Source organism: Cyanistes caeruleus, chromosome 3 (genome assembly GCF_971803275.1).
Source record: "Cyanistes caeruleus chromosome 3, bCyaCae1.hap1.1, whole genome shotgun sequence".
In the NCBI taxonomy this organism is placed as follows: Eukaryota; Metazoa; Chordata; class Aves; order Passeriformes; family Paridae; genus Cyanistes; species Cyanistes caeruleus.
Genome location: NC_141703.1, coordinates 14,912,770 through 16,066,202, shown reverse-complemented (window position 1 = coordinate 16,066,202; position 1,153,433 = coordinate 14,912,770). Strand labels below are relative to the sequence as shown.

The 1,153,433-nt window shown below is 38.7% G+C and overlaps 13 protein-coding genes, 10 long non-coding RNA genes and 1 other non-coding gene across 94 annotated transcripts in view; 8 read left to right on the top strand and 16 right to left on the bottom strand.

Moving 5' to 3' along the window:
• Window positions 1–67,156, bottom strand: part of SCML2 (Scm polycomb group protein like 2) — a 71,321-nt gene extending 4,165 nt beyond the window's left edge. Inside the window, exons 1-14 of one of the 4 annotated variants that reach the window (XM_023918439.2) lie at window positions 60,397–60,453; window positions 58,803–58,851; window positions 54,305–54,412; window positions 48,289–48,357; window positions 41,645–41,715; window positions 37,326–37,560; window positions 33,245–33,333; window positions 31,565–31,808; window positions 19,621–19,871; window positions 14,448–14,580; window positions 12,378–12,581; window positions 7,743–7,925; window positions 6,597–6,710; window positions 548–829 (exon numbers count right to left, since the gene is read on the bottom strand). In XM_023918439.2, the coding sequence (XP_023774207.1) occupies window positions 548–829; window positions 6,597–6,710; window positions 7,743–7,925; window positions 12,378–12,581; window positions 14,448–14,580; window positions 19,621–19,871; window positions 31,565–31,808; window positions 33,245–33,333; window positions 37,326–37,560; window positions 41,645–41,715; window positions 48,289–48,357; window positions 54,305–54,326 (1,897 nt within the window). In that variant the 5' untranslated portion in view covers window positions 54,327–54,412; window positions 58,803–58,851; window positions 60,397–60,453. Of the gene's footprint in view, window positions 1–547; window positions 830–6,596; window positions 6,711–7,742; window positions 7,926–12,377; window positions 12,582–14,447; window positions 14,581–19,620; window positions 19,872–31,564; window positions 31,809–33,244; window positions 33,334–37,325; window positions 37,561–41,644; window positions 41,716–48,288; window positions 48,358–54,304; window positions 54,413–58,802; window positions 58,852–60,396; window positions 60,454–66,995 lie in introns of those variants that run through there. The other 3 variants (XM_023918440.2, XM_086879983.1, XM_023918441.2) reach the window with 3 other exon arrangements.
• A 65-nt stretch (window positions 67,157–67,221) lies between these two features.
• Window positions 67,222–225,035, top strand: CDKL5 (cyclin dependent kinase like 5). Of its 5 annotated transcripts, XM_086879979.1 has the most exons (21): window positions 67,222–68,391; window positions 73,859–74,028; window positions 75,149–75,220; window positions 108,462–108,551; window positions 143,297–143,512; window positions 144,037–144,071; window positions 170,013–170,058; window positions 173,250–173,386; window positions 176,375–176,495; window positions 177,667–177,726; window positions 183,032–183,122; window positions 187,378–187,567; window positions 190,634–190,714; window positions 195,003–195,163; window positions 197,410–198,436; window positions 201,836–201,941; window positions 203,952–204,075; window positions 211,499–211,601; window positions 215,153–215,275; window positions 216,344–216,463; window positions 217,712–225,035. In XM_086879979.1, exons 5-21 carry the CDS (start codon window positions 143,449–143,451, stop codon window positions 218,093–218,095), a joined length of 2,973 nt encoding a protein of 990 aa, XP_086736105.1. In that variant the 5' UTR covers window positions 67,222–68,391; window positions 73,859–74,028; window positions 75,149–75,220; window positions 108,462–108,551; window positions 143,297–143,448; the 3' UTR covers window positions 218,096–225,035. The 5 variants fall into 5 exon arrangements, with proteins under 5 accessions (XP_086736105.1, XP_086736104.1, XP_086736108.1 ...); XM_086879978.1 differs by lacking the exons at window positions 67,222–68,391; window positions 73,859–74,028; window positions 75,149–75,220; window positions 108,462–108,551 and adding an exon at window positions 94,861–94,948; XM_086879981.1 differs by lacking the exons at window positions 67,222–68,391; window positions 73,859–74,028; window positions 75,149–75,220; window positions 108,462–108,551 and adding an exon at window positions 94,889–95,200.
• Window positions 225,036–225,583: 548 nt separating this feature from the next.
• On the bottom strand, window positions 225,584–246,964 carry RS1 (retinoschisin 1). The gene is made up of 6 exons (XM_023918445.2): window positions 242,124–246,964; window positions 234,314–234,339; window positions 233,898–234,003; window positions 231,069–231,210; window positions 230,729–230,924; window positions 225,584–229,608 (listed from the first exon to the last, which is right to left on the bottom strand). Exons 1-6 carry the CDS (start codon window positions 242,173–242,175, stop codon window positions 229,456–229,458), a joined length of 675 nt encoding a protein of 224 aa, XP_023774213.1. The 5' UTR covers window positions 242,176–246,964; the 3' UTR covers window positions 225,584–229,455.
• Window positions 246,857–246,929, bottom strand: TRNAV-UAC (transfer RNA valine (anticodon UAC)). Its single transcript has one exon. It is a non-coding gene; the product is annotated as a tRNA-Val (tRNA).
• Window positions 246,952–286,498, top strand: PPEF1 (protein phosphatase with EF-hand domain 1). Of its 5 annotated transcripts, none has more exons than XM_086879987.1 (19): window positions 246,952–247,013; window positions 251,257–251,424; window positions 251,511–252,030; window positions 257,411–257,600; window positions 260,657–260,784; window positions 261,561–261,612; window positions 267,291–267,463; window positions 269,152–269,266; window positions 271,129–271,175; window positions 275,017–275,183; window positions 276,740–276,776; window positions 277,232–277,381; window positions 279,556–279,756; window positions 281,064–281,249; window positions 281,862–282,004; window positions 282,645–282,751; window positions 283,701–283,864; window positions 284,703–284,787; window positions 285,233–286,498. In XM_086879987.1, the coding sequence occupies exons 4-19, from the start codon at window positions 257,537–257,539 to the stop codon at window positions 285,424–285,426; spliced, it is 2,013 nt and encodes a 670-aa protein (XP_086736113.1). In that variant the 5' UTR covers window positions 246,952–247,013; window positions 251,257–251,424; window positions 251,511–252,030; window positions 257,411–257,536; the 3' UTR covers window positions 285,427–286,498. The 5 variants fall into 5 exon arrangements, with proteins under 5 accessions (XP_086736113.1, XP_086736111.1, XP_086736114.1 ...); XM_086879985.1 differs by lacking the exon at window positions 246,952–247,013 and adding an exon at window positions 247,105–247,134; XM_086879988.1 differs by lacking the exons at window positions 246,952–247,013; window positions 251,257–251,424 and adding an exon at window positions 247,184–247,295.
• Window positions 260,715–267,195, bottom strand: LOC111922866 (uncharacterized). Its single transcript, XR_002860771.2, has 3 exons — window positions 267,053–267,195; window positions 262,759–262,807; window positions 260,715–260,805 (listed from the first exon to the last, which is right to left on the bottom strand). It is a non-coding gene; the product is annotated as an uncharacterized LOC111922866 (long non-coding RNA).
• Window positions 286,499–287,165: 667 nt separating the features above from the next.
• Window positions 287,166–331,832, bottom strand: PHKA2 (phosphorylase kinase regulatory subunit alpha 2). Of its 2 annotated transcripts, none has more exons than XM_086879977.1 (31): window positions 331,646–331,832; window positions 326,436–326,594; window positions 325,008–325,055; window positions 324,366–324,534; window positions 323,461–323,543; window positions 322,758–322,838; window positions 321,626–321,724; window positions 321,158–321,304; window positions 320,897–320,950; window positions 320,184–320,306; window positions 318,135–318,230; window positions 316,685–316,792; window positions 315,910–315,988; window positions 314,372–314,506; window positions 312,497–312,606; window positions 309,937–310,081; window positions 309,393–309,471; window positions 307,831–307,994; window positions 307,011–307,184; window positions 305,779–305,867; window positions 304,555–304,688; window positions 302,928–303,084; window positions 301,422–301,501; window positions 301,112–301,190; window positions 300,859–300,988; window positions 300,204–300,305; window positions 299,483–299,601; window positions 295,482–295,649; window positions 293,909–293,962; window positions 292,339–292,539; window positions 287,166–291,818 (listed from the first exon to the last, which is right to left on the bottom strand). In XM_086879977.1, the coding sequence occupies exons 1-31, from the start codon at window positions 331,721–331,723 to the stop codon at window positions 291,645–291,647; spliced, it is 3,618 nt and encodes a 1,205-aa protein (XP_086736103.1). In that variant the 5' UTR covers window positions 331,724–331,832; the 3' UTR covers window positions 287,166–291,644. The 2 variants fall into 2 exon arrangements, with proteins under 2 accessions (XP_086736103.1, XP_086736102.1); XM_086879976.1 differs by having other exon boundaries at window positions 324,366–324,530; window positions 331,646–331,827.
• Window positions 331,833–332,162: 330 nt separating this feature from the next.
• On the bottom strand, window positions 332,163–388,679 carry ADGRG2 (adhesion G protein-coupled receptor G2). Of its 11 annotated transcripts, none has more exons than XM_086879969.1 (28): window positions 388,393–388,679; window positions 377,197–377,315; window positions 369,969–370,586; window positions 361,149–361,187; window positions 359,763–359,795; window positions 358,168–358,200; window positions 357,196–357,237; window positions 355,214–355,261; window positions 354,581–354,648; window positions 352,904–352,977; window positions 352,020–352,059; window positions 351,868–351,902; window positions 350,453–350,535; window positions 349,742–349,802; window positions 348,507–349,189; window positions 347,223–347,421; window positions 346,740–346,896; window positions 344,543–344,692; window positions 344,198–344,320; window positions 343,060–343,105; window positions 342,851–342,954; window positions 342,163–342,287; window positions 341,146–341,414; window positions 340,384–340,483; window positions 339,765–340,039; window positions 338,103–338,204; window positions 337,214–337,366; window positions 332,163–334,203 (listed from the first exon to the last, which is right to left on the bottom strand). In XM_086879969.1, exons 2-28 carry the CDS (start codon window positions 377,312–377,314, stop codon window positions 334,019–334,021), a joined length of 3,963 nt encoding a protein of 1,320 aa, XP_086736095.1. In that variant the 5' UTR covers window position 377,315; window positions 388,393–388,679; the 3' UTR covers window positions 332,163–334,018. The 11 variants fall into 11 exon arrangements, with proteins under 11 accessions (XP_086736095.1, XP_086736094.1, XP_086736093.1 ...); XM_086879968.1 differs by having other exon boundaries at window positions 332,163–334,128; window positions 388,393–388,647; XM_086879967.1 differs by lacking the exon at window positions 388,393–388,679 and adding an exon at window positions 388,276–388,390.
• Window positions 388,680–419,784: 31,105 nt separating this feature from the next.
• Window positions 419,785–441,306, bottom strand: LOC111922868 (uncharacterized). Its single transcript, XR_002860772.2, has 7 exons — window positions 441,188–441,306; window positions 440,898–441,004; window positions 440,246–440,357; window positions 436,325–436,384; window positions 434,066–434,193; window positions 432,600–432,653; window positions 419,785–420,307 (listed from the first exon to the last, which is right to left on the bottom strand). It is a non-coding gene; the product is annotated as an uncharacterized LOC111922868 (long non-coding RNA).
• Window positions 441,307–445,014: 3,708 nt separating this feature from the next.
• Window positions 445,015–449,927, bottom strand: LOC111922869 (uncharacterized). Its single transcript, XR_015284172.1, has 3 exons — window positions 449,694–449,927; window positions 447,418–449,189; window positions 445,015–446,715 (listed from the first exon to the last, which is right to left on the bottom strand). It is a non-coding gene; the product is annotated as an uncharacterized LOC111922869 (long non-coding RNA).
• Window positions 449,589–462,087, top strand: PDHA1 (pyruvate dehydrogenase E1 subunit alpha 1). Of its 5 annotated transcripts, none has more exons than XM_086879965.1 (13): window positions 449,659–449,927; window positions 451,204–451,218; window positions 452,005–452,119; window positions 452,531–452,599; window positions 454,000–454,173; window positions 454,825–454,951; window positions 457,213–457,304; window positions 457,663–457,755; window positions 458,924–459,079; window positions 459,256–459,327; window positions 459,965–460,032; window positions 460,884–460,992; window positions 461,632–462,087. In XM_086879965.1, the coding sequence occupies exons 4-13, from the start codon at window positions 452,543–452,545 to the stop codon at window positions 461,794–461,796; spliced, it is 1,113 nt and encodes a 370-aa protein (XP_086736091.1). In that variant the 5' UTR covers window positions 449,659–449,927; window positions 451,204–451,218; window positions 452,005–452,119; window positions 452,531–452,542; the 3' UTR covers window positions 461,797–462,087. The 5 variants fall into 5 exon arrangements, with proteins under 5 accessions (XP_086736089.1, XP_086736091.1, XP_086736088.1 ...); XM_086879966.1 differs by lacking the exon at window positions 449,659–449,927 and adding an exon at window positions 449,992–450,126; XM_086879962.1 differs by lacking the exon at window positions 452,005–452,119 and having other exon boundaries at window positions 449,761–449,927.
• Window positions 462,088–462,198: 111 nt separating this feature from the next.
• MAP3K15 (mitogen-activated protein kinase kinase kinase 15) lies at window positions 462,199–544,488 on the bottom strand. Of its 5 annotated transcripts, none has more exons than XM_023918454.2 (30): window positions 544,066–544,488; window positions 518,008–518,147; window positions 514,674–514,697; window positions 509,678–509,749; window positions 505,235–505,428; window positions 502,876–503,044; window positions 501,500–501,606; window positions 493,339–493,509; window positions 492,381–492,493; window positions 491,190–491,349; window positions 490,426–490,576; window positions 489,912–490,019; window positions 488,526–488,575; window positions 485,936–486,031; window positions 484,428–484,515; window positions 480,671–480,804; window positions 479,919–480,046; window positions 478,076–478,206; window positions 477,637–477,742; window positions 475,071–475,228; window positions 471,760–471,943; window positions 469,218–469,395; window positions 468,365–468,539; window positions 466,475–466,660; window positions 465,943–466,048; window positions 464,542–464,752; window positions 463,598–463,710; window positions 463,332–463,429; window positions 463,165–463,241; window positions 462,199–462,694 (listed from the first exon to the last, which is right to left on the bottom strand). In XM_023918454.2, the coding sequence occupies exons 1-30, from the start codon at window positions 544,379–544,381 to the stop codon at window positions 462,583–462,585; spliced, it is 4,056 nt and encodes a 1,351-aa protein (XP_023774222.2). In that variant the 5' UTR covers window positions 544,382–544,488; the 3' UTR covers window positions 462,199–462,582. The 5 variants fall into 5 exon arrangements, with proteins under 5 accessions (XP_023774222.2, XP_086736085.1, XP_023774225.2 ...); XM_086879959.1 differs by lacking the exon at window positions 544,066–544,488 and adding an exon at window positions 534,618–534,686; XM_023918457.2 differs by lacking the exon at window positions 509,678–509,749.
• Window positions 544,489–557,821: 13,333 nt separating this feature from the next.
• On the bottom strand, window positions 557,822–771,477 carry SH3KBP1 (SH3 domain containing kinase binding protein 1). Of its 13 annotated transcripts, XM_086879945.1 has the most exons (20): window positions 771,276–771,325; window positions 770,877–771,010; window positions 746,903–747,060; window positions 693,001–693,124; window positions 662,885–662,991; window positions 654,913–655,036; window positions 649,632–649,706; window positions 639,487–639,683; window positions 618,219–618,294; window positions 608,699–608,793; window positions 592,410–592,511; window positions 588,494–588,545; window positions 584,661–584,741; window positions 582,088–582,250; window positions 577,210–577,295; window positions 566,988–567,097; window positions 565,575–565,700; window positions 562,356–562,627; window positions 560,896–560,959; window positions 557,822–558,853 (listed from the first exon to the last, which is right to left on the bottom strand). In XM_086879945.1, exons 2-20 carry the CDS (start codon window positions 770,878–770,880, stop codon window positions 558,812–558,814), a joined length of 2,058 nt encoding a protein of 685 aa, XP_086736071.1. In that variant the 5' UTR covers window positions 770,881–771,010; window positions 771,276–771,325; the 3' UTR covers window positions 557,822–558,811. The 13 variants fall into 13 exon arrangements, with proteins under 13 accessions (XP_086736071.1, XP_086736073.1, XP_086736075.1 ...); XM_086879947.1 differs by lacking the exon at window positions 649,632–649,706 and having other exon boundaries at window positions 771,276–771,358; XM_086879949.1 differs by lacking the exon at window positions 771,276–771,325 and having other exon boundaries at window positions 746,929–747,060; window positions 770,877–770,968.
• On the top strand, window positions 685,479–690,372 carry LOC111922875 (uncharacterized). The gene is made up of 3 exons (XR_002860776.2): window positions 685,479–685,629; window positions 686,964–687,104; window positions 687,809–690,372. It is a non-coding gene; the product is annotated as an uncharacterized LOC111922875 (long non-coding RNA).
• Window positions 754,689–756,444, bottom strand: LOC147653976 (uncharacterized). Its single transcript, XR_015284169.1, has 2 exons — window positions 755,867–756,444; window positions 754,689–755,812 (listed from the first exon to the last, which is right to left on the bottom strand). It is a non-coding gene; the product is annotated as an uncharacterized LOC147653976 (long non-coding RNA).
• Window positions 771,478–772,539: 1,062 nt separating the features above from the next.
• On the bottom strand, window positions 772,540–805,505 carry BCLAF3 (BCLAF1 and THRAP3 family member 3). Of its 8 annotated transcripts, XM_086879939.1 has the most exons (14): window positions 804,724–805,253; window positions 802,652–802,847; window positions 801,899–802,043; window positions 797,621–797,692; window positions 795,116–795,694; window positions 794,107–794,772; window positions 791,639–791,814; window positions 790,860–790,974; window positions 790,611–790,674; window positions 789,629–789,747; window positions 787,753–787,867; window positions 783,760–783,855; window positions 779,296–779,451; window positions 772,540–777,492 (listed from the first exon to the last, which is right to left on the bottom strand). In XM_086879939.1, the coding sequence occupies exons 4-14, from the start codon at window positions 797,659–797,661 to the stop codon at window positions 777,463–777,465; spliced, it is 2,157 nt and encodes a 718-aa protein (XP_086736065.1). In that variant the 5' UTR covers window positions 797,662–797,692; window positions 801,899–802,043; window positions 802,652–802,847; window positions 804,724–805,253; the 3' UTR covers window positions 772,540–777,462. The 8 variants fall into 8 exon arrangements, with proteins under 8 accessions (XP_086736065.1, XP_086736063.1, XP_086736067.1 ...); XM_086879937.1 differs by lacking the exon at window positions 801,899–802,043 and having other exon boundaries at window positions 804,724–805,195; XM_086879941.1 differs by lacking the exons at window positions 801,899–802,043; window positions 804,724–805,253 and adding an exon at window positions 801,180–801,492 and having other exon boundaries at window positions 802,652–802,775.
• Window positions 805,506–814,206: 8,701 nt separating this feature from the next.
• MAP7D2 (MAP7 domain containing 2) lies at window positions 814,207–898,349 on the bottom strand. Of its 10 annotated transcripts, none has more exons than XM_086879931.1 (18): window positions 898,290–898,349; window positions 894,069–894,247; window positions 850,715–850,792; window positions 847,299–847,462; window positions 840,271–840,385; window positions 837,236–837,346; window positions 835,831–835,953; window positions 832,848–832,996; window positions 831,652–831,779; window positions 823,755–823,987; window positions 823,266–823,392; window positions 821,831–822,035; window positions 821,610–821,714; window positions 820,393–820,446; window positions 819,743–819,821; window positions 818,871–819,057; window positions 816,288–816,567; window positions 814,207–815,817 (listed from the first exon to the last, which is right to left on the bottom strand). In XM_086879931.1, exons 5-17 carry the CDS (start codon window positions 840,368–840,370, stop codon window positions 816,318–816,320), a joined length of 1,851 nt encoding a protein of 616 aa, XP_086736057.1. In that variant the 5' UTR covers window positions 840,371–840,385; window positions 847,299–847,462; window positions 850,715–850,792; window positions 894,069–894,247; window positions 898,290–898,349; the 3' UTR covers window positions 814,207–815,817; window positions 816,288–816,317. The 10 variants fall into 10 exon arrangements, with proteins under 10 accessions (XP_086736057.1, XP_086736051.1, XP_086736056.1 ...); XM_086879925.1 differs by lacking the exons at window positions 894,069–894,247; window positions 898,290–898,349 and adding exons at window positions 839,255–839,353; window positions 897,686–897,796; XM_086879930.1 differs by lacking the exons at window positions 894,069–894,247; window positions 898,290–898,349 and adding exons at window positions 839,255–839,353; window positions 870,906–871,210.
• On the top strand, window positions 897,844–919,941 carry LOC147653975 (uncharacterized). 8 transcript variants are annotated; one of them, XR_015284164.1, is made up of 6 exons: window positions 897,844–898,060; window positions 898,357–898,482; window positions 899,046–899,287; window positions 901,038–901,096; window positions 904,288–904,345; window positions 916,519–919,941. It is a non-coding gene; the product is annotated as an uncharacterized LOC147653975 (long non-coding RNA). The 8 variants fall into 8 exon arrangements; XR_015284166.1 differs by lacking the exons at window positions 901,038–901,096; window positions 916,519–919,941 and adding an exon at window positions 904,462–904,972 and having other exon boundaries at window positions 897,867–898,060; XR_015284168.1 differs by lacking the exon at window positions 901,038–901,096 and having other exon boundaries at window positions 897,894–898,060; window positions 898,354–898,482; window positions 916,519–919,178.
• EIF1AX (eukaryotic translation initiation factor 1A X-linked) lies at window positions 918,755–927,656 on the bottom strand. The gene is made up of 7 exons (XM_086879935.1): window positions 927,465–927,656; window positions 926,499–926,582; window positions 924,809–924,912; window positions 923,420–923,470; window positions 921,942–922,023; window positions 921,743–921,834; window positions 918,755–920,104 (listed from the first exon to the last, which is right to left on the bottom strand). The coding sequence occupies exons 1-7, from the start codon at window positions 927,478–927,480 to the stop codon at window positions 920,099–920,101; spliced, it is 435 nt and encodes a 144-aa protein (XP_086736061.1). The 5' UTR covers window positions 927,481–927,656; the 3' UTR covers window positions 918,755–920,098.
• An 84-nt stretch (window positions 927,657–927,740) lies between these two features.
• LOC147653974 (uncharacterized) lies at window positions 927,741–930,067 on the top strand. Its single transcript, XR_015284160.1, has 2 exons — window positions 927,741–927,975; window positions 928,096–930,067. It is a non-coding gene; the product is annotated as an uncharacterized LOC147653974 (long non-coding RNA).
• Window positions 929,152–1,003,200, bottom strand: RPS6KA3 (ribosomal protein S6 kinase A3). Of its 4 annotated transcripts, none has more exons than XM_086879921.1 (22): window positions 1,002,947–1,003,200; window positions 990,036–990,092; window positions 968,317–968,433; window positions 966,143–966,224; window positions 962,335–962,415; window positions 961,279–961,358; window positions 958,748–958,854; window positions 957,114–957,151; window positions 956,572–956,714; window positions 953,398–953,468; window positions 949,044–949,132; window positions 948,714–948,778; window positions 948,514–948,616; window positions 948,220–948,344; window positions 946,346–946,471; window positions 944,806–944,895; window positions 940,300–940,458; window positions 936,711–936,872; window positions 936,435–936,511; window positions 935,264–935,381; window positions 934,379–934,519; window positions 929,152–933,242 (listed from the first exon to the last, which is right to left on the bottom strand). In XM_086879921.1, the coding sequence occupies exons 1-22, from the start codon at window positions 1,003,016–1,003,018 to the stop codon at window positions 933,120–933,122; spliced, it is 2,226 nt and encodes a 741-aa protein (XP_086736047.1). In that variant the 5' UTR covers window positions 1,003,019–1,003,200; the 3' UTR covers window positions 929,152–933,119. The 4 variants fall into 4 exon arrangements, with proteins under 4 accessions (XP_086736047.1, XP_086736048.1, XP_086736050.1 ...); XM_086879922.1 differs by having other exon boundaries at window positions 946,346–946,468; XM_086879924.1 differs by lacking the exons at window positions 990,036–990,092; window positions 1,002,947–1,003,200 and adding an exon at window positions 971,368–971,510 and having other exon boundaries at window positions 946,346–946,468.
• Window positions 1,003,201–1,003,235: 35 nt separating this feature from the next.
• On the top strand, window positions 1,003,236–1,088,303 carry LOC111922882 (uncharacterized). Of its 3 annotated transcripts, XR_002860779.2 has the most exons (9): window positions 1,003,236–1,003,505; window positions 1,048,349–1,048,539; window positions 1,049,128–1,049,195; window positions 1,051,616–1,051,905; window positions 1,055,154–1,055,363; window positions 1,055,875–1,056,040; window positions 1,062,787–1,062,922; window positions 1,074,881–1,075,101; window positions 1,087,972–1,088,303. It is a non-coding gene; the product is annotated as an uncharacterized LOC111922882 (long non-coding RNA). The 3 variants fall into 3 exon arrangements; XR_015284155.1 differs by lacking the exons at window positions 1,074,881–1,075,101; window positions 1,087,972–1,088,303 and having other exon boundaries at window positions 1,062,787–1,067,291; XR_015284154.1 differs by lacking the exons at window positions 1,062,787–1,062,922; window positions 1,074,881–1,075,101; window positions 1,087,972–1,088,303 and having other exon boundaries at window positions 1,055,875–1,057,562.
• LOC111922883 (uncharacterized) lies at window positions 1,006,677–1,008,390 on the bottom strand. The gene is made up of 2 exons (XR_015284159.1): window positions 1,008,299–1,008,390; window positions 1,006,677–1,006,896 (listed from the first exon to the last, which is right to left on the bottom strand). It is a non-coding gene; the product is annotated as an uncharacterized LOC111922883 (long non-coding RNA).
• A 30,568-nt stretch (window positions 1,088,304–1,118,871) lies between the features above and the next one.
• Window positions 1,118,872–1,141,681, top strand: LOC147653973 (uncharacterized). The gene is made up of 2 exons (XR_015284158.1): window positions 1,118,872–1,118,937; window positions 1,138,529–1,141,681. It is a non-coding gene; the product is annotated as an uncharacterized LOC147653973 (long non-coding RNA).
• Window positions 1,141,682–1,153,433: the final 11,752 nt, after the last annotated feature.

The window sequence follows — 1,153,433 nt, the reverse complement described above, 5'->3', positions numbered from 1 at the left end:
CTTTTTTTTCTTCTAATAATACTGAACTGTTCATTTTGTCTTTAAATGACTTCTATAACTGCAAATATTCAGAGCAGCACAAACATTAGCACTGTGACATACCTAGAGGGATTAGTTTTACTTGTACTTGGCTCCTGGGTCCCAAGATTCTATTAACTGAGAATGAGACAAGTGAAGCTGTGCAGACAGAGGGAGAGACAGTAGGAAACCCTATCCCTGTATTTCAGAAACATGCCAATATTTGATAAGATGCTCAGGAAGTGAGCTGCATATAGCTATGCCTGTCTGCTCTGGCTTGCTGCTGTGTCCATCACAGCAGCAAAAAGAAGCTGCAGCAGGAAAGACCCTCCTTGGCTTGCACTACACTACTAGTACTAACAGGCTTAAGTTCTGTATTTGCAGTTACATTAGCAAGCCTGACACACTTGGCAACAGAACATTTCACTCCATATGCAAGCTTTCCAATGGCAAAGAACTTCTTTATTCATAACTCTCTGTGTTAATAGAAGCAGTTACATATTCTGGAAGATTTTGTATAACAGCATACCTTCAATCCTCCTCTGTATCCGATTCCTACTGACTTCATAGTAACCACTGCTCCCAGCAGAGCACAGGGGCAGCCTGCGCAGGACTGGGGCTGAATTTGAGGTAGCAGTTGCTGGCTGATGGGAATTTCTGTAATATGCAGCATTTCCTGAAGTGCGGTACTCTGTGGAATTTCGACAGGTTGGGTTTGACGGATTTACAGAATTAAGTGCAGAATCCATAGAATCCTCAGAAAATCGGTGTTCTTTGGAAGTGCTGTTTTCCTCTATAGGCAATGTTTCTGCTACACAAAAAGCAAGCATCAATATGTTCAAAGTGATGGACATTACACCTTTGTTACTTAAGGCCTTGCTACGTTCTCTTGGAGGCACTGACAGATTGTAATCCTGTTAACATGTCTCCCGTGAGACAATCACTGACACTAAATGTTTGTCCCTCTTCCTCAACCAATCATCAAGCTCTTATTCTATTTTAAAATGTTGTTTTTGTAGCAAAATATTTAATATGTCAAGTTGGAGACATTATTCCATTAAACCATTTCAGTTGTACTTACTGAATGCTATGAGCAGGGAAATGACAGAAATTTTTTTTATAACATTGTCTGCTGTTAATATTGATACTTCAAATAATTTTAGTCAAGAATTTTCATTGTTTTTTAAACATCATTAAAAAGTTAACCATTAATATTATGTGGCATCTATTTTGCAAGACATTTTTAATACAAACAAGAAAGTCATGTTAAGTAAAAATTGTTTAATAAGTTCTAAACAGCAGAGGGAGTTACTAACTTCATAAAGAAAAATATGTGGACTTTTTCTATTATCTATTATTCTATCTAATTATTATCTATGGACTCCAACAGGTTCAGACAGAGGTATGTACCATTATTAAAAGGGAAGAGGTCTCAGGCAAAGCCACACAAGGCTGTGAGTGCCTGGCACACTAACGTAACATGTTTTTGACCACCCTGCTTAATCTACACGCAGCTTTTTGCATAGGGCAGGGTTTCAGGGTCTCTAACTGAAGACTCTGGAAAGTTAAAGATAAAGGTAAATTACTGAACTCATGGAGCAAGTAAAAAAAAAGTCTCAGGTAGGGAGTATAACAATATTTTAATTCTCATGCCTTTTAAGCTAATTGATACCCTACAAAAGACAAACAACATCCACTCAGAAGACTTGTGAACTTTTAAAATCTGAGTGGAGTTCAGCACGTCCCTTCCCCTGGCCTGTGAGACAGAAGCCAGGTTTGCTCGATTACTGAAAATTCCACTCCCATTCAGCCCAATTCAGGTCTGTTTGAGAGAAGCATGCTACGTGAGGAAAAAAACCCAAAACAAATCAACAGGAACACCACTTCATTCTCTAGCAATCATAGATATTCCCCTCCGTTTGCATCAGGCCAATATCTAGCATGAGAAAGAAGTTGGAAGCATGATGTACAAATCTGTATGAAACAAATGCTGCTTTGGCAGGAGAGTTAAAAGCTGGAAAAATATAGTTAACAGGTTCACAGAAGTGTAAGCCCCACACTATCATCTTGAAAATAACTCTACTGAAGTTATAAAACATATGCTAGTGAGCCAGCATATTCTTTGGAATAAGAGCTGGTATGCTCTGCAAAACAAGTTCCTGAAATAAGCTTTTTACTACCCTTCTTATATGAAAACTTCCAGGAATTTCTTGGGCAAATGCCTAATTAAAACCAAAGGAAGTGTATTTTCCTAAAAAACCCAGTCAGCTTCTCAAGCACACTTTCAACTTGCTTCATGAGGTCTCAGGTTCTCAGTCTGGATCCTGTTTAAAGTGTAGTACAGTGAAGAGCCATTATGTGTATTTTGACCTTCAAAGAGCATAACCCTGAAAGGGAATTAAAGGCTCTCAGAGAGCCAGCTCCATACTTAGTGAATTCAGTAAGGCAAGACCATAGAATCACAGAATGGAACCACAGAATTGTTTCTGCTGGAAAAAGCCACGATGACCATTGTTAACTCAGTACCAGTGTGTTCACCACTGAGCCACATCTACATGTCTTTTAAATACCCCCAGGGATGGTGACTCAACCCTGGGCAGCCTGTTCCAATGCTTGACAAGCCTTTTGTGAAGAAGTTTTTCCTACCCAATTTGAACTTCTCCATGTGCAACTTGAGGCCATTTCCTCTTGTCCTGTCGCTTGGGAGAAGCGTTAGATGGGAGAAGATATGAATTCCCATGTCCCAATAACTTCCTTTCACATAACTGTAGAGCACAATAAGGTGAAAGAGGTGAGCACTCACACCAGCTCCCTCAGTACTCCTGGGTAGATTCTATACGGTCCCAGAGACTTGTGCATGTCTTTAGTGCTGACCATTTTCCCTTGGACTGGGGGGACTTCAGTCTGCTTCCCATCCCTATCTTCCAGTTCAGGATGTTGGGTACAGAGAACAACTGATCTTAGTACTAAAGACAGAGGAAAAGGAGGAATGAAGTACTTCAAACACCCTTCCTCAAACTTTGTCACTTTGTTCCCCTCCACATCCAACAAAGGCTTGAGATTCTCCTTAGCCCTCTCCCGACTGCTGAGAAAAATGAGACAAAAACTTTCTTGCCTTTTATGGCAGTAGACAGATTAAGTTCTATTTGGGCTTTAACCTTGCTAATTTTCACCCTAAATAACCTAATCCTTGTAGTCCTTCTGATTTTCCAGCCCCTTCTTCCAAAGGTCCTTTTTTTTCCTGAGTTCTAGCCAAACCTTTCTGTTCAACCAGGACAGTCTTCTGTGCAAGCTTGTCTTTCAGCATGTGAGGACAGCCTGCTCCTGGTATCTGTATGTCCTGCATTCCTGGACTTCTTTATCTGCAAGGTGATGTAACATCTTTTACAAAATTTGATAGTCATGGAATAAAGAAGCTTTTATGGATACAAGTCCTTCTCCTTCATATAAATAACTTTCAAAATAACCACTGCAAAACCTTCTAGTTTGTCAGACCTGAATCACAAAAGCCAAGAAGAAGCTACTGACGTTTTCAAAGAAAACAAACAAGAAAATAAAAGCCTTTATATTTCTCAGAAGTACTTACAGCAACTTACCAAGATTAAAAACAAAAGGTATCATTGCACAGAATCTCAGAGAGACTTTTAAGAGATTAAGTCAATAATGCACACTATAAAATTTAAAAGTAGCCAACCAAGGGAAAATTAGAGCTGCAGAGAATAAAACCACATCTCAGTCCAAGGCCAAAATGCAGAGGTGATACCTTAAACTGTTACAGCAAAGCTGAATATAGGAGCATAAGGTTTAATTGACTGAACCTGTAGATTCAGACTTCAGAAGTCTTGAAAGGTAGGATGAAACAATGGAGACAACACTCCCCAGCAGAGAGTTTCAGCTGGAGTATTCAAGCATGTATCAGCCAACACCATGTAAAATATTAAGAAAAAACATTTTTTAAGTTTTTATAGTACACTAGCATGAATCCAAATATAGGTTGTTTATTTGGGTTTTTTAAATAATTGGTTTACATTATCTTTGTCAAGGTATCAGTAGAAAAAAGATACTAAAAACTGCAAAAAGAACTTAATTGTATTCATTCCAATTATATCCCAGATTTCTCTCTGATGTTATATATGCTGAAGAAAATACTAGGTTTGGGAAAGATCAACTGCTTTTTTTCTCCAAGATATCAGTATTTGAATTTATCTTACTGTAAATTCTAAACTCATATGCACAAGGTAGAAAAGCTGGCATATTTCCCATCGTTTTTCAGGGACGGCTTTCTGTTCAGTAGCTATAGTATTCAATCCACTTTCTATCCATCCATCCATTTAGCTTCTCTACAAAAAAAAATGCAGCAAAATTGGCTTCTAGCAAATGGAGCATTGCAATCCATGGAGTGACAAAGTTCGCCTACCTCAGCATTTTGAGCAGCTGTGAATAACAGAGGTATGGAAAGAGATGGGAGGTTCCACTGCAGAATGCCTGACCTCTGGGTAGATTAATGAAAGGCCAGTAAGAGGCCTTAAGTTTCAAATGCAGGGATGACAGCAGACTGTTTAGGCACTGAAGCCTTAGCAGGAACTGGATGTTTTGTTTTCTTGAGGCTCTTCTGGGAATTAGAAGCCAGTTGTTCTGTCTCATACATAACAAAATGATGTAATTGGACAACAGAGTAGGAACACTCTGTTTTCAGGGAAAGGGAGTCTGAGTTACTCCTCCTCCTTTATCTTTCATAACTTTAAGAAGAAACTGTTAGTGAGCAAGAAAGGCAGCAAAATCTGCAAAGCATATCCCTGAGCAGATCAGAAGGAAAACGAGCTGTTTGAAAGACTGTTTCCCACAATTACTCCATTTTGCCTTCAAATGATATTTCAAAACAACTATTTTAAGACAACTGTGTCTCAATGGAACCAGAACTTTTTGGGGGCAGATCTTTCTTGTTAACCAACCCATGACTGACCGCTACAAAATTGCCTCCAGATTTTCAGCAGAGGACATTGCCCTAATGGGAAACACACAATGCTAGAGAACACTTTGCCTGTTAAAATGCACAGAGTACAAATTCAAACCTCTGAAACCATGGAAAAACACTTATTTTAATTATTTTTTATTCAAGTAACTGTGTTTTACAATGAACTACTGATCTTAAAATGTATTTTAAAGGGTACACTGACTCCATCTGTAAAAGATCTACTAGGAAACAAGGAATAAAAAACAGTATGTGCACTCATGTTTACTTCAGTAAGATTACTTACAAGATACTGCAGATTTACTTAAAAATTTGTTTTGCTCAAAATGAAACAACTTAATTTGAGTGTTATTAAGTGCTCCACACTTATTAAGTTAGTACCAGAAATATAACTTAGATGTACAGTATATCTCTGGAATTAAACCAGAGCTTCTTTTGTGAAGAAACAGAATTCAATAATCAATGCAGAACTGTGTATAATAACAGCTACAGGAAATATAAAGATGTGAATATGTTACATATACACAAAATAATAAGATGTATAATTTTAAATAAGCTACCATTTGGAACATATTAATTTTACATCCTTTTCTGCTTTAACTGTAGTCTTATGGCTTTTTAATATGCACAGAAGAGATATCCTGCCCCCACTCATGGTAATAGATACAAAATAATTTCAAGATCGCAAACAAAAAGAAAGAAAAAAGGAGGAAAAATAATGAATCCTCATTATACTTCAAAAAAGCCTTTGGAAATGATGCGCAAATGTCTCGCTGCAAGAGGAAGTATGTATCAGATGGGCTAAGTCAGTATCATCAACTTACAGGTCTTCACCAGTGAAGTAGCAAATACTGAACCATTCTGCTGTGTCTCTCTCAGTGACATTTAAATCTAGATGCTTTACTTCATGTCTGAGGCAGACTAAGACTAGACACAGTTACTGCAGCTGAGCTGCAGCACAGGAGAAACTGTTATTGTATCTGTGAACTACACCAACCTAAGAGCAAGCTGCCACAGGGAGGCCACAGCGCTCCCCTGGCCATGGCTGCCTTCCACTCAACCCTTCCTTGTGCTCTTCTAAGTCCACAGCGAGTCACTCCAGAGAAGTAAAATATGACTCTTCACCAGAATGTCTTCTGTGCTTTTGCTCACTGCTTCAACTCACTACGCAGCCAGGGAAAGGGAGCAGGGACAAGGAGGCAAGGAAGCAGCACAACTGCCACTGGCAACTAGCCATAAACTCAGGTGAATTGTATCATGAAGCTGCATACTACCTCACTTAATGAACTTAGCCTAGAGTTAAGAGTTGCTTCCAAGGCAATTGGTTTTCTGCTCAGTAGCCCCACATGAAGCAGGAGGCTTCATCTGTAACCTGTGTGTCTGAGCCACTTCACAGAAAAGGCTGCAGGTTTAGGAGAAGCACTGCTGGAATTTGCAGTTCTTAAGTGCAAAATCTGTGCCAATGATCAATAATTAACATGCTTCCACCCTGACCTGTCAAAGGTTAGAGTCAAACCAGACATATATGCTGCACTCAGTCCTTTTCAACTGGAAATACTGAAACCATAAATAATCCTCATATATAATTCTGACATAATGTAATTACCTTCAGATGGATGAGCATCGTTTCTGGGAAGCTTAGGGGAAAGAGGAGCAGTGTATGGTGGAGAGTCCTGAGGGTATCGTTTAGCACTCCTGTTTTCAGGTATTTCTTCTTTGGCTGTGAAGAGGAAAAGTCACTACCTATTATTCTAGCTCATGGGCTTATAAAGCTGCTCATGGGGCAAGTCCAGAGACAGAAGCAAAGACAGACATCAGCCATTCACCAGGCTAGAGTTCCACTTCCTGTTTCACACAGACTCAGTCACTTCAAAACAAAACTTCAAACTGAATTACCTTGACCCTGTCTACTTTCCTGAACAGTTAAAACTAAAAACTTTCATATGAAAGATAGAATTATAAACATAATTTCTCCACTGGAAGGAGGAAAAAGAATTTTCTACAGCAGCACCTGAAACACAGACTCAGCTATCAAACAGCTCGGAGGAAACTTCATTCCCAATACAAATCTTGTGAAATTGTCTTGACAACACGGCTATCCCAGCTGTGACTTTTGGCTTCAGCTGGGACTACACCAGGTCCTGCAAACAATCTGTTGGGACATCTTGGGCAAGTAATTTCATCTCCCCTTCACTCTATGTTCCTGGTCCAGCAAACGTATTAGACTATCACAGAATTTCACAAGCAGCCAATTTCACAAGTTTTTCTTCTAGATGACTGGACTGTACATAGTACAATGTAAAATTTTTCAAGCCACCCCTAAGTAAGGTGAAAAGAGAAAGAAAAGACTTTGTACTTGTGTTGGAAGGGTTAGACTGAATTCCCTTTCAGGGCAAGTGCCTTCTCACAGACAGAAAGCATCTTTTGGTAAGTTTATTTTATGAGCTGAACATAAATTTAACAAATGAAATGTGAAGTTTTGAGCTTGTCTTTTTAGCAGTATCAAGTGGTAAAGTACATATGTTTTCTGGCTTGCCTACAAGGAGAAGTTTGCTGAACAAAATTATTTCTGCACATGTGGTATGACCTATCCATTACTGTCAAAGCACTTTTACACTGGAACCAATTCACTAAGAACTGAAGTGTATTAATTTCAAGCAATTCATGTCACAAACTAAAAAGTCACATTTCATAAAGTCCCCACATTTCTCAAAAATATCACCACTTGAAAATAACAAATGATTAACAGTACCTGGCTTATTCCTATCGTACTCCATGGGACTATGTGCACATCCCATGTAAGGGCTGAAAGGCTGGCTACTGAAGAGATTATCGCACTGCAGACTGTGGCAGAGTTTCTCCAAGAAGCGTAGGACAAACGATGCACTGTTTACAGAAGGAAGATTGATGGCATGCTTTTCCCCATCAAAGGAAGCTGTGAATAAGCAGATTATGTCAAACACCCCCCAAGCATCATGAAGCATAGTAAAATACCATCGTTAACTTAAAGGAGAAGACATCCAGACTTGATTTAAACCATGCAAGACATGAGAGGTGTAAACAATCATTCTGATAGTTTAAAAAATTTATATCCAAAGGACCAATTTCATCATCCACTGGATCCATGTTAGTTTAAATTTGCTCTATGGGAACTTAGTTTAATAAAATAATTTTGGATTCACACCAGCATAACAAAACTTACAACTACTCCCTCACCACCAAAACTTTATGTGGAATTTCCATCACTTATAAAGCTCTTTACCAACTATTTGCAGGAGACAGCACAAGAAAGACCCTTTACAATACATGCTGAAAAAAATCCCCCAAAATCCTCAAAAAAAAAAATCAACAAAAAGGCCAAACACTTCTTAAAAAACAAAAACAAAACACCAAAAACAAAAACCCAAAACGAAACAAAAATAACCCCCAAAAAACAAAAGAAAAAACCAAGCATGAATAAATGAAACTAATAATTTTAGTATTTTTTTTTCTCAGTTTCTAGCTGAATGGAGAATACTTGTGGTAAGGTGCTGGCATCCACTACCACTGAAATTCTGACTCAGAAACTGTTTTGCCATTTGGTATTTTATCACTAGAGAAATCTGTCCTGCTGTCAACACTGCAGTGGTCAAGCTCTCATTTATTTCAACAGGAGTTAGGTGGCAGAGATACCACAGCAGCCACAAATGGATCTGTTGTCTTTTAAACTGAGTGATTACAAAGAGCCTGGACATGTGCTTATGTCTTTTCCTTGTTGACCTCTTTTCTTGCCTCAAACAGTGTGGCAGCTGAGGATATTTTACTTTTTTGTGAAAATTAGTAAGGTTTGGAAAAGACTCAGTACTACAGATACATGGATAAATAACCATTACATCAGCTGAAACTTTTAGTTACTTGTGATTAGGAATACTTCAGAACAAAGCAGGAACAAACTTGTAATTTAAGCTTAGGGCTGAAAAGAAGTGGCATAAACACCAGGTTTATGAATCAATTTGTCTTTTTGGTTTTCAGCCTGTCATGCAGCTTTCTGTTGTTAACATAAGTTTCGAAATGATAAGCAGAGCTTTAAAGGATCACATTTTGTTGGTAGCAGATGCTTTAAAAAAAAGAAAAAGAAAAAAGAAAAAGAAAAAAGCTAGAAATGACAAGAAAGCCTTTATTCACAGATCTGAATTAAGGAACATTTCCATATTGTGTTACAAAAGAGACAGATAATATACACAAAACCAAAGAAAATGCCTAAGTCTAGCATATTTTAGGCTTCCTTAGAAAATCTGAAGTGTCAATTACTTAAACTGTTGATGTAAAGAAGCTTCTGATTAGAGTTAATCTGAGTTAACCAGCCAGCATCAACAACTATGTGCTGCCTCTCCCATCTGCTTTCATGACAGACTGACCAGCACAAGTGCTTGAAGTTTAAGAGTCAGTACTACAGGACCGAAGTGTTTCCAAGGCCTATTAGGTTTTTTCCAGGCTCCAATGTCCAAATGAAATGCTAATGACTAACAGTCCCACATGTGGCTCAGACACAAAGCCCTCTACATCCTGTTTGGGGAAGAGGTCTCCAAAGGCAAATTTTTGTTTGGAACTCAACCAGTTCTGGAGAGCAAATGGGCTGTGAGAACATAGCTTGACCTTACGACAAATTTACTGCAAGGTAGTAGTCAGCTACAGCAGAAGTTTAAAATGCTCTAGAATAGCCTTATGGATCTTCCTATATGGCCTTTGGGGAAATGACATAGTCTATACCCCTTAACTTCCTGTTTTGAAAAAAACATTGAAAAGAGCAATGTTACTCAAGAGTTGTCAGGAGGATAAAACAAGAAACAGCTGAGGTGCTGTGACTGCCCCAGTGAAATATTCCATTATAAAAATCCACAAATAAAGATTCTGTGCAAATACAGCTCCCCTGGACTCTTAAGACCTGAGGGCAACCATACAAACTCCAACCAAGGGTGTCCAAACAGATCCACAGGCTCAACTGTCTATGCTGCTTGAGAAAAACATAAGCATCTTACTTCACTGATAAATGTCAGGGGTAAAAATAAAAAGGAGTACCTCTGAGGTGCAGTAACTTCAATTTTAATGACATATAAACAAGGAACTGGAGCTTGCATGTGCAACCCCAGCCCTCAGGATGAATACTCATTTCTTCACCTTCCATTCTTTAAGTATGTTTTAGATACTGGGTTCAAGCTGGGAGAAAGACTGAGAATGAAACAATCGGAGAAATGTGTTTTTCTGATAGTGACGGAACTCATCCAAGAGTCTGATTTTAATTCTCTGCTTGAAAAAATTTATCTAAGCCTCAATCTATTTCATCCCACCAAATACCAAAGTGTCTGTGCTACAAAGAGAAAAAAGGGGCTGACACCACCACCATTAGTGGGCTTGCTAATCAAGCCTTTAATTTCCTTTCTGTTTCACTGCCTGAGTTGAAAGCTTATGCATTAAGCAAAAATAAAATAGTTTGTGTCTTTGTTTGAGAAAGAAAAGATGGAAAAATCCTAAATTTAATTTTATTGAAAACAATTCTTTCCTTTGGCAGCTCAACCAAAAGAACCCACTAATTATTCCATGTATTCTAGCAAGATTATTTTATCCATGTCCTCATCAGCACACAGTTTCCGCCTACGGCAGGTATAATACTTTCTATAAAAGCATCAGTTCACAAAAGACTTAGATTTCTTTGCTTATTCTTTGCCACAACATTTTTTTTTTCTTGACAGTCTGAAAAAAAAACCCCAAACAAATCCTGAACAACAAGCCACCCTCCAAATCCACTTTAAAACAAAAAAGCTACAACAGTAGTTCCTTATTTTATTCTACTATTGCTTCCCTCTTCTTCCTTACTATTCATGTGCACAGCTACACGTAATGTGCTACATTCATCTAAGTCATATTTTATGCTTCACAAAATTTATCACACATAAATTTTTGATAAAATGAGAGGAGTGTTTGCTCAGCCACTTCTCAGCTACCTGTTTGACAAGCCAAGGAGAAGCAAGAGCTCAAGTACACTAGAAACCCACCGGGGCCTTGTGGCTCACTATCAGCCAGACCAGAACTCTGCTTCCGGAGCAGTCCACATCACCAGGTTACTCCAATCAAGAATACAGGCCTTGGGGTGAAGCCAGGTGCACAACAGTAAATCCTTTTTGTACAGAATTTTTGAATGCAAACAAGCCACAACTACATAAGGAATCTGAGATTCCTCTCTCCTGTCTGAAATTATTATTTTCAATTATTCAGTCACAGCCCAGAGATACCACTGACCTGTGATTTAGCCCCTCATGATAAACAATCACAAATAGCATACTGGCAATGAATATCTCAGAGCATTTTGCTCTAGAAAATTGACTTGTCTGAAATAGGTACAGCAAGGTATTAATAATATAACAGAAGTTCATATAAATTGAAAAAATAAAGCAGTACCAGTTTCAAAACCACATATATACAATACCATTAAACCTGTACTGCACAGAAGAGAAACAGCATCCATTTTGAGCACAAACTCAGGGAGATGCCTATGCAAGGCTCACTGTAGCTCTGCCATACACGGGTTGGGGTGCTGCTCTTTAAATACAGTTAGATAGCAGCATCTTTTTGAGTACTTAACTGAACCTCTATTCCACCAATCATCTTTCACATCTGGTGTTAATGTAAAGAGATTAAAGTAATTCCAAATCTTTTACTGCCACTGATGGAATTATTTATTGATGTGCTGTTATACATAGAAGATTTCCTAGCCCAGATGGAAAAATTGTCAAGCAGCAGCTATTCAGATAGAGACAGAGAGATAATTTTATCTTCAGGCCTGCCATCAATATGTAATAGAAATAAATCTATTCCATAATAGGTGACATAGGTGGATGAAGAATGACCTAAGATGCTGCTGCAGTTCTGGGGAATGGGGTAAGGGAAGCAGCAGCAATTTTAACATGTGGAATCACTTGCCTGGAAGCTAAACAGATTAGTTTGAGATTTGTCACCCACTTGGTTAATGCTTTAAGAACACAAACACCATGCATGGATAAGATTATATGAATGGCTTGAACTAATAAAGATGATTATTTCACTTGTAGTGAGTTTACTTGACAAATGTTTGGCTACAGATGCTAAATAAGCTACACAAGCTCTACTTAGAGTAAGAAACTATTATTCTGCATTTTTAATTTAAACACTGCTATTGCTATATTTTATTTAGATTTAAATAACTGTTCAAATCACTTTGAACTCAGAGTAAGATAAATCATACATCAATGTTCACACCTGTGTTTACACAGCTATAAAAGTTATATAAATTAATTGCAGCTACTTCAGTTCTTCTGCCCTATCTCTAGTTCAACAAGTAAAGAAACAAAAGAAACAGAGCATCTTCACATACCAGTTATCATTTCCCCTCCATGATGACCAGATTTCAGAAATCCAAAGACTGTTTTGGCTTGATAGGCACAATCCACACAAGCCTGTACAGCCTGCTGAAGTACCACATTGACAGGACCTGGTCCAAAATGGTCTGGAAGCTGCTGAACTTTCTTCTTATCCAGGTGAGGCCCAGAATTTCCATGTTTGTTCACATAAACACACACTGAAAAGGTATAAGCCATATTTACTGCCAAGGAACCAAGATATGTTTCCAAGTCAGAAGTGCAAATTGTCATTTTAGTTTTACTCTTGCAGAAAAGTTATACTAGTCAACTCAAGAAGCTGAGCATGCACACATACTTTCAGAGCATGCAGAAACTGCTCTTCTACCAAGGTCCTCCTGACTGAATCCTAAACTCACTTTTTTTTCTTGCTTTCTGAAGCCCCCTTCTACCTCACTAATGTAACAAAGCTGACATGATCTGTGCTTGTGTTCTGATTAATCTCTGCTTATACACTAACTCCAGTAAAGTACAAATTACTGGTAGGTACTCCAAACTACCAAGTCAAAATTCTACAAAGTAGGCCTTACCAAGCTACTGCCTAAATTTTTTCCTATTTGAGAAGCTGCAACAAAGAGAATTCTGTGTTATATACCTGCCACTGCTGCTCATTCTGAAGCAGCCGTATGGCACTAACATATACATCACACAGAGCGGCTACCAAAGGCCTGTAGCTTCAAAAGCCCTGAACCACTCACAGGATTTCCACACCACAATGTGGCCATGTCTGCTAAATAAACACTTTACAAACACTGTAAGGTGGTTTAAAGTGTAGCACAAAACAATCATACAGGATTTTTGTAACTACTTTTTAAAGAGACAATGTGAAACTGTCTTCCAAAACAACTGCCAAGGCAAAAGAATGTGGGAAACATGAAAATTATGATGATTTTTTTTTTTTTTTCCTTGTTAATCCTGGCTGCCACATGACCAAGAATGCACCCAAAGACATTATTACAGCTTAATGAAAAAATGTGCCTCTGTGGTGACTGAGAAATCTAAACATTCTATTACACAAAAGACTGACGTATTTTCTGAACTGTAGCTTAATTTCAGATAAAAACCCTGAGCTTTTAAAAATGAAGTATTTCTACAAGAGTTTTAATGCTGCTATAATGTCTTTGTACATATCTGTTTACTCTCTGATGTCTGAAAATTGAAGGAAATCTATTTGTACAAATAATCAAAGCTACAAATCAACAATAATAGTATGGCATTTTCTCTCTGGGCTCAACAACAACTTCCTTGCAAAAGGTTTATTTTCCTAGGAAAAAGTACGTGTTTTCCCCTCATCCATGACTGAAATCTGGTGTAAGAAGAGCCTGACAACTTCTATAAACAGATTTTAAATGTTAAGAAAGCGCCCCGAGCAAAATTATCATGATTTATGGAGATTTTAGAAAGTTCTGAGATTTCAGCTGACAATATATGAATTGCTTCACTATAGGGTTACCAGTTCATCAATGGGTGAGTTCATTTACTAGCTTATTTCTTTTCTGTCAATCCTTTTCAAAACACATTTCATTATATTTAGAGGCAAAAAAAAAAAATTAAAAAGCAACCATGAGGAAAGAGGAATGTATTCCTTCTGGTTGCCATTACTGTGTTTTAACAGAGTTGTTTCTTTTCATGTAAGGCTATATAGAGATAAAATCTCCATTTTGTTACATTACAGTACAGCTTGCATGGGATCAGAATATTTTATGTGCTTTTAGCTACATTTATTCCCATTTCATACACTAAGGAGTGGGACAGACATGAATGAACTGTACAGTTTCCTTCTTCACATGGGAACAAACTGCCAGGTCTAGCAGATCTATCAAAAGTCCCTGTGCCCAAGTACTTATTGCTATAATGTGGGCATCAAGATACTAGCTCTGAAAAGTAACACTGGCTCCTACAAATATCTTTAAAAAACAAGGCAGGTGGATAATGATTTACAGTAATAAGTTTGCAGCACACTCTTCATAAAATTAAACTGCGTGACTGGGAGCCATCTCATATATTTTTTTTCCTTTGTCTTTTACCTGTGGATATAACTGCTGCAGTTGCACCAGACAAACTGATTCCATCTTTAAGTATCTGGGTAGTGCCATTTTCCCCCTCAGGAGATGACTGAGAAGGAGATGTAGGAGTCACTTGTTCTGGCAAGATTTTTTTCTGTTAAGAGAAAAAAAAAAAACAGAGTCAAAATGTTTAATGTTTTTTAAGGAGTCTGCACAACCTTTCTGCTATCAGTTACCATCTTAATGAATGTGTGTGGTTCCTTACTAGAAAAGTACCACACACAGCAGAGAAGGGAAAGTTCAGGAAAGGAAGACCAGAAACTGTCAATTTGCAATTACAGCTACTTTAGTAATGCAGGAGACAACAAATGCCTTAGAAATGAACCCATCTTTACCTAAAAAGTGGGAAAATAAACAGCTTTATATACTAATTCATGACTCTTCTAAAAATCTTAGGAAGAGGTATTTTGGGGTTTTTTCCTGCCCATGCCCTTTCAGCTGGGTTTATCACAGCTCAAGTAAGTTAGTTGGGCTGTGTATGTATTGCCATAAAAAACCTAAGTCACATCTTGGTGTCAACATTACAGTGCACCTGTATCTTCCCTCAGCTTGTTTCAAAGGGGTTGAAATTCTCACTTCCAGGAGTTTTCAGGTGCTTCACGCAAGATACCAAGTAAGCCTGTAGTTACAATCCAGTCATGCTGGTTGCCAAAACCTTTTCCTTTCCCAAAGCAAACTTATTTGTAGCTTATCATACGACAGATAACCAGAGTTCAGAGCACAGTGGTTTAGAGATTGGTCCATGTGCATTACCTTCTCCACCTAAGGAAAAGAGAATTTTGTTGTAATTTGTTTGGGCTGCAATTTAGAAAAGAGATGTGCACTTGGAAAACATTTCACAGAATCATAGAATATGCTGAGCTGGAAGGGACCCAAAAGGATCATTGAGTCCAACTCCTGCCCCTGTACAGGACACCCCTAAGAGTCACACCAGGTTCCTGAGAGTGGGAAAACACTTCTCAAGTTCAGTCAGACTTAGTGCTGCAACCACTTCCCTGGGGAACCTGTTCCAGTGCCCAATCACCATCTGGGTGAAGAACCTTCTCCTGACATCCAACCTAAACCTTCTCTGGCAGAGCTGCCATTCCCTTGGGTTCTTTCACTGGTCTCCAGAGAAGAGATCAGTGACATGTTTTGACATACTATGAAAATACATTGAAATAAAAGAAATAATAAATCAGAGTTCAGCACTTCACCACTTATTCTTGCATGAGAACAGATTACATTTTGACTCTCTTACCTAGCAAAAATTAGGAATGTAAGAGATTACCCAAGGTCTTCACACTGCTGAATGCAGCAGAGACTTGTGGTCATGTGGTAAGGATTCACCATTAAAACAGAAATAAATAATAATAAATAATAATAAATAAATAATAGTGAAGTAAAAATTCTGTTGATTTTCCAAGAAAGGCTAAGCCCTCTTCCATTTAGTAGTATTTATCCTTTACACTTTTAGAATCAGCCTATTTTCTAAGTAATGTATTGAAAACCATGTAGAAAGCAATCAGAATATATACCTTCCTAAAAGAAGCAGTGCTTTACTTCTTCACACCTAGAAAGAATAAATTAACTTCCCTCTGAAATTCAGGGCACTTTAAAGAAAAATTCTGTGCCACTTGCAGTTTGGAGAAGATAAGCTAGAGAAAGTACTTGACAATACGGCACTGGGTGGGATCACCATGAACATAAGGAATAGACTGCCAAGACTTGGCACTGCATTGTGAATGAGATGAGGTGGCACAGGTGGCACAGAACCAAGGAGTGATGTATCACTTGTCAGGAACTGACCATTTATCTTAACACTGGATGATAGAAAGGTCTCCATTCTTAATACAGAGGAAAAGAATGTACTTGGGAAGATTGAGGTTTTGATCTGAAGTCCAGTGTTCCTGAAGGCCCCCTGTAGGAGGGATTTTTGCAGGGGAGACAGTTTTCTTTTACCACACTACCACTAAAAATGGGTGGTTGAATTGAGGGAAAAGATGAGAAAATGGGGAAAAATATAGCCATAAAAACAAAATACAAACACTAAACTAAGAGGAACCATCCACTCTCCACACCAATGCACACGTGTGGTGAGACTAGCTGGCTGTTTCCTACCTTCTCCCTCGGAAGGTAATATAGCACACGATGCTTCCTCAGCTGAGGCTCTCATTTTGCAACTCCCCAGTGACAGGTAGCCAGCTGCGAGCCCAGAGCCGTGTTGTTCCATGGGAAAGGCCACAGCCCCAGCAGGAGTGGGCACAGTGGCTTGGTCTGGCCTCTGCCAGCTGGGAGGGCACACCAGCTCTCTCTGCCTGCAGAGAGCAGGGCTCACAGCTTGTTCCATCAGGACAACTTCAGCAGCTCCACCATCATGCTTAAAAACTCTTTCTGTGGGGCTGAATTAACAGCTGGTACCCACACTCAGACCAAGGGGTTTCCTCAAGAAATTCTGAAAGGAATTCTTTGCACTGTTATGTAAAGTGAACTTTTAAAATTATAATGAAAGAGATATACACAGGTTTCATCTTTATTATAAGAGGGTAGAAACATATAGTGCGAGCTGTGAGAAACAAATGAAAAAAAAAATCCAACATGCATCTCATACTTACAATGCTTAGAAAAATTTTAAATAAAGGATGAAAATGATGCAACATCTCAACATTTCTAGCTGTATAATAATAGTTAATATCTGCAAAATGATAAAACTGCAGCATAACAAACCTAAAGGGGCAAAGAAATTCAAACAACTCTGCAGAGAGACAGGCCGATACCAATGTTCCTAAATACACTAAATAGCTAGTTCACACTTGAAACACAACCATTTAGTTCAGCATCTGGAGGTTTGTTTTTTTTTGCAGCAGTCTAGTGGGGTGCATGGAAGAATAAAGGCCCTTTCAAGCCTCTAGGCACATACCACTTGCATATTGCATACATACAGTGAGGTGTACAGGCTGTATGGCTGCACTTCATGTCAGACACACCCTGTCTGCACAACTCCCACAAAGCCCCACTTCCTCTCTTTACCCTTATGCTAACAGGTGTAATAGTCCAAAGAAAAGTTTGCACATATGTATAACATCCTGGCAATTTAACCACTTACCAAAGCAGTAACAGCCTTCTGTGAATTCTCAAAAGGAGCTAATTTTTCAAGTTTTTAATGCTAAAGTTAGCGAAGTAAAAAATCCCAAATTAGATATACCAAACCTAGATTTTGCAAAACCTAATTCTCCGTTGCTTGGTCCCACAGAGGAAATCAGGAGCACATAGAGGTACCTCAGATTTGCTGCCTCAGGAGAGGGAATGTCAGCACTAACACCCACTCCACAAAGAGTGCCCTGAAGCCCTCATGTGTCAAATGCTCCAAGCAGACACTTTCAGACACCCAGAGCCCAGAAGCCTCTTCTAACAGCAAGGTGCCTCCAACTGCTGTTTCAAAACATAAAGCCTCTCAATTTCTTTTTAATGAGAGCTAGAGGACAAAATTCTTACATGCAAGTAATTCTTACGTGCATGTGGCACAACCTGCCACACCTGAATGTTAAGATATGACAGTCCTGTATTCAATGCTGTCCTTTAAAGCCCTGTTCAGACTTATGAAGAGCACCCCACCCACCAGCTAAACCTCAATAGGAGCACCTTTCTCCTCTTTAATCTCTGTTGCTGTGCATTTTTACACACCAAGTAAGAGAGAAACAAAACTGGAGACCAATTCCTGTTTGTGGAATTTCCAATCAGTAGCCTAGCAGTTTGGATGTCTGACTGCAAGGGGTAGGCAGCAGGGAAGAGTACTCAGCTTTCAATTTGTGGTCCCCAAAATCATTTTGTATCTTGTGATCATATTTTCAACAAAGTGCTGCTTCCAGTTTCAAACTAGAGCTTTTGGCTATGTTCTAATAATAATATTGCTTCATTAGCATTTCACATTGATCAGCATGATCACTGGAAGGGAGAATCCCCACCTTGCCATCACTCCACCTCTTCCCACATATAATTAGGAATAGACCCCACAGCCCACACTGATACTGACTGCAGGAGAAAAGCCCCAAAACTTCTACTTTTTGATTCTTGTGAGGAGGAAAGAGGGATGGACATAAACCTCTGCGCCCAAAAAAAAACCACCAGGAAAAAGCACTGCCCCCCACCTTCTCACTAGTGCTAATGCAAAGCAGGAAGGAGTACAAGAACAGACTCAAAGTGCCTGAGGAAAGATATTGCAGGATTGCTACTCTTCTTGGACAGCCTGTTGTGCATGAGCAAGCCTCAGAAAATAGACTGTACTTCCATGGCAATCCAAATTGCCCAAAGTCTACCCTGCTGTGATCCTACTCTTCCTTGCAGCCGCTGTAGCATTTGTGCTTTTTTGGGGTGGAGCAGACAAAGAAGGAAGTAGGAGGGATGGATGCCATGCTAGCTGTCTACCAGTTGAGCTCCCTGAACTGGCTCACTTGGAGATTGCTCATCCACCAGCGCTGGTGTCAGGGACAGTGGGAAATGGGGTGAGGTGACAGCAGTTCCAATGTGTACCTGAAAAACAGCTCCACCAGAGTTGAAGCTGGAGGCAGCTGCCAACACTCCAGGTCTGACTCAGCTGGGCAGAGAGAAAGGCGTCATGCCTTTCAGACCAGGGCAGAATTAGGCCCACATCAAGAGAAAAAGAAGCTTCCTGCTTCATGCTAGTAGAAGCTCCAGGATTAGGGGGTATCCAAGAGATTCATCTGGCAAATCCCGCTGTATGCTTAAGAAACCTAAATTACGTAATAAAGCCCTCACTATTTTTAATTCTTTGTTTCTAAACCTGAAACAAAACCCAAAAAAACAAAAACCGCAAGCTATATATATGGTTCAGTAACAAACTAACCCAAACTGAAAAGCTTAAAGGCTTTCCTGTCTCTCTATTTCAGAACAGCATTTTTCAACACCAATTACTCACCCATAAATTAAACAGTAATCTTGTTTGGGAATAAAATAATCCACAGGAGTTTATACTAAAATATTCCAGAAGAGCTATTCTAAGTTTTTTCTTGTAATCAGTTGCTGAAAACAGTAAAGCCCTGAAGGCTGAAGAGAAGACAGAAAATTAAGTAATAATAATAAAAAAACTCACTACAAAATTTTGCAATATAAAGTAAAGTAGTAGATAAGGACTAACCTTTTTTCCAGGTTTTAAACTTTTTTTCCTTGTTTTAGGATTTTCAGTATGAGAGGTGCTTTTTGTCAGGGGAATATTTTTAGGAGACCTGCCCTTCTTGGGAACTGCAGACTGTCCAGGGGGTTTGCCCCGACCTGGTTTCCTGCCCCGCTGCGCTGGTACTGGAGCAGATTTCTGTGGAGACTGCATTGAACGCCGGGTCACTTTGGAAGGGGAAGATTGGATTTTTGCACTGCTCTTTGTAATGGAAACTGAGGAAAAACAAAAACAAAAGGGAAGGGGGGGAAAACCTCAAAATGAACAATGGAAAGCAACTTTTCTAACAAAGGCTTAAAAAAATAAAAGTGTACTGCACAATTTACATTGTAAAATGAATATACTTTTTACTTTGAACTTAAGTGGTTGGTATGAAACTATAGAACTTCATAAAAGTCAAAGAGAGAACTCTTTGTACCCATTTTTTAGAGGGACTTCCCTAAGAGAAAAACATTCAAATAAAAATTGTGAAAAAAACCCCAATAATTAATCCACTCACCTTATAAATGCTTCCCATAATTTAATTATAATATTTATAAAGTGCCATTCATCAAGAAGGCCTTCAAAAATACTTCACAAATTATACAGCCTATAGTACATCCCTTTTCTGCTAAGAGTAGTTTCCACAATTACAAGACATCCAAACTACTTCTAGGGAGCTACAAAACAACTTTGAGCAGCAAAGAAAATCATCCCAGTGACAAGGAGAAACTGTTGGAAGGCAAAATCTCTTTAATGACTATTTGTCTGAGATGCTGGTTTAGCAAGTTAAGCTCACATAACCATACCCAGATTTTTCTACCTGGTACCATTTCTAAGAAGGGATTCCAAAAATCAAACACAAAGTATCATTTTTCTTCATTCTTAACACTGATGTGATTTTCTCCCATTAGATGGGTTAATCTCCCATCCCAATCCAATATGGGCTCCCAACAGATATCCCCTTGGATATGTTCCAATATGCACATGATGTGACAGAACTATAATCTGGTGTAAGGCTCTAAGATGTAACCAGATTTCATTAAATTAAAACTTCCTAGTGAACAGGTCTTTTCCACCCAACTCACTCTCTTCTGAAATAATGATTTTTTTTTTTTAACAATTCCCCTCCCAATGGACAGATCAGAACACCAAAGGATGCTGAACAGAACATTTTTCATTTAGGATATATCCTCAATGAAAAGGTGCACTGCACCATGCTACAGCAGCACCTGTGGCCAACAAAAAGCAAATACTAAGTCCCTGTGGCCAACAAATGCTCCATTTTGTTGGCCCAACCGCTGGTAGGCAGACATAAGCTGCAGGACAGGGAAGTCAAAGATGAAATAGGAAATTTTTTTGACATCAAACCACGACTGTGTTGGTCACCAGTGCCTGATTCAATGCACTAATTCATACTGGAAACGAAGCATAGGAGCTGTTCATTCTGGATTTTTGTGAATTTGGAATCTTCCTTCCCTATAAATATTAGTATGTTGAAGCTTTCTGGTGAGCAAGTAAAATAAAAAACAAAACAAAACGACAACAAAACCCCCAAAAAGATACTTTTGAAGTGAGAGATTGAGAAAATAAAATATTCAAAGATTGAGAAACAGTTTTAATGTCTAGCTCCATGAATTATATTCAACTCAAAGAGTCCAGCACCCTGCTTTACAGCTGTTCCTTTAACTCTGTATCTTTATTCAGGAGTTAACTGTTATTAAGCATTTGCAATAGAAAATGCTACTGTAAGATGAAATACACACTGCATACAGACCTCTTATAAAATACAAGTACTACTGACACACATTTCTAAAGCAGTAGGAGCATTTACATACATTGCTATTTGCCTGATTCAGTTACTAATCTAATATTCCTAAATGGCAGTTCAGAAAAAATCTCTTTATTATGGCTGGTTGCAATCCTAATACATCAAATGTAGACCTGATATCCCTAGATATCTGAGAAGGACAACCTTCTGGATGTACAAAGTGATCACTTTCCTTTTATTTATGTGTGCCAAAACATATTTTCATATGCAATGACAACTTAAAATAAGATGAACAGAATTTTAACCAAATGCTGGCACAGCATTACTCTTATGTTCCTGAATTGCTGAACAACAACTCACATTAAGCTGTATATCTGGAAAGCAAAATGGTATCAATGGTATGCTGTACAATACAATACTACATATTGCATTATACTTACAGCAATATAAAATGCAGCTATTTTTACTTGTGCCACACAGCTATGCATAGAACAAAACAATCATGACCTTGTAAAGAAACGTTGTTTAACAAATTCTTTGTGCTTCTGCGTATACTGAAACCTACCAAATGCATCTCTATTCTCGCACAGTAAAGACACAGCTGTTGTTAAATACATGCTACTTTCAAGTCAACAGGTTCTAGGAGCACAGGTAAGAGATTTGGACACTGGGCAATCCCTAGTCCCTTCCAGAAGGACATTTACCAGACAAAGAGTAACAATGCAAACAGTTCCAGCCACTTCATGCTGCCCTCTTGAACCACACGCATCAAGCACTATCTTATCTCACCATCTTCCTACCTGTATATGCCAGAGGACCAAATATGAGCAGCATTAACCATTAAGGGGGCAGGGGGAATCAGGTCCCACTTGCTATTTTTCCTTCTGCCTAGGGCTGAAGCTGCTTTTTTTAATAGGCAGAACTGCAACAAAGCCCATGCTGCCTGGGCAGCCTCCCGGAGACAGCAGCAAATGAGGAAGCTGCTATTTGCATTTGTTGATTTAAGAGAGGATGGGGGGAGTACAAGGAGTGGGAGACTGCTAAAGTAATTCCCATATTGTCTGCAGGCTGTATTGACAGTGATCATCAGTCACCTGCTCATACTTCCCTCACCCCGGCCTTCAGAGGGAGACCAAAGGTTACACTGGGTCACAGGATCTGGGGGGAAATGAAAAGACATGCAAAATCAAGCTGCCAACCCACTGCATCTGTAGACAGAGTTATCCCCACTAGGCCACATGTTCCAAAAACTAAGACATTTTAATAGTCTCATGAGAACTTGTTAAAATATAACGATGAAGAGAATAGAAAGGAAAAATGCCAAGCTCTGCTTGCAATTACTGCAGTATTTAGCTGGGATATTTACAACCAAAAAAGCACATTTGCCTTTTGAGGATGCTGCTTTGCATCACAAAGGCCCTTTCATTTGCACAAACAAAATCAAGCATTTGTGTCATGTTGCTCATCTACACAAATATCCACCACTCCAGTTTCAGGAATGGGATGCATTGCATGACTTTCCTTCCCAAATATCTTGTTTTTAGACAAAACCTGTACAAGCACCCTCAATAACTGAAGATCAGTGGTCACACTACACAGACATACTTTACCGTAGAAATGTTAGCTATTAAGCGCTGCTTTCAAAGTTCATGGAGTTCTAGTTCTGCCATGTTTGTGAGGGCTATGGGTATATAGCCCTTCATGCAATTCACAGCTTTCATACTTCTCTTTCAAAACATTCTTGCTTTTTTCCCCCCAAACGGTTCCATAAGAATCCCAACACCTGCAAACTTTGCATTTAATGTAAGAGAAACTCCAAATCCTGTATCTTGGAATTCACAACCTGGAGACGCATGGCCACAACTCAGTCCCTAGCTGAAACAAGCAGATCCACTGCAATCAGCTGAGCTTATCTGCATGAAAAGGACCCAAAAGGTTACACCTTCCATGAGGGCAAAACTCTGCTTTGTAGAAGCAGAAAAACTGCCCAGACACAGGGAGAACTGAAGAATTTGACCCCAGAATATCATCACCAAGATCTCTTGCCAGAATAAGTAAGATATTTAAGACAACTGTGAAATCTGAAGCTACTGAAACCTCCACTACTTGGGAAGGGGATGGAACAGATGACAGCTGAAAAGCCTGAATTCTCATGCAATTCTAATTAGTAAAATTCCCTCAAATAATCAGCAGTGACAGTTTCACTCCGTGTTTTTATGGAAAGCAGGGGAAAAAAAGGTTCAGATTTGTAATATTTAAACATTATAAATCTCCCATTCAGTTAGTGTCACAGAATAGCAATTACACGACAAGACTTAAAACAGCTAGCTGATGGGAAATTACACAAAACAAGATACACAAAGCAGGGGCTCACTGCCATATATTCTGTGAACACAGAATTGCTACCTGAGGTGATGATGCCAATTAGGCCAGTAAAAAAAGCAGTTCACTTTTAAAACCAGACAGAAATTATCCTATTTGTACTATAGTACTGTTCCTATGCCCCCCAATATATAAACTCAATGTTCCTCTGAAAATACAAAAGCTTGGTCCTTCTGTCATGTACAGACAAGAAAAATGAGGCAAAGAGATTTAGCAACTTACCCTAAATCCATGTGAGCATTCCACAGGAGGCATAATGGAAACATATCTCCTGAATTCTAGCCTGGCGTTTTAACTATAACATTAACCTTCTTTAATACAGTCAGTTATTATCATGATAGTTTTGACAACTGGCAAAGGAAGTGGAAAAGATTAGCAATTTTTCAAAACAGCTTACTGCCAAGGATTATAAAAATGTATGTCCTTATGTCTCAATTGAACAACAGAGCCATACAAAAGCTTAACTATCTGTAATACATTCCACCTCTTCCTATATCTGTGTTTGGATTACTTCTGGTTATGAGGTAGCTTTGAGATAGTAATTGTTATGTTGCTATGATACAAAATCAGTTATACGTCATTATTTTGCTATCTAAAAAGCAACATCACACTTGGAAACTTCAATATCCACCTTGGCAAGACATGGGACACTACAGCTTGAAATTTTCTTCTTTCTAGATTTTAGTTTCTGTTACCAATATAATAAAAAAATAAAAAGTCTCTATCTCCTGCGAAAATTTTTAGCTGACCTTACACAGGACTGAAAGGCAAAATGGAGACTGCCAAGCAATGTAAGACAAAAATGGAAGAAAGAAAAAGCTTTCCTCTCCCAGTGACTTCCCCAGGGAGCGTTGTAGTACCTTCAGTCCCTGAGTCCTTCACCCCAACCCCATTCTGCCACGTTTTCAAGAGGCAGGCAAGAACCAACCACTGAAAAGACCATTTAAGATCCATCAAAACCCACTGCTAATCAAATTAACACACATCACTTCCAAAAAAAACAACCTTTACAAGCTAAGATGGAGCAGGGGATATGTGGGACTTGGGGGGCTTCAGGCAAAACAAAACAAAGACTCCTGTAGGATCTTTTCAGTTAGTCCCCAGAAACCAAGTATCGTGAAGCACCAGCTCCTAGTCTCACTCTTCAACAAGAGTTGCCGTTGCAACCACATTAGCAAAAAACCTGGACAAACCTCAACAAAAGAAAAACAACTCTATTTTGTATTTTGTCAATAATCTGGAAGGAAGGAAGGAAGACAAGGAAGAGAGCAAGCAAATAACTCAAACTATCAAAACAGCATCAACTTGAGTTACCTGAACTTAAACGTGCTGCTGCTGAATCTGTCAGTAAGCCTGGCAAAGTCCAGCTCTACACATTGAGTACAAATTTAACAACCTGACTTTTCACCCAATCATAACTGATTCTGCCATGGTTTTGACATTATTTTTCCCCAAACAGCATAAGCAGGATGAAAGGTGGGCCCAAAATGAGACAATAAAATGCAACAAGCTCCCAGGGAAGAAAAAAAGACCCAGAGAGCATGGATAGTACAATGCCAGAGTTTGTTTTGTCTCAGCAGCTGAGTGACAGCACTGATACTCTGGACAGAGCTTATGCCTATTAACACAGATTTGGAAAACATCCACTCAATTCTATCCACTAGTAGGGCACCACAACCATTTGCTGTGGCTTGGCACTAGGTTAGTAACTCTTACTGCTTAGTTCCCACAGGAGTAGGGTCTTTTATTACTCAAGCTGCAGGTGGGAGGTCTGTACAGTAGTACAACTTTCTGTTTATATACTGAAATACCTACAGTACCCATAAGACCTGAACAAGAGCAAATTAAAAAAAAAACAACTCCATGTAACAGTCAAAAAAATGTGTTGGAGTACTTCCAATTTACAAGAAAATTACAATTACCTAATAAATAAACATGGTAAGATGATGAGGAATCCAGACTTACAATAAGGTCACATCTTTGGGAAAGGTAAAACCTTTATTTTTTCTTAAGTGATTACTGCCCTGTAGCAGCACTATCCAAGCCTTGCTGCAAGATGTCAAGAAATATTAATACCAAATAAGAAAAGCTTAACATTTGAGAGAATGTGGCAAATCAAATTTTAGCCTGAAGCACTGAGGAATTTTTCATGTACAATTCTGAAGACAGCATAAATCTGCTTACTGTATGTGCCTGATTTGACTACTGTGTGATCTGCTCACGAAGAGAAGCTGGCTGCACTGACAGAAAAATAAAACCTCCAGCAGTATGAAATTGTACCACTTCACTTCTTTTTTTTTTCTTTAATGAAACTTAATTACCATGCTTATCTGATTTTTTTTTTGGCTACTCTAAACAACACAGAGTCTTCACAGATTTAACTGTAGCTCTGTCTAACGTATCAACACTTTTTTTGTTTCATCTGCAAACAGGGCAATACTTAGGTTTGTAGTGATGTTGCACATTGTGCACAAGTCAGCTGAAAACATAACAGAGCTATTTTCATGTAATTACATCAGCAACAGAGAAGACCATCTCTAGTATCTAGCTTGGTAAAGTCTGCACAAAGTAAACATTGAGAACATGACTGAAAATTAAATAAAACTAAGAAATCATAAAATAGACAAACAAGATACTTTTAAACCTCTGCTTGAGCCTATACTACTCTTATTGCTGCAGACAGTTTTAGAAGGAGACCTTTAACATCAACATGCTGATTAGTATAATGAAAGAAGATTGCTCTCACTGACAATAAATGCACTAAATTAGGAGAAAAGCAATGAGGGAACACAGGGTATGGAAGAGGGAGAGACAGAGGAGAGGGAAAGAAAGAATATGACTAAGGGTAAAAGCTACAGTGTATCAAGTTTTTTGTTTGGTTTTTTGAAAATTATTTTATCATCCTCCTTTGCCTTCCCAAATTTTTCGAGCACAGAGAGCAATTCCAACTTTTTGAGTTCTTTTCATCACCTTTATCCTTCCAAAATCCAGCTTCATAAGGCTGGAGGGATCATGGATATGTAGAAACTGATCCCTCTCTTTCCAGATGCTGTTCACATCTAAATGATAGATACTACTTAATACTGAAATCAATCTTTGCAGGTGAAACTACTTATTGTTTCCCACATGGCTTGTCCCCAATCATTCTTTTGTCTTCTCTGTTTTATGGAAAAGGTTTTACTTCTATTATAAATAAAAAGGTGGGTTGCCTAAGTAACTGCCATTTACATGTAATAGCTAAACAGTAAAATGAATTTATACAGAAACAGCAGATAGAAATTGTTCTGACAATCTCCAGTCACCTGCTGCCTGCTTCAATCATAAGCCTCAAATACAACAAGCTACAGAGCAATACAAAAATATCAAGAATATTCTTGCGTATAGTAACATTTCTATTATTCAACTGAGTAAAGTAAAAATCACAGTCTATTGCGGTTAAATACATTTGGCCTAGAAACAGAGTGAATAAAAAAAATGCAAAATACATAAAACTTTACAAGCTTTCTTAATAGTATATCTAAAGCAGAAGTTACATGGACCCAAGAGATAACCAGATTTCAGAATGAGCAAATGCAGGCGGTAACAGTAAAGCAACAAGACTGAATTTTTTTTTGCATTCATACTCATTCCAAGGAAGCATACAGTATCAGTAAAAAAGTCCAAAAATCCCAAATATCAGTTAATGAATAATCACAGAAGGAACAGAAAACGTAACAGAAGGCACCACTATGTCACTAAGTTTCCATATATTGTGCACTTCTGGATCCAGTGGCTCAAAAATGCTGTAAGTGAAAAGAAAACAGTACAGAAGAACAGGGGAGACCAGAGGAATAAAACTGATCCCTAAACAAAAAAACCAACATCTTCCTGAAAAGTATTGGAAGTACAAGAACCTGTTTCAGTACAAGAAACAATGACAACAAATGACACTATCAGCAAGGAAAAGGAATATCTCCTTTTCCACAAAAAATATACTCAAGTAGAGAAAGCCTTATGTTGTAGGAGCTAAAAGTTCAGATGGCTCTAGTATGTAACAGAACAGGTTAGATCAAAATCCTCCCCTTTTATGCTGAGTACCTGAGAAGGTAAACAGCATAAAAACATTACTCTGGGCTTGGAAGGTGCTGGGCTGTAGATGCACAGATACTAGGAACACTTGTGCAAACCTGTCTCCTATGTGCTTATGTGTTTCTTCAGACATCTGCTTTCAGCCAGTGCTGGAGAAAGCCTTCAAGAGCAGGTGGTCCTTCAGACTGCTCCAGCACAGATCATTACCATGTCAATCTCTTTCATTAGGTACTTTTCACAATACTGTTTATGTGTAACAAGTCATCTCTAAAAGCATTTAAATGATCAAGGTACACAGAGAAAACAATCTATTGCATCCTTAAAATACTAACCTCAAGGCAGTGGGCCAAGTCAACATCAAGCACTGAAGTCAAACCATACATAACCAATTACTACTACTGGAGTTTCTAATGACATGAACTACAATATTAGCTAAGCACAACTTCTGATAGTATAAATATTGAATGGTACATTTCATACCACTGTGCACATACCCTGACATCCAGCCAGGTCCACTGACGTTACATCTTCTGGTAAGGACCAAAGACAAAACAAACACAAATATTAAGGCCTTGAACAGTTGGTCCAAAACAACTTTTCACCTAACATCTCTGTGTTATCTTCTACCTTAGTTCATGAGCTGTCTAATACCAATGAGAGGTACAGAATATACAGTTTATAAAGAGTAAAAATAAGACATAATCAATCTGGTTTGAAAAAAATCCCCCACATCCTAGAAGCCTGTATTTAAACTGCTCTTAAACACCTCCCATGGCAGAGGTCCTACATTCTCTCTGGGAATCCTAAAAGGCTAAGACAGTAGACAGCTGAACTAAAATCTTCCCTAATTTTCATACTGTCTCCCTTACTGCATTTCATCTCTCTTTCAAAAGGTTAAATTAGACCCCAAAATACATCTCCTGGCAGGAAACTGTTGGTCTAGGTATGAATGAAATTTAAAGCATCCTTTATTGCTTTCACACATAGATTGAAGGATTCTGGTTTTGCATGTTCACTAAAATCTGAGGCTTTTTTTTTCAGCCCTCTAAGTAGTGATTTAACACATTTAAATGCTTTCAGCTTTACAAAAATCAAGAATACTTTTCATATTCACTCTGGAATTCAAGCCACTCTTAAATCAATTATTTTCACTTTCTGTTGCAGAAATTCAAGCCAGAAATACTGAGGTAACCAGCAGGAAAAAGGTCCAGACCAGAATAAAACTTCAATACTCCAAGCAAATCCCTGCAATGTAGTACCTGTCATATTTTCTTCTTAATAGGAGTAGTCAGTGTTATTGTGACGTAATGAAGAACCTTGACAACTTCATCACATTTCTGAATTGAAATTACTTCTTCTTGAAGCTATTATTTACATCTTAATAAAGGATTGTCATCGCAGTTCTTTAATGGCTCAACAGCAAACAAATAACAGTGAAAAACCTAACCTGAGTGCAAAACATATTTCATCCAGCTGCAAATTCAACAAGTCACCCACACAAATATAAAATATAAAATAAATAAAAATAACAACACAAAGCAAAATAGAAATAAAAAATTATTTATGCGCAGTTATTTATAATATTGTTACTTATAAAAATTTATATTGTTAAATTTAATTTTTATAAATTGTTACCGACTACAATTATTTAATTGTTGAATACACAATTTCAATAAAACTGCAGTTAACTTTGGGCTCACTTTTGGAATCAAAAATAAAACACACTCCAGCCTACACTCCTCTACATTCAGTTTCTGTTACATGTCAAAAATTTTCAGTTTTAACTACCAATCTGTAAGAACCTTGCTTCAGATTTTATTAATGCCTGGAGCATTTTTGTTTCTCATTACAAAGCAATAGTATCCTACCTGGATAGGTATTTCAAGTCTGAATTTTGTTTGGTTTATTACCCAAAGAACTGGATTACATAACCAGCTTTACTTATTGTCAAACAACTTTGAACTCTATCAAGCACTAATTAGGCAAGAAAAAATTCTGGATATCTTACCTCAAAATATCACTGGCCTTCCAGCAGTGAAATTAGAGTAGACTAAACAAGTTAATAATATTCTTTCCAGAAGATGAAATTGGACTCAGTAATCCAAACTGTCACAAAAATATGTTTTAAAAATTTTATGCCATTTATTTACACAGCTCCTCTTGTGTATCATACAATGGGTCAGGTTGGAAGGGACTGCAGCAAGGTCATCTGGTCCAACCTCCCTGCTCAAGCAAGGTCATACCAGAGCACATGGCACAGGATTGTGTCCAGACAGTTCTGGAATATCTCCAGTGAGGGAGACTCTTCAACTTCTCTGGGCAATCTGTTCCAGTGCAGAGTCACCCCCGCAGTAAAGAAATAATTAATTTAAGCATAGTAACACATCCTCATTCATGATCTCCCAAGACAAGGTCAACCTTCTGAAGCTGAGAGACACTTTAGAGATTGGGAGCACAGAAACATTAAGACTAAGGTCAGTGTGGTACCTATTAGATGACTTCTGATGAAATTTACAACATCCTCACCTGACTTTCCGCTTTCCTCTCACTGCAGGTTTGTACCAGCATATCATTTTGGACAGTACAGCTACACACATAATTTGTGTAAACTCCTTTGCTGAAATCTGCCAGAATGGACTAAACTTGATTCCAGGTACTATGACCCCTTGACAGCAACTTCAGATAGGCAGGTGAGAGCAAGGACGCAGAAGTACCCTTAACTAATTCCAATCAGATTTTCCATATAGCTCTTGATCTGCTAGCAAGACTGAGAAAAACCATGGGGATGGAAAGACCAGGAAACTTTACTGATTTCTTCCTTCTTGCTTCTTTCCGTGTTCCTTTCCTACTTCCAGTGAGAGTTCTGTGACACCAATCTACTTGTTCCTTACTCACCTAACACCAGCTGTGAAAATTCTCACTGAGAACAAATTATCCTGGTTGATAAAGAAATTAATTAAAATATGCTTCCTCTCCTTCAAAACCTCTCTTCCTGACAAATTTTTATGGGATGGGGATAGAAAAGCTCAAACGGTTTGATAGAAAAGCCTTACACTACAGAAACCTGACAAGCAGTCCCCAGGGTAGGAAAGGGATTACACTGAGGGACTATTCATGCTATTTCCCTTCTTTCTAAGGTAGAGAGCTGTTCCTTATAAAGTGGCCATTAGTTAAAGAGACACTATCACCTGAACAACAAACATCCCTAAAGGCAAGAGGATGACAAAGCATTCAGAATAGGCAGCTGCAAGACAGAATTTCATGAGAACGAAAGAAGAAACACTAAATATATAGTTCAGACCTGCAATCATCACAGAAGCAAAGACTACTTTACTTAGCAGTTAGCAAAACATAAAATGCTGCAGCAGCCAATACAGTAGTACACTAAACAGGAGCATGTATCTACCAATAATACAAACAGCAAATCTAGTTCAAGATTCTTTACAAGCACACAAAAATTAGAGCTCATCAGAAATCCTCCTAACAGTATTAAATAAAACATGTTGCCAGAGATACTATGAACAGGCAAAAATTGTTTCCCAGCAATTTCTATTAGCTTTAAACTACATAAAGAAAATTCAACATTTCATCCTTGTCTGCTACTCACAAATCAAATCTTCAGTCTTATCTGCATATAGCCAGCTGGTTTTTAAAATTCTGCTGTAATTGAGGAGAAAAACAATTAAGCAATATTATTAGTCATCTTACCATTGTTCCCTGGTGGTTGTAATGCATCTCCTGTCAAGCTACACCATCCGACTGGGAAAATATCTCGAGAATCACACCTGCACCAATAGTCAAATGCTCCCCTCCAACCATCAAATGTAACAAAAACTTCGTCTCCTTTAACATCTCCAATGGTTGCTGGGCAAATCAGGTATGGGTTCTTTCTATCTATAGCTTCAAGTTTCATTCCAACTTTAAAGCAGTTTGGCACAGGTTTTGGTGGTTCCTACAAAAATAAGCGTGGTAGAATATTTGTATTTCTATGACCTCTTGAAAAAGAAAAACAAAACTAAGTAACAGCCCCTTATTTTTCCTCAACATTATTACTACCTATAGTCCCTATGCTCAGGAAGTTATAGACAATATTCAAGGAAACTTACTCGTATTTCAAATTTGCCTTTGCTGTTCTGCACTACTAAAATCTTCATTCTATTCCCCCAAACACAGCTGGGATAATTAGCAATATCCTCCATGACAGAAAGACCCTGATAAAAGTATTTACATAAGCAATAGGTTGCAACCAATACATTATGTCTGGGCAGCAAGACAGCCAAGACACTAAAATGAAATTATTACATGCTAATAAAGAAGAGGTTTGCAGAGCATGGATATTTCTGGGGACTGATAACTGTCTGGTAAAAGCTTTACCTCTCAATTAATCCATGAAAAATTCATTAGTATTGGACATTATTTATAGGCCTCTGTTAACTCAGTTGGCCTTAGACCAATTCCAAATGGACAAAAGAAAAACAAAAATCAAGTGAATGTGACTGGCATAAGTGTACCTCCACAGCAGGAGTTGTGATCTGACAGAACACAAATTACCACCTCAGCCTCAAGAACCTTATTATCCAAGCCCATCTCAGATGTGCTGCAGGCTAGCACAGAGAAGCACAGCTCATCATGCCTCAGAAAATTTATCTTATCTAAAAGAAAATTATAATTATACGAAATTAACACCAAGTGATGTAATTGCAGGCCTGAACCCAACTGTTTGATTTGCTGACATACTTGTCAGTATCACTCTCAGTATCCAAAAAGAACACACAACAGGGCTTTATCACCTCAAAAAAAATTTGAACCAAGTCATTTTAATATTACTTATTTTTATTTAATTTTCCATATTTCACAGTAACTTACTCAAGAGTCATGTTTAAAAAACTGAATGGCTTTTTCTGCTATTTTCAACTACTTTCTCACTCACTACATCTTACATGATGAGTGTGTGCCCAATGAAACTTTATTAAACAAAGTTTAACAAAACACAGTGGGTATCATTCACCATTATTTTTTTTACTCCTGTGCACATTCACATGACTACAGCACTGTTAAAGAAATGTGATATGCATTTTATCTAAAATCCATGAGACAAAAAGTAAGCAAATATAATTTTTCTAAATAACCTGCCATACTTTGAAGTCTCAGCTCAGGAAACTAAATGGTCCTCTCCAAGGAGTAGAAGCAGATTCCTTTCTCTCTATAGCACATAGTTCTCTCTATAGTTCCACAGCATTTCAATTCAGTTCAAAGTTATTTTAAATAGGAGTCTTGCCTTCCCTGTCTTTGCTGCAGACAACAGGGTAATACCTTAGCATTCTCATTAAAAATGCAACCATGGAACAATTGATAGAGGTTGTTTACTAGAAATGCCTTTCTTCTTACCTTCTTAAAGAATGCTGCAGGTGCCATTTCAGCTCCATTGAGAGTTCTTAAGAGAAACATTGGCCAAGAGGATGCATTCATCTGGAACCCTGAGGACAAACAGAAAACCAAACAAACACCCCTACTTTCAGTTTGTAAAATACAAGAGGAGAAAAAGGTTATAAAGTCTGTTTTACCAGTGCCTCATGCCCTCGATTTCAGACTTGGCCAAAATAGAAATAGCAAAGAAGAAATTAACAAATTTAAGAAATTAAAATTCTGTAGCTGCAGAAAGCTATGTGATTAATTTCTTTTCTGAGGGACTTCCCATAAAATCCCTCATCATAACATCAGGTACTACAGATTAATTTCTAGGATTTAATGACATGCAAATCTTAGTACAGCAGACCATTAGGTTGTCTCCTACACTCTCTGGTCCAGTAGAACTTCTGTGGTACAAGCACCTAGCTTTCTCTTCAGGTTCTGGCTCATTTATTGAGAAGATACTTTTTTATTTTTGAGAATCTTGCTATTCTTTCACCAAACCACAGACAAAAAAACAGCGCAACTGGTTTTTCTACCTCTCTCACTAAAATAAATACATAAATAGCCATAAAAACAAATGATACCTAAGAGTGAACAAAAAAAAAGGCAGTTCTAATAAATCATGTATCATACTGAAAAACATAAACCAGACAGTCTATTTTATTATTCTTCATAATAATAAAATCAATAAAAATCATAAACAACAATCAAATTTGTTTAGATGAAATACCTTATTCAAACAGAACAAAGGTTTGGCTGAAAACCTTCTTATCCCAGGTAATCTTCCCTCACAATCAACCACTTTCCAGTTAAAAGATAAAACAAAACAAACAAAAAATCATTTTGCTTTCTTTGCTTTCCAAATGAATGTTTTAAAGTAATGAGTAAGATAACAGACACAGTGGACTTTTTTTTCTGCTTCTATAGCAGTTAGATTCTGGAACAGTTCTGCAGAGTAACAGACATAATACAGCAAATCGAAATTTTTTCCACAAAGCAAATAGTACCATAATCTGCCAAGAGCTCATGAATTCCTTCAAAACTGATCTCTAACAATTGTCTTAAAAACCTGTTACTGGAAAAGTGGAATATATCTGCAATTCCTGATCAGTTAAATAATTTAGTCATCTAAAATTTGATTATATGCTATAGTACTACATATATAGTGGTTCTTTAGCTCATAGCTTTAAGCCATCTTCAGTAAAATAAACAGTTTTCCAGCCAGAACTACCAATGCAACACTTAAATTAATCCACAGCTCCTGTATGATAAATGGTGTCATAATTCGGGGACTACTGAGCTGATTGTCAGGCCTGGTTTCATAACCAGAGTCTCTGTAAAACCTGAACATGTGTGGTTACTGAAACCCAATATTCCCAACTAGGTAGCTCAGAAAAAGATATACAAGCAAGACAGAGGACTAACAACTAAACAACAGTTTCAATTAACTTCATTTGGCCTTTAAGTTGTCCTGGTAAAACCAGAGCAAATGCTATCTGCAAAGTAATTTGCTCAGAACATTAAGCTCTCAACAACAAAAAGCTCATCTATGGAAAAGAGAGGCTGGAACAGGAACACTTTGGTGCAATAATCACTTTCTCAAAACCCTTATGCAACATGCATAATTAAAGCCATGTAAAAATCAGGTAGGAGGGACTATTTTAGTTGGTTATTATGATAGAAGTGGAACATTAGTATCCAGAAGGTTCCCTACTACTAAAGAAAAAAAAAAAAAATCCGTTGGTTAAATTTCTAACAGGAGGTAATTATACACTCAATTAGCTCCCAGCTTTACCCAGGAACAGGATGCTGCAAAACTGCCAAAAAGGCTTTTTCAAAAATTTATCTAGGTATGCCAGAATGTTTGATTGCTGGAATTCAGCCTATCTCTAGAAAAATCTAGGGCAGGAGGGCTAAAATAGTGGCACTCATGTTCTTTTCTGAATAACCAGCAACTCAGAGCACAGGTAAGCTTACATGCCTGGGTGCAGTGAAGCAGCTCCTTGTTAGGTGCTGCACTGCAGGCAGTCTGCCCATGTAAGAGAAAGAAACAGTATCTGAGGATCAGGCATTGACCTTTCTACTGATGGTCATGGAAAGTTTCTCTTCTTAATGAACCACCTGCCCCCATCACAAATAACCAGAGTTGTTTTATTCATCACTCTGACTTAGAAACACATTTTAAAAACTGCTGTGCTCCTGAAACCATATTTTTAACACTGTACAAGTATACAACTGAAGAAACCTGTAAACTGTTCCATTTTTCATACTGGTACCATTTCATTCTAGAAGGTTATATCAAGAACTTCAGAGAAGCTAAACTGAGCAATTTCTTGGAAAAAAAGAAGAAGAAAAAAAAATATACTTTCCCCCAGGAATTTCCAGTGTTTTCATTCAAAACTTCTATATATCCACTGGAAAGAAGGGGAAAACAGCCTTTCTGGGCTCAAGCTGTATCTACAAGAAGCAGTATTTTCCTACACTGACACCATGGTTGCTTCTCATGTTTCTGAAGAGCACAAAAGCACAAAAATCTAGCCTTATAGTCTATGTGAAGTGTCTTAATGGTTATGTCAACTGTTCCTCTCTCTCTCTCTACAAGCAAATCAAGATTCACACTGTAGTGAAATATTTTTCACTTCATCTTTCAAACAGAAAAACTGGAAGTTGCTTCTAAAGCAGGATAACAAGGTTTTTGAGAGGCTACTGAAAGAAAGCATACCTATCCTCACTAAACTGCCAATGAGAGCTCTCTAGCAATTACTGATGGCACAAAACCAGATCTAGGTCCATAACCGTAAGATGGAAAAGTGGCAGCAACCAATTCCTGTATACAGGCAATTTTTTTTATTTTAGTTTATTATTTTTATTATTTCTTGAATCTTCTAAAAATTACAGAAGATCATAAGATAAAGGGGAGAGAGTGTACAGGTAAATTTTGGTCATTAGTCTTCCTTATTCTTCCATCCACTATTCTTTGCTTTTTTAAAAGCAAGACTATTTGCAGATCATTGTGAAATCTTTAAGTATTTCCATATATAGAATTTTAAGGTATTGACAAATACAGTACAACAATGCAGATCTAAATATACAGGTTAATCACATCAAAGAAAGGCAATGTCACATTTTACTACCTCTAGCGGTTTAGTCCAAGTTATCTCTGACCATTAACCAGGTAACAAGGAATTGCTCTCTAGAATTCCCTATTTAATAGACTAAATCCAAGCACTGTTTCTCAATTTGGGGAGACACAATGTTGTCACTCATACTGCTCATGGAAGGCAAAAGAAGTTCAGCCTGGTATTTCTAAGCATAGGAAAGCTATGCCTTGCTCATAAGCATCCATTGTGCTCACAAACCAGCACAATGACAAACTGATCTGCCATTCCTGAACATATGTTTATTTGAGGCAATGAGAATATCACACAGTCTAAGCCTGCAGTTTTCTAGAGTTCTGTAGTGCTCCTTTTACTACCTCAGAATAAAAATTCAGAGCAGAATGCTGCAATTCTGCACTAGCCCACCTTATGCTGCCTGTCCTAGAACACAATCAATTTGCTTGGTGCCCAAGGAAACATCTTGACTGCCCTGCAGGGGCGTGCCCCCAACAGTCCTGCTGAGGCTTCCCAGTACCCTCTTGTGAGCTGCTCAGATGCACTGATGAAGAGTAAAGGAACAACTTGGCTTTCTCCAGCTCTTTCCGAGGGCTCCCAACAGGAGCATGCACAGCATCATGCAACAACACATGGAACACACACACACATAAGGCAGGCTGTGTGTGAGGGAACATTTATAGAATGGGCACATTTAACATTAAGGGCCTATTGAAAAAAAAAAAAAAACAACAAACAAAGCCGCTTATTCTTATGTCAGAAGAATGAAAAAATAAGAAAAAGCCACAATCCACTTAGCCAGAATTAGTTTACTTACCTCTTTTTCAATTAAATAATGGTTTGGTGAAATGTTCATACCATTGAATTTGCCAAGACAAAAAGATAAATTTGACTTCCTGAAAGCAATACTCCACACACATTTATTCAGCAGCTTTGTTACTTACCAAGTGGAGGCTGAAGCATGCCCCCTTTCTTTTCACAGGTCCCGATGGGCTGTATGTCCGAGGAATCCACAAGCCTCCAGAAATCATTTTTGTTGTCACTTCCATCCAGCCGCAACCTTAGCCTGGCACCAGTGATTCCAATTACTGTAGCTATACAAACTGAGGTAACATTGCGAGGATCGTGCGCTTCCAGTTTCATACCAACTTTGAAATCGTTCTTGGGCGGAATTCTAGACTACAATAAAGGGCAAAAGACTTTTTCTTATTATTGTAAATATTGCTGAATTTACCAGCCAGTAAATATACAGCTTTATTTCTTCCAAATTTATCATAAAAATGATAAATATTAAGCTTTTAAACTTTGAGTGTCTAGCAGCAAGTCAGAAAAGGCAACTGGGCAACCCACCAACTGCATAAGCGTGATTGCTTTCTAAAATTATAGATATATATCTATATATATCTATATAATATATCTATATATAATATATTTCTAAAATATAAGGATGCTAAGAAGGGTAACAAGGGAACTTTTATGAGGATAAGAATATGAAGTGAATGGCATACAAGGACATGAGGAAATATGACAATTCAACTTAAAAAAACCCAAAAAAACAAAACACAACCCAAGACACACACACAAAAAAAAAAATCCCAACCGCAGGGTTTATTAGCTTCCATTCAAAATAAATAATTATCCTCATTGTAGTAATATTTTGGAAATTCAAGCAAAATTTGGACCCTTCTTTATCAAAAAATGCTTACATTACAAAGAAAGGACACAGGAAAAGGAGTTTGTGTTAACATTTTAAAGAAAAAAAGCAGTCCTAAAGTTGTATAAAACTTCTGTGCTAAGACAGAAACTGTAGCTTGTGCTTATTTGTAGAGAACTGAATATAATCACAAGCATTCAATGCAATGCCAATTTAATTAGCACAGGGAAAAGAAATGTGACAAATGCAATTTGGTCTTTAGGCAGAACTTTTTGCCACATGCTACAGATGAACAAAGAGGGTATTTTTTATTCATAGATCAACGCACTATGGGCAGAGATTGACTGGATTGCAGTCTGATTACTTGCCTTCTGTCATATTGCATTGTAAGGCAAGGACTTCACCTAATGATGTTCAAAGCCTTATATTAGCACCAACTGGGACGGGCTTCTCACTATCCTCTTTAATTGTCTCCTCATTTCCAGCCTAAATTTTAGTGATGGAATTTCTGGCCAACACTATCATTTAATTTATTTTTGCACCTTAGCAAATAGAACCAAAAGCTACAACTGACCCTTTCTCAGTACCATTCCAACAATCTAAATAAAAAATTTGTCTTAAGAGTTGATGACTATTCTCCTATCACCCTGGAAACTCTTTTCTGCAACTCCTCAATACAAAGTTGATTTTGAATGCAGACACCCAGAACTGTAAGCAGCCTCCCCCATGGCATTTAAACCCAGTAGTTACCCCATCCAAACTAACACAGTCTGACTTCTAATACAGGAAGCACGTTAAATACCCAAAACCATGGCCATTCACACTCACAGGACTCCTATGTCTCCTTGTGCTTGCCTGACCAAGGCGGGTGAGGATCCCACAGCAGGCAAAGTGCACTTACCTGTCTGCAGACACAGGAAAAGAAAGAGAAAACCTGCTCCTGCAACAAGTTTTAGCAGTATTTTTTTCCCCACCACATTTAAATGTCTAAAATACATCTTGTTCTACTTGGTGTAGTATGTAGGTGCACTATTTACAATACACCTAGATCAAGAGCAGAAGCCCTGGAGGAGTCTGAGCCCAAAAGCCAAAGAGGCGAGCAAAATTCAGTGAGCATCTGCCACTGCTACACTCAGACAGCAGGCTGGCTGAAAGGGGAGCCCAAGCATATTAAATTTAAAGGGCAATTCAATTTCAGGATATTGCTTGTCAAGCTGTTATTTTGTACAACCAGGAAAAGCAACAGAAATTCAGAAATTGGGGAGTTTGCTTCTTTGTTTGTGGAAAAGGTGAGCTTGTTTAAATACCAACAATTCAAGGCATTCTACAAAAGGTAAGTCCTCCATGCTAGTTTGGCTTTAATTAAAGTAACAAAACCTGTCTCAGTAACAGCTTTACTTTAAGTTCTGCTCAAACCACAAAGGACTGAGCTTTTACATTTAAAATTTTCAACTGCTTGGGAAAAAGTTTTAGGGCAAGAAAAAGGAATATGAAGTGCTTTGAAATTTCAAGTAGTTATTAAAAACAACTTAAAGCAACAGATAAAATACCTTCTAAATTAAGATAAATACTTTAATCAATTTCCATTAGCTGTATCTTAATTTATGGTAGAGACTTTAATTTATTGTTCCCCAGGTAATTTTTAATTACCACAAAATTTAAACTTTTAAAATTCCCACAGGTCACAAATTCTGAATGTAATTATCAAATTAAGTTTTTCTCTGCTCTTTATTTTCTGGCTGGCCACAGCAATGTATTTATTTGCGTTACACAGAGAAAGAATGACATGTACCATTCACATGTAACCCAATAAAAGTCAAATTAGTCCTACACAAAGCACAAGCACTTTAGGTTCTGAGATCTGCAAACATTATGTAGTGAGAGGATCTAGCTCTGCACTTATCACCATTGCATATCACTTTCTACTTAAAGGTTGACTCTTAGAACTGAAAATCTGCATATGCAAATGGTCTTGAAATTTGCTATGCACATAAATTAAAGCTCTTCTTTCCAACTCACACACTCCTTAAGCAATTCAGGTCGTTTGGATTTATCTCTTTTAATGCATGTCACCTAAGCACCTCTATTCAAGGCATTATTTGGTTGCTCAGTTCAAACTTCTTGAGCATTATCAGGGATGAGGAAAATGCAAGAAAGGTATGTGGAAAGGCTTTTGAGCAGCTTTCTGCAGTAATGTCCCTTGGAAGCACACAATCTGCTCATGGTTTTTGATCTGTGAGTATGGCATTAACCTCAGAAAGACCCAGGGACAATATACCACCCTCTGCCTTCACTCAGGAGGAGTTTGAGGTGTCTGCCTTGTGAAAAACACATACTGTGAAATTAATTTCTGGAGCTCCACCCAGAGCTATGGACATTAGCAGTTTTAGCCACCTCTCATTGAAGGCAGCATGCAAGGGGCTCTTTGGCCTTTATCTTCATATGCAAAGAGAAAGCTGAGATTCAAGATCTAGTATGAGGAAATGCTACCACCTGCATTTCTCTCTCCTTATTCTCCATTCCTGCAACTGCTTCAGATTCACCAATTGATGACTATTCAGTTCATGCTGTTTTTTGTTTGGGCCCACACTGGAGGCCAGTATCATTTACAGTACAATCAGACCACCAACAGACCCTAGAAAACAATTTCAGAACATGCCCAAGCCACTAAACTAGACATGCACTGCTTGTCACACCTATTACACATCTATGAACCTGAACAATCCAGTTCCTTAGCAACTATCTTCCTAACACAGTGAGGGCACACAGACCAAAATGAATCCTATTTAACTTTACACAGACAAGATACACCTCAGCTTAGGAAAACAGAGAAAAAGATGCCTAAAGAGATTGACTCAGTCTCCAGAGGGCTGAATAACTGAAGGTCATTAGCTTACACAAGATGGTAGATTTAAACTGCATCTGCAAATACACACCAAACCATCAGGTAGGGGGGATCAAACTTGTAGGGTATAGTGTAACACAAAATAGTACAATAAATACCCTTCATTATAAATCCAGTACTTCCTTTATATTCCCATATAGTCCACTTGATTTTTTTTTTTTCAATTTTAGTATCTGTTACCCCTAAGTAGAAAGCACTCTGCTCAGTAAGAGATAAAATGAAATATATTAGAGATCAAGAAAAAAAAGTGGTGACTAAACTCTACTACACATACTTTATAACTAAACAGAATTGAAAGAAATCTTTCAAAAATGGCAGAGGAAAGACTCCTCTGACAATCAGCCAAATTTTTAATTCTCACTAAAACCATGGTAGAGCTAAGAATATTGAAAAAGAAATAGAAAACATTTTTGAACACAGACAAGACTATCTGTTTTCATTAACTAGTATTTTTTTTTTTTTTAAAGGAAAACAAATTTCAAAGATACAATTTTAATGAAACCCTCAAAATTTGGCTTGAGGCAAAAACCAAGAATGAAAAAACTTCCGTAGCTAGTAACTGCCAAAACTGTAAGCTACTGATAACTACAGATCTAAAGAAGTCAAATAGGAAGTCTACAAGCAGTCTAAATGTGGAAGTTTTTCTAGGATCACCTGTAACAAGCATACATACACACACATTTGCAAAACATTATCTGGCATACCTGTCTGAAACAATGCAGGGGGGCAGCTACTGATTCAGTCTCTTTCAGATAATCATCCCAATTAAACTGTTCTGGAAGACACAAGATTAAAAAAAAGACCATATACAGAGTTTTTTAAAAGGCAACTTAAATTAAATGAGGATTTGAGGAAAGGGACAGAAAACCCATCTTGCAGAATACATTCTTTTCAAGAGCAGAATCATTCTCAAATGGAAACTCCACCTTTGGAAATACACACAGACCTTGAAGGAGCTTCAAGAGTAATATTAATTTACAGGGGTGAACACACAATAGGCAAAATCAATATAAACTTTCCTTCAATTTTTTTTTTTTTTTGGGCTCCACATGCAAAATGATCCAAGTCAGACTATCTAGATTCAATTCTCTGCATAAGGAACTCCCAAGCATCCTTATATAAATCACATTAGCCTTGCTATATCTTATTTCCCTTAACAGAAGAGTTGATATAACCTCATATGAGTACTGAGATGATATACATTGAAAAACACAGACACATGGATACTGTTGAAATATATGTTATGAATACTATCCACTAGAAAGCAAAGACGTTAGCACAGTCTTCCAGTTGCATCTTGTCTCTTTTTATCTGAAGTCACATAAAGGTTTCTTTTTGTAGAATATCATGTAATATGGTATATATAGGTAAATATTATGGCTATGTTAAGTAACAAAATCATGGTATTTTTTCCAGTGTTAATACCGTCATTGTTTATGTGCCTGGGCAAGTGGATTCTGCATTTGATTTGATGGAAAAATATGAAGTACCCACATGGAAGATATAAGTAAGCATATTAATTATTTTAATATAAAGTGTAAGAGAAAAGCTACAATGGCACAGCTAATATTTTTGTTACTAAATTATCTAAGGGAGCTCTTTTGCTTATTTTTCTTGTTTGGGCAGCTGGCATCTTTCCGATGTTCCAGAAGAATAAAGCACCAATAAACCCAAAACGATGCAGTGATGCCACCCAGTGGCTCACTAACAGCCACTCACACAGCCTAAAACAAAGTCCTTGGGGATGATGGAGAGCTTGCTCACGGTGTGACAGTAATTCTTCCAAAAATGCCACTTGCCACAGACACTTAAACACATCTCTGCAGTTTTCAGGTGAAAGGAGAAGCAAAGAAACGATCAGAAAATGGCAGCATTTTCCAGCACTCACACACAGCTTCTGTGAAGAATGTGTGGTGGCTCAAAGCCAGAGTCTACCTGCAGGAGCACAGCGTTCAGCTGACAATATCAAGTGCCTCAAACCAAAGGGAACCATCCCCTGGGCCTGCTGAAGTCCTGGATTTGGTGAAACAGATTCAAAAGGGTACGAGTCATCTGTCCTTGGCACTGCAGAAGCCATGTGCTTGTTAGCTATGTGAGAAGTCAGAGACAAGTCATTAAAATGTCAAAAGCTGTTAATTTGGTGGTCTGGAATATATGCAGGCTGGTAACAAAGACACTTCTACACAGTATCTTGGTATTCCACCTATTTTGGAATGAAAATTTTATTCACACATTTATGCAGTAACACTGGTTTTGTATTACTTACAAAACGCAGGATACAATAATTTAAGCATTTATTTGTATTTCAGGAAGGCAGAAATAGTTCTTCACAGCTTTACCCAGAAAGTAGCCTCCAGATTTGTTGCTCTTCTCATTAATAGGCCAAGGAGGATGCAAAAAATAAATACTATGAACTGATAACAAGGTTTTCTCTTACAAAAATTCATCCTGGACTCTAATAATAAAGCTGACACTTCAGTTGCCTAATGCTTTTATTTAAAAAAAACCGTTTTTCAATCAGTTTACCTTAGTAAACCTAATTTACATCATTAAATCTAGTCTAAAGAAAACATGAGTTGTGTCCCAGCTGTCTCAGATCTAACATGATGTAAAAGCTGTAGTCATGCATCATAGCTTCACTGTGTTAAGGACTGGACAAATACAGATTCTTGAGTGACATTGCATTTACCAGGAGAAACAGTTCACCTCCTCCAAAGAAATTATACAGTAACATTTCCAAAATTATCTCAATTTTAATAACAGGATGATAAAGTTTGTGGAATCACCAAAAATACAGAGGGAAAGAAACAGGTTTTTTTTTCAAGGGAACATTTACTAGAAAGACACAGAAGGTAAAACAAGCAGCCAGCTGCAGATAAAGCCAAGAGGAAAACAACATTGCCTAGCTCTTTGCTTTAAATCCTGGCTATCAAAAGCTCTGGCATCAAGCAGAAATGTCCTGGAGTTAAAATTAGAAGCTCTCCACCTGTGAAGATATACTGCATCAAATTAGAGCCAAGCTCTCAGAGATGGTGCTAATTATCATTTAATTAGCAGTTATAGAAATAGGAGACACACGTATGTTTGCAACATGTAAGATGCATCTCTAGAAAGATAAGCACATTGAAAACATACCTACACAAAAGCTTCTATGTATTCTGAGAGTGCACAGGTAAAGAAGCAATTGTATTATACATATTTCTAATTCTAAAGACACTGGAAATATGCAGTTTCTGACAACCAGAAATCCTTAAGGAATTAGCTTATACTAAATAATTTAATGTGCATTTCTCTTCACACTCAAATCTGCAGGCTGAATTAAACACCTTAAGAAAAGACTGTTATGCAACAACCACAACTTTATAACCCACAAGGATAGTGAAAACTAGAGAGAAAAAGAAAACTTTATGCTAAAAAACAAACCAGCACATAATGGAAATGGAACAAATCAAAACCCACACCAGAAGGTAACTAGAGCTTTTAGTAAATGAAAAAAATATTTGTTTATAACCAGCATAGGAGTAAGGCTCTTCTATAGTGATTCAAAACAAGCAGCAATGGCAAAAAGCCTGACTAATCTAAAAATGGAGGGACTGAGTTTATGCCACAGTTGCTTGCATTATTGGCACTGACACATGGGTCAATGACCCTTGATGCTCTCTGCCATGCTGTATCAATACCCTATCACTTCTTATCAAACCTGCCAATCCCAAAGTAACTCAAGCTAGAAGGGACCCCAGGAGGTCTCCAGTTCAGCCTCCTGCTCCTCCAGGGTTCCATCAGACTCAATGTGAAGATTTCCTCATCAAGGAGGAATTTCTTATGCTCCAGCCAGTATTTGTCACTTCTCCTTTCACGGTGGCTCTGAGAGGAGATTGGCTCCATCCCCTTTCCATCTGTCCAACAGGTGGTTGAAGATAACATGACCATTTCCCAAAAGCTTTCTTTTCTTTTAGCTGAAAAAGAAACATTTCTTCTGGTTTCAGTATCAGTTTTTTGCTTACATCTTGCATTCTGGCTCCTTCAATCTTTTGCAGGACTTCAATCCAGCCTACTTCAGCACAGCAGCGCCTTCCTTGTACCGTGCGGCTTGTACCTTGTACAGTTCTGCAGCCAGTCTCCCAGATTCCCCAAGGTGAACGCCTCCTCCCGGCCGGCTGCCCGCAGGATCCCCATGCAGATGACGCCTTTCGCCGCAAGAGCTCGCTGCTGGTCCACGCTCAGCTGCTGCCTGCCGGATTCCAGGGCCTTTCCTGCTAAATCCCTTTCCAGGCTCAATTTCCCCCTGGGCTGCTGCAGGGCTCCGCTCTTCATTCACCATTGTGTCTCACCGGGGTCCTGCCACTCCACTTCCCCAGCACTGGCAAGTCCATCTGAGGGGCAGTTCTGCCTTCCAGCCTACTGGCTACTCCTCCCCATTAGATGTTGCCCACAAACTGATCTGGCAGTGTGTTCTGTCCAATCGTTCCCATCTGATAGTAAGGCATAAAACAACATCAGCCCTACTGACCCCTAAGAAATGCTATCATCTGCCAAGGTGGACCTTCCACTGCCTGACAGACCAGTCAATTTTTTATCTACCTATCCAAACCACACCTCATCACTTTGGCTGAAAGGGCACTGCAGGAACTGTACAGAAAGCCTTGCTAAAGTATGATGGTTCATCCATTTGCTAAAGTGGATGAACAACATCCACTGCTCTCCCTTATAGTTATTCCCTCCCAGAATAACTATACCCAAAAGGGAATCAGTTATGCACAGTTCACACTTGGTAAATCTACCTCCACTGTCCCTAACCTCATTGTTGTCCTTTATTTGCTTGGAAATGGTTTCCAGAAGTATTTTCTTTATAGTTTTCCAGAAGGCTTTGATCAGGCAGGCCAGCCTGTTTCCCCAGGTGCTCCTGTCTTGTCCTTCTTGACAGCATATACTATTTGACCTTTTCCAGTCACGGTGGAACTTCCTCAGTCACTACAAGTTCTCCAAAAGGAGCAAGAATCAGTCCCCTACATCACTACACCTGGAGGTGTCACATCTGCTGCCATGAATAAGTGAATGCCCACTTTGTTGAAGTGCTCCCCATCTTTTTTCCCCAGATGAAGTTCTTCAGTTTAGTGTAAGTCAAAAGTTTTACAAAATTTTAACTGAAGATTTAAAGTATGAATTGTCACTTGCAGATTGGCAGAATTTAAGGTCCTGGTTTATTCAGGTTAATTTAACACAGCATCACCATAGCTTAAACACTGTTTGGGCAGATGGAACAAGTCATGTCTTCTCAGATCACCCTAGGTTCCCTTGGCACCCATCTGAGACTTTGGACATGGAGACGGATCTTTTCTAGTCTTCATCCCACAATCTCTGTTCTTCAAAGATGAGATTTATTTTTAATTTTGTTCACACACTCTTCCAAATACAGCAGTTTAAGTGTAAGGTATTTCATACTCCGCTTTATACCTTGTACCTCTTTCTGTATGTTGTAATCCTTAAATTAGAATTTTTCTCCTTCTCATGTTTTTCTCTACTCACTTCAGACAATTTTTTTAACCCATTCTTCTCACACCTCTGTATCTCCTCTATGACTCTTCCTATCACATTCCCCTGGAAACTCTGAAGACTTCCTAGCTGCTAGCCCAAAGCATTGTATGGCACCTTTCTTCATCCAGCATAAAGATGCTCTTTCTGCTCCTTTGCCACCAACAAGCAACAACACAGGACAAAAAATTATCTTATCTGTAGAAAACTAGAGATCTTGCAAGAAACTCCTCTCTGTCTGACAGAGCTGAGCCCAGGTTTCATGATGAAGTTCAGTTCCCAGACATTAGGTTGACAGCACAGACCAAGTCAAGAACATGGGACACAGAATAAGGCTTGCCTGCCTAGCACTGCTTCTCCACAAAGCTTTTTCAACACCTTGCTCTCAACTGCAGGAGGAGGCAGGGACATTTTCCAGTGACTCATTAAATATGGTTATCTTATCCACATATGAAAAGCACTTTGCTGGTGGGGGGTGTCTTACAGCACTCCGTCTGTCATGTCAAACAACAGTATTTAAAACACACACGCTGAGTCTAGTTTGACTGGAGCTCCTTTTACACTGTATTAGAAGGAAAAACAGACAAATACACTTCTTTTTCTGGCAAAAAGTAACAGGGACAAATAACAAAGATGACAGGTTGCCCACAGAGGTTGTGGATTCTCTTCCTCAAGTTTATAAGTTTTCTAGATGCAATCCTGAGTAATGTGCTCTAGGGGATCCTGCTTCAGCAGCAGATTGGACTAAAATGAGCTCCAGTGGCTGCTTCCAACCTTTGCTATTCTGTGATGGCCAGAATCCCAATAAATGAAAAAATTAGCTCTGGCAAATGTAATAGCTGAAGGCTGTACTATGATTGGTATTGTATCTTTTATGCAAAGTCATTACCTCAGTTATCCAGTGAATGTGTCAGTATCCTGGCATGTTTGATCAGTGACTATGCTATTTGTCTCCACTGGTACCCAAGAGGAACCAGATCATCCATCAGGAGTCAGAGGGCGCAGAAAAGTGAGCAGAGTGAGAGTTTAAACAGTTCAATGTCATTTTTTCAGGAACTCCTGAAGAGATTTTGTACTTTAGTTAATACTACTCATGACATTTCTTACTGGCTTAAATTCAAACAAACAACATGAATATGTGAAGGGTATCTTAGGATGTTGCTGTTGTCTCACTGCAGCCCACAGAAGCTACCCTGACAGCAATCTCATGTATACACTACCTTATGGCACCTGCTGAGGATAGTAGAGGCTAAGTTAGCTAAGAATCTGGATCATTTCTGGTAAGTGTGCACTTTTGCTCAGTTTACTAAAATTACCACAAATTCTGTTTTCAAATCAATTATTTAAAGCAAAATTAGAATCCCAGACAATTTAACACAGTTAGCATTCCTAAAAACTCAAAGCTATTAAACTGAAAAACCTTCTTTTGGCACGGGGAAACACATTAAGGAAATAGAAGGCAACAGCAGCAGAAAAGGCATGAAACTGAGAAATACATGATGAGAAGAACAGACAAATCAGTAACAGTTTAAAAATAATAATGTTTACATAGCATCTTTGATTATACATACAAAGAGTACTTATCTTGGCTAGTAAAACTAGCAGGTTCAACTCAAGCAGTTTCAACCATTAATTTCTATACCAAAACATACTTTCCCAACAGCTAGACAAAAATAAAGGTATGTTTTTAACTACCCACCAGTAATATCCCAAGAAATACCAACAAAAAAAGAAAGAAGTCAGAAAACAGTACAATCCAAACACACACTTTCTTTTAGAGTACCTTAACTAATAATCTGACAGCTGCAATACCTACCACTTTTTAAAGATGGGTTGTTTGCCTGCTGATTCTTTCCATCTTTGTCTTTTTTAATATTCTTTGAATCTAAAAGACAAGATTCCATTACATAATAAATATAATATTCACATCATAACAATGTCCAGCATAACACAGAATGCTTTCAAACAATACAGAGTATCTTCACTTCATTTTATTCATTTCAGTGCATCATCAAAAAGGTATCTATACTCTAGATTTAATCACCACACTATTTTTCTATCAAAATATATTGAAAAGTACAGCATGAAAAAGCAGAGCTTTTGACTACTTTATATCAATTACTAGAATAAATCTAGTTGCAGAATACAGACTATCAGCTGAACAGATAGCAATCCTGTCCTTTTTTTTTAAGTTTTACTTCAACCTACACACAATTTGAGATCCTAAAGATCACTGGATATTTTTATACCTCTGGTTATACACAGATCACTGTGAACTGAGAAACAAGGAAAAAACCAAACCCATCCTAAAACCATATTTCTGAGTTAAAAATTTCATTCTATATTGATTTTTAAACACTCAATATTCTCAATATAAAATTCTCAAGTACTCAAAGTAGCTATCTCAGTGCACACATCAGTTATTTAAAAGAATCATTCAAGAGAATCTACCTTCTCTACCATGCATTTTGGCCCACAGTCAGAAAAAGGTCTGCCATATTTCATTTTTGATGAATTTCAGCATGTATGAGAGATGCAGGAGAACTGGGCAGCTATAATGGAGAACCCTCAGAGACACAGTTCTACTCATTCCTTTTAAAATACATTGTTTAGAAACCTGCTTTTGACACTCATGGACTCGAGTGCAATTCAAATATGATATTGACCTGACAACAGAACTGCAAGTACATTTTCAGATTTAAAAAGCTTTTTTTTTTTTTTTACTAGGATCTGCATAGGAGAGTAATTCTCTTGGTCTGCAAATGCCTCAGGAATGGGACTGATCCTCTAGTTAGGCTTGTGCCTAGCTCACACCTTGGGTTACCCCACTTAGCCTGAACTGGTACAGGTGAAGGGAAGGCTCACTTTTATACTGCAAGACCACATTAGTAGCCAATTATTAGTAGCTGTATTCACTTGCTTTTAAGCCTACAGCTACTAACTGGCTTGCTCTTGAAATAAAAAACATTCCTGACCTAGAATGTGAAGCATTTGGTGACAGAAACACTTGAAATACAATGAGTTGCTCTGCAGCAAAGACTAAGCCCTAACAGTATTTCTTTTCTGTAAGTAAAGCATTTCTTGAAACATACTGACAAGCAATGTTTGGCATTCAGCACTTCCACCTCACATCTTCCATTATCAAGGAGTTGCCACATAATGCAAGAGCTGAGTCATGGCAATCTTCTGTCACCAGTCCCAAAATCCTCTCCTACCACTCACTGAGGAGAGGATAATCCATTCATGTGGCTCTGTGCTTGGTAGGATGTGATGTTCCTTTGCCCAGAGCACAGCAATGGCCAGGGCACCCTTGGGAGTGGCCAGGCAGGGCCTCACCATCTAGAGCTACCCCATCACTCTGTCCAGGAGCTACCAGGGGGGTGGCTCTGGGGGCAGCCCCAGCACTGGGTGCCATCCCAGGACACAGGCTGGGGCTGGGATGGGACATGGGGCCAGGGCTGTGGTGATCTGGAAATGGCTCTGCTGCAGCATCACTGGGGCAGGGGCTGGCATGGGGTCCTGAGCAGGGCAGGTAAAGGCCCCAGTTGAGTCAGGGTCATTAAAGCCTATTAGTGTACTCAGGACCACACTGCCTTCCAAGAAAACCCAGACCTCACAGTCCTACAAAATGCACAACTACATAACTGCTCAAAATACTGTAAAAATACCACCTTTTTCTCCTAAAGCAGACATGGGCAAATCTACAAGTCTTTTGAAAAGGAAACAAAATACTATGTTTACTCCTTGACTTAATCTTCTCTCTTGACGTACATGCTCTTTCTTTTGGAAGAAGTTTGCTTTTGAAAATTTTCTATTACATAGGTTCCTGAAAAAAACTGCTTATGAAGGTCAACTTCAGATGGAACTGCTGAAATTATTTGGGACAGTGCCCACAGAGCTCTAATCTCAGTACTTCCTCAGGAGTAGAGCTGAAGGATATTCACACAAGTGGACACCCTACAACTACCTGTGGCAATCTCACAAGGGATAATGCTAAAAATAGTTCAGTGACACTGAAAACATGAAAGGCTAACATTCACCTTCTCCATCCTACAGGTCAAAATATATTTCATCCAGCCTCTTTGGGATTGAGCTGAATCTAAGTAATTTTCTACTGGGATGTAGCAATCAACAACAGGACCTTTTGCCACGTTCTGTAACCTCAGTCAAGTTTTTCCACACACAGTCATGGCACTATCACGGACATCAGGCTGTCAGCTTTCAGAACTGTTAACTTCCTAATCTGACTATGTCAAAAAGGAAATCAAGAAGTCTCTTACGTGGAACTGCACTTAAAGAAGAGAACTAATAACTACTTCCTGCAAACACCCAAAGCTTGAAAAGGACAGAGTCATGAAAAGGAATCTATCCAACACTGCCAGATTAAAAACAAGATGACAGCCTTTCATGATGAGAGACATCAAGAACAGGTGAAAGAATGTGAGAAACTGTAGCCTGGACACCACATGTGCTCTTGCTGACAATCATGACACAAATTATTTATTCCCTGTACCAGCTAGCTTTAGTGCCTATTTCAAAAATATCACAGCAAATATGAAAGTTGAAACAAAACACTCTTGGCAACATATTTTTCTTACCAGCCACTAAAAAACTACAAGAAAAGAAGAGATGATTATATTAATGAGAAGTGAATTTCTCAATAGCTTTTTAAAAATCTATTTAATTTGAGGTGGAGGCATTTTCATTCACAGTAAACACAAAGAACTGTCACCATCACTTGTTTTTGATGGTTGGAAAACTCGTCTTTAAAATGCACAAATAAATCTCACCCAGCATATGCAGAAGCATCCAAGAATAAGTCTGAATAAAACCAAGACTGGTTTCAAAGGATCCCCTTGCTTTTATGAATTCCATCCTTCTTCAGTGGGAAGTTGGGAATACCATTACAAAGCCGGAGTATTTTGTCTAAGCAGATGCAAAGTTACTAGCAGGTAGAAACACCAACCTGTTTCTATATGAGACACCTTGTATCTACTGCCACCCCAGAAAATTTTCTCTCAGTCTGTATTTCAGTCTCTACTTCTCAGCTGTGTTCAGGTGTGCTTTTTCCAATGTTGGCAGTTAGGGTGGATAAAAAATTATGTTTTATTTAAAAAAAAAAAGTAAGATTTTATTAATAAAATTTTATAAGTATTAGTCTTTTATAAACACTTTGATTTTTTAATGCATGCCAATCTACATTTGAAATTTTGATATTCTGTATTTTAATAAATTTAGTTTCCAAAGAGCACAGAAGAAAATTTAGACAGAAGCTATTATTCAAATCACTGGGCTGAACAAGATGACTCTCTCTGCACATCATCCTCAGCTTGGTCAAGCTTTGAGGTCAAACCTCAAAAAATGAGGAAATGAAGGACATAATATGTACCTGTAAATAATTGTACAGGTACAAAGAGTATTTTCTTTTCAACCCCTTGCACATTCAGCTCCTAGCCACATTCAATGGCTAATTCCTTGAAACCTGAAAAATTGATTTGAAAATGGGAACACTATTTTTATAGTGGAGACATAAGAGACTTTATTAGTCCTAGAGTCTTGAAGCTCATGGTAACAAAAAAAATAGGTCATCTTAATTCATCATCTATCTTCCCTTATCCATTTTTAAAGGGAAAAGCGTTTTACATTCTCTCAATGTAAAACACAGTATGTGTTAGATCATTTGCCAAAACCAGACTCAGAATGAAATTCTGCCTAATCAGATGGACTTAATCAAACACTACCCGGCTCTCTAAAAAAAACAATGAAGAGCATTTTCAGAAAAAAAGTTTTGAAAATAAAGTAATACATTTAAGTACACAGCATTTATATATTTACTATGTATATATTTAGCCTATACCACATACAGGCTAAATACCCTATGAAAGATTTCTTTCTTCTAGGGCAGCAAGATTAGAGTATAGCATATACTGAAATTTTAAAAGCAACATATTCTATTGTTCACTAACTATTTCTTTTCTAGAGTGCACTTCATAAACTAAAGCTTTAGATATAAGCCAAGATTAGAGCAGGATTATTTAACATAGTGCTTTCTGCTTACTGATTCAATCATACTGATCTGTGTGTTTACATTACTCCCACCCTATCTTTAACCACAGAATCTTGCTGATAAGATTACTCAACAGAAGACAGGCAAGAGCAACCACATCTATCACTTAAGAAATTAGAGACAAAGGGAAAAAAAAAAAAAAAAAGACAAAGCTATCCTGACCGACCTGTGAATACCAAATAAAAAAAATAACCAGAGAAGGCAGTGGTAAAGCTCTGGACAAAGACAATCCTGGTGGATCAATGTGTAATTCCTCTTATAAGCTCCTGTACTGAACTCCAGTTTCTTGCCTGAGATACACTAAAACTCTGCAACCTCTTTCTAGAAGACTTAACTTTTCAGCAAGCTAGATGATTGTTTTGTCTAAGTGATGGCAAGCATCATGTCTTTTAACAGTAATAGTTTTCATCCCAGAATGGTGTGCTACATGGGAAGGCATCTATGTGCTGTCTTCTAAGACTTGTTATTTGCTTGTTGTCCAATGTGGGGAAAAGGAAGTTCACAGTCATGCTTTCCAGACTTCTGCAGCTATCACTTAGCCACCTTGAAGTCTTCAGCTCTTCTGGGTATTCAAAACATGACAGGATAATGCTCTTCTCAAACAAACCCCTTCTCTTTTCCTGATGTATGTGAAATACCTTTGGGTGACAAAAACTTTTGCTCTTCCCATGAGTAACCCAGCTACTCACCCTCAAATGAAGTTTACTAAAACAAGCCCAAGACTTACCACTGCTCAGGAAGGGGCTGCCTTCTCACTCCCTACTACAAAGGGTTGTGAACACCTTTTAGCTACCTTTCACCAAGCCTCAGTGCACACAGCTGAGGATATCCAGACAGAGTGACTATGAAATTTCTCTTTTCCTTTCTTCTTGTGCTTCCCTAGTGGGATTCTTATCTGCTTGGAACAGGGAGTCTCTTTGACTATACTTAGACAACAGCCACGCAGAAAACCTACAAGAGAAGGGAACAGACTTCCTCCATAAACTCTTGGTGCAACAATTAAAATGGATGACTCCTGCCAATAGAAAATCTATTCTAGCAAAAGACAATTATTTACCAAGGGAACACACAAGCCCATAAAGCAGCTTGGGTTGAAGGTGGAAAGCTCAAGGAAAGTACACAAGTGCTAGTAGCCTTTTCTGGGGGAGGACTACAATCTGCAGCAGCAACATGGTTTCAGACAGTGGATCTTTTGCTCTTCATATTTTTTTTGTTTCACCAGCCCAAACACTCTTGTTTCTTCTTAAGTCTCACTCTCTATTTTAGCTCACAATTAACATCTGCAGACATGACACAGCAGAAATCACACCTTTGCAGTATACCATGCTCTTGTGGATGAATTTCTTTTAAAATATTAATTTTATCTTCAAGAGACAGTTGCTAATGCCATTCATTGTGATAAAATCTGATTCTTTGTACTGCTTAGTTATTATCCTGCTAAATTATAGACAGCTCCAGAATAAAGCCATACATTTCAGCACATCTAGACACATTCCTCAATTTCAGAGTGCAGTAATGGTTTCTAGACTGTCACAAGACAGAATTCTTCTCATGAAATTTGTAGAATCCAAGACAGCCAAATTCAGCATATGTATTCTAAAACAATGTGAAGTTTGAACTTACCTGTATTCAGCAGATATCACAAACTGTCCTCCTTAATCTAACAGTATAGCAAATTGTCATGTTGTATCCCACCAGCTCCAAAAAGAGAATTTAGCAGGTTACCCACTTTCTTTCCTCTTGGATTAAAGCTACCAGGCCTTACCTTTCGCTGCTGTTCTCCTCATGGTAACACTTCTGTGATCTCCCCTCTCACAATAAAAAGGCTGAAGTTGAAAGACCAGTTAATTCTTCCTTTCAGCACAACAGTTTCCTGTGGAGCAGTAACACAACAAGTTAGGGGGGGGAAGCTGTTGTTGGCATTTGGGTTTGCTTTTTTTGAAAAGGATGATTTTTTTTGTATGGGTATATAATTATCTTGCTGGTTTTAAATTGCAAGTGTTTAACAAACTATCTGTAGGAGATTAGTGTAAAAGAAAAGTTAAATAAAAGTAGCAAAGGTACCAAATGCAAACTCTCATTTTCTTGTTTTAGACAGTTCATTGTCTAATGATTTGCATTTTCTGTGGATTTCTAAAACAAAGAAAGATATAAACTGTGCTTTATCCCTTTTTGCCCCCCCCAAGAAACATTACTGAAAAATGGAAGGCTCTTTACACATAACCTACTCACCCTTCCTCACTTGCACAGAGTTAAACAACCATCAACTTCAATACCTTTGGGTAAAACACATTATCTTGCACAACTACAGTTGAAGATGGAACAAAACACCAATGTAAAAAAATCTGTACAGGGCACAAGTGCTCACTGATACCCCTACCCTATGATTTGTTACAGACTTGTAACAGCACACAGAACTGTTAGGGAAATGCTAGCTGCAGATAAAAGCAATGAGCCACATTCATTTAGAGTTTAGAAACTGGAAGGGACAGATTGGTTAAACTAGTGTAAAACAGCAAAAACAAACTTTCTTTTTTGTGTGTGTTACTGTGATTTTCTTCTCCAGCATGTAATATTTTGAACTTTGACTGTGTTCAAGTCAAACTAATTTCAAATATTTAGCCCTGAAGCAACAAAGCCAGCAAGTTTATTATACTTCTCTATTAACTTTCCATGTAATAATGGGTAAATACATTCAAATTGTGTTCTTAGATAATTTCCTTTCAAGCAACTTCCATGAGGTTTAAAGCTGACATCACCAAAAATCTGAAGTTTTAAAAATTTAAATATGTGCATATTTTTTCCACAAATTATTTTGTCAAAGGTAACATTTTTAGAAGCTACATCTTTCCACTGTGACATAAAAGAAGTAACAGTTGAAAAGCAGGCTACTTGGAATTTCTTGACTCTTCTACTCACATGTGAAAAAAATAAATTAAAATACACATATGTATCACATATAAAAAGAGAAGTATCATACAGCTGAGTACTTTCCTGAAACTGCGATACTTTACTAAAACTTCAAGAAACTTGCACACTATGATGATGGACTGGATGAAGAAAACTTTATACAGTGCAAGACCACAGCTAAAGCTAATTAAAAGGGTTTTTTTAAAATGTCAGTGACTGATGAATTCATTTCATGTGAGTGTTGCCTGTGACCATGCTGGACAGTTACTACAAGGACTCAAGACTAAGACTTGAAAGGAGTTATAAATAAAACTGAATACTACCATAAAATAAGCAGGTTTTGCTACACAATAGCATTCATAGCATAAGTGATCATCAGTATTAAGAACAGAAATCCTTTTAAGCCATCAAATAAATTTTAAATACTTTATACTTTCACAGACTCCCCCAAAAATTCAAAGCTTTTCCACTGCAAGCAAATAAATCATGAAAGGTGATGCAGAGTCAAAGTAACTGTTTTTACAGATTACTTTAGAACAGCGAATGGTTTTTATCTTTTTGTTCCAAGTACCAGATTGCACTTGGTGCAGTAATAAAGATTCCAACCCTGCAGTGATAGTCATCAAGTTTAGCACAACTGAAGCGTCTGTGAGAACATAAAAAGGATTCCAGCTTTTCATTAGCTTGTGTTGTACCAGATAGGCTGTTTTACAGCATGCCCACCAGCCTGTTAAAAATATAAGACAACAGAAAGTTCTGAAAGAGCTATTTGAAATGAGGCAAACCCAACTGCAGGAACACAATATATTACTGTTTCCAAGAGGTGCTACTTAGAACTCAGTTACACCTAAGTATTCGATTTAAAGCTGCTATTAAATTAGCTCATAGATTGTACTGTTTTTCACAGACAACACTCAAGAACTGCATTTCTGAGCCTCTAACAACCACTACATGTTGCTGAACCTCAGCAAAATTAAAACCAGCTACCTCAAAAACAGGGCAGGGTCAACCTGAAACAAATTTTAACTTCTTCTGCAGGGGCAGATCTAGGAACTATTTTCCATCACCTCACGTACTTAAGTGGCAAACCCTAAGCAAGGCAGTTGTGTCCTTCGCTAATCAAGACAGAGTCCCTTATGTCGCACTCACCATCCCCAGCCTGGCTCAACCCACAGCACACCCGCCATAGAAAAGAAGAAAACCACCAGCAAACACAGGGGATACACCTCCAGGGCACATTCTGGCAAAATTACATAGCAAAGACAGATCTCAAGGCATTCTTGTATGTGTGTCTTGGCAAGCAAGCTGAATGAGAAAGACATGGTTAAGAAATTAATCAAGCAGCCTCTAGAAATAGGGAAAAATAAGCAAATAAAGAAATGCAATGACAAGGCTGAAATGCAGTGGTATTAGAGCGTACACATCAGCAGAGTGAAAACCAAAGTTATAAAGACTGAGATAAACACAGAGGTTGTCAGCTGCAGACAGAAAATGACCAAAGTATTTAAGAGACTGTCAGTACAGAATCCAGTGAGAAACCATTAGCTGCAAATTTAGGAAAAAGCAAGGGGGGAAAAAAAATCCACATACCTAGGATAATATTGGATTAATCATCAAAATGTCCTCAATCCAAAGAGCACTCAAAGGATATCCACACTGATGAAGTGTGTTATTTACATCACTTATGTCTCAATTCATTCTGTAAACTGAGTTTTAGTCTTTCTCTGATTAACATCCCTGACATGAATTACTTTTTTAAAAATCAGATCAAAAGCATTTATCTGCCTTTAATTCCCTACTGAAGTTTTTATTGTTAATCCCCAAATCACTTCTACTGGCCACCTCCCACTGTGCAAGTCCTTTGTCAGAAAGCATTATATTAGTAGACAAGCCTAAGTCTTCACTCTCTCTGCTTTGCTAGTACATAATACCAGGTGTCAGAAAACAAGATTGAAAACATTTTTCCTGCCTAACTTTGCTCTTTCTATTTTGAAAGAATTACTCAAAGGGCACATATTGCTGCATTTCAAAGAAGGTAGTATTCTACGGAAAATATCAAAATTGCTCCCCCTTTTGCCTGCCATGCATCTGCATTATCCTTCTCACTGTTAGTCAGGCACTCAAATAAGCCAAATGTCCTGAAGAAAAGAATAATTTATGCATATCTAGGGCTTCCCAGTACAAGTTTATCTAGACAGCATGCCTGCTCATAAAAACACACAACAGAACTATGGAGATAAATGTAACATTTTAAAGAAGGCTAAGCAAAAAGGATATTGAGGGTTCAGTCTGCACAAAAAGGATTAAAGTTTTTCTCTCAATGACTCTGCATCTAAGGCAGGACAACAGTCAGCAATTTTAAAGCCCATTAGCTTTTTTGACCCTACCAGTGGTACAAATGCAGTAACTCAGACTTCACCATTGGCATCTTCATGGGTGGGACAGTCATCAATGGGGAATCTCTGCTGGATAAGGACTGAGGCTATTTTACACAGACATACTGCACTGAGGAGGAATCTAACAAAACAGACACTTGGAAGCATCGATGAAGTTCTCAGTTTTAGTCTGAAATAAAGGCAGACATTTTTCAGGTATAATATGAACAAGGAGTTATATTTGCCCCTTTTTTTGCCTATAAATGCTTCAAGATTAAAACTCCATATGCAAGGGTGAAAAAGAATTATACATAGTTTGAACAGCAAAACCAGTTATAGACAGAAAATAGGTACGGTGCAAGCTAAGAAATACTTCCCTCTGCCAATTTTTTCGTTTGTACAAGTCTTACATTTGCTTTCACCACCAGCATTCATGTGCTATTATGTTTAGAAACACACGAGACATCAGCTACAACTTCTGGCCACGCTCCCATTGCTCCTCTCCCTGCTGTTTGTCACTGCCAGCGCTGCAGAGCCCTTCAAGGAAAGGGCCTGTGCAGCCTCCTCCATGGACACACAGTCCAGCAGCCATAGTTCCCACTCCAGACTCCACACATGGGGAACATGTACCTACAGGCACCAGTCGCTTCCCAAACAAATAAGACTTAACTGCATTACTTCAAAGCTATCCTTAATGAATCTGGAACACCTTTTCCTTAAACCTAATCATCTATTCATCTGTTGTTTCTTAAATAAAAACCCTACTTCATACCATTTTTAAAAGTCTTTAAGGGACTGAAAAGAGGCAAACGAGAGTAAAATTTAAAAAGAGTTTTTAAATAATATACTGTATTTTATTAAATAAAATTTGCAATACTTAAAAATAATTTCCAGCAAATTACCCAGCATATAGACTCATCTAGTATACTTGAAGACACAACAGCATACTTCCTTATTTTTGTAATAGAGATAGTGTACCTCTCAGCGCACACTGTGGCATCTTTATGGAAAAGTAAGATCTCAAAGGCTAAAGGAAGAAAAATTAAGCAAATGTATCAGAACTTCAGAAAATGTAACAAAAGCTTTGTATTTATAAACTCAGTATTATTTAGCATTACACATATATGACTTTAAACCAAAATATTAAAAATCAGTTTTTCATTTATGCACATAATCAGTCGGTGTTCTGAAAAGAAATTTGATCTGAGTTGGAATCCCTTTTAGTTCACATTTTTGTATTTAAATAAAAAAAAAAAAAAGTTCAATTCTTTCAAGGAAAGGAAATTAAACTTCCACATTTTCCTGGAGCTAAACTTTTAATAAACTGATATATTTGAACACCTCCTGTAGTCACTAAATGCAAAGCTAGGACAGACAGACTTTAATCAAATTTATAGGCTTTCGAACCATCGAAGCAAATATTAACTAGTCATATATATCATTAAAACAACTAAGCTTTAGTATTTCTTAAGTTGTTAAAGAAAGCAAGTGGGTACTTAGTGCTTTACAAATATATTTTTGTAATGTCATTCACTCTAACATCAAGCAGGAATTTTCTGCACTTGCAAAATGGCTCAGTAAGTCACCAGTGGTGTACTGCTCACTATTTATGAAGTGATTAGCATAAACAAACTTTTAAGCTGTCAGCAGTAAAATATTGCCTGAAAATGTTCTGCATTCTCTCCAGGTAAGTTTACGACCTGCTTTAGAATATGAGCAACTGTAATTACAGTAAGTCATACATTTCAGGAATGTAAAACTCTCTCTAAATTCTCAAAGCATATAAAGTGTGTTATTCAGTAGAGTAAGGCATTATATATTTTAAAAAGCAACAGTAACAAGTTTAGACCAAAGATTTGTCCCAAAAAATCCTGAAACAAGAAATAATACTTATAAATGAGAATATCAGAGAAGTAAGGTCTCCAAATTAAACAGCATAGTTTGTATTAATGCACAACAGAAGCAATTAATGTCATGCAGATTTAACATTTACTAAATTGACAGTAATTTTTAAAATTGCAGTTAGAGCTGCTCTATGGCTACCAACAAAAAATGAAAAAGCTTTTCTCCTCCTTCCCTCCCTCCCCATCCTGCTTTAAAAGTCAGAAGATATGGGGTTGTAAAAACCTGAAAAAGGAAATGGTATGTGTGAAGTCAGCAGTTCAGCGAAGAGGCTGGCTGGCCATTAACAGCTTTAAATATTCTTAAAATGCCAATCTTCCCACATGAAAGGGTATTTTAATGTTATATTAAAATAAATAAAAAAATATAACTTATATTTCTATCTTAAACAAAACTGCCAGTTTTAGTAGCTTGTTAGTACATATTTACAGTAGCACAAGATTTTGACAATTTGTTTAAATATTTTGGTGAATTCAGCACACTGAAACCTCTGTGCTGTTTTCCACTTCCCGCTTCAAGCCTTGAGTACTCTTCCTGAAAACATTAATCATCATTATTCAACCTGGCTTTGTCCAAATACCTAACTCAAGTTTTTTTTTTCATAAAGCAAACTAATTAAATTATGAAAAAAAATAAAAAATCTGTACAATTAGCACTAAGAGCTACATACCTGCATGAAATTGTCTCTACACTCAGCTACATCTTCTCTGTCTTCAGCTCAGCCTCCCTTGACACAGGAAGAAAGATCTCAAATTATTCATTCTGCAAAGCACTGAGCTTACTTTCAGCACAGTGTAAATACAGCAGGTGAGGGAGAAAAGAAATTGCTGTTGCAAATATAGCATGAGATGCCCAAACACTAAAGATACATACCTATACAGCTTTTCTGCACTTGTCTTTAGCAGACAAGAAGCAACAACACCAGCAGCAGTCACAGAGTGTAATACATAAAGAGAAAAAAGGGAAAAAGACAAACAGAGGCCCAATGGCAGAAAGGGGATTTTTCACCCTTTTAGGCAACTTTGGCTTCCTCCCTTCTATATTGCCTTCACACAGAAAAGGATTGTAAAAGCTTGGTTCAGTTATGAACCAACTGAGCTCTAGCCACACAGCGCACAGTCAGCAAATTCATCCCTGAGGTCCAGATTTTTTATTCACAACAGAGTATCCAGAGAAACACATACTTTTAGTCTGATGAAGAAATCTACAGAAGTCAAATAGCATGCACAATTTATTTTTTTTTTCACTGAAGGCATGGAGATCAGCCTTGGGACATTTCTGCACAGCATCCGACTGCTGTCAGCACCCCAGCTTCAGAACAACATATTTGTCTCCACTCATTTGTACTCAACGCAAACAACAACATATTTCTGCTACCATTCTCTTCCAGAGCATAGAATACCTGTTTCTTTCTCCCACCTGAGAATCCAAACAACATATTGTCCCTGACTGGGATTCCCTGCCAGGGTATATTAACAAAGACACAATTCTCCTCAACTCCTTCTTCTGCTGCTGTGACACTCCATGGCTTATATCATGGAATAACTACACTGATCCCACATACTGGCGTCCAGTCAGGGAGCAAAACCAAACCAACCAGAACTGAACCACCCTTAAGTAATTTCCTGATAGCTCCCCTGTTGAGACAATGTTTCTGCCGGAAAAAAACCCCAAAATATAGAGCTGCTTGCAGTTTCCAGGCACATGCACTGGACTCACCTGTTGCTGGTGCTGACAGCTGTGCTATTTCTCTAACTCAAAAAGTCCCCTTACGTAAGGGATCTTCATGCAAATGCCACTAAAAATATTTGTCCACCTATTTGGACAAACATTATTATTCAATCACAGAATGTTGTGAGTTGGAATGGACCCACAAGGATCATCAAGGTCCAACTCCTGTCCCTGGACAGGACAACCCCAAGAATCACACTAACTGCCATTCCAAAGGACCATTCAGTGCTGCTAGACATTTTTGCAGCTAACAAAGCACTAACAGGTCATAAAAGACATTACAACTCCTAAGTGCTCAAAGGACTAGACAGCTGCAAATACTCTGCTGTACTATTTGCTTCACTCTTCAAAAACAGAAGACTAAGGACTCAAAGCATCAGGAAAATGTGCAGCAAATCTGTATCTCTCTTCCCAGCTTCTATGACAACTTTCCAGTTATACTAAAAAGAAAACAACCCAGAGGTGAAGCAAGCCGCAACAGGGCAATCTCCTCCCTCTTCCTTGGCGTGACAGCATATCTGTCATGGGCTGTATGTAGCTCTGGCCCAGAGCAGAGGCAGAGTATCTCCCTTACTGCTGTTTCTGGAGATCCACTTCCTGAAGGCAATCCCCCCTCTTTCTTCCACCCAGTGCTTAAACCATTGAGAACTAGAGAATATTCAGTCTATATTTTCCTACAACAAGCTGAAAAATAATTACATACTATATTCAGAGTTTTCCATCTAATCATAACACTACTTATTTTGGGATCAAAACCAGTTAATATCATCTGACCTTCCCAAAAAACCACTGTCTGCTTCTTTACAGCCCTCCAGTGCAGGGTACACATACAAGAGATTTGGTAGGGGAACTGCCATCAAACATGCAGCAGCCCTTTTAATCTCTGAGCCCCTGAGAGACATTAGTGACAAAAAAGAGTTCCACCAAATTTAGCAGCTCTGATACCCTTTCACATTCCTCCATGAACAAGACTGTTTTACAAACTGCCCTTTTTAAGTGGGCTTTTAAAAGTGCCCCAAGAACTGCACTCCTTCCACTGAACCTGCCTGCATTAATCTCTGATAGATTCCACACAGTACATAAATAATGGTACATGCTTCATTTTAGATATGCACCTCATTAAAATGGTGCTACTCTCTTACAGGTTTTATAAACTTCAGCTGCTCCCTGAACTAATGTATGGTAGAGGATGAAAGGCTCAACCTCGTCTTTACCCTACACTAAAAGGAGTCTCGTATTACCTTAAGAAGACAAGTGACTTAGATTTCCATCAAAGTTCATCGCTTTTATGAAAATTGATGGAAATTAAAATGACGGAATTCCTTTGGCATCTTAACTAGAATTTGACCTGATTCATGAAGTTGAAGGCCTAGAATTAAATTATCTAAACAGCAAATCTACCTTTAATACAATGTTTTACTTGGGTTTAGATGACAATATATAAATAGGAAGAATATAAACCACTTATGGGTTTAAAAAAAAAAAAAATCAGTAATCAGTCATGCTCATGCACAAACTGGGTATAGCATTATTCTTACAGAGCCAATAAAGAAAATGTACTTTAGGATTAGTTTGGACAAAAGATATCTTGACAGTATCTTACCTGTGAAGCAGAAAGGCTGTCACTGCTAAAACACATGAAAGAGCACTAAAATTCTGCTAAAGGTGTAGTATTTCAGAAAGACTTTGATATTAGGTTCTGCAAGTAATTCAGAAAAACAGAAGAGAGAACACATAAGAACCACAATAAGCACACTATCAGTACACCAAGTGCCAGCTTGGATCCAAACTGATCAACCACTACCCATAAAGCAGGTGCCTTAGTTGAAGTTCAGAACTATGAATCAGTCTTGAAACAAGACTGCTGAGATAAAAGAGACACAGAGCTTAACATCACAAAGAATAAATCTATACTTCATTTAGAGAAGAAAATGGATACTTCCAAGAGAAGAAAATAATGACTTTTTGGTCCCATCTGGAAGACATAGAAACTAAAGCTGTTACTTTTCCTGAGAGGGATCTTGGGCACAGAGTTGCTAAGGGCACAGCTTATCCCTGCAGACACACAGTGCTAAGGGTGTAACACATTATATCCCCTCTACTACAAACAGTTTAGTTGTGTGCACTTACGCCAAATGTCCATTGTATATTAAAGAAACAAGAGCAAGACCAAATAAATAAAAGTCATAACTTGGCTAATAGAGACAGCTGCTGCTTTCTGAATGGTTATGAAGCAGCTCCTGACTTTCCTCCAGACCTACACCCTTGTTGACCAAGCAGAAAGACTAACAAGGATGAGACAAAAGTACCTCTGAATGTCATCAACACCATTTATGCACCAGTTACTCTTTGTGCATAGATTTGCCACATATAAAAGGGGAGCCTGCTCACTGTTGGCTCAGGTACCTGAAGCCACCGTTCCCATCCCAAAAGATGGTAAGCTACTTGAAGAGATCACAGATACCAAATACAAGTTTTAGGCAATGTGGTGTGTTTACAGAAACACACCTGGAGTGAGCAGGTGACTCACCAAATCATCTCCTGCTGCTCCCAGGAGCGAGGCAGGATTGCTGCTCTGTGGCCAGCAGTGCAGCAGGAGCTGGATACACACCCTCAGCCCTCTCTGCCCACACATATCAAGTCAGCCAGCAGGTGCACGAAGGTACAAAAATAGTATTTACAGAGAAACATACTCTTAAAAAACCCTACATTTCACTTAAGTAGTTAACTGCCTCACTTTTCAGTGACTGTACCTCAAACAAATTAATTGCCTCTCCACATAGACACCATAAGCTGCTCACACACACATTGTCAGTCATTGTTACAATGCGAAATAAACTTAAGTGCCTATAACTAATATTAAAGCTCCACAGCACTTAATTATAGAGCAACTGGACCTTACAAGAAATCTCCAAAGATGTACAGATTTTCTAGGAAAAGCACCCTTATATATCAGAAGCACAAATCACAGTAAAAAAACAATTTTTCATCAAATTGTATTACAATGTTAACAAATATTCTGGAACTTTAAATTTAACATTTCCATTGTTTCTTATTTACCCACTGCTCTACTGCACTTGACAATTTTATCTGGGCTTTTCTGGCTTTTCCCACATGCCAGAAAAATCTCATTCTGGGCAATTTATGTTGCATGTCTTACACTTTAAAGAATACAAACGGTATAGTCCTTTACATTTAAGATTTTAATCTCTGAAAGAAGCAATCAGCACTAAGGCTGGATGCTTAAGGCTATTTCTTTCAAATGGGAAGGAACAGAACTTTAAATGCCCTGCAGATGTGGAGCTCACAAAGTTGGTTAACAACCTCCCCTGTCTAGACTCCTTGAAGCAGCGTCCCGATCCCTACCTGTAATTTGTTCTATATTTACACTTTAAAAATACCATAATAGACTGTGAAATAATATCTCTAAGGATTTCTTTAAAACATGAAAAGAACAGCTATGTATTTCACTCACCCTGTTTGAGATAGATGTATCCAGACAAGTAAGAAAGCCAGCCGCAGTGTCCTGAACAGTTAATGACAAACGTCGTTTCCTGTTACTGACACTATTTAGTAGCAGTGGATAATTGCAGAGGACTTCATTTGTCCCCGTACATTCACTCAGTAAAGGGAGTAAACAGGACTTGCTCAAAGCTCAATTTTCCATTGGAATATCAATAAAACAAAAGTAGAAACCTATGTACAGCAGGCAGAAGCAGCTATATATGTCTGCTTCGAGTTTCTTCATATTCTCTAAAGTAAAGTTGCATTTTAGCACAAATTGTAGACAGGTACTGGAATCAATGCTTTCTCAGTATTACAAATTTCACACTAGCAAAATGCCTCTTTTAAACTTGAGCAGTTACTCCAGAAAACAATGCCTCTGCCTTAAGAGCACTATCTGGTCACAGCAACGGCAGTCACAGCAAAGGGGGAAAAAAAAGCATCAATGTAGGAACAAAGTCAAAAGAAAAATATTTTTAAGTACTGCCGTTGCTTGTTTCCTAAAATTCCTATATCAAGACTTATATGTATCTGAATGTTAAGAACAATCTAGTTATGTTCTCATATTTTCATGGCCCCTAATTGTTGTGAAAGTAGTTTATACTTTCACTATAGCACATCATAAAAAGCCAACACATGTTTTTGCTGAATCTGAACCTTACCACAAAAATATAAAATACCAAGCTACCTGAAAAATATCACACAAACATTGCTATTTCTATTACACCAAATAGAAAAAAGAGAGCATCAACTCCATCAAAAGAGTTTCAAATTAGTAAACTCTATTTTCATATTCAAGACCAAACCATTTTAAAGTTAAAAGACATATAAACACTTCCCGGTCTCAACCTCAGTTTCACCATACACTGTTTCCTGCAGCCTCCCACTTGCATTACTGTGCGACTTCCCATAAATAAAATACTAACAGACGTGTATCCAATGCACTTTTTCTTTACATCAGAAATATCATTCTTAAACAGTACTTACATTTTATGGTACCCTAAGGGAGAAAACCGGCTCCCCCTGCCCCACAACGCGCAGCCTGGCTGTACAAGGAATTTCTGTGGACACGCTCTAAGTGCAGCCACTCACATGGGCTGTGGGTTGCTGTGGCCTGAACAGCACTTGATGGTGGCCCCTGGAGAGCTGGTACAGCGCAATGCATTCACTCCCCTATTTACTCCGCAACGTTAACGTGACAGCCCAAAACCCAAGTGTAACGCAGCGAACGCCTTGCTGCAATACTGCTCCCATCTGCTCCAGAGCTGCAGTGACTGCCTCACCAACTGCTGTGCTCTGCCACTTCCAAAGAGTAAGGTGGGGTAGGAATGATTTTAAAATCCAAAGGTTTAAGACTGTTACTCTGCATTATAAAAAATTCATAACCAGTCAAACTTGAAGAGCTGTTTACAAGTTAGACACAGCATGCTCTGAAAAGCTACTGTCCCATCTGCAGAGTCTATGCTTTTTAAGTTTTAATCACCTTGTCCACATTAGTTTGGAGATGCATGAGTCACAAGCAAAGTTGACATTACCAGAACTCACTAATATATCAGCATTTCCCATTTTCATTAAACCTTTTAGGTCTTAGAATTATTTTTTGCTATCTCTCATAGTCTAAGACATCAGTGAGGAACAGCACATAACTGTAGGGAAAGACTTCAACTTTAAATCGTATTAACACTTAAAGCATGTCTTCACTCCTAAAGAATAACTGAACATAAAATTTAACTTGATACACGCCACAGCACTGCAGTGTGTTTTGCAGGTTAGCCTAGAAGCTAAAGATAACAATGACGCACAACACAGCAACAGAACTTTCCATACTTGAATTACTTTCTTTGGACCATTCAAAATTATGACTCTCCGTGAAAGATACCCCCTTTAAGTCGACAATCAATATATGCCACATACGCAGTTTAACTGTAAAGAAAACGGAGACAGTGCCGCAGTGCATCGCAACCCGACAAGTGCCCCACAGCAGGCCACGTCTGGCACCGCGTCGTCTTCAAGCGGCACCCGCAGCCCCCTTACCCAACACAAGCGAGCGCTCCGAATTAAACGACTTTTAACAAGCATCCGGCTTTTCTGGTCGACGCGCGCACCCCAGCACCTCGCCAGCCTCGGGGGTCGCCGGGCAGGGACGATCAGGAGCAGCCCCAGCCGAGAGGGCGGGGAGCCACCGCTACCGCCGCGGGGGAGGCAGCGGGGCCGCTCCGGCGAGGGGAGGCGTGTCCTGCCCGCGCTCCTGTCAAACGCCGCCGGCTCCGCCGCTCGTCCCGGAGACACCGGCGGCTCAGGGACCTCCCGCGCCACCCTGGTTCACCGGAGCTCCCGCTATCCAGGAGTCGCGGCCAGCCCCGGACAGAGAAAGGCACGCTGTTAGCGCCAGGAGGCAGAGCCGCCGCGCTCTTCTCACCCTCGCAGCTGCGCTCGTAGTCGGCCACCCGCGGGTCCCCGCGGGCGGGGTCGGCGGGACCCGCCGTGCTGGGAGTTCAGCCCGCAGAGGAGGGGAGCGGCCAGCGCCGAGAGACAGGGGCGCGGCGCTGGACCACGGGGCAGCCCCGGCCAGACCCGATGCCGCCCCCAGCTCAGTGGTGTTGCCGAGGAGGGGAACGCAGGACCGGGGCGCCCGGCGGCCACGGCGAGCGGAGGTTGCGGTGCAAGCTATAGGAGGGGACGCGACCTCCGCCTAGCCTCCCTTTCTCTCTCTGCTCCTCCCTCCCCCTGCCCGCCACCGCGGGGAGCGGGAAACGCCAATGCCGCCACTCACCGGGCGGGCGGGATACAAGACCGCAGCGTCCTGTCAAGCCGCTCCTGCCGCCGCCCGCCTCACGCCGCCGCCATGTTCCGGGGGCACCGCGCATGCCCGGCAGCAGCACCGGGGGCGCCGGGCCTCTCCCCCCGCCGTCCCCCTTCCGCCCGCCGCGGCGGGGGCGGCTCCGCTCGGCGGTGCGCGACCCGCGGGCATCTCGAGACACCGGCATCCCCTCACGGCCGCCATCCCCGCGCCCCGCCTGCATCCCCTCACGGCCGGCATCCCTGACCCCCACGCCATCTCCTCACGGCCGCCATCCCCCCAACCCCCACCATTCCCTCGCCCCGCCGGCATTCCCCGCACCGTCAGTGTCCCCGTGCTGTACCCGGACCTGCGGCGGGAGGTCAGGGTTGGCGAGGGCTGCTGCGCCCGGGGAGCGGGACCGCCTTGTGAGGGGGAAAAATGAACCCTTGGCAGGTGTTTGCGTAGGAGACTTCGGTGTGAGCAGTGAACGCCTGGAAAAGGCGTGAGGGATCGATGGCAGGGGATTCTGAGGGGATACCTGAGGCAGCCGGTGCCGTGCTCTGCAGCCGCCCCGATGCCGTGGTGCCGGCACTGCCAGGGTACACGTGGTGAATAGTGCCCTGCATTGTACGTGCTCGAGTGATCACGGTATGTGCGTATAATTATATATAACCACTTATAACGGGTAATAATGCACGTTATAATCGGTGCATAGCCACTTGGGAAATTTCACACAATTATTTTACAGACATCCGCGCTTGTAAGGACTGTATGATAGGAAAAGCTCTTCCATGGCTTTTTCGGAGGATGCATTCCTATTTTATAAGCTTTGGGTGTTTTAATTCCGACCCCAAGAGGCGTGTAGGCATAAACATAATTGGTAAAAAATCATACTTTAAATGCTACCAGCATTCAGAGGAGTTTGTGCTCAATTTTCATCTTCACTCTTTTAACATCACTTGGAAGTGAAATTTTAAATTTTAAATTATGGTAAGGTCATGAGAGTGAGATTCTGTGAGTTCTTTTAATGGAAAAAAAAAAACCACAAACAAAAAACAAACCCAAACCACAGAAAAGAAATCCCAAATATCTACCCAAATACCTACCCAACCCCCCTCACACTTCTCTGTATGACAGTGAAATTCATACAGCCCACTTTGGTATCCTGCATATATTGCAAGTTACTACTAGCTATTTATTTTAAGCACTGTCATAAGCAGTAAACGGCTCGTTAGAAACAAGGAAAATTAGTCTTTGACATTATTATAAATATTTCATATTTAGGCAACACAAAAGAAACAAGTAAAAATATGCTAATCCAAGTAATTAAAATTCACAAGAGGTAGAGAAAGAAATACTGAAACATGCTTACAGAAAACCTTTATAGTGAAGTGTGTTATGCTCATCACCAATGGAGATGAATGCTGCTTTTAATTTGAAATATTTTCCCCTTTCTGTAATATTGAACTTTTGCAGGAAAATGTTGATTGTAATAATGGATACAAAACCATGCCAAGTGTTACAGAATAAATCCCCGTGAGACAAAGAGGAAATGAAAACATATTTTAAAGCTATTCTTTAAACCCAAGCCAGTGCTAGATATAACTTCTGAGGAATCTGTTCCCTGGGAGCCAGTGGGACACCATATCTTGGTTTCTACAGCTGTTGTTGCAGAGCTGTCAAACATGAACTGGTGCGGTCCTATACCTGCTTGTAATTTTCCCTGAAGGCTGAAATCAGGAAGCCCAGCCAACAATAATCCTGCTTCTTAGACCCCTGATGCGATGAAGCAGAATAAACAATAGTCATAAGAATAAATGTCTACAAGATACATCAGCAGTTAAAAGAGCAGAATAGAAGAAACCTTTTAACATAATCTTCTAATCCAGGAGTTAAATGGATCTATAACGCTTTCACGTGAGTCCTTCGCCTACAAGCTATAGCTTGTAAAACAAGCTATAGCCGATGTAAAACAAAAAAAATTATTCTTTACTGGCTTATTAGAAAAGGAAGAAGAAATCCTGACTGCTTCTACTTTCCAGTAGAATGATAAGATTGTTTTCTGGTGACTCGCCCATCATCTTTCATTTTCTTTTGTAGTTATTGAACTGAAATATTTGGGTCAGAAAAACCAGGCATTTTTTTAAGTTCTCAGTGTTCTTCACAGAGAGAGACACATACTTCTGCATGAATGTAGAAGTACGTATGTGTACATATATTTCTATATGTATACATATATAAATGTATGGCTTCACAGTTTTTTTCCAGGGAGATTCTGTGATTTTAGAAAAAAGCAACAACATCAAAACACAACAAAAAATACATTTTATGGAAGTAGGTCCCCATGAACTCCTATAAGTAGCCAACATGATGTTCTGGGAGGTTGATGCAGACAAAAAAAATGTTTAAGAACTGTCACTTCCCCGAAGAAATAACACTAAGAGTATAAGTAAATGAACTATCCATGCAGAAAATGCAACAGGCAGACTAAAAGATCAGCCTGGCTGTCACAAGCTCCTCCTGAGCCTCAAATAGGAATGAAGCATCCAGAAGAGAGAAGTTGGGTCAGGTTACTTGGAGGAACTACAAAAGCTGAGCCTGATCATGCAGGGGTAAAGTAAGAAAAGGCAGCAGAAAATGAGACACAACTAGCAAGGGATATTTGGGGTAACATAAAATATTTAAGTACCTTACCAGACATGGAAAAGAATCAAGTAAATGATTATGCCTGTATCAAGCAGAGCTGGTAAGTTTTTAATAGACAACACAGAAATTCAAGTTTTTTAATATTTTTGTACCTAATTTTTACATATATATATATATATATATATATATATATATATCAGGCATTGTTGATAATTGGAAAAACAGACAGATTTCAGATTTGACAAAGGACCGAGTGAAAAAATATTCAAACACAATTTGCTGCTTTTCCATCACCTGAATTTAAAGGACTGGATGATGAAAACTAATGGTTATCATTGATAATTTACAGTGAAGGAATATTACAGGACAAAAGGGGAGAAGCTCTATTGTTGAAAAAGAAAGAAGGAAGGAGGATATTATATATCAATCTGTTTGACCTCAGTACACAGAAAAGATACTGGAGCAAGTAAACAAGCTATCTTTAAGCAGTTGTAACACAACAAGTAACAGCCAACACAGCTTTGTCAAGAACAAAAGATGTCAAATCTAATCTCTCCCGCAACAAAGTAAGAGGAATCATCAGCGAAGGAGAAACATTGAAGGTCATGTTGGATGTCACTTTAGTAAGATTTTTGACATGGTCTCATATGATATTCTTTCAGTAAACAAGGAAAACAATGTAGAAGAAGTTATTTAGGGAGCTCATACAAGCAGCTCATTGTCAGAAGGATGTTAATGAACTCAGCGATGGTTCAGAAAACATGTTTACATTACTGGAGATTATACCAAACTGAGAGTCTTTAGAATGCTGGAGGACAGATGTTGGGTTTAGAAGGATTTTCGCACACTAGTGGTTTGGTTTGGGAAAAGGAGGGTTCTATTCAATGGAGATAAGTGCCTGCTACTGGGCAGCAGCAGATGCGATCAGCTATACAAACAGGAAAGGGGAAACTACTGCGTCTTCTGCAGGGAAAAAAGCTGCAATTATGTGACCAAAAAAAAAAAAAAGGAAGTTCTGTTTTTATGTGAATCACAATATCTATAAAGAGGATGATATCACAGAGCTGCTGCAATGAGAAAGTTAAACCACATAAAACAATTGAGAAAAAGAAAGATGGACTTTTGTGAAAGAGCCTTATTTACATGGCCCTAGGAAAATTTAGTAGCCATGTTCTGTTTGGCTTCAGTAAATATATAGCCCATGGAAGGAGCAGAAAAGAACAATCTGAATGATTAGGTATCTATACATGACTTAAAACCAACCCACAACGTACAATTTACATTAAAGGGAGAAAACAGAAGAAGGAGAAAAATACATTATGTATGCAGTATTGATATGAATATATGCAAGTGCCATAAAGATAAAAGGATGAATTCATTCTCCAGTTCCATAGTGAATGGATCAAGATTTAAAACAAAGCAAGAGATTAGAAAACAAAAATTATAAGGATAGGAAGAAGCTGGCTAGGTGTTTGTGTAGCTGCCAACCTCAGACCCTACAAGAAGAGCTTGTACCACCTTTCAGAACTAGCACAGGTAGAGTGGCCCTTAGGCAGAGAGTGGACTCAGTCACTCTCCATGGTCCCTGCAAACAAGATGATTCAATGAATGTAAGCTTTGTTTAAGGACATTGGAAAATATCAGCTTCATCAGGGAAAGGATTTTATTGTTTCTGCAAAATGCATGCCACTGTCTTCCAAAAATAAATCGTTTCAATAAGAATTTTAAACTGCTTTTCTATTTTCTGAGCCCTCCTCCTTTCAAGCTGTCACAATATGATTATGTGACTAAGTATATCACAGATATCTGAGAGGATGTGCAGTTTCACTAGCTGAAGAAAGCTGCAATTTAGACCTAAAGAGGTCTGCCTTAGCATTCAGTTATGTGAATTCAACAGATACTGTAGATTTTTATCTGACAGCAAATTAACATTTTGTTCTTTCTCAAGAATGAAGTTTGCCTTTTCCAGAACAGCCTCAGAAGTCCTTCAGGGCCTGAAGTGTGACAATGACATATGCTTTTAATAACATCTTCTTTAATGTTTCTTTTCCTTTTCTGCTGGCTTGTAGAAAATGCCATCACCTCCTTCGAAATTTTTAAACTGTGTAGATTAAGAGCAGGAATAATTTCAGATGACAAGTGTAAAGAACACTCACTGTGACTAGAGTAAGTAAAAACATTCAGGCATTCTAAAGCAGTTTCATTTAATGCTATAATATTACAGTATATACATAAGGTGTTTAGACATGCATGTAGGAACTGGTAGCCCTGAAAGAAGTTATGTTAATTTCATTTGCATAGCTGCAAACTTGAAAATAACTTCTTTGAGGTACAGGAACCTCACAGAAATAAATGGGAACAGAATATTCACCACACAACCTGTTAAAATATTTGGCAGTATTAGTTAAAAGTTGATTTTTAAAGGAAAAGTAGTGAGAAACCAATTTCATGTAAGACAGACCTAAGCTATGGCTAATCTTTTACCACTGGATGAATAGTGATTAAAATTGCCCCAGCAAGGGAAAATAGAACTTTTTTTATTATTATTATTATTTTAAGTGAGTGCTTCCTGCACAACTACGAAGGAAAAAATGTTTACTCCCAAAATCTTGTGGACAAAAGCATGTAATAGATTTTTAATACCAAAAATAGGAGAAAACATTTTATGAAATTGATTTAAACATGGTATTTGAGATAAAGTAACAGCACCAGGAAACCAGACTATTACTTCTGGGTCATAATGATTCAGATCACTGATTTGTATTAGAGATCCAAATGCAAAAGCTCTAATAAACATCCTGCCACCAATCCTGATATGTCAGCAAATATTTTAGCAATTCATTTGACCCAAATTCCAATTCCTTTTGCAGTAGTAAAATTAATGATTAATTATTGTTTCCACAAAACAGGATAGAAGGTGGCATAACTTACCCATTTTCTCTTAATGCCATTAGGTTTTCTGCATGTCTAGGTAAGAATTAATTTCTCCAAGGTGTATTAAAAGTGTACTCTCCAACAGGAGAGTAATAAATGTTTGAGCTTTTATAATTGCCAGAGAGGAGCTATTCTGGCTCCGGGTTCATATTTTGGCAAACAAAAGAAAAGTCTCCTTTAATGTGCTGACATTTCTCCTTTGGATGCAATTTGAAAGTGGAAAGGAAATTCAATTAAAATAGAGCACCCTCATCACTAAGAGTGAGAGCAAACAAGATGAAGTGCTAATAATCCATACCCTTGAATTCAGCAGCTGTTGCAAAGCCTGCCATCTCCCTGCTGCTGGGGCTTATCCAGCTGTCTGGGGGCATCACTGCCCAACTCAGTCCCACATGAAAAAAAGCTCCAGCTCTTCTGGCTGTGGGAAAGCTTTGAGAAAATGAAAAATTTAAGCAAATGCACTGTTGTCTCCCAATATTTTTAGGCAATCTGGCAGAGTCATGCAGATACACTTAAGAGGTGATTTTTCTCTCAGATGCAGCCTTTGGACCCCACGGATGGGGTGGGGAAAAAATCCAGTCCATTTTCTCTGATGCTCCTGGACTGAGCACTTCTGCCATAGGATTTGCCAGTTATTGTTGACAGTTCCCTGCAAGCCTCCTGTGGCCCCTTGGCTCTGCGGATCGTGGGGCAGGCAGAATGAAGGTAGGAGCAAGCAAGGTAGCAAGGAGGAGCCCAGCTGGCAAGTGAAGGGAGGGAGAGGGCCATCAGGATTTAGCACAGGCTGGCCCCACTTGGGCTACCCTTGGAGCAGGGTGGCAGCTTCAACCTGCTGGAGCCATGGAAAGGAGCTACCCTGGTTGGCAACAGAATCTCAAATCCACAATCAAATGAATCATGTCTCTGAGTGATGGGTGTGTAAATCCTGCTTGGGCTACACCCTGTGCTGAGCATGCCCTTGGAGAAATGGGGGTGATAGGGATGCCTTGGGTGGGCAAAGGGCTAACTGCTAAATAAATGTGCTGCATAAGAGTAAAACCAAAAAGGTGCTTTCTTTGAAGCCAAGAGTATGCTCGCTAGGTTGTTATCTCTTTCAATTAGTACCCTAAAACCAAAAGAAGAATTAACTGATAATAACACCATTAAACACTCTTGAAAGTTTAGTTTCAAGTCATGCATTGTTTGGCTTGATGTGACCAACCATGTACACCCTGAGAGGCCACACAGGCATGAATAATATGACAAATGCCATTCTTTGTGTGAACAGCATTTGTTTTCATTTCAGTGCAATGAAACCTGAGATGCCAGAGTGGTTAATCCTGTTTAGTGCTAGTACCAAGTCAGAGATCTGTCAGCATTATGTTTTCAAATGATGACAGAGGCAGTTTGCTTGCAGCTCTCAGCTTGCAAGCTCACAAGTACCAGTGACTTCTGCTTTCCTTAAAGCACTATTCCTTGTGAAAAGAATACCTTGACTTAAATAGGGTGCTTAAATTGCTGTTTCATTTATTTAGCTTCTCAATAATTTATTTATTCATTTATTTATGTCTTAGTTTACTTAAGAATATTTATTTATTAAGAATAGGTGCTTCTGCCCCTCAATACCCACCTTCAGAGCATCATGGGCATTGGTAGCATGCAGGGGTCTCTTCCAAGCATGGCTTTTTTCAGCTTTCCACCAAGTGCAGAAGACCCCAGGGGGAGCCTTGCTGCTGGAGAGTGTGAAAGGAGGGAGAGAGGGCAGGTGGCCAGGGAAGGGAGGTCAGACAAGGGCCACAAGAACATGCAGCAGCCGCTAACACCTCTGTCTTTCCCTTTCTGCAAGGAAAGAGTGGTCATCTCCTGTCACCCATCCCTGTCCTAATAACAGATGTCCCCAAGTCAGCAGAAAACAGAGGTAATGGGATTTTATTTTCTCTGTGTGAAAACATTACTATTAAATACTCAGAACAAATACATAGTTTTTTAGTCTAAGAAATGATGTTATGGCAATTGAAGTATTTTTTTACAAAGATACAGAAATAATGTGCTTTTCCTTTCTCATAGAAATACCACCTTACCTTCAGCTTTCAGTCTTTGGGTGAAAAAAATGAAGCATTTCAATTATTTGTTAGATTTCAGTTTTAACAACATTTTTGCATTTATTACTTTTTAAAAAAAGTATATAAATGTATTTTGTTAAAAATATGAGGCTATGAGAAGAGGGTAGAAACAGTAAAGAAATGCCAGAAAGCCCTATACACCATTTCTGTTCTACCCCCAGATAGGAGATGGAAGGATCAGAGGGAGAGTTGTTGAAATAACAGGATGAGGTGAAGGACAAATCCTCAGGTTGAACAGTACATTCAGAGAGTTTTAAAATAAATTATGGAACTGCTAAAATAATACACACTCACTCCTAGGCAGACAAAGAGATACTTCTCAGGAACGTATTAGAAAGGAATACTTTCTCTGCCTCAACTGCAACAAAGGGTCAAAGATGCTCATGGTCCCTAAGGCAAATCCTGCTGCACTTAGAAAGCATCTGCATAAAAGGATCTTTATCAAGGAAGGTATCTATAAGCAGCACTGAAAATAACTCTGACAATATCCAAGCATTATTTAAATCAGAGTTGTATTTTCTGTTGTGTTTTGTTTTTTTCTCTCCATCTCAAAAAATGCAAACAAAATTATTTCAAAAACAGATGATGAAACAAATTTGAAAATCTCTTGAGTCTTTTATGCAAGGAAACATTATATGTGGGGCTGTTTAATGCAGAGATGAGTGAGGGCAATAAATAAATATTTTCAAAAAAATACAAATAATGTAAACTCACAGACAAACATAAGAATGTACACTGAACTTGAATATCAGAAAATGTGATGAGCTAAAATAGAAAAATCTGTGAAACTCCTTAACAAATATATCATTGCTGTTACCAACAGCTAACAGGACATCACAAAAGGATAGACCTGTAAAGGTTAAAGTAGTTCTGACTGTTTTATGTTGATAAAATATAGAGAATTTTAAATAGAGAGCATCCCTTCGGGTTTTTCTTTTGTAGCTGACAGATGCTGAGGAAAGAAAACTCTTTTTTTGCCTGTAACAATTGCTAGTACTTTTTATACAAGCATTTATGTTGTCATTTTCAGAGAAAAGTCATAGGACTTCAAAAATCTGACCATATAAAATACAAAATTCCTTTGTTCTTAAAGATGAAAAACTGTCATGACCAAAATACCAGCTGAGCAGAAGGCAGGGAAGGAGAATCATATTTCTAATGGAAACACCAGAGATGTAAAGAAAATGCATTGCATAAGAAATAGGGCATAAAATATGTGAATTATCAGAGCATAATGTTTTTTCTTTCTAGTAGTTCTTTCTTTTTTTTTGGGTTTTTTTTTTTTTTGGCAGGGATATAAGTTCTTACACACTTGGCATTAACAGCTTTTTCTTTATTCTTTCAATGTTTATATATTTATTTTTGTTCAGTTTCTTGTGAGGTTATTCCCAAAATAACTTCACAGAGTAAGCTCTAATGGAAAAAATTCTCATGCCTTCAAAGGAAAGAGGATATAAGCACAGAAAGAGTCAAAAACCCTTTCAAACTAAGCCCTCTATGCTTGTACCCAGTCGTTGGCACAGAGGTTGATGTTCCCATCACAAGTGCAGTGTTTCTACACGTGCAATAAGGATCCTTGAGTTGCTGACTTAAGTGCATTCTTCTCTCCTTGAAAGAAGACTTCTTTACAGCAGGATAATGCTGCTGCCTGGGACAGCAGTAGTACTGCATAGATATGTAGGTAACATATATATATACACAAAATATAACACATGTAGTATTTTATATATGTAAAGTACATATAAAATTGAAGGGAGCTGGGAGAGATTAAAATTAGGAATGGCTGGAAGGCACAATGGAAACTGTGGAGAAACGGAGAAAGTGTGGCATGAGTACATTGTGTAAACTGGTATGAAATAAGATACTAATTTTTGTAGTGCTAAATCTGTGCTCCACTGCTGATGATGTTACATGATGTGTGCAGCCCGTTGGAAGCTGCTGGCCACCATTGCCTGTTATGGCAAATCTGTATGAGCTGTACAAGTAGTCAAAGCACTCCTAAACTGTAATTACCTCCTGGTCAGCCTTCTCCTCTCCAGATGGAACTTCCAAGTACAATTTGGGCCCACTGATACTGCAATTCTTTGTGTATACAAGCGGAGTTTTGCCCATTACCTGTTTAAAGGACTCCAACCCCTTAGAAGGAATGTGAAGCATTAGCCCCTTGGCCACAAGCTGGCCAGAAATACATTGGCCTCATCAGTCTTGCCAGCAATCTGTGTGAAACAGTCTTAACAGGAGTCGAGCATGTCTGAACACAGTTTGGAGATTTTTGTGCTAGGAATTGTCTAATCCAGGGAAGAGGCAGGGTAATGGAGGGGTTCCTGCTAAGTGAAGTGGCAGGTGTGATCCTATACCTGTTATAGGTCTTTTCCTACCTCTGTGGAACACACAGAGTTAATTTTTCAACGTCTTCTTTCTCAGCTTAAGGATGTCAGTAGCTAAGGAAAGAAAAGTGATTTACCTTCAGATAGTTCAGCTGACCTTACACATTTATCACTTTACAGGATTTCATTTTTTCAATGGAGTCTATTGTTTCAACACCATTACCTCCACTTTTAGCAAAGACAATTACAGGGCATTTATTTATACATCAGAGACACATTGGTTAGATTTTTACATTCTTTTCCCCCAAAATAGGTCTGTCACGAAACAGTTGTTTGTCTTAAGCAAATATTTTTTCTCTCAAAGTTTTACTTAGAAATGCTCAAATGCCTTTTTATTTGCACAAGACAAAGACCTTTTTTACTACTTGTGACAAGTGAAGAACAGGTTGAGGTAATACACTGGCAGGACATGGATTACTTAGCTAATGTCATACCGTTGTATGGACAGACTTTATTTAAGGATTGTTTTTCAGAGGTTTTTGTATTCTCTTAGTTCAGCTAAAAGTTATCTTTTATCAGACTACTGTTGTAAACAAATAGCAAGTTACTAATGTCCTACTTACAAGTACTTAGCAGCAAGGAAAAAACTTAGTTATTTTGGATTTTTAGAAGATTATTATTTTAACATAATGATTACTTTTTATTATTTAAAAGACGTATGATTATTTTAAAATATTACTATTTTAAAAAACCTCTACTTCATCCTAATTCCTGCCACCAGCTATGTGATAATTAGTGAATGCATATGATCGCCTAAATAATTGGAAGATTAGAAAATCCCCACTTTATTATTTGTTATTAATTTAAAAAGTGGCCTGGTTCCATGTGCAGAATAGGGCCTTCTCTGCTCCTGACCTGTGTTCATCACTGCAGTTCATGGCAGCATTGCTATATTCATTCCATCTGCCTCTCTTGGCTATGGCCAGCTGGCTGTGGTGATGCTCTGCTCAGACACATCATGGCAGCAGAGAAGTTACAGGACTCTTACTCCATAACCTTTGGCTGAAAGCTGTTCCTTAAATACATTTGTAAAATCTGACACATGCTGGAAGTGTGCCAGGATATTAAGCCCTAGAAACTATGGGGACTATGAGCAGTCTTTCTTGTTGGCCTGAGCCATGAATACTTCGAGGTATTTTATGCTTCCAGCTCAAAAGTTCTCACCATGGAATTACAAATGGCTGTGATTTGTCTGGTTGACTTTTCTGATCCAATGTAGATACTTGAAGGAGGAATGTTGAAGGACAAGGTGAGAGGTCCAACAACCAAATAGTGCTTCTGAGATCATGGGATGAGAAAACAGAAATGCCATTGCACTGTCCCCATCCATTTATCATTACTCTATCCAGTCCTGGTCATAGGAAACTCCTTTCGAAAATAGGAGAAAATTTTTACTACTGAAGAGCCTGTAAATTCAGTTTATTTTAATAAACAAAGTTGGGAACCTTTATATTTTATGATTCTTGGTGCCAACTCACTAATAACACATCCTTTGCAAAATAGTGCCCTAGAATTCTTTTTTGAGTCAAGTTTAATAAACTGACATTCCAAGATGCCCAAGGAATTTGGAGAAATGCCTACTGCATAGAGATGACAAAAGAAGTGTCAATTTGTCTTATTTTAGTTACAATTAAACCCATGTACTGCCCTTTAATGAAATCTGTCCTTGTGGACATTTTCAGTGCTTCAGTAGCTTTAGGAAACAATGATCTAAAGAAAATACAGCAGTAGGATGTAAAACTGCCTTACTCCAAAAAGGCAAAGTAGTTACGCAGGAAACAGGAAGGTAAACACCAAATCCAAGGATTGGGCTACAAGCTCTTGTGAGATGGTAAATGCTCCAGCAGATGGGAAAAGCAACAGACTGAATAGAAACAAAAGGAACTGTTGGGTTTTTTTAAAAAAACTTTGGAAAGCCCCCAAGCTTTAGCTTAGCCCCTCCAAAGCCCTAGTTTTACTAAAAATATGAGGCAAACTAGGACTGCAAGTCGGTAAATCTGACTGTAAAATTAGCATCTGAAAATCAGATATGGAATTTGATCAAAAAATGTATTTCAACTAAGATATATTCTCAGGGAGAATAATGGGATCCAGACCAAATTAATTCTCTCTCTCTTGTGAGTTAGGACTGTGTTAACATTGCCTAAAACAACACTGAATCTGAATTACATTGCTCTGAACAACTTCCACATAATATTAGTTCTGGCACACATGATGTTACAGGTCCAGATGACACCATCGTTAGTCTACCTTCAGTCTAAGCCCATAAAGAAAAAGATACCTTTGTATGTGGTTTTCCTTTTTTTTTCCTTTATCTGTAGCTGCATTTGAAGTTTATGTGCCACAGTAGATTTCTGTACATATTGATACTTTTATCTATTTACCAAGATAGTTCATGTCTTTCTTGGAACTTTGTTGGCTATTTTCACTAGTAAGAAAGCTAATTATGTCAGTCATTGATTACAGGAGTATTTGTATTTTCTGACTAACAGAGGCTCTTTGCACATCCTTGTTACCCTGAACATATGATCATATGCAGCATAATCAAATAAATCTTCAAACCCCAGAAAAAGATATATCTGTTCAGAGCTGTTAATATCCTTTGCAATCCAGAATTCTTAACTATGCCTTTCAATCCAGTACTGTGCAGATTAAATGGGACATTTTTACTACAGGCTGGCTGACCCTTATGTATCCAGTGCCTCCTGAACACTTATGTGCTCAGCTCTTCTATCTCTTCACATAGTAATATATTACAGAATAAAAATGCTTATTATTTTAGTATATACTGGATTTGGCTACTTCAGTTCTCACAGGAGTCAGAAATTAGAAAATGCTTAAAAAATTAATTTAAAAATATTAATTTTGGACAAGCTTTCTTTAAAGACTTCTAGACTATTTTTTTACATCACTGCAAAATTCCTCCAGAGTACAAGAAGCTAATGTGAAATGAATGTTCCATTAAAGGCACGATCACAATTATTAAAAATAAGGCATGAAAGAGAGCATTAGAAACATCAATTGGTGTATAATTGAAGTAAAATAGAAAGATATCTTTCTGTTACAATGTGGGTAAAAATGTCAGATGGAAAATGAAAATTTCTCCATATTGGTTGTGCTAAACAGAAAAGAAAGCCCTAGAACTGTAGTAACACTCACATTGTTAAATAATACTAGGGACTTAAGGGCTTAGTAAACGTACATTGTTATCTAGAAACACTTCAACCTCATGAAAAATTAGCAGGAGCAAAGAATGTAATTAAAACAATCATGATATAGCTATGAAAGTAATTTTTAAAATTTTTTTAGGTAAAGAAAAATAGTTCAGTGAACTAAACAAACCATATTTCAGAGGCAAGATCTGTATGAATGAGCCACTATGGCAGAAATGTTGAAAGCCACTGCATTTAGGCACAGGTAAAAAAGTCCAAAATACAAGACAACATGTAGTGAAGAATCCTGTTAAACAAATTCTCAAGAAGGAGGTTTTAGATCTGACTTAAGTTAAGTCTTTCCCTGATATATATGCTGAGGGAGAGTGAAGTTGGACCTTCCATGAAATGAGCACACGATATAAGGAATTTGAATCAGGCTGATAGTGTTTCCAAGATTACTAAGAATTTTCAGTGTGCTATATGCAGTGAATCAGCAAAACAGTGCAAACCCAGAAAACCCAGGAAAATGCATATGTTACTGGTAGGAGGTAACAAAAAAAAAAATAATCTGTGGAAACTGTATAGCTAAAAGCCATATCTAACTTATGGTTTTCCATTAGAAGGGCATCATCAAATGAGTATGCGATTTTTTAGCTGGTATTTTACATGACTCTGTACAAAGAAAAGCAAAACAAAGAGAGGGTAACTTTATAAAAAATCCCAATCGAACATCTCTGTCTTCCTGCAGTCAAGGACATGATGGCTCAAAAGCATTCATCTACCAGCATCGCTTTGGCATTTCTCCCAGAACTTTCAGGGTCTACTTGGCAGAAAATATGTAGCTGAATAATTTTAGTGTAGTGAACATCTTTCATCCTATGCATCACAGTCATCTTCATGGAAGCTCTGCTTAAGTTGCAGGGGTGTAACCAGGAGCAACCTCTGTATTTCAGCTTCCTCAGTGATAGGAAGGAATCACTGACAGCCTCTGGGCTATTGTTTCATACAGCTGCCTAAGCTAAATGTTAGAGAGCCTCAATCATGCATGTGTGGGAGCAAAGTAGAAGGGATACACATATGTCGGACCAGAGGCGGCAATCCTCATCAACTGACATTGTTAATAAATTCTAGAAAGGGTTATGGTCAATACAAATATTACCAAGAATGTAGTGACCTCCTGCTCTTGAACTAACTGATACTACTATCAGTATCATATCAGTAATATCAGTATGGCAAAGCCCATCATACCCTAATGAATTTACTGACCTTAGAGCAGCCCACAACCAGTACTCAGGACCAGCATAATCTTGGTTCTGTAGCAAAGACAAAACTGAGCTTGAAACAGAACTCACCAGTAGCTCTTTTCTTTCCCTCACAGAGAATTTCTTCCTTTACTTCTCTTTGCCTAAAAGGATATCCCCACCTTGTTTGTGCTGAAGGGGAACCCTCACTGCAGCTCAGGTGATGTGCATTTTCCACCATGAGATCCTCATCAGGAACAAAACTGAGCATTGCATCAGACCTTCCTCCTGCACACCTCAGTCAAGATTTAGAAAATTATGTCTCAGCAGCTTCTACCTCTCTGAATGTTAATTTCCTCATCTTTTCATATAGCCTGCTTAGAGGATAAGTGATTTAATCTGTTCAATATAGAAAGTCTTCTTTTTCAAAATTAAACATAGCTGTGTTGCAGGAAGTCCCTGTGTGATTCCTGGGGCATGTGTCATACAATCATATTGTGGCCAGTACCTGCAGTATACCCAGACCCACTCCACAACAAGCCTACAAGAAAGTCAAGTGGCTGCTTTCTTAGAAGATGTCCATGTGATAACTGTTTTAAACTGAGCTTATTATCATTGTTCCCTCTCTCATGATTAAATACTACAATTTAAAACAATAAGGTAACGGTCACAAAAAGAAAATACCAAATTTTGGAAGAGAGAAAACACAAAAAAAAAGACTAAATGGGGCAAAAAAGGACCTAAAGGAAATGTTGTCAGAAAGTCAAAGGCTTCCATGCTTAAACAACTTCAAAGCTGAAAAAAAAATCCTTTGCAGACTTTATCAGTAGGTAAATGAAATATCAGTCCTCCTATTTTGCATAGATGTTTGAAAGGTCTAATCAACACAATTTTTTAATTATTTAATATACACAGATTATATAAAGGACTGATGGATCATTGCATGTATTGGTTGTAATCCACAAGCCACAGGGCAGTTATGGTTTACTGATTGACAAGATTTATTTCCACATTTCACTATTCAGACTGTTACAGAGGGTTTACATGTTTTTCTTGCTTTCCACACCTTTCCACCCCCTCACTGCTAATTTAGGAGCTGTTAGTCTCAGTTCATAGTAATTGTGAGAAAATAAAATTCCATCTGTTTCTGTCAGGAAAAGGAAAGATAGGGAAGGGAATGAGAGAATCAACAGAAAATTCCACTTGCTAGACATGCTTTGCTGCTAGCTATTACTTTTCTAAGGGATGCCTTACACAAAGTACCTAGAACTGAGCATATAAACTGTATTTTAATTTTATGTATGTCCTTAAGTTAAGCACTTCCAAGAATATTATGCAAAGCACTATTCTTTGACTGTTCAGCTAAATACATAAATATGATGCCCATCAGCAAATAGTCCCATACAGAATTATTTAACTAATAAGCAGCCTAGAGCTCATTTTTTCCCTCGCTGGGTTTTCTGTTCCAGAAATAATTCTGATAGGAATGTGTAGGAGCTCATGCCAGAGTTGTAGAGCATAATAGCAAAATCCAGGCTTCTGTCTTTGCAATCTGTCTTTCCAATAGCTTTGGAATGGTTTAAAGGTGAACAAATAATGAGGAAGAGAGAGAGAGATGAGGAGGGAGACACATATGCTCAGACAGAAGCAGAGATAGATTTAGGATGAAAAGCCATTAAGAGTTAAATGATCTGCAAAGAGTAAAGCCTTGAAATTAAATTTCACTCGATATCAAATAGGAGATTTAAGAGTGGTATGCTAGAAAAGGCTCCTTTCATGAAAATGCAAATAGCAGCAAGCTGTTTTAATTATAGGCTGTAAGTGTTGCATGATAGAAGACCAGAAAAAAAATGCAGAAGGGAGCAGAACCATAAACCCTTCCCACTGGTATTTCAAGATCTTTTTTAAACAACAGTAATCTCAATCAAACAGTATTTTGCAGCTACATTATGTTTTGGGTTTTTTTTTTCCCCTGGGTTATTGATAGTTTGGCACGTGCATACAGTGGTGGGATTTCTTCTGCTTGGCAGTATCCCTTCAAGGAGGATCTTGCAACTTAAAGGACAAGATGTTTGCTTCAGAGGGATGGAAGTGCAGGCATGAATCCCATTTTCCTCCTCATCCAGCGACCTACATACCCTGCTGCCAATGGCAATAAGATTAGATCCCATAATCCAGTTCCCTGGAAGAAAGAGATGGAAGTATCTGGATGAGGCAGCTACAGACCACAAAGCTTTGACAGCAAATGGGGCAGATCTTCCCTACAAGCAGCTGTACATAATGCAATCCATTAGTGTTCTGCAGTTCAGTAGTTCATTTCCAGTATAAAACAGTGCTTGCTGGCAAGAGGAGGGCATAAAGAAAGCACATATTCAAATGTGCTCTACCTAAAGGTAATGAAAATACAAGCAGTTCACCTTAGCAGCAGAAGCGACAATTCTCTTGTCCTTTCCACCCACTGTGGCACAGAGCACACAGCTCTGTCTGAACAATATTTATGCTTGCCAGCCCCTTAAATTTTAATCTCTCCCTTCCTTCAGTGAGAAAAAAAAAATCCCTTTACATCCATTCTCAAGTGGAGAATGAACTAAAACTAAACCGCAGTCTTTCAGGAATTACGTATTTGCATACGAAACAGGTCACAGAATACATTAGTTAAGTATGTGTTTAAAGTCTGGGAACATAGTGGCAATGGGTGCTTCATAAGAAACAGATAATAATAGTTCTGAATTTGACAAAGGGAAAAATATTAAACCTCTCAGTATTCAATAATATATTAAATCCCTGGTGTTTGTATTATGTTTTAGAGAGGCAAATACTGCTTTCCCAAGACTTTTTTTGCTTTTCTTCAGTAGATGTCACTGCAGTACAGGATAACTAGTTCCAACACAGTTTTGGAGAAAAGAATATTAGTTTCACCAGGGAGTGGTCCACAATGGAGAACTGCAGCCTTATGTTTTCAGATTTTCAACAGGGAGTATCAAGCTGCACATCCAGATTTTTTTCCTGGTTGGGGACCAAACACAAGAAACTATTCACTGTCGTGGTTGGATGCTGTTAAAATAATATCAGGGAAGCTAATCTGGGACAACTGTCATTCTCAACCAAAATCAGCTACTGTGTGATTCATTCATTTTGCCTCTGAGGATTCAAATAACCACCATTTTTTCTGATGTAGCTTCCAACCAAGTTGTTAATCCCACATATTCATTATTCTGATCAAGACTTGAACTTTTTTCTCTGCATTCTTTGCTATAACTTGAAAGCAAAATCTCCACCATACTAATTTATTTATTTATCTTGATTTTTTTTTTTTTAATTTAATGTATTTCACTTTAAAGATGCTTACATAGTAAAACAAAATGTTGGTTTTAACTAGGGTCAAGGGGTTTTACTCAAAACAAGAAATCTTCAGACATTAGCCAACAATGAAAATATATTAAAGTTTTACTTTACTAAAGGTTTACTAAGTTGAGAAAATCCATTTGAAAATATTCCTGGAAAATCCTGTATGCCAAACACAGAAGGATTGAAGTTAAAAATGGAAATTAATATTATGTATGTGACAAGTGACATCAGAAACTGAGGAGGGTTTTACAAGATTAAAAACATACTTTCAGCAAGCTCACGTACAGTTAAAGAAATGTGGTTGCTAACAGAGTCATCAGAATTTAGTCAGAGCGTACAAACCCCTCCTCTCTTAGTCATTCCTAGAAAACAAATCAGAATCACAGTCTGCTGCAGCTCCCCAGGCCTAACAAAAAAATCCCTTCTCAAAAACAGGAAGGAGAAAGCTTCTCATGGAAACGGGCTTTTTTGTGGACATTATGACTGAAATACTAATGCTGGTGAGGAGCACCATGGTCAGCACACAAGATAGGAGACCAGCAGACCTTTCCCCAGGACAGGCGAGAGCAGAACCCCCTCACCCGAAGAGCCCCAGCTGCTGAGCTATTACAAGGACTAAGCGGTGTATTCGAGCAAGATGGATCCCGTCCCAAAGCTTTGCATGTAAAAACACACACTTTGAATTTCACAGGAGCCAAAGCTGCCTGCCAGGAACACTAGGAGGAACACACTCAGCCAGTGGGTGCTCTGTGCTCACACAGGGAAGCTCCCTTTTGATCTCTGGGTTTAGTCTTATGGACTGTTCTCTGCAGAAACCCAAACTCCAGGTGACAGAAGCACAGTAAGGCCCACCTCCAGGGGAAAAAATAAAAGAACAAAAAGTATCCACTTCCAAACAAAGCGGAAGCAGCTGCAGAAACAGGAAAGTCCCTAAGACAGAAACCAACACTATTATCAAGCAGCAGAGCCCTCCAGTGCAGACTGCTGAAATAAACCTGATCTCAGCCATTTAGGTTGCATTCACACTGAAGTCTGTATTAGGCATTGTTACATGTATCATCCAAACACACCTGCCAAATGTGGTGGAACAGAAAGATCTAAACTTGTTTAGGAATGGCATTATTAACATCTCTTCCTTCTCTCAGCTAAATGAATCACCTGGTACTTTATTAAATAAAGTTTCTATCAGCCTTTCCACCACCACCTAATAAACACACTGAAGATGACAGAGTAGGAATCCATGGTTCATTTCCTGCTGCTCTCTCCAGAGAAAAGCCCACACATCTGAGTAACTATTTGCAGATGATGTCTGGAAAGAAAAAAGAAAAATATTTTGAGGGACTCTACTTTAAAGCCACTTTTACTAAGATTGCGAAAGAGAATTTAGGATCATTATTTTCACCGTCCAAGTTTGAAAATTTTCTCTTAATGCTAGAGCTTCCTTTCTTACTGCTTCTACCTGTCTTGTTTCACAGCTTCAAATTTCACACCTACACCCTTCTTTCCTCCCACTCTCTTTGTCTCTGTAAAAAACCCCTGTCATCCATGACTTTTTCATATGTCGTTCCTTTCACCCTCACCAAGTCCTGGGTCCTTTTTTTATCCTCCCTCTCTTTCAGAAGTTTCTCTTTTCCATTCATTTCTATCCTCCCTGACACATCTCATGGCAGTCACACTGGACTTTTGCTCTTTCCCTGTCCATACTCCTCCCAGGCTACACCTTTTTCTCGACTGTTAGCAACATTAAATATGACCCTTCTCACTTTCCCCTATCATTTTCTTTCTGTTTGCTCTCCATCTTCAGCCTTGTTCTTTTGATTTCAGCTCAAGGCATTATTTTATTTTCACTGTCTTTCATGTAAGTCTTTATCAATTCACATGAGCCCTTAGCTGAAGAGTCCCATTTCTCCCTTCTGTGTTCATTCCTCTTTCAGTTCAGCCTATACCAAGGCTTACAGCCTTGAACTAATTTTCATCAGCCATATTTTTGAATCTCTGACACCGTGTTCCTCTCTTTTAAACAATGATCATATACCTTGCACCCACATACTTGAGGTCATCTTCTCCCTCAAACCTTGTCAGTCAATCTTTTCACAATTTTCAGATGATCAACACTTCTTGTTATTTGTCTCCCTTCTCTTTTCCCCACATTTCTTGTCTCCTTTCTCTTTTATCCCAAGTATTTGTGTTAATTTTTTACCTCCTTCTCTTCACCCCTTTTCCCCACTGCAAGCTTTTTTTATCCTTCTGTATTTCTTCCTGTTTCCTAGTTAAGTAATTCTCTATTCTCCAGTTGGGGAACATCTGTCATCTTAAGTAGGATTTTTAGTTACCCTGAATCATCCTCCCTTTTACTCTTCTCCTGCATCTCCTTCACTCTCCACATTGGTATCTCACCAATGTCTTCTACATGAAGACATCTGCTTTCCATCATTTCCCTTTCTGTAACTCCTTTCCTTCTTCCATGTCTCATCTTAAGAATTTCTCTTTTCCAACTCCTCCGTTTGCCTCAGTTCTTCCATCCTGAGCAAACTGTTGTTCACTCCTCCTTCAGTTCTCACGCTCCCACCAAAAACATTCTTTTTCTGATCCCCTTTTCTCACCAGCTACAAACTGCTCTGCTTCTCATTCCCATCTCCAAGCTCATTAGATTTACCTCTTCTCCAGTTTCATTCCAGAACCTCTGCAAACTAGGTTTCTCCCCTTAGACAAAACATAATCTGCTTTTACCTTTGACTGTTACTGGTTTTGAACTGAAGTTGAAAAATAATAATCCATCACTGAAACCTTGTCCTTCTTCAGTTTGTAAGATTTTACTTTGTTGTTGTTTTTCTCTCTGTGCATCTATCCATTGCCACTTCATGTTATTTGGCATTTTTTTTAAGACCCACCTCCAGCATTTATGACAATATGACCCTATGATGATTTAGTTATTATTTTGAATATTCATCTCTTCACTCAGATCTGACTGTTTTTATTCAAAGGAAAGCGTCAGAAAATTTGGCTAAGATTTGTTCTCCAGGGACATGACCCCAAGAATGATATGTTTAAAACAGCACTTTTAGTTGCATCTCCTTTGCAGTCACCATGACAAATCATATCTAGCCTGCCATTTATCTGCACTTTCCACCTCCATCTTTTTTTTCATAGCCAAATTATGCTGAAATCCTAACAAGACTTTTTTTTCTAACATTTCTAGTAGAAGGCTTTTTGCATTTATATGCATACTTAAAACTCATCCAAATTTTCATTATACCACACATTTATTGCTGCAACATCTGTTTTCTTACCCTTGCCATGAACTACCTTAATAATTCATCATCACTATGGGAGATGGCAAGTTCTAAATCTTCTTGTCCTAAAACCCTCTCTTTGTTCCCTCCTCTTTACAGCACCAGGACACACTGTCTTCATTTTGAAGTCCATTTGCATTTTGTCCCCACTATATCATCTCTCAAACTCTCACATCCACCCTACCCAGGATGGTAGATATTATCTGCTTGTTAAAAATTCAGGAATGCACATCCATGTTATCTCCTGTGTGCTCTTATGTGTCCTTGCTGGGTTCCTCATAAACACCAGGAAAGCCAGTTCAGTATTTTCCTCAAAAACCTATGTTTGAGGTTCACCTCTGCCATGATGCTACAAATTTGGATACATCTAGCCAAATGTCTATCATATGTATGAAACAGAATGATCCTCTTATTTGGTGTTTGTATGAAAACCTGATCCATTTAAATAGGAATTCTCTCCAATAATAAGACTCTTTTTATGAAAAATTGTGATGATAATACATGTTACAATAAATAATAATTGTAACATTTCAACTGCCTTGATACTGTTGCCCAACCCCTCTTTCTCTGCTATATTTAAATTCAGATTTTAGAACATAAACTTTTGTATGTCAGGCTACAAAAACACACACATCTCTCCCCTTACTAAAAATACATTGAAAGAAAGTTATATTTTTGATGTAATTGGAGATTACATTTAGTGGTACATCAACCTAGGTGCAGTATTTCATATATTACATAAAGTTTTTGGATTGTGTATACAGACACTAAATGTAGAAGCAGAGATTCTCCATGAGGCTTGGTTTAATAAGACAATTAACAAATTTTATGTTTTATAGAATTTTATGTTTTCTTTTATATGGAAACATTGTCTCTTAAAAATTCAGTCAAAAGAGCCCCCAAATGTGGGAGACTGCTGGTATGGTTACATTGTTTAAATGCAACTAAGAGAGAAAGGAGCGAGCAGGAGAAATCAAACAGCGAAGGAAAGTATAGTATAGTTATTTAAATATAATAAAAGGGACATGCTTTGGGAAACTGTTTATGTAAAGCTACAAATGTTATCAAAATCAGACTGATTTTAAGAAAATAATCACTACAAAAATATGAGAGCTGTCCTACCTAATCTGTCATCATTGCTAGGGACACCATAGGGACACTCATTCTGACATCATTACTAGCGATACCAGAGTTCCATGGGGAAAAATAGGTGGAAAACGAAGCGATGTGTAAGTCTGTGATGATATATGTCAGTAGCATTGTTCTGTGATGAAGGTGAGAACTGTAGCATTGAAGGGTCTAAACAACCAGGAATTGCCCTCAAGAGCTTTACACACAGACTGCAGCAGAAAGCCACCCTGCAATCATGCAATCCCCGTCTTGTTCCAACCAAATGCTGACATAGAACTATGAATTATGCTCAAGGATGAAATATGTCACGGTCAAAGCTGCCTGTGTGCACACTGAATGTGCCTATTACACACAGTAAGAGATATTAGGATGAATGAAATCCATTAACCACAACTGGTCATTATTATTGAAATAAAGATGTACAGTTCTTGAGATGTCAGATTGCCTAAATTACTACAGTCTGGTAAAATATTTTTTAACTTTATTCTGTCTACTATTTTCTTGTCATAGAGAAATAATAAAAACACACTGATTTTAGATTTACAAAAGAACAGCCAGTGTTTTTAACTTTGCTAAAAATCAATTTACTTTGTTGGAAAATACAATGTAAATGATTGCTTGCATACATAGGTCATTTTATTCAGGTATTAGCACTGTCATAAGTACAATAAGTTACAGTAAAAAGTGGACTGAGTTCAGAATATCTGAAATTAAATGCCAACAACTCAGTTATTCATCTTCGCTTCTGCAAGTCAAAACAGTCACAATCTGATCTGAAGGTTATAATTAGGCTGAGTCCTGCCTCTGTAAAAGCAGAATGTGTATCTCGCGATCTACCCACGTATGTTTAGGAAGCCAGCAGAAAGGGCAGTTTTAATGCATAGGGGAGAATACATCAAGTGGGTAAGCAGCACAGAAAAACTATTTTTAAACTAAGAGGCAGAGAGAGTAGGTAAGCTCTAGATAACTGGTACTTTTCATAGCCTAAACAAGTATTGTTAAAGAAGACAGTAAGACTATTTCTTAAAGACCAAGTACTATTTCTTCTGTTACTTTCCTGCTTGGAAGGACTTCATCTGGCTTAGAAGTGCTGGGCAGAGCTGCTTCTATTTCTGTCACAGGGATGTGCAGAAAACCATCATCCCTTCTGGCACACACACCCCACCCATACCAGGAAAATCTTGTGGAGTGATCCACTTGCCATTTTGGTTGCATCACCCACCAAATAAAGAAAGAATTGGTTTGTAGTCCTTGCATAGAAATGATTGCGCAGGAAGGAATAAAGCCATGGATTTTTGATCGTGGGCCTAATCTTCAAAATGAAATGATCAGGAGCAATACTTGCAAATTACAAATTTTAAAATACACGTTTTAGGAAAAGTTTTGTAAAAGGATGTCAGTGCAGACTCTGCCACTTGAGAATTGTGACTATTGCATATATTAAAAGTGCAACACTGTATAGGAAATTCACCATAAAATTATTTTGAAGGTATTGATTGCTCAACTGAGAGCTTGGTTCCCAGGAAAGCAACAACCAGTTTGTAGAGAACAATAAAAAAACCAGCATCACTCCCTGTTGTTACACTGTTTTCTCTTAAGACTTTAGGAAAGAAACAATATCTACTGACTATTTAATGTTTTTTCTTCCTTCTGTATATAATAAAATGTCATTGCAAGAAAGAAAAATCCAATATTCTGCTACTATCCATGTGCCAATTTCTGCACTTTCCAGCTAAGAAAAACTCCCATTGATTTTTGCCCTTTTAAAGGCTCTTCTAATGCCATGATAATATCTTGGCCCATTTACATACATTCATACCTCACTAAACTAATGCTCATTACTCAATGTCCTCTTGTCTCTCACTTCCACTTATTCCTACATCAAACTTATTCCTACTTGGCTCTTAGTGTCGCTGAGCATACGGGATGCAGTGGGTAAGCAGGTCTCTCCTTCCAGGCTGTATGACATTGGCTGGCCACCAAACCAGGAGCTGCCTTTGCACCCGGCTGCTGTGGTGACTCACAGGTGCTCCAGAGAAGTAGAACACATGTAGGACTTGGCCCTTCTCGCCATTTCCAGCAGAACAGATCAGACTGCTCTGGTATGCACTGGAGGGCCAGCCTGACATTGAGCCAGCAAAGGGAAGTCAAGACAATCTGACTGCTGCCTTAAGGTGTTTGTCTCTGGCCTTGATCACTCCACAATCCCTTTAGGAGTTCTTGGAGAAAACACTTAGGTGTCTCTTGGCAAACTTGAGTGTTTCTCCTTTTTTTAACAGGAATGAAACCTGCTGCTTATTTATATTCAGTCATATATGCTCGCTTCACCTCGTAAAACATATTTTTTCCTGTATTTTGTTTTAGTGACTTTGTGGAATGTAGTCTAGCTTGCAAAAAAAAAATAAATAAAAATCTCTGTAATAGATGTGTCAGTAAAAAAGGGTTTGGCCTCCACATCACATTTGATTTGAAGGGTTCGCATTAGAAAATTCCATCTTTAAAACTGAGTTAATTAGCCTTAGACTTTTGGAGACAGTAAACAAAGATCTGTTGTATTCTAACATGTCTGTTATAACCACAAGATCAGGGCAAAAAATACAATGAAGAATATGGAAGTAACCTAGAAGACAAATGAGCTATGATGTTTGATTTCAGACATGTAAAATTATGGACTGCTGTCTGTAGTCAAGCTCCTCAAGATAAAAGTTTATAAGAAAGTATTTTATCTTATCTATCAAATAACATATTTCTCTCACACACACCTTCTCAAAGTAGACAGATCTCAGTAAAAGGAGTAACTACATCATGTTAGTGCATGAAACTGGTTGCCTTGTGAGAAGCACTGTAAGAAAAAGAAATTTCATGTATGTTGTAAGAAAAAATCTCAGATCTGATTTTGCTACCGCAGTGGTTCTCTATATGCCTTCTTACAAAAACTGTGTGCTACATTTCTTACAATCTGGCCTCATATTAAAATGACAAGATGCATTGATAGAAAAAAGATGTTTTCATTGTTAACATATGTTATTAGAAGTTAATTCAGTTATTTTTAATTATTAAACCACTACACAGTCATTTATCTTCATTTTAAACTTGCAGCACCACTGCCATCTATCCTGGAATCTGTTGCAGGGGTAGGGAGATTAATAAGGACCACAAAAGCCATAGACAATATCTGAAACAGCAGCAGTGATAGCACATTTTTTACTTCAGTTCAAGTTATCCTTATAGCTGTGGATGATGTGATGTACTCCTGACACAAGAATATGGGGTGATCCATACATGAACTGGGAGTTCTGGCAGACTTTGAACCATCAAAGTTTTTAAGTATCGGTTGACTGCCAGCTGTGAACCAAGAATCAGGTCTTTCAGATGTTACACTAGAAACCTCCTGGGACCTTCCTTCTGAACTACAAAGCTGCAAATCTTCAACTACACTAGCTAGCACCAAGGTCTGACAGACCTGTAGAGTGCAACCGTTGGTGCTGAGGGCCTGATCTTCAAGCTGTACTCACCTCAAGGATTCCTGGTGTTTGACTAGTTCAGTTTGAGTCCCACCCAGTGCTCATTTGTGGCTGGAATGCATTCGTTTAGCTTTATACAAAAGGGATCTATTTCGTGCACTCCAACAGCACTCCACACTCTGAATTACAGCACTGTTAACAGAGATGATGACAGCATTTACTTCAAAAGTGCATCCCTGATCCAAACTAAAACACTTCAGTGCCCCAAGGCTCATGAAGCAGTCTGTGTGGAACAACAAATGAAAATGAGATGCCTGATTTTTATGCGCTGCAATGCCTTAAATTCTGCTATCTGTCTGTGCAGATTTTTGTAGGGTACATATCCTTAAAGAAGAAATATACTTCTGGTAGCAATACTCAACCATTGCTGAATTCTGCAGCATGTTATGTCCATTTGGATTCATAACATTTGTCTAATTTAAATAGCCATTGAAGCATACCAAGAAAATGGGAGTCGAGTTTGAGCTCCCATAACTTGCAGAGCTACATTTTGCCGTGATGCATCTGATATTCGATGCCTGCTGGAAAGTGGATTCGGTTTAAAATTGTGATTTTGTGCGAGCAAAGCTAAAAGGTGAAAGCCTTATAGGCGCCAGCAACATATTCTGAAAGCCCAGATTAGACTTTTGTAAAAAAAGGATGGAGAAATGCTTAAGGGCTGGAGGCATTTTCACCGTGTCAAGAGCTAATGAAGAAAAAAAAAAAAAAAGAAAAAAAAAGATATACTGATTTTTAACATCCCCGCTCCCCTTCTCTCCACCCATCCAGCAAAAGCATCAGCAGCTCCTACGGCGCTTCTCCCGCCTCCCCGCCCCGCACTCGGGTGACAAACGGCTCTGCGTGCCGGAGGCGGGGACCAGTTTCCATGCCAAAAAAAGAAAAAAGAAATTTAAAAAAAATCAAAGGAGGAAGCTCATCCGTTCCGCGGAATCCCCCGCACGAAAAGCCCCCCGCCCCCTCCCTGTCAGGGAAGGACACATCCCTCACGGCCGTGCCTTGCTGCCGGGGGCTGGTCCCCCGCTCCTCCACCTGCGGAGGTATCCCACTGTCCCCCATGGCCGGACCTGCCCCCGGGACCGCCCGACGCGACCCGCGGGACCGGGACCGGGACCGGGGCCGCGCCGCCTCCCGCGCCCGCTGCGCGGCAGCTGCGCCTCAACCGAACCGGCCCCGACCGGGGCGGTGCCGCGGGGGGCGGTGCCAGGGGCGGGGAGATGTGCCCATGGCGAGCTGCTATTGGCCGAGATGGGCGAGGGCGCGGCCTGATGCCCGCTCGCTCCTCTGCTATTGGCGAGCGGGGACGTCAGTGCGGGTCGGGGGCGGGTCCCACGGCCAGCGGGGTCGGCTGATCGCGGCGGGCGGGGGAGCGCAGCGAGGGGGCGGCGGCAGCGGGCGGGGAAGCGGCAGCGGGCGCACCGAGAGCAGCGGCAGCGCCGGAGCGCAGGTAGGGGAGGCGCGCCGGGAGCTCGCCCCGTGCCCTCCGCCGCCCTCACCTGTCACCGCCCGGCTGCCGGGTTCTTGCCGCTGCTGCGGCGAGGCAACCCCGCGCCTCGCCCTCTTCCCTCGGCTCCCTGTCCGTCCCCTCTCCTTCCCGGCCAGCCGCGATTCCCCCGCCGCCGCTGGCGGCTGCTTGCCGCCCTCCTCCCGCCCCGCCGGGGCCGGTCGGTGTCTGCGCCCCGCTCCGCTCCCAGCCCAGGTGCGCCCGAGGGGCCGGGAAGGGCCCGGGGGTGAGGCTGCGGTGCCCGGCGGGGTCCGGCGGGGCGCGGGGTCCGCGGCCGCCCCTCTCGGGCCCGCCCTCGGTCCGGCCGGGAGTGCCCCGGGGCGGGGAGGTGGCCGTCCGTGGGATTCCGTCCGTGGGATTCCGTCCGTGGGATTCCGTCCGTGGGATTCCGCCCCTGAGCCTTGTCTTGGGCGAGCTCTCCCTGCTTCCTCCCTAATTCCGTCTTCCGTCGCACTGGGAGTGCTTAGGGCTTTTTCTTAAAAAGATGCTCCATAGATTATTATGATTTGGGGGAGGCAGTGTTGTCTTTTGGGTGGATTTGGGTTTTTTTGGGTTTTTTTGTGTGTGTGTGGTCTTGGGTTTGTTGTTTGTTGTTTTTTTTTAATCAGTCGCCCTGTTGCTGGGTTTGTGCATCGTCGGTGCCAGTTGTGAGCAAACGTACTAGTTGTTCCAAGGTAGGCAGGTGGTGATGGAGAGCATCGGAGGGGACAACACCCAGGAGAGAAGGCTGTTCCTCACCTCCAGCCGCTAGGAAGATGAGGGATGCCGGGATTCCCGTTGCTGGGCTATTCCTTGCATCTGCTTCAGCTTTCATCTTTTACATTGGTGGGTGAGCAGGGAAACCTCGGTTGCTGTCCTTGGAGCATACGGAAGGCAAAAGGATTTTTTCAAGCAGGGTTTTGTGTGTCTGCAGCAATGCCTCTTCTAGGGCTGCAGGAGCAAGAAGCGGAGCTCCTATTCCGCTCTCTTCATGAATGTGAGGGCTCTGCACGCTGTTGCTGAACTACTCCAGCCTCGCTGGGAGAGATCCTCCTCCTGTCTGCATCGTGCGGTGCCGACCATGGCTGCGGCAGGTAGAGCTGTCTGAGGCAGCAACAGCCTGCAACTGCCATAGTGAAATTAGTAATGATCGTGCATATTCCTGGCTGCTCCGCCTCGGGCGAGGGAAGCTATTACCCGACTTGTACTCGGTAGGCTTGTCAGGATGGTAATGCATTAGTCATGGTCACATCTGGAAGAATCATTTATTACAAATATATGTTTAACTAGTGAAGCTTTGTGAGGTCTCAAAATAGGCTGTAAGAGAATGTGTAACAGAGGAGGGCTGGGAAAATCCATTGGCACACTGATAAACGCAGATCACAAGTGGCTCTGCCGTATTGCAGGAGAGAAGTTTAAAATTGTCCTCTTAGTTTCTTTTGTTTCCCTCATGCCTCTCTGCTGTTTTTCAGAGAGTTGTTGAGCACCACCAGCTTCCACTGTAACGAGTGATCAAGTTGTATGTGGCCAGCTGATACTGGCTCCTTGGCTAGTACAATCTACAAGTCCCGCTTTATTTTGCTTTCTATGTGTACACTTAATTGTTTATTTCCCATATGTCATGTAAGTGTGTCAAAATTGTGCATTTCAGATAGACTTTTGGGTCTGCCTAAAACAGCACGATCATTAAGATGGTTCTTGTCTTAGTGTGTGTGCTTTTAAAAGCAAAAAGATCTGCAGCTGGGGAGAAAAAGTAAGCTTTTTATAAAATATATTTGTGTGTAGTAGAAGCACGAAGTGTCATTTTTAATAGGTGGATTGAATAAGAAAAATATTGGCCTTTTCTATTGTACAGACTTAAATACTACCTCTAGTTGTGTGGGTGTTCAGAATTTCTCTCATTTTGCTCATTTGACAATAGGAAGGAAAATCTCCCCCTTTGTACTTCTGGCAAGACGTTCTTCAAGGAGAGATCTCTTGCCTCAAGAAGCCTCTGCATTGAATAGCTCTTAGGGATATGGCCTTGTTTGTCAGTATTTACCTAAAACTGTAGTATTTAGGTAATTACATCAGAATTGTGTCAAAATCTTGGTTGCCTTGATTTAGCTCCTTAGATTTTTCTAGCATGCTGGAGAACTGGATGGCACATTACAACTGGTGAAAGACCATATTTTATAGGAGTGTGGAAAAATCTAAAGCTGTAGATATCGAGCATTGGAAGGAGCAAATGCTGTACCGTTTTTTAGATATTTTAGAATTAATTTCAGTTGGTGTTGGACCTGCCATTGAAAGCAGTTACCTTTAAAGATACACATGTAAAAAATACTTGCATTATGCTTGTTTTTTAACTTCAACTTAATGTGGACAGTCTTAGTTGAATATGATATATAATCCGTGATTGGTTTATATTAAAGTGGTTTTTTTTAAATTTTAGATTGGAATTTTATGGAAGCTGAAAGTAGATATTGTTTTGATTCCTTTAGTCTAAATTTAAAATGAGAGTTACAATAAACCTGTTAATGTTGTAGCTGATATGTGCTGGCTTGGTTTTCAAAACTTGCTGTTGAAACAAAGAAATTGCAGATCCTTTTTAATGTTCTCATAGATCCTATCAGTTTAGTTTAAAAATAATGGGGGAAAATATAGACTTGGAGATTTTAGTACTGAAATGCACACTCCATCTGTATGTTCCTAACAAAACCCTTGAGATTATACATTTCATAAGCCTTCTTTACCAGTGAAGCAGCTACAGGGAAATGTAAAAAACTGTATGATCAGTATAAAGACAGCCTCTTTATAAAATAGAAGTTTGGATTAGTTTGGTGGGAACTGTTATTGGACCACCAATCTAATTAACATCATGTTCTGGTATTTAAAGGGTGGCTACAAAGAACATGGAGACTCCCTTTTGCAAGGAGTCCCATGGAAGAGATGAGAGGTGATGAGTACCAGTTATTCCTGGGGATATTCCAGTGAGACACAAGAGGAAATTTTTTTACAATAGGAGCAATCAGTTGAAAGAATCATCAATCTTTCCAGGAAACCCAAACACTGGATACTTGTATGACGCAGCTGGAGAGGGTCCTGGGCCATCTTGTCTGGGTTGTGCCTTTTCCAGGAAAGGTTGGGCCGAGTGATCCTTGAGGTCCCTTCCAAGCTGGTGTTCTGTCAACTGTAGTCCCAGGGTGGCCTTACACTAGCAGTGGCTATTTCTGTTGTTGTGTGGAGCCATACAACAGACTGTGAGTGGGAGGAGAGCTAAGACTGGAAGTACAAGGTAGAATAACAGAATAATTTCAGTAAGCAGAAAACACCCTCTGTATATATATTGAAAAGTCAGTTCAGTGCTGCTATAAAAATAACTATTTATAATACTGACTATATATGGAAACTCTTGAATTTCAAAACTGTTCACATGTAAGCACTGGCTTTCACTCTCTCTCAAATGTATAACAGCAGTAGAAATCTGGACAGAAAAGACCTAACCAACAGTTTTTCCTAGGTACTATTTAAGTTCTGACTAGGATATGAGTCCTAATTTATGAAATCTTTTATTGGTTGTATGCTTATTGTGTGCAAAGTATGAACATAGGTCATGGAACAGTAATAAGAGAATGTTACCCTGGAAATGTGTTGATATGGAGGATAAATGAAGTCATTGTGAACTATGTGCTCATCATGTGAAAGGAACAAGAACGCCTTGCATTTGCCATAATTTCTATTTGAGAATTTTAAAGAATTTTAGTATTGTGCATGAGCTAAACCTATAAACTCTAGATTATTATCTTAATTTTTCCATCAGAACATCATCATTCTAATGTTATTTCTAACATGAGAATGATGAGTGTTTGTAATATAATGAATAATAGAATTAATTTCCTGGTTCCGAATTCTGTATTTTAACTCTGCTACTTTAGTATCTAGATTAAGATCTATTTATGAATGGTTATACCAGCTTTCTGTATCAGAAACAGTAAGCATTAATTTTATAATATAAATTAAAAAAAATATTAAAATGATACCTAAACGGAGGAAATCACTGTTGCAACATAAGCCCTCTTGCTAAGTCTGTGCAGTTTCATAATATTAAATGTGGCTGAAGGAAAGATGATGCAGTTCTGAATGTTCACAAGAGTAATGTATTCAGCTTTTAACAAAACTTTTTAAAATTTAGAATGTGATAATATATTTCTTTATCACTGTTAATGAAGATATCTTAGCATGGCAGAAATAGTTGTGTTAAAAATCTTGGCTAAGTCACAATGGAAGAACAAAATAAATGTAAAAGGTTCTGCATGTTTAAAACTGTGTTGCTATAGAAATATTGCATATATTTCTTTCCTCCCTTCTCTGAGAATTTCATTGGAAATAGGTTACCTTTCAGAGAACTTCCGTGCCTGTTTCCTTTAGGCAAAGTAACTTTCAGGAATGAATGTATGGGCTCTCAAGTTAGTTGTGTTCCTCTTCTCAATCATGTGATGTTTGAGACCTAAGTTGCATTTAGCTGATGTGGAGTAAAAATAATCTATTGCTGTGTTTTAAAATGAGGAAAAACAATGGATTAGTTATTATATGATGACTTTCTGTGATACTGAACTGTTAAATCCCCAGAAGCTTTTAATTCTAGCTTTAGTGTAATTAGATTTATTTTTCTAACATTACTTCAGCAGAGATGCTTGTGTGTTCCAGCTTGGCTTCAAATTTGAATTCCTAATACAGCCTTTTAGTGTTGGAATTGCCTACTATTGTCTTGAAATTTAATCTTTTAGTTATTTATTTATAATAATAGGGTAACTTAATTTAACACTGACACTTATTTGGAGAAAAGAATATAATCTTAACATGGTGATGTAGTTGGCATTTAGAAGAAATACTTTCATGGCAATATTATTATTAAAAAAAAAAAAAAAGGCAGGAGGAGAAAACCCCCAAAGTATGAATCAGTTTTTAACTGAATTTTCAATATATCAGCCACATAGAGCTCCATTATTTTGGTAAATTGTATCACTGTCTCTGTTAATGTGTTCTTACAGATGACTGTGGTAGTGCAGATGTTGATGGTAACGCACTGCTGTATTCAGCTGAAGGAAGGGGAGGATGTGGCTGCAAGGTTCAATAGAATAAAATATTTATTCAAGTATTAAGTATAAAAAAAATATTTCTTGAAGCTGAAATATGAAATCAAAAATTTTTTCACTCCTTTCTCCTCTTCATAATTAGGTGTCAGTGTTTAAAAGTCATGGTGTACTGTAGGTGTAATTAGTCAATTAAACAGTACACTTAATGTGATTTCTGTGTAGAAGTATGTTTTGGCTGACTTCATTACCAAATTCATAGAAGTTGGGATCCTAAAATGGATTTTTTTTAAGTACTAACTAAATTCATGTTTCTCTGGGATCACTATCTGGTGTAGAAACACCTGGAGTTTTCCTGTGTGTTTAGTTTACTTTGAGTTAATGCTTATGATGGGAGCAACTCCTCAGCTGTAAAGTCCCACTTTATATGCAAAGTAAGTGAATGTACATCATTGAGGGCTTTTCAGTCTCATCACTTCCTGACTTAGAGAGGATAGAGCCTTCTGTTTGGCCTGCATGTGATATTCTGGGTGATATTTTAACTTGTTAAACCAATCTGATTTCATGACTGCAAAATAACTGCCAGCTTTTTAAGCAAGTGGGACTTTGTACTTCTGTATATTTCTCTTTAAAGCACAGAATCTTTTGAATTAAACTTGATAGTAAATTTGGGCTTACAAGCTTTCTATTTGTTGCTATATTTTCTAATCTTAAGAAGGTCATATTTATTTTTTGTGTATTTTTGTAATTCATTTCTCAGAAGCACCCTGTGTTTGCCTCAGCATTATGTCAGTACTATGCTGGTCTTGGTAGAGCAGAAGGTCCAGTGTGCCCTGAGAGCTGGGGGCTCTTGAAGCTTGGGGGCATGTGCTGCTCTTCTTCTCTCCTCTCCCTTTTCATCTGGATGCATTTCTAGGTGATGGTGAAGACCATGGTGTTCTGGTGGGAGATCTGTAGTAGACAAACTTCAAAACTCTGCTGGAAGGCTTTGGGTATTACCCTCTGCTGGCTCTTACTCTTAGCAGGCACACTGAGATGTGCTGTGTCTTGCATGTTGCAGCATATCATGTTAATTGCAGGTTTGTCACAGGCATTTTCAATGAATAAGTGTAGTTTAGTTCCGTCATTCTGCTTCTTTCAAGATGGTGAGAGTGGTTTGTTTGTTTTGTTTCTGGCATTGGTTGGTTTTGTGTTTGTTTTGTTTGTTTGTTTTTGTAGGCTGTGTTTTTGGCTATTACCTGAAATATTAATAGCAAAACTGAGGTGCACGGAAAGTTGGGGGCATGTCGTAGTCAACTGTTCCTAAAGCTCTTCCTGTCAGACCTTTTACACTTGTTCTAAATTTCTGTTACCCTGCTGTGTTCAATAAAACTTTCCAGTAGCTAAAAACAAATTGCAAATTTTCCTTTTCTGTTTTTTATTTTGAACACTTGGCAGCATTTTGTTTATTCCCCAGAGCCACTTAAGCCCTCTCTACAAATATTTGTGCGCATGGTGAGTTCAGCATGTGCTTAACTTCAGTTGCATTGCGTATACAGGAGTGTATGCAGGATTAAGGCCCATCTGACTTTGTGACCCTCTTCAGAGGTGAAGAAATCTTAAAGTTGTCAAAACATACAGCAGCTTGTACAGTGTATGAAACTGTTTTTAACACACCTTAGTCGATATTCAAGTTGATATTGTTCAAAGTTGTTGGTAGGCCTACTGAAAGCTCTTCAGTGTTTTCTTTGTTGGGTAAATAAAAATGTAATGATGATGATGAACAGGAGATGGGCACAGGTTTATAATACATTACAGTACATTACATGCTTATGGGTTGGGTTATTTATATACTGGATTATTCATCCAAAAGTTAAAGCTGTTTGTTAGTCAAAATCTAGGCAATTGTCATAGCAATGACAGTAGCTGTTACTAATTTTCAGTTGTGAACCTCAGAACATACACTACTTTTAATTATAACCTTTTTTATTGCAAGATGGGTGTTTACTGAAATGAGGCTGAATCTATTAATAAATGTAGAATACTCCCTCTCCAACTTTCTACCGCTGTTTTTATTAGGACTGTGTAGGGTATTTTGAAGTGACAATTAACGTTGGTGGAGGAAAAGGGCCCTCAGGAGGTTTTCTAGGTAGACCTTCTGCTCAAAAGCAGTATTTTCTTAAAAGTATGTTTATTCCTAAAATGTCAGTAGGAAGAAGTTTTGTAAAATTAAATTATTCTTCTCATTTCAGGGAACACACATTTGCCTGCTCAGCTCATTTTAATGACACTGTTGCATTTTTTCCTTTGGAGCACTTAAAAAGAGAATTCTAAAGTGAAGCAAATGTCTTCGGTGCAAGCAGGCGGCTTTTTTTCCCTTTCCTCTTGGCTCTGATCTGACGCTATTTTTGATTCTACTCTTAATCTACCATGTCTACAATGTTGCCATCAGGTTGTTTGCTTAACCTCTGCAAAAATGCTTCCAGTCTTCCTTGCCTTGGATGTTGAACAAGGACGGAGTATTCCCAGATCCACCACTCCAGACATGTACACATAATGTGCTGTTATAAGCTATAACCTATAAGCTTTTTCAAAAATTCAGAGAAACCCCCAACTCCCCTCACCTTAACTAATCCTTTTATGAAAACACCTACAATGAATCTGTGCTGGCTTCAGAAGTTTCATGCTTTAAAAACTTAAGTCTACCTTATGGACCTCTTCACACTTTCCTGATCCATCTGTTCATCTAGCACAGCTTCTTCTCTATCCCTTCACACAATCTTAGGCTGTTGAGATGCAAGACGCCTTTGCAGATCCTTTAATTGGTAGTAGTCTTTATTTTTACTTCTCTACTTCTTTTCATATTTCTTGAAAAACAAAACAGACCCCCCCCCCACCAAAAAAAAACCCAACCTGACAGAAATAGAATAAATGGACAACTTGAAAATAAGCCCCACCCCAAAAGCTTGTGCTTTCTTTCTTCTTTCCTTCCTGGCATTATTATTTCAAAGGACGTTTCAAATTACATGCCATTATAATGTTTTTATGCAACCATTCTTTTTCTCCTTAACTGTGAAATCTTGTTTGGGTACAGCTTGTGTTTAAAGGCAGTTATTTATGGAGCACTGTGGCTGTACATCGTGATGTACAGTCAGTAATGTGCTGATCCGGTACGTCTACAGACTAAAGCTACTGCTTTATGCAGTATAGCCCATTATAAAACAGAAAACCTTGAAGTGGGGAGTGGCTAGTGCTGATGAAATGCTTTGTGGAACAGGTGGGACTTCAAAGTTATATTTTAGTTTGAGGGAAGGTTGCTTATGCAATTGTTCCATCTGTCCATCCATCTGTCCATTAGCCTGTCCTCCCACCCTGCCAGTAACTTCTGATCTGCTTGCCCAATTCCTCGTTGACTTTGGCAGAGGGGCCGTGTTCTCCAGCCCTGTTGCATGCATATACAGGTCTGACAGAAGCAGGCAGATGGTTAGAGAGGAGATTGGGCAAGAAATGGGGAGCCCCAGTCTGTGTGACTGTGGCTGGCCTGTAGTAATAACCACCATGGCATTTTCTGTCTTTTGCTAGGCCAGCGTGCGTGGGGAAGGTCAGATGGGAAGTGGGAGAGTCACGATGCTGCTGCAGTAGGTTATTGATGTGCATGAGGGAGAGAAGTCACAGGGGTGATAATTTGGGGATGTTATTCTAGGTGGGAAGCAAGGGTATTCTCATGGATGGTCATGGGACTCAGAGGTACTGTGGGAGACCTGTTTGATGGTCTAACTTAGGTTTTTAAAGAATTTCCTGTCGTTAAGGGACTTGGGGAAAGAGCTGCTCAGCTTAGACCTGTCATCAAGAGCAAGGAGGAATAGGCATAGAAAACATCATCTGATGTACGTGGGTAAGAGGTTGTGCATATCCTATAAAGTCAGTGACAGAAATATGAACTTGATGAAGGAAGAAGACTGTCAGCCAGCCAGGAGGAACTTCAAACACAGAACCTCATATATAGAAATGAGGGGGATTAGAGAAAAAAGAGGTGCTATAGCACAGCAAATCAAATTTAAATAATTGAAGTATTTCCTGAAAAAATTGGAGGGCTCAAATATTTTTTTCAGCTTAGGATTTAAAGAAATCTTTAGCTTCAGCACAACAAATGTGTTGCTTGACTCTCTTTAAAAACTTTACTACTGGTATAAATAAAAACAGATTTCAGTATGAAGGTGACAGTGTGGGATGCCCACAATAATAGTAACAAAACAGTATTTTCAGAAGGTGAACCATGACTCTGCTTTTCCCAAGTAAATAGCTATTCCTGTCATTTGGAGACCATTAAATCTGTTTCAGTAAATTCTATACACATTGACGTTTTAGTTGCCTGAAGCTCTGTGAATGAACAACATATCACAAAAAAAAAAAAAAAAAGGCATGGCCTTCCATCTATTAACCTAGTTGTTTTTCAGTTGCTGCTGCTGACTCAATAATATCTAATGTAACTCACACAAAAAAAAAATCCATGTATATTTGTAATTAATGTATTTGAAACTTAAGATTGCTTTAACTATAAGATTGGATGCTTGGAGATGTTTGTTTGTTTTCTTCTGAGATAAATCACATTTGTTTATATAAATCATTGTAAAATACAGTGACTAAAATTGTATTGCAAATAATATATATGGATGAGGGGAGATACTTGTATTAAGGTCAAAGTCTACTTGCCTTTGATCATACAAACTACTGAACAGCCCTGGAAGGCTTGGAGGCCTATCCTGTATTTTTCCATACCAGTAAAATGGGTGACCTTTTGTTTGACTGTTCCAGTTATAGTCACTTAAAATAACATTTGAGCTATTGTTGGCTATTTCACTGAGAATGGAAGGCAGATCAAGCTTGTTACCTTGCTGCTCTTCAAAGAAATTAACCGAGAGGAGGTATACTGTCCTTAAAGAATTAGTCTACATAAAGCTTCAATGCTAGTGAGAAGAGATTTTTCAGTCATTGAAAAAAAAATAAACAGTTTACACTAGCAAATTTACTTTTGCACTTTAAAATTAGTGGGCAATTAAAACAACACCTAGTTCTTACACTTTTTTAATAGCTCATTTTTAAAAGAATTTATTAATAGCAGTTGCAACTTTCACTTTGTGACTATCAGAGTATTTTGGAACTTTTCTTGCTCACTTTCTGATATTTTGATGATTTTTTTGTAATTTGTAAGGTGCAGAAATAGTTACAACATATAATTTCCCGCCAAATTGCCCAAGTTGCCAAGTCCCATGCACTTTTAGCAATCCAAAACCATTCAGATCCCCAAATTTAGGGAATTACTTTTAATATGCAAGGTTGATGGTGTAAGGCATGAAAGTTATGTAATGAATGCATGGATGTAGTGTATGAAAATAAGAATGTGCTTCTTACACTGTTGAATCTCAAAGGTAAGGGCTGTATGATGGGACCCCCAGCCTAATTTGTGCTTCTGGAAGTTGCTGTACAGATGAATGACCTGACCACTTCCACTTTCTACAACCTGTTGTGAATGTAACTAATACTTAGAAAGGAAAATGTGGTATATTTCCTAACCTTAAAGCTGGTTTTGCATACAATACTGAGGAAGACATAGTGGAAGCTGGGTTGCAGTAGAGAAATGGAAGCAGAGATGAAAGTGAGACTATTCTGTTGAGCATATTTACAGATTTTTCATCTGCTGTGGAGCCCTGACATTGAGAGAGCCATGTGCTGGGTAATCTGGAAGACTGTGTGCGCTATTCTGGCCCATGTGATCAAGAAGGGTCTGGGACAAGGCTATGGTGAGAAGCTGCCCCTGTGGATAAAGCTCCCAGTGGCCTGGAGTGTTCCTGCTCAAGATGAACAGTTGAACATTATACCCAAGTATGGCATTATGCTGTGGATTGCAGTCCTTGTGCTGTGTTGCTAATATTTGAGAGGATATGTTATGCTGAAGATTTAATTTGGGGAGCTGCAGATTCAGTTTGATATTTAAAGTGTGGGATTTGACAGCTCGGTATGTAACATATATATTTGTGCAATGTTAATTTACATTTTTAAAAATCATTTCATTCTTATCGCTTGGGATGAAAAGCCAGTCCACCTGTGAAGCTGAAATAATTGCATCTTATTCAATGGTTCAAGGTTCAATGAGAGATAGAGATGGACCTCTAGGATCAATTACATTTGTATGATGCATGCTAAATTTTTTTCCTAACTTCCTTTTCCTTCTCTAATAGACTTTGCCATTTTATTGAGGAACTGCAGGACAGATTAAATTACATATGGCTGACTGTGGTGGTGAAGTTCTCTGCGGTAAATCAGAAATAATTTTGAACGTGATGTGAATTCCTTAGTGTCTACAAATGCCTGGTAGTTACATAGAACAGATTTTTGGCATGGTACCACAGAAAGAGTGGCATCGTAATATGCTTTAACCTGAAATTTGAATCTGGAAGGAAAATAAGGAAAGCTGAGAGAGTTTTCAATACTTGATAACCTTGCTTTTGTCTAGTTACATGTTGCAAACGAAAGCACAAGGCTATTACTGCAGTGTAGTGTGTGCTCATCTTTAGGTTCTGTAGGGCCACTGGTAGAACAGTAAATGATGCTGAGCACCCAAGTATCTGTAAGCTAAATAATGTCCTGTGATGTATGCTTTAAGTTTGACCTTATGAGTACAAAAATGTACAAAATACATTGTTAATGCTCTACGGTTTTATTATTAATCAAGCTATTGTTTGTTACAAAAATCAGATTATTTTAAATTACAGAATGTCTTAATGGAATATTTAAGTAACAAATGTTAAGAGCTTATTTTCTCCTGATTGCTTTTTTTTGCTCAGCTTTTGTCGTTGTTTTTAAAATATGCTTCCAAAATACATGAGCTGAAGAGAAATTGTCCAAAAAGTATATGGATTACTGGAACATGAAGAAGTGTTTTTAAGCAGTGTTCAAGAAAGTCATCTAGAATATGTACATACTGAAATACTTCAATTTGATACACCTTTTTCCATTTTTTCTGATTAAATGAAGACAAGTAGACATTCTCTTTTAAATATTGTTCCTTAACAGTGCACAATAAAGTAATGGATGTTGTGTTTTTCACTTTTATTATAACTCGAGATGTTTTCTAATGATTGCCTCTGAAGAAAACAATGCTGCCATTTAATTAGAAGCAAAACCAAAACCAAAGGAAGAGAAGTAGCTCAAACTAATCTAAAAAAAAAAAAAGATGAAAGAAGGGATTGATTGCACTGCAGTACCTAGGAGAAATGTAATGCTTCTGAAGGAGAAACATATAAAATAAGTTTCCAAATTGATTTCAAGTTAAGATGTCAGTAGTGGGGGGGGGGGGCACGCAGAAAATTGTGCATGTGCCAGTGTTAGCTATTTATGGTACAGCTGTGACTGGAGTACTAAAAAAAGGTGGAATATAAGTCAAGGTAAAAACTGGACTAAATTCCAGGTGAGTAAATTCTGGGATGCAGACACTGAGTGAGGCTTACTTTGGTTCATTACTGTGCTCTGGAGGTACTGTGAACCCAACATACTTGAATTAAAGTCTAAACACTGTTAAACATACATCCTTATGATCCTTTCACAATAGGAGAATTAGATGAAAACAGGAATTTGTCCTTTGGTAGTGAGAAACAGATTTAGTTAAAGTTGAGTAATTAAGAGTTACTTCCCTGCATTTGTTCTGTGATGAAAGCTGTATATTTTCTATCAGTACATTTTAGAGTCTGTGTTTCCAAACTAGTAGTCTGAGCTTTTTGTTTAAAAGTCTGCTAGAATTCTGGGATAGAATACACTGCTTCTGTTCCTTCAAGGAGTTTAAGCAATAAAGCATTGTGTACTATGGTATAAATGACTGACTGATTGTACAAAGTTATTAAGTGGAGTAAATAAAATACTTTAAATTTGGAAAGAGTGGAAAAAAAATACAAATCTGTGCTGTATAAGGAGTTGTGCTGAGCATGACCTGAAAATATACTTTGGGTTCCATGAATGGGTTTATTTAATTGCTTTGTTTTGCATGTCTTCCTTCAAGAGATTTGTGAAACAAGGTAGAAAAACACAATCTGGAGCAAACCTTGAGAAAACAGAAATCTTTAGCATGCTTATGCTTCTTGGTATAAACTGTGAACATTCTGGGCTGTATCTATAGTTGCTATGTGGTTTTTACCTTTGTTGCTTGGCTCTGATCAGGGTGGCACCTTTATTCTTTTATTCCCCACTGCTCATATGCTGTTGCTTATACAATTTTAAGATAAAAAAGTGGTCAGGTTTTTTTCTCTGACTCTTATTTGTAATGATTCTTTTAGTTAAACAGTATAATAACCAAGTAGCTCTTTTGCAAAATAAACAACATAATTTTCCCAATTATCTGGTAATGCTATTAACTCTCCCTCTGTTGTAAGTATTTCTTGCAGCAGAGGCACAGTTTAATGGAATCAGAGCTGAAGGATGTGAACAGCAATAGTTTTCATCTATTCTGCTTGTACCAGAAGGTAGGGGTTAAGTGGAAATGCGTTTTGATGATTTTGCAGCTTTGTCAGTGACGTGAGATGGGATGTTCTGAGCACTCCTCAGTGTCCCTGCTCCTATCTCTGTACACAAGAAGTTGTTTGGAACTCCTTAATATTCTCCTTTTTGATAGTGGAGTTCTTGGTTAAGCATTTAAGAATATTGAATAGAAAGCAAACCTAAAAGGTCTCCCTAGGTTGTAAACTGTTTTTGAGATAGAATACTGAGATATGCTGAGCACTTTTATTCAGTGATAATTGTAATTTCTCCCTAAAGTTCCAGTAATGAACTGGAAAAAAAAAGTTCACAGTTTTATCCATTTGTGTTAAAGAAACTTAAACTATTCAACTGCATTTCTTCTAACTGGGACACAAAACTCCACTATGATTTCAATATTTTTTCTCTTGAAGACTAAAGGCCTGGTAGTAATTATGTCATAATTACATAAACTTTGCATTTCTAGTTTTGCAGTTCAGTTGTACTTATGTAAAAACAAAGAAAATGAAAAGCAAAGCAGTAATTGATGAATGAGGTGATAGGATGTGGAAGTACCAAGAGGGGAAGCATTGAAGCATTGCTTGTGAGACTGGAGGAGGAGGGGGAAGTATGTTGCTCTAGTACATCTATTAACACATTTTAAAATACTGTAATTCAGAAACAGCAGGCTAACTTGTGTTTTCAACAGAGGGAAATACACCTTTTATGAGATCTGCTCTTCTGCACTGTTTTACAGACAGCCTAACCTCTGTAGTTCTTGGGTTTTCCAGTGTGGGTTATTCTGTTCAATAGGCTTTTACAGTTCTGAAATTTTTGGGGGTCACTTCTGCAAATGTTGCAGGAGATTAGAGAGAAGATGGAAAAAAGAAATTGTGGTTGGGAAAAAATCCTGGTAAAATTTCAAGATCTACACTTCTGAGGTTTTTTTTACCATTTAAGAACTTTATGTTTAGATGCCTGTTGTGTGCTGTATTAAATGGAAATAGAAAGAAGTCTCAGTCTGCCCTTCATTTACGTTCATTTTCACTAGAGGAAAAAGAAGCGTAAACTCAATTCAGTCCATTTCTGTTTCTATGAAGTTTCAAGCCCTGTGGAGCCCTAAAGTCAAGCCTACCTCTTTTAAGTTTTTTTTCCTCAAACTACATAACATTCTTACGTTATTAACACTTATAAACAGTCCACTTGTATGATAGAGAAATACTAAAAAAACCCCATACATATGGCTTATAAATGTAAGATGATCTTAAGAGGAGTCTTCAGTTTATTACATGGGGTTTTAATCTTTCTGTTTTTTTCTTTCTCTGCCTACTTTTAGTCCTCAAATAGGGTTTTGAAGCTTCTTCAGTGGAAGTATTAAGAAAACATCTTTTGAAAATTATAGTGAACTGTGTCTTATCAATTGAACAAAAAAAAACAAACAAAGGATTGAAACTAACTGGCTAATTGTCTTTTATTTCAGCTAATGTTCTGACAGTTACCTTTAGACATTTGCAACACACAGTCACATTTTGAAGAATAAAAAACTCAAGCCTTGGTATTTTTGTTTAAAGATGTGTCTGTGATAGCTTATCCATAATGCTAACAGTAAGAAAATCAAATATTAAACTAGAACTATTCCCCAAAGTTTTATTTCCTGTCAAGTATCCCAGAAAACATATAATAATGCAAGATGTCTATTCCAAATTAACTGATTTGGAGCTGATGCTCAAATTCTTGTTTCAGATGAGACAATAATGCATTGATCAGGTATTCTGAAGGAAGGGAACATGCAAGAAATCATTCATCTCTAGCAGACTGATACCTATATGTAAAATTGACACTATTTGTTAGGCTCTGCTGGGTAGGAGGTGTAGGAATTTCTACTTTGTTAGTCATCTTCTACATATGGAAGCTCTACTGTTATTCTGCTGCACTTCCCGGTGGCTAACATCTTAATATATGGTGGAATTAATGAGATTAGCATCAGCAGGTTTTAAAGCTCATTGATTTTTGTAAAGGCGTACATCATAAGTGGAAATCGTGCACGTATGAACGCGTGCTTTCTATTACTTGAGTGAGAATGAAAATTCACTGTTACTGCCTATAGGGTTTATTTTACAGCAGAAGATCATGTGACAGTGTCTTCAATATTAGTCTTTTGTATTTTCTACAACTGAGTCTGTATAATACTTGTTAGTGCTGCATATTTATGGCAGATACAAGATGTAGTAAAGGGAATATATTATTTAGGATCAGATGTTTTTACAAGGCATTTTATTTGGTGGTGAGAATAGAATTCTGTTGTTAATCATGTTTGTGTGCTAATCAATGGAAATAAATTGAAGGAGATCAGAAAATACTGAGAGTGGTAGTTTCCATATTGTCCTATGCTTTTGTATCAGGTAAAGAAATGTTTTCAAACCAGAAATAAATGTCTTTTCCTTCTCAGGAAGACTTCCATATTAGAACAATTGAATTGTAACCTTTAATGAGTGTTGAGAGAATGAATCAAGTAATCTGCACTTCTTAAACTACTGAAAACACCCTATTCAATTTCCATTCTAGTTCAATGTAAATTGATAAAATTACACTTAATAACTATTAAATCAGTTTTACAGTTGTGTTTCAAAAGGCTAATGTCAAAAGGTAGTAGGTTTCTTTTTCGATGTTACAAATCTGAAAAAAAAAGAAAAGGGCAAATTAATTATTTGATGGCATAAGCAGATAGTGGATGTTCTGTTTCTGCTAGTAAACTTAAATGAGAATTTCACAGCATTAAAAGCTGCTAATTTTTAAAGCACTTGAAAGGAAGAAAGGGAATTATTAGAATCATAAAATGTCCTGAGTTGGAAGGGAGCCACAAGGATCATAGTGTCCAACTCCTGACCCTGCTCAGGAGACCTTGAGAATCCCACAGTATGACTGAGAGCAACCTGAGTCCAAACGCTTCCCCATCTCTGTCAGACTTGGTGCTTTGACCACTTCCCTGAGAGGAGCCTGTTTTAGTGCCAAGCCACCCTCTGGGTGAAGAACCTTTCCTAATATCTGATCTAGAAGTCCCCAGCAGAGGGTTGCCCCATCCCAGGTGCAGAACCTGGCACTTGCCCTTGTTAAAGGTCTTAGGGGTTGGTGTCCCTTGGTAATTTGTCTCTTGTTTGTGCAGATGTCTCTGCAGGGCCTCTCCCTTCAGACGCCAACAGCTCCTCCCAATCTTGTATGATGGGCAAACTCCCATTTTATACCTTGAATATAAGTGCACTAAGTGGGCTATTTTCCCTTCTCTCCCTGCCCTCTTCAGCTCCCACAGTTCAGATTTGTTATTATAGCTGGGTTGCTACACTTAAGCAGCACTCTGGTAAAATGAGAATAATCACTCCTGACTAGATGAAGTCATAAGAACACAGATAAGTTGTGACTACAGCTGTAACTTAATAATTTTTGAAATTTCTGGGTTCCTGTGTTCTCTCAGACAGGTACCACTTAGCAGCATTTTCAACATTCAGTGAAAGCGGTCTGAAGACATGGTAGAATGGAATGCTTTAATTGTTCTGCACTTCATGTGGGCTATTGTGGGTGAAAAATCCTTTAGCCCTGTATTAGTTTCTCTGGCATCCTAACCTTTTCTGTTGACAAGTACCCACTTTAGCTTCTTCAAATAAGGTACATGCTTTGTGGCCTTTCAGTAATGAATGTGACATTTTTAGGAAAAAAAAAAAATTTTAAACATATGGCTGATTTATTACTCAGTCATTTTCAATTAACTGTTGTGACTTCTGGTTAGCTAAGGCAGTTTGCTTGTTAGCTTGTTCTGTTCTGTAGAGTGATATTCTTTTTATTGCTAAGTAAGACTAATAGGTTTTAAGACCTTGTGTAACTACTGTAATGAACTGCCTTAGTCTGCCACAAATCAGTTTGTGATCCATCCAAAAATTTGAGTGTAAGGGTGATAACATTGAGTTTGAGCTAAACTAAGTTTTACTTTCAAGTCTGTATTTGGTAGAATATTCTTGTTATAACTGTCTTGTCAACATGGCATGATATTATGTACCTTTTAGTTTCTGGGGTATTTTGTTAAATACACATTGTTTTGTCAAAATGTACAAAACAGGGCTGTACTGAAATCTAGATCTGAGAAAGTGATTAAATCACTCAAGGACAATGAGAATAATACTATATTTGGGGGCTGTGTCTGTATAGGGAGAGTCTTTGGGAGAATATTAAGGGTTGTCCTTTCCTGCTTGTAGTGATCTTAGGCCATACTCGGTATTACCTCCTGGCTGTTGACAGAAACCACATGCTGGATTTGGTAGACTTGTGGTCAGTCAAGTGTAACTTTTTTTACTCTTCTTGAAAGATTGGATCTTAGTAAAGCTGCATTTTTTAGGCAGATGACAGTTCTTCATATAGACTGCTACTATGTCAGCAGAGGCAGAAATATTTGAAATACCTATGGTCTGCAGGTCTTAAAAGTGTTAATGATTTACTTTTGGTTTAAAGAAATAAGGAGTATCTAAAGGTATGTTGCCTCCGCCCCTTTTTTTAAAGAAACAGGTCCCAGGTAAACGAAAAATGCATAATACTTTTTTTGAAGACACTACCTGTATTCTTACTTAGCTGGGAGGGATTTTTAGAAGAAGGATTTATTTGGTAACCTAGATGTGTTGATACCTACTCTGACTCCAGATTTAGCAGGTACATTTTTTAGTGTCACAGATTAGGGTTTTTACTTTCTTCATTTAGAATCAGAATTGGTGTCTGTGAGGAAACTTTTTGCCTTGTATAAGGCACAAGGTAAATCTCAAGGGAAGAAGAACAAGTACAAAGAGCAAATAGAGGAGAGAATGATGGTATTTGATGAGATTTCCCTGCTCATTAATTGGAAAGTGGGCAATTAATAGCCATTTGGTGCTTTTTTTTTTTTTTAAAGGCTTTTGGAAGTACTAATGTTAGCCTTTGCTTAGGTTGTGAGTCTTACACCTGGCTGTTCACTGTGTGAATTGCTAGGTTTATGACTATTTTGTTCTAAATGGCAAGGTCTGGATGTTTGTTCTCATCTCTCCCAAATGTTTGAATGACTGAGTGTGATAACAAGTTACTTTCCATTTTCTAATGGTGCATAGTGTATTTGCCTTAAAATTGCCTCAAGGAATTCTAGATAAGGAATTCCCTAAATGAAGTTGTTTGACTCTTAAATGAGTTTTTTGCATACTGCATTTGTAACATGGACTAAAGCAATGTGTTTTGGACAGATTCATAAACTATGGGCAGATGATCATGTGAAGAGGTTTTTACTGTTGTCTTTACCTGCTCTTGCATAATTTTGTATTGGGACCACGGTGCACTAAAATAATTTTTTTGGATACCATCCCGTCTGTCAGCATCTAGCAGATGCCATAAATAGATCATATTTTTTGAACACTGAGGGGGAATTTGAGGCTCCTGAAAACCTCAGGAACTCTGAGAAACAGAACATTTTTGAAATTCATTATGATGAATTAAATCATCATGATGAAAGCACCGTAAGCAGGTCAAAGGCAATTGTTTCAATGCCTGTTACACTCAATTGTATACCTGGGGAAAAGACTGCAAATATTATCTCTCTCCCCTGATTTATATTGTTTTATTTGATGTAATATTAAATGTGATAATGGACACATGATGCCTACAAATTGACATGCTTGTACCAAGGGTTTTTTTCCTTAAGTGTCTGCGAGGAAAAGCTGTCGAGGAGTTCTTTGATATGTGGATGTAATTGGGTAGCCTTTGAATTGAACCTTGTCAGTCTAATTGTAAAAGGTAAGTAGTGCAGGCGTCAGTTTTGAAACAGAGTTAAAAAACTTAACATTAATTTTCTTAGGGCTGTGTTTTTCACTATGCCAGGGTTGGCTGTCCCTGTATGCTGAAATGGGAGAGGGATATTAGAAGTGACCTTGTAAGCAGAGTTTTCCCTGGGGTCTCATCTTACCCAGTGTGGTGAGTAGGAGAGAGAACAGAATCCAGTCTTTCTTCCTTGATTACAGGAGGCCATCCTTTCTAATTTAAACAACTATTGCTTAGTATACTTGTGTACTCCAGAGAAATCTTAAGTATGGTTAGAGTTAAGCAATCAATGAAAAGGGTAAAACTTGTTCCTGTGGGAATGGAAAATTCATAGTCTAGTCCTTTTCAGGACTTCTGACTGAGACCTTTTCTCTAAGTGGTAAACTTTTCCCCATCCGTTCTGTATCTCCACAGCAAATTAAAATGAAAATCCTATGGAGAACGTGAGTCAGTGATGCATTTTTATGTTCAGTTCTAAGTGTGATCATTTGCCTGCTTGTAGGTCTGAGATTTTGTTGCATTATATCACTGTATTGTCTTAGATAACAATCCACAGTGTTCTGTCTCAGCTTTTTAGGCTTGACAGGGCTTTTTTGTAATACAAAGCAGAGGACAAGCAGCTAATAAATAAATCATTTGCTATATGAATGGAACCACCAAATGAGGAGTAATCCACTGGTGAGGCAAACACAGGTACCCTAGAATATCTTGAAGAGTAATTTCAGGCTGTATGCAACTTCTTCAAGGGGAGTTAAAGTTCATCTTGTACCTCTGATTCGTTTCATTGTCCTGAAGGAAGACGGCACAGCTCATATTGCTTTTTCCAATAAAGAAAGCTAGCCTGGTAAAATAATTTCATTCCTGGGGCCTCTGATAGGGATTTTAAGTGAATAGTCTATTGCTTTAGTAGTATTAGCGTTTTGGTGATGGGTCATTGAAACTATTTCAAAATAAAAGTTACAATTGCTGGCCTATCCCTTAAATTCTCAGACATTTTTGTATTTCTGTTTTCTAAAGTAACTGCTACATGGCATAACAAATTGGTTAATTTAGTGCAGCAAGTGTGAGGCATAAAGAAGCGAAGTTATATTTTGTTTTTCTTAATTTTTTTTTATTAGGAAGCTATAAAGATGTCTGAAAATTCAGGAAACACTTCATGTTGCATTAAAAGAGGGAACACACAATTCACATTTTGTAAAATAGGCATCTGAGCCAAGATTAGCAATACAAAGTTTAAGAGCTTCCTTAATTTAGACACATCTGAAGGGACTATGTAGGGATAACATAATGTTCAGAGAACTGCTAGCTGCCTTGAAGTGTGGGCAGGAATGGAGAAATATCTCAGGGCTAAAGAGGACTGTGACAAATTAAAATCTAGGCATTAAGCATGGACACTATAGAACAAGCAAGGGATAATAAAATTCTGCACTCTTCTCTTGAATCTGGACAGTTAGTTCCTGTTGTACTTCCTCAGACACATCATGCACTACAGTTTGAGATAGCTCCAAGGGTGTCAAAGAATCACAGAGTAGCTGAGGCTGGAAAGCACCCGTGGAAAGCCAAACCCCCATCTCCACCAGGGCCACACTGAGCGGATTGCTCAGTGAACAAACACCACATTCTGATCATGTTTTGAGTATCTCTGACATGAGACTCTGCAGCCTCTGGGAGCAGCTTGCTCCACTTCAGAGCCCTCCTCACTGCCCGTCAGACAGAGCTTCCTCTGTGGCAGTTCATGCCCACTTCTGCTGGGCCTTTCAGGGACACCTCTCTAGTGCTTTAGGTAAGACCAGCACAACCTCCAAGAAGAATCTGGGTTTATCTTCTTCACACCCTTGTGTCAGACACTTAAACACTGAGAAGATCCCTGTCTGGTCACCTGTCTGAAGTCCTTGACACCCTAGTGTAGGCTATTGGAAAGTGGCAGTACCTGCTGACTCCTGAGTCCACCCTGAGCACTCAAGCATTCCTGGAGCTGCTGTTGCACATCTCAAGCTGAGGGCTTGTGCAGTCACAATTCATGTTGCCTCTCAAGTTTTTGATTCAAAAACTTTGACTATTTTGATTCTTAGAGCAATTAAAAAAATTAAATCTCATTATTATGTTTTGGATCTTTACTAAGTAAAGGTGTTTTCAAAAGTGAAAGTTCAAGATATTTCTGTATATGAATACTTCACAAAATCCCATAACTCTCTTTAAATAACACTGAAAAGTTATCTGCATCGCTGAACTGGTTGCTATGCTTCATTTGGTTTTCAGATTTGAAGGAAAAAAAAATTCTGTTCTACGACTTGAGATGAACCCTGCTAATTTTGCTTGGATTCTGGAAGTGCTTTGGATAACTGAGAAATTCGAGTTGTTTTTTTTTTCTCCCTCAGCCTTGAGTGAAGTTCAGATGTTGCTGGTGCAGTTACAAACAATGTTGCTCAGCAGTTCCTAATCTGATCAAACACAGTAACCTATCCTTTTCAGTCTCATTGTTCAGCCTGTAGTTGGTTAATTATCTCTTAAGCAATTCCTCACTAATTCATTGGTAATCTTCTGCTTCTTTTCCATTTCCGTGGATTAATCTTCTGAATTAACAAAATGAGAAGAGGAACATCAGAATCTTACTGATTTGATCATGATGATGAAAGTGAATGAGAGGCCATGACAGCAAACTCTTTGTGCTGGTTTTTCATCTCAGACATGTGAGTTGCTAAAGATTCTAGTCATGAACAAGCCATGTTATTTTTTGTGAGATTGCCATGGTGATCAGGTGGGTTGTGAAGCACACTGACGAAATAAATACCTTTTCCCAATTTCTGAGCTTATCAGAAAAGGGGAATTTGGGAACTCCCATTAATCGGAAGCTGTCAGGATTTTTTGAGTCTTGCCAGTACCATTCTGCTGTTGGTAAAACTGCGAGGGGAGGGAGCACAGTAGCCCCAGTGTCATTCTGACAGTGTAAAATTGGCTAACTCTTGGTTGCTCCTATTTGAGCTTACGGAGTGTCCGTAGTTTGCAGGTGCTGGTGGAGGGTGTTGAAGTAACTAGGAAACTTCTGTAGCCTTCTGCCAGCATCTTGATTTTTATCACAGGACGTTGTAGCCATTGCTGGAATTGTGGAATTTCTCAGTGACCATTTTTTTACCAGTTGACCTTCTTGGCCATTTTCTCCTGTACCTCCCAAGTGCACACAAACCAAGTAGCATGAAGGGAACATGTGAAAAATTCTTGACATTCAGTTGAACATTCTTTTTATGATCTCTTATTGCTGTAGAAATTGGTCCAAGAACTCTTGGATTATGCTTTTATTGAAATTTGCTTGTAATTACTGAGGCTGGCATGCAAGGCACGATGTCCATTTCTACAAACTACAGTGTATTTAAGGTGATCATTGTAAGTGTGGGGTAGTACAATGGTCTGTTCATCAGTTGTTACTGTTGGTACAGAAAGAAGTAATTAATATTATTCTGACTGCAGCATTGGTTTAATCTGCTTAGATGTCCATTTATTCATGCAATACTCTGCTGTTTAATCCCTGAAGTAGAGTTTAAAGATATATGGAACTGGATCATATGGAAGGGGATTCAATACAGTAAAAATACTTACTATATATAGAAACAGTGAATTAGACTTGAGAGGCTGTGCTAGAGTTGCTGCAGGGAATAATATTACATCTGTCATAAAGTTCATTGTTATTGCTCTGTATAGACAAGCTCAGCATGTGTGGTAGAAACATAAGCCTTTTAACTTTGGTTTGCTTTCTTAAAATGAATGCTATCCAATTTAACAAGACCTTAATGTCTTCCCTGTGAAGTTATGGTTTGACCTGTAGAATTAGTAATTACAGTACTGAAGTCATTGAGGTGATTGATTTTTTTTGTATATGCTGGGTTTTAAAGGTATACATCATGCCAGAAAAGGGCAATTTGTAATTATTTTGAGGAAGATAGGTCATTATTTGGATCCTTCAATTTTATATTTTTTTTTCAGGATGAAGCTGTGTAGAGAAAAATATGAATGCTGAAGAATCCCCTATAAAAACTAATACCTGGATGGAATGCAGCCTTAGTGCCAATTTCCTTGTGTGCTGTGATGCAAACTGATCTGCCTAGCAAGTTGTAGTGGCCCCAGGAGGCAGGAACTAAGAGAGATACCAGTGCAGTACAGATTGAGATACAAATATAACTCAGGATTTTGCTGAAATCTGTAATAATGAAAAACAGTATTGCCAGTATTTAACTGGTGTAGATGATCAAATATATTTTTCTTTCTTTTTCCAAGGCTTGCATTTCAAGTTTAAATTTAACTAAGCTGCTGAACAGGTTCCATGATCTATATTTAAGCAATATTTAACAGCTGAGGATGCCGGTCCCAAATACCATTCTTTAAATGGTTGTGTAGCATTTCCCTTTTCACAGGAACACAAAGGTAGTTCCAAAATTGAATCTGATAACTTTAAATTACATAATTGCGAGCAGAATTTCTAAATTTATTTTTGGAAAATGTACAGTCACAAGTAGTTCTTCGCTTTTTTCATTTGGTGTAGAGTTGCTCTTATGTGATCCCTACTTTTTATATATATATATGTATGTATGTATGTATATATATACTGATCAATGCAGAGAGTGATGCTAAACCTTAAGAGAAATAAGCATAGTGGATGAACACTTTATTTTTTTGTGACAGAAGAAAACCCTATTAATGTAAAACATTTTAGAGCGCCCAAGAATCTGTGATAAAAGTGGGTATAAGAGGCTAGGGTTTCTGGGGGCTTATCCCAATACCAATTTTACTAATGAAACTTCTGCTCCCTTCAGCTAATCCTGAAAATGTCCTACCAAGTAAGCAACTGGCAGTCTTCAAGTTAAATTACATTAACATCTGTTTTAAGTCTGTATCAGTTTGCTGATCTAAGTTTTGTGGTAAAGAAATTACATACATGCAGTGCCTAATGAATTGCAGTATTTCAGAAGGGAGTGGTTCCCACACTCCATATGTAGGATTTGAAACACTTTTCTTATTGACTTTCATTTCACAGGTCATTATCTTTCCCTCTTTTTTTCTGTTGTTGGGCTTTTGTTTGGTTACAGTTCTCCTTTATTTCAGTCTTTCCTGTTGCACTGGAAATAACCAATTAGTTCTTGATTGCAGATCTCCTTTATTAAAACTAGGAAAAGTCTAGTGTATCCATGATATTGCATGAGCTGATCTTTTGATTTAATCTGCTTTCTTTTATTTCACTAAGTGAAACTTCTGAAGAGGCGGTATTTTGCAGGAAAGGAAATGCTTGGGTAACTGAAATGGACTTCTTGATATGGCCTTAAACTTATGGGCAGACAACAATTTAAGGAATTTACACAAAAAAAACCAAAAACCAACAACCAAACCTGACAAACAAAAAGATCCAAACAAAAAGCCTAGATCCTCGTTCAGAGTTTGTGCAAGCTGTGGTGTTTTTAGTTTTTTGTTTTATCAAGACCACTGGCTACAGTCCTTAGGCTCGTTTTCAGTCTTCTTTAAAAATTAATTTCAAGATCAAGGTATATACATTTTTAAGCACTCTTTTGTTTATCTTGCAGTGTCAGTTTTATTTGTTACTGAAAGGAAGAGTGGTACTACTGATACCATACTGAATCCATCCTTTTCTGTCTCAGAACTCTGCTGTAAATGGAACGAAGCTTTCATGAATATCATGGTTGTCAGCTTGAAATTTGTAAATTTGAGAGCTGAATACTGTAACAGTACTCATATTCTGTGATATATACAGATCTGGAGATAAAAAAGTGAGATTCATTGGTTTAGAATAGATGTTGATATATATATATATATATATATGAGAGTTTCTAAGCTTATTTGAAAAACCCATTTATTTAACAAAGACACAAAAAGAATAAATTGAAACATCTGGTCTTGCTAGCTCTTTGGATGTTTTGTGTTGGGTTTTTTTTAGTACACAGGTCTGGAACTCTCTATAATTAAAGTTTCCAAAGCTTCCTCTTTGGATCCTACTTTTAAATTGCTTATAACTTTTGACAAATGCATCTGGGCTATTTTTCTTCACTTCCCCCCACCCTCCCTAAACTGGGTGGCTGCCTCAGCCTGATTATTTTATGGCTTTTCATGTGGTTTGATTCTGACTATTATTTGATTCAAGCCAAAATGGTTAATTGTTGAGAAAGAAGCTACTTCAGAAGTAAAAAAAAAAAATCAAAGTTTTCTTTTAAAGTGCTGTTAGAATATCTAATAAGGGATGAAAGAGTTACCTTCTCATGGTTACACTCAAGATTTCACAAATAATGATAAAAATTTGTCCAGGTTTCATGCATTAAAAAACCATAAAAAAAATCCTGTTTGAATGTGCTTATTGCTGTTTGGAATTTAGAAGTTACCGGGATGCAAAGATGAAAAGCCTGAGGACACTAGGAAGCTGATCTTACTTAGTAGAGTGACTGAGCTTAAGATACAGGATAATGGTGTGGGAAAGGGAAGAAGAGATGTTTTTTGAGAACAAGGTAAAGATCACTTATTGAGAAGGGATATAAGAGACCAAAGCTGAGCCAAAGGGAGTCTGTTCTAATGCCAGGTTTTTGAAAGGCAGTCCCTTTTTCTTCCTCTGCTGTGAGGGTTGGTAGCAAGCTATTATCTTATCCCCTTCTATGGATCTGATCAGAGAATCCTGTCTGGTTGAGGTTGGAAGGGGATTCTTCAGGTGATCCAGTCCAGCCCCATGCTCTGGCAGGGACACCTAGAGTCAGTTGCTCAGATCCATGTCCAGGTGACTTTTGGGTATCCTCAGGGTGGGCATTCTGCAATCCCTGTGGAGAAACCTGTGCTAGGGCTCAGTCACCCTTGCAGTGGTTTCCTGGTGTTCAGAAGGAACCTTGTGTTTTTCAGTTTGAGGCTCTGGTCCTGCTGCTGGGCAGGACTTAGGGAAGCTAGGATTTCAGTGGGAATAATGTTTGAATGACAGTGATAGGTCTGGGGCAGTCAGGGGTTCTGACTGGCTTCTGAACTGTCTACAGGCATTGTGCTCCTCCAGTCCATACCCACCACCTGGAGAACCTACACAGAGGTGTATGAATGTGTCTACATAGGCAAATGGTTAAAAATATTCCTATATTGAACTAGGATAAAATAGAAAAAAATTAGGGTGCCTGTGTATTTTTAATTTGTGGCCTGTATTTGCACATATGATTTCAAAAATCATATGATTGCGTAACCACGATAAACAAGAGTTAAAAAATTGAAATATGGAAAAACAGATTATTAAATGAGCATTATACATCTTTCAGAGTAAATAAAATCAAAAAGAAAACAGTATTTGCAGTGTTTGAGCACTGATAGGAAAGGGAAGTTATTTGCTTTCTTGTAGGCTCTGAGTGTCTTGATCCCTGTAGGGTACAAGTGCTTGGTACAGCTCTCTGACTTTGTCTTCTGCTTGGAAATGTGAGTGACTTGAGTGCATACAATGTTTAAAATGTATTTTAGTGTTTAGTATCTTATTTTAGGTGGTTTAGTTTTTGTCATTTCATTTTGTGCTTCAGCTTTTTACTCTTCCTGAAAGTGGTTGTGGCCATGAGTGTACATGTGTATGTGGCTGGAAAATCCTGCTTAAGCTATCAAGAACCCAGAGTAGAATGAAGAAGAATCTTTCCATTCTGTACAGGCTTTTTTGGTAGCATATGTTTTATGGGATTTCAGTAAATTTCCATTTGGAAACAATTAAATGTATTGACTTGTTTGCCATGTGCTAGAACTTCTTCAACTTAACTCCAGAAAATTCCTGGCCATGCAACTGGCTTATTTTTACTCTTCCTTTGTTTATTAGAGGGTATGGTTAATTAGTTGAAGAATAGAGATAATTTGATTTCTCTTAGATGATTTTCAGGAAATTTGGCTGTACCTTAGTATGGTTGGGGTTTTTTTGGTTTTTGTTTTTGGAGGGTTTTTTGGTGGCTTTTTTGTTGTTGTTGTTGGGTTTTTTAGTTTGTGGTTTTGTTTGTTTTTTTTTAGTCTGAATGAATGAGGGTCCCAGTACAGGTCTTTCATGTGGTTAAATGAAAAAAGGATAATTGTCTACTTTTTTGATTGCTATAAGGTTTTGAAGAAAACAAAATGTTATATTTATTTTCTCAAAATGATTAATAATGCTTCAGTGTATTTATGTCTCATACAAGTCTTAAATATTGAACTTAATATAGGAATATTGTACCTCAAGTATTAAAATGATGTTATCCTTCACAATAGGAAGGGAGGGATGGATAATGACATTGTAGACAGACATTCTTGTGTATTTTTGTGGGGATGCTTATCAATTGTTATGCTTTTCTTTTTGCTTGTTCCAGTTCCCTCATCACTGTAACTTGATGATCTATATTTAGTATCTCTAGGCATTGAATTAAACAGTACAGGGTAATGATATACCCAGATTTAAGTCTGTGACATGGCAAACACATTTGCAGCTGTTAAGAAAAACTAAGTGCATTTACTGATTTTAAAAGAGTTTCTGTCTTTCTCAGTCTTTGTTCATGCTAATCACTGTTGCATTGGAACACAAGCAGTGAATTTTCTTTACACAACAGATAAAACTTTTACCATTGTGATTGCTGTGCTGTGAAAAAACAAAATGTTATGTTGCTAATCTGTTAGTGATACAGGACAGGCTTAGTCACCTCTCTTAGATACAGAGTTGGAAGACAATCTTGTAGTGTGGAATCTTAAAATGCTAACCTAGCTAGGATAAGAGGAGGTATGTGAGAATCCATATATTCTAGGTAGCTTGATCTGTGAATTGTCTTGGCTGACATGAGGCTGTAATTGTCATCTAACAAGAGAAGAAAATGGCAGGATTCTGTAAAAGGTTTGTTGTCTTGGCTTGGAGTCACTGTTTGAAAGAGCATTAATAAATTTGGCAACCTGGAATCCAGATGGCAAAGCTACTCCAGAGTGTCCCCTTGAGTCTGCTGAGATGGTGGCCTAAAGGGAGAGCAGAGGGGTTTTTTTCCCAAAAAAACTTTCTCTATCCTCATTGTGTAACATCTTTTGGACTGAAAAAAGAATATAGTAGGTTTGTTGCAAAGGTTTTTGGAAGTAGTGTCTAATTTCAAAAAAGAAAACTAAATAACTGTGGGGATTTCTTCTTTAAAAATGTTGTATGTAAACAAATAAAATAGATTTGTGTAAAAACTTTTAAACTAGAACTGGTTTTTGACCATGGGCTAGTAGAGGTGGTAGACGTAGGGATTTGTGATTGGCTGTGGATACTCGGATTTGCAGACAACTTAATCTGGATCAGGAACAGCTAGAATTGAGCATCTGGTTGTATCCTGAAACATTTAAGCATTGTCTTGCAAATATTTGTGGACACTTATTTTTGTTAGTCTTGATTTTCAATTAAATGACGTTCTGTGAATGCAAAGCTTCACAGGCTTCTGTAATAGTAAGGACAACAACAAATCCATGCTCAAACACCATAAAATAATATTAGTGTGTTTTACTCTTTAAACACATTCTGGGCCTACCAGGATGGAGACATTTCTTAATGGCAAGGCCTCAGCCAAGTTCTGTTGTCTTCTCTCTGAGTGGGCTGACCCCTGCAAGAGCTACTTTCACAAACCAACAAGCTCTGTCTTCTGTGTCTGCAAGGTTCATAAATTTTAGTTAGATTTTCTGCCTTGATTCAGGATAAGGGCTTTTTAGGAGGGCATTTATTTTAATTTTTCCTTTAAGGAATAGATAGTCTTTTCCCATTGTTATTTTTTATGCTACGTGGAAGTTTTTATATAATAGAGCCCTGAAGAACTTTAACTGGAATATATGTTGGAGAAAGAGAAGAGAAAATAGCAAAGGTTAAGACATGAAAAAACTTACAGGAAATTTACATAGATAATACTGAAACACCCTTACCCAAAGAATCTGTTGAATTAACTTGAGAGTTAATATTCATTTTAGTAAATAAATAAATGGCTTTTAAATTACCTCAAGAATAATATGTAGATTTCAATCAAAACCTGCATAAATTGAGAAAAGGGATATGTTCTGTCACATTTTCTCATATTAAAAAATGAATTATTAAAAACTTTAGGGTCTTGAAACACTTTCTGCTTAGATGATGTCAACAAGTATAACAAGTATTCAGATGGAATCTTTTGCTGATCTTATTGGTGCCTTTTTGCCTATACTGTACTGACCTGACAGTTACTGCAGCAATCCAAAGCTAGTTATTCGTTGTTATTTCATGTATAATGAGATTTTTGGGAGATTTGATTGAAAAAGTAAAGATACTCAAAAATTGGCATATGTATGCATTTTAATTATTTTTTTCCTTCTGTGAATTCAGTAGTAGTTTTTATCAAGGCTTGTTCTTTTTTAAAAGGTATTCTACACATCTGTATGTATACTGAATACTCCTTTCCATGTACAGTATGTTCATTATTTAAGAATTTCAGTCAGTCATTTTGTAACTGCAAAAATAAATGGTAAACTGTACAAAATTAATATCAGCAATATACCTCAACATAAAATACTGTGCTATTTTAAAGAAAAATTAGGCTTGTAGTATTATTGTATGACTAAACTATAAAAATAAATACCATATGTCTTGCAAAATATCTGTTCTCTTGAAATGAAACTTTGCCTTTTGCTTAGTGTACCTATGAATTTAGTTGACTGTATTCCCTCAGTACAGTTGTTGTTCTGGCTGTTGATGAAATTATTTTACAGTGTAATCTTTTTTTTTTCTTCTTTTCAATAGAACAACATGAAAATAGTGAAGGCAGATTATTTTTCTTGAGCCTGTGGAAAACACAGGCTTTATAAAATCTGGCATGCAGAATTTCCACTCATCCATTTCTGTTGTGGGTTATTCAGATGGCTTGAGCTGCAAGTTCTTTGGAAGTCTTGCTAACAATGGGGAAACATCTGAGAAAGCATCTCACAAGCTCTATGAATCTTTTTCAATTATTCAGATCACCTGGACTCTAGCTTCTCCTTCTAGAACATGTTTTTTGTGTACTGATCTCATTTAAACAGGACAAACTAAGAAAGCACAGGGCTTTTAGGATGGTAATTTCTGTATTTCAATTTGCAGATTTCAGGAGGATCCCAGTTGACTACTGTGTTCTTACCTGAGTGCAAAAAAAGAAGCTAATCAGCCAGCATGACACTGAAGAAAATAGATGAGACTCCAGTTCACTGCAGAGAGAAAAAAACCTTGATTTTCCTTTAGAGATTTTTCAGAACTAATTGTGTGCCATTAGACAAGCAGTTAAGAGGATGAAATGGAATGAAGCTTAGAAGTACTTTTGTAGACTTCAGTTTTGTTAATATAGGCATATTATAATTGGTTGATTTGATATTGGAAGGTAGTGCCAGCAATTAAAAAAATCCAACCAGCAAAAAGTAGCAAACTTTGGGCAGTTGAATGTGCTTTGTGTTAAATGTGATTGAACAGTACAGAACAGTTCAGTACAGAAGCTCCCTTGAGATCATTGAATTTTTATCTGCTCATCCTTGCGCTCTTAAATTTGTTGATTTGGTTTGGGTTTTGTGTGAATTGTTTTCTTGTCATTGTTGATTTGTGCTGTGAATGTGATACGGGTTTTGTTGATGTTGTTGTTTGGTTATTTTTGTTTGGTTGTGTTTTTTTTCCTCTGGATACTGCAGTCAAAGCACGTCTGTTGTCATGTTGTTCTAGTTTGTCTTGTTCAAAATGCTCCACAAACATAATAAGGATTATAGCCTGAGTCCTGATTGAATGACTTTTGTCCCATTTTTAACTAGAGCAGAGCAGGCTCTGCTCTTCTACTTACTCCCTCCAGCCACATGTCTTCTGTAGTTCTAATCTAGTGCACCTCTTTCTTCACAGCTCCGCTGTTCACTTCTGGAAACCAGTTTTTTTTCAGTTTGGGTGTGGTAATATCTCTGCCATGGAGACATTCTCAAGGACAAATCCCCTTTACATTTTCTCTCATACTGTGTTTTCTTTCTACTGTGTATACTATATAGTATGTTTATATTTTTATAAATATATATATATATATGTGTGTGTAAAAATATACACTGTATATATACAAAATGGTGTGTTTCTGGCTGCTGGCTCTTGATGTATCTGGAGCTTCTTACATCTGCTTCTGCTGCCTGATAGGTGACATGGTGTCAAGAGTTTATTGTATAAAAGCTGATACTTGCAATTTCATATATGAGTCTTTAGAAGCTGGTAAATAAACTGGTTAGTGCTTTCCAGTGAATCAAATTATGTATTATAAAGGTGAGGATTTCTAATTAAGGTAGTATGTTTGGTTGTAACTGGTTTACGTGCTGATGCCAAATAACCCATGAGTGTTGAAAGGCGTGCTGATCTACGTTACTTGTTGAAAGAGCAGCACAGTGGAGGTGTAGCTTTGCTGGAAGCCGAGCCTTTAGTAAATGTTGATTCCTTTCTTCCTTTCAGCTGTTAAATCTCTTATCTGAGTTTTCTACTCTTTTCAGTTCAGGTGTGCTGTTGAATCTCAGTATTGTGGTTACAGGCATGAACGTAGGTACTTGTTTTACTTGCAGTGAAGTTGTCCTTGGCACTTTGACATTTCTCTGGTGTGGTCTCACTGCCAGAGCTAGGAAGAATTTCCTGGTTTGCTCTGGGAAAAATGTGCATTGCTATTTTACTCAAATGATGGATTTTTATCTGTTGTGTAGGGATGACATGAGATTAGACTGGACAGTATCTCTGAAGGTGCTGTAAGACTACCACTTTTCTATTCCCACTACCCAAAACTTGTGTTTATATTTCTCTTTTAAGGTAACTTTCTGGAGGAAATATTAAGATTTTATGGCTCCTCTGAGCCAGGTTTTGGAATCTGTTTTTCTTTACTGCAGGAAAAAAAAGTAATTATACACCTAATAGGACATGGGACTGTGACCCTAAGAAGGCAAGTGCAGAAGACTAGAGCCTTGTGTTCTTATTTCCTGTTGTCTTGAGTTGCTATGTGAAAGTTAATTGGTTGGTGTTAATTGAAGGCTTGTCAAGGTTTTGGCTTCATTTGTGTGTGGAATTTAATAAACATTAGAGCCTCTAGTGACACAGCAGTCCTTTGCTCCTCAGTGGTCTTTTGCTGGCAATCCTCAGTGGTGTCTTTCTGATTTATGTGCAGAGTATGTGACACTCATTGTGTGAAGATTTTTCTGAGGGTGAAAAATTTTTATCACCTCAAAAACTGATTTGGATTATATCCAGAAGAAAACCTGAAGTAGTCTTGGAGGGGTTTTTTTGTTTGTGTGGTTTTGTTGTTTTCTGTTGTTTGTTGTTGTGGGTTTTTTGGTTTTTTCTTTCTGTTGTGCAAGGTCTGTGAGTAAGGACAACATAGTAATGTACTTTGGTAGGGCATAAGTGCTGGGATCTTTACTGTACTGAGGATAGGGAATTCTGTAGTTGTATGCCTGTGAATTGAATGGAAAACACCACCAGTGGCTGATATTGTGGTTGCTTTGGTTTGTACACTTTTTCTAAGTAGTTTACATCATCTTACTGTAAAGCATAATATATGTACTATAATCATTTCAATACTAGTACAAGTTTCTGCTTGACTTCTCATGGCAGTAGACTTTAAAAAAATGTTCTTGGTTCCTTTAAATGTGGTATAAATGTTACTGGTGAAAGTCTTGATTTTTAGTTTAGTGTGAATCTCCCATCACAACACTTATTTTTAACTGCTTAGATAGAAATGAAAATAATTCAGGTTCTACATAGTAAAAACATGTTTTTCTTGCCAAATTCAAGCTGGCACATTTAGTGTCCAAACAGTTTATATAAACTAAGGAGGATAAATTTAAATTGAGCAAATAACTGCTAAAAGGACACTGACTAAATTCGCCCTGGGTTTTTGTATTAATTACTTTTGCTTAGTGGGCACTTGACAGTGCCTCTGTTACAAGTAAATGAAGGATTTAGTATGCTTAAACCTCTAGTCACCTATATTCTTGAACTCTGAAAGTTTTAATGTTTCCCACTTTAATTGGATACTTCAGATGGGGTTAAACAGTATTTCTTCTTTTTACTAAACATTCATTTCAGTATTTTCCTCAAGCAGATACAAGTTTTCAAACAGCTTTGAGGAGAGCTTGCTTGTGTACTGTCTTGGGAGGGAATTTCCCTTTTCTTATGTGAAAGGAGAGGATGCAAACTATTTTTGTTGGCATGCTGCATTTAAAAAACTGTGTGGAGATAAGAAAGCTTCTGCTTTTGGAATCAAGTGTTGCAAGATCTCATTTATTCAGGTATTTGGTGCAAATGTATTTGTCTTCCTATTAATGGCATTTGACATTACTGTTTTTAATCATTAATAAAACTATACACTGAACATGAATTAACATAATCTTAGAGAAAGTACATCAACATTTTCATCAGGCTTAAAAGAATTGCTTTTGTTTGCAGCGTGAATATCTGTGCATATTTCATTAACCTTTATCTCGCTTGATGTGTTAATGTGTGCTGAGGAGACTTTCAAAATGCCTGAAGTTAACTGCATTCCATGTTCTATTTCTGGTGTTACTTAGCTGCTACTGCTGCTTAGAGGCTGAACTAGAAGACCATTGCAGTTCACTGCCACTGGAGTTAAAGGTACAAAATCATTTAAGTTCTCAGTTGGCCAAGTCCTCAGTTTGCCAAGAAACAAGTTTCTAACTGTTGGAAAATGTGCTGATGGATTCCTCCCCCCTTCCCCCCAATTAATTGAACTTCAAGAGCTAGAATATATTTCTGAAATGAATTGAGAGCTTGTTATTGGAGCAGATTCAAGTACTATATGGAGAAGTTCTTCTAAGAGAAGGAAAAAAAAAAAAGGCTTGCTTTTACATAAGTAAAAGAAAAGGGCTGATACCTCCTCCTCACACCCCCAAACAAGATCAGAATGGTATTAGATTTTGCCTCTCTGGTTTTACTTGCAAATTAATAAAAATGGCAGTATAATTTGTGTTCACATCTCATGGCAATAATGACAGACCTTCTATTTTGAGAAATTGACTCTTTTAGTGCTGGAGACAGTTGACATTTTCCTTACAGTTGTTTCATAAAAGTGAATATTGTTCTCCAGTATGCTGGGCAAAGCGTGATCCACATATCTGTTTTACCCTCATGTGGGTGACAGTCCTTTGTTAATTCATGAGCTGCTGTCTCTACAGGTTTGTGAAGCGTATAATTTCTTCAGTCCAAAGAGTTGCTTTATATTACAAGTGTTTCCTATGTGGAGCTTTCAGAAAGCAGTGGTTTGTATCAGTCTTCCAGTCCACTGGTATATGAGAAATCAGGTTTTCTTGGTGCTTTTTCTGCACTGCAAAAATATAATTTATTACTGTACTAGCATAGCCTTTTCTGGAAGGTCTTCCAACCATGTAGGATGATGTCCATCACACCATTTCTTCATTTTTGTAGAGTTTACCTTCTGAAGACTAAAAGTAGGAAGTAAATTACCTTTTTATTGCTTGGGAATCTAGGACCTGTTTGAAGTGCTAAGAAGAGAGTTATGATTTCAGTGAAGCTTTTGGCTTATGTATGATTCATTTCTAGAAAGAGTAGAAGAGGTAGTCCATTTAATTCACAATTGCTTTCAATGAAGACAATAAAGGTGGTCATTTAGTTGAACTTCTAGGAAATGAAATTTTCTGGAAGAAGGACTTTGTCCCCTGTCATTAGAAGTACGTGCATGCATAAGAACATTTCCCTGTGTGTGTGTGCATATATAATCTGCAGAGATAAGAAAAAATATTTGACCTTGTATGCCTGTGTAGTGGGGGGGTATTTGTGAGGAATTTTGGGCATCAGTTTGCATGAGAACCAGTTAAAAATTTGCCAGTCTTATCTCTGGCAAAATTGGTCAAACCCTCATTTTGTTGAGGTGAGGAAGTGTAATCCTGTTTGGAGAACCAAAAAGAACAAAGAACTTCCCTGAAATACCCCAACGTAATGTGGTGGGGGGTGGTGATGAGGAGTTGGGGAATTTTAAAGTAGAGGACAAAGCACATGGAAGAAAAGCATAATAAAACTGGACCATTGTCTGGAATCAAAGACCCATGGTGGAAAGAGATGTGTTACAACTTTTTTCTTGCTGAATTTCTTGAAGAAGACGAAGGTATTGCACACCCCCACTCTACTGAAAGTAGTGAGTCTTTTTGCTCCCTCATTTTTTCCTCTGCCTTCAGTTAGCATTTTAGACTGTTTTATTCTCCTTCTTCAGAAGTTAAGTGTTAGTTTTTGTGCAGAAAAAGTAGTTTAAAGTTCTGAAATTTTACTATATTTACTAAATGTTACTCTTTTTTTCTGTATTCTGGCTCCGGAAAAAAACCCCAAACAGCAAGAACACCCCCCCTCCATAACTCCCCCCCATATTCATAGAGGGACAATAACAAATGTTATGTCCATTTTACATTACAGGCAGCTAACTAGATTTCTTCTTTTAAAACAATAAGAAAGCAGGCAGAGAATATAGCCTTTTATTTTACCTTTGTTCAGTATTAACAAAGGAGAAGAGAAGGTGGCTTCTAAAGTTGGGTACTTAATGCAAATTCATTCTCTTGCATAAGCTACAGAGCAATAGAACATAACACTGTCATTAAAACTGACTCATAGCATTCAACAGAAGGTGTGTTTCAAGCTTTAAAAGTGTTAAGAGAATTACTGCAGTCTAGTAAATACCTTGCAGTGGGAAAAAGTACTTGAGCTGCATTTTGTTGTAAAATGTTGCGCAAATTATTTTGGAAGTATTTTGGTTTTTAAAAATATCAGACCGTGCAAGCAGAGAAATAGAGTTATTCTAAACTATAAAGTATTTTAATCAGTTGAGAAATGGATTCAAATAGACTGTGAAATTAATTTAACATCCATATTTGAAATTTCAGCTCACAATGGACACTCTTTACATTATTTGTTTGTTTTTTAGCTCTCTTCATTGTGGCTATTTGAGGGATGACTCCTATATATTAGAAAAATCTCTCTCCAGCAGTAGGTGTTCAGCTCTGTAAATTGGTGTTCTGGTGGGTTATGTTTGGTTGGGCTTGTTGACATATTAGTGGAGGGGAACATAAAATGCGTATCTAGCACCACAAAAAGGCCTAAATGTTAAACTTGTGGCTTCAGAAATAAAGGAAGTGGTATAATCCAAAAGAGATTGCAAGAACTATTTCTGACTTTTTGTCTGAGCAAATAGCATATCAGCCATTCTATCTGTATTCCACAGGAAGGTGATGATCATTCTTTAATGTTACAAAGGCACATTAGTGCCTAGGTTACAAAGAGAGCACTAGTGGAAGGAAATCATATGCTGTGGTTTAAGCTGTAATCTTGCATGTTGTCTCCCTGCCTGCTGAGCACTGGCTGCTTTGGTTGGATGTGCTAGGTTAGGCCTGGGCTCAGTGTGCTGCTGCTCTGTGATTGCTGCCTCTGATGGGTGAGGAAACGTCTTCATATGCATCCATCTAGATCCTTGATGACCAATGTTTAAGCCTGTCCATATATGTATATGGTTTTGTCCAGCTTACTTGCAAGCAAAAGACAGCTGTTTCATCTTTGATTCAGTCTTTCACCTCAGCATCTCCCTAGCAGCCTTTGTCAGTAGTATAACTGAACTTTGGGAAGTTCTCTTTAACTCTCTGAGACATGCATGGTATGCCCTATGTTGTTGCCAACCCTCATTGTCTTAGTAGTTTGTACTTTTCTTTTGCAGGAAGTAAATGACAGTATTTTTCTGGGTGTAGACTTCTGCATTCATATCTCCCAAATTACTTTTATTTCCCTGAATATTAGAAGCCTGTTTGTACAAGAAATAACTAGATATATAAGAAACAAGAAAGTCAGTTATGCAAATATTGACTTTTAGATGCTGCATGTCTGTATTTTTTTATAAACTATGAAAAATCTCAAATATCATAATGAACTCGCTGCTCATGCCTGAAGCATCTTGTCTTTAGAATTTTGTTTTCTTCTTTCATTTCTGAACTTCTCCATATGCCAGCCTTTTACTGTCTTCTCCCATGACTCTGTGGAGTAGTTTACCTTCTCTTCCTCCCTCACCCACCCTTCTTGCCCTTTGCCAGGAGCATTGCCTTCCCTCTTTTTTCCCTTCTCTTTCTTCCACCCTCCACTCTCCATAACTAAACTTGTTAGACTCAAAGGATAGAAAAACACATGAAGGATGAAAATCAGGATTATGAGGGTTTTTTATTACCTTTCTTCTACTAGGTCTGCCAACATTATTTACTGTTTAGATGCATCTCCTTTTTCTCAGGACCTGTTTTTCAGGTCCTCTTTTGGGTCACTTACATATCCAGACATGCTTTTGCTGTCATGGGAATCTCTCATGCAAGAAGCATAGCAGGAGATGGCTCTGCTTGGCTTGCCGTTCTCTGTGGGACAAAGGCCATGTATCTGCCATTTCCTATTTTTGTTTAAATATTTTTGCATTGATACCTAAACTTCTAATCTGGATGATTCTTCTCTTTAGATTATAGTGACTAAATTATAAATAATATTCTTTTACCTTTTTCTTTTTTTCTTTTTTTGAGATAGTTCATGCATTCAGTAGTAAACGCCTATATTTACTTCAGAGACATTTTTTTCAGATTAATAGTGTGGACAAAAATACTAGTTAAGCAGAGTTCATTGGATATGAATGTTTTACCAATGTATTGATGGTGGTCAGTGAAGGTATTGAGCAAGTACAGACTACATTTGGATTAAGAAAGTTAGTCTAAATGTTTGTACTTTTGATTCTGAGGGTAGTTTCCGTGTTATAAGAGATTTAAAATATTTTCCTTTTTTTTTTCTTTTAACTACAAAATGGAAACCACTAGGCTGAAATTGGAACAGGAGCTATTACTTCATTAATTTTTTAGAAGTGATTATGGCAGCTGGTGTTGAAGTAACATTGTTTATTATTTAAAAAAAAAATATCACATCCTGTTTCCAGAGATGAATCAAGTTGCCTCCTAGTTTTTTTGAAGCTTTTTCCCGAGTTTTCTGGTAAGACTTTAATTTATCTTAAGACTCATATTTTTCCACAGCAATGCTGTTCATGCAAAGAGCCATAACCGTAGCATGGTTTCAAACATTAAATCTTCGTTATTTTATTGCACCACCAGAGGCCTTCAACATTGCAAAAAGTTTCCTCATCAAAGAACTTAACATCTAGTTAAAGACAAGACTTAAGAATGCAACTAACAGTTGAAAAAATCAGGAGAGGAAAAGACAACAACATCGTCATGATTGTGTCTTTACAATTAGGAATCTGTGAGGGGTTGACCTTGGCTGTCCACTGTCACCAAAGTCACTCTGTTTACTCACCTGCTCAGAGCATCACAAAGGGCTGGGGTTGGAAGGGACCTCAGTTATTGTCTTGTTCCCACCCTGTCTCCCCAGGGTCTCTTCAAAACTGAACACCCCCAGCTCTCAGCTTGTCTGTAGGAAACGTGCTCCAGCCCTCTGACCGTCTTCGTGTGTCGCCTCCTCCGTACCTGCTCTACTGTCTTCACGTTTCTCTTGTGCTGAGCACCCCAGACCTGCACAGCAGCACAGCTGGAGTCTCAGGAGGCAGACTAGAGTGGCAGAATCTCCTCTCTCCACCTGCAGGCTGGGCTGCTTTTGCTGCAGCCCAGTGTGCCTGGGTGCACACTGTTGGCTCATGTCTGGCTTTTCATCCACAGGAACCCCCAAGTCCTTCTCTACAGGGCTGCTCTCAGTGACTTCTTCTCACAGTCCTCTACTCATATCTGGGTTTGCCCTGACCCAGATGGAGCACTTGCACTGGGGCTCGTTGGACCTTTTGAGGTTCTCATGGCTGGCTCCTCAAGTTTTTCCCTCTGGGTCTGATCCCTCTGGGTGCCATCTTGTCCTTCCCTTGTGTCAGCTGTACCACTCAGCTTCATGTCATCTGTAAATATGCTGAGGTGCACTCAATCTCACTGTGTCACTGATAAAGGTATTATAGTGCACTGGACTCAGGTCAGAGCCCTTAGGAGCACCACTCATCACCAACTTCCAGCTGGAAGGTGGAGCCATTGACCACAACTCTCTGGCTGCATCCAGCCTTACCTTTGTCCTCAGTTGGACAGGAGAGAAATAGTATAATGAGTATTTATTTTTCTGATGCTTTTGGATGGGATCACCAAATTAAATTTGTGCTTTTCTTACTTTACTTTTTTTTTTTTTTTCCCTCTACTGGAAAATCGCTTGCACGTATTACAGATTGAGTTGGTCGCCTTAATAGATCTTGCAAAAATGTTTGCAGTAATTTAGCAAGCTGAAGTTCCCCTACCTGAAGGTGTTCTAGGTGGCTCAGCATGAGGACATCTGTCATGACAGCACAAGTCAACACTCTGCTGTACTTTCTCTGCAGTGGATTTGCACTGAAGACAAACTTTGAGTTTTTAGTTTAATGTTCAGATCCCTCCCTCAGACTTTCTTCAGTACATGATATGTTGCTTCCGCTGTTTCTGTGGTGAGGCATTCCAGAATGCTCTGAGCTTTTATCCTCTGCTTCAAGGAAGCTTATGTTAGCAAATTGTTACATTAATAACAGTTAACAATTAACAAATAATCTTAACTTAGGGGAATTGTTAGTTGCTTGGGGTTTTTTTCACTTAGTCATCTGGAATGTGGATCTTTTTTAATTGAACTTCATCTTATTGTGATGGTCATAACCTCTTAATGCAGTCTGAGCCACTTTGGAGATTAGTCTTCTTGACTTGGGTTTTACTTAATTGATTTATTCACTTCTGTAAGTTTAATGGGGATGTTTTTTTTCAACTAGAAAGCATAGCAAAACTCACCTTGAATTTAAACATGATTAGCATTCAGTTACTCTGATAATAGACATCTTAAAAAAGCCCCTGCTATGAAGTGTAAAATGAGCACATTGATACACTTTTAGTACTAATCATACTTGGTTAAATTCCTAGCTGGTAAAATTGGAGCAAGTGCCTTGTAATAGAGTTTCACACTTTGAAATTTTAGCAATATCTGCAAATTCAGGTGAAACTTCATATGGAGAGATGTTTCTATAGATTTTCATTTCTTCAAGTTTTTTTTTTTAACACTTTGAGATTGGTGGAATTAGAGAGTCTTTTTCTAATTAAAAAATAAATCAAACTTAAAATTATTACAAAGTCCTTCAGCACTTCCCCACAAAACCCCATTGTACACCATTTGTCCACCACGTGGTTTAATCACTTCTTATGACTTTTAGTGACAGAAGACCCTATGATAAATCTTTGAGTTGTTTCTTTAAATGTGCTCCTGCACATGTGCTTTTGCATACTAATATGAATTTATTCTTGAAATGACCTGTCTTTGGATATTAGGACCATTAGTTGTTGAGTGGCTCCTTTTTTAAACACTTTTGATGGCATTCTTTTCAGGGTTAATTTTGTATAAAGTAAATCATATTATTTAAATAAAATGTTTCTAATTATTTGCTTGGAAAATGCATGAAGAAGTAATGATAATATAATTTTATAGTGTAATTAGAATATAGTTCTATTCATTAGTATGTATGTTATTTTATTATTAATTTAGTTTACTAAATTTAAAACTTTAGTAACTAAGTTTTGAGGAGCTCTCCTCTCATACTTTTGTTTGTTCTATGTATTTGGTATGACCTTTTCAAGGAAAAAAGGGTTTCTTGTTTTTTTGTTTTTGTTTTTTTTTTCTATTCGGTTCAGATAGTGAACCACTCATCTGTGTTTAATTATATACTTGAAGATTACAAGAAGAGTAGTCATTGCAGTTGTTTTGATCTGCACTGGAATGCCCACAGAATTTAGTTTCAGCATTAGTTTGCTATTTATAAATACTTTTTATTCACCTTTAGTTTTCTGTGCTCTTATGAGAAAGATCCATCTCAGCCAAATACAGTGCATAGAGGAACATCTGACTTTTAGAATGTGAATGGGAGTTATTTTTAGAACAATGAAGACAAAACTGGGTTGGAAGGAGGGGGAAACTTTGTCAGATTAGAAGAATTTCAGTCTCACTCAATCACCAGCATGCTTTGTGTGTGCACGTATGAAAGATTCAGTGGCTGATCCAGTTAAGAATGCATCAGAGGACTTTTCCTGAGGTGGCCAGGTCTTCTGCATCTGTTGTTTTGTCTGCTGCCAGCATGGTAGTGCAGCTCTGCAGGGCTCTCGGGGGCTGCTGCCCTTGTGCAGAGGAACCTGGCGGTGCCAGAGGATGCCAGGGACCAGGGAGCGTGATGGACACACTCGGGAGACCCATTCTTCCCACAGCTACCCTGCTGAGCTCAGACTTCAGAGCAGACCTTCAGCTGACTGGCTGCTTCTAGCACATCCCCTTCAAGAGAATAAAGTGTACTTTTCATGGACAGGAATGCCCTCTGCCCTCGTGTCTTTTTTTTTTTTTTCCCCTTCCTTCTTATTCTTAAGTATGTTTATTTAAACATTGGAATTAAGCCATAAAGTGAGTCCTGATGTGTAGCTGAAAATAGCAGGTTTTTTTGAGTACTCCTAAAGATGAAAAAATGTCTGTAATATTATATTGATGATTCAAAGTCCATGGCAGATTGTCAAAAATAATATGGGACTAAATCATAGGCAACATGACAAATGAATATAGGATATTATTGGAGACTGGTATTCTGAAAAGAGAGAAGAAAAGATTAAAATCAAAAACCAACTTCCAAGGAGACCATTACAAATATTGTGTCAGAAAAATAAATTTTTCTTCTTTCACAGCAAGCTATTCTGTTACAAAATAAAACCTTCTATTATCTAAAAATAAAAAATTCCCCCTCTTTGCCTAAGAATATATCACTGAGCCAAAGTGTGCTTTAACTTCGACTACAAATGCTGGGCACTTGTATTGGATAGAAATGAAAGTGTAAACTGTCAGGTGCCTTGTGCCAGAAGAAACAGCAAAGGCTTTGGATTTCACAGGTTGCTGTTGAGTGTTACCCTGTGCACACTGATGATTTATCTTCAGAGCTGCCACAGGTACAGTGAAGCCCACCCAGCATGCACAAGGACCGGCACCAACTGCGTAAGAAGCTGTCACACCCACAATAGACTTACTTGTTAAGGTTCTTACTGGAGAGCAAGACTAAAATGGAAGCAAAATTGTCTTTCCTGTCCTCCTGTTATGACTCATGGGAGCTGCTTTTGTGCTCAGTGCTTTCATAATCAGTCTGCTTATTTGTCAGTATGGTCTTAGAAGCATCCTGCTAAGCACCCACTCTTTTTGAGTTGGCCACAGCTGTTAGGGAAGATCATGAATCCTGTGTTTTAACTCAGAGAAGTGAATTTAGTTCATATATCCAGGATGAGCTGAATTTAGTTTTGAGTCTGTACTTGGATGCAGAAGGAAGAGCACTCACAGTACAAGATAAAACAAACCAAATCATTATTTCTGCCCTGGCCTTCAAGCTCAGTTTTCCTTTAGGAATTTAACCAAACAGGTATCTTTTAATAGTTGGGAACTGATTCACCCTTTTTCTAGTCGTTTGCTTGCTGCGGGATGGGAACTTTGTTCTTCTCCCATGCACTCCTGGTCCTGTGGCCATGGAGATCTGCTGCCTTTAGTTCAGTTACGTGATGATGCCTTCCCTTGATGTGTAATCATTCAGGTGCACTTGCAGGTTTCAGTATATCAACAGCTATTAAAAAACCCAAAACCCAAAAATCCCAAGCAAATTCTCCAAAAACCAGTGACAGTGAAATCAGGGTCCAATGCTGTTATTAGCAGTGTCTAGAAAAGCTTTCTGGGGCTGAATTTTAAAATCTGTGAGCCTGTGCAAGGAACCTTGGTGTTTTGCTTTTACATAATTTGTTAAAGTTTGACAATTTTCTGAATTTTGTATTTATTTTCACCAGCTGCTCCTTTCATTCCTAATTTTTTCTTATGAGCAGAGGAGGATAGATTGAAGCTTAGAGTATGAAAAATGAGTTGCTAGAATTGTTAAGTTCTTGTTGCTTTTTATCTCTACAGCTTTTTTTTTCAACTTCCTCGTTGTGGATTTCTTCATATTGTGAAGTCTTGACAGCTCTTTCTCCAGAATCTTGTCTCATTTAGAAGGACTACTGTCCCTCTGTAAAATGGAAAAATAAAGTGGTAGCTTTTTTCCAAATTAAGGAGTGAGACTGGTACAATGTCACTTGCAGTATGATTGTATTATTTTTCTCTTCATTCCTTAAGTCAGAATGTTACTGCTAGCTTCCTCTTTACAGCTTCTCATGTACTGAATTTTTCATTCCTGGTCAGTAATTCTTCATAATAATCCTGACTTGTTCCTTTGGATCAATAAATCCAGAAAAAAATCCCAGCTGTTTTCTTTACCCTGTCAGTTGTTAATACTGCAATAACACTGAATTGTGTGCTTGTAACTCTAAATTTTTCCTGGAAAACCCCAATGAATAAGAGCTCCATGTATAAAGGTGCTGAATGATGCATCATTGCAAACAGAAGTGGTTAATGCTTCTTTCATCTGTGTGCCTTGTTTGACAGAAGACATGCCAGGGTGTGGATTAATGCATAACCATCAAAGACAGATGGTATGGTATAAGTCCTTTACATTTGTGTACAGACCCACTGGTTTGTTAGAGCACAGAGGAAAATGTAAACCAGCCTCTATAAATTCCTAGTTGTGTTCTCTTGGTGAGTAAACATAATAAATAAATAAACAGATTAAGTTTACTTCTTGTTTTAGAGGAGCAAGAGGGGTCTATTATCTGCTGGGAAGAAGTTTGTTTAAAAGCTCATGGATGACTTTGAAGTCAATTAGAAGTTTGAAACTAAGTTCAGCAGGATGCAGGTTGTGTCCTTTCTGTCAAGACAAATGAAATTTACTGAATACTTGATATGCAAGACACAGATTTACAAATTTAACTGTATTTCTAGAACAGTTTTATTTATCTACATTTTGTGAAGGCAAACATCTATACATGTGTTTCATAATTCTCACTGTCTCTGTTAAAATCTAACGATGTAAAAAGTGCTTCTCCTCTCCACACAGGTATTGATGATTATGAAATAAAGAATAGCATTTCTACTTATGATTTGAGGCTTTGCATAGAGTGTTTAAGTCTGATGCTTTTGGATGATGCACTAGAATTCTTAATGGTCTTGAAGGGAAAAGGAGTTGTGAAATAGCTAGGGTTTTTTCTCAGTGTTTTAATTTCAGTTCAAATTATCAGGTACCATAATGCTGTAGTATTCTGTATGCTCATTTAAAAAATGTTTGTCTGTTTTCTTGGTTTTACATATAAGCCTGATGTGCTATTGCAAAACAGTTACATTTGTGTTAAAGTCTCACACTGTTACACTTCTCGATTAAATAAAACTAATTTTTTTCTTGTTCATCTCATGACATTTCATTTTGCTGAGTTGGCTCTGTGTTTTGTAGAACATCATGGTAATGTTGAGAACATCTCAGAGATCTGCTGGCTTAATTCATAAATTGTTGAAGTGCTGTGAATCTGGCTGCCTTAGAAAGAGATATTAGGAGAATGCTATGTCCCTACTGTGAGAGCCTTTGAGAGGTAAACGATGGCCTTATTTCCACTTCTGCAAGGGTTATTCTAGCCAACTTAGGAAAGCAAACTAGTGTTGCACTCAGTGTAAAGAATGAAAGTGTGGCAGCTATTAGGTTTTCCTTGTTATTAGTTAAGGTCTTCCTTGCTTTCCAGTGTTCAGCTTGAAAGAATCCAGCCTGTCCTCACTAAGTCAGAGAATAAAGTAGTTCTTGCTATGGTTAACTTTGTTAAGATTACTTTTTTGTTTAAAACTTCTAGGTGTTTTTCCTTGTTGTTGTTATCACAGTTACTCACTCTGATATTTTTAAGACTGTCATTCATGGACTTTTGAGTTCATGTTACCAGATTCCCTGCAAGAATAAGTGATTTTCAAAACAATCTTAACAAGGGCAGTGCATTTTGAAAAGCAGAAGAACAAAAAAAAGTGGACATGCCACTGAAAAAATATTTTTAGCAGCTTGATTTTAATTTTCAGCAGGTTTTGAAGACAAAGATCTCAAACAAACATACAAATTTTGTGTAGAGATTAAATGGCTCTACCTAGTCTGACATCACTAATATTTAAATTATGGCCCAGTTCAAGGTAAAAGAGTTGTGACAAAAAGTGTTTGGGTATGAGTCCGTACTAATGCTGCATCCCACTAGTCATCTTTCATGAGGTTTCCTTTCCATTTCAAGATTAGGTTCTCATGAAGTTTCTGCCTCAGCAGAATGGGGCATAAAGCTGCCTGGAGCTAGTGCAAAAGGGGTGGGTCTCTGCAGTGCAGTTTTCTTTTGGGAGTCCCCCTGTATGCATCTGTGTTACTTGTGATGTCAGTCAGTCATGATGCACTTTGGGGAGAATTAGGGAAGCTGGTTTGTGTGTTTCTTTGGGCCAGTTGAAGTGTGTCACTAATGGTGAGTGAACATCAGTCAGTTGACAGGGTTTTTACCTTTAAGGAATTACATGCAAATGCTTCTCTAGGTGCCATGAATCCAGGGGTATCAGGGGATCAGCTTTCTGTGGATCTTCTAATTCAGTGAAAAGGGAAGCTGGTATGTGATTAGCGGGGAGAAGATGTATAGTAATGAATTTCATACAATGTTAGGAGTTAGAAGGGACCTTAAAGATCATCTTCTCCCAACCCCCCTGCCCTGGTCAGGGACACCTCCCACTGGACAGGATGCTCAAAGCCTTTTCTGACCTGGCCTTTCATACTGCTGGGGCTGGGGATCCACAACCTCCCTAGCTGGGGGATTTCAGAAAGGAAGATGAGCTACTTGCAAGTCTAACCTTTATTCCCAATAAAAAGCTAGAATTCATACTGAATAAACTTGGAGAACTGAAAATAAAAAATAAAAGCTGTGGATCACAAGCTGCAGGCCTATATAGCTTCAAGTAGTTTTTCAAGAGAAATTTAAAAATTATGAATGAGCAACAAAGGAAACTGCATCTAAACTTCTTGAGTTTTTGGTACATTATCTCATAAGTTTCTTCACTGTTTTACGATATATCTGGGAAGTATTATGTACGCTGTAAGGCAGAATGAGAGTGTATAATAAATGATAAAAGTGATAAAATTAGCAGATAAGTAATCCATTTGTCACAAACTAATTTCTGGAAGGACTTGTCAGTGAATAATGTTGGGGCCTGAAGTAACAGATTTGGTGATACTACTGAATAGTGCTAATAGAAAACAATATATGTTTTCTGACTTTTTCTTTCTGGCAGGTAATTCTGCTATTCTGAACTTGGCTGACCAGTTTTGTTGTGTCTTGCTTACGTTATGGTGGCATTAATGGTTGTTTCAGGGTCTGTGTAGCAGTATTTCTGTCACTCAGCTGCAGCATGGGGACAGTCAGCTGCGCCCTGTGCCTGGCACCAGCCTGTTTCAGTAGAAAGCTGAAGCAGCTCAGTGTTCTCTGTTCTTATGCTGATGGTGTGACTGAGCAGATGCTCCTGTTTTTCCAGGACCTCTTTTTTTTTAGTTCGTTACTGTAACCAGAAAGTCTGGACAAACAGCAAAAAGGCTTTTGTGAGAAGGAGATGCCAAATGAAATAGGAGGAGAACATATGGAAGGGAGAGGAAAGAGTATTTTGTACAATTCAGAAGTGAAGAAAAAAAGTGATTAATTAAAACAGTAAATTAAAACACTGAAATAATTAATAAAGGACTGGACAGCTTTTACTAAAAAACAAAAGCAAACCAGAAAACCCTAACTATCCCTTTGATTTGTAACTCTGCTTTATTTTCAAATTACTGTGGTTGGTTAACTCTGGAGTTGCTTCTAAAATAACAGCCCCTCCCCACATGATCTGCCTGTGTCTTGCTGAAGAAAATGTTGTTGTGATTCCCCTCTACCCCTGGGTTGTCCTTTTGTTGTGTGTGACCTGGCCAACGCTGGGCTTTTGGCCAGCAGCCCTGGTTTATAGTGAGACCCCTTTGTGTGAGCTGAACCCAGCATTATTGGGTCACACTCACCCATTACACATAATTAAATGTATTCACTTCCATCCTGCTATCTTGTACTTCATGAGCAGTTCTGTCCTTGAATCACTGAACTGTAAAGATGTTATATTTCCAATTTATGGTGAAACCATTTTAGGGTTTTTCTTTCCCCAGTACTGAATGTGGGATATATATGCCTTTAATATTATGGGAGCAAATGCAGTCTGAATTAGTAAAACCAAACTTTGATGGGTTTTGTTTATTGAACTTCTAATAGGATAACACTGAAGTGGTGAGCCTAAAACAGGCCAAAAACCTTGTTCTTTACCTAGTGTATAATTGCTTATTTTGAAAAATTACTTCAGTATTTAGCAAGCATGGAAAAAACCCTTTGAAAACATTTTATTTCTGTTTATCACATTTCTTAAATAAGCTGATAATGGAAGTAATTTTTAAATCTCATTTCTAGTCTAACAAATTAATTTCCTTTTTATTTTTTTTTAATAATTACAGAAAAGAGTAGTAGAAAGCTATTTTCTGATGTAGTGTTCTTTCTGCTATATCCTTTTTATCATTACAGTGGATAAATAAGAAATTAACTTAGCAAAATTTGTTTTTATACCTAGCTATCAGCATACACCAAGCATACCATAAATAATTATAAGCTTATTTTTTCTTATTGAGGTAGTTCCTCTCAACATTTTAGTTTGCTTCCATTCTGTAGAAAATTGTTTTATGCCAGTAAGTTATTATTGTAATAGACATCCTGTGTATGGGATTACAAGAGCAGCTGTTGTGTCAGATGTATGGTCTCAATAGGTTCCATCCATTACACTGGCTGCTAAGCTCTCCTGATCATAAAATGTGGAAGTAAATTAATTGTCTGTTAAAATTGTTAGACTATACTGGTGTGATACCTGTATACCATTGCTTTCTCTTACTGAAATAAATCAAAGTATTAATTATGTTATTTTCTATTCTTTCCCCAGGAAGCTATTGATTGCCTAGAAATTAAAACAAGGTGTGAGAAGTCTGATTGATCAAGGTGGAATTTTTTTTTCCAAGAGCCTTTTGCAAAACCTTCAGACAGTCCCATTCGTGCCATGTTTTGTGGCTCTCACCTTAAGAGGAATTTGTCTTGATGAAGATTCCTAACATTGGTAATGTGATGAATAAATTTGAGATCCTTGGGGTTGTAGGTGAAGGTAAGTAGTATCTTAATAAAAGAATAATTAGAATTTTATAAATATTTTACTTAGTCCTCTTGATGATAATAAGCTACCGAATGCAATATTTTTATTGTAGGTGTTTATTATCTATAGCTTCTGCTAATTTCCTTGTCAGCTGAAAGGAGGGGAAGAGAAATATAATAGTTATGTGGTAGCTTGGGGTTTTTTTTATGTTGTTTTTTTGTTTTTTGTTTTAAAAGTTTAATGTATTGATTTCTTATTAGTGGTACTAGGGGAGATGCAAGTTATCAAACTTACCTGCAAGTGTATTTTTTAAAAAATAATTTCAATGTTTTAAAATCCATTTACTTTTAAGCAATCTTTATGAAATTGTTTCAGTGTACAGCGATTTAGTACCTGTATATGCAAGTTCTGGATAATAATGCTGGGAACATTGTTACTTCTGTAGTTAGGAGGTTGCTGAACTCTGTTTAACCTTGCCACTTTTAAATTTTTTTTTTTGCTTTGAGATGGCTTATCTCTCATCTTCTTTGTTTCAGGAGCCTATGGCGTTGTACTTAAATGCAGACACAAGGTAAGTGAATTGCTTTAAAGTCAGAGGGAAATGTTGGTGTTTGAGTGAAGCAATGCCTTTGATGAGAACTAACATGTTAATATGTATGAGACATGGCATCTGGGGTGGACTTCTTCTTGCAGTCAGTTACTTAATAGCAGTCTTAATTTGCAAGTTTCAGGGGAAATGGCTATGTCTAGTATTAAATCTCAATTATTTGTGTTTAATATTTTCTGAAATATTACTAATGTTTTATTAATTTCAACTAAGAGAGTTTTTAAGAAAAGAGACCAAAAAATATTTTGGAACACAGTTTATGCTCAAGCAGTCTTAATTAGAATGCCAAATTATTTGCCAAATACTGCTGTATAAGCACTTAGCTGTCTTGGAAGGGGCAGGGGAGACAAAGGGGAGTCCATGAGGGATTTTGATATTTGTAGAATGATCAAATAGCACTTAGAAAGCAGCAACTTTTTTTTGGTTGTTGATTTTAATTTGGAAAAAGAAGAAGTTAAAAGGGAAATAAAGAACACTGTTAGATACAGAAATGAAGCCTGGCAACCTGTCTGCTCTATTTCAATTAGTGGCTAAGTTGGATGTACCTGAACTTGCTGCTCATCATCGCAGAACTGACACAAACTATTTCTCTGTCTTTGGAGCTGCAGTGTAGTCATTAAACAAAATAACTTCTCTGAAGCAAAACATTTCAGAATCACAGAACTAGTGATCCAAGAATATATAAAAGTCTTTTTATGTAGTTCATATCTTCTTTCTAGAGCAAGTTAGGACTATGCCGAGGGTTTATGTTCCTATGGTGGCTTTTAGTGTGTACACAGAAAGGTTTTGCACCCACCCTATGAGTCTGTCTGGAATATCTTACACTGTTGTACTGATTTAAAAAAAGGATAAAAAACCTGGAACTTAAGATCCTCTCTCAAGCTGAAGCCTTGTTGGGCTTGGGGATGTGTAACAGTCAATGGAGTAACTTAGGGAAATTGGGTCTTTTTAGATAGGTATGAAAATTCAGGCTGAGTAGTGTGAGAATACCTGGGTAGTGATGATACAGTTTGTACTAGGCAGCTCTATTCTTTGTGGAAATCAACCTCACCCAGACTCAAGAAGTTTCTAGGATTTCCTGCATTGCTGAGTGAAATTTAAGCTGTACATGTCTATTCATGCTCATGCAAAAGAGTTCAGTACTCTGAAAGTATGGTATATTGGCAGGGTAATCTGTTGTCCAGATTCCTATGAGAATACCTTGCAGCACACCAGATAACTAGAAAGGAAAGGCTTTTCTTTAGCAGAAGAGAGTGCTCCAACAGCCTGTGTAAGACTGCTTCCTTCCTGAGAATCTAAATTTTTTGGTAGTTGCACCAATTTTTTTCTACAGCTTCATCTTAATGGAAACAACTGTGCTAAAAGTTTAAAACCAAGTGGTATTTCTTTAAGCTTCTAGCAAGTGGATTTACTAAGACCTGGGGTTTCCAGTTTTTGGAGATCTAAAGAAGAGGTGATGTATATTGCTGTTTTCATCTGATTGATAATTCTCACTTCAAACAAACTGCACCTAGCCTCTGAGAGCAGATGAGTTTAGGAATTATCCAAACTATCTAACTGTCTGAAAGTTAAATGCTGGTCTTTCCTACTTGTATAGGAAAACAAAGATCAAATACATTTTAATACATCTGGAAATGCAAGGATGTATGGTTTGGGATTTTTTTGTTTGCCTTTTTGTTGGTGGTGGTGGTGTTTTGTTGTTTCCTTTTTACTGTTTCACTGCTGGTGGGCATACTTTTGAATGCAGAAGTGTTTATATTAATGTTTATAAATAGTGGTAATATACCAGGAACAAATTCCCAGCTATTTTAAATCAATATATCTCCACTGTATTGTTGAGAGGGTAAACTTAGTGTGAAATGAGGAGCCAGCCCCTAATTGCAACAATTTTCCAACATATAATCCACTAGTGCTTCAGTAAATATGTAGCTTTTTACCTCAGTACATTTCACTGGCATGTGTATATAGATTTAAGTAGGAGAGAATGGCATAAGGAACAAATACCTTGTCATTATTATTTGTGTTTTTTCTTTGCTAAGGGAACATTACCAGAAAAGCTAAAGTAGCTCCTCTGGAATGACTGTGTTTACGTTATTATACAGCCTGTTTTTATCCCAAATTCTTCATTGCTAATTGTGGTTTGTGCATAAAGATTACTTGTTTATCTGAGGGTTTCTTCTGATTCTAAGCTAATAGAAATAATGTTGAAAAAGAACAGGGATAATGTTCTGAAAAGCTTTTTCCTATTTTTTCATTTAGTCAGATGATGCTTCCTAAGGAAGTACACTGAAGTGCATCGTGTTTGAAAATACTGGCAATACATTTGATAGTTACAAATTATTAAAAAAGGCTGTCTTGGCTCATTTGGATTTTGGCTGTTTTCTGAAAAGAAAAGCCACTTCAACAGTTCAATAGTGTCAGAAATCATGGCTGAGGAAAAGAATCTTTTCCTAATGTTTAAGGTTTGTCAAATGTGTGCCCATTAAATAAAAGCAGTATCCCTTTTACTTTACAAAGGGGTCTTGCTGCTTCATGCAGAGTTTTTTTGGGCAATAATATGATAGGAAGATGCTGTGGTAAAGCTAGAGGTCTCCAAAGATGGGCACATGGAGAAAGAAGCCTAAAGAAAAAAAATAAGCCAAAAGCCAGTATGAAAAGGAAATATTAGACTGTGAGATAATAAACTGTGTTTATAGGAGGAGCACTGACAATTGCAGCTGCAAGTAGAGTTTGTAGAAATGAGGTGAATATATCCTTTGATGCCTGAGATAAGTGGAGACTCCGTCTAGGTGGAGATGATGATAAGAAACAGGGGCTGTTTCTTAGGATGAGACAGAGCTCTCCACACAGCCAGGCTGGAGAGGAAGATGGGTTCATAGGAATGAAACCATGAGAGAAGAATTTGGACAATGCTCTCAGGCAAATGCTCTGATTCTGGAGGTGTCATGTGCAGGGCCAGGAGTTGGACTTTGGTGATTCTTATGGGTCCCTTCCAACTCAGGACATTCTATGATTCTACGTCTATATGCATATATTTGTATGTTGATGGTGGTTGATGGTGGTTTTGTAGGCTAGGCAGGTATGCAGGAAGGTGTGTGGCGATGCAGTTTCTCTAAAAGCATGGTTGAAATGGATGAAATCTCCTTGACTTCTCCTCCTTTCTTTGTGTGTTACCAGAGGCCTTGAGCCTGAGGGGATAGAGTTTAATCATTTGGAAGTTTGGTGCCAGTTGTTCTTGTATGTTCAACATCTTCTGCCTAATGAGATGGTTTTTTTGTCTTTTTTATTAGATATATATTTTATATTAGATATATATTTTGTATATAGTGTCTGGTGTTGGTGGCTCTTAAAAGTATGAGGCATTTTTAGACCTTTTCCTTGGAGATAAACACCACTCAATTCCCATATTAAAAACAAACAAAAAGAAATGTTAGTTAAAATTATTTGACACTTCAGTGCATTGAAGAATAATGAAGAATAACCTCTGGAATAGGTTTAATACTTCCAGGCAATGTCATCTTAGCCTAATATTTAGTTTTGTCTTATTTGAGCCTTCTGTAATGATCTTGCATTGTGTTCTGATAAGTTGTTGGTCTGCCTCAGAATACATGAGAGAAATATTTGCTGACCCCTTAAAGAAAGGTACATTTTACTCATTAGAAAATATAGTGAATATGCATATGTAGCAGAATCGTTACATTTCTTTTGAGTATCTCAGCTTTTTTAATGCCTTTTATTGCTAGAACCCCTACGGATCAGCAGGGTCACGGTTTTCCCTTTGAAACCAATTTTTTGTTGTTGTTGTTTCTACAGCTAACCCACTTCTTCACACTTCACACTATTTGTTTGTGTTTGAGCAGAATCAGGAATTCCTCTTTTACCAATGCTGGCCAATTTGTGAAAACTTTTCCCTGGCCATCACTGTGCTCTGAGGAAGTAATTCTTGTAGAACAACCAGCCCTCATCAGCTCCTTTTCCCTTCAGGGCTGTCTTTAAGCAGATACTAGAACAAGGTGAAATCTGTTCTTTTGAAAGACTAGGGTTGTATTTCTATTGTCCCTCTCTCAAGTCTTTCAGAATCTTAAATTCCACTGTCATGGTGGAGATGCTGGTCTGTTGTAATGCCCATAAGAAAGGCACTCAGACTCTGTAAATTGTAATTTAAAGTCCTGCTTCTTTAGTGAGTATTAACTTCACTATAATAAAATAAAAATGGAACAGGTGATCTGGGATCCCTTTAGATGCTGGGAATCTTCAGTTGTGCAGCATCAAAATGGCCTCTGATCTGAGTGCAGCATACTGTGCAAACCAGTCTGTAAGAAGAGGTTTTTTTACTCTTTTCATTATTCAATCTATTACAGGATTCTTTTAAAAGAAATCTCCTAATCAATTCTGTTGTCAAACAGAAGGATGTTCTCAGGAGACCTTCTTGCTACATCCCTAGATAAAGGCAAGGCCACACAGGTTGTGTAGCTTCAGATGCTGAGTGGGAGCTGCTTGCAGGCTCCTCTGGTACAATGACCTGGCTGAGTTTGCCCTGCAGTCCATGCTCCTGAGCCTGGGCCACCTCAGGTGAATTCTGATGTGCATCACTAATTCCTCCATGTACAGTGGTCTTCTGTCAGGGTGCATACACATTGCCTGTGAGGTTATCATCAGCCTTCACATTCCTGTTGGGTGATTGATCAGTGTCAAGCAATTGCCTTCTCCATTTTCCAAAAATCTGATTGTCTCCATCATGCTGCATTACCCTTGCAGCAAATGCTGGAGTGCTCCAAGTCCTCTGTGAAAACTGGACTTCATTGTAAGACTTTCCTTAAAAAGGCTTTATCTGTTTTGCTCTCTTCATAAGGTGCTTTGAAGCTGGTATTCCCCTAATGTAACCTGACTTCTAACCCTCATAGCAAAACTTATGATTTTTGACTTTGGTCTTAGCTGTTTGAAAGCAAATGTACATGCATCAAGCACCCCTCTCCTCTGCAAGGATCTCCTCACCTTGTTAGGATATTTAACAGAAGAATAGCTGTTTCTGCTGTGGCAGAGCTCCAGTCATGCAAGCTATTCCACTACATTTTCTGTAGCCCTAAAGAGTTGGTTCATCCTCTAGGATGACAGATAGTTCAGATAAAATGCATATTTCTGGAGCTGTGCACTGATTCCTAGTTCCTCCTGGTCTTTTGTCAGAAGTTTTCTGTACAGGCACTGGGAGCCTGGTCATGCCGCTCTCATAGAGCAAATGAGAACTTCATACTCATAGAAAATTTGTCATAATATTGTCATAAAAACAGAGTTCTGAATTTCCCTGGTGGATGTTAGAATCCCTTTTCCAGCTCTTGTGTCTGCTGATGTTATTAACACCTTCACACTTTAAATCTGCAAACCATTTCTATGTTGTTGAGTTCTCCTTTAGTGTCAAAATTAAAAGGTAAGTGTACTTGTATGTAAAAGTTCCGGGTTTTTTTCAGTGTGTTGTATTTTTTCATGAACTTTCTTTAGATTTGGCTCTCAAGGTTCATTAACTCCCCTGTATGTGTTAAATCAAATACTTGGACTGAAGAATACAGTCATTACAGTTTAACTTTTATGGTATTATCTTTCATACTGAAATGGGTACAGCTCTTTTTTGTTTCACTTTGGATGTGATTGATTTGACAGTAGTTCCTCTTTGGTTGATTGAGAAATTAAATGATGAATAAATGAAAAATCTGAGTTCTCAAAATGAGACCAGATTGCTGCCTGTGTTTTTTCCCCTCATCCTATTTTTTTTTCTGATTTTTTTTTGTATGTAATTAAAAACAATATGCTAATTTTCTCATCTAATCAAATTTGGTTTGGCTTTGTGGCAAGATTTTTGCTTTTAATTGTTGCCAGGGTAAAATCTCTATGGAGCATACTGTTTTCTTTCAGTAATGGCAGTTTATCTATATAAGATTATTCCATTAATGCTGTGGTTCCTTGGGCTAAAGCATCTTACCACTGCTGGTTTTCTGTGCCAAAATTTGTATGAAACACATACAATAAATACGAGGCTTTTTGGACCTTATGGATAAATAGGGATTGCCAGTAGTAGTAAGTGTTTGCAGTAGTCAAAGTTGAGACATTTGAAAAAAAGTTTGAGATGCAAGTATTATGTGAGGAAGTTAGGCAAGTGGTAGTGCTGAAAGTCATGGTAACTCTTCAATAACCACTTGCTTAAAATTCACTATGAGACAGTGAATAACCTTTTGAATTCCTTACAGAATTGTATTTTGAAATGTTAGATGTATTTGTTTTGTGGACTTCCAAACTCTACTTCCATGGCATTCCCTCGAATGCAGCAGTGAGAGGCAAGCTTGTTTGTGCTGATTCACTTCAGATACTTTCTATATGTATAAGAGACAGACAATGAACATCTATAACTGCTTCCTATGCAGGGAAGACATGAATGTGGTATTGACAGTTCATAAAGCTTTCATTTTTCATTGATGCATTGTGACATTTGTCTTTACCTGAACCTGAACCTCTTCCCTGTGGCAGGGGGAAACAGACAATCAGATAGCATTATATTAATGTGTTTTAAATAAGATTGATGTCAGCAAAGTGCTGATTTACATCCAAGTAAGTGGAAGATTCATGTTGGTACTGTTAGTGCTCCAGAGATCAGATACTTGTGCAGAATGGAGCACAGAAACTGAACTTGCTGAGTTCCCACAGCTTGAGCAGGCCACTACTAATTCAGTCTCCCCTCTCACCCCCAAGGTGGGCTATAATATTCTCCTTATCACAGTAATGCTGCCTTTTATTTCTTTTCCTCAAATCTTATTCCCAAGTCTCTCTCGTTCTTCAGTTATTTTTAGAGGTTTTCATAATACATTCATTAATAAAAACCATTAAAACACTAATTTTCAGGAAACTATCAGATGCTGAAATGACTTGCCTACAATACTGGGGAAAAAATATAGATTTCTGTTTGGTGTTGTCCTAATTTCCTCAAAGTCTGGGTCCCGGTATTAACTAAAGTAAACATTTGGGTTCACGCTTGTAGGGCTATGTAGAATGTGGGGATGAAGTAAGGTAGTTTTTCATTGCTTTTATTGTTTTCTGTCTGTTACTTCTGCTGTATGTTGCTAAGATATGCTCTGTTTCAGGGTTTTATTTAATTTGATCTTATATAAAACCTTGCTATCTTTATCAGTCACATACAGTAATTTCTTTACGAGGGCCTGGCCAGGGTTCAACAAAGTGGGCATGAATGCATTTTAAAATGCATTAAATTACTGGAGGGAATGATAAGGGAGGTTTAGGTTGGGTGTCAGGAAAAGGTTCTTCACCCAGAGGCTGGCCAGGCACTGGAACAGGCTCCCATGGAAGTGGTCACAGCTCCAAGCCTGACAGAGTTCCAGAGGTATTTGACAATGCTGTCAGGCACATGGTGCGATTCCTGGGGTGTCCTGTGCATGGACAGGAGTTGGAATCAAGGATCTTTGTGGGTCCTTTTATTCTATGATATTCTATGATTTTATGAAAGTTAATGTTTTTTGGTAATAATAACATCAATCACTTTATAGCCATATCAGTGGAATGATGCTGCTTTGATGTCTGCAGTTGTGCTGTGTTGTTTCCTTTTGAGTCTTTTCTGACAATCCAGACTGGTGTTTGAAAGTTCCCTTGTTCCCTCCATTCCCTTACCTCCTCTTTTGTGCTTGTCATGTTATGGACCCTGCTCAGATATGGACGATATTCAGTACAAAAAATTTCATTTCCATCCCTCCTTTGCTCCTGATGGCTAATATTTAGAAATGTAAGGGCAAAGCTAAGAAACAGAGCTTTCAGGGTGGAGAAATTAACTTGCTGTGGAAGGGGATACTAAGAATTTTCTTTTTTTCAGATGTGTTCAGTTTAAATCAGTGCAGTGTGAGGGTGTTTGCTCTCATTTCCACAAATGAGGATGGCTTAAGTTGGCTTGTCCATTATAACATTTCATGCAGTACAGAGCTGGGGTGCAGAGACACCTAATGCTGCAGAAGAAAACAGGAAGGGTAGGGGAGACAAGCAGGGGAGCACCCTTGTACTTCAGGAATGCAGGTAGTTGAAAGAAGCATAGAAGCCTGAGTTAAAAATAACAAGAGTGATTCATCTTGCTTTGGAAGGATATGTAAAATGTATTACTGATGGTTTTCAATTTAAATTAAGTCAAAGATAAGCAATTTGTTGCAGTCACAGTATTTCAGATGTGTATTTCTTTTAGACAGTTTCTTCCACTTGGTCACACTAATGGCTCTGGATAAACCAGACATCTTTTGCCCTTTTTCTTTTGTTTTTTTAAGAAACTGTATGCATTTTTGATAGTATTTTACATAATCTTTTATATGAATTCTTACTGTGGGTACTGGTGTTCCTAAGTGAAAGGTTACTGCTTATGCCACAAATAAGAGCTTTGCTTGGAATATTGCCAGTAAATAAACAAGCCTCCTAGTAGTTGCTCCATCTGCAAAGGGATTATATATCATGACACTTGTAATAATACAGAAATCATATTCAGACCTGCAGCAGTGTGTTCTGTGGCTGCCCTTAATGGCTCTTAATTGCAAACAGCTTGTAGAGCTCTATCTCATTTTAAGGTCCTTGTAAGTGAAATCTTACTTTTAAGTGTGGATGTGATGAGCACCCAAAGCAAGATATCTGTAAAACTATTTTTTCTTACAAAAAGTTGGAAATGTTATGCTGAAAATTAAAGTTTAGGAACATGACTACAGTACTTCTTAGAAGCAGTAGCAGAAGAAATTAGAATAGATGAGATTTAGAGACCTTATGTAGGGTCTTGGATCGTTAGGAAAATAGAGGTGCAAGCAAGGGAATTCATAGTTACTGCAAATTAATATATGGGAGAGAGAGCAGCATATGGATAATGATAGGACTACATCCATAGTAGTATGAATTTGGCCGAATATTGGATTACAATCTGGTTGTGTCATCAAATTGCAAATTACTCTGTAGCATAATTGATGCTAACAAAATGGTATTTCTAAATTTTTGTCTGATTGTTTTCCCATGAGGGATTCTTGTGGAGTTTTTAAACTTTTCTAGGACACATGAGCAGCTCTAAGGTTAATCATTGATTTCTGAACACTCTTTGTATTTAAACAAAGGCCACTAAAAGCACAACTCAGTGTTTCAGAAGATCATACATGCAAATTATTAAATGTACCATGGTAAAAATGGGTCTGGATCAACTGTCGGCCTTTCAAAATTCTTTGTAGCAACTAAGTTAATCTAAAATTTAAATACACTAAAGTGTCTTGAATATGTCATTCACAATATAACAGAATACATACATCAGAATATGCCACTCTTTGTTTTTGGTTTTTTTTAACTGATGAATTTACAGTCTTTTTTTTTAAACTCAAGAGTCCTGGAAAATGAGCATTTGACAATATAGGTAAAACATTGACAATAACAGTGAAAAATTTCCTGTAATTTCATTTTTTTCTGAAAACTATAAGCTCTTCTTGGTACTATGTTTTTTAATCAGAAAAGATTACAGTATGTTTTTAAATAGTAAGTTGTCCCTCTGAATGTCCTGGTTAAAGCAATTTATATTGCTTTGATTACTTGCTTCTGTGTAATTCCTAACTCATGGAATAACCTCCTAAAATATAAAAAACTTTCTTTTTTTTTTTTTTTTGTATAAAAATTCTTGGAATACCTAACTTCTTTTGAAGTATAGTGGTATTTACTTTTCTTTCAAATCCTGGATAACAATAAGTGGGAAAAAAGAAAAGTAGTTTCCTTTTATATCATTATATCTTTTAAAATTTGTATAAATTTGTAAATTCTTGTGCTAACAACCTAAAAATTGCACTTAAAATGAGTGGTTTGATCACAGCTAAAGGCCTAAGTAAGGGACTAGACAAAACTAACATCAGAATATGGTGATCAAAAAATTTTGGATATAGTGGGAAGGCAGTCTGAGCTCTTGAATAGAGGCCACTTTTGCTAAGACTGCTTTGTGCTCTTTTTTTCAACCAGTAGCATTTGTTAAATGTTTTCACAGAACATGGATTCATTCTTTATGATATCTATGCCTTATACACGTGTTACAGTTCTGAAAATCTTCAAAACACATCTTTTTGCTGTGTGTAGCTGCAGCTCCACCTGGACAATAAAGCTTGATGAGTCTGCTGCTTGGCTTTTTTTCAAGAATAGTCCAATTGCATGCTAGTTTCTCCCTTCTAAAGTATATCTGTTTAAGCTGCTTCTGATTTAAGATAAAAACTAAAACATCTGGATTTATAAAGTATTTGCATTTTTACTATCTCTGATCCATTTTAGTTTAAATTGCTAAATTAGACCAATCTTTGTGCAAGTTACTTTTAAGCCATAACACCACAGAACATAAAGGCTTTACTTTGCACACTATGAAAAAATCACACTATGCAATTTTATTTTCACTTTTTCAGATGTATAGCAAAGTGAGGCCTTGTTTCTGAACAAGACAGATAACTCTTGTTTGGAAACAGGTAACAACTTTGCTCTCCAATTTTATAGTTACTTGCACCTTAAAAACTTTGATAAGCATCTTCTGTTTCTGCCTCCATGTGAGGACTGTGTGAGTAATTTCTGTGTAGTACTGGGTGTAGAAAGATTAGTATAACAGAGTTCAGTGTCAGTCTTGCATAAAGGGAGGATGAATATTTGCAGGTCTTGAAGTGAAATGATTGTACTCATGGATGCCCATTGCTTCCTGGTTTCATTCACTTGTACCCTCATACCCACACACTTAGAAGTATGAAGAGACATGTGTGTGCTCATGAGAGGTGTCTGATTTTGGCAGTATCTCCAGTGTGCAGGATGGAGGATGAGGGTAAGGAGCTTTCAAGTCCCCACTTCATCTCTGAAGTTCCTCTGGGTGGTGATGACAAACTAGAAACCTGCATCTTTTGTGTATATGTTATGTTTAGATGTTGTCTGTTGTTATGGAATGGTCCTTAGCTTCAATCTTGCTTTCTTCAACTTCCATCGGTCTGTTTTGTGCTTTTCCTTGTCTGGGGCTTGTGTCTGCAAAGGATGTTTATAATCTGTCTCTTTGATGGGCTAACAGAAGATAGGCTCACACATTATGAGCTGCAACCTTGTGACCATTTAAAAAAAAAAAAAAAAAAAAAGTGTTTTTGAGGTATGGCAGAAGTAGGTGATATTTGTAAGTGTAATAATACACTGAGATGTGAAAAGATGAAATTCTGTAGGACCTAAAAAAATTGACTGGTTACACCTACCTCCTCTTTTGACAGTATGCATCTTGACCAGGAGGCAAGCTATCTTCTTGAAATCAATTAACATTTCCAACAGAGATAGAGTAATGCCATGTTTATGCACAGAAATATGTTGCAGGCAATGCCATCTGCAGAGCAGAGCTGACTAGCTGCTGCTTCTACAGGATCAAGTTTTTCTGTGACTGTTTTTGTGAAAAACTCATCCAAGTGGTGCCTACCATTTCTTTCCCCTTCAAAGCATTAGCCAGTGAAGAAATGTGCTAAGAAACATACAAAAGATAGTATCTGATGGACTTGCACCCTGGGCTCTGAACTTGTTCTAATTTTGTAAGTCCTTCCTGCTCCCACTGCTATAAATGTTGTTGTAGTGCTAAGAAACTGTTTGGGGAGCAACAGAGTAGGAGCTTCCCCAGTGACTTTTAGAAAGGCTAAACATAAGCCAAACAACATCCATCCCTTGGACTCTAGTAGGTTTAAAAAAAAGAGAAAGTGAGGAAGAGGCATTTATCCTCAGAAATTCTGGGGTGTATTGCCCATCATCCATATTCCTCAGATAACATGAACGAGAATGCAGAGTAGATGTCTAGATGATGTCAGGATCAGAGAAGCAAATCAAGGGTGAACAGCCTGTCTATAAGCCTCTCTATAGTATTTCTTGTTTTCTGTTTCGTAGGGTTTTCAATGAAATGGATAGTGTTTAATTTATATTGCTAAAGAGGAGCTTCTGTTCCTTTACCAACATCCTTCTAATTAAACATGTGCACATGTACAGTGCACAAGTGTGTATACACACACACACACACACACATTTGTGTAATTAATGAGTTACAACATAGTGGTCTCTTCTGGACAGATTTTGAAAATGCTGCTAGCCCATTCCTTCTGTTGCTTGTACAAAGATTTTTGTATGCACTAGTTTAGCACACTGTTACACTTTTCATTTTTATGCATGTAAGGAGAACTGAACACTTATACTTGAACAGTATAAAATATGAATGGCAATAAATCTGTTGTTTTATCAAAGTATTTAGCAGGCATGTACAAGGCTTTAATGAAAATATGAAGAAAGACTTCACAGCTGAAGTCTTGTGATTATATTTTCTCAGCTTTCACTTGTCTCTGCATCTGAAGATCATGTTTCAGGAACTTTCTGAAAATTTATCCTTATTGCTAAAGTGTCTTGTTTTTATATGTTTGTGTGAAGGAAGACAATATTTTATCACTTCTGAGCTATTAAAAGAAAAATGAGAATGAAAGGTCTGTTTAGTTTTATAGTTCTGGATCTACAATAAACAATAAGACACAGAATTTTTCAATGGAAGAACATGCCCTTCCTGAACAGATCAGGCTAGGAATCAAATTTTGAGGGCATAGTTTATTCTTGCAAAGAACAAATATATGGAAAGACAAAAGTAAAGGAAAAATTATGTACAGGGATCTCTTATCTATGGATTTGTTTGAGGTTTTTCTCTTGATTTTTAGACTGGGATAGGTTAACAATTAACATTCTTCAAGGTCACCTTTTTATTTTTTGAAGAGGTGGTGATAATTTACTATTCAGACAGTACTACCTGAATGAAACCTGTGTGATGTGAATAATTTTTTTTTCTATGAAGATTTCAACTGCATTTAGAGTAACCGATTTATTAATTTGCTAACTTTTTTATGTATTATTACTTATCCAGAGCTATTGCTATAAAATTTTATACTGCAATGTCGTGGAGATTAAAAAAAAAAGAAATCACACCCAGAATCTTGTTATGATGAAACCAAGTCAGATTTGGCACATTCAAGCACAAATGCTAGTCAATAAACTGCTGTTAGAACTATTGTTTACTCTCTGTACCACCAGAAGGCTTGCTACTATATCAGTTTACAAAGGACAGAAGGCACCCTTCCTCTGGGAAAGCTTTGTTTTCCATATCATGCAGTTTAGACCAAGTGCTTCAATGAAGCTCCAAGCTTGCTTGTACAGGTTTAGCTTTTAGATTTTTGTAGTAATCTTAAATCAAATCTGAGGTAGGAATCTTGCTATTAAACATTAATGAGAAATTTCTCATTAATTTCTCATTAAGTTTCTAATTAACTTAAGTAAAAGGTTCAAAACCTTTACTCCACAAAGAGTCATAAAGCTTTTCCAATTGTTGCTTTTTCTTTCACCTCTCTTTAAATTAATCTTTATAGTGCCTTGGAACTGAGAGAGAAATATGGCTCTAGGAGGTTAATATATGACATACATTCTAAATCCATAGTTTTCTTACCAAAAACTTCTCATGTTAAATAATTGAGCTCTTGCTCAAGGATCTGATCTGAAGCATTCTTCTGGAAGCTTAATATAAGGAGAAAAGCCACTTCTAATGGGCCCTTATTTGCAAGTTATTTAAAGTTTTATTGATCTCAGGTAGTACCTTTAATTATACCAGAGAAAGGAAACGCAGAGCTCACAGCAGGGATATTTATAGCTTCATGAAGATCCTCACAAATGAACATATATTTTATTCTCTAATATGCAGGTGAAAGAACAGGGATGAGCTTCAGAAATTCTGGTCTTGCTGCTAGCTATGCCAGATTGCTTAGTGGGATGTGAGAATTGACGCTGCAGTTACGTTGGCAATGGAGATGTTCTTACTTCAGTAGCACACTTTGGAATAGTTTATTTGTGTTTCTAGCATGTTAATTACAAATACAATCCAATGGACTGTGATGATCTTAATATAGCAATGTAACTCAAAGAATAATGATCCAGAGAAGGTAATATCTCTGAGGTTACTAGTCTTGATAAGATTTGGAAATGTACCTTAAAAACATGTACATGCATATAAGTTTGTGCACGCAAAAATAAAACATACAGACAGAAGGGCTGCAAAGTTAAGTAACTTGGGTGGAATTAATCTCACCCACTGTTTCAGTGCTTAGGTCTTGCATAACCAATCTCCCTTGTTTATATAAGTAGAGAGAGTCCAAAATCCAAAAATCAACTCTTACCATCTGGAAATTATTAAAATCAGTAACCTTCTGGCCAGATCTTCTCTCCTTCCCCTGCTCTTACTAACTATGGGGAAAGCCTTGACAAATCACATTGAGTATCTAACTCTTAGGTGGCTAAAGCTAAGTGAGATTGACTCTACCTTAGGAAATATTTGGCATTTTATGTAGATGCATTGAGTTTTAAAACACAGAATATAATCATTCTCAGTTTAAATTTAGCCTTGGAGGTTGCTGTTTCTATTTTAGGCCTGGAGAAGGGCTTCAGTTTCTTTTGCATACTCCAGGATTTCTAATGAAAGAATGCTACCTTTTCCCCTCAAATACTGCCTTGCTTATGTACACTGTGATAAACTTACTTTTTTTTCCCCCCCCATAATTTTCTAGACTTCTCAAATACAAAATTCATCATGGAACACCATATGGATACCCACGCAGTTGTCACACAGCTGTCAGCTTCTAGTATTTGAGATGGCATAGCTAGTAACCTGTTGCCTTCATCCCCCATGCATACCAGAACACTGTGGAATGAGATTCATCTGTGGTTTTTGTGGGTTTGCAGCTATTTCTGAATTCTCACCATTCCTCTGCTTTCAGTTAAATTGGGTTCCACTAAAATTTTAATGTTCACAGATTCATTTATTTGTTATGCTGGTTTTAACACTAACTTCTGAGTTGAGGTGCCTTACCCCAGTTTTCTTTTCCAATCTGTTTTCAGGCTGCATTTGTTTGCCTTCTTTTCCCAGTTTCTTTAGCCTTCCCAGTTTTCTTAGCTCTTCACTCTGCACTTTTTTATCCTCTCTCCCCACATAGTGTTTCCAGTGTTTGAGATCATAAACTTAGTGAGATCATGACACTTTTCCTTTCCCTTTTTCCAAGAAGTATTTGTTTGTCATGCTTGGGCAAACTTTCACAGTGAACTTAAATTCTGTATGGTTATCCTTTTTTTTTTTCCTCCTGGCTCAAAAGTACATCTGTTGTGTGTGAGATCTAAATGTGCAATATGTTAGTCTTACTGGCAGGGGCAGTTTTTGCTAGAAGAGCTTTTTTTAGTCTTCCCAGAATTTCTGTGATGTTTAGACTTTTTTTCTCCTTATTGAAATATAAGGGAAAATATACTGATCTTACCACGACTTTTTGGATGCTGAGGAAACTGTCTGAAGTAAGTCCACAATCTCTGTTTCTCAGTTTAGCTCCAAAGTTGAAATTTCATCTGCAGAAAATGCTATTTTTATGAAAACTTAGATGCTACTTCTTCTTCATCTGTTAGTAGTAGCAGAAGTCTTCCTTGGATGCAGATTCCTTTATTTCCACATGAATGTTTGGCTTCTCAAGTTAGCTAAATTACCATGCAACCTGTGTAGAGGCAGCCTTCCTGTTCCTCCAACCTCTGCAGCAGTGATAAGGAAGGTGCTGAGGTATGAATTTTGCATTCTGTCTTTCTTTTAAGCAGTTTGGAATAAATTTTAATCTTAATGCTGTTCTGTGAAGAAGAGAAAATCTCTGAAAGGGACACACTTTGAAATGCTTCACGGAGAAAAATGGAAGTTTTCTTAGGAGGCAAGAATTTCTCTCTTACTATCCAGAGAGTGCACTGTTTGGATAATCCCAGACAAGAAAAGCCTTTTTTATCTCTCTGCAAACCTGAATGGAGAAACTTTGAGAAGAAATTAAGGTCCCCACTGAAATACTCATCAATATACAGATTAGAAAAAATCTTCTAAAATTTTATTTGCTTTGGCAAGAGCGTAATGTCAGCAAAACTGTTTCTTGATGAAAAAGACCCAGAGAGCAAAAAGATGTCTTGTAAATGCCACGAAATCATTAGGGGCAGAGGAGGGTATTGTTTTCTTTCTGTAATACTGTTGTCTAATGTGAACTGAGGCTTGAAAATTCAAGTGGCATTTTCCTGTTCAAATTTATCTTTCCCTGCAGATTCCTAGGGTTAATGCAGACATCTATGAAATGTTTCATAGCCAAACCTAACAATGAGCTGACACCAGAATTCCAAAGGTGATGGTTACATTAGGTAACACCTTTTAGGTACCAAATTGCATGAAGAAGAGAGTGTTACAGTATTACACTATTTTGTATGCTCAAAATGTGAGGAGGAAAAGTTTTCAGTTAAAAAAAAACTTTCTTCCTTTTTTTTTTGTTGTTGTTGTTGTTTGTTTTTTGGTTTTTGTTTTGTTTTTAATTTGAGGCACTAAACATAAAAGTTCTTATCTTTGGGATCTTAGACAGGAAGACCACTGTAGCTTAGGCTTTCCCCCAGATGTGGAGAGCTTACCATTACTAACTAATTAATGTATTAAAACCAAAAATGATCTCTACCTTGGCTCTTGCTTTTGCTCCAGAACAGATCTGGAATGGCTGCTTGGTATCCAAATAGGTAATTGCCGCCTCTGGTTGTTTGAGGCCCACTTCAGAATACAGAGGAGTTGTTGCTGCCATTTGCACATGAGAGGTGTTAAAATCAGGGCAAACCTTGTCTCTGCTTTTTCAGCATGGAAGTGACAGTAGCTGCTGCTATGTTTAGGTGTTTTTCCTTCAGCTCTGAGAGACATTTTTTTTTCTAAGATAGTGTTAAGCCAAGTAAACTAAGTTTGAGAAATCCTGTTGTAGCTTGTACACTGAAATAGAAATTTAGTTGGTATATAAAAATACATGAAATTAATAGTGGTGCTTTATGTTGGATGGTTGGATGGATGGATGGATACAGATATTCCAGAAAAGATGGGCTCAAAAGAAAGAGGAGTGAAGTTTCCCCTTTTGGGAAAGAGTGTCTCAGATATATGGTGGTATTTTCTGGGATGGTCTTATGGCCCACTCTTAAGGAAAAAGTGGGTCATAGCAGCTGGATAACAGTGTGTTTGAGACCCTGTGGTTCAGTTAGAGGTGGGAAAACTCAAAAACAGAAACTGTGGCATTATATTGAGTCTTGGTTGTAGACCACTTGATCACAGTGAAAGAATGGGCACAGTCTTCTTTACACAGCTGATGATGTTTCTGAAGCACTTGTTTTTTAAGGGAGGAATTCTGACCCTTGTTTTCAAGAGGGGACTGTAACTTCCGTGGAATTGCCTGGACAGGCAGTGTGGTGGGATGTAAGCAGTCCCAGAGATTTCTGAAGGATATCAGGGATAATTTCTTGATGCAGGTGATGGAAAGACCAGCCAGATTATTACAATAACTGGCTACAGTGTTTGCAAAACAGAGGAGTTCATGAGTATATCGAAAAGAAAATGTTAGAAAGTACAGGCCTTGAATAGAGAGTATTCAAAACCTAATAGGTGGAGATTGCAGGGGATGCAGCTTTAAAAGGCCTCTCTGACAATCCCATGTGAATGTTGTAGATACTTCAGCAATCTTAAGTGCTGCCAGACACCCATGTTTGGGCTACTGAATCATGGCTGGAGTGACTGATCAATGGAGAACTCTTACAAGTCTGAGTACACAACTCACATATGGGGTATGAATATAGATGTCTTAAACTGAATTCCATCTGAAGAGTTTCAGCCTCAGGAACCTGCTTTACAAGTTTGCCTTTGGTTCATGGTAGGTCTTGTTTTACAGTTTAAAGAAAATGCCTGTCACATGGTTGATGAGAAGAACGACAACCCCCAAAAATTTAAAATGTGAAAGTACCAGATAAAAAATAAATTGTATCCACTGCAGAAATAAAGATTTAAAAACTAAAGCTTGAGATGTGATAAACTTCAGAATTTCAGCTGATCATGCTGAAACTATTTTGACTCGGAGACTTAGGATAAGAAGGAGGACTGAGGATTTTGGCACCGATACGTTTTTTTAAAAAAACAACTAACCAACCAAAGTAACTTTTTCTAATAAGTTCTGCATGCTCTTGAGTTACAAGGTGCCCAGGAAGGGACCATTGCATTTTAATAACAAAAAAATTTAAGAGATACAGATAATTTAGAGATAAGAGATAATTATAAATGTCTTGTTGACCTCTGAATTTATGGAGACAGTGATATCTTAGTGGAAGCCATGAAGGTAGTACAGTTTGCCTTTCTACATTTTCTACACTTGTATTACAAGTGTCACGATTATGCTATAAAAAGTAATTAAACAATGGTGGTATCTGCCAGTGCAATATTATGCAATTTATAAATAGCTTTCATTTTCACAATTTCCAGTGTTAACAGACCAAAAAAAACCCCAGAAATAGAACTGGAAGAAGATGAGGTTTGAAACTGAATTTACTATTACTGACGTTCCAGCATCGGAAGAATTTTATAGATATTTACTGAATTTGGTTTGTTTTGCTTCCATGGTTTGGATTAAACAATACTGTCAAATTGTAAAATTATATGGATTAGTGCTACAACAGAATGAAATGAAACACAGATTGTTTTAAACATTGCTACAATAGTACCAGTTTATCATGAAAAGCTAGAATAGCTACATTTATAGTGTTTAAAGCTGTTTTTTTATTCCAGATCCTTTTCATTACATTATTGTACACATGCTTTGGAGATGCACATTTACGTTCTGGCTTGGAGATAATTGTGAATAAATATAAAAATTCTACTTGGAACAATGAAAGTTCTGATGCTAACCACTATCACCAGCCCAGTAGTTAGTAGAAAATACTGAGTGGGTTCACTTCCTTTCAAGTGTTTGTTTCAGGGTAGTATTTATACCCTAAATTAGAAGACTGCAAGTTCTTGAAGAATGTAAAGTGCATGCTTTGTAGTGCACTCTTTAGGATTCAGGTGTGCCTCTTTACAACTGCTCAAAGGAGAATCAGCTACAGCATGTTGCTGCAAATCTCATCCTGGTGCATTTTGAATGCCTTGAAGGCTATTCAGAATATCCTTAGAAATGGGGACATCCAAATTGCCAGAAGTGCCTTCAAGCCCCAACTGTGCTGTGCACCTGTGGAGTCCCTGCAGTCTGGAGAGCCCCTGGCATCAGCATCGTTGTCACTCGAGCCTGCAACTGGGGCTGGAGCCCCATCCTGGGAGCCCATGGACACAGATGGACCACTCATTTGGCTTATGCATTCATCTGATAATTGGATGAGAAATGCCTGCTGTTTATGACTCCCTTGACTTGATTTAAAACAAGATCAGTAATGCAAGCATTTGCTCCTGACATCTGAACAAACAGGAAAGTTGCTGCAAGTATTTCTGAAGGATGTAGATAAAGAAATCAGAGAAACTCTTTCAATCTGTATGCATTTTTTTTTTTAAAAAAAAAAAGTGTCTTTCCATCATTACCCCTACTTACTGGTAATTTCCTGTCAAAGATTTTGGCCAATTCTTGTGCTTCTTTCCCCAGAGGGAAGAGCTGAGTTTATATGGCTGTTCCCCTTGAAAATCTTTCAGAGTGCTTTAAGCTTTCCTTCATCCTCTTGTTCTTCCTCAGGAGACAGTGTGACCATCTTCCCTAAAATGGCAGGTATAGAACTCTTTGTTCCATTAGGAGTCTCCCCTGCACTTAGATGGCTAGTAAATAACATTCTGCTTTCAAGAGATAAAAAACTGATTTGTGGTGATTCACTGTAGGTGCTTCTTTTCAAGTAAACTCTAACATATATGTGTTGGAAAAATTCTAAGCAATTTTCCAGTAAATAAAGACATTGTGATAACTCAGACATACTGTTCTGTCATTATTTTCCAAAGACTCTGTCTCTTCCTAAAAATAAATAGGACTTTTAGATTAGGAAGAAATTTCCTGGAAGTTCTCCTATGCTAAGAGTTATATTGCTTAGATGAACCAAGTGTGGGGGTTTTAGCTGATAAACAGAAGAATTGCAGTTTTCTCAAGGGAGAAATACAAGGTTGAAACAGTGAAGCGTCTCTTGAAGGAAATTCTCCAAACTTTTTTAGGTGTAGAAGAAGACACAGTATGACTTGTACTTCATATTGTCAAATTGTTTGAAAAAAGAAATTGCATAATCTTGCACATCTCTCTCTCTCTCTCTCTCTCTCTCTCTCTCTCTCATATTTTAAGGTACTCCACTAGATTTTGAAAGTAATTGCCAGCAAAATTTCCAGCACATAATATCAGAAATGTTGAGACAATAGGAAGCTGTTTTCTAGTTGTAGTACTGTCTAAAAGCAGTAGTGGTAGAAGGCAGAGTGGAAATGGAGTCCAGACAGTGTCTGGGCAGTGACTTAAGGACCTGGCAAAATTACAAGTAAGTGATGTCTCAGAACGTGCATTGCTAGGCTTAGTTTAAAAACTTGCATAATTACAGATGTCACATTTATATTACATTGACCTGACTAAAATGCTAATATTTTATGTTCTTGTTTTGAGAGTAAATTTGAAAAATTTCTTGGTTGGGTTTTTTGGGGTTTTTTAAGCTTTGTTTTAAGCAACTCATGAAAAAAAATTTTTACCATCTTTGCCATCTTGTAATGGTTTTCTGGGCTTTTGTTGCCTTGTGGCCGACTGCTTAATGTTCTGTGATTTACTAAATTCAAGATTATTGAAAAATCTGTTCTAAGTACTTTAATGTTGTAGAACATATTAATGTTTGTGCAAGTCAAAGTAAGACTGTACTACTTGGTTCTGAAAAGACACGAGCCATTGGATATGTTTGGCTGAATTTTGTTGATTTTTTTAAATGTGTGTCTTTGTTGTGGCAAACTAAATTATATAAATGCAATAATGCATTGATGAGGATCAAACCAGGTTATTGCTCATGTCTAAGTAATTTTTGTGACACGTAATTGTTAACTGTGAGTAGAGAATGTGACTGATTTAACTTTTTCTAACAGAAATTGAATTTGGCCTTAAACTGCCTCACATTTGTACAGATGGAAATGATGAGCCCATCACAGGACAAGCCATATCATACTTTATTATTTCACTTAATATATCAGCATCAAACCCTGATGTGATGTACTCAGCCCTGCCTGAGTGCAATATGATGCTTGTGCATGGGATGTGCTCAGTGTTGACTGCTGCTATCTCTGCTCACATTTGCTGATATTTATAAACATTTGTTCTTTCAGTTGCTTAGAAATTCCATGCTTGAGGAATTCTTGTACTCATGCAGGGTGAGGCAATAAAATCATAGGTGACCGATGTAACTTTCAGAAGGTCAGAATCTTATCTATTTTTCAAGAATCTTGTTGTGTACCTGTGCTTTGTGTTATATTTTCCATGATATGCAAAAGATAAAGGAAGAAAAGTCCTAACAGAAATCTTTGCAATCAAACAGGGACAAACATTTAAAGAGATTTTTTTGGTAACATGACATTTTCAAGAATAGGATATGCTTTATCTTTCCATACAATAATGGTTGTAGTTCTAAGAAGCTGATTTATGCTGAACAGTAACTTTTTCCTTGAGTACTCCCATCACGGATCTTTCAAGAAAACAACAGAGATACATAACTGTGCTGTTCTGACATTTGTGTCTTGTGCCATATATAATTACATATAATAAAAGTGAGTTCTGTCATATAAATTTTGTAGAGACAGTGGAAAAATAGGGGACCTCTGTCCTTTAAATGAGATAAAATTAAGTGGTTTTGAATTAGGAACACTTCTAGTTTGATAGTGGTGACAGGAAACACCAGCTGTGGCAATCTTGTAAGGAAACCTCTGAGAGAAACTTGTGGGTGGCAAGGAGCACAGCAGTGAAAATGCTCAGCTCTCATAGCCATACTGTCATCTGTGGTTAAATGGGCAGACAGTAAAGCATGTGTTTTCTCCAGAGGCAATTCCCACACATATTTTGAATTTTAGGAGCCCTAATCTGAAGTGATCCGTCTCTCCAGGGCTGGAGGTACCCTTTTCCCATTAACATCTCCTTCCTCCTATCACTGTATTTATATGTGAAGGAAATAGAACAGAATTTTTTGTCTTAGCCTTATTAAAATATATTTTCAGATTTAAACATGAAGAGACATATTTTTCCACACATTAGACACATGTAATCATGTAGTCTGAATAACCAGTTTCTGTACATCCTTGACTTTTACACAGTCTTTTCAGTAATATTCCTCTGTTGTTGTATGTTTAATTGTAAAATGGCATTCTTCCTGTAGTTTTATAACATAGAATGTTTCTAATATACATGCTCAATAATCAGAGGTAATGCCAGCGTTGAGAGATTTGACTTCTGTGTTTGCAAATTTGCTATTTCTGTAAAGTCAAATATTGAGGCCATAATTTTTTATTAGAACATAGTAATGAGGTGCTTAGTAATAAATTCAGCTGAGTGAGGCAAAATTGTACCTAAGCAAACTCAAATTCTCCTACTTCACGATATAAGCTGGTAGTAGTAAGTAGTAGAGATCAGAAGGGATTATGTGAGTTTTTTCTTTCATTGACATTCACTGAAGTCGAACACTGAATCAACTAGTACCAGCTTATCTACCTAGGTGATACATTTAATTGTCAATGACAATTTTCATGCTAGGAGTTGGATACCGAGTTATTATGTAAGTAGCTTTCCACAATCAGGCTGAACACTGTTTTCAGTACTGTTCTGTTTCATAGTACAGTCTTGAAAAAACACCCCTTGAAATGCAAAAAAATACGTTTTAGTGGATGACAATTCTATTTTGGATAATTCCAATTTAGCTTGTTTTTGAAGAACAGAAAACCAGAACCACAAAGAGCTCAGGTCTCCAAAATGTCTTCTAAGTAAACATCTAAGTAACGAAGTCTAAATTCAATCTGTAAAGAACCTTTCAGATTTCCCAGGAGTCTGAATTATCACTTTTGAATTTCCTCATTCCTCAAAGCTCTGCTTTTCTTTGAATCCCCCATTCTGTCCATCTTCTCAGGGCTCAGCAATGTGGTGTCTGCTTTGCACCAAGTGCCTGTCAATGCTTGTTTGAAACTTCAGATTTAGCCTGCATCTGATCAGCATGTCTCTCCTGATCCAGGAACTGTATTTCTACCACCTCTATTATATGCCTGGTGCATTCACCCACATACAAAATGTACTTATTATTTGTGTTTTCAATTCTGTATTAGTTTATATTAATGAAAATGACGCACGATGGCTAATTGCATTGCACAGTCTACATGTGCTGCTGACCTGCAACATCATGCAGTCTACTGGAGATAGTTCTTTCTGCTTCCTTGCCCCGAGGAAGAATATTCTGTATACAGATGACAAATTTGAGATAATTTTTTTTAAATTTCCTCTTTTTAAAACTTGAATTTCTTCTTAAAATTTGGTGGAATCCGGACATCTAGTTCAAAATCAGTAGGAATAATGGAAATAGAGGTACAGGGCATTTCTTCTGGGTTCTTTCATTTGAAATTAGTTTTAAATTGTGAGGGGCTCCTATTTTTTATGTCACTTCATATAAACCATTCAGTTGCTTTAGAGCATGTGAGCAAGAACTGAGAAATGTGCACTTGGCTGCAGTTTTCTCTTCTGTCAGATGGAGCACCCCAGCTCTTTGGGAGGTGTTCTGTCTCATAGGGAAATTACAGTTTTTGTAAAGCAGGTGCAATGTATTTAAAAATCTATGGATAGTAATTTTAGTGTCCTTGTATCCTTGGCTTGACTGCTTCACCAGGAGCACATTCCTAGAGAATATCATTTACACAGGATGAGATTCTCCAAGAAACCTAGACAAGAGTGTTCCTTGCTAAGATGAAACATAATGCTACTAGGGCACCTCCTTAAAGCACCTATTGTCTAGGCTCATTCTGCTGTTGTTTCACTTCAGGTTATTTAAATATTGTTTGTTGGGGTTTTTCCAAAGATGGGGAAAGTGTAATTTCTTAATCACTTATGACACCATTAATGATAATTTCATTAGTTTAATGAAATAATACAAGTGACAAAGCTTTTTAAATAAAAAATTCTTAAATGTTATGTATTTTTGAACTGTTCAGGTAACTTCTTCATCCCTAAGTGGGTTCCTGAGGTCTTTCTGTTCCTGTTATTCCTAGAACCACTCATGCTTTAAGTACTGTAAATATTTAGAATCCTCCAGGGTGTTTGATAGCATATTTTACCCAAGACTTTGACCCAAGAGCTTTTAAAACTTAATTTCCAAAGTAATCATATTCACTGTAGACATCAGGATATGGCAGAGAAGCTATGTGGACTAGTTTTCTTGAATAAATCAGAATTTTTGTCTGTGTGGTGATACATGTTTCAACTCCTCTATTTCTTTCAGTGTACTTAGCTATTACTTTGAGAATAAAAATACAGCTTTTTTGTGGTAGCTGAAACATCTGGAATTTTTTATTTCGCTCATGTGAAATAGGCATGTAATAGTAATGGATAAATTTGGTTTATTTGCAAAGTGGTATATGCATGCTGTCTAAACATATGCATGTTACAGTCAGCAGAGGTTTTTGAAGACAATTAAAGTTGTTTTCTGAAAAATCTTTCTGTGGCTGAATTAGCCAGAGCACCTACCAGAAGTCAAATAAATTAAATTTACTCACCCTCTTAATGTTCCTTCATAGTCCTAGTAACTATTACCATTATTACTAGAATTGGAATTAATAAATATAACAATACTATAACTCAGTAATAGAAATATAATTAGTAAAATAGGTTGTTCAGTTTATTTCAGACTGTTCTTTCCAGGTGCTTTTATTTTAATTGGGATCAGGTATTTTACAGGTTCATGTGTTCATTTTCATTAATGAAAAATGGAGTAAATATTTGTGTTGCTCAGCAATTGGTTATGCACATGTCTTCAGGTATTCCAGAGTGGTTTCATTTTTATATCCAATCTGGCCTTTGTATGTTGTTAATAGTGGGATATTGCTATTTGTATTTTTTTTTGAACTGTGATGCTTGGTAGAGGTGTATGAGGTAGATCCAGCTGAAGTGCTGAGGTAGCCTGTCTGCTCACAAGCCTTTACCCCGTGACTTTAAGGCTCCCTCCACATCCTGTTGCTGAAGTGTAGTTGCTGCATCACTGTATGAGCAGACCTGAGCTAGGCTGTGTTTTGTCCATGTGCTAAATGCATTCCTGCTCACACAACAGGAGAGAAACTTAAGAGAAAAATGTGACCTCTGGTTTGGTGATTAGAGAATGCTGAAGGAATGCAAAGGCAGGTGGACATTAGGAAATTATCACTTACAACTGTACAGTAAGAATGGTTGAACACTGCCAAATACAATTACTGATTCCTCTTTTGAATAGGTTTCCCTTAAGTGGACATATTTTTAAAAAGAGGCACAGAGAACCTAGTTTCCTAATACTGTATTCTTTGTGGATGTTTGAAGCCCAAACACTTTTGGCAGCCAGAATCACAGGTCTAACTATAAGCCTTAGCCACATACTGGCCCGGTATTTTCTGTTCACCTCATTCAGCACCCGTATTCATACTGTGGTTACATAAAAGATTTATAGAGCTTCAGAATAACTAAGAAACAACAGTTACGGGAAAAACACTTCTGAAAATTTCACTGGTATATATTACAAGGTGTTTAAATATGAACTTTTATCATTTAACTCCACTGATTTTCTGCAGGGGGTCCTAATTGTGGCATATCTGCTGTGTGTGGGTTTGTATTGCACTTGGCCTGATTGCTGAGGTATTTGCCAGATTTTCAATTAATTTTTTGCATTGTGAAATTCCTTTTGTATGCTTCTTTCTTTCTTCCTCTCAAGGGGAAAAACAAAAATGCGAGAGAAAATGCACAACAAATCTCGAATCTTGCTCATTTCCATTTCTTTGCTTTTATTTTACAGGAAACCCATGAAATTGTGGCTATCAAGAAATTCAAAGACAGTGAAGGTAATCTTCTCTGCTGCATGATCTTTGATGTCAGTAACTACATTGTTAATATCTATCCAATTAAAATGAGAAGTCTCATACCGCAAGATACGATTTTTAAAATATAATGAATTATTAGCTCTGTAAATATTCAAGACACTTGGTCTTTCCTACCTTCCTTGAGACCACATTATTTTACACTCTAATTAGATAACACCTTTCTTTCTTGATGCATCTGTCTTAATATGGATGAGATTGTGGTGCTGTACATAGTAGTAAGATCTGCTATCTGGAGATGGGATGTGACCAGAAAATGTTAAAAAGTCCTCTTGTAATAGTGACTTGTAGAGTCCTTGGGCTTTATCAGCTTTCATCTGTGAGAGGGGATCTAAACGTCAGGGCAATTTGAAGTTGTAAATGGAGGAGACTGAAAGAAGTCATTGAGAAGTTCAGTCACAGGAAGATAAATCTGGGAGCTCTCAAGGATCCGTGAAGGGAGCTGGGTGGTGAGAGAGCAGCTCTGGCCTCACTTCAGTGGGCTTCAGTGTCCTCAGGAAACTTGCTTTTTTCCCCTTCACAGCAGACCCTGGGTACTCTGCAGCATTGCTGAGTTTGCTGAGAGGGAAGAAGAGCCAATTTCTGCAAGGATTAGCGTTGCTGCCAAAGAGGGTGGTGGAAGGCAGGACACAAAAATTATTCTGAGGGCTCCACACACACATTCCTCACCCAACAGCAATAAACCCAAAGAACTGGACAAGAAAGGCTGGCTCTCTGACCTGGGCTTGTGGGGGGGACCGGGAATCGCCCTATCCTGCCATAGGCAACACTGGCAACCAACCATGAGAGCAGCTGTGTCCCTTGTGTGCATCATGGATCAGCCCTGAGCCCCAAAGGTCTGCACAAACAGGAGGAGGAGGAGGAGGGTGAAGTGTGAGAGGAGTCACCCTGGTGTGATGTGATGCTGCTGTGGTTTGCCACACAGCGAGGCTTTAGCCAAAACTTAGCAATGTTGTTTAAAGAAGCAGCAGTCACTTTATTTTAGCAAATTTCATTTTTCTGCTATCATACAGGATTGCTGGTGGACATGAGGGTGGTGTTGGTTACAGGGGCTGTATTTTTCAGAGTCAGTCAGACACAGCAAAGTCTGATTTGCATCTTGTTTTGCACAGTGGCACAGTCATCTTCCCAGACACTTGAAGAGTGTATTTAATAATATATTTATATTTTTATATATCTTTATTACATGTATACATTATTTATATTTATATTTATATTTATATTTATATTTATATTTATATTTATATTTATATTTATATTTATATTTATATTTATATTTATATTTATATTTATGACATTTATTTATTTATTTATTTTTGATAAATGTTTGAGCTCTGCTGTTCAGAAATTCTGTTTTAAATCCCTGTAAAGGATGTAGAAGACAGTTTAATTGTGGTGACCATCTTGACCAGGTCAAGAGAGTATCTCAGAATTGCTTTTTGGAATTTACTGTGGCTATTCAGTACAGATCCTAGGAAGTAAATCTCAGTATTAAGCCCTAAACAGGATTATTGTATTAGCTTTACTACCAAAAAATGAAAACAAAAAATATGACATTGCCATTAGAGGTCTGGCTTTTCATGGGTATTACATAATATCAGTTTACATGACTGATGACTGCTTTTCAGATTTGTAGCTAGTTGTTTACGAGTTTCTGGAAATATGACAGAAGTTCTTTTGATGGATTTGATTCAGCCCATTTCACATCTGTCTTGTTAATATGGTAGTTCATTAGAAGTTTGAATATACTGTAATTGTTTCTATTGACATTTTTGTTTCACTGAATTTTTGCCGTTGTTTGACATATGAATACTAAATGTGCTGGAAAGTGACTGTCTTGTTATAGATGAGATTATGCAATCAGGCTGATGCAAGCCAACATCAAGCACTCAGTTTTAAAATGAAAAGATTTAGATTGCTCTAAATTATATATTTTTTTAATCAGAACATTTGTGATTATAGTATTTTGTTTTCTTTTTCCCTCCTGCTGCATTTCAATTTTTATTTTTCCCTTCTGTCTTCTGTTGATGATTAGTGTGTTTGCATGGCCAGTGTTATTTGCTCTCCCCTGCAAACATCTTTTTCCCTTGGAAAAACAATTTCTCTTCCTTGTTTCTTCTTCCTCTGTCTCTAACTGTGTTTGTGGTACATGACCTGCAACTTAACCTGACTTAGCTTTGAATTTATGCAAGCATTTCCCATTTAGTAACTCTGTTATGGATAACAGTTCTAAGAGATTAAGAACTGTTTCTATGTGTGCATGAGCAAATTTACTGAATTAATAGATTTAATTTTGCTTAATGAAAAGTAAAACCTAATATAGTCATGTTTACTTCACGTATCATTGCATCCTTTAGAACCTAGTCAGTTTGTAGCCCCTTAATGATAAGCAGTGTATGAAGTATTAGTGAAGCTTTCCTCCTTTCTTGAACACCTTTCAGACAATTAAATTGTCAAATGAGTTAAATTACAATTAAGTTTAATTGATGAAACAGTTAAATTTCTTGGCTGCTCTGAATTAGATTCACGACTTCGTGGCATCAATACTTACTCTGCTGCCTTCTGTGGCTGCTACACTGGTTTGACATTGCTCTATTTCCTTGAAAGCCATGTGGGGAACATACAGGACTTAAAAATGTGTGCTTCAGTCTTAAAATTTGTCATGGCTTTTGGAAAAAAAAATTATTTCAGAATCAAATACATTTGTTTGGTATTAAAAGATGAGCTTTACATTCCAGTGTTTCTGCTGAGGACAACCTTCTCAGTGGTTTATGTGCATGATGTGTATTTGTCGAGTAGAGGATGTACACACACATGAATGTTTTTTCAAAGCATATTAGTTCCCTTCATAAAAAAAAAGATAGAAATGCAAACTATTTGTTTCTTATGACTTTCTCTGCCACAGAAAACCTTTATGGTAGTGATGGGGAGATCTGTGAGGGTTGCATAATAAGCACGATCATCACTGACCTCTCTTCCAATGCAGAAGTATGCAGACAACAGATAGTCCACACTGAATAATAATTCTGTAATGTCTAAAACCAGACCATTTAATCAATTCAGGGGTTCAGAATAAATCTTTATAACACTTTTTACTTGGAGGGTTTGTTTTGTTTTTTAATCAGCTTACTCTGTCATTTTACTTCTCACTCTAGAAAATGAAGAAGTCAAAGAAACCACTTTACGAGAGCTTAAAATGCTTCGCACATTGAAACAGGAGAACATTGTGGAGCTGAAGGAAGCCTTCAGAAGAAGAGGAAAATTATACTTAGTTTTTGAATATGTGGAAAAAGTGAGTTAAGTTTGTAGTCTCCCTGCCATTGTTAAATCATCAGCTTACTGAAGATGTCTTTAAAATTGCTTTTTTTTTTTTTAAATTAAGCCATCCTAATCTCTAAAGAGAAGCAGCAGAAACTTTAACATGAGTTGTAATTAGACATCTGTTGTGAGACAGCAGCACTGATTACTGTTGTTTTTACATCATGTGTTGGTATTTTTTTTTAAAAAAATTCTTCCATTTGTGAACACCAACATGTTAAAAAGTATGCAGACTGGAATACATATGATTCGAAGAAAAATTTCCATCTGAACTCTTTAATCTTGTTTAATTTTAAAGCTGGATAACTGTCTTGTGTTATGTTGTGTAATGAGTCTTGACGTAGTCTTTCAAAACAAGATCATAGACTTTTGACCTTGGAATCTCTTTCAACTTTCTCCACCCTTCTCTGTTAAAAATAGGATTTGTTTGTGTATTTCTGTAACAAGGCCACTATCAATAGTTGCTTAGAGGGATTTGGCAAAGACTACTGTCATTAACTCCAATCCTGACCTCATTTTGAAACTATTCCAAAATTTCCTTAGATTGGCCTACTACTGCCAAGCATCCTGATCTGTTTCCAGGGAGAAACAACCTAGAACAGATTGGTCTTTTGTCATTTTTGCAACCTTCCTGATAAAAGTAGACCTTCCCTCTGAATTCTAACCATTCAGCATTTCTTCATGGAAACAGTTAGGTGCTATTCAGATACATAGAGTGAAATAAAATGCAGGTTTAAATATGTCTATAGCCTTCATGAGATATTGTTCTTTTGATTGAAATTTTCATTTCATTTCCTGCCAGTGTGATGTTTCAGTCCAGCTGAGTGCTAGTCCTCTGCAGTCAACTTTCATCTAAAAATTTCTCACCCTAAATGATGTCTCCTTTACGTCAATTTGCCGACTTACTTTGTCGTATAATTGACTACATAATGTGAAGTGACCTATATTTGCTCACAATTTGGCAGAAATCAGTTTTGGTTTTCACCAGCAGATCAGCAACTTTTAATGTGGTGGATCTTACTTGGATCTGACATTCAAAGCTTGACTTGTTTCACCCATGTTCCTTGTAATTGTTCCAGACACATGAAATGTCTTTGATCACACAGAAATTTAGAACATGCATTTAATTTTCTATTATAGTGGACTTGGCTAAGCTATCTGGAAAAGTGAGTTGAAATCAAAGCATAAGTAAAAGATATTTAATTGATCTGATAAGGGATATATATTTAAAATCTGGTTAATATCAGTAAAAACACCAAGCTACAATATCTAATGTTTTTTGCATCAGAATAAAAGAATTTTGTGATAAAGGTAGGCATCGTGAATAGTTTGTACGTATGTCATTTCTGTATTAATGTTCACCTTTCTTTTCAATTAAACTTTGAAGTAAATGACCATTCCTTATTTTCAAATATCTGAAGTAGTGTCACCCATAGTTTCTTTGAAGACCAGGATGTTTCTGTTTTCTTTGGATGAGGGGAGAGTAGAAAGAATTAAATAAAATGTGGTGGAATAGACTAATTTTTTGTTTAACTGGTAATGAGCACTGTGTCCTTTGGGGAATGTTAACTCTGCAATACTGAAATCCAGATTACTTAAATTCACATTTAGTCTAATCTCCTTTATTCATCATCCCCTTAGTTAATATCTTCATATAGGATTATGTCTTCCTGTGTTGATGCTATTATTTTGTTTTGTATTTGTAACACTAACTTCTTGACTTACTTATCCAGATCCACAGCCTTCTGTATGGACAAGAATCTGACTAAAATCAATATGGTTTCTTAACAGAAAATTCCTTTCCTCAGATCTGAAGTGTGTTTGCTAAAGCTCTTACACTCAAAGACAAAAGTTCCAGTATTTACTCACAAACTGCAAAATTTAGAAATGCTTTCAAATATCAGCAAAATCTCTACTGTCCATTAAAACATCTTTCAAGAGAAACCTCAAAAATTTTACTGTACAATAAAGAAAATGTTTGTCAAAGACAAGGAAGATTTAACAAAAAATCTACAAATGATCATAAATCCATAATTTAATGAGTTGTGTAAGGCAATATAGCCAAAATAGTCCTATTTCAGTGTTCAGTAAATAAGGCTTTTTTTCTCTCTTCAAATGGGCTGCTGCTGCTCATTATTATTTCTGAAATCAGCATACAAACTTCATTGTACTTCTAATTGTGCAAAATTAGAGATGTTTGCTAACATAATGGGAATCTAAATGTTCCTTTTCAAAGAGGAAATGTACTAGTATAAACAATAAGTTTATTTTCTTTCCTGTTTGTATCCATAAATTAGTTATGGCCAATAGATATGGCCATAGTTGCTGTAGTGTCAAGATGTCCCAGATCACTATAGCTGATCTGTAGCTATGAGATACTCCCTAGGTTACTATTTATGCTCCTGTGAGGCATTTTTGTATTTTTATATTTTTATATATATTTAAATGCTTTATATATTTTTATATTTTTATTGTTGCTTCATTTGCTCTAAGAGCAATTTATACCCATTCATATACATTCATATACAGATACAGTTGGTGATTTATCTTGGCCCTGCAGTGTCAAAGTGGCAGAACTAACTGAATGAAGAGAACAGTATGTTAAAGCATTGTTGAATATTTACAAAATGCTTTGATTTGCTAAACTTTTGTATGGCCACACACCTGACCTGGTGTTTCTGTTTAAGCAACATTTTGCAAATAAATGACTTTTTAGGTGTTTTATGGAAAGTGTTTTGATGACATTCTTTTAAGGACTTTTAGGATTATTGTCTTCACAAGTCTTTTCTCCAGAATGAAAACAGCCAGGAGAATGCTTATGATTAAAATTCACTCCCTGAATGTTAAACTACTGATTTTCCATAGCTGAGCTCAAATACGTTGCTTCAGAAGACTGAAAGCATGTTATCTTCCAGCAGCTAGAGTGTAGCTCTTTTAAATAATGTGTCTTTTAAACATTTAGAATATGCTTGAATTGCTAGAAGAAATGCCAAATGGAGTTCCACCAGAAAAAGTGAAAAGCTACATCTACCAGCTAATTAAAGCAATTCATTGGTGCCATAAGAATGATATTGTTCATAGAGGTAAGTGTGTACTTCTCCACATGGAATAAGCCCTTTTCTAAAGGGAAATATGTTACAGCTTGAAGTAATTTGCATTTAATATAAATATAAGCAATTGATTTATATTAACAGAAAAAATAAACTTCAAATTTGGCTGGGTCTTAAGTCTGCTGCATGGCTCCAGATCATTTTAAAACAAAATTCATCTACATAAAAAGTTTGCTTTTCATTGTCTTTGTGAAGTGACAGGCACAGCAAACTGTAATTGCAGGAGCAGACATTTTCTAAGAAAAAGGAATTTTTTTTAACATTTCATGGTGCTCAGTCATTTCACTTTTGAATCTGATAATTGAATATTAGAAGAAAAATTACCTAAAACTTAAAACTTGGTCCACCATGCTTTATTTCTTAGAGCAGTTGCTTCCAGCTCCCTTGAGTTTCAGCTCTGTGTATTTATTTTCTCCCTAAGCTTCCAGCACTTAGAGTACATATCTTGATGTATGACTTTATCTAGTTTTATGTATTTTATCCTGATTTAATACAATTGTATTTTGCTTTGTGACTTTGCGAGAATAACATTTTTAATTAATATTTCCAATAAGATAAAATTCTCACATGGTGTGTTTTTTATATATAAGACCAGCATAATTCTGAAATAATTAATAATTGAGCTCAGCATAATTCTGAAAATATTTTCAAAATGTAATTAGAAGAATATACAATGTCTATAATATAGGAATGAAAATAGGGCTTAAAACTGAGCAAGACATTTTTTCTGAACAAATTACAAGAGGTGATCAAATGGTCATTATAATTGAAAATGTTGAGCACAACATACTTAATATTTTATTGGTTAGCTGGGTAACTGAATATGAGTCCTTTCTTTTATTTTGCAATATTAAATATGGATATTGGTTTTCTGCCCAGGAATATCTGTAAGCACATTTTATCTTTCCATATTTTGTTGGGAAACACTTTAAAAGACTTCAAAAGGCAGAAAATTAATTCTGCCTGTTCCCAAACTGAATAGCTGGAAGCTGTTTCAGCAGTTGCTCTTGTAATGCTTCATTTATGATTGCATGAATATCTCTAAATAAGTTATAATGAAATAATATTTGTTGACAAAGTCCAAAATTAAGATAAGTTAACAACTTTTTTTTTTTTTTTTTTTTCACCCACTCTCATACTTTAGATATCAAGCCAGAGAATCTCTTAATAAGCCACAATGATGTTCTGAAGTTGTGTGACTTTGGTAAGTTTGGAAGATAGCTGCTGATTATATTTTTAAAGAAAAACACAGTGCAGTTTTGCTTAGTTTTGTAAGAGTTCTACAGTTTGTACTCTTTAAAAGTCTGCTACCAGTCAGAATTGATTACTGCTTCAGGTTTGGGGCCAGTATTTTAATTGGAAATATTTCTGTTCTTAATTTGCATACCCTGTGAAATACCTGTGTTAACATGTCTATAGAAACACTGCATTTCTCTCTTTCTGTATTAGACAAGGTTTCTGCTTTTAATGTTGCTGAGACTCAGCTGAGAAGAGCACAGATGATGAGCTTATTAGGAGGCTGGCAAAACTATAGGTTTATCTGACCTGTGTATTTAAACAAAAGATAATTACTGCTTGTTTGGTAAAGACACGGTAAACTTGTACTTTTTATGTATTTTTTTGAACCATTGGCTTTTGTGGAATGTTATATGTGTAGTTACAGGTCAACATTTTTTGTTACCTTAGTTAAGGAATCTCATGTCCACCTGTGTTTAATGACTGAATGACTGGAGATCAGAGTCAGAGCTGTACATGTTAGGCTAACTCTGACGTTTTCTGATCTACCAATGCCTGTTTAATGTCAGCTTTAAGGCTTCGAAGAATCATCACCCAGGTACAAGGTGAGCTTTGCCCATGTGAGTAATCCATGAAGGCAACAGGGCAGAATGTTCCAGCAATCTGTGTTTTTATTCTAAATGCTACATAAACACAGAATAAAATATTGTTCCCTCTGAAAAGCTTACAGTTTGGCTTGGTAAATAAAAGCCAATTCCACAGTGTAACCCCAAGGGCACTATTCAGTAAGAACAGTTTGAAAGCTGTCATTTCAAACCTCTGCAATTTTGAATGAAAAGAACTGCCAACAAAATAAACAAAAATAGTTTTTAAGGAAGACAAGAAAGGTGTTTGTCATTTGTAGTGCTGCTTATTTTTTTTATTCCTAAAGGCATTTTTGCTTAAGCATTCAGAAACAATAACCATTCTAGGAAAACCCTTAGAATGTTTGGTCCATATAAGTTCTTTGAATTCAATGCCATTTATTCTGCAGTGTAAGGTATTGTACAGCTCTGACAGAACATCAGGATACCCTTGTGTGTTCTCAGTGCCTTTGCCTTTTTGGCACCCACAGGCCTCCTGTCTGCACCACTTTACACTGATTATCAGGGTCTTGGCCCTGCCAAGCAAACCCTGCTGAGGGACCAACCCACTGCCCTGTGCAGAGCTGAGCAACCAGCACAGGCAGTGCCTGTCCCTGCACAGTGCACACCCCATCCAGGCTAACCTCAACCATGGGAGCTGTGCCCCCCACAGGTCCTTCCCTGGCCCTCCCTCCCTCCTTCCCTCCGTCCTTTTCTCTGGGTGAGGGATGTCCCTGCTCGAAAAAAATGTCATTGGAGTTGTCTCATGACATCAGGTGACAGATCTTTGCATGTGAACTTCTGTCAACATCCTCTGTGCAGCAGAACTGCAGAAAAATAAAGAGCCAGACAAAAGGCACGGTCATGTTTTGGACATCAGTTTTTGCACCAGATAGAGATGATGTGAATTCTGCCAGCAGTGGTGTTCTGTGTGGTCTGTTGGCTTGCTGTGTGCTCCAGCCATGTTCTCTTTCTACTGTTGGAAAAGATGTGCAGTCACAGTGCACTCAGAGTGATCAGCATAATATCAAGGAAGGGAAACTGTATTTCTGTAGTTCTTAATGTTCCTGTGGGTTAGATTTAATTTTAATTTGCGTTTCATTTTTAGTTGAATTTAAAATTCTGAGCAACCCTTGTAAGATGGAATCAGCTTTAATTTTTTGATGTTATTGCTAATTGACATAATTGCTAATAGCTTAAGCTGTTCTTGTAAAATACATGTCAGAATGGTGTTAACCACAAGTGTTCACTGGACATGCAGAGATTAGAATATAGAATTTGCCTTGTAGCATGACTTAACATATGCTGTCTGACGACTTTACTTAATTCATGTTTTGGAACACAGGTACTTGCCACATACAATGTCATGTGATTACAAATACAAATAAAATGCATCCATTTCCAATAGCCCAGTGGACAAAACCAGTTTGAACAGAATAGTTCATAAATTTTTAATGAGATAATTCTTCATAATCCTTGTGGCATGTGTTCTGTACATACCGTGCTAAATAGAATTGAGATTGGTTGTTGTGCATGCCTGGACACATGTTGTGTGGGTGTCATTTCTGCCAATAGAAGTGGAAAAAGAGAACAGTACAAAGTGCTGCTCACAGCAGATGCATCTGTTGGAAATAATTTGGTTTTCTGTCTAGTGTGTTTGCTGTTTCAACACCAGGCCTTCAAAATTGCTTGTTTTAGCAACCTCTTTATTTCTGTATCGTGTGTAAGCATAGAAATTGTGAAACATGGGACTGGAAAAGACCTCAAGAAATCCTCTAGTTTTTCCACCTACTCAAAGAAAGGATTAAGAATGTCTGTGTCATTCTTGACAGGTGTTTGCTTAGTATATTCTTAAAATTCTGAATAATAGAGGTTCCCTAGTGTTACATGACATTAAGATTAGAATGCTTTACCTTATGTCTAACTTAACTGTGCCCTGTTTCTCTGTAAGAAACTGACAACCTCCTCCTTTGTTATCTTAAATCTTTTTCCTTGACATCTCTCCTACCATGTTCTGAGTTGTTTAAAGTCCTTTCCTGAAATTTCTGATTTTGCTTGTTTCTTTCTGCAGCATGATGCCTTGCAAATTCTATTGTTTTCATAGTTGCTCTCACCTAAACCTCTTCCTGTTTCTAAACCTCCTCCTATTCTAATCTGTTCTTATTCACTGTTTAGAGTTTGTCTCATCTTCTCCCTAGTTTCCTTCTCTTGTTTCTATATTCCTGATACCTCAGCACAATTTGGAAGAAGGAACAATAAGCAAACTCCATCATAACCAAAAATAATTGCTCCCTTAGAAAGACATACCTTCCTGAGCTGTTAGTTCTGTCCACCATCCTTCTGTGTGGTGTCATAGTGTCAGAGCAATATTGGATCTATAAAATGCATCACCCAGCAGTGTAAAGGTGACACTGAAGCCCGTGGTGATAACTTTGCTTTCTGTCTTGCTACATCAAATCCATGCTGCACCTGGCCTGTAAAGTTAGGGATTGATTTTTCAGGCTACATTAGTTGGTTGTTTGTGACCAGGTTCTGATAGACTGGCCTGGAGGGAGGAGAATGAAACTTTGCCCTGTTGATTCTTCTGATGCACAGGAGCTCATGTGCTGCCAGGCTCATGTGTTACATCAGCACATGTTTACTTCTATTATGTGACTTCTTTCCTTTCTTCCCCTTCCCCTTTCAGTCTGGGGTTTCCCACATTTTCACTCTCCCATTTCTTTGGTGTAGCTCTTGATTATCTTCCCCCTGTTCTTCAAACACATGAATGAAAGATTTTCCACTGCCAAGATTAATCAGATAGCTCGCAATTTGAAACAGAAATGGGGCTGCCTAAGCAGTTCTAAATATAGTAATATTTCAAAATTCACTCAATCCCCATGTTAGAAGGAAAAAAAAATAAAAAATTCCAGCTTTTCTGCAGCAGCACCAGTAATGCTCATTAGACTTATGGGAACAGATATGAATTCTTATGTTCAGAAAGCTCTGAAATACCCATTCTTCATCATACTCATCCCAAATTTTAGTTTGCTAACACTTGAAGTTAGAGGTATCTTGCAAAAAGTAACAGCTGAAACCTATGTCATTAACAAATTTATAATTGTTTTCTATGATCACTAGTCTAATAATAATAATAATAATCACAATAGTAGTAATGATCTGCATCCAAATTTTTACTTCAGCTTGTAGTAAATTCGTATTCCACAAGTGTAAGTAGAACTGGGCTTTTTCACACTAAGCCTTATACTTTCAGAATAGTAAAATAAATTTTGAAGTTTTTTAAATTTACAACTTTACGAAACATAGTGTAATGGGAAAGACAATTTTGGCAGCTTCTGCAAAAGGAGCTCAGATGTAAAGAAAAATATCTGTTGCATTTAAGTAGCATTTATTGATTCAGGAAATAAAGTTATGACTCATTCTTCTGCAACACTTTGGAATTTTTACTATTTCTTCATTGTTCATGCAGTAATGGAAAGACTTATAGTGATTTCACTGAAGGGAATTTTGAACTATATTTTAATGCCACATCTCAATAAGAAAGCATTTTGGAAATGCTGCTTCTGCATTTCAGTCCCAAAAATTTGTCTGAGCTTTAGTGGAGTCTTGCTCCTGAGACATGTCTGTCCTGTCTCACTTCATTGTTAATTATTTATTTGAAAATAGTAAGACTTGATACTTTTTGAAAATAGTGCCAACATATGTCCTAGAGTACTGCTGCATGAAAAATCCAGTAACATTATTGTGGTGCTTGGCTGACTTTTAATGAATGGAGGAGAATGAAAATAAAAGTTCAAATTATTCCTACAAATGGATTTTCCAGTATATGCACTCATCTCTTATCCAGTGTTCATAATTGTTATGCCTTAGGACAGCACAGAAGTTTTGGTACAATTGCAAATCAGTAAACATTTTAAAATTTTTTGTTTTATTCTTAACAAAATGATGTGGATAAAAAAGTTAATTTGGACATGCTTTCTGGTCCTAATTCATGAAGAACCTTGTTGTGACTGTGGTGCTAAAGCAGCACAAACATGTGGAGTGAGCCAAGTGCAGATATAAACAGGTTTGCTGATTTTCCTAGACTTCTGCATTTTATAATTTTTAGGAGATGACCATTTTCCTTGCCAAGCCTGGGAGGGAGTGTCCTTGGATGAAAATAATACATAGCTTTTTGACCAGTCTAAAAAATTGAAGACTGTGGTCGTTAGGATCAATGACCAGAAGAGTCTAGTACACATGTGTGTGTAAAGTTTCTAGAATTTCTTTATGAATCTTCTTCTGCAAACAGCACTTCAGTGAAATTTAGTGTAGTGCTTCAATAGCTGACATGGCATACTGACAGTTAACTTTTATCAGTCTGTTTTGATTACATAATAACATAGAGAGTAATAGCAAACCCCCACTGACTTGTGAGGAGAGTACATGAGTAAGGGAGTCATTAAAGCAGACATGCTGAGTTTCACTGTTGCATCAATAAAAGCTTGGATTTCAGTAGACAAACAGTTGTTGGAGACATCATTCTGCAGCAGGGGCTGTAAACAGTTTGCTTCTATATAAATAAACATGACCTCTTACTGCCAAAATCAGTGGTGATACACATACTGTTTTTAAAATGGGATATAATCTTTCACACTGTTTCTCTGACAGGCTTTGCTCGTAATCTCTCTGAAGGAAGCAATGCTAACTATACAGAATACGTGGCTACCAGATGGTACCGCTCACCTGAACTCTTGCTTGGGTAAGTACAGTTTGAGAACTGCTGTAATAAAGCTTTACTGATTCCAGACAGTTTTTCAGCACCTTTTGTAAGTTTGTGGAGAGCTGTTTGATTTAAAAGCAAGATTTCAAAAGGCATCCAGATTTTCATTAATTTTTGTTCATTTCCAGTAAGTCAGTATGAATCATTTACATATTGACCTGTCTTGAGCTGAGCAGTGTTTAACTGATTAAAATATTAGGCTGGATTATAACAGATGTACTTCCAGCTCCTGCACCCCCATCCCCAGTTCTTTCAGAAAAGGTTTCCATGGTAGCCCGGAATGTTCCATCAGCCCTGTAGGGACATCACATAGTAATGGCAGGACAGCTTTCACAATGCAACATTCAAAGTTGACTTCATCTTTTGAGTCAGAAGTGTATTAGGAAGAAATTTTTTGCTTAGAGGTGGGGAAGCTATGGAACAGGTTGCCCAAAGAAGCTGTGTATGCCCCATCCCTGGCAGTGTCAAGACCAGGCTGGTTGGAGCCCTGAGCATTCTGATCTCGGGGAAGGTGTCCTTGCTCAGGTGAGGGGAATTGGAATGAGATGATCTTCAAAGGTCCCTTTCAACCCAAAACTTTCTATGATTCTGTGCTTTGATTTTCATTTGTAGTTACCATTTGCCAGCACTGCTGAAGTCATTCAAAAGGGATGGTGCTAGGTTTTTATTAGATAGGAATAATTTATTGAAGGAGGCTGTATAAATCATTTTAATAAAGCACTGAGAGGCTAGCATTGCACTGACTGCAAAAGTATTAGTAACATGAGTAGCCTCAGCCAGAAAGTTTAGTTTTACTCCTTTATTCATCTGTAAAATGAGCATTTTACTACCTCACAAGGTAAACCAGATTTTGAGATGCTAAATGAACACATTCATAGGACCCAAAAGGGCAAAGGAAGAGGAAAAGAAAAGTAGAGGTCTATGATATGTGATCTTCCCATTACAGTCAAGTTAAACAGAGCATTGATCTAAACTACATGAATGCTCTCATAGAATACAATTCCAATGTACAGTGCATGTGAATTTATATATACATATTCTTAAAATAAGGAACTATTAGCCATAGGATGGATCAAAATAATTCTGGTCACTCCTAAGAGTCTTTAAACACCATGTTAAGTGCTCCTGGGAAACAAGTTTTTGTTGGAACCTTTGATTAACACTGAACTAGATATTTTTTGAACAGGTAAATAATTGAGTAGTAATTATTCTGTCAATAAAGTCGTCCCAGTATTCCCAGAGCTGTGCTAACGTTAATTAAATTTGTTGGCTCTTGTTTTCTTATGTGCATAATTGTATCTTAAAGTTGACATTAAAAAACTCAAGGCTCAATTTTTCATGTTTTGGAGAAAACAATAAAGCTTCCTGTGAAGTGTGTGTGCATATATAAGTATAAAAAAAAAAGACTTGGAAAAATAGCATCAATTGTGACCTTTTGGAAACAAACAAATTTTTTTGGTCTCTAGTAGTAATGAGGATTTAGGAAGAAAGACATGAAAAGCTTGACAGACATAGTATTAGTCTGACCTGCAATTTTTGAGACTGTTTTGTTGGCAGAGGAAATTTAGCAGGAATTATATCTGTTTCTAGTTGTTTAAATCTGTTTGATTAACTTGTAGAGATAGGGAGGGGATTTTTGTATTTAATGTTTCAATTGTGCTGGTGTATGTTTTTAAAACCAAGTTTTTCTGGCAAAGTGATGCCTGTTTCTTGGCAATCCTGTTCTGTTTCCCAGGCATTCATCTTTCCCATTCCATTTTCCTTGCATTTACCAAATTTTTATAAGCATCTAATATTCAAAAGTCTTCACAGGCTTATTAAATACATTCAATTTAACAAATACAGTTTTACTTTTTCAATTTCTAAAATGTGTCCCGGAGAGGTTTTTGTTTAGTGATAACATTCAAGACTTAAATTTCAGGAAAGGAAGGAAATTGCTCCCTAATTATTCACAGAACATCTAAAATCTACTCACTTTGAAAGCCTCAGGTAACTGCTGTTAGTGGAGTACTCTGTACCCTTTGATGACAAAATATTGCTGAAAGCCAGTAGATTTTAAAGCATGCTAAATTACTAGATGGAAATATGTTTTGGAGAATCTAGTATGTGTAGGCATAGACTGTAGTGCTTCTGAGGTATGGTCTAAATGTCCTATAGGAGTTATTTCATCTGTCCAGCCATGTCACTTGCATTTTTTTGTCTGCTGTGATCTGGTGAGACTGATCCTGTCAATCAGCAGAAAAGAAGTCTGGAGTTTGCCTTTTCAAACAACAACGTTGCAGTTTGTGCTGCAACTTTTGGATTTGTTTCTGTTTGACTACAGAATAAATAATGAAAAAGTTCTTAGCTGTAGTTCAGCTTCCTTTATGCTTGAGAACAAGGAAATGGTCCATGCCTCAAAGGAGTTTTAGCCCATCCCTCAGTTGTAACCCTAGTTTATTCTACAGCACCCCAGTCTACAGCAGCCTTTTCCCCATTTCATATTTTAGTGGAGAAAACTGTGTATTAAAGGAGTTGCAAACAAAGATGTATTTGGATTTTTGTCATAATAAAAGGGTAGGATTTTTACCACCACTCTTACTGTTTTGCCTACAGACCCTCCGTTTCCCAGCAGAGGCACAGAATATTTTAAGAGAAAAACCTTGGCTTTGGAGTCCATTCTTGCCTGTGTTGTTATTTTTTTTGAGCACTGTGAAATGAACTAGGCCTTGTCCTTCTGACCTAATAGGTGGGTTGGACTAGCAGCATCCTAGGAAGGTCAAAAATCAGCATCCTAGAAAGGCTTTCAGCAAATCCACAGGGAGCCACTGTGCAGGATTAGTAAGCAAATTATGAACCCCACTGAGTAGTAATGGTACTTGAGGAATTGTGACATGGTCAACTTTGCTTCTGGTTCCTTGTCAGCAATCTCTTCCAGTGGGGCAAACTTTTGATTTTGTGATGGTTGTGAGAGGACTACAGTGTCTCATGGCACATTTTCTAAGGCAAGTGGTTCCTGAAGTTTTGGTGCCCTACTTCATCTTTCCCAGCTACCACAGAGTCCTGCAGCAGTTAGCTCAGTGAGCCTGTGGTTTCACTCGGGCTTTTGTCCAGCTAGAAATGCTTTCTCACCTTCACCTAGCCAAATCACCATAAGGGTTTACTTGTTCTTCTGGCCAAGTGGCCTCCCCACAAGTGAAGTAAATCATCATGAGTAACCAATAGGGAAGAGTCAAACATTTTATTTTCTTAGTTTGAGGATGTTCTTTCTCTAAACATCATTAACAGCAGCATAAGGAAGGAGTGAAGGAGACATTTAGGATAGGATTTGTCGCCTGTAACTCTTAATGCTGTCTTATTCCAGAAAAAGGCAAGCTAACTGTAACTTAAATCTCTTGAAACAGAGTTTGAGTTACTGGATTACAAGTTTCAATAAGAAGAGACTCAGTATAATATGTTTTCAGTTCAGTCTTTGTTACAGTCTTTATTATTTTTATATGCTGTTTTTTTGACATGAAAAGAATTCTCTGTTATTCTGTTCAAAACCTAAACATTGGAAAGATATTATTAGAATAATATGGGTGTTTATAAATTTTCTGTACTAATTCAACAAGCAAGAATTTGGATGTATAAAAAAGACTTCTCCCCAATCCCCAATCAGTGGTTTTGGTCCCAAAAAGGAATTACTTTATGATGCTTTCATTGCTTCCTCACTTGTTTTTTCTTAGGAATACTTTTCTTAGTAATTCCTTAGTAAAGGAATCCGTTTTCTTAGTAATTAAAATTTTTGTGTATAAATGCTGAAATAAAGATTTCTTGGAATTTCTGTTTTTCCAGTGGCCAGACCCAATATGCCCATCCACCTGTTAAGCACAATCAAACAAGAAATGCAATGCAGGAACAGAATGTAGGCATGAGCTCTAGAGAGAAGGGAAGTTCGTGGTAGTTTAACTGTGAGTGGAGAATGCTTTGCAGTCAAAAAGATTATTCTTGAATGTAAGATTTTTCAAAAAAAAACAAGGTCCCTGGGGGCATTTGAGAATTCCTGTCCTTCCTTTTCAAGCAGTGATAGGTCCATCAGGAAAATCTAGGGCAGAAACAGAGGGTTTGGTTTTTGAGGTAGTTTGCTTAATAACAAAGTTTATTTTTCTGTGTTATGAGGAAGTGTGCCATGGGAAATGTGGCCAGTAAATTGAAGCAGCTGAGTAAGAAGGCAGTGGCAGTGGGTGACAAACATTTTATTTTCACTTGACAGAGCCCCTTATGGGAAGGCTGTGGATATGTGGTCTGTAGGCTGTATCCTGGGGGAGCTGAGCGACGGGCAGCCCCTGTTCCCTGGCGAGAGTGAGATTGACCAGCTCTTCACCATTCAGAAGGTGCTAGGCCCACTGCCAGCCGAGCAGATGAAGCTCTTCTACAGCAACCCACGCTTCCATGGCTTGCGGGTAAGAGAAAGCTTTGTTCTTTTCTTCTTATTTTTCTTATTTATTTGCATGAAGTGCTGCAAAGGTTCTTTTCATTTACGTTGTGCATTATCCTCTGCCTACGTTTCTGACTAAGTATAGGATGTATAGAATGTAAGGCACTCATAAGTCAAAGTAAAATTCTGATTACACCAGAAGTATTATAAATACATTTGTTTTCTTGTTAAAAGTTGTTTAAAGATTTTCTTTCATTTCTTTGATATTTTTGGCATGCAATTTACCTCTTATACCCAATCTAACATTGCCCTGCCAGGTTTGCACTGTAAAGTTTAGTGGCAAATGTTTGTAAGGTCAGGTTGTGGACAATTCAGGACTGCTGTCTTCAAGTTAATTTGTTGGGAAAATCTGAGCTATAGATGCTACTATCACGGAAGAAGAGCTTTCTGCCTTTTGACTTCCTGGGGAGTTTATGTAAGTCTCCTAAGTAAAAAAGCTCTTCCTACTGACAGCATTGTTCTTTTCAAGGGTTTCTCAGTATGATACGATGACAGAGACTCATTAGTGAAGATCTACGCAGGCTGGCATATGCAATATGACAAAATACCAGAATTAACAAATAATAGTTCTGTTACTTTTAACAATACCTGGTCAGTGATTGTACTCATGTTTCCTTGTAATTCAGTTTTGGTTGTCCTTTCTTTATTGATGAATGTTGCTTAGAAAGGTGAGTTTATGATCTTGATAATATTCTGAAATCATTAGCGTAAATCATATAAGGTGACATCCGAAGGTTTTAGGAGACCTGAGCTGTGCTAAAGAATCAAGATCTGAGTTTTACTCTGAGAAAGAGAAAATGTGAGAATGTGAAAGGGAATTAGTGGGGATGCAGTTCTGTTAAAACATGTTCAGAGTTGCCATAAATTTGGTTTAGCTGACAATGATAAGAAAAAAGTTGGATTAAGGTTTTAAGGTAATTATTTTAGGTATAAGGATAACTAATTCTGAAGAGTTTTCGCTGAAGTTTGTAGACCCTTCAAAAGTGGAGGGTTTAAAGAAAACTATTAGACAAGCAAGGTCCTATTTGTATTTCACCCTGTTTCAAACAGCAGGCTGGATGAGGTTTTTGTATGAGAAACTAAAATTTGCTTTAAAAATAGTAAGCAACGTAAATTACTACCTCTTCAATGTTATTTTACAGCATTTCTGGTTGTGCAGTGTAATCTTCTTTGGATAAATGCTCTGTGATGTCTTAAGATGAGGATGAAGTATCTTTGTTTTGTAGCTTTGAAATACAGTAATTCAGGAAGACAGCACGGACCTAATGTGATTAGCACAAGGTTCAGAGTTATGAGTTCTCATCCCGGATCAGTGGTTTATTGCTTGGCCTCAGACGTGTTCCTGCCTTCTTAGTCCTGTCTGTAAAGTCAGGATGCTGTTGATGTGGACAGGGCCATATGGCTCCTCATAGAGAGTATTTTTTAGAACTGAAGTAAAGCCTGGACAATGGCTTAAACATAAAAAAATACTACAAAAAATATTTTTTTGAAATACGACATTCATTAGTTAATTCATGGGAAAAACTTACTCTGTGCTATCAGACAACCTTAAAAGTAGATTTTTTCTGAATGTGGCATAGTGCTTAATAGTGAAAGATTTTCTGTTGCAGAGCAGATAGTAGGTATGCTGTTATCAAGCCAATTATTACTTACAGGCTGAATTTGGTGCTGGATATTCTCAAGATAGGAACTAGCCCATGATTTGGAAATTTTTATCAATACGCTTAGACTTCATGAATTTCTACGTTACCCTAAGTGAATACTACCATATTGTAAAACAGGATTAAAAAAATTCTCTTCAAACACTCCAGTATGGATCCAAATGCACATTTACAAACTTTGTCTTTTCTTTCTACTCATATCCTCCATATATATGTATATAACACACTTCTCCTAGCACCTGAGGTTTAGGGAATATTTAGTGATCTCTCTTCAATTCTTTTGAGGAGTAAAACATCCAGGGTATGTTGAAGACATAAGGAAGTAAAATAAAATGGGATCAGAAATTCCCTATAGGCTCATGACTTTAAAGAAAAGTGTGACTGGCAATGTAGGGCTATAAATATTTTTTCTATCAATAAGTTACATGAAGAATCTGAACAATTACAGTAAAAAGTCCCTGGTGCTTTGCACAGCTTCAGCACATTTTCCTGTTTCCCTGATCATACTAGATATAAAAGCTTCTTTATGAATGTCACTCTACAGGAAGACACGGACATTTTACAATTTTGTTTATGTTCAAATTGGAGGAAGCATGGAAGCCTTGGTTTACTTAAGTTACTGTTTAAAATCAATATAGCAGACGTGGACTTTAAAAAATTCTCAGTTATTAGTAAACCACTTCAAAACAAAGCAAAGTCAAAAGAAAAATCAAGATACTATTTAAGAATAAAAACATTTAAACTAATGTTCTTCCATTTTTCTTCAAAGTTCACATGATGTAATTTATGAAAAGTAATATTAGTACAACTAATGGATGTCCCCAGCAGTGTGCACTGCTTCTTATGGTGCTGCCAGCAGCATAATCATGCTGCTGTTACCAGCAGTAACCCTGAAACTTCAACCTTTGAACTTTTGCCTTTTTTCACTAAAAACACTTAGGAATTATTTGTGGATGTTTAGTATTTAATTAGTACTGTATTTGTACTCTCAAATTCTCTCTGGCTATTTTTAACCTTTTTTGTTATAAATATGTTACTTATGTTAGTTCTGAATCTGTTCTAAACTTCCTGTCAATCATAATGCCATAAAAAAAAATTAAGTTGATTATTTCTCACTTGAGAGTGGTTTCTTGGCTGCCCTAATAATCAATAATATTTTGGTTGACTTGATTTGACTAGATGCTTACCACACATCAAGAGTTACTTGTTTCACTATAGTATTTTATGGTTTTCAAAAACCACTAACTTTTTCAGTGCTTATGATTCCCATTAATTACTTGCCTTGATTCACTAGTTTCTAATTTTGAAACATTGTATTCATGTATTGCCTTCTTTAAGTGATCAGTGTATTTACAGTGTATTTTTTACAGTTTCCAGCAGTCAATCATCCACAGTCTTTAGAGAGAAGATACTTGGGAATTTTAAGTGGTGTATTACTTGATCTTATGAAGGTAGGAAAATGTCTTTTATTTTCTGTCTGTAATAGGTAGGAAAATACAGAAGTGACTTTTTGCCTTTTTTGCTTAATATAATGCATCTTGGAAAGGTTTGGGCACTCCCTTTTGAGGTATTTTGATTCCACCATTGTTTGTAGTGAGGCTTGGTGTTTGCTAGGAAAATATCCCTTGCAAATTCCAGGAGAGTCTGTTCAATTTTAACTGATTTGATAAAGAATCTATGTAGCCCAGACAAAGCATCATCACCATCCTTTGCAGGGCTGTGCATTCACACTGACATCCATGCAGAGGCTCTGACTGCTGGAGTGTGAGCTCTCAACCCATCATATTTAGATACATCCACAGTATTGGTCTAACCTGGGTTGTTTGTTGGGTAAGTGTGAGGATGTGGACAGTTGTCAAAGACAGAGTTGACACAGGGGAGTTTTGTGTCTTTATCCAAACTCTTAATCTGCTTGCTCTCACCTCTGCCCAGTGTGTATGTTAGGTTACTCTTCAGTCCTGTTTTGGAACAAGTCAGCTAGTTACACATGACCAAGCTAAGTTATGGTCCTGTGAGTTCTTAGGGGGAATCAGGAGAATCATTCCTCACAAAAACACTGTGCTATGCATTTGTGCCATTTGTTCTGGGTAGGGAACACGTGTTGTTGTTCTTACTACTGTACTATAAAAACATTCCCATGGTAAGCTGCAGTACAACCCTCACATCATTTCATCCCCAGTAAACTGAAGGAAGAGGTTGCAGTTTCCAAAATTAGGTTTAGAATCACAGAACCACTTAAGAATTAAAGGCAATATGGGACACACATGAAGCGTGGATATGGCTAATCAACTCTGAATGAGTTGTATGATCCCAAACCCCTCTGCACCAGTTGTCTTGGAAAACAAAGATGCTTTGGGGTATACTTGGGTATTTATTTGCTTTTAGTAGTTGTAGCCAGCAGAAATCCATGTAATTTGTTCTACTCTTATTCAACACAGCCAGTTCAAATCCCTTTGATCTCCATGCCTTATGAAGAGAGTCAGCATGGCTTTTATCTTGGTTTCAGGGAGTCTGAAACATGATATACTCCGGTGCATATGATTACTTGTTTTGGTATTACACTTTATCCTCTATTTTCCAATTCACAGAAACTTTTTTTCATACTTAGTTGTAGCTCAAGATCTGATAGCATATATTGCAGAAAGGAAATTTCAAGATCAGTCTTAAGACCATCATTACATGTACTGGGGGAGGATTTATTTTCATTTTATCCTAGTTTTTTTTTTTAATATCTCAGTGTCTTTTAGGTTCTTTTGATATGATTTAAAAGTTGCTAAGTTGTGATATGAAGCACAGGAGTTTTAGGGGAACACAGGTTTCCAAATAATTTCATTCTTCTCATATTTTCTGTTCATGTTTCTGGCTACAAGGTGAGAAAGGTCAGGAATTCTGTAGAAGGGATATTTTGTGTTTGACCTGCATTTCTTAATTGGTGAATTGGAACCTTGTTAAGCAATGAGAAGAAGCCTACAAGGAGAGAACAGAAGGGAATTGAGGTTAAGTTGCATGTTGCAAATGCTGCACATACTTTGTTGTGTGCCTGTCTGTTGTGCAGACAATGGACAGTCTGACACATGTCCACACTTGCTGTGCTCCTCATTATCTGCATTCCCAGGGACCACAGGTCGGATTGCTAGATTACTGAATAACCCACGCTTCAGTTTGTGCCAACTGAAGTAGGGAGTTATTAATATATATCTATTTAGATCTATTTAGAGAGCATTTCTGGACTAGATTAATGAAGAGGCATCAATTTGAGCTTGTTGCTTTGTTGTTGCTCCAGTCCTCCGCTCTCCTTCACAAGTCATCTGGTATACAAGCATTAGGGAGTCAGGAACTGGTTTTGCATGTTATGACTTGGGGAAAAAAAAGACACTGAGACTCTCTTTTTTGTATCATCTGCCAATCAATTGTCTCTGCCATTCAGCATCAGACATGTATTATCTCTGATCTTCTGTTCACTAAAGAGAATACTTGTAGAACTCTTTCTTTCTACCCTTGCATTTCTTCACTTGCCTTAGCTGGACTTTGGCCTTCTGAAGTGGCTTAACCTTTGTGCTAATACACTGCTTTTAAAGTCCACCTTTGTATCCTGTCCTTCACTCTGGTTCTCACACACTGCTGTTTTGTGTTTTTGTTCATTGGGAAACTCCTTGTTTAGCCAACCTGAACCTATGAAAAAGATTTTGGTCTTCTATACCATAAGATGCTTTGTTCCTGAACTCTCAATAAATTTTCTGTAAAAATCAATGGCTGTCTTGGATACTTCTCCTCTTATGGTAGTTTTTTAGGAGATTCTGCCCAGTAATTCCTTATGAAAAATGGAATTTGCTTTCCCGAAGTCCTGGGTCTTATCTCTGATGTTTATCTTCCCACCTCTTCTTTCAGTCCTAACTGTAATCATCTCATGGTTGCTACAGCACAGAGTGTCTTCTCTTATCAGATTTCTCACCAGTGCTTTAGCAGCAGCTCAAGTAAATTGAAATCCTACCCTTGGCTAATTTGTCTCTCCAGCAGCTGCACTAGGAAATTTTCACCAACACAGTGTAAAAATCTCCTGGAACATGTACACAGGCTGGATGTCAGGATAGCTGAAGTCTGCTATGAGGATGAGGATCTGTGACCAAGAGACTTCCGTTGTTGTTGTAGAGAGTTTTTTCTCTTCATCACCTTCATGCTCTTCAATGCATTGTTGGTAACAAACCCCCACCATAACATAACAAATGTTGCTTTCCCTTCTAATCCTGATGTAGAGATTGTCAATGGATAAACCTGTTGTTCCATGCTGACACTGGATGTCAATTATATGGAGTGTTACTCCTCTCCCTCTCCATCCCTTCCTTCTGAGACCATTGTACCCATCAGTGACCATGCCTCAGCCATGAGCCCTGTCCCACTTGTCTGTGACTCCAGGCAGATCCCCAGCCTTGTGGTAACCTATGGACTTGCAGTTCTCCTTGCTTGTCGTCCAGCCTGTGTAAGGTTGTGTACAGGCACTTGTGAGAAGCCTCTAGACATCCTCTCTTCTGAGGGGGAGTGTAGGAATCACATGTGGCCTTCTCAGGTTTGGCCTTTTGAGCCACTGTAGTGACGAGCACCAGAAAAAAAAAGGGTGAAATAAGTTGTTAATTATTTAGTACAGTTTGTCACTTGAGAAAGAAAGATGCTGGATACTGTATGACCAAACTGCATAGGAGTTTGGTTTGCCACTTGTTTTGTTTCCTCTGAGTTTTTTCCATTTTGAAGTGCAGGGATCCTGTGCAGGGAAAACCAGTTTGTGGTCAAGTGGCTGAATGTGGTGTTGATGTAGTGTGTGTGTGTATGCATGTGCATAGACAGACATAGATTTCTTCTCCCTTAAACATATGCAACCCTTAAGAAATAGCTCTTGTTTTTACTTTATAGCCATTCAAACTTTTAACCTTGCTAACAGTCATGCATGTTGAAATATTACAGTGTAAGCTTTGTATTGCTCTTCTCCTGCAAGAAACCTTTCAAACTTCCCAAAATACCCAAGATCCTGTTTTCAGTTTCATGATTAAATATTTTCTACATGTCAGGAAGTGTCTTTCTTTACAGTCACAGCTGATCTAACAGAATTATAAGGCAAGTGTTAAATGCATTGTAAACAGCTTAGAGAATTTTTTGAAACTATGGGTGGACTTGAACCCTTTAAGCTGAAACCAGAACTCTTACATTTCTGTATTTTTAAAAATACTAACTTCAAAATAATGTTTGTTTTTGCATAAGAATGTTCTCATATGGTTGTTTTGTTTGTAAAGCCTGTTTCATTGTAGCAATTTAATAATTGGTAAATATAATATTTTTGATTCTAAACAGTGTTGTATATCCTGAAAAATATGTTTAAAATACATATACTTAAAACATATATAGATATATGTAAAACATATTTTAAAAGTTTTAGATATCTTTGTATTTTAAACATACTATAATATATGTGTACCTAACATTATATATGTATAACATGTTAACACATACATGTGTTTATTTTATATATGTAGTTTAATGCACCATGAAATTATTCTAGCAGTGACATCTAATTCCAGAAACTCTGGCTATTACAACATTCTCCCAATAATGTTATTTATTTTGTTGGGGATTTTTTGTTTGTTTGGTTTGGTTTGATTTTGGTTTTAGTTTTTGGGTTGTTGGTTTGGGGTTTTTTGCTAATATAAATATAGATACTAACATTTAAACTTTGGGATTTGTTTTTCAAAGAACTTGCTGAAGTTAGATCCAGCAGATAGATATTTGACAGAACAATGTTTGAACCACCCTTCGTTTCAAACCCAAAGACTGTTGGATCGCTGTGGAAGTTCCCCTTCACGGTCAGCTAAGAGGAAACCTTACCATGCAGACAGCAACACTTTGTCCAACAGGTAAATGCAGTCTTGTCACTGTTAGCACTGATGTTTGCTCTGCCACTGAGTGAGTTGTTTCTGTGCTCACATGCAGCATCACCTACAAGAAAAGTGTCTGTTTGGCAGCTTAGGCACACTGAGACATGTTGTGTGCTGTTCTGCGTTGCCTCACCGAATAAAGGAGGCAGACATAGTATTTACAGCTACAAAAGCTGAAATTTTTGCTAACTTTCTGCATCAGGCTGAATGCATCTTAAAAAAAAAGCTAACAAGATAATGTTGCATATGATGAGGAAAAATAATTGGCTGATCCACCTTAAAAAAATATTAGCCTTTTTATTGAACAATAGGAATTTTGTGGCTTGGAAGATGCCCAAGATTCCAAAGGAATGCTCTTTTCTTTGGAATGCTACCATTGCTGTATATGTACAAATCTGTCCAAGATTTTGATATTTAAAAGCTTAAAGTTCACACAGATTTTTAGCAGCTAAATGTTCTAAAAATTTTGCACGTTGATCACATTCCAAATTGGAGATGAGCAGAATTTTGTCTGCAGTTCCAATTGTCGATCAGGTCTAGTCTATTTGATCTCAGACTCAAAGCAGGATATGTTTGCTCAGTGACTCCTTTGCTGGACGCACATAGCTTGAGAGAAGTCACTTAATTTTAATACCTCAATGAACCAGGTTCACTGGTGGATAAAATACTTCAATACAAAAAGCTTCATGCTATTGCTCCAATAAATGTGTTCATACAGGTCTCCCTCTGAAGTATGCAGAATGTTTTAATATTCTGTATGCAGGCTTTTAATCCTGGCCGTGTTTTTCTTTAGCTTATCCTATGAGATTCAAAAAATTGCTCCTCTGTTTTAAGACTTGGGATGATGAGATTCCCAATCTATACTTTTTCAAAGATAGATACCAAAAAGTTTTAGCTGCCTTTACAGATGCTTAGAGTAGAAGTTTTACTATTAGACATGTGGCATCAGAAAGAAAAAACTACATCCACTGGAAACTTGTCCAAAAGGCTTTCCTAGTAAAAATACTAGGTTTTTAATATCTCTAAGTTTTTTAAAAATATACTTTCTGTTAACTGAAAGACATTTTAAATTGGCATTAAAATTGCTAAAGTTTTAGAAACTGTAGTGAAATAGATTATGAGATCACTGGGAGTGGTTAATACAAAAATCCTAGGTATAAAAACGGCTAGCATTATCCCATTACAATTAACAAAAAGATCAACCAAAGTTACAGTGAGCTCTCACTTCAACCCTCAGTAATATATCTGAGTTACATCATAGATTTATTACAAAAATAAGTTAATTGTTCAGAGCCTGGCTAGGTCCATCAAGAGAAACAAGCACAGCTCCAGCACTGCTCAGTCTTGGCTAGTTTGCAGTGCCAGCCTAAGTCCAGAAGCAGAACTGGTTTCATGCCAGAATGAGATAATAAATCCTGCTCAAAAAAATATCAGGATTTGCAGAACCAATTCACATCTCAGTCCTGTAATCCCAAAATCAGAAGAACTAGGACATGAAAGTCAAGGACACAGCCAAGTAGCTCTGCACTGAGTCAGTCTGGTTGCAGAGCCTTTCAGGTGCAGCTTTGGAATGAGCTAATATACCAAAAACTGGGATAGTGCCAAGTTCCAAAAAAGCTGTCTTCCTGTGGTAAACCTGGTTTTGGGTTTGGTGTTACAGGGCTTGCTCTGGCTCACTCCCTCTGAACAATAACCTTTTCCCCTCCCTTCCTCTCCCTTCCCCCTCCAAACCAGGAATACACTAGCTAGCCTGGAGCATTGATTGTATCAGGGTTTTTCAACAGTGCTGACATATTTGATTGCTCTACCTTCCTTTGATATGCCAGGTGTATTTAAGATTTTTTCAACTGATATACAGTTAATTTTCATAATGTAATGCTTCACTTAGTGTTATACTCACATAGTATAAGCTTGCATGCATAAATGTGCCAATATATGTTGGAATTTCTATGATTAGATTTGATACCTTCAGGGTTTTTGTCAGCAAAATCATTAACCAAAGCAGAGTTTGCCATCAGATTATAACCAGAAACAATGATGTACAAACACTTACAAATCTGTTATTTTAGTGGAGTTTCTGGTGCCTCAGTTGGCAATATTTGGTCTTACTGCAGTTAAATTTTGTGGTTTTAAATGGTAACTGAAATGGGTGTACTTTTTTGAAGTTATTAATACATGAATAGGTAATTTGGCATACTAATGCTTCTTTATGCATTTTAATATAGAAATCAAGCCAGCAAAAGTTCTGCTTTGCAGTCACACCACAGATCAAACAGCAAGGATATGCAGACACTAGGGGCTGGCGGGCCAAGAGAAGAGGGGCTTCCAGCAAATGAAAGCTTTTTAAATGGAAACCTTCCTGGACCTGCACCTAGTCCAATGCACGCAAAAAAAACGAGCAACACACCTGGATCTGGCAACAAGGATATAGCCAATAATAACATGCCACACCTTCTCAGCCCAAAGGAACCAAAGGGAAAAACAGAGTTTGATTTTAACGTGGACACCAAAAGTTCTGATGGTTCAGGCACAAAGTACCTGAAGTCTAACACCAGATCTCAGCAGAACCGGCACTCCTTTATGGAAACTTCTCAAAGCAAAACTGGGACACTGCAGCCCGGCGACAAGCACAGTCGCCACAGCTACATCGATACCATCCCGCAGTCCTCTAAGAGTCCCTCCTATCGGACAAAGTCCAAGAGCCATGGAGTTCTGACAGACTCAAAATCCGTGGGCAACCTTTCTGAGGCCAGGGCCCAAGCTGCAGAACCAAACACCAGTAGGTATTTTCCATCCAGCTGTATGGACTTGAACTCTCCTACCAGTCCAAGTGCTCCCCGGCACAGTGACAACAGAACTATGCTCAGTCCATCCGCGAGGAATAACCGCAGCGAGGGTACCCTGGACGCCCGAAGACCTCCAACAAGACACTCCAAAACAATGGAGGAGTTAAAACTGCCAGATCACATGGATGGAAGCCATTCCCACTCTCTATCTGCTCCACATGAATCTTTTTCCTATGGTCTAGGTTATACCAGTCCTTTTTCTTCACAGCAGCGCCCTCATAGACACTCTATGTATGTGAGCCGGGACAGAGTGAGGTCAAAGGGCTCAGAGGGTGGCTTAAGCGTAGGGCAAGGGATGGCAGCCAGAGCAAACAGCCTGCAACTGTTATCTCCACAGGTGCAGCATAAGTCACTCACAAGGTCTGTTGGCTCATCACGAGAAGACTGTACTGAAGATTCTAATAGGGTTAGTCCAAAATATTGCCTCTTATTTGAAGGTTTACCTTCCTCTTTTTAACTCGTGTGGAAAACTCAGTGGCCTGCTTTCTGTCTTCTGTTTGTTTCTTTGCAGTTACTCATTTATTTGTCTTGTAAGGCCTGGGGATATTGTTTGGGGGCTTTTTTTCTGAAGGGCTGAACATTTCAAAGTACTTTTAAAAAATGGACTGTGAATACCATTATCTGAAAGTAGTGAAATGTGAGAATGGAAAAATTGTCTCTGAAGTTAAAATTTCATTAGTTGTGTTTAGTCCTCGGTTACATGGTCTGATGTCCCTTTTACTGTATCGTTTTGCTTAATTATCTTTCCCATTTGTGTTTTTATTTAGCTTTTCCTATATGGATTTCTGTTATGAATGCTAATGTTAATTTTTGAAGCCAGTGTTTCATTCAGGTATAGCAGGACATTATTGCTGAAATCCCCTAATTTACTAAGGAAATATCAAAGCTTGCAGTATTTCTTTAGATTGGTATAAGTAACTGGGGTAATCTAGAGATTTCATGTTGTAATGGCCACTGGTAAATTGACTCCTGTCAGTGGATACCTGGTTGTTTTTCTGTGAGCATTAATTAAAGAGTAGAGGATGGGCTGGTTCTGGTGTTGATTTACATTTGTTACACAACACTTCTGAATTATCTCATGTTTTACACATCAGATATGTAAAGATGACTGTGTTTGTCCTCAGAGCTTTAAATTCCTATATTAACAAAATGGTGCAGAGACAAATACAAAAATGAGTGTTTGTTTCTCTGTGGCTGCACCTGTGATAGACTGAATTCTAAGGAGAGTACATCTAGTTCAGATTTGTTGACAAATTGAAGAAAGGCAAAACCCTGCAAGCTTTAAGGTCCAAAGATTATAGTCTATTCTGAGAAATTAAAATACTCTGCCTACTTAGTAGTTAATCTACGAAATACGTATAGCTGACCTAATAGGGGTCTTACAAGTACCATAAAAAGGAGAGTTTTAGGTAGTGGGTTGTCTCCTCAGACCAGTAGAGAAAAAAAAGACATAAAATGTTTTATCATTCATGGCACATCTTCTCCATTCAAGATTGTGTAGTCAAACCTGAGAAAATACTAAAATAGAAGTGCAATGGAATAGTAATTTTTAAAAAGCTACCTAGAAGGAATTGCCAGCAGCTCCATTTCAAAACCAGTTTTTTTCTGTGTACTTATTTTTCTATCTTTCTCATTTCAGTCGAATTAAATGTTACTTATTCTTCAGGATATTATTTGGAAGGGCAGTAATATCAGCATTTCAGTTTTTGATTACAGAAGGTCACACTGCCTTGTGTCCTTCAGTTCATTTTCTGCATTACGCAGCAGATAGTAATTTGAAGTAATTAAAATTTTATTTCCTACTATTTAGAGGCCATTTTTTTTTACTGGATCATTATTTGTCTTTGAATATTGGTTGACAGATTCTTATTTTAATTAGCAAAATCAATGTGTATTGTAATGCTTATGTTTTTGTTCATTTTCACCTGCTTTGGAAAGTCTGTTCATGCAAGATAAAGAACTTGCCTTTATCACTTATGGCCATTATTTTTAAAACTTCAGCCTTTACTTAGTGCATTTAAATCTGTATTTCAACCATTAGAAGTGTGAAAGGAAAATTACTTTTCTGAAATGGATGTTAAATCTGTGAATTCAAAAAGCTGTTTTTTATTTGTTTGTACTGTTTCCAGTAGCAAAATCAAATTGTCAATCTTCTTATGCCTCATAAAGGCATTTTCACTTAAGAAGTCACTTTGGCTCCTTTCCTTCCCCCCCAACTTTTTGCCATTATGCATTAGGAATCAGAAAATTCACTCTCCTCAGAATTAGTGAACTAAAAGACTCATTAATAATACGTGTTCTCATAGATTCTTTACTGTTTTCATACTTATTTTTTCTAATCAGTTCTCCTGGGTTTTTTTTTTCTCTGCTCATATTTTGTGAAGTTTCCTCACTTCCATGTTTCTAGTTTCTCACTGATTTTCATTTTAGCTCTACCAAGACTTTTCAAAGAAAAACAGTATTTGTCTGCAGAGCTTCAAATCTTATTTTAAAAAAAAAACCAAGAAAAAATTCTCATTCAGCCTTAGTTTTAGGACTTTTCAAGTCTCAAAACAACAGTTTTGTTTTAAGGGGCTTTTTTTACATTTAAATTAAATGTACACAGAAAAGGGTTAAGCGGAAGAAAATCAAATACAAGTTGCTATTACTGTCTTGTGTTTGAAATTTAACTGCTGATAAATAAGAGGTATCTAATGCAAGTAGTAATTCAATCAAATGCTTCAGCCTCTGGTAAATTTTAGAAGAATCCAACTGGGGTTTGAAGCATTACTTTAGCTGCAGTTCTGGTCTTGGTTTCAAGGTTTGTTTTCTCTGTGACAGCAAGACCAGATCCTCATCTGCAAAAATCAAAGTAGATTTTGCAAATCACTTGTGCAGTGAATTCAAATCCCAGTTGTTAATTTTGGTTGGGTTTTTTTGTGGCTTTGGTTTTTAACCTTTGTCCTGCTTAGACATTCTAGATTTCAGTTTATACAGGGGTTTCAGTAGTTTCCTGTGGGGTCTTGGAGAGAGCATTAAATTTCATGTGGTCAGTCCATACTGAGGGGGAAATTGTAGCTTCTGATTCATTTAAGAATGGGGTTAAGTCATATTTGTGCATGAGGATGTTTCTAAGGGCTCACCTAAACTTCTACTTGAAGTACTTCCAGGAAGTACTGTTTTCAGGAAAATTGAATAAATTAGAGGTAGTGATATGCTTTTTGCTATCCTGTCTGACTGAAGTACTTTGTCTATAGATTTCTTAGGTCAGTGGCATTCAGACACTTTCTTATTATTTCTGTATTATTTTGCATACAGTAGATTTTGTGACTGTTGGTAGCTCTAGGTAATGATGTTAAGAGATGAGAGATGATAAGAGATGATAGTGCTGTGGTGTTGCAATTATCACAAATTAGATGCATTCCTGTCTGCTTTTTAAAGTTTGCCAGTAGCAGCAGAGTGACCAGATTACATCAGAAATTAATTTAACAAGCCTCCAGTAAAAGATTCCTCCAGAGATTTTACAGTTGCATTTCATTCAGGTTGAAAATCTGAGGGCCTGAATTAGATTCATGTCTTGAAAGTTACAACCTAGAGGCAAAATTTTGTTAAAGCCATTTTTGTCATTTTAAAAAGAAGCAAGCAAGCAGCAAAACCAAGTAATTATTTATTACATAGTCTGTGGTTTTATATTTGCAGTTATTAATAATATGAAAGGAAAACTGTATGGTGAATTTTGGAGTTTTCTTGCTTATGTATGTTGGTTAAAAACTGCAAACCAGTTTATAATGTTTCATTTTAAGTAGTTTATTGTTCTCTTGCATAGGGTGGAGCATATCATGATCCACACACAGAAGATGGAGCATCTACTAAGGAGAATAGAATTCTGTATAATGACCCTGTTCCGAGAAGAGTTGGCAGCTTTTACAGAGGTAATTTCATGGTGGATCTTTCAAATTTAATCAAGAATTTTAGAATGGAATATAAATTAAGCAGTAGAAATTGATACAGAGAATTAGCATGATCAGCTATGAAAGTTTATTGGAAAAATAATTGTTTCTCAGCATTCACAGGGTGAGTTTACCTGCTAGGTTGTTTGCAGGAACTGCACTGGTTCCATATTGTTTATTTGTAAATGATAGCTGACATTAATTGGAAAGTATATCCACTGCAGTACCTTGTAAAGCAGTATATAATTTAACAGGGCAAAATAAAAAAATAAATGAATATAAACAAAATAAGCAGTTAATTAATATTTTTATTTTTTATTTTCAGTTCTTATAAAGACTCTATTTACATCTATGCATTTATAGCACACAGACATATTTACTGATGTGTTTCAGATACTGTGTTGCATGGAAGTGTAATGCTAACTTTGCATGGCTGGAAACCTGTGGAATTCCTTTTGTTAAGACTTACTAAAGATCAGGATTTCCTACAAACAAGAGCATGCTTACATAATTCCAGTTCAGAATAAATATTAAAACAGGTCTGTGTTTGGACACACACAAATATATACTGTTCTATTATGGCACACAAAAGAAGTTGATTTCTCAGCAGCTGCCTCATGGCTAAACCTTGGTAATTGCTTTGAAAAAGATGATAAGAGGCTAATTACTGTCCTGCAAGTGTTAGGAGGCTTGTGGGGCTCCTCTGAACCTTAAGAAGTCCCAATCAGCTAAAATTCGATTATGAGTCACCTAATAACCTTAAGTAGAGTCACAAATCTCCCTCTGATCCTCTTCAGGTTGATCGCTTGGCTGATGACCTGATTTAGACACGTTAAAATCTGACAATCCTTGCAAGTGTCCCACTGCAATATTAAAACCTGTGAGCAGAATTAAAGCTTGTACTGTTTTGAGCAATTCTTTTGAGTGTTTTCGTTGCAAATGCAACAGGGGATGCTTAAGAATTCTCAATCCTGAATTGCTTTCATTAATCCCTAAAAAGCTCCTAAAATTGGACATGGATTATCCATCTTTTTTATGCACAGTGAAACGAAAGTTCCAAAGAAGAATGACTTTCCATAAGTCATCTGCTAAAGAAACTGTAGGTCTGGGATTTATTCAACTCCTTATTATAAACATGAGGGTTTTTCCTTTTCAGCTTTATCAAATATATTTTAGATGGACTTTTTTGCTTTGAGAAGATGATGCTATATTTAAAATAATACATTGTTAGTAGTATATGCAAAATTGGCAATAATAGTATATGCAAATTACTGTGAACAAGGTAAATCCTTTTTTATATAATGTTAACCTTTGTATTAGCACAGTATTTATTAGCACATACTTTTGTACTACAACTTGAACAAAAACTTATAGATGCTGTTTTGATAGATTGTGTAATGTGATGCTGCATTAATGTTCCAGCTAGTGTCTGGTCAATTTTTTATCCAGTGCAGGTATTTCTAGTGATATTCATAATGCTAATAAATTCATAATTCTAGATTTGTAGATACTTGTGTATTTTCAAAACCACAATATGTCTGTTTGAAAAATACATATCTGATTTTGATGTTTTAATTTTTAGTGCGTTATCGCTTACTTACATTAAAATTCAAAATTATTTTTTTCCAAGATGGACAATACTTTTTTTAAGGTGTAAAGTGAAGATGAAGTGTAAACTATGGTATTTCATGTCTTTAGTAGCAGTATTCCAACCTCTTAATCTCTTTCCTGTTTTTAAATATCAATCACGCTTAGAGCTCCCTACAAATAGAAATGTTCTCAAATCTAATAACGATTTACCCAAGTTCTGATGATCATTTTACAACCAGTAATATCGTGCAAGGACCACAAAAGTCAGGGTTTTTTTCAATCACACACAGGATGAAAGCGTGTCCTTGCTCTCTTGTGTAAGAGGCAGATAGGAAGCAGAGAAGTGGGAGCTGGGATTTTTGGCAGAGCTCTGCGTACATTGTTTGCTGTTTCTCTGTTCAGTTCCATCTCCACGTCCAGAGAGTACCTACATAGAAAACAATGTGTCAAACAGAGCCTCCGTGTTACCAGCAGACAGCACCACGGTGACAAACCACCCCAAGAGACAAACCACCTTTGATACCTGGTGAGTCGTAATTTGCACACACCTGTAGAGAATGGCAGGAAAAAAACATGATTTTAACAGGAGGGGAAAAAAACTCACGATTTTCTCGAGATTTGCAATTGTCCATTGTGCTTAGTTGCTTCCTCCAGCTGTACTGGCATAGCATGGCATGTTTTCTGTCCCCTTTTGAGCAGCAAGAAATCCTTCATTGCACCCATAACATGAATGCATTAAAGTTTATATACTTTTTTCCAGTACTTCACAATTTTTTTCCTGCTATTAGTCTTTAACTAAAGATAGTACAAAGTGCTTGTGTGTGTAGAATGTATAGAAATTCGTGGATTCCAGAAGCATGAATTATTAGACAAGTGGAGAAAATATCAAAATGCATGTTTCCATATATAAAGTAATACTATATTAATGAAAAATATTTTCACCCTACAAAGGGGACCGCTGCTCTCTTTGTTTACACACAGAAGGAAACTAATACATTCTATGGGAAAATGGACTAAGCAACATCTTAATGGTGTATATTGATTTTAAAAGATTAAAAGCATCACATGGCTCCATTATATAACATAGAGCACCTTAATTATGCTACTAAAATGACAGCATATACATAGCTTTGCAGGACTTAGCTTAATTTTGTTTCTCTGAGAGCTGTTTGGCTCTAAAATACTCTTAATCTTATACTTTGTTAAATCACAATAAAGTGTATTGGATAAAAATAAGCAGATGGAGCTTCACAGGATTGGTGGGAGGAATGGACTGCATACATTTGCGTGGTTCAACTATGCTTTGTACCACTCTCTGAAACACTTCTTTCTGAAAGAGCCATAAAGTCATGCCATCTAAACTGTTTCAGTGGTTTGTTAATTTAATGTATTTTCACACAAATAACCAGTGAATTATGTGCTTGAAAGAGAAAGGGGGGGTGGTGGGTGGTGGACAGTTGATATTTCAGATACCTGTGTCAGTAATGGAAGATGTTTACTCCAGAACCCTTCTCACCTGCTCTGATTCACTAGTCTGCTTCCTGTCCTTCAGTAGCTCCACCTACGTCCATTTTCTGGAAGTTAGCTGAGGAAACCGGTCATTTATGTAAAAAGGTGGTACTTTTGTTGTGACTTATGTGGCTAAAGAAGGTATTTATTCCTACTGTTGAACCCTTTTACCATTTTACATTGTGCTTCATATCTGGATCTTTCTATCTTGCACAAAACATAAGACATCTGGAATCTTGTTTTGCTTTATATATCATTCAGCAATATATTGTCTTGACTGCAAAGAAACATGTAATGTTATTTTAACACTGAACTGAAAAAAATAGCGTATGTTATTAGAGCTGGTTGGGAATTTTTTTATGAAGTGGTTTTTTTTTATTTATAATGCCAAATTACTGAAATCAAAAGAACTGGCTGATACCCATTAACCTTTTATTGTGAAGATTCTTCAGCTCCAGGATGCAATTGCCAGTCAAAACCAGAGATACTCTCAAAATAATAAATATTTTGGAGGCAGCATTATTTTGTAGAATGCAAGGAACTTGAGTGCAGGGTCTTTGTTATTTAAACCAGAGGCTTGAACCAAGATCTTAGATCTAACAAGTGAATGCCCTAAACCAGAAGTTAGAGGTTATTCTGGAGGACATTGTCTGGTTCCCTCAATACATTCTCTTGAAGCTGTTTCATCTTGTTAAAACAGAGAAAGGACCACAGAGGTGCTGAATATGGCCTGGTGAAAAAGGCTCTTCATTAACTTTGAGACAGTCAGATTTAAGTCCTTGCTCCAAATTACTCCAATATTTTCACAAAGTGGAACAGCTCCTTTGAGAGAAGAACCCATAGAAGAATAAGCATTTCTTGTTATGAAATGGAAGAAATAGCAGTACCTGAAACACCCAAGTTACTGCTATTTTGGCATATGCTTATCTTTCTCTTTTCTTTTCCTATTCCCTATTTTCCCAAAATGTTTCCTGCCCAGCTCTACATGCTAACTCTGTTCAAGTTGTCCTGGCAATGGTCTAATGTTGTTGCGAAATTGTTCTGTGCCATAAATGCAGCTTAATCAGATTCCTGAGTGGTGAAGAGTCTGTGTTCCTCTACTTAATTTTCTGTATAGAAATTGTGTAAATGCTTATGAAAATGTTGAAAGCTCTAATGGAATATGATTCTGCTTACATCAATTTTATGATGAAGTAAATATTTGATGTTTGACTGACATACCTAACTGGTACATGACAATTCATCTTGAATTATGAGTGACATGTATTCCACCTGGACTTGCCACTACTGTAAAATATTGCTTCTCATACTATTGCTCTGTGTTGCCTTTCTTCTGTCAAAGATTCTGTGAATGTTTGCTAGACTGAATTGTCACAGGTGTTCCCTTGTCTTTGTGTGCATTTTTTCGCTCTGTCCCCCTGTCCTGCCTTTTAAAATAAAGATGTTATAAACTTGACTTTTGTCATCAGATTTTACTCTTAAATTACTAGATCATTTCTGAACTTCTAAACAACTTGATTTGAAAAAAGGCAATTTTTTTTATCCTTTTAGAAAAATCTTTTCTTTGCTAGAGTTTAATTTCTGTAAGTGACCTTGAACTTGCTCAATTTTTTTTCTCATTGATACAAGAACAGATGTTTTATTCTCTTTTGCTCATACAAGTTTTGTTCTGAGCTGGGCACAATCAGTAGGTATAGGCAAGATACTTAATTGTATTCTGCCAGTGTGCCAGAACATTGGCCTGAGTTATCTTTACCACTGTCATAGTTCTAAATACCTCTTTAGAATCAATTGCAACATGCAGTAGTGTATCTTACATCATACTGGAAGTGTCTGCATTGACTGCTTACAAGATATTTGGGGGCTTCTGCAAAGCATTTTTGTTTAGACCTTTTATGTCCATACAAACATAATCATACTATGACAAGCAGCTTGTGATATCTTCTCTAGCATATGTCATACATTTCTGCAAAAATAATAAAAAAGAGGAGCTATACATCTAATATTACTATTTTTATATGTATATAGTATATATAAACACACAAAAAATCTCTGTCATTCAAGGAAAAGGACAAAAATGAAATCTCACTCTTAAAAGAGTAAAAGGCTTAAAACTTTATCCACAATTAAGTTTCAAAGTTCCAGAACAATACAGTATTTTGTAAACAGGACATGACTGACTTCTCTATTGCTGTGTCAGTATCAGTGTAACATAATAGTCCCACTATTCCTGAAAGTAAAAGGCTGCTAGCATCTGAGCAAGTTAGTTTAGAGCATATTTGGCCGTGTGTGCAGCATGACTGTTGCAACATTATAAATACTTTCCAATTCTTTAATGGAATTTGTAAAAAAAAAATCAGGAAATTGCAAATTCTGATTGGTTTTCTGTACATGAGACAATAGATCTGGGGTTTATTCCAATTAATAAATCCTCCTTTTCCACATCAAAAGTAAAAAATTGCAGCTCCAAACAGAGTTCAGATTTGATCTTTTGATTTTTAAGCTTTCAATGCCAGACTTCTAGACCATGAAGTTTTACTGTGGGCTTCAGTTTATGGGATTGGGATTCTTATATTGAACTATCTATTTGAACTGTTTCATTGGTTTCTGACATTTTCTTGTTTTTGCTGAATGGTAACTGTGTAACTACCCCTTAAGGGTCTTGCTTTGAGTAAAACTAAAAGCTAAATTGGAGAATTAGTGTTTGACATTTATCTTCCAAAGAAAAGTTCAGCTATTTCAGTCACTCCTTCATTAGACAAAAACCTTACTAATGTAATTGTGATTGGATCAGTAAAGGGAATAGTACATGAGGGTTTCCAAGCCAGGCTGCCTGATGAGATTAGGATTGCTGAAAAATAACTAAAAAAAACAAGCATGAGGAATTGCCTCCCCAAAAAGAGCTGTCTACAATACGAATCTCTCTATGGCAGCATGAATGCAACACACTTCCTATTTTTTCTTTTTAGTTAATGTGAAAGCACATCAGCTTGCTTGCCACATGCATGTTTGCTGCTACACCTCATTGCACCTGCATGAAGCTGGATACCTTTCCTACTAGAGGCAATAAATAAGAGTGACAATCACAGAATTTCTGTTTGTACTTACGACTTTTCCAAGTGTTTCAGACCAGAATAACCAATGTGTTCTACATTACAACATCCTAAGCATGCAAAAGCTACACAAAGATAAAATAACAAAGCACAGCACATCTTGCTTTTGGTTTCTGCTTGAGAATGAGCTCTCTGAGTGGGGGCTCTTCTCTAGGGCTACTCTTACTTGCTACTAAAACAAACAGCACATAAAGATTCTGGTGGAACTGTTTGCTTTCATGAGCTGAAGCTTTATGCAAAATACCAAGATATTTGCAGTATGTTGTAAGAGTTTAGTGTTGTGTGACTCTACCATACAGATTTTTTTGATAATCCTAATTTTCTCCTGTACTGTCCATTATCTGAAAATCATCTTTTGGGATGCCTAAAATATCCCAATGTTTCATCATCGATCAAAATGTTCTGCTCTATTTTTACTCAGTACAAAATCCTGGTGTTGAAGCTTCCTGCTATAATGCTATATATGTTCACTCTCTTCACATAATGAGCATGTGTTTTGAAGCAGTTGCTTTTCAAGGTCAGTGCTTTTTCAGACAACTGTACTGCAATATGAGTCATAGGAGTTAATGACATGAACCATTCAGTATAAAACCACTGGCTTTTGGGTAAGCAGCAATTGAAAATGAGCAGTTCTCAGCCCCTTATTTTCCAATTCTCTCTGGTCACTGTAGCCATAAAGAGGAAATCATGGTGCAGAATTCCATTTCTCTCCTCTCTGCTCAACTGCTGTGGAGAGCAGTTTTCTCATCCAGGTTCACTGGGCCAAAGAAAAGAATCACGCTTGAGTGAATCTGTCTAAGAGTATTGCAAAAATTGTTCCAAGCTTCACTCTGAAGATTATCTTCACCATTTAGAATATAGCATCTCCATTTTGGAATAGACTTTGTAATAGAAAAACCACAGCAAAACATTGAAAAATTTTAAAAGATAGGGTAAAGTAGCCTCCTGGGGGTCTCGCTGATGATGTGACACTGGTTCCTCAGTGGACAACAATCATCGGGTTGCTAGTTTGCACTGGGGCTGTGGTTTGGGATATGCTTGCAGATGTGAATGCACAGGAGCTCCTTTGGGGAAATGCTCAGAAGATTCTTAGCCCCATTTAAATGACTTTCTGAGTACAATGAGGACACTTGGGGTGTATGCTTTCCTCCAACTTTTCTAACAAATCAATTAAAAATCATTTAGTGAATAATTCAGCAGGTGTTCTGTCTGTGTTAAGTCAGACTCCTGAGTTCACTAAATCTAAAGCTCTGAGCAGTCTTTACTCTTTGGCTTTCTCCTTGGTGCTTTAAGTGACTTGTATAAGAATGCCTTGTTACCTGTCACACTACTTACAGTAGTACCAAATACAGGGACATGACAGCAACAGGAATCTTTAGCAATCCAGTATATTTAAAATATGTGTTATAAATATAGTAATTACATTAGACTAGAGGTTTTTTCCCTGTAGTAGTGTTTTAATGTCCACATTAAATATGTATTGTCATGCACCTGCATGTATTTTCCGTGTCTAGATATAAGTTCCCAAAAATCTAAATTAGGAAAATTTATACCATACTTCCTGCCTATGAATCTTTTTGCTAAGACCATTCTCTTCATGAACAGTTGCTCTTTATTACAGGATTTAAACACTGCATGCATTTATACTTACAGCCTTATACTTAGGTAACATTTCAAGCTTGAGGTGGTTTTGTGTAGAAATTGAGGAACTAATACCACTTACCAGAGTGAAGATGGTTTTATTAATACAGAGGATGACTCCAGTGATTTCTACCCCAATTATGTTTTTCACATTTATTTGGGAAAAACAAGTCAGCCTGGCATGTAGTAGCAGCTGAATCACCAGCTGATAGCATAGCATTTAAAGCCAGAATTAGAAGCCAGTGACAACTATATTAGACAGTTAAATGTTGCTACATTGCAGTCGCTCCAAGAAAAGCTGCTCCTGTTTGTCATACAGAGCCCTTAAAACAGTGGCTTTGCTTTAGGTTTTCCACCAAGACAGAGGAATAATTTATTTTTTGTTTTCCTGCAATTCGAGCATGAAAAGGGACTATTAAATGACCCAGTCTGTCTATATGTTAGTTGCTATTAAATGTTGTCCATCCTCTGGAATCCAGGCCCGGAGGGAGGCCTGTTGGCTGTGTTTCTCCCAGATGAGTATTAGGTCCAGATTTGAAATGTCAAAGATGGGAAATCTACTTTGCTAAGGAGATTGTTCTGATAGTTAATGATGTTATTGTGAAAATCAGTGCCTCATTTCTAATACGACTTCTTAGGCTTCATCATCCACCTCCTTGTTTTTGTTACGTCTTTGCCTGTTAGTTTAAAGATTTTTCTAGTATTCTGTAACTTCTTTCTGGATAAGTAGTTGTGTATCATGATCAAGGAAATCAAATATTTGGGCTGGTTTGGCTGTGTTTTTAAACACACTAAGGAGGTTGAAATCTCTGAAACTATTTCTCTGAGGCTTTCCTGCACCATTTTCAATTTTCAAGCTATTTTAAAGGGCACTAGAACTGCATTTAATTATGTCTCACCGCTGTCCTTGTAAACCATCTTTTTATCCCATATAAGAACTTTACATACCTGGTTTACTGTGTATATTGAAAGTAACATGTTATTTATCAGCTGTAGTTGCTTCAGATGGAAAAGCTAAGAGTTAAAAGGCAGAAATTCAGTCTTCAGGCAAGTCACCTGTTCCACTTTTGAGTCACCTCCTTTTGCCAGCACTGTCTCACTCACACACAACAAACTAACTGAAGGTTTTAAGCTGAAATGGACAACAGTAGATTCCCAGCTTCCCCGATGATAAATTTGGAACCATGTCAGCAAGGGTCAGGAAGTGCAATTGAAAGTTGTTCTCTCTGGCCAACTTTGCAACTCCTGGTTCTCCGGCAAGCAGTGGACAAACTGGACCTGTGCTTTTATAGCTCATCACCATTTGTATGTTTTCTCAGATATGCTTTTCATTTCTCTTAAAGACCTTGTGTGTGATATTTTGGTTTGAGTATTAAATTCTGGCTTAAAAGAGCACATGCATGCTTTCCTTTTCCCTAAATAACAATTCATTGGTTTAAACTAATTCTACCCTTTAACTAATGTAAACTAAACATTTTACATTTTACTGTGTACCTCCTATCCCTTGTAATAAGTCTATCTGGTATTGGTGTAGTAACCCTGGAACCAATGAATGCTAAGACATTAAGTATCGTTTTACTTTAATCAATAACTTGCATTCTTTGGCATCAGATCTCAGTATTACACAGAATTTACAAAGTAATACCAAAATAAAATTTCTCTTACAATACCTTATTTCATATTTAGGAAGAGTCCTGAAAACCTTAACAGTCATTCAGAACAGCTCAAGGAGAAAGAAAAACAAGGTTTTTTCAGGGCAATAAAAAAGAAAAAGAAGAAATCTCAAAATGTAAGTATGCAGCATTTCTAATAGAAGAATTATTTTATTCATTTTGAATTATACCATTTTTATATGCTAGATTAGTACAGTACATTTGTATTATTTATGATTATGTGTATGTATACAATTGTCAAAGTCAAATTCTACTCCTGTTCAGGGTTGATTTTTTTACCTTTTCAAATATTTCTTCACTTACTAGCCCTGTGCACCATTGTTTGTATTCAGACCCTTTAAAAGCCAGTTTTGATGCAAGTATTAAGATGATGTTGCAACAGAGTCTTTTTCTGGATATGGTGATACCATTCCAAGAATAGTAAATTCATTGTTGTGTGTCCCCAGAGCTTGAATAGTTTCAGGCACTCATATAGAGAAAATGAGGTTGTTACAAATGAGAATTCTTCCCAGTCTTTCTCATGGAAGTGTCTTGGTAACAGCCTCTGTCTTGTTGCTGCATTCCATGACTGGAATAAGGATGCTGTGTCTCAACCATTTTTGTTTTATGTTTAGTTGAGGGAATGGATTGTGGCTTTTGTTATTCAGTATAAGTCTTTGGTGTCTCTCACGTTTTTACATTTTCATATAGCTTTTGGGAGGGAGAAAGGACTTTCTTTTATCAGAAAGTAGTGGTGTTCTAGCATTTCACAGAGTTTTATAATAAAGATATTCCCTAAGAACGGAAGCAACCTAAACATAATCTCATTCTTAAGTGACAGCTCTGGAAACAGTAAAACATTTAAAACTGTAATGTTCCTGTAAGTGTGAATGCAGTTATAGTTTTGAAGATTCTCAGAACTGAGTAAATCATGCTTACTCCTGGCAAAGGAGAGTGACTTAATGAAAATACTGTCAAGGAGTGAGGTGATACAACTCTGAGTGTTGGGCTTACCTGTTGAAAATTGGGAGAGAGGAATGATTTTTTTTTTTTTAATTTCTTTGCACTGTGTGGAACATGTGCATATGTATATTAACTAGAACTCAGAAATGTACCTCACCTTCCTGCTGGGTGAGATTTACAGCAATGGCATTTACCTCTCCTTTTGAACTTGTTCACCCTCATACCTCTGTGCAGCTCAAATATGATTATTTGTATTAAACAACTGAATTAAATGTTTAGAGTATAGCTCTGGGACTGTTTGATACCAAGATGTCCATGTAAGGATAACACACCTAAGGCTATTTGTTCCATTGATGCATTTTCAAGGGGATTAAAAAAAAAAAAATGCAAAAAGTATTGCTATGCTGTACTCTGGTTCCAGCCATTCAGACATGGTAGCAGACAACACTCCAAATATCTCAGCTGATAGATGGTGTATTGATTACCTCCACATTAAACTGTGTGAAGGAAATACATACTGGATTGTGTTGCCTCTCAAAATCTGGCCTTTTACAAAAACACCTGAATCCTTACTCCTGTTTCTTCTCAATCTTAAGGGAGGTAGAGAGGAACAAAGAGAGAGAAGGCAAAAAACTGTGTTTGGTACTTAGAGCTGGTATCTCACAGAAAGATGAATAAATTAGTGAAATAGTGTAATATAGTGATACAACTCTTTCATCCTCAGATGAAAACTTGCTGAGATCAACTTGAGTTTTGTATCAAACCAGAGCCAGAAAACCTCCATTCATTTCTATTTACAGCTTATTACCAGGACAGTATCTAAGCATAGACATAGCAACACTGGTGTGTGTACAAGTGTCTGGCTCAGACACTGCTTTGTTCTTCTTCATCTGTTAGTTGAAGACATCTACCTAACAAACATTGGGGGCAGCCTTTAGGATCTTCCAGCACAAAATAAAATTACTGCCTTCAATTCAGCACAAGATTTGGCATTAGTAGTAAAAGCTGTTCACATCACTGTAATATTAGCTCTTCAACTACACATATAATGTTTTCTATGAATTCCTATTAAAAGTATTAATAGAAAACTTGTGACTACCCAAGTTTTTTTTCTGAGACCTGCAATTCATGAAGAGTCCTAGAAGCATGAAATTCCAGTTATTTACTCATACACAGACTTTCAGCAAGAAATAACAACCTAGACCTGAGGACTGTCACAGAGCAAGAAAGCACATAATAGCTAGCTATGATTTCCTTCTGATATCCTTTGGCAAGTCTCATTCTGCTGGTGATCGTCATCACAGGAGTCGTAAAAGATACCTGAAATTGAATTGAAGACATCTTAGTAATGTCATTCTCAAAATATCTAATAGCCCAGAATTGATCCCAGTTCCTGACGCTTCTTCCTGCAGGTTGTTCCCATGAAGCATTCTCCCTGGAGTTCTCCAGGTGCAGTGCCTCGTGGGATAGCAACTGTTACTGCCTGTTACGGGAATTCTTTGAAATATTGTTTTTGCAGAGCTGTTCTTATCCATTCTCCTTTTCATTGTTTGAAGTGTTTTAGTAATTTAGCAAAAGGTGTTGAGGCTTGTTAGAATCACAGTTTTATGTCTTCTGCCACCAAAAATTTGGTAGCCATGAGGGGTGTGATGAGGGGTACTATCTTCAGAGGAGCCTGAGTTTTGCAGACTTTGGCACTTATTTCAAGCTATGAGTCTGAAGAAATTATCTGCTTTGGAAAAAACAGTTGCAGGTGAGCATTTCTCTTAGCAATGCTTTCATTTCTTTTTAATTTACTGAATTTGAAACAGGAAATTCTTCTGACCATAAAGTTCTTAAACATAATCTATGCTAATTATTGATTTTCATTAACTTGGATGGAATCTAGATGCTGAGAAAGTTGTTTGAAAGCTCTTGCTTTTGGTGGTACACTTGTCATTGTATTTAGTCCTATAATAATTCTATTGCATAATAAAGATTTCTTCTGATAGACAGGAAAATGCAAGGCACAGTGTATGTGTCCTATGGTTGTTTGCAGTAGACCCATTTATAATTTTAGTACTTTCTAGTTCTGTTTGTTCTTCATGAAGCCACTGGTAAGCTCTTTGGTTGTGTTCCAGAAATTAAAATAAAACAGCCAGTGTACTTGCATCTATACGTGAAGTTGCTAATGGTATATTTATGTTAGAACTGAAATAATTCATCTTGGAGCCTTTGCTCTTATTGCAAGTTAAAAATAGAATGCTCTTTTTTCCCCTGGAGTAACTATCAACTGCTCATTCTAAAACCAATTCCTAGTATTGTTAGTGTATCTTTATTTTCTTTATATAAAAATATGAAATATTATACTGCTTTATGTCATTATCAGAAATAAAAATGATTGCCAGGGTTACAGGATTTAATTCAAAGCTCAGTAAATTCAACAACAGCTACTAGTTATTTCCAAAAGCCTTTGAAGCAAACACATTCTGTATTCCTAATGAACATGCATTGAAGAATAGGTGTGCTGATATTTTTTTACATGCATTTCAATGCATTGAGTTCCTTGAATTTGTACCATAGGTTTTTTTCAATCATTATTGTATTTTCCAAAAGAAAATTATAGGCTTGATAACATGTATTGTCGAATCACAAAAAAAAAAAAAAAAGAATTAACATAGTAAGGGGCAGATAGATCTCTTGAATTGAAATACTGTGCATTTAGTTTTTGTGTCTTATATTGCAGACAGACTCAACCAACGGCGAGAATCCAAGCATCAAGAAATCCCTCTTTCCTCTTTTTAATTCAAAGAATAATTTAAAGCATAGTTCTTCTTTGAAAAAACTTCCTGTAGTCACTCTACCAATGGTATTAATTTTTAAGTACAGTAACACTGTAAAATGTTCCAGTAAATTTGTTTTACTGACTACAGCAGCATGTGGTTTATTTTCATGGTATCACTTCCTCTTCATGCCAGTTAAGTATCCTGGGCCAGTTCAATAAATTTAAGTAAAATTGGAAGTTTTGTTGAAACAGATTGTGCCAACTAAAATTTTTTTTACTATTTGATATAGTGAAAATGTAACATACACAGTTCCAGAGAGAATGAGCCTGGGAAGGAAGACTAGGGAAGGGAAATAGATGTGAAATTGTGTATGTTTAAAATTAAACCAAGTCAGTATGTTTCATTCAGGAAAAAAATTAACCTGGTTTGGTTTATAACTATATTGTAATTACATAATTTTATACCAACTACTCCTTTATATATAAGCTTAAATAAATCAAATGCTAACAATGGATTATGTGGAAAGAACTTTAGCTCATGTGTCTGTTGTAATTTTGTTTGTCCTGATTGTTCATGATAAAAGACAGCTTGCATTAAAAATAGATTATATTTTTACTGTCCTCTTTTTACTTAGAATTCTTGAAATGAGATAAAAAGCTACATGTAAGTTTTAAATTATCTTTCTGCCATAAAGTTTCAGCTGTTTCTTAATTTTTGCTTTAGTTTGAGATATTTGTGGAGGAGAAGAAATGTGGGAATAGAGAAAGTTTAGAGGGATTTTGGTCTGCTTCACTCCGGAGCAAATTTATAGAACTGATCCATGGTCTTAACTGCAGTATGGAATGCTTTTTAAATGAAGATGAGGCTCAACAATATTTTGTTTTTAATTTTATTTTTGAGGCCTTGTTTAACTGCTCTTTCTTACAGCAAATAACACTAACAGCATGTGAATGCTTTAAGGGCTAAGGGTAGAGCAAATCTGCATGATGTCCACAGCCACTTGCTCTTACTATGGGGAGAATTCTTGAGAGGTCACTGCAATTCTTCTGCAGTAATGGGCTTCACTTGTGTTCTGTAATTAACTGTGGGAAATTATTTACAGCTATTCTTAAGAAAATATTAGGAGACCAGTGTTTAATATTCTGTTGCAGATGCCTAACACTGAAGGTCAGGATCTCTTGGCATTACAGAAAGCCATTCATTCTTCCAATCACCAGAGCAGCAGGCAGAAGGATTGGCATCCTGAGAAGATGACAGAAATCCAGCCTCATGTAAGTGGCATTATCAGTTCCCTATATATTAATATTACTGATGTATCTTGACAGCTTTTTCTCTGGTGAATAGAAGAATTGCATTTGACATTGTTTCCCAGCTTCCTAATTCCTTGCTCACTAGATGTAAAAAATCATGTACCTGCAGTCCTGCATAATTTTTTTAAAATGTGGACATGAATGACAAGGAAAAGAGAGACTGAATATCCTTTTTCAGTCTTTGAGCCCTTCAAAGTATTGGTGGTGTTTTTGTATTATAGGCAAGGAGTGTTTCAGTGCACGTCTGTGGTAGCGATGCAGTTCTGTACAAAAGCCCTCAAGTCAGCTCTGTAAGGAGTGGTGAATCCTGAGAGTTGGCTGCTGCTCAGCAGTGTTTGATACTTGATGTGGACACCAAAGCATCAAGACCACGTTACAGTGTGGCTGGCACAGACTGCAGTTTCAGCAGGCTACATTTTCAAAGCATTGCACTGCACTAGTGCAGCTTCATTTTCTGCAGTGCTAAAACCAGCTCAGTGGGCAGTGTCTGGGAGGGAGTGTCAGTGCCATGCTCCACTGTTGTCACATTGGAAACTGGAAAAGAGGGTTTGTTGCAGCTGCAGTGTTTGAAGAAACAAGTTGCTCTGTGAGCTGTGGAATTTAATGAGACTGCTTTCTTACCACCCAGGCTCTTGATACCCATTTTCAGTAACCCTGAATCACCACTAACCTCCAACTTGCTCACCAGTGAAAGAAGCTGCAGGAGATCAGAGCTGCCTATCACCCAGCTGCCAGCACACAAAATATGTAACTTCTGAGTTCTGCCAGACCTTGTTTCAGTGCAGATGGTTACTAAAGACTCACTCTAACCCCTAATTTATGTTCACAACATTTTTAAGTAGTTGTATTTCTGAAATCTGTTCCTCATAAAATGTGGCTGAGGTTCGTAAGTTAATAGCAGAAGTGACAGATGGACAGCTAATGCAATTGTCTATGCCTGCATTTTCAAAGGAAACGAGGATAAAATAATTGATGGGACACATTCTTTTCTGAGGGAGAAAAGGTTCCATCTTTTCAGGTAGCTAATAGATCGGACTGTGATGAGAAGACACTTTCTCAGGTGTGTAGTCACATCTTGGGATGAAATATATCAAAACAATATGAACTAAAAGTGAAGAAGTCCTGTAAAGTTCAAGATGATCAGTTTAGGATAGGACAGCTTTTTTATGGGAGATCTGATATGATGGAGCTTTCCCGTGTGTCTTTCAGAGCCAGCCGTTAAAATCTCTTCGGAAGCTCTTACACCTCTCCTCAAACCATCCTGTCGCTGCTGAGCCCCGCTTCCAGCCCTTACCGAGCCAGCCAGCCAAAGCTTCTTTTCCTGAAGTGCGAATTCATCCCATGAGTCAAAGCTCCAGCAGCGGCAGCAGCAACGTGCGGCCGGAGCCCCAGCCCAAGAGCCGGCCAACGCTGCAGATCCCGAGCCAGCTGGAGCCCACCTGGCACGTGTCCCCGGTGAACAGGAGCGTGAGCGACGGGCCCCCCTACTCCGACCAGCTGCCTTCCAAGAGCGGACAGAACGGGCACACCTACAGCCGAACAAACCGGTCGCGAATGCCAAATCTGAACGATCTCAAAGAGACAGCCTTGTAATTGCACTGCAGCAAATAGACCAGTGTGGGTGGAGATCAGCATAGGGGAGCGGTGGTGGTTCTGGTGATGGTAAGACTGCATTTTCAGCTTTATAAAGGTGTGCAATATGTACATGTGGAGCTATGCTGTTCGGCACCACGAGAGAGTCAGGGATTATACAGGAGCAAAAGTGAAGCTATGAATTACCAGTCATCAGAAATGTCACTGGATGCCAGGCAGAGTGTGCCAGTCAGGGAGAAAAATGCATTGTCATTTTCTCTCATTTACATTCCAGCTTAGTGCACATCTCTGTCTGAAAGCTGGGAGACTTCTGGTATGTATTGGCACTTATAAGGGTGAAAACATTGTCTAGGCCTATGCCCTTACTACATTTTTTGCTGCCTAGTTAAAACAGTGGGGTTTATGTGATAAAAGTGTATCCCTGTTAAGGGTTTAAAGTTAAATTGTATGTCTTAAATTTGTTTTTTAAACTTCCATATTTGATAGGATTTGTAATATTTATTTATGATGACCTAATATCGTACTGTTATAATCATATCTTTTATGTTATAATGTAAAGTTATTTTGAGCTGTTTGAAACATTGTGAAGCAGTGCAACAGCTACAGTAGTTTCTATAAAAAACTAACAGTAACATTTATATATTGCATCAGGAGTATTTTATTCTATATATAAATATATATATAAATGGAAAATAACTGTCTGTTTTTTAAATATACTCATTTAAAAGAAAAGTATTGTTATGACACTATCTGCCATATTTTTTATACATTTGTGATATAAAGTGCAGTATTATACTTCTAATAAAAGGAAGTTGAATGTGGATATAAATGTGACTGTAACAGTATGAGTCTTGCTTGGCTACGAGAGCCCAGTATTACAGGCATTACTGGTAACGAACAAAAGACAGCATTTTATTCCAAGCTTTATTATGGGCTATTTTGTTGGAAGTATTGGCTAAATGTAAGAGACTGCAGAACTGTACAGTAATCTAAATGTGGTATGTTCTCCCCTGTGTCCATAGCTTTCCTAGTAATATTAATGGGATTTCTGCATCTGCATCAAGAGCACAGAGCCCCAATACCAAATTTTTGTTTCTTCTAAAGAGATGAAGTGCCCCATGACTACAAGCGAAAGCAGGTGCTCTTCCACTTAATAGCAGGGGTGAAAACCAAAGAAACACAGCATGAATTGCAAGTGAAATGCAAAGCTTCAACACTTAAGCATAGCATGGCACTGCAGATCATGATATAAGCTTTTATGCATATGTGTATTTTACATCTCTAGCAATCTATGAACTAATAAGATAAACACTGTATTAGAATTTAAACTACTCTTGCACTTTTTATTATATTTCAGGATGTATTTAAAGTTACAAATCTGATATTTGGATATTGAGGGAGAAGGTTGCCATGCAACTTGATTTCTCCTTAGGTCTTATTATCCAAATATTCCCATACCCAGTTCAGCTACCAGTCTCAGCAAAATACTAGATCTTGGGTTCCAGTCTCCTGTAGAACATAGTTAAAACTGCCTTTACCTTGGTGAATGTCAAGTGTAGAAAATACACACCCTGATTCCTCTGTTGCTACCAGTAAAGTAAATTAAAGGTGAGCCAGTAGGAGTCAAAATAGTTATGCCAGTCTAAACTTTGTGCAATAAGAGGAGAGCCAGGCCTGTAGTGTCAGAACAATACAATCTTTCCTTTTTAAACATTAGTTCTACTCCCTCATTACTCTGCAGCATAGTTTGTTTTCTAGATGCTGTCTTTGTAAGACACCTGTACTTGCAAATACACCGTTTTTTTCCAAAAAGAGATTAACCTGAATGTAAACTGGATGATTTAGCCATAGATGTAGTTAACAGAAGCAGCCAGGCAGTAGAAGCTGAACTTCCAACTTGGATAACAATGCAAACTGGACAGGCTGTTGAGTACCTCTTGAGTCATACCAAAGTTCTAACAAAAGCAAATTCGGCACCACTACTGTAAAAATTGTTGTCAGAAAGAACAATATGGAAGGATGCTATATCAGTTTTGTCCAGGACTAAAAATAAGTCTACTAAATTTGAAAAATTACAAAACAGGAATTTTTCCTTTTTCAATTGCCTGCAAGAAATGTGCATGTGATTTTTCTATAGATAGATATGATACATAATATTTCTCTATATATGATATATACTGTATTGATATATCATATATATAGCATATATAATAGAAATGAAAGGGTATTCAGTTTTTTTCTAAGTTCAGTGGGCATCCAGGAAAGATATTGTGATATTTACTTGTTGTCACTGTCAGAATTTAGCAGCTTATTTTAGAAGTCTGTTAGATTCATTGCTTGGTCACAGCTACATAAGCCCTGTTAGCCCTGCTTTGAAATCCCTCACAAAAGCACTGCCTGAGAGAGTGGGGCTCTACGCAGTGCAGTTTGAATGTATCTTTTAGGGCAACAGAGCTGACGAAGGGCCTGGGGCACAAGACTTTCAAGAGTGGCTGAGGGAGCTGGGGGTGTTTAGTCTGGAAAAAAGAATCTCAGGAGGGACCTCATTGCTCTCTACAGCCACCTGAAAAGAGGGTGTAGCCAGGTGGGGGTCAGCCTCTTCTCCCGTGTCTCAAGTGAAAGGATGAGAGGAAATGACCTTCTGTTGTGCCAGGAGAGGTTCAAATTAGATATTAGGGAACAAAAAAGATCACTGAAAGAGGGTCCAGGCATTGGAGTGAGTAGTCCAGGGATATGGTGCAGTCACCAGCTCTGGAAGTGTTTGAGAGGCATCTGGATGTGGCACTTGGGTATATGGTTTAGGGATGACTGGGGTGATTGATGGTTAGACTGGATGATCCTGAAGGTTTCTTCCAACCTTGATGATTCTGCATTCAGTCTCACAGGGAATGTTCAGTCTAGACTCTTCTGTGCTTCGTGGATATGTGTCCCTTTGCCTCTGCAAGGCTTTTAGCTTGCTGGTAAGATCTTTATGCTGGGGATAATGATACTGGGCTATATGTGGTTGTTATGATTTCTAGCAAGGAAAAATGTTTCTAAAGGATTTTTTTTCTCCGTACCCATTAAGTTAAATCAGGGTGATCCCTGACTGTACATATAGCTGTTTAAAGTAGTTAGCAAATCTTCAAAGGTGACCCAAGGAATGTTTGAGTATTTGGTGGCCCATATTTACAGAAACTTGTTTCTACTTCATACTGCATTTTCATCTTGAATTCAACAAACTGTGGTAGCTTTCAGTTGAATACTAAATTGTGTTGAATGTATGTAGTATTTTCTTTCTTCTGTTGGAAAGAAATTCCAGCAGCTTGGCCAGCTGGTGCTGGGATGAATTGTGTATTTTAACTTGGTCTAGCTTCCCAATATTTAGAATATGGCTAATGTAATTTTGTCGAGGTTTTCAAAAGAGTCTTAATATAGTGACTGAGATTTTCTGACTTTAAATAAAGAGGAAGAGAATTACAGAGCAAACTATTTTGTAAATGTGAGCTTTCCTTTTCACTGGTCTGTGAGTCCTGTACTACATGCTCTATAGATTTATTTAGTATAAAGGATCCTTGTTAAACTGCATTTTATTCTTTGGCAATCTTTTGCCTTTTGGCATCACTGATGATGTGAATAAAAAAGAAACTAAGTTTCAGAAATTAGTTGTAGTAATTTCGCAGAACTCAAACTGCCTAAACTTGTCTTTATGCTTTTGTTGTAGCTCTTGAGATCTTTTTAACTGAAGAAAAAAGCACCTTAAGTTCATCCTAACTGAAATTATATAAGTGTCTAAGCTGTCGTTTTAAACTGCCATGTAAATGTATTAATCTAGAACACCTATTTTCAACAGACCTGGCCACAGAGAGCAGTCCCTTTGACCCATTTAACACTTTTTGCTCCATTTATTGCAGTCCAAGCTTCGTTGCCTGTCTGAGAGGTTGCCAGGAGAGCACTGGGCAGAGTTCTTGGCAGGAAGTCAGTGATCCCAGATTTGTCTCTTAGAACATTTCCCAAGCACCACTTGTTCTTTTAGATCAATATTAAAGCAGGCTTCAAACTTCCAAGTGCATGAGGCATCCTCAGGTCGTCATTTGGTTTGTCGCCTTTCTCTCTGTCACACCTACTTGTTTCTGGGACCAAGACTGGAGTGACTCTTCAGGAAGCAGTGGCCTGTGGTAGGCTCTTTACCCTCCTTGTCATTGCGGCTAGATCTCTTCAGAGATGAATCTCACTTGTTTAAAAAGCTACATACCAACCTTTTCTTTTTTTCTTCAAAAGCTGATGAGGTCTTAGCTGAGTAGACTCCTGGGTTCACCAAGAAAAAGCTTTGCACTATCAGCAGTTCTGTAGACCTCCCTATAAGAACACAAGGAACCTATGGGATCACAGATTATACAGCTCTGAAAGCACTGTTGTAATCTAGGTAGCTAAGGAAAGACATAGCCACTTTAAAGAGGAGCTGTGCTCTAGAAGTATTGGGGGTTTTATTCATTTTCATTTCTCTTTTGTCTTGTAATGATTTGGTAGTGAGACATGCTTCAAAATACTTGCATGTAATTAATTCTATATGTGTTGATCACTGTCAGAGTAGAGCTGGGAGAATATCTGCATCCCAGTCATACAGAGTATGAAAAGGATAGCTATATATGATATACTGCAAATTGTGGGGTGGCAATGAATGTTTATTTTTTCCATTCCAGCTAGCATATATAGTACATCTATTAATGGGGTAATATCACAAACCATGCATCTAGGCTGTTGTTCATGTTAGTAGGCCCACCATTTGAAATAGGAGTGCCACAGAAGATGGTTGGAAAGGTGATGTGCCCTATGTAACTATTCTTGAATAACCTTCAAATCAAGACACTATTTAAGAACAGGTGCCTTTCCCTACACAGCTCTTTCTAATTGTATCATGATATTAACCATTCATTAACTGGGTTTGTAGTGATGAGGAAAAAAGCCATTTAACTTCTGGCCTTTTTTTTAAGGGGAGTGATTTGAGTAAACCCTTTAAATATAACAAAGCTTGGAAGTTCTAGATGTTGGCACCTTTTTCAAATGGTCAAGCAGCAGCAGTGCATCAGTGCTCAGGCTCATCAGGCGAGTGAAGGCTTGTGCTATACTGAATGTTGTACTGAAACAGAAGATTCCTCATTTTGCAATCACGAAGAAAATTTCATAAAAATTAGCAAAGCAGATTTTATAGGAGATCCTCTTTCAATTGTAAAAAAAAAGCTGTGTTAGATCATCTGTTCTCTCGGTGGAGTGTCTTAACAACTGCCACATGAGACAGCGTAGTTAAATCTGATGAATTAGGTCTGAATTTTACTTGTTCCGAGTTCTGCTTGGATACAGATTTGTGGCTTTGTGGACAGCCAATTGATGCAAAAGCTGAGGTTTAACCTACTCAGTGGGAGACGCATGTGAAGTGTGAGAGGACTGGCACCACTATGTTTGGATGTTTTATTCCACCAAATCAGATTGCTTCTCAGGCTCTTTTAGAGCATAACAAAATATGCAGCTGGACAAAAGTGACTCTTGAAACATGGCCCAAGAGCCTGAACATGGAATTTGTGTCCTAGCCTAAGAATGACTACACATCTCTTGTCTTCTCTGCAAGTCAATCTACCTCCTCTCTCTTGCAGAATGTGGCTTAGGTTGGGTTTGTTTATTCTGAGCTTATTAGTGACTCCAAATTTGAAGAGACATCTAAAAAATTCTTCCTCTACGTACTGTTAGCAACCATGTAATAAAATATTGTTGGGCCTTCATCTGAAATACTTTGAAACCTTGAAGCCATCTGAGCTCTCCTTCTAGAATCCCAGTGCCATCCTTTGCACTGCTTTGCAGTCTTCCCTTGGCCTTCCCCTTGTGGTTCTCTAATATTACAGTTGCCTTGTTATTTGTTGTTTCTCTAGTGCAGATTTTCAGGGAGTTAGAGGCCTTATCTACTACTCCACCCTATTTGCTGTTTTACTCAAACAGCTATCCTTAGACTTGCTCAGGATTTCCTTCATTTTAATTTTCCATTTCATCTGGGTGAGATACCGTACCTCATTGTGCCCCCATCAAAACATGCTGCCTACCAGGCTTTTCATTCCACCAGGTCTCTGTTTTCACAGGGCATTGTTTCTCTGGATCCGTTCTGAGAAATGCAAGGTGGCATCTTAATTGTACAGGTGTAGAAACGCATTGTGAAGTAGCTGCTGTCGTAGAGCTTTCCATTAGCATAAAAATAAAGCATGTTCACAGCACAAGGTGGAAGCTGCTGTTCAATTTTCCTATAGGATATGAACCTCTTGGTGCAAACTCCTGACATGTAAATCCAGTGGCAGAGCTTTTAATTTTTAGTTACAAGGCAAAACTTAAAGCATAGGGAACTGCCTTGACTTTGCTTTCTCTTTTTTTTTTTTTTTTTTGCTAGTGCACATCTTAGGCTTGTACTACTGAAGGATATGACTGATTTAAAGAAGTAACTTCATATTTGGGTTATATGGAACAATAAGCTAAAATCTTCCCAGAAACTATGATTTTGTTGGAAATTCTATGCAGGCATTTTAAAATCTGGTTAATCTGATCAGGAATTCCAGGACTGCTTAGGTCTCCACTGTGGAATGTTTAGTTTTAAATTCATGTCATATGGAAGAAAGAAGGAAAAATTGAGTTTAGGAATTTTTATTTTTTTTTTCACTATCTGCCAGTACAGATTAACAGGCTGGGGAGACAGCTTTCAAAACTTCTAAATTTATGGATAAGATTCCCTGATGTTTTTTAACAGCTACTACAAATCTAAAGCGCACAAACTTTAAATCTACCGTGCTTTCTGTTGTAGAAAGGATATGTTGTGGTGTTAGCCTTTTTAATCCTGGAATACAAATTGATTTTAAAATGTGTTGAATATTTAAGGATGACTTCATGCAAGTTAATAAACCATTTGTAAAGTGTTTGTATACAACCCTTTGTATCATGTTGTTGGTACACCTTACCAAATTTTTTTTGAGCATGTATTCCATTCTTTACTTCTGTACAATTTCTATTGTTGCTGTAAATATTCTAAAAGAGAGAAAAAAAAAAATCCTGTGGTAACCTTAATTATCAGCATGGAAATCGTTAATTTTTACTGAGCACAATGTATTTTTGAATGGGCCTTCCAAAATATGTCTTTAATAAAAATGCAGATTTTGCACTAGAACACCGGCATTGTTCAACAGCTGATCTTATTCCTGACACGTCTCTGTCTCTTCCAGAGCACCTCTCCCTACATGAGTGTGGCTCAGTTGAGTGGAGCAGACCAGAGCCAGGACTCCTGTGCCCAGTGGGTCACTGCCAGGTCCTGGCTGACTCCCCCATCTGAGAGGCCACTCAGTATCTGTCCACAAGCCTGATGTTTCCATGGGATGTCACCACAGGGCACCTTGAAGCACCTTGTTGCCCACCATTCCTCTAGTCTCATTGCAGGATGGATTCTGCTCTTTAGGGCAAGAATCTCTGCTGTTCTTTCTTTTGAACCAACCCGCCAAGGCCCTCAGCAGGCACTACCTGGCCTAAAAAAGCCTCGAAAGTTTCCAGCCCACCGTCTTCGCCACAGGAAAAGTGTCATCATGGCATTTCATCATTGTCATATGTAAACCGAGACACTTCTAGGCAAATGTTGAGGTGTCAGCAATAAGAGTTTTTTTATGGCTTCCTCTTTAATGTATCCTGGCTATGAGATTTTTTGTTACTGTGTGCAGCTTTAAATAACTTTAAATATTTCCCTGCTAGAATCTCTTTCTTTGGCGTAATTTGAAACAAACTGATGAGTAGTGACCAGTTTTCCTGGGCCTCTCTTCTTTCCCTCTGAGCTCCAGCAACACTTGTTGAAAGCCAGGACTTGAAGTCTTTTAGATCTCTCTACTGATGGGTTGTGCAGCAACCACAGCCTTGGTGAGACCAGGCTGCTGCCAGTGCCTGCACTGAGCTGTGCCCATCGCCTCCGTAAGAGGGAAACTTCCCGCCTGACCTAATGACTTCAACTGCCACCAGGACAGTTCAGCACTTCAACATTTCCATCCAGAAACAGGGTTGGAATGCATTTCCTTGAGGTGCCCAGTGCTCTGGGGGATTTGGCTTTACTCTTAAACCTTTACTTGGCTCTTCCAACGATCTCATTTAGTACCCCTTTTTCTGTACCCCCTGCAGAGCCTCAGAAACTGGAGTGGCCATCTCCATGGAGAGGTTGAGCACCTCAATGTGGTATCCGCAGTGTAGTCAGTCTTAGACCCCCATGGGATGGAGGGTCCGGGTCTGGGCCCCCCTGTGCAAGAAAGATGGGAACCTATTAGAGCTTGTCCAGAGCAGGGTCACTAATTTGTTCGCAGGGCTGGCACACCTCTCCCATGAAAACAGGCTCGGTGATTTGGGCCCAGAATAGAAGGCCCTGGTGAAACCTTGTAGCACCTGCCAGTAGCTAAAGGAGACTGCAAGAGAGCTGGAGAGAGACCTTCACAAGTACATGTAGTTACAGGACAAGGGAGATTGGCTCTAAACTGTAGGAGTTATTAAGGAGGGCAGGTTTAGATTAGATATTAGGAGGAAATTCTTTACTGTGAGGGTGGTGAGGCACTGGGACAGAGTGCCCAGAGAAGCTGTGGACTCCCCATTCCTGAAGGTGTTCAAGGCCAGGTTGGATGGGGCTCTGAGAAACCTGTTCTAGTGGAAGATGCCCTGCCCATGGCAGAGAGATAGGAGTTAAGTGATCCTTAGGGTTCCTTCCAACCCAAACCATTCTGTGATTCTATGATTGTGAGGAAAAGCTTTTGTATTTATGTAATTATACTTCAGCTAGTGCTGTCTCACTTTCATGATGGCCTCAGTCACACTGTTACTCCAACATACTGAATTTATGCAGAAGTGGAAGTCAAAAACATTTTAGGACCACTTAATTAATTGAGCCTCTCAGCACTCTTTATATAAGAGGCTGAGAGTTAAGTGAATTTCTAGAGGTCAATTAGCAAGTGAGCTGCATAGCAAGGATCAGAACAGAAACTCCTGCTCTAGCAGGAACCATTTAGTTGCAAGTCAGAAGTGGGTCCCTTCCCCATGCAAGCTAGAGAGGTGAACTGCAGACCAAGGGAATTTGCAAGAGGCAAATGAACTTTGAAATGCACTGTGATCCATCTTATGTATATACATTTCAATCTAGAAAAAGGTCTAATGATTTCTTTGAAGACGGGAGTCTGGAAGAGTGATAGCACAGGTCCTTTCTAACTAGAAAGTATTTTCTTCCTCCAAGGTTTATTATATCCTCTAAGTAGGATCACTCATGTGAAGATACGTAATTTAGTGTGGTGCCTTGGTGTGTTATGGTGTGGGGTCCATCTGTTCAGGCATGTGCATTTCACAAGAGTTTCTGTTCTTCGCCATTGGGTGCATTTCCAAAACCAGACAACTGAAAAACTCTAGCCTGTGCATAGGTGCTTGTCAGAGGCCAGTCACAGATGAGACTGTGACTAGCTACAGTCAAGCATAACTGCTTTGGAATGATACAAATATTCACCAGCTTGTGCCCAGTTCATCCTTCTGCCCCTTGCAGCCACCCCTCCACCCTTCAGTCATGCAGGAAAACATCAGCACCAAGGCTCCCTCCCCTATTACCATCCATCAGGACATGGAGCAGAAGTGCAGAGCTGCCTGTGCTGCATTTAGGGCAGGGAAAGCTGTGTGTTAACACGTTGGCAACTGCATCCAGGGCCTGGAAATGCTTCAGCTTTCAGTGTTGGTGTTGGTGTGATGGATGCTGGGGAGCCCTTGTCTCCCTGGTGCTGGATGTGCAGTGCCTCCAGGGAGCTGCTATACCATGCTGGTCCGACAGCTTGGCTGCTGAGGAAGTGCCTTGAGCTCAGTGGATCTTCTCAGTAGAGCTTGCCTTGACTGCTCAGCATTAAAAGAATCACAGTGATTTCTTACTAAGAAAATGTGTCCTAGACCAATTTGTGGATAGGCAAAAGTCCTATCCATGGATGAGGAGGTGGGAGGGAAGCAAGGGAGAGCTGGTGTATGGCAATCATCTCAGCAGATGGGAACTGGTCTTTTTTACATCTCTGTAGACCTCATACTGTTGGTTAGTGGAGCAGCTTTCAGACTTGCCAGAAGAGGTTATTTCCCTGACAGCTATTATTTGTCTCTACATACAGGAATAAAACAAGGCAGGAATAAAACATCTGCTCTCACAAATGAATGTGATGAATTGCACAGCCATCCAAAGGCTATTATCATGTTTTTGGTCACATCTCATCTGTTTTTAGTCATATCTGTACTCCTGCCGTGCTCACCGAGTATTCACTCTCTTCCCATAGGGATAAGGAGAGGACAGGAGAGGCAGATGTCTTCACGCCTCTCCTCTCTTCCCTGAGACAGTTCAGGTTCTGATGCTATTACTCTGGGATGGATGCACAGATTGTTAGAAAATAGGGAAAAGGCCTCTGGTGCCTGCCAGGTTTGTGCTGCAGGTGTGTGGGAAGGCAAACCGAAGCCATCACTCCAGAGCTCCCCACAAGCCTCCCTCATGGGAGCTGTGTGGGCTGCAGTTCCCACATGTACTCAGCATCGGCCCCTGGGCTGAGGAAGGGACATGAACCTTAGTGACTGGGGCCTCACCCCAGGAAGATGGGCCCGCCATCCACATGCCCCAAATTCCTTGGGTGCTAAATACCCACTGGAGATGGGGCCATGGAGATCAAACAGTTAAGAAGAGTGAGTCCCTGTATCTGTGCCTAAACATTGACAGGGAGCAAGCAAAGTGCTAGAGTCCCCAAGATGTGTCAGTGCAAAAACAGGATACAGAGAGGGCTTTCCAGCCAGTGCTCAAGGCACCGACGTCTGCCCCAAAGCCAGCCACAGCAGCTCAGGCCAGAGGGGTTGTGATACAAGCAAACATGAGGCGATTTGAGAGTGTGACATTCAGATGGGGGCCCTCGTACTGGGAACAGGCCAGATCTGGCCCCAACCCTGTCTCAGGGCACGAAGGTGAGATGTCTGTCCTGGCACACACCTGCCCTCCCAAAGAGAATCCAAGTCCTGCCTTTGGACCCCATCTGCATGTATTTCAATGTTCACAGCTCACTGTGATGATCATTTCCCCAACCTAACATCCAGGTCCAGAAGCACCGCATCTCACAGGATCCAAGCCATGGCCCTGAACCTTCGTCTTCCCCAGTGTGTCCCCCACAACCCCCCATCATCTGTATCACCAGGCATGGTGTGAAGTAACATTTTATTCAAGACAGCCCTTCCCGTGGCAGGCTGGGCGTTGACACTGCAGGAGTGGTGGGGCGAGGCGAGGCAGGGCGGCTGCACAGGCAACGGGCACCCACAGAGCCCTCCGGACCCCGCGCTCAGCCGCACTTGCGCAGGCACTCGAGGAGCTCCATGCGGATGGCGATGCGCACGTGCCAGCCCAGCGGGATCAGGCGGATGTAGCGGGCCACGATGGGCGGCCGCAGCAGGTTCTGCACCGAGGACGAGCGGTCGGAGTTGCCATAGAAAACCTGTGAAGGGAGGGCTGGATGGGTGGGGGGTTAGGGGGCTGGAAATCCCATCCCATGAGTTTGGGGTGTCTGTGCAGAGAGCAGAGGAGGAGGAAGCTCCTTCCCATCCACCTTCAAAACAAAAGACTTTAAAAATTGCCAGATGTAGACAATTTTTGTCACACTGATTCAGTTTTCTAAGCAGGCCATTTTCCCCCATCAGTCCTGTACTTTTTATAGTTAGGCCAGAAAATCTTACCCATTCTTATCCCATTCTTTCTCATTTACCTTCCTGTACCAAGGCACTGCTTGTTTGGAGCGAGCATGGTTGTCTTTGGCTATTTGAAGTTCATAAGCTATACAAGCCAATATAGACTAAAAAATACATTTGAGGCTCCTTTTCCCATTCCTTGGCCTGGATGTCACATCTGTTGACATGGCCTGTTTTTTGGGAAAGCTCAGCATCTCCCCAAGACTGCAGGAACTTCAGCAAAGCCAGCAGAGCTTCCTATGCTGGGGCAGGGCCATTCCCACAGATGGGCATTGAGGACACCTGAGGGGCAGCAGGTGTGGCATCCTCCAGCCCAGCTGGACTGCACAGGGATCAGAGGCAACTCTGTAATATTTCCCCAATGCAATTTTTTGTTTCAAGTCAACCAGTAACAAGTGCAGCATGAGAATGGTTTGGTGGGTTATGACTTAACCAGTTGCAGATTTTGTCTAAGAGGTTTTTCTGCACCAGGATAACGCTCTATCCCTGGACATGGCAATAAAATAAATACCCATGCAGTGCTGAAGCATGGCTGGGGCTGTGTGGCCACAGCTAAGAAAGAGGTTTTATCATGGAAGTGCTGCCTCCTCTGCAATGCCAGCTAATGCCTCTGAGCTTAATCTGGACTCCAGTATGATCATTAGAAAACACAAATAATGTATTCTGTCATTCTGCCCTGGTCAGCATGACACACTCTCACCTCAGGGGGAATGGTCTCTCTCTGTGGTGCTCCCTGATGCAGAGTGAGCACCGAGATCCATCGACACTGCTGCTCCCACAGGACCCCCTTTTGATGCACCTCCCTCTGAGACCTGTTGTCACCAAACATGCCACCCTTCCACCAGTGGCCAAAGAGCAAAGGTCACTGACCCGGTTGTTCCCGGTCTGGTCCTTGTAGTACACCCAGTTGAGGTTCTCGTCGGTGCGGTACTGTACGCTGTACTTGGTCATCCACTCGTCAGCGTCACAGCGCCCTTGTGTGAGGATCCCCGAAATCACCTTCACCTCCTTCAGGTCAATCTGCAGCCACTGTGCAGTGTCCTGGTACTTAGAGAGCCATGCACACCTGGGGGAACAGCACCAGCCCTGCTCTGTCCTCCACCATGCCCTCCCAGGCAGACCCTCCTTCCCCCACACAGCCAGGACTCCCCAGCCCCAACCCCACACCCACAGCCTCCAGGACCCCTGAGGGAGGAATTTGTGAACTCACCCGAAGCCTTGGCCATTGAGACGGGCCTTGTTGGCTGTCCAAGAGGAGTACCAGCCTGTGTACTGCTCAGGGTTGGAGCAGCTGATCTGCTCTGGTGCGACGGCACCAGACTCAAAGCCCAGGGGCTTGTGGTAGGGACACTCTGCAGAACAAGGCAAAAAAATACTTAAGGGACAGAAATGGCTCTGTTTTCTGTATGTGTTGGCACACATATTGTGAACACCTCCTGGGGTTTCATTGATCTCTCTTCTTGATTAGGATGCTGAGAATGCTCTTATTCCAGACCATAACCTGCCCTAGGACCATAGGTCATCATTTCTAACCTTCACTTGTGTTAATTTCTACTTCCTCTCTCAAACTTACTAGACTTGTTCTGACTGCAGCATTTTGGGGGAAAGGCTTTATTCAGATGTTGCAGTCTTAATCTGCCTTTTGTAAGCATGTGGAAGAAGAGCCTGACTGGATACATCAACCTCGATCCAGCCTTCAGGCTGTCAGTTTTTGCCTGGTCCTTAAGTAATGCTGGGCACTTCTTTTCTTGCTGGGCTTTACCTCCTTCTGCCCCTCTAATGACTATCTTCATTTACAGCTCTAGTTGCATGGCAAAACTGCTGAGCCAGCTCTGGTGGTGACCAGGGGTGCCTCCACAAGCACCCTCAGGTGCAAATCTGCTCTTTCTGCTATGGGGACCTTCTTTGTGTCCGGAGCTGGCCTTGCCTTGTGAAAACCTGCAGGTGCTCTGGTGCCAGTGAGGCATCATGCACAGCCCTGCTGAGGACTCAGGGATTTCCATCTCAGTTTTTGACTTCAGATCTTCAGGGTAACAATCCTGCCCCCACAGCTGTCTTCCACAATAGTGAGAAATTCAACATGACTACCACTGGCAGCAAAAATACCGGAGAAAGAAATACTCATTCACCATTAAAACTTTCTGTGGTGGGTCACCACCTCTGGAAGGCAAGACTTTACTGATGCTGAGCACCTGCATGATACCTGGACCTAGCATCAGGATTTTTTGTTATGATCTTTATTTTTATGTGATCAGGTTATCATTGTGCATCAAGATACAGAGAATGAAGGTACCCAAGTGTCACATAGGGATTGCCTAGGCAAACATCTATATCATGGTCTGCATTTTCTGATTTTGCAGCCTATGGACTCTCTGGAGTCCCCAGAGGTAATTCTGTCTTTCTCCAGTTTAGCATAGTCTGTTTCATGGATCTCAGAAATAAAGGAGCAATCAAAGCTCTGCACTGTTTCACTTGTGAGTAAGAGGTTTCCATGCCTTATCCATGCCTGAACAACCACCGTGGTGCTTTGTGTTAGAAACAATCAACATATGGGGAGCATCACTGGGTGCTCAGAGCCTGGCATGACTGTGGCCTCCCCAGTGCAACTCCCCCGCACTGCAGCCATGCAGTTGATGTCTCATTAGCAAGCTCTACTAGTCAATACTGCATGCATCAATATCTCATTAACATATCTTCCTCAGTTGGAACCTCATTAACGTGTTTTTCCCCATAAAAACATATAGCCACTGTCCCGCCTTCCTCCAGGCATGGAAACATGCTTTTCCACCACATTAAAAGCCTTGCTCCCCTTGTGCAAGAGGGTGGCCCTGTGTGTTTACTATTCATCAGGCTTATCTTGAACACCACCCAACTTTACTTTTAGCAACACTAATCCACAGACTACACAACTGTAATGCAATTAGCAGGTCACCTTCTGGTGAGTCCATTTGGGCCATGCACAGGGACCTGCCAAAACAGATGCCTGGTGCCTGCCCAGCCAAAGCAGCTGAACCATTGAACACCATTACTGCCAAGCCAGAGAAAAGTCATGCAGCATTTGTGAGGCTGGCTGCTCCTTTGGCCATGCCAGAGGCAGCTCTGCAAACTGTCCCCAGGCAGCAGGGAACACCAGGCCACACCACATCAGCTGGGCTGGGCTGGGCAAGGGGAGTCCAAAGCCCCTCTCTGGGGACAGCGACAGCTGGGAGTTACACTGGAAATGTTCCTCAATCAGGAGAACAAGGTAAATGCCTTCATTACTCAGCTACATAATGCTACTGTGAGAAATACCTCCTCACACCTGGCCTGGTCAGGAAACCCATTCCTGCTCCTTGCCCACATGTTCCTTGGCCATGGAGAGGATCAACCAAACCTCCCACCTTCCCTTCCCTTCCCTTCCCTTCCCTTCCCTTCCCTTCCCTTCCCTTCCCTTCCCTTCCCTTCCCTTCCCTTCCCTTCCCTTCCCTTCCCTTCCCTTCCCTTCCCTTCCCTTCCCTTCCCTTCCCTTCCCTTCCCTTCCCTTCCCTTCCCTTCCCTTCCCTTCCCTTCCCTTCCCTTCCCTTCCCTTCCCTTCCCTTCCCTTCCCTTCCCTTCCCTTCCCTTCCTTTAAAAATATGTTCAAAGAAGGAATAAGCTGTTTTTCTTGATCCCTGGAGAGTCTAGAAGATGTCACAGGCTAAATTGCAGCAAGAGAGAAAGAGCCCACGTGGTACAAAAGGTTTCCCACAGCAATTCCTACACGTGGCAGTAGCTGCCCCAGCCAGTTTCTGGAAGCACCAGCACCAAGGGCTCCAGGGGGAGAAAGACAAATGCCCACTGTCACTGGCCAGCATGGGCCACGCTAGGTGACTTTCCAAGGCCCAGGCATGAGGGCTGCCTCTGCCTGATGGTGCAGGGCCATGCCCTCACCTCACAGTGGTTCAGTTCCACCAGTGCCATCAGCAGCTGGATTTGGAACGTGCCAGCTCTGCAACGCCAGGTGCAAAGGGGAAGCTGCTGAAGGGCACCAGACAAACACAGCTAAAGGCATTTAGCTTACCTGGCATGCACTCCAAGCCATTCGCCTCACTGGACCACACTGAGTTAGGGCCTCCTTGGCAATCACATTTGCAAGCCTTGCTGTGCCACAGCTCCAGTCTCTCATCCTAAAAGGAAAGGTAAAAAATGAGTAATAAATCAACACAGTCATCAACAATAGTGTCACGAGGCCAAATCTGAATTCTGAACCTTAGACAAATGCTTGTGCCTGTCTGGACTGCTGCACCTTGTCTGAGACCCTTTCCTGTTGCCAGCTCAGCATGAAACAAAGAAGTGTATCATGGATTCAGAGGTCAGAGCATGTGCCTGAGCTTGAAGGCCCAGGTGCCCTCCCTCCTTCAGCCCTAAGGCACCAGGGCTGGGCAGTGTCAGACTCCCAGCATTTACCTGGCAGCAGAACTATCCAGAGAGACTTACCTCTCCTGGGGAGAGGGCCATCACAGCTGGGCAGTGGGCATGGAGGGAAGGAGAGAGAGAGAAGTCAGAAACAAAGATGCTGTAAGCAAACATTAGGAAATACAATCAACATTTACTCCTGAGACAGAGACAAACAGAGGAAGGACTGACAAATCTACCACATTTCCCCAAGATGATTGCCAGGAGAAGGCAAGAGAACACGGTCAGGAACACTGCATGTGCTCATGCCTGTGCTACAATTCCTCCATCAGGTTTTCTGCCAGCTGCCTTTGACATCTCACCTTTCTGATCAGATACACCTGAATCACCCTGAAGCAAAACACTAACTGTACCCCTCAGTCTGCTTTACAGATAATTCTGCCAATATCCATTTTTTCTGTCTCTCTGCTCCACACTTTCCCTGTCACATTTTCCCTTTAAATTGTTTAAGCTGATGAACTTCAAGGGTGAAATCCTAGCCTGGTGCCACTGCAGATCCCAAGCATCTTTGGAGGAGGTAGGGCACCTCATGAAGTGCTTGGCCTGAGATCACTCCCTCTGGATGTGACAGAGAAAAAAGAAATGTAAATAGGCCTTCCTAATCTGTTTTAAAGACAAGACTCCCTTTTTCCCTTTCTTAGAGAAAACCAGTAATTGTGGCTGTAGAGGAAAAGATGCTATTTCTGCAACATCTGACCTGTTATATCTCCTGCCTCTTACTCAGCAATGTCTTTTTTATGAGGCTTTTTCCTTACTGAAAAGGCTCATCTTGCTTCATAGTGAAGTCCAAAGCAGAGTATGTTAATAGCTTTTAGACTGGTAGAATATTTCCCAAACAGCTATGAAAATAAAATAATAAAAAATAATCCCATGACTGCTGATAACTCATCAACACAAGTCAAATGTCAAACATCAGGTTTTCAAAGATGTGGGGAATCTACAAGCTAGTAAGGAAAAAGTGATTGAGCAGGTAAAAGCTTGCATACAGGAACCATGAGAAAGCTGTCATCTCCAGAGGTTTTGTGAATATGAAAACATGATTTTTTTACCAAATGAATTAGACTCTGAATTATTCACTGAAATCTAGTTATCATTTATTCATTCATGCACTTCACTTTGCTGAGCCTAGGAAGCTCCAGCTAATGCTAGGAATTTACATCTTACATTACTATAGCAAGTTTCATCTAAAAAGACTCACAAACACAGAGCAATTACAATCAGCTGAAATATAAACTATATACAGAGCACTGTTTATTACTGAAATGCAACCGCTCCTTGGGTGTGAAAATGAGTCAAAATGTATCAAGAGTCTAAAAGAAAGACCACAAAAAGCAAAACAATAAAGAATTTTTTTGAAAATTCCTTTCTCTAACACAGGGATGGTCTCCTGTACTTCAGTGTCCCAGAGTAGCATTTCTGGCATCAGAAACTTACCACATTAACCAATGTCATTGGCCCTGACAGAAGAAGTAAACACCAGTCTACAATAAAAAATTGTGGCTTCTACTCAGGGCCAAGAGGGAGGCAGGGATCACCCAGAGCCCAGCATGCTCAGGAGGAAAACGTGCTTGTACATCTCCAGACATCTTGGACAGCGTACGCTGGGGGCCCCACACAGCACTGCACTACACCTTTCCCAGCACAAGTGATACCAAGCCGAGCCCTGGGAGTCCTTTGTGCAATCAGGAAACCAAGGCAGAGGGGAAAAACCCAAAGCTACCCCTGTGCTGTGCCACATGGGGCAAAGAGTTTGACTTAAACTTGTGTGAAGGTGATTTAAGTTAATGCTGTCAGTCAATACAAGAGAAACCGAGATTTTATCATTTACCAAAACTGGACCATCTTTGCCAATAAAAGTAATACAGTGCCTGCTTCTCCTGCCTGTCCTGTGCTGTTTGATGCCAGTTCTGGAGAGACACTGGTACCTGGGGCATGAGATGCAGACTGGCAGGTGTCTCTCCTGCCCCTCTGGCCGTAGAATGGTGCTCTTTCCCAGCAGGACAGGTGCACTAGCTGCAAGGGCTTCATTACCCCGACATTGGGGATGGCTCCCCAGCCATCAAACCTGCTGTGTGCTCCCACTGCCCAGCAATCCCTGGCCCACAGGGCTGCAGGCTCGGCTCCTTCCAGCTGCTTAACCACTTTATTTTCATCTTTAAAAGACTGCTTTTTTGTGGAGAAAACTTTTGTGGTTTTTTGGGGGTTTTTCTTATGGTGGTTTAACGTACTTTGACTGAAAAAGGGGTTGGAAAAGGCTTCTTTTGGATCATTGACTCCAGCCATTAACCTAAGGAAGTTATGTTCTATGACTGTAGTGTGGTGAGGCCTGCTCTTGAGCAGTGCATGCCTGGGGTGGGGCAAGGGGAAGCGAGTTACCAGGATGATGTAGGATATTGCTTTGTGACCATGCTGAGCCATTTAATAGGCCTCCTGAGTCCCTCCCTTTGAGAACTAAGACCAAAATTTAATATGCCATTGACACATGCAGCTGGAAACTCCACAGCTATGAGTGAAACAACAGGCAAAAAAGGAATAGATTTCAGGTGGGTGGGTGTATGGTAGCATCAATTCAACCACCAGGAATAAATCCTCCTCCCCAGGTGACCCAGTATTTTGTGGGTGGTGGCACTCAGCCAGTGGTGTCTGTTCCTGACCTACAAGAGTGGCTTTGAGGGCTTTTAGCCTCATCTGCCAGGGGACACCACTGAAAATCAAGAAAGAGGGTGAATTTTAAGCACAAAAGCCCTGTTTTCAATGCAGTGTTTTATTGGGTCAGTCTCACAACACAGAGTGGTACAAAGGCAGTGCCAGGGCACAGGTGCTGGAACGCCTCCCCTCTGTCCCAGCTGGGCTGGGCACCTCCACTCCTCACCACATAACTTGCTGACTTAAACACCTCAAATAGGAATTCGGCTTCCCCTTCTTCAGCTATGAAAGGTGAACTGCTAAGGGCTCACTCCCACAAAGGTCTCAGCCATCCAGACATGATACAGAGGAGCAGCAGGCTTGGTGTGGGGTAAGCATAGCTGTGGATGGCCAAATGCCCTGCCTGATAACCCCTGGCTTTGGGAAAGATGCCCTTGCCTGCAGTTGGCCACAAAACATAGTAATTGATATATTGGTGTGTTTACAGCTGTGACAGACCCTGTCCTAAAAAGGAAATGAAGAGGAAAGCTGGCTGCCAATAGTCTAAAAATGTGATGGGCAGCATGCTTTAAAAGCGAGCATATTTGCCTGCAAGGAAGGTTACAAAGATAATTGGTAATTGTAGGTCAGACAAAACCAATTGCTGCAATTCAAGGGAGAGTCATAAGGTCTGCACGGCTGCCAGGGGCTGTTGTTTTAAAAGCTCAGGACTGACAAGAACCCCAAAACATTAAAAAGGAAAAAGCTTTATTTACAGCCCACTAGGACCTTCAGCAAACCATTAGTTCAGTGAAATAAATTATTATCCATGTTTTTGGGAGGCAGAGTGATAAGGCATGTGCCTTTCCTGTCCCTTCATCCCACCCTGCAGTGCGGTGCATCCAGAGCACTGGCATGTACAAATGCTATCCCATAATACAAGATTTAGGGACCAGGGCTTGGGACAAGATCCAGGAGATAATTTTGTGCCAGGGAACCTGTGCTGGTGAGGCTGGGCTGGAGCCCAGTTCCTGAGATGTCTCCACTTGGCACCTGCTGCTGAGCAAGATGAAGGGGAATGATACTCCAGGAACTGATCCAGGTTTGGGGCAGAAAGAAAAGAGTTGGGGTGCCAGGATGGGGTTTTCTGAGTTGGAAGTTGGGTAAAGCAACAGCCACAGATTAGGGCTACTTGGGAAAAGGGGTAATCAATAGCAAGAAACTCAGCTGCTGGCATTTTAATGACAGGAATAGAAAAATTGTAACCATTAGGAATGTGGTTAAACAAGAGAAAGAAAGGAGGAAGACAAGTGTGGGCAGAAATAACACTGTCAAAGGCTATGTTCAGTACAGTAACTCTGAGGAATCATATTCACTATCCTGACCATGAAGTCACAGAAGCAAGTCATCTTTTAGTAGGAATTAGTGACAGAAATACAAGCATGAGAAAGCACATTTTAAATGTGAAATGTAAAAAAGAAAGAAATAAAATATAACACAGAATAAATGTCAGTGACTCAATTTACTGGCTTAAGTTCACATAAACTTGATCATTGCAGGAAAAGTATGTGAAAATGTTCATCTCGTTATTTATTCACTTTATAATATGGGTGTCCTAGAAGCTTCAGCTGGAAAATAGTTGATTTTTTTTGTCTCATCTCTGTAAGCAACATCTCAGTTTAATAGCACTCAGAGAGGTAAAATTATTCTCTCTCCTCCAAATGGAGAGCAATGCCTCCATGCTGCAGCAGTGCTTTCTGGGCACAATGGCTCCTTTTGCACCTGCTTCCCTTCTGCACCTGTGGGTTATGGGGTAGGGGAAAGGAAAACATCTTAAACCCCAGAAATATAAGACTGGGGCACCAGAAAAGCTCCAAAAAGTCCCAAAATGAAAGGCATGGCTGGAACGGGTGGCACTGGTTTTATCATGCTTTCTGAAAGGCCCTCTTTTCCCTGAGCACTGCATTAGAAAGCATCAGGAAGCAGAGTTAGGTAACAGCCTGTAGAGCAATACAGAGGGTCGAGGCACTGAAAAAAGCATTGCAGTGCCTCTGTGCCCATTGGGTGCTAGTTTGTATCTTGCTATATTATTAACTTCGGCTATTTTTACATCCCAGCCCTGAAAATCGTGCCAGGCGGCTGAGGTGACTCACATCAGGTTGCAGCAGCCTCTGTAAGAAGGTGCATTTCGGGAAGCTGCCACGTTCCTGGCACTCTCCCCACGTCTCCTTGCCCCTGTGCCGGAGGCAGTGGTCCCAGGGGCACCTGCAGCAGCCCCTGCCAGTCCCCGGACCCCCTGGCAAGCACAGCCCCCCTGCCACACGCTTCGTGATAGCTTTTGTCGATTTTCCCCTGGGGCTTTTTCCATGGCCACGCTAGGCAGGCTCCACGGGACCGTGTGTTGTGCGAATACCTTTATTTCTAAAAAGCTTAAATGGTCCGTGGGAGCCGTGGCGACAGGCAGAGGCCTCCAGGACACGGGCAGCTCTGCCAGGGTGCCCATCCAGGGGCTCCAGCAGCTAAAGCCCCGCTGGCCAAGCGCTCAGCCCGTTTCTCCCGTAGATGCCCTGGTGGCCCCAGCAGCAGCCAGCGGGACGCCAGCACCCCGGCACACATCAGCCTGCGAGCTCCGAGCTCTGCTGCTCACCGGCAGAGCCACTCAGGGCAACAGGACATCAGCCTGCCGAGGGCAGGTCTCATACTTTGTGTTAAACTTCTCTCTCAGGCTTTAAATCTGCTCCGTCATCCTTCATTTTGTAGGGATTCTTCACAGTTGTATTATTTTAATTTCCATTTGGTTTGCTTTATTTGAGTGATTTTCATTAGGTTTTCTGTTTCATTCATTTTTATTGTGGTCCATTTAATATTTACTGGTATTTAGTTGAAGGCAATAATAAACATATTTAACTAATCACAATTACACTTATTTAACTCGTATTAATTTATCTTTTTCCATAATGTTTCTACTATTTTTTTTTGTGTTGTGACAATATTTGAAAAAAGCTAAATTAATTTGAAAAAAAATAAATCTCCCCTTCCTCCCTTTTTTTCTTAAGAGATGTATAATTAATTATCTTGTTTCCCAAAGTGTTCCTTAGAAACGTTTGGCATTTTCTGACCTTATTGACATGTTTGTTCCTTCCTGCTTGGAACTACGCAGAACATTGCCTGCATAGTAATTTCATTAGATGCATTGATTGTGCCAAAGGGTAGCATTACTATAGATGTTATTTACTGTGATCCAAAGGCATGTTTGAACCTTGATTTTTTTAATTTTTTTTTGGGGGGGGGGGGGGGGTGGTTCTTGGTTTGGTTTGGTTTTTTTCAAAGCTACCAAAAACGGGTGAGAAAAAGAGAAATCCCCTCTCCTGACTCGCTGAGGTGTGCTTGTTCCTCCAGGTGCCGAGGGGCGCTCCAGCGCCTTCGTGCCGCTCGTGTCTCTGCGGGGCTCGGGGGCTGCGCTCGCCATACCGAGGGGCCCGGCAGCCCCGGCCGCAGGAGCCCTCCCGGGGCACCATCTGCTGCTGCTGCTGCTGCTGCTGCTGCTGCCGCCCTGCTCTGTCCCCAGCCAACACAAGCCCAGCCGAGGCGCGGGGCCCGCGGGTGCTCCTCTAAGCCACTTGCTCTGCCAGGGAAAATAAGCTAAGCAGCTTATGGAGGCATCAGTGCACGTAGCTCCGAGGGCTGACCTAGCGGCACCTTGGTGCTGGGAGAGGCGGGAGTGTGAGGGGGACCCGGGCTGCTCTCTGTCCGCAAGAGGACACTCCGACCGCGGAGCAGAGAAAAGCAGTAAATTAAGAAATTCAATAAATTAAGAAAATTAATTAAATACCAAAGGAGTGATGCCCGGAAAGTGATCTTGCAACTTATTTTTCACTGCAGGCTCTCCAAAAATATCCTGATGTGTGGGTGTCTATTAAAAGCAAGCTGTGTCTGGAATTCAGAGCAAGGTATATGAACTTATTCCAAGGACTAATTGCAGTTATGCCACCCATAGGGAAAAAAAAATGCTGGAGTCTGTATAAAAACACTCTTCCTAGAAGCTCAGGCACCAGTAACCTTCCCAAGTGAAACAAAGGAGAGTGAAGAGATAAGGTAAGAGGAGAACGTACAAATATTTGCTGGGAGATTAAAAGAAAGACATATTAATTAGGCAGAGCTGAGTACAGCCAAACATAACAAGAAATGAAAGCACGGCTAGCTGAGAAGTATTTATTTTCCTACCCATGAAATTTGGTAGAGCAAAATATTCAATGGAAACAGAGAAAGATAGAAAAAAAAAACCCAGACATAGGAAAACACCACGATTTCAACACCCACAGGAGAAAAGTTGGACTGTCTGTTTAATCTGTTCCTCACCCTGACAGATCATACTTGATTCATAGACTCATGTCGATAAATACTGCCCACCACTTGAGCAACTCTCAGCCTCATACAAGAAAAAAGTAGCTTTGCCATTGGCTTTGATGAAGCCAGAAATTTAAACATGAACCAGGAAATTATCTCCTTGTTCTCCACAGCTGGGTGAATAAAAATGGAAGAAGATTGTAACCCTAAATTTTCTGGCTCCTTCTAGTTCCTGCTTACTTACTTTTGTTACTACTTTTCTGAAAAATGAATATGAGAAAGCCTAAAAATTTATACATACCTTTCCCATTTTCTAGACTTATGAATTGCTTTTTGTTCTAAAAGTATCTTTACCAGGAAGTCTTTTCCAGGCCACAATACCTTGAAAGGCCTTAAAAAAAGTGGCAGCCTTCATCACCAATGCCTTGCTGTTAGAGAAAATTATCAGTTTTTGATTAATCAAGAGTTTTGATTAATGAAGGACCAGTCTTTTATGTATACTGTACCTCATTTTTCAAATCAGCATTATTATTTACACACTGGCTCAGCTGCACTACAATTTTCTTTGCAAAATCATATTTTGACAAATTATATGGCAATTTTTTTACACTGCAATTATTTTTTTGAAACAGAGTTTTACTACTGAATATTCATAGAGCTGTAAGAATGCTGCTCACTCATGTACATAAATTACACATCTCCTCCACATTTTGCCTTTCCCCAAATTATTATGTTTCCATGAGAATGTAGAGAAGAGCTTGCTCGGTATCCCACAGCCCCTGGCAGAAGAAAGCGTGCCTGAAACAGGAAACACAAAGAGGGATATCTGAAAGCGCCTCTCAGGAGGCAAAGTGCGTACCTTTGTACCAGAAAAGAAGAGACAGCAGGACGCTCCCCATCTTGAACTGCATCTTTTCCTTCCTCCGTTGTGAATAGCTCCTTAGTGTACTGCTTGGCTTGATGGGAAGGCATGAGATTAACTTAAGCGTTGCCTAAGCACCTTACTCTCCTCCATTCCCATGATTTTATCAAGCACCATCAAGCCAAGTACACAATTGTTCCTGTCAAACTCCATCCTAGAGACTGTGCCATGTGTAACAGCTTTTAAAAGGCAACAAGTACTGAGGTACTGACACTCTTGAGTGTGAATCTAATTGTACATGCAGACATATGTCCAAATAAACCAGAATATACCTACATATAAACCACATATACGTACCCTACAGAAATGCAGAAGCCTAATGCTTACAAAAGATGTATTGTATATATTGTCCATAGCATGCATTCATTATCTTCCACCCCAATTATTTACCTCTACACTAGCAATGTCTTTCTTAGCAACAGTTGTGTGTAGAAATCTGCCCTGGCCTTACTGCTCTTCCAGTCACCAAATTGCACAGGGCTGAAAACTGCAATTAGTAGATCAAACAAAAATAGCGTTTTTTCAGTTATTTACTTGCTAGGCTGCAAAAATATCTAACCAAAAATGTAATCCTCTATTTGCTAACAGTTTTACCTACAATATTCTCTCAACCGGCCTACATCAAAGATTTGATTTTAGAATGACTGACTCGAGATAAAAACAGACTGCTAGAGATTCCAGTGGATCTTGCACCTGTTCCTCAAATCTCTGTTGATTATGTGAAATTAGCAGTGAATTTTTAATGGAGGTTTTTGAAAGCAATTGCTTCAGAAGCAGCTTGCTTTGTTTCAAGAGATCTCAGATTGCATGCATTGGGAATAGATTAAGGAACTGCTTAGATCACATAGGCTGCTGCTGAGTTAAGCCAGACATGTCTCTAATCTTCTGGTTTATATTCATTCAAAAATGCTGTGCAAACAAGGATGCTGGCTTTTTGAAAACAGTCCCCTGGGCAGGATTCATCTTACTTGCCTTTGGATATCCACATATTTGGAATGCCCTGTAAATTTGTTGTCAGGTACAGCATCCCACTGCAGTCGCACCTCTAGCATCAACACATCCCAGACTCATCAGGGTATGTGCCATGGATGGGAGGAGTCTCCCGCCGAGGGGGCTCACTGCTGTGTTCAGCCTCAAGGAGTTTAACCTCCTCAGCCTAACACTTTCCCCACTTTACCCTGCCTACACGGAGAGGAGGGTTGTCACAGGCAGACCCCTCCACAGACATGGTCATTCCTCTTCATGGACCTGGGCCAGCTCACCTCAAACACTGGGGGTCAAATCAAAGCATGGAAGAGTGAGCAGGTGGGGTAGCTCATCCCAGGCACCAGGAAGGGGGTAATTTTTCTAAGGGCAGGGGCTGCTCCTGATTTTTTGCTAGAGGCCTCATGCTCACATGCTGTTCCCCTCTCAGGGCAGTGAGACCCACCGGAAGGTCCAGCCAGGAATTAAAGAAACATGAGACCCATTGAGGGTACCAGGGCAGGCTCCGGGCATCTGCTGCAGTGCAGCTTTTCACTTCAGGCTCTACACAGTATCCTCTTTATATTGTTCAGTCTAAAATGGGCTGCCAAGGAGACTGAGATTTCCAGAACTGCTGAAGACACTCAGATATCTATTCTCTCTCTGCATTGATGAGCAGTTGGTATCTAAATCTCATGGGTTTGAAAATCCCAGCTTAAAAATCCCTAAATACCTTCATCCACATATCCCATGGAAAACCAGTCCTGAGCTTCAGCCTCTCACCTTATGGTCTCATAAGGACAGGTCACAGGGAAGGAGAGATACTCACACAAAAAGAAATCAACTACCATGTTTTAAAGATAAGCAAAGCCAAATTATCTCCCATCACCACATGCAGCTTTAAATCAGCTTGGTTTATGGTCAACCCCACCCTTCAAATACATTTTGATTTGGTGTAAGAAATGCACAGTAGCTCAGGGAACATGTTCAGGAATAGCACTGCTCTTATCAAAGAACATTTAGTCCAAAGGGATACTCTTAAGACTGTTGGCTGCCCAGTTATAAAACTCCCTCCACAGAGAAAGAAAGGCAGCCTTTGTTTAAAAACTTGTGTATAGCATTCAAAAAACCAAACTGTTTCACATGAAGATTAGAAGAGCAATAAAATTAATGTCTCTGTATAAATAGTATGCAGTTCTGAGAGTTTGTATCTAATGGTGTTGATAGTCCATCATTTTATTAACTGTAAACAGCAAAACCATGCTGCCACTGCAGAGAGCATTGCTAAATGAATGAAGTAGTTAATTCCTAGCAAGCACAGAAATATTTTCAGGTACAGAAGGAAGAAAAAATTTAATGGCCAGTACATAATAGAGCACCAGAAATTTCTACATTTGCCCTGTATAAAAAAAGAAAAATACAGTTTCAGAAAGGATAAAGATTAGTCTGGCATTGAATACAGAACAAAACTGAGACTAGTACAAATGACCCAAATTAAGACAGTTTGGTAACATTCCCACTGCTATGGAAAACAGGAATTGCTTGGGCAGGTTTGCTCTTTCGTCCATACATCTCCAGCTCTAGCTCATGTCCCATTGGCCCTAAGACCTTTTGCTATGTTTTCATAGCCCTCAGAAGTCTTGTCGTGTTTCTTCTGCCAGACTGGGGGAAAAAACACAGAGATCACCCTGCACCATGAAGATGCTTTTAGTCTGACTGGCAGCACGTGTGTGTGGCCTCAGAGGGGAAGCAGGAGACAAAAGTACTTGTGTGTGAGAGAAAAGTGGAACTCCATGTAGTAGTGTCATGTTTCTCCCCAAGTAAGAGTGCCAGACGGCTCAATCGGAGCAGCACGCACAGATCCATGTGTCTGGAAGCTGAATGCACATGACAAGTGGTGTCTCAGCAGAAATGTGTGACTGGCACACTTTTGTTTTAGCACAGTAAGGGAACGTACAAAACACACATTTATACATGTACGTGTGAACCACTGACATCTCTCAGAAGCAGGATACTGATGTGTGGAGAGGGCAAAATTGTCGATGTTTTTGGAGCCTGAGTCAGGAGCAGGACGCCTTCAAATGGATGGAGCTGCAGTAGACTACATTTAAGATATGGCTCTCAGAATAAAACATTCTTTTCACAAGTCTGAAGCATGAGCTTCAGTCATCTTCTGAAAAGGAGATTTTTTTCCTAAATGTTAAGAAAACATGAGGCAGATAATTATGCAGTGCTGACCACTAGGCCCAGGCCTATTCCCTGTAACTCATGCACTTGGGGATGCTGTGGCTGTCGATGGCAGGATATGGACTCACCATCCCTATTAGATGGGATGAACCTACACCAGAGACTTGCATATCCTACTTTAGAAGTCTAGCTATGTCTGACTCAGCTTTGAGCCTATATCCAGGAAGTAGTCGGGCTGTGGAAGACAGTTTACCCCAGACGGGGAATCGCATTGCTTTGGCTTCACCTCCTGTGGGCTGCACACACACTGCTAAGCAAATAGGCAGAGGAAAACCAGACATGAGTACTTCTTCACTTTCAGGTTGCACTATGCACAGGCCCTTAGTATCAGTATGGTGTTAATGTTACAACTTTAGCCTGCCGGGTCTCACTATGGGATGTAGGGCTGCTTTCCACCCAAGAGAGCTTCTGCAACCTGGCCTAGGCCTAGGTACCCTTGGTCTGCAATCTTTATCTGCAATCACTGACTGCAGCTTGCCCATAACCCAGAGTGTTTGTTTAGTGAGAACAAGCACTGACAAAGGTTAATAGTTTTCTCAATATGATGATGATTAAGGAAAGTTTCTTAATAAGTCTCTGATTAATGTAAGTTAAGCCAATTTTTTCTCTTTAATCTTTAAGATAGGTAAATCACACCCTCCCACTCTGATCCTTCCAAGATAATCAAGAGCTGACTCCAGGTCAGTGGAGCTCAGGGACTGTTCTGCAGAGACATCTTAGCCCCAGCACTCGATAGGGCTCCCACGCACAGACAGATGCTGTGCCAGCACCCATGCCCAGAGGTTACCCTTTTCTAAAGCCTTGCCTGTGCAAAATGAGACAACATGTTATAATTTAAAAGTTAAACTGCTCTGAGGCAAGCTGAGATGGCTCTTTCTTTCCCAGTTAATAAAAACGATATGCACAGTACAGGGGAAATCAAGGATGGAGTTATCTGTGCTTGCTAGCTGTGTGCCGTGAAAACCGCTGGCCTTTCCCGCTCAAGGGACGCGCTCAAACACGTCTCCAAACACAGAGATGAGAGGACCCATGCTCCAGGCTGTCCCGGTGAGACTCCTTGGGGATGCATGGGGCTTGCAGACTTCACCACTGCCTTTGTCCCTCGCCCGCTTGGGAGGAGGCACGGGCTGCTGCTTCTCCCCACTGCCTCTGTTCTCTGTGCTCCCCTCGGTTACCCCTCCGAGGGACCACGGTAAGGTGGGGATTCCTCTCCCGCGCTGGCAGGGAAAGGCTCCTCTTGCAGGCGGGCATTCCCAGCCAAGGCTGCAGCCTGTGGAAGGGATCCCTTGTGACAGGGTTTCCCACTTGAGGCGCCTTTCTGCTCCCCTGGAAACAGTGCTCCGCCTCTGCCGCATGCAGGGCCCCCGCCTTCTTTAACCGCTTATGAAACTCATCGCGTTAAAAGAAATTATTGAAGAACTTAACGTGAACCAAAGAAATAAAAACTAGCGCCTTGGTGCTGGTTCCACTGGGGCTCGAACCCAGGACCTTCTGCGTGTAAAGCAGACGTGATAACCACTACACTATGGAACCGCCACGCACACCTCAGCGCGCTGCACTGCCCCTATAGACGAGACTCTGGCCACACCTCCCTGCCTGCCTGAGGAGGGAAGTCTGGTATTTTCTCTTTAATTGCTTGCTGATTAAAAACAAATGTAGTAATTCAGAATTACCCTAATGCGTTTTCTGCCCTTCTGATAGCTACAGAGGGGCAGTGGCAGGGGTAAGACAACTCCAGGTAAGGCTCCTGTGTCACTGCGTGTTGGGGCAGCGGCGGGCCCCGCTCTGCCCGGCCGCACACGGCGCACAGGAGCAGCTAGCGACCCTGGGAGCTGCGGGCCGCGCTACAGGGAGCGCTCCCTTCCCCTGCGTGTATTCGGCACACGCAAAGCGAATGTGGTCGGTAAATCTCTGCCTTCAGCCCCTGTGGTCCCAACGCCATTGCTACTAGCCCCGCCTCGGGGAGGGCTGGCAGCCTTCCTGCGCATCCCGCTCCTCCTGGGATAAGCTCGGCTCCTCTGTTCCCCCAGAGTTGGGCTGGAGTGTCACGCTAGGTTGGCCCAAGTGTGGGAAGGGCAGGCTGAGCTCCGTGAGAGCTGCAGAACGCCGCGCTGCACCGATTTCCTCTAAACCGGCCATGGGAAGCGCCTCGCTCCTTACTGCGGGGCGCTTCAGCTCCTTTCTCAGCGGGGGAGGACCGTGATTTCCTCGGTACAGGAGGCTGTTTAAAAAACATAAGGCAGCGAGCAGCAGGAGCGCCCGGCTCTTCCCTGGGAGAGGACGGAGAGTTTTCCTCCCGTGTGGGGAGGTTCCCGCCGCGGTCCGCGCCGCCGGCAGGGGGCGCCCTGCGCTCGCCCACCGCCCCAGGCCCCGCTCGGGCCCGGGGCCTGTGTGGGAAACAGCTCCGAGAGTGCATGTTTTGGGGGTCCATCCATCCCTCCATCCATCCATGGGTCTGCTTGTCACCCCTTACACCCCAGAATAATTGCCGTCTTCCCTCTGTTATGTTTTACCGCTGTTTTGCACTACTGGCGCTACTTCAGTCCTTGCCATACTGCACCTTGCCCTCACATCTCAAAGGGAGTGGCTTGGAGGAGCACAAATGAAGGCACTTGGACTATGTTTGCAGGTTAAAAGTTACAAGCAGAAGTTATTATTTGGAAAGTAAAATAAAAGTTTGGGAGTTTTCAGAAGTGTGGTGCTTGTAAGCAAAAGAGTGTTTGTGGCTAAATAGCATTGTTGACATGACTTTTGAAATTAATATTTTGATGAAGCAGCAGATTTATTTACTCTGTAAACAAAGTAGAAAATGATGTCCTTTTTTCATTAAAAGCAGTTTAATGAGCATTAGATGAAGATAGCTTTCTACAGACTTGATGACCCCTTACCATGTATGTGGTTGCACTTATTAGTTGGTAGATTCCATTATTTTTAAAAAATTAAAATATTTTTTAAATCCTTTTACATACTGATCATTAGTGTGTGAGTCACATCTGTGTGCTCTCCTGACCTGGAGAGCCTGATTTGACCTGGAGAGCCTGATTTTAAGGCATTACCCCTTTAGCAAAGAGACGGTCTGGGAGGCCTGAGGCATCAGGATGGAGGGTTTGCGCTGTGTGTAGAGTTTCTGGTTCACCAGACCAACAAAATGCACATCAAGCTTTTGTTAAGCAATTCTTATGCCCATTTCTTTTTTGTCATGCTGCTTTACTAAGATCTGTCAAACACTGAGTGCTGTAGATAGATAGCTATCATTTCTATAAGCTCTAATCGGAGATTGAAGCTAATGTCAAGAAGGTAGAGTTGTGCAAATTAGGTCATTAGTCACTGCTTCCCAGAATAATCTGCATTCATCCGATAATTTGGGAAACTTTCTTATTGAAAAAAAAAATTGTTCTCATTTTTTACAGAGGGTATCCTGATGGTTTCGTAGTGTTCTGGTCTAGTTTCTCGGTCTTCAGGAGCTTTGAGCACCTACCGCCGCCTTTCTTTCACATTTCTGATTTGGTATGCATTTTGCTACCAAAAGGATGCTTGTTTTGATGTCTTTTATTCACCTTCTCACCCAGAATTGTCAGTGAGGGTATGTTTCTTTTTGTGTTCACACAAATTAACCTACTTCTTCTAATGTGTGAGCAGACTTCTGTCATCTCACTGACTGAGTCTGACTCAGTTTAAATTTGTTCTGGACATTAATTTCTCTCTTAATTTTTTTTCTATTAGGTTTTTTTGTTTGCTTGTTTGTATTTTTCAGGTTTTTTTCTTTCTGTCTCTGATAGGCCATCCAAGTTTCTCAGTCAGGGGCCTTTCCCCTAGCTAGTACTTTAAAATACTTCGCTGAGTCATATAAAAATACTTCTTTAAGCTTGGTATGGCAAGAGGAGGGAAACCATGATCAGAGCTTAGGAGGAGCACATTCCCTTCAACTATGATTATCTTCATCCTTTCTGAAAAATATCGGTTACATCACTTTGTAGTGGGTGCTTCTGAGAAATAAGCCTGAAGCAGAATTTGAATTATGTATGTGGAATGCCTGCATGAGGACTTGCTCAGGAGGTTAATGTTTCCTAAGTATTTGGAAAACATAATATGTGCTATTACATCAAGTAGGGCTGCTCTTAGAGGGATGCCCTGATTTCTACACTAGCACCATTACTGGGTTTTTTCTTGTCATGCTAGACTGCTCAATCATATATTGTCAGAATTTTTGGCCTACTTTCTGTTGCAGCTGTTGATGCTAGAAGTCTATTCAGTATATTAAGTGTGTGTGAGATACATGACTGCTGAGCAAAAAAGCAGTGGTATGTGTGACCTTGTTGATGAAACTGGTATGTTCTCTTTGCCCTTTGTAGGAAGGAAAATGGTGTTGTCTCCTTGGACTTAAATGGGAAAGGTTAATTTGGAAAGGACATTTGTGTTTCCTCAAGTTGCATGTCATTGTGATCCCCACAAGTAACTGGAGAGGTGGCTCAGTCCAGCAACACTGACTCTTTATCAGGTTGCTTGGTCATGTCAGATCACTGAGACAGGACAAAGAAGAGAAACAAAAGAAAGCAGGTCCTAAAGAACCTAACTGCTGAGGGTAGGGATCTTCCACTGATCTTGGATGAAATGTTTCTGATGAATTTATTGGCAATTGGAGCAAACCTCTCATTGTGCAGAGATCTTGGTAAATGCCAATATAGATGAACTTATCAGGTACAGTAAATGTTTATAAATAATGTGTGTCCCAAGAGTGCAGTGGAAAGAGGTTGTGATGTATTTTTGCTTGCATGCATTTTGGCAGAGCAGTGTGATCATACATAAAAGATTAGCTGCTGTAATTCAGATCAGGGAAAGTGCATCCTGCCAGAAAAAACAAACATCAAAACTGTTCTGGGTCATGCAGAATTATTGCGCTTGGTATGCTTTCCATTTACTGTCTCGTCTCACAGGAGAGGAACAGCTTTGAAAGTGGAAGCTTGTGTCTGGGACTCCAGAACCTCAGAAGACTAGCTGAGTCAATCAAATGCCTTCTGCTTTGCTGGTTCGGCATTTTAAATAAATTTTTCACCTTAATCAAAGTCTTTTCCAAAAGGTGATTTGATCTCTCTGTCCTTCAGAGTGGTGGTTGATACCTTTAGAACTGTTACTACACTGATAGCAAAAAAAATCTGAAAATAGCATATTATGGTATTATTAGACCTTTGGGGAGGGGCAGGAGGATGAAGATATTACTTTGCCTCTATTCTCAGAAATTTTTTGTTTTTATCCAGTCCTGGTAGGGCTCCATCACCTGGAGAGCAAGGGCACAGTGATCTTCATCTTGTGCCCATGCACAGGGAGCTTTCTCCCTCCACAGCACACTTTATAACCTGTGGTTCTCTTCAGACACATAGACCTCACCCTGACCCCACAGAAATGGTTGCTGTGCTCTGTTCCATCACTGCACACCAGCAAGCAACCCCTCCCTGGCTTTTGGTGTAGAGCAAAGGTGGCCTGATGAGCATAAGTGCTGATGAGGACTGGGCCCAAGACTGTAGTGGTGATATTACACTATCATGCTTCTGCAGACACATCCTTGTTTTGAGTGATTTGGTGGGGTGTTTTTGGAATCGCAGTGTCCCTGTGCTATCTATACGCTGCCAGTGGAGCAGATTCCTCAGGGGCTGTTGTGTGAGCAGTGGGCAGGAACAAATCACCATCATGGCTCTGCCCTTCCCTAGGGATCCTGAAGTTACTGAGAGTCAGGGGTCAGTGTGGCCAGGAGCTGGGTCAGAGATGTGGGACATGCTTCTGGGGGTCAGGCTTTGATTTCAAATCGTGGCTTTCTGACCAGAGCAAGGCTGTGGAGTTCTCAGCTTCTCCTATCCCCTCCCAGCAGTCACACAAAAGGAGAAGACGAGCCAAAACATGAACTGAGTCCACAGAATTCCAGTCACACATTTATGGTGAAAACATGCCCATGCATGAAGAAATGAACTGAAGGCCTCAGCACAATGCTTCCCATCACAAGATCTGAGTGCTTCATACTTGTGCCATTATCTGGGTATGACTGAGTGATTTGGAGACTGCTTACATCACTTGCACACAGATGCAATGCCTTGTGATAAATTCAGTGTTTCTTTCCTTTAGGACTTTCATAACGATGCCAGTAACATCAGATAGCCAAATAACCAGGACAGCCTTATGTTTTTTTTCCGATGTGCTAGATCTGCTAAAATGCAAATCATTGCCTCAACACAGCAGAAAGGCCGAAAGAGATCATGTGACTTCAGATGCAAGGCAGATAACTTCAGCCCATCCCTTTCTCTCCCTGAGATTCAGGAGGCATGGTGACAAAACAGCTCTTCAACATGGAAACAGCACAGCTGGAGGGCTGCAGCCATGAGCTTTCACATCAGGTTGGGCGATGAAAACAGCATTTTCCCCTGACTGTTTCTGAAGAACAGCATTCAAGAAATTTCCTCTCGGGAAGCTGTATAAATAGGTGGAGAGCAAGTGCATTGCAGCTTCTGAGCTCCAGAGCCCCAGAGAGAATTGGAGCACCTGTTCTGCAGAGCTGCACCCCTCAGGGTTTGCTTGCTCTTAAAAAAAAAAAGAATCTTCTAAAGGTACTCTTGTACAAAGTATTGCTGAAGCAGAAAGAAGAAAGGTAATATCTTTGGGTGGGGTATGTATATATCTATCTATATATATGTATATATATTTAGCTCACTTTTAAAAAGTGAATTTACAAATTACAGATGTATGTGTCATTATTTATGATTTTACCATGAGAAGAATCACTGTGCTTCAAACTATAATGTTTGACCTGGACTAAATCAGTTATCCAAAACTTCTGAGTACAGATAAGATCAAATAGCTTTGAGACTAAGGTATTTAATGTATTTTTTGTTTTAGAAAAAATAATTTTTATTCTATTTTGAACATTGTTCTGATGCTTAACTAAAATTTTATGAAAACCACTCTGAAGCATGAATTTAATTTTTAAACTGGCTCATATTTCAACACATGTTTATTCTGAAGTTTGCTTTTTCAGATGTCATTAAGACCCTGCTCATTAACTGCAGGACAGTATGTGATACAGCTTTTTGCTTAAAGTTGGGTCCAGTTGGGTTCAGTTTACTAGAACCAAATTCGCTTCAAGAATTTCAGTTTTCCCCTTATTGCCTAAGGAAATCTCCCCCTAGAGGCATTTAACATTTCTGGAAAGTGACATGATGGGTTTGCTTATTCTTCAAGGTGAAGAAAAATGTGTACCCCATTTGTCCACTTGTATTTGCTACTCCTCGTCTTTGTAAAGTATCTGCTTAAAGCCTTGCTGCACAAAAAAAAATGAGGCTGCTTGCTTTGTTTGTTTATTTTCTGCACAAAAGAAAAAAGTCTAAATGTGAATGTACCCTTTATTGATTATAAATATCATGAACTGGTATTCTCCCACCATATTTTTCTACATATTCTCTTTGGATTTGCATGCAGCTCCTGAGCTCAGGGTTTGTTTGAATTATCTACATGTTCACACTTTTGCTACTCTTGCTTTTATTTCTTTTTGCAGTGCACTTTTTAGCTCAGGAATATGAAACCACCTCAAAACTTCATCCTATTCTTCATCCTATTCTCTTTCAGGCTTTACTGGATTTCTGGTATCTTACTAACATTTGGCCAGCGCTCAACCCACCACATGCATCCCATTCCCTATTGATTCCTGGCCCCAGCACTGAGGTCTATCAACACGGCCACTTACAGAAGTCATTCCATCAGCACAGTATTGAGCTTAGCCCTGCTTCCCTGAACAGGCTGAAGAAATTATCTATTAACATAAAATCCTTTCTCTTTTCTTTCTTTCACATATATATATAATCACTGAAAATCACTTAGTAGAAATGTTGAGTTGTTCCAGGATGTAAAATGATGGACACCTAATGACATATTGATTTGTTTATGTTTGATGTTCTCATATCAAACCCTTGGCAGATCAAATTCGGTGTTGGTGTCAAAATTACAGCTCCTGTGCCATAGCCAGGTTCCATTTCACTCTGCTAGTTGACTGTTGTCGCTGATGGACATGATGTATTGAGGCTTTTTAAGATAATTGGACACACACATACTAGCTGCTTCGTGAGGTTAAAGCCTTTAACTGGCGGTTCTTAACTCCTTTTTACAAGGTGTTTTGGTCCAGGTTACATGACTGGATAATAAACCAACACCCTCTTTGGTCCCATTGGTGGGACCAGAGAAAACACACTAAGAACATCTATTCAGTATTGTTTTGAGAAATATTATTTATTTACAATAACACAATTTTGGAGAGAAAACTGTTCCCAGGAACTTTTCCCCTGGGAACAGGTGAACCTCTGACAGGGTGAAACTCTTTCAGGCTCAGAAAATCATGTCCACAGACTGTGACTACTTCATACTATTTTCTGCAAGGTGGGTCTTTTAGGTAATGAGATCTTCAACTCATCTCCAGATTCCCATCCTTGATAATCCCAACAAGACAGTTTTGGAGACCTGTCCTTCTGCAGATCCTTTCCTGAGTGTTGGGATTTAATGTCTGGATTCTCTTCTCTAGGGTATTTTAGTCTTTCCAGCTTCATTCCCTCAGCAATGCACAAAGCAAATCCCTCACAAAACCATATTATTACATATAGCATATTACATTCTCTGCTGTCCTAGTTTCTAAAGGAAAACAATTCTAAAGGAAATCTGTGAGTCACAGTGAAATAAAAAAATTATAGCAAGATGGCACCAATGGAAAGCCTCTGTCTTTAGGTGCATCCATCCATCCATCTGATCTTTATGCAGAAAACTGTCTCTATCTCATCACCTCTCCATGTACACGTACCTCCTAAGATGTGTTATGGGAGGAGATCATAGCTACCTGTTCACAAATATGATTGAGAAAAGGAATGAGTAGCAAAAGGAGGCACATTGCTGGACAGAGCTGTTGAAACAACTTCTAGGGGAAGTAGCATAATTATGGAAACCCCATCCCAACAAAAGTAAAAGGAGGAGCCTTTCATTTTTGTTTATCAAAGGTAAGAAACAATTGAAAAGACAGAGGAGTAAGAACTTAAATTCCTGTGGCTCTTATTTGTATGGCTCCCATATCCTCAGGTTTAACCTAGTTTACACTTGTCTGCCAGTAGCACAGCTCAAATAATTTTAAAAGGCAAGGTGTGCTTTAAAGGATGGCTCTCTGCTCAAAGACCATGCTGCCTGATTTAGTTAGAAGTCAGCTATAAATCTTTACAGGATTTCCATTTACCTTGAGGCTGAGGCAGCCTGGTCTTTATGTGACTGACAAACTGGAGGCATGATTGATTTGGGGCAGCACCTATTACATCCGGACCAAATGATGCTGAGACATATTTTCTGTAAATCAGGCTCTCAACTGCTTGGGTTCTCAACCCCAAATTTTGAAGCACTTGCTGTCTGTAACGTTCAGTGACTCCTGTCACTGAGGAAAAAGCAGCATGTACCACTCTGGCTCAGCTTTGTGCATGTCCGTTGGCATAATTGCAAAGACATTTTATTTTGTTTCAGCGGATGGGCTGTGCTTCCAGTGCCTGTCTCTCACAAAAGTGGCTTTTTTGCTAAACTGAGAGAAATCTAGCAATTTTTTGAAGTTATGTCTTAAAGTGGGGCAGATCACAGACCTGTAGAAATTAAATGCCCGCTTTTTACTCAACATGACAGATTCTCTCTTAAAGGTAAATCAGTGGTATAATATCCAGCATATTAACACAGCATTATATTTCAAATTCTCATCTAGCTACCTTGTATCTCTTGCAATACCTTGGTAAAAGCCCAGCTTTCCATTTTATCAGCCAGCTTTTGGGGGAAATTTTGTAATGGCAAATGATTCCTCACTGCTACACTGTGTAGTAAGTAGCTCAGAGAAATTACTCTCCTGGCCTGGAGTCTGGGCAGGAAGGTTGGCAGCAAGGATGGCTCCATAGCCACTTGAGAAGTTGTTATGAAAAGGTAGTTGAATGTTCACTCTGTCCATTTTAGAATGCAGATATTTGGGGCTGAAGATTATGATTATTCCTCTGGACTAGCTCTTTGATTTGGCCCTTTTAGGAGATTCAATGATAGGTTATATCTTCACAAGTTTTTCTCCAAGCTCTGAGTGTATGTTTCTGTCTTCATTTACTGCTGTCACAATAAAATTTGTCCCTATTCCTCTACCTTTTAATTTCTTTGCTCAAGGAGGTTCAAGAAGTCCATGAGTTTAGAGGTATGTGGAGGAGAGTGGTGATGACTGGGAGGAAAGCTGAAGTCGTTGAAAGCAGGATATGAGCACAATTCAGCCCCCATTTCATGGGTCAGCCCATTGTTTGCTGTGGTTTGGAGGGGGCCCTGTTCTGTTTGGAGCTCCCATTGCCCACTTGCTGGGCACAGGCTGACCTGCACTTTAATCAAGAGTCTTGCTGTCATAGAACTTAGACTGTAAGATATATTTTGCCCTTAGTCTTTACATCACAATTCAAGTCATGGCTGGCTTGTTTGATACGGAGTAATGAAGGCTTGAGATTTTCTTGAGAGGGAAAGTGAGGAGATGGTAACCAGGAGAGCAAGAATTGTTTGGAGAGAAGACAGATTTGAGCTATTAGCAATATCAATGCTGTATTTGATGCTGCCAAAGACATTGATTGGCTCAAAATTAATGTAAGAACACTTTCTTTTGGATTACATGATAGCTCCTTCAGAGGGAAGTAAAGCAGTCCATTGTGGGTAAAAAATCTTAAAGTCCTTCTTTCCTGAAATGATTACTGACTCATAAGGAGTCAGACCAAGCACAAGTGTAGGATACCTTTGTTTTGTGGGACCCTGAAAAAAGCCCCAGAACTACAAAGAGTTGTGTTACATTAACATGACAGGACAGGATATCATATATAATAGTAATAAATGTCAAAATCTGCACATACAGACCCACAACTATAAGTATTTTCTAATTATTGAAATTTAAATTGACCTAGTTATGCATTTATGGTTTTTTTTTTTATGTATCCTTTTTTTTTTGTTTTGATTTCTGCTAGTAAAGCCAAAGGAAAATAGTAGCTAAGCATTCATTTTATGCTGATGAATTTCTTCTTTGTTTTAAAACTCAAGTTAAAAGAAAAGGAATATAAATGAAACAAAACAATAGAGAAAATAATTTAGATGTCAGATGTATCCCTGGAGACACAGAGAGAGGTGTCAGCATGATCATATAAGAAATCTTTAGCTAAAACAAAGTTCAGTACCTAAGAGCATCTTGTCACTTAGAAATTGATCCATTTTGTATCTCAGAGGAATTATATTCATTTGAATTTGTTGATTAGAGAGTGCATTGCATTAGCAAATGATACTATTTAGTGAAGAGCTGAGCAAGTACCAGGAGAAAAACCCAAGACTTCACTCCAAAATGCATTTTGTTCATCTATTTAATGAAACAAAATATTTTCCTTGGATTTTTTTTTTCAGTAGAAATGCAACAGAAAATTGGATATTTTATTTAAATGAAATCTGATAATGAAGTGATTTGCTATGGTGCTGTCTGTCCTGGTAAATTTGGTGGTAGTGACACTGAGCGATAAAGTGATAAATGGGGTGGTAAGGCAACTTTTCAAATCAATGGAGTGTTAGGAGGATTGAGGGTTGGGGTTTTTTTAGCAGTACTATCTCATGTAATTTAAAATCTTTTAAATTCTGCAGTTCCAATTTTCAAATTATCAGAGTGAAGAGTAATGTGTCTCCATAGTCCCTTGTCCCTGGTAGTAAGGCTTTAAATAGCTATTCTTCATATAAGAAATCACTGCTGCACATTAACATTAAGCTAACATGTAAGGAGTGAACTGTATTAATTAGTAAGTTAATTTCTCTTGACTGCAAGTTGATAGTAATCAGATGTGGGAAACAAAAACCTAGTGTGGTCCAGTTTAGGTAGGATGTGCTGTACAATAATTTGTTATGTGCTGAAGGTACTTCAGATTCTGTGATTGTTTTTTCTCCCTATCCCTCCCTCCCAATCTCATCCCTGTTAGGAATACTAGGAGGAGCCCAGGAGCCCAAAGGAGTGTACCCCTCATCACTGAAGGGACAACACAGGAAATATGTATGAGGCTAACAGCTGAGAGGAACATGCTTCGTATCAGCTGCAATTAAAACGGATGGGCAGCATCATTGGAACCATGGGGTGCAGCAGTTCTGTAGCTGACAGGAAGTCAGAGAATGGTGAGTGTTGCCTTTGTCTTCAGGGCAAGTGGTTGTTCTCTCTCTAACACCAGAAAAAGATTGCAAGGTAATATTCCCCCCCAGTCCTGTTGTCAAAATACTTGTTCAGGGAAATTATATTATAATTAATTTCTTTTTAAGACCGTGCATAGCTTTTAGATGCTGGCTGAGGTCAGGAAGCAGCTTTACATCTCCTCTAACATTGACAGATTGGGTTGTAAAAGATTCACAGCATCTGGGACAGAAGCTTAATTTCAGAGGTGTCTGTGCTCACTCTGTCACTGGCAAAGCTTAGGGGGTAAGGCATTGAGTGGGACCTTTTATGGCTTTTCACACCACAGGTTCCTGGGCAAACCGCCCCAATTTCCCTGCTGTTGTGTGACCCCAATTATGAAATGAGTGTAATAAAGCAGAGCTATTACAATGACTTCAAAATCAGTTTTCTGGCCTACCAAGTGCCTGGCCTGACATTCTCCCTGAAAAATACTGAGGCTGTCAGCTGAAAGTCTCCACGGGACTTAGATCATCACCCTCCTTTTAATCATGCCTTGATATGAACTCAGCAGGCTTTGCACTGGCAGGTGGATTCAGACCCTCTGTGTTCTCTTTCAAGATTTTTCATTAAAGCACAATTTATTGGTCAGCAGAGAGCCATGTTACATGGTACTGTGCATAGTGTTAGGACATTATTATGCTGAACAGCCATGGTTGAAAATGAAGGCTCTTTTTGGCTACCAAGTCAGGACAAGACACACAGGAAGATGGTGACTAAGAAGCAGGAACACTTAGTCATAGCTACAGGGATCCCAGCTGACTGGTTTGAGAGCAGCCCTCTGCTTTGTGTATGCTATTTCAAAGCAGCATCAGGGCTGTACCACAGCAGTGAAAGTAGAATGGAATCATCCAGAGTCCCAGACCTACCTGTAACAGGGAGGCAGCTCTTCCTCTTTGGGTTTGCATGCCATGCCTACATGCATCTCTGCCATGTGAGACCTTGGGGATGTGCTACTTGGGAATATTTCTGAATGTGTAAAAGCTTGGAGTGGGCATGAGGAGCTGTACTCTTTCTTGATCAACAACCATCAATGAACATTGACGTGGGGATTAGGATTTTGTGTGCTTGCTGGACTGTGTTTTGTCTTCTGGAGTTGCTGGATGGTTTCCTTTCTGCTCTTCAATGGTAGTCAAGTTGCTGATGCTGAATCATTCAATCTGCAGCCTAAGGCTGTACATTTCTCTAATGCATTAATAACCCAAATTTAACAGATACTTGTTGGTGTAGAGACCTTCTTCAACTGATAACAATTTATTTTAGAGATGCAGTTTAGCCTAGTATGAAAATCATGTTCTGATTCAGTCCTGAGAATAACAGTGCTGTAATAAGTACAATTAAAAAAAAAAGAAAGACAGGAAATGTTCTGTTAGATTTGCAACATTAACCAAAGTGATTGATATGTATCTGTCTTATGTGATAGCAATGGAACTGTGCCATGTTAAGTGCTCAGGACCATTAAGCAACCCAGGGGGCTTTAATGGGAAGTTTAATGGCTCTGATGCTGGAAATCCATTTCTGTGCTGGTGATTGTGCTTTGCCCCTTAGGTACTCTTCAAAAACAGAAATGTTGGTGACAGCCTTGCTGTTATGTCTCAGGCTTTCAGGTCTGTAGTGGTGGGGACTTCCAGAAAGGACAGAAAATAAGAAATCTCAGAGTTTATGCAGGGTCTGAAGGATGCTCTTAGTAATATAAAGATCACATTTCCTTCAGGCAGGAGGATATTTCTAGAATGGATGCCGTATCTATAGGATCAGAGACTTTCTGGATTTTGGTCTTGTCTAGACTAGAAAATTTTACCACTTTCACTATACTGTATACTAATAAATGGTAAAATAAGAAAACAACATGTTGTTATGGCATCTGTAAGCATTTTTATAAAAATGTTTTCTTAATGTTATACTCTATTAATAGAATCACTTTCCAATTAACATTTGTTCCTACCTGCATAACTATCAGTAAGAAATAAATCATTCTCACTTAGGTTCCACTCATCCTAGTGTAAAAATTCCTGGTATTTGTGATAAGTTACAATAATTGACTGTTATCCCTGTAGTACAGAGTTTTTCTTTACTGTTTTGCAATGCAGGACAGTGCCCATCCCAGGACCTCTTTCTGCCCCCAGATGTTTCTCTGCTTAATAAACTTTTATCTGAGCATTTAAAGGATATGTGATCTCTTTGTAGCATGAATGAGGCCTGAAGGCAGCAAGCTCTTTCCTCCAGGCTGTAGTCTTGATGATTGTCCTTCAGTGAAGTTTCCAGCAGTTTTCCAGACTAAGACCATTGTAGACACAACTTCTTGAAGTGCTGAGTGGAATGCATACTCAGCACATAGTCAAAAATGGTCTTCTGGCATGTTCCATTGACTTTTTGGGGTGAGTGTTCTTTTGTTAGACAATCTATCTAGAACTATACCTCACTGCCTTTTAGAATATGTTGCTTTCTCTGTAAGCAACATATTCTACCCTTCAATACCATTTGCTAACTTTTTATCCTAGGATTTGAATTTCACTGGTTTGCTGATGCAGCTCTGCAGGCAAAAACTTTCTGGTAGAAGAGGCTGTTGCAAATACTGTCATGAATGGTTGTTTGTGTCACAGCTTGAAAAATCAAAGCTTTTTACTGGAGATTGATAAAGAAATACACTGTTGATAGGCTAAACTGTTCTTCCTTTCTTCACCTTCCCAAAACCCATAGGGTGCCCATCAGCTGAACATGACTGACTTCTTACCTGGGTACTATCTTCAAGAGAATTAAATGGTGAAGGTTACTAACTACTTAGGCCTGAGCAAGTCAGCTAGCTTGGGATTTGTGTCAGAAGACAGAAACAGTAAAGGCATCATGTATTTTTTTCAGTCTCATATTTACTGGATTTCATCTTGTTGACTGTGCACAATGGACTGAATCATCATCTGATTGCAAAATTCTGTAAAGGCAGCATGCATATTTTCCTTGTAGATTATCCTGCATCCATGTGTACTCCACTGTTTTGTTTTGACAGTTATTAGAGCTGCAGTCCTCATCCAGAAGTGGTACCGCTTTACCATGGCCCGGCTGGAGATGAGGCGCCGCTATTCTCTCAGTATCTTTCAGTCAATTGAATATGCTGATGAACAGGATCAACTACAGGTTTGTAATCTTCCATTCTTCCTATAAAACAGTTATGTTATCCCCAGGACTGTGGTTGCACAAACAAAATGGGTGTGCGGTGATTTCTTCTACAAAGCTGGGTCTTGATTAATAAAACTGTTTCCCTGCCTGACACATGAACTAAGTTGTGTGTATTCATACACAGTCATACAGATGAATGTAACTACATAGGCTTCAGGACCATTCTGCCATACAGCATGTCTAGGGTATAGGTTCCTGTATAGCAGCTCTGTTAGCCAGGGATTGCAGGTCAGCTACAGATCACTAAGGGTAATCTAAACTGTCTGTGAGGCAATACATGTGCAACAGAGATATCAGTGTTTCAGCATGTCAGCCCAGGCTTCCCTTAGGGTCAGTATAGGAAATTTGGAACTTATAGGCCTTTGTGTTCATCTCAGCATCTGTGTCTAAAGTTGGCTCAGTGCATTGTAGCAGTTGTTTCTATTGACTATGAAGGAAGTCTAGGCAAATAGTCTGGGTGGTGGGAAACATCAGCAGCAGTGAAACAGCCCTGAAACATTTTATGTATTCATGAAGTGTCAGTTGTGAATTCATAGCAAAAAAAGGAAAACGAGCTATTTTTGTAGTAGGACACAAATTGTGTCATTACTGCAGGCTGATACTATGGAAATATACAGTAGTGACTTATATCCCCCTAAACGGGAAATTGCAAGTAACTGAGGAAGAAAGATGTTAATGCTTGTTGGATCACGTAAACTGATCAGTGTATTTGTTCTTTTCTTTTGCATACTCAGCTATCCAACTTTTTTACATTCATGCTGGATCATTGTACTCATCCTGATTCAGGTAACAATAAAAATAAAAGTAATGTGCAGATTGTACTTGAAAAACTTGATGTGAAGAAAGTTAATTTTAGATGTGGTATTTACAGCTTACAGCATGTGCTGGGGTTGAGGTTTGATGTCCCAAATACTGTAATATGAATTTGATCCTCTAAGTGTTACACTGACACTATTCACTATCTACTTAGTAAGTCAGAGCAGTACTTAGTACTTACTTAGTACTTACTCAGTAAGTCAGAACAGATGCCTGTTGTCCTTATGAGAATATTCAGAGATGCTCAGAGTGCTTCCTTATATGTTGCTGCCTTTCTTAGAGAATCCAATTTTCACAGTTTTCTATACATGTTTCCTTAAACTATGAGATTTTGATTATTCAGAAAGATTGTGTTCACTTGGTTTAAGGCAGGTATAATGAAAGAGGTTGCTCCTTTTCCCCCACCACCTCTGGCAGTTCTGGACCACGTTTTAATATAATTTGTTCTAGATTTCACTGCAACATGTATCAGTATGTGAATGATAAAAAAGGAAATAAATTTAAACTGCTGGAGATAAATCTTTAGAAACGATCTCAATTAAGCTTCAGTTATTCAAGGAATAACCTTTAATTTTTGAAGTATTTTGGGATCCTTGGACATAACTTGCTTTTGAGGTCAAGCTCAACAGAAGGACAGACTGAAAGTGATTCCTAAGTCCAGAAAACAAACATGACTTCCTTGAACAAATTCAGAATAGATCTAATCCCAGTGGAGTTAAAAATGAGGCTGTCCCCTTCTTATTGCATTACAAGAGAATGCCTTTTCTCTTTCATCTGGTCTAGCCACGGGTTATTTCAATTAAAATTTGCACAAGATACTTTGATAGCAGGATAAAACCACCATCAAAACCTTAAGTGGTTCAGTGTTCTAATGACAACCGGTAGAAATTGCAATTTTGCTCTCTTAAATACTTTAGAGTGCCTAATGCTCTCTGTGCTCTGCAGAAAAATAAATTACTTTTGAGCCTTGCTCCAAAGTCAAGGCAGATGATACAGTAATCCTCCCTTTGATTTTTTTTTTCCATTACTGCCATATTCTGTGAAAAAAATCTGCTTTAGTAATTTAACTTCCTGGGAAGGAATTGGCAAATTCAAAGAAAATCAGATACTGCTCACTTCATCTACTTCTTCATGCTCCTAGTGCACCTCTGTTCAGCTTTTCAACCTGAATAGGAAAGAAAAGAGTAGTTCTAGGTCTGAGATTTTGCAAAATATTGTTAATCTCTATTTTTATTATAATATTAAAATGTATTTTTACAACTGCTTGTTGTAGCTATGATTTTTCCACCTTTATTAACTGTGCCTACTGACAGAAGGAATGAAGGCAAGGTGTCTCAGGTGACTTGCTAGGGCTCAAGACATTGCAGAGCACACTGCTACATGCATAGGCTGTTCATGTGCAGGTGGAGATCTGAGCCTCACCTGTGCACAGTGAGGGATATGGAGGGTCCTGTGGACTGCTCCTCATCAGCACTGCACAGGTCACCTGATCTTGGTCTTGTAGGTATTGGGAATTGCAGATGTGGTTAAGACTGAAGCACATGATAAAGTGTATATGGTTTATGATAAAGTGTTCTTTGTCTTGCTAGCTTAAAACTTCCATCATTTAGGACTGCTGTTGTTAAGACTTGATAACTGCTCCAAAGGCTTCATTTTTGTCTTTTGTCTTTCTAACAGCATGTGTTACAGCTACCAGAACCCTAAACAAAACAGAAAAATTCCGCTGTATGTTTAATAGAGATGGCCAAGGCTGCCTATGCAAAGGAGCTGACTTAGATTTTTTTTGGAGGAATTGCACATCGAATGTGTATTGGTGTTGTGGTTATCTTGCCCAACTGCTGGCTGTGTGCATTCTTTGCTTTAAGCTCTTGATTGCTTGCCCCTGAAAGTGACCTTTGCAGCACTCATGCTAGCCCCACTAATGTAAGCAAAATCAAGTGGTGAGTAGAGGGATTCTTAAAAGAACTGCTTCCACTTTTGCTGAATCACCATCTTAAGATGTGAACCACAGTGAATGTAAACATAACAATCATAGAGGCTTCAAATTGACTTTGCTATTCTCAAGCATTTTCTAAAACCTTCAATTTTCTGGCTTTTTTTTCATCAGTGTGTGCTCACTTAAATTAGAGTGATAGCATATGGTTCAAAAGCTGTCTCCAAGAAGACAGTATATAATATTCTTACCAAAAAATATTACTGTTCTTCTCAGTATGTGATAAGAAAGTTAGCTGAAAAATTTGTGATCTGTGGTTTTCTTTACATTATAAACTACTCAGCCTCCACCATTAATCTTGTTACTTTCCTCTTTTTAATCTGTTTTTTCCAGATTATGTTTTGCAAAGAAAGAAAGCAGCTGCCATCTCATTAACACAGTCATGCTTTTGATGTGATTGTTTATCTCTTGTACCCTAAAGCTTTTTTCATCCTCTCATTCTCCTTAAGATGTCAGTGTAGTTTGTGATTGGGATATTATACAGATGAGTGTCTCATTCTGCTTCTTATTAAAGGCTATTTTGCAAGGGTTTGTGGAAAATAAGAATAAACCCCTTTTCTACCTTACACTTCTCTCCCTCATTTCCTAAAAAAACCTTCCTACCTTGTCAGCTTTCAATGGAAAGTTCTCTGGTCAGAGAAAGCTGGAAACTGCCTTTCCAGCAAAAGATGACCCATTTACTCACTCTTTTATGGGCACATCGAGGGTGAGAAGACTACAGACACATCCTGAGAAAAATGGTAGGACTGGGAATCTAAACCTGTTCATCTCAAGGTCACCAGGGCACCTCCTGGAGCCTTCCTTCAAAGGGCAACAAAAAAAAAAAAGTGTTGTTTTCTGCAGTTTCACTCCCCATGATGCCTCCCTTACAGCTTTAACACCCTTCCAAGATGTTTTGCACAGAGTGATTCTTACAGTGGGGAATGTTATAGCTGCTTGCTGTTTGTAGCACCAGGAATGGTGTGAAGGAAGAAATGTTTGAAGCATTTTAGAGACCTCCTTCCTCTTTGTAGGCTCGGTGTCCATTTGGCTTTGACCTGAGGGCTGTGGATAGGTATCTGGCTTATATAAGAGCACTTCTCAGGAGTCAGAGGTGCTCTCAGGTACCCCAGTGGTCAGGTTGAAGGTACACTGATGGTGGCAGAACAGAGAACTGATTTCAGAGCTGCAGAAGTAGCTGATTCCCAATTACCCCCATAGTGAGTACATTCTTAGCAGTGGCAGCTTTGACTTGCCTTGAAAAACTCCCATGGCAAGGTGATCTGGCCAGGAGAATCAGATCTTTGAGCTTTCTGTGGCCAAATTGACTCCACTTAGCTCTGGCTGTTTGTGCTGAACATGGAATATGGCTGCAGGGTAGTTTTTTGGGTTTTGTTAATAGTGAAGACTCCCTAAGCCTGGGCTAGACCTCAGGTGCCAGAGTACAAAGCAGGTCATTGCCTGTGCTTCCTCTAGTGAGTGGAGAGATGCAGATGCTGGCAGAAGATATTTCATTCTGTCTTGACACATGTGCCTGAACCAGGCATGCCAAGACTTTTCATCCCTGTCTTTCAGTATGAACTGAAAGAACCTTGACAGCTTTGACTAGCAAAATGTGAGGGGTGCTGAATCCTTTCAGAATTAATCCTGCATGGGACATGTGGTGAGCTGGAGTACTTGCTGGACAGCATAGTCATTCCCCAGGCTGCATTAGGTCATCCATTACTGACTGTTGAGAGATGGGACAGTCATGCTGTGCAGGAAGAAGCCATAAAATCCAGCTGAAATGCAGCCTGAGGAGCCGTAAGCACACTCTGAGGGTAATGACCATGACTGGCTTTTGACAACTCATCCAGAAAGTGGAAAATGGGGTGTACTTTGCAGAGATATGTCCTACAGGGAAGGATTGGTTTTCCCAGCCTGAGCATGTGCCAAAACAGAAGTGAGTCTGTGAGGAAGGCAAGTTCATATTCAGAGGTAAAGCGATGGATGGATGGCCTACTGTGTGCTGGAAGGGAAGACAGGAGTAGGAGCAGGCATGGGCCTGCTTGGCTTGAAACGCCGAGAGGATCACTGACTCTGAAGGAGTCAAGTCAGATGAGAACAGCTGGTTAGAGCAGGCAAGAAATGAGGCATTTGGGTGCTCTGAGGAGTTGGTTCTGCAGTCACCCACTTCTTGGGAAATAGGGTGCAAAGAGAGATACTGTCCAGAGGCCTGCTGCTAGAGCTGGAGCAAGAATTGCTGCAAATGCGCTTGGCTGATCACATGTGAGAATCAGCAATTTCAGTCCATAGTGACATGCTGGTGTCCAGCCAGACAAAGCTGTAATCGTGGTGGAAGACTGCAAATCAAACTGCACTTGGTGAAAATGCTGAACCCTGAGCACCTTGCTGTTACTTGATGCTTTAATCCATTTAATTGGCTGAGTATAACATTGCATTAACACTGAATGTGCTAATCAGCTCACAGCTGAAGTGCTGATAGTAAAAAGGGACTTTTAAAAATCCAGATTACATTTTTATCTACTTATTTCTTTAATATGGATTTTATCCAGCTGCAAGACAAGTTGGTCTTTATGAATGTCATAATTTATGAGGCCACATGCTGGTTTTGGCTACTGTGAATTTTGAGTCACAGCTACAGGTCAGCTGTAAATCAGCAATAAATAATACAGCTACACAGCTGTAAATAATACATTTTATTTTCAGTTGCAAGAAATCAGGGTTACAGAAAACCTAACTGCAGCCCAGTAAAAAGTGTTTACAACAATCATCTCTCAAGAGCAACTCTGAAACAGCATCTGCTAGAACACTTTTGTTTAGGGCCTGGCTCTCTATTTTAGAATAATATATGGCTGAGACAACCTGAAAGAAGAAAACACTGAAATCTGCTGATCAGTCAGTTATGTTCTAAGGTTATGTCAACAAAAATACTGGATTGAAGCAATTAGCAGTGTTCCTGCTTTCTCCATGTTCTGGGAAAATTAGAAGCTATGCTCTACTTTCACCACTCTGTTTTTGTTTACTTTATTTCAGACAGTAGTTTTATGGCAGCCAACCAAAAGCTGGCATTGTTTCCCAGCTGTATCAGAAAGACTTGATTTGCAATCTGCTGTGAACAAATAGAATTTTGTTGGTGACTTTTAAAATAATCACTGTGACCTGCTGGTATTTAGCCTAAGATTTTTGAGTAGAAAATAAAAGCAGTAGAAGTGAATCTTCAAAACCTGTACTAAAAGTGTAATATTGAACTTCAAACAGATTATGGTCATTAAATAATCAGCCAAGACTTTTGTGTCTCCTTGCCTCAGGGGAAAGGAGAAGGAAGTTTGTACCAGGTGGTGGTTCTTGTTACCTGTGAGCAGAATGCTCCACAACTTCAGTGCAAAATGTTTGCACCCTGATGACAGCTAACAGCAGCTGGAAAAGAGTTTTTACCTTTTTTAAACTTTGGTTTTGCCTTTTTTTCCTTGTTGTGGTTGATTGGTTGGTTGGTTTTAGTGCTGTGAAACAGTCTGGGGAGACCTGGAGCTTTTCCACTACAGGAGGCAGGAGTCAGCTGCTGTAATACTGCAGCAGTTAAAGCAGTTACATTCAGCCAGTTCTAGCCATGCTGTTACAGCTCTGTGGGGGACTGAAGTTTCTACATTTTTGTTTTTCTTCCATCTTGTTCCAGTTTCTCAAATTTTCACCAGCCCTAGTGCTCCTCAGGTGGTGGATGAAGACTTATGTTTAAAAGAATTTGAAAATAAGATTAATGTTCCAGATTCCTATTATGGACCACGACTCTCATTCCCCCTTACTGTTGAAGATGCCAATGCTCTCCTTCATGCTTTCAGGAATGAACAGGTAATTTGCAAGAAGTTTGTTTCCTATTCTTTTTAACTTATTTTATATCTGTCAAGCTGTAGTTCCACAGTCCAATGTAAGGCTAAACTGGTGCCCAAAGAGATATTTCACCCTTCTTTTACATCTCACTACTTTTTCCTGCTAGCTCAGTGTGATCATAAATGTGCACGGTAAGCTGCCTTGGGAAATTAATCTGGCTGTAAGCAAACAAAGTAATATCAAAAGCAGACAGTTCTCAGACAGACAAGTCCCCACTTTTGATTCACTGCTTTACTGCATGACCACCAGGCCCAGCTTCTGGGAGGAGGCAGGGACTAGTGAAATGAAATGGGAACCCTTAGCAGCTGCAAGGCAGGTGTTCTCAATGAGAGTGCAGGACTGGGGAAGGTGTCCTAAGCTAAATAGAAACTAATTATCATCTTTTTATGGGTTAAAAGTGTTCATTGTTTGGTTCTCTTTTTCCCAGCACCTCACTGTTTTAGAGGAATTGGCGTGTAAGGGTTAATCACGTATTGCAGGGTGCAAGAATCCACTGTAACAGTGGAGTGAGTATAAAGCATTGCTAATGTAGCAGACCAGAGTGCACAAATCTCTGGAGCTCAGGCTGCAGCTTCCAAGGCACTGAGGAGGCTGTTCCTCATTCTCTGTATTCCTGAGCAAGCCCTTTTGTTGCCCACAAGATGAGCATGGAGCAAGGAGGCATTAAATGGCACAGCTTCATTTGAACTTGTAATTATTTCTGCTTAAGAATATTCTATATAAAAGGGGCAAGGGTCTATCATGACTTTTAATTTACTAAATAAGAATATATTTCTCCAGAAATTTTCTGTGGAGGCTGGTGTAAATGTACAAAATATAAAGCACATAATAAATAAGCCAACCCAGACTTCACCTTACTGTCCACTCTCTCTTCTCTAACTACAGCTGGCATTTTATTAAGGGAATAGTCATATGTAATTAACCTTTCTGTTTGCTTAAAAACATGAATCTTGAAAACTCATTTTGTTGCTCATCTATCTCCTCTACCAAAATTCCTCAGATCTCTGGTGGAATTAAGAGTTTTAAAAATCACCAACTGACAAAATTTTCATAAAAAGCATTAGGAGAGAAGACCAGAAACTTCAATGTTCTGTTGTTAAAATTTATTCATTGTGAACAAGAAGATAACCCTTACCAAGGCAGCCCTTACTGGAATTTTCTTGTCATTGTTCCTGAAATTTGCTGAAATATAACTTATGGCCTTTGGGGGGTTTTTGTTGGCTTGTGTTTTAGAGGTTGTGTGGGTTTTTTGGGTTTTTTTGTTTGTTTGTTTTTTACTCACACCTAGAATTATATCCTTTTTATTTTTTCCCCAGTTACTTTAAACAGATGGCCTTATGCAATGATTCTGAGTGCTCTATCTTATCTCTTCTGAAAAACAGGAAGAGTAGAAACAGTACAGTATAAATAAGGTGGGAAAATCTGCAAAACAATAAGTTCAGTAAGGGGTCCATATCCATTCACTGGGAAGCAAATGCAAAGCTATGAACACTCCTAATTCCGAGCACTAGGCCGTACAGCCTGTACTCATGTCTGGAGGTCTGCATTATAAATAACCTTGGCAGGACATGTCTGATATTAATAAGGCACACAGACCTATTGCTAATTCAAAGAAGTCTTCCTTTTCTACCTGCTTTTTCTTCTCACAGCTGCTTCATGCCCGCTATGTACTGCAGCTGCTAAGTGAAACTAGGAGGGTTCTCAAGGAGATGCCAAATATCACCCATCTTTCAACTTCCTACTCCAAGGAGATAACTGTCTGTGGTAAGGTGCCAGAGAAGATAACTGCTTTGGGCTATGGGTTGATATTCTAAGTGGTTAGAGAATGATACTGCTATTTCCAAATTCTGTCATTAGAATAAAGTTCTCAATGCCCTTTTAAAAAATATTTATTTTTATTTATTTTCCCCCACAAATGCCTAAATTGGAGCAAACAACCAAAAAAAAAAAAAAAAATAATGTTCCTGAGTCATAGTAAGTATATTTTAAGAAATTCCCTCACCTCCACTTTCCTGTTCTTGTTTAACGTTTCTGAATGAGTCAGTATTAATTCAGCTAACACTGCAGTGCAGCTTAAATACTCCTGCACTTCCACCTCTAAAATGCCACCAAGTATTTTGATCACTGGCTGTAAGCCTCACCTCTTTCTCCTCTCACTGAGAAAAAGACTTTACTAGTAATGATTTTAATGATTTTAATCATAATTTACTCCATAATGATTTTAATGGGGGTTTAATATGGGTGGAAAAAAGACCTTTTGTTGACAGCATGACTGTCTAGAATAAACTGAAATGATAATAACCCTTCATTTCTAGGGAGACCCAAGAGGATGGGTAAGTATTTATACAACCAACAAATTAATCTCACAGAATAATGTGTCACACAGTAAAGAACTAAGAGCTCTTTGCCTATCTATTTTGTTATATTTTTGTAGATTATGGATAATGGGATGCAGTATCCTGGCTTGACACAGAATGCAGTAGCTGCAAAACAGAACAATGATGGTGACATAACTCTTGACATCTATCAGTGTGTGCTATGTGTAGTAGTAAAGTAGTATAAGGGAGGTACTTGCAAAACAAATGTTTTTTAAGATGTGGTTATGGACCTACTTTGATTGCCAGAAAAGGATTTTTTAAAATGACGTTTTGTATAAACAGTAATTCATTAACCAAGCCAACAAGACCCCTTTCCAAACCAAGGAAACACAGATTCATGCTTGTTCACAACACATGTTCTTGTTAAATAAACATTCCTCTTCATGTTTGTCTTGCATTTGCACTATGTAACCGACATCAAAAGGGATCCCTCTCCTGTACTGAAACGAAAAGTTTTTGTCACCAGAAAGACCCTCTGCAGAAGACTAATAACCCATTTTTAAGTATAATCAGTCCAAAATGTTGATCTCCTTAAGGTGTCACTCTCCATTTCTTTTAATTTCAAATTAATAATGCAGATTAAATATATGCCTGAAATGTTTGCATCCACATATTTGATAAATACCTATCATACCCTGGAAGATCCCTTAGAACAAATTCAGCAGGCTCATAATTAATCAAAAGTTGCACAGAAAACATATACACATAAAAATGTCACTTTTCCTAATCATTGGTGGTAAAAGCATATTATCATAAGGCATGTTTTGAAACTTCTGCAGCTTGGTGGTGGTGAGTCACTGACTCAGAGTCACAGAGGAGGTTGGCTCTGTGATCAAAAAATGCAGTCAGATGCACAGGGGATGTGTTGGGGTGAAATCCTCTTGCCTGTGCAAACAAACCTCTCAAAAACAGCCCAATCCACCATTCCTGTGTCCTTAGCATTGAGGCACACAGTCATGGACAGTTCTTGGCACTCTCCATCACTTCTTGCTAGTAGTAATCAAAACCTGTCCCTGAAACATGTTCAGTTGTGCAGTATAAAAAAGTAAATTTGGTAAATTTAAAGCCATTAGTATGCAGAAGTCTATTATATTTCAAAATGTCTTTTAGTGGCATTTTCTGGGTTTATATACAGAAGGGAAACATGGAGAAAAGCTTATTAGGTCCAACTAATTCCAGTTTTATAATTCCAGTTTCTTCCTCTTCTGTGAGAAAATTTTTAAAAAATAATATTTGTTTTTCCTGTAGGAGATTTGCATGGAAACCTGGATGATCTTTTGCTGATATTCTATAAGGTAAGTAGGTACCCTGAGATTTAGCATTTCCACTTTGATTTATTAATAAGAACAATTATTTATGTGTGAGAGATTTATCACCATTAGAACTGCTCATGTGGTGTGCATGTACCACACACACAGTTTGTGGAACAATTTGGTGTCTTTGTCAGAGCTTTTCCTTCTTCATATCCTCCTGCTCACTATGAAGGAGATAGAGGAGATGATTACTTTCCTGCATGCTGAACTGCAGGAGGACTCCTTGCAAGGTCTCCAAAGTTCTGCCACCGTTTTAAATTCCATATTGACTGAAGTCTGCTCAAATCAAGAGCTGAGTTCCTGATGTAACACTACACCATGGATAATTTTGATACTCAAGAAAAAAAGCAGAAGCTTTCATTTAGGCCTTCCACTGATACCTGCAGATTTTTTGGTTCGCTTTTGGGTTGTTTGGGGGGTTTTTGTTGTTTTGGTTTAATTGTTTGGGTTTGTTGGTGTTCTTGTTGTTTTTTCTTTGAGGGAGTTACTTTTGTTTCTAACAGGAAACAAGAGTGGTGTTTGAAAGCTTTTTAAGCCTTGGAAGCAATCACATGGTCTGCACAAAATACAAGTATTTTGGGCACCCTTTATACATCCTTTTTCATCATGCTAAAAAAGCATAGCTTGATTTTACTCATGTGTAAAACAAATTAAGCTCCAGGCTAGCTTTTCCACAATTGTAAGTTTAACTGAAGATGCAGGAAATGTTGGGTATTTAGTTTCATATTCATCTTCATGATGAATCACCACCTTTGACTGAGCAGGTATTCTCTTTGATTTGAGCTTTCCGGGGTGAAAGGGTTTGTGTCAGATCCTTACACATTCATCTGCGCTGAATGGAGACTGAAGTGAGCTAAACCAGGTGTTTAAATGATGCAATTCTGCCCCTGCTTCCACCTTTGTTACGCTTCGTCTGACACTTGTTGAATGAAAACGTGGTTGTTTTGTCCAAGTGCACACCAGAAGTCTGTTAAGTATAGTGAAAGTATAATCAAACCTTTTTTTTATAGAGTCCTGCTTTTCTTACTAATCAACCATCTTTAGCTGGTCCTGGGCTTGCAGTCTCTTAGTTGTTTAGATCTCTTTTAAAAACTGGAATAAGAGTATGATACATATTGGTTTCATACATAAAGCCTGGAATGGGAAATATAACTATTTTGGAGATAAATGCTCAGATATAATTATATTTACAACTGCAATCAGCCTGCATTTTGGTTTTTTTGGAGTAAACATATTCTTTCCCCCTCGTCTAATGGATGTTATAAAGAGAAAAAAAATGCAACTCTCATCCTGACTTCAGTAAATTCAGAGCCAAAACTCCCACTGACTTCAGACTAGAAATAACACCCAGTTGTCCTCTGTTAAACTTCTAGGGGAGTCCCTTCCATCAAACCAAATAAAATGGGCAAATGTTTCATCATTTCACAGTAGTGAATATAGAAAGCATATGATAGAGCTGATTAGTTACTGAGAAGCAAATTAAATGACACTATTTTCTGTTTACTCAGATGAGCAGCAAGCCCAGTTGTCTTCTGGGATCCACATTTATTCCTCCTTCCCAAACTCTGTTTCAGTTGGAAGGGATTTCATCCTCCGAGTTGGTACAAACTACCTTAAACAAGACGGTGCAATCCCTAACAATGCCATGGGAGTGATCTCTGTCTGCACAGGGCAGTGCAGAGCTGAAATGGATTCTGGAGGCCTGCATGCAGACCAGGCTTGTCACTTCCATAAACCACCCCCAGCAAACACACACAGCTGGCAGTCTACAGCATATTGATACAATGCTGCAGATGGTGTATAATCCTAACACCTGGTTTGGCTGAAGCTAAGACACTTTCTTTTTCCCTCTATAACCCGTTTGTAAGGTTCATTCAGGCACTGCATTAATCTTTATTATATTGCAGTGTTTCCTTATACTCCTTGAAACACCTGAATTTTAAATTATTTATTGCTAAATTAGATTGTTAAAGAGATGCTATAGATAGAAATAGCCTGAAGCAGTAGAAAATGCCAACAACAAGCGGAAGTTAATTAATCACTAACCCAGGAGATACAGTAATAATGCCCAGCAGCAAGTTGCTAATCATTAGAGGGCCTTGTTTGCCTCTATGACATATCAGTGGCTGCAACAGCCTTTAATTTAGTTTTGCTCTTGTTGGTTGAAACCACAGAAAAGGAAAGTGCATGGGTGTGGAACAAAACTAAAATGTCACATTGAAGTTAGGAGTCAAAACCAAACTTGTTTAAAACTGAAATTGTGTGCAACCTTTTCCAGAAGAAGGGTGATAGAATCTCAAGAGTGCTCCAGTAGATGTAACTTTGCATGAGGACTGCAGTTAGAATGGTTTATGTGTATATTCACAATCTGCTGGTGAATTCACATGCCTATTGGTTTTAAGGCGAAGATTGTATTTATTTATCTATCTTTCCAGAAACTGCAGAATTTCTTCTGTCTGTTGCACTCCTGAAATCCATCCTCTCCTTTTTTAAAATCGCTTCAACCCACTGCATTAGAAAAGTCTCATACATTGCCACCCCTGTGAGCACAAAGCAAGCACAGCCCCCTTCTAAGTTAACTTGGAAAGGGCTCAGGACAGGCTATAGCAAAATCCAAGGAAGCTGAATTTGCAGCAGCTGGGATGAAGAGACCTGGGTTCACTACTGCATCCTAACATGAAAGCACAGGACACTGACTGGGACAAAACCAGATATTCTCTTAAGGATTCAAATCACACATTTCATCAAGTCCCTGGCCACATCACACATCCTGCAATAAACCCACTAAGTCAGAATACCAGTAATGCCATAGCACCACGAGAAAGGCTTGACACTAACACCATAGATATATTCAAGTGGGATGTTTTGCAATGCTGCCAAACCTTTTAAGAGTGGCTTCCACAGTTATAATGTAATTTTATAGATATTCTACTGATATTCTTGTGCATATTGATTGAGAAAACAGAGGCTTCCCTTTTCTGGCAAGTGAAAGTTGAAATACTATTTCTGATTCTCATGACTGGAAATGATGAAGCTACATATAGGTGGTGCTATATTTTCTGTAAGCTGATGGCACCCATTGATGTGTTGCTAATTAATCTAATAAAACATACCATCAGTTCAAAATACTTGTTTTTACTAAGTCACTATTTATAACAAAGCATTTCTCTGTATCTTCAGAAAAATATAAGGGAAAAAATCCCTATATACAACCTCTCAGGTTTGTGAGATTTCAAGTGTGTCTTGGCTCTCAATAGTAAAATTCAAGTAGTGTTTTCAGGATTAAAGCAACTAAAATCAAAATCTTCAATGTTCTGTCTTAAGATTTTTTTATCCTCTGGACTATAGTCCTTCTCAGGAGTTTTGGAAGCATACACTGCAAACAATGTAAATATATTAAATCCATTCAAACTTACATCAGAAGATAATTTTTCATGTATTTCTTCCATTCAAACTGAATGATTTCCTTCTGTTTGCAAGTGTACTTTTTCCTGGTAACAGTTGCATTAACAAGAATGTATATTTTACTACAAGACTGATGTTCCTTTTGGTCCCTTTTGATTAAATTTAATAGGTAGAGGAAAGGATTAGAGTTGGCATTGTAAGAACAGCCAGAGAAGTCCTCTTTTCCCTAATGGCTTGGGTTGTCTGACATGAAGGTTTTTATTCTAAGCAGTGGAAATAAAAAAATGCTGCATTTTAGATCTCTGTATTATGCAGGATTTTTTTGAGAATTTCTAGTAATGGGATCTCATTTAAATGCTATTTCCTTTATTACAGTATCATAGCAGCCTCTCTAAATGCCCCTTTTTTATTTCTGCAGAACGGTCTGCCTTCAGAACAAAACCGCTATGTCTTTAATGGAGATTTTGTCGACAGAGGGAAAAATTCTATGGAAATACTTATAATCCTATTTGCATTTCTTCTTATCTACCCCAATGATTTACACTTGAATAGAGGAAACCATGAAGACTACATCATGAACCTGAGGTAGATTCTGGGAGTGGGGCAGGTAATACCTGGGCTATCACTGGAAATATTTGAGCTTTTGAGTGCTACTTAATCCACTGTGACACCCTAGAACAGAAATAATGTTCTATTAAGTAGTCGTGTACTTTTGCCTTTTCAGCGTATGTGTGGGGAAGGAACATCCTCGCTACACACAGACATTTGAACAGGAGTCATGTCTTGTCCTTCATCTAATCATAATCCATTGAAGTCAGAGGGCTTAGTGCAGCTTCCAGAGTATCAAAATTGGGGAAGGATTGATGGAAGGATGATATTTTAGTTAAAACACATATTTAGAAAAATCTGATATTTTAGTTAACTTTGAACTAAGGTTTCAGTTCTCTAACACAAGGGGCAGGTAAATATCCTACCTTCCACTCAGAGGAGCTTCATTAGTTGGAGCTGACATCCTGTTTTCTAACACAAATATTTGCACTCAGCTGTGCAGTGCAGCCAAGGGGGTGAGCACAGCCAGAGGCTGTGGCTGTAGACGAAGTGTGACTTGGAGACAAAAAGCATCTCAGAGATGTGAGAACTCCTCAGTCCTACTCCTTACAATTCTAAGCTGCCCCAGAAAGTCTTTGGCTGACTGACTGGGGGATAACCTGCCATTCCCCTTGGATCATTTGATGTGTGCACACAGGATGTATTGCTGTTTTAACACAGTCCTCAGTGTTAGCACCTGGGTCAGAGGCCCACAGGCAAGTCCTACTAATGATCCACAAAAGAGAATCAGTTCCACATGATAGTTACTTTTTCAGCACTTAATTGAAAACACCCTGAAACCAACAAACCTAAACCAAGATCAGTTACTTAATCTACAAGGTAGGAAAATTCCTCCCCAAAATAGCAGAAAATATTAACTAAGTCTGTGATGGTATGGAGTGCACAGATGTATTCCCGTCTATCACTCTTTGCTGTGCATTTTGATTAGCAGTGCTGCACTGCTAATTTACCAAATTTCAATTGGTAAATTTGAAAGCTGAGTGTTGTGCAAATGCCCTTGATGAAGCATATCTTGGTGTTAAAGGAATGAGGTATCAAAATCCTTGCCCCTTGTGGGGGAAAAGACATAACAGTTGGATGAAGCTCTGAGCAATCTTGTCTAGTGGAATGTGTTCCTGCCCATGGCAGGGAGTTGGAATGAGATGACCTCTAAGGCCCCTTCCAACCCAAACCATTCTATGATATGATTCTATGATGATATGATATTTAAGATAGAAACTCTCTGAAGGTTTTGTGGGAATCTTTGCCCATCATCAGGTTACTTTGGAATTTCTCTCTGGTATCTAAAAGAGCTGGCAAAAAGGCCTCTTAATAATTCTTGAGCTGGATTCTGTTCCCAACCTCTGTTATATACAAGAAACCAGTTTAACTCAATGCTCAAGACAGAGTGGAGGAAAATATATTTCAGCTGAGGTGAGATGGAATGGCAGGTGAAAAAAGGGGCTAGAAAACTCCAGGAAAACACCATAGCACAGGAAATCATGCAGAAGGGGCATACTGAAAACCAGTTCATGATGCTGTCCTGTTTTCAGATACGGTTTCACAAAAGAAGTTTCGAAGAAGTACAAGGTAAGATTCCTCCTCCTTCCCCTATATTTTTTTTCGTAGTCTTGCACATGTAAAATGAAACCTATATTTACAAGAAAACTTCAAACCAGTTTATTTAGGTGTAGCAGAGAATTACTTTAGTGATATAGGTGAAATTATTTTGGCCTACCAGTGAAATAACTGACAAAACAATTTTAAGTGCTAGTCTCTTATGCCCAGAGATCTATGGGATAAGTGACATCCATATCAAGAACACAAAAAGAGGTGTACATGAAAGAAAAAGTTTTTCTTTGCTGCAGAGACAATCAAATGGCCCTAAAGTAAATGTCAAAGCATGTTTGTTAGGGTTGCAGTTCAGGGTATCACCTGAACAAAACTGTTCATATAAACTGTACCAGACGCTTCAGCAAAACCTTGAGTTTAGAAGCAACAGATTCTACCAGAAACAGGATCTCATATAAGAGTGTATTTTACAGGACCATTGGAAACAGATTTTGTGTCTTCTACGAGATGTTTTTAGCTGGCTTCCCCTTGCAACTATAATTGATAGCAAAGTTCTTATCCTACATGGGGGGATTTCAGACACCACAGACTTGGATTTCTTGAATGCACTTGAGAGAAATAAGGTAAGAGATCATATTCATGTGAAGGTAATGTTTTATTTTTAAAATTTTGCAGTACAAATGCTAGGATCAGGTAATTTACATTAAGAAAGGACATGGCAGCAGTATAAGGCATGTAAGAAAAATAATAGTTCAATTTTTCTTCAAAATCTGGGGTTAGGAAGGAAGGTTGCAGTAGATGTTGAGAGCCAATTTTTGAGTCTTTTGAGCTTAAAATAGCTAAAGCCATTTAGATGCCTCCTCCTGCAGCAATGACACATTACCCAGAAATCGGGCTTGATTCTTGGGCATTTCCTTTAAACACTTTAGAAATCAATCTAGACACGTATTTCCAGCGCTGCCTTTTTTCCTGGGGCTGTGCTTCTGCCATCTGTTGTGTGGGGGAAGTTCTCCACCTGTGAGGCGCTCCCTTCACAGCAGCTGAGTGTTGTACATGTGGGAGAGCCTTTCCAGAAGGATCAGAATTCAAGAACTGGCCTTGATAAAACAGAATCTACGGCTTTTCAGGGATTTTTAAGACAGAAATGTTAATGTTTTTTTTTCCTGAAGTGATTAGCAAACACAGATCTTTCAAATCAGTGGAAAATGGTGTGGTATTTGGTCTTGATTTGGACACCTAAATCAAGATGTCTGCTTGTGATCAGGGTGCTGAGACTCCTTATAGTCAATGGAGATCTGGGAGACCTGGTGGAGACCATAACTTAGGTACAAGTCTCCAGTGCTGTTCAAGGAAGTGCCCCATTGTCTAGAGATGTCCCCTCTGGCCTTTTCCTGCCTCCAAAGAAAGTCTTCTCTGTAGGCCCCCTCCACCAGTCCCCTTTAGGCCAGATTTGTGTGCCCCCCTCACACTAATTCACAGACATAGTGGAGCATCACTGATGGCATAGGAGACTAGTGTTAGAGCAACTTAGTGTACTTGTCATCAATGTCTGTAGAATCTAGAGCTATTTATGTCATCCTTATATTTTCTAAAGCAGAAATAAATGCTTTGCAGGACAGTCAGTTGTGTGTCTCTTTTTAAAAGATATGAAAAAGGGCATGAGCACTTCTGATCACTGGAGTCTCAGCTCTGTTGGCTGCACCACTGTGCACTAAAACTGGGTGCCTAACTACAGATAGAGTTGTCCTAACTGAGAGCTGAGTTCTGCCCATGCTTTCACCAGGGCTCAGCTCTGCATGTTTCTGATGCAGTATCTGTGAAATACAGAATTAATAGGTCAAAGTTGCTGCCATAGGAGAGTGTTGCTAATGAGACATGTGTGGGCCACAACCCAGGGCAGTGTCACTCAAGGCCAAATGATGTATTTTAATTGGTACAGCTGGCAGCTGACAGGTTTGAAATACTGGTCAGTGCACTGGAGAATAACCCCATGTTGTGCATTTTGTTTAGAATTAGTCCTTTTCTTTGTTAAAACGTAAAATCTGGGGGTCAGCGGACTGTGTATGTTTTATTTATGGGTGTTTTTTTGATCTTGGGTTTTTTGTTTTGCTTTGGGTTTTTTGGGTCTTTTGGTTTGGTTTTGGGGTTTGTTTTGGCATTGTTCTGGAAATAAGCTATTGTGAAAGAATTTCAAATGAGAAGACATTCCCTGGAGAAGAATCCATGTTAATGGTGATTCATGGAACCATAGTGCACCTCTCTACAAAAGCAAATGCCCATGCATGTTGGAGGAGTTTGATTTAACAGTATAAGGCCTGATGTAATATTTCATCAGTTTCACTATTGACTTCCTGCTATTCCATTTAACTTAGCCAAATTAATCTAATGGTATGGTAAAAGTCAGAGCAGAAGTGAATGGAGTTTCTCCTTCAGTACAATATGAATGTATATTTTGTTTCTAGGCAAGCTGGGCACTGAAGTGTCTTCCTGAGCCCAGGCCCTACTTACTCTATAGTGAGATCTTAAGAATAGCCTGTGTTTGGAACGAGTGTGTGTGTCTGGATAAGAATATGAAAGCAGCTCTGAAGAGCCTGGTTACTGATAGGTAAAACAAAATTTCTGCACGTGCCAAATAGCTGCAGCTTCTCCCAAACATGTGAATTCAGAACATTATGAGAGTTAACATTAGTTGAACTCTCAAGCAGTTTTCCTGAGTACAGGAAACATGAGGTGATGTGCATTTCAACAGCTCTGTATCAACTTTTGTTGTTGTGAGAGTAACTTTTTTTTTTTAAAGTTGAAATCTTTGATGCGGCCACCAAAGTCAGTGAGAGACAGACAGGACCAAACAAAGAAGAAAATTTCCACAGCCAAACCCAGCAAACACCTTGTCAACCAGCATGTTGCAGGGAAGACGCAACACATCTCTTCATCAGGCTTCACTGAGCCTTCAGGCTCAAATTTGCCTCCAGACCCCACCCTGAAGGAATGGAAACAAGTAGGTGAAACCAAAGACACACTGATACCAAACCCCTGGCACACAAACTCAGCAGGTATTCTGTTCAGGCAGTGTGTTTATGAGTCTGAGGCAATGTCTCTTAATAGGAAAACAGTCATTCTAAGGAGTATATTAGATACCCATTAGTGTTTTTGGACACCTGGTAATAAAGGCTTGGGATTTAATACCTTGCAAGTAAAATTCACCCAGTATTTTCTTAGCCATTAGGAGGAGAAAACTGCTCAGTAGGAAATGGGTTTGCTTGCCCTCATGTGGTTGGATCTTTTGGTACATAAATGGTTGTCAGTTAAAACGGGTCAGACTGCAATTGTTGGTGAAATAAAACTTTTTTTTGGCTGTGCTTTTGGCAGCTGAATGCTTATATAGCCCAGAACAGCCACCCAGCTCCTGAGACCTACAGGCAGAAGTGGGAAGTTTTTGTCCTCTGGCTACTTATTTCAACCTGAATATCAGAGCCAATATAGAGTTTTTGTTATACTGTCATTTAATAAATCATGACAATTTGTAAAGCTTAATTTCTCTGAAAATCTGATTTCCCGTGATACCTCTCTGACCTACAAACTAATGTAATGGGCACAAGCAAGGCTCCTCTTTTCCCCCCAAATCTGACACTCCCCCAGCTAATCAAGCATCCACTAAACATGGAGCTGAATGTGTTAGTGCAAACATTGCCCAGAAAAGTTTAAACAAATACATTTTGAGTAATATTTGCTACTGACTAGAATTTAACCATGATAATTCATCTTCATATCTGAACTGTGCTAAAATGCTAATATGTAAAATGTTGGTTTAAAACATGAGCTAACTGAAGACAATAAAGCCAAAGGCAACTCTTGTCATGTGTAGAGCAGGTACTCCCAAACTTAGGTAAAACCACTGACCAATGTGGATATCCAGTTTGTGCTGGGAATTAGAAATTGCTTCTCCTACCTGCGTGTGAAGAAGGCAGCTTTTGTTCTTGAAATAGCCCAGGTACTGTTCCTGATGCACCTTCCCAAGTCTGAAAACCTCAGCTGTGAAAGGAGGTACATTGCTGAAATTATATTTCTTCTGAAACAAAAAAGTTCACCCAAAATCTAGATGTTTCTTAAAAAGTGGAACAAAAGTCTCAGCCCAAAAGAAAACGCTCCTGAAAGGAAGGAAAATCCCCAAGACCTACATGTTAGCTTGGATGTGTTTTCTCCCTGTACTCTGGTGCTTTTGCTGTGGCCAGGACTTTAGACAGACATAGCCTGTCAGTCTTCCACTACTATCAGTCCTCACTTGCTTTAGTTTGCTGTTTATAGATCCTTGACATTCTGTGGAGTGATCCAAGAAGCCAGAATGGCTGTACACCAAACAAGTGTCGAGGAGGAGGCTGTTACTTTGGTCCTGATGTCACTGCCAAGCTGTTTGAGAGGTATAATCTGAAGATGCTCATCAGGTCTCATGAATTTAAGCCAGAAGGTTATGAGATCAGTCATGATGGGAAGGTAAGATGCCTCCATGTAAAGCAGAATTCTCCTGTGAATTTCACAGGAATATCCACAGATTTGTGTGCAAAATTTATTTTAAAAAAAAGAGAGTCACTTTGTTAAACTAGGTTTGGGGGAACTTTGTCCTAGATAGATGTTAGAACAAATTAGAGAGTTCTGAGTAACAAAATCCTTTACAGCTTTAGTGAGTGGGGACCAGTTTATGACTTACATGGAAACAAATGGACATCAGCAAAATCCCAGACAAGAGTTGTATCTAAATACAGTTCAAGAGTTGCTCTAAGGCTCTAGAAACTTTTAACTTACTGATTTCTCTTCTGGCCCTGCTTTCTAACATGCTGTATTGGGAGCCAACAAGAATCCTGAAAACCAGGTCTCTCTTAGAAAGAGGTTCTGTGAAACAGCATGTTACATCTCACTGCTCTCTGAAGTCTGACAGGTCAAAAATAAAGGCCCAGAGCTCTGACTCAAAAGGCAAGAGCAATTTGGTGAATGACATAGTTTTATATGTAGACACATACTTTTGTAACCTGGAATTTTTTCTCAGAGCAGTTTCAGAAATAAGAAGAGCTGTTCCAGCCAATCCAGTTTCTTTGTTTCCTATGTCAGGTTATCACCATATTCTCTGCCTCTAACTATTATGAAGAGGGCAGTAACCGGGGCGCTTACATCAAGCTGAATCCCGAGCTGACCCCTCGGTTTGTGCAGTACCAGGTCAGCAAGTTCACACGCAGGCAGAATCTCCAGGAGAGGTAAAGCTGTGTGTTGCATGCAGTGAGTGTGGACTCAACTCAAATGTGAGTGTACCTGCCACAAATTCAGAGCTTGATTGAGTAACTGAATGGGCATCCATTTTCCTTGATTCTCACTGGTTTTCTATTTTACAATTTTAAAATTAATACAGTAGAGAAAACATGTTCAAAGTGCTTAACTTGGTTTCCTGAGAAACTCCCAAAGGTAATTAGCTGAGGTAAGCAGTTATAACAGACAATTGTCAGGGACTCATAAATGGCCTGCACCTGTCTGCTTTAAGGCTCCAGTATTAATCTGGACAAATCCTGTTATGAATTGAGTCACAAAAGTTTATCATGACAGCTTTGCCATGCCTAGTAGTGTGGTCAGATTAGTAAAGGAAAGCAGCTTAGAATTACCTGCATAAACTCAATTATCCCATAAACTCAGATCATTCTTATGGAGCATTGTTGGTTTTATTTGGTTTGAGGTTTTTTTCCCCCCGCTCAACCCTGAGTGTGTTTTGGGTCATCCTACTTAAACATACTAGACCCTAAACATACTACGTGTTAAAGGATATAAGAATTTTATAATAAATGTTGAAAATCATAAAATGCTAGAGGATTTTAATCCTTTAATTGCTGATTTTTTTCCTCCTAGGGTAGGTACAATTGAATCATCTGCCTTAAAGTGCTTACGAGAGAAGATTTATGCTCACAGGTCCGAACTCACCAGTGCTTTTGCACAATATGACGTCAATGGCACAGGTACTATTTCCTCTCCAGTCCAGTTGCCACCATGGGGAAAACAGCTTCCATGTGTGTGGGGGGCAGAGGGGACAGACCCCATGGAGAGGAGTCCTGCCTGCCTGCCAGTGTCAGGCTGAAGGCAGCAAGGCTGGTTGACCTTGTTTCTTCATGACCACAGAGGAGGATAGGCATTGGGAAGAGCTTAGCCCCAAATGACTTCAGGGGATGAAGCTTGAAGAGGGAAAAAGAAAACTGAAAGGCATGGGCTAATAATGAAATGCTGTTTGGTAGAGAGTTTGGGCAGGCAAATCCAGTTCCAGAAGCTCAAATGTAGCACCTTCATGTAGCAGTGTCTTCAGAATGTGTGAGACAGGGAACTGGGGTCTCAGGGAAGGAGGAGGGCAGGGGGGAATGGATCTTCTGAGTCTGGGTGGTATCTAAGGAAAGTTTCCTACCTATGCCTCCAGCAGACACACACTCACCCCTCAGATGAAGAAAAGTCAGTGTAAGTTAAAAGATTAACCTTTTATGTAGAAGCAAGAATCTGATTTCTGCCACAAACTTCTCCTTGTGATGGCTTCTCACTTGACTGTGTCCTTACAAGGACACTCAATAACATGATGCTGTTCCTTTGGCCACTGAACAGCTGTTTCACATATTTCTGTCTGGTTGAGTTTTCAGCCACATGTCCCTCTAATTGCAGTTCAGCTGAAACCTGAAGTATTCTTCATGGTATAATTTGGCTTTCTCAAAAAGTGTTAAAACATGCTGAGTATCATAACAGCATCACAACTTTGTGGCTGGAAGGGAGCTGTGGAAATGCCTAGTCCAACCCCACTACTCCTTTGTTATGAGGGCTTTTACCTCAGGGTTCAGAGAAAATCCTTGTGTTTTGTAACCCTTTGTGCTGGTGACTGATGTGTGCTGGGTCCTGTACTTTTAACCATGACCTGATCCCTTCTGGCAGGCAGGATTTCTGTCAATGACTGGGCTGCAGCGATGGAGTCTGTCCTACAGCTGGAACTGCCCTGGAGGATGCTGCGGTCTCAGTTAGCACAGATGAACCCAGATGGAAAAGTTGACTTCATGTCATGTTTTTATGATTTGAAAATGGGTCAATCTATAAAAGAGGTAAAGAGGAAAACACCTCCTTGCAATTCTTGGAGGAACAACTTTTAGTGCAAACTGAAGCACAAGACAGTGGTTTAGCCCATCAAGTAGACATCTACATCTGAGCTAGTTGCTGAGCTCCCTTTTATAGTCACTGAAGGAAAATGAGCACTGCTAGGGTACAAATCATCATTCCCTGCTAAGGTAGATGCTTAAAATAGGTTGGATGAATCACATGCTAGAACTGCTTCTTACTTTCTGTTGGCTCTTGAGGGCGTTTAGATAACGGAGCTGAGGAGATGTGACAAATCCTGCCCAGAGCAATCAACCCTTACTCTTTGAAATGAGCTTTTCAAAAAAGCTCCAGAGGCAGTTCAGGCCCCTGTGGGAGAAAGTCACATTTTTAGATGGACTTTTAGATGTTTATAATGGTATTTGAGGGCACTTCTACAGAGCCCAGTTGTTACCAAATGGCTGCACAGTGCTTCGGTATGGAGGTATCACTGTAATTTTCCTAAATAGCAGGCTCCATTCACATCTGAACAGTGAGTGCTTTGTATGAGCGCATGGTCTGCGCCATCTTCCCTAGATTATCCAAGATTATTTCCACAAATAATTACTGAAGGTAGGAGGTGTGAAGGGCTCCTTTCCCCCTTGCCCTGCACCTGAAAGTGATGGATTTATCTGATTATTCCTCAGGGCAAGACACAGAACTGTCATTCCAGAGAACTCGAGCATAAAGATTTTTTTTTAACATTTAACAAGTTAAACTGGAAAAATGGAAAATGGATAGTAGATATTCTGTTGGTTAAATTAAACCAAGCTCTGAATAGTTTCTTGTACGTGATTTCAAATCCAGGCTCAGCCAGCTTTGGCGGAAACACTGTGCAGATACAGAAAGGATCTGGAGATCATCTTTAACATCATTGACAAAGATCACTCAGGTAAGTCTAGGTAACTTCACTCTGTCAGCTCTAGGGAGTCTTTACCAGTTATCTTTTCCCCACTGTGTTTCCTCCTTAAGGCTTCTATATATAGAGGAACCAGAGGTGATGTCATTTCTCCAGTTTAGGGGAAACTATTTTAAGCAGTCAGGCTGCAACCATATAAGGGACAGTGCACAGAGCCTAACAAGATTCTTACATACCCCAGTTCCAGTATTGGCTTCACTCTTTTGGGGGCTTTTTCTCCCTTCCAGTCTTTCTCAATTCCACTGTCAAAAGCATTCAGTCATTACCTAAAGTAAAAATGTGCTTCAGTCATGAAAGCACTAACCCCACCATGGTAGGCAGGTAACTTTCTTGCAATGAAGGAGTGTGCACATGTGTGTGTTTATGCAGGAAGGGGAAACAACACTGCAAAAAGCAACCTATTGTCTGTCTCCTTTAGGTTTGATTTCTCTTGAGGAATTCAGCCAGACATGGAGACTCTTCACTTCTCACCTGGGCATTGACATACAGGATGACTCCATTGACAAGTTAGTCCTCAGCATAGACTACAACAAAGATGGCCACATTGACTTCAATGAATTTTTGGAGGCCTTTCACGTTGTTCACAGACTCGAGAAAAAGGCAACCTCATGAAAAGGCAGAAGTTCTTGTGGGTTGTCTTGGAAGCTCAGCTTGCTGTCATTAGTCATAAAAGGGCTGCTCAATAGGGTCACTGTGCAAGCCTTTATTTAGCCCTTCCTGGATGATCTGTACCTGCTAGTAATGGTGAAGAAGAGATGAAAACCTACACTTACAGTATTACTGTGTCACTGTCACACACTGCCAGGACCTTACAATTCATCCCCTCTTCTTGGTGGCATCTCCTCCACTAATCTAATCCCTGAACATTGCCAAGGTCATGCCTAGAGCTGTGTAGGAAGGGAGACTTTGGTATGTGTCTGTCAGCAGACCTTAGTGACAGCTGAGAGCATTGATAACCACAAGGAACATATCAGACCTACCCTGGTGATGGAACAGGCACAAGAGAGGCTGGCTGTGGGGTGTCCATTGCAGGAGAGAAAAACAGGAAAGAAGCATCTGGTTAAAATGGGTAGTTCTGAGTTTAATCTTGCTCTTTGCAAGATGCAGAGGAATTAAATCATTCCAGGTTAATCTCTTATCCTTCCAAAAGTTTACAGACATAACTTAGAGGATCATGGTTCAAAGGTATTTATACTTGTACTAGATTTCCTCTTGCCTCTGGTTACTTTTCCCCAGTTTTTTTGGGATTTGGAGCTATGAAACAGTAACTGTTTCTGAGATGGAGACAGGCTCTTCACCCTGGTGCTGAGCAATAGGACAAGAGGCAATGGGCAGAAAGTGATGCACAGGAACATGACTCGTTCTGAACATGAGGAAGAACTTCTTTACTGTGCAGTGACTGAGCACTGGAACAGAATGCCCAGAGAGGCTGTGGTGCCTCCCTACTGGAGATAGTCAAGAACCATCTGGATGTAGTCTTGTGCTGTGTGCTATGGGATGACCCTGTCTGAGTAAGGAGGTTGGACCAGATGATTCACGTGGTGGTCTCTTCCAACATGACCCATTCTGGGATTCGCTGATTCCGTGATAACTTGTCACCTTAATGAAGGCTAAATCCACAGCATGTTAATGTAACACATGAAAGATCACACAATAAAGCTTTAGCTTTCTGAGCAGTGCCTAAGTGGGGTGGTCTCTTCGCCTGTGTTTTGGTACCCTGCCCCCATCACCATAGAAAACTCTTCCTGAAGATGAACTGGGTTCCTTAAAAACAGAGATGAGTAAGAATACAAGAGTAAATGTATTTTGATACTACAAAATCTAAATATTCTGGAAGGCAGCAAGATGGAAGACTGTTGCACTCACATTCCTGTCTCCTTTCCCTGACTGCAAGTCAATATTCCCATTCCTGACAGTACCACCCTGTCAAAGCCCAAGGGGGAGAAGTCAGAAAATCTGGACCTAATTCTCTTGCATCTTACACGCTGAAAGCAACATCAGGTGAGGAGCTTTTTGGTAACTGTTACCTTATTCAGCCTCAGTAAATCCAATGCACATAAAGTGCTTTTTGGGTAGGAAAAAGTTCCAACCTAGTTTCTCTTTAAATTTTAATAGCCAAAGATGAGCTAAGTAAAGCAGCTCATTTCATTTAATAGAAGTGTTACAAAACAAATACAAAACAAGTACAAAAAAAGCATCATTCTTATCATCCCAGAATGTAACAGCAGCCCAAGCTTAAGGCATTGCTGTCTCTCTTGAATCTTAAATCTTATTTTCTACTATTAAATACAAAACACTTTTCCAGAAGTATTGTGTAACTTGACAGATGAACAGACACACACACACACTTATTTCTACTGCCTTGGGGGAGGGGAAAAAAAAGTCTTTAATAGTACAAACAAAATTTACAGTAAAACTTTAATGGCATTGGTAATACATAATGTATATTTTTAGCATGCAGTTATTCTGATCTATGCACTGTGATGATCAATCCCACCTTATTCCAGTGGAGTGACAAAAAGGCTCCACTTACAATGGCCAAACACCACTGAGTGTGGTGGGATCTTGCTTCCCACTGCTGGCTTCCATGCAGTGGGTGTGAAGTGACAAGGTGGAAATCGACACTGCAGCTCTGCAGTCCCCCTTTGCCACCTGCCCCAGTAAACAGGACAAAGCCAGGCTGTACAGCAAGACACAGGAGCTCTGAAGGATGGCTGGCAGCCTCCAGTGTGATGTCCCCCCCACATTCCTGATCCTGGCATGAAGGGGACTGGCCTCAAGGGATCAGTTCCTGAGAGGGGATGCCAAGGTACAGTCTCAGCACAGCTTCACTGGGCAGGCAGTGAGAGCCTTTTGGGGATGCAGAACTGCGGTATGAGAGGAGCTGAATCATTGAGCCAAAAAAAGAAAGCACTGTCCTGTCAGCTGCTGGCAGCCAAAAAGAGCCCCGTGACCCCTGACAGAAGGGGGGTGGCAGGGGGAGTAACTGTGAAACTTCTAATGTTGGGAATAAATGCCACTTGACTGAACCAGGGAGTGGGAAAAAGCGCTGCTGCTTGTACTTATATCCAAACTGAGCTGAAGCTCTTCTATAACCACCATCCTCAATCCCTTTTTTTCAGTCATGATTCTATGCAGCATCTACTTCATGTGCTGCTAAGTCACATCACCAGATGTGACTGGTCCTTTAAGCAGTGCCTGAATCAGCCTGCAGATGAGTGCCAAGCTCTCACCCTACAGCTGCAGATGCCACCACTGGTAGCATCTCTCTCCTGCTTTCTGAGCAACTCTGCTCCTACCTGCCGACCAGTCCAAGAAGTGCCCAAGATTGGACCTGTACTGCCTCGAGCTCCCGCTTCACTGAAGGCCCTGGCTACTGCCAGAGGGTGACACATGCCTGCAGTGTTCCACACCCACATGGGACAGGCCAGGTGTTTCACTACCCCACAGAAAGTGACTGCCCCTTTGCAGGGCAGCTAAGGACTGTGTGGCTCACCTGCACCTTGCAGGAACAAGGAAGACTCCCTGAGAAAGGAGACTACAATTAGCAGGAGAGAAGCCAGACAAACTTTGTACTCCACCCATTCAGTTTTCAGTTACCTGTGGGACCAGCAGCTGAGGGAGATCAATGGTGCTTTTGATCTGTCTATCGGCAGCAGGGAGAAGACAACAGCATGAGCAGGGGGATGATGGCCTGGGGGAGCAGGGTTGGGGCCAGCATGTGGTATGAGCTCTGAGCTGGACACAGATCCTTATTCTGCCACTTCCTCCCCACAGCCCCAGCCTGTCTCTGGGCACACCTGGCTGCCCCCAGCACTGCAGAGGTGCTCCTGACCCCACAGCTGCAAACTGCAAACATCAGGCTGGCATGAGCAGCTCTTGGGTCAATCTATTTTAATTCACTAATGCCCTTTCCTGTTTCTGTGGCACAGGACAGGTCTGTTCACCTTTGCCTTCTTTCCATAAATGAGTTTCCAGGGACTGGGATCTGGCAGTGTCATCCTTTGCTGGCTCCTCAGGGAGGCTGCACAGCCAAGGAGAGCCTTTGCCAATTAGCTCAGCCCTGCACAAACTGCAAAGTCGTCCTGTATTATATCTGGGAGTACACCCTGGCCACTGCCAGTGCCAGCTCTGCTTTGCAGCAGCCTCACACACACTGGGGAGCCTCAGCAAAGCAAGGGGTCTGTGTAAAACCTTATTTGCCATAATTGGTTTTGCACTCCAAGGCAACTCTCCAACTGCAATGGCTCTTTGCTCTGAGCTGTAACACAGCAGCAAGGTGCAGCTGTGCCTGACCCTGCAAGTAACGTGTTTGCCTTTCACTGGCCTTGTGTTTGAGTACCGTCCTTCACCACCAGATACCAAAACTCTTCAAATTACCACATAAATACTTTCCAACTGCCTCCATTCCATGGGGTAATTCATTCTGATCATCCTGAATATACCATAACCTAGATCATACGGTGAATTTGATATTAAAGACACCAATGACAGTCCCATTTAAAAACAAAGAAGTGTTAAGAGTTGTCCAGGTATGTTAGGACATACATTTCATTGCTTTAAACTTCAATGCAGCTGCATGGAAAACCAACATCAGTCTTCTTGTTTCTGAAAACAAATTCACACAGTAGGTAAAAAAAAAATAAATTAGAAGTCTAAGCAAAAAGTCATCTTGGCATCTCTCTCTCAATCTAGGATTCAAGAAGAAAAGCAAAAATAACTGCTACTGTTTTTTGTATGATAACGGGTAGAATAAAAAACCATTATCTTGCTCTTGTGCTTATGCTCTGCACTGTCACATCTGCTTAAACTAGACAAAGGATTTTACTTCCTTTTACTGGGAAACAAGCCAAGTGAGCTCTCACAATACATACAAAAAGTTAAAAAACCCAAACCAAACAATAACAAAGGCAAACCCTTACAAAACAGGCACCATGCCAATAAAATAACTTCCACACCCAAGTGCTAATTGTACCTGAACTGTCACTTTATACTGGCCCCTGCACAGGCCCACGGTTCCCATGGTGGTTAACACAGGGCTCCTGGTCCTCTGGACTACCAAACTCTGGTCTGTGAAAAAACGTTATATCACCTCATATTTAGGCCTCACACACCTACACTCATACTGAGTCAGTTCCCAGATACTGCTACAGCAGCAGTGACTGTAGAGGGACAGCAGGCAGGGTGTCATGCCTTTGGAGCTGAGACCTCCTGAGACCAAGAGGGCTGGCAAGTGAGATAGGACATTACTTCTACTGGAAACAAAAACCTCACTCTGAAAAGCACCACACACTATTGTTACACACACACACAAAAAAAAAAAATTCAAATCCTATACAAATGGCACAGTTTTGTTTTTAAAGAGTAGAGGAGAGGCTCACAGAAACAGCTTATCAGGCTTATATATCTCAGAAAGTAATTATTTTTACAGGCCTATCTGCTTTTTTCCCCTCTACCTGCCAAGACAGAATTGCTCTGATCCTTTCTGCTCACATGGCAGCTGTGCTACTGAGGGACCCTGACTGTGGTCATGGGATGCTGAAGCTACTGCCACTTTCCTAAGCTGTTAGCCAGATGCTGACACATGGCTGGTGGCAAAGCCAGCAGCACAGGCACAAGGAAAACCACAGACAGTGCCTGGGGTAAGGCAGAGTTTTCCTATCCAGAGCTGCCTACCTCTGTTTTTAGTTTAAATGGCCCTGGAGTCATTTCCATGCAGGATGCACCTACTCCCTGCAGCACCTCAAGAGCTTCCAATTGACAGCATTAACCTGGGAACTGTCTGCAGGAAGACTTCCAGTCAGCCCAACCCCTAATTACATGAGACCAGTGTTACTTCAAACTAAAAAGAAGAAAAAGAAAAAATGGTAAAGGGGAAAAAAAAGAAAAAATAAAAGAAAAGAAAGAAAACTCAAGAAATAAAAAAAAAAAGAAAAAAAGAAAAAAAAGAAAAAAAAGAGAAACATCAAAGCCTTCCATAAACTCACGCTACACTGGAAAAGCCACAATTATGCTATTCTTAACTCTGAGGCTGTTTGCGAGGGAAATGATCAGGAGACTTGGAAAGGGCGCTCAAGTGGAAGAGGTTTATCTTGCTCCATTCAGAGGAAAGGATTACAGGCATAAAACTGTCTGTCACACTGGAGAAGCTGGAGTCCTGAGATTTTGCCTCCAAAGTCTTGGGGATGCAGGGAAGGAAGCTATTCAGATTACAGACAGATGTGGCTTCCTGACAGAAGCTATCCTCCCAAATCAGTGGATATTGTAGGATGTTTGTCCCTACTGGCATTAGCCCTGCACTGACTAGGAATCAGGATAAAAGTGTATTAGAAATATCACCACATTATTTCAAGTTATTCTTAATCCTCTAATTTACATTTCCCTGGATGTTTCACACTGTGCATTAGTGATTCACAATGATGTACATTTACACACAGCAGGATAAAAATTAATGAATTCCATCACTTCCCTTATTTGTGAGACTCTATGCCCAAGATGCAGCTCCCTCGTTTTATTATGCCTTTTGATCTCCACAGAGTAATCTGTTTTCCCCTTGGCAGAGCTGTATAATTCTTGCTAATTTAATATGAATTACATATATGCACTTTGGGCAGAATATGCCTCATTATTTGTTATTTCTTGCACACTCTCCTAAAACCAGGCCAAATTCCAGCTCCCTGTCCCCAGTAGGTGTGCACAGAGCATCCCCAACAGTGGCAAATGCTGAGGGAGTGCATGGCACACACTCAGGCAGCAACCAGCCAAGGGGTTTGTGACAGGGAGCTAAGGGGGAAGAGCCTCTGAGCCTTCCCTCCTGTGTGAGGCGTCACTTACTGCATTGCACAGCCTGTGCTGGGCAGGAAATCATGTAAATAAATAATTATGGCTTTTGTTAGGTAAGTCATGGTGCCATAGGCTCCGCTGGGAGCACTGTCATAAAAAAAGTGGCAAATTCCTGTAGCTGGGTCTTTCTCCAAGATACTACCAGTAGCTCCAAATGATTTCTGTAAAAACACAAGCAAAGAAGTAGAGCAAGTTAGGCATGCATGCTTATTTATTGGAAAAAAACACCACATTACGATTTTTTATTTGTGCTGAATATTGAAAGCAATTCTCCTTCTCCCCATGAAAACCTTAATCAGGATTACTATAGTGCCCACATGACTTAGTTGGATCTGTGCAAGTAAATGAAGAACATATAACTTCATGGATTTTTCTCCTTTGGGGGAATGGGTGGGATTGCTCAAATACTGGTTATAGTAATGCCTTGATAAAGCAGAACTTCCCTTCAATCTACCCTTGTACTTCAGAGCTTGTTAGCCACTACAATTTTATTCCCTTTAAATCTCCCACGATTCTTACATTAGTTTTCCCAAATATATTTCCAGAAGATACGTAAGGGATTTGGTCTGTCTTGGTAGGAAAAAGAGCCAGGACAAAATCAATTTCGTCATACACATTAAAAAATCAGCAGGGGATAATTTTGAAAGTAGGAAGCTTCCCCCCACTGCCCTTTGAGCTCACCAGCTCCTGCAGAAACAGGTCATTGGCCATGTGCACGATTCTGTCCACGTGGATGATGCCCCCGATGCTGTTCACCTCGATGTCGGAGAGGAACGTCAGGACGAGAATAGCTTCCACCAGGAGCTGCCTGTACTCGGGCTGCGGGATGTGGTTCAGCACCGACTCCACGTGCACTGCAAACTTGATTTCGCACGGGGTCATCTGGCAAGTTTGAGTGGAAATGGAAAGACAAACTGACAAATCCAAAAGACTAGCTCCTCACATCCTGCAAGCACTGAAACATATGCTCCTCTCTGCACATGGGGGCAGACTGACTGAAGCGAACAAAATGTTTGTGCAGCTTTAGCACTTACAGAAAGTTTTCGTGTTGCTAGACCTGATTCTGCAAACAGTTACACAACGTCCAGAAGCCTGCTCCAGCCCTGCAACCCATCACACACACATCTCACTTACACACAGTGCTGCTGATGCTTAGCTGGCACATTAACTCTTTGCTCCTCAGGCTGTGATCTTGCACTCTGCGTTGTACGTTTCTTTCTGGCATTGCAGGTGAGTTGCAAAGCCAAACCTACTGCGGAGTTTTTGAAACAACCACCTGCTTAGAGGGGTGATTTTTAAATAACCCCTGAGCTTTGCCATGCAGGTATATCACTATTCTATTTGCAGAGCAACTTAATTTGCACTGGCATAGCTCTGTGGATGTTATCCTGCCTTAGGAAGCTTGTGCTTATTTAATTCAATTGCTTTAAACAGCAAAATTAGGTACTGTCCAGGTCTGCCAAGATAAAAATATAAGTCTCTTTATCTACACAATAGGGATAGATAAAGCTCTCCTTTCTGAAAAAAAAAAGCCACAAACCCCAACATTTAAATTTGGCAGAAAATTCCAGCTCCTCTCTTCAGCTGTTACCACAGTTCCTCAGAAAAGAAGGAAGCCAGAGACAAATCTGGGGGAAACAGTCAGGAAAACAGTCTTGGGCACACAAGCACCACTCTTGCATTGATGGATTACTGCTCACAAGAGTTTGTTTTATAGATGTGAATTCAAAATTTGCTGGAGCACCTAAAGACAGTATCCAGCTAAGAAAAAAATGCTGTAAAATATGGATTTAAAGACCCAAAGCTCTGGTTAGAAACAATCATCCTTAATTGGCATTTACTTTTGAGACTGTAAAGCCAAAATATACTACCTGCTCTTGCAGCATATTAAAAAAATTAAGTGGCAAGCAATGTGTTTGCTTTATTCCAACAAGTCTGTGCTGCCTCACCTTCCCCCCAAAGGGCTGCTGACATCCACCCTCTCTGGAGCCTCCCAGTGGGCACAGGGGGACAGTGAGAGTGCACAGAAGGCAGGCTCAGCAATGGGGAAACCTGTCACAAGCCTCCTCCCAGGCCTGCCTGGCAAGAATTCACCTGCACAGAGCCAGGGAAGCTGGCAGAGGTGCTGGGGGAAGGTCCAGATGTTCTAAAAGTAAAACCATGGCTCTGTAACAGAGGCTCTGCTGCACCTTACACTGTCAAACCAAATATTCTGACATGTGGCTAGAAAATCACAGGCATTTTACTGTACCTCTCTGGTGGTTGAAGAAGGAAGGACATACCCATCAATGGACAGACCATGGCACTGAAACATTTCAAGAGTGAACAGAAATTACAGTTCTTGCAAGTCAATCTGAGGGTTCTCTGTTCTAAGCCAGTATGTAACAACTTCCAGTTAGGAAAAAAAAAAAAACCAAAGCAAAAACCCCCAAATGACACAAAAAGAGCCCTGTTCAAAAATTATTTTATCCTTCCTGAAGAAGTTATTACGTAACTGGCAAAGATTAGAAATAGCCTGACATGACACACCAGAGCATGCTGTGCTCTAGCCCAGCTAACGAAGCAGATCACTTCAGGAGCCACTACAGCAAAGGCACAAAAAAGAGGGAAACAAATCGATGGGAGCATTCTGCTGGAAGGGATTTGGAAATAAAAGGTAACACAAAAGCAAGACAACAGACCACAAAAGCAAGAATCTTTTTCCATTGTCGCTAGAACAACATTTAGTTATGTGTTTCAGATCCAGGACACCACACCTCAGGACGTCAACCACTGGGGGAGAGAAATAACAAGTGGTATAAAGAAAACAGTAACAAAACCTAAGTGGTGAAAAGGCAGGTTAAGGAGTGACATATCTAGGTATGTGAGGTTCAGAATAGAAACACACCAAGAAGAGGAGACAGATTTTATGATTAGTCCAAAGAGATTTTAAGAATGAAATATTGAAGACAAGCACAATTCATTTTAACAGCCAGAAAAAACATACAATTACTCCCAGCCATTACATTAGGTCAGAGATATTGCTCACTCTGCTGGAAGATCCTATTAGTAAATAGCCAAGAGGTCATATATGATTTGTCTTGGCTGACATCAACAGTAACAGCTTCAGTGTAAGGGATTTTAGAAGGACAAACCAGCCTGAAGTGGTGATGCACTCTTTTCCCAACTAAGCAAGCATGAACAGCTCAGTGCTGCAAGGTGGCAAATGCTGGCCTGCATCCAGCAAAGCAGAAAAACAGGTGCATAATCACTTTGAAAAAATTAAAATTTGCAATTCCTCTCTCCTTCCTGGAGAGTTGCTATTTTTGGGGTTTTTTTTTTTTACATTTCTATACCCCTGATATCCAAAATGCTGGAAAAGACTTACTTTTCATTTAAAACCAAACTAACGAACAAAAAAGGTTAAGAATGCCATACAGCTTGGAAGAGCCAGCAAGAGGTCTCAATACATTCTGGAAGAGTTAGAGCAGTTTCCTACTTCATTTCTCATAGCCTTTCTGACCTGAAGCACAGAACTGCATTGCACTGCAGTGCCCTTTAGGTGCACTGCCAATGTGCATTAGGCCAGGGAACGCACAACAGGGAATGGTGGAAGAGAATCATTCAGCCAAAATTCAGCATTGGTGGCTTCAGAGAAAAACACATTTTCAAAGAAACACACGAACTTGTGTTAATGGAGCCCTTTTATGTTCAAGAGACACCCTTTTACCAGTGACACTGGTTTCCACCTGTTGATCAACTTCCACTCCTGGCAAGATGCCACTCCTGAACCACCACCTCCATGAGTTACAGCTTCCTTGCTTCCTCCACAGTAGTCAGCTTACCTTCTGAAGGATTTTCCACACTTTCTCATAAAAGCCAACAGGAACTCTGTTAATAGCACCATCAAGCCTCCTTCTGCGCAGCCACTGTCCTTTTCTGTCACCCCAGCTCATATCTCCACTGGAGCCAGTTGGAGAAGAACTGATGGGAGATGATGGAGTACTGCCCCTCTGTAAGGACATTAAAGCTTTGGTTAGTTGCTTTCTGCCACCCCAAGCGCCACTTCTGTCCAATACATCTCTGTTATATACCTCAGAACCAGGGAAAAAATACAGGTCTTGGTGTCAAACAGGATCATGAGGTGCGATTGATTCTTGATTCCCATCAAGAGAGGCAACAAGCTTCCTTTCTCAAGTACTTCCATCATTTCTCAACAAAACAGGCAAGCACTTCAACGTGGCATTACCCAGTGAACTTCACTGCTTGGTTTAATGCAACACCTGACTATTTTAACAAGCATGAGTTGCTTCCAGGGCAGTGTCACTGGTGTGCAGGGTGGGGGGACCTGCAGGTAGGTCCGATTCACTTGGACATGGGGCTCAGTGTTGTGAAAGTATCAAAGATTCATAAGTCCAGAAAGAGAGGCTCTCATTCCATTAAAGTAAGTAGATTAAAAATTGACCTAATGAAGCCATGAAATCATCATGCCTGCCTCTGTAAGTGTTAGTCTTGTTTCCTTTATTACCCTTGTTGCTCTATTATTTTACTCTACCAGGTCTGGACACTAAATTAGGCAGCAAATCATTTTCAAAGTTGGGGCAATACCACCAAATGCCTGTTGTGATTTACACACACACAGTTTGCCCATTCCTTGCACTCCCAGAGACTGTGTTCTCCTTCCTTTTTGATACCTGTTATTTTCACCCCAGAAAGGACATGGCTGAAAGTGCTATCTTAGATCCCCTTATCTCCAAGTAAGAAGCCACCTGAGCAATGTAATGGGAAGGAGGAAAATGACTGCAAACTGCATGTTTGGAAAGCGCAGGCTCATAGACTCTATGTAGCCAAAAAAAAACCCCAGCAAACAGTCTACTTCCACTGCTACTAGTGCCCATGAGACACACATGGTGTTCCTTTGATGTTCCAATGTTTGCTTTTCCTTTCCACTGCAAACTGACCATGACAGACAGAACTTCCTGCTCTGTAGCTGTGTTTTTAGGGCATTTGGGAGGTGTGCCATTGACAGTAATTCTGAAGACGTAGACAATGAGAGCTTAAGAAGTGCTAGAGTTCTCTGCCTTGAACTTCTTGAAGATTCCTACACAACCCCTATCTCAGCAACTTGAAACTATTCTGGATTCCTCACTGTCCAGAGGCTGTCAGCATTTATCCACACTACATTACTTTTACATGCTGAAGACACCTGTAACAATCCACTATCAAGTAGCTAAATCTGCTATAATACTTTATCTGCTACAAGTGCTTAAGCTTCAGAAGAACTAAGTGGATCCAAATGCAAGACTCAAGAGTCAATTAGACATTGGTAATGTTCAATTAGAACATTACTAATGAGAATTGGTTACCAATGGAGACAAGATAAAGAGGTGGGTTTTAGGCAGGAGAAGACAGAGGAAGTGTCTAGGGCCAAGACTCTTGCACACAAACACAGGCAGGGTGAAGAGCAGGTGCAGAGCTACAGATGGTGTTTTACTGTGGAAGCAAACATGCTGCTGGACATGGAGTGCCCCTCATGAAAGAGCTACGAAACAAGACCAGACACCAGCATCAGACAGTCAGGGGAACAGAACACAGACAAGGTTAGGTAACACTTAGGTGCAAAGACAAGAAATACAGAATAACCTTGGTACTCAGGGAAAAACTGCAGCAACGCCTGGCCTCTTGCAGAGCTGCACTTCAGCTGATACCAGGGCATCTGCTGCTGATTCCCAGGGTCGCCATGAGGCAGAGCCCGCCATGCCAGGACCCTGTTTGGCAGCCCATGCCATCCATAATGCTCCCAGCATGGCCAGCACAAACCACCAGTTTAAGATGCAAGCAAAAGCTTCCCTGTGACTCAGGGCTGAGATAAAAACCAAGCTCCCTACTTCCATTTCCCATTTGTTGTAATGCCACCAGCTTCTCTTTGCATGAGAAAATCATCTTGCTGGAGAGACAGCAGGCTGCCAACTGGATGGGGAGCACTAAACAAAAAGCTTAAAGGCAAATTTTTTGCTGAAATGTAGATGCAGAACCTCAGACTTTAAGCTCTTTTCTTTAACTGTCCACCCCAATCCATGCCATCACATTCAGTGTTAATGGTTCTGACTCAAGAATAGCCACAATAGACGGAGCTGCAGTTGCTGAACAAGTCCAGAGATGTTACTACAAGTACTTGAAATATTCCTTGTTACAACAAAGTGTATCCTGCACCACCCCACCCAACCCCTTGCCAAAATGTCATTATATTAGCTGCTAGTCAACACTAGCTGCTAGTCAATTATTCAGAGAATGCAGTGAGATGTGGCAGGAAGCAGCAGGAAAGGCAAAGTGGGGGGTGGTACAAAAATAAGCCCAGCCAACTCCTCCTCCATGCAAAATACCAAGTTTCTGTGGAATGTGAAAGCAACAAAGGAACTATGTTTCTAATGTCAATAGAGGTCCAAGTATTGAAGCTCAGGCCCACCTCTGTATTTCAAACAAAATAATGCTGCCATCTAGTGCCTTGTCCCTCCTCCTTCCTGGAAAGGCCCCGAACCCAGACACCTCCATTTGACTGGGAGCCCTGCTCAGACTGACCTCCAAGGCCACCTCAGGGCCAGTGCAGCACAGTTGGCAGCACCTTCACAGCCTCCCCCTCATCCACAATGATGCTCCAGCAGCAGCACTGCTCAAACACAGCAACCAGGTCTCACAGGAAACATCGTGTGTTCCTCACAGCTCTCTGCTTCCCTGCCTGACCATGTCCCATGAAAAATCATTAAGTGATCTTTACTGCCACGAGCAAATGCTTCATGATAAGACCATGTAAAAATGCCATTCCTTTTTGAAGACTTATTCAATCTGTTTCATCCATCAAAGGAAAACATCAAATATTTCACGGGGCTGTCTCAAAGCCCCATCCAATCTGACCATACACATTTGCAGGGACAGGGCATCCACAACTTCACTGGGAAACCTGTTCCACTGCCTCTCCCCCTTTACTGTGAAAAGGTGTCCTTGTATCTAAACCCACCCTCTCAGTTTAAAATTGTTGCCCCTTATCCTGTACTACAGGCCTTGGCAAAAAGCACCACTTCATCTTTCCTTTAAGCCTCCTTTATATATTGCAAGGCTGCAAAAAGGTCTCTTAGAGCTTTCTCTCTCCAGTTTGAATAATCCATGAGGAAAAACAGAACCATTCTGACAAATGTATTTTATTTGACCACTACCTTCCTATTTATTCAAAGCAAAAGAAAATTACTAATAGAGACACAAAACAGAAATCAAACCACTCATAACGAAACCATCAGTCACATTCATTCAGAGTATTTTGTTTGTGTTTTCTGTGATCTCTCCATATACTCAGTTGAAGTATAAAGTATTGAACTTGAATATATATATAAAAAAACTAGCAGCAATCATCCTCTATTCCTGAAGAAACAGAACCGGAAGAAAACAAAGAAGATTCCTTTTCTACATACATGTATCTTTTCCAAAAGGCATGGGGTCCTATTTTGCAACTTGGGCCAAGAACAAGAATGAACACTGCATAAAAGCTTCTCTAGCTTCTCTTTGTACATCTGACTTTTCTGTAGCTAAACATGATAGAAGAGCTGTTTTTACAGTGTGCGCCATGACTGCATTACAGTTTGTAGTCAAATTCTTCTACACTGAGCATGTAAAACAAGAACAAAAGAGGAAGAACATTTCTGGAAGAAACATCCCTTAAATGCCTTCTATTTAGTGATCATTTTTAAAATCAAAGCAACTTTGGAAATTTCTGTTATTTAGCAAGAATAGAACCTAACATAAAACAGTTCCAGAACAGCTGTACTTTCTGATGAGCATTGGCAGAAACCCTCACCTGCTTCATCTCACTCTTCAATTTAGTAATACCACTTCTTTCTGTTTTGGTTGCTCCAGAATGTCCCATCTCATGAATAGATATTGCAGGGCTGGATGATGAAGAATCTACAGGTCGCACTAAAGAAGCAAATAGACATTTTTAACATTCCAGGGGTAGAAAAATAGTTTAATTTGTATCTAAGAAGTTAAACACAAATCATTTTAGAAATGTGCAATGCTCTTGGTGACAGCATCCTTTTGCAGAATCGTATCAAGAGTTCAAACCTGATTGTATCAAGTAAGGGACATAAATCTGTCTTGGATATCAGAAACTGATTTTCCAAGACAGTGAGCAATTGTAAATTTAGTCAGAATTGCAACGAGTCTCTGAGGGTCTACAGAGGAACCCAGGAGACAGCTGATGTGAAGGTCAGAAATGTGTGGGCATCAAAGACATGCTTCTTGAAGGCAGGTTAGACATGACCTTTTAATGGCTTTTGTTCTGGTTCCATAAAATTTCCTCATTTTAAAAGTTTGCCTTCATATTACTGAAAACTTGATACAATTGTATTTCAGTGCAGGATAGCTTCCAGGATATGTGTTTCGTTTATTTCACACAGACATACACCTTACTGGTCACCCATGATTAATACATTACCTATACCTTTCTTCTACATGCAGAAAAAGAGATCGCCACTTATAAGACAACCTAACTTAATATATAAAAGTGATTAACTTACAGCTCCTTTCCACTCCAAACTCTTTCCCACTGAGGATATGATGTAAAAGACTTTTCATATCAAAGGGGCTTAGATTCATCAAGCTCTCTGAAGCTTCTTCACCTAGTTAAACAAAATAAAACAAAACAAAATGACAAATGCCACTGAGAATACAACAAGCTATAAAGCCAACTAACAAAATTGTGAATGAAGTCAAATCACATTTAACTCTTTGGCTAGCCCTTCCTTTAAAGAAATAATACATAGTCACATTTCAAAGAAAGTGTATTTCAGGACTAAAAAACAAACACTCCATCGAAATAACACTGTTTGCGTGAATCTTTATTATGTCATAGCTTGTGCAAAATTTCACTGAAGCTTATGATGAGAAAGCAGATGCTCCCTTATAGAACAAGACCACTTGGAAAGGTATTACAGTCATCTCCCTAGAACAGATGACATGTGGATCTAAATTATTCTTTGAGTAAGTGGGTGCTGGGGGAAGAGAAATTTTTGATTAAGTCAAGAAAAAGTGATTTTCAAGGTGTGCAGGTAACTGCACATATGAACTAAGAGTTTAATAGAAGGATTGAACATACATAAATGAGAAGATCAAACATGAAGGGTGAAGCAAAAAATGTACCATAAGTACTCTTACAGTACAACTGCTTCCTACCTGAGCATTTCAGACTTCGTGCCAGCTCAGTGGCCATCACCTGGATTATCAGACCAATGCGGAGCCTGAGCATCTCCACAAAAAGACTGGGCTGTGACCGGACGTACATTGCCAAGTACATAATTATCTCCTGTAAGGACAAATCCATAAAGGCACCCATCAGAGTGGGTCTTCATGGCTTCCCCAGTCTCAGAGCAAACACTGGCACACCACTGGGCACAGTCCAAGAAGTCTTTTTGTACAGACTGCATACCTGTGTCAGGACCGCAATACTGATGTCTTGGCCACTAGCTTCATAAATGAGATCTGTGAGCTCCTCAGGTGGCAGTGGGCTGCAAGAAGACAAACCACAGGTAGCAGTGACTCAGCACAATCAGCTATTAAAATTCTTCAACAAGCACTGGGATCAAATCACCCAGGACAAAGGTGCCTACAATTCTACCTGGGTGGCTGCAAATCCTTTTGAGGACAAGGAGTAAGGTTTAAAAGAATATAATAGCAGCAGAATGGTACCAGTAGGAAGGTGAAGGGCAGTCTGTGCCTGAGGCAGAGCTCCAACTTACGTGGTAATGATTTTTTCACGGGGTTCTGGTGGCAGGCCCACTGTAAGTTGCTTGTGGTGTGACAGAAGGTCTGTGCATGCCTATCATAAGTGCACAAAAAAGACTTTCTCTGAGTCATGCGGAAGTGATATGGCTTTTAATTCACCAAATTAAATTAATTCAATTTTTTTAGCAATTTTTAAATGCATTTCTATTTATTACCAGACATACAAATCCAGCAGAATGCTGTTAAATAGTTTCCAAAAATCTCCTGAGGTCAACAGGGCGATGAGTTTGCCCCTGATGAAAGTGGCCTGTTTCCCTGCTCAGTGAAATCAGCAGCATAATGATGAGATTAGAACTCTTTTGGGGTTGGCAGATCAATAAAGGCTTTCATCCTTTATCATATGATAAACTTTTGTTCTTTATTTAACACAGTATTTTTAATCAATGAGAAGTTTGGCAGCATTAGTTTAAAAAATCCTGTATACTAATATATCCCCTGAAACAAACACCTAGCATACTGCATCGCATTCCTGATACATTTTGAAATTATATTTTGATCTCCTTTAAAAGGGGGTGTTCTGTTTACCAGTTTACCTGTCCTGAATCAAAAAACATCACAGAGCAGTGTTCCTCTGATTTTGAAGAATCTATTTTCACTCCCTTAACATGGAAGAAAACAGATCCTCTCTATTCTTCTCCCCAATTCTTTGTCAATATCTTCTCAACATACATGGCTTTTTGTGAGCATGTCCATACTGCTCATCCATTGTGTCTTGAGAAGGGAGAAAATGCTGTGCTTAATGAAGTACCATGCACAGTGATTACCATGAACTGCTCCTCACAGACAGGACTGCCACTAAAATAAGGCATCCTAGATGTGACAAAGAGCCTTGAAAATGGCCAGGAATTACAGAAAGAGCTCTCAGAAATATGCTGGGAATTACTAGAAAATTAAACAACTACTTTTAGAATACTTGAGAGGAAACCTTTTCGTAATGATCAAAACCATATATGTACTCTTAGCAGTGGGTTTTTCTTGTTACCACTTAATAGTTATAGATATTTAATGGTTCCAAACATCCATTCACAAGGCAGACTGTCCAAGGGGATGGAAATGGGCAGGACATGTTTTTGTGTCATCACTAGCACCCTGACATAGCAGTGTTCCCAAAGTTTTCATACCATCACAACAGCAATACACAATTACCAGTGAGTGACAACTGCAGCTTTCAAAGCACACAATTAAGCTTCTCCAACTAATAGAGATGAAGCCTTCACAACTATTTAGTGTGACATTCTCAGTCCATGCCAACATTAGCACAGTTTGCAGTACAGACGAAAAACAAAGATGTAGTAAGACTCTAGATCAGAAAAACCACCAATACTTGATTAAAAATGCTGCATTATGTATGTTGTAAAGTAAAACTAGAAGAAGGACAAGCACAAACCCCAACAGCAAACTGATAATTTTATCTCTGTTCCCAGGCAGGAAGCTGAACCAGGATTATTTGTATTTCATACCTCAGCCAGGACTTCAACTCTCTTTTTGAGGATGCCAGAAATGTAACGGATTAAGCCCCATTCCTGATGAAGGCCTGCCTTTCTGTAGAGCTCATTGAGGAGGCAGTGAACAGTGACACCATACTGTCCATCCAGCTCTGTGTCCCAGTCAGCACCTCTGCCACGAAACGAACAGGAAGTAATTGTCATCAGGCAAGATCCTAAACTTTACCACAGAGGTAGATTTTGACAGCCTTGCTCACGTTGGTGACAGAATTAAATACCAAAATGGGATATCTGTGTCTTCACCACAGACTGATTATATGTGGACAAAATCCTCTTGATACCAGGAACCTTCACACTAATCTCAGCACTCACTCAGCTGTGAGTCAGCAACTTTAAAAGGAACCACCTGAAGGATTTCCCACTAGACTTTAAATTGAGCATTTACATGGACACTTTGTTAGAGGAACATTCCATGTGGTGATTTTTCAGAGCAGAATTCAACAGTATCTTCTGCCTGTTGAAGACTACACCCATTTTTCAGGGCAATTTTTTTGCCTTTCCTCTTTCTTAGCTATTAATTAAACTTCTGTGTTGCTTATGCCATTACTGAAAAAAAGCAAAGGAGATTTCTGTTCCTCTCCTGGTTTTGAAATTCACTGCATTATGGTTCTCTTTGGTAATGTTTTGAAGTGTCACAGAATGAGTTTTCAAATCCTGCTGACAGAGACCACCAGAGGTCCATCTGCCTGACCAACAAAGTCTCTCTTGGTAAAATTAATGGTGTTAGATGGAGTTAAACAACAAAACATATTTTTTATAGGATTTCCTTTACTCTTTAAAGAGGATGCTTAACATTTTGCTTGGGAAGTCAAGAAGATCAAAGAAGAGGTTCTCACAGGAGACAGACTAAAATAAACAAAAATGCAGTCTTTGTAGCAGTAGGGAAGACCATCTGTGATTAACACATACTTGTCTTTGCACCAAAAGCTAACTGCCTGACAGGTTCCAGCAGTATTGTCCTGCACAGGAATAAAAAAGAGCTCAATAAACACACTGCAGAAGATGATTCAGTTGTTTGTAATTGCATTTTGTTCCCATCAAACCAATTTAAATAGCAGGTGTTTACTAATCCCAGCAGATGGGTTCAGACTGCTTCCAAGAATGTTTTAAAAAGTACCAAATTTTAACCAGTTGTATACTTAAATATGCAAAGGGATTAGAGGAAAAATAGTGAACACTCATTAAAATTGCATTTCTCTTTTAGTTAGAAAATTACAAGATGAATTTTCCCTCCACTTTCATTCTTGATCACACCAAATCTTTGTGAACTTTAAATGGAGCGATACAAATACAGCAGGGTGTGTTCTCATTCATGGAAAGGATTTGTGCATATAATTTGTGAACCCTGGAGACTTTATGTACTTGCAGCTGTGTGCCAATCAACTGTAAAATTTGCACAAGTCTTCTTTTGTATACAAATAATTCCTGTTATCAAACTAACTGAAAATGTGTTTGTTAAAGCACAAAATATATCTACTGTCCCCTCAAAACACAACCTGAAAAGTGGAACCTTTTGCACAAGAATAATCAGATAGCTGTGACCAAACTTAAAGATGCTGAAGTTCATACTCAGACAACTTACTTGAGTATATGCAAGATATACAAGATATCTGCTTGATCATGGAGTGTTGGACATTCCTTCAGCTGATCAACAAGCTTCCTGCAATCCAAATCACCATGAGCATCTTTAGGTAAGCGCAAAACATTTTCACAGTCCTGGTAACAAAGATGGATGAAAAATCAAAAGACATGACTTCGTAAATAGTAGATCTGTAACTTTCTGTAACTTCAAATTTCCCATTAAAAAAATCTCAACAGACTTGCAACAAAGCTCTGCACTTGAAATACAGACACATCAGCTAGCTCTTGCCAGGGTATTGCAGGCTCAGAAAGGAGACTAATCCCAAGAAATACAACCTCCAGAATGGAACCCTGTATGTATTTATTTTTTGACAAAACAAAGAAATTGAATTATCTGCATGCTTTCCCTGTCATCTCATGTTACTTGTAAAGAGAAAAGCAGAGAGATATATCCTTCTTTTCACGTAAATAATTTAGAGCTTTTTGAGTTCCATCTCTAAACTGTATGTAAGTGGTGCTTTATGAATGCAAATATTGCCATTATAAATTTTCCAAGCTTTTGAAAGTAAAATGATAACTAATCAGATAATTTAATCCTATGATGAGTTCTTGGATGAAAAAAAATTTTGTTTAACAAGCTGTTCATCAATTTATATAATCCTAGAATACCATTTCCACAAACACAGCCTTGTGCAGAGCAAAATCCTTCAGGAGGCTGTATACAAACTCTTTTAGTTGTTCTCAGCAGCTGGTCACATATACCAAGACAAAACAAGTTCCCAGCACAACCCCATCTTCATGCCTTGAGGTGGGATTTGGCTGGTGCCTTAAGGACACTCACACATTTCCTTTTGCCCAGATGTTACTATAAGTAGCATTTATTGGAAAACATCTCTAAAGGCTGTGAACATCCTGTTCTTCCCCTCGTGTTCAGCTAAAACCAAAGACAATGACTTAACTTTTGGCTTTTAAAAATAAAGCAACTATAATGTTCTTTTCTGTTTTGCACATGCAATTAAACCTTTCCACTTTATAGTGTCTATTTGACTAAAAAATCTTCATCCAGTCAAAAAAATAATTTCCAAAATAAGGGAATGCCTTTGGACAGAATGGCATGTCTGTGAAGAAAAATGAGACCTGGCATAGGGTTTGGAAGGAAAACATGAGGAAAGGCTGCAGCATTGCTTCCTAAAACCACAACAACATAAAAATTCCCACACCTTACCTTTGTCTCAAAGAAATGAGGATTATCAACAAGATTCAGAGACTTTCGGTGTGTGTTCAGAACTTTAGTGGGAAGAGACATAGACATAGCTGGAAGGCAAAGTCACCAGAACAGAAAGAAAAAAAAAAAAGTCTGTTTCAGTAACATGAAAATCAGAAATACTACATGAAGTAGTTTGACTAGGTAAAAACAACAGAAATACCTCCAAGAGTCAAAATACAGAGGCAGTGCTTCTGAGATGCTGTGCATGGAACTCTGAGACAAGCTCATGTTCTAAACCTTATCTCCATGCAGAGCTGCTTGGAGAATTTCTGAGATCAGCATGTCAAAGGCTCAGGGGCTACATGCTCAACTGATACCTCTTATTTGGCCCATGAAATCCTGCAGCCCAATGACCTGACCCTGCCAGGTATTTTAAACGTTTCAACAGGAAATGAGTGGAGAAATTGGCCTAACTGGTAAGATTTCATAATTAAAATTATAATGCTAAATGCAGGTTAATGCTCTGTCAACTTCATATGCTAAATTCAATGGAGGATCAGATGATGTGGCACATGAAAAGACTAACAAAAAAGCTTGGAATTTATTAATTTACACTGAAGTTAAGGGAAGTCTTCCATTGACCAGGGCATTGAATACTACATATCTACATATAAAACACTGCATATGTTGGAATCCGTTTAGAAATCCAGCCAAAGTCTTATTTTGGTGTATATTTTCCAATCAGACTATCAGAAATGTAGCATAATTAGAAAGACTGTGTTCTCTCTATACTCCATTTGTTCTTACAAATTTAGAAAGTACATGTGAATATTTATGCTCTTCTTGTATTGAAACATTTAATTTCACAGCAACTTAATTAAAATAAAAAAGTACATTTTGTCAGCCTTCATACAAACAAAGTCAAAGCAATTAATTAACTGTTTTGGGTTCTAAAATTCTATCCAACTAAGAAGCTGTAGCAAGTTTCATAACACTAACTTTGATTAAATGTTACATTTCATTGCAGATTTTACATGCACGTATACACCATGATACAGGATACTGTGGGAACATGACAGCAGCAGCTTCAGTCATTCTTAAGGAAATTCTCATTTCTTCTCTATACAGAAAGAACCAGCAGCACAAGTATGTCAAAAAGGTATAACTTTGAAATACTTGAACTTACCCCTTGTAGCAGCAAAACTAGGTTTTTTAATTATTATCACTAAATAAACAATACAAAGAAATACCTGGAACTTCCAAGCCCTTTGTCTTGGCCATTATTGACAGTATCTCTTCTGTGGAATGGTTTGCACTGAACACAGGTGGCTGACTTGTTGTCTTTGAAGTTGGAGGCAGGTATGACTTCAGTGCTGTGCTCTGCAGGACATCATTTATATACTGATCCAGCTCATCCTGGCTATCTAGTGTAACATACATTAAAAAAAGAGAAATATTTCTTTAAGGTAAAAATCACTATTTTATCATCATCACTTTTTTATTCAAACACACCACTATATTCTTACTTATTTATAAGGGCAGTCAAATATGCAAGAATAGTATAGGGAAGAGATTTTTAAGCAAAAAAAAAAAATTAAAACAAAAAATCTGTTTTTGACACTGAAAACAGATTTAGAAGCTAGCTTTGCCTTTGAAAGGACTCAAAAGGGGTTTTATCTTGCTGGTAGATCATACAACACAGCTGGACTTGATGACTGTAAAAGTCTCTTCCAACTTGTATGATTCTAAGACTCTTCCACACAAGCTCTTGTCCATGACTCCTCACAGTCCTCTTCCCTCTAACTTCTTCCACAACTTCCCACCTGCTGACTCTCCAGACTCAGCTTTGCTGTAGCAGTTGTGAGTCAATGCCATACTACAAATGCAGGAGGAACACACATGAAATCATTCTCCAAACTGAGTCATGCAGGTCCTGTCCTCGGGTGGATGAATGAAAAACCAAATGACCATCAGCTGTGCACAGAACAGACTCTGTACTGCAGGCAAGCCCAGGCTCTGCTGATAGAACTTGACAGAGAAAAAAAATACCAAGTCAAAAAACATTACTACCTTTTTCACAGAAATCTGCTGGGTAGTCTCCATATTCACTGTCAGGACTATTACAGCTGTCATTACTGTCATCAAACAATTTTAGGTCACAGTCTGGATCCAGGAAGCTCAGATATGTATGAAAGGAGGTGGTAAGAAATTCTGATAGCTTGCCTATCTTCACTCTGCAAAAGGGGACATGTGCCAAGCAGCATTAACATCCACCATTCTGATACCGATTAATGTTCACTTAGCTTTCAACAACTCCTCCAAAATTTATGAAACCTACTGTTCAATCCACCTTTGGCAACTACAAAGTCACATAAACTGACACTGAAAAATAAAAAAGGAAAACAACAGTTGCAGATCCAGCTGGGGACTTACCGCTCCAGGTACTAATTGATTTTAACTGTATTATGGTAACAGGCCTAACTCAAAGCCTAATTATGCAGGGTGTTGTATGTTCATATAAAGAGAGACCCTGAACAAGGACTTGAGAAGGCCCCATGAACAGCAGTGTCTTTTCACAGAACTGGAAGTTGCTGAACCATCTGTGCTGGTTTTAGGGATAAGAGTTAATGATGGGGCTATGCTTTGGATTTGTGCTGGAAGCAGTGCTGATAACACAGGGATGTATTAGTTACTGCTAAGCAGGGCTTACACAGCATCCCAGCCTTTTCTGCTTCTCACCTCACTCCACCAGCACAGGCTGGGGGTGCACAAGGAGCTGGGAGGGGACACAGCCAGACAGCTGACACCTGCTGACCACAGGGGCATTCCACACCATAGGGTATCATGTTCAGTATATAAAGCCAGGGGAAGAAGAATGAAGGGGAGGATGTTCAGGGATACAGGGGTTTGTCTTCCAAAGCCACAGTTATATTTGATGGAGTCCAGCTTTCCTGAAGATGGTTGAAGAACCACCTGCCCATGGAAAGTGGTAAATGAATTTACCATTTTGCTCTGCCAGCATGTGTGGTTTTTTTTCTCTACTTACTAAACTCTCTTTATTGCAACCCACGAGTTTTCTCACTTGTGTTTTTCCAATTCTCTCCCTGATCCCACTAAGGGTAGTGAGTGGCCATGTGGGGCTGAGTTGTTGACTGGAGTTAAGTCACGACAATATTTGATTGTCGAAGATACTGGTTGAGAGGGCAAGTAGAAAAAGAATAGGGAGGTCCTGTGGCATTGTATTTTACACAGAGATGAATGGAACACACCAGCTTACAAGTACTACATGCAAGCAATGTTTAAAAATCATGTCCAGTAACTGTGAAAATAATTTACTTTTTAATAACAGAAGGCCATCCAGAGTCAAGATTTCACATTTCCAAAATTTGATGTTAGTTTTCTTTGTTCATTAATGGCAGTCAGAGATAGGACACTTTTTGGGAGATGTATCTTTTCCATTGCACCTGAGGTCCAGCTACCATTTGATTGCCACAAAATAAAAAAGCTGAAACTTCCTTCTCTGCAGAATTCTAGTAAAAAGTCTGTGCACTATCACAAATTCAAAACTGTGACTTTTACAGGATTTAATTTTAAAAATCATGGAGATAATAATTTGGTGATTCTGACATTACCTCGCACCTCCAAAATAACCATCTTCTAATTTTCTTATTGTGGCAAGAACTGCTGGATGAATGTCAGTACCATCATCAACTAAAAAAGAATAATGGAAGAATTGAAGCTCACCAACATTCTTAAATTATCACATCCAAATACAGTGAATTACTGGGTGTTGTCTACGACAATCAGGCAAATTTAAGGCAGAACCCCCATGTGCTATCAATATTAGCTTATTCAAAAATCCCAGACAAACAAGCAAACAAAACACAACCCCTAGACAAGTTCTAAAGACAAACACCAACCCTCTCAAGACAAGTTCCAAGGGGATTTCTATGAAATTTCTTTAGACAGAAATAGCATGCAGATGATGGGGTGATGGAAGAGGGCGTAAAACCAAAGTTATATATTACCATGTCATCCAAATTCAGCGTACACATGAGAAAATTAAATCGTACTTCTGATGTTAGAAGTCCTGCTACCTGTCTCCTCTCAAACCAATGTCCATCCTATTCTCCTGCAGTAATCTACTCTGCTTGAAACAGAGAAAATTAAGTTTACCAAGCATTGTGTGGGTGATGGGAAATGTCAAGGTTGGTCTCCCTGTCATCCTCCAGCATGAAGTGAGGTAAGCCAGCTCTGTCTTGAGCATCTCCACAATCATCTGATTGTCTAGAGCCAGATAGAAGTGATGCTGGTCAGTGAACTAGAGAAGAGAAAAACACAACATAGGGGTAGTTGTCAGTGCTGTCCTTATTTTTTTCTATTCCCTCCCTTAAATCATTCAAAAAAGCTCTGTGAGCTACTCCTGACCACAACAAAAATGACCTGAATTAACCTAACAAGGCCTCAGATTGTAAAAAAGAAATCCATGCTTGTGCAAGAGTCCATTTTCTTACACCTGTAGACTGAACATCAAAGTAAGCCATACAAACAAAACCTAAGTAATCACAGCCATGAAGCAGAATCTTCCCAATTACACTGACCTATGATCTGGAAGACGGCAGTACTCTAAATGTGGGAAAAAAGCAAACAATAGTAACAAAAACAATAAACAGGCTTAAGTGCACATTGGGCACTGGGAGCCAGTAACTGTATGTCTCCTGGGAACCATTTGAGAGTCAAGCAGAATACAGAAAAGCTGGCAGTTACTGAGGAAAAAAGGTACAGGAGATGTGCAATTGCAAAGTTCTACTCCCACTGCTTCAGGAAGCCAAGAAACACAGTAAGAGATTATTATGGCTACTTCAAGAGTTGGAACAAAAGAAGCTGGACAAATAATGGAAAGTATGTCAAAGCAGCCACAACAAAAGTTAAGAAAGCCCATAAGCCTTGGGGAGGACTAAGTGCATAAAAAACATGGAAGTTCAAGCTGATAAAGTCCAGAGAAATTTCTTCACAGGAGGAATCAGGAACTAGCCAAAAGAATCCTTGAGCCACTCACAATTAGCTTTGGTAATTCAAGAAGAAAAAGTCCCAGAAATCCAGAGACAAGGAAACACACTGCCTGTCTTTAAAAAGGAAGAGCCATTTAAAGCCCAATTCCAGTGCATGAAAACAAAGGAAAATAAAGGCAATTTGATACAGCCAAGATAATTACAAAATGAACAAGTAAGATGGTCAAAAACCAATATCAACAGATTAGTCCAATTTCCTTCTTTGGAGCAACCAGTTGGGAAGTAAAAGAAAATGGCTGACACCTGCCAGCTTCTTCAAATTTTCACACTAGTGAGCTATACAAAAACATCCTATGAAACAGAACTTTTAGAACTGTTCTCAAAATGTAGTTATTAACCATTTTTTTCAGAATTACTGTATCTGAATGAAGTCAGCCTTTGCCCCACACCTAATCAATGCTTTCACTAGAAAAGAATGAAATACAAATGACAAAATCACAAAATTTGTGGACACTAGTCAAGATCAACAAGATGATTTAACTGCTAACCTTAGGAAGGTGACATTAAACATTAACTTCATCCACCTCAAAAAAAAAAAGTCAGGGGAAGTGTCTGGCTTCAAAGTACAATGGAAAATGTTATGGAGTTTTAGTAAACCATGGCATAAGCAGGAACTGTCACTGTGTTGCTAAATATAAAGATAAATGCCATTTTGGAATATCCTAATATGTCCTTACTCGATACAAGACAAGATTTTAGAGGGAATGCTGGATCCTACTTACATAGTAGGATGTGTACCAAGAGATATTTTGGAAAAAATCACAGCTCTAAGGAATTTTTCCCTTATTTGCAAAAGTGAAAATTGGCACAGGGAGGAAGTAACACAACATTCTATAAAGGTGCTTGTGATCAACTGGCATGGGGAAGAATGAGAAAGGATCTACAATTTTTGCAGTATCTGATTTGTTTGGACATTATGAGGTAGTACAGAAGCCTTCTACAGAGTCCACTGAATGCCTTCAGCCAGAGTTTAAAGACTTCATTAGTCAAACATCTGTTTAGAAGGGTGGATGCATTCTTTATCCTGCATCAGTTGTACATGCTTGGAGCAGGTCACTCCCTCGCCATTTAGTACCAACTGCTGGAATATTTCTATTGAAATAAGTGTGGTGCATTTCATTAAATGTATAAACAGGAGGCCATTGATTCTGTGAGTATCCAAGCTTCCAGCAACACTGAAAAAACTAAAGAGAAAAAGACAGAACATCCATTTCTCAGCACTAGTGACCCTTTCAACAATATAATGAAAAGATCACAGCTTTACCTCCTAGGGGTTATGGTATTTGGCAGACTTACGTGGTACTAATTTTATCATCAAAGCAATCGGTAGAAAGATACAATAAGTGATCTATTTCTGCAGAAACTATTTCATTAATTAGAATGCTGGTGTGGGCAGAGATCAGTAACAACTTTGTCTATTGATTCATTGTGTTCTCCTAAACCAGAAGCCAAAGAAACCAGACTCTGTATATGGAAAAGAGATTTATCAGCACTTCTACCATGCTGATCACCCCACGCTCTTAAAAACCCTACAAAGTAAAGCACATCTGCTGTGTCAGCCCTGTTTTACCTAAGGTACAATGACAGCAGGGAAAAGCAAAGTGCTTCACTAATGATTCACCATTAAGAAAGGAGTGATTTTCCTGCCAATTTTACGTGCTTACCTGAGGGGTAAAAGCAAATATTTGATTTCTTATCACATAGAGCTTGGAGGTGCCCAACACTCCAATGTGTCGATGTGGTCGGCCACTTAATTTCATGTTCTTATTCCGGCCTGGAAAGGAAAGAGAAATAAAAAAAATCTCAGCTAACATTTTCTCTGTTGTTTTTCAAACTAACCAATTTAGACAGGAAAACTTACTCCACTAATACCAGCAAGGCACAAAACCAGTAACAGAGTGTGAGGCTACAAACTGGTTTTGTAGCAAACAGCCAGAGTCCTTCAAAGGCCTGATTAAAAATTAAAATTTTGGCTTCGCTCACCATGGATGTGGTCTTATAATTACCATAATTGCTCAGTACCCAAGGACAGGAGATCAGATACTACAAAAACAAGGCCATCAACATAACCCAGAAATCCTAGTGTTTTCAAATATAGGACCTTATAAACTGATGCCTGCAGGCTAAACCAACACACAGAGTACATCCAAATACAACGACAGATTTTCATCAGGCTTTAGTAAGCTTCAGTTTTCTCAGTAGAGCTTATTAGCAAATTATCCACACTACAACCTTTGCACTAGCAGCCAAGAGCTGACTTGAATCTTTCTGACAGGGAACAGGAACCAAACAATCACGTGCCTGAAAAAATACTATTGTGAACATTCCCAAAGAAGTCATTGTTTAAAACAAAGTATCAAATCATCCTACTCACACCCCCCCACTAGAGAAAGAAAGCCATTATGAATTATAATAAAATAAATGTAAACCTCAGGAAAGCCCACAAAAGTCTCAATTTTTTAAAGAACTCTAAGGTGAAGAGACAGATTATTTCACAGAAGCAACATATATAATTTCTCAGTGTAAAGGGCATTCTTTCTCAAATCTGAATGCCTCATTACTTTGAATGATTCCAAAAAAAACTCCCTGTTAAAACAAAAAAACAAACTTTACAAACAAAAACCACCACAACAAAAAAATGTTCAACCCATGAGCAGACAGCATTATCTGTAACCAAAGTGCCATGGGAACATGCTCCAGACTGACAGAGAAGCAGGATACAGCTCCCCTTGTCCACACAGCAAAGGAATCTACCAGTGCTGAGTCACCCCACTTCAATTTTACTTCATAGCAGTATCCACAATTCTGAGTCATGAGTTGCTGGCATGCCTGAAGAAGTAAAACTAAGTTAAATTAGGAATACATGTAACAAACTTTCCACCAAGTACCAAATCCAGCAAGGACTATTAAGAACCAGTTATGAAAAGACTTAACAACTAGAACCAGTCAGAGCTTTGGGGCACTTATTTAAGTCAATTCCAGCTCTGAGGAAAGCAGGACTTGAGAGCCACTGGTGAGGAACTGGAATGTATTTAAAGTTCTGTGTTTAGAAAAGCCCTGAAGGCTTCTGGGTTTCCAACAGAGACAGAGAGCTTCAGCAGCTTATCTCAGCTCCGGGCTGGGAGGAACCTGAGCAAGAACCTGACAGCCCAAAGATGCTCTGATAGCAGCACAGCTTGCCTGATTTGGAGCAGAAAACTTCCCAGACTGCTTGCTGGGAAGACAAAAATCATACTGCCCAGTTTCCAGACTCAAGTAAGTTCTCAAAGGAAAAAGATTTAATTTTTTTTCTTCTGTGTTTTTCCAGGTATTTTTTCAAAAGCCAGTTTCTTTGTGGAAGTAGTTTCTGGAGGACAAATGAAGAGTCCATTTTTGTCTAACTCTAAGGGCACAGGGAAACTTGTATTTTTGCCACCATTTCTAATGAAGTTATTTTTTTCCCCTGTTTGAGCCCTGTATTTAAGACAGAAATTCTAAGCTGGTTAAGCTTAAAAAGTACCTTGCCTGGCACTAAGAGGCTTCTGTGTTGTAATACTTACCCAGCATGGTGTAGAGGTTGCTGAGGATGCGAGCTGGCTGCACTCTGAGAGGATGGATATCAGCAATGCTCTGAACATCGATTCCACGGTCTTGCAAAAGAGTCTTAATTTGATTAGATTCTGCCAAAACAGTTACTGTGTACCAGAAAACAGAAACACAAGTAAATACCAATGTTCTGCTCTTTTTAACTGACTGTACCTCTCAACAAATGCATTTAGCTAACTAAAGAGGCACAAAGGCCTCACTTTTTTCTTAATTTATGGATTCATGAAATCAAAAGGGATTGCAATAGGGCTCCTGACTAATTTTAATCCTCTATTTCTCAGTATTTCTTGCCATTCCTGTCCACTTTGGACAGGCGGTCAGAAGGGTGAAAAGAGTACTCTAAAGTCTCTATTCAAACCTCCTGCTCAAAGCAGGGTCAGAGCTGCTGAGGTTAAAACAGGTTCTTGGAGACTTAAATCAGTTGCTTCTGATTTCTTTAAAGAAAGTACCACTAGTTTGGATCACACAGTCTCTTTTAGCAGACAGTCTCTTTTAGGGCTTTCCCCCTAGAAAGGGCAAAGGGACATGAAAAATCTTTGTTATTTTAACACAGAACACTATAACAATGCAGCCAAGTCACTGGGGAACCGGGGCTGTCGTTTGTATAGCAATAAATGTTTCAGAGGACACAAAATGGCAGCGGTAGGGAGAAAAGTAATCCCTAATGAGAGGAATTTACAATCCAGGCCCAGAACTCATCTCTTGTCCCACCTAAAGTTTCGCTCATGGTAAGGGGCTTACTGATTTGGACTAATGCAGTACTTTTCTTTGTATTGTGAATACTTGCCAAAGAATGCTAAAAATAAGCACTTCTATTTCTGTTGGAAATGAAGCATTTCAAAATAACGAAATGTTAGTCCCATGAGGCATCAACAGGGGGTAAACAAGCACCAGCCCAGGTCACAGTATCCTTGACAAAGGCTGCTCCTGATAAATGAGCTGGTTGCTCTTTCAGAGCGGTTCAGGCCATGGATCTTTAAGACCTGATCTGCTGTTTGCTCTCTACTTGATTTCTGGTTTTGGCTGTTCTTGCACAAACTAAAGAGGCCACTCCCTGCAGCAGCTGGTAACTCCTGCTGCCTCACCTCTGTGTAGAGGGCTCCTCCACACTCAGTGCTCTCTGGTCCTTCTGAAAAGGGGCTACATGGAACTGATTAACCTGATACACCTCCTGCCAGTCCTTCTTTTTTCTAGAAGCTGCCAAGATTTTCCTTTTCACTACAAGATTAAGTCTGCCACTCTCCAATGCCAGACACATCTTAAAACTCTAACGAATACTGTTTTTTAAAAAAGTGCCTTAAACCCGATCTTCCCTCCTGGAAAAAGGCAGCTAGGCAAACAAACTCCTTCTTCTCATAATGTCATCAAAACATCTATGCCCCATGCAAAAAAAAATCACATTATTTTTAAATACATCTTTAATCTCTCCTGTACACAGGGACCTTGCCATCACATGATTCAATTCACACAGATGTTCACAAAATTCCCTCACCTTGTACCACAACATCAGGTTTAAAACCAGTGGAAAATCTCCTGTTTAAAGGATCAATTTCACCTGCGGCAAGAAATCCCTAAAACAAATGCAAAAGAAAGAAAAAAAGTAACGGAAAAAACAGAATTCAAGTAAAAGGCTTCTGACATATAGAATAAATCCTAACCAATTTTCATATTTTTTCAAAATAAAAAACAGCAGGACTTAAAGCCTGGATTATCTACCCTGCCCATTAAGTAGTGCATTCAATAAAAACAATGGCTGCAATATTGTTTGAAACAACAAGAAAATGGTTATGACTGACACGATCTGCATTCATAATTCCTGTTTCAGAGTTACAGCACAAACATAATTTAACCAGGAAAGTGATTTTTTTTGGCAGCTCCATAGAGATATTTGTGCTTCTGTTAACTGGTCTGACTTTAATGTGTCTGACTAATAGATACATCATGCCATAGAGCAAGGAATAGCCTAGTAAAGCTGAAATGGCCCAAAATCCTGGCTCTGGAACAGCCAAGTCAGCCTGAGCATACTCTTCTATTCTAAACATATACCCAGACCATGTGACAACTTACTGAGCTTCATTAGAAACAGACAATTGCACAGCTATATTAGAAAAAAAAAAAAAAATAGGTCCTGAAAGCTCAGAGTCAGCCTTTCATATTCCTACTAGAAAACACACAGTCCTTTACCTGTCAACAAAACTGTACTTAAAGTCCAAGCCATCTCAAACAAAATGAAATACAAGTTTATCTACTATGCAAGAAATAATTACCTCTGCTAACAGGCAGCTCAGGACATACAATGATTGGCCCCAAAGATGTGGCAGCTTTCCCACTGGGACACGATCCACCGAGTGAGGATTTTCATACTCCTCATCCACCTGAAAACAAATACATAAGCAAAAAAAATTACCCTAAAGTTGTGAGGAGCAATCAATAACATGTAAGTATTTGCAGACATCAACCCTTTCAAGCCTGCCCTTACTACTGACACAGAGATGCCATGGTTTCACTTTCAAGGCTCTACATTTTCTGGGACAAGGGCTACACTTCCTTTTTGTACCTCTTCCCACCCTTCAAAGCTGGAGGATGAATGGGGACTCCACATGCAATTACAGCTTAGGTATTAGCTCTTCCACTTTCTTCTCACCATGCCTTTGCTGCCTTCCCTCTGGGCTGCTCATAGGTAATTGGGTATCTGCTTTCCAACCCCTTCCAAGATGACACTTTTAACTTGATGTCTACTCAGATTTCTGAAGCAAAGGTGCTTTCCAATATTAAGATTATTCCACCTTTCCTCTGTTAGCAAGGATGGTCAATTTCTAAATACTAATTTAGAAAAACTGCCTTAGTTTTACAGTGTACAGATCTACTGAGGGCAGGGCAAAAACCCTCCCAGATTACATCTTGAGGCAGCCATTTCATATTTCTTTTACAGACAGACAAAAATCTACCCTGTTTATGTGGCATGTTTTTCAGATCATTATCATAATATCATATCAAAATTCACAAGAAGGCTCTGGACTCTTACACGCTTGTTCCCACTAGGAAGGCAATTCAGTTTCCACCTCAGATCTGCGAGCAAGGCATCAGCTGTCGGCTGAGCAACTCAGACCAACCCAGGAGGCTCCACACCCTTAGTGAGTGAGGGCTGAGAAGTCTGGAGTGGGAGAAGAAGTTGGCAGGGAGGGATACAAAGGCAAATAGCATGGAAGAGCACATAAGCTCATCTGGATTTCTCTGTCACAATGGGAGAATGAGATAAACAGTAACAGCAAAGGTGGGGGAAAATACCCAAAAAAACCAAACAAAAATCCCAGCCCAAACCCTAACCATTTGAAACCTGTCTCCCCATACATGCTCTGGAAAAGGGCAGCACAGTCAATCAACGGATTAGACAGGCAGGACAGTCTATGCTTTATTTCTTCTTTGAGTTTCACTATCAACACTTCTTGAATACGTGTCTTGTTCTAAAGATGCAAAATTTTAGTCCCACTGTAGTATTTCCAGACACTCCAATTTACAAGTAAAAAATGTGATCATTTGGAAGCCTAAAGTTTACCATTTCTCAGCAGGAGCTGTGAGAGGATGCTTTAAGATAATGTGTAATAGTCTTTTTTATTGTTGATTTAGATTCAGCAGACACAGGAAAATCTTAAGACTGACATTCCTCTCGCTCTCTCTACTTTGCATATTGAAGTGGACGCTGCATTTTCACAATACCTTTTCTGGAGGGACTGCATACAGTTCAGGCATTAGTACTAATCCATTCTTCTCTCTAATAAGTATTCCTTCCAGAGCCTCTCTATACTCTTGTACCTGGAATTATTTTTAAAAGAGACTGAGAATTCACATTAAGTCAGCAAAACTGAAGCAAAGTACTCTTGAATGGTACTTTCTTAGTAAAAGTTCACATATATAAAAAATAAAAAAGGGATGAAGGAATCATGACTTGCTGATGGAAGAACAGGGTTCAAATTATCAGAGACTGTTCCAGCATCTCAGTGTTATCAGAAACATGAACACTTGTCCTCAATCTGTAACGCATTGCTGCAATACAAAACTTCCAATATACTCCTATTGAAAAGTCACTGGAACATGTCCTACATACAATTTTCAATGGATGACAGTGCAGTTACACAGACATTAGACTACCAGTATCTGTCAGAGTGTAAGGTATAAGTTATTAGCTATATGCCATGAACATTTGTCTGTGGCTTACAGAATTCTGCTTTGCAGGATTGGGAAATCAGAAAATTCTCGTAACTGATTTGACTAAAATTTTATCACAAGGAAAGGTTAAATAGATTTAAATGTTTAAAAGTATCTATGTTCACTGGACAGCAAATCCTCTTTTCTTGTGATACTGGACAACGTATTAGGAATAGGAATAGCAGACTGATTAGAAGATGTAATACATTTTCTTTTTATCAGATTCCTTAGTTTGTTACATTTATTAACTATCCACTCCAAGTTTTTACTCAGAGACTTTTCAAGCACTTCCAGCACCTGCCTCAGAAATCCTTTTTCTGCCGCTCCTGAGTACAGTGGATCACTCAAAGTAAGGTACTCACAGGTTCACAAATACACTGATATTTTCAGTATCCTGTCCACTCCACTTTTTTTGAGTCCTCAGGGCGCTTATTTTTCTAGCAAAACCATTTGTTTGCAGCAGTAATTGGGGACTAGACATTCACCTGAATGTCTCAGTGACTCATTCAGCTATGTTTAAACAGTGGAAACTGGGAGCAATTGCCCTGACCATGCCCTAGAACAGTCCATCTGCACACTAAAAATAACAACCAGGTACATACTGTCCCAGATAATCCAACTAAGGTCTAGAGACTGCTTCAGGAAGTGGTATTTTATTGCCAGGACTGAAGTTTCAGTAAATTTTTCCCCTCATCAAATAATGCCAATTGTCCCTTCACCAGACTACTTTTACTGTGTTCAGGAAAACAGTTTATGTGTCTAGTGTCAGGAGGAATTTCACTTGATTTGCAACATCTGACACAGGAAGAGGGCTCTTTGGTCTGAAATTCTCTGAATTGTTTGTGATGACATTTCAATTTTTTAAGGAGTTTAGCGATCTCCTATCCCCCTGCACACTAGGCAATTTTAAATCACATATATTTTTTATTTCTTTCAAGCTACCAATCTTCAGAAGTTCTGGTATGAATGCATTTACTCCTGGCTACTTGCTGCTCTTTAGGTCACCAACACTCCCCTGGTCCCACCATAACCTTTGGAGAGCTTCTATCAATTTAGGTCCCTGACAACTGGATGTCTCTGGCACAGTAATGGCATGAAGTGACTTAAGGAATTAGTGAAAATGAAATTGCCCCACATAAGCCAATCCCAAATCTCTCTGAATGTGCAAAAAGACTGAAAGTGCTACGAATCTTCTTCTCAGCAGCCAAGCCAGAAAGGTTGGGGAAAAAGAAACTTGTGTCATCCTGAAGTAATTGTGAAAGGGGCATCAAGGCTGGTGATAAGACAAAATCAGGCAAATAAAGCCTGTTCAGCCCAGTTTTACCACCCCAGCTAACAGATCCACTCAACCTGGTAGGGAGAGGGCAACCAGGCCCCAGTGTGCACAACCCTGCTGCCTCCATCGTGTCATGAACTCCCCAGGAAGGTGAAATTGGCTGAAGACTATTCCACTCTGTTAATGGGGTATCCAAATAATGCCCAAAACAAACACAGAACAAAGTTACAAAATACTGTGGGCAAATGGTTTTGCAATTTGAAAGCAATTTCTTCTTTCCTCACCTGGATTTTGTCCTCATTAAATATTCCATCAATTAGGAAGTATGTCCAGAATACTGGCCACTCACATTCAATATTCTCAAAGAGCTTGAGCTCAGCAGGATCATAGTGCAGCCTGCTTGGATCCTAAAAAATTCAACCACATTCATTTAGTCACAGTGCTAAATTAGCCACTTATATTCCAATCATAATGGTAGCCTATTTTATACAAATTAAAACGTAGAAATCAATAAACCCACCAGAAATAGTTTCCATGCAGTCTCTTGACTTCTTTGTCACATCCACTCTCAAACTCATTTAATGGTTCTCTAGACAAATCAATCCTTCTTAGTCTCGGGATCTAAGTGTCTCCCAAATTATTTTGGCTCTATTTCAGCACAAAGATATTTTGGGATGTTTCAGAGATACCACTTCATCTTAGACACCATAAGCATATCTAAGGGTTAATTCTTACAGAATTATTGTCCTGGGGTCTTTATGATGCTTTAATTAAATTCTGTCCTTAATAACTGGTTTTTAAACCTTTAGCCTCCCTCAAATATGTGTCCTTTCCAGGGTGGGTACCTGGATTACCCCCAAATCCTCAATGATGTTTTAGCAGTGATGGAGAACTTCCCCCCTTCATGTAAATAAAACAGATATGTCTACAAAGAAGAAATAAAATTTTTCCCATGTGCTTACAGAAAATATGCATCATAAATATATATCAGAAGTACCTCTCTGGGTGTCTTGTAGCCATCTCGGAGAAAGCGACAGCAGCCATAGCGGCCCTGTAAAGACAGACAACATTTCCCATACACTTCTTCCCCACAGACTAATATCAGCATAAAGATATGTGCTGAGTATTATGGGTCACTTAGGTATCTTCCTTTCTCTCTTCATGCAGAGATGAAGTCTGGCAACCCTCATTTAATCAGGATTTTTGGTTTAGAAAGAGGTTCTGCTTCTCTCTTTGGAAAACAAAAATAAATCCTTACCTGCAATTTGGATATGATCTCACTCTTGGTTACATTAACAAGGTTTACATCCTCCACTGCAAAAGCTGGGTAAGAAATAATAGACAGAAGGCCAGCATCTATCTCCTTTGATGTGGATGCCCTTGGCAACATGGAGTACAGAATAGACTGAGAAAAACGAGACAAGAACAGAAGAGAGGGATGTAAAACAATTTGCCTACTTCAAAAAACTATGTCAAGTGCAAATGAGACTACACTATTTGCAAACTGACAGAGAAGTCTGTGCAGCTATTTTTAACTGAGTTAGAATGAGAATGCTTCACACTATTCAGTTTCACCTATCTACTAGAAACAGGGTGAGCAGCATAGCCCGAAGCCATCCTTATTATGTTACATTCTTGGCTTAGTTAATCAACATTTCATTTATAAACAAAGGGGAAAGGGTGTTAGGTTTTCCCCTAGTAAAGCAAAAAGCAGGCTATGTTTTACCTGACAGTGTTCCACTTCATCAGGAAGAACATGAATCACTGATTTGTGTCCTCCATGAGCTCCAAAAAGATCTAGTTCATCAATTGCTTCCAAAGCAGCCTTTAAAGAAAACCAAAACACAACCCAAAACCAATAAATATTTTTTAAACCAAGCATACACCCCAGCACCTGTGCTTAACCTCTGAAAGAAATTACTTAAGACAGCAGTTTGCCTCACTGACATTTTTTTCATCTTTAAAGGGAAGCTTGGCAATATTTTAGAAAAAATAACTATTTCTGGTTTTCAACTAGTAGGATAGTGGATTGATGTACTGGTGATACTTTCTACAATTTAAAGCAAATTCTAAAAAATTTGGGACCTAGGTTTCCACTGAGACATCATCTAAATATTGATGTACTTAGTGAAAATGCTTGTCCTGTCCTATATTCCAAAACAGCCTCCTATATCAGTGTGGGGCTAAGACCAGCAGTCTCTCCCTCTTGCAGTGCACACAAAATCTAACAAATCCTGCTGGAAGGTAAATACACCTTTGACCTTAATGATATTTGTCTTCTGTCTATCCTTCAGACACCATGTAATGAGGTAGTCGTCAATTGCACATTTACATTTATGGCCTTCTGAACTTCATTTTGTATCTCTGTGATCTTGTGCTATGAGGGAACCAGAAACGTCTACTTTCTTTCAAGTATATCTTCATTTATTTTTCTCTCTAAACTACTTGCAGAAAATTTCTTAAACTGATATTCTGCTGTTTTTTAGAATTTACATGTGACTTAATCTTACCATAACAACATCACATATGACACTGAGGCTGAAGAATTAAGGAAGAGGGAAAGAAAATCAGAGGCCACTTTATAAGACTGCATCTCACTGAATCTGTCAGATTTGTGGTTCAATTAATCTAGTACCATTCTTGCAATCCCTGGAACAACTGTGCTGAGGTCCTTCAATGAGAGCTGTTATCTCAAGGATTCTACACTAAAAAATACTCACACCTAAACAAAAATTCTTATACAATCAGCTACCTATTGCAGTGGCCAAGAAGACCATGCAAAGGAAGCCATTAGGTTTGTCAGAGCCCTTGAGCATAACACTGCAGCTGTGAAGGAAGTGTCAGGAAGACATTCTCACTTTGGCCATCCCTACGGAGCTTGCATTCAGTTCAGGGATTCCTTGGTTTGTTTTATCACCACGCTCCCAAATTCCATAATCCTGCAACAACATCATCAAGAAAAAAATAGCATGATTATATACAAAAGCACTTTTCTGCCCTCTCTCCCACAACAGATCTCCACCCCTACATGAAATTAGTTTACTATTTGCCAAAAAAAAAAAAAAAAGAAGAAGGAAAGGTGCTAAGGTGCTCCAAGTCTCAAAAGAGACCCTTCTCAAGTTTGAAAAGTAGCACGTAAAAATATACCCCAGCAAGATCACATATTCAGTCATGAATCACTGCCTTCATAGAACACACAATGCCCTTTAACCCTCCTCCTGTGCATCTTCCTCCCCGTGTTCCTTCAATTTGGTTTGCTAACAACCAGCCCTTTCTAGAAAGGCCCACAAGACTTACAATTAGACATCAGGACACATCATTAATTATCAATAAAACCCCCCATTATTACAATAGACCAAGTATACTTCACCCACGCAAGCAGTAAATCCTCTACAGCTCTCCCAGCATCTCCAAAGATACTGCTCACAGTGTAAAGTACTGACAGGTTCTGATATCTTCCCATGTTAAAAACAAGTCCCTATTTTACTTCTCCAGCAATAAATAATTTTCCACCCACACTTGAGCAGTGTTCAGATGATTTACATATAAATAACTACTTACAGCAACTTTGTAGGCAGCTTCTATGTAAAAAACAAGGTTCTGGATAAAGGTAACTTCATCAAGGGTGAAGATAATACGTAGCCCTGATCAAAACAAGAGAATAATTATCTTGTATCAGAACTGTATCAGCTACTCTTCATGCTTTTGTTTATTTGCTACCAACCCCTGCCCCCTGAAATCAAAGGAAAAACTCATGGTTTCCAAAGATCAGGCAGCAGCCTCAACACTTGCTACTGACAAAATACTTCAAGCCCCACAAATACAGACTGCTTCAAAAGCCAACCAAAAACCACCTCTGTGAGAGTGACACTCAGACCATGGGTATAAAGCAGAGGCACCTGAGCCAGCTCTAGCTCTCCAGGACAGTGCATACCTATTCCTACAGCTCCCCAGCCCTCTGCCTGCTTAGTGCTCTTCCTAGGAATGTTCAAGATGATGAGGTGCCTGCTCTGCCAGAATCAACTGCAAGGAGCTTCAAGGACAGAAAAACATCTAAGGAAAAAAATCCTTATCCTCACAGGAGGAGTAGAATTAAGAAGAAGACAAGATGAAACAGCACCAGTAAGAGAAGAAACACTGATGGCAAAAGTGCACCTGACTTGATGTTGCCACTCTGTGAAGAAATGTGGCTGTCCCCTACGAAGTCTTTAAACATGAGACTTCTCTGACATGATTGCAAATATCTCATGTATTTGATGCCTTGACTAAGGGCATAGACACTGACAATTACTATAAACATGAAATTCCAAGTAAGGCATATCTCTTTTCCAGAGAAACATGACTTGCTTCTGAGTAATAATTATGTAAAGATCTTTGAAGCTGGTTACTACTTTTTTTTTTCCTTTTATAAATAAAAGCTGGAATAGAAAAGGCTGCAGCAAAAGGCAAAAATATCTTCTGCTTACCTGATGCAGTCATCTGTGCCAAGAAGAGCAAGTACAGGGAAGTTGCATCCACTTGTAGATGCCCCCACTGGTCATCCCCAACCACCGTGGCACAAGTCGCAGAGTTATACTTGGCATGGAGGCAGTCTTTGGTACTCTGAGTGCGTTTGAACTTCTCTACCTTATCTACCTAAAAACATCACAAATCTCAAATCTGAAACATTTCAGAAGAAATTCTCCAAATTATTTCAAAATTAACAACTTAGGTGAGGAGAATCTTGAGGTCTTAATCCTGTTACTCAGTTTTGATTGATCAGAGGGCTTAAACAAAACTCTGACTTTAGACTCCAGTTAAATCCACACCTCTACAGGAAAGAATACAATTAAATTACCTTGTTGAGTTCATATCTAAACTACAGGCATGCATCTTGGGGAAAATCAGTTTGCAAAGGCAAAAGTCTGATTTGCTACAAGCACAATCTCAAAACATTACTTGGACAGGAAGTGGAAGCAAGGTCCGTGTTTTGCTCAAGAGTCTTAAGACTCCCCACACCATCCTCTGCACACACACAAAGTAAGTCACTCCCCAGAAGACACAAGAACTTCAATGAAATGTTTTGTAAATACAATATCTACTAATTCAACTCAATTCTATGGCATTACCTGTCTCATCATGCACTGCAAGAGTCCCCGCATCAGCTTCACAACATTCTGCAGAAACAAAACAGACCAGAGACACTTTCAGCCTCATCAGCTCTTACAAAAAACATTCAAAAGTGTTCATTCACACCCTCTACTAATGTCCTGCCAAAGGTAAAAAAGAATGGGCATTTGCCCAAAATGTTTTGCATGCTTTTATTGTTTGGGTTTTTTTGTTTGTTTTTTGGGTTTTTTTTGGCTTTTGTTTGTTTGTTTGTTTTTAATACACTGATTAGATTTTACTCCTTCATCCCTATCTAGGAGAAGTCTTTTCCCAAAGGTCCTCCTCTCTGAACTGTGGAACAACTCTCCGTGGTCCTTCTATCCAGCTAAAGGAAGTAAGAAAAATGCCATGTCTTGTAAGAATATTAATACTAATAATAACTTTTTGAGTGACAGATGTAGGGAACATTGGTAGGTGACTTCAATACACTGACATGACTGCAAAACCTGTAGAGCTTCTTCCATTCTTTATACAGTATAACAAAATTCAAGTGACTAGTAGAGAACGGGCTGTAAATGTGAATGTAGAGAAGTGCAAGATTGTGCATTAAATAATCAACCCCACCTTTTCACCCCAAAAATACAGCCTCAAGATATTACCATGCAAACTGAGTCAAGGTTATTCTGTCACCATGGACCTCCCTGGTTCAAGCAGGACATACCAGCAAAAAATTAACCGTGACTCCAAATCAAAAGCAGTACACCAACAGTCCCTCACTTCCCATTTAACCCACCTCTGTCTATGCTCTCATTTCTGACACTCATATTCCCAGCTGCAGATTTTGGTATTTAACTGTGTGAGTTATGTCCCCTTCCAATTCTCCAGCACAGATATTCTCAGTCTGGAGATTGTTACCTCTCTGCTATGACCAAACATGCCTACACACCATGTACAACCTCCGTGCACATTCCAAAGAATTCTACTTTAAATGGCATGCTTCTCTTTATGGGGAAGAATTGTCTAGCAGATAAATTGCTGTAAGATCCAAGCAGCCTAGGCTTGATTTTCTGCTCCGTAACACACCTCATGAGGGACCTCAAGGTTTAATCAGAGAGAGGCTTGTAAATCACAGCACCAAATCTCTCAGAAGCCTAATTTTCAACATTCAGCCAAGTGATGGAAGTTTGACTTCTACATTTGTTTTGTTTGTAGTTAAATTCAGATGTTAGCCACTCTGCCATCCAGTTCTTCAAATCCTCCTTGCCAGAAGGTTGCCAGGGATGCTGCATGCAACACACTGCATGGATGTTGCTGTCTTTGGAACATACTCCAAGCTGGAAAAACCCTTCCAGATCCTAGACACAGCAGCAGTGTGAATGCACTGTCCAAAAACACTACAGTAAGAAAACCCAAACAGTGGAACTGGTTTATGCCAAGTTTTGACGCACCTGCTCGAGCTCGTAGGCTTTGGCTTTATCCTCATCCCGGTCTGCATTCTTCCGATACGCCATTCCCAGCCCCCACACTGCCAGGATGCTGTAGATGTTGTCCCGTACCCAGGCATCCTTATGGTCCGCCCCGGCTGAAAGCAGCCCCGTCACTGGGTTCTAACCGCGGCAGAAGGAATAAAGAACAAACATTACCACCTCAAGTCCCATCTGCTAAGAAGCATCACTTCTTTCTTTAGTTAAGGGTAACAAACTGAAGATGATTTCATGCTAAGTGCACGCTGCAGCTGCTCATGATTTCACAACAGAAGTGAGATCTCATCCTTCCTTCCCAAACTCACACAAGCAAAATGCAAAATTTATTTGAACACTTCTGGTTGTAAAGTTTACAGCATCCAGCTGGACATCTTCATCCACACAGGATCACTAGCTAAGTCACTGAGTGAAATTCAGAATACATCAAGGAAACAGAAATTTAAATTTTACATATTTTAAGGAAAAGAAAGTACTGAGTTAACGCTAGAAACTGAGTGTGGGATATACGCTCCTCTGTGTAACTGGTCTATGTAACTGGTCTATGCCATAATCTTGAGAAAGTAAAAAGCCACTAGTGATCTTCTAGGAGATTAAAAAAGTATTTTTATTATCTGCCCGCTGCCTTTATGACAGCTAAATGAATGTTTTATATCCTTCTTTGGAAAATGTACAGGAAGAAGATTCTGAAGGTGTTGAAAAGCAGCACTGTCTGAAAAGCAGAGCACTGAGTAGTCTCTTGCATCCCAAATACTCCATTAAATTTTTCACTGCATCATTAATTCCCATCACTTCACTATCCTTAATTATTCTTAGACTGTCTTTCTTGGCTGTACATTCTTGACTAACAAAAAAATGAGACAAAGAGGCAAAAGGTCAATAAAACTTTCAATCAAATCAAGCCTTTGCAGAAAATTTCAGTGAATGAAGACCAGTTGGTGATGCTGGTGAGACAAGGGGCAAAAAATTGCAAAAGTAAAGATTACTTTTACGAAAGTAAAATTTAGGAGCATACATCCACAGTTTTTTCATTTCTCCCATACACTGGTTCACTCAACTCATTATTTTTAAAAGTTGGTTTGAGGGGATGGGGCTTCAGTTACAATTTCCTGGTCTCTGCATGTGACCACTGAGCAGCACAGGGGTGACAGCCTGACAGGAAATGATCTGGCACAGTCAGCCCTACTGTTATGATTTAATACAGCAATGCTTAGTGGCTCACTCAGAGTAAAAATGAAGTTCTGCTGCAACAACCCCACCTCAGCAAGGTCTTCATAAACCAAGTGACAGCTGATGCACACCTGCTCACCTGTTTGATGGGGAAAGTAGCACATATGAATGCAAACAACTTAAAAAACTTTTGAAAAGCCAAACACGGAGTAACGTAAGTCCCAGTTCAGCACTGTGCCTGGACAAAACCAGGGCCTCAAAAGGCAGACCGCATACTCCCAGCATTTGTAGAGGACACTACTTTTTCCTCCCTCCAATGCAGGACAACAAACATCTACTCATCTGCAGCCCTGGCTTGATGGAGGTCACTCTGCTGTCTGAGAAATTACAGTTTTGGTATACTTTTCCCTACTCTCCATGCTGTGCTAGTTACCAGTTGAAAAATAAAACTGCCTCTGCATACCAAAATGGAAATCCCAGAGAAATGGCCCATCTAAGACTTTAAAAGCCTATTAAAAGCCTTTAAAAGCTCCCAGGGAGGGACTTGCCTACCTCAAGAGGTTGTATTAAACACACCCACAGGCAGCTATCATAATTTCACCGCCTTTGATTCCTCTACAAGTTGGTCCCAGCTTCTGGAACACACTGGGGCTGGCTCTCATGGACTGACAATACATTAATGTCTTTCCTCATGCACATTCAGAATGTTAGCAGAACAATGTAATATACTAAGTAATATTTTAAGTGGTTTTGTTTTGGCTTTTTTAGAAGTGTTTTCTCTTAAAAACTACAATTACTTCCTTTTGTTACCAACTGACACCATATGAAAACTACACCGCTTACAAGGTCCTAAAGAACCCACAGAAACACTGAGTCCCACTTAATCCCACTGATGTCAAAGGGATTTTAGCTTAGCTAGTACTTCAAGCATTCCATCTATGCAGTGATGCAGGTCTCAATCCTGCATATCACACTGCACGTAAGATCCACAGAGCAAAGAATTTTATCAGCACCATGGGCTGCCAGCTGAGAGCACTGCAACAGAAAGCTGATTGCTGGACTAAGACTTTAAACTGTTGTATCATGCCAAACCTATTTTTAAATCTATCCCTCAGTCTGGAGACAAAAAGGCCCCCCCAAGAACCCAAACCACAAAACACACCAGTCCCTACAGGGCAGCAGGTATCAATAAGAATTTCAGCAGGACAGACACAAAACCAGTGGGGTTCTAACAAGAGCAGCAAAGCAAGGAATTTAGCATCTTGCTGAAAGGTGCAAAATAAACAGATGTTCTCATTGATCTGTCAGGGGAAAACTGAGGTAAACTCTAGCAAGGCTTGTAGATTTGCTTGTGAAACCAGATGTAACATGATGTGAGTCTTGGGGACGGTCCTGTGCAGGGCTAGGAGTTGGACTTGACAACTCTTTTGAGTCCCTTCCAATGTGATTCTGTACCACAGTTTGGGTTACCAATAAAGGTATGAGCTTTCCTTATCAGGTCCATATGCTTTTCACTTACAGTACCACAGCAATACTTAAAATGTACGTAGCTGTTAAGTTTTACTATTTTCAAATCTGAAAATTCACATTTTTTTCTTATGTCATTCAATTCAACAGCTGTAATAAGCAGCTGAGAACATCCTTCTGGTGGTGCTTTTCAGTGTCTGCTCTGTTTCAGTACTAAAGCATTCCTCTGACCCCTCTGTCCCTGGGGGTATATGCAACAGATGGCAGGCCCCCCACAGGCAGGAGCCAGTATTCTGGTCTTATCCTCCTTTTACAACCTTTAACAGAATGGTAACTATCACAGTGCATGTTACAGGGACTGACAAGGACAATGCAACATCTGCAAAACAGGAAAAGGTTTGCTACAGACCTGATCCTGCAAAGTGCCACACAGAGAAAACTGTCAGCCCTGGTGCAGTTGAACCTGTCCTTTGAACACATCTCCCTGGTAGTACAGATATCCTGCATTAAAAATTGCCTCTAAAATCACATTGATTTAGAGTGATTGGAATGAGCACAAGATTGCTGCTAGCTCCTGGTGTATTAAACACCTGATCAAAGCCCAGTGTTCTGTGCACACTCCGTGCTGCCTTTGCTGTACCTCACAGAGGTGAGTGTGTCACTGCCCTCTGTCAGAGCACAGCAGCTGATGGGTCAAGGCTGTATTCCTGCAGCTGTGCATGGGAGGTGCAGGGTCACAGTCACACATCAACCCCACTGAGCAGCGACAACTCAGAAGCATTTTAAACACCTGGTTCTTCTGCCAGGCTGCTCCTGGGCAAACCCATGGCTAAAACTCACCTCCCTGGATCCTTCCTGAGAGGCACTAAGAAGGCACCAGCAGCAGTGAAGCAGCAGCATCCAAGCCCATCCAGCCACAGATTTTCTAATCCCAAGAAAGACAGAGTTGCACGTCGCCCAAAGACAACCTTCCTAACTTGCCCAAGTAACATGAACACAACATTTTCAATCTATTGCAGTGAAAAAACCAGAAACAATATAAATATATATTTTAAAAATCTAGAAATGTGCCTTGAGTATCTCTCTGGGTCCTCTTGAGATACCACTGATCCTCTGCCTTGCTGCTAGCCTTTCCACACAAAGAAGAAAACTTACTTACCTCCTTTCCCCACCTCTGAATTCTCCCAGATATTGACTCTTTAGTGGAAAAGGCAATACACAATCATGAATACTCATCCTATTGCTTTAAACAGCAATTACAAAATTCTGGGTCCCCAGTATGAACCCCTGTATTACCACTTACTTACCCTTTTTACTATTGTTAAATATTAATATCATCAAGGCCTTCATGGGGCATGTTTGAGTTCTGAATCTCAGAGGTTCAATGTCTCTCCTAATGGAAGCTGTTATCAGCATCCTCATCTTATAAATAAGGAAATTAAGGCAGGCACTGGAAGCCAAAGTGACTTGCCCAAGGTAATTTGCTGACAAAAGAGAGAGATGGGAACACAACTAAAAGCTTCTCCTGCACCCCAGCACAGCAAGAGCCATAAATTATCTTCTCACACCATATATACCATTTCTTGCATTTGTTTCTACTGAGTCTATAATTAGTATACACACATCAATTCTCAGGTATTTGGACCCTGTGGTCAAAATAACGGCCAGCAGCAAAAATCTTACTGACCAAAAGTCTGCATTTGGGTCCCAGCCTCCTCTTTCACTGCTTGCCAGTTTCTTACAACTCTCATCAACAAAGCATATTTGGTAACCGATCAGTGCAAAACCCCCTGCTGCTCAATAGTAGATTGTTTTAACCAAAGCATGACACTGCTGAACACCTTCTGAGTCCTCGGTGCCCACCTGGGTGAAGCAAGAGCACTGTGCTGACCAAAAAACACAGAGCGTGCAACAACCTCCCCCAACTATCCCTGCTATTTTCGTTCTTCCGCTGCTGTGCAGGCAGCCCCGCCTGACGCTCCAGAGCCTCAGCAGTGCGGACAGTGGGAGAATGGACTGGAAGCTGTGGGACGTGCCCCGCCGCACACACGGGCCGCGGGGAGCACAGGGATCCGCACCGCGCTGTGCTGACAGGCGCGGCACTAAGTCCAGCTCCGAGCTCTTATGTTACCGGGGCGCAATGCTGCTGTTACCGTGTGTGGGTGTGTATATATATAAACACACATACACATATACATATATATAGTGTGCACAACGGGTGGGTGTGTATCATATGGCCATATAGCCACTGTATACAAGATACTATTATTATTTACAAGCTCAGACTCGCTGTGTTTTCCACACGATTTCCAAGGTGCAAGCACCCCCAAGGATCCGCCCCGCCTCAGCATTCCCCGTGCTGCTCCGCAGGCGAGGGCGGAACATGTGAACAGGAGGCCGTGTGCCAGCCGGAGGAAGGATGTTCGTGTCCCTGCTGCAGCCCCCGGCCCCGGCAGCCGCCGCACGGCCCCGGCACGGCCCCACCACGCCCGGCGCCCCCAGTCCCGAGCAGGCGTCCCGGGGCGGCGGCTGCTCCTCACCTGGTGGCAGAGGATGGTCCGCTGGACCAGGCGGGCGTAGCCGTCCAGGCGCACCCCCGAGTTGCTGCGGCTCCTCATGGTCCCAGGGCCGGCCCGGCTGCCCGGCCCAGCCGCGCTCGGGGCGGCGGTACCCGGAGATGGCGGCGGGCTCTCCCCGCCCTCACGGCGGAGCGGGGCCGGGCGGGGCGGGGCGGGCAGCGGCCTCCGCCCTCAGGCTCCGCGGGACACGGGGACGCCGGGGCACAAGGACCGAGCGGAGGAGCGGCCGCCTGGTGTGACAAAAGCCCAGCTGCATTTGTAAAAAATCGATTTTATACAATCTCTTCGCATGTTCGTAAAATAAAGCTGAGAATGACAAATACTTGTTGGAAGCTTTTGTTTCCCCTACTCTTATAAATCCCCACCGTTTTGAGACCGGATCGAATAAAACCACGGAGCAGATGTCGCAGAGTAGCTGAAGGTGCGTAACTCAGCCCCATATTAATGACACATTTATCTAAAAGACAAAGTTTATATATTTTGTGTTGTACTTGCTGCAAATTTATTACTTTTTTACAGTTGAAAATATAAATATAAGAACATTAAATAAATTTACAAGAAACATGCAAAGGCAATTAGCCAAATAGTTAAAGCATTCACAGAAACGTATTCCAGCTCCTAGCATACCAGGATGGGCTTTTACCAACATGCAGATAAAGCCCTGTGGATAAACACAACAAATACTTTAAATTTTCACTTTCTAGCATAGTCAGAATAATCTTGGATGTAAGTGACTGAAAGAATCCATGTGTTGACCCCAGAACCACAATGGGGTTTGAGTACTGAGGAGGTTCAATTACTAATTCCAGCAGAGCCCCGGGTAAGAGGCATGCTTTTTGTTGAGGAGATTATTTCCAGAGCGCAGCACTGAGCCCTCCCCACTGGGAAAGCAAAGCCCTGGCTCCCCTTCAGCATGCACCTGCTTCATGCAGCCCTCTTTACAGGGCCTGGTACTCTGCCACCAGTTTGTCCTAGCTTGCTTTGGGAGCATCCAACTTTTGCCCAAGAATGAAAATTTAAAAAAAAAACCAGTGGTCCCAGCTGCACATATGTGTGAGGAAGAAGTAAAACCAGGACTTAGGCCAAATTCTGTTCAGGAGGAATCTTCATGATGTACAGATTTTCATCTGTTTTACATGAAGAGCCAAAATCCATTTTTTTCAGGTAAATATCACAAGAGGAATGAAATTTTGCTTCAGCAATTACTGAGGTAACACCTCAGTATGTGGTTTGCCAACCAAGAGCCAAAGCACAAGCAGAAATACTCATTAGAATAGCTCAAGAGCTGCCCCTCAAAAACAACCATACAATGAAACAAACACTTTCTCAGCTACTAAATATAGCAGCTGTCATTTATTATTTATATTTTTTCTTCAATTTGCCCTCCCCAAACTTCTCTCCTTTCATCATTGCAACTGAGAAATTGCAATGGCAGTGTCCCACCATTCAAGATAAATACTGACCCTGGTGAAATCAATGGCAAAAACTGATGAGTTCACTCAAGCCACTAACACAACTTAGTTCCACTTAATAACCTACTGACTACTTTATTTAATACTCCATTCATGGCACTCTACTTGAATTATACTCAATTTCTATCCCTCTGTGGTGTATGAAAAGGTAGCTAAAGGTTCTAGACTGATTGTGTTTGATATTTACAGTTCTGCATCTAGTGATTATACTCAAACCACTGTAAGTGATCCACTTACTGGACAAATTAACTTTTGTACCGTTCTATGTTAAAGTTAGCTAACTAAAGAAAAATGCAAACTTACAATAAAAGTTACAAACAAAATACCAATTGTTTTTCTATACATAGTTATATTTATATTACAAGAAATAAATATAAAAGTATAATTGAGATGCTTAAAGGTTGATATCTTCTGCTTATGTACATCACTGCAGAGTTTGCTACTAAAACATACAAAAAGTTGAAGACAGCGTAGCTAACATTTTTAAAGTTAACATCGTTTGTATGCACAAGTTGTAACTTTCTACATTTATACAATACTACTAAGCACTATATCCAGATAAACTTAATTGTAATGAAAAAAGTCTAAATAAAACTTTTGTTTAAATGTAAAAAACCCTTAAAAAACCCCATTCTGATGAAGAAACAAAAAGTGTGCCAGCTATAATATGACATCCCAGGATCTTGTCAAAATAGTAGGTTCCTTTTTTTTTAAAATAATTGTCCTTGTCAATCCATTTTATGGCTGCCTTGAAGTTCCAGTACCATATATTAAATAAAACCAGTTCTTGGTCTGCTCACATTATGTAAAACTATTAAAGTAAAACTCCACACTGTAAAACAATGTGCTGTATAAAAGGAAATCACATTTTCTCCATAGAACTTAGGCTTCCTCTCTTTGAAGTCCTTCTAAGTGAGATTTGGCTTTCTTGGCTGCCAGTATCATCCTTGTCTTGAAATACAAGTTGTTTGCCTGAAAAGTCATGGAGACACACATCACCATTCTGTACACTGAAACAAACACCATTCTTCTCACTGGGAAGATGGCCTGTTGAAATAAAAAAAGGGCATCCCCTATTAGAAAGTTTCAGAATCAAGCCTCCCATGTTTTTTAAGTCAATGTAGGGAGTTCATACACTGTCTTTTTATCCCTGCAACAATTTTAAAATGTGTGGTTTTGGTAAATATTTTGTATACATTTATTTTCCTGTGTGAAATCCTGATATTTAAGAGATGTTAATACATTTATGCATGAGGATTCCATATTTTAAGCAACGAAGTTCACAATTCCCAAAATGTAGACTTGACTTGGAATAAGTATCAGTGGATAATATGCAAAATACTCCTCATTTTAATGATATGCTTTATCGAATTAAGTTTTAAAGGTATCTCAGGTATGCCATGCATCTGAAAGAAGAAAGTGTTTGAGAATACAAGGAATTTTTTTTGCCTTTGAAAGGAATTCAACTTACAGCATTTACATCTGAAGGACAAACAGAATATGGCCTAGACCTGATCACGGGTCAAAACCATATTTAGACTGCAGAGAATTTAACACATTAAGGTGAATCCACAGTGAACACATCTAACACCACTGCTGACTGAAGCCTTTGAATGAAATGCTCCACAAATGTTTAGTTCACTGGATAAATCTCCTGCCTCTATGAATCACATTCTAAATATTTTTGATAAGAATTTGTGGTTTTTTATTCTAAGTATTTGTGCAGACATTTCAGTTTGGATTTTTATTAATTTAAACAGCCATCAAGCACTTAGGCACAAATAGTGACAGGGTAAGACAAGCAGAAGAGATTTGTTCATGAATTCAAATAAGAAAAACGTTGAAATAATAGAAAATAACCACATTTGCTAACACTCTGATTATTGGTTATTCCCCTGCCTAATGCTGTTTCATCTTAAGAGTGTTCAAAATAGCTGTGCCCTAATGTTAGGGCAAAAGCTGAGAAGAAAACAATAAATTTTTCTTTGAACAAATTCAGGAAGGTGGTTTGTATTTCGCAGTGAAGAAATCTGCATGTTCAGCCATGTGATACCCAATGGTAGTTTCTGAAACATGCAAATCTGCAAGAGAAAAACTGAACATAAGGAAATATTAGGATGCCATGAAAAAATGAAGTCCTATAGGAAAGCAAAGTCACAGCTATACAGACATCCCAAACTTACCACGTTAAGTCATTCAGTCGTGAATCTGGAATAGCATTTCAGTAAAAGCAGTGAGGTTAAAACCATGAAGTCTTTACAGCTCAGTATATTTACATCACAAATCTTAATTTCTAGAGTGCTTTTGGTTTTGGAGGTCACTTTTTAAAACAATGTGTTGCAATGTTATTTTCAAGTTCCATCTTTGAGAGGAGAGCAATCAGGTGCAGCAATTTGGAAAGTTCCATGTTCCAATCTAACAGCAGCCTAATACCTTTTGAAGTCATTAGCCTAGCTCTTCTGAGACAAAACTGCCCCATGTTTGGAAGATTAAGTGTAAGGAATTGCCTCCAAGAGCTTTGCCAGGAGCTATCCAAGCATAGTTTTAGCCTCTTCTTATGGAAGTTCTAAGGACCCAGAAGAATTCAGTCAAACTATTGAGGCAAGGTATCATACAACCCTCTTGATACGAATGGAGGATGTGGTACGAGGTTCACAGCATTCAAAACAGACAATAAAATAGGAAATGAGGTAGGTCACCCAAGATATCCATGTTTGTAAGTGCACAGAAACAAAGTTTTATAGAAGTTCTTTCAGCTGCTTTTGTCTAAAAACCTTTTGGCACAGGACACACAGGCACTCAGACTGGAAAGGTCTGATTATATGAATACAGTAAGACAGAATTAGAGCACATCCAGCAGAACTGGCATCACTCAATGGTTTGGATCATCAATTTAGCATCTCATTCTAAAATATCCAAAAGAAAAAACTTTTTCCACAAAGCTGCAACAGACTTATTCACTCAGTTGCTGCAACAAACAAGTTCAATAGAATATTTTAGCTATCTTTCTGTTGAGAAAAACTGTCAAAATGCTTTTTCAGCTATGTATAAGCATGTTAGATGTTGCAGGGAGAGATGGCTTTTTTCATGAGAGCAATTAACGTAGCAGGGAAAAAAGAACCCTACAAGACATGCAGGCTTTTACGCCTGAAAATTTCTCTCTTTGAGAGGAAATACTTCTACCTAAAAATATTGCCTTACTTTGTATTTAATGATAGTGAATGTTACTGGATTCTGGTTCTCAACTGATCTTTTAGATAAAAAGTATGTTAATTATTGCATTATGTGGTGCCCAAACAGGGAGATGTTACAAAGGAATGTAAAAAAAAAACAAACCTCAATTTGGAATGCTGGTCAGAGCATGTCCAAATGCCATCTCCCAAAGTGTGGTGATTTCTCTGCAATATGCACTTAGTACACTCAAAGGAACAGTAGCCTCTAACCCACATATGATTTCCATGGCTTTTACTCTGTATGTCTGAGAGGTTATCTGCTGATATAATCCTGCTGATTATGTGCTATTTTAGGACAGCAAAGGCCAAGAAATGAGGACAATATAGCCCCTCCAAGCATGTTCAATGACTTCATAATAAATATTCTAGTTGATGACATGGCTCCTTAGCCTAAACTCTTGATCAGTGGGAAAAATACCTCAGGCACACAGGAATAATGTCTTCTGAGTTTTGCTTGACTTAGGGTTTTAGACATTACAGATTTTTAAGTTATTTTTCTGTTTGAAAAATTGATTGTCTTTATTGAGAGCTGAAATCAGCAGCATGATGTGTGCCTTGCAAGAATGTGAAGAGCTAGCTTATATTCACGGAAAAATAGATCAGTTTTTAGGAAGTACATTCAGTGGTGATTCATATCTAGTTTTCTTAACAGACAAATAAGCCACAGAAAATTGCAGGTGAAATTGAGTGCAGTGCTACTTACACCTGCATTTCAACTTGTCAGGAACAGAGCAGAGGGCAGCAGCGCAGAGGACAGTACTGCATAGAACAGGAAGGATGAGGAATTTTACTTCTGAAGAAATACTACTTTGCATTATACTTACCATTTCCATTTGCATGGACTGAATAATCATTATTCATTAGCAGTGTTGTAGAGTTAGTGGAGTTACTGTTTGATTGTAAGGAATTGGAAGAACTAGATACTCCTTGATTTACAGTCTGCTTCTTTAAACCATTCGTAGCAGTTCTACTCCAGTCTAAAACAGAAAATCACACAACTCATACAAGCACTATATAAAAATATAGTTAATAATGCAACTGAATTGATATAAAAGGCTTGACATACTTCTTGCAGTATTCTAGACAGAATTATATTCTCCTAAGAATTTGACGACTCTTGATATTTAAAATTATTTAAATGTAGTTCCTCTTTTCTCTTGTCCCTTTTTAAAATACAGCCAGCCAACTGTCACAGTTTTACAACTGCAGATCAGAAAAATAACCGAAGTGCAGTTGACTCTCTAAGTGAAAGTTTATAAAAAGTAAAAGTCTTCACAAGAGGACAACTACATAGTAACAAAATAACAAAGTAATTAATTTCTTTTTTGGTTTAAACCCTGCTTCACTTTGTTTTTATGGAAGTCACTGGTAAAACTCCGGCAGACCCAGAGGCTGGAACAAATCTTACCGTTTCTAACTGACCAAAAGTCTTCTGCAAAGACATGCCTTTACCCTGCAGTGGAAGAGGTCATCTCTTAGCAGTCAACAGCTTAAGGCAACAGCATGTAAACATGCAAGATCTGCAACAGCTACCACCTTTAAAGAGTATAATTTTGGAAGTTTACTGTATCTTGGATAATAAATTAGAACTGCAACTGCAGCAATGTGATAAACTGCCCTTTTTTTTTCTTTTTTTTCTTGTAATTATTACAAAATACCAGGAACTTAACATTAAACATAAGTATTCAGAAGTTAAAAAAAAAAAGTATTTACCAGAGTTTTCAGCCAGCCTGAATTTCCCACAACAAAGATATCTTCTCCACTGTTTACGGACATTCTCCTTTGATACACAATAGAAGATGAAAATGAAGAACCCTGTAAAGCAGCAACATGAAAGACTGTTGCAAAATTCACTTTTACTACTTCCTAATGAACAATGTTTTTGTTTCCTGTCATTTCTTTTAAATTTCTAATAAAAATTTTCCTTTGCTGAAAAGGTTTACAACTCCTAACACTGCAGATTTTCCTTACATAGATTAGAGGAATCATACACACAAAAGAAAAAACAACAAATACAACCAAATGCACGAAGTGCATAAAATTTTCTTCCATCAAATAAAAGGGGAAAAATTCTGTTGATTTTGAGATTTACTTAATGCTTTTGGAAAAGAATTCAAAGCAATGTTAAAGACAGGGTGTGATACCACATTATCAGAGTGTGAAGCTTTTTTAGCACATGGTGTGACACACTGCTACATCTTCTATTAGCAGCTAACCTATTACCACCAATGTTACAAAATTTTGAGCACTCATACAAAGAAAATCACTCATGTCTAAAATAACAATAAATGGTACTCCCTTTACCACAATTTCAAATATTGTCTAGAAGGGATGGTGCTCATCCCATCTCCTACCACTACCACATTACAGTCTCTTTGTCTACTTTTCATTCACTACTGACACAGGGCAGCATCTAACTTTCCCTGCTTAAAAGATCATCACAATTTAAGGGAAAGCGACAACTCAATCTTTGCACAGTTTCCAATCTGCAGTGGGAAAAATTGTATTAGGTTTAGAATGAATATTAAATAATAGTAAACCAATACAGCAAATAGGGGAGCAGTGTATACAATTTTCAACTGTATAGAAGGCAATTTTCATTGCTTTTGTGTCTCTGGGAAATTGTCTGGCCAGTCATCTAAGTGTCATTTAAGCAGAACTTGGATCCAAACTTCAGAAGGGCAATTAGGTATATTTATCATATATATATATATATATATATACACACACACACATATATATATCAGGTATATTTAGGTATATTTAGGACACTATGGACAGCTACAATACATCCTGTTTTATATAAAAGTCTTTGCAGCAACTTGCTTTTGGATATATCCAGTAGCACCCTGGCCTTCACAAAACTTTGTTCTTGTATCTACTTCCCATATGTCCTTAATTACTATACAGGCCATGCTTAAGGGTTGGGTCACTAACTTTTAGATGTTGCAGCCTTGCCTGTCTCAATGACTCTTTGCTGAATATCAAACCCAGAAGCCTTAGAGGAACTGAAGAAATCATACCGATTTCACTACATTGACTGCATTATAACATGAACATTTAGAATATTTATTCAAAATTAATCTGTTTATTAGTGAAACACAATCACTTCCAGGGATATCTGGTTTGCATACACTTTTTAAATTACAATATTTGTAAATATACCTATATAAACAGTATCAACTTTTTCTGTACCTCATCATTACAAAACTGCAATTTAAGATTACTGTAAAGCAGTATCATCTCATCTCTAATATAATTAACATGTTACTGCACATATCGAAGTTAAATTGTTATTGCTGAATCAAGAAAATGATGTTTCAAAATGTTTGGTTTATTATACACAGGGAGCTGTTACACGGAGGACAAGCTTACCTTGCAAAGTGTTGAAAATGGTAAAGAGGTAAGTAAATACTTCATTTACTGTGAAGAAAGCAAACCCCCAAGTAATTCCCAACAAGAATGTGAGGCCAGCAATACTCCTAAGGTCTTGAATACTGGTTTTCCTTTGAGCACCGAGTTGTTTCTTCTTTTTGATACGACAGAGCTGGATCAGCACAACAATGAACATGCTGATATTGATCAGGAATATCAGGCAAAAGTATCCCACAGCAGTAATATAGAAGACAATTCTATTTTTGATCCAGCAGCTAGAACAAAAGAACAGTGTGTCAACCATTATCAGAAACAGAAATTAAGTGAAATAAACATGAGACAAACTTGTAGTTTGTTGCACATGCAAACCATTTTTGCCTTTTTACAAAAAAAGTATTTTTTTTGGCCAAAGGATATGAGCCTTCATATAGTCTATAACCCTAGAACACGAGATACTGTAGAGTTAATACTGTTTCAAAGCACTACTACTACTACTACTACTACTACTACTACTACTACTTCCTTGCCTTCCCCCTCTTCACTTTAAAGAAAAGTAATTTGTAGGACCTCCCTCCACTCCCTACCCTCACCTCCCCCAAAGAACCTCCCTTTAACTCACAATTCATCAGGTCCATTGATTGAAACCTTTCCAGTGGTTATAAGTCCATAATTATCTGGCGATACTGCCAACACAATGGACACAACTACTGCTGGCAACCCTAAAAGATGATGAGCAAACACATACATAAAAATCATAGCACAGACAGTATTATGAGGACTTGAAATTATTATTGAAATTATTGTATTTTTCTGAAATTTGGCTGCTGAATTCTGCTGACTACTAGCTGTCTGAAAATTGTAGCATTCAAACTGCTCAGGAGCACAACTTGCAAAGAAACAAGAGTCCTCCACAGCCAGCTCCAAGACTTTCTAAATAAACCAATAAATATCATCAGTTTTCAAACTGATTCAAAACATCTCTTACAGGATAACTGATTTTCTTTTTTATATAGGTTTTAAGAAACAAATAGGAGATAAAAATCAGGCCCAGAATCTCTTCATCCTCTATCCAGTTAGATCTGGTTTTGCTGCATCTTGTTAGAAACAGTGCTATTCCAGAAATGGAATATATATACTTATTGGCATTTATTCCTGAAATAATGGAAGCACGCGCATTCAAAAGTTCTATTGTACCAGCACAAGGAAAATTTATTATCACTTTGCATTGCAGAAAATTCAGTTCTGCAGCTGGGAGGACTCCATGCCTCAGAAAGGTGGAACATATACCTAATTTTCACTTCTGACCTGTGTCACGTTCACTGAAATACTTGATAAGAGGAATTATCTTTTTAGCATAAAAAAGGGGGAAAAAAATACATACCCCAACCAACAACACAAAATTTAAGAATGTATTTCCGTACATAGGTGTTAAAGACTTTCACAAGGGCCAGATACATGTGGAAAGCTTCCAGGCCCATCCAGGTGAAGGAAACCAAGAGGAAATAGTGAAGAAATACTGCAACTGCAATGCATAGGCCTCGTGTATCATACAGCGCAATCCATGAGTCAAGGAGAAAAACTAAGTTGAGTAGAAGTAATGCAGCACACAACTGAATTAGTATTTTGGAGGGGTAGTCTCTCCGGATTTTCCTAAAAAAGAAGAAAATTTGTGAGATGGCCTCAGCTGTCTGCGCATCCCTGGCTTATTTCCTCTCCTGCAGTCCTTGCAGGAGAAAAAAAAAATTCACATTTTCATTCATATACAATGCTTCATGTGTTGCATTTATACATGGAGAGAATAATTCAAAACATACTTCCAAATTAACTGTCTGTATATATAAAGTTCTCCAGAAAAGGTAACATAAATACAAACAATAACTTGAAGTGTTTTATACCACAGTTGAAATTTTTTTACATTGTATGCTGGACTTTTTGTTGTATTGCTACCCAAACCCAAAAAATGTGTCTGTTCTTTTTGCTTAACTAGATCAAGCTTTTGACTGGGCATCTGAGGCCTTGATAGAGACAAGTCCCAGTTTTAGAATAATGAGAGAATAAAGAAAGAATACAAATGCTTTTAAAAATACTAGAATACTGTACTGCTTTCTGTATGGTGCATCTTAAATCCATTCCTTCACACTACTATTATGATAATCCATTATAAAATATTTCAGAGTGTGACTTATTCACTTCTTAATGCCTAGAGCCTCATGATACTTCACTAGTTCGTAAGATTAACATTTCTGAAGACTGTAATCAACACCTTCCTGTTGGAACCGGCTAAATCTGTGCATTATTTGTGGAGACAGACTCCGTAACTGTTTAAAAGGATTTCTCAGTGAAGACTATTATCAATACAATTGAAGAATAATGGGAGTTCAGCTGAATGAGTACTTACTCAAAGGCTATGTAGGTCACAAGAGTAACAGAAAGAAAAATTGCAGAGAGGCCACAGCCTATATATGATATAAAAGTCAGTACCAATTCTTGTGTGGGATTCAAAGGGGTATTTCCATACAAGTCCTAAAACAGAAACAGAAGTTATTTTCAGAGAACAGATTTATTTAAAAGAAAAAGATACAAAACCCACCAAAATACATCAAAATGTACCTTTCCCTCTATACTTATAAGTAAGAAAAGACTCCATTCTTTTCATCATGGCTCTTACAAAAGGTTAGATGGAAAAAAAAGCCAATCTAGTCTTGTAAAGAGCAGGGAGCTGGGTCTCCGTGATCCTTGTAGGACCCTTCAAACTTGAGATTTTATTTTATGTATGACTCTAATTGTAAAAACCCATTTGATTAAAAGCCTGTTTAAATTTGATTTCCTAAACTTTATTTCCTAGAGTATAAACAGCTGCCTAAATGTAAAGGCTGCAGTACTTAAAGAATTTTTTTTCCATCGACTCCTATTCAACAAGGAGTTTAAGCATGTCACTAATTATATGGCTACCACTAAAGTGAACAGAACCTGAGTATTATTTATTAGGTTGTAGGAACTTATTGGGTCTTCACTTGTTTAAGACAACTCAAGGTTAAACATGTTCTTGAACAAGGGTAAGATTGCGTAGTTTTTAAAATAATTACCATCAAAACTGCAAAACTTGTGAGATGATTGCATGAACAGACTGTTTCATTTACTCTACTTTCTTTAACTGTGCAGCCTTCATATGACCAGCCTCCATGTCCACCTGTTAAAAAAAGCAGCTTTGTTATTCATAAAAGGCTTCATTTACATTAACATGAATTAATGTAGCTAAAACAGAATAGTATCTTAGGTGATCTCAAGTACTTACCATTTTTATTAAAGTCCCAAAAAACACATCTAACTGTGGAATTATCCTGTTTAGGAGTAAAGAGAAAAACAAAAACAACAACTTACTAAACTGTGAGTTTAGGATCAAATAATTTATGAATGATCTACAAAATTCAGCACTGTATACACTGTGTACAGCAAATACGCCTGTTTCACATGAACACAAAATTAATTCATATGCATAAAAGGATTAATATTGCAAACTGCATACAAAAATATGAACAAGTTTGAAGTCACCAGACAAGAGCTAGGTCTTGTGCTTATGCAAAGATTCTGTTCCTGGTAGAACCTTTTGAATGCTCTTTCATTGTCTTCCCACACCATACAAATTCTCGGGATTTCTCCTTCTTCCGGACTTTGTAACTTTTGAAGTCATGACCACACAGAAAATGAAAAACCTTTTCATTTGCAAATATTTGATCACTTCCTACTGTCACACTGTTACACATTTACACACAGATTTCCTCACACATGCAAATTCTATAAATATCAGCAGCAATGCACTATATTGCTATAAATACTAATACTTCCACAATTATATCTCAAGATTGATTATTATGTCAAAACAAGTAAAGACGCCACTAAGGCAGCTCCTGAAAAAAGCTCCAGGTGCATTAGTGAAATCTCTACATATTTAGTTTATAATAATTGAGTATTTTAAACTATCTTAAGATATGAGATAGAAGACTTTAATCCTTGATGCTTCTTTCAGAAAGAGACGGTGTGTAAGAATCCTAATACTTCCAGATGACACAACCCTGTGTTTCAGTTCCTCTAAGAAAAACTACTTATAATTTTTTAATTATTTTTATATTATTATTTTCTGGCCATGCAACACCAACAAAACCAGCTGCAAAGCCAGCACATTAAGTAAGAAAGATAAAAGCTAGATGAATTTGTGATAGAGAAAAATTACCTTACACTACTTGAGAACCAAAATTTATACCAGTGGTAAATATGCAAACAAGAGTGATTTTTAATGTCCAAGTGGAGATGAAATGTCCACACTAGTAAAGCAGAAAAAGATGACCTGTACTCTTAGTAAAATGTTTCCACTACAACAGCTTCAGAAGAGGCAACAAAACTGTACTTTAAGTCTGCCAAAATGCAAATTTTACCTGATTAGGTCTGATATTCTGCAAAATGACAGTAACATTTGCCATTAAGTTGCTAATTGTGAGGTTAGCAACACTTGATGATATAACACCACTGATTAAAGATGCATTCTTCAAGGACAGATCCTGAAATGACAAAAAAAGCACCAGATCTTAAAATCTTAAAGGAAACAATACAAGAGTACAACACCCACAAGCTCATTTACTATGTGGAGCAAGCACTGGACAAAAACAATTACCTTTTAAGTAAGAAGTTTTAAAATGTGTTTTGTGGGGAAAAAAATTCCATTCATATTTTGGTCTAAGCTTGAATTTAAAATCCTTATGAACAGTGGGGCAAAACAATACCTGGAACACAGTGGTCTTTTTGAAGAAGTTGAATATAATTCTAGAAGCCAAGTCCAACTCTGCAGTGGGTAAATTCTTCAGCAAAGATGAAGGAAGTGTAATTGATCCAAGATTATTTAAATTCTGAATTGCCTGAACTCCTAGAGATATCTGAAAAATAAACAACATAAATGATTATGCTTCATTTCAGTCTCCAAATAAATGAATTATGAATTATTTTCAGTTTAAAACTTTAAAATAAATATCTCTAATTACTGTCACAAACCTACTGCTACTCTCATTCCTCTCCTGCTCCACTGCATAAATAGCACTTACAGGACTGAAAAGGATGCATCCCATTTCAGGTCTGCCTACAACTGGAAATAGTCTGGGTTTAACCATTTCCTTACAGGGTCATAACACATCAATGTGTGTTTTGTATTCATTTGGGAAAGGTGAGGAGCAAAAACCCAGGTAGCTCTATGTAACTGTAAATGTGTAGGGAGATCAAAATTTCACAGCATGAAAGTCTGCAAAGGCAAAGAATTTTTTATACCCTGTAGGAAATAAGTCAAAATTCAGAAAAAGTGTAAATAGCCATTATTTGTCAGTACATTTTTAAGTTCAGAAGGTTAAGTTTATGGTCTTAGATAAGACCATAAACCCTTAACTTTTTGATCATCTGCTAAAAAGTAAACTGGAAAAGCTACAATTCAGGTACCTCAAGAGCTTAGTGATCTAATTCTGTACAAAAAAGGGATCTGAACTTTCACCCATTTTATGTGCTGTGCTTACAGGTCAGAGAACTTTGTTTAGTACAAAATCTCTCAACGTTCCTGTCATACATTAGTCCTTTACATAAAATATCATCACCTCAGAGTTCCTGGGAGATGTGAAACATTAGTAGCACTGCAGGAAGGAATTATCTGAGTATTGAAAGAATGACCGTAATAAGAGTAACAGTGTGAACTCCCCAAAGTGCCCTAACCATGTGGTTTAATTCATCTGTTTAGACTAGTGCACTCCAAATGTTTTTAATCATGCATACGCTAAAAGTTTTTGAGCATGAACCCCAGTATACACCTATCCATAAGTTACATGTATAAATTAGTGTACTAATATATTATGCAAGTTATAGAATGTTTAAAAAATTAAGGAGATTAAAAACTACTTTTTAAATGTATTTTTAATTTATTAATCATATAAATAACTTTTTCCTGCACTGCAATGGACTGTTGTGTGCAGACCCTGGGATACTCCAACCCCACTTTGGAAATCACTGGTATAGATAGCCATCAAAAAAATTCCTAAATCAATTCCACAAAAGTACTCCTGTTGCTCTAGTTTGAAGTAGATGATACTTATTGAAAATTTTCAGTGCTTCATTGCCAATGACATGAAATAAAAAGTCACTCCTTAGCAAATAAATGTGTATCAGCACTACCATCTCCTAGTCATCTCACATACATGCACTATATATTGCTGAGAAATAGAAAAGAACTCAAATGTTAAACATTTATATAATTTTCAGTAACACAGAAAAGTTCCAGTACTACTTATGGCTTACGATACATTAAGCTATTTTCTTCTCTGAGGTGTGTCAAAATTGGTCCAAAACTTTCCATCTCTCCTTGCTTAAGCCTCCAAGACTGGTATTGTCCATTATTTTCTGTCAGGAGGGAGGTTTTGAATGAGATAAAGGGGACCCAACCAAGCTTTCTAAGCACTTCTTTCTTGGTGAGATGCCACTAGTGACAAATGTCTGACCATGTTTATCCAAGCAAAATACATAAAAGCTCTTTCCTGGAACCCTCCACAGTTATTTCCTTCTAGCAAATAAAGTCATCTGGCAAAACTCCTTGAAAAATTTCAGCACTGTCATGGTGGTTGAATAAATGACTCATAATTCAGGAGGCTTGAGGCAAAGTTATTCTGCCAAGCACTTTGTCCATTCTGGTGTTCTAGCTGTACCCGCTCCAACAGCTTACTAGTTCTGCCAGTTTCTGCTAAGTCAGCTCTCTTTTACACCTATTTGCACAGTTGAAAATTAAAGGAAAAACTGTGAAGGGTTTAAAAAAACTTCTGAAACTAACATGAACTAAAGATCCTGAAACTGACGTAAACAAAGAACAAACTCATGTTCCTAATAAATATAAAACCATAAACACTTTAAAATAAATGTTTGACAATTTGTAGGTAATTTTAAGTATTTTGTAACCTGGAGATCAGCTGAGTCCTGGACAGCAAAAGACATCTGGCTGGAACGGATTCTGTTTGTATTGACAACTGCCAGAGCCAGGGAAGGGGAGACAAATTCAGCCGATGATGTTGATAAGTTTAGTTTTAAGCCAATATAATCCACCAGTTTTATAATTCTGTTAAGAAAAAGTACACTTATTATTACCAAGCACATACATCCAAAATTCTCAAGCAAGTTATGGTTATGGAGCAATAATCCAGGTGCAGTGCAAAATGCTCACTTATTATGGTGTCAACAAAAAAAACCTCAATGGTTTCCATGGCATTATAGTATGGTAGAGCTGGTAACATTATAATGATAGTCCTTCCATTTTGAATAATTATATTAAAGAACAAAAAATATTCTTTTGGATTATGATTATGAAAAAGTGAAACTTGCTGAAGCCAATTTATTAAGACAGTAAATACAACACTCCTGTATTCTATTGCCAAAATGACCTACCTGTTAGAAATTCGTGGTGGTAATGGCTGAGAAGCAGTGAGGATACTGCTCACCTCACCAACCATCCTTTCTACATCTTTTGGCTCTACTTTTCCAGCTGCTAAATCATTTTCTATTTTGGACACAATTTGTTCAGCTGTGGCGATACTAATGGTGGTGTGCACAGAAGTCACTTTTGTGGTAGCTGAAATGGTTTTTCCTGCGACAAATATAAAGTTCAACAAGTGTTCAACAAGTGATATAAGCTTGGAGAAGCAGAAAAATTAAACAGTTCTCTTGATTAAGAACTTGTATCACTACTCATAAAGCTTCACAACATATTAAGCAATTCTTCCCTATCAGATACTTTGCAGAGAGTGGTAATTTAAATCTCATGAAAACATAAAGGAAGGTTCCAAATTTCCAAAATTAACTTCATGTTTTATTGGTTTCAAAGTCCCTCACATCAGACCATTAATATATTAAATAATCTATTATTTTGAATTTTTAGCCACTTAATGCCTGAATGTGGAGTAAAATCAAGATACTGTCAGAAATTTCAAAAGACACTTGTAAAGATGTGTTTCATAACAAAATACATAGCCACTAAGAATATTCCCAGCCAATAACAGTATTTTAAGGATGATCCAACATTACTGTGCAGTATTTTAAATATTAGGTTAGTTAAAAAAAAAAATCTACAGAATCTACAGAGTGATAAGGTCACCTCTGAGACTCCTCCAGACTCTTCCCCAGCTCTGTTTCCCTTCTGGGGGCTTGCCCCAGCACCTCAATGTCTTTCTTCTAGTGAGGGGCCCAGAAATGGACACGAGGTGTGAGGTGTGGCCTCACCAGTGCTGAGTACAGGGGACAATCACTGCCCTGGCCCTGCTGGCCAAACTATTGCTGATACAGGCCAGGATGCCATTGACCTTGGCAAAATGGGCACACTCTGGCTCATGTTCAGCCACTGCCAGCCAGCACTACCGGGTCCTTTTCCTTCAGGCAGCTTTCAGACACTATTCCCCAAACCTGGACTATTCCCTAGGGCTGCTGTGACCCAAGTGCAGGACAAAGCACTTGGCCTTGCCAAGTGCTCTCATACAGTTGGCCTCAGCCCCACCAATCCAGCCTGTTGAGATCCCTCTGTATAGCCTTCTTACCCTCCAGCAGATCACCATTCCCATTCAAAGTAATTCACAATAACTGTAAGGGCACCTCTCATATTCACTGTTTAATGAAGTTTGAAAGAAAATCCAGTATATGACAATCAAACAAAAATAATTATTTACTTGTCATATTTACCTGGGATCCCATGGCCATCAGCAGTAGGATGAGAAGCTGAGACAGAATGGTTGCCAGGACTAGCAGTAGGGGTCAAAGATATTGTGAAAGGAGTAAGGGGAACAATAGGTACTGTACTAACATTTTTGGGACGGGATATAGGTTGGCTTGGAATAGGGGGAATTTGTGCAACTGATCTGGTGCTAGCCTCAAAGTGGTGACTTACAATTGGAAGTTTGTGAGGCTCAGAAGAAGAAAGTGAAGAATGTTTAGTGAAACCTCCAGAAGGAGGAAGTATTGTAGAAGTCTTGTTAAGGAGTGCAGCGTCAGATTTAATTGAGAAAGCAGCATTAGTAACAGATTTTGTAGCAGGTATGGGAACAGTGATGGATTTGTTGGAAGTTATGAAAGAAAAAGCTGGCATAGTAGGTTGAGCAAGAGACTCGGAAGAGGAATGTGTAGTGCTAACACTGGTGGAAGGCATAGAATTTTCAGAGAGAGGGTCTGTAAGGGGAGATGTGGAAAGAGTTCCAGAAAAATAAATTTCTGTGAATGGTGGGATCAGTGGTCTAACTGTGGGGCTTTGTTCAGTAGAAAGTATAGTGGGGGGGAAAAAAGAATTAGAATTGAGGAAAGTCTTTTTAGACAGAGAAGGAGAATGAGAGGAAGGAACCCATATAAGATGAGGTGGCACTTGTATAGTACTGTAAAAGAAAAAAAGATACAAAAATACATGTTAAGTTTAACATTTTTTCTGTTTTAAAGAAAACCAGTTATAATAGAGGAATATATATAAAAATTATATGGATATAATAATAATAATAATGTATATTTTAAAATAAATCAGATTGGATGTTTCATGCTCTAATATTTAGACGGTTCATACGTTCTATTTTGCTGTAGTTGTTAACTAGTCCATAAACAAATACTATTACTACTGTCATTGCTGCCTGTTCTGAAGGTGAGCTGTTGCTGAACACAAAAGCTACATGCATCATGGAAAAAATTTAAAAAAAGGGAGGAATATAAATAAAAAGGGGGAACAACCAAAAAAAAAATTAAAAATAAATTATAAAATAATTATAAGAAGGGAGGGAAGGGAAAGAGGAGTGAGCCACATTGGAAAATGCCTGTCAGCTTTTTCTTGTGGAGTCCTTTCTGGCTATTACATGGAAGCATATAGCATGGAAGTTGACTCTAGCCATGTATTAGGAAATCTAGGAAATAAGCAAGTCAAATTTTGTATTTATACTTACTACATTTGTAATTCTTCAGCAGTCAAGGAACAATACTTCAGTGATGAACAGCAGCACCGATCTGAGATGACAAAGAAGCATTATCCTTAAGCATACCAACTGCTAATACCATTAAGTAGAATATTTAACCATGTGTATTATGTCTTTAAACAACAGTAGATACTGCATAATTTATTTTGAAATTTGTTCTCAAATTAATTTTGCAAAACAAAAGAACTCTTGACCAGTCAGAATACTGCCATAGCCTCAGATTTTTGTTCAATGCCTGACAGTTCAGATTCCTCTTTTTTTTTTTTTTTTAATCTTAAACAAACCAAAATGCAACACTACAGCTTTTGAAACAGAGACAAATGGTATGATGCAGTACTTCATCCTGTCACAATATCACTACGAAAGCTTGGCTACTTAACAGCCCTTTCAAGTCAGATTGTCATTTCAGCAAGACATTTATGTTCTCAGCTTATTTTACACCTGATCCTTTCAAAGTGTGCTCTATTAAAGTAGCTGGCAATTTTATACTAAAATGTTTTAAAAAGTTATTTCTATCACACAGACCCCCAAAAATCAGAAGATTGCATTTTTATGTATTTATATTGCTCAAAACAAAAAATATTTTGATATAAAAGTAACTATCTTGCCTTTTTTAGCTACTTGAAGACCATGTGAAAAGACATAAAATTGTGATGAGACTGTGTTTAAAGCATAACTTACCAAGTTGACTTATTTTTACTTTTTCTGTTAAACTGCTTATATTCTCTCTCTCAGCCAGCTTCATTATGAAATTGCAGTGTGTACTATAATGAAAAGAAAAAAAGCTTAGGACTCATGAAAGAGAGCTGCCCCGTCTTTATAACACATGGAAATAATACCAAATGCTAAATGAAAGCACATTAGCACAAATGCTAAGTGTGAAAGCACATTTTTCCCAGGCTCTGTTCAGATTTGGGCACATTTTTAATGCATGTAAACCACTATGCCAGGCTGCTTAGAAACATAATAAATCAGTTTGTGGCACTTTTTGTCCCTTATCTCTACTATGCCAATTCTTAAATGGAGTCCTCCCTGATCAATGTTGGTCATTAAAGAGTTGATAACTTCGTAAGGATAATAATGCAATCTCCACTGTTACTGTAAATAAATCAGTGTTAATCTCCATCACCTGAGAAAGCCAGCATTCTCTCTTGATTTAGAGAACTTCAGTGACCCATTCTAGTATGGAACTCCATCTTTACAACTACAGTTCAAGGACTTGAAGCTCTGCCTCAACTAGGGAACCTCCAGTAAATTATTTTCAGATTCAGCAAATGCAAACATAGAGATGAATTAAAAGGTTTCCTTCCAGCTCATAACAATGAAAAGTTTACCATAGTGACTGCCAGTATATGAAAGTGTGATCTGACTACTTTGTCTTTTTTATTTGAGTGTTTTGGACTTTTCTTTCATCCTAATCCAGGAAGCTAAAGTTCAGATTCAAGAATTTTGGGAAATAAAGTTTCACATTTTGTTTTAGAATACAGTGTTTCCAAGTTGATCGTTTCAAAGGACAATTTAATAGTGATTAGCAATTAAATTGAGAGACATCATCTATGTTTCAGGGTTTCCAGCATCACCTCTCTGGAGCAGCTTTGTCATTCTGATAATGCATGGTTTCCAGACTCTGAGCTGCTTACTTCCACAGGTTCCCCATACCCCAAAGATGGTTGGTTTCCCAAGCTGAAGAACAGCAACTTGGGATGCCTCAAGCAAATCCCTCATAAAGATTGTATTGCAATTCACAAGTTCTGCAATTCTGGTGCTCCCACTTACATGACTAAGGTAATACCAAGATGCAGAAGAAATGTGGCAGGGAAGCCTGAGCTTCAGCAGAAGATTAATGAGAAGCAATACATTAGCGTTAAACAAAACCAACACACACCAAAAGGTTTTTTCAAAATCACCAGTGTCAGGACAATAATGAAACTGGATTTTTTTCTACCTACATATATTTCTCCAGCCTGTTTCTTAAACTTCTGAACTTTCTAGAGAGTTTGTCTTTTTCTTCTGTTACAGAGCCATGCGTACTTCACACATCACAAGACAATATACGAGCTTTTAAATATTTTGTCTTTAAAAATTTGAAAACAAACCTCTGGTTGTCTGCACTGCATTCCATAACAGAGGACTGTAATGACAAATAAAAACAGAAAAATAATGGTCTATAAGGAGAAATCATGGTGCTTTATCAGAAGTAAGTTGGAAAAAAAGTTTTCCAAACAGTAACAACAATCAGTAATCTTACCTCACTTACTGCTCGCAAGGTTTTGTTGAACTCTGAAATGCTTTAAAATAAAATATTACTGTTATGGAGGATTTTTGGTTATGTTTCTAAAAACAATTACAACAATTTAATAAAAAAACAATTACAGAGAAAAATATTTTTCCAGTTAATCAATGATTTTTTAGTCAGGCCAGTTCTAATACTATAAAACCACTTTTCAGAGCATTAAACATTCGAAGAGCTGACTTTTATTAGTCACTACACAAAATAAATTTAAACCTCTGTCATCACATTTGAACACTAACCAATTGTTATTGTAAATGTTATTTAATTAAATATTGTAAATGTTATTTAAAAGAGCAAAAGATAAATCTTAATGTTGCCTTTTGCCACACATTACTTGGAAGAGAATTCTAAATTTATACTCAAAGCCATAGAAATAGAATGAATAAGAAATATGGATTTCTTATATAAACAAGATTTGTTGGCCAACCACATCTTGTTGATTTTCAGGGCAAGTTTGGGAAATATTTACTCACTCAAACCTCTCCTTATAAAGACTGGGAAAGAAAAACCTACACCAAAATAAAATCATAGATATGACTTAAAGAGTATTTATTGAAGAACATGCAGCTAGGAAAGTTGTCTTCATAATTTCCTTCCAGATAGACTGAATACTTACGTTATAACAAAATTTGGTGTACCTTTTTTTAAAAGAAACTCCAGTGGTATATAAACTAAAAGTATTCTAACCAGTATGAACTTTTTGCTAAAGAGCAAGAACTTACAACTTCTAAAATTTTTAATGTGCAGGAATAACACAAAGATTGCTCAACACATGGAAGGTCTCACTTCATCTTTTTAAAATATAAAAAAGATTTCAATCCTTATTCGGAATTACTTACCTCAGTTCTTGTGGGGTATGTGCTGGAATTTCAATTACTTTTTTGACTTGATTGTGGGTGGTTATGTTATCAATCTGTTAGGAAAAAAGATTCCACCACTAAGTACAACCAATAGCTTTTAGTCTTAAACGAAAATCGTTCATTTCATGCATTTTAATAGGCTGAAATTGCAAAGAAGCATGTTTTCTCACTAATACACTGCAACAAGTATTTACCATGACTTTGTTGTCATGATTTGTGAAAGGAACTGTTGATCTAGTGTAGACCAAACCCCAAAACCTTTGTGAAAGAAAGGGGCAAAAGGACAGTGAACTCACCATGTCTTATGCTGTAAAAAGGAGGAATTTGGCTTAGTTTGCAACAAGGACAGCTTAGTCCAGACACTGAATGAATTTTTTTAACTCTAAGTGCAACAATAGTACAAACTCCATAAATGACATAAATAACAGATAACAGAACGCTGTTAGCAAGAAGTCAAGAACTAGAGTGAAAGACATGATAGAACCGAGCTAAATAAGTATGACGGGTCTGGGGATACCGTGAGGTTTATCTAAGAACCCTTTCTGTATATGCATTCTTATGCTCCTCTGGTTACCAGCATTACTGGTTATTTTTACATTTTGTGCAAGCAGCAATGGCCATGAGGAAAGGCATCATCTAATATATGTGGTATTGACTTCCCCTGAGAAATATTCTTCTGAAAAGCAAAAGAGTTTCAACAGATGGAAACCAGTTTTTCCAGAAGCCGTAGGTGCAATGTTATTTCGCTGGCGCAGTTTCAGTAGGCATTATCACCACTGAAACACAACAGAGTGTAGAGGTGGCTTTTGCCAGAGGCATATCCCTGCCCAAACTCAATGCTCTGTGCAGTAGCTCTTCTCTGTGGTGACATTGCTGACTACTCTCATGCTTTCAGGGACTGGCATGTCAAATCTCAGGCTGAGGGCTGACAGGGATGTGTAGGATAAAGATACAAGATCCTTCTTTTTTCCTCCCCTCAGTTTCCATCTGTAACAATTGAACATTCTCATCCTCATAGGGTTATCTTGATACTGGGTCATCTATACGGTCTAGCCATGCATGACACTGTCCCTTTAAACTTCTCTTGTTGTTTAATGGATACACTCATGTCACATAATCCTATTGCAAAATTAATAACTCAGTAACCACAAGCCAAAAAACATACAATGATCATGCAAAAGCATAACTGAAAAAATACACACAAAAAAAAAAAAATCATAGAACTATTTACGAGAATCTCAACATTAAGTATTCCAGGATATAATCCAATTTAAATTATGCCCAAATAGTTGCCTATTTGATGCTCATCATTTGATTTGAATGATGCTCATCTTCCAAAGACAAGTGCCTCAACTAATCTCTGAAGGAAGATCTGAAAGTGCCTAAATGTAAATTCTTGAGATTACCCAGGGCTTTCTTCTCCTTTCAGGGGCTATGTAGAGAATACAGGTCCTTACTGTAAGAAGTTTACTTTGCTGCAATTTTAAAATTTCGCTGAAAAGCAACTATTTAAAACAGAGCTGTTCCATCCACTACAAACAGTATCTTGCACTGCAAGACCAGAAACTTATTTTATACATTACTTATTTTAAGTGTAGACAAAGAAACTCACTCCAACCTTGCTTACATTAAAGTTTTAAAAGGAAGAATACTTACTATTTCTACATTTAGTGATGCGTTACTTTCCTCACTTGCCCGCAGTTTTACCTTGCCCACATAGAACACTAAAAACAAAAGTAAAAAAATTTAGGAAAATCAATGCTAAAACATAGAATGTAAATTTTTTTGAAAATGGAAAAATTTACTGTCATGTGTTTTGATACAAGGGAAATACTTGCACTAGCTTATCTATTTTTGCAATTGTTCTTCTTTTCACTTATTTCAATAAATGAACTAGTCCAAAAGCTTCATTACTTTCTATATACTTAATTTTGGTGGCCATCCCTAAATTCCTTCTAGTTCATCTTTTCCCAAAACAGCAAAGCTGCACTTCACATTACTATAAATAGAACTACATAGCTTACTTGTTTCTTGGGTTTTTTTTGCAATTCTCATCTGCAATTGTGTGGCTTTGATGAGAAACCAAAGATCAAAAGCACAAGAACCTAAACACTTCTTAACCTCCCCACCTTTAATGTTTTTTGAATTCATATAAAATCTATCTAAATTTACAAGGAAATTTATTACAGACCTACCTTTTACATGGCAATTAACACTGCTTCATTGCTCAGAGTATGAAAGAGTTGAACAAGATTTTTACTTTAAAAAAGGGAAAAGAAAACCACTAACCTGAATAATTACAGGCACGTGTTACGTTGCATACAATGGTTTCTCCTGCTATAGATTTTTTTGGGGAAAAAAAAACAACTACTTAGTAAAGAAGCTAAACTTAAATCAAATATTATCACATGTATTTACAATCATTCCAGTGTTTGTTATGTAAATGTCTTTATCTTCTGGAAGTATTTGATATACTGTCTAGGCTTCATCTCTCTACAGCACTTACCGTGACATTTTCCAAGACTTAGTATTCAGACATACACTGCCTTTGATTATTAATTCTGAATAAATTTCTGCAGCTGTTTTGACAGAATACTTACACACTACATCATCTCAATTTTTTCTTTTTTTTTTTTTACATTTTAAATAGAAACAGGAATCAGCATCTAATTGATAAGCTCTTTAATTATCACAGAATTCAATCACTAGGCAGCATAGTATCTACTTCTGAGTATCCTACTACGGCTCCATATGATAGCATGAAGCTAAAGCTGTTATACCTGATGGAATTTAAGCTATGATGACAGCAACAATGTGCACTCTTATCTAGTAGAACATGCCTTCATTTAGTTACAGCAAGCTTTTGGCTGCTCCATATTTTCCATATTTTAATACAACCTACACTGCTGAGAAATAACACTGATCCTAAATTAGGGTACTGTAAACAGATGGCTCTGTTATATAATTTCAAAATAAAGCACTGGGAAAATATTTGCATCTAAGACAAAACTCCTACACTTGTTCATTAAAACAACTTTCCTTACTTAAGCAGATGGAATGGTCTTCATTAGCAGAAAAAAAAAACAAATTCTAATTTTTCTGCTGTTAACATTAGTTAGTACCAAATGAGAAAGGATTTTTTTTCACTTTCTCTGCAGTGCAATCATTTGATTGTAAAAGTTTGCTGCTTTATTAATTTTATCACCATCAATAAACAAGCCACCAGAGGTTACAGATTGTAAGTTCATGGCAATAATAAAATTATCAGAAAATAAAAATTTCAGATAGCAGTTTAGAATCAAATAAACTTGATGGTTGGACTTGATTATCTTAGAAGTCTTTTCCAACCTTAACAATTCTGTGACCATAGATTTGCCTTCCCTTTTGTCGGCAATGAAATAGTCAAAAACCTCATATATACTGCTTTTTTTAAACAATCCTTAAAAAATAAAATGCTCATAAATAACTGATAAACAATAATCAAATGTCAATATAACAATAAATTGTCAAAATTATTTGCTGCATAGAGAACAACTTATAAAATCCAAGACAAAATCTGGAAGACCACAAAAGATTAACATCAGCTCCTTTTTCCTTACAGAGCACCCATTTGTGTGCCCCCTAGTCTTAAGATCTCTGCAGGCCACCAAAATACACAAAATAGATTAACAGTGTGGAGGATAAAAGACTGACCAAAAATCACTAGGGCTTCCAGTCTCTCAAGAGCATTAGATAACACAGCTGCAATGTTTCTGCAGGTCATGCAGTCAAATTCTCCTTGTCATTAAGGCTCCAAGGCATCTTCTTCCACTTGCACTAACTCAGGGCAAATCCACTGTAATGGGGCTACTGAGCTTCTACATGGATAATAAAAAAAAATAAATCTGTCTATTCCTGATCCTACAGGGCCTGCCCTGAGGTCAAATACAATGACTCTATTCAGTTTGCTTCAATCTACTAAAAGGCATAAAGATTTCTTTTCAAGCAAACATGGTCCTGGAGATTGTGTTTCTTACATTTTTGTGGTAACCTACTGCTCTGACTTACAAAATAACCAAGCTCTTCTATATGCAACCATCTAGAAAAGCAGTGCAGTATTAGTTCTTCTACCAGATTGGACATTAATGCGAGGTAAGACAGACTGTTAATATGACACACCACAATACCAAGTAAAAAGCATATTAAAAAACAGAAGTGAGCTGACTTCCTGAACTCACACACACTTAAAATTTGAGATGCACAAAAATGTATCAGTGATAGATGAATCCTACCTGGTGTTATGGTGGAGTAATAATCAGTTGTTGTAAGGGTTTCTGTTAGGAAAAGAAAGTTTTCACATTTTAACTTAAAATACCCATGAAATACATGTCACAAAAATAAACCCTTATTTCTATTTCAGAGTATATCTTTCCAGGAGAAGTGGAAACACCTGACAATTAATAAGAAAATGAAGTTACTTTCAGTGTAGGAAATGCAAAAGCAGCAAGTGGAGTAAGATCCTTCCAATTATATGATTATATCCCCATCTGAGCCAGTGACTCCAGGCTCCCCATTGTTCAGAGGAGAAACAGGTGCTTTTAAGGTGATTCCCGTTTATCGTATTCTACATGGCAACTTCAGCATAGGAGGAATCCTGTTGCAAAAATGTTTTTCAATTGACAATGAAGAACAGCAGGATGTCCAGCTCCTATACAGGCATGGAGGAATACATACTAATATGGAATGAACCTACTCCTTGTTTCAAATGAGAAAATCAGGAAAGGAAGGGATGAAACGTTCTTCTGATTGAGTCCTTTCTGACCCTATTTGACAAATCCTTGCAAGAACATACGTCTTCAAGGAATGGGGTGTACATTTTAGTTCTGTAAAAAACCTTAAATAGTGTCAGAAAGCATACTAAACATTCTATATACAAACTTCCCTATATATTTGCTAAAAAATATGTATCTGTGCTGTTTGGGTTTTGGTAAGCCATACAATATTTTGAATGAGAAAAAAAGGCTTACATCTCAGTTAAGTGCATCTCAGAGCCCTAATCATGCAGATAAAATTCTCTGTTAACTGCGATCTGTTAAAATACAGACTGCAGATAAATACAAATTTTAAAATCACCTAAGAAAATAATTTGGAATAAACAAATGCCAGTTGCTAAAAACTAAAAAAATAAAACAACAAAAAACCAACAAACATGAATGCAATGAACATCTCCCTTGAAACCATACTCTCTTCATGCAAATTCTCACCTGTACTTTGTGTAGTCTCCTCTGAAGACATATCTGAAATAGAAAAATCCATGACAGTTAAATCTATAAAAATAAAATGAAACAAAAAAAGCCCAAAAGTCTAAATCCAGCAAAATCTAAATAAGAGCAACATTAGCAACATCTTGCCTGTAGAATTAATAGGATAGGTGATAAATGTACCAATAGAGAATTACAGGGAAAAAAGATGAAAGAATTAAAAATTGTATTAATAAAGTATTTTACTTCTATGAATTTTTGAGAAAAAAACTCAAGCCTGCAAAATTTTGAATAGAAACTGAATATTATTTATCTAAATTTCATTTTAAGAACAACTGCAAAGCTTGTTAGGAGTGTTCACATTATTTCAATACTAATGATTGAAATAATGTTCATGTTATTTAAAAAAATCTGAGAATCTGAATACAAACAGCTGGGAATCAACTTTTCCTCAGATAAGTTCATTTTACTGGTTTCATTCTTCCAGGAGATGCAGATAAATTTTTGCATATCCAACTGCAGTAACTGCTTAACTTCAAGGACCTTTTCCCTGAATGAACTCACAACATTCATAAGCAGAGATGACAAACTGGGTTTGGCAAACTGTCTCTCCAAAAAAGGCATTTGTTTTTGTCAATAACCAGAGTAACGATGCAAATTTTTTTTCAGCTACACCAAAAGGAAAAAAAAAAAAATAAAAAAGACAATAGATGGAAATTTAAAGGGCTGTGCTTAGTTAGAATATTTTAGGTGTAAGCACAGGAAGACAAAGTGGTTAGAAGACCACTTTATATCACTTCAATATGACAACTTAGTGACTTTTCAAAAATGGATCAGAGCAGATTCACAACTGAAGGAGAAATTTTCTGAGGCAACTAACAAGTAGTCTAAATATGAGCAGTGGTATTATATAAATAATACCACTGGTTTCATTGGTATTATTTGGCCTAGTATATACTACACAAGTACTGAATGTGATGCCATTGTTAAAGATGATCCATTCCCAAAGAGAGACTGTATCTGTAAAATAACAAGAGCATGTGTGCTTGCATCTGTATTATTTCTTCTATCCAGAGCACTCACCCTATGTCAGTATACATTAAGCAAGAAAGCAACTGGCTTTCACACAAGTTATTTCTGCGTGTCTCATTCTTAATTTTTTTTAAATGCTTTCATAGATGATGCTTATCACCTCTGGTTCCAGAAGTTGTTAGAGTCTTATGTGTGTGTGTAGTGTAAAACACTGCATGAAATGCCATCTGCTAGGGTGGCAGGAGATACAAAGAAGGTCTCACTATAGTTTTCCTCCTCTGCCATCTCTGCAAACTTCACCATTCAGATGACTGAACAAAAGGCTGCTGATCAAGCAACTTGCACCTAACTTCACCACAAGCACCACTGCCACAAGCCATGACTGATCCTATAAGGTAAGCTATTGCATTACAATATACAATGAAACAAGTAATCTGAAATGAAAATATTTTAATTTTGGAGCTCTAATACATTACAACCTTTCTGCACTACCTCAGATAAAAGAAGGTTTACCTAAGAGGAAATAACAAAAATTGGAAAAATCAGTAAAGTTCTGATTTTCTTACCAAAAACTGTAGTTGCAGCTGATTCTTCTGAATCTGTGAGTTTTGTTTCCGATGAAAAAAAAAAAAAAATGCTATTAAGAAGTTTCAGACACATATATTATCATCCTCAGCAGGCTTTTCTTACATTATCAAAAGTTTACTGCATTCACCAGAAGAGGGCAACACCTGCTTTTTCAGAACAACACTTCCAGGTTGTCAGAAAAGGCAGATGTAATAATCTCTGGCTAAAAAAAAATCACAATATTTTGCACTCAAATGGAATTCTATGCAAGACAATTTTTTTTGAGAAATACTGGACAGTTTGAATTGTATAATGTTACAAAACCACATAACAGTAAAATGTTAAAGACCCAAGATATGTGCCATGCTAGCCTGAAAGCTACATGCTTATCCTGAGTGTCTTGCTAATTCTGGGAATGAGAATCAAGCACACACAGCAAGGTGGCACTAGCTGGCTATGAAGAACTCTTCTCAGACTTTTTAAACTAACAGTGAGACTTGCCACTTAAAATTTATCCCATACCCATGTATTCTCTTCACTATCCTGCAAAAAGCAGTGATAAAAAACCCAACCTAATTAATTTCAAGTTTGAACCTCTGATCTTAACAGGAACCAGACAACTACTTACATAAAAAACATTAGCTATTACTTTTTTATATTGTTACAGTCAGTATTTTGATCAAAAAGAAATTAGGAAATTTGATATCTTGTTCACATAGCAACTTTAAAGTTGGCCCTTTCAGTCACTGTGTGTTTTTTTTATACTGTCAGAGACAAGTCAAGTTACAGCTCAGTTATCACAGAAATATAATCTAAAGAACAGCTGGATTCAAACAAGAAGCACTATTTAAAAAATATACTTAAGGTATTTCAACACCTCTCAAAGGTCAAACGTCATCCTACAATGTTACTTACAATACAGTAATTTTACTGTAAAGCCTTTCCTACTGCTTCAGAAGACTTAAATCAGAGATAAAAGTCCCTGAAGAAAAACGGGGTTTTTTTATTAAAAACAGAAAACAAGAATTTTCTGAAATGCTCAACGCTCATTAATTCCTTACTCAGTAAGACTATTTTGCTTGCCTTACTGAAAACTAGCAAAAGCTTCTTTCCAAAAGATAAATGTGAATACAATTTCTGTAATGAAGGGAGAATCAGAATCATCTTAGTGACTTTATTTTCATTTTCTCTGAAAAATTACTGATGCTACTTGCACGACAAAATTGGCTAAAAAGCCACAAGGATGATATGGAAAATTAATTTGCAAATGTTTGCATATGCTTAACTATCTCCAAAAATTAAGAAGTAACAGCAGCAGCAATCTTACTACACACTTTCGAAAACAGAGGAACAATGGGGCAAAATCCCACAGAACCCAAACATACCTGTTATTTTTCTGCTAGGCAGCGTAGCAGTAGTTTCAACTGCAAAATAAGAAGATTTTTTAGGAGCAGAAGATTTTATATATATTTGTACACATGCATATACATTCACACACTTTTTTAAACACAACCATTTTAGATGTAGTATTCACCTCACTTGAAAATGGTTTGCAAAACTACTTTGAATCCATTGAGAAATATGTGTCAAGACTTTTTGAAAGCTCTTTTGAATTCATTTTTTTCCTCAGTTTATCTTTTTATATGTATGAAAGATACAGGTTAGGCCATGAGCTTTGCCAGTTCTCTTCCACTGCCAGTGTCTTCAGAAACCTATTCAGCACATTTGCTTTAGTGAAGGTGAAGAGGAGTAAAATAGTGGCAACTAAAAACGTAACATGTATATGAACATCATGATGCGCATGCACATCATACAAATACTCACGTGTCCAAGAGCTGCACCACCAGAGAACATCTAAACAGTGAAAGATCAGGCTGCCAGGAATGAAGCAGCTCAGGTGGATGTGTGCTGGGATGAAAAGGTGAGCTACTTCCACCTCAGTGGGCCTATGAAACATGTCCCCAGGGACACCCAGGGTGAGATGCAACACACAGATGGGCTCTTAATCAAGGGGTGGATCTAACAATTGAAGCCATCACACTCATGAATGTGAAATGTGATGTCATCAAGCGAGCCAAGTGACTAAAGCCTCCCCAGAATAAAGATGGTGCTTGGGCTATCAATGAGGAGGCCCAGCAGATCGATTAAATCACACCACTGCAGCAAACCTGCCACCAAGGCAAGCGCTATGTGTTTCCTGTGGTGGAGGGAAAGTAGCAGACAGCTCCAAATATTGCCTGCAGCCTGTCACCACTAAAAACACCATCTTGGGCCTTGAAAAACAAGCAACAATGCAACAATGCAACACAGCATCACCTATACTTAAAGCACTGTTACCTAATTCCATATCTTTAATAGATGAGACCCTGTCTGGGCAAGAAGGAAGAAGAGCTCTTCTCAAGTCACTGAACCTGGTGGGACACTAGGCATGGTCATGATTCAAGCCCAGGGGTAGCATAGGAAGAAAGAGATTCTCTCCAAAATGCTGGAATAGGTGGGACCGTTTCTCCACAACATCTTTCTTGATATCTGATCAGTCCATCACTACCATATCATGGTGGCAGGTACTAAACTGTGGCACACAGCCCATGTGCAGTGGACATCACCCAGATCGTTGGAGACCTCATTGTTGATGAGGTTGCTGTAGATCCAATATTTTCTTAGCACCTAGTGTAGGCTTGGGGAAGACCCTTAATACAATACCAGGACAATACCAAATGTAATATGCAGAATTGAAGCAGTAGTCAGATAAAACTATTCTGTATTGTTTAAACAGTATGTAATTTTTAAGGTAGAATGAGGTGAATAAAGATAATTGACTAAACTTCTGGATGGAGAAGGAAGCATCCTTCCATGGGTGAGCAATCTGACTTTCCTACCAGAGAAAGTGAATTCTGTCTCCAAAAGTTTATCTGTTACTAGTCCTGTCTTAATCAGAGCAAAAGCCCTTATCTCCAAAAAATTTAAGTTCTCAAAAAAATATCTCCAAAAAAATGCAGCATCTCAGAGCAAACACTGCTTCTTCTGCCCATTTAAAAAATAAAATCTGTACAGGGAATCAAACTTTAAGTTTTCTCACAAACTCATGGTTTCAGTGGAGACAGTCAAGCTGCCTTTTGCATCCTCCATATTCCTTCAACCACATTGTAAATTTTTGAGAACACAAGTAGTACCCTGAGGTAGGTACAAAAACTGTTCATCAACATATTTAGTTTTGTTGGATTAGTAAAAAGACAGTGAACTGTAAAGATGTCAAACGTTTTTAATAGCACATCTATCAGCACAGGGAGTAAAACAAGCTAAACACAAGCCATGAATATAGAGCTGGCAAATGCAGCAACTGATGATGGCATGCATAATCTGAGAGCCATTTTTTTTATGGACACCAGTCTAATTATGACTTCTCTTACAGCAAAATAGTCATATGCCTACAGTTGCTAGAAATTATCCATGTATATGAGACTGGTCATTTATCAAGGTCCAGCTATAAGTTCATTAACCAAGTCTTTAATCAGTCACCCCTGCATACAGAAAGGAGGAAGGAGGAGAGATTCATACATCATTTATTTGTTAATCCTCTTCCTTTGTTGTGTTTAAGAACAAGAAAATAAAGTTAATAGATTAATTTGGAGAAGGATTAGAGTTCAATCTAAAATATCCCTAAAGCTGGCTTGTAAAAAGGAAAGTAAAGTAACTCAAGATGTGTTAGTTACAAGCTAACAGAAAATGTATTGTCTTTAGGTTGTTTACTAACATAAGAGCATATAAAAGCCTTACATATATGAAACTACCATTTATTTGCTCTATAGATTTTCATTTGCAACACTGTTAGTTTAGGATCACCAAATCAATATACCTAACCTAACCTAATACATTATCCTAAGCCAAAACAAAGGTTTACACATTGTAATAATACTTTGCTACATTTTCTCTAATAGAAAACACTCTTGAAGATTCAAGGAGTAATTAAATACGCAGTATTATTTTTTCCTTTTGTTGCAAAGGAGATAGAATAGGCCCTCATAACAACTAACTGTCTGGCTTCTTTTCTGGGGGAAAAGGCATCTTGGTTAAACGAGATAAGAACCAGTTTCTGTTACTAACATGCATCATTAGAAACAAAAGCAGTAAGTCCCTTACTGCCTTCATATCACTTTGTACTGTTCCGACACAAATAACCAGCTAAGCCACAACTTGGGAATCTCATCTCTGTTTCACAGGCATAAAACCTGCTGAGCAGCTCTCACCACAGTTCCATACCACAGCTGCAAAAATTGTGACAACCTTCATTTCCCAATGACTTTGTTTGACAATGGGTACCAGTGTAACTGCAGCTCCAGACTAGCAGGAGACTAAACCTATTAAGAGTACTTAAGGTCAGGTACACAAGCTGATGTAGCTCTGAGAGAGACCAGTATCTGGCCCTGTTTAAAAAAATAGCCTTGTGCTTACATCATTCCTTAGCATGACAGCTTTTAATTCTCAAGCTACTGGATCTTTTAGGATGGGATGATCGCCACATGCCCTGCTGAGGCTGTTCCACCAAGCAAAGCAGAACTGAAAAATTAATTCAGTGAAAGGGAAAGAAAGGCAGAAGGACGCTTTGTAACACAGTGGCCAAGATGGGACAGATGGTTCTGAAGCAAAAGCACTGTCAGTCAAAGTATACCATTTCTTCAGTGGCACAGGGGAGAGAAAAAGCCCTTAAAGCATGAAAGGTATACCATGTTCTGTCTCCAAGCATGATAATGAAAAAAGATCCTTTTCTTCTCCCTACCTTCAATCTAACTTATGAGCAGTACACTTTCTTAATTTTTTTGGAAAGGCAACACCCTTTCTGATTCACCTGTCTTCAGGCAACCCAGTCTGTGAGAAGCAGTTCAGTTTTTCCAGGGTGGAGAAGTGAGAAGCAGCTGGAACCTGGCTGTCGATAACAATTTGGCACAAGAACAACATTACTGGCAGCAGTTTCTTGTCCCCCTGTTTCCAGGGAACAGTGCTGCTGCTGCCTAATGTTGTTTTACCTAACTTCATGATCTCTTTTAAACGTTTGCAGAAAGCATCCTGAACGGCATTGAACACTAAGGAGCAGCAACAGCCCTGCCAGTCTGTAGAAGCATGACAGCCTTCCTGGCAGAGAACCATACATTCATGGGCTTACATGTGTAGGGCCTAGAGAAGAGATTTATGGAATGAAATTACTAAAACTTTACTTATATTAATTGAAAAACATGCCAAAAATGAAAACACTTTGTATTAGCACCCAGGACTCTTCTTTCAAAGTACAGGTAGTCTTGACTATGTTCAGCTCTCACAAACAGATCAACAGATCAGCAAATGGAAGAATCCCAAGGAACGCCTTGGTGGCTATGAAATTTGGTCTCCAGAAGCAATAGTGACGTTCAATTATCCTAGTAAAATTATATCCATCTTTTCCATTATGAGATTAGGTCCCCTTAGCATTTGATAAACTTTTCAGCTGAATAAATGTTCTGCCAAAATGAACCAGTCTGTCACACAAGGCATTAATAACAATAACACATAAAAATCCTACACATGTTAACAGTTGTTACTTAGTTGCACACTGGAAACATTAGCCTATCTTGACTTTCTATGAACTGTAGATTTTGAGGCACATTGTATATAAGTTTACAGGATAAAACTTAAATGCCCTTTTAGTTTTATGTTTTGGTGTCCCTCATGACAGCTTGTATCTGCTCTGACTCCCTGTGGTGGCACCATAAAGAAAGGATGAATTGTCACTGGCCACTAGACAGAAACAAATGTCAGAACTTGTTTACATCAGGTTCAATCGCTTGGGCCAGTTCGTTTTTGTATCCTTAACAGAAAATTTAGGCTCAGTATTTTTTAACTCAGCTTTGATGTTTCACTGCTTCTAAGACATTAGGTTATAAATACAATTTTTATCTGTTTGTGGAAAGCTGTACATTATATACTGAGGTGAATCAAATTACCACTTACTTCTCTGGAGGGCTGATTTTCAAAAAGCCACTTTGTTTGGTATCACAGGAGAGGGAGGGAACAAGAGCAAAGAATGGGAAGGTCAAACATGTATTCTGTTAATAGGTACAAAGTGAAGTGGCACATGACTCATCAAAAAGGCACTCCAGAGTCAGGTATTTTTTCCCATCACATTTCCTTCAAGAGCTTCTAGAGGTTTCCTTAGTATTCTGTCCTTACAGTTTAAGAAAAAAGAAATGGCATTGGGGCGAATAATTTACTTCTTCATCTTCTGTTTTCATGATCCACTCAGTAAATGTACCCAATCAAGATCTGGTACCCAAGAGACTGGGATACAGACCAGATGAGTGGATGAATGACAGCTGCATTTCCACTTCCTCCCTGAGGATGTAAAGCCTTGAGACTACACCCTCCCTTCCAGCAAAGATGATCCTGTCATCAGAGGTGCACATATCTGGGAAATCTTTAATCAGGATTCTCATAGCCTCATAGCTACTTTCTACTGTCCACATCTGTGAACTAGAACAAAAGCCCAAACTGAAGCCTTCCTCTCGCTTGAGAACACAGAGGCAAAGTAGTCACACTGTGCAGGGCACTGGTCACTTCCCCTTTCTCTCATCAACATTAAGTTGCTCTGTGCCCAGAAGTGTGGAAACCCACTCCGGCAACACCAGTAGTAGGCTCAGCAATATTGAAAGCTAAAAGAGTTCGTGAAAATAGGAAGGTAACATCTTAATCTTGAAGGTTGGACAAGACCATTTAGAGAAATCAAAAATGCCACAATATACTTGGTGAATTTTAATTAGGATAAAAAGCAACAGGCTAAAAGTTACAGCACCAATATCACAAATGAGACAGCAGTGCTTTACTGTCAGTGATACTATTTACAGTTATGCCCCAAATCATCTATTTTATTTATTCATTGAAATCTGTTAAAGATATCAAGTCATATCTGTGCTCCTTGCATAAATGTACAGCGTAACAGTTTGGATATTTGTACTTGAATTAAGAAAGTGATTGTTTAATGCATAACTGAAACGATTAATGTTTAAACAGTGTATTTCACTGTGAAGTTATTATTAAAGGTAACTTAAAAATATCACATGTAAAAATGACAACTGAAGAGCTGGTACTTAACAGGTGAATAAAGTCTCTTTTCAAGGATTTAGCACTTTAAACTCATTTATTTTCTTGTGTGTTTGTTCTCTTAAATGACCCCAAACTTTAGATTACTTAGTAGACTCTTTCTTGGATTATACAGAGACAATAGTGCTATCACTGTATGTAGCTACAGAGGAATCATTCATCAAGGAATAAGATAAAGAAATTTTCCAAGGTTATAATATGGAATGTGAAGCACATCTTTCTTCACTTACGTATTTTTAGATACCAGGAGGTGATCTGTAAAGTGAGAGACATTCAACCTTCACTCTTCTCTCTATATCACAGTTCTTATGCTACTTCTCACTCGTAGCAAGAGGGGAATTATCAAAGGAACATGAAGAATGTACGTGAAGGCCAGTGATGCACCAAGGGCATGGCCTCCTGCCCTCTCTGGCCCTGCCTGCAGTATTTTACACCTGCTCAGCATGCAGCAGCCACACCAAGCAGGAGAACCAGAAGACTGTCACTGGAAGGAACAAGAGTTTCATCTTTAACTCAAGATCTAAAAATTCACTATTGAAAAACATTAGTCCAAGAAATGTGAGCCTCATCACAAAGTGGGAAGCGGTCAGGCATGTCCTTTCTTGAAAATCTTCAGATGCATAAAATATCTAGCTACTCTAAAGGTAATCCCAGACACTTCTGGGGAGTGAGCTATTTGGTTAAAGTTGAGCATACCTTTAAATGCTAAGGATGTGAATCTTATCACAATCAGGACTTTGATCTTTATTAGACCTCAAATGGTTAAGAAAAAAGGTAAGCTTTGGTAAATTGAAAAATTTTCACACAAATAAATTATAAAACCTAAAGTGAAAGAATCAGAAGAGTCAACAAAAAGAAAGGCAGGAAAAAAGATACCAAGTAAATCTAGACTTATTAGTGCAATGGATCACCGCTGATGAGACACCAATTAGACAACAGCTTACACCGCACAAAGACTTGGAGTGGTTAAGCAAAAAAGAAATCACAGAAATTATGGTAGCCTTTGATGGAACATTTTACAAATAATTGTTTTATGTAGGCACAAAATGCCTACCAGGTCACAAAAAAAAATTCTGAAATTTGTCCTCTGGCTCAATTGTGACTGTAATGAACCACCTCCTTTTCAACTTTTGTGGCTACAGAGAACTTCCCTAAACTTTAGCCCTTTGCCAGTTATATTCATTGCAGATGTGAAATTAGATCCTTCTGCAGACTTACTACTCAAAGTCCTTCTGTTTTAACAAAAAAAGAGAAGTTTCCCAAATCAGGTAATTTTTACACAGGTGATCAGAGGAACTTACTTAAAGAAATCAGATTGTAAGAGTAGTAGCAACATAAATTAAAATCACCACACACAGAATATTAGGTATTTCTACCGTAAAATCTTTATTATCTATTGGACTGGTATTTGCTAAATATATGCTTTCCACAGGATGACTTGGGGAATAATCAGCTAAAATGCATCTATTACTGAAGGGAGGCAAATAAACAGTAAAAAAATTCCAGCAAGCTTCCCTTTGAAAAGTTGTTAATGTTCCAAGTTATCTAGAGGAAATAACTTATATTTGGCAGTAGAGATGATCACTGCACTGAAACAAACCCCTGTCAGCATAATTATTCGGACTGGCTAAGCAGCAAAGCTTTAGAAACAATGCATCTTACACACTCACTAGAGAGCTCTTGCAGGTAAGACAAAGGATTCCATAAGCTGCTAAATCATGAATTCTAAAATTATTAATCACTTGAGGCTGGAAATGGGCATTGCCTGATCAAGCTGCCCTGTGATGCTCAAGGATGCTCAATATTCAGGGAAGAAATTGCTGGAACAGAAAACAAGAGGGTTGTCCTTTCTGTGCATCAGTAAAAGACCACAGTAAGATGCTCCACTCTGACCAAGATTTTACCCACTATTCACACCTCTCTCAGACTTCTTTTGTACCAAACATACATCTGGTAGCCAGAATGTTCCTCCTTTCAGCCTTAGGACTGTGTTCCTTCAAGCACAGCCAGACATGAGTAAAATAAAGACATCCTTTCTTCAGCTCCTTTCCCAACAAAGATGTGCTCCCAACTACAGCATGAAGGCCAGCAAAGGCATTTCAACCCGTGCTAGCAGCATTCTCCATGAGTCCTGGTGCGTTGGATAGATTTCTTTCTCTCACAAAAAAAGAAATCTGGTTACCTTATTTTACCACCCTTACCAAAACACTTTTTCAATCTAGTCCAGTCAGGCAGTGGTTATAATATTACACAGAAAAAAGATATTTTTGAATCTGCATGAAATAGATAGGTACATTTTTTAAGGATAAATGTGATGAAGATTAAGACTGTTTTGCAGTTAAACTGAATCACTGATGCTATATAAAAATTTTAGGAAACAATAATTGACCTAGTCACATTGAAATCTCTTAGGGGATAATATAATTTCCTATGATTGATAAATTGTATTCCATCAAAGCTTGATTCAAGCTTGTCTTTTTTGCCAACAGATATGATAGCAAAAGCTAAAAATAGGATTATTTTCTTTCTTGAACTCAGTTTCTCTGAAAATAAAATCTTGGTTTGGTTTGATTCAGAGGTTTTTATGGTCTTTTTCAGGGCAGAGAAGAATTTTGAGAAATGTGTGAGAAATAATCTGGTCATTTTAATCAAGGACACATTACTGATGCTCATAAAGAAGAAATTGGATCCTCCTATCATTTTTGCAGATGTAGACCCTACCAGCTGAATATGGCGTAGTGTGCCAGTAAAGCAGGGAAAAGTTGCACTCATTGAAATTTTGGCCTAGCAAATGTGTAGAATGAGAACCAGAAACGCTTTCCTCCGTATTTATTCTTTGAACAGGAGAGGTGTAAATAAATTATTTTAAGATGACATTGATAGATGGGACTGATGCTATACCTTTTTATTTGGATAAAAACTGGAAGAAGTTGCAGGTCCTCAAATGATCTCATCAAGAATTTAGCTAGAAATTATTAATAAACTACAGCTTTTAAAATCTGGAAGAGAAATGCTACACATGCTCAGATTAACTTTTGACTGAATTACTATTACAAAAGCAATGCACTGGTACTTACCACATTGTAAAGAGTCATCCTCTTCTACTGTTGTGTTATAGGTCCAATCCTCCTTTCTCCAGCGTATAACACCACTATCCTGGCAGTCCTTAGATTGTGTTATATTTGCCTTGTCCCACATTCTGAACAGGTACAGCTCCCCAGTCATACCCTGGCCAGGTGATGCAGCTGTACCTTGCAGCTTTGAACAGCCAAGTAAAAACTGGCCTTTTCCAGGCAAATTGACTTTCCCATTTAGTTTCTTGTGTAATTTTTCTGTTCCATTTATGAATACCTTCATCTCCTCATTGTCACTTTTCCACTGGATACATATTTGGTTCCAAGTGTTTTTACGAAGTCTTACTGCAGTATTTATTTGTTTTCCAAACAACCATATCTTCAATTTACCATGATCTCCTGTAAGTCCAAGATCATACTTATTTGCAGAGAGATTGGTGTGAAGAGTTTTTTCTGCATATACATATGCTGTCCATGGACTATTTGAGGAATACAGCTTGAGGTGCACACAGACAAGGAATTCTCGCAAGGGATGCAGAGAAATTCTTGAAGACATACTCCAAGGATCTTCACATGCAGTCTTAAAGACGGCTTTGTATCGCCCTAGGAAATCCTCCTGATCTAAATAAAGAAAAGGTGATTTGTAAAATGATTTAGTCTTAATAAAGAACTTTTATATGAAAGTTATTCTTCCATACAGTTCCGTTTCTAGGCATTTTCCTAGGAGATTTCAAAACAATACATTAACAAACAATCTTGCAACTTACTTCTTTGGCTTTATTTTTGTGGTGAGGAAGTGACAAATTTGGAGGCAGTCAATAAATCCTAGCTGCTCATTAAAACTTTGAAGTAAAACTTATGCACAAGACCAAGGATGACCATGTAGAATCACAGAATCATTCAGGCTGGAAAAGGCCTCCAAGATCATTGAGTCCAACTGTCAACCCAGCACTGCCAAGTCCACCACTAAACCTTGTCCCCAAGCACCACATCTACACAACTTTTAAGCACCTCCAGGGATGGACTCAACCACTTCCCTCCACAGCTTGGTTCAACGCTTCGCAACCCTTTCCACAAAGAAACATTTCCTAGTATCCAATATAAACCTCATCTGGTGCAACTTCAGGCCATTTACTCTTGTTCTGTTGCTGCTTATTTTGGAGAAGAGACTGAGCCCCGTTTCACTACAACCTCCCTTAAGGCAGAGAGCAATAGGGTCTCCCATGATTCTTTCTCCAGGCTAAACAATCCCAGGTCCCTCAGTTGCTTCTCAGAGGACTTGTACTCCAGACTCTTCACCAGCTCTGTTGCCATTCACTGGACTCGCTCCAGCACCAAAATGTCTTTCTTGAAATGAGGAGCTCAGAACTGAACACTGGATTTGAGATGTAGCCTCACCAGCACTGAATACAGGGGACAATCACTGCCCTGTCCTGCTGGCCACACTATTGCTGATCCAGGCCAGGATGCCACTGCCCTTCTTGGCCACCTGGGCACACACACTGGCTCATGCTCAGCAGCTGTCAATCAACACCTCCAGATTCTTTTCTTCCATGCAGCTTTCCAGCCACTCTTCCCCAAGCCTGTAGTGCTGCATGGGGTTGTTATGACCCAAGGGCAGGACCTGGCACTTGACCTTGTTGAACCTCACACAACTGAGGCTTCATTCTGCTCCTCATTCCTGTCTTCCAGCTTAGGGGGCTGGGTACTCTGAGACTAAGGCAAAAAAATCTTGAAGTACACCAGCCTTTTCCTCACCCTTTGTCACTACATTTCCCCCTTCATCCAATAAAGGCTGGAGAGTCTCAGCTGTTTTGTTGCTAATGTATTTATAGAAAATTTTTTGGTTTTTATGGCAGTAGCTAGACTGAATTTTAGTTGGGTTTTGGCCTTTCTGATTTTCTCCCTGCCTAACCTTAAGGCATCCTTGTAGTCCTCCTGAGTTTCCTGCCCCTTCTTCAAAAGGTCATAATCTCTTCTTTCCTGAGTTCCAGCCAAAGCTCACTGTTCAGCCAGGCTGGCCATCTTCCCCACTGGCTTGTCTTTCAGCAGAAGATGATCTGCTCCTGCCTCTTTATGAATTCCTTCTTGAAGAAGAATGTCCAGCCTTCCTGGACTCCTTTACCCTTCAGGGCTGCTTCCAAAGGGACCCCATCAACCAGTCCCCTAAACTTGCCAAAGTCTCCCTTCCAGAAGTCCAAGGTGGCAGCTCTTCGGACTCCCCTCCTTAAGCATTGAAAAATCAAAAACTAATTTTGTGATTGCTAAGGCCTCCAACCATCACATCATCCACCAACTCTCTCTGTTCATAAACATCAGGTCCAGCAGGCACCTTCCATATAAAACAAGTAGTTCCAAGACAATTCCCCAAACACTGAAACTTGATCATACTGTTTAGTTCTTGCAGGTGCATTTCCTCCATTGTCTCAGTACAGGAAACGACAGGCTTTTGTGGTTATAGATGTAAAGTCTTGGGAGCTGACTCTTATTTTGTGAAAATATGCACGCTTCAATTACATTATCATTATCATTGTTGCTTCCTTTATGGTGCTCATAGCAGCAACAAAATAAGAAAAAGTTCCTCTGGAACATGAAATGGAACAACAGAAAAATGAAATAGCCTGTCAGATGTTCAGCCAGTGCAAGAGAACACACTACTGACACCTTTAAGGAGGTAATTATTTATCAGTATATGCAGAGCTTTTATGTATGCTCCAGAGGACATAAGGGATTAATCACGATTGGTCAGGGTTGGAAAGCAGAAAAAGATCATCCAACATAGGAAAAAACCTTTTTCATTAGATCCTCTGTAAGAAGACAAACTTCCAGGCAACTTGGATCAGGGTTTTTTTCCAGGGTAGGTTATGTTCATAATCCTAGCTAGCTGTCAAGATCACAGCCAGTTCTTCTGTAATGTTCTCATGCAACCAGAGCACCAGCTTTCATCAGGCCAGTTCTGACAACTTTTCTATCTCTTGACCTCCAGGCTCTCAAATTTCTTTTTCAATAGCAACAAGGAAAAACAAGGAGAAAGTTCCTAACTTCCAAGTAAAGCTTGATAGGTACAAGCTACCAGAAATGTTTGGAACAGAAAAGTTATCAATCCAGTTTCATAAAAAGTCATTCATACTTTTGATTCTTGTTGCATCCTAGATTCAAGACTCTGTGATGCTAACTAGCAGAAGTCTGCAGGCATTTTTCACAACCTGGAATCATTACAGAAATTATGCGTGACAGAAGTGTCATACAAGGCCATAGACCAAACAAAAATTCTCTGGGTACAGGCTAAAATTAGGTGAAAATCCTAACAAGCAGACAGATGATTTTGAATGGTGAGTTAATACTTAGATTGGTTCTAAATGGCAAAGGAAAAGAAAGACATACTTGGCCCAACAGCAAGCCTCTCCTGCCTAACCCTGCAGCATGAATTCACTCATTCAGTTTGGCCACTTGTCAGAGTCTGAAAGCAAAATCTGGGATACTCAGCTAAGAACACTTCAGCATGGAAAACTAATCTTTAAAATTACTTAAAAGCTGGATGAGGAAGACTGGATGGGAGGGGAAAGTGTCACAGAATATGAGATTTTTCAAAATGGGGGCTCAAATATACCTACCTTTTAAAGTAATATTAACACACATCTCCACCTTACAGCATGGACAGATCATAAGGAAATCAATTATATAAAGGAAATGGCCAGCTAGTTACTTGCCAACACTGGTGACAGTCTTTCCAAATAAAAAAAAAAAATTGGTCTTTCATTATTAAGTAGAAATTTTGCTGAAAGTTTTGAAAGACTTGATGCAGCAGCTGTTCCTCAGACAGTATATGTCAGAAGTATACTTGCATGACTCATATAGCCTCCAAAATTCCTGTAACCAATGTTGAGCACGCAGAGATGGCCAAATTGACTGGTAAAGGAAGTTTCCTGACACAGCTTCAAAACTTGAAGTCACTGTTAACTATCCAAAACGCCACACTGGAATTCCATTCCTGAGCAAAAATACTAATCAAAACTTGAAGTATCGTCAGCAGACTTGGTTTTGGAAGTGAACAAATTCTGAGAGAGGCTTGATTTCATGTTAAGCATTAAATCAGTGTTGATATGCCAATAGTGGATTAAAGGGCTGGTAAATACTATTACATTCTTTAGTTCTTGGGGAAGCCAGAGTAGACACAAACTTGTAGATGAAAACAGTTGTTGGTAGCCAACAGAAATTATGCAAAATGAGATCAATCAGCTGATGATTCTCCTGATAATCCAGAAAGACTGCTATTGATATGCAAGGCCTGAAGAATTAATTTAAACTAAGAAAAGTGTTTACATAGAAAGGTCTACCCTTCTGGAAACTGTAAAGCTGGCCCACTTGCTCTGAACAGTCATTTAAAAAAGTGCCAAAAAGGGATGCCAAAATTAAGAGAATACATACCAATACTATCTGAATTGTTACAAGGCTGGAAGTTTTAATATGCTTTATCTACCCAAAGAATGCTGAAAAAGCAGAAAGGAAATCATAATCATAGTCACAAAAAGCACTTTGTTGTTCCAAGTGAGTGCAGTACAGCATTACATTAGGAATTAATTATCAGTATTATCTTGACTAAGTCTCCTTGACATGTGGGTGGATACATTGTAAGCAGGAGATGACATTACAGTAAAACCTTTGGAAGATCTGTTAATCATCACTTATTTTCTCAAGCAGCGGTGGTTGTGGGCTGTGACCCACCCTTGACCACGGAACCAAGGAGCTGGAACTGCCTGTGCTCTGACAGAGCCATTCCTGTAGTCTCCTTGCATGCAGACAATACAATACATTCAGAAAAGCAGCCATGAACACACCTTTATCACCACACCACAGAAAAAGGAGCATAGTGGAAAGAATGCTTCAAACAGCTCCAGAGTAAGAAAAATCAAGAAAAAATAAATAATGGCAATTAAAAAAAAAGAAATAAAAAAAAAATCCCACAATTTGGAGTGAAGGAAACTCCATTCAATAGTAATCATGGGATGACTTTCCAATGTCTTCTGCTGTATTTGGGCATATAAACCTTTTCAGAAATGCAAATTTTTTCTTCTTACTATACTTATCTCTTACTTCACTAAAACTAAAAGCAATGTACTTAATAAGCATGTTCTCTTAAGCCCTAAAAGAAATCCTGAAACATATGCATATACCTCCAAAAGTTTAAAATTAACTTTCTGAGAATGACAACACAAACCAAAAATTAATCTCTTTCTTTTTCCTCAACATTTTTAGATAGTGATAACTAGTATCTTTAGAAAAGATAGCCAACTGTAGGTATTAAGAATTAGACCTACAGGAGCAGATTCTCTCAGTACATAAGAACCAGTGTTATTTTCCTTATGTTACTAGTAACCACTGGATGAGAACAGCTGAGCATTAATACAGTCAGGTATTCTCTTGAATAAAAATAGTCACAAGCTTACGTGTCTGCACAGTCTGGCTTTTAACTAATAACAATAATTAATAACAATAATTAACTTTCTTGCAAGTGTTTGCCACCTGTGACACGTTTGGCTTGCTACAGACCATTAAAATGACGTCAAAAGACTCTTATATACTCACATATCCCATCTAGAGCTCATAACTTGTTTTCATTAAAGTCTAAAACTAAACTTTCTACATGTGACTCACTTGATTCTGTTGAACATTTTGAAATCTGAATCTAAGAAATGTTTCCCCAAAATCAATTTCATCCCTCCTTTTCATTCACAGCTCTATTTGTTTAGCTGGGGATAAACACCACATTATCCAACATCCAGAGCATCAAAATAAAACAAAACACAAGAAGTTTTTCTCTCTTCACATTTTTTGGAGAACACAAACATATTCTGGCACCTCAGATGAGGAGAGAACTGAGTAGAGATGCAGCTGACAGTACTAACTGCTGACAGCCTAAAACCAAAAAAACCCCAATAAAATAGGGGGGAAATGTAAACACACTCTTGTGTTAATTTAGCCTTCCTTGATGATTACTGACAGTTGTAAGTGATACAAGGGTGAAAAATGAAACCCCTCTTTGCTTGCTTCCTCAGAACTTCAGATACAGTTGAATTTTCCTTGGCAAAACTCTTCAATGACACATCTGTCCATCTGCTGAGCAGCTCTGTCCTTTTCACTATTTAAAGTACAAGAGGTTAACACCTCTCCATCTAAGCAGCAGGTTTATCACCTGAATCTCAGATTCTGCCTCAACAGAAACATTTTGTAAAAGTTACCGTAACTGCAGAATTAGAGTCAAAACTAATCTAGTCTGAACCTATGAAACCTCACTGGCTGTACTATGTTGTTAAGCAGGCAGACTTAAATGTAAAAAATCAGGCAGTAAATCTGAACTGCAAGAAGTTCTAACCTAGAGTAAAATAACATGCCATGACACAGAAAGCAGCTTCTGAAACTAGCTATTAAATACGCAGCAAAAAACACTCAGATTTTTAAATACACTAAGCACATTATTAACATGATAAATGCATTACACACTACTGACATAATGAAACTTCATGAATGACAAGTGCTGTTCTCTTTATCAGCTAAGGTCCAGAGCAGTAACAGACTAACTATCAGTTTACAGAACAGCCATGAAAAAACACAAATTATTTTACCTCACTTTATTCTACTTTACCTCACACAAAAGCCTCACCATGTCAATTATCCACAAGAACCTTATGCATTTATTTTTCATTTACTGTTACATAAAGAGCATAAACTTCCAAGTTCAAATATGTAATTTCTGTTACATGTTTTGGACTTTATTACCTTTTTCTTAGCCATATTCAGATCCTCAACCAAGATCAATGCAGAAGATGTTCTACACACACACACCCTAAACAGAGCAAAGCTCAAAGCATCTTGTGGTGTTTTTTTAAAAGCAGTATAAAAGATGTAACAACATGTTTTGAAAATAATAACACTTCCTGCTCAAAAAAACCCAGCAATAGAATAATTTGTCTTGTTATTACAAACTGTGCTTTGGTTCTCTCCTCATCAATAGTCTAGAAGAAATTACTACCAATGATTTTTATGAAAACATAAAAAGCATCCAAAATGCTAAGCACCAACTGTTTAATTTCTTGTTAGGGACAGTTTTTCTTCTTGATTTCAAGAGGCAAAATCTTGCCTGTATGAATATATTCAAAAGTCCTATTCATCAAGACTAATGTTATTTATTTGGAATACCAACACTAGACAAATCAGGAAAAAATTCTCTTACCTTTGCTTGCTGTAGCCAAGAACAACTGAAGTAAAAGCACTGCTTGAACAATTCTGAATCTCAAGAAAACATCCTGTATTCTGCCAACACAGCAGTGCTGTTTTCCCCAGGCAACCATTCTAGAAGAAATAGATAAATAAACCACAATGACTAGGAAACGTGTAGGTGTGTGAACATTATGACAAAATATGTTTCCAACATGAGCATAAATCTTCACAACCCTGTTATACTATTGGGTATATATTGCACAGAAATGTGTGGATACTCTGTATATTGCCAAGACACTAAGGGAGAAAGAGATGTTTGCTGAAAGAAAAAAAACAAAAAAACACCTCAGCCAAGCTCTAATTCTCCAAAGACTACAAATACATCAGAGCACGGCCATGACTCCTTGCACAAATAAGACTTTCAGCATTTGAAAAACAAATAAACCCCTCCAAAAGATTTGCACACAACAACAACAAAAAAAAAACCAACAAAAGCTGACAGAGCCAGCATGGAGAAGTTGTCTAAAAGCTTTAATAAGTATGTAGGAAACCATCTCTTCAGTCCACTACCCACATGTTCTCTCATGTGACACTAACATCAACACTATGAACTAAGAGGCAAGATTTTGATTCCCAATTCTCATCTCATTATCAAAGCAAGAAGCTACTGAAAAAAAACCCAATAAAAACAAACAAACAAAAAAACAACAAAACAAAAAAATACCAAAACAAAAAAAAAAAGAAAGAGAGAGAGACAAACACCATAAATCACTGAGCATCAAGTTCATGAACAATATCATGAAAACCTGGTTTGTCCACTTTTCTTCCTAGTGATTGTTGTTTAATGTGACCAACAAAACAAAAGAAAATGAGTAGGAAAAGGAATATGCCTCCAATTATAAGAGATACCATTCTATAAAATATTTTTTTTTAAATCTTTTCAAAAAAAGGTGCAACTGAATATTTTGCATGCTGAAAGAAACATTCAGGTGTTTTTTGCACACATTAATTCTTAAATAAAAAAGTTTAGATACATAGTGGAATGTTATTCCACTATTGGAACCATTATGTTCCAATGTTATGTAGCTGATTCTCAAAACATACAAAGCAGTAGATTTTACATATTGAGTATCTTCCATGTATCAGCTTTAGGGTAGATCAGAGCATTCTGCCTGACACCAGAAGTTTCACTTGGCCATCACAAGTTGGGCGCATGTGCAAGTGCATTGGTTAGCACTGACACTGCTCACAAACTGCACTGTACTTCTGCTCATGCTGTGTCAGGCAGAAGTACCTTCCCTTCTTTTCCCCTTTTTTCAAGCATTGTTAAATGGTGAACTCTTTCTGGAGTTTTAAATTTTTTTAAGATTAGGGCTAAAATGTAAATTTTTTGCAAGCATTCACACAAATGTAAATATTTATTAACAATGGTTACTATGGGCTGAATTCTGCAAAAGAAGTGCCACAGGAATAAACTAAGAAACAGTGAAGTTGATAAGCAATTGAAACTTTAGAAATTGATTAAACATACAAGCAAATAAATTATAACCATAAAACAACATAACATAGAAAGCATAAAGCAAAGGCTTTTTAAAAATTGAGAGCACTGCAACATCATTTGCAGTGTTTTCAAGAATTATACATTAAATACTTCTAACAAATAAAAAAGCTGACAAACCACATGCTAGAACAATGGCCATATCTAATATGCACAATCCTATGCAGGAACAGATCAAAACCAAACAAGTAAAAAAAGGCAAGAAATGTCAATGGTGGGCTAGCTTTTTAAAGATCCCCAGGAAACATGTTCAAACTTGTCCTCAGCTTGCTTCTCTGAATGCCTAAAAACTTTGTATTAAGTTGTTGATGGAAGTTGTTCCATCAGCAACCTAAGTAGCAGAATTAAATTAATTATCCAAAGAATATGATAATGAAAATTGTTGTGCCTAAATATATCTGACAACTTCAAGAACTGTGCATTTACAATATAATTTCCTAGGGTTAAATAGATGCTCATCCAAAAACTGTTTCCTTTCTTTGCTTACTTGCATTTCCCAATCTAGTCTCAAATTAGGTCACTTCCAAGCAAAACCAAGCTGCATATTATATCTGTATATATCTATAGTATCTATTCTTCCATTTTATAGGGAAATCTTGTGTACACTACACCATCCATCCATAGTGATGCATTCAGCCAACAAAACAAACACAACTTCCAGCATCCCTTTTCTCTACTACCTAGAAACCAAGAGTTGCAATGTGAATGAGATGGAGCCCAAAAATACTCAGTGGCATCCACAAGTGTAGCCATTGATGCTGGCAAGTAATGAGGTAAGCTGCTTGCTTTGTGTGACGTATGATAACTGATTCAAAACACTCCTAAATTCTCTGATTTTGGTTTTCTCCTTAAGCCTCAGTGCTGCAAACAGATAGACATGAACTAAGCTGACTAGGACAGATGTTTATTCCTGAACCACCAAGCATGCCTTCTGTTTTGTTTGGCAGAGCTCATTAGACAATGATGTTAGTGTCCCACCCCCAGAAATAAAAACTGCGTTACAAAAGTTTAAATATGAGTACAGGAGCCAAGAAATTTCTGGTACTGACTCCAGCCCCGTCTGAGCAGTCTAGCCCTGAGGAGTTTGAATGGACCTTCCTCTAACTCTGGCATTTCACAGTGAGCTTTACTAATATTTGTCCAGTGTTTAAGCAAAAGGCTGTAATAAATACTTTCTGTACGTTTAGGTTTTTATCTCAACTGGGGTTTTTTGACATCGTTCTCACTTAGAGATATGGGCCTGGCAAAGACAAGTAGGTACAGAATCAGAGCTTCTTATTGACTGAAAACAGTTGCATCAAGAGCTCCAAAACTATTCAAAGCTATGAATGAAAATTAATGATCCCAGGCAAAGCAATAAAATCCAGATAGCAGGAAACTGAATAAATGTATAAAGTTAAATACTGACATGGTCACAGCTCAACTGACTTTTGCAATACTTTGGATAGTTACACTAGTGCAAGATTTGTTCCAATGTCCAGATAAAATATACAATTAAAAGAGTTGGGAAAATAACATTTGTGTTCCTTTCTTTTTGCAGCAATATTGTTTAGACACTACTAAAGAAAAATATGCTGCTATATTTGGTATATTTTTTAAGGAAAAAAGCAAGATATGAAATAAAATTTCACCATATCTATTCAAATAATGGTCATATGATACATTCAAAAACATTTGGCCATTATGTTCTTAAACTTAATTAAGACCTTTTTTATTAGAATTCTAAATCTTTATTCTAAAGGACCCTGAACAGTAATGTAAGTGCAGATACATAGTTGTGGACATTACAGAATTAGGTATAAGGTTTTCTTCTCATTTGTTATTAATTTACTCATGTGTTCAAATTAACATTGGTATTGTTCTTCAAAATAGATGAATATGGTGTGACTCGAGGAGTCCAGCATAATTATGCATAGTTTTTGCAGCAGGATGAAGAAATTTCAGGTGTATATCAAGCATTTCTAATTAAGTACAACAGTTACTGAGCCAACCAAGTGTGGGAAAGAATTCTATGCACACACTACAGGTAAAGATATAACCAGCTGGCTTCACTTTCTCAGTAACAACTAAGTGGTTTTTATTTACAATGAGCTAAGTGTCTGAAATAAATGACAATATAAAACATTTCTTTAAGGTCAGCAGAAAAAATAAAAATTCAGAAAATAGAAATTAAAGGCTCAGGCACAAATCTGTCATGTCCTGTTTGCTCTCCATGAAGAGTGTCTTATTTTAATCAATGACAACCTTGTACCCAGGTCTCACAACATTTCACACCATCTTATTAATTTGAAAGTCAAAATATAATTGACAGTGCTTTTCTTAAAGCAAATGAACAAACATACTTGAAAAAATGGATTTTCTTTCTTTTTGTCTGCTGTGTTATACATGTCACAGTTCCGCATTAATATCACGCTCTTTGCAAATTAAAGAGGTTAGTGGAAACAGAGATAGGAAGTTGGTATAAAAAAGGAGTCTGTATTCCTATCAATAATAATTAGCTCTTGCCCTGGTATTTTTCTTTACTACTTTCCAAGTGTGTACCCATAGGTGCCATATAAAGACATTTAGCACTTATCTCCAGCAACTGCTTGCCTTGTAGTACAGCAGATATATTTTCATACGATTAAAGATGAAGAAAGTGCAAAACAGAAACACAGCAGTTGTGTTCTGTAATGTATTTTGTTAAATCACTTTTGGAAAAAATTCACATCCAGATTTCACAATTCTTGTTGAAAATACATATTTTCTGGCAGTCTTTAACATTTAATAACCTATTAGTTCTTTTATGCTACGTTAAGCCAGAGCAGGTTCTCACTGCCAATGCATGAACAGTTGGTTACAGTAACTTATGTTGGAAATTACGGCCCAAAGCAATCATTCAATTACTTCCAATCACGCTGTCTACTGTTACACCTCAAACTGCTTTGTTCAAGCCACACTTATCCATAGCCTTCAGGTCTCATTCTGTCTTCTGTATTTATCCCCTACTAAGATTTTGGATTTCAATAAAAAAAAAAATCCAAATTTATAGAAGCTACTGCTGATGAGGAGGGTAATAATGAATGGTAAGTTTCTGGCTGCTCTTCTGTGACATTCTGCCTTATTCAAGTCTATAGCAGGTAATAAAAGGCTAAAACAAGAGAAACACATTCTACCGCCCAGGTATGAAAACTTCTTGATGTCTTTCCTTTCAGAAATATCAGACTGTAGACTTCTTCCATCAACTCCTTATATTTTCCAGACTGGAACCAAAACACAGTAAAGTTTTTATGTTATTTTTAAATTTTGGCTGAAGCAACTTAGATGTAATAGGGAGGACGCTTATGTTGGAAACTCTTGTGTCACAGTAAATTTTGGCACATACTGAACTTACTGACTTAACAGCAAAAGTAGCACCATTGAGTTTAAAACGTTATTCCATGGGGGGTTTTTTATGTGCTTTTTCCAGAAAACAGTAATAGGATTATTACTGTCTGATAGTAATTTCATTTTCATTAATTTTCTCCAGTGTTAATCATGTCTGTGAAAACTGTATTCTGTATAGTCACAGTGTTCATATAGATACTTTATGTAAAATACCAGCTTTTTCTAAGACCATAATGGTAATGTGTTCAAGTTCAAGGACCTTCCTCCTGACATAAATCTTTACTGTTCAAAGATATTAAAACATTTTACTTGTTAATAAGTGGCTTACAAGAGCAACAAGCTGCTTTAAGCACAGACATCAGTCATCTGCAAAACTCATAGTTCGTTGATTGAGTTCTTCAGAGAACTGGAGGATTGAGTTCTTCAGAGAACTGGAGGATTAACTCTCTGAGAAATACATTCTTTTGTATAGCCTTTCAACTGTTGCAGGATACTGGAATTAGAATGACTTTTTAATATTTTTTTATTTTATAAATGCTCAGCTGTGCAAGTCTTCAGTTAAACTCACAGATTTTCCCTCAGATTCATGTAAAAGCGCAAATTTAATCACTTAGGCCTGTGTAAGTAGATTCAGGAGTGGAATGTGCTATTGGATGGTTCTCCATTATGGACCTTAGGGCCAAAAAACCTGCACTTTTGGGACTTAATTCTCTTGTACAGTAACTTGTGCTCTATACAGTGCAAAAATAGGACAGGGGACAATTACAACCAAGTTTTGTTCTCTCTTACCCAAACTGGAAATGTTTCCCCTCCTCATCCAATTGACACCTGGGAGATGAGCAAGTGGCCTCTCTGTAGCTCTTATAAAAGTTTTACATTAATCAGGAAATCCTTGTCTGCATGGTGTATTCCCTCAAGAGCACAGTTTTACCTACACCCTCTATTAATTCTACAGCAAACTAAAAAGCCCTTCAATGACAATGCCTGAGCAGGTTTCCTGTTAAAAGAATTTACAAAGTACTGATGAAGCACTTCAAGCAGACATGCAATAAAAGTAGTTACACTTGCCACAAGTCTGATTATTTCAATTTCAGACAGGTTGTTTACATTTCCCTTAATGGAGGGGGGAAACAACAAGATGTGTTCTGCAGAGTAGAAGACCACACAAACGCTGGCACATCAGAAAAGATTAAAGGAATACTGTGCATGTACCTTGAGGAATATAAAAGCATGAGAAAGGGTATACAGAGATATAAGCACAAAAAAGTACAAAAAAAGATTCCAAAAACCTTTGTATTCAGCCACAGGACTTGATGCAGAGAGAAAAAAGGAAGGACAATGACTTTTCTAAACCTCAAATATTCATAATCAGTAAATTATGTAAGCAGGCTGTGAGAAGTCAGGTGAGCACCAGGCATGCCAAAAAAGAAGCCTGTCCAGCTCATGCTTTCAATTTTCCTACTTAAAAAAAGAGAAGAGCAACTTCTGAAAGTTTAATCTTACTGTAAGTGGAGGAAAATAAAAAGTAGTTGTTTCTGCTCAGTTTACACTTTTCTTCCCCACTCTTCTTTCCAAGCTCTCTTGAATAGTAACACCCTAAAAAATAAATGTACTGTGATTTCATCCTAAACTTCACTTTATGGACTTAACAGGTCTCTTGGATCTTGCAGTTGGAGCCATTAAAATTTCTCTGGAAGCTAAGCACAATATTTGGTGGAGGTTTTTGGTTGAAAGAGGGGGGTGGAGGTGGTTTATAACAGTCTGTCAGACTCTTTCAGTCAACAGCCCAATGACCAAAACTAACAGTTTGTACCACAGAAATAGAACTCATCTGTTTGGAAAGATGGCTGCACTGAATCGAGCATCTTCCAAAGTCCCACTAAAATTCTGATACAGAACATGGCATCACTACCTCATACAGCCTAAGGAAATACAGTCGTGTTGGCACTTCAGTCTCCACACGGGGTAAATATTTAGGGAACCTCTATTAAGACATTCTAGGAAACAGAGTTATGCCCGAACAGCAATCTGGGCTTCCTTTAGTATTTCTCCTCCTCGTGGGTCAACGTGTCTGCAGTGGAACAGGAGATGGTACCATTGCCCATGTTAGGCAAGCTAGTCAATAGCAAACATTCATGAACACTTTAAAGTCATCACATAGGTGAGTAGATGGCTTGAAAGCAACTTCAGACAAGCTTATTTAAATCTGAACCATTCCTGTGTGCACACCCACAAATGTATCAGCTCAAAAAATTTATTTTGTACAACTACACATGGCTTTTTTCACCAACTCCACCTCTGTCAAAGAGTGATTAGCTTTCTCAAAAATAAAGCACAATCACCACATTTCTGACTTGCCAAAACATAGATGAGGATGAAAAAAGAAAAAGCATTTTTAATCCAACTTATATGGACACATGGACTATGCTATGAGTAAGTAATGGAGGAACAAAGTCACTTCAAAACATGAAGCCCATCAGAAACCCATTCAGTTAGCTTATGCCCATAATTAATTTGGTGCAAAAGAAACAAAGGTATTCAAAGTCTGGTTGGGAACTTAGAACTTAAACATGGAGTTTAGCAGCATTCACAATTAGGCATGCCCAAATGTCTAACAAATCCAGGCACAGAGGCACAGTCCTTTTTTCTCTAAAGAAAGTGATTTACAAAGACAATATTTTGACCACTAAAAGCATCAGTAAAAGAAGATAAGTTTTGTTATGTGTGCACAGCAATATTTCCACAATTATCATAATCACATTACTCCTTGTCATTCTAATTCTACCATTTTTAAAAGTCTCACATCTTGTCAAACATGACAACTTCAGGCAAACCTTCTGATGGAACTCTTAGACCTTAATGATTCCTTTATGATTCCTTTAAGGAACACCATACATAAGCAAATTGTGCTCAATTTTTGAGGGGTTGTTCTTTTTTGGTAGCTAAGGCATCACTTGAGGTACTCGTGCAAATTTCAGAAAACAGAAATACTGTGATAAATTCTAGTAATTTTCTATAAATTCTATAGATTGAAAAAGTATTTTAAGTAGATTGAAGAACTTTATAAAGTATTTATTTTCTATCTACTGTCTCATCTAGTATAAGCAACATTCATCAGTTTTCCTTTAAAATGAACAAAAATAAGCCAATCATGTTATCATCATAATTATATCATCATAACAACATATAACATCATCATAACTATACTTTTTCTATGAGCTGTTAAGAACACCGTATGTAAGCAGCCAGCAGAAGAGAACCTAGAACAACACAATTTTTAGAAGGCACTAGCTGAAAAGCAACTGTTGTGTCAAACAGTATTTGTATTTCTGTGATACAGAACTCATCAATAAAAGAAAGACAGAAAATACTGAGTCTAGGACTTGAACTGCCAGACACACTTCTGAAATCTTGTATCAGTTCCACTGCATAACACCTGCAATGAAACTGTCCTGAACCTGATGTAGGAAGCACTCACAGGTTGAATACCTGTGGCATACAAAATATTCAGCTCACAGCTGAAGACAAATCCATGTGACTCATGCAGGGAGGAGTTTGAGATGGATTTTTTTTGTCTTTGATTTTGTCTGCTACAAAAGACCCTTTGTCCATCCTGAACAACAATAAATTTCAAAGGTATTTTGTCACAAAAGGAATGCAAGACTTCCAAGCAACTGTCGTATTAATTACCACATAGTTATAGAAGCCTTTTTCATAGAGCAATTTCCAAATTGTAACTTCACTAGGAATTTATGACTAAAAAGAGTAAGACTCTCATAATAATGAGCACCTGTCTAACAAACGGAATGATCAACTCCATTCACATTCACAAGCTACCAACAAATGAATATTCTCTAAATCCTTGCATCTGTAAAAGAGCAAAGCTTTTAACTGAACCTAGACATACAAAACCACTAGTAGACTTACCATTTATCATAAAGCTAACATTTCAGGCCAAATAACATGACTTATTCATGCTAATTCTTACACTGAAGTCTATGAGATTATTTGCATGGGCTACCCTTACTTTGGCCTTCAAATAATCTAATCTAATATTCCACTGAAAACAAAAAACTCAAGTGTAGTGGTCAGTTTTAAAGCTAAACTGAATTTCCCAAGGCCAGTGATCATATTACATAATAAGAACTAAAAATGGTCCAAATTTAACAAGAGTTATTCTCTCATGAACTCCCAAACTTTCTCAATCTGCCAACACTCTACAGTTACTAGTGGAAGACCTGACTAAAAGCACTCACAGCACAAAAACTGTATAAACTGAGTAATTAACTTGAGAATGAGAATTTAGTCCTTCATCTCGCTCCAACTGGCCCTAATCTGAGCCAACTTCTGCTAATGTATTAGAAACAGAAGTTTAACATTAAATTTGGAAGGCACTGAAGAAAAAAAGAACATCCTGACAAACTCCATTTGATCTACAGAATTACCTCAGGATACTAAAATAATATTACTAAAGATACCAAAAACACTAGTCCACTTGGTACCATAGTAGAAATGACATAACGTTATCTTACAGTGTAAGTAGAAAATTTTGTGGCCCCAATTTGTATCTGAGCAAATTTTGTTTATGTGCAATTTCTTTCCTGCATCCTCTTTCACAGAATTCCACTTCAGTAGAGATTTGTCTTCATCATTAAATTACAAATGTGCTTCCTCAGTGAAGACAAGTACTTGGAGATCCTCCTAAGCAAAGACATGTTTTTTGTTCTTTAGTTTAATTCAACAAACACACTACTGGTCACCTAGCAGAGGAACAACTTTTGCTTGTTTTCCCCATGGAAACGGTTACAAAAGTCTGCTTTCCACTCGGGAACACCCTTAAGGTTGACAGCTTAAGAAGAGTAGTATCAGCTTGTGTATCTTCTAAGTGATGATGTATACTGTTAGCCTATGCAAGCAAAAGGGAGGAACACGTTCTGAGTAGACACATAAACACCAGATTTACTTTTTCAGTACAAGTGACAGAACTGAAGACACAACTAATTTGCTTTGGGATTGGCATCTCTTAGATCTGGAGGTTGTAAACTCTATTTTAGCTCATGTTGAGCTAAACACACCTTCATCATTACTCTGATTTGAGCAGGAAGGTTGGCCCAGATGATCCACTATGGTTCATCTCAGCTTTACCAATTCTGTGATTTCATCTAAGTTGAAACCAGCCTAGGCTTGCAAAATCACACATTTTATTTGCTGGATAAGCGCACCTTGAACTAGCTTACAAACATTTATCCCGTTTCCACAAAAATCAATGCAAGAAAATAACATAGTAAAAGCAAGAGTTCAGTACTGTTACAAATACTAACCATGAATGACAAAACCTATAAATTTCCAAAGCAAAAATAAATTCAGTCAAGAAAGGATGCTTCCAGTACACAGCAAACACGACAAAAACAACCCCAGACAAAACCCCCGACCGAAATAATTATTGTTGACAGAAGGTAACTCTGAAGACATCACTTTTAGCGACACGGGTTTCCTTGCAGGATGTATGCGAAAGAAGCAGGGGAAACTTTTAAGCTGATATTTTTTGCACCCGTTCCCACAGCAAACGGGTGCCAGAGCAAACCCCGAGCCGGTCTAGCAATACTGTCCCAACGGGACACTACCCTGTCTCTTCGTCTAAACCGCGTTTAAACCCCACCAACGACTCTACCAAAATCAGTCAATTTTTCGGCCAATTTAAACACGTTACTAAATGCTTTCTCGCCGTTGACAGATTAAGCGTTTCAGCTGGAAAGCTGACGGAGAGCTTTCCACCAGCAGCAGCGAGCTGTACCTGCTGAGCAGCGCGGCGCTGCTCAGGACGAATCCCGGCCGCGCTGCCCGCAGCCCCTCACGGCGGCCTCGGCCCACACCGGCCGGGCGCGAGTCCCAACGGGCCCGGCCCCGCCCTCGGGACCTCCCCCTCAGCCCCCCAGGCCGGGCGGGCCCCGCCGGGCCCCTCCAAGGGAGGACCCGTGACTAAGCGGGAGCCGCGGGACTTGCCCACGGAGGTCGGAGCTCCCTGACCCGCGCTCCTCCGCCCACCACCGCCGCCCCCGCGGGACCCCCCCACCCTACCCTCGCTAGTCCCTCCGGGAAGAGTCGGCGGGAAAGCCCATCCCAAGGGAGCCGCGCACCTCTGCCGCCCGGCCCCGCAGAGCCGCTCACCTCCACCCGGCTCAGGGTGACTCCCATCCCCGCAGCCGCCGCGCTGCCGGTCCCTCCCGCCCTCGGGAGCCCCCTGCCTCCGGCCGCCTCTGCTCCCGCGAGCCCGCAGCCACTCACCTGGCGCCGGGCGGCCGCCCGTCCCGTCCGTCCTGTCCCGTCCGTCCCGTCCCGTCCCGTCCCGTCCCGCCTGTCCCGTACCGGCCCCCCGCGCCGCGTCGCTCGCTCAGCACTGGACACAGCAGGCGCTCCGGCGGCCCCGGCAGCCGGGACAGCCGCTGGACGAGGGGCGGAGGCAGTCGAGGGAGGTGCTGCGAAAAGCCGAGGGAAGCCCGCTCCCGGCGGGCCCCTCCCGCCCGGCGGCCCCGCGGGTGCGGGCGCGGTCCCGGGCGCTGCGGCAGCGCAGGGGCGTGAGGCCGGCGCGGCGGGGGCAGCGAGCAGTGCCGGCTGCGCTCGAACAAGGTTTGGGGACACTCGGTGGCTGCATACAGCCAGCTCGGGGGAGGGAATTAGCACTGCGAATAAACGGCTTCACATTCCTTGGTGGGCAACGTGTTCAGGGTTAAGCCAGCCTTCTCTCTTGTAAAGTTTACTTCACCTTTAAAACAGACTTAACTACATTAATCCCCAGTGTTAACATAGAATTTGCACATTTAGCAGCCTTCATTGCATTTGAATGGGATTCATACCTACAGTCCCTTCAGATTAATGGTAGTGTAAATGATCACTATCACGACAGCAGAAAACTGAAGCTGTGGCTCTCCCACTTTTCAATTCGTTGGAATGAAGCAAATTTCCTTCTGAAAAGGCAGGATTTTCAATGATTCATTTTATACCAAATGTTTAGGAATTGCTCTTTGCATGTCGGCTGGAGGTTTGGTACCTAGGCACGGCTAAAAGGAGAAAGAAGCCTGGCTGCAGGGCATAGCTGAAGAAAGCACATCCGGGGGAAAGGCTGGAGCTTTAGGAGACAACTCTTGTCAGTGTTACTGAGAAGAAAAGACAGGGACAAATTCTAGTAACTCTAAAGACAGCAGGTCTTCCTAGGATACGAGGTGTGATGACGCCACACGATGAATATAGTTTTGTAGAGAAATACTTGCAGAGAAGGAATGGGGGTAAGATGAAGAGGCTTGTTTCATTTTGCTTAGATCAGTGGTGTCTTTGGGTACTTTGGAGCTGGCATCTAGAAGAACACAAGGCCGGTGCTTTTGCAATTCCTCACATAGGAAACAAAACCAGGAAGCATTTGTTTCTCTGCCTTGCTTAGTGGAATATCTTTCACTTCCTCAAAGGCTTAAGGACCATAAAATCTGTTCTCTTTCTAGTTTAAATCACCTGTGAGAATTATAACTATTTCTCTTCCGATATGGATTCATGAGATCAATGAGGAAGAAAAGAAAAATTGTCATAAAGTTAGTACTAAGGGTGTGATGCATAAGAATATAATTTGTCTATGAAAAGACTTGTCTAATGATTCTACATAAGTGCTCTTTTGACAAATCCACAGTGTGCTTTACCAATGTGGCTTAGTGATGTCTCCTCAGAAGGGCTATAAGGCTCAAGGAGGCTGGAAACTGAAGCCCAGCTTACACCTGGACACCTTACCTATCGGTAGTGCAGGATTGGGAAGCTTTCTGTGTTACTTGTTGTGTGAATAGTTACTGGTGTACAGATAAATGGAAGTCTGTCTATCCAACACCTCTGTCAAATGATACAATGCTGTGGGTAAAAATCAGCCAGTTGCTGAATTTTCAAGCACTGAAATGTAATTGCAGACAGTTTTTTTACTTCAAAATACTTATTCTTTTTCCACTCAGACCAAGGTACTTTACTAGGAGAAATTACTGTGCAATTTACAAAAGGAAAACTCTGAATTTATATTTCTGTTTATTTAAACTTTCTATTGCATACAGCTGGGTGGTGTCCAGTAACACACAGAGAAACTAAAGCAAATTGATTTGTTATGACCTAAAAACTAAGTAAAGAACTTAATTCCCAGTGGGTTTGTATTGCTCTGCTTGGCTGCCGTCTACGCCATCTATACAGCTCTAGGACTACACTGGATCTGGGCAGTGTTGCATGGAAGCCAAAGGCAAACTCCTATGCACTTACCAAGAAAACACAGACTTGAGGAACAAGCATGGATAATTGAGTAACAAAGAACTTTTCAATCCTACTAGTTTTGTCATGTTTCTGAGAAAACACAAAAAAAAAAAAAAAGTTACATTAATTCAGATTGCTCAATGCCTCCTTTATTGTGCTTGTGCAATACTGAACACTGGTTTAGTAGGAACAGCAGGTGATAAATGCAGGTTTAAGAAAATGATACTTCCTTGAAGAGAAGGAGTCTAATCTTCCCTCCACAAACAAAAGGATCATATGAAAACCTCTTAAATATTTTTTTTTTTTTTTTTTAATTGGGAAGACTCTCCAGAAAATGGGAGCACAGATACCATAAACTGCTATTGATATCCAGTCTTGCCATGCATTCTCCTGGTGGGACAATACTGGATTTCAAGGGTTTAACAACTGAAGCATTTTATTTTCACCTGTGTTCAACAAGATTGAATGTAGAAACCCCAACAATAATTCCAACAAAGTCAGTGACTAAATTCCCATTAACTTCATCTTAACCAGAATTTCACATTATTCTTTCTAAATGGCTTGGGATTTATTACTACTACTACTACTACTACTACTACTACTACTACTACTACTACTTCTACTACAAACTCTAGTCTTTCTCTATATTTGCGTATGTATACATCTTTCCTAGGGCAATAAGACATTACTGTGACATGTTGTATTAATTTCCTGTTTATAACTTACATATCCAAACAGAATTACTTCTAATTATATAATTCACGTCTTAGTAGGAAAAAAACATATGTAACTGACAAGAGAAAGAGGAGAGGGGAAGTAGTGGGAGAAGGTCTGTTTCCCCTTTCATTTATTCTGTGAAGGTTTGAAGCTGTTGTTTCACAAAGATGCTTGACAGGACCTCACTATTTCTTAGTGGGCAGGATTGGGAGGATTGGGATTTGCCATGTGATGTGTACATGGTCGACCCCAGAGAGCATAAATTTAGAAGACTGACTATTTCAATAAATCACATTAATATAATACCTTTTATGTCAAATCTAATTGCAAAAGAGAGAATTTCCATGGCTCTAGATTTTGTGGGATTCTATCTTCTTCTCTACCATGTGATACATTTCTGTGAACTCCAGAAATTGATAAGGTACAAAAAGCAGTTAAAATGGTTACACTTCTCTGTTTCATATATAAATATACTCCTTCCTGAAAATAACTCCTGTTCTATAATATCATGTACTAGTTGTCAGTCACATAAATTACAGATCTTGAGGTAAAAAATTTGTTAGGGGTTTTAACTGATGGTAGTACTGGAGATTAAATGAAGTTATCTATGAGTCCTTTGGTCTATTTTCTGCTTTCAGAGACATAAACAACAAGTGAGCAATTTCAGGATAAAGAAGTGATATGAACTTGCTGTGATGCTGAAAGGATTTAAATGTATCAAGGGAGGAGGATATAAAGCCTAATCTTAAAACTGCACATTAGGCACAAAGTTGAGAGTTTGATTTGTGCAAAACAGCGGCCTATCATAAAAATTTGTGCCTGAACAATAATCTGTATCTTACAAAAGAGCCCTTGGAGTAGATACACCTATCTAATATTCTAATAGAATAACTACTTATTAATATTCTTTTGTCAGAAAGTAGCATATAGGTGTGGGTACCATGAGCACAGTATTTGCTGAATGTTAGCTGAGCCAATATATAAAAGAAATCTCTTAGATATATAATCATTAAATAAGGAGGTTTAATCTATCCAGCTGTGATTTTACATATGTTGTCAAATACTAAGAACAAAACCCAGGGTAAGATTTCTTCTTGCCTGTAGTAGTTTCTTAATAAAAAAAGAAATATGTAGTATCTTCCTTACTGAAGCTCCAGGAAGGGTTTTAAAATAGTAATAATAAAAACAACTGTGTCTCTGTGATTAACTTCTAACTCACCAATGAAATATGCATTTCACTACTTGTATCATTAGTGATGAAAAGTGATAGTTATGTTCACCATGTTATTTGGCACTCCTGAAATCCATGTTGCAGGCTGTCCTGCTTGCAAACACGCAGCCATGTCCTGTCAGACTGTATTCCAGCTAAGTGTCCCCATTGCATTTACATTCCAAAACAGGATAAACAGCGAGGCAATTTGTTAGGTATTGAGGCCAAAGGAGAAATGTTTGATACTGTTTTCTTTAACAAAATTTCATATATGTTACATGACAAGTGAATGATTGTACACAGCACTAGGATGAGTATTCTGTTCTGTTGTGTGACCAGGCCTTCATTACTTCTCCCTCTGCAAATGTTCTCATGCAGCACTCCGTTCTGTGGAATTGAAAGCCTTCATTATTACCTGCTGGACTAAGAGATGAACAGAGCACAAACTAAAATGCAAGAAATGTCATTTAAACATAAAAAAAAAAAAATGTATTTTATGGTGAGAGTCATTGAACACTGAAGCAGGTTGCTCAGAGAGTTGTGGAGTCTCTACCCTTGGAGATGTTCAGAAGTCCAGATATGGTCCTGGGCAACTGCTGCAGAAGCCCTTGCTCTGAGCAAGAGTTTGGACTGGACTATCCCCAGAGGTCCCCTCCAGCCTCAGCTGGTCTGTCACACTGTGAGAAGAACTTCTGCTAACACTCTGCTTTCCCTTAGAATAAAATACACCCTTGGCCAAGCAAAGGGCAATGATCCTCAAATTGTAAAAAATTTGAGGGTGATGAAAGTCTCACATACCCAAAGGCCCAGACCAAGGTGCTAATCAACATTATGGGAAACTACAAGGAAGGGTTGCCAAGGAAAGCAATTCTGAGGAGAACACCTGGAAAGGACAATTAAACCTTTCAATTCTCTATTTATGGCACTCACTCTCTTTAAATTGTACTGACATTTATATTTCCATTAAATAAACATTTTAAAGGAGTTGTAACTTGTCCATAAAAAGTAAGTCTCTGTGGATCTTGGCAGGCAAATTCTCATTCTGGGAACATTTCACATTTTTGCTTTTCTTTTTTTAAAACTTATTTTGCAAAAAAAGCTCTGTTAACCTCTGAAAATTGACACTGATTCTAATGGTTCCACATGAAATGCTCTTGTGTAGTAAGACTTTTATCATAGCATGAACTGTTAAAATAAAGCCAAGGAAGTTACTATACCCCTGTTGATTCTTACATCTGTGTAACTGGTAAAGCAACAGAGAAGGGCCTTTTTTTTTATCACAGAACACTTTTCCATTGTATGGTCTGCAATGTGTATCTTTCACGTACTAGGGAAAGGATTTTAGCTTTCATGCCAAGTCCTTTCACCCCTGACAGCACTTTTTTTTTTCTTCTTTTCCTGAGAGGAAAATTTGTGTTCATAGTTGTCCTAACTCTGTTCTTGGCTTTGCTATATCTTTTAAACAAAGTATGTATATCTCAGCTGCAAAATAAGAGATGGATGATGTAAAGGCAGAGTAAAATGTAAGATGCCATCATGTTTTGAGAAAGGCAATCTGCTTTTGGTGTATCAAAGGAGAGATTTCCTTCTCCAGTTTAACTCTGTAATTTGCTCCCTTGCATTGCAGTGTTTTACTGCCCATTTTACTGTGAGCGGCTGAATCAGGGAGTTTGGGGAGACCTTTGGAAACTGTTCCAGTACTTCTCAAGGACCATTCTGCTGAAGTTTCAACTTCCTTTTCAACCTTGTCCGTTTTTCAATCTTTTGCTAGTTTTGCTTTCCTCTCTAGGAAGAGAGGAAAGTCATTCTTAAAAGGTCGGCTAATCCACTCTGCCTTAGGTTTTACACCAGCATAAATCTGTTTAACAAAGTTTGTTTTTAATCATACTAAAATGCTTGGGAGGAAAAACAGAGTTTGAAAAACTTTTTTCAGAAGAGACCTTCCTCCTTGCTCTGCCAGGGGTACAGGAGTATATACACATGGAGGTCACAAACCTGACTGGTGTTCTGCAGGTGATTAAGACAAAGGAAGCATCTAATCATCCAAACACTTCCGTGCCTGTAGACTGTGCAGTAAATGATTTCTGAGTTGAAGACTAGAATTTCAAATACTATTAAGTGACAGCTTCTGGGACTTGCTGCACAGGCAATATGCAGCTAGACAACCTACTAGAAGCTGACTGTTTCAACAAGCCTTGCATGTGGTAGGAGGCAGATACTCTGCAGGGTAGGAGCCATCACATAACATATGGCTTATCTTCACCTGGGATGTATTGAAAACACTAGTATGTCTGATGGAAAGGGACAGAAAAATGGTGGACAGCAATTAGATTGTTCATCTTCTTTGAGATAATATTCAACCTTTTTCTGTATATATCTGTTGTTTGATACTAAAACTATTTTTAGTTAGTCTTTTAAAATGTTAACAGTGATACTAACATGTGGTGGTGCCATAAATCTTTGTCTAAGTGTACCACAGAAGTTTTAATAAACCTCAGCACTGCCATTAGTAGTGATTTAATTGACATTCTGAATGTCTGTGCAGAAAATCCACTTCTAACTAGGTAATATAATTATCAATATTAAATATTAAACAAACTTTAATTGAGATTTAAAAGAAGAGCATGAAGCCTCAAGTGCCAAAAAATTAATGTTTCTTTTTGTCTCCTATGCCTGTCTCATCAAATAGTTTGGAATGTATTTTTATAAGTTATGAGTCTTTCATAAAACTTGTTTTTATTTTTTTAAAAACAGCTTTTCCTACTGGAGTTACTCAATTGAAAAAACATGTTTTTATAATAGAAGTATTACATTTTGTGTCATTGGGTAACCTTGTTTTGCCAGGGTTACCTTTCTGTAGTCCCTAAACTTATCTGGGAGGTTTATTTTGGGGAGGGGAGTTGTTTCCTTAGTGTTTTTGGGGGTTTTTTGTGAATTATCTTTTATCACTTCCAGATTTAGGATGACTCTGCCACAAATTTGGATGTTACATAATTTTCTAAGACATATTAACTCCAATATTAAATTAAAATTTATCAGGGTCCTGAATGTTTATTTTATTCAGTGTAAACAGATCCCAAGTAATAGCATCTGTACTTCAAGTATAGTTCATTCCTGTTCAAAAGGTCTGAAGAAAGTCTACACACTGTTTTGGGGACTTAGTTATTATTTGAGTGATTAATAGGTGCTGTGGAAATCTTCTGAACATAGATGAAATACAATCTTTGTCTTTTGGATGTCAGATTGGACTTAGTCCTGTCCTTTGGAAAGACCATAACTTTCTTTTTAGGATATTTTCTGTGTGATAAATTATTTTCTTTTAATTATCTCGTCCTTTGGTCACTGTACTGATTATATGTTAATTTTTGCAAAGACACAAATTGCCCATTACTAATGTTATCAGAAATTTGTCCTGCCTTTCAGTAAAGACCCTATAGTGGTCCTTTCTATCTCCAGCAAAGTATTGAGCAGGGACTTCTTAATTCCAATTTTTATTAATCTCTTTGCCAAAGAATCACTAAGGTCTTAAGAGGAGTTTTATTTAGTACTGTTTTTTTCAGAAAGGTATATTTAAATGGAAATGGGTTGGAGATGCAGCTGATTCTGCTGGACTTTTGGGTCAGAAAATGATCACGGCCATGGCCACAAAAGCAAATAAACAAATAAAAGGGACAAAAGACAACTATGTTACATGTCTGAAAATAATATTGCCAAACAAGTCAATGACCAGCTGAGATCATCACATCTGCTGACACCTAGAAGTTGCTTCAGTAAGATGCAATATTGCTGAGCTTGGCATAAGGAAAGCTGCTTGAAGCAGACCAGGATGGATCTAACAATGGCCCTCAGTTCTCCAAGAATACTGTGGAATAAAAGCATAGTATAATAAAAAATATGCAAGAATATGGATGTCTGAATTCATACAGTAGAATCTATTTTTTTTTTTTCTCAGTAGTTGTGTTAGGTCTTACATTTCCAATTATTTTTAAATTCATTGCACACTGATATTCATATATGGTCTTTGGGGACCACATATGACATTTCAAGAAGTCTGGTCGTGGCAGTTTTCAACAGGTAGTATAAGGACTAACCTTATACCTCCTGATGACTTCAGAAAAATTGTATTTGCAGTCTTTGGGCAATGCAGTTTTGGGTACTTTGCATCTCTTTTATCTTCTAAATTTTTACTTAGCCACCAGCTAAGAAACCAGCTGCAGTTTCTTTGTTTGATGGTATGTACATTTTTCATTTTATTCAATGATTTAGTACATTAAAATATTAACCCATAGAAATATTTTAATTACAAAATAGTCATATTAAGTTAATAGTTCATTCTTTAAAATATTGACTCAGCTTTATGATATCTTCAAAGACTTGTCTTCAAGGTTTGTCTTTCATGGTATTAAAATATTTTAAGCTGAAAAAATTGGTTGCAAATGTATGACATTTGTGAAGTAATTTCTGGAATTTCTTGGTTCCAGAGATTGTATCAGGCATAGGAAGTGTAAGAATGATTAAAGTCACTAAAGACAAGATAAACCAGAAGTTACAGAGAACATTTGGCATGTGTTTCTCTCTGTCCCATCTGCATAGTTCTCAAGTTCCATATTTTGCAGCACTGTGGAACAAGAACATTGTCTGAGCTGCGCTAAAAACGTTAAAGAAGTGGCAGTATATTGTAAAGGAAAGCAGTTATTGTTGCTTACAAAACGGAACAGAAACTATCCTAGAGCACGTGGTGGGTTGGCTTCCTCCAACTGCCAGGCATCCACCCAGCTGCTCTCTCATTCCCCCTCCACAGCAGGACAGGAGGAGAAAATACCATGGAAAAATCCATGGTCAAGATAAAGGCAAAGACATCAGTTACCAATTACTATCATAGGCAAAACAGACTCAACTTGAGCTGGGAAAATTCAGTTTATTGCCAAGTAACATTGAGTTGGATGGTGAGAAACAAAGGAAAAAATTGAAATATCTTCCGTCCACCCCCTGTTTTTCCCAGGCTCAAACTCGCTTCTTCATTCCTGACTCCTCTCCATTTTCCCCACAAGTACTGCTGGGAATGAGGCATGGGGCTCATGGGCAGTTCAGGACAGTTCAGGACGCTGCTGCATCCTCCTCACAATTTTCCTTGCTCCAGTGTGGGTCCTCTACTTGGGCTACAGTCCTTCAGGATAAACCTGCTCCAACATGGGTCCACCAAAGGAGGCAGTTCCCATCAGAACCCGCTCCAGTGTGGGCTTCCTACAGACTGCTGTGGATATTCCTGCCTGCAGAGGCGGCAGTGTGGGTATCTGCTGCACCGTGACATTCTCCATGGGCTACAGGGGCACGCTGCCTCACCATGATCTTCCAGGGGCTGCAGGGCAATCAGCAGCGCTTCAGCACCTGGAACACCTCCTCTCCTCCTTTTTTGCAGTCCTTTGCTGCCTGCAGAGCTGTTTGTCTCACTGGTTTTCCTCATTCCTCACACTTCTGTGTGGCCCTTTCTTACACACTTTTCCCCAGAAGTGCCACCACATTTCCTGTGGGGCTCAGCCTTGCCCTGTCTGGGTTGGTTGGAGCTGTCTGGAACTGTCAGGGTCTGGTATGGGGCAGTCTGCTCCTCACATGGGCCATCCACAGCCCCCTTTGCCACTAAAACCTCTCCACCAACACACAAGGCATTGCATTAAAGTTCAGTGTTGCTTTTCTGTGGTAAATCAGAGTCTTCTGAGCCCTGTGGAGTTAAGTTGTGTCAGTTTGAGAACAGCTTTGAATGAGCACAGACCCCCAGAAGTCCTCTAGTGAGAGACTGACACTTTGAAGTACAGACTGTCTCCCAGTGCCACAAGATGTTGCTGACACAACAGATTTATTTATGGCTCGTGCAGCAGTTGCGCACTGCACTGGTAATGAAATTCCACCATTGACTAATGAAGTATTTTCACAAATTACCTAAGTTAAAAAAGCATGATTTGCACATCATAACTTGATTATTTTGCCAAGAAAATATGTCAAATTCCTGAAGTTACACTTTGTATGAAGAAAATGGTCCTCTATTTTACACGGAGCCATAAAAAAAATGGACATTTTGCTTCAAAGCTGATAAAAATGTGTATCTCAATTTAGTCAGCTGTCTCTAATTCAATTTACTTTAAATATGCTCACACTTCAAATTTCTTTATGCATACTGATTCTCCAATGTTCTGTTAAATATATAATTGTGGCCTGAAAGACACAGCTATAGAAATATAAAGATGTTGTAAGAATAGAGGAAAAGTGGATTCTTTAGGGCCTGGTAAGTCATCCTGCTAATCCTGGTAGCAGATGTTTCAGTTCTGTCTTCATGTTATCGTGATGTTCCTCGTGGGACAAAAGGAGACTTCAAGGCTTCCTGTATGACTGGAATTTATTTTCACAGTTGATAGCTGGAAACCAAAAATCTTGAAAGTGCTTATGTGAAGATACAAATAACATAATAACATAAAACCAGGAAAGTAATTTGCTGGATTATTTTCCTGACTTGGTTTTCAATACCATAACTCTTGACTTGTAAATATCTCTCCACTTATAATGTATATTTATATATTATATAGTATATAATACATAATTAATATATGATAATGCGATAAAAAACTAAATGTCTCCAGCAGTCTAAAGAATATGCTTTTAATGTCTGTTTCTCCTCTCAGTTTGCTTTTTGTAAAAATGTAAATTTATCCTGAGTTGCAACCATGAAACATGTATCACTCCTCGTGTGAGCTATACACAGTATTTAATATCTATATGAATTTTTGCTTATCTTTCAACCATGTGTGTATGTGAATAATAAATTACAATCATTACAATGTGATTAAAAATCCATTTTGGCTTTAATTATTTAGCACCATAAAAGCAGAAATTCATCAACTTTTTCTGAAATGTAAAAATAAAGTTAGTTTGATTACATATGTAGCCAACACTGTATTCGCCAAACTTGAATTAAGAAGTACCCTTGAGTGATTGTTCTCAGCAAGTAATTTTTCTGAAAACATTTACTTTAGTATGCAAAGTACTTTTCAATTTACTTTTGAATTCTTTTCAGTTATTATATATGAAGTCACTATGATTCAAAAGAAGTAAAAGGGAGTGTCTGATTGTTGAGTAATGGTATTTAGTTTGTTTGGACAAATCCATTGTCCTTGCAGCAGTTTTAAGTATTGCTGGTGAAAGAAGGAAGTCAATTCATCTGCCTGTTATCACTGCATGGGCTAAACATCCAAGTCTTCACTAGCTGAGATCCACTGAATTCTCATATCCTCACTGACTTCATTGTCAGAGTAAAATGGATTACCATGCCAAATATTTACATGCACTGATACTTTCAGGTACACTATTAACAGAGAGCTTAAAGGCCAGTGCAGGAAAATGAAAATTAAAGCCTTATGGATCTCAGTAAAGTATTTAACTGTTCATGGTTCATTTTGCTTTCAGGTAAAACAGGTATGTGATGCTCAGCCCTTTGTTGAGCAAATCAGGGCATGATTCTTCTCAAATGCTGAAGCAAATCTGTCATGACACTTATGTGATGTTATGCTCATCCCTCTTCATCCTCTTCCACTGAAAAACAAGCTAAAGGTTTGGAATTTGCAACAGACATGAATGAGTGAAAGCTTTTTCATAGCTGCTGGTTTCTTGCAGGCTCTAGATATTTTCCAATATTTTCTTGTTCTCTTCAAGGAAGAGGCAATGGCTACTCTCTGCAGTCCATAACAGAGGTTATAGCATGGGTATAGTAAGTGATTTTATCAGCATTATTAGGAACTACTCTGATCAAACAATTTTAATTTGAAAGATGCTTACATTTCCTTATAATTTGCAACCCCAGTGTATTTTACTCTGTCCTGGAAACATGAAAAATATTCCCTTGTATTCTGTTTGTGTACACATTGATAACCAAACACCATCTGAGCTTCAACCGCTCTGTGCCTCAGTCAGGCCCCACAGTTTTTGGCTGACTGCAGTTTGGAGAAGAGGATGAAGCATTTCCTGGAGTAGCATAAATACCCTTTTGACGCACATAGTTTTCAGAAATTTTGTTGGAGATTGAATTACAACATTTTGAATTGCAAGCAAAATGGGTGGAGCTGGGATAGGAATAAAGATGACCTGATTTCTTTCTAGTGACTTGCAAACAGTAGATGAATGTATCTTGGCATTATTCAAAGTGTAGGAGAGAAAATCACTTTTTGACTCTGGCAGGTTCAGACATCTCATAACAGAGACACAGGAGAGCAAAAAGCTGAATGAGAAGCATCCCAAGTTACTTCCTGGACATAAAGAGATGTGGGCAATGTTGTACCTACAGGTCTTGTTGCTGTGAATTTATTTCAGTTTGGGAGGAGAAAAGTACAATGAAATATGTCCCAATGTCAAATCACCAGAGAAAACACTGAAAGGATGATTCTCACTCCTCAGACAATGAGCTACAGGGAAGCAGGATTTACAGAAAATTCACAAGGCTAACAGAGAAATCATTTGTCCTGTCTTCTAGCCCTGTATTTGGGTGCAAGAGAATTATTCTTCACTTATAAAGTGTATTTCTGAGTGAACAAACTCAGTTTTCCTACAAAAAAAAAAAAATGCTCTTTGTTCATTAAAAATCTGCTGCTATCTTATGCCAAAATTTGTCATAGATTGAGTCAGAAGTTTGGCAGCTCTCTCTGATCTGTCCCCCTGAATATTCTCTCCATTGTTAAATTATTTGAGCAATAATGAAACATAGAGCTGGGAGCTAATACTGCTGCTTTCAACAACACTTTGAGAATCGGAGATAATGGCATTTTTACAGATGACTGAATAAATGAGGATTAATAAAGACATAGCTGTGAGGATTAAATAATTGAAAATCTCAACTGAATGGAGAAACTGTCATAAAATGTGCTAGGAAAATGTAATAACGATTGTCAAAAATAAAGCATGTTTTTAACTACAAAGCCTGGAAATTCATCCAGGTTTATTAATATGAGTTATTCAATATACCCAGCCTAGGTACTGTGGTGTCTCATGTAAGTGCAAAGGATAAAGGTCTGCACAAAGTCTTTTACAGGGAAAAGTAAGCAATGAGAAATCATTACCATGAAGGACTGTATAGAAAGTCTCTGGGGGTAAATTCATTAAGAAGGGCAAGTGTAAATTCACCAGGCATAGCTGCTCCCTATTCATGGATATTTAGGCTCCTCATACTTGCTGTAGAGTCCTTTGTCAATGGATGCTAACCAAAAACTACAGGATTTTCAGATACAAAATTGAATTTTGAATGCCACTAATGTTATTGCTCCTTAACAAATAACTGTGAAAGTGACAAATATACCTGAGCTTCCTTAGCAATAAATAGAAATATCTGATTATAAAGAAGGCAATTATAAAGCAATTCAATCCCTTGATGTTTGAAGCAGAAGCCAGTGTTTGCTGCTGAAGTTTTCTGTTATGTCTTACACAGGCTAAAGCAAGTGTACCACATCCTCCACTTTTCTCAGTGGTTCCTCCTCCTCTTTTCAGATCATGTCCTGCTTTGTACCAGCACAGCTACTCGTGTGCCCACCCAGCCAGCTGGGGTTGTTTGCAAGGGTAGCTCTCACCCAGGTTTGTGCCTCAGGGACCACACAGGATACTCCTGCGTCAAGAGTGGAGAATGGCTCTGGGGCAGGAGCTGGGAGCAGCAGGGATGGGGGTGATGCAGGGTAACTCCTTTCAGTGACAGTCCCAGCCTGAACTGCTCATGGGAGTGCTGTGTCAGTTAATGCAATCATTTCCTGTTCTAAATTTAGTGAAAGGGGTGATGCCAGATATAGCTGTGTGGTAACTGCTAGCAAATAATTAACACTAAATGTCAGCCAGTCAGGTGTTCGTTGTTATATATTCAAATTTTGTTAAGGGCTCAGTCACAGAAGCAGACATTCTTAGCAAGCCAATGGCACTTTTTTCATTTTGGTTTTGGTGATAAAACTGCATTATGTCTTTCTCAGTGTTTATGTCCCAGTATTTAAAATATAGACTTTTTGTACGGAGATTCAGTTTAGAGAGCATAAGATATCCCATCACAAAAGGTGTACAAATAAAACCATTCAGTTATTGTATGAATGAGTGATTGAAAGGTGACAAAATTCCCATTCTCATCTGTATGCCCTGCATTTATATCCCCAAAAAAAGTGCCCAAGCTGCAAACCCTGTAAATCACTATTGGGTGCTGAGAAACTTTATCATCTACATGGAAAAAGTTGAGCTAGACCTGGTGCCTGAGTAGAACGAGTTTACTAATATCTGGACATCCAAAAAACAGTACAAAAATACATTTCGTACACAGTGGTCTAGATCATGGGTAGTTAAAAAGAAGATGCTTATCATATCATTGTTTTTACCATATCTCTTTCCACTTAATGTAATTTTTCTCTCTGGAAAGGTGGCATCTGAGAGGGTTTTCATTCAACTTCAGTAAAACAAAAGTGGAAGAAGAAAATACATGTTGTTCAGGATTCCTGTCTGAAAACATCTGGGTCCTTATATGATTGCTTAAGTCAGTGGTTCCCAAAGTTAGGTCACAAATCATTTACAACTTACCATGTCATAATCAGAAGCTGGAACTATATATTGTTAGATTAAGAGGTAGAATAGATAGAATTTTATATTATTTATGATAAAAGCATAGGCATAATCTGAGCCTATCACTTTGTGAACACAGACATAAGAAAAATGTTCATGAGAGACAACAGTTTCTTGGGGATCTATAGAAAATGTTTTAATTAATTCACAGTAAAATCACTTCAAATAACACACATTTGGACTGTACATCTTATGATCTTCTCTTCTTTAAGTATCACAATGCATTTCTTGTCCTTTATGAGAGAGAGACTGTTTCCAGGAGCTCACTGTTTAGTAGTAGTGATGACTTGAATCCTGATAATTCTGGTCTGTACCCATAGAACTCTTCCGGCTGTATTTGGGTAGATGGTAATTCTTGTGTTAGCAAGAAGATTCTGCTTCTTGCTAAAGCGAGACTTGACTTATTGGGAAACTTCCGTGAAGCCTATTTTTATAATATCTGAATCATCACATGTACCTGGGAAGGTAAAGAGCAATGTTAGTAATGTATTTTCTCATGCACAGCCCTGCCCATGCAGTATGTACACAAGAAATCAAAAGCAGAAAGGATTAAAGACAGGGAGCCACTGGGATAAGAAAAACAGGTTTGGGCAAAGCAGAGGCAAGGAGGCTACTGGAGATAAGGAGGCTCTGGAGGAAAGTTTCGCTTTACTCCCATGTTTGTAGTCCACAAAGTACTGAATGTTGTGAGAGAAGTTACTGCAACCTACTGGTTTTTTTCCAGAGGCATCTATTGTCTGTTTAGACAGAATCACAGCACTGGGAAGCCACTCAGTCCCATCTGAGAAGAGGGACAACCCAGATGAGGTTGTCAGCATGTGGACTGATGCCACTATCCAGAAGCAGCAAGATTTTACTTCCATGGTTTAGGACCATGGCCGAGGGTGGCAGGCCTGGACACAGTAGTCCAACAAGTGCCTAGTGAAGGAAGCTTTACCATGGGTCTGGAACTGTTACCAAAATTTCACAAAGCTCGTATCAAACTTCAGTATAAGGCCATGTAAATACCTAGAATTCTTACACAGAAGATCTACAGCCATTATAAGCTCAACTATTTTTTTCTTAAATAATGAGATCTTTATATTTTGATTATTTCCTTGCCTTCTAAATTAAAGTTTTTAAGACGTGCAATTTGCATGTTTTATTTTTGATAAAATAAAAAATGGTGACTATTCCAAAGGTATTGTGAAACTAACTGGGATCTGCACAAAATACCAGTTAGTTTATTTACAGTGTATTCCAATTATGACATCTTCTTGGCTTAGTGATATCTAATGGTGCCAAGATAACTGCTAACATTTTTCGAATAATTGGATGATTTCACAGTAGTATCTAAAGTCATCTGATTTTTCTTGGACAGCAGTCCAAGATTTTTCAAGTGACAGAATAATGACTTCACTGCAGATGTAATGTATATTGCCTGCTTAGAGATTATATTCAAAAACCTTATTAAACCCCACCATCCTGAATAACTTACAGAGTTTTTAGGAGACTGAGGAAGCTGTATTACACAGAGGATAAGTTCCACTCTGTCCCTCAGTAGAATTCATTTCTTAAACAGTAGGTCTGAGGTATTTCTGTGATCACTTGTACATATTTGTCAAGGAAAAAGGACTGTGAACCTCATCCACGGAGGAAGCAGAACTGGTTCTCAGTGTAAAAGATGTGAGAATGTTGAGTAAGTCAAGTTCTTTTGGCATTTTAACCTTGTAGGCCATACACTCTTCCAAAATAAAACAGGCAAGGTAAGCCCCATGGCATTTGGTGCAGAACCAAATGACATATTCTGCTGAATACTTATCTGAATTTTCAGCTCTGTGTGCCTGGCTTCAGGCATCTATACAAAGGTGGATCTTTGAAATGGCAAATGCTCACTCTTATCATTGCCCTTCTTCCACACACAAAAAACCAGGCTGTTTGACTTAGACACCTAAACCCAGATGTGAATGCCAAAGTCTATTCTATTGTCAGAATGTGACTTAGGAAATTCTGAAAATTGATCTTTTTTTTCTTACTTATAAGATTTTCAGAATTTTAGGACTGAGGGGAGTTAAATTATTCAGCCCATAGAAGGACATTTCAGTTCCATCAGCTCATCAAATACATATGAGAGGGAGATAACAAGTCATGCGAGCTACTGGGATGTTATTTAAAGTCAGCAATAAATAATGGTGAAACCATTAGATATTTCTAAAGGCCCCTATTTGATGTAGAATTGTAAGGAAAGCTTTAGGAAAAAAAATAAGCAACTTTTTTTTTACCTCTTCAACCAATAAAAAAGTAAAGTATGGTAAGGTTGGGCCTATGCTTCCTGTAAGATGTAGTGCTCCAAGATAATTGTTTCAGTCATCTAACTACATGTAGATATTGTTTAATAAATCAATCATCTTAAAATTAAAAAAAATATTTTTATAATCTTTTTATTTAGTTCACTGTTTTAAAGAAATCAGTCAATAATCATAGTATTTAAAATTCTTTTTAGACATGTTAATTTCATTTAATTTTTTTTTCTAAATGCATCTTGACATAATTCAACTTTAATGAAAATAGCAGAAGAAACGTCATAGAAGATTTGTGGTACTTTCTCTTCTGAGCACCACCAGCAGTTCCAGCTGCAGAGAGGGCTACTAAAGATGGGGTGGTTCAGGACAGTAGATTATTTTACAGAGTTTTGAACTGTATAATTTCTTTCTATAATTTAGGAATAATAGCCATAATTTTGCATACTTGACATTTTGGTAAAATAAAAAGGTCGTATAATTCCTTTTGGAAATATTACATGTAGTGCATCTTTCTTGATGTCTGCAAAAGTTCCCAAGAACATAAAGGCAAGAGAAGTGTTTCATGGCTTATTATGATTACATTGGTGAAGTACTAAGGAAAGTGGTTGTCTGATTTGGAAGTTCAAAAATATATATAATTTAACCTAGATCCTAGCATGCCAGAATATCTGAATTTTAAGGGCTGTAGCTTTCTACTAAATGAAATAGGAGTTGCTAAAATGCAGTTTATATTTCCTAATGAGTTACCAACAGCATCCCTTATGAACAGCAAAAAGTTTATAAAAAGATCTTTCCATTTCTGAAACTGAGGAAATTGGGTTTGCCATCTGATTAGATTAAAGCATCCCAAAATTATCAAAGGAAAATATTTTCAGAGACTTTGTAGTGTTTTCTGGTTGCATCAGAGTATGTAAATAAAAGCTGTGAGCCAACATAAAAATATTGATACAAAAATGTTGCAATACTAAGGAAAAACTATTACATGAGATCACAGACACTATAATTATCAAATCATATTTACAACTCAAATGTGTCAACTCCAGTTCTTGTTTCTCTAAAGCTATTAAAATTTCCACGTCACAGACACAGCTGCAAAACTCCAGCCCTTCAATGATTTTAGGAGAGTGAGACTTCAGCTGCTCTTTTAAATTGGATATTTTACCCCAGAACTTTGGAAATAAAATATATAGTCAATGTTCAACATCAATAATCTTGATGAGACCATTTAGTTTGGAAAGAAAAGTTGTATAAGAGCAGAGCCCCTGGAATTTTTTAGCATTGGTGTATCAGTCTTTCCATTACAAATCCTTACTTTGAAGTGTTTCTTTAGTATACTATAACATTTGGCAGAGAAACTTTTAGAGCTGGGGATATTTTTTTTTTAATAAAAAAATATAAAAATAATTTGACTGTTTTATTTTACAGGACCCAGTAAAAGAAGTTAAGTTTGTAGTTTCTGTACCCCCCAAGCTGACTGGCTTAAAAAGAGCCCTGTTTTCAATATTTTATAAATCTCTCACATGGGCTAAGATATTTAAGGTTCATAGACAATGAAAAAGGATAAATTACAAGACTAAAAGATAATTGCATTTGTAATAAGCAGCTATTTCCTGTATTTGTAATGAATAAATGAATTAATTTATTCAACATGTATCCGTGATTCGATGTGAATCAACATTTGATAAGGGCCCAGAGTCAGTGTATCACGTCTGAGCTAGGAACATGTTTTCCAAGGTCTGGGGAGCTGCAGCAGTCTCTGGGATGCATTAAGGAGTGGCAGAGCAGCGCTTGCCACTGGACGCAGCAGCTGCATCTTATTCCATTTTCCTTGGCGGGCGCAGCTGCTGCCTCGCAAAAGCAGCCTGAGGGTGTGGTGTCCCAGACCTTGGAAACTGGGCCAGCCCACATGCTCCCCCAAACAAATGAGGCCTTTTCAACACCTACTTAGCATCAGCCAGAGCCCTCCCTGGTGGCCTCGTGGCCAGAATCCCACACACTCATCGCTAGGTCTGGGCTTCACTTCTGCTCCGGGATGGGTCACAAAGATGCACCAGCCAGTGTCCAGCCACGGGGAGAGCTTGACCAGCTCATGAACAAAGCTGAAAACACTCATAAAACACTACACAGTTGTGGAGTGGCATTGAGGAGTGGATTGAAACCATGCTGCCAGCACCACCATGACGGTAGGACACCATAGCCAGGGCAACGGGGAAGGAAGGGCTGACCCCATCAGCCACAGCATGGCCACAAGTCAGCTGGATGAATGGGAAACAGCCTGGGGGGCTCCTCATCCCACCTTCCCTGACAGCCTCAGGAAAGAAACTCAGTGGACTTTTTTCTGCATTAACTGCCAAAAATGTCTGCAGAATTGAGAATGTAATAATCATCAACAGTAACTGTTTGGTTGAAGAAATCCAAAGACTAGATTATTTTGCTTTTAAACCTTTTAAATTGTTATGCTAAGTTGTTATGTGACATGGCCTTATTATCAGCTCGGCATAAACATATAAACAATAAGATATCCTGTGGCTAAGTAGTCAGCAACAATAGATTACTGCAATGAAAAATTACTTGTAATAAAAAAGTCAAAGCCCAAACTCACCTCTATCCAAGAAGTTTCAAATCCATAATGGATCAGAAACTGAGTGTTGAGAAAACTGTTCAAAAGTAAACAATTTGTGCCGAGATCTGAGGAATGGTCCTTTCTACAGATTTATTTTTTCTCTTTATCTGATTGGCCAAAAAGGGAAGAGCATGGCCCTCAAAAATGTTGTATAAGCAAATTCTTCCAGTGTTTCTTCAAGAACATACATAAATGTGACACTTCAGGAAGAAATATTGTAAGAAACCAAATACTTCAGCATAAAGTATCCCAAGTCTACAACACTTTTATTCCTTTAAGGCATATATTCAGCTAACAATTTGAAAGAAACTAATCACCTCTGGTTTTTAGGCCAACAAAAGGAAATGAAAAGCTAACACAGTGTAATGGAGTTGGGGATGTGGGAAATTAAATACCAGTCTGGTTCCAAGAAAACCCAAACATTATTCCAGCTTCTTACCAGCAGATTTATTTTAAAATTTTCTCTGGAAAAGTGGTGGGAAATCTTTTCACCTTGGGCTGGCCACCCAGTAACTGGCTTTGTGCTATCACTGGTCTTATCGTGCGACCTTGACCTATATCTTTCTGGTCTTTATTTGCCAGTTTTGCTTACCTTTCATGCTTTCTTATCTAAAGTTACAGCTCAAATGTTTCCTTGGCACTGTTCTCATTCACCAGGCATTATCTCTTGTTAAGCACTAGTTAAACTGAAGGTAGGTGGTCATCAGCTGGTGCTTGAACTTGTCTGTGATGTTTAGTCCAGCAGATTTTAGTCAGGTCAGTTGCACTCCTGGTCAGACCAGGATGCAGCTCTTTCCCCAGCTGGGATGGCTCCCACTCCCACTGAGCTAAGCCAAGTGGATTGAGATAATTGCTGAGCACACAGGATACTGCTCTTACTGTCAGGTCTGCCTGGGAGGCTCTTGCTCTTGTGAGACCTGTGAAGCCACATTTATGGCCAAAAAAATCTTCTTACCTGTGAATAATTCACACAGGAGGAAGGTACCTGTAAATAATTCACAGGTTCACCATGATCACTGTACAAATATTTTGCTATCCTTGATCTTGTGCCAAAGAGTTTAGGAAATGAATTTCAGGTTGGTGGGATTTTCTTGTTTTTGTTTTGTTTTGTTTTGTTTTGTTTCAAAGCATATCTCATTTGACTATTGGCTTTTCACTAGTAATAGTGATTAATGATTAGTCACGTATGTCTAATAACTTTTTCCAGTTGACTGCCCAGATGTCTGAGAGTTTTAAAGCAGGAGAAAAAAAGGAAGGATGATTATTAAATACTGATTAATCAAGAAAAGTGCATTCTTGAGTTTCTCATTGCTGTATGCTACTATATCAGAGGAGGTACTCTGTAAAACAGAACACTGTGAATCAGAATATATCTACAGTTACATTCTACTGTAAAAGAAGTTTAGGTAACAGTTGAAGTTCCTTAAAAGAGTATTTTCAGCGTTTTACTCAATGTAAAAATTGCATTGTGTGTGTTTTATAACATACCAATACCCGTGCTCTTTGTCTTTCCATCTGAGTGTGCACAGCTTCTTTGGGTGTTCCCAATTTTGACTAAATGGCTTGCTCATGTTGATTATATAATGACACATATTTCCAAGGCTGTGGTTGGGTGCAGGTGCTAAGGTCAACTTCTTGTGTTTTGATTCTCAGGAGGATCTTCAGAAAATGAAGCATCTGTGGTTAAATTTATAATTATAAATCATGCAATGAGATCATTGTAGACCTCTTTGTTTTCATAATAACAGCATGTAACATTTTAAAGCACACAGATTGTATACTGGAAACAACATTTAACAGGAAACATCCAAAGGTGAAGCACTTAGTACATTTCTCAGGCACTTATTTTTATGTACTTGGAGGTAGTTCTAAAGTCCTCACTTCTTTTTTAAGGCAAGTCCTTCACAGATTTTTTCCAACACTCTTCAAAAAAGTATACAAACTGTACTGCAAACAAAAGCAATGCCTAAACTATGGAGTAGTAGAAGAGTCCTTATATAGTAAGTGAAGCTAAAGCATGAAAAACATGCAACCTATTCAGTAATAAAAATCACCTTTTATTGGCATTACTAGCTTTTTTCCTTATTAAAGAAGTGGCAGTTGGTACACAGTCTGTTTGCTCTACATGATACCAATGGAAATAATAAGCTAGTGGCTAAATATTTACTTATTACATTCTTCTCCTATATGCTATTCACCAAGTCATGCGACTTGCAGTTTTGCATAGGAAGATGATCAATGATTAACCACAGGTTACAAAAAATTCCCTGGACAACCCCATAGAGGTTTCTGCAAAATGGCTACTGTTTATTAGGGTGGATACACACACAAAGATTATGTCCACTTTTTTTTTGGTGAATTCACTTGTGTCCAAATTAATGGGATATTTTTCCATATTTTTTTCCTGTTCTGCATTATTTGGTAGATATTGGGAGAGAAACTTGGTAGTCCGTGTGTCAGAACATCAAAAATATTCACAAAATCATTTAAAAAGTAGAAATATCTTTTCATTATCCCCAAAAAATTTCAGTCAAAACATGTAATTGTGTAGGTTTGCAGTATCCTGAAAAAATATCTGATTTTCTTGGGCAAATATTTCCCACAAAATACTTTGCTCATCCATACTATTTTGGTAAGGAAAACAAACAAAAACCCAACAGTTTTAACTCCTATTTCATGCCCTAGAGGGTGGAACTGCTGATAAAGGAAAAGGTGTGACCCAGCAGCGTGACTCACGTGTGCCTGTGTGCCAAGCAGTGATCACCTCAACTGAATTTCTGTATGCAAGGGCTGTCCTGCCACTAACTGCACCTCTGGGGGGCATGGCAGTGGTGAGAGCAAAGGGAGAGGACAGAAACATGTCTTAAGATAATTTGGAGAGGAATGGGAGTCCAGCACATGCAGGTGACTGTTACCCAGAACAGAGACAGCATTTTGTCCTCTGTGTACATTCTAGCTGGTTTTGCCGTGCCACTACAGCTGTGGGAAAAAGATGGATGTGCTCTGCATCATCAGGCAGGGAAAGGTCTCTGCTGAGCCAGAAAGGAATAGAATAGAATCATATAATCATAGAGTATCCTGAGCTGGAAGGGACACACAAGGTTCATCAAATCTGGCTCCTGACTCTGCACAGGACACCAACAGAAATGACACCTCCTGTCTGAATACACAAATTTAGTCTCATCAAAAAATGTCAGCTCTGCAGGGGTTGTTGAGAAGTTTGGCCACATCTTTTCCTGAGTTGATCCTATCTGGGACTACATTTGCTGTTGAGGATATGCAGGCCAAAAACTTATCACTATGAATATCTCAGCTACCTGAGCACAGAGTCATGGTCTGTGGACCACTTTCCCTTGGTGCATCTAAGAGTAAATAATCATCATCTTAATCCATAGGAAAGCTGAAACTTATTTGCTTCATGTCTTCATGCATACTTCACTCACTGATGCCCATGTAACCCTTTATATGTGACTGTACTGTACCATGAATATCACAGTACATTCCTTCTGAAACGCTACTAACCCCTTCATTTCTTAATTCTGCCTTTACTTAAAAGTCAAGGCAAAATGCAGGAACAGGTCTGTAGGCTTTTTCCATTTGAAAATGAAACACCTTTCATCTACTTCTGTACATGCACCCACATTTTAATATACCACACTAAAGAGCCTCTGATCTTATTCCTGAAGAGATTGTTGCACATCTACTCTAGTGACAGCAGTTCCTGTGCCACAACTGCAAATCAGCTAGTGATGGCAAAGGTGAATGTGAAAGGAATATTTTGCTTCCCCATTGATTTCTACATTATATACTTTTCATATCCCTCTTGGGAAAGAAAGGATGCTAAAAATACCTAGAGTTAAAAAAAAAAAAACTATTTTAGAGGCTACGGGAAAAAAGCAAGAAGTCACTGATCGTTACATAGAGTTCTAGATATTTATCTGATCACTGAGTCACAGAGTTAATGGACTTAAAAGATAGCTCATCAAGTCTGCATCACTGCTACTGTGAACCTATTTTTATACTGCTTTCTCCAGTGCTTAAATCCACTCCTATATTAGTATTTTCTATTGATACTTATTTTATTTAAGGACATTGATTTTTTTGCATTTCAGCACATCCCAAAGACCCCTATCATCATTATGGTACAGACTAAGCATGAAAAAAAATCCTCAGAGTCACAGGTTTAAGGGTTACAAAATAAAGCCTCAAAATGCCATGTAGAATTGTAGATAATTATCTGAGAGATTCACTGAGTCACAGGCTTATTAATGCATTACTGAGTCCCCCTCAGTTTAATGAGAATGCTCATCTTGGTTCTAGAAGGCGTTGGTGTTTAAAATACTGCTTTATTTTCTTTGATTCTGAAGTCACACAAAACATCCTCCCTCTGGCAATCAGTACCTACACTCCCCTGTGAAATTATCTGCATCTTCAGATGATGAAACTGCTGCCATGAATTTTCTAGTAAGCTCTAACAACTGAATTTCTGTTATCAGTAGTTTTCTTCCATGATGTTTCCAATTTAGTTACCAAGAATAATAAGGATATGCAGTCTGTATGTTTTTCTAATGTTTGCACTGGATGATGCCAAAAACAATTTACAAATTACTTGACACCAACTGAAATGTTAAGCCCTAAAGATGACTCAGCTTGCAATCACAACTCATTAGTAAGATTCCAGGGAGACAAACTATCATAGGAAAATATATGTGTGTCCATGTGAAGTTTTCCACCTGGAAAATATTGAATTCTAACAGTGTTTTGCAGAACATCTTCTAAAGGTTTCTGTTGCCAGCTCCAGCCCTCACCAAGGTGTGTTATGGACTCATTGTGCTATTCTAATTAGAAGTCATCACAGTTTGTAAAGAATAAATTTTTCATTTTAATTCACATTAAATCAGTATTTTTTTCTTTTATAATAAAAAAAAAAAAATAAGGTTCATAACCTCACAGTGACTGGCTAAACACAGGTTCATAACCTCACAGTGACTGAGCTGATTTTCTGCATCACTTAATATAATTACACAACTTATTTGAAGCTGATGTATGGTACACCAGATTTAGTCAGTGAAAAATAGGATTGGCTCTTGCTGGAGTGCAGTTTGTCAATAATTTCCACTGGTGTTTTCCTCAAGAACAAAATTAGATAGTCCTTAATTCTTCCATATTTTTGCAAAGAATTAAACCCCACAGAAGTCACTGAAGTAAATAATTCTGTCCTGTAATGGTCAAGAGGTTCTGTCTATCAGAAAGGTGACTTTCACTTCATCATCCGTTTTGTATCTACCTTTTGTAACAGAAGGGGCACGAGGCTGAAGGACAAACACACCGTGTGCTTATCTGGGAAATAACTGCACCCTTGAATGACCTCCTCTCCAGCTAAACCTTGTGCTTGGAAGCATTATTCCATCTTCTTAGGATGTGCAAGTGTCCCTGGCATGGGCATCTGTTGTACAAGCTGGCAGCGAAGTCCTGCAGGCGTGCATTTCTGCCGTGAACATCTAAGTCTGGAATGGAGCAGAGCAACACCAGAGAGGAGGTAAGCCCAGGGTCACTTCTCTTTACTTATTCCCCCTTCCTGCAGTCCAAGCCGTGTGAACAACCAGAGGGATAGCTCATCTTCCTGGAAGGACTTCCCATCTCCTGCTGCTTGTCTTGCTGGAGAAATCTCCAGTGTTTGGCAAAGGTAGGTATCCTCACAGCTCACAGATGCACAACCTTGCACTTAGGATATATTTACACACTGATGCCTTTCCTTGGGAACTGGAATATTAAAAAGGTGTCCCTGGAATAATGCATATTATTTTCTCCCTTTTCCCAGGAATATAAATTACTGTATAATGATTTGCAAACAGGTTAGTGTGGTCATTCTCATACTTTATTCTGTTCTTAAAACCCAGATTACAAAAAAAAAAAAAGAAAAAGGTAAATTAAAAAAAAAATCCAAAAAATAAAGAATAAGTAGGATTTACAAGACAACTGATAAATACTAAATCAGATAAATACTAATAGTTTGGTGGATACATTGTCAGAAACATACAGGCTACTATTTGGTCAATAGCTATTGCTACATAGTTTAAGCAATAGCATGCTTAAATCAATAGCTTCTTTTTAATATTTTATGTCCTCCTACAATTAGCCTGTTCTTGTGTTCCTTTTTCATTGCTAATCATAGCTATTGGCAATGACCTTGACATTTTTTCTAGGTTTTTAGTGGCTCAGGTTTCTCTTAAATTAGCAATCATGGAAACAGTTTTTTGTTGATTTACAACTCACCTACATTTTAAGAATTTTGATTGAATTTGTTATTCCACTTGTGAGCAATTCTATAATTGTTATTTGAGACACAAGGCTAAATTAAAATGCTTTTGACATTTCTGTTTTCATTTTATATAGTATCCAGGATGTATCAAACTGACTGCTTATACATACCAAATTACATTTTATGACTCCAAATTGCCAAAAAAGAATTCCAATCTTCCATTGAATCCAGAGAAGTCACTGTCACTTTGGGTGCCCAATTTGAGTTTGCAGTTTATTTTAAAGGATATTTAGAACATTTTTTTATTTCACAATTTTTCTGTAGCTGTGGTAGAAGGCATAGAAATTCAATGACTAGCTTTTCTGTATTTCATTAAAAATGGAAAGTACTTTTAGCTCAAAAATTCTAATTTTTAGGAGCAGAATTCCTACACAGTTAACTACATCTCAGGCACTTCCTTCTATATTGAAACCAGCACCTGGTAATATTCTCAGTGACACAGAAAAGCACACAGCATCCCATTATTTAAATGTAATGGCATGTAAGGTTAATAGACAAGGGTCCAGAACTGAAGTCACACAACAATTAAATATGCATCAATCCAACGCTGCTTTTTCACACAGACTACTTTCCTGTAAATGGTGTTTTAGCAATTATCTTATCAGTTGCTACTAGCTCAGTAGAGACTTACATAATTCTGCCTGTGTAATTGGGCTGGTGTTAGATTATATCCATTGAAATGAATGTAGCAGTTGCATTAAATAGCTAATTTACTTTTCAATGAGTCACAGGAAATACTTAAACCAGTTTACCTTGTACTAGCAAAAGCTTTGTACCCAAAGTTAAAAAGAGAGAGTATGATCTGATCCAAAGTTTCCTGAGGTCCTTTAAATCTTTCCACTAACTACAATCAGTCTCTTATGTACATGTATAATATATATGTAATATGTGCAAGCTCTCTCCTGTAATTTCTTCTGTATGCAATAACTCCTGCAGTTTTTAGTGTGTCTCTCTGACTGGAGTTGTCAGCCCCTACATGAGCTTAGCTGAGAGCTCAAGGTACACGTGCTGTTAATCCTCCTCTGTGCTCGGGGCTGCACCTGTGCAAACGAGGTCCAGAGGGGTCTTCCAAAGCAGGCTTGGCTGGAGGCAGGCTTGGCAATCTTCTGAATGTTGTGCAGTGCTTTAGCAAGACACTGAACAAAGCAGAGGGAAGTGTAGGTGCTGTTTGCATGAAATTTATGTAGATTCTGGAGGGACTGAACAATTAATTACCTGGACAGGAGATCCTGTGAGTTTCTAAATAAGCCACAAAGCAAACCACTTGATTCCAAGTGATTTCAAAGCTCGAGAAAGCAGTTGAGATGAAAATGATGGCTATGAGAGCATTGCTGCAGGAGAGAAAAGGGAGTTTGCTTTAACTCATTTTTCCAAGGGGTCTACTTCACTTTTGAGAGAGAGAGAGAAAACTGAGCCACATGGCCCACGGACCCTTGAATCAACATTTCTTCTCTTATGGAAGCTGCCATACAGCAATACATTACAGGTATTTTTCTCCTTAACTCCCTGCCTCAAAGCATTGTTTTCCTCATATCAGAGTTCACCTCTTTCACTTCTTTTGGGAAATGGGTGGGAGGCTCTGGGCAGTGCAGAGCAGCTATTGCAGCCCAAGAGATACAAAGGTTACAGAGCAAGAGAAGTGCCTGGACACTAAATAGAGAGACCCAGTTTTCTGCAATCTGCTATGTGCCAGACTGAGGAGATCCTGAAGAAAAAGTCAACACAGAAGCCTTCTGGATCTTTTGCAGATAGAATACAGAGGAGCAGTACCTGGTCTGTACCTTAGTAATGAGACTGGTGGCAATCCAGAAATGTTCCCACCAAGTGTGGTCACTCTGCCTACGCAATGCTCTCCCTCAGCTGTCCCAAACTTCAAACAGATCAAGTGCTCTCTTCCTCTCTTTTCTTCACCTCTGTCTTTTGTAAGGCTTTTAGGCTGCATGGTCTCCTTGGTTTCAGTGAATGAATGCTTTTATTTGCATCTTTGGTTAACCTGACATGCATTAAGAGTGATTTCAAGATGACTGAATAACAACAAAGCATTCTCCACCCAAATACTGAGTGAAAATATAAACCACAGCACCTTAACAGTGCTGTAATACGCACCTCCTGTGCATCAGAGAATAACAGCATGTTCTTCACAGGGGCCAGGGCATGAAGAAATGCCTGGTGATTATTGAGTAACAGGGAAGGCACTCTGCCAGCCCCAAAACACTGGGAGCCATGGATCATTCCAGAGAGCAATCAAGCCTCTTCCAGAGGCGCTTCTGAGACAGGATTCATAACAGCTTCTAATTAGCTGAAACCTGTGTTTGTCCTTGGCAATAGCAATACAAGTTTCAGCGTTATAAAGACACTTTGTTTCATGGAGGACAGGGGTGAGGAGTGTTTTTTATTTTGTTGGTTGTTTTTTATAATTTGAGTATTACAAATTGTAGAGTGAGGGACAGGACATTTCAAGCAAGAGTGTTTTTGGAGGCTGAACTGTAATTTAATACTGATTCAGAAGAAGATTGGAAACCAACTATTGTAGGGAAATAACAAAAAATAAAACCTTTCTGTGGTGAGGGGCTTTTTACCTGTTTGGGTTTTTTTTGGCATTTGAAGTTCAATGTATGCATGGGTGTTAAGATTTTCCAGGGAGAGACTCAAGTAATACAATACTATGTCCATTCATCCCCAGAAGATCAGCTCTGTTCTGGGAAAATCAGGGATACTCTTGAAGCATAAGTACAACTACTCTTTGCTGAGACAACTGGGAAAGATGCAGAAGAAGGGAGGTAGAAGAAAGGAAAAGGCAGACAGACGAGGGATTTGATGGCCATGATATCAGAATTTAGTGAACCAGGGACCCATGGGATCATTTGACTTTGGAAGATTCTGCTTTCCATAAGGGCTGTTTTTGTTAAGGAATATCTTGCAGTCTTTGACAGTTTATTGAAAAGCATAAAGTAGTAAAAGAACACCAGATGTCTGCTTCACTGTCAGACTGCTGGAGAATGAAGTTCTACTTTCAACACTCTTGTCAAGAATGAGATTCAGATTAGCCAGACTAAGGAAGATTTATTAAAAAAAAAAAAAAAGGACTTGCAAGGAAAGGAAAACTGATTTATTCATTTATTCATGGATGTGGTTGAACTTCTGGAAAAACCTGCATTAGATTAACCACAGATGTTAAGAAATTTACCCCAACGGGTTCACTTTTGTTAGCAAGTGTATGACTATAAATAAGTTTTGTAAAGCTGTCTCTGTAAGGATTGCAGAGTTCAGCTCTGCCTTTGGTACGGCTGGAGGTTTTACATCTCTTCTGGTTTACTCTGCAGCCACAGACCTGAACTAAGAGATTCCTCAGTGCTATATGCCACTGCAAAAAACCACAGAATAGCACTTAGTTCTTTAGTGTGAATGCTGAGATGGCTGGGTTGAGCAGTCTCAGACCCTTAAAAGAGCAAAGTCACCAAAGTTCTACTGCACTGGTAATATTTTTGTTGATGTTGAAAATTTGCTTGGATACTACAGCAGTGGGCTCTACAGAACATGCTCCAGAAAAAGAAAGAAACCAAATATTTGCACATGTTGGAAAGAGAGTGAGTCAGCAATTGAGTGGGAACATTAATCAAAACTCAACAATGAGCAACATTGTGATGAGTCTTGCTTCATGAGTGGCATTCACCAGAAATTTCTCCCAAAATTTAAGAAGTAAATTTATCTGAAAATTCTTTTGCTCAAAAGAAGTGCAAAAACAGGTAGTGTAAAATTGTTATTATTTTAAACTGCAGTTTTATTCAGAGAACTAGAAAGAAGACTCCTCATTCACTCCTGAGACCTCATTTGGCTACATGAATGCTATGGAGAGAGACAAATATGCTAAAAAGACTCTTGGGCCACGTTATAACTCCTGCCTGGAAAAGTGTTGCTGTCCATACAAAAAGAAAGAAGGCAGTGATTGGAATCAGGGAGAGACAAGCCAGAGAAATATTTTTTAAAGAATTACAAGAGTTTAGACTAATCAAACAACTCAGTTTTCATGGTTATCTGGGTAGTCATTTTGATACCCTTCCACATTGTACATGCAAACTAGTGAAATTAATATATCCTGTTGATAATATAAAGCCATCAGTCACGCAGTTGTGTGTCCAAAAAACAGAGAAACAGCATTGTTTAAAAATTAGTGTTGAAATTAAGCAGCCTTCTATATCAATAGCATTCTGGAAGAAGTCCAGACCTGTCAACACAGGAACATGGAATATGATTTAATGACTACAGCAAAAAAAGTTTGTGTCCAACCCATCTTTAATGAAGATGGAAAACTGTTAGTGTTCCCACACAGAATATAACATGTTTCATTTTCATGTGATTTTATCCTGGAAACACGTATTGTTATTGTGAAATCCATTAGCAAATCTTTGCTAAAGAGGGAGACCATTGTTAGTATTTATTCTGTTTATTCACTGAAAATTTCTTGACAATGGTCCTTCTTGACTGACCTGATCTTCTTCTCTGACAAGGTGAGCCACTTTGCAGAGAAGGGAGAGGCTGAGAAAGTTGTCTACCTGGACTTTAGTAAAGCCTTTGACACCATTTCCCACAGCATTCTCCAGAAGAAACTGCCTGCTCATGGCCTGGATGTGGTCTTGCCTGGCTGAAAAACTGGCTGGATGGTGGAGCCCAGATCGGTGATGAATGGAACAAAATCCAGTGGCCGGGCACTAGCAGAGTTCCCCAGGGCTCAGTACTGGGGCCAGTCCCATTTAATATCTTTGCTGCTGATCTGGATGACAGGATCAAGAGCACCCTCAGACGGTTTGTAGATGACACCAAGTTGGTCATGTGTGTTGATCTGCTGGAGGGTGGAAAGGCTCTGCAGAGGGATCTGGGCAGCCTGGATTGATGGGATGAGGCCAATTGTGTGAGGGGTAACAAGGCCAAGGGCTGAGTCCTGCACTTGGATCACAACAAGCCCAGCATCACTACAGGCAGATAGGAGTGCCTGGAAAGCTGCCCTGGGGAAAAGGGCCTGGGGGTGCTGAACATGAGCCAGCTGTGCCAGGTGGCCAGGAAGGCCAATGGCAATAGTGTGGCAGCAGGACCAGGGCAGGGATTTTCCCTCTGTACTTGGCACTGGTGAGGCCACACCTTGAAAGCTGTGTCCAGTTCTGGGCCCTTCACTTCAAGAAAGTGACCTAATTGGTTCTAGTTGGACCTAGAAGTATTAGTATATCTGGAACAGTCTCAGTCTTTCCTGTACTTAATTAATTGACTTAAACCCAAGTAAAATGTTTTATCTGAATTAGTATATTGTATCTGATCAAATGACACTACTGGTGTCTTCTAGTTAACAAGAAATAAATAGAATTACATTCCAAAATTAATTGTGATGAAATATTTCATATATAGGAAATAAAAAGTTGGGAAATAATTCCTATTTCCTATATTAATTTAGCATCTTTTGGAAGCTGCAGCTATGTGGTAACAATGTAAAGTGAATATTGATTCATCCTATATTCCTGGCAAGCTTGATCATTATATGACATTTGGAGAACTACTTCATTTTAATAAGGAGATTTTTGCCCTGGCACCTCTCTTTCCAAACACAAGATGGATTTTGTTGTTGTTTTGTTGTGTTGTGTTTTGTTTTGTTTTGTTTTGTTTTGTTTTGTTTTGTTTGGAAGCATAAACTGTTTTTTGTTGTTGTGTCATGGTTTGGTTTGGTTTGGTTTGAAGAGGCTATGTTTGGCCCTTCTTCATTTTCATCAATACCAGAGCAGCCAAAATGACTTGTTCAAACTTGTAAATTGAAAAAGTACAACACAGACCATTTTTGGTGTCCTGTTACTTTTGATCTAAAGGAGGACATTAGAGTCTTGTTACAGTGTAAATCTGATGTCACCAGCTTGTAACCAGCAGCTGAAACGCTGACCACTGAGTTACCTAAATCCCCATCTCCAGGAGAACCCTTCAGAGGCTGTGGGGTGTTTTCCTGGGGCTTCCAGCCATGCCCCCAGCACTCGCCACACTCACCCACGCTGGGTCACTGCCATTCCTGGGAGCCACAGGCAACTTCTGCTCCTGACTCATGGGCAAAGCCTCCTTTCCCCTCGAGTTTCTGTGGTACATGGAGTTCTTCTCACGGGAGGATTTCGGATGCACAGCTAAGAAGGGATAGATGCTTCTGATGAATTTCACCTCCTCCAGCAGCTACTCTCCTCTGAAACATCAGAGGAGGACCCTGATGATCTCTGAAAGACTTTGTACATTTTCAGAAATTTGATACAGTTTGTTTTCTTACAGGGAAGGGAAAGGAAGGGAAGGGAAGGGAAGGGAAGGGAAGGGAAGGGAAGGGAAGGGAAGGGAAGGGAAGGGAAGGGAAGGGAAGGGAAGGGAAGGGAAGGGAAGGGAAGGGAAGGGAAGGGAAGGGAAGGGAAGGGAAGGGAAGGGAAGGGAAGGGAAGGGAAGGGAAGGGAAGGGAAGGGAAGGGAAGACAGAAGAGTGGGTGTGAACATGTAACTTCAGAAAAACCCAGTTAAATTTGCTGCTATTAATGGGCTTTTAACCCTATAGGACTGGAACATCAACAGCAAAATCATTTTGTGAAGTGTATATTTAATGAGATGTTAGTATTGCAATGGCTTTAGTGGGTATAGGTGGAAAAATAAGTGATATGGAAAATAAGAGTGACACTTCCAAGTTGTTTGTCCCACCAACTGTTTTATTTCACCCAAGGAACTCTCCAAATATCTCAGCCTTGGCTAGTAAAAGTAGCTGTTGAAAAAATACTAGCAGAGCTCTGTGGAACAATGAACCAGAATTTTTTGGCACAGCAGAGAACAGATAGCATTCTGGGAGGTGTTTTCTGCTTCACTTTATGGAATTCATCACTATGGTAGTTATGCTTGTTGATATTGGTAAAGGGTGGCAGCTCTGATAAGGGAATAGTTTGTATTTGGTTATTTAGGCTGTGCCTTCCAGTTAGAGAACACAGTGAACTAAAAGGAGAATAATAAAGCAATGGAAGACATAAATCCCATATAAGGGAAAAAAAATCCACAAATATTTCAGTGTGTAAGGAAACTGCAAAAAATGCCCTTATTCTCACCAGAACAGATAGCTCTTTATGTTGAGTATTATTAAAATGGGTTATAAACTTTAAAAAGAAACTGCAAACAGCTTTTAGTAATGGCAAAATCAGATAAGTTATCTTTAGATATAGCTAGTATTTTACTACTCCATCATAGGTGCTACTACATTTTCATTTTGATCCTCTGAAAATATGCATAAATGAAATGGAGATACACAGCATCTCTGGTACTGATCATTTCCAGCCTTTTTCAGGCATCTGTAAATGTGAAACTCTGATAGCCTAAAGCTATATTGAAGGTTTATGGAGCAGAAACAACCAAGAAGCTGAGAGGACTTTTCTCCGTGGTAACCCAGATATTAAAATGGAATGATTTAGACTATTTGTATGTGGAATGTGCCCTCTGCCACAAGCCAATATGCATTAACATGGTGAAAAAGCACTAACAGAACTTTTGCTGGTGTTGCAAAGAAAAGAGTTCGAGAATTATTGGGACGGTATTTTCAATAGACACGGTACTGGCAAGGTAACATCACCCTTTCTTTGCTGGCATCTTCCTGCCTCTGATAAGCACAGCCCTGTCTGTAACCCCTTCATGGAAATCAAATTACACACTCCAGGAGCCTTTGGGTCCTCAAATAAGGATCACCACAGACTTCTCAATATCTCTGTAAATGCACCTTTCTGGCACTCATGTCTTGTCTGTGCTCTGGATTACAATTCCAAACATGACAACTGAAAAAATTCTGTAATGGTTCCAAAATGCCAATATTGATTTTCTTTTAGTAGCATGACAAATGTGAAAATTAGGCAATACTATAAATAATTGCATGGAAGGCTTTTCTACGCCAATCTCATAATCCCTGTTGTAAGTATCCTCCCAGGATTTTTCTTTCCACACTTGCCTTCCTCATTAATTCACAAATTCATAAGCAGCGGGAATGAAAGGACTATGAAGAAATCATCTGGCGTACTTTGGCCCAAATAATATCAAATACACCTAAATCATTCTAAATGGATGTTTGTCTGACATCTGTTGTAGATTTTTATACTATCCAAGCAAAATATTCCAGTTCTTGAGTGTTCTATTAGAAAGATTCTCAGTGTCTCAAACGTACGCTTCCCTCTCTGAAAATCCATTGCTCCTACATAGAAGAATGTGTAGAATATGCTATAGATGCTATAGAATTTTTATTTTTATATTTATATATTTTCATATTGTGTTTCTCATCTCCCTCTCTCTAAACTGAGTCTTTTTCTCTCCTGTAAGTCTCCTAGAGTTTATCTTGTCCAGCTGCCAAACCAAGGAAGGCTCTCCTATATTTGTCATTTGTGTTTATCTGATCAGTGTTTGTCTGTTTTCTTAATAGTACAGATTTCATGTCAAGTGAAGCAATAGTTGTATAGTTTTTGGTTTATGTCTGTTCTTTCCTTAGTAATGTACATTCTGACTTGCCCAATGTCCAACAAGCATTTCCTAAATCTGTAGTGAAATGTCTCTGCCCACATGTTTCTCAGTGTGTTTTGCACAAAGAGTTGTGAAGCTCCTTTATGGCCAAATAAAATAGAACAACAGGTGCCAGTCACTTTTAATGTCATTTACTCTCATCAAACACTTCCAAAGTGAATCTGGTATTTTATTTTGGGCCCACTTCAGAAGAAATTCAGACTGTGGATTTCCCTCTCTCACAGATCTCTACTACATTACACTGTGTTCATTAAAGAAAAGTGAGTTTTACCTTTATGGATACAAATCAAATTTCAGTGCTTTAGAAAATACTCCACAAAGAATTTTGCTGTAATTTGTGATGATGGAAAAAGCATGACAGTGGTATGTTATATATATGGTGCCTTTTGTAGGATGGAGCTGACAGATGGCTTTGCCATTCTTCTTACATATGCAGCCCTAAAACAGACGCTCACACAATATTCCTAAAAACTGCTTACCATCCAGTGCCTTTCTGGTAAGTAGGGATATTTAATAAAGAATAAGGTCATGAATATACACTAGCCTCTAGCTAGGTCCTCTAGCAAGCAGTTGTAAGAAAATAAGCATTGTTAACATTGAGTCATCTACAGTAACAAACCATAAAATAATACAGCCTAGAGAGGGAAAAGACCGATTAAGTCATCCACTCCATCTCCTGCCAAGGCAGGCTTCTTTTCTGCCATATATTATTAAGTGCTTTGTTCAGCCTAATTTTAAATTATTCAAGCAATTTGATATTCACTCTTCCCTTCGGGAGACTACTCTCCAATTCAATTCAGAGGTATGTTTATTTATTCCTTGCTCTATAAATAAAATGTTCTTTGCCTATCTGCACTACCTCCAAAATTTCTTTTCAAATTCCTTTTTTCTTTTAAATTTGTTTTATTACTATTGGAGCTGAGATGTAAAATGGGCTATGTAGTGGACTTTGGATGAAACAAAGACATGAAGTTCTCCTGGAAAAGTAAATAAAGGGAAGGTGTTTTCTTTGGGTTTATTTGTTTGTTTAATTTTGCACTGTATCTTTATACACCTCACAAACCAAAGCCAAATAAAATAGTAGCCTTTGCACACTGTTGAATAACTTCTCCAGCCTGCCTCCAACTATGGCTGTGGCAGTAAGCATCCCAAGCAGCAGTGGGGGAGATATTTTGGGAGCCATGCAAGAGACAAGGAGGCAGGAAGGCAGGGAGGGATGGCTGCCCAGCACCCTGACAAGTGAGCTCACTGCCCACGGACTGTCCTTGGCAGCAGCAGCTTCCTGCAGAGCTGTGCATGTGGTGGTGTGGTTCTGACTCGAGCATGCCAAGGGTTTCTAAACTTTTATGCTTCTCAGAAATGTAAGATCAGCTCAGGAAAGCCCTGCAGACCTTGTTGGGTCCTGTGGATTGCTGGGAGAGGTGTCACAAGGGGAACGACCAAGCACTAAATGTACAGGACAGCAGAAAACACAGGTAAATTATTACAAGGAAAGATTAAAGGCATGTGCAAGGCATAAAAAAATAACAAAGAAATACATTTTTAATCCCAGGTGTTCATCTGTGCCGTGTCAAGTGTTCCAGCAAGCTCGTCCCCAGCCTTATGCTCCGGTACACTTTACAAGAAGTTTTCAGGTAATGGGAGTTTAAAAATTAACTGGTGCACCCTGTGCTGCACACTCATGAGCCAGAGCCCTTTGAAGTGGGTAGAAAAATCCCCACAATGTCAAAGGGCTTTGAAGCTGGCTCTGGGCACAAAGAGACAGTGGTTAATTTTATACTGGGACACAGAGGAGCTCTGCCACCCCTGCCACCCCAGCAGGGAACAGCTGCTGGGGACACTGCAGGGCAGAGCCCAGGCATGGATGTTGGGCAGCCAGCCAGCACAGCATCCATCCTGCAGCCGTGCCTCTGGCTGGCACCTGCCTCCTGCTAGCCAGATTTAGGCAATGCAGAAGGACAAGGGAAAAGTAATCTGCCCTTCCTCTAAGCGGTACAAAGGTTGGGTCTTGGGATAAGCAGCAACTGCCAAGTACTCCCCTGGGAAGCCAGTTCAGTTGGCAGCGGGAATGAAGAGCAAGCTTAGCATGGACTAGCTGAAAGCACTGTGAATACTCAGAAACACATTAAAGGGTAAAACCAGAACTGGAGCAAAGAGGACACAATGTGGCATTGAACTGCTGCTCTCCCTGCAACTGCAACTGCTAAAGAAAATGCTCAAAATTTCCTTTGAGCAATCATACAGAAAATCCTGAGGTCTGGCAGCAGCCAAGAACAGCAGCTCCTTTATCCAGGTCTTCTTTTCCAATCTTCTGATGAAGGAAGAAGGGATTAACCCATGCCTGGTGGCACAAAAGTACAAAGTCTTGCTCCTGAGCACCCAGAGGGCACTACAGAGGGAGAAGGCAGTTTCCCAGCCAGCACTGAGGCACAGATCCACAAAGGCATCACCCAATGTGGCCATCAGCCTGACACATCCTCCTGCCACCAGGTCCTGCCTCGCTCAGCAGCTCCTGCTGGGGACAAGCCAGGGAGCCTACCAGCTGCTCTGACACCCCAGTCTCCCCCTGTGGCTCTTGGGGAGCCGGACAACAAGAGCTCCATTCACTCCCTTCCCATGCTGCTGTATCTCAGCCCCAGCCCTGCATCCCTGGGGTGGCCCCACTCCGACGTGATGGCACTGCTAAGATGCACAACACCAGCCTCAAAGCACTGCTGAGGGACTAACCAAGGCCAGGGAGTGGAACCTCAGCATCACCCTATGGATACTGTATTTGGACTCTATTATCAGAAAGGATTCCTTGCAGACTCCACCTGGGTCCCTTGCACAACAACAAGGCTGCTCCAGAGTCTGAGCACACCCATCTTGAGACTCAAGGCTTTTTGCAAGATGTTTTTCTTCATTTTGAATCACATACAGTGGTTATAACAAGGTCATTTGCATTGTGTTGTGCTGTTTCTAGTGTCTGATTGTACTCCTTAGTTCAATAGTTTGAGATGAAAAAACATGTAAGAAATAACATCATATTAAAAAAAATTAATTCATAGCATAAAATTCAGAGTATGAAGTATTATGCCATCTACCTTCAAAATATCCATATGTCTTACAAGTTTCCAGTTTTCAGTTGGTAAGAAACCACAGATATTTCTAAGGTACTTGATAATTTTTTCAATTTTGTGCCTGAGCACATTAATCACAATGGTGGATTTTACTCAAACAATATGTTCTTCTTCTAACCCTATGAGCTCTATTTACCATTATCCACCTGGATCTACACAATTTTGTGTGTGATTCTACAGGGACAGGCACACTGCACGAACAGCTGCATTTAAACAATTCTGTTTGGGATTCAGGAAAGTGAGATTCCCTGAACAAGGCATTTCCCATTCCAGCACCTGAGTTGAAGATTATTAAACACTTCAGGCTGTTTTAACTATAGTCACTTCTTGCTTCCTTGGCAACTTTTTTTAACTCCCTTCATGTGAAAAACACACAGCATAGTATAAAATGGTGGAAAAAATTATTTGGTAAACTGAGAATGAGACTTGAAATAAGAACTCCATAGAAAGCTCACAAATGACATGTAAAAATTTCCATTATTAAACAATATATTCAAAGTAGTCCCTAAGAAATAGTTTGAGAATAGTTCATCCCATTCTGGGAGAGGAGGATGGACAACAGTGGTGCCTTCTTGGCACCTTGGGCTCTCTGTGGGGCACACAGCCTCAGAGCAGAGCAGTGTTCAAGTGAGGGAGACTTCAGGGGTTGATGGGCTATAGGAAAAACAGTAGAATACTTTGCAAAAGATATTTATGTCTACTTGATCATTAAACTTCTCTACTCACATGTGTTTTGCTCAATTAAAATATGTTTAATCATTTCATCAAAAGAATGACATGAAATATGTTTCTGGATTGGTGAGTGATTTTATGTTACTGACAGGCTATCCATAACTTTGCATTTTAAATATGTAAAGAAAGCACCCCTTAGATGATATAAAAGCTATTTTCAGCTACCAGTTGAAAAAAAGGTCATATTTGCAGCACTGTGTTTCAAAAGAAAAAACAGTTAGCTTCAAAAAAGTCAAAATGTTTATTACTTTGTCTTTTATAGTTGGATAAATATTTAGAGTTGTTGTAATTAAAGATTTACTTCACAGTATCAATCTTGTAACTCTTTGAGGCACATTTATATCAGCTTCAATGATTTCCTGTGCTATAAAAATGTGGGAAGTAGTCATATTTTTTATGGTGTCTGTACTCAAATGAGGCTACCAGTTGAAGAAAAATATTTTAATTATTGTCGTTCATTACATGAATGTTAGGACTATGAAAACCTGAAAATACAATTTTTGAAGCCACTTGCACTTTCCTTGATATCTTTGATGGCAACAAAAAGAGAAGAAAACAGTGTTTTTCCCTTGACTGGAATCTGCCACAATGCTGAGTAACACCTTGCCTCTGGCACAGGAAGCGCTTTTATGTGGAGCAATATTTAATATAATCATTACAAAATCCAGCTCTGAGATTGAGGGAGGTGAAGGTGTACAAACGAATTGGCCATTTGAATACTTCAAGGTATCACTGCACATTCACTTTGGGCTGTGCTGTGCCATATGGCATGGAGAAAAAGCCTCTAAAGTAGCTCCCAGCATTTCTAACACAGGGGTGTGGCATCACAGGCTCCATAAAGCTCTGGAGCTTGTAACACTGCCCCTGAGCTAAATTAGTCCTACTTCTTAGCACACTAATTAACCTGAGCCCACACTGACACAATACTTTGGTGCCAAAGCCAGCTGGGCTGCTGCTGGGCTGAGGATGTCCAACAGCCATGCTCCATCTTAGAGTTTATATGGACCTGGATGTGGATGTTTTCAGTTGTGGATATTTAAATCCAGTTCCAGTGTGATTTAGCTGGTGGGCTGGGAGATGGAGCTGAGAGGCTCCCCTCAGGCCAGGGGCAGCTGTAGGCTGGGATTCCAGAGGAAGGCAAATATTTGCAATGCTATATCACGATATAAATCATTATGTTTTGTTGGGGTTTTTTTCCTCCTGAGTGGGGCAGCTGTCCTGAGTATCCAGAAGAAGGCAAATCCAGTCCAGGGACTTACTTGTGTACTGCAAGGCCAGCCTCATCTGCTAAGTTACATGGATGTAAGAATACAGTTAAAGGAAATATACATACTTTGCACCTGGAACAAAGATGCAAATAATTTTAAATGGAAAACATAAGCTGGTAGATTCTACTAAAGAAAGAGACTTTTCATTAACAGGGAAGTTTTCAGTTAAATCTAATTCCACCCTCTTTTGTTTATTAAACAGTCATTTTCAGTGATTTTGCAGGGATGATTTATTTTCTAAAGTATCCTGCTCTCCTTTAACCTCCATTGTAGTCAAATTCGAGACATCATATTTTGCTATAGCAACAGTTTGCTTTCAGAAAAACAAAATTTCTCAGGGATATTTCACTTCCCTACAGAATTAAGGATTTGGTAAAGACTGAAACAGGACATCTGAAATCACAGGTCAGGGAATACAGAAGCATGATGTACTGCAAACTCCAGAGTATTGCCAACTGTCACAATTATTTACTGTCTGAAATCCCCAACACTTGGCATCTTTCTAGTTGAACTTTCCTTATTATTAGTTTGAGAAGTAGAAAAATAGATGATCCTTTGTAATGGAATTTGCTATTTATAGGGAAATATTTGCCTTGTTAAACTACCTGAACAAGCATCTTTGAAGTACTAGTATGCAATGATGACTACCAAATATAGGATAAATATAATATGTGTTTTAAAAAAATGGAGGGCTTGACTGGGAAGTTGATCGATGATATGAGAAAAACTGTGTTATAATGAGTTCCAGTGGTTTATACAAAACCACACAACTGGAAACATGATTCATGCATACAAAATACTTGATGTATTACTTATGGGGAGTTAGTGGGTGTCACAATCACAAAATGCATGCCACAGAGTTGAATACCTCAACCTTATGCACCTTTCTCACCCCAAAAATAAACAATGTCTCTATATCACCTAGCGACAGATTTATTTTTTTTCAATTACAAATGTCCGTAAACCAAGCACAGTATTGGTGTTAAAAAGCTGGAGCGTATAGAGACATGTTTCAGGCACTGACACAGAGAACAAAGTATATTTTGACTATAATATGGTAATTATGGTGACCTGGTAATCAGTTCTGAAAAGCCAGCAGTGAAAAAAAACCTTGCCTGAGAAAACACAGACTGTGAGTGCCAGAGCCACTGTGGAGGATGAGACACAGTAGCAGGGGATGGAGCAAACACTGGCAGAACGAGGAGATCACACAGTGCCTTCACAGACCCCTGTCAGACAGAGCAGGAACAGTCAGTCCCAGCTGGAATCCCAGTTAAAAGCACCACACTGGTGATGACTCATATGAAAACACCCACAGCCATGTTTTAGGGAAAAAAAAAAGGCATAGCTAAGAATGGCCATGTGTACCTACATATACATTTATCCACGTGTATGCTAGGTTTCATATAAGCATTGTGAACAGCTTCTGTCATGATAAAAAGAGTAAGAGGAAGTAAAGGAACTCGGAGAATTCAGAGTCTCTGATAGCCTTTGGATGCATTTTACCCCAGTATGGATAGGCACTGTGAACAATCCTGTATTTAGTTGCATTTGCAAATTGGTTAGTAGCTTTGTTTTGGGTTACATGTGTTCTGTGGTTTGCTGACTGACAGTGTATTCTCTAACTTAACAAATCAAGTCCAAAAAAAATAGATCATTTTAAGCCCCATGCTCCAGGCTGTCAAACAGCCTCCAAACCACCATAGACTCTTCTTTCTAGTAAGGCCAAGGAAAAGCCTTTTCGTAATCTGGGTCATGATGAAGTTCAATGTTTTTGACAAAAGTATTCCTGGCTTCCAGAACAAAATGCATCTTTAAACTTTCTAACAATGCAGCATATGTAACTGAGAGATCTTTCTGCAAGCTCTCTTCCCTGTTTCATTCTTTCTTCTATGTTTCTTTTCATTAGTTATATATAATCACTTCAGTAATTTATGTTTTCTATATGAAAAAGATCTGGGCAATAAAACTTTGGTATTTAGTCTTCTAAATTCTTCCTCTTTCTGGTTTGGACTGCATTCTTTTCTCTGCTGGAAAAGATGGAGATAAGCAGATTTCCAAAGCAAAGCAACACTTATTTTTCCTTCATTGTCCTCACATTTTAAGATATGTAATCAGTCATGAAGGAAAGTGTAGCAGTTAGAGTAACAGGTGAGGCTCATCTGCCCATTAGGAGGTATGGATTGGAAACAGCAAAATGTTGCCAAAACCCCTGTCAAGTGTAGAGACAGAGACACAGCAGAGATTGGAGCTTCCCACCATGCAATGTGGGATCTTCTAAACTGGGATTGGCAGTGAAAGGAGAGAGATGAAGCAGGTATCTTCACTCCAGAAAAAAGGGATAGGATGGCAACAGCAGGAAACAGGTCTTTTTTGGAAATGTGTGAGGGTTTTCTTAGGTTTTCTCTTTAATTTTAATTAAGCTGTTCTACCAAAACACCTCCTTCACAGTCCTGGAGAGAACGGAATAGTTAGCATGAACCAACACTGAATGTCTTGACAAAGTTATTTGTTGGTCACTCAGATGAGTTTCAGTCAGCTCAATCTTCTTAAGTATAGAAACTTTTCAAAACCTCTTTATCTACTGATATATATCTATATGTATATAACTTTTCTACCTCACTCTTTTCTGGACTTCTTCACTAATATATCTTTTTTCTTCTCTTTGAACTGCCCTTTAATCTTCTATTCCCCTTTTCTTTTGACATTTTCTTATGAAAATCTTCTGACCTAACCAGACTTCCTCCACAAATCTCAGATCCTCTTCACAGAAGACACCTTGATGTAAATAACTTTAAAGATGTGAGAGAAGAAAAATCAAGACACAAATTTGAAAAGAGAGCTGTCAGCACTCCTCCTATTAATTCTCTTGTTGCAGTTGTTATGATGGGAGTGATGCAGCAGGATGTTTTGTCTGGTGGTTTGGTAGGAAGCCAGACAAGACTTTTATTATAATGGTTGTGTTCTCTGACCTAGAATTTATGCATCTGTGGATCTTCCCTGGATTATGTTGCCCATACAGAGATATTTTGCTTTGTTCTTTTTCTGCTGTTCAAAGAGTATGTTTACCTTCTCTTCATTTCAAAATAGTAGAGGATTTCCATAGTACCAGTCTAACTGATGGGATTTTTTTCACTTGCAGTGAAAATTCCTAGAGACTTAACACTCCTAGTTAAATTTAAAATCTACAATATTAAATTGCCTTTCATGTTAAGCAGGGAGAGTCTGCCCAGCCAACTGTAAATACATGTAAAATGCTTACACTTATTCCATTACAGCACACATTTGTTATTATATTAAATCATTAATAAAGTTACATTAAAAGGCTTCTACGAGTGAGACAGAAACTTCCTACAGAAGGAAAATATTGAGCAAGTATTTCTGCTGTCTTTAATTCCTTTTGTCTAGACATCACAAAGCCGTTAGGCTTATCCTGCCAATGTCAATCTAGTCCCTTGAGGATACAGGGCAAATTAACAAATTTAGCAATGAAAGTAATGGGCTGAGAATTACCTACCAAAAGCAATATCACAGCATCTATTAATGAAATACCAAAAGCAATAGTACAGCATCTATTAATGAAATACACAGACACACACATGCATACAAATATACATCCTTGCAGGCATATATATGCACATGCATCACTTCTGAGCCAAATTCCCTAACTCATACCATAGCAAGTCTGTTTTTTCCACACTGATTTTTACATGCACAGTTTTTCATGGCAGATGGATCAGTTAGGCCATTAAAATGGCAATGAATGAGAATAACTACATGGGTGTATAGTGCCAGATCTATACATAACCATAAAAGTGCCCACATGCTGCAACAGCCACTCTCCTCTGAGGTGAGTGAGCCCAGGCATACCCTAACTCTCAGTGAGTACCTCCATGAAGGTACTCCATATTCCTGTTTTTGTATTCTGTCACCTCTGTCTGAGCTCAGGTGGCCCACTAATCCCAGATGTCCTCCTTGCAGATGGAGCAGAGCAGCAGAGGAAGAGCCCTCTGCCCTCTCTGTGGGGCTGGCAGTGACATGGCAGGACATTCAGATGAGCCCCTGAGCATTTTGTGACCACACCTTGCGAGCTGCTCTGGTGGGGTTACCTAGAGCCCCCTCCACAGATGCTTCTGCAAGCAGGCAGGAACCAAAGAGATTCTGAATGCTTTGATACTGAGTTGATGAAACAAGGGAATTGCACTATTTTAGGCTGAACATTTTCCTGGTGGAAACAGGACAGTGGCTCTCACTTCACAAGGAGATATGTAAAAGATGGGGGTGGGGGGAATGGATGGGACACACAAGTTGTTCCAGCAGAAGTTCCATCTTCAGTTAGGAAAAAAACCAACTTTTTGTAGTGAGAACTATCAATCACTGGAACAGCCTTCCCAGGGACAGGATGAAGTACCCATAAATGGAGCGTTTTAACGTGCAGTTGGACAGGGTGCTAGATAATGTCATCTGGGCTCCCTCTCCCATGAAAGACTGGGCCAGATGGTCTTTCAAGATCCTTTTCAGCCTGGTCTGTGCTGTGGTTCTGTGTAGTTTGGCTGGAAATCTGCTTGAATTCTCCTGACACTTCCAGGAGATCTGGGAGTCCCACAGCCAGAAAGAGTTTTTCATTAACAGCTTTAACTACAACACTCTTCTAAACCAAAATGCATTAAGAGAAGAGAAACTCTGTTCTGTCACAGTGCAATGGACAAAACTGTATTCCCAGATTCTAGCAGTCACCCTGTAGCTGGTGAGTGGATTGAACAAAAAGGTCAAACTCACCTGTAGTGAGATCTTTTCCCTTGGTTCTTCATTCTTCAAATTGAGCAAAGTAATCTGAGGGAAGAGAACACAACAATCTCCTCCAGATACAAAATAATCACCTCCTTTTCTATAAGAGCCCTAAATAACCTTTTCCCCCAAGCTCCATCTCCTTTGACACAGAGCTTGTAATAACTCAGTGTCCTTATACCCATGTCATTGTCACTGGATGGTATCTGCAGATCTAAACATTACCATGGTCAAAACTGAATAATGGACTTGTAAAATATTTTTTCCTCTTTAAAACAAGGAATCTCCACTTTTCATAGACAGCATCCCACACTATGCCTTTCTTGAAATTGTTAATAAGATACGATATTAGAGCAACAATGAATATAGTTTATTTTTTTATTAATTTTTTATGGCTTTTGTTTTTTGTGAATTCTTGGTGAGTTTGTACCTCTCTGAAAATACTGCAATGCTATATTTATCCTATATTATTTTTCAAACACCCCCATTGAATGTTATAGTAAATTTCAGGTTATAAAAGTATTGTACAGATTTCAGCACTTGATTAATATTATCCACATCAGCAAGCTCAGATTCTTCCAAAGACAGTGGGATTTCACCAAGTTTAACTGTGGATCAGTTTGTTATTAGGGAGATAAACTTCAGATTTGCTTGGAAGAATGGCTATAGATTACAGTCTCTATAGCTTCAAAAATTTAATATCACAGGAGGAAACATAAAAGGCCTTAGGATGACATTACACCTTAAATCTCCTTTTAAATGAGAGCAAAACAAGAAATATTTACACTTTTAAGGATGGATGCTGTCATTAAGCTGCTCTGACCAGTCCTGAAAGAGTTCATGATTTTTTTCTGTTTGTTGGTTGCTGTCACCACAGCAACTAACTGGTTCTACATGAAGTTACAGTGCAAGCCAGCAAAGCTGTAATGGAATACATTCCTTAGCATGAGTCAATGCCTGCACTGGAGAGAAAGCACACTGCTTTGGAAATAGGCTCTAAAATGGTGTGTTGCGGTCAGACTGGAAATAAGACACTGTCCGAAATCAGATTTCCACCTCTCCCATGTATTATTTTAATTATAAGTACTTCAGTTATGCTTTGTGGTGGATTGGGAATCCTGGTCTTTCAGTGTGACTACAGCAATGGGGAGGAGGGAGCTGAAGCTGAGGCTGATCAGTGCCCTGCAGGACACACACACACAGATCCCTATCGCTCACAGTGGAGGCTGGCAAATATTTCCTTCGGTGCTGATTTCCACACTGTGTCCCACAGACCCCTGGGGATTTGGTGACTGCTTCTGAAAGGCCTTTCAAATGGGACTATAAAACACAAGACTACTGGCATTATAATTTAAATTCACTATCCCAGGATCTATCTGTCCCTTGGAAATTTATAGAAGGTCAACAACTCATAAAACATTGAAATTGACTGATATGTATCATAGAATAATACCTACCATGTGAAGTGAGTCTCCTTCAGCCAGTATAAAACCAGCATCAGAGAAATTCTGATTGCACTGAGAATTATACTGCTGCAGATGCAGAAGGCAAAAATTTTCCACTGGATAAGCTGCTTCTGCTCATGCTGTATGAAAAACAGTAGATATTGATGGATAAAGAAACAAATATATTTTGTCATGTGATTTTCAAGGGAGAGCTATGTATCAAAGAATTAATTATAAAGGCAAATTTGATGAAAAGTAAATTCAAATTATATTCCGAGCAGCAAATTACAGTAATGATTAAAATTAAGTAAATTATTAATCCAGAGCATTTAATAAGATGCATTTGAGGTTACCAGTCTGTGAAGGAAGTTGCATGAATTTTAGATTTTTGTTTTAAAGCAATAATGTATTGTCCAGCTTCATAAATCAGCAACCAGAGAAAACCTGAGTGGATTATTTTTTCACCAGTGTAATTCTCTGTGCAGTCAAAGCTGCTTTGGACTTTTTTTTTTTTTTTTTTCTCAGAACAGAATGAGAGCTCATTTTGCATCATAGCTATTATGTCATCTGCTTTAAAAAACATTTTTCTAGAACTCCATCCTCAGGCTGGTAACCCAAAATGTAACCTGTCACATTTGTTATAGTAAATACAACACATTCACTATCAGCAATTTAATAATTCTTTGTTCTTGGAATTCCTTTCTGTAATATGATTTAATGTTACTTTCTTTCCATATTTCCTTAGAAACATTTAATATAGATGTCTTAATTTTAAGCTGTAACTTCCTTATAATAAATCCAAATGAAAAAATACATTGGTTCCCTTAAGAGTGAAGCTTATTAAAGGTTTATGTGAGATATCAGAGTTAGAAATAAATTGGTCAGGACATATTTTTGTTCTCAGTTTAAAGCAACTGCTTGATCTCATTTTCTGATGCCCTCCTTTCTCCCCAGATATATTTTCACATAAAAGTATGAATCTTGACAGCTGTGAAGTTTATTTTTATCCTGCCACTAATGGGCAAATTGCAACCACAGAAATCTCATAAATATTTTCAAGCAGACTTACAGGGGCCACCCTAACAAACTATGATTCATCAGCACTCACAGGTACAACAGTTGCTCCGAACATGAAATGCAGTGATCACTTTGCCTTCTCTCTTATAACAGACAATACATAATGCTAAAGAGTAGAAAATAATTTGTAATTTATTCCTGTCACTTTGATAAATACCAATAATGGTATTGAGATCTGCATGGAGGTACACAGGAATAGCAGAGTTCAGGCAATAAAGTCTTTTAGAGTCACAGATTAGTAAGATTATTATTATACCATCAGCCTGATTTCCTGCATAATGTCACCTTGGGAATGGCATCCAGCAATTCAAATTTTGAGTAGAACAACATGTTCTCAGCTCTGGAATCTCTTCAATTTCAGCCTAAAGATGGAGAAGCGCCCCCCTTCTCTTGGTAATTTTGGGTATCATTATCACCACTATTAAACATATGTGCTATTTTTCCAGTAGCTCAAATTTTCTGGTCATAGTTCTCAATATGTTTTTCTCTAGTAGATTCCTGGGGTGAAAGTATCAAAGATGATATTTTATGTATGAAAAGCTTATTTTGTGTATAAAGGTTGTACTTTTTAAATTTATGACTTTATTATAACCATTTTGAGATACTTGTGTTTTCACTTTCTACAAAAGGGTTTCAGAACAGTACACAGAATTCCAGTATCTACACTATAAACAAAGATAAAATAACTTTCCTGATTCTTCACACTACTTCCCATTTTATACAAGCATAGATTATCATAGGTATTTCATAATACTTACGTGTTTTCCACTTTGATGAATAAAACCTCATTCAAGCCTTCAAGGTCACTGCCCCAAAGTACAAAATTTGCAAAGGTAACAATTTTCTAACACTACATTAATAGCAGTTCCAAGTCTTGACATTGGTTTTGCACATTTCTTTGCTTCTAGGAAGTGGTTTAAAAATTTGGACTCAAAGTTTTGACAAGCTAAAAAATATTAGATATTCCCACAGTTCTGCTCAGTCATCCATGATGTTGCTTGAGTCTGTTCTGTACCAATTTCTGAATTTCCTTCTACAAAAGGCAGGATGTTCCCTGTTCAAAAAGACAGCTGTCTCTTCTGTGTATCAGAAAGTGAACACTAAATCATAACTAGATGGGACCTCTCTAATTGTACACAACTTCTTTTTTTAGGTAAGAACACCAAATTCCAGGAGTTCCTTAGAGAATGTTACCTTTTGCCAATCCACAAATGTAGAACAAACGAGTTCTTGAAGGTGTTGCTGAAATTCACCCTGCAAATTAGACCAAAAGACACATGAAAACCTCCCTCCAACCTAATTTGTAAACTACACAGTGAAGGGGACTGAACCAATTTAGGATTTCCTTTCATCCTTCCTCTCTCCTTCCCTGTAACTGTGCACTCACCAGACATACACTTGTTTTTTTCTAAAATGACCAGGCCTGTAATGAGGTCTGATTTTCTGTATGTAAAGCTTAACTACTGCAAAAGTATATGCAGGATTGAGGCCAGTTTGACTGGCAAGTAGAAAACTTTGCTGTGATTTTCATTATACTTATCTACCAGAGGCTGGAAACGTAAAGATTTTTTTAAATGGTGTAATGATCAGTTAAAAAATGCTGGTAGAATAGCTTCATCAAATGGGAAAGCCATGAACCAGACATAGCCTGATCTCTTGCTTACTGGTCCTCTGTGACTGGAATGACTATTTCACAAAATACAAGCCAGGTCCAGATTCCAAACAGGATAGTTACCAGAATAACAGTGATCCAATGTATTTATATTTGAGAGGGAAAGCTACACATTGTAAAACATACATCAAGAATATCTCTACTGCAAAGTGCAAAATAAAAGCAACAAGTCAGAGATAAATGTAGACTCTTGCCCTGGGCAACATGGAAAAGAGACTGTTTCAAAAGCAGTGCACATAAATCCAGGGAACCAAGATTACCTTTGGCTAGTTTTCCATAGCTCTATTTTCCATTATGGGTCGGATATGAGCATAATTGCAGTAATATTTTAAATTATAATAAAGAATGAAAAATATGTCCATATGCCTAAAAACTAAACCAAACCCCCACGCAAATTTCAGTCTGTGTAGCATTTGGCAGGGTCAGAGCAGGAAGAGATGGCAAAATTCCCCTCTTTTTTAGTATGAGTTAAAAAATCCACTAGAGGTATCTGCATTATTTCAGCACTGGCCACACCAAAGAAAAATAATCTCTGAAGTACATTTGGAGTGCAGTGAAAAGTTATTGTGGGTTTTGCTTGTTTAATAGGAGCTATGGAAAAGGAAATGAAAATGAGTTTTCAGGAGCTATTAGAAGAGGTAAAAGATCAGTATCACTATATTTCTGGATTAGTTTTCTGCTTCTGTTTCTCCTTAAACAAAATTGACAGCAAAAAATGTGATATTCTCTGGTACTCTAATGGGTTCAAATGTACCAATAAACTGAGGGTGGGGAAGCACTGGAACAGGTTGCCCAAAGAAATTGTGAATGCCACATACTTGAAAGTGTTCAAGGCCAGGTTGGATGGACTTTGGGCAACCTGATCTACTGGAATGCTCCCTACCCATGGCAAGGGTTTGGAACTAGATGATCATTAAGGTCCCTTTAAACCCAAACCATTCCATAATTCTGTGATTCCCCCAACTAACCTTCCTTTACTCTGAGCTTGCATATAATCCTAGATGCAGAGTAGGCATGCATGACTGAAGATATTTGTTTTCATGGTTGAGAAGGTTCCTCTAATATTTGCTGGTTTACTCTACTTAGTTAAAACTAGAATTTAACACCTGCCTTTCTTGTCTGCCATGATCATTATTACATGTAATCCTTCTCACCTACATGTGGCTGTTTCAGAATAAGTACATATCCAAAGACAGTCTTTTCCATGGGTCCATTTATTTTACTGCTTATAATTCTGTAGGTTTACCTCTCTTCAGTGACCATGAAGTCTAAATAATGAGCTCAGACAGCATGACTCACTTCTATGTCTCTCCTCCTATAAATTAAACTGTGAAAGATGACCTCACCATTTTCAGGTAAACCTCTGAATCCTTTCATTTGACCTTACTATTCTGATTTCTCATTTCCATGCCTTTTGTTCCTATTCTTAAATTGCTGTCCATAAATAATTTTGAATTCATTTTGTATTTCACTCCTATTTAAATCTTAGTTCTAGGCAGAGCTTCTGCATGAAACCACGGGCTTTTACGGTCCACAGTGGATGGCTATGGTCACAGAATGATCCCCAAGAAAAGAACATACCATCACTGTTAACCTTTTGTCCTTGGAGGTGTTCTCTGATTTCATGCACTCTATACCCTGTACGCTGCTGTCTGGTAGTGCAGCATCTCATGTGCAAGTTTCTCTTGAGACATATTTTGTAGATGTTTCTAATACTGGAATATTCTGTTTTGCATGACTGACATGTAATAGGAACCTGCTCCCCCTGTGCCTTTGCTCTGACTTTATGCTCTGTCTGGATAGGACCCTATTCTTTCTTCCTTTTTCTATTATTGTCTGCATTGGATACTTCTTTGAGAACATTTGTTTACAAAAGTTGGAAAGTCATCTTTATTTAATTAATAACATAATGATACCTTCAAACTTAATTTGTTAGCAAGAAGTTTCTACTGTTTGTGAACCATTTTATTAACACACATTTTTACACTCAAATAAAGCAGAGCTGCTATGCAAAAATGCCCAGGCTAACCCAAACAGGCAAGACAAGAGAACCATTTTATCACATCTGAATTTCTTCTGGCATGCAGATGACGTGATATAACTCTAGCTCAATATCTCTACATGATGCTACTTTTCCATGACAAAAGATCCTTTTAAAAAATCTATTCAAAATATGGATTTTCTAAATTATTCTTAATGGATCTCCATTTGAAGGAACAATATAAATCAAGACATGCCAGCATTACCTGCATAAAATTTCATAACAGTAATTCCCACCAGCAAAAGTCCAAAAGCATTCCCCTGAATGAAATTTGACAGATGGGAAACCACTAAAAGAAAGAACATCTTAAAAATGGCAGCAATCTCAAAATCAATTTTCATTAAGATCTGAGTTTCTCCCCACGCTCTGAAAGATGTGGATTCAGGTATGCTGCTTTTACCTGCCCAGGTGCTCATTCCTCCTAGAGGTCCAATGAGCATCATTATGGCCTTAGTTGCAATGGGGCTGGTTGCACCAATATTATTACATTTTTATGGCTTTCCAAAACATGCACAGCCTCTTTTAAAATTGCTTTTAATTTTGTCAAATTTCAGTTTGACAACATTAAATGTTCAAATTCATTAAGAACTTATTCAGCTGGCTGCCTAGATGTTTTTCAAGAAGGCTTCAGGGCAGGCTGACAGATCCACAGCTTTTTTTGCATAAACATACCATTGATAACAATGCAGCTTTGTGCATGCAAAAAGAGGATGCAAGCTTTCATTTTCAGAATTAATGTCCCTGTAACAATGGCCTGCATGGGAGAGTCAGAAACTCTCATTTTGAGGTCCTTGAGATTCATTATATTCTAAGATTGGTGATCTGGTACTACAAAGGGTTACAATTAACTGCAACTTCCCTAATGCTGAATGATAGTCTGGTTAACAGGAATCTTTCCTCTTCCACTCAGTTACAACAATTTTCCAGCTATGGAAGGAATAACAGCCTTGCAGAAATGAGGTCTGGTAAGAAATGGTACCAGAGTAACACTCTAGATCAGAGAAAGCAGCTGGCAGCCTCTGGGATGCTTTTACTCAGCCTCTGATGGTTCAAACTTCTACTGTGGTTGCAAATGCTTGGGCCCTTTCTTTGATCACCAGTAATTCCATCCAAATGGAGAGAGCAGCACAAATGGACGCATGTGCCCAAAACTGGCATCTGTCCCACTATACTGTTAAGAAGCCCTGATCTAAGTATCAGTGAGCCTTAGAAGGTGACATTGTCTCATTCTGGCTTTCATGGGGCCAATATTTTATTTTTTTAAAAAAAAAAATCAGATCTTAAATATTAAATGCTACAATAGCTCAAGTGCTCAGTAAAAATAGCTCAAGTGTTTATTTCAGTGTCATTTTGGGACTTATATTAATTCTAATATATTAACAAGAAAATTAATTACACTTACAAGGTCAAGATGGTACCTTTAATATCAAACATTTCATTTTACCCAAGGCATATTGTTCCCTGCAAAATGTTTTGGTCTTCCTAGTGATACATCATGTGCTGGCATGGGCAACCTGCAACAGAGGCATGGCTGAGTCAAAACTACATGCACTGGGAGAAATGAAGAAGTTATTCCTATCTACTGTCCAGGAAAAGTCAATCCAGAAGCAATTTGCTAAGCATTTTATTCCATTTCTTTCCATTTATGCTCTTGAACATTCTTTAACATACAGCTAACAGAAAGCTTCAGACTACATAAGACTAAAAATATTTCAGCTACAGGTAGGCCAAGTGCATAATCTAATTACTAAAATCAGTACCATTTTGAGGCAAACCAGAAAGAAAATCAGTTGAATACAGCTGCCTGAAGCACCACCATTTTATATTTCAAACTCTGGCCTTTCCTCTGCTGGACAAGTGGAAAGAAGTATGCAGACAAATGAGAAGTTCTTTAGTTGACTGAATGTACGTGTTCAAAAAAGTTTGGAAAAATAACAGGAAAACTCACACTGGCTCAAGTTTCATTTGCTTCTATTTTCTGATCTGTTCCTTCAACTAAACTTCTCCTAGAAGAGCTATAAAAAACATACTCTGGAAATCTGCAACATTCATACCACTTTGGGTCAGCCAGCTGGGTCACTTGTCTCAAACACTTTTCCAGCCATTGAGAAATGTTCTCTCACAAATTCTGTTTGTCCATCTTTCCAGGTCTTGTCTTCTGCTGTCCAAGGGAAAAAAGGTAAAAATAACATTCTAATATTGTGCATCCTTTGGTTTCATGGCTGCCTACTCCTCACAAGTACCCACGACTACCACCACTGTGTTTTCCCTCTTAGAACCCTCTCTGGATAAATAGCAGTACTGGAAATTGATGGCAGCCATAATGGTTCTAAAATGGGCTTACCCAATTCTTTTTTCCAGCATAGATCCTCAGATTCTTTAAAGCATTGACCAAGCTGAATATCTAAGAAGCTCATTATATGTTGCAATTAGAATGCCTTAAAATCTTTTAGGAGTTAAATTCTGAAGAAGAAAGAAATGTATAAGGTGTATACAAAAACCAAGAAATATAAACATATAAATAATATAAATATAAACATCCAGCCATCCTGCAATCTTAAAAATGTCTATTCCAGCCTTTGTGGAAACCAGATACTCAGTCTGTGTGTCTACTGAAAAATTGAAAAATTAATGCAAAAAGAGAACCCATTTCACAGGAAATCAAAACAAATTGCTATAAATTCTGCTGAAAATTACTGTTGGACTGTGGCATAAAAATATAACACATAAATTTTCCTTATCTGTACCCATTCCATCCAGTTTACATCGTGCCCTTCCTCAGCAAAATGTACTTGCTTCAGGTAAATGGGCTAGCAGAATTTTACCAGTTTGCTTTAATTGCCTAATATATACATTGAAACAGTTGATTCACTTGATGTATCAGCTTTGTTTGAGGATAAAAAAAAAAATAGCCACCTGCAAAAGCAATAGGAAATATTCCAAGAGACATAATTTGAGTTTTGACTATTGAGGTTTCTAATGGAAAAAAAATAAATTGCTGTCAATTGCAATTTTTGTGTCAATTCAGCTAGAGAATACTGGGTTCTCGCTGGTGAAGGATCTGGGAGAACACTGCTTCCCATATGAAACAGGAAACACATGATTAAAAAACAGCAAAGGGAGGTGGTATCACACAGTAAAAAGATCCAAGACATAATTGTTGTATGAAGTTTATGGGACTCTAAAACAGTTGAAGTAAGTCAGACAAAAGTAAATAAATTCTTCCTTATTTGGCAAAGACTGTAAAATTAATGAACACTTAAAAATAGTTCCAGACATGAACTCTTCCTCATGTTTACTCATTGTTTAAGTGCAGCTGAAGTTAATCATTCTTCCACACTCTGAACATAGGATACACAATCTGCAAATATTTTAATTTTTCTTTTTTCTTTCAAAGTATTATAGGCTTTTATTTTTGACTGCAAATATGCACATACTGATATATTTGAAAGCTAATACACAGTGGGGTTGACTGTAAACATACAGAAACAATAGGAAGCTTCTCATTGATTTTGATTTAGTATGAAGAAGTCCAGTGATCTGAAAACCAGTATGATAAATCTTGTTCTCATCAAGATGGTAGATACACAGACAATCCTTCCTAGCCTCCACCAGCTGCTTCCTGGAGAGACATTCCCGTCTTCCACCCTCTCTTGTGACTTTACAGTGAATTACTCTTCTGCAAATATTTTTGCAAGTCTATGTTTGCAGCACACCTTGGCCCTCCAGGCAAAGACTCCTAGGTAAACACTTCAAGGAGATAGACAGCTGGAATAAAAGTCATCTCTGTGCAGGGTCAGCTAGAACCATGGGCAAAGCTGCAGTTTGCCTAGAACAGCTGACAGACAGGGGCAACAAAATTATGATGGCCCTAGTGCTTACTTTGCCTGGAAAGGTCTCTGGAAAGTCCTGCTGGTTGCTGCTGCTGCCAGGGAGGTCCTTGAGGCTGCAGCTCTGCTCAGGCAGTCATGGTGTCTGTGCTCCCCATCTCCACCAAGGCCTCAGGAGACGCAAACCCAGCTCCACACAGCTCTCCTTGCAGTTTTATAGCTGTCCCCATTCCTTCCTGGCCCAGGACACAGCTCCAAATTTTGTTTACCCAGATCAGCCTCCCCAAAACTACTAAGAAGTTTTGGACCTGTGCTACTACCTTTGGCCTCTTTTTCAGGACTTGCATGACTGACAGCAAAGCAAGAAAAATCTCATATCTGAATGTAAAGCAATAATGCAGTTAAGATATGATGAGTATTTAGGACAAACTTGTATGGAAGAGCTTGTTTATAACAAGAGCTAAACATTTAGAAAAAACTGTGTAGCCAGTAGCCTGTAGTGCTCAGGACCAGGTGACATTGAATTGGACTCTAACAAAGCTGTACTTAATTTTGAAACCTAGGAACAAAATAATAATACAGGGTTCATTCTACTCATGCAGATTACCAGAAGAGACTAGGCAGTCTGGTGAGAGTTTCCTCAAGAAATCTTTACATTTAAATGTTTTTCAACCTTCCTCAAGAAAAGGGGACTACTCTTCACCTCTCTGAAGTTTGTTTTTTTAAATTCTATTCCCCATTCTATTTGAATGAATTTGAATGAATTTGAATGCATTTAGAGCAGTCTTAGATGCATAATTAAAGACAATTTTGAATGCCCTTAATCACATGGAAGAAAAGAATTTCTGAAAGTATGAGATTAGAGAGATAAATCTTATTCCACAGTCCTCCACAAAGGGCTAAAAGGATATTTTAGTATCAAAGCTCAGGAAACCAAAATAAAGAATGTCCTCAATTCAGTAATTTGATTGATCTGCTTTCATAAGTGTTCTCTCCCATAATTATTTGCAGAGTTTCTGCCCTTGGATCCAGATGCACACATACTAAAGAAAGTGGCATATCATCCCAAATTAGAGGAAGGAAGGGATGAATCACAATCCACTAAAGGCTGTCAGGATCAATGTGGCTCAGTGCAAAATGGCTTTATATCATAAGAGTTTGGGATAGAATTGTCATGACACATGCCTCAGGGCTGGAGCTTTGTGGTACATGACCCTTTCTGTACACCATAGCACTGGCTTGGATTTTGCAGAGGTTAAAAAAACTTTGCAACCAGTTCTGCTGTGTTTCTCTGCTGCGGGGAGGAGGGCAGTATAGATTTGATTCCACTCAGATGTATGAGCTTCATTCAAACCAGAAAAAATCGAAATTACTAAAGGACAAATCTAAACTAGGCATCCCTTCCCCTGAGGGAGCAAGGGTACTGGGGGCAATAGCAACAAACCAGGTACTGAGACATCCCCTTCCTTGTGCTCAGGGAAAGGAAATAAACACCATGGACACAACTGGGGAAGCAATACCAAGTGGTCACACCCATTCTAGTGTAACCAGTTTATTTTCAGTTTGTTCCCTTAATGTAATCCTAACACGGCTTTCCCAAGTAACGAGGCAGCCTCCAGTGCCCCACTGCTGAAATGGTTCGCTACTGACCGCAGGGAAGGCGCAGAGGCGCTCCCACTCCAGGAGAACAGCTGCACTTCCATCCCTGGGCTGCACTGCCGCCGCACGGCAATTCTGCTGCACAGCTCTCCTTTCTAAAGCACCGAAAAGCCCACAATCAAAGAATTGTTAATCTGGGATTCTGCCGGTAACGCAATTCTGACAAATTGTGCCTGTTTATTCAATTGTATTATTAGGATATATAAGGAAGCACAGAATCTCCCATTTATTTCGGGGGAGACACAAACCTGAGAGGGGCAGAGGATCAGAACTCAGTTATTTGTAAAACTGGAAGAGCAGTCTGAAAGCCAGGATGTAAATCAGTGGTTCATAGCTGGTAGCAGAGAGCAGAACCCAGCACAGAAAAGGCAGGCAGTGAGCAATGGAGCTGGAAAAAAAACTGCAGGACAGAATTTTTTCTCACAGGCTCACAAGTGAGTGCTGTTCAAAAATATTCTGTCACTGTGAAAAAGAAAGGTGCTACGTAGAGTTTTATCAACAGAAATGTTATCTCTAAGGTGCTGGGAAATACAACACAGCAGAAGAAGGATTCCTGTGTAAAAAACATTAAGTAGAAACATTTGGTTTCTTTACAAAGCTTTCCATGAACTCGGGTTTCACAAATGTTTGTTTAAAGCATTTGCCTGTGCCTTCTAAACAAAAAAAAAGCCCAAGATCTCAATTTTGAATAAAACTATATATTTGTATATACTGAAAGACATACATGAAATGTCAAAATGCAGACAAGGACTGAACTGAGCCTTGAACACAACTTTCCAGTGAGATCGAGCAACAACAGAAAATATGTCTGGTTTCTTTTACTCACAGTTTTCAAGCCAATCAATGTTACATTCAAATAACTCTACAGTAGCTGGGCTTACACAGAAGAGTAAAGTAACATCTCTTTTCCCATAGAATTAAGTATATAAATGGGAAGAACCTTTTCTACAGCAGTGCTGCTCTGTACATTGTAATACTAATTGTTCCTGGGACTAAAAACCCAAGTTAACATAATGAGAAGCAAAGAGGCATAAAAGGATAAAAAATACAAGCATGAAAAATGACATTATAATTTCATTTTCACCTTTCTCCTTCAAGATGTTGGTTTCCCAAATAATAATGAAGAAAAGAAATCAGAATAAGGAACAGAAGTTATACTTTCTTAATCAAATTTTCTATCACTACTAGAAGCAAAACATCTGGAAGATCCTAGAAAACTGCCTCTCTTCCAAACTCTAGTGACTCCAAAGGAAACAAATCATCTGAAGGATTTTGACAGTACAATTAAGCATTATAATTCCCCAATCTGTGTTGCTGTCTAAAGCCAGAACTACTAGAACATGTAGACCTGAATGGGAATTAGTCAGAAGGGATGGGAGACATAGACCAAAATAGAGACATTTTCAGTGAGAAATGCAGAGAAGCAATGTGGACAAGAGAAAAGGAAGAGAGAAATTCTGATAAAAGAAATGTTTGGATAAAAAAAATTGAAGAGAGTGGGGAGGATAGGAAGAAAAATAGAAGAAGATAAACAAGTGGAAACATGAAACAAAGAATAATGACATACATGAGAGAAAAGACTGTTCCTGCTAAGCAGTTTAAAACAGAGTATAGCATATTTATTTACATTTAGAATGGGAGGATACATCTGGAGTGAAGCTGGTGATTTAGGTGTTAAATATGAAAACGGAGCTAAGACTACATCTGTTCTGTTTGATAACTTAATTCTTCAGCCCAGTCCCAGGATCTGGTCCCCTGTCATTCACATCTGAATATGTTCATCCAGTTTTGTGCTCTCACTCGGAGTTAATTGACTTCTTCCCACAAGGAAGAAGTCAGGGCAGGGACCTGGAGGCTGCTGTGTGACCAGCACAGATAAGACTGTGCCACTGTCCTCCCCAGCCTGTCCTCCAAAATGAATGGAGCCAGCTCACCATCCACCGCCGAGATTCTCACGCCGCTGAGCACGCAGCAGGGTCCCCCTGCACTGCCACTCAGAAGCCACTCAGAAGGGCTGGTACATGGCCTCAGTTTACTTCAAGCATTTTGAATTAAATGAACATGAAGAACAGAGATTACAATTTAAGGGGCCACCATATGGTGCCACCCAGGAGACCTGGGGAAGCGTGTCACGGCACAGATCCTCCCACGGAGGAAATGAGCCTGAAGCGATGTGGCCACAAGCTGTTCCTTGGCAGCCACCCTGGCTGCCTGCTGAGATAGAGCTATGGTGGCACAGGAGGAAGAAAAAAATCATGCAGCAAATTTCTGGCTCTTGGAATGAGGTGTGGATTGCCTTCATCTGGATGCAGACAGCGAGCTGAGGGGAGTCCTGGATGTTCCCCTCTGCTTTCAACCCAATGGCAGAGATTTGTAACAGCAGCTGCAACCCGAAAAATAACATTTTAGGATCACACCCAGAGCAATAGAACACAAAGAGTTTTGGCCAACTGTCATGCAACACACCCTTGACGTAATACTAAAGTCACACATGGCAAGGTACTCCATTATGAAATCTTACATAATCATCTTTCATTAAATTATTTTCTAGTGTTATTCTCTGCTTATGATTTGATTATGTTTTCCTCTTCGTTGTTTATCTCATTCATGAATTAGCTTTCGGCATTAGTTTTCTGTAGGACAATTTAATAATTCTAGGATGTTTTAAGAGCTTTTAATAAAGAAAATATATGAATATTAATGAAACACCATGAAAAGTAAAAAAATTGGCAGAGGTGATATAAATCAGTGTTTTACTGTATTTCCAGGGAGGACAAAAATGGATAGTTTCCTATCTAAATAACTATTTCCAATGACTATTAGAATTGTTGATAACATCCATTTATAATCCTGTAACTATAAAAATTGCTCTGCTTTTTATCTTTTCTTTCATTAGGAGAAGGAACAGGTAACAACACTGAATTTGAAATTATCTTGCATTTTTTGTAGTAATAATAATAATAATAATAATAATAATAATGATTTTCCTTTGATCAGGAGCAATTTTTCACTTAACAATTGTTCAGTGATCTCCTGAAACCTTTATTTCATAGTGTTGCTTGGTGAAGTTGGCATGTGAGCTTACCAGAAGCTTCCTGTCTTACATACAGATGCCAGTACCCTTCATTCTTTTGATGAACCTCGTTTAGGGAATGTGAGAAGTATTAAAAGAAGAAGGTGAATCCTTGTTTTGCCATGCACTGCAGGAAATTCTGAAAGCTTCAGCATCCTCCCATGAGCCAGTTATCCCAACCCAGGTGCCACTTGGCCTTGCTATAAACCTGAGTTGGGCAGGGGAACAGTCCTATGTGTGCTTCATGAGCCTCACAGATGTAACTAGTGTGTGCATGAACACCATCCATGTACATGAACCCATCAGTAATCTCTCCAAGGAATGAGCAGACTGATAAAAATGCAGGTTGCAAGCTTCCAGACAGATGGCTACACTATTCAGAAGTGTCCTGGGACCTCTGGGGGTGTTGCAGCACCTTGGAAGCCCTGGGGAAAATCACACACTGTCCTTCAGGATAACATTTTCTTTAGCTGCAGAGCCACTCCCAGCCTGCAGAACAACATCTCCATCAAGTCTGCTGCAGACTACCAGCAAGTACTTGCTTTCCAAGCAGTGAAGTGCTACAGACTAAAGACACTTTAGGAAAAATGCCTTTTGAGCCAACTGATCAATATTTGCACTTTGCCCTTTATTTTCCTGGAGGTCAGCTGCTGTTGCTGCTGTTGTTGCCTCATGAAGGAAGCCAGAATCTGCTTAGTAGTGTAGAACTGACTTGCAAAAGTCAAATTTCCAACAAGTTACATGCCAAGAAAGATTCCACAAGAGGCTCCTGTAGAGACTTGCCCTTGCATGACAGCAAGAACTGCTTTATCCCACGGGACACTGGAAACAGCGCTATCTGGCTACTCCTGGATGGGTTTCATGATTGCAAAAGTGATAATATTTTCAGACTTTTTTCTTAGATGTGAAGATCAGTAGCATTATTTTGCTTCTTTTATACATCCCAGCCTATCTAAAAGCAAAGCACGTATGCCAAGGAACCTGCAGGGCAGCAGCACAAAGGTAGGATGCTGAGCAATGCCAGTGCCCTGCACTGTCACCAGCACTTGAAGCTGAAGAAAGTTTGGTTAATTTCTAGTCCTCTAGCAAGCTGATATCAAGCTGATATCAAGTTTTTCTGAGTAAGAACTAACCAAATACATGAAAAGTTAGGCTTCTTCACAGCATCTTCATGAGATGAGAGATCACTACCTCTCTCCCTACTCTGTATTACAGACAAGGTGAGGAAGAAATCACATTAGCCTCGAATGTCCTTATTAATGGAACAGGGAGAAGCCAAGGAAGAAGCTGAACAGTACAGTGGGGATCCAGATGAAGCCGTATTTTGGAAACAAGTGGCACTTTCAGTCCTCTCTGATGAAGGTGAGGGTGTAGCTTGAGAGGCACATTTTCGCTGGAAATTTTACCTCAAACACTAATCATCAAATTGTGCTGCACTTGAGCTTTGTGCAACCCGCAGGACTCAGCAGACACAAGCACTTGTAATGCCAGCAGGTAAACAGGATTACTTTCCCGTTGTTTTTTTTTTTGGTGAGGAACAGGGGAGGAGCGCAGAGCCCATCGGCTGTATCTGTTCCGTGCCCACCCGCAGGGCCGTGCGGGTGTCAGCACAGCCCGGGGGAGCAGAGGGCAGCAGCGGTGGAGCCAGCACAGCGGCGCGGGTGCCTCACACGGGTGGGGCGCTCCACAGAACCGGCGCCCGTCCTCGGAACGGCCTGGAGCCGGCGGCAGGAGAACGGCAGGGTGGCTGGAGAGATCAGCAGGTGTGATACGATGGGAGGACTCTGCAACATTAAGTTAAATCTTAACTTTGCTGTGTATTTCCCAAGGGTTGGATGCCTGTGACGTTAAAAGGAAGCCGTTTCAACACTTATTTTATGCATTTAAAAAGCCGGGGACGCGCTCACACGGAGCAGATCTCACGTAGCAGCACATTAAACACTCAAACCCGAGTCACAGAATCAGTGAGGTTGGAAAAGAGCTCTGATATCATCGAGCCAACCCATGACCCGACACCACCACGTCAGCTGGACCACGGCACTGAGTGCCATGTCCAGTCTTTCCCCGAACACCCCCAGGGACGGTGACTCCAGCTGCCCCCTGGATGCCTTTAATGAGGCATTTCTGTGCCTAATCACGCTTTCAAAGAAGAAATTCCTCCGAATCGCCCCGAATCCTTCCTAATGTCTCGGCTGCACAAGGTGGCAGGACCCCGCGCTCGCTCGCTCGCCGCCCCCCGGTTTTGTGAGGAGACCCGCCCTTGCCCACATTTCGTGACCTTTACTGACATTACGGCCCTGGCGCCCGGCAGGGGGCGCTGCCCGGCGGCCGCCGCAGCGCAGGCCCGCGCATGCGCAGCCGCGGGGACGCAGGACGAACGGCGGTCGCGGCGGAGGCGGCTGAAGGAGAGCCGAGGACGGGGTTCCGCGCCTGGTGCTGCCGGCCCTTCCCGCCCCATGCGCAAGATGCTGCTGGCCGCGCTCTCCCGGGTGCTGCAGCGCCCGGCGGCCGCCGGGAGGACGGTGAGTGCGGCGGGGCCGGGCCGGCCGGGGCGCGGGGCCGGCCGGGGATGGTGCGCGCCCCGCCGTGCGCGGTGTGGGAGGGGCGCGCGGGGCACGGGCGGAGCTCCGGGAGCAGCGCGGGAGAGACCGCGGGAGCTGCTCGGGAACGGGGCTCCGGCGGCGGAAGAGAAGTGCTGAAGAAAAATCAAAGACGAAAAAGGCAATTTAGTTTTTATTTTCCCCCACTTTGCGTGACGATCCCGAGTAACAGTAAAATGGTCGCCGCGTACAGGAGCTCCCTTTTTAAACCCATGATGGCGCAGGGCTTTGATCCATGCTGTTTGTGGATGCTTTGACTGCACAGGTCGGGTCCCTCAGAGGGACCTGCTCAGCCCCATTGGAGTTTAGCATCTGACTGAACTGCTTGACCTCCCTTTTCTCAGTCAACAGCTCCTTTCAATCTCTGCATGAATTTTCTTCCACAGTTCGTTATTTTTTTGTTATTAATGTGAGTCATTTGTTGTATTTTATCTCTCGCGTAAAAAAATTGTACTTTTACTACATCATTCTGCTTATTCCACTGTAATGACTGTGGCTATGAGGAAGAATTAACCCTGCTGAAAAAAACTTGCTGGCATGACCAGGGTTGAAAGGTACTTTTTGGTAACTGGAAATGAGCTGCCTTTTTGCCCTGGAGAACAGCTGCATTGCTGTACCCCCGTTCTGAGGCAGCTCAATCACCCAGGTATTCACTGCTTGTGCATGACTGGATCCATCAGAATAGCACAGGGGAGAACATTTATTGGAAGCTCTTCCTATCTGTCTTGGGGCTGCATATCTAGGAATATTTCCTAATTCACAATTAAAATCTCTACATTAAATTTTGCAAGTACAGGTGCCTAAAATTAGTCCCTTACTACAAGTACTTGGCCTGCTCTGGGGATACTTTGTTTTCCTGGAATGCCAAAGTAGATCTGGTTCAGATATTTTAATAAAGATTTTTGGATCCTACTGCTTACCAAATATGTAAATATTTGTCTTTAATCTTATGCCTCTAGTGAAGGCATAAATTACCAAATAAATAGAGGTAGACTTAATCCATAAAGCAGTATCTTATATATGCTTTGAGCATTTTCCAGAGTGTACAGGTGGATTTCCTTGTATGGAAACTACCACTTGCAGTGTTCTGTTCTAGTTGGATAATAATTTGCTGGCTTCTCCTCACCTCATTATTTGGTACAGCTACTTACTCTTCTTCCTTTTTTTTTTTTTTTGCTTCCAAATGCTGCTAACCTAGGGAGCTGTTAGTGAGGTAAGGCCTCAATCAGTCTTGTCAAGGTTTGCTTTTGATAGGTGTACTGCTCACCATCAGGGCTTTTGTTCAGACTCCCCAGTGTGGTTTTTTTGTCCTGTTCAGGGCAGGGAGTTTAACCAGGTGGCCTAAAGAGATCTCTCCAAACCCCAGCCATTCTGTGATACTGCAAATCCAAACTGTAGATCTACTTCCAGATCGAGAAGTAAAAAATAGCTTTTCTTCACTAATAGGACTGATGCGTTGTAGTAAATAGTGTAGAAACTTGGTTTAAATTAAAACCTGTAAATATTTAATCTGATAACAGGGCAGAGTGAATGGGGGCAGTGTTACTGATAAATCCAATCAATATGGAACAGAGGACCTTACCAGGGTGGGTTGAGAATTTTCTCGCAAATTTCACTTGTGTGTGTCAGACCTTTTTTGGAGATGGTGACCTGAAAATAATCAAAATTTTGGTGGAATGTACCTTCAGCTAAATGTATATTCCTTGGCTGAAGGAGCTGCTGGAGTTTTTGTGTAACTTAATTAGTGGTACAGTCTTGCCACTAAATTTGTAGTGTGTTCTTTATGCTGTGGCCACAGTGCATGCATGGACATGGGCCCATCCTGGCCCAGTGCTGCAGTGAAACTTGTGCTGAAGTCATCTAAAATCACCATTCATTAGTAAATAGCCTGTGTTCATTCTTTAAGTGGGACCATTAAAAATGTTTCTTTTTAAACATCCTTCTTATCTCTCCCCTACCATGCCACCCTTTCTTTTGTTCTGTGTTTTTCTATGCTCAGGTACCTTCTGTGTTTCCACATCATTTATAAGTAGTGGCCATGCTGTTACTGAAATGATCTCTTCATTGTTATGGCTTTGAATCCCCCCAGTTTCTCTTCCTATTGAAAAGAAAGAGTAAGAGTAGTTCATATTTCAGATATCTAATGGATTCATTTTGTTTGGTTGGTTTTGGGCTTGTTTTGTTTTGTTTTATTGGTTCTATCAAGGCAAAATTCCAGTTAGCATAGAGGGTCAGCAATCAAAGTCTGCATTGGCTATCTCTCCTCATATTGTCAGCATGACATGTGAAGGGATGAACAATTATTTGTGTGGTTTTGATGCTCTTCAGTGTCAAAAGTTTCAATATTTGCTGGGTTTATACAAATGTAAATTCTGTTTTTCTAATTTTAATTTTAAAGACTAGGTTTTAAGGGGCTTTAACATTGTAACTATGTAACATTCTAGAAATTACTTGAAAAGTCACATACTTTTATTTAATAATTACATTTAAATATTGCTCATGTTTTGCTTTTGTCTTTTTTTAAGGCCTCTCGAGTGATGGTAGCATCACGTAACTATGGAGACTTTGCAAGTGAAGCTACATTTGAGATTAAGGTAAAGAAGAGCACTTCATACTGTCATTCTGTGTAAGCATTTGTTGCAGATCTTAGCCTGATGAACTGGTCCCCATATCTTTTCAGTTAGAAAATACACTTGAATTTCCAGAGCCAAGCCCCTTACTATCTGACCTGATTACTAAGTGCAGCTGGAAGTACTGTGTTGGCAGTGTGGTAATGTTACTTGTTTCTTAGGAATGTGAAGTTGTGCTTTTTTTTTGCAGCTGTGGTATTGCAATGCAGCTGTGAGACCAGAGTCAGAAAGGAGCTAAAGAACCTTTTCTGTTCTGTTCTATTGTTTCCTTAATGCTTTTCAAACAATTAGGTGTTTGCAGCCTATCCCAAACATGCAGGTGGTTGAGGTCTGTGTGGATTTTTGAGGAAAAAATATGGCATCCTTTCAATGCTTGACTTGATGCTGCTCAGAAAATATGTGTTATATTCTTTCAGCTTTCCACTGTGGCTGGGTCTCAGGAAAAAGTGATGTTTCTGTTGGCAGCAGCTTTTGTGCTGGTATTTCATTCAGGAACTGATGAAAGAAAATATGAAAGAAATAATTTGGGTTGTTTTCCACTCTCCTCCCTGTTTGGCTGTGCCTGTGAAGTATGAATTTTTTTTCCTGGAAGGGGAGGAATATATGTTTATATGAATCTGTATGTATCTACTGTATGAATCTTATATGTATCTACTTTTTTTGAGTAGATACAAGGTTTAATATTTGGTCCTGTGTTGATGACAGGAAACTCCAGAGTTTCTGTTGGTCTGTGAACTTTGAAGCAGAGTTGTCTTGAGTAGTGTGCCCAGGTGTTATATCCAGTTCATCTAGGTGTCAGTGGATTTGCTCTGGAGTGACTTTTGCTTTCATATAAACTGTCTTTAACCTGTATAGAAGTATTTTGGCCATTTAATCTGCACTGACATAGCAATTTGCTTAGTCTTTTCCACTGAGCTTACTGTTGATTTATAACAGAGGTAGCAGAGATGAGGGCCACTCCTAGGGCCAGATCTTGCAAACTGTTTAGCACAGAAAGCTCTTGATCTTTCTTATCTCTTCATTAAGCCTCTGTAGCTCTTACCAAGTATTCGGCTTGCAACAACCATGGAAGTGTGCTTTTTGCCTTATTTCCAAAGGACTTTAGTTCACCTTCTGCTTGTAGGAATAACGAGACTTCATTTTATGAGTCGAAATCTGTCTCTATTAAAAGTTAGGGTTTTATTTCCCTGCATTTTGAAACAGTGCACAGTTGTCCTGACCTATGAGTTTACGTTTTGCCAGCTTTCATTTTTAAAAGGAATTACACTCCAAATTTGAAAATGGCAGATCATAAAAAAAAATTAAGGAATACTTTTAAATAGGATGAATGATTTTCAGGAAATATAACTTGTTTAACCTTGCAGAAATGTGACCTCCATCGGCTGGAGGAGGGGCCAGGCACCACGGCAGTGATGACTCGAGAGGAGGGGCTCCAGTACTACAAGACCATGCAGACCATCCGGCGCATGGAGCTCAAGTCTGACCAACTCTACAAGCAGAAGATTATTCGTGGCTTCTGCCACTTATATGATGGTCAGGTAAGAATTTTTGGCCAGCAGGTTTTATATTGTCTTACCTTGTTTAATGCAGAGATTTTAATAGAGTGGAGAACGTAGAACTGAGTATCTGTACGTTGTGAGAGAAGGAGAGGGATAGGGAGGAGGAGAAGAGACACAGTGCAGAAGACACAGGAGAAGAGACAGGGAAGGGCACAGTGCAGCTGAAGACCAGCAGAAGAATGAGCACATCCTAAGGCCTGAATTTTCCCCCTTAAGTGTCATTGATGGCTTTTGCTTCTGCATGTCATAGATCGTGTGCCCACTAAAAAGCAACAGCCAGGAGAAGAAACTTCATGAACTTACTGAAACTTTCAGTCCATTATTCCCTGATGTTTTTGAATTGTGATTGTTGAGATACTTCATTGGTGGGGGGAATTCTTCATATTTTTGTGGATTCTGGTTCCCCTCCCATGTGCCTTTGCTAGTCAGTCAGGTTGGAATTTAGAGCCCAAGGCTGTTTGTCTACAGGTCTGTCACCAACCCTTGGGATTTCAGTCAGTCTCCTGTATCTGTGCTCTTCCTGTGACCTGCCAATATTTGATGTGTGTGGGATCAGCAGTGTGCCACAGTGCTGACTGTGGGAGCTGTGTGTTTTTCTTCATTGCCAAACCTCCTTGTCCTGTGTAACAGGAGGCTTGCTGTGTGGGGATTGAGGCTGCCATAAAGCCCACGGACCACGTGATAACAGCGTACAGAGCCCACGGCTTCACCTACACCCGAGGAGTGCCTGTCCGGGAGATTCTCGCGGAACTTACAGGTTTGTGCTCAGCAGAGTGAGGATCACTTGCTGCTGTGCTTGTGTCAGAATTTTTTGCTCAAATTCAAAGTGATGTTGATGCACAAAGTATACTGGGTCTCCAGAAGCAGTTTAGTGACATAGCAAAATGGATCAGTTGTTTCAATTTTATGAATCACTCATTTTTACTTTGAAGATTAACAAATAAGGAATATATAAGTGCTGGTACTTCTAAAGCACAAATTCATAAGATTTTTCTTGATACCGTATGCTGTATTCATTGTGTTGCAGCAGTTTTGAACTTGTTGATAGTAAGCATTTGCTTTCAGTGGGACAGGGCGTTATCCTTCCTAGGAGACAGACCTGGATTTTCAGAATTATGTTGATGAAGTCTTAGGAAGACTGGTAAATGTTGCCTGTAATGATAAACTGAATGTTTGGGAAGATTTGACTGTAACAAGAATATTAAATGATAATCGAGACAGAGATTTTGCAGGAAGGAGAGTTGGCTGTCCACAGTAGGGTAGAGGATGGAGCAGGGAAGAGAGAATCAGCCTGATAAGCTCTTATGAGATCTGTGAACAGATGCCAGAAGTGAAAAATGAGCAAGGAGCTTGAAGGCCTTTATGAATCACTGGTATAACTTGATCTGAGAATCTACATGCTTGGAATGTTAGTATAGGAAAGCCTGTTTGGGGGGTAGACAAGTGGTATGATTTTGTAAACTAAGAACTGTGTGTGCTAAGAATGCATATCTGTAATGTGCACAAAAGCCCAGAATCCAGTGGTGACTGATTTGCCAAGTATCACTGGATACTGGTAAGTTAGAAAGTAAATGGGAAGATTGTCATGACTGAAGCCATCTATGGGCCTCGAAACTACAAATGTAAGTGATAATGTGGTGGGATATTTTTTTTTGTTTCATGACACACATAATTTTCTGTAACATTATGCTTGACTTTATTTGGTCTCTTTTAATTGGGAAGGAGTGGCTGTGGTAAAGAGACTGTTGTTCCAGAAAATGACACTTGGGAAAAGTTCTTAGTGAGAACTGCTGCTAGAGCCCATTCTTGTGAAGAAAGATCTGAACTACAAATGCCAAACTGAAAGACAGCATGAGTTATAATGATCAGGAAATGACAGAATTAAAAAATCTTTGAAGGGGCAGGAAGCAAGTCACCCGAAATAAAACTAGTAGAAAAACCAGTTTCCTGTAGGAAACAAGCTATAGAAAAGGACTTTTCAGGAGAATTAACAATTACATGAGGAATCAGTTTGTGTTCTAGGAAAGGCAGAAAATGTAGCAAAAAGTAACATTGGTTAATCAAGAGCTCTCATACATGCTAAAATACAAGGAAGGACCGTACAAAAAACGGAGGGAGCTTACTAAAGGTAAATTGCACTTATTCATAAAACTATTTTTCTTAAAATTAGATTATTAAAATTCTTTTTCTTTGGTCCTTGCTGGCAGAACCTGTAACAACACCCACAAAACCAATTCATAAACATAGGAAAGGTATGAGAAATGTCAATAATAAAAGTAGTCCACTATAAAGCAAAAAAGAGAAGTACAAATTTCAGAAATTCTATATTCTTAGATGGACTCATTGAAATAGGGTTTGTTGTAATGCTTCATAGATCACTAGTTATCTTCAAACTACCTTCAAACCTTGAATAAAACTGGGCTGGGTGACTGATGTTTATATTGGGGTGGAATGGGGAGCTGGTAGTTGGTGGGGTTTTTTTAGTGTCCTGTTGGTAATTTTTACATGTGGTTATTGTCAAAGGGAAGACAAGTCGAAATTATTGCAATTAATTTGGAATATTATTCTTACTTTTCTTGCAGAATTCAAATGTAATAATGTACTACTTGCAGATTATGTATATGAGACCTTGTTGTCTACAAAAAAAAACACCCCATATTTATCTGAAAGTGTTTTTGTATAGGAGGACACTGAAACTTTTGGCTGGCTTTAAAATTTCTTTCAATTTAAAGTTTTAAAATCTCATCCATATTTCTGGAATTATGCTTTCATTATCGTTCTCACTTTTTCCCCCTTCTCTTATTTGTTTTCTGAGATATTTAACTGTAAACTTGAATGAATGAGCCCGTCATGTCCTAGCTCCACAGAGATCTAATTTTAAGAAACTTAAAAGCTCCACAGAGATCTAATGATGGAGACATGGTCTTAGAGTTACTACCTTTCAGAACTGAATTAGATGCTTCCATTAGTATAGTATTTTTCCTCCAAAATATAAATTGCTTGTTATTCATGTTTCAGGTCGAAAAGGAGGATGTGCAAAGGGAAAAGGAGGATCAATGCATATGTATACCAAAAACTTTTACGGTGGCAATGGTATTGTTGGTGCTCAGGTATATATATGACTTCTGTTTCAAAGCACTAGCTGAATTTAGCTCGTGTCCTGTTGCCTCTCAGTGTTTCCTCTCAGTTTCTGTGTGAGCTTGTATGCAGACACCATAGCTCTGTGGCTGGTATGTCTTATTCTGGTGATCTCACCATTTTGTAAACTGTAGCAAAAATGAATCAAATTGAGAATACCATTCATGTTTATATTTTGGCTGCAATAACATTTGTAACAAAGTGATGTGGATGGGTAATACCTTGTTTATTGAGTTGGTCTCTAACAACCTAAATGTCTCCTTGAAGTTCACTGCCCATCTTCAACTCCTTTAAATGTTCTAAAATGTTTTGTCCTGTACTCTGTGGCAGGTTCCTCTTGGAGCTGGGATTGCACTGGCCTGTAAATACTTCGGTAAAAACGAAATCGCCCTGGCCTTGTATGGGGATGGTGCAGCCAATCAGGTAAAGGAGTGTGCCTGGGAGGAGTCTATTTTCCTTCTGTGCTCTGTGAGCTCTGCCTGTACTCAAGGGGTGGAAGAGCACATTTTGCCCTCCCTGTGTACCTGCAACCCAGGCAGTGTTGATGAACTCCATGGAGGTGACCAGGCATGTTGCAGATTTTCGACACAGCCACCTCTTACTTGAGTTGTCTTAGGTGTTTGAGTAGGCATGTGTTCCAACAACTGTATAGTTCTCAGAGGGGTGATTCAGGTGAACTGTGCATGCATGTGCCTGCAGTTTTTTATCATATTTTGGACCTGTGTAAATATCTGTCCTTCCCCACCCTGTTTTGAGCTTGCCCTTGTCACTGTAGTGGAGGGAAAGCTTTTTGCCTCCTTCTGTTCTTGAACACTCTGGATACTCAGGGAGTGAGTGAAGCTAATGGTTAATTACGTGGATGGTATACAAATCGTGGGTGGAGGGGTTTCCAGTTACTCTTTACCCTCTTTCCAGTTGTGCACAGCTCACCTAAGTGTGATACCCTGAAGTGTCTGTGCTGTAAGGAGAGCTCTGAAGGATGGCAGTGAAGATGACAGTGCTGCTGGATGGGAGAGATGTGTAAATCAGGTTTCTGAAGACAGAGAAGAGGACAGAGCATTCTGGCAGAGCCAGTTGCTATTGACATTCCAGCCAGTCTCTTCATGTTATCAGCTGAGACAATAAGCCAGATAAGCAGTTGATGATTTAGAGTGTACCATTTATAGTTTCACACTTTCAAAGCACAGGTGGAGATCTCAGTTCACGGTTTTCTCTGAATGTGACTCAAAACAACAAGGCTGATGCAGTCACTGCAGTCAAACATAACTTTGCTGTAGCAGCATCCTGCCAGGTTAATCAATTAAGTTTTTTTATGACTGTTGTTGAAATACCTGAGTTAAAAGTTTTTTGTTACCCTAACACAGATATTGATTCAGGCTTAAAAATTACCTTCTATAAACTATTGGTTGAGATGAAAGTTACCTTATATAGTGTAGCTTCTCTTTTATTCCTTCTGAGCTGTAGCAAACAGCTGGTTTCAGATCACTTTTAGTATTAAAATTTCTAGACCTCTGTAAGTGAAGGATTTTCAGTAGAGCCTAATGCTTGAAGGCTGAGCTCCCTGATGAGATGTAGCTTAATTTTCTTTCAGGGTCAGATATTTGAAACATACAACATGGCTGCCTTATGGAAATTGCCTTGTATTTTTATCTGTGAGAACAATCGGTATGGAATGGGAACATCAGTTGAAAGAGCTGCAGCCAGCACTGACTACTACAAAAGAGGCTACTTCATTCCAGGGCTCAGGGTGAGTACAGTTTTTTTTTGAGGGGGAATGTGTGTGGACAATGCATACATAGGTATTTCATTTATTTCTATATATGTTTTCTTAAAGCTGAATTCTATCCCACTTGTGGAAATACTGGGATTGGTAGTTTGGAGGTTGGAATTTTTTGCCTTAACATGTCTTTTATCATCCACCAGGTGGATGGCATGGATGTTCTTTGTGTCAGAGAAGCAATGAAGTTTGCAGCTGAGTACTGTAGATCTGGAAAAGTAAGTCTGTAATTGGCATTCCTTCTCCATGGGTGGAATTCTTGCAAGCTATTGCTGCAGAAGTAGTTCCTCAATTTATATTAACCAGACACTTAATATATGATTTATACTGTAATTTTTTCTCATTTCTACAACAGTTAGGTTCTGTTGTGAAAAGTGTTATGACTGTCAGGCAGTTGTGATCTTTGTGTTTAGTTAGGGGAAGCATCAAGGAAGGTAATAATCATTCTATATTTTCAAGAAATTGAAAGTGAAATAAAGGTTTTGTGAGTCAGTGTTAGTGTCTGTCACCCAAATATGGTGACATTAGTTTTGAAGATTTTTAATACTTGAAGTAATGAAGGTTCTGTGAGAAACAACAGGTAATTTGAAATATTCTGAGTAATGGTGGAAGGAAATTGTAAAGCTGCTCAATCAGAACATGAAAATAAATGCTTACAATATCAGCCCATGCTTTCATTTGAAAAGATTCATTTTACTGTGTGAAACTGTGTGTGCTAATATTATGTAAATTAAACTGAGGAAAAACTATTGAGTAAAAGTAATTGATCACTGGTGCAATTCAGCTCTAGCAAATAGTTGCTGCTGTAACAAGTTGGTCACTCCTGGTGGCAACACTATTGCTTTTCATTTGAAGGGTCCTCTTGTGATGGAGTTACAGACATATCGTTACCATGGCCACAGTATGAGTGACCCTGGAATAAGGTACTGTAACATTCTTCCTTCTTTCTGTTCACTGAAAACAAGTATTGATGGCCAAATTCTAAGAGATTAAACTGTGAAATTCAGTGTTTAAATCAGATGACAGATGCATTTAAAGGTTATGATGAAATTGCTGTGAGCAGCCTGCTCATTCATCTCGTTGCTAGGCTGAGAATCTGTGGCCATGTAGCACACTTGTTTTAGGGCAGAATTAAAAGACGTGAATTTAGGACAAGCACAAAGTCAGTTAAACTTCTGTGTTCTATTACTGAATTCTGCTTTTAATGTGACCTTATGCTGTGTCCTAATGAAGATTTGGCTGAAAAGCATTATGCTTTCTGGGGTTTTAAGAGGATTAAAATCCTGTAAGGTAAAATTACAGGAACAGTTTGGACTGCCAAGACAAGTAGAACACATCCTAAAAACACAAACATCCAGGTGCTAGAGAGACTTGGGTATTGCTCCGACTGACAAAGCTGAAGGTGTCTGCATAAGGTAGAGGTGTATCCCAGCTCTTCATTGGAAGCTTGCAGTGACTTGGAAGCATGTGCAAGTCATGCAGCCCCTTCCCTGGTGGTGGGGAGGGTTAGGAGGAAGTATGGCCCCACAGGAAAACTTTCTCAGGCTGCGTTTGCTCCCCTTTCCTTTGAGTCTGGAACTACTTCTGCTCAGTTGGCATTTACAGATCTCTCTCCAGAGGCTTCTGGCTTTTGCTGTGCTGTCCTTTGGGTGATGAATGTTCTGTATTGTCACTGCATCCCTGACAACTCTTTGGACTCTCTTTCTGAAAGTGAGCTGTGTCCCAGAACGTCACTCTGCTCCACAGTTCATGTCTTCGCCTTTCTTGTTCCTAGCTATCGTACTAGAGAAGAAATTCAGGAAGTGAGAAGCAAAAGTGATCCCATTACTTTGCTGAAGGACAGAATGGTCAACAACAACCTTGCTAGCGTTGAGGAACTAAAGGTATGGTTTTAATTGCTGGGTAAGGAAGCTCTTGAGCAGTCACACACTGATGATCTCCAGAAAGCACATCATAGGGCAGCACACTGCTTTCTTTGAAGTTCTTCAAGTTTGCTTTAACATCACTTTTCTAGGTGAAGGTGAAATTTGTTGCAGACCAGCTACTGAAGTTGTGTTCTGCTGGAAATGCCTTTTGTTTTTGTGTGCTAAATAAGGCTGGGGAGTGTCATTTGCTAACAGAAGAGATAATCAAAATTACCTGGGCTGTCTTGACACCCTGGGAAGGGGGTGAGCCTTGGAAAGGGAAATTACCAATAGTGAAGAATCCTAGTGAACCCTCTAAGCAAATGTTGTAATGAGTCAACTGTTGAAAAATAAAAAATAATGGCACTGAAGCACTCAGTATTTCACATAATCAGAGTAGAAAATGTACAGGCTCAGAGAGATCATGTTCCTCTGTCAGTAAGGTACCAGTATTACCCAAAATAATGCAGTTTATTAGGGAAGAAGTTTTTAATTTTATATTTCTAATCATTGTCTAGTCATAACTAATTCTGACTGACACTTTATCATAGTGTTTAAATTCAAAATTATGATGCTTTTCCTGAGCTGTCTTCTAATAAGCATGCATTTCTGGTTTAGGAAATTGATGTGGCAGTCAGGAAGGAGATAGAGGAAGCTGCTCAGTTTGCTACCACTGACCCAGAGCCTCCTCTGGAAGAACTGGGCTATCACATCTACTTCAACGAGCCACCCTTTGAAGTGCGTGGCCCAAACCAGTGGATAAAATACAAGTCTGTCAGCTAAAGGCCTTTTTATTGGTGTAACTTATTCTTATGAATAAGTGAATGCATTTACAGGAACTATAATAAACAACTCTTAAGCTTATTTAAGAGCTCTTTCTAAAGAGGAAATGTGTAAAGAAATCCAGCTGAGTATGGAATTTCTTAAACATACTGAATGTTTCAGAAGTTAAATCAAAAGAGGGTGGTTTATTTAAAGTGCTATATATTTGCTTTACTGACTTTCCTTGGATCGCTGTATGTATTATGTACAGTGTAAAAAGAAAAATAAAAATTAAACTTTACCAACCTTTAATGATCTGTTTGCTTTGTTTCATGAACTCTTTCCCAGAAATCCCACCACAACTGTCATTACATGCTCTGGTTTTGCTGTAGAAAGTCACTAATTGAAAACATCATACCAGGCTTTTCTCAGTAGTTCAGTGAGAGTAGCTTTAATACAAAAAGCAGTATAAATCCATCTACAACAAGGTGACATGCTCTAGCATATCCCTGTCCTGCTCAAACCAGCAACCAGCAGAACTGTGACACAGTGTAAGTTCATAGTTTTCACAATGCTGAAGCCAATTCAGATGGGTTTTTCCCCAGATGATGGTTTGTATTACATTGACAGGCGTATGCATTAGTCTTGTCATAAATATATTAAATGCATTGACACCGACTTTAAAGCTGTTACTGTTCACTGTGTATTACACTGATGGTCAAACAAGCTACATAACTGTGCAAAACCTGCAAGGCCACTGTACATATAAATATATACACCTAATAATTTAAATGCTGGGAGTGTGTTTCATTTGCTTATTCCCATTTCATCTTCCAAAGCGTTGACCTGACCTGAGGTCCTGCCAGATGTTTGTCGGTGGTTTAGGATTGCATTCCAGATCCTGCAGCGAAGACCACCCCTGCATGAAGGGAAATTGAGAACAGTTAGGGAAAACTCCCTCATCTCCAGTGCCTTAAAGTGAGCAAGAAGTAAAACCTACAAAGCCCAAGGCTAGACCAGTTATGACAGTACATAGCAAACCACTATTTCATGGTTACAGCTAAAACTTCTTCCATGTCAGCCAGGGCTTAACAGAATGATAATAAAAGGACTCAAATCAATGGGTAGGAAAAATAAATTTTTCATGCCTGATTTTCATATGATTCCATCATCATGAAGAGTCCAGAAAACCTTGATAAATGCCAAAGCAGATGGCTTGAAGCATCCTTGGTGTAGTTGTGTCAGTTAAGATGTGAAAACTTTTATGAGAAAAATGTAAGATGAAACTGATGGCAGTTGCCCCTGAACTGTCACTGACCTATCTGAATAACCAAACTTTAAAAGGTTTTTAACAAAATATGTTAATTAAGCTCTTAAGTATTTTCTTACCGCAGCTGAAGATACCACAAGTCATCTTTGGTGATATCATTAAGGACAGCACTTAGTGTGTAATCTTCTTCAGCAAACTAAAAGGCAAATTTATGCATAAAAAAAAATTCCTTCTTTGAAACTGAACTGCTAATTAAGACGTTTTTAAAATGTGATTTTATTTTTACCCTCTTAATGGTATCCAAGTCTGCTCCTTGTTGCTTCAGCCAGTTCATGAGCTCAGGGTCTGCATTCTCTCTAAAAGTTGCTGCAGACCACTGGGAATCTTTAACAGAAAACAAAGGTTAATACACCTCAGAACTAGGGCAATGTGGTTCTTGTCAGGTAACTGAAGCTTAAGCCATATGATTGTGCATCCTTTCAACAAACACATGATCCCAGATTGGTTTTTGTGTAACTGCAGTATCTTAATTCTTGCAGTATCTCCTCATACCTTTGGGTTTAAGTTTTAATTGAAGCAAGTGTAATTCCTGAGTCTTCTGCTCCAAGGATTGTCGTAAGAGGGTCTGATACTCTTTCTCCTTCTGAACAAGGTTTTCCAAAAGCCTTGTAGCATGTAAGAGAGATCAAACACAACCACACTGAGAATAAATCTAAGTGAAAAAAATATAATTTTTAATGAGTACCACAGGACAGAGGAATATGTGAGGTACTGTCCTAAGTAACATCTCTAATGGCTAATAGAGATTTCATTTTGGTTCTCTGAGACTGACGGGTGTCACTTGAAGACTTTCACCTGCAGAATTTAGTAAATAGCTCATAAATTCTGTTCCTACTGTTTTGCAGCCTCCCTGGGCAGAGTTTCTGCCTTTATACTGTAATTTACTATTGAAAAATGTAACACTGATGTTATACCAGAGACTTTCTGATCAGGGATTTACATCACATCCACAAAGAAGAATGGGAACTTCAGCTGGCAGCAGCCTACACATGTAACCTATGAGAAACAGGGCAGGGCTCTGCTGAGCTCTGCTGGTGCTCAGTAGTGTCCTGTGAGCCAGGACAGAGCTTCTCTGGGCTTTCCTTGCAGGAACAGCTTTAAGGCACTGACACTGAGTCAGGGGGCATCCAGGGAGTAGGAAGGAAGCTGGCACAGATGCACAAACCTAATTACTTTACTGTAGAAATCCAGCATGACATTCTGCAACTAAGAGATTAATTACACAGAAGCAAAAAGCTGTACTGAAGGGTGTTCAGTTGCCATACTGTACTGCAAATGTATTCCAAATCCACTTGTGTTCCTGGAAGGTTTTATCACAATGCAACAAGGTGAGCAGTGCTATGGATAAATGTGCACCCGTCAGTATGGAAAGCACAGTCTGAGAGCTTTTCAAAGACTGCCTGAACATACATCGAGAGTCTCTACAGGGGGGTTACCTTACAGTGCTGTGTTTAAGTCTGCCCAGCTCCTGGCTGAGCTGCTGCTGAGCCTCGTGTGACACCACAGAACTGAGGGTGCTGACCCCTGATGTGATGGCAGCATCCTCAGCTCCGTTTTGTTCAGAGGGCTGGAAACTCTCCTCCACTTCATCAGCGTCCTTATCCCCACCTTCAGTTTCTGACGCTGGCTCAAAGTGAGTGTGAAGCTCTGATAAAAGGAAAGAGGGGAAGAACAAGAGTTTTTTTGGTAATTTTATCTTCAGAGGTAATGCAGTTTATTCTTCACTACTGTGGGTGTGGGAGACTGCTTGCATAATGTGCTTTAATGCAACACTGAGCAAGGGAGTAGTGAAGTCTTGTGTGAGCTGGAGCACAGGTTCTCTGGCACTGGTGAGCAATGCAGCAGCAGAGGTAGAGCTCTAGGTCATAGTGAGGACAAATGAGATCATTTGTCATGATCATGAGATCATGAGGACCATGAGATGAGTAATAAGACAGTCAATAAAATATATTAAGGAGAAGCCCCTGAAAGCTTGTATTTTTCCTATATAGTAAGGGAAAAAAAAGAAAAAAAATAAATAGGTGTTTTCCTCTAATGCCCTGGGCCAAAGAGTGTACAAAGCATTCCCCTTCAGCAAGACTTTCTAGCCCCAGTTCTCAGAACTTGCTGCAGGCCATCCTTGTTACCCAAGAACAGTTGCAATTTCTCTCGTACAAAGAAAGTCCTAAAAAATATGGCCAATTTAGCTTTAAAAGCCATGGCAACTTTGGACTAAAAGGGCTCACTGTCACTAAGTCTCTCAGAACATTCCTATACTGGAATGGGTGCTCAGCATTTTAAACAGTTAAAAAACTACTTGCATATTTCCAACTCAACTCATTCCTAGACAGTACTCAGACATTTATCTTCCTCTTCCTGGTGGTTTTCCTCATTGTCCATCTGTGGGCCAGAATCATCATCTTCCTCATATTAATGCACTCCCTTCTACACATCTGTTCCACAGCTCATTAGTAATTTTTCAGAACACATAACCAGACTGTGCAGTGTTACCCACTCTGGATGTCATTAATATGTACAGAATTTTCTTTCTAATTAGAAAATCAAAAGTTTGGACTGAATCGCCTTTTTTTTGTCATGGCTGGACCACACTGGGGGTGCAGAACCACTGGTTATCTCCTCATTATGTGCTTTATTACTGCAAGTACAGCATTAATCCTCCAGATCAACATTTCTTTCTCTGCAACACTCTGACCCCATGTCTTTTGATGAGTGGTACATGGGGTGCAGTTAATAGCATGCTGAAAGAGTAAACATCTGAACTGTTCCATTTGCTACAGCTCTTTGATATGTGGAAAACCCTTTTTTAAAAAAGATTATTTTCAGCTGCTTTGATTTACCTGGAATAAGAATAGTGACTGCTGCTTGGACTGCACGGCGGATGATGTTATCCATTGCAAACATCCAGTGGGGTCTTATTAAGTGATTTCTTAATACTTTGTTCACCTGTAAAAGTGGCAGCAAACACCATTTGCTCACACCTTACGAAAGAGACTCTTATTTTCCAATAGTCAAATACTATAACACAGCTTTATAAGGTAAAAACTGCATGCAGCACTAAAAGCTTCCCACCTTTCAAAATGCAAACAACAGATTTGACAGTTTTAGGCTACAGCTTTCAAACCATTTCAAAACAGATTGTAACATTCAAACTATTCTACAGCACAAGGAGGGAGAGACACATGAGGAAAAGGGGGGAAGCTGCAAACCCTTGGGATGAGCTTTGTCCAGGAGCAACCTGATGCAGTGGAAGGTGTCCCTGCCCATGGAAGGGGGGTCTGAAAGAGATGATCTTTAAGGTCTCTTCCAACTCAAACCATTCTGTGATGCTTCAAAGAATTCCTCTGCCCTTGTACCGGGAATGGAACTCACCGCATCCTGGAATCCAAACAGCACCAGATGAATCTGATTGATAGAAGTACTGTCAAAATCTAAATCCATTTTCAATTTCGATATTGTAGAAGCCATCACTCTCTGCTCAGGAGAGTGTATGAAGTCCCTTAAAATCCCAATAATCTGCTTGATATGGTCCACTGAAAGTTGCAGTTCTTCAGAGCTCTGGAGAAAAGATAATGAACATACATCAAATGAATCCCAGAGTCATTAAACATCTATTTAGTAGCATTAATACTCTTTGGGTGACATAGCTTTACTTGTGTATATTTCAAATTCATGAACAGAATCACACTTTTTCTTTCTGCAAAGTCTCTGGTTTTTTATATTTTCTTAAAAAAAAAAAAGAGTAATTTCTGTTTTCAAAAAAACCCTGTAGATCTACTGCTACTGTGGCTGTCACAAAGGGAAGAGGTTCCAAATTATATTGACACATTCCTGCAATGTACTGCAGAGGGCAGCTCTCCTCCATAAAAACAGCAAAATGAGTCGCTAAGACTCATTTTTTAGATGCTATCCTTTCATATCCTTTCAGTCTGAATCTGGACTTCTACCTAATCATGCTGTATGTATGTATTTGATTTCTTAAAAAAAAGAAGTATGTTTATATATGCCCTTATCCCAAGTCAGGAAAAAGTCTAAAATGACACAATGATTCACCGGTGTTTATTCTATGATTTTCAGTCCATAACTCCCAGTTAAAGCCATCCAAATGTCTGTAAGAACAACCCCTTTAATTAAAAGTTAAAGGGAGTATTACATAAATTATGGAAGAGAGATGATTACAGCAGTGCTACAAAACAGCTGGAGACTGAACCAGGACTTGCTGCTAAGAAATAATCCTTCATTGCGGAAAATACTTGGAGCCCTGATTACTTCTGACTCTGAATTTTAATTGCTTGTAAGGCTATAAGCTATTTTGCAGCTTAATCTCAGAGCAGAAATGTACCCCAGCTGCTTCCCCAGCCTGAGTTTGTGGTCTGTAGAGCCCTACAGGAGCCCCTGTGGTGCAGTTTGCTGGGGAAGGGAGCAGCAAACCCTGGGCTGTGCAGAGCTGACCATGCAGCAGCAGGGCTTGACAGCCGAGCCACAAATGTCAACAGCTGGCTGGGGACATCTCACCAAGAGCCAGCATGCTCCCCTTTAGGGGAGTGCAGTCCAGGTGACAAACCACAGCTTCAGTAAGAATAAATGATGGGAGAGTGTCACAAACAAGTGTGCTGGAGATTGCCCAAAATCACTGACAAGGGTATGAGCAAAAGTCAGGTTCATGACAGAGAGGCACATTAGAAGCAGACATGAAGAAGAAAAGGCTTTTACAGGTGTGTGGCAATGTTTGGCTGTGCATTAACCATTCTATGATTTTTTTCTTGCTCCTCTTCACAGTAACTAAACCTTGCCATCCAACCTTCCTGTCTTCAGAAAATCTACCTTAGCTTTTTTTAAGATTCATGTACTGCGATCTTGGCACCTAATAAAACAAAGGTTTTATTGAAAACTGTTAATCAGGTCTCTACCTTTAAAGCAGAATATATCTATTACTATGTTCTAGCTCCATGCCCCTAAAAGCCAAAAGAAAAGACATCAAAACAACCCAACCCAGCAACCTCAGCCCTCTGCAATCCCACATCAAATGCCCAAACCTCCCCTTCCTATAAAACCAAAAGCCTATTAGCAGTCGTAATGTGGTGTTTGTTACCCATTCACACAACAGCAAACAGCTCACACAGTTACAGGTCTCAGAGATTAAAGATACTCAGAAGGAACAATCCAAGCACTTTCATTTATTCATTTTCAGAAAAGGAATAATACAGCTTGGCTCATTATTTTCCCTTTGACAGGGGAAAAAGTGAGCTGAAGTGAAATTACCTGTGCAACACACTCCTGCAAATTTGAAGCAACTTTGTCTTGTTCTTCCTTAAGGATTTTATACAAGATTGCTCGGCGTTCACTGTCCTTGCGCAGCAAGAACAGTCCAGAATCCTTATCGTCCACGGACGGCGAGGTGCTCCTGTCCTCCAAGGCTGAGCCCTCATCAGGGACGCTGTGGCAGCCACCCAGCACAGGCACAAGAGAGACCTCAGCATTAGCAAGGCACCAGGACTGCCAGAAGGGAGCAAGGACACTTCTGGGGTTAAAAACTCAGTTCAAACTACAGGAGCAGATTGATCAGACTGGTAAATGCTAATTTTGAGGCAGAAGATGGCTCAGATCCTCTCCTGACTCAAAACTCACATGCCTAATTTGCCCCTGCTAATAAGCTGACATTAATGTCAGCTTTGGGGAGGAAATCTGAAACTACTCAATTTTTTTTTGGATCCATACTGTAACATACTAATTTGAAAGTATTGCTTTGTACTTTGGGAGAAGCAGAACTGTATTTCTGCTTCCCCTTTCCCCCCATTTTGTCATGAGCACATGGAAGGGTCAAATCCTCACTTAATTCCTAAATCCATATCCACTCAATCAATAAGACCACTGACATTTACTCATTGGAGGAAGAAAAGTACAAGTACATGGAAATCTTAAAGGAGAGGAATGATTTATTCATTATTAAATAATGACAATGTTTACATTAACTAGTAATCTGTCTATGCAACTTACTGATTAACACACTTGCTTACCCAACCATTATGTGAAAAAATTGCCATCAGATAAAATAAAATGTGAATTAAATCCACAGAATCCCTCAAGGGTGTCAAGTAAGAAGCAAATATTTTACCTTAGTAAATGAGAAATGGGATGTTTTGTCTGAATCTCTGAAATGGATCTCTTTGGCCTTTCGAAAAACACGTCATGCTGTACATCAGAGTCTGGTGAAACAGAGCCGTGCTCACTGCTGCTACTGCCAGCCTGTTCCCCGTGGATCGGCAGAGGGAGGGATGTGTTCCGATTATAATCTAGGAACAGACGCGATAAAATGTGTGACAGAACTAGGCCATAAAAGGCAACATGCTTTAAACAGCTGTGATCATCTTCACTGATATCAAGACCTCATTTTGCAAAATGGCTGAGGGACAAGTAACCTTGTTGATAAAAAGCAGTAACACAATTCAGAATCATCACGCGTCTAAGCAACAAGAGGTTTTAACCAGTTAACTGCTAAACCCAAAGACAGCACAGATAATCACAGGAAATTCTGTTACCCTCTCTCACACATACACAGAGTCCCCCTTGGTGCTGGTCCCACAAAGTGGCACAAATGGATATGAGCGGTTTAAAGAGCCTGAATTGAACCAAGAGGTTCATCTGCTGCTCCATCACAGCCGTCTCTCTAAGCAGAGGGTCCTCTACTGCCCTCCTCACCTTTGTTTTAATGGGCATCAATCAAATTGCCCACTCCACACCTGAGATATCTGCCTCAGTCACAGGTGCCCCTGCCCTTAGCAAAGACTGTCCCTCTCAGCACTGGCCTGAAGGAAATCTCTTGTCCCTTTCCAATTCATCTTGAACGTAAGAAAAAATAAAAAATAATAAAAAAAACCCAAACCAAAACAAAAAACCAAACCAACCAAGATGTTGAGAATTTGCTGTAATCCTGACTGCCAGTTTGCAGCTGTGTGGCAGGAAAGCTAAAGAAGTTCTCTCAACCCAAGGTGAACTTACCAACGGAAATAAAATACGACAAAAGTTTTTGATGCTTGTCACTACAAATTCTTGGGAGGTGAGGGAGGAAGAGAGCTAGAAGTTGAAAGCTGTTCAGAAAGCTCTGACATACTCCATACTCAGTAGGACAGAAAATTGAGTGCTGCTGTCCCAAGAGTAAGGGTTGAGATTTGTTCTGGGCTGCCTTTAATATTGGAAAGAAAAAAGAAATAGGGATGGGATGGAAAGATGGGGACAAAGCTGAATAAATTTGTGGTGAGAGAAACAATAGAGAAAGAAGATGGTGAACTGCTGCAGCTGGGACTGTGGTAACTGCTGGGTCAGGACCTGCTCTGGGCCATCAAACTCCCCCTGGGGATGGTGCAGCAGCCAGCAGAGCTCTCCCCAGCTCTGGCACAGAGAATCAGACACTCAGCTGCCGTCAGGTGCCTTTCCCTCTCCTCACCCAATGCAGAGTTCTCACATTTGCCCACACTGGTTGTGTCCATGGCCAGCACTGAGCTCACTCCCTGCAGCACCAGCTCCATAACCTCACCAGTAAGAGGGAGAAGAGAATAAAGGAGGGAGGGAGGGGTGCACCTCCCCTGATATTTGACAAAGAGCCTGTTGCTCCCAAGGCTGCTAACAAGGCAAGCTCCACAGTTTCTAACATCATGAAATTTTTCCAGAAGACATCCTCAAGAAAGCTGAAAGGCCACAAGAGAAGATGATTGTTGTGGAACAGAAAGCTACAGCATGCAAACAGATCCTGCATACCACTGCCCTGGCAAAGCAGTAGGAGCTCTCCTGTTATCCCAGTGTCTGGGACTGGAGTTCAGTTCTCAGTGGCCCTCAGGACAACAGGTGATGCCTATTTCCTTGGTGAAACCAACTCAGCTAGATGGTATAAACTCCTTGCTACTTGCTCCTTTCCGAATTCCATTCTTTCAAAAGTTGTTTGTTAACAGAGGAAAAGCTCAAATAGCAAAAACTTAAATTTGCATTGGGAGTGTGTGTATGCAGACAGGTGAAAGAAGCAGCAAGACCAATGGCTTTCCCTGTTTTGAAACAGACAGTTCCTTCATATGATTTATTTGGCAGGTCTGTATTAAGGTTCCTTATCACTGAGCAAGTGGTTGATATATTTCTGGGGGAGGCAAGAAGAAACATGCTATGCAGATAAAACAAAATAACCCACTAGACAGCTACTTCAGCACCTTTGTGCCAAATTTCAGTGTTACATATCAAGTTTGAAAATGCTGACCCAAACATCTAATAGACCAACATTTTCAGGTGTCAAACCTACTCTAGGAAACTCAGACCTCAGAAGTGTATATAACTGTGAATCTAAAATGTGGAACTGCTTTGGAAAGTCTTTGTCAAATGTCATTTTTCTAATTTTAATTTACTACAAATGAAGCATTTATTTCTGGGGAGAGGAAAAATGACCTTGGGAGGTTTCAGCAAGCAAAATACAAAATAAGCAAGGCACTTTATTTTCTGGGAATTATTAAATTTAAATACGTATAATCACAAATCACAGACATTTTCAACAGCTGAGCTCCTGCTGTTACCCTGGCACAAGAAATGCCCTTTGTAAAAAAAGTGCTTAATGATTCCAATCTTTTATATAACACTTAATGATGATGTTGACTTGGATTTGGCTGATAATTTCTTACCTGAAGGCTTGAATGCAATTTTGCTTTTCTTGCCCTTGTTCACTTGCTTCAGAAAAGAATCTCTGAGCAAATCAGATGCTGTAACACGTTTACTAGGATCGGGTTCAAAACAGAGCAAAATAAAAGCCTTTGTTTCAGTAGACACTGATTCTGGAATTTCAGGGTGAATCTTAAACATCCCAACCTGCAAGTAAAACATGAATACTAATTATTGTTATGAGAAAACTTCAAGGAGACCACAGGCCAAAGCTCTTGTAATACAGTCGCTCGCTCACACTTCTCCTGACTCTTGTAGAAAAGGAGCAATCCAGGTACCCACATAAAGCAGTGAAGTGACAACAAGGTTCTAATCCTGGTTTATTTCATGGCAAACATGGTGTAACTATCCATGTGATACTATATAAATGGCAAGGTATGGATGTATCTAATCATCTGCTTTCTGGCTATCTTGGGATCTGGGCATTATCGACACCAAGTGCTTCAAATGCTCCTTCTCTGACCAGCCACAAACCCCTCCAACTATTGCAGAGCTTTCCCATCAGCCCTGCTCAGAGCTGTGTCTCTCAGCTGCCAACTCCTCCAGCACACTCATGCCCAGGAACAGCAATAATTTCCTCCTCTAGCACCAACAGCCTGGTGCTGCACCTGTTCTGCTCCTGTCACTGCCAAATTTCCTTGCACAAATACGCACAGTGACCTTGCCAGACCTTGTCACCACCCCCGCTCTCCAGCCAGATGTCTTTCCTAGTCTTTCAGTGTTATTTAATTGAAAACCACATGATGTCCAAAGGTTTAACAAGATCCTTGTTAAACCATTCTTTAAGTAATGACTCTTATTTTAAGCCATTACTTAGAAGAGCCTCTTTTAAGACTCTGTCTTTAAGTAATGAAAAAATGTTCTTCTACAGGTTGCTCCCCAATGGTTTTTCCAGATTCTCACTGCCTTCTTATTCTCCAATGTCAATCTGGCAGAACTGTTTGGAAGCCAGATTACAACATGTGTATAACCTGTGTGCACATGTCTGGAGAGATTATGGTTTGTAGTCTCAGCATCTTTACACAAAACACATCCTGGAGAACAAGCACAAAGATAGTGTCCACAAGAGACACAGTAGCCCAGCAGTTAAACAAGTGCCATCTGCTTTCAAATAATCTCATTGCAGAGCTGCATTAACACACTGTGGCACCATTAGGCACTCACAATACTGGTTCAGTTTCAATACAAGCTGAAGCAAAAAATGCTGAGCACCTGCATCTGTTTGAATGACACTGCAGTAATAAAATGCTAATAGGGCTTTAAGGCCTTCCCAACCATAACCCTAAGCACATTCACAACTCGGTGTTACAAACTGGCAGCACTCTGTGCCAGGTTTCACTCATGCACTAAGCAAAAATCTAGGAAAATTCCAAACCAGGACCAGGAAGTTTGAAAGCTTGTCTGATCTTATCTTAATCTCTGCTGCTCAAGGGGAATAAGTTTTGTCACAAACACCTGCAAATTCTGTGGCAACACTAGTGTACTTTGTCTCCACTGAATGCCATTTATTTGTGCTTTTCACACAGACACAGATGCACACATTCTGTGCTCATAGAATAAATACCATGCAATGCACACCCAGTCAGGACCTATCCAGTTCTTAGCTTACTATACCCCCCTCTCTCTACTTTGTCAAACTCTTTGGTCATTTGCAATTTCTAAAGTGACTGCACAGGGAGACTTAGACCTTCCCTCTCCTCATCTGCCCTATGCACAGCAGAGCATTCATGTGTGGAGGTGAGGACCTCCAAAGTTTGATATTCCAAGTGTTCCAGACTTCTTTTTACCTGCTTTCCCAGCCAGCCTGCTTCAAATCCAGCTTACTTTCATCACACAGAAAAAGATAACACAGTTTTTAACCTATAGTGCCTAGCCAGACACAGTTCCAAACAGGTCCCAGCAGAGCCAAGAAACAGGAAACAAAACCAAATGCCTGCCTGTAGTAAGAATGCTAAAAACTTTCAATAAACTATGTTAAAGATGTGTAACTCACTGAGCAGTTCAACTCCTTGCCAGGTACATAAGATGAAAAGGCATCTGCCATCAGAATTTGACATTTACAGTGATGTGGAAAATAGTCTCTTTCCATGACTCCCTCAGGAAAGCTTTAGTGAGCCAAACCACATTTACCCAGGCAGCTTCTTTTGAGGTATGCCACAAGTTGACAGCACCAAGGTGACCTATTATAGCACTGAAATAACTGCATCAAAACCCATAATCATCTGGTTTTTTTCCTTTTAGCAGTGGTGCATGGGACAGCTCACAGGTCTAGTATGACGTGTGGCATTACATGTTATGCTGAACTGCAGTCCAGATTTCAATACCTATTGACAAAAATACTATTTTGCCACTGTGGTTGCATTAATGATGATACTAATGCTCTCATAGTGGCTTTCAACAAGATACATGAAAAAATTACAACATTTTGGTAATTTAAAGCAGTTAGCTGGGTTATGGATGGGATATTTTCCTCACTAGAAGAATGAGAATTCTCAAGTGTAACTGAAAATTGAAGTGTTTACTATAGGTCTACTGTAAACCAGTGGAAGAACCAAAAATTTTCAGTCTACTTATCTGACACATCACAGTTACACTCCTGTTAGTCACAGAGCTAGAACAAATATCTTTTAAAAAACTTCTATTATCAAAACTATCTGAAGAATTCTCAAGTGTTAGTTTTTGCATTTGAAAACATATACACTAAGAGAAAAAATGTAATAGAGACAACATCTTACTGAGGAAGTAGTTATGACCTGAAGGGCTTCTGGAATGAAAAACACAGTGTTTTACTCCTTTAATACCTTCTGGAAATCCTGGAAAGCTATTCCCCTGCCCTTTTCCACCACAGCTTCCCACATCCATGTTGCTTTAAATGGTTTTCCTTTGGGAAGGAAGCTTACAAAAATTACTTAAGGAGCAGAAATAACTTGTTCATCATTATTGGGGAGACTGGTTACAAGAAGGAAATGATAAACCAAGAGCAGGAGATGAAAAAAGTAACACAGAGGATATTAGCTTTCATCAGTCTTCACTCATTTTTCAGATTGCTGCTCTGAGTCATGACCTATTTCCCGCACAAAAATAACTGATCACTCCCTAGAGCAATCCAGCTTAGAGAGAAGGGAAGGATCTTTCAGTGAGAGTTAAAAACACAGGTCAGACAGTGTCTTTGTGCAAAACAACCCATGTAATGCAATGTTCTTACCAAATAATATTATGAAATTAAGCTATATTTGAAAATTCATCAACTCTAAAGCAAAAAAGCTGTATTTACTTTAAACATTGCAGCCTGAGGCTCCCCTAGTTCATGAAATGGAGGTTTGCCTGTTGCCATCTCAATAATGGTACAGCCCAGGGACCAGATGTCAGCTGGAGCACCATATCCTCTTGGTCCTTTATCAATGATTTCTGGAGCCATGTACTGCAAGGTTCCTGGTCAGGACAAAAAGAGCAGTCAAGTGTATATTCTTCATTCTTATTAAAGAGGATTAAGACAACACTCAGCAACCCAAAAATTGTCAATTGCAATATGTATAGCCAAATACCTTACCTCCCATATTGACACTGAAAACTAGACAAAATAACTAGATATTATAGCATATTTTTTATAAACTATCTTTTTGCCCCTTCTTTCCAATACAAGGTTTCAAACTGCTGAAAGTCTACTCACCATAGTTCCAATAGTTTCCCCAGAAAATAAAATTATATCAAATTTTTGCAGACACCAACTTTTAAAGATTATGCATGTAAGAGATGGAAAAATCTGAGAAGTGACAGATAGTCTTCATGAGAATAATTTTTCATATTTTACCCCAATAATGAGAAAAATAATGACAGGGAATTTCAGTTAGTTTGGAAAAAAAACCTGGTTTTGCAAATACAGGAGAATAAATAAGGCAAACCATCATAGTTTGTTTAGAATTCCAGGATGAATTGGATGTACCTGGGATTTCTGACATCCAAGGTTAGGAAAAAAACCCAACAAAAACCCAAACCAAAACCAAAACAAAAAAAATTTTAAAAAAAAAACCCTAACCCAACAAACCAAAGGGTTAGAATTTCTGAAGTTATACATATTGACAAAATAAGATCCTGCCTGTAGACAACCTGAGTGTAATGCTAGTAATAACACTGATAAAGAACAGTACAGTAAAAAATTAAATACAAAATGGTCAGTTTGGTATCAGTGTTATTGAACCATTCACTAGTGGGGCACACACAGATAATGAGGTCTTTACAGGAAGAGTCCACACCACCAGCAGCAGAAGTCTCTACATGTTTGAGTGTTTTGAACACTACAGTTCTTTCTCCACCTTAATTTCTATCAGCTCTGTTATGACATCTTTAAATTACATTATTTTTCTTCTTAGGAATGCAATAAAACTACACTGTGGTAGAGCTGTGAACTACCAAGCAATGGACATATGGTGAAGATAAAAGGGTATCATATGTTCATTGAATGTGACTGTTGCAGAATGAAAGGTCAAGCCACAGCTTTGCCTTCAGGCTGTGTGTCTTGAATGGAGGGATGTAATGTTTAAATACACAGAACTCTGATTCTTCAAACCATGTGATTTTATTACATAATGCCTAAAATCTGGAGTTTATGTACTGAGTTACATAACAAAACTGAATTGCTAGAGACTTCTTAACATTCTCTGGGGTATAGCTACCTGTTTACTGATTTAAATCCAAAATGATAACTTAAGTATTCATTCACGTGCCAAATTACATCTCAAAGGCACAAACAGGGCTAAAAATCTGCAAGAGAACAAAGAAGAAGGGCACAAGGAAAGAGCTACCTCCTGTTATTACAGAATGGTGACTTAAGATATCTTTTCTCCATATATCATCCCTACTGACAATCAGTTGCTAAAAAAGTCACTAAGGAGTATGTAAAATGCAGGCAAAGAGAATGATAATGAGTAATAATGAGATAATGAGTAAAAATAACTGAGAAAGGTAAATTACTTCAGAACGTTAATTTTATTTTTGTGGCTTCCTTTGTAAGAAAACTGCAGGAACTGCAGACACACCACCAGAGAGGTAAAGGGAAGTCTTGACTCTCACTTAAGTGAAGGTTGCTGTCTTTTATCATCCACTCTGAAGCCATCCATGACTAATGGCTTTGTCTGTGTGCCATTTACTTAAACTGCAGGCAAGTAAGAGGCTTGTGATATCAGCCTTTGCATAAAGCCATATTAACAAGCAAAATCACCACGTCACCCACATCCACTGTTCACAGAAACTATGTGACCACTCTCAATTTGGAGTTTCCCATTTTGCTCAGCAATTTTTATTTTCACTGAATATTACAAGTCTTTAAAACCTTGTTGTATTGAAAGCTGTTCTGTAACACATCAGACTAAAATTTTCATATAAACTGTTCTTTTTATTGTTGTTAGCCAGTTGGTTGGGTTTTATAATTAATACCTCAAAACTGAAAACACGTTCATTTGAGTTTGGTTTCCTGCACTTTTAAACATACACCTAGAAAGTGTGCATGTGTAAGTTACTTATATCAAGACTGTTAAATGAAAAAGTTGCTAAATTCAAGTGTTTCCAGATGTAATCATAACAATCAATTGCTACTTAATGAACACTTCAAAGAAAAGCTTTTACCTGTACAAGAATTAAAATGGAAGCGAGTTACATTTAAAAAAAAAAAAAATAAAGTCAAGAAAGCTATCAAGCCTATGTTTATGGTGATCACACTCCCATTTACTCTCCCCTGCAAGCAGAGACCCAACAGTGTTTTCATCACTAAGCCAAAGAGCCTCTTGGCTCAAATGCTAAACCTGTCATGAAAACCCTTATAAACTCTGCTCGATTCATCTTACCTGTAAATGTTTCAGTGCATGGATTGATTCCTGCCAGCCGTTTGGAAGTACCAAAATCTGATATCTTAACCACACCACTGTAGGTGTTCACCAGAACATTGTCCCCCTGTGGTTTGGATAGGAGAGGGAAGGAGGGGAGGGGGTGAGGGTGGGGGAGGACAGAGAGAAGGAGGGAGGGAGGCAGCAAACAGGGAGGGGAGACAGATAAATACAGATTCTCAATCTCAATACTCCTTCAAGTTTGCACTTATCTTTGTAATACACCTTTCTACAAAGCAAAATTCCAGGAGCACCAGGAGAAGGAGTTGGTTTATGCTCTCCTTTTGTTTTCAGCTTCCATGAAATCCTATTAAAAATTCTACTTCAGATTAGAGCACAACAAAGTGAAGTAAATAAAATTAAAAGCAAATCAAACAAGACATACAAGAGGAAAAGTTACCTTTATATCTCTGTGTACAATCTGATTCTCATGGAGATACTTGAGGCCTTCCAGAATCTGCTTGGTGTAAAATTTAATGGTAGGTTCTTTCATTGGGCCCCACTTAGATCTTAAGAGAGCTGAGAGGCTGCCTACAGGAGTTCAAGAAGAAAGGGTATTAAGATAGCAAAATCCCCAAATGGAAAACATGACATGAAACAGGTAAGCCTTTGCTCAACATCCTAACATAAAAGAAAAGTAGTACCTATGATTAAGCCAAATTCTTGCTAGATCACTCAAAGCAAATAATTTGCTACTTCTCTAGACTGGTTATTTCTTACTTGCCAAGTCAGGTTCTACTCCCACAAGAAGAATAAAGGTTCTGACAGAGCTGGACCCATCCCCCCCACTTGACTGTAACAACTGCTGAGACTACAACTAGCACCCATGTAGCCCTTAATGAAACAAGGACTAAATGTTATGTGTTGTACATTGTGTTTCATGAACCACGTGTATGGGCAAAGTCAAGCTGATTTTCTTGAGGCAGGAAGGGTAGAATCCAGAACAGAAAGAGCCTTCTCTTTACAAATATGGGACCAACTTCTGGCAATATTCAGAAACAGGAAAGAAACTCCTGAAAAAATCCCCTGAATGGATGTTCAGAGTAGGAGATAGGCCATCCACACATCCCCAGTTCTAATAAAACTAATCTTTAAATAAAACAAATATTTAAGTCATGAGGCAAAATAAAGAATAGTTTTGCTCATTCAGCACAAAATAAACTAAGTACAGTAGGTCTACTTAAGGCCAGAAAAAAATCAGCTAAAGTAACTTTCAGTCCACACCAACATCTTTCTAAAGTTTCCTCAAAGAATCTTGCATAATCTGAACAGCTGGTTCCTTTTTAAGACTGGTTACAGAGTTTAAAATATCTAAATTAGTTCAGTAATATCTTGCCATTAGCAGCTAATCACAGCATACTTTACTGTGCATATATGAACAGGAAACAAGAGCAGCTGACACTGTTAACAAGTGTGGGAAAACAAGTGGAAGTGTTGGTAGATTTTCATCACATCTGCAAGCACCATGCAGGTCAAAGTGTCTCAGCTGTCAGGTGAGAAGGTCACAAGAATTCAGAAATTAAACTCTACATCCCTGAATGTCCTGGGTGTATTTAATTACACTTTGAATGTTCGTCTGAACCTTTCTTAGAAAACCTGAACTTTTCCCCCTGTTTTTCTTATTTCTGTTTTTACTTTGCAAATTAAATTCATGCAAAATTTAACACTCATTCTGACACATCCTTGACACTGAAGAGTAAATAGCAAAATGGAGATAGAAACAATGTAGAGAGTTTACAGAGAGATTTCACACACTCTTCCTCCAGCAGAGAAGGCTGGAGTAGTGAAACTGGAAATTATGGGCAAGAAACATATCTCACTTTTATCTCTAATCTACCTAGGGAGTAGCAGTCCTTTGTACATAGCAGTTAAAAAACAGTACTTAATTGTTCTATCAGTGTTACTGCTCAAAGAAAAACTTATTCTGAAACTCAGTCATCATTCAGACACTTGAGCTCAATGGACTATACAGTTCTATCTCCATGTTTTTATAACACATGAGTATCTGAAAACAAATACTTTTATTTCTCTCTAGGTTTAGAATTATTATAGAAAGGGGAGAGAGTACTGGGACCTATACTCTTTAAATTTACACTTTCTATGAGCAAAAGGACTCGTACAGTTAATGTCCCAACAGAAAAGCCATGTGCAAAAACACATTAAGTGCTTATCTAGTGACTTTCATTCCGTTTGGAGTCCCAAATGCTTTTCCTTTGGCAGACCAAACTCAGCATGATACAAACCTCCTGGCACCTGCTCCATAAAAATCTTAATGTATCCATTTTCTGAAACAGATCCAAGATACTGGACAATGTTCCGATGTTTTAAATATTTGTGCAGTGCTATCTCTTCATGAAGAGGTTGAGAATACCTATTAAAACAAACAAACAAACAAACAAAAAACCAAAAACCAAGGACTATTTCACCATGCAGGAAAAGGTTCTAGGCTATGCTTCAATGCTAGTTTGACAACAGAATGGATTTTAGGGATACCACTCCAATTCTCAAACACCTCGTCCATGACCTTAAAATGCAGTGTGATTCACTGCCTGCTCTGAAAAAGTACAAAGACAGATCTCAGAGGAACCCTGGTGGAGAAACATGCCCTCCAAGAATTTATATGTGTGTCTTCTGTATCAATACATAGCACTGTCTTTGACTCCAGAGCTCCTCTCATGCTTTTCACCCTCCCCAAAAGGAATACAAATGCAATACAACTACAACCTAAAACCAGAGATTTCTCCTAGAATGTAAGATATACATATAGATTATTAAACATATATATTTACAATATATAACATATATTTTTCCCCAAAATACAAAGTCTTTATTCTCAAAACTGTACTTTTGGATAGTAGGAGGAAATAGTAATTGAATTTCAGTATGCTGGGATTTTATAAAGTAACCCCACAGAAACATGCTAAGAACGCCAAGTTTTCAAAAAACAGCTGCATTTTTGTTCACAGTGTGTATGTAACAATGAACTAGGTCTTACCTGCTGTCTCTCTCAGGTATTTCTTTGATGGCTATTCGGACCTGGTTGCTGAGGTCTCTTCCAGCATAAACTATTCCGTAAGTACCTTTCCCTAGAACTACCCTGTCACCATTCTCATCATAATCATATTCATACTGCAAGCAGAAAAGATAAACAAAGCAGCACAGAAATTGTTATCACTAACATTTGACATTACAGAGAGCCTTAACCCCAGTTTAGCACAGCACAGAGTGGTCACTGCAGTGCAGCTGCAGGACAGCAGGCTACTCACAAGCCTGGGGCTTTACACAAATTGTAAAATTTCCATCTTACTTGCTTTGTAATACAAACTTCCTTAACCAACCTTGAGAAAGATGCATTCATCCAAACAAAGAACATACCAATAAACCAAATTAAGTGAAACAGTGCTGTCAAAAGAACCCATTCATGTGTCATCTCTAAGAACTGCTGACAGAGCCTTCAGAACACATAAATACATGGAATATAATGTAAAATTTTGAAACCAGTAGTTTAATGAATAGATAAAATAACAAGACCATACAATCACTCCAGGACACCATGAGATTTTTCCAAAGGGCAGAAAGAAATGTTCATCTTGTCAATAAATTATTAAATATAATGGTGGTTTCCACTGCTGCTGAAACGTGCTGGCTCGTATTTCCAGCTGAATAACTCAATGCTGGTTCACTGATTTCAGTAAAGCTACACTAACTTACACCACCTCATATAGAGACCTTGTGACAGAACTCTCCTGCTCTAAAGGAGTGAATGTTGCTTAGTGAAGGTCTACCCCACACACTATATAAAACCAAATTTCTTATGGAAGTTGGGTCAAACATCACACCCATGATTCAAACCAGGGAACTTATAAAGGACGAAAGGAACTGGACAATTTTATAGTCTCAGATACTGTCAGGAGTACACAGATCTCTGCTAGTATCTTCCCACATCCAAGAGGATGTCCCATATAGGAAAACTGCAGGGTATTCTGTGTCCTCATGTGATTTCCCTATTAAAAAAAAAACAACAAAACTTTTCACAATGGCCATAGCTACTGACTTTTCTGTCACTGACCACTTTTTCTGCGTTGTCAAATGTGACACTGATGCAGGATGCAGCCTCGGAGAATTTCTTTGATGTGCCTTCCCAGCTCACATTGCAGCTCTGCTGCTGCAGTGCCCATGTGTCACTGACACTCCTCCTCCTCGCCTCGGCAAAGACGGCAAGTTTCATGCTGCTGTATGGAATGTGCTAAAGGAAACCCGTCTGTCGCTTATCCTAACAGCATATTCTGCTCAGTGGAACTAAACTGGAGCAAGCACAGCTTTAGCACAGCCTCATTTACCGCATTTCAGCACTTCATGGTTCACAACATAATCTCGTTACACGACAGGCGTAACTGACCCAAAACGCCATATGCAAAACTTGTGAGGTTCTCTGGTAGGAGCACATCCAGCTTTCACAGCTATCATATGACATAAAACTGTGCAGAAAAAAGACAGCAGTCACATTGCAGAATTTAGGATTGACAGCAACCCCATCTGCAACACACTGGTCCTAAGCCAACCCTTTAATTACCATGGATATGTTCTCCAATCTGGGTCCCATGATACATGAAAATCGTTGGGATTTAGAGTTCAGTGATAGTTAGTGGACAGTTTAATAGACTTGTATATACTTGATGTCACTTTTACATTTGCCTCTTCTGTCCCAACAGCTACAAATATTGAATAAACCACTGTTGGTTGCCAAAAATCTGCATAAGTGATCCACTGGCTGTGAAATCCAACAAGTAAACAAGTGTTCATATCTGATCTTCTGCAGGGCAGAGTGTTCTCTAGAATATCCTATTTGGGGTACAGCAGGTTATGCTTACAGTGATAGGAACTTCTTCCTATCAATATATAGAAGTGAATACCCCAGGGCCAAAGGAACTGCAACATTCACACTCCTTCAAAATATTTACTAATATATGTAAAATATATGTAAAATTAGACTGCAGTTTATACATAAAATATACAATCCCTTGTGACAGCATTCTCATAAGGATGTTGACTGAAATCAAATTTTCTTCCCCCAGACTTTGCAGGAGGTTATTTCTTCCTCTTCCCTCAATATAAACAGCTGTTTTATTAACAGCAGGATTTGTGAACTGTTTTCCCTGTACTAGTGGAGCCCATCGAGACCACACAAAGCTACATCTTCCTTATTGCCACTTCTTAAATGTAAGATCTCAAGCTGCAGGAAGGCATTATGTGTCTTTCTTCATTTGTACACTAAACTAATTATTTCTCTCTTTCAGAAATCCTGATTTCTGTTTTAGTGTCCTAACCTAAGTAAGTACAAGGTGATAACTGAAAACTTCAAGACAGGTAGAATGATATAACTCAATTAAAATTAATTTTTGTAGTCATATCTCCATGTGTCATTCATTCATGCAGGATTGCTTCCTGCTATGCACTGTCAAGTGATTTTTTTCAGTTTAGCTTTTATTAAAAGGCTCAAGCCGTGATGAGCTCACATCCTCTGAGAGACTGTTAAACAGCTGAACATTCTGTGTTGTGTGGAGATAGTCCTGCTATTAGCTGAGTACATCATTATGTAATATGAAGATCTGCAGCTATAGATAATACCCTGTCTGTACCAAGGCAAAGCCCTGAAGCTTGTCAAGACCACAGATGGATGTATTAAACTGGGCTTAACAGATGTGTGTATTTGTCCTTTTCGCCTGGGGGAAGAATTCTGTAGCCAAACAAACTCCAGTGCAAAAACTCATATTTCCCACTATATGCAACTAAATTTAACAGTACAGCAGAGACTTCTATATTTTCTTTTTCCTTTCCTGAAGCCTCAAGTCCTACAAAAGCTCACCACCATGAAGAGCTGCTCTGAATTGTCAGCCTAAGAGAATTGCAGGGATGAGACACAATCAGCAAGGTGCCCACCTCAAACAAGCCACAGGAGGGTTTTCATGCTCATTAATCAGATCAATTAAATTTGCTTGTACACAAATAAAACTTAGAACTGCTATAAAAATGACAACTACTATAAAACTTAAAAGCTACCTTCTATGGTGGCTTTTCAGATTTCAAGACAAACAAAAAGAAGAATAATAAGTACAGGGTATGTATTTAATGCTACAAATGTGGACATCTGCTCTGAATCACTTTCTCTTATAAAGACATGGATTCACCTATCCCAACCTGACGCCACATGAAATGTGAATAACCCTTTCCAAGCTGGTTAATTTTCCTTTTTTCCTCTCTATACTAACTATAAAGAAAGCCTACAGCTACTGGATTCCTAATGTGGATGTTACAGTGGTAAGAAAAAAAGCAGTGTATTCACCTGATCTGAAATAATACAATACTACAATACTTTCTGGGACAGAAGCCTGTCAAATGATATTACTTGGAGTAATAATAGTAACAGCTTCCAGGTAGAAAAAGGCTTTCTCTTAACATTGATTTAATAATTAATGTTCTTCATCCACTTGAGCCAACTGGTAACAGTTGAGTCTTATCTATACATTGTTTGCAAGACAATACAAACATTTCATTAAGGATTTATACAGTTTACGGTAGTAACAGGCCCACTTCATAAAAAAATGAATGCAAATCTCATATACAAATAATTTAAATTTCATATACAATTAAGGAGTTTAAATGCTATTTATCTTTCTACTATACTGATATGAAAGTGCAGGGAAGACTGAGAACAAGTTTCAGAGTTCTGATATCTTTTATCCTTGACATACCTCTAATGTGTCTCCATCTATTTCTCCTTCTAGTTCCAAAGTACTTCCAACTGCATCAGACAAAATTTCTTTCACCAAACCACAGAATCTAAAAAAGAAATACATAGCACAAGATCAAAGAAGAATACCCTTTTGGAAGCAGACTGAACAGATTCTTGCAAGCTGGACTTGCTTTCAAGCTAATAAACTGACTAGCATGTTCACAGCTTTCTTTCATTACTGACTTTCTCCATATTGATCCCATTTTAAATTATGAAGAACATCAAACGCATACTGAAAAGCCTCATGATTTAAAAAATTACTTTATTTGCTGAAGCAGAACCTAATAGTTACTTGTTACTGCAATTGCATGGTAAAATCTTGGTAGATTCAACTCAAATTCTTTTTCAGTACATGTTTTGCTGCAAGTGTGATTACTCAGCATTTCAGAAAATCAGATGTAGCTTTTTGTCAGGCTACATTCAGAAAGCCATGTGGCTAGAAGAACAAACTTCTAACTAATTTCTAGCTCTCTGGGGTGGACATACTTAAGTACAATAACATTATTTCCTGTAGTTCCCTGCCTAAGCCATTCTTTTTTTTTTTGTTTCAAAATCTGTAAGAAATGGTTAAAAATTATTTAAAAAACATGAAATATTCATAATTTCATTTCATACATCTCTTTCCTTAAATAACAGAGACACATCTCTTGAACTGACTCCTGCAGCACACTGAGTACAGTATGAAAAATGTGACCACGCATCATGACACACAAATTGCAGTGCCAAATTAAGGCTGAGGAGGTAACATTAATTTTAGTGTTTCATACCTTTTATGAAATGCACTCTGCAAGGCTAATAAGTTTCTTTAACCTGAGTTTATTCCATGTAATACATAAGTAATAATTATTGCAAGAAATAGTAAATACACCATTACACACCAAAATCTAAGTGTATTAACTACTCCCTCATATATCATTCAGAAGGTGTAGTTGCATTACCAGTCATAGGGCAGAATTTGGCCTGTAAAGATTTAGGCCTACAATTTAGGCCTAAAATTCAGTTAGCCTGCTTACTTTTTAGAGACAACTGATCATCCAAAAATATTCAACTACAGGTGCAGTCTGTAGCATGGATCTGTGACAAAAGTAAGTTAGAGTTTCTTGTTACACTTCCATACTCATACTTAAATCTAACTGAACAGACACATAAGGGAACCTGAAACAATGTAGCACCTTACATGACATGGCCAAGATAAAAATAAGATAACAGCTGTAATTTAGATTAAGCTGGTTAAGCCTTTTTCAGACATAATGATTTGTAGATTAACTAATCAGAATCACACAGGATGTGTAATGGGTGCTCTAATCACCTTAAGCATCACTGAGTTTACATTGCTTCTTCATCAAGAAAAAATAAGTGAAGAAAGAATCTGTTTCTCAAGCAGAAATATTAGTTTTCAATCTTTACAAAATCAACTTTATTTAGGATATAGATGAGGCATGCAACATCCACACAAACTGAACTCACCTACTACATTGGTTTTCTGTAGAAAAGTAGATTTGAAAGTCATCATAGTTATCATGGACATAAAGAAAACAACATCGTTCATCAAACTTGGAAATGCTGTAAAATTCACATTAGGAAAATATTATTTTGGATATAAATATTGTAAGAAACAGGGCAATGAGGAGGGTTTTTTTTAAAAATTATGAACACTTAAGAAACATCTTTTTCACAGTTAATTATTACCTCAGAGAAGCAATCTGTAATTGTATGTATTTTCTTTATAACTAGGCATTTTCAGCTTATTTATATATTCTATAATCCTATTTCCATTGTGATAAATAAGCTGCTGTTTATTTTGGTAAAATACTAGTATATCTGAGGTGTATTAAAATTGGTTTGTTGTTCACTTTCACTTCTACTTTTACGCAACTGCATCAGACTTCTTGGTACTTGATCACAACTCAATGGAAAGTGAATTACTCTGACACTACTTTACCTATCCAGAAAACTTTTCCTTAAAGACTGAAAAGCACCTCAGGTCTTTAGAATTCCATTGCTCTTACAATAAAACTGAACTGGGGAATACCAACAGTGTAACAGATCCTTCTCGGTCTGTATTTTTATGGCCTCAAAACTGATAAACATGTTTTGAGATGCCAAATATTTACTTCAAATTGCAGCAATAATTCTGAAAAAGGGATTATTTATTGTGTATCATGTCTTGCCAGTGTCATATATATCCCTTTAAACTCACTGAAGCAAGAAAGTATGAAAATAAATCTAAGAATTAACCTCTTACCCTAACCATGTGCACGTCAGTATTTTGCTATATAATCCCAAGTGTTTAGGCTTTTTAAAGTGTTTTTGTGCCTTAAATAATAAAATGTCTTAGATTCTTGCCTGATCTGTTCAGTCAAACTCTTCTACTTAGCTTAGCTTCTGACAAGCCAGTTACTTAAAATACACGACTACACTTTACTAAACTTGCCACATGTTACACGACCAGCTTATGTTGCCTGTTGAAGCATCATTAAGGGCTACATGGAAAATGTTAAAAAAAAAGTAATTTTTAAAAAAAAAAATCCTGAAGATTTTTCTAGAAATATGTGGAAATAACACTATGCCATTCTTTAGCTTCATTTAGTCTAGAAATTTCCAGTCTAACAAGTCAGACGAGCACATATCTGACTTGAGAACTAAGAGATGAAGCAAGGTGATTCTTCCAGGGGCAAACATAGGATAGACAACACAGTATCTAAGTAACAATACTGCATTATAAACACTGTCATGTATGGGGTATACAAAATGAACTGGTTTGTATAAATACAGTTTAAGAGTTTTGATAGAGTGTATTTTAAAGGAGACCACAATTTTTTTTAAACGAATGCAATTTCAAAAGTGTAGTAATTTAAAGTTGTCACATACAAAGCAAATATCTAAACTCCACTAAATTTAAAAAAGATTGCCTCTTTGAGCTTTGTAATGCAGTGATTTCTTTAATCACTCAGCAATGATTAAAAATCAAAGAAAATTAAATTAATTGCTTGCTTCCTTTTGATTAAAGCTATCTTTCTCAAAGATTAATTTCTGTGCATTGGGTTGACTAAAGGTAATTAATGTGGTACAGAAACTTTATGCTGAATTATTCTCAATCAGTTCCACAGACTTTAATAATTCACATTGCATTGGAGTAATAGAATAAAATACCATGAAAAATTCATTTAAACCAAAGCCTGGTTTGTTTGGTTTTTTTTTTTATTAGAAGACTGAAGTTATGATAGAATCTATGTTCAAATCCACAGTTTTAGGTTTTTAATCTACCTTCCAAATGTAGTCATGTATTTTGCAATTATTATCACCAAATGTGAGTATTTTCTATTCTTTCAGTCCTCAGAATAATCCTGTTCTTTCTATATAATATTCTGATCATTTTTGGTACTAACATTTTGACTCATTTACTTGTGACTAGGGTTTTCATTAATCTAAGCATCATAAAATGGAACTGTGTTAACTATTTAAAGGTTAGTCCTTGAGAAACTCCACTAGTAGTCTGCTTCCAGCTTAAGAATTCTTTTGTCTGTAGCAAAAACTACATTTATGCCTCATTTATTAGTTCTCTAATAATTCAAGTTTTTCTAGCAGGCATTTAAACAAAGCCATATCAGAAGCATTTCTGAATTCCAAAGAGAAAACAGATACCGTGGTTTCCTTTACTTAAAGGAAAACAAAGTCTTCTTTTATGGAAGGAAGCAAGAAATGCTAAGGCCTCTTTTCTCTTTCTGCCCTCTATGTTTTTAAATGCAGAGATGGCAATAACTTCAGTGAAACATTAAGAGAAATCTACAAAAATCAGTTACTTAATGGAAAACAAAGAAGTCTCTCAGAGAATACAGACACCCAATAGCCCTCTCAGATCTGAGTGTTCCTATGAGAAATGTACAGCTCTGCCCAGGCATGGAAAGCCAAACTCTTCTGTGACATTTCAAGGCATGTTGGACAGAACAAGCTTTTATAACAGGCCATTGAAGGAAAGAGACTTTAGGTAGAATACAGATTTCTCACTTAAGGGAAATATAAAACATACACAAAAAACTGTTTACGAACTACCAACCTTATCCCTCTGATGGAAGAAGCTGTAAAATTCCATTCATGAATCTGTTTCTGTAAAGAACAAAGGGATAAAATCAACCACAGTTTAACCTTTAGTTAATATTGTAAATAAAAGTTACAGCATGGTAAGCAAAAGAAAAGTTTTCCAACATGTGTCTTTCTTTCTTCCCTCCCCCGCTCCCCCCCATATTTTGAAATAAGATTAATACATGGATAAAGAACTTATACATACATTGCTGTTCTACTCACTTAAGAAAAAAATGAATATAAATGGCACACTGTGGAAGCAAACACGTTTCCTCATGTAAATTTAACTTGAAGAAGAAATTGTGCAGCCCAATTAACCAAACATAATGTTTTGATGCAATGCATCTATACTTCACATTAAACATGGAGCAGACTATGCCCTACTCTTATCTAGGCTCAAAGGGAAAGGCAAATTCACCCATCTCCCTAAGAGGTTTTGAGCCAACAGCTTTGGCCCACGGAACACACTGGAGGCAAAAGAGAGGAAGGACAGCCTGTGTCTAGGACTGCAGCCCTCCATAAATCTAATTATAGCTAATAGCTGGATCTTATTTAGCAATGCCAGATATGCATCAAAAATCTGTTCCATAAAGCAAAGTTGTATCAGACACATTCACTGAAACAGTGAAGTAGAATAATGTACTGGAAATATTGTTCACAGATACAGGTAATTATGTGGTCTTGTTCTGCTCCAACATGCTTCTTTTCCACATGTCTCTCTACATTTTCAGTCTATTCTCCATCTATGTTGTTCTAATATTAACAAAGTGTGGCAAAATACATTTCAGATTTCAAGTCTTTCAATGTGAAACTGAAATTACTTCTCATTTTTAAGAGCTGGCACTGTCCATAACAATGCCAACTCCTTCTTAATCCCCTGTGCCTTATCCAATAATCCATCACACCGAATATTTTATTTCTTGACATTTACTTGTCACAGACTGGCATTTTTTTCTACTTTCTGATTATTACAATCCTAAAAGTTTAAAATGCCTAAAACATTGAACACAATACTGGGATTTATCTTTATTTTTAATCTTTGCATCTTAACTAAAATCACAGAATTCTAGTGAGAAATATTATGAGCAGACCAAATAAACCACGCACTTCTAAGAGACATGGTCAAGGTAAGTTAAATCTGAATAACATCAAAACCACTTGATTTCTAATCACAGTCACTGCTTTTACTTTCTCTGTAAAATGTCAACTTTCGTATCTGCACAAAAGAGATACTGAGGCTTGGGCTTCACAGAAATGTAGAAAATTTTAAATTATTGTAAAGTGCTCCAAAATCTACATGTAAAAAATTACTTTATATAGAATGAATCAGTACATTTAATGCACTTGCTGACAGTTTTACCATTTCAGGGGGAGAGACATGCCACAAAGACAGAGAGCTTTCATCTGCTTCACTGTTGATTGAAACATAGGCCGGCTGGTAGACTTTAGTTGGTTCTATCACCAAAACCTGAAGAAAGAGAGCATTTTTCCTTAATAAATCAGCAGCTAATACACTACAGTATCTTTAGATGCTCAGATAGAGACAAAAGGTAATTTTGAAGTATGGTGTAAAAAATTTTCAAGGGAGACAGGAGGGTGAGACAAGGTAGGAAAGGTCTGTGCTCTTATGAACAGCAGAATAGCATTATCACAATTTGTTATAGGAGACTTACAAGTATTTCTTAGAATGCTCTTAGGGTGGTGGGTTTATTTTTTTTATAGCATAAAGATTAAGAGAATACAGGGGTTTGGTTCATGCAGTGAAATAACAGGCAGTTAAATTTTTAAGTGTTATGTTTACAGTCTTCCAATTTTTGTAATATCCTATCCAGAAACATAAAACAAACAGAACTTGTTTGGACATAACATCTTACTGGAAATCTCAGTCCATTAGTTGTTTCTTTCGTTGCCTCAAAAATTATATCTAGCCAGAAAGTCAACCTTTCTTGTTTAGGAGAATGTTCTATGGTGAATTTCTTGAAACGCTGAATTAACATCAGATTCTGAACTAATGATTTCAAGTACCTGGAATGTATTGAATAGTGAGTTAACAGAGAGAAAACAAAATTTGACCAGATTCTAAAGCCACTTAACTGACTTAGACATCCAAAATGAAACGTGTTTTAAAAGCTACCACAATGGAAATGGTAGTGTTGGTTTTTACAGATTTCTGGAAAGAATAGCACGTTTAGACAAGGCCTGGAGTCATAAGCTCATATGGATGTTCATGAGCAATAGCTTTTTGCAAATGTATAAGGTATAGTTACATGAGTAGTTACATGGGGATTAGACACCATATGATGAGCTAGAAGAAGGTGGGGGAGGGAAGCAGCAGCTAGCTAAACTCTGAAAACAATGGTTTCACAATCTTTTCACAATTGCTTCACAAGGAATGGTTACTGATATTCAAAAATCTTTCTTATAAAATACATGCTTCAATGGGAAGCAACCTGACAATGTTGGATAACTTAATTTCTCACCTTCCTCTTTCCTTCTCATAATAAAAGAACAGAGCATAAAGTCAGAGTTGCAAACAATCTAAGATGGAAAAATCCAGTTAAGTTATCCACGTGACTGCAAGATTTTTTAAATCTGTGTATTTCCCCATAGTTTAGTATTTGAGCCTTCTACCACATACCACACTGGAGGTTTCAGCTTAAAAAGCTTTTCTGCTGCTTGTACAGCTTTACCAACATCATTTGCCAGCATGCTCACACTGAAGAACTGTCCCACATCCCAGTAATTGTTCATTTTTTCTAGGCTTCCTTTTCTTCCCAATAAACTGTTTAACCGTACACCTGCAAAATTTCAATTACAAACCACAATTTTCTATCAGTAAAACACTCTTTTGTGGTTTTTACTGGTAAATCAATCAGTAAAAGACTAATTTAAGACTTGATTAAGCATTACTGATGAAAATAAAGAGGAGTTAGTTTTCCCCAGAAAACAACACTGCAAAATGCAGAGGCAAGATCTTCAAATCATACCCCCAGTACAGTTCAGAAAGCCAGAACTCCTACTACACAGTGCTGCAAAACCTCTTTTGCTTCCTGTCTGGGCTATTTGCCTCCTGATTCTCAGTGTAAGATGCACAAATCTGTGTCCTCACCTGCATTTACTGCAAGAGATCCATGGCTAGAGATTCACACAAGTCCACCCCAGAGCAGAGTCAGAGGAATGATTTAAAGCCACCTTTGCATTCTTAACATTTAAGGTTCAAATAAGCATTTCTGACAAAACCAGATTATCAGGTTCAACTATCATTTCTCTAGGAAGAGCTCTATATTTGTTTCTATTATAGGGTTTCTTTGTAAATGTAAAGGGATGTCTTTTAGTTAGCACATACATGGGAGATGTGACTGACTCTAGGTAGACAAACAGTAACTGTTCTGGTAGATCCTTCCAGGCAATATTTCTTGTGGCTCTCTCAACCCAGACACAACAGAAACCCTTTGGATCCTTTCCTGGCATTCCTGAGGAGAACTGGGCTACACTGTCTCTTCCTGCCTTTGTACCCTATTGGCTCTGCAATGGGATAATCTCTGTGGTGCTGTAAAGGCAGTTTACAGATGGTGCTGAAGTTGGTCCTTTTTTGTTCTCCCATCTCTGGGGCCCTTTAGATGGACCATGTTACCAGAAAGCTGCTCCAAGGCAGCCAGAAGGAAAATGTGCCTTTGAGATCCCTGTCATCCAAGGACTGCCATCCAGTACCCACCACAAAAAAAGCCCAAACCACCTTTCTCTGTCTATGCATTACTCTAAGTATTTTGTTTTCTTCATAGGGAGAAAGGCAGAAAACTTGTCTGTGGTATTGTGTGTGGCTATTTACCTATTTTTCTCAGTTCCATTGAGCTTTCAAACTGTTGTCCTGCAACAAGTAGCAAAACTGCAAGGTTAATTCCAGAATACAGGGTTGGCTGGAGGTCAAATCCCTTGCGATACCTGCAGAGAAGAGACAAGAACTCTCATCTCATTGTCTAGAAGAACTGAAATACTGCAAAGTTTTGGTAGGTATTTTAAGCTATTGATTTACTGTAAGGATTATATGGCCAGTTGGTACCAAACCCTTTGTTTTAAAGCTTCATATTCATTAAAGGTAACTGAGACACAGCTGACACTGGCTGAATGCCTGCCACTTGCTGGCGCAGGATCAAGAGATCCACCTGAAGTTTGCAAGTTCACTGCTCCCATCCATGTTGCATGAGGGGAAAAGAGAGGTGGTGGGGAAGAACATTTCACAATTACAGTTCAAACCCACATTGCTAAAATTATTGTACTCAGAAGAATGATTATACAAACAAATCTATATGAACAATATGTCAGTGAGATCCTGTGTGCATATGCATGCCTTAATGTCTTATGAAAATTTATAACCCAGTTTATCACTATTTTTCCTTATATGCAGTAGATCACTGCATTTCCTGGGGATCCAGCATGGAAATCATCCTTGCACAAAGGACTAACGTAACTCCATGATCTCACCTGTATTTCATTTTGGCCTTGAGACACATTAATTATATATTTCCTCAACAAAGACACAGGTTAATCAACATCCCTCCCACTAAAGTACATCATTCAATTTCCAGGAGAGTTTATAAAGAGAAGTAGGAAAATACATATACAAAGATCTGGTGTTCAATAAACCACTTATTCAAACAAGACCCTGAAAAACATATAAGAGAACAACCGATCATCTAATTATTACAGCCCTGATTTTCCAGAAGTAAAAATTCTGAAAATGTTTTTAACAGACTTTTTTTTGTGGTTTGGTTTTTTTTTTCTGTTACCATTCAATGGAATGATCTCGGCTACTGATATCTTTACAGTCAGAATCGAGAAACATATCCTTGTAGATCCTCCCACATAAGCAAAACATGTCTGGTGCAGGGTGATCACATGTCTGCAGGACTTGAAGCATAACTTGTAGTGCTTTCTCTCTGTCACCAGCATTATTTCTTCTGAAATCAAATACAGAGAATAAAATAAATGAGTTCAGACCTGAAACAGAAACTGCAAGATGGGAGAAGAACAATATCCCTCATCTATGCCACAATCCATCCATCATGACTATACACAAACTTGACTTTATTTAGACTGATGCATGATTGTTGGTTGACTGATAAAACCCAAATTCATTCTCCTATCATTGCTCTCTATGTGTAGCTCATATAAGAACTGATGCTGATGCAAGCCCAGAACTCCTCTATGATAAAAATCTGCCATCTGATTCCTTCCTGTGTACACAACCACACTCTGCACATCCTGCAAGGAGAAAAAAGTGTTTGTTTAGTGTTCATTCCTGACAACACTTAACAAAAATGGCCCTTTTCAGCATTCAGTGTGACAAATCATTCAGATATGTCCAAGATTTCTTATCTTAAATCCAGAGGATCCAGAAACAATACCAGGAAATACCAACTAATTGCAGGAGAAGCCAGGTCAATCCAGTTATGCCCAAAAGAATGACAGAGCTCAATATGGAGCCTTTGAACAGCAACAAAAATAAAAGGGAAAAATTGAACTGTATTTCTTAATTAAAATTCTTCAGATTAGAAGAAGATTTGTAAAACAAACAGCTATGATATGGCATCTTTTGACAAATATTTAACAATTGTGTTAATAAGAAAACAGTGATTAAATAACATTTCCATTCCTTATTATTATTAAACAATCAGAACTTTTGCCTCCATTTACCTTGCTGTTTTTCTAAGTTTAGAACTCAATATTTACTGCAAAAAGTCACTTAGAACAAACAACAATGTCTATTTGCAAGAGTAATGCAAACACAGATTAAGAGATTAATAGCCTCTTCAACACTCTTTTTCGACACCAGAGAGACTTAAAATATTTACCAACCCCTTTGTAAAGCTGCTTAGAATTTTCCAATCCCCACCTAGGTATCCATGAACAGGCCTACAAGAACTATGACTACTTTGTCAGCAATATCAGCAGCAGACAATGGTTTCTGGTAAATTTATTACTTGCATGCCCCAAAAGGATTAATATTTACTATAAAGGGTCCCTGTTCCTTAGGTAACCAGCTGATGCAACAAGACCAGTAACAACCCATCTGTAGAAAAATTCAGGCTTCTGTGCATGTTAGGTGATGGAGAACTTCTAATAAGATTAAACAGATTTGTAGCTGGTTGTGAAGGCTTTATCCTGCCTTTGATGTCCTGGCAGAGCATAAACTTTCACAGCAAGTACTTATTTTTTTTCTTCAGATTAACCGCTCTGGAATAAATTCTGGTCTTGCCTAATGAGCACACAAGGAGAAAGTATCTTTTTTCAGTTTTAAAATAAATGAACTGGAGGTAAAAACTGGGAGGGTAAATCCATTGCATGGTCAGCATGCTCTAAGCAAACCTCTTCTAAACAAACCAGATTCTTTCATTAAGAGTACCCAAATTGTGCTGTCGTTAATATTAAAGCAAAGAAAATAGAGTAAACAGAGCTTAGAACAAAATTAGGCCCTAAAATTAAAGTCCAGCAGTTCCTTGATCTTGAATATTGTGATCACAAAACTTGGTGTGTGTTCTGAGCTCTTCCTGAAAACACAAGAAATGCACAGCTACAACTTAAATGTAGAGCACTTTAGCATGGAAACATGAAATCTAAAAATCACTGCTTTCCCAGACTTGACTCAAGTCTGCCTTGTGTGAAAACAGGTTATTTATTAATGTTAATATAAAGACATGTTAAGTACTGATTGAAAAAATTGTACCTGAAGAAAAACACAATGGACAAAGCAAGACACTGCTTAAAATGGGATATTGTGCAAATTAACATTTCTGATCATCAAAGGATGAACACCAAATACAACACTAGGAAAGCATCACAAGGAATCAAGCCCTAAATAAACACTGTATTAAAGATCTTATAATGAAAGATGTCTCTCTTATAATATAAGGAAAAATCACTGTTAAAAATAATTAAGTTCAGCAAAACTTAGCACATGTAGACAAGTATACACTCATCTAATCAGTTTAGGTACCTTTATATTAGATCTTGTTCTTCACTGCAGCAGAATTCAATGCCCATTGGATAATACAAAACCCATACACCAATTATAACAATTTACAAATTTAGGAAGTTATCAGCCTCTAAATCCCAAAAAGAGAGGGCAAACAAAGAAAAAAAACTCAAACAACATTAAAGATCATTTAAGCTAAAGCAAATTTGCTGAACTCAGTGTGCAAATATTCTGTTGGATAATATTCAGAACCTGTTATGCTTGACCAAGACAGATTTTTATTTCTTATTTCAGATCCCACACTTTGTCAGGTCTGCATGCCTGACAGCTCATCATTTGTTTCAAGGTGCCTTGAAACCGATCTGGGGTGTTATCAATAGAGTAGAAGAGATCACCTTAAACCCTTAAGGCTTAGCACTGGCTTCTATTTTTTTTAAACCAATCACAACTATGTTAGCTTCCCCATGCTCCCCAGCCCCCATTTAAAGCCATATTAGAAAAAAATCACAAAAAAACATGTCCTGAAGGACTGCTGGAGGCTATCTAATAGAATATCCCTCTCACAGCAGGTCCATAGCCCAGCACTAGACCATGGCAGCCTTGGCTGTGTCAGAAAAGCTAAATCTATTAAAGCTCCAAGGATGGAGATCCCACATCCTCTATGAACAGGGAAAGCTGAAATACTGTATATGATGATGCACTGGCATGAGAAAGTAGGCAGAAAATATTCTCTTTATGGATTAACTTGGTGCACCAGGTGAGATTTGCAAAGTAGATCCCCTGAATAGGAAGTTCTATAAGCCAGAGCAGAGTCCCAGTAGGCTGCTACAGAAAGGACCCTACCAGGTCATTCTCCTGCTCCTTGGTGGTTACAGGCCATCTTGCACTGAAATACAAATGTCCCTCATGGTCATCACACAAACAAGCCAACTTTAGGAATTAAATAGAATTTTGAAATAGACATTTTTCAATGGTGCTCTTTAACAAAAAATCTGTTAAACTCTCTGAATCTGAGAGAAGATACGTCCTACCCTGAAGAAGTTTGCATACACACTCAGTGAAAATATGAGCTACTCTTCATATTTTTTTCTGGGTTTTGTGGGGCATAGTTTTTAGAATCACTACTCACAATCTGAAAATTCTTTCAAAATACAACTTTAGTGGTCAATGAGGTAAGAAAAAGGAGTACTACTACAATTTATTTAGAGACTACATTAAAGAAACCCCACAGGCCTTGGAAAGTGTTTCATAAAACCACTTTTTTTTTCCTTAATCTTAACTGGTTTCTTTGTTAGCACATTTTAGTCCTCTTACTGCAAACCTTACCTTGTGAAAACTTGCAGAGAAACCAAACAGAGAAAATCAATCTACATTATCTGAACATGACAGCAGCAGAAGCTGCTGCCAGTTAAGAAAAAGATCTGCGAGTTACTTCCAAAAACTGGGGCAATTATGAAAACATCCTGGTTCTCAATAAAACACTGACAAGTCTCCATGAGCACAGTGCTAAGAATTAGAGGGAAATTAACAAGGAGTAAAAATTAAAACCAAAAAAATCATGATGACTTTTACAAATGCCTGGCACATTAATCTTCAGTACTGTGTACATTTTTAGCCATTATTTTAAAATGAAACTAAACTATTAGGATTAGGGAAAAGAAAATTCAAATTGAGGGAATTATCAATGACATATAATCATTTCTGTACTTCAATAAACTAAGGTTTTTCAGACAGAAATGGCTACATAGAAATTCTTTTTCTTAAAACAGAAGTTTTCCTGCAAAGCACCTTTATAGCCTCTAATCACTTCCTCAAAATTCATGCCAGTGTTCTGCTGCCAGTTTAGTTTTGCCTGACAGCTTGTATCCTCCAGAAACTGCTGCCTGATTCACTTGCCAATTTGCTAGCTTGCTCACTGCAGTTTGGCCACGTGATTTATGTCTGCTGACTCTACCATATTTCTTCAATCACAGAAGCAGTCTTCTCACTTCCCTGGTCTACACAAGCGTCTTGCATCTGTCTCCCTGTCTTATCCAACTATTCACTCCTCCTTTGCCTCTCTGAATTACTCTGTAGGGCAAGGAACTCCTATTACCTCCTATTATCAACATCTTACCTGGAATTACACCTGGAATACACAGTAAAAAAAATCTTCCTTTTTTTCCCCTCTTTTCTCTTTGATATCATAGCTCCTCTCTTGCTCTCCAAATCCACCCTCTTGATAGTGAATCCTTCTCTACACTCCAGTCTTCATATGGAGGCCTAGTTTTAAATATTCCTAAACCAAAAAAATCTTCCTGCTTCACAGACTGGTTTTACCAGCTTTATAGAATTGGCATGGTTACAGAGCCAGAACTACACTCAGTGAACCAGGCCTTTGCCCAACAAAGTTAACAGGAACAGCATGGATTTCACTGGGACAAGAATTAGCTCACTCTGTAGGTAACAGGCGGTGTGAATTTTTTTTTCTCAGCTTTTTGTTCACATCTTCCCCTGTATGGTTTGTTTCCATCTAGCTAGATGGAGATTATATATGACAAAAAACCCTCTTGTATTAATGAAAAGTATTTTCTCAAGGAAATCTACATTTGGTTTCCTTTTCATTTCATGTCCTAATGACTCCATAGCTGATGATCTAAAATACTACTAACTGTACAGAAACCTACAGCAAAAACATTTTTAAAAAATCCTAATCATTAAGACATATGAGAACTCATTTTAATTAAAGTACACTTGCATTCTCACTTAAAACCAGAAACTTAAAACCCAATTTTTGGGTTAAGATACGTATCACTGAGGATGTAATTTGCTTCTAGAATCTTCAATATTTGAAACAGTAAATGAGGAAAACAAGACTCTAAATTAGGATTTGACAAGTACTAAACTTGTAAGCCTCCAGACAGATATGACAAAGAAAAAAAAAACCTAGCTTTTTTCCCTCCCTAATATACACTTCAGGTACTTCATGAAAGCCAGGCATATAAAATGGGGAGGCCATGTTTTTTTACTAAATTTGAGTAATCACAGAACAGAACATTTTAAATACCCCAGTGCTTATCAATGGGAACAATTTTCTGTGGCTACTATTATTCACAATTACTAGTATTATTCACAATTACTAGTGATTTTCTACTTGCACCCTATTACACCCTTCACTCATTAATTGCCTTCTTTTATTATGGTACTGGAATATGTTGCTCGTTAAAACACAGCATGCTGAGTTAAATAATAGTGACTGCAGCTGTCCTCATCTTTAATATAAAGGAAGATAGAAGTGCCCTGGAAAGAGACTAAAATTTTTACAATTCTGGCCTCATGCCAGAACTGGGTTTGATTTTAAAGTCTACTCTGTTTTGAACAGAATTTGGCATATCCTTTGGCCTCTTTGCAAGCTTCCAGGACATTATAACTCCAGCCCTGGTAAATAAGACCAATTAGAAAATTGTCCTTACACAGTACTCGTCTCCCAAGCAAGGTGTACCCATGGACTGAAACAAAGAGCCATCCACAACTGGAACACCCAGTCCTCAACTGCACAGCATCTTACTTCATACCACAGCTGTGAATATAAATATTAAAAATTCTCATGTTGCACATTTGGACTGAACTTATACCTAAAGATGTCTAATTAAGATACAATTAGACTTACATCTCAGCTAGGAGGCAACATGGAACAATGTCTTAAACCAGTTCGTGTCTGTACAGAAGAGAGCACTCTCTGCTCTGTTCTCATGTCACATCCAAGTTATTAGCTTAAGACACTGGAAAAGCAATTGCCTTTTGCTCCCTAGGACTTATAAACAAGCATCTAGCATGGTGATGTATTCCAATTGCCCAGGCTTGGAAACAAGCAAAAGCCTGCCACTGCAAACATTCACTGTTAGCCTCTGATAACAGACATGAGAGATTGACAAACCCAAGATGCTCTCAATGCTGCTCTGAAATGGCCACCAGAGAGGAAGATAACAATCTAGGAGAGGGGCTGTGCTTAAACACCTGCCATATGAATCAGGGTTCCAGAAACCAGCCTGAAAGTGTCTGCCAGCCCTACTATGACAGTAGGTGCCTTAGTACCTGTCTGCACAGTGCCCATCAGTGAGGCCAGGCTTGCTTTGCTCACGATCCAAGCCAGGTCAGACCCAGGCTGGCTCTGAGGCACAGGACACGCAGCTGGCCTGGAATGGCACAGAATCTAAAGTAAAACAATCCTGCCCCTTGCCTTACCACTGCTTGTTAACCTGGACCTACACACATCTGTGCTGCACACTGGGCTTGTGTCCACCTGCTGAGCCAGAGGAGCCCTGAGGTGCCCAGAAACAGCCCTGCAGCCCTTCCTGCAGCCACGGTGCTGGCTCTGTGCAGCACTAGAATAACTCTGACTTGACAATGCAAGTGAGACTAATGGTCAAGAGAACTCAGTTACAGAGTACAAGAGGAAATAAACTAATTACTCACTCTGGATCACAGTTCTAGTACACTTTTTTTAAGAAATTAAGCACACTTTAACATTCTGCAGGGTCAGATATTCTTACAGCTGCTAATTATGTTCTGCATATGATATATCTTTTTCCTGGTGGGTTCAATCAGCTGTACCGAGCAACATTAATACTGTTCTGTGTGTTGAAATTAATAGAATATTAACTGAAAACACAGCTCTTTATTTTTAAAGATAGGTTCTGATAGAAATCACTAAAAACAAATTGGTTTCAAAGCAGACAAAATTAGGGATTCAAAAGTTGACAAGGGGAGTCATGCTGGTTTGGGCTAATAAGCAATTTAATGAAAGCTGTTGACAAGGAAAGCAAGTTCATGAGCAATTAATTTTATCTTGTCTTACCATGGTGCTATTGGCATTGTCAAAACAGAAGATTTAATGGCATGGACTTCACATGCTGCTCGAAATACAAAGAATTTGAAGACCAAGACAGTAAAGGAGCTTGCAAATTTTGCTATACACATCTAAATGAAAAAGTTTTTAAAAATTATTATATGAAGACTTAACCTAAGGACAAGGCATGATTCTAGCATTATCTTTACTGGCAATTTTAAACATTTTGAGTCAAATTCCTGATTTTTTTTATTTTTTTTTTAATTCTGAAAGATAGAGCTAGAGCCAAATGCAGTATTTTCCTGAGCAATAGTTTAGTGTTTACTCCTTTGTCTGATGAAAGTGTCAGATAGGACCAGACTTCTTACCATCTTCCAGAAAATGCCATAGGAACTGCGCTTCCAGATCTATTAGTACGTTCTTAATCTCTTTGATTTATGCCATCCTGATGTTGTCCAATGCTAATTTTTAGTTAGCTTGTAGGTCACAATCTTTAATAATATGAGGATTGCATCTAGCCAGTTACTTTTATTATATGTGATTTCATTTGCATAAGATCTATTTTCTCTGCCAATCTTAATGTAAATTCTTTAGAAACTGAGTAATCATTATACATAGGTACTAAAAAAATCTGTACCTAACTAGAAGAGTTCAAAAATATTTCAGTGTTTCCTAAAGTAATGATGTGCCTGCAGGTCCTGATGACCATCCAGCCTTCCAAGGAAACCCTATCAGGAATGTGTATTCATGGACAAAGCAGTGCTTGTTATCTATTACTTTAATAAATCACTCATAACTCTATCACATTAAACTTTTGAAGACATTCAGAATAATCACTGACTCAGATTAAACAATTTCAGACTGACCAAGAACCCCTTGGTATCACTGGAGTCTTTTCCAGTCAGGTGGCCTTTGGAACAGATCCACTCTCTCCTTGGTTGACAAAATGATGGTTGTTGGAAAACAACAATTTCAAAAGTTACAAATTGTCCTGGTGCACTGTAAGTATGGGATTAAGGAGAGATGACTGTGATGAATATCAATCTGTGCAGAAAAGGAAGGGAGTTTGATATTATCTGCACTATAAATTTATATATAAGCCCATATGGAATGCCATTAAAATGAAACAACTTCAATCAATCCTTACCGATTCAATGCAAAAGCATAATGAAACTTAATGTTGTGTTGATCAGCCAGATCACAGGTAGGAAGCATTTCTAGTGTTTCTACCAGCTTCACCATAGCATCATAGTCCTGGCATGAAATTTAAAAAAAATAAAAAGGATTGAAGTAGAATAAACTGAAAGGAGGAAAACATCACTAAGCTAAAATGTATGATGATCACTGGACAGTTTCTCAGGTGACAGTTCCTAAGAGTCAGAGAACAGCCACGAAGGCTGTGTAGGAACACACAGGGATTTTGTCTATCCATGTCAGTGCTTGCCTCTTCATCACCACAATGCCCAAGCTACTGAACCTCTGTAGCCAGTTTGATCATTACACTCCCAGCACCAGAAGAAGAGATGACAAGTCTGGCTTTTTCAGGCCTTGTTAAGATCTTCTGATGAACGACACCTCACCAGGTCACCATGGACTCAACCACAGCTGTATCTGAAGTACATCAGCCACTTGAACATTTTGGTTTCTCAGGGGTAACCCACATCTACAGTGCTGAAGAGGCCAATTTACTGGCATTTCAAAGGGCCTTGTGTTACTTAATCTTTTTGTTCAAAACATATTTTGAGACAAGTACATTTCTCAAGGGAGACCTTTCATGATCACCAGAGCAGATCCAAATGAAGTTGGATAAAGTGCTGAAGGAAAATATTAATTTCAGAATGGAACATTTGGTAGTGAAGGATGATGTGGTCACCATTGCTCTCACAACCCATTTATACACATGAAACAACCAGCTTAGCTCCTGATGGGAAAAAAAATCTATAAAATGGTTGAAATTGTATTTGATAATGGATGTTAGATACAAAGACTGTCAATTTGGAAAGACAACACACAGGCTGTGTTTTAGCAGAACTTATTTTAAAAAATTAAAATAAGAAAAAGAGGTACAGTTATATTTTAAAAGCAAATTAATGTTTTGTTGAATTATGGTTCTCAATTTGGGAATCTCTAGCCAGTACAATGGCAAAAAAAATGCATTTCCTTAATCTCTAAATATATTTAACTTTATGAGGGGAGGGAGAAAAGGTTGGGGAAAGGAGGGCAAGGCAAGCATCTTGAGTCACTAGGGATTTTTGCTTTTTTTTAAGGAAGTTAAAAATCACTAAAAACAAAGGGAGTGACCTCAGGAAGTCACCTAATCTGAGTCTCTTGTTCAAAGGCAAAATAAGTAAGAGTCTCTATCCCCTTAAACTGCCTAGCAGACAAGCCAATTTAAACAGTGTAACAATTGTCCCCTTTCAGTGTCAGCTTTCAATCACAGCTTAACAAACAACAAGCACAGGAGAACAACCAAGAGCCAAAATTGCAGGGTAAAATAATCCACCTTAGACTTTAAGCACTTACCTGAATATCTCTGTAAGAAAGAAGCAGGTTTATGACGATGTCAGAAGTCAGCACTTCAGTATTGTCCATACGAAGCTTAATCCTGGCCAGCTCCTTAGCCAGTTCATCTCCTTGGTACTTCTCTCTAGCTTTTCTGATGTCATTTAGCAGTGTTTCTTTATAGTAGGCACTAAAGAAATAAAAGTAAGACATAGGGGAAGAAGACTGTTAGACATTTCTTATGAAACATGGCTATGCTTCTAATAAAAATTATAAATTCTAAAAACAAATATCATTTCCTCAGAGTGAGAAAATTCCACATCAAATGTTTCCATATTTTTCAATAACTAACAAATATTCCACCTTGCCCCACCTGGGACTGTAGGGCTGTGTATCAATACGCTTGTAATCAGGATTGTCAGGCAATTTTACCATCATAGGTAAGGGGAGCATTTCTTTATCCCATTACTGACCCTGACAGATCTGGTACTTTGTATCATAAAAAAAGCAGCATCTGGGATAATAAAGTAACACAGAAAAGAAACTGCAGTGGAGGAGGTGTGTTATTTTATCATGAAAGTTGGAAGGAGACTTTCAAACACAGAAACTAAAACAAAAACAAGCCAAGAAAAGCTGATTTAGTTGTGATCTCTTTGATGAACACTATACATACTGTGGGCAGGATCTCTGGAGTAAAAGCCTCCAGTAAGTGCATCTTATTTACACTGTTACCAGAGCACAATCCAACATCAATGCTTTTGTAAACTGAAAAATAATATACATATTGCCAGCATGACAAGTATGGATGGCCTGAACCATCTGCTTAGGGGTGAATTCATCCAGGAGCAGGTTATGGAGTCTCTAGTTTGGAGCTCAGCAGGTGCCACCTGACACATACTCCAGTACACACAATCCCTTTCTTGTTTACAAATGAGAATTCCAAAGTATTAAACCTTGCTTAGCATAAGCCCTGCACATAGCAAAGAAAATTAAGTTCTCTGTCTTATACACACTATATCAAAGCAGCGAGGTCACAGTAAGCACCACTGGCAAGCACAGCCTCATACAGCGAGTGCAAGGACAGAAACGAGGCCAAAAAGCGGGCACGGACTGTAAGGTGGGAGCAAGACTCCTCAATAATTCCCAAAGACCTCAAACCCATTTCTAGAAAGATCTACAAGAACAGACTGCACATAACTAATTTGCATACACAGTGAGAAACTGATCTCCAGGGTGGGGAAAATCTTATATATAAAAAAGGTAGCCCAAAAAATTCCAGGGTGCTTGCTTTTTATATGCATCCCAGGATCATAGAAACCCCGGCTGAATTGACACTGGAGCCAGGATGGCTGATCTCTCTTTATTTTCTCTTTTCTGCCCCTCTTTAATTTATCTCTCTTTCTTTCCTCCCTTTCACCCTACGTCCTTTATCCAAAACCCTCTGCTGTGCCTTTCACTAGGTAGTCAGGGACTAAAACACCAATATCCATGCCAAGTGTGTAGCTTACTAATAAAACTTTGCTAACTTTTGCAGACTCTCTGACTTTTGTCATTCCTTTCAACCATGAGCATCTAGGAATCTTGGATGCTCCCCTCCCTTTCAGGGTGGGATGCCACAAGAAGGTCATCCATGGGATTGCATAGATGGGCCCACAAAAGAAAAGTACTATTTTAGGCAAGCCTTTCACTTGGGTGGGATGGCAATGTGGAAACGAAGAAACCTGAGGGCCCTCAGTGCTACCTCATGCTTCAGACATTAGGAAAATTAATACCCAGAAACTCAGTCTCTCTGAGGGTTTTCCAGAAATATATACAAAACAGGAATAGCTGCAGAATACTGGGTAAGCAACTGAGAAAGACCTCCTTCTCCAGCCCCAACTCCCTAAACTCCAACAGTCCATTGTAGAAATGGCTAAGCAGAATCATGTTTAAGTGATACCAGAAGGTTAACACTTAAAAACAAAAACAAATCATGGAAATTGAATGCCCATTGCTACCATGTACATATATTTATCTGATGACAGAAAAGGTCAGTTTTTGGCTTTGAACTCTATGAAGAAACTATGAGCTTAGCTCCTATTACAATCTTATGCACTTTAAACTTAAACCCTTTATCTTACCCATGGACTGCCTTTGCTTTCTGTAAAGTAACTATAAATCAAATTGTAGCAGAACATGGTTAGTCAGCTGCAACAACTGCAGGCCAGGAATACAAAAAGCAGTAAAATTGGCAGCTTCCTTTAACACTATATTAAATGCAGTGAAAAATAAAAAAAAAAAATAAAAAACAATGCTACTAGAAATTCTGCATCTTCTTTTTTCATAATATCACAAAGAGACTATCAAAGGTTCTGAAAAACTGTATGTGTTGTAACATTACCATGATGTAACATGGACATCCTTGAGAAGGCTGAGAAACTTGTCCACCAGTGGGACACAAAATGGCCCCAGGATATTGTCCCAGCTGGGCTGCATGTACTCAGAGGCTCTTCGCTGGGCATCACTTTCACAGCAAAAGTAGTCAGCACAAGGTGTTACAATGTATGGAATAAAATAATAATTGCCACTTGAAGCCTAAAATACAAACAGGCAGAGTTTAGAAAACAAATGAAAGTTGAAATATACTTCTGTATACACAGAATATTTTGCTGACAGAAAAAACAGCTAGAGTAGTGTTGGTGTGTAGGAAGGTTTTGTGCACTGTTTAACACAAGACTTGCAAGCAACAAATTCAAGGAAATTTGTGTGGAAAAGTGACAAATATTAACAAAGCTGATGGATAAGGGTCCAGGTCTGTTAAGTGACAGTACAATGAAACTGTTCAATTTTTCCTTTTAATGTAATGCACAGACCCTAGTAGGGTCTGACAGTTACCAGCTAATGTTCTGTTCCCAAATTTTTGGCTTCAGAGATCTACTTCCATCCTCTGAGCTCACTCTGTGCTAGGAAAGATATGATGCAGAGCTCATCACAATGAGAGAAATACAGAAACACAGATATTGGAAGGACTTTATAGAGCTGTTTAATCCAGAGGAGCCTACAAAACATCTGCTGTATGCTACCATCAAAAACTTAACCAACCAAACCCCAAAAATTTGAAATGTTTTGTAATAGAGTTAGGACTTGTACATAAAAATCCAGAAGTAAAACCCCAAAAAAAACTTAGTATGCCACATGAAATGTGTAAATACAATCAGTGTGCTGAAATGGGTGAGGACACAAGAAATGCCCTTCAGAGCACAAAACCAGCGAGTTCAGAGTTTTCAGCCCCCGAGTAAGACCCCAGAAATTCACTATGAAGGTTTCCACAGCTGGGAGAAGCACCTGTATCCCATTTGAGCTATGACAATTCTCTGCTGTTTAAAAGGAAGGTGAACATTTTATTTGAGAGTAATTAGATGGGAGCACTGAGGCATAGGTCAGCACAATACATCTGCCATGATCAACTACCCCTGCTTTGGAGAAATCATGGCACTAAACATGTATAGCAAAATCACATCTGCCATTTTTTCATGTCATTTAAGCCTGTAGAAAAGCCATGGCCATTTATAATCAGTCACCTTGAGCAATGGGAGAATGCTGAAGTGATGAAAAGAATGGATATGAAGATGGCACAGTTTTGAATGCATTAGTAAACTAGACAGGAGAACCAGATTCCTCACAGGAAGTTAAAAATGTAGGGCATGCAGTTACTAAAACTAGAGATAAAAAACCCGTATCAGTACATCCTGTTGCTGATCTGAGTGAAGATTTAGAATTTTAAATTATTTCTAACAGATAGAGATCAAGTCATATTCCTTCCTTACAAACCCTAAGTTACATTATCCCTGTTGTAATGTAATTATCTTTTGGATTGTTATCTTTACTTCCCAACAAAAAACTCAGAAAAACTGCAACCCAAGCCACCAATATGGCAGCACAGTTTTGTCTCAGGTTTATTCAAATAAACAGTAAGTTCACTGCAACACAAAAGCTGCTTGTCTATAAATTCAATTCTTAAACATGTAACTGAAAATTAGCTCTTCCTGCAATGAAAAAAGCCCATCCAATTTGAAAGGGTGATGTATCTTAAGATGCAAAGAGCTGCAGTTACCTATTGAAGAAGTAATGAAATTTTCAGAAAAAAATTAATTACACATGTGAAATACTATATTAATCTTATCCTCAAATACTGTATTGTTATCCAGCCAACATATCATCTATTTGACTTAGATTTCTTGTCTCCTTTTGCACAGTGAAATCTATGTAATTAAACCCTCCTGTCTTCTAACTTCTTCTGTCCAATATTTGCATATAATAAATTATAAAACCCTTTCATATAGACTGTGTAGCCTAAGAAAGTCTTTCTTATCTTCATTATGTAAAAAAAAAACCAGTCCATCTACTTTTCTTATGCTAACAAGAATTAGAGATGGCTGAAAATACCACCTTTGCTTCTTCTGATCTTATGTTCAGGATGCTGGTCTCTGATACCAAAAGTTTGAAAATTACTGTCTTGTCATACATACACCAAGTATTGCTTCTTATAGCAACCCTACCTGCATACATATAGAATCTATAAACTATTACTTATTTAATTGTAATAGAATTATAACTTCATAGTTTATCAAGAAAACAATATGAGCAGTTGGTTAATTTCAGGATTAGAAGCTAGAGTATTTTGTCTGATTTTTTGAAATTTTAAGTTAAAAATTACAGCCAAGCAACTGAAAAAAACCCCAAAACTCTGAATAGCTCATCTTCCAGCATATAATATATGCCAGCACTGAAACTTCTGTATTTAATCACAACATTTTAAAATCTACCACAAAACAAGCCACAGATTTAAGAACATGAAAACAAAACAAACCCAGAAAATAATTGCAAATCAGTTCAGAGAGAGACCTGTTCTTCAGGTGAAATAGTTAAAGGATTTAAGCAGAAAGCCATGCCTTTGCTGAGAGGCTGAAAGAGCGAGGCCCACAGAGGCCATTTTTAGGCTCTAAGCAAGCCAGGTCAAATGTAGAGGGTTTTTTGTCTTAATATAAACACTTTAATTCTACTGCTGAAGTTATTCTGGTGCAACTGCTACTTTTTGTCCAAGATGCTACACTCACATTAAAGGTAGGATTTTTTCCAAATAAGTAACATTGAGTGAAAATCTCTGCATTTTCAGGGAGGGAATTATGTCTGCTTAGCTAATTGCACAATTATTTTACTTGAGCTATGCTATTAATTTTGCCACTCACTCAAGTATCAGGAATGCTTACCCCATCTCACTAAGCAGTTAGAAGGAAAATACAGAAGGTAATAGAAAAGGAACTGCATCCACTCCAAGAGATCACAAATTCTTGAGAGTTCAGGGAGTTTAACTCACTGCTGTCTTAAGTATTAGGGTTCTCACTGTTGTTTTCTGTGACACCACATTCCTATCCAGCTCACCATATAGGCATGTATTTGATTTGCATGGCCAGGTTTTGGTAGCAGGAGGGCCCTGGGGGCTACAGGAGCTGCTTTTGTGAGAAGCTGATGGAAACCTCCTCCATGCCCAGCAGAAGCAATGCCAGGCAGCTCCAGGACACATGTGCTGCTGGCCAAGGCTGGGCCAATTAGAAATGATGGTAACTCCTCTGTGATAATAGCTTTAAGAAGAAGAAAAAAAGTTATTGCACAGATGTAACTGCAGTCACAGAAGAGTGGAGCGGGAATATATGAGAGGAACAACGCTGCAGACAGCAAGGTCAGTGGAGAAGGAGGAGCAGGAGGTGCCCAGATGTTGGAGCTGAGATTCCTCTGCAGCCTAAGGTAAAGACCATGGTGAAGCAGCTGTGCCCCTGCAGCCCATGGAGGACAACAGGGATTCAGAAATCCACCTGCAGCCTGTGGAGGTGCCCCACACCAGAGCAGGTGGATGTCTGAGAGGAGGCTGTGACCCCACTTGAATCCTATGCTGGTGCAAGTCCCTGGCAGGGACTCACAGACCCGTAGAGAGGAGCCTAGACTGGAGCAGGTTTCCTGACAGGACCTGTGACACCATGAAAGATTCATGCTGGAGCAGGCTGTGCCTGAAGGACCGCACCCCATGGAAAAACAACCCATGTTACAGCAGTTTGTGGAAAACTGTTGCTTCAGGGATGGACTCACATTTGTGAAGCTCATGGAGAACTATGTCTCCTGTGGGAAGGACCCCACACTGGAGGGAAAAAAATGACTGTCCCTGAGCAGTGGGCGAAACAACCTGTGATCAACTGACCATAACCCTCATTCCCTCTCTCCCTGCATTGCTGGGATAGGAAGTAGAGTTTGGAGGAAGAGAGGGGTGGGGATAGGGCATTTTAAAGTCTTATTTTACTTCATTATCCTGCTCTGATTTTGTTCCTAATAAATTCAATAAATTCAATTAATATATCTAATTCAAGCCTGATTCACCCATAACGGTATTTGGTGAGTGATTTCTCCCAGTCCTTAACTCATGAACCCATGGTTATATTTTTTCTCCCCTGTCTGACTGCAGAGGGGAGTGAGAGAGTGGCTCTGGTGGGTGCCTGTCCTCCAGCCAGGGTCAACCCACTACAGTGACTAAGATATTATAAACTTCTAAAAATAATTCCTCTTCTAAAGTTGAATAAATGCAGTATTTTTATGTAAAGACTGTGGAGAGAGATTATCACAAGACAAACACTTTAAACTTCTGGGATCTAGCTTTCAAGGAGGAAGTACTCCAATCACCTTGAAGGAAAGACCCTGCCAAGCACTATTCTTAAGTCATCCTTACTCATTTTTACATGTCTAGAAACACAGTGAAAGAATGCCATCTGTTCAACAAAAAGCACAAAATACATACTTTGCCTATTAAATTACCACTGTGGTATTCAGGAGGCACTTGAACACGAAGAAAAACTTTGAAGTTGGCGACCTACTCCAAATTGAAATAAAATAACAAAGACAAAAACACCACCACAAAACACCATAAGAATCAAAAAGACAGACATGACACATAAATAAAGAAATAATTAAAGAAAGAAACAACAGAAAATGAATATAGATATTTACATCAAGACTATATTTACAAGGCAAAGAAAACAGTTCAATACTTCGACATTTCTCTTGTCTATCTCATTTTTTGGATTTCTCTTATTGATATGATTTATATGTCTGTACATCTCCTTGTGTCACCATCAAGACGTTTTCAGGATTTATTTTTATGAACCTCTCAGATTCATTATCTGAGTAGCTAACTATAATCCAACCACTACATATTGTTCAAGATGGTGATATTTCCATAAAAAACAACTTTCACACAAAAATTTTAAAAGCCTTAGTTTTCACTATCTAAAGTAACAGTGGCATATTTCATTATTAAAAGCCTTAAAAGTAGCATTTACCCAGTTAGCCATTGTCTTTGTACTATTTTCTGCCCTGAAAGAAAAATTACTGAATTTAAGATGTTCCTGCTCTTTCATTCTGTGCCCTTTTACACTCTTCTTTACTTCTGCTACCTCAGGCTTTTTTACAAATCTATCATTAAAAGACCATAACATATAAACTTTTATACCTTGTAAAAATAATCAGAAAATAAAAAAATGGAAAGCTACTCTGCAATAATACTTCTTTGGATTATTAAGTTCATAAAATGTAATCATACTTCAGAGTCTTGGCTCTCATTCCAATCCACTGGGGCTACTTAGCTGGAGAATATGAGTCCAAGTGCCAGAATCTTTCTATTTAGTTTTCTTATATGTTCATTGCTTTGAAACAGTATATGCAGTCTAATTTATACAGCTACTGAAACCTCTGAAGAAACTTTCTGCCAATTACAATAAAAAAAATCAATTTTCAACATAAAAATTCCTTGTGGCAAGGATAAATTGCAATCCAGTTCCCTTTAGATCAAGGAGAGTTTTTGCTAATGACTGCTCCATGGCCCAGACATTATTCACTGCTTACTATAAGAGCTGCTACAGGATTACATGAAAAATAACCATTTAAATCTCTAAAAATATTTCATCAGGCCCACAGGCCTATGTATATGATCATAATAAACCTTTTGGTTTAATAGCCAGCCTACTTTCCTTTAAATACCTTCCTTGAATGCAGTTAACAGGGTTATTAAAATTTCTTCAGGCATATTATAGACTAAAGAATAACTAAAAAGTCTTTCTCCTTATGTTCTGTACTTGGTATAATAATTTTCCATAGTAGAAAGTTCTAGTTTGTATTTTTGATGCCTCATTCAAACAAATTGAATGGATCGAAGTGCGCATCTCAGTGTGCAACCAACCCTAGAGCTATTGCTGAAAGGACTGAACATTTTGCTTCCTGACTCCAGCAGCTTTCTAAAGTTCCTTGTTCACTCTTTCCTCCACTCAATCATGAACTTTTTTTATTCATAATTTCTTAAGAGCCTGTAGCAGCAGATGAAATTTCCTTCCTTAAAAAAAATATCAAGGACAGCAAAAAGATTTTGACTCAAAATAGAAAAACTTCCCAATGGATTTTGTCTATTATACTAGTTTGGGGAAAGATTATTATTTAAGCATTTTTTGCTTTTGAAAATCCTTGAAATTTCATTTCTCTAGTAACCAATGTTTATGTGACATCTAAAGAAACTCCAAAGCACAAGCATTTTCCGTAGGTAATTTTCTCTCCTCTGCCCTTCAGTCCATTTTTCCATAATGGCACCTCTTCTGCAAAACTGCTTATTTGCTATTTATTTTATCAATAATCATTTTGACAGAAACTAGGAAGCTGTGCAATCTCTATTAAAACTTACAGAAATGTCCTTAAAGCTCAGAGGTGGTCTACAGAGGGAAATCTAACTGAAGGGACACAGAATCTTGAATTTCATGCCAGGGTAATTCTTCCTTGGGAACTGAAGAGAGGGCGGGAGGGAGGGAGGAAGGAAGGAAGGAAGGTTGGTTGTACGGTTCTACTCACACTCTTTTTTCAGACAGTAAGCTATTAAATCTCTCAGGCTTGCACCACTACAGCTTGCTGCTGTATAATTTTCACTTTTAGATCAGCTAGACTCAGGCCAAATCTCAGCTGAATTGCTGACTTTTTTTCTCTGCATTGTTTTCAGCTTCTTGCCTCCTCCTCAATGCTGAATTAGAACGTTTTCTCTACAAGGAAAATATCCATTCTCTTCAAGGCTTCCTTGTGATAGCAAATCGCCCTCATGACACACTAGACATTCACATTTTCTGCAACTTCCACATCTGTTGTATGCTAAGATTTTTCAGTATCTTTGTAGATGATACGAGATTTGTAGGATAAATAGGAAAGGTGAGGGCAGGGTAACCTCAAGTAAGCTCCAAGTTACAGCAACCAGCCCAGAAAGTTTCACTCTTGCTGCTGGAACAAAGGTGTGCTGTGCCTGGCAACAATCTGAGTTGTTCCCCTTTTCTTACATACCCTGCAGATGCAAGGACACAAAGCCTGTAAAAGATGGAGAGGACTTCTCCATATTCCTGTGGCTATCACAAGGCTGGAAAAAGGCTTAGGAGATATCTATCCTCTTTCTACCATGCCTCCAGCCCCTGATAAAAAGTGTATATATAAAAAGTGCCATTCCACAGTTATGGCAGAGGCATTACCATATTTTTCATGCAGGACAAGCAAAAGGAAAACACAAAGCTCTACTACAGGGGAATTAATTATTGCATCTAATATCCAGCAACTAAACTGAAATAGTTGTCTAACTATATATTTGACTGGACACAACAAATTCATGCCAATTATGTGCCTACTTAACAAGCACAGCAACCCTGATTAGCAATTCACTTCAAACAAGACATTGCCCATACAGTTGTAAAATTTATAACCAAGCAATGAAGCAGTGGCACTATACTGGATCAATGATAAACTGTAAACCTCTTGTCACAACTCACTGGATTTGAAAGAAGTGGAAGCCAATTGTCTATTCTAAATAAACTTTGACTTAATAACCCATACTTTTATCTTATGGACTATTTAGCTTGCTTATGAGTTTGTTCTAATTTATGAATAAAAAATACTGATAAAGAATGAAATATGGGAGCACATTTATCTAATAAAAGAAGATATGAACAACTTCAAATAATACAAACAAGTCAAGAATCCATACTTGGTATTTAAAGTAATTTGTTTTTTACCTCAGTGTATTTTACTCAGAATTTTTTTCTTAATTTAAGCACTTGAAGGAAATGGGTTAGACAATCCCACCTTTTTAAAGGAGGAATCAGAATCCTAGTTAGGGATGTCTCCCTGCCCCTTCTGCTAGCCACAAGGTATTTAGAGGTCCAATACCAGACCCTACCATAAAAACCATATCACTAGATCCAAAGATATGAAGCTGAGTCAGGTTCAGGTAGAATATCAGGAAAGGTCTGCACCCATAGGGTGATTGGGCACTGGAACAGACACCCCAGGGAAGCTGTCACAGCAAGAGCCTAACGGAGTTCAAGAAGTGTTTGGACAATGTTCTCAGCATATGGTGTGATTTAGGGATGTCCTGCGCAGGGCCAGGAGTTGGACTCAATGATCCTGGTGGGTCCCCTTCCAACTCAACATATTGTGTGATTCAATCTTGTCTTCTCTTCAGTGTGAAGGGAAATACCTCCCTTTCTGGAGAAACAATCTGCCAAAAGAAAAAGACTGTAGGCTGCTAATCTGATTGCACTAGGTTGAACTTGCCACCCTCCCCTTTGCCATTTACTCCATTTCTGATATTACCACCAAATGGCTCATTCACAATTCTCCCTTGTTGCTCTGGAAGGGAGAACGTATGCTCCTGAAATTTTGGTCATCCACCAGCAGATGGACAGTAGTATTCACAAGGAAATCTGCCACATTCTGAGTCCCCCTTCACAGAGTCACATAGCAATAAATGCAGCTCCTACCACACAGGTCGAACTGGTTCAAAGATCCCTGACACAGCCAGGAAGGATGACCTGCATTTACACGTGCTAAACCTGATCTATCTTTAGCCTATGTGGAGCACTGTGGCCAAGTTGAAACAGCAGCTCAAAATAAACTGCTGTGACTAACCCATCTTTCTTCTAGTTCTCTTTAAAATTACTATCAACCTCTAAGACCACTTTATTCTTAATCCTGCTCAATACTGTTTAGAAGAAAATTAAAGTATATGGTGAATGGATAAATGGATAAATGGAAGTGTAAGAGGTTGGTAAATTCAGTTGTCCTCAAAATAACAGTGTGGAGGATTTAATGAAAATAACCAGTGACATGGTGTGAACTACAGCAAAATATACAACTATATATGATATTGTGGCATATTTCAAAAAGCCTTAATAACTCCTACATTTTACCTTGTTTCAAACTTATTTGTTTGGCTTTACTTGCATTAAGTATAAGAATATTTTTACTTCGGGAAATAAGCTTTTCTAATAAATAAGCATTTCTAAGTAAATCTGTCAATTTGTAAGTTAGAGGAATATAGTTAGAAGTATATAGAAGCCAAAGCTGTTTGTGATACAAAAGTAAACCACATTAAGACATCACAAACATCTACATTTGCACAAATGGGTGACAGTGGTAGAGGGAAAAAGAGACTTTGAATTTCTGAGTTTATATTTGGATCTGTCAACCTACAAATAAAACTTATATCTACTGGCACTTTACTACAACTTAGAATGGAATTGGTCGGGAAAAGTAATTTTAAAATCTAGCATTACTTTGGAGTGTCAACAAGCTTTCCAAAAGTTTGAACTACAGACAGGTAAAACAACTGACTTTAATCATACAGAGCATATGTATGCTTGGCAGCTTTGGTATTAGAGTTGCTTCAAATGCAGGATCTTCATTTTGTGTTTTAAAATGAATGTGGATTTAATACTTACTGTGTTTTTCTGAGATACCATATCCTGTGGGGAAAAAAAAAAAAGATAATAGAAATGTTTATTTGTTTTTAATGGGAATTATAATTTCCAATAAAAAATAATGCCATACATACATTATATAGATATATACATTTATATATATATGTGCACACAGATGTATTCTTCACAGCATAATCCATATTTCTTGATAAAGTAAATTCCCAGTAAAGGGACAGAACAACTCAAAAATAGTCTCAGTAGTTCAGGTCAGGAAAAAAATAAAAATTCAGTGAAGAAACCTACTTAAAGAAGTATTCAGAAAATAAAGAAAGTTGTACTTAGCAGTAACTGGACTTGGCACACCCAGTCACACTCTGAGCATTTGTGAGACAAAAGTATTCAAAGCTGGAGGGTTTTTCTCTCTGAAAGAGTATCCTTCAGACACCTCAGCCCCTTTCCTACCCGGATTGGTTCACACCAACACATTCCTTCTACACCCTAATTCTTCTCACCTCAACATCTAATGAGAGATACTGAAACAATGAAGCAGATGATAAACTAATGGGCACTTAAGTCAGACCTCAGAGATTTCCAGTTGCTGGGAAGCAACCTTCTTTTCTCTTGGGTGATGGATTACATGTTCAATGAACAATGCTTGGTCAAACTAAAGAGGTCTCCAGGTAAACCACACTGCAAATATTAGACATAGACTTGTTTCTAACTGAATTAAATGTGCTCTGACAACCTGAGATGATTTTGCTTGAGCGACTTCATATCCGACAGCATGAAATCCACTTGGACAACCAATGCACAGAAATGATCATGCCCATGCACCCATTTCCTCAACCACAGGCAAAAATATCAGGGGACATTTAAGAGGTCTAGCTCTATAAATATGACTCTCTTGAAACCTAGATTACATATTCTTTTATATCCTCAGAACTAGGTTGTTTTGAAAGAATGTTGGTGAAACTGAAGAGACAGCTCTTGTGGCAATTTCAGGATAGCTCCTAAGAGATAAACTCTATAAAGTCAGGTTGCCAGAGTTTCACAGATCTTCAGCAGAAGTAACAGCAGTAACATCAATACTGCCTTTATAACACTTAGGCTGTGCACCACTTTTAAGAGTGTGCACAGCAACCTAGGTCCAAATAAAGTAATACAATTCTAAATGGAAGTAAAAAAGTCCCGACCAAATTACTCATAAACTTCAGAATAAGGAAACATCATCAGAGGGTCAAAAAAGTACTAAAACATAAATGGAATTTCTAATTAGCCTAAACTCCTTAAGCCAAATAAAGTACTTCATAACAAAAGTGATGGAAAGCTTAGACATCTGAAATATTTCATATCTGAAAATCAATGTCTACCTAGCTAAGCAAGTATCTCCAACAGGGCTTTATCCACTGCAGTTAAATATCTTTCTCAATAGAGAGACACTAACTTTTCTGAAACCATTCAGCACCTAAGACATTAAATGCGTCATGAAGTGTTCTTTGCTAAAATACCCTACAAACAGTCCATGCCTACCTTCTGAAGTATTCCTTAGAAAGGTGTATTAGTATATTTGAATGCTACCCAACACTGAACTGGGGCTTGAAGAGATACCAACGACAAGAGGAGGACTGAACCCTGTCTCAGTGCCCAGCTTAGACCATTTGATACAGAGAATATCTTCTAGCTAGTTCCAGCAACTTAAATCAACTCTTATGATCCCATCTAAGACATACTATGGGCCTATTTAGGCCAAGGAGGTTATGCAAACAACTGAGAGATGAGTAAGATATCAGTGCCACTGTGGGAAGGTAACTGCAGATAATAGTTTTTCTAGCCTTAAGTGACCTAGTCACACTCTGGTGTTCCCCAGTCCCTAGACCTGAGCTTTACACTATTAGAATGAAGATTCAGAACTGAAAGTGCAACGACTTGTAAGATCTGGCAACAATCAGTCTGAACATCCAACCACAGATGGATGTCATCCTGGAGATCCTTCAACACTCCAGTTATGGAGAAGGGGCTTGAGCATGTGCTTGCCATGAAGTGCAGAAATCAAAGCCAGTGTCCTCACTGGGCAGCAATAAATAGGAAACAACAAGCCTGTGGCTTCCCAGACTTGGGCACATCCTTGGGAGAACCAAGTTGATCAGAACATCTGAGTGACAGCATAAAGAAAGATAAAAATGTGTTAATGAAAAATAAAAATGAAGTATTTCATGGCAGTCAGGTATATTACCAGTAGTGGATGAAAAGCTGCATACCTGCCCACCCTGATTAGGTGGAGGAAAGGAGAACATGACAGTAATACCTTGGCAAGTATCCGTACAGATAATCTCATTAAGCAAAGAGTGTGACAGGCTCCAGCTTTGAGTTCTTGGGACTCCAGGACACATGGAATCTGAATGCATATGTGGACTACCACATGAAGAAAGGAAGTTTGGATTATAGACACATGAAAGTAAAATCAAAGACATTGAGAGCAGAGAAGAGGAATGAGAAGCCATGACAGAATAAAGCTTTTCTTGGGAAAAAGGAGATTTAATACTCTTACAGGATCAAGAGAGGTTGGAGAACTCCTAAAAGGGTTTTTGGACACTAATGATGTGAAACAAAGCAAGAAACAATAACTCAAAATAAGGAAAAAATAACAAAGCATGAACAATGCTTCTCTCAGTGAAGGTAGCAAGAAAATGGATGAGATTAAAAGCAGCAATAGATGATACAGAGGACAAAAGTCTAAACGTGATGTAAAATAAAGAGAACCTGCACTGAGAAAGGCAGAAACATCCACAATATATGACTTGCATCCAGAACAGCAATTTCAGGACTTAGGTGTATAGCATGTATTTTCCTACTATAAAAATGAACAACAACCCTATAAAAAATTTGGTGAGGATGTCTTTTCCTGTCTTCAAACAGCAATAAAAAGGAGATTCTAGTAGTCTTATCTAGTCAGCACTTAGGGAATACAAACCTCATCTCACAGAAGTGCTTACATAGGAGTAGGTTGCAATACAGCCCTTGCTCAAGTGTCCTTATCATACAGGCATAACTTTTCCTTACATGTGCTCTAATAAAAAGAGAGAAAGGAAGGAAAAAATCGGATCTACTCTCTCAATTCCAACTCTAACTACCTGAAGCAAAATCACAAGTACCACACTATGAATCTTTTCTTAGAAAAAAAGCATTTATTTATTCTATTATTACTGTTTTTGCTAATAGTTGCTTTTCCTTAGCAGGATTTAATTATGTAGCTTTCAGGAAATTACATTAAATGTGAGTTCCAGAATAACACAAACATCCCCAGGTATTTAAAGATATTTCTAAAATGAAGCAGACTGTGAAGTGAGAACCTTACTTTGAGAGACTGAGCAGTGTCAGCATCAGTGTCGTGGTAAAGAATAACATTATTGGCCATGTCAAAGCTTTCACGCACGCCAAGGTGGTAGAACAGTGATGGTTGCTTGGAAATATCACTCATGTCCACAACTGCAACATCTGAAATGAGAGAAGTGGAAAAGAAGAGAGAATGCTAAAAAAATAATAATCTTAAACAAAATTTTATTCTTACATGGATTTAAAACAAATCCTGAAATTACACACACACACTGGACAGACAAAGTCAACATTTTCAAATAAGGATCATTTTCTCATAAGAGAAGTAAATTTTACCCTTCTTATAAGAGATAAGAGCCACTCATGATATTATCAGAGTGTTACATTAACTGTGGAGCTGCGTTTACCAATCCTGCTTGAGGTTTTGAAATCACAGCATCAGAATGCCTCAGGTAAAAAAGCAATTTTACACTTGCTCCCTGTGGTCTGACAGCATGAATATCCATAGGAAAGAAACTTCAACTATTCAGGATGGAAACCTTAAAAATAATAATATAACTTAGAAAAATAGGGAAAATTGTGAGACCAAGCTTATTTGAAGAGGCTGAGGTCTGAAGAATGGGAAATTCCTAAAGAGTAGAAGAAGAAATTACTCTGAAATTTACTCTTAAAAGCTACAGGCAAGATGTTCAAGATGGGGGGCACAGCAATGAGGGGATTGAAACACACGTAGCCAGAGCAAGACTTCTACTGCTCTTGTTTAGTGTTCCAGTCAGAAATCAAAGTCAGAAATGCAATAACATTTACATCTGTGCAAGATGAGCTGTACAGGCAGCTAAAGAGATAAACCCATAATATCCCATATTATGCAGAACAGCTGAGATACAGACAAAAGATTCTGAGTTTACTCTTTTGTTCTCATAGCAGCAATGCAGGGTAACTGGAGAAGAGGACACTTAATACTGAGTTTTTATTTCTAAATCCTTATATCCTATATATTCCTAAGAAAATTTTGCTTTAGTGCTTTTTAGAGGTCTGTATCTATATCTGTCCCCTTTCACCACTTTGAGATAGATGGATGAATTGAAATCCAAAGTATTCATGAGAATAGAGCCTTGGCATTGAAACCACAGGGTAAGTCTGACGTTCAGAACAGAGTCCAGAGACTCAATGCAGCTGGGAAGTAAATTCTGCATCTCTGAAGGGGTAACAGACAGTGCCTGGTACATAAGGGGAAAGACAGAAGGGTGAGCTACTAAGTAAACAAGAAATCTAAAAGCAGGTCTCATGGCTGAGACCCAAATGCAGCAGCCAGTTAACCTTGTTTGCACCAAGATTACACATCAGAAGAATCAATACTCCATACTCAGTATGCAGTTTCTTGGAAAAACCTGCAATGAATGTACCTCCTGTACAATTCCATCAGCCTATTCTGACCTACCACACAGAGGTCAGCCAGTCCCTTGGATTACTATGAGACTCCTGTTAAAGCACAAGGAACATTTTGAGTCTGAAGACCTTCTTTAAGACCAAAACATCACTGTTCAGGAGCAAAAGCAAACAAACATAAAAAACCCCAAACCCCAAAATATCCCATACCCCAACAAAACACACAAAAAATCCAAATGCACCTCCCTCCCATACCAAAGAAACAAATCCCCAGCAAAAAGTTACAGCATAAGAAAATCCCCTTATTCATATAAAAATCAAATCCTGCACCATCTACAGATGATCTTTCCAGTTCCAGTGTTTAGCCAGCTGCCTGCAGCATGGATAAAATTCTTTGTGAATTGCACACTGTAGTGTCATGTAACTGAGAGAACATGAAAAAGTAAACCCCAGCTCCATAAATTCAACAGAATCTAGATTACCCCAATATTGCAAAATCCAACTAACAAGCAGACTGAGAATGAAAGACCATCTAGGGAAAAAAAATTAGGAGCTTGGATGGTTTTTAGTGCTTGTATAAGAATGTTTTTCGGGAATCAGAGTACTGTGAAATCAAAATCATCATCCTGGAAAGAGAATTCATATAATGCATTCTTATTGTATACAGATATTGCATTTTACAATACAATGTGAGCAATGACTTGTAACAGAGTTCATTGAAATAAGGTTATACACAGCTCATTGCCACATCTGGACTACAACTGAAATTTGTCTTCTGTTGATTGCTGCTTCATAGCAACGTAAGTGGTATCAAAAACATATGACATGGACATAAGAACAGAAGTAGGCACCTCCATTTAAAAGGGTAGTTATTCATCCCTTATTAATTCACACATGATAAAAAGATTTATGAGAACAGGTTTTCTTTGCTTATTCACACCTCATAAACACAGGCGTGAATAAGATAAAATAAAAATAAAACAGAATGCAGAGTAGCAGAGATGAAGATGTACCACAAAAATATGCATGCAAGTTAAAAAAAAAGCCCCAGGAAGATAACTGAGTGGATTGAGTTTCAGCATGGGAGCCAAGGAATGACACAGAAGGACATGACAGCAGACAGAGCATCCAAAGTGCTCTTTGCTGTGGGCTAGAGCAGAGATGAGAAGCTGCATTCCTTTGGAGCTCTCCAAGCCCTCCTCCAGGAGCAACAGCAGCAGGCTTGGAGCAGAGAGGAAAAAGATCTAATTACAAAGCAGATTTACTAATCTGCTAGTGTAACGCAGCATGAACACTGAGGGCCCATGAAATTAATGCAAATTTGGGTGGAGAATATATGACCAACAGTAAGCACTTATAAAATCAGTAGATCTCTGAGATGCACCCAGTGCATGGGGTGCTGAGAGTGCAGAGCTCAGTGTCGCTTATGGCTGGGTCTGAGCACTGTCCCCACAACTACTGTTTTCAGGGGTACATCTCTCTTCTCTGAGTAAGGCAGTTTTGTGAGTCATATAATGAACAAAGCTAGAATGGAACACCACAAATACTTCTGTTTCAGTTATATTTCTTTCATGATTTACACTAAAATTCTTCATTTACCGTTCTTTAAAAACAAGATATAGGGCCCTTCACTTCAACCATGCATTTAGAATGGCTGATAAGAGAGACAGAAATTTCCTTGACCTTCCAGAGACACATTAAAAGAAATAACTTCAACACTAGTATATGCTTTGCAAATCTTGATTTATGAATAGAAACCTAAGTAAATCAGAGTTCATTCTCAACTCCCATTCTCTGTAAAAAAAGAGCCTGGTCAGCCAAATATACTTTTGGACTTCCCTTGACAAATTGAGGTTGAACCTCCATTACAGACAGGGGTGAAGCAAAAGCCAATGGCAATCTTTATCAAATCTTATCACACATGAGAAATTTTATGAAGTAATGAAATATTTCACACAGGCCTAAATGATCAATGGAGAGGGTTTCCTATGTTCAGAAGGAAAGAGAGCAGGGGAAGATATAGCCTCTCTGGAAAGACAGAAAGCTTCCAAGTGAAATCTGTATAATGCATCTACCAGACGCAGTGGAGGGGTGGGAATGTGCCTAATGTTGCATATGACCAATTTTGAATTATTCTGGAGCAGGACATTTAAACTCATGGCTTCTTTTCTGCAATAACAACTCATGTTCAAAAGAGCATACCCATAAAAATGTATTCTCCCTCATTTCTTCTTAAGCACAGCATATATTTTCAACTGTTTTTGCTCTCTAGCAGTTGCCCATGAACCCAAAAACTGATCTCAATTTGTTATGTGATTGCAGTTCATTTGTCTAGGCTTATGTTTCCACTGTAAAATGATTACGGTATGTGTGTATTTGTAGTGCATTAAGGTAATTCAGCACTATATACATTCTTGATTAGGTCTCTGCATTGTTGCAGCAGATGGCACATAATTAATTATACTACAGTTTTCATATTTTAACACAAGTGTCTCTTTTGAGAGCAGACAGAGAAGAGACAAATAACTGTGACAACAGAAGATTAGAGATCATCAACTGTGGTAAAATAGGAGACTATGAAACTAATAACTAATTCAACAAGAAAAACATTATTAAACAGGTTAAGACCAGAGGACTTATTTCTCTATCTGAAATGCACCTGAAGGCATCATATAATTTAACGATCTAAGTAAATCACAAGTCTTCACGTGGCTTTTTTATGACTTATGGCATTGTTAGCAAAACAAAAAGGACAATTTTGGCATCAGCTTTTGGCATCTGTAAATTAAAAAGTAATAAACAGATGAAAATTAAGAAATTGCCTGAAATATACTGATAGTTAAATGGAATCTAGGAGGCCTAACAGAAGAAAAAAGTCAAAAATGTCAGCACTGCTTTTAACTTCTAAGATTCACTTCCATCCAGCCTTATCCATGTGCAGAGCAAGAACCTTACTCCATTTTTTTGGATTCATTGTTTTTCAGCATTTGGAACCTTTCTATGCATATTTAAAAAAAAAAAACCACTCCCAAACTTAATGTGATAATAGAAATTTTATTGGAGGAAAACGCAGAACTCAGCCCTTTGCTATTCACTAGCACCCTGAAAATTATGAACCTTTACATTAGTATTGCTTCAGATGATTGGCTATTTGCATCAGTTATTACATTAAAAAAATATGTCATTTGTTGAAAACCACTGAAGAAAACTGTCGAAGTCTTCACAAGAACAACAATACTCCTGCAGAAAAAGAAATGAAAAATCCTTAACTTCAGGATACATATTAATTTTGATTTCTGCACAGCCCTTTAAAGAAGATAATACCAAAGTTTTAACAAGGAAACAATTATGGAAAACTTGGTGCATTTGCAAAACCAGGAACCCTTTGCAGCTTTCACTTAAGCTAAAACAAAAGGCACACCACTGTCAACTTTGTTACACCCTATACTCCCAGAAACTGGGAAGCTCAAGATAATAAAGCACATTTGTAGAAACTACCAACAGAACTGTTGAGGTGATTTTTCAGCACAGTTCTTTTATACCAGCAAACTGCCAGGGGCCTCCATTAGATCCTAGGCACAAGCCAATGTAAGCAAATGTCAACATTTGTGATGATATTATGGCTTTCACAATGAACCAAATTTCATTTAAACCTTACTGCTTTTTAATCATGGTATCTTGTAAAAATCTGCTTACTTTTCTCAGAAAAAATATTGTTCCAATTACAATCTAAAGCACAAAATTAAACATAGATATTGCCTTAGAAGCTGAAAGACCCAGGAGACAAAAATAAAGCTCTTTTTTTAAATTTAGGATTTTTAAGTATTTCAATTCAACCTTTTCAAGTTTTTGCAATGTTATAGCTTGAACTTTGCTAACATCACTGGTTTGCTATAGGGACAGAATTGGTAATAGAAATAAAAACAAACTAATCAGTAATGAATTGTCCCACAATATAGATTTGTGTATGTTATAATCACATTAAACAGCATTTTAAAAACAACTTCATGTATTGGAAGCTACATTTCTTGTAGATTAAAACCAAGTGCTCCACTTCTTTATAAACACTAAAATTAAAATTAACTGTAATAATTCATAAATTGCTTACAAAGCACTCTAAGAAGAGAATTTTTTTGTAAGATGCAATCAACTTTTGCAAAAGAGTCCTGGAGTGGCTGGAGCCTTGACTACAAATTCCAGCCTACTGCCTACTTCAGAAAAGGAAACAGAAGCATGCACACTGTATGCCTGAAACTTTTTGATGCACAGACGGCACTTCCTTTGGAAAGGGCTTACAGTTCACAGGCAAAAGGAAGTGATCCAAAGGACAGGAAAAATAAGAATTAAATTAGATATGAATCCTCACATCAGTGTGGGAAAAAAAGATTTCTTTCTGTTCACATATAGTAAAAAAAGTGACATTATCAGGTTTTATTAATGACACCAACCAGAAACTGGAGAAAGAAGAAAACTTTATTTATTTATATATATATTTACTGGCCAAATAATTTTTAATTCACTATTTTAAAATTATTGTTATCTTGAGAAGATAACAGAGAGAATTCCAGTTCTAGTACATTGACCATATACACACTCTGACTATAATGAAGCAAAATCTAAGCTTAGTCATATCTTGTTTTTGACAGCTCTAATGGATCTCCTTAGGAATTCCTAAAACCTGGGCATCGAGTGGCAAAATTTCTGAAAGGTACTTTTCCATGGTTTCTCTGGTTGCTCAGGGAAACAAAAGAACTGTTGTGGTTACTTACCACTGAGTGGTAATTTCAGACTTGTGCTGTTTTATAAAAACAGAGCAACACCTCTAATCTTTGTTCTCAGACTGAGCTTCTCATTTGCTTTTGACTTAGTTGTGGCATTATATCTGCAACAGGTTTTATGTTATAAAGTGATTTACTGAAGAGAAAGGACACCACACCCCAAAATGTGTCACTTCTCCTCCCACCAAGCAAAATGGAAGGCAACACCATAGTGCCTAACAATTATAAAAGCCAGCATTCTTAGAACCACAAACACAGGGGGCAAAGTCAGACCTTTCTTTTGTATTTCCTCCTTTCTGTGTGTCAAATCTTGCTCTGGAAACCAGCTTCACATCCTTCCCCATGAAAGCTCTGCTCAGTGAATGTGAATGCAGCAAGTACTGAAGATGAACTATGTATTAGCTGAGCAGCAGCAGCATTTTTGACTAAGGAAAGTTTGCTGTTAAATAACTTTCCTGAAAGGACCAGGCAAATCCTGAGCTCTGCTATAAGTAGGAAACCAAAAAATTTCAATTTTTAAGATGAGCCTTTCCACCATCCAGAAGCATTACTAACCGTAGCAATTCAAATGATTGCTTTGCTCCACTCACACAACAGATCAACACTGGCACTGCCCCACCTCCAGAGACAATTCTGGGAACAGCTGTGTTAAGCAAAATGGGCCAGCTGGTCTTTGTGTGGAAAGCAGACACATCCATGTAAAGGAGGAGGAAGAGGAGGAGGAGGAACAGCTGACAACCGAATGTTTCTAACCATAGCATTTGGGTGATGTTACAAAGTCCTTTCATGTGGCCCAGCAAGGCAGCTCCTCCTTCCTACGCACATGAAAAATTTGGAACACTCAAACTGAATCCTCTCAGCTCCTGGGGTAAAGAGCCAAAATAACGCAGGTTTTAAACTACCAGGATGGTTAAAACTTACTAAGAAAAGTTGTAGTGCTTACAGTCTGATTACAGTCTGAAAATGGAGGTAAGAAAGCTGTAACATTTATTTTTCACATATAGATAAAAGAAGTGCCTTATAAAGCTTCCAGTGAAAGCCCTGGGAGCACCCCCAGTGGCCTGAAATGGCACAGGAATGAGCACTTTCTGGACTGCCAAGCTGCAGGTGATGAAATGTGAAGTGCAAAGAAGCAGACAACAAAATAATCCAGCGTATCACAAACAGAGGCACATGTAGCTGGAGTGAAACTCGTGATGAATGCAACCAGCACAGCACCATGTACACAGAGCCTGACAGTATTTTAATGTAGGTAAAGAATGGAAAACACGTATTTGTTTTAAATATTTTGTTGAGTCATAACTAGAGACAAACTTCTTGCTCTTGAGATCAGTTCTCACCTGTAATCTTTTGTCCTTTTAATTTCAAATACTAGCTTTGGCAACATTTGGAAGTTTTAGTCTTAGGCTATCTTAGTATCTTGCAATGTATGGTATTATAACATTCCCTGGCATTTCCTATCCAGCAAAATCAGCCCTCAGAGGATACTGTGAAAATCAGACAACCATTCAAAACAACAGAACAGACGAGACTGAGGGGCCAAAGCTCATCTCTGTCATTTGTAATTCTGTACAAAAACCCCCCTTTCATACAAACAACTCCAGAACAGGGTTACATGAAGACCTGAACATTACAGCCAGTAATCATTTTAGTGCTGTGGTGTTACTTTACAGATACTGCATCTTTCATCTGTCCTCTGGTACATGGAACACACACTAAAAATAGAATCAGAACATATTTTTCATGCTTCAGTGGCATTTATTGCAACTCAGGAGAAACCAGTATCTCAAACAACTCATTTTTCTATACCACAACAAAGTTTTTGTGCCATATTTATAATTAATACATATTCCTTAATATCTAAATATCTGTTCCAAAAATTACATCACCCAAGAAACTGCACTTTAGCTGAAAGGAACAGAACAAATTACAGCAGGTGAGCGATACTGCTGGTTCTAGGAATTGATCTGTAACCCGAGTTCCCATTTATTTTTATGTTTTGGGGCTTTCTTATTCATTAGATATGTCATCTGAAGCTTTCCAATTCTTTGCCCTGAAATTGCATATTAGGAATTATTTTATTAAATGAAAGCAAGGACTCTTCCAAAAACCTTTGACAGCAAAAGCTTTAAGAAACATTTTAGATACTTATTAAACACAAATAAAACTAAGCTTCAAACAGGGCAAGACACTATTTTAAAATAACAGGGCAATTCTATTGATCTAGAAAAGCCAAAATTGTGCTAAGAGCCTGCCTATGCTTATTATTTTTTAAACTGATCTTCAGGGAGAGTCCTTCAGACTCTCCCAATTCAGAATATAACTAGACCCACAAGAACTGGCATGGGAAGAAAAGTAATGCAGTTAATGTAATACAGAGGGCATCCAAGCTCAGAATGTGTTTTTAATACTGTTGCAAAAATATGAAGAAGAGAAATATTGTATGATTGGAAACACATGAAAATAACCTCTCTCAGAAGATAGCATAATTTCTGAATTTTTTGTTCTTTGTTTTTTTACAGCTGGTAGTTTAGGGAAAGAAGGAAACAACTAATCCTCAAAGAACTCTTCTTGAAATACTGAATGGCAGAAATTAGGAATACTTCACTGTAAGCAGTGCATGTCTGGGCTTAGAAATTGCTCAATATCTTTCATGACAAAGCTTTCCTTTCAGTCCTTTTTACCTTTGCCAAGTCTTTGCTTCAGGTTGTTGGGTTTTGTTAAGTTTCTTTTTTCTATTTAAGAGATTTAATTACAACCAACTCAAGCCATTTTGAGACTGTATTGGAGAACTTATTTTTCTGGCCACTGTTAAACATCCTCTCGTGCCAAATTAAGAAGACTTACTGCTTTCAAGCAGCAAACCAGAAATGTGTCTGATGTGTGAGTCTATCTGAAAGTAACTCCCCTTAGCCTCATGAACTGCTGCCCGTTCCAAAGTTATTGGCAGTGAGCTGGTCAGAGCCACAAGGGAGATGCTTGGTCTCAGATGAGCCTGTCCTCACTGCCTTCACTGCCAACACAGAGAGGGGAAAAGCACTTTAAAGCCCCATTCCTCTGAGCTGTTAGAAGCCTCCTTTGGGAGATGAATTGCAGCCCAGGATCACCTGTTTCTCTCTACTACCTAGGAGTGGAGTCCAAGCAACTACAGACGTCCACACTTGTTACAGCACGTGCTGCAATGAGATCCCAGAGAGTGACCTGTGTCTCTGAGCCCGGAGCACACCACAGAAAATGCATTTATTTATTGTGATTACTTATGATTTGAGACGAAGGGATGTGCTCCAGTTTGGCAATCCAACAACTGGTTTATTGAACACAGCCTCAAATAGGTGCAGGGACAAGAACCAAGGATTGGGCACGGGGTTAAATCAGGGGCAAAAGGGGCAGATCTGAGGGTCAAGGTTCAATGGGGACAAGGGAAAGTGGTGCAGGGGAGTGGATAAGGGTTGGGAGAACCAAGGGGATAACAGGGGTGGAACAATGTGGAAAAACAGAGCCAATGGGGGTTAAGGGAAGGAAGAACATTCTAGGAAGGGTACATGAATGGTAAACAGGGGCTGAACAAGGGTGACATCAATCCCCACACACACCAGAACCCAAAAGACACCAACATGTGGCTGCAAAAGGCCCATGGGAGGGAGGCCTTTTCTTACCCTGTTCTAGAGGGGTGTCTCTCCCCTTTTGCCTCTGCCTCTTCAGGGTTGAGGCATTTTGGTAACAGGCCCCTATGCCTCCACACACACTGACGGTGTTAAGTGCCACAACGCCCCTGCCACAGAGCCTCACAACTCTTCTTTGAAGAATTTCTTTAACCATTAAGGCATTTCAGTCAAGAATTATATAATCTCAGCAGATGTTTGTTTTCCTGGACATGTTCCCACCAGTTAACCAACAAAATGGCCAATGGAGAAGGACTGTAGATCTTTCTCATCAGTACTTTACTCACATTCTCTCTACCTGTGAGAAAAGAAGCACTGTCACAATTCAAACCCTCACCTAAGATTTCCAGGGGTCTCTCAAACACTTAACTCTTGCTTGAGTTTTCCATAAGTTGGGAGTTCATTTTTGAGTCCCAGTTTACAATGTTGTTTGTTTTGGCACTCAGTATTATACAGCTGTGGGGATGACTGTTCTTTAAGAGGTGTTTTTGCGTGCGCTGTCTCAGCCCAGGGTCTTTTCTCTTACTCATACAACCTGACTGTTCAATTACATTGAAGCATTGACTATAACCTCCCAGGCTATGGGTGATGTTTATACATGAGTTAAATTTTCAGCAAAAATACCTTCAAGCCAAATATAAGCATTACATTTCCCTGCAAGACAAAGTGATTCATATAAAAGCCAGTAATAGACTTTACCTTCTATTTTATTTAAATTTTTTTCCTTTCATACCTCATAGCTTATGAGGTCCCAGGAACAACACAGTGTCAAGTCTGAGGGAGCTAACTCACAGTAGTGTGAGTGGTCAAAGTCAAAAAGACAATGTCCACACACACAATCACTGGAAATTCATACAGCACATACCCCTTTACACAGCCTCCCTTGAGGAAGGACTGTAAAAATCTACCCATTCTGGGACCACAGTCACAGATCTCCATATCAGATGGATCCTGCCAAGATCTATACACTGGTAATAACTTAATTACAAAAGTTGTGACATGCACAAGAGATCAGTATTTATACCATTATACCATTTATACCATTTCTGTTAAAACTCCCAGGTTAGGAACTGAGAGAGATCTCATTGCTTGCATCTTAGCTTTTTCAGTGGTTTTGTGGCTCGGGCAAATGAATGTTTATGGCTGCCTGCACCTCCTACCTCTTTCACATGATCCACTGTCTCTGAGTCTCTCTCTCATCATCCTGCTCTCCCCTTATCCCTTAACCTAGTTTTAACTTGGCAATTTCTGGCTAACTCAGTGCTAGCACAGTAGCAGACAGAAGTTCTGTCACTGCAGCTAATCAGTCCTGTGAGTGGTATCAACTACCAGCTTCACACTATCATCTGGGAAAAGTACTTCAAGAAACTGTTAAACTTAACAACAATTGAAAGAAATAAAGGTTAAAAACTTAATTTCAGGAAAATTCACTTTTTCCATATCATATAACAAATGACATTTGCATCTGTAACTAAAAAATCCAATTCTGTAAGTAGTAAAAACAACTCTAGGCTGAGATGGTACACACCTCTTATAATCACCTGCACTGAATTATAATCATATTTCATGAGTGCCAAAACAAAGTACTTACATTTAAAATTACTATTATTTAAACCTTGTAAACATGCACCCATCAGATGTAAAATGGGAAAAAAGAGACAAAGCAATTGGCTATTTCAGGTTGACATCAATCGCTTGACCATACACAGTGTAAAAACAAAAACTATTAATCACTACAAGTTTCAGGATAAACAATCCTTCCTTTATATATACTATGAAAAGACTGATAAATAGGTAGTGATACTGGCTACCTAACCATTGTTAAAATACACTGAAAAATCTTAACATTCTAATAAACTTCTTTAAGCACAGCTGTGCTGGTTTTGGCTGAGATAGAGTAAATTTTCTCTTTTTTTTTTTTATTGCCATTTTAAACACTATGGTCTGGTTTAAAGCAAGCAGGGGTGCAGATTTTAATAGATACACCTTCACATGGTTACAACTACAATTTGAGTTACATGTCATAAAAATGCTTATAGCAGGAACCACTGAAGGAGAAGCCTTACAAGAAGCAGTGCATGTGCAGCAGCAATCCAACCTGAGCTAGTCTTGGTGCCAAATAACACAACACAAGCAGTTTTCGCCTTACATTAAACTGTCCTTTTCTCAACCCACAAATTGTTTCACTTCTACTCTTCCAGTTCTCTCTCCAACCCTGCTGGAGAGGGAGGGAGGGAGGGAGGGAGGGAGGGAGGGAGGGAGGGAGGGAGGGAGGGAGGGAGGGGTGTTCATCTGCTTCTGGGATTACCCCATGAGAACAGCTCACAGCAGACCAGTGACTGTGGGGTATGTGGGCAGTTCCCATCAGCCTCTGGCTGCTGAGTTAAGCAATGACACCATGACAGAGGCTGACAACATTGCAGGAATAAAAAGGGCATTATCATGGCTTAAGCAACTGAATGCTTGTCTGCAAAACTGAATTCCATACCTGCTTCTTCCTACCCCACTGTGTGATGCTAGCCTAGTCACATGGCTTGTTATGTGACTAGGGATGGGCTTGTTATGCAGTTATTAAGATTCTGAGTTTCAGAAGGAAAAAACACCCCACTGAAACAGAAACAGTGACTTTGAAAAACAGAGCCCTCATTTTAAGGGTACTTTGTAATAAACCCAATGCCTTCAGAGAGAAGAAAATTCCTAATCTTTTACCTAAGAGACTCACTTCTATCATCCTACTGTATTCTGTTATGAGTTAGAACTTGAATACTCTCTGATTCAGCATCTGCAGTCTTCCATCTAAAAAATAGCTAAGTATCTACAGAACAATTAGTATGCCAGATTCTTATCTCAACAAGACAGGTATTTCCATTTTTCATTCAACCTTTACATCAAAATGAATAGTAAAGAAGCAGCATTTTGAACTTCTCAAAGAGTATTTAAATAATCCACATTTGTCTCCATTTTTATTCACAGATGTTAAGACAAATGAAGATTCCAAAAGTGACTCATTTTTTGCTTTAAATCTATGTATCCAGACCACTTGCAAAAACCTTTATCGGTCACAGATGATCTGAGAAAGACACCTGTTCAATAATTTTCTCTGTTTATATACTCTCAGTATATAAAAATTTTTGATATAGATTCTAGACACATAATGACTAACAGTCTCACATCATACATACTTTTCACTATGCCTAGTCATTAACACTGTTCCCAAAATTTTTTCTGCGAGTCAAAGAACTACTAATTCTATAGGATATTTTTCTTCCCTATTTAGTGTCAGAGAAGAACAGAAACAGCAGAGTAAATTAAAAGCAGGTGGTTCACACTTGCCTGCTGCACTAGCAGTGTGCCAAGGCTCACACAAGACCATTTCCACTGCAGTGCACTGGAGTGGAGCCAGCCTGTTCAGAGCATGCAGAAAAAACACCCCAAGCCTGAACCTAATTAGAAGCTTGCTTGTAATTGGAGGGGGGGAAGGGGAGGTGGAATGAGAAAGGTGAACTTTATTTAACTTTTTCTGTACTTCCTACACTGGGTCATCAAAGGCAATCAAAGGGAATGAAGTACAGACAAAATAAAGGTTACACAACTGGATAACCTGGCCTAAGTGAAATTAAAAAGAGTATGAAATTCAACAAGGAACGTTGTCCCTTTCTCCACAGCTGCAGGCAAATAAATTTTTAGGCCAAGGAGGTTAGATAAGCTTCAACCTTTTAGACTTTTATCCAAACTAAACTATTTGAGAATCACCCATCATTTAATGTTGAATACCTTGGCTGGGGAACATAAAAAACCTGCTAAATCTGCACATCTCCCACAGGTCACACACAGGCCAACAACATATATAAAAAAATTAGAGTAGTAAAATTATGCTGATCTTTATCTTCTTACCAAAAAATATAGTAAGAAGAAAAGTAATCAAAATACAAGGAACTAAAATAGAAAAAATGTTTCAGTATAATACTAAAGCTCATAAACTAAGTTATAACTTAGTTAACTGGGTTTAACTAAGTTAAACTGAGTTAAACTAAGACCTTTTTCCTTTATTTGTTTAAAAATATAGCATATAAAAAAGTGTGACTTTCTTAATCTGAATCTCTTATTTTTTCCCAAATGTGTTTCTTAAAAACAAATATCAAGAAACATCTCCATCATTAGTACTGGGAATTTTTATGTGCCAAACTGGGGTATCCCACCTCATAACTCTATTATAGATTTCCCCTTTATATTGATGGACTCCCATACTGTCATATAGGACTCACATAAAGCACAGTAAGTTATGCACAAAAAAAAATGTTAATTGAGGAAAGGCATTATTATTAAAGTGCAAATGCAGATAAAGTTTACATAAAGCCAGGCATCATATGCAAGCCAAGAGACTTGCACTCACATACAGATAGGGAGTCCTTGATACAATATTCCAGATGCTGGGCAGATGTGGATTCTCTCTGCTATTTTTATCTTTCCTGTGAACAGTACAAGCTTTATGTGCCAGTCTAAAAGACTGCACGTGCTGCTGAAAAAATCCCTATGTACCACTCAATGCTCTAATTTTAAAAATGGGCAGCTTCCATTAAAAAATGAGAAAAATCTATTTCAAGACTCTATATAGAGATCAATAAAATCTAGAATTTTAGTAGAAGCTGGTCTTTCTAGAGTCAGAGCCATTATCTACTTAGTCTTTAACTATGCTATGAATACAGCACACTTCCAGCATGTAGACAGAGAATATTAAGCATGAACACAGACTGTTATCACAGGGGAACCTATTCCCTAAGATCTCTGTAGTCAGAGGAATATTAGTACTCCCAAATGGTGATTCAGACAAAATGAATCATATGAAACTGTGATTTTACAGCAAACCTCTAAACATGGTCTCCAGCATTTAGCACGACACATCACTTCAAAATCATGGAATGGTTTAGGCTGGAAAGAACCTTAAAGATCATCTAGTTCCAACCCCTCTGACATGTGCAGAGACACCTTCCACTAGTCCAGCTTCCTCTGGGCCCCATCCAGCCTGGCCCTGAACACTTCCAGGGATGGGACACCCACAGCTTCTCTGGGCAGCTTACACCAGTGTCTCACCACCCTCACAATTTCTTACTTACAGCAAATCTGAACCTGCCCTGTTTTAGTTTAAAGCTATTCCCTCTTGTCCTATGAACAGACCTTTGTAAAAGCTCCCTCTCCAGCTCTCTTTAGGTACTACAAGGTGCTATAAGGTGCTATAAGGTCTCCCCAGAGCCTTCTCTTCTCCAAGGTAAACAGCCCCAGCTCTCTCAGTCTGTCTTCATGAGAGAGGTGTTCCAGCCCTCTGATCATCTTCACAGCCTCCTCTAGACTCGCTTTAACAGGTCCACATCCCTCCTATGTTGGGGTCCCCAGAGCTGCAGGTGGAGTCTCTTCATAGCAGAGGGAGAAAATCCTCTCCCTACTTTGGCATTGGATGCAGCCCAGGGTGCAGTTGGCTCTCTGGGGTGCTGGACCACCTCAAGTTTCTCATCCACCAACATCCCCAGGCTAATCTGCACCTTGGTAAGAGTATGCAAGGAAGTTTAGATTTAAGATGCTAAATTCTGAATATTCGTCTTTAAAATTGTCCAAAATACCCAAACTTATGGAAATTAACTTGTTATTCTTCTCAGAATTTGTATTATATCATCACAGAGGCACTACTGCAAAACTAGGAATTTGAAGAGGCATTAAAGGGTAAAAAAACAACCAAAAAAAAATAACCAGGCATTCTTTTTTTGACTTGATCACAAGCCAGAAAGTCAAGGCAGTTTCTGGTTTTCCCAAAACAATATGAAGACTTACCTGGTTTTGTTATTATAATAAGCAAAAAGCTAAGTTTATCTGTTCTACAACTTAATTATCATGAAAACAAGAAATCCATCTCAATCATTTTCAGACTTCATTCTGATTTGAATACTTTCTCCAGCTGACAACAACCCATAACTTGTCAGTTATCACAAGCCCCATAAACAGCAGTAGTAAAAACAAGCACAGTGCTTGGCTTTGAGCTTGGTAATCATCTTTTCAAACTGGGTTTAAAAAGACTGAAGCATACCAAACATCCATTGACAAAGAAAATATCTGAAACAAGTATCTCAGTTCCACAGAAGGCAGAGCTGATGCTGATAAAAGCTGACAGCTACTGTGTGAAGCAGGATTGTGCACACAGAAGCTCTGCTAAGTAAGGCAGCCCAGTACCAAAGGGTAACACCATTGTAAACATTAGCTTTTCTCCTGCTATCTACCAAGATTAGCACAACAGTGATGGCTGGTCTAGCACTGTTAGAAAGCAACACACAGACAGAATACAGCCTTGTACTGCTTTCATTTACCAGTTCCCAATCTGTTTCACCTTGCCACTCCCCAGGCAAAGGCAAAACTAACAATGAATGTCTTCCTCAACACATGAATTACCAGAAAGAAATTTCTTTCTTCAGCTTCTGTGTGTCAAAGGCAGCAACAGTAGAGTTAATGCAGCTGAATGAAATTACTACAGGCAGATATATTTTTGCAATAGAAAAAACCTGCAGCTTTCCCGTGACTAAGGCAAAGACACTTGATTCAGCACAATTTCTTGTGGCTGATCTAGCTACTAAATAGTTGTAACAAATTTAAAGGGAAGGAGGGAGAAAGGACAGCAATCAAGTAGCAAATAATTCACTACCCCAAAAAAATTAAACAAAAAAAAAAAAGAAAAAGAAAAAGGTACTTTAAAAAAGAAAATAAACCTGTTATTTTCCCCACAACCAGTTTCATAGAATCTACCACTGGTTTTGACTTGCCTGGAGGCATCAAAGAACCACTCTTCATGGAAAGCACTGCCAGCATCAGTAGGAAACAGAAGAATTTTAGAGAAGGCTCATTATTATGCTGATTTACATGGAAGTTTGTTTGTTTTCCAGAACTAATGCATTTTTGGCATGCACTTCAAAAGCTTTAGAAACCATGTGATAAACACTTATTATGTGATAAACACTCTTCAAATTGTTGAGAGGTCCTCAGCCACCCATGGTTGAGCCACAGTTCTGTGCATGAAGGGTTGTTTTCCTGAACAGAAAAAAAGGCCCAAAAATTGCAAAGAATCCAAACACACTCCTCTCCATAACATGACACAAAATAAAAAAAAAAATTGTACTGAAACAGGATTAAAAAAGCACTTCAAGATTATTCTCCTTGTGTCTTGCTTTAAAGAGATATTGAAGGCTTTTTAGACATAATTTAAACATAAAAGCAGTAAATACTAGAATAGACACAGCTATATGTGCCCAAGTTCTGCTGTGATAAATTGGAGTACTTCCCTTACTGCTGGATTTAGCTGTACCATCCCACATCAGCAGAAGGCTAGGGATGTAGTCCTAACAGTGTCATTACTGTTTCATTACATTTCAGATTTCTGTCTGTCACGAGACCCCACTGCAGTCAAAGAAAGATTATGCTAACCAAGGCTGGGATCATATACCTTCAATGTAATAAAAGCTGGGGTACACGTTTTAAAGTTGTGAATCCCACTGGGCTTTGCACCCCACGACAGAACAGCTGTTGAACTACTGACTAAGACAAAACTTTAAATGCTCCAAAGAATTACCAAAGAATATTTGAGAAGTTTCAATTCTACCACCTTGAACACCACAGCAGAATCACTGACCTCATCAGGCTGAGTACTGTGAAGGATAAAAAAAGCCTGAGTGGTTTCCCATGACACAGTGATACAGAACTTGTGTCAGAATTCATGTCTCCTCCTTGCAGACTACCATGATACATTTTTTGCTCCTGGCACATTTCTATAACTAGCCCACCCTCTCAGGAAAAGGTGAAGGTATTTGCAGTACTTCTGAAAGAAGACAGGTCGGGTGAAATTATAATGTGGGACACGTTTGACCCATTGGCTGCCTGTTGAATCCCCCGACCTCAGCCGAGACAGGAGCTATGCTGTTTACATCCAGCCTGTGCCAGGGCACAGGATAAAGCAACAGCTGCAAGCCCTCTCTTGGCTCAGCCTCAGGCTACCTTTGAACAGCAACATGGGTGCCTGAGGCTAAAGCAACTCACAGCCCTCCTGAAGTCCACAGCAACCAGAGCCTACTCTGTTCACAGATTTCACCTGCAAGTAGTAAACCACACTGAGGCCCCTGCTAAGAAAGACCCTACACCCATCTCAACTGCCAAATTTTAGCCACATAATGCCCTTGTGGCTGTTCCTCCACATGCATGTTATTAGCAGCATGCCCTGAGTATTTCCAGAACAGAGTCTTGCAGAGTTTGAATCTGAGGCTTGTGATGCTGACAGAAGACAGCTGGGTCAGTGTATGTGACTTCCCCACACAGCCTCTCCCTTTCTGCAGTCCCTGATGGCAATGAGGCTTGTCCCAAGGATTGGAACACCAGGTGAGTATTGCAGGAGGAATTATCTGAATGCATAATTAATGCACTTCAGAGATGGGGGAGCCAAGATATTCAGGATTGACTTTGGTGCTTGCTGGCTGGCATAAGGGTATAAAATGCTGGCAGAGACTGGACCAGCTGGTCTCCTGGTGTTGGAAGCAGCTGCCAGGTGGAGCCCCCTTCCCAGCACAGAAGCCTGCAGCCTAAAGATGGGACACATTGACTTATTGACAATGAGTGAAACACATGAAGATCTGGTCACATGTGGAGATAAAATCCAAAAGCAGTTACATAGGTGCTTTGTTGCTTTGGAATGGTGAACTCTCCAAGGCTAAAGACTGTTAACCTGTACTTTTCTAGCCAAACCTGCTTATAAGCCTTTAGACATAAAATGTTGACCAAATCTGAGACTAAGTGGACCCAGCCACACCTAAACTTCTCTGAGTTTAGAAAGCAAGGGGGTCTCACTGAAGCTCATAACTTGAGAGATCATGACCCTATTGCACTATTACCTATTTTAATAGATGATAGAGTTATTTACATACTGCATTACAGCAGTATTTAGACATTGGATAATATAAATCAAATAATATAAATCAAATAATAATCATGCACATAATCACTGTATCCTACTTCTTGTTCCTGGCCAAGAACCTTGACTACTCTGACACAAGTCCATCTTGAGGAAAACAAAATATCTTGAGTTCTCGACTAGGTTTTGCACAAGCCCTTACAAATCAAAAGAGCATTAACTCAAGGCAAAGCAGGAACATTAGTTACTTTTTAACTAGAATGCACAAGTGTAATTTAACAATTAGAAAGCAATGTATGGTATCACTGATAAAAGAAGAGCATGACTGCAGAACATAATATGAGCTACCACATAGCTACCATAAATTATCTATTTTATGGGAGGATAGAAATTAAAGCAATGTAATTAACCCACATAAGCAAACACTTCCTTTATTTTTCTTTAACCTAATTTTGTGACTTCAGGTCCAAGAGAAACAATTCTTCAACCTATGAAGAGTATGCTACACACAGCCCAGCAAGACTGAGCAAGCATGCAGTCACTGCAAAGGAGAAGAGTGGCTGGGAGTCACTGGAAGTCAACTTGAAATGCAGAAAGGCAGAACTGGAGATCTGTTTGCCAGGATCTCACAGTCAAACAGTACAGTAGATTCCTTCAGAGCAACTTAGGAGCTTTATGAAAAATATGTTTGTGTGTAATTCTTAAAAAAAAAAGACCTTTAGAATTTGTGGACTGGTATGCATAGCCAGCACAGTTCTTTCCTCCTACCAGAGGAAAAAAAACTGTATCAGAACAATATGCACTGATATGAAGAATTCCAGAAAATGCTGCAAGTTTTATTTTAAGAAATTAATTAAACAATATTAAAAACAAACAGCCAAAACCCACTTTAACTGCAGTGTTTTCAAGGGCCACATGACAATAATTTGTCTTCAGAACTAAGGAAATCCAATAGATGTAGTTGTGTTCCTGTCTTCAGAATAATCTTACACGTTCAAAATTTGAAGTCATTTGTAATTATTGTAATGGGTGTAAAAGCTTCTAAGCCTATTTAGTGAGACTCAGTAAGACTTAAAATCACACAGTGAAACACATTACTTGCAGAGTAAGTTTAAACAGAAACACATCATGTATGTTGTATTCAGAGAGATGATTCCTTGTTAGCTGGTTCAATACTTAGAAGTCATCTCATGTGCTTCTGCCTACAAAACCCAGACACACAGAGTCCACAGTCAAATTCTGAGAACCCTTCTCAAATTTAGCATTTAAGCCCAGGAAGAAAGAAAGATGAGAAAAGAAAATGGACAGCTGTAGGCTGGTGTCCTGGGTGACTTGACGATGCTTGTACCCCCAGTTGTCTGTCCTGTTTATGCTGGATGTTAAGTTCTGCACCTTTAAGACTGGTCCTGAGAGCAAAGCTGGGGAGAAGAAGCACTCAGTTTGTTGGCAGAAACTGCACTTGCTCCTCCACATTCCATCTCATGGACTGTGTTGTCCTTTGCTTTCAGTTAGTTTTTCAGCTGAGGCAGAGAAGTTCCCTGGACTGTGGCTTTTTTTTTGGAACTGACTGGACTGCTCTGGACTGAAACCCCTGACAAACCCCAGGAGCTCCCACCTGGGGCCCACTGTGACCTGGGCTCGGCACTTTCCAGCGCTGGAGGGACTGAGTGAGCTCAGCTACACCCCACGACAAGGACTTTCTGAATTTGCCATCTCTTTGAACAGTGAGAGGTTTTATTGTTCAGTATTAATAATGTTTTTATGCTTGTGAATACTTTGCTTGTTAAAGAAACATTTTTTTTCCACTTTTCTCCAAGGAAATCTTTTCCTGAACCAGTAGAGGGTGGGGCCACTTGAATCTGCTTTCTAGAGGGACCCCTTTGGAAGTTTCCTCTAAATTTGCCCTAAAGCAGGACTGCTGGGTTGTTATATGGTTTTGTTGGGGCTTTCTCATGGAAGAAAATATCATGCAGAGGAAACATGAAAAAAAATCTGCATTCTTTTTAATTTTTCATTTATCCAAAATTCATGGCACAGAAATGAGTCACTTCACATAGATAATACATGCATTTATTCATAATCTCACCTTGGAACAATGGAAGAAGTCCAATTTTGCAGGCTAGCATCAGATTTTTAGAAATGCAAACAACTTCATTCAAAGCTTCATTAAAAGGTAGGACTTGTACTGGGTTTGGATTGTTGGTATGTCTTTCCATATGGCCCATCACAGCTAAAAAGAGATGTTCCAAAAGGAGAAGTAATAAAACAATCTCTCTCCATCAGAGAGAGATTCTCCTTTGAATACAGCTCTCATCTTGCATTTGGCCCATAGCAATACACCACAGAAAAGTTAATGAATTCCCTCTAATCTACTTACAGTTATTTATTTGCAGGTTTCTAAGCCTGCTCAGCTGACATTAAAAGAGCTACTTCACAGAACATATGCAAGATGAATTTTAGGTTACACACAGGAAAAGCAGAAGAGTTGACTCAAAGCCATTTTTCAGAGCTAACAGACTTGGGATTGACTTCAATGGACAGGGGGCAATGTTTTTTAACTGAAAAAGGGCAGATTTAAGTTGGAGGTTACAGAGAAATTCTTTTCTTGGAGGGTTGTGAGGCACTGGAATAGGTTGTCCAGAGAGGTTGTGGATACTCCACCCCTAAGGTGTTCAGAACCAGGCTGGACAGGACCTTGAGCAACCTGGTTTAGTGGAAGGTGTCAGAGGGGTTGAAACTGGATGATCTTTAATGTCCCTGCCAACCTAAACTGTTTTGTGACAGTAACATACAGACCTCATGGATTGTATCAGGCTTGTTACTGTCATTTAACACCAGCCTCACACACTTGGATATAAAAGGACTACAATACTGGTATAATAAATTCAGGGTTTTGTTATCAGAATATTTTGGTTGATGTCACAATGCAGAGCTTTGCTGGAGACACCTGAAGTCATTCTAGATGTGTAGCACCACACAGAGATAAAAGATCAGGTCCAAACAGCTCTGCCCAGCCTCTCATCCACCACTTTCCTTTTCTGAGGATGGTTGGTTTGCTTCTCTTTGTACTTCTGTATTCTGTGGTATATATATATGTCTAGAGATTTAAAGCAAATACACCCCTAGCCACTGAGTGATATGCATGGGAAAAGAAAGGAAAGATTTTGAGTATTCCTCAGAAAAACAGCAAACCCACCTGCTGAAGTAAACATCAGAGCACTAACCCTTAACTCCACTACTGCTCACTGTCACACCCAGGGGCAAAGATAAACTGCAGCAGGAAGGTATGATGAGGTTTCTCTAAGAAGTTATTGCCCTCAGCTGTCATTCCTGTCAGAGACTGCATTCCCTGTGACAGAATCAGCAAGGGAAGCTGTGCCTCCAGCTAAGCTACAGTGGTTACCAAGCTGTATATTATCCTAAACCAGAGACAAGTGTTTACTGCACCTGGTACACTCGGCCTTCAGGCTGAAGAAGTTGAAGCATCCCTGCCAATTCTGAGGTGGGGACACTGGCCTTCTGAGGGCAGAGGGTTTCAGGGCAGGTAGCTGGAGGACAGGCAACAATGATTCTCTCAGCAGGTGCCTGAAAATTAGGATCCAGCAAATATATTTCCTCCTTCCCCTTTCACAGCATAACATGAAGAAAAAGAGTTTCAGGGATAAGAGATTAGGGTTAAGAGTGGTTCACCTATGGTACAGAAGTAAGGAGGACCCATGTTTCAGTCTCTGTTTGAGCTCACTCCCAAGTCTTGGCTCTAGATGAAAGGAAGACTGCAGAGACAGGTATCTGACCATGCATTTTGGGGCTGCCTTATCACACATGATATTGATTAGAGAAGTTAGTGTGTAGCAAAACAGCAGAAACAGGCTTCAAAATATTCTCCTATATTCACAAATTATCTGATAGTTTCCTGGATTGCCAGAGGAATACTCATTTACCTCATTTAGCATTTAGCTCTATTTCTCAGTACACCTCTCTCTCTCTAGCTTGTCTTCCTTTCAGCTGATTTTCATCCTGCTGACTGTATAATTTCTAAATGCTGTGATAAAATGGTCAAACAAATATTCCAAGCCTCAAAACATATCGCTGCACACTCACAGGGGAAAAGTATGATCAGCTACACAGACAGGATTTCATAAACCAAAATGGGAACACCCAAAACCTGTATAACCGAATTTTGTACACTCCACTTAAAGCTGTAGCCAAACCCTATGGCCTGGCACTTCAGGCACTAAGATTTGATAAAGTTTTGAGTAGACATGGAAAAGCTACATTTTTTTCTATATAACATCACCCTTCCAGAGGTACAGGTCAGACATTTGACTCTGACATCATGTTTCCTTTCTTAGTAGATTCAGAACAGAAAGATTCTTTGCAGCTATGAATCATTCTACCTGTAATATCACAACAGCCAAGTCACACTCACCTTTTCACTGTGTCTCTCAAGCTGTTTATGAATGCACTATAGTGCCTATAGTTTGATTTTCTTCATGGGATAATTCTGAAGAACTCTAAAAATTCTTAGCTCCTAGGCTCACTGTTCCTAGGGAAAATTACTTTTATTTTCTGCAAAAAAGCTTCACACTACTGCCCTGTGGCCAGTTTTAGTCTAAAAATATTACCTTTCTTTCTTCCCAGAGACACAGTCAATGTATGCAAGCATCCTTATTGCTCCTCTGTTAGGTAGGTATCATTGCCCACTTTTGAAAAACATAAATTGCTTTGCCGACGGCTTGTTTCTGGCACACGCTGAGCAAAGAAATCTTATTTTTCTTTTACCAAGTTCTTATTTCACAACTTGTAAGTTTGCTCTCACAAGTGTTGTAGTTCTCATTTAGCAAAGCAAAACCTTAGAAAGCTGAGTGATTTATTAAGATCAGGGTCATCCTGCATTACCTGCAGGTCTGCAATATCTAACTAAAGGCATAAGCCATGCGTCCATTCACAAGAAGATTCCTAATGATGGGAAGTCAGTAATGACTACACTCAAGGAAAAACACACATATACTCTGTGGAATTTAAGTGGGTTTGCAGCACTTTTCTCAGTGTTTTACCAAAAAAAAACCATCTACAAGAAAAACTGCCTGCAGACAGGAAAGGGGTTTCTGTTGATGTTTTTCATTGCACTCTGTCCTTAAATTTTGCTGATTTTGTCACAAAAGGTACTTATAGATGCATACTAACTAAGGTAAATAAACTTGCTTTGGAGGGGCTTGTCTAAAGGCTGAGCAAAGGCTACAATTTCAGGCATGATCCAGGAAAAAGGCTAATGGATAACATTTTTAACAAAGAGCCATCGATACTACTCACAGTGAGATGGTCTTTGCTACCCAGTCATTAGGCATTAGTAGATGGTTAAGGTTGCAAGTAAACCAAGAGAGAGCAACAGGAAAGCATCTCTTGCAGACCCCACCACTTGCTACAAAGCAAGAGGAATTACTTTTTAAGCTTCTTCCTCTCAGCTATAGAAAGTAAATATACACTATAAGAGAAAGAAGTAAATATACACTGTAAGAGGTATCTTCAGTATGGGAAACACCTGCTTAATATCTTACCCAGGCAGCAATTAACCTTTACATTTTTTTTCTTTTTAAAGTAAACACACAGGAACTTCCTAACACAAAGTTCATCATGAGCCATAGGAGTGTTCACATTAAAACTTTTTCTTAATGGTGGTGCTCTTAAGAACTGAATAGATGCCAGCAATCCCAGGCATACATTACACGAACTAAGAAATTGTCCCCATGGCTGATCTCAAATTGTTGCTACTGGAAAGAAATCCACAAATAGTCTATTTTTAACAGTCTCCTTTGGAACAATTCCAGATTACAGACTATTCAATTCATTTTTAATTGAAAAAAACCATCTAAGAGTGTTGAAGGTGTATCCAGTAAAAAGGCACTTTGCAATACCATCAAGTGTTATTAATAACTGATAAAATTACCTTGGTCCGATAAGATGACTTGAATCAAAAGTCTGCAAATTTAGGGCACATTCCTAGAGAAGAGGTATTCACTTCAGAATGCAGTAATTTAATAACCTCTTTAAAATAGCTGTTTCAGACTCTCAGTACAATGCACAGCAGGTGTGTGTCTAATACATTAATAGCACTATTAGTAGAAATGAAGGAATAATTTTGTCTTGATGAGTACATTACTGTGCTTACCTTCAAAAGGGCTATAAACGAAATTGCTAGGTTGTGTTTGTGTACTAAGACACACAAATAATATATTACATACTTGCCAACCCTGCTTAGCAGAGACATAACAAAAACCCCTGACTGGGGAAAGAAACAGACAAAAAAGGATGTGAGATTCCTCAATAGTTGGGTGATTTATTGGGATGAAATGGACTCAATCACATGAGAATTTAAAACAAGACTAAAGTTTTAGGAAATATCCTTTAACACATCTCATGAGCCAAACAAAGTTCTTGTAAAAGATGAACATCAACTTAAAGAGTACTTGAAGAGACTTAAAGAGTACTTTCCATCTTTGGAATCTGTGAATTTCCAGCATTTCCTAATTCTGGCTCATACAGATAGGAGAAAAAAAGTATGTCTACATGCCACCAAAATGTCCACACACTCACCTTGATTAGTTTATAATACCTATTGGTTCAGAGGCTTCCAATGTACACTCAAAAAGCTCACAGTTCTCTGCCATAGTGCCAAGCCAGCCAGGTGTTTCTGAGTGGAGACAGGACAGCAGCTTTCTTTTGAACCATCAAACAGACACCTGTCACCAGCTGGAACTTGAATAGGGTGGGCAATACCCACAAATCTTCCTCAGGGCCCTTGTTCAGAGCAATACAGCATCACTTTGTTCACATACAAGCCAATTTTACCGTCCAGTCGGGAGTGAGAGCAGTGAACACGAAGCCTCTGGCCAAGCCAGACCAGAGGTTGGCATGTCTTTGTGTTGTATCTCACTCTGAGCTCCCCATCAGCCTGGGAGCTGGAAGAGGGCTCTTAGCAAACCACCCCGGGAGGAGCTCTGCTGCTCCTTAAGAATCGGCTGGTAAGATCCACAGTCCTACTGGGCCAACGCACAGCGGCGACTCAAGGAGATGCTGTTAAGACCCTCAACTTTTTTCTCTCACCAACTCCCAGATGCTCCCTGTACTGGACGCATTACACGAGGATCCCTTCGCACCCACCTCCCCGTCCCCACACCCCTAGCCAAGAGCCCGGTTCCCCTCGTCTCCGGCACCATCTTCACCGGCGGCGTCCCGGCACGACCCGGGAAGGCGGCTCGGGGCCGGCTGGAGCCTGAGCCCCCGCCCCGCGTCCCGCCTCAGCCCAGCCCGCTCACCCGCGTCGTAGAAGGCGTCCAGCACCGCCGTCTCTCCGAAGTCCAGCTCGCCGAAGTTGACGGTGCTGAGCTGGGCTCCCTCGGCCTCGCAGGCCCGCTGTAGGCACTGCCGCGCCCCGGCCTCGGGGCTCCGCGCCCCGGCGCCCGCCTTGGGCGGGTCGTTCAGCACGTACACGGCCCGCAGGCAGCGCGGCCGCGGGGCTGCCGAGCCCACCTCCGCCGCCTCCGCCTCCGCCGGGCCCCCGCCCGCCAGCTCCGGCTCCGCGCCGGGGGGCGCCGGCTCCGCGGCCGCGCTGCCGCCCGCGGGGCTCTCCATAGCGGCGTCGAAGGATGAGGGGAGCGGGGGGCTGCCGACAGGTGCTCAGGCGGGGTCGCGTCCCATCGCGGACAGCTGGGCAAACCCCCGGCGAGGCGGCTCCCTCCCTCCTCCCGCCGGCCCTTCTGCCCGCGCTTCTCTCCGTTCCTGGGCGGGCGGGCACGGAGACGGGACGAGGCGAGTCGAAGGCGGCCGGCACGGAGCGGGGCTCGGCACAGCCGGGCACCGCCCTCCCCGAACGAGACGGCCCGGGGAGCCCAGCGCGGAGTCCGGCTCCACCCCGCCGTGCCTTCCCGGGACAATGCGCCCGCTCCCGTCCGCGGCTCTGAGAGGCAGCGGCGCCGTCGGGGCGATCGCGGCCCGTTTGTCACTTGCCCTGCCCGCCCCTCGCCGGCAGCAGCGCCCCCGCGCACCGCCCGCGGCCCCGCTGCCCGCCGAGCGAAGGCAGCTGCTGCCCGTTTGCCTTCCCTCTGCTCCATCGCAGCTTCTCCCCTGCTGAGTCCCCTGTCCAGTTGTTTACACGACTTCGACCACATTTAGACTGTGCCAGAAGTTTGGGTAATAGTTCATCCTTAAATTCCTTCTCTTTTCTTAATAATCTCCCACGATCATGACAAAACCAGTAACTAGTAACTCTGTGGCAATTACTTCTGGCTTCTTTATAAGAACAAAATTATTTCTGATTTTCTAACACATTTTTCTTATTAGCTACACTGGCGATGGCAGCCTGGGGTTTGGCACTGCTACTGGTCCAGGCACTGGTGCATGTTCCTGCATAACTTCATATTTCAGCCTTGTACCCCAAAAAGTTACTGTCAAAAGTTATCCTATGGAGACCACAAGGAACTAGCTATCAAGAAAAGCACAGTCTGCCTGCAAATTTGTGTTTGAAGTAGTAAACCTATATGGAAAGCTTTTTCATTTTATTTTCCACTCACAGTGACAGATGAGATCTTAAACAAAGAGTGTCTTCACCTTTTGCTGCAGTGTGAAGACTATGTGGCTACCAGAGACAATGATTTTACCCCATGCTGTAATCATAGAAACAGAGAACTGCTGATGTTGGAAAAGCCCTCTAAGGTCATTGAGTCTTTAACCCAGCACCACCATGTTTAGCACTAAACCATATCCCCAAGTGAACACCTCCAGGGATGGTGACTCAACCACTACCATGGGCAGCCTATTACAATGCCTCACCATCCTTCCAATGAAGTAATACAACAAACGCAACAATCAAAGGCTTACAGCATGGTATTTCCCTCTCTAGGTGTCTGTCTGTGTGGGATTAAAATAAATTTACTTATAGAATATGAGAAATACATAGGCTTAAGTTTAATCGTAACTTGCTTACAACTTAGCACAAATAGGCCCTGCACAAAACACTATAGGTGAGCTTGAAATGAGCTCCCCTTGTCAGCATGGCTGGCTCAGCAGGGGAGGAAACATACAAAAACCAGATACTTTCAGGTAAGGGCTGAGACCTTGGTACCCAGTAACACAAAAGAGGGTCCCAAGGCTGCACCAAGCCAGAAGGTGATCCATGTGGATCCCTGTGGACAGCGATAAAGAATCCAATGAGGAGTTGGAAGATCCCAGACCATAAATTTCTATTGGATCAAGAGGTGCACATAGGGCACGTGAAGATCTTGTGCACAGACTGTGAGGGTATGAAGGCATGGGGATTTCTTTATTCAGAGTCCCTGTCCAGGGCCACACAGCTCAAGCTAAAATAAACCAAGGCTGCCTCAAACCCAGGATCTGACCTCTGTGACACCAGAGATTGTTAATAAGAATTGCAGTAGCCAGTATTTCTAAGAGACACTTCAACATGAGGATAGCATAGTGCTGTGCAGTATTCATGTTTGCTTAGTGGCTCATAAGGTTTTTTGACAGAATGTGGATAAATAATTTAACAAGCAAACCTATTTCTCACTTTGGAAAGTTTAGGGCAAACAAACCTTCAGACTTGGTCAACAGTATAGGGGTGTGTATGAGCTTTTTTGACAGAAGCACTAGAGTAGGAGACTTGGGAGTAATGACATAGCCACTAGATATTTCCCCCATTGCTGGCAGTTTTCCTCTTTAGGCAAGAGCAAGCTATTGTATGACACACCAAGTCTATTAGCCTTGATCCAGTAATGCACCAATTACCTGATATAATAGGAGAAAAATCGAAGTCTGCATTTAGAAGATAGTCAGTGTGCACATTGAGCCTTCCATCAATAAAAAGCACTAGCACATAAGTTTATGATCCTCCCCAATACCAATCCTACTTTGTGCTTTCTGAATTATAAAAGAGTTTGGTTGAAGAGCTGTTATGAAAAACTGAAAAGTACAGTGCTGTCAAAGTTAAGGGATTGATTATTTGCACAGGAATAATCTCTTATTTGAGAACATTCTAAGGCTTTTAGCAATTAACATGCAAAAAAACCAAATTGCAATTCAATGTGTTTAGAACAATATATGCAAGGTGTAGTGCTTTTTGTAATCTTGATAATTGTTTTAGTGTCAACTTCCAACAAATAGGCTGGGATTGCTTATTGCGATGCCACTGAGGCATAGCAAATAAGCTTTTTGTGACTTCCAGAGATTATAAAAATTTAGGATGTAGGTCTGTGTCTTCAGGTTCCATTTTGCAGTTTTTATAATTCATTACTTTTTAAAATTACTTGTTGAGAGGTCTGTCTCTTGGTCTTGAAACAGAGTGGTAGTCTCTTAGTAGACATTTTACAGGATGATAAATCAGAAAAGGATATTTTCCCTTTTCTTAATTTTATTTGTCTTTCAAACAATATCCTTACTGTTCCTTGGACATTTTTCCTAACAATCTACCATTGATTTTCAGTAGTTTAACCTGGTGCAACTTGTTCAGAGTTTGTATGCTTTCTTTCAAGCTAGAAACAAGGACCATTTTTAAATTAAGAAGCTTCATTTTATAGACTTTGATTGTCTTCAAAAACTGTGGCTCGGTGCTGGCATGCCTGACATTTCCACTGAGCAACAGTATCTTCAGATACTAAAAATCACCTGAGTGAGAATAAATAGGAGATTCAGACTTTGGGATATCTGAACTGTTTCTGTGCAAACCAAAAAGTGTTAAATGTAGAAGGAAAAGATGTGAGTCATGCAACACTCTTTCCTCTTTTAGGAAAAGTGGTGCAAGAATGAGGTTATAAAAAGAGCTACTCTGCCCCTAGAGCTGCCCATTTAAAAGTCCAGGCCAGAAGTAAATATTCAGCTTCTCTATCAATTTCCAAGACTTCCTGCCTTTACATAGAACTTAGCCTAACAAAATCAAGCACAATTTGTGATGTCAACATTTGCTCTTGTACAGAACTGCAAAGATGATGGCACAATTTTCTCAGTCAGCACTTTGCACCTGTCAAATCCACTTAGTGCAGAATATTAATTACCACTTCTGCAAAGAAAATAGATGTCCTTGAAAGCACCTTTTTTTTTTTCTTTTTCTTTTTTTTTTTTTTTTTTTGTAAATCCCTGAACAGCATAACTGGGCTAAGGGAAGTGAGTCCTTCCTTTTTTTTTTCCAGGGCTAAAAACTTTCAGTTCAAACTGTAAAGGTACATAAATTTCAAACTGTAAATTTATATAAAGCTTGACTCCACAGGCAAATGTGCTACCTTTCCCCCTAATGCATATACAGCTAAAGCCTCCCTTTTTTTTTTTTTAATGAAAACACAGACTAGAACTATCACAAAGGTCAGTCTGCAATTTCATTGCTCTCTGGCATTTTCACCTATAAAGAGGTTCCTCCCATTTTATGCAGTGTCAGGGAAAGCCAAGCTCCCTTGGCTCAGGTAAGTAGCAAATAAACCAGAAGACATCTGGGTCCATGGGGAAGATTTGAGTTGTTCCACTGAGGTGCAAATCCACCTGGCTGTGCCCTGGCAGTATTTGCTGAAGGATGCCCACCAGCACAGTGTGTGGGGCATCCATCACACCTCCTGCAGAGGTGCCTAGGAGTCCACCCACAGGCACTTGGCACTGAGCACCTCAGAATTAGACACATCCTTAGCCATGGCTACATCTCCCCTGCCTTTGTGTCTCAGGCAGAGAGCAGCAGTTTAGGCAAGCAGCAGCATCCTGGACAAGCTTCCCCAAGGAGGAAAGTCAGGGCAACAGCTGCCTTGCATGAACATGCATGCCAAAAGCCTGAATTCTATACCCTAAACGTGAGATTTTTATTTTTTTTTTCTGTATTGTGAATATCAGGCATTAGGGAAAATATTGGATGTCCAGATTGTTTTCTGACAAGTCACTGTACCAACTTAGCACAAGCTAATGCAATTTGTGGTATTTAAACTATCCCAAGCAAAGACTTTGTTAATAGATCTTTTGGTGTTGCATCTGTTAGTGTGCTACCTCATTTATTTTCATTCACAGTGAGCAGGTCTCCAGGTAACCCTACAGATACTGTTGTCATGTGATGACAAAGAAAATAGTTGATTTCTTTATTGAACAGGAAGATTTTTTTTTTCTGAAGTATGAATCCAGACAAAAGATGTTTTAATTTTCAAAGTCATTATGTTGAAACTTCACTAGCTTTTAAATAAAATTCTGTGAGTTCTCCCTAAGAATAATTCTCCCTAATAAACTTCTTGGATCTGTTCAAAAGTCAGATTTAAAATACTTACTGTATAAATGGAAGCAACAGGGATAGTTCTTGAAGAAAAACTTCATGAAGATTACTTAAAAATGCTATAATGCTTTAAAAGTTGACTTGTGGCAAGGCACACCTCTTTTGCAAGGGGGAAATTTGGATGTCTCAGAATTATGTGAAGTCATAACACTTTGGCCACCAGATCATCACTGGAACTGTGTTCAAAAATCTCAGGGTTTCCTCTTGCTTTTACTTCAGTGGATAGTGTGAGACCTCACAAACTCATTTGGCCTGATAAAGAATGAAGGCAAAGAAAGTGACTGCTGGGTCTAAGAATATAATCCCTAGCACAGCTTTCTGTTCAGACCCACTGTTTTGCACAGAGAAGCATGTTTCATACAGCATCTGCACCCCACCACCCCTTGCAAGTGAAGGACAGAGTGACATCCTATGTGACAGACACGATTAGTCTTCTCAAAGGGGGATTGTTCTCTGTCTTTGCTCTCCACCCACCTTGGAGAATAATAACTTCATAGATGCACCTTGTGTGCTCACATGCACACAGAGCAAAGTGTGATCAATTCAAAATTGGCTTTAACTCCAACTTCTTAATCTTCTTTAGTTTTCTGTGCATCTGGCACCCTAATCAAAAATTCTTGCCTTTGGATTTTGAGTAGTTATATGTCAAGACTTTGTGAGTAGGAATGACTAAGGAAAGCAAGGTAGCGGTGAAAAAAAGAATGCAGGTATTCTCAATAGCTTCCATAAAACCAGAATTTCACTTAGAGAGGAATGCCTGCATTGGAAATAATAAAATAAAATAAACCAAACCAACCAGCAGTAAATAACATAGTAAAGTGAAGGAATAAAAATCCACTCAACCTTTCCTGAATCTCTGTCAAAACAGAACTCACACTTTCTGTATGTCTGATAGTTGGCATTTCTTTCTATCAGACAGCTAGATCATATCAAGACTTGGGCATGTGCATTTATAAAATCTGGTTAAAAACTTTATTCTGATGTAGATACTTACGGCTCTCTGGACTTTCTTAGTTCATGAACCGAGGAGCAAACAGCCAGCTTAGAGCCAGAAGTTAATTCAAGTTCTCTAAAATACAGTTTTTAATCAACTAATCAAACAGAAAACCCTTATCTCCAGTTTTCAACATATTTGAAATAACTTCTAGTTTGTATTTCAGATGGTAGAAAATCAAACCAGGCTCCGATTCAGAAAGACCTCCCTTGGACCCTGAAATTTCTGAACCCTTACTAGGACGACTAATGTTAGAGAAAACCTGGGGAAAATCAACACTTTCAACTTAGGAGGATGTAGTCTTCATCTGACTGTCTATAAAATTCTGAATATTTGTATTCAAGTACTAGATATTAATAAATAACAACATAAGCCCTAGATTTCTCCACTCATACAGCATCTTGGCATGATGAATGTCTTCACCTCTGCAGACCTCTCTAATTCAGCAAGTCCTGAGGGTGAGAAATACACATTTCCCCAGGGAATAAGAAGCAGCTGCTTACAAGCAGTAGTTTCAATAGGTCTAGTTTAAAATGTTTGCATGGGCAGAAGATTAAATATTCTTACCAGGACTGATAAATTTTCTTGTTTTCAGCTTGATCAAAGTATCTTGACTTCTTTACATATCATAGCTCAGTGTTTTTCATACCATTTTAAGAAAATATTGTCACTTTTAGCCATTCTCAAGTTGTTTCTCACGGAAGACATATTAATGGTAAAGACTACCTGACTATTAATTTTTATTCCAGTCAAGCAGTTCTGTCTACTGATTAATGAAAGCCCAGCAAAATTGTGTCTGTGGCAGGGAAGCAAACCTGGTTACACTCCTATTGAAAAAACAATGGAGAGGACTGGAATGTGTGGTTCATTTTTATTGACATTGACATGAGGACACACAGAGTTTAGAAGCCTGGCAAAAGCAAAGCTGTCAGTTTTGTTTGAACACATTTTAAATATTTGTAATCACAATGGTTTTGCTGTTCCCAGTTGGGACTGTGAACAGCAGAAGAGTCCTGAGGAGGCAAGAACTGCTTTAAAGTGACAAATAAAAAAATCTTTTCTGTTATGTTGATACATTTGTAATAGGTACGAATGAAAGTTTCATATATTTAAGCAAGTGTGGAAATTTAGTAAAACTTCAGTAAGAATTCTTCAGTTGTACCTGCATTTCTCCTTGTTAAGGCAGTCAAGAAACTGCAACATTATTAAATATGAGCTTGATTGGTGAAGAGACAAATGTCCAAAATAGTGGCTTTTTGTTTTTTTAAAAAGTAAGTCATACACCTTCATGAAGTAGCAGTGTGAAAATGAAAAGACATGGGAGAAGCAGGCAGTAATATGTAGGAGCACAGCTAAGGCACCTACCAAGACAGAGAGCAACATCAGCCTGTCTTGAAATTTCTGGCAACTATTTTCTCAGCTTGCATGATGCTCATGCTCTGAAGGTGTGAAGTCATTAGCATTGGGTCTGACTTCAATATTTAGGTTTTGCAAGGTGGAGTTCTCAATACTTGTAATGGTGGAATCCAAATGTAACACTCAGCAGTCTGGTCCTGAAGCTCTCCTGGTTGCACAGAGAGACCTAACTGTGATTCCAGACACTTTGTCTTCTCTGCTTTGTCAACTTGTATTACATTTATTCTTTGCTAGAGCAGTGTCACATGCTCAAGACTATTAAAGTTGCTACCAAATAACACGTAACTCCTGTACAGTTAGAAAATTTAATGGCAAGACACATTGTCACTCAAATGCAGTCCCTTTTCAGACATCTATCTGCCAAAATGATAGGAATCATTCCAGAAAAGTTTTATAATGCCATAAGCAAGACCTTCAGCCCTTCACTGTGTCAAATCACATTTCTGTCAAAATGCCAGAGTTTCTTCCTGCACTTCACAGTAAAAAGCAAGTTAAATAATAACCTGCTTCCTGTTCTAATCCAACATACCTAGAAAACACTGAGCATTCCTGACCTTTTTGAAGGAACCAATACATTCTTTGCTAATAACATTGTAATTGAAATAACTACCTCTTCATTTGGGAAATTCCAAGTAACAGCTGTTTGAGGAAAAGAGTTGAGTTGGTGATAGCAGTAAGATTTCCAGAAGAAGTAGTAAAAGGTATTCTTTTTGTTATGACAAAACATAAAACTTTTTGTCTGACAGCCTTGTTTCCTCTAGAAGTTTAAATCCAATTGTAAAACTGTGAATTATTTCAGTATTGCTCTGGAGAGTTCTCAGCTGTTTACACAGCAACACAGATGAAGAAAATCAGGTTAGTACTTTGGCACACACACGTAGGATAAATATCAGATAGTCTTTCTTACATCCCCGAATGGAAAGACTGACAGATTCTAGATTTCTATATCACACACACACTGCTGCAGCATGAAACCAACCTGAGGAGAGTCCCATTTGCTTTCTGTTTAACAGAGGCACAGCAACATCTTGGTCCAGCCTACGAAATGACACCAGCCAGCACCTGCAGAAGGCAACTGGCTTACCTGAGCAACATCAGCACCTTAATTAAAGCAGAGGTTGTGGGCTGTGTCATTAGGTGGGCAGTTCCTCTTCTCTGTGTCACTGGAGTATTGGGACATACATTCCTAGCGAAAGAAGGTGTCATATTTGGGACAAGACAAAATTTAGAGTCTGAGATTGCTGCTTTTTACAATTATGCAGGGGTAGACTGAGAAAGCATGAGGCCTGAGAGTCAGGGCATACAGAAAGTGAGTAAAAATGGGGATAGGAGAATTCAGACTTACCCCAGACTTGCACCCAGCTGGAGAGAGCACACTGGTGACATCTGTGAGCTTTAAATCAGCACTTAGACTGATTCAGTCTTACTGACTTCAATATATCTGAATTAGATCAAGTCCAATATTGAAGTCTGTAGTTATTGCAGTAATGTGACATCCTTCTTGTGTTAAGAGCTCCCCCAGCACAGGTTACATAACTTATTTCTGAGGTGTGCAGGTTCTTTGGATTAGAGCATCAGTTTTCCATTCCCCTGAGATCAGTGACACACCAGGCACAACTGTGTAATCACGGCACAAACAACCTGCACCTCCCACAAGAAACATGCCAAACATTAATGAGGTAGCTTTCTCCAGCCAGCACTGTTTTTGCTCGGGTCTCAAAATTTACATCATGTTTCCCCCTACCTAGTACTTTTATTTGCTAAATAGCTGCATCTGTGCTTCCAAGAGTAAATTTGGCTGAGCTCAATAGATTTGGCTTTTTGAATCCAGAGCAGCCAAATTATCTAGCAGTAGCAATTTCCATGCAAGTGCACCTTCTTTTCTACTTATCCTGCATTAGCTGTTGTTCTCTGCTTGGTGCTCTGTGCTAGGAGAAAGAGCATGGTGTACAAATTGTGTGATTGAGTTTTCTCCTTTACTTGGTGTGCCCTTTGCAATGAAAACCATCCCTGGAAGGGGGTAAACCCAGGTAATGGGTCATCCTGTGGCAGGGACAGCTGCCCAGCTTAATTTTCACTTGCTCTAAGATAAGTCCAAGAAGTGCTTTCACAAAATCCCAAACTGTTACCCGAGGAGGTGAAGAGCAGCCTGATGAGTCCCTTTGCTAAAAGGATGTTTGCTAGCTGGGATGAAGGACATAGGGAAGGGCTTATTGTACTGAGGAATATGATCTCCCATACCAAGTGAAAATGCTGTCTCTGGCTCAATGAAGTGAAGGGGTTTTACCAGAGACAGTTTTGTGAACAGATGTTTCTTTAATGTCCTGATATTCAAAACTGGTTTTGAAGTCTGCTCATTCTTATCTAATTTCCTTTGGTGTTCTAATTTTCAAGTTTTCTCCTCCAATAAACAGCCTATTAGATGTTTTAAGATCACACTGATAAATGGCAATTTTGTTTTCCTGTGATTATCATCAGCTATATTCTCCAGTTGCTTTTCCTACAAGAAAAAAGGGAAGATAATAGAGCTCAAAACCTACTTATCCGAGGGGGCCGAGAGGGATTGGTAGGCCTTCCCCCTCTTTTGTAGCCTTTACAGTGTACCAGGACAACTACTCTCATTAATCTAGTGATTTTTCTAGAATTATAGTTAAATATCTTGCTAAAATATACTAAGCACTCCAGTTTGTAGGGTAACAATTCGATAAAATTAATTTGCATCTTAAATTTTTTCATCCTGCATTGCTAACACATTTAATAATATGATTTAATTTCTAATACTTTAAATAAAAGTTCACAGGAGCCATTTTGTTAGCCATTTTGTTAGTTCAGCTATTTGCACTCCAGCCCCTCACGCTGTTCAATAGTGGAACTGTGAGCACTTCAAGAGGTAACTCAGCTGCACCATTGGCTCAAGAAAAGCCTGACTGAGGCAGCATAAAGAAAGTCTCTCAAGCGTCTCTTCCTGAGGCCACCTGTGGTTTACAGTCACTACCTCTGAAAGTTCGTGTCTGCATTAGATTGGAATCACCTTCATCAAAAGAGAGAACAGCAAACAGCAGTGGGTGCAGGGGGTGCAGTAAGCTTTGTTCCCTGAGTAGAAAGCAGAGGGGACGATGGCCCAGGGCCATTGCAGGGCTGGCGGTACCGAGGCCGCTCATTCCCTGGCGCCCACACAGCACCGCAGCTTCCTGACGGCATTTAAATGGTGTCTTTTGCTTCCTCAGTTGCTCTTTTCCAGGCTGGGAAGCGCTCGCACCCTCTCACCTTCAGATGTGGTGACCTGAAGAAGCTGGTTATTTTCCAAAGGCAGGGCATGGCTGGTGCGGGGAGGCTACAGCTCAGGAGGAGGGAAGCAGCTGCAGGATGCTGGGGGTGACTGGGCCGGGTCACAACAAACAGCTGCTAATTCCTGGGCCAGCTCGAGTCAGCTGAGGCAAAAGGTGCCAAGCAAAATCTAAGTTCTGGCTGAAGGGTATTAATAACCATGGATACAATTACCCAATGTTTTGTGTGGGGAATTCAGCTCTTCTGGCTCTTTTTAATTTAGGATTGCAATGAGCAGAAGTCAATGCTTGGAGGTCCCTGTCCTCGCCAAAGCCTACGGGAATTGCTGGTGCCCAGCAGCACTGCCGCCACCCCCACAGTTGAAAAGCCTCCTCAGTGCCAAGCTGTAAAGTAGATGTTTCTGCTTTAAACAACATTCCTGCTGCTTTCGAACCACAGCTCTCCTGTATGAAAGGTATCATCTTTCTCAGCAGCCTTCACGCTTTCCTCATCAATGAGCCTCTTGATATGAGGGTCCAGCCCCAGGGTCCTTATACAGAGGAGAAGCAGACATTGGAGTCCTCACAGCTCTTCCTGGCCCTGCAGAGACTGCTGAACATTCCTGCAAGCAGGAGCACTGCCCATCACCCCCAGCCAGCCACACTCTCTCTCCTTGGCTTGTGGTGCTTGGTGTTTGTGAGCCCCTGAACCGCAGAGCCTCCAACTGCTGCCCCCTGCTCCCAAGGCAGGGCCCTGGAGCATAAACGCCTGACACAGGCTAAAAGTGTGGACATGTGATGTGGCATGGCCAAGGAAAGCACAGGAACACCAGACACCTTCAGCCATGCCAGCCCTGCAGCAGCAAAGCCATGTCTGTGCCACAGGTTCCACACACAGCCAGACAGCCTGGCATGAGGGAGCAGCAGGGCCTGCGCCCACCCCAGTCAGCTCCACAAGAAGAGGAGGGAAAGGATTCTGTGACTTCAGCAAAGCACAAACTTCTGAGAGTGCTTTATAGCACTGTCTCACCTTGTTTCATAGGTACAAATGTCACTCCTGGCTGTCACAGTGTGGCGCTCATTGACATTTCTTACACAAATTAGCCCATAAAAATTATTGCAGAGAGTTGTGTACAGTCCTTTGACCTGTTAGCATAACAAAAAATTCATCTGAACCTTTTGCTGATTCACAAATGAATTAACAAAAAAACCACAGATGATGAAATTTAAAATACACTTTCAAGTATTTGCCATCTTACTCCCACGTATAACTTTTTTTTTAAATTCTAAGTGCTATGATCTCACATTAAGAAATATTTGATCCTTTTAGAAATGAAAGAACAAAAAGAGAACAAAAAACTGTTCTCTTAATAACCAAAAATTTACTGAATCAAGAATTTGGATATTATCGTCCAAAGGTATGAGCCTGATATTTCACACCCGACTTCTCTACATAAACAGAAGTCTGGTACAGGACTGGTATGTGCATGTTAATGAAAAGTCAATTTACACAACTCTTCAAACAACAATATTTAATCACTTTCACAACAAAATCACTTTGTACCTCACCAGTGTTTTCTGATTTTCTTTAAATATAAAACCAAACACTTTTAAAGGCAATAGTTTATATCCACATGTTTAATGCATAATTGATATTCTTTAAAAAGGGGAAATCCACATCTTATGCAAAATACTTTGTATTATTGTAATGAAATGTAGCAAGAAGAGCTTGTATTTCTACAGTATTCTCTCCGAGAAAAGCCAACTTGCAAAGCAAAGCATTTTCACAAAAACTTATTTAACCATCTTCTACAAAGCATCTAACTTAGATTTATAAAATGACAAGTTATCATCTCAACAGGAGAAAAAAAAAGAATTTTTTTTTTTTCTTTTGGAATCTAGTTCCAAATTCAGACTTTCATTTTCTAAAGATGGACACTTCTTTATATCTTTATATATATATATGTATCAGAGAAATCTGATATATTTGTGTGGCACAGCTCAGGAATCAATACTTTATTTACCACAGATATAGTAGTATTTCTTTCCAGGGAATTAAAAATCCAGAGCAGTTAATTTCTGGATAAATATAGCAAATGAACAACTACAAACCCAAACAGAATTCTTATTCCTTATCCCTTCATTTCCTTATGTTTTTCTAACTCTACTATTAGCTTTACAAAAACCATGGAAGTAATGTAGAAATCCATATTGCTGGAAAGCTATGGCAGGACTCTCATTCTTTGTACAAAAATATTTTAATGTAGATATTTAGACATGTTACATAAGAGCATTTCAGTGATAAAATATTTTATTAGTGTTTCTGTTTGAGTACACTGAGCGATGTATTGTGACTTTAAAAAAAAAATTCTCAAGTTTAACTACCCAATCTCTAAATCTCAGACACCACTGTTACAATAGAAGCAGATGCTCTGGAAGAAAAAATCATCTCAACAGTCAGGTTGTGTACTGCCAGTTGAGACCCATAAAGATGGATTGGGGCGTGGTGGAGTGTGTATTTTATATATTTGTGCATATCAAAAAGATTATGGGAACTCTGCCAACCATATGTGAATGTGACCAGCCAACAGCATACTACATCTCACTCAGCTCCTGGCAAGAAGGGTGGTTCATGTTGATACAGGGTGTGCTGCTGGAGCCAGCTCTAGCATTTGATGGGATGACAAGTAGATCCTTTGTGTGTGGGGTTTTGTTACTTTAAGGTATCACCAACATCACTTACCCACTCACTCCATGCTATGCAAAAATACCTATTTTTAAACACTTTATAAACTTAAAGAGATTGCTGACAAGATATGAGATACTCTGTGGAGTGAAGAACACGTGAAACCACAACCAGGAAAATGTGAAATTTTGAAAGAATGAAAGCAAACAGAGAAACTGAAGTAAGCATCAGGTTCAACAAAATGTTGAGAAGAAACTTTTTGTTTCTTAGTCCTACTGCTCAAAGTCCTACTGCTGCAAAAGTAGGACTATGAAGTGTGTCAGCCTGTAAGTGTACAACATTATGTAGCAAACAATATCATGTCAACAGCAAATGAAACACTGTCACACAACAGAGAACCTTGTGCATGAAATAATACAACTTTTTATTTATGTTTTATAGATTACTTTTATTTATTTTTGCTTTAATAATGCATATTCTGTTCACTCTGTGCAAAATTGGGGACAGAGGTGGGTGTTTAAATCATCTAATGAAAATCAAGCGGAGATGAACATTCAGGTTGAGGGAGAGGCCTATCCAAACCAGGAAAGCTAAAAAGCCACAGCTGCTCAAGACAAAGCTGCTCTCAGCTGTGCCCTTTTGTCCTGCCACCTGGCACAAATGCGCTCTCCTGACCGAGCAGCTGGGAAGGTGACCTCCGCCGGACCGGGGACAGGAGTCATCGTGCTAGCTACATAGGGAGACCTGGCCTCAACCAGCTCCAGTCAGTGTGTGGCAAAGAAAGGCACAAATCATTGCAAAGACCAGACTTCTGTTGGTTTGTTTCCTTCTTGTAAATACAATACTGTACACAATGTAAATTTAAGTTGTAGGGGATTCGGGCACATAAAATTGCATATTTAACAGAACTTAAAACCATAACAAAAAGTAGGCTGTTCAATCTCGAAGCAAAAATAATCCCTCCAGCCCCAACATTAACATTCATTCCTGGCTATATGAAGTACAAACATTTTAAATTCTGTGACAAAAGACAATTAAAAACCAAAAGTCAAAATCATAAAGCTTGTAAACAGATAATCTGAAATACACTTTATTTATGGAAAAATATCATCAAAATAGTACCACTATGGACTAAACTGCCTGAGTTTTCATTTTACCTAGGATCTTGAAGTAGAGAGCCTTTAGCACAAGATCAATTTCAGTCACAACTAGTGCCGTACAGCACGGCTTTGGGTAGAAATTTTGTTCTTGTTGGTATATTTGTTGTGCTATCAAAAACTGTTGTGCTAATCCTTCAGATAAATGGATGTTGAGGCAATTCTTAAATCATTTGGCACAAAGTTATTTTGGCTGGGGCAAAAATTTGAGTCTCAGTCATGAAAAATAATGCAACATTCCACCTATCAAGTATTCACTTTGATTGAAGAGCTTTCTTTATGTCATTAACTTCCATCTAAAAACAAACAGAAGAAAAAGTATTTGATTAAATACAATTCTTTAGCAAACTGAGGCACAGTTGGTGCCACTTAAAAAGCACATTCCCTCTTGTCTACAGGTGTCAACTACAGGTTTTATACCACTCTTCTTTCCATAGATTTCACAAATTGAGGTGCCTCTTAACTGCGTAAGATGACCATTCATAGCTTCCTCCCTCAGACCATGACAAGTATAATCATTGAATGCACTTGCAATCTCTTTAAATGACAACATTTACAAGCCACACAGCTCACTGCCTGGCATTACTGAAGAATGAGCACCATGTCCCTGCACCAGCAGCACAGTAAACTGCACTGCTGGCAACGAGCACAGGTAGCTTGTCGGTCACAGGTGGAGACACAAACCCATTGTCTCTCTCCTATAGGGAGGGTTCTTGCTGTAGGAATGGTGGTTGCCTTCTACAAGCATCAAGCCTGTGCCCAGGCACCTTAAAGGCTCTGAAGAATGTACAGGCATGCTTAAAAGGATGTGGCTGAAACCATCAGCAGCTCCACTTGTACACTTGGTCCCTCTGACAGACACTTAAAACACTAAGGCAGGAGTCCTAGGTTTATTCAAACCCACCTGTTTCAACCTGTGTTCAACTGCACCATCATCAAGGCAGTCCTCTTTAATGTGTGGGCTGAGAACTGTGCTACTTCATGTCTATCAGAGCACTCTGAAATTAATGACACTTTTTTTGTTGTTGACTCTCATCTTCATGTAAAACTAATAATGCCATCTTGGCTAGCATCTGAATATTTACCAGTATAAGCAATATTTGAACTGGAGTAAGAGCATTCAGCTGTAAGATCATAATTTTAAACCCATCCGTGCAGGTCTCTGCATAAACACGTAAAGTTATCTCTGGATAACTCTGAATAATCTGGCCTGTTAGACTAAATCAACAATGGCTATTAAAAATGTTCAGTGGGTTTTATCTGAATAAATTTCAGTTTTAGCTGAACAAGAATTGTGTATTATTAGAAGTCATGTTGGTATGTGGTTGGACACATAAAGTCCTTTAGGCAGGCCTGGTACATAGACATTGAGGATCCCCTGTTCTGCCATGCTTTGCCATGTTCCCAAGTGCTTTACAGAGGGAACAGTCTAGTGAAATTACAATTCAACTTTATCCCTAGATCGAAGTACAGTTGCCCTATACCATAAAAATATAAAATACAATCAATACAAAACTACTTACCAGGTACATGGAAGAGAAGAACATAGCACAGATTAGAATAGAACAATTTTGGTTGGAAGGGGTGTATAATGAACCTTTAGTCCATCTGCCTGACCAAGTTAAAGCAGGTTGTTGAGGGCATTGTTTAAATCACTCTCTAAAACCCCCAAAAGCAGTCATTTCAACATTATTCTACATCAAAGCAGCATTGCTAATGATTCCAGCAAAGTCTGAGCTCCATGAATCTCTCAAGCAGGGCAGCAGGATACCTGGTAAATTATTAAACCAGCACAACATCTAGAGCTATGGTACTGTAAAAACTATGCAGTATGGGTTCTTAATCAGAGCCCCTTCTTTTATATTGCTCAGGATGCTTCAGTAAAAATAACCCGAGTCAGTCTGTAAAGCAGACATTAAAATCTTGCTATATGAAATATTCCAAGCACCGAGACAAGCCTACTACAAAATATAAAGTTTTGGCAGAAAGTAAGTAACTTAAAAAGGCATGATTTCATTTGTGACAAAATTAAACAATTAAAACTGAACTGAAAAAAAAAATAAATCATAGTTTGAGTCTTGTATTGTGTTTAAATTTTTAAAATTTGTCTACTTGTGCTGATAAATTTTTGGATAATTATCAGGCTTTTCAGTAAAAACCCAATATTGTAATATATATGACACAAACTTGTAATGCTATGAAGGGAACAGATATCCCTTTCGGAAATATTGGTAGTTTTTGATTCACTGGAATCTAAGTATCTTAGCAGAGTTTTATGTCCCATGACAGGCTGAATCAACTGCCAACACATCCCCAACATTAAAAACAATGGAAGTACCTGCAATCGTAGACGGATCTTCTTCTCTTCATCCAACTCAGAGAGTAACTGTTTAATCTCTTTTCTGTTAAAAGAACGGAAAAAAAGCTTGGGATGGAAATGATCACACTAGTAGAATAAAAAATATTATCTCATGGAGACATATTTACCCCACTTCACTAGTTATTTTTTTTCCTCTGAATATTTAACTGAAGTCAGCATTCTCTTGTAAACTCTAGGCTATAGCAGAGAGAAGTAAAACTCGCTATGGGACAGTACCCCGCCCCATCCCACATGGCTAATGATTAATGCCTCCTGACAGCCCTGCATCCACAGGCTTTGCTCTGGCCTAGCTGTACCAACATCGTATCAGCACCCAGTTACCTTTTTCCATACAAAAAATGTAGATGTATTCACTGTTGGTGGGTTATAGGTACTGGGAACACAAATCCTGCCCATCCTATCACATACTTAAGCCGCTTAAAAGCTGTTTATGCCAGCAATACAATGTAACCTTCAATTTCATTTATAAGATGTAATTATCCCAAATATGGATTTTCTGTCATTCTTTTTTGTTGGGAAAGGGAACATAGTTATAAGGAGCAGACACGATCTCATGTTCCCACTGAATGATCTCACCTTAGGACAGATACCAGTAGGTGGAAGCTGCCCTTGCAAGAAGGGCCGGGGAGACCAGAGGAGCAGGGTCAGCCTAAGAGGCGAGGCCGTGGGGCTTGCTGGCTACATCCAGCTTGAACCATGCCCTCCCGCATCTTCTCCCAAACTCCGCACACCTCTGTTCCGCCACAGTCTCTGCACGCTGCTTGCCCTTTTCTTTTTCCTGCCTGGGCTACACACAACTGACAATGTAAGTGAAGGTTTAGCTTCCAAAGCATTAAATATTCTCAGGAACATCAAAAGTTACATGCCAGCCCCAGTTTGTCCTAAGAAATGAGCAATTTAAAGAAAACAAAGGCGCCCAAAGCTAAAATAGTAAGATTCAGGGCGATAAACACAAAGGCCTTCAGATGACCTAGTCGCAATTCAATTACTACTTTTGTAACATGAGCTTCCTGGGAAAATATACTTACAGTCAAATAACAAATTAATAACTTTAGAAGCTTGTAGCAATTTGTACTACAACTATAATGAACGCACCCCTTTTATTATGCATATGAGTTCCCAGTTAGTTATTGACAAATAAAACAACATTCACTGCTTATAGCTTGCAACTTAACTTTTTTAACACCCCATAAACATCTACTTGTGTCATAACACAGGAAAAAAAAAGCTGGCGGATAGTGCAGGTTTTTTTTGCAGATGTTCTCACTCCTGAATATGTTCTGTCACATGAAAATCACTCACAAACACATAGGCCAGCTGTGCAGAGTAATAGCCATGAAGGCAAACTCAATCAGAAACTGCCATCGCTATGCACAAATGGATCCATCCCACCTACAGCTGTGATTTGCAGTACTTACTTTTGCTGGTCTTTCATGGTTTCAATGATGGTTCTTAGCTCCCTAATTTGTGTTCTCAGCTCTTCCAGGGCAGTCTGACCTTGGCTCAAGTGCTCAGTCTTTGGCTTTCCTTCAGTACCAAACAGGGATGGGGAATTTGACCTGTGGCCTGTTGTTCCCATAGCAATTGAGTGAAATCCAGGTGATGGTGAAGGGGATAGTGATGGTTGTACATTACTGCCAGTAGCCAGACCTCCAGGTTTTGGAGGCAAGGAAGTTTTGTTATCAGACACCTGCAACAAAAAGAATAACATTTAATGTCTGCAGAAAGCTTTATGAAAATTAGGCCTCTAACCAATGCTAAGTATTTAGCTTCTCTTCAGTAATGCTGAAATTCCAACAGTCAGATGTGGACAGTCTTTGCAAAAGCACAATAAATATAGCATCATCATCTTTGTACATGTACATCAAAGGGGGTCTAGTTGTGATGCAAAAATTCAGCAACAGCATTTCCAAGATCTCAGACCTAGCAGTGAATTAAACCAGGGATAGATGCTCAGCGTTTCTCTCAGATGTTTGTGAGAACACATCTGTATCCATGGGATGTCTCCCACAGAGCACAAAACTACATGGCCAAGAATCAAAGTTGTATTTTTTTGTAAATTAAATTTATAATTTCCCACCAAGTACTGAAGGAATCTTCCAAGGTTTTTCAAAAATTAAAAAATGTATTACATGTTCCCCCAAGCATTATGAAAATAGAAAAATATTCATTAGACTCACTTGTTGGTATGCTATATATAGAAAAAGAAATCTCATGGCTTCAAAATGATAATATATTAATAATAAATAAATGTGGTGTACTGTCCTGTGTTCAATCAAAGCTTCCATAACTATGAAAGGCTCTTTATTCCTCCAGGAACTTGACAGAAAAACACACTGTTAACCTATAACCCCGGAATCATGTGGTTAGCTAAAAAGGATTCCATGCTTCTTAACTGTGATCCAGTGCTCTACTTATTAGACAAGCCTCTATTCATATGTGCTACATAATGTAATATAATATAACATTTTATACTTACTAGACAATTAGAAAATCTGAAGTTTAACAACCATACATGACCATCTACTTCACTGCTTACAGAGAACAGTGAACAATTACAGTTATCACAATGGCAAGTAAGGGGAATCTTCACACTGTTATTTGGCAGTGCTATGTGTGCATTACACAACAACTACCAGGAATGTTTGAAAATCTGATTTGGACAAGAGTAAGAAAAAGCACTAGGCAACCTTCCAGCTCTCTTTGGAAAAGAGATATTGAAGTTGAATAGCGAAAAGGGCAAAATACTGAGAATAAATGGTATGGAAATGGAAGGAGAGACTGTGAGTGCAGACTTAGAGACTGGCAGGGTAGCATTAGCTGAACAAAGTAACTAAGAGAAAAGTTAGTGATGAGGTGAAAATCAGGAAAAAATATGGGAGGAGAAGAGTAGGATCCACCGAGTTCTGCAAAAACCAGTCTTTCCTACTGTGTAGTCATGACTGAGCACAGAACCTGATCTGGGAAAACACTGAATTCAACAAGTGTTCTGCACAAAAAACAAGTCTGACCATAAATATAAATAAAAATGGCATTATAATCACAAATAAGCTGAATCACTGTAGTGCCTTGAACACTTGACTCAATGACCTGAATAATATTCTTTTAACATTTTATCAATTAGTTTGTGTATCTGGGTTGTAAGGGACCTTAAAGGTTCCTTAGTTCCAATCTCCCTGCCATCGAGATTTGGATGCCTGTCACCTTTCACTACACCAGGTTGCTCCATGCCCCATCCAGCCTGGTCTTGAACATTTCCAGGGATGGGGCATAAACAACTCCTCTATTTTGGCACCCGTTCCAGTGCCTTGCCACCCTCACAGTAAAGAATTTCTTTCCTAATATCTAATCTAAATCTACTCTCTTTCAGTTTGAAACCATTCCGTCATCCTCTCCTATCACTCCATGCTCTTGTAAATCCCTCTCCATCTTGTCAGCTCACTTCAGGTACTGGAAGGCCACAATTAGGTCACCTCAAAACCATCCCTTTCCCAAGCCGAACAAACCCATTTCTCTCAGCCTCTCCTCATAGGAGAGGTACTCCATCCCTCTGATCATCTCAGTGGTCTCCTCTGGACTTGATCCAACAGGTCCATGTCCTTCCTGTGTTGGAGACCTCAGAGCTGGATGTAGCACTCCAGGTGGGGTCTCACCAGAGCAGATAGGGTGTGAGTAATGTGTACCTCTGAACAGATCTTTCATGGATAATAACCCTGTGTATCAGTAGGTGCAAGTTTCCTTCAGGCTGAAAAGAGATTTCTGGCTGAGTTCAAATCTGGAGCAGGCAAGCGAGGCACAACTGGAGTCATTGATCACAGCATCTTATTCCAGAGCTTAACTGGCTATCAGCATTACAGCTTCAAGCAGCTGCTTTCTAATCACAGCCATCTCATTTTACAGGAACAACATCTACAGTTTTGTCATATAACTTAGTTGGCCCAGCAGTATTTCTTGGTGCAAGTACTCCCAGAAGAGGGAGCTACATAGCAAAACATTATCCTTATAACCTGATCACAGAAGTGCATGACTTCATCTTTCAAATACTTGTTAAACTATTAGAATGTAGTATTTTAATTATTAAAGGTATCCTTATGTACTAAAAAATAGTTCCAACCTTTAAAGCCTGACCTACATGCTCCTTCTGTAATATTTGATTCCACTGTAGTAGTCTACCAATACACAGTAATAATGACACAAGCCTAAAAAATTAATACAATTATACCAGTATAAAAAGAGATTATATTTGCAAATTTAAATTCACATATTATTATAATGTGTCAAAGAGTTGTATTTACTCTGCTCACAGACTCTTCTAATGTAAATGCAATTTAAAGTTGCAAAAAGACAGGATCTTATTTTCTAAAATTTATTTCCCAGCCTCTCTGATTCTGTCAAATGCATTTACACAAGAAGGATTTTTTTCACAGTATGGTTATTTGAGACATTTTAACTGTGCAATTCACTTTAGACTTGCCTTTCAAACACAGAACAATCTTTAGTAACTTTTATCATTTTAAGCTTCTTTAAGTGGGCAGTTACCAGGTGACTCTTGAATTAAATTTTAAATATTTCAGTACTGCTTTAAAAAAAGGAGATGCATGTGATAAGGTTATGCAGAGGCATTCCAATTAACTTACTTGTGATATTGTAACAGTTCTTGATTTCCTTGACACTTCAAGAGTTTTGTGAGTAATGGAAACATGTTCTTCTTTCTCATCTTCAGGACTTGGTGAGTCAAAGAAATCAGGGCTTGAAAGGGATGACTGTGTAGGCAAACACACACCACAAAAGAAGAAAAAGAAAAGCACAGAAACTTTCATTGTACAAGAACTTTTTTAGCTATCATTTTCAAAGTAACAATACTTAAAATCAGGACTCTTTGTCCCCCTACTCCCCCTTTTTGCATCTTATTTTCAGAGCTAGATTGCTTTCAAAGCATTCAAGAAATAAGATATTCTTAAGAGTTGAATTCAACATTTATTTGCAGCTTTGCACTGCATGATATCACAAGACGAAGGCCACCTCCTGTCCCGGTCTGAGCGCTGTGCCGTGGGGATGCCAGCTGTGTCACCGGGGCGGCTCTGCCGCGGCTCTGTGAAGAGCAGGTCTCACCCTGCTGCTCTTCAGAGGCCCCAGCCATTGCCAGTGCCTGGTGCTGGTACTGCAGGGCTGCCTTGTGCACAGCCTCTTGGTAAAGGTATGAAAAGGTTCTTTCCACCCCTTGATCCTTTCTTCATAGGTGTGACAGGGGAAGGAAAACCTCTATAATGCTCTTTTATATTTCTGTACTCATGACAGCAGTCAATTTTGAAAGCATTCTCTTTCTTTGAGTTCTATTAGCTTTTCAATAATCCTTTTAGCTTCCTTCCGCTTCAGCAGCATAGACCCAGGTAAACATCAGTAGTTGCTTTCATTCTGATATTCCAGAACACAAAAAAGCATGGAAACAAACCAACCCCAAACACCAAAGGAGAAGACACTGAAAAACTAAGCAGTGTTTTCCAAAGTATTGTTTATGAGACCAACTTGTCCAAAGAGAGATATTAGAGAGTGAAATTTAAATCACCCTGTATTTACAGCTGTGACCTTAATGAGAAGAAACACATGATAGTTCAAGGAGGGCTGTTGAAGACTGAGTGGTCTATTTGTCCTCAAAATCTTGTAAATGTCCGCAAAAAACCAAGAGAAATGCTTCTTTTGGGAAACACTTTCAAAATCCTCAACACTTTGCACAAATTAGTCTATTCCAAAGACTTTTATAAGGGATTTTTATGGGCTCAGTCATGGCTGGCAAGGAACACTTGGCAGCACTCAAATAAGGGGGTATAAACCTTAGAAGGAAGGGAATGTTTTAAACATCAGTATTCAAAACACTGGCAGTCTTTTGACAGTATTTTTCCTGATCTGCATCTCTCTGCCTCATTGTACGTGTGAAGGAACAGATGGGTAAAAGTAGTAAAAGCACCAAGGAACACAGGTAGGAGCCAGGGGGGGAATTCAGAAAAAATATTTTTAAAAATAGTTTTCAAAGAAAAGGAAAATTAACTTACAGATGTGAGAGACTGGGAGGGTGGTCGCCTGCCAGTAGCTTTTGGTCTGGTTGTAGTTGGATGATTAAGCTTCTCAGCAATTGGTATTACAGAATCAAAACCTTCCAAGTCTTAAAAATAAAATAGAATCGATTTGGTTTTCTGGCAATTGTCTTCCAAGGGAAAGAATCACATTTTTTTCTAATTTCAAAGAAATTAAATCCCATTTTCCCCACTGTGTCACAGTGTTCTGCACATATTTAGCCACCATGATGGCACTAAAAAAACCTGGAAGTCAAAGGCAGCTGTAATCCAGTCACCCTTGCCAAGAACAATTACCCTTCCATCTCAAAAACAATAAAGCAGAGGGGGAACATGTAGAGGAGCCTCTGGATTTGTTTTCAGCATAGTGAAAGCTAAATGACATCATGGGTTCTATGGCATGGAATAAACAGTTTCAAAATTTCCATCTGGCTACTGAAGGGGTTACAATTTTTTTTCCTGAATAACTGGAGACATAAGACTGTGCACATATTGTCTCAGGAACTATACTGTCAGCTCTGCATTGCAGTAATTGCTCAGGAGAGTGCAGAATGAGAATGATCAAGCTGGAAGTGATCTGCAGGTTCCCAGACACCTGCAGCTGGAGGCATCATGGTTTCCAGTAACTGCAGATGAGAGGACTATCTCCCTCCAGTAGTCCAGAGGCTATGGTAAGTAAAAGCTCCAATAGGCTCCTGAAGCTGTACAGAGTCCAGGGAAAGCAGGTCTGCTTGAATGCTGTACCAACCATCTCCATGGCCAGTGAAAAGCTCTGGGGAAGTGTTTACTGAATCCAGACACAGGGTAACATGTTTACGTGAAAGAACGATGTGGAGGCCCAAGGAATACCACAGCTCATGATTACATGGATAAATCAAATGGCTTAATACCATTCATCTATTTTTATGGGTTGTATCAGTTTCACTCACCTTCATTTCAAAATGCCCTACAGCATATGTTGAGCAGGAAGGAGTCAGAAAACACACAAGAGGTACTTTAGACAAGATAATCAAAGTTCTTCAAAAATACTTTCAGATATCAGTCAAATACAGGAATGATGTTCATTATTCAGAGACTATTTTTTCATTGCACACATGTAGGAAAAAATGTTTTAAGTTAATAGCTCTATATACTAGACACTTAATTTTCCAAACTATTACAGAACAATGAATCTCTGAAGATCCAGTTTTGTTGCCGTATTACAACCAACCATCATACAAAATTACACAATGGAAAAACAAATTAATTAATGGGCCTGTGCGATAAACTATATTCACTGAAGGACATTTAAATTGATTTCAAGTATCCATGATTTGTCAGCTAGAAAGTAAATGGGGTTGGAGATTCCTTATTCAGCAATATCCTTCCACTTCTGAGAGATTTAAAAAAAAAAAAAAAAAGAAGAAAAAAAGAGCCCTGAAATAGTCTAAGGTTATTCACCTCCAAATACTACTCTATTTTTGGAGTGACTCTTGCTATATATAACCAGTGACCCCACTCTCCTCTACCATGTATTTTTGTCATTGCTCTTTTTATTGGCTGTTGCAGCCTGTGTGCAAAGGTAGGTCACCCACCCTGTCTGTCAGTGGGAATTTGGCAATTTGAAGCCTCAATTGTACCCAACATGTCAGGTAAGGGCACAGTGTTTTGAAAGTTAAAACGAGCTAATTTTAGCAGATTGCACAAAACCTATCTGGAGTCCTATAGAACTTCAGGGTTTCAGGAGAGGAGAAACTGAAGGAAAAGATTATTTTCTATGAAAAATAAAGCAAGCAAGTGTAAGAGCTGGTTTCCATTAATATCCAGTTTGAAGCTGGCCCATAAAGTAACCAAATTACTTAAGATCACAAAGCAAATCAATAATCAATATATTAACATATTGTCTAATTTTAATTTTCTATATTTGATCAGAACAATAAAATACTCAGGTTTAAATTGTAAAATGTATTGATAAACAGAAAGTGTATGAATTTGCATCTTTGAGACCCATAAACATTTGCAGACATAATTTGCCCCATGCATTTTATAAATATTATGAAAGATAAACATTTATGGTCAAAGCTTCTATTATCAAGAAATATTGGGAATCTTACATTTTTTCCACTTCTGAATGCATTTTTGATAGCTAGAAAAAGAAACTAAAGCAGCCTATACCTGCACTGAATTTTAAAGAGAGTACAACTGAGGCTATAAAGGCTCCACAGGTAGTACCTGCTGCCAAACCAGTGACATCACAGCCATTCAGTTGATACTCTAAATGAAATTCTATTGAAGTGTAATGAACAGCACTTGGTACAACAATAAAATACTAAGTCCATTTCAGCACTCTTATATGCCCTCTTTCTCTCCATTTGTCCTCCTCATTTAGATGTTGTTCTTCCTCCCCAATCTGCTCCGCATCTAAGGCTATCACCACCTTCTACAATCATCACCTGTGGAGATACTCAGTCAAGAAAATATTCATTCATTCATTCAAGAAAATTCCCATCCAGTCAGCTGGTAACTAGTAGAATGAGCAACAGAGCCACTCAAAAAACTTCTGCCATGCTGTCATATATGCTGTGGATTCAGTAATTCACTCGTGCTGGTTATTTGATTATTTGTTGCTGGTGGAAAGCAAGGCTATATTAAACTCACTGAGGTCATTAAATGCAGTGATTTGATTTTAGTTTGTATTCCTGCAGCTATCAGAAATTTGGAGCTTAAATGTACATACTAAGCAAAATGTACAGCCTTCCTGACAGGGTCCAAATAGAATGTCATTAAAGAAAAAGTCCAGTCTACTGTATTCACAGCCACATTAATTGCCAGTACAGCAACATCAGCATCCAGCAGACCTGGACTCTGCACTGGTCCAGCTTTTTCTTTGTCTGATAATAATAAACAGTAAGGAAGATTCTATTAAACACGTAGAACATAGAGATGGCATCCATCAATTAACTCCCTAATTAAAAAATAGTTGATATTGGTTCTACAAATAAACAGATGTATTCATCATTATTACGGTCTCACTGATCAAGCTGGTAATCCATGAAGTAATTCATGAGATGGGGAGAAAGGCATCAGAATAACTTGAATATATCAGTGTAGTATAGACAGTCTTTCTTACTGAGCAACTTTACTGAGCAAAATATTTCATGAATATGAAAAAATGTTAGCTGTGCAAGAATTATTCCCTGATATACTTCCAAGCCACTTAAGAAAAGAACATTTCTCTCCACTACTATGTTCATTTGGAAACATGGTTATTTAAAGGATGATTATGGTATTTTTTTAAATGCCCAGATCCAGGAGAAAAATTATTTATAGAAAAAGTTCTAAACTCCTTAGATTTGTATCTTCCTAGAAAGTAACCTTCAGTCCCTGCCCCCAAAAAGACCCTTGAAATATAAAGTTAAGTGCTTATGCTTCCTTCCTTACCCCTTTTATCCCCTGCATTTATTATTCTAGCATAAAATGCGGCTAGGCTTTATCTTCCATTTAGGTTTTTTAGTATTTGGGCAAAGTAATTTCTACATAATGGTGACAGAAAGTTTTTTGAATTAGTAGAGAGATTTCACCTTGAAAAGACTGAAGTGGGAAGTAATAAGAGAATCAACACTTTCAGAATGCTAATGGTGAGGTTTCACAGAACAGAAATACAGAAAGGCTGAAGGAAATGAGGCAAAGTTGGCATTCAGTTCATTTGAAGAAGATTATGTCACAAAAGCCAGAGGTGGATTTAATTTCATTATCCTCCTCAATATATTTAACAGGTTGATAATAGGCATGTGAAATAGTATCTATACAGCATCTTTAAATGCAATAGTCTTTAAAGCTGCCAAATGAGACACACACTGTGGACAAAATCTTCTGCATTAGTGCCCATTCAATATATAGTAGAAATTAAAAAATAACTCAATAATCTGAATGTTAGTGGGAATTTTCAGAAGACTACAATTGTTTTAACTACTTCAAGCATCCAAATTCTGCTACCCTCTCCATGCTGAATGGCATTGTACCCTTTGAGGAAAACAGCCATTCTCCCAGCCAGGGTTCAGGCAGCAAATCTCACCCATAATGAATCACAGACTGGTTTTTAAGATTTGGGTAAAACAGTTGTGGGAGGAGAGCTCCCTGGCTGCAAGGTTCCTTTGTTCAGGAGTGCAACAGTGATGTGCCAGGGAGGTCTGCCCACAGGGTTCTGTGCCTTGGAGCCAAACAGTGTAGCTCACCTGGCATCCCAGGACAGTCACTGGACAGCTGTGACTTTAGGACAACCATTCCTAAAGCTCACAATTATCTTCTCCCATTTCGGTCCTCACTTTTATTGCTTTAATAGCTGAATGTAGAAAGCTGCCATAAGGAGTTTTGCTAACCACTTGCCAGTGCCCTCATAAGGATTTTATTTATAACAATTTGGAACATGCCAAGAAAGAACTGAAAGGTCAAGAAAACTGAGGAGCTAGGAGAAATGGATATGCTGTTTTCAGGCACCTCAACTTGATACCCATGGCAACCAATTTAAATTTCTAGTTTACTGCTTTTTTCTGGACCCCTCAGGGCAAGAGCCCTACTTAATTTATATAAAACACCATGACCATATTCCTGATTACAATATTTACAGTCCAGAACTATGTTTATGGGTGATTTTGACTCACTGACGTTAACATTTATATTACAACTTAAACCAGTCGCGCAATTCTGTTCCTTTGCTTTGCCCTATTAAAATGGGCATGAGTAGCAGCATAGAAAGAGGTTTAGGCACATTTTGATCTTCATTTTATGAGTCACATTTTGTCCTCCAGCCCTTATATTTACCAATATTTTCTGATTTTCCAACTTTCATTCTGTGTTTTCAGGCAAAATAATTATAATACCTGGCAGTAAAAAAGCCTGTGATTTAAAGACAAACCTCCTCCATTCCACAGCCTGTTACTGGAAATATTCTCCATCTTGTTCCCTAGTGTGGGCCAAATCTTATTGGATCACTTTTTCTTGCAGTCAGAGGCACAGCAAGCACGTTTCCTGACATATACAGCTCTAGAACAACTGCAAATACAGTCCAAGGAAACATGATAAACCGAAGATTTTTTTTGGTTGTTTATTAGATATTTTCAAGAGGATGTTTTTAACTACCCTTTCAGGAAATCTACCACCAATCTTGCAGGGAAGGACAGAAAAAAAAATGGGTTATCACATGGCTTTTGCCAGTATTCCATGGTCCACCAGCAAATATTCTGCAGATTAAAGTCTGAGGAAATGCTAAAAAATGGACTTGCACTAACCAGCTTCCAGGGAAGCTCTTACTATAGTTCATACTATCATTAGATGCTTCAGTAGGAATCAGTGAAAGCATCTGTGCCTTATGTTAGCACTGGTGAAGATTATTAACTGCTTTCATAAATACTGAGCAAAATGTGTAAAGAGCCAGGAAAAATATTGGAAAGATATATCCACTTGGCTCTGTGCAATTCAGTCTTTCTACAAAGCACAGAAACTGCTTCTTGTGGGGACTAACTGATCATTTCCACAGTCGGTACATTATTTTTAATTCTTTGTGGCTTATTTCTTGAATCGCTTAGCTTAAATCCATGTGGTTTTAAGTATCAGATGATGTCAAAGCAACCCTGCTTTGGATAGACAAAACTTGTTTCAGGATTCCAGATTCCAAAGTGTATGTTTGTGTATAGTTAGAAGACTTAGGATTGATCCTGACTTGCAGAAATAATTCAATACCATTTTTTGGAAAGCATTAGTTTTTGATTCACTGTTTTGGTAGGTACACTGGAGTTTGGCCAGTGCTCAACCCACTACATCCACTAAGCTATTATATGTGCTAGAAGTTTCTGTCATCATACTGGCCCTCATATACAAAGTTCTTTATGAAATTAAAGACAAACATGTCATGTAAAGACAGGTCAAGTTATACCATAAGGCATGAATTGAAGCTGTTGAAATCAATGTAGTTCTATGTAGGAACAACAGTTTGTAGAACGGGGTTTATTGTCAGTATAGCTTATGTTGCTTGGAGGCATTTTAAAAGCTCAAAAAGCCACTGCCAATCCAGACCAGCTGTTGTAGAGATGAACCAACAGAGGTGAGTAATCACTGTGATTTAACCACAGCCTTGGGTACATGACCACACATTTTCCACTGAGTGCCACTGAACACTCCAAATTTTTAGTGTATGTTTATTGTGATTTTTTCCTCTTTCAGACTAGAAGACTATATTAGTATGTTTCTAAATGCTTTTGCACCATTAAATATATGCATTACACTGTGTGATGACAAAACCTGTCTGGAAGAACAGGTTAATGAATCCAGAGCACTGAAAAAACACATGTAAATTGTAATTGTCACTTTTGTCACTAAAATTTCTTATGATGTATTAAATGATAATGATTTCTCATTTCAAAACTATGACGCAAGATTTTCTGTCACAGTATGCTCAATTTCAACTTTAAATTAAAAAAAAAACCTGTAATATCCATGTAAATTTTGTTATTCTACAGAATGTTTCTTTTTGCATTTTCTTGTTATGCATTGTGAACTAAACTAAAGACAGGATAGAAAAGAAGTGGAAAAATAAAAAAGCCTTACCCTCGTGAAATGAAGAAGAATTAGCCATGGCAAAGAGATGTAAATAGGAAAAGTTGAATGCAAGATGTGTGGAAAGGAAAGTAAAGACATCACTGAAAACAGGGAAAAAGGAAACAAAAGAAAAAGTGAGGAGGAATGGAGAATGGTTCCTCTTAAATAATATACTCTGAAGGCTAGTTTTCCAATGGCTTTTGTAAAGTTGTGAAAAGAAGTAAATGCACGGACAACAGAAATAAGAGCTGCCATTATACCTACAATCAGCAGTGAAGTTGCTAAGAATTTTCTCTTGTCAGTGCAGTTTGGAAAATCGTAATCAACACAGAATTATCATCAAGAAATTTACATGTGAAGTCACAGCTCTGCTGAACATGTTAAGGAAACCAAGTCATGAGCTATTATCTATATAAAAATAACTTTTTTATATATGCAACTCACAGAACATTATTTATAGTATTACACATCACCTCTACCTTGCTCAAGCATTTGTGATTTTCCCAATTGGTGAAGGGGGCAGAGAAAGTTTTTAACAGTGTGGGGTTTTCTGGTTAGACAACATTGACCCACTGGTAAAATACTACTCAGAAAATAATAAGGTAAAAGCCATTTCCAAGGGACCTACACAAAATGCAAGTTTTGAATCTGGATTCCCAATTCAGCTCAGCATATTGCTGCTCAGTTGTTGATGGCATTACTGATTTCATTGTTGCTGACCAATTGTTTATTTTTTGAGAGACGGCACATGGAAGAACTCTGCATTTTCTCCTCCCCTATCACACTGGTTTTGGTCTCATCATAGAAAAGAAAAGGAACCAACTTAGAAATCATTAAAAATCCTTCACAGAATAAATAACTTTCTCCATCCAGCATTAGTTTGGTTTGCTTTAGTAACCAAAACTGTCTCTCCGTTGTTTTTGTCCATCTCTTTTCTCTGCATGAAGGGAACAAGAACTTTGGACTGGCTATAGGACTAAGAAAGTGGCAGCCACTTCCCAGCTTAACATCTCTAGTGCAAAGTAGCCAGGAGGTGCTGTGGTATTCATTTTCAGTGCACAATTCACCATGAGTACTTAGCATAAGCATGAAAGAGGGTGAGGCAACTTGCAAGTGGTTGTTGCTTTTCCCCCGTTCTCCCTGAGAGCTGGGAATGGCATTGGACTAATGGAACAATAAAGAGGAGCCCAGTAACCAGACTGGTCATGCGTCCAAGCTGCTAAAGGCCATTTAACTTCAATATTCTTCAAAGGCTACTGCTAAGTCACACCTTGTCTGTCACGTAGGTCCACTCTAACCTGTTGTGTAAATTTGGATTTCTGAGAAGATGCCAAATGGTAGATTTAATCAAATCAATTTTGACAGGATGGATGAGCCTCAGAGAAGCTGAGGTTGTCCTTCCTACAGAGCACACGACATAGGGGCGAAACCAGTAAGATATATCACTTTTAAATATTATTTGGACTCATACAGCCAGATCTACCAGTGTTTTGGAATACACTGGACAACTCCACTCACACATCCATCATCTTTTCTAATAACTCATGTAGCCGCAAGACTTCTCCAACCCATTGTTCTCTTTGTAAGTAAATGAAACAAAATCACACACCATACATCTCTACAACTACGTTGCACCATAAACTGCTCTGAACTCCAAACCTCTCCTCATAGAAAAAGACATTAATTCACTCTGAATTAGTTTTCTTTATTAAATCTTGATTTATTGCTCTGCCCTCTCTTAAAATGTCTTTTATTTATTTGACAGTATTTTACACAAGCTGTCAAAAGCTGCCTGAAAATTTATAACAGTTCTGATCTCTGGATCCCCTTTCAATTCAAAACCATAATTTATTTATTTTTTTCTTTTAACAAGTTGTCTAACAGGCTAGAACGACATGATTTGCCCTTGTAAATGCCATTCTGGTTTGACCCTATCAAGTTATACTTATTTAAGTATTCACACTATTTTATCCTTGAGCTCAATAGGTTTTCTGTGTAAGTGGCAACAGGAGGACATCAGCTTAACCCTTTGCAACATGTTGTGGTTCAGTTTATGGGTTCTTGTTGACTCAAATTCTGCATCTTTAAAAAACCTCCAAAACAACCCAAATTCTTCCCTCCATTATGCTCCTCTCACCCTCCATGTCCTGGAAATGAACAAGAATTCCTATAAGTAAGATCTCCTGCCTAATATGTTAAGAATAAAACAAAATAAAACCATAATCAGCAAAACTAAAAAACTCTAAGTGTTTATCCTGATAGTGCTTCCAAGGAAACTAGAACAAGGAATAAAAAGTTTACTTCCATCACACACAAGTAGCATATGCTACATGCATCATAACTTTCAAGTAAGCAGAGTCTTATGTGCTTTGAAGCAAATTTGTAAACATAGTTAAGGAAAACTAAATGGTAGAGTTTGTCTGCATTTCCATACCATTCCTTTCTAAGAGTCTCTACGATAAAAACGCTCATGCAATTTATCAAGAGCTTCTAGCTTTCCATATTTAAGCCAAATGAAAACCTGGGAAAAAGATACTACTTACTCCAGAAGAAACATAGCAACAGCAGAAGCTTTACAAAAAGCAGATATATGTATGCTGGAAAGCTCATAGACCTATGTGAAATGCATTTAGTGTTCTGTTGTAACATTGCAATTAAAATTCCTTTATAACCTAAAGTTCTGCTCCCAAATCTGAGGAAAAGGCGTGCTTGGCTGTTGAGAGGATGCTAGTGTACAGAAATGCTTTACTAATAAAGCAGCCTTTATTATTTACTATAAACCACCACGCCAAAATGACATTTCATGCCCCGGTGAAAGGTGGCAATGCTTACTCAGGCAGGATCCCGGGCTCTGCCTGTGACAAACACGGGTCTGTGGGCACAGCTGCGAGTGGAGAGCGACGGCAGCAGCTGCTGGGCTCTCTGAGCAGAGGCAGAAGATGGCTCTGGGGCTCGTGCCCACTGCCCCAGGACAGCACTCACAGCACCTTGCACTGCAGCACCCACCCAGCAAACACCATCGCTCCTACTTTGCCAGCTTGAGCAGGAAGGAGGGTGAGAGAAGACTGAAAAATAACCTGTGGTTGCTCCTTTCCAGGTGACTTCCTGAATAAATGGTTGATAGGTCAGGAACAGAAGTTGTTTACAATAGAAATTGAAACTGCTTTTAATTTGTGTGTGCAGTAAAATTTAGTCAAATTGACCTGAACTGTGTTTCTGTTCCTTTGTATTTGAAAGTGTAAAGATTACTAACTGCACCAAGCCCACAATCTTTTGCAGTATTAAAACCATGGCAGCACTATTACATCAGTTAAACAACTATGACTAATTATTATTGGACTTCTCACTCGTTTCAGATTTTTAAACAAAAACAACAGAGCCTTCCTATTCAAAATAGCTCACTATTCCATATTTGCTTTTATTTTTTTTTTAAACAGAAAACCCCAACAAAACTATTTTAAGTAAAGTCGAAATGATTCTTTAATCCTGCAGTTAAAATTTGATATAAGAGCGCTCACATTCATTGCCAAATCCTCAATCTGCCTCTTGAATCATACAACAGTCACTAAAAAAGCAGAAATTACACCATAAATTTCTTACATAAACTGTAGAAAGCACCATAACTTACCGATGTCATTGCTTCTTTCAGAGGAGTCTTTCTCTAGAGTGCCGGATACTGTACTGCCCACTAATTCCACTTTTGGACTATCACTCCTGCATTTGGATCAAGAAGAGGAGATGTTTTATTGGGAGTTTTTGTGTGGGTTACAGTAAATTGATAGCTAACTTGCAATTAATAATGAGAGAGCAAAGTATTCTTCCTTTGCAGCACCAGAGTAATAGCAATGTCAGCGAGAGCAATCTCTAGCAAGTCGACATGCTGTATGGATTAACCTTATCCCATTTCTCCTTAACACCTGTCAAAAAAGCCTATTTTAGACACCGTAGCGTCCGGAATAATTCTTCAGATGTTCACAGCATCTCAACATGAAGGAAACCTAAGGGCAAGAGGACATTCTTCAACATCTTCTTTGTAGTTTTTTCTAATTAATTGGCTTGCACAAACTACAGCAGTGGTCTACCTGGAATGCTGCAGAAAGTGAGAGAATTGTGCATTTCAGAAGTTCCGAGTATTTACTCATAAATGCAACTCCTCCACCATAAGAAAAATAAGCATTTTTCTTATGAGACTAGACTGTGAATACTGTTTCTACAGTCCAAAGAACCAAGATCACCTAATTCGTCAGAAATGTCTTTTGAATAATAAAGTGTCAGGAGCTACAATACTTTATACAGAGGACCTATTTTAAAATCAAACAGGAGATGAAACAAAAGCAAGAAAATTATCCCTGCTTTGGAGAACATTCTATCCCACAAGTACTAAGTGTACTAAAATAAAACTTGTTTCTCACAAGTACTACAAGGGTACTAAAATAATCTACCAATTGAAACAATATAAAAAAACCCCCAAAAAACAGTGGTAGGCAAGTAACTCAGTATTGCACAGGTCACTCAAATCTCTGATATCTACTGTGATTAACTGTTCACTTAATGTTATACATTGTACTTGCCATCATTATCAGGTCACTTGATAAATACAGTAGTTTTTCCACTATGACTATTCCCAGTGTAACACTATAAGAAGTATGATGTAATCAAGGTACCCGATTTAGGGATAAAAATACAGATCTGCCCCAAAACAACCCAGGCAGATATGTATGATGCAATGCAATAATTAGCTGTTGACAGTAAAATAAGTAGTGAGCTCAAAAATCTTGCTGCTTTTTTTTGTTGGTCTCTGCTTTTGATACCATAAGCTGATGACAGATGGCCTGAACCTTAACTCATGGCAGCAGCTTATGAGCAAAACACAAAGTGGCTGGAAACCCTATTTCAGGCTTCAGGAAGGCTGTGATAAAGAGCTGAAAATTTTTATTAAAACCCAGAGGAAGTCATAAATTAAGTGAATATATATCCCATTAAATCCTGTGTGACAAGTGAACAAAAAAATATAGACAATCAGATTAAAAGCAAACTAGTCCTTCACAGATCTCAGTATGGCAGGCAGTCTGCACCAGGAAGGACACAGAAGAAATTTAACACATGCATAGAAAAATGTATTAATTGGAAAGATGATAAATAAGAGTATTTCCAAGTGATCTACCCAAACAATTAGTTTTCTTACTTTTTAAACTTTAACTTTTTCTTATATTGCTTATATATTTGTAAATCTATAAGAAGCAATAGTTTCTTGGCTGACAGAGCAATGAGCATCTGACTGCATACTCTGTTTTGTACACATACATTTCCCAGCAATCTGAGAGCACAATGTGAGCTGGAAACACTCTAGGAAATGTGTGAGTATGGCTTTGGAGAGATTTTTAGAATGGCATGATTTAGGGCTGAAAGTCACAATGTTTACCATTTTTCTACAAAAGATACCAAGATATATGACAACAGCCCCATAAAAAAACCTCCAGCCCTGTTCTCAGAAGAATTAACAGGCTTATTATGCCACTCTGCATTCACACAGTTGTGAAAAGAGTGGAACCCTCCCTTCTCATTCACAGTGTCTCCCTCTCTGCTCGTGCCCATACAGACAGGCTGTCAGCTTGACCAGACATGATCAGCCTGAGAGAAACTCCACACTAATAGAAGTCCCACTGCAAATGGATTAATTTCCATCTGGAGCAACTCCCTGACCCATACGGCTGCGCAGCTGCACAAATGCTGGTGCTAAACATAAGGGAGGCTGTGGGAATGGGGTGCCAGGACAAGGAACCCTGTTAGCAGTGGTATGGACATGGACTGGTTTAAACTGATTGCAAAGATGCACCTTCTTTAGGTGTTTATGGCTTACCTACTCCATAGATTTGACTTAGATGTAAATTGTATAATCACGGTATGTCTAAGTAAGCTGCAAAGCCTTTGGAACAAACCGACAGCTACTCCCTGTCCCACATGGTTTTTATGTGTCCTACTGCCCTTGAAGACCTACTCTGCCTCCACTGAAGGAGGATTATATTTAAATGGGAAAACAACCATCATTACAAAAAGTCAGTGAGATGCATAAGATGCAAGCCACTTACTCAGGACAGAAGAAAACTCTCTTTGGCTTAGCAGCTGCCATGGAAATCTCATGGGACTCACTTTGTAACTACAGCAATTTTCCCCTAAGGATCATGTACTGGTTTTGGATGGGATAGAATTAATTTTCTTTATTGTAGCTTGCATGGTGTTATGTTTTGGATTTGTGCTGAAAACAGCATAGATAACAGAGCGGTGTTTTCATTATTGCTGAGCTGTGCTTGCACAAAGTCAAGGCCTTTTCTGCTCCTCCTGTCATCCCACCAGAGAGGAGGGTGGGGGTGGACAAGGAGCTGGGTGGAGACCCAGCTGACCCCAACTGACTGAGGGGTGTCCCACACCACATGGCATCATACTCAGCCCTTAGAGATGAGGGAAAAAGGAAGTGGAGGATGTTTCAAGTTACACCATTTGTTTTCCCAAGTCACCACTGCAGGTGATGAAGCCCAGCTTTCTAGGGGATAGCAGAACACCTGCCTGCCCATGGCATTCTTTGCTTGCACATGCATCATTTTCTTCTCCTGTTTAATAGTCCTTGTCTCCACCCACAAGTTTTTTCACTTTTGCCCTTCCGATTCTCACCCCCATCCCACTGTGGGGGAGTGAGTGAGTGTCTGCACAGCTGCCCACCAGGGTTAAACCACAACAGGTGAGCCAAAGTTCTTCTGATTTAATTTTTATTCTAATTGCTTTAGGTTATTCAGATTCTGGAAATGGATACCAGTAAGTCTTAAAATAATTACTATCCTATTAAGCTGAATGGATTTTTAAAAAATCACCTTTATTGAAGTGACTGCTTCCTCAAGTTTCTTATTTCTTAATTATCCAAGCAATTCAAAGTATTTTCTATTTTTTCTGTGCTAGACATAGCAAAGTTTAGACAATTAAGAACATGAAAAGATTACTGTTTAGGTGTGCCTTTTGCCTTTGATAATGCAAAAATTGAAATATCTTTAAAAAATACATGGTTACATCATACAATTTTGTACTTAAAAAAAAAAAAAGGAAAACAGAAGAGCAGCAAAATACCCTTCCAAAATTCTAAATGCTAAAAATTTATAGTATGTTTAAAATATTTCAGGCAAAGGATAGAACAAAAGAATAGCTACTGCTGTGCATACCTCACTAGAACTGAACACTGGGGTATGCATTGGTCTTTCCAAGACATCACATAGCTAAATCTGAAGATTATAGCAAATACTTGTATCTCCAAGTATGCCCAGGTGATCAGCAAGTATGGACTGTATTTTGGAGCAACTGGACAAGCATGTTCAAAGCCAAGTCCAAAAGAAGCTGTGGCAGTAGCACCTGGATACAAGGGTAAGTTCTCAGAGGTGTACAACCAAAGTATTTCAGTAAGATAAAACTGGGAGCACAAGGCAGATGCCTTTTTTCATTTGCCCTAGATTCCTCACTAAGAGCATTTTTAAAATTTAACCATGTGTGGAGGAATGAAGGGAACCAATGTCTAGCATTTCACTCTAACCTATACTCTATTCCAGTATTTAACTCACCATTACTATACTTTAAGTCCAGTAGTTCAATGGTAGCTAATTTTCCTAACAGTACAATAAACAGTAAAAATATTTCCATGAATATATTCTAGTTTTATGGCAGGATGCACAGCTTGCCCATTTTAGACCACTGTTTTTATTCTGGTTTTCATCTAGCTCTATTCACTATACATAAAGGAAATCTACAGTGCACAACCCAGATGATGATGACTAAAATGTAGTCAACCTAGACTTAATTAGGACTACAGTGAGGCCTTTAATTTCTGCAACCTTTACTCTAGCAAAGAATAAATGGACTTGTGTTGGCAAGTCCAGTTTCTCGGTGCTCCTCAAAGGCTGTAACCACCTCTGACAATAAGCATCATATAACTGCAGATTGACTACCAACATTAAAGCATGAATACTTGACAGCACTGTTCTACAGTGGCACCAGCTGAAAGAGCAGTGAAGACATGTATTTTGCTGAAGTTTGATCTGAAATGATCAAAGAAAGCAGACTGAAACCAGCTGATAGTATTTGAAACGTACATTGCCTAATGCTATTCCTAAGAACAATCCAAGCCACTGATTCAGTGCCCAAGCTAAGCTGCAGTAATTTAAGGTAAACTAAGAAAATCAAGATTAGACTAACATTCTGATGCAAGTATTTCCCACACATTCTGCACTATTGCAGTAACAGCAGAATTGCATCAGTAGAAATGAACTAGTCATGAACAGTCTAAGACTGTTATTATTGAGGAGATGTTATGACCCAGCCAGATGACTATAAGGATCATCTTTTTTTCTTGTTCTTTCAATACAGCTTACTGTGAAATAAATCAGGACATCAACTGTAAAACCTAAATTCTTTAAAAGGGCGGTTTTCCCACTAATCCCAAAAGCATTGGATGGAAGAATAGCAATACCTTGCATGAGTCACAGGCACAACTGGTCTTTCTGGTCGTCTCGGGGGCAAGGTACCAGGTCTGTTCACAGCGTTGGCTTTGGGTGGACGAGGTTTCTTCGGAGGTATAGCAGGAACTGAAGGCTTCTGCAAGTCTAACTGTTTTTGCTCTCTCTCTGATCTTTCTTTAAATCAATCATTTCCAGAAAAAAAACCAGGGATATTATTAAGTGGAATTCATTTGCACTCACAAGTCTACATTCAAAGAAGAAATCTTCAGCTGTAGATAGACTGCATACAAAAAAACCCCTTTCCATTTCTGTTCTAAATCACTCTTTATTTGATATATTTATCACAAATCACTTGTTCAACCTGCCTAGCTGTTCTGCCTGCAGCTCCTCAGCCAAAACAAGTGTGCAGCATCTTAATGGGAATACTATTTTTTATTTTAGTAACTTATTGGTTTCTGACTGTAAAGTAGAAGAATGGCAAGAATTTACATACCAGATGGTACAACTTCCCATGAGCACAACTTATATTAAATTTTAATATGAAACAATATTAATTTAGAAGGTCACAAAAATAATTATGCTGGATATTCTTAACATCTCTGGGGCAAACAGAGAAATACCATTTTTGGAGGGGAAAAAAGTATGTTTCAAGTGAACTACAGTTAAGTGAAAATAAAATACAAGCACAAAAATACAATGTCTAGCAGGACATAAACCTCTCAGAAAAATCAGACCTATTATTTAGGTTTTAAGCACAGACTTATATGCTGAATTTTTCAGCTTGCTGATGAAAACCTTGATCATTTGCAGAACTGATTATGCATAGTTAGGGAGTGCTGCCATGTTAATATCCAATGCCAAACATGTAATGCCTGTGCATGTGCATATTAATAACTTTTCTAAATAATATACTCTAAATTCCTAATACAAAACAAACATGCAAGCATGTTTGCCACACCAGAGAAGACCTGATTTTTCTTAAAGAAAGGACAAAACTCTCCAAGGAAGTAGAGTTCTGCTCTCTATATCCTACTATATCAACACCCCACTTCCCTTGATAATGCTGCCTATGATATGCCATGAATGTTATACCTCTGTACACACATAAGAGGTATTGGGAATGTTCCAGGGCATTGCTTAATGGGTTCTTAATGACAACCCATTAATGAGATGATCATGGAATAAGTCCCCAGAAACACAATGCACATTAGGTTTGGAATAGTCCAGCTAGTGACTCCTGTTCACAGGCAGTATGCTCTGAGCAGATGCAGTCATTGGCTCCTCAGTAACACTGAAGCTTTTCCAGCATACTGTGTAATTTTTACACACTTAATCCTCTGACAATTTGTACTGTGTCAGTGTCCAGGAATCTAAATTGTATGAGGGACAGGCTGGGCAGTGTGCCAACACACAGCTCAAGGGATGTTCCTGTGCCACCCCTGCTGCCACACTGCATGAGCAATTCCTGCCACTCCCTGGTACTCCTGAAATGTAGGCTTCACTCCTACAGACTCCTTTCAGTGTTTAGAAAAGTTACAGATATTTATAGCCCAGGAGCACAACATATTTAAATTTTCTCTGCTTTTTCAGCAGTCAGCTTTGTAAACCCAAAAATGGAAAGCAAAGAGTTTTATTGCTAAGATAACCATGAGAAGAAGCACACATAACCAAAAGTAAACCTGTGTAGAGGAGCAGCTAAAACACCTGTCAGGTTTCTAAGATGTATATACAGAAAGAGATCTTGGTGCAAAGTCTGAAAGTTCTGTCACTAAATTATAACTGCACATTCTGCATTTAGTCATGTGCATACACGTGCCTTTGAAAAGGCTGCAAGTTCAAATACTTAGACATTAAGAAATCCCATAAACAAACTTGTTCATACAATCTAATAGTCCACTTAACGTATGAAACTTGACACCATCTTCAATTAGAGAATAGATGTAACTATTTTCCTGAGACTATTCACCATTCACAGTGAACACAATGAAACCATTAAAGGTTTAATTTGCTTGTCCCTGCTCTGTGTGGTACTGTGTCCCACTTCTAGCAATGTTCAAACATGGCTTTGAAGAATTTTTTTATTTCTTCACTGCCTTGCCTGTGACTTTTGTGACTATGATAATGGGGTGATTCATAAGCATTAATGACTATATCTCCACAAAATCCCTTTGTGATGCAGGAAAACCACCAACCCAGCTTTCAACTAGAGAACCAAAGCAGACAGATGTTAAGAAAAAAGTACACAGTAATCTCTGGTATTTTACTCGATCAAGCACCTGGGTTTTACAGAGCATTTCATGGGGTTTTATACAGCATTTCATGTATTGAGAGCAAATCTCCCCTTGACTTCAGTTGTGACTGCATGTACTCAACAGCTCTAGATGGGTACAGTTGAACACCCTGAATTTAGTCCATAAGCAACAATGAGAGCCTTTCCAAAATGCCTATCATCACAGTCTATCAGAGTGGAAAACAAACATCCAAACAATACACTTAATGGAAACAGAGTGGGAAATGAGGATGTGCATTGGTTCTATTTCCCTCATCTCTCTGCAGAGAATGGGCAGGAAAGCACATTTCATACCTTTTTCTTCTGTTCGATTAGGAAGACATTCTGGCCTTTCAGGTGGTATCTTCTTGATTTCATGCTTTCGATCTGTGGTCCCTGTCAAAGACAGAAACGTTTGGAATTCTGGCCAAGCCAACAAAACAGTGACGTAAGATTTAATTCTGCAATTTCTTAGGCTTTTTATAGTTTCCAATTTGAAAATTTCTTGCTAAAAATTAACATAAATTTGTACCAAATATTCACTCTGTAGCATAATGACAAAAAAGCAATTGGATATTGATGTCTTTATAATCAAGTTCACAGTTTCCAAAGTGTGCACTCCCAAAGAATAGACAGTCTCAGGCCATTCTATGGGGAAAAAAAAAATTGATAACTGCAGATTTTATCATTACAGACATAAATGAAGAGTAACTCAACAGTGTGCAGAAATATTAGGAATAAATCAATTAATTGAGCAATGTCAAGAGAATACGTGATCGAGCTGAGTATACAGAGGTTATTTTACATTAAATTAACACATCCCTCCCCTTTTTCTCCACTCCTATTAGCTGTTCACATCCACACATTAGAAGGAGGAGAAGAGCAGTGCTGGCAGCATTCTGAATGACTATTTTAATTGACAGCTTTTGGCCTGAAGGTGTAAGCCCCTGGGTTTTTCTGCCTCTGTACTAGAGGGCCTGACATACAGACTTCTGTTGCTCCAAGAAATATGGGAACTTGTGGCACCAGCAACGGGAAGATTTTGCAAAAATTTCCTGGCACCTGCAAGATAAAATCTTCTAATCCGTGTGTTATAAGAAACACTTTATTGGATATTGGCTTTGCTGCATTGGCTAACCACTAGGTGCTAATGCCATTTCAACTTAGTAGTGTTGAAAACCACTTTAGGTAACACTATTAGCATTTCAATAAAAATTACAGTAGATGAAATCCAAGAAAAGCAGAGGAGGCAGGGCAAGGAGCACAAGGCAATTTTTTGTTCCAATCTATTCTATTATATGCCATTCTCAAGTGTAGTTACATTTTCTGAATGTGATGTTGCAACTCCCTTCTGCAGCTGGTTCCTAGAAATCAGTACTCATCAGTGGTGATCACCAGCCATTGTTTCTTTACCCAAGTGTGCTGTTGGACAGGCAACAGTACCACATATCATGTCAATAAATAATACTGAATTCTCACTTATAGTTGGATTTGGTAATCTTATGGGTCTTTTCCAACGTAAATGATTCTATGAAAAAGACTTCACTGATGAGAGGGGAAGATGTTGCTCCAAAGCAATTAAAGCCTTTCAGAACACAAGTTATGCAAAGCACAAGTCAACATATTGATAATGTTGCACACACTAGTGTGTTCAAAAAGAAAGACTAGTCTTTATAGGTATATAAGTCTATATACCTAGTTACAGTAAGATTAACAGTTATCATTAACACACAGAGAGACATTCTCAGGCCAAGCATAGAACAATGAGCCTACAGCCACTAAGGAGTTCCCAGACCCAGCTGTTCTTCCTACTTGGATTGTGACCCCCAAATTAATCAACGCCCAGGCAGGCATCACAATCCTGCCTTAGCTCCCAGGTGACAGTCACCCTCAAGAAAGCTTTGGGAAGCTTGGTATCAGCTCCCAGAGGCACTCAAGAGTATTTCCACCCTTCAGCCTGGACACAGTTTTGTTGCCTACCCCAGCTACCCAGTGAAATGCCTACTGCTTTTCAATGTCTATATGTAAGGAACTTGTGCTCCTAAATTCGGCTCTCCAGTTTTCACCTTGCTTTGTAAAGTAGTGCAGCACAGATGGTCCTGGCAGTTTACTGCTGCAGAGATTATAAATTTCTATCTCTATAATAATACAGATACCTCTTTACACATATGCCACTTGTACTACAAAGACAAGTTCTAATTCTCTGCTTTAATTTTATGCTCTGCATCAGAAGATGCTGACATTTAATTATTTAGGCTGAAACTGACAGTTTTAAATTTCTTCATCACACTGTGATGGTCAAATATGCAGAAGCATTATTGAAGTTGTTACCTACTATCAACAGTAAGACTTGATGTAGAGATGTGGTAAAATACAGTGTAATCTCAGTGAAGAAATAATTTTACAAAGTAGAGGATGTCAAGGTGGTAATAAACATATGATGATTTTCAGCTCTAAATATGTATCAAACTGAGTATGAAAAGAAAGTACTGCAATAGTCTTGGCTTTGACTTTGACTTAGACTTAGATGGCCTTAATCAAATTGTCTGCATCCTTTTTGCAACCATTTTTCCTTCTGAAAATAGGCACATTATCCTCCTGTGGTGACACAGTTTAAGCATTATATGTGAACAGGTACCTATTAAAAGTGTTATTATCTAATTATAGGAGTATAAATTGAAATAAATATAAAGTTTTATAGAGTTTTTGCAAAACATGTCAGGCTTTAACATCAGTGGTCACTAAGACATCGTTATACAACCACCACTAGATGGCAAAGTCATACTGCTCTCTCTGGACACTATCACTGATTTAAAATCAAATTTATGTTTCCATGAGTCTCAAGACAGAGTGAAGAACAAACCAGGATAAGAAACACAAATATTTATGATCATGATTCTGTAGTTAAAGAACTGCATGACAAATTCAAACAAGTTAAATTATAGCATATTGATTCACAGTAAATTGTATATTGGTTTAAGTTGCATTTCTACTAACAGCTTAAGTCTGTAAGAGAGGAAAATTTACTTTTTAAAGTACCGAAAGCTGGAACACATCACAGTAACAAGAAAACTATCTGGAGATTTGACATATTTGTTTTGGTTTTTAATGTGTGCCTGCAGTGGGGGAAGCAGTAGTGCTGCTGCAGAGTTTTTACAAACTGACTGGACTTAAGAGATTAAAGAACTCCAGTTATGTTATGTTTCCACCATAACTGCAATAGAAATGAAAACTCTGAGAGCATCCCCTTGTACTTTGTATTTTTACACTACTGGAACTGAAATTTGATTTATGAGTTCGGGACTGTCAAATGCGTAGATTCTTTAACTGTTTCTAAGTTTCATGATAAAAATAAATCATGCAGGCACTTTTGAAAATTAGTATGGAGAGGTCATTTTAAAATTACAAGTAGAAGTGTGCATAGCTCTCAGCATCTACACACAATTCTGTATAACACATCACAAATTTGGTTTTGCTAGAACTTGTCTGTTTGGAAAACAGAATCACCCCTTAATACATTTGTGACACCTTTATCTACATAACCATTCAGAGTAACTCCTTTTAGTTTCATACTTGGAGCTACAGAAGTGTTGAAAACCAAGAATCTATGGCCTCTAACCTGGAGCAGCCAGTCAGATCCAGCATTCATGCAGATCTGCAAGCCTTAGATTGCAGCTCAGAGGAGACCACTGTATGACACTATTCTATAGGTATTCTAAAAAGATCTGTGTCTCTAGAATAAATCAGATCTGCTGTGAATGCAGTTTCCTCCTGCAGGTATTATCAGAATCCATATAACGTGTCTGTACTGCAAGGACATGCACACAATCAACTTCAGTCAGTGAACAAAACAAAAAAAAAAAAAAAAGAAAAACTCAAGTATCACCCCTGCTTTGATTTAACATGATTAAGTTTAATGATTAAATCATTTTGAAGTGGTACAGATGGTTGACTGCAATACTTTTAAAGCCCACCAGAGTCTTTCAGGGTTACCAATTATTTTCATTTTGATTGTGATTTATTACTTGTTGTCTAGACAATTGATTGTCAATTTTAATACAGATGGATTCTATATAAATTTGAATACACTTAATTTAGATTGAGATGTGCTCACTGACATGTGCTGTAAAAAGTCAACTGCATTTTACCTGATCCTTGTTTGATGACAGGAGCTGATGGAGGTGGTGGTTTCTTCGGTCTCTACAATTTAATAACAGAAGAAAACAGGCCTGTAAATCTCATTCATACAGAGGTTGGAGTTAATCATAAAGTGCTTAACATTAATAATTGCAAGTCATGAGACTACAGATCTGCCACATATTTCTCCTGAAATAACTTCATTAAAATGAAGAGAGAAAATAGCATTGACAAATAAAATAACTTTTTTATATTAGCAACTGAAATGTCCTGCTGAGGGGTTAAAAGTGTTCATTTTATGTACCTTAAGACTGGAGGAATACATGACCTTTGATCTAATGAAGAAGTCTATTTCTTTTAAATTTAACCTTGTAAATATTCTAACACATTTTGCAAAAAAAACCCAAAAAACAAAAAACCCAACAAAAACACAAAGAAACTCCAAGATACATGCGGCAAAACCTGAAGTATTTTCAGATCATAAATGAGGCAAAACCGCAGAACCAAATACAGCAGAAGTTACCCTTTATTCACTTACTAGGATATATTTAAAGTTCCAGTTGTGAAAGATCAGAACTTTAGATGTTTGGTGAAATGAAACAAATTATTCTGACTAATCTGTTCTTTTTATACTTTTACCTTTTCTTTTATGATGATTTTCCTAATAGATCTGTAATGGTAAGACTGAGAAACAATCACCAAAGTTTCTGGTAGTCCTGGAACAATTCCTCTTCACCTGCAGGCTGGAGGACTGATGGCTTTTCTTCTGTGCTGGTGTGTGAGAATGCATGCACAGCACACTGGCAGTCACCACATGTATGTTGGAATGAGTGCAAAACCAAACGGAGCATCGTGCTACATCAAATGACATACTTTATCTCTGACTTTAAAGAAACCCCAACAAACTAGCAAGATTATTGTAAAGAAATTGTAAGTAAAAAAAAATAAAATCTTTTTCCATATGTTCATTCTTTTTTTCTGATGTTCATCTTTTTTCCTTTGCTACAGATTAATCACAATCACTTTCACTACATTGCTGGCTATGTAGTAATGTATATTGTCTTGTGGAACACATGTGGAATGAAATGATTTTTCCAGATATACACTGCCAAACTTCAATCAGCCATTTAGGTTAGTATTTTCTCTCAAACTCTTATTGATCCCTGCCCTCCCTCCAATTATTTTCTATCTATCTATCTGCTTTTGAGAAAGATCAGTTGCTTTGTTCACTTGCACTAATTAGTTCAGTGTCTGCCCTAGAACTCTCAGATCTTGGTCTGAGTGTTGAAAGAGAGCAGGTTTGTTGTAAAGGCTGAGCGCTTGCCACATACCCTTCCAAGGGATCTCTCTCAAATCTAGCGAATTTATTGATCTCTGGAGAAAAAAAATACCAGTTTTTGCCTAGACAGGGTAAGTCTAACATCCTGAATCTCAAAGTTGTCATCCAGCAACCTTCAAGTTTCTTCTACCATCTTACCCTGACCAGCTCACCTTCTGTCATCAACCTGAGAAAGCTGTGGTTAAGAACTCAGGAGATCAGAGTGATCTTCTACAGCCTGGCTGCCATGGGCCATTGTCCACCAACAATGAGTCCCTTAAACTCACAGAGACACTTCTACAAGAATTTAGGTTTAAGGTTTAAATGCAGAAAAGTGAAGAAAAATTTGGAAAGGAAATGAGACAGTGAATGTTCTGTGATAGGCATTAGGAGTTCTGTTGATAGTGGCTGCAGAGTGAAAGAGTTGATGCTGAGGATTCAACAATACAATACAGGCATTTGGGGTTTTATTGGAGAGTGGTGTGAGACTGATCCCATTGACTGGCAATACACCAGCAGCTGGAATACAAGAGATGCACTCCCTTAGCACATCTTTTGGCTTAGCTCTCTCCTGTAAGGGGTCTAAGTCCCTGAGATGTGTCTTCCAAAGCATAACAAAGTGCAGACAGACAAGTGACAGATTCACTACAGTCACTCCTGATTAAAACCAAAGCACTTATGTAGACAAACACAAAGGAAAAAGAGTTGATGTAACAAAGTGGCTTTAAGTGAAAGCTGAAGAGGGAAATAGATTGTTTCAAAAGGACAGGTCAAGGTCAGAAAGGGTGCAATGTGAGTAGCCTCAAAAGACTCCTTGGGGGAACATGGAAGAGAGAAGGATTTACAAGGGTCTGTGCCTGGATGAGATAACCAGGAAGGTGATGGAGACAGACTAGAAATTAGGTCAACAGCAAGGAAACCAGGACTGGTTGGACAAGAGAACAGAGCTACAGAGGAGGGACAAAGAGAAAAAGGGGAGAAGAAAAAAAAAGGTGTATAAAGAAATTTGGTATAGGGGTAGAAAGTAAATCCAGATGGTGGTTTGGACTCAGGTAGTGAGCTCAGTGGAAAATCCTGTAATGGAGACCACCTGGGAGGTGGAGACTGGGACTAGGCAGTGAACAGAAAAGACCTGGAATAAATAGGCAAATGTGGAAAAGAGTCAGGCTTGGAAAACTAGGGCCTGAACAAGAAGATGGGAAGAGATCCCAAACTTTTGTTGAACAGACAGAAGAACTAGTGCAACAAATACTTTCAGACCATGGGATGGAATCCAAGGTCTCTGGATCACATCAGAAAATACCTGACAAAGTCACTGGTAAAGTATTTATCTCCTTCCCTTTTAGCATTGATTCAAGAACAGACAGATGGTCTATAGTCCTACCAGTTACTTACTCAAGTGGCCAGATCTGTGGCATTTCAAAAATTAATAAAATTTTATTTTCCATGGTTAGAGCAAACCTAGCTGCAATTTCCAAGTATCTGAATATCTAATTTATTCTACAAGTTATATTCAATTGTACTCTAAAAATCACTTTAAACATACATAATTTTTAAGTTCAAAAAGACTAAATAATTACACCACCAAAAAAGGATACCAGTAAGGATTTTTTTCTTCTATAATAGGCTCACTATGTCTTCAGGTTTTTGATTTCTGCCTCTTCGACAAATCACCTTCTTTTATTTTTAGGCCTAAAGCCAGGATATGCACTTTGCTGTAGAACTGCCTTTTCATCTCCCACAGTTTTTGCTGCTCTTCTCCTTTCCTTTTCAATAAATATCATGTTAACCTCTGTGAGTTGTTTAATAGTTGCTTTATTAAGCTTTCCAAGTTATTTAATTTTTGCCTTCGGCATCCAATTTTATTGCCAAAGAGTGAAGCTGGGCGTCAGTAAATTTTGGTTTTATCACAGAAGGCTTGCACTGTCACTGTGAAATACTCATCAAAAGCCTGATTGCAAGCTTGTAATATCCCACTGATGACTCAAAAGGCTCCTAAAAATGGAATGGACTTTTGGGGGAAGTAATCCATTACTTTATGCCAGGAAACCACAAGATTTCTGAATATTGTCTGGCAATACCATCTTTTTCAAATAAATAGGAGCTGAAAAAACTTCTGCATAGGTTTCATACCTTCTTTTTTAGTAATCCTGAGAGGTAAAGAAACATGCCTCTGATATACTAAAAGCTTATTATATTTCAAATTTCACTGTTAAAATCTTGTATTATATATATTTATATATATACTTCTCATATTCCACCACAAAATCAATGGAGAAGATTAAAGAATTCTGGATGCCATTGCATCATATGACTCAATGCTGGGACCTCCAGTTCTTCTCTCTCTCAAACTTGTAGGACACAGGACAAAGGGTTTTCAGAGCAGCATAGTGAAGGTGGAGTGACTGGATGGGCAAATCAAACCCTTCAAGGAAACTCTGTAAGATGACTTTGAGTGCCACACATTCTTCTTCTAACCCAGAATTTTTTTTTCCTTTTAAGTTATAAGATGAGAAGTAAAACATTGTCAAAATCACATATCTGAAAGAAGATTTCTTTCAGCTCTACTTTCATTCTGAATTTTCAAGCGAAAATAATATATTGCTTACCTCTTTTTCAAAATCTGAAGGGAGTAGCTTGACAAAGTTATCTGGAAAGACACCTCGTCTGCCATTGAGTTCTCCTTCCCACCAACCCACATCAATGCAATCCTACAAAACAGTAAAATAAAATGAAAACCACAGTGTGCTTGTGCACTGAGCAGATTTTTGAGCTGAAGTATTCTCTTGCATAATGTCCTGCCTGTTTGCTAGAATATGACAATTTGCTGGAGTACCAGGTTAACAGGGTAATCTCTCAGACAAAAACTTCAGTAACCACCCTGCATTCCATTATCACAGGGAGCAGCTAGAAAAGAACAATGAACATGCTGTAAGAGCTCAAGACCTTGTCTGTGTCCAAAACAAAGTGCTAGTTCACCATTTGATCTATTAAACCAGTCAGCATTTTGAGCATGCATGACCCTATGTCTCTCTGACTTCATTCTGCAGAAAGACAATAACTTAATTAAACATCATACATCAGAAGATAAAAAAAGCTCCCTTATTTCCCATACTTCCAAAAGAAAGCTTGACACATTGGAATTATTAAATTCCATCTCACTCCAATTTACAAGGGAGTGAACATCATGCACCTGGATTAATATCAGGCATCACCTTCCTTTTCTGCAGCATTTCTGAGCAGTACAATGCAGAGTGTAAAGCAAAACAAAGTACAGATAAATAAGTGAGTAAGTAAATCAGTGATTCTAAATGATTAAAAAATAGCAGTTATTTTTGTTATGAATAATAATAGTGACAGAAGCCACAACATTTTAGAGAAGGTTGAAGTTGTTCCCAAAGTCCTCAGTGCTCTATATTCACTTTTTGTGTGTGTGTATTTGCTACATAGAACACTTCCTGTTGAGATTTTCCACATTCTTTTTTCCTGAAAGCTCAAGCTGTAACAGCTCAGCTGTTTTCCAAAACACAATTACAGGAAAGTCACCCATTGTCTGCTCAGTCTTAAAACCACTTCAGCCAATTTTTGCAGTTGGCTCAATATCAGGCTGGTCAACTTTTCCTGATTTCCATAAAATCTTTTATTTCAGCTGCTAAATGGATGACAAAACAATGCAGGTTAACTTAGTGAGACCTACTTAATACACCTTAGTATAAGGTTACTTAAGGTTAATAAGTTACAATAGACAAACACTGGATGATAGTTGAGAGAAAACAGACTTGCTTTTATGCTTTGGGGGTGGTTTTTGTTACTTTTCTGTTCTAGACTCTTTATTTAGGTTATTTAGTTCTCCTGGTCTCCTGAGTATGTGCTAGCTAAACACGCCAGCTAAAGAGCCTGGTTTCTTACATCATGACTGTTTTGGTGCATTTGGATTTCCCCCCCTCCTATCTCAGTATTTTTCTCTGATGTAATGCAGGCAGAAAACAATCCTTTCATTCTTTTTTTGATAATCTTTTCTCAGGCCCAATCTTTGCTTTTCTGTATTCTCCCTTCTCTGTAGCAGGGTGGCCTCCACCAGGGAGGACAATTTCTAGGTCTTCCCACAGTTATTTAGGAGTATTAGTTATTTAGGCGGTATTTACCAGCTCTGTAAGACCTTTTTTAGTGACAAGGGCTGATTCTTGACCAGCTGATGTTTTCAAAACATCTGCTGAGTACCTACAGGGCTGTCAAGGGCTCCATGGAGGACCAAGATAATCAGCCAGTCATGCATGGCATGGGCAGGCACTGTGCAGGATTCTGCCCTTGCTACAGAGCCAGTGCCCCTCACTCCTGGTGTGAAGGCGCTCTCTCACTTGGCTCTATCTACTTGCACAGCCTAATAATCAGTGCACTCAACTGTTCTATCACATGGTGTGTTTTATAATGCCCTCCACCCCCTACGCTGCTAATCTGAAACTGCCTAAACATTTATGACCCAATTTAGATTTTGAAAAATATTAAGAATAATTCAAGCATCCAGAGACGAAAAGCTTGTGCTTCAACTGATTGCACAGCTTAGTGCTAGCAAATAATCCCGACTGAACAGCACAAGACATCACATATATGCTTTTTAGGTAGGATATTTTATTCTCTTAAGAAACACAAATATTACTCCTACTTCTTCATTTTATTAACACATGTGAATTTTTTCCTCAATGTTTTTTGAAGCTCATTTGTTTTCATGGAGCTGCTGTTTGTGTCACACATTCATAAATCCCAAACATCCGCAGGTTTGCTTTTTTCCCCCTCTCTAGCTCATCACTCAGGCTTATGCGGCCAATCACCACAGCAGATTTTCATACAGTAAGTAAATCTCTTTAGGCAGTTTCTCTTTAATTTTCTCATTTAGTTCACTTGCAAGAGGAGGCTTATGGGTCACTGAGAAAAAGATAAAGAGACTTTAGAAGCTAAAAGCTACTGATGAAATCTAGTGAAGAATCTCCATGGTGGTGCCCTCCTGCTACCCACAACTGCAGGCGTGCCATGCCCCAGCAACCTCTGGAAGCCAGCCTAAGGTGCAGGTAGAAGGTGTAGGAATCCAGAAATGGAGAGACAATTCTCTGTTTGTCCTGTTCTCCAAGAAAGTATCAATCCTATTTGCCATTGACAGAAAGGCTTCCAAATATCCCTGGGTAAACCAGGATTTATAAAAAAATTAAGTAGAAGGTGGTAGAATGTTTAGTATGCCACTGAGGTGAAAAATATAGATTTTTAGAGGGGTTTAATGGAGTAAAGATGGAGGAAAAAAGGTGTGGTTTTTAGCTCTTCTTCTTCCTTCTTCTCCATGATTCTGCAGTTTTTGGGACACAAAGAATGATTGGCTGAGAGTTACTTGCAGTTTTAGTTATGTAAGTAGATATAGAAAACTTACTTGTTAAAATATAAAAATATTTTTATATTTTAAAAAAATATATATATATTATATAATATATATTATATATTCATATTATATATTAAAATACATGTCTGTAGTTAATAGGGTAAAAATAGATATAAGGATGAGGCAGCTGCTTGGTTCAGGGCCATTTTGTACCATCAGAGCAAAAGGAGCCAGGTTGAGGTGAATTGAACTTGTGCAGATAGTCTGGAGAGACCTGCCAAGTTTTGTAATAACATTCTAATAAACATGAGAAACAAGATTCTAAAAAGCTTGGGAGTTTTCTTCAAACCCAGAGAACTGAGATAAACAGGACTCCCCGTGAGGGAGGATCCCAAAGGAGCTCAGCCCAAAGGGGACTGAGAAATCCAGGAGTAAAGAAAAATACAGAAGAAGTACAGCAGAATCGAGAGAAGAAAAAGAATTAGAGAAGTTACAGAAGGTAGGTCTTAATGGTGGGACAGAGCAGCACACAAGCACACCTGAGTTACAGCCCCACCAGCCGCCACAAGTACTGACAGAGGGCAGAGCTAAGAAGCACGATCAAGGCAGTGTGATTAAAACAATGTGTTTGTTTGTGAACACTGAGCAAAAACCACTCCATTTCTTCCAGATTGCCATCAGCCACGCAATCCTAACCGTATTGCCTTTTTTAACATATCTTGTGGTTATGTGTTCATGCACAACAAAATGGCTGTAATTTCAAAATGCAAATTTTATAGAAAAGCTGTCAAGTAATTCAGTAGCAAGATTGACAAATCTTTATTAATAACCCAAAATTTATTAACAAACAGATGGATTTCTGCTTTATCTCTGTGTTATCCTGTCAGACTCATATAACAACTTAAATAAACAGAAATCAGATTAAATATCCCCAAAGTCCTATGAAGAAAATGTGTTACAAGTACTAGAAATGCATTTTGGATTTTTTTAAGGAAAAAAAAAACCCTCACAAAATATTTACAAAACTGAAGTAGTAAGACATGGCAAAAAAATACTTCAGATACTGAAATTCATTAAGTTAGGTGGTAGCTGGGTCAACATTTAGCTACTGTAAAAACCTGCTCCAACCAAAGCTTAATTTGGAGACTATACCTACGTTCTCATTGCAGTGACAGTGCAATCAAACACCTTAGAGAAATGCACTGCTGGTCCACACTGCCAATCCTGCTTTGGTTGTTCAAGCAGAGTCAGATTCATGAAACAGAGTAATTAAAAATCTTGAGGGAGATTTTTCTCATTAAAATACCTATCTTGGTTTTATCCTCATTTCTAGTAAAGTAAAATCATAAAACATCATGAAGTAAAATCATAAAAATGACCTCTAAGATCACTGAATCCATCTGTTACCCCAGCACTGCCAAGTCCACCTCTAAGCCGTGTCTCTAAGTACCACATCTACATGTCTTCTAAGTACCTCCAGGGATGGAGACTCCACATCTTCCCTGGGCAGCCTTCCAGCGCTTGACCACTCCTTTGGTGATGAAATTTTTCCTGGTATCTAACCTAAAACTCCTCTGGCCCAGCTCGAGGCCTATCACTTGTAACTTGTCACAGCCTCATGCCGACTATGCCAGGGCACCTGGACAGGTGCTCCTGTCACAGAGGGGATGCTCCTGCTGTGCTGGGCAGGAATTTGCTGCCATTGCCCCGTCCCTTCAGTCACTTCAGCCAGGCAGAGCAAGGATGGGGAATGCTCCCTATCAGGAATGTCCTGTCTGCCTGTCTGCCTTCCCCAAGGAAGGCTGGGTGTGATTCCAGCTCACTTCCATTCAGCAGCCATTCTAATTCCAAGCTCAGTGGTTCCCATATAAAGAACAAAAAACCTGAATACACTGGATTTACTAGAAACATTCATTTTGATCTAAATATTTGGGCAAAAGTTGGACAAAACATAGTGAAGAGAAAGACTAAAGTGTTGAGTTTTTGAGATGTTTAAACCTCGTAAGAAATAAACATTACACAAAATATTAGGTACTAAAATGTCAACTTGGACTGGAACACTTACATAAATCAGAGAAAAGGATAAATCTGGGAGAAATGGAAACTACTAGAAAATCAGAATATAGCTACCTCTTGTCAACATGTTGCCAAGAAATTTAAGAGTATACACAAATGAACTAAAAAACATCAGCCTTTTTCTTGATTTGAAGAATAAAAAAGAACGATTCATTGTGGAATCAGCAGTGAGACAGACAAGCTGCGAATAAAATTAGAAGAGAGAATCATCTGGAGAAAACAGACTTTTTATTTTTTCAGAGGGGAACATCAAAAAAGAAAACAAAATACAAACCCAAACCAATGGTAAAACAAGAAAAGTAAAAACACAGTTCTACTCTGAAACTTACGTCTGTGGTGAGTAAAAGAGTAGGGACAGAGGAGAGGGGAAAGAGAGAGATACATGAGTAGAGAGACCAGCCAAAAGCCATGCAGAGATATTTTAACATAGGCAGAGAAAGTTTCCATTCAGAGCACCAGATTTATCACACTGTTACTGAATGCAAGTGAAATACAGTGAGATACATAAGTGGGGTCAACAGCATAAGATCGTGGCTGTCACCTTTTAGCAACTGCAGTGATCCTGCACCCACTGTCATACTGATGAAGAAAAGTCATAAAACAGTAGACACATGCTTTCTCCTCTTCTGGGTAAAAGAATAATGACATTGCTTGGTCTCTTATGTGCACAGTATCCTACATTATAAGGTTTCGTAGGAGCAGAACTACTGCTCTGTGTTAGAGCAAACATTGTGCTGTTCCTTCTCTTGGTGCTCTGAATTCAACAGGAAAAAAGCAGAAGATCGTGGAGATTGAACAAAAAGCCCAGCATAAAGTGCCTTATGCTCTGCAGTCTGACAAATACTCCACTCTCTGCACAGCAGCTGTACCCAGACAGACACCAGTGACATGACACTGGCCCATGTCATCTCCCCAGCACAGGAGTCCAGCTGCTCACCAGCCAAGAACACAAACTTCCCTTCCCTCACTGCTGGTTTGCTTTGATGGTGACAGTGGAGGTAGATAAGGCAGAGCTGTTGGTCCCCTTTAGTACCTGATACCACATTGAAGATAATGAAATTAAAAGACTCAAATTCATACCCCGCAGGTGATGTGTCTCTCACGCCAAGCCGTGTCCCAGCTACAAGTTTGGTGCTGACTGATTACCTCGCTACACAAACATGACTGAAGTCTCCCTGCTGGAAATGCTTACAGCTTCACAGCCTTTCTCTTGGCTCCAAGGAGACAGGAGTTTCATACACCCCAAAGACAGAGGGGTTTTTATTTCATATAAAGCCCTCTGTCTTAAAAAAACAGACTTGGTTATTAGAGATGGGTTTATTTCTAGCCCACACCGCTATTTGCACTCTAGGCCTGAGCCAGGTAAAAGGAACATGAAGGAAACCAACAGTTTTGCTGAAAATGCAAAGCAGCATTTCTGGTTGTAAACATATTTATAATAAAACTCTACTATTTGGATTTTTTTCATTATTTTACCAGGAGTCAATAAAGAATGCAAGACTATTATAATTTCAATGTCAGACACACTCCAGTGTATGTTTTCTTCCAAGTACTATGCATTATTCTACCCTTTTTTTTTTTACTCTTTTTTTTCTTGAAGCTGCTTACAGGAGAGTTACTGTATGCTATGAGACTGTTCTTAATCTTTTAAATAAAAACCTGTAGCTACTTGGCTCTATGTATACATTATAGTGTGTTCAGAAGCCGTTGGACTTGTATCTCCATCATCATTGCAGCCAGCTGCAAGTGCATCAAGATTGCTCTCACCAGCATTAACAGCCATCTGATACTGGGAATCTACCAACAGCTGAGCAATTTCTGCAGCTTTACCTGCAGAAATTTAAATAAAGCTGCAATTTCTGCAGCTTTATCTTCCTCAAGGAAGCCTGAGAGGAAGCAGGTATCCACGGCTGCAGCCATGCTTTCCACTTAACTTTAGGGGCAAAGACGTTTCCTGCCTTCTCCTCCAAAGCAGCCAGGCCTTCAAGGCAGCACCCACTCCTCTCATCTCTTGCTGTCTGAAGAAGGGCTCTGTGATTTTGAAACCGTCATTAAAAATACATCAGATCTTCATTAATACAATTTGGCATTTGGGGGGAAATAAAAAAGTCATGTTAAATCAGAGTGACAAAAGCATTTTAATGATCTTAAAATATGTTTCTTTAGAAATTCTTGCTACATTCAGTGTCATGGTGCTGAAACCAAGACGGATCATTCTCAAAATCCAAATTTATTTTAAGAGTTAGAAAAGAATTGATTTTAGAATCTTCATCTGTTCTCATTAAACTTGGTAAACTATCTATGAATGAAGGAAAGCATCTCTCCAGAGGCTTACATTACACTCACATTGTGCTACCTAGCACTTCTCCAAATGATCAAGGTTTGTTACTTACTATAATCTCAGTTACTGGGATTGAGACCTCACAGTACAAAAATTGCAAAATTCGTTACATTTTGTTAAAGAAAATGAGCATCTGGTTAGTAATCAAGTACTCCTTGGCAGAAACATGGTTTTAAAATCTGTCATTAAGACAGTATGAATCTCTCAACAACTACCTAATATAAGATAAGTTATATAAAAGAGACAGCCCAATAGACAATAAATTTGTCTTCTGAAGCAGTCCTGGAAAACACCTATTTTCCCTTTACATACTTCTTGCAATACACATAGATTATGAAATATTGAAAGAAAAGCATTAAAGCCCTGGTCCCTAACCCAGAGGTTTATCCTGCTCAAATCCTTTAACATATTCCTAAAACCCCAAGTCCTGCATGGATCCTTCCCAGCTCCTGTCAGTTCTCATGCCCAAGACATACAGAACTTTACACTGATAATGCCAGTTGCATCTTTCAAAGCTTAAGCAGTCAAACAGGAAAATTTTTATTTATCTGCAAGCTCCGAGGCTCTACTAAGAAATCCTCATGTCAGCTCTGTATGGAAGGAAACAGGAGAGAGTCAGAAATTAGACTTTATTTCAGCTTTTTCAGTTTATTTCATACTGCTCTTTCTAAGCTGTGCTTTTTAGTGGAAGGCACAACAAGAAGACACCTGTCCAGAAGACAAAATCTGGTCAAAAATTGGCCCAGGTTATTGAACCCTGCAAAAAAGAAACTGGCTGAGTATAATAAATGACCTGCAATGCCCAGGACATTAGAGCAGAGGATCTAACAGAGCAGATGTACTTCTTCTGTTAAATCTGTTTCAGGCTAGGTCTAATCATTTGACTTTACATTCTGTGACTAAATAGTTTAATCAGTAATGAGGCTAAAAAGCTTTGATTAAATATTTGTACAAACAGAAAGAATTAAGTTGCTTATTGAACAAAACAATCTCTTCTGAGGATTCACTTCATTTGCAATGTTCACTCAGCAGAATTATCGTGGAGAAATAAATATGTTCCACATCATAAAACTCGAACACTCCAATACTCAAATTAAAACTAAATTAGCCAACACAAACATGAAAGGTGGTGCTAGTAACAGACATAATTTATGCCTCTGATGAGCCAAGATAAAATATTTATGTAATTACATTTTCTGTATTTAGAAAGATTATAAAAACCTAGAACAAAACATTTGAAAGATTATTTAATGCAATAGCATTAAACCACTTAGATGGAAGACATCTTAGGACCAGGGTCCTAATTACAATTACTAATTACTTGGCACTGTATGTGCATTTTTACTTCCCCTTGAAATAGCTTTCCCTGCCCTGAAAATGTTGGACTTCAGATAATACCATCAAACCAGCAGGTGAACCCAACATTCAGAATAAAAGAAAGGATAAGCAGTGAAGTTAAGCAGTGAATCTAAACCCCACACTGTGAGCAATAATCACAGTTTTCCAGACACCTCAGCATTTCAGCAATATCTTTTCTAAGTAGAAAAAAAGATTCTTTCCTTTTTTATCTCAAAATATGTCACTTTCTTAGATTAGCTTGGCTGTGTTAAACATACTTGCAAACAAAACGCCTTTCAAAATGATGCAAATCTTGAAGCATTGCATGCATGAGGGATCCTGCTACTTCGCCTACCTAGTTTGGCATGAACTTGCATTTGTCAAAATTCAAATTTGGGACTTCCCACAAACAAAAGAATGCCTTTCTTTTGAAGTCACTCTTGTAGCACCACAATTGGTGGTAAGAAGAACAGGAAAAGAGAACTTCAGTGTGTACTTTAAAAAAATAATATTATAAATACAATAATGAGATCAACATTTGAGTCCTGGCTGTTCCACTCTCCCTGGACTAATCACAGGCTTAGCAGCTTATTTAAGTGCTTAGCTCAAACATTTGTGTTTCAGTAATATTTCTAAAGATACCAATGAAAAGTAAGCTGCACCTGGTTCCTGATTAAACATTGTCAGGCTTTGTCTCCACAGAGACCTTAACGCCCCGCTGCTAACCACAGCAGCCAAGAAATGCTGCAAGATATGAACAAGTGCTACAAAATTATTTATAAACATTTTAAAGTCTTGGCCAAGGACAAGGTTCAAGCAAGAGGAATTACTCAGAGTCTATTTTCCATAATTTACTGAGAATAATTTCAGAAAATGAACATTTATTTACTTGATCATCAGTGCGCCCACAGATTTTATATAACTGTTTTATATCACTCATTTGAGGAAGCATTCATGCTTCTGTGAAATGACACAGGTTTTACCCAGGGCACTTGCTGCACACATCGGAGGTAGGTCAAACAGGGCTCGCTTTGCTGGACCTACCCCAGCTGCCATCCCTCAAGGCACCGTGGCTTGAAACCCAGAAAGAATCCAAACCTTCTGATTCCTATTAGTCAAAACCTACAGAGGAAAGTTTCAGGTCAGGGAGAAGTGACCCTACAGCTACACCAACCTCTCAGCAAGCTGCTGGGACAGTCCCACTCCTCCATCACCCGTCCCTGCTCACATGCCCCGGTGTGTCCTGTGGTTGTCAGATGCAAGGCGAAAGGGCAGGAGAACCATCCCTTTTAGCTTCCATCATGTAAAACTGCACCCTCAGCACGCACAACGTTCAAAATAATTCCTTGTAAGGAATCAGAAGCGTGATACAAGCAGGTTTCCCAATCAGAGGAGGAGGCAGGATGTCCTGGGGGAAAAGCTGGTGCCAAGAGAAGTAGTGAAGGGTAGGGGACAAGGAACACAGAAAGCAGATTAGGTACGGCTATTAGGTCTGGCCAGTGATGAATAATTCATGGATATCTCAGGAGCCTTTATGGCATTGTTCTTTCTGAGGGAAATGCCTATTTATTTCCAGAGGCAAGAAGTGCCTTTATTGTTTACATGCTTCTCTTTAAACACAAAACATCATAAAAGCCTTCTTAAAGCTGGGCAGTATTAAATGCTTACTTACTGTATTCCTTTCAGTTTCTGTATGCAAGACTGCTGTAGAAGTTACAAATGTGCAAAATATCTTGTATTAAAACCCCAAAAAGCAGCATTTGCATGACCAAATATTCAGTGTCAACCAAAGTCCATTGCATTGCTCAGACAGAAAGCCGTAGTTTTATTTTGTTAAACCAGATCATACTTTCCCCTGCATAACCTAAATTTTTTTGCATGGTTATATCAGTAAACTAATTTGTAAAAATAAGCTAAAAAGCTTGATTTTAGTTGTCAGTCAAGAAAAAAAAAATTACCTGACTATCATGAAATTTGGCTGGTTTTTTTCCTTTCTTTCATAGGAAGAAAGAGAAAATCTTAGACTTTATTTTGAAAGAGATGGTCTTAAGCTACCACATTTCTGCTTGGAAAAATTCTTCTGTTGGTTTGTTTTTAGAGGAGAAAATAGTGAAGAATTCACCTTAATAAGGAAGAATTAGTGATTCCTACCTATTAGCTCATATTTAAAGAAAATCTTAAAGTTTTTAATTCCTTCACATATTTCTATAGCCAAGGTTTGTAAAATATGTGTGTGCTGTTTGTAATTAAAGGTGTACAGAAAACTTCAGCAATGAATAAAACCCCACAGAAACAATTTCTGCCAACTCTAACATCTCCCCAGCCCAGTGAAATGTTCGATTGAGTATCAGTGAGTGTCCTCTATCACACTGTCTACCTCCTGCTCCTTCCCCTGATCATGGCCTCAACTCACTGGCAAGATTCTTTAACATAGCACTTACTAATTTCATCCCTTTAGGAGCCTCCTGCATCCGTTAGAGCAGCTGTTTTCCTTCACAACCCTGCACAGATGAGTTCGCCTTGCCAATAGCTCAGCTAAAGAAAGTGCTCTGGACAATTACCTCCTGCACCAGGATGAGCATTTAAAGATGTTGTATGAGAGAAAAGCAGTAGAATTGTTTTGGCAAAAGGGCCACGCTCCAGTAACTGCCTATAAATACAGTCAGGGTTAAATTAGCTGCTCCATGGCTACCCCAAGGATTGGGTGGGATTAAACACTGCATAAAGCCAGATTCCACGCTCTTCCAGGGACAAACACACACAGCACAACTCCAACAGTGAGAAAAGGACATGGTCAAAGAGACTATCAAAACTGAATCTCATTGAATTCTTTCATTATACTCTTCTGCTCACCTGTACTTGTCTGTCTTATCACTCGACTGCATATGCTTCAGGGCAGGAAGTCACTAAATGTACAGCGTTTTGAACCACAAAACTTGCAAATCTCACAATAAATTATTAACAATAACACCAAAAGCAAATACAAGCTTTGTAAAACGTGATTGCCATATGCTTATTTTTAAAACTAGGTTTGTGGCTCTTTGCCCCCCAGCACAAAATTTAGCTCTACAAATTGGGTTGTCATTAAATATCTCATGAAATATCTAGACCAGATAAATGGTCATGTAAGTTTTTCACTAGTAATTATCCTGTTGTGTCTTTCATAATACCAATGCAGTAACTATTTGAATAGCATCAGCAAATCACCTTAAAAATTCAGAATTAGCAGAACTGACACTGATATCAGTACCATCCATTGAAAATAAGGGTTCAGGTGAGGATATCTTGCTTTTGCAATGATTTTTGAAGCAGCTGATTTTATTTATCTAGACCATTTTCTCTCCTGGGAACAAGGTGGTCTTTACTGCCTAGAGCTCAGGTAGATTGATGCACTGCAATGAAATCTTCTTTACATCCTTGCAAGTAAAACTGCTTTTGAATTAGAGCACAGCTGCCAGTGTGTGCTTGATGTATTTGCTTTGAAATTATGTAGCTATTTCTATTGATTCCTCACACAGGTCATTTTCAGTGAAGTTGTCAGAATCCTATGCATTTTGTCATAATTTGTCAAAGCTATTAATAAATTTGTGGAAAAGTAGCTTACAATAGCTATGTCTAAGAGGGCTGGAATAAAAAGTCCAGTAAAATTTTCATAATGGCAGTTGAAAATGTCACATGAATCTTTTGCTGCTTAGAAGAAACTCTATTTATTACAAATACAATCTTCAAAATTAATATTTGAGCATGATAAAAGACCTGTTTTCCACCCTCCTTCAGCTGCAGATTGCAGTCATTACCAGTATTCTTGCCCATACCCAAATGCTGTCAGGAATATTTTGAAGACACTAAAAAAAATTACTTAAGGAACACAAATGTCTGACAATGCAAAAATAATCTACAGTGTCAATCCCATGGCCTCTTACCATTCATAATTTTAACCTCATGAACATATCTAATCATCAAAATGCACAGCTATCACCTTAACTGTACAAGTAAAATTACTGTATTTTTGTTTTTATTCTCTTTCTTTCAAAGGCGTATTTTTCTTAGACTCCTTTTTTGCCAAGCAAAGGTACCAGGTCTATTAGTTTATTGCCTTGAAGATGAAGTTTTTACCTTCTGTTACAATTCTGACCAATATTTTCAGAGTTTTTACATTATTCTGCATGAAGAAAATAAAAGACAACCATTTACCCACTTTTATATTCACTTATTAATAAATAAAACCTTTTTTAGGTATTTAAAAGGGTATTTGCTTCACTGGGACAAAGAAGGAAAGAAAAACTTTTACAGAAATTTTTGGAATAGATGCATGTGAAGATTCTGCTTTTCTTCAGTCTTTTAGGTACATTTTAACTAAGATATGTTTGGATTATTTCATAGCGTATATTTTCCAAATAATAGGCCATTACTTTTGGTTATCAATTTTGCATAATGCCATCCTTCACCCTATATCTCCCCAAAAACATACCATTCTGACCTGTAAGTGATCAGCCTCTACTGACTTTCTTCAGCACTTAAATAAACCTTTCCAGCATGTGATTAGGGAGGTTACTTGTGATTCAGCAAATCTTTTCAAAGTATTCTTTAGCTATTTCAAAGAAACTCAGGTATTCAAATTCTCTTATCACAGAGACCTATTGGGATGTTCTGACCAGCTTGTGATTCAAGATCTCAACATCCATCAAAACGGTGAGAACTTGAAACAGTCTGCAAAGTCCATGACAGAAAAAAAAAAAATAATAAAAAAATTAATAATGGTTTGCTCTTTATATTAGAGTGATATTTTCTGATCTTGATTTTATGATCATGACAAAGGGACTTTTACAACTAATTCAGCTGAATAAAAGAGAGAAATCTGCTATACTCTTATCCTTTTTATTTGTGGATATTGTTAAAATGGTGCTGTTGAATTCTGCATTCACTGATTCCACATCTTTCCACAAAATTAGGTCTTAGCATTTTAAGATGAATAATAGACTAACAGCTTCCTCACATACCCATTGTCACATGTGTGTGCACCTGTTCATAGGCTCTTGTAGGAACTCCCCATTTAGCTCATTTGATCCATCCCCTTTTGTCTTAGCACCTATCAAGTGCTATCTCAACTTCGTGCTTTTAAGATTATTGTAATGCATTTTACATTCTTTTCATGAGATTTCTCTCCCATTCTTCTGTCACTCACTCTTTACTTCAGCCACTCCCACACATTCTCACCAACGCTGTAGTTTTCAATTAAAAGCAAATTCAGCATGAGTTAAAACTACAAGTCTTCAACACTTCTATGGATCTAACTGTGGAAAAACAGACTAGTCTAGTAACAGATTTTTTATGCTAGGAATCTATATCACTTTTTGGTTTTAGTGATTTCAACAAAATGCATTGTTTTACGATAATGCATCTGTGGTTGTAGGAAGCACTGTGACACCCATCTGTTTCCTTAAAAGTAACAGTCTTCTCTCTTTGAGTCTAGATAATTGGGAAGAATAAATGCTATCTAACGCTTTCCAGCATAGAAAGCAAAAGCTGCAAAACAATTCATTACAAATAAATTAAAAGCAACTGTGATCTGATAGCAAAGCCATGGCAATAATTTCTGATTCATTCCATATGTTTCTCTTTGATGCCTGTTAGTCAGCATGGCTCACTAACTGGTCATGTAAGCATGGTGATTTGAACTCTGGGTAACTCTCTAGCAGAAGCCATTGGTGGGCAGAAAGGCGAGGCTGATTTTGTTAATGCTGACTAAAAGAAAGATGACAACAGACATCTGCTTCAGAAGATCTAGACTAAAATAAAGTTACTGTATTATGTGGTAGAGCATAAAGGAGACCTCACTATTTTCAGAACTCTACAGCAAAGACCCTGATTCCACATAGCCTGAATTTTATTTTTTTAACTGCGTTAAAAACATATGAAGAAACCCCACAAGTCTGAGGCCTGCAAAGCACAAAAGATCTGCAGAGTGACTGCTTGTTAAGCATCATTTCTTCAGTGGCTCAGATCAGTTCAGACATCCCTTAAAAAGGCATCCACAGAGAAACTCCAGGCTTTTGTGCATTGAGACCCCCCCACTCTCTAGAGGCATGAGTTTATATAAGTGTTCATAGACATGACACGGCACAGAAAAAAAAGAAGAAAAATAAAATGTCTGCAGTGGCTTGATATCACGGGAGAGTAGAAGGACATGGCTAGAGAATAGCATATTTACTATTCCAAACCATTCTCTTTGTGTGATTTGGAATACTGATCAATATGGTCAAATCATCAGCTTAGTTATTATGAAAGACAAATATCCTTCCACTGTGAGGGCAGAGGCAGAGGGAAGAAGAAAATGGGAAAAAGCAAGCAAATGAAAGCTCACATAGAAACCTCAGGAATGTCTTTTTATCTGTGTTTGCTGATGAACACAGCTCCACCCAGAGACCAGCCATCTTGGGGAACTAAATCATTCTGGTCAATAAAGCATAAAGTGGACAGAAGCAACATCTAGAAAGCCATTTTCATGATCAGAAACACTGTTAAATACTCACATGAGAACATTCTGAATCAGGCAGAGCTACACAGCTTTACAAACTAGCTAAACAAAAGTCAGTGAGGACAAGTAATTTAAGGATATTTAATGTACACGATTTATTTTTACATTTGCAATTTCTCGTCTGACCAAATGTCTGATTACTTTTCCTTGGTTACATGCGTATTGTTCAGGACAAAGATGTCCCCTAGGATTGAAAATAGTTTAGTATGTGGCAAACACTGACCCAGATGTACTTCCCAAGATTTTGGGTTTTTTTTCACAGTGCCAAATTGTTCAGTCAAGTAACAATTTCTTATAACACATCAGTTATAGTACTAATTATTTTACTTTCATATAAGCACAAAAAAAAGCAGCAGTATTGTGTATGTTTCATTGTTATGATTCATCTTCCTCATGGAAAGGTCTTTTCTAGTTTATAGATTTTTTTTTCACCCACAAATATTTATGTCCAGCAATCAAAAACTTTTAAACAAACCATAAAGTCTTTAAACAGGGCAGGAAATAAAGTGCACCTAAACTATAATCTGTTCTTTGTAACATGGTGCACATTTCTTCTAAAGGAAAACCAACTGTTTACTCACTATCTCACTCTATGGTTTTTGAAGATTTAGTATAAATCCTGGATCTGTTTTTTTCATTTCTAATCTTGAATAATTTCATATAATTTTATAAAAAAATACAGATCTAAAACTATTCATTTTCTGTCGTATTTCTCTGCTTTACCAGAATGTTAAGACTGGCTAAATTTTAAATGTTTAGTTCAGTACATTAATTTAGGCAAACTACCTCAGTCTAAAACAAAAATCTAATTCACAATTCCTACAAGAAAAAAAGCCTCACGCGTGAAAGCTGTGAGTATATTACAATACTAATATTCAAAGCTGCTGCTTTCTAGAATCTTCCAATTTATTCTCTAAGCCATTATGCTTGTTACAGGGATCAATTTAACAATTTATATTGTTCTGCCACCAGATTAAAATTAAAATTAATTCTATAAATTTGTGGGCTCAAGAGTACACATTGGTTGTTCTTTGCTTTACATTCATTATCAGGGTAAGGCTCTGAAGCACAGGAGGAAGGGATTTGTAGGGCTCTGAAGTCTCCGTAATGTTTCACTGTCAAACTAGCATCGGTTTAGCAACAACACTGTCAAAGGCATAAATACTAATTTTATGGCAATTAAATTATGTCAGTTTTAAAAACTGTATCACTGCTTATAGGAGAAAAATATTGCTTTTACCTTACTAATAAGTGTGACAACATCACCTTCCCGGATTGTGAGTTCATCATCGTTCTGTGCTTCGTACGGAAATATCACTTTGCAATACTCCTTGTCTGAAAGGAAGAACATTCACTGTGATAAATTATCACTTTATAACAACTGCTTATTCAAGGGTGAATAATCTTCATAAAATATTCCATTAGTGTCTCTTTGTGCTGCCTTATTTCCTTGCCATCTTTCTCTTTGTATTTGAGACCTTCATAAACAATATAAAATATTTAAAAAACTGCATTCTGATAAGCATTCCCACACACGTCATCCAGGGAGTCAGCTCTGTAGCCCCGAAAACCATTATCTCAAATGAGATTGCTCCAGACAGCAACCTGCCACAGCCTCTTTCCCTTAGAGAAAGCCTGTAGCTGACACTTCCTTCCACAGTTCCACTGCTATGGCCTCCCACCAGATCACATAAACTGGAAGCATAAAGGAGGCAGAAGGTTGACATAGGTTATCTCTCCCCTTGTGTGCAAGAAAGCAGATATTTATGAATCTATAAAGATGGCACAACAATAAATAATACATTAATAAATGTTAATGCATTAATAACTAAACCACCTGTACAACTCAGTATAAGAGTTTTGAGTATTACTCTAAAGTTTCCTCAGCTCTTTTTCCTTTACTGTCTATAAATAAGGATATCATCTCAACTTTCAACTGGAAAATACAGAAGCCAGCACTCCTACTCAGAAATCATAAAAAGCAGTTGTCATGAAAAGCAGTTTCTTACATGTTGCCGTGCAACAGATGAGTATGTCAATGTGCCTTACAAATAAAAAGGGAATATGTTTTACAGCTGTTAAACTATGCATAAAAATATGTGATACTCTAAGACAGCAGGTCTAAAAGGACTAACTACTGTTTGTAGAAGGGCATGTGATTTTGTAGAAATGTTCACCTCACTTTAAATGTCTCAGTTTTGGTGGCCTCTATGTCAACTTCCATATTCAATGCAGAGAAGTACTGGCAGGCCACAGAAATACAAATTAATTTCAAATAACAGGACTTATTATTTTATGCTTACTATAAAGACAACCTGCATTATCCTACTTGAGGGTATCTGAGCCTCCACCAGTTCAGCTGCCCAGACTAAGTGCCTTTTCAGACACTTGCGGGTATGCAAGACACATGCATAGCTCGGCTGAACCTATGGAATTGACGGGTCCCTCTGGTCTGACAGCTGGAGGCAAGTCAAAACTAAATACCCTGGGGGTATCTCTAAGGGCTCCAGATGCAGGCTACTGATTTCAGCCCCCAAGCTTTGGTCTTGTGTCTAAATTTAGATTCAGGCATCTGATGTTACAAACCAGCCTGTTGCACTACAGTGGGGCAGCCAATGGAGCCTGTAGTGCGTTGACTGTACTGCAGTGAGGGTAGTGCAGGTCAGTGCACCACGGCCAGAGGAGATCAAGTCTCCTAAAATGAGCAAAGCCTTGAGAGCTGCTCCTGACTCCAAGAGCAGACCCTACATTTGCTGAGCTTAACCATGATTTGAACTCCTTGGACAGCAGGAACAGATCTCCAGTGGGATCACCCCCCAAAACCAAACTCAAATGATTAGAACCCAAACTTAGGGCTCTGACACATAAGCTCCGTCCAAACTTCAAAAGTTTAGTGAGAGAAACATCAACTGTAAAGAAGCAGCCCAGAAATGTGCATCTGAAAGTTTGCTCTCTGTAAGCACCATCAGCCTGACAAATTAAATAATACTAGTAGGGAACAGGAAAGTTCTTCACATGCTGTCATTCAGCATGAATTTTATGTGTCATTGGTTCAAGCAAACAAGAACTTTGTAGGCTTCACAGATTTCTTATTCTGAACACAAATGTTTGGATTTACCCATGACCATTACAGTTGGTTTTTCTGGCCATGCCCTGTATTAGGTCTGGCTGAGATGGAGTTAATTTTCTTCACAGCAGCCCACATGGTGCTGTATTTTGGATTTGTGACTAAAACTGCACTAGTAACACACTTGTGTTTTGGCTATTGCCCAGCATACCTACACAGCTTTCTTTTTTTTTCTTTTTTTTCTTTTTTTTTTCCCCCCCTTTCCTATCCCCCAAGTAGGCCAGGGTGGGGAAGAAGTTGAAGGGGACACAGCAGCTGACCCAAGATGAGTAAAGATATATTCTGTGCCATATGGCCTCCTGCTCAGCAATAAAAATGGGTGGGCTTTGGAGGTGTTGGTTTAGGACGCTTCCAGTCCTTGGAGACTGGCTGGACATCAATCCAGGTAGTGAATGAATTATCTACTGAACAGTGGTTGCCTTTGTGTTGCCTATTTTTATTTCTCTTTCATTTATTTATTAAATTGTCTCTATTAATGAATTTTCTTGGTTTTGCTTGCCCTGCTCTCACCCTTATAGGGAGCAAGTGGCTGGGTGGAGGATGGCTGCTGGCTGGGGTCAACTCGCCACACCTCCTCTGGTGTCTCTGAAGAAATAAAATTCAGATGAAGACAACGAACAAAAGTTTTGAGGGAAAAGAAGTGATCAAGGAAAAAAATCCTTTTCCCTGTTCTGAAAGCAGAGAGCACTATGAAATAAACATTTGGTGACTTTTCCAAACCACTGAGCATGTGAGAACCACCAGGTCACAACTCAGATTCAGAGGATGAAAGGGGTGTCTAACTGCTGCTTTACTGCATTCTGAGGAAGGATTGGGATGTCTCTTTGTGGACTTGGCTAGGAAGTTCCACCTGCTCACTGCTTTGTCTGTGAGACAGTATAAAAATATTTTATGTAAAAGCTAGTAGAAAGCTGACACACACTGACTTAGGTGGATGCAAAGCATCATGTAGATAAATATGAGATTCAGCACATTTTACACTTCAGTGGCATGCTACCTTAAATTATCATCATGGGTTTTTTTCCTATTCTGAGTATATCCACACTCCAAAAAGCAGCTGTAATAAATAATAGATTCAGTGAATTAGTCCAGAGCTGATGTAGATGAATTACTGCACTAAAGAGTGCTGCACACTCAGGCAAGTCTCTAGTTACTGGGAACAGGCTTAGCATTTATTTTTTGGGATACAGAACTGGCTGGATTCTCAGAGGTAAACAACACCTGAGCACAAGACGGATCATTCCAGAACAGCCATCCTCAGACACATACATTGACCCTCCATTCAATAACAGCATCAACTCAGGATTAAGTGGGAAGCTAAGCACAAAAAACAGCTCAACAGCTGCAAACAGCCACTGCAGCATCACTCTGACAGGATGTCTGCAGTGCAGCTTCTGCTCAAGGCATGGATGAATCCCATGTGTTTCAGGGTAAAAAATGCCTTGGATAGCAGAGGGCTTGTGTATCCTGAGACCTATAACAGATAAGCCTCCCTCAGGTCTCGCTTCCTATTTGAAGACTGGGTATTTGAATTGTCTATCTTGTCCTGATAGACAAGATTGGAGAGAGGGCTGTGGTTTCAGCATCTGAAGTATCAGCTGATGATCTGGAAGTAAGTTCTCTCTAGCAGATAGCTACACATCTTGTTCTAGTTTTGATGTCAAGAACTCTGTTGTTTCATGACCTGTCCACTCTCCCCACCAAACTCTTAACCTTTTCTATTCTTAACCTTTTCTTTTCTTAAAAACAAACAAACAAACAAAAATCCAAATAGCAGCAAAACAAGGAATTAATCTATAGAAAAATATCAAAAATCAACCAAATGATGATGTGGTTCATAAAGAGCAAGAAGACAAACTTCTGAGAGGCACAAGAGGGAGCTGGGGGAGGCTCATGGCCCTTCTGTGCTCTGAATGCTGGCACAGGAGCACAGAGTGAAGGAGCAGCCACAGAAAAAGAATATGGTTTATGCACAGTGCAAGTCTGGACTTCTTGAGTACAATTCAGACAGACATACACTAAATCACTGAACCCATGGATCATGCTGCAACAGAGGTGTTAACAGCACAGATGGGTAGGGAGCAATGTAAGTAACTGGACAAAGTCAGCTTTCAAACTTCTCCTAAGGGATAGGTAGACCAACGTGATTTAAGCAAGCAAAAACAAAGCCAGCAGAACTTAAAATAATATGAACCTTTAAAATCAGATAAATAAAAGCAGATAAAAATCTAATAGGCTGTGTCACTTCAGTACTACAATTGTCCTTACTCAGCAGGGTGCAATACCACAGAAGGCTGTAGAAGCACTTAATGTCAACAGTCATGTTTAGATAGGAAGCAAGAAAAGATAAAAGAAAAAATTTCAGACACAGCATTGTATAGACCACACTGTAATTTGCTGATTTTGGGATTTTCCAAATGAGAAAAAATAAAAAACATAAAAATACTAAAACTTAAAACAATATATCCTATTATATGCCTGGCAAATATACAAGAGAAATTAAAACTTCAAACTAAGATACCAATACTAAGTATCCCTCAGCTGTAGATGATAAATCTCATTTTTACATTTGACATCCAAAGCTGTGTTTATACATCACAGACAGTTCTTCCAGAAGCCTCTTTTTCTCCTCCTTACCTGATAAAAATATATCTGTTAATAAACCCCCAACAGCAGATATCTTGGAAACAGTAAGGGAGGAGAAAATATGATACTCATGAGCTTTTCAGTCCTATTTTATTAATTCAGTACTTTACTCTGCCAGACCACAGTCTCTCACTGCAAACTCAGCTCCTCCCAGCCATGGGCAATGGGCACTACCCAAGGAACTGAATGAATGGATGAACCCAAAGAGAACAAGATGTTTTATGGGGGTTGTTATCATGTATCTTTGTGCAACACTGTCTGTTCCCAAGCTGAAAATGTGGCCTTTTTGATACATTCTCAACCCCCAAAAAAATCATTGCCTCAAGAGGAAGAATAATAGCAGGGGGTAGCCTTCCTACAGAACACTCCTGCTTCATTACCCAGGCCATTGCAAGGAGAGTATTCCACTGACAGAATTCAGTGGCTCAATGTATATTTACCACTGCAGGGTGAAGAACTGATGTCAATTTACAGCTCTGTGAGTTGGGGTCCTGCAGTAGTATAGCAGGTAAATTCATTTGTTTGTATTTTGAGAGACTAGTTAAATATCATACTGTTCCAACCAGATCTAAGCAAACTCCATTTACTGTATCAGTGACCCCTGTTCCCTTGAAAAGCATGACCCTGCAGTTTGTTCTCCTGCCACACTCTCAGGATTCACTGCAACCTTCAAGAGGGCAGTCCACAAACATTCATTCAAGCTTACATTTCAAATAGGACAGTGACTCTGAAATTTGCTTTTCCTCTTAGGGCGAGATGACACAATCTCTTCCTTTTACTCCTATTGTTGCTTCTTTGTATAGTTAATTTTTGAGGCTAAAATATTTCCCCATCGGTGAAGTCTTAATCATACAGCAATCAATATAGACACAAACAGTAATACTAAGCAAGAAAACAAGCAGTATTCCTTGAGCTTAAACTTCCCCTCTTGAGTATCACTCATGGTTCTGAAATGCAGTAAAACATACAAAATCTAGTGAAAAATTACATAATTCTTACCAAAACCACAAACCAGACAAAAAAATCCAAACACTATACTCCATAGAATTTGGTTTTACTATTAATTGCTACACTCAAGACTCATAAATAAATTGCACTACTAAATATTTTCACAGAAATTATTAAGATGTAAACTGTCAAAACACCACTTTATTAAAAAAAATAGAAACAGAAGTAACTGTGGTCCTATTAATATATATTCACTATTCCTTACACCTTCTATATCATGCAAAAAAGATTATTTGTTTGCTATGATCTTGATACTATTATGCAATAGCTCAACACAAATTTTAAATAGTGAGTGGACTAATCAAATTAAGTGCTGTGGTCAATGTACTCTGTGATTTGCTGCCTTTGCTATTTTGTTGTCTGCTTATTTATACTCCCCTAGTGCAGTCTCAGTAATCTGCAATAACTTTCAGATGTAGTGGATGTTTTTGTTTTGCTAAATTTTAGAATCCAACAGAGCTACTTCAAAACTTACATATATTTTCTACAACATATCCTTTTCACCACAAGCCACTCACACTAAAAGTGAGCTATTTCATAGAAAACAATACATCTCACCCCAGAAATAGGATTGTAAACAGTCATGCATTAATGTGCCATCCCATCTACATGACAGAGATGGAACTTTAAGAGGAAAATACTCCTCTAAATCTAGGAACCCACAAATCTAAACCAAATAGCACTTCCCTTTTCTCTTCGAAGATGCACTCCCTCATTTATAAAAGGTTAGTGATGTTTTCCAAGAGATCACTCAAACCCTCTAAAGATTTGTGCCTTCAGTGTGCTCTTCCTTTGAGCAGAAAGTCCTCTTTGGCCCTGAAGAGTTATCTGTTTATCCCGCAAAATCTTAAATCCATTTTTGAGGAGATTTACATAGTGTATTGTTGGGAGATGCACCTCTCCCAACACACACCTCTGCCTTTTGCTTCAACCAACTCACCCCATTGCAGAGCTTAGCCCATCTTGCATGTTCCAAGAACACATGGCACATCAAGTGTCTCACTGCTGATCACTGCCCTGTCACATCAGAAAAGCTATAGAAAAAAAACAGACTGGAATCAAAGCATGAGAAAAGTCAGCAGTCATCACTCCTTGCTGAAGCCCCATGGGCAGAGAGGGAAGATGCTGCTGGTACCTGCTTCCTCTCTCTCAGCTGGTTCTTTCTCACTGAAACTGCATTTTTTAAATCCAGTTGGAACTAAGAAATAACATCATCATATGTCATAGTGATGAGGAAAATGAAAAACTCTCCCATCTCTCCCAAGCATAACCTCTGCCTTGCCTGCAGCATTCATCTCCAAGAGTAATCCTAAAGGAATCTAAACCATTTATCCAAAAGCTCCCTCTCCATACTGAGCTTAGTCTATGGATCTTCTGTTTCTTGCTGCTTCCTTGGAGAAGTACAAATATGGCACAGTATCTTTATAGTTTTATTCATAGTTTTATTTGTAGTTTTATTCAGCAGTTAAAGACTCCAAGGAAGACTGGGATACTACCATCCCAGGCAAAAGTGAAAGTACTTGAGGTCCAAGTACTTTTGTGCTGAACACAGCAATTGGAACACTCACCAATTTTCTGAGACTGCAAACTTCCTTGGACTGAATGCTTCCTCAAGCTTGTTTATGGTAAAAAGTAAAAACTGATTTTTTGAGAAATGACAAATTATTACTAGACATAACAGGACATATTACAGATTATAGTCTTATGCCAGAGTCTGACCATACTCCTCAATTCTATCAGACATTAACTTTATTACAAAGAAATTATTTCTCCGCCTATACTGAGCACCAAACCAGACTGAAACATGTTTCATTTGCACTGAAACATTTTTCAATTTAAGTGAAGGACAACTTCAACTGAATGAAATGAGTCTTCAGTGATGTCATTCGAGGCTAAGAAAATTATATATAATTACATTACATCAGACCTTCCTATAGATGTGCTTCTCTTTCCCAAGCATGAACAGAGATGCCAAGAATTCTACTGAAGCCCCAGAGATTCCAGGAAAAATTAAATATTAAATAATGCAGTTTAGTTAAAATTCAGCAAGATACTGTGCAAATAAGTAGGCTATCCTCACCAACTCTAGCAAAATGGATGTTGAATGAAGACAGTGAGAGAAGAAGGATTTTTCTGGCCAAAAAGGTGAGGGAAATAACAAAGAGGTGAAAGAAGAACCATCCAGAGCCCAAGGCTGATGGAAAACTGTCTCTGTCAGCCAGAGCTCAATGGATCACAGTAGAAAATACAGTTTTCTAACCTTTGGTCAGAAGATTTCCATACTCAGTTTATATATGTGTAAGTTTGAACCTGCCATACCCTGGGATGGGATTTAGTAAGCAGCTTCAGCTGTCAGAAGTATGAGCTGATGTGGAAAGGAGCCTGGTTTCCCACACAAAGGCAAAGCCCCTGGACCACCACCCCTTCTGGTGGCACCTGCACTCAGGTCAGCTTGACCTGTTCATCCTGCAGGTTGGCAAAGGTAATTCCAAAACACTTTCAGGAGCCTTCTTCTGCATTACCAGTTCACACATTTTTCAGTGTTTCAAGTTTTCATATCTTCAGGGCAACTGAATTCTTGCAGTACTTCCCATTAGAACCAGCTGGCCCAGGGGCACAAGATAAGAGGATGTAGCAAGTCAATGATTGTGGTGCAGCTAATGGACAATAATTCACTAAAAGCTCTCACAAGCTGCTTTTGCAACTCTGAGCAGAAAATCTGTACAACCTAGTTTGTAACCACACACTTCCCTCAGACAGACCCTGCTCTGATGATCCAGATTCTTTCCTGCATATATCTGCATGTGTTTCAGTTCTGAGACAAAATGTTATCTGTTAACTATCTAAAAGGATAAACACATCAGGGAAGAAGGACGGTGCAAGATTTAAAGAAAATCAACTCTGTTATATTCAGCTTCTTTTCTAAGGTATGGCTATATATGTGTATATATATATATATATGGTTCTCTTTCCTCTTGTTCCTTTCCACCAGAATCTGTAACATCCAGTTGTAACTTTATATAAATAAAATCAAAATATGTGAAATATATATGTATGTTACTTCGTAAGCTAGAGACATACCTAAAATATTTAATCATTACTTTTTCATTGCTAAGCACTGAAATGATGAAAAAAGAACTGAAGATAAGAGAACCAGAGAATAGTTTGGGTTGGAAAGGAACTTTAGGATCATCTAGTCCCAGTGCCCCCTGCCATGGGCAAGGACACCTTTCAGTAGACCTTGTGGCTCAGAGCCCCACCCAGCCTGGCCTTAAACACTGCCAGGGATGGGGCAACCACAGCTTCTCTGGGCAACCTGTGCCAGGGCCTCAACACCCTCACAGTAACAAATTTCTAACATCTAATCTAGACCTGCCCTCTCCCAGTTTAAAGCCATTTCTCCTGGTCCTGTCACTACATTCCCTTGTAAAAATTCACTCTCCAGTGCTCTTGTAGATCTCCTTCAGGTCCTGGAAGGCTGCTGAAAGGTCTCCCCAGAGCCTTCTTTTCTGATTTCCCACACAAACTGTACCATGCATACAGTTTATTTCTGCTACATTAAGAAATAGAAATAAAATAATTTAAGTAATTTTTTTTAAAAAGAGGAAAAAGGCAAGGGCATTCACAACAAGAGAAATTTTTCTATGACCTTCCTAAAAGTTACAGCCTGAATTTGGATCTTATTCAACTCTGATTAATTCCAAAGTATCCTGAAGGCTGAAAGTTGATCACATAATTTGATTTTATTTTTCATGGCAGAAAACTTGAGGTAGGGACACCAGAGCAGAAACAATTCAGAGGATTCTGTGAAACAAAGCACTTTGTCTAGGTACCACCTCTAAAAGTTTATCCTAAATATATCTATCTGCATCCTTGCTTTTTTTATATACAGGACACTCTTTTAACCAAAACCACAGAAAAGTATGCAGCTTGCTTTTAATAGCACGAAGTGCAAAAAAGAAAAACCTATGAAACCTACTTTTTGTTCTGCTGTCCACTTCTATTTTTGTTGGCTCCTGAGTTGCTGTGGCTGGAGGTAATTTCTTCCCAACACTCTGAAAAAAAATAATTATTCTTCTTTAAAATTTGCAGGTTCAGTTACAAGTTGGACAACATAAAAATAGTAATGGAAATACAAAATATAGGAGTAGAAAAGGGACAGTAGGCAAATTATAAATTATACTTATGTTTGTTACTGGGGATTAACTTTTTCTAAAATTATAAAGAATTTATAAAAATATGATCCTCCAATTTGCCTTTACTAATGTTTGCTAACATTTTTTTAATTATAACCTTTTAACACTTTCCTGAGTTTCAGGGAAGACTCACAGAAGTTTCACTGGTAGATTGAATATAAAGCAATCGATGAAATTACTTAGGGAAAAGTGTTATTTAGTACCAAAAGTAAAGCTGAAAGAAGCAGCATGGAGGAACCCACTTGACTTCTGTTCATACAGGGAGTATTCATTTTCAGTCATGCTAGATTGAGTGTGGTTTTTATATTGACAACATCTCTTTCTTTTTTTCTTATTTTTTATTTCTTCTTAGCAAAAGTAACTAATTTACTGTGGACTACTATAATAAGCAATAACAGGTAAGCAGAAACAGTAAACAAATACTATCTGCCCCCACCAAAATAAAATAGAATTAAATCAGTGATATCCATCTTTATGTATCTTCTCCTATTATTACATGCATGCTATCCCCTCTCTCTCAGAGCTTGCCTCCCTATGAAGAAAGTTTTCTGTCTTTAAAATCCTAGCAATGTGTAGGTGAGAAAATCAGTGTAATTGTTTCTGAAAAGCCCTAGCTGCCATTCCACATCCTTTCCTGGCAAGGTCTGCATAAACACCACAAGGTTCCTCCATGCTATCATGACAAGCTGAGTAAAAGTTTATAGAGACCAGAGAGCTAGGATCTAGTCTTGGAAGTACTGAGTACAATAAGGACCATAAGAAAACACTGGTCAATATAAGAAGCAATGGGAGTAGAGCTCTTTGAGTAGCTGAAAAATTCCAAGTTGTATAGAGAATACTGAGAGGTCCATGTTAATAATATGTAATAATGTGCCAAAATGTATCTATGAAAAGGACTCAAATACTGGGATTTCAGGCTGGTAAAAAGAGCACGTAGGGAGGGAAGCTAGTTTTGAGAGCTGTGCACAAGACAGTCATCAGATCCATGTTGACAGCAATGCAGACTATGAGTTGCAGAATCCAAAAGTATCCTGTTGCAACTTAATTTGCAGGTGGAGGCAGAAACATCTGACCTTCTGATAAGCTTATAACTCTATTCAGAATCCAGAGTTAGTGAACTTCTAAGGAAGAGAAATAAACAACGAAACTCTACAGAACCTCCCCAATTCTTTTCTGTGCTGGGAATGAAAGATAAGAAGCATTAACTGAACCAGTGATTAGGGAGGTAAAAGAGAAATAGGAGATAACAGACATCTGCAAATCAAGAGAGGGTAAAACTAAGAAAAGTGTGTGACTTGATTGTACTGGAAAAGTTCAAAGTCAAGAAGGATGATGATCAATCTGAGATCTATCTGCAAAGCAGTGAAAATTGCACTAAAAAGATACAATGAAAATTTGAAGCTACCAGGCATTTGCATGTACGCAGATAAAAGTACAGAATACCTCCAAGATGAAAGCAAGACTGGGAAAGCAGCTTCGTGTTCAGAGGCAAACAGGGCAGCTCAAGATAGCTGCACATCACAGTACATACTCAGTCATGATCAAACCTTTATTCACATTTCTGCTTCATGAAATTGTTTAGGAAAATGACTAAAGCAGATACTCTAAATGGCACTGCAATTTGGCTCATAAAGACATGCTCACACTAAAGGAATATGAAAACCCTTTAAATTAGGGGAGGTTTTGTTTTTTTTAAAGATTAAATTATTATGCAAGACCAATTAATTAAAAGAAATATTTTACTATTTGCTTCACCATACATGAATCATTGATTTTATGACATGAAACCAAACACCATATAAACCCACAATAGGCTAAAATTTAACAAGCTACAGAACAAAAGAATCATGGGCAGAAAGGAATATATTTGTGTATCCTAGTGGAAAATCCATTATGCAAAGTAATTTCCTAGTGTATAGAAGCAGATGCAAGAGCAATACTTGAAAACATTAATTCATCTCTTCATTCAGAATAAATGCCTGTGCAGGTGATAAATCAGTATTGGGAACCAACTTGTGAACAGAAAAGGGAATACTACCCAAACAAGGCTGCTCTTCTATTAGGAGCTAGGAAGAATAATTCAAATAATTTTTATAAGGGTTGCACAGGACCCACTCCAGTGAGATGGGATACCTGAATTAGGTGTGGGACAGGGAGAGGAGAAGACAAGTGGAACTACTATTCTTTAATTGTGAGGGACTGTGTTGCCCTGAGAATCAGGCCTTTTGATGCTGTTTCCATAATTTCTAGCCACTTTCCCAGGAAAGTAACTATAAACATAGGTGTTTATACATTCCATTAAAGATATGGACATCTCTCACGGCCAGTGTGGTTGGGAAGGTGGTGACCTGACTATCCAATCCCTGGTTGTTGTCAACAATCTATAAATACTGAAAAGACAGAATAAACCTTCTTCTTCTTTCATCACACTTCGAGCTGTGTCTGTGTAAATCATTTCGTGTCCAATAGTGACAGAACTGCACTCTGGGATTTCAAGGGGGTGAAACAAGTGACATGAACAGGAAAAAGGAACAAAAATTGATAAGTCATGCAAATCTGGTTTCAGGTGGACCTGAACTGCCAAGGTGCTTTACTTGCCCTGTAAAGCGGTCCTAAAGGAATAGAGGTTTTAAAAACTGTTCTTTATTTATGTTTCCAATTGGTCTACATTTGCATGGAAAATGTGTCACCACTTTCTGAAAACAACTCCATGAGACATAATATAGTACTTATTTGTTCAGTAGGAAACAACTTAGGTAAACTTTCCTCACTCTAAAAGACACTGAATCCTCTGTGATCTGGTAAGTCTGATGGTTCTGCTACAGCAGGCTAAAACCTCAAGTATAGCTAAGATTTGTGGGCTGGGAGTCCCAGACCAAGCATTATTGCAGCTACCAATTTTTCTGACAAAACAAAAATGGGAGTCAGTGATATCTCCCATATAAGCCAGAAACTTTCTTGCTGTCTCCAACTGTTCTATGTCACTTGTACTCCCATACAGCCAAAGGTCTACCAAGTTTATTAGTGGTAAAGAGAACAAAGGAAGCCAAACTTAAATTCTTGCAGATCCAATATACATCTGCATGACACAGACTTTTCTTTTCAAAAACAGTTACTACAGGCTATTTTGTTGTCTTCTTCAGTTGAGGGTCCAGTGCAATTTATCAAACCCTTGACCTCTAAAAAAAAGAAACATGGGAGCAAAGAACACACAATAGGTTGAAGATTTCACTATAATTCTTCTCCTCTGTTCTTCCTTTACATTAGAAGATGGTCCAAGAGGTTCTACACACATTGATCTGTGCTACAAAATACTGATATACAGCTCTAGCTTTGCTGTTAGTCTCTTACTGATTCATTCCTACCTATCAGGCTCAGTATTCCTAAGAAGCAAGCACATCTTACCCCTTTGGGACACAGGCACAAAAGAAGATTTAGAACTTGAAGGACGTTTTGGGAATTTAGACATTCCAAACCCAAGAACAGGATCCTCAACCCTCTCAGCAATCCCTGGCATCTCCCAGCATAAACTGTCTCACTCCATTTACCTACATCTCCCATGTTGTCAGTAATGTTTTCAATTAAAAGTCTAAGGCAGCATGAACCAGAATGCCCATAATGGCATCTCCCAGCAGTGCCCTAAATACCAGGCTGCAGAGATGAGTGAAGTTCTGCATTTTCTCTCTAAAGCTGTATCTTGGATTCTTGGCTGCAGAATTGTTTCATCATCACAAGAAGGGTAGCATATCATTCTGTGCCTTTGTATCTCTAACACAGAGTACACAGAGTACACAGAGTGGTACAGAGACACTCCTGAAGATTACTGTTTCAGTTTCCATCTATCCTCCTCCAACATGCTGATTATCATAAATCTCTTTTCTAGGTGGTGGCAGTGAGCCTTGTTCCACTTACATTTCTCTGTACTTGTACACTGTACTCTGACTTGCTTAGTCCTGTCACACAAGAAAAACATGGTTTTCTGTCTAGAGAGTCTAGATTGACTCTCAACACAACAGATTATCAACAAAACAGGCAGAATCCTAATCCCACTATTTCTGCAAGGTGAGCATAATTAGATTATTTAGCTGCCAGACACAAATTTTGCTAATCTCCTGACGAACGAACCTAAAGATGAAAAGGGAAGAAGTGCCCTCTTGCTGCAGAAACAGCTGATAAAAGCGTGGATAATCACCCTGATTTGGTGTTCAGATATTCAGATCTAGCAGCAACCTGGCAGTATTAATGCTTGGGTCAATGAAGCCAATGGAAGGACAGACAGCACTAAATAACAGGTTCTGTAGACATTTTGGTACACTGCAAATCTGTATCACCACAGACCATTTTCCTCTGATACTGAATTAACAGTGATTGCAAAAATGGTTGAGGTGGCACACAAATGCAAGTAAATGAGGTCATGGTACAACCTGAACAGCCTCATTTTCTTTCATTTATATATTTTGTCTCAACTGCAATCCCTGTAACAGCGGGGTACAACACAAGAGAAGTAGAGCACAAAAAGGACAGTATTCAAGTGAGTTTTTCTCATCTAAACATACTGTAGTTGTTCTCTACAGCTATTGATCTCTGGCCAGAGGGAGAAAAGTAGACCTGTGACCAAATTTCTTCCTTCAGCATATTTTAGCATTGTACTTCAGGGTTTTCTGTTGTGGCTGAAAACTGACTTGTCTATTTACTTTTGTTATCCAGGTCTAGTGTGTCTAGAACATTTCAACTGAAAATTCAAACTGAATTGTCATTTATGCACAGATAGGCCCATACAGAAAATTTTGTTACACTGGGCACCAAAGTAACATACTTATCCATTGAGGCTCCTTTGACAATATAGGCTTCTTGAAGCAATAACTTATTTACTCAGGAATAAGGAAAAAATGATCATTTCATCACTCAGCATAATTTATTTTGGAAAGTGTATTGAGGTCTTTATTCTAGATAAAATGTTTTGGAACTGCTACTTGGAATATAAATCTATGAAGATAATCTTAAGGAATACAACAGACATTAAAGAATTCATAAAAAGGGCCTGTATGAGCTGGAAACATTAAGCTTAACATAGTTTGTCAGTTTGAATTGTGAAAATACAGCAATGTGCACTGGTGCTTTATACAAGGGAGGAAAAGACAGTTATGCATCTTTTGTACTTTAAGAATTTCAGAAAACCTCAATAACTAAGTCAGAGGAAAAAATGTGTTATGTTTCTCTGGCCACAATACTTCCTCTCAACATTCAACTAGTATATTTAGATGTGGCTTATATACATGACAATTTTTCTAATATATAGGTTTATATGCAAATCCAGTGCCACTATTAGTGAGAATATAAAAGCTGTATTCTTCAATGTTTCTTTACGCTCCATTTTGTAACTGAGAACATTTGTTCAAAAAGAAGAAGAAGAAATGTTTATTATAGTCTTCTAGCTCTGTATTAACAAGAGTATAAGTGATCTTCTCATTAACTATATATACTGCTGGCTTTGTGAGGGAACAGCAAAATTAAATTTTTTTTTTCTAATATGCATGAAGTGCTTGAGGAATGTCATCAAGTTCTTTATCCATCCTATCTGTCCTGCTTTAAAATCTACAAAAGAGCCAAAATATGAAAACTCCAAAGACTTTCAGATGTCAAAATGCTCTCACTTTGTCAGAACCAAATAAATGCCCAAGATTTCATTTTCTCCCATGCTACCAACATTCAGTTCCACATAAAGCCCTTTCTGTGACAGCATGATCAAGTATTGCTATCCTGAGGTTTCCCAAAAGGACAGAGCTAACACTTTTCTGAAGGGTCACCACATGGGACTTCAAAGAGGGTAATGGGAATTTTAAGAAACATTTATTGAGAAAACAAAAATTCTCGAAGAAAAGTGAACTAAGCACCTGTCTACACATTTGGTTGCCTCAGTCATCTTCAGTAGCTTCTTCCTCTGAAACTACTTTCTTCACAGCTTTGCTTTGCTAGAAAGACTATCCACATGCATGTACAATTATTTGTGTTTTTTATCACTGACCAGTTAGCTACACCTGCCCAATGCAATCCCACCTAATACAGAGAGACTCACTTGCCAAAACTGCACAGTTTTCTACAGAGAGCTTAGCAGGAGCGGGCCCTGCTCAAAGCCTGGTGCAGGTGAACTTCCCTTGGCTCAGCAGGGGAGGGAACAAAGACTGGACACCTTCAGGTAAGGGCTGAAACCCTGGAGCCCCTGGAGGGCTGAAGCTGGAAGATAAGAGCAGTTAATGGCCTGCCCACGTAAACATGGAGAAAGAATCCAATGAGTTATTGGAAGACCCCAGATGATAATTCAAGAGGTGCATGCAGGGCACGTGAACATCCTGTGCACAGACTGCGAGGGTGTAAAGGCCCAGGGACTTCTTTGTACAGGGTCCCTCTCCTGGGGCACCCAGCTTGAGCTTAAAAATCGACCAACTCTGCCTCAAACCCAGGGTCCAAACTCTTCTTTAGTAGTTCTTGCCTTTACATCATTCAAAAGTTGAAACATGACCTTCACTCAGCTCTAAATACCAGATGATGCTTCCCTAAAGAACGGTTCTCCTAACCAGAGCATACACTCAGAGAACTTTTTAGTGGAATGTTGGTAAATATTCCACAGAATGCAGACAACAAAGCAATTAAAATATTTTAAACTTCATATTACAGTTTCTTTTCACACAGTTAAACTATATTTTCTTCTATCTGACAACCTGAAAAAAGCACATTTTCACACTTTGTCTATATTCCAGCAAATTAAAGTGCAGTTTTTTCCAACTGATGCCTATATCAGATGACTCTTGGACTTGAATGAACATAGGCCTTCTGATTTATGCCATATCTTTGTAAAGAAATAAGTCCTTTTTTTAATTTTGAAAAATATTTTACCTGTGAAAGGCTTTACCCTTCTGCAGCAAGATTGCAAACATCTGTATTTAGATGCTGTGAAAGGCATATGAACTGCTGGCATCTTAATTCTTTCTGTCTAGACAAAATCAACAATCTCTAAATAAAAGAGGATCCTCCAAATAAACATCCTGTTCTTATAAGGCAAGAGCCTTCATCCCACTGGAGCTCCTTAGAAATGAACATAATTTCAGCCATCAGCATGACTCTTACCACAATTAACAGGTTTGGACAAAGCAGACAAGTCAAGAGTGAAGAAGTGGAGGCTCTAAAAATGCTCATGTACATCAGTCCACCAGGAACTCACTAAACCACCAGTGTTTTAGAGGAAAGCAATATTGAAGTAGACAAGAATATGCTGCTTGAATGTTGAAGGCTTTTGGAATTTGCATGCATGCATATGCAGAAAAACTTAAGGTATCTTGGGGGGAAAATGCTTTCTAGTGTTCAATTCAGGAGTTACTTCTTGAATACAAAGGAAGAAAAAGAAAGAAAAGATAAGGTGTGTATAAAAATAGCATGTCAGTCTAAATCCTACTACAATGCCCATTGCAGAGATTGGTAAACAGGTTGTGATTACAGCACTCTTGGATCACTTGGTGCCCTAGAAATGGAGCACTGACTGTCAGAGCATCTTACAGTTTCTGTGTCTGTCATCCACTGTCATGGCCCTGGAATCCAAGCAGACAGGCAAGCAAGCAAGTAAACAAAGCAAAGGAAACAGAACTGAGGTCCCCAGACAAGGGAAATTTTAGAACAAAACATGATTTTTCTGGGTTTTTTTTCTGATTAATTAATGTTTATTCTTCTGATATAATTCTTTCTTACAGTTGATAAGAAGCAAAACAACATCTACACATTGGTTAAAATGCTTAAACTACTTCAAGTCTAGGAATAAATTCTTGGAATGCTGAAGGAATAATCACTTTTTTTATTAAAAACTATTTCATTTTTCAAAATAACTGTAACTTGTGAAATATTTAATAAAAGAAGTTACTGGTGTTTTACTTACATCACAAAATATTTGAAAATCACATAAAGGGAAGTCCTTGAAAATCACTTGCTGGACAGACAAGAAATTATTTATGTGATTCTCAATGTCTGTGGCAAAATAAAGACAAAATGACAAGCCTGTACTACCTTTGGCATACCACTGTGAAGTACTGCATACAGAAGAGAAGGGAGGCCAGGATGATTTAATCAGAGTGTGTTGACACTCCCTATTGGCTCAGAGTCTGCTACTCCAAAACTAAAGATGAGACAAAGTTCTTTGGTAGATTTTACAGGTGTGTATTTTCTTTAGGAGAAGGCACTAGGCCCTGCAATTAAACTTACTTTATTGCTTTTTATCTTGTATGTATCAAATTTTATCTAGTAATATATTATTCACAATAGTTCATTATTTTAGTGATTACTTAGCATGATTTCTCACTTTAACCACTGAAAAGCTAAGAAATCTTAAAATTTAAGGTTTCATACTGCCCCTTGCTATGTTGTGACTACGTGAGCCTCACAGTTTACATGTAATCTGCTTATACTTCTTAGTACAATGGCTTTCAGCTGGTTTTGTCACTGAGATGTAAAAAGACCAGATTTAGCGTTCTGATGTAGTTATTCAAGATGGAGTTAATGTCATTCAAATATCAACTGTGAGCCAGATGCCAGTCACTGCAGGCTTACCTTTTGTCACTGGAGGTAAAACAGTCCTTTTAGCATGTAATTCATCTTTGGGATAAAGAAAGCTCCTGTCCTAATAATGCTTTTTAGTCTACAGACTGTGAAGACTGCTTGCTGTCTACAAGCAACCTCATAGACACCTAAATTCAGTCACCAGAATCCCATGAGAGCTGGTATTATTAAATATCATTGTTGTGTATTCATCACGCATGTTACCTGCCAGGACAGCAGCCAGGTAATCTATCTAAAGATCTGTCCTTATCTATCTGGATCTATATATCCACAGCTTAGCAATACATCTATAAATCCAGCTATCTAATAACTAAATAATGCAGTATGCAATGTTGTCTTTATACAAGTTATATTTTGCATAGCCAATTCACAGCAATTTTCATTAAAATACACAAATTTAAAAAGCTGCTGATTCTGGCTCCTGAAAAAGATTGAAATTATAACCTCATTGCACAATGAAAACTAAAACTGAGATTAGGAAGAGTTTACTGTTCATCTTTTTAAAAAATATATTAACTTGTATAATTAACTTATTAAAAGATAGAAAACAAAGAGTAGGATTTCATTGTGGGGATCAGTGGAGTTGTTCAGGGGTCTAGATCAAGGTTCTTGTTTCCCACACCTTCACAGATGACCCACCAAAGGGGAAAGACAGAAACTAAGTTCAGGTAGAAGTAAAATCACACATTTGGAGGAAAAATGCTATCTTAAGAAAAGACAGAAATGACAGGCTTTGAAACTCATGCTTGTTAATACTTTGGAAAGCAATAAAGGGCAATGGAAAGTGGTATCAAGATGCTGCATAAGTGCATCCAACACCTTGGCCATTGTGTGTGGTTCTCACCTCCTTTTGCACTCACACACAAACCACCTGAGTTCCTAAAGAGACTGAAAAAGACAGAAAGTCACCAAGAATGATCAAACATGGAACAGAGCCCTCATTCTGGGAAAAAACATACACAAAGGTGATAACAATCAGTTACACACAAGTTATAAAAATTAGGAGAGAAGGTAGATAGGGAGGAGTCACTTGGTAACTCTTCCAGTAATTAAAATTAATGACTCACTCATCTCTTCCAGTAATAAAAATTAAGGGCTATCAGATGAAATTAGCAGGTGCCACATTCAAAACAGAGGGAGGTTTTTCATCACACACTTTCCACAGTGTGTGATGCAGCAGATTGGAATGCTTTCACTGGAGCTACAGGTGCTAAAATGTTACATGCAATGAAAATGTGACCACTTGATTTCCAAAGGAACAAAACTCCATTATGCTTATTAATACAAATTTCAAAATGATTGGAGGCTGTTAAGACACCCCTCAGAAATTTCTTTGTGCAACCTGTTTCAAGAATCTTCCCCAGGCTTCCAGCACTGACCTTTCATGGAAGCCCAATGTAAGCCCAGGCACAGTCCTGATCCAATCTACAGATTTCCCAAGATCTTCCAATTTCCAAGAAATATTGTTCTTTAACATGGAAATGGAATATTTAATACAGGACTCTTTAGAAAGTAAATTTAAATAAAGCAAAGTGATATAAAACCAAAGCGATAACAAGGGAAACTTCAAAGGATTACTCCAGCTCCTATCTCCCCCCCAAATACTATCAAACACATGAAGTTCTTCAGTTAAAAAGAAAGCAGAATCATAGAGAAAACAAAGATATATGGAGAAAATAATTAGAAAAGCCTTCAAAATTAAACAGTCCTCTAATAGGACACTACAGAAATTTTCAATGGAAAAATTTCAAAACTAAGAAATGTTTTATGGTATGTATATAAGTCAACTTTCCTGGGCCATCTTTTGTAGCTGCCTCAGAAGTGAAAAAAACACAATGAATCTAAAAGATTATAAAAATTGAATACTGAATTGACAGTCAGCTATTAAAATGAAAAAGACAAACCCACAGTACAGAAATGTATATTTATATTTCCTGTTTAGCCACCTCAAACATATTATGACCTGTAAGGTGGATTATGTCCACCACAACACTACAAAGTGAAACCCTGTACAACTTACCAACCCCCTGAATAAACTCTGATTTATTTCCAGTCAAGCTGTCTGGAAGGGCTTTGAATGTTACCAGCTTTTGCTGAGAAACTGCTGAAGATTTTAAGACATCTTGAGATGCACAATATTTCACAGTATGAATACAAACTGTTCTCTCAGTGATGAAATTGATGTTTATGCTGAACTGTTTGTATTGTTCACATTCATGTAATTTATATTTCTGCATTTAAGGGAGTCTCAAACCTTCATAGTGGGGAAGACTTCTAATTAGAGAGGCTGCTCACAGACTCCTAACTTCCCATTTGCAATGACAAAACGTGTCTTCAGCAATTTCAGAACTGCTTAAATGGAAAATTACTTCTGTTCCTGTTTCCAGCTGTTGAGCTCCATTTAGAAATGACCTGAGCCAGCACCAAATGTCTCATCCAGCTACCCAAGCACTAAAACTACCAGGTATTAAACTACCACCATCAGTCTTCAAACCACAGATGAGGAATATCTTCATCAGCATTAAGCAGCTCACCAGACAAATCTGTGCTATCTGAAATAACAGTCAAACAAATAAGTAGGTAAACCATGCAATACCAAATTTTTGGTTAAACCTCTTGGATAGAAAAGGGGGTAGAAACAAAACCATGAGCAGGGAAACAACATTCCCATAAAAACTCTGGGTAGCTTGGAGAGCAGAAAAGTGCGTATTTTGCTTTTTGCAATGCTGTCCACAGTTAAAACTGATCTACTAACAGGTAAGTTCAGACTCTAAAGCTGTTGTAACTTCATATTCTGACATGTTCTTAAAATTTGAAATTATGGGCAGGCAGGAGACTGGAGAGGCTTTTTTCCTACAAACATGCTTGATGTGTTGGACAGGAGAGAATCCTATATATCTTCACTTGCATGCATTAAAACATTAATATTTGTACAGTATCTCTAAAGTATAGTACAGATGTATAGTATTTTACAGTATTTTACAGTATCTGTAAAATTTGGAATCCTGACATTTGATGCTGTCAGGCTGTCAATTTCAAACCATTAATGAACTAAAAATCTGCCTGCCTAAAAGATTAATGGTGAGAAAGGGAACAGTCTGGATAGAGTTTAGATTAGATAGATGCTGCTGAAACAAATGGAGTGAGACATATTAGAACCACTGATGAGTAAAAACACTTAAGTAAATGAAATAAAAGGCAAACACAGAATGAAACCCACACATCACGCTCCCAGCTGCCTGATCTCAAAGCTCTGGAAGTGGGCACATCAAAATGAGCACGATGAACAAGCTCATTTTCTTTTTTCCTCTAGCTGCAGATTTGTAATGCTAGAAGGTGCTTTTGTATCAAAAGTATTTTTTTAAGCAGAAGGTCTTCTTCCTTCCCTGTTTTATTTTTCATGCTCCTTTTTTACTTTACCTCACATAAATGTAAAGGAAACATGTCCCCTTGCTCTCTTATGTCATGAATTTTATGATTTGCAGATTGCCGTTCACAATTAATTTCTATCTCTTCTAGGAAAAATACTCTAGTCAGTCTGCACTGAGTGAATGAAATTCCTTCCTACTGTCCCAGGAGAACCATGCCTGTCTAGATTGCAGCTGGTAACTTGCATGATCCAGATTGCACCATCCAGCTTAAAACCATGGTTATAAAACCTCCCTCTTTTACAACAATTATTGAACCTTACTACTGCTACATGAATCTCCACTTCCTTTTGCAGCAGTAAGGAAAGCAGTGCAGCTATTTCCATCTCTAAATAGAATTTAAAAAAGCTATGAAGACAGTAAGCAGGGAATGTCTCTTTAATATCTTCCTCTTTAAAGTGGCAACAGTATTTCTTTGCTCTTTTGTGAAAGTTAGGATTTTTCAACAAACTGACAAGTGGCTGTTCAAGGATATTTTTCAAATTCAGTTATTATAAACAAAAGTACAAACCCATACTGTCATGCAGATTATCCCAGATTTAGTGCTGAAAACAAATATTTCTTCCATTTTGGATTTATACTTTTTCTTTTCTCCTCAGATTAACTTTAATTTTTTTAGATTTGGGGTTTTCCCCCTCACGTTACATCACGGAAATCAGAAGTTACTGAGGTACAACAGGGAGATATTTTTATTTTAAACACAGGGAAGACTGCAGAGCAACAGTGACTGAAAACACAAATGGAAAGTGACTTTTACCACGTATTTCAGCTTTTCCTTCAAGCAAGTGCTTTACCTAAACCAAGGCTTCTGCAGAAGGAAGCATCAGCTGTCCAGGTGGAGGACTCTGCTCTTTGTGTGGCCAATGCATGGCACAGAGCCCAGCACCCAGCAGAAAGCAGCCACCAGCAGCCCCTGCTTGGCTACTCATCACTGCTGCATCAGGACCTCCTCCCCAGGAGCTGCCCTCTCTCCTCTCCCCTTGGCTTTTATGGGGAAGCTTTTGTAAAGCACTTAGTCAACTGACTGTTGTATTCTAGTATTTAAATACTATTTTAGAAACACAGAATGCTAAGAACCTACTATAGAAACACACACAAAGCATTAAAAAGGCTTCTTAGAAACTGTCCTACAGATTTTTTACCTTACCAAGTGCCTGGCTGATCCTTTCCTCCTTCCTCTTTTCTTTATTCGAGGCAGAAAACAAGAAGGACACATGGCACATTTTAGGAGAAAAAGCAACTCAAAAAACTTATTGCTTCATTTCTGCACACAGTTTACTCACTTTAGCTGTGAAAAGCCAAAGTTGAGGGAAATTTTCAATTTTGTACTAAGAGCTCTCAAAGTATCTGCAAATAATTAAACAGTTTACTTGGTATCTCTCCATTCAGCTTTCTACAAAATTTTACAAGCAACAATTGATTCTAGTTGTTTATTTCTTGGGGGTAAATAAAAAGATAATTTCCATGTAGGTTTTATTATTACAATATAATTTTCTAAAACATTCATATCAATTTTTCTCACTTTGGACAAATGGCACATCACATAGAAGAGGAATTAGTAAAGCTCTTCCTCTTTTTTCTGCAAAGAAGTACAGTTTTGTTAGTGTATTTAGGACAGAAAAAACACGGGGTGGGGATGGTGAATTTTCACTTACTAAGCAAATATTTGAAAGAGCAACACATCCTAAAGACTTTAAAACTTGCCTTGCTTAACTCTAAACTTGCATTATTCTTTAGAGTACGAAAATTGAAACCACATCATATAGAAATAGAAAACATGTGTGCAAGTTTAATGGCCAAACAAGCAGAAAGGAGAAAACTCAAGCTAAATAGAGCCAGGAGAGAATATGTTTTTCACACAAAAGTAACCTCCTATTCTAATATGGACCTCCATAGCAGGAATGGACTTCAGGAACCTCAGAACTCTTTTTCCTTCTTTTCTTTTTACCTACCCAGCATCTCCAAAGTGTGCAGAAGAGCCAGAGAACTCTGCAGTTGAAACCTGTGCTATGCAGAGCATATATTACAATACAGTTGTTAAGAGCCACAGAAAGAAAACCCCAACTAATTGTAAAAGAAATACCTCCTCTCCCATTGTGAAGCCAAGCTGCCTTTCAGCAGCTTGAATTGTCCAAGAAGAGTCCTGGAGTCCTGCCCCTTCCTTGCATGAGCTCAGCTCAGCGAGAGCAGGAGCCCAGCCCTGACACTGACTCAGCTGGGCCATCCCCAGGAAACAAAAGTTCCACTTGTTTATTTCACAGGAAATCTGGACCTTTTCCTACCTCTGCTCACTCACAGCAAGAAGTTTCCTCTCCTTTCCAGCTTAGACTTCCCTGCTTTCTTGAGACCACCAGCTAAGAAAAGCAAGGATGTGACGATTTATAGAACTTCTGTGAACAGCCCAGGCAGCAAATTTTGCAAATAACTCTATTGGCAAATAAGCTTATGACAAATTCTGAATGTATTGGTCTTCCTGGCAGGAGGAAAAAAAAGCTTGAAATTTTGTGTAACTTATGTCTTTATTCTGGCTTGTGTTTTTAAAGAAAAATGTTCAAGAAACTGAAATGTCATTAACATGATGCTCTGTTCCATTAAAATCTTATAAATTCTTAATTCTGCCTCCCTACAAACATTCAACTTTAAAATGTCTGAATATGGGCAGGGGAGAGAAAGACACAGATGAGTTGGAAGAAATTAAAGATTTATATTTAAGCAAGCCAGAAAATACTATACCCTCTAATTTCCATTTGACTATTAAAAAATAATCCTCAACTAGGAAAAACATAAAGAAAGAAAACATTTCAGAAGAATTCCACAAGCTAATAAAGCTAAATAGGCAACAAAAGGTGAGGGCACAGATTTCACTTTAAAGGTTTGGTTTACATTCATCAGCCTTTTTATTTAAGTAATTTTCAAAGTGGTGTAAGTAAATTTCAAGGCAGTTAATTTTTTTTGCATAACCATTTCTTCAATTTTCAAAGCTAATGTGTGCTAAGAATACCAGAAATTATTTTATTAGAATTTATTTATAATCCTGTCAAAGTTGTAGAACTTAACAACTCAGATGTAGTAATTAAAAATCAGTTATACTATCTAACAAAATCCAAATGGAGCAAGAAAGAAAAATACATTTCACTGAGAAACACTAGGACAGTTTATAAAACTGTTTATCCCTAAAGTCTTGATTACTCTAATTTAAACCTTTTCTTATCAATGTATATAAATTAATTTTGCATAGGTAGATTTTATTGCTATTAATAAACATATATTGATTCAGGAACCAGTCCTCTCAAAGCTCATCAGAGAGTAACTAAACTAGCTTGATTGTCAGGACTGTTGCTTTCTGAAGCATTTTCTCTGTACAGTTGAAACATGAGACAAACGTTCCTTGAAATTCAGTTTATGTCTCCATCAAGTGTCTCTAGAACTCAGGAAATCAGCTTTGTTTTAAGCTAGGCAAGCAAAGCGTTTTGGGGCTTTTAACAATTCTACATTTAGAATGCCTGTTGGGGTAAAAAGCCTGGTAATGGTACAGACTCAAATGAAATTCAGAGATTTACAGTGACTTGCAAACTAATGATCACCAGCTGGATCCAAAGCAACTTAAAACATATAGACTTTTATTGTCATCCTATTATGAAATAAAATTGCATTAGCTTAAACCTACACATCCTGTTTTTCTGACTGGAGCATCCTAAGATTTCCTAATCAAAACCATGACTGAAATAAGAGGAGTTTTCCTTCCCACAGAGCACTCCTCCAGGATAACTCAGTCTGGCAGAAGGCCAGTGCTGAGCCCCAGGAGGGCAGATCAGACCTTCCACACTGCTTTTAGGAAAATCTTGTAGTATGATCAGTATTTCTTACACTACTCTGCTTCTATTTTAAGATGTTCTTCAAGCAGCTCGAGTCAGCAACATAAGTAGAAAATACTTTCATGCATACGTTTGGTGTGTTTCTTTCACACTGACAAATTTTTTATGAATAAAGTCCAACTGTATACATGTAAAGTCTTGTGGCATGGACAACCAACTTGCAATTATTTAGAGTCAAATAGCTGCTTTAATTAAAAAAAACCAAAGCCTAATAAAACATCACAGGCAGCACAAACCAGTGTGTGGGTAACATCCTCTGCCAAAAGCCAGTCGTGCAGGCTGATGTGCAAGCTGAACCATGTCATTGATACCTGGACAACTCTGTTCAGACAGCTTGAACATTTTAGAAACCAAACTGACAGAACATGAAAGCACAGATGGGATAGCACAGAAGGGAAGGAAGCATACAGGAGATGAGGAGTCACTCTTCACTCACATTGCACAGTTCAGTGACTCAGCAGAGAGTCACTGCCAGCTGAAGTTATCAAATTTATACCTCTCTTTAAACTTAATTTTGCATTTCCCATTCTACCCCCATAGTGCTAGGTCCTGCTTTGAGTCTGCCTCCCCAAAATGGGGCAAGCTGCTTTTCAACTCTCCCCTGTCAATCTTAATTCCACTACCCCTCCTTTTTATTCCTCCAGAATGGGGTAGTAAATCTTCAAAAGTATTTATTAGTAATGTCCACACTGCCTCATGAACATCAGGCACCATTTGCAAACCTGTACTATTTTTTCACATTATGAAAGAAACACACAAATCCTGTTTCCACAGTGAACTCAAGGACTGGGAAGTTACACCAGCACAGGAGCGAGACCCTGCTGCAGGCAGCCCTGCTCTCAAGACAGCTGCAGAAGGGGTCAGGGTCCTTCTTCCCCTGCAGCTTTCCTCACAAGATGGCACTAGAATAAATGGATAGGACAGGGATGCCAGACTGTAGCAGACAGGAACTTCAAAGCAGAACATGAATGTAGCTTGAACAGATGAGTGCATCCTCTGTTCCTACACGGAATTTGACAAACTGCTGATGTTTGCCACGTCTGCTGCTGCCACCGCCGATGGCTGTCTCTGAAGAAAGGAATGCCAGAAACCTGTGCTTTCAAGTGCAAAGTGCTGCATACACACTTGGTGCTCCCACTGTGTGCTCTCTGTCTCAGCAGGTGTTCTCAGGAGTGTTTCTAGTCAGTACCAGGTGGTTTTGCTTGCATCCACTTTCAATCTCAGGATTTTGAACGCTGACTCCAGCACTTCTATTAGGAGAGTGAGCACTTCCAAAGGCGTGGGAGAGGCAGAGCAAGAGGCAGAGAGCCATGAGATGCAGGCACACGTGGCACACCCAGCCAGGCCTGGCCACGCACCATGGGTGCACAGGCAGGGCTGGCAGAGCTCAGGCACATCGTCAGCTGGCTTAGAAACACTAAGAGGAGCCTCCAACTTGTGTCTCTCAAAGATTCCCTTTTAAATGACAACTGGAAATTAAGGGGTAAAAATGTTTTCTGCAAGCAAGCAGGCAGGAACTGACAGAACAGGTGTGCAAAGATAGATTCTCACCACAGTTTCTGGGTTCCCAGCTTGCCGGCTAGAGATAGAAACTCAGACCTTGCAGGCATTCAGTCTCAGGGTTTACAAATTTTTATCTTATTACTAACGACAGGTAGACTTAATAATTGAAAAGAGCTTCTAGCCCTTGTGTCTACTTCCATTAGTTCTCTATTTCTCCTATCTAAAACATATCCAAACTCTCTACAAAAAAATAAAAATTTCTGTATGAATTCAGTGCTTTGCAGTAAGGATCCCTAAACACGAGTGAACTAGATCTTACAAGTTGCTGACTCCAGAGCCATGACAGCCTCTCTCTTTATATTAAATCATTACAGTGTCTGTAATACTCCCTGGGTTGATGGCTGAGTATATAATTTACACTAAGTTTTGGCAAACAGTACTGTAATCTCATCAAAGGATGCTCATGAAACCTAGCTCTGCTCAAATCCACCACTGGTAGCCTACTATGAAAGTTTTGCATTAAGAAAATTATAAATACATCTCAAGGGGAAAATGTACAATATACACTGAATAGTCTCTTCTGAAGTAAGGACAGTTTTCAGAAAGATAAAAATATTTATTTAAGACCTTTTATTTTATATTCACCTACCATGGTCTTTAGCATTTCCCAGCTGAAGCCTCAACTCACAAATCAACCCAATATAGTTAACTCTGACAAAGGAATGTATTGGTTGAATTAATTTTCCTGTACTTGTAGAGGTTTATTCTTAGATACAGGAGAGGAAAAAATGATAGCTTGTTAGAACAATGGAAGCACACACAGATCATATTGGAAGGAAGTCCAGCCTAGACACAGAAACTCTAGATAAGCTACTACAAAATGAAAAAGGAAAAAAAGAAGTAAGCATAAGCACCTGTTTAAATGTGTTGAAGCTGCAGAGCAGAGGAGAGACGTGCAAAACAGGCATTTCTATTTGACCATAAACATTGTGCTGCCTCAAGTGTGTTTCCCTGAATTTTCTCAGGAGACACAACCTGTCTATCTTGACTGTGGCTGCACATGACTATGACTTCAGTCACGTGTAGCACTGTAAAACAGCTCACTTACATTTATCAGTAATGGAAATTTGTCAGAGCCAAGCCTCAGGAATCTGATTCTGCCTATACATGGCCAGTGGTCGACTTGTCAGCACCAACAATGAAATGGACAACGAAGCATAAATGCTTGATTCTTCTATTTTTCTAAGAGAGCAGAGCTCTGATAGTGCTGCTCAAACTAAGCTCCCACAACTGCATCATTAATTTCCCTAGGATAATCTGCCTCTGTGATTTTTAGAACAAATAACACCTAACAATGAATTCTGCACACCAATAAAACCAATGAGGTTTCACGCAATTCCTCAGTTTTGCCTTTTATTGAGAGTTCATTGATCACCTTAAAAGACAAGGGTGATTATAGTCCCCCATTGCTGCCACTGAGCAAACACTTGAAGCACACTAAACTGCCTGGTGATTTACAGGAGAGCCTAATGGCATTTGCTTCTGCTCAGCTGGCAGCAAACCTTTCTGCCTTCATGTTCCTGCCAATATTTGTGTAAAAGCCTTTTTAACACTCCAGCAATTTTCTGTGAAATATGATCTAAGCTTATGATTCATAAAATTGAAAACATATTAGAACACAAACTGATAACACCAACAAAATAAGACCCTGCTGATTCTTCTGTAAATGGGACTGACATTTTACACAGGAACTATCATGTTATAAATAATCTCACATTATAAAATCTTCACAGTAGCTTACTGATGCTTTTTAAAAAAATCTGTTGCTAGAAAATATTTTAAATAAAAAAATTCATATTATCCTTACAGTAATATTTCATCAATAACTGTATCAAAAAGAAGCAACAGAAAGAGTTTTAGTGCCTCCAAACTTCAGAAAGCATAAAAAAAGGGGGGGGAATAGAGGAAAGCATTTTTTTCTCCTTTGTCAAAAGTTTACAAGTTATTGAAAAACTGAGGCTTCAGTTTTGTGAAAGTTATACTTGTAGATGAGAAATACACAAAACAGGGCAAAGATCACTTTAAAAACTACATTGTTTGAGAAAAATATGGACCAACTTGGAACTCTTTATGCATTGCTACACTTCAAACCAGTATGCAGAGCTTTCAGGCTAAATAGGACCTTGCTTGGGATGGCCAAATTAATGTAGGATTCTGTTACACTCAACACTAAATGGTAAAGAACACGGCAATGACAAGGGAAGAATTTCTTGCAGCTGGGGTGTTTAGGGAGCTTAATGGTCTGCAGTTCTAACAGAGGTTGTGTCACTGACTCATGTTTTTGTGCTGATAGTAGGCAAAGACCTTGGTGCTGAAGCCTGTGAATGGCACCTCTCAAAGGTTAACCTAATCCTGGGCAGGAAAAAAGCATCAACAGCAAAGAAGTGTTGTCTTTAGTTATCTACACATTTCAAACACAAATGATGGATTGTGTTTACAAAATCAAGCCATTATTTTTTACTAACCATGTCAATTGTAGGAGAACCTGAAGACATAGGAAGGAAGGTTTGTGTTAAAAAGTTTCCTGAAAATTGTGTATTCTGTTTTTGGCTGGGTAAAATCCTGTCAGCTCTTTGTGGAAAACAAAGACTTCACTTTACTACAATGTGGAGTAAGATTTTCTTCCAAGGAATGAAGGCCACTTCATAAGGACTTTTCAAAGACTTTAAATGAAAGGAAATGCTTCTGCAAAACCCAACATATGAGTTAGGAAGTCCACCCAGAAACAGAAGGAAAGCAGGGCACCATGCAGGCTTTGAAGAAGTCAGCAATGGTCAAGCAGTAATAGAGTCTAGGTTTTTCCTTTATTTAGGTTATTCCAGCTCTTCCCTACCCTCTTTATACTAAATGAAAAATGGTCACCTGCAAAATATTAACCAAATGTCCCTCAACATAATTTAGTTCAGAAGTTTCCATCTCTCTCTGCAGGACCTCCTGTGCTCCTCTTCTCCTGTAACTCAGGGTGGATGTAGAAGTAAGTGTGATGCTATAAATCAGATCACTCATCTAGGTTGGAAGAAAAAATCTTACAGGCCAAAAAAGGTAATTGCTGTAGTGCCTGTTTCTATAGACAAGCAGACAAGCATGAATCAAAAGGTGAGAATTGCCACACCAGGTATCATGAGCCCAGGAGCTTCCTAAAATCACCACTGGGGGCAAAGAAAATGCACCATGTAACTATGCCCATAGCAGAACTTGAGGCTGTGGAAGCCTCCTAACACTTCTCAGCACATCAGTAACTCTGTGTAAATCTGACTCTACACTTAAAGGAAGGATTTCACAGATTTTTTTGTTTTTAGTCGTGACTTCATTTGAAACCATGCACTTTTTTGTTGTTTCCCTAAAGAAAATACTTGAGAGCAATAATTTTTTTTTTTTTTTTTTAATTTTTGCATGCAGCTAACCTCACTGGAATCCATTTTCTGGTCTAAGGCAAAAATAAAAAAAAGCAGAACCTGGTCTACAGAAAGACTAGCAAATAATGACCTTAAAGCTTCAAATTTTAGCCAGTGACAGAACTTAGAACTTTAAGATGAAAACTTCCTTAAAACAACACCAAGAGACAATTAAGGAATGACACATACCTTATCCACTGGGAGGAAGTCATTTTCAACTTCTATTGACCTTGGCCGTAGCTTTATGGGTTTGTCTTTGAAGATATCTCCAAAGCCAACACCTTTGACCTTTTTGGGTTGGATTGTTGTGCCTCCATTGGCCCCTTCTGATTTTGTACTGCAAGAGTCACCACCATCACTCTCAGAGCCTGTAGCATCTTTTAGGCCTGTGAAAAGGAGGGATGAAAGAAGGTGTGAAGCTCACTATTTTCAGATCAGATTGTGACTGGAAAATGGTCCCTCCCACCATCCTCTCGAGGAAAACAAAACCACAAGAAATAGGTAGAGAAGATGCTCTCTGTGCCATGCACTCATTTTTGACTTTGAAAAATGACTTTATTTCATCAGATTGGTGTACTCATTAGAAATTACACCAATCCACAAATCCACAAAACATGCATACTCCAGCATCAAAACTGCACAAATGAGGATGGTGATTCCTTGAGTACCAAGAAATTCCTTATTCCTCAGGCAAAACCTCTTTGGAAGAGACCCCAATAAAAGAAATACTTAAAGTCAGCTGTAAGGCTCCTATTGTACAAAGCCACATAAAGCTAACAAGCAGTCAGATCAGGCACGCTGTACCTTAAATCTGTGTGACTCAAGCCAATTATGCAATTAGTATCTAAAGCTACATTACCTAACTGGGAAATATAAAGCTGAAAGCTGTTCAAACAAATTTGCAATCAAATAAGCTGCATAATATGTTCCCTGCTGAAAATTAAACCTCTCTGCAGCATAGACAGCCTCATAAGAAAAGCACCCATGCACACTCTCCTCTAGGAATATAACAAATCAAAACTGATGTTCTGATTTGCATTACTTCTTTCAGTGAATAGGAAAATTCATCTGCATTTAGCAGATTAGCAGAGGCCACAAGTGCAATAAGGTGATGTTTCAGCCACATTACAAAAGGATGCAGCATCAGGTCAAATAGCCACTGGCAGCAAAAGTGACCCACTGCAGTTTCCTTCCCTAGACCACTTAAATCTGACTCACAAAATTAGCTGTTTCCTGGAAAACCACAACAATTCCTGCTGTTACAGTACTAATTTTACCTAACAATAAGAAACTCAAATCCTCACATTTCCCTAACAATCACTCATGATGTCATAGACTGGATCTTACAAGTCATAAAATAAATAATTTCAAATAAGCTTTTCTTCTTAATTGCTTCTAAATCAAGGTCAACAAAGTGATTGCAATAGATTTTCATCATAGAAGACTGACAGTGTAGATGAACCACAGAAACCAGAGCACAACCTATGGCCTCCAGGAACAACTTCATGTTAAATGGGTTTCAACACCAGGGTGCTGCTAGGAAATGAAATCAGGAATTACATGTCAGATCAGGACTTTTAGCCAAAAACAGAAAAGCCATGATATGCTGCCCTGAGATTTTCTGTATTTTTAACACGAAAGGAGTACAAAGGCAGAATTAGAGTAAGTTCCCTATTAGAAACAAACAGAAAGACTACAGATTAAGCAAAATACTTTGGCCCTCTTGCCTCCTGAATGGCTCCAACACCTATTGTTGAAAATCAGCAACACTTCTATTTCTTCAGATATTCAATTCAATTCAAATAACATTGAACAAGTTATTTATTCCATAAGCAGTGCAGGATTGTAATTTACATGAATATTAAATAATTATATTACAATAATTTTCTTAAATATGCCAAAGTCTTGATTTCTTTATGTTTTATTTTTCTTAAAAGGGCCTGTGAGAACACCTCAGACCTGGTTAATTATCATATTCATTATGGTAGTTAGAATGGTAGCATGCCTACCATCAGTAAAGTAAATCCTGTTCACTACTTCTCTTCCAGACCTCAGGAAATCAGCAACCATGGAATTTAAGCATTGCTGTGATGCTGCTTGGTGCTCTGGTGGGCAGGAGAGGAGTGGTTATCCATAGCAGAGCCTTTGCACAGTGTTTCCAGCAGAGGCACTCGGAGATGCAAGGGTAAATTAAGCCAGACAGGTATAAATCTCCTTGGGCAGTGTGGCAAAGTCATTGCTCCTTTCTTGTTCCCTCCCCTTGCTCTGACTTGGGCAGTAGCTGAAGAAGCTCAAGTTCCACCAGCTGGACCTTCTCCAGCTTTGCAAATTATCAGTCACTGGGGCCCTGGCTGAGATAGAAGCTAGAACCAACTTTATTTACCACCTCCAACTGCAAAGACAATGGTCAGCCATTGACTATACTGAGTATAAAACATCCACAACTCAAAAAACTCAGACAAATTGTAGTGATCATCATCTTTTAGCTGAACAAAATATCTTGATATGGAAAATTACCCTCTGGCAAAGGTTTCTACTGTCATCCCTGCCAAAATCTCAAACGATTTTGTGATGGAGGGAAGAAGCAATGAAGACACCTCCTACCAGAAGTAACTGATAAGAAACCATGACTGCTCTTAGCCACTCCCTGAAATGAACAGAAAAGCTATCTTTAAAATAGGTTATTAAAATAGATTTTCTGCGTCCCTAGTTGTGGATGAAGATCTGAACTTTGGTCAGTGGAAGGAATTAAAATATGAAAGTAATTGTGAAAATTACTCAACAGGTCTCACATGGACTTCATATCTTTGAAGTTTACATGAAAGAAAGATCAGAAACCTCAAGGGGATCCAATAAGAATAAATCTTTTGTTTCCTTCTGGGTCATCACTTGTTTTTCATTACAGCACTTTCAGCTTTTAACTTTTTGACCATTCTTCTGTGATGAGGCATCACACTTTGTATCAGAAGCCTCACAACAGATTTCCCAAGCATCACCCATCTGTGCTCGACGATAATCCATGAGTTGTTCGTTCTTTGTTTATTCTCTATACTGCCGCAGAGCTGCCTTAGTATACAGTCCTCAAAATGAAAGCAACACAGGAAATAACAGCATTGCTTCTTTTTCTTTTTTGTTTTTTACATGAGGACAGAATGGGCTGAAGTGTGGTCTGACCAAAGTAAATCGCATTTGAGTGATCAGATACAAAGCTCCTTCAAAGTTAAAAAGAGTTCTTCCAGATCAACTGGGAAAATGACCTAATTTAATTATTTTTGACTGACCCAAACTGAGGAGCTCTCTGTACTTAACTAAATAAATCTGTAAGAATAAAAACCCTGCTTCTGCTCTTATCACAACATGACTGGGGTCTAGAGACAAAGGGAGCAGAAGAGAAGAACTCTATTGCAGTGGAAACTATAGAACAAATAAGATAAAGTGAGGATCTGCAGTAACATTAAGAAAGAATAATGCCTTGCTTGAGTACAAAACAGTCCTGCAGAGAACAGTCTAACATGCTTTTACCATTAAAGACATGCTAAGGAGATTCTCTCTTACTTTTCTTCATGTCCAGATACATGAGATACACTCTTCTGATTTGGACAGAGAAAGAACTTGGAAGCAAGAATTTGCAACACTGTGCCCACCCTTGCCTAATAAATTCTGTCCTCATTTGTTTTTTCATCGGGTTGTTCCCTGATACAAATACATATGCATGTATAAATATATATATATATATATACACATGTGTATGTGTGACACATACGTGTGTGTGTGCGTATACATATCAGTATATATCAGTATATATCAGTATTATCTATCAACAATTCTCTTGATGCAGCTGCCACCTGGCTCAGGTGATCTTTCCTCTTAAAACCAGAAAAAAGTTCCTCTTCCAGTCACATGTTTTTTTCATGGCTTTTGTTTTTGTTTGTTTGTTTGTTTGGTTGGTTGGTTTTTTGGTTTTGTTAGGGGTTTTTTTGTTTAGCTTTTCATGGAATTTTTTGCCACTACTGCAATAGCTTAGTGGCAGAGCACAGTTGGCTGGATAGTTTTTTCAAAAGATAAATGTAGCCCATGGACACAGCTGGGATCTAAGCAGGAACTTGAGTGACACAGACTGTTAGATTATGAGTTTAAAGGATGAAATTTTCTTCATGAAGCGGTACAGCTATCAGAGAGGTCAGGCTGCTAAATGATCATTAAAAACTGGAGAGAATTGCAGTGGTCACAGTCCCCCTCTCTGCTGACCAGCACACCCACTCAGCCTGAAACAGCTGCGGTCTACCACAGCGATGGGCTTGAGCACAAGGGTCAGGCCAGCAGCTCAGCAAACTGCTGTCCTCAGAAACACTGAGAACATCTTGCTCTTCTTGTAAGCCCAGCTATTAGGTACTTCAAATAAAACCAGTATAGGATAAAAGCTACAGTAGTCAGGCCTCTCACTAATTTTTGCTATTTTTTTTTTTTTTTAACAGCAACTTCCCTAGAATCTGTCAGCTCTCTGTTAGCATTTGGAGAGCTGACAAGCTAAGAACATTAAATCAATAAGGTGCTCACTAACATGCTTACTATCACATCCATCTTAATAGCAAGAAAGTTTTTCAGAATTTTAATTTCCCTTTTTTAATTCTCAATAAACATATTTTTCAAGTCTTTTGGGAACATCACTTCAAATTTCTGGCTCTATAATCAAAACCTCTATTCTTTTACCTAGATTTATTGTTGCTGAATCACCTGTAGCAGCACACAGTAGAGCTCAAATCTAAGCGCTGGCTGCATTTTTCTAGTAAGTTCCTTCAAGTGTGAACAAGGGCACCATCACCTGCAAGAAGTTAAAATTCCCAGGGGCCAACTGTTCCCAGCTTTTGGCTGGAAAAAGATGTGGGTCTACAGCTTTTTAAAAACACTCCGAGTTTTGATTCTTTATTGATTCATGCTCCTTACAAATGCAAGCTCATTTAGTATTCATGAAGATTAAATTTTCTCAACACTGTCTGGAGGAATTTCGCACTTCACACATTTTTTCCTCTATGGGTACATAAGAGAGATTGTTTCCCCGAGACATTTCAAACACACCACACTCCTGCTATAGCAGTTACAGGTCTTTTGAGAGCAACATTCTGAAATGTACCAAAACAGATTAGCTCAAACAGGGATTAAAAAGAGACCAAAACATCAGACTTAATTCAGCAACGGCCTCTCAGAGCTGTGCTGGCAACAAACCAGGATTCTAAATCAGAAAGATGATAAAGGGCTGTGTAACTAAAGCTGTTAAAACAAAAATAAACAGCTGTGGTAAAATTAACTTCATTCAAAGCAGGAAACAAATTGTTTCTAAACAGCTTAAAATGGCAGGGGAGAAAAGGAAATACATTCTACGTTTACAGAGCTTTCTATTTTGAGCTATTATTTGGCAATTTAATTTTTGGTTTTTTTCTGGATTGTTCTCTCCGCTGACAATTTATGGCCCTGGACAAAAGAGGGACCACTCTGACACAGGAAAGGCCAGTGGTGTCCTGGCCCTCTAAGCACTTCTCAGCTCTGTTAAGCAATGGAAAGGTCAGCTGTTCAGAGGCACACCCTGAGACCACGCAAAGGATCTCCTGATTTGGTATAGCAGCCAGAGAGAAACACTGTCAACTGTGTTCAATAGAACAAAGAAATTTGTAAATGAAGCTTATTGAGGTTTTTACTTTTATGGAAGGGAAGGAAAGCAAGGGGAAATATGTCCTTTCCTTCTATTCAGAGAATGACAGCATGGAACACCCAGGTAATTGATCTGAATGAAAAAGGTGGTGAAGTTATACATGGTAATTGCAGTAGATGAGACAGGAACTGTCCTTTTCCTCTCATACTGGTGAACAGAGAACAAATGCTCACATCCTATAAGCTCAAGTCTTGAGCTTGCTTTCTGTCAAAATCCTGCATGCTGTTGAAGGAATCCCCAGCAACATTCCAGTGTCATAAAAGACTCAAAACCAGAAAATGAAATTGGATTTTAAATACTACTGTAGAAGAAAGACATGTTGATTCTTCTTAGTTTAAAGATTAATAAATTCATGCTTTCAAAACACAAATTTATGCTTCTTTACCAACAGTGATTATACATGTACAGTGATTATACATGTCTGCTGAGGCAGACTATTTCAATAATAATAATTATTTGTTATTCTCAGTCATTCCTTGAAAAAATGTAACTGTGTCAGCTAAACATTTTGTCATTTGCTTTCAACATGTTCATTTTCCTTTGCATAACAGTTCTTGCCACATAAGAAATGCCCCAAAATGCCTATGCTTGCACAAGTGGTCATGCAAGGGGAAGGGAGCGGTGCCTGGCCCCACGAAGCAGCATGCATTGATGCAGCACAAGCATCTTCTGCAGCACGAGCACAGAGCCATCAGTACAGAACTTGCTGGCTTCCCCACCTTCCCAGCCACTTCCCCAAGTACTGTAAGAGCAATCATTCATTCGTTCAGGAGCTCTACAACCGTAGACAACCATTGTCCTCTTCATTTGGGGACTTCACCACCCTCAGCAAGTACAGGCACGAGTTATTACACGTGGAAGGAGAGGTAAGCAGCCACAGCCAACAGGGCTCTTTACCTGCCAGTCACCAAGCACCAGTCTTTTGTGAAACTTATGGAAAACCACTTGGTAGCAGGAATCCCAACCAACAGAAGAATTTAACATTTCACCCCAGTCAACATAATTTTTCCACACAAGGCCCCCAATCCCATGTCATCGGTACATTTGTTCTCCAGCAAACAGGATGCTTATTTAATCATGAAAATATCCCTCCCCCAATTTTATATTTTTTCTTTCTCAGATGTCATTTTTCATTGCAGCATCTGTAGCAGCTGTGTATTTGATACAAGCACTTTTTTGTGAGTAAGTTGTAATAAGGTGAGTGAAATACAAAGTTGTAACTGTCCTCTCTTCAGAGCTGTTAAAATCCACATTCAGGTTTCTCATTTACCTTTGCTCATCTTCTGACACCCCTAAATGGGGTTTACAACATCATAAATACACCAGCCTTGTTGATTTCTCAGAATTCTGACCAGCCATAATTGCTCAAGAATTAAGGGGAGAGAGACGAATAAAAAAAAAGGTAAAAAAAAGTGATGGAGCAATAGAAAACACAAAACACAATTGAGGTTACTCACGAATGTTTCTGTTTCAACGATCCTGATCTTCTTCCATTATATCTAATAGCTATTACTGACAGCATTGTGGATCCACATATAAGGAAAGAGAGGCAAATATTTGTCAAATCAAGCATTTTATCTGCACTGTTCCTCAGTTATTGCATCTTTGAAGAAAAAGAAAGCGAAGCAAGAAAGAGAAACTAAATCAGTAAAAATAAAAAAAGTAGAAATCCAAGAAGCGTTGTTCGTGGAGGTGCAAGAAAATTGAGGGATGAGAGAAAAGAGGACTGTGATCAACAAAATGGCAAGTTTTTTGTTGCTGTGTGTCTCTCTTCACCCAGCATGTGCAGTAGCAAAGATTTTCTGACAGCAGGTTGACGAGCAGAATGCCAAAGGAGCTGGAATTGCTGCTGAGCAGAGCCTGGCATACCTCATGACCAAGAAAGCCATGTCAGCATATAAAGGCAAGGCTGGGTTTTTCTGCAGGAGACAATCTTTGCATATTTCAGTGGAGGGTATCTCTAGAAGCAGCAACTAATTCAACAGCCATTACAGGCCTTGGTTAAGTAAGAAAATTTCTTTTAAACACAGCAGTTGGAAAATGGCTTTCAAAATAAAAGTTTTTAGCACTGAGCATGTGTTTGTGAAGTAAAAGCTCTGAGCTTGATTACAAAGTTGAGCAACACTTCATGCAATGTGATACAGGTGAACCCAAGCATTGCCTAGGCATAACTAATCTAAAGTTATGAATTGACTCCAGCTTAATTTATGGAGAAATCAGCAAGTTGAAATTAGAGCAGCCGTGAGTTGTTTTAACCAGACATCCCCAAATGAAAACAATTCTGTGGAATATCTCCAAATGGTTTTCACTGGAGACATAAGCTCATGGATATTTGCCTAAAAATATGGGCCATAGAGGAGATGTGAAATGGAAGGAGCTGGCTGTACCATCAGTCAGCTTGTTCAGGAAGAGCATGATGAGTAAGTTTTCAGGAAGTGAGCTGTAAAGAGATGGAGCAGGGAGACTAAGGGACTCTCCTTTTTGTGTGTTAGTTTAGGTAAGAGCATCTCTGATAGCAACAACAATGCAAAGCCTCGTCTTGTTTAAGACTTCCCTGATTTTGTGTATTACCCATTCCTCAGTCCCATTTCCTATCCAAAAAGCAACAAACAGGCCATTAAGTGTAGCTGGAAATCTGGCCTTCTGAGATGCAGCTTTGTGAAGAAAGTAACACACCTCTGCAGCATGAAAAAACATGCAAGTCACAAACAATTTGCAAGGAAGGTAGAATCAAACCTCCAGGTAAACCAGCTCCAGGTAGTATAAATAGATACCTTTTATCAGCTTTAAAAAACAAAGTTTAGATGGGTGTTTGCCCAGAGCATTGTAAGACAATCTACTGTGGGTTAAGCTGTTTTTTTGCAGCTGGTTATCAAGCTTTACTGTAGACATCCATCCAAACCTGTCCTCTGAAATCAGTTTGATGCAATTTATTTTCTGTGATATGGCACAACCATGGGCCAGTGTGATTAAGAAGAACTAAATGCAGAGCTCTAGCACAACTGGAAAGGTGACTGAATTCTTCCTGGCTTCAGTTATGCTTACTTTAGATGACTTGAGAAGATGGGAAGGATCATTTGGTCCTTAATGAAAAACAGGCTGGGCATGGAGAGCAGGCTTTTGGAAAACTTTTAAAGGTAATGTTAGGGCAGCACAACCAGTAAGACTGTGAAATTAAAGGCTCCAATGGCAGACCTTGCATCTGATTTGAAGCTTCATCTCAAAGTCCAAAGCCAAGCATACTGGAAATGAATTTCATAAATCCTTATTATGCTCATCAGATGGGTGGATTAGAGGACATGATGGTCTAAGAACTCTGAAAGAAGCATGAAATTTGAGTGATTGATAAGCAGTCATGGAGATATAACGTGAGAAGCAGCACAAAAATTTGAAGACCACCAGTCACATAGTCAGCTTCAGCAAGAGCAAGGGCTTGGCTGGAGCTTGCAAAGAGCTGCAAAATGAATTCTGGTAGACAGGAAGATAATTTTCCATGAGGAAATACTCAGAGCTGCACACATTCACAAAGACTTTTGTTCAAAAAAAGGATCAGATTTGTTAAGGAAAAAAAAATACGTGTAAGAACAAATATCAGAACAGAATAATGCCACTTCAATTACTTAATCCTTTGCTGTCAACATGCAGGACAGAAGTCCTCAGAGGTAGAAGACCAAACACTCCCACCCATAAAGGAGGAAGAAGGGTAGCACAGCATGGATCCTCTCAAGAGAAAGTTCTCTGGGGCAAAAGCAGATGCCAAAGCTAGGACAACATCCTGTTCACCGGAAGACAGAACTGAACACTTTGCACTTAGTCACACCAAATATGAATCTTTTAGCTAGATTTCTCCATGAGGAAACAGGTGGAAGGACAGATTTCTGTCTTCCTTGTTTCCTCAGTCTTGCATCTGATGCAACCATTCTCTCTTTTTCTGTATTACCAGGGCAGTAAAAGAACATGAAAAGCAGGATGTGGCCTTCTTTTAAAAAGCAGAAGCCAAAAACCTGAACATGAAATGAAAATAGCTTTATATCTTTTACTCTCCTTGGCAGAAAAAATCTACCAGCCAGAATGCTGTGAGTAATAACTGTCAAAGACAGAATGCCAAATGAAGAGCATGCAGTAAAAATTTAAAAAATCACCAAAAAGGAAAACTTCAAACAAACCAAAACCCAAAATATCTTTTAAGAAAAGCAAAGCATACTTTATGAGTTCAACAATCACAATAGGAACTTTACTTTTAGAGCAGATAGACTTTTGATTCAAAGACTAGCGGTGATTATTAACAGTCTTCTCAATTCAGGGGGCAAAAATGATGGGACTAAATAGTCTTAGATTCAATCCATAGCTGAGACCAAAACATCCAATGCAATTCACAACTTATGGTGGGATTATGCACGTACACTGTATGGACACGGAGCACACACATGCACGGGGGGAACAGGTGCATTCTCATTGCATTAAGGCTGGGCAGCTGATCAGCAGCAAACTGACTTCAGCTTACAGACAGATATATGCACGTAGAGTAGCCATAAGTGGGTAGCAGTGGCACAATTTACAAGTGTAGATAAATCAAACAAGTTCAGAGGACCGAAGCTATTGCTGGATGATTTTGAAACACACTCACTGTTATAACGTCTGTAGCTGTCAATCTTTGCCGGTGCCACTCTGTACAGAATTGTCCCTTCAAAGGCAGATTTTCCTGACAGCAGACAAGAGAAGGAAAGACAAAAAAAAAAAAAAAAAAAAGGAGAAGGGGCAGGGTGGGGGTAAAGAGATCGAATGACGGTAAAAAGAAGGGAAAGGAAGAGGGTTTTAATCTGTATTTTCAGTCAATGACATTTAAAAGCCTCATTAGCAAAATGATGAGAATATTGACAAACAGATCTGATTGTACATGAAGTTGAAATATTCTTACTGCATGTATGTCAGATAACAGAATCTCATTATTTTGCTAAAGCTGTTATTTACATTGTCCAACAGAATGTATTCTTCTTAGGTTTGGTCTGTTGTCCATCAAGTTGTGAGACTCGCAAATAAAACTCTCTGTTTTATGCAGCCTTGCACAGGGGAACCCTGAAAAAATATTATTAATTCAATGATGTACTCACAGTGTCTCAACATTCCTGATGCAGATGTAGTGCACTTGACAAGCACAGCTTGTTCAAAGTCCAAACAGAGTAATAAAATAGTCACATCTCTCTAATGTACCAGGAACCTGTGAGCATCAGAAGTACTATGTCTGTCCAAGATGACTTACTGGAAATATTTTGGACAAGGGAATTGGTCTTAAACAGTGTTTAGTAGAAAGGATAGGACACTAAAACCTGAATAAATCAGTTTTTCAGCTAAAAGCTTAATGAGGTGTGACCTGGCATTGACATTAACAAAAGCAAAATTCTAAAATTAAGAGGGAAAACAGGAAAACAACTGAAACCAAATCCCACTTCTCAGATATTTAAGATAACATTTTTATTATAAAATGCATTAATTTATTTATTTTCATTGCTAGTGAGATAGCTCATGCTCTGATATTTAGGACGTGAAATTCAAGTGAAGGTAAGGGCATGAGCAGCTGTTTTGTGTGTCAGATTTAAAAACCCAGGCAAGTCCAAGGATACAGCAATGCCAGCCCAGCTTGTTCCAAATCTCTCCTACCATCTAAAAAATTGATGCCTTCAGTAAAATTTTATAGCAAAAATAGCCAGTATATGTGAATTGTCCCAACACAGAATCACTCCCAGTTTGGTACCAAAAATGTGTGGGATTTTTTTTCTGCTGTATATCATTCTGTTGGACTTTCAGACAATAAAAAGCTACACTTATTTATATATTATAAAAAGCTGATTCTTTCTTACATTCTTACAGTTTAATTAATAACAAAAGATTTTCATTGCTTTAGTTTAATGTAATGAGGAAGTAAAAATGCTACAAATCCATCTTTACACTTTCTTATTACGAAAGTGCTATTAAAACAATCAAACATCAACCCACTGCTAAGAGAAAAGTAAGGTAAGCTTCGTGACACTGTGGAGAGCCAGAGCGACAGTAATGGAAATGTAAAGTTTTAAGAACACAGAACAGAGGAGGTTGCCTGACTGAAGCATCAGCTGATGAGACCATGATCAGTTCTAACTCCAGCAGCCAGGACTTTTCAGGGGCCATCACTAACATGTTCTAAAAATAGTTGATAGATACCATGAGGCCCAGCTGTACCTTACAGAACACACATCAGAGACAGCAAGACACAAAAGGCCACCTTTCAATGCTGTCATGGCACTGCTGTGAACATACTAAATGCTTTTTGAAATAACCTCCTCAATGTTAAATTGCAATTATCTCAAACAGAATTTTTTTGATTGCATGTCAGCTTTCTGCTCCTCTACAGGCTGTATTGACAAGAAATTGTATTGCAAATAGTCTTAAAATTAATACTCTATCTCTGAGAAATATGAAAAATTATCTTATAATCCATGCATCTAATATAGTAATAAATTGCTAATGCATACTACACGTTCATGCTGTAACAGTTGGCCCAAGAAAAGCAATATTTTCATTTAAGAGCATGCTTTAAAGAAAAAGGAACTGCTGTTTACTCTAAGAGTACCTGATCCTGTCTGTACTTACATTCCAAAATGTGCCTTTGAAGACAAGAAATTTGGCAATCACCTTACAGCTGGGACAAATGCTTTGAAATCAAAGAAACAACCCCCCAAATATTTTGATCTTGCAACAGTCTTGTTTTCCAGCCTGCTGAGCACTCACCATGGAGGGGAGGCCCAGTTCCAAACCCTTTCCAAATAAGGGGCAAGCAAAGTCCCACAGTCAGGATTCAGAAATATTTAGCGCTTCCAAAACCAGCCCCAGGCATTTTCAAAAAAGGAAATTTTTGCTCTGAACAACCTTCTGAGGTTAGTCTATGGCAGAGCATGAAAAGAAACCAAGATAATTTCTTCTGGCTGCTTACTCTGATCTGCCATAAAATATACATGGACATAACAAAACCAATAAAATCATACAACATTTTTCTCTCCATTGGGGCTGCTGTGGATTATAACAGAAAGACAGAGAAATACAGGTTTTTATTAACTTTATTCATAAAAAGCTAAGTTATGTAATTTTTCTGTTCTTCTTTCACTTTGAGTTCACCAAAATTACATTTGCCCTTCAAAAATTCTCTTTATAGATGGTCAGTAAAATGTGATTTAAAAATCAAGTTTAATTAAATTTAACCAAGACATTGAATTTAATTATTAGCTTAAAAATACTCATGTGTTTGCACAGTGCCAGTTCTCCACATATCCCATGCAATTTTCCCATGTCTCAGAGTAAATCTGCCCAAGTATTACCTTATCCAGTCTACAAGTTGGGATGAGCCGTTCAAGGCTGCTGCTCAAGATTGCAGAGCCAAGCCCCAACCCTTTCTAGGCTCCTCTAAATGCTGAGCAGAACCTCAGTGGCTGCCCAGGGTCTGAGTTCAAACCCTCATCCAAGTACCAACTTCATAACCTAAAATGCACATTCAAGGCTTCCAAGTCCTGTGATACAGATATATTTGAAGTTTTCACAGAAGCCATGAATACACACCTTTTTTGAGATGTAACCTAGAGCATTTCAACAGTACTACTAACCTGATGGCCAAATCTTCCAGGGTTTACATGTTCATTTTTGATTTTACTATGTTTTCAGACTAAACATGGAATGAGATTATCATTCCTAGTCAGTTGTGTAAACTTGTTGAAATTTTTGGAATCTCATTATGGAGATTTTCAAATACAGATATTCAGTGTGCCTGAACAGAGGCTCATGAAGCACTATGTGTTACAGAGCAACAGCTGTGTCAATCACATAAACCATATATAAAAAAAATTGAATTTATGCATATTTCCCATAATTCTCCTAAGGGAATGCTATTATTAAATTGACAGTTTTCTCGAAGAAAAAATAAATAAAAATCCACTAAAATCCCCACAATCTCAGCATTCCTTGAGTCACTGTCTCTCTCTCAGGAGGTTTACAGTGCTCTTTTGTTTTATAGATACATCTAATAGCTCCTCATCTGAGATACCCACAAAGCACCTCCAAAGAATTAAAATAAATATGGGAAACTAGGAAATCCATCTCCCACCTACAATTACCTTCAATTTATTTAAAGATGCAACAACATTTGTGTTACTGCTGTCTTCTCCATACAAATGTCACAGGTTTGGGTTCCACTGACAGTCAGAACCAGCACATAAATTCAAGCCTGAACAAAGCATGGGTCTTAATGGACATCAAAAGTTAATGTTTTGTGGCTACTTTTGCACACCCCAATGTATGTTTTTGCTCAAAGCCATTTTTAGGAGGCTTATTATGAAGTATATATTACCAAATTACCTGGGGAAAGAACATTCATTCATTCATATAAAAAAATTGGGATACTCCATCCTGAACAGTATCACCTACCTTGTTCACTTATATAGTGAACAACATTACAGACTCCAGAGCTGAAATTACTCTACACAATTAGTTCTTCCAAGATGCACTGTGTTTATAATGAACATAATTCATGATAGCATATGCAGGATATAGAAATCAGTTTGCAATCTCACTGAAATGTGAATTAAGTAAAGGTTTACTTAATGCCCTTTCTCCCTCTCCATTACATTAAAATTATAAAATTTAAAATATGTTCATACCAGTCTGGAGGAATGTTACATTTAAATACCTTGAACAACACTGACCACAAGATTAGGTTACCCGTATACATTCACACATGAAAATATACTCCATTACAAAAAAATATAAAATATTTTCATCATTGCAGAAGTTAAGGTTTTTCAGGATTGTATTTCTATGGTATGGAATAAGGGTGACAAATTTACCTTAAGTGGAAAAATGAGGAAAAAGAGGAAAGTGTTATCATTTTCTACCTCTTATTGACAGAGTTAACTATAAAGATTTTGGTAAATTTCAGCTGAAATCAGCTTACAAAGGTCTTGGTAGTCTTTTGACTTCTGCTTATTCAGAGACCTCAGGAGAACACCACATAGCAATGAACATCTGCAGTACTAAAAATAGGAAGACCTTGGCAAGTATTGTGGAATTAGCCTGAAATATGCAAATACAATTGCCTTCTTTTTTTTTTTTTTTTCCCTCTGAAGATTCAGATGTGATCACTGAATTAGGAAAAAAAAATAGTATCTGCTTGAAAAACATAAAACCATGAAGACCAACAACTTTTCATTTCATGTAACAGCACAGGTTGTTTTGGTTCAGGTTATTCTCCCCGAGAAGTTATAGATAGGACAGACAACCCACTCCCATGTTTACACTATTGCAAACTTCGTTACCAAACATGCTTTTCACCTGCAGCAGTACTGGCCCACTGTAAATGAGAGAACAAAGTCCATGTCCCAGTTCTGGCCTTTTTCCCTTTGGCTGCTGGGGCACTGGGTGTCAGAGGTGATAGAAACATGCTCAGCACCTGGAGGGAAAAAGTGCTGCATGTCCCACACCAGTAAATATGAATCCTTAAGTCTTTGGTTGTCATAGATATCATGGCACATTAATCCCTCCACTTTCAATAAGCCACTTTGTAAATGTTTGGTTGCTTTCCATGTCTAAAGACAAAAAATCCCTTGTAATTAATTTTGAAATACAAATGCAGTCATCATCATTGCCTTCTCTCTTAGCCTGTTGTGGCTCAGCAAGTCTAACACAGCTCAGAGAGCACTGACAATGTTGCAACTCAGGTAGCCCTGCAGGTATACATAAATCATCATCATCTGACCCTTTCAGCATAAATTAAAACATGGCATTCAAAAACACTTCCAAGAAAGAGATAAGAATGTGCTGTCCTATCAATGTGTTATGAGCTAGACACAGACATACATACTGAACATCAATAATAAGTTTTTCCTTACTTGACTTTATTTGCTCCTCCTGTACTATTCCAACATCATCAGAATCAGAGAGCTCCTTTATGAAGTTGGAGGGAAACATGCCAGTCTTTCCATTAAGTATTCCTTCCCACCAGCCCTCTTCCACCTGCACCGACACAAAAAAAAGAGGGGGTTTTACATAAGCAACACTTTACTGAGTACCATTATATACATTCAACAAATGACAGCAATGGCTCTGAATAGTTTATATTAATTAATTTCAGGTATAAGGAGCACATGGCATAGGCTCTAAGCCAGAACTCCCTTTTTTTTTTTTCTTCATAAGTGAAAACAAGAGAGATGCATGAACACATCTGTAAACGTCAGCAGTGCTGACAGCAGTCAAAAGCTTGGACAAGAATTACATAAAAGGATAAAAGAGCAACTAGAGAGCACAGGGTGTCTCTCCATTTCAATTTTTATGGATATCTACTCAATCACCAAATTTTCAGTGCACACTGTAGGGCTATTCAAGACCATCTTAATGGATGTGATTTGTGAATTCTGTTTGAATTCCCTAAGTAATTGTGGTGTTTTTTATTTCCCACTTTTTTTCTTAAATGCCAAACTACCATATTAATCAATGGTGAAAGAGAAACACCTACAATGTGTTACTCAGAGAATCTAATTTAGATATCTTAATATAATGTAAACATCCTTGCCTTCCCCATCAAAATCAGAAATTTTGTATCTTAAAAAATAAGAATGGTGCTACATCATTCATGTGTAAATGTAAGAAACCTGTGGAGAACAAAGAACAGTACTAATGCATATTTGAATAGAGATTTACAAAGAGGTACTGAAATACATAATAATGATAATGTCAGGAGGAGGAGGGACACTACCTAGCCAAAACCCAAGAGAAAATATCACTTTAAAATTGCAAACTCCCTCCTCTATAATCCATTCAGGATTGAATGGTGGTGTCGGGCAGTGAAATGACAGCTCTTAGAAATGCCTTTAGGTTATAATGGCACAGCAAGAAATGACTGATTATATGCATCAGCTAAACACACCCTTGATAGATAAATGTTTTTCATCTGTCAGACACTGTCCCTTCACTGAAAACATGACACAGGAGGACAGTGTAGATCTGTGACACATCAGTCTCCAATAATGCTTGACTCATCTCTCTCCTGCCTATCCTCCCCCCATTTATGAAAAGAGAAAATTAACTTTACTGTTAAAAAAAACAACCCCACACTTTAAATGAAGCTAGCTAATTATTACAGAAAAAATTCTATGAAAACTATCTTCTTACTTATCTGTGAAAAATTTGAGTCCTTAGAAAAGACACCTCATAATAATACAACCAAGTATTTCCTCAAAATATAGAGGAATGTATGCTTTTTTTCAACTTAGCTACATGAGATGTTTCAGTAAAAACCCCATATTTCTTGATCTCATGAGCTGAATTTTTGTTTTCATTTGGAAGTGGCTCAGTCCAGACTTTCATTTAATCTCAGTATCTGTCCATGACAAAACTTCCCCCCCTTCAATGCCTCAGTAGTATTCCCAGCACATCTCTGGGAATTATCTTGCTCTTCTTACTATCTTGCTGCTACTTCAGAAGATAGAATACATATCACTCAATCACTTCAGTGAGGTGGAGGTTTTTCAAATCACAGTATCAGAGTCTCTAAAAGGTAATATTTGCTTTCTTCTCTCCAGACTAATAAAAAGCAACATGGAAAACTGAAACTGCATGACACACAGCACTCAGACTCTATAAATTAATTATACTGCTAAAGATGATTCAATGTAAATTTTATATTCCATATAAAAATATAGTTATATAGAAAAAACACAAAACGGCAAAGACTCTTTGAGCTATAAAATATTTCAATTTTTCTAATGCAGTATTCCCAGGTGGCTATATTGATTAGAGTTAAATATTAAACCACAACTGCATTAGCTGATTGACCAGAAGATGAATCAGAGGATTTATGGAATTCCCAAGATCCCTGCTTTGCAAAATGCTGAGATTACTTGACAAATAATGTGACCAATATCATTCAGACGCAACTTTTCCTCTAGTAATTTTCACTTGCTTACTTCTTCTAGAGTAACACTTCAGAGTTTTCTTACCTTTAACATTACCACTCTTTATGTGATGTGTTGATTTACAGACCTCTATCCATATGTACAGAAATATATATATACAGAGATATTTAGACAGCTAAAACTAAAATCCACATGAGTATACTCAGATCATCCATTAGCTTATTTTAAGTTTTTCAGCTGACTGAAAAGTTGCCTAAAAATACCATGTCATATTCAATAATTCTACAAATTCAGAAAAAAATCTAAAGCAAAGCCCAGGATTTTTTTTCCACAAGGAAAATGCAGAATCATGTTAGCAAGACATTAGAGATTGAGGTCAAACTGGGCCTCCCGAAGATTTATTAGGGAATTTTCATCAAAAGTATCAAAAGCTTAAAGTATTTTAAACATTAAAGCTACCTGCTACATATCGTTAAGCCTCAAAACACACCAGCTAAAGATGAATCCATGCAATATAAGACACTAAAATACCTCCAGGTTTTAATTATCCCAAACTGGGGCATTCCATTACCATATGGTTTGGTAAGTTGCAATAATTCACAACCAATATAACCTTACAAATGAAAATCCATTATTCATGGGGGGTAATCCATCTGGCGGCACGAGCTCAATAAAATTTGTTACCCTCCTATTAAAAGAAAGTGTTTGCAGAATTTATACATTTACATCCTGATTTATGCTCAGCATTCATGTGCTGAACCAAACAATCTAAATAGAGGAGGGCTTCATTTGGCAGCCCACATCCTATGCTGGAAAAGAAGTTCTACCATCAGCTGCTTGCCAGAAAATCTAGGACTGCCACAGCTGCTTGCTTACACCTTGCTATATAATTAATAGGCTAAAGTTGTTAAATTATTAAAATGTTCAGCTCTTTGGAATCACTGACCTAAACTGTATTTCCAATAAACTCCTATATTGGCCTGTTCCACAAGATGTTCTACAACCTGAAGCTTTGCCTATTAGGCTGACAGATTACTTACAGCTTAGCTAAGGCAAATGAGGAAAGCTCTGAGTCAGGAAAGGTTTCAAATGGAAGAAAGACTCCCTGGATCATAACAGAGACTTTCTGGGCTGTTGAAACTAAAACACAATCCCAGGAATAAAAGCAATGCCAGAGGCAGGCAACAGGAAAGAGAGAAACTCAAGGTCAACAGATTTTCTTTTGCTTTGAGAGAAATAGAGCACAGAAAGCAAAGGAGAAAAAAACTCCTTTATCTTATAAATTATAATGGAAAATATTGAGCTCAAAGGACAAAAGCAATCACATGTTGAAAGGAAATTAAAAACACAGATTCCCAAGAGGCAAAATAAACAGATCACATCTACTGCCAATGGGAAAATTCATTTTGGAAACAAGACCTCAAGAGAAGATGGTGCCTACAGTGCCACTTGATGGCTTATTTTGGGAGTGCATTCAGAGAGAGCCATGCCCCTAAGGTGTCAGTCATCCCTTGGAATTCTGGTACAGCACAGTATGTCTGGAAACTGTTTGATAACTCAGGTGCAGAAGGTAAAAATTAAAAACTGCACAAGTGCTTTTTACTAGGGAATCTTTTCAGCTTCAGGTTTCTCTATTTTAAAGTGTTAAAATGCGCTTTGGGAATTTTTGTTTGTTTGATTTTGTGGTTTGGGTTTTTGTTGGGGTTTTTTAACATCATTTTCTGAACAAGAAACTGAGGGGCTGCAAAAACAATCACGTAGAACTTGGATGACCTTAAATGGACTCAGTGGTACTTGCACCCCGATTTCCCCAAAAAGAAGTCCCCTACCACATGAACTAACCAAATAAGAAGTCATCATAGAAATCCTCATGAACAACCTGTTAGAAGACAATCTGGAAAAACTGTCACAGCATTCCACAGAAAAGAAACTGAGAGACGTGAAACCACAGCATTTATTCACAGCTGTTTTCTTGTAATTTATACAGTTCTATATTTGTGACACAGACCAACCCCTCACTACAGTTAAATATTCATTATTTAACTAATATTTAACATAATATTCCCCTTTCAACTCTATAGATGCCAAAATAAGTCACTTTAACTGACTTACAGTCCAGCTCAATCCCCAGTTTATCCTGTTCTTGGACATGGGTTGCATCACTTTATCTGATAACAAGAACAAAAAAACCCCATCCAATAATCTTGCAAATAAGAGGCCACAGATTTATCAAAATTCAGTTTGCATTTTTATAATTTCAAAGGAGTTACTGATAGATTTTGATCAAGTAATATATGGCGATGTTACCTAAAAGTCAAAGAATAAGCTCAGTGGTATTACAGAAGGTGTCAGGCAAAGACTTGTGAGCTTAACTCCATGCACTACACATTGCCAAAAAGCTGACTTCTCAGCAGGAGGAGGCCAAGAGGTGACAGCAGCACAGTGACAGAGTAATCCCAAATGCAAGCAGCCTCAGAACTCTTGAATGATGTGCCAAATGTCCTTACTCTCACGGTACAGGTTAATTATCTGGCATCCTATGAAATTGTAAGGGTGAAATATAATTGGAATTTAGATATTTGCATTTAATAAGACAATTAGTTGCAGTTGTATTTTGGAACAACTGTAATTAGAATTAGAGGTAATGAGGTAGGAAAATGACAAGCAAAAAGCTATCAATCACACAATAAATGTGAACATAAACAATGATGAAATTGCTTCTCTTGTTAGCTTTAAATGTACTTTTAATTTAAGTCTGTTAATTAATGTCTCGTGGGTATCAGTGTCTGTAGTTATGGAAACCTATTTTAATGACAAGAATTTTATCTATTGTGTTGAATGTTTGATCTCATTATAATTAATTTCTATCTAGGACAAATAGGAAGGAACTGTGAATTCTGAACACATACAACCTCTAAGGATATCCATCTGGTGACAAGTTCAAAACTCACACTTGCTGTTGTTTCAATCCACTCTACAGCCCCAAATCACTTCTGCTGAAACAGGAATTTCCCATTCAACCTACTACTACTACTACAGGCACAAAAAACCCTTTCAAAATATCTTATCCCATCTGTTGGCACCAGGAGGAAGGATCAGGGCAGCTTTGGATGCTATTACATATGCAGAGGTGGGAGAAGGGAAGACATCATCATCCTCAGCACATCCCCCTCTGATGTCAGTGTAACCAATTTTCACTGGGAATCTGGGGAAACACCCTTGGGCACTGCTGGAGGCAGCTGAGACTTGTGTTCCCTTCTGTCAAACCTGTGCTGGAGGCAGTGATCTTGAACAGGCTTGAGGAAGAGCAGAACACACTACCTTAAGAACTAAGTCCAATTAGGCTTTCTTTGCAGCAGGAAAAGTTTAATGAATTCAACCAAAAGCAACATTTTAACACTTTTTTTTTTCTTCTCAATAACTACATGAAGATATATAGACAGTATATTGACATAAATAATACCAGTTTTAGTTTGCTGTAACTCAGGAATTGATTTATTTTCAACTAAACATAAATCTATGGAGATTTTAAAATATTAATCCAAGTCAATTAAACCAATGACTTTAACTGATACAACTTTCTTAGGAAGATACAATATAATACTGAGACCTATTCATGAATAAAAAGATGGGATAAGAGAAAAGAGCGACTGGAAATGGAAAGTGAATGACCATTAATGTTCCAATTACACTGATTTGCTCTAAATAATGTGGAAGGTATCATCCAGTTTTTAATCCTGAGTAATGATAAACAAAACCTGTATTTTACAAGAATTATCTCAAATTGTTGCCTTTGTGGAAAGGCTTTTTCTGGTTCTTTGGTGAGGGGGGTTCTGCAATAATACAGCATGATTTTGGCCCTTGCAAAAAAACCTCAACTTTCACAACTGAGGAAGACCTATTTTTTAAATAATAAGTCACCCACATAAAATATTTATCATTTGAAATAAGAAGCATTGTAGAATGACAAAAACGCTATGAATTCTATTTCAATGCAATGACTCTTTATGGGCATTACCTAAAAGCAGAAGAGTTAACAACTAAATTACCACATTTGTTGGTGCAACTTTCTGCACCAAATTAAGTTCCTGTTTCAAAAGAAATATTCTACTACCACAAACTACCACGTCTACTTTTTCGAGGAATTAACACTATTATGATAAGAGCAGAAGAGGAAATTACAAGAAATATTCAACATCAACTGCTTGATATCAACCATAATGGAAAATAAAAGTCCCACAACAATACTTCCTGAAGCATTGAGAATTTTTTTTTAATTTCCTATTTTCCCTGTTCTACCAGCTAATCTACTTTCACCCAAAAGAAAACCCCAAGCTAGTTTCAAAAAACATGCTCTTAACTACAAGCACACACATGGAATGTTTCACTTTTATAGTTCTACATTTTACAATTTTAATGCAGACATTTTCAGTCTCTTTTGGATATAAATAAATCAGGTATGTATAATTAAGTTTTTCAAATTTTAAAAAAGACTAGAGATACATTCCAAAAGTGTGTCATCTAAATTATTTAATCATGCAATTCATTCAGTAGAGTTAATTTGTTGGCTGGATACTAGGAAAAGATTTTATTCCATTAATTTACTCTTAAAAGACACAGACTTAAAACTTTTAAGAAGTATTTGCATGGCCATGTGATGTCAAATATACCTCAAATTGCCCAATGAAAACAGTTCATGTGATGCCATGAAACTCATTATAATATGGCATTTACAATATATTCAGAATATGCTCTTATAACCTTGAATTCCCCCATTACAAAACTGCTCACAGACAGAATAAGGTCGGTTAAGTGACACATCTGATTCCAGGAGAAGAATGATGTGCAGGGCTGGTGTGCACAGCTAGGTTAGAGCAAAACCAGTGAACACTAAGCTTCTTACATTCAGATGTGAGAATTTAATCTCTTATAAGAAAATGCTGGATGCCATGTAGATTACAGTAGAATTTATACTCTTTTTGAATTGATTGCGTGACAGATGCAAGAAAAAGTAAATTAACTATATATCCTTGAAAAGAAAATAAATGTTGAATTACTGCTGAGTCATGGCAGAGAAAAAAAATCCTACAATAAATGATACAAACTGCAACACACATTATATTGGCTGCCTGAGCAGACTAAGGTCTTCTTTTTAAAGTTAAATAAATATGAAAAAATTAGTTTCAATGCACTCTACTTAAAGGAGGCATGCTATCATTTTGACTTTCATCCTCATGTTATTAAGCTCCAGAAGATACTTGTAAAATCTCTAATGGAACACTGAAGCTTTTGGGAGCAAACACCATTTCTTGATCCTGCAGCCAGGGTCACCCACGCAAAGAAAATCTCTATCTCTCTGTCCAAGCTTGCATAATTTGTTCCCAATTTGTGTAATTAATTTTCCACATCCAGTTCTAACCAAAATAAGTGCATCTTGAGTCTCTAAATATTTTGTTGAAGTTTTTTATTTGGTTTTAGTTTTGTTTTTTTTAAACTGATTAAGACCAAAATTCTTAAAATTTGCTGCCAAAGAAAACAAAAGGTGAACTCCTGTAGAGATTCAAGTAAATTTCTTAAATATGTTTAACTTTGCAAAGGTAGTTTCTCCCCGTAACTGGCTTACTAAAATCGTGAAAAGTTTCTTCTGCTATAATCTTTGGTTCTTCAGAGGTATGAACTCAAGAGCTCTGTAACATGAACTTAGAGCCCTGAACAGAAGTCTGAAACATCAACTGATGTAAAACCAGCAGAAATGCTACAGGGGGGAAAAGAGTCACAAAATCCGTAAGAAAAAAACCAACAACCCCTAATCCCCAACAGTAACCCCAACCAGACAGGTCAGTATAGCAGAGAAGAAAAATGTCTGGTTTAAATTATGTACTGAGGAACTTAGCATGCACAAGACATGTCAGAAATGCATGTATGTATATTCAATTAAAGATGTGCTCACCTCCCCCACAACTTCAATGATGTCGCCAACTTTTAATTCCAATTCATCTTCATTTTGAGGCATATAACTGAAAGCCACCTGACATCTCCTTCTTCTGTTTCTCTCTCCTGAGGGAAATGAAGGAAATAGGGAAATCATAAAATGAAAATAAAATTCCATGTCAAACACAAGCCAGGGGAAATTATTAAAGATGAAAAATTATTCTTTGAGCATTGTTATCAGAATCTCTTTTTTCCTATTTTTGTGATACTTAGTCTACCTAGATTTAACTTGTAAAAAGAGCCAAAATTTAACTAATTTGGCTTCCTAATGACAAGATGGACAAACTTTACCCAAAGGATCTTTCCAAGTACATTGACTACAATTTCTCTTCTAGGCTAATGCTCTATACACATGGTGTAGGCAAATCCAGAAATTGGAGAGATGGGGAAGGGATCCAAAGCTTATAAGGAAATAAGCTCTCAGCTGTATATTTTTGTCCACAATTCTTTTACAGATGTAGAAATAACTCATTAACCATTCTTTATATTTTTTTCACAGAATCACAGAATTGTTTAGGCTGGGTATGACCTTTAAGACTGTTTAGTTCAACTGTTGATGCAGCTCTCCCAAGACCACCACTGAACCACATCCTTAAACTCCACATCTACATGTCCTCTAAATACCTCCAGGAATGGTGGCTACACCACTTCCCTGGGCAACCTGCTCCAATGCTTGACAACACTTTCTGTGAAAAAAGTTTTCCTAATATCCAATCTAAATGTCCTTTGGACCCTACTTGAGGCCATTTTCTCTTATCTTGTCACTTGTCACATGGGAGAAGAGCACACCTCACTACAAACACCTCTCAGGTGATTATAAAGAGTGTTGAAGTCCTTCCTCAGACTCCTTTTCTCCAGGCTAATCAATCCCAGGTCCCTCAGCTGCTCCTCACTGGACTTGTGCTCCACACCCTTCACCAGCTCTGTTCCCTTCTCTGGACATGCCCCAGAACCTCAGTGTCCTTCTTGCAGGGAAGGGCTCCAAGCAAGGCATTGATCTGCTGGCTCATGTGTCTTCTTGCATCCTCATTCCCTGTGACTGGAAGGATAGAGAAGAACACTGCTTGTGCTCCTGATCTCTTAAGCAGCTGTCCCAAGGCCCTGAAGAATCAATCTCCTGACTGCCCTTAGCCTGCTAGCTGAAACTTTCTCACTGCCTACCTCAGAAATCAATAATCTGAGGGCTGTACCTTTCCATCCACACCTTCAACCCCAGCTCCAGGGAGACTGCGGAGTTCCCCAAAGAAGTGGGTCCTGTTGGCAAATCAAGCCTTCTGTTCCCTTCAGAAGACAGTCTTCCACAATAGTGACCTGCCTTTTTTTTCTTTATAGTAGCAGTTTGGACACAGGGCATAGGCTGACATCACCTTGGTGACATTCTCATGGCAGATGAATCATCATCACCATTGTTCAGTTCCACTTGCAGAGCCTCACAGGCACCAGGGAGGTGGGGAAGTCACAGAGATACTCCTGCTGCACCAGGCAGGAACTCACATTTATATATCCATGCAGACATGTATGTGTGTATATGTCTGTACACACACGTATTTGTAAGGCACACTAATGTTAGATTAAAAAAAAATAGAAGGAAAACCACTGCAATTGGGTTAGTAAGATTAAGACAGGCTAATCTTGATAATCAACTATACACTGGAAATGTTGATAACAGCAATCTTTCTCTTCTAGCTTGGACGTCCAGGCTGTGAACCCACAGCTTTGAGTTAGACCCCTTACTTGACACTTCTGCCATCCATGTTTTAAGAGAGATAAATGAAAATACTCTGTTCCAGAGGTTTGTTTGCCAGATCTGCTCACTCACATATAATTATAGTTGTATGAGATGAGAGAGCTTCCCTAAATTAAGCTGCTAAACTGGCTGCTTAGCCTCTGTTAGCTGAAGTACGACTTGCTGATATGAATCATGACTGTGTTGGAATGTGGTGGAGGAGCAGAAGGGAAAAAGAATTCATTCAAAACATAGAATTCCCTGACTATTCTCTCTTCTCTAGAAGGTGTGCATTGTATAAACCATGCTATTTCATGTAATTTGTATACATGTATCCACACAAATATATACAGGCACTCTATACAAGTAAATGCACCTTCTCTTATGCTATTTCTCTTAACTGTTAAACAGGCTCAATATACACCAAAGTTGAAGGTGACTTTGAGTTGGAAAGTTGAAAGACACTTTCCAAGCATGGTCTTAATCTGAAATTAAATTAAGAAGCAGATTTTATGGTGAGTCTATTTTTTGTTCTGCAATGTCTCTTGATAATCCTGCTCTAGAGTGAATAGTGATAAAAAAAGCTGCAGATTTTTTTTTCTAATCTAGTAATTGAAACTAAGGGAAGAAGGTAGAAAGGAACCCACTGATTTTTGCTTTCTGACAGTATTTTTCACAGCCACTGCAATCCTGCATGAGTGACAGCTCTTTGAATGTCAAAATTAATACCTTAATGCAGTGTAACCAAACTCACTCAAATTGTCTCTTTTTTCCACCTACAGATGCCTGCTCATTCTTCACCATCTAAATTTAAATGGTCCTAAATGGACAAATTTACACAGCTGCATTCCAAATAAATGTAATAAATACCTTCTATATTGAGGGCTTATTTCATTGTGCAAGAGAGGCTGGCTATTTCCCCTAAAAATAGCATTCCCACTATCATTTCTAACACCAAGTAGCAACTGATGTTGCTGATGTTGCCTGATGTGACAGATGGCAGTTGTCATCTTATTTAATAATAAATATCGTGTGACTCTTTGGAGAATATTTTTGAGAGTAAGAAATAAACACAGTTCTGGATGTTAATAATACAACTGTATGAATTCTCCCCCCTTCCAATCCATAAAGTTATTTTATTACTCTATAGTGAAAGTCTGCATTTATCTCCATTAGTGTCATGGTTGCCTCACTGTGCTCCCCTCTCCTTCCAAATCTTTCTCTGAAGAAACACTTAAGGGAAGAGCTGCTAGCCTGCAAAAGACTTGGATTCTATGTACCAATTAGTTGTTCTCTCTGATCTAATGCACGACAACAGACCCAACACTGAATACCTTTGGTTTTAAGGAGAAGGTGCATGTGCTTCTTGAGAAGAACGTGAGTTGTGTTAAGAACTCTACAGCCCTTTTTCTACTGGTGTGGCTAGAACAGACTTTAAGAGGTCTAAAGTTAGGTCAAATGAAAAAAGGAATTAACTTGTATTTAGACGTTTGAAACAAATAAGCAAACAAACAAATAAATCTTTGAGGGCACAAATCTAAGTTGCTTTCAAGTGGTGTTTGATTGGATCCTCAAAGTGGTGTTGCTGCCCCTGACAGCAGGAGACCATAAAGGGGTTTCCTCCAGCTGTAAACATGTAAGAGAGACCATCTTTTCCACACATTTAAATGCTCCTCTGGCATTAGCAACAAAGACAAAAGAGGCAAGGACAACCCATTGGCATTCAATGCTTACCTTTGTAGGGGTCATCAAAACCTGAGGCAATGCTACACAAACAGTCACACTGTCACTTCAGCGTCAGACCTAGGAAAGGTCACAGACTGACAGCCCATGATTAGCTGAAAAATACAGCAGCAGCACCTGCTGCAGCAGCAACACAGATTGGAAGTTAACTGTTTCAAAGTTAACTGGAATTTTGAAATCCAAATGACCTTCTTTTTTAAAACTTAAAACCTCTGTCATGAAACATATGTTTATACCAATGTGTGCGTGTGTGAGAGGGTTATATGGTGGTTTCTGTAGAGTCTAATTATCACTGATGCCAATGTTCTTGTAGCCTATCCTCTCCTCTATAAGGACAAAAAAGACAAGTTGAAGAAAATTCCTGACTTCTGTTTCAGATTTTCCTATACACGACATCATCTTCCCATCAGTCTCAGTTTGATTTTTGATTCTTCCCGCTTTCAAAGCTGTATCTGTAACTGGGGGGAGCAGGTTCAGCACAGTGTCTCCAGGCTAGACAAGCTGGGCTGTGATTTGATTCAGCTAGAAACCAGTTCTAAATTTAATGTGCAAAAAGACAAAAGGCAACTATTGATAATTAAAGATGACTTATACACATATAGGAAAGATGTAAATTATTTTAATGGTACAGCTGTTTTGGACAGCCAGCCTAGATGGTTACTAAATATTCCCTTTTTTTTTTTAATAAATCATTAAATTGTTGACTTAGCTTAAGACAATTTAAAGGGAAGTACTCCAAAATTAGCTCTCCCCCTTTGTTTTAACCAATCCCTTTTCACCAATAAGCAGAAACAAAATATGAGTTATCCACGACAACTTTATGCATCAAAATGCATGTTAAGAAAAAAGCTAGAACTGCAAATTTCCTTCCAAAAGGTAGATTCTTTTGAGAAAACCACTTAATTAAGAGCAAACTGATAGGATTAAAAATGTTAACTTTTAAAATTCCTTTAGGTGTATTTGAGATAGTTATTTAAGACTTCAGACAATCTTAGTCATGCTAAATTTTAATGTGGATTCTGCCACCATCTTCCACAACACAAGGACTCCATCCTCTTATCCTTTCCCACTAGAAAAAATAACAATTTTGGTTTTAAAAGGCACCAGAATGACCAAGTTCCAATTTCCTTCTTTTCCTGAAGGGCTTTGGCAGTGTAATTCTGGCCTGGGATTTAACATGTCAATTCCAACTCTTTCATCACCCACATGCTATTAAAAGGTGAATGGCTTTGGATGGATGACAAAAAAAAAATGCTGCTGAGGTCTCTTTCCCGTCTAGCAGAAAACAGAACTAAAATGTGTGGGAATACTGGGTGGGCAAATACATATTGGGGGTGAAGATGTGCTTCTAGAAGGGAGTTGTTTAGTTTGGGTTTTTTGGTCTGGTTTGAATTCATGACATTAATATACCAGAGGCAAACTGAAGGAGGTGAGAGTAGACAGAATATCTGAGGTGCTTCCAGTACTCTCTCAAACGGGTTATGTAAAGCTGCTGTGTTTTTCTACAGGCAAATGAACCGGGAATTGCCCTGCTTTGACATGTGCAGCTAAATCACAGAGACTGCAGGACTCCATTAAACACAATTAAGCCACAATGCAGTATGGCATCACTGCTAGTAATGTATTACTCTGTGTGTTAATGTACTGCTGTCACCCTGGACTGTTTTCTCTTGCTAGACTCTACAGCAGCACTTCAAGTTTCAGTCATCTGGCTGCTGCTCTGGATTTTATGGCCAAGATTTGTCTGTGAGGAACCTGAAAACCTGGAAGACACCTTTTTTAAACACCATCGCATTTTAACACATAGGCACTGTTAGAATAACAGCAAGCCTCACTGTTCAATTAATTTATTCTTTTGTTAAAAACATGCAGCAGTAATCAGGCCTTTTAATGGGTATAATTCTTTTGCATAACAGTGGTAATTAACTGAAGCAACTTACAGCAAAAACACAGTACCAGTGGTCAAAAGCTTTTAGGAGAACATCATAAATTAACTAAGAAGTTAATTCCATATGCCACAGCTGGAGCCAGGCTTGTGCGTGTGACAGACAGAACTGCAATACTAGAGATGCTGAGATCACCACTTAAGCCTAACCCAAAGCAGAAGGAAACATTAGATAAATAACTGTAAACAAACTCAAAAGACACTTCCACAGTTTAACCATACACTGCCAAAATTTTTTTCTTTCTCAATCTGAAAGTTTTAAAATGCACATAAATGGAATAGAAACTTCATCAAGAATGCAGTAAATCATCACCAGCAAATTAGACAAAGCAACTGCAAACTCTAACAGAAACCCTCAAACTTTGCATCTAGGCTACATACTTTGTTATCTATCTTTTAGAAATAAAGTGTAAAATACAGTATTAAACTACATAGTGAACTTAACCACATGCAGAACTGAAATTGTAGTTGTTTATCAAATCTACCAATTCTAGTACCTGTACCTCTTAAACTTCATCATGTAAATTATTATTATTTTGGATTAGCATTACTGGTGAAACAATCCACCAAAAGATAAAAATTGGAACTTAGTGACAGGGCTTCAAACAGGCTTTTTGAACTGTACTCTAAGAGCAGTTACACAGTCCTGGTAAATACTGGACAAGCTCACCTAGCATCCCACCTGTTTCCAGAGATGCAAAAATATTTCGCAGCACCAAGGGGTGCTTTTACAGCAGCTGACAGCTTTGCCTAAATAACACATTCTTTTGCCTATTCTCAACAATAGCAATTTGTTGTTTTGGTCTACTGCCTTTCACAAGCAGTGCATTCCAAGGAGCAGTAAATGCTTCTGTCCTCACTGTATTGCTGGGCAAGTCAAGGCACATTTCAATTTGGTGGCTTGCCCTGGTCACCCGTAACTCTTGGGCTTTGTTTACTGCCACATGCACCTGGTGCCACTGCCTGGCACTGGTGCTCCCCACTGTCCCTTATGTAATTAGCACTTGTGGACATGAGGGACTTCGTTACCCAACACGAGGTCTTGCACTTATCTCTACATTTGGTTTCTTTTCTCATATTCAGAAGACTTATGAGGATACATTGTAGAATATGTTTGTTACACTGGCTAGCATAAAGTTCTTATGAAATGACTGTATAAGGAGCTTTAAGAAATACTGCAGACAATAGATATCTGTAACAATAAATTAGCTTTTCTAAAAAACAAGAAGGAATATACAAACCCAAAATATTCTTTCTTAGATGACAGACCAAGTTTGAAAATGCAAGAACAGAAACACAAGATTTGCAAATGGTCCAAACAGGCCTTTTCTCTTTCCATTCTCATTGCAGATGTCATTTTATCATGGCACAATCCCAAAAATTTTGTCCTCTTAGCTAAATTTTGAGATATTGGTCAACTACTTGGGTCTTTGCTGCTTTTTTTATTCAACTCTAAAGAAAACATTTGGATAAACCAAAAGCGAACATGAGTTACTGTTGCATCTTTGCTACTTCTTGCATGTTCAATCACATAATTCACATGGCTTAAACTGCCTGTGCAAATCAGCACTTCAAACATACAGAAAATGAAACAAAATAGCCCTAAATTGCACATTTATTGATATTCATTAATATGAATATTGTATATTCAGTTTTTGTTATGCTCGCCTCACTATAACAAAGGCACTTAGATTAAATCACACTAATTTCTACACACCAATCTCTAGAAGTATTAGCTTATATATTATATATAAGCTTACACATATATATATATTATATAAGCATATATATATATATTATATATAAGCTTGTATACACACACACACACACACACACACATATATATATAATTATAAAATATTATATATAGCTTGTATATCATATTATACCAGCTCGTTGTCTTGAAGCTGATTTCTGGCCAACTTAACTACAGGGTAAAATTTACAAACACCTTTAAAAAGTATGACTATTTCTTAAAGGCTGCTAACAACTGTGCAACTTCATTTTAAGATACCAGAGCATCCATGATTTTCAACAGATTTTCAATCTCTCTGTAATGACATTATATTGCAGGTCTTACTCTGACCTCTGTTAGATCAGTTTCAAATAAGCCTCTCTTAGCAGGGGAAAAAACCCACCACTGTCAACATCTTATTTTCACTCTAACAGGTAACAACATACATTAAACAAATGTGTCAAGAAATGCTGAAAAGATGCAAAAAATACAGCAATGAGTTTTCTGCTAGCTGCACTCATGAGAGCTATTACAAAATGAACACATGCAATAAATAAACAACTCTTAAAAAACAAAACTCTTTTTCATACTTGGCATCTAGGACATCAGTCAGATTTTTAATCTAGATTTTTGTTTTCCTCGAGAATATCTGTACCATCTGTTCATTTTGCCATTAAAGGCAACAAAATTAAACAAAAATTCGTAACACATCCACAAACAACAGATACTTTACTTTCCAGTTCAGCAGTGCTCCTAAAGCCTAGGAAACTGCATTAAATTTGCCTTGAAACAGAAGCCCACACAAATCCTAAATTCTAGAAAGCTAGCACTAGGAAGCTAAGGGGTGCCCTGGTAAACTGGGGAAATGACTCACCCAGTCTGGGGCTATGGGTCTCACTCTGCAACACATACCTTGGGCAGGAGCACTCAGGCATGTGTCTCCCATGGCAATTAGGCCATGACATTTCAAAACCTTGTGGAGAACAGAGCTTTGGCAGGACTCCTCACTGGGCTGCTGACACGCTCCAGCTCAGCGTGCAGGGTTATACAACTACCTGTCCTTCAGCTCTGCTAAGAGGAAAAAGCCCCAGGAGGAGCCCTCAACTGAACTCCTCATGTTAAGGTTTGTTATTATTTCTCAGCTACCATCATGAAAATGCTATAATCCAAAATAGCCTGCCATCTTAAAGGGCATGTTATGCTTTGCTTTAGTATTTGAGGGTTGCACAAGAACACAGGAATACATCTCCAGAACAGCAATAAGCAAATATGATAAATTGAAATAGATCAATTATTCTAACTGATGCTAGCCCTCCACCACCCCAGGCACCATTAGCTCTGTGATGGCTGAGCAGAAGATAGGTTTTCTGAAAGGCATCTTGGTAATGGAAGTGAAAATTAACATTCTTTGTCCCACAATTTCAAAAATTAACATTGGCACAGGATCCACACTGGATAGTTCCCTCCACAAGTGGAGGATGAATATTTCTGTATCCAGCAGATCAGATGTGTATCATTATCCTCCAAAACTGAGCAACAAATGGCAAAAAAAAGAAACAAAAGGCTGTTTTGGCAAGTCAGCCTATATATATTATGTAGGGGGAGAAAAAGTCACCTCAGGCAAGGATGGAGAAAAAGAGGCAGTTTTACAATACCTGCATCTATCCAGCTCTGCAGCATCTTTAGTTTTTTGATCATGAGAAACTCTGAATGCCACAGAAATTTTTCCATATATTTTTAGTTGTTCTCATCAGTTAAACCAGTCTCTGTGGCATTTTTAAGCATTCATTTTTACTAAACTAATGAAATATTAAGAGTGATGGCTCAGAAGAAGGCTGCCAGCAACTTAGTTTTTTAATATAGTATCATTTTCAAAAGATACCACAAACAAATCATATTCTTTTGGTCTTCTTCCATTTACTTTTTTCAAAAGATTTTAACACATTCAAAAAGCTGTAATTTATCAAGAGGTTGTTTAATCAAAAGTGCCAAAAGGTATAACATTCAGTTCTGTCACCATTGCCTTGTAGCTTTAGTTGTCATAGAAAGCAGGCTTTTTACCTCAAAATCCTCTGCTCCTAAGCACATTCAGAGGTTTATAGCCCTGAGTGTAAGGGATTTCCTTGACTGCAATCATTAAAGCTAAACCAACAACATCAATCCAGCATAAATTGAAAACCAAAACCATGGAGCATCTCACAACCTCAAGAAAAGATACTGGTCCAACATGCTCAACTCAGTTTTTCACAACTATACAACACCCTGCTTGACCAGTTCTTTTCTCATTGCTTCCTTAACTGTCCTGTTTTCCTGCATGAAAAAAAAAGCCCCTTAAATCCTGCAGGGATGCATTTTTCTCTTTATAATAATGAAATAAACCAATTTAGAACAAAGACATTTGGATGTGTTTTGCAGATACACTCTATTTATAAGGGCAGAAAATGATGGGAGTGAGTTCGAGCCGTACATGTATCAATCACAATGCTTAAAAATGTCAGTACAAGAAAACATTCTTCTGTATCTTCTTCTCCACAACTAAAAGCAACCACTATTTAGGTATGAAAAATAAATGTGCACAGTTTTTTGAAATATACTCCTAGTGCTTTATTACCCACAAGATTTACAACTACTACATACTTTTCCAGTAACATATTTCCTGTTCTGTATTAATATTATTAAATATAAAATAGAGATTAAGACAGTAGGATAACAACAGTGATAGGTATATTTTCCAGCTGTGTGTATGGTCACAGATATGCATAATCAGCCTACAATTCCATTCCATCAGTTTGAAAGAACATTTTAAAATGCTTTTTAGGCACTAGGCACACATGGGCTTTTCTAAAAACCTTGCTGCAATCTCAGCCCACTGATCATTTATGGCTTTAAAGACTTTCATGTTTATTACACAAAATGCAATAGTCAAACTTTCAAATTGCTCCATTAGTCACTGGAAGCACTGCCATGTCTCAGTATAGTGTTCACTCTTGTCTAGAGGCCCAAGCACATGCCCTGGTGTCACTACACCCCTCTTCAGATGTTGAAATACTAGAAACAGCCTTACTCAAGGATGCTTCTTTGACATAAAAGGAAACAGAAAAGCCCCTGACCAGAAAAGCAATTGAAATTTGACACGTTGACAGGTAAGACATCAGTCAATGACTCCCACAGTACTTCAGGATCAACACTTGTTACAGCCCTTTATCATGTCCTGTTCGTTGCTACTTTGAGTACAAATATCCACTAAAATCTTGCTTTAAAAATATCAAAGATTAATCAGCTTTTTCTGATTAATCTGCAGTGCTGTTTGGAGAAGGGGAACAGGTGAAGTATGCAGCCCTTGAATGATCAAGGAATTTCAACCGATTTTTCCCAGCCAGGTATTTTCCTGGTCATGCCTTGCATTCATCTGCATTCCCACAGCAGAGCTGCTGCCACAGACAACTTCCACTTCCAGGCTAATGCTCATATTTGTCCCCAGGACTAGAATTATTTTGTATGTTGTGAATAGCAGCAGCATGTTTGCTTACAGAGCTACAATGAGCTACACCATCCATACAGTCATCTGTAAATATTAAGTCATCTACTAATATCAGTCTAAACATCTTCACAAAAGCCAGCACCTGGGAACTAATATGAATGCTGGCTGTTCTCATAAAGAGTGTGCTGCTTACATTATTGAAATCCAGCAAGCAAGGAAATCCAGTAATATAGAAAACTTTATTTAAGAATCTAGCAACACCTAAGAGGAAAAAATAACAAAAGCAACTCTATGAATACATATCTCAGACAAAATTTCAAATCAAGCACCTCACAAAAGATACTTGATATCTTTATGTTGCAATGAAAGATTGATATAAATATTTTTAAGGGTTTGCGTAATTCACTATCTTTTCCCTTTGAAGACAGATTATGAAGCAAGGAAAATATCTGAAAACTTAGTTGCATCCAAGATGATTCATACTTTTTGATTTACCTAAATAGTCCTTTAAGTAATTTATTACTTAACTTTTCCCCCCCACCCCTTTTTTCTTGGAGTAAAAAGTGCTCTTAGACCACTGTTTTATTATTTTGTGGTGTTCACAGATGTTCAGTATCTTACAACGCGGTAAGAGAGATGATGCCTGCACTAAAACTGCAATTTAAATAACCTTTTGTAAAGCAAAGAAAGCATTTATACTTAAAAAAAGAGTGCACTAAGGTAGGATGATGACTCTGTAGCAACAGGCTAAAGCAAACAGAGTGCTGTTTCATATCCTTTTCCAACAGATGAAGTTTAACCCGGAGCTGGAATGGCAGCAAATCTGATGACCATTTGGCCTTCACTCTGAGTGCAAACATGTTCTTGTAAATCAATTTGTAATGGATGCGTATGCATGTAAAAGACCTCTGAACTCCACATAACTTAGTGAACAAAGCCAAATTTGTCTGTGGAAACAGAGCAAGACAGAGACAGAGAGTCCATCTAACTGCAGACCAACACTGCAGTACGGAACTTTGCACTTCATGGCGACACATCTGCTTGCAGACAAGCACAGAATGACTCTGCAAACACGGCCCCTTGGTACTTTTACAGTGCACAGTATTGGCAGCCACTTCAGAGCCCTCAGTCCTTCAGTTTTCACTCCAGTTAGCACAGAGATACGCATAAATGATAAAATATTCACCCATGTATCTAGCTGATTTATTAAAGAGGGAATATATCAATAACCCCTTTTGAGTCAGAATAATTACTTCACATCTTATTCTGTTTCTGTTTCTTTAAATGTAGTGTGTCTTCAATGTAGAAACCCACAAAGAATACACTGTTGTTTTGGGCTGCAAAAGTTTTGTTACAACAAGTGTCAGTATTCTTAAGGTATTCTTTGGCATCTTCACTGCAGACCTGGGTGGTGGAACTTCCCGATCCCTAAAGCAATTAGCATATTAAGGCAAGAATCCCACCTAGTGAATAGTGACTGCAGAGAAATGGTCCCCTACTGAAGCTGAAAACAGACTGCACTGAATTGACCTTGAAAGATTTCATACCATTAAAGAAGACAAGTGTTCTTTAAAATTCATTCTCACCAATGATCACAAAGTTCTGCAAAAGAGACTTTATTTGATGTATAGCCCAACAGAAAATCACTCTTCATGTTTCCTCAGGCCCAGCTGACTTGCTTGTAACGAAAGGCTGGATCACAATGAAAAAAAAAAAGAGATTATAGTTCAAGTACAGAAGAACCACTTCTCATCGAAAGCTTCATTGAACCAAAGTGTTTGTGAGCAAAGTCCTTCCTTAATACAAGAGCTCTTCTAGATTTTGAGATTCAAAAGCTGATAAAATATGAAGAACAAAATATTTAGACTATTGGAATACTGTCTTGGCTGCCCATTGTCTTGTATTATTTTCCTGTGAATTCATAATCTTTAAGACATCTGTTAACGCAAGCTGGCAAAGAAAGGAATCTCAAGGAGGAGGAAAGCAAATGAATCATTTATCATCTGCCTTCTTTCGTCTGACTGATTCTCTGCTGATTTCAAATGATACAGGAACAGCCTCTTTATAAAAGGCTTCACTGTTATCTTCCAATTTTGAATACATTAGGTTTTTTTCCTCTATTCATGTCACCTGTCCTTATTTCCAGGGCTGGATTTACCTCTTAGTTATGCTGTACATATTCAGATAACTTTATTCTTTGGTCTACATAAATGTATCCTCTATTTTAAATGAGTACTGTGCTATGAAAGTGAGAAATAAAGTACTGATAGCACAATCACCCAAGTAAATTTTTCAAGACAGACAACTGAAAATTAAATTGTTTCAGCGCTGTCCAGCATGGAGCTGTGTGGTGTTAAAAGAAATACACATGAAACTCTAAAAGCTTCTGTGGTTGAAGTTACCAGTTAAAGGATGCGATGCATTCCTGAGGCCAGCCCAGGACAATTACCTGAGCCATCTGTGCTTGAGATGCTCCTCTAATAGGAGAGCAAGAGAGGAAAACACATTGCAGCAGTGCTCTACACTGCGATATAACAACACAGCTTGGACCTTTGACTCTTCTGGCACAGCTAATAGACACTATGAGCAACATTTACTCCTGGTAACCTTTTCACCTGTGCTGTCACCCCGTCCACAACACATTCCCCTCAGCCCTTCCTGATATCCTCTTATCCTGTCCTCTTTTTTCCAGGCACAATGACATTTTCAGTAAATATAGAGTAGTAAGTTAACATTTCAAGATACTAGCCTGGGACACAGTGAGAGTTCAATCTGCTTCAATAGCTTACAACTTGTGCCCTGAGCATTCAAGACTACAAACCCCTGTCTGTACAGTAGCTTTCTATTTGGTCAGCAGCTAGAAAAGTAGGAAAGTAGTGATTTTGATGGACTAGGACTGGATCAGGATCTCTGGTTAATGGAATATAGCCAACATTTTTCCTAACTTTCTGTTGTTGTTTAGGTTTTCCTACTGTATGGGTGATCAAACACTGGTGCAGGTTGTCCAGAGAGGTTGTAGAGTCTCTGTCCATATAGATATTCAAAATCCAACTGAACATGATCCTGGACAATTGGCTCTAGCTGTCCCTGCTTGAGCAGAAGGCTGACCCAGACTATTTCCAAAGGTGACTTCCAACCTATGAGCTATGCTGTTACCCTATTTTAAGGCTATTCTTTAAAATTCTTATGACCCAAGACTATATTATTTCTCTGTCATTAATCTTCCCAGTCTACAACTTGATTGCTAAAATCCAACCAAGCTTCCCAAGCTTCTCCAAGGCATTCTCCTTCCTCTGAGTCAGCCTGTGACAGGTAAAGATGCCAAGAGCAGAGTTTATTACTGCAACCAGGTGGGAGCTGTCAGCAAAACCACAGAAATCCAATTTCATGTATTTGATGCCTTTCCTTGTTTACAAACCACGTGTGAGTATAACCCATCCTTCAGCTTGCCAGGCTGAGCCAAACTCCCTTAGGATCTTATCTGCAGCAAATACCACTGGGATAAGAAAGCAAGTACTAGAACTGTAACTATGAGAATTGGCATTTCACTAGGGAGCTGCAGACAGCCTTTCTTTAGCACTTTTCATTCGTCTCTTTCTTCTTAACTCGTAAGACTTCCACTACGGTAGCTGAAATACAAGGTGAAATGAAACCTTCATCGTTGTAATAAAAATACTCCAGAACTAATGTTTATTTTTATTCTCAAAGAGAAATCAGGAAGGTAAACTCCCTCATTTTATTTTGACAAAGATGACACAAGGTGAGTGAAAATAAGAATTGTTTTGTCTGCCTAGAAATATGTGAAACTTCTATGTAGACCTCCATGTTACTAAATTATTTCATCTTTGTATGAAGAACATGGCATCCAAAGGCACCTAATAAATCTTCCATGAGCAGCAGAATTAATGAAGCTTGGAGAACCATGGATTTGTACACAGTGCCTTCTAATCACCTCCACTCCCACCACATCTTGCCCCAGCTTCCACTTGTATCCTACACCTGCACAGCTGCGACTGCTTCAGAGCAGCGCAGGTACTGACTGACTGGCCAGCACACCCCTGTGCCTTGCCCACTGCCTGTTGCCTCTCAGAACTGAGGTTTGCATTCAGTTAAAAGCACTAATTCCCCTATTCAGCTTTCAATTTAAAAGAATATTATGTTCCTATAAATGTATTAAAGACCTCTACTCTTTTGCCAACTCTAGCTGGTGTCATGCAGAGGGCTTGGAAAAATCAAGGGGAATAGGGCAAATTAACAGATGCTCTTAAAAAAATATTTGTTCCATTAGGAAATGAAAATAAAACTCCTAGTAGCAAAGGCCTCTAGAATGGCACAGGACAAGAGTGTCTTTGCTATTATGATTTCAAGGACTCTTCTCTCATATGCAAACTAGTATTTGTGTATTCAGAAAACGACATCAGAGCCTTCATATTGTGAAATGAAGTTTATAATAGGTTTCCTACAGGACCTTAACAATTATGTTTTCATGATAATACATGGCATTTATGAAGAATCTATGACAAATTTGTCTTTTCCTCTTCAAGGACTTAATTAAATTTTTATTTCAAAAGAAGTTCTGACTCCCACACTACATTTTTGGATTTGAAAAACAAGAAGAGTAAGGAAGAAAATTAAGTCCTCATAGTTTTATATATTGTACACTATTCAGTTGTCTCCTTATTGAAAACAGCCTTCAGTATGGTAGTAGTTTCTCTGTTAGGTCCAGTGTTTACACTGAAAAGCTGAAAATCTAATACAATCTTTAATACCTTACCTAATGAAATAGCTACTAAAGATCTGTCTCCTTTACACTGCAGACTACCAGAAAGTGGTCCAGTTCCACAATAAATATTTTTTGGTCCCAAAGATAATGCAGTTTGCATTATGTTTCTAAACATTAACTTCAAATAACCACTTGAGCAGTGTGCCACTCTTGCATCAAGCATTGAATTTCACAACAGAAACGGCGGGGAAGCCCCAAAACACAGCACAGACATAGTTCAAACAAACTCATGTGCTGGATTTTAACTACTCTGCCTCTTTCTGGAAGTGGTCAGTTCACACTTGTTTGCCCAGTTTTTGGCACAGAGCTTCCTGCAACCTGACTGCAGAACATGTGCTGGTTGGGTTTGCAGTCTTTTATTATAAAAGTTTGTCTGCCTTTTAATTTCCATAATTCTCAAAATAGCAAGCGATGAACAAACATTCCGTCTCCTATTCCAATCACCTTTCTGGTGATATTTACTTATCTTGTATTTTCAGCTTTTTGCTAGTTTTCCTGGATTTTAAATTAGACACTGAAAGGCTTCTGTACAGAAGGATCCCAGTCTTAATACACTGTACCAAATCCCAACCCCTAAGCTGTACAGAACTTCACGTCAAAAACCCCTGCTGCTTTGTTTGCTGCAAGTCCCTCATCCAGTAGCTAACCCAGATTTCCCCACTCCATGATACATCTGGGCATGTCATACTTGCCTGACTCTTCACCTCAATACCCTTTGCTCTGCCTCTAGGGCCACAACCACTTCCACTTCTGACAACGCGCTCTGAGTAGGGATGACTTCGTGTCAGTTCTGATTTGTGCAAGGATGAAACTTCCTGCCAAATTAACAAACTCCTGGAATCCAGCTGCACAACTCTTAATTCTATCCATGGATGCAACTGCACGCAAGATCCCCTACTGACCCTGCCACCAAAACTTTCCTTAATCTTTGTCTTTTCTCCCCCCACAGCAGTATTACACAAACTACTTCAATTCCCAGGTCAAAGCACTTGGCCACCACCCAAAACTTGCACCAGAACTCGGCCTAAGATTCCTTAGCATCGAGTTAACCAGAGTACTAGAGCTCTCCATGCTGAACCCAGCAATTCCTTCCAGCTTACTATCCCTTTCATTTTTTGGTCTTTTTTCCTTAGATAGCACATTTCCACACTTTCCAGATGCCAGGCAAGGCAAGCAGGCTGGTTTCATACCTTACCAACTTAGTAGCCTTTTAAATGGCATCTGTACACTCTTCACTGTTTTCTCTTTCTGAATCATACAGTCTGCTACAAAACTATTGTCAGGTCTCATGCTGATGCATTTGTTCAATAATATCACTTTTATTTGTGAAAGTGTTCAAAATGTTCTTTGTGCATTTGAAAGCAGATTATCAGGTTTACTATTTTTCTGACATTATTGGTTTCCAGCTTTTTTGAGGTTTTTTTTCATACACCACATAGGAAAATACCAATTTGCATAGATATAAAAATGTATGTGGTAGACTACTGAAGCTGACAGGGCTATAGAGTATGCATTAAGAGGAATTTCTTCACATTAAAATAATTATGGAAGAACAAAACCACAGCTGTCTAGGTTTCAAGTTTGTAATGTCTCAACAACATTTTTAGTTTTGCTGGGATAAACACTATCTTTTCCTAAAAATAACTATTAAGTTCCTCTTGTCCTTTCCATTAAGTTACTTCCTCAAATTTAAAAACTCTGAATAAATGGGCCTCTGGCTCAAGTCACTTGTGTCAGTAATGAAATCCATCTCCAAAACTGTTCTGTGGTTACAAGATGTAGAATTGGCAGGCAAGAAGGTGTCTGCATAAGAAGAGTTCTGTATGCAACTGCAGTGATGGTTTTTCTGGACAATGACCAATGCTTGTACCTTCCCAGCACATGAGAAAAGTGAAGAGCAACACTCACGAGGAAACTAACAAGACAGCAATTTTCTTTAGTGGTTTACTGAATGACTATGACCAGCTTTAAAAAAGTTTGACTAACCATCACTCTCTCATAGAACTTTTGGAACTATTTTCACCTGCAACCAAATAAAAGGCAGTGCTGCTGATCCCTCAGCTCCTGCAGGTCCTGCAACACTCCTTGCCATCCTGTCAGATCAAGTGCTTCTGAAGCAGTATGAGGAGGTAGGCAAGGAACAGACCTGCTATTAAAAACAAGCTTTTCTCTTGCTAGTTTAATGCTAACCTTGAACATTTTCCTCATCTGGCCCACTATGTAGCCAAATGTTTGTACCAGAACATAGGAAGAATAAAAAAATGAAAAATGGCTCTTTTTTTCGTGGCAATGCAAGTTTTACATCTTCATGAAACTACAGCCTCAGGCTAACACCTCAGTATTTGTTACTTTTGTTTTCCACTACTCTGTTTGCTCCGTAACTGCCACACATGTGACTGAATCTTTTGGTTTTCCTAAGGTCACTGGACCTTTTTTATTGAAATAATTTCCTGAAGACTTCCTGACCTTTTATGAATTCCCAGAAGTAACTGTGACCTTTGTAATTTAGGGTAACACTATGCTGAGTCAATAGTCTAACAAAGAATTCCTGTGTCTGAAAAGCACGGTGTCTTATGATTGCAGTTGCAAAATGAAGCAAAAATGGCTGACACTGCATCTTGCAGCTTTGCTCTTTGCAGAGCTGGATACCAGACTCTATACATCAGGGACATCTGGAATCTAGCAGGAGTCTAACAGAAGCCAGCACAAGGTACAGCTGGTACTAAATGTACAGTAATTAAACACGTTAGTACAGGACAAGACAACCAGCTTGGAAATACAAAGTAAATGCCTGAAATTTTTAAGGAGGTTTTAACAATGGCATCAGGCTTGGACACATCATTAATAAAAATATTAGCATAATATACTGAGAAAAGACAATAACAACTTGTGTTTTAAGTAACAGTATTATGATGATTAGAGTTCAAGGAAAGTCAGAATTGTGTGGTAATAATCTGTGAATTTCCATAGTAGCATATTTTCTGTGCTAGGCTGAGCTCTCTCTGGGTAGAGACCTGGTAAAACCTGGTCCCTAGATACAATATTAGAAACAGATTCTGGAGCAGCCAAGTATTTCTTGGGGGAAAGCAGACACATCCTTGGCTGTCACAGAGGTGACAGTGCTCTGTGGAAGTCTGTGGAATAGAGTGGCTGATTTACAAATACGCAGCCACAGAAGATGCTGCAGTAAGAGCTGAAGTCGTGAGGGCCTTCACCAGAGCGTGCAGCCCAGAGGACCATGCCAGTGGCACTACAGCCCTGCAATCATTCCCAGCTAATTTGGGCATCTGCAGGGAGCTGCTTCTCACCACGAGGAACTCACCCAGCCTCCACTTCTGTTTCTAAATAAAGTCGGCGCCGAAGTTAGGAAATAACGGCTCTTGCTGTGTGACAGATAATAATAATCTTTCATATCGCAATCCTGCGCTTGGGGCCAAGAATCAGCCATCAGCCACTTGTCAGCACTTCCACATTTCACTCCCTTGACAAGCACAACCACCCTACCAACGAGCTTGGAAACTAACCATCAGCAGCAGCATGCTTTGCATTTTTATAGAGGATGATTCTACAAATTAACAGCAAGAAAGGAGCCGGCATAAACATGTATTTATAATTTAAAAGGGAATGCAAAAAGATATAGAATGGGAACTAATGAAAATGACTGGTGCATCTTAACTGAGAAATAACATTAGAAAACAGTGACATAACCACAAAAAATAGGGTAAATGGTACTGTACACCACTCCACACGACTAATAACAGCACAATGTCCCATGCTGTGTGCACCTTGATAGTGGTAGGGTAGACTGTAAAGAAGAAAATTCTGAAATAAGATAAAATATGTATGAAGTACTCAATGAATAAAATTTGACAAACCATGCCAGTGGAAACAGGAAACATACCTTAGCAGGCAAACTATCTTGTTTTTCAAGTTACTGCACCTACATAATTCAGGAATTTGAAAACTGAAAGCCTAAATAGCTAAAAATGCTATCTTACTCAGGATAATCCAGGTCATGAATTGTCAACACTGTCTGATACCTCCATGTGTTTTTTCAAATTAGCAAACCAAATTTCCCTAATTTCAGGGGCTTTTTACCCCATGAACCGAAGTATTTCACACAGTGTGTGAAAAATAATTAAAATGAATGCAGTGACAAGTTTATTTCAGGCATGGTGTTTTACTAGAAGATTGTTTTTAAAGCATCAATCAATTCCTGAAAGTAAAATGTTTCATAGAATCTGCCATACATCATAAAAGAGCCCGAACAATGTGCCTTATGGGAATTGCTTTCATACTGTTTATTGCCACCTGCAGAACAGCAAAACTTTGCTTAAACCACTCGAGAGATTGCATGTATGCACATGGGAAAGGAAGCAGGGCAAAAAGAACTGGTGAAAATACCTCTGCAAAGTGTGTTCAGAGTCAAAGCCCCTCCTCAGACACACACTGCTATCCAAGCCCCAACAAGAAGCTGGCTCAGAGGCTCCTAGGACAGCACACTTCTGAGCACAACTCTGCTCAGCTCTCCTAAACCCCACAATCAGTGATACTCCTTCCTACCAGCAATCACAGCTCCTCTTTGCAATGTACATTCTAGTCACTTTCTGCAGAAGCTTGTTCCAAACTTCTTTGGAACCTACTGTTCCAAACTTCTTGTGGGTTTATAAACACTATTCCGTCAGAAGGGGAAGGTCTTCAATGATTGTAGTTTCCTGCTGGTCTAAATAGACAGAAATCAAAAGGTTTCCTGCACTGAAGTGACTCAACAGCAGCAGAATAAGTCACTTGATGCCAATGCAAAGAGTGCAAGTATGGAGCTTTTTAAACAAAAGCACAAAACATATGTTTACATTAAACTTTCATCTACATCCAAAAATCTTTTTTATGGAAGAGTACTTAATGGATTAAAAAGTAAAATCCCCTATCAATCATTTATCCAAATTATTTAGGCCTTCAATTCATGTTGCATGATACTGCAATTTGAAGGAGATCCAAGGGAGCTGTTGACAGACGCTGCTTCTCACCTACAACCCCAGAAATCATCCAAAGGATTTTATGGCTGTCCAGGAGCCAGAAGCCTTCAAATACCTCAGGATGCTGATTACTGCTGTAACTTATACAGCACAGCTTACTCTTATTTACAGGCCACGGGGGGAAGGATATAAACAGCTGCACAGCTGTTTCCTTCCCCCAGGAAAGGTTAACACCAGTTCCCCATCTCCTCAAAATCAATGCAGCACCATCCCAGGTACCACCCAATCAAGCACAGGTAAAGGAGCTCTGAACTAAAGATCTGCCTGTCAGTGTGCTTGCACATTTACAGGGACATATTTAACTTAGCACTTACAAATTCATTAAGATTAACTGAAAGAACAACAAGAAAAGTGCTATTGACCCATTTTAAAGTACACCTGTGAAGTTTCAGAGCTCGTGGAAAATATATTAACTTGCACAAAGTATATTCTCTTGATTCCAAATTTTCAGTCCAGATAGAGCTGTGTTCTATATTCCACAAAAGTATCCCTTCATTTCTCTTCTGCTTTCATTGTCTCTACCACAGAACAGGAAGTCCAACTCTCTCCTATCACAGCTGCCAGATGTGTCTTGGCACTGAGATCCCAGAAGTCTTGCTCCAAGGCTCAGCATCAGGTGAACCACCCTGCTCATCGTCTGTTATTACTTAATTACAGACAAGAAGGAGCAGGGGAGGAAAGGTTGCTCTGCTAATTTTCAAATCAAGCTAGCCATGTTTTTCTCAAAAATCCCACACCACCCAGACGAAAGGCTAAAGGAGACAGACACAGACAGCTCAGTCTAGAGGCAAAAGGTCAGGGACGGACCTCAAAGGCAGCAAGGCCTTGCTGGGTGCCAAGTGACTTGTCCAGCAGCACTAAGAAAGGGAACTGCTGGCAGCAGGGAGACATTTCTCTGCTGAACCTCATGGTAAAATCAACAGTCACTTTTGTGGTGGGGAAACAACAGGAGGTTTCATTGCTTTTGTTACAACCAGCACATTTTATTGTTTTTTGCATTATTTAAGGGAGATTTCAATATAAATTTGGAAATATAATAGAATGTAAATAGAATATAAATATATAAATATAAATAAAATATAAATAGAAAAACATTTTGCACCTGAGTTTGACCACACCTTTGCTCTTGACTAGTACCCTGTGGACAGTTATTACATATTGTGATAAAAGTGAGCTCACAAAATGGCTTGTACAAATGATAAATGACATATTGGACAATTTTGTACTTCAGGCGTGTAAAATGTATTGCAAAGCTTTTAGAAATGAAAAAAATCCTTTAACTGATTAGACAGAAATTTTTCAGTGTTCATGAAAGAGAAGCTGCCACTCTCTAAACTGTTCCTCAACAGCATTTTTGCAGCATTTTTGGGCATGTTCATAAACATAAATGAGTTGCAAAAAAACTTTCTTCTCCTTATTCTTTCAATGCTCCCTGTAGCCCTGTTCCACCTCTTCATTTATTCCCTCTCACTCTCTTCCTTAAAAATTCACTTCTCTCTGCCTTTTCATTGATACAAGTATAATTCTGGCTCTAGCTCAAATAAAAATAACCAACAAACTAAATGATACCCTGTCATGGGGTGACTTTACCTTTAAAAAGGTTTTGGGAGCTAAGGAAGTTGAAGCTGCTGGTGGCTGATGGGAGTCTTTCCTCCTGACCAATTATCAGTCACTTCTAAGAATTGACAGTAGTTTTGACCATTAAAAAGTGAAATCAACCTGTAAACACCTCCTTAAGACATAAAGTCAGAGCACTCTTGCTCTCTTTGTTTCCTGGCCGTGAAAGGTAACAGAGCTCCAGGCCTCCCGTTCCCTGCCCCGGCCATGAGGCCCGGGCGGGGGCTGGGCTGGGCCCAGCGGCTCCCGGCCGGGAGATGGGGCCTGCGGGGATTGCCCCGGGCTCTGGCCGGGCCAGGCCAGTCCCTGGCTCGGCTGCAGTTTTTGCTGTGACTGAATTCACCAGAGACTGCTGAGTAAAGAAAGGAAAAAAAGCTCTGGACCTGCGGCAGGCTGAGACAGTGACCACACTCTCCAGAGCAGCTATGAAGAATCTTCCATCGCAGACGGCTCCAGCTCCTGTTGGGCAGAGATCACAGAGCCATCTACAAAGCCTGGGCGAGATTTTAACCTTTTCATTACCTAGATGAGACTTGCAGATTAATCCTTTTATCCAGAAAGAGAAAAAGAAAGTAATCAACATGTAAAGAGACTTTATAAGCTATCAGAGACAGTAAAGAAAAGAAGCTTCAGAAAAGGTAGAGAATAAAGACATGCTTTATAAGCTGAAATATATTTCTGTTACAGCTATGGAGATGGACAATAGGGTCTTGAAAAAAAACTCCTTTAATTCATGACAGAGTATATAGGGAGGAATGGAGTGTTTGAAGTGTGGATTTTGAGCAAAATAGAGAGTAATTGTGATACAGTGAAGTGCTGGAACAGGGTGAAGCGAAGATTTGAAGCCTTGAGGGCAATGAGAAAACTGTTTCCAGAAAAGCTCACAGAGACAGATGAAGAGAACTTTTGCCTTTGAATAACTCATCCTTAAAATGCCATCCCTAGACTCATGGCCCATACACACCTCAGAGTGATGTAAAATGGGAGGAGTGAACTCTAATGACAAAATTTCCGGGCAGCTGGCATCAGGAAAATAGAAACTATAACAGAAATAGTTTTCTTGTAAAAAAACTCCATAGATTAGCAGAAGGAGACTTCTGTTTCTCTACAAAGACTGATGAAAAGACTGTAGTAAGAATTGGGACTGTTTTAACCACCAAAGTTCTAAAGTTTTTCTGTCTCTATGTTGTCACGTGTACAAAAGAATGGTCAGGTAGTGGGGGATAAAAGAGTATTTTGGAAGTTTATTCTGGTGCTTTTTTTATTCTTGTAGTTTTGTTAATAAACTTTCTTTATTCCTTTTAAGTTTTAAGCCTGTTTTGCTCTTGTTCTAATCCATATCTCACAGCAAGAAATAAGTAATTTTTTAGTTACTGCTTTAAAACCACGACATACCCTCATCTGCTTCCCTAACTACCTCCCTCTGTTTCATCTGGAGGCAGCTGAGAATACTCAGCAGTGACTGCTCTTCCACATCTCTTTAGGCTCCATATGAAAAGGTCATCTTCTGCCTCTTCTCTGTCCTGTCCAGCATCCAACAGGATAAAATTAAATTCTAAACCATTGTCCCAATTTTCTCCATACCGACCTCCCATTTTTCAAATGGAGATCCAGGTCTAAATGTTTTATTAAAACGAATATGCTCTGTCTGCAAGAAACCTGAAAACAGCCTGCTAGCAATTGCCCAAATATTGCATCTTCTTTTGCATTACTCTTTTTTTTTTTTTTTTTAGTTATTTGTTACCTTGTTTCATACATAATATGTACACACAGAGGTGTGTATATAGTCAGCTCCTTGAATCAGTGTCTGTGTTTTTGTTCACTGTTTCCCAGTATGGTCCATAAATGGGATTCCTAAAGCTAACTTTAAGACACATAAGACAGCCACTGAGTCAAACAGATGTCCAGAGGATAGAATTAACCTGGAATTTCACTTCAAACCCAGAGTGATTTTTACTTCTTGTTTCTATAGGTTGTTCCTGCACAGAGCCTCATAATACTAGCATGCCACACCAGTGGAAGGATCCAACTCTGCAAAATTGCAGAAACTAAGTCAGGGCTCAGCATTCAGGCATTTTGAAGACTACAAGAAAGGAGTAACTGAAAAGAAAGGGTAAGCAAGAAGGATAAAAAAAAAGATTGGGGGCACTGCACAGTAAATAACAAGAAAAGAAATTATCTCCTGGAGCAAGATACTGGAATCTGGATAGATTATGAAACCTTAAATGAATACCAGGGCAGCAAATGTCCATAAAACACGAAAAGAAATTTAGATTCTATATATCTCAAGTCATTATTTAAACTGAACTCATAAACAAGATGTACTTGAAAAGAATGAGTGAGCAACAATTCCACTCTTGCCAAGAAGACAGCACTGAGATGTTTCTTCCAGTCAAATAAAAAATCATGTCAATGACACAACCACATGTCCAGCACAGACTGGTTGGTGTCTTTTCCGGCCCCTCTGAACTGAAAGTATTGACTCCCAGGTCAGTGTAGCTTACCTAAATACTGGGATAATTTTCACCCTTATTTTCAAAGAGCAGTGCTTTTAAAGGAAATGTGTATTATGTGAGACACTACATATGCATATGCAGATATGGTATTTAAACTCAAAGACTAAATATTTTGCACATTCAAGTTGCCTGTGCCATTAATTTTTTATGTCTCGTTTTGGGTTGGTGTCATATGTTCCATGCATATTTTAACCTTAATAGGCTGAGCAGTATGTTCTTGTGCATATTTGTGTAAACTGTATACTGATTATACACCAATTAGCTGATCTTAAAAATGAAAGGGATTTTTTTTCCCTGCTAGCAATAATTTCTCTGAAGCTGGCAGTATTTGCAAGGGAACACCAAAGCCTGTCTGTGGAGAAGGCCTGAATGTGTAAACAGCAGAGGAATAATCCAACAAAAGGAAGATCAATGCCTTCAAACTCACTGTGTTTGAAAGGAAAACCAAAGCTGGCCACACTGAGGGTCAGACACCTCATCAAGCACGATGAAGGCAGTCTCTTGCACTTCCTGGTAATAAAATATTTTATGAGAAAGATTTTGAAGTTTGCCTTTCTGTTGAAAAATATGACCAGAATCATAGTTTACATAGATTATTTAATATAAGATTCAGAGTCAACACACTCATATGCTGAGAAGCCAACAGCTTGTGTTACTAATAAATGGGGTGCCTTTTTTATATCTAAATAATAAAAAAACTATCTAACAAAATGAAGAAGCATTTTTCCTGCAAAATACTTTTCCAATTTTTCTAATTTACAAAATCTGACTTAAATCTCCATTTTGCATGCAACAGACTTGTTATTTATTCCTAAATTAAACCTATTATATCATCAAACCTATTTACACAAAAATTCCCTTTTAGCATTGCATGCAAATGCTCTCTATTATTTAAATGTAGGCTGGAAGGTAAATTAAATAATTCTCAAAAGAACTAGAAAAAACTTTCCTTGCTTTCAGTATTTGGCTTTGATTAAGAACATGTAACACGTGATAAACTGTTCCAGATTTGCTGGCTCAACGCAGCCTGCAATTACAGTTTATAGAAAACAAATATATCTGACAAGGCAATATATCTTTGCCTCAAATATGTTTACTCATATAACAATTGTTGTTAGTTCACTTACAAAATAGAGTCTATTAGTTCCAGTTTTGCAACTTGACCTAAGCAAGTGGGCTCTTGTTCCCAGACACACTAAACAGCGCAATGAATAAGGTACTTAGAAACAGGATACTCAAAAATCAGAACAAAACTACTCTAAAATAAGCTGTGGACATTTAACACTTAAAGATTATTGAAGGCAAGTTTCCATCATATCTCTTTATACCTCAATGAAGATTGTACTAAATTTATGACAGATTTGACACTGTTGCACAACTTTGGATCTGTTTTCAGATTTTAAAAGTTAACTTAGAAGAGATGGAATTTCACCATGTTGGAAAAGCATTTAAGGAAAAAAATATATATCTTTCAGTTCAGATATCTTTTCTGTTCCAAGACCTGGTTGTAATTTTCTTATGTTATTAAATAATTGCAACAACAGCAATAATTTTGCTTTTTTCAAACAATCTGAAAATGTTCTCGGGGAAGAAAAGGCTTTCCGACCCTGCTATTACCAAAGTGAAACAATACCAATTCTAAATAGAAAAAAGCTATTTTAAGCTTTTTTTTTTTTTTAAATGTCAGCTTTATTAAAGTTTTAGAACAATAGTTCTATATGCCAACAAAAAAATCTGAAGCAGAGAAAAGTTATACTCAAAGACCCACTCGTGGTGAGGAAAGGATTTTCTTGGCTCATGAGCTATAGGAAGAAGCAAAAGAATGATCCCTCCCAGTTTCTGGCAATGGATATGCAAGCCAACCAACATCTGACATGCCTACAGCTTCTGACAGGTCCCTCAGTGCCACAGCCTTTTCCCCTAGGCAGGGCTGAAGCTGCAGCAGCTGAAGCACCCATCAAACCAGCCTAGAGCTGCTGCAGCCCTGGGAACAGCCAGGGAAAGCACAAGGCCATCGTGATCCCCAACCCCATCCCTACACTGCAGCAAATGGCCCCTTCCTGAGCCTTTCAGGGGTGAGGCATGACCCCATGGCAGTGCTCAGTTAAAATGTTCATTTTCCTGGATGTCAGCTGCCACCACTGCCATGCTGGAACTGCTCTTAATGAGACAGGTATAAACCAGGCTTTGCCAATAGGCAGCCTAAGGCAGAGACACCTGAAATACATGGAAGTTACTCACAAATCTGGGTATGTCACTGCAATAAATCAGAAAAAATAAAGCCCTGCCTATCTGAAAAATCAATACATATTAAAATACCTGACCTAGGAAGATAAGTGTGGCAATTTGGCCAACAGTTTAAGTGATTTAGCAAAAGTCCCGTGGCAACTGCGTGGCAGATCTAGAAAATAACCCCATTATTTCTTAGGTGTAGCCCTGACTTCTAGATTGTACTTACAACCATGCAGAGAGGAAATAGCTACACAAATACATCAAGGCCAGGTTTAATAGCATTTTTTAAATTATGTCCACCACAGCAGTGATCACTATTGTTTGTTTCCCTTAGGTCACTAATATTTGTGGTCAACAAGAATCATTAAAGGATGAGACATATTCTGGTTTTACTGCCCACAGTGAAAAGCAGAAAATTCAAATCCTTCCATCTCCTCTTGGCCTTTGTAACAAAAACCTAAGTGATTCACAAATGGTGACATACAATCAGTTGTAACCCTCTCTATGTAATGGAAATAATAACCCAGGTAGGCTATTACTGGTGGGGTTACACATTTTATTTGTTCCTACACTACACATGTAATCCAAAGCAGTAACACCCATTACTGTTGTGGTTTAACCCCAGTCAGAAAATAAGTATTATGCAGCCACTTATTTCAAATTACACTGATTTTATTATTAGAACCCCTAATTTCAACACAGTAGTTAGAAATAATTAGCACAAAAAAAAACAGGATATAAAGTTGGATCCTAAATACCTTTTTAGTTCAGAAATTCATTCTTTTCCTCTTAGTTACTTAGATGCTTCTTAAAAATAACTTAGCTATTTTACTTGAATACCACTGTTGGACACTTGTCAATATTTCTCAAGGAAAAACTCTCCACAAGCCAAGGCCAAGAGGCCAAGATTCTTCTCCTCAAAACGTAAAAGCTTGCTAAAGTGCTGACACTTAAATTAGGCCAACCAAGTTAAGTAGTAAAACTACACAATATAATACCACAGCAGTAGAATAGCACTTATCATCATTTTGGTAATAAAAACAATGCAACAGCACAGAATCCTTCCCTCCCACATCACTGGATCTTCTCTGAAGTTGCAAGCAGCAGTATTACATTTCCCAAGCAAAGAAACAGTACTGCCTATCATTTTCACTGCTGAACAGTGGCTAAAGACCTTTAGGATGCATCCCTGTCCTCCTCACTTCCTAATAACAAAGAGGAAAAAAGGAAACAAACCAACCAATGAACCAAACACAAACACCCTATACCCTCCTTCGTGTCCTTCTGGTCACATTCTGTGATCAGGAAACAGATTGAGTGAGGATTTAATAGAAGTCCCAGGACAAGAACACTTGAAGAAAATAACACCCATGGCATTTAGGGCTCCCTCTTCAATATGATATGGCAACACTTTCCACAAGGAGATTGGCAACAAAGATCTTAGAAGAATCTTTCTGTACACAGCAGTACCTATTTGCTCAGCTGCTCACACTTAAACAAACCTACTGTGGTACAATGCTCAAACTGATCCCAGGAAAAACAAAGGGAAGTTCTCTTGTCCTTGTTGTCCTCAGTGCATCCTTGGCTGTGCTGCCAGATCATGGCCTCCTGGACCTGTTTTTTCTGCAGCAATGGAAATGGCTGTGGAGAAGCAGTCAGCATGAACAGTGCACCAAGCCTGACATGGTGTACAGGTGGCCATGAGAAGTGCAATCCCCACCAACGAAATCCAGTGAAATAACATCCTAATACAAAATCTGCTACTTCTAAACCTAACCCTACCTCAATTTACAGATCTTCATGTCAGACTTTGCTTTTCTCCTTTCAGTAAGTAGGAGGTTTTGTATACTTCAGAAAGAGACAGAAAAATCTTTCTCTCCTGATTCCTTCAAAGCTTCTAGCCAGAAGGAAGAAAGAGGAGGAGAAAGTGCTGTAAGAATCATATTTGGAGTACTATCCCCTTGTGACTGAACCAAATCTCTGCATCTGCCACAGCTATTAGCCTTCTCCAAATAGCAGCTGAAGCAATATGGAACAAACTTGGTCCCTAGATAATTGCCCAACTACTCATATGGCTCTGTATAGCAGCCATGAAAAATAATAATTCTGAGTAATTGAATTCTGCTGTTGCTTGAAAAACCTATGACCCAAAGCAGAAATGTTGGACATGTCTCCAGATTCAAGACAACATTGCAAGCTCAAAAGACAAAGTTTTCTGAGATTTACTTCCAGTCTTTTCTTTCAGAGGATATCAATCTTTGCAAAAGAGGTAGAGATTAGTCCGCTTCACATTTTAAAGGAAGTCATACATTTTTCAAAAATTAATTCTTCTTCACTTGCTGTTGTAAACCTTGAGTATAAGATCTGTACTGAAACTGCAGCTCAGATAAAATGTTAGCTGATCATGCATAAGAGGAAATGTCCATAACAGTCCTAACAGTATAGAAGACATGCCAAAATGGAAATTATATTACGGCAATGATTAATGACAGCAGATTATTCTGTATAAGACAGCAAGCAGGAAACTGTCCCGCGAATTCTGCAGAAAAAAATTATTGCTCATCTCCTGCACAGACCCAATTGTCCTCCTACAAACAAACAGAAGCATAAACATAACCTAAAGAAAAATCCCGCATTTATATTGCAATTTTTTTGTTTTGTTCTGATATTTCTGACAGCAGGGCTAGGAGCTAGGGAATGAGAGAGAAGATTTGGAGGCTTTCATTTTAGCAACCCAAAACCCTACATAGGAATCTGCATTGGGAGTCAAGCCAGACATGAAGAGCATATATTCCAGTCTCAAATGAAAGACAGTGAAAAACACTTCCCAAGAAACTAATGCATTAACTAGTATGGTTTCCACCTTTCCCCCCCTTCTTTTAGAGCTCTCTGTCCCAGATAAAGCATGAATATGTGAATCTAGAGCGACATCCCTGAGAAAAAACCTCCAAAAATGCAAGCTGCCAGTTCCTTATTAAAATAAGCTTTAGCAATCTCCTCATATAGCTTTCCTTAATTAAATGTATGGGGAAGGGATTTCCTTAAAAAGAAAGGGATGTCTGTGCAAATTAATGTGGAAATATTATATGTGCATCCATATATGCTAATTCAAGAGGACAAAGATTTTTGTTACTGTTATTATTCTTGCTATCCCTTTTCAGTTAAATAGACTCTAGCTATATTTCTAGAAACAAGAAAAGTTGGCATTTTGCTCTTTGGAAAGCCTGAATTTAATCTGCATTTAATGTCCATATACTGTACCTTTTCTGTTGGTTCTAATAATTGTCTCAGACAACAGTAAAGGGCTTCCATTGGAAACTTCATTTATAGGCTTCTCTGGTGGTTTGTTGGCAGTATTTTCTTTCTTCATGTCTTTCTTTATTTCCTGTAGAGGACAGGTAGAGAGGGAAAAGAAAAAAAAAAAGAAACAGTTAAAAAAAAAGGTATTACAGAATCTTCTCAAGCTCCTAAGATTTCTTAAAACATCTATGTACACGCCTCTGCTGGCTCTAATGTTACCTCAAAGACTCTTATAAAGTTGAAATGCCACAAAAACAAAAAAAATTTCAGTAACCTTTTCCAATGGGTGCTATTGTTCTTCTTTTTAAAATAACTCCTTATTTATGTGCAAAAATCATAGGACAGCTTTAAAAATCTCTTAGAAAAGATCACCTAAGCTGAAAGGTGTGAGGGGGGAAAAAACAGACTTCTCAGTTTATCAAGCAGTGAGCTGTACATTTGATACACAGGACAGAACCAGTACAGTGCTCCTGATGCAAAGGCAGCTAAGTCTGCTTCACCTCTGATGAGAAGCCCACAGAAACAGTCACCATAGCAGGAAAAAAAATATTAACTAGGAAAATATGACAAATGTGACCATAATTGGCAGAAGCATATAGCGAGACTGCTGTCAGAGCTGTTGCTAACACTGACACATTAAGCTGCTCACTACCATTTAAGGTGATTGACAATATATATTGAAAATATATATATGGTGGGGTTTCACAAAAGTAAGTCCACAGAAAACAGCTTCACAATTACTGCTAGAGATACACAGTACCCTCTCTATCAGCTTCTTAGGCACTGTAAAAGCCTAACTGCATCTATACCCGCTTTGACAATGCATCCAGAATATCATCACCTTCCATTTATCCTCTCTTGAAACAGCATTGAGGCAAACAAACAGCATTACCTCCACTTACAACTGACAACTGACAGTTACAGAGGCTGAACCATTTGCTTATAACCATATCCCAAAAAATAAGCAAGAAAGAAGTTTTGGCTCCAAGCTTTATCCTAGAGCCACAGAACCACTCAAGCTGAGAGAGAACTCAGAAGGTCCCTACTCCAATTCAGTTCAAAGCAGGGTCACCTCTGAGGTCAGACCAGTTCAAGGCTGTTTGACCAGCTGGGTCTTGAAAATCTCAAAGGACAGAAGCTGCAGAAGCACACTGCTTGACTGACTTCATAGTGACAGAAATTTTCCTTATACCTTGCCTGGAACTTTCCTCTCAAGTCCTCTCAAGTCCCATCTGCTCTCTCCTGTCCTGCCCACCAGGCATCACTGTGAAGGGTATGTCTCTATCTCCTGGATAACAATCTTTTATGTAGCAGTAGGTCCCCTCAAAACCCTGTTTTCAGTCTGAACAAGCCCACTCCTCCCTTAGCATCTTCTTAGGGAGCATGTGCTCCAGCTTCCACAGGCACAGAACTTGCTTCAGCTCATCAGTATCTTCCCTTTATGCAAAATTCTCATCCCATCCACCAAATGGGATGCTGTCTTCTGGATGTGACTTATGAGTGCCAGCTAAAGGAAGATTATCACTTCTCTCAATCTGCAGGGTATTAATGCAGCCCAGGATGCTGTTCACTGTGTTGATGCCAGGGTACAAGACTGGCATGTGTTTATGTTGCTGCCCACCAGGACCCACAGCTCTTTGTCAGCAGAGTTGCTCCCAAACTTATCAGGTCTCACTCTGCAGATCTGCCAGCATTGCTCCTTCCCAGGGCAAGAACTGGTATTTGTCCTTGCTGGATTCCATAATGTTCCTGTCTGGGGCCCTCTGAAGAGCACCCCTGCCTTCAAGCATGTCAGCTGCTCCCCCAGTTTGATGTCATCTGCAAATTTGATGAGATCTACATTAAACAGGCATCAGAGACAGGCAATGGCTTTGGATGAACTCTTCCCATTAGAAAAACCTTTACCTCTCCTTCTCTCTTTCATCTCTTACATTCACTTCCCTCTTCTACATCCCAGTGCAGGATCAACTTCCACCACCCCACAGCATTGTAGCACACACAGGAAATACTGTAGATCTTATTTAGATTTTCAGCATATCAGACATGAGCACTAAAGTATAGAAAGCACATTTTTGTTTGAAGTTTCTGTAGATGTCATCTGTGAACAACATCCAGTAAAGAAAGAATTTTTAAGTTATTCTCTGTAGGATGTACCTTAAACCTAAATTTCATAAATTTTTTTAACCTTTTAATTCCTCAAAATAATTGTTATTTCAAAGCTGACCTTTTAGCTATACAACACTAATAGTCTTCAACATCTGCTCAAAGCATTTTTTGTGTATCAGTACATTAGCAGAGAAAAAAGTTTGATAAATTACTGCCTATGGAAGGTACAGTAAATCCTTTATCTACTGCCATTACACAGGTAGGTAAAATAGTATCTAAAAGACAACTCCTCAGAGTAACCATAAGAACTGAAATAATAAATGTTAATATGTGTATGAGAGATGTGTGATATTTGTGTGATAGATGCTGCTGTTTTTAGAGAAAATATTGTGCATACTCCTGGAAAAAAGTGAACCATGTGAGAATTTAAGAAAACTGTATGCATTTAGAAGAATATAACACTTTCTAAAATAAGTGGACTAGACTTAACACATACATTATTCCACAAGCTTCTTTTTCATAGCCTTAAAAACTAAAAAGTATAATAAATGACCTCACCCAGAGCTTTACATTAATTTTGCAGCTAGGTGACAAACTCACTGTGTATTCAAAAAATATCTGCTGTTTAAATAGAATCTGTGAATCAAACAGCTACCTCATGTGAATGAGACCACAAGACATCCTACAGAGCACCCCATCTTGCCAGAACTTGCTTCCTGTGTGTCACTACTGTGTTATTTTTCATTCCTTATGTCGGAATGTAATTAAAACCTCTATTCACAAATTCTGAAACAGCAGTACAATAATTTTTAATTGTAAAAGTCTTTTTCCAACTTCAAAAATGACACAGAAAATTGTCTGCTATAAAAGAAAACAATGCTGTACCCTTTAGTCTCCAGATGAATGACACTGGTGCCTTTGCTGCTGCAGGCAGCATTTTGAGAAAGCCTTGTTTGGCTCCTGAAAAAAGCAAAGGAATACAGTACAACTCCCAAACACTGGCATTTGTTTGTAGGGTGGGAAGTCTTGTATTTTTTTATTGTCCATGATTCATGGAAAGAAGAAAGACACACATGCTGAGTGTCCACCAAGTCAAAATTCATACAGAAGGTTCGGTACCTTGCAGTCACCAAAATTGTCTAAGGCTTTCTTTTTTTTGTGTACCTTTCTAACACTTGTTTGAGCGACTTTTCATTACTGTTACCTTTGATGTTCATGAGAAGGGCAATAATCTTTCATAGCTACTTCCCAAAGTAACATGATATGATCAACCCCGTCAGCTTGAGACTACAGTTCCTGGAGAGTATTGAAAGAAAAAGTGGAGAATTGTCTAAATAATGAAACAGAAATCAAATAAAGATCAATCCAGCCCTACTAAACTAAAATCTTATCAGAAACCTAGTCATACTTAGCAACACCCTATGGGAAGCCCATACCTAATTGGCTTAGGACACATTCTGCAGCAAGTGATGCCAGCTTTTAGATCTTTGTACATCTTTTCAATTCTTGGTCTTACTCTACAGGATTAGATTAAAAACTTACAAACAAAATCAAACAAATGTCCCAGCCTTCAGCAGCCTCACCACTGTAGCCTGCAGCAAACACTGGGGCCGACATTACAGCCTCTCTCCTCTCTCTAGTATGTTGCTTCTGCCTCCCTGCTGCCTTCTTTTCTGTAGTGCTCACCTTGGGGAATTTAGGATTTTAGAACTTTTTTCCAGCTGTGATTCAGAGCCAGGCATCCTTATTCTCATGCCAAAGGAACCCGAGTGCTATTAAATTCAGAAATTTTGACACAGCTCTTTACATCTGTCCCCACTCTAACCTGCTGTAAAAAATAGATTATTACTCTAAAAAAACATAATGCCTTACTCAAAACTACATTTCCTCTTAAAAAAAGTTAGTGAAAACAAACACAACTCTGGCCAAATAAATATACAAAGTCAGCTCACTTTATTTTACTACAAAAAATATACTGAACATAATACCTTGCATATTTGGTAAATGAACTACAATGGCCCTAAAATCTTGGTGCTGCATCAGTAATGGCTATAGAAATCTATGTGACCCAGTCCTTCCAGATCTGCAAGGAGTCAAAGCCTACCACATGAGGAAAGAGTAGGCAAATAAGTTTTCAAACCATGCATATCAAAAGGTGGCTTGTGGGAACTTTCCCTGGTGTATAACAAAATCTATTTCTAGTTCTGATTTCAAGTTGAAGTTTGCAAGTTTTTGGGGTTTTTTTTAAAGAAGAAATTCCATGTACACAAATAAGTAGAAAGCAAACTTTCAGTTAGAAGTCCTCAATCTTCCATAAGTAGTTCAAGAACAGCTGAATTTAAATGCTAAAGGAGTGTGAACAGAAACTAATAGTCCAGTTTTAAGTCCAGGGACTGCTGTGTCTTGAAAAAGCTTGTATAATAGAAGAGACACAACAAGTAAGGTATTTGACTACATTATATTGCTCTAAAATACTGGGAACAGATCAACCTGCTGCCTGCCCAGCAAGGACTTCAGTGTACCTCCTGACCAGGATTTTGCACTGGTTTCTGGTTTTATTTTGGCTCCAGCAGATCTATACAGACCCTAATCAGATACAGTCATCACCCACTGCGGGCCAATCTGCCCTTGGCTAGAGCAGGGTGGCTGGACTGGTACAGCCGGACATCTGAGCCATGCTGAGCCTCCTCTAAGGGACACAGTGTGAGAACCTTCACCAGGAATCCCTGTGGTGGCACTATCTGGAACAGGCTTGACAACCTTGAGAGCCCCTCCCAGAACCACGTTCACAAGACAGATGTCAATGGAAACCCCCACACAGAGCCTCAGGAGAGGGAGCTCAGAGGGATCCTGAGTGCAGAGCTTGGCTCTTTACCTCTCTGCTCCTGTGGGATGTTTCTGCAGAATGAGCAAATGTCTCACTCACACAACCCACTTGCAAAGAGGTAGGATTTCACAGTGCTAACGGCTTTCAAAATATCTTTAAACCTAGTCTTTGGGACCATTTGGTTCTTGATTTTGGAGCACTGCCTGGTATAAATTTAATGGGTCTAAATGATGCACTTTCCTAGCCCACACAGAGATAACTGCAGGTTCAGGTTAATAGCAGGTAATTTCCAAGAGACTATGCCTCAGGAACCCAACCCTTCAGTAAGTAACCTTGCATTTCAACCACTAAAACTAAAAGATGCTCTCTTGATGCCAGAAATTTAAAGACAGCTTCCACCTCCCATCTACGTGGGTTTCAGTGTGATTCCAATATGATAAGCAGTTCTTACTCGGAAGAAGCAGTTTCTCAATCTGAGAAATACTGAAAAACAGTAACTGTGAACTTCAAAAATAAAATGAGCTTCATTCCATGAAATATTTCTATTTCAAAGATATTATGGGGGCATAAAGGCCCTTACAATTTGTATACCCTTTTAATACATTAAAAATACTATTTTTTTTTAAGTAGAATTCAACCATATTGCATAGATACCAACAGCCAAATCACTGTGAAAAGATTTATTTCTTCTAGCAAACTTTGATATATAGTTTCTCCAAAGAAACACAAAATCCTAAACAATACCTGAGCTGCTTTTATTTGGATCTTCTCTAATCCAATCCTACATCAGTATAAGCCACAGGAAATTTGAAAGATGTTATCCCTGAGTTGTCAGCTTTACAGCGTCACAAAACTTCAAATAACAACAAATTACATGGTGTGATGAAAGTCCATCACATAGAAAAATACAATATTATCCAGGTATACCTGTACCATGTTAAATGGCTATTTCAACATATAAAATTTATAAATTAAGCACCATATCTTTTTTAAGTAAAAACCATTACTCATTGAAATGACACGTTTTGTCAATCCAAAGAGAGACAAACAGAACAGATAACAGTTTTCAAAGCAAAAACATAGTTTTTCTACTGCTGTTTGCAAGACCTAGCTTTTTCTTCTCAGAATAGAATCATCTATTACATTTCAAGAAAAAAGTTTCTTCTCTTTATGTGTCTTTACATGCTGAAGTTTCTGCCCCTCTATCAAAAGACTTCCTTGAAATTAGAGCAAATGCTTGAATTAGGTCAGCCACAAAAGTTACAGTCAGGAAAGTACAAGAACTTCTGCCATTTTCATTACACCAAAGTTTCAAGTTTTCACTATAGCACTTGTGACCTTTACAGGAAACTCAGCTGAAAATATTTGAGGAAACTGCTGCAACATTTTCCAAGACTCTAAAACGCAACAAAATCCTTTTTTGAACTGCTGCAGGTACAAAATCCTAAAGCCAACACTTCATTCCTCAGAACAGTTGAGAGCCATGAAACGTTATAAGAAGAATCACTATCAAGCTATAATGTGATTTATCTGTGGCTTCCATATGAAGGGAACAACAGTTCTTGCATCTTGGGAGCAAGAGGTTTAATCAAAATCAAAGCTTTTGAAAACAAGACACATGCATAATGAAAGAGTTGAAAGCTGAGAAATAATGAGTCTTTCACAATTCAAAAATCAGTAGCATGTGCCTTGCTGGAATCCAAATATGGGAGCAGGAATAAGAGCCCGGAATCATATGCAACAGAGGAAACAACGCATCTGAATTATCAAAAGGTGACAATGGAAATGTCAGGAGCAGTCTGACCCCTCTGAAATACAGAATGCTTTTCCTTCAATCTCTTTTCTCAAAAGCTTTACTTTACATTTCAAGAAACACCTGCCACCATGATTTCCTGCAAACAGTGTCTGTAGTTTCAAACAATATATGAGTTCAATTATCCCTGTATATTAAATGCTTCAAAATAAAACTCTGCTGCACAGTACATCAATTCAATATTTAATCCTCCTAAGTAAGTTCCTGTGACATTTTCACTAAAACTAGTTAAGGGTTATTGAATAATTATAAATGTGCTTAGTTATGTAACTCTGATTTTCAAGAGTCTTGTAGTTCTAATATAAAAAAACAATGTATCCTGAATCAAGGTTGGAACAAACTTTCCCAGCAACTGAATTAGAATCAAGACAAAAATTATTTTCAACCAGAAAGATATTGCCTGCACTAAAATCCAGTATATACTCGTAGCATGAGCTTTACATTCTGTAAAAAGCAAAACAACAACATTTCAGGGAGAAATAAGAAACCACCTAGCTTTTATTTTCCTAGCTTCTGCATCACTAGCTTTTAGTTTCTCCTTTCTAGGGCAATACCAGGTCCCAGACACAGAGGGAGGACATGGGACCTCCAAGCACTGTGATCAAGACTGAGATCTCCCCATCAGCTGGCTCTGCCACCAAGCAGAGGGGGAAGGATGGTTTGGAGATTGTGCAGTAATTGGTCACTCTAGCAGTGACCCCCAGTTTCTAACAGAGGCACAGATCCCAAACTGCTACTGCACACATCCTCTGAGCTCCTGACAAAAGCTATGTTCTTGTTCCACTGCTGCAGGATTCCACGTCCTCTCTTTTCTTCACTACCAGCTCATCCAAAGTATATAGAAAACATGTTCCCAGCTGTCTGTCAGCCATGTGACTGGATAAAAATAAAAAAAAAAAAAAAAAAAAGGTGTACAGTTCATGATCCTCCTGGTTTGTGCTAGTAGTGCCTAGTTCTGGGGTTATTTCCAGCCACAGCCTCTCTTTGGTTTCTGTATCTAGCCTTTAAAATCAAGTCTATTTCTGCGGCTCACATGACTTCTGATTTACAGCTTGTTAGAGAAAAGAGTTATTTGTTCACCAAGTTTTACATACTGCACAGTGTATTTACTCCAGCAGAACAGGTACCTTGAGGATGAGGACTCTGACCTGCTTTACCCTCCTTTGTTTTTCTTGTTGTGTTACATAAAACAGATGCACTGATTTGCTCTCTTGCAGCACAAATAAAGCCTTGGACACAGCCAGAAGTGCTGCTTTCATGGATGCTCAGGTAAGCCCAGAGTGCCACCCTTGCTTCTCAGATGGAAGGGCCTTAGGAACACTGCAAAGCTTCATGTCAGGACACTGCTCCACTATCTACTGTACACCTCAAACCAGCCTGCACAACCATAAGTTCCTTACATCACCATAAGTAAAGGCTTCTACAGGCCATCTGTCATGCACATTGTTCTTAGAAGATTTAAATACTTATTTTGGTACTAATTTTATTTATAATCTTTACTTATAACAAAGGTCATCCCTCAGACATTTGAGACAATAGTGGGTCAGATGAAAACACCAGTGTAAAAAAATTGATGGGTCAGATTTAATGCAAACAACTGGCAACAAGTTTACTATGAAGAGACAAACCAGAAGTTATGAGAAAAATTAACTCCTATATCCAGTGTATTCTACAATAACCACAAAAGCACTGTGCACTGAAGGCACAGTACAACCTGCTCCTGCTTAAACTGCTGGTATTTCTCTGTGAAATCCATGTCTGAACTCTCCTGTTTATCCCAGGCTGAGATGCCTGAGCTACAATGCCATCCATAACACAGGAGGCCACACTGTGCCACACCTAAATCCTCTGTTCCTTTTCTGCACATCAGTATCCTACAGCAAACTCGAGCTCCTCTTTTAAAGAATCTTCACATTCTTCTTTTTTTGATGCTGTTTTGTCATGTTATTATGTCTTTCATACATGCTTCTGATAAATAAAGATCTTCTGCATAGGATTTACTCTCTTACATATGTAGGAAGGCATGTACTTCTAAAGAGATGAGTGCCTGCTTTATAATAAAATTAACAAAACTCAGATAAGTTGAGTCTTATGCAGTCTTTCAGCTCTGCTTTTCTGTAAACATGAATGCATGGTTTTGCATTCACTCAGCTTGGGAAAATCTTGTTCCATCCCTTAGCCTCACACTTTGTACTTCAGTTCAAAAGCAGACAGCTAATATTCATCTATACCAATTAGTTTACTGTGCCTTTTTTTTTAATTACCAGAAAATAAAGGATTAAGGAAACATGAAGGGGGTGGAGGGGGAAGGGAGATGGAGACTACAAGAAAGAGCGAGGAACACAACAGTAAGAAAAGCAGAGAGCACATTTTAAAACAATCATAAAACACCACCTGTCTCAGAGAAAGCCAGGAAGAAAAAAGAATACACCCTCTGCACATTGTGGTGTGGGCTTTGGAGACATGCTTGGCTACATCAGTGATCAGCCTCACTACCACCAAAAGAAGCAATTTGTTAAATCTTAAGGCACTTACCAGACCAAGACTGAAAATTATAATTAGAGCAATAAAAAAAGGGAAAATCATGGTATGCTGGGTGTTGGATGCCACTCCAAGGCACTCGATTCATCCTAACCCATTTTTTTCAAATGACAGTACCTCTATCTGAGGCCTCACAATCTAGGTGTAAGAAAAAGCATAACTGATGAACAGACACAGCAGATGGCAGGAAGCACGAAGAAGCACAAGTGATTGGCACAGGCCAGGTGCACAAGCACTTGAGCATTTTGTATGCACTGTGACACCTCTAAGGAAGACTTTGAAAAAGAGTAAGTACGTTTGTTGATCTTCATGTGCAGGTTACCCAGAGTAGGTGAGAAGTACAAAAGCAGAAGCTTGTTATAAATTTATTAAAAAGGTGAGGAAAACCAAATTTGTCACCTTGTCACCAGAACAGGGGGACACACCATCCATGTATGAGACACTTGAGAGAAGATGACCTAAATACTCTAAGATTTAGAGTGGGCAAGTTGCAGAGTTGACATGGACTTTGCATTTCAGAAACCTCCCAGAGAATCACACTGTACAACTGCAGCAGGTCTCTCAGCCTGCAGATGAACTGGAAGCTACTTCCTGATTTCAGACTGCTGTAGAGTTGTCTGCTAGCACCTGCTCATGAGCCCCTGCAGTACACATTCCTTCCCAGTTTTAACCTGGGGCTGGGAATTTGTTTTGCTGTACATATTTAGCAACATATGTGAGTAGTGGGATTAAGGGCGAACGGCACTGCTGCAGCAGGGATTGCCACGGGCAAGATGCTCAGCAGCCAGACTCTCTAACTGGAATTTTCTTCTCCCTTCTCTAGCCTTGATGGCAATGGATGGCCAGCCAGGCTTTCATCAGCTGGAACTCCTGCCTTCACCTGGGTCTGGCAATAGCCCAGGACATCTGTGTGCACCTCAGCTGCCCGGTGTTCTCAGCACATGTACACATCCCCCTGTGCAGGCGCTCAGAAACACGTGTGCTCTTCCCTGCACACTTGAATACTGCAGGGAGCTACTGTGGGGAGGCACAAAAGGTGCTTCTTGGCCATCCTCTCCTCAGTCCAGCTCCAGAAGAATTAAATTACTCAAGCAGCTTCAAATAAAAATGAATTGCTTCTCACAAAGGCTGCATTTTCACCCAACTATCAGAAGCATTGTTAATTTTGCTTGAAAGTGCAATGTCGTTCCTCATTTCTTTGAGTAGAAAGTGGGATATGCCAAAATTTAGCATGGTAAGAGCTCCCCATAGGTACCTGGCCTTATTAGAAAATGTAACAGACCACAGTTTTAGACCATGAAAAATGGATATTTCATGTAATAGAAATATTTCTGCTGTCAGTATAAAAAAAAACCCCATGCATATTACCACATAAAGCACATATATAGATATATATAGATATATAGTTATATAAGATACTTATAATATATATGAGAAACTTCTGTTGTATTTATGTTCCTTCTCACAATCATACCAATTTGAAGAGATGACCAATACAGAAAAAAGCAACAACATACGCTCTTGGGAAAAAAAAAATGCTTGGAGACATTATCACAAATTGTAATGTGTTAGATAAGCAGATAAACTATCTCTATGACACAGAGAGGTTTAGAGAGAGACCAAGTAACATAAATCCTTTATGCAAAATCCTATCACAAACCATGTGATCCTTCACAGCAGGATTTTCTAATAAGAACATTAACTGACTGGCCCAGTATCTTGCATTCTCTTTCGAAAATAATATGGAAGGTTTTTTTAAGAAAGGATTTATGTTTTCTAAATGATGCTGTACAGTGAAAAAGAAACAACAACAAAAAAACAAACTATACAAACTGAAAGGAAGTCATTGTGCTACACAAAAACATACAAAATACATATAATACAGCGTACAGAATTTCAAAATTTTCATTTCAGCCACACTTTAAAAAACCTTGGTGATGGTCCAAACAGCCATTTTTCTATTCAATTAGCAGTTAATGAAAAATTGTACAAATTCCTACAGAGGTCTTCATCACATAATTCTGCATTGTAGAATGAAGAACTGTGCCATGAAAAGGTTGGGACAAATTACAGACTTTCCTATTGCTCTCTGACAGACCTCTCACCAAATACTCTATCGAACCAACACAATTGCTCAGCCCTTCGCAGAGAAGTCCACTGAACTCTGGGGAAGGCAAGTGTCATGTAGTTCCATGGCATGTAAAATTAAAGCTGAGTTTCTTGAAGATGAATCACTGTTTTGAAAGACAAGCTGAGACTTCTCAAGACATAAAAAAAAAGGGATAGTGAAAATATTTAGAGGGAAAGATAGTTACAGTGTTACAGATTTTTAGGGCTCTGTTTGTTTGTGTAACCAGTTGTATGAGAGCTTGTAGGAATTAATGAAATAAGGTCCTGGATTAAATCAGGGTTAATGAGATCAGGAGTAGACACATCATTATTCGAATCACACACCATGTGAGTAGTATTCGCTGCCAGACTTGTAAATTAGAGATTAGAGTTTAACACTTCCTTCTGCAGTCTGACAGTTTAGGGCTAGAGGTCTCTTTATAAATATTGCTGGTATCCACCTGCCACAGTTCACAAGACAATGTATCATGATTCCGGTTTTTCCTGGTGCTAAGCACCAACAACTTCAGGAGGTAGCTGATGGCAGAAGCAGTTCCTCAGCACCTCTGACAGTCACGTTCCTCAAGTCTTACAACCCTTGCAGCTATCATGCAAAATTTGTTATCTAATTATTTTCCATTGTAATCTGACCTTTCTTCCTGCAAACATTACAGCAGGTACAGGTTAATGAATGTGAGTTTGGAATGGGGCAATATATCTTATGGATTCCTTTTTGTCTGGTATAGTCTTCTGAGTTCCAGCATAACCCAAAGGTAATTTCTTAGGGGGGAAAATATAAAAAGGTATGAAACTGAAAAGATTGAGAACAACAATTTTAATAATCCCCATTAAAAGATGTCCTGGAACCAAGGAAATCTCTTTATAAAATGTAGGTCACACATTTCTTTGGAGGTATTAGACTTAATTCTAGAGATTTGATATTTAGAAAATATAGCCCTATTCATAAACTCTTAATATCTGGGAAAATTGACCCAGACCTTAAACAATGGGTCTCAAGAAGCCCCTGAAAATACAGCAGCTGCCCTCTACACTTGAGACTGCTTTCTCTTAGTAGAATGAAGGTCTCTGGACAAAGCTTTTCATGGTAGAATTTTCTAGGCTCTTCATATGTTCTGTCTTCTCTTTTTCAGCTGTGAAAAAGCAGGAAAAAGAAGATGTATGGATCAATCTATTCTAGCAAAACAACCTTCTATGTCTTGGTCTTATCCAAGGGAAAAGCGATATAAAAAATGTAAATAGAAGAAATAACCATGCTCAACACTGACCCAGAACAGCAAAGAGTGTTGCTCAAGACTAAAAAATGTGTGATGGGTGCTACAAATGCCTAAGAGAGTTTGATATACCATTGGTATTTGTAGGAGAGGTGCAGCCTAGCATCACAGATGGCAGAAGATTTGGTGACCACGAGCCTCACCTCAAATTACTCAATCCCATAATTACTCAATGTTTGCAAAAGAGTTTGGCATGCTACCTTTGAAGTAATGCATCATACTGAAACTACCTTTGCAGTTTCTCAACTTAGTGTTTATTCAGCCAGCAAGAAACTTAAACAAACCTTCATGGCTATCAGAGCCACACAGACTCATTGACCTGCATTACAAAAAAAACCCCAAAACAGTATAGGACATATTAGGGTCAAGTCCACATGAGAAAAAATGATATGTATCTGCTTAGCACACACAGCAGGTTTCCTGTTCACAGATGAGTTGCATGAGAAAGTATGATCTTTGTTTGGATAAGCCTCCTTCCAAGCAGAGACAGCTATTTTATGGTTTCTCCCAACATACCATGTGGTACCAGAGTGCTTGAGGCTCACTATTACTGTAAATAAGATAGAGGTAAAAGGAAAGTACTGATTATGCAGTTCTGCTGAGGGGAAATGAAAGTTTAAAGATGAGAGTTAAAGAAAGAAAGCAGACAGAAGGTGCATAGGAGTCATCAAGGATGATGAAATGATGGTCTGTCCATATATAAATGTATACTGGAACTTCAGGACTGAGTCTTCTGAGTTTGTTTGCCTTCATCATGAATTCATCATGAATGATGATGCAGACTGATTCAGCAAGCAGAAACAAGATTTCAGCAGCTACAAACACCCAGGGAAATTGCCTTTAAGTGCTTTTCAATTAAAAAACTTAATACTTACTTTTCATTTCTACCTTTAAATAAGAATCAAGAGGGAAAATTTTCATATGCCATATGTAGAAGAATTTATTTTATTTTTTTATCTAAGTATTAGCAATTTGTTTTACTCACCAATTTATCAAGAAAAGATTAATTAATTTTGAACATTTGATACACTCCTGGTCTGAGTGTTGTAGGCTGAGGGAAGACATGAGTGTTATTCCTGTGCGTTGAAGAGGACTCACCTACATTTCAAGTAGACTTTACTGCAACTTTAAGTATTAAACTGCTATGGCTCCAATTATATATATGCAGATCTATGCCTTGAAATGCTAAATATTGACTTACACAGTTCTCAGGATGACATGAAAAATGGCAATATATGACTTAGCTTTTGTTCCTCAAGAGCAGCCTACCTTGAAAATAGCTCCCTGCTCTGAAAGATAAATGTGTACTCACAATACAAATCATAGAAAATTAAGCCAATCGTTACATAATTAATATAAATACAAATATCTCCTGAAAAGAATAGGGAGAAATCTTACTTAGCAGAAGGGACTATCCTTCCATTTGTGGCAAATATTGAACACAAGAAGGTGCAGGCAAAGCAGAGTAATTTGCCAGGCAGTTCACAAAAGTACTCTCTATCCACCCTCCCCCAAACTGTATTTTTTACTGGGAAGGCAAAAAACAACACTCCTTCTTCAAGATGCTGATATCTTTTAGAAATTACAGGATATTCTAGATGTATTTAGATTTAACTGCCTTTACTGCAAAATGCTTTAGTTCAGATGTAGAGCTTTTTTATCTTTACAATATTAATTTTGACAGCACAGAGCATAAGCCACTTTGTTTTCACTGGGAGCTGTCCGTGACACTTCAGGTCACGGAGTACACTTACACAGCTAGTTCTACTGATTTTAACAGGTCTCACCAGGAAATAAAGTTCTTAGGCCCATTCCTCAGGATAAACAAGACCCCATACCTGTCAGCACTTCTTACACTGTGAATACACTGCTCCTCCCCTCTGTAATCCACTACATGAGGGAACATTGAAAAATATAAAAGTTATCTAGGAACACCCACACAGCAGTGGTTTAAAGAAACACCCAAAACATAGGTGTGTTCTGTTTTGTAAACAGTACAGTTTTAATCCCAAATCAACTAACAGACTCCTTCAGGAAAGTCATTAACCACTCTAGACAAGGGCTGTGGTGGACATGTCCCAGAATTCATGGGAGTGGTGGCCCGGGAACAGTATTCCTCTGAAAAGGAAACAGAGCTGAACACACATCACACTACACTGAAAAGCATAAAAGACAAAGCTGTCACCTTTAATCCCAGTATAAAACTGGGAAGAAAAAAGGCCCATTGAGGATGTTCTGCTAGAGGAAGATAAATACAGAGCAAACAAGCAGCAAACATTAGATCCAAGGGCCTGGCAAGCAGCTTGAAATCCACAACTGGAAGGAGAACCCACACAGGGCAGGGGAGGTGCAGCACAGCTGTAAACTGGTTTGGATGTGTCTGCACTGCTCCACACAAGTGCTCAGGTGGTTCTCACTGCTGTAGGCAGGGGGAAATGCAGACATGAAAGGTGAGCATCACTGCATCAGTGCACCTGCAAGTGATGAAAGCAGGCAGCTGCAGCAAGCACCCATCTAGGGAAATGAACCTCATCCATTCCTGTAATAGTGTATCCATTTAGCCTTCAGTAATTTAAAGAGAACAGGACAATTCTACATTTGGTCACCTTTCATCCATCTTCTGTCCCTCTGTCACATAAGTGCTGCACAGTCAGTGACAACTACATTGAATTTGTGAGTATTTACAAGTATTTTCAGACCTAGACATTTTCAACACGTATTTCATTATCTACCATCAATACCAACACTAAATTTAAGTTGGCACAGATTACAAGGCACGAGGAAAGAGTTTGTTTGCTTTGGACTTAATTTTTTCTGAAGTACTGTACAGGGTGTGAACAATGACAAGAGTCACATGAGACCACTGAACAGCTAAAGTGCTGCAGAAAGAACCTTCACCTCTAAAAGGGGAGAGGAAAGTAACTAGCCTAGTCAAACATATTTGATAATTGCCAGTTAATCTGCTAAGGTCAGATATTCTAGCAGCTGCAAGAAGCTCCTAAACCAACAATTTAAACACCCTGAATCCTGAAAAATAATGTTCATCTTTCTTACTTGTATGTCTTTTTAAAAAAATTTAACTTGCTTTCTCATCTACGTAAGATTTATCTCACATTCACTGGCCAAGCCCACACAAATAAACATTCAATAACTGGAAAAAGTAATTTAAAAAGGCAGGAAGCTTGAGTATAATGAGGACTGTGCTAGCCAAATACTGGTCAATTCCATATTTCCTGTATTTTAAATATTTATTAAATACACACACATATCAAAATAAATGGTCTGGTTTCCATTTATTTACACAGTTACACAAATCCTTAAACAGAACCATGCACACCTTAACATTAACACCATTGACAATTTAATAGGAAGTAATTTGTTTGTCATTTAGAAAACAAAGGTTGGAGACACAGGTAATCAAAACAAGTATTTCATCTTCCTTTCTCCTTCTTTCTCCCACAGCACAATATTTTGTTCTCCCAGGTTCTCCTGTACCTCATAACAGTGCCTTCAGTATGACAGTTTCACAGATCAGGGATGAAAAATAAAGCAGTTTGGCTTTCAGGAACATGAAATTCCCTCTCATACTTCCAAATTTTTTTTTATTCAAATCTATTCACAAGATACAGACATGCAATTCTCAGGGAAATCCCATATATCCACTTATTTGTCTTAGTTTGTCTCATAAGTTCTTACTCAGAGCTTAAATTTCAAAAGTAATATTCTATACAAAGATGCTTCTCAGGCCAGAAAATAAGACTCTTTCATTTAGTTGCTCAGGTTTTCTGGGCACGTCAAAATATTTACCCAAATTTCTGAAGTGCACAAGGAAAACTGGAAAAGCATTCCCTTTTCACAAACTCACAGCTCTGTCCTTGTCTTTGGATATTTATTTTCATTCACTCAAAATCTGGGGCAGTTAGCCACAAACTACATTTTTCAACTAAGTATTGTAAAAACATTGCTAACCCTGAATTCAGGAAGAATCTTTGGCCAAATAATTTTACCAGCTGATCAAAATTTACGGTATTTTTAAAAGAAGGAAAAAAATTCTATTAAATAATAAAAACTATGACTATTTGCATTCTTAATTCACACACACATATCTCATACACAATAAGGTTAACAGAAAAAACTCCAGACAAAATTAGAATCAATCTCCACAGCTTATTTCTAAAAATCAGTAAGTATTAAAGTACACTTTGGAGGACACAGCTAAATTTTACTTACACTCTCTTCTCACATCATGTTTTTAAACTTCTTTCCTTATTTTAATAATAAGAGATGTCCAAAAGAAAAGGTCCCCTAAAGACCATTTGATCCAAAGTATTTCCCACACTCTGCTGTTCTACAGTGAATAGTGCCTTAGGACATCATTTTGTGTAAATGAATACCAAAACTGTTCAGTATATTTAACATTAAAAAAAAAACCTAAATTGCTGTAGTATATGTAAAATCCTTTTGGTAATGTATAAGGCAAGAGTGTAGTCAGTTGACACTCATTTATACTGTTTAATTTTGTAAACTTTATTTCATAAATCTAATATTGCCCAGTTATGTGGATGTTTTAAAGCAATTATTTAAAAAAGAACACTCTAATTGTTTTGATTCTATTCCCTAGTCACTGCTTGAAAAGCTGTCTGTTGGATACATCAGAAAATTATCATCATCACCAGTAGAAATTCTGCCCAAATGGATTGTAAGAGGAAGCTAGCAAATCTAGCTGAGTCATGGACACTTGTGGAAGGTGCCCAGATTTTTCCACATCTTCCTCTTGAAAAAGCTATCCCATTTAAATGCTACTAAACATGGAAGTGTTTATTTAGATTTTAACATGTTGAACTCATTCCATGCTTGTGTGATCCAGTCTGAAGCAGAAGTAAGTTTATTTATATTTTAACATGTGTGCTCCAGTCTGAAGCAGAGGTAGCAATGCTGGCATCATGAGCCTCACCTGTAACTCTGCACAGGCAGTAACAACAGCCAAACCTGGCTGGAGGAGTTAAGCCTTCGATTTGCAGGGCAGAGAGCAATGATTCAAGGTTTAACAGTACCAGAAAAACTGCTTGGTGGCTCTCATCCTGTCACTTTACACATGAAAAGCCAGCTTTATATATGTGTAAGGACATTCATCGCAGAAAAATGTACTAGATATGACTTTCTGTTCTTCAGATAAAGAAAACTCAAAGCTGCACTATCCAGATGTCAGGGAAAACAACAACACAAAACCCAAGAGCACCTGTTTCTGACCACAGCCAGATGTCACTTTGCCTGTTGCAGTGATGTCACCTTTACCATTGTAATATTCTGTACTCATTATCTTTATAACCTTTTATGCTGCATGTGTATCCTGCTTAAACACTGAATCTCAGGAGGGCAAGCACTAAAACCACCCTAAGATACTGTACTGCTACAGACTGCCAAGAAAAAAACAGGCCTCAAAAACTAATATAGAAGTTTGAAAATGCAAGTTTTATTCACCATATAACTGTATCAAGTTGATGATCATTTCTAAAGCAGGTTTTTATTACAAACAGCTGGAAATTGAAAGTGAAAGATATTAGAACCAGCCCCAAAGCCTGTACACAATCAAACTTTATTTTCTGTCTATCCCATTTGCTTAGGAACAGAAGAAAAGCCAATTGTGCAGCTCCTAGTGCTAGATACCCTAAAGGAAGTGAAATTAGCTTTGCAAACTGAACAGCCATCTGAGACTGTAAGGTTCTAGTTAAGATGCAAAACAAGCTGAGGAATCCTCAAAATGGGGGTGGGATAGGGCACAGGAATGAAGATAAATCAGGGGGAAAAGGAAATTTAGCAACTTATAGCACAGGTAAAGAGTCCTTCAGCATCAATGTATTCTGCCTTTGCACACAGAGCTCTGCCTTCCACCCTCAGAAAATACAGAGGGAACTCGTTAAGAACATAAACCCAATCCTGTTTGTTTTTAAAAGGAAGCGCATACGCTGAATTAGAACCAAGACCTACTGAAAATGTCTGAGACCAGGAAGAAACACTCTAAACACCACAACATTTGTACAAAGTAGTATTCATCTTTTATCCAACGAAGCCCAGTTAGTTCCTTCCCTGGTGCGCTGAGGTACTGTTGTAAATTCACAGCTAGAGTAGCTATACAAGAAAGTTTCCAGAGAGGCTGGGGATTGGGACAGGCTGCAAAACAGCCTCTCTGAATTTCCTTAGGCTATTATAACAGCTCCTTTACATCCTGAAATTATGCATTAAAATAGTAGGAGGCTGTGCTGTCGAAAGGGGGGAAAGAATACAAATTCTACAATTACAGGTGTCTAAAGTAATACAGTAACAGTTCCTGCTAACAAGTTTCACCTTATTTTATGAGGTGCTTGAGAAGAAATAGAGTGTGTCACCAAAACTCAGTACTCCTATAACAACCAAGACTTAAAAGAAGAGGGAAAGTGGGGAACGCAAGAAATGAAAAATTAACTGGACACTTTGAACCAGGTATTAACAGTCCAGCAGGCTAGGCATCAGCTCCAGTCAAGGATCTGGCTGTGGAAAGCAAAAATCTCTCCCTTGAAAATCAAGTTATTCCATGGATTAAGCTGCTAAATTCAAAACACGTCCAAACAGAGCCAGAAGTCTGGCAAACCAGGCACTGAGTCTAGAACAGCAGGAACACATAAATCAGCAGGCACTGGTAGTCTAAAACCCAGTCTATTGTTTACAAAACTCAGAGGGGAAGGGAGTGGATTTGCAAATTACTTTTTCCCTAATATAGATAGGTAAATTTAAACAAAAAAAAAAAAAAAGCAAAAAAAAAAAAAAAAAAAAAGCCACCCCAACATATAAGAGACAAATTGCTTAGTAAGGACAAGCTATAAACTGTTCCACATCTACATCTACCCAGTCGGTCTCCTGAGATCTCTACTCATCAAAGACAGCACTTACAGCACTGCATGACAGCAGCAAGTTAAAGTTAGCACCTGTATTGTCTTGTGAAAATTGCTTAGCATCTGCAACCTTGTACATATGGATTGTAAGTGGTAAATACAGGAAAGCTTAACTCTGTTACAGCACAGTAAAGCAATGAGCAAGAGGGGCATTTTCACAGCACTTCTCTCCTAGGGTTACACAGAATATTCTCAGTCTGATGTGTAGATAATTTCTATAAGAAATTACTTGTGAAAACAAAGGTGACAGGGAGTTAAGGAGTATAGTGAGCTGCATAGATTACTTCCTAACAAACCAAGTACCAAGTCACCTATTCAGTAAGCTTCTATCTTTTTTACTTTTACGTGTACATTTCTTCTATCAGCATATATTGCACACTTAATCACAATTAGTTACCTGCCCTGGAAAAAGATACAATGTTACCCTGTCCTTCCCCTGCACTCTAAGGAGTGTAATCATTGCTATAGTTTTGGCTTGTCCTACAGTTTTTCAAGGTAAAAAACTAAATAAATGCAACTCAGCCACCTCCTCTGTCACATTTAAATTATAAGTGACAGCTTAGTTGGAAGACCTAATTTAAGAGAGAAAACAGGCAATTTGAATAAGGCAGAGGAGGTTGGACTTTCTTTTCTCAAAAACTCACAATGATTTTCCTGAGCAAAAGAGATCAAGTTAAGAGTCACCAACATTAGATAACAAGCCAGTTTTCATACAAATAAATGGAAGAAATTACATTTATCTGCTCAAAAAATGCAATTACAAACTATAATAACGAGCAAGATGGGCACTGGAAGTAGATACCCAAGTATTTCAATATTAAAAGCATCAAACCTAGAGCTAGCAGGTTATATGCAGCATCATAGAGGAAACAAAAATGGTTTAACGGCAGTTTTATGCTCCCATTTTGAGAAGTAATAAGAAAGACAACATCGAAGGGTTAATTCAGATGAACCTGTTCTTCTCAGCTATTGGATTGCTGCTGAGTTCTGGGAAAAGGACTACATCAACTCCTTAATTTCAAAGTGTAACCTCTATCTCCATGCAGGGAGGATGTACTTCCACCAGCATCCACTGATTTGTGGCAAGCAGCCTGTGCCTTCTTTGGTTACCTGCTGAAGACCAAGCCTTGCAGTCCTATGCCATTACCTCCCTAATGCAACACTTATGCAAAAATGTAGTTATTATCTGAGTACTTTCAGTTCTTTTGCCAAAGCCTTTTAAAAGCTGGGGCAGCCCTCCTCTTTGCAAAGTGATCTTGAAAGAAGTGAGAACTAAAATAACCATGCTATATGGCAGAGATACAATCCCTTCACTTACACATGGGGAAAGGAACTTCAATTGGGACAAGAAAAGAAAACAAACATTTATTTTTAACCAAAAGTTTTGAATTTAGATTTAAATAGCTGTTAGCTTTTCCAGCTGCTTAAGCAACACAACAGATGGCATGCAAGGCATAAACCAGGACATACATTTTTAAGCTTCCTTTCAAAATCTGCAGACTAATTTCTTATTCCATAATTCCAAAGCTCTTAAAGCATACATGTAGAAGTAAAAGGAAAAGTCCTGCCCTTCTGTATTCCACAAGGTATTAATTGGAATGTTCCTCTAGGTCCAAAGCCATGTGTCTGGAGCAGGAATCTCCATACTTTATTGGCTGTAATATAGAGAAAGTAATACTCCAAAAGTTCTTCTGCTGGTCTTCAAGGTATCCATAAGACCTAGCTATTCATGCAAGAAGTTTGCATGAGTAAGCTAGGCTTTGTATACTCAGGAGTTTTGGGAGTGCTTTTTAAAAGTCTTTATTACTAGGTTTGGAGGTTTAGATTCCACATAGCAAAAAAAATCCTAAATCCACTAGGAAATGCACTCTAAGCTTTCCTAGTGCACTAGGAGTAGAGCAGCAGAGACAATCAAACTGCTAACACAGACCCAGGAACCCAATCCTACCGCATAAAAAATGTGCTGAATTGGTGAAAGGCTGCCAGACACCCGGGATCATGTGAGCTTCCATGGTTACTAACTGGGGTTTAACTCTGCAGGCTAAACACCACCGTGTATAGACCCAGCTAGAGAGTTAATTAGTTACAGAGAAAGGAAAAACTTGTGTGGCAGGAGAGGAATCTCATATGGACAGTTGTCTGCCGCTTAACCATATGGCCTTTCCATAACCCTTTCAAAACAAGCATAGAAGATATCAAAGTTATGGCCCATCCTTTCAGTTCTTAAGATCTATTTCGGGATATTATCTCCATTTTTTCCATCCCCAGACCCCCAATTACTCCAAATAATTTCTGAGGCACAACAAGGGACATGTCATTCTCTCTGCTTCACACTCCTGTCAGCACATCTGACAAATGCTTCAATGAAATAAAAAAGGAGGGGAGAGGGGAGCTAAAACTAAAAATGGGTGAAGGTGGAGTTAAACAAAGTGAAGTAAGATACTGGCATCATATTTTCAAGAAAGGCTCATGTAAAAATAACACAAGAAGAAGTATCAAATAATTTAAAAGGTCAACCAAGAGAAAATGCATTTCATCACTTATGTTCTTCACTATTAACTCATCACAGCTTTGACAGATCCTGCTCAGCTACATCACTTCTAAGACCTTTGCAGTTAACATTAGGCTGCCTCAGGATGGCCTCCTCCTCCTCCTCCTCCTTCTCCTCCTCCTCCTTTTAAATTATTTTCAGAAATACCATACAGTATGCCTAATAGGTGAATCACAGATTCTTTCTATATGCTCTCAAAGACAGGAAAATTAATTTTCTTCATGGTAATCAATCTCAGTTAAGTAAACAGACAATTCCAAATGTAATTTTCACATTTTAGGTAAAAATTATGAAAACAGATTTCTTAAGACTGGGTAAGATATCCATAAGTACATTTCATTACTACAAAGTTTTTTTATTCAGGAATAGTGCAACCTCTTCTTAAAATTAAAAAAAAAAAAAAGTCCTTTTTATTTATTTTTTAAGTGATATGAATGTGGCACTTTGTGCCTAGACTACAAAAGAAATAAGGAAAAATGATGCAGCCTAAGTAGTCTATCTCTTTCTTACTAGATGCTCCGCACTATCACTGCTCCCATACAACCACAGCCACCAATTCCTCATTCCAAGTCTTGCAGGACAAAAGCACACCACCTGCTAGCACACCTGACCACTCTAGGACATAAATCTAGGTGAGTGCCACGGCTTCCCTGTGTGCCTTCAGTCCCAGTACGCACCCAGGATCTCTGCAGAGGCTCCCGCGCCGCCCCAGCTCTGCCACCTGCGGCAGCAGGAATGGGAATGGGAGCGCAGGGCAGAAATCATTTTGTGAAACACTGATTCCACAGAGATACCAGCCTTCCAGTGAGCCTGCTAACAAACTGGTTTCTGGCCAAACAAACTCCTGCCTTTTGCACAGACGCCCCGTTCCAAATAGCAGTGACAGCAGAAGTTTTAGTAAAGGTGACTAGTGTGCGTGCTGTTCTCACATTAGCTGCTTTTTTCTTCATATTAGCTTTAGCTTTGCCACATGAACCTGAATATATCAAAAAAGAAAAGAATAAATAAATTAATAAATAAAATAAAAAAGCCTGGTCTGTCCTTCCAGCACCACCAGAGAGTCCATAGAATGAGGAATAAGGGTACACTGTAACACTATCAGTTACATGTACATAACATATACATGTTGATATTGCTATTTTGCAACCTAAAATGCTTACAGGTTGTTTTGTTTTTAAATACATTGTAAATGACCCTGTACCTAGTAGTATACAGCAGAACTATCTACTAGGTAACTGACTAACATCAGTCTATTCCACTCAAAAGACACAGTTATCTTGGGTTTGGGGTTTTTTCCCAGTTGAAGTGGTAAGCTAGGACTCCATGTGAATACAAAAGATTTTTGCTTAAGTCTCCCTCCTTACTGAGATGCTTCATCAGATCACACCTCAGCTCTCAGCTGGGCTACGGTGAGGGTAACTCCACTCTCCCCCAGACCCAGGTTCTCCATTCCCTATGCTGAGCACTGTGGAGGAGTTACATACTCTGTATTAAATGGCAAAATATGATGACACAGGCCATTGAAGAAGGACTAAAGAAACATGGGGGATTTAGACCTATTTTGTCTCAGAAGCAGATAAAGATGGGGGGGTGGAAACTGTAGGAGATGACAAATGCATTCCCAGGCTCCTGAGAGAAATTGTAAGAACAGGGAAACAACAATTATGTGTATTTTCATGAGCATTAAGAGAGCAACCACAGATGGTGAAACAACCCTGGAACACTTTGTTATGGTGATTCAGACCCATACACCAGCTCAAGGGAAAAACAAGCATCCTATCACCATCAGCAAAGAGTCAGTCAATTCTCACTTCCTCACCCCAAGCAGTTGGCACCATTTTGTTATAATAATATGCAGAGGTGTTCAGAGGGAACCCATCCCAAGTCCAGCTGAAGGATCCAGCAGTGACAATTCTGGCTGAATGAACACACCCTTCAGGACCTTGCTACTGCCAGGTCAAACAGTGTGTCAGCTGGAGAGGAAAAGAATATTAAAAATAAAAATATCCCTTCATTTCCCAAGGGGAAGCCCTCATAATGAAAAGGCTTAGAGTGATCCCTAAGTCCCCTTTTCACAGCACTCATTGCACTGTGCTCAAATAGGTGAATCCTTATATTAGACTCCACACTTGTGAGAAACAAAAAAAGATTCACAATACTGTCAAAAATGGAAAGAAATATTTCAACTGTACAACGCGGTATGTTTACTTTTTGATTTCCTTTAACAATCTTTAACACAAACAATTTTGGTTTTATTTGAAATTAAAACTATTTAGTTTCATAATAGAGAATAGCTACCAGATCATACAAAAATTCCTGATTTTAGCATTCACTGATTTTTCTACTATTCATAACATCTTTAAACTGTCTGCACCAAGGAATAAATTCAAGCAGGATATTTGTAATGCAATTACTTCCCTCATAAATTGTGTGCTTCTAAATCTATTTAGTGGGCTCTGGAACAGTACAGATTTTATAAGGGTGGCTCAGTACTATCTTTGCCAAGCAATGAGCAGATATTAGAGATTTCAGACAACATTGTATCTATTTGTTGCCTCTGTTTTGTTTTTTTTTTTTTCTTATGACATATGAGGAAATACCCTCTGCTCTTTTGTGTTTTGGGTTTTTTTTTTCTTCTAGGAAAAAAAAATTAACCCAGCACCAACAACATTTGTATTTCAAGCTGGAGCTCTCATATTCAAGAGCTAACAGTTTAATGCATACATGATGCTGTACAAACTGGGGGGAAAAAAATACATTATGAACAAGTAGTACAGTATTTTCAGGAAATAGAATTTTACTTAATTCACATCAGCCAACTGTACAAATATAATATGAATCAAATATAGAGCAAAAAATTATTAATCAAATATATAGTACCCTTTGGCACATAAATACAAATAATGCATAGAGGTAATTATGCCTTTCACTAATAATAAATTTTATACCAGATAAATAAAATTCTAAGCTAATAATCCAATATATCTTTAATTGTTTGTTGATATTTATTTCAAGTATCTTGGATGAAAACAAGGCTATAAAATTTGGCTGAGGTAGCAGCTAAAATTTTATGGCTTTTTAATAGCTTGCTCAAATTAAAAATAGAGAAATGTTTATTTTGCAGAAAAACGTATTTCTTTGGTTCTGATTTGCTTAAAGCTATGCTTTAAGTCACAAGTTTAACAACAAAACTGACCTACTTTTGTCTACTTGAAAATGTAACTTACACTGTATAAATTTCACAGGATCCCTGTAGTGCTGTCCATTATTGCAAATAATTTCCTTTTATAAAACCCGTATTTATCTAGGTATTATCTTGGCAATTCTTTTTAAAATCTATATTACAAAATATTTGATATTTAAAAAAAGAAATGTCAAGATCTCCTTTTATTTCTAACAAGAATCTACTTCCAGAGGAGGGAAAAAAGCTTAGGACAAAGTAGCTTTAGTACTTTGCAGATAGTAGTACTATCTAGTACTAGTAGATAGTATCAAACTATCCTAAAATCCTAAACTATTGGAAAACACAAGTTTTAACGTCATACCTTTAAATTTTACCATGGTAATATTTATACAAGGAATATATTTTGTGGTATTCACATAATCTCACAAATATGATAAAAAATAATAATTTAAAAATAAAAAATAGTACACAACTGATTTAGTAGTAGTTGCTAGGATCCCCATGGATTTCATTGTCACTCACTAGTGCCTCACTTGCTGAGATGCTCAAGATGCTCACTGCAGGCTGTGTCCAGGAGGGCAGAAAGTAGGGAGGGAGGAAGAGCATTTATATCGAAAAAAGGAACTGGGTCAAATACTTGTTGGGGAAGCAACCAAGGGTGAAGTAGGGCAAATTCAATGGGATAACCTGAGATGAAAGAATGGAGAGAGGGAAAGGAAACAGCCAGGGGAAAGAGGAGGCCTAGCATAGCTGGAAAAAATATGACAAGCTTAATGAGACAGGAGTGAGGAGGGAGCAGTCACACCTGACAAGGAAGGGCTAAAGCTCAAGAGTAGAAAGAGCCGGAAGGGAGAGAAAGCAGCTAAAACCAGATAAGGAGTCTGAATAAGAAAATTGAAGGGGCTAAAATAAGGCAGGAGCCTTGTAAAAATAATAGTCTGCTACCATGTAAGTAACTTGGTACGATGGCTTTCCTCAAGTGCAGCACACAGTTCTGCAGTGAAGGACGAACCACACTTACAGAGGCAAAGCAAAGGGCTGGATCAATCACTGCAAAGGACACTTGAAAGGGGAAATCAAAAGAGCTTGGACTGTTTGGCACATTGAAAATATGTGTGATTATTTTCTAAAAATATATCAGAGGGGAAGGAATAGTAAAATAACAGGAAGAGGAAGAACTTTTTAATCAGAAATACAAGTCATGAGAATAAATGAGCAAAGATCTCCCAGGAATAATTTTGTGCCAAACAACTGAGGAAGTTATTTGTAGTTGGGTTTTTTGGTGGTTATTTTTTGCTTGGCTGGGGTTTGCTTTTTTAAATCATGAGAGGTATCTTCACTAACATCTAAGAAAGAAGAAATATGATGTGCCTTTTTTTAGATGAACAAACCCTCAAGGCCGTGTCAAGCTAACAAGCCAAAACCCTTGCTCTAAAAAAAAAATCCCTCCACCAACACTTTTCAATCTTTCAGAGTGGAACTTGGTGTGCTGATGAGATGAGCTCTCAGAGCTGTGCAAGAGCAGCAGAATACTCATCTGTAGCCTCTGCCCAACAGGGTTCTAAGCTGGGGCTGCCTTCCTTCTCCCCCCCAAACAGCACCAGAATTTGTAATGTGCTCCACTCAAAAATCACACGTGGTTCTGCTCTCTGCCAGCTTAGCTTTTAGCCTCTTAATTTCCAATGGCTACAGCCAAAAGCACGGAGCCAGCAAAACATGGTTTACTGAGCCCAGCACACAAAGACAGCATTTTGTTTTGTTTTGAAGCTCTGTACTCTGTCTGACTTTGAAATGTCTGTAATGCTTTTCTGACCTCTGTGTACAACTCCTCCACAGCTGAAGGAAAGTAGTGTTAAAGGAAGGACTTTTGCAATATAGAAATGCATTCTACCGAAAGATCTGTAAACTGGGACAACAAGAATTCTGGGTCTATTCTGGGATACAGTGTAAGTCAAATGTAACACACACGCACATCATCTACTTTGACAAGGGGCTTTGTTCTGTTTTTAACTGCTATTTAATCAGCATCCCACTCACATTTAGAGTACATGTACTCATACTTAAGGGTGAAGCCCTGTTTCCATTAAATTAAATAGGAATTATAGTATTGAGTGGAGACCAGAATTTTACTCCAGACAAAACATTTACCCTGGAACTACAGAATGCAGTAGTTAAAATTGTTTAATATTTCCATTCAGGAGTAAAAATGGTACAATATACCACAACTGAAAACATTTCATTTTTACTTAACCAAAGTGGTTCCAAAACAACTAGACTTCCCTTAAGCAAAATTATCTAGATATTAACTACAAGAAATTCATCATTTGTTTGCTATGAGGAAGAAGACACACTGGCCCCACAACAGAGAAATCCACAAAACAACTGTTTAATTGTATGTTTCATTCAGTAGTTCCTGGGAACACATCTAGTGAAAAAAGGCACAAAGCCATTTCACTGTTAAGTCTGGTGTTTTGTGGGTAGGATAGTAATGAATACTTTTATTTTGCATAATTACTGTCAAAAGGTCTTCTTTATAGGACCTCTAATAAATATTTAAATACAAGTAAAAACTCCAGCTAATCCATCTCCCAACACAAGCAGACTCCAGGCCACCTACATATCCATAACCTTTTTTTGCCCTAACTCTTGCACCAAAGATATTTTTTGTTATTTATGTGTAAAATAAAAATACTTCCTGTTAAAGTCCCATTGTTTACAGATGTCCTGCAACCACAGGCAAAGTGCTTCCACTCTGATCATACCCACACCGCAGAGGTTTTGTTCAAAACTGGTTATTCTTTTCTCTCTCCTGCAAAGATAATTCTGAAAGCATGACCTCCTCTTAACCAGTTGTTTTTCCCACCTGCACATACAGGAACAGTGACAGAGGCTACTCCAAACTCCTGTCTTTGCCACAGGTCAATACTAACTTTCACGTATCTTGAAACCCTTCCCTTCCATCACACTCCCAATTCTTCCACAAAGGCTGACAGTGGGAGAATGCAGGAGGCCAAAAGCACACAGAAAGATACCCTCTGTCATGGGGCAGCTTCCACCCCTGGCATGAGCACCCTGAAACCAGATCAGTAAGAACAATAGAAGTGCCTGAGTAAGAATATCCAATCACAGTGAAAGGACTGCTTAGAGTTCTCCAAACATTCCAAATGAGATTAAATCCTTCAAAATGCACCACAAGATCCTATGCCCCAACAAGAATTCTTTGCCGTCTGCATGTCTGTCTCTCTAGCCTCACTTTCTGAAAAACATTCCTATGCTAAAAGACTCAGCTGCCTAAAATCATCCTCAGTTGTTGTCTTCCCTCACACCTTTTTTGTTTTAGATCATTATTTCCCAGCTGTTGCAGCACACCACTGTCCAGGTTTTAGTATAGCTTCTTCTCTTCAAAAATGTGAAAAAAAACCCCAAACCCAAACAAAAGCAAAAGTTCAATCAAACAAACAAACATATCCCACCCAAAAACAAACAAACAAACAAAAAATACCCCAGATGGAATTCTGATGATCAAATGTCACAGAATGCCCTTTTACCCCAGTAAATGCTTGTCTGGGTTTGACAGACAGGTATCTGCTGAGGAAGGCAGAATCTTGTCTTGAAATGGAAAATGGAAACCCTCTCCCTACGAATTATTATAATTTTGAAATTAAGGGGCTCTCAGGCAAAGATATGAGAATAGGAATAACAATTCTTTACTAGGAAAAATAAAATAAAAATGTAGTAGTCCAAAAAAAAAAAAAAAAAAACACTGACAGTCAGGGTGTCAGGGTACAACCTGACACCCTGCTGGTCAGGGTGTTGGTAGCAATCTGATTAAATGGTAGCTGCAGTTCTCTTGGAGTGACAAATGTGTTTCTGTTGAAGCAATGATCTTGTGGAAGGGTGTAGTTTTTTTCTGAAGAAGGTCCAGTGGTGATGTAGATGGGTCCAGTCCTCCTTTGGGAATCCAGTGGAAAATGTTGAGTGTGGCATTCTGAGTCTCTGATTATATCCAGGTAGGAATCCTTGGCTTCCTGGGTGGAGCATCTCACACTGGGATGATGTAATTTTACCTGTCATACAGGGAGACTCAGTGGCCCATTAACAGAGAATATCACCTTGGAGGGAAGATGGGTCATGGAAGAGATAAAGAACTGCCACACCTGGTTTTAGCAGATGGTAATATACTGCTTTGTAACATACTTTTGGTTACATCTTGCATTGCAACCCAAGACAATGCTGAGAAATAAGTGCACTCAAACTGATTATCAAAACATACCTCCCCATATCAATAAAATTACTTTGATTTTTTTTACATTATGACTAGAAAAAATAGAAAGCATGCCTTTCTAAAAAGTACCATTCAGTTTAAAACACAGCTGAAACCTTCAAACCTAACTGTAGATTGATCCTTGTCTGGAATACCTCCTAACTGCTACACTTCTTTTTAAGAAACTATAAAAATATGTACCATGTAGGTAAATTATTAGCAGAAAATGAAAAATAATGGTATATTACATTTACATTCTGTGAGAATCAGAGTTTTCCCTCTTGTACAGGTGTTTGCTATAACACAAAGCAGCATCCAAGCATTCCATCTCTTCTGTGATAAACATAAGGCTGTATTTTCATTTTCTCACTACGAGTTTGATTCAAACTGCTCTGGGTTTAGAGCTGACTGGCAGCTCACACTGAGCACGAGATATCTGGAGGTAACCACTCTGAGTGGGCTACAGGCTGTTGCTCAATGGAGTGGTTTCTGTAGAGCAGAAGAGAGGGAGGAGGAAGTGAGAAAGGGAAGAAGCAAAGACAGAGAACTCTCACGAGCAAGAAATGTGAAGATAACGCTCTCAAAAGTTTCTACAAACTTCCGAAGCAACCTTAAGAACTTTAAGTGCATCCAGAAGTACCATGCTAAGGGGTCAAGTAAACATGGCAGTCAGTGCTCACCTCCACCCCACCAGCTCACCACAAAGCAGGCTGGGGTCATAACTTCAAGTTAGGCAACAGGAGGACAAGAACATTCCAGGCACGCTTATTCTCTGTCTACTACCACAGTTGCAGCACTGTATCTTTGAGAACACTGCCCTGGACACATAGATGCAGCATCTACAGCTGGCAGGATCCAAGCCATGTTCATTTAAATACTGAAATCCAAGTTAGATTTCCTGTCTGAGCTTCCTGGAACCCCTCTGACCTTCAAATCACCCCACTGTACTAGATCCCTATCCTATCAATCTTAAATGCATAGTTTCCCTAAATGCCAGGGTGAAAAGGTACTCCTCTTGCAGGAACCTCATTCACTAGCTGTAAATTATAGTGATTAAAAAGGTTAATGGAGGAGTCTCAGTCGTACCAACCACACACAGCGTGGGTGATCATTTTACAAAGATGCTTTTACAGCTTAAGCTGTTGTGTTTACTTCAGTAGGTGAAGTGGTTAGTGTACAGCAGTAGTAAAACCAGGCAAAGGTATTTCTTACAGTAAATTCCACCCCAAAGACCAGCTGCCACAGGTATGGTTCTAGAACAGTTAGAGATGTTATATTTTTACAGGATTTTTAGAGACATCTGCAGATTGCCCTTCTCTTTCCTCTTGCTTCTACCATGGCAGACATTAGACTAAACTGGCATTAAAAGCCAGCCAACAGACAAGACTATGTTTATTTCTGCTTTTATCTTCCTTGTGTTTATCAATTGTTTGAATCCTTAGTTTCTCTTTATCCACCTTCTTGTTGAAAGATTTGCAGTTTGTTCGATTTGCATTTGGAGAAAAACAGTGAATAATACAAAGAAATCTCTTGGCTTCCTTCACACCAAGGGATGAGGTCATAGGACTGTTGACAATTATTTTAAAACAATCAACCTTTCATTGAGTGATGTGATCGTGCACATTCGCACATCTTGATGGAATACAGGCTTGCTCCTATCTAGAGCCTCAGGATTGCAGCCATGGTATCAAGCAGTGGCTTTCCAGGGCTGGAAACATTTTCTAACAATTTCACAGACCAAAAAGAGACACTATCTTCCTTAGTACTTAATCCCCAAATGTGAATCATTATTTCACAGCCCTTCTATGTTCTAAAAATGTGGCTTTTAACAGATGATTCATTAAAAATATAATTTTTCCTAAATTATTTTCATTGACGGTAAACTTCAGCACTCCGATCATTTCTACAAGATTGCCTCTCCAGCTGCCTTTCCATTTGCTCTCCCTTAGTCTCAGGAGCTCAGCCATCAGCTACAGTGACTTTCTGTGGCACTGCAGAGGGAGGGAGGGAGGAGGATGATTCATCTGTGTCTCCAACCATGTCTCTGAAGAGGAGCTTCAGCCTGAACGTGATCAAGAGAACAGTCATTTTAGAAACAAGAAACGTACAACTCTGACTCCTTCAGCTGCTACTTGGGAGTCAAAAAAAGAAGTGGTAAACGAACAAAGCAACTGTCTGAGCTCCTCAAACACAGATTAAAGCAGCCACTTCCCTCTTGGGAGAGAAGTCGTGCCAAAATTGTTTGAGGTGTCCAAGATCCTGAAAGGGCTGTGCCTATCCAAGGAGTTAATAAAATACCTTACACTTAGATTTTGGCATGGTCTCTGACACACCTGTCAAAAGGAAGGTTTAGGAGTAGCTGAAGACTTGCATATGTTTGCCACTTCTGTGCAACCCTACCAGTCCAAAATAAGGAAGAGGCAAACAGCTAACTTCCAGGGTTTGTGACGTTTCTCAATTAGTAAGGGAAATTTCACCAACAGTAGAAGTAGCATAAAATCTCCAAAACTGTGCATTTCAAGATGTTTTCTTCACAGCCAGTTTTAAGGAGTTCCAAAACAAGAAAAATTAAATCCACAATGCTAATTAGTAGTAATTTTCCATGTTCTACCAAATCAGAAGGGAGAGGATACTCTACTTGATTGATCCCTTCTAATTAGTGCATTATGATCCACAGGCTTCTCTGTCAGTATCTCATCTTCCGTTGTCCCAGGGATAAGAAACTTTATACCTGGTTTCTCATGTGTTAAAGCTGGCATCACAGGCATGACCTGAAACTAGAGCTTCAAGTTTTAGGGCAGTACGATAGTGCACAAGTACACAAACTTTCTTCATTATTCAGTTTGAATTTTTGGGCTGGAAATGTAATCTTTTCAGAAGTCTGGATGCCAGTAACTGCCTCCCAGGTCTGATAAAGCAGTGCCCGTGAGAGCATCTGTTCCTCCAATACCATTGGTGGCCAAATTCTCAGAGTGTGTGTGCAGAAAAGGTCCTGTGGCTCCACACAAGAAAGAGCCTTGGAAAGGGCTGACACAGGCTCCCAGACACAGCCCAGTGCCCAGCACCTCCCACAGTAATCAGAAACAGAATTATGAGTGAGGCTGCTAAGCCTGGTTTTGGAACAAATTCCCAGGCACCCTCTGGAGACCCAGAATACATTCAGACCCAATAAAGTGAAAGAGTAACTTGCTGCCATTTTGCAATGGGGATAAACTTCATAAAAATGAACATTTTTAATACCTACAAAAATTCAGATTCACTGTTAAAAACAACAGAAAACCACATTCTTGCTCTGTATCCATGCTGCACCCCTGCTAATAGGGACAGATAATTCCTCTGAAAAAACCCCAACTGCTCTGGTACCTGGGAAGGACTTTGTTCAAGAAATATAATAAATCCCTAGTGTCTCTGCAAAAGTTTGAAAGCCCATTCCAGAAGGTGTAAAAATAATAAAAAAAAAAATATTAAGCTAATGATACACTGTTGTATGCTTAAAAATTCCAACGTTTCAGGAATTAATGAAAAACGTTTTCCTAACAGTTCCACTCATTCTTTTTAACATTGGTAACAAAAATCCATGCAGCATAAGACAGCATAAATCCATTGAGACAAACATTCCCTGAGGTATGTACTGCATAATAGCTGTAGTGGAAGCTATGCCAGTAACTAATTAAACTTATGCCTCGGGCTTTAGTGTCAATTCATCTATTCCAAATTTATTCTGTTTTTAAAGAGCAAGTAGATAATTTTCTCCATGAAATCTATAATTTTTTTTAAAAAATGAAAAAATTTTTTACTTAAGATCTTTTAAGGTAGAAATACACTGTGGAAAAAATGTGTTTGCTATGATAGGCTATCATATTTGAATGAACACAGTAAGGTTTTATGCACTTGTGAGGCAGGTGGCCAGCCCATCCAGGAACGTGACAATTCCTTTCTTCCTGACAAGAAGTGAATGAGTACAGAAAGGACCTTTGCTCTTGACAAAAGGTAGCTTCTAAAAATTCCTACAGAAAACCAGGTACTCGTCCAAGATGATAATTTTCATGCTATATAATGACTCTTACCTCAAGAGTTACAAGTTTTCATTACATTATGTGGTATTTTTTGGGCTGTAAAAGTCCTCAAGGTTGGGTTATTTATGACAGCAAACTACAAGAGTTACCCTTCAATTTCAGCAGAATGGCTATAAAACTATGTAGAAATAGCTTCTGCAATAAACTGTTGCAGCCTTTAGTTCACCCTTGTTGCTTCTGTCAGCATCTTCTCATGAAGAGAGGACAGTCATGTCACTTCCCCCCATGGTTCTTGTTACAAGGTTTGCAAGAAGGCAGTAAAATTATGACAGTACCTCTTCTTTTTAATTGCATCAGAATTCAGACTCAGTGTCTTCACAGCTATTGGTAAATTCCAATTGATGCAATTCTGCTTTAAAGGGCAAAATAACTTCCATATTAAGCAGTACATCATCAGAACTTCTAGCTCATCCTCAAGCTCCAGGAAACTAACAGGGCCCTCTGATTACACTTCTTGCATAATCATTTTAGGGACAAAAGGTTCATACAAACATGTTGTTATTGGAATCAGTCATGTATTACCAAAATGAAAAAAAAAAAATGTATACCTGAAGCTCAAATCAGAAACATAATGTCATTAGCTGGCTTTGCTTTTGGCATGCTACTCTGAAAACACAGCTACGGGTTACTTCTCCTTGCATCAGATCATGCTTGAATTTATGCAAACATTGTGTAAATGGTTCACCTTCACAGAAAATGAAACTGCTGTTTGCCATCTGCACTGGTGTTGTACTGCACAACATTAAGTTTTATTTAGCATTTTTTATGCTCAAAGTGTCCCCAAACAGTATTAATGAGACTGGTTAAGTGCTGTTTTCAGAGAAGCCATGGCAGCAGCCATTAAAGAGCACACAGAAGTTCACAGTGCATGTTCTTCCTGAATGATCAGACCTTTTTTACTGTGAGCAAATATTAGAGGTGTCATATGAAATGTTTTACAGGCAAAAGGACATAAACACATGAATTATTTTATATATTGTGCTCATTAGATATTAACCAGGTATTCAAGAGAAAGAAAGTTAGGTTCATGCAGATGTTCAGCTCTTAATATGCTGAGTACTTGCAGCCCTAAGGCCTGAAGTTACCATGATTAGCTGCAGAACACAGACACACTGAGCTACTCAAGCAGAAATTTATCAGCACAAAGAACTGCCTCCCATACATTCCAGGGGTACTGTCTGCAGAGATCCCAAACATAAGAAATTCTAGATGACTCTGATCTTCAGATGCCAAGAAAGATGGTCTAAATACCACATGCCACAAAGAGGAAAAGAGACTTCAGAATGACACCCAACCACTGCAAAGGTGATAGATGCAAGGGCTACCTACTGCTACCTCATCTTAATACAACAAAGCAGATCTATCTGATTCAACTTTTAAGGTTTTCTCCTTAGACAATATGAATTATTTCTTATTAATATAATTTAAAAGAGTGAGGTTTCAAGAAAGAAAAAGACAATAAACCAGCTCCATAGGAATGTAATTGTAAATGACAACACTGGTCCATGCAGTTTGCAGTGTTTTCTGCTTCTCCTTAGAGTCTGTGAAAAAACTGTTTTTATGAGTATGATTTGGAGATAGATAAGACACACACATGTACAGAGTTAAATCTTAAACTATTTAAACAACCATGTAAATTTAAGAATATGCACCTTATGATTAGCAATAGGCAGTGCAATCCCAAGGGAGCCATACAATAGACTACATGAGCTTTAGATCAAATCCATGAAGACAACACTGCAAACCATCAATAAAGAAAGATTTCATAAAACAAAGCTATGCAAATTAACTGCTGGTCAGCATCTGTCAAAAGTGAAACCCCAAAACCAAAAAGGAAATCAGAGAAATTGATTTTGATTACACATTTTACTGCAGTTTTAAAGGAGGCTAACTGGGGGGAATCTATATGAAGTTACCTTGGAACATTTGAAAACACCATAAGGTGGAAATTTATTACAAAGAAAGATGTCTGTCCTTGCTGGTGTACACTGTCACTGGATTTTTAAATCCAAGAACTCATTACTCATCTCTGCTTGTATTAAACTTGGTAATCTCAGTACAAATAGACAGAGGGCCCTATGGGGTGGCTCCCAAGAGACACTCTGATCCACCTCAGGGCTCCAGTTCTTAACTTCCCATGCATTCCATCAACTTTTACTTGACTTGTCCCTCCTCTTTATACCAAACCTCTGTGAAGCAGGTGCAGTAGAGATGGTTTAGAGACAGTGTTTGTGGTCTGCAGAGAAAGCCATGGGGGCATGCTTAGTAACAGGGTGATAACTGAGGAAGAAAATGGAAGAAAAAACACCTAAAAAAGAAAAACAACCCAAAAAACCCAAAAGGAAAACACAGCAGAGCTGCACTTGAACATTAGTCTGAAATTCCTCCAGTGCACTTTCATGTTAGTGTTGTCTGGTTTTTTTTTTTAACTGCATTTACATTTTTAAACACACTACCCTGGTTTACAGTGCCCTTTCCAAGCCTTTTAACCCACAGCTTCACTCCCTTTCAATCACCCTTCTTAAATTCAGCCCTTGTTAGCAATTCAGCAGAAACTTTTACACTGTTCTTTTCCATCCTTTTATTTTTTTATTTTTATCTGTTTTAACAATGGTCACCAGTTTTAACTCTTCAGAGTAGCAAACATGCCCCAGCCATTATAATCTTCTCCCTTATATGCTCTACCATAATTTTACTGTTTCCTCTATTTTCTTAACTTAAGTCTAATACCAACCTAATACCAGTTTCTGACAAGTTTGTCCTGGAGAGGCAAATATTCTATTTCTAAATTTCATCTTGATAATTTTCTACCTTGGCTGGCCTCTGTCAAGTGTTACTGAACTCAGGCACAAAATTCTACCGCAATATTTTGTGCTATTAGTACTTCTCTCACACAGGTACAATGTGTTTAGAATATGCCTGCTGAAAATAATTTTTACTTCAGGACAGAATGGGCTGCTCAAATACCCTATTCAGAAAACGTCTTGTTCATACAAAGCTTCTGTCTTAGCAGAGCCCTCCATGAATGACAGAAGAGGAGTGTGATTCATTTGGCAGCTAAATTATTTAAATAGTTCCACAATGGGTATATAAAGCCCCATATACATCAATTTATTTTTTTTTTCACAATAATTTTTCTTTTGCTTTTCACTCAATCATTTCTTCTCTGAATTATTAAATCCTTCTTTCCCTTTCATACAGTTTGGGAATTCTGTGGCTGTAAGAACTCATAAGAGAAGGTTATAATTAGCAGTAAAAGAAAGGGTTGTAGGGAAAAATGGCTCTACAGGAACTGTGAAATGGAGGCTATTTCAGGTAAGTGAAAAACCCAATACTCATTCAGTGTATAACTTCTTCAACAAAACTCATCCCAGTCAGCATCCTGCTTACCAGACAGCACACAGGTGGTTCTCTGGCTGACAGATAAAGTCCACAAATTAACACACACTCCTAACCACAGGCAAGCTAGTAAAAAGCAATTTTGGAAAAAAGGCCAAGGGAAGAAAACCAATCCTGATGACATGAAAAAATTCAAACCTATGATTAGTGTACAGCTCAAAAAAAACCCCCCAATCTTATCATAAGATGTTTCAGAGAGAGTTATAGTAGTTGTGAGTAGCTAGAGAAAGATACTAAAAATTCCAGTGATTTTCAAAAGACCATACAGACTTTGCTTTTCACATAGTTTTAAGTCCATTTGAAAAATCCAGGCCCATTAATTGATTTATGGTTACTGAAAATGAGAGAAAAAATATGAAATGGATAATGGATGAGTCAAACTCCATACAGAGTGTAATACTGAAGCTTAATCTGGGTCACTATGTATCACTCTTTATCATGTCGTGTCTGTCCAGCATGTGCTGTAAAACAAAACACAGAGCAGTGCTGCTTGTGTTCTCAAGAGAATGAAAGCCTACCTTACCACACAATCTCAAGCACAGAGAAGACCTTCCAGGCCTGTTTAGAGACAAAGAGCAAACAGAATTGATGAAACACCACGGGGGGAAAAAACCCAAAAAGCCATCCTTACTGACAAGACAAGGATGAAGTATAAAGGCACATTTCTAACCACACGAGCTAAGAGATTCTCGAGCAGCATTTGCTCGGCACAGCAACAACCCAATGAATCTTCAGAAGTGTGAAACACTTGTATGATCCTACAAGAGTAAGGGGATGATGTAAGAGATGTTTTCCAAACTCATTCCATGCCCTTGCTCTCATTCCTACGCCAACCCATACATACACACTCACACACGCGTTAAGCAGTTACCTCACCCCTCACCTCTCTGAGTAATTTGAAGCTGCTCAGGGCAACATCTCCATTAATATTCTGATATTTTTATTTCTTTGTTTGCAAGTTGTCTCAACAGTTACCTCTAACCACTCTTCTCCCCCTAGACTATTTACATCAGACAAGTCCTGAATTTGTATTGCTGCCTTTCACAGGATATGGATACTCTCTGTAGATGCCTACTTTCACGAGGGGTTACTTACAACTTGTAATAAATTAACAGCTCACCTCTTCACATTGAAAGGTCACTTCAGAACTTGTGGCATATGGGAGAAATAATGAGGGAGGGAAAGGGGTGCACATAAAAATATAGCCTGAAGAAAGCTGGGTTTTGTTTAAAAAAAAAAAAGCTAAAGGCACAGTTCACTCAGCCTATTCAAATGCTCTAAGAATCATAATTTCATAATGTTAGTAAAACCTCCTTCTTCATTCTTGGCATAAGTGCATGTGTGTGTAGGCATATTTTTAATTGCAGTGTGAAAAATGTTGTTCATTGAAATAAAAAATATGTAGTTATAATTAGAAGTGGAAACTATAACCAACACTTAACTTGATTATACAGAAAAGGCATTACTTATTCTCAAGATAGAGCCTCTAGGTGTCTTCCACTAATTCTCCTGTTTACTACTCCATAGTTGAGTGATCCCTATTGAGCCAAAGTACAGCGATCCAACTAATTGCTTTTACAGGCTGATAGAATGGCCAAGGCAAGAAGGCAGCTCTGCAGATTGCTCAGTCCAACCCACTGGCTCAGAGCGGGGTCAGTGAGAGCAAGATACTCAAGGCTGTGTTCAGCTGGCTGTTAATTACATTCAAGGATGAAGGCTCCACAATATCCTTGAACAACCTGTTCCAGTGTTTGGCCAACCTCACACATTTTTTCTTATGTTTATATTATTTTCCTGGATTTCAAATAATACCCACTGACTCTCTTATTTCACTGTCTATTGCCAGGAGAAGGCTGGCTTCACTTTCTGTACGCTAACACGTCATATAATCAGACACTTCATAGCATCAGCCTGAGTCTCCTGCTCTCCAGACTGAACAGTCCCATCTCTTTCAGACTCTCCCCATGTTGTAAACGAGGCAAATCACTTTTCTTTAAAAAGTAAACTCGTTTATTAAAATAAACCCAAGAACAGCTGAAAGCGAAGCCCTGGGATAAGCCCAGAAGCCTGCATGAACAAATCGGATAACAAGCAACCTGGCACAGCCTGCACACCACTGCACCTGGTGTGCTCCGCTGGGTGCTCCTCAGGACTCGAGTCCCCTCAGAAAACCCCTGTGCCAGGCACCCCGGGGGTTTTAAAGTCTCTCACAGCGTGGGATTGGTGCGTTTTTCAACCTGCAGTTGATTGGTCTAAATACGGTCTGTTGATTGGCCTTTAATATCATGCAACCTCCACCAATCATTTTCGCAACTCGACACTCCATTGGTCCGTTCCTTCAGCCAATGAGAATCCACAATGTCATTTGAGGTTGTGATTTCCTTGTCCTAGAATGTTCCGTTCTGTTCTGCCTTCATTACCCTCATACCCCCCTCCACTGTTCAAAACCGGCTACCACGTGTTTCTGTGCACCCATACAACCACACACAACAAACAAACATCACTACAACTTCAACTCTCTTAACCAGCTAGAGAATTACATTGTTTATAACACCCAGATGTCACATGCTCCAATCCCTCTACCACCTCCATGGCCCTGCACAGGGATCACTCTGCTCTCTCCATCTCTCTCTTGTAACACAGAGCCCAGAACTGGACACAGAACTCCACAGGAGCCTCACCAGAAAAGAGAAGGGGAGAAGGATCACATCACTCCTCCTGCTCCCAGCACTCTGCCCAAAACAGCCCAGGGAGCCAGGAGCTGTCCCTGCCACAAGCACACGCTGCTGCCTCATGCTCTGCTCCATGTCCAGCAGCATCCCTGGGCCCTTCCCCACAAAGCTGCTTTCCAGACACTCAGGCACAGTCTGTACTCGTGCCTGGGGTTATTCCTCTCCAGCTGCAGGACTTGGCATTTCCCTCTGCTCATGAGCATCCTATCCGCCTGTTTCTCCAGCCTCCTGAGGCCTCTACGAATGGCAGCATGACCCTCTGGGGAGTCAAACATTTGCCAGTTTTGCAGCACCTGCCAGCTTGTTCAGATTCCTCTCTGCCCTGTCCTTGTGGCTATTAGTGCAGACACTGAGCAGCATCGGCCCCGTTACCCAGCCCTGTGGCAGCACCTCCAGTGACCAGCCTGCAGCAGGAGCTTGTGCTGCCCTTTGAGTCCACAATTTCAGCCAGTTTTTTGCACTCACCTGTACTGCACCTCATCAGTTTGTCAAGTTATGGGAGATAGTGACAAAAGCTTTGCTGAAGTCTATATACACAACATTCAGTCCACCAAGTCAGCGATCTCATGGTAGAAGAACAGCAGGTTGTTCAGACATGACTTTCATAAATCCACACTTACTACTCCCAACCTTTTTCTTGTCCTTCATATATTTGGAAATGGCTTCCAGGAAGCAAACATGAGGCTAGATTTTCCCAAAGTCTCCTTTTTCTACTTGAAAAGATGATCAACTTTTGCTTTCTGCTACTCCCCAGGAGCCTCCCCCAAGGTTCCTTCTGAGAAAATCAATTTTCTGTCTCAATATAGTCTCCTCTGAGATTTTCTTCTGGATGAGGCATTACAGCAGACCTGTCTACACTATCTTTATGATGTATGAATGAAAATAACACTTGTTTTTCAGACATCAGGCTGGGTTGGAGGAATGATAGAGAGAGGAGAGAATGCTTTAGAATGCTTTATACTGTGGAAGCAAATACGAGCTAGAGTTACTGAATGACATTTCACAGAATAAAATAGGTCTCCCAAACCCAAAACACCTCAAAGTTATCTGTACTTTTGTAGTCAATTGTAACCCAGACCAAGCTCAAGTATAAGAAGTGAAGCCATGTGAGACATAACTATTCAAGCAATTCTAACACTCATTGTTACACAGCCATGAGTAACTAAAACACCACCTTTGAGATTAAAATGGAATTTTTAGAACATATATACAACCTGGCAGCTACAATTTTTAAAAACTGACCATAAATTACATAAATAAAGTATCCAACTTTCCTGTGGGGAACTATTAGAGCACTGCTTTCCTGAGAAGCCTGGATTTATATGTTTGTCCTGTGCCCGTTTTTCAATGTTTTTCCTATTTATTATTTTTATTTCCTAATCACGTTTGTGCTTCTTCAAGTTTTGCTTAGACACACCATCATTACCATTTGCATGGAAGCAATCTAACACAAGCTGTACAAGCTCTACAGCTTTTCTCTCTGTACACAAGGTTTTCTGCAGCCAGCAGAGGGGAGCTTGCAACGCAACACACCACTGAAAACAACTTTGGTTTTGTGCTAGCATAGCTTTTGTTTCTGCAGAGCACAAAAATGCTTCATTAACATTTCAAACAATGTAATTTGGTGCCTTAGCTGCACTTCCTGTGATGATCTCTACAGTGAAGTTAGCCTACTATGGGTTGCTCTTAAGGAAGCTTTTCCAGATACCCTGTAGGTATCCTTTTCACTTAAAAAAATGCTAGAGAAACTGTTCAATTGCTCCTTTCCAGTCTTCTCATCTGCTAATGGTTGAATACAAAACCAGAAGTTAATGCTAATGTTTTGTGAAAAAGCAATACTTATTTGGATATTAAATGCTGTCTGAGCACCTTGCACCGTTTCCATGGCTGTCATTATTCATTCTAGCCCTTTCACATCAGAATAAAATCTGAGTATTAACTACTCTCTTCCAGTCAGAGAATTCAAACCTTAAACTTCTTTCTTCCAAGAGAGGCAGGTGGTTAATGACTGTATCCGAGAGCAGGTACATATAACTAAGAGACAGATTTGTAAATTTCTTGGAGAGGAGGAAAAAGAAAGTTACAAAAGGAGAAGGGAAAAAATTTCCTAAAATTTCCTATTTGCAAACTTCTGCCAGTATAGCTGAAGCACAAAGACTAGGATTAACAATGGAACCAGCAGAAGCCCCTGCCACTGATTTAAAGTAGCAGAACTGGTTTAGCTGACTGAGCTTTCACTGGTACAGCCTGTTTGCCTGCTGTGCAGGGTTTTACTAGATGGCCCTGAAGCAAGGCCTTGCCATAGAGTTGCTGCATAGCAGAAGCTCCCTGGCAATACTTCACATTAACACCCTTATAACCTTATATGAAAGAACACCAGAGCAGGAGGTGCAAGTTCCTATCACAAGTGAGGCTGCTCATCTATAATGTTCAAAAAAACCAATTTGGGTTTGTATTATCTTAAGCTTTTTGCTCCTCATCGAAAGGCACACACATTCAGAAAAAAGAAAAATATATTTCAAGTGGCCACTGTTAACACCAAAAAAATCAAGGAGCTCTGTAAGTGCTACCAAAGGATCTTCACCAGACAATTATGTTGGTGTGATTTTTTTTGCACACCTAGAAAAGCACTTGTAGTTAATCATTCTGTATTGTCTCTGAATCATTACATGTATCACCTTTTCAAAAGTCCTGTTTACATGCATTTCCCTGACAGCAGCAGGAATGCAGTATCTTACTACTTTGAGATGAAGCTAAATAAAACGGTATTGTCACTATAATGGCAGCACAACATCAAAAATACCATTTCAAGTTCATCTATCCCCCTACTACTCTGCATCATGCTCCAGTGATGCAAACTTCCCTTTTCTCTCAAGCAGTCTAACCAGCTAATATTAATTGGCTTTAACTAAAAACAATTGCCTGTAGCCAGTATTTATCTTTAATTTCATTGCTTGTTGCCAGATCTGATGAGGGGATACTGAGTGTGGGAGCCTAGTCAATTTTTCCAACAATGCAATCCAGTGAGAGATAGTAATTTAGCCTCTCCCTGTAAATCCTGTTTTCACTTTATGAATGTCTGAAAACATCAGTAGGAAACAAATACATCTGTTAGCACTCATTAGCAAATGCTGGTGCTGCTATTTGTCAAAACTCAAGTCCCATCTCTGTGTCTATCCTTCCAGATACATTCCTCAATGGTAGGACTTGAGAATTTCATTTTAGTACAAGACAGGCTCAAAAGCGTGACCAAGAAAGCCTCCACTAATACAATAGTCTTCAAATAAAAATCTCTCTCTAACACAGCTGTAATTAATATATTCTCTCATTTTTTACAGTGCTCAGTGCCATGGAGCTGCGATTTGACAGCCGGAGGACACGGTACAGAGATTGGAGAGGCAGGTTACCAGCACATAGTAACTCCAGGCACAAGCAAGGAAGACCTGAAGGAGTTCTTCAACCCTGGAACTTGTATGCCCAGTTTCAGCTTCATGAGAAAATAAAACCCACACAGAAGCTGTGGGGTGGGAAAGTGGGAAGAGAAGGGCAGCTTCTAATGGAAACACATGAGCCTTAAAGAAAACTTACTGGGACTACAGTATACTCCACCTAAAGAGACCAAACAAAAACTACCCTTTTCTAAATATCTGAATGTTCACTAAGGAAACAATGCAATGGTAAAAATCCCAGCAAAAAGAAATGGGGTCAATATTACAGTGTCACTGCAAGTGTCACCAGGGTTCAGAAGGGTGAGCAACACATGTTATTTCCCTGTGCAGACCCATCCTTATACAATTGCTTAGTGGAGTAAAAGAGGTTGAATTAATGGATACCAGAGTATAACTTCCATTATTCTGTAACATAAACATCCCTTTAAAATAAATTTCCTATGCCTAAACTCGTATGTTGTGGTTTTAGACACAGTCTTTATTTCTGCATACATCATACATGCCTACTGCATGGACACATATATATGGATTTCTGAAAACATCTGGAAAGGGATTACAGTTTGAGGAAGAGCTCTTATTTTACAGTTTAATGAGTCATTCTTCTCCCTCCACTTAACATTTTCCTCTGATGTCCATCAGTTTCTAGTCTCTAAAAAATTTCACATTGAATGACAGGCTGCAGAAGTTCAAACAATCTAGTAAAAACATGTAGGCTAACAATACACAGATTAGAAAGTTTTCTGTGCAGAACCATGGAGCAATTAATTATGAAATGCAGTGCTCAGTCCCACAATCACCATTGTATCCTCCTTGTCATTCTATCAACTTCAGTGAACCATTCAAAGGTTTCAAAGTACGTATTATTTTCTTCTGCAGGGAAAAATCTGGTGATATTTCACAGCATGATAACTCAAATCCTAATTCCTTCCAGGATTTTACTTTAACATTAGCATTCTGTACTTTTACAAAACATCAGCAATAAACCAGTTTTTGCTTTTGAATTAACTGCCACTAATCGTGACATTCTCTTAGTGAGAGCTAATAATGCCAGGGTTGTGGGTTCAATCTCCATATGGGCCATTCACTTAAGAGTTGGACTTCATGGTCCTTGCAGGTCCCCTCCAACTTGGAATATTCTGTGATTCTGTAATCTGTGAACTCAAGTTCACAACCGTAGGCCTTCAGGTTCTCTCAGTTTGAAAAGACAGAGTCATAGAAAAGGAAATACAGCAAGTACACCACATAACATTACAAATCAACTGAAGGTCAGAAATTTCATAAGTTGTGTGGGAACAAAAGTAAAAACCTGAGCATAAGTTCTCTTGTACCTGCACAACACTGCATTTCAGTAGTTCTACTTATAAGTGGTTTACTCATGAAATAAATTATATAGCAACTATTCAACTAGGTTTCAGAATTAGACTCCTCTAAAACAAAAGAAAACAATTAAAAAATTTGTTGAAAGTTACATTGACACATGCATGCAGATTTTTGGAGGGTGAATCTCAGCTATTTTTTATTTAAGATAGATAATGTGGTAGCTCTGAAATACAGGCATTTTTCCATCCATATTCCTTTAATTCAACTCTGGACAGAGAATAACTCAGATCAACTTAGAGAGACTTCTAAAGGAGGAACAGATTACATTTTGATAGCACAATAATATTGAGCCATGGGACATTGGGGAGGCATAAAGGAAACATGGAGATTTGCATCTTGCTTTCTTCTACCTCTAATTATTAGGCATTCATTGGGCCAAAGCTTTGGCAATGGCAGTGCAAGAGCCATGTCTCTGTAGTGCCAGGCAGACAAGACAACAGCACCATGCACTAGGACAGGCAGTCTGCTCACCTGCTGGCAAGGTCCTGGGCCACCCTGATAAGGAAGCTTGGGGTGAGGGGACAAAAGTTAAAGGATGCTTCAAGCAATCCAAAAGCTGATAAACACAGGTGGCAACAGCAAAGCTGAGTGATGTAATGCTCTTGGCTCCAATTAGAAAGAGAATCATTTTCAGCCAAAAGGATTAAAAGAGATTTTCATTTGGCTTGTGCTGTCGATTAATAGGTAAATACTGACAGATAAATCAGGCAAAACACACCACAGCATGTTTAAACGGGAAACCAAGGCTTAGTTAAACTGGTTGTAAGGAACCAGCCAAAGTAATGGCAGTAGCTTATAATCTAAGCAGTCATGAAAACTATGAAAAAACTTTCTGTTTTAGAGACAGTACCTGTTGAAAGGGTGTTTTTAATCAGGGTTTTTGATAATACTGGCCTGTTGCCTCTGGGAAGGCAAATGCAAGCTCTCTAGAAGAACAAGTACTGACTGAATTTTCAAAAGGTGCAGTGAGTCCTCACCAAGCAGCAAATGGATGAATTAAGGTTTTGTGAAGCACCAGACACATATACTCAACACCTTGCACATTCTTGAACGGCTTGTAGATGCATTTATTTCTCTCAATATTCCCATTTTAAAAAAAAAGAATTCAGTAGAAGTGAAAGTCATTACCACCTTCTATAAAAATGAAAGGCTTGCCTTGTTCCTTCTCCCTGGGTGGGAAGTAGCAATGTTATTTCTTAAAATGTATGCTCTACCTGTTTACCTTCCATCCCTCACCACCTCCTGTCACGATCACTGGCGCTAAGTATCCATCACTGAAGTAGTCTGAAGTCAGAGTGAGTAAATAACCCATCCTATTACAGGATGGTCATTTATCTGCACCTTTGACTTTTTCCACAGTAACTGAATAACTAGAGTGTCTATATATAAACAATGATATATTTCATATGGCTGTAACAAAGCCAAAAAATGAGAATTAAGTGGCTCACGTACACCCGGCTCTTTCCAGCTCTGAAGAGAACAACATGTTCTCTGCTCATAAACCTAAACTGCTCTAATATACTCTGTCATATGATAATTTTACTTTTTACTAACTGTGCCAGTGAAATTCTAGTAGAGTACATAATTAGGTGACAGCAGGAAATGGAGGACCCTTTAAGGACTGTCTTCACCATCAGCTTCCCAAACAGTTCCCAAAAGATTTTAGGAGGAAATTGCAGCACTTACAGGAAGAGAATACAAAAATACCTAATTAGTCAAATACTACTTCCAACTGCAAATAATGCAAGCAGTTTGTCATTCCACTTGATATTCACTTTATAAAAAACATGAAAATTGTTACATGGTCTACTCATGATACTTCAGAAAAAAACAGCACTTCTCTGCATAGAAGTAAACCCTAAATACAACAGTGAAAATCCAAAGAAATTAAAAATCAGCACCACTAAACAAGCCCCACATATGCACACGCATTTACTGTTAATAAATTACAGTGCTTGATCAGAACTAAAGAGTATCACTAAGTCATGGCAGCAGCAGTTAGAGCAGCAATTTCTGATAGCTTTCTCTTTTTTTTCTACATGTCCCTGTTGCTCTCATCTTCAGTCTTACTTGCTGTTACTGTTAACACTTAAGTAATATAAACTGAAAGACAATCAGCAGATGAAGTCTGGATACAAGCTGTATTGTTGTATGTAAATGGACTATTTGGCAGCCTAAGGCTGAAGCACAACCATTCACCATTATGATTACTAAATGCTGTAGGTACTCTACAGGTTTTCAGAATCCCTTTTTTGCAAACAAATATTAAAACCAGAAAATATTTCCTAAACTTAAGGGAATCCATCTGAGGGCCTTGTAATTAAACTGCAAAGAATGTGGAAGTATTGACAAGTATTCTCACATTAGCTTCAAACAGCAGTGAGACTGAACTGCAATTCAATTTCTAGGAGCTTGTGTTTTGAGAATTTTAATGAGGTTTTTGGTCCTGTCAGGAAAAATCAGTTACACAGCTGTACTCTCTTCAAATCCAAATCTGTGGAAGTATGTTTTGCAAGACATTTGTATGCAAATACTACTAAGAACCTCTACAGATTCTACGTACAGAGAAGAGCTTCTCTCAGCAGCCTCCTCCAACAGTAAAACAATTGCCAGGCCAAGTGTGAAAATGAATCAGACCAAAATACATGGATTACTAACATATCCACCCACGCACAATCTACAGAGAAAATAAAAACATCCGGAGTTTGTAAGGTTGCCAGAGGGGGAAGAAAAAGAAAACTGATTTCAGGGGAGGCACAATATAAGTTTAGGATGCCTTCTCTTTGCCTCACAAGCTTTTAGTAGTAGGTTGGAGAAATGCTGTGAACCATCTAATCCTGCCAGTTCTATAAATCCTTATAACTACTTTAAGAGGCTATTGCCAAAACCACATTGAATTCTTTCTATAACACACACTTCAAATAATAATACATATCTAAGTTCTGAAAAAATTGAAGCTACCTTAAAGAATTATTATATTATAGCTCCAAAAAAAATATATATTTGAGAAGATGATTTCTAGATGGCACATTGGGTTCTTGTTTCAATCTCTGATCAGATTCTCCTTATGGCTTGGAGCTTCAGGAAGGGAGGAAAGGAAAAAAAAAAAAATATTTGTATCCCTCTTAGCCCAAATCGGTGTTTTTTTTAATTTACAATTTAAACAGCAGCATATTTTAAACTGGAATGCTATACTGAGGTTTTCTTAAAACTACAAAAACCAGCCTGAGCAAGAAGAGGAAATAATTGAGTCTCCTTTGTATATTAATTGATACTACCTACATTAACTCTATCAGTAAAGCAGTATTATGTGTATGTATTTAAATAAGAATAGTTTTAGACCTCAGCAATTACATTGCATAAAGAATGAAAAAAAAAATTGTTTTCAAATTCATAAATTTAATAAAATCAGAGAATGGTTAAGGGATGGAAGGGATCTTAAAGATCATTTAGCTCAAATCCCTCTGCCATGGGAGGAGCTGGATCCATGGCAGAATTTCTATCAATTCTATCAGTATATAGTCACAAGTAAGCCTCTGTTTTTTAAGGTTACATTTTGCAATATAATATACTAGACACTAACAACGAGTAAACACCTCAACACTGAAGCTTCACATTACTGTGTGCTCACTACCCAACTGCTGCACCTACTCTTACTTTCACATACTTCATAAAATGTTTACAGGCTAATTCCCACGAAACATCAGACAGCTGACAGACCCAAACCACCACCATTTTTCCTCTTTTCCACAACCCCACACTCCCCTGAGTAACCCCTCCCCTCAAAGCCTGCCATCAAAACATATCCAACAAACTGGTCACCACAGGACAGCCAAATCCGCACTCGCTCCCTTGATGAACATACGGGATCCATCCTGCTGACTGCCGCGAGCGTGGCGCGCTTCCATCCAGCTGGGAATAGCACCAGCTCCCTGTGACACGGAATGGGAAAGAGCCTCCCTCACTGCCAGGGAGTTCCAAATCACTTCCAGGCCAAACACCCAGGGCAGCTGCCTCACTGGAGCTCCCTCACCTCCTCTGAATGCAGATGAACAGGTTGAGGTGTGACATCGTTTGTAATCACGCCCTGGGCATCCAGGACAGCCCAGAGCGCTGTCATTGCTCTGTGCTCAATTCCCTTCTAAGAGTCAACACAGCCAAGTCACAGACTGCCCACTGGCACAAGACAATCTTGGTCAACCTGTGTCTTTGTGAGGAGATGGGCTGGAAGAGGAGGGAAGATTTTGTTTTACTAGTTTTGCTTTCACCATTGTAAGAGTAATAACAACAGCAATAACAAATAATAACAGCCTGTATTGTTACATTTCTCCTCACAAAATCTTGATTAATGTTGACAGGAACAAAACCTCAGAGACAACATTTTCACTTGCGATTGTATTCTCTTGCATTTCACCACAGTATAACAAGTTTAATGGCCATACCTAAAACTTGGAATAAGAAGCTAGTTCTCCTGACTCTCATTCAGTTAGGATCCCATGATCTAAAACAATTCTTGGAAACAAATATGTAGCAGTATTCTAGTAAGATTTCCAAAATCAACAAAAGAAAGCTCATTAATCGAGTTGCAAATTCCTGCCAAGTGTGTTAAAAAAAAAAACAAAAAACCATTAAAAAATCCCCTAAACAACCAAATCAGGAGTACCCCAGCATAACAATTCACTTCAGGTACAGACAGAAATAATTTCCCTATTCTGCATGTAACCTCAGTGCCTCTGCTAATGCCATAACTTTCCCAGAATCCTGGAATATTCTGAATTGGACAGGACCCTCAAGGATCAAGTCCAGCTCCTAAGTGGATGGCCTGTGGGGACTGAACCCATGACAAGTGGCTACCGAGGCAGAGCTGACCCAGCCATCACTTCATTGAGAGTATTTAGACTGCTGAGGAGAGCAGTGAAGGCCTAAGAACCAACAAAGCCCAGAGCAAAGGCAGAGGAAGTCACAGAGGTGCCAGAGATTGCAAAAGGCTGTGGCAAAGCAGCAGGGAAGGACAACAGGAGTTGGTCAGCTCTGCCCTGCCAGGTACCAAGCAGCAGCTGGGGAAGCAGAAAACACTTCAGGAACCAAAGTGTTCTCAGACATGGGAAATATTCCCTTTTCCTGCCCAGGAATCAAACTTCAGCTGCAAAGGGCCCCTGCATGTGCACAGGACCTTTTTATGTTTTATGAAAAGCTGTATGAAAGCATGAACAGAGACAGGTAGGGGTGTGTAACAAGCACAAGGGTCTCAGAAAGAAATCCCTCACAGTCCCCCCACAACTGGTTGTGATAAAAGCAAACAAACCACACAGAAAAGAAAATTAAAATGACAAGCAACAGATAAGGATCCGCACCGTGTACCTATGATTCAACATGAGCATCTTTGACACCCTACAACTAATGTGCACTATTTAAAGATTGTATTCTGCTTTCATTACAAGAAATCCAGAAATTTTCTGACCTGAGACAGCAGTACAGTTACACTGTTTCACTGGTTCACAACACGAGCTACACATCAGAATTTCAAAACCAACTACACTACACTTCTTGCTTAAGATAAATTTACCTCTCCAATTCTGCTAGTAATATTGGCAAGTCCTCTGGAGTACAGAGAAGCTTTCAGGTTGCTATATGCACCAGATTCAGTTTACCAGTATAAGACTCTTCAATACCACATAAAATGGTCTTTGAAAACTAAAGCCAGCAAGCATGGCTCTGCACCAGCTTCCTGCTTTCTACATCTTCATCTGCTATCAGCAAAATCTGTCTCAGATGCCATCACACTTACAAACACAGTTTTACCCTGCAGAGCATGGATTTCAAGCTGAAGTTTTCAAGCTAGAAAGACATCAAAAACCAGCTTTATATCTTATAAATGAACAACACTGCAATCACACCTGATACCTCCTCTTTATCAGCTGCACAACTGAGAATTAAAACAGACACCAGGAACAGTACATAATTTTCCATTCGTACTTCAATTTTCTGCCTGAAAAATTGAAAGAAAACAGAAGACAACAACCAGATACACTTTCATACATTTCTTACAATACATTCAGCACCATTATCTCTAACAAAAGTAGGTATCTTCAGGTGTTGACAGAGGTTAGTAAGATCTTAAAGGGAGACCAAAGATTTTTCTCATATTTAAACAAACTTCTTCCTCAAAATCTTCCGAGTGGCCATAGCTGCAGATTACTAGGCAATGAAAGAAGAAATAGAAAACAAATTTCAAATACCTTTTCTGTTACGGCTTGCATACTGAATTTCAGAGCATAAGAAGAGTACGAATCCGTCTTTTTTGTCACTGTATGTATAAATATACAAAAAATTCAGAGCAGTTACTTTGTAGATTCAAGAACAGGAAGCACCTCTGCTACAGCTTCGTGGAGAAAGTCCCTTGAAAAAAAACTGCGTATGTACTTCACGTATATCACTGCTACCTCCCCTTTCCACTTTCTGTCTCACATCTGCCTTCAGACAACTCCTCTTCAATGGTCTCTTAATCTACATCTATTCCAAGAAATTTTAAAACACTTTTACTGCATGCAACTCCAAAAGTCTTTTGCACATTCACAACGTATTTCACTTTCCCTGGAAAAATATGGGGCATTTATTTCCAAAGTAACACTTCAAATTAATGTCTTTTCATAAACATTCCAATGTATTGCATTTCCCTATATTTCCATTTCTGATTTCTACTTCTTTTCTTCCAAACTCAACTTCCAGAATCTGTGCAGAAATGTTAACAGAAACCATTCAGTACACTTTACAGTGTTAATGCCATGATTTCATTTCAGCCCAAACATTCAATTTTTGCAAACCCCAACAGTTTATTTGGAACATCATCATGAATTTATTCAAAAGAAAATAAAATCACAGGAAGGAAAAGCTCTTCTCCATAAGAAATTATTCCTACCTCTTGAAGGTAGAATGCAAAGTACCTCAAGAATTTCATTTCTAGTTTTTAATCTTTGAATAACTTTCTCAACTACTCTTAGAACTAATTTTGATAAGAAATAGGAATTTAGAGTTGCATTCAGGTTCACTACTCATCTGTAACATCCCCTTTTGCCTGTTTCTTAATTACTTTGTTGATACACACTTTGCCAACAGGGCATGAACTGACTGCTGGCGAGTCCAACACTGCATTCACTCATTAAAATTTTTCCATAATCAAGAGAAAGTTTACAATTACTTATAATCTTACTGGGCAGAGTGATTATGCTCAACGAGCTTTCTAATGGGGTTGCTGTTTTGACTATAGCTCTCCATACAGGACATTTACACAAGAAAAACAAGAAAAATAAAGGTTTTTGCTTAAGAGATTCATAAGCTAACTCTGCTTTAAGTAAGTGTGTATCTCCTACTCCATCTTATCTAGTTTAGAGAGAAAATGCTTGGCTACAGAAAACATCTTTGACTTTAAATTCTTCTTCATTCTCAGCTTGAGCACAATGTAGTTTTTAGTTCTTTAGCAAACAGCCCTGGATGCTGATTAAAAGAAGAAATAAATTTAAACAAAAACAAAAACAAAAAAAAAAAAAATAGGCAGGAAGGAAAGAGCAGGGAGTGGTATTTCATGAGAAGACAAAATCTAAACCATTTACCGTTGTTTTAGAACTTTCTATTGAAAAAAAAGCTATTTATATTTCAATTATGTGACAGGATGCCGCAGTTTGAAGCAATTTTGGAAAGAAGAGGCCTTAAAATTAGGTACTAATGGTGCCAACTTGCAAATCTTTAGATTAGTATATTCCCATAACAGACATTCATAAGCTGTATTTATTTAAAATACTTAATCAAACACCTCCTAAAATCAGTAGCAGATTTAAAATGTCAGCCAGGAAAAAGCCTAGAGGAAGTATGCATTTGTCCCACAGTTCAGTCCCAACAGAGTTCAAAAAGAAAAATTATTACCAATAATTACCAATTACCAATACACAATGAATACCCAAACAATTTCTTTCCCCTAGCCCAAAGTGTGGATTTTCAGAGATTAGCAAAAACCAGACTATTGTCCTCTACCATATCCTTTCATTTCACTGAGGCCCTGGCTTGCTGCTGATTTTTGCTGCCTGACACACACAGAGCTGCTCTTTCTTGTTGCCAGTGACAGGAGCAAGGATCAGGGTGTATGTTCACTCCCACAGAAACACCTGAGGCTCCGGTGTCCACCCCCACACCCCCTGCTATGGGCTGGCTAAATCACAACCAGACCACTTCCCCCAATGCCTCAGCATATGCAGCACTATGGAAGCAAAATGAAATTACTTCCCTATGTCCATATGTCTAAACACACAACAGTCTTACACTGTTAGAGGAAGTTAAAAAAAAAATAAATAAAAAAGAAAAAAAATACATTTATACCCTTAGGAAAGGGAAAGTACCAAAGCTCTTCTTGGAAGCTGTACAAAAGATTAACATGAAACCTATTTATGTAATTTATTGTAGTTATTGGTCTCTTTTCCATACTGGAAAGCCAGCTTTATGGAGATTTACAGAGATCAACAGCCTAGGTCTGCAGTGACAAATCAAGGAGGCACAGAGGTACTAATAACTGGCTTCATATGTGCAGACATATGTGTGCAAACACAGATGCCCAGTAAAAAAAAAATTTCTTTCCAAACCTCTGAACGGTTGTCCTAAAACAGGGATTATTTGGTATATTACAAGTTATTTAGTATATTAAGTGAATACAAATTAATGTTTTTTTAAAAAGTTTTTATAGGCAATGTATGGAAAAATCTAATTATTCTCTACTAGTTTAGCTAGGAATGAATATTCACCAAAAAAAGCTTCTATAAAACCTAAGAAAACATTCTGGAAAAGCAGAATCTGTTACAGGGAAGACAAAATATTTAAAATGCAATGTCCCATAAGTTGTTCTAGAATAACCACTTGGTTCTCAGACCACAAAGTCAAGTATTTTCACTGAACAGCAGAGAAATGTAGGGGTAGCTTCTTTTATTTTCAGCTTGTCTTTGCAAAGAAAGTAATCTTTTCTTTGTCTCAATAGAACATTGCACTTTATATATGCAATACATTATACATATACAATATATTTGTATATACAATACATGTGTATATGCAATATATTATGGTTATGGATATAAGAGATACTATGATATAAAGGCTGATATTTAGCCTAAACGGCACAGTACATAAAGCTTATATACACAACACAAGAACAGTTCCACTTTGTACTCACTCTTACAAAGTTGTCAGGGAACAAACCTCTTCTGCCTTTGAGCTGTCCTTCCCACCAGCCTCCATCATCCTTCTTGATGTTGGTGATTATGTCACCTACAGTGATTGTCAGCTCATCATCGTGTTGAGCTTTGTAGTCAAACTCCACTATCGCCTCCACTAAAAGAGAAACACACATGTGCACAGTTATTGACTTCATTTAAGTTTTCCTGCCTTCCAAAGGCATAAGAAAACACCAATGCAATCATGTATTCTCAGTGAAAGTAATATATTCAGCATAACCAAGAGAGTACATCAAAGAGGCAAGAGGCAATGGTAATGTTCTGTGGGTAACTGCTACAAGAGAGACCAAAGTGAAAAAACACACAAGAAAGCCCATTGTGGTTAAGGCAATATTTTTCTTTATTTTTGAAATTAAATCGATTTGTGATGCTTTAGCAATATTTATTCTGGCAGCATTACAAAGTTTATTTTTAGTTCTTGGACAAAGTTTTGCCTTTTGTTCACAGGGCTTTCAAAGAATTTTCTTTTATATGGAAATAACCATGGAAATGTTCTCAAATTCATAAGTATCCCAAGCCACTGCAACTACCTTGTTACCTAAATACATCATTATCAACCTAAAAGGTATTTAACAAGATTTTTTTTCATCATAATACTTTCACTGTTGTGTATATAGAAATGTAAAGCTTTGTTTCATGAACATGCCCTCACGGGGTTTTATCAAAGAAGTGATTTACTTTCACTGGTGATTATGCATCAAAGAATTAAGATTAAATACTTCTACTGCTCTGAATGTCTGTTATCAGAGTTGCACTATAAGCTTGCTATCATTATATGGTATGTCTGTCTTTCCCCATCCCTTGAAACCACATACACAAGAAAGTCTCTGTAGAGAATTAAGAGAGTTATAAAGACAGAAAAATTCCTTTAGAGAATCAAAAATAATACACCTGGGGTACTCAGTGTGGAAGCCATAGTTATATTTAGTGGTTCATCAAACATTTACTGGCCAGACTGGCAAGATCTGGAACAGCCATATCTGCAAACCTTACTCTTGTTTTCTTCAGTGGAAAATCTCATCCCAGGACTTTCCACCAAACATTTATCCTTTCAACCATTGAAACAGCAAAGTGAGAACTAGTAACAGGCATCTGCTTTCGGCATAAATGACTGTGCCATGTATACCCTGCAAGCTCTAGCCTGCAAAGAGGCAATACCAGCTCACAAAGCAAAGCCAACCATTACACCACAGGCAGCAAAAAGGTTCTGCCTGAAAAACAGATCCTGCATACTAAACTGAATTAAGTTGACAGGAAAGCAGAGTTACTTCTTTCCACCCCCAAAATGTCACACAGTCACAATGCTGAATATCTCCATCCCTCCTCCAGAGCCTGCAAGTCATAGCTAAAGCAGTGTTCTGACTTTTGGATACGTACCAGCCACAAGTTTATGGCTTATAATATTCCTCTATTACTTCTTCTGTGAAGTCAAAAACCATTGTAAAACCATTTTACAGGAGGCCTGCTAAACTACATAATGAACAGCAAAACAGAAAGAGTGGCACCACACATTAAAAGCTGACATGCAAACAGAACATGAAAAATGGAACAGCGAAACTTAACTGAAAAATCAGAGTCATTCAGGCTGAGAGGGACTTCACATCTCCAGTTCAGCTTTCTGTTCAAAGCAGGACCAGCTCTGAGGTCAAACCAGGCTACTCAGGGCTTTGCCCACATGGGTCTTGAAATCCTCCAGCCTCCTCCTACAGAGGCAGGTAGGGCACACTGGAGAATCTGCTCCACTGCTTGATTGGGAAAAAGGTTTTCTCTCTACAATCTCCTGGAGCCTTTCTTGTATCAGTTTTCACTCACTAGTCTCGTGGTCCCACTGTGCACTGCTGTGCAGTAACTCCATCTTCTTGATAACCTACTTGTAAGCTTTGTAAGGCTGCTATTAGGACCTCACAGTTTCTCTTCTCCAAGCTAGACAATTGGAGCTGTTCTAGATTCAGGTCCCTTCGCTCTTGAACACATGAACTGTTCCACCAATTTGGTAGAAATCACAGATATGAGGAGATTGCACTCCACTGCCTTCTCCAGTAATGGATAAAGATGTTAGACAGAACAAGTTCCAGAAGAGCCCCCAGTGGTACTTCATTTATTATCATTTATATATAATCATTTATTAACAGGTTGCATGTGTAGTACAAACCACTAACCACTGCCTAAATCACAGAGATTTTTAGTTTGGAAGGCACCTCTGTAGACCAGTCCTCTTATTCAATGCAGAAGCAGCTAAAGCACAGATTGCTCATTCTTATGGAGCCAAGTTTTGAGATCTCAAAGAACGGAAATTCCAGTGTTTGATCACCCTTAAGATTAAATAATGCTTTCAGATACATCAATAAGATCAGCTTGAGCCTTCTCTTCTCCAGACTGAACATCTCCATCTCTTTCAGACTTTCCCCAGATGTCACATGCTCCAATCCCTCTACCACCTCCATGGCCCTGCACAGGGATCACTCTGCTCTCTCCATCTCTCTCTTGTAACACAGAGTCCAGAACTGGACACAGAACTCCACAGGAGCCTCACCAGAAAGGAGAAGGGGAGGAGGATCACATCACTCCTCCTGCTCCCAGCACTCTGCCCAAAACAGCCCAGGGAGCCAGGAGCTGTCCCTGCCAAGCACACGCTGCTGCCTCACGCTCTGCTCCATGTCCAGCAGCATCCCTGGGCCCTTCCCCACAAAGCTGCTTTCCAGACACTCAGGCACAGCCTGTACTTGTGCCTGGGGTTATTCCTCTCCAGCTGCAGGACTTGTTCAGATATGACTTCCATTTCATAAATCCACACTGACTACCAGCTTCCTGTTCTTCATAAATTTGGAAAGTGCCTCCAAGATTATTATTTTCATCATCTTTCAATGGTTCACTCATTCGATGGGGCTGACCAGCCTGTAGTTTTCAGCAAAAAAAAAGAGGCTTCTTGCTCTTCCTGAAGACAGGAGGTGCATCCTTCTGGTTTTAATGAACCTCTCCTAATCACAGTGACTTTTTGAAGACCATCAAGCAAATCTCCTGATATCATTTAGCTCCCTCAGGATGTACCAAACCAGGGCTATGGCTTTGCACATGACCAGTTTGTTTAAATATTCTCTAACCTGATTCTCTTCCACAGAGGGAAGGTTTACCTGGACTTTCCTACTGGTTTCAGAGTCCTGAACAGGCCAATGTCTTTCCTTTTCAAGTCCGGGCTTGCAACCCTGCTTTCTGCCTATCTCCTCCTCCTCCTGTCTGCATCCTGAACGTCATCATTCCCTGTCAGTGGCACTGAGACTGCCCTCAGCCTCCCAAAAGATGCCCAAATAATTTTGTTTGAAGGTATGAGATCCAGTAGACAACACACTCCAGAAACCTCCTGAACTGCTCACACCCAACCCAGCACATAAACAAGCTACACTCTCCCTCGAGTAGATATCAGAGTGATTGAATATGAGCTATGCTATTGTATCTTCACAATCCCAATCCCAGTCCCACAATCTGAAGCTGCATGCAGACAAGTAATTCCTCTTTTTCATCTCATGCTGTCTGCGTGAGAACACAGACATTTCAGAGAGGAAACCAGCTGTGCTGACTTCCCAGAAAGAGTAGAAAAGTTTTCCCTGTAATTCTGAAAAACACTGCCTTTGTTTATATGGGTATACTTGGGAAAGACCCCCTTCAGTCCTGATTTTTTTGATTATAAGGTCCCCATTGTTTGTATCACACTTTCTTTGCTGACCTGGCCTACCAATTGCTCATAAGATAGTTGGCAGAGATGCTTTTGCTCTAGTCAGGTGAATCCTATCTTTTCCAAGCAACCCTCAAAAAGACTCTCATGGTCATAAAACTAGAATTCTATTGCTGACACCAGCTATGCAACCAGCTTACCCACAGGATCTCTCCACTCATCCTAATGCACTTTGCTCTCACCAAAGGATCAAGGAGAATTCACCCAGGCTCCCACACTCTTGGCCATCACCCCAGAGCCATATTGCCACAGCTGATAATTTCAGATCCCTTCAGGTGGTCTCATTGAAACCTACAAGGCAGAGCAGCAGGGAGTAGTAGTCAGAAGCCAGACAAGCTTTGGCAGTCCTAGCACAGTGTTCCAGGTCCTGGCAGCCAACAAGCCTCTCTAGATGACAAGTCAGTCCAGGACAGGTCCCATCAGCAGATGGGAGTCTCCAACACTCGCAGGAGGGAATTTCCCTACTGTTACCACTTCCCACTTTCTCCTGGTGCTTCTTCATGGCTCAGATTTACCAGCTTGGGTGCTTCACTGGACTGAGCACCCAGACCCCCATCGCCTACAAAAGCATTGAATCTGTTCTCTAATTGCAGATTTTGAAGTGGAGCAGGAGCCTTCCTCCTGGAATCAGAACTTATAAACTCTGGGTTTTCAGGCTTGCCATTCTGGGAGTCTCTAAACCCACCCCAAGAAGCACAGACTCCATCTGCCCTTCATTCAGGAAAGTTGTGGGCTTGGGCTCTTGAAACCTCAGGGACCTGAAGACCTGGAAAGCCCAACCTTCTGAGTTCAGCTAACTAACAAATTTTTACAAATATTTCTAATATATGAAGTAGCATCAATATTAGCCATATATATCATACACATACATACATAAACATACATACATACACATACATAAATACAGTTTACCCAGACCAACCAGTGTATTTGGATCAGAAGTGTATTTACACAATAGCTCTCCAAAAACTACTGGATTCAAGCAGTGGCATCAAGGTACACACATAAATGAAAATTTTTTTCTCCAAAGAACACAACAGGACTGTGGCTCAGAAAAGGCAAAATTTAGACTATTTAGCAGGGTATTTCCAGTTTGGTTGAACCCCAGGAAAAATCTCTTGAAAGTGAGGTCCTGTATCCTCATTTTTAAGCAGCCTACTGGGATGTCCTTGCTTTCAGGATGCAAAGCTTTTTGCGTGTGTCAGGTCATTTCTCCTCCCTGCTTAGGAAGCCTTAAAATCCTATTCTGATTTTAAATGAGTGCAAATAAATTACATACTGCTTTGCTCTTCCTAAGCAACTAGGAGGTGGGTAGAGAGCTGTAGGGGGGAGATGGCAAGGCAGCAGAGATTTGGGCTGGCCCCAGCCACTGATTCTTCAAACACTCCTCAACATTCAAACTGCAGCAGGACATAATGAAAGAAGACAAACAACTCTCCCGCTCTGTAAGTCCCATATTTTTCAAGAGTTCTTCTGTTGCTGTTCTTGCTGTTCTTTCCCTTAAGAAGGCTGCAAAAATGACATGATTATTGAAAGTTTTCTTATTAATTATGTTATCTCTTTTAAGTAAAGGCACCAAAAGGTGGAATGGGGCTGTTGACTCTACAGTGGCCTTGGTAGGCTGGAGGCACTGGAGTTAACTCCCTGAAGTTTGTCTGGATTGCACTAATTCACATACAGACAGCTGCAGCTGGTCAATCACATTTGTTTTACTGAAGGTTCATTTAAACAAACAGAAAACCCCAACCCTTTACTGTTCAGGCCTTTCTCTGTCTATAAAAGTTTCCACTTATTAAAAAACACATATAAATATTTTTAAAAGCTGCCTCCTCTCAGAGAATTTGATTACTGTAATGTAAGTGTGTGTAAGCTGTCAGAGACATATGAGTCACCAAAATAGGACCACACAATCAAGATGTTTATAAACTCTTCAAAGGAAACCAAAAGCACAGTTTGGAAAGAGAAATAAGAGTACACCTAGCAAATGTGCAGAATTGTGACAAACTGATGGGAAGATACTCCTAAGATCACTCAAAATTCTCATTTATCACAGCACTGAAATCTGAGGAGTGTATGACAGCCAGAAGTGCTCTACAATTTATAGGTTCTTGCAGTTGCAGTTTTTTAATCAAACTCATTTTTTAAAGCATTTTAATTCATCTCAAACTGTTTTGAAAAATTCATTCTGTCAGTGAAACTTAATCTTTTTTGTTTCTTTTGAGGTGAAACTTAGTCTTCTTGGGAGCTGAATTGATATTAGAGACAACACTGATCCAGGTTTGTTATGAAAAAGAGATCTGACTTGTGCTTCACATCTGTAAATACGATATACCTGATTCCTGAAGTGCTGTGCTAGATTTCTCCTCAAGAACTGGACTAAAACTGTGTCCCAGTTAGCACAATGATTCATGACGTGAGAAAATCTCCATGGACAGTAAGCTCAAACTAATTTTATTTGTTAACCAACAAAGGTTGGTCTTAGGCCCAGCTCTGCCAAGGTAAACAGATTGTTACTTTAACAGCCAAAACTCAAATCCCTTTTAAGCCAAGAGAAAAATGAAATGGCAAAATTGGGACAGGCAGATCTGTTTTCTCTTTTTAGAGAAATTTTCTTCAAAATATTGTACCTCATGATGACTGAAAGTCAAACTTGCCCAAGCCTGCAAACTCTAGCTACTAGACTCTTTCTGTTAGAAAAAGGCATTTTGTACATTAGGAATGAAATCCAATATCAAAAGCTATTCAGGTTATTTTGATCTACAAGGAGAACATTTATTCTCATGCCAACAAAATCAGCTATTCCTAGTCTTATATTACCATCAATCCAAATTGTAACACAAAAACTCATGAAATAGAATCAAAGCTAGTTATTAAGAGCCCTGCTGGAGACTGGCACAGTACAAGTCATTACTGCAATGTCAGGGACAAAGATTTTTTTAATTTAATGCTTAGTGGTTTGGATTTAAGATACAGAATTTGAATTGCGAATGATATGAACCAGGCATTGAAATGTAACTTGACAGCTGTATTTTAAAAAAGCTCACCTAGAAAAAAACCTGTTGATTTAAAAAAAAGTTTAATTAGTCCTACCATTCATTCCCCAAATTAGTCCTGTACATACAGGTGAAATAATTTTGTTGATAATTAAAAATATTTTTCTTATTGTTTAGTTTGTTTCCTTGCCACATTTTAAATTACAAGTAAAATCTAATCTCTTAAACCGACCTAATCAGAATTTCTTTGATAATGCTACCAATACTTGAAAACAGAAATGTCTCTGTTCATTCTATTTTCAGTTATTGTACAGTGCCTTTTCAAGCAAGAAATAATAAAGAAAAACTGAGATTTGCTACTGTGCAACAAAAACTATGTTATTAAATCTTGTGAGACATCTGAAGTGTGTAGACACAATGGAAATGTTATTAACCTCTTTGGCACTATTCCACCCAAGTAACAGCATCCATATGGCAACACCACCTTCTGCAGCAGTCTGGTTTCACACCCAAATGTAGACATTCAAGTGAGTAAATGCAATTAGACATGGAAGTCCAGGAGTTAAGAGCTGTAAGTTTTATGTTTTCCCTTTTCTAAGTCACTCAGCTTCATGTGAAGGATAAACACTCTTGTTGCATGGGCTTACCCAAAAAAGCCAGAACAGAAACCAGACAGACTACCTGCAAATATTCTGCATTCAAGCTTTCAGTTAAAGCTCCAACTACATTTCCTCAGAAGAGAATGCGTAACTCCTTTGCATAAAGATAACCTCTTATAACAGGTTAAAAATCTGACCATTGAATTCCATCTGCCTCAGCTTCACAGACAAGGTCTTCTTCGAATGTGCTGCTCTTTCTAAGACACCTGGGTACAAACTGGTGAGCCTAGCATACTTTCAGAGCTTATGGGCATACTTAAAAAAAAAAAGTACATTATTTTTTCTATATGACAGGTTGCAATAAAACTCTTAGTGAAATATTAGGAACCACCACCAGGAGAGAAAAAATCAATACCTTTTATTAGACCAAACAGCAAAGCATGATAGACTTACAATTTGAAATTAAATTTAAAGAAAAAAAACAAAAACCAACAAAACAAAAAACAACCAAACAACAAAAAACTCACCCAAACAAACAACAACAGGAAAAACAACAACCAGGATTGAGAGACGATAAGGAAGACAGATTCATATAAAGTCTGCTCTGGCTCTTCTACCGGAGAGCAAACTTATCTGTAGTTTATTAAGACTCAACTCTCCCAATATCATTAAACTTTACAATATGAGATGAAGGAATGAGTCACTGAACAGGCCTTAGAGTCATCATTCTACCAAAATGGAAATGCTTCATAAAAAATTTGATTAATTAACAATATACCACTAACTTTACAGCTTAAATGTAAATTACAACTGGTATTTTAAGGAAAGCTTGAGCTGTTAGTTTTGTAGCATGTCTGTGGCACAAAAAAATAACTTCAATATTTTCTATCTATTTGATTGCAAGCAAGAACCACAGTTTTCTTGAAAAATTCATTCCAAATTTTGCTCAATTTTTAACATTTTTATTTTGCAACACTATCAGAAATAATATTCCCTGCTGAAAGCATTTGCAAGGATTTCACTTCATGAAAAAGAAAAGCTGTAGGGGAAGGAAAAAAACAATATCAGAAGGAAAAGCAGTACTATTTAATCTTCAAGATGTTAAATCCATGCTACATGGTAAACAGCAACTCCTCCACTTAGACAACAGCCTTCAGTTTACATTATATTTTCCTATTTCCCCTTTGCAAACAATGTTGGGGAGCTAAAGGTCATAGTCCTAGAATAGTACCTTCACTGCATCACTCCCTCAAAGAGCTGAGCAGCCACAGAAGGGGGCTAAATCATTTTGCCCTAAATCATATTGCCCAAAATCATATTGCCCAAAATCATATTGCCCTAAATCATATTGCCCTAAATCATATTGCCCTAAATCATATTGCCTGGGGTCCTTTCCTTGGTACAGTCACAGTCGCCTCCCACAGGCCACAAATCCTCACCCAGCCTGCGCCCTGGGACACCCTGGGGACACCCTGGGCACACCCTGGGGACACCCTGGAGACACCCTGGAGACACCCTGGGGACACCCTGGGCACACCCTGGGCACACCCTGGGGACACCCTGGAGACACCCTGGAGACACCCTGGGGACACCCTGGGGACACCCTGGGCACACCCTGGAGACACCCTGGAGACACCCTGGGGACACCCTGGGGACACCCTGGGGACACCCTGGGACACCCTGGGGACACCCTGGGACACCCTGGAGACACCCTGGGCGCACCCCAGAGCTCAGGACAGTGGGAAGCACTGGAGGGGAAGCCCTGTGGTGTGAATTCACACGTACACACACACACAGGCACAGAAACACAGCAGCTCTGCAGAGGACCCCAACCAAGTCCTGATCTGGAGGACAGTGAACACTTGGCCTGGGGCTGTCCTGATGTGACTGTTCCCCGGACAGCAGCAGAGCTGTGGCCACTCCAGCTGACAGAACACCTGAGCTGTCCTCCAAGAAAAGAAGAGAGCTAGCTCTCTGTTTTTCAAAGAGGTATGCTTGGCTCCAGTTTTTTAAAATACACAAACATGCAGTTATTCGAGTGGAAATCACCCAGTAGCACAAGAAATACTTTGTATTCCAGCTAAGGCACTTGGTATGACCACAATCCATCGAAAAAATCTCACATTTACACTCAGGTAAAGAACAACAGTAAGTCAGTGTGTTTGTATTTTTGTATTTAAGTGGGAGGGTTTCCACATAAAATACAGATCTCATAGCAAGTATGTGGTAATCAACTTCAGGAGGGTATTTCTAATAAACATTATGGATTTTATTTTTTCTTAAGCCTATAGCAGTTGCCTCTAACTGAATTTATTGTGTCACACCATATCTCTGATACAAATTTTTTATGTAATATGCCAAAGCACATCTGAACACCAGAAACGTTCATGCCTCTGTAACTACGGAGTAAGCAAGGAAAGATCACTGTGGTAGTTCTAGGTGGCAGCAGTTATATTTATAGTCCTCCTCAATATCACTTTGCATCCAACAATACATGTTAGATTTTACTGGGATGAGTCTCCTTAACTCATTAACTTAACTCCTAACTGTTAAGAAAGACTGAGATTGCATAGATAATCTTTGGCATTCTTGTGGCTGTCAGTCAGAGGAAACACTTCTATTCCATGAATTAATTGATCTTTTCCTGCGGGCAAAATGATCCTTCTGCCTTGGACAACAAACTATTAAATCACATTGTTGCTACTGAAAGAGACTAATTTTACTGTAATCCATCGGTTCTATCAACCAGAGTGCCTCTCAACTACAGCAGATGCTCCCAGAATGCACAAACAAAACTACTTTAAATTCACATTGTCAAGTTTGCAGACAACGTGCATTGTGTTAACCAGTAGCTAAAGAAATACAGTGCTTCTCAGAGGCAAAATTGTCTTGAGAGCTGTTCACCTTTGGAATTGCTCTTCCCCTCAGAAACTAATGCACACAAGGACCCATTCAGAAGAAATGGAAAACATTAGATTTGAGGGAAAACATTTAACATCATCTTAACATCATCATCTTAACATGAATTCCTGCCTCTTCCAACATCCATAAAAACAATTCAAAGTTCTGAAGAGTGTAAATTATTCTACCCATTGCTGAGAAAAACAGAAAAGGAGAATAGTACTGTAAACTGTAAAGTAAACAAAGACAAATAAGTCCCGTTTGACAAACTATACATTCATACAAACTTGTTAGTAGTGCTTCTCTACTCTTGCAGTTTCTAAATCTCACTCTCAGCCAACTGAGGTAGGATATGAGTTACTTCTTCAGAACAAAAAGGAGACAGATTACAGCTAAATACACCCAGAACTATTGATAAAACTACCACTTGGCTAAATTCATGAGAACTGCTACCAAATTAATGTATCACCATAAAAAGTAAGCAGGATGGAAAAGCCAATGCCATGAAAATAAGTGCTGTGTTAAATTACTCAGAAGTACTAGCCCAGTATTCTAGTCCCAAATTTGCCTTGATAATACTTACAGATGCCAATGAGGTGGAAAGACAAATGAATAAAAAATTGAAAAGACAAGGAACAACCACCTTTTCAGAGATGATTTACGCATCATTTAACCCTCAGGAAGATGAGCAGAGATTGTGGTCAAGTGGTTCACAGTCTTCACATGGTGTAATGCATAGCATTTGTTAAAACTCTGAGCTTCTAAACCAGCAACATGCACCTCTTCTCATTAAAATCAGACTAGAAGCATGAATGTAATTATGAATATGATCTCAGAGGAGCTTGGAGGATTTCACTAGATGCCTAAGCTGTTACTATCACCACACGTCTTTGCCAAAAGTAGCAACCCTTTTGCACAGGAGGAGGATGGGGAGAACACAACATACTCCTCTGCATCTTAGCCACATTTGCTTGAAGTGCTCATAAAAACGGTGTTACATTAAGTAACCAGACTGAAAAGTGGTGCACAGATACATCCTGTTGAGTATTCTTGCTTTTGGAAGTGGCAATTACTGCAAGAAGAGATTGGCAAGAAGAGATACTGGCAGCAGTATCTTGATATAGCCAAAATCCTCAGACTATGCTACAGCCCCCTTTGCTGTGTGATGCCAGCTGCAGACAAACACGGTGTATTATAACAATCTCAGTAAAAAATATTGAATTTCAATATTCAACAATTTCAAACCATTTTCCCTCAGTTCAATGGAATTCTATCATTTTTAAGATAGCAGTTGCAAAATATTTATGCCAGCAGCAACTTTTCTGATTCCACCTGTCAAATGTTAGGACCACAAACCTGTGTTGTGTTTTAACATTATAACCTGTCACAAAGACGAGTGCTGTACGACAGCGAGAAGCTGAGCTGGATGGAGAAAATAAATAACCAGATTTTTTCTTCCTAACCTCTAACATAAATCCAAGCATTTCCAGCTACAAACCTTCAGATTCAGAGGCAGGTCAGGCCCGGTATGGAAGTTCTCAGCAGTGTAATAATTTATATGCTAAATTAATGGGCACAACTATTGTGCTTTCACATACAACAATCAGTTGGGCATTACAGGAGCTGTAACTTCTGTATGTGTGTACTGGGGCTCACAGCCCTAAGTACAAGAGCTCAGGTGATTGGTAATTTGCATTTCATCACTATGGTCCAATACAAGATTTACATGCCAGCATCAAAGCCATCTTCACTAAAACTCCACACCACACTGAAAGAAAAGCCAACAACCACCTAAGGTGTTAAAAACACCAAACTTCCTCGATTATGTGAGCACCAATGGAAGGTAGGATGGGAATGTTTGGCAAAAGGACACGTGTGATTAAAAGAACACATTTACCACCTATCAATATAATATTTTCTGGATTAATAAAGACATTTCATAAAACTCCTGCTCATGACCCTTAGAAACTTCTCATTTAACATCAGGTTCTTTTATTCTCCTTCAACTGTGGAAAGAACAATAGGACTGAAAAACATGCTGTTTTAGAAAATACTGCAAATATGAATTCACAAGTTCCAGATAAACCTTGGGCAAATAAACTTCACTATTATATCAGATAATGTGTCAGCTTCTTTGCATTAAAAAACGTTCAAATTACAATTTTAGATTTCAGGATGCAATTCTGGAGTAATAAGTTTTTGATGGCATCTCTAATGCCTCTGTTTTCTCAGCTCAAATCAGTTTCTGTAGGTAACGTGTTCTGCATGTCACAATAAATGGAATTCACAAGCTAACACTTTTTTTTTTTGATGAACAAAAATCCACATCAGAGGAATTAGCTGATCTGGTTTTTTTTAATGGTGCTTTCAAAAATCCCATGTGTCAATCATAGGTCTGGGCAATGAAGCACTTGGATTAATATTTTTTAGTTTTATATTCTCTTTGAGAACTTCTCTTGCTCTTGAACAAGACAAAGCCTTTCAGAAAGCAGAGATTATGCTGCAAGTAGAAGACGCAGCTCTTTGAACAGGTGTCTGGTAGCAGGTTAAATGTCTCAAGAAGTCTCCTCCTCCACCAGAAAAAACACTCCCTTCCAAGAAATTCTCTTCAATCTTTTGGTGAGAACAAACCTCCAAAAGGGAGCCACTACACAGAGCTCCTCCTTAGAAGAACAATCCTGAAAGCAAAACCTGATGCAAGCCAAAGAAGTAAATCTGAAAGCTTATCCCTGATTTTCATTGTGAGCCAGAGCAGCTTGTGACCTGATGACAGCGTTGTTCCAAAAGGGAATCTGAGCCGCTCTGTGCTGGTTGAATGGGAATGCTCAGCCGAGCTGCACAGAGTGAAAGCACAAACAACAGTCAGCATTTACACAGAAGAACCCATTGCTGCACTGAGGATGGGGGGAAAGGGGGAGAAAGCAGCAGGATGGAGCTTTGTGGAACCCAAGCACACAAACAGAGGCAACAAACCCTATTGTTTTATAAGCAGTTATTCTTCTGACAACCTCCTCCTGTCATTTACCCCCAGTAAGCAGCACAGGCACTGAACAGAACAAAGTGTGTGGCCAAGGAAGTAACAACAAGAGAGATTCTCCTCAAGACAAGTAGAACTTCCTCAGGTGCAGGCACAGAATCTTTCTACAGCATCCAGGAGGCAACAGGCAGGTTAAACCATGCAACCAAGAGAGCTAGAGAGGACAGAAACAAGGTGGTCACTGAATGTTTTCTACCTTGAGCACTTCTTCCAAGGCTAAGGAGAAAGCTCTGCTTTTCCATCTAAGAAAAAGGTTCCTTCCTGGACTCCATCTCCTAAAAGAATCTTCTAATGACCTTCCCTGGTTTCAAGTGGTACAAGCTTTTAGAGTAAAGAAAATCAGAAGTCAAAACTAACTGTAGATTTCAAAGGGTCTGGAGAGGCAAAGAGTGTGTCTTACATTCAATTTCTCTGCCTACAAGGCTGCATTTACATCAGCTCCTTGGTTTTGGTTCAAGAGAGACACTGACAGACTTGAACAGACAGGAACTGAAATTCTACTTAAAATAGCAATATCCTGCTTTTAAGTTCTCCAAATTAAAAAAAAAAAAATAAAAAAAATTGGAACTTCAGTATTTGGCTTTGCCAACTTCCACAGCCTGTTTTACTCCACATACCAGAGGCAGCACTCTTCCACCAGAAAATATCAAAAACGTGGCTGGCAAAACACAATATGCAACACACACTTCAGCATTATTCCAAGGTACCAATTTCAACCCTGAAAAAACTTTGCAGATTAAAAAAAATAGTCTCTAAAAGACAACCAATCCCTTTCCTTCCTGACATATTTATAGGAATCCAGCCAAAGGTTTCTTCTGTCCCTAATTTCAAATAAAATGCTTAGAGGATCACCTACAATTGTGCTGTCTACACCAGATTGCCTTCAGAATTCTGTATATCTTTGCATCTTAATTTAGGGAATTTTGAGACTGTGTAAGTGAAATACATCAGAAAGCTTTCTAAAAAGGGAAGCAGTACGTTTGAAAGACAGGTCAAAGGGAGGGAGGGAGGGAGGGAGGGAGGGAGGGAGGGAGGGAGGGAGGGAGGGAGGGAGGGAGGGAGGGAGGGAGGGAGGGAGGGAGGGAGGGAGGGAGGGAGGGAGGGAGGGAGGGAGGGAGGGAGGGAGGGAGGGAGGGAGGGAGGGAGGGAGGGAGGGAGGACATATGAAAAGATGGGATAACAGAGCATCAGGTATGTGAACAGACAAAAAAAAGGCTAAAGAGCATCTTTCTTGCAAAACAGTTGAGAAACTGCAATGTAGATTTATCTTTAAAAAAAAAACAACCCAACCCCACCCCAACAATCAAAAACCACCACAACACATGAACCCAAAGCAACAAAACAACACAACTCACAAAGGGAAAGAAGCATGCATGTACTTCTGTAAGTGATGAGAAGAGGTGCAATTGCTTTCTGACAGAATGAGGTGAAGGAATGAGAAACATGCAGGAACAAACAAGAATGTTTTCTCCACAACTGTGTACAAACTATCAAATACTCTGCAGAGGAATACATATTAATAGAGGTCTCATGACTCCAGAAGCAGTGCAGACAATTTTGAATTGTCAGAAGATAGTTCATCATGAACTAGACAGTATCTTATCTTAATCTTTCACAAACCACAGTCAGATAATTGTGATGTCAGCTAATCAAAAGTACTATTTATAGGTGTTTCACACACAGAAATCGTAGCCTTTAAAATAAGTAGCATAGTTAATGCAAATCAAAGTGAGCAATTCTGAAGGGTGGTATGAGCTGACAGAACAAAGACCATTCAAACTGACCTCAGTGGTCAAAGTAAAACTGACAAGTGTATTTCTATTATTTTCAAAAGAAGCTAAATAAAGGTATTTGATGAATGAAAGGATCAACAGATATGAGGGACTTTTGTATCAAGTTTCAAAGAAAATAAAGATATTTTCCATTTTAAAAGAGATTACTAGATGGAGGAGGAAATAGCGGCTGTCCAGGAAGATGAACATTAAAAGCAATTGTCACCAAAAATGACAGCAACAGCAGCAGGAAGATTTCTCTCCCAGCTGAAGGGTTGTTTCTTGCAACAGAAAGAGCTGATCTTACTTGTACAAATTAGTTGGCTGTTCAAGGATAAATCTCTTTTCATCACACACTTAGTCAAGCAAGGGAGATGTCAGAGAAGGATTTTGCTTATTAAGCAAACCTCCATCAATAAAATAGCAGTTAACTAGCCTGGATTAGCTATACACACAAATCCCCTGATTAACCACATGTTACCTCTACGATGCTGGAGCAGTTCTATACAGACAGATAAACCTGACCCACTGCGGTCTGCCAGACTTACAGACTGCTACACAGAAAGAAGCAACTGAGGAGCTGCTCAAATCTATCAGCTAACTAGTTAAAAGCCAACAAAATCCACAAAGTACTTAGCTTTTTGTCACCTGGAAAATTATCTTTGCTGTTCAAGTTACTCACAAAAATAGCTACAAAGAACACATTTCCAACATTGAGATACAGCAATTAACAATGAATCAAGATTAAAAGTAATCTAGTATCAGGTGGAGATTAACGACTGAACTAGTTACATGATCAGCTCAGTTCAGCAAACGGCTTAGAATCTTAAAATTAAATTTTAATTGATGAGATTTAAATGTTACCATTTTCATTAAAAAATGCAACAAAAGCAGGGAAGTGAATCAAACTTCAGATCTACTCCTTGAAGAGGTTTAACTGTTTGACTTCAATATCAATATTTAAGTCTAAACCAAATCTAGATTTCAAGATTGCATAGTGATTAACCTTTTCTTTCCCACATGCAATCTAAAAATATAGATATTTTAAAAAAGCTCGTAAGCTACCAAGTGTTTTCCACAACTGCCGGCACCCTGATGTGTCTCTGAACAAAAATTAAAATCAAATAATAAGGTGTAGCACATGGCACTAAAAAAAGTCTTTTAACATGATGAGGATTTATAAATGTGTAGACACTTCATTTACTCTCCTGGGACTAATTTAATTTTTCATTTTATTAGGAAGTGAAGTTACAAGCATTTCTTACTACCAGGCCTGTCTTCACAGGGTGCGATTTTGTCTTCCCTGCTAGCAGGATCTGCCTGGAAGCATTGCTGCTCACTCCCAGGTGTTCAGGAATTCCCATTGTCACAAACTTCTGGACTGTGCACTCAAGGCAAGGCTCCCAAGCTCAGCCTTTGCTGGAAGGCTTTCACTCTCTGTACTCATTTCTACATCCTTTCACACAGCCACTTAAAGTCTGATGGGAAAAAAGTCAGGTTCCTCTAGGGTAAGGATTTTTTTTTTTGTAGGAATTTTTTGAGGTATTTTGGCTGCCTTGTGTAGGTTTTTGAGAGTTTCTTTTATGTGATAGTCTAAGCAGAAAAGTTGGAAATTTGTATTCAATGAAAATGGCAGTTCTGCAATTTCAATGAACTGTAATACCGTCCTATTTCATGGGAAATTAAGGTGATCTTGTCTAGAGTGAAAGGTTTGGATAGGATATTTTTCCACAAAGCTGTTGACAATAGACATGTTCATAAGGAATGAATATCAAAAAACAAAAGTACTGCAATAGTCAATCCTCATCAACAAAACATTCAAATATTATTTATAAATAAGCATCACCACTCTTCCAAAGCAAGCCACTAATCCTCAGATTTGCAAACACAAGGCCAAAGCTAAAACACTTTATTATAAGTGGTCCAAATTCAACAGCAAAGAAGTTTTTTAAACCTTGCCATAACAAAACCTCTAAATAAAGGCATCTTTTTCTGGGCACAGTTTGGAATCTCTGGTGTGCCCTTTGACAGTGGGAAACAGAGGAGCACTAACAGCTCAATAAGAGCTCAGTGAGACCTCACAGAAAGAACAGCAGGAATGAGAAAAAACACTGAAAAATAAAGCTGAGGTCTTGCTGCTTGCCAGTTTTATATCTGTCACAAGGACAGAAAATTTTCAATGCTGCACAAGCCTATCAGGAAAAAAAAATCCACTCTGCCAAGTTACTGGAGTATGAAAAATGCTTTTTGCCAGTGGTGAGGATGAATCAGCAACCACAGACAGAGAACATTCTTAACTTAAACCTGACATGAAAGTTCTCAAAGAATGGCTTTACAATTGGCTCAAAAATGAAAAGTTCTGTATGTGTACACTTATTCTCTGATACTGCTGCTACCTTTAATGAAAACCTTTATAAATCCAGCTCATGGGGAAAGATGGGGCTACATACAAAGAGAGCCAGGCTGACACAAGTAGTCCATACAGCACCAGCAGTTGCACTGATCTCCAAGAACTTCTTCCCACAAGACCAACTTAAAACAAGCAGAAAACCCCCTGAAGTGACTTTTGTGTGTGTTTGTTTTGAGACTTTGTTATCAATAAAAAGCACCAATGTGTTGCTTTTTAATGTAATAAACAAGTTCCTGGAAATTACAAGTAGAGAACACAACATGTTATGAGGATTCCTATTTTGCAGGGGTAGTTTTTTTGTTTGCTTGTTTTAGGTGAAATGTAAGTCACAAATACATAATTACAAATTACCTATGGGACATAAACCACTTAATTTTTAAATACAAGCAGTGTGACCACTGAAAGCTAATTAAATATTGATAGATAATTTGAAAGCTTTGGGTTGGGAGGGACCTTTAAAGACCTAGATCTAGTCTATTTGGGCCTTGACTTGCACCACATGCAATGAATCTATATTGACATTTTCAAAAAAGCATTAATTCCCCAGGGAGCTGTGCACCAATGCTGACTTTGGTCTTCAAATAAATGAATAGACTTACACACTGGTTTTGGTGTGAGCAGGTTTCAGTTGTCAGAAGTGATTTAGCTGCACAGTTTGAAAGACAGAGAATGAGATAAAGAGGATCTTTTTCCTTCTGTACAATACTCCTGATAAAATTCAAAGGCAGAGTTCAAAAGACACCTCTTTATACTGACACTACAGATTAATCAGAAGTTAGGGATATTTTTCTTGTATAAATGCTCAGCTTTCTATAATACATTATCTTTGTGGCTAAAGATAATTTTTTTCAGCACAGACATCATTTCTGCTCCACAACTCTACACAATTCTTCATACAAAATCAGAATCACAAATTCTCAGCCACTCTCCCACTGTAACACAAACTTTTTGTAAAACAAAGACATCCTTTCCCCTTCCGCTGCTTGTTCTCCAGGATGCTCCGTTCTCTAAGGCAAAGTTGTGTTAGGAACAAAGCACAGCCAAGACTTTGCAACACTCATCTCACCACACAGCTTTTATGTGGATTCACCACTGCATTCTCAAGAGTTGCTTTCTACTGATGCTTCTCAGTTATCAATGACAAAAAGGAGGGGAAAGACAGCTTCATTTGGAATACAATCCATGAATACTGAACTGCAGTATTTGCATATTCTCTCACACATAGGGACTTCAAGCTTTTATTGTGTTTCCTCTCAGTGTGAAGCAGACTGTCAGCAATTACTTTTACATTAGCTGAATTACTGAATCTTGATACTCACCTCCTCTCTCATTCCCCTCCCCCTAATATATTCTTTCATCATTCCTCAGTGTACAGAATGTAGATATGCCCTGCAGCTACTTCCTGCTTTTGCATCAAGGGAAAACATCCTCTCCCTGGTCCAGGATTTTAAAAACCACACAGATAGGAACCATACAAATTCCATCACCATTTTTTATAAGCTTGCTCTATACCAGCAGGATCAGAGCAAAACAAGAGATACCATCTCTGCAGCTGTTTTCACTCCTTTGATCTCATCAGGGCTAACCTGCTTGCAGCACATCAGTGACCTCTAACACATCAGACCTGAAATTTCAGCTGCTCATTTCACATTTCCAACCTCTCCTTTTTTCCCTCCTAACACATGACCCTTCTCCTCTAAGCAGGGAAAGAGTCAATGCATTATCTACAAGGTCAACACTGATCTCCTAAACAAATTCTGATATACCAGCAGTATTCTTAATACTCCCTCTAACATCCAGTGAATAACAATAACAAAAGAAGCAATCTTAATAACAGCAAACAGTGATAAACTGTATATATTAGTAGCAGTTTAAACAGAAATATGTATGCAGTCAGAACTCATATCAAAAGAAGACTGCTTCTCAATAAAATGTCTTATTACATTACATTGTTATTATTACATGCTCCTTACATTGCTTCCTTAAACCCAGGCAGAAAAAAACCCAAAACTTTTCTAGCAGCTCTATTGTAATTTTCTACATATGAACCTTTGATTAGCACAAAAACAAGTAAGAATTCTGCTCCTTTAAGAAACAATCTATTTCACACTTCCTGAGCTAAAAGCAACAGTTAATATAAAAAACCAACTCTAATGGTGAGTCTGAGGAAGGAAGAGCTACTGTAAAGGAGCAAGAAGAAGAGATGCCACAATCAGAAATTATTTTCATAATCTTTTACATATACACACATATTTACATATGTTATATCTCTTGGTTTCCAACCCATATAAATGAAACTTTATAAAGGTTAATGAAAATATTTTATTACAGTTTATGAAAACTCCACTGGAACTCAGACCATAAGCCATTCACAGGCTGTATAGTGTCATTGACCCTGAACAGATCCAATGTAGCTGCCTTCTTGAGAGAAACAAACCTACCAATGAACACAAAATAATTAAAATCAGTAATACCCCCTATGAGGAGAATAAAGACTTTTTATGAGTTGGGAAGGATTTTTGCACAAAATGTTCCCTACAAGGCCACTTTACAGTTACTTAAAACGTTATTTTAAAAAAAAAGAAATCCAAGTGAAAAAAGTCATGCTAATCATCTTTCTTATTACTTCTCCTTTTTCAGCTGAAACTGTTCAACTGCCTTCAAGGATGACTAGAATGGCAAATACTATTTCTATTTTAAAAATTTACAGCTATTTTACTGAAAGGCTCCAATATCACCACCATTTTGGAAAGGCAACCACAAGCACACCTATCATCTTCAGTGAGTGATTTGTACAACTTCTGCTAAGCTCAGGCCTCAAAAATTCTTCATTTTAGATGGGAGCATGGAGTTGCTGGAGTTCACCAGCTGCACTCCCCAAGGCTCCTGTTGCAGTGAACACTCTTCAGGTGTCACCACGGGGCCAAGCAGAAGTTTGGATGCAGGCACAGCTCTGTGCTGGAGGTCAGCCTGGCCCCACATGCAGGAAATGTGCTCAGAGCACTCCCTCTGTTGATGCTGCGATAAGGAAGGTGGAGGAAGCAGCATCTCTGAAACGTGTAAAGAGAAACAGAGGAGGGGGAAAGCTGAGGGCAGGGGATAGAGGAGAATTTAGAAAATTAAAAAAAAAAAAAAAAAAGGAAGGTTAAAAAAGAAAAAGGGATTGCAACTAGTACAGAATAATCACACTCTCACATAGACTGAATTCTTTTGATTGCATTACTTCTTGGTGTAACATTCCTTTGGTGTGTGTACAAACCAGCTGCAGTATTCCACAGCAAAGCACCTTTTCCAACCAGTTATGTAAAACCAGACAGACAACAGCTGTCTGCCAGTGTAAGTAACCTAACTGGTTCAAAGGGCACAAGATTCTCTCTGGATCCAAATTCCCAGCTATGGTGGCAGCATAGCTCAATTGCAGCATTATGATACAGGACCCCCACCTCATTTAACACACTCAAATGGCTGTGCTTTGAACATGAGTCAAGACTGCCCAGCAGAAGAAAGGATTTTCCTTCATTTACTGTAGAAGTTGAGAGGTGTGTCTCTACTGACAGAGCCACACAGCTGCTTCGTGATGTTAAATGCTGCTCTCTAGAATCACACTTCTAATCTTGCATTTTCTAAATTTGATAAGCAGTACATTTCAAACCAGGTTTCCCCACACCTACTTTGTTTTCTGCACCCCCAGCTTCAGGAGGACAGTCTGATGGGTGGGCACCCCATGCTTTTGCAGTTGAGACTGAGTTCCCTGACCATACACAAGTATGCTTCGTAAGTAAGTAGCTTCAAAATAACAACAGAACAAAACAAAGCCAAAAGCAACAACAAACAAACAACCCCCCAACACACATACACAGGTCCCCACAAAACAACACATCTTAATTTCTCAAACACTTAAGGAGGGGGACCAAGCTTGTTTCACTGTTTCATGACTACCTTTAAGATCTTTGCCTTATCCCCCTTATTATGAGAACTAACACCATTATTTTGCTCCGCTCGATTCTGAGAAGTCCATTCCAAGTGTAAATTAATTAATTTGAATGTACTCTGCCTATAATGTCATAGAAGAGCTCATAAAACATCAATTACACAAAGTACTTCTTGTAAGGTTGGGGTGTGTGCTGTAAAAAAGCGGTGAATCTCAGTTTACAGGGATGTATAACATACACCCATATATACACATTCACAGGGTTGGACTAAAAACACTATGCAGTGCCACACAGAAAATATAAACAGTTAATATAAGAAGGTGTACAAGTAATCTAAAAATTAAACATTAGGAATTGTAACAGTGTAGTGCACAAAGAATTCACCTCTTCTGCATCTGAGATACCTTACAAGAATGCTAACTACGTTAAAAATGTTTTTAATATAACTGCTTTCATTTGATATCTCCTAGAAAGATTTTACTTTTCATACTATGCATATCTTCACCTCCTTGCACAATTTTTCTATTTGTTTGTAAACTATGAGAATCACCATTTGAAGATATGAACAACAATTAAATCATATCTACCTTCCCTCCACTCCCATTTTGCAAAGCAAAGTATGACTGAATCACGATGATTTGGGAAAGCCATCAACCAAATGAGTTTTAAAGAAGCAAGACGTGTAAGATCACTGCCCAGGAGAGGGACGGGTGAGTAAAAAGAAAAAAAATGGCCTTTACTACTAAGTTACTCCATTAAAAACCATCCCGGAGCTCTATCAATGCAAATTACTTTGTTGGTTCTTTCTTGCTTTACTTATTTTTTTGAACCATGAAGGCTAATATTTGATCTATGAAGTAAATTGAAATCAGAGAAGTCTTATTGTATCACAATACAAAGTTAGTAAGAAATAAATGCATGGGAAGAGGAGAAGAAACCAAAAATAACTCAAAAAAAAATATTTCCTACAACATGCCCTGCTGAGTACATATTCTGCTCCATTCAGCAGTTACAAACCCTACCTCTCAATACAACACTATGTTTCAAATCTTATCTGTTGTGACAGAGGACAGAAGTTGAGAGCTGTGTCAGTGAGCCGGCAAACCAGCCCTAAGAGAACTCCTGCAATGCCCTCAATTGCCTGTGGCAGCCGGGGATGCCGGCCTAGTGTCAGCAGCGGCCGACGTGGGCCGGATCAGTGCTGCCGAACCAGCTGCACGGGATGAACCCATCTCAGCCCGGTAGGGAGAGCTTAACCTGGTAACATGCGGGTAGCATCGCTCCCACAGCACCCCGCAAACTAATCTCTCAAAGAACAAAGGGACGATTTATTGCCCGCTATATTCCCAGCGTCACTGTATTACAACAGGTGAAATTGTGTAAAATGTCTTCCCACGTAACGCATTATATTCAGTCCTTTCGGTGATGCTGCTTTTAGGTTCCCGCACTGCCCGACCGCATTTCCGCCGCCGAGAGCGAAGCGGGCAGCGGGGGCCTGGGGACATCCAAAAGCCGCTCTTTGGGAGCGCCGTTCGCTGCTGTCTGCAGACGCCGGCCGGTGTGTGCGCCAAGGTTGCCCACCGACAGCTGCCGCTTCTTTTGTTCCCTCCTGTCCGTCATTTTCCGCCGGGCACCGCGCTGGGCAGAGCGAGCCGCGGGCGGCCGCGCTCCAGCGACGCCCGGGGCGCATCGCTCAGCCAGCCCGCGCCTGGCACCGCCGCCTCGCCCGGCATAATGGGACAATTCATCCCCATCCTCCCTCCCTGCCCCTGCACAGGTAACGGGCGCTGCCCAGCCCGGGCCGGGCATCCAGGCGCAGCCTCTTCCCGAAGTGCGCGGGTGACACCTCACGGGCAGCGCCGCCCGAGTCGCTCCCCGCGCCGCGGCTCCAACGACCCCGCGCAGCGGCCCCGGCGGCCGCCCCCGCCCGGCGGGGCAGGGAGGGGCGGTGAGGGGCAGGGAGGGGCGGTGAGGGGCAGGGAGGGGCGGTGAGGGGCGGTGAGGGGCAGTGACGGGCAGTGAGGGGCAGTGATGGGCAGCGACGGGCAGTGAGGGGCAGTGCATCTCCCCCGGCCGCCCGCGCCCTCCGCAGCTCTCCCCGCCGCAGCCCCTCGGAGCGCAACCTGCGCGCCCGGCGCGGAGATCTCTCTTCTCTCCGCCCGGCCCGGTGCCACCACACCCCAGACTGCCCGGGGAGGGCTGTGCCCGGCGGGAAGGCATCGAGGCCGGGCAGGCGATGCACGGGAGGCTTCGTAACCGTGTCAGCCCCGCTCGGGAGCACCCACAGCGGCAGCCCCGAGGGGGCACCCGGCCGTCGCCCCGCCGCCGCCAACCCCGACCTCTCCGCCTGTCACATGAAAACAATTATTGCCTCGGCCGGGGGAGGGGAGGAGAAGTTAAAAGCCGTGAGGCGGAGGAGCGGAGGCCGGTGGCGGCCACCTCCCTCCCGCCGCCCCCAGCGGCACAGGCACCCACCCCACCGGCTAGCCGGGAGCCCCGGCTGGCCTCCGGCACCGCCACCTCGGCGGCCTGAACTCACCCATTTATGTCGAGCTGGGCTTCGCCTGGCAGCGACAACAGGCTGAAAGTTTGGGGCGGGTGGCCACGGCGAAGGGAGGGGGCGAGGGAGCGCCCGAGCCGCCGCCGCGCGGAGCGGAGGCGCTGACAGAGCCGCTCCCTCCTCCGGCGGCCGCCGCGCTCAGCACCCGCCGCAGCCGGGCTGCATCCTGCGGCTCCCTCAGCGCGTGTGAGAAAAAGGAAATAGATAGAAATCAGGAGAGAGAAGGGGCTCAGCCTTCAGCTCCTGCAGCCAACTGGGTCCGCGCCGCCGCCGGGAAAAGCAGCCCGGGGCGAAAGCGCCCGGAGGAGGCTGTGCCGCCCGGCCGCGGGAGGGGCGGGCGGGGAGCGCGGCGGGGCGCGGGGCGGGAGCGGCTCGGGCTCCCAAGCGCGGGCAGCGACCACCGCGGCTGCCGCTGCTGCTGCCGGGGCGAGCGGCGGCTCCGGCTCCGCGCTGCGGGAAGTGTCGCGAGACTGCGCCAGAGCCGCTGCGCCGCCTCGGGCCGGCGGGAGAGGAGGGCGGGGAGGGCGGCAGGAAGCGGAGCCGCGCCGCGGTCCCGGCGGGGGCAGGGTCGGCGGAGAGCGGAGCCTCGGCGGCGAGCGGGGTGGCTCTCCCTCCCTCTCGGGGCAGGACTCTTCAGGCACAGGGAGGGGACGGGGCGCGTCCTCGCTGGGCGCCGGGGGAGGATGGAGAGCGCTCCCGGGCGGCGGGACACGCACCCAGCCGCGCGTTCCTGCCCCGCACCTGCCCCGTCCGCCCGGCCCCGGGCAGCCCTGCCCCAGGGGGCTCTGCCCTGCCCTGCCCAGCCCAGCCCTGGGCTCTGCCCTGCCCTGCCCAGCCCTGCCCCGGGGCTCTGCCCTGCCCTGCCCGGGGCTCTGCCCTGCCCTGCCCTGCCCTGCCCGGGGCTCTGCCCTGCCCTGCCCTGGGGCTCTGCCCTGCCCTGCCCTGGGGCTCTGCCCTGCCCTGCCCTGGGGCTCTGCCCTGCCCTGCCCGGGGCTCTGCCCTGCCCTGCCCTGCCCCGGGGCTCTGCTTTCAGAGCCACCGGGAAATGCACCGGCAGCGCCGCAGGTGCCCCTCGCCTCTGCCCGGCCCACCCTCCGCGCACACACCGCCACAGGTCTGGGGTCAGGAGCAGGGAAAGAAGGAAGAAAAGACAAAAAGGGAAGATGAAAAGTGCCTTTGGGGTAATGTTTATGATTAACTAAAAAGAGCAGCGCCGCACAGGAGCACGGGTTGTTGGCACCGCAGGAAGATGTGAAACCCCTGCACATCAGTAACATGTCTGGACAGAAAGGCACGGAAGGAGGGTGAGGAGCCCTCTGCACAGGCACGTCTTTCCACAGGTAAAGACCCTCGGGAGAAAACCTACAACAGCAGCAGAGGGGAAGCGCAGATTTAAAAAAAAAAAAAGTATAGGTAACATTTTACACGAGCACCTTGACTATTAATGAAAGAGTAAGCAAAACCAGCTTCTTCTAACCTCAGGTAGTTAATTTGTATATGAAAACAGAAAACTGCCACTAACAAAATATAACATTTTTGTACTTTTCCACTCCCCGCACAAGAAATTTTGAAAATAGCTTTTTTTTTTTTACCTTGAAAATTACACCAACATTAATAACTACTGAATCAAATCACTGAATTATTTATCAGTAAAAATTTCGTGAAAACATTTATTGTCTGTAGAAACAAAATTTACATTTATTTTATATAAACTATGTTAAACATACATATAAACATACCTACATCTTACTATATATCCTTATGAACGAGGCTTTTAGATATGGGGTAACATTGTCAAAAGCACCGTTGTGGACTCAAAGACTACAGACTTAAAATGGATTTGCATTTAACTCCAGCTTCAGTAGTTTAAAAATGTCATTTCTTATCCACACTTACAAATAATTACATTAAAGGCTTCTCTAACAGTGTGTTTTCATGTGCACATACATGTACACATACACACATTAGACAGTCCTTGAGAAACTACAGTATAAATAACATCAACAATCTATTCCTTAGAAGTGGACATTAGTGCCCCTCATTCAACTGGGAGTAAAAAATTCCTGCTATTCTTAAAACAAAACAATGAGGCTTTTTTTTATTCCTTGAAGAACACACTTGAACAACAACTGTTTCCACTGCCTCTTCCCCTCAATACTAAAGATGTAAGAAGCCAGTCACAAAATGAAAGCCATCTACTACATTATTTACAGAAAATGAAATATTAAAACACAACATGAGGTTTAGACTACTTAGACAAAATTCAGAGCAATGAACAGAATAAAACTGCATTAAAAGTGGCAGGGTATTAAACAATGTGGCTAAATACCTACTCAAAATCTCTCCAACACAAACCACCAGGCATAAAAGGAAGGGGCAGGTGTTATGACAAGAGTTTTCTTTGATCTTGACACTGAAAAATAATGGTCACAAAGCTCAAACCCGAACATATTTAAATGTCCATGGCTATCCTTATAGTCTATTAGGGAGTCAAGTGTCACAAGGAGGCTTTCAAAGATCTTGAAATGGCTTTTATTCTTTCTTTCCTTCGTAAGAAGGCTGAAGAACTTCTTATCTTCAAATTCTGCAGCAATGGAATGAAGTCTGTCAAGGGTCAGTGTTATGTGCAGAAACATCTTTTTTTCAGATTCATTAGGGTACAAGTCTGAAGTCTGTCTTTTAGAGGGCTCTCCCATAAAGAACTTTGAAGATTGCTGTTCAGATGCTTAAAGAAAGGCAAGAGGTGGCTTTCAATGCGAAAGTGAAGAAGTCCCTCTATTTACAGTCTTCTAAGGTGAATACTGAGAAATCAGTCTCTCTTTGTTACGATCTTTTATCATCTTCTCCAAGCGACTCTCATTATCCATTTCACAGACATGGCAGAAAATGACCTTCTGATGCATAACGAGCAAGTTTTGAGAACTCTGCTTTTAATGCCACAAAAGCGTAATCTTGGGGTTTGGTTCTGTTTTTAAAGCAACTAAGTTCATTTAAAGAAAACTTAACATTTCAGCCTGGGGCCCTAGGGAAGATGGGAGCAGGTGAACATTACACAGCAGGTGAGTATCAGCTGGATTTACTCCTATCCTCTGCTATCAGTTACCTGAGTTGAGACAGTTACATTCATGTCTCAAGACCATCTAAATCCATCAGGTAAAATGATTTCAAACATGCAATTATTAGAGTTAAGGCAAGCTTATAGAAACCTTGCAATGTGTTGCTTCTTACTAGCCTCAGAATTTTGTTAACCTTGTGAACTCAATCATTACAAATTTAAAATAAGTATTCTAATCAATTTATGCAAAATTAAATGGATCAGCAATATAAATGCTAACATCATAACAACTGAGTATTTCAGACACTTAAAAGGAAGACTAGTCATATTAAACCCATTGCATTTTGGATAGAAATTAAAAATAAAATTTCACATGAGAACAACTGAAAATGACAGCATTTAACATTTCAAGCTAAACAAAACAAAGGCAATTCACATTTGTATTTTCAAAGTATAAAACAGAAAGCTAGAAAGTTCTTAAGACAATCACATTTTTAACTTGCCCTTCCAATGCAGTGACAAATTTACTAATCAAAGTCACTGTTTTCCTACAGAGGCTTACACACCTATTTAAAGTAAACAGTTATTTTAACAAGAACTGTTATCAGTCCATGCTTCCACTAGAAAGAATGCAAAGTACTTAAGTCTTTGTACATGTGTTTTCTACAATGCAGTCACAATACCGAAAGGCACCAGGTTATTCAAGTAAATTGACCTTTCTTCTACTTAACCCTTTTTCTTGTGCCTTCACAACTCAAACAGTAACTTCAATACATTGCCCTCAACCAAACATTGTATTCCAGTACAACAGAATTTTCTGTGCTAAAACAATAAACAAGCTGAATTGGGTATGAGTATATACACACAAGTCTCTGTAATTCACAAAGATAAATCTACACAGCAATGTCTCATATCGAATCATAGAGTAGATGCTTCTAGCACCTAAGCCATGAATTTTTATAAAATTCATTATTTCTGTATGCATTTTTTAGAATGTAAGAGGTTTTATCATGACAGAATCCAAAATTAAGTAAAATTATCAGTAAAGAATGTAATTTGAGCAAATGGGATCATACAAAAGAAAAACCAATTGAAACAGTGACTACATTTCATATGACATTCATCTTAGGACCAAGGGGTTGGGGAACCAGTCAGCAAACAAGTCAAAAAACCACAAACTTCTTTGCAATATGTTGCTCACAGCTGTAGAAATAAACACAAAGCTAAACTGTAAAGTACAAAAAAAATTTGAGATATCTAATCATGCTGATATCTAATCAGATAAAATAAAGCACAAAATCAGGAGTCAGTCCCATGTTGAAACCTGGTTAAAGCAGCATTAACTGACTGAAGTCTGACTACTCCAGCATTACTTCCAAACAGTGTTAGCAAAACTACCATGTCAGAAGTTTCTTCATGTATACACTTTTCCCATTTGTTCAACAAAGAGTTCTCTTCCAGAGTTTAATAAGAACACTGCAGGAAGCTTACAGACACAGTAGTAGCCTGTTGAATATGACAATATAGCCTCTTATGTTGTCCTATATCATATATGGTTTAATTTCTCACATCTTTTACAGTGCACATGCAGAGCTGTTGCTCTTGTTGGTTTCAGGGCAAACCTGTCCCCCTTGGCAGGGCATGTGCAGCACTCCCCAGCAGCCTGATCAGAACTGCAGCTACTCCACATTTGCTTGGGGTTGACTCATTTAACCTGTTGTTTCAGTTCTTAATTTTTATCTCCCAGTAAATCCACACAGGATAACTGCCAGATTCATCACTGACAGCATTAAGCAAAAAAACACTTTCTTATCTGCAAAAGGTTGCCTGCCTCTATTTGTCCAGGGAGTTCCTTCCCTTCCACTTCCCATTTTGTGTATGCATGTCAGGGTTACTGAAAAACTAGTTAAATTATTAATGATTGTTATTTAAGCTGAAAACTTCAGTGTTTTAGAAACAAACCATCTGTTATTGAATGATGGTGACATCAATGAATGTTGCACGCTTCCTGCCTTATTCTCTATGAACATTAAGCAGAACACCCATGAACTGAGGAGCTCAAGTCACAGTAATTTTAGCTGTTCTGAACCATAACTACATTTTCAAACAGTCTCTCTACTGAAGGCATCGTGGAAAAAAACATTACAAAAAAGCATGCAGAAATCACATTCTGGCTTTCCACCCAAAAAAACCAAATTTCCTTTTCCGTGAACATACCTCTAACCCAGAATTGGAATTCTGGTCTACCAGCCACAACAGAGACTAGCTTGCATTCTATATGGAAATACATCTGCCTGCATGTATTGAGGATATTGTGAACAACTTTTTTCTTGAAAAAGAACATCTCTTAAGACTACGTGTTATGTATCTTTAATTTACTGTCAATAAGAAATCCAAACAAATCTGCAATACATACACACAAACCCCTACCATAGATAATGAATTAAGGCAAAGGCTATAAACAGGAAATGAATACAATACTGTTTATAGCTGCTTATGAAACAGGTCTGGCTATTTGAGTTTTGCACACAGCCTAACAATACTGCAGTACGGTGAACTTCAGAGACTCATTCTGAACAAAATCACCAGTTATCTGCATTTAAAGCAGTTTCAATTATGAACAATTTCTTTGTTAGAAGACATGCTTTCAAAAACTTACACTTCTTGTTTTTCTTGTAATCGAATACTTCAGGCTCCAGTTTTAGAATTCACAAAATCACCAAATCATTTATGATGAAAAAAATTAGAAAACATGTGGCTTGGTCAAGAATCTCATACACCAAAATATAATGAGACAGAATAATTTGGAATAGAGACCAACTAATCTTTTAACAGACCCAAGCATGCTTTCACTGCAGTTATAAGTTACTGCTACAGTACTTTACATACCTGCCTGTTACCATTAATTTTAATCAAATGCTGAAAGTTGTCCCAATGTTCTAACAATTTACAAATGTATATACACATCAGAAACCCAAGTATATTATTAACCCAAAGTAATACAAAATACTGTTTTATGGAAATGACTGAACAGAGGTGTAAAATCTATTGCACAACCTAAAAGGTCATTAATTGGAAAATCCTGAGCTAATGTGCTATTACCAAACAATTCAGGCACTTTTTTTTTTCTTTTTATTATTACATTAGCAATAAACTTTCAACATATAAACCTCTGGGTATAACAACTCAAGTTCCATCTGTAACATCATGCTTAGAGAAAAAGTATTCAATAAATAAGACTCCCTTCAATGACTTCCTTACTTGGAGACTGATATGCAAACAGAACTAAAGGTACATAATATGATGTTTCAATTGAATACTGTACTTTAAAAGCAATTATTAAAACTGTAAAAAAGTTCTGCAGCATTCAAAATAAAGTTATTTTTTGATCAAGAAAGTTACAGCATTAGTTCCTTTATCCTATTTTAAGTCTTGAGAAAGTTGTCAAAAACCAAACAGATGCTCCCTTTGCTGTGTTATCTGTTTCAAACCTCAGGATCTCAGCTCAGTTCAGGTTTCTGTTGCAATATTTAGATTTCCCTACACAGGGAAAAAAAAAAAAATCATTATTGTCAGTTGTAATAGCAGAAAAAAACCTTCCAACCTGCCTAAGTACTGTATGTAAAATGCAAGATTGTTTCAATTATGGATTCAAACAGCACAATTAAAAAGACCGTACCTTAAAAAACACATATTACAACACATAACACATAAAACACATAACAGCATTGTTATTTTAAATTAAATAAAGTGAAATAAAGATGTTCAGACCTGTTTAACAGATCTTGACAAGTTTTATCATTACAATAGGCAAAGTGCTACAATTTCAGCAACAGTTTTGGTTTTTAGGAATTAGCTAACCAGTAAACAGCAAGCTGTTAAGAAAATGGTTGTCATACTTATTCTTCCGGATTTATTTTACTTTAACTCAGACACACTCAAATTCATCAGGCCTAAAAAATAAAAATAGAATTCAGAACTCACTGATTCTCTGATTCAAACTGTTAATATCTAGTAGCCAGAATGTTTTAAGTATGCTTTATAGGTTCCAGAGAAGAATCTTAATAGCCAGTTAGAGATGAACACTGGAAATTATTTGGAATAACTAAATACAACAAAATTGTAACACTTCTATACCCATTTTACAAGGTCTTATTTTGGGGGGGTGTGGGGGGGGAAGATATCTTTCTCCTATTTTCCACTAATTCAAATTCCATTTAAACTTCACAGATTTTACTTCTCAGAGCCCATGCAAATATAAAAGACGTTTGCCCAAATACTTCAGCAACAAGTGATCTCTTTACCTTGTTTCAAGAGCTTGGTTTTCTTTCTGATGGTTGGGGATTTTTTGGTTTTTTGGGTTTTTTTTTATTTTGGCTTGTTTTTAACATGTGTGCTTCCTTAAGGAGTTTTGGGGACTTTTTCTTCTGCAAACTGAGCTGTAAACTTGAGGAGTTCTGCAAACAGCTGTAAGAACCTGTGCTTTAAGGTGCTTCTGTGCACCAAGAGCTAAACTCTAATCCAAAGTACAAATGCTTATTCACTCGAGTGTATTTACTTGTAGCTGGATGGACACAGAGTTACAAAACACAAACTCACACAGAGCACAGAACTGCAAGGGGCTGTGTAGGTCATCTAATCCAATTCCCTGATGTCACGAGGAACTTCATACTACTTTGATCAATTCTAATAAAGGATTTAGTATGTTTTAACTGATCCTCACAAAAGCTGCAACATTTTATATGGTTCAAAAGTTCTTCTGCAGTTCAAGATTATTGTTGGCCCATATAAACTACAAATCAAAACACCATAAATCAGATGTGCCTATTTCAGTTTAAGCTTACCAAACTATTTTATACAAGACATTATATTGAGCAGGAAGTCTTGTTCAGAGCAGCACTCCAGTGCATACTTTAAACCACATAATTACAGTAACATAACAAAAAGAAGAACCACACAGATGTATTAAAAAAAATATTAATATCCTTCTGTTAGATTTAACAGGACAGAATATTTTGTTCCACAAAGGGACAATTTCTGGTCCTGTCAATAGGAAGAAATCAGCTGAGCTCAAGGAAAAAATACTGAAAGAAGAAGCAGCCACAAAATCTCAGAGGGTACCTTTGATTTGCAGTTACCCAAAGCAAGTTTCAGCAAGTTCCCATAGAATAAACAGGGAGGAAACAGGAGTGCACAGTCAAGTTTGCCAGTGAAGTACAAAGAGACAATATCCCAAAAAATCCCATCCAAATAATTCCATGGAGATTTCAAAATCAAAATGGATCTTATGAATATGCGTATTTTTACAAATGGCTTAATGAAAAATAAATTAATCCAACTTACCTTTTCTTTCCTCAAAAATCCATCTCTGAATTTATTAGTGGCAAATCCCCTTACACCAACAGAACGCAATCGCTGGTACTTAGCCTGAATATATAAACCCTTCTGCACTAAGCCTGATTTATAATGGGGTTGCAAACGGCCATCTGCAAAGTTACTCTGTAAGGGTGGCAAAAAGGAAGAAAAAAATGTGCAAAATGAGGCACCAAAACTCCAAAGTTCATATTTACAGCTATTCACGTGTAAAACTTCCACACTCAAGGACAAAGGCATGTATTTGCAAGTGCACACCCTCTTCTTTATGTTCATGTATTTTATTCCTCAGACCACACAGCTCAAAGAACTGGTGTATTGCACTTGCTGTTTAAAACATCTGAAATTATCTTCCTTGTAGAAAAAAAAGAAATGTATTGAACAACATTTTAACATTTTTTCAACCATTAATGAGGCACACTGCATCAACAAAAAAATTTCAGACAACACCACACTGCCACTACCAAATTCTGTGACACCAAGCCTGCAGCACAGGCACACTGTGTGGAGTCTACAGAGTCACACCAACACAAGTCAGTACATATGTTTTTCCTAGAGCTTTAATGTCTGACAGTCTGAGCACATAGGCATCCTCTATGCCTTTGATACCTCCACACTGGAATACTGCAAGCTAACCTAGTGTGGCTAGGAGCAGAGGTAACAGAAGTATCAGAAGATTTAAAGGTGAAAGGCATTATAAAAACACAGAAAGGATATAGAAAGATCAACACTGATCACAGCAGCTCAAGTTTGAAAAAGATTTTCATTCCTAGGCACTCAGATCTCAAATAAAATAGGCAGTAAAAATCCTTAGAATAATAAAAACCTTATTTTACATAATTTTCCATAGTTTTCCAGCACTGCCATTTTAAGTTTACCAAAACCCACACCAAATTTAAACAACGGGTTTTCATCTAAAACCAGAGAAAACCTTTTGACCACATAAATTTTTCTTATATTTTACAATTACCTTTGAAGGGTAGGAAAAAACAAAATATGTCATAGAAATAGCCCTTCTTGAGCATGTCAAAATTCCCTTGGTGAAATCTGTCTCCCTTTGACAGAGTAAGGATCACTTCAAGAAAAATCACATGCTCTGAAGCTGCAGTAACTTCAGTACCACTTTTTCCACTGTGTGGCTGGTGAACAATAAAGAAAGAACTGTACAGAAGAGAGGTTTCTTTATGCAAATGCAGAGGTTCTGTAATTTCCCAAATCATTTCATCCACCTACTTTGCAGGAGACAAGTGAGAAGCTGGCCCCACCATTCCTACAGGATTACTGTGATGGAGGACACTTGCAAGTGCCTATTTAATGCCAATCAATTTCCTGAAAAGTACCAGAGTGCAGGCACAAAGAACTTCCTTGCACTAGGTTGTATTAGATGGGTATATGCCTATCACAGGGAAAATTGAAGGGCACTTTTAATTGGATTAACACCCTGAACACAGCATTATAAGTTCCCATCTTCCCACTCCTGCTATGGTACCCTTTGACTTCAGTGACTAGAAAGGAGGCCATGGTGGTCTGCCACTGCAATTGTATGACAATAAACAAAGGACCAGAACAAGTAAGGGATGGGGGAAAGCTGCAAGATATTGAAAATTGCCTTAGAAACAGCTTAAAAGTTCCAACTCAAGCATCTACATGTTCTGTAAGTGGGGAGGGAAGGACACAGCAGTAATATCAGTGTAGAACAGCATCAGCTGCAGACAAAGTTAAGTTTATATAGACATTTGGCATATAGCCACCTCAGTCACTCACAGCTTCTAGCAAAACAAGATAATCTAAAGTATGTGGAAAACATCATTAACTTCTGGTCTAGAAATAAGAAAAGAGTCTGCTAAAGTGGCATTTGGTTTTACATTAAGACTATTTTATACATAATGCTAATGACAACCACTAGGAGCCTGAAGCTCTAAAATAAGGGTATATGAGCATATATATATATACACCACTGAGTGTGGCAGGAATAGAGTTAAATTTTCTTCACAGCAGAGTGCATGATGTTGTGTTTTGGATTTGTGACTAAAACTGCACAGGTAGCACCCCAGTGTTTTGGTTATTGCCCTGCAGTACCTGCACAGCACCAACACTTTCTCTTTCCTTACTCTGCTGCTCAGCAAGGACACCAGGGCAGGCAAGAAGCTGGGAGGGGACATAGCCAGGACAGGTGGCCCAAGCTGAGCAGGGATGTTACACACCACAGAATCTCCTCCTACGCAACAGAAACGGAGGGAAGGGGGTTTTGGAGCAAGTAGCCATTGTTTAGGGACCAGCTGGGCATCAGTCACCTGGTGACAGGTGGTGAGTGACTGCCTTTGCACCATTTTTTTCTTCACTATTTAAAACTGTCTTCATCTCAATTTGTGAAATCTCTCACCTTTGCTCTCCATATTTTCCATCCCATCCTGCTAGGAGAAGAAGGGAGCTGAGGGGAGGGTGGGCAGCAGCTGTGTGGTGCTAAGCTGCTGGCAGCGGTGACCCTGATACAGCCAATAATACACTGAACTTTTTTTAAGCAGTGAATGCAGCTTAGTTTTAAATATTACTTTGCATTTACTCACTTAAAGGCTAACTTAGTGATTCATGGTAAAGGGCCATTAAAAAAAAGACCTTTTGAATTTTGTTAAGACTTCTCCAGATACTTTTTAAGATATTTCAGAACAGCAGTTTTTTCTGTTCCCAAAAAGTTTAACATAGTGCAGACCATATGTTTTTTCAAAATACTCTTAGTATGCATCACTTTTTGTTTATTAAGCTTAAATGTCCCCATTTTATATATCAAGAAAAAATCATGTCGGGCTTGATTTTTTGGGGGAGGCAGGAAGAGGGGAAGGAAGAGAATAGAATTCTGTATGAGATTTTTGTTTCTTTGTATGTTGTTCTTTCAAATAATTAGCCAAGGAAGTCCTGAGTGTAGAAGATAGTCAAGTCACCTCCATTTCACCAACAGCACAGCAAGAAAAACTCTGTTGTGTAAGAGGAATTTAAATGTAAAAATTAAAAGAAACTAAGTCAAATCAACACCACTGTTTCCATGGCAATGATAAAAGTGCTATACACATAAACAAACTGCAAAACAAGTGCATATGCCATTTTCCCCATAAATATTAAAGCATCATGGGACAGATCACTGGGTACTGCAATATTCATGTATATGTGAGGTGACAACTTAAATGGACACTTTCCTGCTTGTAGAATCAGCAGAACTGCAGAATGATGTAAATGAAAGAAGTATCAACAACCAACACTGCCTCAGGGATCCAGCAGCCAGTGCCAGATTCCTCCATCACCTGGAGGCTGACAATACAGAGGGCATACAGAATAATAGGCTTAGATATCTTCTTAGGTGTTGAAATATTTGTGTCAGGTTTTGAACACTTTGAACTTTTTAACTTAGAAAAATACTTTCCCCAGCAGCATAAAGACAGCAGTTTTTGTTGGTGTTTAGCTATCTGACTAAGGTTGGCTGGCAAAGCACACCTGAATTGGAGAAAGTCTTTTTATACAACAGTTCGTATGCTGGGGCAGGGGAAGGAAGGGAAAAAAACCCCTCACAACTCACATCTACACTTCCCCACCTTTTGAAGTTTCATCCAAAAATGACAGCTAGTTAGCCTTAAAATTTTACTTCACTATCTACAAAACAGAAAACATGACTATCTATTGTATATTGCTTTACTTTTAAGAATTCATGTTAAAAATGGATTTCAAGGTGGAAAATCATTATAAGTTGTTCTAGATTTGATTAATACTTTTCTCACATCAACAACTCTAACTGGACCCATGTATAGCATGCCACTGTCAACAGAAAAGGAAATGCTTTTTTTGTTGAACCCAGCATATATTTTATGATTAAAAGACATTAGATGGCCACTTTCTTCTGAGAAAGAAGCACACTTGCCCATCTCTTTACCCTCTTGAGGCTCCAAGAATTAAACCACACTTCTTTAAATATTTTTTAACACATAGCTAGCAGTATGCAGGTATTCACAAGCATTATATATCCAGAAATCCATACATGAATGGGTTAATAAAATAACAGTTTTAAAAGTAACACAACATACATCTTCCAGCCTTTGGAAAATGTTCAGGCTTCTGTCACATGAAGAAAAAATGCTCAGCAGCTTGGGTTTTGGATAGATGAACTTTCTAGTCATTGTGGAATTCATGCAATTCTTATTCCTGACTCTGCAGGAACCTATTTATTTCAACTGCCTGCATACAACACTGGACAACCTGCTCAATCCACTGCCAGCCCTCTTACCTACTAAAGCTAAGCTTCCCATTACTGCAACAGAAACAATTAGGCTTTGATGACACTATTTTTCATGGCACTTAATACATTCAAAAGCATGTCTCCTGTTACCAAACTCAACGGGTTTGACCACCATTTTATATAACAAACATCTGATAAAAGCTGATCTGTACCTTAAAGTGCCTTCTGATGGGTCCTGCATTTTCAAGATGTCCTCTAATGCGGCTGTAGGGGTACATGTCACTTGGTTTTGAAGAATAGTAAGAATTCTAGTAGGAAAACAGTTATAGCTTCATGTTATTAAATTATTCAAGGAAAAAAAAAATTTTCAGGTTATACTAACAAACGCTTTCAGTCTTGTAGTGTTTGACACAATGACACTCTTTGAAGGAAGAGGAGTAACAGGAGCATTGGGCCTGCAGTCCAGGCTGGCCAAAGGGACAGCAGAGCCCACAGAAGCTAAAAGATGATACAGACCATCCTCCTGGAATGTCATCTGCTTGGAGAGAACTAAGCAGCTGACAACCCAGCTAAGGTTCTCCATCCCTCCCTCCCAGAACACATGCCTCAACTAGCATGTATCAAGTATAGCAGACAGACTGCTACAGCAGTCACTGCTTGCATCAAGAACAGGGGCAACAAGATTGGTACTCTGGACTTCCTGGTTAGCACATGGCCACCACAGGTTAATGTGTAGCACAGACATACCTCCACAGCGAGTGTAGCATTTCCAGGTCCTTAGAAAATGCTACTTATAACTCCATATTTCAGGAATGCATTTGAGAATAGCTTGCCTGTCACAGAAGGACAATTCCAAAAGCAAGTCACACAGAGAACTAGTATTGAAATTGTTTTGCCAACACACTGAACAGCTGCAGTCAAACAGCTGTGGTTGCCTAAAACAGAGCACTCCTGCAGCCACTGACCTACCTGCACATTTTGGCTCTTTTCCAACTTTTGCTGTAACAGGTACTTCTGGAGGATGTCACTCTCATCCATCATTGCATATGATTACCAATATTTACAGCAGCATTGGAATATACCTGCATATACTACATTAAAGTCCTCCATGCAGACAGAACAGACATGCTAATGAACTCTTAGCAATCAAATAATTATGGTCTGCTCTTGAATAATCACAGAAGCATTCCAATGCTGTTGAACTCTGTTTTCTCAAAAGAAATTTCATCAGCTTGAAATATGTTTTAAAAAGAACCTAAGAAGAGAACTCTCCTGAAATATTTCATATATACTAACCTTTAACAATAAATGCAAATGTGTGATTTCCTGTTCCCAGAATTTCTGTCCTCCAACAAACTACGAAACCTTTCTGCTAACACTGTTAATAATGGTGTGGGGAGACAGGGGGCTAAAAATATAATGTAATGGTGTTAGAATCTAAGATAACTTTTAACTAGGATTTAAGTAAACTTTGTTTTTTCTTTTTTAGACTGTGTTATTGCCTACAAGTCAACTATTCAGCTTCTTACAATGCCTTGACAAGAAGGAATTCAGAGAACAAAAAGAGAGAAAGATTTTATGAAGTGAGACCAAAATGGGTTTTCCAAGAAAAAGAAAGGAATTTCCCATTCCTTTCTTATTCTAAGAAAACAAAGACACTACTCCACAAAATCCAATTAACCTTCTACATACAACACAATTAAATCAGGAAGCTCCTAGCTGAAGTACACTCTTCCTTTAAGCTGGGGATCCAGCAAGATGAAAAAAAGAAAAAAAATAAGAAAAATTTCCCAGTTAAAAATAAACCTCTAGGAATTAAAACAAAGCTTACATTAACTCTGAATACAGTCCTCTCCATCCCCATTTTCCTTAAGACTAAAGTACATTCACAGAAATATTAACATTAGAACTACTTGATGCAGAGGTAGAGCAAACCACTTTTTACGAACTTCTTAAACCAAAGCCTTTAAAATTAAAAAAGAAAAAAAAGGAGGAGGGGAAATACACACATATACTTCTGATTTTCTACTTCACTCCTTAGCTAGCCTCCTGTTGTCAGTAGGGTACAATGGACAATTCTTACAATCAAGCTTGGATACACAATTGTAGTTTCCAGGGCTAAGTTTTTCTCAAGTTTGAGCTCAACCCTCAATTACTGAATATTAACATCACAAATATAATATTTTGATTACTTAACTAAAGTTTTTTATTTCCCTACTTGTCTGCAAACTAGCTTCTGTAAGGCTGACCATGAAGAGTCATTGAGGATGTCTTGCATTTTTAATACCTATGCTTTCACAGCTACTGTTGTTCCAAAGGAATTACTCCTTAGTGCAATGCAGGACTTGCTAAAAGTTGCATGTTTGCAGTTCACGATTAAATACAAAAATGCAATCTTCCTTAATCTTCACCACATGTAGCAATAACTCAATGTCTTTTTCAAACCAACTTCCTTTTTGTTTGCAATTACAGTACTACTGTGGTGGGTTGACCTTGGCTGGATACCAGATACACATCAAGCAGCTCTATCATTCCCCTCCTCAGCAGGGCTGGGAGGGAGAAAATAAAATTTTTAAAACTGCATGGGTCAAGAAAAAGGCAGTTTAATAAAGCAAAAGCAAAGACTTCACACAGAAGCAAAGGAAAACTACTTCCCACCAGCACTCAATATCCAGCCACTTCCCAGGAAGCTGGGTTTCAGTACACAGTGGTTGCTCCAGAAGACAAACGTCACAATAACCAATTACCTCCCACACTCTCCTTCCTTTCTGTGAGCTTTCATTATTATTACTATTTCCTTTCTCTTAGCTGAACAGATGAGGTCATATGGTCGGTTTGGGTCAGCTGTCCTGGCTATGTCCCCTCCCAAGATCTTTCTCACTCACAGCCTACTGGGTGTGGTGTGGGAATTGGGAGGGACACGTGTGATGCTGTGGAGCCCTGCCCAGCAGCAGCCAAACACTGGTGTGCTACCAGCACCTTTCTGGCCACCAATGCAAAGCACAGCACTCTGAGGGCTCCTATGGGAAAATGAACTCCAGCTCAGCCAGATCCAATGCAGTTACTCAATGAGGCATTCCTACCTTGCTTTGGGAAACTTGAATCTTAGTCTTGAGTAAGTAGTATTTTTTTACCGTTAAAAACTTGTGTTTCTTTACACTGAAGGAGGAACTTTTGTATCTGCAAAGGAGCTACATTTGAGAATTGACTACTTGAAAGCTACTTCTGATGGACCTCAGAAAAGTTTCATAGGCTCCTGGAACCCTCTCCATAGGGTATTAGCTACAGTGTATAGAGAATGACAACTTATGTTAGTCTCCTCCTTATTTTGCAGCAGTCATAAATAAAAAAAGTGATTTAGAATTATACTGCATATATTAAAAAAGGTTTTCTGATCTCATCAGTTCCCGAGGTTAAACAAGCACAAACACCTGGAATTGATTACAATTCTTTAGAAGGAACTTTCCACAAGAGACAAATTTATTTCTACTGGACCTAATATTACTGTCTTGCCCACTTCAGTATTGAAGTAAACCACAGAAAGATAGCCTAAAGAAAAATTGTCCAAAACTAGGATTCATACACATAATATTCAAGATTTGTGACATTCCATTGTTTAACATTTTATCCTCAGGAATATTTATCAGTTATTTCTTGTTATTTCTGTGATTTGCTCCTCATTTTTATTTAAAATAAGTGCTTTTCAGAACTTTTATCATAATGAAAAGAAACACTGTTTCAGTAACAATACCACCTACACAAGATTCAGGTCTTCCCTTTGTACCACTGACAACTAGAATGCAGGAGAGTATTCTTTTTCTCAAACTACTTAACATTAGCTCAGATTATCTGCTGAATAACAAGGCCTTCTATTTTATCATTTAGATAATTACACCATTATGTAGAAGAAATGTGATATTAGACAAACTTCTTTTATGAAAAGAAAAAGAGTAGTATCAAAGTGGTTTTAGCTCAGATGTACTAATCTCTGCTTCAAAAAATATCCAAGGAAGTACTCTTGCACTAGAACTGAAATTATAAGTAGTTTTATTGTTGAGCACAGACAGAAGATAAAGAAGCTTCACTCAAAATTTAAAAGGGCAAGACATCACAGATTGTTAAATTTACATCAGCATCGACAATGCAGCAAAATATGAATTATACATCAACAGTGCAGGAGCTACTATTTCTACATTTAGGCTTACCAGATGAGGTCTCCCAATAAATTTCCTCAAAGGTGGCTTAATGAACCTCACAGGCTTTTGGAAACCATCAACTTGAGATGTTTGTAACTTTGAAAGATTGCAGCTTTGCTGGTTCCTGATGTGTGAGAGAGAGAGTGAGAACAATTACTATCTAAAACCACAACATATCAACATCCTCTATTTTAAACTACCTAATTCAAGCATCTGTACCACAAGTGCAAAGAAACAGCTTAAAAATAAATTTTCCTAGGACAATCAAAAAATTCCTATTCCAAGCTCAAATTGCACAGAATTCCACAGCAATCTGTAGTCTCTTTTGCAATGAAAAGGAGCAGGGACAGTGTTTCCCGAAATGCCGTCTGCGGAGCCAGGCTCCCCGGGCTGAGCGCTGCCGGCCGGTCACTGCTGCCCTCCGCTGGTGGAAACGCTTTCTGCACCCTCCGCACCTTCCCTGACATTCCTGGTCCCACAGGAGCTCTAGAGAGACAGCTACATCCTCCGGTTTCATCCTCAGCAGGCAGCTGATTCTGGCTTTGGGCTTTTGCCTGCTCGTTTTTGTGGTTTTGGTTGGTTTTTTTTGTTTATTTGCTTTGATTTTTTTTCTTACCAAGAATGTTGCTAATACAGATGCATCCATAAACTTCTAAATAAAACGTTTCCCATGAAAAGTAACCACCAGAAGTCAGAATTTGTGTTTTACAAATCGCACAGAAACAGTTCTCATAGCTACAAAATAAGCTAAGGAAAAAACCAGCAGCACACTTAATAATCTCAGAGGCACTGCCAGTATCTCATGTGAAGATCTCATATTAAATCTCATTTAATATGATCTCATATTAAAACCTCTCAGTCTCAGGAAAATTCTACATATCACTCACATCATTGCTGCCCTCAGCCCACATTACCCTGACAGTGGAACCTCTGACAACCAACTCCAGGGCAGCCAGACTTGGTAGAGCAATTTACACATCTCACAAAAGATAAGCAGGACAGTAACTGAGGAAGTGTGCTGGGGGAAATGAAGCAAGTCCAGAGATTTTTTTCCTCCACCAGTTAACCTTAACTTTTTTTGTTTCAAGAATCTCGAATACAAGAAATTTCTTCTACAGCTTCACAAGTTTCTTTTTCCAAATGTGTATATTGCCATTAGTTGCCATCACAGACTGCATTTGTAATGAACTATGAGCAGCACACGAAGAACAATCTGCATAAGAATCTATGACTACTGTGTGGATACATTTTGTTACACTCTGGAAATTCATTAATCAACATTTCTACTAAAAGTCCCTCTCCCTAATCAACTGACCTCACAACATCAAAAGTGAAACAAGATGACTGAGGTTAGCAAACACCTTTGGGGCAAAAACCTTTAACAAACCTCTTGGAGGAATCCATAGGAGTAAAATGCTATTCCAAAAATACAAGTTTTCAAATTGTCCAAGAATCAGAAAAATTCCAATTATTCTCAGATGTTCCACATTTTATTACCAAACCAGTAGGGCAACAAAACAATATATTCATCCTAGAATGCTTTTACAGAAATGCAAAATACCAGGAGAATGTTGTTACATGGCACATTGAGGAGTTTAAAAATACTTAAAACTTCTTCAAACTAACTTTGTCCTCTCTTCTCATTCAGAGCTACAGTTTGTGCTTGCTTTTCATTTTTACCCACTGCAGTTTAACCTCTTTCAAGGTAACATCTCATTACAAGTAGTTTGCAAAGTATGTCAGCTGAATTTCAGCCCCAGTCAAACTTTTAAGGCCTGACTGTGGAAAAGAATCACCACAAATGTGAATGTAACTGTGGAAGGGCCCAAAAATGAGCTCACAGGGGAACTATAGGCTTGGGCCAACAAGATTATTTGCTTATTACCTTGGAGTTACACCATCTACATGAAACACTCTCTCATCTTCATTCTTCAATCTCTCTTTTCTTCTCCTTTCTATATCATACCGTAGATCATTTGGATCTTCTAACACTCTTACAATGTTCTAGTTAAAAGGAAGGGTTGAAGGCAAGTTAGCTGCTAAGAACTGAACATCAACCTGATTCTGTCCTTCAGGGGCAGCACCCTGTACATAACCTGTTAACACAGTTCAGATGTCTGCACTTAGGACAGGTTCACATCAACCCAAGGATCCAAAGTCTAAAGCAATAAGAAGTGGTTCTAAGCAATTATCCTTCCTTGCACCATCTGCTTTTTTACAAGTTTCTAAACAACAGTGAACAGAGCACTGGAATTCTGCATGGAGTTGCCAAGGCAGAAATATTCATCTAAGTTTCAGTAAATCTTAAGAAGTTCTACTGTCCTTAATCAAGCGGAATCTCCATGTACCTGTACTATAGAAAAGGAATGGTGACTAAAGCATAGCAGCCAGAGCTTTAAAGGGGAAGACAGAAAATCTTATGACCCCAGATGAAATCAAGGGATAAAATAGCATTCTGAGGAATTATGTGGAATTTGAGTCACTGTAACATTAGGGTAGAAGAAACATTAAGGTTTTTTTGTAACCTCAGAGGGAAACCAAGAACCACACATCAATCACAGACTCAGTATTTACTGAGTATTATTTAAAAACAGACAGGGGTTCAAGCAGCAGGAATAATCACACTCCAGCTACTCTGGAGAACACATCTGCATTTTACTGCTTAGTGATCACAGTACATTTGCATCACTGTGGTATCTGTAAATATGCTTGGGTGTGCATGTTTTTCAAAATACTCAGAATTACTGCTGGTCTTCACAGCATGTAAAAATGATGTCCCAGTAGCAAGGGGAAAACATTGCTTATATCTATAATATATCTGTAATAATAACTTACTGCTTGCCAAAAAAGTTAAGCAATCAAGGTACCTGGGGAGATTCAGATGGCACAGTTCGTTTGTTCTGAAGTTCTGCTAGAGACATGTCAATCCTCCTGGAACACAAAAATACTGCATAAAAACAAATGCCATCACTATAAAGGCAGAAGCACTCTTGACCAGGCTACAGAGTGTTTCAAAGATACAGGCAGATAAAAATAATGAATAAAAACTTCACACTGTGCTAAGTCTACTCAAGATTAACTACCCTAAGTGCAAATAAATTAAGACAAACAAGTACCTGTGAATTTCTGGATCCAAATGTCTTTTAACTTCATTTGTATTTGCACTTGATTTATCCTGAATTTTTGAGAACCGTTCATGTAGGGTTATGTCAGAAGATGTAAAATAATTTGCTGTGAAGAGATATTAAATACAAGAATGTTATTTGTAGTATTTGAAATGTACAGTGGGAAAATCTATTTTTTTAAAGACTAATTCTTAAGGATACCATGATAACTCTACTGAAATGGAATTACAAACTATTTCCACTTTCAGTTTAATATTCACAAATGAAAGATTAGGCCAGCCCAACTTAGACAACCTTATTTGATAAGATTAAACTCAATTGTCAGCAAATGATAGCATGGTAGTACTCAAATTACTAGAATTGATAAAGCTCAACACTGAACATGATGCATCTGCATAAACACTAATCTGGAAAGGAAAAGGAACGATACATAACTAGAGAGCTGTGATTACAGCAAAGCTCCTTTATTCCTGTCACATTTCCTACAAGCAGGTTACCCGCTCATGCTAGCAAAAAATCATTTTGGTCTTTAATCTCCACAATAATGCCTCAGTTATGGCCTGAGACCTTCCTGCAGGCATCCACCACCCAACTACTTTAAATCCACAACCTACATTTTCCTTTAAACAATACAAAAGGAAGCCAAAATACAAATGAAGCCAATGGCAAACACCTGAAACTTACAGGGACATCATATCTAAACCATCAGCTTTGGGTTTAGTAATCATATATACATAAACACATACATATACTCCAAATATTACAGACACCTTTCACTTGATGAATAATTGTGATTATTTCCTGAGTGAATTCTTTTGATGGGTCATTTTCAATGTTTTGTGTTACAGATTCCATGTGCTCAAACACTGGATGAAAATTTTCTTTTTTTCTGCCAACAGCAACCAGATCATGGGACATCTGTCTCTCTGTAGTGTGACTAGAAGTCCTAGAATAAAAAAAAAAAAAGTTTATCTTAAAGCAAATATCTAAATCTGAAACCTTGAAATAGACAAGTAGAACAAAACAAACTAAGAAGTTCATTTTAAGAATAAATGTGATTAAAAACAAAAATCTCATTTTATTTCTTTTTTAAATTAAAAAACTAGTAAGGCCATAAAGGAAGAAAAATCTATAATAAAATATGAAGATATAACTTCACTCTCAGGAATCTTTGTTTCTGTGAAGCATGCAATACAAAAATTGTGACTTTTAAATTTAATTCAACTAGATTATCAAATCTAGATAAAATTAAGATCCTGATAGACTTCTTTAGAAAAATTCTGAAAGGCAATTATGCCGGTGTCTTGTTTATAAGGAGCTACCACGCAATTTTCTAGAACAGTTCAGAGATAAAAAATGTCTCACATCTTTAGGAACTGAATCATCTCTTCAGCCTAGTGAAACAGCAGTGAAACTTCAGTAGCAGTGTGTGAACTCAAGAACGTGCTTACCATCTTTTTGTAAATTTTTACTCATTCTAAAGTTTACACCCCAAATGGTTGTACTTCTGCTCAAAAATTATTTTGACAAGAAAGCCAACACTTCAACAACCCTACTGTTCTTGCTGCAAGGAAAATGCTTGTCATTCTAAAAGATAAATTAAGGACTCTAAGAGCACATGTAAAAGCTTTCAGGATGAAGACTTTCAATTGTTCATTCTGCAAAGTGATTATGTGCCTGGCCCCACTGCATTAGAAGCACACAAGTCTAGAATTCCATACAAAAATTCTATCAGAAATAGCCTCTAGCAGATGCTAGAAATCATCTATTTTCCCCTAGAAAACTGGGAATAAATACATGCAAGAAGAAATCCAAGCAACCTCAGGTTTGGATATTTGAATTATCTACCTGATCCCAGGTTTATAAAGAAACTATTCTTCTTAGCTGAGTCATTTCAAGTCGGGTGTTTCTTAAATGCCTAAAGTAGGCAGCATGAATATTCCAAGTCATCAGCTTCCGTAAAATTAGTGTTCTTATCTTAGAAAAAATAAAATGTTTAGCACTTTTGGCTTCAGAAGCAAACCCTCCATACAGTAAATTAGCTGTAATCAATGCAGTAGTTTCTTTGGTCTGCAAACAGCTACCACGTCCATTGTGCATGACCTTCAAAAACAGCAGCAAGAGGCTCTAAGATAGAGGAATCATCCTATGGGTTAGCAACAAAACCCAAAGATTTTCCTTACATTATCATTTAGCAAGTCAAATCCTCATCCTAGCCCAGCTGTAGGTAATGGGCATTACTCCACCTCCCTTTCCTCAGTCTTTAATATTAGCCCCTTAAGTGCAGTAACTTGTCTTTGTAACTCTCCATTGTATTACATGTTTTTGAAATAGTGCAGAGAATAAAATTTATATAGATGTTTTATTTGGGACAAGAGGCAAAATACCTTTAAAATGAAAGCTGATCATTTTGGAAAGAAAGGTAATCTCTTCCAAAAGCAATTACTACCTATATAAAATATTCTGGCCTGCAACAGCAAGAAAACCAGAAAACCCTACAAGAATCTATCAAAACCAAGCTGCTTACTCTCTACCATGTATTTATCATCTAAAATTTTATAGTACTGCCACTTTTTCTTCCACTGCAGCCAGCACTGGGAATGCTAAATGCAAACACAAGTATTACACAGAAGACATTTGGAAGCAGACTCTACTGCTTTTCAGTTCTGATGCCTCAACAGGTTGCCACTTTGTTATAACAATAAATGACAACTCAGATATCTCATTTTTAGCAGTTTTACTGAACTTGAGATCTTGAACATCTGAATATCTGCTTGAGATTTATGTATTTAAAGGTTAGCTGATTTTTAGAAAAAAGAAGGGAAGACAGTTTGAAAAAATGCCATTGTATTTCAGATGAAAGCACAGGACTAGGCTTTTCTGCATTTGGGTTTTGGTTTTTTGAGGATTTTTTTTTTAATAGAAACACATTTACTTATCATAACTAACTTCTAACTACAGGTTTGTATCAGGCATATCTACTTTTTCCACTTCCTGCAACTCCATAAAACAGTGTTGGGGTTTTTTTGTTGGTTTTATTTGTTTATTTTAATAGAGGTTTAATAGTTAACTTGCAGGGAAGTTCTTAACAGGAAAGTTACCATTTTAGAAGAAATGAAACTAAAAAGGTACAATCATAGTTTGTCCTGGTTAGCTCCTAAAGAAACCATGCTTCCCTCCAATGTTCACAAACTGTAAATAAGACAGGAAGAAAGCAGAGGTGAAAGAAAACCAATACCTGTACTTGGTCACCATTTTCTTCATATCCACTTTGACTGTGAGATGTTCTCTCATACAGCTGGCATCTGACATTTTCACATCTGAAACAGTATGACTTGCATCATGCTGGCTATTGGAGGAATCTACATTTTTCCTCAATTCCCCATCTTTCCTCACTCTTTCATTCAGTTTGTTTTTAAAAGATCTCAGCTCAACATCCATTTTGGAAGAGTTAACACAAGCATTGCAGCCCTTCTTTGAACTGTATTTAAGAGGTTCCTCAACGTGCCGTTCTTCAGTCCGCCTCGCTCTGCCACCACTAAAGTAATCTAACTCCTTGCTGTTCCGGGCCCCCTTGGAAGAGCCGTACTTCTGCTCTTCCTGCTTCACGTACTTCTGAGCTCTGTCGTCTGGAAAAGGCTTTTCCCCGTCGGGATGCCTGCGCCGTTTGTGACTGTACTCATAGGCTATCTTTGTGACAGACCCCCCCAAGTACTCCCTCTCAGCCGACCGGCGGGACTGGCCACCCGGGTATCTTTGCTCCTCCTTTTCTTGGCAGGGTGGAAAAGAACGTTCTTGCTTCCACTCGGAATTTCTTGCTACATCTCCACCGTCATACCTCTCCATTTCCTTAGCCCTTTTAGACGCGTGCCCATATTCTCTGTAATCGTGATCTTCAGGATACCTGTGTTGACATAAAGCAATTTACACTTGCACTAGAGAAGAAAGCGAGAACTTATATGTGCAGAATGTTGGACAGCAGAATGCGTGGCAAGTTAACCCATAATCCCTCACGCCAAGGTACAGATGTGCAGGGGCTCTTAAGAGGGAAATATTATCCTTTCATACTCTAGCCAGCAATACGATTTACTTAAAAGACAAATACTTCACTACTACCAGTCGCCCATAATTAAACTACAAAGTGGCCAACGTGTTTCAAGGTGGATATCTTCAACTATAATGAAAACAGACTTTCACTTGAGGCTTTACACCACAATACCCAGGGTTTAATTATTTTATTCCTATACCTCTTCTGTAAAGAGCTCCTTGCCGTAAATTCATCAGAAACTCTTCTGGGTGACTGACCATACTTCTCTTCATGTAACCTCTGGTGCCTCAAGTCATCTTCATGCCATTTTCTTTCAAGTTTGCAAGAAGCCCCTAATGGTCTATGAAAAGGTTTCATTCCTTTTTCATTACCAGTGACTTTGTAGTGATCAAACATGTATCTGTCCTCCATCTTGTGCTGGTAAAATGGACGATCGTGATCTTTATAAGGTATTTCCGAGTATTTTGGTGGTAACTGGCATCTCCTATTACTTTCAGTCCTTTCAGATGAATGTGTTCTGTAGGGCTTATGACTGTAAGCATCTTCCATGGGAATTCTTTTCAGGTTTGGTGAAGGTGACCTACGTTGATATATTCTCTGGTGGTTATTTCCATGAGGTGCAAACCTGGAATTGCTTTGTCCATACTTTTCATCTTCTGTTCTCCAAGGCATAGACTTTTTTGGATCCTTACGAAAGCTTTTATATTCACAGTCATAATTAATATGATCATGCCTTTGCCTGTGGTGCTCTGGAGTCCTAAAAGCTGGAGATAAGGACCTAAAGCAAAAATAAAATCCACTTTGAGTAGTTCCATAAAATTGAACCAATTTCTTAATGAGAACATCTATTTCCTAAGGAAGTAGAGTTAGTACATAATTTTAATCAGCTTGTAAAAAAATTAACACCAAGATATTGAAGTGGCATTTTTCTGGCTGAGTACCAGGCTTACTTTTACCCTGTTGAAAGTTTTCATAGTAAAAATACCCACTTGAAATTGTAGTAAGTCAATCATTTTTGTCTCCATGAAGTTTTTTATTTAAAACTAAAAATAATTTCATATACATGAAGTTTCCACTACATTGAGAACAACTGTTATACATATTTTCACACCTCTCAAGCATTCCCTATCTTTTCCAGGGCAAAGAGAAAAAAGGGAAGGAAAAAAACGTGTCTAAAGAAATTTAAAAGGGAAGGAAAAAGGTTTTCTTTGCATGCTGAATCAACCTTCAAAACTGAAAGATTGAAACATTACAAAATATATTTAAATTGTCATATAGGTAGGCTTTTTCTTGCAGAAAAAAAACAAGTTTGAGAAAGATGCTTTGGTCTTTTGGATAATTGTATGTACATGTTCACACATGTATACACACACTTCCACACTTACTGCAGCTTTTGCAATTAAAGATCCAATTGCATCACTCAGCTCTGCATTTTCACCTACAGTTACAAAAATGAGGGAGTTATAGCCAAAATCTCCTTAAAATGAAGAAGAAACAGCACAGGACACGAAGAACCCAAAAGTAATCCCAGACATAACAGTTCTGCTTGTGTTCAAGTATTCACTGCACACTCTTGACAAACTCTTTAATAAAAACCATCAAAACACAAGTTGAAATAAGCCACTTCCTCTGTGCACAAATTGCAAATGAACAGTTTGACATAACTATTTACTCCATTTCTGCAAATGAGTTCAAACTCAGAACCACAGATGTTCCTAAAACCATAATAGCTTACTTCCAACAGCACCTACACTGCAGCTGCTGTCCCACATAGGTCTGGTTAGGGCTTACATTTTAATGTGAGCTGGGGCTGCCCTTACTCAAATGACATTCACAGCTATCAATCTAGTACAGACATAGGTAGGATTTCTCTTTTTAAATACAAAATAAACAAATAAAAAAACCCACACATTTTTCTGATTTATCCGAACTCCCTTGTCTTGGTTATCACAACTTAGTCTGTTTTGAAGAGATACCCAAAACCAGCACTAATTCCACATTCTTAAAAGCTTGAAATTGTATTCCACCCTCTTGGTTTTAGCACCTCAAATTTGCACTGCAAGTCTTAAAAATGAGGCAGGTAACTCACAGCATGAAGTAAGCTGGATGTTATTCTGGTGACAAACGTCACTAGGCTAATGTCCAAGGAGAAGGGCAACAACTCCCACATTTCCACATGTTTTCACTCTGTTACGCTGCAAGGCATGTCTAACTGTGCTAAAGATCAGTTTACAAATCAGCCCCAAACTTCAGTAAGTCTGAGGTGTTTGAACTTAGTTTTGTTTTTTTTAAAAAAAAACCTTCCAACTTTTTTAAAACAATTCCTCCCTGTAGGCCAAGAAGCAAAACAGAAGCAAGTTACAGATATCCAGTGCTCAAGGTGGTGCTTGTGTAAAAATAGCTAGTTTGGGACTCGGAATTTGTGCTTAAGGTAATTGTAAATCCCACAACACAAAAGAGGAATAAGGTTCTTGGCAGTCTGCAAAAAACTGAATACTTCCAGCTTAAAAGAAATTTCAACAAAATCATGAGCTGGGAAAAAAAATTACAGGTGTTCAGCTTGTACAATAACTTATAAATAATAAAACACACTTTAAAAATTGCAATTCTGCATGCAGTTTTATTTCTTTAATGAAAGTTTTAGGTCCTAGTTATAAATCCTTGTATAGAGCTACATTTCAGAACATAAGCTGTAGATACTTACCTTGGTTTCCATCGTGGTGATCTTGATCTAGATCTTGTCATCTTCTCTCACGTGTTTATGAGTTTCTCGAAGCTGTAAAAATTATATAATTTACTATATAATTTCTGATTACAAATTGCAACAGGAAATTTTTTTTAACATGTGTAGTACTATAAGCTTTGAAGTTAGGGTGAGGTATATTTTCAGGATGTTGTATTTAAAAGGTAAACTTCCAATACCAATTTTAAGGCAAGCAACCTTTTTTTCTCTAGCTGCTGTTCTTAAAACACAGTATATTTTCTTTATAAAGATTTAAATATTTGATCATTGTTCCATTTTTCTCTCCATTTTGTAATGCTTTCTATTCAACTTGCTGTTAAATGCTAATAAACTCACAAGCTGCAGCAATGAAAAACACAGTATGTGTTGAATGCTGTGGATGATAGAGGGGAGAAACAGACAGCTTTAAAAATAAAGTTTGTAAAGGAAAACGTTTTTGCATCAAGTTATATCTTGAGCTTCATATACACTGAAGCTCAAATTTGTCATATACACCAAAAATTTTGCATGGTTGCAGACTTCTCCTAAGTTTTAGCTTCTCCATCAAATCTTAACTGCAAGCTCATCACATACTTCATTCAAATCAAACCAGGTACAAAAGATCACTTCAGTTGTACTTCACCTGCTAATAACCTACTAAGTAGACAAACACTAAACATACAGTGGATGCACTATGACAAAGTGCAGCTCCTGACTCCTGAAGAAACCCTTCTCTGGGAAACCCTTCTCATAAAAGCTATGAAAGAATGCAAAAAAACCCCTAGGAACTCCAAAATGAAGTGATGAAAATGTACATACAAACTCACCAGTAATGTGACTGGTGAATAGGAATGAAATGATTGTTCATTATTTAGCAAACACAAAGGATTAAAGCAGAATGAAATTATTGGGTAACTGGTTTTTAACTGGTTAAAAACTGAAGTTTGGACCACATACGCATGCCAATAGCTTTTAATTACCACAAAATGCTTTAAAGGCCAGAAATATAGATGCAAAAACAGATCTATCAACAGCTCTAAAGTTAATGAACAACCCTCCATTTGAAACTGAAAGAATACACCCAGGTCAATGGCACTCTACATATGCAATGGTATTTTCTGTATTTATTTGTTCAGACACTCAGGGAGACAGAAAACTAGTCTGAGCTAGCAAAGTATGGCTTTTTTGACACTCCCAGAGCTTAAATAATTCCTTTAACTAAATATTTTGCCTAATGAACTGAAATTGAAAAGGGAGAAAAACATGCAAGCTTTAAGGCACTATCTGAAGTAGTGTGCACCCACATGCCTGACCCAGTGCCTCACACCCCCCAGTCACACTGACTGCCCAAAGTATCACCTTGCCATACTCCACTTTTCGGTATGATTACCTCATGGCTGAAACAGTAGGATCTTTAGAGAAGAATATACAGCATACTCCCGCTGCCTATGCCGCAGGCAGGCATTAGACAAGCCACCTCCTAAACTAGAAACTGCTCATTAAGTTGCACCCTAAGCTAACCATACATTTATTTGCAAGATGTAGCAATGGCTTAGTTCTGAAGAAAAACCTCTAGAACTCTTTTTTTTTCTCTTTGCTCCACAATCAATATTTTCATGTAACAAAGCACGAAGTTGTAATTGTTGCAAGGGATAGTGAACCCAAAAGAATCCAACCCCAAAGTACCCCAAGGACAAGATAAAGCATTTGTTCTCTGAACTCTCAAATATGAAGTTATCACTGCCTCTTGTATCCTAAAGACATATATCTGAGGAATGCATAGCATGAATTGACTTCAGGCCTTCTGCTTACTTGAAGATCATACTAGCCAAAGTTAGATACCATGCTCCAATGCCAGTATTCATTATTTTTCAAAGAAAGGTAATACTGCAATCAAAATAGTTTCCTATATTTCACCCATAAAAAACACACCTTACAAAACAGTACTTAAGAACAACAACAAAAAAAACCAAAAACAACCAAACAAAAAAACCCAAAAACCCCACAGTCCCTGGGTAATGCATTTTAAAATGTGGTCAATCTCCCACAAGCTTCAAAGATTCACTAGTGCCATCTCTTCTGGTAAACTTTTTCTTCCTACTTTTCCTTCAGTTCTAAACTTTATTCCTAATTTTCAAATGAGTATGTAAACACCAGAAAGACAAAAGTACCATTAAACTCCACCCAACCATCTGTATAGAACTTGATCTGCCAGACTGATAAAGCTAGAAACTGAGCATACAGAACAACCAATTCCTTATTCTTTCTGAGACTGGCTAAACAATCATACCTAAAAGCGTGAGAAAGACTGTGACAGCATGTCCTAGATCTTGCCTTAGGATAAGGAGGACTGCTGTAATTTCCAATGATGACATTCCTTTTGTTTAGTGGAAAGAAGTGTTCATCTAATGCACCTCCTAAAAATGACCCACGCAATAAGATTTCCTCACAGAGAAACACACCATGTGAAGGCAGCAGACACTCCCCCCCAACAAGACTCCCAGTGCAACACCAGAATTGCAAAGTCATCTATACAGAATTTGTAAACATTGCTAAATCCAGGTTAAAGTCACCTCAACCAGACCCACAGTATGGTTCCATACCAAAAGTAAGTTTTTTGTAAGATGGTATCGGGTAGCAAGCCTGTCTGTAGCAGAATTACTTGAATCAAGTGAAGCCCCTACAGTTTCCAAGTCAGGCATCCAGGTGCTTCTGAAAAGACAGGTCATGATGGAGCAGTAGTTCCAGGACCTGGCTGCTCTGGGCTCTGAATTTCTCCAAGATGTTCTGCTGTACTTTGGGAGACACACTGTCACTATGAAAACATGAAGAACTATTTTTTATCTAAGCAGCATTATTAGGTTCAGAGTGCTGCTTGTGTTTGTTACATTACAACAATAAGTGACTCATTTGGAAGAGTTATCATTAACTGTGCTTAGATAGTTTTTAAATATTAATGAGACTCCCACTTTTTATTTTCTTTCCCTTGACTTTTGGAACTGGACTCAGACTTCCCTCTTGGGAGAAATGGCCTCAAGCCTGCTGCCAGCTCTCCTTTGATTCTACCCTTGAGATATTAGTGCTTTGACAAGTACAAAATTCTTTTACAAACCTGAAAGGAGTATCTTGAGACAAGTAACTCAAAAAATGACCAGAAATTGTATGGGATGTGCCAACTTGAGCACACGTTCTTTCAGAAAGGGCATAAGTTTTTAACAACTTGCTCTCCTGAACAGAACCATCTTCTACCTCTTGACTTTCTCCAGCATGAAACAATAAATCATAAATTACTGCAACCATCTAGCTGCACAGAAGGGAACTGGAGCAAAGAGCCCAAAATCAGCAAGTCTCAAACAGCTAAAACCCTACAGGTAATAGCACAGACTGGGTAGAAGCAGTTAACTCTCCTGGAACAGACTATAAATGTGTGGACTGCTTTATGTGACTTTTTGGTGCCTTCCATCATTTCATGGAACAGATCATGGAAGAAACCTTATTCAGGACACACAAAAGGCAAATCAATACTAATAGTGGCCATCACCTGGGAACTGCTCTTCAATGCCTTTCACCTATAGCGAAGGAGATGTCATCCCCCACCACTTTCTGAGGGATTGCCTGACCAGCACCACAAACTTCTCAGAGGACAGAGGGACAAGCAGGTCTCATAGGCTGGGTCCCATGGCCAACACAAAGACTGACACTGACTTTTGCTGTAAAAACCACCCACATCACTATTCTCTCACTGTGCCCAAAAAAAGATAAGAAGCAGCTCCAAGATTTTCACTGACTGCCTTCGAGGTAGGGATCAATCGGAAGCTGCAAGAGACAGGCCAAAGTCTGTATTGCTGCAGTGTCTGTCAAGAAAGAAAAAGCAGGAATTGAGACTCTCAATATCAGGACAACTAAATATTTGATACAAATACAATCAAATTAAAAGCTCAGTTGCAATCCAGACTTCAAGTTCTTTTCTCCTTTTTTCTTCTTTTCTCTTAGGTCTGCAATACAGAAAATCATTTACACCATCCTTAAATGAGAAGTATAGAATTGGCAACTTCTCTGCTGTGTAGGTTGTAAGAGCTTATTCAAAGGCTGTCCCATGCAGTGCCCACTCCAGCCACTGTCCACACAGAACACAAGCCTGGCATGTTCTTGCTCATTCATCTTCAAGGCAAATCCTATCACCTCCAACACCAAATATAAAGGAAAAAGTATAAAAGCAGAGAAACATCTCCCAAAAAACCAGTCTCAATGTTTCTGAACCTGCAACAGGATTCCTGTAGACAAAGCTCCCTTGACAGGCTTCAGTAGCATCTTCACTGTTAACTCAGCTCTGCCAGCACATGGAGATGACTTCCATCTCAAGGCACACCACCTCAGGGAAGGACACGTGTGACAGCTTTGAAAGCTATGAGCTAGAACAGCTTAGTCAAGTTTAAGTCAAGGGCACACATCCAGCTGAGACAAATGGAACTTGGCTGAGGGATTTCTAAACCATTCCCTCTTTTAGACAACACAGCAGGTAACAGATCAATGCAAATGAGTGAGAGCCAAATATCCATCCTCAGTTCTCTCACAGATCTCTGATACTCAACAACGGCTTTTTATGATTACAGATCCCTTCCCCTGGGGAAGGGACTCTTGGAGGACGTTCCACATCTCCAAGGATATGTTTTGAATCTCCACAACATTTTGTGGCAGGTCTGGAGCCACTGCAGTCTCACAGCCTAAATTCTCACTCACAGCCTAAATCCTCACCACCAACATTACCAAGGAGATAATCCTTTTTTACGCCCTCCATTTTTCATGCCATGCTATATTTCAGAAATTTCCATATCTGGTCCACACCATGTCCCCATGCAGCTGTGGCAGAGCAGCTGGGGATGGAGGCCAGCAATGGCAGAAGGCAGCACCACACTCCTGCTGAATATGTCACCCCTCAAGGAAAGCAGCTCCAATGCTCCAGTTTATCTGAGACTGGGCCTCCCCAGCAGTAGAAGCACCCCTTCAACCTACCAAAACCACATCCACTGCAGCTTTAGAAGTTGTCCTGCTCAGCTTTATCCGTTTTCTTTGGCACAAGCTGGGGAAGGCAGGCTTTACACAGGCGGTATCCCAGTGCCAAGGACTGTTAACAGACAACCAGGCCTCACGCAACCGATGTAACGGTGCCTTGTAGGGGCAGCATGTGGGGATCACTCTCCTCTGCTTGCTACACAAATAGACAGAGATAAAAAAAGGATTGTTCCCCCTCACAGGAGGATGAAGACCTACTACAGAAAGTACAGGCCTAGCTCAAGCACACAGAATTTCTTAGTGGACCAACTAACAAATTCTAAGTAATTGCTTGAAACGTATACAAAATGTTCCCCTGTGCCTGCATATTTGAGCAAAGGAATAAAAATAACTGAATAGTCTACAGAGCATATAACTTTTCAGTGAGTTCTCATTTAAAACCGACCCATTCAATTACACTAATTAGCAGGCAATGCCTCACCTTTGCAAAAGAACAGATTAGAATGCCAACTTGGAACGACTGAGCAGGATAAATCTGTATCACATAATAAATAAGGTACTTCACTTTCCAACTTTTTTTTTGCACAAAGAAAACCCAACCCATATTAGTGAGCAATTTCTATAATGTGTTGAATTAGAGGCCTTTAACACCTGCTCAGTACAGAGCTTCAAATGTTACAGCACCATACCCAGCCACATCTGCCGACCAGTTTCTAAGGGGAGACCAGAAGCATGTTAAATCTGTTTGTGTCAGTCCTAGAGACAAACCATAACTTCCTGCCTACTGAAAGCTCTCCAAAATACATAAACCATGATGGAAACCTCTGCTTTTTCACCTTGGTGTCTCAAAACCACCAGAAAACCAAAATAAGACCCTTAATTATTCAAAATCAGTGGTGCTGCAGCACAGCACTGCCAGGAGGCTTTCCCCAGACACAGCACAGAAATGCTTCTTTGCTGGAAGACTGGCATGTTTCCTTCCCTCCCTACAGACAGCAAGAACCTGCTGCCACCCAAGAGGAAAGGCAAACCTAGCTGTGTGCAGCCACATCCCTCACCAGCTTCCCTGCAACACCAACCCAGCCTATGTTACCTCCTGAAAGGCGAACACCCACAAGCCAAGACTGCACCAAAATCAAGCCCATCTTGTCCCAGCACAGGCACATGGAGAGTTGGTTTGATGACTCTTACAAAAGTAGTGGCAGAAATACCAGTTCTTTTGCTGAAGGCAGATGTGGAGGAGTGCATGGACACTCAAGATAGACAGCGGTTTATCAGGGTAACAGGGTGTGTCACTAAAGGAAGTTAATTAATTTCAGTTCACCTCATCAACACCAATATTAAAAACAAATCAAAAAAAGATCTGAAAAATCCTCAAAGGGAAAGACTGTGTTCCCTACCCCTCTCTGCCCAGCTCCATGTCAGGCTGCCACAACAGGACATCCTTCACCGAAGATCCTTCCATGTCTTTTGCATATTTCTTCCCCTCCCTTCCTGGCATCCTCTTCCCTGTTCTTCCTCCAGCAATCCACACCCAGCAAGACTTTCACACAAGATTCACTTTTCCTTGAGGTCCACACACACAAAGTAAGCAGGTAATTAAAATCTCCCAGCAATTTGAGCAGCCTTTATTTTAAACCCTTATAACTGAGGAATCTAAACTATATTAATAAGTGACTTGGGGCATTTAAGAATGACAGCAGAAATTAAGTGTTGCTGTCCTAGGTGGAGTTGAGCCAAGTGAGGAGACTGCTATCACCAGCTCCTTATGAGACATTACCACCCACTCAGATGTGTATAAAAAAAATGTGCATAATCAACTAAATCACTTAAAGAAGTCTCAAGAAACCCACAGATTTGTTCAAATGGGCACCAATTCATCTTGCTTTAGCTTGTCTCAATCTGGAAAATACATTAAGCTAAACCAGACGTACTGAAACTGAGCTATGACTGTTACACAAAATCTGTACCGTTCTAAGTTTTTATAAAGACTTTAACTGGTGTGGTTCTGCATGTGACAACATATAAATTACTAGAAACAGGCAGACTGTTGGTATTTATGCATTGCTCACCTCTAAGGTGTCCTTACAGTAACAGTGAGCAGCGACCTCAGCTCTGCGGTGTTGCCGGCCCAGAGGGTTCACAGCAACACGGGTGTTCTGGAACAGTCACTACTCGGGGGCACGGCCGACAGCCCCGCGGCGACCTGGGTGTGTGCCCCTGCCCTGTGCTTTGTTCCTGGCCTTGCCAGACCTCCTGAGGCCCCCGCGCACCGCACCACGGCACACACGCTCTGTGCATACAGGCACACATGCGGGGCGAGGCTGCCCCGGGTGCCGCTGCTCCGGGCTGCCCCGCCGCCAGCGGACACCGGATGGCAGCGGCACAATCCCCGCCGAGCTCCCGTCCCCGCAGCTCCGCTGCCAGCGGCCAGCAGCGGCCGGGCCAGAGCGGGGACCGAGGGCGGCAAACGCCACTCACCTCGCCCGGGCTGGGCCGGGCCAGGCCGACCGCCGGCTCTCGGTGGGCGCGGCGGAAGGCGACGGAGTCCCGAGTACCCCGGCCCGCTCCTTCCCGGCTCGCAGGCGGCGCTGACGGGGACAATGACCCGGCTCCCCCTGCCCGCGGCACCGCGACACCGGCCCCCGCCCCCTCGCCGGGCCTCACCAGGCCCCGCCGCGGCCGTGGTGCCGCCGCCGGCCCAGCACTCACCGCCTGCGGCGCCGCTCCCGCCGCTCCTCCGGCCGCCGCCGCTCCGCCCCGAGCAGGTGCCCGGCGAGCCGGCGGGGCGGGTCCCGGCGGCCGCGCCGGCCGCGGCTGCTCCGCACGGGCGCGGCAGAGAGAAAGGGCGGGCGGGGGGCGGCCCGGAAGGGGAGGGCCGGGCGGGGCCGGGCGGGGGCGGCTCCGGCACCGCCCCCTGACCGCCCCTCTCAGACCGGGGCCCCTGAGCCGGAGCCTCGGCGTGCCGCCGGGAGCCGGGCTCTCCTGCCCGGGCTGGGCAGCTGGCTCCCGCCCGCTGGTTCCCGGCCGCGGTAGCGCAGAGGACGCGGTGCGCTGACCCTTCCCGGGTGTTGGATTCTGAGCGGTCCCTCACCTGGAACGCCCTGTGGGAAGTAGAGCCCTTCCGTGTCACGGGCAGCCAGGAGGCTCAGCCGCGTCCTGGGGCGCATCACGGACAGCATCGCCAGCCAGGAGAGGGAGGGGATTGTCCTGCTCTGCTCAGGGGCGGCCTCACCTCGAGTGCTAGAGGAGAAACTATTAAAGAAGTGGCTCAGCTAACTTGTTCAACCTGGAGGAAATCTCATGGTCTACCACTTCGTCATGAGGGGAAGTGCAGGGTCAGGCACTGATCTCCTGTCTGTAGTGACCAGTGACAGGACCCAAAGGAATGACCTGGAGTTGGGTCAGGAAAGGTTTAGGGTGGTATCAGGAAAAGGTTCTTCACCCAGAGAGTGGTTGGGTACTAGAACAGGCTCCCTAGGGAAGTGATCACAGCACCAAGCCTGACAGAGTTCAAGCTTTTGGACAATGCTTTCAGGCACATGGTGTGGTTGTTGGGGCTGTCCTGGGCAGAGCTAAGAGTTAGTTCTTCTGGGTCCCTTCCAGCTCAGAATATTCAGTGGTTCTGGGACACTTGCTCACTGCCCCTTGTGCCCAAAGAACAGATGGCAGCTCCTGCGCAGGGCCAGGGATGGCAGGAGCGGGGCAGGCCCCATGAACCTGGGTTTGCTGGGCAGGCATCACAGACCCGGCCCTTTCACTGGTCTTGGCTGCACTGTAGTGGATCAGGCAGGAAAGGCTGGACCGAAGACTCCCCGAGGCCAGACAGGTCCAACCCTGCAGCTGCAGCCACCATGGTGCTGCCCCCAGCCTGCAGGTGAGGCAGCCGTGGCTCCCTTGTCCCAGGTGCCTCGCAAGGTGTCAGGTAGTGCTCTGCAAGACTTTTCGCAAGTTCCTGGAGTTCCTCTCAGAACACACACTACAGGATGGCTCCTTGCCTGGGATCGGATCAGTCCCAGTGACATGAAGGCTCTTTAGGCTGCTGGGATACATTAATTCCTTCGATTGCCAGTCCTGATAGTCAGCAGGCCCAACAGGTTTGGTGTCAGTTTTTCCTTCAGGAGCTATAAACAACAGAATCACACACTGAACATACTGTAATCCTTTCAAAACAAAGTGTCTTCTTATGGCTGAAAACCACTCAGAAATAGATTTATAGATCACACAAAACCAAGGAGACACTGATGCTATCTAGATTGCATTGGTATCCAAGGCTGTTGGTCAAGGATCTTGAATACTACATTGGTGCTTTGTCAGATCAAATCCTTAGCATAAATTTGATTCAGCACAGATGCAGGCACACTATTTTGTTTTAGCCTGAGCATGGTTTTGATGCTTGGTTGGTTTTGTATTCTTACAGTAGCTAAAGGAAGACAAGTGATACCTGATACAGTATCATTACAACTGCAAAGGCAGGTGATATCTGATCTTGTGTAAAGCCTACCAAGTAAACCTTGTCAACTTTTTTTAAAAAACAATTTAATTTAAGAAAAAAAAAAAAAAAAAGAACCAGACTCATCACACTGTGTTACACAGTCTTGACATTTTTGCTGTAGCCAAGAACCATAGTGTTGCATTTGCTCTGTCATCAAGCCATGGCCTGAACAGGGTGAAGTTATATTCACTGAATAGTGAGTGGAGAGGAAGGGTTGCTTACTCTTGGCCTCCTCAAAGGGATGGTCTCAGCTTCCCTATATTCTGGAGACCAGTTTGAGCTGACTTTGGCTGTCCTTTGGACTTCAGCTGCTGATGTCCTCCTGTCCTCCTTTATAGGACTTATCTTTCAGCAGTGCATTATCCTCAGTTTTCTGTCTTCTCAAGCCTGGGGGCTGTAGGTGGGACTGAGGGATCCCTTGTCACAGGTATCAATCCATTTGCTGTCTATGTCCACAGGATCCTGCTCAGTTCTCTGTGGACTCACATGCATGGAAATCCATGATTGCTGTATAAAAAATTTTCCTGCATTCACCAAAACACTTTGAAATGCTCGTATAAAACGGTAAGATTCTTTCTTAATTTAGTTGTAGCATTTTCCCAATTAAAATGGACTGCAGAAGATTTACTGACCCATAGGGCACAGAATTACAGTGGCAAGCAGCACCAAACAACACTTGCTTCCTCTTTGGTATGCTGGAATTTTTGTTAATAGAAATTCAGGATAAGAACTGCCTCAGTGAGGTTTAGATGGAGAAAGTGAGACTGAAGCAGAGAGATGCCACTGATCTGCACTTTCTCAAAAAACCTGGGTAGGTGCAGATAAGGTAGTATCTTATCTGGTATATGCCAGATAGATGCAGTCCCAGTTTGACATATATGGCAATATATGGGATAATCACTGTATAGGCAGCCACCTTTTCATTATCAAGATTCAGAAAGTCGAACTAACAGTAAAAAAATTGGTTTTATTCCCTGCTTCAGCTGATGTAATGATTTGCCTGACCTCTGCATGTAGGGGGTGACCGCTGCACTGAGACTTAAATCTAAGCAGATTTGAAACAAAAACTGAGCTCACAGTACAGACAGCCTCTGTGTGCATAGGGAAAACTTCTACATGACATAAATTATCAAATTTCATTTTCAACCTATTTACTTGACGTTGCTGCAGATGGTCTTGATCCAACATATATTTATGGATAGCAGGATGGATACTATCCTGATGGATAGTAAGCACTATGTGGATAGTAAGGATCTCTGTGGTTAGGATCATGTAGTCAAAGTAAAAAACAACATACATACTTTACAAGTTAAATTAATATTTAAATCAGTGTCTATTAGTAGCTCCACAGCATCATTATTCTACCTCTAAATTGGGAAGGCTATTCTATTGCACAAGACTTGGCAATTACTGCTTATTAAGACTAATTATTTTAATCTATTTCCATGTTTTATTTCTAATTAAGTATCATTAGAATAGAGAATCTCTTTCATATTCCTTTAATGCTTAATTTAGTAAACATTCCCTTTGGAAAGAGCACAACTGTGGTTTGCATGCTAAATACTTGGAAATGATGAATAGAAGTTACCTAAAATTCAAAAGCAGGAACTAGCCCTTGACAGCAGACAGATCTTATGGATCTGTTCTTTCAAGGAGGGATTTCATTTTCCACATAAAATGGCACTGACCTCTGCTGAACCATATTATGCTAATTAAAAAAAAAATAAAACATCTCCTTGATCGTTGGCAAGGTCAGGCACAGAAGCAGGCACAGAGCACAGGAATGTGCTCCCCAGTCACCTGGACTTTCCTGCAATGCCAGGGCTGACCACCATAGCAGCTGCTGCTGAAAACCTGCTCTCCACTGAGGTGCACCAGATAAATGACATTAAAATCTTGCTGTAGGAGTGGTTTGGCTTGGTTGTCATACACAATTCATTTTGGTGTCTCCAGACAGAGCCTGTACATGGTGACAGTTAAAAGGGAAGAAGCATCTTGGAACAGTGAGAGAGGGTCTGGTGGATTCAGCACCCCACAAGATGATCTTGATCCACTGTCAAGAACTGCTGTCCGGGGTTAAATCATGGTTATACCAGGCAACTTCTCATAATACCTGAAGGGAAATGGTTACTTTTGTACTTGACTGTCTTGTTATGGCTCCTGATTAGGTTTGCATGGCTTCATTACTAGGATTTCTGCTTTTGAAGGAGTTTCACATTCATGCTTTCTTCTTCTGCCTCTCACCCTTCTATACCCCTTAGCACAATCAGGCACTTTTTTATCAAAATGCTTTCACCAAACCACAAAGTGCATCTTCTGTTAAGAAATGAAAATGAGCAGCCTAATTCTTTGCAGGTATGTTGGTCATTTGCTTCTTCTAATGGTAGTAAGAATAAAAAAAAAAAAATTCAATCATTCAGTGGAACAAAATTAGCTAAACCTCTAAGTTCCCAGCAAGGGATCATCAGCTCTCTCTCTTAATTTATAAAAATTAGACACTGGGGTTTAAGTCAATTGCTGAGGTTATTTGTCAAAGGAACTTCAACTCTGTAATACCTTATACAGGCAAGACAAGAATTTGTTCTAGAATGAAGCAATAAACCCCAAACTCAGTCATAAGAACTTTCTTTAACAGTTTTCTGTGGAACTATGATACTTTTTTCAGTCTAGGCTCAAAGCAACAGATGACTCCCTCCTTCATTGAGGAAATATATCCTACATTTTTTAGCCTTGAAATTTAAGGAACACTGGAAAATAATTGTTTAATTAAAACCTGAAGGAATGTGTGAGGATGACTAACTGCATGACTTGGCTCTGATAGTATCACCAAATTACTCTTCAGAGAGAGCCTCCAGCAAGCCCAGGCTCTCATGATGTAACAAAGCCAGTGTTTTATTTATAAGGTTATCATGGCTTTCCTGTAACAACACATGAAAATGTGCCATTGCTGCTGGGCATGCAGTCCATGTGAACTTGGTAGGGCTTTGGCAAAATACCAGTGAAAACAATCTCAGTCTATGAACCAATACCAATGTGTGACATAAATGCAGTAAGAGGATTTGAAAAACAAAGGCTTTGAGCTTATCATCCAAGAGGCTACAGCAGATGAATTTGAGGAGGAAGGCAGAGGCACAAAAAGGCTGCAATGCTTTGCTTGTGCAAGAGCCAGGTCTTGGAATGACAGAAGCAGAAATTGCAGTAAAACAGCAGGATGAAAGCCTGACTGAGGAGAGAGAAAATTTCAAAATGTCCAGCTTGAGACAACACTGTCGGCGTGACTGATACTGATTTGCCTTAGGAATTTTAATAGTAATTATGTGGCAGTAAATATGTGCAAAGTGTCTTAGCATTCTTCAGTGACTGTGACCTTCAGCCATTCCTCAGCTCATTTATTTGCTAAATCCACCAGCAGTTTCATTTGCTACAAGACACCTGCCCTAAAGCCCAACACTGGTGCAAGAACATTGCCATAAATTAACCTTGCAAAACTGTAGGTTAGAAATACAAACGTTGCTTGCCAAAAGGGAAGAACTTCTGATCTAATCTTCAGCTGGGGAAGTTTTAGCCATGTCTGACCAGGACTGTACCTGTGGCCCATGCTGGCAGGGTTTCAATGCTGTTCCTGACACCCTACTGCACACAGTAGTCTTTGAAAGCCTCTTTGAACTTGGGTTTCTATGCCAGCTGTGGTGTAGACAGCCTTTGTCAAGGAACTGAGAGAACAAACCCATTTCAGCAGGCAATGGCCAGAATTTGTATTCTTTTGAATTTCTGTATTTAAACTGATAAGAGGTTTAAGAAAAATAAAAAAAAAAAAGAAGAAAATTATTCCTGATTGAGATTTCACACCAGTAAAATTAGAAGTTACTCCATAGAATTTAGTGGCATAATCCCCCACAGCTTTGCATATTTAAGGTGCTAAAAATGTTATTTCAGATAATGCTGCCATATGTATTTTAAAGGAGAGGTTACTCTGAAAAGGGATGTGTGTGCATGTTAATATGATATTACAGGTATTGCCCTGATCATGCCTACTGAATTTGGTGAGAGGGATTATTACTTCCAGAAAAAACATAAGATACTGACAGAGTAATTTCCCTGATTCTGAACACCTCTTACACACATCAATTTTTTTCTTCAGCTATGCCATTTTACATCCTTGGGTCCATTATTGTACAATGTCAATCACCAACAATTGCAGTGGACTTCAAGTTATTCCTTGTAGGCACAGCAAGAGCTAAAGTGATATGCAAAGCTGCTGGTTTAAGCTATTTATATAACTATTTTAAAAACTTATTCTTAGAGAAAGGACTTCCTAGAGCATGCAGTTCATTGCTTACTGCTCCTTCTATTCCTTTGATCTCCTGTGCATCATAGTTTTTTTTTCTCTGGAAATCACTAAGGCTTGATCATAACAAGGATACACATCTATTTTTGTAAAGCTCCCAAGTGAACATGACACACTATCTTCCAGAGCCTCAATTCTGATCCTGAAAAATGCAGGCCTCAGGTAATCATCAAACCTACTAGTTTAAAAACATTACTAAGCTCAGTCTTGCATTATCAAAATGCTATAAAACATATACAAGCTGCAGAGCAAACAAGGCTACTGGGAAGAAAACAGGTATCTAAAATTCTGGTAATCAAGAAGCCATTTTCTTATACTTTAGGTAATTATTTTAAAAATTTAAATGTAATTTCCCTAAAGAGTTTCTGCCTGCAGTTTTAAGGACTTTTCCACTTCACATGCTTCAGCAGACATGTTAAATTGGAGTGAACAGTATCACTTACTCTTCAGCTGTCGGACATCAAAGGATGAGATAAATGATGGGATAAAAAAATGAACATTCTGGCTCATGGTGTTCTGGACCGGTATTATTGCACTAACAGAAACAACAGAAATGCATCTGAATATTTTAAGCTTTCTGTTATTTTTAAAGTATGTATTCTGGAGAGACTGAACTTAAAACCTGTTTTCCTGAAGATTAAAAAGAAAATCCAGAGAAAATTGCATTCAGTCCAAACATACAATATATTTTCCAGATTTCAGTACAGTGGCTCAGCAATAATAATACACTTTTCAGCATTTAATACTGATACTGAAGATCAGCATCCCTAATGTTAGATAACTGCCCTTTAGGTCTCTCTGTGGCAACAGTGGCAGTATAGGTGAACCACCACTCTTCACGCCGGTTTTGGAGGCAAACAACAGCCTGAATGACATTACCCTGAAATGAAAGCAAATGAAGAAACTTTTTTCAGTTTCTACCTTGTTCTTGAATAGGGAGGGAGGAGGAGGAGAAGGCAGAAGTCTCACAGGTCACTAAATCAGAAAAAGGAGCAGCATATTACCACTGATTCATTTGTGCCACATACAGGACAGTCTCCATTCTTGTGCAGGACACAGGCCAGGCTTAGAGAAAACAAGATATAAACCTCAGAGTCTAGATTTCAGCTCTTGAATATTGAACTACCTACATTTTAATACAGTTTAAACCTTAATGGGAAGGATGTCTCCTTCTAGTGTTTCCAGGCTGCTGTGCAGCATTGAAGCCCAGTTATCCTGGGATCTCAGGCTTCTCCAAGCAGCATGATCAATGCCAAAAGGCACTGTGCTACCTTGGGCAGTAGAAGAGCTGCAGTGCCACACCGACCATACCTGGAACAGGACTGGGCTGGTGGCAGGGACACTTGAGCTGCAGATGCTGTGACTGCAAGCTGGGACTGAGGTGGGGTGGGAAGCACAGAAATGTGCTGCACTCTTTATGACAGAGGGAAGGTCTCCACCCTGCCAGCCAGAGTAGCAATCTGCTATATCTGCAGCTTTCTGCACACACCTCATTTGTATAATTAAAGGAGAGAGAGGACGATTCCCCCTGCTTCTAGCTGTTCATCACCAGATGAAAATACAGCCTGGGGGTCCAGATCCACCCTTCACCAATGCAATTTTATTTTGAATTTAACTCCTGGGGAGACAGGAGGTCCAAGGCAAGCTCTGAGTGCCATTTCCCAGGGCACCATGGAAAGTGTTGAACCTAATCAGAAAGCCACTGTGATCCCAGTTACCTCACGGGTGTTATTTATCTATTAGAAATTTAGTTATATAAAATAACAGCAGAAAAGCTCTATCAAGGACTTCTGTAAATCACTAGCGATCCTTCACTGCAGTTGCAAGACCACTGAAAAATTCAAAGTAAATCTCATTGCACAGTCTTGATTCACAACAGCAAACACTGGTATGGTGCTGCTATGAAGAAGTTACAGCATTAAAAGCAAAAAGAAGCAATTTAACTCATAAGCTGACAGTACCTTCTCCAGATACACAGACAAATTTGAAAAGTTACATCTGAAAGCAAATATAAAGGTACATATGCAATTTCTTCACCAATACTCATCTTGTTTCTTTCAATCTTAGTAAATAATTGAGTGGACAAGTAACACGAATGTTTCAGGAGTCAATACAAATGAAATGAACTGTCACCATGGAAAGTATTAATATACCTCATCATATAAACAGATTGTCTCATTTGCAATTTTGACTGAAGTGATGATTTTAAAAAATGTATTAAAAAATTTTCCCCTCAGCATTTCACTAGAGAACTGTCAGCAGCTCCAGGCTGGTCACTTTCCAAGCAGCAGTGTGTGCACATAGCTCCAAGAGAAGTTCAGCATTTATGTCACAGGTACTCTTACAGAACAACTCTTGCACATTAAACAGAACAGTGTCTACTTATCACAGTTCTCAAATTTTCTTTTGCTTATTTTCTTTGCCAGACAGCAGAGGCTGGGGCTGCAAGCTGGCCCCTATGCTGTTACCAGCCCTCTGGATGCCACAATTTGGAGTCCTCACCTTAAGGTTCTTTGGCACCAGCCTGCACTTCCTCAGTGTATTGGCAGGACCCTCAGAAAGCAAATGAATATATGGCAATGGGAACAATGGTGAAATATTCTGAGGTTTTGACAACCACCCCTTCACTCAGCATGATACCCTCCTTCAGAAAATACCTCAGAACAAATTAACATACAATAAATATGGGAATAAAAAGTGATAAGAAACAAGTCAGATTCATAAATGAAAATGTATTTCACCTTTATACATGCTATACAGGTCATGCAAGTACAGAAATCTACAGGTTATACAATGACACCATAATAAAATATAATATGACATTTGTCAAACACAATGTATTACAGCAAAACAAACTGTTTCTGTTTGTTTATTATTTAGGAAATAGATGAAGAACTTATTTGGAAGACACAGTACCATGCTACAGCTTACTGCACAGTCAAAATAAAGTTTCTTTGAAGTACACTAACATAAATAGAGCTGGGTTGTTGTAGGTATGATTTCTTTAGGCATTGCACATCATGTCACTGGTTACTTTCCCACTGCTGACTTTTAAGAGCACAAGAATGGTGCTACAACTGAGAGTACGTGTTCTACACTGTGAACTCTCACACGTGGAAAAAAAAAAGCAAAAAAAAGCAAAACACCCCCTCCCCCCAAGTTTTTATGTCTTTTGTGTTAGTGTCCAAAGAGAGTTACATTTATAATTTATTCTTATAAGGGACAGGACAAAATGTCCTCAAAGCAGCACCTGATCTAGCATAAAGGTTTACCAACAGAAATAACACTGTATGGCACATGACGTCCCGACCTTGTACATCTTGATGTGGACTGTTCCATACAGATGTTTACACAACATTAAGGGCCCCCAGTGTTCCCGGTGTGCATTTTTGCCTTTGTGTTTCTGACACACACATATTGTTTTGCTGCTGACCCAATCCCATTTTGTTTAACCTACAGGAAGACAAAATACTTCTCTGTGTGACAGAAAGCCCGCTGGTATCAATCAAGTGTATTTAAAGGTTAATGTGTCACCCTCCTCATCACTCACTCGGATCTACTACAGCTATACTACATATATATTAAAGGGTTACACTTGGCATTTTGCCTAGTTTGCTTACAAGTGTTACACAAATATGATTTTAAACACAGTTGATAGCTGCTCCCAGACTAATTAATTTTAACTGGTAAGTGGCACTAGTGACTAAAACTGTCAACATAATCTTAAAGGGATAGTTCCCACACTCCACAGTCATTAAGAAGGCTCTTTTGATTCCAGCAGTTATATGTTTTTCAAGCCTCTTCAGCTACAGTTTTGAATTACACACCTCATAAAAGTTGCCAATAACTCCTTATTAAAGACAAAAAAAGATAGGCACAAAACTAAAGTACAGTATATTATTTTGTTTCAATGCACTGTGGGAAAACCCCATCATTATTTACAAGAAAAAGATGTCTAAATGGATGTATGATCAAGCTTAGGAAAGAATTATTTAAAAATAAAATGCACAGGTAAAAATCACAGTGAAGTGTTGAGATGAATTTTAAATTAAAGAAGAAATAAGTGCTTTATTAGCAGCTAAAGCTCAAATTCTAATGCACACTCCGTCTTCCCTGAAACATCAAGGCTCTAGATCATTGGTTTCTACCAAAAGCAGCCAGTTATTCAACATATTCCCTGGGAAGACAAGTTATATTCAGCTCTGATTATTTGAAATCCAATGTTCCATTGTTTGAGGACTGCAGAAGCTTTTTCATATGACAAGCTCATATTTTACTGCCAGTAGCATCACAGGGATATATATCCTCCAGAAATCGTTACCTCTGTCAATTAAAAAGAGAGAAGAATATCAACTCAACTATACAAGTTAGATGACCTCAGGTTTGTAATTTAGAGAACATACTCTTCCAAAAGACCTGCCTACTATGGATTTTTACTACGCTGGCTTTTCAGGGTATGTGATTCTACACTACAAGTTTTAAAGCAGCAGAAAATGGTAAGCAGCAGTAATAACTACCATAAAGGTACCCTATTAATGAAGAAATTCTGGATGTCTAAAGGAAATGTTTCCATTTACCAGATACTTGTGGTTGCTATGATACAGTCAGTTTGCATATGATGCAAATTTATAGGCAGCTGCAAATCTCAAAGATTATGTTCAATTCAAATACCTAGGAGAACAGCTTTCTTTCTCTCTCCACACTGCTGTATACAACTGCTGCAATAATTCTGGGAAGATAGTAAGTAATCACAGCAATTTATCATACCTAAGATGTTTATCACAATACTATACCTGTATCTGTTCTGCTGAAAAGCGAGGCTGTCAACAGATAGAATTAAGTGTATTTTCCTGTCCCGGGCTGTTAAATCCCTCAATCAAGTTTTTGTTACAGTCATCTAGGCTAAGGGTATCACTGGACATCTTGGAGTAGGTAGCTTGGCCTGTGAAATCCAAGAGGTCTTCAAGAGCCTTGGCATTACTTGTTCCGTTTTGGTCCAAAGAAACACCTGGCATGAGTTCATTCATGGGTGAATATTCAGGGATAGATATAAGTTCTTCTTTTGAAACTGGGCTATATGAAAGAAAAAGGAAGAAAGACACAGAGTAAGAGGTGTATAAGTTCTCATTAAACAATCAAATTAAACCTCTGACTGTTCAGAAACTACCACTCAAGGCAGCTCCAGCAAGCTTTTACCTAGAGAATGTCCTGATCCAAAGAAAAAAGGATGTAAGGTCATACCTAACCTATATCCTTTAATGATTAAGGTTTGTGGTAGCTGTGTAACATGAGCACTCATCTCCTAAATGGACATGTCTGATAGTTTACTGAACTGAGTTTACTGATCATTTCAGTCCCTGCACCATTCCTTTACCTAAGTGTTCATTGCATCCTTCACATTACTGTCCTGATCCTGCAAACACTTAAAGCACATACATTTCAAATTTTAATGTTATTTCTTAAGACCTTAAGACATAGAAATCCCATAATGAAACTTAAGAAATGCTGCAACCTGCTGCTTTACTGAGACTATCAAGGCTAGTGCATTTTCGTTTGGAGAAGGCAGAGGAAGGCTTTCACAGACATTTTTAAAATTATGATGCAGTGGTGAATGAGTCGAGGCAAAACTATTACGCATTAAATCCTACAACAAAAAATGTAAGGAGTGTCCAATGCCACCAATAAGAAACTGAGTTTAACATGGATCAAAGAACATAATCTACCCAATGTACTGTAATGGAGACTGTACTGTACAGACTGCTTCTAGGTGAGGTCCTAGACACAAACATCAGCTGGAAAGAAAAAAGAGTGGGATCAACTCATAGGCAACACTCAATCAGTGGCCACTTAAAAGGCCAAGACAGACTTGCACCCTCAATATCCCTAAGGCTACACTTCAGTGATCTTGGATTGCCACAAGTGATAGGCTCAGGTGCTCTCCCTCACTAGTTTTTCTTACTCATATTCTCTAAGACCAAATAATGGGCTACACGGTCTTCTGGTCAGTCCCAGCAGGGCGTTTTCTAGATATTTATACATATTTGCTGGAAATACTGAGAAAGCATGAGAGGTTCAACTGGCTTACTGATAAAGGGAGAACAGTATAAAAATTCCATATTTAAAATTCAAACCTAGTTTTGACATAGCAGCCTTAAATTAACTGCCTAAATATACAAATATGTAAATTTAAAAAATATAAATTAAAAATATTTCTTTTCTGCACATCCATCAAAATGTGAGAGTATTTATATTGGAATGCATGAAATAGAAGCCTCTTTGAGTCCCTCAGAGAGAGAAGAGAAGGCAGGGATTGAATTGGAGCCTTTAGAGAAACTGAAATATATTATGCCACACAGACAAGAAGTAGGAGTGTAAGTTCTAGTTTTAAATAAGTAGAAATATATCTTAAGTGCCTTAAGAGACTGAGTTATTTAGTAAAAAGCCCTAAAGCCTAGTTGAAAACTCAGTAGCATTACCTTCTACAAAATTAATGTAGCTCCAGACATAACGAAAACATAGAAGAACATTGCTTGCATTTCTAGATAGAACAGACAGAACTATTTGCATGAACAGATAGAACTATACGAGTAGATTTTAGGTAAGAACTGACACTACTTTTGCACGTTAGAATTTAGCTCAGATTAGTGTAGGAAGACTGTTTTAGAATTGTGTTTTTAGCTGATTTATGAATAAAATCCTGCTGTATTGGGGTGAAAAAAAAAATAAAAAAAGGTGGGGGAGCTGCTTCTGCTCGGAATATTGGGACTCTATGCCAGAAAGCTTTTAACACAGACTTTAATACTCTGAACTTTTTGCCTTCAAGATTGAGGTATTCATACAATAATAACTCTACAACAACCAACAACTGCTCTTGTCTCTTTGAAGACCCAAGACCCGTGCAAAACTCAATATATTTAAAACCATAAAGTTATTTACTGTTTTCTGTGCATTTCTACTTGTTAAGTACTTAAAATTCTAAATCCATTATTTTCATTATTCTGTTTGTATGGAGGCAGAAATGCTCATGCACCACAGCTTTGCAGCCAAATTAAAAAATGGTGACATCAGAACAATATCTGCAGTAGCTGCTTTCACAAAATTGTCTGAAAGGTTTGGGCAAACTTGCATGGAATCCGTAAGTAAGGACTGTGGAAGAATTTCAGAGTTCCCTCCCCCAAATATGTGAGATGAGGTTCTGTGGCTCTTGTGCAAACACCCAGGAGCATCCTGGCAGGAGCAGAACACACCCAAGTGCACACCCAGCTGCCACTGTGGGGGGGACGTGAGAAGGAAAGTAGTAAAGTATTAACAAGCAAACCCCCAAATCCTGTGTCTCATAGGAATTCCACAACCCTGTTGGTAGATCCAGTCTGTACCTCACATCCATGGACTGAACCTCATCCGTTGAATCTTCCATGCTGTTAGATTTCCCATCAACAGCTTCCAGCTGAATAAGTCCTGCAACTGACTTCAGTCCATTAGCAACTACATCTTGGGAAGGGATTACAGAAGCAGCACTTTCTAAGCTTTTATTTTTCAGGCAGGTTGCCAATCCATTGATCTCTGTAAAAGAAAGTTATAAATTATGACAATAGAAACTTTGTTATTTAAATAGTTTTAAGTTATAGACTGAGTACAAAGGAAGACTGACAATGCAGTAGATTCGGTTTAATCCATGACTCATCATACTCTACTGTCATTCCTCTATTCCACTCCAAAACTGCTCCTTATGCTACATCTTTTAAATCTGAGGAAACAGGAAGAGAATGTTTTATCTTTTATGTCATGTACTAAAAACCTTAGCCTGGGGAAGTAAACAAAATATAGATAAATGTCAGATATGTATATTTTATTTAAAAGTCCTTATTTAAGGACATAGGCTTTTTTTTAATGAAGTCAAATTAAATGTAAGATTTAGACTCATACTACAAAAAGCTTGGTTCTGTGCAAAAAATTTCTACTTAAAAATTTTGAAGGTAGGTTGCAGCAATGAAACATATTGGCAAATTAGAACTTTTCATTTACAAAAATGCAACATCAGGTATTAAAATGGAGGAGAAACTTTATTCTGCTTTTATTTAAGTGGCAAAGCAAAGCTGTCTCCATTTGTCACTGATGCAAATGTAGCTGTTCTTTTTGAGATGAAAGCAAAAAAACTTATGATAATACACACTTCTCTGCCTCAGATCAAAGAAATCTGAAGATATTAAAATGTGAAAATAGGTCAGAAAAATATGGCAATTTTTACCTGGCTGGTCGAGAACAAGGGCCTTTGGTTGCTTTTCCACATTCAAAGTTGATGGGATCTCCAGTTTTGGCTCTTCCTTCTGAAATCAAGTAATGATTTAGCTGTATTAGAGGGAGGACTTGTAACCTTCATGGAACCAATTAGACTCAAAACTTGTGAGACTGCCCAGGGCCACAGGGTGACAAAGACCATCAACAGCAATACAGGACTTTTTTTCCCTTTGCTTTTTTTTCTTTTTAATTGAAAACCTGACTGTCACTTCTTAGCTGGACACAACTGCCTTCTTTTCAATCCCACGTTCCAGACAGGCATAACAAAGAGAGCTCAGTAACTAATTCACTGACTGGTACAAAGCAGGACAACAGATCAGCAGCAAACATTACAGCTCCAGCATGCAGGAACAGGCTGTTGCCCCTTGCTAGGTAGTGAGGGGGACAATTATCCTACCTGCAAAGGCTGCATAAAAGCTATGTCTCTGTAGCAGTGACTGTGACACAGCAACAGTCACTGTCAGTTTGAAATGCATCTAAAATGTGGGTCTAGAGTGTACTTAAGTAGACTTACTAATATGGAACTACCCTAAAATTTAATTTCCACCTATGATAATAAAATGAAACAAAAAAATCCTGCAACCACATACTGTTTCATACCTTTATTTCTGGGGTTTCACTCTTCCTTGTTCTCTTCATTATTTCATCTATTCTCTATAAATCAAAATAAATTTGAAGATGAGATGGCAGACAGAATATGCAACACAAGAGATAAGGGGAAAAAAGACAACCATGTCTTTACTGTCATGACATCCTCTCAGCCTGTCTTGGAAAAGGGAAAGCAAATAAGAAAAATAAAGAAAATTAAAGATAAAAACCCTCTTGCAGCTGGTTTTAACCTATCAGATCCTACAGAACATAAATTTCTCAGCACAGATGCACTTTAGAAACAAGTATTTTTAATACCAGGTGTTGGCAGCTATGAGTTATGCTCAGTTCTGGAACAAGACATTTGTATAAAACCAACAGTGGTTATTTTAATCTAGCTGCTTTTCCAATTATTTCCAAATGGTTCCTTTAAAAATAGTTAGCCTTTTTGAAATAGAAGAATAAATTGAAATATCTGAAGTTATTCTTGCTGGAAATGTGTAAGGCATTATCCTAAAATACTTTTGTTTTCCTTTGTTCTTCATTAAAAAGGAAATTATCTGAGATGTAAAACACCTTGGTTTGATTGTCTAATCTGCAACTGCGACATGCCTCCAGTTCAGTGGTGAACAGTTTAAAACATAAGGATAGATGAGCTTTTGTAACCAGACAGGGGTTCTGCAGCTGTTCTTTTTCCTGTCACACAGCTGTAAACAAAGCTAATTTATGCAGCTTCAGCCATTTCTGTGTGCAGCAGTGGCCAGATGATCCTGCTCCTCTGCATAATGCAACCAGAGACAGCCAGGTGGGGGAAAAGCTGCTTGTTAATCACAAACTTTCTCAATTAATGACACAGAGCTTTTGTTGAGTAAGTTTTAAACAAAGTCACTCATGTTTCTCAGTAGTTAGTGATGTCCTGGGTTGGGCAGCAATTGACATTTGCCTTGGTATGCCATTCCTTGTTTGTCTCAGGTATTTAAATTTTCAGGTAGAGGCTGGCTCTGTGTTTGCTCAATGCCTAGTAGAAAGTCATTTGCTTCAGGCAATTCCACTTTGTTACAAATTTTCCATGTCTACATTCCCCTAACAGGCAAGTAACAAATACTAAACCTGGCATAACTATTCACCTCTAATCCCTCCAGATTACTGTTAGTAGATATTACTGGGTGCTTCCTGGGTTATGGGTTTAACAAGAAATGAAATAATTATCCTGAGATGCAAATACCCACCTTCTTCCGCTCCAGCCTTTCTTGCTCAATTTGCTGCATGATTTGTTCCCTTTCAAGACGAAGTTGTTCAGCTGCCTCACGGGCTTTGACTTCTGCTTCTTCCCTCTAAGCAAAATGTGCAAATTATGTTAGGGCCATTACTTATTTCAGGCAGACTACCAAATATAAAGAAGAATTTTTTTACATGTATAAAAATTTCACCTTTCTGTTTGAGATGTTACCTGTTTCTCAAGTTTGGCTTGGAGCTCTTTTTCTTGCTTTTCCTTTAGCATTTGTTCTTCCTCAGCTCTTCTCCTGGCTTCCTCTTCTGCCTTTTTTCTAGCTGCCTCTTCTTCACATTTTCTTTCCTCCTCCTTCTTACGAGCTTCTTCTTCCAGACGAAGTCTTTCCTCTTCTTCCTTTCTTTTCTGCTCTTCTCTTTCAAGCCTGCAAAAGTGTAACAGAAGGTTTAAAAGGCTTCATCTTGTTTAGCATGAATCCTACTGTACGTACATCAGTAACTGATAACACATCCATCAGCACATATTTTCATGAAAGATGCCAGGATACAGTGAAGGCATCTAGCACATGCTCAGAATTCAGGTTGCTACCAAGATTTTACTCCGATCTTACTTTTAATACCTAAAATATTTCATAGAAGTTATAATTTCCGTTGAAAAAACATGCATGATCAAAGAAAACATTTCTGTTTTAATGTCAATTAGAATGTCAATCATAAAATTAAATTTCAAGAACAAAGACAACCCTCTTCCACTGTACTTGACACCCAGAATGCTGGTATCTATAAATACGCAAGTTCTTTTATCCTTTGCTTCATCTGAAGACAAACAGATGGGATGAGTAGCAGCAAATTCCACACAACACAGTGGAACACTGGAAGGAGTGGTTCTAAATTCCACCTGTGTTGTTCCCTGGCCCACGAGGGATGTCATGCTCCTTAAGAATTATTTTGTAAGTCATCAGGGCCAAAATGGCAGGAGCTGGTCATTCCACTCCCACCCTGCCCATCGTGTTTTTAATAAGAAAATCCAAAGTTGAATCTAGTGAGTCAGTGATTTCTTATTTGGGGTTTGAAGGAAGTGCATGGTTTGCTGACACTTGCAACCAGCATCCCATGTGGAGAACCACCTTAAAGCCTGTTCCCAGAACAGAGCCAGAACTTCACTGCTCAGACACAGCAACCTTCATTCTGCCCACACTCAGAGCCCTCAATGCCTGCAGCAGAGCTGGGTAGGAAGATGAATTTCAGGTTAATTATGAATGATTCAAGCTTTGCCATTTAATGCATATCCTGCTGCTGCTGCAAGACTGTTTCTGCCATGTGAACTTGCTCATTTAAAGCCACCTCAAGTATTTTTTACAATGTAAAATACTTCAGGTATGTCCAGACTGCAGTGTGCACTACACTTTAGCATGGGCATACTTGAAGTATTTGGAAAAGAAATAGTTTATTCAGGATTCTTGAAGAGGCCAAATTATTATTTTCTCACCACTAATCACAGAGACTGCAAAAGACACTAGTGAAATATGAGTCTGAAATTAAAGAAATTAACAAATACATATAAGCTTCCACTTGATTCCAAACTGCTACAGTTTCAAGCTCAGTGATACAGGTTAAATTATTAGGTAATAACTTTCACAAAGCAAGACAGAGACCTTTCACGTTCTTCTCTTTCCTGTCTCTCCTTTTCCTCCTGTTCTTTTTGCAGGCGGGCCTGTCGTCTTTTTTCAGCTAGAATTTTTGCAGCTTCTTCAGCATCATTTGTTCCTGCTGTGATCTTCCCTAGGAGAAGACAACCAAGGGTGGAAAGTCAAGCAGGGAACAGAGTGCCCAGCAATTCGAGGTTCATAGAGAGGCTGAAAGGGGCCTGGTTCAGAGGAGTAAGACACCTTTTTCAAAGCACATTTCAGCAGAAAGGAGATGGAATAGGTAAGGGCATCCTGCATGTCAGCATTTTCACATCCTCATTAACAAATGCTTTTGGTACTTTAGTGAAAACTGTGTGTTCACAGGTTCCAGTATGTATCTTTATTCATTCTCATATGCCTGCGACTGAGCAGCTTCATGAAAAGAACAGTTCATCACAGTTTAAAAGTCTCAGGGATCCATGGTATCTTGCACTAATATTTTGCAGTAAGGCTCACCTTCACTGTTCTCAGCCTTTCCAGCAGAAGGAACATGCTTCTCAGGAGCCACCTGGACCACGTCATCAGCACGTGCTCCTGGGGACTTCAGGTGACTGACATTTTCTTTCTCCTTGTCTGCTTTCTTTTTAGGTGTTTCCTGGCTGAGACTGGAAGTGGCACGATGCTTCACAGGAGAAGCTGGATATTGTTTGGTGTTTTTAGGAGACTGAGGATAAGTCTTCGCAACTGTCCTGATGAGGGAAAATAAAAATCAAACAAGGCTAGATGTTACACAGCTTGGAATCAAACTCCACCTTCACATTTCTCATTCTTTCTTGTCTCTCCCTACAGAGGAGTATCAGCTGTTTTGCACAATACTGAAAAGAACCACCTGGATGCAATCAGAACTTAAAATGCATGGAACTAACATGGAAGTGCGCATGATTACAGAAAATTCTCATTAAAATAAACCAATAACACTGTCTAAGGTCTAGGTGAGAGACAGGAAATTGTGGGCTACCTAAACCAATTATTTTAGTAATGACCATTTCAAAAGAATTCCATCAACTTTACTGTTTCTACAGTCCTTCTCAACACATAAACCTATGACTGCTCTCTGTCTGTATAAATTATAATGAGCTACAGTGCACTGCTTTCACTCGAATACCACCATGCCAACCATGATCTTTTTCTAATAGTATCTGATTTTCCAAAAAAGCACCAAATAACACTATATACAAAGGTATGGGTACTACATAAAGAGACAGGACTAATCAAACCATTATATTGTCAGCAACACTGAGTTAGTGCTTTTTTCAGCATCAACACAACAGACTCCAGACTCCAACTCAGCCCCTGCAGCCTTTCACAAGCTGCACTTGGGATGATGGCAATGCACAGCAGCAATGCAGTCCACTGTTCATCTGGCTGTTGCACACTTCAGGTGAAGTGACAACCCTGAAGTCAGTTCTGGGAAAGTGGAAGGGTAAAGACACCTGACAGTCACTGAAAATAGGTGCACATAAAGGGAACAGATTACCAGGAAACAAAACTACACACAAACACCATTCATTATTTGTGCAACACCAGTAACTAGCACTTGTAACGTTAAGAAAGGCTGGGATGTGTGAGTAAGCAGTATAAGAATAAAGATATTACAATCCTAAAGTGATTTATGTGAGTCTCATTGGAATAAATGATCTTACATTAGATCATTAAAAAGTGAACATTACATATGTATTTCTAACCTTCTTCCTGGAAGAAGGTTATCCATATCCATATCGTGGATATGGAGTTATGATATAAATGTATTATCTATCCCTCATCACTTTTTTCATCTACACAATATAGAGTTTCATATACTATAATAAGCTTTCTAGACTATACACTCATTCTGGCAGACCACAGGCATAAAAACATGAACAACAGCTGTAAATTAATGGACTGGAGTGGCAAGTTTTGTATAGATCTAACTATAGTATTGTGTGGTCAGAGACTATTATAACCAGAACAGCATTTGCATTACAGAGCAGACAATAACAATAAGACATCTTTCAACTCCTCCCCAAACTCACTAATTCTGTAGAAAAAAGGGTTATTTTCTACCATATCAGACTGCATTTGAAAGAGATTGAGACATTAGAATACAAGGAGCTCACTCAGAGCTGCCTGGTTTGTGGGGAGGAAAACACTGCAGAGTATTGCACCATCCCTTCTTTCTTACTCCCACAGAAGAACCACCACAGACTCCAAAAGCCCTCAGGCTGCAGGAACAGTAGCACCCAACTAAATTTGAAGTTCATCTCAGGTACCCCCTGCCCGCAGGCCCAGGAGCTCCCTGTCAGCTCAGGCCCTCACCCTTGGTCCTTAGCTGAGCTCAGCTGTAGGTAAGCCTGTTCTTCTTGGCTTCCTTAACCTGCTGATCCTGACACGATGTCCTGGCTTGTCCTTGGACTTGCCTCAGGAAGGCTTTTATTGGCAGTCACTGGGCTCTTGGCTGACCCTGCTCAGTTCTTTTGCCTCCTATGGGATGGGGTGCTGCGGACAAGGTCCCTATCCTTGTCTGTCCTGCTGCCACCCACCACTCCTGCTGTTCCATGATGGAAGCAGGCTTTGTAAAATGTGAACAGGCAAGTCTAATTCCAGTTCTTGAAAAAAACCAGCAATAGAAGAAGCTATGAGTTTGGTTGTGTTGACCAAATCTGGTTTTAGCATTGTCTTTAGATTCCTCTTTAGGATAGAGAAGGATTTCCAGGTCCTTCTGAAAGCAAAAGGTGATTTCAAGGCCCCACCTAAACGTGTACATCTCACATGTGCCTAATCACTGCAGTAATTTCCAACTGCATTTCATAAAAATATAATTGGTAAATAAAGAGAAAACATTTTTCTCATGTTTTTCTGCAGCACAGAGGGTGCTTCTTGCTAATTAGACACTTCAAAGCAGAGTCCCTTCTCGCTGTCTTTGGTTCACATTTCCAACTTTACCACATATTCCTTGCAATGCTTTTGATTTAACTTGTTGTGACAGAAGGAGAAAAACAGGCTAATAACTAAGGCTGAGTCATTCTCAGTATTAGTACAGAAGTAATTGTTCTCTAATAAAGACATGACAATCAAAAAGGTCGGTAGGAAGGAGTCTAGTCATGAGAGCCACCACATATGTTGCACTAATGCATAGGCATTAGAGCAGACTGGCTGTACAATTCAGCTGGTGGATTAGAAACATGTGCTGAATATATTATTTAGGCACTGCACCTTTGAACTTTTAGACCTACAGTAATTTATTTTTTTTACCAAAACTGCTACAGGCTCTTAGACCAGAACAACAAGAAAATATAAAGTAGCTAAAAGTAAGAAAAATAGAAAAGACTGATTATTGCATGGGTGACAATAGTGCAGTGTGTGGAGTGCAAAGTAAAGAAAGTCCATCAAGAATAAAAATATTTTTTCTGAATTTTTATATAATTTAGAGGATGCCAGTAGAAAGTATTAAATTAACATTGTTTTCCCCCTTGTATTTAAAACATACTCTCAATTTAACATCTTTAACATTCTTTTACACAGGCAGAATTGTTACTGGAAAAAACACTCTTTCTAAATAGTATTTAAGTTATACTGCTTTACACCAGAAAGAGCCAAACTTGATTGAGAAGGCAGAAAAATGGAATTATTAAGAAAAATATTTATAATCACTTGTATAGGAGACTGTTTAGGTTTAAACTGTGATATGAAAGTGGCAAACACAGAATTACACCTGATGAGGATTACAGAATTAGGTTGAAAAATCACTATAATCCAAAAAGTGGTAGCATGTTAGTTGTCAGACAGCTTACTCTTTTCTCAGTAACTGGATTTTACAGGGGAATACAGAAGCACCTTTCTCACTCCAAGAGGACAGTTTTCTCACCCAGCTGCTCTGAGCTGACATGGGGGCAGCAGCATGAAAGAAGCTGCCCCCTGTATGCACTGCTATCAGGTGTGAGGATCCACTGATTCTTAATTACAATGGCTCCTATTTAATTATGAAAGGGACAGTCCATTCTGCAGAACAATGTCTCAGGAAGAGCCTATGAGGGATTCCAAGCTTACTTTTGCTAAGCGGAGAAAATAAAGCACGGGAAGCACACAAATCAGAGGTCACAGCCATCTCTGGCCACAAACAGCAGGGCAGAGAACAGCATGCCCTCCTGAAAAGCCAGCTACAGGGCAGGTCACCGGTTACGGCTGTTCACAAGGCTGACTGTAAATCAGGAATCTTCAACAATGCCAGAGCTGCATTATTTTTCTCCCTTCTCCCCATTAATTCAACAAAAACTTTGCTGAAACCACACCAAGGACCTGCATGTCTCAAGGCTGCTTTCTGACATTGCTATGATCACAAGCTGTTCTGGCATTTTTGCTGTATCAGTGACACTTTCTCAAAAGCAGTTTTCTTTCACTCTTAGTTTTGATCTTTTGTAGCCAAAGACATATTCATTTCTCTTTTACATTTCTTAAAAGAGAAGAAACTCAGCATAGGTCTGTAGAATAGTTTTTTTGAATAGCTACATTATTACAGATGTTTCAAAATCTTGAACTGGCCTGTCATCTAGTTAACTGCTGAAAAATCCCTCAAAATACTCTTGATCCAACATTCTACCTATTGCTTTTAGCTTTCCAAAATAAAAACCAAGAGCAGTAAATGTAACACATATGAAATAAAATCTAAAATGGGTCACTGCAGGACATAGAAGCTACTTCTATGTGGCATTCACCACATGCAGCCACCTTTCCAATAACTCATTTTTAAACATCTTACAAATTTGGGGGGCACTTTTTTTGTACTAGTCTAAGTTCATATTCCATCAGAATTCTGCAATTTCACTGAGCATGCACATTTCTGATGTCAAAAGTGTTTCCCCCCAGCTACAAGGGGTTGTCACCCAACAGAACCCACAAGTAAGGGGTTCAGTTAGTGAAACCATGAGCAAAGGACAATGACCAGCCTGGGATCTGGAAAGGAAACATGAACCACCACCCATCAGCAGCACCACTCATCAGTCACCTTTCCCTTCCCCCTTTCTCCTTCTTTCATGAGGTTATCCTCTGGCAAAACAATGTGACACAGAGGCTTGTCAGAGCTTTCAATTTTTATTCACTGGCTTACGCTATGCTTCATCTGATGATACTTTAAATCCTACTTCCTTGATTCAGTCAGGTGCCATTGATTTATTTAGGGACTATTTACCCAAGGACATGTGAAGGACACAGGCTTTATTGCCTTCCTGATCTATAAGAAAGCACACTTACCTCTTCTCTGAGGGATACTACAAGAATAAACCGATTAAGGTATAGATCTTCAAAGATGAAGCATAAAACAAAAAAATTACCCAAACCCCTCATCCTGCTATTATTGATCTTGTGAAAGATTTGAAGAAAATGAGCACTTCACACCATCAGTATCCAACAGCAATTGAAAAAATTAAAGACAATTTGAGTTGTTCAAACTCTCAAATCCATTAACTTTCATCTTTGTCAGCTGATCCACATTAAGATTCAAAATAATAGTTTTTTTCTGTGACATTTCTTAATATATTTATTTTTTCAAATAACACCAAGTATTGAATTCCTTTGTCACTTTTAATTGTTGTTCAGCATAACTTTATTTGTCCCCTTTTCTCCTTTTTACATGTATATCTGTTCACTCATCTCAGATATTATATTTTTGGGCTGACTTTTTTTGCTTTCTCAGTAAAATTTGCCCATTCAAAACATTAGTATTTTATTTATGTAATGACTGCAACTCTCTTCTGCCATTAATCACTGTGTGATTAGGCTGAAGTTTTATTGTCTTGTTTGATCCTGTTTCAGTTACTTTACCATGATAAAAAAAGCTTTTTATTTAATAAATAATAACATATTAAGAAGAAAAGTTACTGTCATGCAGAAACCAAGATGACAATTGTGAAGAACTAGTAACTAGAACAATACCAAGAAAACTTGAATGCTAAGTCACATACTCTTAAGAAAAGAAATGCATACAGCTAATTGTCATGTAAATCACTGGCCACACTTGATTCTCTCCTCAACACTACCTACTAATGGTGTACAATACGTAATCTTATTTCTTCTAGGGTATTTTTTCAGTCATATAGTGTGCCAGAAGGAGAAAGATTAAATGTGTAAAAGATCATTAGGTTTGCAAGGAAAATAAGTATTTGTATACATATTTAGACAGACTAAAATTATACTTAAATGTCAGATAATGATCTTGCTGGTCAGTGGATTTAAATACAGGCAGTAAGGCTTTTGGAATATTCCTTTAGATTGTACAATCTTACCTCCTCGATGAAAATTAACTCTGGAATTTGAGTTATATGAAAAAATGCATATATTATCACTACTATCACCTATATATAATAATACAGTATGCTCATTAGGGCACTTCTTTATTTTAGAATTATGAGGGGAAGTTTTGAAAGAGCTAAAGCAGAACTCTCTGAAATCAGTAATAAACACGGATTAAAATTCTATTTACTGTATCTCTCATAAGGTCAAGAAGGGTGTTCTAATTGGGCCACATTAAGATTAAATGCTTGGTGATAGATTTCTATTAGTTCCATGGTCAGAATCAGATTCCCTTGGAAAAGAGAAGGAGGGGGAAAAAAAAAAGGGATCACTACTGTGGCTCACAATCACAGAGAAACCCACCAGCAGGCTTCTTAATTCCTCCCTGCAGCATCTGCTTTTTCTCCTAAAACCAGTAGTCCTTAAAGGCATGAAAACATTTTACCATATAAAGGTTATCATAATTTGCACCTCTGGGAAAAAAATTCTCCATTATTTCCTAATCTTTTATGGAAATTAGTGCTACAAATTCAGCCTGGGCATACCTTTTTCATGAAGCACTAAAGAGCTGTCTCCCAAGAAGTTTTACTTTTAACCACTGGATGTTTCTCTGATGGTCTACACTAACCTCTACCTGCCCAGCAAGAAGCACTTGACTCTCAGCTAATTCATTTCCCACCAATCATTTTGCTTAACTAAATGTGTCTTCTTGGTGTGTCTCTTATAGTGGTTGAAAAATGCATTCTGAGTAGGGAGTAACAGTACTTGCAGAATAATATACAGTCTTAGAGCTCAAGGTTTTTTTTTAACTTTACATTGCAGAGTGTCACTAGACAATGATCTGCTCAAAACTGTCAAGAGAAAACTGATTGTCATTAACATTGCATTTCATTCAATTTTTCACAAAATAGATGTTCATACCACAGAATCTGATGACATTACACATATAATATTGGAAGTTTGAGAATTTGTAGCTTTATAATACAAACCAAGAACTGCAGTGTCCCAGTTACATGCAAGGGGACATCTAAACCAGAAAGAATGCTGAGAATCAGATGGTTTCCTTATGTTGTCTAACATCAGATTCACACACAAAATCATCTCCCACTAAAGGGCTATGCCCTCAGAGCTGAAACAGCAAAGGAGCACCAGCTGGTTTTTCAGGCAGAAGAAATTTGTCAGAAAGGGGATCATCAAGCCTGGTTCAAAATATGGCCAGCTTCAGATTAAAAAATATAAATAAATAAGAAAATTTTCAAGACCAAAGTGTCATCCACAAACAGATCTAAAGGAAAAAAACCCAAACCAACCAACGAGCCAAATAAATTAGGCAAGTACTGTAGACCAGGACTACTTTAGCATAGTCCTACATTAGAGCCAGACTTAATATTCTTCTTCTAAGTAACCTGGAGACCCATTTGCTCAGACTTGAGCTGCAATCTGTGGCACATATAATGCAGTTTCCAGCAAAAGACAATCAAGAAAAGTAAGTCAATTGCCAGTAAGCCCAGATATGCTATATATCCACAGCTCTGCATAAAAAACCCCAACAAACCTGAACCAACTTCCCCTCCAAAAAAAACAAAAGAAACCAGAACAAAACAGAAAAACCACAGACGTCTGCACATTTGTAAAGGTTAAAACCAATGGTTTAGATGACACATAGTTAAGTGCACTTATGGCACCAGATGGTCATGCCAACAATAGGAAATGCATATATTAAATGCTGGAATTTCTAGTTAGTATTCATGATGAGTGCATTTCTTTCTTCACATTAGGCAGTTTCTTCAAAATCAAACAACAAAAAAGAATATTTAAAAATAAATGTGAAGTAAAATTTCATATGAATAATGAAATGCACTGTAATTTGAAGACTGAGGAAAGGTAGAAAGAACTGTCTCTAGTGGGTACTAACACAGTATTACAGATATCAGATTTGTCATCTACACCTCTCACTCATCTGCATATGTGTGTATAAGTAAAATTAACTAGATTTTATACAACTTCAAAGGAAGTTCCTCAACAATCTATGCCTTATTTAGAGGTAATAAATTCACAGGATATTAGTCCACTAAAAAGAAAGGCATACTTAGGTGTTGCAGGTGATGCAGATCTTCTGGACATGGCAGCAGGAGAATCAGACCTTCTCAGAGGAGATCCCATACCAGATGATGAACCAGGTGTTGCAGGTCGCTTCTCCTTCTTTATCTTCTCAGTCTAGAAGCACAGTTCGTTTCCATAATTAGGACCAATAAATCAAAAATCCATTTGATTGTTTTATTAGCAAGATGGCATATAAAGAGATTTGTGTGGCACACTTGTAAAAGCTTTTTAAACAGCAGCTCACAACTGAGGTGCTATTAATAGTTTTTTATTTTACATAGACATAGCACACACCCACCCCTGTCTTGCACAGGCAGAGCATGCAAATTTCAGATAAGTAATACACATCAGAGCCTCTGCAAGAATTCTTGTGAGGGGTGGTGCCAGTGGGTGGAATCTTTAAAACCATCCATATGCCCCTGCTTAGACATGATCAGCAGTGCAAACAGGCATCTCACAGAAATGTTGTTGCATGTAACACTGAATCACACCTAAGACTGACACCACACAAATTTTTACTCCCAACTTTGGTTCTCTCACTTGCAGCTAATTTAGATGTCATGAATCCCCCTATAATTAAGTATTACAAGATGATAGGGACCTTACATGAATATTATAGCCCTAAAACAGAATTTTTTTAAAGCATGCCTTAAACTGTGTAGACTCAGTGAAGGTGAGTGACTTGCCTTTTCTTTTCTGGAAACTACGACGGATCGATAATGCATCTTTTAGGCAAACAGCATTAAAAATGTCCACAGAAAGAGTTAAAGCAATTGGTGTAAAACAGAGGCATTATCAATACACTTGGGGAGTTTCTGAAATATATGAAGCTTGCTCATTAGCCAGCAAGACTGGATACTCATACTTGGGGGGAATTCTATTTGTCATCCCCATTCCCACAAGCTACAAGCAAGTCCAAAACAATACATTTCAGTGCCTCAGTTCTCTGAAAACAGGGGTGTTGGTGTTCCAATACCAGCACTCAACACTGATTCCCAGGAAGAAAAAGATATGAAAATGCTCAGGAGCACAAAGGCAACCGATATTGGCAGGGCTTATTTTTCTACTGCTGTTTCTTACAGCAGGGGAAGCACTTCGTTTGTATTCACGTAAAGGGAAAGATATCAAGAAGCAGCTGCATCAGTTTACCCAGCAGTGAAATCAAAACCATTACAAACTCACCTGAGTAACTTCAGCTGCAGGTGCCCCTTTCACGGCATTGGCAGTGGAGGGTGAAGTTGCCTTCTTCCTGTCGGTGCTTCGGGTGGGGGAAGGCTTGTAGGGAGATTTAAGAGGACTAGCTGGTGCTACACGAGGACAGATATGGAATACTAAAGAGTTATAGTACAATAGCAAGAGCAAAAGGGAGCACAGATAGAGGAAGTAAAGGAGGGGAGAAAACAGCATACTTTTATGTTATAATGTTCAAAGGTAGTTTTAAAGTGTTTTTTAGTGTTTTAAAGTATCACATATAATGCATTCAACATGATCCCATGTTTATTAAAAATTTCTCAACTGAAAGATTTTATAGGAAAAAATTATCTTTAAAATATTGCTTTCTCACTCATACACCTTTTGAATCACCTGACTAGTACTGTGACTCTTTATTCTTCAAAGAAGTCCAGTTCCTTTGCATACAATAAAAAGAAAAAGCAGATAATGCTAGTTGGGTGACTTTTGAACGCACACTGCAAAACATGAAAGGTGACAGAAGCATAGGGACTTCTGTCTTTTTTTAAAGCCTAAACATGCAAAGGCTCCTAAATACATTAATTACTTTCCCAAATAATATTTAATCAAAAGAACTAACAAAAAAAAAAAACCAAACTTAAACTAAATGCTGCTGTAGGTATTTCAGTTATTGTTATTTAAGGAAGACATCAATTTGAGAGTGACACATGAATTACAGCTTACAGGGCAACTTTTTTTTTTGTTTGCAATATGAACAGGAATTTGGAAAACGAGATATTTTACTCCTGATTTTATTCATATTGCCTTGTAAAATGAAACTTTCACATACATATAAAACAATTAACAGAGTATATGTTTTATCAATAAGACAGACACTAATTGCAATCAAGTGATAATGTTCCTAATTTTAGTCAACTAAAGTCAGGAGGGATATTGACTTCGAAAAAGCAGTAATTATGCACTAATGTAAAGAAAGTCACATTCCCAAATTTTTTATTAATAAAATTTTTATGAAGCCTTTTTGAATGCTTTGAAGTTTAACTGGATCTTTGTATTCTTTGACCCACTTTCCAGCCAATTGGCATAAGGTCACTGTATATTAACAAAAATGTTCAAAAACCTAAAAGCTGCCCAAGAGAAATATTTTTACTTCAACTGTTAAAAAAATTAATTATGCATCCAGTAATAACTGTTTGCCTGAATACCTTGACTTTGAGTGACATTAATGATGTGTTGCTTGTAGAGTCTGATATTGAGGGCCCTCATTCCTAAGCTTACAGAAAATGCAGTAGCAGAGCAATTTTGACCCCAGCATAATGACAAGAGGCACAGTATGAGCTCTTGGAAAGGAAGACCCCTCTTCCTTGTTCAGGAAGTTACTTCTATGGTGAGAATTACAAGACAAATGGGAGTTTTCCCTCAACTATTTTGCTGGCAATTACTGACAAAATGTCAATGGCCTCTGAGATTGTTGTTTGCAACCTGCACCTGATTGCCTTGTGGGGGAATGACAAGAGGATGCTTGTTCAAAAAGCTGTTCCCAAAATCATCTACCCTATTTCAGCTCAATGAAAAAGCAGTTTGCAGAACAAATTGTACCCTTGTCAGACATGCCAGTGTGTTTAAAGATCCTGTGATGAAGAGAGATAAACCTGAGAGTTTATAAACAAAATGAGTGAGGAAGGACAAAAGTCATCCTTATTGATTTCTCTGATATCAAATATAAGTCAGAAAAAATCATCCATAGGTGGCCTCAGCAACTCAGCTCAAAATCTTAAGCAGAATGTACTGATCTAATTTGGAACTGGGTTTTGCTAACTCTTGGCAGTAGTTGGTCCCTGAGCACTGAGTAAACTGGGAATTTTCTCAAGTACAATATGAAAACATTCTGCTTCAAGTAGAGGCTGTTTTTAATATAGAAACAAGAGAAGCAATTTTAGAGGCATTCAATATCAATGTCCCTCTGCACTGAACAGAGAAGTAACACACAAGGGAAAGTAGATTTACTTAGCAATTAATTTTTAAATAGCTTTGCATGAAAAGCACAGATGCAGAACTTAAGCCTATTTTAACCAAGATGTGTGAAAATACCCATGATAAAGATAATGCCTTTTGTCATCTAAATAGTTTAATGCTGGTAAAGTGTTTCCTTTTGCAGACAGGCATTTGGGCATGCACTTTGGGGTGCTTTTGTTTGTTTGTTCTATTAAAAGTAAAAAGGACTGTTAGACTTTCGTCTTGTTTCAGCCAGCGCTATGACTGGGTATGGCTTTATAAGCAGAAACTACATAAAGGAACTTGCTTAAGTATTAGCAGGACTAGAAATATTATTTTGTAAATGTTTGCAAAATAATTTTTTTATTAGTCTACCCTTTACACATAGAAACAGTAACTATCATCCCTTAAAGATAAATAATTTCTGGAACTCACACCTTCCTATCAATATTCTGTTGTTTCTTATATGTATGTACACCTATATATATATATATAGATGTCACATACACACAGTCACACAGTTAAAGGCAAAAAGATATTTAACAGATGGAAACTGGAACCCTGGTAAAAATAATTAAGGCTCAATGGTGCACTGGGATTTTTGTTCTACATACTATTTGGGTATGACAGGGCTGACATTAATAAATCAATCAAAGCCTCTGAGAGCTGTCACATCATTGTCTAAAAACCTGTTTCTTAAACAAACGTATTCTTTTTTTTTATAGTCTGCAGTTTTAATGTTCTTTTTTTTCTAAAACAGATATTCAGAACAGCACAGACAAGATAATGTGCTTTTCAAAGATTTTAAATACACTGCTATCTGAAACAACTTAGTTCATCATTGGTTTTGTATCTTGTAAATTTGTTTCTGTTTTTATCCTATCATTTGTTTCATAGTATTCCATTTCTTCCAGCAGCTACATAAATGCAGCTAAAAACATACCTCAGTGGTTTCAAAGTGAGGAAGTCACATTTTTACCTGGAGTATTGTACTGCTCAGAAAGCATTAATGTACTTCTGCTTCTGGCTAAAGATGACTGTGTGGGAGTCAGCAGTCGAGAAACAATAAAGTTTTCCATTGGACTAAGATGCATGCGGTGAGCTGAAGGATGGGAGCAAATAAAATCAAATTTAAAATGCAAAGAAATAAAACAATGTTACATTAAAATAACTGAAACAAAATGATGAAATGATCAAATTAAATAACAAAAAAATCTTGAGCTTCTTGAGATTTAAAATACTTGAAGATAATTCTCATTCCTTCTGAAAAAAACCTTCTAATTTCTCCACTGTTTTAAGTTTCCCCCTTATACATTACACACAGTAAGGTTAAGATCATGTCATATTTTGATTTAACTCAGAGGCTAATTCCATTTTGCAAAATGGTTGCTTTCATGACTCAGCACAAAAGAGGTTTGTCTTCTTCCCCAGTAGGAAAGGTAAAACACTTGCTAGAACAGGGCAGCTGCTCACTAATGTGCCACCCATGCTGGGACTGCATTTGAAATCTGCCATCTCACCATGTTACGTAAGTCTTATTTATTCAATGTGCCTGCATTACTTCCTACTCCATAAATATAAGTGTCAACTATATAAGATGTATTTATAGATGCTCCTATTACATGTATATATAGTCATCTGTCATAATAACCTCAAAGCTACTGATGAGCTTAAGCAATTTAAAAATTAAAATAAATTTACCTTCTCTTTTTCATTCTAGAAACAAGCCTTCATAGTATTTTATTTCAGTAAATATATTTTTTCCCATTAGACTTTAAAAAAAAATGGGGTAGGAGGAAAAAAAGCAAACACAAAATAAACCTAAAATATCCAAAGAATTCACAGTGATAAACCCTTCAGTCCTCTTTGTAGTATTTAGCAATCACTAATCCTAAAAGATGATCATCTTTTGCAGAGTCTCTCGAGGATCAGAGTTTCATAAGAAATTAACAGGCTCTACAACTCTGGTCACCAGATTGAAGTCTCCCAGGTGGCTCATCAGACATACCCCTGCCTATGGAACATCCCATATCTACTGCCAGGTCACTCCTTTGGTTTGTTTGGTTTCCTTATTTTGCCCAACAGTCACAAACAGTACAGTTATAGGAAACTGCTGCAGTTGCAGCCTGCCCTTACAACCCTGTTTGCTGGAGTGTCAAAATTTGGAAAAGAATCGGTAAAAAACTCACTGCAGTTGTTGCTGGACTCCAGCACAGCAGCACAGCCTTAGGACAGGCTGCAGAACCATGTCATTAATATAGACTCTCTCAGATGTTTGAGATCCTTTGAATAACAGACATGAGCAAAGCACAAAGCTACATGGATCAGAAGGCTTTAAGCAGAAGGAGAGTTTATGCTGGCAGGAGACCAGCATGTTCACTTGCCTCTGTCAGGGGAATGCGTTATGGCCGCTGTGGAGGATGAGAGGCGCTTACTGATTGGCGACTCCATTTGCTTTGGCAGATTCATTGTAGAAGCTGAAAGTTTGTCACATGCTGCAGAGAAATGCATTGAAGACATTTGTATTCACACCACAGTGTTGATAAACTCCAAAAATTAACCTTGCATTTGTACTCGTGGCCCTTGCACTGATCATAGCATTGATTTAGCATGAGATGAGCTCTTTCTGACCGCTGAGGACCAGCACCCTATGACACATGTTTTGGCATGCAACTTTTCTGCTTATAAATTTAACATTCCAGTTTCACAACAGCCTTTTTTTTATATGATAAATAATTATATATCAGGCCTGAACGAGTGAAGCTATTCTGATACAAGACACTCAATACCAGCAGAAGAGTAAAGTTACCCAAAGAAAACAAACTGTACACATGACAACTCTGAACTCATCTTCATTCCCCCTCCCCTCTATCTTCAGTCTGGAAGAGCTGGGGTTCACATCAGATATTACTATAATAAGAAAATGAAATAACCAACATTTGTGCATCTGTATGAGACCTCACTGTTTTAATGGCTGGCATCAGCCATTTGTCTTTATCTTTTTGTGCCTGAGAAAAATTAAAAAAAGAATAGACATCTCATTTTTTTGGTACATTTTTCTTCTGAAATACCATTTGAGAAAGTCTGTTTGAGCACAATACCCATTTCATACCTTGGCATTTATTCAACTGAATGAAAGAGAAATGTTACCCAGGTATTACTACAGAGTACTAGTATATGATGATCACTGATACCCAGAAGCTAAAAACACAGATGCTTTGTCCCCTACATTTGAATTTCTTTCTAAACAAAAAATATTTTCAGCTAGAGACATGTATGTGGTCCTAACTCTGCATCTTCGAAGTTACTGCATTCCCTGTTATGTCTGTCCATCAAATCATTGCCTAAGTGGTGCTTCCAAGATTTGTCTCCATTACTACAGAAAACAATGCAATTCACTACATTTGCTTTTCTCAAAAAGCGCATATAATACTGGTATGCTGCAAAACATCAGTTGCACAGGCAAATACCTCTGCACATCAACAACAATCACTAAAAAAATTGAATCTGTATACACAGAAATAATAGTTCTGTGAGATCATAAGCAGAACAACATTTACTGTGAATTCTGCAGAAGTAATAGCCAAGCTTAACTCGTCCTTAGAGGGAGAGAAGGAACCTACTTCTCAAAAGGACAGGCTGTGTTTTCTTTTCAAAATGCCAAACACATTTGCAATCAAGATTAGAAATCCTATATGCAATCCATTTGTAATATTGGAGGACTCATCGACTTCAGAGTCCTTTTGTGGGAATAATAATTTTAAAAACCCCCAACAAACCACAAATAAAACCCCACAGAAAAGAATGATAACTGAACATATAAAACATGATTGCTTAAACAAAGTCAACCACTTGAGTTTTTTACAAATACCAGCTTGGCCAAAATTCATTTCAGGAGGCTGAAAACATAACATGACTGTTTATATCAGATTTATTTCTCCTTAAAATATTGCAGAAGAAGGCCCTTGAGATGGAAAAGGAGGGCTGTTTTGATGAAACATGGTCTTCATAACATATTTTCTTACTATGCAACTGAAATTTTTCTCAACAGCACCTGTGCACGTCCATTAGAACTCAAAAATATATGTGTAATTATATACACACACACACACACCACCCACAATTAACAAAGATGAGAACCTGAGCAGTAAAAGTCTACAGTTACTGAGAAAACCATGAAATGCCTCTACTGTGCTGGAATGTGAGGCATGCACTGCTCCACCATGGCAAAATTAAAAGGAAATTAAAAGACACTGGTCTACATCACTAAGGGTAATACTGGTAGAGTACCAGACTGAAATGATAAGAAAACAGTGGTTAGGAAGAACAAGATCAGTGGATGGATTACAGTGATTAGAACAGTTATAAACGAGACACGATGGTACTGTGATTCTCTGAAATACCATTGAAGGAATCAGCAGGAGCAGTAGAGGTCACAGGGTCTGGAGGAAGGGTGTTGGCAGCTAAACCTAGAACAGGGGGTGGGGTATTTTCTGATTCACCTACACAGCAGAGAAATCAGAGCAAAAAGAGGTGAAAAATTACTGAATAAGTTGGGGGAGCTGGAATTAAGCACAAACTGCATTACAAAGAAAACTGGTTTCTTTCTCAAAGTATAAGAGACTTCTTTCATTATTACATATATTTAATTTCTTGGCTTTACTAATGATGTATCATGAAAACTATGATATGAAACAGAGTCTGTCTTTTTAAAGTTAAGTATACTTACACATTGTTTAAAAGACAGTAATTGTTATATTTCATCAACACCCAAACATGGATGTTTCTCCCTATAACATCAGTTTATTAAAACCTGACAAATTCAAATAAACTGTATGATTTAAAAGAGAAAATATGCATCTTTCTGAAATATAAAAGCAGCACATGACTCATTATGTAATAAAAAGAATTTCCTCTGAAGCCAAAGCAAAAATAGCAGTAACAGAATGTACGTGGGGAAAATAACCCAAACTATTTTAAACTGCACATGCTGCATAGTCATCTAGAAATTCCCATCAGGTTTTTAGAAGTACCAAACAAAAACAGATCATCTTTTGCAAGCCTTAGACAGCACTCAGTCCTTTGGTGAATATTAAATTTTCTAACTGTGTGCGTGGGAAGACAATGTGGAAGAAGCTAATAAGGGAGACAGTGCATCAATTTTAATTTTAGCATCCTCCAAACAGATTCTGGTACCTCTATTAAAATGATCTGCATTCCTAAAGTTAGGAGGAACCTGTCTCCACAGAAGGTATTAGGGAGAGGAAGCCGGCAAGCAATTACAAAGCACTTATTCACGCCCCAAGGCAGTAATCCCTATGGTACCACCCTAACTATAAACCCATCATACTTACTATCTCCACAATCTCATGCATTTTGCACTTCCAGATCTGCAATGCAGGCAGCCTGTTTCACTTACCATCTCTGCCTCCTGAGCCTGCAGCCAGTGCTCCTCCCCACGACCATCGCTTCTGCTTCTGTTCCAGCTGCTGGCTGCGTTCGAGGGACCGGCGCATCATGGCTTCTAAACGTTCCTGGTAATTTTGGTACAAACCCAGACACAAATCTCAGTCAGTTCTTTGTGGGCTTCCTTCCCCGCCTTCTGAAACCATGCTAAAAATACACAGTCCCCCTGTTGCTCCACACATGATGATTACAGGAGCTTGGTCACAAAAAAAGAAACAGAAGTGAATAAAGAAGGTATCAGCATGCTACCTACCTCCAGATATGCGTATCCTTTGTCTGCAAGCCACTGAGGTCACTACAGAGGCCTAAGTAAATAACACAGGTTGCATCACTGCCTAGCATCTGCTCCTGCTGGTGAGGCTGCTGCTGTGCTCTGGACTTAATTTGTATAAGAATAATGCTCGACAAGCATTAACTCCTTCTTGTCTATGCAGACATCAGGATTCTTTCCCATCCCTTTCTGAGCATAGTTAAATTGCTGCAATGCCAGTGGCTCCACCTAGTCACTCAGATAAATGATCACTTCAAACCCAAAGTAGGTTACTTTGCAGGATGCCCTACTTATTTATTTATTTTTACAAAAACTCCCTCCTTTCTTCTATCATGTTCCTTAAGTCTAGGCATTTAAGAACTTCTGATGCTTTTTCTTTTCTGTGTATTTATTTTAGTGTATGCCTATATCATACTGCTCCAAGATTTACTTTTTCCCCCCCACCACCCCCATGTTCTTCTCCACGACTTAGGATTTTCATAGGGAGAAAACTAAAACTAATTTTTTCTTTCCCTAAATCTCGTTCTACCTTTAACTCACGGCTAAGTATGGTCACTTTATTCCTTCTCCATCACCTCTTGACTCTCAAAGACCTCCACTGAGTTTAATTCCCACCTCCTCCCTCTGCTAGTTTCTCAGTGATTTATTGCTGTGGCAATGATCCCTAAACCTTTTCTTTTCCTCCTTTCAAGCAGATAAAATGTGGTTCTTCCCCACCCACAATTCCATCATCTAATAGCTTCTTCCTTTCCTCCTCCCAGTATCTCATTCGCATCTGGCAACCTCCTCACCCTCACATTTCAGCATCCCAACCCCTGCTGTCTCCTCTTGCTGCCTCCAGCTCCTGCCCCAGCGAGTTTTAGTCTTTTGATCCTATTAGTATTTTTGGTGCTATTCCTTATTACCTTTGCTATGTCCTTTTGGTCTAGTTTAAAACTGCTACTCTCATCCACATCAAACTGGATCCTGCAGGCTTCTGTGATTATATCATACCCATTTTGATTTTTATCAATGCTCTGCTCTATCTCCAACATCATTTGGCAGTTCAGATAAGTTGTGTGGAAATCCCTTCATACATCTCTTGGCCAGATTACTTTCTCTCACTGATTAATGTCTTTGGTCTGGCTTCCCTGAGGTATTTTACCAAAAAATTTCAGTCTTTGTTCAAGTGTGTCTTCAGGCTCTGCAGTGTTGGTGAGACAGCTGTCTGATGGAGCTCCTTCAGCACATCAGACCCTATCAGGCACCTCCAGTAATCTCCATACTTTTATACACATACCTGTAAACTTTGTCTTACCTTCCTGGGCTTCTGACCCTCATCATTGACTTTCTACATTGCCAGATGTCCCCTCATTATCTTATGGTTACCTAAAATATACTTTTGCCTCTTCCACATCTTTGAAGAATCTCTTTTACTACTACGACTTGCAGTAATTTATTTCCCAGCTCATTTTTTTTCACCTCATCCAACTCTGCTACCAGCTATCCATTAGTACCAACAGCAAGCCACTACTTTTAAATCTTTAAGCTCTCTTCTAATTTTATTACAAATCATTTGTGCTATAAAATATTCTATCATCCTCTATACAAAGAATGAAAAAAGGAAATTCTTACATTCTCTATCATTCCTAGCTCTCCTGTCCCTGTTACCTTTTGGCCAGGTGACCCACCCTGCTGTTAGAATTTCTGCTGCTGTCTCCAGGAAGACGATCTTTCAGTCGTGTTGTGAGCTCACTATCTATCAGGTAACACCATTCAAAGACCACTGAGAGCAGGCAGCTGCTTCCCTGCCCTCCCTCCCCCACTTCATCCCCCTCCTCTGTCTACTCAGTGCCATCAGTGTCCAGGCAGGCATGAAAATAAGAGCTCTGCCTCTTTCCTTCTCCCTACAGAGTAAATGAGGGAAGCATCACAAGGCTCAAGCCTCTTCTGCAAGAGCACAGAAACCCCCCACAGCCCTGAATACCCCATTTGCTTCTTGTACACACCCTGCCTGTGAAAAGGAAACAATCTGCCATTCTCCGGAATATTAAATCAGTCTGCTTTAGTTTGGTACAATCTTTTTTTTCCTCTTACTATTTGATACAGTTTCACATCTAAATCCTGCATATGCAGGCTTTGCATTACAAGTTCATGCTTTTTTACTTCTAATTTCCCACCTCTCTAGCTTAATTCTCTTTGAATCCCTTTTCTTAGTCTTTCAAAACCTCACATATTTCATCACCAGTTTTTCTCTGCAGTGTGCTTCTCTTCACCACTTTCTTCTGCTATGCAGCTTGTCCCAATCTTTCTTTTTACACTCCCATTTCTTTCTCATTAAAGCATACTCTTACACAGAACCTTTCTTCTTTTTTTTTTCTTTCCATTTCTAATGGATATTGTTATTCACAAATCAAAAAAGATAAGATTAAAGCAGTCGTGTTTCAATTATTTCTGTTTGCTGTCTTGTTTGGGGGTTTTAACGATGCTTGAAATAAGCAATATTGTATACTTTGCAAATCACAAAATACAATTACACCACCTTCTATCATATTGTTTCAAGTATAAAATGCATGCTGAAATAGATTAAAGAAATTAAATTACTTTTCATACATTTTCAACCCACAATCTGCGGTTGATGTCTTCCATTACATTATTTGGAGAGGATCATTCACTTTTATTTGCAAAGAGCCTTTCATTAGAGCCCTACAGAATATAATTATTAAAACTCACAAAACCTCTGCAGATATAGGTTAGAAAAAGAACAATATGAAGGCTGCTTTTCACAAAGAAAGAATAGTTATTTAAAAACATTTTAAGCTGGCACATAAGTAAAAAGACAAAGAAAATAATAAGACATAAGCAAGCACAGCATAAACAGCTCATACATTAATAATTTGTTCCATGACAAAAACTAAACCACAAGACAAAGCTTTCCTTCATCAGCAAACACGGAAAACCCTTCCAGTCTACGTTACAGACAAAGCACCTTCTTGAAAACATATCAGACTACGCATGTGATCTCATTTGGGAACTCTAACAGCTACAGATAGAGGAAACAATATCTGCTCTCAAGATACAGTGAGTTTTCACACAAAAAACCCTATAATGCACAAGCACTGCATGGAGGTTAAACTAAGAATGAATAAAATCATGAGAGAGCCATCTACTGCTAGCATCTAAAATATAAATTACTTTCCAAAATCCAGTTACTCATGCAAGCTTTCCTCAGCCTGAGCAATAGAATAAGCACTTGTACCATTTTTTGAATTAAAAACAAACAAAAATCTGTCCCTCAAAACTCAGTCAAATTACTTGATTTCTCACAACTAAGTTTTTCCCTTTTCTCTGTGTAAAATATAACATAGATGTGACAACACGGAAAAAATAATGTTTCAAGTATTATGACTTAAATAATTTGTGCAAATTCTAAACCAATGCTCTTATATATGTAAGACAAAGATCTGAAACAGCCCTAAACCATCTCTTCCTCCTCACTTTATATACAGCACTGTATGTAATTAGCTCACTGTTTCCTGACATTATCAGTTGGCTTCATCTTTGGAGTGGAGTACAGTAAATAATTAAAGTTAAAACAACTTGAGAGCTTTTCACTCTCTTGTGTCTAAGCACATACTTTTTACAAATTAACAAATACTGCACACACACCAAAACAATCTCTTCCCAATAACCTGTATTCAGGTAGACATCTATTTACAAGGTATTTCCAAGACACATGGAAGTTCAAGACAGGAAAAGGGGAAAAAGTTCTTTTAACTGAAAAAGGTTTAGCTTTACTTTTGTTCAATTCCCTATTAAAAGAAACTTCTAAATCACTTCTGTAGAACAACACATTGCTTTCCTCAAGGCTCAAGGACTGCTTTTACTAAAAGTAGTGGGCAGCTTTAAAAGTAATACAAAGGGAAGGGCAGTGGTACTCAAGACCTCTGTAGTTAAGAAAGATGCAGTCAATGTAGACAATGTAATTTCTAAACATTATTTATTCAGTTCCTTCTGAAGAATCTGACACTTCCACTGTACACTGCAACAAGCTGCAGCTACCCCAAAGAGCTCTGACAGAATACCTCAATTCCTACCAAGAGAGACTTTAAAACCACCATCTTTTATCTGGCATTGTAGGGGGGTGGAAAGCAAGCAAAATAAATTTAATTTTAGCCACCTCTTTAAGAAGTCCTTGGCAAGCAAAACAGTCAAGCAGAGGATTCTGCGATATAGGAGCCAACAAGTCCCCACCAGTTTGTTAAGATCTATTCCTCTCAGACTCTTTCAGATGCAACAATATTTTGTAGAGATTTATATAACCTATTCCTATCACAAATGTGCACAACTTTCTGCTCTGTTAATAAACAGGGAAAAATAACTGAGAAAATAAAAAGGACAACCAGTAAGGCAGAGAGCTAGGAAGAAAATAGCTACTTGTCATTTCAGACACCTGACGACCAAGTAAAATATGTATTCCAATCCCCAGCCAGTGTAAACTGGTGTTAAAAGCAGAAACACTGACATGATGTTGCAGTACACACTGGCTCACTAGCCAGGGCACACAAACCCCCATACCCCAGGTGGGGGAAATACATGTTCAAAGCTCTTCCAGTAAAGATAGTCTTAAATGGCCAAAATTACTCAGAAGCAGTGAGTAACTGGCAATGCCCAGGGAGCTGCAAGTTCATCACCATCTTTAGTCAGACTTCCACTGTTATTATGCACACAGAGTTAGAGATTAAAAATCATCACAAGAGCAAGTGCTGGGGAAGGTGGGGCTAGACTGGCAGATCCTTTAGCAGAATTCAAACAGAATTTAAGAAATGAGGGACAAGGAACTGCGAAGGGAAGCTAGAAGGTGATGTCTCCTATTTCCACTTCCCCTCTTCTCTCACCCTCCCCTGTTCTATAGATTGTTCCCCTGTGCACCCTCTTCTTCAGAGGCTGCTGGACTTTTTCCTCCCACAGATTTAATTCATCCCCCAACAAGAAAGCATCCTCTCCTGTCCTCCAGCCCACATAGCCTTCTCTCAGGCTCCTCAGCCTGGGGAAGAAGAAGGGAGAAAAGAAAGGGAAAAAATCCAGACCCAGGCTTGCTTTAGCTTCCAAAAAAGGCTTTGGACACTTTAAGCATAAAAGACTGGCCTGGTGAGCAGAACTAGGAGTGGTACTCACATTATGGCCAAACACTTGGAATCAGCCTCTCCCTCACCATTACAGAAGTCTGCTCTCACATGTGCCGTGTCTTGGCGAGCTGGAACAGGCTTGCTGATGCTCGGGAAAAACATCCCAGTGTGCTCAGCCTCTTAGGCCCATCTCTGGGGAAGTGCAGGAGGCTGCTATAGGAGATGGGGTCAGCCCCCACTAAACAGATGCTTTGGGTCTGACCTGTCACAGCCTCTCACATCCAACAACTCTGCTCTCATTTTTTCAGCAAAAGCAAACCATGAATGCAGGGAAAGCTGGCAGATTGTCGCTCTTCCTACACCTCTCTGCCTTTCTGTCCTGCTCTGCTGAAAATTTTGAGGACAGGGTTTTGGACATTTTTGTACTTGTCTGCTCACCTTACAAGCCTCACAAACAGAATCTATTTTGCTTAGCTGCAGAAGGTTATTACAGTAGGAAATTCTGGGGAAGGAGCACATGACTTCAACGTTGTTACCACAAGAGAAAGACATCCTACTCTTTTTTCCCGCTTTTTCACATTTTTCTTAAAAGAATTTGAAACAAACCACATGATGAAATATCTTAAAATTAATTCTCAGCCATGACATAGAAGCCACAATGAGTATGTTAAAGCTGAATGATGAATGACAGGATACAATCTTCTCTTCAAGTGAAATGGAAAATCAAACAAAAAATTCAGTGAACAGATACATGTTATTCTGAAATCATAAAGAAGTATTTTACCTGTTTTGCAAAGTTACTTTGATGAAAGGACAGGGAACAGACAAAAGAAGGTTAAGAACTGTGGATTTCTAAAGCTTTTTTAATCTAGGAATTGGGGAAATTTTTTTTGCTTCTTTTTTTTTTTTTTTAAAACATTGCCCCCTTTTCCAAAAGTCATAAATTCTTTACCAGTTGCAGTTAGCAGTGTAGTGTTCTCTACATAATGTCATGCAGAGATATACACACACACCCTGCATTCACAGAGAGCTGTAGAAGAAATTGGACTCACTAGAGCAAAAAAGGAACCTTAAATGATCTCAGCAGGGAGCATAAAAGAGAGAAAGGGCATGAAGATACTTAAAAATATGTGATTCTATTTAATGTTAGAATTTGAAAACAGCCTAGATTCTTCACTGCTTTAAGTACAAATTTCTGAGTTTCTGTCACTGAGGAAAAATGGAAGAACACATTTTCACAAACATTATTTCTGTTTTATGGACAGTAAACAGAACAGTAAGAAAAATCTTTCCCCTTTTTGGAAACACTTATCTTTAAAGACTTCCTTCCAGAAAGGTGGTGCTTTATATTTGACAATCAGAGTCACAGATATGTTAGCAATAGCAGATGACTATTCCAGAAGATCAGACAAAAAATTTAAAAAAATTTTTTGGAAAGTGCTTTTGATGTACGTGGTAGACTACCCACAGCTGTGGTGATGTGGTTTGCAGTTCCTGCAATAATTGTTCATGTCTCCAGTCCTGCCCCCACCCCCAACCACTTAATGCATGTCAATATTCAGCCATGTTTAATGCTGCCATACATCTCCCAGTAGACCTCACCTCCTCCTCTTTAAGCTTTTGTCTCCGCTTTTCTTCAACAGCTGCTCTCTTCTGTTCCTCTCTCTGCCTCTGTTCCTCCAGTCTTCTCCATCGCTCCTCTATTTGCTTTTCATACTGAAGTTTTGCTCTTCTCTCCTTCTCCAGAATCTGCTGCTCCCTAGCAGCTTGTGCAGAGAAAAAGGTGCATTTCACTTCATGCAAATTTTCTTGTATTTTAAAATTAATTGGTAACATGAAACAGTAGTGTAAAACAACCAATACAAGTAAACAGGGGTTTAGTCCATAAGGTTAAAAATATAGTGCACAGAAGTGGTGAAATGATTAGTAAATCTAAGTGATTTTCTCAATAAATAAATAGGAAAGCCGTTGTACATAAGGTACCAGTTTGTACTCCTTACTTATGTAAAAACAGTGTACAGAACAGTTTAGCAAATTTTTTCTAATGTTTCAAGTCTCTCTGAAGCTTAAAGCCAAATTATTTTTTCAGACATACTGTTCCTAGTAAGTTTTGAAGGAAATCAGCTGTATATGTTGAAGTAAAAGCCCTTGGGACTTCTTTAAAACTATGCTTCTTGTTATGGAGCTGCCTTTAAAATACACACATGTAAAAAATATATGCTAAATTTTTAATGAAGTTTTGAATATACATCTTTCAGCTCATTATTTGGTCCTACATCTTTACCCAACTTCTGCCTCTTTACATGGAAAACAAATTGCTTCTGTTACTGAGGTTTTGCCCAGCTGTTTATTCCAACTGGAGCAATAATCTTCATGGGACATTACCCTGATGTTTCAGAAATTCAGACAGCAACAATATATACTGGAATGTTGCTTCAGGTGTACATAGAAGAAGTAGCAGGAATTAATGTGGCAAATTGAGAGGAAAAATCCATTTCCCATGCAAGTGTATTCCATAAAAAGGGAGGAAAGAGGAGCACAGTAAGCATGCCTATATACACACAAGCCTGTAGTGTCACATACCAACACACATACAGCCAATATCAGAGAAGAAATATTGCCAGGCTAAGAATTTAAAAGTCAGGGAAAGCCAGAATTAACACTGTTTATACAAGAGCTAGTCCTTCTTCCTATTCATTTATTCAGATGATTCTTCAGATCCTGCTTCCTTGTGCAGCACATCATCACCCATCTAACCTTCTCATATTATCTTCCCATCATTCCTAGGCTCATGCCCAGTCATCCCATATGCCTCTTCTCAGATCAGCCTTTTTCCCTTAGCCTCCAGGCTCTTTACCCACAGCTGTGACTTTCCTTCCCTCTTAGGCCCACTCCACCCTCATTCCCCTGGGTGAAAGCCGGAGTCCTCCCAAAACCCAGATCCTTTTCCAACATTCCATTTCTTTCCCTTGAATACAGAATCTTTCTACAGTATTTCTTCCTCAAATCCAGCCTGCTTTCCAGAACACCTCCTAGCTCATCCTTGCTAGAAATACAGCTGATGTTGTCTTCCCCTTTTGTGTTATGAAAATCCACTCATCCTCCCCACTCAAGACAGGGCAGCATGAGGGGTGTGTCAGTGATGCAGCGAACTTGGATCAAATGCATGAAGTTCAGACTTGTCAACAGAAAAAGTTACCTCAGAGACAGTGGATAACAAGTGACCAGGCATTAATTATTCCAACTGCTAGCCACATCTGGTAGAGCAGGTGAAAAAAGCATGCTGGAATTTATAAAAACCAAAAATAAAGTGAAGTGTCCAGAGATTGTGCTAAGATTACCTTCTGAGTAAGTAGGTGAAACCTGGGACTGATTCTGGGCAGAGAAGTAAACAATTCTGTCATCATGGACACACATACAATTCTTATTGCTTAATTTAGGGATGCTAAATCACTGACTGTTTGAAGTTTTGACTTGGGTGAAAAAGTAACTTCATATTGCTACATAGTACCTGCTGACTGCTTAAGGATCTGACATTTGGGGGAACACACTACTTTTTTCTGAACTTCTAAAAGAAAATTCTCACAGTCAAACTGTGACCAAAATCCAAAGCTCCCCATTACAGAAATGGTCTTAACCATGAAGAAATATGTTTCCAGGAGGCATATTTGATGTCTGAGAGAAAACTGCAGACACCACCTTTCAAATCTCCCTTGGGCCAACCACTCCCAAAATCTCCAGGTTTCAGTTTCCTTCTCATCTCTTCTGCTCCAAGTTCTTTCCAATCTAATCACCTTATCACTTTCTTGAGAACCAGAAAAGGAGGGATAATCAGAAGAAACAAAGAGACAGCCCACACTGAGCATACCTGGAAGACAAGTAAGTCCCAGATAGACAGAAGCTCAGGCAAGATTAAGTACTAAAGAGCAGCAGATTTTCACCAGAACTTCCAAAAGGAATCATGCTGACCAAGCCCATGGTAATGAAAAATGTCAAGCCACTGGTCTCAAGTCCCAGACTTTGCAAAGAAATGGTCAACAGTTTGTTTATTTAATGCAAGAAAAGCAGTTTTCCTATAATTCTTTTGACAGATGCCCATACTTGTTTAGTTGACAAATATATTTTCTCAAAATATATGCTTACCTTAGATTTTACAAAAAACATAAAACACTGACAATTCCTTCTGCTAGGTATTGTCAGGTAATCTCTATGAGCAATGCTACTCACTTTTGTTATCATTACAATAAGGAAAAGTGAAGTTAACACTTTTTTATATACAGAGAGAGGTATAGGAAGTCAAAACCAATGTTGAACTGGTAATTTCATTTGTGTGTGTGTGTGTGTGTGTATATATGTATGAATGAATGAATACACAGACACATACATATGCATATTTTAATTGTGTACACACTCATTCTCCTTAAATATAAATTTATACTTTTTACATATATAATTCAACATTTCCCTGTTCATATTAATAGATTAAAAATAACTGATTGTTTTAAGCAAAAGCTGAAATCATTGCTTATGTTATTCAGGAACTGAATAATGGTTTTTATCATTCTCCTGAAAGATTAACCATTTTACAACTTACAGAAAAGTACACACTTTAATGGTGTACTTAACAACTCTATTATATATTTCAATATGGTTAAAACCAAACAGATTCAAATTGAGGCTGCTTTACCAAATCATTCTGCATATTATTCTGAGTACTATTCAAGGCTTGTTTGGTATTTTCACAAACCAGGATGATAACAGCAGTATCTTGAACATAAACCTATACTCAAAGCCCAAAAATCAAAGAAGAAAAGTCAACTTGTAAATATAAAATATTAAATATTTGACTGGAAATTCATAAAGACGGATTATTTCTTATAATTTAAGTTAAAAGAAGTGATAAAGACAAGGAATAGACTGAACAACAAGAGTAAAAGTTCAGAACACAAAAAAGGCTATGTTAGTTAAGCCTATCAAAACGTATATGTAAATAATACATACACCTCCTGCCAACTTACCAAGGTATTTCTCCCTTTCTTCTCTTCTTTCCTTTGCCAGTCTTTGTCTTTCATCAGTTTTCAGAAATCCATCAATAGCTGAAGGCAGAGGGAGGGGAAAAAAAAAAAAAGCCTTAAAAAGCTGTTAGCAAAACTAAAGAAGGATCCAAAAGAAATTAAAAGAATCCATCAAAAAGAAATCATAACTACTGCATTTAACAACCCAAATAACAAAACCAGTTTTGCTTTTGTATGTGGGCGGGTTAACGAGCTGGGATTTGGGTACCTCTTGAGCACAGTCTCCCACCTACTGCGGAACTCCAAGCACGGTTCCTCAGTGTAAATGCCTGACTCCTCTTCTCAGAGCAAACAAGCATGCTGTTAGTGCTTGTTTCAAAACTTGAATCTTCCTTGGGAAAAACCGTAAGGATGCGATTAACATGCATTTATCTTTGTTAATAAGCTCATTTTAAATTTTTTGGCTAGAAAGAAAAAGGTAGCTCAGAAAAGCAGTAAGCAGCTATGTGGAGTTGCAGCCTTCATATTTATGGCTGACTACAGCCCCCCAGTTCCCTTGCTTGCTCAGCACCAGCTCATTTCCACAACCAGCAATTACTGCTGGATGAGTCTACAGAAGCAGCAGCCCTCTTTACCAGGCAGGAAACACTTTGTTTCCTCCTGGAGTTGGTATCTAAAAGTAGGATACTTATTTGGGAGGAGGTTGCCCAAGGATGTTTTGTACCCGGATCCAGACACCCCAGTTCTTTGCACAGCATGAGCAGCTGAAAAGCCCAATTTAAGGAGGCAGGAAGGCAGAGTGTGACACACCAGGTGCCTTGGGGTCACCTGCCTGCATGCCCTGGAACAAGCACCAAAGGGACCTAAGATGGACTTTCTGCAACAGCAGGAGTAAGGCCACCAACAAGTGTCTTGACAGACTATCTGGGGGATGGTATCCCCTTAAAACAGCAGACAGGGCCGCCAGCACCCTCTCTTCCCAGGATCTCCTGAGGTCTGAGCAGTGCTGCAGTGCAAACAGGCATGGTGTCTCACAGTATAGTTCACATCATTTGCAATCATAATCTGGACTCCCTACTGAGTTACTGAATTCTAATTAAGTCCTCCTTCCTTTTGCTCTAAGAACTGCACTTGTCAATTTTATCAGATAAATACGAATGGAAAACTATATACACTGTAACTGCAACTACCTTCCTGAAAAGTCACACTTGCAGGTTCCTTTACAAAGGCATCCTGTCTGTAGGAGCAAGGAGTTTGAATGGGAAGTACCCTTCTATAAAATGCACAGCTCTGTAGGAAGGCTGAGAGCCAGCCTCGGTGGCCCCTGGTGTCTGGTGACAAAGGTAGGGTCTCAGCTGTCCCTCGTTACAATAACAGCTTGCTGTTTCCCCAAGCAATACCTTCAAAGACCATCTCTAATCCTCCTCAGCACACACAGACTGTGACTACCTGAAGGCAGCCAGGCTCCTGGAAAAATGTGATTATAGCTCCCAGCTGGTTAATTACAACTAAATTTGTGGGTCAAATACATATTTATTTATTTATTAACAAAGACTCATCCTACTTCCATACTAGCCCACTTGTTTGCTCACTTGGCTGACATTTATTTTCAGATTTGACAAGAAAGAATGAGACAAGAAGTGGCAGCTCAGTCAAGCAAAAATGGCAAAGGTTTGTAACTGCTTTGAAGGAGCCTGCAACAAGTAGCCAAGAAGATGAATCAGCATAAGTATTTTACAGCTCCAATGGAAAAGTTTTTCAGTGGTCTTAAAGTCAAACAAACATGAAGCCTACAATTCAGGCTAGAAGCAGCAGAGGGATGTGAAATCCAGATGGATCGAGAGCCCAAAGATGGAAGACTGAGCTTAGGAACAAGGAGGCTGGAGAAAGGAAAAGAAACAAGCAGAGGCAGGAGTTAAGGTCTTCTGTGGCAAAGGATTTAACTCAGATGGAGAGGTGGAATCTAAAGTACAGAAACTAGAATGGGGATAAATGGAGGGATGGACAGGAACAGCAGGAGAGTTCATGTCCATGAACTATGTTCACAAAATCCTGCACTGATTTCCATCTCTCCTGGCTTACAGTGACTGTCTCAGAAACCTACCAGCAAAAATACCTCCCATTATGCCTACCAATAAAATCACAGCTAACTCATCTCTACTTCGATTGCTTCACAAACACAACTGGTACAAGTGGATCCAAAAGCCTTGCTCACAATCCCATTGCTATCCAAAGCTGATGCACAATTTTTCAGATTGGTTTTCTCAAGCACTTGAATATCTCAACCCAATTCAGAAGATACTAAAAGAAGATCAAGGCTGTAACATCACATATTTAAGAAACGAGAATGTATCCAAATTGAAACAACTTGTACCATCTTTATTTTGCCTGCTCTTACATATACATTTTTTCCTTTTAGGTCCCTTTGCTTATTCATTCAATGCATAAGAGTTGAACCAAGTTCAAAGTTATTAGTGCTTCTTGCTTCATTTCTTTCTGAAACTGAAAAGTAGACCTAGCTATACCTGAAGGCTTCTTTGGAAAACAGCACTCCACACTTGGCTACGTCACAAGTGAAACTACAAATACATGGAATTACTGTTCATTGCACATACAATACACCAACATGAAAAAAACAAAAAAAAAACCCAAAAAACAACAACAAAAAAATTTTAAAAAAAAGCAGTGGAGGAAAACTGCATTCTAACGCATACAGGCATCAAACACAAGATGGCAAGAGTAGCATTAAAACAGCACAGGCATCCTCAATGTTGGAATTTAACTTAAGTACTTGACTTTGCAAATCAGCAGGCCTGCCAAAAATCAGAAACTTTCTTGCATTCAGAAAGTAAACACAGTTTTGAAGGACAGAATAACTGATCCCTGGGTGATAGCCTGCACCTTGGGATTATTTTCAAAGGCCAAAACTACCATAATTTATGCACCTCCATATAACATTATACATGCAGTGGGCACAGCAGTTACCTGTGGCATTTCATTAATGACAGGAATTCAAATTCCGTTCGGCAGACTGCAAGCAGCAAGCTGGCACAGGTAACTATCCCGGGAATGGTGTAAGGGCTTCCTTGTCCCGTAACAGGGAATTGCCAGCAGAGGGCAGGAGAAGCTCTGAATGAACAACAAAACCCCGCGGTGAAATCGCTGTCACTGAGCCGTGACCTCGGGTTAAATCTGTATACGCAGCTTTATCCTCAGCCTTCCTCATATTTACAGCTAAGCCTCTGATCCCTCACTTAGAGAGGCACGGAACAGCTAACAACATGTTTAAGAGTCAGGACGTAAATGCAGGCTGGTTGTTCTTCTGCCAACCAGAGTAATGAACACAAGGGGATACTGGCAGAAAAGTCCCTAATAAACGTTTATTCCCAGGCTTGCAGAGTAATAAGGAAACTGCTTAAATAATAACATCAAAGATTTTACTCTCAGGAAATGCACATATACAAATTGCTTCTACTTCTTACTCTATCTCCCAACCCTCCCTGAAAGTCTCCTTTGCACAGAGTCCCCAGTCTCAGGGGCATGCACTTAGGCACTGGGCTAATTCCCTGAGATTGTGCCTCATTTTTTTGATTGAGGAGGGCCAGCTGTTCATCTGGGACTTTGTTACAATGAGCATTTCTAAAGAAAAAGACCATAACATAAAACCAGTCTGAATGTCAGCAGCAGACCTGCAGCAATATGTAACAGCTAATGCTGCAGGATTCCTTCAATACTTCCATATTACTGGAAAATAAATATTCACAGAAGTAAAACCCAACGCATTAATCACCGCTTCAACCCTTTTTTACGGGCAAGGCAAACCTATTCAGACTGATGAAACTGCACCAGAACATGTCCACACACACTGCTACGTTCCACTCTTCCACTTCTCTGTTGTGCGCTTGTGAAAGCCTCTTGGTGCTTCCTCAAGACAGAGGAAGGCTGTCCTCTCCTGATGAGACACAAGCCAAGCTCTGTCTTTTGAAGTCCATATCCTGTTTTGGTGAGAAAACAGGTACTCAAGCAGGGCAGGTTATTGGAAGTTGAGACTACATTTCAAAAGGACCAACAGGCTGCTTGAGCATCTCCTCTCCTTAAGTTCACATCTGAGTAACTGTCAGCAAGTAAGGTCTCTAGTAATTTTTTTTTTTTCCACTTTGTTATGGAACCCACATCCCCATCTGTCCTCTTTAATACCCCATGGTATTTGGTTTCACAATGTATTTATACATAGCAGATACTGAAGCCCTTGTTGGGAAGAAAAGTCATCTTGGCATCTGACACCAGTTCTACGTACACTGCTCCACACACCGAGACCTTTGGGCCATCTTGTATGACCACATTCAAAACATTTAGACCTTTGTCCATTCTACCTCACATTGTCCAACACTTTTAGACCTTTGCCACAGTATGTGTCATCTACACTAATGCTGCTGAATCAGTGAAATTCCCAGTTTGGATGCAGTTCTGCCAATGGGTGGCCTTGCCTGGAGCCAGACGAACCTGAGACATCACTGCACTTACACCCACTGTTCTGCTGGCAAAGTCTGTTGTTTTAAATAACAATCTTCATCTATAAAATTGATGTTTTGCTCCCTAAAACCTGCTTTGTCTCCCTTGGGACTGCTCTTTGAGACAATAATGAACAGACGTTTTCCACCCATCACCGTTTCCCTCTGGGTATTTCTGAATAAAGAAATGTTCAAGTTTTCAGCTCTTAATTATACTTTGAGGGGGAAAATAGTTACAAAGCTGCATTTGACTGTACCTGGATGGCACTTTCTATTGGCAAAAGGCACTTTCTTTAAATTCTAATTATTATATAGATGAGAGGTTTTCAGATAGAGGCAACATGCATGAACCACAAGAGCTTTGCAGGTAGGTTCAGTAAGATGTAGTGGATTGTTGTCCTTTTTGATAATTACCTTTTTCTACATTTTCTTTAATTAAAAAAGCTCTCTATTCTATTGCATTCAAAAATCTTAATACAAAGAATCAGAATTTCTGCAGTTTCAGATATATAACTTTATATTTGCCAGGCTGGCTTTCAAATATAACCAGAAAAGAAAAAGGAGCATTTTCCATTTTGTCTAATTAAAATACCAGGATGGCTATTTGTTGTTATAAAGATGTTAAGTGGATGAAGTCATTAAAAGCAAACAGTTGCCAAACACGGTGACATTTCAGAACCCCAGGCTAATTGCCTGAGAGGTGGCCTGGCAGACAGAACAGAGAAGCTGTCAGGGACTGCATGCCCTGATTAAACAACTAGGACACCTGCCTTATACTGCTGCTCCCCACACTGAATTTTCAAATTATCCATTTTAATCAAGAACTTCAGCTGTAAAACATACTTACACGAAGACTGCAGTAGCAAAATATATCCTACCGGTATGCTTAAGTTTATGGTGAAATTGCTCCAAAATGCTGGCCAAATAACCTTGAAATGATACATGGGGTCCATATAGGTAATTTTGTGATCATGTATATGAGCAGAAATAGCTTAATTACTGCATGGGGAGGAAAAAATTGCTAAAATATAAATGGCAGATATCAGTTTTGCATGAGCCCACAGCCACCTAATCAGCTCCATGGGATTGTGTACAAATCTGTGTACAGCCCTAACAGTGCCCCAAGGAGACTCCAGTATCAGGCAGACACAGCAGATGCACCTCAAGAGCACCCAGAGAATGGTAAGATACATTAGCAGAATGTTTTTACTTAGGAAAACACTAGATAATTAATCTAGTGTTATTATTTATTTAGTTTATTGAACAGGTCCCAGCTATACAGCCCCCCACATAACCTGCACCAAGCAGTAGCACTGCGTCCACGTTTTCTACACTGATGTTTTATTCATGTGCTTCCATAACCTCTCAGGCAGAAAGGAGTCCAGAGGCTTAACCAGTGCTTGGCAATGTCTTTCTGACATATTTAACAGACATGAACATTTACATCTGTATTTTTCAGACACCACTAGACCCCAGACCCATTTGCCATCTGTAAGTAGGATCTTCCCTTCTATAGCCTATCCAGCAACTTTCTAGAAGGAAACATTGTGCATTCTGGAAAGGATAAAAAAATACATATATACAAAAATACTCTAATTCGCAACTAACATTTTGAAACTTCTAGGGTTTGCCAAGGTGGCGCTAGCTGGAAATTTTATACTAAAAAAAATCCCCAAGCCCTAATGCTTAAAGAACACTATAAATTAAATAATTGTTTTCCATGACTGAAATTCTTTTCTTCTCTCATTCACTTACTGCCTATCTCCTGAATCAGCAATAGTCCCAACTTGTATTTACAATTTATGCATTGATAAACTTGCACAGAAACACTAGTTTCACTGACTTCAGCAGAATAACTGTGTTAAAACAGAAAATATGGAAATACGTTGTTAGGATCAGTAAGCCCATGCTTACCCCACCCAAGTCTGAAAAAAAAGGTTGTATCACTCATATACTATCATATTGAATAGAAAATTCATTTTTTTGGAATGAGAGTAGCTATAAATACTGTAGGCACTGCTTGTCTGGTTCACTTCACTTTGACTTCTGCAAGTAAAAGCCTCACTGTAAGACAATAACCTCCAAGTCGCAGTTATTCTGCCCAAATTATATAAGGGAAACTTTTTAGTATCAGATAAATTTGTTTCTCCATCACAGTAAACTCAACCCAAACAGCCTCATTTTAGGAACATATACATCAAAATGAAAGAAATTCCATTTATTGGTAACAATTTTTGTTACCAAAATGAACAAGAAAAAAGTTTTTTCATCTATCGTGCATAGATGTAGTCAGCAATACTGTGTCCAATGTGTGTTCTAGACTGATTTTTTATTTATGTGCTTCTGTAATCTCTCAGGCAGAAAGAAGTCTGGAGGCTTAACCAGTGCTTGACAGTCTTTCTCCCAGATTTAACACACATAAGCATTTACAGCTGTATTTATGTGTATAGTCTAGTCTAGCACAATTCAATTTCTAATTAAAAGTGTTTCTGGACTGACAATACACATCTATGTATCAACATCTGCTGATGTTATATATTGATTATTGGGTATTATATAACTAGAGCTTAGCAAAACACTAGCATTTCACTGAGAAATTAAGGTGTTTTTAGCATGAGCAGACCTGTAAGCACCCACTTCTCCCACCTCCAGCTAGCTTGTGCACCAAATGCACATTAAACCCCACTTCCCATTCAACTTAATTGGCTTTGTAGTGTGTGGCACTGAATAGTGATCTTATGCTTTGGTAATTTTTTCAAATGTCACTGCTGTGTTGCACTCTGCAGTGATTGCTGAAGTGCACAAAGACGCCAAAAGTGAAGGGAGCACTGAGCTGCTTTCCTGTGCCCAGGTAGGAAGAGCTTTGGCCAAAGCCTTGCACAGCCCCAGGCAGGCGAGGAGCTGACCTGCAGCTGAGGTGCTCCACTGTTCATCTTCCTGCTGAACACTTGATCAAACCTTCATAGCAGCACTCCACGATGCACATTTAAAACCGAGGGGTGCGGGAGTCAGTACTTGCAAATATAACCTGTAGGAAACAGAGAGCTTCCCAGAGGTGAGCACCCAGTAACTTGGAGTGCACGGGGCTGAGTTCCTGTCTTCATGCTCAGGCTCTTGGGCCATGTAAACTCAGTCACCTTCCCCTCTGCATTGCGTGGCTGTCCTGCCTCCAGACAGGCCAGACACCCCCCCAAGCCCCCACCTCAGCATCCAGCATTAAAATTTTGCTTCACAGAGAAGAGGGAAGTTGGAATGATTTTTCCACCATGGCAGTTACCTGGAACGTGTCAAGCTGCCCACTAAAGCGCACTGCTGAGTGTCATTATTGTGCTGCCAGAGCTCCTTCTCACAGCACCAGCCCATAGCAGCTGCAAATCTCTAATTTCAGCTGACTCAAGGGTCACAGGACAGCATTTTGGAGGAAGTCTCTGTATATCCTGCCTTCCACTGTGGCCTTTTTGCAGGCCATGGATCTCTGCAGCAAAGTGACTGCCTGCGTATGGGGCAGCCAGTAAACATTTTTTTAAAATCCTATAATCAAACTGTTAATTAACCTCTATGTCTAGGCACCCAAACAAAAGCATGCCAAAAAATTACAGCTTGCTTCTAAACCAACTTCAGACAGAGTTTTCTTTTGGAGCCTGAAGTGAAAATGACAAGGATTTGTCAGTATGCCCCCACAAACTGTCCTTAAAAAAAAATTAAGACTAATCACAGAAGAAATTATTAAACAAAACAAGCTACAAATAAAAAGCTCACACTTAGGCAACAGAGGCATGGTGGATGACTATTTCAGAGGTAGCAATTTGTACAATGCAACATAGACCATAAACTTTCCACTGCACGTGTATGTACAGAGATAGTTCTGCAGATTCCTTTTACTAGCTTTGTTTTCATTAAAGGTCTAATTTAATAAAACCTGCAAAAGAGTTTCTTTTCACCAGTACTTTGGAATTTGCTCTGAGTTGCAGCAAAGATACAGTTAGAGAACCAAGAAAACACACCTGGCTCTCACACACTTGGCACAATGCTTACAGAGGTGTAAGGCATTGCCAGTGTGTCCTTTACGACCACAGCAGGTATAAATATTTTTCCCTAGACAATAAAATTAAATTTTTAACATCACCTTCACCTACCACTATGCTTTGTCCTCCATGAGTGAAGATTTGGAGAAAGTTTCAGGATGTTTCTGTTCTGTTCTTTGTGGTGAGCAAAGTGAATATAAAGCATTTAATGAAAGAAGAATACATTTGCAATTTTCCATTTATATATATTTCTCTATAAAAAAGCAGTGTTGATGACTTACTAACATGACATGCAGCTATCAAGAACTAACCTAAATAACCTCCACTTTGCTCTACACCTCGTGCATTGCTGAAACAGTGTATTATACCAAATAGAAGCAGCTACCAGCATCAGATGTAGAAAGCACATTTTCCCTGTGATTTGGCAAAAGCTTCCAAAATAAAAAGAAGCAAAGCTGATTAATCCACAGCACACATGATCAAGTGAACTTCATCTTCTGTGGACTTGGCTATGTTTATGAGCAACAGTTAAATGCTGCTTTTGCTGTGCTTCACACTAATTATATTTCCCAGTTATTTATTTCAGGGAGAACACCCATTGATTATCAAAATCAAAACAATTTATTCTAGGAAAGTGCACAGTAAATCCTCCTAGAGAAGAAAAGCTTTAACAATTAAATGTTTGCTTTAAAGCTTTTTCTTCCATTTTAGTAGACAAACTACACCAACACAGTTCATATTTACAATGTTATGTATGGACATACAGTTTTAACTATGTTTACAGTCAATTCATCAAAGTGCATTCCACAAGGCTCCTGATTTTACATCCTTCAGTTTTGTCCTCTACACATAATTCTTAATAAAGCATATGATTCAGTGGTGTGATCCAAATACCCTTTTCAATTCACAACATTAACTTTTTCCTCTGGCATTTATCTCATCTGAGAATCATTGCAGGTCTTCCATCAAGAGCCTAACATGTTCTTGTTGAGACCTCTGCTTACTTTTCTACCTGTCCTTTAGCTGTGAGCTTCTGACACTCAAGGAATTCCAAACACAAAGCTTTCAGTGCATACAAGTCCACCTATGAGACACTGCTGAGACCTGATCACATGCTGGCAACCTTCCTGCCCCAGAAAACAAAAATATTACATTTACATGCATCCTTTTGTATGTATTGTATGCATCTCTGTACGATCATTTATTATGACTGCTCTTGGTCCAAGTACTTAATATTAGCCACTGTGGACAGAAAGTGTTAACTGTCTCTGTTAGAAACCAATGCAGCCCCCTGAAGGGCAAGGCTCCAAAAGCAAGAACCTCATGCAACACTTACCCTTGAAGTGTATTAAAGGGTCTGAATTACTTGGAGCTTCTAGGAGTCTAGGAAATATCCCAAAGTGGGGACTGCCTTAACACTGACCCAGGCAACCTCATTTATGCATGGGGCTGCTGCAGCCTGTTGAAGGAGGCCAGGTCAGTGAGGGAACAGTGAGAACTGAGACATGTTGGTCCCACACCTTGCATAAATCCTGCTCCATTTTGACAGAGACAATGTTTGCATTTTACAGAAACAGAAGACCTTGGATCTATTAGGTTAGTACTTGGAAGGTTATTTTTCAAGGGCAAGAGACAGCATGGAGATGGACAGATACACAAATAAGGCTGAACATTTCTGAATAATTTGAAAGAGTTATGTGAACTGAGATTCTTAAGTGGAATTTATTTGGAGATACAACACCTTAACAAATGTGAAAAAGATTAAGTCTGACTTTTTACCACCACAAAGATAAAGCTTTTTTTAATCTGCAACTTCTCAGAAGATTATTCGCTGAGTTCCAGCTATAAATTTTATTAGTTGTTTATGCAAACTCAGAACACAAATCATATTATTCATGGAGCTTTTAATCTACAGAATAATAAAGATAATTTACCAAACTCAAAATTTACACACAAGAGAGGTGAGTGGATTATGCATCCACTGATTTTCAAGTCTCAAAAAGAAGGTTGAGGTTTTTTGCAGGTAAGAGTTTGGAGTATTTACAAAGATTTACAAAAATTTATAAAATTAAAAGATAAATCAGAATATAAAGTGACTAAACTGTATGCAAAGTGCTTAAATGATATGCTAAGATGAAAACATACATCAAGTCCAGGACTGACAGCACACTTAGCCAACACAAAGAGGCCAATTAAACATAGTGGGTCACTAAGCTTTGCAGTAAGGAGTGCTTAGCACAGAGATCTGATCCTGTATTCAGTATTTTCTGTCAAAATTCACCTAACCTTTCGCAGTGATGTGTGGCAACACTACACAGGTTGGAGGGAAATTCCAGTTTGCACTGGTGTCTCCTTCCTTTTGTGACCTTCATGGCCCACAGAGGAACAAGTCAAGAGACACAGTTAATATTCCAGTCAACAACAGCTTTCACTGCTGTGACAAGTCTGCCCCTGCCCTCCCCCCAGAGGAAGTCCTGTGCAGAAGCAGGACTACAGGGGAGAACCATGGAGACTCAGCTGGTGCTCCCCTGGCACGAGGATTATAGAGCCTTTAGACACTAACAGGACCTTGCACATACACATACCCTCAATACACAGTGTTTTCACTGTTACCAGAAGGCATTTCAAAGACCAGACACACTGGCCCAGCACAGAACTTTTTAAGAAAATACAGGTACTTATCAAATGACATTTCTTGGTGTATTTCTGTAAATCCTTCAGCCATCTGGAGAAGACTGACTTGACTCAGGATAAAGTCCAAAGCTGGCTTGTAAGTGCTAGTCAGTAATTCAACATCAGTGTCCAGATGCTTTCTGAGCACAAAACAAGCAGAACGTGATTTTAAATGTTTTAAGAAAAAAAGTGTTGCTTATATTTGTCCAAAATGACAGACATCTGTTAAGAGGCTCATATGGGTCTTCCACCACAGTGTAAGAAAAGCTATTTGGTTCAAAGGTAAAATTTTTTTATTACTTTATTCCTTCTGCCTCTGTATACTCTGGCAAATGATTTTGTAGCACTTTGCAAAGCAAATTTCTCATTTACAAATAAGTACAGAGCTTGAAATCTGGCCTACAGATCTTTATTTTTCTGGTAATTTAAATTCTTCAAACAAGTGACTTAAAAAAACCAAAAACCCTCTACAGGGCACTGAAAACCTCATTTCTTACACATGGCTTTGCCTTGACACCAGATTCTCTGCTGAAGTGTTCTCAGAGGTCAGTCATTCAAACAATTCCCTCCTGAAAGTGATGAATTTTAGGCCATGTAACATAGAGGTGAGCTTTTACTGTGTTCTGTGACATCACCTGGTTTTATTATCTCTGCAGGAACATAGCACCCTTTAGATTGTCATTTAGGATAAATTTGGTTGACGTTGACTGATGGCTTCAACAGCTAATTATTGGTGAGAAGAAAGAAGGATAGACAAATAGGTGTGAACCTCTACATTTCATTTCTTTTTGAAGAAATACAGACAATTGAGCTCTTGAAATTGTAGGAAGACACTTAAAACGTGCATCCAAACCCTCATTCATTTGCATACCTCAAGAAATACAGCATATTCAAGTACACAATGCCCTACATCAATAAAGGTTTTCTATCTTCAAGGTCCCAGCTACTCAAACATGATGGCCTTGGGTAAAAAGAAAACATACAAGAACTCAAAAAATAAATTAAAACCCATGTAAGTTTCTAAAAAGAAGTACAGAATACTAATGTACAAATACAGAAATCTGCATATTATGTTTTTTGATAACCTAATAGTTCAGAGAAATAGCTCTAGCTTCCTCTGCATGTTTTCTTAATAACTCACCTAGAACAAAGTAACAATAAAAATGAGAGGACATAGATTATCCAAAAAACAGACTTAAATACACGGTTTAAATATTTCAGGAAAAAGACACAGGATATCTTTTGTCTTGGGTTGCAATGCAAGATGTAATCAAAAGTATGTATTATATTACCATCTGCTAAAACCAGGTGTGGCAGTTCTTTATCTCTTCCATGACCCACCTTCCCTCCAGGGGGATACTTTCTGTTAATGGGCCACTGAGTCTCCCTGCATGCATGAAATTACATCATCCCAGTGTGAGATGCTCCACCCAGGGGGAGGAGCCAAAGATTCCTACCTGGATATAATCTGAGCCTCAGAACACCACAAGTAGTCTTTTTTGAATGGATTCCCAGAAGAAAACAGAACCCATCTACACCACCACTGGACCTCCAGAGGAAAACTACACCCTTCTACGACTGCAGCCACTATTTAATCAGACTGCTATCAACACCCTGACCAGCAGGATATCATGTTGTATTTTGACTGTCAGTGGGATTTTTTTGTTTTGTTTTTATACTACTGCATTTTTATTTTAATTTTCCTAGCAAGGAGCTGTTATTCTTATTCCCATATCTTTGCCTGAAAGCCCCTTGATTTCAGGATTATAGTAATTAAGAACGGGGTGGGGGTAGTTTACATTTTTCCTTTTCTAGAGAGGTTTCTGCCTTCCTCAGCAGACACTTGTCTTTTCAAACCAAGACATATACTGATATTCATCTAATTAACTGCCTGACATTTAAACTGACAGGCTTAAAGAAAGGCAGAGACAACATATAAAATGGGAACTGTAAAAGAAGCTTAATCCAGTGTCACAATATTAAACTGCCAAGATAAACTGACCAACAATAATGGCAGAATAATTTTCAGTGGTAATGTCTTTTGGGTCATTTATAAAAAGCAGAATGAGAAATGGAATGCTTGCAGTTTATTAAACATGACTGTTTAACTAGAGAAGTGGAGACTGACAGATAAGTTTGAAAAAAATACTTGCAGGAAACATACAGAGCTCTAAAAGGAAACAAAGAGTATTGTTTGCACAAGTGAATAGTAGCATAAATGTTTAAGATTGATAATGGCTGAACTTCCACTCAGCCTTCTGTGTGAGATGCCACTGAATCCACCAAATCTAATCATGCAGCCTGAGTTTTTTGGCACACAGATTTATTTAATGCTGTGACATAATCTAGTAACACGTGGTGTGGATGAGTTTGTGGGGATAAAAAGAAAGCTTTTCAATAGAGATAAATGCATGATGAATGTGAGGAATCGCATACACTTGGCAGGCAATACTTTGTTCTAACTAATTTCGAAAACACTTGAATGATGATTAAGCAATTAAATTATCTACTTGTAATACAACATAATTATACATTTTAGAAGATAGAGGCTAGTTGGCTCTAATGTGCGTTTAGACTTTGTAACTCTACAATTAGCCTTTATATAGGTTAGCTGGTATTTTTTATTTAAAATTTATTTTTACATTTTCTTGTATTCTTTGTTCTTCCCACTCCCCCCCTTTTCTGATATGTTGCAGTTGTGGTTTTAATTAAACAATTACTGGCTGAAAAGTCAACCTGACTGATCCTGCGAAAAAAATAAAGTAGCTTTATCTGGCACCAAAATATAGGAATTTACAGTCAAAAGCTTAAAACTTTGCACCAAAAAGTCATAAAATAAGCCTGGTTTAGTTCTTGTAATGACCTCTCATCACCTTTCCCTACCCCAATTTCAACACTAAATCCCTAACTAAACTATGTTCTTTCCTATCTGATAATTTTTCTTTTCATGTCACAAAACCAGTAAGAAAGTTCTAGCTTTGTGTAGTACTTCAGTTCTTGACATTTGCACCATTAAATCTTGCAAGTTCAGTAATTCATTGTCTGAGTATCTATTTTTAATTTATTCCTTTTATTTGCTCTTAACATCTCACTCTGGTTTCCAGTGAGACTGTTCCCATCTCAGGCTGTCAGAGCTGACATTACAGCTACAGAGTAGAGACACATACAAAACTTTCCTCATATCAAGAACATCATCAATTATTTAAAACAATTCCTATTCTGGATCCCATAAAACTAACGAAGTTTTTATTTAAAAAATATCTTCTCAGCTATACCTCAGGGATAAACCAGTACAAATGTGCAACACAGTTATGGCAATACCATACAATTATCAGTGGACTTTTTTATCTTCCATCAGTCTACCAAGTTTATTCAAGTTAGACTAACTTTTCATCACTTTTTTTTGCTGTTTGCAATATAGTTATTTAGGATTTACCACATATAAACATGTCCTATTGCTATGTTCTATCTCAAAAATAAATGGGCTGCAGCAGGTAAGTTTCATATGACTGACTGAAAATGTCCCATGAATTATGTGATCTAAACTAAATTACAAGTGATAAATAGATGCTAAACGTATTAAAAATTGCTAAAGGTATTAAAAATTACTTGGAAACCCCTTAATTACAAATTTACTGTTTACAAACTGCACAGATACTGGACAACAGAAGGGGTTAATCCAAAGGAATTTGCAAGCAAAGCAAAAACCAAAACACACCAAGATCTCAAGAGTCCCCACAAAAGCCGAGGTCCAAGCACCCTGACCAGTCACACAGTTTAAGATCTACTGGACTGCACAAGAGTTTTGGGTAGACTGAAATTACCTTGTACACATCTGCCCTCCACATTAACTCTTTTATTGAGAGAGTTTTTACAGAGGACACCACTCCCTTGAAGATGCCTGTGGCACGAAGAAGAGGCCAATGCCACACGGACGGACCCAAACCGAGGTTGCAGACTGGTTTAGACTCCGGGCTAAGTTGCTGGCAGCCCCATCTCCAGCCCAACTCCTGCCTATCCCAGCAGGGTCCCTGGATTCAGCTCACCACCCTACTGGCATGGCACTGCTTTACCCACTCTGCAGTGCTGAGGGAGAGAGCACAGGAACTGCTGCATTATTGCCAAAGCTCTGAATTACTTCTTTGTTCCACATGAAAGAACCGACCAAGTGCTCAACTCCACATCTCTGTAACTCACATCCCAGGACCTCCTTCATCGTTCTTGGAGAGCACAAGCTGCACATCATCACTGAACAGCCCTGTAAACCCACAGGACTTTCTCCCAGGCTCCTTTCTATTTCTCATCCCTTTTACTACAACAGAAACCTGCATGCTCTTTACCACTTCTGGCTTCCAAGAATCACTAACTGACATAAAATAGGATCATTTTTCACCACATTAAACAACAACAATTAAACAACAACTAAAAAAAGGTAATGGAGTGATAACTAGTCTGCCCATTAGATAACAACTGAGTAAAACAATAGCTATGTCAATAGCAAGTAGTGTACCAGGTTTCAGGTATTTTTAAACACAAATGTCTCATCAAGTCCAACTGTTATGAGAATTGGTTTAAAACAAAACGAGCTTTGTATAGTGATATTTACTTCTCTCTCTTGTTTTTTTAACACGAAATTGTGAAGTACTTTTGACAGAAAATTAAACTGTTGAAAAATGGTAATAGTGCATTCTTCTATTTCTATCTTACTAAGTAACACATGCCCACTACCCTTGCCTATAATCATGCTGGGTCAAACACTTTATACATAAAAGAGGTGCATAAATAAACAATTTTAACACACAGAAATGGCTGCTGGTGCACAAGTAACCAGAAGCCAAGAAACCATCATTTGCTCACTGCACAGAGGCATCAGCTGCTAACAGATGGTTAGGAAAAGTTATTCAGCTCCATTGTGCACATCCCAAGAAACCAGCAGCCATTCCTGCTTAATAAGTGAGAATTGATCACATAAAAACAACTTCAGGGGAAAGAAAATGTTAAACCTATACAGCTATGTTTTGGGTCCCCTCACCTTGCTTTATATTAACCTCTCATCTTCTTCCTAAGTTTTTGGACATACTGCTCATCAACAATTTCCCAAATAAAGGCTGGAATGTCAATGAGAATCATCAGGTTTTGAGAGATTAAATGAAGTATTTTTATTTTGCCACCTTAAAAAGCAAGAGTTAGGACGAAGGGTGTTTTGAACACACATCCGCTGAAGGGCAGATTCCTACCCTATGTAATCCATCATGCCAGTTCACCTAAAAGATCAGGGCTACTTGTCTAATAAAATCTGCAGCTCTAAAATCCAAGGTGATAGATAGTTAAAGATTCACATATTAATGTAAACAAAACAAAGGAGGACAACCTCATACAAACACAGCAAGTTCTGAAATTGATAAAGGTAGAGCCAGGAGGAAACATGAAAAGTTTCAGTTTGAAAATAGAAAGCATTCAAGGTGAAAATGAAATCAGCCTGCTTTGCAAACTCTCATTACTAATAACATAAAGATCTAACCAGATGGGACACAATATCCTGCACAGTGCAGCTGAGAAAAACAATAGCAGGGAAACAAAATCATTCTTCTTTTCCACTGTAATACCACAGCCAGCATTAAGAGTTGTTTTCAGAAAACACTCTGCAGGGTTCATTTTGAATAAAAAGTAAAGTATAGCCTCTCCTGAGTCTTGTCTATAACTGCCACACCACAATTATTTCCTCCTCTCTGTTGAAGAGGAGCTCTTAAGGATGTTTCTGACAACCACTTAAGCAAGCAGCATGATAATCTCAAAGACAATGCTCCTAAACACTATTTGAAGAGATCATATATGTTTCTCTCATCTCATGAAGTTAAAAAAAATTGTGAATAGAGGCTATTCAGTTGCATTCAAAATTACTTTGGACAAATACATCTGCAGCTAGTGATGTTGGCAACTGAGCTTCCTTCCTCTCACTGGAAGTGGATGCAGATTTTTTCTAAGCACTTTCCACACTTTGTGAAAAATTAATAGGTCAATTACGTGATTTATACAAAGCTAACTTCTACAGTAGAACCAGTGAGTAGCACTCAGTAAATTATTTCTAGGCAAAAATATAAATACCTTGTATAGTGAGCACATAATTAATTTAAGATTACTTTTCTCAATGGCAGAGTTCTATCAGAAGTGTTGACTGTTACATGAAGAGCCAAAGACTGGATTAGCTCTTACTCAGCCATTTTAGATTGATTTACAGCATGAAGAGTAAATAGTGAGATTTAGAAAAAGATTTATGTGTGACTAGATAAATAAGATTCCTCCCACATACATTTATATGGTCAAAGGGGGAGGACAGAAATTGAAAAACAAAAACCATGAAAACTGGAACAGTTTTCTAAAAGCAGAGTGATAAATAGCAGCGCTGCATAAATATCTATCTTTTCAAATACTTCTTGTGTTTGTTTATTCATTGGAGATCTCATGGCAGGCTTATTTAACCTTGAAAATTGGTGAGCATCCTGGCTTGGAAATAGTCTTATGGGCAGGAAAGTTCTCTCAAGTCTCAATGGAAAAAACTATTGCCACAACCTCCTTGTGCAAGGCAGACTGGGAATTGGACAGATGGGCAGCACTGAGCATGTTATAGCCATGTTAAGAATTTTGATGTGTAAAGAACAATACACATATTAAGCTTCAGTGGCGGTGAGTGCTACCCTAAGCTTATTTTTAGACTTTATCTAGCAAAGAAAACAAGTTGTATTTATATACATGTGAGAAATACAAATATGTATACAATGCTTCTGAGCAGACACTTCAGTGTTACTAGGCTCATTACTTGTTCCCACCTTTATGGAGTGTGGCTGTAGAGAACATGAGTATGCTGAGTACTGCAGATTCTCCTCATTCTAAGCAGTTTTCCTCTCTTAGGATTAAAGAGAGAACAAGAAATATATAACTATGCCCTCTCCCTACCTTTCCCCTTCTTTTCTGAAATAATTCAAGTTACATCAAAACCAGCTCCCTGCCTTCAGGCTCTGCCTATGCATATATGCCCCTTCTCTGGCACGCCCCACACCATCTCAGTTCTCGGCACAAATCTTCATGAGCTCCTGTCTCCCCTCAAAAGCTTCCCCCTCAAACAGAACGCCATGTGCCACAATCCAGCAGGCTGCTCCTGCAGCCCTGGGGCTTTCAGCACAACTGTCCTGCACCCCACCATCACGCAGACCTCCCCTGACTCACAAGCCGCCCCAGGCAGCTCCTGGGGGATTGCCGGGGCTGACATCCTTGGCAGGGCAGGTGCCAGCAGCGCTGTGCTGTCAGTGCCGGCTGGCACGCTCCAGCGCACCAGCTGCAAGCAAACCCACGCACCCCCCACACACACGTGCTGTTTTGGGAAGCTTGAGAAGCCCACAGCCAGAAAACAGACATTTTTCAGGACCCCGCACCCAGCCACTCCATTCACAAGGGAAAGTGGCTCGGATACTTCCATGGGCTTTGCCACAACCTCTGCCAGCCATAAGGCTGGCGCTCCTGGCCCAGAGCAGCTCCAGGCCTCGCAGAGAAACTGTCCATGGGCTTTCCTTACAAAAATCACACATCAGCTCTTCCTCCAAAACTTCAGTTTTGGTACTGCAAATATGTAGTTGGCTTGTTGCTTTCTAGAGCTTGTCCTCTGAAGGGCTGTAGGTTCATACAACCACAGCACTGCTCAGGGAGAAAAGGATCTCATAAGATCATCTGGTCCAATATTCTGTGAGAGAGGGAGCCTACATGAGATTACCTAACATCCTATCCAACTCCATCTTGAAAAAATCCAGTGACAGGGCCTCCACCATGTCCCCCAGGAGCTTCTTACAGTGATTATTGTTGTCACTATAAAAAAAAATATTTTTTTTATCAAGGAAAAGCCTCCCCAGTAGCATTTTTTTTTTTTGCTTTCTCCAGGTAGCTACTTGAAAAGACAAAGTTTCCATTCTCTTTGTAGCCATCCTTTAAGTACTGGAATATGGTGATGAGGTCCTCCTGAACCTTCTCTTCTCCAGGTTAAGTGCCTGGTCTCCAAACAGGAGGAACAGAAAAACAATGCCTGCTGATATCCAATGGGGCAGAAGAAAGATGTGAGCAGAACACCAGGTTACAGCACAGATGAAAGGGCAGAAACAAGAGGTGGATGTTCTTCTCCTACTAAAAGTATAGAAACAGACCTGCAGTGGGGTCCTGGAGTATTGTATGCAGGACAGCAGCTTCGTCAGAAGCATCAAAATTATCTGAGCCAATTGTGTTAATTATAAGTCAAAGAATTCTCATATTTTTGCATGTTTGGAACAAAATACAAAAGCACACTGCTGATTTTTTTCACCAGTGTGCATTAAGGCAGGACAGACTTAAAATGACAGTAGAAAAGAACACTTGTTTCCTTACAGTAGCTGACTAGATTGGGTACTATTGTATATTTTATTTAAGAGAGGTGCAAGCATAATTTTCTCCAGTATACCTTACACTAAGAGTTCCTTTGTTTTCCAACAGAAGAAAACAGAGAATCAATGAAAACAAATGTATTATACAGTATTAAAATATAAATATTTTAAAGCTCACGTTTCATAGAACTTTATCTAGGTGCTCCCTGACAATCAGGGAGAATCAGAATCAGAAACATGTTTTGTGTTCAACTGACTGGGAAAATAGGCTTATTTTTGAACTAAATTAGTCCAAAAATATTTGATGAAAAATGTCAGTTATTAAGCAGTATCCAGATGTCAATATAGAGATTTTAATACTATTTTAATAATAAACTATTCCATAAAAATAGCCTAAATTTAGACATTTTTCCCTCTAGTGAAAAACTGTTCTTACTCTATGTCATGGAGTTACTTTACCTTTAAGAAAGTTGGAGTTGCTGGGAACTGCCTGGAGTCTTTTCTCCTGACCAATTATCAGTCATTGCTGAGAACTGACATCAGTTTAGGCCATTGAAAAGTGGGATCAACTTGTGAACCCTACCTTAAAGTGTAGGCCAGCCTTCCTGGCTGTGAAGAGTGGCGGAGCTCCAGGCCTCCCGTCCCTGCCCAGGCCATGCGGCCGGGCGGGGATGGGGCCGGGCCTGCCCCGTCTCCCGGCCGGGAGATGGGGGGGCCTGGGGAAGGTTTTCCCTGGGCCGGGCTGGGCCGAGCCGATCTCTGGCTCGGCTGCAGGTTTTGCTGTAACTAATTCACTAGAAACCGCCCAGTGAAGAAGGAGAGAGGCCCTGGACTTGCAGCGGGTTGGAGCAGCGACTACACGCTCCAGAGCAGCTATGAAGATCTTCCATCGCAGACGGCTCCAGCTCCTGTTCGGCAGAGATCAGCGAACCATCTACAAAAGCCTGGGCAAGATGTTAACTCTTTCATTACCCAGATGAGACTTGCGGATTAATCTTTTTATCCAGAGAGAGAGAGAGATCAACATGAAAAGAGACTTTATAAACTACCAGTGACAGGAAAGAAAAGAAGCTTCAAGAAAGGTAGAGAATTAAGAAGATGCTTTAATTAAGCTGAAATATCTCCCTGTTAAAACTATGGAGATGGACAATGAAGTCCTGAAAAGAACTCCTTTAATTCATGATACAGTATCTAGAGAGGAATAAAGTGTTCAAAGTGTAAATTTGAGTAAAAAGTAGAGTAATTATGGTATAGTGAAGTGCTGGGAGATTTGAAGCCTTGAGAGGCAATGAGAAAACTGTTTTCTGGTGAAGCTCACAGAAACAGATGAAGACAACTTTTTTGCCTTTGAATAACTTATCCTTAAAAATGCTATCTCTAGACTCATGGCCCATACATACTTCAGAGTGATGTGAAAATGGGAGGAGTGAGCTCTGATAATAGCACCTCTGGGCAGCTAACATTAGTGCAATGGAAAATACAACAAAAATAGTTTTCTTGTGAGAAACTCCATAAATTAACAGGAAGAAACTTCTGTTTCTCTACAAAGACTGGTGAAAAGACTGTAGCAAGAATTGGGACTGTTTTAACCATCAAAGTTCCAAAGTTTTTGTCTCTGTTGTCATGTGAACAAGGGAATAGTGGGTAGATAGTGGATGAAAAGGTTTTTCTGGAAGTTTATTCTGGTGTTCTTATTATTGTAGTTTGTCAATAAACTTTCTCTTTTTTTCCCTTTTAAGTTTTATGCCTGTTTCGCTCTTGTTCTAATCCATATCTCACAGCAAGAAGTAAGTAATTTTCTTAGTTATTGGTTTAAAACCATGACACTCTATGTTTAAGAATTCTCTGTATGATCATTCCATCATTCAAACTTCACTGAGGAATTATTATTCAGCTACAAAATTAAAATCCAAACTGATCTTAAATCTTATAGGGCTTTTAGAAATCACCTGCTGAATTTTATGCCTCAAAATTCTAGATTACATAATTTCCTATATAAAAAGTGCACACCAATATTTCAACATCACACTTCCATAAAATCAAGTTCCACTGGATTCTAAAATATACATATGCCTCTATTTTTAAACTTCCAAGTCATATCTTAATCAAAATGTACATAGGAGGACACTTGAAACAACATTAATTTGTTATACCCAGTTAAACACTCTTCCATAAATAATTCTCTTGTAACTGTAACAGTTAAAACTATTAAAAGGGAATACTAACACCATCTCTTCAAGATCAATTGAAATGGTTTGGCTAAAGGAAATGTGACAATCAGAAGAACAAGTGAAATTTAACTTGTATTTTTTTCTGCAAGCCTTGCCTTACACTTCAGGTCTATATAAGCATTGATATTTGACTGCTTAAGGAACAAGGAAATAATAAAAATGAAGTTTAAAAATTTTGAAAGCAATGTCGGTACACTAGAACTACCTTAAAGCAACGACTGAATTAGTTTTTACAAAGTACTTCTGATTAGTTCTTGAAACTGAACACACACCAACATGACACTGAAGTAATCTGCAAGTATTTGGCATATCTGAACATCCTTGCAATGACCTGACCCAAACTAGAACAACATCAGTATGTTTTTATCTAGAAGGATTCAAGGATACATAGATGATGCACTGGGCATCCCTTTTATTATGACTAAAGTTGGGTTATCTTATGGCATTACTCAGATTTCTAACTCTATCTGGTTTTATGTTTTCCATGAGAGGTAGAAAGGTACATATGACTTTTTTTAAAGTGTATACAACTATAACCTTAACTTCAAATGGATCTTGTCAAATTTGCTCATTGCCTCCTTGAACAGAAGAATTCTCAGATTGTTTCTACTTACACAACCATCAAGTCCAATATGTGTTTCATTTCTAAAGTGTTCACTGTATTTCATGGAATAGAAAAATCACTGATAACAATTTTGAGATTATAAATGTAAACTACTACATCATTCAGAAATAGCACAGTTTATAACTATGATGCACTGGAAAACCATCTCACTTTCTCATCCTTGGCTAAACTGTTTTGACAGTCTCTGAATCCCCTTTAAGGAATATTTCTTCCCTTTTTCACCCCATCTATACTCATGTGCAAAGACATTTAATTCTGTGAAGTTACCATTTCTGAGTTGTCGAATCTCTCTGCTTTCAAGCTTTAAAGCCTTATTTACCACCTTCTAAACAGCTTCTTGTCATGCTACACAGACAAAACAACCATAATTTCTACTTCATACATTGTTTTTCAAGGCAAGTCTTTGGATACCAAAGCCACTTCAATGCAATGCTCAGAAACTGAGGGCGACAGGCTTGCTTGAGCAGAAAAGCTTTGTAAAGATGTAAAAAAAGTTGCCCTTGATAAATGGGATCAGGAGAGGGGAATGGCTCGGGGGTCCTTGCGGGCACTGCAGGCTCTTCTTGTCAGTTGTGAGAACTGAGAGAGCAGAACAATTTAGGGACCTTATTATTGGTTCAGCGAGCAAAAGGAGCTAACACACACGGAGCAGTCCCAACTTACAGGCCAATTAAAAGCTTCATATTATTGCACTACACCACTGAAAGCAAGATGATGGAACACAGACAACTTTGAAGATCTGCTCCTTCTTTATAAATAACATCAGAATAAAATTTTTAAAAAAAGCAACAAAAAAACCCATACCGAAAAACCCACCCACAACAAAAGAGTTCTTTCAGTCACTAGATCTGCAGCCATCATTTCAGTACAAAAGGATGCCCCTGAGCATCTGTACACAAAACATACACTTCTTTTACTTGGTGAATATTGTGATTACCTTAATGCAGCTAATTTGGAGTGAGCCTGCACACAGTCCTTTAAAAAGAAAATTACCTCTTTGCTAAAGAAATGTTTTCATAGCACTTTACAGTCAATTTCAGAACAAATTCCCCTTGGCAGTGAGTAGTAGTAGGCTCTCATCTACTATACATAATTATAGCACACGAGATCATTTGGATGCTGTTGCTTCTATGCTACAGCAGCTTCAAACTCAGTTACAAAAATAACCAACATACTGGGCATTATTTTCCTAGGGCAATAGGGCAATCAAAACCAGCCACACTTAAGCAGTGAAAATCAGCATAGCTACATATCTAATTGGAACCACAGCAGTGTGAGAAGTAACTATTACTTTCATTTCAAGATCCAAGCCATGGGAGAGGGAAGTGGGCCAGTTTACAGCAGCCGAGCAAATGGTGCTTTTTGATAACTGCCTTCTGGTGCTCAGAATCTAATTTCCATACAAAAATACCCAATTTTTTTGCAAGTGGAATGAAGCTTAATAATTTTATATATATGCCCTAGTCAACTGGCTTGAGGAAGTGTGGATCACGCCTGTTTGTTTCACAACATGTGGGCTACTGATTTGGGCAACAGGAGCTTGTCTCTGACTTCATAATTATTAAAATACATTAGGTTTATCAAATTATGCAATTAAACAGCAAAACAAAAAAATCCCATCATGAAGTGTCCTCCAGTTCTTCCATTATTCATTAAATCAGAAATAAGCAGCTCAACATAAGGCATTCAAGCTGTTATGAAATTCACTTATTTGTAAATGACAAATGAAGTTCATTCTCAGTATAACAGCTTTTCCCGGGGAGTCAATTTATTTAAAAGAAATTAAGACATTACCATGCCGAGACATAGTTATTTGATTTTGTAATCCTGTAATTGTAGCCTGAAGTAGAACAGCTCTGCTTTTAAACTTCTACAGCAAAAAAAAGACTTATTACCAGTACATTGTAGACCTGAGATGTGCTCCAGGAGTAAGGAAGGTCTATAGGATCACATAGCTATGTGCCTTTATCCTGCAATAGATCTGCACAGTTGGAATCCCCCAGCCCCAATCAGGAAGGCTCTGTGCAGGTGCAGAAATCCATTAATGGCCACATGCAAGGCTGTGTCTCAAAGAGGACTGGCTTGCTGCCTGTGACAGCTGGAAATACCTCCACACCGCTGCAGCAAGGCTTGTGTTCAGACTGCTCCTCTGAAATCTATTCGGGAGAGTTACTTAATATAACGTCCCAGCAGTGTGCAGCTACGGTGCAGGGCTGCTGGCATCCGAGAGGCAAAGAACAGAACAAGCCATCAGAGCCCCTACAGAGTCTATGAATCTACAGCACTCATGATTTAGTATTCCAGTACCAAGGTGACGAGTATTCTATGGATAGTTCATGTAGATTACTCACCCAGCAAGTCTGTCACACATTCAAGCGTGGTATTTGAAAATACTAGGGTTGTTTTCTGACTACTTTTTAAGGCTTAGTAAGAAAATTTTCATCCTACTCACTGTATCAAAATAGCTTCAAGTAGAAATATTTGGCCTTGGGAACAGAATTACTAAATTGTGTGTGCGTGTAGGTACACGCAATCCAGAGTGTGCCTAACCAAAATAGCTCAAGCCTGCAAGCAGCAGATCCTATTTGGAGATTTCTATTTTACTTAGCACAAAGGCACAGCTGATCCCTCACCTTCTTGCCCTGGAAAGGTTACTGTACACCAACTGGATAAGGCAGAGAGGTGTGGAAGGGCCACCCTGTGCACTGCTAGCGCAAGCAAAGTGAGAGACACCCTGAGCAGCACACCCAACACCACAGCACTTCTGCACCATCACCTCTGCCCTGGAGTGATTTGTCAGATTACAGCTGGAGCAGGCACTGACACATGGGAGGGAGGTGACATCACAGCTCTTTAAAGCTAGGAGGTAAGTGATGACCTGCCTAAATCAGGGAAGTTTACACCTAAGTCACATAACCTGATGTTCCTGATCTAGGGTTTTGTTTAAGGCTTTAATTTATTTAATTAATCATATACTTAAATAAAATGGTATGCCTGAGTATGACAATCAGTTTCTTTCAGACTATTATATCTGTTGCAGTATTTTAACTTTATCCATCCAAATGTATGCCCTTTTCATTGAATCATAAAATTGTTCAGGTTGGAAAAGACTCCAAGATCGAGTCCAATCTTTGACCGAACATCACCCTGTTAACTAAAGCAGTCATTTCTTGAACACATCTAGGGATGATGACTCCACTTCATGAGGAAGCCCATTCCAATGCTTGACAACCCTTTCATGAAGAAATTCTTCCTAATATCTAACCTGAACCTCCCCTGACACAGCTTGAAGTCCTTTCCTCTACTACTGTCACTGGTTGCCTGCCAGAAGAGTCTTGACTTCCACCTGGCTACAACCTCCTTTCAGGTAGCTATAGAGAGTGGTAAGGTCTCCACTGAGCCCCCATTCCTCCAGGCTAAAGAGACCCAGCTGCTCTTCATTGACTTACTCTCCAGACCCTTCCCCAGCTCTGTTGCCCTTCTCTGGACATGCTCCAGCCCCTCAATATCGTTCTTGTAGTGATGGGGCTGGAAATGGATGTAGGACTTAAGGTGCAGCCTCACCAGTGCCAAGTACAGGGGCACAATCACTGCCCTGGTCATTGCTTGAGAATATCATTGAGTGAATCAAAATCAATGGCACAGATGGCTCTACAGGGCAAGGAGGAAGGGCTTTTACTTGAAGCAACTGAGACAAATTTTACTTCTTTATCTTATTTGAGAATGCTGAGGAACACATAATAAAGCAGAGGCATCCTCCATCATATGCACACAAAAAAGTCCAGACCAAGCTAACTATTCCGGCATATGGAACGTAGGGAAGAAAAAGCATCATTTTGAAAGCCTCCAGAGGCAAAAAAAGCTTTTAAAAAGAAAAAAAGGAGCAAATAGTGTATGTGGGAAGACAAAGTTAGGGCATTATGAGGATTTAACTACATGCCCTTCTAGTTTGTATTCTCTGCAGTCACTCAAGCCCTAGTTCAGAATATTTTACAAAACCAGTCAATCTTTTAGAGCACTCCAGTGAAAATTCCCTTAATGCGCACATCCCAGAGGCCTAGAGGGGTTCAGAGCACTGTGCCCCTTTTCAAGGGTCAACATTTCAGTTCTTTGATATCACTGTACTTTTGCATGCTGTTAACAGTAATTCTTCTGTGGGTCAAAAAAGAAAAGCACAAGAAATAGTTTGCATCATCATGAAATGAGCCAAACTTAGAGCTTAGTACAAACTTAGTGCAGCTTTAGGCTAAGGTTAGTCAAAACAGGCAGAACAGCCAAGCTCCAGGAACCAGGGCTAGGCAGAAGGTTGTCTCAGGGCTGCATAGGCCGATAAATGGGATTCACCACCAGGAGGGGGCAAAGTGCTGTTGCCTGCGATGTGGCAAAGCAGAGAGGGGATCTCCCTTTCTCCTTGTCTTGACTGAACAGGCATTCACAAAACAAGAAAAAATGCAATCCGGGATGCCAGCATTTTAGACTGTGCTCCTATCCTGTCCAACTGATATAAGAATTAGAAGCTAACTTCTGTACTCTACAGAGCTATTTGAAGGAAAAACAAGATACCTATCTAATAGACATTTAAGAATTAGAGTCCAATAAGATACTGCTTCATCAAACACAGTTCAAAATTTAACAAGAGCATGTAGATTGGCAGAACAGCCAAGCAATGCTCTTGATTTGAACTTGAAACCAATAGTGCCAAGCATGGAAATAACATGCATGGATTGCTTTCCTTTGCAGAGATCAGTTCTGGGACATACACAACAGTACAGAGAGGAGATAAAGATGTGGACATTTTGACAAGGATGAAAAACAAGCAAATACAATACTGTGATTGCATTCCTGAAGGTGAAAGAGGGAGAAAAAGCATATTAGGCCATGCATGCAAATTTACACGCAGGAAACTGATGGGGGGGAGGGGGGGGAAATCAAAAATGGAAAATGGAAGTGTTGGATGGTGTTAAGGCTTCAATACACTAGCTCCACTTATCTTGGAACTTCATTAAGAACTGGCTCATTTACAGTAAAAGCCATGATATTTGAACTCTATCAGAAACACCATCTGCTTTACTTAAAATGTCAACACAGGACAAATAAATAGCCTTCTAAAGCAAAAAACAGGACCCAATCTGACTTGACTCTATACCACTACGCAATTACAAGATCATCTGATTACCTACATGTTTTTCTGCTCAGGAGCAGAATTCATGTTCTAGAAACAGCATTACTGCAGATGTTTTGAGACAAACCACAAATAATATCTTCTTTAAAAAACAAAAAAAATTCTGGCTTCTGGAGGAAAAAAAAAAAAAGTTGTTTAATCTTGATTAAAACCACCCTAGGATTTTAAAGGACAACTTTAAAAGTCCCTTTGAATGTAAACCAGTAAGAAAGAATTAATTTTGGTATGGAGGATTACATTTATATCTGATTAAAACAGAAAATATTGAATAAGGAAAAAAAGGCAATACTCTCTATATAATTAAATTTTCATTCTCAAAATTACTCCTAGCTTTAACAGATAATTGAAAATCTCTGCAAGTCTACACTATGGTTACATATTTATGAAATGGGACACTTAATCTGTACAAGAAAAAAAAGCAGAAAATACAGAGTAGACTCAGATTTTACAAGAGGCAGGCTTGGCAAAGTTTTTCTTGTTGCGTGTATACAGCAGAAAGTTACCTTTCAAATTGATTTCAGACTTCACAGTGCAAACAATGGCTAAATGCATTTATAACAAGCAACCTTTTCACATATGCCAAATTCTGTAGAGAGATCAAGTTTTTAAAATTATTTGAAGTTACCATCAATAATTCTAACATGACAGATACAGTTTCTCTTTAAAAATAAATCATACATCATATTTAGGAAATATTTCTATCACACGCCCTTAATTACTGTTTAAAAAAAAAAGTTTCACTCACATGTATACATGATGCATAATCTCCCAGAAAACCAGCTTCTGAATGATCATTTCAGATCATTTCATTTCATTTACTCATTATTTCATTACTCAGAACAAAAGACTTTTCACAGCTACAGGCAGCTTCACTAACTGTGAGGATATGGGATCTGAGAAGATCCCAGCCAAACCCATCCTCACAAGCTCAGGAACTTTCTGCAGGGAAAGCTGTCACCCCCACAAACAGGCCCTCCTCACCACTTCCCCAGTGTTACTGGGTAATTCAAAATACCTCATCATTTATAAATTGTCTCCCACAGGCATCACTCCTGACATCTACCTGTACCAATGGACACTGAAATTTTATCTCATTTACTGCTCAGTCAATTGATACTCATTTTTATAACAAACTCTAGTGCCTACTCTACACGACTATTCTTTAACACCTTATAAACAGAAGACCCCATCACAGTATTCACACATTTTTTCACATCAATCCTGAAATCACTGGACAGTAAAGATCTTTCAAGATGTTGAGATGTTTAGTGTCTTTGATGAAGGTTTCTACAAACATCTTTTAGAAAAGCCAAGCATACTCATCCTTTTGGATCACTTCACCTTGCCTATTTGCTGACCTTGTGAGAAGCCCAAAATATATTCCTTTACAGAAAGCTCAAAGGCTCTTCCCAGTGTATCATATTTTGCATACTCGGTTTTATGGTTGAAAACTTTCATTTTTCATTCTTCAGTTCTCTAGAGTTTTTAAACATTTGTATTAAGGCTAATTTCCTCTAGCATCAAATATAATTCAAGCAATAGATTAAGGTATATTCCATTTTAAGGAAGACTTGGACAAGAAACATGCCTAAACCCCTCCACACACAACACTAAAGTAACTAAGCTTCAGTGATACAGCCTTATGTCTCTTGACTGTTCCTTTCACACATGGACCGTTTAGCCATCTACCACAAAGCCTGGCAGGGTCTGTATGAAGGGTGACATGTTCACTGTTCTTTTTACGTCTTTTTTTATGTCTCTGCCAGTTTGCCCCTCAAAAATATTTGCCTTGCAATTATAAATTTTTTAAAACTTTCTGGAGATTATGCTCTCTTCCATGGTTTTGTTTGGATACATTTCCCCCTTGTTCCTTTACTTTCAATATACTCCTTTATTCTGCTGTTTAATCATGTTTTAAGCATTCAAACAAAATACTATTTTGATAGATTTTGTTTTTTCTTTGGGAGAAAAAAAATTCTATTGTAGGAAAAAATGCACAAAGTCTTTAATATATTAATATTTGGCTCAGAGATGCACTGTGCATTAGAAGCATAAGATAAAAGGCAGTCCCTGTTCCTCACTGATTATAGTTATAGTAATAAGGCATTAAAATTACATAAGGCAGCTCTGGCAGGAAAACTGGTCAAAGATTAAATACTACCTGTATTTAGCAAATGATGCAGAAGAAGAGGTTTCACTTATTCAGAGTTTTGGAGCATTAGTAATGGCATCATCTCCAAAGCATGGGGCTACACAGCCTACTAAGTCTGTGGCTTTCTAGTTGTATCTGGAAAGTAATCTTACATTTACCAGGAAGCACATAATAAAAAAAGATGTGCCCAATATTGAGGTCCAATAAACAGAATTAATACACTATGTTAAGTCTTAGTCTTCATGACTACCCTCAGTTTAGCAATAAAAGTACCCTACATGGATAAATAATTTGTATAATCAAAACAAAACTCAAAAAAAAAGCCTGAAGCTTGAGGATTTTTAGGGTTTTTATAAAATACTTTAAAACCTTGTCTCAAACGCTTTGCTGGATGACAGACTTCATAGGAATCCATGCATGTATGGGTTTACCCTATGCAGACTTTTCTAAAACAGGGACTGACACTTCTCATAACCTCTATCCTACGTTTCTATTTAATTACTATATTGCAAAAACCTAAGACTCCACAATGTTTGCTTAAGTGGCACATGTTGTAACCTCAATGGTCAAAGGTTATAGTGATATAAGGTATATACGGGACAGTAATTCTTTTGATGATTAAAATAAGATTTAAGAGCCAGAAAAGCAAGAGCATGACAAATATTTTCATTACACATCAACACATCTATAATTGAAAGAGAACATCCTATGAAATTTGCCTGCTTTCTTAAATGAAGAAGAGATTTAAATCAAGTGATAAGTGGTTTGAATGATTACCAACAACCAACTCAGTGGTACCAAACCAACAGCCACATCCTGCCCATCAGACACGGCACACAATGCAAGCAGCTCTCCCTTACCTAGATGGGGCATTTCAAGTCACACACCAGGGAAGGCCATAGGTGTACTGAGGAAGACAGCAGCTTGGAACAAATGGCTGCCACTGGAAAAGTCCCACCGACTGCATCTCTCTGAGTCAACAAAAGGTTTCTGAAAAAGGCCCTGGCTGAGCCCTGGACCCATGAATTGCTAGCCAGTAGCACCACACTGCTACAGAGGGGAAAATGTCAGAGCAGACTGGCACTTCACCTTTGCAACAAAAACGGTAAACCTGACTGTAAACAGCACCCATCTTCCTGCCTCTGGGCTCACAGGCAGCAGCTTCACCAGCGCTCAGAGGGGCTAAAACCTCCTGTGCCTCTTGGGCAGCTTCAATGCCTGAGCAGTACACACTAAAGCAACTGCTACAGCTGTCAGCATATCATGAAGTGGATGGCAGTCACAAATTGTCTCATTTACAGAGCAGTACATTAGGACAGGTACAGCACCTCCAGTGTACCAGGAAGGTGAGATGCAGCCTAACTTCAGTTGCCCAAGAAAACAGATGCTCACCTCTGAGAGCCAGCAGCTCTCAGCTTCCCTCTCACTTGACAGAGAGCAGGGGTACTTCTCAGACCTGTCACCTCCTCCTGAGGGAGGAATTTAGAAGTGCCTATTCCACTCTACTCAGAGGGAGCCCAAGACAACCAGGGGTGACAGATGTCAGATGAATTCCTGCAGAGAACCTAATTGTGCAGAGTAATGCAATTTGTGACCCCTCCTCTCCAGTGAGGCATTAGAGCACATACTGGGAATGGGAGGATTTTCTACAGATATTTTCAAAATACCAACTGTCTTCATTTGCCTGCTTATTAACAGCTGAAAAATGACACTGTGTATGTAATGGCAAAGGAGGAAGTTTTTATTTAAGTTTTTTTTTTTTTTTGGGCATTAGAATCTCAAAACTATACATTTTTATTGATGACAAATGAAAAACATTAAGCAGCTGAACATAGAACCCTTCACGGAAAGGACATTTAATGATGAGTTTTCAGGTAAGGATCAAAGGCTTCTAAAAGAGCTCTAAAATCAAGGTTTCTAACAGTTAGACTATCTAAAGCTCCTATTTTTCCATTACATATTACCCTACACAGCACAATCAAGCCTTTGGGTTCCTGAATGAAGGGAGCACTTCTACATAGTCAGAGGAACAGACCTCAAGGGAAGGAAAGGACAAAACAGCAGGATTGAGAAGAATGGAAGGAACCAGCTAAAGCATCTTAGCAAAGGAAATTAAATACTAGGTATTTAATTTCTTAATTATCTCCCTGGACTGCTAAAGAGATAAAAAAACTCCAAGAGATAAAAAAACAACAGACTTTCAGGTCTGGTTTCATCAGACCTGAAACATTTAAGCAGAATGCTTAATAGATGAAGTGAACCCAGTTCCTGATGTAACACTAACAAATCTGCACTTGACAGTATCTTCTTCACCTGTGACAAGCTTGTGTAAATTTTCATTAGTGGGTACTGTTTAGCAGTTTCAACAAATTAATACAGTAATAGTACCAGCTTTCCAGCATGCACTTCCAGGTTCAGCACTTGCTCAAGATGAAGGCTCAGAGCACCACAAAACAGACAGCACTCATGCATGCCCTGTTAACCGCAGAGATAAGAAACAAACCCGAAGAGAGTTCAGAGTTTTTGTAGTTTAATGAAAGCACAGCAAGAGCAATGCTTGCAAAAGGTCATGAGGAAACAACAGCAGTGCAGTAATGCCAACATAAAATTCTTGACCTTTATTTAATCTTAATCCCATTATTATTTTTCTCATCATGACAATAAATCTCACTGAACCGAAGGGATGCACACCATTTTCTTTCTTGTGACTCTGTGTAGAAAAATTCCAAGTACAAATAAACACAGGACACATCAGAAGAACTTTTATGTGTACATATATATAAATATATATATATAGGCGCACATAAAAACTGCAGAAGTTAAATCTGTTACCAGAAGATGAAAAATAACAAACAGTAAGAAAAAATAGTCTTACTGAACAGCATTTTTCTTTCTGTTTACATGCAGGATTAAAGATCATTAAGTCAATGCATCTAGTAGATGTTTCAGTATGCAGCCTCAAACATTGATTTTCTTTTCCAGGATCATCTAACAGAAGCAGGATGCTCCTTTTAAATGATCCTTTCTTGACTAAAGGAAAGAAAAAATCAATACACAAAACCCTTACATTTTTACATTTATAAATACACAACAGGATGAAAATTGATGAGTTACTCTCTAGTAATGACATTTCTTCACAGAATAAGAATGTCTATGGACTCTATTGTTTATGTAATGTATATCATTCTTTATTAAGCATGTGTTTGCTCAATTTTAGCTTAAGTGTCTTATTATATATTCTCCATAGTTTTTCAGAGCTTCAACACTAAAATGATACTTCATTCTTAATCTTAAGTCAGCATCTCTAAAAACAAAACAACATACCCACCCACTTTCCAATGTCTCGTCTCCTCTCCCTCACCGTTTTTCTCCTTTTAGAATTCAAGTGATTGAAGAGCTCTATGCCCTTCTAGAAGCTTAAGTCACAGTCACTGATCAGCAAACTTGACTTCCTCACAAAACTCAAATCCCAGTAAGTAAGCTAAGTAGAAAGGGAAACAACAGAACAAATGTCATGAGTTAGTGACTTCAACTAATAAAGATTTTTTTACAGTAGATACTCAATATTGGAGGAAAAAAACCTCAATGCATCATAAAAATGATTAAGGAAAATAATACAAATTGCTCATGATTGGTAACATACATAACAGCCATGTCTTGGTAGCACCAGCTATCAAAGGAACATATTACAAGTAAACAGCACCAAATAATGCACTTTTCTCTTGTTCCCACACAAGACATCAGAGCTTCCTACCATTTTGCCCTCATTGACAATGTTCTTCAGAGAACAGGCAGCTACACAGAAAAATCACTGGATAACTTGCCAGAACTTACCCAAGTATACATGAAACAGAGCCTTGCTTGTTTTCAGAAGAACCTAGAAGAAAAATTACCTACAGAAAAATTAGAGAAAAACTGGATCGTTTCCTTACTACTGACATCAGAGCTGTCAATCCTGGGCATGCTACCTCAATTATGGTTCATGTCAGTCATGCTTTAAGACTTAGGCTACAGTAGTGTTAACAAAGGCATAAAAATCTGATTACTTTTTCATTATATATTTCAAATGCAGGTTTTTGAAACTGAAAGCTTTTCATCATTGCAGTAAATTGAGGTTAACCCCATGCTGCCTTGCAACTGCTTATACAGCAACACAAGATCCATCCACAAGACATGTGGATGCTCAATGTCTCAGCATTGAACTGTAGAGACCTCACACCTCCTCACCTTCCCAAAATCAAGTACAAGATTTGTCTCTGTTGAGCTTACAGTTTCTTCCCTTATCACCTTCTCTAAGCATTCAGCTACCTTCAGCTTGACGTTCCTTCTCAAAAAAATAGTTTCATACCTATTCCTTCCAACTCTTCCTAAAATAAAGTGGGTTGTTCATACTGTCCCTGCCAACACATACTGCTCCGTAGTCCACCCCCTGCCTCCACACACATGTATGAGGACACAGTTTAAAAACCTCCTCTCCCAAAACACATTTGACTACTACTCTCATTCTGCCAGTCAAAACTTCAACACCTTTCACCTCGCTACATTTTAAAAGATGAGACATGAAAACAGTAAGGGAAAGCTCTACCTTTCTCAATAGTTCTCTGTTCCAAAGTTTAACCTTCCATCTCCTACATGTCTGTGCTGTACACAAAAATCCCCTCACTCCTCCTGTCTGCAATTTTTTCTGCCAGCCACTTTAAAAAGCAAACATCCTCATGCAACAAGCAAAGTGGTAAGAGCTGATAGTTCTTTATAGTTAGCAGGCAATCTGTACAGGAGTTAAAAATATATCCTATTTTCAAAGGTAAAAAAACTTAACAGTATTTTACATAACACTCAAAACATGACCTTATTGCCCTCCCTTATTTATATTGCACTGAACTTTTTGTCAAGTCAAATAAAACAAAGCTAAATAACAGGAACATTTTTATAATTACTTTGAAAGCTCCTAAATCTGAAACTAAGCAGTTGTACTTGGCCTCATAAATTCCCTTCCCCTCAAATTTGCTGAAAAAAATCTGCCCTTGGGCATTTAAGGCTCTGACAGTGGGTTCCAGTTATGGCTCCCAGCAAGAACCACAGCTCAGCTAAGCAAGAGAAAAGGTGTTTTTCCAGATAACTACTGCATATCCTTAATTATTTTAGTAACTTAAATCCTGAAACAGTGAAGGACGGCATATATGTGCTCGGAACAGATCTGGTATTTGCTGATGCTGTAGGTGGCAGCAGGATCTCTTACTCTCTCCTAACTCTGGCATCCTCCAGAAAAATCTTAGAGAAAAACAGCAAAGCTGTCACTGCTTTAGTGATACAATACACTTGACACGGATAAATTCCTTTCTACTAAAGAAATGGCAGAAGCCTGTAGCAGCAGAGTCCCTGCAAACAGTCACAGCAACATGCCTGCCTGCTCGTTTAGCTCCAGATGTGCCCACAGCCTGGTGCCATATATCCCACCATATCAAGAACAAAAAATCCAAGCTTGCCAAGTGTTATGGATGACATTTTTACTTCTTCCAGCAAGCTTTCATCTGGCATTTTTCCTTGACAGAGGAAAGTCTCAAATGAGGAAAGTGGACACTGCATCATGTTTTTCCATGAAAGCTAAGCAAGCAGTAATGCTATTTATCTTTACTATACAGTGCAAACCTAGGAACTATACAGTGCAAAACCTAGGAACAAATTAAAAGCAGCACATGAAAAAAGAGCCTTGCCTGCCTACTTAAATGCACTTACTAGACTTATAAATTGATTAATATTCAGTAATTATTGCAAGAGTGCATTCAAAAGATTGCTATCTCCAGCATTTACAAGGAATCTGAAAACTACATACAATGATGATACACATCAGCAACTCTCTCTTGGTTTAATTACTTTTAAAAATCACGAAGTATACATCCAAAACATATATGAAAGATACAAAAAAGGGATTTTTGTTTGGCTTGGGGTTTTTTGTTTATTTCTTTCTAATACCTGTTTTGTTTTCCTTTGCTAATCTGGAATTCCATCATTACAATTCTGTTTAATAAAATGACTCACCAGGATTGCTTCATTAGGTGAAAGTAGTTTTGGATGTAAGCACAGAAAAATCAAAACCCATCAATGGGTTCTACACTTCTAAACCTGGAAAGACGTGTCTTAACTTCACCCAGTCAGTTCTTGCAACATAATAGCAAATATTCACCCTGCAAAGCCAGGAACCACACTAAAACACTTTTCAAAGTAAATGAGACTTTTGAACTTTTATTCCCACCCTCTTGTCTAGGGCTTCTCTAGAACCTGAACTGAGTTGACCAGAAGTACCCTGAGCAGTGGTTGCCACCCTGCAATACAGATACAGCAGAGTAAAAGACCACAGGTGCCGTGTGCCAGTATTAAAGGCTGGGCCACAACATCCTGTGTGTCTGTAACAGCAGAAACCAGCTGCTGCCTCAAGAACCTCAGTTCTTATGCATCCACTTGTCCTTTTCTCCTCCCCACTTCCACGTGTCACAAACCCAGCTGCTCCTTCTTCAGACCAATAGGCAAGGAACCTTGTGCGTCTGGACTGCAATTGGTTGGTCTAATAAGAAGAGGTTATCTGTCCACAAACCCTGCCTCACTGGAAAGATACATTCATCCCAGGATTCTCAGCAAAGGCAGCTGACTGTGGAGCTCCTTGCCAGGGCTGATTAGACACAGACTAACGGCGGGCAAAGTTCAGGACACACCTGTACAAGGAAAGGCCTTTGTCTGATAGTGGCAACAGAAAGTAGCTCTGCTGAATGTGGAGCCCCATATCACCAAACACGCAGGCTGAAAGCCAGCACTTATGTGGGAATCCAACACTATTCCAGAATTTTGTTTCATACCTAGATACAAACCTTAAGATACAGTCAGGGCTTGAAAAACCTGCCTACCCATAGCAAGGGAAAAGAGGAGAGAGATGAGAATGTTGAGTTGGCTGAAGAAATAGAAATATTTTGGAAGAGGACAAGAGGAGCCAGAGATGCAGCAAAAGCCACATCCTGTCCTGTGCATGTAAGAAGAAAGTCGGGAGGAAGGAAGTGCAGGTCTGCATGCACACAAGAAGGCTTCTCCCTGTACCTCAGCTGACAGGAGAAAGAAGAATGGATTCATCTGGGCTAACAGACAGTGGGACAAAGAAAATTACAGGTGCATCATCACAAACACAACTATACCCACCTTCTCTACCACAATGAGGCTTAGTGCTATAAACAAAACAAAAACAAAACTAACAAAAAAAATCTCACTTTTTTTTTTTTCAGTAGGTCAGCATCCCAACTTCCTGAGAATACAAATGAGTTTGAAATTAAGTTCTCACAAACAAACATGCAAACATTTTGGTATTTCTTCTGTGCATAGGCAAGAGGACCATCTGACTGGCAGAAAGAAATATTTTTGTCTGTGCTTTTAGTACTTTTCAACTTATGTACTAAACATTTCTGAATTCAAAAGAGGCTGGTGGCTAGCAGCAGAAGATGAAGAGATTCTTGTGCCTGATGAAACATTTGAAGATTCAGGGTGATATTACTTCAGTGTAACATTACACTTCATTAAATCAAGAACCAGAAGCCAACCTGTACCACCTTCTTAAAGCAGTGCTAGATGATGCGCACTTGAAAATCTTTTTCTCTACAAATCTGACATCATCAGTTCTTACCAGTTTGTGTAAACCACTACACAGGAAATTCCCAAAGACCCCAAACTGCATACTCAAAGAATGTCAACTCTAGCTCCACCTAAAAATTAATATTTATATTTATTTATTTCACTGCTCCTCAATAAAAGCACTTGGCATCTGTCAGACAATGATGAAATTACATTTTTTTTACTGAATGACACCCAAAAAAACCAAATTTGGTTTATTCTGGCAAGGCACAAAGTAATGGACTAGACTACACAGCTGGAAACAGATAGGAGTAGCTGAATGCTTTCAAATCTAAAACGCTGGCATTAAAGCTAGCTTTTAGCTACTGAGCAGTTTTCCATATTCCTTTAAGAATTTTCTTTCTTGGAGCTTTTTAGTTGTACAAATTTATGAATGACTGGATAATATGATCAGCTTAAAACACTGCTCCTCAGAATCAGATCCAAAAGCTCTCAACCACTGGGGGATGAAGGTCAGAATAGGAAAATTACATCTTCCAAGTACTACTTTATACCATGGAAATTTTGACCAGAATTTCTCAATATGTGTGCATCACATATACCTGGATTCATTTCAGTGCAAAATAGCCATTAGCAAACCATCTTGAAGACTTTTTCCCTCTATTTCTTCACATATATAACTTAAGGAAGTATATCACACTGCAACACATTAACCAAGAGCTGCTGTGAAGACTAGGGAAATACTCCTCAACCTATTTGTTTTTGTTACCTTTGATTTTCAAAGAGCTCTTTGATATGGTGATCCTCTATTTCTGAGCAGTAATGCCTGAAGCAGAGGTTAAATAGCATGGAATTATTCTCTTCTCCTTTCCACCTTTTTGGTATTCATGGTCTCTTTGCCTCCCCTGCAGCTGCCACAAGAATAATTTCAGAGATACTTCAGCCCTCTGGGGTCTCACTGCAGGAGACAGGTGGGCTGGTGAGAGGTCAGTTCCTGCTGGAGCCCATCTGATAAGGCCCAGTGTCCTCCATCACACTTTTCCTCCACTCCTGAGGCTAAATGAAATGGAGGGAGCTCTGCTGGGGCACCAAGGGCAAGAATTACTGTATGGCATGGAATTATGAAACTGGAGCAAGAAACAGACTACAGCATGGGAATATGTACATATGGAAGACATAGCCAAGTCTTCTGGATACATCTCTAAGTCCTGTAACCATAATATGAGGGACTCTAGGAAGCATACTGGATGCTTGCTGTGATCTTACACCCCACCATCAGTGCCTTTTTCTAGGCACCAGGCAGGACAGCAGTGAGAGAGATGCTGTCTCACTAAAGTGGCCACCCTTAGCACCTTGTAGGCAGGAGTGAGCCGATGAGAATAGGGAAGGAAGAAAACACCATTAGAGAGAGAAACAAAAAGCCAACTTTAAAATCTTAAAGAGTTATCATAGTAGGGTATCGTTTTATCAATAGCACAGATGCACCATTATCAGCAAGTAGGCACCAGAAGCTCTATGTAGTGCAGGGGTTTTCACTAACAGAGAATTTAGTGATCTTCCGGGAACATCACTGTCCTATTTTAAACACCTTTTTGGTTGCTACATGGCCTGTAAACTTGTCACTATGCTTTAGGGAGAACTCACTACAAGGAGGTTGCATGAAGACTTGCATTATAGTACTCAGTTCACCTTCAGCACTTCAAACAGACCACTCATGACAAAAACTGGATCTGAAAGCAGTGTAACGTGACTTTCAGTTCCATTCACACATGATTTGGACAACTACATCACAGATTAAATATATTAAAATTCAAAGATAGGCTACATACTCTTTCCATGACATCCGTTGGCTACATGAGACTTAAAGGAAGATGGAATAAAGGCAGTGACTCTGTTATAAGAGCAGATTACAAAAACCTCAGAGGCAAAAAAAAAAATCCAACCCAAAGCAGGGAAAACATACTGCAAGGCATGGAAGAGATGCAAAACTGCCCATAGAATATGAAAATTATTATGAAAACCAAGCTATTTTCATTATCTGTAAATGCCTCAATCTGTGCAGTTATTTCTGTTTCAAATTTTCAGTTCTCTAACTTCATAATGCCATAAAAAGGCAACCTTTCTCCATAACACTTTCTCTAAACCATTTCTTCCCTATGCAGCACTCAAACATTTTCATTCAGTGCCATAATCTGGCCTCAACAAGCCATGAAACACACCCTGGCTTGCAATACAGCATCCACATCCAGAACCTCATCAAAAACTCATTTGTGCCAACTGAAGGTCACCCTCTTGTTTCACTGCACCATTAAAACCACTTCCTCTGACTACTGAAAAGTGCCATGTTTACTTGTAACCACAGCACTTAGCACCACTAAACCAGGAAACAATGGAAATACTTACATCTATTAATAGACCATTAAGCACATGGGAAAAATATGCCCTGTGGCTAATGCATGGTATCAGAAGTCAAGACACTAGCATGAAAGTAAAGCCCTACTCTCTCCCTTCCCCTCAGGAGAGGGAAAGGAGAACTAGCTCATCTACCATTTATTTTTGGAAGCTGTAATTTGCTCACTGTTTATCAACATTTTAAGAGGCCCAACAGCACATTCCAGTCTTCTCTCCCTGAGGTCTCTTCCTCCTGACACAGAGTGGGTCTGCACACACACACACAGATGCCACATTCAACACAACCAAGGGAATGAAAACTGGCAAGATGCAGACAAGTCACCAGCAAAAGGAAAAGGAAAACGCTTCCCATTTGCTGATACCACCCTTTCAAGGGAAGGGAAACTAAATCCCTTAACATAAAATATGTAAAAATCACAGTAGTGATATGTGGATAAACACTTCAATATTGTCCAATTTTCCCTTCTGAGGCAAAGGAAAGGCCTTTCTTGGGTGATTTGTCATACAGCAAATTTCAGAGCATAAAAAAAAAATTTGTTTCACATGACTGGAGTTTTTTTCAAAATTAAGTTTATTTTACTCCCAATATATTTAGATATTGAAAGTTTATTCCAACTCAACCAATCAAGGCCAGTTTATTCAAAGTGAGGTATTCTTCCAGCTCTCACTTGATCTATTGCTTAAGTGAGAAGGCAGCAGAGCTCTGCCCGGACCCCTCCAGCACTCCTGTTGTGGCTACAAATCCAGGCATGCCACAGCACCTTTAGAAAGTTTGTATCATTCCCTTTTGATAGTAGCCACATGAAGAATTTCGGTATTCCACACCCACAAGCAAAATTAATTTCAAACTATAAATATTTGAATGAGCATTTTTCTGAAATAAAGCAGAGCCTTGATGGCTTCTGCTTGGCATGAGACAAGTAATTTGATAATTCATATGGACTGAATTGGGCAAGACGTACTTGCAGATCTTCCTAAGTGAAACAAAACCACAATGCATCCTCCAGCATCAGGCATCAAAACAGACAAAACTGTAATAACTATAGCAGTCTTACTACTATTTAATTGAAGATTGTTTGAGATGCTTTTACAGTAGCATCCACAAACTGGTATATGGTATCATGTATTTTTATCTAACACACCCATTCCCATCCTATCAAAATCTCAGGTAGAAGTGATAAATTCTCATTCATTTTATTTATCAAAATCACTACTAGGAAAAAGAAGTATCTAAGAGAAACTATTCAACAAGGAAAACTAGATTTATGAAGCTTCATATAATGTCTTCTAAACTGGTTGAATGCACAACACACCTGCAATTGTGGTAAGGTTTTGGGGCATAAAATCTATTTTCCTTTTGGTGCAAGCAGATGTATTACCATGCACAAAGCCAAACAAGGCACCTGGCTCTGGCACGAAGTAACCATGCAGAAGACACCCCAGACTAAAATGCTCATCATATCGCACCAAGTTAATACATGTTCCATGGACTGGTCCTCTTGGAAGGCAAATGCAAGCACATAGGAGGAATACAAAACATAGAATTACTACTGAAGGGGTTGACTTCAAAACCTTGGATATTTCATCTATTTTTGTACTCAAAATGCAGAAAAGTGAGAGTTTCCAGATTTCTCACAAACCAGAAAAAAAGGATCTGAATGTCCAACACTGCATCAAATGTGTATTTACTCCTATAAGGAAAAACAGAGCTCAAAAAGTTAAATATTGTTTCCTGTGCATCATATAATCTCTGTTGTTAAATCATTAGAAGAAATTGAGTTCAGCATTGTTTTTCCAACTGGTCCAATCAAAAAGCACATACATGTAACACTGGAACACAAAAAGTTGCATTTTACACTTCGTAAAGGAATGAATTTAACAAAAGTAAAATATTAATATGAGAAGTTTGCTACTGGCATCTTTATGCCAAGGAAAGTAACATGAAAACACTGTGGAAAAAAAAAAAGGTTTGGCACAAAGAGATAAACAGTTTAAAGCAAGCTCACCCCTAAGCAAACAGCTACCAGAACACAACTGTGCAAACCCTCCCCAACATCAGGGATACCTCTTCTATTCATCACTGCTTTGGACCCTCTCACTGAAAAGCTGTTAAAAAAACCAAATTGCTGTGTAAATGAAGTTTATGCAAAGATCGCAGAAATGCTTTATCAATCTCAGCAAAGTAGACATTTGTCTGCAGCACCTCAATACTACAAGAAAAATCAGCTCCCCCTTGATCAAAGGAAAGCAGACACAAACACATGAAAGAAGTAGCAAAAACCTTCAGATATTCAAGCACAAAAGTGAAATTGACATCCTAGAATTTAGGGCAAAACAGTTTGATCTTGCATTTGGCAAACAAAGATGACGTGCACACAAATTATACATGAAATGAAAAGAAGCAAAAAACTTCACAAAACTTCAGATCACAGAGGGCATAGATATTAAATAGTTATGGGAAAGTGTAACTACTGTGGATAATGCATTTAAGAGTTACAAGAAGAAAATTTAGAAAACTAAGAATGTGACCAACAAGCATTTGAATGTATTAGTTCATTACAACTGCAAAAAGCCTGAAATGTCCATGCATTATATATGTACATACACAGAGGACAACTCAAAGCCAAAAGTAATTCCATATGAAACATTTGGATTACTATTTAACTACAGTAAGAACTACTTTACTAAGACTCTTCCAACATTCAGACCCACAGAGTGTTAGGGTTTTTTTTGACAGCTTCATGACACAAATGAAGAAAAAAAATAGTGTATTATTTGAATAACAAAGTCTGTCAGATGCATTACAGTCTTTTAAACAACATAACAATAATCTTGAGGCATTTTTTTTCCCCATTTTAATGGTTAGATAGATTTCCACTTTGTGAAACCCACTTATCTCTTATCTTTACACAGCGACACATCATCATCATTAATCATTGTGAAGATAAGACACAGTGAAAGGTATTTCTAAATATCCTGTCTGAAGTCAGTCCAGGGTAATGTGACAACCCAAGATTTCAAGTAATTTTTTCACTGGGAAAGCTCCTTGAACACAAGTATAATGGGAAAACTCATACATACCATGTTCCTACATGCACTAATCCCAGGCATAGGAAATACACCCATAATATACCAAGTTGTGATGAAAATATCAAACATGAGTCAATTACAGCAAAATAACTCAGAAATTATGTAAAATGACCTAAAACAGGCAGAATAAAATAAACCCTTTTACAGTAGTGAACTTTGGTTTTGATTTCTCCAATAATCTTGGCTAAGCATTACTCCTTCTACTATTTAAGCATATTAACCAGATTTTCTCTCTCAACCAGTAGATGTCCACAAGAAAGTAAAATCTGAGTGTGTAATACAAGTAACTAAATGCAGTTAGCATTCCCAAAATTTGCATTAGCTGCCTGATCAGCTTCATCTCTCTCCAACCTGTACAGTCCAGTTATTTATAAAAAATTCCATAAAACAGTATCTTAAAAAAACTCAAAAAAGCATTATATAAATTGATGTAGAATCTAAACTGAGGATTACTGCTTCTGAGATCCACTCAACAGCTTGAGCCAGTCACAAACAAAGGGCTGGAAGCTGCAATGCCCTATCAGAGAGCTGGTGCAAAAACCTGATTTCATGAGGAGTGGTCAAGATAACCAAAAGAGAAGAACCAAACAAGCTACTCAATAATCCTGACACTGGGACTTTCCTGAAAAAGTGAAACACACAAAAAGGAATCAAGATGTTTTTTTCCCAGTCATCTGAGTAGTCCAGAATTGAACAGAATTTAAAGCCTTGCTCTGTAGCCTTAGAAAGCATTTCTAAGTGAATGACAGACATAAGTTTTTAAAGAATTTCCCCTGTCAGTTTTGGTCCACATAAATTGAATGACTGATCACCAAGAAAGTTACAATTGTGTTTTATTTATTCATGAGACTTAAAAAAACCTGCCTACTTAAATCTTCATACAGCCTCATCACATAGGATACATAGTTTCATTTACATTAAATATATACATGTTTCTTCAATTAGCACATCTAGAAATAATTACCTAATGTTAAAAAAAGTATTCCTGATGCCTTTCCACTGCTATGGATACACCAGCCACCAAAGCAAATGGAAAAATGCGACACTATACAATGCTGTCCTATAAATACTGAAGTTTTCAGATGCTTTACTTTCCTAACCTGTGCATTTCAAGTGATATACCTTCCTTTTACTTCTGCAGTCCTGGAATTCAAAGCCAAGAAATTTTTCTTCACTGCAGTTTAATGAACTTTATTGGAAAGTGGCTTGACTTTTTCTTTTTTAAGGACAAAGCCGATGTTACAATACTTTAAATACCAAAACAGTAACCTTGAGAGGATGTAGTGTATTAAACTGCCCTGAACTAAAGCAAATATGTGCAAATGGTAACATCACATGAAAAGCAGCACACAAATTAACCTTGGGGATAAACAACCTTGAGTGTCTATATATGAGAAAACAGTACAGTACAAAAAGAGGAGTGTAAGTACACATTGTTTAAATCATTTTGGGCTATAAGAAATCACTTGGAAAAGCAATGAGATCACAAAGAAAATCCCACACAGTATTTTTAAAGGAATCCACACATTCATTCCTTTCACACAAACCGGTTTTGTGATGTACAGTTTAATATGGCACAACACATCATCTTTTCTCTTAAATTCTTTTAGGCATGGTCACATTTTCTCTAAGGAAAAGACCCCAAACAACCAACAAACACATTTTACTCTGAAAATCAAAGTGTCTAGTATTTCAACTTCCTAGCACATACATTAAGCAAATCTTACTGGGCAGTAAAAAAGGAAAACAAGAGATTCAATACTGAGCCATTTGTCCTTCAAATGCTCTTTAGTCTTTACCTTTACCATAGACAGCAGCAGCAATAATGCCTACATTTTGGTCACCTAGCACTCTCCCTGACAAAAAAAAAAAAATCCTACAGTGTCAGGCTATTGTTTGCCTCATACCTTTGATTTTTGACAAAGGAATATAATTTCTTGTGCCACATAACTTTGCTCCTTGCTTGCAGAATTATAAACAATTTAACAACATTCTCTCCTCTAGCAGTCAACAGATGCAAAAAAATTTCCTTACTGCAGGCTTGTTTGTTACAGTTTGATCTGGGCAGAAGTCTGAAGTGCTTCACTTGCACTGCCATCCTAGCAACTCCCCCAGCACTGGAGGACCCTATGGATCAAAACTCAGATGCTGCCAAAGAACTACAAAGTTTGGGAAGAGGAACAGTGGCTACAGTCACTGCGTTTTGTTGGAGCAGCACCCTTTTGGGGGACAACATTGTGAGAAGGAGCATTTTACTCTGGAACAGATACATAAGATTCTTCCTATCCCTATGACCAAAACAAGGACTCCAGGACCAAGACATACATACAAACATAAATCATTTCCACATCCACATCCATGATTCACATTAGTAGCTGTTGTACTTATTACTAAATTGGCAGGTCCCACAAAAAAGAGCCTCACTCTCTCCTGCAGGAGATCCAAATCCCATCCATAGTGCTGTCTGTAACACTACACATACACAATCTTTTACACCACATCATGTATTATCTTCTAGCAGACAATTCAAATAACAAATTTGGCCAAGACCACTCTATACTGCCTTCCTTGGGCATTAGTGTTCAAATGCTTGACCACAAGTAATTATATCTGTCTGTGCCTGTCCATGCCCTACAACACATGACCCATTTGATACAATCTTTAATTATAGTGCATCCTATCTTTTCTATGGATTCCCAATCTCATAGGGGGTGAAAAATGGATTATATACTGGTCAATATAAGGAGTGAAGGTTTTTTGCAATATTTGCCTCTGAAGTTAAAATGTATAAGCTAAAAAAAAAACAAAAACAGAAGAGTACACGTGAATATTGGGAAGAATTCTTTATGCTTTAGAAAAAGAGGTGGGAAAAAAAACCCTCACAAATATGAATTCTGAGCACTAATTTCCTCCCATCTTCCATGTGAAATTCTAAAAAATGGAGACCCGAGCCCTAGAACTGCCTGACTGCTCAACGGGAACAACCTTACAGCAAAAGCTGCAGCTGCTGAGCATGTGGACAAGGGTAAGGAACAGCAAACACAGGTGTTCCCAGCTCCTTGCACTACGTTACCTCAAAGTCTCAGATTCCCACTCCATAAATCTGAGAGACTAATCCTTTTTTATCTCCCAAAGCAATTGTAAAGCTACTTTTAGTCACTACCGTGGCTTAGAACAAACGGGAAAATTAATTCCCTCTTATGCACCAGGTTTAGATGGTTTACCATCCACAAAGCAGAGGCTCCATACCAGATAATCAAGGTAAAAGTGTAATGAGCACCTGCATAACACCTTAATCAGGGCTCATCTCCTACTCGAGCCCAGGGGAGGTGAAGAAGGTGCAGCCAGACCCACCCTAACACCTACATGCGAAACCAAGAGCCAAGGTCACGACCACCAGCCTCGGCTCCAACACCTCGGAGCTGGAAGAATTGATCCAATGCCAGTGCTGCTCTACACATACAGCACAGCAGCCTCCTCTACATCTCACGCACCCTTTTCAACCTCGGAAATTAAAAGTTATGTTCGCTGAGCAGCGAGGAGAGACCTTAACCAGGAGCCGTGCCTACACAAGGGCTCTCCGTGCGGTGTTCACGCCCGATACCCGCCCAACCAGTTTGCTGCCCGGGCTGGGCAGCACCGGCACAGGCAGGCCCAGGCACCGCCGAGGACGAGGTTTACCAATCTCTGCCTCCCCACTCAGCACTTCGGGGCACAGCCGCGCTGCCGCCCGCCCGCCCCGGCAGCACCGCCCGCGGCCGGGGAAATCGCGGCGGCACAAAAGCCGCCTCATGCAAACACCTCCCGCACCACAAAGGGCAAGGACGGGGCTCCCCGGGAGCTCCCGCCGGCAGCGGCCGCCCCATCCCTCCGAGATGGCGGCCGGACCCGGCGGCACCTGCCAGGGAGCGACCCCCGCCTGCCCCGTCGCCGGGGCTTGGGCAGCGCCGGCTCCGGGCGGCGAGGCACGGGACGGGACGGCGCCGAGGGAAGCCGCGGGATGCGGGCGGGGGAGCCGCCGTCCCCCGGCACCTCACGGGGCCGCAGCCCCAGCCCTTACCTGCGGGCCGCGGGTGGCTGCGCGCAGCCCCCGGCTCCGCCATCTTCCCCGCCGGTGCCGCCGCGTCCCGCCGGGGCCGGCTGGGCTGGCTGAGCCCGCGGCCGCCGCACAGGCGCAGTGCCCGCCCCGGCACCTGACGGGCGGCGAGGGGAGGGGCGGGGCGGGACGCGGCCGGGCCCTCACGGCGGGGCGGGCCCGGTGCTCAGGTGGGGCCGCGCCCCGCCCTCAGCGCTCCGGCTGCGGGGCTGCGGGGCACGGCCGAGCGGCGCTTTGGTGCCCGGGCGCGTTCGGTCGGGTTATCCCCGACTGCCGAACAACCAGCGCTCTCCGGCTTTCCGGGCGGATCCGGCCGTTCTCCAGGGTTTTTCCATCCAGGTGTTTGCGTCGGCTGTTTGCAGGCCTGGGATGAATCGATGGCACCGGGGAAAGGCACAGCCTGTCCTTCCCATCTGGCTGCGGTCGCGGTTCCCTGCGGGCTGGCCCTGCAGCGGCAGGACCACTTTGTACTCGGTTTTAGAAGGGGAAAAATTAACATGATTTTTGTTTCTTCTCATCACTCGCATACTAGTGGTTGAACTGCCCTTCCCAAAATTTTAACACACACCTCGTATATTTCTTCTGCTCTCCCGTTACTGGTTTTGCTGTTTCCGGACCGTGCTGGGACACAGCAGTGCTGCGGGAGCGCACACAGCCCCAGCGCTTTGGGACAGCTCCTGCTCAAAACGTTGCCAGAACTGGTGTTAGATGCCAAACACCGTATTGACCCATCTTCACTGACGATTTACCAAAATTTAAATGTAAGATATATTTAATCCTTCCACTTTTCATTCTTAATCCCTTTGTTTTCTTCTTTTTGTCAAGCAATTTTATTACCTTTATATCGTTTACCTGGAAGTACAGACATAGTCAGTATGAGAGGAAAGAGGACAGCATTTACTTTGGTATTCCTGATGTGTCTCCTAGTAAATCACTATTTCCTAAGAGGCAATTATTCTGTTGGGGTGCTGGGCAACAATTCTTCCATCTACACATTCAAGTGGTGTTCTCATGTTTGGGTTCATACACCTCAATAAAATTTTAGCTACACAGATTTAGGGTTTCTGTAGTATGTAGTTCTGCATATAGTAGCAATTATTCCTAATGTTGCTTTATCAATGAAATACTTAATTTTCATTGTTTATAACTCTGCTAAATTAAAAAAGTGTCAAATGATGTTTTCATTTCAGCTGTTTCTCCCCCTAACCCTACTTCAAGGGACTTTACTTTAGACTTACCTGTCTAAAGATTCAATTGCACAGATTTGGTCACACAAAAGAAATACTTCACCTGTCTTACTGTAGCTGTCTCTCCTAATTTCCAGGGGCTCCTTTAGCAACAAAACCAAAAGAAGGAAGAATCTCCTGTAATGTTAATTAATCTTTAGCCTACTGGTGTCTGATGAACACATGGGAAAGAACAGCTGGTCTCAGTGCAAGATACATGGGCTTAGTGATGAGGAAAAGGTGACAGAGAAGATGAATTTCCAGGACTGGAAAATAGGACAGCAAAGAATGGATTTGGAGCATGAAAAGATGGAGGATTATGGCCAGACATTGGAGAGAGGTATGAGGGTATCCACAGGGAGGGTATTCAGGCAGTAGCCAGTGGCTGAGAGGGATGGATGGGGGCACTGGAGAATCTGCCCCAAGGAACATAAGCCAAACAATGTTGGCTCTCGAGTGGTCATGAAGCCCATAAGCACAGTATGTCACACAGAGAAAGAAGTGTTCTCCTGCAACTGTAATTTCCTCTGATAGCTGATTCACAGCATTCAGGCTGGGAGTCATGCAGTGGGGAAAAAAAATAAAGATATTTTAAAGAAAACTTAAGGAAACTATATAGAAAACATGGAAGCTCCAAAGACAAAGCCCTCCCCTACAGTATTGTATGTTGTTTGTGATATGAATCAGTTTTTAAATTACCTTTGCAGAGTGGTTTTTTCCCACAAGACTCCTGCCTCATTCAATACAGGGATGTCTTTAATTAATGTATAGTTCTTCTGTTTCTCTTCATTTTCATCATGTAAAGTGAAATCTTTCATGTCATATTCTCTGTGCATTCTTCAAACCCTGCCTTGAAGGCAGGTTAATTAATTTCCATGATGACTTTCCTGTGGTAATCTTATAACTCCTTCAAAACATTCATAAATTTAACTTTGCAACAGCCTTCTAAATTGAAGTAGTACTAGTATCATATTTGCCACACAGGGAAGAGCTAAAGGAAGGTGCTGTGTCTGTAGTTGTCTGTAGTGGTTTGTTAATTCTTTTATGTTGTGGAGACTGGCAGGTTGTTTTAAAGAAGGGAATAGTGGATTTAATGCAGTGTGCATCCACCAGCATCTCAGAAACAAGAGCATAACTGTCCTTGCTCATGTTTGACTCTAAATACTTCATAGCTCTTTAAGCACTAGATGTAGTGGGTTACTTACAATCTACAAAGCTTTGGTATGTACTTACACCTGGGAGTCAGGAGCTAATTGCAGGCATGTCTGTGTATCCTTCTTTATGACAGATAGAGACATATCTTTCATATCCTTCTTTTAGACAGATGTGATGTTTTTTAATATTCAATCTTTAAAAGGGAAGTTATGAACACTTTAATTTTGCCATACTTCATAGAACAAGACTGTTTTATTGACTATAGCAGCAAGAGGGGCCTTCCCAGCTGTGGTGGGACTACAGCCAGTGTTTGCATGCTTAAAACTGGAGGTGTCACCATGTTTAATGTCCCTTCCCACCAGCAGAAGGAAAGCATCCTAGAGGTTGCACATCACCAGGAGCAATGGGAGGGTCCATTTTTGAGTGATAGGGGAAGGATTATACAACTTTTACACAGTCCTATAGCCTTTGGTTGCTGGGGGATGGGATTGGGAAGTTTCTCCTCAGCTCCTGGGCCAGGAGTATGAATTATCACAGCAGTGCCTGCAAGGGCAATGAGACAGCAGAGAGAAGCTGTTTGCTTGCTGGGCATTGCCAGTCTCTGATCAGCAGCTCTCTGGCATGAACTATAAAGCAGTGCAGGAATTTTCCCAACACAGAACTCAGTCTCTGTAAGGAACATCACATTGAGCACTCCATTTGGGAAAGTGTTTATTGCAGACACTTTGGTTATTCTGCTTTCTTCATCTGAAGCCCAATTTGTCCTGCTATGAATGAAGCTCTGGTAACACTTGTTCTAGAATGTTGTATTTTGAAGCATTGTTCTTTTAAGGTGTTTTGTGCACTGTTAAAATCAATACCACTTTGGATTTATTTTGTGGAAAACATTTTTCCTCTCTTACCACACATTTTCAAGAGATGCTGTATTTAAACAGGTCTGTGCAAAGGAGCTACAGTAGGTGGTGGTCAGCCTACGCCTGTGAAAATCTCAGAGGTAAATTTGCAGAGAAGTAAATTCTTAAAGTCAGCTCAGGATGCAGACAGAAAAAAGCTGGAGAGACTGATAATTTTGCTACCTTAACAGACATTCAAATAAAAACTATAAAAAGTGTAAACCAATTTTGAAAATCTTGGCTCCTTTTCTCAGTGTTTCTGAGATGGTGGTATCTATGCAACCAAAGCCATCCCACCCTAGGAATGCTTCTGAGGCAAAACAGAACAGTCAGTCCTGAGCAAACTAGCCAAATTTACAAAGCTACAAATTTATGCTGGTCCACAGTTTTTGCTGTATTTTGCCATTTTGAATCAATAGCCAAGAATTTGAGTGACCAGGAAAGGTAAGGCAAGTAGAATGGCTGCCTGGGCTATTTCAGTTGGAGCAACTGGCCCAGTGTCATGCAAACACTGCATGTCAGAGATGGCAAACTCATTTCTCCTAGGCAGTATTTGTCTGCTTTAATTTCAAAATCATCCTTCCTTTTCTGGAACTCTTAGAAGTCCAGTGCCTCATAACCTCTGGATGAAATTCAGTGCTCCAACCAAAGTATTTTTACAAGTGGTGGAAAGTCATTTGAAGAGAAGTACTCCTCTTCATCAGGTAAGTTTGTGTTCTTTGAGATAAAAAGAACATGACTCAGAAGTCAGAAAGAGTGTTTTAGCACATGTATCAGAAACTGAAGAAAGGTGGTGGGTATAACTAGATATAGTTGTTCCTGATTGTTGAAATATTAACTCAGCATCTTAAGCATTCCCCTAAAATAGGTTACAAAGGCACATAAGACAAGGGGGAATGCCTTTAAACTGAAAGAGGGCAAGTTCAGATTTGAATTTAGGAAGAAATTCTTTACTGTGAGGGTGGTGAGGCACATGGACACATTGCCCAGAGAAGTTGTGGATGTCCTATCCCTGGAAACGCTCAAGGCCAAGTTGTAAGGAGTTTTGAGCAACCAAGCCTAGTGGAAGGTGCCCCTATTCACCACAGGGGGTTGGACTAGATGAGCTCTGAAAGGTCTCTTCCAACTCAAACTATTCTATGGTTCTATGAAAGGGCAGAAACACTCATGGAGTAATTGTCCTCACAAGAGATGGATCTTACATAAAATCATGGGCACTGAAGTCAACAAACTGAGGTGCATTGTGATAACAGAGAAAATATTTTTTTCCAGTACCTTGAAATCTTTCTATAGAATGTGTTGGTGGTAGCAGTCTTGAATGTAGATACCAACAGCAAAATGGTGCTCCATTTCAAAATCACGGTTTGTACTTCTGAAGAACTTCTACCTTTTAGTCAAAAATATTTTTATAAAAAATAGTTGAATTTGCCCAGGTGAAACAGCTTCAATTTCTGTTTCACTGTTTAAGAAGCCACAGATACTCACAGGCGTTAAGCTTTTTTTAAGTTCCCCTGATTGACGAGCAGGAACAATGTGCAACTCAGTCTGGAAAAACTTGAACTACATCTGTCTGCTTTACTTTTGTGTATCCACATATCTAAGAGCTGTCATTCAGTGAGTAATATCAGTCTAGTGTTAAAATAATTTTTAGGATGAATCATAATGGATTGCTTTTTATTTGTTATTTGACATGTGAAAAGTGTATTCTTTCTCCTTCTTGTGAAAGTAGGTGTTTTTTTAACATTGTTAAATTGTTAAATCACACATCTCAATATCCTGTGCCATATGTGATTTTTGTACTCCCCAAATGCCTTGAACAGGGCCATATTTTCACTTGCCTCACACTTTTATTCTTTGAAGTTCAGTCATAGCTATTTGATTTGGAAAAGGTTGTCACTAACAGGGTTGATCTTCACAAAAATAAGTGAAAATAGAGCAAGAGAGGAACTCTCTCATCGCCTTGTCTTTTGTTATTTACTGACAGCAGAGGCATTTTAAGTCATGTGCAAACATAACTCTGTATACACACCCTGCTTTGCTGAGCATGGTAATGGGATAAACAGCAGTGGAATGCAGCACTAACCTATTTCACATTTATTGAAACTGATTTAAACTGAATATTTTGTCATCAATATTTCATTGAAAGAGTCATATATATTATTTCTTCAGTTCTCCTGTAAATAAGTCCTTAAATACTTGCCACCAAATACCAGCTACTCTCCTCCAGATTCAAAATCTTGTGAGTCATGAATCTCAAGAGCTGTGTTACTAATTGCTTTGCAGATTTGTGGGCAGGTATCATTGGGGAACAAGTTGGATTTTAATGAGTTTTGGATTGCTTTTGATTCTGGGATGCAATTAAAGGTTATTTACTGCAGTATTAGGCAAAGAAAAGGCAAAAGCTCTGACAGATTTTCATGCTTTAAGAGGATGTGACACAGTCTTACCTTTGCTGGGAGAGGCGGGAGAAGATAGGTCTTGTTTTGGAAAGGAAGAATGTCTGCCCTGCAGCCATAGAAATATTTTTCCGTTTCTCTTCACCACCTGCTGAAGTGATTGATATTTGCCTGAAGGATTTTCAGTTATTTGTGATACTTTTGTTTAACTGCACCAGGATACTTTGCCAGGAAGTGGAATATTCTTACCCCAGCAGTACCTCAACTAAACATGCAGAGGATTATGTTATATAGGAGAGAAGCATGGAAAGGAATGTTCCTGCTTTCCATGATGTCTTCTAGATTGACAATGAACTGTTCTCAAGTTTATGGAATATCAAATCCTAAGATGTTTCTACCCTGATTGAATGCCTAAAATAGCATTAAACTAGTTAAGTTTAGTTATCATTGAATAATAATTATACTGCATCAGATGTCAGTCAGTCAGTAGAGAATACGTTTTTTACTTTTTTGGTTAAACTAGAGTCCCAAGTATGATCAATTCAATCACTTTGAAGAGAAGGGAAATCATGACTACCTGGGGATGCAAAACCTCTGCATCATATATAGACCAGGTAGTCCAAGAAGTCATATGGTCTTGAGACTACTTAACTTTGTGAGTAGCACTGCATCTGCCTCACAGTCACAGTGAGACCATTTGCCTGCTCCATGCTCACCATTTCCAAGTGGAAAGTGGTAAGACCAGTGCCTCAGCCTCTCTGAGCACTGTCCATAAGATAACTCTGGAAGAAACATGATAATTCTAGGAGAGAAGTCCATGTGATTTAGGTCTGCTTTCATAACTAATTTTCAATGATTTTTTAAATCATAGACATTCATGAATTTTTACCTTTTAGGAATCCATGACAGACCCAGATGTAATTTAAGAAAATACTTACTACCTGCCCAGCATAGGTAAGTAGAAATCAAATTCTGACTGCTTTTACTGAAAGAGAGAAAGAACATTGTAAAAGTTGAGCATTTTATTTACTTTTATAACCAATCTTTTCATTCTTCCTTAAACTCCATAGACGAGGTTTGAGCCATGTGACCTGGCACACTCAGACACAGAGGAAGCTATGCTGGTCCCAGTGATTCTGTGGCTGCTTCAAAGCATGATAAATCAGGCTATGCCTGGAGATGGTTACAGTCTGAAGGCCTTCTGGTTATTAAAATGAGATCAATAATTTTTAAGCAAGCAATATTTGAAAAATGGTTGAGCTAAATCTGAAATCAATTAGTATAAAATATTATACTGGGCATTTTAACACAAAAGGGGAGGGTCTATTGATAAAACTTGTTCATGAAGAATGAAATGTATTTTCAGGCTGAGCTACACTAATTTCAACACAGCTACAACAAATTACTTAGTCTGTCTCTGAAGAGAAAAATCAGTTACTTCAGTTTATAGTGTGTAAACATTTGATAAAAAAAAATCCTAACTAGATACTCTAAAATGATAACTTCAAGGAATATGATGGAGATGCATTTAGACAGTTGTCATGTGTTTAAAATTTGAATAAACATCAGATATTAATCAAACATTAGCTTACCTTAATTTCACAGGTTAAAGATGACTCTCACGAACAATTAAGCATCCATACTCTGCCTCCCTGCCAATCCAATCATGGAACATGCTGCTTCCTCTAGATCTGAATTTTATAGGAATTACAACTCAGGAAATACAGTGTATACTATAAACCTCTGTAGCCAACACAAGAGAGACCAAAAAAAAAAAAAAAAAAGGTTCATTGCTAGTTATTAAATAAAAATAGGCACGAGAGACCCTGTGGAAATAGTGTTGAGGAAGGTCCCAAATGCATAATGCTGTTTTTGTAGCCATTTTGTGTATTTTCTGAATTTTAGCTCTTTAGCTTTCCTTCTCCCCTCACTGAAAATCAGAGGTACATCTAGCATGTATTTTCTAAATTCCCTCTTTTATATATGTTTACTGCCTATTAGAATGTTCAAAGTTTAATTTATTTATGAGAGAAGTTTTTCACTCAGTCTTCAAGCTCAGTTTGAAGATACAACCTGATGTAACTACCACAATTAATTGGGGAAAACTATGATGGTGAAAACCAGTGTTTCTATTCAATGAGAAATCTGATGTTCAGAATTTCTTTTTATTTCAAATCAAAGTAATGGAAATTACTTTTTTGTAGTTAAAAATATTTAATAATTCTACAAATTTCTTCTAAAAATATGAAAACTGTGGCAAAGTTTTCATAGCACTCTAGCATATTTTCTCACTGCAGTGTCTGTTAGCACATTTAAGAATAGGTCTTAAAGTGTTATATCTCCATATTTATAGAAGAACTCAAGATATTAATTTTTTTTCCAATTGGCATGACAGACATCTATGCCCCTATCTAAATCCCACTCCTAGGCTCTCTTGGATACTGCAGGCTCTCTGATACTCCAGTATAGTACCATATTTTTTCTAACTTTTTCTAAACTATCTTTACTTAAACATGACTTCTGCTATTCACAGCATCCCTTTTCTTTCTCTGAAATCATTAATGTATGTTTCATCATCTCTTTTTTTCTCCTCCATCTTTCCTAAATTATGCATGTAACTCCATCCTATTATTCCAGCCACACTTGCTAATCCTCCACAGGTATCTGTGTTAGCTAGTTTTGCATTCTGACACAATAGTTTTGGATCCTCTGTTTTGTTTTACCAATCCAGTATCTTCATGCTGGCCACCACAAGAGGCTAATTTTTAGCCAGCAGTTTCCCACTCCATGTATCAGTACTGGCACTTTCATTCCTCTGACCTTTTGATATTCCTTTCTCACTACATTATCATCATGCAGATTACACAAACCTTTCCCAGCTTTGTTCCCTACTTTAAAATTTAAGCTTTTTATCAATCAAATTAGCCTTGATCCCAATCCAGACCTCAAACTACTCTGTGTGTGCTTGCATGTATGATCCTCTTCCAAGAATGTTTCTCAATGACCAACCCTAAGCCTTCCTACATGTCATCTGTTGGTCTTCACCATAAATTTGCACCTTCCTTCTAAATCTTTAAAAAACAAAAGAATTCCATTCCATTTTTATTGATATTGTATTATTCATATTTTACTGGGTTATAATTTCAGACATTTTTTCCATGTCTTCCTGCTAGCCGCCAATTGCTTCTGCAATTGGAGTAATTTTTTCATGTTCGTTCATAAGTCTTGACCTACTGGAACAAAAGTGTACAAGAGTCAGAATGACCATCTCTTCTATGCGATTTAGATTAGCCAAACTAAAAAAAAAGTTCTAAGTAAATCACTACCACTTGACAGACAAAAAAACACCCACAGTATGAGGCACTTAGTGTCAAAACCAGAAATGCCAAAGCCCAGCTGGAGCTGAGACTGCTGCAGGGCACTGGTTGGAACAAAGCAGATTTTGGAGATTGCTAATTGGAAAAGCAAGTTCTGGGAAAATGGATTTCTACTGACAGAGGCCCCTTGTGACAACAGGTATTGACAAAAAAGCTGATGAACTCAGTGCCTTTTTTCTGCCTCTGCCTTCAGAGCCAAAGCCAGCTCCTCAACTCCTGCCTGTACAGACACATCTGGGGAGGGAATTGGGCAGTGGAGGAGCAAGAGGTTAGAGAAGCTCCGTATATTCAGGTCCACTGGGCTGGATGGGAATCACCCCAAGTTTACTGGGAGACCTGGTGGGCTTGACTGTGAAGCAACTATCAGTCCTCATCCTTAATAAAAGGCAAGAAGGAAGATGGGAGTCATAGAATCACAGGATGGTTTGGGTTGGAAGGGGTTGAGGATTGGAGAGTTGCTCTTTGGATGGGCCAGTCAGCCACATCTCAGTCAATGGTAAGATCAGGGAAACCATAATCTGTGGGGTCAGCCCAGGAAGGCAAACCATGTTTGACCTGCTGAGTGCCTGCAGTGATGAAATGTCTGGCCCTGTGGGCAAGGGCAGAGTACAACATACCTTGGTTTGAATATGGCTTTTGACAACACCATCCCCACCCTTCCCCTCCGGAAACAGCAGAAGTGTGGGCTGGACAAACCACCTGTTTGGATGGATTTGAAGCTTTAAGGATAGCAATCACTAACTCAGTATTTTGTTGGTAATTAGCAAAGCAGCCTGGGCTCAATACTGGCACCCATATCCAGTGCTTTCATCAACAACCTGGCTGCAATGCAGAGCCCATTCTGAGCAGGCATCACTGAGGCTGGGGAGCAGCTGCTGGTCAACCCAAAAGGACCCTGAAAAGATTAAGGATTAGACAGAGACGTCATGATTCTTATAAGAAGTATGAAGTTCTGCCCCTGAAACAGCTGGAATAGACCCTTGTATGGGTACAGAGTGGGAAGTGGCTGGCAAGGTCAATCCTGTGGGTTACAGCACACACTGGAGTGCACAGGAATGAACTCATGGCCCTTCTGAAAGGAAGCTCACACTGGGGTGCATTAGAGGCATGGCCAGCATGGCACAGGGAATTTGCTGATAATCTCTGCTAGGTGCTGGTGAAGCCATGCCTGGAATACTTTTGGACACCTCTGATCAGGACAGGCAGGGCAAGGTTAGAGTGTGTTCAGTGGAGGGCTGATAAGAAAGTTGTTGGGGAGAGGCTGAAGGTGCTGGACTTAGCTGGTAGAAAGGAAGCTATGAAGTAACAGCATCAGTCTACAAGTGTTTGGAAGATCATTCAAGAAGTGTCAGAGTCAAACTCTTCTTATCACTGCCAGAGGGTCTAACAGAGCAATTGCCACAGCTTACAACTTGAGAGGTTCAGACTGAGCATCAGAAAATAAAATCAATTAGTAGCTGGGCAGTGGAACATGTCCAAAGGAATGGAGGAATCTGTCACTGAGGCTTTTCAAGACTCAGGCAAAGCCAAGACTGACAGTCTAATGCTGACCTGGTCCAACTAAAAAACAGCCTTCAGAGGTACTTTTCAACCAACATTTTAATGACCTTGCAGTAGGTCCCAGGTCTTCACATCTTATTAATGAAGCCTATTATTAAAATAATCTATTTATTAACTTGTTTAGTTTCATGAGTGATGGTAAAAGATTGTCACTTAGCCTGTTTGGAGAGAGACGACTCAATATATGGGAAACACCTTGGTGACTTGCCTAACTGGGACACCACCTCTCACCAACCTACTTTATGGAGTTAGAAATGTAGCAAGAGACTTCTGCTAAGGCAAGGCTTTCAAGTCACACTTCTGCTCCACATCCCCCTGCCCTGGCACTCATTTGCCTTTCCAACTTAGTTGACTTAGGCCTCTTCCACATTAAAATATGAATATAAACTCAGCTGCTCCTTCCACCATGTCTGAATAGGCATGTTGGAACATATAGTAGAGGCAAATAGTAATTTGCTTCTCTCTAGTCTTCTGTTATCAAAGCAGTATCCAACTTCTTTGTTCTGTAGAAAATGATTTGATATAAATAGACATAATTCTGTAGTGAACTATATTGATTCCATAAGACCTCAGCTCAGTAGAATCCCACACTGATCACATCATCAAGTGAGCTTGCTTCACCTTGTTTTTCGGAGAACAGTAATCTGCTTGTCCTCTGTTTAGAACTGTGAATCTTTTACCCCCTACTCTCAGAAGATAGTATAGATCCATATATACCATACATCTAAATCCTTTCTTGTATTGTGGATTTGATCTTGGGTCCAGTATTCAAAGTTTCAGTGGAGAAATGATGGGACACAATGCATCTAAACGAGAGGAGCACAAAAGCCATACTTGGAGAAATTAAAATGAGAATGTATCTGATGGAATACACCTAACCCACGTGGAGACAAAATAACGTAACTTTACAGAAGTTTCACAGAGCTGCATTTAGATATTTGTCATATATGTCAAAAGTTGTGTAAACATATTAATCAAATATTAACTTACCTTTATTGCAAAGGTTAAAGTTCACCGTCATGTACAACTAAGGATGAGGTTTTTTCCTCCCTATAAATCCCAAAATTCATGGAATGTGCTGCTTCTTGCAAATTTGAATTATGTAAGTTATGACAGCATAGAGCTGGCTGATGTCATTATGTCACCCTCACTAATCTCTGAAAGTCCCAGTGATCATGGGAGGTTCTTGGGGACAGGGAAAAAAAAGCAAATGCCACTGCTTTCTTCAAGAAGAACAAAAAGGAGAATCCAAGAACCTACAAGGCAGCCAGTCTCACCTCAGACCCTGGGAAAGTGATGTGAATGATTTCCAAACATATGAAGGAGAATAAGGTGTTGGGGAGTAGTGAGGACTGATTTACAAAGTGGAGATTATGCCTCCCTATGATGAGATCATATAAATGACCTGGTGGAGGAAGGGAGAGCAGTGGGTGTTACCTATGTTGGCTTTTAACTCTGTCTCTCCTAACATCTTTGTAGAGAAACTGATAAAATATGTACAAAATCAATGGAGAGTGGGGTAGGTTGAAAACTGACTGAACTGTTGGACTTAAAGGGTTGTGTTCAGAGGCATGAGCTCAAGATTGAGGTCAGTCAATTGTGGTGTAACTCTGGAGTTAGTACTGCATAACATCTTCATTAATGGCCTGGATGATGAGACAGACTGCACCCTTAGCAGATGACACAAAACTGGGAGGAGTAGGTGATACATCTGATGAGTGTGCTGCCACTCAACGGGACTCTGACTAGAGAAATGAGTCAACAGAATCCTTGTAAAGTTCAAGAAAAGAAAATGCCAAGTCTTACACCTGGGAAAAAGAAGTGAAGTACCTGAGGATGGACTGAAACACTATGTCTGATCTTCTTTTTCTTTTGTTGAAGTCCAAGCAATAGAAATCTCTTTTTACCTGCCCTTGTCTCATACAGTATCTGATCCAATAGTTCAGTAAAAGCTGGTGCTGTTCGAACCACTGGTTGACTGTTGTTCCCATTCACCTGTCTGTGACAGTGGGTACTTAGCCAAGGAAGGGCTCTTCAACTTCTGACACTTAGAAGATTGAGCTGAAGACCCTTTTGTCTTAAATACTGTGGATAGAAAACTATGACTTCAGGGGTTGCTGACACTACAGCAGTGCCAAATAAATAGGGCTTTGGATTAGATAATAGAATAGTTTTAAATAGAAGGGAACTTTAAGATAATCTATTTCAAACCACTCCCCACCCCATGCACAATAAACAGAGACATCCTCAGCTGGACCAGGTTCCTCAGAGCCCTGTCCAGATTGCCAGCTTGACCTGGAATGTTTCCAGGGATGAAGTATCCAACACTTCTCTGGGCAAATTGTTCCAGTGTTTCACCACCCACACTGTAAAAAACTTCAGCTTTATAACTAGTTTAAAACTGAACTCTGTCAGTTTAGAACCGTTATCCCTTGTCCTATTGTAACACACCCCGCTAAAAAGTTCATCCCTATCTTTCTTTTAAGCCCCTCCTAATACTAGAAGGCTGCCAGAAAGTGTCTCCAGAGCCTTCTCTTCTCTAGACTGGACAGCCCCAACTCTTTCAGCCTTTATTCATAAGAAGAGGTACTTCAGCCCTGGGATTGTGGCTCTCCCATGGACCAACAGATCCATGTCTTTCCTGTGCTGAGGACCCCACAGCTGGATGCAGTGCTCCAGGTGGAGTCTCACCAGAGCAGAGGGGCAAAATTCTTTTCCTCACAGTTCTGCCCACACTATTTTTGTATTCAGCTCAGGACATGGTTGTTTTTCTGAGCTGCAAGTTGCACACTGCCCATTTGCATCCAGCTTTCCATCCACAAGTATCCTCAAGTCCTTCTCAGCAGGACTACTCTCAATCCATTCATCCCCCAGCCTCTGTTGATACCGGGGGTTGCCTCAGCCCAGGTGCAGCCCTTTGCAGTTGATCTTGTTAAACCTCATGAGATTCCCATGGGTCACTTCTTCAGCTTGTCCAGGTCCCTCTGGATGGCATCCCAACCTTCAGGTGTGGTAACCACACCACTCAGGGTTAGGGTTAAGTGTTGTCTTGGTGTCATCTGCAAACTCGCTGAGGGTGCACTTGGCCCCACCATGGGATCGATGTAGACATTAAACAGCACTGCTGCCAGTACGGACCCCGAGGGACAGCCCTTGACACTGCTCTCCATCTGGGCACTGAGCCACTGAACACTGCCCTCTAGATGTGACCACCCAACCAATTTCTCATCCACCAAACAGTCCACCCATCAAATCCAGATAGACACAGAAAGGGAGTTTAAAACAGGACTGGGACAGACAGAGCCTCAGAATAACAACAATTAAATTATTCCAGTGGTTGCACTTATTTCCTGAGAAAGCACCACCCTAGAAGAAAGACTGCAAGCTAATTAAATTAAAGGATGAACAAGTGGTCCTACAGAATGAACACTCAGACTGATTATAGGCTTAAGAAAAAATACTTTGTTTAAATATGAACTTAAAAATAACTCCAGAGCCTCAAAGCTCAAGCAAATACACCTTTGAAAGTCCCTCTAGTATGAGAAATATGTCCTACCCTTTATATCAGAATTTACTTTTCTGAGCTGGGATTGAATAGATATAAATCACACCTTTGAAGTTTAGCTCTAAGATTTCCAAATACTTTCAGATCTATCTATCTGTGGTTATGACATTAACCAGCACCATAGTCTGTGGTGCAGTTTTCAGTAGAGACACTTCAAATTGTGCTGAAGATAAAAGCTAGTTAAAAAAAAAAAAAAAAAAAAAGAAGAAAAAAGAGAACCTCTACATTTTTTATGCAATACTTCCCAATTGTATTTTTCCATTTCTGCTCAGTCAATTGTGCAGTTATATTCTCTAACAGGGAGGTGAGTCGGGAGTTCTCAGATCCTTGGAGTCAAGTTCTTAACTTGTGATTCAGATCAAGTGCTTCAATAGCTCAGCAGTGGACAAAAAAATCATACACCAAGTGACTGGTTCAGACTGCAGTGAAGAACACTGATGCTGACACTGTGTCCAAAGCACTGTGTCCATTTTGGGGCTCCCCAACACGAGAAAACATGAAAACATGAGGAACCATGAGAAAAATGTTCTTCAGCAGACAACTGCTGAAGAAACCAGAGCACATGATACTGGGAGAGATTCATACAGCTGGACTTGCTTAGCTTGGAGAAAAGAATGATGAAGGGAAATCTTACTCTTTTCTGCAACTATGCAATTGAGGTGGAAGGGAAGAGAGAGCCAGATTCTTCTTGGCTGCACATCATGGGTGAGCAAGAGGGAGTGGACACAACTGAGGGCACAGGACATTCCAGTGAGATGTCAGGAAGTTATTTGTTTTCAAACTCTGGAACAGATTTCCCAGAGAGGCTGTGGAACCTCCAACCTTTAAAATACTAAAAAGGCAACAGGACAAAGCCATGAGCTACCTGCTCTAACTGGACCTGCTTGGCACAGAACATCGGACTTGCAACCCCCAGGAGTCCCTCCCAACCTATGTAATTCTGTGAGTCAAGCAGCTGCTTGAGGCCAGGATTTCCTCAAAGGCTCCAGAGGCTATACCAGCTCACAGCAGTATCTGTACCTACCACCTTCTCACCTCCCAGTGCATTTTTCCTTCAGCTTGGCTGGCACTAATGCAAATGGAGCAGTGAAATGACCCAGATTAAAAAGAGGATTGCAAAAAAGGGAGAAAGCTTTCTTAGGTAACTAAACAACTAAACTGCCCTGAGATGGTTCAGGCTGTGCTTTTGCACTGCACAAGCTGTTGTACACACTGTGGTAGAGGTTCAAAATGAATATTGTCCAGAGAAGGTCCTAAAGATCATTTATCCAAAAATAATGCCACAGTTAAAATTTTTCCTATTTCTCCTGTTTTAATAAATGTTAGTTTCATCTTTTTCTCAGCCATTTACACCAATGCAAGATTATTCTGACAATACAACCATAGAGAAATAGAGTAACACAAATAACTGACCTCCTAAAGTGGGTATTACCAACTCCATACTAATAAACATAAAACTAACTTCAGTATCATTAAAGGACTAATTTCACAGAAGAATTACAGTGGGGAAATTTGTTGCAAAGATTCCCAGGCTACTACTAATTCAGCTTAGCCCAAGAAAGAAAAAGGTTTCTGCAGCTTGTGATTTCTTCTTATTGAGTAATAAACAGCACAATATAATAATATCTGCTGAAGAGATCATATAGATGTGGTATTTCAGCTGTGAAAACTGGGTGCATTCATTATTGTTACAGTGAAAAATATTTAGAAATATGTAAACAGGCAGGACCCCCTAATCTCATTTTGATTGATAGATCATTTTCTCCTCACATACTGTGATCTTCAGCTTGTTCTGAGGATCAGTGGTAACTCCCAAATTATCTTGAAAGTTTAAATTTCTCAGAATTCTTGTTTGGGGAATGTTCAGTGGTTTACAACTTACCCTCTTTAGGCATGCACACATCAAAACAAATCCCCATAACCTGTTCAAGAGTAAATATTATTTTGAAAACCATTAGTAAGGAAGGCTTGGGTAATAAAGAAGGAAACTATTAGGTGTCATACTCTCCTTCCTTCACCCTGTTATTTTTGTAATTGATTTAGGTGTCAATCTACACAAGTAATTACAAACACTCATGCTTTCTTCTTAATATAAAGTTATTGGCTACTTGGCACTCAAGCTGTTTCCTCTAAATGCCTCCCCATGTCCTAGACCAGACACACATCTTCAGTGTTTTCTGATTCTCCAGCATCTGCCTATGTAACTATTGATAGGTTAACCTACACTGCCTGTAAACACACACAGTCAGCTACTGGCTATATTATGTTCTCTTTCTTTGTAATCATACATTATTTTCTGTATTACCCTATACTAAATATTACAGTTAACCTAGACTTTTGTAGTCCTAAACAGTAACTTTACATTAGTTTAGTTTAAAACCTTTCATGAAGCCTGAGATTACTCTTTCTACATTTGTGGACAAAGCATACACCTCGCAATATGACAGCAATCAATTCAAACTGAGGAGAGGATAGGCAGAGATGGGACTTGTTGAGGACTAAAGCATAATTTAATACAAAAAAGCATGAGCTAATACTGTCTTTTCCCACCTTTCAGCAACTGTTTCACTAGTTGGTGCCAAGATAACAATACACCGGTAACAGTATTTATTCCACTTACAGGTGGCACACTCACACTTTCAATGAAACAGTCCCTAGGCTGTTGTACATTTCCAACACCTTTGTGAAATTGGTGTCCTGTTTTGGGAAGAGGTTTCTGCTCACTTGCCCATACTCTGGTTAACAGCAGCAATCCTGACATTACTAGGCTGGAAGATGTATAAGCTGCTGTTAAGGGGATGCAGCTGACAACCACAGTGAGATACAGGTGTCCTTTCCTTCTGACCCAGTCAAAGAAGAATACAGTAAGACTGGACAACACACCAGTGGGTCTCAGGACCCATTTTAAGATGCTTTCAACTACCAGGGCTGCCAGAATCAGATCTGAAGATCCATCTCTGTATGTTCCATTGCACAGTTACTTAGCAGTGCTTACTTCTGCCATTTTCAGCAAAGCTTATGATCTAGCTGCATACTGTCACTTGTTCAAGACAAAAAAGTCCCAGTGTCAGAGTTGCTGCAAGACACTCTCTGCTCAGCCACCTGCTGCAACAGCTTGTTATTAACATCCAAATGTATTCCAGAGCAACCTGGCGAGGCAAGTTGGGATAGTCACTGTCCAGTGGGTAAAAAGGCAGCAAGGTCTTCCACACCTTTTCAAGGTCTTGGGCTTGACAAGTCTTCAAGACTACAGCTTTAATCACTGTAGTGTCTCTATACATTTTCAAGAGGGGGGGGTGGATCTTTCTACCGGGTCAGGCAGCAAAAGACTAAAATTCTTCTCAGAAACCTCTTTAATGCTCCTGTCTCCACCCTCCACCACTGTCTACTACAGTTAGTTTCAATGTCTTGTGAGTCAAAAGCTGTTACCTCAAGCCCTGTGCAGCACTTTGCTTTCCTCTCCAACCACGGAGGCTAAACATAGTCCCCACAGTGTCCTGTCACTGTCTGGAGGACTGTCACAAGGCTGAATCCTCCCTGACAGCCAGCACCACTGATAGTGGAACATTTATAAGCTGCACAGTTCTGGGTGTCCCACGGGGATCCTTCAGTATTTCTGCTGCTCTTTTGTGTACTTCCTCCAGTTGCCAACAGCAGTATCCATCGTGTGTTGCTGCCGGAGCCAGAGGTGCACCTAAGACCATACTAACATGCTTTAATCAGCTGCTTCTTTAAGAAGAAGGTAACCTACTTTGAAAACCCTAAAAAAAATCTCAAGTATTTCCATTATTGGCAATACTTATTGCAGACTTGGGCACCTCAGAGTCCCTGAAAGCCAGGACTAGAAAATTCCTACCGAGATGCTGAGGTGCTCTGATTGCTCCCGCATGTCAAGACCTGTTTGGTTTTTAGTTTGTCTGCTCCCCCCAGAGGCCAAGCACACAAAGACATTTAGCTGATTTATTCCTCAACTGGGAATAAAATTCATTAATTTAACCATAACAAAGAATAGGGCTGATTAAGGAATGCAGGTGCTGGTGACCACAGAAGAGACTCCTACTCCATCACATCCTAGACACACAATGACAAGCCACCCACTTTTGCAAGAGGGAAATATGAGTGCCTACAAAACACAGTCAAGGGGCTTCAAAAGAGAATTTACTGCTAAGCAAGTGATGCAATAAGAGGCCCCAAAGCCTCTGTCAGCTTCTGCTGAAGCTTTCCTTCCTTGAGCTGGCAGCCTGGATATAACTGAAACTGCTGTGCAAGTGTCCTCTCTACAAACACAGAAAAAACATGAAGAACATCTCATATGTCAGACAACAGTCTCATCTGTGCATTTTTTGAAAGTATTTTTTGTCCCACTAAACTAGTTGCAATTACTAAATGAAGGTCTAAACTAGTTGCAATTACTAACTGAAGGTACTCACAGTTTTCACGTTATCGCTTTATTTGGCTGTGATTACATTTTATAATCACAACATTGAACTCTTGCAATCTGATGGGCAAGATAGCACAAGCTATAACCTGAATTAATCAATGGGAGCTCTGATTCTTGCTTGTTGTGATTAAAAATGTAACAAAGCCAAGGCATTCTCCCTTACTTCTCTCTCCTTCTCCAAAAGGAAGGGCAATCACAGCCTGAGAAGGAACTTCTGGACTAACTTTTGCAATAAAATGAGGAAGTACTGCCAACAGCTACCTGCAGAAAAGCCAGCCATGGGCCTCAAGTTTAAAGGGATGAATAAAGCTGCACTCACATGACAATTATTTCAGATAATACTTCCCTCTTCTCACACATCTTCCAACAAGCTAAACTAAATTTTAAGTCCTCTTCTATGAAGCAGTCAACCTGCCTGTAGGACAGTGTCCACAGATGAAAAGCTAAGTCCTCCAGGGAACCATAGGATAACTCAAATACCCTGATAGTCATATCCAGTCACAGCAAATAATTATGGATTAGACTGGAGCCTTCTCAACTGCAGGAACAGTTGACACACCAGCTCACCTGAGAGCAGGACTTACCATATGGCCAGAGGGTCTGAGGGAGCAGCAGTCCCAGCATTATTTCACACACAGAGATGCCACCAATCCTACCAGTTTATCATGAAGAACCTGGTGGGAGTGTGGCTGGATACCACACAGAGCAACCTGCCAGCCTTGGTCATCAGCTCGCTGACATTCATGGACACCACCCAAAGGACAGAGCAATCTCTGAGTGTGTGTATAATATGGTACCACATATATGAGATTAATGGCATGTATCACATATCTGTATGGCACTAGCACACAGTACCTCAGACGTGCATGCTGGCACATGCAGAGCACAGCCATGACACAACCCATCAGCAGGAACAAATAAATGGCACAGAGCTCAGCAGTCATGGGTTACCAGCTCCTCCTCTTCAGAAGGGAATGGGAGGTTGTTTCTCATAAACTTTTTTTCAGTTGCTGTGTCTGGACTATATCTAAGGATTAGGGCGGAAAAGATTAGGGCTGTCCAAGCAAATGCACAGTTGCTCCTATTGTAAGGTGAAGGGACAAGATTTGGAACAACGGACAAAAATAATTTTTCAAAATGTTAATCACAGAGAAAACCTCGAAGCGGAAAACAGAGAACTCCAAGTTTATACTTTACTGTGGGGGATTAATTTTTGTATCCCTGCTTTCAATTTTGCACTCTAGGGAAAAAGCCAGCAGCAGTTCTCACACTTACACAAGAATAATTAAAAATTTATCTAGGAAATACTTTTACAGATGGAGCACTTTTCATAGCTTTAGAGTCAGCAACCTTGCAATCCTCTAGCTGGCAGCTGTTGTTGTACCACAGTTCTCTGAAAAGAGACAGAGGAAAGACAGCTTCTTGTGCAAGCTGTTTTTCCAGCCCCTAAGGAAAAAGAGGCAAGAGGGACGATATCAAGCTGCCCAAGTTGGACTGTGAAGGGAGCTTTAGCAGAGGACAGAGAAACAAAGTGACCAGGAGTACTCAAGAAGGCAATACAGCCCAGCTTAGGAGTAGAAACCTAATGGTGTTAAGCTGGTGTACTAGTAAGAAATTAATAGTTAAGTAAAAAATTTCCTTAAAATCTGTAATTTAGGTTGAAGCCGGGAGCAATGAAGGTTGGAAGGAACCTCAGGGCAAACCACAACTGATTCTGACAGGAACAGTTTCATCTCTGACCCACAGCTGAGGTCTGTGTTATACTGAGAGCTGCTGTACTCCCCACAGCAGCAGTGTGTACGTGTTTCCCTTACCACTGACCATGCCCTTACATTTCCCATACAGAAGATCAGATTTGGCAGGTACAGTTCCCACAATATCTGAATCTTCAGTACCCATTCCCAGCAATTTAATCACTAACCTTCCTGATGGTACAACTGAAAGGACAGACACCTACTGCACTTGGATCTCAAGAAATCTGAGAGCTTTTAACCATTTTCAGAGCTGCTTATGGCTTGCTGAATACAATGAGGAAACCAATGAGCTTAGGAGTGGTTTATAAGCCTTATTCTGAAACATGACATCATTTATGTTCCTTCACAATTGAACCTTTCAGACATACAAAGACAGTAAATTGAGACATTTAAGATCAGTTGAGTAAGAATGCTGCACTGGTAGTATCTTTCCCTCATTATTTACCAACTTTTTACAGTTGTAATATAAATAGTTAAAATCCACTAAATATTTGGCAAAATTACTTAATATTAAAAAAATATTATTCCTAGAGGAGGGTACCTGATCCATATAAGAAAAATAGACACTGTAATGAAATAAAAAGTGAAAGAGAAGACATTTTGACAAAAATTCTGGATGTTTAAATCTCCTTAAAAAAACATGTAAAGCAAAGAGGCCACTCCGTATTTAAAGCCATTTTGTTTTTATCTATTGGGGTAGTCACTTTACATCATACCAAAAAGACTGTATAAGGAATACAAGTTTCAAGAACCAAATCTTTATGGCACAAAAGGAATTTTTCCATTAACCTGCTTTCAGAGTTGTTAAACACATTATTAAAGACAAAGACACTAAGGCTACTACAAAATAATATTTGCATGATGATGTTAGTCTTTATTCAGTTTCTCAACTGACTCCTCCAGTCTGAAGGTGGACAGGAATCTTTCCAGTAGTCTGTTTCATTGATTTATTCTGGATGAAAAGATTCTTTATACTTTTGACACAAACTTATTTTCTTATTTATATTGTTACTCAAAGTTCACATAAGCTTTTATGCCGCACCTTACAATGTATGGAATTTCAGATTAAAATAAAACTCTACTCTTAACATAACCTTTTATATAATGTAAAAATATTCTACATGTTTAACATATTAAGAATGTTAAGCATTTACTTTGGGGAAAACCTATTTTATGCATTTATCAAGTACAAACCCAACTGTGAAGGCTTTGCATTTGTCTCCCTGTTCAGTCGGGTGCCACCCAGTGTTCATTGTTTGCAGCCGCAGCTCGGCCACTGCACCAACCGCAGTTTCCAAAAATTGCAAATTTGAGATGCTGCTTACTTTTCATCTTTACTTCTCCCCCACCCCTCCCTCCACCATGGAAAATTTACATCTTTGAAATAATGAGTGTTTTTAATTATCAAAATCAGTATAAAAATAGCAGCATGCTACTAGATGCGAAAAGCAGATTCATCATGCATTGTAAGTTTAAATGCAGATTTCTGCCTTCCTCTTATATTATCAAAATTTTTTTTAAAGTTAACATCAAGGCAAGGGGTATAAGGACAGACACTGCATAGTATGATTTGATACTAATCTGAACTGGGTTATTTGCCTTTAATCAAAATCCATGATAATTACAGGGTAAACAATTTTTATTTCAAAATACAGGTTTAACTGGAATTGTAGTGATGAAAGCAGAAGAGGGAAAAATGCAGTCTTTTACAACCCATGTCACTGTATCTCACTTACATCCAGAGATAGAAGATCTAATTGGTGAAGAGACAAAATATTTGTGGCATGTCATTGAACCTTTGTGATAATCCAGCGTTATCCATTTCTAAAGAAATATAAATACTTTAAAACAAACATTGAAAATAAATCCTTTTGATGTAACAAACTACACTCTTTACTGAGAATTTTCAGTCTTCTTAAAAGTAAGGGACTTCACCCAAAAAATAATTGAAGTATCAATGTAGAACAATCCTTGGAGGGAAAAGGTTGGAATGTAAACCTCTGTTCCAAATTAGATCTGAAAAGCAAAAACACCACACCATGTATTTCATCCAAGTGTATTATTCAGCATTTCCCAAGCAACACTTTTAAATAGTTCCTTTTACAGTTCAACAGGGGACTTCCTGAACTCAGCACAGTCCTGGTTTTGCCTCAGCTCATACCCTGTTTTCTTAACACATGAACTATTAAATAATTACTCCCTGCTTTTGTCCCCACCAGCCCTGTGACGATACTATGGCCATGCAGGTGAGCAATTCTGCATACCCACAGTATCTGCAATAAAATAATACATCACTAGGACAGCCATAAATTAGCCCATGATTCTCAAAGACAAAAATAAGACCGAATTTGAGAGTCACTCCCCTAAGCAGTAATTTTCCAATCATTCTACTGATATAAAAAACAAAGGAAAGGCTCCACCGAGTTCCTCCTGTTAACAATGACCTTGGAAGCTGCCCTTCATTCCAGATACATGACAGTGATCACCAGAGAGGTTACTCACATCTCTTTTTTACATATTTTACTTTCTTAAAGCATGATATTAATATTTTATTGAAGAGCTGCCAAAGTTTAAAAACAATCATAGCTACTCACTTAACCCCACACACAGATCCATTACTTTGTAAATTTGTACAGCTACTTATCTCTTTGATGTCTTGGAATAGCCTCATTATTAAAAGCATGCAGTACTAGTTTTTCTAGCTTCAACGAGCTAAATCTTCAGTAAGCTCAACCACTGACAGGCCCAAAGTGAAATTTTCAAAAGTCTGAAGAAAAATTCCTCAGCATTTTGATATTTTTAAAATACTTTATCTAAAGAATCATATATTGAGAACCTCAAAAAAGCCAGAATAATGTAAGCGTTTTAAAAGAATTAGTCATATTATTAACTCAGAGAGAGAGAGGACTAAAAAGATGAAGAATTAAAGCATAATAGTACTCTTAGAACTGTCTATCCAATTAAGTTAATTCACTGGTTCAGTAAGTTACTACTTATCCTCTCAGCCAGCTGACCCTGCACACATTCATCTCTCAGCTGTAAATTAAAGTGCATCAACTTAGAAAACATTGCACAGTAGATTCTACTTCTGCAATTTATTATAAAATTTGAGTTGATTAAAAAAAAAAAGTGACTACTATAATCTCACAGTGTGCATGACCAATTACTACAGTTTAGTGGTAAGCAGTAACACAAGTGACTGTGACAGTCAGGATTACTAAGATGCAGCTTTTTGTAATTTTTATGTAAACAAAAATGAAGACTTAAAACCTTTGTTTTTTTAAAAACAATTATTTCTGCAGTTCTGGTGGGAGAGCAAGGCTGTTAAACTGACAGAGGAATAGGGCAGGGTCAAACGACTGATTTTCATTTAGGCACCTTCAGACTGCTCTCCATGTGTGTTTTAGCAGCAATGACACCAAGTGTAGCATGTGTTTAGAGGCCAGCTTGTGAATGACTGTGGGACAGGAGAGAGGACAGAAAGCTGGCACATACTTGCACCACACCATTTCCTGAGACAGCCCCTGAGGAGCAAAGCTCTCCTGAACAGCATTCATACAAGAATGTACTCCTTGCTGTAGAATTAACAGTAACAGCTTATCACCAAAGATTATGGCTTCAAGCATATGACAAAAATACACATTTACTACTTACATCATCAATATCTTCATCATCATCTCCGATATCATCAAACTGGATTTCATCATCATCTCCAGGACCAAATGTGTCTGTTTCATTGATTTTAGCTGTAAGGGAATTTAGAGAAGTTAAGGAGTGCACTCACACTGTGCCAAGACAGACTGAGTACTCTTGTCCAACATGAACTTCCAACTTGAAGTGAAAAGATTCTTACCATGTTCTGGAAGCTCCCCATATGCTTTCAGGCTTCTGGCTTCATCTGCATTGTATTTTAGAATAACATCAGCCTTGTTATCCTAAAGAAGAATTTATTAAAATGTATTAGTCATATATGAAGGAAAAATAAAACTATTAACCTCAGCAGACTGCATTATTTACAGTGGATTAACACCTATAACATTTATAAAAGAACATGTTGTTCTTCCTTCCCCTCCAGTTTCTATAAATGTGAAAAAAACACATTGGAGTATTTTAATTTCTTCTGAGATAACTTCATTATTTACAATTACAAGTAATTTATAGATTCATAGAATGGTTTGAATTGGAAGGAATCTTAAAGATCATCTAGTTCCAACTCCACTGCCAGGGGATTGGAACACCTTCCACTAAACCAGGGTGCTCAATCTGGCATTGAACACAGCCAGGGATGGGGCATCCACAACTTCCCTGGGCAACACGATAAAAGAGAATTTGAGACAAACGAGAAACGTTGAGAATTCATCAACCTAGCAAGTTCAGTTTCATGTTTTGAAATTAACCTTTCTTCACACGATACATAGAGTGAGGTGTTTGATGATCAATCAGGAATCACAGAGTCACTGGGCTGGAAGAGACCTTTAAGATTGAGTCCAAACCACGCCCTAACAACTCAATTAAACCATGGCACCGAGTGCCACATCCAGTATTTTTTAAAACATACCCAGGGATGATGATTCCACCACCTCCCCAGGCAGACAATTCCAGTATTTTATCACTCCTTCCGTAAGAAACCCTTTTTTTAATACCCAACCTATATTTCCCTTGGCAAAGTCAAAACATAAAATTCTTAGTTTTAAGTACTTTAATATATACGGTATATTACAGTATCTTTAATATTTCATAAACCTAATGCACATTTCAGAAGCAGAATCTATCTTCAACAACTGATGACAAGACTAACATTCATGAAAGGCATTCACCTAATGAAAACTTGACAACTGTTTCCCATTACTGCTTATATTATGTAAAGTTATACCACTTCATTTTTGGAAATTTAAATACAAACTAATTTCTGATCAATTTGTCAGTTAAGGTAAAAGCTTAAACAACAAGGATCTAAAATTCTGATTACCAAAAATTCTAATTATAACGATAAAATGTTTGGTACTGGACTCAATCTCCCTTTGTACCACAGGATGCAAGCACCAAACAGCTACATTTGGAGAAATAAAGGTCAAGCTATGACAATAAGCACCCTCACTCACACACTCACAAAGTCTCAGGGTGCAATTTAGAAGAACAAGCCGAACCAGAATTTGTCTACTCATTACAATCTTCCTGTAGTACAAGGAAATTAAAAATCATGATTTAGCATAAGTAAATACAAATGCAAAGTTAGACAGGAACTCCCTCACAATACCTGCTGCAATTTAACAGTAAATAAAGCTACTTGTAAGATACTCCTTATAGTGGCATATAATACTGAATTTTTACCTGGTAGTCTCTTAAGCCAATCAATATAATATCAGATGTATTTATCCAGACCTGAAGGAGAAAAAAAGGTGTTACAGAAATTCAACTTCTGTTGTATAACACAAGAACCAAACAGCATATTTAGATTTATGGAGAGACATAAAACATTTCACTATAGCCACCACCTTTATTTTCTATCCAGTATGCTACAAATATCCAATTTAATGTTTTAACAGCAAATCCAAGGTCATAAATACTCATAGTTACATTATTTTTACATGTTATGGAGCTATTATAGAATAATCAAATTTATTTGAAGAGCAACAAGGTTGTTATTAAGCCTTAACATCTGAGAAAACAGAAAGAATGCATCAAGGCACCAGTTCTGAACTCTGTGAACTGACCTCCACGGCCAAAATTAAAGAAAAACCTGATCAAGGGAGTGATGGACAAGAACAGTGAAGAGCACAAGAAAATTAACCGAGTTGTTTCTAGAAACTATGTTAACCAGAAATCTGCAGAACAGGATATGCTTTTAAATGTACAAGGTGGTTCTACGTGGGTTTTATCCCACATACGCTTGGTTTTTTTGGAGACTGAACTCGTTTCAGTTGGAATTTCCTTTCTTTAAAACATAAGGAATATATAAATGGTGCTTTTTGTAGCAAGAAATTAATTCTGCAGCACTTAGTGTTTATTTATGCACATTCTCCACTACCTTCAACAGTTTCTTACAGGCAGCTATAGCACTGGTTACGCTGATCCCAAGACATGAGCATTCACTGCTGTCCAAAAAATGGAACAATGTAGAATGAGGACAGTGAATGTTTGTTTTCATTGGAAACAGACTGAGGGACCTCCTCCTTACCATACACCAGCCAAGGACAGAAAGGTGTAACACTTGACAAGGGCCAGAGGGGACACCAAAGTTAAGAATGCAAACACACCTGGGATCCCTGAAGGTACAAATCTTTGCAGATTAGCTTTCAACAGAAATATTTTGGGAACTGATGAAGTGGACAATGGAACAATGGCATTGGAAGTGTATTTTCTAAATACTCACCAAGTTCCCCACATGCAATTAGGGAGATTTTTATTATTTTATATACGTAAAATTTTATAGAATATGAAAAACTTGTATTTCATAAGCAGCTGAAAAAAACTTCCCCTGAAATATATACACTGAAAGGCAGCCCTTCAACTGTCAGCTTCCCCCAAGAGCCAAAGACCACCTGTTCTTGTGCCAGCAATGGAAACAGAAGGACAGACTAGTTTACTATCAAAAAAAGTAGTTTAAGGTATTATGTGCAGTAGGAATATTCATTTTTGTAACAAGCTACGTATGTAAATTTTTACAATTACGTATCATGCACAATGTCACTGTTTCCTATTGCAATGCTTCAGAATTACCTTTTTTCTTAGCTTCCCTCTAATATGACATAACCTCTTCACACCGTCAAAACATAATGCCTCCAGTCTTCCATTGCCTAACATCTTGATCACCTGGGCATATTCTAAAAGAGATGGTAACATATAGAAACACAAAATCATTTAGGCTGGAAAAGATCTTTAAGATTAACAAGCACAATCATTAACCCAGCACGGTTAAGTCCACTGCTGAGACATGTCCCAAAGCACCACAGAGCAAAACTTCTCAACAAATCCAGCTTCAAAACACAACCAGTAACATTTCCATTGTAACCCAAATTTGCTGTAACATTTTATCAAACATGAAATGCTGAGAGGAGCTTCAAGCACCCACACAGGCTGCTGAATGTATCACAGTTTTGTATTACTGTTGATGTTAACATTTTCAAATACCGCTCTTTTTTGGTTGCATCCACCCTTTTGCTCCCTCTGAAATATTACAGAAAATCTCAGAGCCACTGAGTCACACTCAGAGTCTGAAAGTTTATGACAACATCACAGGACCTGTCCTAAAGGACAACATCTCAGTGCTGTCACTGAGGGAGGAGAAAGCTGAACACCCTGTATAACCACCCACTGAGACTCTGAATCCCTCTTGCACCCTACTGTCCTTGAAAGGACACAACCTGCTGTTACCAGACACTGTCTAGAAGGTAACCAGCAGACTTCAGCTGAGGTCTATGAAGCACCTCTCCAACACCTACCCTCAATCTCTTCACCTTGTATTTCATCTTCTCCCTCACCAAGCTGCAGAAATCACATACTGGAGAACTTCACACAAGTTAGATAGTCCAATGAACCACGAGACTGTTCATAACTGAGAATAATGTTTCATTAAATAGATTTTGTTTGGGAGATGTAAAGGATTTTAAGTTTCAGATGTACATAAAAATGAACTCCTTTTCTGCTTACAACCAACACAAAATACCAGAAATTTGTTCAGTGGCACTTCTTCTACAGTGATTTAAATCACTGTACCTTTCCCATATTTCTAACAAACCACCTGATTATTTGGTTACCAGGAAAGCACTTGCATTATGTGAGCAACCACCAGAGTGTGATGCACAAGACAGGGTGAGCTGAAAGGGAGGTGAGCTCACTGTCACCAAAGGCAGGGCAGATCCCAGTCATCCCCTGGCTGAACTCTCTTGGGCCTTACTTCACCTGACAGCATCCCACCTACTGCTCCTGTTTTAATAACTTAGACTTCCAGCCCAGGAGCCAACTGAACCAAACCATTAGGGGACAGAACAGTGAGATGAGCTGCTCTGCCATATCGGTGACTTTGGGGAGCTCAGCAAAGGATCCAAGAGATATGAGAGTCCATATAAAACACAAAGTGGGACTGCGCATCCCAGGGACAACTACTGGCAAAACAGAACCACATCTGCTAAGCCAGCTGCTCACAGACCCTCACAGAAAGCTATCAAGAGGTTTCTAGGGAATGCTTAAGTGCTGTTTTACACAGAGCATTGCACTAAGGTCAAGAAGAGAGAAACTTCATTCTTAAGTGGTGAAGCTATTGAAATTTCCCTTCTCCTACTGTCTTTCTCTTACACTCAATATGTCACTTGGAATTCAAACACAACTCAAATAATACCTCTCTATATTCTGTCACTTACAGTATATGACTGAAAACAAGGACATTGCCATACTATAGTTAAAAACTCACCTTGCCCATCTTCTTTGAACACCAGTTCTCTTTTTTCTGATTCATTCTCATTCTTACCTCGTCGCCTGTTTTTACCTCCTTTGCCTAAATTAAAAGTTGGAGAAGTAAAAAGCATGTGTTACTGTTTCTAGATACAGTGAGTGAAAAAAATCAGAATTAAGAAGATTTTTATGCTTGTACTCTATATGGCTCTTTTAAGTATATGACCCACAACTATATTTTTTTTGCTTACTTTCAAGTCTAAATTTTTAGCGGAGTATTAACAAAGTAACTAAACATTAGACTCTCCACTGTTTAGAATGTCCTGGTTGCTCTGGAGTGACAGCAGCCTTCAAAAAAGATTTTCAGAAGATGGCCATTTTCAGTTTCTGTAGTCCCTGCTACCAAATACCTCAAAAATAACGGTGGAATAGCCTGATACACGTAATCATCAAAAGCAGATGAATAATTTCAGTTACTATGGTGCTGAAATCCCTAAAATACTCAAGAGGAAGCTTACGCTCCAAGTGAAGCTGCCCTTTTTAAAAGGCACACACGTGGCATCAGGATTAGATGCTCTTTACAAGGAGCATAAGAGCAGCTCATACTTGCCCCGCTGTTAAAATCTGCTGCTCCCTTCCCCTCACGGTTTCTGCGTTTCTTTTCCGGGGTAAGAAAGCAGGGAAGCGGCCGCAGCACTGCCCAGCGAGGGCGCGGAGGGGCCCGGCCGCCTCCTCGGCAGGGCCGCTCCTGACAAGCGAGCCGCGGGCCGGGCCTCCCGCTCCCGGCCGGGCCTCAGCGGCCTCCGACCCTCGCCCGGCAGGCGGAACCTGCCCGGGGCCCCGCCGGGGCGGCGGGAGGGCCTCTCCGCCCGCGGGCTCCGGGCTCCGGAGGAGCACACGTGAGGGGCCCCCGGGCCTGCCCTGCGCGACCGCGCCCGGGCCCGGCCGCGCCGCCGCGGGCTCGGCGAAGGGAAGGGCGACTTACCTTTATTCTTAGGCATGGCGCCGAACGCTCCGCCGCGGAGGGGCTGCGGGAGGGGCGGCGGGAGGGGCTCCGGGCGGGGGCGGCGGTTCGGGCTCGGCGGCGGCTCCGGGCGGGACCAGCGGCGGGGCCGGGGCTGCGCGGGCTCGTGCGCTGCGCTCCGGCCGCTGCCGACCCGGCCACAGCGCCCCCCCTCGGCCCGGCGGACTCGGCGGCGCAGCACGCGCCTAGGGCCCGCTCCCAGCCCGGGAACGGCCCCGCCCGGGAACGGCCCCGCCCGGGAACGGCCCCGCCGGGGAACGGCCCCGCCCGGGAACGGCCCCGCCCGGGAACGGCCCCGCCTGGGCCCTGCGAGGCCTCGCCGGGGAGAACTCAAGGAAAAGGAGCAGGAGGAGCGGGCAGCGCGCACCACGGCAGCCCCGGAACACAGCCCCGCAACACCGCGCAGAGCTCGGGGGAGCGGGGTTAGGCGTGACTCCTTCCAGTAGCTGCAGTAGCTGCCAGGAAAGATGAGGCAAGACTATTTACAGGAGCGCGTAGTGACGGAACGAGGAGGAATGGGCTTAAATTGAAAGAGTCTCATTCATCATCATCTTTATCATCTCTTTCATCATGATTCATGTATCATATTTAGATGAGACATTAGGAAGCAATTCTTTTCTACGCAGTTGGTGAGGCACTGCACAGGCTGCCGGAGAAGCTGTGGATGCCCCATCTCCGGAGGTGTTCAAGGCAAGGCTGGGAGGCTCCGAGCAGCCTGGGGTAGTGGGAGGTGTCCCTGCCCACGGCAGGGGGATGGGAACTAGAAGATTTTCAAGCTCCATTCCAACCCAAACGATTCTATGATTCTGTAAATCAGAGGGTATGAAGGTGAGAAAGCCGACAGCAGGAGCTCTGGTGTACCAGCCCGTTTTTGCCTTTGCAGAGTTTCTGGAGGCTTACAAATTATCCAGTTTACTTGTAAATAAATTTTAAAATTTATTTTAAAAATAGTTAAATAGTGTTTTTAGACAGGCAGGATAAAGCCTTGTGTGAACAAAGGGCCACAGGTATCCACACCTCTGATCCCAGGTGTGAGTTTCACTGAGGAAATCACAGTAACCTTGCTGCATAACCATTACCAAACGTCTCCATGTTCTCTGATGCCTTTCTTTTGGTGCACTTGGCAAAACCTCTGGTTACAGTTCTCACAAATCCTCTATTGCAATTACTGCAATTTTTTGTAGACTATGCAACCTTTGAAAATCTTCCATCTTTTCCAGGTTGCAAGGTTAAAAAGAATCACGGCTGAGTGCTTCTGCATATATTATGTTTCAAATGTTTACAAAGTGCATTAATTATCCAACATGCCCACTTTTTCAGTGTCCAGAGCAATGCAGGCATTGCAACTGTTATTTAGCAGCCTCCCCTTAAGTGGTGCTTTAGAGTGGACTGGAATCTGATACAATATCCTTGCACTGCGGTCTTCTTGTAGATCAGGTCTATAAGCACCAGCTGAACATGAGTTTTTTCCTTTGTCTTCATGTTTAGCTTCTTCATCATGCTCCAGTGTTGGGGACAACTTGCTTTTTACAAACCCTTTCTGGCTGGCAAAGCACACTCAGTGTGCTGTGAAGGTATTTCAGAGTTAGTGATGAACAAGCAACGACTTTTGTAACTGCGCAGAACAAATGCTTACACAAAACAACCCTTTAAGATGTTTGAAAGTTTATTCATAGTAGAAATTTCAATTTCTTTTGAAGACTACAAAACCTGCCATTAGACAGGAAAACAAGCAATGATAACTTTCCAAAACTGTTCATAGTTACATCTGGAACAGTTTTAATTACACATTAATAGCATGATTGGAACTTCTCTTAGATTCTGAATAAAACAATCATTTAAAGTATTCAGTACAATTAATTACTTTTTTAAACTAGCATTTCAGTTCTATGACAGCAGTGCCAAGCATCTAACAGATGCTATTGTAATAGTCTAGAACAAGGTACAATACCACTGATTTCCTGGAACAGTACCCTAGACTCACTTACATGCCATGCTGAGAAAACTAGTATAAAGTATGATTGTATAGAATCGTAGAAAAATATTTTATCTGTGATTTTGTAATTTTTTAAAAATGGTTTAAGTAGACATCCCCCCCAACTAGGTTGCAAAATAATTACATCCCTCATAAGTACATCTTCCCTTTGATTAGGTCAAGAGTATCAAGATAAAGCTAATCATTTACACCATTTCATATGTGAAAATTCATCTGTTAACCATTGCTGCTTAGTAAAGGCCAGCACACTTTGAATCCTTTCCTTCCAATAATAGAAAAGCACAGCTTTAGTTGGTAACACCACATTTACAAAAGAAAAACACACACACAACACACAAATCCCAGACACATAAATCTATTTTCTTATGGCCTTGTCGCTTCAGAAAAAAAGTTTTAAATATTTTCTTGAAAAACTTTTAAGTTTCATTCAATGCTATAGTGATTATGAACAGAGAACTTTGTCCTTACTAGACATAGATGGCATTTAATGGGTATTGCAACTACACTCTTCCCTCCGTTACCTCATGCTCTCAAGCACAGTAAACGGTAATTTCACACTAAAAAGAAATTAGAAACAAACCATGGTCAACACATAGAAAATTCACCTGTATCTGCATTCTCTTTTTTTAATCCTTTATGACTCTGAGTCACTTGCTATGCTTTGCAGACTAAGCAGCAGTCCAGCAATGAATGTACACAGTGTGTCATATACTCACATTGTAACACAAAGGTGCTGAGACTCAGAGAAGCATTATGTAGATTTCTTTATATGTTAAAACAACTGCAGCTATAAAAACATAAAAAAAATTTGAAAGTCGTGAACATGGATCCAAACCAGGAAGTAAGGTACATAAACCATGCCTGGCCTGTAAAATACACCTCCCTGATTAGGCAGGCCCTTTACACCTTGGTTTAGAAAGTAACTTTAAAATATAGTGGATCTAGACTTCAACACATTCAGCTTAGGGTGTCCTAAATTTTCCTGTTTTGCTACAATTTAAAATATTCATCCTCTGCTGATATACATACATGACTTAATAGCAACATTTGTAAAGGCTAAATTAACAGCTCACTTGAGAGTGTAGATAGGTAAAATGCAGGTGTTAACTTTGCTTCACTATTTGGCTAATGGTCAGTGAGCCTGAGAACCACAAAATATGGCTACAATGAAACTACTGAAAGTATTTCTATATTATTTTAATGTGGATATTGCAAACAGTGAGGCAGTTTAACACTTTCTCTTTTTGGTCTGTTCTTTGCCTGGTACCTATATACACACACTGAACAGAGTAGGAACTCCTTCCTGAAGTGAAATGTTGTTACTGACACACTGGCAAGCACTGCCATCCTTTTATTTCAACAGCATTTAAATAATGTGGTTGACTAGATATGACAGTCTTCTAATTAACAACTTAAAAACCACCAGAAGGTGCAGTTTCTAGATTTTGAGAAGCCTGACATAAAATTTCTCACAGAACCAAAAAACACATTTTTTTTGAGAGCTAAGTTTTTACTAAATTCCTCTGGAACTGCTGAAACTGTCAAAAAAAACCCAAACCAACCAAAAAAACAAAAAACAGCCTTTTTCTGCCTCTACTTAAAAGTGTTTCTTGAAGGAAGGGTAAAACACACCTGTAGAGCTAAAGAGAACTTCAATGCTAGAGCATCTAGTCAGGGAAAAATACTATCTGCTTGGGAAGAGCTGTTTCTTTAAATTTCTGAGAGCTAGGCTAATTTAAGAATCCCTGTTTATAAAAAAAATTTCTTCACAATTATATAATGGATTAAATATTTAGCAAATTTTTAAGGGCAATAAAAGTAAAATCTAGCAAAGGAAGCTTCCCCGAGGAACTCAAATTCTGGCAGAAGAAAAACTCCCATTCAGAGCAAATCTGTAGTGTCAAAGATTTTTTCCTTTCAACAAACCACTGATGATTTCAGGGAAATAAGCCAATTAATCACCATAAAAGAAATTTAATACACTAAGCCAAGAAAATACCTTCTTACCCAAAACACAAAATTGCATTGTTCACCAACAGCCATTCATCCAGATCCATATTTTATTAAAGCTGGAATTCCCAGTAGTCATTTTCATATCTGGAAGGACTTTAATAGCCTATAATTTTGGTGGAATGGAACACTCACTGTATTCAAACACGTGCCAGAGTCGCTTCTCATTTGGGCAATTTCATCTTTTCAAAACCAACCATCAAGATGGGCCTTTAATTACTTTACACACCAAGAGGCCAGGAGTATTAAAAGCTTGTATCAGTATTTAAAGTGAATCTTCCACCCTCATTACCAACACTCACACTTCCATCTGCAGAAAAGTGAGAACATTCCCTCTGAATGGCTTTGTCTTACCTGACTGGGATGACACTATTTTCATGGTAAATTAGAATGACCCTTTTCTAACCAAACAGATCTTTATTACTTGCCTCTCATTTTGCTTTTGAAGTCAATTAAAATTATCAGAAAGTAACTGACAGAATATTACATCCATCAGTTTTGCAACTGCAATGAATGCAGTTTAAACCTACTCTCTGCAGGCTGCTGTTTATTAGTGACCAATATGTTTTACTTTTTCTTCAAATGTTGCCTTTCTTCTATAATGCCAACATTCATTCACTGAATAATTCCTTTGCATCTTAAACAAAAGTCATAGAATACAGATAAAATATTAACAATGGATTATAAGAATAAATCATATAGAGATGTCCTCTATCAGAAAGTATTTAGCAGTAATTCCTGAGTCCAGAGATTAGAGGTGAGAGACTAAAAGGGAGGGGAGGGGTAACAAAGACAGTGAGATATGGAGCAAGTTATCTTTTCTCTGGATTATATTACCTATAGGATATATAAGTATAGTGGGAGATTCACTGTTTAAATTTCATAACATGACATGTGGCATCAAAAACACGGAAATGTAGAAAAGACATAGGCAAGGAAAACTACTTATCCATAGTATTACATTCAATAGCTGTTTAACAGTCAGGCTTCCTTTAGAGCTGTCCAACAATACTGATTAATCCAGGTGAACTGTTTAATCAGACTTACTGGTCATAATGATTAATAATATCTAAGTTAAACAAGGCATGTATACATTAAAGAAAACAGCACAGAAATGTACTGCTCGTGAACTGTTTACAAAAACATACAAAATGTTGGATGGCACAATGTATATAGTGCTAATATAAACAGATTGTTTAAGCTAAGTGCTTAACATAAACTGTCCATCTCTACCTGTAACAAAGAATATTTTAGGGGACAAAAAAAATATTCCTTATAAAAATAATGCTATGTGGTGCAGAGTGCTTTATTCAGTGTATTTTTGACAGAGGTGGCATTTGTAATTCTTCTGGTTTACTCAGTCGTGAACATGATAATTTTCATTGTTTCCACTTGTCACTCCATTTGCAGCTCCAGTAAGATCAGTAACTTGCCATCAACAGTTTAAAGCGAGAGTAGATGAAAGCAGTAGCAGCAGCAGGAGCAGCAGCATTATAGGTACCAGCTGGGACAGAGTGTGCTTGCAGGTATCTGTCAGATATGTGCTACCTGTCGCCATGATTTGTGCTATCATCTTATGCCATGGTACCAAGTGTCTGGTTGAGGTCATTTCACAGGGCTGTTGAGGTAATTTTTTTTATACCTCTCCTCTGAGCAAGAGTAGAACGGCCAACTGGCTCCAAAACTGGTGACTGATTACGATTCAAAGCAGAGTAAGTTGCTGCCATTGCACCCTGTGGAGTAGAGGGGAAAAGAACAGTGTGTTGTGACTGATGCACACATTACAGCAGTGCTAAATACCAGAAACCGAACAAGTTTTAACTTTCAGACTATTTTCATTTACAAAACAGAAACATACTACTGCATTACTCAAGTCCTAGCACTGTTAGGAGCGAGTGTTTTTTAGGGTAATATGTAGTTTTACATTGCTTTAAAGAGTCAAACCCAGAAGGCATAATCTAGGTTGCCAAATTAAGTTCTCTCACTATGTTGTGTGAGAGTTGGGCAATGAAATCCCATTGGTAGACCGTCTCAACTTATCACTTATATAACCATTTCAGTTTCCAGCAAAATATTTAAAAATCACCCACATTATTCAGCACATGAAATTTATTTTAAAAACATTTAGAAAGTTGTGAGCTGTGGGATCAGAACTCCCCCACTTTCCACTTGTGTTTTTGGATGCTAGAAATTTCTAATAGCTGACTCAGAGAGTGTTAATTATATTCTTCAGATCCCTTTTATGTTGCACAAGAGATTCTTGAAAGTAGGACTGAAAACAAGGTTGAATACAAAGAAGTAGAATTCAATTATTTTTGATTTTCCTCTGCTTATTTAAAATGAAGAAGTTCCATGGTTAAAACCAGATCTTGTTTCAGATGGAATGCAGAAGTATGATACCATAGTAATTAACACTGCCCTTTAGACTTCTCTTTAGCTTTTACTATGATCACATAGTATTCTGTTTTCCTTCAGTTATTGGCATGTACCCTTCCCTGAAACTGTAAAGTTACAGATTTTAAACAATTTTACAGATCTATAGTCACCTGACATTTTTCACTATGAGAAGAATGATTTATGTTGGTTTCTGAAAGCACTTAAGCCTTCCAGTGTAAGTCCAATAGATTTCAAACACAAAAAGATGAAAGTCTTTTTCAAATGTATTAGATTTATTCTCTGTAAGTGGTTTCTCATTAAATCCTATTACATATTACAAGTTCATTTTATGGCTCAGTGCAACATCCAGCCAGCAACAACTTTTCCACAGTATTTAGAGGAGACATATGCTATCCCCTAACCTTAAAAACAAAACTCCCTTTTGTTTACACTAATTTTGGCTAAACAGCAAGCTGAACAAGTATCTACTTACCTTCACTAAATGGGGAGCATCCTGCCTGTTCAGCTGGTATTGAGGCAACTGGTCACAGTGAACTATCCAGGGGTGACTGAGAACTTGGGCTGCAGTCAGTCTTTGATGAGGGTCAACATGAAGCATTTTTGAAACAAGGTCCTGTCAATGAAGAGTTGATGGAAATAACAGTAGAAGTTCAGCTTTAAAACAGATTAGTAGTTCAAAACTATAAAAGAAGATTCTAGAGGTATAAAAGTATGTTTGTAATGTCAGTTCAAAACAAATGAAAAACCACCCAGCAATGTTGACAGTATATCTTTTAATTATATGACTTAACAGACATTTGGTAACACAAAAGGAAGTTATCCAATTAAACTAAGAAAATTTTAGTATTTTAAGCATCCATATAGAAGGGGCATAAAGGATATTGCATGCTGAAGTTCAGAGTCTACTTGCTTTTAAAAATAAGCTTCTCAAAAATGTTGTACAAAATTTTTATTTTGCACAAGTGCAGTTTAAAAGAAAGTGTAATACTTCAGTGGTTTTCATTATCATGATTTAGAGTATCTGTATGATTTTTGAATGTCATGCTTCCACATGATGTATTATCTAAGCCCTTATTACCATGGATAATTTGTGTTTGAATAATGATAAAACACACTGTATTTCTCAGAGCAGCTATTAACTACTAGCATGTAAGGCACACCTATTCTTTCCTCCTATATGCAAGTGACTGCTGAAACATGAACAGATCAAAAACAGGAAACAAAATTTCGGGCACATAAGGGATAAGATCAGTATTTTAATATAACAGTCATCTATGATATAACATATACATTATAATCAACATGTGACATTGCAATCCATCTCTGATCCCCCAAGAGACAAAGCAAATATACTTGCCTTAGCTGTGTCTGAAACACTGTTCCAATAACCACCGCTGAGGGAGAACTTTCCACTTCCTATTCGGGCCAAAATCTCCTCTGGAGTGTCATCAGGACCATTTGCAAAGGGAGTGTAGCTTTTTAACCAAACAAATTTAATGTTAGTAACTTCCATAACCTCGGCCTCAGTATGTATTATAAATCTGATTGCAAGTTCAACATAATTATAAGCAACAGATAGTTAAACAGTTGCAAAAAGAATTTATTCTTTACACGTGACAATACATGGCACTGACTATAGATCTGTTCTTATTGCATGAATTCCCTCTGTATCTGGTCTGAAAAGATGATTTTTCCCATAGCAGTTCAAATACTGGTGGTTCCTGAATTACAGAAAGTATTCCTTAAGCTTTCATATTCTAGTGAAGTACTAAACCAATCCATTCTGTTGTAAATCTAAATGTGTGAGAAAGAATAAATGTTGGTTTAATGCCAGAGGAAGAAATGTGCACCAGTTTTCCTTGCTTGATTATACATACTCTTGCTGCTATCAGAATGCCCCCAACTAAAAAAGAGGTATACTTAAAACCAAATATGTTTGTCACTAATTTATTTTAAAATACGAAAATCTGGTTAAGAGTTAGCATCATCAAAAAGTGGCAATCTGAACAACCAAGCATAAAAAGATAGCTGCTATTGCATCTGCTAAATAGATTTTATTTTACACTTCTGGTACTGTAGTTAAATTCTTTATCATCTTTTATACAATTCATTTCTGTTGCATATACAAATGCCTTTCTATTGCATTTACTATATTCTAACTACATCACTTCAAACATTCAGTGGCTGGACTTTGCACAGAAACATGTTTTAATACATTGCAATTGTATTTGCAACATATATTCTCTTCAACATATGTGCTGCTTAACCTATCCTTTAATTTTCACATGAAACAATTCTTAGTGCAAAATCACCTTTAAGCAAAAATTAAAAGTCTAAAATAGAGGAGACAATAGAAGCAAAGAATTTTTCACATCAGTCCCTGCAAACTTGAATTTTACTAAAGGCAAAGCATATTCTCAACCCTAAAGTTGAGATTAATCAGTGCTTTGATAGAAACAGCTGCAACAGTTGGCCTACATTTATTACTGGTTTGGTATTCTACAGCAAATCAAATGAATCACCCTTACCCAGTAAGCATTGTATAAAGTAAAACACCAAGGCTCCATATGTCACATGCAGCATCATAACCTTGCCTCTTTAAAACCTGAAGGAGACAAATATTTTTCTGAAAAAAATGCTTAGAAATGCTTACATTATGCTATAAAAATGGTAAAATTTCAAATTTTTACTGTTTACAGAGTGATTCTACTTGTTACACAAGAACAACAACAACAAAAAAAAAGTAGCTAGCAAAAAATTCCCAGTAAAATATATCAAGGCATATAAACTAGCCTGGGTTTTACCTCTGGTGCAACAAAATTTGCTGTGTAACATGGAGTCATCAAAAGACCATTTTCTGCTCGCAGTTGTTTTGCAAAGCCAAAGTCACAGATTCGAATTGATTCTGGGTTACCAGATTCATCAACGTAAAGAATATTGCTAGGCTTCAGGTCTCTGTGAACAACCTAAAAAAAAACAAAAAAAAGAAACCATAAAATACAATAAGCTAAACACATGAGAAGCTTTTTATTATAATTAGAAATTCTGCAACTGAATTTTAATCTCCCATTAGTGTGCTCAGTTTCCAGAGTTCCAGCTTCCACCATCAGTTGCAGTGTTTTGATGCTCCATGGTGTCTGCAGCATGAGAATTCTAACTATAAAACCCCCTCCAGACATCCCCGCCCCCCCAAAGTTATTTGTACAGACAGTTCCAGATGTCTCTTCTGATGGTTGAATCATTTATTTCCTTTTTAACATGCATAACTACCAGGCTCTTTAAATCAGAACCTTTGGCTACTAGTATCTTTTGGAATCCAGGCACCCATAGCTGCTGATGCACCACCTTGCTACTATATAGCCACAGACTGCTGGAGTAACTCTGTATTCCATTCTCTTCATTCTGAAAGTCTGAATTTATCTCAGAAAAACACTTAAAGCCTGATTAACAAGAAATTTCAATAATAAAAAAAAACCCAACGAAGTATCAAAGAGGTGTTCCCCAAATATCAAAAAAAGCCTGTACTGGTTCCAAGTGGCTGCTTTTGCAGGGGCTTGAGATGAAAAATGCTTGACAATACTGGAGAAGCTACCAAAGTTCTGGCAGAATTTTAAGCTATTTTATAACAAGCCTTAACAAAATCTGGAATGCACAAGGACAGTCATTAAAATCTAATGACCTGCTACATTTTCTTCACAAAACAAGTTAGCCTACAGCCTCCAGACACTTTGCTCTCTGTAAAGAAGAGGGTATACACCATTTTAAGACAGCAGAGTGGATCTAAGTGTCCTCCTTTAAATATTGAAGTGGAACAAGAGCAGTTTATCTTCCTTGTTGTTCTGTGTGTTTTATTAATATTAAACACAGCTTTTAGGGTTAAATTTAAACTTAAGAGATTGTGAACTATTTCATAGAAGTAATCACACTAGAACAAAAAGACACCCCCAGACTTCTGCAAGTAAGTCCAGAAATCAGAAGCTCAACACTCACATCCAGACCTAGCAGGGTTTCAGGAAAGCAATACGAGACCAAGGAGTGCAGGGAGTCACACAAATTGCAAAGCCATTTAACACATAGTCTATTTAGTAGAGATTTCTCCAGCATGCAAATCCTGTGCAATTGTCAAAACCAAGTACTTAAAATTGTGGAAATAAGCACCTTGTAAGCTTAAATATACAAATGATATTAAATAATTTGACTTGGAACAGTAGGTGTTAAGGGGAACATCCTGGCTTTAGATGTCAGCGTACAAGAGAACCAGTTCCTAATTGCCCTTGTTTTTTACCTTTTTCCTTAATAATGAGTTAAACAACATTTACTGCACCCAGAGGCAAATTAAAAAAAAACACCTAGTTTTATTCTTGTTGATGTTTTGGGGTTTCTTTTTGAAAGAGATTCTAAAAGGGGTAGAAAGGAAGAAGTGAGCAATGGAAGCAGCACAGGGCTGGGGATTTGGCAGTTTCTAGAACAGTCTGCTTGACTTGTATGCTTTTTTTGGAAGAAAGAAGCAATGCTCAAGTAGGAGGAAGAGCAAGTGTAACCGTCTAATTCATACTAAAACTTTGCTTCCCAAGCAATCAATATGTTTGTATCAAAGAACAATTGAAACACCTTCCTATGGTAAGCTGTTTTCCCAAAGGTAAATTTTGAAAATATTCAAAAATATAATGCTTTAAAAAAAATTGCCAGATTGTTTAGATTATGTTGGAATTTTGTATAAAAAGAATGTTTTATTTTAGAGCAACAGAAGAGAGCAAAATAACATGCAGGAACTTTCAGTTCTTTACTTCTTAGTGTTGTGCTTTTGACCAGCAGTCTCAATTACCTACCAGCATTCACAAATCTGCTGCTCCAGGATGACGTGACACTTCTTGTTTATCTGTTTTATGATGTCTCTTGTGCCAATCCTTAATCACTGTATGTTGGCCCTAATACTTTTAGAATGCTCTGGGTGAGTGTTGGAAGTACTGCTTACCCTGAGGATTTCATTCCTTGCTTAGGTAGTTTCTTAGTTCAAAAGTATCTTATGAATGTCCATGAGGAAACTCTTCCTGGGAAGGGTTGTGGAGACTGCACACAGATGCAGAGACTGTCAAACCATATATTACCTAATACCATATTCAAATAAGCTCCTCCAGTGTCCAAAGGAGTTTCAACAGGAAAATCCACTGAAGACATGAGAGGCTCTTCTAGAACGGAATTAGACTACTGAAGTGCTCACTATTTACATATATGGCCACCTTTCCTATGGAGGTACACTTAATACAAGACTTGAAAATTTCCAAAAGCAAACATTCCAAAGTGCATGTGGTCTAATACAAGTTAAAATGCCAATATTTACAGATTCTGCAGTAAAAAACCCTAAAATCCCTTACTTGATGCAAGGACACTGGGCCTCTTTTAGCCATATGTGGCAAGAATGAAGCATAGATATGATTTGTTATTCTATTATCTGTATTTCCATACAGAAGGTATCAAGGTTTTATCATAATTCCCATGGGTACTGCTGGCCAAGGACTATAATCTGTGCACACAGGCTCAAATAAAAACACACACATGAGCAAGTGACTGAAGTGATGAATCACAGAATGAGATACTCAGTAACTCCAAGTGTTCTGAAATAACAGCTTCCAGACATGACAGTGTGTATTGAATTGCTATTTGTTACTTAAAATAATTTGAGCACTATACGTGTCAAAGGATCTTTTCGTGGGTAGCAACATACTCCATTAGCAACTTGACTTTTTCCTTGCACCCTTCTTTTCTGCTTTTCCTCCATCCTCTTTTTCTTGTTTACTTAAAAATGCAACACAACTTGTCTTTCTTGCCATGTAATTATCACACTGTCCATCTCTATATTTGAACTACTTCCTCTGTCTCCAAATTAATTTCCCTATGTGTTAGTTTTCTGTGTCCTGCAACTTCCTGACCCTATGGCACAGGAGTTACAAGTCATAAACTATGTTCTTCAAAATCAAGAAGTCAAAGGAATTACAAGTATGACATGTGGAAAATAAATTTTTAGGGTATATCACAGGATGAGACTGAAATTAGATTAGGTTCCATGGTTATGCAACAACACTGGTCCTAGCACTTCTTCCTGGACTTTCTTCCCCTCATAACCTCTCTGTTAGCAATGATCTGCAAATTCCACAGAACTGCTGACAGACTGCATGAAGAACAACAGAAACAGTTGCATCATCTCAGTTATCTGAACATATACAGAGCTGATAAGGAAAGTTTTGATTTCAACACAAATTCCTGCTGCAATGCAATTGTTTACCAAAAACTACTTAATTACCACACAGAAGAACGTATCAAGATACAAGTAAATGTTTCTGAAAGAGAAGAATATCAATAGCTATGAACATTTTGTCTGAGATGAAAACTTACCCCTTGTGTGTGGAGATATTCAACCGTTTTTGTTATTGTGAACAGAACAGCACTAGCTTCTCGTTCTGAGAAAAATTTTTGCCTGAGAATTTTATCCAGCAGTTCTCCTCCTTTCATAAGTTCTGTTACTACATACACATATTTTCCATCATCATACACCTGCAAAAAGTACATAAAAATTTAAAAATATTTATTCTCTGCTGTCTTCCTGTGAAACACACAGAGACAAGTACAGGTGCATCCACAAGCTGTTTTCTTCAATTGTTTTCCCGATATTTCACAACCCACACGCTATCCAAATGTTCTTTATCTTCAGAAGTGAACACAAAACCTTTACAAAAAGGCAACACTGTACCAAAATAACATAGAAATACTGGCATTGAAGTGTTTAAAGATAAAAAAGGATAAATAACAGGTAGTTTCCCACACACAGTTTCACTAAAACAAAGTAAACTAGATGTGAGAAATTAAGTAGTAAAAAATGGAAACTAGTCTAATTTAGGCAAAACTAGAGCTAATTTAAGCAGCAATTATTGCACCAAATAAAAATATAAACAGAGATCATTCCAACAGTCAGACAAATAAAAAGGAAAAAAATTAATCCAAGTTTACCTCAAATAGCCTCTGTGAACAGTGAATACAAAGTTGCTATGATAAAAACCTAAAACTTACACATTACTCTGCATATAAAGCCTATACCAAAGTCTAAAAGTAATAAAATATGCACATTTTATCCCTTACTTCTAGAAATGGAAAATGGCTTAAATTTTGCATGGATTTTATCATCCTGGTAAGTATTAGAGAATTCTTTACATTCTCACCAGAGGGCACTACAGACTGAGTGATACCAAAACACATTTTAAGGTACTCACACTTCAGCATTTCATTTCAGTTGGACTTTCACAGGATCATAGAATGGTTCAGGCAGAAAGAGCCCTTTAAGATCATCTAGTCCCAACCTTCCTCCCTCCATAGGCAGGGGCATGTTTCACTAGATTAGGCTGCTCAAAGCCCTATCCAACCTGGCCTGGGAGTTCCAACTTAATCCAGAAACAATTCCTGCTTTAGGGAAACCTTTTACAGACTGTTCCCTTTAATCTTTTCAACCTATTTTCATGGTGATGTTGCAACTGTTTTTTTCAGTAAAATGTGTGAAATAAAAACAACTTGTCTTTAAGTAGAAACAATTATCAAAATTACTGTAAAATAAATGTAGGAATAGATACCAGCTAAGTAACAGAAAACAAGAATAAAAAAAGGTTTTCTTTCCAATTCCCTGGTGTTAAGCTACTTGGGAAAAACATGCTAATAAAGTTCTAAGCATCAAAATTTTTGTTCTCCTAAAATATTAAAAAGATTTATTTTCTCACCAAATAAAATAAAAAAAAAAAAGAATGTTAAATAATTCTGTGGGCCTTATAAGCTTATGATCTTAAGGAGATGAAGACATGATGGGTTTCTGTGTTTTCATTTAACAGGAATTTTTTCTCCATGAAATATAAATAACTGAGAATCTGAATGTGTTTGCATTAAGACTTTAAATATTTCACAGTATTCAAAAGCAGAATTATCTAGTTCTAGATACTAAACTAGATATTTTTTTTTATAGGCATGCTTTCTCTAATCCTGGTATAACATAAGAAGATCAGCTTATTTTATTTGATGTGACAGAGCATACACATTTCAGGATTGCAGAATTCAAGCAAAATTTCCATTTGGTTACTATTTTATCTGCTGGTCCTATCTGTCAGCCAAAAAACCCCACAGATAATTCACCTTAAACAAACCAATCCCCTTTGCACCAATTCCTGTAATGGTATTAGCAATTTAAGTTGTTTTTGAATAAATACTGACAAAGTTTTCTTCACAGGTGCACAGTATCATGCTAAAATCACAAATGTGATACTACTTTTTAAAATTATCTCTGAGCACAAGGCACAGGTCAGTGAGTAAGTCTTCTTTATTAGGTGAAGTGGAAGAAGCTATAGTAAGAAACAGATGTAGGCATACGAACAAAATATAATGCAATGGAGAAAGAAATCAAGGGTTTTGCCAAGGGAAGTAAGATTTTACAGACATATTATGAGGTATTTTGAAATTATAAATAAGCACTTGGACAGGGAGACTGGATAGCTTGTATTCAGGTTTCTAAAATGTTTCTGAAAAGATTCTTCAGGCCATGCTTTAAATAACTTTTGTCCTGCTTTCAAAACAGGACAAAAGTTCTGTTACAGAACAGTAACTATTACATAAAAAGGGTAAAATACTTATAATGGTCTGGCACAGGAAGTTTCTAGGTAATGTTTTGTTGGAAGCTGTGTGCTTCCTCCCTTCTTACACTGTTTCCTAGGCATCCACTAAGGGCCTCTTGTCAGAGGCAGGATATTGGATAAGAAGGACATCTGATTTAGCACAATATAGCTCCTTTTGTTTATATACTGTGTAACTGAAAAAGACCACTGATAACAATCAGAAGGAAAACCCCCAGAGGACTGTGCACTGCAGAAAGAATTTGGTCTCTTGAATATCCATTGTTTCAATCCAAACACCTTCAGAATTAAATTACATAAAAAAGCTGAAGAAGAATGAAAACTTCCATCTTAAGCAAAATTCAAATATTACTGCATTTCTTCTTGAAACAGAAGAAAGATTATTTCTTGCAGAATAATAATTTCCAAAGCAGACACTTAAATGCTGAAATATTTTGGCGCTTCATATTAGAAACATTTAAGTTTTGACGTGAAACTAAATGAAAAATTGAGCACATCAGCAATGAGTTTTATTTTTATAATGGTATATGGTGCTCTAGAGCTTGAGACCTGAAGGCAAAATACTCCTTATCTTCTCAGAAAGCTGTAATAGCACACCACTATAATGTGGAATATGCAAGCAATCTGCCCCGTGGGTCTGTATTAGAAGAAAAACTTAATGTTGAATTCTTACAGATTTCTACATGATGCTACTATATATGAATTCTATGTGTCTTCTTACACTGGATATCCTTCCTTAATTTCTGCTTGGGGAACTGATCTGAAGCAGAAGTGAGAATTACAGCCTTTCTTCCTTTGTGGGTTTAAGGCTTTTTTTTTGGTAGTCTTCTATTTGTGTATTGCTGTTGCTGTGTATGAAAGATGGTTCCTGCTGGAAGATGACTGATGATGATAAAAGATTAATTACAAAGTAAAATAATTCAACATATATTACAGCTGTTTAATGCTGCCTGGATTTCTGTTCTCAATATAAAATATTCATCATGCTCAAGTTCAGGTAAGTGCTCATATTCTCATGTTTGTCTTCCTGCTTAAATGACATAAACTCTGTTGTGAATTAAAGTAACTCATGAGCCCAGCATGCAGCACTAAAAGCACCCCAAATGCTGATGCAGGTTCTATTCAGCACAGCTCCTTTCAAGTAGCTTTATTGTCCAATCACATGAAGCAGAACAGAAAGTGGGACTGTAATTGTGGTATCTTGCTTACAATAAGATAAGCTCCCTGGTGGATTCCCCTGAATATCTACCTTACTTTCTCTGTTCAAGAAAAGGCCAAACAGTATGATATCAATAAAGTGAAGATAGGTTATAGTAGATCAACTTCATGCAGAGTTGTCTGGTGCTCATCTCCACAGTATTTATGAGCTGTTGTTTTAATGACTTCAAAATGTCTAACCATCTCCTTTCAGCTGAGCTCAGCTTCCTGGAAATGGTTTGCTGTTTTGCCTGAGGTTTGGTTTGGGGGACCAGAATATTTCCCTGCAGTCTAAGAAAGTCATTAAGCATATGCCTTTTAAATTTTTAATCCTCTTTAATGAATAACCAAGGAAACAAAGGCAATTTTCTTTTTGAGTTAGATCATCAGAATATACTGCTACTGCTCACTAAGCAAACCCTCTATCCTCCCAGCTTATGTTATGCCTTGCTTTTTAAGCACAAAGTGTTTCCATGGTCAGAACAAATAACACAAGGAAAAAATATCTAGACAGTTTTCATACAGAGGCCAGACAAAGACACTGGGTAAAAAAGAGTGAAAACCATGCACATGGAAAGATTTTTGTCTATTACTGAGTAATACTTGCTACTGTCCTTGAAAATTACTTGGGTAGTGTGCTAACAGTGAGTCCTGTGTAATATAATAGTGTACAGTAAAATTGCTTTTGATTAATGCAGGCAAAATCAGATTCAAAGTTAACTTAGCAATCAAAAAACTTCCTTGTTTCTTGAAAAATACAGCCAACATTAAATAAATTATTCTTGTGCTAGGATTTATGAAGGATGAATGATTTAACTCCTTAGAACAACACTGTGCCACAATTTAAGCATCTTTAAAAGCAAACATAGACATCCCAGTAAAAAACTAGATACTGAATAAATTGCATAGGAACATTGTTTTATTTTTAAATACTGAAAAACATGAACATAAATCTAAAACATATAGCTTGTTGTCTCTCAAATTAGAAAGTGATTCACAATTATAATACAGTAAAGGATGTCTTTAAAACACTACTTACATCTTTCAGGGTAATAATATTTGGATGCTGTCCATAGCGCAGCAGGATTTCAATCTCTTCTGTTGGATCTCTTTTACTCTTGTCAATAATCTGTAACAGCATGTACAGACATAGGCGTAATTCTTTCTGTGAATCTAGAGTAATGCTTTGGTATGCTTATTAGTATCAACAGTTAAGCAGAATTTATAGTTGCAAAAGGCATGGATTATAACCAAATCCAAGTCTGTTGAACTGGAAAAGCAAGGCAAAGCAAAAAATATTTGGAAAAATGAAAAAGTCTCTTTTGAAAACAGTTTTGGAGGATAAGTGATCTGATCTCTTTGGCTGTGATAAATAATGCAAGGCTGTTCAGTAGATCATTCAGTGATCCATTATTTAATAAAACAGGAAATTCCTAACTTAACACTAGATACTTGTTGGATGATGCTAATGAGCTAATTTTCACAATGCTAATCTCAAACAAATATTTGATGCAGCAAAAGAAGGCAGGAGAAAAAGAGAACAAAAAATTTTAAAAAAGTAAAGATTTCTGAGAGTAAATTCAAACACACTTTCCTTATTAAAGTACATTCGGCTCTACGGTTCACCTTGTTTAATCAAGCAAAACATTGTTTTGCCCTACTTAAATGTATTCTTGTTCTTCTCACCTTTTTCCTCTCCTGAACTGCAGAATTTCCTATAATGTGTTTTCCACTGTTGTGTTACCCCTTCATCCTTATGCCCATACTGCTACCCACCCCCTGCTAACACAGCAGACACTGATCATCTTATTCTTTTCTTCAAGATTCCTTGAGGAAAAAAAATGCCCTAAGAGAGGCAATAGAAAAGTGAGTGAATTTTCACAACAAATGTTATAGCTGAGGGAATTATCAGCTATGACAGGACTTTCTTGCAGTTTCAAGAAATTACTTCAAATTGAAAACAGAAAAGTCAAATCAGTTCCTGGCCAGAACAAGAATAAAAATAAGTATTTAACTACCAAATTGAAACTGGAAGGTTTCCAGGAAGCAATCTACATACTTAATTCATCTTTGTATTTTACATAATTAAGTAGCAAGCTGTTCAATAATTCAAAAAGAGAACTGCCTCATAGTATAGGATTTAAAGACTGGGGTTTTTTTCCCACTTATAAAGCCTGCTAATCCATACTCTTGCTTTCATAGTAACCATTTTGTCCCAGGTTATTACACAGAAAGACAAAAAAATCCTATCATTGCAGTTCTGGGAAATCTATTGATTTCAACTGAGAATTTAATGTCAAAGAAGTGCTAGAAAGCTCTATAGAATAACATAAGAACAACATTAAAAACCTTGCTGAAAGCCAGGAAGCCAAAACAGAGTTGAAGTTTATTCTGGAAGTTATACCAGACTGAAGGCTGTTAAGAACTCCTTACCCATTTGAGAATTTATGAATTTACTTTTACAGTTGCATAGAAAATATTTTTATATTAAAAAAAGTTAATCTCTATGTTTCTCTATGGCAAATAAAAGATGGCCAATGCTAAAATCTGAGAAGTGCTGTTTATAACAAAGTAATTACCTTTACAGCATATTCCATGTTTGAAGCTTTATGAACACATCTCTTGCAAACAGAATAAGAGCCAACTCCAATATCTTCCTTTACTTCATATCCATCAGTAAACTGAATGCTGTTCCTGTGCAACTGCTACCAAAATAACATCATCAATTGATGAATATTCTTAATATATAACTGATTTTTTTGTTAAAATAACTTTTAAAAAAAACCCTATTGATTTGCTTAAAATTTTAAACTGATGACTCTACTAGTCAAAGTGGTCTAAATCCTCACTACCTTCTGTTCAAATTAGTATAAGAGAAATTATATATTAGACATATTGTAAATAATGCACACTGTATTCTAGAAATGGACAACATTATTTTTCTGATTGCTGCTTTACTAATTTAAAAATACAAACTCCAAATCAAAGAAAATCAGAAGACTTCAAGATAAAATACTGATACAACAATGGTAAAGAAGTATCAATGTTTTTATTATCTGAAGAGACAGAATGCCAGCTGGAAAATTCAGACATACTGAATGGAATTAGATTGGCTGGAATTGCATGGAATGGCAGTCAAAAATCCTTTCACAGAAATAAAAAGCTGAAAGGAGGACAAGTGCTCACTCTTGTAAGGGAAGGAAATGGTGTTCTAGTGTATGGAGTTTGTGCAAAGGATGCAAAGCATTTGCAGGAAACCATCTGGGTATCCTGCAGCACAGAAAAGAGGAAATAGGAGTGAGGAAGTTGTTGAGGGGCACAGAGGAAAGGCAGTAGAGAGAGACCTTTACAAGAGAAGGAAATCATATACAAAGAGCAATAATACCATCTACAAAACTATGTGGGAATGAAGCAGCACAGAGAAGCTTTGCAGAAACTTCTAGCAAGAAACCAGGATCAGAAATAATTCTGATGCATATATCAAATCAGAAAGCTCATTGAGAATAAAAAAGTATCTAAAGTTATATTTTAAAAAAATGTTATTACACATGAAACAGTAATGTGTAGAAAGCCACGTTACAACAATTCTAGACGTAAGTGTTAAAAAAATACAAGGACTATTCATGTTCTGTATAAACTGCTTTTAAAAATTTTCTCAGACATTTGCAAATCACCAGTGCAGTGAAAAATACAAATAAACCAAATCATACACCACACCATTTTATTCCTACCTATACATTAAGAAGTTTTCAACACAATTTAGATCATGAGTTGGCTTTCATGACTCAGTAATTAGAATTATTAAAAGCAGAGAGACAGAAATACAATTTCTGCAGAGGTCTCCTCTTCCAGGTGCCAGCCTCACAATTATTAATGCAGGACACTCTACTGGAGTCATTCAAATACATCAAGAAAGCTTGAGTGTGCACTGTAACACTGACTTGCATGGTACACTGAAATCAGTCTCAAAATAGCACAGAGTAGCAAATTAACTTCAAGTGGGCTTGGGAGGGACAGAATATGTCCTAGGTCATGGATGCCAAGATGCAGAGCAGTCCAGAACATCTAGATACCATTCACAATCATACTCCAGTGCCTCCTACTACTGCATTGCAGGAGTCAACTGACATTTTCATGTATGGGGGAAAAAAACCAATAAATCAATATATCTGTTATCCACTCCACCTTATAGTTATGGCTTGACATTAAAGAGTTAATACAGCACAGATGGTAGAATGTTTTCTTTTTAGGTTGAAGCCTATTTGGACCTGTAGCTGCTCAGTAATTAAACAGGTCCTGTACCTTCAGAGATTTTGTTTGGATAAAAATAATCTGATCTTTACTTTTCTTGTATAAAAGATGATAATGATTTTGTCATGATACTTAATTCTGTGACAAGGAAACAATCCATCCACAAGAGACAACACTGATTTTTGTTATTAGATGTACTCACCTGGACAATTGAATGCACTCCAACTGTCTGCATTGCTTGGCTTTCATCATCTGATGCAATAGCTACAAAACTAAATCCCCGAAAAAGTTGATGTGCATTAGCGCTGGGTGGAATACCAGGCGAATCTGAAAAACACATCATCTACTTACAAGCAGTTTTTAATATGTAGATATGAGATTAAATACTGAATTTTTGGTAGCACCTTGGATTCGTAAAGACATCTATTTCTAAATGAAAACATTTGAAATTCAAATTCTGTATTTTAAATATGTAAATTCATTCATATCTCTTTACCTTTTGGAGTTTTTGCTGTAAACTCAGGGTCAAAATAAAATGTATCTTCAGGTCTGCCAGTTGCAGGTTTAAAAGGAGGATGAATTTCTCTCCGGTACAATTTCTGAAGAGATGGGACACATTGTAAATGGAAAAGTTATATGATACCATAAAAGACTTAACCAAGAAATTTATTGATTGAATTTTAATTAGATACTCACATTCCAATCTATTTTGGAAAAGAATGCATGCCTCTTAATTTCTTCTACTCCATCTGGACCTGCTCCTTTTATAAGGAAGAAAAATATCTATTAATTATTTTCTTCTTGGTCAAAGGAATAGTTAGCAAAATCATATTTCTTATTCTTTCTGCTTTAATTTTAGATGTATGACTAGCAGAAATGATAATACTTTGGTGATCACTTGAAGGGCAAATTACATTCTTACTTTAAAGCCTGTTTTATACAGGAAACAGAATTCTAGTAAGTTTATTAATCACTGATGTTATGAATATTATGATCAAATTTAAAATATTCTGCTAAAAACTTTACCTAATCTGTTTGCTGGATTTCTTTTGAAGAGCATTCGCAGGAGACTCTGTGCTTCAAGACTCAAGAACTGGGGCATTCCAAGTTTGGCCCTAGAGAATAAAAATAATTAATAGTATACAAACATATCTAAATAAGAATTAACTCCGCATTCCCCCTGTCCTTTGCCATTCAACAAGTCCATAATAAATGAAGTAGCATCACTGAGAAACTGCCTTCAGACATCAGACACAGAGCAAAAGTGCTGTCAGTCATGTCAACATCTTGGGGTTTTTAGTAAATTTTTTTTTTGAGTAGTATATTATTTTCAGTAATGACTCAGAAACTTAAGTACAGGATAAGGTAGAAAAACATGTAAAGAATAGCTAGAGGATAACAGTTCATAAACTTGTAAATTTTCAGAATATGCTTTGATCCACTTATAGGCTCAGTTACTAGCAAATGATACCAAACAAAACATTCTGATAGTTATATAATAGAAGGGCTAAGAAAAGTATCACACTATGACACATACCAAGATGACCCAGGAAACAAACTAGAATACTGAAACTGAATTAAGGCAGGACAGATATTTTGGGATTAGCTGGTTAAAAAAAAAAAAACAAACCAAAAAAAACCCCAATTCTCTTTTTCTTTTTGCCCCCCTCCCCAGTCTATTTCAAATAATACTTTCACAATTTGTCAGTCAGATTTATGTTTTTGTAATTCTTTTATTTAATTTTCTTTTGTAATCCTTGTCATATTTTTTCCTCTCCATTTAACATTGAGCCTCCATTCTCTCATTGTTACCAGGGCTTACTTTTTCTTTTAATTATAATAGTAAGGAGGGATATCATTCCCTCCTATTCATTACTAATTCAACCTGTAGCTTGTGTTTTTCTGTAACAGTCCATGACACAAGCTCTGTGTTTCAATCAGAACCTGATTTGTTGTGCATTCCAGGTATTTGTCGATATTCAGCCCTGTGTCAACTTACGAGTAAGCGCATACATGCTGCCACTGATTCACTATTCATTACTTTAAAACTAGAATTTACTAATTTTTCCAATCCTATCAACATTCAAAAGCTAGGGCAGGGAAGAGGAAAATCTGAAAAACTTTGGCTTCTTTGGGCTGTTCAGTAACATACTACAGACAGATCAAAGCCACCAATGGGGAGGAGAAATGGGCATCCAATTCTTCCTGACTGGTATGCACCACCACCTTTCACAAAATCCTGTATCAGGCACATGACAGAGAAGGAAAGCCAATTGCCAGGTCCTCAGAGTTCCTATATTATGCAATTACATGAGTGACAGCAATTTTTTTCTGACATTCCTGATGGACAATGACAAAATTCTATATGAAGGCATACCTCTTAAGCAAAGGAGAAAGATGTTTAAAAATTTAACTTTGCTGCTGCAACTTATGATTTCTTTAAGCTGCTGGTTTCCCAGTTTTAGGTAAAAGCACAAGAATAAAAAAAAATTTGTCTTGATAATGATGTGAGAAATAAAGAACCCCCCAAAAAATTAATTGTAAGAAGAATGTATTTTCTGTGGATTTTTAGGAACAGAAGGTAAGAAAAGCAATATACCGTAAATATACACTATGAAAACCAGAATTCACATTCACACCTGTACATTTTAAAGTTTTATGAAAAATTTAAGGAAAAAATACACTAGGTATGTGCAAAATAAAAAGAAAACATAGACCAGAAAAAAAGTGTGAACTTATCAGAAAACACTTTAAAATATCTTCTGGTTTTCAGCTGCTTATATAAACAAAAGAAAAACACTTCTATGCAAGATAATACTCATAAGCATAGGAAACATTAAAAGAGGGTAAAATGTCTATATATCATAGAACACTTTCTGTGCAGCTATTTGAAACCATTAACAACTGCAAAGACTAGAAGGTGAAAAAAGAAAGAAATTGGAAAGGGCATTAAGAGATACATTCTCAAATGAATTCTGGAAGTAATTACAGAATCATAGAAACCTGTAATGGCTTAAGTTGGAGAAGGCCTTTAAGATTATTAAGTCTAACCATTAAGCCAGCACCACCCAGTCCACCACTAAACCATATTCCTATGTGCCACATCTTTTTAAAAAAACCTCCAGGGATGGTGACCCTGGGCAGCCTGTTCCAATGCTTTCAATGAAGAATTTTTTCCCCAATATCCATCTAAACCTCCCATAGCACAACTTGAGGTCATTTCCTCTCATCCTGTTGCTTCTAACTATGGAGAAGAGACCAACCCTCCACCTGGCTACAGTCTCCTTTCAGGTGGTTGTAGAGTGATAAGGTCTCCCTTGAGCATTCCTCGGAATAAACAAACCCAGATCCCTCAGTGGCTCCTCGCAGGATCTGTGCTCCAGACCCTTTACTGGCTCCATTGCTCTTCTCTCGACTTCCTCTAGCACCTCAGTGTCCTCACAGTGAGAAGCCCAAAACTGGGCACAGGATCTGACGTGTGGCATCACCAGTGCTGAGTACAGGGGGATAATCACTGCCATGGTGCTAACAGACCAGGCTGCCATTGGCTTCTTGGCCACCTGGGCACACCTGGCTCATGTTCAGCACTTGTTGACCAACAAGTGGTCCCTGGTGCTTTTTTGCCAGGCAACTTTCAGCCACTCTTTCCTAAGCCTAAGGTATGTTCCCTTAGGCTGTTGTGACCCAAGTGTAGGACCTGGCACTTAGCCCCACAGGACCTCATCCTATTAGCCTCATCCCATCGTTTCAGCCTGTCCAGATCCCTCCTAACCCCCAGCAGATCCATACTCCCTCTAATCCAGGTTGGGGGCACCTGCAAACTGACTCAAGCCCATTGCCCAATTTGTTGATAAAGATGTTAAACAGGACTGGCCCCTCGGGAACACCACTTGTGACTGACCAAATCAGCTGGATTTCACTCCATTCAGCACTGCTCTCTGGGCTATGAATGACTATGAACATTGATTACCTGGAGAAATGCAAGGATATTCTACATGGCAGCTGAATACAGAAGATATTTATAGCAGCAGTGAAAAGACTGTTGAGGAACAGAGCAGAGTCACACGCAGGCAAAGAGGAGAGAAAGATGTGACTCATGAGACACAGATAGAAAAAAATGCATGGCTCCTGAAACGAGAGTGCAGCAGAACTATCTCAGACTAGCTTCTTGTAAATAGGAGGTGGTCAGAAGGAGTTTATGCTTGCTGTGAATAGATAGAACTTTTTAGTTAAGACATTGAATAATCACAACATGAAGATTTGATCTGGCATGGTGCTGAAGCAGCAGAAGAAACTAGAATCACTAAGTATATTTGCAAATAAGATGAAGAAGAAAAACAAGGGCAAAGAATAACATAACATGTATGCATTATGAAAGCAAAAACCAGGAAAAAAAAAAGAGTGTGTCTTCTAGTGGTTTTCACATTCTAATTACATAGAGAAAAGATGAAAAAGTTCCATATATTTATTTTTCAAAACAGGCTGTTAGTGCAAAAGGAATTCCAGCTTTGATATATTGGTAGACAAGTGGTTAACAGGACTGAGAACAATGATAAACAATGAAGCAGAAAATAAATGAGAAAACTAAGATAATCTTATGAGCTTCCATGGAAAAAATGGTATTAGTTAAAAATAGACGGAAACAGAGAAGTGAATCTGTGATATGAGGAAACAGACTTGTTTGTACAGTGTTTGGCTACAGTCCCAAAAATGGGGCTGTTATGCCATAGGTTGTATTAGTTTAGAGAATATATGGGGAATTGGCAAGGAAAAAAGCAGACCTTCATTAGCAAAAACAAGAACATTAACTGCATGAAGGAAAGCAATTCCCACAATAGACCTAATGCAAAATCTATGCTGAAAATAGCAAAGGGGAAAATTGGAGCTTAGGCGAGTCATAGGAGAGTACAGAAGGGAAGAGTATTGGGAAGGCAAGTTGTTGGCAGCACCATTAATATAAAGAGGTAGGATGAGGAGCTGGTAAAATAAAGAAGGATAAGGAGTGAAAACACTTTCTCAAAAAAACTCCAAAAACCTAAAACAAAGAAAAAAAAAACAACCCAAAAAGGAAAAAATGCACAGGTTATCAAAAAGGATAAGAAAGTTAAAAAATACTATGGAAATAAGATGGGAGAGATCATGTGGTTGGAGAAGTTATTATTACAGATTAAAGAGCTGCTATGAAATCCTTTGTACCTAGTATGGTAGAGGAATAGTGAAGCAAATTAGATAGGCAGCAAAGGGAATTAATAATATGGAATAGGGAGTGAGGATTTACCAGTACCTTTGAAAATGAGGGAGGAGTAGAAATTAGATATTGCAGCCCGGAGGGCATCCCTGTAGAATACCTGATGAGATATATAAATAAGAGTGTACTCACTTGAGAATCATAGTCATGGTTTCTTTTCTGTCTTTCCCTTGGAAAGGTAGAGTACCAGTGAGCATTTCAAACTGTATAGAGTAAAACTTTCATCAATTACATTACCTGGACAAAATCTAATTTTTGACAAAACTACTTAGCATCTTAACCTTCCAAAATTCATGCATGTTAACAATCAAGTCTGCACAAAACAATTTCATTGTACAGTTTCAATTGCTAAGAACATTGAGCAGCCTTTGCCATTTTTAAAGCTGCAAAATATTTTCATATATTGATAACTTGCTTTACATCCTTTTATCTGAACAACTTAGACTATAATGTTCTGTGTTTCATTTCTGCCTAAAAAGTTTGTTCTAGGAAAACTTCATCTGTACAACTGTATTTTTAGTTTTAAACAAAGGGGAGAAGGTAGGAAAAAAGGTTTTCCTTTCAAAAGTTAGTGATGGTTTCTCCTCATGCAGAAATTTTTAAAAAGGTCAAAATTTTGAAAATTGGCATGTACATAGCCTTAATTGGGAAGGGGAAAAGGTTAGCTGATTGACAAAGACATGCATGATGAAAAGTGGTTACTATATGCATACAGTGGAAATAAAGCCTGAAGGAACATGGAAGAGCTACACAGTACGTGCATGCACATTCTACAGTGCCTGGCAGTAAGCAACAGACACTGCTAAAATACTGATTTGTTCTGAAAGTGACTGAGTAAAAATAGATAAATATAAAGGCACTCCTGTTAGACTGCATGAATCCCTGCGTACTGCAGGGATATCGGATCTAAGTGAGGCAGTGAAGATCTAAGGCAGCAGTCATGGCAGCCAACACTTAGGCAGAAATCTGTTTTTTTTTTTGTTTAAAGATTGCAAAATAATTTAGTTCAATGAAATTTCATGGCATACAGTTAATGACATCAAAATTCAAATAATTATAAAGGAATCCTCTGAACAGCTAATGCAAACTTCAGTCCTCCTGAACACAAGGTATCCCACTATTCCCCTCTTTTCTGGTATGACCCAAACATTCAGCCTCCTAAAAATAAAAAATGTATGTGGATAACTTGAATAAATAATGTGTGACTATAGTATTTGTAGACCTACAATAGGAGCATGAAGTTGCACTAATAGTATTCTTTAAAACACCATTTTATTAAAATAAAATTTGAATTTCTTACTGCCATCTCTTCACTACTGCGTGGATATTTTATACTCTAGATAATATTTTGTACAGATATATTAAAAAAATAAAATTTAATAATAATGCAAACACAAAAAAAGCCTACTTTTAACTTTAACACTTAAGACAATTGTCAGGAAGATGTGAGAGGGATAGGCCAGAACTATAAGAAGAAAAAAAAAATTGTTTGTGGTTTAGAAAGATCTTCACAAGGTGCACTTAAAAAATTAAAACCTTTTTAAAAAGGTAAATTTGGAGTGCTCCACTTACACTTGCATGAAATACAGGTTCTTTAGCAAGCTCCTAATTTGTCATAAGGACACATATTTGTATTAACAGCTCAACATGTGTATTCTTTGTCGCCCCTCCCTAATACTATATTCCAACATTAATAGGCCAATAAGACTTAAAGAATAAGCCAACATTGGCCTTCCCTACTTATGTTTTATTTCAGGAGGAGAGTACCTCAGTGCTTCAAAAAACTTTAAATGAATGTTTTTACTTGTATGGCATTCCTTAAAACTGTCACTGTTTTGAAGGACAAATTGGAATATAGTTCTCAACAATGGCTTAAGCACACTTTGTGTCTAGCAGCTCAAGAAGCCAAACGATTTGTTGAAATATTTTTAAAGTCTCCATTTCTATATCTTCTGTTCACTCTAGTTACTGTGTACTTACACCACACCAACCATCACTTGAATTTTTGATCAGCTCAGAGATTAAGTATGAGTTAAAAGTGGATACTTACAGATTGGTTATGAAAATTACAAACAATAAATGCAAGCAACAAAAGTATGTCCTAGAAAAACTGCACTATATTTCATATACTGCTTTACAGAATTTTGTTTTTAAGGTCATATTTTTGCATTCAAAGTAGAAGCCAAAGTATTTAACATGCAGTGCACTTAAGACTGTGAAAGCCACACCAGTCTCAGCTAATATCTTACAGCAATTTTCAATTATACCACATCCACTTGATAAACACCAAATTATGTTTTCCAGCTTTATAACTTAAAGCTGAAGTATAATTATGTTTGGGTTATCAACAAAAAATATTCTGAAACTACACTGTAATTATCTTTTAATTGACTGTTCTTAGTGATATGTGTGGTTGTGAGGAACGTGTGTGCTTGTCTGGAGAGTTCAGTTATCAGGTGCTACTTTTACATAGTCAGTTTTCAGATCATAACAGCATTCTAATCATTGTAAAGCAATAGGATGACCTATATTCAGACACAAGAGTCCTTCTTGTACTATAAAGCACACACATTAGTTGTACTATTACAGTTATGTAGCAGAAGCAGTAAGAAATGCATTTATACAATTATTTAATTTCCATGTCAAAAATGCACACAAATATTTTAAGTATTAAAAGTCTTTCAAGCATTCCTTAAATCCAAACATGATCTATTATTCTTTTCCAATTCAAATTCCATATGCATAATATTTCCTCTGACCCTGCAACTTGACAGTAATTGCCCCTTGCAGAAACACCATAAACATAAAAAAAACATAAGCAACTGAGAAACTATATCCTAGATCAGCTCAGTGTCATTTAGATAATTTTGATGTGTGAGAACAACAGTTGTCATTATTCCACTAACTTGTAATGATAGTGTAGACTCTAATTAGAAAGTTACCAATCTCCTTTTTCCTCTTGAACGTAAATTCAAATTTAAAATTTGAATATGAATTTCTTCCCCACTTTGGAATGTACGGCATTTTTCTGTAAACTTCTGTACTTCTCTTGTTCCCCATAACATTCAAATTACTACAAAGTATTTGAATTAAATAGTAATAAAAATATGGCATATTATTGGTGTTGATATGATACCTAGTCCATGTTCTTGATCAAACTCTGTGGTGTTATTAATTTCACGCATTTTAGACTTCCTTTGTAGTTAAAATTCATATAAAGCTCACGTTAGGGGTCAGTGCTTGATTTGTTTTATCAGACCTGTCAAATCACAATTTTGCTATTATTTACATTTACCAGAAACCTACCATTAAAACACCAAAAGACCACCAGTCTGCACTCTGTGTATGGCCTCGTCTGTTAACAACTTCTGGGGCCATATATTCCACTGTTCCACAGAAAGAGTAGGCTTTTTTTTCATGATCAATTGACTCCTTACTTAAGCCAAAATCTGCAAGGAGAAAAAAATAATTCCAAATGTAATTTTTTTAAAAAAACCTTTCATGGTTGATATTTTCACCTTAATATGAAGTGTTATGCTTTCATCATTCGTATATAGAGCTGAACACTAATATGGGAATTACAGGATTCTCCTTCCCTCCCCCCATTATCATAGGTCCATAACATCAGATATACTTAAAAGGTATAGGTATACTAAAAGGTAAAGGTGGTATCATATTGCAATATTTACAGATTTAATTTATTTCAAGCTAATTACACTACTTGCTTCCACAGCTAAATTACCCATCAGTTAAAATTACTTATTTTCTCATATTGGTTTACCAAAAGGAAAATGCAAAGACTTAACAATGAACAGAAGTTATCCTAGTATTGCAACTCCTTTATTCACCTGTCAATTTGATATGTCCTTCCTCATCAAGCAGGATGCTAAAAAACAATAAAAATAATATAAAAAACCAAATTAAAATATCTTTTAAGTGTTGTTTCAGACAACATACTGACAACATTTAGGAACAAACAGTAGAGGATACACAAAGACAGGGAGAATTAAACATGCATGGAAATGAATTATTAGAAGATACATTCAAATGACACATTTTCTTCTCCTTCTACTCTTTTATGTTTAAGATTATGAAACAAGTTTATTGGAGTTTTATTCAACTATTTGATGAAATTCAGTATGTAGTAATAGTTATGGCCATCTGCAGCACATGCAGCACTATTATAATTGTTAAAAACAGAGGCAAAGTTCTATGTCTCTTATACCAGCTATGTTTTCATATGCTTACATAACAGGTATTAATTTGTAATTACTATTTCAAAAGTTATCGATCACTTCAAGTAACATTGAGTAATAAATATTCTCATGTTGTACCAAAGAATAGGACCCAAAGCCACTGTACTCAGAGCACACCTTAGGCTTTCACCTCAGTCACAAAAAAGGCCACACTTCCCCGAGATGCCAACTGTTCTTGACCACCACTGAATATCACTGCATTGCAAAGCATTCAAGAACTGGATTTTGTAACACCTCCTACACGGTGGATTTAGTTCCTCTACCTGCCTTTCATCCTGGGGCTAAGACATGTCCCAGACCCCATCCCCTTCCTCTTCCACTCTGCAGTAGCTCCCATGGTGGGAACCATTAAAGCATGTCCTCAAGTGCCATATGCAAACATTGTCTTCCTGCCCAACAGCAGATCAACACTTCCACACAACTTGGTGTTGTCTGCGGGCTTGCTCAGAGAGCATTCAATGCCCTCATCCAGATCTCCAATGAAGATGCTAAACAATACTGGTGCCAACACAGAGCCCTGGGGAACGCCTCTAGTGACCATCCCCTGGCTGGCTGGATGTAATTCCATTTACCACCACTCTCTGGGCCATCCAGTCAGTTCTTTTACCCAGTGAAGAATGCACCCATCCACACCATGGGAAGCCAGTTTCTCCAGAAGAATGCTGTGGGAAGTGGTGTCAAAGGCATAGAATCACAGAAGATAAGGGGCTAGCTAACATGTATGTCTCAAACACTGGAAGTCACACGGCTCTGGGGCCAACCGCAGATTGTCGGTAATAACAGATAAGAACTGCTAGTAATAAGCAAGGATTGCTGGTAATAACACTGTGAGAAAGAACAAGACGTGCCCAGAGAAGAGGCCATGCAGAGATAGACCAGCTCTTTTCCGGGACCAACATCCTTGTTCTAATTCCTGAAGATAAGCACAACCCGGTACAGCACAAGTGTGGGAATGAGGTTGAGAAGCAGGCATGGACTATAGGGGAAGAAAAGACTGCCCAATATCCCCAAAGACCCCCAAACTTTCAGACAGTTTGAAAGAACTGTCTGAAAGACAGACTGTGCCTAACAACTAACTTGTATAAATTAGCTCATAAACCTCCCTCACCTCCCTCTGTTCAATTTATATAGCAAATTACCAAGTTCAACAGTTGTGAAAAAGTGCACAGGAAGAAGTGCTACAGAAATGAAATTAATACACTGCATTTCTCACATAGGAGACTTACTTTTCTGGTTTCAGGTCCCGGTATATTATTCCAAGACTATGTAGATGGTCTAAAGCAAGTGCTAATTCTGCCAGATAAAATTTAACGTCATCTTCTGTGAACATCACCTGAAAAAGTAACAATGAATGTATTTCACATGTGAAATCTGAAAAGGTTACACCAGCACCAACAAAACAACAACAGTGTTTTTCAGAAGGGTTTCTTACAATACTTGAATTCATCTCTACACAAAACACTAGAAAATTAGAATTTCTTGGTTACACAAAAACTAGAGATTTTATAACCCACACTATTACATACTTTAAATACTTGGATATGCTTGACAAAAAACTTTTAAAGGCATGATTCTTTCTGAAAACTGGGAGATTATCTGTTTCTGATTGTTCAAGAAAACAGACAGACGTGTTGTAGTGAAACTGAAGTATTTCGGAAGCACTTAAAGAATGTCTTGGTTGGATGGGACCATTTCATTTGCAGACAACAAATGGACCAAAGAAGTCCAAACGCCTTCATGAATTTCATCCATGAAGTAAGAGAGAAGCAAAGTGTATGTATCTTGGTTTTGGAAAGAGTGTTTCTAGGTATTTTGAGAAAGAAGTTACAGCGATGGTAAAAGCCTCAAGGTGCAGTCTGAGATACAACTGTAGAAAAGGCAGATCAAGGAGTAAACTACGTGAACAGCATGCATAGGAGCACAGGGAGGATCCCAGGTAGCAATCCCACTTTTTGGATTTGGAAGATAAACTACACTCTGTTAACGTTCATTGAAATGAACATATTGTACCAATATATCAACTGTTGTGATCTGTGACAGAATATATTACAATTCAACTCTTCTGAGACTGCAGAAAAAGGTAAAACTAAAACCAGAACCTGTATGATTTTATTTTATTTCAGTTACAACTCAATTATTTTATCTGCTTTGTTTTTAGAATCTAAGATGGATACCTAAGATAAAGCATATAGACCCAGAAAAAAGAAATGGCAATAAGGAACAAAACTGACTATTATTTAAACAAGAGTTAAGAATGGAGAATACGTTTCCTCCTTAGTAGTTTCATGAGAGAAAGCGATACTGAAGCTTGTACAAAAGGTTGTTGCTGATGTTACTTCTACAAAAGAGCCAATATTTAGTGCAGGTATATTCAAGAAAGGAAATCTCTATAAGAAACATTTAAAAGCTCAAATAATAAAAGATCCCATGAGGAGGATAATACACCCACACTACATTCTTTAAAACCGTTGCATGGGACTCATCTTTACTAACCTTAAACATCTGCAGTATAGACATCTAGCTTTGAATTAATCATCTTTCCCTTTGTAGTCAATAGGAAAAAAGCAACAACTTGTAGTTCATCTGAACTATCTCAAAATCACATGGAGTGGTGTTATGAGGATGACATTAACACATCCAGCATGCCTGTTTCACTCACCAGTTATGAACACTTTGCTTAGATTCAGGTACCTATAATGAATATTGGTCATCTAACCATGTTAAATTTTATATAATATGAGCAGCTCAAGACTAAGAAATCATCAGCAGGAAGCCAATATACTTTCTTTTTGGGGACTCAGTAATGAACTATGAACTTTAAGAGAAAAGTATCTCAATTTTAGAGCACTAATAACTTATTAATTATCTGTGGCAAAACAAACAACAAAGGGTAACTTGAAACAGCATCATCAAAATAAATGTAAATTTATAATTTATATGGTCAACACAGAAGTAATGTACATCTGTATACAAAGTAAATTCCATTCTACTCTCCTCTTAACAACCATAGCTTTGAAGTGGTGACCCAGATACTGTTGTAGCAAAAGAATATGGAAAGCAGCTACAACTGCAAGTCCAGGCTACCAGATACACACTGGATATAGTGTCTCTCCTAAGAGATATTTGCTGTGAGTTTTTGAACATGAGTAATGGAAAACAAATTTTTCAAAAAATATAGTGATCTATTAGATGCTAACATTTATTTTAGGAACAATAATCAAATTGAATTGAGGTAATGAAACTCTTCAAAGTTATTATTTCTTATATCTGTAAGACATATTACCATTATAACAGAGGCAAAGCATTCACTTTTTGGAAATTAATAAAATAAGTTGAATACAATTTTCTTTTTAAATATTTGCACATAATGCAATTTTGTGTTCATGGATTAAAAAAAGAGGATCTTCTCTATCCCTGAATTCTGGGCTTTAAAACTAGACATAAATTTACTTTATATAAATCCAGGTTCAGAGTCTTATATTTAAACACGGTAGCAACGGAAGAAAATTAGGCCAGGTATAAAAAGCACAGAAAGACTGCTTGTCTAAGACTTTTTTCAGAAATAATGTAAACTGCCATCAGCTGTTCCATGAAGTGATGGTGCAAAAAACCCCAACCAAACAAAAAACGAACCTGGTTAAAAAGAGATTAAAATTTTATTCCATGAAAATGGAATTTGAAATGTAAACTCTACTAATACAGACACTTTACAGTCAAATTCTATCAACAGACAATTTTTCAAATTTAAAAAGTGTACCTCTTTGGATAAACGTGTAAACAAGTCTCCTCCCCTGAGAAAATCCAAAATAAGATACAGCTTCCCTTCTGTTTGAAAAGCTGAAAAGATAAATTAAAAAAATTAAATATCACCTAACTTTATTCATGATCAGAAAAATAATATACCAAATATCCTTATTTTCATTATTAAAATTAATTTCTCTTTCTCCTTTATGGGAAAACACAGTGAAATTAATTAGGTAACTGATCCCCTACCATGGACCAAGTAATTCCTATGTATGCCATATGAAAGTAAAGCAAATCACCAATAAAATTCCTTAAAAATAAACTTAGGTTAGCCAGCGTTTCGTTCCAGATGTTAAAGTAAGAAGCCAGATTTAAAAGGGCAAACTAGTAACTAATGAACCTTTAAAAATCTCTAGAAACTCAGCTTAACAGGGACATTTACTGTAGTTTGCAAAAGAATGGCAAATAAAATAGTGAAAGGTACATGAGTTAAGCCACATTAGAAAGTGAGAGACATGAGGTTTAACTGTAGGAAAAAAAAAACCAGCTAAAAGAAAAATATGAAAAAACCCCAAACCAAAACAAAACAGAAACTCCCCTTTTTTTTTTCACATGTTAGAAGTACTGATATCCTCTCATCTTAATGCATAAGTATTCTGTTACAGGTGCTCAAACTATTAAAATTAAAAGGCTAATTTCCACCAATTTCAATGCAAGTGGAATTAATGCCATTGCATACATTTTCTATAGAATCAACAAAGTAACTGTAAGAAGTAAATTTAAAAATGTATGTCACACAAAAGATTAGAGGTTTTGGAAAATAATGGCTAGTTCTTAATAGATAAACGCTTTTAATAACATAAAGGGCTACAGAGTCTTAGTGCCATAAAAATATATCACTGCAGGAAGTCAGTCGTGCTTTTACACAAGAATTATTACAGAGCAAGTCTTTGCACAATTGAGACTTAACACACTCAAGTTCTATGATTTTCAGAACCACAAAGCAAATATTAAAAACTTGACAAACACACATTTTCATGCTATAAAAATGAATATTTCTGCAACTCACCATAATGTAACTTGACAATAAAAGGATGGTTAACTTCTACTAGGATATCACGTTCCATTTTTGTCCGAACCCGATCTCGAACTACAACAGAATGTGTGCAAGATTTAAAAAATAAAAAATTACATTATGACTCAGTATTTCTCATATGTTTCCTGATGTTCTTCCCATTGTGTCCTGTAATATTATAATTGTCTGCAGGTCATTATACTGTACACAGCTGAGAACTGAGAGAATTCATTCCACATTTTTTTCTAGTAAGTATCTTTATATGTTTTGATTTGCTTCAGTTTTTGCTATTGACAAAACCTAACACTAGGCAAATAAATTTAACAAAAGCACATGAGAAAACAGCCACCCCTCCTTCAGTCTGCTTTATCCTTAGTTAACCTTTTAAACATTACAGCAAAACTGCTACAACTATGTATAGAAAACATTCTGCTACTGAAAAGCATAGAGAATTCAAGTCAGAGCAAAACAAACACAGTATAAATAAAATACTATCATAAAGATATTTATATTGGCTTAACTCATAAAATAACTGACACTAATAAAATATTAAGTCCTTTACAATTTGGAAGGCGTTTTTTTCATTTCCTTTATTATGAACTTAAAATTAAAATACTATTGGTTCAATGTAGTGTATACTTCAGATTATATTTTTTGATTTTAAGGACACTTATTGAGAGTAAATGTGGATGGAGGAATAGATCAGACATTAGAAGCAGTTGCTGCTCAAGCTGTCTGTGCTGTCTCTCCATGGCTGCTCTGAATGGGACATGCAAGTGCCCCAGTGCCACCAGAGATTAAACCCAAGCAAGCACCACATGCCAGCAATGCAGGAATACAGGCAGAGCAGTCAGCTGAGCACAGCACCTGCTTCAGCTGTTCTCCACAGCTCTCCTGCCAGCTCCAGTCAGGGCTTGCTTCGTATCTGAAGCTCTGCATCAGCCAGGACACAGACAAAATTTGGAACTCTGCACAGGGGAGGAGCTATCAAAGTTCGCTTTCAGTGGTTTAAGGTGCTGTGTTTTCCTCTTTCCCTCTATTCTACATTTTCTTACTGCTCCTTTCGTAAGTCATGTACCTTCCTGAAAGAAGCACCCCAGAGCAATGAAGTCACATCCAAAGTTTAAGTTGATGGCATTCCTTGTACAGTTAACAAGCCAGAGTTCTCAGATATTAAAACATAAGGCAGAAAATAAAAAAAAAAAAACAAGAAGCAAAATTCTGTTCAAGCATTTATCTATCTTTTTCCAGAAACAGGCATTTGCAATAATAAAATACTTATGAAAAAGTTACATAGATATGTTTTCATGAACAAATGAATACAACTATGAAGTTTCCATCTGCCTGCAGAACACAGTCCTAAAAATGGATCCTCATGAAATAAGTGCTCAAATACAGAGCAAACATCACATTTGAATGGTGACCTTTGCATCTAAAGCCATTAAAATGTCACAAGACAGTTGTGCAGCTTAACTGTTTCAGCAGTTCATCTGAATTACACGACTGAAATTCAGAATATTCTTCGGTTTTTTTAGGCAGGTTCAGGTGAGAAATAAATTTATGAGACTTTCAAGTGCCTGCAGTGATGCAACAGTTACATGGAAATTATGGACTTAACAAATCCACAAGCAAAAAAAGTGTAAAGAACTGAGCTCAATTCAGACATTTGCATAAGCCGTTATTTGACCTGACATCTGATTTTTGCTTGCCTGTAATTTCCATATGTGTTCTACTGGAAGCACTGATTTTTCTTAACACATTTGATTCCAGATGCTCTAGCAATGTTTTGGCTCTGTTTCTCTCTCCACATCAGAAAGGGGGACTGAGAGATAACACCTTCTATCAGAGTATTAATAAACTAGTCTCTGAAGTAAACAAAATTATATGTGTATATATATTCTTGGATCTGCTCTAAACATTAAAAAGTTGGACTGTGTAGTTACATCAGTGTGTTCTGGCTAATACAGCTGCATTTTTATAAAATATTCTCTAATTTTGATTTGTGTATCAGGTACACTGTTTTCAAGTGTGGTCTTTTTATCTTTAATTATAGAGCACAAAAATAACTTTGTGAAATAGATTTGAAAGAGTTAAAGAAACACAAAGGCAAATCAAGTAATATACCGCATTATTTAAAAAATATAGTATTATATATATATAAAAAGTTGCAATTTTGGAAAATAGAATTAATTCCATTTAATTTCATATTGAAGTTTCAACAGTAACCTTAATTTGCTTTCAACTCTATTCTTCCTAAAACATTAATCATAAGCAAGCAGTGCATGAAAAGCATCTGATAATCCAGAAACAAAGTGTTGAGAACCATGGCATCCTCCTGATGGTGTCACCTTTCTGCTCAAGCCTTTTGCATCCTTGAATTCTTAGTGCCTCAGAGTGTCTCCTTTCCCAACTAAAAGTCATGCTCCCAGTTTCTGTATTTATCAGTCTCTCCCATCTGTAGGCAAAACTAGGACCACAGCTTGGACTGGAATTTTTACACAAGATTAAACTGCAATCAAAAGGTGAAGAAGAGAAGCCCTCAAACATCTTAAAAAAAGCAACTGCTGAGTGACCTTTGACCAATCACGAGCTATTAACAGGCTGGGGAATGAAAGGCTGCTGAGGGTATTAATGTACCTTAAATGAATGGAAATCAAATTCAGAAAAATAGGAAGTAAATAATGAGAATGACACGTGCCACAAAACACAAAGGAATCAAAATATAGGAAACTGTTCAAAAACACACCCTCCATGATAGTTTATGTGTAAGATCTGTGACATTCAGCACTAGATCTTAAGTGAAAAAATGTGAACATGTCATCAGAAGTTCATAATCCTATGTTTTTGTTCCCACCATCATTCTATAAATATTTTATGATAAAACAATATAATAATTTATAACATAGGTAAAGCACTACAAGCTGTTGGATCTATCCCAAAATTATCATTTCAGTTTCAGTACAGTCGTGAATTAGAAGAACTTCACATAGACAAAACTATTAAACAATGGCATAAAAGGACAAGCATACAATTTGGTTAAGGTATTAGTGAAAAAGATGACTTTAATTTTGATCTATGGTAAAAAATACCTTGTTTATTTTTTCTTACAGAATTCTCTGAGACAGAATTGAGATTGTTCAGGATTAGACTTATTTTGCTACTGACAGCATTTGAGATCAAAACCACTCAAGAAACAGAAAAATTCACAGTTCATTTTTGATCAAGTAAATTAATTTTATAAAACACAAAGATTTTTTATAAAATACAAGATTTTATAAAATGCATTCTACACTGAGATCATGTGCCAAGTGTTTGGGGCAAATGTACTGTACATATCTGTTCCAAAAAAAAAAGACTTTAAGTCATGTGCTTAAGAACTTCTAGAATAAAACAGCCAATATAACGAATGCACTTTTAAATATCATGACCTAATTATAAACTGAGCAAAAGGCATTAACTGTATCCTTGGTGACACACAGCAAAGGAAAAACGGAAGGATATTAAGTTTCAAATAACAGCTCAAGAGCAAGTCAGGTGGCAGATGTAACACAACCGCTCTATTAACCCACCATCACAGGAGGAAAGTGGAATGCTGTCCTCTCTAACTACCAATATTGTATTGTTAATCCTTAATCCTTCCAGGTTTACAAGACAAAACAATGTATTCTGCTATTTCCCATTTCAGAGAAGAAAGCTCTAAGACACAATCTGTAGAGCAGCACCTGTGTAAAGATTAGATTTTGGTATAATGTCCCTGATTTATCTTTTTTATTTCTCTTCCATTTTTCTAAACAATCCTTACCTTTCAAGGTGGCCTTTTTCAATACCTTCATTGCATAAAGCTGTCTAGCATCTGATCCTGAGATTTTTTTGACAAGGAAGACCTGCATTAAAAATTATAAAGAATTTTTAAAACAAAATAAAAGCAAGTCAAATTAATGTATTTTGCTATGAAATTTGAGTAGTCACTATGATTTCAATGCAACTCTGTTTGACAGCGGTAGATTCTGAAAAACCAAACCTCCTTTTATTTCTTTCCTCCTATTCCTTTATTTCATAATCTAAAAGGTTAATTCAAGATACTCTGCCAAATTAATTTCAGTGAGTAAAAAAAAAAAAAAGGATTCTCTGAGAAGTTCATCCAAATTGGAAACACAAAAATCAGCTTTTTAAAATTAATCTCTAGTTTTATCTTCTTGAAATTCATAGGGTGGCACAGCAAACGTGCTAATAAAATAATTTTCAGATATGACAATAAATGTGAACAAAATTTGATACAGAAACCTATATAAATCAATGTATAATTAAATAAATTAAAAAAATATCCTAGTGTTGCATGTACCAATAAAGAAAAACCAACCTCAACAAAAGGGTGTTTCATTTCCTTCTTCAGTACCATGGAATTTCTTGCCTGGCATTGTTTCTAATACCCTTAACACAAAAGTAATTCCAGTAGAGACTAATTTTAGATTTAGAAATTAAAATAAATAAATAAATAAATAAATAAACCAAACTGTCACAGGTTTTCTGGCTATGGATATGTACAGACACATGGTACATTAGGAAGTTAAACATGTTATATGAAATATGAAGTTTGATGTCTGGTTTTATGTCCAGTTCTCACTTATGTTAACATCCCTTGCATCATCCAGAGACTACCAGATCATCATCAGGAGACCTTAAGAAGCACAGAGATTTACTTTCTTTGAACTAAATATGGAACAGTGACATCTTCACAAATTATTGGAACAAAATGATTTATGTTTTTTAAAAAAATATTGATGATTTTTGCATAAAGGCTAAGACAACTGAGGACAAGACTGGCATTTTACAGAAATTTGAGTCAGCTAGACAGTATGTTATTTTTGATTTTTTTAAACTCACATTCCCTTTTCTCCCTCCCATTAAAATGCTGAATTTAGTATTATCAATAAAAGTGAATGGTGAAATGATCATTTATTAGCTTACTTCTCCTTACCCTTGAATGATTTACTTCTCGTGATCTGAAGATTTCCAAATAAAAACTTTGTTATGATTCTGGATTAAAACAAACCTTTGAAATCAGGTCAATTCTTACTAGTACGAATACAAAATTTTATAGTTCCTAAGCACCTAGATTTCCAAATTCAGCTGGAACAATAATGTGACTAACAGTAACTTACTACCATGAAAAGACAATTGGACCTATTTTTCTAATTTTCCTCCATATCTAAGGTGGGTTTTTCACATGCTAGACCTTAACATCACATTCAGAACTGCAATTAAGGCTGAAAATTGATGTAAATGCTCTGCTGTCTTGCCCTACATATTCTATTCAGTCTTGATGATCCGTCTTGCCATGTGAACTTAATGTTTTGCTTTCAAGTTGGATTTGGACAGCTACTAAAAGTTTAAAAAATTTATGCTTAGTGAGATCGCAGTACTCATGAAATGCTAGAAACATTGAGTCTTTAACAGATGTTCAGATAAGTATCAAGGTACATTGCACCTTAAGCAAATTATGAAAAATAATGAACATGACTGGGGTGTATCACATTTACTTCAGTAGCCATTATTGCCTAAAATTTTTTCATTACAATTGCAACATGTTACAAAAAACAACTTCTGCACTGGTAATGTCCTACCATTAGCAAGCAACAATACTTGCAAAAAAAACCTTTCAATCTGCACCCTCTCAAATAGAGTGGTAGTTAAAGAAGAATGACGTTCCATTTTAACTGGAAATACCCAATTACTTCATATCAAGCCATTTTTTTATTCAACTTTGAAACCCACATATCATGCTAACGTGCAAAAAAATTTACTGCTTCAAAAAGATATGCCACAATTACAGTGCCTAGTTAGCACTAATTTAGAAAGCAGTTTTCACTTGCAACATTGCCTTAATGCAAAACCGTGGCTGTTCTAAATATTTCACAACCAGTATTCAATGCTATATTCCTGAATAATTGGTTCTACAAGAGTTCAGTTACCAACCTTCCCAAAGGATCCTTGTCCTAGTACTTTCAGAAGTTCGAACTGTGAAGGGTCTGCTTTCTCATGTCCTTCCTTTACATGGTGAGTTATTGCAATTTCTTTAATATTTCCTTCTTCCTGGCAGAGGAAAACAGAGGAATAAATTTAGATTAATGGTTTACAAATATTTACAAATTCACAATATGCTGAAAAATACCAGTGCCGCTGAACCCAATGAACAAGCTGATGCCAAATATAGGCCAAAAACCACTTAGCAATGCTATTTGCATAATTAAGACAGGTAGCTCTTTGTTACACCTTACAGTCCAGTAACAACTGAACAACGTAGCTTAAACTTATAGCATCAGGATCCAGACAATAACAGAGTTGACAGAAGTTAGCAATTCCCAAGCTTTTCCTCTTTGGCCTATATTATTGCATTCATATTTCTGTTCCAGATTCACAACCAATTAATGGAAACCAATCTTCTAAGAATTTAGTCATCTTAAAGCACACCTAGAGTGCATCAAATGGACCAGATGTCTTTGGAAAGCCCTCCTTTTTAACACTTGAATGAGGACCACTATGCTGCAGCAATGCTAATGCTCATGTTTTAAGACAGTGAGAGACTCAGGACATTTCCACACAAAACAACACTCTCCACACCACTTCAGTAGCAAGCTCCGCCTGCCACTGACAAAATTCTGATGAAGAAAGTGTTCTGCCACTCTTGTCAAGGAGAGTCTATCCTATAAAAACTGCCCAGTCTTCATCTTTTCCTCTTCTGTGAGAAACTGGTCACCAGAAAGCTCTAAGCAGCAGTGAATCTTATCTTCTTGTGCTCTGCACTTAATTCAGTGTTTTCTGCACTGAATTTGAAAATCTCCTGAAAAGTGAAACTCCTTGTCAAACAAGGAAAGAATTTCAGAACTTACCAGCATCAAGAAAGTAAAAAACCTGCATTCTTGTTAATGTCATCTGAAGAGCTATCTAGGCATTACACGTAATCCAATCTACTGTAAGTTAACACACAACTGACTGTTAGTTAACATAAAGCAATATACTATCTACAGTTTTAACTTCTTATTAATTTTCTATTTCTTCTGTGGGTTATAGTGAATAAAATAAATCTGAGAATCCTTTTCATCAATTTAATGAGGAACTCTTAGACCTGTTTCACAGAATTGCAGACTGGTTGACATTGAAAGGGACCTCTGGAGATCATCATGTCTAACCCTAAACCCTTTGCTCAAGCAGGGCCACCCAGAGCCAGCTGCCCAGGACCTGAATACCTCCACGGAGGGTGACAACCTCCTTCTGCAGCCTGTGCCAGGGCTCAGACAGCCTGACAGTGAAAAAGTGTTTCCTGATGTTCAGACAGAAACTCCTTTATTTCCCTTTTTACCCATTGCCTTTAGTACTGCCACTGGGCAGCACTGAAAAAAGCTCTTTACACCCTCCCTTCAGGCTGGTCAAACATCATTTCACCATTGTGGATAACTGAATAAGCCCAGCTACTTTTTTGTCCTCCATGTATACTGAAACACTTAGTTTCTCCATGATTTTCCTGGGGATTAAGGTCTGGCTGACTAACCTATAGTTTCCTGGATCCTCCTTCTTGCCCTTTTTGGAGTTGACATTTGCTTTCCTTGAGTCCTCAGTCAGCTCTCCCAGCCATCATGATAATTAGAAAATAATCAAGCTGGCTTCACAATGAGAGCTGCCAGGTGTCTCAAAACTCATGTGCACTCCATCAAGGCCCACAGACTTAAGTACACTCCGTTAGCTTAAATATTCTCTAACCTATCCAGTGGCAGGACCTGAGGGAATGGCCTCAAGTTGTGTCAGAGAATGTTTAGTTTTATTTATATATTTATAACCTTTAGTTATATAAAGGAAATGTTCTTCATCCAGAGGGTGGTTGGGCACTGGAACAGGCTCCCCAGGGAAGTGGCCACAGCACTAGCCTGGATTTGGCCACAGCACCATTTGGACAGCTCTTGGGCACAAAATGAATCTTAGGAATGGTGTTGTGCAAGACCAGCAGCTGAACTTCAATGATCTTGAAGAGTCACTTCCACCTCAGGATATTTGAAGATTTTCCTCTAAGAGTATGTATTCCTCACTCCAGTCTTTCCTTTCATCTATATGCACCAAAATGTGAACTAATGAGTTAGAGTAATAAGTTAGTAGAGCCAGAGTTCTAAAACTGTGTTTCTGAAACACTAATTTTTAAGTTTTTCAAGCATTCTGCAAAATTTATATGCAGAAATTAGTACTGAAATTATCCTTTTGCCTCTGATCATTTCAGTACTGTCTATAAATGCAAAGCAGCTGTCCACCCAGGTCACCATGTTCTAACACATGCTTCTCCCAGACTGACAATTCTTCTTCAAAAGATTATTTTTTTTCAAAATATTACAAAATTGGAAATGAGCTGCACATAAGAAATCCTGAGAATGCGTGTGAGAGTCTGTATATATTAAAAAACTCCAGCACGTGATTTGGAATAATGCATAGAACATGCAACTTTTAAAATCAGGGCGTGAAAAAAGATACTTTAATGTGAAGAATATAGTTCTAAGAATAGTTTTAGAACACCCAAGACAAATCCAAGATGTCCTCTAAGTTTAGGTGCCTGTTTCCATTTTAAGAAAGTCAAAATTTTGCATGTGTGTGCGCATAGGCATGCTGAGTACTCCACCTAATAACCGGAACTTCTGTCTTTTCAGGAGAAAATGCTACCACCATTGACTCCCAGCTGAATCTTTACAGAGTCTGAAAGAAATACTGTTTCCTTTTACTTGTCAAAGGAATAAATTGCTGCTGGACATTTTTGGTTTTATCTTTTAAATTAGTATGTGATCAGTTGGATTACATACTACTTAAACCACCCACTGAATCTTGGAGAATCCCAAAGGAGGAACAGAACAGATCAGCAAAACAGACTGCCAAGTACACATTACTTCAGATACTTTGATTCATTTCTGCTTATCTGTTTTAGCTATTTGCTCCCTGGTAATCATGGGAAAGTCAAAAACACGTGAAACAATGTTCTCAAAACTTTTTTACCTACTGCCTTCAGGGATGCAAAGTAATCAGGTGGACATAGGAAGGAAATGGAACTTTCGGAGCAAGTCCAGAGGAGGGCCATGAAGATGGTATGAGCACCTTTCCTATGAAGGCAGGCTGAGAAAGTTGGGGCTGTTCAGCCTAGAGGAGAGAAGTTTGCATGGAGACCCCATAGCAACATTCCAGAATCTGAAGGGGGCCAACAGGGAAGCAAGAGGGGGATCCTTCATCAAGAACTGTCGTGATAGGACAGGGAGTAAAAAGTACAAACTGAAAGAAGGGAAATTTAGATCAGATATTGGGAAGAAATTCTTTACTGTGAGGATGGTGAGATACTGGAATAGGTTGTCCAGGGAGGCTGTAGATGCCCCAACCCTGGCTGTGTTCAAAGCCAGGCTGGATAAGGCCTTGAGCAATCTGATCTAGTGGGAGGCATCCCTGCCCTGGGCAACTGGGTTAGAATTAGCTGACCTTTACAGTTCCTTCCAACCCAAACACTTCTATGACTCTATATTGCTTTAAAAGCATTACAAAACTCAACAAGAGCAAGAAAAGAAGAAAATATATTAACTTGTTCTCTACACACAAACGAAATTTATTATTTCTGAATGCAGTGCAATTATTATGCAACCAACTTTCCAGTGGTTATTTTGAGCACCCTTTAAAAAACAAAACAAACCCCAAACCACCACTTCACATTCCTGATACCAAGAGAATATTCCCAGACTTGGCATTTTCTCAGGACTCAGTTACTCTGCAGTCCATAAAAGGCAGACATAATAGAACTCTGTTTTAAACTAAAAGGAACTCAAATGATATCCAACTTTAGTTTGTTGGTAATACTTGTTTGGGAGCAAGATGTATGAGGAGCGGTTGCCCACAAATCTGTAGTTTCCTTTCTGACATAACTGCTGAATGTTTGTTATTTCAATCTAAACAGTGTTCTTTCTGCAAATGCAGTTAAAATACAAAACCTAAGCTTTTTATAGAAAAGCAAATTATACATAGAAATACACATATATATGTATACATGTATAGAAATACAAATTATATTCAGAGGTAAGCCTCACTATCTACCTGAATTAAAATACAAGTCGTACACACTGTAGAAAGAGATCTCTATTCTCAACTAACTGCACTAATTACATCAGATGATGGATGTCACCTTGCAGTAAACTGGAAGAGAAGCCAGCCATTCCATCTGGTACTGAATTGGTTGATCATTCCCTGGTACTTGGTGAAAACATTTGTCCCAAGTGATGAACCGACAATAAATGAGATGCTAGAATACTTGGGTCCCCCTCTCCTTTCTTCCATTCCTTAACAACTGTCATGCAAGTACAGACAGTCAACTCCTCAGTTGCAATGGTGGGGTCTTCCTTCCAGTTACAGCTGTACCCTACTGCCTACATTTTATTTCTGCTATTTATAAGCTTGGAAAGCTCCCTTTTCTGAACTTATACTGCAGCAGGGTCTAAATCAAAGTCTCAAGACATGATTTCCTCTTCTAAGCACACAGTTCTCTCAAGGCCTTCTTCACACTAGAAATTTACACTGCCTCAGAAAGCCATTTTAAAAAAAAAACCAAAAAACCGAACATGATGTGAGTCAACTTTCAAGTGGTTGCTACTGGCTTCCACTACAGTGAAACCAAATACAGAATAGAAGGAAACAAACAGAAAGTAACATTACTCTGTGTTTCCTTAACAATGTAATAGTGTTAAATCAACACTGGCCTAGAAGGGAAGTGAGTGAAAAACAAGTTTAGGTATGAATTTAAAATACCATATTCCAGAATAATTTCCTGTACTGATACAGTCAGCAAGTCAGAAGTATTCTGGGCAGTATCTCCGTATAAGCAAGCTTATAGTAATATACCTCACAATATATTTCTGCACAAGAACACACACATACACATAAGAAAGAACACCAGATAGACCATATGATGCACACAAATAAAATCTGAATGAAAATTTTATAGGAAAGAAAGCGGGATTCTGCAACACCAAGGGCAACTCGTTTTTATCTTCGGTAATCAGCTGCAAATTAGAAGAGGAAACATGCTTGCCAGTAAAACAAGAAAAAGACACACCTTCTAGGGAAGTAATGAAAAACTATTTAATCATTATCAGGTTATAAAAATAATAGCATAATCATGTTGCTGGGAAAAAAAAAATCAATATTTTAGGTACTTAATGAACATTAAACACTCATTTTGCTCAGAGTAATTGAATTTATGTGAATTTCCTTTACTTTCACTTATTAATTCAAGAGTAAATTAGCTCTGCTGCAACATAAAATACTTGTATTTGTTTCTGAGATCTTATTACAGGAACAACTAATAGGTAACATGTTAAAAGAAAACCAGGCTTTAAGCCCTAAAGGAAATAGAGTCTTACTAGGCACGTATTTCTCAGTAGTAATGAAAAAATCCAGAAAAACAAGAGAAAAAGATGAGTTTATCTATACACAGACTCTTCTGCAATTTACCCTTCAGAATTCTGAATTTTCAGTAGGAGACCTGAAAACTACTCTCTGTAAAGAAACGGCCCATGCAGAGCTGGATGGCATAAGCTCATCAGTGCAGAACAAGCTGTATGTTATCTGCAGACCTTTTTCTGAGCAGTATGTTCCAGGGACAGCTGAAAAGCTGGTCTAGGACTACTTAACTGGGCTCTGAACTGCTGTCTAGAACTACCAGTAAAATCCACATTACCATTGTGACACTTGTTAGTGTTTAAATAGCACCTCAAAAAATGGAAGCATTCTTAGTCTACAAATTTTATGTAAAAAGGACAGAGAAAAAAAATCAACTAAAGATTTAAATAATTTAAAAAAAAATGTATGCTGCAATATTGGCAGAATTATTCACAAGGAAATACTCCAAATCATCTAAACAGGCAGCACAGGATCAGATCTGTGCTCTTACTCATAGCAGGAAGAGGAAAGCCATTCAGAATAAGGAATATTAGCACATCCAAACATCATAGGAGTCTCACTGCACCTAAAATTCTCAGCCTCAGCTTCCTGAAAAAAAGGCATAAGCAAAGTGTGAACATGCATGATGACAAGTGCTTGGCAAAGAAATTTCAAAATACAGGGACAGAAATAGGAAATTCAGCAAGAATTTACTCTTAAAGAAGTATAAGAACTAGATGTGAATTAACTTAAACAGAATGTAAAAGAATAAACTGCTATGTTATCTATAGAAGTCTTACTTAGGAAAGGTGTTTCTGGAAGACAGATTTCTGCTTTTCTAGATACTCAAAATTATGGAATTATGACCAGAAATATTTTAAACACTTAAATCTTAATGACAATATATTTTAAAATAACAGTTATTAAAAGAATAACTAGTTCATCAGCTTCACATTGAGTGACAAAGATTTGACTGTATATTTTTCAATATACTGAAAGTATAAATTAAAATTATGATATGCATAAATTGCTCCAAAGGAAAAAAGCAGCAGAAACCTAAAAACCGTAAAGTTTTAGTGCAAAAATAATAAGGATTGGTGTATTTAAATTGCTTCTACACACAGATGACATTTAAGGGATGTAACGTCATGAAGTGACAGAATTGGAAAGGTAAGGGAAAAAAAAAAAATACAGGGAAACATTTACAGCTTAAGACATTCAAGTCAACAGCATGTGACTCTAAAAGTAAACTGGACCCATCCCGAACAGAAAGACTGACTCCATAGTCTCTGCTGTTAGCTTCAGTGAAATGAAACTAAACAGTTGACAAAAAGCAAGATAACCAAAAACTAAGATTCCTAACAAAGATAGTTATGCACAACAAGACCGGGGACTGAAAGGGTCCCGGAAGATTTTATTTGATTATAATAGTGTGGGATTTAAAAAAAAAAAAATAACAACAAAATAATCTGATTAACTATGCAGAGAATAAGAAAAAACCTGGCAGGTTTAATTTTTTTATCATACCAAGAGCAAATATAGGTATGTGTAGTACATACCACAAGTACCTAGAGATTAAGGCTTTTTGAAAGAACATTCTATTTATTTTTAACATGTTGAAACACTTCAAAAGGCTTGACATTACTTTTTGGATTACTCTGAAGCCTGTTATTGTGGAAAATTGTTGTTGTTTGATAACAAAAAAGGATTAACAGAGCTAAAGGCTAAACAAAGTAAATGAAACCTTCACCATACCCAAGATCCACCTGGAATTTAGAAACGAATTTCTGAGAAAGTTCTCTTTATAAAAGGTTGATTTAGAAAATCCCTGAAGTCATTATTGTGCGAGACATATGATGAGTAACTATCCTGAGTCCTTTGCATCAGGAAGGGAATACTGAGGATAACATACAACAGCTGCATGCTGTTACAATAAGGGACCCAAAAGAACTGAGTGCAAAACAAGGCTGGCTGTATGCTCACTTCCCCACAAAATGAAAATTACCCAGATGAAGGTGAAAATCTCCTCAGAAGTGCAGTGGATTTCAGCTAGCAGATGACTAAATACTGATCAAAAAACCTCCCCTCTGCACACTCATTGGCTATATGAAATATAGTAAGAAACACAACACCAAACCTGTAACATCAGAATTAAAGGTTTCATGGTTGAACAAAGTAAAAGACTACATACTAATCTCTTCTACACATAACAGATGGAAGTTAGGAAATAAAGGACATAAAAACAGAACAAGGACAAAAAAAATTAAGCTCACACTTGTTTTAAATAAAACCTCTGAATTTCACAACACAATTTCTGGACAGAAAGAAACCCCTGTAGTATCTTTGCTTTTAGAACTGAGAAAAAACTTGACGATCAGTAAGACATTTAAATAAGCCTTCCAATAAGAAGGACTCATGACTAAGACAGATGTGGCTATACATACTCAAGTTCGTTAAAACCCAGTGGGAGGGAAATTCAACACATGCAACAAATCCTTGGGTGGGTCCAGTAATCATAAAAGTTCTTCCCGAACATCAAACATTGTTGACATGCTGACCAGAAACTGTAAAAATGAGGTTAAGACTTTGACTTAAGGTAAACATTAGATAATACGATTAACCAATCTGAATATCAATAAATAACTAAAACTTCTATAATAGCTAAGCCATCTTAAGCAACTGCTAGAGAAATTAATTTAAATGCTGATAATCCTGGTTCCAGCTTTACCCAGGTTTCACCTCTACCTGTTAATTCTGTACTGTTCTTAACAGAGTAAAAAGGGTACAAAACAGAGCCATCTTTGACATATAGTTACTTACCAATGTAAGTCTTAGTTATGACTTAATTTGCTCCTTAAGAATTTTTCCAGATTTTTCACTGTAAAGTGATTTTCCAGCTCCTGTTCTTGTAAAGTTTTCCCTGAATTTTTATTTTTACTACTTGACTGTTTGTGTTTTTCTGGAAGCCTCTGCATCACTGATTTATGCTGCACACAGAGCAATAGCTGCCACACTTCCAGCCACAATCCTCCTGCCTCGACCTGCAGTGACCACAGCTGCCGAGGGACCAACCACGGGGCTGTGTTTAGTGGTGCTGAGAGTCCTTCCAGGAGTCACTGCCCCAAACTATGCAAGACTTTTTTCTTAATACACCCTTTAGCATTTAACTGTGCCAATATAGTGACTTTAATACTTCTTTCAAACAGTCCCTATTAATACATTAAAAAATGTTGGTGGGATCCCATCAGAAACTCTTTAGGGAACTATTTAATGAATATTTTCTGTTTAAAATCACATATTACAGTATTTTTTGTATCTGTTTTATATGGGGATAATTTACACATGAGAAACAGCCAGAATCACCATCAGGAAAGATCGCAGTTGTGGAACTTCAAATTCTATAGTCAGGAATTAGAGTAAGAGAAAAAGAAATCCTTTCGATAGCTTTAATCATAACAATTAAATCAACACCATATTGTCCATATTGGTGAATACCTTCCTCAAACATCACCCATTTTTCAACATAAGGTCTAAAACAGGGTATCAGTCCTAAAATCAGTGTATGCTGTTGACTGTACAATTTTCAAAAAGCAAATCCAATGAATAAAGAGCTAATTGCAATCTTATTTTTCTCTTGAAAAATGTGCAGCAGCAAAGATACTGCTTTTATCATTTTTCATTTGTTAGTACTGATTATGTTGCCACATTGATTTTTCCATTTTCATTATGGAAGTAGCAGCTTTGTTTTCACCTCTCTCTATCTCTTTTCAGGAATGTTTTGTTTCCTTTAGACAAATGCACTTTCCTGAAGCACATGTACATTGAGTACAAGCAAAGATAAGGCTGAAAACAGAAAAATGGATTCCACAGCAATTAACTTAATGCTGCTCCAACAATGGTTATAGGTTGCATTTTACTACTTTGTTAGTCTTCACAGTACTGCTAAGAGCTCTGCTGGACATGGCTGTGCTTGGCAAAATATTTCTCTGTCACAGGCATCATAATGTTGATCCTCATAATCAAATAAACCATTTCTAAAGTATTGACTATGATATTAAACCTTGGTGCTGAAGTTACATAAAGCAGTTATATCCTGTAAGGACAGTAAGGTTACTGAATATCGAGTGATTTTAAAAGGATGACTCAATGTTGGCACAGCTCCCCAGCTCATATACAGAATTTCCTTTTCCTCCCCTCCCTTGAATCCGGAAGTCTCCTAGATGCATTTTTACTTTCCCAACTTGCTATGAACATAGGATGAATTTTCAGCATTATCTGTAGAAATGAAACCCTCCTTTTGAGCTATATTCTTTGAAGTAATAAAGAGCCAACAAACTGAAAACAAATTACTTTTACCTCTTGTATTAGAGCTTATAGAAATCTTCATTAAGGTAAAAACGGGAATTAAAAATGTGAAGAGTGTTCTAGTCTAGGTATTTTTAAATATCTTGGACACGTTTTATATACATTCATACATTCTATACTCTTTACACTCCTATCTTCAAATTCAAAACTACCTTAAAAAAAAACAAACTTACAGTCCATACTTCAAAATCTCCCATTGTTTTGGTAAGCAGCGTTACTTAAGAGCTAAATCATGGACTAAAAGCCATTCTTTATATCTGTGACTAACATTCAATTTGAGTCACTTTACAGAACTAACCACTACTTATATGCTCATACACGAACAATTGTTCTAAAAAGCTGATTAAAAATTCTACTTCTGAAGGTGCAATCATTCCAATGCAACAAAAAGCAAAGCAGTACCACCCATAAAATTAAGTCAAGCTGATCTAAGGATATTCTGTATTTGTTGTCTGTTTTATACTGCCAAAGAAAAGCAAGAGTAGAGCAGAAGTTCTAAATGTGGACATCTGAAGTTAGAAATATAGGCTTTCACAATTTATGTCTTTGCTTCTTTTTAAAAGATGGAAAAACTTACAATTTCAACTAACATAATATCACTTGTTGCAGACAGCATCTATTGTCTTACCTGATAGAAAATAAGATTTTTGAAAAGAAAATTCTATTTGTAAATGTTTAGTTTCAGGGTCTGGATTTTTTTTTGGAAAATCTTAAATTGTTAGGAACCTCAGAGGAAAAACAATTTGTAGAGATAACAGTGAAAAAACTGTATTTATGTATTTATTCTTTACTCTTTTTCATTTCTGCCTTTTTCTGCAACAATTTGAGATCTAGAAGGTTTCCTATGTCTCTATTTGTTCCACGTAGCCAACTCACAGAATGAAGACTGCAGACCTGACTGCTGAGACAGAACTCCTCCGCTCTTTTGGTTGTACAGATGAACCAAGATAGGAATTTGAAGAATGAATCCTGCCCCCTTTCCTGAGAAACAAGCCAGAGGACAGGTAAGGCCCAATGGATAAATGTGGTTCACCAGGCTGGGAGTGTAATTCTGAAAATGCTTTCTTTCCTTAGATGAAAATATATATTTATATAAAATATTAAGGCCAGGACAGAAGCAGGACACTACCCCTTCCTTTCCAATGGAACTGTGAGCAGTAGGTTGCTTGGTAGGTAAGTTGAGGAATTCCTGCATGCATTTTAAAAGCTCAGTGTCACCAAAAGCAGTTTTGCAGTGCAGTCCTCTTTTAATCAAACAGCACAAAATTATCTCATGAACTGAAATGTGCTTGTCAGCATTGGAAAAAAATACTCATTGGGTGGAACTTGCATTTCCCAGTAACTCTGAGATAAGTTTTTTCCCTACTTGTTAAGCACTAACATTTCAGAGAATTGTAATTAAAAAATCCCTAACTAATTCAAAGTTAAAAAGCCCCAAACTATTTAGAAGGGAAAATAATCCCTGAGCATATTTAGCACCAATCTATGAAAGCTATGAATCCTGCTTTATTACCATGATTTCCTGAACATATACTGCAATCTATATGGATTGAAAACCGTTAATTTGGTCTGCAATAGCTAGCATTTTAAAATCAGTAGAATGTTGAAGACAACCTAACCAGGCAGCTGTAAGTAGATAAAACATTGTCATTTTTTGACCAAATTTCTGAGGAATACCTTTCATGTTGCTTGTGGAAAAGAACTGTAATTCAGGACTATGAGTTGGTAAATATTTATTTGATAAGGTTTACACTGAAAAACCACTTGATTATAATGCAACCTATGTTCTATTGTTTTACACTCATGTCTTGTTCTGGTGTTTCACTTATGGCAAGAAAATTCCATTTCATTTTTTAATGCATTGCAAAAATTAATACAATTGTTTAAACCAGTACACAGGCTAGTACATGTCTACCAGTTTTACGAGTTAACAGACCTTCACTTAAGATGTTAAGTCATTACACAAGAAGGTCATGGGGTTTTGTACCCCCTCACTGAAAACTATTTGCAGACTTACAGAAGGATAAATGCAAAAACTGATTTGACTTCCAATGACAAAATGTTCTGCCCCATTGCACATTTATCTGTAATGTTAAATAGTTCTGAAACTATTAAACTAAATAGTACTTGAGGTGATAAAATACTCCACGACTAATTTTTCTCAACTTAAACCTTTTAGTGCTTAAATATATGCCCAACAAGACAAATTACACAAATAAAACATATGCTGTGACTAAATAATAATTTAAAAGTTGAAATAACCCTAACACTATTATGCAAACATCACTACTCGTCATATCATTTCAGAAGTAAATTTAAGATATTACTAACCCTGGGTTATTTTAACTATCACCACACAGAGCCATATTTTACAGTTTAAAGTACTATATGGAGATGTAACTATTAAAACAACCACTAAGTATTAAAAATATGAAAGTTTTTAATAAAACTTGACTCTCAGTGAGAAAATATACACTAAACTCACATTTAACACCCCCCCCCCCAAAAAAAAAATATAATATAAGTTTTACATTATTTACATACAGGTAACAATTTCCTAATAAGGCTAAGTTATCAGCAGGTATCAACTTAGAAACTTCTACAACATATGAACATACCACAAACTTTTTTTAAGGAAATCCAAAACACTTTGTATGCAAACAACACTGATTCTTAAACAGTGAAAGACTAAAACTACTCTGAAAGTAGAAGCTAAATTAAAGTAAAACTTCCCCCTTTCCCCCTCATTCTCTTAAATAAGAAACTAAGCTCACCCGAACAGAGCGAACACGCAGAGCCAGAAACTTAAACATGACTAAGAAACCATGATGTTTGGATTTTCTGACTGAGCGATCGTAAGTCTAGCAGGGAAGACCAACCCTGGCGTTTCTGCTGTGACCAGCTGTTCCGGCAATTAGAAAATTTCCTGTCAGGCAAGTCAGACACAGCTGGGGGGTGGGGAGAGAGAAGGGGGTGAAAAAAAGCTCAAAAAAAATAGAAAAGACATTAAAAAAAAGACATTGATTTCACACACACACACAGAGCTGTGATAAAGACACACTGGGCAGCAGTGGTACTCGTGTTGCTGATACTTACAGAGATCAGCACAGGAAACTTAAGCAGATTGCCTGATAGCAACAGGCTGCTGCAGATGTTACTGATTCCCGGTTCCCAGAAAAGAACAAAAGACACCAGCATCTCTTTCAGACATCACACTACTATGCAACATTTCACTGATTAAGCACAACAGCAAGTATTTTAAGTCCTATATGTGATAATCGTATTTTTATGAATTTAACTTTACGAAATATTTTAAGATATCACGTATCACTACCTTATGGACTTCAATGCAGAGAATGCATAAATATTCTTTTTTTTTACTACAGTTTAGTTAGAGGACCAAAACTACCTTGTGTCTAGTCCTTTGAAATCCTGCACATTGAAAATGCTACACAGATGTTCCAGGCCAAGGCAAACTGCAGAAATATTTGAATTGGATTGCCCAGCTCAAATGTCTGACTTATGCACCAATATTGTATTGCTCTGTAGAGAGTGAAGTTCTTGAAGTAAAAAAGATCCCTAAGATTTCTTTCAATGTTTAAAAAGCCCCAAACACTTCAAATGTTTTAGGAATTAATATTCAATCTAGTTACTTTTCAAACAGTAAGAGATTAAATTTTCAATTTGATCTCTCCAGATTTAGTATGGGAGCTATTTTCCTGAATAGTAATATTATCTTAAGTTTTTTTGATACTTGTTAAAACAATGAATTCCAAAGTACAGGCTCCTTTAGTGAAGCAAGACTGTTTTTCAAGTAATAAATAAACAAAGGCAAGTAAAAACCTTTAGTCAAAGGCATATACAAGTATTCAGCTATAAACATATCCAGGTGATTCTGTTTAGTGACTACGTATCAAAGGAAACCTGCAGAAAAAATACTGTAGTCCTGCTTGCACAAGACATGAAAACAAACCCACCCTGCAGACAGCTTCCCTTTACTGGATTCTAAAAAGTATCTGGATTACTGCGTTTTTTCTTATATTTCAATTCCTCTTCAGAAGACAAAGACAGTAATTTAAATGACAGAACACATTGCTATCTCTATCCCACATCCTGACTCCCCACAGTATCAGTTTCTAGCTTTTCCTTTAAATTGGGATTACACATCTCCTCAGCATGAGCCAAGAACCTCTTCTCAAAATGGAGAGGTGAAATAAAGACCTGACTTTAGCTATATGCAGAAGCAAAATTGTGCCCTTTTAGTGTTCTCTTCTACTCCTGTGGGTCTTTATTTGTGTCACATCTGCAGGGATGATCTTTTCAAATCTGTGTACTGAATATAACAACTATTATTATAATAAACACTACTACACAAAGGAGGTCTTTGTGACTCAACTGAAGGCTCGTAAGTCCTCAATGCCATGTGCTTTATACAGTCCAGTGTGGTACTTCCTTTTTGGAAGAAACAGTCTCCTACAACAGCAGTAACACAGCATGAAGAATTATTGAACATTAGTTTTAAGATGAACAAAGCTTCTCTAATACAAGGACCTTACTGCAACACAAGGATTTCAAATATTTCATAAATAGCATAATAATTACTTGAAGCTTTACTCTCTCCAATTGTTTAAAATTTGCAGCTACTTCCTCCTTCAAAATTGAAATACCTCAAGAATTTCATTTTGCAGTTTAACAGCAATATAGTTATTTTCACTTGGAAAACTTAAAAGAAATTTAAAGAAATAAATGGGAGACCATTCAAGCTCTCTGCTTTTACGTTGTCAAGAATAGATACAATTACAGTAAAAGCAGAGTGACCAGGAATCTTCAAGTCACCAAATTAAACCCTGTGGTACCAAAAAGAGCTTAAGGCAGATATGGAGAGTAAATCGTAAGAGCTTCTTTAACTACAATATTACTTCAAGATGAAAAGATACTGTGGATAAATAATAATTTTCTTATCTTTTGGGTAAAGGTTAGAGCTTATTTTGCTGCAGATATGCTGTATCTGCTAATGGTGACAGGAATAAGGCATTTCAACTGAAACATTTGTACAATTACTGACTACTGCTCTCCCAAACCTTTTATGTGACCTCACAGTGAAGTACAAAGCAGAGTGCTCAGGGGTCAGTGGGGTTATTTCACAACAATAGCTCTCCTATAACTGGCATGAGTCTGGCAGGTGGAAGAAATTTCTTGTGTTCTGGGAGAACACAGCCTGCATGGTTCCCAAAGAGCACCAGCAGCCAACCAGAAACATTAAGATATAAGCTACACAACTCACTTTGAGAATCTCTCAGAAGTGAGCTTGCCCTTTAAAATATTTCTTCGCATGTGAAGGAAACAGGTTAGAGGGCAGCAGTCCCCAACAGGGAAGTCTCTGATAAAAAGAACAAATTGCTCCAGGAAGTGGCTTACCTACCTTAAAATCTTTGATAAGGATTTGTATTATACTTGTTTATCAGGAGAAACAACTGTCTCCAAAACAAAGGGAATGTAGCATGCCTGTCAGTCACAGTTCTGTCAATTACAGAACTCCACTTGCACAATGCATTTCCTTCTCCTCCAGTACAGAAATACAGTCAGTTCATTTCCCATCTTCCCCTCCTCATTATTTAAATTGGATGATCTAAGTTTACAAAAATGAAGATAAATGCTGTTTAGACCTTCAAGGGAACAGAGCCCACAGACACTATGGAGAGTAGAAGAACTGAAAAATGCTGAGGAGCACTCCAAATAATACAGAACATTTGGTAATCTCTGAGTTTTATTGAACACTAAAACATTTAATCTAAATGGAATCCATCAGGTAAACTGACAATCTCATATACCCTCAGTTTGAGAAGTGTAACAATCCAAATTAAATCTTTACAGGGCTAGAAGAGCAAGGCTCCATAGTATGGACTGATTTACATTATTTGCAAAAAATAAAGAAGCAGCACACATAAGGAATGAAAAGCCCTTGTTTGACAAAGGTCAACAGTTGAGGAACAGAGCTCTAATTTTTTGAGTTTTCAGAAGCTGAATACTTTTCTTCATAATAAATATATTTGTATAGCCACAGCAGCAATATTCTATTAAACAGGGGGTGTGGCAGCTTCCATCTGTCAGTTTACAGGCTTTGCGAGGCTACCATCTGTTTTCTCTCCATTTAACAAGTAAGCAGCTTGACTTTGAACATTGCTTACACTCTCAAATTATTCAAATTTTCTGACCAAGATCCAGAAAGTATCCTGCACCTAAGACACGTAATGCAAAATAAGTCACTCAGAAAATCCAGCAGAACACGTCAATGAAATTTTTGCTGTAACCTTTCCTCAACACCTGATCGTATCTTGGGGGGAAAAAAGTATTCCAGGGCTTGCCTTCTTTTTATAAATATATATATATATTGCCTTCTTTAGTTTGATACCTAAGAGCTAACATCTCAGACCAAATGGTCTGCACTATTTACAAGGATGCTGTAACTTCTTACTTACATGAAGATCTGCAAGTTCATTCTTAGACAGGTAAGATGCATCATGTCACTAAGCTGCTAACAAAATTCATCCAAATTTCAGCAGAGTAGAGTGTCTTGGAAGATAATGAATTCCAAATTCCATCATATTAGACAAAAAAAAGCACTCTGCCTTTTTTCATACAAAGCACAGTCTGGTCATTGACAAGGAAATGACTGGATTTCATTTTACAGGTGTAAATTGTTTGCCTAAAAAAAGCTTCTTTGTTCAAAAATCAAGTTATTTGACTGTAAAATAGAATTAAATACATGAGTACGTATATCTAAGTATAAATATAATATGCTAAATATAGTAGCATACACTGAAAGGAACTTAAGAATTACAGAATACTTTCAAGTACAAGTTTTGTATTTGTAACCCAAGCTATTACAAGTAGCTACGCAAGTAGCTGTTTCAGCTAAAATTAAGTGTCAGTCTGTAAATAATGAAAAATTCAAAACTTGGATTATGGACTATGAACACTTGTGAATCCAAGTATTTCCCTAATGTTCAAGAAATTACAGCTATGTCTTAAAGCCTCTACCACAGTACCAAGAATTGTAATAAAAAAAATGACAAAAATACATACACAGAAAATTGAAATGTTAAGGGTGTATTAGCAAAAGTAAAACAAACATATCGAAATAATCATCGGAAATGCCTTCATTGTCATGTTAACAAGCATGACTGCTCTTGAACATGGAAACTGTTACTGATTACCTGAGCAGGAATAACCAACACAAGTTCAGAGTAGTCCTGAGCTGGTGCTTCAACTTGCCAAAAGGCTAAATTTCTGAAACATTGAGTTCTCACTAGTACAGAATACTAAAACTTGAGGTAAAACTAAAAATCAGTTAAAGCCTCTCTGAAATGTTTTAAAATCTAAAAATCTGTCAGTTTAGTTATGGGTTTTTTTCCTGAATTTTCCGGAATAATATTCTCATCCTACATTATTTTCACAGATGAAGACATAACAAATGAGATTACCCCAGATTACTCTGGATTTAGTATTACTGCTTCAGTAATGGATGCTGTTTGCCCATGGCTGTAACTGATGAATGATCTCCCTCTCCTTATCTTGACAGCCCCACGACCGTGCTTTACAGATTTAGTGTAAATTGTACAGTATATATGCATGTAAAACACACAATCTCAGCAGTGACCAATCAAATTCAATACTTCAACAATGAGATTGTATTGCCCAGTGCTTCAGGTTGTTTTTCCAATGTATTCTGAAGCCTTTTTTAAGATCACACTTTTCTTATAAACTCTTTTAATAAAAAACACTGATTGGAAAAACTACTGACTTCTCTTTGAAGCATTTCTTACTCTACCTTTTGCCTACCCACTGACTAGTCATTGTTACCTTAGTTACATATTTTTAGTAAGAGGATGACAGCTGAGATTTATTTTTTTATCACCCTGATCAGCATATTTCAATAAGATTTGTTTTGATTTAGTTTTAATTCTATATATGCTTAAATTCTGTTTGTTTAAAAGTAGGGCCAAAGCAAGAAGTCAAGGGTAGTAATATGACCCCACCACCTGCACTGAAGAGGTTCATTGGAGGCTTGAGCCTGAATAGGTTCCACTTCTGCCTGTACTGAAAAAGAAACCAACCTTTAGTCCTTGCAGGTTACAAGAAAGAAATTTTCCTGCAACTTACAAATGAAAACTTCCAGTGAAAAGAAAACTTCCTACAAATTCTTGGAACCTAATATTTTTCGTATGTTTAATAATTAGGTTTAAGCTAGTAGAATGCAATGATAATACATCAGTTGTACTAAGTGTTTTATCAGCTACATAGAATCCAGATAACAGAACAAACACCACAGCACAAATATGATATGCTCTTCACATACACACAAAATGGGAAGTCACCTGCCAGACTACCCGCAGTTTCTGGTTAGCTTTAACTAGCAATAAAGCATGCAGCATGATTGCAACAGCTCAAAATGATTAATTGGCTCAGTTAATTTACTCAATCTCTATGGACACAGAGATACAAAAAGCAATGGCAGACAGCACGAAAGTGAGAAAGGTAGCAAATAAAAGGCTTTAAATAGCCTCCTCTCTCAGTAATATCCACTTAAGCTTTCACATTAGGTTAAACTTCAGCCAGCTGTTCTTATGTTTATTTCCTGATGGTCCCAGGTAATTTATGAGATACAGATAAAAAAAGTTGGCAACAAGCTCAAGTCAGATATAATCAGCACACTTGTTGCAATAAAGCTAGAGTACTGAGTGAGTCCCCTTTTAAAAGAAGCAAGACTTTGAACCATACAGCATCTTGAACTCCTTAGAAATGGGTATCTTTATAGCTCCTGCTTTTCCTAAACCAACCACCAAATTTGAATCACAGCCATGTAACTCAGGCTTTCCTGTAAATTAACTTTACTTTTGCCCAAAAGAAACAATATATCATTTGATGCACAATACACTAGAGAGAGTTCCCACGTACATGGAACTGTGTTAAGTTTTAATATTTATTTTAAACTTCCTATGTCATTTGCATTATTAGCATTCTATCCTATCACTTAAGACAACAAAAGGATGCAGATTTCGAGCTTTCACCTTCCATCTCCACAGAGGTATGGCAACTTTCTATCCTGAACTTGCATACTTTACACATTTACAAGGGTTTTGTCTTCTTACTTGATTTGCTAGTACACCTTAGGCATTCTACTGTCCTCAGTTACAGCTGAGAAATTGCATAAATTGTTAGCAACTATCTAAGTGTCCCAAGTCCACTTAAGTGCAAAGTTAAACAGAACAACTTAAATGAGTTTCAGTGGTAATTTAAAATGGTCCGTATCTTGCACTAAAACTGATTATGAAGCACTGACATAATCTCACATCCCAGGTGATAAAATACTACTAAAAAGTAGTATTTTATCACCTGACTGACAGCACTGGTTAGCTTCCAGCTATAATTGATTGAGCAGCTGTAGTAATGTCTCGTTTAAAAACCCCTAGATTAATTTACACCACAACTGGCAAACTTTTACTCACCACAGCCTAGAGATAAATGCGAAGTCTATTCTTAAAATACTGCTCTGAGACATTAAAAAGCTAAAACAATCTTAAGCAAGCAGCTCAAGCATGACAGAAAGAATACCAGAGAAATGTTTTAACTTTTTGATGTTTACACTGTATCAAAATCAGTTGCTCACCAAAAAAAGCAGCAGTTTGGAAATTTCCAAAGGAAGTACAGGGAAACATTTGTAAACATCCAGTAATTATCAAATACTGATAGACAAGTTCAATAATTTTGAGGGATAAACCTTAGCTGGCTTCCAGACACCCACTCAGCCACTTTCTCAATCCCCCCTCCTCAGCAGGACATCTAAAAGAAAACCTCATGCACTGCCTTAAGAACAGGGACAGCACACATCAGTTACCACCATAGGCTGAAGAGTATCAATTTAGGGAAAATTTATTTCACCTGTTCCCAGAACAGTGAGAAACAAAGATGAAACTAAAGCCACCTTTTTCTCCACCTTCCCCTTCTTCTCAGGCTGATACCACTCTTCTACCTCCTCTCTGTCAAACAGTACAGGTGGAATGGGAATTGCAGTCAGTTGTTAACACCATGTCTGCTATTTTCTCAGTTTTTCCCTGCTCCAGCACAGATCCTTTCCACAAAGTATAGTTCTTCAAGAATAGACCATTCCAGTCTAAGTCCACCATGAGCTGCAGTCCTGCCAGAAAACCTGCTCCTCTGTGGGTTTCTCTGGGCTGCAGCTCCTGCTACCAGCCTACTCCGGAATGGGCTCTCCTCAGGCTGCAGCTCCCTTCAGGGCACATCTACCTGCTCCAGTGTGGAGTCTTCCACAGCCTGCAGGGTGGAGATTTCCACTGTAATCCTCCAACAGGCTGCAGGGGACAACTTTGCCTCACCATGGTCTTCTCTGGGGCTGCAAGGGAATCTCTGCTCTGGCACATGAAGCAACTCCTTGTCCCTCCTTCACTCATCTTGGTGCCTTGCAGGGCTGTTTCTCTCACACTGTTTTTACTCCTTACCCTCACAGATGCAACACAGCAATTTTTACCCTAAACATGCTATTACAGATCTCCACCCACATGGCTGATGGGCTTAGCTTTGGCCAGTGTTGGGCTCATTCTGGAGCTGATTGAATCTGGCTCTGTCCTACATGGTGGTGCAAACTCTCTGACCTCTTCTCACAGAGATCAATCCTCCCCACCAAAACCTTGCATTTAACCAAATACAGTAGTTAAGTTACAGAGTCAAAACAAGTAAATAAGTAATGGCACAAGTCAAAATAAATTAACAAAGCAAAACAAAACTGAACACTTTCTCAAAGTTCTAGTTTACATGAGAATTCAAGTAACCACTGCAGTCTATATTATGCACAATATTAGAACAAACAATCTCCTAGTGTTGCCTTCTAAACACACAAATACTGCTTTCTTATATTTTCTTAATGTTAACAGTGCACTACTTCATTCACCTATCAGCAGTTGCCTCATTTCTTCATCCTGCACTACATACAGCAGAGCCTTGATGCTATGAGGAGGAACTAAGAGCAGCTATACAGTGCAGGCTTGCAGTCACAGTTTTCATGTCAGCTTAAGAGCTATATCTACTATGGGTACATTCAAAGATAAACATGGAGAAAGCAACTTACTATCTCAACTGTCTCTGGGCACAATTTCAACAGAGAGAGAAACTGCTATGATGTTGCAATTACATCCATGCTATATAGAGGGAAACAGCTTTGACCATCTACTCACAACCTGCAGTCTGAACAATATGCAATAGCAGCATATGAACCCTGAAGTCCAACCAAATATGGAGTTCCAAAAATTGCTTTCATTAGAAAAGCCATTTATCACCAGACTTAACATTCAGCTAGTACTCTCTAACACAAAAGTACAGGTAAACTTCATGTTTGACAAAATTCACTTGCAACGAGAGAACTGAACTTGGTATCTTCACATTATGAAATTTTGTAAACTGCAAGTTTGACATGAAGACAAGGAACATTAAAAAATTATCAGTCCAGAAGGTTCATTGATCCTCTCTGTAGTAACAATCTCTATTTTTAAGAAGCCTAGGTTAAGAATTCCTTTGATGAATGTCTTTCAATAACAAGCACAATGGAAACTACACTTTCACAGTTGTTCTTCACCCTTGACCTTCCCTGAAACACTATCAAAAGCTGAGGAATGAGTTTTGAGAACAGTATGATACCAAACTAGACCTGAGTCAGTGAGAAAAAAACCTCTCTCAAAAAATATTAAGAGAGTGCACCCCATGTCCACTAAACTCAAACAACAGAACATTGGTGGCAAATGGCCTATGAATAAAGTGATGACAGTGTGCTCCAATACTGTACTATTTTATTACAGCCAGCTTTTACTCACAGTTTGTTGGTTGATATCATCTTCTCCCATAGGTTCATCCACAATTTGCTGTCCATTCTGTAAAAAAAAAAGAAAATAAAAAACTGGATCCAAGTACAGAAACAAACATATTGGAGATAGGCTTTCATAGCATGCTACTGTACTCTCTTCTCCATATTCTACAAAAGCAGGTAATTGAAAGTAAACATGGAAAACTCCCTATTGCTGGCATGGAATGCCACTCTTGTTTTCATCCTCATGCATTCTCAACCTAGATGAAGTTGCAGTAAGAAATATATAAAATCACCTGGCATTTGAAGCCTCATTATACACAGCTAGACATTATTTTCCATTACTACAACTTGTGCAAAACAGTTAAACTGATGACAACTGAATGGCAAAAAGCCACACAAACAGCTAAATGAGTTCTAAGAGCATGACCTTACATAGCAAGTCAGCCCTTATTCCACCTAAAGAAAATTTATAACTAGAGTACAGACTTAGAAAAAACATTGATTGCAATTTTAATTTTACTATCAATTTGACAGCATTTTCCACTTTCTGTACTTTCCCAAGGACCATTCTAACAAGTCATACAGAAAAAGGCTTTTGAATTTGAAATTTAGCCATAAAGATTTAAAAAAAAATCTGAAATACCTTGTTGGTCAACAAAGGCTTTCTTTTTCTTGACAGTGATACTATACTTGGAGAATTTCTAATACACATTTTTCCCTGAAAGACTTTGTATTACTTTGCTTACATAACAAATTTGACCAGTACCAGGTTGTAAGGAAAATTATGTATTTCCTAAGTAATGGTACAGGGCATCACCTCAGGCATTAATTCTTAGTTTGCTCCTAGTGTTTAACAGCAATTCAGTATAATTTCAGAAACAAATGAAAAACTATTATAAATGGTTCCCATTTCCCATTACTGTTGAAGACAGAATTTGAGTTCATTTGTGCATTATTTCCCCAGAGAATCCAAAGTCTAATTAATCAATTTTTTCAAATCCTAATTTACTTAGAAGTTACATACATGTATAGATAGTTACTTTCTAGATATTATAAAGTTAATAAAAGACACTCAGAAATTCAGAGATTTTAGCTTCATTCCACACCTTCCTTCCCACTACTCAGTTTTCCGGCAGAATTCTTAAGAACCTTCCTAGCATTCTTCTGTAACAACTTCTGATTAATAGAATCTTCTAGCTTGCATAAGGATAGAGGAGAGCCTTTCATATGTTACAGATTAAATCCTAACCACTTATGAATTCTAATTTTCAAATACTGCAAGCACACTAAATGTTCAATCAGATGATTACCAGCTCTACATGAACTTTTCTCCTGAGCTTTTTTCTTTTCCTGGAAGATGCAGCTGGAAATAGCTAAATTATAGGAATAATGGATTTCTAAAATATGAAAATTGTTGGTATGAAAGGTTGGGGTTTTTTTGAGGGGGTGTTTCTTTAAGGGTTTTTTTTGGTTGTTTTTTGGTTGCTTTGTTTAGGTGGTGGGGAGGGAAAGAAGGCTGGGCTTTCTTATTGTCTTTCTAGAGCCGACATCTGGCACACAGTAGCAGTGCTATCTTCTCATTTTTCCTGGCTTCAGAAAGATACGAGAGATTTCTGGCATGACTCTGGTCTACTCTAAGAGTCATCTTTCCATGATGGAGGGCTAGTAAGAAACCAGTGGCATGTGCTATACATTATTACAGCAATGAATATAATCTTTAAGAGCTGTCTCAGTTAAGGGCACTCAATACAACCTTCTATCCGTACAGCAAAGTACGGATAGAATGATCCTCCAAAAAGCCCACGTGCCCCACACTGTAATATCTTTTTCTTATAGTGTACAGGCAGTGAATATTATATTATATTGTATTGTACTATCCTTCCTTAAGATACATTAAAAGTAGATATTATCAAATGGAAGACCAGAAAAATACCAGCTTAGCTAAGTAACAAAAATAAGTGTTTTTAATAAAGTTTGTTTACAGGGAAACATATTGAGTATACATATATCATTACCATCAAGGCCACAAGTCACATACTTCCCCTTTTCTCAAATTTAATACATAAATTAACATTTGTATTTTAGCTACACATCTCTACATTCTGTTCATGCTACAAGAGAGCCTCACTCTTGCCAATCAGAAAAAAAAAAATGAAAAAAAAGAAAAAAGTCAGTAGAACAAATGAAATAATTGACTATAGCTGCAAAGGAGGAGTCTGCAATGTCCTAACAACAACAACAACAGCTGAACTTTGGGGCCTAAAATAGGCCAATTTGTATATCAAAACCATGTGCTCTATACTGACTCCACTCCACATGCAGATTTTCAGAAACAGTGATTCCTCCTACAACAGTCATTCTGCTAAATAATAATGTACATTAACTGCAGGTTAAATAAGAATTTACCACACAATAAATATAAGTTCTCACATTTACTATTTTAAGATAACTGAAACTAGTTGGAAGTGAAACCCACTCTCAGAAACTTCAGGCAAGCCTCCCTTCAAAGACAAAAAGGCGAGATCAACCTCTGTTTTTAAAAAAGCTCTTATCTTCAAACTCACTGACTTTCTTAACAGTCAAACAGAAAAACCACAGCAAACTTCTGCAAAACAAATAAATTGTTTTGCACAATCTGGTTTTCCTGTTTAATCCTACACGCCTTACAGTTATTTTTCAGCTGAACTCAAGCAATGCATTCAAAACACACTCACTGGAACTAGGAACAAACTCAAGGAATCAGCATGAGCGCCATGCAGTCTTGCCTGAGCCAGAGCACCGGATTAGCAAGATCTTTTTAAACAGGTCTACCCAAGCAATGATTATGCTAAGGGAATCACTGGATGGTAGAACCAGTTTTTCTCAGAACAGTCTGAGCCATGTAAGGTAAAGAAGAATATGTATATATGATGTATAGTTTGCTGGTATATACCACTAAATGAAAAGCAGTTGTGTATTCCAGAAAGGTCACAAAGCACACAGCCTTTCTTAGGAGTTAAAATGTAAAGCCCAAAGGCTCCTGCTAGAAATGGCACTACTGAAACCAGTGTGGAGTGAGGAGGTCAGGAGCATGCTTAAGAGGTGAGCAAATGAAATACATTTTGTTTTGCTGGGTGTAGACTCCCTCTAGTATTTAACCAGCACCAAGGGCATGCCTCAATGACATAACAGACTGGGAGTAGATATGATAGTCTGATGAATATAGACTAAGAGAAGGATGAATATATGTATTTCATGTTCTCAGATTAGTCTATTTCAAAAGACAGAGACTCTAGACCTTGATTATTCTTCAGGTGCTCTCCTCCCATAGCACAACAATTAAGTAAGCAGAATTGATTCAAGGTCTGGCTATTCCCAGTATCCTGATTCCAGAAGTAGAACGTATTTCAGATGGCAACACAAGAGAAGTATAAGAAAAATAACAGAAAAGATCCACAGAAAATTTCTACTTACACTTGACCACATAAACAATCAATTTCTGCCAGGGAAAGAAAGGAGGGTGCACATCCCTTAAAAAGGCAACCTACAAAATAGCCTTCCAATCCACTCTGATTCAACGTCCTATTCTGTTTTCAAGTGGAAAAAGTCATGTTAATTAAGATACAAAATTTGTTTCCCCAAAGCTTTTAAACCTGTTGCCATATTGCATAAATTAGTGGAAATCAATACCTAAACACAGCTGGGTTCTAGCAGCTTTCCTGAAGGCACATGGACAAGAACACAAAGAGATCCTACAGACTCTCTACTAGGTATAAAGCAGACAGACACCAGGCAAGCCTTATCAGGCAGCTGGTACGTGAATGTCCCCCATATGATCTGATAGGACATCTGACACAAAAGTCAATGAATCATCAATATTTCTAGCAATCAAAAATTACAGGTTCCAACCCACTGAACTCTCAGGATATAAGAACTCTTAGGAATTTCCTGGCAGAAAGAAAGCTTTTTTAAAATAAAAATTATTTCAAATCTAGATCAGTAATACACACTCAAAAAACCACACTGAAAGGACAAGGTCACAAGTAGCATCATATGTTACGGTATTGGCATCAAGAAAATACAGTCATACCAAATCCTTTGTAAGAAAGAAGTACACCAAGAAATGTAGCCCACATCCCCCCACAATCAATTAACCACTTCCTTTGAAGCACTGAATATCCTGCACTTTGCATACAACAGTTATAGATTGATAACAGTTATAGATTACAACTTGCAAGTTGTAATGCCACTTTTTTTAATTTTTTTTTTTAAATTATAGTTCCAACACTTACTGCAAGAGATCCAATTTGTCTCAGAAGTCTGGCAGAACTCACCTGCACAGTAAACCTAATGCTTTTCACATCTACCTTTCTGACTAGCACTGGATCCAGATGGGTAATTTTACATGTATAATACAGCACCTATAATCCAGAAATACAATTAGGACTTAGCAATCTGGGGCAGTATATTTTGTTTTAATAATAATGTCAGGTAACCATCATTCCCACTACAGTGTTTTTTATATGTATCCAAACCATATCAATTGAAATATTAAGTGGGCAAATCATTATGTTTCCTATTGTACTCATTTTTCCTATTTTCCACTTTGTTTTATCAAGAATATGATAGATAATATACACTCAAAGTTTTTCGATTTAGTTTAGCCTCTCCATTCCTACATTCTGTTTGCAAATCAAAGTTCCACTGATTTGGACCTACCTTGCTAAAAACTTTATTCTTTTCTAGTGTTAAAGGATTTTTTTTTTCTGAATAGCAGTAAGTTTGTCCCCAGATCTTCTTTGATATTAGACACCTTCTTCCACCTGCAGAATCTCTCTCCTTTGCATTAAGACTATTGTTAGACTATTTCAGTATGTTTAAGTATCCTTTCTGGTAAATATTTTAACTTTTTTCCCCAACTATGTTTGTAAGCTATTTAAAAACCCCTTATGAAATTGATACCAATTGCATCTTTTGGAATAATTCTTCTGCCATTAAACTCAATATTTCCTAATTATTAATACTGGAATTGAGCATATAATTTAGAAAGTAGTATATATAAGTACAACTTATTAGTAAGTTATACTATTAAGTTTAGTAGACCTGGCAACTATTAGCTTTTCCATATAATTGGTGCCTTGTAGCAGAACCATAAAACTCAATAAAGACAAAAAATGTTATATTCTTAGACTTGGCAATTAATCAAGACTTAACAAGAGTTAAATCAAGAATTAAACTGTATATCAATCAGTATGGAATGATGTTTTGAGGATACAAATAAGTAAGAGATAGGACGTCTGAACCAGATCCTTTACAAACTGTTATGTGCAAGTTTTAACATGCCTATGAGTAACACAGGTGATGAAGCTTCTCCCAGGTAACTCCTAGCTGTCAACTACCAAAACTTCCAGATTTACCCAACAACTGCAGTTATTGGATCTAAACAAATGAGAACTATCAGTACTGTTTATTATTTAGTCATTAAAACACTGGGTGTATATAGATCCTAGCTCTTTCTCTCTGGTGCTTTCAAGGGACTCTCAACCGAGAAAGCCCAAGAACCATGAGGTCCTTGGATAGAGTAAAGCTGTCACAATGCTTCTGGCTTGTTTCAAAGCAGCGCAGAATTTAGCATTCCCATTGAAACACTCATAACGAATGTGCTGTTACCAACACAAGGCGCTCTGTAGAATCACATTCTGTAAAAACCTTTCAAACTGTGCATGCTCAAACTTGCTCTTCCAAGCAGCAATGAATTACCCTGAGAAAAAATTATTTGTAGGACAGCAAAAAATAGTTGAAAATAGACTAAGAGGACCTTAAGAGGTCATCCGATCTATCTCCATCCACCAAAGCATGATCAGCTATTCTTACAATGCTGCTCACAAGACATTTATGTCTAAGCCCTTCTTAAATCTTCAGTAGTTTTCACAATCTATTCCAGTGCTTAAATAAAATATAAGGCTTTAATAGGATCTGAATTAATGACTTGTGCCCTAACTTCTGAGCTGTGAAGCCACACAGATCCAAAGCACTTACCTAAATCCTGACCTGATTAAAATTTACTAGATGTAAATAGCAGAAGTGAGCCATTATCTTAGACTTCTCCAGCTATTCTCTTATAGCACTTACCCAAAACATTTTATATATACTGTTAAAAATAATACATGTAAGTATTAAAAAGTCCTTATTAAAAAAAAAATCCAGCAAGTATTTTTTTAATATAAAACTTTGTTAACTTGGGTTCCATTAATTCCACATAATTTATTCTGAATTTTACTGTCTAAGGTGACTGACTTCTTCCTTTGCTGAGCATTAAAAGAAACAACAGGATGTTGACCCTTGCCTCTCCATAGACAACCTCAGATAAAAGCCATTAACTTGCAAATCATTTAGGTACAAAGCCAAACTTCTTTAAGTTAGGATACTTGGGCAACTAGCTATGTGATTTCATAAACCCCTATCTACTTTGCCACCTTCTTCCTATCTAGTATGATTCAAGAGTATAGTTTAACAAAACTATAAAGCAGTCCCCTTTCCTGCACTGCAATGCTTTCCTTGGCTGGCATTTGTCCAGCCTTGTGCCAAGTTGCATTAGAAAAGAACAGTAAAAAAGTTTGCAGCTCTCAGCAAATTTAATTCTCTGAATTAACTCATCTTGGAGTCAAAGAAGTGCCACAACATTACTTAAGATTCTGTACATACACACTGTTACAAAATCTTTATATTGGACAAGCAGTCTATGTAGCTAAAACCAGATCCAAATCATGTGTGGTCAAGTGTTCACAAAAAAAACCCCAAACCAACCAACCGACAACCCAAGAAAATAAGAAAAAGATAGGGAAGAGACAGTCTCAGTTTTCTACCTGTACAAGTGGATGGGCAGTAAATTATTACACTTAGCACGTCAATTCAGCAGCCTTAGTAAAACAAAGCCAAAACCCCACAGCACCTAATGTCTGTTCATCTGCTCCAAAGAGGAAGAAGAAATATGCATGTTAGAAATCACCTACATCAATATATCTGACCACTGCTGCACACCTGAAAAGAGAAGAATTCCTTCTGCTTGCAAACCTAATCTTAGGAGTGACTCTGGCACTTGACAGTGTACAAATCTTCTTACCAAGCCTGCATCTGCACGAGAAGGCAGGTACACCTCACCTTCCCCGCCTCCTGCAGTCCCAGGCCCAGGGAAATTCCTGGGCTCCTGCCAAAGGACTGGACGCACACAGGGAGGATGTGCCAGGCCGGGGCAGTCAGCAGGCACTGGCTGTGCCTGCAGTTCCCTGTGTTGCACACACAGGATTTCAGATGTGAGCTGGTTTCAGAACAAATAAGAAATTCAAAGGGTGAATTTTAATACTGCAGTCAACTAAAGAATTACTCTACACTTATTCTATAAATTTATTATTTTGATACATTCTGCTAAGTAGAGAGAATAAGCTGTGGAAAAACTTCACTATTTCCTAGAGTTCAGGATTTCTGAAGTGACTACATAACAGAAGTCGGCTGCAGGAAGACAAGAGAAGAAAGAATCCCCATGAAGCTAAAAGCATTGTTTCACAAGTCTAACTTATTTTGGCAAACATGTTATGCAAGAGACAATTAAATAATATTTACATTTTAAACCACCTCCCTTTGAATTTGCAGGACAAAGAAGCTTTTATTTTTCAGAGCTATGTATTGTTGGATATTTAAACGCACAAAATACCATTTCATCACACCATCTGCATATAGCTAAGAATGTTTCAGTAAATTAATGCTTGGATTAAATGATTTAAATTTTTTTTAGCATTTATTTTAATTTAAACTTAGAAATTGTCAGGAAATAGAGTTGGACCATAATAATGTATTTTTAAGATACATACTCACTTATACAGAATTGAATGGCTTAACTGAATAAATAAATTAATAGTGAAAAATGGTAGCACATTTCCTCCAAAAATAGTTAAGTGGAGCATTAAGCATACCAGCACAGAGGTTTCTTGCATCAAAGGCAACATATGGTAACTCTTACTGACAGGAATGAACTATCAGTAACTTTGTGCTCAAGGCACTGGAGTAGGTCCCAAAAAATCAGAGTTCATGTAGTACCAGAAGAGACTGCATGAATGATGCTAGATGGGGTCACTAAGCTGTTGAGCCTCATTTTCCCATCTGTTACATAGGATTTTTTTCTCCCCTCTGTTTCCAATGGGCGAGGCATTTAATCTCATTTCAGAGAATAAGGAGATAATAAGTAGCATGGTATCACGTATGTAAGCATATAGCACAGCAACTGCAGTACTCAACCACTTTGCCCAAACTTAAAAATACCCTGAAGGAATTCTAACTTTTCCCAGATTCTGTAAGTAAATTGTTCTCCTTTTTAAAGTCACCAAGATTGAAAAAAAAATATAAAAAAAATAAAAACTTACTCTGGCCTGAAAAACTGTTTAGAAGTCTCAGTATTGGAAAATGGCTATGAATTTCATCTGGTGAAAAAAAGAACCCAAACAAATAAACAAACAAAAGAGCTCCAAACCCAAAACAAAATACCTCCCCCAGCCAAGTGCCACAGAAAAAAACCCCACAAGTCCAAACCAGTATCCTGAATGAGTTCTTAAAGATGATAGATCTGCCAACTACCCAGATCAGTCAAAACACAAATCTAATATTTTTGATGTGCAGAAATAATTAAACACCCACCTCAGTCTATGTATCATTGTGACTTTAAGTCAAGCATTTCAAATGACAAACTACTACAGTCAGTGTGACAGACCACAACCAATTCAAAGATAAGACACGCCTTTAAATGCGTCAATCTGCTTTTATCTACTTTGTGTTACATGCCCCAGCTGGGGCAAGAAATACTGCCTACACTACAATACAATAACAAGGTAAGAACTGCATATGTTATAAGAAAACCAACAGAACCATTTAAAGAAGTTAAACTCAACATCTTTACCAGGAAATCAAGAGCTGCAGAGAGCACACATTAGTGCATGAAGGTACTGAATTCAACAAAGTAAAGCTGCAGACTTCTCCTGCCCCACTTGGCTGACCACAGGAAATCATTATTATGTCATGGACTAGGATTGTGTTAACTGAAAAACAAAGCAAGTAAAATGGTACCAATAAGGACATGAAAAATCTGAATATTCCCCCCCAACACTTTTCATGCAGATGATCTTTCTCAAGACATTATTTACATATATATAAGATCTGTTATCTGTCTATCACAACAGTTTGTGGAATATAGTGTATACTACTTATTTAGATGAGAATTTCCAATTCCCATTTTTAGCTCAGTACAAGAAAACATCACCCCAAAAATCAGTTAAAAATTCAGACTTCAGAATGCATCCTGCTGATAGCAGTTATGCATGAGAAGCAACAGCTTCTCAACAAGCAACAGTGCTGCATATAATTTTGTCTATTATGGAGAGACAATGGATAGGCTTCAAAATCCTCACAGTCCATTTAGGTGATTCCACTTTGGCTTTAACTATTTACCTGAGTTGCCTATACCAGAAATGACTGTAAATAAAGCCTTTTTTTTCCTGTGGAAGACAAGTACAATGCTGATTATACAGAATGTGAAGAGACAATCACAACCACAGACTCAAGGCTACAGGTGACAAGACATCTGACAAATTTTAGCTTCCAGACAAGAAATATATATTGACATAGAGATTGCCACACTGACAATCAGAATGAAATTACAAAGCAAAATTTACATGATACTAGTTTCTTTCAACTGTCAGCATGACTATTACATGCTAGCACCCCCTGTTTCATGCAAAGTTCAAATAATCCTGGATACAAAATATAAAACAAATTTGTGAAGGAAGATTCATACCATTTATTTAAACACCTGAACAAGTGACCATAAACCCTGTCAAGACCAGTGGAAAAAAATTAACTTTCTCCACACCCAATTTGGAGCATCTAAACTAAAACTCCTAACAACAGCTGTCACAAACCCTTCCCAGAAAGTCTAGCCAATGGCATTGTCTTATGATGGCCAGTTCTTTCAACATACTTGTGTCCAAAATTTGGCTGCTATAACTGTATTCATTCTCCTCCAGTTGATATTAATATGCACAGCTGGGAGTGCAGATCAAAGGATCAGGCTAGTTATTCAGACATTCAAATGCAAACTCAAGTCATCAATACTTAATTTGCTCGAAAGCAGATGACTTGCAATAACAGGCATAATCTCACCATGAAAAACAAACCTTTGCTTGTTATGAATCCTGAATAGACCCTGAATCAATAAGAGACAGCTTTGAAGGTGCTGTGATTTATAACATGAAACTGAAACTATACGTGTTATACAGACAAAAAATTTTAAAAATAGTGTAACAACTTTACACATTGAAAAAGCTGTCAGAGATGCAATGTGGGTCACTGATCTATTTGGACCTGTAGAAACAGAAGTCCTGAAAATGATTTTTAGAAACCACAAAGCCATATTTTATCTAAGAAAAATGGGTTGCTTTATTTCTTAAGAAAGATTATATTCTATTATGCTGCACAACTAAGTTACAGCAGCTGTTTGTGGTTAACTATACTTCCAAACTAAAGCTATTTAAAGGTATTCTAGTTCTCCTAAATTTGCTCTCTCATCACAGAATATCACCTCCTTAATGGTACCACTGTAACCACAGGACTGCACTGGGAAATAAATGCAAAATCAAGTAAATTAAGAATTCCATGAGTCGTTAAGACAAGGAACGTGTCTGAGCTGAGTTCTAGAGCTCAAAAATTTGTAATTCCATATATAGATAATACAGTGTTACTAGAACTGTGTCAGCAAATCTGAGAGGTTAGCAAAAGAGCTTTACTCAGAGTTACAGCTAAAGACATTATTAGTATCGAACTATGACTGAAATCACAATGACTTTCAGGCAAATGTAAGAATATTTTTGCCCAAGGATACTCTTGCAGAATAGGGTCTGTAATTAGGATATTGCTATGCTACAGATAAACAACTCATGCAAATCAAAATTCTAAGTTATGTATTTAGGTCACTTGTCTATGTATTTGAATTAAACTTATCTATTTTTACTAAAATATATTTTCTTAAATAGTCATTTCATGTAAGGAACCTTTCTAAGTAACTTTTTGCTTTTGAGTGTTATCTGATAAGTTTTTGCAGGTGCACCCTGGTCTTTTCAAGAACTGTTTATTCTAGACTAGAGCCTTGGAGTGCAAACCTGTCAGTTCACGCTGCTTCATGTTTTATTAGTGGTCCTAGACATTTTTTGGTGATAAACCACTGCAGACTCCTGTCAATATAAAAGTTTAGGTTTTTTGAAGGAAGTGATAAAATATACTTGTTTCAAGAAGTTTATGACAGCAATTTAAAAACAAATTATGTCTGAAATAGGCTGAAACAAGTAACAAAGTATTATCCTGCATGTACACACATTGGAAAAAAAAAAATCTATTCTTCTACTTCTCTAGCATATATACTGTTATTGAAGTTAGACCACATGCAGTGAGCATCAGAGACTACAGCAACTGTTCTTTTGATTAAATTATTAATCTGTTTTCCCCTACCACCTTATGCCCTACCCTCAAGCATCACACTACTACTGTAGTTGCTCCCAACTTAAAATCATCTAAGATGGCTATTCCAGAAGTCAGTGAAAAACTAGCATGAATTTAAAAGTAACTACAGTACCTGGCAAGAATTTAAAAGATATATGTGTCCATCAGATCTGACCTGTAGGTTCTTCTGACTCCTTGAGATACAGTGACTTTCAGCAGAAGGATGATAAGACAAAGATCTAAAGGACAAATACTGATACTGCAGAAACTCTGCATTGGTCTCTCTTTGCTGCTCGCACTAAGGAGAGAGTCCTAACCTTGCAATTAATTGTTGTGAGCTGGCCTGGGTCCACACCGTTCCAAACCAGCATCTCTTGAAGCAGCCTGGCTGCGTATCAGCTGGAGCTGATTCACGTCGAAGCCGCACTGTCAGAAGCAGCCTTTCCTTTTCAGATGTTATCTGATCACAAAGTAGAACACGCACTGAGGGTTTCTAGGGACTCACGGAGCGAGAACAACTGACTCTTTAGGTGTTTACGTAGATCCAAACCAACAGTAGAAGGAAAAAAATAAAAATAGCTGAAAGCTTCTACGGTCTCGATCGCAAGTGACTCTAATTTCCAGCCGTTCTCATTATTCCAGCCTAGGAAAGCTGACACGCGTCCTGCCTAACAAGGACAGGCACAACACGCACTCCCCCGCTACCACAGCGGGAAATCCACATTGCGTGGCACCCCGGGGATGTTCCCGGCAACGCCGCCGAGCACAAAGCTTCACCCATGCCTCACCACCCTTCACGTCCCTGCGGTTTCCCAGATGCTTGCGAAACTGCCGGCAACCCCATCCTGCCGAGATAATGGGGCAGCGGCACCGGGCGGGGACCCACACGGGAAAGGGGCCCCTAGACGAGGGCACTAGGCAAGGCGAGGGCACCGGGCAAGGCCCTCCTGCCCACCCCGAGCCGCGCCGGCGGAGGCGGCGGGGCCGCCCTGGGAAAGGAAACTCGCTATGACAGTAACCAGACACCGCGCTGAAACAAAAGCGCCCGAGCCGGCGGCCACCGCGGAGGCAGGTTACTCCCTCCCGGGAACGGGGCGGAAGGGGAGGGAGCGCGCCGGGAGCAGCCCGGTCCCGGGAAACACGCCCCGAGCCCGGTGGGGGCGGGGGGAGTCCCGGCCGGTGCCGGCCGTGAGTCAGTGCCCCGGAGAGGAAGCGGCGTGCAGGGGCCGGCGCTCGCCGCGTCCCCCCGCCGGGCCGCTGCCGCCCGGCCCCCGCCCGCTACCCGCCCCGAAACCTCGAGGGGGAAACTCTGCCCATCCCCTGAGCGACGGCGGCACCGGGAGTCCCGGTCCCGTCCTCTCCTCACAACTTTCTCAGCAGCACCCCCCGCCCGCCCCGTACCTCAGCGCTGCTCTCGGCCGTGCTCTCCACAGCCATCTTCTGCCAAGGGTCTGCCAACTGCGCCAGGGGCATCTTCCCCGTCCGGCTCCCGCAGCCTCCGCGCTCCGCGTTCCCGCTACCCGGCGGGGGCGGCCAGGCAGACAGCGAGTGCTGCGGAGGGCGCGGGACAGCCCGGCTGGCTCCGGCGGCGGCTCCTGCGGCGACTGCTGCCCGCTGCCGCCGCCGCGGTGCGCCCGTCCCTCCCCCGCGCCCTCCCCGCTGCCGGGCGGGGCCGCGCTGCCGCCCTCCCCCGGCCCGGCCCGGCTTCCGCTCACGACATGGCGGCGGCCCGGGCCCGCTTGCGCCTGCGCCCGGCGGCCCCGAGCGGTGGCGCTCTGTGCGGTCAGTGCCCGTGAGGGACTGCGCCTTCAGCGGCGCCGCCGGGGCGGGCCCGGCCGCACGGAGAGGCGCTGCGGGAACCGGGGCTGCAGGGCTACTACCGTCCCCTGGGCTGCGAGGAGTGGGAGACACGGAGAGTTTGTTTGCACAAACAAGCTCGGAGGGAGAAGTCGAGAGGCGGGTGAGATGTGGTGTTGTGCAGATATCATTAGGCAAAGAGGGAAGGGAATTAAGGTGTCGGAATTTCGTTTTGTAGCAACACCGTTTTAAGTAGTAGTTGGAGTGTGTGAGTAGGAGTTGCCTCGAAGCGGGAAAGTCATACTTCCACAGGCCAAGAGACATGAAGATAAAGCTGTAAAAAAACCCCAAAACCCTACAGGTTCCGAGAACGACCCTTATTTTACTCTTTATTCTCAGCTGTTAGCAGGTATGCAAACATATAAACTGAGACCCCATTCTCCTAAAATGCTAAGCACTGTCATAAACACCCATCGTTTTGCAACATTAGATGGCTTGGCTGATGCTGAAGAATCCTTCAATCCTTGAAACATGAGACCAGCAACTGAAGACGGTGGGCACTGGTGTCAGGCTTCTTGCTGTTGAAGCCAAACTTTCCAGAATTGTTTGAGTTCAGTTTTCGACAGTCCCCACTGCCCCGAGCATTTCTAGATTTTGACAGGTCACATGATTTGTTCCATCCTTTATGAAAGTTAACATTCTTTAAATATTTGGAAGGTTTTTTGGAGTGGGAGGAATGGCAAGTGTGCTAGTAATTAAAAGTGTATGTGTGTGTGTGTATGCGCTGTGATAAACACAGGCTGCTTCTGTTTCTGCTTGGTAGCATTTTTGATCCCACTCCATGTTCAAGTAAGCATAAATACCTATCTGTAAAGAGGAACAATGGAGTGGATAGGCAGTTGCTCATAATGATTCAGTCTTCAGCTGGTCCTACAGAGACTTCCATACCTGGTGTAAAAGGTCATAGTTGAATGATCACCTGAAGCCAGGAGAATCAGATGTGCCCTCCCCTTGTTCACTGCAGTTCAGTCTGGCCCTTGTATTGGCCTCTCTTTTGAAGGGGTGCAATTGCTTGTGCTGTCATGTGGTGAGTTATATCAGGGAACAGATCCACATCAAAACTTACCCTACCCTTTTTACTTTGTGTTGTCCTCAAAAAAACCCTACCGACCAACCCACTCAGTTAAAGGCTGAAGAGGAGTTGTGACTGCTTCCTTCCAATGTGGTCAATTTGCAGAACTCTGACTGGTTAATAGTATGAAATTTAGAACAAGGCAATAGAAAACAGATAATTCAGTAGTGCTTGGCATCCTCTGTCCTTAATATCATAATTTTTGATTTATGATATTAATCATAATGCAGGGAATAATTTTTCATAGTCTGATCAGTACCAGCTCACTTCAGTCTCAAACTGGCTGCTGGAATGTTGAACATAAAACTATTTTTTTTACAGCAGGCATACATTATGTATTGACACACATACATTGACATACAAATCAGGCCTAAAAAAAAATAAATCCCTGAGTTCATGTAAAAATTCACAATGTTAAAAAAATATGTTACCTCACATCCCTCTGGAAATACAAGTTTCTATTCCCCCACAGGGATATTTCACTTGACTTTATCAAAGCTCATGCATTTGTACCTGCATTAACTACACATTGAGGTACATATATCTGAGACATGCCATTAGGGGAAAGACCCTGAGAAGTGAAAGGTGGCAATCACTACAAGAAAACTACACCAAACCTAAGCTTGCATTTCACATAGTTTGACAAGTCCCTCTTTATAAAAGACTTTCTTCCTCTAAGTAAAAAAACTACATGATTGTTTTCTTTTCATAGTTGTCTAGTCCTTTCTTGCCATAGGTAAATATTCTAAATTACTTGTTTGAATTTTAAACTCTTTTTAGAAGAGGGGGAGGTCATAGTTTGGTTATAGTTTCTGAATTTTTTACCTAAATCCTCTTTTGTCCTTCCCTCTATGCATCTTTCAAATCCAAAATAAAACAGGGGCAAAGTTCTTTTGCACTAGCAGGTAAGAGGGCTGCAAACAATAGGAATCTGGCCTTTTCTCAGGCACTGAAGTAGAGGGTCGGTAGAAGTATGCCATTTCATTGTTCAGGGGTTTCAGTATTATCGAACCACCCATTTAAATGTTGTAAAAGAAAACTGCATCAGGATTTTAATAGGAGCTACTATGCAAGAACAGACTTCAGGGAAAGAAAATCATCTGGAAAGTGTCTCCACAGGGAAGACAAACATATCAATTAATCTCTGGGAGTTGCGGGGGGTTCTGACTTTCAAATCCTGCTAAGCTCAGAGTTGGATCATCCTCCCAGCAAGAGGTAAGATGCTGAAGATATTTTGCCTCAAGTCAGTGACTCCTATTTTTCATTTCTTTTGTCTCAGGCCAAAGTAAGGTAATGCTTTCACCTGTGGCAGCAGACCTCTCCTTTTACCCTCTCTCCCTCTAGGCACAGCTATCTCTTCTTGACTGCAGTCACTGCTGATAACTGTCTGTCACCAGGCTCAGTTGTGGGCGTTGATTTCACCTTTGCATAAGTGGTTGCAATTGTGGTGCATCCACACAGATATTTTATGTGCATTGCAACAGAAAATTTGATCCCGTTTGTTAGGAAAAGGGTAGCATATGGCACTGAAATGACAGTGCTGTATAAAATCCCATTAACTTGTCATATGAATTAGGTGGGCTTCACATGCTGCACCATTTGTTTTCCTCTTGTTTCTAACAAACCTCACTAAAATGTCACTTGATTGCAAGGGAGACAGCAGCTTAATAGTACTTACCTGTCTTTTTACACAGGCAGCCTCTTGGTATATATGTGGCAGAAATTAGGGAAGCTTGCTTATGGTTGGTGGTATATGATGCTTTGCTTAGCTTTCAAGTTGTAGCTACTTACTCTTTGCAATTAGTGCAGAGTTAATTGCAGAGTTAGTAAATCACCATAGTCATGGTCCCCAAAATGCTAAGTATAAACCAAAATTAGTTCACTAATATTTCTATCAGAATAATATTTAGGAACTTGAACTTGCATTTTTAAAATACACATAAAAGTAGGGAGAAAACCAAACAAAACTGTGGCAAAAAACTCCACAATCTGACACTCCTCTAGAAAGTCTAGTGGTGCATTACGTGGGAATTATGATGCAGTATCTTCTGAACAGAATATGAAACAAAAATACAGTGCAAAAGTGTGAAATTCTATTCAGGTATTATGACCATAGCACTGAGGTGTATAATTTGAATTTAATGCACAGGAAAATATGCTGAAGGTACTATCTGAATTTGCATGGAAAAAAGCTCCAAGAAGTTAAAAAATAATCAATACCCTTTATTTGTATAGCTAATAGACAAAGAGAGTCTCTTATTCTCAAGATACTTGGGTTCAATTCCTAGCAGAACACAAAGGACAATTGTATAATTTAGTCAGTTACTTCATATAGATGAGATTCATCTAAGGAGACTTAGTCTTTCTTAATGATCTTTTTCAAAGTGTGAGGAGGCCTTGATTGGAGAAGCACAAATACATCCTGCCAAAATAAATTAAGGAAGTCTTAGTGCTAGTTATAATTGGTTGTTCTGACCTTTAGGTGCAGGTGTAAAGAACATCTCCTTAACCTCATTGGGGTGTTGGAAAGATGGTTTCAGTCATATTTGGAAAGCTGACAAAGACCAGGGGAAGAAAGACAAAGTGCTGCAAGAAGTTTCCAGCTGGTGCGAGTTGTCATAGCAGAGACAGCAGAAGGATTTGCTGTATGAATCAGAGTTATAATCAATAGCCAAAAAGGGAAGAACTGAAATGAATGTCTATTGTGTATTAAGATTTAACCTGACCTTTCAAACAACATCTGCTGAAGGGTGCTTTCACCATTACAGGCCCCTGTATGATGGAATCATACAGGAATGCAAACATTTCCTGCATTTTCCTCTGGCAGGCTCTTCTTTGAAGTTCTAATCCTGCAAGTGTAGTGAATGTGGTAATGACAATAAGAATGCTTCTAAATCCTATATATGTTAGAGATACAGTGCCTGACTCACTGCTTAAAACTATAGCTTTTCTGGATGTAAGTATGTTTACATAAAATTGGACTGAAAGGTTAAAGCATAATACATCAGGCTCGATGGAATTACTTATCTGAGTTTTATCTGTGGTCACTATGCTAGCAGGAAATAATTGTGCCTGTGGTTTCTACATCCTGAGTGGAAATCTGGAATTCAATAAAATATGCTCTCATTACAACATACCTGTCTCCAACATATGTTCTCGTTTTAGTGTTTCTGTACATACAGATAGCTCAGATTTATCTTCTGAATGACAAAATTTATCCTGTTCACCACAGAATATAAGAAACCTCTTGCTGAGCTTTGAAATATTACATGGAAACCTGCTGTCAAATGCTGAAAGCAAGTTGTCACCCCTTTGCAGTGGAACATTGAGAAGCAGATTAGAATTTCAGATTGTAGCATTTTGAGACAAAAAGGAAATGGTAGAGTATGAACAAGTGTTTGAGGGTTCTCTTGGGTTAAATATTGCACAAGATAGCTGTTCACAAAAAAACTCAACAACCAAACAAAAAACAAAACAAAAACCACAACAAAAACAAAAACAGTGGTGATAGAGGTAGAATATGATGTTATATTATAAAATATAGCAATAAAATCTCATCAGCTTCAAAAATCATTGCTATGAAACACACAAGGCCTAGAGGAGGCCACAGCACTATTTTTGGACCCTAGTTCCCCCAGATCTAGGAATTTAAGGGTCACAGACCCTTTTATTATTGTTATCAAATTAGGTCTGCTTTAAAGAGCCTACTGACAAGCAAAGCCTAGTTTATCTCACTTTTTTGCTATTTACCCTAACTACCTAAATTTCCTGATTTTCTGCCCTCCCAATTAAATAGTGCCTTGGTCTCTTTGAAAGCTACTTACTAAATCTAGTCTAGCAATCTTAGTCTTCAGTTCCTTTTATAGATTATCCAGCATCTCTTAGCCAAGAATCCCTTTTAAATCTAGAAAGCTTCACTTTCTCTTTACTGACCCTTAATTATACCAAACAGGATTCTCCAGGCTGAGCTAACAGCTGCCATTTATCTTGCCTGATAACACCTGATGCTCATTCCCAGTAGTCTGGGGATATTTTCCAAAATATGTGCTGTTGAAGTGATCATACCTAAAAAAAGACTTTGTTACCTCTACTGGTTTGAAGGATCCATGTATTCTCTCCAGACAGTTCACTCGCTTTTCCATCAGCATCTCACTTTTGTGCCTTGCCTTTTGCCCTGTGGAGAATGAAGCAGTGGCAGAGGGGACCATGTGATCATGTCCAAAAATGTTCTCTAGTGATCAGTAAAACTTGTTGTATCATCAGATGTAAATCAATAAGGATCATAATTGTGTACGTTGTGCAAGAGGCTGTGTGGAGGTAGTATTTTCCTCAGCTGCTTGTATGAGCCCTGGGCCCCTCTGTGATTCAGTGAAGTGATGAATTCACACTCCTCTGTGCCTTCGATACATCAAAAAGGAACTTCACTGACAACTGACTTGCCCTGAAGTGTTTTTTCAGCACTCAGTATTGTCTGGGAGCTATCAAACTTCAAAGCATACCAGCACCCTTCCTTGTGTCCCACGAGTGTTTTTACTGGTGTAAAGGTGCCTACTCTAACTATGGATATTTTACATCCCCAGCAATAATGTCAGCACATTGCAATGACACAGTTCCACAGTGAGTGCATGTTTCCATCCCCCAAAGTCAGCACTTACTGAAGGGAAGTATGAATGTGATGAAAGACAGCTCTGGAAGCATTATCTGGAAGAGATATATGTTAGATAAAACAACCCTGTTCCCCCCAATAAGTACTTCTACGCTGGCTGTGTTAACCCACTTTGTCCTATTTGATGGAGCAAAGACATACTCAAGGCCTTGCTCCAGAGTCACAGCCTTGCCAAAAGGAGTAGCAGGATGAAGAGGCAGCAACATTTATTCTGTACTGCAGAGCAGCTGAAGACTGTTAAGATGTGGTCCCTTATTTAGAACTTTGGTGTTGCAGAATGGTACATGTGTGAGGTGAGTCAGAAACTAAAGTCTGTGCTATCTGATACCTGTTGGAGGTTCTGGGTTAAACTAATGAGTGGTATGGACTTGATCTACTAGATGGACAAGATACTGGAGGAGGGGAGATCGTGGAAGATTTTTGGCTTATTGGTCATTCTTCAGTAGGTGCCAAGGAAGCTAATGTAAGATGTAGGATAAAATGGAGAGGGAATGCTGAGAATAGAAGATGGCTTTTTAAAGAGGGAAAAGAGCAGAACTGTTTTAAAGAGCATAAGGAGCAGTTGTGTCTTGGATCTGAATAGCCAGTTAAATCTATATATACTTGAGTCAATATTTAGTGAATCACAGGAAATTGTAAAGGCTGTTGTGTTAATGTGATAAGCCAGAGAGATGCTCTAAACATTTGTAGAAATCTGTCAGTATTTTTTAAAGTCACTTGATACAAGATTAATGAAACAACCATTCTCATTAATTGTCTCATTAAATCTGTTACAACTGGATAGAATTTCCAATGGCTTAGCTTAATGCTTGCAGTAAGAAGTAAATTTTCAGCTCATGAGTGGACCTATAAATAGAATCTTTGGTATCACATCACCACAGATTGTAGAAAGGATAAAAAATGTTGTCAGGATTATATTCTTCCTCTACTGATTCACTTTCAGCAAAACTGAAACTTTGTCTGACTTCAAAGAAGCTATTTTAAAAATCACGATTTTCGGGAAGGAATGATGTTATTTTGCCTGCTTCATCAGAATGAATGCTCCTCTGCTGTGCACAAACGAGCTGCTTGCCCTAGTTGAACAAAAGCTATGATGAGGGCTTTGATCAGTTTTGAAAGTGTTCCTACAGTATTTCAGTGCCTCATTCCTTTTTGCTTTCTAGAACCTCTACTAATGACATTGGTTAAGAGGGAGTGTAAGTTGCAATAAGATGACCATCTCCAGAGAGTGCTGAATTGGTCTGTTGCAAGGCTTCCTTAATTATTTATTTCATTGCTACAGATTTTTTTTGGTTTAATAGTTTCTCAGGACAGAGAGATTCTTTGTTAGCTCCTTAATGCACCACTCATGTATGACCAAATTTGTACGCTTTAGTCTACAGAAGTACCTTTTATATTCACCTCATGTCATATCATGAATGTTCTGAAGTGTGGCATTCCACACTGGGTTTATTTTTAACTTGGAGACAAGCAGGAAATCTGTCACTAATTTCCTTCCGGCCATCTTTGACTGCCTTTTCTCACTCCTCTTAGTCCTCTGTATATTTCTTCTCCATTTTATCTTCTGAAGACAGACATGGTTTTCTTGATTTCATTCTTGTGTTTCTTTCAAGGTATTCTTCATCCTTCTTATGCAGCTTAAAGTTGGCACTTGGCAGAAGATTGCCTGCTCTCCTTGCATTGTATTAAATAGATCTGAGGTGTCCACCTACCTCATATGCATCTATTTCCTCGATTACCATAACTCATCTTTCCTGCCCAGGAAAATATATTAAAATTATTTTTTTATTTATCTGCATATTCTATGTGGTGCATCTAAAACTTTGCTTCTCCTTCTCTCAATAACTTCTCATTTGCTGCATAAGAAACCAAACTCTCTAATCGTCCTGGTCAAGTCATCAGCTTCTCACTAAATCATGTGCCTTCAGGAACTGCATATTGGCAATTCAGCATTTCCTTCCTGTCTGTTGCCATTACCAGGAGTTGCAGTCCTGTTGCTGCAACACTGTCATCACCTCACATCTCATCACTCACTGACAAAGCCAGGCTGCTCCCATCTCCCTCAACACGTCCACACTCTCTCTTCTTTCTGCTTCTTACTCAGGTTCAACCTTGTAGCTTGGCAGAACTCTGTCGTTTATTTCTTCATTTTCTCCTTTATCTTGTTCATGGGCCTGTATACTCATGCATCTTTTTTTCTACTGCTTCTCAGCCTCATGCATTTTTTATGCCACTCTGTGCTTCAGGCTTCTCATGTAGAAAGGCCTGCTTTTCCCCAAATCCCCTCGAGTCTCCCCGTATCCACCTTAATAGTGTCTCTCAGCCTCTGTCCCAGAAAGTCTTCTTTTTCCAAGTTAGAAAACTCTTCAAAGTGCAGTTTTTGTGCTGTCAAAAAGCAGAAGCTTTTCCACCTCCACTTTAAATAAAGGCAGTGCAGTTGAGAGAGAAAGGTATTTTTGCAGATGTAAAGCCACATTGCATACTGCCCACAGGGCTCACAGGTTTGGCATCTGAAGACTGACAAATTTCATATAAGGTCACTTTTGAACATTTTGGCAAGTGGTTTAGACTTTTCTCTGGTTTATTTAGATGCAATTTTAAAGTATTTGGAGGGCTTGTTTCATACAAGGCTAAAATTGCTGTAAATCTTGTGTTTTGGTGTTTCCTAAAGAAAGAAAGAAAAATGTTTTATATATTTACAAGCTTTTGAAAAATGCATGTGTACTTTTAAACACAGAATGACAGTAACAAAAAATACCTAACTTAAGGGGGGGGAGGGAGTGCAAAGCAAATATATTAGGAGCCTGTATGAGTAAAAAGTTAAGTTTCCCTTTCTCACTTCTACGCTTCTCCTTTACCAGCGCTGTAGAGACTGAAAATAACTCTGCTCTCAGTGATGTCATCACCATTAGAGGCATGCTGTCAGCTTAATTTGTTTTCTGACTTCAGCAAAGGAAATAGAATCTGACTGCTGACTCACTTGTTAGGTCTGAAGTGAGTAGTTATGCTTATTTCATCTATTTTGACCATGAGTTTGGGTCTTTAAATATCCACCTTCTTTGTAACAGGTACAAGTACACCTATTCATGAAGAAGAATGGAAGTGAAGTCTGAAATGATTTTGTACTTTGTTATCATACAGAAGATGTTGTCAAAAGCAGGAATATATAAGATTTTTGCAGAATTGTCCTACTAGAGTTTTCTCCTTCCATACCAGGCCATGGTGTTCATCTAGTTGTTGGTTGTCTGGGATGGTTGAATCACCTCAGCTGACACAGTGCCAGTGGTGTCAGCAAGTGATGGTTTGGCTGCTCAGATGCTTTTATTTTTCCTTCCTGGCCTGCCCCAAAATAACTCTTCAAGCTAAAGTGAAAACGTCTTGTGGAAAATGAGTGTGAAAATGGACCCTCTTTTGTTAATTTTATTATTTTTTTTTTTCCCATGTAGTTGTTTGGCAGAATTGCTCCTGCTCACAAAGAATATTTTTGATTTCTACATGACATATCTTATGCACGTTATGGGGGAAAAAAAAGGTTAGAGTTTAGTTAGGACTAACAAAATAGCAGCAAATGGAGACTGTTCCTGACAGCATACTTTTTTTGGCTCTCCTTCTGTATGTAAGTATCCAGGGGTCAGATCCTTAGCTGGCAGAAGATGAAAGGGGCTCTAACTTTTCTGACTGCTTTGCATTTTCGGGGATGCCACTGACTTGCCCAAGCAAAATGGAGTTGTGTCCATAATCAAAAGATAAGGTATATTTGAATGCAATGAATGGCTCTGTGTGTTCAGAGCAAGGAAGATCACACATGTGAAATAAGAGTAAGCAAAAATATAGAGATTTTTTAATTGGTGTGGTTTTCCTCAGGATGTTTAAGTAGCATTGCCTTAGTTTCACTTTATTTTTCTGTAAGGCTTGGAAGTTATTTCATATCATATCTTATCTAATTTTCTATCTTTAGCTTTCTTGTTTTTAGTTTCTCCTTCTAAAGTTTTGGTTGGAAGCTGCTCCTTTTTAGTTTTTCACCCTTTTGTTAGGATGCAGAAGAAAAACATGCTGCCATGTTTCTAAATTCTCATGGACTCAGTGAATCAATTTTCAATTTGTCACACTTTTAATCATGTGTATGCATCTCTGTAGGGAAAAAAATCAAGGAATTGTAGGAATTGATGTCACAACAACACTAACGATACTCACAGAATCCTAGAATTACATAATCACAGAATGCTTGGAGTTGGAAGGGACCACAGTGGGGTCATCTGGTCCAACCCTCCTGCTCAAGCAAGTTCACCTAGATCTGCCTGTGCAGGATTGTGCCCCGGCAAGTTTCAAATCCCACCAGAGAAGGAAATACTCCCGTGCTCCAAGTAGAAGTCAAGGCAGACAACATCCACTGCTCTTCCCTCATCTACCTGGCCAGTTGTGCCATACAAGGATGTCAGATTGGTCAAGCATGTTTTCCTTTTGGTGAATTCACTCTTTTAAAAGTCTCCCACTAGATGTTAATTTCAATTGTAGAATGTACTTTCTTATAAACAAACTGAAAACTAATGGCAACATTTAATTTAAATATGAGGTACATGGAACATTAATCTCTTCCAACTGAGAATGTTTTGTGATTCTGTGATGTACTAGCTCAGGAAAACAATGAATAGAATGATTTTTCCATTGAAACCAATAAGCATAATTCAAAGAAGTACCTACAGGAGCAAAAATCAATCTGGCTATTAAACTTTTATTTTAAAATGGGGCAGTTCATCTGGTCATAGGGGATTGCTGCATGGCATCCTTCAACTTAGGATTTTTCAAAACAGCTTTCTGGTATAACACCATGCATTTAAAAGACATGTGAACAACTTTAATTTGCAGAACCAAAATTTCCATGCTGTGTCATAGACTGGGAGGGACTTCATCTCACGTCCCACAGTGGCATCTACAAAGTTCATGCTTAGTCTTGCTTTTAACTCTCCATGCAGTTTGATGAATTCTTCACCTAAACTGCTCTGCATCCTATAAAACAGCTTATACTCATAGCTTTCAAAAGGCAAGGACCAATCAAATCTCATGGAAGTTTTGTTTGACAAAGAACTGAGTAAACTTTAGATAGAAACCTCAGGTTCTGGCCCAGAAGAAGCTCAAGTAAATAATTCCTTATTGTTGCTACTGGCAATTATTTAGCTTCTTAAACAAGCTGAAGGAGATTTTAGCTAAAGAAACAATAGCTGGAAAATAAAAAATTATAGAAATAATAAGTAAAGAGCATTGCAAAAATTGTGAACTCAGACTTTTTGATTATATGTGGTTTTCAAGGTGTTCAAAACCATTATCATTAGTACTTTTTCTACCATAAAATTATTCTGTTAAGTATTTGGTGATATCTACAAAAATTGAAATAACTGGATTGAATGTCATGCCTTCATAGAGGTGTGTTCAAACTGAGTATAAAGGCTGAGAGAACGTAAGGAACACCGAAGCCATTTCTGTGTTTGATATTGTGTGCATTAAGTGAATGCGCATATGAAATACAATAAAAGGGAAGAAACAATGGAAGGAAAATTCTTCTTGCTTTATGCATTGTGTAATTCTGCCATAGAAAACAGAGTAAAGCACAAGTTTTCTAAGGGTAAGATAAGCTAAGTATTTGTTCCATCCATTGTTCCATTCATTGCTTCCCAGCACATCTACCCATTTGTCCTGCTTTTTCTTGGGTTAACCATTTGTAGCAGCAATATTCAAAACAGTACCTGGACAGCAGCTGATCTGTATGCTTTATACTTGTCAGCAAAGCAAAAGAAATACAAAACCCAACACAAGTTCAGCATAAGGTAGTTCAGCTTGACTTTTTAGCTGGAGGAAGAAGCTAATACTGGTGTTAATTACACGCCTTTAAAAATGCAAATCTTCATTACAGCTATTGTTGCCAATTCAAGTCAGTTAGATTTACTGTCTGTCACAATTCCTATCTGCAACTGCCTCCATACAAAAGACTGCAATCAAGAACTTGCCAAAATTAAATAGATGCATGCATTGACATGCTTATTATAGCATTTATGATGTATTAAGTGCCAGGTGGATTCATGGACTATGAGAGAATTAAAAATACAGAACAATCTTAGTTTTATGAATTTCTATTGCTTTGTGAAACATATCTAATGCCCTATTTTTCAGAGGCATTGAGATGACATACTTTGAAAAAAACTTCTCTAGCATGGAGCAGCAGGGTTTATTAAGGTTGAGAAATGCTGGTTCTTCTAGAATATCTGCAGAACATTTTTATGGTGAACTTCACTGTCTGAAAATTGTGAAGTAGAATGTGGGCATTATCACTGGCAATTTTGTAATATTGAGACATGCACGGTTAGCTTCTAACAGTCTTTAAATCACTCCAACAATAGAAAGATGGTATGCATGTAGCTTACCTGTAGTTGTATATTGTGTCAGTGGCTGAAGATTAACCTGAAAACATGAGGAAAAATGTCAGTCATTTGAAATTAAGCTCAGTGCTGTAACTGGAAGAGGCTTTCTTCACTCAGACGGTACTTTCTCAAGAGGACTAACAAATCATGATTTTTCTTGTAGACAAGCCTCTCTCAAGCTTTTCAAGCCTCTGGGCAACCACTGGCAAGGCTGGTGTCAGGCTGCTACTCACAAACAGACCTTCTTATCACCCTGAATTCCTTGGTGCTAGGGCAATGCAGATGTGAGAGACCATAGCTAGCAGAAGTCTCTTCTCTTGCAAAAAATCAGTGTTGTGCAAGAAAATTATTCAGACACTGTAAGTATTTGCTGGGAATCCTTTAGTGTACTACTAGTGTACTACTTTAGTGTAGTCCCACACAGCTCTACCCCTGATTTTGAACTCTTCCAGAATGCAAGAGTTACTTTACCTTTCTCCTCTCAGCCACGTGTCAGATGCCATAGCAGGAGAGGCCCATCTGTCTTCCAGCCCACCACGTCCTAAAGATAGCCTTGGATGTCTGGACAGACTTCACAGCAGCCTCAAAGCTGACAGATGGAAGAGGGGTCCAAATGCATTGGGTGAGAGCTGACCCTCACCAATAGAAGCAGATTGGTGACTGCACCTAAATAGGTCAGCAATATACTGATCAACTTTCACTCCTTAGGCTGAAATGCTACACAACAACAACAATAACACCACCTCAAAACCAAATAAATTGAAAAAGTGACTCCTAGTATTTCCAAGTTCCAGAATACTTGCAGTGATATGAACAGGAGGGTTGTGGTCAGGGCACAGGATGAGAGTGTACCTGAGAGCAAAACTTGGAGGGACAGCTAAGCAAACCACAACACCCAGATAAGCAGATTCAGAGAAAGTCCTACTTCCCTAGCCTTGGAATGAACTCTGTTGTCCTAGTCCTACCTTACTGACCTGCATATCAAATCAGACACGACTGCTGGATTTCTGGGTTTTTCATACGTGAAAAAGAGTCTATTAATTTCTAACCATGATTTTCTTTTAGACAGCAACAACAGCTTTTACAGAGATAATATGGGCTTGTCCCATGTCTGTTCTGGCTTTGCCCATTTCAAAAAGTGAGAAAAAGCTGGCAAGTGTAGTCACAGGTTCTTTCCCAAACACTGCTCTGGTCCTGATTTGCCTTCCCATGCTATACTCAGTAATGATCTGAGAAATTATCCTGGAAAAAAGGCTTATGCTCAGATCATAAAGAAATACCAATAAAAATGTTCGTCTTTAATGTTTCTGAATGAGAAAGGCCATGCTAGGGAGTTTCAATTGTTTCTTTGGTATCTAGGAGAAAGTGTTTTCCTCAGCAACTCCTCTTAGCCCTCTTGGAGCCATGGCTTGAGTTGTCCCATAGTCTTTATTCTCTCTGGTTCACCAAACTTTAAAGCTGTCTCAGGTCTTGGTCTGTCCATATAGTTGTTCCAGGAAGATGAGCAGTAGTCCAGTCCTTATCTTCTTACTAATATCCCTTCCAATCTCTGTTGCTGTCTTCCAGTTCATCCTTCTCAATCCCAACTGGTTTCAGTGAAAACTCATCTTATGTATCTCTTTAGTGTTAGGTAATTCATGGCTGAGGGTTTCAGTATTTACACAGAGTGGGTGAACCTGATTGTCTGTGCGGGAACTTTTGTTTTTACGTTTGGGTTGGCCAGGGGTGGTGTAATCTCAGAGAGAATTGGGAAGATGGTGAAGGAAATGGGACTTACAGGGCTAGCATGTGACAAAATGGCCCCAATGTTTAGGCAAGGGCTGAATATTTCCTTGGGAATATGGCCCATGTGTCCCAGACTCTGAGTGACCTTTGAGTGGAGACATCAAGTTAGTACTAGAGATCTATTGGACATAGATGGGATGAATCGCCGTGGGACGTACCTATCTAAATTGCCTTTGACAGATACTTTAAACTTGATGAGTCTGAGCACTAGCATTCAAATTTCTAAAATTGTATGAATGAAACTATTCCTGCAGAAATATCTTGGAGAAAGGTGTTGTGAGAATGCCAGGTGGGAATAACAGAGAGGATAAGTGCTTTGTATGAACTCATCAGAATCAGACTGTGAACTACTAATGAGAAGCTACCTTCAAGCACAGTGCTTGTCAATTGAAGTAATTGTAAGGAAAAAAAGAGATATTCATGCAGGTATAAGTGACTCTGCCAAAACCTTATCTGGAGTTTTGTGTGCACTTCTGAGCATAAGCGAATGAGTGAGAGGGAATTCAGACTGGAACAGGTGCAGATAATTAATTTCAATAATGGAAAGTGTTTTAGACTAGAGAGCTTGCTCAGCTTAGGAAAGCAAAAGCTGAAAGAGGACTTGGTTACTTACTGTGAATGTTAAACAGGTAAAACACCTGGAAGGGAAAGAGCCACTTGTGCTCAAGAACAATACTGGCACAGGAACTTATGGTGTGTGAATAAAACTAGATTGAAAGCTGGGATGGTTTATAACAACCAGAACAATAAGGTTTTTGTTGCTTTGAAACTACAGTGGAAAAAAGGGATGACAGAATATACATAGTTTTAAATCAGAAGTTGGTCAGTTCATGAAAGGAAGATGCAGGTTGTTTTCCAGCAATACCGAATAGGTAGAACGTGATGCACTGGGAAATTCCATCTAGTCCATTGCTTCTGGGTCAGTCTCTAACCTTTATACTTGGGCAGATATAGCAAGTGCCCCTAACAGAAAAAAATAAAGCTAAACTAAAATTGAAATATGAGCGGCTTTCTGTGGAAGGGGTGAGTGATTATTTAGAACATAATATGCTCCTGTAGATACTAGAATCAAGTTCCTGCTGGTAGCATTCAGGTTCTTAGGCATGAGTGCCAAAATACAAACCTGGTTAGATAAAGACAACTAGGGTAAGATAGGGGGTAAGATAGGAAATAAGAAATAATGCTTTGTGAACAGGGATTACATTACAAATGTGGCCTAACAAATACTATTAACCTAGAACTTTGAAAGCAAAGGAATAAGGCATTAGGGAAGAAATATTTTCTTTTCTACATGGTCCTTAAAACTCAAAATACTTGAGGATTGCAGCATTTCACTCTACTGCAACAAAAGCAACAAAGAACCATACAACTTCTGAGCTCTGAAAGGAAACCTTACTGGTGGCTCATACATATGACTGGAATAAGAAATATTTGACTAGAGGGGCCAAATTGTCTGTTCTTAAATTTCTATGATAGTTATTCCTGAGAATTATTGGCATTTCTATCCATATTCCTTCATCCCCCAGAATAAGGATCTCGTTTTAGGATCTATGACACTAAAATTAGTTTCTGGTAATGACAATTTGCAGTGTGAGCCACAAGGGTCAAATAGAATGGCAATAATTAAACCAACACTCTGCACCTTTATGTTTTTGTTCTGCAGACTACAACTTGATTAAAACACATTTACCACACTCAGCAGCTCTGACAAAGCTGTTATCTTTTTCTCCTGTAGAAAAGGAAGTCTTAAAATCTTTCAGATAAGAAAAGTCTCAAAGGTAACCCCTTTTCATAATGTTTTACATTTTTGGATCTAAATTTCAGCAGTGAAGATTCCAGATGCTATAAAAATATTATTGAAGTGCAACATGGTATTAAGGTCATGTCTCACTGGTTTAGCCACCCAGCCTGGCAAACTTCTGCCATCTTTTTTTTTCCCATAATTATACCATTTTTATCCCTGAGTGAGATTTTTCAGAAAAGCTATTGTTTTCAAGGAAATAAGGCTCCATTTACCACTATGCTGCAAACTTTTCTCTGCCCCCATAATGCAATCAAATGTCTGTTTGCTTTTACAGAACAATGTTTTCATAATCATATATTGAGCAAAGTGTAGTTGTGCTTAATGAAGTGCTGAAGTACAGACATGATGATTTTCTTAATGAATCACACCCCAAGATGCTGGAGGTTGGGGCACAGAAGAAAGCTGGAAGGTGAGCGGGGACACTGGTTTTTGAGGAAGCAAACAGGGACTTGGTCAAGGTTTACCTGGCATGATCCCTTATGGAGCTGCTGTGCAGGGGAAGAGTGTTCAGGAAGGCTGGCTGGTTTTTAAAGGTAACTTGCTGAGAGCTTAAGAATGATCCCACCATGTGGGAAGACTGAACTTCTGGAGAAGGTCTGCATGGCTAGGTGGGGAGCTTCTCATTGAACTAGCTCACAAAAAGGAGGCAGAGAAGATGTAGAAAGAAGGACAGGAAGTATAGATGGAGCAGTGTTAGAAAGTCAGTGTCAAAATTAGGAAGGCCAAAACCCAGCTGGAGCTGAAACTACTCAGGAGCATAGACTCTGGGGATGTTAGTTTCAAAGTAAATTCAGGACCCAGGGATGGGTGGAGAAGAAGCACTAGTTACAATGGAGCAAAAAAAGCTTAAGGATTCAGTGCATTTTTTGCCTCAGTATTCACAAGGAAAAGCTGATTTGGAACTGGCATGATGTGGGATGGAGAGGGACAGTCCTTCCTCAGGAGGGAGAGATCAAACAAGGTAGAGACTTGGAAGAAGCTGGATGTACTCAAAACCAGGGGGTAGGGCTAGGTAGGATTTATCTAAAGGTACTGGAGAAGCTGGCCAGTGTAATTGTGGGATCAGTAAAGGGACAAAACATTTTAAAATTATTTTTTCCTTTTAATGGCAAAGCTGCTGTGATGAAGAAAATTTAACAGGCCTGTGAGCAATTTTTATTTAGCTGAGCTATGCTAGCTGCACTGGTATTATAATGAAAGAAATTTCCACAACTGAGTGGGCCATGGGATTTGATTTTCATATCTCTTGTCCTACTTTTATAAGACATTACATACAGCAGCTTTCATTAAGACCTGGGATTTGGTGTTTAATGTTTCTGAAACAAAAATGAAAGATTTGCTGAATTTATCACTGAGGGAAGAGGGAAAAATCCAGCACCAGGTAAAATGGTACTTTTAGAAGCTGGACTTGGTATGAGCTTTCACACCTGGCCAGGTGAGATAAGGTGGTACCCTGGTGAAATACTAATTTGCCATCTGGGGAGGAAATGATGTGAAGAAGTGAGCTCTTACAGCCACTGGACCAAGTCCCAAAGTTTCTGCTTAGATTTAGCTCAGCCAAATCCTTATCCAACTCATGTGGATTCCACGTCAAAACTTGGAAATTCACAAGTCATGATCAAACTGGTTACCCCTCCTCAAAAAAATAAAAATAAAATTAAAATTAAAAATAAAAATAAAAATAAAAATATAACAGAATATCCAGTTTGTGAGTTGTCAGTTGTGAATCTTGATTTCCAGTCTGGCATCTGATCTGCCTAAGGCTCCTATCACACTCATCCTGACTCATCCTTCTGTGTGTTCTGTAATACCCAGCTATCAACATTGCTATCTGTGCTTTGCAAGTACTGCCTTCAATAGAGGGGTTGCAGCCTGGCAAAATGGGGGGGAGTAACAACCCACTTCACACTTCCACCTTTCTCCTACAGGGATGACTGATTTGGATGTCTCTTCTTTGCTATCTCCCCAGAATGCATAGAAATATAATCTTTTGGAGATCAGGAGCTCTCTCAAGTTAAAGTATTTTAAGCCAGAGGGTTTGAAAGTGAAGGTGAACAGATAGACAATGTGGTCTGACAATTCCCATCTCCTTCAGAAACCAATATAAATATATAGTGAATCTAAGAAGGAAGAGAAAAAAGGAAGCTGAAGCTGGGAGTGAAAGATACCAAAATGTCTCATTTTACTTTTCATTTGTGTCATTAGGTTTGAATAGGAAGTGAGCTGGACCCTAATTCAGCTATGTACATTTCAAATGAAAATGTTTAATTTGGACTATAAGTAGCAAAGTTGTAATTTAAACAGAGGAAAGAAGAGACAATATAAAAGAAGCAATGATGCTTGTTCCATTAAAAAAAAAAAAAATCAGTTTGATATTAATATTTGGGCATCTATTGACGCACTAACAACAGCTTTGAGAAACAAAGGGAAGATGGCTCCTTTGGAGCCAGGTGGCAATATAAAATAAATTACTTGATACACTGGAATAAGTAGAGAAAAAGAGAAATGTTTTATTACTAGTTAAGAAATGGTGAAAGGGACTCATTTAAGATTGAATGCATAACCTCAATATTACTGTTTTCCAGCTTTCTGTGCTTAGGCAATTTGCATGTTCTTTGAATGTATAACTTTTAATGAACATAGGGATGATATAGTGTCTGTGTATATACTGAGATAAATTCACTTTCACCTCAGCTATCTGCTGTACATTCTGAATGACTGTAATGAAATGTAATTATTAAAGAGCTTTGGTCTCCTAATATTTAAGTCTAAAATTTTCTTAGATCTTTTCTAGCAACATCATCCATGTTAACAAATTTTCAACCTTCTTCTTCAGATTCAGCACAGGATGAGCACTTTCTTTGTTAGTCTGACCACACAGTTTCATAACCATTGAGCACTGGGTTTATTAGTCCTTATGCGTTTATTTGGCAGTGTATGAGCTCAGCAGTGGTTAAACATTTAATTTGGACAAGAGCTTAAAGTTATATGAATTCTGCTGGACAAACATGCCCCTTCTTGGAGTTGTGCCTAGGGATGCCATGATTCATCACACATATTCAGGCACAAGAAAGAAAAGGTAAAGAGAGAACGGGAGAAGTATTTCTGAAACCAACTCATGTTCCTAAGACCCTGGAAATGGCTCTGGACACCTGCAATGTGCAAATTCTAGATATCTGGAGATGAACCAGGCAGGAACTGACTTTACAGCTTAGTTCCTTGAGAGGCTAAAGAAAACATGGGCTTGTTAAATAAGCATCCATGGAATTTTTCTATGTCAGGTTTAATGTGCTTAAATTTTCAGGCTGTAATTTAAGAAAAAATCGGACTAGGCATCTTCTGACAGAAGGCTGTCCACTGACTGACATCTTCCTTGCTTCTGCTTTTTAATTCCTCGTGTATTTTTCCAAAAATGTATCTCCTGTGTTACTCTTTCCAGATGTATTAGTCAGGGGCTCAGCATCTTCTTATGTCAGAATTTATTGCTTAGCTATCACTGACCTTGAATATTCAGAGCTGAAAACTGGTTTCCCCTGGCCATGGCAAGGGCAAGGCAAAGAGCCAAGGCCATGGCAAAGAACCAAGGGTTTCCAAGGGTGGGCCGTGAAGTGGCTGGTCAGGCTTCAACTGTTCCTTTTCACCCTGTGCTCCATGTGCACCCTGGCCCTGTGTCTTCCCATAGGTTCTGTTTCAGCTGGGAGGGCAAACACAGTAAAGGAGGCAAAAGAGACCCATGCTCAATTTGTTTTAAGCCTGGCCTCTGTATGCAGATGCCTGATGTGATTTAAAAGCCAAATAAAGACATTTCACTGAGGTCTGCAGTGGCCTGGGCTGGTTGTTGGGCTGCCATACCCCACACAGCTTCCAGTCCTAGGCAATAAGCTGTGAAATCAGCTGAAGCACAGTGTGATTTACAGGGAATATTCACTATACAGGATGAGTAACTATATATGGTAGAACTTCATAAGCTTACAAAAGCTGATCTTGGTTATGCAGAAAGAGAATGGCTGGGATCTGAAACAGAACTACTAAAAATGCCACTTTCTTGTCTGATGTATAAATTCCAGTTTTGGGCTGTACTTAGAGCTGTAATCAGTGTTTTGAAAGAAGTTAATCCCAGAGCATGAGGAGTGACTAATACTATTACTCTTCTTTTAGATTTCTTGCACAGAGCTTCTCTTTCTGATTAGTAAGAGGAATTCTCTACCCAAAAGTCTCATCTACTTGCAGCCTCTGCTGCTCCTAGTCAAGGATTACTTTCATTTAAGAAATTACTTGGATAATTTTCATAATCTGCTCAAATTTTTCCTTTCCTATCTCCTATTTTTTCTCTTGCTTATATTCTTCTCTGTCTTGCACATCACAGAGGGCTATCCAAAAAAGAGAGGTTGCTATGATCTTGCCTCTTCTGCTGCAATAATTTTAGAAGATTTAGTGTGGAGATAGTTTCAAAATTACTTGTGAGCTTCCAGCCCTATTTCCCTTCTCTAAAGACAAATATAGCTTCTGTTAAAGAGGCTATCACCTCCATAGTCTAGGACTCAGCAATTCAAAAGCAAATAACAAAATCTGAGCTCTTCTGCTGCTCAGGAGTTTTGCACTGGTTTAAACAAAGTTTACAATCCAAATGATGCACAGGCAGAAAACACATCCACACATCCAAATCCAGCTTGAAACACCAGTGATTCAGAAAAGGGGAAAGCCTTCTCCTTGTGCTGCTTCTTTCCAAGACATTACCTCAACTGCTTTTAATTATGTCCCTGTTCATTGCAAGGTAAGGCAGGTACCAATGGCTCAAAGCTTTAGCAATTCATTGTTGCTTTTCTTCTACTTTGCAGTTTCAGAAGAGATCATTGCATTGGGTTGGGACTTCCCTCCCAGATGCTTGTCTCGTTTCTTGGTAAGTTGCTTCGGTCATATCAGGTCTAAAAATAACACTTTCTCTTCCTAAAGCTACTTTCTGAGAAAATCCTCTGTCCTTTGCAGTTCCTTTCTGGGGCTGTTGTAGCCTCTCAGGGGGAGGCAGCATGTTTGAGAATGCAAGGGAGTAAAGCTCATCCCCAGAAATGTATTTCAACCCAGAGACAAAGTTTCTCAATCCTGATAATTGTTCCTGGAATGGAATATTCCCATCTCTGACCTGTATTTAGTAATCTCTGTGAGCTTAATCTTCATTTGTTCTTTATCAATTTTACATCATGAATTTTTTGGGAATTACAAAGGCTTGATGTAGAACATAATTAGAACAGGAGTGTTTTTATAGATGTCAAAGAGCTTTTTATTATTTGATAGTTCTCATTCAGTAGGAGGTAGACAGTTCTGGCTCACAAATGGGTAACATTATTTTTCTTTTCTTTCATAAGTAACCCTTAACTACAGTTTCTAATAATACTGCAGCAAAACAGTTTCTAAATATGACAGAGTGTTGAAAAAACTGATGTGCAGGGGAAGTTGCATAATTGGAAAAAATCTTCACTTCTTGTGCCCAACACTTTAATCCATCCATTCAAAGCCTAGAGATTTCTTGGTCTTTCAGCTGCACTTATCTGATAAATGAGCTTTTAAAAATAGAGATGGCAGTAAATTCAAAAGAAGTTTCAAACCTCTAAGTACTGGGAGGGCGTAGATAAACTGAGCTTATATTACAAGCAGCTGCTGTGCTAACAGTCTACAAAACAGAAAATAGACCTGAAGTTGAATAATTTATTGAACTATCATAGTATTTGGTTATGGTGTAATCTGTTTCTCCATGTGTTATTCTACCCAACAAAACCTGATTTCAGTTTAAGATCAGTGTCATTATCTTCTGGAAGGCATATGCTGTTACTGTGCCTGCTGACAGGCTGCACACATGTGCTAGGAACTGGCTGTGGCTTTGACAGCTGGTCCCAACTAATTGCCTCCAGCAAGATAAACATGGTCTGGATTTTGATCAGCTACTTTTTAGGATAAGGGACCAATGGAAGGGAGCTGTGCACTGCAGGAATCCAGGAGACTAATGGGGAAAAGATGAACACTCTAAGGATAATGTATCAAGGCAAAAGTACACATATATTTTGTGCTTATAAAGGTATGTTCTATACTAGCAGTTTAGAACAATCTGTGATTTTACCTTTGCTGCATCCCACGAGGAGTATCTCCTTTCTTGCAGTGCAATTTTATTCAGTAATTGTCCCAAGTCATTAGACATCCCACACAACAATTTACAGTCAGAAATGTGTGAAGAGAAATGCATTGCTTCAGTTTGTGGAAGAATATATACCCCACTTCCACTTGGAATGAAATTCTGATCTGATTTATTTGCAACTGCCCAAACAACCTATTCTTATTATTTAGCTTTCCACATGAACTTGTGTCTTGAAGAAAAATGTGCCTAATTTTTTATACTGCTGTTGCACAAGCACAGACTTGATGGATGCACCTCTTCCTTCTCATGCCAAACCCAAGTGTCAAGAGGAATAACATGAAGAATTCTGAATTTTTTTTTGCGCTAGATCTGGGTTTGTATTTTGTGGCATACACTAAACTAATATTCTATTAAGGCAAAGCAGAAAATTCAGTTTTCACTGTGGAATTGTTTCAGTCACATGCAAATTTCTCGCTGATGAGGCTACCATGACTTTTCAATATCTATAAGGAATAGAATTATCACAAGAAAGAACTTTGAGAGGGGAAAGCTCAAAGAAGCTAGCTAATTTAACTTTTATGTCATCTGAATTTGAGAGAATTAAGTCTCCTGGTTTCCAGCTATCTTGTGGTAGTTCCACTGTTAGCTGCCTTCTGTGAAAACCCAGAATGTTTTCTCCCCAAACCATGTGCTAAGACTTACCCAAGGACAGAGGTGTTAATAAGCAAGATGAAATAACCCTACTCTGGCACAGCACTGAAAGGGTGACACCGGGCTCCCTAGCATGAATGCCAGTACATGAGTGCATTCACTGTACAATTACCCTGTTTGTGTGCCAGTTGCAGTAATTGGATATTTGGGTCCACAACTGGCTAACTACATTGGTAACTACTCATTGCTAAATTATATGTGAGCAATGTATAAAAAGCCCCAGTGTCTAAGAGCCTTTGTTACAGAAACTTTCATTTCGTGAAGGCTCATCCTATTTGAGAAAAAACATGCCTATGCACCATGATCTGTCTTTTTGTTCATTCCTTTTGAATCTGGACAGGTCTGAATCTAGACAGGAAAACAAACCCAACTGAAAAGGAAATGAGGCAGTTGTGAACACAGGCTCTTGCTTTTCTATCCTGCTCATCCTCAGAGCTTTTCTTGAAGTGCTATGGGAAGTTAAATCAGGAGGTTTTAAATGTCCAGCCTTTAAATGAGCATTCTGACACAGCCTTTAAGTGACAAGTTATTATAACTTTTTTCCTCCTCTCCTGGCCTTTTCACAACTCTCATTTCAGTTAATTTTATAGGAATGAAAGAATGACTTTAAAATGTCCTGACATGAAATAGTCTTGGAGAACTGAGCCTTGGGAGTGGCAAACCCATGAAATGTCAAATTGCCCTAAATGGCCACTGCATGGAGAGTTAAAGGAGAGTTACCAGCAGGACCATATTTTTCACCTGAGAGCTCTAAATGGAAGCAAATGAACTAGTAGTTTAGTATACAGCCACTTGTTTCTTACCTACAACCAGTAACCTGGATAATAGAGGAAAGGAAATGTAACAAACAATGCTGCCTGATGTTAAATAGAGTTTCAGACATTTTAGAAGGTTACAGACTGGTTTTGGACATTAATAAATGAGCAGAATTACTGGATATGTAGGCAAATATGCTACATTCAGAATGATTCTTTGTGCTTCTGTAAGGATAATGAATTTCTCAGAAATCTATCAGAGTTCTTTGAAGGAGTGAACAGCCATGCTGATATGGAGATACAGCTGATGTGGTCTCCTTGGATTCCTGAAAGTCACTTGACAAGATCATTCACCCCAAAAGGTGAATTCACCCCAAAGGGTCTTAAAGAAGTTAAGATTGGGATGAGATGGACAGTGCTGACATGAAAAGGCAACCAATTAAAATAAATTACTTTTCTCACCAGAGGGAACTTAACACTGTGGTCCCATAGGGACATATCTGATGAGCTCTGCTCTTCATTACATTCACAAATGAATGGAATATGAAGTGACAAAGTTCAGTGACTGTTCCGAACTCTTCTTTGTCTTAAAAACAAAAGCTAGCAAAGTTTGAAGAGCTGCTATAACATCTTGTGATACTGAGTAACATGGCAGAGAGGGGAAAGGGAACATGGGAAAAAGTAAAAAGAGCTTGCAAAAAGAATTCTCATTTAATATATTTGCAGACTCTGAAGAAGCTATTATCAGCTAGTACAGAGATTCTGAAGTTATAATAGCAAATTATGCAGGAGTACCAGCACAGTCCTTAATGGCAGCCAGTGTGAAGCAAATTACTAGGGAAGGAGAAGAAAACAGTGCATAAAACAATATTAGACTACAATATCTTGAAGGCTGTGGACATTTTTTAGCCTTCATATCAGTGTACATATATATATATATATATATATATATATATATATATATGTATATATGTATATATATATACACACACACATATATATGTATGTACTTAAAGTACTGTTAAATGACGAGGAAAACTGTGGGTAAAAAGGCTCAATACAAAAAAAATCAAACGTGGAAGGACTCTAGCTATGAAAAAGGTTACCTCAGAGGAAATATGAAAGACAGCTGTAAAATCATGTATGTGATGAAGATCAATAAGGAAGGATAATCTCACTCTTCTAAAATAAGAGGGAGCATCCAAGGAAATCACTAGGCAGTAGCTCAGCTGTAGATCCCAGACTTGGGGATATATGAAGTACTAAAAGTTTCAAAAAGTGAGTAAACAAATTCATTAACATAAAAAAACCCCAAACCCAAACTGAAGTAAAACACAAACTCCTAGTTAATGCTGAGGTAAAGTAAGAGATATCTCATTAGGAGACTTTGTCAATGCCTCTCCTGCGGTTCTTTTTGGTAACTCTAACTTTTAACAAGTATTACACATTGACAATACTTACCTTTTCTTTGGCACATAGTTGCTATGGAAATAAACAGTAACTTGGCACAGACCTCTGTGAGAAACTCCAGATCAGTGAGAGTCAGAGACATTTCATGGATGAATTTAATCTTGAAACCTGCACACACAATTCTTGAGCTGACAGGAGAATAGTTTTAGAGTAAATAATACATATCAAAAGCAATCACTGTGTATGGGAGGTTTCACTATTGTTGAAAAAAAGAAAGTGTCCCAAAAGGGAAGGTAGAGGGGAACAAAAAAGGTGTGCAGGATATTTTAAAAATAAAATAATTGCCAACTTTTGCAATTGATGATTCATAAAAGGGCTTTTTCTTTTGTAATGTATGCAAACAAGCAGTTTTTTGTCTTCCTTGTCCTGACTTTCGGATTTTATTTCTGTTTATTTTGCTTTTATATCATAATGCCATGATATTCTTGATCCAGGTTTCAACAGATGGTTCCTACTTAGCATGTACTTGAAGTACTTTACAGAAGTTCTGTTTTTTTTTTTTTTTAATATTATCCTTATTTCAGCATTATCTTTATCCTTTTGAATTCTGAGAGCCCTTAAAGAGTCACATTCACACACTAATATTGGATGCACTGGCTCAGAGAAATGACAGTTTCCCTTCAGATTGCCATCTCAATGACTCAGCAAGCATCTTCAGATGATCAAAATGAGGATGGCACAACCCAACGCCTGGAAAATTTGCAGACTGTGAAAGTTATTTAATAAGTTTTAAAACTGGAAGCATGTATGTGATAGCATTGCAGAGGTACTAGTAGATGAAGTTGCTGACAATAATCCCCAACCCTGTGTTTTTTTTCCTTTGTCTTGGGGAAATCATCTTTTTTGTGGATATGCTGCTGAAAGTACTGAAGTTCTGCCTTACAACTCTGGCTTCTGTCATGAAAGTGCCCTGACTACTCTGTCTGTCAGTCAGCTTGGTGGGTGAGAGAACCACATCTTGCAATACCTAAAAGCTGGGGTCTTCAGGAGTCAAATACTTCTTCTGTGTTCACCCCTTGAATATACACCAAATATGTGCAGGTTCCCTTGTTAAAGTTCCTGAGGAATCTACCACAGCTTTTGTAAAGTGTTAACATGCAGGGATATACTATAGTTACATACCCAGAAAAAGGAAATGAGAATGATAAAAATAAATACCAAGGAAAGCAGGAGTTCTGTTTTGGATTGAGTTCACAAAATATATGGTCACCAGTAGCATTTAAGAGCCATCCATACACAGCTGCAGATGTTAAAGACAGTTAACGCTAATAGTGAGATTGGAGGGCAAGTGAAAAAATGGCATCTTAAGAGGCAATTTACAGCCTACCAAGACTGATTCTCCTTGTACCTGTTGCACTCCAAAGATAACTCATATTGCCATTGCTGTTAATATTAAAGGCATAATGGTTATAACTTGGTGTAAGTTGTACCCATAGTCTGGTGAGGGGCAGAATCTGGAATGGTTGTTGGCACCAGGTTTTGGTGCCCTGGTACATATCTGCTCGCTGTTCCTGCCCTGAAACCAGTCTCGGACTCCAGCCATCGTGGAGATGGCCTAAAATGCCGAAGGAAATGACCTGTCACAAGCTATACCTTTAGATCAAGCCTGACCAAAGGGACCCAATGTTTGCTTTTGTGTTAGTATGGGGTGCTGAGTGCTTGCTGCTCTTGGGATACACTGGCACAGCCAAGCAGCACAGCCCTGTTTGTGGCTCTGTTGCCAGGATGTCCTCTCCATGTCCTGTTCCAGTAGCCCCAAACAGTTTCACTTCAGGAAGCCAAGGTTTCACAGATCAACTTTCGAAAGTAACCAACAACAAAATAACTCACAGATTTAAGCTCTTCTTTTCCTCTTGGTATCCTCATACTTCAAATGTAGAATTTAAAAGTCTTTTTAGTTCTAGGTCTGTGTGTGCATGCAACTTTTCTCAACTTGCTTAAAAAGTGCATAGGAAATCACACAGCAAATAATATAAATATGTCAGCAGATTCAGGATCATGAAACAGTATTTGCCAGTTTTGTTTAGCTTAGAGTCAGAATCAAGCAGCATGACTTCTTTTTGCACTTGATAATCTTGGAGAAACAGCCCTGCACAGTAATTAAGCTCATGTACTCAGGCCTCTATCTATAATTAGCATTAGATTCTGCTGAAAATCCATTATGAGCTGAATTTTCTTCTAACTTTTAAATATGGGAGAAGGAGTAATTCCTTTCTGGTTTTAATTCATCCAGGCAGCACCAGTCTCAGCAACTGCAGAGCAGTTATCAGAACAGAAAATCAGTGTTGGCAGATGTCAGACTTGTGGCTTTCATGGGTACCATCTCCTCTCTGAAGCAGTCAGCATGGCACTGTAGTGTTCTGTGCCTTGGTGGGGTGGAGTGGAAGTTACCTGGACTAAAAGCCTTTTAACAAAGTCTGTGACATATAATATTTGTGTGTCATGTGCAATCTCTATGAAAAGCCAAATTAATGGTAGAGATTGATGACATAGTAAGAGTATGTACAACTAAAATATAATTAGTAGCATACAGGATCAGACTAAGGAATGTTGTAATAACAAGGAAGTGCTTTGAACACTTGAGATAACTTTCAACCCAAGATAAGCCATGAATACTTTACCTGTACATGAACAGGTCTCTAGGAGCTGATCATGATACACACAAATAATTTTCCATGTCAATTAGGGAACTGGTAGAAAGAACCAGTAGCTCAAAGATCAGCATCAAAAGAAACCTTGAAGTATTAAAAGCAACAATTTCCAGGTAAAGCCTGAGTATCTCATTTGTACTGAGGAAGGAGTGTAGGAGAGGCTGGCATTTAGCTCTTGGGGTGCTGCTGGAGCAGTTGAATGCTGCACTTTAACTGACTGAGTCCTTCCTAACTTAGAAATCATAGATGAGGGACACAACCATGGCCTTGAAGCAATCTGTTGGTGAGCAGCCTAAGCCAGGTTAGAACCTGCTTAATCGCCTCCAGGAACTTCTCCAGTTTTGCAGCAACAACATCAACCTTTGGCTCTTCTAGAACCACTTGGAAAGAGGCAAGTCGAGAGTAAAACCAATGGGTTTGCTTTGTACTCTTCTTCTGGAGGCAGTAAAGCCAGATTAGCCAGCATGCACTTCCACCCAGAGATGTGTTTAGTGGAGATGTGTCAAAACAGTAGCACTGGTCTGGGCTGGGGAGGAACTTCAATTCAGCAAAAAGTGGGTATTTGAAAGACACTTTAGCTTCAGGCAGGCCTTAACTCACCACTATGATATCTCTATTGGATAGCAGGAATAATTACTTTTCTCTAAGCATTCAATATTTCTGGTTTTCAATCATGGCCTGAATGCTGTGGGGATCTTACTACAAACTCCACTACTAACAGTTTATGTGACACTTGCCTAACTGAAAGATTACTAGATAACTAGCAGATTATAATTGGACAAATCTGCTGAATCCCTCAGGAAACTCCAGCTCTGCAGCTGTAGCAGAGACAGGCTCCACTGTGTAGAAGAACTCATTGTTTCAAGGTGTTGGCTACGGCATCCGGGCTCTAACTCTTGACTCTTTGTAGTTTAAACATCTCCTTTCCCAGAAGAGTGATGGCAATGTGAGCTTCTGGCTTGCAGCTGAAACCCTCAGAAGCCACAAGACAAGATGCAGACATGCTTTGTAGAAAACTTGCACTCCTGCTTGTACCACACCTAAGATGAAACTTGAGGGCTTACAGAAAGCACAGGCTGATTCTCCCCTCATGGGGCAGCTAAAGAGAGAGTCTTTCCCCATCCCACATAGTGAGGTATGATTGCAACTTCTTTTCCAGATAGTATAAATTTCCACAGGAACAGATTGTGTATAATTGCATGATCTTTCCCTTGCTGTACAAATGTGGTTCCCAGAAATGGGTAGATGTAAATTTGTATGTGGTGGTGTTGCAAAATAAATAGCTCATTGCTTTTTAACTTTTGGTGGTTTATTTGTAAATAATTAATTTTTTTTTTTTTAGAATCCTGTTGATAATTTAGTAGCAAAACTGTAGCATGGTTTGGCTTGTTACTGGCATCTCACTGCTTTTCTAAGAACGGTAACAGCCACAATCAATTCCTTAAAGATGAAAACATGGCTTGCCCTTTGAGTTATGTTCTGTCAGTGATGTTAGAGTTTTATACCTTTAAATCCTTCTGAATGCTTGATGGATATGCTTAATAGACATAGCTCACTGCCACAGTTCTTACCATAGGTGAGCTTCATTAGCCCATCCCAAAATTAAGAAATAAATTAAATAAAGCTGATTAATGCCCAGCACAGCTCAGACAGTCCAACTGCAGTGGTTTAACAAATTAAAGCTCTTCCTGTTCCCTCCAGACTGTCTGTTCATGAATGTTTCAGCCTAGCTGAGGGCCTGTCCCTGCTTCACAGGCATTTCATGAGTATGAATGAATGTGTGCTGAAATCCTCAGGGATTCCTCACATCTTGGTGCCAGTGGCAAAATTTTAATGAGAGAGTCCCAATATGGAGGAAGGCATTGGAGCTGTAGTGGATATTAGCTGCTCACGGGTTAACACAAGGGATTTCTTTCCCACTGTTTAGATTACAGCACAAATTACCAAATGTATCAAAATGCTTTAGTTCTGCCCTAGTACTGAAATGGTTTTAGCTCAAAACCTCAGTGTTAATTTCCTTTTATGCAAGTTGAGACATGCTTGGCCCGGACGGCAGAAAAACTGCTGCAATTGAGTTACACTTAAGCTGAGGAACAATAAAATGCCAAGCGTTTCATAAGCCAAGAGACCACACACACACTCTTCCTGCTCAGCAGAACAAAACCAGCAGAAAAGTGCCCTTTTTTCTAATGCTTAGTGAAGCCTCCCAGGTGCAGGGAAAGCAGGGGCAGCCCATTGAGCTGCCAGCCCAGGGCTGGCATGACCTCCTCCTCCCTGAGCCTGGGTAAAATGCACCCCAGATCCATGACCTCAGCAGACCTGCCTCCCTCCCCGAGGGGATGGGGCACTTCACTTCTTCTTGTACTAATTCCTGCTGCCCTCCTGTGCTGCCTCTTCTCTTGCTAGCCAAGTTCCAGTGCTCTTTGTGGGCAGGCCTACATTCAGCCTTGGGAAAATTGGCAAGTGACGGGAATAGAGCTTCCCATCATTCACTGCTGGCAGTCCTTCCTTGTCCCCATCATGTCCTACAGTGAAGCCAATAAAATGCAGCTAGGGTCCACACTCACTGCAAAGTCACAGAAGTGTCATGGAAAGCCTTCCCCCACATAAGGATTTTCTTAATTTGGTAAATTATGGCCTTGAAGAGGGCATATAAGTTGTATACCAGCATTTGAGCTCTAATTACTTCTCCAGTGCCTTATGCAATGACACTAAATCATCCTAGTTAAGTAAGAAGCAGTTAAGTAGAACAGGTATTTTTTTTTGTAGTTTCATTATAATGGTAAAGGCTGAAAAGGAAACAAAATTACTGTTGCTTATATATGTGCTTCCTGTAACATTGTGTATATATACCTGTGCAACCTTCTGATGTCCTGGGGTGGGAATTTCAAAGCTGTTTTAACTTAATTCCCTGTCAAGGAAACTTCAGAAGAGTTACAAAGGGACAGCTGCTTCTCTCAGGTCTCTTCCAAGGTTCCATTTCACTGGTGAAGGTCTCCCAGGCCTCTTCTGCAGGTGTTGCCATGTTGGCAATGGTGGTGATGGCATTTGCCCAGAAATGTACTCTAAAGTCATGGGGTTCTCACTGTGGCATATGGACCCTCTCTGAGGACTTTCTGCCTCTGGTAATCAAGAAGTAAACAACACTGTGTGCATCCTATCTGGGGGTTTGAGACACAGCGTGGCCAGTGACACCACATGTGAACTCCTGCTGCTGTGACCATGTCCTGGTGGCTACAGGACCTGTGTCCTGGTGGATACCAGGCAATGGTCCCAGCTGCTCTCTCTCTCCACTTCTCTGCTTGCAAAGCCCGAGAGTCACCTGGCAATAGGCTTCTGTCAGGTAGTCCTTCTTACATATCCTGTCTTCTTCACGAGAACACTGATGTGCCAAACGTGGCTTTGAAGATCAAAAATACTTTTGGTTAACCCTTTTGGTTGGTACAGATGTGACCCAGAAGTAAATTACATGGCAAATTTCATTCAACAGCTAGCTGATCAAGTGAGGGAAAGGACAATGCTTCTGGGTTTCAGTTTTATGTTCTTTTGTTGCTAAAAGGAGAGCTCAGGAAGATTTACATCAGCTTTTTGTTTGAGGAACCATAACACAGTGGGAGTTACAATTCTCATCATCAAACCCATTTAATTTTGAGATGATAGAGGTAATCATGGGAAGCAATTTTCACTTTGCAATATTGAATTACTATTATATCTGTGTAAATGCCTGGATCAAGCACCTTTTTGAGAAATGATCTGTCAGACAAAGTGTAGGAAATGCAGTGCAAAACAACTGTCACAAATCCTTTTGTAGATGTAACAATGTATTTTAGCCATTAAAGCATAGGAAAGCCTGTTACCATGAAAGCAGAGATGAATGCAAGGTTTTATGGTCATGTGGATTAAAGTGCTTCCTGATGTGTAGCATTTGGCAAAGCTTCCTGTTTTTTTTCTTGAATAATTATTCACGAAGATATTCCTGGCACGTCACTCTTACTTTGGAAAATGCAAAGTAAGGTGTCCTCAGCTTATTCCATTGTTGGGAATGGAACGTGAAGAAATGCTGAAGATGGCCACTTTTGTGAGTTTACCAGAAAATATGGGAATCCTGCAGAAAAGCCCACTTGCACCCGTGGAACTGTACATCCTCCCTTCCTACCCTGCAGAGGAGTTTCAATGTTTCCTTTCCCTTCCAGTCGCTCTCTGTTTATAGGGATGGAAGAAGAGCTTGCCTCTGGTGCACCCCATGCACTGCCAAAGGTGAGTTCCAACTCCTGAGTGGTCCACACAGCCAGATGGTGCATAAAGGAGCCAGGATGCAGCCCAGGCTCCTCCTGCAGGTGCCCACAGGATGCCTCTGTCAGGGCTGTGCTCTGCTCCCCTGCCAATGTTGTGCTTCACTCATCCTCACAGCTACAGACTTCTTGGGATGTGTTTAGCTTACACAGGCACATAAATAAGTGGTCAAAGACATGTTAGAAGCATGGCCAAGGACACTGAAGGTCCTAGCTATGCCTGCCACCTCCGCTTCCTGCAGCCTTTGTCTTGGCACAAAATGTACTTATAACTTTGCAGGAGGGTATACGTTCTCTTGTTCTTACATAAGTTATAGTCCTCCTTCTGCCAAAGACAGCAATTGCATTAATGTCCAAAGCTCCTGGACATACCAGGCGAGATTAATGCCTGCTGTATCTCCTCTTTTATCAGGGAAGACAGAGCAAGGATGAATTTGGGCAGGAGTGAAACCTCCACTCAGTGTTGTGCTCCTCATGCATGAATGTTATTGCAGCATTTAAAGAACAATCACTTGCTGACAGGATTACTAGCAATAACAGGGAATATTTCATTAATTCATCCACACAGGGTATTGGCCAGCTCTAACAGCTGCCAAGGGTTGCACTTGTGAATGCCGAATAAAGTTTCTTTTATTTGCCTGTCTAGGTACAGATGTTGGACCTGAATTACCTCTCAGCATGAGGTCTCTTTTTGTCTCCCAGAATATCTCCAAGTCACTTAATTCCATCGGGTCACTCGCTGTACCTGACCTTTAGCTAGAACATCCCAACCTGCTTTTCCCAGTGGGAAATAAAGATTGTGTCCAAGCTGTCACCATGAAAACTCAGCTTCTGAGCTTATTGACATAGTTTTTTAAGACTTTCCCAGGACAGTAACTGTAAACATAGAGATAGGTATACATTCCTTCTGTTACACGTCTTGTGATGGGCATCTCTCATGGCCAGTGCAGTGAGAAAGTGTTATCCTGACCATCCAATCCCTGGCCATGGTCAGAAACCTATAAATCCTGGGAGGAAAAATAAACTTTCTCTTCCTTTCACCACACCTCGAGCTGTGTCCATGTGATTTATTCATCTTCAGCAGCAACACCAAGCTGCCAGTTGAAAGGCAGTGCATGCACACAAGTGCAGGGTGCCTGTAAACAGGAAAAACGACAGTGTGAAGGTTGGGAGAACTACAGGAAGGATTATTTGAGCCTATTTCTAATATTCATTTGTTACTGACTGGCTGAGCCATCCTCTGAGGGTTCTCTAGGCTGAGTCCAGTGGCTGCACCAAAAACGACTGTGTGTGTCTGAGTGGCTAAGCCTAGCCTAAGTGCCTGACAACTTATCACGGGAGAGGCTCTTCTCTGGGTTTCCTCTCTTCTGGGTGTCTTGGTTCAACTCTTGAGGGCATGCAATTGTTGAAACAAAGACATGAAACTTTGGCGGAGCAGGTTTTGAACCCCTATGCTTTTCTCCAGGGGTCTGTGGTGCCTGCTGCATGCACAATAGCACTAGTACACTAGTTTCTTCCTCAGTTTCCTTGAGGAAACCGGGGATCTTCAGGGCTCTTCAGCAGGTTTCTCCGTGCCTGCAATCAGGCACGAGTGCATGCCCATTTGATGAGTCATTTTAACCACCAGTGACTAACCCATCCAACCTGCGGGAGGGAAGGGAATTAGAATAGTAATAACAGTCTGTGTTGCCACTGGAAGCTTTCAAAGTGCTTCCTAAGCAATTTTCCTTATCAGGGTTCCTCTGAGAAATGACAAACATGCGACTGATATTTCATGGCCATTTCTGTCTATTATCTCTTTAAACTGCTTGTTGCTTTTTGTTGCTGAACCCACAGTGCTTCTGAAGCCCTCCTGCAGAATCCCAGAATGGGTCAGGTTGGAAGGGATTGCAGTGGGGTCATCTGGCCCAACCTCCCTGCTCAAGCAGGGTCATCCCAGAGCAGATGGCGCAGGATTGTGTCCAGACAGCTCAGGAATATCTCCAGTGAGGGAGACTCCACAGCCTTTCTGGGCAATCTTTTCCAGTGCTTGGTCACTGCACAGGAAAGTTCTTCAGGTGGAACTTCCTGTGCATTGGTTTCTGCCTCTTGTCCTATTGCTCAGCAACACTGAGAAGAGCCTGGATCAATCCTCTAGACACCCCCACTTCAGATACTGGAAGACCTTGATGAAGAACCCTCTCAGTTGTCTTTTCCCCCAATTCCTCATTTTCCCTGACCATAAGCAATCATCATTTCCAGTCTGGAAAATAATATGGTGAATTGCACTGTAGTGAAAGCAAAACTGAATGCATAAAATACCCATCTGGTTTTTAACACAACCTGCTTGTTTTAAAAAAACATGAATGGGTGCAATGACTGCAAATTAATCAGCTGTCAGGGAAGGAAGAGGAGCCAATTCTGCCTATTTAAACCCTTGGGACTGCTCAGGTACACCTCCAACAGAAAATGAGAGACAGTTCAAGGAGACAGATGCTGCTATAATTTTACATTTTATTAATATTAATTTGGATATTTATTCAGTCAGTTTTTCTCCTGGCTTTTCAGCTGTTTTCCTCAGTGCCTTGTGTACAATAAGAACGTATATAGGAGAGTCTAATTGAAAAGTTATACTAATCATAAATAAATTCTTGATTGAATTGGGAAACACAGTGAACCAAACTAAAGCTGTTTGGCTGGATGCTTGAGTTGTTTTTTTTATTCTGTAAATGCAGAAAAATGGCAAAAAGACTGTTCTTCCTGTTCAAAACCTACTTTTCTTGCTGTAGATTGAGTCAGTAATGACAGAGAATTGCACTGAGATCTGTCTGGAGGAGACTTGTCTACTCAGCCACTTTCCCTCTGTATTTTAACAGCTAATTTTCCTTGCTTTTGTCTTCTATTAATTTTTATGAAAGTGACCCAAATTGCAGAATACACATGAAACAACTTACATTTTGCTTGCATCAGCTACTTAGTGTGAGTTGAGGAATCCAAAATTAGCGAAGCTTGATTGGGATTAACACATGGTTACCGATCCCTAACTCTTCCCCTGCCCCCCAATCCCTAATAAGTGAAATTTACAACAGTAAAGAGAACAATCAACTGTCCACAGTGAAGTATTGTTTAAATAATGACTCGGCCAGATTACAGAATACTTTATTTATATAACCATTGAGAAATAAATTTTACAGAAAGCACAGAAATAGTCTGATGGCTGAATTCTGTCTCAGACACTGTTAATGGTTCCTTTCTTGGGAAAAAATTAAATAAAATGTGTAGAGGTGTCCGCAAACACACACACACACACACACACACACACATATATATGTATATATAATCACACTCTTTTGTACAGAAGTTATATAAATATATACACTTTCTTTATTACAGTTATAAAAAAATCCCTACTGTTGCTGATGCAATCTATGTGCATAGCATTTGTATGAATATTAGAAGTGTAAGCTGTAGATTTTGCTAAATGTAGGACATATTATCCCAATGGCAGGGAGGTTTCTTCTCTTGAGGGACCATCTACCCATAAATATCTGTAAAATGGCTCTTGTCATTTTTATGGCTTTCATGTTATAAAAAGCTGAAAAAGCACACAGATAATAAGGAGCTATGGATGGCTAATTGATCTGACATTTTTTCCCCACTAGTATTTATCACATGATGTCAGACTTCTAGAAAAGGTGAAATGTTTTATACTACAGTAACATACAGTTCAGCTGGATGAATTAGAAATTATTGATCCTGTTGGGTCATCACTTTTACCTGCATGTTAATGAAACTCTTGTACAAACCTTTTCTCAGGATTACAAAAAGATATCTGATTTAAGAAATTTTAACAAATTTATTTTGCATGATTTTTGGATAATGATTTATAAGAATGACAGAATTGACTGTTAGAACGTAGCCTTACATTAAATCTAAACATTATTTTCCATGTCATATTAGGATGTTAAGCATATTTCTATGTACATTTAGCATATCTGTTTTCCCTATCTGGAGCATTCCTCTCCATGCTCTCCACAAGTTTATTTTTAGTGTTTGTTTTTCCTCTCTTTGACTGCCAGCCTGTCTATATGTCTGGTTTTCGTATTAGTGGTAACCTGTGCAACAAGGTACCTAAAATTTAATGCCATTTTTTATAACAATTTGATGAGACCTGTAGACTTGCTGCTGCCAACCTGGAAAGCCACATGCAGAGTATATTTGTCTGTTTTACTACTTCCTGGTTTTGCACTCAGACATTTCATCCCTTCTGCTAACACACACCAGACACTTCTATTACAGTTGCATTTTAGTGCTGGGATTTCATTTCAGATGTTACTTTAGTTTTTGAGGGCAGAGCTCAGTAGGACACTCTAAGCTGTGCAGTTGCTACAGCTATTTCTCTGTACAGCTATAGATAGGATTAAGGAGCACCTAATTTATTTGTGCCTCCTAGTTTAGCTTGCTGCTTTGCAGGGGAGGAGGTGGAAGCTACAGAAAAGGTGAAGCAGCATAATTGAAGTCCACACTGATTCCCTTCAGCTCATTACAGACACACATTCTGCCCTCTCCCCACCCTGGCTCAGGTAGCTGAGCTGGCTGCTTTCTGCCAATCTCATGCCCCCCACTACTGACACTGACTTATCTCATGTCAGAGCAGAGAGCTGCACTCGTCATTGCAGGAGTACAGAAAAAAACCCCGCGGAAGATAAATGTGACTGTCCTCAGCAGCACATATATACACCTGACAAATACTGAGATATATAGGACACTAGAAAAACAGTTCAAACCTAATCCTATGATTTGCCTTTTATGCCCCCATTTGATGAAACCCAAATTTGTCAGCTCTTAGCTGATCAGTCACCTGGGTATATTGGCAATAGAATCATCACTCCAACAGGAGATTTGTAGCAAATTGATAGCATTGAAATATTTTTATTATTGTATATCTGTATCTATATAGCTCTATTTTTACATCACTGAATTATCAAAGATTAAATGAATAGGAGTGTAATACATCTTAGTTGGCTTCTTCAATGATTTATTTGTAAAATATTCCAGATACTTGGAAAATACATAAAACTTTCTTGATAGCATCACATAGAGTTCAAATTTAAAAATGTCTGCGAGAAGATCTCTCTTCTCCTCAAAGCTATGCTGATTCTATTGTGTGACTACAATGTAATCAAACTGAGTTTATGTAAGTGTTCTCTTTTATGGGGAAATCTCACCCATGCTGGAAACAACAGCAAGGTGTTCATTAGCTTTAATGGAAACAGGATTTCCCTCTTACATTTTTTTTTTTAATTTTTATTTTTTATGGACAAACTATTGAAATTATATGAATTGAGTTGGTAATATATGCTATAAAAATAGACAGATACATACGTGTGCACACAGAGTAAGAGTAATCACTGTCACAAAGAAAATATTGTTGCATTACATTAGAAGCTGTAAATTCAATAAGAGGGTTCTCAATACACAAATAAATTCTTTAGTATAGGTATTCCCCACTGCTGTAGAATACATACAAATGAAGTCTACAAGATTTCAGTGCAGCTCTGCAGACCTCCCTTTTCATTGGCTTTTTTCTTTGGGTACTGATTTACTTCCTGTGTTCTGGAATACATTCTCTTTTTTTCTGGAAGGAGAGAATTAATTTTGCTGACTTCACTTAAATCCTTATCATTGGATATTTCCACTCCGCAAAAAAAACACTACCACTTACAGACCACAAAAATATTTGCACTCAAATTTTCCATGATACTTCAGTTTTAAAGTTAACAATGGTGTAATTTCACCTGAACAGAAGTAGATTCCCTGAATCACTATGCATGTATGCATTACTGAGAGCAAGTAATGAAAATATTCAAAGTACAGGTTTCATGATTGATGACCTTGATGACATATGAAAGGAACATCAGCACAAAATCTCTTAAATAAAGAAAATGCCACAAGACTATGAGGCTGACATGATATGAAAATGGAAATCCATGTGGTATATGTGGTAAAAAGATTGAATTGTCATATTCTAGGCCCATGATTCTTTAAGGATTCTGGGAGGATTCTCCTCTGATGATGCAATTTTTGCAGCTCATTGCCAAGTGACACATTTTTTTCAGACGGGTTTGCATGACCATCATCTTGGAGCAGAGCTCAGGGTGTGATGCTTTGGTTCCTGACTGCATCATGCTGCATTACCGAGTGAAAATATTTCACACATTTGTCATGACGCAGTCCAGCATCTGTAGCTGCACAACATTTCCCACTTTTGTACTTAGAGTTTAGTGGCTTCATAAACAAATCCATATGACCAATAGTTATAATAAACTAATGCAACCTTTTTCCAAAGCAGGTATCTTCAGCATGGCCCAAGTACAGATCATTCCTCTGGCTACCCTCCTCTGTGCAAATGGATTATGCACCCTCTTTGTTACCCGGCTTGTGGTCATTAAGGTTTTCTCTCTGCACTTTTAGTTACCAGTTCTACCATGACTAACAAAAGGGGATCTTTCACCCAAGAAAAGTATATCATTGGCAAATAACAAAACTCATATATGCAAAATAGATTTGAAATAATTTCACTTCTACTTTTAAGGTGTATTATTTACTGCTGCACTGAGAATTATCTCAATAATAGAAGATTATTTAACAAATAATAACAATAAATAATAATAAATAATAACGAATAAATAGAAGATTATATAAACAAAACATATTTTGTTTTCTCTTTTAATAAGGTGTAGGTGAGATTGTTCATTCTAAAGTTTACTGTGGCTCTGCTGCAGGTCTACACTGTGATCACTCTTCCTGAAAATTTCATCTTCTGAGACTTTGCCTTAGAAAACCCTTTTGTCTCCACTGACTAGTCCTCAGGCTATATGAGTACACTTCTTGATTTGAGTTACAGTAGTGTTCACATGCCAAATTTTTCTTCTGTATTTGGACTCTATAAATCAGCCATCAAAATATCAGGAAACTAAACTGATTAAAAAAAAAAAAGCTATTTTAAGTGTTTCTTTTCTTAAAGTAAAAAAATGATTGCAATGCCTAGCATGGTCACAGATTAAAATGTTGATGTTTAGCGATTCTCTTTTGAAGCTCTCCTACTGTATATACCGAAACTTCCCATTGTTTTTGGGCTTTTGAGAAATATAACTGCTGTTGTAGCCTGTTGTGAAATTAATTTTAGAAATTTGTTTCCTGTTCAAAGGCTGGGTGCTTAAGACAGCAGGGGATGTAATTAAAAACCCTTTAAAAATTCATGGATATAATAAAACTAACCAAGACATTTTAGAAGTATGGTTTGCGTAATTGAGAAATAATGAAGTGATGCTTATGGAGGTCCATGCTGGCATCTGCTCTGAAGTGCAACAGAGCATTTGCAAAGCTTAGAAAGACACTGAAATAGGAGGATCCTTGGAAGACAAAAATTATTAAAGTCCATCTGATGATTTAGCCAAAGTGCATTATGACTTGAAGGGGAGAGTAAAGAGAATGTTTCACCAGGCATGAAGGAATATAAACTCACCCACACCCTTTCTTTTGAAAACAGTAACTCAACAGCTACAAGTGCTTGGCAAGTTAAACCATGCAGGCAGTAGGAAATACAGAGATTATGTAATTCTCCAACTATCTCCCATTTTCATTAAAATGGGTCAGCACAGCTTGTACATAGAGTCTACTACAGGCCATAGTTTCAATTTATCTGTAATTGCCTTGCCCTGTTATGCTCTGTACTGTGCTCCCACTGTTTTTATAGACTTGGCTTCCCTTAAGAAAAAGATTGGAAGAGGTTTAATGGTTGTCAGAGTGGCTGAAAATAGTGGTCGAAAGAGTCAGATATAAAACAGAAACTTCTCATGAAGAACTAGCTGCTCCTGGACACATCCAAAGGAACTGCAGGCTGAGCAGATCGGTTTTTGGGAATGAGTGAATCATTAGTGAATGATGGAGAGAGCTGATGGGTTGGTACAACAGCGTGCTTGGGTTTCATGGGCCAGGAGAGCACAGATCACGGGGCTGGAATTTTGCTGCATTTCTATTTTCTTAGGGTATGCAATTTTCTGTTCTTTTCAAAGTCAACTTTAAATAGAAAGAGAAGCTACCTTAAAGCCATATTGCCCCCTGCATTTATATTCTAGTATTGCTCTGAGCACTGAGATGAAATAAAGCAGGATCAGGCTCATTTTTTTTCTCTCCTTACCTCCCTTGCTTTTTGTATTTCCCAAATAAGTGTTCACTTGTGAACCCATTTTACAGAGTAATTTCCCAAGGCTTATGAACCAACTTTTTAGTCAGCTGACTGTTTTACAAACATCTTACGTAGCATTTATTTATTGCGCATAAGGATTTCCTTCATGAACTTATTTTTCTGTATTCTTTAAAGTAATTTAAAAGTGTATCCATATCACATTTACTCCATTATCCTCCTGATTTTTTAAGAGGACTGGCTGTGTACAATAGTTATCCTCCTGAGATTTCAACCAACTTCGCAATTGCTTAATGACCTTTGCCTTTGATATAGACGTAATTTTTAAAGGGAATATACTCTTCAACAGTTTAATTCCTTGTGATTATGCCAGCTCTTTCAGAAATGAACACCTGGTAAATTTGCTGAAGCAGACCTGTGTGGTGCCACATTTATGGAGTGCTTCCTTGGAGCAGAACAATACATTATAGCTTTGGCCACAAAGTGCAATCTAAAAATAATTCTACTTTGCTCCAGAGATGTGTATGGATTGATTATTTTTCTCCTTTAGAGGTGATTTAAGCTACTAGAATGCAGGATGAGTTTAAGAAAGGGAACTGTGATTAGACCAGGTGCATTATATCTTTATGAGCTTCCGGCTTTCTTGTAAGAATTGTTAGTTTTAGCTTTAAAATTAATCACTTATCATTTTCATACTTGAGTAAGACTTTACTTTGGGAAAACAATTATTATTGAAGTTTTAATGTGGAGGAGTGGAAATTAAAAACATGACTGTCAGGTAACTTTGCTGAATTTTATTGAAGATGGAGCTATGTTTAATGCTTAATGTTTAATGTTAAATTGTTCATTGTCTTTGGTGCTGAAAATAAAACAGAGTTCACTCAGTCTGCATGACATAATAAAATGCCTTTAGAATGTGAAATTTAGATCCATATTTTGTGCATGGCATGAACCTAAAAAGAAACATAAAAGAAGTGGACAGGGTTCTTCCTGAGCTGCTGGACTTCACTGAAGACCAGGATGTTCCTTGTAATGCATCAGGTTTTGGTGATGTTCAGGGGACGAGAGGGGGCATTGCAGGGTTCTGCTTTCCAGGGCTCTGTCTCCCTTGCCAGTCAGTTCGTGAAGTGCTTCTGCCATGCTCCCCTCTGCCAAACCCCTGCCTTCCTGTGCACACTTCTGCAGTGTGTTTTTTCCACAAAGGACAGCCCTTTATGTGCTGTTAAACTCCTCTTCTGTCCAGCTTTGGCAAAGCTTCTTAAGTAACTGTTTCTTTGCCCTTACTTCTTCTCAAGTACCCAAGAATGCCAGTGTCTCAGCTGGGCTTCTGTCAGGTCCTGGAAGAAGATGAGATTGTAATTACCTGCATGATCTATGGAGCAAGAGCTACAGAAATCTGGCAACAACATTAGCTGTGTTTATTTCTTAAATTAAATTCAAAGCAGAAGAATACTGCTACTTGCACTGTGAATACTCTGTTGTGGTTTGAATAGTTTTGTCACATTGAATGGTTCAAGAAGTATTTGTACAGCTCTGTCAGGAACATGGTGTGACTCTTGGGGATGGTCCCATGCAGGGCTATGTGTTGGACTTGATGATCCTTATGGGGCACTTCCAACTCAGCATATTCTGGGATTCCATGAATACTGAATACATACAGTAGTTTAAAAATACAGTACAGTCCATAATATAAGGGTTTTTAATGCTGCCCCACAATTTGAATCTTTAGTGTCTGTTAAATTCTTACAAAGACAGTCCTAACTCAGTTGATAAAGGTGCCAAAGGAGGATCATAGTTTTTGACAGCTGGCTAAAGAGCATCTAAAATATTTATATGGGAGGGTTTTTGAAAATGACCAAAACCCCAAAATCACTTCATTAGCATCAGTAACCAGAATATAACAAAAAGTTTGTATATAAATTGTCATAATTCGGTGTTTCAAAGATGAATTTGACACCACAAAGGTGGCAATAAGGCTGCTTCAGCCTTCTTGCAGTATGACTTTAAATATTCTGTGGGTTTGGAGATTTCTTGATAATCACCAAAACTGTAAATATGATTATACTATATTTAGGGATTGTGAAATAAATCTGAAATAATTCTTCATGAGGGATAAGAGGGTGGTAACAAACCAGAGAATGCAAATGGACTTCTTTCACCATCAGTGATTCTCATTTGGGAGAGGCCCAGAGGCTATGTCTGAACAGGAAACCAGGAACTATTGACATACTTGTGGGTCAACAAAATTACTGCAGCCAGCTCCAGAGGATATACAAATTGTTGACAGCACTACCACCCTTTCCCTGCTTCTGCAGAAAATGGGGCAGATGAAGTTTGTATAGTCCAGTGGTTAGATGCAGAGTGTGAATAAAACAGTATCATTCCCATGGATGTCTATAACCCCTGTAGTTTCATGTAACTGCTGAGTTATACTTGGGGATTTAATAAAAATATGTGTCTGATTTATTGTCCTGGCTGAAAATCAATGGAAGATGATTGGCAGCAGAATTTTCCATTAACATTGGCATGGCATTCATAGAAGGAAGCTTTCAGTGGTTGTGCTGCAAACCTAGTTTTCCATTTTGAAGAACGACAGAGGTGTTTGAGAAAGACGCTTCTGTATCAGTTGTAGTATTATTCAGAAAATAGAATTCAAAGGGAGAAAAAGAATCACCAGTTGTCACATTTGTCACTTGAATTGGAGGTTATCTTGAAGGAAACTGGCAACAGGAGTCATTAACTCAGCTGCTCTGTTAGGGCTGTTTTTTGAGAAAGGTTATAAACTAAAAATTTGACTAAACTTTTTCTTTACAGATGAATAAGACTATATTATCATGAAGTGCTGATAAGACTGGAAACTACAATGGGTGCTTACACCAAAATCATATTAGATATCAGTATTTTCCTTCATAAGGAAGAGGAAGGAACTGAATTTTTAATTTTTTCCCTGTTATTTGTGATGGGGATTCTGAACTTCTGTATGCTTAAGTAAAGACTTTAACAGATTAAGAGTTACTCTACACAACTGGCAAACTGTGCTTGCTCACATCCCACACGTGGACATGGTTTGGGGAATTTCCTTTGCTCTATTAAATGTTAATTTCTGCATGTATGACAAATTTAAGGGGCCAGTTATCAAACTGAGGGGTTTCTGTGAGTTTTATAATCCTGATCCTAGTTCTAATTCCGGATGGAATTTCCTGTGCATTTCTCCATGTCCTGAAGTCAAATGCTTGCTTTCACTTTTTCTTCTTGCTCATGATGTCACATTTTCAATGAAATAATGACTAAATAAAGGATACCCACATTTACAAGGAGACCAGACAGCATTTCATACCAAGTAAAATTTTCATATATTTGCTTCTCTTTCTAATCCTGAAAAGAATACTTGTGCTTCATGAAGTGGTTTTCAGCAGAGTGAAAATGCAGAGTGAATGCCCACTGTCCCAGCAGCATGGTGCCCCAGAAAGACAGAGCTGAATGGGCGGGACTGAGTTCACCACCATCTCTCATCTCAAATGCTTTTCTGCTTGCCATTAAGCTCAGAGCTCAAGAGCTGGTGATGGTGCACTTGTTTCTCATGATGAGTGAACACCAGTTGGCTTAGAAATGGAAATTTTTCAGCATAATGCCATTATCAAGGTGATTTACTACTGGAGAAAGAGCCCATTGCAGCTTTTCTGATCATGTTTCAAGGTTTTGCCTCTTTTCTCTCCAACCCTCCCAACAATAATGATGCAATATATTAAATTAAGTGGTAACGATGTATGAAGCTGTGGTTATCATTAAATATGTATGCTTCTGGAGTGTTGTAAACACACAGTGCAACCCTAATTAACCATAGGTAGTCTACAATTATCCCGTGGCAATTACCCTAATTAGAATTGGCTCATTATGGGAAATAGAATATATTTTTTTTCTGTTTGGTTCTGAAAAATAGAGTTGGCAATTAACTAAAAACAGCAACTGCTTCATCCAACTTAAAAAAACCTAATTTGCCCTCTTAGAGCCTGTCACATTTGCCACAATTAGAGCAGTTTTATAAACAAAACCAATAATCAGATCCGACTTCCAAAGAATACATGCTTTCATAACATTGTGTGTCTGTCAGTGTTGACTGATAGCTGTGATGCACAGAGGTCCATAAAAAAGCCCAAAAGGCTATCCAAAGCACCCAGAGATGCAGAGATCATTTCCTTTGTGAAACTATTAGAGGAGTTAAGGGAGCAGTGAGAAAGCACATACTTTCTTTTGCTCTGGGAATAATTCAGCTGCAGATATGGAGAGTCTCTCCCTTGTTTAAGCATGTTGAGCAGTATTTCTGACCATCCCTCTCCTCCTCTGGTCACTGGGAAACCTTGCAAGTGTAAGACAGAGTTCCCAGGCTGTTCACAAGAGAGCAGCCCTACCCTTGTGGAGCTGCCACAGGCAACTGGATCTGTCCACTAGCCCAGGGAACTTGGCACTCATTCCAAATGGTCATTTGCAGGCCCGTGCCAGCAAGAGAGTGAAACACTCACATGCAGGACATGGCAGGTGTATCCAAATGCTGTGGGGCACCATCCTGAACCAAAGAAGAGATGGTATCTCTGGACTAGGCTGATTTCTGCTGGCCAAGGCTGTGGCCAGACATGCAGCTCTGCTACTGCTGCTTAGCTGAGTATAGGTGGTGTTGCCCCCAAAATCCCATCTCTACGCCTCCTTCCCTACCAGACAACCCTGATTCCTTACACACCAATGTCAGGGTGCTGGGAATAGTAGGAAGTGGGAACAGCCTTACCTAGAATTGCTCCTGGCAGAAGAGGATCTGTAATTGCAGTATGAGGATTGAGGACATAATACTGCCACTGTGAGGAATCTCCTGTTTCTAATCTTATTTTTTTATCGGTTCATAAATACAATGAAAAACTAAATGAAGTGTAGGCTGTTTCAAAGTCCTGTCATACAAATGTATCTTCTAAGTCATAAATTAATGATTTGTTTTCTCCATATGCTTTGCCTGATACAAACAGGAACAGTCTGCTTTTGCTAAGAGTGGAAATGCCTCTGCTGAAATGATCTTGTGGGAATAGGAAGATGCAAGAAGAAAATGTTCAAGTAATCTGTAAAGCCTGCACAATGCTACAAACAGAAGGAAAGTTCACATAAGGAAATGAGAGCTGAAGGATAGTGATTGATCAGTATCATATGCTGTCCTCATGTGGTACGTATGTATCTGTTTTCCACAATTAATGAAAACCCTGTTGTTTTTTTTACTCTACTTCTAAAACATGACCTGCCTTTCTTTTTGTCATGTCTGTGACTTTCAGTGTTGTTGGGACTTAGTTCCATTCTTTCCAGTGTTTTTTTTATTTTTTGCAACAATTACATTAGCTGCCATCTCCAAAGAGGAAACCAGTTTTTCCAGTTATAAATGAGATTAACTGTGAAAAGTGAGAAAAGGAAGATGCTGAGGGTGTACCTGAGCAGTATTTCCACAGCACTTCCAAAAGGTAATACGAGATAATGCTTTGAGAGAACAATGTGGGCAGAGTAAAGGAGGTAAGTCCTGTACTTCTAGTTAAATTATATTTTTCGTTATTGTGGGAAATACAGCTATCTAAATTGCTTTTCTCTGTTTTCCAAATATCTTGAAGTTGGAGGCTAGCATGCACAGGGAGGTTGTTGGTGTGGTTTTCTGTATTTGCATGGTGACTTTCAGAAGACCTTAGGGGTGGAAGGAGGGGAAATATGTTGGTCTCACTGCGAGAATCAGCCTCAAGTTATACCATGATCTTTGCTTCTTCTCCAGCCTCTAACCAGGGTATGTTGGGACTTCACTTTGCAGGGATGAGGCAAGTGGAGGCACAATAGAGACAGGTGAGATTATAGAAAAGAGTATTTTTGCTTGTTAGTTCAAATCAGGCTCTCAGGAGGAAGATAACTGAGGCAACACCTAACTGGAGAAAGAGCCAGAAAGGGCAAATCTGTTTGCAAGGACAATCTATGGAGTATATTAAAAAATGATGGCTGTCTTCCACAGAAATATTACTAAAATTGAATTAAAAAGTATGCACTTGCATGTCAATTTTACCTTTTAATTTTTCTCCCTTAGCTCATCCACATGTTCCCACCTCTTGTATCTTCCCTTGTATAAAGCATCTTCATTTCAACACTTCTCTGTAAAACTCTTCTTTCACTCCCAAACATTTCTAGCAGAACCCAGCACAGTGTGACTCACACGTGACATCCTACTCAGACCCCCAGGGGATGGAAACCCTGGCCAGGTTGCTTCATTACCAAGGAGGGCTGCAAAGTTATTATTCAAATGATAAAATTCATTCAAAATAAATCTTGTTGCCCAAGATGTTAATGTTTTTATGTAAGAGTTCACTTACTCTCTATTTTCAGGTTTGTGCTATCAGCCCCTGAAAAATAATACTGAAGATGGAGGTGAAAGGACATCTGTTAAGTGAAGGTCTGCACAGACAAAACAGAGTTTTGGCTTTAAATGGAGTTTACTGGCCAGTACTACCATAGGGACCGCAGACATGGATTTTTTGGAGCAGTGCAGATTATCACAAGAAAAAAATATGACCCTTTTTCTATTTGCTTTTTTCTGAAGTACCTCAAATTCTTTTAGCTTAAGCAAGCATCAGTTGCATTTTACGAACTTGTTCCCCCTTCAGTATTGAATTCTGTATATGAAGGAATATAATGGCAGAGGGAAAACCAAGCACAATGTCTGGAAAGACTGCTTGAACACCACTGCAAACCAGAATGAGAATTAGGTGTAGTGTCTAAGTGAATGTAGCCTCCTTCAGGATTACAAAGGGCATTGCCATCCAGAAATTTTGGCACCAGTTGTCTGCAAGCTAATTATGATTCTAGAAGGGACCTGGCCCTCACAGCATGACTGCCTTGGTCCACTATCCTTCCTAAGCAGCAGCAGGTTTTATTTGCATTAAATAATGCTTGCTCTCTTGGCAATACCCTTCTCCATCATTCAGTATAAGGGCATTTTTACATGATACTGCATTGTACTGTACAAATATAACCTTTAAATTTAATTTCATCTTTTAAAATAAATTTAACTGCTTAATAATTGCCAAAATGACATTTAGCTTTTGCTTTTTGTTTTGAAATATAAATACTTGTTTCAATCCCATACTCCAGTAAGAAATATGTTAGTTTTAATGGGATCAAACACATAATTAAAATATTTTAGATGTTGCCACCATATCCCCATTTTTCTTTAAGTTATTCATTTGTTCCAGCACTCTTTCCTTTGGCAAGAAACTCACTTGCATAAGCTGTTGGATCAGCTTTTCACTGATTTTGAACTCGAGTGATTTTTTGCTTCAGCAGAAAGGAAGAGCTGAGTAAAAGAGTTTTTAGTTTAGAAATATTTCTTCTCCATCAGGAATTTGGGTATCCATTAACTCCAGCAAGAATGGAGACTCTTAGCACTTGGCAGGATTGACTTACTTATGTCACATTACCCAGGTTCCAAGGATCTGTGCTGCTGCAGTGTCATTCCCACTTGTCCTGTTTTTCACCTTGTGCTTTTCTTTAAGTGAAAGCATTGAAAACTTAGAAGGAGTTGTAAAACCTACCCCTCCCTCTGCCACAAATACAGTACAGAATTTTTCCCTAGAAAATACAATACAGGTAATTCTCAGAAGTGTGCATTTTCCTTATAGTGGGCATGTAAAGTGCTGCTAATCATTCGTGGCTGTTTAAGGTAAATGAAAGCCAAGCTGATGAGTGAGTGATGCCTGGCAGGTGAATCCGCTGATTCTCTCAGTTGCTGTTGTTAGTTGATGTTGCTTGCAGCAACTCCTTCCTTGCTTTGCTTGCATGGAGTACTAGGGAAACAAGGAAAATATTTATTAAAATTATAATACCACAATAGCGTAAGTCATTTTTTCCTCGAATTTGGGGCTTGTTCTAAAGCAGTACATTACAATGGAAAATGCAGTCCTTTGCAACAGGCACTGCAGCAAAGCAAACCTTGAAGTGCTCTTGAAAGCTCTCAGCAGTTCCTCTTGTGGGACGTGTTGAATGTAACAATTGCGATAAGTGACTCACGCTGCTCAGTCTCACAGATATCAAACTGAAATGCACAGCTGGCTCTTTGGGGTTTTGTAGCACTTCTGTTCACCTTGGTGGAGCCAGGTTCCAGATGGAAAATTTAAATTCTGTGAGAGATCCCACATGAAAACCTTGTGTGCCTGAATCCAGGCTGAGTTGTGTGTCCAGATTCTCAGGAGACAGTAATTTTATGCTTTCTTTTTCAGGAGATTTCAGTTTTAAGGTGAACTTGATTGCAGGCTTCTGACAACCTTCTCAAGGACACAACCCATGAGGCAGAAGGCTAAATTTGGATTTGATCCATGGCTGGCCAGTAGCTTTCTGTTGATGGGTGTTGAACACAGTCTGCTGGAGGCAACCCTGTCTCAAAAAGTCCCTACACTAACAGTCAGTGGGAGCTGTGAAAGAAAAAGAACGGAAACACAGCTCAAGGCCCACTACTTACAGCATTGTCCTGAGCCTCCATTGCTGACACCATTCAGGACAGTCTCCTGGAGTAAGTGGTTCTTTGCTCTATCCCAGGGGGACTCTTTCTTTGTGCTTCCTTGGGTAAAGGGTTCAACTTCTGTGTACCTCCACTTCCAGATACAGAAAATGGGATAATGCCTCACCTTAGCTCTGTGCATATGACAAGTAAATCAGGGTAGACATCTAAAAATATTCAGGCATCTGAAAATGCAATCTATCACACATTAAGGTTTCCAAAATGCCACAGGTATCTAACTTCTCCTAGATAGTTGTGTGAGTGAATCACAGTGAATCACCTCAAACACTTGCTGCTTATATGGGGCTCAGCTCCCAAAGGCTGTGTGAAAGCAGTTTGAACAAAGTTTTGACTCTTGCAAACACGAATATGTTGGGGTTTTTTTGTTTTGTTTTTCTTAAAAAATGAGACTACTTTTGCTCAAGTTTTTCACTGTAATGTAGGTTTACATGCACATGCTCAAGTAACACCCTTTTTTCACCTGCCTACTGTTGCTCCGTACAGCTAGCTGACTTTTCAGGGGGTTTAAAGATTAAAATATACATTAATTTGCAATTCCCTTTCTTTTGTCAAGTCTTGGTCACAAGTGCAGCTTTATAAAGGCATCTGGTTGATATGATTCAGAACATATTTTACAAAACCACTTGGTTCTGTGGAGAGATTTGATTTCTTTGTCAGTAAGAGTGATTGACAACCAAAACCCACATAATCTAAAAGGAGACTCAGAGACAGGATCTGACAGTCCATCATGACAGACCTGTTGAGTTAGCAAAGCCCTGTGCAGGAATCCTGCGTGGCGCTGGGCGATAGGAGCAGGCATTTGATCAGGTGATGAAGGTGTGTGATAAGAGTGCCAGACAATGTGCTGAGGATGGCATGGGGATGTCTGGGCTGTGGGAGAGGCTGTGAATCCCCTGCTGCCAGAGCATCTGTCCCTGAGCAGTGCCTGTCCCCTGAGCCAGCCCGGCTGCGGTGCAGCTCCCCCTGCTCAGGGATGCCAGGCACCAGGCACAGCTGCTTGGAGGCCCTGCTGGTGGGTGTGAGGGGGAGGATAGGAATGATTCTTGTGATCATGTGTGGGACTCAGTGGGTCTGGCACCACCTCAAGCAGATGTTTTTGGCCACTGCTGCAGTAGGCTGAGCTGGGAAACAGCACCAAGTTTCGGCTCAGCAAGTCTCTCCAAGCTGTACTTGTGAGTGTGGCCAAGTGCTGTGGAAGTGGATTTACAGAGTTGAATCTTTGCTGCAGCCCTCATCTGGGACAACTGCTTGGAAACCTGTATGAATCATGTTACAAGTGCTAAGTGCTGAATCATGCACCTACCAAATCTGTCAGCAAAAAAATTTGTAGGCAAAAAATAAGTCAGTACACCTCCTTAAAGTGTTGGCAGCATTTTATCAGGATAAGTATTTGGATCTTGTAACTGTATGAGCTTTCCAAAATATTAATTTAATTGCAAAGCCACCTTCTTATCTAATTTTCCCCTAGCCATATCTTTAAAATGATTTAAACTTCAAAGACTATAGTAAACCCACATGCACAAAGACACTTGGAAAAAATATTTCTTTGAAATGTAACTGATTACAAACTAGTGTTGATTCCCTGTGCTTTCCTTGCAGCATTAGCTCTTCTGTGGGCATGGAATGCTCTTGTAATTTGTTAACCTCTACCACCATTTAGGATCAGTTAGGCTTTCTCACATTGAGTAAAAACTGTGTGCATCTGGTCCATGTTTGAGATGGGGGGGAAAGAAAGTGAAGTTATATGAGAAATTTCCGGGATATTTTCTTTTGATTACCTCATAAAGGCACTCTGCTGAAATGGTAATGGCTGGGAAATAAAAGAGAGAGAAAGACATCTTTTATTGATGTGGAAAAGACTCTGGCAAATCATTCTACTTACATTTCATTTTGATCTCAGAGTGCAGTACCAGGACTAAGAGATCAGGAACAGAAGCTGCAAAATAAATATTATTTAAATTTTTTTTTTAATATTTATCCCTGTAACATCTCAGTGAACTTTACTTAAAAACTACCCTTATTCTCCTATATTAACACAAAAGTGGAAGATGAGTGGTAAAGAAGCAGATTTTCCCTTGCAAGTAGCTTCTAATGTTCTTAATAGCTATATATTTATATATTTTTAAGGATTAGGGTATAGTTTCTCAGTATATTTGGGATAGAATGAAAGGGGAGCTCTGTGCATAAGCTTTATCAGATTGCGGAAGATCTGCCACCCCTAATAAAATTTTGCCCCTTTTGTGTTGCTTTAGTGAGCATATGAAACAGCGAGGGTAGGATACCTCAATTTCTGTCTCTTGGTGGAGAGGACATACATGTTATGGTTAAAGCTTTCTAACAATTAAACTGTCCTGGTTGTAAAGACAATACTTATTTCCTCAGAACTCCCCATCTAGATTTCATGAGAACTGTTAAAAAACATTTGTTGAGCAGCTGTCTTTAGAAGGAAGAGTGCACTAATAAAATGTATTTCTTAAATGGATACAGATTTTGGTGGATTGCTTTTTGGAGTTCTTAAAAAAAAAAGATTTCAGAGTGAAAAAATGTTCACTTCTAATAAATATAATTACTAAAATTCTAATAAATTCTACTATATTCTACTAATAAATTCTAAATAAATATAATTTCATTTATTTTTCTACAAAAAAAAAGGTTGAAAATTATTATTTATTGAGCAGAAAATTCGGAGTTACACAAAGTAATTTTTTGAAGGTGGGAAGCATGTGTGAAAACTGGCTTTAGAGCTGCATTTAGTTTAAAAGAAAAAAGATTATCTCTTCCATGACAGAAATTCCCTTTTTATCAGCTCAGGATTGTTTCTGTCATGATAGATGGAAAAAGAGTAATTTCTTGTTTGCTTACTTTTTGTTTATTCCTATGTTCAACTGAAAAACATATCTTAGGAGACTGTGATGTCACTTGTGAAATCATAGTCATAACACCACATTTGGGTCATCCAACCCATTTGGGTTGGAAATGGCTTGACAGATCTTCAAATCCAGCTCTTCATCTTCCACTGGACCAGACTGCTCTGGGCCCCATTTACCCTGGCCTTGAACACTTCCAGCAAAGGGACATCCACTCTTCTCTGGGCAACTGTGCAAGTGTCTCACCATCCTCATAGTAAAGACTGTCTTTCTAATATCTTATCTAAACCTACCTTCTTTGAGTTTAAAATGATTGCTCCTTCTCCTGTCACTCTAGGCCTTTGTAAAACGTCCCTTTCCCGCTCTCTTAAGGTCCACTTTTATACACTGAAAGGCCCCAACGAGGTCATCCTGAAGCCTTCCCTTCTCCAGGCTGAACAGGCCCAGCTCTCTCAGCCTGTCCTCATGGGAGACGTGCTCCAGCCCTCTGATCATCTTCATGACCCTCCTGTGGACTTCTGTGCAGACTAAAGGAAAGAAATATATGTCCTGTGCTTTATCTGGTCCCCTCTTCCCATGCAGGTAAATCTCAAGAATTAGAGAAGGGGAAGACCAAACACTCCTCTGAAATGGTTGAAGACAGAGGGAATTGTATAAGCACAATCTGGACTGCTAAGAGTCTGGTGAATGTGATCTGTTAAAATTTATATTGCTGCTTTCCCATTAATTCTGAAGACAGTAAATTGCAAGGTTGAGTTTGTTCTAAGTGTGTCAGATGTAGCCATTTCCCCACTATCTCAAGGAGGCAGAAATGTCTAGACTTGGACAGGTAGGCAAAATCACGATCCAAAAGCAAAGAAGGGGATTTTGGTAGTATTATGAAGCACTTCTTCAGAAGCTTTGCAAGATAATTATTTTAAGAATTGGGATTTCTGTTTCCAATTATAAAAACCTTAAGAAGTTATTAGAAAATGCAAAGCTGTGTACATCAGCTTCAGAGGCACTGTGACTAATTTATGTGTGTGTATGGCAAAAGGTGAGGTACCTTATCCTTGAAATCTGTATTTTTCTGATGGGACAGTTCTTTCTGCAGGTTCTGGCCCCAGATCCAGCATGGTACTTAATAACCTGAAGATCCCTGCAGCAGAAGCAAGAGTTAAAGCAAAAAAATGGCAGAGAACCTGGATCCCAGTGATACCATGGTGGCTTGAGTGGTCTCTGCTCAGTGCATGTCTCTGCTTCTGGCAGGGGAGGAACAGGTGGGTCATGACATGTCCTCACTGCATGGTTGAGAGTCAGGGTGAGAAACCTGGATCACACTGAAGTGGGCAGCTATATCCAAGTAATGCAGCCCAGTGTTACACAGAAATACCAGCTCGTGCCAAAACATAGTCTCCATGTGAAAAGACATCTACTTTCCACAAGGTTGATTAGCTCAGGCACAACACAGGGGCAATCTACACCACCAGAGCTATCTCTGTTTATGTTAATTTGAGCTAAATCTATCTCTTATGCCTTATTACAGCATGTAGAAATACCCTTTCATTTTTTGTGTATATATGTGATAGCATTCATTAAAACCACCCATGTCCGTCTCCTGGTAAGATTTAGCAGTTTCACATTTTAGAAGAAAATCAGAATTCAGGATGAAAGGAATCCATGGTAGGGACTTTCTAATATGGAGCCCATGCAGCCTGTGGACTTCTATGGACTCTTTTTAAGTTTTTCTAGGCATATTTTCAGGTTTTTGATTGCTTGGCTCTCAAAATCCATGTACTAAATTGAAGCAGCAAGCTGATGTTTCATTTGTTCAGTGTGTATCTGTGCTGACCAGCTTTGCAGCTAGATTGAATGTTTGCTAAAATCTCCTCATCTGTGTACTGGAAAATGCCTCTTCTGAGAATTATTCAAAACACATAGTCAGTCCACGGCCCAATCCTCTTTCTAAACTGGAATATGAAACAGAAAACAAGAGAATGGTAATTTTTGAAGTCTGTGCAGTGTCTTTACAAACAATAGTTCTACATTTCTTTCAATGAACAATTAATAGCCGTGGGTCTCAGAAACACATTCCACAGTGGTATAAACTAACATTTCAGTACATATGAAAAAGAAAACTTGTCTCTTTCTCAATGGAAAAGTTCTGTAAGAAATAAAATAGTGTTTCACTCTATAAAAAGTTCCTTGCAAATAAGACCTCTTACATCTGATCCTCTCAAATATTTGTACCAAAAAAAGGGCAACAAATTTCTACCAGAGCTCTGCTTGAAGTTTATTTGGGTAACTTGTTAAGTTTGCCTGTTGATGGCTATGCTATGACTGACTGTCACTGATCTGGCTGACTAAACAGCTTCATTTTTGGACAAGGATCTGTGTGGAAATCCAGAGGTAGGCAGAAAGTTTGAGTGAGATTCAAAGACTAAATATCTGCCTTTCAGTCTAGTGCAACTTACAAAGACCTTTGAGAAGCAGTGGATACTCTGTGTGATTCACATTAATCAGAGTAAATTAAACTGTGTTTTTTATCTCTATTCACACACCATTTTAGGTTGTGTGGATAGAGACATCTGCATTTGATAAGTACCGACCTTGGCAATCATGGCAAGCAAAGTCACAGTAAGGCTTTGTTTGGTCCCACTTTCACTACTGACATGAAGCAGATGGAGGGCTTATACAGGAAAAGGTATATTCTGTTTGTTGTTAGTGGTTAGATCTATATTTGGAGAGTGTGTGCTTGGAAGGTGTCAGGTATTAATAAAGTACAGAGATTACAAAAGAAAACAATGCATGATGTTCATGTTTCCTGGGTCCGAATTTCAATGAAGCTGCTTCCTGCTTTGCCCAGGCTACCACCTCAGTTTAGCAGTTGATGGGATTTGCAGAAGTGCAAAAAGTCCAGTGTAGCTGATTAGCTTTTCTGGCTGTTTTTCATTCTTTTTTATTCTAGAACTGTGAAATGTCAAATGTCTTTATCAGCCTTCTCACTCTTAGTCCTGAGTACAGTCAAGTACCTGGGTGAGTCAAGTCTGAGAGGAGTTTGCCCTTACAAATGCAGGGCTAAGGCAGGTGCAGGGGAAGGGAGACTTGTTGTCTGTAAAAGCTTCCATTGTGGGTGTGGAAGGACTGGGGGAGCTGCTTTGGCACTCAGGGCACAGTAATGGTTGTCTGCTTGCTAGTGCATGCTCCTTCTTGCCCCCAGATCCAGAGCATTTGGCTCCTGGGCTGAGAAGGAGTGTGCAGAATTCTTCTGTTGTTTACTCTGTCCCAAAACTCCTAATGGAGTAATTTTGAGACCAGTTTGTTTTTTGTTTTTTTTTTCTTAAAAAAAATAACAACAAAGTTTTCTCCAGTTTCTCAGAAAAACAGGAGATGACTTCATCTTATCGTAGTTGCTGAATTTATTTTTAAGGTGGGAGAGTGCCAAAAGCTGTGATCTTGCACGCCTCCTTTAATATGTAACATCCTGATTGTAGTGGCCCTGAAAAATTAGCAAGTATTCAAATTACCCTAACTAAAAAGGATTTGAGTCCACCCATTATCCAGACTACATGACTCATTAAAGTGAAGGGTGAGAGCACAACAGAGTGGCATTAATCACTCAGTTCTGCAACAGGAAGAAAAGCATTTGTGTGATACTTCATTTACAATGTACCATATGCAGAATTAGCTGATAGTCTCAAAAAGACTCTAGAGATGATGATGACAAAGGAACATCCCACTTCTAAGCAATTTTGCGAGACTATTTAGTTCAGTTTCATTTTAGACTTTGCATTTTGCTTGATAATAATACACAAAAGACACTCAGATATTTTTCTTTTTTTGATGAAAAAGAAAAGCTTAATTTCCTGTTTAATGGCTTCTTCTCTCTTGGATTTTAGAATATGACAAAAACTCACATATGTCTGGAAATACAATTTCATGACTAGATTTTCTAAGACCAAGAGAGGAAAAAACCCCCCAGACTTATGATAAAGCTGAAAGCATCTTTTTTAGGTTTTGGATGAGTTATCTTGAAGATACTCTCAGAAAAGTCATATGGTATTAGCTGAGGTCTAATACCACAGGCAGCTGTGCCATTAGAAAAAGAAAAAAAAAAAATGGTTGAAGCAAAACTCTGGATGCTTAGACTCTGAAGAATACCTGGGATCAGAAAACAGAAAAGAAAAAGCAATCTGAATGGAGAAATGGGCCAAGAGGGGCATCAGTAGCATTGTTTCTGACAACAGGTGGTATTGATGTTTTCGGTGTTTAAATGTTATAAGTTACCATTAAAGAAAAGGTACCCAGATCAAATAAGATTATTGGTGATAGTCATTGTACTCTACAAGAATCTCAGAGAAGATAATTAGAGCCCTGGACTGTGTTAGGCAAAGGTTCACATTGCACAGCACTGTTCATATGTGGGGTAGCAGACAGAGAAATCTCAGATGAGGTTGATACTACCAAATCCAAACACGGAAGAAAAGAGACTTGGTGCACGAAGAAACAACAAATTCAAAGTTGATGGTACAAAAAGCAACATATGGAGCTTCATATGCTGTAGCAAACACCATAAACTGTAGAATGGGCTGGCATTTTTAATAAATTTAATATGTTTTAATTATTGTTGTTGTTCTTGATTGGGGAGCTGTTGCAGAGCTTCTCATTGGAGCCACTTGGGTCTGATTACTGTGTGGATCAGCACACACTCAGCAGTGCAGAGCAGCTGGACCCAAAGCCCTCGTGCAGCAGACCTCTGCCAGACTCCCTGGCTTGGAGTGGCTGCTGGATTTCCTGTGGTAGAGAGCACAGAAGGATTCCCAGTCTGAAATTTCTTGGTCTTGACTGGAGGATGCTCAGATTTGTCCACACACCACCTTTCTCACCTTCCATAAATCACTCCAAAGAGCTGCTGTTTTAAGATCAGATAGATGATTCTTGTTGATGTAGTCCATGGGGTTTCTTTTGGTGCTGTCAACAAGCTTTTCTATTATTGTCAATTCAGGTAGGGTGGGCCTGTGATATCAACAAAAAATTTTTGATTACAATTTTGATGATAATCATGGCTTCTAATGTGCTGCTTTGATTTAAAATTGACTCTCAAACTTCTGTGTTTGTTGGAGTAAAAAAAATTCTCTTCTTTTTTACATAGTCTTCAAAATTTGCAATACTACAACACATGCTAAACATATAATTCATCCAGTGATATCAATAAGACTGTTCTTTTGTTTAGAGATGCACACATCTGCAAGACCTTATTCTATATTTTCATGACGATGGAATAACACATACATATGAGATGGGGATGATTTCACTAGTAAGATGAAAATATTTTACTTTGAGTGGTCAGGTTCAAAAATTAATAAAAAATTCACTCATCATCTTTCCTGGATCAGTTAACCAGTCTGAACCCAGGCTTTGTGTTAAAACTTAATGGCATTTTCTTCCTTATGATGGATATATTTAAAAAAAAATCAATGCTAATGCCTTCCCTTGTAAAGTATTAATTGTCAGGATGACCTAAACATATTCAGCCGGTTGTGATTATATTTTGCTTTCTGACCCACAGGAGATAATCACCATCTGTCTTCACTATCACTTCCTACCTTTGCTGCCTGCAACTTTTTTCTATCATATTTTACTACTCAGCAGTCAATTTAAACTCAGAAACTCGTTCTATATTTGTTTACCTTTGCCAAATGCTTCTATTGTTTCAGACCTGTACAAGCATTTGTGTGCCTGAAAGCTTGCTTGTTTTCTCAGTGATGTAAATTGGCCTAATAGCTTGCCAAATTACAAGTTGTGTCTTTTCAGCAAGAGAACCTCTTTAACCAATTCATCTGAACTGATCTGAGTTTTATAATGTTTTCCAAACTTATATTTTTTAACACAAAAAATCTAGAGTGAATTCTATATGATAATGATAGAGTAATTTCTTTTCCTTGTCATACTGGCTTATTTAAGCTCAGAAGTATGTGTTCACAATACAGCTTATCTTACCTCAGGAACTGTAAATTATTTTGGTCAATTTGATTTCAAGAAATTATTTTCAAGTTCATCTTGAGAAGACAACTGCCTTGTTAACAGAATTATTGACTGAAACCCAAGACATTGAGTGAATTATGATATAACTGACATCTTATAAACATTTCTCTGTCCCTGAACACAATCTTAATTAAATCAGAGCTGCAACACTAAAATACTCTATATACACTAGGTTTGTGTTATCTGTGAATTATAAAAAACAGAAAATCATGGATATCTTAATAAGGAAATCTGTTTTTCTTTGTTCCTATTTTCTTATGGAAAGTTTCTTTGGCACATTTTCCCTGTTGCATTTTAAATTGCAATATTCCAGCTCTTTCAAGCTCCGTGAAACAAATCACATATCAAGAAGCCAAGTATCTGTATCTCCTTCATATACACAGTCTGTGAGAGCACTCCTATAGACTTCCTGCCTTGCCTTGGGGAAGTATTTATATTTTACCTTATTTATTCACAGTACAAACAGATCTTAGGTAATGAAAACAAGGGCAGTGGGAAATAATGTCAACAAAAAGTACCAAAAAGGTTTACATAAACTGCCATCTCAGCTTCTGTAACATGCAGATGTAACTGCTGTGGATAATAGAAACACCTGTCATTTCAGCTGTCAACATACATTGGCAATTTTACCAAGCTGCCCTTTGGGTGCTCCATTTGCTGCAGTCCTTTGACTGGTCTTGCCTTACTGCCTTTCACAGGCAAAGTTAATGGCTCTGATCATTCCATTCTACTCACTTCACATATTCATTCTGACTCAACTTTTTCTCTGACTCACAATCTGTTTGTATTTCCATAGCCAAGAGTGCATGTGAAACATCCTGGGCTAATGTGGAATGGCACAGGCATCGCAATGTGTTATTCATACCTGTGTGAGTAACAGCCACTCATTCCTTGGTACATGTGTATTGACTCGAGAGGAGCTTCATTTCCTGCCATCTCCCATTTATTCAATCACTTGGTAAACCTTCTTCTATAGTGCAGGGGATAAACCCTCTTGTTCTTGTGTCAGAATGGAACTGCCTCAACATAACAGGATTACATCTTCAGCCAACTTTAAAAGAATTATCAAGAAAAAGAGAGAGGGGAAAAAAAAAAAGTTTAGGAGTTTGGATGGACTTGTTATGCTCTTAAATCAAGATCAGTAGCTGACCTGTAGGTGTTGTAACTGCTTCAAATATTGGGGCTTTCTGGTGGAAAGCAAAAGTACATGCAAAATCTGCTGGGTAGATTCTCCTCACAGACCTATCTTATGTGCTCTGTAACATGCAAAACTGCAGGGAAATTTTGAGCAAACTGTGTGAGACTCCTGACATATCTCCAAAATCCACAAAACAAACAAACTATTAGCAGAAGGAATATCCTTTTCTATACTAACTTCTGTGAGCAAAGAGAGCCAGGAAAGAGAACAGATCTACAAAACAATCATGGCATTATCTATTACTTTAAACATGAAATTAAGATAACAAAGTGACTGTGTTTTATTGTTTGGGGTTTTTTTATACATAGATTGTTAATTGACAAATCTGACCTTTTAGACACCTTCTAAGAGGTCATGAACTCAGTGATTACTATAGAACTGCAGAGTTAAATCTTCCAGGAGCTATTATTGGCTATCCAGAAATATGACAACAGCTCTAGTTCAATTGCTTGATGGTTAAAGAATATTGGTAATATGTGCTGTGTAATCTACAATGTCGATACACATGAATTAACTTCATTACATGCAGTAACTCAGGTTATTACCAGTGAACACGTCCAGGTGTAACAATGAATTTCTGACATGCATAGAAGGACTGATGTTCATCCTGCCATCTAAATGGCATTGTCTTTCTCTCAGAAACTTCTGATAGACAGGAAAGTAAATCTTAAAATGCAGTTTTAAATATCCAGCTAGTCAGAATTAGAGGAAAATCTGAGGCTGGGTGGCATAAGTGCAGAGGTTTCATTATTTCAATGTTTCTGCTCTGCACTATGTTGCCAGGGACAAATACATCATATGTTCTGAAGAGACCTCAGCAGTCACTGCAGCATCACACTGAGCACAGACTCCAAAAGCCTTGCTCATAGGAGGATTGAGTCCATTTGGAAGCTTTGGAGATGACACATCTGGTAAATAGGTATGATGCTCTGGTTTTATAGCTCCAAGAGGGTGGATCACTGGGTGTCACTCTTGGGTATAGTGGTGGAGGCAGGGAAGGAATGCCAGAAAATACTTGATTGGAACCAGAGGGAAACCTCATTTATACACTGTAACATTGAAAAAGTGATATCACAAAGCAAATATTATAGTAAAACATGATTTTGGCTTGCTTATTTCCATCCTCCCTTGTTTTATTACAAAACACTTATTTTTCTGGAAGTTCTGGATGTTTGAATTATTTGCTTGATGTTTTACTGTTTGGGTAATTTTTTTTTTCTTTAGCCATTATGGTGGCTATTAATAGTAATTAACATCCACTGCAGTAGAGTATTTTGTCTTGCTCAAAATTATTACTAAACAAGAATTGATCAGATGTTTTTCCATCTTCAGTTTTCCTTAATGGTCCACCCCTTCCAATTTGCCATGTGCTGAACTTACTTTCTTTACAATAACAGCACAATCTTTGCACACAGAAATTTTTGTCTTAAGACTGCTGTTATTTTAAGTTGGCCATGCACTAATAACCGACAGAAGTAGGAAATGTTTTAAGAAACAAGCATCAGTGAACATAGATGCAATTAGTATTTCAGTATAGTGGGCACCTATCACCCTTCTTAGTAATTTTCTGGGTTATCTGAACAACGTGGAGATCAAAGTTTAAAACTTGCTGGTTTTTCATATTACATTTTGTAGGAGAACAAGATATGAGTTGCTTATGCTGTTAACTAAAGACATACGAAGCACTTGGATACTCCAATTATCTTCTGACTCACTGAAATCTGTATACTCTCTGTGGACCTCCTAAACACTCCAGTAAAAGGAGTAGAGGTTATAGATATCTGGATAATTGAACTGAACTCAATACTTCATCTGGTTTCAGTAACATTTCTTGTATTTCTTACTTTGGAGTTCTAATTTCTTGTTGTGAAATCATCTTGCTGGAAGAACAAAAAAAAAATCAAAACCAAACTAACAACAAAACCCCACGACACCCAAAACCAACTGTGAGAGTTAGATTAAACAAATTCTCCAAATTGTGTTTTTTGCTATGTATTAAAGCTGGTATTTGAGTGCACAGAGCAAAATTAACTGGAGGGAGATGCCAGTGCATTGCCTTGTGCCCCTTCCTTGGGAAACCCCAGGGACCCTGGTGCTGGCAGGTGTTGGCACCTGCTCTTCCACACAGGTCTTGGTGACACTGGTCTTTGGCCACCATCCATGTGACTGCTTCATGGCCTTTCCCTGAGCATTCTCCTGAGCCGCAGGGCTGCTCCTGGGAGTTGCCAGTGCTCAGCCTGTGGGGAACTTCCATCTCTGCTGCCTGGCACGAAGCTTTCCATCCCTCTTTCAGGACTGCTCACTTATACATCTGTCCTGGGGTGTCCATAAACTAGGACAACATCCCATTCAGGAAGCAGGTGCAAGAGGCTGGAAGTCTTTCTGAGGGGTGTTTATGTAACATCTAGTGTAGGGTTTATACTCCTGCAATCATCTTTGGGACTCTGGGGTACAGGGATCTTCATATAAAAAGTGTGAACTAATGCTCTGTGCTGCATGTGGAGTGAAACCTGTCTCCAGGCAGAAGCTCTGCTGGTGCTCCAGTAGTAGGAAGTGAGCTATCTCCCAACATTAGCCAGGGTATTGGTAATTTCTCACATTTTCAATGTTTTCTTTAATGTTTGGTAGCATTAAATAGAGTGCAGAAGATACTTAAGTGGTGCCAGGGATTTTGCACAGGAGTCTCATAGCCAGTTCCCAGAGGGAATCAATCACTTCTTTGCTCAGCAGTGATGACTGACTTACAGTGACTGCATGGGCTGTAAATTTAAACTCTAGTTTAAAACTAGTTTAAACTGCAGCTGCAATATCTTTATTCTTTCTGGCTTGAAGATGAAACTTCATATGGAGAAGTTCACTGACAAATTCACCCCTTTAAAAAGGCGTAAGTAATGCTATAAACATGTTAAACTGTGACATCAATATTTGGGAGGATAGTGATTATAGAAGGATTCAGTAAGAAGTGATCTCAGTCAATGGACAACAAACAGCTCAGAAAATGAGCAGAAAATTCTTGTCTTTATTTAAGACAAAACTTAACTCAAATCTGTTTGACTTTATAAAGACACAGAAAGGCTGCCAGTGTCAGAAATTGTACATTGAAACAAAAATTCTGTGGAACTCTTCTCAGAAATGTTTATTGTAGTACTGAAATGCCATAGCACGCTGGGGAGTACTATGGAAGATTCCTGGACATAGCTCAAGTCTTTGCAGTTAGGTACTATCACTCATTAAAGAAAAACATAGCTGCTTGGAAAGAGCAGAATGACATTTTGATTCAAAATCAAAATTACAGTAGAAGCTTGTGTGGCTTCCAGCCGCCTTTGCTCAGCATTCACTGAGATCATGCATTTAAATATATGTTGCTTTAGAAACTACTAACAGAGCATAAGGTACATAACAGCTTTTCTGCTCAAATGAACCACTTGAAAACTACGTTTCATCTCCTGGAAAGAGTCATTTCACACTATCATTGCCTACATTTGGCAATAAGTTTTGAAAGATGCTCTCTGACTATCTTGTTATGTGGGTTCCTAAAGCTCAGAACATGTTTGTCACTAGACATCTTTGTCTCAAGGACACCATGGTTTGCTTCTCATAATTTTGCTTTTATTTGTTGCATTCTTACCCCTTAAAAAAAAAAGTTAAATTAGACTTGGAATTAATTTATGGTTAATCATGTTCTTGAAAGCTCTTACATTTCTCAGTGTAGTAGACTGTCAAGAAAATACACAGAAGCAAGAAATCAGAGATCTACCATAGTGCATATCTGATTACATTTGTAATCTCCTCATTTGAGACAGCATGTGAGAGATGCATGGTTTACAAACAGTACCCTTATAAACCTGACCAGTCCTTTGGGCTATGGATTCCTGATTGTACAGCTCATGTATTCCAGTGAAGTATTTGTATTCCATGTACACTGCTTCTTTTTTAAAATTCTTCTAAATTCTTCTTCCCATTTCACTTCACCTTTGCCCATCTCACCGAAGACAGCAGCAATCACATAATAAATGCATGTATTCCTGGACTGTTTCCTCTACTACACTCTTTCTTTCATGGCCCACCTTACGTCTCAGGAGATTTGCTTTCATTGCTTCTGTGTTTTGAACAGCTTGAAAGAAGCGATGGCTGAAAGAAGGGTCAAAAAGTTAGCTTTTAAATGATAAACAGACTGGTTGCTGGCATGCCTGAGCATTTTTAGGGCATATTTTATATTTTTCTTCTCACTAGTGCTTCTTAATTTCATACAGAAGCTTGAAAGGACCTCTAGTATTAATGAAGATCATATAGAGAATATATTTGGCAAAAACACAGTGTGATCATGATGCATCTGTTATCTGAAGTAAAAACTGAGGTCAGAATTTTAATAAAGAGTATATGAATATTTTTGCATCTACAGAATAGCATATGTCAGTTTTCAGTGCAACTGGATCAAAATTACTGCTACTGCCTACGCTGGTGATGTAGACTGCATGGTCTTCTCTCTCTATTAGGCTGGTAAACTCCATGGAAAGCAACTGTCAGCCAATACAGAAAACTAAGAACTGCCTCCTAATCTTGATGATGATGCAGGCTTGATACAAAATAATTAGCTTTGTGTATGCTGGAGTAGGAATAAAGAAGAAATCAATACCAAAGAATATTGAATGATTCAGGAGTAGGGTAATATTTGTCAGCTAATATTTGGTGTCAAATTCAGGAACTTTCATGGTAAAATGTGATTTCCAAGGGAGGAAGAGAAGTATCAACCAGAGAGTCATAAGAAGGAAGACCACTGAACTGGAAAAGAAAACAGTTTGGATGGAATGGGTGTGAGTTGAGGCACAGGCTTTCCTCAATCTGTAGTCTGCAATGTAGGTAGAAATCACATCCTGATGGAAGGCCCAGTTTCTCATTAAGCAAAACCTTTAAAAAAGTGAAGCAAAGAACTACTGCCCACTCTGGAGATGTTCTTGGTGAGCCCTTATTTTCAGATAAGAACATCACTGTCCATACTCACTTTATTGCCTGGTTTTGATATTTGAATGTTGGAGAACTAGAGCTGGAAATAAATTATCCCTGGCTATGAAATCACATTAGCCTTGGCAACATATTTGAAAGTTGTAAATGAAAATTTTTCTCTGACCAATGTAGAAAAGCTATTGCTCAAGGTGTCTGACTTAAAGTATTAGTATTTTTCAATGAACTTAGCTCAGAATGATACAAGTATCTTGCACATGACAATGTAGACTATTGAATAGTTACATTTCTCTAGTAATGAGGCAAAAAAAAAAAAAAAAAAAAAAGAGACAGTTTTTTTTGGATACACTGGAGCTATATCAAACATTTCTCAAGTGTATTTGAAAAATGGACAGAAGAGGATCATTGCTTTGCCTCAATTACATGCAACAGAGAACCGAGTTCCTGAAGTGAGGGGAAGTCTCCAGAGTAATTGTCTTGAAATCAGCTGTCAGACTCTTAAGATTTAGTTTATAAGAGCCTGCCCATACAATGAGAAAGAATTCTGTGTTACTGTGATCATCTGATCTGTTACCAGCAGAGCTTAGGATAAATTCAGCAGTCTTGATGGGTCTTGTACTAATGACAAGTATGAAAGAAGCATTCTATATTCCAAATATTTTGATTTTTCTTTGAATTGATAAGTGATCCCTCAAGAGTTATTTCTGTTATTCATTAATGCATTGTTACCCAAACCAAGCTTTCCTATGAATGTTTGTGTATTTTATAATCATGATAGTATCTATATTCTACCTTGACTATTGTCTTGAGACCACAAAATTGTTATGCCAATGAGACAAATCCTTTTTTTAATATAAATCAGATTTTGAAGTACACTAAAAAGCCAGAAGAATGCCAACAGAATTTTAAGTTTGTTGAGATTTGAAATTCTCCTGCAATTGTACCCTCTCACTGACAGGCAGCTGCATTGTGTAGCCATTGTTTGGAAAAGTTTCTCCAAGCTCTGTGCCAAATATGAAACTGTGATTTAATTTTAAAGCCAGAAATGCAAATTTCAGTATGTAGACACTCAGCAAACAGCAGCGTCCTCAGCAATCTGAGTCACTAATGTTGTTTCCAAGATTATAGAACACATAATTTGAGAAAGTGAACCTGAAGAACTAGGATGAAGAGCACAGGTAACCTCTTCCTGTAGGTAGTGACAATCTATTCTCTCCCACAGCATTGGCTTTTCTCTCCCAGCTGTCACCTCTGCCTTTACTTATTAACTTCCCTTTGAGGCTGTTGTGCAGGTATTTGGAAAGGAGTATCACTTTCAGAAAAAAATTTCCTTTGAGCCACTATAGACACCTTGTCTTTCCTTGGGTGCTTTGTGTCTGAAATAAACAGAAGGGTTGACAAAAACAGAGATACTGTATTTGCTGCTGGGTAATTGCTTGGTTTCTTTAACAATCCTGGTCTGGGAGTCACCTGGACAGACAAATGATTGCATCCATGCAGGGCTTGGTTTGAGGCAAAAGGAAACCTGGGAAGGCAGAAAATAAAAGAATAAGAGCTACGGAAATTGGTGCCCTGCTTATGATTGTGGTAAAAGAGAGCAGAATTTACCACATCTCACTTAAAGGGAAAGATTCTGCAGCATCACATTTGACCATCAGAAGAAACAAACAGGAAAAACACAGTAAACAAAAGCAGAATATGTGTTCTCAGCCATGTCTTTCTTGTATTGATATGCATATAATTATAGTAAATATGTTGATACGTATTTCAAATAGAACCTCATTACTGTGAAAGGAGACAGTGGGAAAAAAATTAGTCAGAGAGGTCTAATACTGAAGAACAGCTTAAACAGAGCAACTGTAAATGTGTAAGAGTAGATAAATTTCCATAGTTCTTCAGTCAATGGAGGTAAAGTGTGAAAAATAATTAAACCAGCCAATATTTCTCAGCCACAGTGTCTGAGTTACATTTTTTTCCCCCTGTATCTAAATTTCAAAGTAGCAGCATCTTTTCCTTGCCTGCACAACATGCTGCTTCCAGATGGGTGACTTACATAACTCTGTAAGAGACACCAAGTCGAGGTCTGAGGCATGCAGAGGAAATACAAGAAGAAGCTGAGACCAAGAGAAGAGAGGAGAGGAAGTGTCAAGGTAGCCAAGAATATTGCTCTTGCTACAGTCCTCAGCCCCTCGTTCCTTTCTGACCCCTATAAGAACTGACAGGGCTGGGAGACAGGAAAATTTGATCAAAGTCACACATTTCTTACTGCTTAAGAAAAGATTCTCTTCTTTTTATGCTAATATCACTGTAACAGTGCAACTCTTCTAGAATGTGAGGTATCCTTAAGTCTGTTTCTTATTATTTTTCCTCTTATTCCTGAATTTTTGCATCCTTCATGATGTACCTTTGTGATGTATGACTCCAGAGTCTTCCCTCTGTTTCAATCTTCTACTCCTTTGTCTCTGTTGCAAGATTTCAGTGCAGGGAAGGAAGAATGGTTGCAAATGCAACCTCATATCTTCCTTTTTCTCCACTGCTCTAATGGTGGTTATTGCTGGGAGCTGCCCAGCTGTGGTACTTTTGTTGCCTTCTCCATTCAAGGAAGCAATAACTCATACAGCTCAGTGTCAGCTCCATGGTAGCTGTCTAAAATACTACCTAGATACTGACAAAAAAGGAGTGAAAACCTTTCCAAATGATTTTATCTCTTGGCTATGCTCTTGCAACCCCGTTTTCTAAAGGATGCACAGTACTTTAATGCCTGCAATAGGAAATCAGGGAGTCCTACAGTGACAATTTCCTTCGGTCTCCAGTTCCTTGCTGACACTTTTTCAGTGCACACAAGCAAAACTGGAGTTTATCACTTACACTGAGAGACACAAGAAAATACATTTTCTGCATCTTGAATCTTTCATTGGGCTCTGTCCCATCTGTCAGTGTCTCTTTGATGTGCAAATACGAGTGTTTGAAATTCCCTTGATCTCAAACAATGATAATACTGCCTTAGCTATAGCAATAGAAGTTCCTCTTTGCTGATACAAGGCAACACACATTTAGCTGATTACATGCTGGGACCTCTACAATATTTATAGCATCCATGCTTTCCTAGATCTCAGTCTACATGTCTCAGAATCCACATTCAGTGTTTATGACTGTGATAAAACATATGCTTGTTCAAACAAGTTTATCCTATCAGTCTATTCAAGGTCTGCAGAGACACACTAGTTTGTGCAACTACTGTATTACAGCATTATTTATCACTATTGATATGAAAATACTTACATTTTCAACACTTACTTTATGTATTTTGTCTAGATTTGCAAGATAGTGAATCTTTGTGCCCACTAAAATAATCTGTTTGTGTATTTCCTGTGCCTCTGTCAGTATAATCATCAACTTTTAATTCCCTTAATATGACATATTTTACTGGAATTCCAGTCACATGAAATGGAGTGTATATTCAGAGGTGAGCTTTCAATATTTTTTATAATCTACCTTTTGTGATAAATAAAAACTTTGTCTCCCAAAGCAATCAGTCATGTACCACTGGGCTTTGTTCCATCATTTGGCACCATCATCACTCTCTACCTTTGACATGAAATAGTTTTGCATTTGCAAGTCCCTAAATGGACAGGATGAAATCTTTGTCTCAAATCCCAGTATTTATTCTAGAGCAACTTGCCCAGATGAGGATAAGCACCCATCACTCATGTAACCAGTTCCTTTCAGATCAGTCTGACACCCAGGAAAACAAGAAGCTTTGGGAGGATGTCATAGGCCGTGGTCAGCAGTAATATCAGCTTGCTTATTTATAGTACTTTTCCTCCAGAAGAACTCTGAATGCAAACATGAAGGCAAAATTAAGAAAGTACAAAGTAAGAGCAAAGCATTGATTGAGTAGTGGGGACACCAGACTGTGTCTAAGGAATGAGGGGCAGCACTAATTATAAATGTATTTGCTTTTATTGTCATGTTTTAGAACTTTAATGGTCATCTAATGTATTTTTTATGAGATGAATATATTTCTTTCAAAATCTCAGGAACATGTGCAGCTGCTTTTAATTTCAATGGGAGTTGTGAAAGCTCATTAGTCTCTAGATTTGTCCTTCAAATGTATTTAATTAAATATATAAAGAAGCTAACCAGAAAGCCTGAAGTGGCTGAGACACAGTTAGCACCAAACCATCTTTCCTGCTCTTTTTATCCTAGGAATAGTCATGAGTTGGTCAATTATCACTTTGAATTAAACTAATTGCACAACTTCCTGGGCTGAAGTGGGCTGCAGATCGTGTGTCCCACTTTCACATCTCCTGCAGTGATCCTTTGCCTACACAGTGGTGGAACAGAAGCAGCACTGCCACAGATATTTCAGCGTTAGCTCGGAACAGACAAACAGTAACAGAATGTTTGTGGCAGCTTCACCATTTCTTTGAACCACCTTTATCCCAGAACATGAAAATAACCCAAATTTTCAGCTGACAGACAAAGTACTAATCCATTCCGTGCCTCACATTTTACAGACATTGCATAATTTTCTGGCACCCAGCCATAAAAATTCTCATTTGAAGGAATGCTTTGTGGAATGACAACGCCCAGAAGCAGGGCTTGCAGGACTTGAAGTGACCAGCCTCTCTGGAGCCCCCTAACCTTATCCCAACTAAGTATGATGGAAAAATAGTTATTTTATAGTCATGGAGAACTTAGTAAGCTTTCTGTAATGGAAATGGAAACACAGTGTCCCTGCCCTAAATAACTCACTTGAGTTGCAATGCCATGAAGGAGGATGGGTAACAAACCAGAATAGAACAAGGAGTTTTTGGGAGGAAGCGCACACTAGTTTTGACGAAGTCATGCATAAACTGAGGAAGTATAAAGCCATATTCAGAAGAACATCACTCACTTAGCAAAGGCCTTGCATGGCAAGGGACAGGCAGAAGAAAAGGATTTTTAGGAAAACTGTAAAAGCAGATTTTTTTTTCCCTCACAATTTTCTTGGGGGTTTGAAAAAAAAGTGGATGAATATGGAAAAAGCATGACAGAATAGAGCAGCACACTGCCTTACACAGGATGTTCTGAGCATGGAGGAATCAGGCTGGTGGGGGAGCTGCAGCTGCAGGTATGTGCCATGCTCTTGCTGGCGCTGCAGCAGGCTTGCCTCGGGAGCGCATTTACAGCTCCCAGGGTTTCCAGGAATATCAGGAACAGGTGAAATGGCACAGCAGGACAAAGAGGTCCTGGGGATTATTACAGTGAGGTGCTGGAAGTGGTCACAAGACATAAGACATGAAGAGCATTGGGGAGGGCAGAGAAAATAAATATTTCACAGTAGCATGTCACTGATAACATGGCATCTTCCAACCTATTTGGGAATCTGGACCTAGCTGTCTAAACCTGCTCCTGTTTTTCTTCATTTACTTTTTCTTGTGGAATTTGCCTTCATTCTCTTTACCATCACCTTTAAAGTACTGCTGCAAAATATTTCCCTCCTGCACACACTGTGAGAGAAAGAGGTTTTCCTGATTTTCCATTTAATTTGCTGCCTGCAAGCCTCACCTTTACTTCACCTCTTAGTTTTTTCTTCAACTGTTGTTAATTTTATTGATACTATTTTGCTGTCAAGCTCACTGACAACCATTTCCAGGAGACAATACAGAAAATTCAGCATTTTGTTTCATTAAGGATTTATTCAGTGGATTCAGATTTCCCTTTGCCGGGAAGTAGCTGTTTCAGAAGACTGCTGTTTAATATATAAAAGTCAAGAGATACAAAAATAAAATAAAAAAAAAAATATTTGGAGTAAGTAAAATAAAAATATGCATCATACTCAGAATAGGTAGAAAGCTTCCTACTTGTTTGTCCCATGCGTAGGGGAAAAATGCAGGAGTTATTCCCTGGGAGATCACCATGAGCTGTGCAAGTAAGAACACTGTTTTGTGCATTGTAAGGTAGCTTTTCAGGATGGAAATACCAGACAGAAATAATTTCCTAAGAGTGTGGTGGCTGATGGTGGATAAACAGGAGGCACTCAGAGCTGAACTAGCAATGAACTCTTCTCTAGGATGGCAGGGCTGGCAAGATGTCAAAGCCCATTATCCCCTCTGGAAAGGCAGAGGGAGATACCAAAGCAGACAGACGCTCCCGTAATTCCTTGTCTAAACTACATTATTGATCTCTGTCAAGATCCTCTGCCTCCCTCTGGGTCTGGCCTGCATGAGGCAAAGCTGCAATGAGCAATCCAAAGCACTCAAATTACAAGAAGAGCTGTATTGATAAAAAAGCCATTTTGGGCTTTTTACCTTAGCTGTAACTGTGATAGAAATCTCAGGGTTAGGCTCTGCAGCCCAGTGGGCAGATCATGATGAGATCATTGAAAGTGATAAATTCCTACATGTGCAGGCAAATTTTCAAAAGCAGTGCTTGAAGTGAGATGCCTTTGCTTTTGCTCAGCCTGAGGTTCCTATATCTAGACGCAGATTTTTTGCATCTCTGAGCACTTCTCTGATCTCTCTCAGAGTCAGGAACCAGCTGTTCTGAAAATCTAGCCTGGGGTGAAATTTGGACCTGCTGTAGTTAAAAGGAATTTTTCCAGGATTTCATCTGATGTAACTAGTTCTGAACACTGAAGAATTAAGTGCTTAAAATGTGATGAATGCATTTCCTGGTAGGCAAAATGGAGAAAACTTTTAGCCACTTCTGTAAATTTTATTACGATATCTGAAAAGCACATTTGTGTGATTGGAAAAAAACCCCAAAACATCAGTGAAATCTTCAAAAACTCAAAAGAAGGATTTCTAAAACTTGTCTTATATGCCTTTAATTTAATTTAGATTTCAGTTGCCTCCCTTGAAACAAGAAAAATGTTAAATTTTTTTAATTTTTTTTTTTCTGTATTTACATAAATTAAAATTGTTAATAATGACTGTGAAGCCTAGTCCCTGGGGCACATGGCACATGTGGGATGCCAAAAGGGCCAGGCCTCAGACTATTGAAATAGCCTCTAATGAGGGAGAGCATTTATCATATATATTTCATTCTAGACATGGCATATAAAATATACTTAATTCCAAAATTCAAGTTTGTAACTGCAAGTCTGTTAACTTCCTAAGATAAAAAATAATTACGGGGGAAGAATAAGCTCTATGAATAACTCTGGGGAGAAAAAGCTCTATGGAAAACTCTTCTACGTAGCAGGGAGGAATCAATTTCAGACAAGCATAAGAGTCCTCCATTAACATTTGTGCAGATCCTAAACAGTTACACAAGAATGCAGCTCAATGAGATTTTCTGAATGATAAATAATAAGGGTCTTGAGACGCATCATTTGCATTCAATAATAGCTAGAAAATGCCTTAATAAAAATGAGCAGTAGGAATACAGGGATGGTAGGCTGCTCACAAGATAGGATTCTGGATATGGGGAGTTCCACAGCTGTGTCCTAATTTAAGGGTCTAATATAAGAAAAAATTAATCATACCCCAGAATATCTTTTTTTTCTCCACTGACTGTAAAATGGACAGCACTCAGCTGGGACATCCACATTGTACCACTGGGCACAGAAGAACTGTTCCTTCATAAAGAAACAGTTTATTACAGCAATAATGTGATTTTTCTTCATATACCTCATTATATTAGCTTAGCCTCCAACTCCCTGTCATAGTTTCTTAAAGTTTTAGTTATCAGGAATTTGGTAGGACTTTACACTGAATTCCAGTGCTTTCTATCTCATTGCTCTGATGGTTTCTGGGAGTATATAAGCAATTTTGCAAAGTCTCTCCCATTACTCATGTGGAAAATGTACAGGATCTCTCTGTTAAATGTTAGATTAAAAATTAGGTAATTAGATTAATGACATTCTGTCCTTTTCATCATGGAATAGTCTTAAATAATCCATTGTTATCTCCTCTCTTGGTTCAAGCTTTCTTTTGGGAGAATAGCTGCTCTCCTTTGCCATTCCTGGGCTGGCACTGCTCACCAGTCTCTGAGCAAGAAATCCAAGCCAAACACCACGTCCAGTGGTTCCTGTCTGGAGAGGACATGGGTCTTCCACATTCAGCTGTAGTGAAGAAGAGTATAATAAAATAAAAATGAATACAAGATTTTGTTGTTACTGTCTTCAATATTTCTGTTTCTCCTGAGGTAAGCAGTAGTATTGTCTATCCAGTATATTTTATCTTATTGCTTCATTGCTCTTATCTCAGACAGTATTTAATCCAAGCTAGGGTCAGAAGATTGCCTTGTAGTCTAATTGGAGATAAAAGAAATCTAATTTTAAAGACTTTTTATAGGCCATGTTTTGTGAATATTTCCTTGACAGAGGAACAAGTATTTTTATAAGCTATGTTTTCAGAGTAGTTCAGTTGCTTAAGGGTATTAGCCAGTGCACATTAAATTGCAGTAACATTTTAAAGCTTTAGAAGAAGATTCTCCCTAGATATTTGTGCCCTGGTGAATATCACATAAAGGAAAAGGAATATGATTTTTTTAGAATATTTTCTCTTTTTTTTTTTTGTACACCCTGAGTTCAGCACTTTTCCTCTGTATTATTGTCTGTAAAACAGATCTCAGAGGTAACTTTACAAAGTGTCTCAGGATTATATTAGCTACCTTAGTGGACTGTTGTGGGAACATTCCTTTTTTAGAAATGTAGCTTTTACCATTAACTTCTACAGGGAAGAAGCTGAAAGGTGTAAGTGAATGATGCCCTGCCAGGCATGACTCCTGATTGCTGTGGCAGGTGATTTGGAAAGGAAAGGATGGTAAGATGGGGCAGAGAAGCTGAAGTACACATATCCATTGTGTTCTTTCTGTGGAAGACACAATGCTCAAGAAATGATGCAATGATGCAAATCATGTTTCCAAGGAAAAAGCAGAAAATCAAAGCATTCTGATAGTAACTGTGGTGACATTATGGCATTCTGGAGCCAGGATAATACAGGAATGGGGGACAGGGCATGTGAAATATTGCCAGTGCACAGCTATAGCCTCTCTGTTCTAGGGAGCGTGGACCAGCTCCTGGCTACATGTGGGGCCCTTGCCATGTGGCATACAGGGCAAAGGGAGTGTTTTCCTTGTGTGGGAAATCACAAAGATGCTGCCCTGTAGACTTCTGGTAAGCCCTGTCTTCCCCTATTCCAGCTTTGAGGTCTTTAAAGAATGTGATTCTTGGATCTTTAGTCCATCAGAAAAATTATGTGGCTGCAGCCCAGTGAGATCTGCGTGGGAAAAGCAGAATTCTTCTCACCTAATTTATGATGTCTCTGCCTCTGACGTAAATAATCTGCATCTGTTCCACTCACTGTAGACTCCCTTGGAGTCAATGAGGAGGAATAAACACTTTTAGGACATGAATCATCTGATGCATTTTAGACATTTACATTAGAGCTGGATCACTTGCACTGTAGCACTGCCTATTTCCTCTCTATTTGATTATAGAGAGAACTTGGCTCAGAAATAGATGTCACCATCTAAAGTTAGGTGGGATGAATCCCACACAGACAGCCTGTTGTAGATGTGATAACTGAATGGGAGACTCAGGAGCATCTTTTTTTTCATGGTGTTCTGAGAAGGAAGCCTAGAAAGGGACTGAGAAGGGGGCGATGACCATGTTCTAGAAAAATCTGCGTGGTTCAGAGAATGGAAAGTATGAGAGCTGGAAAGATCTGGAAAAGGGGATAAATACTGTATTGAGATGATTGCAGCTGATAACAAATTTTTCAGAACAGTCTAATCTAAAGCTGAATGCAAAGAGCTGTAGCAGAATCTCATAATACTGTGTAACCAGATAATATAATGACAAATGAAAATTAATGCTCATAAGTGAAAAGTAATGCAAATGGAATAAAAATAAATCAAACTATTCCTATATATGAACAGTCGCTAAATTAGCTATTGCTATCCAGGAAATAAATTTTGGAATACTGTGAATAGATTTCTGGAAACATGTGATCAATGCTCATGGAAGGTCAAAAGAACAAATGTAACTCTATGAACTATTGAGAAAGGGATGGAGTAAACTCAGAAAATGTTCTTATGTCACTGAATAAATTCACAGTGCTTCCACAGCTTGAAGGAGTGTATAGTTCTTCCCCAGCAGCCTCAAGGCAGGTATTAGAAAGCTGGAGATGAGATAGAGAAGGGCTGCAAGGTGATCAAAGAGTCACAACAGCAAAGACAGACTTCAGCTTTCCAGTCTGAAAAAGAGATGGATGAGAAAGTAATATGATAAAAGCCTGTAGTATTATAAATGGTTTAGGGAAGGTGAATTGGGAATTCTTACATGCAATTTTTTTGTCCTTGGGGCTGAGAAGATATCCAATGATATTATCAAAAGTGAATTAAAATAAAAACAACACAAAAGGAGTATTGTATTTTTTACAATATTCAAAATTAAGTCATAGTGCTATTTGCAAGAAAAGGCCTAGGGGATTAAAAAGTAGATATTAGATGAAATAGAAAGTATCAACTTCCTGAGTATTAAACACTGTGATCCAGTAAAAGTTCCCAAATATTGGCTCTTAAACAGCTAATTGCTGGAAAGCTGCATTTATTTTATGACTGTGCTTTTATTATCATGGGATACCTCCATTTCCTGAAATACTGGCTAATATGTGATGTTGAGTCCATGCTCTGGGCTAAACTGGCATTTAACCTTAATGCAGTGTGGTGCTTTTTGTGTTTCTAAGTGAGACAAGAGATTGAGAAAAAGCCAAAAAGGAACATGTAGGAGGAGGTCAACACCTTGGAGAATGTTTGTACTATGGGCTAGGAAGTCAGAGCTGAGTAAGGAATAGTTGTTGATTTCCTTGGATATAAGCCTGGCATAATAGATGGCAAAGAACTTCACTGAAAGGCCACCAAGATGTAGCAATGAAGATTTCTATCATTTTCAATGGGAAAAGCCATTTGACTTGGGGGAACAGGTGTAATTTATTGTTCTTTTTAGTTCAACGTTATTGTGAAGGCAGAGATCTTAGCCTTAGCTGAGGTGTGTTCTGGGTGAGCAGCCCTACTTAAGTACCATATCAAAACCACTGGCACTTCAGGCACAAAGAGCTCAGAGCAACATGGACAGCTGGGGCTGGATTGCAAAGCAACGGGAGGATTACTTCCCAAGGACTGCAGGATGGACTTTCCTCTCTCTCTCCACCCACAGTCATTATGCACAGTCCTGGACATTTAAAGGCTGAAGTAAATACAACAGACCCTGATTTATTCCTTTCCTAAAGGTGCAGTCTGTTAAAAACTAAGGTAAGAAAGTCTAGAAACCTGAGGGCAGAAATGCGGTTTTCTAATAGGATAACCAGGTGGTGGATAATGACATCTTCAGGGGAGTTGAATTATAAGTGTAACTTTTTTCCCTGTGATTGAACACACTGGAAAGGCTTTAGGTCTGTCTGTGTCCTGAGCTGCTTATTCCATAAATGCTGTTTACATTATAATGATATAATCAGGATGGCTTAATGATGTGATTAAAAAACCCTTCAATTCTTTGGTTCACATTTTTGTCTATAGACATGGATTTTTCTTTGCCTGGTATTAGCATGCAGAGTTGGAACTAAGTCTTAACCTCTTCTTACTGCATTCAGGAAATCAATTTGTTTTGCTAAAATGAAATGGACATACAGTCTCAAGCAGCTGCATTCAAGTGTGACTAGAGATACTCTGACTTCACCAAGGTGTCAAAAAGTGTTCTTACTGCCTGCGTTCTTTTAAACGGAATAAAGTAATTTAGAAAATGTCATACTGAATCTACTGAATTGATGGCAGTCTTCAGCAGGGTTTGGGATTGCACCCAAAGGGTCATTCTGTAAACAGTAAGATGGGAAAAAAAAAGAGAAAATGCATCCTGATATTTAATCAAAATTCATTTATCTCTCCAGAATCACATCTGCAGTTTCCAGTGATTATTATCCTTCCCATGCTTCTCCCCCACTTCGTTAGCATTCAGCAGAGTAAGGATGGTGTTCTTTCTGCATTATCTAGTACCTACAGCCCTGTTTACTTGATTCCTCCCCCAAAAGTTTAAAAAACTCTTTCTGGTGAAGCTGCCAACCACGTGGGCTTTTAGATTCCTGGTGAAGTTGTCAGGACTGGCATAAACCAATTTGAATTTATAATTTCTTACAAATTAGGGCAGATTTGGCTTGGCAGCCTGTGGAATGTGATAAACATGGAATTCCAACAACAGTAAGTGTCGTTTCAAGAAGCAGACAAATAATGTAAAGCTAACCTTTTATTTCACAGCTTTGTTTATCATAACCAAATTATAATAATTGTAAGTATAGATTATAATGGAGTTCTGCTCACATTGAATGACAATCAAGGCCACATAACATGGTAGTTTTGTTTTGTAGTAAGGCTACACCTTTTATTTTGCAACCTTAACCTAAGAAAAGTGACAGGTGCTCATGGAGTCTTCTGCACTGCAGCTAAAGCCATCACACACATCATTGCAGCAGGAGTCAAGTCCAATCCATCATCTAGGCAGGAGTGGTGGGATGAAGAGTATGGAATATAAAGTGACAAACATCATTTGGGTGCAAAGTATTTCTGGGAATCAGTGTGTTGTCACTTGCCTTACAGTGTACCATGAGCAAATCTGCATCTGTTATGCAACCATTTTATCAGCAGAACCTTAGCATAAAGTATACCTCAAGAAAACGCTAAAAAAATAAAACTTTTCCTTAGAGACATCAGGGGAATTTGTCAGAAGCAAGAGTTTTACAGCTGCCTTGCCAGACTTGATCTTGAGAAAGTGAATTTCTACACTTAAGCCCAAAACATTGTGACGCCTGTCTTCTGCTCTTGATTCAACAACCTTTATATATAAAATAATTCTGCTGTTTTCAGGATTTTCTTTTCATGGCAGAAGTAACATTTAAGGGAGCTCAGAAACCCCCCACCGAACTCAGTAGGTGTTGCAAGCGCATTTTGGGTGTTCAGGTTAATGCACCTAAAATCAGTTTCATTGTTTCTACAAAGTGTTGCATATAAGTGCAGCATTATAAATGCCCATAATTGTAGATTATTTTAATCTTTAAGGTTTTAATAGTACTACTACACAGATATTCTCTGATTCGTAAAAAATGCTTTCATGATCTCTAATTTGCTTTTAATGAAGACCTTGAGATTGCAGTCTATGATCCCCTTCTTTGTTTTCCAGTAGCCTTACTTTTCAAGAATGATTTTGAATTAAACCTCTTATTTAGGTACTTTTTCTTCTGTTTTCCTTACACGATATTTCCTCTCCCTGTCTATGTGATTTGGATGCTTTTCAGGTCTGATTTTAGTGTAGACAATTTTCTCAAGAGAGCTTCAAGACTGTATTCTACAGAGAATATGTACAGCATTTTCCAAGGTGCTTAACCTCATATATGCATCAGAGATGAGGTGGTAACAACTTTGAAGTCATTACTAAAACCCTCATCTCCTCCCACTTGCCTCCCAAGAAGTAAAGTAATTTCATTGCATTCCATGGTTTCTCTTCCCTGACTGCCACAGAGGAAATGGTTAATGCTTTTAAAATAGGAAAGCTGAAACAGGATCAAATTGAAGAGGTTGCAGCCTGGATAAATTCCTTTACCACCTGCCAGGTCAAATCAATACCCTCTTTTCCTTTAATATGGTTCAAAGTAAAAAACCACCACCACCAACAAAAACAACACTCAAGGGTTTAATTTATCAAGAAAGTAATTTATATTATCTAGACATAGTGCATAGTGATTTGCTCTCTGGACAGAAATCAGTAACTGCAGATGAAGGCACATTTTTTCCAATGAGACATCTTTAAACAACATACTTCAAATTCACATTTTCCTTTGAATGGTACCTTCTGTCATTGATGACAATTCCTATGTGTCCTGAGACACTCCTACTAGGGCTCCCTGCAGCTCCTGGGACATCCTACTTGCAGTTATCTAGGGAGGAGTGTTTGCTCCAAATACAAAGCAGAAATGCCGTAACTGAATAGGAACAAACCTCTGGGCACTTGCAGTCACCCTCTATTAAGACTGGCAGCACTGACAGTACTGCTGCATCACAGCCAGTTGCTCTGCCACTACCTGCAGCCATCATCTTCTAGGAAATGCCAGGAGTCACCATCTTGTGCTTGGACCTTAAACACACAATGCCTCCCAGCACAACTCATAGCTAAACTGAACATAACTGCAGGGCCCCAGCAGTTCAACTCTGTTCAACTCTAGTGGCTGATCCATTTTGCCAACTGGTTTGGATTTCACAGCATAGCTGAAAAACATATGAACCATAGCTAAGCACATTTTTGAGGCTGCTGTGTCTTCTTCATGCCTATACAGTGGCCTTTCTATTTGCAGACTATCAAAAAATAAGCGAAGTTAGAATTTGAGGGCCACCTTCTGCTGCATGTTTTATTAATGCCAGCAATCAGGGGTTCACCTGGAACACAGACAAGTTAATGTCTGGCCAACTGCTTCACCTTCCCTTCTCATCATCTAAAGCTTTGAGAGTAAAATTTAGATGTTGCTGATGTAGAACACGACCCACTATATGGGAAAATCAGTATCTGCTGCTGCTACCTGAATTAACTGCTTGTCTAGGGAAAATAGGCAATCTTGTGGGACTTGTGTTTTCAGCATGAAAGGACCTGGATTTGCTCTGCTCAAGCAATAGAGTTAGTACCCTGGGAATTGTTGCACAAGTACAGTTACAGTTCAAAACAGTTGTTCAAATCCATTACAGAAAAGTGCCAAGGCAATTTTGAAATTCCTATTTATGTATAGATATTTTCTATCTCTGTATTTCCCAAATTGCAGTACAAACAGTCCTAATTGGCCTGAGTTCTCCAAGAGACGGATTTCTGAAAGCTTGATGCTTTCTGAAAATGGTAATGCTTCCTGAAAAAGGAAGAAGGACACTATAGAAGAAACTTAATGTACATTTCAGGAACTCAGCATAAAAGCAAGCAGGTTCTACCTCCTACCCACTCGCTGTTTCCATAGCTAATTTCTGCAGCATTATCTCTTCTCTTCTACTGCCCATGTAGGTGAACAATGATTTATGTAAGAGACTAGGTACAAAATAGTCAAGTTCATTTAGGCAGGTTATTTTTCAGACATGAGAGTTGTCTGTTAGAGTCTGGGGCAAAACCAATTGCAATGCACCACAAAGATGGAGAAGAGGGTGTGAGGAAGGAGGCCTGGGATTCTTTAAAATGCTATAAGTGACAAAATTGAATGAGAAACTATGACTGGAAATCAGTTCCATGTTTTTTCTCTCCTTCCCAGAAAATGAATATTGTGATTGTTTCTCTACTCCAATCTCCCATAGAAGCAAAATGGAGGGCAGAGAACTATAAAGAGGAAGCAAGTAATCTCTGCATCCTGTGAAGATCGGTGTTTTTCTGGATGACCTTTTGCTTACTGTGAGCTTTGTGTGCTGCAGCTGCAGGATTGTCTAAGAACTGAGAGTGATTATCTTGTTTTAATATTTATCTATTACCAGTGTAACTTCACTTGATTCCACTGGTTTTTTTCCTTGATTTTCTCATATCTGATTTACATCTTTATGAAAGAGAGTGAGATCAAAGTAGTCATGAAACCGCTAAGAGTCACTTTGTCATTTATTCTTCTCACTGTCACTAAAGCAGGACAGTTTCATAATCAACACAGATCTCTTTATGGGCATTAATCCAGGAAAGCATTAAAGTGACAGGCCAAGTCTACTGCTGCTCAGGAGGACATGTCTTGGGCTGATGTATATTACTGAGCAGAGACCCCTTGCCTTTACTGTATTTAAGTTTTTGTTAAATACACTTTTGTTAAATGCACTTTCTGTGCATATGTTTCTATTATTATTATTATTATTATTATTATTATTATTATTATTATTATGGGGGGTATTCTGGAGATACATCTAAGGAAAGAATCATTCCGTTGAGCAGGACATATAAACATGCAACTCATACACTTCTCTTGCAGTATAGCTTTTATCTTTGCATTTTGTGGATGCTTGTTTAGCTAATTATTTTACTCATTGGTCACACCAAAGTTCCTGCTGAATTTACTTCAACAATTTCACAGAATCTGATTAGAGGAGGTTTTATTTTCAGAATCAAGTACAATATGTATTAAAAGGCAAAAATAAGAAAAAATGTCACTGAACTGCATTTAATCAAACATGATGCAAAAAATAAGAAGGACATAAGTGAAGCAATTAATATACAGGCTACAGTTGAGAAAAACATATAAAGGAGATGGAATTGGCTTGATGGAATGGTACTAAGGTTATCTGAGCTTTTTGTCAGTTTTGAAGTGTGATACTTCATTCACTTGTAATCATCCTCCCTTACATTTCTTAAGTGCTTGTGCTTACATAAGATTGCAAAAAGAAAACTGCACTTCACATTTTCAGCATGGTATAGGTAAACCAGCCACAAGATGGCAATACACCATGCTGTGAAAAGATAATTACTACATTTTGTCTGATTTTATCCCCTCCACAAATGGCTGAAACATGCTGCCTTTTTAGCTTTGGAAAATTTAATGCGGACTTTGGGAAACTCAACGAGGAATAGTCACAAAGTAATAATTTTAAGAACCATCCCAAATTAATCCCTCTGCTACTATAAACAATTTATTTCTCATTTCTTTTCACTTTTCTGTTTTTTCTCTCCACTTACTATTGCTTGCAAGGAGCTATTGTTTGAAGGAGTGAAAAAACTATGGGACACAGTATCCATTAGCATCCCTGCAGAAAGGGACAGGTCTGTGCTTATGGAGGCCACAGACATTAAAGCTGATTGCTCTTGACAGTCAAAGCATGGCTCCATCAGTCGTGAGAAAGAAACACATCCCTCTCCCCCAGAATAATAAAAACAGAGACAGCATAATGCTATGAAAAGGACAGAAAAATGCGAGGGTGCATTGTTCAAAGACATGTTCTTAGGGACTTTAAATGGAAACTTCTGCAGTAAACTTTAGACCATAATAGGAAAAGGTTGCAAAAAGGCACTTGAAGATTTTGTCTGATCACAAAATAGCATGGAGCCACCGGTATGAGGTATTTGCAAGGAAGGTTAATGTAGTTATAGGAGTCAGCAGGTGAAGCCTCAGATGTTCTGGAAGGATGTGGCATTGTTTGCATTCCATTTGCACCGCAGTGATCCAGAATGTCAGGGCACAGTTGTCAGGGCAAGGAGATGTTCCCCTCCTTTTCCCTGGAAATGTAAGTCAGCTTTCTGATGTGGTTGCAAGACAGGATGCCGGGAAGTGTCTGGCTGACGTACTGCATTTATAGAGTCGGGATTAAATTAATCACTAGATCTTAAGGCAGAAGGAAGTTTTCCCAGGTCAGAAGGTCAGGGATTGCTGAATGTGGTTTATGTTTTCCTGGGTAACAGAAGGGTGTCATGTACATCCTAAGGCAACCTAGGCATTTCATCATTTTCTTCTTGTGATGTATTGCAGGTGACTTTTGATCTTCTGCTACCGCCTTCAGCTTGTGTCATGTTGTGCAGAACAGGTAGATCTGTGGGCTGTCTTGGGTAAATGCTTGTTACACCATGCACTAAAACAGAAGGACTCTGGGCTAAAATATCTAAACATCTCTCTGTTATATGATCCTATAGCGGAATATTTTATCAGTCCTTGTCTCTAAATGCTTGGGTAAGAAAACGCTAACAAAGTTACGGGAATCATTGATGTAGCTTTAGATTTAGCCATAAATAAGCAAAACATGGAACATAGAAATATAAAATAATTTTGATTGAAAAATAAAATCATGGAGTTCAACCATTAACCCAACATTGCCAAGTTCACCACAAAACCATATCCCTGAGTGCCACAACTACACATCTTTTCAAATTCCTCCAGCAGAAGGACTCAACTACTTACCTGGGAAGTCTGTTCCAATGTTTGACAACCCTTTCAGTGAAGAAATTTTTCCTAATATCCAACCTAAATCTCCCCTGGTGCAATTTTAGGACATTTCCTGTTGTCCTATCTCTTGTTGCTTATAAATGTAACTGAGAGACTGACCCTAACCTTGCCTCAATCCCTTTACTTGTAGATAGCAATAAGATCTGGCCCCCACCCCTCCTAGACTCTTTTTCCACAGGTTAGACAACCCCAGGTCCCTCAGCCACTCCTTGTAAGACTTGTGCTCCAGATTTTTTCCCAGCTTCATTGCACTTGGAAATGTTCCAGAACTTCAATGTCAAAACACATTGTAGTGAAGGGCCCCAAAATTGACCTTGCCAGTGCTGAGTACATGGAGGCAATCACTGCCCTGGTCCTGCTGGCCAGGTCCAGGTCAGGATGTCATTGACCTTTGTGGTCAGCTGGGCACACCCTGGCTCATGTTCTGCTGCTGTCAACCAGCACTTCCAGATCCTTTTCCCACCAGGCTGCTTTCCAGCCACTTTTCCCAAAGCCTATAGCGATGCCTGCAGTTGTTATGACCCAAGTACAGGACCTGCGACTCGGCCTTGTTGAACCTCATACAGTTGGCCTCAGCCCATCAATCCAGGCTGTCCAGATCCCTCTGCGGAGCCTTTTTACCCTCCAGCAGATCAACACTCCCAGCCAGCTTGGAGTCGTCTGCAAACTGACTGAGGGTGCCTTCAGTTCCCTCAACCAGATCCTAAATAAAGATATTGGACACACCTCAGTACTGAGCCATGGGGAACACCATTTGTGACTGGCCACCAGCTGGATTTAACTCCATTCACCACTGTTCTCTGGGCCTAGACATCCAGCCAGGTTTTCACCCAGCAAAGAGCACACCCATCCAGGCCATGAACAGCCAGTTCCTCCAGGTGGAGGGAAATGGTGTCAAAGGCAATACTGAAGTCTATGTAGACACCACTCACAGCCTTTCTCTCATCCACTAAGGAGGTCACCTTCTCACAGAAGAAGACTGGGTTAGATGATACATTTATTTATTAAATTTCTGTCATTTTGAGTAGTTTATTCCCTACCCTGCTGGCTTAGAATTTCCATCCTGCTACTACATTCTCAGACTGCCTGCTGCTCATAAGGGTCAAAATAACCAATCTGTTGAATTTTTGACCGTTTCTGATGACCATGAGAAAGATCACATTTTGTGCTTTTCTATCCTCTAAAGAAAATCTGCCAATGAAAACTGAAATCCTTCCTGTCTCTTGTAGACAGCTGGGCTAGAGTTTGTGACCAGAGTTTGAATTGCTAATACAATTTTGACTACAATTCCCTATGTTTCATGTTTAGCTTTAAAATTTAACAAAGAATTATATGCATCAACCTAGGAATTTTTTATTAGCCTTCTCTGCATGTTTCTTTATTACATCCACTAAACGGTTGATGCATACCCTAATTAACCACTTCAATTCTTTTATTGTAAATTTCATTTCAGCTATTGTCTGCTCCTTGCTGATGAACACTTGCAATGAAGACAAACATGTTTTTCTTGGAGGAATTGCATTATTACAACATGAAATAGATTGACAGTAGTTTAATGAGTAGTCCAGTGTCTTCTTCTACATACTGTTTATTCTGGGTAGACCAGAACAAAGACATCATGATGCTGATGGAACTGTTTTACGAGACTATAACCCACATGGAATATACTCAAGTTGTAGAGTAATACATTCATTGTTCACCTCGAAATTAAGAAGGACAGAGATCACTGGCATTTAAAGGGTCTGTGTCTCTGAAGTACTAGATGGTTCCAGCTGAGTTTTTTACTTTGGCTCCAGGTTTGGTGGGGTTTTTTTTGTTTTTAACCATAATCAATAACCTATAGCAATCTGTGTTGTAGTTGTTACTAAAGGTGCATTAAAATTTTATTAGACTTCATTTCATTGACACTAGATTAGGAAGGAAAAAAAGAGTTAATTCCACCTGTTGTTTCCCCTCTTTCATGTGTGTGAATGTCCAGAAATGCCTTCCCAATATCTATAATAAAAGAAATGTGTTGTGGTTAAAAGGGGAAAGACAGAACACCCGTAGGAAACAATGTCTGTCTATTGGTTCATAACAGCTCTTTACTATAGTCTGAGATGTGCAAGAGCTTATTAGATTGCTGTGGCTGCTTCAGAATTTTCAGTGGCTCTTTTTCTCACTCAAAAATCTCTCCAGATAAAGCCTGTTTGTGGGAAAGGTTTAGTCTCAATTTTTTATGTGAACTTTGACATTTTTCTCAGTCTTCTGGAAAAAAGAAACAAATTCAGTTTCTTTTTGACAACTAATTTTTCCTTTATAAAATTAAGTCACTTTTAAAAATGTGACCTTCAAAATAAGCAAAACAGAATCTCTTTGCCTAGATGGGCTTTTTTTTTGCATTTTCTTAATTTATGAATGCAATTTAGATTTTGACTTATTGTGACTTAGTAAGGGAAACTGAAAAACTTAGGAATTTTCATAGAAGTGGAACTGTTTTTTGTGCAGCTTTACTGGTTGTGTGTCTCCCTGATAATTTCCTTTTTTTTAGCTCCATAGTCTACCTCCTACATGTGGAAAAATATTTTCCTTATATTCCTGTACTCCTGGTCATACATCCTATATCCATCTGATTAAAAAAAAAAAAAAAAAAAGAAGAAAAAGGACTCCAAGAGATATCAGTTTCATTTTCTCCTTATTCATGGCCTTCTGTTGATACTTTCAATTTCCTTGCTGGGTGTGGTATATGTCTCTATGTCTTTCTGTGGCCATTGTGTAAAACAATGGCTCCATGCTGCTACTGATACCTGCAGATGGGGAATTCTGACTGGATACTGATATTGCACACTTTATCTGAAATGCATAAGAATGTTATAGAAGAAGTCTTAGATGCATGTTGCTGCTGGAATACATATAGAACTCCAGCGGTTAAAAATCTGGATGCAGTGATGTAGGAAGGAACAGAAAAAACAGGAACAAAAATTAGGATCATTTACAGTGAATTTAGCTAAGAACCATGAACAGCTGCTTTTCTGGGTGCTATACTATACTATACTAAATCCTTATGTGTTTTGTGGAGTTATTTTCTGTTTGCTTGTTTGTTTGTTTCCCCCAGATATCCAAACAAAGTAGTTTAGGAGTGAATCAAGGAAAACAGAATCATTTCTTACCAGTCTGTTAACGCAGGTACCAAATTTTTCAGCTCTAAGTGTGCCATTTCTGTGCATTTAAATGGGTAAGTACACATTAAGATCACTATAAGCCTTTCAGCCAAACTTTTCTCATCTCTTTGTTCTCTAGCTCTTTTCAGCCATATAGATTTTCCTGATATCCTTCCTTTACTTTTCTTTACTCTGACTCATTGATTACACATTACTAATGGGTTTTTCTTGCTTTAGTTTCTCCCTTTGTGAAATGAAGAACATCTATTTTTGCTGTTGTGTCAAGGTAATAGATTTATTAGGAATACCTCAGCTAGTCATTGATGTGTTTCCATTAGGAGGCAACTCCTTAAAACAAACCACTGAGGTACTACTCCTGTACCTCAGTACTGTAATTTGAGATGTTCAAATACTGCTCCTATTCTAGACTATCTTGAAAGAAAGTGAAAATACTATCTTACATTAGAGAAGTAAAGTATTCCTGGGGGGAAGGTGGCTGAATTGTTTGTAAATGGGATAAAATATGCAAAATTTAGAAGATCTTGGGATAGTGATTTCTATCAGAAAGTAAAATGTAACAATAACAGTTGTTTTTTTTTCTTGTGTGTTTGTGTGTGTGTGAATGCTTGCTCTGATTACTGGTTCCAGTAACTTATGAGAATTATAAAAGCAATGGAGAAATAGGCACTGGATTTGGGTGCCTTAGTAAAAGCATTGCCAGCAGGTCAGGGGGGGTGATCCTACCCTTATATTCAGCTCTGGTGAGGCTGCATCTGTGGCTGTGTCCAGCTCTGGACTCCTCAGGACAAGAGACATGGAGATCCTAGAGTGGGACCAATGGATGATTAAGGGACTGGTGCATCTCTCTTATGAGCAGAGGCTGAAGGAGCTAGGCCTGTTCAGCCTCAAGAAGAAATGACTGAGAGGGGACCTCAACAGTGAATGTAAGAGAACTGGGTTTGCATGTCCAGGTTTGGTAGCAGAGGGGCTACAGGTGGGTTCTGTGAGAAGATGTTGGAAGCTTCCTTCATGTCCAGCAGAACCAATCCCTGGTGGCTCCAAGACAGATGTGCTGCTGGAAAAGGCTGGGCTAATTAGAAATTATGGAACTAAGATCTTTTCGGTGGTTTCAAGCAATAGAACAAGAAGTAACAGGCAGAAACTGATGGACAGAAATATGAGGAAGAATTTCGTTCCCATGCAGGTGTTCAAGCACTGGGACAGATTTCCTAGAGAGGGTGTGGAGTCTCCCTCACTGGAGGTATTCAAGAGCTGTCTGGACACAACCCTGTGCCATGTGCCATCTGGGATGACCCTGTTTAAGCCAGGAGGTTGGATCCACTGTGGTCCTTTCCAACCTGACCCAGTATGTGATTCTGTGATTCTGTAATTCATGCATGAGGTATAGAATAAGAGTTGAGGTTGGAAGGCACAATTGAAAGTCATCTTGTTCAAGGCCTCTGTTCAATAGGGTCACCTAGAGCTGGTAGCCCAAACCATCTAAGTATGGACAGGCTACATACGTGGCCTGTACTCAGATGCTTGCTCCCACATATGAGTCTCTTGAGGCCAGCCTTGACAAAGCTCAAAAAGTTAATGCCGTTCAGAGCTAACCTTGAAGAATAAGCAAACTCAGCTGACACACTACAAACTAAGCCTCATCCTCTCAAATGTAGAGGCAGCTTATCCGACATGGTCATTTATCTTGACTATTCATGGTCTATGGCTGTGATATGGTCTTTTTCCTGTACAAACAGAGAAAAAGAAATTCTCAGTTAACTCTGGCTTCATGGGAACATTTGGAGTTGCTCATTTGGCCAAACCTATGTGGACAATCTCTCAAGGAGAGTGCTCTTCCCCTTCTGTCTCCCTCCTGCAACTGGCTAAAGGCTCTGAAGCACAGTGAATGCTTCATCTCCTTTGTTAGCTGCCTTCAGACTGCTCGTTAGACAGCACTATTCGCAGCTGAGCCTGGCTGTTCACCAGGATGCGAATGTTATCCAAATTTTGGTTCAAAATAGAATGAATTAAAGGCATTTAATCTCAATTTCAGTCTTTGCTTGTTTTTCTCCAAGCTGCATAATTGAGCTGCCATTTCTAAATCATTGTTCCCAGCTTCTTGTCACTTAACATCTCTAGCATTTCAAGTAGATTAATCTTGAATCCTTTATTGTGTAACCACATATCGACTGGAAATAGCAGCAAATCCTAGACATCCTGAATCTCATTTTTGCATCATCTGTAGCCAGTGTTTTCACTGCAAAGTAAAAGCCAAGCAAGGATGAGTGTGTAATGCTCTCTTGCATTAAGTGGCTAAAGAAGGGAAGGAGTTTCCTGTGCACATCCGGAGAAGTGGGATAGCACACTGTTAACAATCTGCTCTGCATGGCTGGGTTTCCTTCTAGGAGCTGAAGGGAACTCCTGTGTGACTTCTTCCAGATCTCTAACTTTATCAAAGTAAACACCTTACTTTTTGTTATTAAATATATATAACTTTATATGTTATTAAAATGAATATCATTTGAATGGGAGACTACAACTAGTGCAGAAATTGCAGAAGTTGGATTACTTATGGTAAAGTTGTGAAACAGCAAGGAGGCATGTGGGAGAAACAGGTACTGTGATCCCCACCAATGGGTTGGGAGTTTAGTGAATCCATAGCTTACAAAACAAATGTTATGTCAGTCCCAAACAGTGGACTTAATTTTCTTTTACAACTTCAGTTTCTCTTTTTCTTTAACTGTTCTTCCACTGTCTCTTATATCTTGTTGCAAATAAGGCTGTTGAAAAAACCCCAAAACCCAAAACCCCAGTATGACATGGACAGTTTAATAGTACACCTCTATTACTTGGGAGCTGTGTTGAAGTCATGAAGGTGCAGAGACTCAAGAGACTTAGAATCACTCCATCTAAGGTATGAAAAGCACATGGCAAAATGGGATCAAAGGCTGAATTTTATGATTCACCTTCTTTGAGTAGGGGAAACTGTCTGTTGATATGTATAAGATGTATCAACATCAACCACTTGCAAAACCAGCAACGTCAGGTAAAAGGTACACATGCTCCCACCTCAGCTGTGAATCCTTAAAGCCAACACTGGAAAATTCAAAATCCCTTTGGTTTAGAAAGCACTTTACTAGGTTTGTGTTCCTATCTTTTGTGCATTGCTGCCTGTGAAGAAATCAGTTAAGGAGTGAAAAGGCACACCAGGCTGGTTTCTGATGGAAAATATATGAGAAAATTGTGCGGGAACTGAATAGAGGACCAGGAAATTCAGTTCACTTTTGTGGTGGAACGGGAGCATTCTCTAGGAGGAGGAGAGTCTCTCTAAAATGAGATTTGGGGGTTAGGATGGTAGAGAAGAACTATGGGGATTTAGAAGAGCTTCAGTTTCAGGTTGATGAGGGTTTGGATTTCATCTGTAGAAGGAAACGCTACCTAGAAAAAGACTGCGTGTGGGGTTTTCTCTTCCCTGTCCGCCCTTGCAAACTCCCCTGTGGGACTGACAATCTGAGCCTGCCGCTGTCACTCCCGCCTTGCACACACGGTCACTTGTGCGCTCCCCATCCCAGCTCTCCCGGCAGACGCTCGCTTTTACCCCGTCATTCTCCATATCATTACCCGCTCATCCTCCCGCACGTTCTCAGCACTAATAGGGGAGAGAAAAAAAGATGTATGAAAGGTGTATGGCAGTAACACTGTGAGAAACGTGCGCTGGAGATAAGGGCTGAGCCCTTCAGCAGCACTGCCGAGGAAAGGCGCCCTGCTCTGCTGCCGGCGCCAGCCCTTCTGCAGCAGGCAGGGCGCTCGGGGAGGCCGCGGAGCTGGGAACGATAGCAGAGCTCGGCGGCTTTTTCCGCGCAAGGCGGCGCGGACCGCCCTGCCCCGGACCCCGCACTCCCCCCGGGGCCCTGCCCCCGGACCCCGCACTCCCTCCGGGGCCCTGCCCCCGCACCCTGCACTCCGCCCGGGGCCCTGCTCCCGCACCCCGCCCGGGGCCCTGCTCCCGCACCCCGCCCGGGGCCCCGGCCGCCCTCAGCGCCTCCCGCCCGGGCCCCGGCAGGCCGCGCTGCCCGTGCCCGCCGGCAGGTGGCGCTGCCGCCCTTTGTCCGTTTTGTTTCCTCACACTGTGCCAAGTGAGGGAGAGAAAAAGCCTCGAGACGGATTTGAGAAAATTAAAGTTCAAATCAAGTAGGGCGGCAGTGAGGACAGCGCCAGGAAATTCCTCCCTCTTCTTCTGCCCCGAGTCTTTCATAGAACTGTAAAGTCATAGAATGTTAGGGATTGGAAGGGGCCTCAGAGACCATCTAGTCCCGACGCCCCTGCCCTGGGCAGGGACACCTCCCCCTAGATCAGGTTGCTCGAGGCCTTTCAACCTGGGCTTGAACACTGCCAGGGCTGGGGCACCCACAGCTTCTCTGGGCTACCTGTTCCAGTATCTCACCGCTCCCACAGTAAAGAATTTCTTCCTAACGTGTAACCTAAATTTCCTCTCTTTCAATTTGTACTCATTAAACCTTGTCATTCCAAGGCATCACTATCACTACAGTTACTGACAAGACCTTTATGTCATTTGTGAGTCTTTCTGTGTATTAGGACTGGTTTCAGCTGGGGATGTGCTTTGGCAATGCCAAGGAAGAAGAAAACGAGTCCTGTGACACCGGCCTGAGTGCTCAGTAAAAATTGTAGTGGATTCAGTATAGGAATGAGCTTGTGGAAGGGTCCGTGTCAGAGCTGCTCACCTCCAGGGCTTGGATTCATCTGGAGATGCTTAATGTGTGTTTTGCTGCAAATGGTGCTTGGTCTGCTTGACGTTGAGTTTTCCAGCTGGCACCAGCTGTGTGTCAGACGGGACTCGGTGTGTATTTACACTGACATTTCGAGACTTCATATACAAGCCGGTCCAAGGAAGCTGAGTTCTGCCATTGATGGTGCTGCAGACAGATTCTGCTGACCCTGACTGGAGAAACTAGCAAGGAGTTCACATTACAACCCCAAGACTTTGCAGCAGGTAACCTGATATCTATTTGTCTGTTGATTTCTCTGTCCTCTGTCAGTGGTAGCCCTCTCTGTCCTTTCTCAGTGGTGGAGTTCAGCCATGTTGTCCTTGTCAAAGACTAATAGTGTTACTGACATTTCTACCGGTTTTCCATAACTTTTCAGCAGACCTGAAATTGGCTGTGTTAGATAAGATGAAAAAATGAGATTTATCTTTTCCTGGTTCTGCATTAAAATCTTTAAAATGTCAGCCAGCTTGGTAAGGAGGGTGAGACTTTTCACTTCAGAGTAAAAGTTTGTTTCTATGACACAGCTAAAAGGGAATTAACAGTAGGAAATGAATCTTTAAGAGCAGCCCAAAGTATTGGGAGGGAGGGAATTTAAATAAGAGTAACATTTTAACTAATTTCCAGAGTTTCATCTGTTTTGTATAAAACTGACTAGAAAATAGCTGCCCTTAAATGAGTCTTGTGTTTCATGTCTCTGCACTATTCCATGTGCTTGAATAATATGTTTAAAAGGACACAACATGAGAAAAAAAAAAAGGCAGATTTACCAATATAGACTTCAGCAAAGTCAGATTAGTGATTTACGTTTTCAGCTGTCTATAAAAGCATGTGGTAATCTGCATTACTTTTTTGTATTTTAGCTTATTCCTCTGATGACAGTTCAAAAAATACAGCATTAGCAAAAGGAAAAAAAAAAAAGGAAAAACTGATTGTTATGGCTACATTATAAAATTATTTAAAAGGTTCCTTAAAAATAAACTTTGTAAGATTACTTTAGACTTCTCAGCTGACAGTGATTATAGTAGTTAAGTTACAGTATTGACCATGGAGTTTAGAGGATGCCCATCTTTCTGTAGGCCTAAAGGCTGCATGAGAAAAGACGTAAGAATTTAGCTTCAATGCAGTATCAGTCATTATCTTCTCTGACAGAATCAGAAACACATTTTTTACCATGCTAGAGGTTGTACTCTTAGAATTCAAAAAATTTATGCAGCTGCAGGATGCTCCTTTCATCCCATTCAGATGAGCCTGCCTTACAATGCTATGTCCTAGACTCGAATGGGGATTTTCAGCTCAGTTTTCAGGAGAGCTGCAAAAATAAGGCATCTTTTTAGCTGCAGCGCAGCACAGGTGTACATTAACACTGAAGTCCTGTGATGGCAATAAGATCATTAGCAAATTCCCTCATGTAGTTTCAAGACTTTATTCCACCTCATTTTTACCCGTTGAAAAATGTTCACCTCCTGTTTGAAAAGTCGTTCCCTGTCACTAGAGGACACTATTGAACAGAAAATGCTGTACTTGAGCTCTCAGATGAGAGATTGCCTGTTCCCAAGTGCCAGAAACTCAGAGAGAAATTCAGCTTTCAGGAACTGATTTTAACTCAACTTCTCAGGGTTTTTTGATTTTTTTTCTACCTCTACTGTCACTTTACTATCCTTACTCTTCTCCACTGGGAAAAACCCACTGGAATCATGTCAGCCAAGTATCAGATCTATTTCACTCTTTCCCTCATTGTTTCATGCACTTAAACTATGGTATGTCAGCCTGAAATAACAGCAGTTGTGCCAAAAGACATGGAGTAAACAGCACACTGGGCAAAGGGAATTTCCTCCATGAATATGAAGATGGCTCTCTCATTTCATTTGTGAATGTTACTAATCTCTTTCTTCAATACCATTTCTTTTCCTTCATTTCAAGATCCAGAGGAAATTAGCAAGAGGCTTTCAAAGTTTCATCTTGAAAAAAACTTGTGTCTTTCCTATAGAATAAAACAATAACATTTAACATATGACAAATAACAGTCACAAGAAATGTCTGTCTCAACAGATTGAGAGCTGCTGGGTAAAAGTCTAAAGAAACCAAGAGCTTTGACATATTTATATCAGACTACTCCATCCCACTGGTATTAGCTTGCAGTATGAAACACCTTTATTTTGGAAACCATTTTTTGGTTTGATGTAACTGTCTGCTTATAGAATCTGGGAAAAATTCCACATGCTACACCCTGTAGACCTTTTCTAAGAAATGTAATAACGTTTCCTCATATAGGGAGGAAGAGATGTGATGACCTAAGGCATGTATTGTTGAAAACAAGGATGTGCTTTTCCAGAACTGGCCATCTTGTGTCTTTCATAACGCAGTGTTAATATAACTAAGTTTGTAGAAGACCAGAACCAAAAGGAACTGCTTCAGGGACTGCAATAATGAAAACCTTTACCCAGTTTTGTTCTGAATGCAGTAAGATTGTAATAGATGGCTGATAGCCAACACTCAGCAGTGTCAAAGGAAGAAAACAGATAATGGAAGTAAATAGAGGAAAATGTTTCTGATGAATTCAAAACATCAAAACTGATGAAGACATAGATCAAAGGACTACAGAGGACTGCACAAACCTATGCTTTGAAAATTGTCTTGAAAACCACTTGTAAAAAAATATATTTTATAGTAGTCTGGCTTTCAGTAAAAAGATGGAATTAATCACTTTGCCTATATTTTGGTAGTTTAAAAACTTGTGCTATATATAAAACAAAATTTTGCGAGTGACTGCTTATGCACAAGAACTGATTTTCCTGGAAAGCAGTATGGATTAATTATTTGTTGAGTTAGGTGGAGTGCCAAGATATGGTTTGTGATTCCTTCTTCAGTCACAGAACTGGGTAGTCTCTTATGTCATTTTCTTCTCCTTATAGAGGCCCTATAGAGTAGCAGTCCTGTGAAGCATGTGTTAGATTCAAAACTTATGGAACAGCTCAAACACATGGCAAATTGAAATACCGTGTGAACTGGCACAGGCAGGCCACAGGAAGAAACACAAAACCACGTATAAAATGCAAAAAATAAATCAATTTTTGTTACCTCCCTAATGCCAGAGACACACAGGCAAGGATGCACTGCAGAGTGCTGCCCATGCTGAATGATGACCAAACCTGCCCTTTTGGATTCCTGAAGGTGTAGTTTACCACTGTGCTTTGGTCTTTCCCACACCAAGGCTGGAATCTCAAGCATGTTTGATAGGGTGCCTCTAAGTCTATCACAGGTCTGTGTTACCCAAACACAGATATTCTTCTTGTCCAACACACATGGCCAAAGAACAATTAGTATGATATATGTGGTTTTGGCAACCCAGCTGTAAGTTCTGGAATGTATTTAGAATCCTGCTCACTAATCTTCCATTATTTTCCCACAAATACTGAAACTGAGGCTCTGGAGGAGAGTACAGCTGGATGTTTTCAGAGTATGTTGTCACTCCGTGTTGTCACCTGCACAGCTGCTGGTGTAGAGGAGAGTCTGTGCAAAGATGATCAACTCTGTTAAGTTCTACACTGCAAAGCATGGTGAGAGTCTGCTCAGGTATTGTTTTTTTCTCTTGTCACAATTATGTACTGGGTTGTAAGAGGATCCTGAACCCTTGCAGCTGGTATTTGTAGGGTCATTTACTAAAAATTGGTATCCAGACCCTTTAGCTTCCCATCAGATCTTATCTGGATAATTTGTTTCAACTTCCTCTTCTGTTTTTCTAAATGGTATGTGAATCATAGGCTCAGAGAAAGAAAGTAAAAAATAACTGAGAAGAAAAAAATAAGTGTACAAGATCGGAGGGTTCATAGGACCCTTTAAAAGTCAGCCACTGGATTACAGAAGTGCCATAAGTGCATGATCTATTACCTGGGTATCTTTCTCACTTTATATACAAGGTTATTCAAACAATAAACTGCACTGTATACAAGCATTCATAAGAATGCTCTGGTTTGACCTATGCATTTTCTGTGCTCCTTTTGCTCAGTTTAGTAGGTGAAATTTGGGAAGTGTCCCACTGAATAATACATGTGTCTTTTAATAGCATTCATGTGTTGCTTTGTGTAGGCACTGCCAGAAGCCAGTGCTGATGCAAGGCCTGCATATTTGTGACACTGAGTAAAGAAAAGTATGTGGAACTACTGTGTGCAGGGCTTCATCAAACCTCTTGTGTGAAGTTGTTCTGGTTTAGGGCAAATTTGAGAGGAAACGTCCAAGGGGGGGTCCCTCTATAAAGCAAATTCAAGCAGTCCCTCCCCTCACTGGTTTGGGAGACATGAATCTCCTTCGAGAGAAGTAGAAAAACTTGTTTATTTAATAGGCAAAGTACTCACAAACATTGTAAAATGATTAATATTAAACAATGGGACCTCTCGTTGTCCTGAAGAGATGGGAAATTCAGAAAGTCCTTCTGTGGATCGGAAAGAGTCCTTTTTGTGGCTGTGTTCTTGGCTTTCTCTCGGTCTGTCCGGGGTTTGGGTCCGGTGTCCCGGCCGCAGCGCAGCTTGGGGACCCCCAGACCATAGTCCTGGTGTTTCTGGACCGAGCAACAGCTGAACAGTTCCAAAAAACTTCTGGTCTCAGCTAACTAAAAACAAATGAGAGCTCTCTCCCACTGTCTGTGCTGCAGACAACAAAGTCCAGGAGAGAGAGCTGAAGTTCTCATCTCTGTGTTTTTGAATACAGCCGCAAAAAAATTCCACTGCTTTTCCTTCTCCCCTGCTTCGTTCTTGGATCTAGTTTTAAATACACAAAACTTATTTCTGGGCTGAACAGACATATGGGGATACAGTTTAGCATCATAAAGTCATCCCAGGACATAAGTGCAAATGACACAGCCTTTTAAAGAGTCAGCAATTAGAGAATAACCTCTTTCGTGCCTTCATTTAGATAGCAGCTAATATGCATGTATATCAAAAGCTGCCAAAATAGCAACAAAAAAAGGCATTCAGATCATCAGCATGTTTGGTTTCTACCTATTTTATAGGCAGTGGAGTTAATTTTCATAGTTGGCACCAGTTACATCTTTCTTCTTTCCAGCCTCTTCACTTCTGGGTTTGGTTGGGGTTTTTTTGTTTGTTTGTTTGTTTGTTTTTCTTTTGTTGTTGTTTGTTTTAAAATTTTTCTTACTCTTGGGTCATAATTTATTTGTTAGAAGAGTGTTTGGAGATGTTTATGATTTCTTCTCTGAAATAACTCTGCCTTGTAATGACATTAGTTGCAAAGCAATGTTAACCTTTGGTTAACAGCTAAATATTTTCAAAAGACATGCCCTTCTGCACTCTCAAAGCTGTGCCAGCTCATTTAATTGTGCAGTAGACCCCATCCATCGCTTGTGGTTGTACATGAGAAGAGAGAGGGATCATCCTTGATTACAGATTTAGCTGTGGGGTGAGGAGCAGAGAGGAGAAAAACTTAGACGCCAGATTTATGTAACTGGATGCATGCCACTGCAGTCTCTGCAGCACAGGCCACATGCCAGATCTCTTTCTTAGCCTCGTAAGGCAATTGATTAAATCAAGTCAGCTACTGTATGATTCTAAACTTTTCTTCTTGCTGGCTCCCTTTTATCTAATTTTCTTCCTTCCAGAAGATGCTGCTATAGCTACTTCATAGCATTGCTGGCTGTGAAAGTGGCAGAAAGAGTGGGGTTTTTTTTTGTTAGTTGGAGCAATATGACAGTAAAGAATATCTGCCTAGGACATACTGCCCTGATAGAAATTCTATACAGTTACTTCAGGTTGTGTCCTCCCAGTATGTCCTGGCTGGTGTTTAACCAGGCTCTGTCCTGATCTGAATGGCTGGTAGGGCAGGTGACTTGGTCGTGTGGTTGTGCAGCAGCACAGGCAGTGCTACTGAAAGAATTCAAATTCTCCAGTCCTTTTGGTCGTGCCATGTCTGATGTAACTGGTGTAGGTGACCAGTTCTCCAGAACTTTGAGGTAGATTTGGTTAAAACCTTTTCTTACATTGAACTCTCAAAGTTCCACAAGATTTTAAACTGAAGAGACATCAGATTTTATGAGAGTATACATTAGAATACTTAGCATATTTTTTTCCTTAAATAATGAAAGCTGAAGATGAGTAGAGATTGAATAAAGCCCCATAATTGCATCTCCTTCTGCCACTGTCACTGCAGTTAGATTCTTTTTTCCTTCAGGTTTCAGGCAGCTCAGTAGCTTCCTGGGTTGTGGCAACTCTGTGAAGTCCTCTCTGATCCATGGAAAGTTTCTCTTGTGTTACTTCAGAGCTTGGAGCATCAGCTCCCCTGCTTTTCCCAACAGTCTCTTTTCTTGTGCTGCAGGCACTCGATTCTTTGCTGAGCCCCTTCCCTTCTTGTAGCACCTTGTAGACTCTGTAGTTTTCTCACAGTTTGGTGACAAGGTAATAGCACAGACATGATAATAAATGGAAATATGTTAAAATTGATTAATTCTGGATAAAAATTATCAGAATTTTGCAAGAACACCCACGCTGAAGTGAAATGAGATCACTCCTGACTGGTGATAGCTCCCATGGGTACATTAAATCTTCTTCATCTTACACAGGAACTCTTAGCTTTCTTCCAGGTCATGATCCCAAAATTTGTGGTAGATGGCCCCCTTAGTCCTATGACAAAATGTTTTTAACCTTACTCTTTCTTTGTAGGGCTATTTATGAGTAATTTTTATGGTTCTTTGATTTTTCATTTGAAACTTCTCCTGATGCTTTCCTTAAGCTAGAGGAAGTTGTCCATCATTTTTCCATTCTCCTCTGTGGTTATAGTTACTCCTGCTGTGTAACTCAATGCTTGCTATGAAATGTTAACTAAGAGTGACGTTTTTAGTGGTTGCATGTGGCCCACCTACTGCTGTTTTGAGTCCCTAAATCTGTTGCAGAAAAGTCTTGGTATTGATTGGAACAATACTAAGAAGAAATTTATTGCTGATGGGAACACTTACAATGGGGCTTTTTTAAAAATGTGCTTTTTACAGGGAAGGAAATGGTAAAACCAAAATTCTTTTCAGAAAGGGTGTGCATTTCAAACATGGAATTGTAAACACAATAAAATATAATTTATTCTTTAATCTTGATATTCTGAACACAGAAATTTTCAAATATGTTTAGGGGCAGTGAACTCAATCTTGTATCTTTTCCTTGGGAAAAGTAATTGGTGTTGCCAAATATGGTTTCCAAATTCTCCCAAATTAAAATTTCTATTATATAAATGGAACATTGAGGTTGGATTTGAGCAATAACAAAACATACTGTTTCACATAGCTGCATCCTTTCATTGATTTATTTAAAATTAGCAATGATCACTCTGAAATAGATAAGCCTTTTGAGGGAATTTGTATTTCTGTTTTGTTTACAGAGTATATTTGCCAGCCTTCCTTTAGACCATCTTTAGATGTTTGGTTTTGGTTGTAGTTTCTTTTTTTTTTTTTAACAGCTTATGATATTAAATCAGAGAACAAACAATAGTTTTGATATGTAATTTAATTTATTTTGCTTTTTTTTTTTCACTTGCTTGCATGCTGAAAATGCAGAAGTGTTCAGTTTCACAAAATGCTTCAAAGTTAAAGCCAAATACAAGAACCTCAAATTGTATTCCTAAACATAGGTTCAGAAAAAAAGATTGACTGTCAAAGGTGATGAGCACCTGTAATAGCCACAGATTTTTGTAATCCATATAATTTAAGATACTCCATGGAGTACCTGCAGTAGCAGGTGTGGATTGGTCTTGTGCAGAAGTCTGGATTTTGCCTTCAGTTCTCAGGTAGAACCCATCAGCACTCTCCAACTAAAACCTCTCTATGCAAAGCTCATGAATTGGCTGGAGCTTGGGTTGCAATGAACTTCTTAACCTTTTACCTTCAAAAGTCCTATTTGAGGACTTTTATAAACAGTTTTAGGGTTGTGTGATTTAGCTTGTGTCTGTACCATACCCTGTCACTTCATTTTGTTAAGATGGACACTGCTGTCAGAAATATTGTGACTTAGACTTAGCGTTTGATCTCACCTAGAGCTTATGGTTGGCTGCGAAGTAATAACCTGTCACTCATTTGAGATGGAGGTTTTGGTCAGTTCCTTTCGTTCTGTTCCTTTCTGCATGTACACACACACACACACACATACACACATATATACTTAAGCTAACCCCAGTAATTATCTCTCTTGGCTGATTATTTTGGAGATGATGATCTGAGAGTCATAAGCATTCATTTCTGTAGCGTTATCCTACACCACCCCCTCACCATGTGTTGAATTGCTATGGTATTTTTGTTCATCTCTTGTCTGGTCCTCTCCAGCCTTCTCTTTTCTCAACATGGATTTACAAGCTTATAAGAACTAAACCTTTGTTATTTTCTCCTTTCTCCCCCTTTTTTTTCCTTCTCTCTTCTAACTGAATGTGTGTTAGTGAAATCAGGGAAGAAGAAAATTGGGCTGTTTGCTTTGCGTTGGTGTTTACTATGAGTCATAACAACAGCTTGGTGCTCTTGAAAACTTTTGTGGTGGGAGAATAAACAGCATGGATGCAGTAAGAGAAATGGCAGAATGTACTGTACTTGCAGCTCTCTGACTCAAGGACATAATTGTGGATGATAGGAATGGATTTTGATAGAGGTTTGCACTTACTCATGCCATGAATATATAAAATTTCTGCTAAGGAAGCAAATCTGATTGCTCAGTTTGCCCTGGTTGCATTGAAACTGGACTTACTGGGATGGATTTTGGCAGCAGCTGACTTTTCATAGAGCTACCTAAAATAGGCTTGGTGTGAGAAGTGAGTTTAGAATGATTATTTTGACACTGATAGTACATAGAAGTTAAACATGAGATGACATATTCATCATACTGCTCTCCAGTTATCTGCCTGGAACTACCCACATTCAGAGTTTAAGAAGTATTTCATTCCTATTACCTATTCCATTACCTTGTTCCCAAACTGCTTACGATTTCTTACAGTTATTTTAGGGACAAGGCTTTGTCCTCCGCTGGTACAGAACTGAGCATATATTAGGATCCTAAATGACTAGTCATAGGCCACTTGAAGTGCATGCTGTCTTGATTTCTAGTCGAAAAATCAGCTATAAAACACTCTATCCCCTAGTAAGTGCTAGGGGACAAGCAGTAAAAGACGGCACTCAGCCCTGTGGCTGAAATTCTGTTTATCATGGTGATAAACAAGACCCAAGATCGCTTTCTTGATGCAAAGTCTACTTCTCTGTGTTCAAAGAACTTAATGCTGTTACAGGCAGCTTTCAAGATTGGTTCCAGAAGTTCCAACATTTGGTGCAGAACACTGGGAAAACAATGAATTCTAGGACATGATGTTAGGCTGTTAGGATAAGATACGTAATAGAGTATGTGTGAATTGAGACAGGAAAAAACCATCAGGATAAAGTAGAAGGATACAGCCCAGTGATTTCAATTCATAGTTTCCCATAAAATTTTTAAAACTGAACAAAAATTGCCCACATGTAGGAGGAAAAAAATGCTCACCAGACAAACAGTTCCAATGTTCAGCTCTGCTGGTTGGTCAGTATTTGCTAGCTCCACAAGCCATGCCATTTTACTGGCAGGAATTTTACAAGTGAATAATGGAGTTGGTTGCTGGTCAGTCTCAGCAGTCCTTATCTACCAGTGGACAGACTAGACAATAAAGCAAGAAGATGGGGGCTACACTTGTCATTAAAAAAAAATCCTTTCAAATTGATGGCTGTGCAGCCACTCTGTCTTCATACAGAAAACATTTACCAGGAATTCCAAGGAGATGTTACTTTCATAGAATAATAATGTTTGTGCATCATGGAACTGCAAAATTCCACAGTTTTCACAGTGTACATGAGAAATGACTGCCCGGCTTATCATGATATTCATGCTACTTACGGATTCAAAAGGCAAATAACTACACCAACTTGCCTTCTGAAAGAATAATATAACAAGTGATTTGTCTCAGTACCAGCAGAATTGTTATGGGTACCTGGTATTGCCAATTATAAACAAAAAGTAGGCTGGAATATTGGCCCAGAACATGCTGTTTTTAGAACTTATTTTCATTAGGAAGGCTAAAGAGAGAGACCTATAAATGTCATCGACCTATTAAAACTCAGTGGGCTGTTTATGTCTCACACCTGGGCGTCACTTTAGAAAAAGAGTAAAATAGCTTGAGAGCTGAGATAACTATAGTATCAAGTTCTGAGAATAAAGGCAATTATAGGAATGCCAGAGTCACACCTAAGTGTGACTGCTGTGAACTGCTTACAGCTGCTGGGCGGAATCAGGGTGCATGCAGGGTCAGTGGCTGTGCTGAACCTGCTCTCAGATGTTTCAGTGTTGTCTGAATTTTAAACAGAAGAAAAGAAACTTCTGTCAAAACGGTTCACCTCCTATCAATAAAAGACATCACATAGTTTCTTGACTCAGGAGAAAGACTGGGCTGGGGATAAATTTTTGGGCAGTGGTAAACAGTATTCGACCAAAGATTTCAAGTGTTAGTTTAGATTCACAGGTGTTTAAGAGCAGAAGGGATCACGTAGCTTTGCCTCTTCTATGGTCTGGGATGCAAAACCTCATGCAAGTCCATCATCAAGGCTGTATTTTTTTACTTCATGATATCCTGTATACAAAATGTCTTAATTTACATAAAGTGGATAGTGCCAGGCATCTGTAGTAACCTCTTCTCAGAAGTTATTTGCCCTTATAATTGCAATGATATGATTTGTTTCTAGTCCAGATTTCTCTAACATTCATTATGCTTAGATTTCTGTGAAAAGTATCTTTCTAATGGTGGTGTCTCTATACTCTGATCAAGTGGGCTAATTAAACTTTCTCTTGGATCGATTAAGTCACTTAGTCATAGCCACATATTTTATGAACATGTGTCGTTCTTGCAGTTTTTCCTAAGGCACTTCCAATTCTTCACTTGCAATGTGGACACCTACATTTGTCACAGCCTTGCATTTGGATCTTCAGTTCAATCATTAATTTAACCATGAATCCCAGCATCCTTCTAAATTTGAGATTGGAGTCCTCCATCCATTATGTGCTCTGGCATATGTTCTTTTTCATTAGATTTGTGTTTGGCTATATTAAAATTGATGTTATGTAGATGAAACTATGTCACCAAATAGTTTCACCATTCAATCTGATCTGTTGCCACAATTAATTTGCACTCTGTTGCCCTTTTGCCATCTGCAAATGTTTGACTTCTTCCTCTGAGTTATTCATGAAGCTATGGGTTTGCATGAGGACTTATGGTCAGTTTTGGAAGTAACCCCTGCCAGTCTTGGCAAAAAAATGGTCACAGCAGAGTGTTCTGACATTTATAGTTATTGTTGAAACCCATCCATCAACCAGTCCTCAATCTGTTTACTTTGTTCCTTTACTATGTGACAAAAACTAAATTGTTTATCACACTGTTTTTATCAAGAAGTTTTATTAACATACTTGCCATTAGCTGAAACACAAATTAACCAAATACATAGTCCCATCAACATTTAAGACCTATTTTCCATAAAACAGTGATTATCGTTATATTGTGGCTATATTCTGAATTATTCTCTTTACTGCTTTGCCTGTGATAATAGTGCACTAATTGATACATGGTTAACCAGGTGATTGTCTTTAGAATTTTTATAGTGCTAGATCACATTTAGCTTTTTTTCTCCAATAATGTGAATAATTACTTTTTTTTAGTAAAAAATATTTTCAGTGTGATATATAAAAAACAATAAAAGATGCCAGTTGCATCAAGCAGTGAAGAAACATGAAACAGCACAAACTCCTTTTTCTGGAAATACTGTGCAGAGTGGGTTCTTCTTGTTATGATGGTGTTTGAAGATAATTGCACACTAATGGAAATTTAAATCAGGAGAAGGCAAGAAAAAATGATGTTCCCCTTTCAGGTGACTGCTTCCTTAATTGTCAGTTTTTTAATGCTTGTAGTGCTCGTTTGGTCACATCCTGCCTCAAATCATCAGCCATGTGGTTTGAAACATTCCAAAACCGGTGGTCTGGAATTGGGCTAATAGATTGCTGTATTTGTATGCCAAATAAAGTATAAAATAAAGAAATCACTGAGGATTGGAACAATTACTGTAGGCTGCTAACCATATGTGAGAACAAAGTGCGTGACATTCATATGATTAGAATGAATCAGAGGTAGCCCACTCTGTTGCAGTGACACTTTTATTAAATGGATGCATAAAATGAGTATTTGGAGTGCTTTAGGTGTTATTAACCATAGATCTTTCAGACTGAGGGTGTTTTCTGTTTATATCTTCTTGTTTAATGTGTACTGTTTGGTTTGTACTGTCAGATTCTTAGGGATTGCTGCATTTGAATGATACCATGAAGGAAAAAAACCCAACAAGATACAGGTGCTTTCCAAGTATATGGATATCAAATGGAGCTGAAGTCACTAAATGTGGCATTTCATTATATTCACTGGCTTACAACATAAGAATCTAAATATAGAAATAATTAAAGGTTTGCTTGTAATTTCACAATTGTAACTGCCAATGTTCCTCTAGTGTCTAATGGGATTTAGATAAGTCCCTTATTGTCCTCAGTCACTGTTAATCAATATAAAAATTTATTGCTAAGGAATTAGGAGACTTGAGCTTTTGCCATTTTTAGTTCTATGAAATTTTTGACTATTATTGTATAACATATATTTTAAAGCCCTATGTTTTGTAAGCCCCATGTCTCATAATGCAGCAAACATCTGCCAGAGTTTGGAGGACAAAGTGTTTTGAAAATAGACTGGGTCTAGGAATTAATAAACATTCACATATGTATTGGATTGCCAAGTATTAAGTGAACTGATTTTTTTTTCCTTTTATGAAAAGCAAATGCAATATATTTTCATAAAAGTAATTGGTATGTAGCAACCCGCCTCCTCATGAATAGGAGTCTTAAAAAAAGACCTGCCTGTCAAAAAAGAGGTCTCAAACCTCTCTTTGTTCCCTGCTAAATAAAAAGTCATCAGTTTCTAGCTATCCAACCAATATAATCATAATTTGATGTTAGTTTGGGCCTAATATGTGTATGTTTGTTAGGGAAAACTAAAGCCAGCTCATGCAATGCCCAGGTCTTGACATTAGTGTTCATATCAGTGGTTAGAAGAGGCTGGACTGAATTTATTCCTGTCTTTGTGTTCAAGGAATTAGGTGGCAAGTAGGGAGGATACATTTATGTCATTTATAAACTAGCTGAAGGTGAGTGAGGTATCACCATTGTTTTAAGCAGAAGCAGCCCTGGCAAGCATGCTGCAGTGTACAGCCCCTATGTAGGATTGCAGCACTGGGATAATCTGTCTCCCCTTGTGTGCAGAAGCATTAATCACTCAGCTCACATTTCATATGTTCCTGCTCTTAATATGGAATACATCCCCATTGGCTGCACATAATCCATGTTTTATGTCTTCATGAAAAAGAGGAACATAATTGCAGCAGACAAGTGTTTGGTTAATCACACTTATTTTCATGTGTTCAGTTTGCTCCTTTCCAGAGAAGTAGTGCTTGGAAATACATCCCTTAGGTCAGAGGGAATCTGTCTTGAAAAGAGGAATAAGGCTATGGGGATTTAGGAGTGGGAAGATAGGAGGAAGACTGGTCTCTTGAATAACCTTTATATCAATTATACACACTTAAACCATGCTGGTAAAAGTTTAGTTTTTCACAATGGGATATGTGTGTGAAAATGTGATTGTTTTAAACACAGCCTTGCACTGAAAGCACTCTGCAAAGTTTGGAGGATAAAGGTTAGGAAGCATGAGAATGCTGCATTCTTCAGGTATCATCTAACAGTTTATAGCGAGAGAAAATAGGTTTTAAATGTCCTGACTTTCTTCCAGGTGCCTAATCCACTAGATCCCATTTATTTATTAAGTAGTAGTATTAAATAAAAAGTATTTAATAAGGTAGTCTTGACACATTTAATATGGACTGGTTTATCTGCTTCTTTTGTTGTCCTTTAGTGTCTGACACATTTACTCATGTTTATTTTGAGTCTGAATTTTTCAGCTTCAGACCAAGCTGGATATTGCTGAAATAAGTACTTGAGAAAGGTCTCTCTATATTTTTATTGTGGACATTGGACAGCTGTGAGTCTTGTCAGCACATTTCATGTAGTCACTTCTAGATTAAGGAATGAACAGTGTTTGAAGGATAGCTCTAGGTGTAATTTTTAAAGGTAGTCCAAGCAAATTTTTCTAAGTACTTTTTACCTTTGTCAGCCTCATATAGTGATGAATCAAGTGATGCTATGCTGTGTGTCAGAGTATTACCCAATGTTTAGGATTTCCCTAAAATGATCAGCATCCTATTTTTTTTTTTATTTTTTTATTTTTTTTTTTTTGGTGCAAATTATTATTTAGAAGTGTGTCTACAGGAAGCAATTAACAGGGATTGGATATACTCTTCTTGCCAAGAGGAAATGAGAAACAGCATGTGCTGTTTGTGGAAGATATTCCTCTGGAAATCATAATTCCATACTGTTCTTGTTGAGCAGGAAGACTGCCTGTAATCTTGCTTACAATGTGCTTGTAAATGTTATCCATTGGCAGCAAAGGCAATCCCAGTGTTAATGGCAAGTGAAAGCAGCTGGACAGTGAAAGAATGGCTGACAAGCATGCAGTAGAAGGCACTTCAGACTGTGCCACAGGAAAGAATTAAAACAAAAAATAAATCCAGTGTGGGAGGAAGATATAAAACTCACTGAGGAAGCAGTGGCTTAAGTCTTCATCCAAAGAAAACAGCCTTTTTTATTCCCCTCAAGGTCTGCAGGGTTAATCTGTTTCTTTGCTTGTCAGCGTATACTTTTTGCAGTTTGCATGTCTGTGAATGAAGTATTTTGAGAGTTCCTGTGTGAAAACTGTTGCCTGGGGTAGGTATGGTGGAATTTTGGAGGGAGATGTTATAAGGATTCCTTATGTTTATATCCATTGGGCCTTTAGATAAACTTCAAAGATAACATGTAGAACACTGGTTTCTGAATTCAACAGATACAGATGTACTCTTAACGCCTGGGTTTAGTAGCAGCTTCCCAGGAGAGAATAATCTCTCTGATGTCTGGTTCATTTGGAGGCTTGAGGAAAGAAATTTCTTGTTTCAAACTTAACAGAAGCAGACATGAATTTAGGAGGGCTTTTTTGACCCAAAGCACTCTCCACCCAGCCTGTTTTATGATGTATATTAATCAGAGTAGCTCAGGGATCCCCCTCTATTAACAGTGATATAAAATACAAAAATCACCATTTGTAGAAAACTCTGTATATAGAAATCTGTATAGAAAAAAATAATTCTTTCAGTGGTGGGAAAAATAATCTAATCATACTGACTTGTGATTGAATTATTTTCTACCCTGCAACTAGTAACAGTATTTGCAAACTACACTTGTATCTCATAGTATGAAAAATTATTATAAGTACAGTCAAAGTCTTGTTATAATAGAGTCAGTCTGTTGAATTTCTGAGGGAAAATCTTTGCTTTATTTGCAGATTGATATATTTAAAGGCTAAATAGATCTCAAAAGTATAAGGCCAAAAAATAAAGTTATGTGTCAGCCCCAGCTAGAAATTAGAGAGATGAAATTGTCTAGTATTTCAGGTAGCTCCTGAGTTATATTGTGTACTGAGTACTGTGGTGCACTATAGGACTGATAGCTGACGGCTATTTTGCCAGGATATCTAAAGGATAAGAAAAGAAGAAAAAGTTAAGAAGAGAAAAGAGAAAAAAAAAGAAGCAATTTTTGCATCAGATAAAATTTGTTTTTCCAGTAGTTACTTAGATAGCTCTGTAGTTAGGCTTTGTCTTTTCTATCTCAAAGGGAAAGTAGCATGTAAATAAGAAGTTTCACTTCAGGCAGAGTTCATTATTGAACTGATTAATGCAACTGTCTGGATACCAGGTGGCACTGAAGTTGCTACTCCTGAACTGGACAGAGGAGAGGAAACATAATAAAAAACTTGTGAGTTGAGATAAGGATGTGGAGAGATCACTCACCTGTTACTGTCATTGGAAAAATAGATTCAACTTGGGAAAATTAATTAGTTGAATTTATTACCAATAAAATTAGAGTAAGTTAATGAGAAAATAAAAACAAATCTTAAAAACATCTTCCCTCCATCCCTCTCTTTTTCTTGTGCTCAACTTTACTATTTCTCTACCTCCTCCTCTGCAGTGACTTAGGGGGCTGGGGAATTGGGACTTGGTCAGTTCATCACATGTCTCTGCTGTTCCTTCCTCCTCAGAGGAAGAACTCCTCCCTCTTCCCCTGCTCCATCATGGGGTTTCTCCAATGGGAGACAGTCCTCCATTAACTCTCCAAGATGAGTCCTTCCCATGGGCTGCAGTTTTTCACAAACTGCTCCAGCATAGGTCCCTTCCATGGGGGCAGTCCTTCAGGAATAGGCTCCTCCACTGTGGATCCCCCATGGGGCAACAGTCCTGCCAACAAACCTGCTCCAGTGTGGGCTTTTCTCTCCATAGGTTCTGCCAGGACCCTGCTCCAGCATGGAATACCTATGAAGTCACAGCCTTCTTTGGACATTCACTTTCTCCAGCATGGAGTCTTCCACACAAGGCAGGCTCATATTGGCTGCAGTGTGGACCTCCATGGTTTGCAGGGGGCACAGCCTTCCTCACCATGGTCTTCACCATGGAGTGTGGGGAAATCTCATCTCTAGCACCTGGAGCCCATCCTGCCTCTCCTTCTGCACTGGCCTTGGTGTCTTAAGGTCTATCACTCACGTGTTCTCACCTCTCTCTTCTGGGGATGCAGTTGCTCCTGTGCAGTGACTTTTCCCTTCTTCACTCAGTTATCCTGTAGGTGTTGCCACTATTGCTGATGGGCTCAGCCTTGGCCAGCAGCTTGGAGCCACTCCTGCAGTCCCACTGCTATCAATACATAGCCACAAAAGCCCAATACAGCAACCAATTATTGGACTGAGGCCACAGCTTCCAGCATAAGCTGAAACAGGGATCTTTGGGCAAAATAAAATAAAATAAAGAATGCCAGAGCAAAAAAAACCAAACAAACCCCATAGCTCTGAAAGGATGCACCACCTTCTTTCAAGTCAAATAAATCAAAGAAACCGCAGTCGTATTGCTCCGGAAAAGACTGCTATTTCCCTATTCTTTGGATCCTTTGTAGGTGCATTTTACTGTCAAAGTAATCCATAGGCCAAAACATTCAGGTTGATTTAGGTTGAAGGTACTTTGTTTTTCTTTGTACATAGATAACAGGGAGAATAAATGTGGGATGAGACTATCTGCAAAGGAAATTTGGGCTCATTCAATGTGTCTTTGGTACTTTATGGCACACATTCTAAGCTTTACAAATTTTAACTCCTGTCATCTTAATATAGCCTGTAATTATTCCTCAGGGTATGTCAATTATTCAATGCCTATTTAAAGCAACTAATAAGCTATCTTTGACAATTTTGTGATTAGAGTTCTATCGGCATTAAAGTTACTGATTTTTTCCTCTTCAATGAATATTTCCCAATAATTCAATGAAGTTGATTTATTATTTGTATACTTTTGCTTTACTAGGAAAAAATACTATCTGCAAAACTTTAGATAAATTTGGGACACATTAAACCAAATTAAATTAGACAAGCTGTGCTTTTTTCTTTTGGCTGAAGTGCTATTGTTTGGATTCCTGAGGTAGGGGAAGGCACTGTGTCGCAATTTAATATGATCACAAACTACAAATTATAGATTAGAAATGGTTCACTGAATTGAAAGCTTATTCTCAAGATGGATACATTTGGTAGCATTTGGGTATTGAGTGAGTAGCACTTTGTTACAATCTTGCAAAGCAATGGCTGCTCTGTTTCCTATAATTGGAATTGGGAAAACCCCATTATGGGAAAGATAAAATCGCTTACAGGTATGTGCTTGTGTACTACACATCACATGTTATGCATGAACTCTCTACTCCCTTCCCTAAAGTAGGTCTTAGAACTTTCATAAGCCTAGGACAGAATCAGTAATAGTCAAAATTTGTGGGCTTGACTAATGGGCAGTGGTAAATGTGGTAAGAACCACAGTACTCTGCTAAGAGCTCTTGGAGGAAATCCAGGCATTTTGTCACTTTTGGATTATTTTATCACCTGCAGTGGGGTGACCAGTTCAGGGCTACTGCTGGTTGAGACCCACTGGTGACTCACTTTCCACTCACTTTGCTATTCTCATTCTCATAATAATACCAAATCTTGTGATAACTGTTCATCAGAAAATGTTTTGAAAACTTTAATGTTTTGAAGCTGTCTTCTTCATTTCTGGAAAATGTAAAGTATTCTCTTCTATTTCCTTCCTTCCTTCCTTCCTTCCTTCCTTCCTTCCTTCCTTCCTTCCTTCCTTCCTTCCTTCCTTCCTTCCTTCCTTCCTTCCTTCCTTCCTTCCTTCCTTCCTTCCTTCCTTCCTTCCTTCCTTCCTTCCTTCCTTCCTTCCTGCCTTCCTGCCTTCCTGCCTTCCTGCCTTCCTGCCTTCCTGCCTTCCTGCCTTCCTGCCTGCCTTCCTGCCTGCCTGCCTTCCTGCCTGCCTTCCTGCCTGCCTTCCTGCCTTCCTTCCTGCCTGCCTTCCTGCCTTCCTGCCTGCCTTCCTGCCTGCCTTCCTGCCTGCCTTCCTGCCTTCCTGCCTTCCTGCCTTCCTGCCTGCCTTCCTTCCTGCCTTCCTTCCTGCCTTCCTGCCTTCCTGCCTTCCTTCCTGCCTTCCTGCCTGCCTGCCTTCCTTCCTTCCTGCCTTCCTTCCAGCCTTCCTTCCTGCCTGCCTGCCTGCCTGCCTGCCTGCCTGCCTGCCTGCCTCCCCTGCCTCCCCCCATTTTAAAAATACTATGTCTTGCTGTGCTGGTGTGTCAGGAACTGACTGGTGGCACTTTCCCCTTTTTGAGCTGACAGGAGGCTATGAAACTGGTGGTGGCAGGGTTTAAGCAGCACACAAGTTGGAGTAGCTGCAAGAGTAAGTTCTGTGTCCTGGGATGAACTTAGTTGGCCAAGTCATTTGATATTTTCTCAGTGCTTTGGGACACCAGTGACTAACTGTAGGAACTGTAAGAATGGTTTCCAAGCAAGCACAGTCCTTCTACAAACCTACAGCATTGTTCTTGTGAAAGGAGATTGAGGAAATTGGTTTTTCAGCATGGTGATCACAGAGGAAGGCAGGAAGGGGAACTGCTTGGGGGCAGGCTTAAAAAGAAAGATGTAGGTTAAAAATAAGGAGCTTAAAAAGAATGATGAAGATCAGAAATATATAGTTATAAGAGGAAGGAGAAAACTTGGAAGGCTCCCTTATGAAGAAATTACATCTAGAATAGGAAAAGCGAGGAGCAAAACAATGAAACTGAGGTTTAAGATTTCCTTTATAGCTTTTAGAGGAGTGTTTAATTATCTCCAGCATCATTTCAATCATTTCCTAAGCAAAAAGCTAGTGAAGTAGATAACCATCACCTGTGATGTTACTCATGCTGACAAAGAGACAGAAACTTTCAGATATTTCCAATTTTCTGGAACTATAGCAGAGCTAATCTAAGAACTGCAAGGTGGGAAAAAGACTTACCCCTACCTTTTCCCCCCAGGAATTGTGCCTGGGCAGAGGTGAAATCTAAGTTGTAATCAGCAGAACAGGTTCCTGTGTTTGTGAAAATTCAACTGTCCATCCATTAAAATGTATTTTATTTTCCTTGTGGGGCAGATCAATAGCTGAATGATTGATTGTCTGACTAATGAACAGCTGAATTACTGAAGATTTTAAATGTGAATTTCATTATGTGAGATGATTAGAGACCAGGGCAGGTGCCAGGGAAAATTTTAAATAAATGAATTAAAGTAGCCAAGGTAGAGTTATTCAAGACCCTTTACTGAAGTTAAGAGTATGCCTGTCAATTCTTGTTCTCTGTATTCTCAACTTGTCCCTTCCATAAGTATAAACCTTTTCTCTCCAGGCTCTGGAGTCCCAGCTTTCCCATTTCCCAGTAAGTCATGATGCCAACACTTCTCAGCAAACACAAATTTACACGTGTCAGGATTCCATTAAAAATTATAAAATGTATCATGGCCTGATTTTGCAAAAGCTTTGCTCTTTTTTGATCCAACTGAATCTTTCCTAGAATTAAGAGGATTGGAATAGAAGAGTGCTCCTGCTGTTGGTTGAAGAAACCATAAGTATACTATTACCAACTGTTTTTCACTTTTATTTTCTTGAACATTCAATTTGTTATGTATGTCAAAGTTAGTATCTTGGTGTTTGGCTATGTTTTTGAGATCTAGCCTGCTGCTAGGAGCACCCTAAGACTTGGAATGGACATATTGGCATTTCTGTGACTGTCTTTTAAACAATTCCATAGAATCATCAGGTTGAAATAGATTTTTAAGATCATCAAGACCAATCTTAAAGTTTGCAATCAAAGGTCTGTCCAACATTCTCAGCTGGTATGCACAGCTGTGAATCATAGCAGAGGGTGAAAGCAAGGGCCTAGGGCTGAAAACATATGGTCATTTATTCTTGGGAATATTCATGCAAGATTTTCAAAATTCTCTCCTGAGCATGCATTAATGCCTTTGACTTACCCATGTGAATAAGAGGAAAGGTATGGTTTCCCTTGTATTTAAGTCAGCTTGTGCTTTCTACTATAGAAGCAATGTTTTATCTGAGACGTCTCAAAGATGGCAGTTTATAGCTCATCTCTGATGACAATCAGAGAGATTTTCTGTTTTAAAACTTATTATTTCTTACTTATTTCAGAAAATATCTGTAGCTGGAGAAAATACTTGAATATTGCAGCAGAAATGCTATACTACAAAAGCCACAAAGTTGTTAAGCCCAAATCTCCTGATTTTCGAGCAAATTCTAGCAGTAGGCAGGAAATGCTGTATTAGTGTTGTATCAAAGCATGCACCAAGAAAGAGCGGACTCATGGGAGAGAAGTTGTTATTTAATTGTATAAAATTACACGCCTTTATTTTTCTTTCTTTTTCAGTTTAAGGTTCCTGGAGCATTCATATTTACAGCACTAGCAAAAAAAAAAAAAACCCAACTGTTAAAAATTGCTTTGCATGTGCTGTGGTCACAAAGGGCAGACAGAAATTCTCAGATTAGAATACAGGAGACAAAGATATGGTACAAAAGTAATATGAAGTGATGAACTTGCAAAGGAATGCAGTTTTTCTCTTTTTAGCTAGTGGTGTAGGCACTTCTGTGCTGATTAGTAACAGGTTATTAACAAGTTTTTAAATTAAAGTAATGGAAGAAATGAATAATTTTATAAAATCCACTTATCTATTGTGCTGTTTGCCCATCTGGGAGTTTCTAGTTAGAGGTTTAGAGTCTAAAGAAGAGTAATTGAGAACTGAATTGTGTTGGGAAGAGTGACAAATGTAGCAGGGAGCCATAGTTTGTTCTGGCACAGCCTTAAATGGGAATTTTGTTATATTAGTTAAGGGATCACAAAATCCCCGTTTAATATCATGTAAGGTAATCTAACATTGCATCAAATGTATAGTAGCTTTTGACATAGAGATGTTGCTGTGTTGACTGTGTTTTAAAGCTCACTATTGTTTGGACTAAAGACTTGTATTTCTTTCTCCTCTGAGTCTGGAGCGCTGGGTGTCAGTGAGTGATGAAGGAAAGGAGAGAGGGTGTTCTCCAGAGTGCTCTGGCACGTCCTGATTTTTGAGTACTGTTGGATAGCTCTTGTCTGTAATCTTGTGGAACTCCAGCTGCATGTGTATTATGCAGGACATGCTGTGAATCAGGAGTGTTCCACAATCCCGCTCTGAAAACAGAGGAGAAAATGTCTTCTGGGAAATGACATGAAAAGGAGATACTTAAGTTAGAAGTGGAAGCTTCATGGTGCTCTTTTCCTTACCCTGTGTTGATATGGTGCACAGCACAGCAAGCAAATGGTGATGCTGCTGCTCATGACAGCAAAAGCCCAAGAGTGAATTTAAGCTGGAATTTGTGCTCACTCTTTCTGTCATAGTGTGTTCTTGAACAGTCAGCTGCATTCCTAAAGGAGTTATATATGAAGCAGAGTGGATTCCAGCTTATCTTTTTTTCACTTTTCTCCCTTATCATCCCTCTAGAAGACATTGTAAAAGCTGCATAAACACTTAACAAACACTGGTATTTTAACAGAAAGTTTGACTTGCAGAGTGCTATGATTTCCTTTGCAGTTTCTGTTTGGGAAAATCATTGGCTTGCCTCCATGGAATATTGGATAAACACAGTAAAATAAGAGTGAAAGATGAGAAATAATTTCTTTTCCTCTGTGCAAACCCATGCTAGGGCTGCCCTTACTGTACAGGAGACACGCTTTTTTTACTAACATCTTATTTAATTCAAATTGTGCAATTCAGTTTGGCTTGTACTACCCTTCTGAAAGGCATTTCAGAGCAGAAGAAAGGCATTCATTGTAGAAAGGAGCACAAAACAAATGGCTTTGTTGAATTTCTATATTTCCCAGCTAGAAAAGTGTTCTGAGGGTAAAACCCTCTCTCATATGTGGCTTTGGTGTGTATGTTATGAATTGTTATTTATCTTGTATCTCACTATATAACTCTCTAACTCTCTACCTCTGGTTTTAATAAAGAGAATAGAACATTAAATAGTTGTAATGCCTTTTATGGCTGACAGATGAAGGAGGGTCTTCTAGTAAGCTATGGATAGATTTATGCTTCATCCCAATACTGGTTGAATAGTCCCTTAAGTAAATAGGCCATGCCAAATTAAATATAGAAAACTTATCTTGTATTAAGATAACTTATTTCATAAACTTAAAACCCAAAAGGTGTTGGTGAAGCTCACACTATTGGTATGAAGGACACAATTTGTAAGATCTGCTTTTTTAGTAACGGTTTTCTCGCTTTTTAAAATTGCAGTTTGTTCCACACCCTTGCATTGTAAAAAAAAATTAGACATCATAGACACCCATTGATTCCCATATATTGTAAGACTCCCAGTTCCTGTTTTGTCTATGTTATTGTAGGTCTTGAGACATAACTGATTGTAAGGATTTTCATCAATAGAAATCATTAAAAACTCTTTCATTTAGGATTTCAGTGAACAGCATTCCTTCTGCTGATCTCCACACAGACACCTCTAAAAGCCTTTTTCTAGAATTCATGAAAACAGAACAAAAAACATTCTTGTATGTGCTCAGTCATGGGTAAAAATTCTGTCTTTTGTCAGTGGCCTCCCAGAAAAAGAGCTGATCTTTGCCACAGAGCTGTCCAGAGGGCAAGAATTCATTCTTAATGACTCTCAAGGGTTTGTGTTTTGTTTTTGGTTCAATGCATGTTGTAATTATTGCATAACCAATATTCTGATTTTGCATTTTGGTTTGCAGATAGGACCATTTAATGGAAGAATGTTTCTTACATTCCATGAGTTGCCCTCTCTTGGTCTGCACTGGGTTCAGACCCTCTTCCTAATGACACCTTCATATGCCTATAAAGCAACCCATTTTCAACAAGGCCGCCAAAGAGTTCTGCTCTTTACAATCCAAGCCCTTGGAACAGGATGAATTGTTATCTTGAAAAAATAAGATCATGGAGATAAGAAAAATTTTGGATTATTTTGCTGTATTTTTAAGATGCAAAAGAAATTATTTGCAGAACTCTCCATAAGGAAAAATATATGTGTTTCTGAGAGGATAAATTCTCCCCATTAAGGTGGAAAATCGATGCGTGCAGAATAAAAGTTACAGAATAAAAGAAGGGTGAGAAAGAACTAGATCAAAACTGCTTTGTTACTGCTACTTTGAATGCTCAATTTCTAGAAACTTTCCAGAAGTGCTAATTAATCTGTAAATGCAAGTCAAAGTACAGGTTCGTTACTTGAAACATGTAATTATCTGTATTAATAGTGTATCTAATTGACAACTAATAATTTGTAATATGTATAGGTAGATCATTTAGTTAAAATTTATTACCTGTCAGATTAGTGATGAAAAAGCTTTGACATTCTGCTGTGCAAATCCAGGGCTGTGTTACAGGAGAATATATTTGGATTGGAAACACCACTGTTTCAGTATTATACTGTTTCAGCAGTTTTGTAAGTTTAAAAAAAAAAAATTAAAATATGTTTCTATATTTCACAGATTACCCATGTAATGGTAATTCAGTTGTGGAAGATAGTGTCATAGAATTATTTGTTGAATCAGGCATAAAAATATTTTGACCATAAAAAATGATGTCACATTGTAATATGTACCTGAGAGCATCTCCCCAGCTGGTGTTGGACTCTTATTTACTAGGTATTCTTCATGGCTTTGCTCATTGTTTAAATGTCACAGGATTCCCTACTCCTTTGGTGTGACAAAGCTTTAAACCTACAGGCAGAGCTCTGAGTGGGAATCTAGTAAAAACAGAGTTGTGCTAGTTTTGAACAAGACTCGGGCACTGGTAGATGTCTGACTATAGCTTAGAACAGGGTAAGTGCCAGGGGAGCCAGGTTGTGCCTTGTGTTGCCACAGCTGGAATGCTGCTGTTGAGCTGTTGTAGAGCTAAGGGCAAGAGGTACCTATCTGGGACTATCTGCACTTCTTGATTGTCACAGCAGGGATTACAGCCTGTTTGTATAGTTTAGGAACTGATGTTTTGGACTAAGCTTTGACTAACCTAGTTTGAAGAATTGAATTTAGACTTCCTCCATATGCTGTAATCCTTTAGGCACATCAGTTTTATCCACACTGTGCCCAGCTATTGGGAATTTGGTGTATTTTTAAGGTACATGAGAAACTGTGGTAAGGGTTTTTTTTTTGCAATGCTATTGTCTGCACATCAGGGAATTGAGTAGGACCTCTGAGTCAGTCCTGACTATGAGTAAAGACATTTCCCTTTCACAGTCAATGAAAGAAGGAGGAAATGAGTACCATGAGGAAATGTAAAGCAAATTAGATGTGGTGGTTAAAATTCCTTACATGGCACTAACCAGAGTGATATATTTGTGCTTATTTTATGTGCTTAATCCACAAGGCATGGGATGCAGTAATTAAATTGTGGCTACCATCAACAGAGGACTTGCGTTCTCTTTCTTGCTCCTAAGAGGAAGGCTTTCTATTACTACTCCAGAATGCTGCAGCTTTTTTTTTTTCTAAAATCTAATAGCTGTATCCTAGTTTTCTTCTTAAAGTTAAAAGTTCCTCTTGGCTTTCCTTACAATCTTTTTTTTCTCCGGAGAGACACTGCCTGTGCTGCACCCTTTGGACAGAAGTGATATTGTTATGTTTACTTAACACTTGACCTATTATCAAAGAGGATGATGGACTCTCTGCAGCACATGCTGGGTCACACGAAGAGGAGGGTAATTGCTGTTACAATGGTCTGGTGAGGTGGATGTACACATACATACGTATATAGGCAATGATAGAGACCTATGTGAGGGGAGTATTCAAGAATGAATCACATAAGAGAGAGCAACTTATCCTGGCTCCACTGAACATAGGACTCTTTATGACTCCTGCTTGCCTAAAGCTACTCCTGCAACACTTCCCTTGAAAAAGTGCAGTGAATTGATAGCATATGTCAGAATGAATCAGTAGGTATAGTCAGATGTTCCCTGAAGGGCTTGTGCATTAGAAATCATGGTAAGAAGAGTATGGGAACTGAACTGGCTGGGATGGATAGTGGCTTAGCTCAGGTGACTTGTACAGAAGGCATAAACCTGAGAGCATGGGAGGAGGGATCCTGAAGGATGGAAACTAGGATGTTACTGGGATCATTCCATAACAGGCCATGTTTCTGGTTCTGGCTCTCAGTTGGTTCAGGACCTGTCACATATAAGGTCATGTCGCTGGTCTGTGTTTGCCATTGGACCCCTGCCCTTAGGTACCTAGGTATCTATTGTTAATTTCACCATATCCCTTGGTCTTTGGAGCTTGCCCCAGAACATGTGGTATCTGCAGTTTGTTATTTTACCATCAATAAAGTATTTCAGACAACTCCATCGTTCCTGTCCCTCTGTTTTGCCACACTTACCTGGCCAGACCGGACTTGGAGTCACAGTGAGCTGACTGTGACACAAGAGAGCTTGGTTGAAGGTCCCTAGCTCCCATAGGAGGTCTTTTCTGTGCTGTGTCTCTTACTGGGAATAAAAAAATGAACAGCATCATGGTATTTCTGAAGGTAAAGTTGAAATGGTAGCTCTGTTAGTCAGAGCCATATGTACTACCCTTAATTCAGCAGAAGTGTCTACTGACATTGTTGGCACTCACAGTGAGCATGGGTGACACAGACTTTCACACTCTCTGCAGTAGTTTGCAATTTCTCTGAGAACAGGATTTTCTGGGGTGCAGGTCCTCAGGTTAGGCTGTGTGTCAGGAAGCTTTTTTAAGATTTTTTGTGGAATGGCATCTTTTCAAATAGTGTTGGAACAGATGTTCACTACTGACATCAGCCTTCTGTGGTGCCCAGTGACAGGACTTGAGAAAATGGCCTGAAATTCTGTCAGGAGAGGTTTAGTTTGGATATTACTAAAAGGTTCTTCATCCAGAGGATGGTTGGGCACTGGAACAGGCACCTCAGGAAATGGTCACAGCACCAAGCCTGACAGAGTTCAAGAACGGTTTGGATAATGCTGTCAGGCACATGGTGTGATTATTGGGCATGTCTTGTGCAGGGCTAAGAGTTGGACTTGATCCTTATGAGTCCCTTCCAACTTAGCATTTTCTGAGATTCTGGGATTCTGTGATATTGCCACAAAAAATACCAGTGTGACCATTCATATATTTTCTACTAAATTATGCTTATTTAATATTCTAAGTACTATGGAAAATGGAATGTATTCAGAGTTCATTAAGGTGGATAAAATTCTCCTGAGTTTTCTGCTTGGATTTCTTCTTTGACTTTGTATCTTTATAAATAAACAAAGACAAGTTCATGTTTCAGATTATCTTTCAGACATCAAATGGTGTGGATTCATTTTACTTAACCTTAGACGTCTATAACATTAAACTTTGCCTTGAGCTAGATCACTCTGAGCTGTCAGCAGTCAGTGCAAATGAGCAGGTAGTTTGAGGGCAGGGTTCATGTCGTGTATTACATATCCATCTTGGGCTGAAGTGAATTGTGTTCCAGAAATTCCTCTCTCCGTAGGACCAAAAAAGATTAGATTGTTCCTTCAGATACAAACATCTCATCCTGCTCACATCAGTGCTGTCTCTGTGAATTCACACCTTAACACGCCTAGTTCATCTACTAGTGTGCCTATAGGTAGTTTTATGTCTGATACTGGATTTATGTCCATGTTATGGCTTGAAAGTATTTTTTTAACTTGGCCCAGTTACACTGCTCAAGATATCAGTTCACCACACAAAGAAGAACTGAAATCCACTTGAGGTTTCTCACATTTATTTAGCTGAAGTTTATGTGCTTTCCAAAGGAGGAAACATTTCCATGGATGTAATATGTGCCCAAGAGGGCTACCCTGAACTTCATGTGCTGTACAGCATACATACAGCTCATAGACAAACCATATGACAATATCCATAAGCTTCGTAGCAAAAATGGGATTAATTTCCCCTCACTCCACTGTACACAGTGTATTGCCTCTCCTGCACACCACAGGGACATTCAGTGTGGAACTGCACTGTTGTTTTTGTTGGCCCTGCTCCTCCCCTCCAAGAAGCCAGGTCTTGAAGGATTAACAGAGATCTTTTATCCTAAAACTAAACCAGATTTTTAATGTGAATCTTTGTCATTAAATAGTGATCAAATTCAATGATGTCTTTAAAAACAAAACAAACGTATACAAAATTATTTCTCAAAAGAATCTGTCAAGAAAGAACTGACAGATCTCAATGATCCTCATCAAACAAAGTGTCAGCTTATGTTTAGTGAAGGATGGTAGTTTTCATTTGGAGATAGAAGATACAATCTCTACATTTATTTATAAACTCCAGAAACTGAAGGGGGAAAGATGAATAAATGAAACTATTTTAAATCTAGAAGAACTTTATTGTTACCTGAAATGCTGTTCAATGTTAGCACATTTCTTTTTTTTCATGTTAGCTTTGTTGGTTTGGAAAACACAAATAATGATATTTAATATTTTAAATTTTTGTTAAAATTCTGATCACATGAGCTGTAGATTACTTGCTCCTCAGTGTCTGTGATTTTTAGTTTCATCCACTTTCAATCAAAAAGGGCAATATTATAAGGAAACAGAATTTTATTAGTGTTGTTTTATTTTCTGTAAATTTGCTAGGACATTGGTGCAGCTGCTCTTTATGGGTACAGAGAACAGTGAATCTTTCACCTTTAGCTGAAGCTTGAAGAACCTGAAGATACTCAGTTCTTCTTCTAATTAGGTTAAATGTAAATAACTCATTTTATTTATAAAGAATATAATTCTGAATTTATTAGTCATCCTTAATTCATACCTCTCCCAACCTAAAATCTAAATGGCAATGCAGACTAGTTCTGATTTGGACCGTCTTACCTAGAACTGTTTCCTCATTTCATTTGTCTTCTTATTGCACTTTGAAAGATGTATTTGGGTAGTTTTCCAGTTTCAGAATGAGGCCATACTGGACTCCCCTCAACAGTGAAGTTGAGGGGGGTCCAGTTCTCCTCTCTTTTTCATGCTGGAAATGAATAGCTTGAATATACAGATAATTTGCTTATAGGAATTCCTTCTGGTTTGAAACCTGACATACACAATCTTAAAATTAAAAAAATAATAAAAAATAAAACAAAACTCTGCCTTGTCTATTATTGTATAATAGCCAAGAGATAAATGGGAGGGGGCAGGCAGGGGAAAGGGGCAAATGAAATGAAAAATAAAAGGAGAAAATGGTTAAGAGATAAAATATTATATATGGGTAATTTTCTGAAATACTGTCAGTGAGCTGTCCCATATACAGAATAGATTATTAATAAATCTGCTCAAAGTAAATGCATTGTGATAATCTAGTAATTTACAATTATTAAGTATTTCATATACTAAGATAACAGAATATTTCACTGAAGACAATGAGGATATATTACAAAGTCTTATGGCAAAGATTAATTCTAGTTGTAATTCTAAAGGGCGTATTTCAGCTGTTGTATTTCCTTTCTTCTATGTGAATTAGAGTGTCTTTTGAATATGGTAATACCTGATTTTATTGCTCCTGTATTTTCCTTAGAAAGCTATAGCTCAGATCTTGTGATACTAGATTTTTTTTCCCCCATTTTAAAAAAAATCTTAATTTTGTTACAGAAGAAGATTTTAAAGACAAAGTTTTAAAAACTAAAATTATGAAGCAGTGTGAATCAAGAGAATATTTGGAGGGCTGAGGTCTCCCCCTGTTGTGGCTGACAGTGTCATCAGAACTAAATAAGTGGCTGTATCTGTTAAATAGCTTTTTAGGGCTCGAGGCATTTTTTTCAGATAATATGTAGTGGAACTGTTGCTTGCAGATGTAGTGATGGGATTAATTAGGCAGTTGACAAAACTCTACAAATGTCACGCAAGATCATAGCCCCAAACTGCCTTCTGACTTTTTATGCTTCTGTTGTAAGAGGCCAAATTGAATTATGCTAGATACAACTTTTTTGAGTTGTACTGAGTATTCGTTTTGATATTTTTAAGAATTTAAATTTAAATATTGATTGCCTGTAATTTTGTGTGCTCCTGTAATTGTGGGAGTGCAGCATGTTCTCAGAAAGGAAACTCACTGAAGAAAGGAAACGAACTGTTCTCTACCAGAAAACTGAACAGCATGTTGAAACCTCATGCAAATACAAGTTAACGGCAAATGGAGGGACAAATGGGCTTGGCAGCCTGTCCTTAAAATGTCATTCAGAGAAAAAAAAATAAATCCCTTCCCATGGAGTACATTTGAAGAGGGTTGGGAGATCATTTGAGATTCCATGTCAAGTATATTTGTTTCAGCAAAATGGAAAACTTCATACTGCATTTCCTTTATTTTTTTGTCAGTGGTTTGAAATGTTCCTGAACTGCTCCAAGTATCATTGAACATAAAGTTTTCTCTCTCCTTCATTTTACTTAACAAGAAATAGGATACAACATCATATCTGTGGTTTTCTTCAAATGACCCGAAGAACAGAGCAACTAGTTAAGAAGAAATTCATGTTCAAAGAGTCAGTCATCAGCTCTGGCTGTTATCTTCCTCTGCCTCATATGAGTGCCACTCAGTCATATGTCTGTGCCACGCACCGACCTCAACAACCCAGGACACAGGAACACTAGAAAACAATATTTTTTATTCTTGTAGTTGACTGAATGGGGTGGGTTGCTATGCATCAAGTTGCTCCAGCAATCGCCCACTTCTGGAGCTCCCCCCACTACCAAAACTTTGCCATGTAAACCAATGTACATTAACTTTCATTCCATCCATATTGATGCTGTCCACAGTCTATAGGAAAATGCCTGTAAAACTATCAGCCAGATAGCAAGATAGAACAAGAGCATCACACTTTAAGTGTTGTGTATGTGGAATGTGGTATTATACAACCGCTGTGCTTAGTTGGCCTGTAAAAAGCAGTGTACAGCAAAAACAAACCTGTTAGTGTGCATGCTGTAATGAAACCAGCAGCAGTTTTAAAATTAAGAATACAATAAATTCCGCCAAAGCCCAGGAAAATAAATAGAAAAAAAATACCTACTGCAAAAATATAAAACAAACCAATCAAAAACCAAACCAAAATCCAGCAGATAGGAGAAAGAACAAAGGGAATTTTACTTTGCACTTTTAGGAATCAGAGGTGACTGCTATAGGATGGTTTCAGCATACAAGGTGTATGGTAGTCATTGACCATACCTTTTTGTTGCAAAGGAGCTGACTATGGGGCTTTGCAGGAAAGAAAGGTAGAATCTCACCTTGTCTTTCCATTTCCTTTGAAAGCCATAAACTTCCCACCTTGTATCCTGCTCCAGCTCTTAGGAGAAAGCATCCATCTTTCATTTCAGCCAGAAATCTCAGCACTAGTCACTGTCCTGTATTTTTCAATTTGTGGCACTCAGTGTTTTTTGTTTTGTAGGACAGTTGAAATTAGGAGCCATGTATGTCACTAGAGGTCTTGCTTGATGGTGACCCTTGGCTTCATCAGTTTCTCATCCATCAAAAGCTCTGGGACAAGACTTGTTCATATTCTCATGTTCTACTTAAACATTTTTTAAGCAGTAGCTTGATAATTGCTATGATTACTGATAGATCTGACGATATTTAGGCTGGGAATTCAAACAAAATATGTAGCCTGTGAACTACAAAGCATATATTCGTTTATTTGAACAACAAACACATCTCGTTCTTCCCAGGTCCCTACAGTTCATCATTTGGGACTGACAGAGCAGTGTCCAGCAGCAAAATTTTGTTTGCTGTGGGTAGATGAAATCCTAAAAATACACTTGAATATGCAATAAAAGGCTAGGGAAGGGAGAGTGGTTGTCTTAATGACAAAAACATTTCTAAAAAATATCCCTCTTCTGTAACAAAAATTCATTTAATATCCTGAGTTCTGAACTGCTTTCCATTAGTGTCCCAATAGACCATGGGAAATGGGAACTAGACCATCTTTCAGATGAAGTTTAAAAAGTGAAGTTGAAACTATTTTACTTTTCTGAACTAAGAAGTTGTGTAACATGGAGGGATGACTGTGGACTTCCAGTGGGGTAAGTGAGGCGGTGGCATTCAGTGGAAAGCAATTGTTCCAGCTTCCTGTATTTATTAGTGCTGAATCAGTTGTCTTCTTCATACATGATCAAGTTTATTGATTTGTGACACATTTCCAAACATGATTGTATTTCATTCAGTATTAGTATTTGCTTTTAGATTTATGCTTTTCAATGGATACCGACATTTATATAAATTATATAACATTGTGACTGTCAGATTAAAATGGTAGGAATCTTTGTTAGGTAATGTTTATGATTGTACTACATTTAAATTTGATGAATTTCAAAGAATATTTTCAGCTTCAAAAAGACATTTTAGAAAAGGGAAATATTTTCACCAATAAGTTCTCAGTGTCAAGAGTTTAAATGTCATGATTTAGAGAAGCACATTTTTTTTAAAAAAGTGGAGTTATATTTAAATAAAATGCAGGTGGAGTTATATTTAAATAAAAGTTATCTGACTTCTATAGAAGCACAAAGATATAGTCCGTTTTCCCTTTGTATGACACCTGAAGTGATTTAGTAAATTGCATTTTTTATTTTAACAGTACTTGATAGAGAAAAGAGTGAGGTTTGTCATGCAAAAAAAATAAGTCTTTCAAATATCTTGTAGTTTTATGAAGAATTTTTATCTAATCAGGTCACATCCCTTTTCTGAAAACCTGAATGCGCTTTACATAGTCATAAATTTTGAAGAAGGAGAATCATGGGTGCAATGTACTCCACTCTTCTACATTTTTGAAAGAAAATTGTTTTACCCTATTTTAAAATGTGTATTTTGTCTGTGTTCTGTATGGTGAGGTCATTTGTATTTAAAAATAAGTATTTTTGCTATTGGACATCAACCACCATAGTCCAAAGTTGCTGGCCTTATCTGTGAGCTGTAAACATTTTTTATAGACAGCCACAAGTATTTTCTTACAAGCTGTTTTTCAGAAACCTCCTATTATATCTTGGAAAACCATACTATTCTCTAAAAACACAATACCTCTCCAAATGCCTTAATTTTTTCATCAACAGATTGATCTCCTACTATAAAAAAGCTACTCACACAGTAAGATACATCGATTAATTAAATTGGTAATGTGAGTGCAATTGGCAAGCTAGAGATGTGGAAAATTGCAGGGAAAGAAAGGAGAATGTTTTACTTACTCTCTGTATTTCAGTGTTCACCTTTGATAGCAAACATATCAAACATCTGTTCAATAACCTTTCTTCAAAGAATCTTTCTTAGAGAAGCCAGGCTGATGCAAATAGTCCCTTACCTTTGAGCTCTCCTACTAAGTTTGGATAAGACCTAATGTCCAGGGTACTGCAGAACAAGGAGAATTAGAAAAATTCCTTCTTCTATAGCACTAAAAAAAGAAAAGGAGAAAAATCTCAATGGGAAACCAGACATATTTTAGCAATCTCCCATACCAGACGTACATATTTTCATCTCTACCCTTTACAATCCAGATGCCTTCTCTCTAAGTAATGTAAGATGTGTCTTAGTCCAGCATAAATGGGCTACACAGCTGCACACTAATAATCCTTCTGTGCTTTCCAAGTTCCTTTTAAAAAGTGGAGGAACAGGTGCCATTGATGCCAAGGGTAGCAGTGCCTGGCCCTGTCTTATGGAGCTTGCTTAATTTACAGCTAAGATTATGTGGCATAGTTGTTTGTGGCAGCCAGAGAAAGGCAGATAACAATTTCACACCAGTTATCTGTGACCTTTGAGAAATCTGTCTGAAGGTGGGTGGGAGAGTTGAGACCGTAAACACAGATTGCTGTGCTGCTGCCCTAGTAACACCTATAGAAGGAAATATACGGTGAGGGTGGTGTTAGTGAAGCCAAAACAAAATATTTTTATTTGTAAAATACCTGCAGTTTTTAGCCAAATTCTTTGAAAACGGACTATGCAGCAGCAGAGGTTAGATGGTGATTGTTAGAACTTCTATAATTGTGATTTTTCACCCAAAAGAAGACTCTGAAAAGCATGTTTGACTTAATTCAAAGCTTCAACATTCATCAATGGTATAACAAGTCAGAGAAATTATGTTTGTAATTTTAAAAAAAAAATTAACTCAAATTATTAAAAATGCACATTTCCCCATAGTTATATGATATGACTTTTAGGTGAAAATGGTGTTTCCCATCTTCAGTTCCTGGAGATAACACTAAAATGGTTTCATGGATGAGGAGGAATCCTGAATTTCTAAATATCATCTTCTAGAAGTTTCAAGTTCCTCAACATCCAGTCTAGGTGACAGTTCATCTCCAAAAAGGTGCACTTTAAATAAAACCACCTGGCTTTTGGAACCTCTTGTATAGCTCATAAATATTAATTTGATTTGAAGAATGGGAAACTCATAGCAAACTTAAGCATCTTATAAAAAAGAGTAATACTAACTGAAAAAAAGATTGTTTTTTTCCTTAATCTCTTGCTAAAAAAAGAAGTCCAAATGTGCAAGGGCAGTATATTAACTGTGTGAAGTAAGTAACACATGGCCTTTAATTATCTGAAGAAATTCTTTTATATTGGGGTATTAACATTTACAGCTGATGGCATTTTGTAAGAAAGAAAACAAGTGATGCCCTTTCTCTGAGTAACTTCATTTATTAATAAATTCCTGTCATGGTCTTGTAGGTTGGTATATTTGGAATTTATGTGGATTATACACAGAGAAAATCCAAGGCAACCAGCTGTAATTTCAATGTGACCTTGACTTGACTTGTGCTAGTAAAATGGTAGTAAAAATGATTGAAAGGAAGGGCGAGAAGTAGACTATGGAAACTCCGTCCAAGTGATTTACTGCTACATACACTGTAAATATCTCTTTAAATTGAGGTGTATTCTTCACTTCTAGACACTGTAGTCACTCCAAGGAAATTACAAAGAAGGGTGGAAGGCAATGAGAATGTGGTAGATAGGCGTCTTGCCTGAACTGTAGGAGACTGCTTTTGTTGTGGACAATTTCAATTTCACCAGTCATGAGCTGGGCTTGCAAGGGAATGGTGCTTAACACTCTCAGATCTGGACTATTTTTGCTTCTCGCAAGTGGGTGAACAAAAAACCTCAAAGAATTCAAAACTGATAATCAGTTTAAGAAAAGTGTGACCTTGACTTGTTGGGTTGAAGCTGTACATGTCTGCACAAGGGTTACTCATTCTTCCCTTTTTTCTGGAGACAGTGCAGTGATGAGAACACTGAAGGTTTTGAGGGCTCTGGGTGTACAATGGGAAATGTGGCCTATATTTGTTTGACTAAAGTTAATGTTTTAGCTTTGTGATCTCTATGTACGGGTGTCGAATCCTCTAATTCTCTAGGAGTCACTAGAAGAAATTTTTACATTTTATCATAAACCTGACTTTTGAAAAAGAATAATTTTAAGATTTTCCAGTGCAGAGTATTCATCAAAGTACAGGGTCTGTGCATAGATCAGCTTTGGGCACCTACAGTACTGCAGAGTTTCTGTAGACAGAGGAATTTTGCAAACTGTACCAGGTTTCATAATGGAAGAAACCTTCCTGAATCTCTTGGAGCTGTAACTGACATGTTGAGTTTGTTACTCAGAGCAAATGACAACTGATTTAGGATAATCAAGCAAATAATATCTTTGCCATATCTTAAACACTTTTACTTGATGAGTTTTGTCACTGTGTCTTAGGAATGGTAACCTGAAGACTTTTTAACAGTTTTTGTAAAAATTTGACCCTATGAATACTTCCTGTCTTTGATTGCAGCCTCATGGGACTTGAGTTCATCAGTTTTATATTAAAGCCCTTATTTTCACAGACTCTGACTGTTCTGAGCTTTTGAAATATGCACATGTTGAGTTTCTTAAATATGCACACTCCTGAGCAGCAAAAATCTCAGACCTAGGCTGGATTTTCAGGTGATGACTTCTCCTGAACAGGGACAGGAAATTACTTAAAATTTATATTCCACAGAGTTTTTTATGTAACTTTATGTAATTTTATTAGAAATTTGATAATATTGCTGGAAAGCCTGAATGGATTAGTATCAACAGTCTAGTAAGAATGGTAAGCAGGTTTAAAAAATCTCTGACAATTGTAATGAACTAGATTTTATTTTTCTCAGTGGCAGTTAAGGAATAAGAAAGTCAAGGTAAGGTGTCTTACAAAACAGCACATGAAATCAACATTGTGCTTGCCACAGGTTGTAGTTCATACTATGCTCTTATTTAAATTGTTACATGGGTGGTTCATCCTTTTCAATATTCTCTCTTTAATGTACCTGGCTATATATAGGAATTTCCTTCATGTAGTTATATCCAGGCCTCTAGCACACACAGAGAAAAAGGATAATATTTAGGAGGTCTTTCCCATAACTATTTCAGGCAGCTAGCTCATTTGCTGGGGAGCTTAGATTTGCTGGAGCTGTTGGAACCTAAGTAGAAATCTAGCAATGCAAAATCTAAGTAAATTAGAACTACCACTAAAAAAACCCCCAACAAAAACACAACCAAATCCAAACACAAACAAACAAGCAAACAAACAAAAACAAGGCAAGAGAAAGAGAGAGCAAATATATTGTTGTGTCTGCTTACTCCTTATTTGCAGTGGTTTCAGCTCTCTTAATGTCTCAGTGTTCAGGATATCCACTACAAAGTACAAGACGTTCCCAAAGCACACTTAGAAATCTGTACAGATGTTCTGCACTCACTTTTGCACAGCTGTGGGCTGCTGTGTGTGAGGGCCAATGCACTCAATAATCAGTCTGTGCTTTACAGTGCAACTGAACTTTAAACACATGGGTTTCAGGCTGAAAAAGAAGCTTTGATTCTTTGATTTTTCTTTTTAGGCTGGTCTAGTGAAGGAATTAATGCATTTTTTTTCAACACTATTGCAATGAAAAGTGATTGTGATCTTCCCCATGGAATTTTGTGAAGCAGAATCACTCCTAACAGCTTCATGATGGGAGGCCTCAAGTAAACCTGTCAGCCTTGGGGGGATTAGTGGGTTTATCCTGAGCAATGTGACAGTCAGAGCTGAGAGGTGTAAAAGCCAGTGACTGGCTTATTAGCTTGCTTGAAGACTTTGTGGAGCTTTGCATAGGGTGGTGGTAAACCCAGTATTGTGACCTATAGCATAAACAATTATTTACCAACTAGTTTCTCCTGTAGTAGTTATTCCCCATTCTCTGTCCTGACCTGTTCTGTACTGTTGCTAGGTACTCTTAAGTGCTTCTTATGTTTCACCCCAGTGGAGAACTGGGGACGTGGTAATTGCAGAACAGTGGAGGTGGCTAATAAAACCATAGTTCTAAAATGAGCCCTGCTTTTTGTAGCTTATTATTTTTTTCAGGAATTCTTCCTTTGGGATAAAAAATTGTTGAGTCAGAAAGGGATAAGGACAGGTGATGCAGGTTTAGATGCTAAATGACTGTGTTCAAGAGATATTATCTGCCAAAGAAGTAACTCCTTCCCAAATTCATGGTTTATCAGGATGTTGTGCCTGTCTTTTTTGTTTAGCTGGAGTGAGGTGCACAAATGCAAAAAAAGGAGATTTAGGATCCAATATGGACAAATGCCCCTGACACTAATAATGTGAAATAATAAAATTAATACTTTGTAAAAACATCTATTTTTAAAATTATTGCAGAAGCTTCAGAAATTCTCTTTTACATTAATTTAATTCTTAAAGATAGGTAACATGGAGCACTGAGAAAATCATAAATACAATGATTCAATGCTTCATATGTGTGTCTACAATTTCTATATACAAACCAGTATCTTGATGCTATTAACCCAACCAAAACACTGAGGATCTCTTGGACTTGTTGTTATGAGGAATCCTGGACTGGCTAATAGGAATAAGAAGCAGCCAGCTAGCTATGAAAAAAACCCCAGATCTTAAAAAATGGAGGCTGTTCCTCTCACTCTAGACAAGAGCAGGCCAGACAGCAGCTGAAAAGAGAAAGCACTTAAAAGGAGAAAATCAAATAGAAAGGTAATTTCTATAACAGTTACAAAAAATGAGACTAAAAGATGTGTTTATATTAAAAAATTGTTATAAAAATTGCTTGAACAAAATCACCAAATTACTTCCACTACCATTTGGAAAGTGTATTTATATTTTGGTAGCACTGAAAATGAGGGACTTCTCATCTTGGGAGAGTTTACAGCTTTGATTTTTGTATGTCTTGGATGCTGAGAGCTCAAGAAATGATGGCCCCCAGGCCACTCAGCAATACTCGTGGTAGCCAGCTAAAACATGCTTACAAACACCTATGTGTAGAGCAGCCATTGCCACAAACTGGTTTGAGTGGAGTCCCACTGGTGACAAGGTGTGTATGTATCTTGAAGTCTTGTTGTATTAAAATTCTTTGCCAGGAGCAGGGCGTGTATAACTGGAGGAGAGCACAGCTGTTTTCATTCACAAACATGGCTGAAACTCCCTGGTGTTTCTTTATAAAGTGTAGACAGATTGGTTTTGATTGTGAAAGACTCAAGGACTTTGCAGAAAGACTGAACAATGATCCAGGAAACCATTGCAGAGAATTTTCTGGCAATCCCAGGGGAATCCAGGAGGCCTTAGACAGAGAGCCACAAGACAGAGACAAGTCAATGGGAAACACCCTGACCTGAGAAGACCCATAAAGCAAGTGCTATGTATGGATGCACACTAGTGCAGAAAACTATTTTAATAATTAATGATGATCATAAAGCACAATATGGCCCTATTACAATATAGAAAAAAGTAATTATAAAGTTTCTGCAGCAGAATATGGATTCATTTATTTGATGTACATTTCAGGCATTTTCTTTGAGAAGTGTTTTATGTGGATGTATTTTTAAATAGAGTTATGTTTGTGCATATAGCTTTTCATACCCATTAAAATTCATACCCTTTGCAAGAGAATAAGGATTTAAAGTAAGAATGGAGGATAAAAAGGTTCAAAGAGCTCAAAAAAGTGATGTTTGATGAAACTGCCAGCTAGAGCGTAGATTGCATAACCTTGCCCTGACCAGTCTGCATAGTCTGCAGGCCCTGTGCTGCTTCCCCTGGTCCAGTCCTGTTAACTGAAAAAGAAATTTTTGAATTTGGGATAAAAAATTTCTTCTAAGTGACTGTCTTTTCCCCCTCAGTGTCGTTTGCAGACATGCTTCTTAGTAGCTGTCAATATGCATTCTTTCTTTCCTTATGAGTGAAGTCTAGAAATTAACTTTGAAGTTCCTGGAATAACGTCTGCAGATCATTATCTATGTAAGTCCCATTTAGTTTAATTGAGCTCCATTTAAACTTAAATATGTTGTCTTGAAAACCATTTTCTGGAACAGTCCTCAGAGTATCTTGGAAAGAATTCCATTCTTGAGGAAAATCAGTTCAGTTTTCCTAAACCTTTGCCTATGGGAAGTTAACATGATCTTTAATCATTTTCCAGGGCTTTTTACCTGCTACTTTTAATACATTTTTAAGGAGCTCATTTTGTTAAGAGCATCTCAGCACTCATAATGAGCATGAGTAATACTTTGGTTTGTTTGCCTCAAACTGGAACAGAGTTAAAACACAGCCTGCTTCAAGGAGCCAGCTGTTTTTGCATTATCTTTAAACAAAGAGAGAGAATAAAGGTTGTTCTGCATAGAAACTGTGTGCACTGTAGCCTTCACTGTGTACACAGTTGGTGAACATACCTGAGCTCACACTGACCTAAGCAAGCCCTGGTTCTGCCAGAATGACAGGGACTGGTTGCTGCAGATTCCCAAGAAGGGGAGGCTTTGAGTTAATACTGAGCTGACCTCTATGACAGCGAGCACACCTCACTAAGCTCACTGGAGGGGAGCTTGAAATTGTCCCCTAGAGATGTTGTCATGGATGTGACCATGCTAGATTCTATTCACAGTTTGTGTTTTGGGTTTAAATGGAGTTTCAGGATGTAGATCCAGAGCTATCTTCTACCCTTGATTAAACCTGCAGTGCTTTTATCTTCAAAAAGGTGAATAAAGTCAGTCCAAATACTCTTTTTCAGTACAGAAGTAAACTGTTTGTAAGAGGAATGCATTATGCCACAACAGAAAAATGAAAAGAAAGAAAGAAGCTGCATGAAACTGCATCTGTTGCTTGGATGGGATCAGAGGCACTACTTTTAGTGAGGCAAGTTCTCCCCAAGGATTTTCCTGGGAACATCTTGGAATGTAGCACTTTTTTGCCTGACCTTCCTTTGCATGGAAAACAAAGCATGAGATAAAGAGTAGAACTGGGCCAATGTGCAGTCAGCCCTACTCCCACCATGAGACAACCAAGGTGTGTGAGTGGCCACTAAAAACTGGGAAGCAGACCTTGTCTAGTAATATAGACTACCTTAGTGGTACAGAACATAGCAATAGATTCCTTTGGTTTCCTTTGTCACTGATGTCAAAAAGAGGCAGGTTTGAGGAGCTCATGTGAACTTCCCTTTTAGAGCTGCCTGTCTCTTTCAGTGAATATAAAAGGAGTTGGGGCAGCTGAACTCTTATCGTAGATACCAAAGTCTGATAGAATGATCCGAGACCAGAGAGTCCTTCAGTTGGGCCTGAGCAAGTGCTTTGTCCTTTGAGTCTTTCAAGAATCTGAGGCCTTAAAGTGATGCACAAAGTCTAGATCCTGGAAAGATCCCATCATATGTGATAATTAGGAAGAATGGTTCACTCATTAGTTTCTGAACACAAGAGAAAAAGGGAACCAGATGCATTCCTCACTGAAATGGCATGTAAATTTTATTTTCTAGTGACTAAGTAAATAAAATGCTCTTCTACCTTGCTAGTGGTGTGGTACTATGCAATCTTGTGATGTAAGCTTTCAGCCAGAGGGGACAGGAAATTAATCAATTCTAGCATGTGAGTGTCAGTAATTGTTTTTCCTAGTATGAATTTGAAATGAAATGTACTGCAAAGAATGTTTCAGTTCTGGGGAAGATCAATCCACTCCTGAGGCCCAGTCCTTGTTAATAAGTTGCTTCCTTGCAAATAGAAACTCAGTGATCCTTGAAAAATCCAGAGGCTTGTATTTTAAAAACATCGATGTTGCTGCAGGCAAGGTGATTGCAGCCATTAGTTCCTGTTTATGTCAGAGGAGGATCTGGCATCAAAACCCCAGAGGATTCCTAAACTGTCTCACCAATGCCTTAAAACCAGAAAGTCCTTATTGCATTTACAGTAGGAAAATCAGTGAAGTCAGAAACTTCCCCTTCACTAGAGTCTCGAACCGGAAAAATCAAAGCAATTGTAAATGAGAAATACTGCCTAGTTTTCTTACTGTTTAAGTGTTTTACACCCTGCATGTTTGATTCAGGTTTCATATATTCTCCCTAGTAGCCATGAAGAATGAACTGGGAGACTGCTAAACTGTGATCACACAACTTTATGGTTCCTTTTTTAGGAATTTTAGGTGCCAAAGATGTTTATAAAATAGATGTCTAGCCTGTCTGAAGCAGAGTCAACCTTTATAAACCAAACTGACGTGTTACTAGTACTAACCATAATTATTAAATAGTAATTGTGTTGCCTTAATCTTTAATAATGTCTAAAATTAAAATTGTCAGAAAAACAACTGCCACCAAAAATTCTCGTATAGCTAAATAGTCTTTAAAACAGGAGTTTACATCGCAGAAAGCTGATCCACACTAAAGGGAGCAAAAAGTGGACAGCTGCTTTTTGCTAATTTGCTCTAGCCTATTTAAGCTAACACAATGGAAAAGGTCATTCAGGAAACTTCAGGACCTGTCATCTGCTTTACCTGTTTTAAAGTAACTCTTGAGAGAAAACCTCATCAGAGAGGTGGAAAAGAATTGAAATGAGCATGAAATATAGCATGTGTTTCTCACTGCTCCTGATGTTTGTCTAAGAACTAACATGTAGGAAAATTACTAAAGATGGTAAGTCGGTCAAGAATAACATTTCTTCCTTTGCAAAGAAGAGTGTTTCAGAGCAACTCCAGTTCAATGACCTTCTGGTGAATTTAGAAGGGAATTCTGGACAGCTCCGAGGTTCTTGTTGGATCTGCCTGGATCTTGAAGAATTGGATAATTAGAGTTTCCCAGCCCTGTGGCTATGGGAGCTGTTCATGTGGCAGGAGAATGCAGATCCCATACACTTATGGCAATGTGTGTTGCAGGTTGTGATGAAACTGACTGCCAAAACTGTTTTCTATTTAACATTGCTGGTTTTGACAGATGTAAAGTATTTTCTTCCAGAATTGCAGTGAGACACTATAGGATGATGAGGATATATCTCTGTTTTCTGTTCTGCTTTGCTTCTCTCCTCTTTTCCCGTCTCTCTACAGACTTTATTACTTAGTGAAGGCAGTGTCTTTCTTTTTCTCCCTTCTGGTTCTCTTCTAGTTTTTTAGACTCATGAGCTGCCTTTTATCTTTCCTGGACCCTTCTCTAGTTGATGGATGTTGGTAATGGGGGTAATAAGTGGCTGGAGAAAGTGTCAAGAGCCAAGGATGGGGAGGAGGCAGGTGGGTGTGGTAGTGAAGACAACAGCTCCTTTTTAGTGATTCTCCAAGGGTGGAGAACCCTTCTCCTTTGGGAGAGGGACATCTTGCCACTAAATTACACATGAAAATATTTAACTAAACTGTGAATCTTTTATTTTATTTTTGTTGAGAAAATTCCTCAGGGAGAATATACTGTGTCCCCACTTTAGGTGAAACAAAAATATGAACCAGCTAGGGTCCTTTCATCCAAAGATGATCCAAAGATCTTAAGTATTAAGCATCATAGATCAAACTTTAACAAAGGTTGCTTTATCCTTACAATGGTTTTTCATTCCTTGTCTCAATTTCACGTGGAAATGAATGAAGACTGTGCCAAATATATTTAGTTTTCAAATAAACCAATAGAGTAGAGCTGTGCTTAGGACATGATTAAAGAGGGTATGTCATCTGAACTGAGTGTGTTAGTGGAGATGACAAACTGTTACTCAGGACTTCAGACAGAGTTATTGATGTCAGGCTGAGCAGGTGTATTGATGAGGAAAGTTCCCTCTCAATAAATATGTAAATGTGTGTATGTAGTTGAAGAAGATGGGCAGAGACAATCTCTAAGCTAATGGATGGTTGATTTTTACAGGCAGCAGTTCCAACTCAAGCATAACATTTTTCTTTTGTCTTGAATGCCGGAGGGCTTGCATGCTCTGACCTTTACCTGATCTGACATTATGACTGTGCATCTCCCACTGGTGTTAGTGGGAAGAAACACTGATAATGGTCTCTGTCAGTGTGTTTGCACTGGAGAAACAGCCAAGACAGCTGTAATTAACATAGACTAGCACCAGCAGTCTAGCTGTGGTCATAAAGAAACCCCATGTCTTTGTGGGAATAGTGCTTCCACCAAGCTGTCTTAGAAATTGCTGCAAGGCTTTGCTCCAACAATGCTTCCCACCGCATGATCCAAAGATGCTCTTTGAGACATAGACTGTGGTCCATGAAATGACTGGAATTGATTTATTTTATTCACATGAAAGTTCATTTCTTTTTAAAGCAGTGCTAAAAAATAAAAAGGAATACATGAACACTCAAGTTTTGCTCTAATTTTTGCTTAGTTATAAAGGAACAATTGCAACAAAGCAGTGAGTTGTGGTGGCACAAAATGGGCAGTGATTTCTCAGGTTAAAGAAGGATGAGAAACTGTTCAACTCCATGCTGTTCTGTTGCAAATGGCTTGCATCACATATCTCCCCAGTAGGAAAATGTATTTTGAAGCCTAGCTGTGAGAGAGAAGGAATGACTGCATAGTGGAAGATATCTCTTTGCAGTTTATAACATGGAAAGGCACTACTTGGAAAACTTTTCAGAGGTTCTATTTTTGTGTTAAGGACCATACAAATATAAATGCAGAGTGGCAGGTTAGAGCAGGAGCAGCAACTCTTTGTGAGCCATCTCTGGCTGTCCTTAGTTCTCTTATCATTCTCCACTGAGCTGTCACCTCCTGTGGCATTGAACTATCATTTTTGGAACTTCTGATTTGGTGCAAGGGTAGCCATTCCTTTGAAGGGGAATAGGATTTATGCCAGTAGATCAGAAAGGACCACAGAAAATTGCTGCCTGCCTCAATCTAATTTCCTTCCAGGGCTTTTCCCCCTAGCTATTTTTTAATGGGGTGTGTGATTAGTGGGGAAGCAAAGTTGACTTACATTTACAGATTGCATCATCTCTGCTGAGTACCAGGAATCCCCAAGGCTCTGGCACTGCTCTCAGTAAAAGAGCAGGCTTTTCTGAATGGCTTACATTTCTCCTGCCATTAATTCTCCTTTAGCTTTCTCTGCTTGTCTGTTTCCCCTTGCTTGTCTAGTAAACTAAACTAACCTTATTTACCTCCCTCAGGTATTTTCATATTTTTCCCTGTGATTAGTCATCTGTGTCAAGAGAAAACTGAAACAGGTTTACAGTATTGCTAGTGCAAAGGTTGCTCACATGAAAAAGAAAGATCTAGCTTCCAGATTCATTGACAGAGTTACAGAAACTTGCCTGTTGAGGAGGTTACTTGCAAAGCGTTTTGATGTATTGCTCTCTCTTTGCACCTTCTCTCTTGGCCTTAACCTGAATATGTCTCCTGGTGCTGTATCATATGGGTTATTGCTGCTAATTACAAAATATGTCACACATTAAATCCAGAACACAGAGATATTTGGGCACACTAGTGCAGATCCTGAAAAAGTATAAGCAATCTAAGCAGCTTAGTACTTTTAATTTTTAAACAGTAAATGGAATTTCTACTTGTTTTTCATCCATTACAAAATTTTAAAGGCAGAGAACTTCTTCTCTAAGTATAAAGTAATCAACTGAGACTAAAATATAAGATTTTTTCTGTAGTGGATTAGGCTATTTTGTCATTGTCTGTAGTATCCTGATACTGTCTGTCACAAGTAGCAGAAAGGTAGAGTAGAAAACAAGGAACATGACTTCTTTTAATGTTTTAAAGAAATTTTATGGTGGCCTGTACAAAACAATCTTGGCCCATGCCTGGGGCTTCTGGGTATTATAATAACAGCAGCTTTCCAAGATAATATGATTTTCTTTTTATTCCTAAATTTCAAATGTATGAAAACTTTCTCCTTCATCCCCATGCCATTAATAATACAGCCAGTCAGGAATTATTGTTATGTTACTGTCTGCATCTTTAGACAGAGGTTATGAGGAAGTGAGAGCACAGAAATGGTGGCAGGCTTAATGACTTCTGCTTGCATTTAGCACATGACTAAGCCACTCTCCATACCGCTGATAAGAAAGCTTAGTCCAAATCAGTGTTTGAGCCCCTAATAACTGCCATGTATCCTTTATGATGTAAAAATTAGGTTAATGCAGCTCATGTTCTATACACCTGGCAAACCATCCCTGCCCTTACTGTGTTCAGGCTTTCTGTTCTCTCCCTGATCTACCAGGAGTAGGAAAGAGCTCTTAGAAATGTCCTGCACAGCCTGATGGTAGTATGGAGGATCTGGGCCTTCTAAAACCACATGTACAGGGTTTTTTTGTCTTCTCTTTTGCTTTCTTTTTTTCCACTCTGCTTATGCTTTGAGAGAGATTCAGTGGGTTTCCTCTGCAAAATATTGTTATTCAAAAGTCTGGAATGGGAGATCTTGAGGAAGCCTTTTTTCAAGATGCTGGCAATGACAAAGTCATGGGTCACCAGCAATACTGTGTTCACAGTCTTAGCTGGAGGGGTAGACATGAACATGGATGGATGATGGGAAGGATGACTGACAGGAAGAGATTCTGCAGGGCACAGGACCTCAGCAGAGCATCTACCTCTTTGTATAAGTTTCATTCTACAACTTTTAAGCTCTTTACTGCTATTACATGCTTGAAGACAGCTGGCCCATCCCTGTAAACTTGCTTGCAGGCTCCTAATCCTGGGAAAGCACTGTTGTTTTTGTAAAATAAATACAACTTATTACTATTTGAATCACTTTTTAATTAATATGTAAAACTTTTAGTGTACTGTGCAATCTATTCTATTATTTCATAATCAATTAAAGTTGTCAGATTCCAAGTCTTTAACTGAGAAATCTATGCTGCATAATTTCAGTGTAATAAATCATGTAGTATTTTGTGCCAAAGTTCCTCTTACCCTACTTTGACTGTATTCTTCTGTCTTTTGATGTGCAGGATGGAATGTCAGTTTGGAATAAGGAGATAACAAAGTATACGGGAATTGGAGGAGGTGATGGATCCAAGGGCACGACAGCATCCTATTTCTGTACCTACTGAAAGAGGACATAAGCAAGCCAACCCCAAAGTCCTTAGTGTTTGAAAGGAGAACACCAAAAGTTACACAGCTTGGAAAAATTATATTGCCCAAGTGACGCTCAGGGGAGGCACCACCAAATGTTGAAGGAAATAGGAAGCCCACAGCAGGTGCTGGAATGGTACCTGCTGCTCTTGCTGAGGATGGTGAATTATGGGATGGCAACTGAGATTTCCTGCAGGATGGTTCTACTCATGGCTGCAGCTGGAAATGTCATAGTGGCAAAGATAATACAAGATTTAATCCAGAGATCTAATGGTTTGGCACGATAGTTGCAGAAGTGGCCCTGAATAAATTTATATGGAAAAAGGTTCTAACCATTATGGTGTAAGGTTCTGGAGCAAGTCTCAAGGAGAGGCATTGAGGAAGGGGAAAGAGGGTATCAGTGGTTCTGCTGAGGGGTGGTGCTGCTGTTTGCCGGATACCAGTGGGTATTAACAACCTGGTTTGCAAGGGACAGAGCTCTGAGGTGAGGGCTCAAGTCCCAAGCTGTCTCATGTTCTTATTAGTTTTGGGGTTTTTTTCTATTCTGACCCCTTCCCAATTAGGAAAATTAAATAATTATCAGTACTTTCTAATTTTTAACAAGACAAGAATCTTTGACGTCCGATGATGTAACACCAGAATGCCAAGACACCTTAATCAGCCCATTCCACTGTCTTATGCTGAATCATAACAGTCAATTCTGTTGTTTAATAAATGTTGAAACAGCACCACTTCCTTTCTGCCTGCTTACCCAGCTTTCCTGACAGGGAGGAAGAACAGGTTTAACTGACCAAAAATCTGGCTTGTGTCTGACATTATTTTTGATAAAATGTGGCATTCTGAAACTACCCTTCAGATCTTGTAGAAATGCAAAATTATCTGGTTCTGGCTACTCTGGAGACTCAAGTAAATATTCCTATACTTAAGACAGGATGTTAACAGCATCTGCAAAAATTCAGGAAGATAAACACTGCATATATTTGGCCATAATTTCATATTGTTTTGACTTCCTGAAATACTTCTTTTTCAGTCGTAGAACTAAAACATGCTTGTATTCTTTGTCTCTTCTCAGAAAACTAGAAGTTCCAATCATTTAAATCAACTTTGTGTAAGTCAGGGTGACCTAGTGGCATAGAGTATGGCCTATGCTGTATTTCAGATAAAGAGCAAGACTTCTACCAACTCACTAAAACTCAGTACTTAACAATAGCTTTTTTTGGGAGCCCCAATGAAAGATGCCTACTGTGTCTAAAAAATGGGCTATTTTAGCTCTAAATTGCCACTTGCCTCCTACTCAGTATTCTGACACTTGGGACTATTTCTGCTTCATCCTTGAAAGTCTTCCCAGTACATAATACCAAGCCGAAACTCATAAGCAAAGTCCTGTCCTTGCATGACTTTTTCCTCTCATTTAAACAAATTTTAAAAAAATCAAACAAAAAAAACCCCACAAAATTTTTTCCTCTTTCCTGATGAACATCTACGCAGCTAGCTCCTGCATGAGTCATCAGATTTCTCAGCTGATAACTTATCTATTAGATTTGTCTGTCCTCACCTTTTTTATGCATGAAGTTTAAGTGATCTATGTGGGAAGATTAAACCTTTTCTTTTTAATTTATGCTATTTCATGGTATAAGCCAGGTCATCTTAATACTAGTTACTTTATAAAGTCAAACTGCTTTATTGCAAACTTCCATCAGCATTATAGTAAATCAGTTTGTTGTTCAGGCAGTGTGCCATATAATGTCTTTCTTAAAAAATCTTTAGATTTCTGCCCTTACCCAGACTTTTCTCATCTAATTTAAAACTTAATTTTATCTTTCATCCCTTTGTGACTTTCCAGTCAGAGTTTCCAGAGCTCTGTTATGTCAACTCTTTAGGTCTGGTGCCTCAAATCAAAAAAATTTCCGTACTTCCTATATAAGAATAGAGATTGGAGGGATGTACACATCAGAGCAAAGTCCCATTTTATTTGCTCTCTAGCATGCCCATTTGTTTTCAAGGGTCCTTGTAGCTGACTGCTCTGCTATTATGATTAAAACCCTTACTGTGGCTCTGAATTCTGAGAAGCTTAGACATATCTGAAGAATTTAATTTACAGTCATATGAAGAAACTTAAAAAATAATGTTTTTTTTGGACGAGCTGTTTAGTTTGCTCTTAGTGCTGCTATTCTACAGCAGAGAACAGAGGAAGGCAGTCTCATTTTAACATAACAGAAAAAAGGTCTTCCCAGGCATTAAAAACTCAAAAATCTTAATATTAGAATGTTAAGGAAATGTTTTGAAATAGCTATACTGCTATTTTTCATGCTGCCCTCTCAAAATATGAGTTAAACAGTCTTGTGAACATTAATATGTAAAGTCTCAGTGTGACACTACTGGGGTCAGAGATGAAGAGGAGTGAATAGTCCTTACCCTGCCCTTATAGAATAAAAGCAATCTTCTTAGACTTAGATAAAAATAGGTACTATTAGGTAATGTTTGGGAATTTCTTTTTTCCAGATTGGGCTTCCAGTAGAGTATAAGAAAGATAGGAAGGCACCTCTTACTGAAAATCAGTGTGAACTGTCACCACCATTTTTTTACCATCTTCTGAAAAGCCCAGCAACCTAACCTTCCCTTCCCTTTCCCTTCCCTTTCCCTTCCCTTTCCCTTCCCTTTCCCTTCCCTTTCCCTTCCCTTCCCTTTTTCCCCCACTTTTCCCCCACCTTTCTTTTCATTGCTTCATTTAGAAAGTACAAATAATTATTGCCTTCCTTCTACTGCACCCTTCTATTTCTTTTGCAGAGATTGATTTGTACAGTCATGGAAGAGCTACATTTTTATGAGTTGTGTTCTCTCTGTGTGCATATGTGGAAAGGACAGAAGAACATCTGAGAGAATGCATAACTTGTTTTCTAACAGTTGTTGCATTTCCCTTTCTCAAAACTCTTTGCTTGGGCTGCTCTTTCTTACTGTGTGTTTATCATCCAAATGAAATTTTATACCAACAACTTATATATAAAATAAAGGTTCTGAAGAAATGTGCAGAAGTTTAACATCATTTCTGTCTTGATACTTAAATAGCACAACTGATGAAACCACCCAGGAAGCATCTGTATTTGACTGAGAGGCTGGGGTGTTTTTCTGATCCTGATCTTTCATTTCAAGGAGAAAAAGCCTCCCTATGGGCAGACTACAGGAGCCAATATTCCCTGTAGTAGAGATAGACAACTTTATATATTTTTGGTAATTCAGTTTTCTTAACTGACTGCTAATTTTCTCTTCCACACCCCATCTAAATAAAGAATGAAAAAAAAAGAAAAATTAATTGAATCCCCCCTTATTTGAAGGGCATTGCAATGTTGCCATTGTATTCACCTGTGTTAAGACGCTTCTGAAAGTATTTTCAGTCATTTACTCTGTCTGTGATGTTTTCAAGCAAGAGACTATAACAGTCCTTATAAATATCCCACAAGACTGGGAAATTGTCTGGGAGCAATTTGATCCCAGAGATCCCAGAGAGGCAAGTGTTGATGATCCAACCCTACCAGAAGCAGAGTCTGAGAGGGCTTTTTAACCCACATTTACTCTGCTTTGCAGAAAAATAGCTGTAAAAACAGTAATTTGTCTCTTAAAAACTATGAATTCAATTGATACAGTGATACGACTGCTAACCACATGCTCAAAGGTGTGTGCTCCTCTGCTGTTCTCACCTCCTCTTACCAGGCACTGCAGTCTGGTTTCCTCTGCCACAAGATGATGGCATTAGGACCAGTCATGTGATGGGACTTGAGGTTCAGCAGAGCAGTGTTTCTTAACAGGGCTACTGCTTTGTTCTTTGCAGAGCCTTCTGCTACAGACTAGTGGGGATTTGGAGGGAAAGTCTGAATAACGCTTAGTCACAAGGTGATGTCTCGGTCCTGCAGCAAAGATGTTTGGCAAGTAAAGAGAGCTGCTGTGTGTGACACATTTGGACATCAGGCTCTGAGAATAAAGAGGTGAATCCTGTTATAGCGTAAAAAAATCCAGCTAGTGCCTGTAGTTGTTATTACCTAAGGGCCCTGGAAATTCTTGCCCTCTATGAGCAGGATTAAAATTAACAAATAATGAACACAGCTAGTGAAAAAAATTCTAGTGTGGGTGGAAACTATTGTGTACCATTTGGATTCATATTGAAATTCTCCCTTAATTAACAGAAGAATAATATGAGAACTGTGTTGGTTTCAGGGACCCGCTAATTGATCTTCTGGAAGAATAAAATATACTTTCTGCTTTAAACAACTGAATCCTCACTAAAGAGGTAAGAGGCTTGTTGCAGAGAACTGGAATTGCAGGGCATGTGCTTTGTTGTGCTCATAGCTGTAACTAAAGTCAAACCAGAAAAAGGGTGCTGGTTCTACTAATACAACTCTTCTTTTTAAGGAATTGAATGTGAAAATCTGCATATGCCTCACATGCTGCTCTTCATGGCCAGAAGGACAGTGAAACTCACAAAGCTTAAAAAGAGAAGGGGTGTTCCAGGTACGACAGTTTCTGACAATCACACTTGTGCTGGTCACTTCAAGAACACTTCATGCTGAGCTTTCAATAGTAGCTAATTCAGTGCTGAATCAGTCACTAAAGCCTTTGGAGTAGTTGTGCCTTTGGAACGGAAGAGTTTGAGGAAAGAAGAATCCTGAAAAATGAAATAAAGGAGGAGGGAATTCTCAGTGTCTAGGACCTGACAGAATAAAAATTTCTCTGTGTGTTTTACAGTTTGAAATGAAGTAGACTAAAATGTCTCATTTTCTTGAAAACTCCTTACAATGTATCCCAACTATGTACTTAAGACTTACTGTTCTCACTGGAAATGAAACATCAGAAATGTAAAAAAATCTACTTGCAGAGAAGTGTTCTAATTTGTCCCTTTCTGCATCCCCACAGCTCCACTCTTGCAATGACATTGACGCAGGAGTCAGTTCTGTCCAGCAGCATCTCAAACTATCTGCTTTCATATGGCTGGTTCTGCTTCACTTATTTTGACTTCTCTGAGTTCCATCTGAGTTCCAAATTTGTATTTGGCTCTGGCTACCCAAGTGCATGTCTAGACATGTGAGTGTGCTCTGGTAATGACGCATTCCTTTCCTTTATGATGATGTGATTTTTCCCATCAATCCTAGTTTTGGTGTAGAATTTAGTAATAGTGATCATTCAGATGAAACATCAATAACATCTGCTCACCCTCTTTTTTCCTAGACTTGTTTCTGTTTGAAAGGACCATCTGTTTCAGAGTACTTGCACTCTTCTGAAATGCCCCTTTTCCTTTTGCTTTTTTGTTTCATAGTTTTATTCCTGTCTTTCCATCAAACTCTGTAAAACTCTACCTTCTGCTTCTGATAACTGTCTATAAGATTTGGATTTTTCCAACATGTCATGTTCTCATGATTCTGTTGTGCCTTAATTTTCTTTCAGTGCCCTGCTTCTTGTTTAGCCCTTCCTACTCTGCTCCCAGCAGCTCTTGAGATAAGTGACCATAATGACTTGGTTTAACAGTGACACTTGTGAAGTCACTGTGCTGACAGATTTCCCTATGGTAAAATATAAACTGTATATGTTGCTACATCCAGTGAACTAAGTGTTGTTTTGTTTCTTTTTCCCAGCTCCATCTTAAACTAAAAACATCTTTGTCTAATCAATACTACTAAATGAATTAGTGTCATTTCATTTGCTGCAGAGGCTTTTTAGAAAAAAAATACAAAAAATAATCTCTTCTTAGGAAATATTTTCAGAACTGGCAAAATGACTGCTGAAATTTGCTAGACATATTCCCCTAACATAACCTTGGTTAAGCCAAGGTATGATGCTTAAAACATTTGAATTTACCAGGAAGTTTGCTTTTCCTTCTAAAGACTGTGCGTTAAAAGCTCTTCATTTACCCATGAATCTTCTGTTGAAGAGAAAATCATATATTTCACATTTCACATTGGATTTGCTCATCAGATATAAAATGGTCTCCATACCAAAACAGTATTCTTTGGAAATCACTCTCAGTGTAGCCTGAAATGTGCTTTGTGATCTTTGGTTTGCCATAGATACAGCAAATAATACTCTCTCCAGACACCAATTGCCCAAAGCTTTATTTTGTAAACACTTTAAGACCCTACAGTGGAAAATGCTGCATGAAGTTTACAGTTAATGTCCAACATAAAGAAAAGATACTGTAAATCTTCCTCATGCTTTTTTCCGCTGTTGTGGATAGTGTCCTGGTTACATCCCAGTGCAAAATCCTGTCTGGATTTCTCATGTTCATTTTAACTGGAATAAATGCCATGTCATGAGTTTAGTCACACAGAGGAAGTATCCACAATGTTCCTCTTTAGGCAATTCATTCAGATGATTAGGTTAGGAGACTGGTGTCCGTAAGCTCCCTCTGTCAGTGGAGTGGGATGTTCCTCCAGATGACAACTGACAGTAGGAGCTTAACAAATGTGTCAGTAGCTGTATATGTACTGGTAAAAAGGAGGAGGCAGAAAGGATTGCACCACATTTTTTTGGCAGATTTTTTTCTAGGTCCCTTTCCATAGCACTGAGCATGTCTGGATTTTCTTCTGGCCAGCATACAATGGCTAGATGGTCTTAAGATATAAGAATTTTTTTCCCTCCTATTCAAATTGGTTTAAATACTCTGATAGGCTGTGCTACAAAATATTATGCATACTCTCTAGACAGTGGCCCCTAGCTGGAACAAACCAGCACTAGATTGCAACTTGGAGAGGTCTAGTAAGCTCACTTCAGAACAAGCCTGGGAGCAAAACACAATACATGAAATTAGAAGGAACAGAACAACAAGAGTAAAGAGGTAAACACCAGAAGTGGACTTTCTGTGGTGTGGGTGTTTTTGGGTTTTTGTTTGTTTGTTTGTTTTTCAGGGAAAAGCAACTGAATTAATCTGATCTTTCCACTGTTGCTAAGCAATGCCCATGTCACCAACATTCCTGGCTCTTTTCTTTAGTTCTTCAGTGGAGCACTGAAAACCAGACTTCTGCTCTGAAGTACAGTGTTGCCCCATATTGGGTGAAATGATTAATGTGGAAAAATTACAAAATAAGGAGGAAGACAGATGGAAACATGACAGAATTCTTTTTATGTAGTTAAACCAAGGTTTTGTTTTCTGACTGGCAGCTCCCCTCTCTCTGAACTCTTGGCTCTGTCTTACCTCTGCCCATCTGTCCATGTCCTGATTTCCCTTTGGAAATGCCAAGTTTGACCCCAAGACTAGGCTGAGACTTCAAACTTTAACATTTCCAGGCAGCCATGTGCAGTCATATAGGTGGAAATAGAATCTCTATGGGTTAACATCTACCTACTAGAAAATGAATAATCTCCTTTATCCTTCATCTTCCTCATGCCCCTTACTCAGAAGAGGTGCCCTGTTATGTGATGCCAGAAATTGCATGACACTGCAGTGAAGGCTATATATCAAATAGCATGGAAGAAGAAACATCTCCCAGTACATAATAACAGTTCTCAGCATGATTATGATTATAATGACCAATCCTAAATCCTAAAAATCCTACACCATAGCTCCTGAACTAGAACCATCATAAAGAATTCTAGGTAGGGAATAAAAATGCTTCCTGCTATGGAGAACTTATAATCAAAGTATAAGATGGGAGACAATAAGAGATTATTGCACATAGAAAGGGAAAATGCATGCTAAAAATAAAGAGTTGTATTTCAATGTATTTCTTTCTCCTCTTCCCTTTCAATCAAGTACAGCACTGTCAGTGGAAGAGTGAAACAGTTCCACATTAGGGTCATTAATGTTTTTGGTCTCCTTTAGGTAGCTGTGTTATTTGTAATTCTTACAAAAAAGACTACAATAGGAACTCTGTTGTCCTCTATAGTGTAACTTTGCAATCAGTAACTGCAGAAGGGAAAAAGTGGGTATGGAAAAGACAATGAGGTCTAATCACTTTTGGAAACCCAAACAGTTTTTTAATAGTGCCTTCTTGACTTTTCAGTATTCTACTTTTCAGTTGTGGCATACTTAATGCTTATGCTTAAATGACATCTTTCAGGGAGTTTTGTCAATATTTTATTAAGTAGTACTGATTTAATAAACTTTTTAATTGTCAAAAAAAAACCAACAACCCAAAAACAAACCAAAAACCAAACCATGGGCAAAGGATGGCATGAACATGAATGTCTTGAAAGGGAAAGAAAAAGACGTGCCTCTATGAGGATAGTAATAGGCTAATGGATGAATAGATAATGGTAGTTTAGATAGGTTCCTCTGAAGGCTCAATCTGTTGTATGTTGGATCCAGATGCCCTTTGCCCAGGGGCCTCTTATAGCTGTTGAGATTTACTGGGACACAAGAATGCTTCAGCCCATGCCCTACTTACACAGTCTTGCTTTGAAGGCTGCCAGAAATCTGTTGGCGAAAACATTCTTTACCACCCAAAAATACCCTTTAGAAAGTCTTTTTCTTTGAAGGAGACAACCTCCCCAGCTGGCTCGCACTGCTATTTTGGTTTCTTGGTACCATTTGCTGCACAACTGTGTGTGCTGCTATTCCTGTCACCCTGTGAGTAGTTTTACCAGGGCCACTGAGAGGGTTGGAGTCCTCTTGGCCAGGCATATGATGTAGGAGCACCTTCACGGTTCTTCATTCCCCCTCAGGTTTGTGGCTTTTCCAGGTTGCTTCCTGCTTGGTTTCAACCTTCTGCTCTAGGCAGGAGGCAGCAGACTCACTGCTTTGTGACAGATGGTCCTCCTTGAGGTGAGTCCTTCATAGCTCTGCTGTACTGCAAGCTCCCTGGAATCAGGGAAAGGGACACGGTTTAATACAATGATTTACTCTTTCACCATTTACTCTTTCAGATCTTCCTTAAGACCTACGAACCTTTAGAAAACAGGACAAAGGAGAGAGGCATTAGAGAGAAAGGAGGATGGTGAAAGGAAATACAGAAAAGAAGGGAGAGTATTCTTGCACAGTAGAGCAGGTCTGACCCTCTGTCATTGCTCTCTACAGAAAATGAAACAGTGAGTTGGGTCAAACAGAAGGTAAGGTGGTCTTACCTAGTATGGACACAACATTTTGCTACCAGTGGGTAAAAATGTTTGTAGTAGGATGTAATTAATATATATATTAAAATAAATACTTGTTCAATAATTACATGTTTGCCAATAACTCTGGAGCCATCAGAGCATCCTCTACCAGCAGTTGACAGGAGGATTATTCTTTCTGAATATAGTTATGATAATTGTTTTCAACAGATATAGTATAATTCCCCATGCTCAAATGCAGCTATATGTTTTTACTTAGTTCTGGGGAAAAGGGAATTTTCATAATCTACTAGAAAAAATGTTTGTGGAAAATCAACTGCTTTTTTTACACAACAGATTAGTTTTATGTGCATTCAACATTGAAACTCCTTAGCATAATCCACTCTTGCCTGCCCACACAAAAATACTCCCAGGTTTTTAGTTCTTTACATTCTGTGGCACTCCAGTCTCTGTGAGAGTTAACTGCTCTCTTTATTATTTCTTCCATTGTCAGCAGAATGGTGCTGAAATAAGTCTTAAAGAATCTTTATTGAATGTTAAGAATAACTTCAGATGGCAGGTTGAATAGTCAAGAAATAAAACAAAAAATTAGTAAATGTTCCTCCCCATATAATTTTATTTGAGTCCTTGCATGACTGAATTTAATAATGGAACTATTACTGACTTCAGCTGGGAAAGGTTTGTACCTGGTCTAGAATGTATTGGAAGAATAAGCCTGGAAATTGTGATGGATGCACTAGGGTGCATCCAAACTAGTGATGGTTTGGTTCATTCTCCAAAGGAGGTAAAGGCCTGAGCCCTAAGTGGGCCAACAATTCCTTTTGTTCCAATCTGCTGTCTCGAAACCCACAGAGGCAGAGCAGCCCAGTGAGCATCAGTGCACATGAGGTTGGAGCACCAACCATGTGATTTACACATAAACAGTGTGGGCTTTCCAAGACTCATTTACCAAGGGGCAAAGAATGTCGTGGGTACAAGGAGTCTCATGAATACCCTTCCCATGGTGTATAATTTGACAATGAGTCAACCACTTTATCCCCATAACTAGGACAGCCTAAGGGCTTTGAGCTCTCCCTGCTAAGTAACCTGGCTGCATGACAGTGAGCTCCCCTTGAGCTGGGAAGCCTCTCCAGGTTGCTTCTTGAGACCTGGACACTTTGGTAGCTGACTGCCATCATGCATAGCCTCCTACAAAAGTGCACTAAGATTTTGTATTGGTAACTTTGATCTTTATTTTGGTAAGTTTGGTTCTGCCTCGGTACTTTGAATCATTGTTGTATCCTTTGTGCACTACCATAACAGAGCAAACCTTGCCATCAAGTGTTGCTAAGTCGCAGTTTCATAGCATCACATTTCAATAAAAATACTTCTGCTGATACCTAGTGCTGTAAGTTCTGTGTGCTGACACTAGTTCTGTAAGTGGCATGAATTGCCTATTTGCAGTAGACTGGCATAATGAGAAAGATCTTGAATCAGGATTTACAAGAGAAACACACAATATTCTTAGAATGTTATCTTCAGAAAAAGAATGAAATTTAGGGATCAGAGCTTCATTGTAGGCCTATGTGTTTATATGTAAGCTATGGACATTTTCTGGTATCTCACTTCAAGAATTCTTTACAGAATTCTTATGGATATATATAATTATGCATAATACATAATCAATATTATGAAATATCATCTGAAATAAATATCGGGACACTTTAAAAACCAGTAATCACTCCAGAGAACACACCTTTTATCAGTCTTCACTTTCAATTTGAGATACCACAGTAACCATTCTTTTTAGTTGGAAATTGGAAGGACTTGTTTCTAGTCTTCTTTTGCATGTTTCCATCACACATGTATTTTTTCTTGTACTAATTTTTCTTCAGAACAAATGTTAATGGTTTTACAAAATGCTGAAGAACTTTCTATTTTGTGCTTTATACCTTTCCTTACAATAGTGTTTTCATATGGCTAAGAAGGGCAATTATGGAACTAGTTTTATGTTTTGTAATTTTCTTTTCAAAGTTATTTCATTTGAGATGAGGTCTTTGTAGATCAAAAGAGACTGCGAAGTTGTACATGATGCTTGCACAGCAAATGACAGACAACATTTTGCCTTTCAGCCCCGAATGTTTTGTTCAACATCACACTACTTTGTTTTTGAATATGGCCTTAACCTGAGAGAAATATCACAACTACCCTTTATTCATTCTTTCTTGTTTCATTCACAGATCCCTTCTCATGCATTTGCTCTTCATCCTTGATGCCTATTAAATCTCTGAAACTAAGGTGAAAGGTTCTTACAGCTGAGCAGCACATCATCTCAGCCTTGTCTATCCCTATGGCCCTATTTCAAAATTGCTTTTTTTTCTGCATTGGAAAATTTTAAACCACTGTCTGTCTGACAGTTTCAAGTTCTAACCTGAAATATGCTGGGGCAGGCCTTGAATTATGATTTGGTTTTGCATTACAAATTCATTGCTTGTGGATTCTTGTCATGTTGTAATGCCTCTCTACACAGCTGACAGAATTCAACTCTTGCCTGTTTTCATTGGCTTCCAGTGGTTGACTGAGCAGTGCTTTTTTTGGTGTCAGGAAGGGCACGTGAAATGTGCTGAGCAGAAACAAAACACAATACACTGTAATTCACTGGAGTATTATGTGCCCTTCATGCAATTTGCGTGACAGCCACTGCCTTCTCTCTGCTCTTGGAATCTTTGCCTCTCTGCCATTCTCTTGTGAATTTCTTATTTTTGTTTATGAAATGCCAAATTTATTTGTCACTGCAAAACATTGTGTATTCTTGCTAACTGGGACATTCTTTTTTTTTTTCTTCCTTCCTCCCAGCCTGATCAGGACATAAGTTTGTTCTACAATACAGTCTCCAGTGATAAGTCTCATTCAATTTTAAATGTCTTATATAAAAGAGCTCTGCTTCAGAGACTATTTAATGGTATGAAGGCCAGATTGTGACTTGAATTTTGTGTATCTATGAATCATGCAACCTACCCAAATCTTGTTTTCAAGTATACAGAATCTAAGGTATTGTATTCAAAGATGAGGTACAAAGAAGTGTCAGTGAGCTTTCTGCTTTGCATCAGCTTAGATCCCAGAGCAAAGGTGGAAATGCAGGGTAGTTGCTGCAGAATAGGCCGTCAGTAAAAAAATTGTGCTGACAAAGAGATGAACATGACTTATTTTACCCCAGGTGGCTTCTCTGATCCTCTTGGTCATTTTTCCTGTTTCATTTGTGTTAAAACTGACAGCTGTGGCGATAGGTAGAAGAGGTCCCTATCTATTTATCAACTGAATATCATCCTCTGAATTCTGCAGAAAATGTTTCCTCTTTCTAGTTATTCACCTCTATCAAAGCTTGGCCATTTGCTGAATAATCAAAGGCCTTGCTTGCCTGTCCTAGATTAATCTGGGAATGAAACTCCTGCAATATTTTAAGCAGTCATATTGTAAAGTACAGATGAACTTCATATAACTGTGAAGTGGAAGTCAGTGCAAATTTTTTCCTTTCCATTAAGATATTCCAATATCTGTGGACAGACTGTAAATTAAGCTTTATTATCATAGTTCCTGGAATGACACAAGATCTCAGCTAAACTTTATTTGTGATAGACTAGAAGCCAAAGTTGACTAAACTTTGTACTTTTCTTGATCATGACAAATGAGACTAAAATAAAATATGGTATAAATTATATATAAATTATGTATTATAAAATATATGCTATAGGTCTGAATGGGGCAATAGTGTGCTCACTGAATCTCATCTGACTTTTCCTTCAACTTTTCCAAATTCCTGTGGGCAGGGAAAATATGGGACTTACAACTTGTGTTCTGCCTGGGGATACCCTTTGTTGATTTACCTCATCATGAAACTTCCATGTCTTGTTCTCATTGTTGTTTGCTCAGGTGAAAAAAAAAATAGTGTTTGTTTTTCTTTAGCTATTGAAAGCAAGGTTATTCTTAATTTAAAATTTCCATATGTAGTGTCAGCTTCTCTTCATTTTAGAGATTTAACAAGTTCATAATCAAATATTTTAGTATAAATCTGTTTATGACTATGAATACTTGACACTGGTGAGATTTCAAACAAGCCAGTAGTTAAACTGAATTTCTTTATATGGTCCATTATTTTTTCCTTCTGCTGCAGGTGGTTCTTGTGTATTTAAGGTCTCTTAAAGTCTGTTTAGTCACTTGTGTTTCTTTTGCCAATAATAACTCCACAGAGCAGCAGAGGAATTAATTCTTTCCAGGTGGAATGAGAAGGCAGAGTGATGATTATTGCCATTCTGAGTGTAATGAGGTGTCAAGGAAAAAATAGGTTTGTGGTGTTTCTTCTCAATTTGGATGTATTCAGTTCAAGAATAGCTTCTTCTGGAATGAAAGAAAATTGTTGATGAGGCTTTCATAAAAAATTAAAATTTGACTCACCTAGTAGTTTCTATATAGAAGATCAACAAGCTTCTTCATATAAAGAAACTGTGTTTGGAACTCATTTGTGAAAAAGACATAGTGTAGTTGTGTTTTTATTGCTTTGTTCCTTCGTGCTGCTTAAGCATATCTAAATCAGTATGGAAACATCTTTCTTCTGTCTTTAAATACAGTTAGAGGAGGCTTGTTTATCACCAGCCCAAATTACTGCCAAGAAATTTCTTGAGAAATAAAAGATGTGTTTTAAGACACTTTGAAAAATGGTCTGTCTACAAGAATTGGGACAGAAAAGTTTGATGACATTCAATTGCTGTTCCTGAGCCTGTTTGACTCATGAGAGACCATTTGACTAAGGAGCACAAGCATTCAACAAAGGCTTTGTTCTTTATAATTAGATTATGAGATGCTTGTTATCATAGCTCTTTTCCATCTGGCTTCCTAGCATTAGACAAAACATGTTGTCTGATTAATTTTTTTCTTTTTTTCTTAGGGTTTTGCTAAATTCTAAAAAACTAATTGTTGATAATAGAGTCAACCAGCCATGATAGCTAACTCTAAAGACATAATGCAGCATCAATGAGCAGATTATGTTGCATCTTTTGTTGCTTTCTCATCTACAAACTTTTTTTCCTTTTCCTAACAATCAACAGGACCAGCAAATGATCATACTGACCTGTTTCTTCTTTATTGTGTAGTTGCTTCTTCTCGAGATGATAATAGAACAGCTATTCAGATCAAAGGAACAGGTTCAGCATTTGCACAAACAGCAAACAAACCATCTGTGATAATGAAGTCTTGTTGCCTTTGTATGTTATTACCAAAATCCAGAAGAGTAAGGTCTGTTCCTGTAGTTTGATTGGTTGGGAAACCATACTGTGGTCACAGAAAACTGCTGGGATGAAGGCCCTGGCAGCATCTAGAGAAATGTGAACAGTGTGGATGCTACATCACAGCCTTTTTGTGTTTGGTGAGATTAATCAGCCCCCAGATGTATAGGAATTGCAGATGGACAAACTGTGGCTGTGTGCTTTGTGCGTAGCTCAGGGTAATTCTGCTCTAGCAGATGTTTATCAGTAAAGAGGATATTCTGTAAGCTGTGACTATAAAGTTTTGGTCTAGCTCCATAAATTGTTTTTTTATTTTCTTAATAACTCAATAAAAATATGAAATTTGAATTTTTAATGTAGCAAGATTCCTACACTTAGTTTTACTGGCTATGCCAAATGTTTTGTGCTAGCATGCCCTAATGTCATTCAATATATTGCACCTATGACACAGATGAACATTTTTTTCATTCTCTTTTCTTTCTATATAAAA

Excerpts from the sequence above, each read along its gene's own strand:
- CDKL5 (XM_086879979.1), top strand. The coding sequence starts at position 143,449 with ATGAAGATTCCTAACATTGGTAATGTGATGAATAAATTTGAGATCCTT. Across the intron at positions 190,715-195,002 it reads TATTACTTGATCTTATGAAG|AACTTGCTGAAGTTAGATCC; the intron begins GTAGGAAAATGT and ends TGTTTTTCAAAG. Across the intron at positions 201,942-203,951 it reads AGTTGGCAGCTTTTACAGAG|TTCCATCTCCACGTCCAGAG; the intron begins GTAATTTCATGG and ends TTCTCTGTTCAG.
- RS1 (XM_023918445.2), bottom strand. The coding sequence starts at position 242,175 with ATGCAGTTCAAGATGGGGAGCGTCCTGCTGTCTCTTCTTTTCTGGTAC. Across the intron at positions 234,340-242,123 it reads TCTTCTTTTCTGGTACAAAG|CTGTGATGGCCCTCTCCCCA; the intron begins GTACGCACTTTG and ends CCCACTGCCCAG. Across the intron at positions 231,211-233,897 it reads TGGCTTGGAGTGCATGCCAG|AGTGTCCCTACCACAAGCCC; the intron begins GTAAGCTAAATG and ends CTTGTTCTGCAG.
- PPEF1 (XM_086879987.1), top strand. The coding sequence starts at position 257,537 with ATGGGCAGCATCATTGGAACCATGGGGTGCAGCAGTTCTGTAGCTGAC. Across the intron at positions 282,005-282,644 it reads AGGCAGAATCTCCAGGAGAG|GGTAGGTACAATTGAATCAT; the intron begins GTAAAGCTGTGT and ends TTTTCCTCCTAG. Across the intron at positions 284,788-285,232 it reads CATTGACAAAGATCACTCAG|GTTTGATTTCTCTTGAGGAA; the intron begins GTAAGTCTAGGT and ends TGTCTCCTTTAG.
- PHKA2 (XM_086879977.1), bottom strand. The coding sequence starts at position 331,723 with ATGAGGAGCCGCAGCAACTCGGGGGTGCGCCTGGACGGCTACGCCCGC. Across the intron at positions 321,305-321,625 it reads ATGAAGTGGAACACTGTCAG|TCTATTCTGTACTCCATGTT; the intron begins GTAAAACATAGC and ends CGTTTTTCTCAG. Across the intron at positions 291,819-292,338 it reads ACCTGTTTCTGCAGGAGCTG|AAATCATTTGGAGCTACTGG; the intron begins GTGAGCTCAAAG and ends GTGTTTTTACAG.
- ADGRG2 (XM_086879969.1), bottom strand. The coding sequence starts at position 377,314 with ATGGTTGCCTGGGGAAAACAGCACTGCTGTGTTGGCAGAATACAGGAT. Across the intron at positions 355,262-357,195 it reads TTACTCCACCATAACACCAG|CAGGAGAAACCATTGTATGC; the intron begins GTAGGATTCATC and ends AAAAATCTATAG. Across the intron at positions 342,955-343,059 it reads TTGGGACTTTAATAAAAATG|GTGGACATGGAGGCTGGTCA; the intron begins GTAAGTACTTGA and ends TTTTTTTAACAG.
- PDHA1 (XM_086879963.1), top strand. The coding sequence starts at position 449,589 with ATGTCTCGGCTGCACAAGGTGGCAGGACCCCGCGCTCGCTCGCTCGCC. Across the intron at positions 452,600-453,999 it reads AAGCTACATTTGAGATTAAG|AAATGTGACCTCCATCGGCT; the intron begins GTAAAGAAGAGC and ends TTAACCTTGCAG. Across the intron at positions 460,033-460,883 it reads ATGAGTGACCCTGGAATAAG|CTATCGTACTAGAGAAGAAA; the intron begins GTACTGTAACAT and ends TCTTGTTCCTAG.
- MAP3K15 (XM_023918454.2), bottom strand. The coding sequence starts at position 544,381 with ATGGAGAGCCCCGCGGGCGGCAGCGCGGCCGCGGAGCCGGCGCCCCCC. Across the intron at positions 509,750-514,673 it reads TGGTATCTCAGAAAAACACA|GTCGCCAACTTCAAAGTTTT; the intron begins GTAAGTATTAAA and ends AATTTGGAGTAG. Across the intron at positions 480,805-484,427 it reads TAGATGGAGACACATTAGAG|TATGAATATGATTATGATGA; the intron begins GTATGTCAAGGA and ends TTCTGCTTGCAG.
- SH3KBP1 (XM_086879945.1), bottom strand. Across the intron at positions 639,684-649,631 it reads CAGCTACAGACGTTATAACA|GCCTAAAAGATGCTACAGGC; the intron begins GTGAGTGTGTTT and ends TCCTTTTCACAG. Across the intron at positions 562,628-565,574 it reads GAACTGTTACAATATCACAA|GTGTCTGATAACAAAACTTC; the intron begins GTAAGTTAATTG and ends TTTTTGTTGCAG.
- BCLAF3 (XM_086879938.1), bottom strand. The coding sequence starts at position 797,661 with ATGACAAGATCTAGATCAAGATCACCACGATGGAAACCAAG. Across the intron at positions 790,975-791,638 it reads AATTATTCATCAAGTGAAAG|CAAATTATTTTACATCTTCT; the intron begins GTGTCTGTAATA and ends ATCTCTTCACAG. Across the intron at positions 779,452-783,759 it reads CCATCAGAAGGCACTTTAAG|AGTAACTTTGCAGATGGCCG; the intron begins GTACAGATCAGC and ends CCACCCTTACAG.
- MAP7D2 (XM_086879925.1), bottom strand. The coding sequence starts at position 897,728 with ATGGCGGAGCCGGGGGCTGCGCGCAGCCACCCGCGGCCCGCAG. Across the intron at positions 822,036-823,265 it reads GAAAGAGAAGAACGTGAAAG|GCTTGAAAGAGAAGAGCAGA; the intron begins GTCTCTGTCTTG and ends ACACTTTTGCAG. Across the intron at positions 821,715-821,830 it reads AAGCCAAACTTGAGAAACAG|AGGGAAGAAGCAGAAGTCAA; the intron begins GTAACATCTCAA and ends CATTTTGCTTAG.
- EIF1AX (XM_086879935.1), bottom strand. Across the intron at positions 922,024-923,419 it reads TTGGCTTAAGAGACTACCAG|GATAACAAGGCTGATGTTAT; the intron begins GTAAAAATTCAG and ends ATTCTTCTTTAG. Across the intron at positions 921,835-921,941 it reads TGGGGAGCTTCCAGAACATG|CTAAAATCAATGAAACAGAC; the intron begins GTAAGAATCTTT and ends ATTCCCTTACAG.
- RPS6KA3 (XM_086879921.1), bottom strand. The coding sequence starts at position 1,003,018 with ATGCCCCTGGCGCAGTTGGCAGACCCTTGGCAGAAGATGGCTGTGGAG. Across the intron at positions 957,152-958,747 it reads CGGGACCTGAAACCAGAAAA|CATCCTGCTTGATGAGGAAG; the intron begins GTAAGTCTCCTA and ends ATTGTTTTTTAG. Across the intron at positions 944,896-946,345 it reads ACATGGAATATGCTGTAAAG|ATTATTGACAAGAGTAAAAG; the intron begins GTAATTACTTTG and ends ATGCTGTTACAG.